Raw genomic sequence first — 929,370 nt, forward strand, 5'->3', positions numbered from 1 at the left:
TCTTCACTTATAATTAGTTAATTTTATGACATATAATTTATACCTCCATAAAAGTGTAAAAAAAAAAAAAACCTCAAACCTATCATGAAAACTGTATTCCAAAAGTCTTGAAATAGTTATAATTCTCGAGTAGTGTTTTTTTAAGACTGGAAATAGTCAAGTAGACAAATTGTATTTTGACTCTATTTTGAAGAGAAGTCCGTGTAGATTCAGGAAGTCAGTAATCTTAAGATTGTTTCTGGTTCTATATGCCCTGATTTAGTGTCTTCAGTTGATGCTTTTGCAGTCAAAGTAATTGATAGAAAACAACCAGATAAAAGAAAAACATTAATATAGATACAACTAAATTTTTCATTTAAATATACCTAATTATAAAGTTAATTACAAAAATTAATTGCATTAAAGAGCTCAAGTACCCTACACCTTTTTAACTTATTAAGAAATCAAACCCTTTTCTGGTCCTAATGGAGCTGGAGGCAACAATTTTCATTATTGTTGTTCTGTGATTAATTATATACCACAATGTCTTGAATAATATTGGATGAATTACAATGAATTGTAAGGGCCCATAATGATGGGAGTTTGAGCTTGAATGATAGATATGTGTAATGAACATGCATTTATTCATCTACTCATTCAACAACTATATAGTACTATTTATCAGCTATTGTGATAAACCAGGGAATTACAACAGTGAATAAGACACAATTTTTCCTTAAGAAATTTATCTTCATCTAGTTGAGGGGACAGAGAAGTACAATAGTAGTTGTCATTAGTGTGGAAAATATTCTGATGGAGATAAATACTGGCATGTAATTGTTATAGGGACCCAGAGTAGAGGCACCTGATCTAGGCTTGTTGGATCAAGAAAGGTTTCTTTCAGGATGTGTTTCCTAAGAAGGTATATTAGTCTGTTTTCACACTGCTATAAATAAATACCCAAGACTGGGTAATTTATAAAGGAAAGAGGTTTAATTGACTTACAGTTCCACATGGCGTGGGAGGTCTCAGGAAACTTACAATCATGGCGAAAGGTGACAGAGAAGCAAGTACCTTCTTCACAAGGAGGCATGAGAAAGAAGAGCAAGTGAAGGAAGAAATGTCAAACACTTACAAAACCATCAGATCTTATGAGAACTCACTCACTATCAGGAGAACAGTGTGGAGGAAACCACCCTCATGATCCAGTCACCTCCCTCCCTTGACACGTGGGGATTACAATTTGAGATGAGATTTGGGTGGGAACACAGAGCCAAACCATAACAGCAGGATTTTAGAAAACTTGTCAGTTATCCAAGTAAAGTGGGAGAGGAATAAAAGAATATTCCATTTAGACAGAATAGCACATTTAAGTCTTAGTTGAGAGAATGATGTGTTTGAGGAACTGAAAGTATAATTGATTGAGCATAGAGGTTCAAACGTGATGGGATAAATGAAGCTTAACCTAGAGTTAAGAACTAGATCCTGAAAGGCGTTATACATGCTGCTGAGGAGTTTGGAACTATCATAAGGGCAATCATGGCCCGTGAAGATTTTTTTTTTTAAATGCCAATATTAGAAATAAAATGGAGAATATGAGAAATGTGACAGAGGTACAACTTCATTGGCTTCATGTAATAGAAACCCAGTAACAGTGGCTTACTGACTTAATGAAATGAGGTGTTTTGTTTTATTTTGTTTGTGTGTTTGTTTTTTCAGATAGTAAGAAATATGGACACAGAAAATCTTGACATAGTAGCACCGTGCTACTGCCAGCAACCATGACTTCTCCCTTCTGGCTTCACTGTTTTTTGCATGGAGCTTTTCTCCTTGTACTCACAAAAGGGCTGCTGCAATTCAGACATTGCGTGTACATTCTAGGCATGAAGGGAAAGGTTGTGGATCAAGAGCTGATGAAACAAGACAGTTAAGTTAATCAATTTTAAGGAGTTTTTCCCAAAAAACTTTTGGGGTAAAATTAACTTCCATCTCATTGGCCGGAATTATGTCCTATGCTAGCAGCAAGGGAAACTAAGAGATTAAACATTTTAAATTAGGTAAATCAAGGCTTTGGAAGCAAGAATAGATATTGAATAGGCAACCTGTAGTGCTTGATTTTTTAAGGGTGCCCTGGACATTATCAGTAACAATGGGGTTATAGAGAAGCAAATCGATTCAAGGTATTAACACAAATGGAAGTGACAAGACCTATTGATTCTTTGGAAATTGAGGGTAAAGAAGAGGAAGAAGTCAGGGTGATTGCCAGGTTCCTGCCTTAAACAATTGGATACGGTGTCATTTACTGAAACAAGGAATGCAAATTGTGAGGAGAAGTAAATGAATTGAATTTTGGATATGTGGAGTTGGTTTCTGGTGGCTCAAAAAAAATTCCAGCCCGGGGTACAGATTAGAAAGTCATGTACATATCAGTCGTAATTAAAGTCATTGGAGTGAATGAGAGCTCAAAAAATAGAAACTGAGAAGAAAAAAAAAACAGTCAAGGTATTTTAAAGACAGAATAGGATTTGGTAAATTGTCAACTCTGAAGAGGAAGCATGTTCAGATTTTATAACTGGAAGATTCTTTGATGTTTTTGGCAGTGCAAAAAGGAAATTGATACTTAATAGCACTTTTTTCTCTTTTTGACAGGCATTTTTATTCTTTGTAGTCAGCTCAAACCCATGATCAATTTTAAATTGCTTTATGCTCTCTAAGACAAATAGCTGATTAAATTGAATATGTGTAATAGAAACTGTTAAACATTAGTTGTGACTTGACATTTTTGAGGCATGGAGCCGGCTTTCAACGCCATCAACAATTTTGCTCCTGGGATGAGTATTTACTTATTCTGTATCTTAGCTCACCATTTTGCAAATGTGGAGGCTGTGGGCCTATGTTAACCTTGGGGCAGCAGGTCAAATACAGGTTTACAGTACATGGGCTCCTGAGAAATAGGAAAATAAAGATTGAGTTACTGAAGAGCATACTTTTCTCTCTCCTTGCTATACACAGAGGTCAGAGATGAGTGTTCTTCAGGGTCATTGCCACTTCCTGTTCTTCCTTTACCCCTTGCTTCCGAGAAGCCTCAATCAGTAGGGTTTCCACAGACTGAACAGTGAGTGGTTGACCTATTGTATTTGTTTGATACCCAACACAGAGAAGTTAAGAAAGGCTATCAGGCATTTGCTGAACTGATAAAACACAGAATACAACACATTCCTGGGAAAATGTTTTCTGCTTTATGGAGATAAATATTTATTTCAACTCTACTGAGAAGCATGTGCCTAATAAATAATATGTTTCTTTTTTAATGGTCTGTTTATGTTTTAGATACTTCACATCACAGATTTGGGTTGCTTATATCATGTAAAATTCTCAAAACATATTTTCATAAATTACTTTTGAGAAGATCTAAACTTAATCATCAAGAAAATAGCCTTCATTTTCTATGTTCCCATAAATGACTAAAATTTCTACTTCATAACATTCATAGATATTGAAGTCTTTTACACATATAATTACTTTTTATGTGAAAGGATTCAAAAGTTTATAAGGAAGGACATGTCACAATTTATACAACATTGAGGAACACTTTTATTTAAAAATAATAATTTTGTTGCAAAATATTTTTAAAACTTGTTAATTCCAGAGGCATCATTCCAGAATACATCATAGAAAATGGAAGCAAGAATCTAGGGACCCCAAGCAAGAATGATGTGAGTGATTTCGGATGCCACAAGCTAGGTTTATGTTTTAGGATTGTACCGCTGAGCTCAACTCAAAATTGGTTTTGTGTTCCGTTCTTCTAACCAGTCCCAGCCCCATGGCATCTCTGCTAAGTGACTCTTTGTCTCTTACATGTTTCCTAAATGAATATCATCATCACTTATATTTTAAAATGCAAACGTCTTTATATGACCTGTTTGCAATCTGATTATTGCAATCTGAAGAATTCCCCTGGCAAATAATGACATTTACAAGTTGCATTCCTAAAATACATTAGTCTCCTCTTATCTGCAGTTTTACTTTCAATGGTTTCAGTTCAACCATACTCTGAAAATATTAAATGGAAAATTCCAGAAATAAGCAATTCATAGGTTTTTAAATTGGATGCCATCTGAGTAGCATGATGAAATCTCACACCATCTCCTACTCTATTCTGCCTGGGACATGAATTCCTCCATTGTCCAGCCTATCCACTCTGACTAGCTACCTGGTCGTTACTTAGTAATCATCTTGGAGATGAGAGAGACTGTTGGAATATTACAGAGCTTGTGTCCAAGTAACCCTTATTATACTTAATAATGGCCCCAAAGTGCAAGAGTAGTGATGCTGATATGTTGTTTTAATTGTTCCATTTTATTATTAGTTGCTGTTAACCTCTTACGGCGCCTAGTATGTAAATTAAATTTTATCATAGGTATGTATGTATAGAAAAAAAACCCAGTATATATAGGGTTCAATACTATCCACGGTTTCAAGTATCCAGTTGGAATGTATCCCCCATGGATAAAGAGGGGACTACTGTAAATTATTTGAAGTCAACAGACTAAATCAAGAACTGAAGGAAAGAATGAAGGTCATTGTGTAAGTTTAACTGTGTGCAAGCTATCATATTACAGATCTTCAGAAATAAGGCCCCCCCCTTTTTTTTTTTTTTTTTTAAATTGCCTATAATCCTGAGAGGCAGCTGTTATCATCTGGAGACACAAATGGAGAACGGACTTAGAAGACTTTAGTAACTGACTTTGTGTTTCAGAGGAAAGTAGTGAAGTGAGGATTTAAACCCTGATTGTTCACTGCACAGAACCTGCTAAGAACTATTGCTCACTAACTCAAACGTAATCTTTCATACTGTGTATGTTAGGAAATGTGGAACCCAGGTGCCACACACCTTACCGTACTCAAGTGTTCCTGCTTTGAGGAGTAATAATGCTCTTTCATCCTTAAATGAAACAGCCTTGAGCTTCTGCCTTGCAAACTTTGCTAGCCTATTGCCCTCACTGAGATTGCTGAGAATTGCTGAAGACTCATTTCCTATTCACTGCTGCTCATCTCTTTTTAGCATCTTGACCCTCTCTTCCTGCAGCTCATTTCACTTCTCCCCCTTGCTCTCACCCACAGATAGAACATAGTCCCTCCTTTTACGGTTTCCCTGAAGCATCCCTATATAAGGCAGTTTTATACAGCATTTTTCTACTGAAGTGTTGAGGATAACAGAGCTATTATTTTAGAGCACATCAAATCAAACCACTTAAAATTGAGTAGGAGGCATTCCTGTTCATTAGAATTCTCTAGCCAGTATCACACTAGGAATTTCCTCTTTGCCGTCTTCGCTCAGGACTTTCCTTCTCCACATTTTTCTCTGAAATTTTATGCCTTCCCCTTTCTTCTTAGTTCCCAGATCTCCTCCCTCTCCTGCTCTCTTGGCTGCCAAAGCAGCTCCAAAATCTTTTTTTGTTTGTTTTATTTTCATTTTGCAGAGATTTTAGCTCTCTTGCTTGTTTGCCTTCGACTAAATTTGTTAGTAAGTTCTAAAATAAAAATACTTTTACCTTTAGACAGTTATTGCCACCAGCAACATGTCTTCCAGTTAGCATGTAATAATTCTTATTTTTCTCTCCCCTGAAGATAGAATGGCACAGAAACAACATCACCAACTAGCCTTAGGAGAGGGTGGGCTTGCTTAACTATTTATAATTTATTCCACAGACATTATTTTTATCTGAGGATCTCATTCCTCTGTGAGTAAATGGAGACATGGGGAACTTTAAGAGGACATAATGAATTTGTATAACTAATAAATGTCACAACTGGAAATTGAATTCAGATCTTAGAAATTAAGGCCAGTAATGATATCTATGGTAGCTTTAAAAATTCAATGAGATAATGCCTTGGGTAATGGCTGGAGTTGTCATTTTTGTTCTAAAATACTTAACTGGCTGAGAGGACTTGTAATAACTCTTCCCCAGCAACACTGTCTTAGTGGCATTAATGTGATCTTTGTGACACGTCAGCGTACGCAAAGACTTGGTGCTGCTACCATTTTTCATAATTTGTCTAGTGCCTGACCTCCTATAAAAAATGCATGTGTTTTGCAAACTCAAGCTAAAATTATGGAATATTGCTAGAACCCTATTGACTAAAATGCTTTGCAATCACCAAGCCAAATGAATTTTGCTTAAGAATGAGAAACTTCAATATTTTTAATAATCTTATAGATGGGAATATTTACAGAAATTTTGCCATCCTGTTGTATTTTCTATCACCAGGTGCTCAGGGGCTAAAAAAGTTACCCCAGAAAGGTCATTCATTTTACTATCTTGGCTATCTCTTTTGATGTTTGGTATGACATAGTAAAACTGTTAGCGTTCTCATTTTTTTTTAATGTGAAAAAAGTCAGACAGAGTGTTTAAGTGATTTGCCTCACATCGCACAGCAATTGAAGTGCAGGGCTAGGATTCAAGCCCCAAAGCCTGAATCTAAGCTGAGTCTGAGCATCTGTCTCTACCCTCTGTCACTAGATTCAGAACCTTTACCTTTATCATTTGCCACATTCCTTCAACGTGTTAAAAACTGTGTATGGTATACATTTAAGAAACTGAGAATTTAAATAATGTCATCACCCTCCAAAATGAATCACAGTCTCTATTAATATGGTATGAGCTTTTCATTGTTTTAATTTTCTTTCCTCATGCTATGGCTAAGTTTCACAATCTTTTATCCACTGCATATTCATTGATTCATTCATGCGTTAATGAGCATTCTGTGAACAGTGATTCAGCCCCATCTCTGTGTGCCAGGCGCTCCAGTTTGTGATCAAGTCTCAGACTTACACCTTGGTCCCCCAAGCAGGATATTCTTGTTGCTGTTTTAAAACATTGATAACATTTTCAACAGATAAATTATCTCCATCTTCCTCATAAAAACCTTCATTTTAAAAATACAGTAACCGAGGCTCAAGAAGGTTAAAAGATTTGCCCTCAGCCAGATTGTTGGGAATCATAGGGACTTGAATTTCGATTTTCTAATTTGCTATATTGGTGGTTTTATCACTAAAAAAGGAAGCAAGTTGTAATCCAAATATCACATAAAACAGTAATCTAGGAAAAGCAATAAGTGGGTACATTATTTATAATTCATGCTTTTATTGATTCAATTTTGAAAATTGATTATGTTCTTAAATTTTATTTTATTACACAACTTTCATGTCCACTTTTTTTAATCTTGCACCTCTAACTCAGAAACCAGTTTTTAGTCAATAGTTCTATAAGATATCCCTGTTTCTCTTAAATACTTAGCTTTAGAAAGAGGATAGGAGTAAGGATTAATTCATTTTAAAAATCAATCAGTTTTCTCTTTTGCTCTAGTTCATCCTTAGCTGCAGTATTAATAGTTTAGCTTTCTTGCTGGTGGTAAGACTTCGCAGAATATTTCAGATGTATGAAAAATAAATTGGCTTAATTAAATAGGGAGCAGTGTAGGGGTAACGGACAGATCACTGCTACTTAACCTGCACAGGCAATGAGCACATGAACTTGGCCTCCTCAGGCCCATTCTATAAACATGTCAATAATTTTAGGACAGAATCACTGACATATCCTTCCACCGTGGCAGAGTTCTTTTGCATCAGTAACCAAGATGTGGACTGATTTATCTGCCTTTTTATCTCCAAAAATAGACATTTTTTCCACATGAATTACACTTAGAATGATATATTCATTCAATTTTGTGTTGTCTTAAAAGGTAACAGCTTTACTAAAGTAGAATAAATTACTAAGCCATAAAATATAGGACTTTTTTCCCAAGAAAAAATATCCATCCAGATATTTAATCAGACTATAAGTGTGTATATGCCGTTTCTCATAGTCTTTATCTGGTGATTTATAAGATTCTCTTGAAATAGAAAATCTCTTTACTGACCCACTTCTGAAGAAATCATATCACTTTAAGGCTGCCATAAGTTGATTTCAATAGGTTGCTGTGGGTTTAAAATTAAACCAAAATTTTGTAGGCCAAATGAACCTTATTTATTTTTTTCCTTGACATTCAGGAGCCTATTAAAGTGAAAAGTCAGTTATTTTTTGTTTGGTTACTGTGGATATTGTTAAAAGTTATAAATTACAAGAGTTTTTCAATTAAGTGCATTATCTTTGATAATCTCATGCAAAATAGAGTAGGTGAAACTTATGAAGTGCTAGGTAACATTCATTTTGCAAGTACTTTACATGTATGAACTAAATTCTCACACAAAGCCAAGTAGGTAGGGACTATTTTTACCAGGAAAGAGTTGCTTCGAAGTTAAGTGACTTGTCCGAGGTTTCATGGCTAATGACGGTGTCCTGGAACTGAGCACAATCAACTTCAGTCTGAATTTCAGCCTCAAAGCCATATTGACTCTTCTCCTAATAGCTTGTTCAGCCATAGCAATACTGTATTTCCCCCCAAAATGGGGAAAATTGAATTTTAAGATAATGGAATTCGCTCATTAATGGAGACAGACAGTAGTGATAGACATTATAGTATGATTTATAGTATGATTCATTTTCAGGTAAAATCAGGTAAGATGACATAATGTTCCTCTTTCAGAACCAGTAATGTAGCCTCCTATAATAAGTATTAAAAGAAAATATCAGCCAGGCACGGTGGCTCACGCCTGTAATCCCAGCACTTTGGGAGGCTGAGGCTGGCAGATCACAAGGTCAGGAGATCGAGACTATCCTGGCTAACACAGTGAAACCCTGTCTCTACTAAAAATACAAAAAATTAGCCGGGTGCAGTGGCGGCACTTGTAGTCCCAGCTACTCAGGAGACTGAGGCAGGAGAATGGTGTCAACCTGGGAGGCAGCGCTTGCAGTGAGCTGAGATTGCATCACTGCACTCCAGCCTGGGCAACAGAGTGAGACTCTGTCTCAAAAAACAGAAAATACCTATGCTTCATCAGGAATTTAGGTGAACCTACTGTATGTTATGAATGTACCTAATCCCTAGTGATAATACAGTTAATAAGACTTAATGTTTGAGCTTGAGAATTTCTCTTTGTTAAAAACCAATGTAAAGGCAGCTAGAGAGAAAAGTCAAGTCATGTACAGAGGGAACCCCATTAGGCTAGCAGCAGACCTCTCAGTAGAAGCCTTACAAGCCAGAAGAGATTGGGGGACTATTTTTAGCATGCTTAAATAAAAGAAATTCCAACCAAGAATTTCATATCCTGGAAAACTAAGCTTCATAAGTGAAGGAGAAATAAAATCCTTCTCAGACAAACAAATGCTGAGGGAATACATTTCAATAAGACCAGCCTTACAAGAGGTCCTTAAGGAAGTGCTAAACATGGAACCAAAAGAACAGTACCTGCTACCACAAAAACACACTTAAACCCATAGCCCACAGGCACAATAAAACAATTACATAATCAAGTCTGCATAACAACCAGCTGACAACACAGCAGGATTGAAATCTCACATATCGATATTACTCCTGAATGTAAATGGGCTAAATGCCCCATTTAAAAGATATAGAGTGGCAAGCTGGATAAAAAGACAAGCCCCAACCATCTGCTGTCTTCAAGAGACCCATCTTACATGTAACAACACCTACAGGCTCGAAGTCAGGGGATGGATTATGATCCACCATAAAAACAGAAAACAGAAAAGAACAGGAGTCACTATTCTTATAACAGATAAAACAGATTTTAAACCAATGAAAAGAAGGCCAAAAAAAGGACATTACATAATAATAAAAGGTAAAATCCAAAAAGAAAGCTTAACCATTCTAAATATATACATCCAGCATTGGAGCACCCAGATTCATAATATAAGTTCTTCACCTATAAAAAGACTTAGGCAACCACACAATAATAGTGGGAGGCATCAATGTCCTGCTGACAATGTTAGATTATCAAGTCATAAAACTGACAAAGAAATTCTGGATTTAAACTTGACACTTGACCAACTGGAATGAATAGACATCTACAGAACACTCTGTAAAAAAGAATAAAATTATGTGCTATGCAGCAACATGGATGGAGCTATAGGTTATAATTCTAAACGAGTTAATGCAGGAACAGAAAACCAAATCTACATGTTGTCATTTATAAGTGGGAGCTAAACATTGATCAGCCATGGACATAAACATGGGAACAATAAACACTGCAGACTACTAGAGGGGGAAATGAGGAAGTGGGGCATGGATAGAAAAATTACCTATTGGGTACTAGGCTTAATACCTGAGTGCAATATATCCAGGTGACAAACCTGTACATGTACTTTCTGTATCTAAAATAAAAATCGGAAAAAAATATTTAAAAAACAAAACCAACTTTTCAAATGCTCTTATGCTATTCTTCTGCTTTACTAAATAAGTATGCTAAATAATAATTTTTTTTCTTTGATGATTGAGTACCCACGGATTGGGGGTTATCATGTAGACTGATGGTTCTTATTCTACAGTAGTGTGTGTGTGTGTGTGTGTGTGTGTGTGTATATATATATATTAAAATTTTTCAAACTCTAGAATTTATCTTGAAAATCAGATTTGTCTAACAGGTAGGCCTGTTTTTCTCATAATTCTCTCAGGTTTTTTTTTTTTTTAAATAAGAGAGGGAAATTCAGATTTTCCATTTATTTGCTTTATTACTGAGAGCTATGTTTTTAATAATTGGTTTTTACTATGATTAGCATGACACCCTTAACATTAAACACTCAGAGCCATTTGTTTTTATCCTATTAGTTTTCAGTCTGTCTTTACAGCAAAATGTAGAAAACTGGAAAGTATTAGAACAGAAAATGAACCAGTACTTTTAGGGTTCATTCTTAAAAGAATAAATACATTCTAGTTTTGCACATAAACTTTTTTTTTCAGAAAGGAAACTCTTTGTAATTCCGACTAATAGGGGAAGTGTTTGGGAAACCTGCATTTACATATTAAATATAGGTTAGTTCTAAAAGGAGACAAAAATGAATATATTACTGTTATGAACCTGAAAGTGAAAAATCTAAATTGTATTTTCATCTTTAGTCTTTGTGCTTTTCTACTTCCTGACCCATAGAATACAATCAAAGCTTCCTTGTCAGTGCACCAAATGCAATAAAAACCCTCCTAACTTGGTCTGGAAGGCCAATGGCTAGATTGACGCAGCATATGTTGTAACATACTATTGGTTACTGAGTACACATAGAGGCTTGAGACAGCTGGCCATGGCCACACTTTTGGCTTGGAGTCGCGCCCTGAACTTCCACAGTTGAAATGAGTCCATGATTTTCTGGCTGCTTGATCCATTACCCATGTGGCAAGAGAGTAAAAGTGGTAAACCAGTTTCACCAAAGCTCAGATGTACTCAAATTGTTTACCTTGTACAGATACAAATACACTTTTATTTGAAGGTGGCTTCTTCTTTATGATAATGATGTATTATTTCTTTTGAGATGGTACCCTTTAACATCTGTTGGTTTATATTAATACATCTTTGAATAAAGTTCAAGGTGGAAGTGCTGAATTACTTAGGAGAGTTGTCAGCATTTAGGGATTTTGCAAGGGTATGTTTTTCCTAAGGCCTCATCACATTCTTAGCTGAGTTCTTGAAAATTCATGTTGGTTACTTCACATTAAATCTAAAGGTGAGATAGAAAATTCTGTTGTTCAACGTATATTAGGACCACTGACTAGCCTATGAGACCATAGGAAGATAGTTTATGGGTCATGATCATGTTTAGATAAAATTTGATTCCTAAATAGGCAACAACATGCTGGAATCGATTTTTTGTTTGTTTGTGTGCAAGCAGATACACAAAGTAAACATCACATAAAAATCAAGAAAGACTGAAATAAAGATTATAATCATTTGGAATTCCAAGGCTTATTTTTTTTCACATTTGGAAGAATTCTGATGGCTCCAGCTTCAACTCAGAGATTAAATGTGTGGAGTGACACACTTGAACTTTCTATAGTTTCTTTAAGAGGCACTGCTAAAAGGATGAGTTAGCCACTATAAAATATGGATAAAGCATCTGTTAAAATAAGATGCAGCCAATATTTATCTGGATGATAAATTCATGTCAAGAATTTCAATTTACTGTACATTTATGGACTTTTGATACCTACCATTAATCATAGTCTTACTGCAAGAGTCCATTATCATCTGTATAGAGCCACCAATGAAGCAAAAGCAAGGATAAAATAAAAAGAGGTTGCTAGGATGAAGGTTGCAGATTCTAAACAAAGATGAGTGACACATGTTGAGTAGGATAAATCTACAAATAGCCTGGAGCCAGACATCAGACATTATTTGAAATGACAAACTTCACATTAACTAAAAGGGAGAAAAAAAAAAAAAGATCACAGATGGAGACAGACAGTGGTGCTAAAAGTTATACAACTGCATGATTCATTTCCAGAAGAAATCAATGTTGAGATGACTTTTTTCCTCCTTCAGAACCAATAATGAGCCTCCTATAATTAGGTAAACTTTCTCTGTCCTATCAAAACAAACTGTTAAGCCACAGCGAGGCCACTGACACATCTACCCCTCAACCAAAGCTATAGTATTTTAATCTAAGTACAATGCAAAGATGCATGAGTCAATCTACCGTAAATTTTCAGCAAATAGTATGTGTCATTGGAAATAACTTCTGCTTTTCCAAAGACCGTAGATTTATTCTGTAGGAGTTTTAGAAACAAGCAACAATAATTTTAGCTAAAGCAATTCCCCGCGTTCACTAAACCATAACTGTCTGAAACTAGTTATTTCTAGAATTACACAGAACCAAAATAGCAAACATGTAAACAGAGAGCTATGGGTTAGAATTCATCAAATGAGGGAGAAAAAAAAGTTTTGAATTTTAAGGTATAAAATATCACATCTGTTTACTATTTATAGAAGCCTAATTTTAATGCACAATTCAAACACTAATTAAAAACATTCTCTATAAGTAGAAAATCAACTTGCTATGTGTGCAGAAAGAATAATACAATCAACTTTCCCTAGATATCAGTTTTCTCTCCATATAAGCGGTCAAAAAGTAACTGACCTTTGGACTTATTAAAATTCAGCCATCAACACTAGAAAAATGAAGCTAGGTCTATTCGTGTCATCAAGTAAAGTTATACCATATCTAATCCCATTGTTTCAGCTTTATCTATTGTCAGTATGAGTTGCTGGGCTGCGGTCTGAACCAGTTGGGGAGAAAGCCATGTTCAGCCAATTGGTCATGCCACATTTTTCTATTTTATCCATTCCACACCTATAGGCAGAGTCTTGGTTTGCCACTGAGCTGATAAAATAGAACATGGGACATACAAGTGACGTTTGTCTGAGCCAGGACACTGGAATGAAGAGATGGACCCTCTTTGTTCCCACCTTATTTTGTTACATTGTGTTAATGCCAGAGGTAAATCCCAGGAGGAGATAATTCTTTGTTACTTATTTCTCATTCTTTCTGAAATTTCTGAGGAAATACTTGTATCATCAAGAATTTGGGAGTAATTAGTGGATGAATGGGTAATACGTATTCCAAGGGAAGGAAAAAATTGTAGAAATTTATTAATAAGACTATGGGAGTCTAAAATTAGAACTGGAAAGAGATAGTTGCATTCATTCCCTTTATTTTATAGATGACAGAAACGATAGGGCCAAGAGAAATATACTAACTCGCCTCAAGACACACTTTGCTAAGAACTGCACTTGCGTCTCAACTCTCAGTTGTGGTTTCCTTTTTTTTCTTTCTTTTTTTGAAGACAGTCTCGCTCCTCTGTCACCCATGCTGGTGCAATCCCCGCTCACTGCAACCTCTGCCTCCTGGGTTCAAGTGATTCTCCTGCCTCATTCCCCCGAGTAGCTACAGCCGTGAGCCACCACGCCTGGGTAATTTTCATATTTTTAGTACAGATGAGGTTTCATCATGTTGGCCAGGCTGGTTTCGAACTCCTGCCCTAAAGTGCTCCACCCCTCTCTTCGGCCTCTCAAAGTGCTGGGATTACAGGCATGAGCCACCATGCCCACACAGCTATGTTTTTTTTTTTTTTTTTTAATTACAGCATCACTTTACTACTCTTTCATATATTTTCATTTTGTTTGTTAAAAACAAGCAAAAATAAAAACAGAGCCACAATTCTCATTGAATACACCTTGCAAAACTACACTTGTGTCTTGAGTCTTTGGGGCCAGGGCTAGCTCATCTTTGGTCCATTCCACATGGTCTTGCTCATTTTCAAGTACATAGTGTTACCCGCTAACTTTTCAAAATCCCAACTCTTGTGACAGAGTTTGTATATTTTCTTATGGGAAGTCAAATTTTAGAATATGTTTTCTGATTCTTTGCAAGTAAAATGTGGATCCTGGCATTCAACATGAAACGTGTGTTTTAATTAGGGTGACCATATATAATCCTCCAAACCAGCACATTTTTGAAAGTAAACGAGGATGCCATTAATTATTACAAAAGCACAACAGGTGCAAACCTGAAATATTCCTGACAAACTAGGACACATGGTCTCTCTAGCTTCAGTGCTTCCAACAACCTAATAATAAATATGTTCTGTTACATTCAGGCATTCCTGTCTGCTTTGTAGGTTTTATTTATTTTTGTTTTGTTTTGTTTTACCCTGGTCTAAAAGGCACTATGATATAGTGGAGAGGTAAAAAGAAAAAGAAAAAAAATATGGTGGTCCATGTCCTACTTGTAACTGTAAGGCCTTCAGCAAGTCATTGTCCTCTCCTGGACGCGGTATTTGTATCCATTAAAGGAGAGGGTTGGACTAAAACAACATTAAGCTTTTTTCCATAATGGCCTTGGAATTCCATGCTGTCCATATATATAAATATGCAAGTATTCATATGCATATATAAAACATGCATGCCAACTATAAGAAGAAAATAAAATTTTAATAAGTATGAATAAGAGAATAGCCACATTTTAAGTCGGGAATGTACTGTTGGTGACGTTAACTTTAAAAAGAAAGCAAAATTGTTTATCTATATTGAAAGTCACACCAGAGACATAATATTATAGCAACTTGGTAGTTCAGTGACAGACAGGAAATGATTTTTCATGTGTGTTTTTCAAGAAACTCTACAGTTTTGGATACTGGTGGCTTTGGTGTTTTAACAGGGTCTCTCATGTGGCAAAGTCACAATAGACGCTGTCTGGTTGCTCTTGGTTACGGGGACTTTTCCTATTTGACTCAGCTTCAATTTTTAGGCAAATTCTCTGGCTTCCTGCGATTGTTTCTTAGTGTCTACAAATCCTTGCAATGTTTTATGTGTCTTCTGAAAGGAAAGACTGGGCAATAAAAGAGAGTTACATAGCCCATGTAACTTTAGAGGTGTGAATTATTAAAAACTTAAAAGGGGTTGGATAAGAAACAGAAACAGAATTCATCATAAATCCTAGATCCTTATCTAGTTTAATAAATCCTCCCTTTTACATTATAAACGATAAGCCTTATCTGCTTTCTGCATGTGTTACAGGCACAATTTGGGGTGGTGTTTTGTCTTTCCATATTGCTTGTCTGAACTCTTAACATTTTCAAACTTCCTCAAGTCATCTGGCTGTGCCAGGAGACAAACACAGAGGTGGTTTTTTCCCTTCTGTGGTGACGCTGTTGTACATTTCAGAAGCAGGATTGCTGCTTCATTTGATTCCTGTGACACATTCTTACCCAAGCTGCAATAAAAGGAATAGGTAATGAAAAGAGCTAATTGAGTTATGAGCTTGCTAATGTTCTAGGATTTTTATATACATAATCTCAACTAATCCTCAAAACAATCTTTAGAAGATAGGTATAATTATTTCCATTACATAGATGAAGAGACTGACGTTTTGAAAGATCAATCACTCAGCCAGGTTTGCACAGCTAGTAAGTGGCAGAGTCAGAATTCAAACCCGAGTGTATCTGAAATCTAACTCCCACTGGCACATCCATTTACTGTCTTTGGTCTTCATTCTCTCTGAGAGCAGCAAAAAGGGGATGTGTGCTGGGCTCATTTCACAGATAAGGAATTAATGTGGAGAGAGGATCACTGGTGTTACAAAGCCAGGAAGTGGTAGCATGAGCACTTGAACCCCATGTCTTTGGGTTGCTACCTTAGTGTAAAATCTCTAAAGACATAGCTATTTTTAAAAAAAATTAAGTTAAATAAAAGTTTAGAGAAACAAAAATGGAAAGCATAATACATTTACAACTGCTGCATTAACCACAAATGCCAGAGGCACATTTAACAATTGCTTCGGCTGGGTGCAGTGGCTCATGGTTGTAATCCTAGCACTTTGGGAGGCTGACATGGGCAGATTACCCGAGGTCAGGAGTTCGAGACCAGCCTGGCCAACATGGTGAAATCCTGTCTCTACTAAAAATACAAAAATTAGCCAGGCGTGGTGGTGCATTGCTGTAATCCCAGCTTCTCGGGGGGCTGAAACAGGGGAATTGCTTGAACCTGAGAGGCAGAGGTTGCGGTGAGCAGAGATTGTGCCACTGTACTCCAGCCTGGGAGACAGGGAAAGACTCTGTCTCTAAAAAAACAAAAAAACAAAAAAACCGAAAAACAATTGCTTCCCCCTACCTCCTGTCTATTTCATATCCCAATCTATATCTGCTGGTCTGAATTTGTGACAATCCCAATACATTAAGATGAATAATAGGAGCCAAACCTCTATGACTCTGTTTTATCATGTGCCACTCTAGATTGACATGCCTGTTTTTCTGATTAAATTCTGGCGTTCCTTAATTACAGGAATTATTTCTTCTAGGTCTTTCCATAAAGTGTTCACTAAAGGTTTGTTGAATCAAACAGAGGGTATTTTTACTAAGCCATGTAACAATAACGTTTATTTAGTCTTTAATCTCTAAGATATGCCAGGTATCCTCTAAGTACTTTAGGCATATGAAATAATTGAATCCTAATAACAATACTATGGCATAAGTATTTACCCCAATTTCATAAGCACACAAAATGAGGTGCAAAAAATTCAAGTAGTATATTGGGGTCATATTTTAATAAGGGCCAAGACTAGAATTTGAACCCAGGAAGTACAGTTTATAAAATGAATATTTCAAACTTACTAGTGCTTAGCAGTTCTGTTCAGTAGTATTTTTTATCTATATCTACATCGTAGAAATATTTTAAATACGTTCTAATAGATTTTGCTACTAAATCGATATACTAGAGGAAATACTGTTGTTTGTTTTGTTTTTAAAAAGAACGTCAGGTAAGGTTTTACTTCCAGAATCAAATGGTACTATTAGGGATCAGGCCAGAAAAAAAAAATACTGCTTCAACAGATTCTCTGCTGAGCATCTAACAACAAGAGCCAGCATGAGGTGGTACATGCAGCACTAGCTTTGGAGGAAGGCGAAGCTAGGTTTGAGACTGAGCTCTACCACATTTTAGGTCAAATTCCCCAAAAGCAGACCCTCAGACAAGGATTTGTGTGCTCCTTTGGCATAGTGCCAAAGTAAAAGAGAAGTTTCACCCAAGTTATGTCCAGGCACACAAACTAAAATCCCCTGTGATTGGGACTCACTCTGCATTAATTATTCTCCATATGCCTTGTTCTTTTTTTCCTGAGGGACTGTCCTCTTTAGATCTCATCATAGTCTCACTTGCCTTGTGGCTTCCAGTTTGTTTGACAAATAGAAGAACAGCACCAGATGGAGATGGGGTAGGGAGAGAAGTCAAGGTTTTCCCATACACTCACCCTGTGGGGTTACAGTGTTGAAGTGGCTCCTTCCCCTACCAATGGCCACAGCTCTGATCCTTCCCTTCTGTTGATAGCTGGTGGTGCTTTACCATTTCTCGTTGATTCCTTTAATCCTGCCCACATCTGGCTGTAAATGGTCCTTTCATTAAACTTCATTTTCTCAAAGCCTTGATTGTATGTCTTCCTGCAAAGGACCCAACTAATACATCCCATATCTATATGGATAGTTTCATTATGGATTTCAACAGAGAGGAGAGCACAGCATATCTATTTTACTATAGCCTTCCCATTTACCTTTTCCTCCTTTCCCTACACACCACAAATCAAGGAGGGATGGGCTGTCCACTTACATTTATAATATATGTATCTCTTGCATCATATCCTAATTTCATTTCTTATGGTTTAGAATAAAGTTCAATTTTTAATCTTCCACCTTACTGTGCCAATCAGATACTAAATAATTGAGAAAATCCTTTTCTCTCTCAAGAATGTCTCCTCTTAAGACCATAGCCTTGATAGGTCATGAAAAACAAAAATAGGACAATAACTATTTTAAGACTCAAATTAAAGTCATATGTCATTGTTGTGGTTGGTAACTGCCTTTGTTTGCGCTGCCCATTATTGCTCATGACTTCAAGTTACAGAGAAACATAATTTACCTGAGAGAAAGGAGTAGAATACATCTATTTAATAATTTAATATTATCTGTACTAATTGGGCTAGAGACAGAAGATTCTTTAGGGATCCACTAACCTCACCTCTTATTTTATAGATACAGACGTGAGTAAAAGAGTAGCATTCTTGGGGTAAGCAGAATAATAATCCCCAAAGATGCCCGTGCCCTAATCTCCAGAACTTGTGACTATGTTAGGTTACACACCCAAGGTAAATTAATAATTCAGATGGAATTAAAGTAGCAACTTGTATCTACTTCCCTTAAAATGGGATATTATTCTGGATTGTCTACAGGACCCAGTGTAATCACAAGAGTCCTTAAAAGTAGAAGAGAGGCAGAATAAAGAGTGAGAAAGATGGCACCACGAGAAGGACTTGGTCAGATGTTGCTGACTTTGAAGATGAAGAAACGGACCTGCAAGGCTTCTAGAAACTGAACAAGGCAAGGAAATGGAATGTCCCCCAGGACCTTCAGAACAGAGACTCGCTGACACCATGATTTTAGCCTAGTGATACCCATCTTTGGATTTTTTTTATCTCCTAAATTGTAATTGTTGCCACTATATGGTAATTTGTTACAGTAGCAAAAAGAAACTAATACCATTCCACAACAAATGTCCTTATGTCTTTAGCTCAGAGTTTCAATCCATAATTATCTATTGAGCATCTTCTATGAGCCATGCACTATGCTCAACACTGGCATAGTGTTGTCAACAAGAAATCAGACAGATGTAGTTCCTCCCCTCTTAGGTTTTACAGTCTGGTGGAGGAAGTTAGGGTTAAATAAGCATTAACTTTAAAGTAGGGGAATTGCTACCTACTGGAAGTTCTTTAAGCTATCAGTGACCTAGCAGGCTGAGTGACCAGGACGGACTGGGAACAGTTTCTGGAGGAGCAGCTATTTCATATTGAAAACTGCAGGATGAGCAGTAGTGAATCAACCCTGGGTTTGTGGGTGGGATTGGGAGTTGAAGCATGAGGGACTAAAACAGAAGAAACAGCATGTTCCAGAATAAAAAGGAAAGTCCTAGAGTACCCCCAAATGAAGGTTCTGCATGGCTGGAATGAAGGCGTAAGAGAGAACATGGTGAGTGATGGGGCTGTTGAATGTGAGCAGGGAGATTCGTGTTACAGATTTGTGAACCCTGATCTTGTAGAAACAGAATTTGGTGGTATCGTTTAATGCTAACAGTAAGATAGTTACTAGTATACATATTTAGTCATTCATATTGTAATTCTATGTATAATAGTAATTAGGTGGTCATGGAAATTGGCAAAAAAATTCAAATAAAGGCTAATGTGACTGGAGCCAAGTGGGAGATGGGACGAGAGAGGGATTAGAGGGGCCTGCAAGACTAGGCAGAGTCTGATGAAGGTGGGAAACTGCTCTACAATCCAGGGGTGTTGAGTAAACACTGAAAACAGGTTCACTTGTGAATGAAATACTGGTGATTGTTCCAAAAGAGGGAACTTCACAAATGAACGACAATGAGAGATTCACAGGTGTTAGTTACATTACCATTTAGATACTACATCTGTTGGTTTAAATGCATTTCTAAAACAAGTTCAAATGCCAACTTATATAGAAGAATGGGGAGCAGAGTAAATGCATATCAACTTTTGTGTTGTGTTCAATTGCTTTTTTAGTTTGTTTGAGAGAAACACCACGTAGTACTAAGATTAAATTTCCACAACCCACGGATAAGAAAGTTTAAAAGAAGACTGTTTGTTTCCACTATAGTCTTCCCTTTTTCCAAAATTACAATAAATTCCTTAAACCATCCATTTAAATTCACTGTCCCATCCTTTGACTTTAACCAGAGCACAGTTTTTGATATTCTTAAGGGGAATGTGATAAAGGAAGGAAAGTAAATATTTTATCAAGTGTCAGTGAATTTACTGTGTATATAATCCCATTACATTCTCCCAGTAGTCTTGAGAAGTTGAATAATGCTCAAGGTTATCATGCTAAAAAATGGCAAAGCTGTGATTTGAGCCCAGGTTGGTCTCATATCAAAGCCCAAGTTTATTCTATCTTACTATGTTGATTTTCATGCTCTCTGTTCAGCAACAGCAAATAGTGAGAATCAACTTTCTCGCTGTATCTCCAAAGTGTAGGAATGTATCAGGCACAGCCTAGAGCAGGGAAGAAGAATGCTGAACTCCTGAATAAATTCAACCTCTATTTATTGAGCCTCTACTAGGTGTCAAACTCTGTGTTTGTGAATAGCATGATGCAAAAGATAGGGTGCTAGAGATTATGAACTTAGGGTTCAGAAAACTTGGAGGAGAGCAGAAATGGAAACCTCCCGTAGACTAGAAGGTCATCTAAATATCTGGAATTTCTCTCATCACTCATGTTCTTTATGTGGGTAAAACTCACATACCTGAGACTCAGCATATAGGAAAACCCATTGGAAAAGCAGAGCTCAGTATGACTTCAGCTCTAGGGCTGGGATCTCATGAAGACACAAGAGTCCAGTCGTTCTCCAGAAGGAAATTTCCCACGTTTTGTGTCATACTACCAGTGCTTAATGATGAAGACATTGGCATAGATAGCAATAAAAAATACCAAGTTTAGAAACAAAGTTTTTTTCTGGTATATGTTTATTTATTCTTACATGTATTCAGCAACTATGAATGAAGTTCATATGTGTCAGGCACTGTTCTGTGTTCCATGAAAGTGTGAGAAATAAGTTAGACATGGTCCTTCATATCAGACAGCTTACAAAATAGAATAATTAGAGAACGGACAAAATATTATTGTATCAAAAGAAAGTATAGATTCTGATCTTAGAGATGTATGAAGATAGTATGGGTCCTTCTCTGGTTTGAGATGGGTCATGCTTGAAATCAGAATAATGATAGACATAATCTCTGTGTTGGGATCCGTTGGATGTTTTGCCCCTTCGGCTCTGCTCTTCATGCTTTTTAACCATCCTCTTTGCCTTGGGAAGCTGACCAACATGAAACCCATCAAAAGGCATGTGCTCTGGCTTCTGCTTGGATTTAGCCAATGGCAAGCCCCAACAACATTGATGTCTGGGCCCTCTAGGAGCGGCTACTGTTCCTCTCCAGGTGACCTTCTCACGTGGCCCCTTTTGAGGTTCAGTATTTGCTCCCTCCTCTCTCCATTATAGCTTAAGGTGGTAACAGTTCAGTTACTATTTACTAGCTCCAGGTTTTTCCCCTATTCCATGGGTTTCCCCTGTGTCTACCTGCATCTTTTTAAATAGTCCCTTTGTAAATGACTCTTCCTTAAACAGTCTTAATTTGAGTGTATCTTCTGTTTCCTGTTTGGACCCTGACTAAAATAACACCTTTGTTGTATCCCAAGTTTCTATCTTCAATTTACTTATTCTGCTAACATTGATAAATGCCACACCCTCAACCAGCTGTAAAGGAAGGCATACAGATAGATGTAATATAATATTAATACATGCCTAAAAACATAAACACTTTTACATACTCTTAGAACTTATATCTGCCAAAATGTTCAATATACTTACCATTTGATTTGGTAATTACATAAAAATAATTTACACTGCTTGTTACAACATATATTATAATGAGACAGAGAAATCACTGGTTAAATATATTATGGCACATCTAAACAACTGAATGGAGTGCAGATGCCAGAAAGATCTGTGCATAATCATATTGAAAGTCTCCAAGATACATTAAGTGAAAAATCAAAGTACTCAGCAGTACATTGTGTACCTGTTTGTGTAAAAGAAATAATATACATATAATTGAGTCTGTACATAAAGTGTGTGTTATTTTAAAATTTCCTCTTGGATAAACAGGAAAAGAAATTTTGAAATGGATATTCTTGGGGAGAGATGCTAGAGAAAGAAGATTGTTCTCATTCTTTTAACACTCTGTATCTGTTTTGTTTTTTAAAACCATGTGCTTGAATTAATTTTATTAAATATAAAAACATAAACAAATAGAGATGTAATCTTAAACCCCCTTTTTGCTTAGCCTAATAGAGGAGGTCTGATTTCCAAAATAGTGGTCATTCAGAGGAAGTAAAAAAACTCCCTAAAACAAATATAGGAAACAACACTAGTACCTTAAACAGCATAACTTGAGAAAGTTGAAATGGGAACATCTTATTCCACTTATTTCACATGAAAAACTATTGAAACTGACTTCAAAAGCCGAACCACACATCCTTGATAGCTACCAGGGGCCTGTTAACATAACCGCTGCTTGTTTCTTATTATTTTAAAAATACAATTATAACTGGAAGTCCCAAAACCATGTAATTGTCAACTAACTTTTGGAAAATGCAAATGGTTTACCCAGAGTTTAAAGGAAGGCCCCTCCTACCTTCTCTGAACTCTGTGGTGGTCTTTGGATGCAAAATGACCTAGTTGGGGCAATCCTCAAAGATGAATTAAAGAAGAAAATTATCTTTTCAGGAAAGGTTTTTCTGTGGACATCAAAGGTCTCTGAGAGGGGATATGTATAATACTATTTCTTTTTCCCAGAATGTATTGGCATCCTTCCAAGGTTGTTCACTGAAAATTAGCATCTTCGTGTGTACGGATAGGATTGATATCTGAGCTCAGCAGGGTCAGCCATTTTTGTGCAAAGTATATTAATATGCTGTTCATGCCTCAGGCATTATTTTTATTAGGCCAGCACAGTTTCATATCTCTTCTTCCTATGTCGGCTTTTCACAAATAATCACAACCAACCATAGATAGCAGATATTCCTGAAAGTACATAAAAGAATGGCTTATGCACATATAAAGCCATCCTGAGCTCAGATTTCCTCCAGAAGAATTCAAATCCTAAGCTTTATAATATCTGAGAGAATCTTCTAAGTGCACAAACATATTGCATTAATTGTTTTCCATTCTGTTTGCAAACTGATGCAGCATTTGTTGCTATTGTTACACATATGTGCCATAAAGAGGTTAAACATTCAAGGGAGAAGAAAGTGTTGTATAGATGGTCTTGCCCAATGAACAGGGAATATTACCCTATTAGTATTGCTGCTAACTCAGAATACTAGTCTTTGCTATTTTTGGACATATGATTAGTTGCCATTTACTAAACTTCAGGCAGTCACTGGACTAAATACTTTATATATATTATTGCATTCAAACTTTGTGATAATCCTAAGAAATAAAGATTTTGATTCCCATTTTACAGATGAGAAATGGATGTTCAGGATTATCTGGAATCGCACAGCTAGTAAGTGTTAGAGTCAGTATTCTGACTTCAACATTTATGTCTTCTAAACCCAAGAGTAAGACTAACATCATAGTTTTGTTTGTTTTTTGAGATGGAGTGCAGTGGCATGATCTTGGCTCACTGCAACCTCTGCCTCCTGGGTTCAAGCAATTTTCTGCCTCAGCCTCCCAAGTAGCTGGGATTACAGGCATTCTGCCACCACACTTGGCTAATTTTTGTATTTTTAGTAGAGATGGGGTTTCACTATCTTGGCCAGGCTGGTCTTGAACTCCTGACCTTGTGATCCACCTGCCTCAGCCTCCCAAAGTACTCGGATTACAGGTGTGAGCCACCGTACCCAGCCTTTTTTTTGTTTTGTTTTTTAATACTTTAAGTTCTGGGATACATGTGCAGAATGTGCAGGTTTGTTTGTTACATAGGTATACACTTGCCATGGTGGTTTGCTGCACCCATCAACCCGTCATCTACATTAGGCATTTCTCCTAATGCTATCCCTCCTCTAGCCCCCCACGCCTCAACAGGCTCCAGTGTGTGATGTTTCCCTCCCCGTGTCCATGCATTCTCATTGTTCAGCTCCCACTTACGAGAACATGCGGTGTTTGGTTTTCTGTTCCTATGTTAGTTTGCTGAGAATAATGGTTTCCAGCTTCATCTATTTCTCTGCAAAGGACATGAACTCATGCTTTTTATGGCTGGATAGTATACCCTGGTGTATACGTGCCACATTTTCTTTATCCAGTCTATTATTGATGGGCATTTGGGTTGATTCCAAGTCTTTGCTATTGTGAACAGTGCTGCAATAAACATACGTGTGCATGTGTCTTTATAGTAGAATGATTTATAATCCTTTGGGTATATACCCAATAATAGGATTGGTGGGTCAAATGGTATTTCTGGTTCTAGATCCTTGAGGAAACGTTTTCCACAGTGGATGAACTAATTTACACTCCCACCAACAGTATAAAAGCATTCCGATTTCTCCAATACCTCTCCAGCATCTGTTATTTCCTGACTTTTTAAATGATCGCCATTCTAACTGGCATGAAATGGTATCTCATTGTGGTTTTGATTTGTATTTCTCTAATGACCAGTGATGATGAGGTTTTTTCATATGTTTGTTGGCTGCATAAATATCTTCTTTTGAGAAGTGTCTGTTAATATCCTTGGCCCACTTTTTGATGGAGTTGTTTTTTCTTGTAAATTTATTTAAGTTCCTTGTAGATTCTAGATATTAGCCCTTTGTCAGATGGATAGATTGCAAAATTTTTCTCCCATTCTGTAGGTTGCCTCCTCACTCTGATGATAGTTTCTTTTCCTGTGCAGAAACTCTTTAGTTTAATTAGATCCCATTTGTCAATTTTGGCTGTTGTTGCCATTACTTCTGGTGTTATAGTCATGAAGTCTTTGCCCATAATATGTCTTTAGTGGTATTGTGTAGCTTTTCTTCTAGGGTTTTTGTTTTGTTTTGTTTTGTTTTGTTTTGAGATGGTCTCACTCCGTCGCCCAGGCTGGAGGGCAGTGGCACAATCTTGGCTCATTGCAAGCTCCACCTCTCTTCTAGGGTTTTTATTACCAAAGCAGTCACTTAAAAAAAAATTCTCTGAAGAAAGTGAATTACTAAAAAGCCCTAGTAACTTGCCTGTGGCTGAAATAAGCCAGCAGTTACAAGCCCAGTGTAAAAGACCAGAGTTAGAAAGTGCTACTCAGCCCTTATGCCCTCCCCATCCCCATTTGCAGCTTGAAAAGACCCTCTGTGGGTTTTCTTTTCCAAAACTTTACTTAGAAAGGCTTTCATTCTACCATATTTGCACAGCATACTACAGCGTAAAAAAGAGATGAAAAAATTCGAGAGAGCACATCACAAAAAGTCCCTCTCTGAATTACTTTAAAATGCAAACAATGGTCAGGAAGACCTTTGCTTTTGTTTTGGTTTGGTTTTATTTTGAGATGGAGTCTCCCTCTGTCGCCCAGGCTGGGGTGCAGTGACGCGATCTCGGCTCACTGCAACCTCCGCCTCCTGGGTTCACGCCATTCTCCTGCCTCAGCCTCCCAGGCAGCTGGGACTACAGGTGCCCTCCACTGCGCCCGGCTGATTTTTTGTATTTTTAGTAGAGACGGGGTTTCACCGTGTTAGCCGGATGGTCTCGAGATCTCCTGACCTCGTGATCTGATAGCCTGGGCCTCCCAACGTTCTGGGATTACAGGTGTGAGCCACCACGCTGGGCGGAAGACCTTTGTTTATGGGAGAACAAGATATCCTTTCTCCACAGAAATGGTCCTCATTCCCCCTCTTATAAAGGGATGGGCAATAATCGTAACAACTCCTTAGGCTGAGTACAAAACCATGGCCTGTAGAATTTCCAGTGGGCCTTTAATGAACACATGAATTGAACCAATGATCACACTGATTGGGTGATTGTCTGTCTTCCTTTTGGCGATGTGACTGTCCTCTCAGTACACTGTGTGGATCTGTCACCATATACCTTTGCGCTCAGAGTCACTACCAGAGTGAACACTTCGTAATGCACAAAACTCATAGAATAACAAAGCTTGAAGGGGTTACATAGGTCTTTAATTTCAACTTCTCCAATTATTTCTGCATTAGCCACCCACCCCTCAACTTATATTTTACAGATAAGGGTGATGTGACTATTGACTCGCCAATAAATAAGTTAGAACTCTAAACCAGATTCATGAATTTCCAATACTCTGCTCTTTGCACAAAATAAGATGACCTCAAATTGAGTCCTGACTAAACTCTTGACAGTGAGTAATTCAAACTCTGAAAGCCTCAATTTTCCCATCTGTAAAATGGGGGAGAATAATGGTATTTACCTCACAGGTTTTTTTGTGAAGCTTAAATGAAATTATACCTGTGAAGAGCTAAGTGCAATGTTTGCTACACAATAAGTGTCAAATTAATTTTAGTTATTTTTATTAATGCACTATTTTCCAAATTAAGGTCTCGTTGTCTAAGATGTGACATTAAGTTACATTTATTTCTACAAATTTTCACTGCAAGTTGAATTAAGGTCAAGTAAAACTTAATAGAAATCAATAAATAATTATTCCTTCCATTTATCCTCCTTGTGAACTAATTATTAAATTTAACATAATCAAAAAAAGAATTATGGATAACCAGGATAGAGGTTTGCACTAAGATGTAGGGGAATGGGAAAATATTCTGGAAATGATTTTGTCCTTCACATTACTTACTATGCTCTTTCAGCTTCATGTTCCTTGCCAGTCATCAGCATCACAATTTGCTAACTGATTTACTTAAGTCAGAAACACAATTCTCTTTTCATGACACTATCTTATTTGGTAATTAACTTCTACTTGTTCTTCGAGACTCCGCCCAGGTTCTACCACCTGCCAGGTGGCTTCCTCTGTGTCCAACATCACCCTATTCTATTTCCCTCATCTCATTACCTTGAATTCTACATACTTCTATGATCGTATGTTATTGTGAATATTTTGCTTGTCTCTTTCCTCCTGTAATTGTCATTTTCTTGGCCAGAGGGTTGATGTGTTCTTCTTATTAGTACGTCCATGTCTACCCCAATACCCGACAGATAGGGTGCACTCGACAGATTTAACAAATGCAAACCTACCTGACTCTTGTGACTGAGAATCATTCACTGCCACACGATATTTCATTTGGTTTATGTACTTCAGAGATGGAACTCTGTAGAAAGCTCCATGTGCTCTTAGTGGAAGAACAGGTTTTTATAACCATAAAACTGGGTGTGTACAACCACAACTCCAGAGACTTTTAATCTGGTTTGGAATATGATGTAACACTGGCATCACTCTACATCTTTTCTTTCAAAGAATACATTACCCCTTTAGATATGGTTTCCATCTGAGACAATTAGAGTCCAACAGAGTGTGATACTCTAAAATAATGTCTATCCCTCCATCACAGAGTCATCAGTGGGATTTTTGAAATCGTCATGTAAAATACAGGATGGACAATTGTTAAGTATTTTTGCACATATTATCTCAGAATTTTAAGTAAGGGCCAGGGTAGTAATTGTCTTTAATATAAGACATGCCTTCCCATGATCATCGTTTTATGGAAAGTTATTAATGGATGGAACCACATTTTCTTAAAAATGTTCAAAACAATATGTGTCAAGTGTTATTCTAAGCTCATTGCATGCATTGACTCATTTAATCCTCCCAACAATGTCAGCGAGATGACTGCTGTTATGACCTCCATCTTAGTGATGAAAACTGAGGCATGTGTAAGATATGCAACCTGATTATATTCACATGATGAGTCAGTAGTAGAACCAGGATTCAAACTTCAGAGCAAGTCACTGCAAAGTAGTAACACACTTTTAGTAGAGATGGGGTTTCACCATATTGGCCAGGCTGGTCTTGAACTCCTGACCTCAAGTGATCTTCCCACCTCGGCCTCCCACAGTGCTGGGATTACAGGCATGAATCACCATATCTGGCCACACCAACACACTTTTATACTGTGGACTAAAGTATATTTTTAATTTAAAAACATTTGTTATATTATAAACATTGAAATATTAGTGATATACTATTAAATATTGAAAACTATCTATGGCTTAAAAATACATTCTTATTGGAGTAAAAACATAATGCCCCCAATCTACATACCTGATATTCCTATAGAAGTCTTTTACAATTGATGACCACAATTAAGATATTTCCGTAGTACCCAACCACATGACTTTACTCTTTTACACCTTTCCATAACAAAGAGGGAGATAGGTGGTTCCAGGCAACTAATAATCTGCAGGGGACTTCGGCTCTGCTGGGACAGGCCAAAGGAGGATGAGTAGGGACATTTTCCTACTCCATCCCTATTCCTGCAAACTACATGCATATATACTTAAGGAGGCAACTTTAGAATTTCTTGAGACATTATAACAGTAGGCTTCCTGTTCAACCCATGCTGCTAACTATGGTTTTATATAGGCTTGTTTAGAACTAAAGTGATCACAAAGATTTCCCATAAATTTACAAGGGCATGGAGAATGCTTAAAGTAGTAGAAACACAATTTGTCTTATATTTATTCTTTATTCTTGACTTCAAGTCACTTTATATAGAGCTATTTGTGTTCTTCAATGAGATTAAAAGTTCCTTGAAACTAGGGAACAGGTCCCTATTTCTTTTCCATTGCCCTCAGGATGGTTATAACCCAAAGCTCATAAATTAGACCCAATGAGAGGGACTTTATTAGGTGAGATACCCACCTTTGTGAGGCAAAACTGCTCCATCTAAACGTGAGTGTGATGAACAAGATGACTCCAATAGTTTTCTTTACACTTTGTGTGTGTGTGTGTGTGTGTGTGTGTGTGTGTGTGTGTCTGTATGTAATCACATAGCCCTTATTATCATAATACCTATGGTCCTGGCTCCTATTATCTCCTATTATCATATAGCATAATACTCATGCCTTGAAAGACAAAGAAATAGTGAATGGAGATCCAGATTCAGAGACCGAAGACTTGATGGTCCGCATTGCTGATCGTCTCCCAGATGATTGTGATGGCTTCAGTTTTTGCCATTTTATAATCTAATATCCACACAGAAGTCAGAGTGGTCTTTGCAAAATGAAAACCTGATGATGTTACTCCCACACTAATTAAGTTCCTCCTGCTTCAACCCTCACATTACCTTTGCATAAAGTCTAAAGGCTTAATACAGATTAGAAATCCCTTTGGGAACTCTGTGCTCTGAACCACTGTGGCATGACTCCCTCCAGCTAGTGAGGTGCCCCGGTTACATGCTGCACATTCCCTGTGAAAGGACTTACCCCACTGACTGTCATTGCTCAGTGCTGTAACAGTCATCCCCCTAGTGACCGCAGATTTTGTGAGAGCTGGATCCACATTTGCCTTTGTTCATCTTTGAATTACTTGCATCTAGCACCATTAACATGTAGTAGATGCTCAACACATAATTGTTGAATAAAGTAATGAATAAAGGGATGAACAAGTACCATTAATTACTAGTTACTACTGTTAACTAGCCATAGTGATTTTTATTCTTGTCAGCAAGAGGAAATAATGTTTACCTACCTAAGGTGACATGACCACCTATTAATTAACCTTTGAAACAGCCTTCACATAGATTATGGAGCATTTTCATTTGGAAAAGATATAATAACCCTTTACAGGATATGGTTTGGCTGTGTTCCCACCCAAATCTCAACTTGAATTGTATCTCCCAGAATTCCCACCTGTTGTGGGAGGGACTCAGGGGGAGGTGATTGAATGATGGTGGCTGGTCTTTCCCGTGCAATTCTCCTGATAGTGAATAAGTCTCACGAGATCTGATGGGTTTATTAGGGGTTTCCGCTTTGGCTTCTTCCTCATTTTCTCTTGCTGCTACTTTCACCTCCTGCCATGATTCTGAGGCCTCCCCAGCCATATGGAACTGTTAAATCCAATTAAACCTCTTTTTATTCCTAGTCTCAGGTATGTCTTTATAAGCAGCATGTAAACAAACTAATACAATACATTTAGGTGTCTTTTACACTTGACATTTCACTTTTTCCAAAAGTCTGTCCTTAATACTCCTGTGCAATTTCAATATGATATATGATGTGTATCAAATCTTTCCTTAGCCATTTATCTAGCAGTTATTCATTTAATATGCTAGACACACTTCTAAGATGCCAAGAAACAAAGATGTATAAGACAAGGCTCCTTCTCCTGAGGACCTTGTACTAAATTGGGGAGACAAGCAGATGAATACAATAACACTTATATCTGCTAAGAACTGAGTACATGCTTTGTGAATTTTGAATGCATTCTCTCATTTAATCCTGACACAGATCCTTCAAGGTAAGCTGAGAAAATTAAGGGTGCAATCAGGCAATAAGGCTACTACACTAATATGAACTGAGTTATGATTTAAACCCAGAAATGTCCAATTCCAGAGTTCAATGAACCACATTATAATACAAGTTGTTAAGTGTTTTAGCCAAAATTTGAATAGAAGAGGCAAGGTAGCATCGAGGAGAGACGGAGTAATTCTTCCACAGCCAATGAAACGAACATCTGAAGGTGTTAGTGCACTCAAAGACATAGTCAGAGAAAGGTTCATAGAAAAGAAGATATTTTAACTGTGGAGAGAAGTTAAACTGACAAAACAATTGGTCAAGGTCCCAGAGCAATTGCAAAAGTCTGATGAGTTCAAAATAATTAGCTGTTGCTGGAGAATTAGCTACATATAAGGAAGAGGCAAAAGACAAAATTGCTGTCCCTCTGAAAAGCAAATGTGTACTTTGTCTTATTGGCTGTGGACTTTTAAGGAGGAAACTGATGACTGGATTTAAATTTCCATAAAAGATCACTAGCTATTTACAAAGGATTATTTGGAAGGAAGAAAGAAAAATAAATAAAGACATAATCCTGATGACAGCATACAATGATCTGAACTAGGGGAATATCATTGAGACTAGAGACGGGTCATAAATATGAAAGATATTTAAAAGAAAAACTTAATAAAATGCATGAATCAAATGTGGGCATCAGTCTAGGAAAAGTCCAAGGTTATATCTTGGAAATCTGTTGAACTTATCTCCATGCACCCTCTTATTTTCCCAGGTGTCTTGAGTGACTAAGAAATAATACAACTGATTAGGCACTTACTATATGATAGATATTGTTCTAAGCAATAAAAACAAACCATGTGATACATACTATTATTATTTCTGTTTTATAGCAGTGGAAAGTGAAGCACAGAAATATTAAATAATTTTTCCAAGGATATCAAGCATCCATCCCAAGGTGTGACACTCAACCCAGACTCCGTTTAGGACCACAACATATTTCTCTGATATCTGGCAGTGCTCCTGCCTTCAGCCCACAGCAATCAGCCTCATTAGGATAAGTCACATTGCCCAAAGTCATGCTGCCCTTCCCAGGGGCAGCCTACAGCCAAAACTTGATAGATGCAAGTTTGCAAAGGTATGGCTTTCTCTCTTCAGCTTCAGACAACTCTGAAAGCTTATCCTAGCTTCAGACATCCTCATAAGATTGGCTTTGTTGGATGTTCCCACAGCCAATTTCTCTTTTTGCCCAAACTTGCTTTCTTCCCTCACCCCCACAGGTGTTGATCTCAACAGCACTGTTTAGTAAACATCCTAAAAACTGATTCCCATGTTCAGAGTCTGTTCTCTGAGAATCCTATCCTTAAGAGCCACCAAATGGCAGAGCTAGCATTTGAATCCAGATGTACTTATTGTATAGAGCTAAAGCCATGGTTGTTTTTGTTTTGAGATAGGGTCTTGCTCTGCAGCCTCAACCTCCTGAACTCAAGCACTTCTCCTGTCTGAGCCTCCCAAGTAGCTGGGATTGTAGGCACATGCCACCATAATTGGGTAGTTAATTTTATTATTTTATTTCTTAGTGGAGATGAAGTCTTCCTATGTTGCCCAGGCTGGTCTCAAACTCCTGGCCTCAAGCAATCCTTGGTCTTGGTCTCCCAAAGTGCTATTACAGGCATGAGCCACCATGACTGGCTTTGTCATGGTTTTAAACACTTTTCTATGTAGCTTCCCCAAATCAAAGAACTTAGGGCAATGCCCAGTACTGCAAAAATTATTCATAAATGGACAAATTATGACTCCTACTTTTTGTATTAATTCATAATACAGGATAGCCATTCAATAAAAATTTACTTAAAATGAAAAGAACTGGGAAAATGTTGAACCAGTTACTGTGAAAGTCAAGGGAGGAGAAAGTTTCAAGAAACAGAAACTAGTCAATCACATCAAGTATTGAGAAAAGATTAAATTGAAGAAAACTAAAAAGAGTTCAATGGCTTTGGTGATAGGAACATATGAGCAATCCAAGTGAGTTGTTGATGTGACATGATGCAGGCATAAACTAAATTGCTGTGTTACAGAGAGAATCTAGAGATGAAGTGGGATTGAAAATTATGCTGTCAATAATCCTGGCTTTCAAGAAAGCCCGAATGGAGTCTTGATGTTTTCTAACATTCCTTATTTGTCAAGGTAAGATTGGGGCTATACCTGCTGCATGTACACAGAGAACTTAGAGCAATATGGTTCCAATAAATCCTTAGAAAACATCTCAACCCATTTACAGCATATCTTCTCCTTTCTCAAGAACTGGAGGTTCCCAAAAGGGAATTCTCAAATCCCACACTGTGATGTGGTCAAGCCTCGTGCTTAGTCACTTTGTGCCTGGTGTCCGCACTGAAAATTTTTTGAAGACCAAGGTTTTTCTTAAAGCTTGCCCTGCCATTACACTATGAAGAACACCAGGAACTGTTTCAGGTAAGAAGTTCCTGACCTAAGGCCACAGGGGTGGGTGGCCCAGGGGAATTAACCACAGAGAGTGTTTCCCACGAACCCACAGAGCACAGAATCCATTTTTGAAATACTGGTGCTCCTCTGTGCTTGTTTATTCTTAGCAGAGTGCAGTACCAAGCATTATGTAATAGAGGCAATAGCAGCTAAGGCTTTAAAAAATAATCTCTGCGGTAAGTCTAAAAGCAAATGTTGAAGACTGGAACATTTCAGATTTTCCACTCAGTGGATTGAATTGCCAGATTCTTCAGTATCACTTTCTTTCCATTTAGTTTTAGAAAGCAAAGATCAAATGCATGACCTTGCAGTCAATTTCAACATTCTGGAAGAAATAGACTATAGATTTGAGCTGGAGGCCAAGCTCTGAAAAATGGTACTGTGTAGACACAAATATGTGTTACTAGAATTATATGAATGTCTTACAGAAAGTGGGATCTTTTTGTTAGTTATGACAATCCATGTAAATTCCCAGCTCATTGTAACTGGGTGGAGGGAATTACAGGTCTATTTTCTTGCCCGGATCTCTTCTGGTTTAAAAAAAGAGTCATATGAGAACTCTAAGTCAATAAATCCTAAATCCCCTTTCAATTGCCTTTGAACCATTTATATCAGATGTAACTTTTATTCTGCAAAACTTGGAAGCAAGGAACATCATATTATTCTCTTTCTGTAAATCAGATGACTTCTCCTGAGGCCTTCATATTTCTGGCAAAAGTGAAAAAAAAAAGTATCCAGTCTTTAATATGGCACCTCCTCTTGGGTATTATATAAGAAGACTAGAAGTTTCATGTCATCTGAACATTCAGTGAACAGTCCTCTGCCCACTGCCCTCAAAGGCAGGTGGCTGCACACTGTCATAGATATGTGGTGTGTGTGCATGTGTGCATATATGTGCATACATGTATGCATATGTATGTGTGTATGTGTGTTGGTGGGGAATGATTCTACCATGAGGACCGGGTCTTGAAAATCAGTGTTTGGCATCCCGAGATGCTCCATGAACCCATTCTCATCTGAGGTCATATATACAACTTATGCATTATAAGGGACTCACTATAAGAAAACTACTAAAATCTCATTAGTTCTTGTCACTAGGGAATCTCTAAAAATAATTTTAAAGTACATTTTTTCCTATTTTATTCCACTTCCACTTTTCCCAATCCTTAAAGGCTTTCTTAAAAAAAGGCAAGATCAAAGGCCTCAAGGAATGTTCTACGAATGGTATCCATCAACTTTGTCTGTCTTCAAGGTACCCATCTATGTACTCATCAACTTTGTCTTTCACCAAAAGCATACTGCCACCTCCTACCCAACCAGAGGAGTGGAAACACAAAGTTGAAGGCGCTTTTTTTAAATGAAAGACTGAAAAACTGAGAACACTGCAAATGTAATATCTAAACTGTATCCTATACTCTTTACCTCCCCGCCCGTATTACATTGGCATGTAAACATGTATCTGCCAAACGGAACGATGTAGAAGGAATATACAGGCACATGAGGTTTTGATTTGCAATGCTTGTCTCTGGACAAAAGCAGCTGGTATACAGGACTGCCATGCACCCTTCTAAAACCAAAACAGCTGCTTTTGCACCATTAAAAAACCTGCTTTTGCCCATTAAAAAAAAATCTATTCCTCTGATTTCAAATGATGGTGTACAATTGTAGTTTTCATAGAATGCATTGTCAGCAAATAAGTTGACTGAAAAATAGAGACTGAATGTTGCTTTTGACTGAAACATTTAATGATGGACATTAAAAACTATAACAGAAACAATGTCATTGTTCTGTTTCACTAACTGTTATTCACTCTTTCAACATAACTAAAATTTAAAATCAGAATTTTTTTTTTTTTTTTTTTTTTTTTTTTGAGACGGAGTCTCACGCTGCTGCCCAGGCTGGAGTGCAGTGGCGCGATCTCGGCTCGCTGCAAGCTCCGCCTCCTGGGTTCACGCCATTCTCCTGCCTCAGCCTCCTGAGTAGCTGGGACTACAGGCGCCCACCACCGCGCCCGGCTAATTTTTTTTTTTTGTATTTTTAGTAGAGACGGGGTTTCACTGTGGTCTCGATCTCCTGACCTTGTGATCCGCCCGCCTCGGCCTCCCAAAGTGCTGGGATTACAGGCTTGAGCCACCACGCCCGGCCCAGAATATTTTTTAAATTTCAGAGAAATCACCAAGAAACAACTAAGATGAACAGTTACTGCGATTAATGTGTTTAGAAACTAGAGGTTAAAATAAGTCTTCAGAACAAAGTTTTAGTTCTGTTGATTTCATTTCTCTTTCAATAGCGTGTACCCCTCTGCCTTTTTCCATATTAAAAGTACTCTATACCAGGCTCTGTGCTTCTAAGGTTTCTCTTGAAATTGTCACTCTCAAAAATATCCAAGGGCTATCACACATTTAATATTCTACAAATGAGATACATATGTGAAACAAATAGACATAAATCCTTTCATTCTTGGACTCTATATTGGGGGAATGAGTAAAGGATGAACAATAAATAGTAAATATAATAAATAAGCAAATTTTGTGGAATATGAAACAGTGATACAAGCTACAGAAAAAATAGACAAGCATAAGTAAAATCAGAAAGCAGGGAGTGACAGACAATGTGCAAGGTTAAATACGGTGGTCAGCATAAGCTTGATTGAGAGGATAGTATTTAAGCAAAGCCTTGAAACAAGAGAGATATAAACCATGTGTATATCTGGGATAGACCATGAATTACCACAGTTGCTTCCAGTGGAGTAATTAAGCAGTGCAAAGACTCTCTGGCAGGAGGTGCCTGTTGAGTAAGAGGAAGATCAAGGAGCCCAGACTAAGCCACAGGAAGATTAATAGGAAATGATGTCAGAGAGGTTGGAAAAGTGGGGTATGGAGGGCCTTGGGCAGATTTTCAAGATCTTGGCGTTTACTTTGAGTGAGATGGCAGCTACTGGAGGGTTTTTAACAGAAGAAGAACCTGACCTGGCTTACATTTTAAAAGGATTACTGTGACGACTGAGCTGGGGAGGCAGCCAGTGGGGAGGACTCGGTATTATGCAAGAAGAGTAGAGGTTAGGAGGCTCCTGCAACCATCCAGGTGAGAGGTGAGTGTCCTTCATACAACAGTGGTAGAAGAGGAGGTGGGAAAAAGTCACTGGTCACTTTCTAGATCTATTTTGAAAAAAAAGTCAACATAATTTCCTGGGAGATTGGATGTGGGGTGTGAAAAAAATAAGTAGCCTTTCCTAACATCATTACAAGACACAAATGATTAGCTCTCCTTTTTTTATCTTCCCTACTTTTGGCAGTTTCTCCTGCTTAGTATCGAGGTCATTTTTATGTAATGCTAACATACATTTCCCCTACCTTTTAAAAAATCTTTGGTGCTTCATTCATCACAGATTTATCAAGAAATAAACAAAGAATTAAGAGGCACAAATACTTGACTATGGGAGTGGCCTGTCTCCCTAAGAGAGGGTGCTCAGTCCCTTTGTTTTTTATTTTGCCCTCCTTAAATGAGCTGGCCTGTGTTTAAACTATCACAGAACACGTAGAATCCAGATTCTTTTCACAATTTATGTAGCTGATTTAATATACTTTTGATAGTTCTGTAACAGTCCTGACAGTTACAGCTTTCATTTTTTCCCTAAAATATCAAGATATTGTATTTTGATGTTACTGGCAGAGAGGCTAGAGGAATCTTGGCATTTGAGTAAGAGGATTGCTAGAGGAAAGGCTACTAATTATAAAATGGTCTTGACAACTTTTTCCCTAAGGCCAGCTTTATGGGTAATAATTATGTTGTCTAACAAGTGTAGAGATGGCTTTTCTGTTGACCTGTTTCATATGCATTCACTTATATGTAATCATTACAGAAAATCTGTGAATGATGTTGGCTGCATTGTACAGAGGAACATATTGTCACAAGGAGCTTTACTAATTTCCCCCATGTCATACCATTAATAAATGACAGAGCCAAGCTCAAAACTGGTTTCAGATTTCGACTGTAGTCATATTTTTACTACGAGGGCCAGGCTTGTTTCTTCTTGTTGGAATTGATGGATCTAGAAAGAGATATTGTGCCACAGATGAACATTCCTCTATTTAACAGTGCTGCCAAGAATGGCTCTTCCCAAGAGCAAAAGTGGTGTTGCTCAGTAAGTTCATAGGGCTCTAAGGCCTTAACCCAAGATGCACGCTCATTCAGGATGAAACACTGTCTATTCCATTCCTCTCCCCAGGAAAGCCTTTGACCTCTACCAGCTCCGGCAGTAGTAATTCCTACCAGCTCCTACTGCACTGATTGTAGAGGACATGCATTCTCTGCTCCTAAACTGCATGAGACAGTCCCTGTGTTGGGCATAATTGTTGCTGTAGTTCATCTGCGGGGAGTAAAGTTCTATGATAAACAAGAGGACCTGTTTATGAAGTCTGCGGTGCTACAGAGCCCTTTAAGAAATGTTAAGTCATGTTAGCATAAATCTGGAAATAATTTGCTACATGACTTTTCGCATGCTAGAAGAATAAAAATCACCTTCTGCCTTTCCATAAAATAATACAAATTGGGGGCTAACACTATGGATTTAAATTGAGGCTGCTTCTAAAATTAGGGAAATAGAAGACACAAAATTCTCTCTCTCTGAATTTTATTGGCTTTTCAATTAACATTGAACGTTTGCTCCTTAAAATGTTGCTTACTGGCTTGCAAATGAAGTGTGTCAGTGAATAATAACTGACATCAATTTCTATATTCCATATATCATCTACAATATTGAAATGACTGATAATGAGCAAGTCCTACATGTTTAATCACTCTTCAACTAAAGTAGCATCATTAGAATAGATAAATATTGCACAGCATGAAATTCATGTGTATTTTTAATGATTCTAACATACATAAAATCTATTTTTAGATACATTTAAATATAGCATAATAAAAGGAGTTATTTTCTTAAGAAGAACTAGGCACTTTGTAAATGATCAAATTTAATTTAGCACAATTTTAGGAACTGATTCAACACTGACAGGACATTTTAAGAGACTTATAATTAAAAAAGTAAGTGGAACCTTCACCATCACACAGATATTTGTGTCCTTGATAATACCAGGTAACCATAGAAATTATTTACTCAGTTAGCTACTTCCTATCTTTTCCCATTGAATACATCTTCAGGGTACTAAGTTCATCCATAACTGGCAGGATACTACTAAGCTTGACTCTTAATCAGAACCTTAAAATTTAATCCCAGTACTCAGCAACCTTATGTACTAAGTGTCTGTGTACATCTACTAGGTAACCACAGTTACAAAACAAACCTGGAAACCATTTCTTTAGTTTTTGGAAAAGGCAAAAACTTCCAAAATGTTTATTTGAATAGGGAATATTTTATTGATGTATTCTAAGCACCTAAAACAGTACCTGGTAAACAGTTGGGCTCACAATAAATATTTATTTAATGGTGGTTAAATGAATAGATGTTCTATTTTTCTCACCACCATTTCAATCATTTCAGCAAATATGAGTGCCTTCCCTATGCTAAGCAATATGCTAGGCCCTAGGGACCATAAAATGAGGCAGAAGCAGCAGAAACCCAGTTCACAACCTTGACTGTCTAAGGACCTAGTAGACCAGGATAAAATGAGGGGAAAGACAAAGGCCAGGCTATGAATAAGCCCTGTGTGATCATACATGGGAAAGCTACTGCTTGCCCAGGGAAATCAGACAGAACTTCAAAGAGGAGAGGATGCAGGATCTGGACCTTGTGTGAGAGAAATATTGAGAAATGAATGAAATGCCCCAGAATCAAATGTAAACTTGTGTACTGTTTTTCTTCAAAAGTAAATTCTTGTCACCTTCATGAAGCCAGATGACATCACATTGAAATTTTAACTAGGCTGTTTAGCTTTATCAATTGTTTATTGGGATAGGCCTTCAAGTGAACAATATTTATTAAGTGCTAGATGCTGTGTTCCATACTGGGCATACACCATCAGATGAGACGGCAATTCCTCCCCTAGTGGATTCACACTGTCGTGAGAAGGGCATGCATTAAAAATGCAATCGCAGTGGAATCTGGTTAGAGTAAGGAGTTGGGGAGGTTCAGTGGTGTGTCATGGATGCATAGAGCAGAGGCCTGTTACCTGGTCTGTGGGCTAGGAAGACCTCACACAGGAAAAGACTTTGAGGTTGAAACCTGGCAGATGACTGTAGACAATCAGGGAAAAATGGAAGTGGGGTGGTGGGGGCATGGTGTGGAAAGAAGGAAAGGACATTCCAGGAAGAGGGAAGACCATGAGTGAAACCACCCACTCCCATAGGATCCAAAGACAGATTTCTCAAGCATCTTCAAAATGATTGGCTTCAAGAGCACGTGGAAAACAGGTTTTCCTTCACTATCCCTCCCTTCCCTTCCTCCTGGGTTTCTTCAATACGGACTGCACTGACAGGCAACAGAGAACACAGGCTTCCAGTTTTCCGGTATTCTCCTCCCACTGACCCTGAAGTTGCAAGCCACAGGTTTCTTGGAACTGTGAATATTGTTTCAACTCAAGCTAAAACTGGAGATGTGTTTTGAGTCACAGTGTGTAAGCATATTTATACCATCTGTTTATGACACTTACAGGTGGACACTATGATTCATTACACATACAACATGCTAAACATAGAAGCTTAGAAAATCCTGAGCTCTGGGAGTTGTTGGATGCGAATAACTGTGCAGAAGGGGAAGATAGTAGGCATCTTTTCTTAGATTTTTATGGCTTTTTCAAACAAAATCCTTATATTGACAAAAAGGTTTTGAGCATATGAAAATGGGAATGGAAGAAAGAGGGTAACAGAAGATTGTATACCACTGTAACCAGTTATGGAAGATTTCCCTGGGTACTGGGGGGATGTGTATGCACACATTAAATAATTAGAAAAGATTTACTACCTATGGGGTCAGAATCACATCATCTCCATGTTAAAGGCAAGAATTTGGTTCTGAGACAATTACTTCTTTATTTCCAGTAATGTTTCTACATGATTTGGACTTTATAATTTGTATTATATTCTTCATTGACAGGTGATTCCATAGATTAAAAAATCATATTAGGATCTGATTACACATCAACCTAAAAATCAAGTCACAAGACATATCCAGTTTTTGTTTTCAGAAACTATTCCCCTATACATAAGTTAGGATTTCCATTGGCAAAAGCCAAAGCAGGCATCAATTTATTTTGTATAGTTTAGCCAAATGTGCAAACTTTTAACAGCCCTGTAAATAGCAATAACTCTTAAAGTAGTTTCAATAAGCAAGCATCTCAAAGTCAAGCTGTCTGATGGGAACCTTTCCCCTTGGGGTAGTAGAAACATCCAAAAGAGTCCAGAAAGAAAGAACTCACTGCTGTATTCGATTAGTTGAGAAACCATCAAAGTAAATAAGGCAATACCTTTAAGAACACACAGAAAAAAGGAGTCAGTGAAGTAGAACAGATTGGAAGAAAAAAGAGGAGTCTGTTTTAGCTACCAAGTGACCCTAGGGGTGAAGAATAATTTCTTCTTCAGGACACTTTCAGTAAAGGTCTCCCGGTAAGATGGCTCAGTGCAAACTGTTTCTTTTCATGTCTGTAGGGAACTAATGAAGTTTGCAGGAAATACAGGCAGAGTTTAATTCCAAACAAAGTACAGTATGTCAGCCACTGGGAGCAACTTTAGAAGTCTTTTGTCCCCTCCTAGAATAGTAATGGTTTTGAAAATTCCTAGTGGCTATGGGGTAAGTCATTTACATTTTAGAAATAAGATCTAGCCCAGAGGAAAACTCGTGAATTTGATGCCAAGTTTTGCCCTCCCTCAAGGTGGTTTTCACAGAATTCTCAGACTTCTTAAACAGCTAATAACACTTATGAAGTTATTTTTAGCTATACATTGTTTAATAATTATTTATTGAGTCCTACTATGGGCCAGAATTTGTGTCATGCTGAACAGTTAGGTTACCCAGATACATGAAGTTTGTGACTTCAAGATTAAGAGTAAGAAAAACACCATAGATATTTACACAATTAATTATTTAAAATCAGAGTGGTATGCATAGTGATGAAGGAGCTCCAAAGAGATAACTCTGGAAGAAGTGATACATGACAGCAATTTCCAAAATACAGCTCTCAATAAGAAGTTAGTCAGTACGCTGTGTTCCTCAATCACAGGTACTTGTGGAAGACATGGCTAGTCAGTCCTTGCACTCATTCCCACAGAGCTGGGTTTAAGCCTCAGAATCATTCTCAACACAATGCTTCAAGCACCACCAATAAGTAAGAGCTGGTATGGAATCTTCTTACTATCTGGCTCTCTAAAAATGCAAGGAGCTGTCATTACTGTAGTCTTGAAAACAATTACCTGCTTAAATTGCTCATCACCGAAGGGTATCATTTTCTTGGTAGGTTATTGTCTTATAATTAAGAGTTGCTAAACTTACTCTCCAAACCCAGTAGTAGAGTATAGTGGTTAAGCTCACAGTTTCTGGGACCACATGCCCTGGATTCAGATATCAATTCTACTAATCCCTAGCAATATATCCTCGGATACGTTAGTTAGTCATTCTATGCTTCAGTTTCCTCATTTGTAAAAAGTTCCAGTTTCCCATATGAAAAAAAGCTTGTCATCAATGGTCATTAGAGAAATGCAAATCAAAACCACAATGAGATACCATTTCACACCAGTTAGAATGGCCATTATTAAAAAGCCAGGCAACAGCCAGGCGAGGTGGTTCACCCCTGTAATCCCAGCATTTTGGGAGCCTGAGGCAGGCAGATCACAAGATCAAGAGATCAGACCATCCTGGCCAACATGGTGAAACCCCATCTCTACAAAAAATACAAGAATTAGCTGGGCATGGGGGTGGGCACCTGTAGTCCTATCTACTCAGAAGGCTGAGGCAGGAGAATTGCTTGAACCCAGGAGGCGGAGGTTGCAGTGAGCTGAGGTTAAGTCACTGCACTCCAGCCTCGTGACCGAGCAAGACTCTGTCTCAAACAAACAAACAAACAAAACAAACAAAACAAAAAATCAGGAAACAACAGATGCTGGCAAGGCTGTGGAGAAATAGAAATGATTTTACACTGTTGGTGGGAGTGTAAATTAGTTCAACCACTGTGGAAGACAGTGTGGTAATTTCTCAAGGATCTAGAACCAGAAATAACATTTGACCCAGCAATCCCATTACTGAGTATATACCCAAAAGATTATAAATCATTGTACTATAAAGACACATGTACACATATGTTTATTGCAGCACTATTTACAATAGCAAAGACTTGGAACCAACCCAAATGCCTATCAGTGATAGACTGGATAAAGAAAATGTGGCACATATATACTGTGGAATACTATGCAGCCATAAAAAGGATGAGTTCATGTCCTCTGCAGGAACACGGATGAAACTGGAAGCCATCATTCTAGCAAACTAGCACAGGAACAGAAAACCAAACACTGCATGTTCTCACTAATAAGTGGAAGGTGAACAATGAGAACACATGGAGACAGGGAGGGGAATATCACACCCTTGGCCCTGTCAGGGGGTTGGGGGCAAGGGAAGTGAGAGCATTAGGACAAACAGCTAATGCATGCGGGGCTTAAAACTTAGATGACAGGTTGATAGGTGCAGCAAACTACCATGGCACATGTATACCTGTGTGACAATCCTGCATGTTCTGCACATGTATCCCAGAACTTAAAGATAAAAATAAAAAGCCCAGTTTCCTCCTTTGTAAAAGGCAGAATGATAGCATACCTATATTATAAGTTGGTTGTGAGGATTCAATCACTACCTGGTACACAATATATATTCTAGGGTTCGTTGCTATTACTACCTTTATCAGAACCAGTCTAACCAGCATAAAAAGCAGAGTTTGGCCATTTTCTAGCAGAGCATGTAAGGAACTAGGAAGTCACCACTCCATCCTAACAAGAAGTTATAACCTAAGCACACTGAAGAAAACCACTCTCTTCTTAGGTACAGGCCCCTGAAATTGGAGAGACAGAGGAATACAGAACCTTACAACTTACTGAAGCAGAAACCTTCACAGGAACCAGCACAGTAGAAAATCCTAAATTCCAACATATTGCTGGAGTCTCAGTGTGAACAAGTTTGAAGGTCAAAAACTCCAACATGACCCAGTCATTGCAGGGTTGCAACACATTTTGTGTTTTACCTCATAGTATATATGGAAGAAAATCCCCTCATGCTTCTAGCACAGGCAGGGGAAAAGAAACTATTTTGAAATACACCAGAGAATTCTGTTCTTCTTAACAAGATCTGCCCTTAGCAGAAACTATTCAACCAGAGCCTTATCTGTGGAGGTTTTATCAGTGCCTAAGTGATCTGGCAGAAGAGAATCACCAAACTCCAGCCCACACTAGCCATCCTGTCCTACCTAATGGTCAGACAGTGGGAGGGACTTGAGAAACATATGTGAAATTCACAGTCCAGAGACACAGGCTCATCAAAAGACTGAGACCTACTCAGAAGCCTACACAATGCCTCACCTCCCCACCATATCACCACATTACTAAAGGCCTACTAAGAGCAATTTCTTTTACCCAATACATCATGCCCTGCAATCAAGAAAAAATTAGAAGCCATACTAAAAGGCAAAAACATACTTTGAAGAAACAGTTAAAGCATCTAAACCAGACTCAGATATGGCAGGGATATTGAAGTTATCAGATTGGAATTCTTTAAAAAAAAGAACTATGATTAATATGCTAAGGGCCCTAATGGTTAAACTAAACAAAATACAGGAAGAGTTGTGCAATGTAAGTGGAGAGATGGAAATTCTAAGAAAGAATTAAAAATAAATGTAACATAAGACACTGTAACATAAATAAAGAATGCCTTTGGTGGACTTACTAATGGACTGGACACAGTAGAGGAAAAAAATTCTGAGTTTGAGACTATCTCAATAGATATTTCCAAAACGGAAAAGCAAAGACAAATAAAGGCAAAAAACAAGCAAACAAAAAACCAGAGCAGAATGTACAAGAATTGTGAGACAACTACAAAAGGTGTAACACATCTGTAATGGATATACCCAAAGGATAAGAGAGAAAAGAACAGATAAAATATTTGATAATTTCCCCCAAATTATTATCAGACACTAAACTACAGGTTTAGGAAGTTCAGAGAAACCAAGGAGGATAAATGTCAAGCAAACACACAAAAACTACATCTGGGATGTTGTATTCAAACTTCAGACAATAAAAGATGAAGAAAAAATTTTGAATGAAGCCAGAAAAACAAAAAGAAAACTGGCCTAGCTATGTGATTATTTCAGCTCTTCACCTGTCCCCTCTGACTGCCTCTGAGTCTGAATCTCCCAAAGAGAGAAACCAATTTCTAAGGGGCACTGGATTGCAGAAGACTCAGGGACAACATTTGCTCCAAGATCTTAAATGTTATATTGATAACCATGCTCAGCAATGAGCTATTAGATACATTTTGGGAAATCTCCATAATTTCAATTTGTAAACTTTGTTAAGACCTGTCTACATTGTTACATGTGTGTGACTTGAGTGATGTTATCAATGTTTTTGTAAATATTTACTATATCTTTCTAATAGCTAAATTCCAACAATTTTGTACTTTAATAAAATGTTCTAAACATTGCAAAAAAAAAAAAAAAAAGAAAACTGGTTTACCTATAGAGGCTAAGAATTATATCCAGCTTCTCCTCAGAAATCATGCAAACAAGGAAAGAGTAAAGTGTTTAGTACTGAGGGGGAAAAATCCTACCTATCTAGAATTCTGTACCCTGTGAAACTATTCTGCAAAAGTGAAGGAGAAATAAAGACTTTCTGAAACAAACAAACAAAAAAATTGAAGGAATTTGATGTCAGTAGAGCTACCTTGCAAGAAATGTTAAAAGAAATTCTTTAAAGAAAAGGTAAATGAAGTAGGTCAGAAACTTAATTCTACATAAAATAATAGCATCAGAAAAAGAATAAGTGAAGATAAAATGTAAGCTTTAATTTTTCTTATTCTTAATTGATCTTACGGATAACAGTCATTCAGAATATAATAGCAGCAATGTATTTGAATTTGTGTGTATATCTGTGTGTGTGTATGTGTTTGTGTATGAATAATATAAATGAGAGCAATAATACAGAAAGGGAAGGGAGAGACTAAAATTATTTTGTTATGATAAGGTGTTTGCACTACCCGTGAAACAATACATTATTGCTTTAAAATGGGCTTGGATTGGATGAACCTGGAAACCATCATTCTCAGCAAACTATCGCAAGAACAGAAAACCAAATACCTCATGTTCTCACTCATAGGTGGGAATTGAACAATGAGTTCACTTGGACATGGGAAGGGGAGCATCACACACCGGGTCCTATTGTGGGGAGGGGGTAGGGGGGAGGGATAGCATTAGGAGATATACCTAATGTAAATGATGAGTTAATGGGTGCAGCACACCAACATGACACATGTATACATATGTAACAAACCTGCACATTGTGCACATGTACCCTAGAACTTAAAGTATAAAAAAAGGGGGGGCTTGGATTAGTTGTAAACGTATATTGCAAACATTAGGCATAAAGATACATAAAGATTAAAAGTAAATGGATGGAGAAAGATATATCATGCTAATACTAATCAAAATAAAGCAGGAGTAGCTACATGAATTCCAGACAAACAAGACTTTAAAGCAGGGAGAGTAATCAGGGATAAGGAAGAGCACTACATAATGAAAAATTGATCAATTTTTAAAGACATAACAATACTTAATATGTATATGCCTAACCACACTGCCACAAAATACTTGATATAATAAAACATCAAGAAGAAATTGATTAATCCACTATTATGGTTGAAGACTTCAATACCTCTTTATCAGAAATGAACAGATACAAGAAGCAGAAAATCAGTAAGGACATAGTATAAGGACATTGAATTGAACTCAACCACACTATCAATCAACTGAGTATAATTGACATCTAGAGACTACTTCATCCAAAAAGAGCAGAATACACGTTCTTCTCAAGCTCACTTGTAACATTCACCAAGATAAACTGCATTCTGTGCAATAAAATATACTTGACCACATTTAAAGAGTAGACATCATGCAATGTCTGCTTTCAAACCACAGTGGAATGAAACTAGAAATCAATAATAGAAAGATAACTGAAAAAAATCCAAAATATGTGGAGACTAAACAATGCACTTCTAAATAACATATGGGTCAAAGAAGAAATGTCTATAGAGATTTAAAAATATTTTAAATTAAATGAAAGTAAAAACACAACATGTCAAAATTCAGTTCATGGAATGCCACAAAAGCAGTGCTTAGAAGGAAAATAATAGTATTGAATGCACATAATAGAAAAAAAGAAAGATCTAAACTCAATCATCTAAGCTTCTACCTTAGAAAACTAGAAAAAAAAAAGAACAGCGAAATAAATCTAGAGTTAACAGACGTAAAGAAACATTAGATCAGAAATTAACAAAATTGAAAACAAAATATTAATAGGGAAATCATCACAACCAAAAGTTGAGACTTTGAATACGTCAATACAACCAATAAGCTTCTAGCTAGCCTAACTATGAAGAATGAGAAAGGACACAAATTACTAATATCAGAAATGAAAAAGGAACATCACTACAGATCCCATGGATATTAAAAGGAAATAAAATAATACTATAAAAATTTGTTCCTACATATTTGATAACCTAGATAAAATGAATGAATTCCTTGAAGAATATAATCTACAAAACTCACACAGGAAGAAATAAACAATCTGAATAGGCCTGTATCTATTATAGAAATTGAAAAAATAATTAGTAACCTTCCAAGACATAAAACACTAGGACCAGAAGTTTTCAAGAGTGAACTCTATCAAATGTATCAGGAATAAATAATACCAAAATTCTCTGAAAACTCTTACAGAATATTAAAGCAGAGAGAACATTTTCTAACTCATTGTATAAGGCTAGCATGACCCTAACACTAAAACCAGACTAAGACATCACAAGAAAAAAAAAAAAAAAACTACAGACCAGTATCTCTCAAGAACATATATGCAAAGATCTTCAACAAAATATTAACAAGCTGGATCCAACAATGTATAAAAAGAGTCATACAACATAACTGTGTTGAGTTTATCCCAGGTATGCAAGGCTGTTTCAACATTCAAAAATTAGTTAATGTAATCCATCACATTAACAGGATAAAGAATAAAAATTATGTGATTATATCAGTAGATGCAGGGAATGTATCTGACAAAATCAAACACCCATTAAAGATTAAAAAACACTTTCAGTAAACTAAGAATAGAACTGAACTTCTTCAACTGATAGAGAATATCTATTTAAAAAACCTATTGCTAACTTCATACTTACTGGTGAGAAACTCCAAGCTTTCCTGCTAAAATCAAGAATAAGGCAAGGATATCCTCTCTCACTACCTACCTCTTTTCAACATCATACTGAAAAGAAGGCATAGATAATGCAATAAGACAAGAACAGGAAAAAATAAAATATATACTGTAGAGAAGAATGAAATAAAACTGACTTTGTTTGCAGATGTCCTGATCATTAATGTAGAAACTCTGAAAAGGATGCCAAAAATAACACTTCAGAAACTAATGAACAATTATAACTAGGTTGCAAGGATACAAGGTAAATGCACAAAAGTCAATCACTTTTCTATATGCCAGCAAGAAACAAATGAAATTTCAAATTAAAAATGCAATATAAGATTAGCACCTGAAAGCATGAAATACTTAGATATAAGTCTAACAATATATGTGCAACATTTGTATAAAGAAAACCACAAAACTCTTGTGAAAGAAATTAAACAACTAAATAATATTCCATGTTCATGGATTGGAAAACTCAGTAGTGTCAAGTCTCTTCTTTCTAACTTGATCTATAGATTTGATCCAATCTCAATCAAATCCCAGCAAGTTATTTTGTGATATCAATAAATCCAAAGTTTATATGGAGTGGCAAATGACCAAGTACAGTCAACACAATATTGAAGGAAAACAAAATTGGAGGACTGTTATTACTTGACCTGAGGATTTATTCTAAAGCTATACTACTCAAAACAGTGTAGTAGTACTGGCAAAAGAACAGACAAATAGATCGGTGGATCAGAACAGAGAGCACAAAAATAGACCCATATGAATATGGCCAACTGATCTATGACAAATTTTCAAAGGCAATACAGTGGAGAAAATACTCTTTTCAACAAACAGTGCTGGAACAACTGGACATTGATATGCCAATAAATAAATCTAGACACAGACTTTACAACCTTCACAAAAATTAACTCAAAATGAATCACAGACCTAATTGTAAAATGCAGACTATAAAACTTCATGAGAAGAAAATCTAGATGACTTCAGGTTTGGTGATGATCTTTCTGCTACAACACCAAAGCCAAAATCCATGAAAGAGAAAACTGATAAGCTGAACTTCATTAAAATGAAGAACTCCTACTCTCAAAAGACACTACCAAGAGAATTGAAAGAAAATCACACACTGAAAGACATAAGACATATCTTACAAGGATTGTTATCCAAAATGTACAAAGAACTATTAAAATTCAACAATAAGAAAGCTAACAACCCAATTTAAAAGTGGGCCACAGACATTAACAGACACCTCACTAAAGATGCACAGATGGCAAATTACCATATGAGAAGATGTTCCACTTCATATGTCATCAAATAAATGGAAATTAAACCAACAATAAGTTGCCTTTACAAACCCATTTGAATGGACGAAATCCAGAACACTGACATCAAATGCTGGCAAGAATGTGGAGCAATAGGAACTTGCATGTGAGAATGCAAAACAGTATAACTACTTTGGAAACAGTTTGTCAGTGTCATACAAATATGAACATACTCTTACCATAAAATCCAGTAATTGCATTCCCTGATATTTAACTAACGGAGTTTGTATATCTATACAAAAACTTGCACATGGATATTTATAGCACCTTTTTTCATGATTGCCAAAACTTAAAAGCAACCAAGATGTTATTCAGTAGGTAAACAGACAAGTAAACTGTAGTATGTCCAAACAATGAACTATTATTTTGTGCCAAAAAAAATAGCTATCAAGCCATTAAAAGACATGGAGGAACCTGAAATGCATATTACTGAAAGAAGCTAATCAGAAAAGGCTACATACTATAGTATTCCAACTATTTGACACTCTGGAATGGACAAAACTCTGAAGATAGTAAAAAGATCAATGGCTGCCAGGGGTTAGGAGGGAGGGAGGGCTAAATACGTAGAACACAGATGATTTTTAAGTCAGGGGAACTATTCTGCATGATACTGTGATTGTGGATAGATGTCATCATACATTATCCTGAACCCACAGAATATACAATGCTTAGTGTGAACCATGGTATAAACTATGGACTTTGGGTAATAGTGATGTGTTAATGTTCATAAATTGTAGCAAATGCACCAATTATTTTGATAGTGGGAGAGACTATGCATGGGGTGTAGGGGCAGCGGTTTGACAGGAAGTTTCTATATTTTCCACTTTATTTTGCTGTGAACCAAAAATTATATAAAAAATAAAGTTTATTTTATTTTTTTAAAAAAACAGCCAAGCTTTCATTTGTGGGTAAGTTGTTACACTCACTTTATAACTATTAGGAGCCAAAGTATAATCTTCTCTAAGTGAGTTTAATCCTTAATCTATAGATGAGCAGATCAAAGGTGATTTAGCCAGTCTCCCAAAGGAATAAAGCGGGAATTAAAAAATCAGACTGCCGTTTATACTGTGCCCAACAAATCTGTCACTTCTATACATTTGTCTTAGTTCATTTTCTGTTGCTGTAACAGATTACCCGAGACTGGATGATTTATGAAGAAATTTATTTCTTATAGCTCTGGAAGCTGGGAAGTCCAAAAAGCATGGCACTGGCATATACTTGGCTTCTGATAAGGGCCTTATGCTATGTCATTACATGGCAGAGAAGAAGAAAAGGAAGCAGGCACCTAAGAAACAGACCAAGCACAAGAAGAGCCTTGTCTTATAGCAACTAGCTGCCATGGGGAGGTGAAAGAGAGAGAGAACTTAGTCTGGATAGAAAGGCGTTAGTACCTCTTAACAACCAAATCGCCTCTCACAGGCCCCACTTCCAAAGCTGCCACATTGAGGATCAAGGTTCAACATAAGTGTTGGTGGAATCACACCATGTTCAAACCATAGCAAGGTTCTATTCTAACTTCCCACAAAATTCATCCCTAAGGGGAGGCAATATACATAGGAGGGTCTGGGCCAGTGGTCTCTTCCTCCTTTCCTCACCTGTCTGTGCTGGGTTTTATAGAAGTGAATCTTAAAGGTGAACTTTATGGGTGGATGGTAGCTGAAGCATGTATCAGTACGTATGAAAGGCACTGCTTGCCTAACAGAGAAAACTGGAACAATGTATGTGTTTGTGTTTGAGAATTCTAAGTTGGTATTAAATGAATTTGCTAATAATAATGCTCAGGAAAAAAAGAAAGGAAGACAGAAGGAATTGCTATTGAGTGCCTGTTATGTGCCAGGCACTGTGCTAGATAACATTTTCATTCACATATTTTCACTTAATTGTAACAACAATTCAATACAGGGTTGTTACCCCTATTTTGTACGGGAGGAACAGAGGCTCAAAAGGTTTACTTTTAATGGCAAAAACCGTAATTACTTTTGCACCAGCCAACCTAGTAACTTTCTCAAGATTACAGACATGCACAGCCAGGATGAGTTATCTAGGTATGTCAGAGTCTTAGTCATCACACACGCTTGCCTTAATGTATTCCATGAGGGACCCACCAGGGTCATAAGCAACTCTGGGAGCCCAGGTACTGGGAAATCATCCCACTGGTTATTCTCTAGGAGTATCTCCTTGAAGAGATGTGAACTTTTGAGTTATCATGGATCCAAACCTTAAGCACAAGCCAAATCCCAATGGCAAAAAATAAAAAATAAATAAAAAATAAATAAAAATAAAATCCTCGTGATGATGATTCTGTCATCTTAGACCTTCTCTGGCTCTATAGTATCACATTTACTAAATTACTTATTTTCATGGGAATCACAAATGAATACTATCCCAGATCATTATGGAAACTGGGAATCTAAGGAGAGGAATGGTATTCTGGGACTTTCCAGCATTCACCATCATCTAAGTTCCCAGATTACCTCCTTTCCCATTCCTTTCCACTTACTGCTTGCAATTAATTACAGCCACACATAAAAATGTCTTTACAGAAAGTTCTCAGTTTGAAAAAATTATGGCATTACACAATTCACTTAGAATTCAGTTGCGTGGGTCTTGAACTGGAATTTTCCAATGGATCTATATTTCTAATTAGCTCCCCAAACTCTCTGACCTATAATGTAGCTGAAACTTAATATCATAACAGTAAATGGTAAAATGTAAATAATCAACTTAAATAATAATGTTTTGTACTTAGTAAAATTATAATAAACATAGTAATAATTGCAACCTTGTGTCAGGCTCAGGGTCAATGTAGATTACCTCATTATATCTCATGAAAACCTATGAAGATATTTAAATCTCATTTTTATAAATGAGAAAACCTCCTTGATTCCCTGAGCCAGATTAAGTAATCAAACTAAAGGCACATAATTAGTAAATTGTCAGGATTTGAACTGATTTCTGGTACATATTGGATGTGCTGATTACTCAGCCTTTTTAAAAATTTTGATGTAATAAACTACTGGTATGGGAACCAGGATATTCAATTTCACTCTAAGTTCTATTACTAACATAGTTTGGGTAAGTCCTTTGATGTCCCCGCACTTAATTACTTCACTAGTAAGTTGAAAAGTTTGGACAATTGGTCTTAAATTTCAGGCCAACTGGGCTCCCAAGTTACAAATCATTCATCACTTCCAAAAGCAGCTCTTTTCCATTGTTCCATGATTAAACTTTTGAGAAGCTACTTTTACTTAGTCAATCAAAACGTGTAAATCCCAATAATTTCTAAAAGTTTTCCTCCTAGAACCTTACAGAAGAATCTTCCTTATCCATCTATCCAATCAGCAAATTTGTCATGTAGTGCCAGCGCTGGGAAATCCAAAGAGATTACAGTAAAATTGATGGAAATAAAACGAGACAACTACAGTTAAATATTTATTGATTTAATATAGGTTCTGTCCAAAGTCCAGTAGAACATAGAGGAATTCCCTATATGTTTCTGGGACGTATTAGTTATGGTATGCTAGGCTATATCAAAGTAGAAATGAAGCCTGATATCTCAGTGACTTAACACAAAGTTTTTCAGTCTAATGCGGTTTGGTGATATTCTTAGGGAACTGTTTTCCAGGTCACGAACCAGTAAACAGCTGTTTCTAGCTTATAGTTTTGTCATCTTTGAGTCCTCCACTTCCAGCTTGCATAGGTATAACTAGAGGAAGTATAGAAAATCCTGCATATAGTTTTAAGACTAGGGTTTTCTGAATTGTTTATATCACCACTGCCTACATTTCCCTGGCTAGAACTCCGTCATATTGACCCAGTTACATGAAATGATGATTAGAAAATGTTCTCTTGCAATATTTCCAGAAATCAGGGATTTTTTTTGTGAACAAATTACGTTATATTTCCTAAAAGAACTCAGGAGAATTTACCCAGTGGAGATGTAAATTAGTTGAAAAATAAGCAGGAGTTACACAGGTGATATATCTGAGGGAGATTTAAAAAAAAAATGGGTAAAGATGATGATAGGCAATATCCAGGCAGTAGGAATATCCAGGGAATGTCTGGATGGAGGCATTTGGGACAGAGGAAAATCCTGGGCAAAGATCCAGGCAGGGCCCAGGATATAGAAGTAGCATGGCATTTACAGAGACCAATGTTAATTACACCAACAGTGATTGGGCCCATACCATGTGTCCGCCCCTTTGTTAAGTGCTGTAAGTATTTTGGTAATAGTATTTAAAATGAATTCTTAGTGAGTGTTTCCCACAAAACAATTTCAGGAACAAATTTGTAGTGAAGGTAGTTTATTTAGAAAGTGATTTCAGAAAGCAGAAGAGATGGACAGGGGAAAATGAAACAGGAAAGGAAGGTAAGCCAATACAAGGTTGCATTATTAATTTGACCCCTGAGCCTAAAAGCTTATGGAAGTTTAAGATATGTGTGTCATAAGTGAAGCAAGAAAACTTGAAGTTTCCAATACTTCCAATTCTCACACTACTCAGGTCCACTTACACCACTAGTCTGATCCATCACAACATTGCCTTCTGTGCATCTGGACCCTGTGAGCATAAAGAAGCCAGAAATATAAATACCCAGTAAGAGACATGTGAGTCAGAGACAGAGGGTAGAAAATGAACTCCACAAAGATTCAGGACACTGTCACATTCATGAATATTTTAGTGTTCACATAGGATATTGATGATAGCTTTAAAAGCACTGCTGGCACACCACAGACCCAGTGAGGGATATTCCTAAATGAGAATGTGAGGAAAATCCTCCTAGAGGACACATCTGTGATATGAACAGGAATCCTTATGATTAAGAGATCCCTAAGCCAATAAAATGCTTGAGCTACCCAACTACTTTACGTAACTCAGCTTTCCTTCTACCTGCACCTCATCACAATCCACCCCATGTGACAGTCTTTATATGTGACTGCATGCCAAAGATGATCACCACCGACTTTCCACAAGTGATCAAAGTTTTAGCCTTTTCTGATCTATGAGTAATCAACTTTAAAATCCCATCACAGAGGTCTGTTTTATAAACACTCTTTAGAAACTAGTCCTTCACATTTCTTTGAAAATTGGGCCTCAGTCAAGGATTACATAAAGGTAATTTATTTGGGAAGTAATCACATGGATCAGGAATGATGGAAAGAGGGAGTAAAAAAGAGAAAGAAAATATATACATATGAGTAGCTTAATAGGCCATTAGTACAGTGGACAAGTGCTCAACCCTACACGACCTGAAGTGAAGGTTCATAAAACATCTCTGAACGATCGGTCCAGGATTCTATCCCCCACACATCAAGGTGGTTCCATGCATGTGAACATCCTACCATTTCAGGCTGCCCACTTGTGATAGTGAGAGGCTTCCTCAGCGTGCACCATGCTTTGATGACAGAGAAGCCCTGGGGAAAGAAAAACTATGTAGCTTGAGGACAAGGTGAGACATTTTCAGAATGGACCTGAGTGAAGCTTGTTGAATTCAATACAGAACTGGTTATAGCAATGTGACTGTGATTAAAATAAGAGGTTTATTCCTGCTCTCAATGGGTTATAGTTAGGTTGCGTATATATCATGGTTTGCTCAGTAAATCCTAGGGCTATTCTTTCTATTCCCAATTTCTCTTTCAAAAGGTTGAGAACATTTGACACAGCACAGAGGTGGTGATATTGGGTAATGTGGAAAGGAATTGAGTGAAATTAAGCTTGACACTTAAAAGACCTGAATCCGAGGATCTTTTTATGTGATGAAAAAGTATTTTAGATTTTATCCTTTACCAGATGTCATTGATGGATTTTGAGCGTGGAAATAATATGACCACACCTGCATGTTAGAATGATAAAAGTTTGTAGGCAGCAAAAGTGCTAGAACTAGTAGTATAAAGACCAACAAATAGAACCATTTTTAGTAAGGAGGTGAAAGAGGATGATAGGAAACATTCAGGTAGTAGGATTATACAGAGAATAATCTCTTGAAAGCTATTTTGGAGAAAGAGTCAATGGCCTGGGTTTGAGTTTGAAAACAAAAGTATAAGAAATAGAGGAATCTAGGATTACTCCCAGGGGAGCAATTGGGTGACCTAATACAAGTTAAAAACATAGATTAGAAAAATGTTGCCTGGTGTGGGTGAAGCATGAGATATACAATGCTCACTTGCCTATGTAGAGTTTGAAGATGGGTTGGATATCTGGAGATATATATATATATATACACACACACACACACACACACACATATGCATAACTATATATACATATGCATATATGCATATGTGTGTGTGTGTGTATATATACATCCAAATACATGCTTGAATATATCAAGCAAGAATTGAGAATATCAATGTGGAGTTCAAGGGAGAGACCAGGGCTGGGTAGAGTGAGAATTAATAGCATATAGCCATTATGAGGAGAGAAAATAAACAATGGCCTCAGAAAGATTCCTGAATCATGGACTTCTCTCAAGGGCAGCTCTCAGCCACTAAGGAAAAAGGAGAAGATTGAAAGTGAAGTAACACAAATCTATGACACTAGAAATAATGACGTGTGATTCCTAGGATCATTGTTGTTAGGTTATTTATTCCACTTGATCTGATAGTAGGAATAGCTAGAATAGATGGTTGGGATCCATCCTGAACTAGTAATAACTAAGTTGGAGAAAACTACTTCCCCAGGGGTCAAAGTAGGTCTCCACAGTTAGATTTTTTTGTAAATAACAACAGCTACCAATTTTGATTGCTTACTATGAAAAGCATTGGTTGAGCCTAGAGCTTCTCCAAAAGTATGCTATTTGTTCTGGATGGATTACAGTTAAGTTAAGCATATGTCCTGGTTTTCCCAGTAAGTCCTCGGGTTATTATTTCTATTCCCAGTTTCTCTTTAAAAGGTATCTATGTCTGCATAATCAGCTGTATAGTCCTTCTAGGTATAAATGCACTGAAATATTGATCCCTTCAATAGGCTAGGCAATTTAGCGTAGTTGGGGGCCCCAAACTAGTTTCCTCTGCCCTTATCAATTTGCCTCAATGTGCAAAGCAAATATTAGACTTTTCCATGTGTGGTAAGATGTAAAAATCATAGAGAATCTGAGAAATCTGCTGGATATAACTATTCCAATTTAGAGATAAGGTATGGGTTAAGTGGTGCAACCAAGATCAAACAGGAAGTGGGATCAGATCTCTCTTACTTTGAAGCTTGTGATCCTTTCATAATTCCACTCTGTTTTCCAAGCATCCATCTAGAAGGGACCCATACCATTAATTCATCCTCTGAGCCCCATGCCAATCTAATGCTTGAGCTACCCAACTTTACATAACTCAATTTTTATTCTACCTGCACCTTAGTGATGTCCACCACAGCCTTCTTCTGTTTATGCTGAAATAATTTTGTGATGATGACATCAGAAAGTGTTCGCTTTTCAAGACAACATCAAAAACAGATGTCCATCTTGTTATCTTTTCTAAATAATCATGCCATTTGGGTGCCAAACCAACTACTTCAGCAGAACCTAAAAACCTGCAAACGAGAACTTGGTATAAAGTATACTTCGTTTTGCAGACAATTTCCATCTATGTAGTTTCTGACATTGCATTTTCAAATCAGATTGAAATATAGCTTTCTTACTGAGTACACTCTTAAATTTATCTGACATAAAAGATTTATGAAAAGTAATTGAAAAACATAGTCAAGTAAAGTCTTATACATGTCTCTCTTATAACTGTCACGTTTTTAAAAATTGGCAACGCAGAGTTTTTCCTAAATATTTATCCATACATTTCAGTTCCTAAATATTTACCCATGAATTTCAAAAATAGTTATGATATTCAGCCAGAATATTTCTCTTTCCAAAGTACAAATTCAATTGGAACCAAGCCAATGGAGAAAAAACTTAAATATGATTATGTCAAGAATTCTCCTACCCTAATTTGTCCAAGGTTACTCAGTTACCAAGAGGCAGAGTAGGGAATAAAGTCAGGTTTAGATTATTTCAAAAACTCAGGATTTGAGATGATGCTCCCAGCTGTCTTCAGTTGTCGCATGCCCACTCATGAGACGTAATTCCTCAGAGTTGATCTACCTGTCTTTCTTTGAATTTCCAATCTACCTACAATTTCCATGCTATCCAGGTAATACCTTTTGGTCACCTATTTTAGCAAAGCTTTCCCCAAGAACTATGTAATCCTGTTTTCTAGCTAGCCTGGGTAAACCCTATTCATCCTTCTAATTAGATTCTTTTGTAACACATTTAATTGACCATATATGAACTTGTAGTGACTAGAAGGCATTTAGTCATTGGAATAGAACACCCAAGTATGGTAAATGAAATGCCATCATCCAGAAAATTTGGCCTAGATTATCCTACTTATTCTAGTTCATTAAGTAATTGGTTGTAATATGTTTTAACAGTTGGGTCCCGGCCCCCAATCTAGAGTTGTTCAATTTCTTTTGAGAGCAAATATTATTTAATACCTTAATGGAAGAGCATTCATTCATAGAATTTAAAATTTTTAGAGTTTCTCCTAGTAAAATGAAACCTATCTTTTAATAATCCAAATGTGTTTTTATATATTTCATTAGGGAATGTTTAAATTAAGTGCTATTAGTGTGATAAAAACATTTCAAGAAACTACACTACCACATTTATGATGTTTTATTAATAATACTATTTTCTAAATATTTTTCTATTACACTTTTGAAGCTTATTTTAAATGAAAGTTGTCCATAGAAATAACAAGATATAGTTCATAAATTATATGAATGTATATACTAAAAATTATATACACACAATTATAGCAAATATGTAATTGAGTATTGATGTTTATGAAGTAGGACTGTGAACTAACTAGACAGGTTTTTTTCTAGGCAATGCAGAAATATAAGCCCGATTTCATGATGAGCCTTGGTTTGTAAGACACAGAAATAGAGCTAAGCTCATATTTGTGAATGGGGGGCAAAATTCTAACATGAAAGTAATTGACAAATCGAATATGGTTTTGATTTTTGACTGCCAAAGCTCAGCTAGTCAGGCTGTGGTGTCATATATTGTAAATCATAAACTTTAAGACTGTAGAGGATTTACAGATTATTCTTTTGTAATTTATATTATTAAAGCTGAATGTGGTTCTCTCTGATTCAAACTTCAAATTTGTAAACAAATACCTACAATATAATGCTAACTTTTAGTTTCAGAATTACTGGTTTTTTTTTTTTGTTTATTTGTTTTTTTGTTTTTTACTGTTTTGGCTGGTGTCTGGTAAAAGTAGAATTGAGAACCAGATTTGATGTCAGGGGAATTCAACGAATCCATAAGCCTTGGAGGTCCTACTGATCAAGTCCAATTACCAAGTTTTTATTGAGCATGCATTTTTATGAGCCTATTATAGTTGCCACCTCACTGCTATCACTGAGTTGCATCACGGTGCTTGGTCCATTACTTTGCATCACTACTGGCTCCCCTCCCCATGTGACAGTTTTGGCCAGAGCCAGGCTTTCTTGCTAGGCAGTAGCTAAATCATGAAGCTTCTCTTCCTCTTTCTGCCTCCTCCAATTTATACAATGTCACTACTGGGATTTAGCATCTAGGCAAAATTTAACCTGCCTTGCTTCAGAACACCATTTTCTTGATCACCAGCCAAAATACCAGCCTTTTGTTTTTATTCTCCTTACTGTGCCATCTTCATAGTTGGTATTTTCTTTCTCTTTTCAATCTTCTACTCCTTGTCACCTTCTCAAATTTTTCCACTATGATACTAAAATTCAAAATGCAATGATTAGCATCTTGAATATCATCACCTAATCCCTCCTGTGTATTCTGACTTGAGTTCCAATTCTTCCCTAGGCCAACTGCACCCCTGAAGCTCACTCATATGAAAAGGTTGCAGAAGGATCAGGGTTTTACCGACCATCCCAGTAATTTCCAGACCATAACTCTTCTGCCCTTCTGTTAATACCTTTTCTCCTATGTGAATTTCATATGAACTGATTGTGGTCCCATCACTGTCTCTGCATTTATGGGTGACTTTATCATCAGGCCCACTGTCTTCCTCTCTACATTTCCTGCAATCATCCTCAGCGGACTCAATATTTTCACCTATCAATTACCTTGGCCTCTAACTTCTTTTCCTCTGTCTCAATCATTTACGTGTATGAAACTTGTTCTCCCTAATAACTTGCCCATTTAAAAATATCATATTATTCCAGTTTACATACTCTTAATATACCCAATTAAGAAATTTCCTGACCTCTATTCCCTTTTGCTATCACTTTTCTTTTCTTTAAATATTCATCACCCTCTCACATCTTTATTGTGCTCCTTTTCCGGCTTACACTCCATGTTCAGATGTGTAATCACTTCCTTGCAAGCACTCTTAACTCTGCTTCTCTCCCCTCTTACTCTGCCATTATTGTCTGGTGATACTCAAGCCTGATTAAGCTCCTTTGTGTACTTGCTCTGTGCCTGTATCTGAGAGGCTCCAGGATGCTAGGAGAAAAGCACACAACTGTGCTGATGAGCACTTCGTCTCAAACTCATGACTACAAGTCTCAAATTAGCACCCCACAATGCCATATAATCCCATCACACTTCTCTAGGAAACTCATTTGCCTATTCTCCTCTGTATCATCCTTTTCTGATGTCCGACTTTTCTTCCCCTCTCACTCTCAGCTGAAAACATCACAAGATAGGTCCCAGAAAATTAATCAGGAAAGAATGACCTCATCTTCTATGCTGGCTCCTCCTTTTATCTGCATCTGCACACTCTGCCATTCTCCCAGTTATAATGGAATAGGTGTCCTGCTGTCATGTAAGGCCATCCCCTTCATTGCTGCTTTCAGAGATCAGCACTATGCTCTTTCTTTTTTGCAACATTATTTTCTTCCTCTCCACGAGATCATTTCTACTTGCACACAAATATGCCTTCATATCACCCATCATTTAAAAATATTCCATGCCTCTTCAGCTATCATTTCAATATCTGCTCTCTTTACAAAAAAACTCTTAAAGGATTTTCTGTATTCATTGCTTCCACTTCCTGCCATTCTATTCTGTCTTAACCTCACTGTAATTGAACTGTTGTTAACTGAAATTACTTTTATCACCATCACCAACATTTTATATCTTCCCAAAGCAAATGGTCAATTTTCTGTCCTACCTTGCTCAAAATTTCAGTAGGATTCAACAAATCTGACCATTTCCTTCTCTTAAATAACTTCATTTTCTAGGCTTTTGAGACCATGTTTATGTGCTTTTTTCTTCCACCTTGAGGAAAACCTTGAGGAAAACTCTTTCTCATTCTCCTTTACTGACTTTTTTTCTTCTTTTCTTTTCTTTTTTTTTTTTTTTTTAGATGGAGTCTTACTCTGTTGCCCAGGCTGTAGTGCAGTGGTGTCATATCGGCTCACAGCAACCTCCGCCTCCTGGGTTCAAGCAATTCTCCTACCTCACCCTCCTGAGTAGCTGGGATTACAGGTGCCCACCACCATGGCTGGCTAATTTTTGTATGTTCAGTAGAGATGGGATTTCACCATGTTGGCCTGGCTGGTCTCGAACTCCTGACCTCAGATGATCCATCCACCTCAGCCTCCCAAAATACTGGGATTACAGGCGATGGCTCTTCTTTATCAGACCTCTAACTCCAGGACGTCCTAGGGCTCTGTCCTCAGCCATTTCCCATTCACTAGCTTCTCTTTTCCTAAGACCATTTTATCCATTTTAATGGCTCCAAATGCCACTCACACACCATTCTTCCTAGTAATGAGTAATTAATAACAAATAAATAAATGAATGTATTTATAATAAATGTGACCTTTTTAATAGTCTTAGCTATACCTTGTATATATCAAACCATGTGACCTTGGACATATTTATTTATGTCTCTACTGGTAACATTACTTTGTGCCTGGGGTTCTTATGAAAATTAGGTGATAATATACATGAAGTACTTAGCACAGTGCCTGGAGAATAGGGGGCCTCCAATAAATGCTAACACAATAAAAATCTTAGTTGTGATACCAACGGGCTATTATTTAGAATGATGCAATCAAGTCAAGCACATCCAAGTTCTCAAATTTTTACCACAAGATCACATGCACAAGATGGTAAAAATCACTTGGCCTTTTATGAACTTCTATTCATGAGCTATCTCAGCAAAATGTGTAAGTGATTACACTTTTTATTTGGTCAAGGTGATGGTTTCATGACTGTACCATACATGTCGCAAATAACTCCATTTCCTCAACTTTAGATAGGAATACAGCCAATTCAAGAAAAGCTTAGAATGAATATTTCCTATTAAATTCATACAGAGTTTAAGTTTATCCACACTGGGAATAATTGAAATGTTTACTCTCTCTGGGAAATATGTCATGGGTAAAAGGCAGATTTAACTTCTTTCTTCTAAATTCACACCATTTTAGAGGAGATAAAATCTTTATATTTTTTCTCATTTCATTTTTAAGTCAGCCTTGCGAGTTAGCAGAAAGAATATTTTTATTTTATAGATGAAAATACTGAGGTTAATTTGCTGTTCAAAATCACATCACTCGTATTTGGTAAACTTGTGCTTGACACCCAGGTCTTGACTGATCATATGTTGAACATTCCAGTGCTATTTTTCAATGCTGCCACCTTAATGGAGTACAAGATGAATTTATTTTATCATATGAAATAGAACAGGTTGTTTCCACTTGTTAACACCAATACCTTTATTTTACTGCTCTCTAAAACATTTCCCTTAACATCCCTCTAACTGAGAAGCTCCAGGTGCATGCCTTAATCTACTGTATATAACTTTACATGCCATGAAACACAGCCATTTACCTCTTGTGAATTTCTAGTAATGCAGAAGACACACAAACACTCACCAGTTATCAAACACGACCAAAAATGGAGGAAGAGTTATAGCAAAAGAACAGCCTACAAAGAGATTTCTTTAGAAGGCAGTGAGTAGAGAATAGCTTTCAGAATCAGTTGCAGCTGGGTCCGGACTCTGTTTTCATCATGATTTTGCTGTGTCACTTGAGGCATAAATACTTTGAATCTGTTTCTCATCTAAAAATGAGGACAGTAAAATGTAATTCAAGGGTCAGCATGAGGATTAAAGTGCTTACTAAGTACTTGTGAATAAAAATCAACTCAAAATGAATTAAAGATGTAAATGTAAGATACGAAACTTTAGAACTCCTAGGAAAAAACACAGGGGAAAAGCTTCAAAACATTGGTCTTGACAATGATTTATTGGATATGACATCAAAAGCACAGGTAACAAAAGCAAGAATAGACAAGTGGAACCACATCAAACTAAACCGCCTCTGCACAGGGAAGGAAACAATCAACAGAGTGAAAATACAACCTAAGTAATTGGAGGAAATATTTGTAAACCATATATTTGGTAAGAGGTTATTATTAAATGTATATAAGGAACCCATGTGATTCAATAGCAAAACAAAACAAAACCTGATGAAAACAACAGTCTGATTTTGAAATGGGCAAAGGATTTAAATAGAAATATCTCCAAAGGTGACATGGTCTGGAAGTGTGTTTTCTTCAAATCTCATGTTGAAATGTGATCTCCAATGTGCGAGGTAGGCCTAGTAAGAGGCATTTGTCACGGGGGAGGATCCCGCATGAATGGCTTGATGCCACCCCTGTGGTAATGAGTGAGTTCTCACTCTGCTAGTTCATGTGAGAGCTGATTTTTTTAGAGTGTGGTACCTCCCCCAACCCTTGCTCTTTCTCTTGCTTTGCTCTTGTCATGACACGCCTGCTCCCACTTTGCCCTCTACCATGAACCTGATGCCTCACTAGAAGCTGAGCAGATGTTGGTGCCATGTTTTCTGTGCAGCCTGGAGAACCATGAGCCAATTAAACCTCTTTTCTTATAGATTACCCACTTTCAGGTATTTCATTATGGTAACACAAATAGACTAGCAGAGAAAGCATACAGATGGCCAACAGGTATATGAAAAGATGCCAAACATCACTAATAATCAAATAAAAGTAAATCAAAACCATAATGAGGTATCACTTCACACCTTTTAGAATAGCCCTTATTTTTTTTTAAAAAAGGATAAGTGCTGGCAAAGATGAAGAAAAATTAAAACTCTTATATGCTGTTGGTAAGAATGTAAAATGATGTAGCCACTATAAAAAGCAGAATGAGGGTTCCTCAAAAAATTAAAAATAGAACTATCATATGATCTAACAATCTTAATTCTAGGTATTTTTCCAAAATAACTTAAATCAGGATCTCAAAGTGATATGTGCAGTCCCATGTTTATTGTAGCATTATTTACAATAGCCAAGAAATCACTATCATGGTTGTGTGAATAAAGAAAACGTTGTATGTACACACAACGGAATACTATTCAGCCTTAGTCAAAGAAGGAAACTACCATGTGTAACAACATGGATGATCCTTGAGGACACTATGCTAACTGAAATAAGCCAAACAGAAGAATAAACACAGCATGATCGTTTTTTATGTGAGTTATCTAAAACAGTCAAATTAAGCAGAAAGTAGAATGTTGGCTGCCAGGGGTTTTGGGAGAGGGGACTGGGAAGGTGCTGTTCAAGAGGTGCAAAGTTTCAACTATGCAAGATGAATAAGTTCTAGAAACTGTCTGTGCAACATTGTACCTGCAGTCAACAATACTGTACTGTACCTCTAAAAACTTGTTCAGGGGGTATATCTCATGTTAAATATTCTTACCACAGTTAAAAAAAAAAGAAAGAAAGAGAGCCACCCATATCCAAGTTTGATCATTAAAATATCTATTTGTTTTCCTGGATTTTGTATCATTTGATTCTTAAATATTCCTTCTTGCTATAGCACTGTATAGCAATATGAAAAGTCCCTAAATACAGTAGCATCTAGGGTTCACACCTTGTGTTACTCTACTAAACTATTTTTGAAGGGGTGGGCTATATCCTATCCCTGAAACCTCCTGTTAAGACTCCGGTAGAAAACAAATTGTTTCATGCACCAGGAGCCCAGAGTTATTTTGGGCCTGCCACTTACCAGCAATGTGGTCTTGTGTGGGTCATTTAACATCTCTTATATTTTCTTTTGTTATCTATAAGTCCATGAGGCTGGGCTAAATAATCTGCTAGACCATTCCTGTCCCAATGTTCTCTGATTCAACATATGAACTGATAACAAGGATTTCCAAATTAAAACAAATTCAGTGTTGCATCCAATTCGGAATGCACTGACGTGATGTTACCAGATTTAGCATATCTGTGGAGAGAGGGAAAAAATACAGAGTTTACTGGCAGCCTGGGTGAGTCAAAAGGCCAAGCTATTTTTGGTAAAGACCACTAAACTGTCTCAGGCACTTATATGCATTTTCTTAGCAATAGGACGAAGCATTCTGCTCAAATTCCAGGGAAAGACCTACACCTTTGCTGCAATTCAATAGTGAAAGAAATATACTTTATCAAATAAAGACAAGACACACTGAATACTGACTGGGTAGTATTTATGTCAGGCTTCTCAGTTTGCTGATTGGTAAGGTTTTCAAGTGACCTCATTATTAGATAAGATTCGTAGCTCAAGGAGGGGCTAAAGCAGCATTATTTAACTCTTTTTTTCCCCTTTTGCCCACATTGAATTGAATTAACACATCCTTAATAAGTATTAATAGTTACCTTGTGATGGGTCCGTTTGTCAGTGCTGTGAGATAAAATGAACTCATGCATATTAAATTTGGAAAACAGCTTTTCAAACTAAAGTCAGATCAGTGGGTCTTTCTAGTGTATGTGCATAATTAAAATAAATAACATAACTTTTCTTTCATCCCCGACGTTACTGTCGTATCATGAAATTTGAGTGAGTTCAGCTCTACTAGAGATGGATAACTCTGATACCCTCTGTGTCTGCGTCGAGGAGGCTGCAAAAAGTGGCATTAGCAAATAAGGACTCCAAAGACAAAGACTCGAATCCCAGTTCTGCCTCCTCATGGCTCTCACTGGCTCTACCTTGGGCAAGGGATATAGACTCTGGCCCACTTTGTTTCCTTATCTGAACAATGGTGATCATAACTGCACCTAATGTATTAAATATACATGTGAAGTATTCAAGCTAGGGGCTGACAGGTAGCACTAAGTAAACACTATTGGTATTATTTGCCTATTACTAAAACAAACTTGGAATTACAGTTTTGTATAATTGTATATTTTGTATCTTTATGTGTATGTAAATTGGCTCTTTCAGTTTCCACAGTGCAGAAATTCACCTATTCCTCATTTGTTTTGCCACTTAAGATCCATTTTTGCCATTTAAGAGCTACCTTGCCACTTCACAGGTAAAATGTTAAATGATTTGCCTCCACCTCCACTAAACGTGAACCTTTGTAAACATAGGGGGCTGGGTCAAGGCATCTTCCAGCCACAAGGGGACTGAAAAATGGAAGGCACACTGAGAAAGCAGATGGGAGGAATGTAAAAAGAGAATCTAAGCTGTTGTATTCAGACCTTATTCAAGGTACCTCTAAAACCCTATTCTTGAAATGTTTATTTGTGTGGGACAATACGTCCTCCATGTTGATTGAGCTGAGCTAGCTTAAGATGATGATCACCTGACACTAGCTAAAAGCAAGTCCTAGCTATTAGACACATGAAAAATGCAACTCTCTTGGCCTACTGAATCAATATTCAGGAGTAAAGCTGAGGAATTCTTTTTTTTTTTTTTTTTTTTTTTTTTTTTTTTTTTGAGACGGAGTCTTGCTCTGTCACCCAGGCTGGAGTGCAGTGGCCGGATCTCAGCTCACTGCAAGCTCCGCCTCCCGGGTTTACGCCATTCTCCTGCCTCAGCCTCCCAAGTAGCTGGGACTACAGGCGCCCGCCACCGCGCCCGGCTAGTTTTTTGTATTTTTAGTAGAGACGGGGTTTCACCGTGTTAGCCAGGATGGTCTCGATCTCCTGACCTCGTGATCCGCCCGCCTCGGCCTCCCAAAGTGCTGGGATTACAGGCTTGAGCCACCGCGCCCGGCCAAGGAATTCTTAATCTTTAACCAGGGTCCCAGTGCTTCTCCTCTAAACCCCTGTTATAGGGTGAATTAAGTTCCCCAAAATTCACATGTTGAAGTCCCAAACCCCAGTACCTCAGAATGTGACTATATTTGGATATGGGGTTTTTAAATAGGTATTTAAGGCTAAATGAGATCACTAATGTGTGCCCTTATTTAATATGACTGGTGTCTTTATAGGAAGAAGAGATTAGGATACAGACACACATAGAAGAAAGACCATGACTGAGCAGTGGTTCATGTCTGTAATCCCAGCGCTTTGGGAGGCCAAGGCGGGTGGATCACCAGAGGTCAGGAGTTCAAGACCAGCCTGGGCACCACGGAGAAACCCCGTCTCTACTAAAAATGCAAAAATTAGCCAGCTGTGGTGGTGGGCACCACCTACTCGGGAGGCTGAGGCGGGAGAATCACTTGAACCTGGGAGGTAAAGTTTACAGTGAGCCAAGATTGTGCCATCACACTCCAGCCTGAGCAACAAGAGTGAAACTCTGTCTGAAAGAAGAAGGAGGAGGAGGAGGAGGAGGAGGAAAGAAGAAGAAGGAAAGAAGGAGAAAGAAGGAAGAAGAACCATGTGAGAAAACAGAAAAGACATCTATGTACAAGCCAAAGAGAAAGGACTTGAGAAAAAAAAAATCCTGCTGACATCTTGCTCTTGTACTTCCAGCACCCAGAACTGAGAAAATAAATATCTGTTGTTTAAGCCACCCAATCTGTGGTACTTTGTTAAGGAAGCCCTAGGAAACTAATGTAACCAGCTCTTATAAACAACTCTAGTACTCCTTATCTTACACCAACATCTGTTTTGCAACCTTTTAGGCAAGCAATCCTACAGCTTTTGTTTAAAGCTCCCTGCAAAGGGAACTCATGAAATTCCATTATGGCCCATTCCATTGTAGAGGTGCTGTTTCTCTGTGAGAAGATATTCCTTACCTTGTGCTGAAATTTATATTATCCTAACAATTAAGGTTCATAATGATAATACTGGGACATTCTGAAAACCTAGAGTGCTTCCAGAATAATCAAAGTAAACATTTTACACACTGAAAGCTTATTATTATGTATATTGTTTATGGTATAATGTTTGATGTGAATATTCTACCTTTTAATTCATTTGGGATGTATGATAAATATTATTTGATTATAACCAGAACATCCAATTTACTGATCTTTCTGGTTAAAGTGTAGTTTATCATAGTTTCTAAAAGTAGTATGAGATAAAAATATGTGTGGTGTTTTCTTCACCCAGGGATTTTGAACTTCTGAGGTATAATCACCAAATGATGATAAAATCTTAATAGATTTGGCTTCACTGTCCTTTTTAAGGTCGAGTTCTTTAGCTGGAGAAGTAATATTTGTTGCATACAGATTTCTGTCTGCCCATCACAAGCTTCCTATTCCTATAAACTTATAGGCAACACCTTTGTTAGGAAGTAATATTTTAAAAATATCTTCTAGCATGTCCTGCCAACCATTTTACTGAAACAATGATTATTTTGGACAGGCACTGCCTAGTGGAGTTGTTTAAACTGATTCAATTACCTGTATAAATGACCCCTAAAGCTTTTCCGTTGAAGAGAGGATGTTTCTCACACTGGAGCACACTGACAGGTTAAAATTTTTAAAAAGATCCTTTCACTTCAACTGACTCTATTGAAACACATATTAAAAATGATAATAATAATAGTGAAAGCTAATATTTATAGACTGCTGTGATTCCAACATAGACCTTTACATGTATTTCCTCATTTACTATCATTATTAATTGATGTAGGCTGTATTTTCTATTTGCATTTTACAAATGAGACTCAGAGAAGTTTAATCACTCAAAAATCACACTCTTATGTAAGCAGCAGAATCAAATTTCTTATCAACTCTAGCTTTAAAATCATGCTGTCAATGACCGTGTGCCTCCTACAAGAAGAATGTACAGTCCAAGGAAAGAAAGATTTGTCCTCTAAGCAACAACTGTAAACCATCTGTAAAACAAGAATAATAATATCTGTCTCTTGAAATTTATTTTAGTAAGGATTGAGTATAAATGTAATTTATCTCAGTACCTGGCCATAATTCTTGGCAGTTGTTACCTAAGTGCTTTATGAATATCAGTTTTCTCCTTTCAGCAATATTAGCCACACATACTCAGGACACTGCATTGGGCCACACAAGAAAATCTAGAAGTAGAAGACACAGTTGCCTCTGACTTCCCAGAGTTTATGTTCAAGTGGAAAAGCAAAAGATAAAGGTATGAAAAATTTTCAAAACAATGTATTATGGTGACTGCATAGACCAGGGGTTTGGGAGCCAGACTCCACTGGTTTGCATTCTGTCTCCACCACTTCCATCCACCATTTGCAAACTCAAACCAATTACTTTCCCTCTCTAGGTTTCAGTGACTTTATCTTCAGAAGGGGAATCTACCTCTTGGGGTTGAATGAAGGTTTTAACAGATGTTATTCATAAGCGTTCATTTGTACCAGGGAGGATTGCGAGAAATTTCCTTTTTGTATCTCATTTGATCCTCACAGCGACTTGATGAAATGGGTACAGTTCATTTTATAATTGAGGTAGTTAAGGCACAGGAAGGTACATACTGACAAATGTCACATAGCTAGTAAGTGTTGCAGGTAGGATGCTGTCTCAGGCAGTGTGGCCTTAAGCCCAGTCTCTTAACTACACAACACTGACCTCCAGATAATAAATGATACACGTGAAATTCCAGAAATATTAAAAATGCCCCCAAATAGTGTATTTATGACATGATTAATACTTTGTCAAAATAAAATTAACTAAAAACTGTTTCTTAGGCTTAAATGAAAGAATAAAAGATTTTCCAAATTGTCAGAATAATACTGCCTTTGAGTACAATGAACAGCATTATGGTGTTTTTTGTTTTTTGTTTTTTTTCTCTCTAATTCCCTAAATGAAAGAGTACTAAGTCTATGGAATTGACAGCATTTCCAAACTTTTTAGATTCCTGCTCCTTCGTGTTCTTTCCAAGGATGACTTTTAACTTGATGACTTTTCCCATTAGCTCTGGGCCTCTCAGCTTGCTTTGCCCAACAAAGGTCCACAGATAAATCATACGTGGCTGACATGATTTCCTTGAAGTTCTCAGTGGTCTCATCTGCCTTGATGTGGTTCCTTTCATGGTTTCATATGGCACTTGTGGTACAGGAGTAGGCCTAAGGCCAGCAGGGTCATATTGCACACATTTGTTTTCTCTTCAAAATGAAGATGGTGTTTAAATGAAAAATTGTGTTCCAGGAACAAATTATTTCCCTTTGAAGCTCTATCCTCTCACATGACATTTTAAGGTTTTGTGGAGAGAAATAATTTGTAATTTTACGTATTACTCTATGTTAACTTTGTCCTCCCATTTACAGTGAGGAATGGAAAATTCAGGTCCATCTTCCTTTCTTCAGCATTAAGACAGAATCTATTTACAGGCTTGTAGTTTTTAGAAATCACTTTCCAAATTATATCAGCTATACATGAATGTTTACATATATTCAAACAATATAAGTAAAAATTATGTCTTTTTCCCTTTACCATTTCTATTTCCTTTCTCTTCCTAAAGGTATATTCTTCTCAGCTTTTAAAATATATTTATATGCATATACATATGTATGAAAATATGTAGTTTTTATTGGATAATATTAGATAAAATATTTTGAGCTCAGTGACCATACAATCTATCTTGTTCTTTGTAATGACCTCAGATTCCTCGGTAGAGATGTAATACAGCTGGTTGATAAGACTTCATTTTTTATCTATCTCTTTTCCTCTAGTTATTTGGAAATTACATACCCTATTTCAAACCCCCAAGTTGTTACTGTTACAGTTCCACAGTATCTATATATGTAGCACAGGTTGAGCATCCCAAATCCCCAAATCCAAAATTTGAAATGCTCCAAAGTCCAAAACTTTTTGAGAACCAACCTGATGATCAAAGGAAATGCTCATTGAAACATTTCAGATTTTTGGATTTGGGATGTTAAACTGGTAAGTATGACAATAAAATATTTCAAAATCTGAAATCTAAAACATTTCTCATCTCAAGCATGCTGGATAAGGGATACTCAACCTTAATATGACATTTATTACTATCTAGAGCTAATCTGTATATACAGCCTTCCCACACACACACACACAAATTTTTACTTGCCTTCATCCTTTCACCATATGCTACTAACACATTGATACAATCTTAAACTTTCCAAGACTATAATTTTATTTGTTCTTTCAAGGTTTTGTCTTTGGTATTCTGCAGTTTGAGTAAGTTACAGGCAGATGTGTGTCTGTGTGTGTTTGTGTGTGTGTGCGCGTTTTGTTTGTCTTTTTAAAATCCTGCTTGGTGTTCTCTAAGCTTACTCAATCCGTGATTTGGTGTGTAACATTCATTTTGGAAAGCACTTGAGCATGGTTGTTGCAAATATTTCTTCTGCTCCATTCTTTCTTTCTGGTATTCCAACCATAGGTGTTACACCTTTTATTTGGATATTATCATCTGTTTGGTTCATTATTTATTCTCTTTGCATTTCAGTTTAGAAAATTTCTATTATCTATGTTCCAGTTCACTGATCCTGTTCTCGGCTATGTCCACTCTACTAATGAACGCATCAGAGGCATTCATCATTTCTGTTGCTTTGCTTTTGATTTCTAGCATTTACATTTGATTCTTTCTTAGAATATCTGCTTACATTACTCATCTGTTCTTGTCTGATATCTTCTTTTTCCATTAGTGCCTTTAACACATTAATTATAGTTATTTTAAATCGTTTGCCTAGTAATTCTATATCTGTGTCATATCTGAGTCGCATTCTAATGACTGCTTTGTCTCCTCAGAATGTTTTTGTGTGTTGGTTGGTTGGTTTTGTTTTATTTTGTTTTTGCCTTTTGGCATGCCTTATAATTTTCTGTTGAAAGCCAGACATATTGTACTGGGTAATAAAAACTGAGCAAAATGGCCTGCAGTGTGAGGATTTATGTTAATCTGGCTAGGAGTTAGATTATGTTTAATATTTGTTGTAGCTATAGGTGTCAGAGGTTTCTAATTCCTCTAGAGTTTCTGTTGTTGGCTCCCCTGTTGACTTGGGTTTTTTGTTTTTTTTTAATGCAGTCCTAAGAGAGTCTGTGGCATGCAGCTTTTCCAGCTGTAATTCACTGTTATTATACTTGTCAGTGTGATGGTAAGGTGTGGTGAAGAAGGAGCCTTCTATAATCTTTCAATTAGATCTTGGATTTTTAGTCAGTCTGTGACTCAGGGCAGTGACCTTCACAGATGTTTCGCCAGTGATGCCACTTTTTCTCTCGTCTTCTACTACTTTCCCTAGCTACCTCATTCCTAGTCTATTTCCTTGAAGCCTTAACTCCTGTTGATAATGTCTTTCCCCTCTTAGGTGAAACAAGAGGATTGGAAGGGACTAGAGTAGGAAGAATTCCCTATTTCCGGCTGTGATCAGATTTCATAATTGCTCTCTGCTGAAGACTTTCACAGGGAGACTATGTCTTTGTTACAGAGAGGAGTTGGACACATTTCTCAATACTTACTCTCCCCTACCCCTGTCTCCACCGCCAGAACCCTAAGGGGATCTTTCCCAGATCTTCATGATGAGAATCTGATAATATTCCTGGAAGCAAAACCCACAAACTTTTAGGAAATCCCGAAGACTGGGGTCCCTAGTAGTTTCTTATTCATGCTGGTTCACAGTCAGCCTTCAATAACTTATCAAAATTACCATGTAAGTGTTCCACCAGTCTATGACTCCAGCAGCTTCTTTTCCAGGTGAACAGATCTCAGCTCGATCTCTCTGGATGCACCTGTCTCTCCAGATTTGGGGTGGTTTGCCATGAGACCCAGGTTCTCTGGTGGAACCAAACATGTGTTGATTTTTAGTTTGTCCAGCTGTTTTTGTTCTAAGGACAGGAGTGATGATTTCCATACTTTACCTGTTGGTGCTGAAACCAAAGACTATTTATTATTCTTATTAAAAAGTTTTATCAGTTTCTTTGCTTATCATGGTCCTGATAAAATACATGGAAGATTTTTAAATATTTTGGTGACATATAACTTTAATAAGCTTTTCAGATAGGGTTATGGGTGATAAATGTCCTAAGTCCAGGAATGTCTACATCTACCTTTATTCTGCCATTCACATGAATGATAGTTGGTCTACACATAAAATTTAAGGCTCGGAATTTTTTTTCTCAACACTTTGAAGATATTAAATGTTTTCTTGAACTCAGTGTTTTTAATGAAGAGTATATAATCAGTTTTTCTTTCTTCTTTTTATTTTTTCAGACAGATTATCACTCTGTCTCCCAGGCTGAAGTGCAGTGGTGCGATCTTGGCTCACTGCAACCTCAGCCTCCTGGGTTCAAGAGATTTTCATGCCTCAGCCTCCCAAGTAGCTGGGATTACAGTCCTGTACCACCATGTTTGGCTAATGTTTGTATTTTCAGTAGAGATAGGGTTTTGCCCTGTTGGCCAGGCTGGTCTCAAAACCCTGGCCTCAAGTGATCTGGCCACCTCAGACTCTCAAAGTTCTGGGATTACATGTGTGAGCCACTGCACCTGGCCTGGTTATCAATCATTCTTGCTCCTTTGTAAGTTATCTGCTTTTCTCTCCAGAAACTTCTAGAATTTTCTCTTCACATCTGACGTTCTAAAGTTCCACTTACAATATATCAAGGTGTGGGTTTGTTTTGTTTTTACTCTCCAGGAACAGTTCCATAAGCATTCCCATGTATCTCTCAGAGACGAGACAAAGTATTCACCTCTCTTCCCCTGTTGCTTTTTCTTTTTTTAAAGTTAAGGTGAAATTCACATAAAATTAATCTTTAAAAAATGTACAGTTCAGTGGTATTTAGCATACTATATTGTGCAACCAGACCCTCCATCTAGTTTTAAAACATTTCAACACCCTAAAAGAAACCCCCTTACCCATTAAAAAGTCTGTCCCCATTCCTTCCACGTGCCATACCTGAAAACTACCAATTTTCTTTCTGTGTCTATAAATTTACCTATTTTAGATATTTCATGTACACGGAATCATATAATATGTATGGCCTTTTGTGACTGGCTTCTTTCACTTATCATAAGGCTTGGAAGGTTTATCCACAATGTAGAATGCATCAGTACTTCATTCATTTTAATGGAGAAATACTATTTGAGTGTACATAAATATATTTTGTTTATCCATTCATCTGTTTATGGATATTTGAGTTGTTTCTACATTTTGGCCTAGATGTGGGTCTTCTTTTCATTCATCTTGTTTGGCATCCAATCATTACTTTCAATTTTATAATCTATTTATTTTTCTCAGCACTGTAAAATAATTTTTAACATTTCTTTGAATGTTTTGTTCCATCCATGCTCTTTATGTTCTTCTGGAATTCTAACAAGTTTATTTAGAACAGTCGGATGTTGGTTTTCTTCTGCATTTTCAATCACGTTGTTCTCTTCTCCTGAATAAAGAAAATGGCTCAACTCCATTTACAACTCTTTTTATGTTTATTCTGCTACTCAGAGCATCAGATGCATTCTTCAAGGGGCAGATTTTGAATTTCCTATCTCTACATCTGTTTCTTTTCTATAGATATAATATTGCTCCATATCTTTACTAGTTATAAACTTTTGTTAAAAGTCTTAATTTGTCATTTCTAGTCATTTCATGGTATCTTTGTATTTGCTTTGGTTTTGTTTGAGAGTTTTCATTGTATTAATATTCCTCATTAAATTAGATTTCCCCAAGTTTTGGTGATTCTTGACCGTGGGACCATCATGACTGGAGAGTCTCTCGCAGAGCCTTTCTATAAGTGCTGTATTTGTTTACTGAACTCTGACTCCAAAGATGGCAGTGGAGCAGTTGCCTGTACTGGTCACTGCTTGGCCTAACTGATTGTTGAAAGAGGGTGAAAACTTCAGATTGGAACTGCTATAGGTCTCTAGTCAAACACCTGATATGCACTTCAGGGCCCCTACCTAACAATCTTATTTACCACCTCCCAGCTTGGAGTAACTATGAGTCCTCTTCCACCTGAAATGTATTTGGAGCTATGCTTTTGGCTCTAGGTTTCTCTTCCTTCAGGATTTCCTAATAATTTCTAGACCACTGATTTTCTTTATCTCTTTCTTCAGGATTTCCTAATAATTTCTAGACCTCTTGGGTATTTTCTAGAACTGTATGTTATATCTGGGGACCAAGAGAGGGAGAATGAGGCTTGAGCACATGTTCAATCTGCCCTTTGGACCCACTGAATGCACATCTTATATGTGGAAAGGAGAGTACATGCTCATAAATCCCTGTTTAAATCATCTTTTTTAAAAATAACACATTTACTCAACAACTGCCCCAGGTAAAATTTACACCAAGCTCAGAAGCTGCTTTTTTCTCTCATACTCCTGCACAATAGGAACTAGAAGGAAAAATTATGAAATTTGTCAGACCTTCTTACAAAATTAATGATCATCGCAGAATCATGAAGAAAGAGGTTTTGCAGAATGGTGGGCAATAAAATATTCCTTACCAATTTTTTTTTAAGGAGGACCTGAATTCTTCAAATTATCAAATGACTACCATATTCCTTTCCTAAGGCTGCTATAGCAAAGTTCCATGAACTTGGTGGCTTCAAACAACAGAATATTCTCTCACCATTCTGGGAGCTAGACGTCCAAAATCAAGGTGTTGGCAGGGCCATGCTTTCTCTGAGGGCTGCAGGGAACTATCCTTCTGATATGGTTTGGCTCTGTGTCCTCACCCAAATCTCATCTTGTAGCTCCCATAATTCCATGTGTTGTGGGAGGGATCTGGTGGAAAACGATTGAATTATGAGGGTGGGTCTTTCCCGTGCTGTTCTTCTGATAGTGAATGGGTCTCACTAGATATGATGGTTTTAAAAAATGGGAGTTGTCCTGCACAAGCTCTCTTATCCTGCCACCATCCACGTAAGATGTGACTTGCTCCTCCTTGCCTTCCGCCATGATTATGAGGCTTCTTCAGCCACGTGGAACTGTGAGTTCTCTATTAAACCTCTTTTCTTTGTAAATTGCCCAGTCTTGTGTACATCTTTGTCAGCAGCGTGAAAACAAACTAATACACCTTCCTTTCCTTTTCCTAGGCTCTGGTGGCTTTTGACGATTCTTTGTGTTCCTTGGCTTATAGACACATCAGTCCAATCTCTGCCTCTATCATCACATGGCTTTTTCCCTCTGTGACTCTGTGTCCAAATTTCCCTTGTATAAAAATACAAGACACAGGATTAGGATCTACATAATCCAGTATGACCTTAATCCAGAATGGCCTCATCTTCATTTGATTACATCTGTATTTATTTAACTTTTATTTTAGGTTCAGGGGTACATGGGCAGATTTGTTATGTAGGTAAACTCGTGTCATGGGGGTTTGTTACACAGATTATTTCATCACTCAGGTACTAAGCCTAGTACACAATAGTTACTTTTTCTGATCCTCTCCCTTCTCCCACCCTCTACCCTCAAGTAGGCCTCAGAGTCTGTTTTTCCCTTCTTAGCATCCACGTGTTCTCATTATTTAGCTCCCACTTATAAGTAAGAACATATAGTATTTGGTTTTCTGTTCCTGTGTTTGCTTAGGATATGGCCTCCAGCTCCATCCATGTTGCTGCAGAGGACATGATCTCATTCTTTTTTAATGACTATATGGTATTCCATGGTGTATATGTGTCACATTTTCTTTGTCCAGTCTACCACTGATGGACATTTAAGTTGATTCCATGTCTTTGCTATTGTGAATAGTGTTGCAATTAATAGATAATGCACGTCTTTATGGTAGAACAATTTATATTGCTTTGAAAATATACCCAGTAATGGGATTACCAGATTGAATGGTAATTCTGTTTTAAGGTCTTTGAGGAATCATCAAACTGCTTTCCACAATGGCTGAACTAATTTACATTGCCACCAGTAGTGTATAAGCATTCCCTTTTCTCTGCAACCTCGCCAGCATCTGTGTGTTTTTTTTTTTTTTTTAAATAATAGCCATTCTGACTGGTGTCAGATGGTATCTCATCATGGTTTTGATTTGCATTTACCTAATGATTAGTATTGTTGAGTATTTTTTCATATGCCTGTTGGCTGCATGTAAGTCTTCTTTTGAAAATTAGCTGTTCATATCCTTTGCCCACTCTTCAGTGGAGCTGTTTTTTGCCTGTAAAGTTGTTTAAATTCTTTATAGATTCTGTAATGATTATAGCTTTAAGAGCCCTATTTCCAAATAAGGTCCCATTCACAATTTCCAGGGATTAGGACTTCAACGATCTTTTGAAGGGACACAATTCAACACATAATAATTATTCTGGATGATTTTGTTAAGAGGTATCTATGAGCCTCCATAAAATAAGCCCATGCGGTTGCTGGGAAGCAGACTGGGTTCATGAAGAATATGTCATGTGATATCTGCTTTAACATATCACACTGACACTGTAAATATAACTCCTCCCTATCTTCACTAACCTTCAAAATCTCATATAAGAAACAAAGAAGTATAAACGAAAGAAGTAAAAACATATACTAGCCTTTGAAATTGGGGAAGGATTTTATGCATTCTGGTAGACACACGAGTGGATTGAAATAACTGATCATTTGTGATGTCAACAAAGGAAAAGCTCATTAGAAGAAAATATCAAAAGGATCTCACTCTAACTCTGTGGAACACCAAAATACTGATAAATTCAGAGCAAGGGCTCAAAGCAACAACAGAGATGTAGGACATCCATTGTAGAACACATCTCCATTCTACCAGCATTTCAGGCAAAGAGCACCGTGATGACACAAGAAGCATCGTGGACTGCAATGTTCAACCCAAGCTGTAACAGCATGGCTAGCAGGCTAAATAAGTCAGAGGATGGTGTGGTTGGTGCACTGAGATCCACAGCTCCAAGAGCCAGCTCCACCTCCTACTCACCGCCATCATCAAGTAGATGTTCAAGGAAGAACACTCACTGGAACATAGATGTATAGAATCCTCAAAGATCTGAGCAATATATCCCGACCAGGTTCTGGTAATTGTGGAAAAGGTCTCAGGCTCTCAGGTCATTAACACTGACAACCAGAGGAAGTTGGGTCCAGTTGATGCCACTGTAGCTCAGTTAATATGAATCATCAGGAAAAGGATTCAGCTTCCTTCTGAAAAGGAGATCTTCCTGTTTGTGAACAAGACAGTCCCATAGTCCAGCCTAACTATGGGACAGCTTTTCAGAAGGAAAAAGATGAAGATTGATTCTTGTATGTTCTGGCCTACAGCATATGGAACATTTTGGGCTTCTGAGGGCCATTACAGGGGTAGGTGCACTGTTCCTGTTTGTGTATCTTGTAAACAGTCAGCCATTTTCCGTTATTATACCAGAACCTATTCACCGATGAATAGGTGTATTTGTAACTGGATTTATTTCATAATATTTTGAAAGATTTGTTTCTTTAGACAAATTTTCATGTGGAGTTTCATTTTGAGTTTTTCTTTTTGTGCACTGTCCTCATTGCTATATTCTTGAGGGAACTTGTTCTTCTGAAAACCATATTTAAGGAAAATATTTCCACATTGAAGGGAGGTAGGTGTAGTATTAAAGTGAAAGGGAAGGAGATGATACATTTATTCTGGATTATATGTGAAGCATTAGATAGCTAAGTATTAAAAGAATCTAATCAAATCCTTAGCAATCAGAACACTTGCTTCCCCAGATTTTGCCAACTGCCAATCATGTTGGACTGAGCTAGTCTGTTTTTCTTTCTGAAATTATTAAGGTAAATAATTAACAATAAAATTATATTTTATAAAGTCAAAAAAAGCAGGATGATGCCCTGGCAGAGTCATATGGAGAATAGATGTGTCAGGAAAGAAATAGCTAACTTCAGCTGGCACAAACCCTTCATCACACTAGGAGGACCTCCAGGAAGTCATTGTTTCCATGCAAATCCTTTGCAACTCATCAGAGAACTGAGAAAATGGGGTTTAATCAATCTTCAATGTTTTCTTATCCCATCCCCTGGGCCTAAAATACATCAATAACAGGATTCAAACATCTCTGGCCATATCAGATTCAATTGCTGAACAAAATTTGTTTTCTCTATTCCATCAGGATAAGCAAAACACTAATCTTTGGATATACAAGTAACTTTAGTTGCAAATACGGAAAACAATTCAATTACTTGATGGAAATGCCCCCTGAAGAAATAGAATTACTACAAGAAACAGAAGATAATTTTATAGAACATCTCATTTTTACCCCAGGTTGGAAAATATACCACACAATTTATTTTTTAAAAAATCTAGGATAAAATATATATTTTATTAAATTTAAGTATAACCACTGGGAGATAAAAATGGCATAGTATTTCTAAAAGCATTAAAAGTGCAAAATAGCTCAATAAATTGATAGTTTTTTTAAGAAAATAAAAATTGAGAAATATAACAGACATAGGGAAGCAACATAACTGAAAATTCAAATTGCAGTAATGTAAAGGATATCACAGATCTCAGTTTGGTGCCCATGATTCTGCAGATAGTTTTAAAAAGCATAGTGTTTATTTTCTTGTTTGTTTTAAACAAAAAGTATAAATATGTTTTGTTTGTTGCAGTGTTGGTTTCATTGCTTGCTTGTTTTAGTTGAATTTGTCACTTTTAGGTGGAACCCACAGAAGAGCTTAGCCAGGCCCCACCACTCCCTATTGTCTTATAACCACCTGATTTACACTTTTACTCCAACTAACAAGACTCTGTAGGCAAACACTGCTAGGAAATATATATAGGAAAACTTCCATTATTAACATTGCAAAGAAATATATGGTACCTTGAAATAAGTTAGACAAAAAATGCACAGGGTTAATATGAAGAAGCAACAAAGTTTGCCCTAGATGTAAAAAACAAACACCCCCCCCCCAAAAAAAAACAAAAACAAAAGCAAAAAAACACACACTTGAGCCATAGGAAAATATACAATTATCATAATGGGAAGACAATATTTTTTCACATATGAAACTACAAATGAAACTTCTACAATCAATATGTCAACTGAATTTTTTGAACATGTCTGTAAGTATTTCTAAATTTTCATAAATAATGAAGATTTCATTTCTAAGTGTATGGAAAATGGTACTATCTTGAACAACATGCTTCAAGAAAGCTAAGACAATACATAAAATCACCTGAGTAGAAGCAAAATTTTATTTTAAAAAAATTAATTGCTACTTATAACAACTCTTAATAAACTACAAATATAATGGAACGTCCTTAACTTGATGACAGGTATTTAAAAAAATATAAGACTACAGCTTAAAGAATGTCTAATGGGGTTGAGCATGGTGGTTCACGCCTGTAATCCTAGCCCTTTGGGAGATGGAGGCGGGCAGATCACCTGAGGTCAGGAGTTCGAGACCACCCTGGCCAACATGGTAAAACCTCATCTCAACTAAAAATACAAAAATTAGCCAGGCATGGTGGTGTTCGCCTGTAATTCCAGCTACCTGGGAAGCTGAGGCATGAGAATCTCCAGGAGGTGGAAGTTGCAGTGAGCTGAAATCGCCCCATTGCAATCCAGCCTGGGTGACAGAGCAAGACTCTGTCTCAAAAAAAAGACAGAATATTTTATGGTACTTAAAGATCCCCAAGTGATCTTTATTTCCTGGTATCCATGCCTTTGAGTAATCCTTAATGGTTGGCTAACCTTATTGACTCATTTCTAATTAATAAAATACGGCAGAAGTTATATGACTTCTGAAATTAAGTTGTAATAAGACGGTGACTTTTGTCTTGGGCTCTCTTGCGTGCCCTCTTTCTCTCTCTCTCTCTCCCCCTCTCTCTCACTCTCTCTCACACATTACTCACACTGGGGAAGCCAGCTGCCAAGTTCTGAGCAGCCTTATAAAGGACAAGAAACTGAGGCCATCAGTCCAATAACCCATGAGGAACAGAAGTCTGCCAACACCCATGTGAGTGAGCTTGAAATTGAACTCATCAACTTGATCAAATTTTGAGATGTCTGATGGGATGGTCTGGCTGTCAGCTTGACTGCAACCTCACAGAATTCAAGCTGGAAAGCAATTCCAGACACATTTACTTCTAATAAATGCATTTCTGCCTATCTGTTCATGCATCCATTCTTATATATTTATATAGGTATGAACAATACTTGAAATGACATTTAACTAATGTTAATGATGACAATTTCTAGCTCTTGAAAATTGGGATGATGGTTGCCTATTTGCAATTTGTGGAATGATTAAATTCTTTGTAACGAGCATATTTACAAAATATCAGTTTTATGTTTACAAGCATATCAGAGTAATTTGAAAAAAAATTGAAAACAAATATGCCACAATGTTAGCAGCTAATTCTAGGTGGAAAGTTATTATTATTATTATTGTTTACCTTACTGTATTTTAATAATGTCAAAAATCTGGAAGTCTATAATAGTCATTTTCTACATATTAAAAGACGAATTTGTGGAATATTGGATGTCAATGCATGTAATAAAGTTAAAATAATAAAATAAATGTCCAAAAAGTAGAGAGAACAAATAAAGTTCTGAGTTTACATAAGTGTATGGTACTTGATTTAAAGCGACAGTTCTAAATGGTAGGGTTTCAATGAACTGTTTCATAAATGCTTAGAAAAATAACCATTTGGAAAAAATATCAAATTATCTTACTTTACACCATATAATAAAATGCATTTCAAATAAAGATTTAAATAAAAAGGCAATAAAATAAATCACAAAGCCACTAAAGGAAAATTTGAGTATTTTATATAAACTTGGTGAGCAAATCTTGTAAATTACTTTAACAAAGGCATGAAAACTACTTAAATTTAAAACATCTCTTTGTCAAATAACACAAGTAAAATTAGAAGATAAGCAACAAACTGGTAAATTAGATTTGTAAAATGTGAATGATAAAATGATTTTCCAAATTCATAGTTTTAAAAATGCCTAAGTGATAGAAAATATGACAGAAAAGTTAAAAGGCATGGATGAGAGGTTTATCTGGTATTTATAAGCGTACGGCAAAATGGGCTTTTGTATACTGTTGGTGGGAGGGTAAATTGGTATCGCTATTTCAGAAGCAATTTAACACTGTCTATCTAAGTTTTATATGCAAATACATATCTTTTGCCTCAGCAATCAGAATATATAAAACTATATATATACAATCATATACATATATGTGTGTATATATAATGAAGGGTGATTTATGTTCAATAAATAAATTGCAGTAATGTAAACTTAAATATATATTTTTAAAACTGCATAGAGAACAAATAAAAATGCAAATAGCTATCTTGGAAGAGGTTTTTTAGGAAAAAAAAACAGCTTTTATCCAATGTTTGACAGGCTGTCACATATTGGATAAGCATTCAACTGTGACTCCCCAGATGATAAACAAGAATAAGAATGATCTTAGGAAAATATAAGAAAAAATGTCCTGGAAATTGAAAATTTTTGAGTTTGATATTTGAGACCTTTTCAAATTTTGGTTAGATATTTGAGACTTCTAATTTGACAAAATGAAGAGTTCCTTCAATGGTTGAGGAAATGTGACACCATGTTGACTTACTGTAATTACCCTATTATAACTTATTTTGATAAAATTGATGTTTTGCGACGTCCCTTGAAATACTTAAATTATGAAACCAGAAGTTAAAAATCATATTCAAATGTGCATTAGAATGAAAGAAACAATAAACTTGATTTTATCTTTGGCTCTATCCTGTCAGCTTATATGAAATTGGTATGAGTCTCCTCCATTCAATCCAGTTTGTAATTTGTAAAATCAGTGTGGGTTAATTTTTTTTATGTCCTCCTAGTTCTTACATCTTTCTATTAAGTACCCTAGCTAGCGACTGGGGCTTTATGTTTGACCCTGGAAGGGTTTGTGCAACCATAAGAGGGCAGCATTCCATTTGCACAATATCTTACACAATTTCCTGTAGATGCTCAGTACAATGATATCACAGGAGTGTGAGACTGGTGCAGCACTTGCTAGTATTACAACCTAAGGGCTATGTTAGGAAAAGTAATTTGTATATTTTAAGTACAAGTATATAAATTTACCTCAACTACAGTCAAAGGAAAGTCACATTACAATTTCTCTGGCTGTCAGATTTGCATTTATTTAGAACAAGGAGACTATTCTTAAATCCCATCAGTACTGTGGCATATTAAAACACGTATGTCAACCCAACTAAGTGAGGACATTCTAGGACTAGGATGTAGGCTTGGAAAGAGTTACTTTTTATGTATCGTGTGTAAACTACAAAGTACATGATTACAACTAAATGTTCAACACCAGTGTTATTTCCCACATTAAAACCATATTTCAATGACTAGAGGTAAAGTGGAAAAATAAAAGAGGATAGTTATTATAATGGAAAAAGAATTTATTTGGATACTATCTGGCCATCAGCACATTTTTAAAGGAGTGAAAGGCTTAGAAACTGTCATTAAGGTATTTTAAACATTTAAAGAAACTGGGTATGTATTCCTGAAACAACAAAAGATAACTGATGAAAGATAGATTATCTTTACAATGAGAGGGAGTCCAAATTTTTTGAATCAGTTTCCCAATTCTTAGCTACTTTTTCTACCCTAGAAGCTCAACACCTGACAAAGATAGAAAATGCCAGAAGCCTGGTCAGCTCAAGGTCACAGTAAGAAATTCGTGGTTTACAGAATTAACACCACCTTCTTTCCTTCTATTCTTAACAGTGGTTCACCATCACCTGGTCATTCTTCCTCTAGTTCAGGGTTGGAACATTCACTTTTCTCTCTCCTTGACATTCAGTTCTTCCTTCCTAATGCAATGTTGAAGTATCTTATCACTCTCTCAGGAAATCACCTCTCTCCTCTAATAGAGAGAAGGCAAGATTAATAGTTTGGAAAAGAAAAATCCAAGCCACTGGAAAACCCAGGAGACTTTACCAGTTATAGGATCTGTCCATGCCTAAAGGACAATCTGTCTCCCTATTGGCTTAAAAGAGTGTCTGAAATTCTGAAATAATTCATTTGACTCATTTCCAATAACTGATTTTCATCACATTCATTAAAATATACAGTGTCTGACAATAATGACATGAATGACATTATAAGTTATATGACTTTTCCTTGAAAAGAACATTTACACAAGAAACTTAGTCTGCAAAAATTGTCCATAAGATAACAAAGCAGAATTTACAAGTTGAGGGAATTTAGAAATGCTGTATAAGTTTGCACTTTAACACAAGACCACAGCAAAGCCATGCCCAAAAACAAACAAAAAAAAGTCATTTGATTACAGATGCTTTTATAATTACACTCTGACTCCATTTAAATATTTAATATCTATTCTGATGTAGTGTTAGGATGTTAATAAAATGTAAATTGCTTTCATCCTGACCTTCTGTTTTATTGTTTCTCCTCACATTTTATTACTGAATAATTATCGCTATGGAAATGTTAACTTCCTGTGTGTATTTCTGAAACCCTGAAGGGCATGGAAGTTGTCCAGTTTAGGCTTTATTAAGTAGCTACTTAGAGAAAAATTTCTGTAGCATTTTTGTTTTGTGCAGTTCATCAAATGAAAATCTGTCCTTTAAAAGTAAACTTCAAGGCCAATGCCACAGAAATGTCTCCCTTTTCCCCCAGCAAGAAACCATAAACTTTAAGCTTATTACTTTGAAAAACCTGCAATTATTGCATTTAAACAAATATGACCTCCTTGGAATACCAGATGATAGTAATGGATAAGGTTGGATAACTTTTTCAGATGTGTTCTATGATGGCTGCCACTTCTTCGATAAAAGATCACAGTGCAGAGTTGAGTCCTTAGCTTTTCAGATTTGGAATCTTGACTTTATAAGTTGATGTAAATTTAAGGAGAAATGCCACTATAAACTTGAGAACAGTGAGAATGAACAACTGTAGTCATCAAAACCCTCATGCCAATATCCCTCCGTTCACAGTTGTTCCCAGAACAAGACAATTACAAAACTGAGTTAGTGACACAAAGTTGCTTGATAAGACAGCAGTAAAGGTAACTGAATGTTCTTGAAGGAATTCTTATCTTAATTGAGGGAAAACACACCTCTTCCTTAGGGTCAGAGCAGAGTACTTTGGTGTACCCTTTTGAATGATTACAGTATAATTATTAGAAGAAATCAGCACTCTCCTTTTTCTACTTCTTTAGTGCTTACATTTGTCCTATCATACTTCCCCTGTATTTTGACAAATAAGTCTCCATGTATTGCATGAATAAAATAGGCAGTCTTTGCTCCAGCTTTCCTTTTAGTGGTAAAAAAAAAAACCCAGAGAATTAAATATGGTATATAATATTTTATGCAGTTAAAATAATAAGAATAAAAATAGAGAAAAGTAAGGAGGCAGAAAGCAAGGCAGGAATTGCTGTTTTAGATAGCATAGTCTAGAAAGGCCTCTTAGAAAGGTGACATTGGAGCAAAAGCCTGAATTAAATGAAAGACCATAAATGTACATGGGGCAAGAGGGATCCAAGTAGAGTGAATTACAGTGCAAAGGTCCTGAAATGGGACAGGGCCAGGTGGGTTTGAGCAATAAGAAGAAAGTCAGTACTTCCAGACCAAAGTGAGTATCAGAAGAGTAATATAAGTTGAGATGGGGATGATGCAAGGATATCGTGAAAAATTTGGAGTCTATTGTGAGTTAAATATGTAATAGTTGGAAGATTTGGAATATATGTATGGCATGACCTGACTCATGCTTAAAAGGATTTCTCCAGCTGCTATATGAACAAGAAAGAGTAAGAGAATGTAGCAGGCAACTTCTCAATGATTCCTGTTTCTTGCTAACTCATGCTCTTGTTTAATGCCTTCCACTTAAGTGTGAGCAAGATCTATGACTTGCTTATAACCAATAAAATGTAGAAAATGTAATGGGATGTTGCTTCTGTGATTAGGTTGCATAAGACTGTAACTTCTGTCTTGCTAGTAGATTCTCCTGTCTTTTTGACTTGTGTACTTTGATGAAGCAAGAAGCCATAGTGGAGAAATGTACATGTCAAAGAAGTGAGGATAGCCTCTGACCAACAGCCAAAAAGGAACTGAGACCCTTTCAGGCCAGCAGCCTTTGAGGAAGTGAATCTTTCCCCAGTCATGCCTTCAGATAAAACCTTAGCCCCAGGTTGCACTATGATTGCAGTCTTATAGGAGACCCTGAGAGAAGCTGTGCCAAGACTCCTGACCCATAGAAGTTATAAGATAATAAATGAATGCTGTTTTAAGCTGCTAATGTTGTGGTGAACTATTATGCATTAATACATAACTAAAACAGAATAAAGGCAAAAGCTAAGAGAACAGTTAAGAAGCTCAAGCCATGATTCTGGTGAGAAGTATCAGTTACCTGGTGATATGGTTTGGCTGTGTCCTAACCCAAATCTCATCTTGAATTGTAGTTCCCACAATCCCCACGTCATGGGAGGGATCCAGTGGGAGGTAATTGAATTATGGGGGTGGTTACCCTCATGCTGCTGTTCTTCTGATAGTGAGTTCTCATGAGATCTGATGGCTTTAAAAGGGGCTTTTCTCTCTTTTGCTCAGCACTTCTTGCTGACGTCATGTGAAGAAAAATATGTTAGCTTCCCTTTCTGCCGTGATTGTAAGTTTCTTGAGGCCTCTCTAGCCATGCTGAACTGTGAGTCATTTAAGCCTCTTTCCTTTATAAATTACCCAGTCTCAGGTATGTCTTTATCAGCAGCGTGAGAACGAACTAATAACCTGGAGTAGGGGTACAATAATGATTATACTAGAAGGTAGATGGATTTTAAAGGCAGAGCTCATAGTTTTGCGGATGTATTGAATGTGGACTATGGGAGAAAGTAAGAAGTCAGGGGTAGTGTTGAGCTTCTTAGCCACAGCAACTCAGGTTACTGGGGAAGACTAGGAGAAAATTTTGTCAGTTTGTTTTACTTTTTAGGGAGAGGTGAGGGTACAGGTTGGAAATTGGCGTTCTACCTTGGATTGCCAAGTTTGAGACTCCTATCAGTCATTCCCAAGTAGACATTACATCTAGAGTTCAGGTGGAAAGCCCAGGTTGGATATACAAATTTGGAAATCACATGATTTACTCTCACATTCTCCCTGGGAGATTGTAAGAGCAGGTACCCCCAGAACTAGAGGACAAAGGAGAAAGGAGATCATAGAAGTAGCTCTTTATTTGACTCTCTCAGAGCCAAGAATGGAGTAAAACCAGAAGCTGTTACATGTAAGCCCTGAAATTGCATTGCTCAGGGTCTCTGCTTCCTTCTAGAGACCTGGGCTTGTGGAAATGAAGTTAAACAAATAAATGAATTGCAGGATCAGAAAATTGGTTATAAGCCCAACATAACTTTTTCTACTCAAGGCACATATGACCATCAAGAGAAAAATTAGAGTTTTCAAATCACACTAGGTGCTATTTTTTAAGAAAAAATTTAGGAAGGAGCCACATATGTGTTAGCAGCAAACAAATTCATTCAGTTTGACTCTAGTAAGGGGATGAGCTTGGAGTAGGAGTGGGAAGCAGTAAAGTACAGATTAATCTTAAAATGATAGAGGTTAGAAGTCTGATTGCAGGTGGGAGTGTGGCGCAGAGCTGTCAAAAGCTCCTGATACAATTCTCCTGGTGCTACTGAAATAAAAAGAGTTTAAGCAAACTGGGATCAAATAGTTAGCAGATGGTAAAACTGAGATTTTTAGCCAAGTGATCTGACACCACTACTCTCACTATATTATCTTCTGCTACCTCTGAAATCCAACTAGACTCCTTTATGAGGTTGTGTATTAAATATTCCTTACAATGTCCACATAACGAGACTGCAACATTTTTTATGTATAAGGAAAACCAAATTAAAATGACTGCATAGGATACCCTTGAAAGAGAAAACAGTCATAAAAGGACACTGTGCAATTGAGGACTTTGATTTGGAGACGAGAAAAGAAACTGATATAAACAGCCATTATCTACCTAGGGTAGGTCTTCCTAGAACAATTTGGAGCTACCTATTTTATCACTTATTTTCCCATTTAAAAAGTAAGCTAAATTGAGGAAGATTTAATAAGCTATTGTTTACAATGGTGTGTGGTACCCTGAGTGTGTTACCACTCCTAATTCCCCCTGCCACCTTCCAAAAATTGAGATGATATGGTTATTGGAACCCAGAAAAAGAGAGTCATGCCTTAAAGCCACCTATGACTTTCAGCATAGAAATTCAATCATCCAGAGGTGACCTAGAAAGAAAGAGTGTAGTCTATGCCAACTAGCATGCCAAGGATGGGGGTGGAGTTTGGGAGTGAAGGATGAAAAGATAGCAAGCACAGTTTTTTTTTTTTCCTTTTAGTTGCTTGTCTGAAACCCTAGCAAGATTAAAACGTGGTTTCCCACTCCTACAGAATAAGGAGGCCACACTCAAACTAACACTAACCCAACTCCCCCTTCCTTGGTGAAGATTCAGCATACCTAGGGTTGACCTTAAGTCATGTGTTTTACTGACAGTGAAAATAGGAAGACTGCTAGACAGAGATAGTCCTAACCTGGCTTGATCTTTGGCCATTACAAAGTCAGGCTCCCTGCAAATTTCAAAGAAAAAGCATGGACTGTAAAATGAAGGGGCTCTGAGTTCAATGACTTGAATGCAAGTCATATTTGTGACAAGTATTATGCTTGTACTCATTGATCAAGTTGCCTAATTTCTTTGAGCCTCATTTTCCTTATCTATAAAATGGACATAATTATAGTACTTACTCATTAAATTATTGGTATGACAAAAAAGTATGATGTGTGTGAAAGGGTATTATATCATTCAAAGAGTTACAATGCTTTCTAATGATCTCCCAGAGATACAAAAGCAAAAGCATGTACTTAGTCACACTTGCATTTGAAAAAAAAAAAGAAAAGGCAAAAACATATATTGAGATTCCACTATGCATCAGACACTGCTAAATACTTGACAGCTATTATCTCATTTGATTCTTTGACCACCACCTAGAAAATAGATGTTAATATTACCATTTACAGTTAAGTTGATCAAGGAAATCAAATAGTGGAACCTGGATTCAGTTTTAATCTTTTAACCAACCTGTTGAATCTTGCTACTATCAGAGACTGTCAAAGTCAGAAAGGGGGAGACAGAGTAAAGTCTCAAGTGTGTCTGGAACTGGAGTCATCGAGAGACTATTCGTGGAGTCATTGGATGTACCCCCACAGACCTGTGCCCATACAGGCAGTGGCTCTGCTCTCTGATTTGTCCTTTATCCTTCTTACAATAACTTGCTACTCCTTAAATAGGATTATGGCTACTTATTAAACTCAAGATACATCTGCCATCACACCTTTCTTGGCTATTTTTAAAATTTATCCAATAAAAACAATCTTCTTATTTGTAGATGACAGGTAATGCTTACTGAAATTATTAAGAAATTCATATTTATAATAAAATGATTCTATCCACAACACATTTTTAGCAGCTCAGACATCAGAGGATTGCAAATGCAGTCTGTGGCTCACATTCTTCTTTCCACATAGACAGAGAAAAATATTTCCCAAATGCTGAGATGAGGGTGTGGTCTTGGTTTGTTGGGGATGACAACATCAGTTGGTTAGTGACCTGCCAATTATTTCTGTGGAACAAAATGCCCTTTGTAAAAAGAAATCATTGATCTAAAACTCTCATAAACCTTTGAAGTGATCAGAGGACACCATTAACTGATTATTTAGATAATTTTCTACAGTGGGTATAATAAATACAGAAACCTACTCTATCCAACTTGCATAAATGAAGGAATTTATTATAAGGAGCTGAATAAAAGAAAAGACAGAAAGAAAGACAGAAAGACAGAAAGACAGAAAGACAGACAGAAAGACAGAAAGACAGAAAGACAGAAAGAAAGAAAGAAAGAAAGAAAGAAAGAAAGAAAGAAAGAAAAAGAAAGAAAGAAAAGGAAAGAAAGAAAGAAAGAAAGAAAGAAAAAAGAAAGAAAGAAAAAGAAAGAAAAAGAAAGAAAGAAAAGGAAAGAAAGAAAGAAAGAAAGAAAGAAAGAAAGAAAGAAAGAAAGAAAGAAAGAAAGAAAGAAAGAAAGAAAGAAAGAGAAAGAAAGAAAGAAACCAATTATCCAGCCTCTGGAAGGAATGGAAAGAGTACAGCTGTGGGGATTGGGTGAACCATCATTACAATTCATCAGCTCCAAACATCTCACTTCTGGGGTACTCTCCATTCCAGATTCCAATTCCCAGGGTCCTGAGCAAAATATTCAGAAAAAGGCGTGGTATAGATCAGATGTTTACTGCTAACAGTGCCTGGCAGATGTTAGCAACTGAATAAATTGTTGAATAAGTGAATAAATGCACACCCAAACTCTCTGGACCTTATATCACTTAATCAAAAATGAGTAGATTGAATGTGATGATCCATGAGTCTCCATTAGTTGCCTATGTTTGCTGCAACATTATCACACATTTAGTGGCTTAAAGAAACATGAATTTATTATCATTCTGGAGGCCACAAGTTCAAAATAAGTCTTATGGGGCTACAATCAAAGTACTGTCAGTGCTGGTTCCTTCTGGAGACTTCAGGGGAAAATCTGTTCCTCCCTTTATTCACTTCCAGAGGTTGCTGGCTTGGCTCTTGGCCCCATCACTCCAAACTCTACTTCCATTGTCATAATTCCTTCTACTGACTGATCCTGTTGCGTTCGTCTTATAGAGATCCTTGTCATTGAATCGGGCCTGCCAGATAATTCAGGATAATGCCCCTAACTCAAGATCCTTAATGTAATCAAATTTGTGAAACTTCTTTTGCTATGTAAGTTAACACATTCACAGTTTCTGGGTATTAGAATCTGGACATCTTTGAGGGAACAGTATTCGTTTGAAACCATCATTCTCAGGAAACTAACACAAGAGCAGAAAACCAAACACCACATGTTCTCACTCATAAGTGGGAGTTGAACAATGAGAACACATGGACACAGGGAGGGGAACATGACACACTGGTGCCTGTTGGGGGTGGGGGGCTAGGGGAGGGAGAGCATTAGGAGAAATACCTAATGCAGATGACGGGTTGATGGGTGCAGTAAACCACCATGGCACATGTACACCTATGTAACAAACCTGCACGCGTTCTGCACATGTACCCCAGAATTTAAAGTGTGTGTGTATACACACACACACACACACACACACACACACACAAAGACTCCTTTGATTCTGAAATGTGGGACGCTCCCACTGCTGATGTGGAGCCTAGGGACCATGGAGAGTGCCTGGTCCTGTTGCTGTGGAGCTTACAATCTATTATGAAGTTAGTAAAGGAGTTCTATGGCAAATCAGAGTCGCTGAAAGAGAATTTTTGTCAGGTGACTCCTGTCTATTGTATAACCAGATGGTTTAGCATCTATGCCATATATTTAGGGATAAGAGCAAAGATTTTAATTACAGAGTTTCTACTAACTCCACTCCCAAATGACATCACTGCAAGAAAACACTGTCTAAAGAAATTGCTTACACGGAATTCACACTCAGAATTCCTAGAAGTGAATCTGACTCAGGCCCAGACTAAAAGCTATCAGAGACCCCCAAGAACTGAAAAAAACTTTTTGTGTCCTACTCTTATTTGTATTAAAAAAAAACTCTAAACACAAAATAAATATAAATAGCTAAAACAAATATCTAATTTTATTTTGATGACTAATTAAATGCATTTCTGAAATATCTATATTGAATAATTTCATTTAAAGAACTGTCATTTTCTTGTCACGTCCTCTTCTTGCACTAAATGCATTCTTAATCTTATTGGATAATCCAGTCCAAAATACCCCTAGCCTGCAGGAAATAACACTGTCCTTAATTATCCACCCCAGTAATTTCTATCACGTTGTGATACTTTAGGGTTTTACTAATGCCATTAAAGGGGACTGCTCTGGCATTCTCAATGCTAATATGATTATTTTAATGAAAATATGGATTTAACATTTATAATACCAAGGACCTAAAACAAAATCCCATGTGGATCTTAGGTTTTTAAATGTTCCAGCTACTAAACAAAATTTCTTTGTTTGCAATTATTTATGTTTTTATTTTCTAATAAAACACGTTATTTAACTTCCAATCTGAGCCTCTGAGCAGCCTGAAATAACAATTGACATTGTTTGAGCAATTAATTTATGCCAGTCAGAAGGTACTTTATAAGTATTTAATCTTATACGTGATATATAACTTAATTCCAAAATTACTTCAGACATTATTATTGTACTTATTATACAAGTAAGTAAACTAAGGCATAGAACAGCTACAAGTTTACTTTGATTCAGGTGACAAAGCAGAGCAGAAATTTGAATCCAGGGCATTTGTATCCTAAGCAAGATACTGTGTCAATTTTCAGTATTACCATACTATGAAGGTGGCATATTAGAGGCAAGAGCTGCCTATGCAGACTTTGGTTTTCCTTTCTATTTTTTTTCTTTTCTTTTTTGATGGTAAATTTATTACTTCAAATATGCCAATGTCTCTGAACCAGACTTGTACAACAGAATAAATCAAACAAGTGTTTCCAAACACTTTTGCCAGACCTCTACCCTAGAGATTTTAATTTGGCATGCCAAGCCAAGTAGACCCTGTATAGATATAAAATCTCCCTGTGTTATTGTAATATGGATTCCTGGGGTAAAACCATTTTCCTGTGTCTTATTAAATATTGAAAGAGGTACAGAAACCGCATCATTACCTTTAAAGAATTGGAGGAATCTAAAGACTCCAAGTGGTCTTTAAAAAGTTGATCAACAAAAGTCTATAATAACTCTAAAAAGATTGTGAATCTAGTCTGGGCAGAAAGACTGATTTATAATAGAAATATGGTACCTGGCTTGACACATCACAGCAGATGCTATGAAATTAGAAAGACTTAAACATAAGCCAACCTCCTATAATCCTTTGTGGCCCCATTTCCTGTGTTGAATGCCTTGGCATTCAATAAGAAGAAAGACAGGATGAAGTGGAGCTGAAAAGTAAAATTCCAAATTAAGAAACCACAGAAAATACATTATGGTTGCAGTTAAATAGTCCCAGTCATTTAAAAAACCATGAGACAATTTCATCCAAGAAAGAGCAGTGGGAAATAATCTATATCTTTTATTCATCTGTATTGTTTTCAGTTCTTTAGGTAAGCTCTCACAGTTCTGCAAAAGGACTTGACAGGCTTAAAAGACATGAAGAAAAGATATTTCAAAGGATCAGTGTGCTACAAGTTCATACTGATACTGAAATCTCCCTGCATTACTTCATACAAATTATTTAAAATAATTCACCCCTTCCAAAAGAATGACTCGTTTCTTCTTTCTGAATGTAATATTCTTTTTGTTGTTGTTACAGTAGGAAAAAACTTCACAGCTTTCTGTTCTTTCTGTAGTTGTGGAAAAGGCAAAGGAAATTTTTCCAAAAAATATTAATGTCTGCTTTGTATATAGTTGATTTTTTTTTAAATGAACTAATGTGGTGTCCTCTTTTGCTTCCTTCTTGTGAGTTTCCATGTATAGTCAACAAACAATCCTTTATAAGGACCTACTAAATTTTTTCCATATTCCTGGGACCATTTTAAACTCTATTGTTTCCATTAAAACCCTTCACATGGTGTTTTCAGTAAACTTTCATCTGCTAGGATCTGGTCTTTTCCCATTTAACTTAGATTTTCCCCTGATTTGCTTTTAGTTTATAAAACCATGGCCAAATTAGACATGGTTTATGAAAATGCCACCACTACCTCTCTTGATGTTGAATTAGTATTTCAGTTTAACCCCTCACTAGAAATATCAACAGCCACCCATTCAAATAAAGGAATTAATTTTCTGTCATCTAGTCATGGCCTGGAAAGAATAATTAATTTAACTACTCACTTGCCTGACCTGACATTGATTCTATTTCTATGATAATGATTCCAAAATCAAAAAATATCAATTGAATGCCTGCAATGCAGAAAGCAAAGCACTGTGCCAGGTCCTGAACATGAAATCCATGAATAACTCCCTTTTTCTTCTCTTCTTGTTTTGAAAGACCGTGTTGGAGGCCTACCCAGCAATCACTCCACTTACTTCTTCCCCGCTTTGCATCCACACTTCTTCCTAGCAGACAGAATCTGCCATCTCATATGGAGACTGGAAATGCCAGGTACACACTTTCCCAACCTCCTTTGCATTTAGAGCATGGGTGTGTGGCTCAGCCTGGTCACCAGAACCTACCAGGAATCTTGTTGAGACTGGGGTGAGAAATGAGGAAAATGGAGCAAGAAGAGTACGGTTATTCTTTTTGGTAAAGAGATTTGACAGTCATCTTGCAACCACTAGGGAAAAACTTAATAAAACCCAGCATTCCTAGGAAAGGTAGAAAGAGCCTGAGTTCTCCACGATATTTTGAGTTATTGAGATTCCATTTGAGCTTGGAATTTCCCTGCCTCTGTATCTTATAATACAGAGAATTTCCCTGCCTCTGTATCTTACAATACAGAGAATTTCCCTGACTCTGTATCTTATAATAGTAGAATAGTCTTAAATAATAGAATAGTCATTGCACTTCTTATCAAATCCACCTTTAGATGGGTAGTCTGTATTTTGAAGTTGAAAGCATCCCAAGAAAGATACCTGGTTAATCCTTTCTCTTCCCTCAACATTCAGCTGAGACATCAATGCCCTATGAAATCTCTCTCTTTGACCTCCCTACAGCACTGCCACCTTCACCTAGGTGGAACAAGGTGACCCTTTGCTTTCAATTCCCATGGTACCCTGGCTTATACTTATTCTCCTACAAATGACTTAGGTTATCAGACCTGCCTCTCATTATACTTATTTTCCTACATATAAGTTAGGCTATCAGACCTGCCTCTCATCCATTAGTTCTAAAACTTAATGCAACAGTATCTAGTCAATGTGACCACTTGCACCATCTGTTGGTGGCAAGCAGAGTTAAATGCCTTTACTTAGAAGTTCAGGGTACAGGGCTGACTTTGGTCACTCCTTGGAAAGACAATTATAATAGCTGAAAATTCAGAAGCAGAGGAGTTTCTATGCTACATTATATTGAAGTTATCAAAGTATCAGTATCCTTCTCAAGATCATAAGCACCTTAAATAAACAGGTCATATCTTTCTCTTTTATTTCATCTTAATTTCTTCAGTGCCCTACAGAAAGTTCACCAGCTTAGTACATAGTAGTTCCTCAAAACTGTTTGTTAAAGTGGACTAATAATACAGAATTTAAATGTTAAAGCTCATTGACACCTTAGAGATTCTCTAATATAACCTAATTGTACAGGCAAGATACTGAGGACCAGGGAGTTTATCTAACTTCCTCAATTTGTAAAGGAGGGACAAAGTTGGAACTACCACCCAGACCTACTGTCTCCTAATTTAGTGCTCTATTCTATGAGAAGGGATCGATGTATTTGTAATCTAGGAGGATGAAAGGACATCTGCAAAAATATAACTAAAAGTGCATGCAGATACAGGTATCAGACATTGTGGCAAGAAGGGAGAAAATATTTTGGACTAGGATGATCAAGATTGGCTATTAGGTGTGCTGGGCAACATAACAGTCTGGCTTCCTAGACTTACTACGTTCATCCCTCTGGTGTCAGCTTTGATGTCATTTCCTTAAAGAGGTCCTCCTAGACTTTTTAATCAAAATTTGGAAAACACCTCAGTCCCCATTTACTTGCTCCATAGCACTTTCAATGTTTTCACTTTTTCCATCTCTCCACATAAACTTGCACATTGGTATATGCATTCATTTGTTTGTCTGCTTGTTCAACGTGCATCCCCCACAGGAGGGCAAGGCTCATATCCATTTCATTGCTCGCTCCATGTCCAGCATCTCACACAGCGTCCAACACGTAGTAGGCACTCTGTATCTATCCAGTTATTAATTTGTTCAACAACGTTCCAATCGATAGGGAATGCAAAGGTGAAAAAGGCAGACAAAAACCCTAACCTCTTGGAGCTTTTACTCTACTGGGGAAAGACAGAAAAAAAAGCAATATAACATAAATAAAATGCTACATATTTGAGGAATTTTAGAGCTATCAATTCAAGAATGCTCTGTTTTTATGTGTAGACTATGAAAAGGATATCTCAAACTCTTCTATGCCATTGATGTTTTAATGCATCCTAACTTCAGAGATGTAAAAATATGAAAAATGGGCATCTTAGATTTGATGAAATAGGATATTTCATGTTAGATGATGACAAGTGCTAAAGTGAAATATAAAAGTAGACAGGTTGTGTCAAGAGAGAGCTCCTTGAGTCGAACGAAGCTGGAATTAGGTATGGAGGGAGAGTGTAATATCAAACAAGTGACTAGTCATAAAGAATAGAAATATTAGTCAAGAACCAAGTGTGTATTCACATGTTATGTAGTAACGCTAGTGGCAGATATATCCTAACCTCAGCCCTGATAATTATTTGTTGAGTGAACTTGAGCAAGTTGCTGAGTCTCAATTTCCTAATTTGGAAAATGGGTGATGTATGCAAAAGACTAAAGTTAATGGATATTCTATAAATGGTAGTTGTTATTACCTTTATTACTTTATTTGGTAACTCCTGAACTGAACTTTAGCTGATTTATTGTTTAGTTGTTTGTTGTAACTGTCAGACCTTCCACCCTGACTTGCCAGACCCCGGCTCCCTGCCCCCTCTGCATACTTCCATGGCACTCTGTGTTTTTCTTTTACACCCTCAGTTTCAACTTATCACTAATCTGTCTCCCCAACTAGATTATTAATCCCTTGAACATGAAAACCCAGATTTACTCATATCCAGTGCCTGGCACCAAGAAGGTTCTTACAATATTTGTTGACTGAATATGAGAATGAATTGGGGCAAGCCAGTCACAGGAAAACAAATATTGAAGATTCCACTCTTATGAGATATCTATAATAGTCAAAATCATAAAAGCAGAGAATACAATAGTGTTTGCTGAGGGCTGAGGGTTGTGGAAAATGGGAAGCTGTTGTTCAATTTGTCTTAAGTTCTAATTATGCTAGATTAATAAATTCTAGAAATTTACTGTATAACACAGTATTTATAATTAACAATACTATAAATTCAAATAAGCTTAAAAATTTTTAAGAGACTAGATCTCATGTTAAGTGTTCTTGCCTCAAAAACAAAAAGAAATGCAAGGAATGGTTGGGAGGTATTGATTATGCCTATTACCTTGATTGTGGTGATGGTACCACAGGTGTTCACATATATCCAAAGTCATCGAATTGTACAGCTTACATATTTATTGTTCATTTAATATGAATTTTTTTCAGTCTTCCACTTTGGCACCCACCCACAGGTTTCAAATACATCAGGCATAGGAAAGAAAGAATTCTACTAATAGTTGAAAATACCAGTTAGCCTGTTGAAGCTTACTGTCAAATAAATAATGGATAATGGCTTGAATTGCATTAAACAGAAACAGCTGACAAAATATGATGAACCATGGGATTTTTGAAAGAACGTAGAGTTCAAGTTCTTGCTTTAATTTTGGTTCTATCCCTTTCTTATAAAGAGATACACTTTATTGATACAGCTCAATAAAGCTGTAAAAAATAAAGTATTTGTTGGATAAAAGACCTTCCAGGTAAAGCGAATGGTTTCATTAAAGCCTTGGTGATGAATACACTACATATTTATCTATGCACTCAACAAAACTTCTTTAAACACTAACTGGCAATAGTTTCAGAGAACACTATTGCTCCCTGGAATACATAGGAATAGTCTGTAGAATGCATAGGTTGGTACTCACCTTGGACGTTCCTCATCATACTCATAAACCTCTACCACAGTCAGTTATTCCTCTCAGTCGGACTTCAACGTGCTGCCCCAGCAGACCATGGTATGCTGTTTACCTTACAAGATTCTAAAGAGACTGCAAATGTTTCTCAACATTTTTGTATGGGTGCCAGAAATTACATCCACCACTGCCCTGTGGGAGTGTTGGCTTTTAGGTCACACAGAACAACAGGGGGGTGATTGGTTTCCCTGACTCATTTAGACAAGTAGGTCTTGGAGAACATGAGCTCAGCTGCAGGCCCACTAGCTGACATGCCAACTTGCAAAATACTTCTTTGAAAGTGATTTAGCCTCTTTTAATTTCTTCGGAACAGAGTAGGGCATTAAAAAATATCCAAAACCAAAATTCCCATTGAAATCTTAAGGTCTTTCTAAGCAAAAATAACCCACCTTGACTTTAAAGGTAAAGAAACCATTAGAAAGAAATAATAACTGCCCAAGAATGGTCTCCAATCCAGCCACCCAGGCGCCAAAGCCAACACCACTTTGACGCAGATGGGTAGCTGGCCAGAAAAGGTAGGGCTCCAGTGTCAGACTCTCCCTGCTCCTCTGGCCTGAGTGAAAGGAGTAAGAGATGGGAGGAGAGGGAGGCAGGCCAAAAAATCAGCAAAGTGCAGCATGTCTCATAGCAAAGTCAGCGTGGCAGTGTCCCTTGGTGCTGCTGAACAGTTTCTGCCCCATGCAGAGAGGGCCAGCGCCTAAATCTGATGAGCCACTTGTAGTCTTCCATCTTGGCACCCACCCACAGGTTTCAAATACATCAGGCATAGCAAAGAAAGAAATCTACTAATAGTCAAAAATACCCATTAGCCTGCTGGAGCTTACTATCAAATAAGTAATGGTAATGGTTTGAGTTGCATTAAACAGAAACAGCTAACAAAATATGATGAACCATGGGATTTTTGAAAGAATGTAGAGTTCAAGTTCTTGCTTTAATTTTGATTCTATCTCTTTCTAACTGGACCACCTTGGACTGGTTACTAGTCCTCTCTGAGTTTTAGTTTCCTTATCACTATAGTAGGAATATTAATCACATTTTAGCCTATCTACATTTTAGTTATTGGGAAGGTCAAATAAAGGATCGAATAATGTTTTGTTGGTTAAAATCACCATACAAATGTTATATTTTGTTGTATGACTTAAAATATAAATTGATCATGCCTATTTAAAGATATCATGACATGACAATATATATGTTTTATGAATAAAGACATTATTCTTATTTAAACTTTTGGCACAGTTTGGAACAGAAGCAGATTCTGTTTCCAAACAAGTAGTTCTGCAGAGTGGAAGAGGTCCTGGCTCGCAGGTGATCCATATCGTCTAGTGTCCTTCCTCCTAATCCTTCTCCTGCATGTGAACAGCACAATTTTTTTTTTTTTTAACAGAGTCTTGCTCTGTTCCCCCAGGCTGGAGTGCAGTGGCATGATCTCGGCTCACTGCAACCTCCACCCACCGGGTTCAAGCGATTCTCCTGCCTCAGCCTCCTGAGTAGCTGGGACTACAGGCACGTGCCACTACACTGGGATAATTTTTTGTATTTTTGGTAGAGATGGGGCTTCACTGTGTTAGCCAGGATGGTCTCGATCTCCTGACCTGGTGATCCACCTGCCTCAGCCTCCCAAAGTGCTGGGATTACAGCGCAATCTCTTGATCATTCTGCTTTATGAGCAATGGGTATGACACAGCTAGGTAAAATGAGACTTATGATGGCTCCCTTACACATTGCATAACCCTGCTATCAGGACAAAATGAAATAAAGTATGCAAAAGTATTTTAAAGAAAATAAGTACAAAAGAAGCTTAGGTCTGATCATGCTCAAAAATCTTTTCAGCCTCTACTGCCTGTAAAACAATAGCACATGGAATTCAAAATTATCCATGCTTTTTCTTAGCCCTTTCCTTCTCTGCAGCTTTAGCACTGGGACTAGGTCCTCTCTCACCATTGCTGCCCAGATTCCCTCTGCTAGAGCCACACATGCTATAGTACCCGTTCTACCACTACCATCAACACCCCCCATCCCCCACTCTTATCCACCTCTGGGTCTTCGGTAGCCTCGTGTCTCCTATCTGGAATCCATTCCCTTCTCATATCTGCATCTCAAAGCACTGCTAATGTTTGAAACACCTTTTCTTTCAAGAAGCCTTTCCAAATACCATTACATCTCTTTTCAAATATATCCTTCCTATCTCTAAACTTCTAAGGACTTCATACCATCCTCACATCGTTATGCCTTCTGACCTTCTGCATCACTTCTTTACTGAAGCTTTTAAAAATCCGTGTGAAAAAGCATAGAACAAGCTTTGGTCAAGAGACTAGATAGAAGTCAAGGAAGACGCATGAATAGCCAATTTCAGTAGGTTTCATAGTGTCTGGCATGGGGCTGAACACATTGTGGGAACTTGGGGACACATGTCCCAGCTGACATGATTGCCAGGTTTTCAGTTTTGTATACTAGTTTATAGTTTCAAATAGGTAGTAGCAGTAGCATGAACATTCTTTAAAATTATAAAATCTCCTCATGCAATGACCTAATAGCTGTCTCCACACAGCACAAGGTACAATCACTCTCAGGTAACTCAGCAGTGAATCTGATTGCAAATAGGAGTTAATATTTGTGGAGAGCTTATGGCTTGCCAGGCATTGTTCTAAGTGCCTTGTATATATTTTCTCATTGAATACTCAGAACATTCCTAGGAGGTGGATACTATTATATGGTTCTTTATTGCCTAGAGAAACTGAGGCACAGAGCAATGAAAAGACAAAACTAGCAAATGAATAAGGATTCAAATACAAGAGTCTAGCCTCACAGCCTGAGCTCTAATCACTGTGCTCCATTGTTTTCAGTCTACAAGGGCCCCAAATGACTTGACCACATTTGCTACTGAACTTCCAGATCTTCATCTTATGCTCTCCAAGCCTTATCTGACACTGGTATTTTTTGTTGTTCTTTAAAAAGACCGTGAAAAGAAATCCCCTCTTTCACACTTCCCACTGTGCTTGCCTGTTGGAACTTCTGCTTTTGTCTACCTTTCATCTCCCTACATCTAACAACCACTAAAGAAGGGGCAGAGCTTCCTTCAAATGTAAACTGTGGTAAGTACCAGGTTGTTTGGAAGTCAAGGAGCTACTGAATCAGTCTCTGTTTGCTGCTCCCTCCAACAAGTATCTCTTTGAGATTCTAGAATGACTCAATCTCACATCCCACACCTGCCAGGCAGAATCAGCTGCCTTGAGATCTGAGCTGTTGAGGGTACCTAATTTCAAAGGACAAGCCCATTTATAGACCTGGTTAGTATAATGATGCACTGGTGAGGAGAAAACCCTCATTTATGTAACCCTCATTGAAAATTCAGAATTGGTATCCTGGTCAAGAACCCTGGAAAGATAAATATTGAAATATGACAAATGATGATACAACAATATTATTATTAACGAAGGTACAAACATCTTTTTGAAACTGAGTAGCGAAAGGTCTCATCGTATTCCAAATCAATTTCCCCACTGGAGCCATAGGCCTTGAACTTTTTGAAATTGAATGCTAGATTTGTGTAAACCTAGATACACTTTTTTTTTTTTCCCTGGGCAGAAGACCCATAGTGTTCATGAATTTGAAAGCTTCAGCCATGAGGCTTTTTCTTGCCAAGGAGGCATTCCTGCCACACACTTACTGGAGTTAGAACAAGTCAGTCATCATTTCTAGATGCAGCCTCTGGTGCCACTGTGCAAAACTCTGTTAAGTGGTCTGGTTTACAAATACAAGTGTGCCTTAGGCTTTCGTGGAACTCCTCCCAGCAGAAGCAGTGTGTCTTTGGAGAAAAGAACCTAAAGCACAGACAATGTCTTTCCGACCCAAACCAAAAGGATGACTTCGACTGTTTTCAGGTTCCACTGCTCTCACCTCCCTAATTCTCACCAAATGCTATGTGGAGCGTACAGAAATATGAACCCTTGAAGGCCATTTGACGCACCTGAGAAGAAACTGCAGTGATGAAAGTAGGGCTGCTTTTTGTTTATGCATTGTTCATCCTCCTCTGGAGCCAAATCCTATTCTTTCTCTCCCACTGTCGTCTGAGCTATTCCCTGCACACAACTCTTTCCTCCGCCTACTCGCTTGCTCTGGATTGCTGTTATTATATCTGTAATTTATTTCAAAATACTTCAGCACAGGCAGCGTGACCTTATGTACGCATTCTTCAGGTTGAGCTACTCTCTCCAGGCAGGCAATTGACTTTACTGGGATTCCCACTTCCCAGGAGAGGAACTAGTATTTCATCAGAAGTTTCCCATTCCAGGGATTCAGTCCTGTCCATCTCTCAGCAACACCAGAGGCTTTGTTACCTAGCATAATGGTGGTAAAAGGAGCTCCTGTGGGTGAAATTATGGTTATGCGAGGTGCAGGAGTGGCTAGAGAATTCATTCCTAATGTATTCTAAGCACTCAGTGATGATTGTCCTGGAGACAGTGACCCAGTGTTCCTCCTGCTTCCACTCTAGCCACATTATCTGTTAGCATATATGTCAAATCACTTCACTCACATTTAAGACATGCCAATGACTTCCTACTGTCCATAGATTCAACTGACAAGTCCTTACCCTGAGCCTCTAGATACTGCATGGACTGTCTCTGTTCACCTCTCTGGACACATAAGGTGTATCTCTCTCCAGTTCCCTTGGCCCTAGCCTCATTGACTTTGCTCCCTTGGGCCACCTCATGTGCTCTTTTCTCTACTTTCATTGTCTGATCAAAAGGGGCTTCTTCAGAAAATCCTTCCCTAAAAAGCTCAGCTAAAGTAGGCCTTCATAGCCAGTCACCATTACATTAGCTTGTGTCATAGACATCACCGCTCTAAAATTGACCTATCACCATCCGAAGAGTTTATTTCTAGGTTTAGTTGGTGACTCTTTCTCTCCAGCTTGATTGTAAGCTTCAGAAGTATGGGGACTTTTGATCTGCATCAGGGTACTTAACACAGTGCTTGTCACTAGTAGATACGAAGTAAATCTTGGCTCAATAAATGAATACATTTTTGGTGCTGAGACATACTTTCTTTCCTGATTTGTTAATGGTATCCCTTCATTAAGTGTTAAAGCACTTAACTCCCCTCTTTGGTTTAATATTTATTTGAAAAGATTCCTTTAGGGTAAGGCTTTTATAGGCAAACCCTTGTTTCAGGAAGCGATTCACTCTTGCAGGCTAGTTTCTCTGAAAACTATCTCATCAAAACTTCTGTTTCTAAAAATTTATTTTAGTTCCAGGTCAGGACTTTCCCAGATAGAAGCATTTTATCGGCTATTAAGAACATCGTTTTAAGACTTTTTATCTAATAAAGACATCTTCATTAGCCAGGTACTGACAAATTGCATGGGCATTAGGGAAGTGGGGGAGCATTTCTGAATTAATGCTAGAGATGACCAAATTACATCAATACTTTTTGAGGAGGAACCCTGAATGGGTGTACAGTATTCTTTACTACTCTGTTGATATAAACATTTATTTGTTCAGAAGCCATCTGATGAGTGGTTATTTGGAATATGCATCAGTTAACTAAGAAACTGATTTCTTGGGACTGAGTAGGCTCTAGATGACTATCTGAGTTTCTGGAAATTCCAGTTGAAGTGACTGGAGTGACTGGCAAAAGTTTATAAGCAAGAGGTTGTATCTCTTCCTTGAGCTGATCAGAAAAACAGATCCCTGTTATGGACTGTTGAGGTCATTGTTCCTTATTTCCCAACTTCCCTACCCAGAGGTGTCATCAATTTGACTGTGATTTGCAGTTTAAGAGAGTTTTCTCTTACATGTCTGTATTTGTATTTATGGCCACGAGCAGGGTGAGGTTCAGAGAATTACACCCTTCAGCAGCTTAAATGATCATGTCATTTTGTTATGGACTGAATGTTGTGTTCCTCAAAAATTCAGATGTTGAAATCCTAACCCTCAAGGTGATGCTATTAGGAGAGGGGGCCTTTGGGTGGTGATTAGGCCATGCAGGTGGAGCCTTAACAAATAGGATTAGTACCCTTATAAAAGAGACCCAAGAGAACTCTCTAACCCTTTCTGCCATGTGAGGTTGCAAGACAAAGTTGGCAGTCTGCAAACCAGAAGAAGGCCCTCATCAGAACTCAACCATGCTGGTTTCTGGACCTCCAACTTCCAGCCTCCAAAACTGTGAGAAATAAATTTTTGTGGCTTAAATTTGCCACCCAGTTTATGATATTTTGTTATAATAGTCCAAAGTGATTAAGACACACTCCTATGCTTAAAACTCTAGTACTGTGTATGGTTCTTTGAAGAAAGACTGGAAACACTTCCACCTGCAACCTGGCCACTGTCCACTCACCTCTTCAGCCTCTCCTGGTCCACACAATGCCTTGCTCTCCGCAGCAACCATACCGGAATATTTCTAGTTCCTTGAAATCCTACCTTGCTTCCTCCCACTGGGAGACCTACTGACACCCTGTCCTCCTTGCCCGAAGGCTCTCCCGCCCCACCTCTTCACCATGTGTTCATCATTTGTTAATATACGCAGTTTTCAGAGTTCTTGTTAAAAGTCACACCGGGTCAGGTCCTTCTATTGCCACTTATTTCTTTTCATGTAATACACAGTCTTGTTTATATTTCTATATTTGTGTGATTGATTAAGGCCAATTTTCAAAGAAAGGGCTATGTTAATGCATGGCTAGCAATGCCAGAATCACATTATAGGTGAGTAGTGAACCATAAGTAGCAACTACTGACCGCTAGTCCAACTCGTTCAGGCAAACTCTTGAGCTGCTGGTGGCTTGCTTCATCAGAAAGTGAGTCAGCTAGATAACTTTACCTTTACCTTTCTGTACATTATTTTTTAAATATATATGTTTTAAAACATAGTCTAGACCTATAAAGGTAAATAGTTTGTGTCTCAAATATTAATATGGTTAAAATTGTGTTTTTAAAGGAGGAAATTGACAACATTAATAAAATAAATCAATGGGCTATCTGCTGTTTTTCTCTGTTCCTTTTATAAAATAAGAATAAAAATTCTTTTTAATAACAATGAAATAACAAGGAATTTGTTCTTGTTCTTCAAGTTAATATCCTTTTGTCTGCATAACCAGAACTATTATTTACAATTTTCAGGTGAGGAAGCATAGGCACAAGATGCTTTAGACACTTTTCAGTTACGTTAGGGCTGTGTGGCTTGTCTCCCAAATCACCTAAGTCAATTGCTTTCCTGAGTCTCAGGTATTTCCATTATGATGATGATTATAAATGACCATCTGCATCAGGGCCTGTGCTACTGTGCTAGAGATAAAGTGTTTTCCCCGTAGGAACTCCTAATATTCAGGCACCATTTCTCTAAGCTTTAGAAGTGGCTGAAATGGGGTTTGGGGGGAGTAGACAGTATGTCATTGGGGGCCAATCCAAAATCTGTTCAACATGGGACCTAATTCAGAAGAGTTTAGGATACAAGAGATGAGGAATATCTGATGAGGTATCCCCTAGAAAGTCAGCATCACATATATCTGGTGCCTAGAAACAGAAGGTTAAATTTATGGAACATTCTGCTTAATGTCACCGATGGCCTCTGTCAATGAGGGATCTGTCACAGGAAGATGAACGTAGTCTTCTAGTTACTGTTCGAATGTCCCCCTTTGGGTTCAGCCTAGAATCCCTGGGTCCATTCCAATTAAATCTTAAAATGAACTCCAGCTCAGAGTGTTCAGAGCCTGCAGCCCACAGTAGTGGATTACTTAGGAATACCCTAGGGGATGGGCCAGATTGCTCCAAGAATATAACAAATGAAATGACTGATAACTCATGGTCTCTGTCAGTTTCCTGTCAGTGGGTGATGAATAAAAGGCCCACAGTTAGACCCTGAAATGAAAGGCACAATCAATACACAGTCTATTTTGTGATTCTAGATAAATGGTGCCCCAACCTGTCTCCAGATTACACCTAATCACCAATCCCCTGAATCCCCAAATCACCACCATCGCTCCTTTACAGGGAGAGCCAGAATTTGAGCTAAAAGCTTCAGTGAATACCATAGAAAAATATGTAGTTCCTGCCCTCAGGAGCTTACAATCTAGATTTGCCTTGTGCTTATACAAATGTCCACATGAGAACCTCAGATAATAACACTTAATGAGCACTCGCTATGTGCTGGACACTATTTTTAGTGTTTTACATCTTTTATCTAATTCAATCTTTACAATAACCTTTATGATACTTTGAGGTAGATATGATTATTATCCTCATTATAGGAATAAAAAACAAAATGGAAACACAAATAGGTAAGGCAACTAGTCTGAGGTCACAGAGCTAGGAAAAATTGGAGTTGGGGCTCAAATCTAGGTTTCAAAGGCCAGTATCTTAGGTATTACCCTAGAATAATCATAACTATAGGAAATAATTCCTATGGGCCAGGCATTGTGCTGAGTTATTTTACATGCATTACTTTATTTAATGCTCATAATTAGTGATCACCATCATTTATATAATTGTTTTTTAAATGCTTCCATTTGCTTTCTCTCACATTTCTGCAATATCAGCATATTTTTATCTTATAGATGAGGCTTAGGGAGACATAAACGTTTCCCAGGGTTAACACTGAAGGACTCAATTCTTGATTAGTTTTCTCTAAGGTCTGACACCAACATATTGACATCATTTTATGTTCTGAGAAAAACACCTTCAAATAATATCCTAGACAAATATTACTCTAACAAAAACAATAATACTGCTATTTATATAGTGCTTCACTACTAACACTTGGATTGACCTGAGTCCCGTGGCAAGTCTAAGTGTTGATATCTCAGGTTATAGATGTCGAAACTACGATTCAAAATATGAGGAGTGATTTGGAGTCACACAACTTTATCCACACTCACTGAGCTACATTTATTCACTAGTTCACTTAAGAAACCAGCATGCTGTTATATTCTGGCCCTTGAGGAACAAAGCTGAATGACACCGCCATCTTCTGTAATTTGTAGCGTGGAACAGTCTCTGGATCCACTTTGAACTAGTGGTGGAAGGATGTCCATTGGAAGGGGCAAGTGCTCTGATCCCGGTGGGCCATCCTTGCTCCCCGGAGGTCCCCTCTCCTGATTCTTCACCTTCCTTTCCTTGAATCTGGTGAAAGGCAGTATTTGCCCTTCTCTGGAGACATGTAACTTGAACACTTGGCCCTGATGGGGAAGCAGCTCTGCAGGGACTTTTTCAGCCATCTGCAAACAGTTTCAATGGCAACCCGAGAACTGTAATCCATGAATGGGACTAGCTTTACAAGTCATCAAGTCTAACTTCCAGACTAGGGAATTGATGGAGACAGCAAACCCCAGAGCAAAGTGCCAAACTTCTGTCAATAGCTTGAGGTTAGTGGAAAGACCTCGAGGAGACAACTCCAGAAGTTCAGCACCTAGTAAGCTCTGGCACCAATAGCCCTTTCTTGATGATGGTGTTGGTGAAGGAAATAGTGCTCCACAAGGTTCTCCCTACCCTAGGCAGTTCAATTTTCACTCTGCAGATTCTCTCTGGCTGTAACTACCCCAGATAACAAGGAGTGAATGCAGAATAGCACGGGCTTTAGGGCCAATCAGACATGAGTTAGAAAAATTCCTACTACATGGTTTATGTAAACTTGAAGATGAATAATTGCGAACTCCCCGAACAGGGCTCAGACAATGCCATGCATAAAGAGGGGCCCTGTAATTTGAGGTTTCAGAACCAGAAGTGAAGGGGTCAGGCAGCCGGGAACGGCGGAAATTCACAGCTTTCGCTCAGCGAGGGGACAAAGGTCTGGGACACACTCCAGCTGCGTCTGGATCTTGGCTGAATCGGACGCTCAGGGTGGAGGAGACACAAGCACGGCAGCTGCCCAGCGTGTGCCCAGCCCTCCCACTGCTGGTCCCGGCTGCCAGGAGGCTGGCCGCTGGCGGGAAGGGGCCGGGAAACCTCAGAGCCCCGCAGAGACAGCAGCCGCCTTGTTCCTCAGCCTGGTGGCTTTTTTTTCCCCTGCTCTCCCAGGGGCCAGACACCAGCGCCCCACCCCTCAGGCCCCACCTCCCTGGGGGATCCTTTCCTCCCCAGCCCTGAAAGCGTTAACCCTGGAGTTTTCTGCACACCCCCCGACGGCTCCCGCCCAAGCTTCCTAAAAAAGAAAGGTGCAAAGTTTGGTCCAGGATAGAAAAATGACTGATCAAAGGCAGGCGATACTTCCTGTTGCTGGGACGCTATATATAACGTGATGAGCGCACGGGCTGCAGAGACGCACCGGAGCGCTCGCCCAGCTGCCGCCTCCAAGCGCCTGAGGTTTCCTGGGACCACAATGAACAAGTTGCTGTGCTGCGCGCTCGTGGTAAGTCCCTGGGCCAGCCGACGGGTGCCCGGCGCCTGGGGAGGCTGCTGCCACCTGGTCTCCCAACCTCCCAGCGGACCGGCGGGAAGAAGGCTCCACTCGCTCCCTCCCAGGAGAGGCTTGGGGTCAGGCTGGAGCAGGAAACCGCTTTTAAGTTATGCCATGCTTCCCCTAGGGTGTCTTTTTACGCTGCAAAGTTCCTGCTGACTTTATGGAAGACAGACAGCGAGAGAGACAGAGACAGACAGCGAGTGAGAGAGAGAGAGAGAGAGAGAGAGAGAGAGAGAGAGAGAGAGAGAGAGAGAGAGAGAGAGACAGCAAGAGAGAGAGAGAGAGAACAGAAGAGAGAGAACTTTTCGTTTGAAGGTTTTTTTAGTCTTTAAGCTTTTGTCTTCATCTCGGAATATTAACGCCCTCATGTAGTCCATAGTATCTTTGCTTAATGAACTTGGACTTTTATTATTAGTGGCAAAGAAGTGGTCCCTTAGATTCAGAGTAAGTTGGAAGAAGACGTTGGTCTTCTTAAAACCATTATAATTAGAATATAATTTGGATACATGGAATATGGCATGATAGATTATTAGATTTTTCTAATGCAGTATGGGATATTTGGAATAATTTGGAGAAAAGATCTGTCTTTCGCATACACACACACTTAACTGTGCAATTTAATATTTTAATAAAATTTTATTGTTAAAATTATTTCACTTCTCAACTTCAATATACTGTGGAAAATATTGGCCATATGTTATGTTCTAAAATATATCTAAATAATTGAAATTCCCTAAATAGGGCTAAAAATTTTTTCTAAAATGTTATTTGGAAAAGAAAGGAATCTCTGTAACATAGATTTTTTTTTTTTAAGCTTAGGTTTTGATCAAGTTAATAAGATTTGCATGTAAGTTTTTCTACGACCAATGACTTATTTTCTTTATGTCACTAGAGTGTAGAGTACATCAAGATATGAATCAGAAATTTATGCAAGGCTAGGAAAAGCCATATTTAAGCCACATATGTGTTTTGGAAGTGTTTGAGTAAATGTTTGAATTTCAACCTCCAACCCACAAATAATGAATAGAAGGCTAGGTAGTCTTCCACTTAGTTCCTAGGATACAGAAACATAAATAAGTGAATAAATAGCAAAGACACTAAAGAACAGGTAAGTTGGATAGGAATCTACCCATAAGTATGTTAAAATACATATGTGTGTGTGTGTGTGTGTGTGTGTGTCTGTGTGTGTATGTATAACTTCATCACTATAGATACTTTGGAGAGCTTTTAAAAAAGTGAACCTTTATTAAAATATAACACATAGAGAATTGTGCAAGTCGTAAGTGCCTAATGCAGTTTTTCTAAGTGAGCACTTGTGAGCTAGCACACAGATTAAGAAACATATTATCAGCACCCCAGGAACTCCCATCACTATTATGTCCATGGCCAGAACAATCAGTATTCTGATTGGAACACCATACATGAATTTTGCTTGTATTTGAACTTTCTATAAATGGAATTTATTCATTTTTTTGCATTTGACTGCCTTCACTCAAAGTTCTGTTGTGAGATTCATCTGTACTATAGGATATATAATAATTTGTCCATTTTCGCTGCTGTATAGTATTCCATTGTATGGACACACCACAATTGATTTAATCATCCTAGTTTTGGGTTAGTATAAATAACGCTGCTGTTAATATGGGGACACTTTTATTCTTCCTAGCCCTTTTTATTGTTTCAAAGATTTAATTAATAATAAACATACTAGCAATGAGTTAAATTTCAGGATTTCCACTAAATAATATAGGTTTCTACTTAGAAGTATCCATAAATGATAGTAAAATAGTTTTATATGTGGTCTGTACAGGAAGATAGACATAATACTAATTTTAGATGATACAGCATTATCAAAAGAGAAGACTTTGTGTTGGGAACACAGTAAATACTTTATACAGGAAGAATTTTGCTTCCCCTTTAGCTTCTGAGAGTTACTTTATTTTGAAAATGATTGCAAATGGACACTTTGTATTTACACATAGAGTCCAGATGCCCTTTTGTAAAACCAAGGTGCCATTGTAGGAACTAGAAGCACCACAGATATTTATTTCTTTATAATGGGCATTCCACTAGCACTAAGCATCAGGACAGTGTGAAAAGCAAGATGGACACTATTCCTGTCACCATGGACCCATAATGTAATGGAGAAAGCAGATTGGGCAAGTAATTGTGTATATAGAGTTGCAAAACAGAAACTAATGGGTGACTTGGGAATATAAAAGATTCTGCCTTATAGCATCTTATAAGGGAAGTTCCTAGTGCAGTGTTATCATGTGGACCAAGATTCAAATACCAGTACCACCACTTACCTGAGAAATGACTGTGGCCAAGTTACTTCTTTCTTGAATTTTAGTTTTGTATTTTATAAAATGATAATAATGATATGCATATATCCAAGATACCCACGTAAAGTTTCTGCTTCATATCAACACTAGCTTCTAGCATGATGCTCACAGAGAACTTACTATAGGACAATCTAGGGCCAAGTGAATTATGTAAACGAAGTGCTGATGATACTCAGAGAAGGGACAGATAGCCATCTACTGTCATCCCGGAGGAGGGGTATGATGTGTCATTGTTGGAGATTTAAAATCAGGCGTCCTGGACCAAAGAAGTGAGAGAAGGCAAGATTGTGTAGCAAAATAGAATTCTAGATTCTTTTTCTGAGAGCAGAGGATATGCTGGTAGGTAAGCAGAGAAGGAGGTAGGAATGGGATGTTGTCATTAGTACTAACGTCACAGACATGGGTTTTCCTGGAATGTTCCTTAATGCATTGAAGCAGAGGCCTTCTCTGCTTCACTCAGGCTTAGGTTTTAACGGATGGCTGTAACTTCCCATCATTTAGTATCAGAATTATCCATTGAACTTCTCAAAGCTAAGCTCTGAATTAATGTTGTGATACTAGGAGTTGGGGTGGAGAAGTGGGCAGGGAGGGAGTAGATTTATTTTTTTCTCAGGAAAAATGTCTGGTCTGTTTTCCTGTAGGATAATGCCTCTGGGGGCTTTTTGTTGTTTTATAGTTGTTATTTTGGTTTCCTCTCCCTCCCCCTAGTGGTTAAGTTTTTTTTGTTGTTGTTTGTTTGTTTGTATTTTTTTTTTGTTTTAAGAGAACGAATACCCTGTAGTTTCTAGGAAAATCTGACAAACCCTCAATCCAAAACAGTCCTGATCCCTGTCCATAGCAACGCTCCTGGCCTAGGTCACCTAGCAACCTCCAGCACAATTTCTCATTTCAATCTAGTTTCAAATTTCACTTCTTAAGCTGAAACTACAGCTGTCAAATTCCATTGATCAGGGAAGTAAGGGTTCTGCACCAGATGGTTTATCTGGTTAGTTCTAGAAGGACAGCTATGGCAGTGTTGATCAAAGGGAACTAAACACACACTCAGGTATTTTTGCTCTCCTAGCCACTAACTTGCCTACTGGGTTTTGCTCTTGGCAACCCTCAGCCCCCTGCTGGCATGTTCCCTTTGTGTGAAAGCTTTTTGTGAAAAGTATTATTTTCTCTAGCATCTCATTAACCAACAACATTTCCTTTAGTTTGAGTTTCTCCTTTGCAGCCAAAAAAGAAAAAAAAAAAAAAAGACTGGGGAATATTTTGAAGGGAAACAGTAATCTTACAAAAATTTATGTTTGCATGAAAGCCTTGACTGATGATGCCTAGCTGCTCCTTCTGTTGCTACAATGGAGCGGAGATGCCAAAATTATCAGGATATTTGTGTGGTTTACCCTGTAGGGCAGTAGTTCTCAATTATATCAGATTTCTTCCATGCACTTTGACAATAAATCCTTTGTAACAACCTCCTTGCTCTCCTGAAATGAAATTCAGAGTGCATATATTTTACCTGCACATATAATTTTTAAAAATCAATATACTGGCATAACTATACTATAAAGAGTAATAAAAGGAAAGTAATTTATAATAAAATAGGCTTCACTAGAAGACATAAAGAAGTAGTGATGTGCTAGCATCTTTTTGTAAAATTGCCATGAACACATCACTAGGAATAAAGACTGGGGAACATGTGTAATATTGGTGACTCAAAAACATGGTCAGCATTGGCTTTGGTACTGTGATTTTCTGAAATGGTGAAAAAATGTTGCTAGAGTTTTAAACAGAACAAGTTTTAATAATCTTCTATCACATTTTATCTTGTTAAATTCCTGAAAAATTATGGATAACAATCATGCAAAAAACACTTCGTGTGTATATAAAATGGAGTTCTGGTCTAGACTCAGATACTAATAAATAGGTTTTTTAATTTAGATTACTTGTATCAGTGGTCAATAGGACATGAACGTGTGTGGGATGTGTGATTATTCTTCATTGTTCAGGATGTCCAGCAGCATACAGTCATTATGACCAGAGAAATGCCCCCACAGATTCCTAGAACTTCTCCTGAGGGATAGCACCACCTCTGTGGCAAAGTATGAGCTCTTTGCAAGCACAGATTTTCATCTTGTTCATTTGTAGCCCCAGGGTCTCCATAGTGCATGACACTAAGGTGTGTTTCCTGAGTCAAAGGAGCTATAAAGAGATCTGCTAGGGTGTTGGATAATCTGCTAGCAAGTTCCATGGATGTTCTAACAGAATTTAGCTTACTGCCAGATAGTTCACTTCTAATGTTAACTTTGATCTCTTTGAAAAGATACACATAACATCCTACCCACCTGACCAATATTTTAAATACATTTGTACATTCCTACTGTAAAGGTTCATATCAATACCTTCACGAAAGCCCATTCTTAAGTAACAAAAATGAACCAGATTCATATATTGATATTTGGAGTGCGATCTAAGCCTGGCAGGACTGGTTTTCTGGCCTTCCCATCCAGCTGGGACTGTGTGCTATCTACTGAATAGAGAATACAAGTATACACAGCTACTGAGTGGAGAACAAATGATGGTGGGTTTGGACATCAACTGTTCATTTTTGGTTTGATAAATTTTATATGTTTGTAACATGTCTCAGTAGAGATGTCAAGTAGGCATTTAGACATAAAATATTTCAGAGTGCAGGAGAAGGCTGGGCTGGAGATTTAAAAAAATGTGTCTCATCAGCCTAGAGAAGACTTTTGGAGCCCTAGAGAAGGATGACTTCACATGCCAAGACAGAAGAGTGTGAAGCTGCCCCAGAGCACAATTCTGATATCGATAGCCTGGTAAACAAAATGCAAATATGAACAGCACTAGCAGCCATGTTTAGAAAAGAAAACAAGAATCAAAATAAAACTTAGCAACCCACAATAGCAGGAACTAGTGAATCGGAAATCCTAGGAACATCCATAAACTATCTACGCGAGAAGAAAGAGTGAGGTATGGCCAACTTGAAATAGATACAAGGACGGTGTTTTTATGTGACATGTAATTAGTTTTTGGAACTCACTACCACAGAATATTTTGGGGTAACTAGCATAGAAAGTCTAAAAAAAGAATCATTTTAGACAGTTGTAAGGGATAAGAATAGTGTTACAACACATTAGGTAAGAAACTGAGTGGTACCCACTCTCTCTCACATTTACCTGGCCTCTCTAAATGAATGATCCGAGGCTAGAACAGTCTTTAGACCCACTAAAATGGTTCTTTCCAGCTACAAGTTGACATAATTTCCGAGGTGCTTGAGTAGTTTTTCACCCCAATTTCTCAGAAGCACCTGAGTCAGCCAGACCATAACTGGATAGAGGATGCAAGAGGAAATGAAATGTAATTCCTAAAGCCCTTCCAAAAAAAGTAATGTGCTGATAATGACTTTGATTTACCACTTTATTGTTGTGATTTTTTAAAAAATTCACCTCTCTAGATTTATAGTCTTAATACCTATTAAAATATTTAATTTCCTTGAAGCCATTTTCTTTAAAAATAAAATGAATAGCTTTGAGATTTGTACTCCAATTCAGACTGGACCTTTTCTATAACAGCCTCTTCAATAATCACCAATAAAATAGGAAAATAGGTGTCAAGATGAATTTAGATTCAAGACAAGACAGTGACTCATCTAAGCTTTGTGGCTGCCTTTAGTAAATCCAATTTTCTTCTCTGGTCTTTGATCCAGAAACCTCAGTTTTCTTGCCATGTAATACTACTTCCTTGTTCCAAAAAATGATTTCTTTTATTCTTAGAAATATGAATATCAGCACTCTATTCCTTAAAAAATTCTCCTGACCATCAATTTGCATCAATTTCACCACCACCACCATCGCCAAAGAATGTAATTTAACAATTCAGTTGTGGGTCATGGTGACAATACTTTTGCAGTGGCAGTGGTGAGAGGCAAGAGTTTCTCATTCTGAGACACATTCTTCTTGTCTTTTAGCCAACATGCATAGAAGTTATGAATGTGTGCATTTTTCATATTCCAATTAAATTTGGAAAGCCAGGTTCCAAAGTTCTCAGTTCTATTTAGTCTCTGAACTCTAATGGGTGACACCACTTCTATGGGTCTTACTTCCAGCATCGCTAAAATAGAGGTGTTAGAATAGGTGATATGTGGAAAGTCTGATGTAAAGATTTTGCCATCTGAACACACACACACACACACGATTGTGCATTATTTCCTGCTCAAAACATGCAAATATCAAACAGACTTGTCTATAAAAAACATTATAGGAGTGTTTTAAAATATTCTATTTTGTTGCCTTTGTCAAAGTTTATTCTGCCCCATTGGTTCATGTATAAGAAATCCTATTTAAATCAGTGAGACTACAAGATGAAGCAGCTTTTGAAATGTCACCTACTGTTAGGTAGTATTACTTATATATTTTAGAGTCACAAATTATTCTTTTAAGCCAAAAAATATCTTCTCATTCTGAGACACATTCTTCTTGTCTTTAGCCAGTATGCATAGAAGTTATGAATGTGAGTATTTTTCATATCCCATTTAGTTAAAAGCAGGTTCAAGACATCCCCTCAGGACTTACTGAAGAGATGTAATTATGGTCACTTGCAGTCTCCTTGGACGCATTGAGTGGAATTTTCTTTGAATTTGTATTCACAAGGAAGTACTTGACAACTGCACACCATTCTTTGGAATAAATGTCAAACCTTCAGGCAGAGTAAGCATGATAATGGGTATGTTGGCATGACCATTAACAACTACACTTGAATAATACACCAGGCTGATGGACAGAAACCTCTGCACCCACGCTCTGTTTCCTGTCTCTTCTTTTAATATCCAGTAAAAATGTAAAAAACAAAAACAAAAACAAAAAACAAAACAAAAAAAACCCCAACTAGATTGTGCTAAAATAAATGCCAATAGAAAGCATGAGCAATGTTTATGAGGATGGTGTACTTGTTGGTGCTCTTTGCCAGTTGTTCCCAGTTCTTCTGCCTTCCAGAAGCTTGGTGGGATTGTGTATCCTAGTTTCCTGATAAGGATGGGGTCGGGGAGAACGTGAATAGTTCTGGCCAGTAATTCATGAGTTAAAATGATATAAGTCACTTCCAAATTAGAGCACTTAATAGTTGATGTATACAGCCCTCCCAAAGTTTTTTGTTTTTTCCCTTTTCCTCCTTGACAGCAAATCAGCAATATTTCAGGTGTTGGTTGCTATATCATCCTAGGTCCTGGACAGAAGACAATGTTAAGAGTCTTCAGTAGACCAACTAGGGACTTTACTAGGTCTGAGAAATAAACTTTTGTTGTTTTTAAGCCAGTGAGATGCTTGAAGTTGTTTATTGGCCTGACATAAGACCCAACCATCCTTGACTTATTCAGTAGCCAAATCCCAGTTGTATCTGATCATTGAGGGTAAGCAACTGCAAAGAACATTTACAAACCCCAAAAGACTAAATCTGTGATTTTAGATTCTCCAACCCCTTCTTCATCAAAGCTATTGTTAGAAAGATTCATGAAGAAGGATCTCTTTTGCCTTCTGCTGCTGAAAATTCAAAAATTCAAAATTTAGATTACATAAAGGGTTAGCTGGGCTGCAAAGTGGGAAGGTCAACAGACACTTAACAATACACTCCAAATCAAACACCCTATTATGTGACAGTAAGCAAACAGGGATCCTGTTTTTCCTTGCTTCCAGTTCACCCTTTGTAGAAGTTCAGTTATCTTCATCTACAACTTCTACCCATTTAAGCCAGGCCAAAAGGAGGAAGCCATAAAATAGAAAGACGCTAATCATTTTTAGAATAGGTACTGTATTTGGACCTTATATACCATATTTCACTTAATTTTTACAAAAAGCCTATGATGCAGAGATTAGTATCTCTGTCTCAAAGATAAGGAAATTGAGGTTCAGAGAAGTTACGTAACTTTCCCTAATGTTACCCAGCTGAGAAATTTTTCTGCTCTATACTAGTGTATATATATTAGCTGAGTCCAGTAAAAAATACCCATTAATTAGAGGAAACCCTCTGTGGATACCCTGAACTCAGAGTTTTCCACAGGGGTTAAGAATGCCCAGGATGGGGTTCATGAAGGTCAAATCCTTGGGTGAAGTGATTTTAGTATATTTCTCATCCTTTTTTCAGCTCCTTCTTCAAGCTTCAGGTGTTTACCATATTTCTTTTCTTAGCAATTAAGCGCCCTAGCCTTAGTGGATATGAGTCTAAGCCCAGATTCCCTAGGTAACAGAACATAAAACAAAAACTTTGAGTACCTTTTAGAAAGTGCAGTCCTGGGGAAGCAGGAGAAAGTGTATGATGAGTAATGTAGAAAAGGAAGAGAACAGGGAGCAAATTACTGAGAAGCTATTGCTTAGTATAAATTGCAACTGATTACTCAATCTCATAGGACTGTCTTCCAGAGAGGTTGTGTAAAGTACTGTATTTTAGGACAAGAGAAGAAGGGAGAAGCATTTATTCACCAGTATGAGTAGATAGGTGGATGGATGAATAGGTGGATGGGTGGATGGATGGATGAATGGTCAAATAGGTAGGTAGGTAGATGGATAGATAGTAAATCATATTGAATTTTGTGTTGTAGTTGGTCATTTATATGTCTGTCTTCTTCATAACTGCAAGTTCCCAGAGGGAAAAGTCAGTTGTTAAAGGCTTAGGTTCAGACAGGATAGGATTTAAATCCCAGCTTGAATGTGTGCTAGTTCTGACACCTTTAAAAAGTCACTCAACTTCTTTGAGATTCGGTTTCTTTATATGTAAAATGGGGATAATCATATCTCATTAGAGATTGTTGCAGGGGATGGAAGGTAATAGCAAGTGAAGAAAGGGCTGAGTATAGAGCCCACTATACAATAATATAGTATACTAAGTTATTAATATTTGCCGTATCACCCAGGGCTTCCAATATGATGTTTTGCTCATCATAGACATGCAGTCAATATCTGCAGGTTTAGCTTGGATTCTGTTTTAGTCCATCTCTTCTTCTAGTTTCTATTCTATTTCATCATCACATGGCTTTTCGTATCTAGTTTTCACCAGCCGTCCATTGTCATATATTGATTGGGCTTTAATATAGGTCATTAAAAACCAAAAGGGATTCATAAGGTAATGTGAGCAATGCATTATCTTCAAAGAAAAGCAACTGTAGAAATAAAATGGAACTTAAAAATTGATGCTCAAAAATATCAACATATAAAAATATTTTTCCAGTTCTGAGCCAGAATGCCAGGGATTGTAGCTGGAAGACCCCGAGGTAGTGGTGCTACCCTTGTGCTTGTCAGGTGGGCCTGAATGAGATAATTACAATGAAAAATTTGGCCATCCCTGCTGTTGAATTGGCTTTACAAACTTGATGCCAATTCTCAAATCTGATGATTAACAGAAGCCCAAAGGAAGAAATATTAAGATCTATGAGATAAAATATGTGCGATTTCTGTATATCTTCTTGGGAAAGTTTTAAGCATATCCCTGCATTACAAGTTCTCTTTTCTCAGATTTTTTGTTGTGTTTTTTTTTGTTTGTTTGTTTGCCTTCACTTGTTAATCTGTTAAATATTGTCTATAACATTCCCCTGAAGAAGCAAAAAACATCATAAGCAAATTCAACCTAACAATTATGATTGATTCCAAACACAAACAAGGTATTGCTAATTAATTTAAAAGCCTTCAGACAACTAAAGGAGACTTCTGAAGGGAACAAAAATTACACTGAAAGTTAAATTTTACCTGAAGACAGTTCTTCAGCCTCAAGGGAAGCAAAATCGTGTGGAATCTGGCCCAGTGACTCATCTAATAAATCATAATTGTTTGTGTTTCTTTTCCCCTGTTCACCTAGGAAAGCAGTTGGAAGCAAATCAGGTCTGTATAGATGAACAGATTTAATTCATTTGCCCTTCCTGCCTTACCTAAAGACATAATCCTTGGCCAAACAACTGGCTATTGTGAAAACTATTAAGCAGTGGTAGACTCTCAGGTGGGGAACTGGCAGCAGTAGATAAACCTCTCCCATGAGTTGTCTGCTCTTTTCACACATTTACCTTTAAAATGGAAGTTAAGAACAAATGGAACAGTACATACAAGACACCATGTGAGATGCTTTAAAAAAAATCTCTTCCTTTAGGCACTTTCGGTCATCACTATCATTTTACAGATGAGAAAATTGCAGGCTTTGTGCTTATTCTTGCGAATGTATCCTTTACATGGTGAATATTTATTGGCATCTGTAGAATTCCAATGATCCAAATGACACATAGTAGATAATCAATATGTCTATTGATTTGAAAAAAGTTAGATATATTGAATACTTGCCATTTGTAAGACACCATGCTAAGCATTTAAGAAATACAGAGACAAATTATTTTCTAGCTGAGTTTTCTAAACAAAGTCATGGAACTGCCTTGAATCATTTGTTTTACACCAAGAAAATGATGCCAATTGGGAAGATGCTGAAACTAATTTTATCAACAAATCCAAGGTGCTTTTTTTCTGGAGACAAGAACAGGGTAGATAATGAACTTATGGCACAATTTAGGTGTATTACTTCATACAGAACAAGAATCTTCAAAATGTCTCCAGAAATGAGTCTGATTTGAAATGTCTTCTACTTCCTACCTCCTGTGTAATGAGTATGTGTAATAATGTCTCATGATAGTCTGACCCATATTTCTTACCAAGTTTGGGTCCCTTCGTTGATTTGAAATATAACAATTGTACTGAGGTAGGTAAAAATAAGGCTTATTTTTATTGTAGAGGTGAGATCATGGTTACTAAGTAGTGGTGGAGCTCAATTTGGAATTATGGTATGCAGATTCTAAATGCAGGTTTCCCAGCTGAAAGTGCTTTTGTTAATTGATTGATCAAATAGCCAAGCTGTGCACTTTTTCAGAACTTACCCATTTAGCACCTTCTTTTTTTAATACTTTAAGATCTAGGGTGCATGTGTACAACATGCAGGTTTTTAACATAGGTATACATGTGCCATGTTGATTTGCTGCACCCATCAACTCATTTACATTAGGTATTTCTCCTAATGCTATCCCTCCCCCAGCTCCCCAGCCCCCAACAGGCCCTGGTGTGTGATGTTTCCCGCCCTGTGTCCAAGTGATCTCATTGTTTAATTCCCACCTGTGAGTAAGAACATGCGGTGTTTGGTTTTCTGTCCTTGTGATAGTTTGCTGAAAATGATGGTTTCCAGCTTCATCCATGTCCCTGCAAAGGACATGAACTTATCCTTTTTTATGGCTGCATAGTATTCCATAGTGTATATAGATTTAGCACCCTTTTTAAAATTCTCTGTGCTTTTTTTTTTTTTAATCCTTCCCTTTTTCATCCTACCTCACCAAATGTTTGTAAGTCTCAAGGGTTAACACTTTTGTCCTTTTTGGCTTGTACACAATTTCCTTGGGTAATGTCACTCCAGTCTCTCTGCTTCTAGAGTAATTTATGTGCTCATAACCATGAAAGCTATGTCTTCAGCTGCTTTTCTGTCCTGAGTTCCCAATACATACTTCTAATTGTCTACCAGACATCATCACTTGAGTCTCCTATAGAAGGCAGATAAGATGTTCCAAATCAAATTCATTCTCTTTCTCCACAATTGTTGGCTCTTCCTGCTGCCAGTAATTAATGGCAACACCACATACCTACTGGCTAGAATTCATGGATGTGCTCTTCAATTGCTTCTTAGCACCACCCCCTCCCAATGTGACCAGGCAACATGTCATACCTATTCCTTCCTCTCCTTCTCCATTACCAGTACCCCTTACAGTTTCCAACCTCTTTCTCTATTGAGTCTTTTCTTGCTCTTCTTTCTCCCCTTTTATTCCTCCAATTGTTTCGCAGTGATTTGTATTTTACATCAGAATGGGCTTTTGGATGCATGCTAACATTAACTTATTCAACTCCACTTAGCCATATTCTCAGAATACAGCAATTGTTTCAGTGAGTGCTTGTTGAATGAATAAATGAATTATTTGAGGAATGGAGGAAAAGGGGAGAGGAGGTGTAATATAAGACTATAAAAAATCAAATAAACTGACATTCACAGGAAGATGGTTTTTGATAACTTTCATGACTTATACTACAAGAGATCTTTAGTAAATAGTATATATCCTGGATGTTTCCTTTCTTGGCTAAGATGAACTGTAAACTGACATGGTTTTCAAACTGACCAGAAGTTTAGCTAACTCTGGGTAGTCCTCAAATAGTTCTTTGTGGCAAAGATCATGACGAGGGATCACAAAAGGAACTCCCAAACCAACTGGTTATTTCAGACTTTGTGTGGGCTTCTTTTAATGAATTTCCCTAAATGGAAACCCACTGTGTCACTCATGGTTCTGCATACAGAGAGCAAGCCCAGTAGTATGGGATTGGCTACATTGCATAATACAAAAATAAACTTGCTGGACCAAGTGTATTCTTTTGTTTTTTTAGGAAGACGCATACACCAGTAGAATTCTCTAGTCAAATCAATTGTGATCTGAGAAATTTTCAACTCAGTAGCTTTGGACAAGAGCTAGTCTTAGCACAAAGAAAAGTCAAGGTCAGTTTATCTGGACTTCAGGAAGGTTGTGATTGATGTCCTAACATTGGTGATCTTCTAACTCTATGCCCTTGAGACTGAATGAAAACTAAGCACTTTAGGGCTTATTTTTGGACTATGTATGAAGAGAATAGTGTAAGGGAAAGCATTTGGTAAATGTTAAAGGATTTGACCAAAAAATTCATTTTATATGACACATGCTCGAAGTTTGAATTCTGCCTGCACTAATTACTATGATGTGAAGCAAGTTAATTACCATGACTCATTTTTATAGTTGGTGAAGACTTAATGATAACAACAATGATTAAACATTCTAAGTAGGTACAAACCAAAATATTATATACATTGTTTATTCTTCCACTGTCTGACACAGAGTTGCTTTAATACATGCATGCTCCAATGAAACAGACAAAACAGGCCAGGCATGGTGGCTCACACCTATAATCACAGCACTTTGGAAGGCTGAAGCAGGCAGATTGCTTGAGCCCAGGAGTTCAAGACCAGTCTGGGCGAGACTCCATCTCAATAAAAATAAAATAAAATTGATATAGACAAAATAAAATTCCAAGTTCAAAATACTTATTTTTTTCTTCTTGCATATACCATTATGATACTTTCCTACTTCTTAAATATGATTAATTGCAAAATCAGAGCATTTAATAAAAATTATATACATATATCTTAAATATTTTATTTTGACTTAAAACATTTAAATAAACATTCATTCCTCTGTATTTTGAGATACAACTAACCTCCTTCTTAGAGACGGTGTTTGCTAAGTCTCATGCTGCCTTTCTTACAAAACCCCCTTCTGTAAGTATTACCCATTCATTCAGCTTTGGAACTTAAAGCTATTTATGAAACTAATTGATTAAATGATCCTTCTAGGTGTTTTCCCTGTCTTAATAGTTATCTCACCTATTCCAAATTCTGCAGTAGGTTGTTTTTTGTGTGTTTTATTTTGAGGGTAAGGGAAAGGCTTCATTTTTCTCAAGTCATTCCAAAGCATTCCATTTACTTTTCATAGAAAAATGTTTTTCACATTCATGTTTGTTGGTTTACATAAAATTTAATTGAATTTCCTAATTATAGTTACAACTAGCATAAACAGATTCAGAATTGACTTTTGTTAAGCATACAGCTCCACTGGTAAGATCAAACATGAGCTGGCTTGCTAGAGGAAAGGCATAACTGATAAGCTGGGAAATCTGGTGATTTTACAGGGGGAATGGAAGGCATGGGAGAATCTGAGAAGGGGAGATTGGTAAAGAGTTCTGCTATGAAGAGGGGTTTCACAAATAAAACAAGGTGGAACAAGAAGTATGAAGGGGATTAGAGCAACACATTTTTTTCCAAGTTTACTGGGTAATTAAACTATGAAACCAAAGGATAATACAATGATAGAGCTAGAAAAGGCATTAGAGAACAGCTAATTCAATTCACCCACCATCTTCACCCACTACCATCGTCTGCTAGCATTTGATATGTGAGAAAAGATGCTTAAGCTTAAAATGGAAAATTCTTTAACATTGCTCAACATTAAAAATGGAAGGCAAGGAGAGGGACAAAGCTAGCTGAGATGGAACCTTAACTGTCCTTTCAAAAAAAGGAATGGAGGCTTCAGGAAGAAATTCTGGACTGATGAGAAGCACTAGATTAGAAGACTTTCAGGTTCTCTGCAAGCATAAGTGGTCTATACCAAAGGCTGGGTAGCCAGGGAATGGGAGGATGATGAAAGAAAGAACACAGAAAAAAAATCATTTCTTTTTTAAAAGTCAAGCATAAAACACACAAAAAATAGAGTAGCATTTTGTTTTGTTTTTGTTTTGAGACAGAGTCTCGCTCTGTCGCCAGGCTGGAGTGCAGTGGCGCCATCTCGGAGTAGCTTCTTCTATAGACAGCACCTCATGCTTCAGCATACACTCCTATGCATGTGTCCCAGCTTGGGCAGATGGTCATCAGGGGTCTGCATTTTACACAGAAATGAATTTTTAAGGTCTTATTAGGTTTAAAATATTATCAAGTGGCAAAGGGGCTGTATCCAATGTTAAGGTGATCTGTCCTGTGGCATCTTTTTCATTGCTTTTCCAGGAAATAAGCAGAAGAAACCGAGAGAAAGGACTGAGATGAAGAGCTCTATTAATCTTGCCCATCCTCTGTCCAGTAACTGAGTCCAGAAATTCTGTGTGGGAATTGGGGCTAACCAAAGATTGAGACCTAAACATCCAATTTTGGCCACACAGAGCCTGTCTTTTTACCAAAGTGGAAAAATCTTCAACTAAAACACAGAGGCCCAATTGACCTTGCTGAAAACAAGTTTGTAATTTCTCAAGGCTTTCCGAGTTTTAAAACTGTGTATGATTATTCCACGTGATAGCCTTGGAGACATTACCTTCATTAACATACTCTCTAATTCTTAAGTTGACCTTATTTTTTCATTTTCTCTGTGGGTTCCCTTCACCTCAACCTCCCTGTATCTTTAAGAAAGAGCAACACATTTCTGAAGTATGGTTTTTGGAAACCAACAATATCATGTCCAAATACCTAGAAAAATATAAATTGCATCAGTGTTCTTGGTCATATCTGTATTTATATGGCTTTTTCTAATGAAGATCACAAGCACCATCTGTAGAGTTTTCCCATCCTGTTCTCATTTTTTGGCAAGGGAGGAGAGTCCGTGTGTTGATGAACAAATGGGCACACCTGAACCATGTTGAAATGGGAAAGGGAAACCAGTGAGAAGGTCTGCTGGGGAAAACCTTTAGGACTCCTACCTACCAGGATGTGACTCACTTAGCAGTGGCACTCAAGATAAAGGAATCCCTTCGGATCTCTATGCCAGGCCTCTTGAAAGCAAACAAAACTCTCAAAAGTGGCTTTCCAGGAAACTGAATGTGAACAGCAAGAGAAAATAGTATTTCTCATTACTTGCACATGTTTTTGCAAGTTGAATCAGGAAATCTCATTTTATAATATTGAGAATTGCTTATACAATAGGAGCCCTGAATTATATATCATATATAATTCTCCAATATATTATAGGATTAATTATATCATAGGAGCCCTGAAAGATGTCCCAGTATATATTCAAATGACAAACTAGCAAGAAAGTCAGACATGTCACCTTGCTTTCTTGCATTACTTTGATCATTATTTGTAATTATTTGCCGTAATTATTTCTTATTATTGTCTGCATGCTCACTCAACTGTGCACTTGAAGGCAAGGGCCATTTGTGTTTTATTCTTGCCACATGCTAAGTTCCCTCCATGATGCCTGGTACATAGTGAATGCTCAATAAATGTGTATTGAATGAAGAAATAGGTTCCATCTATTTCTGAAAGATTCAGAACAAACCAGAGCTGCCACTCACTACTGGTCGATTTCTTTAATCTAGTGTCAACCCACTCCACCTGAGACAATTAAAATCCCCAGGAAAATTCAAGAAGATGCTTTCACTAGAAACTCTCAGGTCAAGGGAGTGTCCGGAAAAGACCACTGAAGCACCTCTGAGCTTGCACTGAATTTTGCTTATTGTTGGTTAGGAGTTCCTTACATTATAGCACTCCCTCTCTTTGAAAATTGTCTCTGTGGAGAGGTCAATGACTCTGGATGAGATGTTTCATTCTCCTCTTTCGGTTTATCAACTCATATTAGGTCAAATCAGCCCAAACACTTGCCATGTTTCCGTAAGAAGTGAATGAAGTTACTTTAGTTAAAATGTTCAAATGCTTATGAAAAGGGCCATTCTTTATCTTTGCCACCCCTAATTCAAAAGGGTGTGCTGTTTCCCTAGCTTGGCATGCTTTTTCCAGGTCAGGGGGTTCCTGTGAGATTTCCTGAATTCTGCAAAGAGAGTTTGGAAAAAATTATTGTTTGGTTTACCACCTCCCCAAAGCCTGAAAATAGTCAGTGTTGATCCCTGTACCAAAAACAAACAAACCACCCCCTACACACAAATAACACAGTTTCTTCTGAGCGTGTGATTCCTGTAATTAGTGTGAAGAACTACTTCAGTGCTCCCTGGAAGACCTTTGGGGATCTAAAATACAAGATAGAATACCCACTTGAAACTGTCCTTCCAAGTGGCACCCTTGTCCATGAAATCCTCTTTCCCCTACTCCACAGGCCTCTTCCTGCCATTATGTATGGAAACTTCTGAACCCTGCCTGCTCCCTGAAATTTATCCCAGTACACCTGAAGAGATGTGGTTGTTTAATTTGCTTAATATTTTTTTTTAGATGTCATTCACCTATGAGAGTCAAGACTGCTGATCAATATGATGTTTAGAGAAAATATCAACCTTACATTTGAGGAAACTTTTCCATGAATTGCAAGCTTATGGGAACAGGGGTCATATCTGACTCACCAGCATATTCCTGGTGCTTCACACCTAGAAGGCATTCAACATATATCTGTTGCATGAATGATGACAGGAATGACTGTTGTAATCATGTACCTTCACATATCACCGACTCTTCCGTATTTTCTTGGAATCAAAAAGTCTTAGAATAGGAAAATTGAAAGAGGTGTCCTTTCTGAAAGAGGTATCTTTTAGTCCCCAGTACGAACACCCTACTTAGAAATGTTAATCTCCCTATTTTCCCCTCCATGTTTCCAGGCTTCTTTACCTACTCTCTCTCTCCTTTTTTTTAAAAAAACAATACTTGCATAATTTAGTATAAAGTATTATTTTTACTCCTCTAATTGGATTAACTCCATAAGGGCAGGATTTCTTGCCTCTTTTATTCAGAGTTGTATCCCAAGTGCCCAGAACAAAGCCTGGCACATATGAAGGACTCAGTAATTATTTGTCAAATGAATAAATGAAAAGATAAATTTTTAGTATGCATCTCAGGCATCAGAAGCACTGCAGGTGTTTTAAATCCCCAGGCCCAATCCCACATCAGTGGAATAAGAATACTTAAGGATATGAATCCCAGGAATCTACATTTTTAACAGGTGATTTTGGTGTAGCTGTTCTGAGAACAACCAGTTAATCCAACTCACTCACCTAGAGATAATCCTGAAACCCAAGAAGACAGTGTCTTTCGGGTCACATGGTAATTCAGCAGTGCATCTAAGTGTTATAGTTCTATTTTGGTGGGCTTTCTACTCCAGTCGTCTTTGAGCCTGGATTTTACTTAATATGTAAAATCCAGCAGATAGCACTGCTATCTGCATTCCTGGTCTTTGAGATTAAGCTCCTGGAGGCAAAAAATTATGGCTTCAAAGCTTACTTTGTGGTAAATCTCATTAGGCTTAAGGTAATACAGGACTTTTTGAGTTAAATGATACTATTGCACATAAGAACAATGCTATTTTCATGCTAAGATGCCACTGCGTTCCTTTCTCCTTCTAGTTTCTGGACATCTCCATTAAGTGGACCACCCAGGAAACATTTCCTCCAAAGTACCTTCATTATGATCAAGAAACCTCTCATCAGCTGTTATGTGACAAATGTCCTCCTGGTACCTACCTAAAACAACACTGTACAGCGAAGTGGAAGACCGTGTGTGCCCCTTGCCCTGACCACTACTACACAGACAGCTGGCACACCAGTGATGAGTGTCTATACTGCAGCCCTGTGTGCAAGGAGCTGCAGTACGTCAAGCAGGAGTGCAATCGCACCCACAACCGTGTGTGCGAATGCAAGGAAGGGCGCTACCTTGAGATAGAGTTCTGCTTGAAACATAGGAGCTGCCCTCCTGGATTTGGAGTGGTGCAAGCTGGTACGTGTCAATGTGCAGCAAAATTAATTAGGATCGTGCAAAGTCAGATAATTGTGACAGTTTAGGAGAACACTTTTCTTCTGATGACATTCTAGGATAGCAAATTGCAAAGGTAATGGAACCTGCCAGGTAGGTACTATATGTCTGGACTGCTTCCAAAGGACCATTGCTCAGAGGAATACTTTGCCACTACAGGGCAATTTAGTGACAAATCTCAAATGCAGCAAATTGTTCTCTCATGAGATGCGTGATGGATTGTTTGTTTGTTTTTTGAAGAAACCAACTCGAGTTGCACTGCTGATAGTTGATCTATACCTCTGTGTTTCACTTCAGCATGGACACCTTCAAACTGCAGTGCTTTTTGACAAACATCAGAAATGTTAATTTATACCAAGAGAGTAATTATGCTGATATTAATGAGACTCTGGAGTGCTAACAATAAGCAGTTATAATTAATTATGTAAAAAATGAGAATGGTGAGGGGAATTGCATTTCATTATTAAAAACAAGTCTAGTTCTTCCTTTAGCATGGGAGCTGAGTGTCTGGGAGGATAAAGACTATAGCAGCATCTCTTCAATGAGCTTATTCTTTATCTTAGACAAAACAGATTGTCAAGCCAGGAGCAAGCACTTGTCTATAAACAAAATGCTTTCTCTTTTGCATCTTGAACAGCATAGGTTAGGGCTCATGTGTATTGAATCTTTTAAACCAGTAACCCACATTTTTTTCTACCACACTTGTGAAGCTTCAGTGCAGTCTATAACTTTTCATAGCTTGAGAAAATTAAGAGTATCCACTTACTTAGATGGAGGAAGTAATCAGTATAGATTCTGATGACTCAATTTGAAGCAGTGTTTCTCAACTTCAGCCCTACTGATATTTTAAGAAATATCTGGATTCCTGGTCTGGGCTCCCTTTTGTGGACAGCTGTCCTGTGCATTGTAGAATTTTAGCAGCATCCCTGGACTTTAACCACTAGATACCAATAACAGTCGTCTTTCCCCCATGCGACAACCAAAAACGTCTTCAGACATTGTCAAATGTCGTCAGGTGGCAAAATCGCTCCTGGTTGAGAACAGGATCATCAGTGCTAAGTATTTGTAACTATTTTAACTCTCAAAACTTGTGATATACAAAGTCTAAATTATTAGATGACCAATATTTTAGGTTTAAAGGCATACAAATGAAACATATTCAAAAATCAAAATCTATTCAGTTTCTCAAATAGTGAATCTTATAAAATTAATCACAGAAGATGCAAATTACATCAGAGTCTCTTAAAATTCCTCTTGGTATGAGTATCTGAGGGAGAAATTGGTGTTATTTCCTACTTTTTATTGGACGGTACTTTGGGACTCAAAAGCTAAGCTAAATCGTGTGTGTGTGGTGGGGGTGTGGAATCCCATCTGATAAAAGCAAATCCATGTAATTCATTCAGTAAGTTGTATATGTAGAAAAATTAAACGTGGGCTATGCAGCTTGGAAACTAGAAAATTTTGAAAAATAATGGAAATAACAAGGATCTTTCTTAAATAAGTATGAAAATCTGTTTGTAGAATGAAGCAAGCAGGCAACCAGAAGACTCAGAACAAAAGTACACATTTTACTCTGTGTACACTGGCACCACAGTGGGATTTATTTACCTCTCCCTCCCTAGAAACCCACACAGTGGTTCCTCTTGGGAAATAAGAGGTTTCCAGCCCAAAGAGAAGGAAAGACTATGCGGTGTTACTCTAAAAAGTATTTAATAACCATTTTGTTGTTGCTGTTGCTGTTTTGAAATCAGATTGTCTCCTCTCCATATTTTATTTACTTCATTCTGTTAATTCCTGTGGAATTACTTATAGCAACCATGGCGAATTCTAAACTGTAAAGCCAAATTTCCCATCATTATAATTTCACATTTTGCCTGCCAGGTTATAATTTTTATATTTCCACTGATAGTAATAAGGTAAAATCATTACTTAGATGGATAGATCTTTTTCATAAAAAGTACCATCAGTTATAAAGAGGGAAGTCATGTTCAGGAAGGTCATTAGATAAAGCTTCTGAATATATTATGAAACCTTAGTTCTGTCATTCTTAGATTCTTTTTGTTAAATAACTTTAAAAGCTAACTTACCTAAAAGAAATATCTGACACATATGAACTTTTCATTAGGATGCACGACAGGTACGTATCTCAAGAATGACAAGATTCTTAGGCTCGGCACAGTGGCTCACACCTGTAATCTAAACACTTTGAGAGGCCAAGGCAGGCGGATCACCTGAGCTCAGGAGTTCAAGACCAGCCTGACCAACATGATGAAACCCTGTCTCTACTAAAAATACAAAAAAAGCCGGGCGTGGTGGTGCACACCTGTAATCCTAGCTATTCAGGAGGCTGAGACAGGAGAATTGCTTAGAACCCTGGGGGCGGGGGTTGTGGTGAGCTGAGATCCCACTACTACACTCCAGTCTGGGTGACAGATGAGACTCTGTCCTCACTGCGGTCCCCCCTCCCTTTCCACCCAAAAAAGATTCTTCTTCATGCAGAACATATGGCAGTCAACAAAGGGAGACCGGGGTCCAGGTGTCCAAGTCACTTATTTTCAGTAAATTAACAATGAAAGAACACCATGGAATCCCTGCCCAAATACCTCTGCTTATGATATTGTAGAATTCGGTGTAGAGTTCGATCCCATTTAAGGAGTAGGATGTAGCAGGAAAGTACTAAAAACAAACACACAAACAAAAAACTTCTCTTTGCTTTGTAACATGGTTCCTAAGATAATGTCAGTGTAACGCTGGAAGTAACATTTAATATGTGAAGGTTTTAGGCTGTGGTTTCCCCTCCTGTTCTTTTTTTCTGCCAGCCCTTTGTCATTTTTACAGGTCAATGAATCATGTAGAAAGGTAAGAGACAGGAGATGAAACTACAACCAATCCATTTTGCCCCCTTTTTATTTTCAGGTTTTGGTAAAAGATGCAATGAGGTAGGAGGTTGACATTTTTTATAAATGAAGTTTAATAACTTTCTGTAAGCTTTGATTTGTCTCTTTCATATTTGTTATCTTGCATGAGCCAGAATTGGCCTGTAAAATCTACATTTGAATATTGAAGTCTAAATCTGTTCAACTAGCTTACACTAGATGGAGATATTTTCATGTTCAGATACACTGGAATGTATGATCTAGCCATGTGTAATAGACTCAAGTGCTTGAAGGCATTTATTTTTAATAGCATCTTTAGTTGTTGACTGGTTCAAGTTTTTCTGCCAATGATTTCTTCAAATTTATCAAATATCTTTCCATCATGAAGTAAAATGCCCTTGCAGTCACCCTTCCTGAATTTTTAACGACTCTGCTCTTTTAAACAGTTTAAGCAAATAGTATATCATCTTCCGTTTACTATGTAACTTAACTGCAGGCTTAGGCTTTTGAGTCAGCGGCCAACTTTATTGCCACCTTCAAAAGTTTATTATAATGTTGTAAATTTTTACTTCTCAAGGTTAGCATACTTATGAGTTGCTTCACAATTAGGATTCAGGAAAGAAAGAACTTCAGTAGGAACTGATTGGAATTTAATGATGCAGCATTCAATGGGTACTAATTTCGAAGAATGATATTACAGCAGACACACAGCAGTTATCTTGATGATTTTCTAGGAATAATTGTATGAATAATATGGCTGACAACAAGCCCTTACTGCCACTCAGCAGAGGCTAGACTAATGAACACCCTACCCTTCTTTCCTTTCCTCTAACATTTCATGAGCATTTTGTAGGTAACGAGAAAACTGACTTGCATTTGTATTACAAGGAGAAGAAACTGCCAAAGGGGATGACGGTGGAAGTTTTGTTCTGTCTAATGAAGTGAAAAATGAAAATGCCTAGAGTTTTGTGCAACATAATAGTAGCAGTAAAAACCAAGTGAAAAGTCTTTCCAAAACTGTGTTAAGAGGGCATCTGCTGGGAAAGGATTTGAGGAGAAGGTACTAAATTGCTTGGTATTTTCTGTAGGAACCCCAGAGCGAAATACAGTTTGCAAAAGATGTCCAGATGGATTCTTCTCAAATGAGACGTCATCTAAAGCACCCTGTAGAAAACACACAAACTGCAGTGTCTTTGGTCTCCTGCTAACTCAGAAAGGAAATGCAACACATGACAATATATGTTCTGGAAACAGTGAATCAACTCAAAAGTGTGGAATAGGTAATTACATTCCAAAATATGTCTTAGTACGATTTTGTAGTATCATCTCTCTCTGAATTGAACACAAGGCCTCCGGCCACATTCTTGGTCAAACTCACATTTTCCCTTTCTTGAACCTTCACCAGCTAAGGCTATTCTTGATGGATCACTGCTAAAGCTACAACTCGGAATCTCTCAAAAAGTCATCTTCTCACAGATAACACCTCAAAGCTTGACTTTCTCTCCTTTCACACTGAAATCAAATCTTACCCATACCCATGAGTGATGGGCAGTGTCAAGTTTGCCACTGAGATGGAATTAGGAGAGTCGAGTCCAAATTATAGAATTCAAGTTATATGTTATTACTTTCGAGATTGTCTGTATGATTAGCTAAAGTATAAATTGGCAACTAAGAAGCAAACTGATATAAAAATGATGACAAATTAGGCCAGGCATGGTGGCTCATGCCTGTAATCCCAACACTTTTGGGGGCCGAGGTGGGCAGATCACTTGAGGTCAGGAGTTCAAGACCAGCCTGACCAACATGGTAAAACCCCATCTCTACAAAAAATACACAAATTAGCTTGGCATGATGGTAGGCACCTGTAGTACCAGCTACTCGGGGCTGAGGCAGTAGAATCGCTTGAACCCAGGAAGTGGAGGTTGCAGTGAGCTGAGATTGTACCATTGCACTCCAGTCTGGGCAACAGAGTGAGATTTCATCTCAAAAAAAAAAAAAAAAAAAAAAAAAAAAAGGTTAATTAGAAATGTGTACTTGGCTTTGTTACCTACGGTATTAGTGTATCTATTGCATGGAAGTTCCAAGATACTCTGGTTGTGTTAAGCTCTTCACTGGGTACAGGTCACTAGTATTAAGCTCAGGTTATTTGAATGCATTCCACGGTCGTGATGACAATTCATCAGGCTAGTGTGTGTGTTCACCTTGTCACTCCCACTGCTAGACTAATCTCAGACCTTCACTCAAAGACACATCACACTGAAGATTATTTGCTTTTTTGTGTTTAATTAAGCAATGGTATAAACCAGCTTGACTCTGCCCAAACAGATTTTTGTACTACAAAGAAGTTTATGAAGCATAGGAACGTGAATTGATATATATATATGAGATTCTAACCTAGTTCCAACATTTTTTCATTGTGTAATTGAAATCATACACAAGCCATTTAGCCTGTTTTCTTATCTAAAAAAAAAAAAAAATGAAGGAAGGGGTATTAAAAGGAGTGATTAAATTTTAACATTCTCTTTAATTTAATTCATTTTTAATTTTACTTTTTTCATGTATTGCACACTTACTATGTGGTACTGTGCTATAGAGGCTTTAATATTTACAAAAACACTGTGGAAGTTGCTTCAGATGAATATAGGTAGTGGAACGGCAGAACTAGTATTCAAAGCCAGGTCTGATGAATCCAAAAACAAACCCTCATTACTCCCGTTTTCCGGGATATACTTACTCTACCCAGATGCTCTGGCCTTTGTAATGCCTATGTAAATAACATAGTTTTATATTTGGTTATTTTCCTATGTAATGTCTACTTATATATCTGTATCTATCTCTTGCCTTATTTCCAAAGGTAAACTATATGTCTAGATGTGGGCATAAAATAACATAGTATTATTCCAAATTACTGTTCAAATTCCTTTAAGTCAGTGATAATATTTGTTTTGACATTAATTGTGAAGTTCCCTGTGGGTAGTAGGTAAACCTTTAACAGAATGTTAATATTTGTATTCTTTATAAGAATTTTTGGCTGTTACTTATTTACAGCAATATGTCATTCTAATTAGACATTTACTAAACTTTCTCTTGAAAACAATGCCCAAGAAAGAACATTAGAAGGCACATAAGCTTAGCTGGTCTCTGCCACTAAGACCAGCCAACAAAAGCTTGATTTATTCAAACTTTGCATTTTAGCATATTTTATCTTGGAAAATTCAATTGTGTTGGTTTTTTGTTTTTGTTGATATTGAATAGACTTTCAGAAATCCAATTGTTGAGTAAATCTTCTTGGTTTTCTAACCTTTCTTTAGATGTTACCCTGTGTGAGGAGGCATTCTTCAGGTTTGCTGTTCCTACAAAGTTTACACCTAACTGGCTTAGTGTCTTGGTAGACAATTTGCCTGGCACCAAAGTAAATGCAGAGAGTGTAGAGAGGATAAAACGGCGACACAGCTCACAGGAACAGACTTTCCAGCTGCTGAAGTTATGGAAACATCAAAACAAAGACCAAGATATAGTCAAGAAGATCATCCAAGGTAAGATAATCTAACATATAAAGATCAATCTGAAAAAGTTTCCACCAACTGATAATGTAGATGTGATTCCAAAAATAGTTATACAAGATTTTGTTCTCACCCCTGCTCCTCAGTTTCCTTGTAAAGTATGTTGAACACTCTAAGAGAAGAGAAATGCATTTGAAGGCAGGACCATATCTCAGGGAATCTGCTTTCAGATCCCTTAACTCTTCTGTAAGCAGTCCTTCTAGACTACCAAGGAGAAGCTCTATAACAACTTTGAATCTTACATTGCATCTCTACCAAGAAGCTCTGTCGTATTTACTTGGTAATTTTCTCCAGGTAGGCTCTAGGTAGCTTACAAATATCCTCTTATTAATCCTCATGATATGGCCTGTATTAAAATTATTTTAATAGCATATGTTATGAGAATTAATGAGATAAAGTCTGAAAAATGAGACTCTTGTAGGAAAAAGCTAAAGCAAAACATTCTCACATTTTATAGGTTTATATAAAGATTCTCCATTAGAAATGGTGAGAGAGAGAAATAAAGAGAGATAGGGAGAGAAGTGGGAAAGAATCTGAAGAAAAGCAGTTTCATCCAGTGTGGACTGTAAGTTTTAGGACACATGATGGATAGAGTTCTAACTTCAGTAAGCATTGGGAGGACATGCTAGAAGAAAAAGGAGGGAGGGTTTCCATAATGCAGACAGGGTCAATGAGAAATTCATTCTGGTCCTCACCAGTAGTTAAGTGACTGTATAGTCTTGCACTACCCTAAAAAACTTTAAGTGTCTGAATCCGAGGTAACAGATTTTATGAGACCAACATCTTTGAGAGCTGAATGCTTTTGTTCATGCAAAGAGTAAACTTTTATTCTGTTTTAGGCAAACCAAAAGTATTCTTTGAACGTATAATTAGCCCTGAAGCCAAAAGAAAAGAGAAAATCAGAGACTGTTAGAATTGGAAGAGACCAAATTCCCTATGTTATAAATGAGGATATTTTAACGCAGAAAGATGAACTGATTTGCCTTAGGGCTCACAGATACTAAATGACTCATGTCATTAATAGAAATGTTATTTCCTCCCTCTTAGGTTTGTACCCTAGCTTATTACTGAAATATTCTCTAGGCTGTGTGTCTCCTTTAGTTCCTTGACCTCATGTCTTTGGGTTTTCAGATATCCTCCTCATGGAGGTAGTCCTCTGGTGCTATGTGTATTCTTTAAAGACTAGTTAGAGCAATGAACTTATTAACTAGCTCCTACGAATGAAACTTTATATTACAAAGCAGCTAACTTGAATACTTTCCTTTTTTTCTGAAATGTTATGGTTTTAATTTCTCAAACTTTTTCTTAGAAAACTGAGAGTGATGTACCTTATTTTCTACTGTTAATTTTCAAACTCAGGGGCTTCTTCCAAAGTTTCATTGGATGCCAAGAATATATAGCATATTATCCTATTATAACAAAAAATATTTATCTCAGTTCTTAGAAATAAATGGTGTCACTTAACCCCCCCTCAAAAAAAGAAAAGGTTATCATTAAAATATAATTATGAAATTCTGTGAGAACCTTTTGCCTCAGGCTGGTTTTATGATGGTATTGGATGAATATAAATGATGTGAATACTTCTTTGGGCTTTTGCTTTATGCAGATATTGACCTCTGTGAAAACAGTGTGCAGCGGCACATTGGACATGCTAACCTCACCTTCGAGCAGCTTCGTAGCTTGATGGAAAGCCTACCTGGAAAGAAAGTGGGAGCAGAAGACATCGAGAAAACAACAAAGGCATGCAAACCCAGTGACCAGATCCTGAAGCTGCTCAGCTTATGGAGAATAAAAAATGGCGACCAAGACACCTTGAAGGGTCTAATGCACGCACTAAAGCACTCGAAGACGTACCACTTTCCCAAAACTGTCACTCAGAGTCTGAAGAAGACCATCCGGTTCCTTCACAGCTTCACAATGTACAAATTGTATCAGAAGTTATTTTTAGAAATGATAGGGAACCAGGTCCAATCAGTAAAAATAAGCTGCTTATAACTGGAAATGGCCATTGAGCTGTTTCCTCACAATTGGCCAGATCCCATGGATGAGTAAACTGTTTCTCAGGCATTTGAGGCGTTCGGTGATATCTTTCTCATTACCAATGACTAATTTTGCCACAGGGTACTAAAAGAAACTATGATGTGGAGAAAGAACTAACATCTCCTCCAATAAACCCCAAATGGTTTATCTAACTGTCAGATCTGGTCTGTTATCTACTGACTGTATTTTGCCTTATTACTGCTTGCAGTAATTCAACTGGAAATTTACAAAAAAAAATTAGACTCCATTGTGCCTTACTAAATATGGGAATGTCTAACTTAAATAGCTTTGAGAGTTCAGCTATGCTAGAGGCTTTTATTAGAAAGCCATATTTTTTTCTGTAAAAGTTACTAATATATCTGTAACACTATTACAGTATTGCTATTTATATTCATTCAGATATAAGATTTGTACATATCATCCTATAAAGAAATGGTATGACTTAATTTTAGAAAAAATTATATTCTGTTTATTATGACAAATGAAAGAGATAAAAAAATATTTTTAATGGAAAGTTTGTAGCATTTTTCTAATAGGTACTGCCATTTTTTTCTGTGTGGAGTATTTTTATAATTTTATCTGTATAAGCTGTAATATCATTTTATAGAAAATGCATTATTTAGTCAATTGTTTAATGTTGGAAAAACGTATGAAATATAAATTATCTGAATATTAGATGCTCTGAGAAATTGAATGTACCTTATTTAAAAGATTTTTTGGTTTTATAACTATATAAATGACATTATTAAAGTTTTCAAATTATTTTTTATTGCTTTTTCTATTGCTTTTATTTGAATGGGACATTAATGGGTCTGAGCTTTCATAATATCCCTGTTATCACCAGGAACATCTGGGAAGTGTTAAACATGCAGATTCCTGGACCAATTTGTTGAAAAATTCTGGCAATGAGAACAGAAACTTGCATTTTTAACAAGTTCCAAAGTAATTCGTATTACACTAAAACTGGAGAACTTCTGAAGTCAGCCTTAGATTACAGATAGTGCAAGCCACTTATAACTGCTGCCACTAACCCTGAGACACCAAGCTATGTAAGCTATTTTGGTAGCAAATAAGAGAAACTAGCACTATTAAGTTTAAGAAAAAAAAAAAATAATTGGAAGAGTAGTATATTGACTGAGTTGAATGGTGGTCGCCCAAAAGATATTTTCAAAATTCGCAGAAGCTGTGAACATTTCCTTATTTAGAAAAAGTGTCATTTTAATTAAGTTGAAGATCTTTAGATGAAGAAAGCATTTTGGGTTATTCAGGTGGGCCATAAATCCAACGACAAGTGTCTTTATGAGACACACAGAGCAGACAAACAGAAGAAAAGATGATGTGAAGACAGAGGCGGAGGTGGAAGTCATATAGCTGTAAGTCGAGGAAGCTAACAGCAGCCAGTAACGGGCTGCCCTCACTCTGCTGGAGCCTCTGTAGGGAGTGGGGCACTGCTGACATCTGGATTTTGCAATTCTGGCCACCAGAACTGTCAGAGAATAACTTTCTATCGTTTGAAACCATGTGGTCTGTGGTAATTTGCTGCAGCAGCCACAGGACACTAACAAAGATGGCATCCAAGCTTTAAAAAGAGCAGAATCAATTTTTGTGTGTGGCAGGGGGCCGGGGCGTGTTGGCTCAAAATTTTTTACTTTCAGAGCTGGCAACAGTTGCTTAGCAATGCTAGCTAAGCTGATACAATCTGAAGGCCATCCCACCTTTATCTTTAGGCGTTTGGCCAGCAGAATCTCTTGCAAACAAGATCACAGACCATTTGGTATCTGTCTCAAGGAGTGTGTGGGAAGAGGTCCTCTCCCCCATATACTTTTCCAAACAAGATTGTTTTATAGCCAAATGCAACTCAAACCCGTAACATAGCAATTAGTCATCTTCAATATCACCAGTTCCCCCTATCCCCAGAAGAAGAAGTTGAAGTAAGAGGGGAGAGACTGTTGTAAGAAAAATCTAGCTATGCCTCAATGAGGCAATGATGGTAAGGAAGCTGGCACCAGAGGATGGAGACAAGTAGGCGCAAAACAGGCCTCTCTAGAACTCTGGGTCCTTTGGGGCAGAAGGTCCAACTCTTCCTCCTAGTCAAACATCTTTGTATCTTTTAGTTCCAAATTCCCAGGAAGGAGACTCTAACAATCTTAGGTTGATTGATGTAAAGGCATGGCCATTGAGTGTCTGTCCTTGTTTATCAGTTGTACTTCCCGAGAAGAAGATATCATTGTGAATGGGGCCCAGAAATTACTTCCTATCCGTTCCTAGTGTATTATTGCCTTCCTCACTTTACTATGACTTAAAATTTAGAGTTGACACAGACCATCCCTGTGAAAGCAGATTTGTGGAATTAGATCAGTTATGGCCACCTTGATAGAAGAGTATGTCTAGGTAAATATCACGCAGACTCATAAACCTGGAAAAATGAAAAGTGAAAGTGAAGTCAAGAGGCTCTAACCTGGGTAACAGCCTCCCAATGTTGCAATACTGGACATGACAAAAGTGGTGGAAATTACATGCTGATAGTAGAAGCAGAAGGCCAAGAGTTAACTATTAGGCCTCATTTTCCCTTCAGCAGCTCCAGTTCTTCCCTCAAAGTTCTTTGCAGAAAATGAAATGGCCTACGCAACTCCACAAAGTTTAAGAAAAGTTTGAAAATTCATGGCATCAAGGCTAAATTATTCAAATGCTTCTTTGATCGGCCTCCCTGGCTGCTCCTTTGGGTTCAGTTTACCTTGAACTTCTCTTTCAAGGGAAATAAAATTTGTAAATATCATACCAGTGCTTTTTTTGTTTTGTTTTGTTTTTGTTTTTGTTTTTGAGATGGAGCCTTGCTCTGTCACCAGGCTGGAGTGCAGTGGCACGATCTTGGCTCACTTCAACCTCCGCCTCCTGGGTTCAAGCGATTCCCCTGCCTCAGCCTCCTGAGTAGCTGGGACTACAGGCACGTGCCACCACTCCTGGCTAATTTTTTGTATTTTAGTAGAGACGAAATTTCACCATGTTGGCCAGGATGGTCTCGATCTCCTGACCTCGTGATTTGTCCGCTTCGGCCTCCTAAAATGCTGGGATTACAGGCGTGAGTCACCGTGCCTGGCCTATATATATATATTTTTAAATTTAATTCTGAATTCATTTTGGATTTACAGAATCACTGAAAAGATAGTAAGTAGTTTTCTAGTATACCCTTCACCCGGCCTCCTCTAAAATTATCATTTTTCATAATCATTATTCACTTATTAAAAAAAATTCTTAGTCTGATACTATTAACTAAACTGCCAACTTTACTGAGATTTTCCCAGTGTTTCCAGTGGTATTCATCTTCTGTTTCAAGACCAAATAAAGAGCCCATGTTGCATTTCGTTATCATCTCTTCTTAGTCTCCTGTGATCTGTGACAGTTTTTCAGTCTATGTTGTCTTCCCTCAACTTGGCACTTTTTGAAGAGAAGCGGTCAGTTCTTTTGTAAAATATCCTTCAATTTGTGTATTTGTGATGTTTTCTCAGGAATAGACTGAGATTATGAGTTTGGGAAAGAATATTGTGAAATCCATAACTCTTCTCATTGCATCTGATCGGGAGCCAACCATATCAGCATGACTAATTACTGTTGATGTTAATTTAAATGTGATGACTTGGTTAAAATGGCTTTGCCAGGTTTTTCCACCGTAAAGTTACTATTTTTCCCTTTGTATACTCTATTCATTAGAATTATTTGTTAGATCATTAGATCTAGCCCACACTCAAGGAAAGGAGAATTAAACTCTTCATATTGGAGAAGGAGATACCAAGGAATTTGCGTTAATGTATTAAAACTACCACAGATTTAGTCACTTTAGGGAAGAGAGTCTTGGAGGCTCTGAAAATACCATTTCTCAAAGATTCTTCCACTAATTTTAGCATTCATCAATCAATCTTGCCTGCAGCAACTGTTATTGTGAATTTCTAACGGCGATTTTCTTATTTCCCTCATGCCCCCTACATTTAAGTGCTTTCATTCTCTTCTGCCTATTTGTGTCAATCATTTATTTATATGCTTATGGACTCAAGAAAATTAATGTTATTCTTTGGATTATATTCCAATAATATCACTATTTATGTTGCTCAAATTGTTTCAGCTTTGGCCATTGACTCTTGTGCCCTTTCAATATGCCCTCCCCATCCTTATTTTCTTGGGCATTTCGTGTTTTCTGACACTAGTAGATTCTCCATGCTCATCTTGCATTTCTTCTTCCCTAACTCTAGAACCAGGCATTTTTCTTTTTATTCTAAAATGGTATTTTAAAAACCACAATCCAGGTGCTAGGTGTGCTCTTTGCTACTGAGGTATCACTGCTTCTAGGCCATCTCAGTAGACAAAGCTAGTAAATAATATGTATGTTAACCCATGTATGTTTACACATACTTATTTCTATATCTATATACATATATATTCTATGTAATACACACAGCTATATAAGTCACTGGGTTCATTCCAGCCTTCACTCTCCTTCTCCCTGATTTCTTGTGTCATCCTTCTGAGAGTGAGTAACATGGCTCACATTATATGTAATTTATTTATTTGTTAACCACAAATGCATGTAAAGTATTTTCAGATTTTCTAACAGGTATCTCTGTGAGAAACAAATTTATCAACTAGAATACAGTATTATTTTACAGTTCTTTTCATCTTCAGCATTACAGTATGCATTCAAAACATTTTTCAAAGTCACTTGGGCCAGCTCTTTTGTCCTCACCCCTTCTGTGAAGTTATGTCATATATTGAAACAGTTATATTTAATTCTTACAGTCTACATTCTATCCTGGAGAATCCCCCTATAACCTGAATGATTTTTTAAATTTGCATACAATTAAATACTTTTTGTGGCAAACCAAAGGTTTTGACAACAGCATAAAATCATGTATTCTCCAACATATTGCCATACATCACAGTTCCATTACCCTAACAAGGTCTCTGGGTAGCTCCTTTGTAGTTAGTCTGTGCCCCCTCTATCAACTTCTAGCAATCACTGAACTGTTTCCCATTCTTATAATTTTGCCTTTTCTAAAATGTTACATAAAGTGAATCATACAATATGTTGCCATTTTTTGTGACTATTTTCACATAGCAAAATGCATTAGAGATTCCATTCATATTGCTATGTGAATTAATAGTTTGCTCTTTTGTCTTTCTGAGTAACATTCTATTAGATGACCATTGTTTTGGTTTTCCATTCACCTGTTGAAGTAGATCGTAGTTATTTGCTATTTGAGATGATTATGAATAAAGTTACTATCAATTTTGCACACTAATTTTTATGTGAACATAAATTTTCAACCCACTTGGGTAAATACCAAGGAATGAGATTGGTGGGTTATATGATAAGTTTATGTTTAATTATAAGAAACTGCCAAACTCTTTTCCAATTTGGCTATACTATTTTGCTTTTCCTCCAACAATAAACGAGAATTCTCATTGTTTTACATTCTTGCCGCAACCTCATTTTGTCAGGTTTTATTATTTATTTTTTAGCCATTCTTACATTGTTTCGTGGGATCTTATTGTACTCCTAATTTGCATTTGTCTAATGACTAATTGAATTAGTTTACTGGGGCTGCCATAATAAAATACCACAGACTGGGTGCTGAAACAACAGAAATTTACTTCCCACATTTCTGGAGGCCAGAAGTTCAAGGTCATTGTTCCTTCAGGCTTGGTTTCCGGCGGAGCCTCTTTTCCTGGTTTCTAGATGGCTGCCTTCGCATTGTGTCTGCACATGGCCTTTCCTCTGTGCACATGCAGAGGGAGATCTTTCATGTCTCTTTCTCATAAGAACACCAGTACTATGTGATTAGGATCCCACCCTTATGACTTCGCTTAAAATTAATTATCTCCATATAACCTCCATCTCCAAATACATGATGAGGGTTAGGGTTTTAACATATAAATTTTGAGGACAGTTTATTATATAATACTAATAATGTTGAGCATCTTTTCATGTTTATTTGCCATCTATATATCTTCTTTGGTGAAATGTCAGTCAAGATCTTTTGCCCATTTTTTAAGTTATATTGTTTATTTTCTTCTAATTGTTGAGTTTTAAGAGTACTTTGCATACTCTGGGTACAAGACTTTCAAGTGTACAATTTACAAACATAGTTGCTTAATCTGGGGCTTACCTTTTAATACTCTTACTGTGTGTTCTACAGAGCAAAAGTTTTAAATGTTGGTACAGTTGATCTTTCTCTTTTAATGAATTGTGCTTTTGGTGTCATATCTACATACTCATCAACAGACCCACAGATTTCCTTCTGTTTTTTTTCATAGCTTCACATTTCAAATATAGGTATAGGATCCATTTTGAGTTAATTTTTGTACAATATATGTTGACATTCTTCTCTTTTCTTTTTGCATATGGATGGCCCATTGTTTCAGTGTGATTTGTTGAAAAGTTTAGCATTTCTTCATTGAATTGCCTTTGCATTTTTGTCAAAAATTGGTTGAAATGTTTGTGCGGGGATATTTCTGGGTTCTGTATTCTGTTCCATTAACTTAGTAAGTCTATATTTTTCACCAGTGCCACACTATCTTAATTACACTTGCTTTATAGTAAGTCTTGAAGTTATTTAGTGGTTGCTTGGTTACTTGGGAATGTGTTGGTTTTTCTTGCCTTTTAGTATGCCTCATAATTTTGTTGTTGTTGTTAAAAGTTTGGCAGGTTAGGAAAGTCTGGGAGATGTTTTTTATACCTGGCAATAGGCATGCCTTTCTTTCCTCCTTCTAGAACCTTAATGGAGGGCTTTGCGTTAATCCAAGTGAAAATTGGACAGGTTTTATGATTTTGTTGTTGTTGCTATGGTTATACTCAGTGAACTACAGATTTCAAATTCCTATAGATAGCTTATTTCTATGGTGGTGGATATATACCAGAGCAATGTTTGCTTGATTCTGAGTCTTAGGTCTACCTTTAAACTGTGCATCAAAGAGGTTCTCTTTGTACGTTCTTGTTCTCCTATCCCTCTCTCAATGGCATTACGCTGTTACTTGTTATTCGAAGCTTCTTAGCTTCACAGTAAAGGGTGTCAGGTACAGTCTCTGTTGTTCTCATTAAGGTTAAGTATGTCTGTTTCCCTGGGATGCATGGCCTTTTCAGCTCTCCTGCCTTTCTCTTGGCTATATTTGTTGGCTCCGCACTTAATCTGGCCGTTCTTCCTAGGAATACACTTCTATTTCCTCCATCCTGTTCCCTTTCCTCAGCTGCAATGAGTGGTCACCAATATCCTAAAGTCAGTAGTTTTGCTTTCCCTCCATAAACACTTTTGAGTGATATTTGTTGCTCTCATGCAGGGCGACTGCTCTCCAAGATTGCATGACTCTTTCTGATCTTTATTTTGAGTGCTTAATGGGTTAATGAAGAAAGATCCTGCAAAAGGCTACAGATTCCCACATTTTTTCTAACACCCAGGGATATCTATGCTGTTCCATCAACCCACACTAGGCCTATATTGATTTTTCAGCTAGTCTACTGAATTCTTCCTACTGGTGTCCAGTGTATCAATCTCAGATAGGTACTCATTTGTACCTCCTCTCTCCCCAGAGTCACTGTCCCTTAGATTTGGGGCCTGTTATTTGTTCTGTGACCTCAGTTCTCCAATGAGTTTTTGAAAGCCATGATTTTGAACTTGAATTTGATCTTTTCTGTCATTAGTTTTGGAACATCACTAATATTTGCTGTCTACACTTTCCAGTTTTATACATACCAGGGTGGCGGCCAGAACATATCAAGTCAATTTCATTGTTTAAAGACTTGATGTAAAAGATTTAGAGTTAAAATTATTTCCATGAGTCCAGATCTACTGTGTCCCCTTGTTCATCTAGAAACCTATGCAAGTTGTGAAATATTTTGTAGATTAATATTACAGTCTAAAATATCAAAACTAAGAAACAATATTGAAGTCTTTATTCTAGATGTGTTAGCAAAACATTTTATGAAGTCCACTAAAAATTTTTATTTGTTATTTTCATTATCTTATTCAATAGACTAGCTTCAGTTTTTGATTCATACATTGAAAATCTCATTTGCTAATTATTGAAAAGAAAAGGTTTTTGAGTACTCAAGACAATGTAGTTCTAAGCAAGAGATACAGTTGCAAACCACTACTACATTCAAGAGCATCGAGTTTTAGGTTGTTTTAATTTGTAATGTGTAAAATTATTCTCAAACAGAAGTTATTTGCAAATGGGCATAGAGATGATTTTGTGTGTGAGAGTGTGAGGGAGCGAGAGAGCGAGAGAGCGAGCGCTCTGATAGGAGAGAATTCTAAGACCTTCTTTACCAATGTGGAGCTCTATAGCCCTGGAAATATCTCCTTTCTAAAATACTTAGTACCTTCAGAGCTGTTTCCTGAATTAATGCCTAAACTCAATCTGAGGGACAAACTTGTACTATTCTCTTACCTTGATCAAGGGTTCCCAATGGCTACTATTTGTTCAATTAGTGTAATTCCAATTGTTGGTGTTGAATACAACTAGGCTCCAATTTTTATGACTTCCTTGCTGTTATGTTTCAAATTTCTCTTTCCCAAACTAGGAAATTATAAAACAGGGATTTAACCTTAATAATAGCCAGCAGCGGCCGGGCGCGGTGGCTCAAGCCTGTAATCCCAGCACTTTGGGAGGCCGAGGTGGGTGGATCACGAGGTCAGGAGATCGAGACCATCCTGGCTAACACGGTGAAACCCCGTCTCTACTAAAAAAATACAAAAATTAGCCGGGAGCGGTGGCGGGCGCCTGTAGTCCCAGCTACTCGGGAGGCTGAGGCAGGAGAATGGCGTGAACCCGGGAGGTGGAGCTTGCAGTGAGCTGAGATCCGGCCACTGCACTCCAGCCTGGGGGACAGAGCGAGACTCCGTCTCAAAAAAAAAAAAAAAAAAAAAAAAAAAAAAAAAAAGCCAGCAGCAATTCTCTCTCTACCTGAGTTTAAATATATCTGTTCTGAAGATGGTTATAATCTAGCTGGGGAAACAGGATATACACATGAAAGAATGTTTACTAATACCAGATGGTATGTGCTTAGTGCCAATTGAGTTGTATAAACAGGGCACAGTCATCAAATGTCATCTCTGAACCTTAGGACAGACCAAGAAGCAGTAACTTCAGCTAGGTTTTGTAGGAAAAATATATGTAACATGTTGGGGAAACACTGGTTAGATCCATGTGGTTTGTGTAAAAATTCAGTAAGGGCCGGGTGCAGTGGCTCACGCCTGTAATCCCAGCACTTTGGGAAGCCGAGGCGGGTGGATCACGAGGTCAGGAGTTGGAAACCAGCCTGGCCAACATGGTAAAACCCCGTCTCTACTAAAAATACAAAAATTGCAGGGCGTGGTGGTAGGTGCCTGTAATCCCAGCTACTTGGGAGTCTGAGGCAGGATAATCACTTGAACCCAGGAGGCGGAAGTTGCAGTGAGCCGAGATCACACCATTGTACTCCCGCCTGGGCGACAAGAGCAAAACTCTGTCTCAGAAAGAAAAAGAAAAATTCAATGACTAGTATAAAATAAGCTTGTAGAAGCTGATTGATAATACACTGCGGGTTGTAGTAGATAAAAGTAATTGCTTTATCTATCCAGAAACCTTCATTTCTGTTTGCTAAATACCTTTGTCTTTTAATAAACTGTTCTCTCACATCCTCTCAACTTATCCATATATTTCCAATGGGGACTGATAATTCTCAACCTTACCCCAACTCTAACCCAAGACATTCAATCAGAGACCTTTCTTAGGATCTGTACATTTGGAATTACTTAAAAATGATTTTTTTTTTCTGTTTAATGAAAAGATGTAAAGATGTTCAACCTAAAGATGCCAGAGCCAAAGAGAGAGAAATCTAAAACTAGGGAGAAGAGATAGGCAAAGAATCCTAATGTTCAGGCCCTTGGTTCTAGCCATATCTTTTCTTCCACATTTTTAGTTTTGTGAATCATTTTGAATTTGCCTTTTTACCCAAGACAGTTTCTGTCCCTCTCTTGTAAACAAGAGTCCTGACTAATATATGGAGTACATAAGAAGGCCTTGAATGTCAGACACAGATCTTTGGGTTTGAGGAGCTAACTGTCATGATTTGTGAGGTGCTATCCACCTGAGAATCTTTAATTCTATAATATTTATCTATAAACACAATGGGAACTATTGAAGTTGATATTAGTTGTAAAGCAGCTTTTCTGAAAGATTCTTTTGGCACAGGGATGTCGAATGGATCGGAGCAGAAATAAGCTGGAGACAATTAAAACACGTGGTTGACTATTAGAGCTGTCATGAGTAAACAGACAACTCAGACTGGAGGTGGAAGCACAGAGTGGAAAGGAAGGGTCAGATTAAACAGCCATTAATCTTTCCAGAAGAGTCATAAGAGGAGCAATTTCATCACTGGGCATTTGGTTGTGACTAATGGATTGAGACTTCTGTCTTTTTCCAAGTATTTAATAGAAAATAAATCTTCCATTTCCTTGTGTTTTCTTGAGTCTTTTCCCAGGGAAATATACCTCATCTTTTGAAATACAAAGGCTTAAGTCATATTTCCACAAAAATCCTTCTAACTAAAACAAAGATGTCTTCCAAATTGACATTTCTATAGCAATTTTGGTTTTTTATGACTCACTGACTTCAGACATTTCGAGGTAAACAGGGCAAATCATGCATAAAACCTGTATCATTTTCATGGAATCATAGGTTTCTAAGAGATAATGAGGTCATCTGTTCATTCCTCCTACTTTGCTCCAGCTATACCCAAAACCATGTTGGAGGGTGGTAACTTTGGATTTAACAACTTTAAATATCTTATTACTGTATTGATTCCATACACACACACACACAAGCACGCAGATGTGCACAGAGATAGAGACAGACAGAGAGAGAGAAACAGAGCGTGTGTGCTGGTGGAACCCATAGCTCTTACTCTGGAATTGGGACTGGGAGAAAATGGCTTCCTAACTAGTAAAAACTTCCACTCTCTTGAAATTTTACAGCATGGCACAGGAGATGTTAGCCCAGTTCTAGCTAAAACTAGCCCAGTGTTTTTCAAACTTAACTGATCATATGAATCATTTGGGAAGTTTGTTCAAGAGGTTACTAATTTGTTTTCCAAGCTGATTTTGATTCTGTGGGTCAGAAATGGGTTGCTGGGATTCTCACTGGGCAATTTCAGGAACTATCATTTTGCATTATCTTTAAGGATCCAGATAAATCTGCAAGAAATTGAATTACACATCTAGCAGTAGAACTTAGAACCCATCAGTCCAACTAAGATTCATTTGACTCTGCACTTCTCTTAATAAAGGTGGTGAAAAACTAGTCTTTCCTATTTGGGTGTATGCATCTATTGTTGCACTTTATAATCTGACATTGTACTTATCAGTTTACCCGATACCATGTTATTTCCATTACCATACTTTTGGTATTTAACCAAAAGTTAAATATACCAACAGTATATGGTATATAACTTTGATTAAATGCCAAGGTTACCATTGGTATATAACCATTACCATACTTTTGGTATGGTAATGAAAATAATCATCACATCATTTATTCAATGCTTTCCTTGTAGCCCCATATTCTGGGCCCAGCTAGATTCCTAGAAAGCAATGTTTTATAAAGTCAAAAAACAAGAGATTACTGATTCATCTTGTACTGATTTGCTATTGCTCCCTCATTGACTTCGGTACTCATAGTAAATGTCATTTTTTGAGAACTTGCAAGGTGCACAGCCCTACACTTAAGACAATTATAGACATCATCTCATTAAATCTCAATGACCCAATTAGCTGACTCTCCCTGACCTCCACTGCTCATTTATTACATCATTATCACTTCATTAAATCCTAACAGCTTCAGCAGCTGACTTCCCCTGACATCCACCACCCATTTATTGGGACTTGTACACCTGTTTACTGCTTAGACTGGGCACAACATTTGCCTAATCTCTTAGTCTCAACCATCTCAAGTTTTATACATACTACCAATTATCTATTTTGATTATACCTTTGGATTTAAGCTTCAGAAGTCAAGTATAACCCCTGAAATGTGAAGACATCAAGAGTCAAAAAAGAAAAAGTAAAAATTCTGAAAAACAGAAATCTACTGGCCAGGATTCCAGGAGTAATGGTTTTAAATGTAATATAAATCTGCTATTTGTGGGGTCTGGGTCAGATTTTTCTCTCTAGCCAAAAGAATATATCACTCAAAAGGATATGCCTTGGATGGTGACAAGACGTTCTCTGCCATTAAGCACTTGTGGCAAGGGAAGTCTCCAGGATTTGCTTATTAAGAGGAGATGGCAAAAGAAGCAAACCTTGCTGAAACCTCCAGAATAAATTTCAGTTAAACCCAAACCCTGAATTTGAAACTAGCTGTTAAACAGCAACAACAACAACAAAAAACCTTAAAGCCAGCAGACTGGCACTTTAGTGTATCTAGTACTATATTATTTACAAACAATTTGAAAATAAGCTCTGTTGACTAAGCTATATTTAAAGAATAAAAAATGTCATAATAAATTGTCTGGAAAAAATAAAATCAGATAGAGTCTGAGAATAAAAAGAAAACAGGAGCAGATTCCACCTAGAAATAAGTTACAGTCTTTCAAAAATGGCTTCAGAGTAAGACATTTGATTTCAAATCCTGTCTCTTCTCTTAAATAGTATGGCTTGGGCAGGTCACTTGATTACTTTGGGACTCAGTCTCCCTATATGCCTAATAGGTGGAATAAAACCTCAAAAGCCTATTTGGACATTCCCTACAAGTTTCTATCACAGTATGTCATAGTTAAAGCATGTATTAACATTTCTTCACAAGAGATAAATTCGCAAAAGAGATGGTGCCCAACCATTTCATGTAATCATTTTGAGGGTGATGATTCAGGAGCATTCCTCAAGATAACTATGCCAGTTATTTGGTTCACAGCTGTAACCACCTCACCACAAAGTGGAAGAAAGGCAAGTAAGGAGAGGAAAGCTGAGGATACAAGGACAAATCCAAGGGCCTGGCTGTCATTCTGGGCTTCAGACTTGTTTGGTCTCTTTGGAAAAATCACTTACGTATATAGTATGACTCTTGCAATGGTGCCGTTGAGATCATTCACAAAACACCTGTAGCTCAGCTAGTCAGTGACAAATGTGGTGCCAAGCTGATGCAGGCATTGCAGAGATCTTTTCTCTTCACATACATGGCAGAGATTACAAATTCTTCAATTACTGTAAAATTCTTCTTAGAACAAAACTCTCTAACAGCCACCGACTTTTGAGAGGATGAGTTAGCATATCCCCCAAAGTCAGAGAGTTCGCTGAAAGCTCCGTGAAGCCACATCAATCACTTTGACTCCCTTCTGATAAATCTGGATAAAAGAATCTCTCTCAGAAAGAACCATTGCAATTGGAAATAAAGGACAGCAGAAAATAACATTCTTTGTGCATCTCTTACGTACCAAGAGCTTACCTTTTTATGTTCATCCTCTTAACAGCTTTACAAATTAGGCATCAATATTCTCATTTTAGGATAAGTGGCTACGATCCAAAAAGAATAAGTTACATGCCTGCTATTTCATAGCAAGTCACTGACAAGGACAGAATCTGAACTCATTTCTGTCTTTAAAACCCCTGATACTTTATTCCATCACACTGGGCCAAAAAGTCATTGTGGAAGTCAGAGAGAGGTCAATCAGAAATCAAGAAGTGAATATTTAAAAGTTGCATTTAATTTTCTCTGATTTTTTTTTTTTTGCCTCAGTATTAAGTGGAAACTGGTTTCACATAACCGTCTTTTGCCTACAGACAGGAATTAACGTCATCTTAACGTCCACCTATTCTGTTTCCACCCCAAAGTGAGTGAACTAAAATTTAATTGACAGTAACTAGTCAGAGTATGTGCAGATCTCCCAGGTAAGGGCAAAATGCTTCACAGGACTGCCCGCACTTCAGATGCCAGCCACAAGTTTCAGAAGGTCCCCTGGCCACCACGGTTTTGACTGGCCACAAATTGGGGGTTCCCACAATTCCATCAGGTTTGATAATTCATGAGAATGACTTACAGACCTCAGAACAGCATTATACTTGTGATTACAATTCTATTATAAAGGATATCCATAGCGGTAAGATCCGGGAGGCTCCCAGATGTAAAGCTTCCATACCCTATTCCTATAGAATCAGCATATTACCTCCACAGCACAGCAATAATGTGTGCACCAACCAGGAAGCTACACCTTTTAGTTATTATTGGAGTTTCATTACATGAGCATGATTAAGTCATTGACCACATGATTGAATTCAATTTCCAGTCCTCTCTTTCCCCAGAAGTCAGGCCAACTCAGAGTTCCAATACTCTAATCAACATCATTGGTCTTTCTGCTGACCAGTCCCTGTTCAAAATCATCTACGGGTCTATCATAAGTTATCTTATTAGCATAACAAAGACACTCTTCATCACCTGGGATGGTCCAAGGATTTAAAGTCTCCCTTCCAGAAACCAGGGACAGAGGCCAGGCAAACCTTTTATTATGTAAAAGATTTTTATTATTACCTTACACCACCTGACCCCCCCCCCCAAACTTCTTACCTTCTCCAACACTCCCAGTTCTGTCAGGGACACCACCAAACATCTTTTCATCTTGCCAGACTTGAAAACCTGGAATTGTCTTTGACTATGCCGTGCTTTTGCCCTTCTCAAGCAAGTTATCTTCCCTTCAACTGATTTTCTTCTCAAGTTTTCCTGAATTCATCTCCCCTTCACTCCCACATCCACTGCCACTCAGAGTTCAAACCCTCAGGAGCCTAAGTTATTGTCGAACTTCCTGACTGTTCTGCCTGCCTCTAGGTTCACCAACTACAATCCTTCTTGCATGTAACTGTCAGGTCAATTTTCTTTAAACATCCTAGTTATCACCACTTATTTTTTCCTCTAAGAAACTTGTACAAGAACCCTTTGTCTCTGCACCATGAGGTCCTCTGTGAGATCACAGTTCCTTGCCATGTGCTTCAGGGAGATAAGAAAAATCACTAGCGTTCCAAATGGTCTTAGCAAGGAGGAAAGGCACAGTGTGGTAACTGGAATGAACACTAATTCTGGAGTCCAGAGCCTTGAGTTTGAATCATGGTTCAGCTACAAGTTACAAATGTCTACATCGTAGAGGGATTTCATAGAGCAGATATGTAGATGCCTAGTACATGTATGATCCACAACATACCTTGTTATTAGTAAACTCCAGTACATTTGCCTCCTCTGTTCTTATAACCACATTTTTCTGCTTAGCTATCAAGGGCTTCATGTAATTCTCCAAAATATATGCTGTGCTTCAACATAAAAATCTAATCTGTAGCTAAACACATATTTTTCATTCCCACCATATATTTTCTCTAAATTCTCCCTTTTTTTATTAAGCCACTGTACTAATTTCCTGCTGAAACAAATTTCCACGAACAGTGGCTTTAACAATACTTTTTTCTCAAAATCATTACTACCTTTATTATTTTTATTTCAACCAGTTATTCTTGATTAACACTAACAGTCTCATACAAATTCTTAAAAATACAACTTATTTTCTCTGCCAAATAACATCATGAAACACTACAATTTTTTTTTCCCATGTAATTCTGGAGGTCAGAAGCCCAAAATGGGTCTCACTGGATTAGAATCATGTTGGCCAAAACATGTCCATTCTGCTTACTCTCTCTGAGTGATAATCTGCTTCCTGACCTTCTTCATTTTCTAGAGGCCACCTGCATTCCTAGAGTCCATTTCCATTTTCAAAGTCAGCAATATTGGGCCAAGTCCTTCTGAGGCCACTGACTCTCTGATTCTCTCATTTCTCTCTCCCTCTTCCATTAAGGGCCCATGAGATTACATTGGGTCCACCTGGATAACCCAAGCTACTTTCCCATTTTAGGTCGGCTGATTCACAGCCTTCATTCCATCTGCAATCTTACTTCCTATTTGTCATGGAAGGTAACATACTCAAAGGTCACAAGGATTAGGATGTGGACATCTTGGGTCAGGGAGAACATTATTCTGCCTGCCACAGGACAAGTTCTGGCAATACTTCACCTGTGAAGCTTTCCCTGATGATTCTCATCTGTATTGTTCTCATTCCTCTAATCCAGTATTTTTCAACCTTGATTGTAACATAGAGTCACCTGGGGCACACTTTTAAAATGCTTGGGTCTAATTTTTGGTTTTTTTCTTTTTGAGACTGAGTCTTGCTCTGTCACCCAGGCTGGAGTGCAGTGGCACAATCTCGGCTCACTGCAGGCTCTGCCTCCTGGGGTCAAGCGATTATCCTGCCTCAGCCCCCCAAGTAGCTGGGATTACAGGTGCCCACCACCACGCCCAGCTAAGTTTTGTATTTTCAGTAGAGACAAGGTTTCACCATGTTGGCCAGGCTGGTCTAGAACTCCTGACCTAGTGATCCATCCACCTTGGCCTCCCAAGAGTCACATTCTTGAGAGATATGATATTAGTCCATTTTCATGCTGCTAAAAACATTCCCAAGAATGGGTAATTTATATAGAAAAAGTGGTTTAATGGACTCACGCTTTCATGTGGCTGGGGAGGCCTCACAATCATGGCGGAAGGCAAATATGTCTTACGTGGCAGCAGGCAAGAGAGAAAAAGAACCAAGTGAAAGGGGTTTCCCTTGAAAAACCATCAGATCTCGTGAGACTTATTCACTACCACCAGAACAGTATGAGAGAAACTGCCCCCGTGATTCAATTACCTCCTACTGGGTCCCTCCCACAACACGTGGGAATTATGGGCGCTACAATTCAAGATGAGAGTTCGAGGAGCACACAGCAAAACCATATCAGATGTGGATTAAATTGGTTGATCACATGACCTGAGCAAAGGATTTCTTTTTTTTTTTTTTCCCAAAACTCTCCCAACAATTCTACTATGCAGGCAAGATTGAGAACTACTGCTCTCATGAATTTTTGTAATTTTACCTTAATTGTCACAGTGTAAAGGAGATATAACACGATGATTAACAGGGAGATTCTGCAGTCTACCTGCTTATACTCAAATCTCCCAGCTCCACTTCTAACTAGTGGTCAGGTGCTGAGCGAGTTAAGCAATTGCTTGGTGCCTTTCTTTCTTCATTTGTAAACCCAGAAGAATAATAATGCCTCAGAGTTGTTGAGAGGATTAAATGAGACAATGTATGGTAAACGTATTCTGCATAGCACATGACTCAGAACATGCTCTCAACAAATATTAGCCGTAGAAGTGTTTTATGGCCACTTGCCTTAAATGTAGAACTCACCTGTAAGATTTGCCTGGGCATGACCAATTTTTCTTTCTGTGGTTCTCAAAAAACAAAACAAATCCATTTATTTGATGAATAGGACACAAATAAGGTGGCCAGATAACAGGATTACTGCACTTTGAGCCAAAAATCTTATTTTATTTTACTTTTAGGGTAGTTTTGTCATATTTTTGCTTCCTGGGTGTCTGCAACCAGTTTAACCTGCATATGTTTTAGAATCATTTTTGAAAGTTTTTGAAAATACCAGGTCTAGGGCCCATCCCACCCCCCAGGAATAATGATTCCATTGGGGCCCATGGCTCATAAGCTCCCTGGATAATTACATACACAGCAAGGGGTGAGAATCTAAGACCTGGACTAACTGGCTACAACTGTTCACATTCCGAGGCATTCTAAGGAAGCTGATAATTTATGTCTGGGAAGGCTACAGCAGGTCTATTGATCAAGAGAAAGTAATACAAGAAAAGAAAGGAAAAAGAAGAGATGCAAAAGGGCAAACCAGAGACAGAGGAAGCAAGGGGGGAAGGATAAAGAAGTACAGCTGAAAGGTGTCTCCTGACTCCTTGTTGGTACTCACATCATGTTCTAAATGCATTGCTCCATCCCAATTAGGTCTTTAAGGGGGGATGGAAATCCTTGAAGAGAACCTCAGTAAAGAAATGGTATTCTGTGCCTTTCCCAGAGTACTTACTCAAAATATATCTCAGCTGATCTGAAATACGGCAGCAGCAAATACTTTTCTGTGGCTGCTCAGATAGTGTTAGAGGAGGGATTAAAAAAAGATGAAGCTGAATGTTTAGGGCTATTCCTTAAACAACTCCAGAGAGGAAATTCCTTGCTCATCCTGGGTAGCACCCAGGTCACAATGCAAGAAACGTGAGTCAGAAGAGCCAATTACTCAAGAAGTTGCCCAATTTCCTTCCATCTGGTGGTGGAAAGAGGCTCTAAGTAACCTCAAAATGACTCCCAGGCATCTATTACCAGCCAGTCAACAGCATTAGGCAGGTGGCCACAGCACAAAGAACTTTTCTATCTGCTGCAAAAATATCCAGAACAAAAATTGTTATAACTTGCATTTGTATATATTTTTAATTCAAAAACTCCTTTCTCACTTATGATCTTACCTAATTTTTTTTCTTAGGGAAACAACCCTTGTAAGATACATAGGGGCCAAATATTATCCCCTTACTTGAAATGAAGTTAAGTCTCAGGCAGTGAGTGACTGAATGGTGGAAATAAAGGCTTCCGATCTTATCTCCTTTCTGGATATGCCCCTTTCCTTGAAAAAAAAAAAAAGTGTAATTAGTTATGGCATAGATGATTACAAAATAAACTGTAAGTATTTAAAAACAACAAATTGTCAGGGTGCTGAAAATCATCATCAGTAAGACTCCATATAAGAAAACGTCTTTGAGAAATGGGAATTTAATATTAGCAGTATTCACAAGCAAAAGGAGATTATGTATACCACTATACCCATACTGTTAGAGTGAATGAGAAATCTCATATGCTAAATGTTACTGTATTAAAAGTCAGATACTTTATTAATAATGGCAAATGATGATTCAATATCTGAACAGCAGAACAAGATTCTTGACGTGCATTTATTATCTTATCCTAACAACCTCCCTCTAAGATAGTTAATTATTGCAAGATTATTCTCAGTTTATGGACAAGGAAGCAGGCCCACCAGGCCAGTGTCCTGTAGCTGGTGGATGGCAGAGCCATGATTCAGACCCAGGTCTCTCTGACTCCAGAGCCCAGGCTTTTTCCACTGCTCTATGCCATCTCCTCACAGCCCATAATTAAGCAAAATAATATGCTCTTCACAAATGAAAAGATCTCACGCATGAAAGTGACGAGACAACTTTTAGTTGATGAGCTTCCAAATACGCTGAGGATCCTTTTTCCGGAAACCGCATTTGGCATAAGGGGACCAAAGTCCAGACAGTTCCGATGACGTAACTCAAGGTCTCCGTGGATGTTGGCCTGGAGTCCGAAATAGCTCCGAGCTCTCCCATCCTGGCGTCTCTGTTGCCTCCCCTCTTAGCCAAGCTCAGGCTGCCCACGGGACTTTGCAAGTGGGTGAGGCGACAGTGTTCACAGGGCTTGAGACAAGGTACATTGCGATCTCTTTCCCCATCCCAGTAACTATTTCTGCTGCCTTCCCTCTCTCTGAAGCTTATTCTCAGCTTTGTAGGATATCATGTTTGTTTGTTTTGCCTTCAGCTTTAAAAAGATCTCTTAACAACAGCTTAAGACTTTTATAAAATTACCCATCACCTCTTAGAACAATCCAGAGAGCTGCTGAAAAGAAATGAGGCTCTGAGAGATGGTGCTTGGGTTGGCTTTGCATTAAAATCTTTCTCATGGTGTTTCTCCACACCTTCATTTCCATCCACCTTGTTTAAAACAAAGTCTTCCCTCAAGCCTAAAAGTCAGTCAACAATATGCCCAAGGATGTATTACACCCAAGCAGCTTTACCTGGGAGTCCTAGGAATTCTTCAGTTGTGGTTTCTGAGTGTGTTCTCATCTTCCCCAACATTTCCTTAGTCCCTTGTCTTGTCTTCCTTTAGGTCTTCCCCTTTATCTACCAGGATTTAGTTTCTGTCCAAAGGAAACAGTACAAAGTAGTGAAAGTGGACACTGAAATTAAAGTTAAAGGTCTGAGTCCAAATCTATCTTCTTTTACCTGGCTTAGCTGACCCAGTGACTGTGGACAAGGTACCTGACTCTGTGAACCTCCTTTTCTCATATATAAACTGGAGATCAGAGTAATACCGGCCCTACTTATCTCACAGATCTACAGTACTTATCAGAGTAGATGAACGGGAAGCCCACAAAATGCCCAGTAAATATTAGTTTATTCACCGGCCACCCATATGACCAGATACTGTGTGCCACACTGGATACTACAATTAATAAGATAAAGCATCCCTTTTCACAGAGCACAACTTTAATGGGAGAGGCAGAACTGGAGGAAAATTATGACACGTTATGATGTTAACGCAGTAAGGTGCGGAGTGTCCTGGGGCCTGGAGGAGGAAGCCTGGCTGAGATTTGGGGATATAGTGTGCCAGACAATTCCAGGAAGAATCCACAGAGGAAGTCAGGTTTTATCCGGGCCATGAGCACTGAATGGACATTTTCTGAAAAAAGAAAAAACCAGGAGAAAAGTGCACCTCACAAAGAAAGATCAGCACACATAAAGAACCTCTTGTGCGAATAGGAATTTTGTGTCCTAAGTGCCAGGGGGACAACCTGTGGTTTCCAGGAGAAAGTGAAGTAATAAATGTGTTTTAGAAAAATCATTTTAGAGGCAGTGGGGTAAGGAAACCCTGAGAAGGAGATGATGCCAGAAAAGGAAATGAACCCCAAGATAACAATTCTCATCTCTAAGCTTGGACTAAAAGGAGTTGATATAAGTTCAAGGATATTCTTTTGACTTATGGCAAAGATGTCTTCTGACAAAGACAGTCCTGCAGGGAGGCAAGAAGGTCCCTGAAAGACACCCCCAGAAGCGTACCCCTGGGGCTATTGCAGCTGAGAGCCTCCATATTAAATAGCAGCTGCACTTTCCTCTGATTTTAATCCCTTCTTATTCCTGAGCCATCAGCCATGTCATATTAGATGTTATTAACTGGTCTCAGCTGTATTGTGGTGAAATAAAAATAAAGCTTGCCCAGGCTGGGACACGGTGATAAAGAGAAAACCAGTGAATGATGGTTAGCATGTATTGTTTTATATGTGCCAACAATAATCTTGTGCCAACAAGATTTTCTCAGCAATCTTGAGATTATAGAACTCTAGTTATTCTCATTGTACAGGTAAGAAATCGGAGGTTTAGAGTGATTCAACAACTTGCACAAATCACATAGCTGATATGTGGCATTCCATCTCCAGAGACAATTCCCTTTACTGCTACCCTTGAGTGTCTCCCAGCTTAGGCTCAGAAAAGACAGTATTTGCCTACCAGCTTAGGCTCAGAAAGGTCAGCTTCAGTCCAAGGGAGGGATGTCCCTACCCGTGCATGGAGTGGATGCCAGGGCAGCATTGTTGGAAGCCATATGAGGATGGAGCAGCCACTGGGGGTCCGTTGCTAGATGATGAAAAAAGTGTAAGCAACCGCCTACACTAACATCGAGCATAGCCTGGGGCTTTTCTGAGAGCCACTAGAGAGGTCAGAGAACAAAGCTCCTGCTCACAGTAATGAGTGGCATTGAGCCAGAAGAATTCAGCCTAACTGATGTGGCTGTCTTTGTGTCTACACGCTGGCGAGGTCCAAGGGACATCCAGAATGCCATTATATGACAATTAAGTATGTAAAAATGAACAGGGAAGAAAAGGAAAATACCAAGAAATGACAAACTGGTTTATAATCAAATTTCAAACTTGAAAATTCATGAGAAAGGACTTTATTCTACATAGGCCTAAACAAATTACACGCTGATAGCATGCTGTTTTTAGAGCCCTTTGACTTTATCTGCTGTTCTATTATCAACTCTGCTGTTACTAATGGATTTTTCTTGTGGAACTCAATACTTGGCAGAGCAAAGAAGAAACTGGCAGCAGCACCAGAAATTCCCTTAAAGGCAAATAATATCAATGTTTGTCCCAGGGGCATGAAAGACCTGCCATCGCCTTCAAAACCAGTCCCAAAGGAGCTGTGTGGAGTCTTAGTCAAGGAGGAGTCTCTCATGGTGGAACTTCTCCATTTCTAAAATCCCTGTAGAAAGTTTCACAGTTCATAAACAACCCCACTATCAGAGATTTCCTGAATAAGGCAACTGAGTGTTAAGATCCTGGCCACTCACAATTGGAAATCCACATCAGCAGCAGGCACAGCAACATCCGAGAGCTTGTTACAAGTGCAGAATCGTAGACCCTACCCAGGATATAATAAATTAAGAACTCTGTTTTAACAAGATCCCCAGGTGATTTGTGTGCATGTTAAAATTAAGAAACATGGCTTAAGATTGCTTGAGATATCCAAATATTAGCCACAGCATAGGATATAGAGTCCATATTATAGCATTCACTCAAGGATGGGTTTGTACCTCCCAATCAATTAATGAATCCATTAACTATTGACCTCTCAAAACGTGTGCCACTTACTCTGCTAAGCACTTGCTGGTGAAACAAAAAGAAATGAATCAAGATGTGATGTCTGTTGAGAGGATGTTTACAATTCTGCTGAAAAAAAAAAAGATACATGTGCTCAGAATGACCTTTTGGAAAAGTAAATCAGACCTCATCTGCCCTGCATTAAATAATTAGGGTTTCCCAATGCCGCCTACATGAAGTTCAGACTCCAGCAGAGCATAAGAAATCTTTTAACAGCCTGAAACAGACCTTCCTCCCCAGGCTAATTCATAACCACCATCTCTTACCCAATGCCATGGTCCAGCCTCATAGGACATGAAGGTCCTTGCATGTGTAGAATTCACTCTCATCTCCATGCATTGTGTAATACTCGCAAAACAATTCAGCCCTTTTCCGCCTTTTCTCATTTTTATGAGAACTCTAACTTTTAAGACTAACTTTAGCATCATCTTTCTCAGGAAGTTTTTCTTGGGCTTCAAATTCGAGAGAATTTTTGTCCATCTTGTGTGTTCCCATTGCAAATTCTGTTTCAGAATGTCTCCTAGGTACAAAGGCACCCAGGAAATGTCTGATTGAATGAAATGAAAATGATATATGAAACAGGTGTAAATTAGTGACATGAATGATGAACATCAGTTTCCACCTCAGACACATCTAAGAGCCTGGCCCCAGAGTATAAGTACCCCAATCTTTATAACTCAGGCACCTCTTAGACTTGCTGGCTAAGTCCAGTGGGAGCCAGAGGCTCAAGTCTACGCTTGGAATGTCTTTTCTCACCCCCTTCATTTGAGAAACCCCCAAGTCCTTTATATCTCATCTCAAATGCACCATATTCTAAGAAACTTCCTGCTTTTCCCAAGAGTGAGTTGGTCCTTTCTATCTCTGTGTTGCAACCTCACTTTATATCTATTTCTCTAAGATGTCTGGTTTTGTATATTTCCTTGCCTGTCCCTTCCACCTGACTGGCAGGTTTTCCAGGATAGAGACCTGTCTTATAAGGCAGGAGTAGAATCGACAGTATTTTATTCATGTCCGTGTTCTCAGTGTTCTGCAAATGTTGGCACAAAATAGACCAGCACTTCCCAACCGTTACTAGCTAATCACTAGAATCACCCATGTAATACTTAAAAATCCATATTCCTGCACTTTATTTTAAAACATCGTGCTTCTATAAGTCTAGGATTGGGCTTAGTCATCTGTATTTTTCAAATGTTCCCCAGATAATTCTGGCATGCAAGCAAGATTTTAAAACCCTGCATTAGGTCCCTTCTAAAGTTTGTTGGTGAAGAAATTACTCATCCTATACCCCTAAGCATAACTCACTTTTCTGGATAAACCTGAGGTACCTCATTAACATATTCTGCTTGATTAGATTGCCTTGGTCCTTTCTGGCTAGATATAGCTACTTATACCCACATCCTGGCATTTATCCAATGATAGCGAGCAGTATATACACTTACGGTTTCTGTTGTGTGTGGCCATCTTTATATGTTAATAGGAGGCAAAAATAAAGAAAAAAAAAGGCAATTGATGTATAATTGGGGTAGAATAATGGCAGAGGCCCCTTCACATAGAGTCAGTCTTCCCTTGCCCCATGTTCCCAAGGCATTATACTCATACCTTCACAACATTATTTCTTACCTTTCCTGGAGTGAACATATCTGCTTTCCAACTAGGGTGTGCCCCAGCTAGATTCCTTAAAGGCAGGGATATTCCCTTCAGTACTGTAATCTCAAACCTTAGACCAGTTGCCTGCCACACAGTAAGTACTCAACACATGTTTAATGACGGACTGACCCCATTCAGACTGAATGACTGAATAAATGAATAAAGGAGAGGATTTGAATAGATAGAAAGAAGGAAGAAAGACATTCCTGCAGCAGTAGGGGTTTAGAAATAAGACGTCCACAGGTCTAAAAAAGAGAATGAGGCCAGGCCTGGTGGCTCACGCCTATAATCCTGGCACTTTGGGAGGCTGAGGCAGGCAGATCACTTGAGGTCAGGAGTTCAACACCAGCCCGGCCAACATAGTGAAACCCTGTTTCTACTAAAAATACAAAAATTAGCTGGGCGTGGTCATGTATGCCTGTAATCCCAGCTACTCAGGAGGGTGAGACAGGAGGATTGGTTGAACCCGGGAGGCGGAGGTTGCAGTGAGCTGAAATCATACAATTGCACTCCAGCCTGGGTGACAGAGTGAGACTCAGTCTAAAAAAAAAAAAAAAAAAAAAAAAAAAAAAAAGCAAGAATGAGCCTGGTATATGCACAGGACAAAGAGTAATAAGTTTGTGGGGGGAAAAAAAACGTTGCTCTTTGGAGAAATTTGAGGCCTTTGAGGTTAGTTCTCATGGGATTTCTAACAATGGACTGCTGTACTGGGCAGGAGGAAACTCTCTTGTAGGTTCAAAGCAGTATATTCTTATTTCTAACTCTGCCACGAAATCACTATGTTGCTCACAATAAAGTGAAGGGAGAACATGAAAGGAAAATTAATTTAGTATCTGTTACGTGCCTGGTGCTTCGCATATGCTGTCTCCCTGAATCCCAACAACAGCTTCCTGTGCTAATACTGCCACTTTGCAGGAGATGGAAATCAAAGTGGGAGTTTAAATGGCTCTTAAAACTTACGGTTCTCTCTGCATACATTGCTGCTTCCATTCATTTAAGCTATCTGGGACTCAGTTTCTGTACTTGGAAATGAATGAATTCTGCTGGATCATTTCATAGGTGCTTTCAGTTCTAAAATCAATGGGTTTATCTTTGCAGTAAAGTTTTTCAACCCAAAAGCAACTTCCTTTGAAGCCTATCTATTACTCAGTACAGTACTATGCACCGTTCAATAATTGCTTGCTGAATGTGAGAAATGAGGTTAATCAGCTGGACAGCTCTGGGAGATAAAAACAGTGTAACATTTTGCTCTAGTTAAAGAAGATTTGCTCACAGTTCCCGAAAAAAACATGCATATTCCTGTTTCTTCACTTTTGCCTATGACATGCTCTCCATTTATGGAAATTCTACTCTTGAAAGCCTAGTTCAATTGTACTCCTCCATGCAGCCCTGTGTGGCTCCCAATGAGCCAATCACTATGCTAAGTAGAGTGGAATTATTCCAATTGACCTACATCTTTGATGGATTCATAATGAGGGAAGAGTAGAAAAATGATGAAAGGCAACTTCAATGTCCAATATATTTCCTGATGGGAATTTAAAGAAAGAACTGTCTAAAATTACTCTTTCCTACAATCGCTGGGCTTCAAAGAACTCCATCAATGCCTTGGAAATAAAGTGACCGTATCTACATTTAAAGTCAACATAACCTCTAGCTTTCAAGCTTCTTCATAGATTTTTCATAACCAACTTCTGCTTTTCTGTTAGATACCATTAAATCTGAATGTACTCAGTCTCGTCTGCATGGAAAATATCTCTTTGCTGGCATAGTGGTGGAATATTACTGAACAGAACTGACCTTATTCACGACACCTCTGCCTGAGGAGACCCTGGAAGGGTCAGGTCACTATCTGTGCAAGCAGAGCCGTAACATTTCTTCTTTTTCATGCATCTCTGTTTGTTCTCAGCAAAACCAGATGGAATTAGCGTTATGCAAACACAGTCAGAAATCAAAATGCTTACTCCCATATATAGACACGTATTATGATCCCTGACATTAAACATAGATGACTAAGGAATATGTTAAACCTTCTGGATCACTTTGCTATGGACCATAGGGAACTACTGCTCCCGGGAGTTTTACAATCACATGATAACTCTTTGTCCTTTGAAAGCTATCATTTAATATTTGCTAGCTTTTTTATCCCTAACACCTGGCATAATGAAAAAATGAGTCATCAGTAAATATTTGCTGACTGAATACAAAAGTCAATGGTTTAATCTCATTTTATTTTCTTTTTTTCCTCCCCTAATATGACTGAAAATGTGTCATCCATATAGTAAACATGTTAATTTAACACTGGAAAATCTGAGTCATAAAGTGGAAGAAACCTGTCCTCTGTCCTTGGCTAATATTTCTGTAGTAATTCTTGCAATTCACTTGTTTATACATGCATCTCTCCCCCACTAGACATGTGTTTTTCAAGGGAGGCAACTTAGTCATCTCTATCACAAACATTTATTACAAAGCCCAGCATGTAATAAATTTAGTAGATGTTTATTCAATTAGTGAGTAAATATGTTTCTGAAATGATTGATGTGCCTACATTGACTTCCTGCTCCCTCTTCATCCCTTAGTGTCTGAGTCCATTGAGGCTGTTGTAATATAGTACCATAGAATGGGTGGAATATAAACAACAGAAATTTATTTCTCACAGTTCTGCAGCTGGAAATCCAAGATCAGGGTGCCAGCATGGTTGGGCTCTACCAAGGGTCCTCTCTGGGTTATGGACTACTAACTTCTTATTTTATTCCCATATGGCAAAGAGGACAAGGGTTCTCTCTGGGGTCTCTTCTATAAGGGCACTAATCTCGTTACTTATGATGTAATCAACTCTCAAAGACCCCACATCCATTACATAGGAAGTTAGGATTTCAACATTTGAATTTTGAGAGGACACAAACATTGTCCAAACATCTAGGTATTTTAGAATTCTAAGTTACTTTCGTGTCACATTTAGCCATGCAGCTTGTGGGAAAATTAAAAGTAAATCCCTTTTATAAAAGTCAGAGACTCCTGATATAAATCATTTTTTAATGTTTTTTTCAATTGCAAAATTGTAATGCTTGAAGGAATCTTGGAAATCTTTCAAATGTAAATAACATATTGAGAAACCTGCCTAGCGATAATACGAAATTGGTATGACCTTTTTTTATGAAGAATATGTAGATACATTAAAAATGAATACTTAGAAAGAATATATGAACAGGCATTACACAGGAGAAATTAAAACCAAAAATATCAGCATACAGAAAAGCAAGCAAGTATTGCTATGGGTTGTGGGAATATTCGAGCTCTCATGCTTGTTGTTAGGAGTGTAGTGAAGAAAATAATAACTTAATAAATGATATTGGAATAATTGGAGAGTCATCCAAAAGAAAAATTTAGTTGGATCAATAATATAGTTTTAAAAAAAATCAAGCCGTAAAAGTGCAAGAACAAACCATGATAGCAATTTCTTATACACAATGTCACAGTGGCAAAGTCTTTCTTAAACATGATATAAAAACTGGAAGTAAAGAAACAATATGTATACAAATCTGAGTATAAAAAAATTTGGCATGGCAAAACCCACAGTAACCAAAGTCAAAATACTCAGGGACAAAAATGAGAAAAAAATATTTTCAATTTATATCTTAGAAAACAGGGACAAATTTGTACAATGTATAAAGAGCTCCCATAAATCATTTTTTTAAAGATCAACAATTCAATGGAAAAATTAAACGGATATTTACAGAAAAAAATAACAATAGACCTTAAACATGTGCAATTGTATTCAACTTTACCAGTAAGATAAATGCAAATAAAAATTACAGTGATACCCATTTTCATCCATAATATTAGAAAATATTTTTAAAATTTATTGATACAGGAGTCATCAAGGGTATAGGGAAACATCTACTTTACTACTTTGTCGGTGGGACTATACATTGGTAACACTTCTAGGCAGGACAAAGTAGCTACCAAAATTACAACTGCATATGTTTTTGACACAGAAATTTCGTATCTCTATTGTCTACATATTCCTTCTACATATATACATGCACCAGTCTATTCACTATTGCCCTGTTTGTGAGGGCAAAGATTTAAAATGACGTTGTTTCCAATTCTCCGCTGAAATTTCCTTCTCTCCTTTTATTTCCTTGGGCACTGTAACATTGCTTAATTTTCAAGTTAGTCTCTGAATTTCCGGAAACTCTGTGGATCTGTATCTGTTTTCTATTGTTTCTATTAAAGTTTCTTTCTGTGGTTATGTCTCCTCATTTGCCTGTTTTTTCTTTTGTGTGTGTGTGTGTGTGTTTTTTTTTTTTTTTTTTTTTGGTTGGTCTTTGTGGTTGGAACTTTGTATTTGTAAAATTGTTTCTAAAAATAAAATGAAGACTAGCTTGTTGTTATCTTTTCCAGAGATGATTTGCCTTTGTTTTCACTAACAGCTCCTAGCAATCCTGGATCATCTCGATCCAATATCAGGAATTAAGAGGATGTGAAGTTGAGCTGCAGCTCCTTTTGAGGGCTGGCCAATTGGGATTCATTCTCCTCCTTAAGGTTCACTCCCTTGGAGTACCAGCCTTAAGTCAGTGGCATCACCAGAGCTCTTCTTCTCGGAGGGCCCATGACTTCCGCCACCATGAAACTATCACAAAATCCTTAGCATCTCATCAGCTAGGTTAATCACCATTTTGTTATTAATGTCACATTTAACATCGTTTTATATCATGTATCCATGAACATAATTTTATATTTATAGTTATTTGTAATACTCTTTTAAAACGTTTGTACAGAATTTAAAAGTGACTTGCTTACCACTCTCAGAGTATTACATTACCATGTGTCTATATATTCATCATTACCAGTGAGTTTTATACTTTTATATGCTTTTATGTTATCATCATTTCTTGTCAACTTAAAGAACTCCCCTTAACATTTCTTGTCAGGCAGGTTGGGTGGTGATGAACTCTCTTGGCTTGTTTTGGTCTGAGAAAGTCTTTACCTAGCTTTCATTTTTGAAGGGAATTTTTTTTTCCATGTATACTATTCTATGTTGGCAATTTTTTTCCCCCTTCACGTTAAATAAATCATCCCACTGCTTCTGGCATGCAAGATTTTGCTGAAAAATAAGCTCATGAGAGATCTTATAGAGGATCCCCTGTACGTGACAGGTCATTTTTTCTCTTGCTGCTTTCAAAATTCCCCGTTTATCATTAACTGTTGACACTTTCATTATAATAAATTTAAGTGTACATTTTTGGAGGAATTTCACTTATTTGAAGTCTGTTAGGCCTCCTGATTCTAGATGTCCAATTCCTTTTTTAGAGTTGAGATGTTTTCAGAGATGTTTTTTCTTTTTTCTTTTCTTTTCTTTTTTTCTTTTTTTTTTTTTGAGACAGAATCTCACTCTGTCACCAGGCTGCAGTGCAGTGGCACGATCTTGGCTCACTGCAACCTCTGCCTCCCAGGCTCAAGCTATTCCCCTGCCTCAGCCTCATGAGTAACCGGGACTACACAGGAGTGCCATCAGGTCCAGCTAATTTTTTGTATTTTAGTAGAGACGAGGTTTCACCATGCTGGCCAGGATGGTCAATCTCCTGACCTCATGATCCACCCACCTCGGCCTCCCAAAGTGCTGGGACTACAGGCATGAGCCACCATGCCCAGCCTGGAAACTATATTTTTAACATAATATTTCTGTCCATTTCTTTCCTCTCCCTCTTTTTCTTCCCTGACTTTCATAATGCATATATTGGTCTACTTATGGTGTCCTTAAAGTCCCTTAAGCTTTTCTTACTCTTGCTTACTATTTCATTCTTTTTTTCTTGCTTCTCTGGGTAATTTCCAATTATCTGTCTTTGAGTTCACTGTTTCTTCTGCTTGATCTGGTCTGTTGTTAAACCTCTAGTGTTCAGTTACATTCTTCAGCTCTAAAATGTCTGTTTTTAAATATTTTTTATCTCTTTTTTGAAATTTTCACTTTGCTTATGCATTGTTTTCCTAATCTTGTTGAGTATCTTTATGATGGTTATGTTGAATATCCTGTCAGGTAGATCATATATCTCTGTTTTATTAGGATCGGTTTCAGGTTTATTTTGTTCCTTTGTTTGAGACACATTTTCCTATTTCTTCAAGTTTTCATGGTACTTTGTGTTGGTTAACTGCAAGTTAGAGAAAACAGCTATGATGTGGTTTGGATGTGTCCCTACCCAAATCTCATCTTGAATTGTAGCTCCTATAATTCCCATGTGTTGTGGGAGGGACCCCAGTGGAAGATAATTGAATCATGGGGTGGTTTCCCCCATTCTGTTCTCACGGTAGTGAATAAGTTTCATGAGATCTGATGATTTTGTAAAGTGATTTCCCCCTTTGTTTGGCTCTCATTCTTTCTTGTCTGCCACCATGTGAGATGTGCCTTTTGCCTTCCACTATGGTTTTGAGGCCTCCCCAGCCACATGAAACTGTGAGTCTATTAAACCTCTTTTCCTTTATAAATTACCCAGTCTTGTGTATGTCTTTATCAGCAGCATGAAAATGGATGAATACAAGCTATCCCTCTTAGTCTTCACAGTATTGCCTCATTCAAGAAAAGACCCTCACTAATCATCCCAGCCAGAGATTTTTGCCGGGGGAGGTGGGGGGACCTTTCAAACTTTATTGCTAGTCCAACTACCTTCTTTGTTCTTAGTGACTCCCTGGTGTCCAGAGTATGAGAGGTTCCATCAGTACCCTGAAACAAGCAAGACTAAAGCCAGTCCCTCAGGCAGCATCTGGAAAAGTTGAATAGTTTCACTTCTGTTCAATTTTTCTTTCTCAAAGAGAAGTGGGGTTCTGAGTATGTTTTTGTTTGCTCTGTGCTGGGCTAAATGGAAGGCCTAGCCTACGGTGGCTGATAGTTCAAACTGCCATCTTTTTTCTCATTAGTCTCTGGGCAGTAAGAGTATGTTAGGTCTTGTTAGTGCTCCAAGATAGGCAGCACAGAAACCAGTCCTTTGCATGTTCCTAGAGAATTTGAGGTGTTGTATGCATGGTCCAACTTCTTTATACCTCAGAGAGAATCTGGAAGCTGAGATTTTTCATCCACTTTTTCTGTGCTGGACTAGGGAGACTGGCTATGGTAGCTAATAGTACAAACTGCAATTTTTGTTTTCACTGATTCCAAGGCAGCTAGAATACACTGGGTCCTGTCAGCACTTCAAGAGAAGCAAGACAAAAACCAGTCTTCTGGGAAGCCCCTAGAAAAGTTAAGGTGTTGAGCAGGCAGTCCAACTCTTGCTTTCCAAGGAGAAGCTGAGATATTGGGGGTTTGCTCCCAATTGTATAACACTACACCAGGAAGAGGGATTATGGTGAGAGAGTGTTTCAAACTCCCCTACCTACTTCAGTGTGGCTAGTCTCATGTTCATTCTGGGTTTTAGAGCCTCTCAACTAGTTTCTGGACTTCTCACAAAGGGAATTTGTCTGTGTTTTGTTGTTAAACCAGTGTAATTATGGGGGGAAAGGGAGTCCAGGCCTTCTTATTCTGCCATCTTGCTGATGTTACATTAATAATATACTCTTTATGGAAATATGCTGCTTGTTATCACTTTGATAATATACTCCTTATTCAATCTTTATCTCAGATTCTGAGAGCATAAATTAAGATATGCTTTTATTATTAAAGATGATGATGAATATAAAACAGTGCAGTACAGATCTCAGCATAGGTTTTAACTTTTACCAAGAGCCATTCTGCCTCTGCTTATAAGTGTAATGAAGAATTTGTTCCTTAAAGCAGAAATGAAATTGACTATAAAAAATCAGCATCCATGTTATTATTACTCTCTCCTAACAGAACTGTGCTTATAAACTGCAAAGGGCTGACTTCTCTCTAATCTGAGGGGATGTTCCAGCTCAACAAATGGAAAATAAAGCCATATTCAGTAGCAGCCAGGGAGTCAAGGAGCTGGTATGAACTCGTGCCACCTTCATTACTTGCAATGCATGGCTGAGATCATTTGAAGTAACGCCTGGAAATCCTCTGCTAAAACAATCACAGGGTGGGTTGGTAGTTTATGCCTTTTGACCAGGTCCACAACCCACATCTGCCACAGTGAATTTTAATTGGATATTTTTCTAGAAAGGAGTTCCTATGCTAGTATTAAATCAGAAAAGAAGTAATTGCACACTGCATTATTCATCATTCCAGCATAAATGAAAATAGAATGGAATTAGAGTAGAAAACTACTTTTCAGCAGAAAGAGGGCTTACATATAACTGATCTATCAACCACAAAGCTTGGGCCCAGTATGACAAAAATGCGTGTGAAAAATGAGTAGAAAATGTACTTCAGAATCACTTTCTCCACTAGAGAAAGATCTACTTGTATATTTACAAATAAAGCAACTTGTTTTTCCTTGTATTGTCGATGATTCCAAAGCATTAGTTTTCTTCTTTTTATAAGATCAGGACAATATTAACCAAGCCAGTGAGAATGTACATACAAATTATCTTACTTAAAGTCCTGACTAGTTCCATTATACTTTATATGTCTTTGTGATCTGCTTCTTGTTTTGTCTTCAAGTTTCTATTGTGTCTTTCCAGGCAAAGTGAAGCTTTAATTGACCCTGAGTCAAGAATGTAATTATTCAGATACATAGGATTTTTTCATCTTAGAATTTTTCAGAGAAATACTTTGTCCATGAGGATATGAAACCATGTATGCTTTTAAGAATCTAAGTGAAAAGGCAGGACAATTTGACATTTATTGAGCAACTACTATGCACCAATATTTTTTGACATATTCTCTCATTGAATGATCAGTACTGAAAGTAAATATTATTATTCCAATTTGACAAATGAGAAAACTAAAACTAAGAAACTATAGACATGAAGAAAACTAGTATTTGGGCAAGTGAATACTAACATGGGGTGCATTTTATATGTATGAATTCATTTAAACTTTACAAATGTCCATCCTCATGTTATAGTTAAACAAACAAGCTCAGAGATGTTAAATAATCTGCATAGTACTATACACCTATTAAGCAATTAAGTTGACTTGGAACCCATTTGCATCAGATTCCTTGTATTTTTCCCAATTATGTCATAATGACTCAGCATAATATTCCTTAAATGTAGTTTTTAGCAAAGGCACTGCAAAATTCAGATGGCTTTCTGCCAGCGCAAATAGAGAAGTTTGCTGTTTATAAAACTGTTGTGTTCTCCAGCAGGGAAAGACATCTAAGAACATCTCCAGAATTAAATTCAATTTATTCAGTTTTGTAAACTGAACCTAATTTGTCTGTAATTAAATAAATAAAATGTATAAGACTAAATATTAGAGGCATCTTCCTTGGCTCAATTGTATGTTCCAACACAGGCTACGTCACCAAATCTACTCATTATAATTTCTTTTTTCTTTTTTTGGTTTAACATTTATTACGGCATTATAATTAGTTCTTGTTTTTTGTTTCTTTTTTGAGACGGAGTCTCGCTCAGTCGCCCAGGCTGGAGTGCAGTGGCTCCATCTCGGCTCACTGCAAGCTCCGCCTCCCGGGTTCACGCCATTCTCCTGCCTCAGCCTCCCCAGTAGCTGGGACTACAGGTGCCCGCCACCACGCCTGGCTAATTTTTTGCATTTTTAATAGAGACGGGGTTTCACCGTGTTAGCCAGGATGGTCTCGATCTCCTGACCTCGTGATCCGCCCGCCTCAGCCTCCCAAAGTGCTGGGATTACAGGCGTGAGCCACCGTGCCTGGCTATAATTAGTTCTTAACTCATCTTCCTCTTGTTCTAGACTGGGAGTTCCTTGAGAGTAGATAGATACCTTGATATATTGCAGGCATCTAATACTTGCCACTTAGTATATGCTCAATAAAAAGTGGAAGGATGAATGAATGGATAAATAAGCTAGTTAATGAACAAACACCTGGAACAACAGGATACCATGCCAGACTGACTACTTAGTTCTAGCAAACTTTAGAATATTCCCATACATAGCCTTCACTCCGAAGGTGATGTGATAACCCCAGTCTGCCTTGGGTTGTAGATTTAGCTTGGCAGATACTTACCCAGTCAGTATTCAACTTAGTTGAGTGTTCTTCATCTCTGCCCTACCACTATCTCCAATAGCTGATAGACTAAGGTTCCTCTGACTTCGTGATTATTGTATTCTCCCCAATTTTCTTTCATTCCTCCCTTCCAAACACATTTTATTTTGGTGTTTGCAAAAATTTGGATGTGGGCTTTCCTTCTGCTCACTAGAATGTCTACAGATGACATGTAGTGGTTTAAGAGCACAAGCTTAAGATCAGACTAAGTTCAAACCCGACTACTATTTATGTATTAACATGCCACCTTCATAAACCCACATGATATGTCTAAGTCTCGGTTTCTGGTATGCAGGGTGGGGATAATAGAAGTACCTACCTCAGAGTTTTTATAGAAATTATATTAGATCATGTACCAAATGTAGTAAGCATAGCTCTTGATAGTTATGTTTTAAATAATAGGATGAGAGTGAAAAATGTCTTTTCATTTGGCTGTTCAGTTTACAAAACCAAAAGAAAAAGAGAAATCTCCTTTATCTTCCTAAGGATGTGTTAATTTAGTAGTCTGGTTATGAAGACGGGATGGTTTGGCCTAGCTTTATTTCTGGTGCCTATCCTGGCAATGATGCTGAGATGTTTTGTCAGCCTTGGTCATGTGACTTCCTCAATGGACTGGGATGGGTAAGGGAATGGGGTTAACTCCTCACCCAAACCACGTGGACTGAGAGTGGGAAGGGAGAGATTCACTAAAGGAAAATTAGAGTGCTGCAACCAGAAAAAGCTTTAAAAGCTGCAATGAATCTTATCTAAAGAACTAAACCAATCGTGGATAACCAATGTAGGATGATATTACTAACCAAGAGAAATAAAACAACCTCCAAATGCCTGCTTTCTCCTATTTGAAACCAAAATGTGGAGATAAACAAGAGAAACATGTCAATTAAAGGCCTATTCTGATTTAATTTAATTGGAGCAACAAAGGAATAATTATTGCTCTAGAGGCCATGAAGTTGAGTTTAAGCATTGCCAATGAAATGGACATAAACAAAATAGTTGCAAGACAAGAATTAGAATGTTCCCAACATAAAGAAAAGGTCAATGTTGGAGGTGATAGATGAAGCAATTACCCTGATTTACTCATTACATGTACGTATGCAATAGAATATCACATGTATTCTCCAAGTTTGTACAACTATTACATATCACTTTTAAAAAGCAAATATGTATAAAGGTTAATTAGGGTTTCCTTTAATAGACAATTTGGCTAAACAAGAATTTCTTTGTAGAATTCTTTCTTCCCTCCCTCAAAAATTACCCAGATACTTACTTCAAACTGTCTTCGTTGCCTACAGATATACAGCTTTGAAAGACATGTCCCCTAAAATTTAAACCATTCGCTTATCCTTATGGGAAATATGTGAGTAAAAGGACTGAAGTTATGCAAATAAAAGGATCAATTTTTCTAAGCCTGTTTGTCCTTTTTATGTTTGAATAATACCTCGCGTATTCTCTTCTCTCAGGAAAGAATGTGTAAGAATAATAAAATTCAGAAGGGCAAAAGTTGCCAATACTTTCTCATGCAACTGTGTCCCATAAGTTTTTCTAGACATAGAATTAAGTTCTGTTGACAGCAAGCTCCAAATATTGCTTAAATCAGTCCATTTTGTCCTAGAGTCATTGACCCCATAGCTGTGTGGCTGTGTGTGTGTGTGTGTGTGTGTGTGTGTGTCTTTTTTCTCTCCCCTTACATTTCTCCTCATAAGGAATTTCCTCTTTTCATAGTCATTTACCAACAGAGTCTTCAAACAAGGAAGAATGAATGCAACATTTAGACAATGTAATTTTGCTTCTTAAATGGAATGTCCAACATATGAGCAAGTTTAAAAATGTTCACATGAAAAGACAAAATAAGCAAATGTGGAAGGTAAGTATGGAAGTCACAGATCATTCCCTTTCTTTTTTTTTATTCTTAAAGTAAACATGCATTTATACATTACAAATTAAAAGGACATTATGGAAAGGCCATTAAAAAGGATATGAAATATGAAAATCTCAAGTAATAAATAACGAAAATAATTAAATAAATGACCAGTGAGTTTCTCAACCTCTAAGCCAAGTGCTATATTCAAGATCTCAAGTTAATAGACACCTTAGAAACTGATAAACTGATACTGAGCTACACATGCAAAGAAACATTGTTTAATTCTGTTGCATTCTTAAAACATAAATATTTGAGTGGGCAGAGTATCACATAAGTATCCTGAAACATGACTTTTTAATTTATTATTAACCTAAGTAAATAAACTCTGGAGTAGCACATGACAAGAAAGAAAAACGTGGAACCAATTAGAGATGTTCCAAGTTCTAAGTTAGACCTGTTTTCCCTGGAAGGTCTATAAGCCTACAGCCACATTACTTCCAAGACGCATCAAATTAAACAATGTCATATTAAATGAAAATATCACTGGATATTGTGAAATACTTTTGGATACATGTTTTATGAAAACACATCTCAATCATTAAACTTGACAGACAGACCAAGCCTATTATTAAACAAAAAGTATATCTGTAGCTCTCAAGAAATCTTGACTCATTAATTGCACTTGACTCATGTTGATAGCTGCCTTCCAAGTTCCAAAAGTAAATATTATCACCATGAATGTTATCATAAAAATGCTTTTATCATTGGATTACAAGTTGCCTTCTTCCTTAAAACCTGATCTTATTCATTTTTTACAGCCTTTCAAAAAGCCTCACTTACTTATTTTATAGTGTAGAATATGCTTACATACAGCAATGAGTTGAAAAAGAATCCCACTGGGATTTAATTCAGGGCCACTCAATAATCCCCCATTCACCAGTATCACATTCATAGAGCCTATTACTTGTAAATCAACTCCAGTTAGCATCTTCTCCAAAAAGACTTCCATTAGCACATTCCTTACCACCAAAGTTATTTTCAAGAACTCCAGTATTTTGTGCAACGAGATAAAGTGCTAAAAAATGTATAATTGGGGAATTACTCTCTCCTCTATATGACCTATTCATCCTCTTATCATTATACTTGGCACAGTGCATTATAGTTGTTTGTTTAATACCAGTCTGTATAATGAACCTCTGGGTTACCTGAATATAAAGTCTTGTTATATTCATTTTTGTATCCAGCAGTAGATGCTGCCTTAGCCTTGCCCCCTTTATGGAGCCAGTGCACTTATCTCAAAGTTGTTGTGAGGTTGGCTGCTAATGGCCCATAATTATCTTTCTCGAGAGTTGTCTTTGGCCAACAGGAGCTCAGGAATGCCTAACAGGGGATCCCTCACCAAATGACTAAATGATTCAAGGGCATAAAGGCCCAGCCTCTTGACTTAGAGTGAGATAAGCCTGTGGTGTTGTTCACAGAGGTTCTCTGGTGTTGGTCCAGGTTCTCTGGAGATTAGGCTGAAGTTAGACTTAGTGAAACCCACATCTCTGCTTAGTTTCTTCCTCTATCCTAATCTGCTTCCTTGGAAGTTTATCCTGAAAACACTTCATCAGTAAAGCACTTGCTAAGAACCCCCAACTCCCACTGTGCTTTTAGGAAATCTGACCAAAGACACAGCTCTAAATGCATTGACTTGTGTGAACAGATATTCAGTTTCTCCTATTAAACTTTGAAATTCATAAGAACAGAAATGATGATTTATTTTTCTCTTCATATCCAGTACCTAATTCAGTACCTGATAGATAGTAAACTCTCAAAAATTTTTACAAATTTGAATTAATAAGTGTGTACATTTACCTCATTCATTATCTTCATTTTGTACTAAATAAATAAATGGTAGGAAAAGAAAGATGGATCTAAAGATTATCGTTGCCATTATAATTTAATTCCAAGCTTTCTCCAAAACCAAAAGGATATGAATTGTTGGTTGAAGTAGTAAGGTCTGAATTAAAGAGGGGTGAAGAATCCCTTCCCCTATCTTCTATGCCTACTATAATGGAGATAATTAAAAAATAGTATCTCATCAATTGAACAGATTCATTAACAGTAGCTAATGGTCATATACCAGGACTCAATTTTCTCTTTTTTTCTTTTTTAACTTCCCCTGAGTATATTTTCCATTCCTCACTTTCTTCCTACTCCCATATTAAATCAGCATTAGGTTTGTAAATGTCAAGCCAACTCCAGGAAATAAAGATGGGGCATTTTCTCAGTTGCAGCACAGTATATCACCAGAGATTAAAACAAATGTGGAGCTCAGGTCTCTATTGTATCCTTTGCGAATGATCCTATTTCTCTTCACTAAGCAAGATAGATCCAATTCCACCAAAGGAATTAACGAGTTCATCTAGAAGGACAAGAACTCCTACATTAATCAAAAGCATGTGAATATATCTAAATTAATCTGAAGGCACACGTTTCTCCATCAGTGTTTCTGTTGGTGCCTATGTCTTACTAGAAAAGTTGTAGGATTTCCATGATTAAAAAATGGACCAATATTTTCAGTATTCTAATTAGAATTTCTGTTACTTACTGATTATCCTAAAGTTTGGCTAAGAAAGCATAAAAATAATTGACTCTTCACAGATACATTTTGTTTGGGGGGTGGAGAGAGCCTTCTGATGAGAAAGACTCATTAGGTTTCTATTACTCTAACTTGTGTCGAATAGGCAAGATCCATCCCTGAATACAAAAACAAAGTAACTCAAATACTGTCTCTAAGAGGATTAAGTATTTGGGAACATTTGTATTTGTCAGTGCTCCTCTGTGAACTTCCAGCCACTAATTATATTTTGATTGCAGAGTTATGAACAAAACTCCTTATATGAAGATTAGGGGTGAGGGTGTAATAGGGGAACAGGAATTCTAAAGAAAACTGGTGTTTAATCTCAAATCAGTTGCCATTTAACCCAAATAAACTGCGGGAATGTGGAGTCATTTTTTCATCTTCCTGTCTTAGTCTGTTTGGGCTGCTATAACAAAATATGATAGACTGGGTTGCTTAAACAACAAACGTTTATTTCTCATGATTCTGGAGGCCAGGAAGTCCAAGATCAAGATGCTGGCAGATCCCATGCTTGCTAAGAGACTTCTTTCTTGCTGTATCTTCACATGGCTGAGAGAGGGATCATATCACTTGTGTCTCTTCATATAAGAGCACTAATCCAACTCATGAGACCTCTACCCTCACAACCTAATTACCTTCCAAAGGCCCCATCTCCAAATATCATAACATTGGGATTAGGGTTTCAACATATTAATATAAAGGGAGCACCATCAGTCCATTGCAACAATCTTTACAACAGTCTTAAGGGGGTATATTTTTATCTTTATTTTACAACTGTTAAAACTTGGTTTTACAGATATCAAATGATTTTATAAAGTCACATGGCTACTAAATTGTACAGCTGGTATTTAAACCAAGGGCTCTGTGCTCCAAAGTCCACCATCTTTTGACTCTATAACTCTGTAACAATTTAACCAGTACAGTTGACCTTTAAACACTGTGGGACTTAGAGGCATCAAAACACAAAAATCTGTGTATAACTTTTGATGCCCTCCAAACCTAACTATTAATAGCCCACTGTTGACTGAAAGCCTTATCAGTAACATAAAGTTGATTAACATATATTTTGTATGTTATATGTATTATATACTGTATTGTTACAATATATATGCTGCAGAAAAGAAAATGTTATTAAGAAAATCATAAGGAAAAGAAAATATATTTACTATGCATTAAGTGTAGGTAGATTATAATAAAGGTTTTCATCCTCATCATCTTTATAACTTGAGTAGGCTGAGAAAGAGGAGCAAGAGGAAGGATCATTCTTTCTGTCTCAGAGGTGGCAGAGGAGGAAGAGGTGGAGAGGAGGCAACAGAAGCAGGCACACTTGGAGTTAATTTTTATTGAAAAAAAATGTGCACATAAGTGAACCCTGCAATTCAAACCTGCATTGTTCAAGGATCAACTATATTTATGAAGATCTATTTTTGCTGAGTTCTCAATATCTCTGACTTAGGAACTAAAAGAGAAGGTTTCTTTTGGACACTTTCTTTTTAATTAAACCATTTTCATAATCTCACCAACCTTCTGCTATATTATCTGCTAACTAGCAACTAATAAAAGGTTTGTTTTAAAAAGCAATTCTTTATCCTGATTAAGAGTGGATGCAGTCCTCTTTCAAGTTAACAAAATGAGTTAATAAAATTCAGTGGCTGCTTTGAAGGCATGCAAAATCTTTGGAGTATGTCAGCAAATGAAGAAAAGAAATATTGGATTAAGCAAAATAATCGGTACTCTCAATTTTGCAGCCAAATGCCCAAAGCCAACTTAGTATGTTCATAGCTCCATGGCCTTCTAAACTCTGGGGAAATTTCAAAATTACTGCCTGATCCTCTGAGTCAGGAAGAAATGAAGCGAGGCTGGGTTCTATTCTCAATGGAACTGGGGAGAAAATTAAGCTCCTGTCTGGTTTCTTTGCGAAATGGGGTACAAAGTCGTCTACTAAGAGTGAAAGGTGTGAGATAAAGATGGGTGATTTAAAGAGAGTTGTAAGCTAAAACTCATTGTCTTGAAGAATGGGAGGGAAGATTGACAGATGACAGTTGCTGGAATGGAAGCTCTATGAGACCAAGGAATTTTTCTCCCCTGTCTCTCCTTGGTGTTTGGTGCTTCATAGGCGCTCAATAAATATTTGCAGGATGAGCAACTTCAGGTTAAATTCTTGTTTTCATTTTATAGTATCTAAAATATGATGTGGAAATAAGTTAAATATATTAACATTATTATAATGAAATTGCTAACATCTCATACCATATCATCTCTCTCTCCTGTTTCCTGTCATCCACTTAAATAGTCTTTGCAAGGTTGAGATCTGGATAAAATGACTACCAACGGGGAATTAAAGGTACAAAGGTTTAGCCTGAAAATTACCTGTACAAGATGGGTCTAGGTCATGTTCCCAGGCTTAACTTTGGTTATGGTGAAGTGGTTTGCGAGTATTGTGAGATGAGTCTGAGGTTTTTGGGGAACACTGCTAGTCACGGATACTTTACCTCTCCCCTTTTTTATTTTAATTAAAACTGTTGTTTTAGATTAAGTGGGTGCATGTTCAGGTTTGGCACATGGGTATGTGCTAAGATTTGGGGTACAATTGATCCTGTCACCCAGGTAGTGAGCATAGCACTCAATAGTTTAGCTCCCATTTAAAAGTGAGAACATGTGGTGTTTGGCTTTCTGTTTCTGTGTTAATTCACTTAGGATAACGGCCTCCAGTTACATCCACCTTGCTGCAAGGGACATGATTTTGCTTTTATATGGCTGCATAGTATTCCATGGTGTATATGTACCACATTTTCTTTACCCAATTCACTGTTGATGGGTACCTAGGTTGAATTAATGCCTTGCTACTGTGAATATTTATGTGATGAATGTACAAGTGCATGTGTCTTTTTGGTAGAACAATTTATTTTATTTTGGATATATACCCAATAATGGGATTGTTGGGCCTAATGGTAGTTCTGTTTTAAGTTCCTTGAGAAATTGCTAAACTGTTTTCTGCAGTGGCTGAACTAATATACATTCCCATCAACAGTGTTTGAGCATTCCCTTTTTTCTGCAGCTTCACCAGTATCTGCTGTTTTCTGACTTTTTGATTATAGCCATCCTGAGTACGTTCCATTGTCAAGAGCCAGAATCTCTCAAATGCAGCACCTTCTAGGCTTTTCTTCTCCCCGCTAAAGGAGCTTCTGCCAAGATTACAGAAATTTGTCCTATCTTCCTGCCAACAGCTTCCCATCAGTTTTGACACACTGTTTTGAAGAAAGTTCTAAACTTCTGTAGGAAAAGCAGTACTGTTGGGAGGTTTGTAAGTACTCACCTGGCCTAGATAGGTCACATCATGTTTTCTTCAGGCTTGGGGTCTACTTTCTCCTCAGTCCCCCATCTCATCAGCTTATCATGACCATGGCTGCTTTAGTGCACCAGTTCCTATGTATTTGGCTCCAGAACAGAAGAAGGGGGAATAGCAGTATTACCTCTTCCTTTATTCTTGTTGTGTTGGTCAAGTTTAAGCTTTCCACATTTACTTGCAAATCTGACAAAGTACTTTTAATCTCCATGTGAAATCCAATGTTTAATGCAAAGACTTATTAAATCTGCATAAAATATACAAATTAGTAAATTATTGCTAATGACATGACTTTCTATACTCTTCTTCAAAGCTGAACCAGGGAAAGTTTCTTTCATTTTAAACAAGAAATTCATTTTCCACTATCCAGAATACCTCACTAGTCCATTTCAGGTTTTCAGTGTAATACAGATCTGTCTACATTTACAAAATGAAAGACTTAGCTGCAAGAAAAATGAGAAAATAGCAAGACTGCATTTCAAAGTAACATGGGAAAGCCATTACACCAAAATTCATTTTAAACAGGTTACTCCTGGACAGTGTGAGTTGAGTGTGATTACTAGTTCTGGAAATCCATTATGAAACAGATAAAGTTAAACGTTGCCCTGGATAATTGATGCATTGAATTGCATTCATTTATCTATTGAATAGCAAATAGAGCTCAATTTTGGTAAGAGAGTTAGGGTATCTGGGAGATTTTATCTTAAGGACGTAGGTAAGAATAAGTTAGGTTAAGAAATTAAAAGTACAGAGTAGGAATTTTATACAATCATTTAGAATACGGTGAATTGATGGTATACCAGCTTAACTCAATTGGAACTATGTTTCATAAAATTTCTCCCCTGTGTAGTTCTTGTTAAAAGGAAGTATCAGTCATGTTCTTTTTGCACTCTGAAGGTCAAAGCAAGCAATGAGGCCCCCTGCAGTGTACATACATTGTTGGTTATTGGGGGCTCACTATGTTGCAGTGGCATCCCCCCAACAGTTCTTATAGCTCCTGACAGTCCTCATTCACTGCTGGCTCCTGTGCTAGGTGCAGATTGAGCTCTACGATGAAGAGCACTAGGTTCTTTTGCAGAATACCCTCATCATCAACACGTAAAGACAGTGAGAGACTATCCCTGATTTAACCTCTCCTCACAGGCTCCAACTTCGCAGGTTCCCATTTGTTTTGGCTTTCGTCACTTCACACGCATCCTGCTTCTCAGCCTCCTGTCTGTGGATTTCTGTCTCCACCACCAAGCCCAGCAGAAAATGGTTTAATTATGCTCCACAATTGTGTAAGGTCAGGCACATCCATAATATATTAATGTATATTTCATAGAGGTTGTGTTTCTCTGATCAAATCCTGACTGAAATACAGAGTGAGGTTATTAGAGAGGAGGAAAAATTGGGATGACAATTAAAGAAAGCATCTTTCATTTCAGAGGAGAAAGACAATGTCTTTGACTAAGCTACTGTTGCTACAATATTCTCTGAAATGTTCAACAAAGTTTAAATCTGCCATATTTAAGAACTCCAGGTATATACTGAGGATGAAACAATTTACTAACAAACTATTTTCTTGAGGTTCATTGTCTCCATATAGTTTTATCCTATTTTTGAAGTTATTAGTTACTGAATTTTAAATAATACAGAATAGTTGAGTGACCATTGTATAGTTATGGCTAACATTTCAAATGTATTCCCTGGTTGGCATTATCTAGGTGACAATATCATTCTTAGTACTTATGTTCAACCTTTAAAATGTTGTTTGCTGTATCATTTTGATGCAAATTTTTATCTGTGGCCTGCTTTTTTCTTCTCAAAACAATTCTGAGAAATCAGAAAAGAGCCAGCAAGTACTTGGGGTTTGGCATGTAAAAAGAAAACAGTCATTCCTAGAGCCCATTCCATCATATTTGCACTATATAGCTTCAGCTAATTCTCACAAACCCTCTGTGGTTAGAATTAATATCACTATCTCAAAATTAAGAAAACTGACACTCAGAGAATGAAAGTTAACATCTTATACTTAATAAATGGCTGTGAATCGAGTTTTTTACAACCCCAAAGCCCAGGCTCTTCCTGCTACCTGGTGCTTCTTCAAGGCAAGGGAAACTTGTATTTCTGAAGTTTGGCTAATCAGGCTTACAGCTTTCTGTTTTTACATCCTTCTCACCTATGGCTTTGCTGTTACTTCATTCCAGATAAATAAATAGGCTTGACTCTGCCACTGTGTTAGAAAACATTCTCTTTCTAGCTTGAAGAAAGTTATGGAGGCCTATACTCAAAGGCTCAGTATAGGTCATTGTTGATGTTAGATACACTGTGACTTTCTCTTCTGTTTTCTATAACCAGGTCTTACTTCACTTTATCTCAAACCTTCACTTTATACTCAAGATTTATTAATTGAAAACCTGTCTCATTATTTATTCTATAAGCACTGAGGGTTCAGTATGGGCCAGATATAACCTTAAATATTAGGGTTAATGAATAATGCATGGAATCTATCTACAATAAGATGATATTTCTAGTATAACAGATAACCATGTAAAATAAAAAGGTTAACAAGATACAATACTACATAATTTGAGAATGTGCAAGGACACTAGGGACCAACTCTACTGGGAGAATGAGCAAGGTAGGCTTCATAAAGGAAGTACTGGTTGAGTTAAGACTTGAAGGACGAGGAAGATTTTTCAAGGTGAAAGTTTTATAGTCAGAAGTAATAGCATGTGCAAAAAGATAGTGGCATAAAGTAGCGTTACTCTTTTGGAATTATAATTACTCAAGGTATTGGAATATAGAGAATGAGAGGGGAAACTGGGCAATGAGGCTGATGGAGAAGGCATAAACTAGACCATGAATGACTGTTTGGGTCATGCTGAAGAATTTGGACTTTTATCCTGAGGACAATGGAGGTCATTAGAATGTTTAAACAGAGGAGGAGTGTAATTACATGTGCAAGTCTGACGTCTGTGTGTGAAGAATGAATTGGAAGGAGGGTCAAAGTTGACCCTGGAGGGGCTTTTGTTTTTTCAACCCTAGTCTTCTAGTTCTGGGACTCTGAGCTAGCCCAGACCACCAGGAACCCATCCCTCTCTACCTGCTCCCTTTCGGGAAGTCAAGGCCCTTCTTTCTTGCCTGCCATCTATTGTATACCACAGCAAATGTATACTTTGCTCTCCTATCTATTGTGTTCTCTATCTGACCCTCACTGCCAGATCTTTGGGTTATAACTCATCTTCCCTCCACCATATATGCTACTGATACCACCATATATGCTAATGATACTCCATTATTACCTACGCTATCCTTGTGGATCTTGTTGGTTTCTTAATCCCAACCATTCTCCATTTGTCCCACTCCAGTTCCTCTAAATGTCTAGGGTTAGGCAGATGTTTTCCTTTAATAACTCTGAATTCTAGGTGACCAGTTCTATCAGTGAATCTTAATCTTGGCTAATTTCACATATATGTAAAATTGGGCTGAGTAAACTTCTGAAGACAGTGCTGGTCTCGTCATTTTGATACTGGACAAGGGTAATGAGAATATGCAGAAAATCCAATTAAAGCTACATTTTAAAAATTCCACATATCAACTATATTGTTAATTCTTTAAAGTTAAAGCAAGTCTTTGGCTAGCTACCACCTTGTGACTCTTAAGTTCTTCCTTAAAAGTGAATGAAGCCATAATACTATCAATGGAAAAACTGTAATAACCTTTAGAACCAGAAAAAGTTGAGATGCATTGTACATCTAGAAAACTGAGAAGACAAGAGGCAAGCAGGACTGTATGATAAGGAGTTAGTGTCTGACAGCTGAACAGCAGTAACAGAACAATAGAGAACATTTTCATCTCTTGGTAATCAGCACTTTCTGATAGTAAACTATTTTCAGTATATTTAACATGTCTGAAAAGTGTTACATTTTTAATATGTTACATAAATAAAAAAATTTAAAGATGCAAAAGGATCAAACACTAGACTACAAAACTTCAGAGAGTCATCTAAGCACCAGAAAGGAAGTATGATACTGTAATGAGAAAAAAAAAAAGTCCCCAACGTATAATACCTAGAATTTTCATTTCAGCAATTGTCCCTCAATATTGAGACCCTTTGTCTGTTCCAGAGGGGTAATGGCAGGTAGAATTTACCTAAAATCCCCTCAAGTTTCCAGTTCTTCTGGGCACTTCCTCCTCAAAATTCTTTCTGTTACTAATTAATGACACCTTGTTATGGCCTCTGTATAACTTTCAACAGAAAGAGTCATTTCCCAATGGGTTGTAAAAATGAATGAGGCGTGGAGGGAAGTTATACTTTATACATTAGTAGAGTCACAGAATTTTAGTGACATTCAAGATTAATTTCCTATCTTTTACAAACAAGTGAATTGAAAATTGGAGAAGTTAAGTTGTATTAATTAGGGTCAAAAGTGGTTCCAGGTTTCATAGGAGCATTAGGTTTACATAATTTTGAGAACCTTCTTTAAAACAATAACATAAAATTCTGTTCCTTAAAATGTTTTAAGTAAAATTGATTAAAAACAATTTTAAAAAGCCCCAAAAAACTAGTGTTCTCTGTATATATGGTAATAGCAATTATTAATTAATAAAGGACAAAGACCACATAAACTTGAAATAATTGGGTTAAAATTTTAAGAGCTTTTAAATAAATGATTCAATGGTATTACACAAACTGCAAACGAACAAACAAAAATCACATACAAGACTTTGGGTGCAGCTTGTGAAAGTGAGGGTTTAATATTCTAACCCAAACTGAGTGAGATAAAACCCAATTTGAATAAGTAAAAGCCAAGTAAAGGTTGAATGACCCAGTCACAGGAAATGCAGGGAGGCAGAGAGGGGACACCAGGAAAAACTGGAACCAGAAACATGGACCCCCACCCAGGACTGTGCCTGCAACTGTTTCTGTCTGCATGTTGGCTTCATTCCCTTTCACTGCAGACCAGCATTCTTCAGACTCTGAGAACCATGGCCTCTGACCATTCATAAGTTATGCACCATAAAGCTTCAGCCAACGCAGGAAAGCTCTCACTGGGCCAAGCCAAATCCTAGCAAAGGACCTTAATTGGTCTCGCTTAGGTCCAAGTCAACTATTGCTAAAGGAGTAGAGTCTAATAAAAATACGGAGCCACCTTTGGCACCTGGTCAATGCAGTAAAGGACCCAGCTAAGAAGAATCTGGAAAGACAAAACAACTACCACATAAGTGATTTACTCAAAATTGAACAGCCAATAAGCAGTAGGTTCAGGATCATAATCTTAGTACAGTACAAAGCTCTTTCTCTGAAAGTGACTGCAGATATTAAACAATTTAATTTTCCTGGCTCAGCATTCTTGTGTTTTCTTAGTCATAGAAAATTATCAAAATACCAAAACAAAGACAAGATCAAACACAAAATAATTTAGTTTTTTCATTCAAAAATACTTAAAAGTTCTTCTAAGTGATCACTACGCCTATATATCAATTTTCATTAGATATTTATTAATGAAAAATATAGGACATATGGATTAGGTGTGCATTATATATTAACGATAATTCAAAACTGTCCTTTTGCTATTCCAATTCTATTTATTTTCTTATTGTCTCTTCATAATAGATACAGAATGCACAAAAAAGTGGTAGTTGGTCACGCCCTGAGATAAACTGAATATTATTTTACAGTGCTTTCATATGTAAATAGCATCACTACAAGCTATCACTTATTACAGCCACATTTTTATAAAACAAATAGCATATTGCTAAATATTTCAGACCAAAAAGTTCCTGCATAAGGAAGTTGGTATTGATTTGCATTTTCTAGTTAAGTAATTCCTCTATTGATTTATATTTCTTTGCCTTAAACAAAGTGCTTCAATCACTGGAAACATTAAAATAAGAGGAATTGAAAATGGGGGAATTTTGAAAAAATATATCATAATAGAAAGAAAACTCCAAGCCTCCCTTTTTCCTCTCTTAACTCAGCTTAGTAGCATTTTTAAAATTTCATTTCAATTTTCAACTCACAAATTCTCATTGTTCTAGAACAGCTCCAGGAATTCCTCCCCAGTTGGACACATGACGTAAGTTGAATGAATTGCTGGAAAAATTTTACATAGCACCTAAATGATACCACTCTGCTTGAGATGACAGAAAACAAAAACAAAAACAGAGCTTTGCAAATAATTAATGGATTTCAGCTTCAGCTCCCTTTTACCAGGGAGGCCTTCTCCGGGTTAAGCTCAGCCTCATGAGCTGTTAAGGGCATTACCAAGGCTATAGTTGTTTCACCACCTAGTGATTGGCAAGAGCAGAAAAAACCTCAACTCAGAAATGGGCTTCAGGAGTCCGGAAATTTGAGAGTCAATGAAGGATCATGAACATCACCAAAATGAAGGCATATGAATTATTTTCTAAATGAGTAAGAACAAAATCTGTTAATGTTCATTTTCAATTTCCTTCACATAGACTAAATCCTGCCGAGCTGGCTCACAGCACAGGGCTGCTTACGGAGAAGACAAGACAACAGGATGCACGAGGAGAGTGTGTGACAATGTGATTCCCCAACAGAGGACCTACAGTAATCACATAGTACAGAGCGTGTCCAAAGAAACATTGTAAGGGGCCCATGGGGCTGTGAAACATTGGGAAACCTGAGCTGAGCTCTCACCAGCCTGGTAAATTCCACTGGCACCAAGATGCTGAGCCAATTTAAATGCAAAGCAAAAAACTAGCAAGATTTGCCAGACTCTTTAAAATGTAATTATAGCAACCCATTCAAGGATCAGTTTAACATATAAGCAACTTGAAGAAGACTGCTGATCACATTCGAACATTTTACATTCCACATACCTATGCAATGACATTATCTGGAGGATGTTCTTTCTTAATTAAAGAAAGCCACTTTCTCCTCTCACACTTTGAAAAGTATGTTGTTATTAAATGCATTTGTATCTTTAATTTTTGAATTCTTCAATTTTCTCCACCAATATTTTACTAAGTGATGGTAATTTAGAATAATGTATCAGGTATGCTTAGTGCTACAGTAAGTCTCCATTCTCCTGCCTTCTCCCCCAACCCTGCTGCAAAACCAACCTGGTAATTTCTGCCCATCTCAGCCTTTATCTGTGCCCAGGGAGAATGGCTTCTACCAACGGTGTCACCTAAGCTCCCTTGCCTTCTGGCTTCTAGTTGGGTTTGGCCAGTGGGAGGCACTGAAATGAAGTCAGAAAACTGAAGGAAAGACAGATCGAGGTGATTATTAGGCCCTACTCTCTTCCAACAGGGTGGCAGTTTAGCAGGAGTTGTGTTCCTCTGGAGTAGGTATATCAGATGGCCTCTGTCACATGGCTGCAGCTGTCTCCAAATGCCAGCGGCTGCCTCCTGCCCTTGCCTGTGTTGGCCTTATGGTGGTAACGACTTCCTGTCATTGTTAGTTTCAGAAGGCTTTGCCAGTTCTTTTCGAATTCCTTAACTCCTCCCTTACCTTAGTACAGAGTCCCTTAATTATGTTTTCTTAAATTATTCTCATATGTGCAACATCTCCTTTCCTCCCAGGACTTTGATTAATACAATTGACAGTGGAATACTATTCATTGCAATACCAAATCTGAAGGCCTGCATATCTATTAGCAGCAAAGTCGATGCAAAGTGAAGTGACAACAGTCCCACAGAAAAGGGTGTATATTTCCAGAAAGCAGTATGGTATAATGGATCAGTATATAGCCAGATATTATAGTTCGAAGTCTGGTTCTTCTGCTTAGATCCATGAACTTCAGCACTTTTCCAGCTTTTCAAAACCTGTTCTTGCTTAGTAAGATAAGGCTGATAATAATATCTTCCTTATAAATTTGGTGCTGAGATTAAATGAGATAATTTAGTTCAAACTCATAGCATGCCACAGGCATTAAAACTGGGAGCATGACAGTTATAATTCTGTCAATGGTGTTAAAAATTGTTTCCAGTGATGAAACCTCAACTGAGAGGTGTCATCTAAACACTTCAAAGACATGTCCTTTCGTGACCTATGCTAGGGAAAGTCCACAGTGCTATTTTACTCAGTTTACAAGTTGCCACAACATTATCATTACTGTCAAAGAATGATCAGCAATATCCCGGATTATTTTCTCAATTAATTTCAGGCTACAGGAGGTTCCCAGCTTTGAAATATTTCCTTTCCCCACCCCAGAAAAATACAGAATGAAGGTGACTATTATGAAAGTGGTGATAATGATGATGGTAACTCTTACTGAGATTAACGTGCCAGGACTATTCCAAGCATTTTACATGTGTTAAATCTTTAAATCCTCATAAAAGTTACATATGGTTACATATTATTATTGTCCCATTTTGCAGATAGAGCATCAAGGCAAGGATTAAGTAACTTGTCCATGGTCAAATCTAGTAAGTGGTGGAAGTGAAGTTACAACCCTGGAGTTCAGGCTCCAGCATCCATATGCGAAAATGCCCAGTTATACTACCTCTGTCTGCCATTGTGACGGTACTCTTCATGTCATGCATATCCGAGTTCTGTATTTATGAATGCAAACATTTTATTCAGAATTATAACACCACTGAAAATTTTCTTTGTCAAGCATGCATTTTACAGAGCAAATATAATTAGGCCATTTAAATTTATTATTGAATTTTCCATTCAGCATAGTTAAAATATTTTTTGTTGAAATTGTATTTATCACGATCGTTTTTCTGTAAACTGTACACTGAATATCTGATTTATTAGTCAGTCATTTCGTCCATATCAAATGTGAATGATTATAGCTTGTATCCGTAGGACTCTTATTTTATTATTATCATAATAGAGCTTTTAGCAGACCCACGTTTAATTTACATGAATTCAATCAACTTGGCCAAAATGTAGAATAAATCTAAAGGTCTCAGTGATTTCCCAGACCCACTCCCAAGGGATTATCAAACGTGAAAAAATTGTATACATGATGAAGAGGGTTGTGACTCCCCTGGTGAATGAATTAAGGAATTAATGGGACCAGAGTTGATGAAAAACTGGTTATTAACATAATCTCGAAATACATCCCTACAAATTATAATTTACAGAAATTACACTTTACAGTACAACAGAGAAACCACACAACACCTTAACCAAGTTATGAATGTTAACATCATAAATAAAATGTAAACACACATGATGCACCTACAAATGTGACAGCCTAAGAAGGACATAACATCACGTATTTAGCAGCCCAGTCAGTAAGTACTAAACCGAGTCATATGATAAGGAAACGTCACGTGAACCAAACTGAGGACAGTCTATAAAACAACTAGCTTGTAAATGTGCAAAATATCAAGGTTAGGAAAGAGAGAAAAAAAAGGCTAAGAAAATTAGCCTTAAGATTGAATTAAGTGGCCGGTCACAGTGGCTCATGCCTGTAATCCCAGCACTTTGGGAGGCCAAGGCTGGTGGATCATGAGGTCAGGAGATCGAGATCATCCTGGCTAACATGGTGAAACCCTGTCTCTACTAAAAATACAAAAAAGTAGCCGGGCGTGGTGGCACACGCCTGTATCCCAGCTACTCGGGAGGCTGCAGGAGAATGGCGTGAACCTGGGAGGTGGAGCCTGCAGTGAGCGGAGATCGCCCCACTGCACTCCAGCCTGGGTGACAGAGCGAGACTCTGTCTCAAAAAAAAAAAAAAAAAAAAAGAATTACGTGAGATTTAGGAAATGTGATAACTTAACTGGAATACATGAACCTGGCCCAGATTCTGTACTGGAAGAAAAATTGCTGTGAATGCTATTATTGGGATAATTGATGAAACCGGAATGTGGACTCTACATTAGGTAAAATTAGCATAACAATATTAAATTTCCTGAATTTGATAACTAGGTTGTGGTTTTGTAAGAAAATACCCTTGAGAAACATACAGTAAAGTATTAAGGGATAAAAAATAATGATGTGTGCAATCTATTCTCAAATGGTTCAGCAAAAACCTATATGTGTGTGTATGTGTGTGTGTGTGTGTGTGTGCGCGCGCACAATGAGAGAATAAAAAAGCAAATGTGGGACAATATTCAAAATCAGTGAATATGTGTAAAGGATATACAATTATTCTTTGTACTTTTATGAAACTTTATGTTGGAACTTATTTCAAGATCAAAAGTTGTTTAACAAAATAATTCCTGGAAGTCTTTAGGGAAACATTAACCAAAATTGGGAAAATTGCTACAATCTATTGTAGAAAATAATGATAATACTAGAATTTAAAATTTCCACAAAATTGTGAAGTGTTGCAAAAACCCTCAAATTATTTACTTGCTGATTATTGTCCTTCTATGGAATTGCATGTTGAGTATATTATCCTACAATACATGCATATTAGTGAACGGAGCTATCTACCAAGAATCTTGTACTCAATATTTATGGGCAATTTAGGGATTTTCCAGGGTGATTTTTACTATTTGTGATTTTCAACTTATTTTAAAACTAAAAACCAGCTTTTAAAATGTTACCTCAGTGTATTTCTAGAAAGTCCAGCTTTTCTGGATCAGTCTTTGCAGATCTTAAGTTTTAAGGATGCAGTCTACAATATGTGAGAGTTTGTGTTGACTAGAAAAGGCTGTTTTTTGTTTTTTGCAGGAAGACAGATCATTATATTGACATATTCTTAGCAGCATCTTGCAGGTGGGAGAGAAAAGTCAAGATTATATATGTTTTGAGGTTCTGATTTAAGGTAAAGTTTTCAATGTAGGAGTATGCTTAGAACTAGGCAAAACTTGGCCGGGCACGGTGGCTCATGCCAGTAATCCCAGCACTTTGGGAAGCCAAGGCAGGCAGATCACCTAAGGTCAGGAGTTCGAGACTAGCCTGGCCAACATGGTGAAACCTCATCTCTACTAAAAATACAAAATTAGCTGGGCATGGTGGCACACACCTATAATCCCTGCTACTCGGGAGGCTGATTCAGGAAAATCACTTGAACCTGGGAGATGGAGGTTGCAGTGAGCCAAGATCATGCCATTGCATTCCAGTCTGGGAGACAAGAGCAAAACTCCATCTCAAAAAAAAAAAAAAAAAAAAAAAAAACATTGGGCAACACTTGTGATATAATAGTTTAGGGTTGGTACATACAGTAAGACAGGTTTTACAGGTAAGTTAAAGAATAAACATTTGCTTGTTAAGCTCGGTTGAATCATCTGTTATCCTGATAAGAGGCTATTTACTCAAATAAGGATAAGTTAAACCGTATGATTTTGAAATAAATGGACTTGTAGAAATTTTCTAAATCAAGCAATAAAGTTATTTAAAACTTCATCTTCCGCCGGGCGCGGTGGCTCACGCCTGTAATCCCAGCACTTTGGGAGGCCGAGGCGGGCGGATCACAAGGTCAGGAGATCGAGACCACGGTGAAACCCCGTCTCTACTAAAAATACAAAAAATTAGCCGGGCGCGGTTGTGGGCGCCTGTAGTCCCAGCTACTCGGGAGGCTGAGGCAGGAGAATGGCGTGAACCCGGGAGGCGGAGCTTGCAGTGAGCCGAGATCGCGCCACTGCACTCCAGCCTGGGCGACAGAGCGAGACTCCGTCTCAAAAAAAAAAAAAAAAAAAAAAAAAAAAAAACTTCATCTTCCTAGGGAAGAGTTGTATGAAACAGCAAATGCATGTTAATATGTACTGTGTAGGTGGTTTCTATTCTGTTTCTATTCTTTTAGGCCTAAAGACAGTAATAGCTTCCAGCAGTTACTAACCCCAGGGTGCTTCATCATCTGTGGCTGATTTCCCTTCAACATGCCTACATCCTTGAAAATAACCTTTCTTAATACTTTTTTCAATTACTCTAATTGAATATGCCATCTGTTTCTTAATGGTATCCTAACTAATAAAGATAATTATGAGTCGATAAACATTTGTTCACTTGTACATATTTATAAATTCACCAACTCTCACAGAATCACTTGGTTGTCTGGCATTAATCAATTGCATTGCTATTCCAATTCAATATCATTGCATATGGTGTAGTTACTGTTGGTGCAGCAAAATGCAAACTCAAGAGTAAAAGACTGTGCTTTGTGCCTGGACCTATTTGACTCCGCATACAGAAGTAAGTGGTCTCATTCTTAATCTCTTGCATTAGTTCTAACAGAGGACAGGAGAAACTTCAACTACTCCAGCCAAATAATGGGAATTTTGCACCTGCATAGCTTATTCCTGCACTTTTGTTCTGGTTCTGAAAACTGCACTTATTTTTAATTTTTCTCAGTCTCTATCTTCATTCTTGCCAGTCCCAGTTGCCAAGAATTGGAGATTTGACCATAAATCATAGTCAAGTGCAAGGGCAGCTACCTACTGGCTGCTTGACTATTGCTACTGGCCTGTCTGGAGTCTTAGAACTGCTCTTCGAACCCCTCTTCCTTCTAGCTGTGTAACCAAAACACTGGAGTTATTTCAGTGACTTTGTGGGCTTTTCATGTAATGTATTGTAAGGGGACAGCTCTCCTGATTAGGAATATGTGTTTAATTTCTACTGCCTAAATTATTCCTAGGTTGTGTGTGCGTGTGTGTGTGTGTGTGTGTGTGTATTAAGCCTCCACTGCCACTGCCTACGTACATTACCTCCTCTATTGCTATACCCTTTAGTGTGGTATCTGTCCCCTAAGTATCTAATGAAGAAAACAAATAAGGGTTGTCTGCCAACTCCGCTGTAATACACTCACAAAAGCTTCTGAATCTTTAAAAGAAACAAAGCAAAGAAAATAAATGCATGTCTAAGCACACTTCCTGAATATGTGAAAGTTCTCTGGCCTTTCTCTTCCATACAAAGGTTACCATCATCTTTAGTATACATACCTCGCAAACATCCGCCAAGTGGTGTATTGAATAATTTAGTATGATTTAGCATGGCTGCTTGTTCTCCGTTAGACTTGTGTGGAATGAAATAAAAGAAAGGACGTAAGGCAGACACAGAGGAGCACAATCATAGGCAAATCACACTAGGTTTCATTCATCATTCTGTGCTTTCATGCCAGGAACTATTTCAGTTTAGTTATAATAGGCACATTATATTTATTTCAATGAGAAACAAATACTCATATAACACGTATCCCAATACTTACATAGATAAAAGTGAACTCTACTCAAAAGCCTATGTCGCACGCAATTTCCCTGGCACTTTGAAAAAGAAGGGTAGTGCTTTTGTAAAGAATATGTTATGAATAGCCAATGTATAAGCAGAGAATATGAAATCGCCCTTTGGGTTTCATATTGGATGCTACTTTCAGAGAGCTGTGTAACTAAAACCCTCGAGTCATTTCAATGACTTTCTGGGCCTCTCATGCAAAGTGTTATAAAGGGACAGCCCTCCTGATTAAGAATATGCATTTAACTTTTATTGTATAAATCGCACAGTATATGATCTAATATAGTAATTAAAACCCTTTACTTTCAAGTTAGACAAACCTGGGTTTGAATTCCAGCTCCCACTCTTACTAGCTCTGTTGGCTTTTGCGAATTGATTTGTTTCAGCAAACGTTGGTCACCTCAACTAAAAATGGTGATAAAACTAGCTCCTACTCATGAGGGTCTTATGAGAATTAAATGAAATAATGCATGAAAAACACAAAGCATGATGTCTAACATATGTGAAGCACTTCACACTACCATGTCATTTGAAGTTGCTATTTTAATATTGAACTTGCATAGGGGAATAACCAGTTTTCACATTTAACCCTATTATCTACATTCAGATGAAACCCAAATAAATAATACTTGCTAACTTCTCTCTGCCCACCAGTTGCTAATAATCAACAGCCCACTAGGGATTTTCAAGTGGAAGTTCCACCAGCACATCACAGTTTCTATGTCTGAAGTCAGGTGTATTATTTTCCATCTAACAAGAAAGTTCTTCCTTTTGACTTACTGACTACTGTTAAACTACAAAAATTCCCTTGTTTTCACAGACAGCTAGAATCATGAATTTTACTTGATCTTGTTAGAGATTAAGGAAATTGGAAAGTAGAACCAATGAACAGGGCATTGTTCTTCTCCAGATCTATCTACCTATCTATCTATCTATCTATCTATCTATCTATCTATCTATCTATCTACATATCTATCTCTCTGCTTATATATATCTCTATCTACGTAAATGTACCTGATTATTACTACTGATCATCACATATATCATGACTATAATCCCTAAAACAAGACAAAAACTTCCCAAAATGGTTAATACAATTTAGAAAAGAAAAAAGTTAACATCTAAATTTAAAGCTTTTAGTAAATTTCTTGCAGATTACTCAGTTATAAAAAAATGCAAATTGTTTACCTTTGTATAGTATCTTAAAGTTTACCAAGATTTTATATATATATCAACTCTTCACAAAAGAAAGTAGGAGTATTAATCTTGTTTTTCATATAATAACACAAAGACAAAAAATTTGAGAGACTTCATTTTCTCATTAAATACATTAAATGATTATATACAAGGATACAGATACTGAGTCTACAATTTTGCACAAAGTAGATGGTGTCTCTTTTCATAGATATATGCTTTTTCATATATATTTAATTTATTTTTATGTGACAAATAATATTTGTGCACATTTAGAATACTATGTGATTTTTTTTTTTTTTTTTTTTTAGACAAGGTCTCATTCTCTCACTCAGGCTGAAGTTTAGTGGCATGATCCTGGCTCATTGAAGCCTAGAACTCCTAGGCTCAAGCAATCCTTCCCTTCAGCCTCCTGTGTAGCTGGGGCTACAAGCACGTGCCGCCACACTTGCCTTTTTTTTTTTTTTTCTAGGGATGAGGTCTCACTATGTTGCCCAGGATGGTCTTGAACTCATGGGCTCAAGCAATTTTCCCATCTTGGCCTCCCAAAGTGTTAGTATTACAGGTGTGAACCATTGTGCCTGGCCTGATGTTTGATCTATGTATATATTGTAGAAAGATGCAATTAAGGTAATTAACATATGCATTGCCTTACCAATCTATCATTTCTTTTTCTGATAACAACATCAAATACCTGTTAATATTCCCTTAAGATATTACACTCTATTATGTTTTTTCAGAATCAGAAGCCAGAGTCCAGTAAAGGGCTGCTTTAAATTGGGCTATCACGAAAGGCTTCACTGATAAGTTGGCATGAGCAGGAACCTATACGAAGTGAGGCATCAGCCATGCAGCTCTGATGGAAGAGCACTCGAGGGAGAGGGAGCAGCAAGTGCAAAGGCCTCTAGGCAGGAGCTTGCTTGGAAAGGTGAGTCCATGGCAAGGCGGCTCACAGGGTGGGGACGAAAGCAGCCAGGAGCCCCATAATGCAGGGCTTTGTGGACAATTGGGAAGTTTTTAGAATCTCTACTGCATGCTCTGCCAAAAAGTTTTTAGCTAGTAAGTGGCAGACCTAGGTAACAACTTTGAGTATTCAAATTCAAAATCTGAGATGATGGCACATGAAGAGAGCTTCTAAGGGAAGCAGATAAGGCTCTGCCTGGCACCTTTAAGCCTGACAACAAGGCCCTACCACTTTTTCTCCTCGATGCCACTGGGTGTGGAGAATAACTAGAATCTCTCTGGTTCCAACTCACCTATGAAACCAGCTCATGTTCTCAGTCATTCCTCCTCCTTTTGCTCCAAACCTCCTAATGGGAGAACAAGGGCTGGCAGAATGATCACAGAAGAAATCATATTCCCTGTGCTCTCTGCTTTAGCCACTTGTTAAAATTTAGTTCTAATAAAGTCCTGCCATGCTTTCCAGTGGTGCTGTAAGATAAGTCACTTGGACACTTTTGTTTTTCTCTTTCTGCAAAAACAAAGATGCTGATGCTATTAATAGTTTCAAAGGCTGCTTTCTGGCAGTAACATAAGGTAACGAGTATATAATTGTTTTGGTCTCTTTTCTAGAAAGATATGTTAACAATATTCATTAAGTAATTTTATGTCCCCAGCCTGTGCTAGGTATCATGGAACATGAAAAGAAGTAAAATGCCAAGGTCCCGACCACACAGAACTCAGAATTCTGTTCAGGGACAGAATATGTGTCCATAAGCAACACCAAAGGTTTAAGATCCTTAACATTAAGAAAAGGGCCACAGGGATGTGGCCAGGCCTTTAGACCCAACTCTCTAAAAGGGTCGAGGAATCAGCTGACATCTGGCTAGGATTTAGGCTTCTCTGAATTAATAGGAAACCTTGGTCCCAATTTCTCCCTTCAAGGTGTACAAATTCTCTCTATATTTTTAAAAATCACATCGGATTTTAAAAGTATAAAAAGAATGCTAAGGTCATGCAGTCCCCTCAAGGAAATTAGGAGCACACCTATCTATATATGTTCCATTCAACAAGGTAGGTCAATGGGCTATTTTCTAGTGATTTTTAAGAGGGCCCTGACCTACTCCTACCCTCAACACTTCCCATTGACCCAACCAAAGTGCTTATAATTTCCACTTTTTGTGTTACTTCCTTAGAATGGATAATAGATATACTATGTTGATTAGAAGCCTTTGTTAGTACGAAAGCAAGATACTAAGAGAAATAACTCATTAACTGATTAGCATGGATTAATATATCATTTTCAAGGAGAAAGGTCTGAGGAGACTGTAAATATGAAGGGTTTTGGAATGAGAGAGAATGCATGAGAAAAATGGAACAAAAGAACCCAGAATCGGAGACCCTAAAACATTCACGAGACGCAATAAGAACATGTACCTGTTGGTGAAGAGGAGAAAAGAGAATGCTAGGAGAAGATAAGAGTACATGAGACCTTGTAGTATGGCTTGAAGTCAGGTAGCATGATGCCTCAAGCTTTGTTCTTTTTTCTTAGGATTGTCTTGGCTATACGGGCTCTGTTTTTTTGTTGTTGTTGCTGTTATTTTTGTTTGTTTGTTTCATATAAAATTTAAAGTACTTCTTTCTAACTATGTGAAGAAAGTAAATGGTAGCTTGCTGGGGATAGCATTGAATCTATAAATTACTTTGAGCAGTATGGCCATTTTCACAATATTGATTCTTCCTATCCATGAGAAATGGAATATTCTCCCATTTGTTTGTGTCCTGTCTTATTTCCTTGAGCAGTGGTTTGTATTTCTACTTGAAGAGGTCCTTCACATCCCTTGTAAGTTGTATTCCTAGGTATTTTATTCTCTTTGTAGCAATTGTGAATGGCAGTTCACTCATGATTTGGCTCTCTCTCTGTTATTGGTGTTTAGGAATGCTTGTGAATTTTGCACATTGATTTTGTATCCTGAGAATTTGCTGAAGTTGCTTATCGGCTTAAGGAGATTTTGGGCGGAGACCATGCGGTTTTCTAAATATACAATCATGTCATCTGCAAACAGAGACAATTTGATTTCCTCACTTCCTATTTGAACACCCTTTATTTATTTCTTTCTCTTGCCTGATTGCCCTGGCCAGAACTTCCAATACTATGTTAAATAGGAGTGGTGAGAGAGGGCATCCTTGTCTTGTGCCAGTTTTCAAAGGGAATGCTTCCTGCTTTTGCCCATTCAGTATGATATTGGCTGTGGGTTTGTCATAAATAGTTCTTATATTTTGAGGTATGTTCAATCATTACCTAGTTTATTGAGAGTTTTTAGCATGAAGGAGTGCTGAATTTTATCAAATGCCTTTTCTGCATCTACTGAGATAATCATGTGGTTTTTGTCATTGGTTCTGTTTATGTGATGGATTACATTTATTGATTTGTTGGACCAGCCTTGCATCCCAGGGATGAAACCGACCTGATTGTGTTGGATAAGCTTTTTGATGTGCTTCTGGATTTGGTTTGCCAGTATTTTATTGAGGATTTTCACATCGATGTTCATCAGGGATATTGGCCTGAAGTTTTTTTTTTATCTCTGCCAAATTTTGATATCAGGATGATGCTGGCCTCAAAATGAGTTATGGAGGAGTCCCTCTTTTTCAATTGTTTGGAATAGTTTCAAAAGGAATGATACCAGCTCCTCTTTATACCTCTGGTAGAATTCGGCTGTGAATCTGTCTGATCCTGGGCTGTTTTTGGTTGGTAGGTTATTAATTACTGCCTCAAATTAAGAACTTGTAATTCGTCTATTGAGGGATTTGACTTCTTCCTGGTTTAGTCTTGGGAGGGTGTATGTGTCCAGCAATTTATATACTTCTTCTAGATTTTCTAGTTTATTTACATAGAGGTGTTTATAGCATTGTCTGATGGTAGTTGTATGTCTGTGGGATCAATGATGAGATCTCCTTTACTATTTTTTATTGTGTCTATTTGATTCTTCTCTCTTTTCTTCTTTATTAGTCTGGCTAGTGGTCTATTTTGTTAATCTTCAAACTATGATACAAGGCTACAGTAACCAAAACAGCATGGTACTGGTACCAAAACAGATATATAGACCAATGGAACAGAACAGAAGCCTCAGAAATAATGCCACACATCTACAACCATCTGAGGTTTGACAAACCTGACAAAAGCAAGCAATGGGGAAAGGATTCCCTATTTAATAAATTGTGTTGGGAAAACTGATTAGCCATATGCAGAAAACTGAAACTGGACCCCTTCCTTACACTTTATGCAAAAATTAACTCAAGATGGATTAACTACTTAAATGTAAGACCTAAAACCATAAAAACTCTAGAAAAAAAACCTAGGCAATACCATTCAGGACATATGCATGGGCAAAGACTTCATGATTAAACACCAAAAGCAATGACAACAAAAGCCAAAATTGACAAATGGGATCTAATTGAACTAAAGAGCTTCTGCACAGCAAAACAAACTATCATCAGAGTGAACAGGCAACCTACAAAATGGGAGAACATTTTTGCAATCTATTGATCTGACAAAGGGTTAATATTCAGAATCTACATAGAACTTAAATAAATTTACAAGAAAAAAAACAAACAATCTCATCAAAATGTGGGTGAAGGATATGAACAGACACTTCTCAAAAGAAGACATTTATGTGGCCAACAAACACATGAAAGAAAGCTCATTATCACTGGTCACTAGAGAAATGCAAATCAAAACCACAATGAGATACTATCTCACACCAGTTACAATGGCAATTATTAAAAAGTCAGAAAACAGATGCTGGAGAAGATGTGGAGAAATAAGTACACTTTTACACTGCTGTTGAGAGTGTAAATTAGTTCAACCATTGTGGAAGACAGTGTGGCGATTCCTCAAGGATCTAGAAGCAGAAATACCATTTGACCCAGCTATCCCATTACTGGGTATATACCCAAAGGATTATAAATCATTCTACTGTAAAGACACATGCACACGTATGTTTATTGCAGCACTGTTCACAATAGCAAAAACTTGGAACAAACCCAAATGCCCATCGATGATAGAATGGATAAAGAAAATGTGGCACATATACACCATGGAACACTATGCAGCCATAAAAAAGGATGAGTTAATGTCCCTTGCAGGGACATGAATGAAGCTGGAAACGATTCTCAGCAAACTAACACAAGAACAAAAAATCAAACACCACATGTTCTCACTCGTAAGTGGGAGTTGAACAATGAGAACACATGGACACAGGAAGGGGAACATCACACACCAGGGCCTGTCGGGAAGTGGGGGGCTAGGGGACGGATAGCAGTAGGAGAAATACCTAATGCAGATGACGGGTTGATGGGTGCAGCAAACCACCATGGCATGTATAGATCTATGTAACAAACCTGCACGTTCTGCGCCAGTATCCTATAACATAAAGTGTAATAATAATTATGACAAAGAGTGCGTGAGACCAACTCTAGCAACTTTCCAATTTTGTCTAGGGTTGCTATGGTTAATTCCTCTGCGTTTTATATAGAGAACCCATTGTTCAGAGCATTTAAGTCACTTGCCCAAGTGTAGTCAGAGAGTAAGTGGAAGAATAAAGATTAGAAATCTAGAGTCCCAACTCCACACCTGCTTTGCTAAATTAGGGGGAAAAAAATGCAGCGGCTCTGAAGATTCTTTGGTTAGGGTTTTTCCAGATCCTATTTTCAAAGCTTTTTTTGTCTATTATGAATGTTTACTTAAGAAAAGGCTATTAGGGCTCAAATTGGGATTAGAATGAAAAGAAACTTAAACCCCTAGTGAAGTACATCTTAAAATTCAGAAGTAGAAAAGTACTCATGGATCAGAGGTTGGTGTAATATGCAGACACATTTCCTCTTTTCTTCCCACACTCATCTTAAAAATAATACCAGACAGTACTAGACATCAAAGCCAGCCAGCCGAGACAGGAGGAAGTGACTATTCAAACAAGGAGGAATTCAGCAAGGTAAGTCCCTAGCAAATAAGTCCTAGTGATAAATGCAACAAAGCCATCACTGAATTGATCAATGTCTCAAGAAACATATGGACCTAGCCCACAAACATCATGAAAAGTTTTCCTGATAATGCTGGTGGTTGGGTCAGTTTTGTAGAAGAAAATTGTTTGTTATAAACACCTAAAGATATTTTTTTGAGTCCTACAATTTTTTAAACTCAAGAGAAAACATCATAGTACAATGGGGGAAAAATAGTGCTTGACTCATATAGATCTGTTTTTCCAATTGCCGGCTTCAGTATAAATAGTATCAAAAAGAAATGTGAAAGCACAAAATATAAATGTTATTTGTTTTACCTATTTACCCAAGAATTTAAATACTTACACTCTGTGACACAGAAATACAATTACAAAAAGAATTCTGGATATAACAAAAAAGTACAATGATGTTTACTGCAATATTATTTGAAATATTACAATTATTGGGAACAATGTAAATATCAATATTTCTTAAGATGCTTTGGGCTGCAAGTAACAGAAAAAAATTTACAGTGGGGGAAAACAAGAAAATGTTTTTATTGCATATGTCAAAAACATCATGGGGAAAATATATTTCAAGAGTTGATTAACGTATTAGTTCAATGATTCATGAAGAATGATGGTTACTTCCATCAGTTTCCTCTACTTGGCATATAAAGTGTTCTCACAATAACTCCACTCATCAGTATATGGTTCCACAAATACAGGTTTCATAACAATATTGAGCAAAATAAGAAAAACATTTTTTTTAAACTTATGGAAACACCTTTCCAAGAAACCTCTGTTAGACTTCTTCTAATTCCCGGGGGGGGGGGGGGGGGGGGGGGGGGGGGGGGGGGGGGGGGGGGGGGGGGGGGGGGGGGGGGGGGGGGGGGGGGGGGGGGGGGGGGGGGGGGGGGGGGGGGGGGGGGGGGGGGGGGGGGGGGGGGGGGGGGGGGGGGGGGGGGGGGGGGGGGGGGGGGGGGGGGGGGGGGGGGGGGGGGGGGGGGGGTTATGGGATTCCCTTATCTGTTCTAGGAAAGCACGATAGCCTATTCGTGTAGTGGATCACTCCAAACGAGATCTGAGTTCTGAAAGGAATAGGCATAGACATGACATGGAAATATTAGATACTTTGATGAAAAAATAATATTGATTATTTCAGAAGTTCCCCTCCATGAATAGATTGGGAGATGTGGTAAATGACGTCACAATATGAGAGGTTATGCTGTGTTAACACATAGATCCTGATTTTCATCGAGCCTTACTTAATGATATAACAATATAAGTTTTCTTCATGCATATCCGACACGTATTATGCAACGGCCCCAGCTCTTTCTCTTAGAAGCTCATTCCAGCAGTGACATAGATTCAGGTCCTCTAAACCTAATATTTACAAAGCAATATTGCCTTCAAACTTATTGCAGAAGTGCAAGGTGAACATGCTGATGTGCAGGCATTTTTATGGTGCCTTGGGAATTGGGTTACATTACTTTCACTAACACCCTTTTGGCACACTGCATTTACACATTACCTCCCTAACTGCAAGCAGAAGCAACGGGAATACCAGTTTGTCAGGCGACAGGAAAATGAATAATAAAAACTCCAATTTGGTTATACATAGTTTTATCTTAACGTCATGAGAGATTATTAATGTGGACTTTTATTTGTACTTATGCACTTTGTCCCCTTTTTTGTTTGAAAATGGCTGTTATTGTAAATTAAATATAGTTGTAAATAGAAAAGAAAGTAAACAATCTCTATTTGTGTTTAATAAGTCACTTAGTTATGATGTATTTATCGCATTTTCCTATGTAACCTGGGGGGGGGGGGGGGGGGGGGGGGGGGGGGGGGGGGGGGGGGGGGGGGGGGGGGGGGGGGGGGGGGGGGGGGGGGGGGGGGGGGGGGGGGGGGGGGGGGGGGGGGGGGGGGGGGGGGGGGGGGGGGGGGGGGGGGGGGGGGGGGGGGGGGGGGGGGGGGGGGGGGGGGGGGGGGGGGGGGGGGGGGGGGGGGGGGGGGGGGGGGGGGGGGGGGGGGGGGGGGGGATTGTTTTTTTTTTTTGGGGGGGGGGGGGGGGGGGGGGGGGGGGGGGGGGGGGGGGGGGGGGGGGGGGGGGGGGGGGGGGGGGGGGGGGGGGGGGGGGGGGGGGGGGGGGGGGGGGGGGGGGGGGGGGGGGGGGGGGGGGGGGGGGGGGGGGGGGGGGGGGGGGGGGGGGGGGGGGGGGGGGGGGGGGGGGGGGGGGGGGGGGGGGGGGGGGGGGGGGGGGGGGGGGGGGGGGGGGGGGGGGGGGGGGGGGGGGGGGGGGGGGGGGGGGGGGGGGGGGGGGACCAGAATCACATCACATACACATTCCTAAGCAAATACCAAGCTAGGGGTATGGGATTCCCTTATCTGATCTAGGAAAGCACATAGCCTATTAGTGTAAGTGGATCACTCAAACTAGATCTGAGATCTGAAAGGAATAGGAATAGACATGACATGGAAATATTATATACTTTGATTGAAAAAAATAATATTGATATACAGTAGTTACCTCCAATGAATAAGATTGAGAGGTAAATGAGTCAAAATATGAGAGGTTATGCTGTGATAACAAATAGATCCTGAATTTCAGAAGCTTAATGATATAACAATATAAGTTTTCTTTCATGCATATCGACAGTCTTATGCAAGTCCCCCAGCTCTTCTTAGCAGCTCATTTCCAAGCAGTGACATTAGATTCAGGTTCCTTCTAACCCTACTATTTAAAGCATATTGCCTTCAAAATTATTGCAGAAGGCAAGGAGAACATGCTGACTGTGCAGGCATTTTAATGGCAGCCTTGGAATTGGGTTACATTACTTTCACTAACACCCCTTTGGCCACAATGCAATTACACATTACCTCCCCTAACTGCAAGAGAAGCAAGGGAATACAGTTTGTATGCACAGAAAATGAATAATAAAACTCCAATTTGGTTATACATAGTTTTATCTTAGTCATGAGAGATTATTAATGTGACTTTTATTTTACTTTATGCACTTGTCCCTTTTTGTTTGAAAATGGCTGTTATTTTGTAAATTAAAATAGTTGTAAATAGAAAGAAAGTAAAACAATCTCTAGTTGTGTTTAATAAGTCACCTAGTTATGATAGTATTTAATCGCATTTTCCTTGTACAGAAATCCTCTCTCCCTTTTTATTCCATATGGGGACTTAGAGAAAAAAATTATTGTGGAGAGTCTGCACGTTATGGACCCACCATAGAAGGCCAAAGATTTGGAATCCAGAGAAGCAAAAGAAGTCAGAACATTTTAACCAGACTTTACTGTTGTTTGTATTTTCACTTACTTCTTTTTAGGTTTATTTTTATTGTGGTAAAATACACATGAAATAAAATTTACCATGTAACCATTTTCAAGTGTACACTTCGGTGTCATTAAGCTCATTTACAATGTTGTGCAGCCATCACCACTACCTAGTTCCAGAATTTTTCATCACCCCAAATGGAAATTCCATACTCATTAAGCAATCACTCCCCATTTCTGTCTTCCTGAAGTCTTTGGTTTTTGTTTATATGGATTTTCCAATTCTGGATATTTCATATAAATGCAGTCATACAATGAATGGCCTTTTGTGTCTGGCTTCTTACATGATGTAACATGAATCAGTTATGTGATCATGTGCTAGTTTATCTTAAACTGGTCTTGGCCAGGTGCAATGGCTCATGCTTGAATTCCTAACAGTTTGGGAGGCCAAGGTGGGCAGATCACTTGAGCTCAGGAGTTCGAGACCAGCCTAGGCAACATGGCAAAACCCTGTCTCTACAAAAAAATACAAAACATTAGCATGGTGGCACAGGCCTGCAGTCCCAGCTACTTGGGAGACTGAGGCGGGAAGATCCCTTGAGTCCATGAGGTCGAGGGTTCAGTGAGCTGGGATCGTGCCACTGCACTCTAGCTTGGGTGACAAAGTGAGACCCTGTCTCTAAAAAAAAGGAAGAAAGAAAGAAAATAGAAAAGAAACTAATCCTATTCAGAAAATGACTTATTTCAGTCTGAGGCCTTTAAAAGTCTTTTATTTTTATCTGTAAAAAGAAGAATGAGCCACAGAATAATTGGAAGAGGTAAATATATAAACAGGAAATTATAAAAATGCATAATAAATGTAGTAGTAGATATTTGTGTGGAGCATTTGAGGATTATGAAGGAAAACGATTATCCCAAATTGATTGACCTGAGAGGAATTCAGTAGAAGTAATTCCAAACTTTTGTATTAACGGATTAAGCAATGTTAATAAAGCAAAGTGGTCCCGGGGAAGAAAAATGAAGGCCATGTGAGATAGAGAAAATACGTATGTTGAAAAAGACATCTTGAGATGCCGCAAGCAAATTGGCAACTCAATAGGCTGCTAAATGAATTTTATTATAAATAAATAATAAGATATGTCCCAGCCTAGGTTAGGATAAGGATTAGTAACACAACTAAGCATTGTGCTTGCTTCAGGGCATGTGTGGTTTCTTGCCTGGGCAGCATACCCTCTTCTTCTGGTAACTTTGACCTGCCTCCACTTTCTTCATATTCTAAGGTCTTGTTTGCTCTATCTATCAAGTCCTTCCCCATCCCCAAGCCAAGGCAAGTGCACATAAGTCCATTTGGCTTTGCCACCAGAAGTAAACCTGGAACTAATGGACAGCTTTTTCCTCAGGCCACCTTGGTAATGGCTCAGCATCTTTGTGGTCTCTTAAAGATTCAAGCTTCTGGGAGAGTGAGTTTAAATAGCTGATCTGGGATGACATGAAACCCACCTTGACTGCTCAGATCCAAACCCATGGAGAATACCTAGGGTTGGTACCAGAGAAACACTCCTTCTGCGGCATCAGCCTCCTACGCCTGCACATCCATCAACAACTCTTGAAAAATAAAACATCACCTTCATCTCAATCTTACTCTATGACCTCAATGCCTAGTCAAGAATTTTTCTATTCTTTAGCTAAACTCATATCTCCTGGTTATAGAGCATTAAAAAGGAAACATTGTATGCCCACCTTTTTTGGGGGGGAAGGGTGTCATTTTCACTGTTATACTAATGATAGTCCTGGAAAAGCCATCTTTTTAAAAAAGATTAATAAATGTCCCCAATGCACATGATGACTTTTAAGATGAGGTAAATAACAAGAAAAAGACACAGACTTTCTTCCGAGTAGCAAAGAAATGCAGAAGAGTCAAATTCCGGAGAAGCAGAAACACAGACGGGAGGGAATGTGGAATGCTACCACACATAATATATTCAGGTAGCTTCAGGATAATATTTTCTTTAAAAAATATTCATTACACATGCCTGGAGACCTAAAAACCATTGCTCTTTGGCCAAAGACAGCACAGGAAGACTGTTGGATTTCATACCAATCCATTTCGCTATGCACATAGAGATAGATAATAAAAATAAACAGTAAAAAAATACCTATCATGTTTTAGGCACTCAGAAAAAATAGTGTGTGAGGGACCCTACTCCTTCTAATAGCTTAGAGGGGGAAAATATGTAAAATGAGACAACTGGGTTTTATATTACCACTAAAGGGAGGGAAGAGGTTTTGGAGCAGCGGTATTCACATTACTCATAATTACCACAAATAGAAAGTACCATGTGTTGAACATCATGGTGGGTAGGAGAATGAGCTTTGGGGTATGCAGGCCAAGGCTTGACTTCAGAGCCTGCTACTCACTTACTTGACTTAAGAAAAGTTTGTTAATGCTTCTAAACCTCATCTTTTGACTTGTAAAATGGAGATAATAATAGTACCTATCTCATCAGATGTAGGTTTTTCTGTTATTATGTTCAATTACTGTTGTGATAATAATTGGTACCTCATAGTGCTTTTGTACGAATTGAATTAAATAATATATATGCAGTATCTTGCACATATATGCTCAGTAAATTTTTGTTGTTATGGCTATAATATGTCCTAGTGTCATCTATCAGGATTAAAAGCTAAGCAAGTTCAGGACAGTATTTCTTATTTTGGTTTTTATTAACAGGAAGAGAGTCCTCTTATTTGCCTCTGTGCCTTCACCACTATCAACACTATGCCTGTTTGACATTGTGTCATAACATAAGGACTAATCTGGTTCCAAGACAGCAAAGATGACCTAAGCCTCAATTTTCTCCAAACACCTTTCTGACAACAGCTTCCAAGAGACAGCAAAGAACAAAGGTAGCAAAGAAAACAGGCATGAATAGAATTTACAAAGAAAGAGTTTGTTCAATATAAGGAAGAACTCTCTAACAACCAGAGCTTTCAAAATACAGAATGGGCGGCCACAAACTGGTAGAATCTTATGGTTGAGAAGGACTTCGGAGGATATTTCTTCAGTTGTCCTCTAGGGTTTGAATTCTTTTTACTCAACTTCATTTCTTCCTACATCATCCTCATTCTATGCCTTCTCAACGGACAGAAAACCCACTCACTCCCCAAGGATGTCGGCTCATTTTGAGAAAGATTTTCAGGTTTGGCAAACGTTTTTCATAAAGGGTCAGATAACAAATAGTTTTGACTTTGTGGGCCATGGACAGTCTCCACTGCTACTTTTGTTGCTGCTACTTCATCAAAAACACTTTAAAAGTATAAAAACCATGCCTCACTAACAGTCCATACAACAACAGGCCATGTGCAAAATCTCACCTGACATAGTTTGCTAACTCCTCCTCTAAATTGTGACAATTCTTCCCAATATTAAGCCAAAAGCTAACCACTATTGGCTTAATACTTAATGCCTCTCAATTTTAAGCCAAAATGTAACCCCTCTAAATGTTTCCCACTCTTAGTCCTCATTAAGTATAAGCAAATATAGTATAATGTATCCTTAAACTTCTACTACAAGTTTATTATTATAACAACTCTTTGATATATATGCAGTGATTTTCACAATTTCCAGACAGGAAAATGGAAACCTAAAAATGTTAGGGAACTTACTCAAAGTTACACAATTAATTGGCTGGGGTGGGGTGGGAGAGGATGCAGGATACACAACCTAGATCTTTAAGAAGCTCTTTCTACTCTGAGGTTCCATGTCCACCGCCAGGGAAACACAAAGACATCACAGCCCTCTTACACTGGCAAATCCCAAAACAGCTCCAAAACTCACAAAATACTCTCTTCTTCGTGTTAAATATCATCTGTTTCCTGTTGCTCAAATAACCACCATAATGTTCCTTCTCCTTTAAGTAAGGTTTTCTAAGTGTGTTCCCTCCTTAGTAGCTGCAGCCAGTATTGATCTTTCCTCTTCTTAATGATCAGTATATTTTTGCTCCATGCCTAGGATATAGGATATGGATTTATGGAGACAGTCATTTGGGTATAGGTTTATAATAATTATTCAATTCTATCTGACTGCCTTTTTAATGTACAAGGAACATATATTCAAAGCTTTATTGTGTTCAGTCTTAATTGTTAAGTGTTTTGCCTTTGTAAATTTTTTATCCCCTAAATTAATGTAAATTCTCTTAGATGTACAATGGGAAAAAACAAAACCACTTTCTAATTATGAATAATTACTCAAAATTGGATAACAGATCCTCAAATTTCCACCATTTCCAAACAAACAAACAAACAAAATCTGGAGAATGCCATGCGTGGTAGGCAGCCTCTGAGATACCCCCTACGGATCCCCAATTCTCAGCACATTGCTAACTCATGCCATTGTGTAATCCTCTCTCTTTTAATATGGGCTGGACCTAGTGATGGCTTCTCACAAATAAAATAGGGCTGACATGATATGATGTCACTTCCAAGACTGGTTACAAAAAGACTTGCGGGCTCTCTTTGTCTCTGTCTCCATCTTTCTCTCTTCTTTCTGTTTTTTCCTCACTTGTTCTGATGGAGCTAACTGTCCTGATGTGAGCTTCGCTGTGGAAAGGTCCATGGCATGAAATTGAGGCCAGCATCTGGCCAAAACCTAGCAAGGAACAGCCTGCAAGAAAATGAGTCCTGCCAACACTCACATGAACGAGCTTAGAAAGGGACTCTCTCCAAGTCAAGCCTTGACACAACAGCAGCTCCTGACACCTTGAGCAGAGCCTTGTGCAAAATGCTAAGTTGAAGTCTAGGCCACGTCTTGATTGTTGACTCTCACAAACTGTAAGATTAAGAAATGATTGTTGGTTGAAGTCGCTATGTTTCAGCCATTTGTTACACAGCAATGGGTAGCTAATATGATAAGTATTTTGTCTTATCAAAAGGTAAAGAGACTGCTTGGTGAGTAAGGAGATTCCTTTTGGGGTGAAGATGTGGTAGAACAAGATAAAGATACAGTTCCACAATGTTGTGAATGTACTATATAACATTGAACTGTAAATTTTAAAGTGATTAATTTTGTGTTCTATGAATTTCCCCTTAATAATTATTTTAAAGGAAGCAGCACAAGACATAAACAAAGAAGGAAGGAGAAAAATAAGAAGATAAAAGAAAAAACAAAAGTTTACTTCAAGAACCCCTACAAGAAAACAATACATCACAATAAGTGAAAACTACGATCAAAATTCAGCACCAAGTTACTTAACCTAATGAATCTACCAACTTACAATTGTGAGCAAACAGAGAGCCCAGGGCTCAGTAAGGAGAGAACAAGATGACAAAAGGAGCTGAAATGTGTGTCACAGCACCCAGTAAATGAAGCAGAAACTATAAAAATGTTTTACCGTGAGGAAAGGAAGTAAGACGAGGGACATAAAGTAGCTGTTTCTCAATAAATAATTCTAAAACAATTTAACCCTTTAAATTCTGTGAGTATAATTTGATTCAAAAGTAAAACGTTAAATAGCAAAAATAAGGTAAGGAAGATATTTTGATTTTTAAATCTCAATAAACTACAGGTAGATTCTGAACTTGTTTTTTTGTTTTTCTTTAATGTATCAAAGGCCACTAAGGTACAGTCTGAAATCAAGAATTCAATTAACAAACAGAAATCAGAACTTCTGCTTGTAATAAGGTAAGGCGTTATATTTAGTGTGGGAAGAGACAATTGTTTAAATTATTTTACAATGAGGAAAATATGTATTTGTCATGCTACATATGTAGGCTATACTGTGTCTGAGACTTCATGTTTGCTTCTAGGAAATGTATATGGTCTTGTACTTAATGTCAAAGCCAGCCGCCCTCTTGCCATCCCTCTTGTTGTTTTCTTAGATCAGTGGTTCTTAACTCTGGCCTGGGGAGCTTAAAAAATTCATGGTTCTACCCTCAGAAATTCTGATTTGTTTGGCCTGAAATGTGGCCTGGGCATTGGATAGGAATTGACCTTTGTTCTAAACAGAATGGAGAAATAGAACAAGCCTGTGTTCCAGATTAGAAAATGTCAGAATTTAGGAAATGCATTGCTGAGGATTACTCTGTTTCAATATATCCTGCAAATGTGGTTGGAAGTGATAATAAACACTATGGCCAAATAGATGTGTGTGAATAATGGGTAGCAGGAGGTGAAGAGTAAAGACTCAAAGTGTACAGGTTGAATGACGGGGGCATAGAATAGGATCATAAGGCAAGTTGGTGTGTCCATGTAGGATCTTACCAGTGAAAGAGATACTTTATGGAGCATTATTTTTAAAGTGTCCACAACCTATGTGCGCAGCCATGTCAAGTCACTTATTATTTTTTCCTGTTTAACATTGTCACTGTGTTTAGTTAACCCCAACTCATCAATATGGTCTGATATACCCATAAAACTTTAGATGCAACTGCTGCAGGGGAATACAGAGCAATGGAGAGCAATGTGGCTGGCTCACCTTGACTTCCTTATTAACAGCCACTTGGAGGGGCTGCCTCCTAACAAAACAGACATGGTCAGGAATTCCAGGGGCTGACCACTGGTGAAGTGACCACTGGCCTAAAACTGAATTAAAGGAAGATGGAATTGAAGGCTACAATACAAACTCTATTGTTAACTGAGATAAATTTGATCACACAAACTCTTAACCTTGGATGGAGATTAGCCATTTCACCACAAATTAGCCATCCAGTTGTGATCAAATTTTGCAACACACATATATATATTTATTAAAGTTTTATTTTATGCAAGCACAAAAAGGTTTTATACAACTGGTTCTGCAAGCACAAAGAAGTCTCAGCTCTCTTTCTTTTTTTAAGTGTTGCAACCATACATTGTATAAAAGGTCAGTTGGGGAAACCACAAAATTTTTCTGGAAGGAGTACTCTGTCATCCTACCATATCAAACAATCAGAAATTCTACAGCCCAGTGACTAAACCGAAAACAATTTAGAAATCAAGGTGTAAACATCCAACCTAGGTTCCGGGTCTCAGTTATCATGCCGATTTCACACAAAAGTATGGTATATCTTTCAAATATTTTAGCCAATCCACTCATATTGAATGGAAAGTTAATCAATTTATTTCAACAAGAAAGTATATTTCTATCATCAAGTTATGTTAATTAGCAAAGATTCTGAATAACAGAAGCACTTATACTAGATGCCTCTGAAATATAGCCTTCCCAAAAATAATGTCAGATTTGTATTGAAATGTAACTCCTGATTGGATAGTTATCTGTACCTGGGTACAATTTTATCCAATACACACATAATGTTTTACATAACAAGTCATCAAACCTACTCTCTTTCCCTTGATACATTATACTCCCAATTCTGCCTCCACACAAAATCATCACATAACCTTTAGTAACTGATTCAGAAACAATGCTCATTAGAAAGCCGAGGATATTATTGCTTAAATTGTGTCTCCCCGAAAATTATATGTTAAAGTCCTAACCTTGAGTACTTACAGTATAACTGTATTTGGAGGTAGGATCTTTACAGAAGTAACCAAGTTAAAGCAAGGACATTAAGGTGTGCCCTAATCCAACATGACTGTTGTCCTTATAAAAAGGGGGAATTTGGACATAGAGATAAACACAGAGGGAAAGCTAGGTGATTGTAAGAGATGCAAATGAGGGCCATGTACAAGCCATGGAGAGAGGATCTGGGGTAGATCCTCTGTCTCACAGCCCCTCAACAAAAGCCAGCCCTACTGACGCCTTGATTTTGGACTTCTAGCCTACACAGTTGTGAGACAGTAAATCTTTGCTGTTTAATTATCCAGCTTGTGATATTTTCTTACAGCAACTCTAGTTGATTTATACAGAGGGCTTTGGCCTTTTCTTTAGAGTGAGAGGACTTTTATTTGGAATAGCAATTCCCAGTTTTTTTAAAGGAGGGAATATCAAATTACCCCAGAATGAGCCAAATGATTTATCCTAATATAACAAAGAAATGTTAACCCTCTCCCCAAAAAGTTTCATTTTATTATGAAAATATGTCACGGAGGTATAATGAGAAATATTTAGTTTTTGTACCCAATTGCTCGCAGAAAGCTCTTAAAACTTTTTGGAATTTCCTGAGTGATGAGAGTACCTTTTGTGTTTCATAACAAGCCCCTTTCAACAATAACTAAGTTTACGTTAATATATAAACCATTCAACAAGTCTCTAGGAGGTTCCAAACTTTCTCTCATCTTCTTGTCTTCTTGAGGGTCCCTGGATAACTCTTGAGAGTCCCTGGATAACTTCATGATGGAAGGTGGTCCCCAGAAAGACAACAGAATGATTAGCGAGTTGGAACATTCAGCTCCACCCCCTGACTTTCCAGGGGAGGGGAAAGGGGCTGGAGACTGTGTTGAATCACCTGTGGCCAATGATTTAATCAATCATGCCTACGCAATAAAACCTCCATAAAAACCACTAAACAACAGGGTTCAGAGAGCTTCCTGGTCAGCGACCACAATGAGGTGCTGGAGGGTGGCACACCCAGAAAAGGCAGGGAAGCTCCTTGCCTCCCCCCATACCTTGCTCTGTGCATCTCTTCTACCTGACTGTTCTGAGTTGTAGCCTTTGTAATAGATGAGTAACAATAAGAAAAGCACTTTCGTGAGTTTTGTGAGACATTCCAGTGAATCACCAAACCTGGCAAGGAGGTTGTGGGAGCCTCTGAATTTTTAGCCAAGTCAGACAGAAGTGCAGCTAACCTGGGGACCCAGTCCTTGAGACAGCATATGATGGAAGGACAGTATTGTGGGACTGAGCCCTTAAACCTGGGGAGCCCGATGCTAAGGAGTTAGTGTCACAATAGAACTGAATTTTTGGACACCCAGTTGGTGTTTGGAGAATAGGAGAATTGCAGTCACAAACATCCTTATTCTGTAACACAAATAAAAAGATGATATTCCTCTTGTTACTCACTCATTGACTTTAAGGGTCACCTGCTACATAGGAGGCTCTTATTTCTGCCCCTGTAACTTAACAGAATGGTGAGGTGGGGAAACTTCCCAGGAAATCCTAGCTGCAAGGTCCCTCAGAGTCACCCTGGAGCTTGTGTTTCATCTTAAGCCCCCGTTTTCCTACAAAGGCTGCTTGAAACCCAACTCTCCTTAGTAGCCTCCGCCTGGGTGCAGCTGAGTGCAAACAGGAAGAGTGGGAGAATGTGGGTGAGGTCAGGAAGGAAACCAACCTTGACTTAAACTCCCACCAGCTTTCCTTTCTTCTCTCTCCTACTCCTGTTCTTCAAGGCATTTTTCCTCCCTTTGGACAAGAAATAAAGTTAGGATGAAATAGAAATTACTAGTTGTAGGCCACTGCAGTTTTTCAGTCACCCACAATTCTCACCTCCAAGCCAATTAGATTTCCCTGAGCCAAGTCAATTTCCTTTCACCTCCACCATATACTTATCCTACATGAATGCCCACCTCCAATCCACTCATCCCCAAAAACGTGAACGCAAGCCCTTCTACCTTCTCTGCCTCTCTTATCTTCTGTTCTTTGAAATGCTAGATACGTGCATTTTTAAGTTGTTTTGCCAGGCTTCTCTGGACTTTCTACTGCAGGTTGATGCAGGTGGAGAGCTGTACAGCCTGGGCTTAGATTTTGGGCAGGTATGGGTTCAAATCCCTCTGTGCTACTTACTACCTATGTGTCCTTGGATAAGTCACTTAAAGCCTCAGAACTGGTTTTCATTAAACTTTCAATAAAATTGAGATTTTTATTTCAACAGCCTGATATCTACACGTTTAATTTGTCAGCTAGGTTGGAGCCATAAGTTAATATAATTAAATAAAATCACCAAATCCTATAATTTGGGGGGTAACCTTAGAACCTAAACTTCTAAAAGGGCAATTTGACTATTTTTTATTCTCACAGTAAATTAACGTATTACAGCTTAGAAACCTAATAGTAAACCTAAATGGAGTAAACTCTGTAGGTAAGAAGAAACACTTTAGAAATTGATATCCATCCCTCTTTTCCCCCAAGGTTTTGATGGTCACGTTAGGGCAGAGTGAAAACATGATCAGACACCTGCAGAGAGACTTTCCTTTATTCCTCATTAGGAGATGTTGTTTGTAAACCTTAAAGTGCAAAATACTCTACAGGTTTGTATGATGAAAATCACATTTTTTTTTTTTTTTTTTTTTTTTTTTTTTGAGATGGAATCTCTCTCTGTTGCCCAGGCTGGAGTGCAGTGGTGCACTCTTGGCTCACTGCAAGCTCCACCTCCCGGGTTCACGCCATACTTCTGCCTCAGCCTCCCAAGCAGCTGGAATTACAGGCTCCCACCACCACGCCCAGCTAATTTTTTGTATTTTTAGTACAGATGGGGTTTCACCATGTTAGCCAGGATGGTCTCAATTTCCTGACCTCGTGATCCACCTGCCTTGACCTCCCAAAGTGCTGGGATTACAGGTGTGAGCCACCGCACCCAGCCGAAAATCACATCTTATACTCTTCATGAATCATACAAGAAATCTTTAGCATAATTCTGACAATACCCAATTTTTACATTACACACTGATGCAGAATTGTATTTTCTTAGTAAATATTTATTCATTATTTTAAGCAAGCACATGAAACTGGAATGTAAATATGTATACATTTTCAGTATAGTTAATGCATCTTTAACAATGGGGATTGGTTCTGAGAAATGCTTCATTCAGTGACCTCCTCATTCTGACAGTATTATAGAGTGTACTACACAATTCTAGATGGTATTGCCTAATTGTACACACCCAGGCTACGTGGTATAGACTATTGCTCCTAGGTTACAAACCTGACCAGCATGTTACTGTACTGACTACTATAGGCAAGTGTAACACAATGGTCGGTACTTATACATCCAACCATAAAAGATGAAGTATAAATACATTATAAAAGATAATGTATTTAAGATCATGTAAATGATAATGTGCCCTACCTGTATAGGGCACTCACCCAGAATGGAGTTTGCAGGACTGGAAGTTGCTCTGAGTGAGTCAATGAGTGAATGGTGAGTAAATGTGAAAGCCTAGGACATTACTGGCCACTACTGTAAGCTTTATAAAGCTCTACACTTAGTACACTAAATTTACAAGCCATATTTTTTCTTTTATAATAAATTAACCTTTGCTTATCATAACTTTTTTACTTTAAGAACTTGTAAATATTTTTAATTTTATAAGTCTTTTGTAAATACACTTAGCTGAAAACACAGACTGATTCCACAGCTGTATAAAACTATTTTTTCTTTATATTCTTATTCTATAAGCTTTTTCTGCTTTCTATTTTTATTTTTCAATTTTTAAACCATTTTGTTAAAAATTAAGACACAAACACACACATTAGCCTAGACCTACACAGGATTGGGATCATCAATTTCACTGTCTTCCATCTCCATATCTTGTCCCACTGGAAGGTCTTCAGGGCGATAACACTCATGGAGCTATCATCTCCTAGGATAACAATGCCTTCTTCTGGAATATCTCCTGAAGGACCTGCCTGAAGCTGTTTTACAGTTAACTCTTTTATTAATTTTAAAATAAGTAGGAGGACTACATTCTAAAATAACAATAAAAGTATAGTATAGTAAATCCATAAACCAGTAACAATTATTCATTATTATTATGAAGTATTTCATATTGTACATAACTGCATATGCTATAATGGTATAGGACTGGCAGGGCAGTAGGTATGCTTACACCAGCATCGCCACAAACATGTTAGTAATGTACTGTAGTGCATCATTGCAATGCCTGTGATATCACTAGCAATAGGAATTTTTCTGCTCCATTATAACCTTATGTGATCACCATCAAATAAATACGTGGTTTGGTCATCACTGACCAAAATATCATTATGACTGTTTGATGGTTTTCAAATATTCAGAGTAAAATATATTCTTATAACATATAAAAGGAACACTATACAATAATAAATAAGCAAATTTGCTGGCTGCTGCCATCTTATACAACACCCCTCCCTCCAACACACACACACACACACACACACACACACACACACGCACGCACGCACAAAGTAGCCAGCCTGGTGTCCTTTTACATCATCACTCTCATCAAATTTATACTTGCATACACACACATTATTGTTGCTACTGTTTTTAAGAAAATAGAATCATAGCATGCACGTTACCATGCAATGTGGATATTTTTTCACTTACCATATATACTCAATATGGACAGTAATCATAGATAAATACCTAAGTTTATCTATTTTTTCAAGACTTTATGTATGTACATACATGCCTTGGAAATTTTATGTACTCAAATTCATATCAAATGTTCTGAGAAGATTTTTGTTCTGTATTTATTTTTCTCCTTATTTTATTTTTATTCATCTACACTTTCCTCTCCTTTCCTATATTCAGATGTATTCTAGTAATTGTGAATTTAAGGATTCTAACATATGGTTTTGTTTCGAAGAATTGCCAATTTACATTATTTGTTCATTATACTATGGAATTATGTTTCTTGCCAGAATGAATCCTAAATATTCTTTACATTATGTAGACTTTAAACTGTATCTGTATCTGTGTTCAACTTCATTTTACAGATCTATGACTTATCTAATGATTTTGTTATCTTTTGCTATATAAAGACATAAATTTATATATATTTATATGCATCTGTCTTTTACAGTTCCTGAATTTCCTGGCCCCATAAAAATGTTTATCCCACATTTAGGTAGTAAGTATAAATACTTAATTGTTTTCTACATATCTTTTTAAAATTTTTAATATGTAAGTTTTAAATTCAGCTAGGATTTATTTTCATATGTGGTACAAGGTGTGGCTCCCACTTCATTTTATTCTAGATGAATTAAATATTAGCTATGCTGTAACCATTTATGAAATGACCTTTCCTCAATGAAACAAAATGCCAACTTTGTGATATATTCAAAATCCATAAATAATGGAATTTGTTTTTTGCTTCTCTATTTTATTTCTATGATTTATTTATCTGTTTAAACTTCAAAGCTTCACAGCATCTTCTAATGTCTAACAAGGGAATATCTTTATCATGATAGTTATTTTTAAATAATTTTTTGGCTATTTTTGTTATTTATTCTTCTATAAGAAGATCCTTGATGAAATTACCAAAGTCTTCTTACAATTACAATTTGAATTTTATTATTTCAGAACTGATATTTTTATTTATTAAATATTACCATCTAAGAATATGATATGTCTAATTATTTAAATATCCATTTGTCTTTCAATAACATATTTTCCCTATATGTTTCCTACTAATTTTTTAATTAAGTTCTGATGCTTTTTTCTTAAATTTATTCCTGAGTATTTATCATTTTTGTCACCATTATAAATGAAATATATTACTACTTTTATTTTTGGTTGTCATCATTATAAGGAAAAATGTACTGAGATTGTATATATAGCTATATATAATCTTATATACAAATACACACAAATATATTATATATTATGTTATATATATGTAAAAATATATCCAGTACCCTACCAAATTTTCATATTATAGTTGAACCTTGAACAACATAAGTTTCAACCACACAGGTCCACTTATATGTGAATTTTCTTTTGCCTCTACCACCCCTAACAAGCAAAATCAACCCCTCCGCTTCCTTCTTCTCAGCCTACTCAACATGAAGATGGCAAGGATGAAGGCTTTTGATCATCTACCTCCACCCAATGAATATTAAATACATTTTCTCTCTCTTATGATTTTCTTAATAGCATTTTTCATTTCTCTAGCTTATTTTATTGTAAGAATACAGCACATAATACATATACAAAATACCTATCAATTGGCTATGTTATCAGTAAGGCCTCTGGTCAACAGTAAGTTATTAGTAGTTAAGTTTGGGGAAATCAAAAGTTACAGTTGAATTTTCTACTGCAGAGGGGGGTCAGTGCCCCTAACCCATTTGTTGTTCAGGGGCCAATTATAATTATACTTAATGTAGTATAATCTTGTTCATTTCCCAGCTGTATAATTTTCACAGTATCAACAAATATTTTTATAACTTCTTTTTAAAAGTTTTACTGACTTAAGTGAAATTTTTAAAATATTTGACCCTTCAGAATGATATCTGTTATTATTTTGGATATTTGAGGGTAATTTTATGTTCACTAAACCATTTTTACTTTCTACAAATATCTCTTTTTTAAATTAATAGTAATAATCCCCAAAAATTAGAAGTGGACAAGAACTAAATGTCAACTTCCCCATAATATTTACCAGATACTATATTTAAATGATAATAATCATTCAAGCATTTATTAGCAATCCAGGAACAAAAATAGTCACACCTCCAGTCTTTATAAACTCAGTGAAGCCCTGGCATCACTTCAACTTCTTTTTTCCTTCCAACTTCTTTTTTTAGGTTAAGGGGTACACGTGCAAGTTTGTTACATGGGTTAATTGCATGTTGCTGGGGTTTCATGTACAATTGATTTTGTCACCCAGGTAGTGAGCATAGTACCCAATAGGTAGTTTTTCTTTCCTAACACTCTTCTCACCCTCCAATCTCAAGTAAGCTCTAGTGTCTATTGTTCCCATCTTTGTGTCCATGTGTACATAATGTTTAGTTTCCACTTATAAATGAGAACATGAGGTATTTGGTTTTCTGTTCCTGTGTTAATTCACTCAGCATAATGGCCTCCAGCTACATCCATGGTTGCTGCAAAGGACACGATCTCACTCTTTTTTGTGGCTGTGTAGTATCCCATGGTGTATATGTATATGTACATTTTCTTTATCCAATCCACCATTGATGGGCACCTGTGTTGATTCCGTGTCTCTGCTATCATGAACAGTGATGCAATGAAAATGTAAGTGCATATGTCTTTTTGGTAGAATAATTTATTTTCTTTTGGATAAATGCCCAGTAATGGCATTGCTGGATTGAATCATAGTTTTGTTTTAAGTTCTTTCAGAAATTTCCAGAACTAATTTACATTCCCATCAGCAATATGTAAGCATTTCCTTTTCTCTGAAGCTTCACCAGCATGTCTCGTTTTTTGCTGTTTTAGTAATAGCCATTCTGTTTAGTGTAAGTTGGTATAGCATTGTAATTTGATTTGTATTTCTCTGATGATTAGTGATGTGGAGCATTTTTTTTCGTATATTTGTTGCCTAATTGTTTGTGTTCTCTTTTGAGAAGTGTCTGTTCATGTATTATGCCCATTTTTCAATCAGGTTGTTTTCTGTTTGTTCAATTGTTTAAGTTTCTAATAGATTCTGAATATTAGACCTTTGTTGGATGCATAGTTTGCAATTATTTTCTCCCATTCTATAGGTTGTGGGTTTATTCTGTTGACAGTTTCTTTTGCTGTGTAGAAGCTTTTTAGTTTAATTAGGTCCCACTTGTCAATTTTTGGTTTTGATGCAATTGTTTTTGGAGTCTACATCTTGAAATCTTTGCCAAGGCCTATGTCCAGAGAGGTATTTCCTAGATTTTCTTCTAGAGTTTTTGTAGTTTTAGGTTTTACTTTTAAGTCTTTAATCTATCCTGAGTTTAATTTTTTTTATATGGTGAAATATAGAAGTCCAGTTTCAATGTTCTGCATATGGCTAGGCAGTGATACCAGAGCCATTTATGGAATAGGAGGTCCTTTCTGCATTGCTTGTTATTGCTGATTTTGTCAAAGAACTGATGGTTGTAGGTGTGCCACTTTATTTCTGGGTTCTGTAACTCATTTCACTGGCCTATGGTCTTTTTTAATGCCAGTACCATGCTGTTTTATTTACTGCAACCTTGTAGTATAGTTTGAATTTGGGTAGTGTGATGCCTCCAGCTTCGTTCTTTCTGCTTAGGATTGCTTTGGCTATTCACACTCTTTATTAGACCCATGTAGATTTTAAAATAGCTTTTCTAATTCTGTGAAAACTGACATTGGTAGTTTGACAGGAATATCACTGAATCTATAAATTACATTGGGCAGTATGGTCATTTTAACAATATTGATCTTCCTATCCATGAGCATGAAATGTTTTCCATTTGTTTGTGTCATATGATTTCTTTGAGCAGTGTTTTGTCATTTTGGTTGTAGAGATTTTTTACCTCCCTGGTAGGCTGTATTCCTAGGTATTTTATTCTTTTTGTGGCTATTGTGAATAGGATTACATTCAGCTTAGATGTTGTTGGTGTATGGAAATGCTATTGATTTTTGGCCAGGCACAGTGGCTCATGCCTGCAGTCCCAACACTTTAGAAGGCTGAAGCAGGCAGATCACTTGAGCTCAGGAGTTTGAGAACAGCCTGGGAAAAGGAGAAATGTAATCCTTTTCAAACAAGCAAAAACTAAGTAAATTTGCTATCACCAGACCCACCTTAAAAGAGGTCCTTAAGAGCCACTCCACACCTGTTTCACTCACCATTTCCCCAGGAGCCACATAGGGTCAGGGAGGAGTCCTGGTGCGTGGCAACCCCAAGCAGCGTTCTTAGCTTCCTCCCCATTCAGCCTAGGGTCTGTGTCTTCCCTCTGCTGACTCTCAATGTCTTCTTTCTGAAGATCAATTCAGAGTGTGCCAGTCTTCTTGATGGTCTGGTCTCTCGATGGGAGAAGTTTTTTCTGTCTGTTGGTTCAGCCATCTTGGCTAAAGTTCCCCTAAAACTGTCTTATTTTTTCTTTTCTTTTCTTTTCTTTTATTATACTTTTAAGTTCTGGGATACATGTGCAGGATGTGTAGGTTTGTTACATAGGTATACACGTGCCATGGTGGTTTGCTGAACCCATTAACTCGTCATCTACATTAGTTATTTTTCCTCATGCTATCCCTCCCCTAGTCCCCCAACCCCCAACAGGCCCTGGTGGGTGATGTTTCACTCCCTGTGTCCATGTGTTCTCCTTGTTCAACTCCCACTTATGAGTGAAAACACGCGGTGTTTGGTTTTCTGTTCCATGTGGTGCTAGTTTGCCAGCAATGATGGTTTTCAGCTTCATCCATGTCCCTGCAAAGGACATGGACTCATCCTTTTTATGGCTGCATAGTATTTCCATGGTATATATGTGCCACATTTTCTTTATCCAGTCTATCATTGATGGGTTGGTTCCAAGTCTTTGCTACTGTGAACACTGCTGCAATAAACATCTGTGTGCATGTGTCTTTATAGTTGAATGATTTATAATCGTTTGGGTATATACCCAGTAATGGGATTGCTGGGTCAAATGGTATTTTTGGTTCTAGATCCTTGAGGAAACGCCACACTGTTTTCCACTATGGTTGAACTAATTTACGCTCCCACCAACAGTGTAAAAGCATTCCTATTTCTCCAAAACCTCTCCAGCACCTGTTGTTTCCTGACTTTTTAATGATCACCATTCTAACTGGCGTGAGATGGTATCTCATTGTGGTTTTGATTTGTATTTCTCTAATGACTAGTGATGATTAGCCTTTTTTCATGTGTTCGTTGGCCACATAAATGTCTTCTTTTGAGACATGTCTGTTCATATCCTTCACCCACTTTTTGATGCAGTCGTTTGGTTTTTTTCTTGTAAATTTGTTCAAGTTCTTTGTAGATTCTGGATATTAGCCCTTTGTCAGATGGATAGATTGCAAAAATTTTCTCCCATTCTGTAGGTTGCCTGTTCACTCTGATGACAGTTTCTTTTGCTGTACAGAAGCTCTTTAGTTTAATAAGATCTCATTTGTCAATTCTGGCTTTGGTTGCCATTGCTTTGGGTGTTTTAGTCATGAAGTCTTTGCCCATGCCTATGTGCTAAATGGTATTGCCTAGGCTTTCTTCTAGGATTTTTATGGTTTTAGGTTTTACGTTTAAGTCTTTAATCCATCTTGAGTTAATTTTTGTATAAGCTGTAAGGAAGGGATCCAGTTTCAGTTTTCTGTGTATGGCTAGCCAGTTTTCCCAATACCATTTATTAAATAGGGAATCCTTTCCCCATTGCTTGTTTTTGTCAGGTTTGTTAAAGATCAGATGGTTGTAGATGCATGGCATTATTTCTGAGGCCTCTGTTCTATTCCATTGGTTTATATATCTGTTTTGGTACCAGCACCATGCTGTTTTGGTTAGTATAGCCTTGTAGAATAGTTTGAAGCCAGGTAGTGTGATGCCTCCAGCTTTGTTCTTTTTGCTTAGGATTGTCTTGGCTATGTGGGCCCTTTTTTGGTTCCATATGAAATTTAATGTACTGTTTTGTAATTCTGTGAAGAAAGTCAATGATAGCTTGTTGGGAATACCACTGAATCTATAAATTTCTTTGGGCAGTACAGCCATTTTCACGATATTGAGTCTTCCTATCCATGAGCATGGAATGTTTTTCCATTTGTTTGTGTCCTCTCTTATTTCCTTGAGCAGTGGTTGGTAGTTCTCCTTGAAGAGGTCCTTCATATCCCTTGTAAGTTTGATTCCTAGGTATTGTATTCTCTTTGTAGCAATTGTGAATGGGAGTTCACTTACGATTTGGCTCTCTGTTTCTCTGTTGTCATTGGTGTATAGGAATGACTGTGGTTTTTGCACATTGATTTTGTATCCTGAGACTTTGCTGAAGTTGCTTATCAGCTTAAGGAGATTGTGGTTTGAGACCATGGGGTTTTCTAAATATACAATCATGTCATCTGCAAACAGAGACAATTTGACTTCCTCTTTTCCCATTTAAATATGTTTTATTTCTTTCTCTTGCCTAATTGCCCTGGTCAGAACTTTCAATACGTATTGAGTAGGAGTCGTGAGAGAGGGCATCCTTGTCTTGTGCCAGTTTTCAAAGGGAATGCTTCCAACTTTTGCCCATTCAGTATGATATTGGCTGTGGGTTAGTCACAAATAGCTCTTATTATTTTGAGATACGTTCCATCAATACCTAATTTATTGAGAGTTTTTAGCATGAAGGGGTGTTGAATTTTATTGAAGACCTTTTCTGCATCTATTAAGATAATCATGTGGTTTTATCATTGGTTTTGTTTATATGATGGATTACATTTATTGATTTGTGTATGTTGAACCAGCCTTGCATCCCAGGGATGAAAACTTTTGAGAAGTCCAAGGAATACCTTGCCTGAAAGGTTCACTCTTGCACAAATACAACAAATATTCTGATGGTAAGATCAGGTAATCATTCAGTCAAATCAATTTTTAATTGTATCTGTTATGCAGCTATAGATAACTAACACACTATATGCGATGATATACTTATTTTCATTTATTTCATCTTATTCTATATTTAGTATTTCCATTTGATATTTTTCTTTCCCTCCTTTGTATATTTGTAGCTAATTTACAAGTAAAAGTGCTTATTAATTTGGGTTCTTACTGTATGTTGCTAGCGTACTTTGAGTTCCCTTCCCATTCCTGGCAATTATAATAAAGCCTATTATTTATTAATATTAATTTTACTTTAAAAATTCTTACTAAGGGCTTTCTTCCCCTATTACTTTTCTCTATATCTCGTATACTTCTTAGGATAAGATTTTTAGTTTGCTTGCATTTTTTATTTTTCCTATCCTCACTCACAGATTTAACCTCTTCCCAGCCACCTCTCAAATACCCCATTCTCATCTCTGTTCTGGCTTGTTTGCTAGTTGTAGTTCATTCTCCAGAATTTTCCTCCTGTAGAGTGTTTGAGTGATGTGTACTTTCAATTCTTGTACATTTACAGTATTTTTCTTTCATTTGTGCTACTGGAATGGCATTTGGGCTGCTGTCAGGATCCATGGTTGTATTTCTTTTCTCTAAGTGATCTATAGAGGTCATTCTATGATTGGCTAGCTCCTCGTTCCACAGATGAGATGTCCAATGCCAACCTGAATCTGTGAATTAACCTTTGAAATAACTTGTCTTTTCTACTTTGAAGCCTATAAAATGTTTTCTTTATTCTTGGAGTTTAGAAATCCTATTAAGACTTGCCTCAATGTTCCTCTGCCTACCTAGGTCTTCCTTCAGGTTAGGAAATTTTTCTGCTATCATTTGTTTAATAATTGCATTTCCATGAGATCTTCTTGTTTTCCCTTCTCATTATTTGCGTGTTAAGTCTCCTGTGGCTGTAAGCCTTATCTTTCCCTCTTGATTTCTACTACTTAGCAGTTTGACTAAGTAGTCTCCGAAAATTTCCTTCACTTGATCTTCCTGGCCTCTAATTTGAATGTCAGTAAGGACCATTTTTCTCTTTCAATTTATTTGCAAGAGCCCAATCATTTCTATCCTCCAGGATATGGCTGTCTTCCAGTTCCATCATCCACTTGGCTCATGTGGAAGAAGGATTAAAGTTGAGTTTGGGAATGACAAGGCAGCAGGATGTTTTGGCTACCATATTTTCAGAATTCCTTTCTGTCCTTAGAATTTATTTCTTGACTAAGGTGTGATGCTTATTCATGTCTGGCACTTGATGTTAAGCAACATCCCAACCCCCAATCATCCATTTACATCCTCTTATTTGCATGAAAGCAGGGCATTTTAAGATGTTGCCTATAACTAAGATATTTCTGATACAAGCCATATATCAAGAACAAATAATAGCTGTTGCTGATGTATGAGAATATCAACTTTAAAAATTTTACTTTTTCTGGCCTCAGTTTTGAATCAACTGGAAAGTTTCATAGAAGAAAAAGTAGATGAGATGACAATAGCACCTTTATTATCTATTTAAGAACATGGCTTAAATGTTGTGATATTCTCTAAAAAAGAGCCCTCTTTTAACCACCTCTTGTATTAACATCTTTGTGTAGCCAGCCCTTACCTACTGAATCTTGGCTGTCCCTGTGACTCACTTATAATCTGCAGAATATATCAGAAATGATACTGTGTGCCTTTCAAGATTAGGTCAGAATAAACCTTGCAGTTTTCATGTTGGTGTCTTAGAATGCTCATTCTGGAGGGACCTAGCCACCATGTAAGAAGTCCAACTACTCTGATACCACCACAATGTGAGGAAGCCCAAGATAAGCTTATGAAAAAGTAGTGATGTCCAGGCAGCCCTAGTTGTTTCAGCTCTCCCAGTGCAGGAAAGATATGCTAGTGAAAAAGCATCTTAGACATTCTGGCACTGGTAGATATGATGCGGAGAAAAACTGAGTGTATTAGTCCATTCTCACACTTTCATGAAGAAATACCTGAGGCTGGGTAAATTATAACAAAAAGAGCTTGAATTGACTCACAGCTCTGTGTGGTCATGGTGGAAGGGGAAGCAAACACTCCCTTTTTCACTTGGTGGCAGGACACAGAAGTGCAGAGCAAAGGGGTGAAGGACCCCTTATAAAACCATCAGATCCCATGAGAACTCACTCACTATCACGAGAACAGCATGGGGGCACAGCCAAACCATATCACTGAGGAAACCAACTGACAGCCAGAATCAAGGCCCAAGACATGTAGCTCCCACCAAGCCAGCCCAGCTAAATCCAGCTGTATGAGCCAATGTAATTAAAGGTCTTAGTCATCATAGAGCAGATACAAGCAATCTTTGCTGTGCTCTGCCCAAATTTCTGCCCCACAAAATGTTGAAATTAATAAAATGATTGTTTTACACCACTAAATTTTGTAATTGTTTGTCACACAGCAAGAAGTAACCAGGAAAAGTGTGCAGTAACAATGGGTTTCCTGTTACCCGCTGCCATAAACAACACAAGGTAATCTCAACCTGTCTAACTGGGGTGCCCCAATACAATGAAAGCCACAAAGGAGGACACCAGAGCAAATACTTTCTGAAGGCAGACTACCATTTATGAGAATGAGGAAAGGAAGGAGCTGAGATACTGATACTCAGTTCCCCTCCCAAACTCAGCAACCAGATAACTCACTCTAGTTCTCGGTCAGAAACAAAGGAGGTAGGGACCATAAGAAGCCAATAATTTTTAGGGGGATTTTTTTTTACATGGAAAGGAATGGGTAGAGAAGAAATATCCCCACTTCAAGGATTCCTGATTGCAAAAAAGGAAACCGTTCTGGCCCAGAAAGCTGTATCTAGCAAATTTTCGGAGCAGTGGTAATTCTAAGTAACACTGTACTTGCCATAAGACCCATTCCTGTATGCATGCATTTTAAGAAAAGGAGCTTCATGTAAGTTGAAAAGCTGCCTGTAGAATTTCATAATTGATTTACTTTGCAGAGGCTGCCATTACCAAACAACACAGGCTTAAATAACAGGGATGCACTTTCTCACAGTGCTGGAGACTGTAAGTCCAAGATCAAGGCAGGTTTGGTTTCTCTTCCAGCCTCTCTTTTCAGCTTGCAGATGGCAGCCTTCTTGTTGTGTCCTCACATGGTCTTTCCTGTGTGTGCATGGCCCTGGTGTTTCTCTATATGTCCTCATCTCTTCTTCTTATAAGGATACCAGCCAGACTGGATTAGGGCCACCCTGTTACAGTCACTTTATGAGTGCTGGGCGCAGGACTTCAACATTATGAATTTTGGGGAAGCACAGTTGAGTCTCTAAGAGCCATCTCCTCTCTGTGTATTCATGTTTTTTTTCACTCTGTGTGTGTGTGTGCGCGCGCGCGCGTGTGTGTGTGTGTCCTAGTCTCTTATCATAAGGATACCAGTCATATTCAGTTAAGACCTGACCCCAGCGATCTCATCTAACCTTAATTATCTGTTAAAGATTGTCTCTTCCAAAAACAATCACATTCTGAAATATTAGGGTGTTTTCTTCAATATATGAATTTTGGGGGTACACAATTCAACTCATAACAATAACTTAAACAGTTTAGTCATGTGAGATCTGTTCCAAGTGAGTTTAAGACAAATAAAGAAAAGGTCTTTCTTTTTATTCTAGTAAGACAATCATGCTCTCAAAGTATTCTGTGGATGACAATTAGTACAATATGGAACAGAATCTCCTGCAGTGATTGGACTATTTTATGTAATTTGGCAACCAACAGAGAATGCTGCAACAGGATCATAGCAGCTCAAGGGAAAGCAAAGTAATGATTATACTGAATGATCAGTCTGGGGCCCAGGCAAAACTGCTGTTGAGATCCCTCCAACAGTTGAGTCTGTCACAAAGGGAGAAAAATAATTGTCCTTCTTCCTTTGCAAAAGTATAATTGGCTGAAAAGAAATCACAGGCATTAGTACCAATGCACATCTTTCATTTGTGAAATTCCATGGATGGTAACTGAACATTTACTGTGTGCCAAGCACTGTTGTAGGTACTGGGGACCTACGAGTGGATGAAATGAGAAGTTGACATTCTGTTGGAGGAAGACAGGAAATCAGATATGCTGAAAAAATAATTTCAGAGCTATGTACTACAAGGAAAATAACAGGGAAACGGGCATAGGATGAAGGCTACTTTTGCTATTGTCTTCGTGGAAATGACTCCATCTCAATTATGTGGTTTTATCTTTTTTCAATAAATATTAGAAGCCATTAGAGGTTTTCAAAAATGGAAATGAGATGATCAGATTTATTAAGTTCTCAATGTGGCTATGAAGATCAACGACAAAAAATAAATAAATAAATTCAGTTGAGGAGACTTGCAGTGGCCCAGGCAAGAGATGACGCTAGAACAGGCTAGTCATGCAGAAAGGGAGATGGTGAGATGAGAATTGATGATGGCATGTGTCTTTATTTAGGAGGTAGTGGTTTGGAGTTATTAGCATTCTTGCATTAGTATTGATGTGACCCTATTACCAGGATTGTTTGTGTGACACAACATGAGAATTAACAGCATATGATATTATGTTGCCTAAGAAGTTACTCACAAACACTGCATTATAAAAAGTGATGTACCTGCTTATAAGTATCTTCTGTGTGTGTGTAACAACAATTTTAAAAGAGTATTAAATTACCCATAGGGAATCCTTCTTCCCTGTAATAAGTAAGATGTGGGGCTCCATCTGGTGCTTTGCCCTCCCACTTCACAAAGGACTCTGTCACCAGAACTGACAGGAAGGTGGGTCACCAGGATCATGTGTGTCCATCTTTGATTAAGTCTCTCAAGCAAGGTGATCATTTGTGTGCCTTGTTCCTAGATCTTGTTTTCATTGTAACATAGCACTTAGTGCCAAAGAAATGGAGAGAAGATTTGGGCCTCCATGTGTTTCCAGTCACCAAAGGCTACTGTGTACCAAAAGGCCTGACAAATGGGAATTGCTGAATTGTGTGTCATAAATCACTAGTGCAGCTCAGGGGTGAGTTCAGCTCAGCTGCCACGTGACAAAGTATAGATGCAGGGATTTACAGTCAGCCCTCAGTCTCTGCAGCTTCCACATCCATGGAGTCAGCCACTCACAGATTGCAAATATTTTTTTTAAAAAAGCAATAAAAGATAATACAAAATTTAAAAATACAGCATAGCAACTATTTACATAGTATTTGCAGTTGGCACTTGAACAACATGGGTTTACACTGCAGTAGTCCACTTACATGTGGATTTTCTTCCACCTCTGCCACTCCAAAGATAGCAAAACCAACCCTGCCTTCCCCTCCCCTTCAGCCTACTCAACATGACAATGACAATGATAATGACCTTTACGATGATTCACTTCCACTTAATAAATAGTAAATATATTTTCTCTTCCTCATGATTTTTTAAAACAGCATTTTCTTTTATCTAGCTTACCTTACTGTAAGAAGATAATATATAATAAACATAACACACAAAAAAGTATGTTAATTGACTTTATGTTATAAGTAAGTCTCCTGGTCAACAGTAGGCTATTAGTAGTTACATTCTGGGGCAGTCCAAAGCTTCATGTGAATTTTTAACTGGAGCAGGGAAGGTTGGTGCCCTTAACACCCTCATTGTTTAAGGGTCAAATGTACATTGCATTCGGTATTATAAGAGATGATTTAAAGTATAGAGGGGGATATGTGCAGGTTATGTGCAAATAGTATGCCATTTTGTATTCGGGTCTTGAGCATCCTTGGATTTTAGTACCTGCAGGGGTCCTGGAGCCAATTTCTTGCAGATACCAAGGGACAACTGTATTTATCAACACCATCACGCCCACCCAACATCCAGAGCCTTCTTTATTTTAGGGGCCTCCTGGGTGTCATGAAGCTTCAGAACAAGTCCCCGCAGATAGCCTGACTGACTCCATTCCCGTATCTATTTCCCCCTAGTCCCTCGACCTGTTTCAATCTGGAAAAAAAAGTCCTTTCTCTTTTCAAGTTTCTCAGGCGCCACTTTCTCTAGACTCTTCTTGCCCCATGCATTCTCCTCTGCTTGTTGTCCTTATTATTTTCCACATTAAACCTTTATGGCCCATTAAGCCTAAAGCCAGAATTATTAGCAACTGAACTATCTGGGTTCCTTGAGGCTAGGAAAAGCTTAAAGTTTAAACTTTTCGGAAGGTGAAGAGAAATATTTTTTCCATCCTTCTAATGTAGCAAAAGAAAAAAACAAAAATCAAAAAAACAGAAAACAAAATTCAAGTCAAATAGTGAAATATGCTAACATTCAGGTGCAGCCACAGATTTGAATATGCAAAATATGTACCATAAACAGCTACCAGTGATTTCCAAACATGGGCAGAATTTCTTATCCCCCTGCCTGTTAGAGTTGTCCCATCTCATGCTTATGGTTGGTGACAGAAATAAACTCTTTTGGAGCATCTAAGTACCTGGCAGGGGGTAGAGCTATTAACCTGGTCCAGGTGAGCAGTCTGAGAGTAAGTTAGTCATCAGGCTCAGCAGAAGATCTGCTAGCCTGGGAGCTGATTCAGACAAGAAAGAGGGGCTTCACTGGTGGCACATGACAGGGTTTCAGACGTTGTAAAATGAAGAGCCTTATTTCTAGGTGTTAAGAGGTGTACACAGGCCATATTGTTAGGCATTTGAAACAGAGCAACTCCATCTTGAATAGGAGCTGGGTAAAATGAGGCTGAGATGTACTGAGCTGCATTCTCAGACAGTTAAGGCATTCTAAGTCACAGGATGAGAGAGGAGGTCAGCACAAGGTACAGGTCATAAAGACCGTGCTGATAAAACAACTTGCAGTAAAGAAGCCGGCTAAAACCCATCAAAACCAAGATGGCCACGAGAGGGATCTCTAGTCCTCACTGCTACACTCCCACCGGTGCCATGACAGTTTACAAATGCCATGACAATGTCAGGAAGTTACCCTATATGATCTGTTTAGCATATCATCAAGAAATAACCATAAAAATGGGCAACCAGCAGCCCTGGAGCTGCTCTGTCTATGGAGTAGCCATTATTTTATTCCTTCACGTTCCTAATAAACTTGTTTTCACTTTACTCTACGGACTTGCCTTGAATTCTTTCTTGCACGAGATCCAAGAGCTCTCTCTTGGGGTCTGGATCGGGACCTGTTTCCTCTAACAATATCCGTTGGGTTCTGGGGGAGCTGAGTTTCACCAGTAGGCAGAACTAATCTGAGCTGGCTGATAAATAAACTAAAAGTAAAGTGATAGGACAGAGAGACGCCACCGGGCTATGTTGTCAGACACATGCCTGCTTTCCCTTCAGCTGCAAAGCCAACACACTCTCTGGAAAAAAGCTAGTATCAGTAAACTCATCTGTTTCTAGTTTTTTCTTTCTTTCTTTCTTTTTTTTTTTTTTTTTTTTTTTGGTTTTTAATGTTTAAAAACTGTATTTAGTAGACTTTTTTAAAAATCCTGTTTTAGTTTCACAGTAAAACTGAGCAGAAAGTAGAGAGTTCCCATATACTCTCTCTCAATGATATAGTTTACCTGTCTTTTTTCTCTTATTATTAAAAAAAAAAAACCCACAATACTGATACCTGCCAAAAATTTTATTTCTAAAATTAGTAGTAATTTTCAGCTGGGATGTCAGATGATGACACTGGAGAAAGAAGAGATGAGTTAGCCTTTTGTGCTATTGTGGTGTCACATTGGAGTCAACTAGCCTGATGCCTGGTTCCCAAAGCCAGAGATTAATAGGTCTGGAGTGCAGCATTAGGAATTTTACAAAGGCATTCAGGCGATTCTAAATGTGTCAAGATTTAGGACCAAAGAGTTGGAGCCATGTTCAACCAAAGCAAGGGAGATTAGACACAGTTAAAGGTCTATGTTCACTTTCTTGCTTCATTCTGCCTGGGGTTTTCTCTCAGTTTCGAGCCCTCTAAAATTAGTATATGTAAAAGTAGAAGTTGGGGATCCGGCCGTTCCCACCCTTGGAGCTGTGGGCATAGGATCAAGTTCTCCCTGGTGCCCTCATCACAGTCACAGCTTACTAACCATAAGCCATTCTTTCAGCCCCAAGAAATAGCTAGTCTACTTTTACTTTCAATCCTCAAAGCTAATTTCTTCAAATAGGGATTTGATTTTCCATTTTATTCTGAAAATTTTCTACCTGAATGAAAGGATGGCTTAAGCTTTAGCAATTCTCTTTGGAGCCTTAAAATCATGAATAAACTAGTTATTGCCTGACAATCTCACTGACATCTGCCTCTGTACAATTTTCCATTTATAAATGGAGGCAGCAGCTGAAGAAAATGGAAAGAGGACAGTCCAGATGCCCTGTAAATCTCCATTTGTGTCTAGAATTCTCTGGTTTTCTGAAGTCTTTTTATGAATAATCCCCAGAGGCGCCACTTAAAGTGAACTTTCATTTTATTGTTCTGAGAACATTTATATATTTTCTTGTTCCTTGTTCAAATCTGGATGTATGATCTATCTGGTTTGTCTATGACGCTATAGCTGTGGGCAGTAAAGGGAGTCATTGATCCGCACTGCAACCAGTGGGAGACAGAGGGGCATAAAGAAAAGCCAGGGCTTCACCGTGAGAGAAATCAAATTGTATACAATATCAAACCAGCTGTATATAAACATAAGTGATTAGTCTGTCTCACTGATAGTTTGTCCATTGTTGCAATGGATAATAACAAAACTTACCTCCTAAAATTATAACATTCACTGATATTATCTTAAGCACTGAGCACATAGGCACTTAATAGTCTGGTTGCTTTTTTCTTATATTTTAAGCATTCATTCAATTCAAAATAGCAAACTAGTCAATAATCTTAATCTTCAATTTGATTGGCCATTCTAAAACTTCTGCTTTAAATTGTCAGTTCTAATATTTAGGTTAATTGAGCACTAAACCAGGTGTTGGCAAAGATGTGGGGAAACTGGAAGCCTCATACATATCTCATTTAAAGACAATTTGCCAGAGAAAAATAAAATATTTAGATTACGTGCACTTAACCTCATAGTTACACTTCTCAAAATTTATCTCAGAAAATAATTGGATAAATGTGCAAAGAAGTAGTATACTCATCCCTTGTTCTCAAAGGGACATTGCTTCCAGGACTCCTACAGATACCAAAATCAGCAAATGCTCAAATCCCTTATATAAAATAGTATAGTATTTGCCTATAGCCTACACACATAATCCCACATACTTTAAATCATCTCTAGATTACGTATGCCTACTACAATGTAACTGCTATGGAAATAGTTCTGCTGTATTTTAAAATCTGTATTTTTATTGTTATATTTTTTGTTACTTTTAAAAAAATACTTTTGATCCATGGTTTGTTGAATTCATGGGTACAGAATCCAGGGATACGGAGGGCCAAATGTATAAATACGTTTACCACAGTACTTATACAGTTAACTATTAGAACTCATAGAGAATTGTTTATCTAATTGTAGATTTATACAGAGGATATGTATAAAACTACAAATTATTTTATTTTTCAATTTAAAAAGATCACCACCACATTCTCTGTGTCTATATATGCACACACACACACTACATACATATGTATACACACACATACAAACACATACCACATATATAATTCCATTTTATATAAATGTTTCAATAAATACAGAAGCAACTGGAAACCCATATACTACTAACAATGGCAAACATTATAAGGTGGGACTATGGATGACTTAAAACTATTTGTATGCATTCTTGAATTTTTTGCGGCAAGTATGTGTCTTGTTTTCAATTTCCTAGAAGCAGAGTCTAACACAGGGACTCTTTTGGAAATACTTTTTCCAAATTCTCTCTTATAAAGAACTTGGAAAAAAGAGAGAACCATGTAAGAAAGAGGAAGAAGCCAAGCAATAATGTGTAGCTTTCAACTTCATTCCGTGGGGAGCTTTACAGCATGAACAGCAACACAGAATAAGACCCATCTTGGCCGGGCGCCATGGCTCAAGCCTGTAATCCCCGCACTTTGGGAGGCCAAGACGGGCGGATCACGAGGTCAGGAGATCGAGACCATCCTGGCTAACCCGGTGAAACCCCGTCTCTACTAAAAAATACAAAAAACTAGCCGGGCGAGGTGGCGGGCGCCTGTAATCCCAGCTACTCGGGAGGCTGAGGCAGGAGAATGGCACAAACCCGGGACACGGAGCTTGCAGTGAGCCGAGATCCAGCCACTGCACTCCAGCCTGAGCAACAGAGCGAGACTCTGTCTCAAAAAAAAAAAAAAAAAAAGACCCACCTTTATGTAAGAGGACAACCTTCGCACACCCAGAGAGTCAGTCCTCGGCTGTAAGCCACTGTCAACACTGTGTATTCCAAGGCAAGATGGTTCCCATATTCTGAGGGCATTTATCTGGAGAAGAGAGGATCTGTAAGCTTTTAGGACCCAACACTCATGAGAGTTGGGGGATAAGGTGTTTCAGCCTGAAAAGGAGATCTGAGTTGGACATCAACAATATTTTCTATAGTTTATACTTTGCACGACTCAGAACCACTTGCTCCTCATATTAAATTCAATCTATTCAGCACACCTCCTCTGGAATTCTGATCAGTCACAAGAACACATTAGTGGAAACTACATGCCCCACTGCCACAGTGGACTTCAAGTCCATGACTGATACTCATCATCTCCTTCATCCCTCATCCACATTAGATTTGCCAGTTCCTCTGACAGTACATCTGATGGTGCCGGTGTCTTGCCTGGTTGTCTCACCCATTCCCCAGAAGTTTGATGCCCTAGTTTGTATGTCCCAAAGTTATTTCCTTCCCTCATAGTTAAAACTATTAGGAGAGTAACTGTTGATGCCCCAGTGGTTCACCTGACTGTCAAACATATTCTTGTCCTGTCCCTCATTATGTAGCAGCAACCCTATTTCCCCAAAATGATTAGGGTCAATAGCCTGGACTTTATGGTGACTTTTTCTTTGACTATTGCCCTGCTGGCATATAAATGCCAAGGCAAGCAACGGCAGCAGCAATTGCTTTAATTTAGTGGGTCTCCTTGCTGTGTCCCTGGCAGAAGCCTCATCCCTCTAAGACCCATAGAGCTTAAAGTTGCTGGGACAGAAGACTTAGTGGGCACTGAGAATGATAGTGAGTGAGCTCACTCCTATTCTATCTCTTAGTTCCTCTTGCATGTTTACTACCTATTAAAATGATTTAACAGCCATTGTTTTAAGATATATATCAGAATGATTGTGTTATCCCTAAACTTCAAGTGTCTGTTCCACCACTCTATCAGGCCAGCAGCAACTGGATCCTGGATCGTGTGTTAATGTGGAACCAATGATCTCATGATTATGTGTCCACGGCCACACCTACTTTCCCATACAGTTTGTGCCTTGGTCTGAGGCAATGTCAGTGATTGTATGGAAGGCACTCAGACTGTGGGAGTGGAGATAACCTCCTCAACAGGGCATGAGCTGTTAGCAACCAGCACTCACAGAAGCTGGAGGATTGATTCAACTACTCAACAAAAGGAATCTCTCTATCAGGCCACTCTATCAGGCCATATATAAATATTAAAATGATTTTATATTCAGCTATATTTTTAAAATATTGTACTTGTCTGTAATTTAAAACCGAATATCAGAAAAATTATATCCTTATCTTTCACACTAGAGAATTAATAGATAGTGCCTAAAGTTGATGTCAAGAATTAGAATTATGAGCACATTATTAAGGAAATTTAAATTTGACCTTAAAAATAAACACTCAGATTATGAGTGGAAAATACAAATTTCATATTGTTAAATAAATTAAGAAAATATACATGCTGAAAGTGGGTAATAAACAAGTTTTCCTTGGAAATATCAAACTAAATGGGAGTTCAACAAAAATATAGCTTTCAGGAAGAACATTCTAGAAATAGAAAACCTTCAGTTTCAATGTTGAAAGATCATACTTCGGTCAGCAAGATAAATATTTTATTGGTTTTTAAAATCTTATCTGCATCTCTTACTGAGAGCTCCTCTAAAAAATATTCAATACCTGTTTGAAGTAAGAATGAATCAATAAGTTTCTCACCAGATGCTTAACAGTTGGCTAAGGAACAAAATGTCTAAGTCTTCATCTGGCAAGGCCCTCAATGACCAAATTAAAGTTAAATTAATTTGGCCTTCCTCAAAGAAGACGTTTAGTCTATTAGGAATACCAGAAGAATATTATTCAGGATTAGAAGCAAGATAAATCCATATCTATTTCCTTCAGTCCTACTTTGTTTTTTTCTTATTTTCCCTTGATAGAGACCAATGTGACAATTAAGCTGGCTTTGTAGCTGGCAAAAGCTGCAACAAATCATGAATCATAAAGCCCCCTTCTTCTCCTTTATCAGGTTAATGCATTCATTCCCAAATACTGCATGTTCTCACTCATAGGTGGGAATTGAACAATGAGATCACTTGGACACAGGAAGGGGAACATCACACACCAGGGCCTATGGTGGGGAGGGTGGAGAGGGGAGGAATGGCATTGGGAGTTATACCTAATATAAATGACGAGTTGATGGGTGCTGACAAGTTGATGGGTGCAGCACACCAACATGGCATATGTATACATATGTAACAAACCTGCACGTTGTGCACATGTACCCTAGAACTTAAATTATAATTTAAAAAAAGAAAAAAAAATGCATTCGTTCGAGTGATATTATTGAGAATCTTGTGTGGCCAGCACTGAAATGCATGGTAGTGCCACATCACTGAACAAAACAGACACCAGAGCTAAAAATCTTATCCAGGTTCATATGGCTGCATCTCAATGCAAACATGTTGAAATATTTTTAATTTATGTGTGTCCACTGGTCGGGTCTGCATGGATCAGTACTGAGGATCCATCTCCAAATGATATTGATAGCATGAGAAGATTTGTATGTCCAACTCTTATGGTCTTAATAGTCTGGTTAAATTCCTGGGGAATTTAAGCTGAAGAAAACATGGAACTGACTGAATTTTTTGTATATCAAAAACATACCAATAGAGTAAATTATGGTTTAGAGCTCAGTCCATATAATATTTTTTATATAATTATGCATTCACATACTTAAACACAATGAATTGTTTTCTAAATGTTAATATGTATTTTTTAACAGACTTCATTTTTTAGAACAGTTCTAGATTTACAGAAAAATTAAGAAGGTAGTATAGACAGTTCTCAAATATTGTGCGTGCAGTTTTCCTAATATTAACATCTTACATTATTAGTATGATACATTTATTACAGTTTATGAACTAATGCTGATACATTATTATTGAACTAAGTCTACAGTTTGTTCATATTTATTCAGCTTTTACCACTTTAGTTTATTTTTTACCTTTTGATGTTCCAGCACCTCATCCAGAAAACCACGTTACATTTACTCTTGGTTATGACAGTTTCTCAGACTTTCTTTGTTTTTGATGACCTTGACAGCTCTAAGGAGTACTGTTCAGGTCCTTTGGTTGATGTCCTTCTATGGGAATTAGTTTGATGTTTTTCTCATGAGTAGACTGGGATTGTGGAGTTTGGGGAGGAAGATCAGGGCTAAAATGCCATTTTCATCACACCATATTAAGGATACGTCCTATCAGCATGGCCTCACTGCTGATGCTGACCTGGACCGCTTAGCCGAGGCAGTGCTTGTAATATTTATACACAGAAAAGTTTCTCTTTTTCCCCCTTTTGCCCACTTACTTTTTTTTTTTTTTTTTTTTTTTTTTGAGGCAAGGTCTCCTTCTGTCACCTACGCTGGAATACAGTGGCACGATCACGGCTCACTGCAGCCTCAATATCCCAGGCTCAAGTAATTCTCCCACCTCAGCTTCCCAACTAGCTGGGACGATAGGCTCGCACCACCATGTTCGAATAATGTTGTTTATTATTTATTATTTTTAGAAGAGACAAGGTCTTGCAATGTTGCCAGATTGGTCTCAAACTCCTGGGCTCAAGCGATCCTCCCACCTCAGCTTCCCAAAGTACTGAGAATTACAAGTGTGAGCCACTGCACCAGCCTGTATTTACTCTTTGAAAGGAAATCATTACGCACAGCTCAGATCTGAGTCGAGAGTTATTCTCCTTGAGGAAGGAGTATTTGTATACATTATTTGGAGTTGTTTCATACTATAGATTTGTTTATTCTCTCCATTTATGTATTTATATCATTATGGACTTATGGATTTTTATTTTCTACTTTGGGTTATAACCCAATATATAATCTAACATGATCCAAATAAATTATTTTTCCCCTTGAATTGTTTCAGCTTTGGCCACTGAAAGCTCTTTTAGTTGGTTCCTGGGCTTCTTTGACATGCCCCCATATATGTGGGGGTTTTGTTTTTGTTTTTAAGTTAGCATGCAAGTTTTTATTAAGATGCAATGAACATAATAAAAAATTACAATTTTAAAATGTACACTTCACTGGATCTTAGTATGGTTACTATATTGTGCAACCATCACATCTCTCTAATTCCAGAACATTTCTACTACTCTGAAAAGAAATCTCATATCTATAAAGATAATTAGGCCAATTCTCCCCTTTCTCCAGCCCTGGCGACCATTAATCTACTTTCTCTTTATTAATTTGCCTATTCCGGACATTTAATATAAATGGAAGCCTTTTGTGTGAGGTTTCTTTCATGGAGCATAGTGTTTTCTAGCTTCAGCTGTGTTGGTATGGTAGTTTAGTACTTCAATTTTGTATGGCTGAATAATATTCCACTGCATGTATATGACACACTTTGTTTATCAACTCAGTCACCAACGGACATAAAGTTGTTTCCACTTTTAGGTTAATATGAATAATGCAGCTATGAACATTTGTATGTAGAATTTTGTTTGAACATGTTTTCAATTTCTTTGAGCATATAGCTAAAAGTGGAATTTCTGGCTCATCTAGTAATTCTATATTTAACTTTCGAGGAACTAGCATGTAATTTTAAGTCAATTAAGTAATCATTATTCAACTTTGTTCACTTTTATGCATCATTTATAACTCTCTTGCCAAAGAGAACTTGAGGTGGCTTATAGTAAGAATAAGTATAATAAAATTATCTTTAAAAATTACAAAAGTAAAAATTAGCACAGAGATGTAGTATACACCCAAGTAATTCTTAATCTTTGGGGGCTAATCATCCCTTTGAGAAGCAAATGGAAGCCGTAGAGAACCTTCAGAAAATCTGATATTTAGGGGAGAGGAGACCCTTGTATCTTGAACATGGGATAAGATGGATTCATTAATCAAGTGGTACATTTGGTTTGCATGTGCCCAGCAGCTGGAGCTACTTAGGCTTTAGAAAGGAAACCTCAATCTCCCTAACTCCTCATTTCACAACTGTCGCCCAATTATAATATTACACTATAATTTACTAGAGAAAAAAATAAATGTAACAGAATAACCCAAAACTGATTATGGGAAATCTCTCCTTTTAAAAGCCCATGAGTATAAGCCAGTCTTAGAGATCTAAGATGAATTGGCATAACTCTTGCCTAGCTTCAACCTGCCTCCATAGTGCAAGGACCAGCTTATCTGTACCATCTGGAATGCTTCATGCAACTTCCCAGCACAGAGACTGAATCTACCTGTTCACAATCCCCGGAGAGGAAGTTCTTTTTTCCCCTGCTACCTGGCCTAACTTATCTCCTGTTACTGGATTAACTTCTTCCCAGGAGAGCTGACAGTCCCTTCTGGGTGTATTCTGGCACAATGATGTAGACTAGACAATCTCAGTTATCAACAGTTTATTTCCCATTTTACTTATTCAATCCTGAAAGCCGTTACATTAGAATACTGACACCCAGTGGTTTGCTGAACCTAGTGTGCACCACTGAATGAAAGCCAGCCACACACATCAGTTTTCAACTCCACATTCAGTGACATCATGTTGTTAATCTGAAATAAATGATGGTGGGTATTTACAATTCAGAAATTGGCAAACATTACATATTAAGGTTTTTCTCCCCCAAACAGCTAATCATCTTCTACCAGCATATCACTGTTGACACCCCAGTCCTGATTGCATCACACCAAATCTGACCCATTTATTCTGTTTACACAATGCTTTATTTATCATTGTACCCAAGTATTTCATATATCTCATGAATGCCTCATTTCACAGATAAGAAATGTGAGATTTAGAGACATTAAATGCTCAGAGTTGCATAGCTAGAAAGCAGATTTGGAGCTCAAAAACAGATCTTATTAACCTCACAAGGTACCACAAAATATATGTGTGCATAATTTGTACAAGCCTTAAAACCATCCACTATTCCAGTATGAAAAATATTGTGTGTATCTATATAAACTTGTGCCTTTGTGTCTTACACCTATGCTGAAACACAATGAAAAACAAGTTATAAAAAGAGTGTTTCTCTCATGATAATTGCTTAACTCAAGGCAGCTCTACTTATCTTGCAAAATAATTTGAGAAAAATCTTTCATCATAAATCCCTTCTTTGCTTGCTATCTCTCACAACCTGAGGGATTTAAAACCTAATCCTAAATTATCTCATTTTATATTAATTTCTTCTCATCCCCTCCTCCTATTTATATCTCCCTTTTATCGCACTGTTTTACTCTGCGTTTTATTAAGGGGTCATTTTTCATGTCAATGTGGACCTTTTTCACTAGACTGTGAGCATCCAGTGAGACACATCTTGCTCGCTTCACAGTCCCTAGAACAGTGCTCTGCATAGCGGCGCTTCCAGGTAGATAGATACTTGCTGCATTGAAATTAACCATCTCTTGACCAAAAAGAGCCATTACTAGATTTTATTTATTTTATGACCATCCCTTTCACCTTGCCACAATGATAACCTACTGCTTCTATATGCAACACTCACTTTTTTTCTGAAGTCATAATTTCCTTCAAGTTTTCTACGAAATCACAGTTAGAGAAGAAATACCGTTCAAGACATTGAGCACTGTGGTTCTACTTTGCACTACCTAGTAGAACAGGACCCTGACCAAGACTTTCTGTCTGTTTCTCTGAAGAGTTACACAGTTTGTACCTTCTTCTGTACCTTCTCTGAACAGCGGTGCGGAATTGTGCAGCACTCAGTACAGTTTGTATCATGGAAATATTTTATCTCATTTGTCTAAGATTATATATTAAAATGTGAATGTATAAATTGTAGATGGTCTGACAGAGCCATTATAACTTTTTATATATGGTTTAGTGTATTCTAAACCTCAGCAGTAGAATCTCAGAAACTGCATTTGCCATTAACCTTAGCAGTCAATGACTTCATCACTGAAAGTCCCCGAAGCATTAATCATTGTATTCCAACACCACCCCAGCCTCCTTACTTCCAAATATGTTGTATATTGCCGTATTTTGTTTTCAGACCCTCTAGGATTGGAGAATATGAGGTTCTCTATAAAAGTACTCAGTATATCATTATTTCGAATGTCTTGATACTTGTCATAAAAGACTTTTTTTTTTCAAGTTCAGCCTGTTAATCCTACCTAGAAGCCTTTTTGCCAACCCACATAATTTTTCTTCCATCCCAACCTTTATAGGGATTTTGTTGTTGCTGCTAGGACTTTTCCTTTCTGTAGCACTTACTCATAAATCATCTACTTAGGCTTAAAATCACTTAATTTTCCTCTTCAGTTAACTTTCTGTAGGTAATATAAATCAGATTATTACATTATACATTTGCATAATTTTCCCAAAGCAAATCAAAGAATTTCTAACAAAAAGGATCCTACTAACCATTCCCACAGCACCAGATATAAGATGTGAGAGAAAATGGAGATATTTGGGCATGGAGGAAACAGAGTCACCAAGCATTTCTGTGAGGGGTGGGTTTGAACCTGGTATTAACTATTACTCCATACAAACACGTTTGGCTAAATGTTATAATGGCAGGCCACTAGACACGTTTCTATGAAAAACAGGGGATGCCTTTGCCCATTTCACCACTCTTGAGAAATACAGAGTTCCCACGTTGGTTCACAGAGCAAGACAAAAACCCCAGTTGCCTCTGGTTTCCTCAGAAACTACTTGCTACCCACCCTCCAGTGAGTATTTCCATGAAACTTGTCTGTTGGTATTGATCCTGGCCATTGAGGCCTTTGACTCCCATCCGGACTCCACATTGCCTTCAACAATGCTCTGCATCTTGAGATACGGGAAGTGGTTCAGAGCAGTGGGTATGGACAGAGAAGTGGCTGAATATCGTCCCATAGGAAGCACAGATCAGCCTCAAAGAATTACCCTCTCAAATTTTCAGTACTACTGAGGTTGAGAAATCCCAGCCTAGAAATGTAAATTCCTTTTTACCATCATATTCCCAATTCTCTAAAACTCCTCTGAAGAGAGGGTCACATACCTCCTCTGAGAGTGACCAACTCCATCTTCTCACTCTCCACCTCTAGCTTCTTTTTTTTCCAAGTTACAGCAGGGATTCCGGCAGATAAGGTGGAAAATGTGGGAGATGGGGGAAACAATCATGTTTTGACTACATTCTTTCTGGGCTAATGTGGAGATTCCTGATGGGAAAGTTAATGGTTGGAAATAGGTAGACGTTGAAGGGATATAGGGAGAACTCAAGACTGGCTCTAGAAAAATAAATAATTAGGAAAGCAAACTTTGTCTCCCTGTTTCCTCTCACTGCCCCTAACTTCTTTTAGTTTTGCTACTTTCTTTTCCTGGCATCTCACATTCTCAGTACTCCCTGCAGACCTGCTCCTTTTAGAGAACCTGGCTAACATATATCTCTGTGATACTCTTGCAATCAAAGAAATGAGTCTCTTACTGGGTAACAGTTAACTAGAATGTGTCCTATGTGAAAAGAGAGATTAAACTAAGAGGAAGCATATTTTTCATAGCAAACCTTAAGCTAAGTGTTTTATAAGTACTACCACAACAAATCTATGAGACAGCTACTCTTCAGCACCATTCTACAGATGAAATATCTGAGGCTCAGTATGACTAAGTAACTGGCCAACTATCATATAGTTAACAAGTAGTAAAGCTGAATTCAAACCAGATCTTTCTGTCCCCAAAGCCATGTCCTTTCCATTTTACCACATAGCTTCCTGGGTCTCATTTTGCCTTCTTCCTATGAAATGGTACATGCATTCAAAAATTATTTCAGGGTTCACCATATCAGTAGTAATTTCAGACATAAATCCATTTTGGTTTGACACATCTTCCAATGGACAGGTTCATCATTGCTCATTAATCACAGCAAGTAGGTGTAACATTTAGTCCACCTATGTGGAGTGTCACACCTGGGACGACTTTGAAATATAATTCAAGTAGAAAAATATTTTTTAATATTTTAAAATATTTTTTAAACCAAATGCCAATCAATACCATTTATGGTGAAGTATTGTAATCACCAGATGAAGCCTGTTTCTCGAGCAACTATTTTGTGGCAGGTATTATGCTCAGTCCTGGGGTACAGAGACAATTGTTAACAGACAGTATTCCTAACCTCTTAGAGACTGGACTATACATCTAGTTTAGGATTATTCTAAAAGTGAGACAGAGTAAGCTGATACCGTCTTTCACAGGACAGACTCAACATTTGAAGTGATGACCAGGTTCCCTAAAGTTCTGTTTCCTTTCTTGGCTCTATCTTGGATGCCTCTATCTGAAGTGTTTTATAGACCCCTTCACCACACCAATCAGCCTCTTCTATGTGGGGTTCTGTTTCTCAGTGGTCATCTGAGTAGGGTATTGCCTAGAATGAAACACAATATTGAAGTCTACTGATGCTGAGGCAGAGAGATTAATTCCTTGAGCAGAGACTGGATTATGCACTTTATAAACCTTCCAGATGGTACTGATGTTCTGATTAATGTGAAAATCCCTACAAAATGTCTGGGCAGTGAAGAGGACAGTGAGAATCCATTGAGAATGCTAATGTTGCTCTCCAAAAATTCAGCCACCGAAAGCAGAGCCCGTCATTCTCATCCACAGGGCTGCAATCCTTGAATGATGGTGATGAACCCACACTGCTGGGACTATGCCGTGCTTCTGAGCTAAGCAGCTCTGCGAGGTTTCATCTCAGCTCCAGACTCTAAACCCAATCACACCCTCTCCTTAGTCCTATTTTCCTCACTCTCTCCAGATATTGATACTGAGAGCATTTTCCAATAAAATTCCTGAACAAAAAATATCAAAGTCTGTTTCCTGAGAGAACCTGGCCTAAGACAGGGACCCACAGGGATCCAGGTAGAAATAAGCTCAAGCCAATCAACTTCTACAGCTGAAATTGCTTTTCAAGATTTTCCCATCCTCCAGTAAATAGGCTAGTCATTTATCCTCCACATTGTCCAGTCATTGGATGTGGGCTGGCCCTAGGGAGTGAATGTATCTTTGGGCGTGGTTGCTGTCGGTAGCTGGGAACAGACTTCAGCAGCTGGGGGATTGAGTGCCTCAGCCTTGTGGGTAATGTACTACAGCATCCACTGCAGTTCCCAAGTGACCATGTGGAACAGAGTCTCTGCCTCCCTGCATCAGAATGTGCATAAGTGAAAATAAACTGTGTGAACTAAGCCCTGAGATAGCACGGTTAATCTGTATCCTAGACTACCCTGCCTAATAAATCTACTTCATAACATTGTTGGAGAAATGCACGAGAATAAATTGGAATTACCTTACATAATCAGGGCCTTTTCCACCTTTTTCAGTGTTTGCACTTCTCTATTCCCTGCAGGCTGACGGACTTTAGAGAACTGTCTTTGTTCATAGTGTTACTCCCCCGGCCCAATTCCTTTGTGCTTTTCAAAGTGTGTTCCTAGACCACCAGCAGCAGCAGCATCTGGACATTTGTCAGAATGCAAATTCTCAGGCCCATCTCAGATCAACTGAATTAGAAACTGTGGGCATGGGCTCACCAATCTGTTTTATCCGTCCTTCCAAGTAATTCTGATTCATGCTAATTCGGGGAACTACTGCTCTAAGTCATTTTCTTATTTTCCCCAGACAACACTCCTGACATCTAGCTCAAGCTATGGGATCAGAGTGCATTTTTTGAGCCTAGGTCCCTATACTACTCTTTATATTCCTCTGTTTTCTCCATTGCACATTATATTATTTGTGTAGAAGTATGTCTTTTCTCATAGACGATGCCTTCCCCCAGGGCAGATATTAGATAATCATTATTTGTGCATACCTCATGCGTTGCATTGGTTTGAGCACATCAGGAGTACTTAACAAATTCATTCCATTGATAAATATTTATTTAAAACATAATCTGTCATGGCATTTTCTAGGTATCTCAGAAAGCTTCCATGTAACAAGAACAGACAGACAACCTCAAAAATCAATGTTATGAAGTGATCCAGAAGCTATGGGCAAAATAATATGTGTAAAGGATATACTGTGTGTTTGGTACTCTTCTGAGTGGTTTGCATGTGTTAATTCATTTAACTTTCATGGTCATCCCATGAGGCACTATTATAGTAAGGAACATAATTCATTCTGAGAAAAAAATGCTCTTTCGTTTGGACATAATTATTAATAAGACTTTTGCTTATAAAGGGCAAAACAATAGCTCAATCTGGGAGGAGGGAAATAAAACAAAGGTAGTTAAAGTGAAGGACGATGTAAACATTCGGCCTCTTTAGAGATTAGCGTTTATGTTTTGATAATTGATTTTTCAACTCCCCTAAGAGAACTGGGTGGGGGTTTGGGGAAGAATAAACTGATAAATGGAAAATGTCTTTTAAAAATCAGTAAAACTTTAGACCGGGTATGGTGGCTCATGGCTGTAGAGGCCACGGTGGAAGGATTGCTTGAGGCCAAGAGCTCAAGATCAGCCTGGGCAACATAGTGAGATCCTGTCTCTACAAAAAATAATTTGTTTTAATTAGCTAGGTAAGGTGGCACACACTTGTAATGCTAGCTACTTGGGAGGCTGAAGCAGGGGGATTTCTTATGCCCTGGAGCTAGAGAGAGCCACTGCATTCCACAGTGAGACCTTGTCTGGAAAAATAAATCCATAAAACTTTAGCTCCAAGAATGACTCTCTAAAGTAAAAATTTAGTCACTAGGAGATAGGAGGGAGATACTAGAGTAAAGGACCTTCAAAATACAGTACCTAAGAAAACCATCCTACTTTATCTTTACAATAAAACCTTTCTGTCATTTCCCAAAACTCTAGGAAATATTTTCTTCAATGTTACTTCAAGCAGAAAATTAAAGAAGGTTGTTTTCTAACCTGAAAGAGGTGTGGAAAAGCAGGACTTTAATACTATTAATCCAAAGAAGTGTTTCTTGGATTCCCTACTCCAAACTTTCCTCTCAATGGATTCATGATTGCTGTTTGAATTATTCGCCACTATTTGTATTCAGCAATTTTCCCCAACATGACCTGACCTCCTCTGAAAGGTTCTATTATCAGGAAAGGGAAAAATCCATAATATTGGGCAACCTAAATGATTTTGTAATTAGCATGACATGCTTTTCTATAGTGTGACATTAACTATGAGCATGAAGAAAGATTGGGAATAAATCTGAGCTGAGAGTATTAAGTAGAAACAAACCATGCAATATGCTTCATGCTACTTACATCAGAATGTCTGTTGTTATCAGGAAATAAGAGGCTAGAAGTCTTTGAGTCACAGAACCTCCAAGAAAACAGACAGGTACTGAGGTAGATTGTATAGATTGTGTTAATGGACCCAGTTTTTCATCTCTCTCTCCATCCACCTTTTTCTATGTGGCTTTCTAGTTCCTCCCATCAATTAAAAAAAAAAAAAAAAAAAAAAAAAAAAAAAGGTAGGCTCAATTTTCTCGCCCTCTGACTTTGCGTTTGGCCACGTGGCTTGCTTTAGTCAACTGAATGAAGCAGTAGTGACAGTGTGTCATCTCTGAGTCTAGGCAATAAGAGGCTTTGCATGGTGCTACTTGTTTTCTTTACCTACATCATCTCAATGAGAAAAGCATGCCCAGCCTGCAGGTACCAGGACAAGGATGAGAGCCCCATGGATCAGAGACATAGCAGGAAGATGTCTACTTCCCTCCTTCTAGATGAGCCAAGCCCCCATCAATTTACAGATGTGGTGTGAAAAATAATGCTTATTGTTCAATGCCATGAACATTTTATGCTATTATATAGCATTACCGTGGCCATGGTTGACTAATACAGATGGGGATCCATTCTTTGTTCCGAGATGTCTTTAAATGCAAACTTGACAGTTAACCAATAACAATAACTGCGTTTCAGCTTGAAATGTACCCAAAATAGGAAAACTAGAAACAATGAAACCAGAAACAAAGACTAAGAAAAATAAATGGTTCCTTGAATTGGCTTTCATTTCAAATATGATAACACAGAATTCAGTCCTCTCAGTGAAACTCACGGACTATGACTTGACACTTTTAATTAAAAAAGACATTAAAAAATTAACACAGAACTCTTCCCACTTTGCTCCAGGGCAGCTCATGAAAGATTGCTGCTTTGCTATCTGAATGCATAATATCTATGTCCGGGCCCATCTGCTTCCCCTCCTACAGGAAAGATTGTGAATGTCAGTGCCTCCAGTGAGAAACTGTCCTATCGAGACTTAATTTCCTCAGTACTGATAATGTAAAAGCGATCTGGCAGAGTAAATTAGTGTATGATTCCAAAGCACAAATTTTTGATCATCTGCCATACTTCTGACATAAATCATAACAATCAAATATTTTTCACTAACAAGAATGTAAAGAGGCCTATTTGAAATGGCACAGCACAATCCTATTTTATCCACTGAAGCAAACTTTGTATAATGTTATGGAGGCATAACACCTAGGGTAGTGCTTCTAAAACACTGAAATATGTGAAAATCAGCAGATAATGTAAAAAGTACGTTCTGTGCAGTCAGGAAGGGGTGAGGTCTGAAGGTTTGAATATTTAATTATCTTCTGTTTGTAGCAGATGCTGCTAGTCCAGAGACCTCTATGGGGAAAATTTTTATCTACAAACAATCTCTGTTAGGATGAAGTTATCCTGAACTTCAGGACTGATTTTTAGTATTAATAAAGAGTAAAATGTAGGGAAAGGAATAGCATTTCAATCTAGTTGGGCAAGTAGATTACCCATTCATTCAACTTGATATATATTCTTGGCTAATCTGTTACATATTGCTCAGCCTCCACGCCTTTGGCAAAAACATGGAAATAACGATCATGAAAAAGCAATTAATCTATACAAAATCTTGCTACATGGTAACCAGACAATAAAGTGAGTTCTCTTTTTTTAATACACTACAATTTCAGTTAACCATAATCTTACTTTCTCTAATTTACTGGACTATTTCATGCTTTTAAAGGGGAATTTATCCTGGTTCTGTTTTTTTGTCTGTTTGTTTATTTTGTGACATGATCATAAAGAGACATGCAGACAAGATTTTCTGAGATGTCTGAGGTGTATATATGATATTCATTCAATAAAATTTGATTTAAGGCACATTCTTTGCTAAAACTGTGATGTGTGCTTTGAAGTATTCAAAGACAAATTTTCACAGCCTGAAGGAAGCTAAATTCTAGAAAGGATCAGATCTCAGTCCATTTGGATGTCACTATCTTCTTCTTGAACCTGTTTAATTAGACTTCCTAGAATTCTGCAACTGAATTTATTTCATTAGTATTGCCCTTGTGCTTTTAAGAGACATTGGGTTTTGTAGAATCAAAGATTTTTTTTCCCATAGATAAGAATTTTAGAAGCTGTTCTGAGCAGCTAATCATTTGCAAAAGGTTAACTAATCTTCATGCCTTAAGAAACATGCCTTAAGAAACTGGATTCTTCCATATTTAAGCAGTCTTAAATGTAAGTCACTGGTAAATGGCTTTTGAAACTAATAAGAAAAAATAAAGGCAAATGATATTACTAAGCAATTTGTAGTGTATATTGTTTGGATGGAAGGAAATTATTGAATTAATGGATTCTTGGAATTAACTTCTTAATTCTTGAATCTCAGACTCCTCCTTTGTAAGATAAAAATACATAATTTATATAATTTTAAAAGACATAATTTATTAATATATAAATTCAGGTACTTGTTATTCATTAATCTTTTTTCCTTCCCCTTCTCAGGTAAGATATCAAGTACATAAAGCCAAGAAAAGTTAGAAAAAAATGATTTAGAGGGTTTTACCTTACAATTTCCCATATCATACATAAGGATGAATGTGCATATTTACTGTACATTGAAGTCTTGTTACATTCAATTATTGTTCTTCAGTTTTTCAGTACCATCCATTTGTGGCCCCCTACTAACTTCCTCACTGAGATCTTATATCTCAGATAAGCTACACAGCCACCTTGGTGCTATAAAGAATCTTCTTTCATAGTATTGGAAAGCTTTCACCAATATTCTGTCCTCATTCCCAACTATGTACAGTCTCCTGTGCCAGCAGCAGCCGGAACTGATAAGTCCAGTGGAGTCTTTAACTGCTAACAAAGGCTGAAGCTACAGAAAATCACAGAGTTGGAAGGCTTCTCAGGAAATGAATTCCAGACGTTCAATTCGGACTCTGGGGTGGGATTCTTCTTTTCCATCAATGAATGCCAACCCTAGGCTTCTCTAAGTTGGCAGAGTTTGTGATTCAATTATAAACATTCTTATCATATAACCACAGAATTGCAACAGGATACACAAAAGTTAGCAAACCCATGCATAACTTCTATATTTGTGTGAAGATGTCAAAGAGAATGTGGATATTTGCAAATGTTTAAGTTATTGCAAGAGTTACTTTCCTTGATGGACATGATTTACATTCCCAGTGCAATCACTTGCCTCTGCTTATTGAGCACCTATTGCATTCTAGATACATATTTGTCTTACTTGACCCTTACAACAACTTTATCAAGTAGATACAGTGCTATCCTCTCAATTAACAGATGAGGAAACAGACCTACCCTGGTTAAATAAAATCTTGCTCAAGTCAGAGAACTGTGAAATGACAGAACTAACTTCAGGTCCAGTATTAGCTCCAAAATACAAAATTGTTTTTGTTATATAATGCCAATGTATTAAGAAAGGGCTCTCTTTCTCTTTGGAAAGGGAACTTCACTTTAGAATTTATAAAATATGGAAAATTAAAGAAATGACCAATTTCATGGTGCCTCTAAAAATTGCCATTGGAGCTTCTTCCTCCAAATTTTTTATGAAAGTTGCACATGAAAAATTTAACTGGTTTGAATTTCCTATACTATTTACATACTTCTATATAATATCTAGCAGAAATGCTGAGCTGCTCAACAGTGGAATATCAAGATGGTAGAGGTTTTTAACAGAGGGTTTGGGTAGTTGAAATCTTGAAGCTATCTCAGAAAATAGGGGACTATTGAGGAATGGAAGACTCAGTAAGGTCTACAAATTCATGAAAGAGATTTCCTCATGAAGACAAATTTGTTTCTTAGCAGCAAAACAAGAAATCCCCCCGTAAAAGAGATGGACTTGTGGGATAATATTTCCTTAAGATCTCTCCAGGGTAGGATTGGGAAAGGAAAGTGTAGAGGTGGTAGCCAACAAGGAGGGAAAATGTAGTAGATAGAGAGTGGAAAAAAAAAAAACTGGAGAAGGAGATCTAGGAGAGAAAAAATGGAGAATGGACAAGGTGAAATGCAGTGGGCTTTCTAAGATAACCACTGCTCACTATCTCAATGAGTTTCAATAGAGCCTGTCAAAAGTATTGACACAAATGAAAGTTGAGATTTAAAAAACGAGCATTGGATAGCAGATGTATTAGTCTGTTCTCGTGATGCTGATAAAGGTATACCCAAGACTGGGTAATTTATAAAGAAAGAGGTTTAATTGACTCCCAGTTCAGCACGGCTAGGGAGACCTCAGGAAATTTACAATCATGGCAGAAGAGGAAGCAAACATGTCCTTCTTCACAAGACAGCAGGAGACAGAAGTGCCAAAGAAAAGGAGGAAAAGTACCTTCTAAAACCATCAGATCTTATGAGAACTCATTAACTATTATGAGAACATCGTGAGGGTAACTGCCCTTAGGATTAAATTACCTCCCACCAGGTCCCTTCCAGAACATGTGGGGATTATGGGAATTACGGTTCAAGATGAGATTTGGTTAGAGACACAGCCAAACCATATAAGCAGAGATCACAAAGAAGTCTGGAATCCTTGTCATGGTTGACACCACTGGGCAAAAGTACATCTGACTTTGGGTCATATTTAGAATATAAATTAGCTATTCCCCAGTATCACAAGAGAAAAGGAATCAGACTACACTTGAGGTTGAGGGAGTTATGTTAGATCTTTGAAATTGTCGACATTTAAACATATTGCATGGCTCATGCCTTCTCCTGTCTTGATAACATGGCTCTATCCTCATCCTATGGCTCCTGAGGGATGAGAGAATAAGTGCCCTGTGGCAACATTTTCTTGAGAATCATCTTTGTACACTCTGTGATATCTAGTAGATAAAGTGCTGAATACATTTGTATATTAATGAGTAATAATATAATGTTAGAGAATGTTTAGAATGTAGATTGAACTTTACAGCTGTGTGTCCTTGGACAATTTAAGCAACCTCTCTGAGTCTTATTTTATCTATGGCAAAGTTAAAATAATAATAACTACTTTACAGGATGAGTGTAAAGAAGAAAAGGAATAATCTTTGCTGCATATATGTGTGTACATATGTGAAATACATGTCAGGCATGTGTCGCAGTACCTGGAATATGGAATGTACACAAATAATAAGTGAACGCAGTATGTTTAAGTTACAAACATATTTTTAAGATCTGTTGACTTTGATTTGAAATCCAGTTCCATAGACTGAGAATTCAGAGCTCTCCTAATATTCCTGCTAGTTTCCAAGACTGGTTTTCTCTTGTCTTTTTCTAACTCCTCATTTCTGTATCAAGCTTGCTACCATTGGAGATTAATGCGAGTGTGAAGCAGGGTTCCTTCACCACTTCCCTCTCTAACTACAGCTTCTCACATATGCATACCACATTCATGCATTTTAGGGACAGTTCAGTTTTGAAGGTTATGGGGCAGGGTCATCTCAAGTATCCTACAGCAACTCACCATCACATTGGCTACATTGCTTTTTCCTTTACTCTCCTCTGATGAGTAGTGAGAAAATATCTTCCTTTACTAAGCACAGAGCAGTAAAGCTCATATTTATACCCATTGGGTCCAGCCTTCCATTAAGTGGTTCCCCCAACAAATATAGTTGTTTTCCTCTATGGAATTCTAGTGAATAAAATGTTCTCCAGTCTGATATGTTATTACTCATATAATGAGGAACTCCCTAATGGTGAGTTTCACTAAGCCTGTAATAAGTTAACCAGGGCAGCTACTGAGTCTTTTCCTTCTCTAGGGTTCTTCAAAAGTAGATGTTGATTAATGTGTATGTGCGAAAGGGAGCTTGAAATCCTGTACTTTTCAGCTGATCTAATAAGTGTTTATATTTATAAAAAGAGCTTTTGCCTAAATGACCTCAGATAGATGGAGTTGGATTCAGCAAAGCTCAGAAAACTATGGATACCTGAGAAGCAGCAGAAAAAATATAAGAAATTTGGTCTCCTGAGCCTTAGTTCTGTATGTTCTTTCCACTACACATTACATTATACCCAATGTCCTAGTTCAACCAAATAAACCTCTGAAGACCTCTGATTAGAGACCAAGAAGCATCCCCCTTCCTGATCAAGGCTGACCTCAAAGTTCTAACTCATTTAATTCTATTTTAGTTCCTCAAAACAAAAAGGACATGCTTTTCTTTTTAAATGATGCAGTGTTTGGAAACATCCCCAAGAAGATTCTTTCCTTTTTTTCAAAAATAAACCTCGGGGCCTGGTTTTGTTTGTTTGTTTGCTTGTTATTGGTGAGGTTGCTCTTCAAAAGAATCCACTGCAGTTGGGTTGCAGAGCCATCTGCCACTACATGCTCAAGTATTGTGGTTAAAAAAATCTGGCCACCCTGCCTTTGATATAAAAGAACCACATGGGTTGAGTCATATGCTGTGGAGAGAACACAGCTAATTATGGGATGTGCTGGGCCCAGAGAAGATGTTAACTGCTCCATAATTACAACTGCAATTCAAGGGAACAGAGTCATGGAAATCCAGTTAATATAAGGACGTCAACATAAAAATACTAAGTTCTAAGCCCCAAGCTACTAAAATATAGTTCCATTCTTGAACTTTTATTCTCATGAATTTCCAAACTGAAAATCTGGGTTGTCATCAGGGATATTCATGATCCTGAAGCACTTTTTGGCATGAAGTAAAATTTTGTTTCAACGATGCTATGTTATGATTGTTTGAATGATGCTGAAAGGATGGTACTAGTCCAGAAGATGCAGGACCTTGTTCTAGCTTCAGCTCTACAGTGAAACGCAATAGACTTTATGTATGTCCCTTAATATAAGTGGGGGAGTTTAGGAGGAAGTGAGTTGAGAGAATATCTGAATTTCTTCCCAGGACAAAAAGAAATAGTCCCTTTCAAAAAAGTTATTGATTCTCAAATTTATGGCAGGCAAGTATTTGGAATTCAAAAATGAATAAAACATAGTATAATAGGCAATTTCACAAGGTTATTACACTTTCTCTAAATGTTCCCTAATTTAGAAAGGTCATGATGATAATAGAAACTTTACTCTTTTGATATATTTTTTTTTTAATTTCAGCTCAAACTCTGATCAAGGGAAGTAACTACTCATGATGAGTGGACTAAGAAGGTAGTAGTTAGAGGAATTCAGAACAAATATTCAACAGTATTTAAAATATTTTTAAAATTACACTGAGTAGCCATCTACAATAAATTAGGAGCAGGTATTTTATGTATAGTAACACATAATGCTATACCAACTCTTCAAGGTTGATAGGTTATTCCATTGTAAACTGGAAATGATGACAAGGCTCCAAGAGGTACCAGTCAAAAATCAGAGTTATCAGCTAGCACTGACAAATGCTAGGATTAGGACACTTACCAAATTTCAAAAACTAAGCTTTTAGCATATTAATGGGTATGCAGAGGGACTGAAATTGCAACAGAAGAAATGTGTCTAACACAGGGTGCTTCATCAAACTATGAAGGGGAGAGTAGACTTTAAGGCATTATTTAATAGAGTTTGTCCCCATTGAGATTTTTTTTTTTTGAAATGCAGATGTCTAAATCAATAACTATGGCAAATTATGGCCAATGAGTTTAGGGTCTTCAAGAAAAAAATACTAATATTACTTTGTTTTTTCAAAAGGTAATGAGGCAGCAAATCTAAAATGGATACATGTTTTGACTTATAGGGAATGAAAAAATCTCCTTCCTCCACTCTTACTATTACGCCTGATTTTCTTTGAAGCTGAATAAGTGGAAGAATTAAAAGTCACATATTATTCTATCTATACACAGTCCAAACCTACTTTAGTTATTCAAAGTGATGCTGGGTGTGTGTAAATCAAATATCTAAATGGAATGATTTTTCCTATTATTGTTTTTGGATGGACACTGCCCCATCTAGATATCTAGAAATCATTAAGTAGAATGGAAGGAATAGCAAAAGGCTTTGGTGACTTTGGAAAGGCCAAGACATTTTTGGTACGTGGGGCCAAAGACAGAATTGGAAAATAAGATGTTTTTAAAAACACCTGTTTGTATTGGATTGAATTATTTTATTAAGTCCTCTTCTGATCTATTGTTGGATAAATCTATATTCATGTCTCCAGTGCCTAGCATGATAACTGGCACATAACTGATGATAAATATTTTGCAAAATAAGTGAAGCAATGAATGTCATGGGGTTTCTTCAGCCATGGGGTTGGAATACATTGAAATATGAGACTTATTAGTAAATGGAGATACCTCTTCTGCATTTCAATGTAAGGCATTTCAATGACAACAAGCCAACTGACTCTGTAAAAGACAGAATAATCTTCTTTTTAAGCCTTTATACTAGCCTAGAATCTGACCAGTGACTAGACATCATAAATGATGGATTAATATTGGTTGAACTGAGCAACCCTACTGACATTTTGGCATACTGAAAAGCAAATCCAGAAAACCCCGCTAAGGTAACACTACCTTGAATCTATAGGTAGGTTTTAAAAAATATTTGGAAGGATTTAAAAAAATACTATTTTCACATTTTATATAGAAGGGAATTCTATGAGATTGGCAGGTTGACTAGTATTACTCCATTTTACCAATGAAGAATTAAAGAACCCCAGATTTAAATGATTTTCCTAAGATTATTTAACAAGTTAATAACAGAGTCAAGATTAGAATTTACACCTTCAAAACTAGCTCTTCTTGGTCAAACCTATCTTTCTAATGGATACAATTCTGCAAGTAACAGGTGGATTAGAGACAAAGACTACCCTGGCATAATAATAAAGCCAATATAGTTTTGTCAATTATCTTGTTATAAAGCTACCTAGATGTGTATTTATACTTTTAATTTATGATATCAAAACCAAACTTGTTCACATAGTTGGATGCAGTGAATTCCTGAGTGTTCTTTTAATGAAGAAATAATATAAATTCACAGAGCTTGCTTCTTTCAATCAATACGTATTATTTTCTAAATATTCAAGTTAAATGCCAATGGCATTGCTAATGAAATATCCATACACATCTCTAGCTTTCATGAACCCAAACTATCTTAGAGTTAATAGGCAACCTCACATACACCCTCAATCAGAGAGCTTATTCCTTTCTCTCTCTACATTTCTCTCTTCCTTTCTTTTTCTCTTTATTAAAACATTTTAATTAATGATTTCTCCTATTTTGGGGGAGACTTCATGGGGCTCAAGAGCCTCAGTGTGCACACAAAAAGAAGAGAAGAGACAGTATCCTTCAGATCCCTCAGTCCATCCTCACATCCTTTTGTAACGGCCCTTCGCATTTTGAAATTAATCCATCCAGTTCTTTGATATGTCAGTATTTGGGTAAGGTGAAGAGAGTCTCCATCTCTGAATTCAAGAAGCAATAGCTGGACATCTAACTCCTTTTTTTAATCATTTAAAATGTTTCTGAAGTTAGCCAAGCTTTAGTTTTGCTTAACCTGCTTGCTGCAGCTGGCCTGGGTTCTTCCTACAATCATGAGTGTCTCTGGGAAAGAATTCTACTTTGGTCATGTGATAAATACCTTCAACCTGAATAGAGAGCCTTCAAGCAGCATTCTGGGAGTTGGGCCTTAGAGAGCCACACATCTACATCGAAACCCAGCCAGCAGACATTCTCAGTCTTTAAGTTATCAAATCCCACTGGAAGTTGATTTAAATTTGCAGTTTCTGTGAAAATAGATGAAATTTCTTGAAGTTTTACAAAGATATTAATGCCCCAAATCAGGCCTATGCTATGCAAATATTTAAAACTATAAGCCATTTTTTCCAAAGGACAGGAACTAGGAGGTTAGCCTGCTGAATTTCTTGGTAACTAATTGAGGACCATCATCTAGTTTTCTTTAGATTTCAAAACTCTTTTTTCTGAAGGAGATTCATATACGTTGGCCATGTGTCCTCTAGGGCAGTTGATTTCCAATTAAATGTAAATAAGTGGCATGTGTTAATATAAAAAAAAAGTGACGAAGCGAATTCTAGCAAACCTTCTCTTTATTGTCCAGAGATTTTTATCTTAGCTTTCTCGCTCCAGCTGGTACCTGAAAAAGCACTGTGGATAGAGAAAGTAAAGCTCAAAGGGAGGAAGAAAGGAGAAAGTAAGAGCTCAAAGTCACCTTCCTCCTACTTCTCTCTTCCTTGGGTCACACTTGAATTTTTTTCAGTATTAATTGGTTTTGTTTATTTATTTATTTATTTATTTATTTATTTGAGATGGAGTCTCGCAGTGTCACCCAGGCTGGAGTGCAGTGGCGCAATCTCACTGCAAGCTCCGCCTCCTGGGTTCACGCCATTCTCCTGCCTCAGCCTCCCGAGTAGCTGGGACTACAGGCACCCGCCGCCACGCCCGGCTAATTTTTTTATATTTTTAGTAGAGACGGGGTTTCACCCTGTGAGCCAGGATGGTCTCGATCTGCTGACCTCGTGATCCGCCCGCCTCGGCCTCCCAAAGTGCTGGGATTACAGACATGAGGCACCGCACCCGGCCAGTTTTGTCTTATTTTTTAAACTAAATTAGAGAATATCTCCAAAGTTCTTTGAAAACAAGGAAATTCCCTAAGAAGAACATCAGTAATGAATGGCACAGAATTACACACATACACACTGTCAGTCAATTGAGGAGGACACAGAGTCCAGCTGAAGGAAACAAAGCAGAGAATCTCTTTATGCTTTGAGACCACTCATGTTTGTTTCCCTCTGTATTTGCATTTCAGAGGAAAGGTAACAATTGATGCATGCCAGCTGAAGTCCACTTCAGTCCATATTCTAGAGCTTTTGAGGTATTCAATCAACTCAGTTCTGAAACAGGAAACACAATGTCCTTCTGCCAAAATACTTACTTTGCATAACAGGTTGTTTTTGCTATTTGGCATATCTTAAGAAATGAATTGTAAAGCTAGTTCTTTCAGCATGTAAAAAATCTAATCCCGGAGCAATACTTCTTACGATTACTTATTCATTTTGTAAGTAGATATTGTGCCTTAGATTGAGACCACATTTATGGGATACTCTTTTTTCCTGGCTGAAGTGAATGGTTCTCTCCCTGAGTCCCCATAATTTGGTTTGGCAGTCTGATGTCAATCGAGAAAAACCAGGAGACAGGTCTCAATCATTTTATAGGGTTTGTTTGCCAAAGTTAAGGACATGCAACAGGGAGACAAGTCTATGCCTTCATCAAAAGATGATTTTGAGGGCTCCAAATTTAAAGGGGAAAGAGCAGGATATTGAGAAATACACAATTTTCATGTAAGAGGTGGGTAGGGAAAAATAGCCTTTGGCTCACTGAATCTGCATTTTTTTACAGAAGATGACATAAACAAATGGGGTAGAGGAAGAATGCAAGGAATCTGCATTTTACATAAGACAACATAGACAAAATGGGGCAGGGTGACAATCAGATATGCATTTGTGTCTGTGGGCAGGGGGGTGACTGCACCTGTAAAGATAAGCTATCAATTTACATTGCCATGGTGAAATTTTAACAGAAACACCTTAAAGATCTTGCAGCTCACTAGGGATATCCTTGTGGGCAAAATATGGGGGAACCGTTTAGCTTTTCATCTTGTAACCATCTCATTTAGGAACCAAAAGGGGGTGGCAGGTTTGCATGACACAGTTCCCAGCTTGACTGTTCCCTTGGGCTTAATGAGGTTGGGGTTCCAAGATTTAATTTCCTTTCATACCTACTAAATTAATCTTCCAAAAAAAAAAAAAGGGAAAGTTGTGGCCTTGAATTCTGAAGTCACTCTAGGTTGTGTTTATTAATTTAAACATAGATATTGTTCTGTATGGTATTGAGGGAGGCCAGGGTTGGAGTCAGAAACTAAAGTTTGATTTCCTACTATGCTAATTGGCTGAGGGACTTTAGCAAGTCACTTAATCTCCCTAAAATTCATTTTTCCTTATATGTAAAATGGGAATAATATGTAGCCCAAGAGAATATTCAGAAGATTAAATGAAGCAATTCATATATAATAGTTCTGTTGCTGGCGCTTAGTAGTAGTTCAGGAAATTTTGGTGATGATGATGACGATTCTTCTGAGTTGTATCTATAGATAGTGTTCTAAGGGAAGAAAACTTAAGCATTTTGAGGCTAGTCAACTCTCAATTATCTATGATAATGAGAAAAGATTACTTATCATAGAAAGTAAGATTAATAATCTAAAAATGTATTTCCCAAATTAAATCTTTATTGTTTTTCATTATGAAACTTACATATGTTTATTGTAAAATTTTTAAATGATATAAATATGTGTAAGGTAGAAGTCAAATTTTACACTTCCCAACTCTAAGATTCAGTGATTATTTTTTTCATATTTCTTTAGGTACGTCTATATGTATGTGTATATATAATAAACAAATTATTTAAACAAAAGTGAATTGTATTATATATGCTATCCTACAGATTGATTCAGTTCTGTTCAATAATGTATTTTGAAACTTTCATGTCATTACAGCTAAAATTTCTCCTTGATTTAAAATGCTATGTAATACACTACATAGATATACAAAAATGTATTTACCCAAAGTTGTTTTGAAATATAAATTGCTGGCTGGGTATAGTGGCTCACACCTGTAATCCCAGCACTTTGGGAGGCCGAGGTGGGAGAATTACAAGGTCAGGGGTTCGAGACCAGCCTGACCAACATAGTGAAACCCCATCTCTACTCAAAATACAAAAATTAGCTGGGCGTGGTGGCGGGTGCATGTAATCCCAGCTACTCAGGAGGCTGAGACAGGGGAATTGCTTGAATCCGTGAGGTGGAGTTTGCAGTGAGCCGAGATTGCGCCACTGCACTCCAGCCTGGGAACAGAGCGAGACTCCATCTCAAAATAAATAAATAAATAAATAAAGTTAACCAAAACAGTACCTGCCCCCAAATAGCCAAGAAATATTGCATCAAAAGAATAATGTAGCAAATCAAAATATAAAGTTACAGTTACAAAAGTGACACTGTAATTTGGAGGGAAAATAAGGGACTATTCAAAATGTAATTAGAAAAAGTAGACATCTCTTTGGAAAAAATAAGCTATGTATTTCATTCTAAACGCAAATGAAAGGACTGAATATATTAAAAAGATTTAAAAAGTATCAGAAGAAACAAAAGGCTAATAAGATTAATAAATTATGAGTTGAAATGTGAACATAATACACTAGTAGAAACCACAGGATACATATATAACAGATATGATATGAAGAAGGCCACACACATGACAGAAGTGCAAGTGGCTTCCTGAAGCTGATAGCAGCTCCTGGCTGAAAGTCAGCTAAGAAATAAGGACCTCATTCCTACAACCAAAAGGAACTAGACTCTACGGACAGCCTGAATGAGAAGCAGATTCTTCCCCAGGCCCTCCAGATAAGAGCCCAGTGTGCTAGACACCTTGACTTTGGCCTTGAAAGATGCTAAGCAAAGAACAAATCCAAGCCTCGCAGACTTCTAAGCCACAACTGTGAGATAATAGATGTTTGGTGACTTCAGCTGCTAAGTCTGTGATAATTAACAAATATAAATACCACACAGCTAATTTTTTTCTAAAAAAATAAAGGTGAGTCTCAAAAATGTCAGCTAAATAACAAAACAGCACATGTAGCATTATTACATTTTACTTTAAAAATGATCTAGGTATGTGTTAATGCACAGAAAAAAAGTATAAAATGGCACACATCACACTCTTGGAAAAGGAGTGGGATCAGGGGTTGAGGGATGAGAAGGAGAGCTTCATTTTTTAATTTTACATAATTTGTAAACAGTTCTGCACTGTTCATTTATTGTAATTAGCAGATATTAATTTATTTTATTTTTAATATTTAGTTAGTTATGTTTTGAAATAGAGTCTTGCTCTGTCACCCAGGTTGGAGTGCAGTGGCGTGATATTTGGCTCACTGCAACCTCCACCTTCACTGTTCAAGCGACCAATTCTTGTGCCTCAGCCTCCTGAGTAGCTGTAATTACAGGCATGTGCCACCACACCCAACTAATTTTTGTATTTTTAGAGACAGGGTTTTGCCATGTTGGCCACGCTGGTCTTAAACTCCTGGCCTCAAGTGACCCACCTGCCTCAGCCTCCCATAATGCTGAGACTACAGACATAAGCTATCATACCCAGCCTGTATTAATTTTACAATAAAATGTTTTAAAAGTAAAGTACATTGGATCTCTACTTGGTAGAATACTATCTACCAAGTGCTTAAACATAATATTTATGACTGTGTATCTTTTATAATCTGATATTTTATATTAATCTTATATCCAGGAAATGCATTGCTAATCTTTATAACTTCCCGGATTGGTTTCTGCATACATATAACTCTTTCTCCCTATAAAATGTAGTTACCTGTGTAACATATGCCAACTACCTAAAATATACAAAATGATTGACAGGATAAATAGAGGGTTTAAAAGAGGGCAAAAAGATATCCTGGAGAAAGCTGGCTTGAGTGGATTCTCTTCAACTCAATTCACTAAACATGCTGGAGGAGACACAGCATGGAAAATGACCATAGTTTTTTCAAAGACACTCCCTCATTTTGAAGACACACCCAAACCTTGTGCACAGAACAGTCAGTCATCTGTTTTGTGCCCTAATTTGTCCTCCTTTTTTAAAATCTAAAATCAAGGCAATACTTTAGAAAACTTAAAATAATTAGAGGTTTTACATCAGTGTCTTTTAGTATTGACGTTAAGAAACAAAATGAATACGATCTTCAACTGAAAACTCACAGAGTAGTATATCAAGTCACTTATCTACTAAAACATGAGGGTAAAGCTATCATCAAGGAAACATTGCTCTTTGGACCATGGTCAAAATTATATTCTTCCCAATAGATAACTACAATGTCCTTTTAGCTACTGTTTGTTAAAGGTTTGTGAAGTTGTAATTTCTATAGCCACGTTTATCTACCTATTTATATGGTGCAATCTTTGTTTGGAAGGCTAGTATTATTTCATTATAGTTTCTCAGAGACAAAACAAAAATATTTGTTTTAACTTACCCATTACCAAAAAGACTATTCATTTCTTATTAAAGTAATACTAATATTGGATTTGAACATGAAAATAATGAGAATGATGCCTTTGCAGCTGAACAGAGAGTAAAAGAATCTTAGAGTATATCACTCTTTCCCTTCTCCAAAATGAGATTATCAGTAGTATACGAAACTCAGTTTCTTGAATCACTGAGAAGGACATCATCCCCAGTCTTTCTAATCACACACCTGCTCCCAACCACTACTTAATGTCACTGCGGTCTGTTTTGCTTGAATTCTTCTCTCCCCCAAAACCAGAGAACCATATGTAACCCCAGATAATACGCACTTCCACTTTCTTTTCTGCAGTTAGCATTCCTGCAGACCCTTCTATATGGTTAGCACGGCGTGCTCTCAGAGCTACTTGCAAATAAGAACTCCACCTACTTGTGTTATGAAGTACTGGTACCCAGGAGCATAATGATTAAGGGTTAGGATGCTAAGCTAAGTTGGATTACTTAGTATAAGTAATCCTTAAGCATTATGAAGGAAATCCCAACTCTGCCATTGGTGTGTCCTTCCACATATTACTTGACTTCCCTCAGCATCAGTTTTCTGATCTGTGAAACCAGAATAATAGAAGTACTTACTACAGAGTTTCCATGATCGTTAAATGGGATCATATGGTGTCTGGCACATAGAAAGGGCAAAAAATAAGTTAGCTTTAATTGCTAGCATTCTCACTATTTATCTGCACACCCGTGTTGGCCAGACTTATTCAGCAAAACAGGTTACACCAATTCCCACAAGGCCAGTGTATCACTTGCAGGTTTCCCCAGTCTCTGGGTAAGTAAGCCACATGGTAGGTGACTCTAGCAGCAAAGGGGTGAACTGGGGAAGTTCTGCCCTGAGTCCCAGCTATTCCTACCCCTCCATCTTCCATCTCACTTAGGACCCAGATAAAAAGGACACAAGTTCCATGGCTCATGCCACTGTATAGACATTGCCCTTCTAAAACCAGACCCTCTGTAGTTAATTGTGTACACATGTGTCAGTTGCTAGATTGTGAACTTAAAGGAGGGAACAAGTTTCCTTTCTCTTTGTTTTCATTTGGTCATTTGCCTTGTACTATGTCTGGAAAAGAATGCTGAATAAAGGGTGAAAGAATAAATGGTAGTAAGATTCATAAGCAAGTCAACTGAACCAGCCTAAAGTAAAAGGGCAATTGTCATGTTATTTCCCAACTCACTGTGGGATCCTTTGTTCCACCTGTAAAGGATGGTTATCAGTGCCCTCTAGCATGCCTTAGTTTCTCTCTATCTCTGCTTCAGACCCCTTCCCTCAAATTTCTGTATCAGAATCCTCCACTCTCTTTCTGCCAAGTGGCAATCAGGAGAGAACGTATTCATTAATCAGGGAAGCAGCCCCTAAGACAAGGTACTAATACCTCGATGTAACAGAAATCCTTAATTCAGGGAAAACTTTTATTTGCTAAGAATCTAATATGGGTCACCATAGTGGGGCAATGTCAAGATCTATATCAGGCAGGTGAAAGACCACTATTTTATTGTTCTTTCTTTTGGGGATCCTAATGACCTCTTTAAGTGACTTTAGAAAAATGCTGTTGTACATGTAGGATCTGAATAAGTCTGGCCAGCTGGCTACTGCTTCACTAATTCTATCTTTTTTCTTTGGGTCCTCCAGAACCACTCTTGAAAGAAAGTTTATGCAGAAGGCATCATAAGAATAGCTGCTGCATTGTTTGCAAGCAATTAGAGATGGCAGAAGGGTTATCTAGTTCCTCATCAGAGGCCCCAGCAGTATTGTTCCAAATACAATCAAATGTTTGATTTCTTTGGATGGCCACATGTGTAAATGTGACCAGAGGCTGCTACTTTCCTTCTCAGTTGAAAGCTTCTGCTAAATAAATCATAGCAGCTCCATGAGAAAGTGAGGGGAAAACCCACCAATGACTAGTCAAGAAACTTTCAAGTATAACTGAGGAAGTCATTGGAAGAAAAGAAAGCAGAAAGCCTACCAACCCAGCTGCTTTTCAGATGGCACCTCCTATGACCCCTGAATTGCCTAAGAGTTCTCTGAAATAGAACATGTATTGCACTACCTTGACTGGCTTTATTAAATTAGAGTGTAAACTCCCTAAGGACAAAATCTCACGTGGCATAGTAGCAACAGTAGATTTGGTGAGTCAGACTACAGGGGTTTGATAACAGTATCTGTTACTAATACATCTATAATCTTAAGCTAGTTATCCCACGTCTCTGGTTTTATTTTTGCAAAATGAAGATGATCATACTATCTACCCTATAAGTTTATTATCAGTATTGCTTGAATTAAATCATCCATCTAAAACCCCATGCACAGGACTGGGCATGTATTAGCACTCAATAATTATCAATATCAACTGCTACTACTGATCATTGCTGCCTTCCAAGTGCAGTGCCCACTGAACAGAATACTCTCAAGACAGATACAATTTAATAGATAAATCTCAAGTATTATCCCATAAAATGGCTACATTGATGTATAAATGACAAGGCCTAGAACAATCGTATCATCATATCATCATACCTCTGGTTAACTTATCAAACACTTCTGTTTTTATCATTTAGTACCATGATATGAAATATTTGAGGCAGCTATATGTGAATACTAGGAATTTAAACTAGGTCAAGAGAGTTGTTTCTTTATTCAACAAACAATTTTGAAGCAGATACAGTTTTCTAGGCATTTCAAATCACTAAGAAAGTTACAAAAGGATAAAATTCACATATAATTCTTATTGACAGTAGCTTATATTTATTACTCATCACAGAATAGGCATTGTGTTAGGCTCTTCACGTATATTATCTCTTTTACCTTGACAAAAACCAGCAAAGTAATTAGTATGCCCATTTTAGAGAGAAGAAAACAGAGACTCAAAAATATTCAATGACTTGCCCTGCATTTTTCAGCTGGAATTTTCAAGAGCCAAACCCCACTCTGCAATTCCAAAGCCTGTTTTCTTTCTATTCTCTTACTATTCCTCTTTCAACATCTCACCATAATGTTAGGTAGAATGGAATAAGCACTCGATTAGAGGTACAAGTAAATTATTATGGAACTCAGGGAGGGAAAACGGTGGATTTGAATGGTAGAGGATTTGGGAAGGTTTCTTCAGGGCGTTTAAAATGAACCATATGCAATACATGGAATTACAGAGGGAAGGGAGGAGTAGAAAAAAATGGGGGCATGAGGAATGAAAACCATATCTGCAAAGATACAGCAATGTCAACTTGCAGGGGAGAGTAGCTGTGTGGTTAGATATAGAGAATAGGCTGCAAAGAGGGACAAATTATGTTCAGGTGGAAGTCAATCTCCAGTGTTAGAAAAGATGGTTAAATCTTTTAAAGCATGGACAAAATTTCCCTGTATCTTTACAAACCTGGTTGCATAACTGAAGCAAAGATGAACTTTAGCTCTACCATAATTTTGAAAAACGATCACAATTCCTGTTTGAGCAGGTCTGACTTAATGATGTTTGTCTATAGCACACAGATGCACACACACACACAACCGTGAGCAGCTGATGTCTGAACAATCATATCTTGGCCATTCGTTCTCTCCACACAATTTCTCCCCAATGGCAAATCACCCAGAGATCATTATTAGTTCCACAAATAGCCAATCAGCAAATATTTATGGTAAAGTCAGTCTGTTGCAAGATCTAAAAGAGAGACGGAGGGAAAAGGAGAAAAAGAGGGAGATGGAGAGGGAGAGGGAAATGGAGAGATACAGAGAGAGGGAGGGAGGGAAGGAGAGACAGACAGAGAGAAAGAGCGCGCACAAGAGAGCTAGAGCACTTTATTAGTGGCTCAAAAGCAGGTGTCTTAAGAGGAATATAGAGTTTTAAAAATGGCCAGCCTAGGCATCAATATAGAGCTTGGGGCGGTGATGTTCAGAGACCTGTAGACCTTCAAGATGGCCTATTTTACCCAGTTTTATAGACAAAATGTTTAGAAAGCCTTGAACCTGCACCCAAACCCAATGCTCCTGTTGCCCTAGACTCTCTACAATCATTTTATCATTTAGTTGTTGTGAAAGCAGTGACTGCTGCCTCTAGAATATATCCCATTTGCCTCTGAAGGGAAGGCTTTTTTTGGCTACAGCAAAAGGAAAGTGGGAAGATAAAACAAACTCTAATTCATCTGTTCTTACTCATAGGCTTCCCATCAAGGATGGGTTTTATCCTTATTTAGAATCAATACTAAGTAAAGAAAGTATAAATATACCAATTGAAAAATGCTTTCTGTGGAGACCTTGGCAGCCACAGCAAATTGCCTGAGGTTTAGAGACACCATGCATTTTCCCTAGGTTTTATTCTGAAACCCTCAAGTGTTAAAGCCAATCATTTCCTGGGACCCTTGATATAATAGCATCTAGGATCTGTTAATAGGGTTTCTTTTTTTGTTTTTTGTTTTTTTAGTTCTGAGACCGAGGTAAATTCCTAACAGACCAATGGAGTTTTTACACCCTAATTGCTTTTGTTGACTATTTCTCCCCAAGAGATAATAGAAGCTGTAGTTAAGTTGAGTATTACTATGTTTGAGAACATAAGAGGATCTTGGAGAAACTGGAGGATTTCCCCTGGGCATCTCCCATTGGTTAGACTGGTGTCAAGGAACTCAAATGTCAGAATGCTCCTAGTGTCTCCATATGCTGCTATAAGTGGCACAGACTCTGAATTAGGTGGCCTTAATTCCCTTATCTTTTCTCATACTAACTAGCATTTTAACCCAAGGAAAAGTTGAACTCCAAAGAAAGATTTTTTGTCTGTATAGTGGGAGAGTTTAACTGGCATGTTCCCTTAGGACCACCCTAGTGCTAGTCTATTTCAATTTATTTGGGTTGCCCTAGATCAAACTTGTCCAACCCTTGGGCCACAGGCCACATGTGGTCCAGGACAGCTTTGAATGCAGCCCAAGACAAATTTGTAAACTTTCTTAAAAATTAAGGTTTTTTTTGCAATTTTTTTTTCTCATCAGCTATTGTTAGTGTCAGTGTATTTTACTTATGGCCCAAGACAGTTCTTCCAATGTGACCCAGGGAAGCCAAAAGATTGGACACCCCTGCCCTAAACAAACATGAAATGAACCACAAGATAAGGGGTCAGGGCTGAACATCCTGAGGAAATAAAAGGCAAATGGATATTGGGGGTGGATTTAAAGGGTTTATGACTGGATTTGTTCTCAGGCTTTTGGAAGACCTGAAATCTTTTGGCCAATGTCATCTTTGGATTAATGAGTCTCAAGTTAACTCACTTTGTTGAGGACATAGGGGCAACTTATTTTCATAAAAAGTGAAACCAAAACAGCCTTGACTGATGAGTCAGGTCTTGGACCACTCTCTGGTCACTTTTTCACTACATTATGCCACCTACATTTTCTCCTTGAGACCTAAAGGAAGGAGAACATAAAAGGCAGATGACTTGAAAACATTAAACTATTATTCCCAGCCTAAAGACTATTCCAGAAGATGATACACACAAAAATGCTTTCAACATGCAAAAAGTGTAAGAAATTAGAAAATTAATGTCTCTCTTAGAGCTTCAAAATTAGCATTAAAATGGTTAGAGGATCCTACTGTAAAGGTACCTATATACATTGACTTAAACTGGCATTTTCTAACTTATTTGACCAATGAATACACATTTTTGTTTTGTTAATAAACATAAAATTTTGGTTTTGTTAATAAACAAAAACCACCAATTATCATTGTATTTTGTTTGTAAATATGTAGATATGACCACTCCTATAGACCTATGGAAAGATCATTTTATCTGCACTGTGAAGTAACCATCTCACTCATCTTAGCATGTGCCTATTTGTATCTCTTTTTTCCTAACTACCTTCATTTGGCACAGAATTGACTTTTAGTATAGGGTTCACAGCCTGATCTCAGCAATTTCTTTATTCCCACTATTAACATGACACCTCTGTATCCCCAAAATTACCTAGTATAATGTTTGCATACCATGGATACAGAAATATTAGTCATTATTCTGTAACTGATTTATATAAAGTTTTTCTGTCATTTTTCTGTGGGGACAAAAGCATGAAGTGAATGATCAAGCTGGTCACTTATATATGGGCACCATTGACTTCTATCACATCGGTTTGTGGCATACTATCCAACGATGCATGCTCGACCTCTCATGCATTAGTGAGAGGAGTGCAGCCAATCTAAGCCTCCTTTAAGGGTAAGTCCAGGGAAAAGGAAGCCACAAGCATCCTCCCTCAAAGCCAGTACACGCAAATCAAGGTCAGCAGTTAAAGGCCATGGTCATCTGCTCAGTGACCTGTCTTTACCCTTGGGGGCTGGTTCAGTTCCAGATAACCTCTGGTCAGAAGGAACGAGTCCAGACCAGAGTGGCCAGAGGGTCCACGTGACATTTAGTTGCTGCATGAAGTCCAGCCCAGTTGTAGGCCATCCCTTGGATGTAATCCCAAATGACAAAGTCACAGACAATAAGACATAGCCATTACACATAAACACAGATAACACGACTCAGCCATATGCATTTGTTGATCTGAAGGAACAAAAACAATTTTTCGAGACAAAAATAAATGTACTTGGGATGTTGTAGGGACTCAACACATTGCATTATTCTTCTTAATCATGGGCTCTAAGAAGGCTTGGACTGCAGCCTGTGGTATTGTGCTCAAAATCCCCCTGATCCCTCAATTTTATTATATATAAAATGAAAATGAAATAGAATCATATAGGGAATATGGCAAAGTAAGCAGTTCCTAGCATAGAGTAAGCATACGTTAAACATTTTTTTTTAATGGGACAGTGTGACAACCTCATCATTTTGTCATTGTTTGTTAGGATCTCTTTGAAGTTGACCTCCAGACTACCTCAATGTCTTTCTTGCCTTATTCCATTCTTCCCTTTTCTTTCGTCCTCCTCTCCCTTCTCAATCCTCTCCTCTGGTTCTTCTCTCTGTTATCTCCTCTGATACACTGGGTCAGCCATGATCTTTCAAATGCCTACTCCTTTCTTATAGATAGAGCTGGGGAGAGAGAGACAGAGCAATATCCCAGCTAGGGAAGGGGTTCTCCCTTGGAATAACCTGTATTCCCTTGGGAGACAGGTTCTCCCCACAGATATGGTTAGAAGTGGTCACTGGAGTGAAGGAGGGCGACAAGCTTTGGTGACAGTAACTCACACACACTTCAGGATCTGAGGAACAAAGGATAAATATCTCTTTTTTTATCTCTTAATTCACCATGAAATTGCCAGGATCTAGCCCCACCACTGTCCTCTTGTACTCATATGCAGTTCCATTAAGAGTGCTCAGCTTAACTGCCTTTGATTGTGATGAGGGTAACACCAACCCAAAATACTAAGGTGTCCAGTGGGCTGCTGGCTAAGACATGCTAGCTCCTGTTTTTTGTAACTGGAAATCATTTACTTAACAAATATTTCTCAGAAATCAAATATTATTCTAATCATATGCACTAATTTGAAATTAGTAATCATAGTTACTAATTTGAAAAACATTATTTTGCGGAAGTATTCAATGACTCCATAACAACATATGCACATGCAAACATCTCTTAAGTAAACATTAGCAATTTTTAAGTAATATTTTTAAATGAATTTAAAAGGTATGCAGTCGAATACACAAATGGCAAGCATACAGCTTGATGAATTTTCACAAATGGAGCACACCCATATAACTTTCACCCTGACCAAGAAATAGAATATTCTAAACATCCAAAGCCTCCATCATCCCCATCACCCTCTCTTCCAGTCTCAAGCCCTCCCAAGGTAACATTATCAGAGTTCTAACACTATAAGCTAGTTAGATTGCTTTTGGACTTTATTTAAATGGAATTAATCAGTCTCTAATCTCTTGTAGTCTGACATTCTTTACTCAACATATCATTGTAAGATTCATCCACGCTGCCACATGCAGTAAACGTTCATTTGTTTTCATTGATGTAGATTAGTCTTTATCAGCCAATTTCAATTAGCTTTACATATCAAACTTTGCATTGTTCTAAGTGCTTATAAAAGCAGGAGCTGTGTATTGACTACAGGCAAGATCAATAATTTGCTGAACTTTTACATGGCTCTATTTATTCTTTCTCCTACAGGCTTCCACTGGCAATAGCCCAGACTCAGCCATGAAAATGGGCTTTCAAACTGTGTATTTCTTGCCTCCCTTTTCCAGTTTCTGTCTCACCAATTGATACAGTTTGGATGTTTGTCCTCTCCAAATCTCATGTTGAAATGCGATTACCAGTGTCGTGGTGGGTCCTGGTGGGAGATGTTGGATCATGTGGGTGGATCCCTTATGAATGGTTTAGCACCATCCCCTTAGTGTTAAGTGAATTCTCATTCAGTTAGTTCATGCGAGATCTGATTGTTTAAAAGTCTGAGAACTCTCTGCCCTTGCTCTCTTGCTCCCTCTTGCCACGTGACATGTCTGCTTCCCCTTTGCCTTCCACCATGATTGGAAGCTTCCTGAGACCCTCACCAGAAGCAGATGCTGGCACCACACTCACTGTACAGCCTGCAGAACCATGAGCCCATGAGCCAATTAAACCTCTTTTTTTTTTTTTTTTTTTTTTTTTTTTTTTTTTTTTTTTTGAGGCGGAGTCTCGCTCTGTCGCCCAGGCTGGAGTGCAGTGGCGCGATCTCGGCTCACTGCAAGCTCCGCCTCCCGGGTTCCCGCCATTCTCCTGCCTCAGCCTCCCGAGTAGCTGGGACTACAGGCGCCGCCACCACGCCCGGCTAATTTTTTTTGTATTTTTAGTGGAGACGGGGTTTCATTGTGTTAGCCAGGATGGTCTCGATCTCCTGACCTCGTGATCCGCCCGTCTCGGCCTCCCAAAGTGCTGGGATTACAGGCTTGAGCCACCGCGCCCGGCCTAAACCTCTTTTCTTTATAAATTACCCAGTCCCAGGAATTTCTTTGTAGAAACTCCAAAACAGCCTAACACACTGGTCATCTGGCATCTCCCCGACCACCTTCTCAACTTTACCCACCCTTCCCAAAAGTATGATCAGAGAGGTTGAGGTGTAATATTTTTCCTTTTCTGCCAACATAGAAAAAAACAAACTACATGTGCAGAGAATACTGCATAATTTTTCAACCCCTGCCTATGTCGGTCTTCACATTGAAGATACATGATTTTATTTGAAATACCATGGATATTCATACAATAAGAACAAACATTTGTCCCCACATTTAAAACAATATTTAGGGTTTATCTGGGTGAATTTTTTTTCTATCACCTTAAGTAGGTAGAGATAGGTGAAATTAGACTCTACTGAGCTAAAGTGAGGGCAAATATTACAACAAAACAAGGGATGCTGAGAGACAACATCTGTGGCTAACTTAGCCATGGAAAAAGCCCTGGAAATGGAAGAAAGTCTAACACGCTAAAAATGGAAGAAAGGAAGCATACCAAGTAATGCAGTCGCTCCACCAATGTCATTCTGGCCCATCCCAAAGGACCACAAATAGAAATATTCTGGAATCTAGCGCCACTGATATTTAAACTCAATTTCCCGCAAGGTCAGGAATAATAGCGAGTTATTTGTTTTACTAACTTAGGTTGCAAGTGCCTTGGGCGGATCCTGTGCCTTCTTCTATATCGCACTCAGCGCCAAGAACACTGTTAGCCATCAACAAAACCATAATAGAGCTAGAGCCTTTTCTAAAGGCCAACGAAAACACACACTGAGCTAATGGAGACATTTACAGGCAAAGGATTCCAGTTTCCTTTCTGAAAATGCCACCAAGACAGCATAGCTAATTAGGTCTTAGTAAATGACAGACTGACCAGAATGGTCCACCTGCCTTTATGTGTATACCAGACCATTTTTCTGCTAGCTTGGTTTTTATCTTTGCTTTTATTCTTTTAGCTATAAGTTAAAAGGTCTATTTTTGAAATTTCAAAAGGCTTTATCTGAGATCTGACTTGTGAGTTCACAGGAATTTCAGGAAAATGGGAATACAGAGCCTTAACATTGTAAAGAATGAATTTATTCACTTGAAGCTGTTCACTCATTCCTCTCCTACCCCTGTTACCTTCCCTTTGGCAAAACTTCAAAAAATAATTTTGTCCAAGGCCACCCAGAAATGCAATGACAATTCCAGGGACAAAATTCAGATGTTCCATGCAACCTTGCCTCTTACCCAGCCTAAGAGTAATCATAATTTTTCCAATATTCCCATTATGGTTGTCCTCATGACAGTCTAACTCAACCCTTGTTTGTGTTTCTGAAAATAACCCAAATTGATGGAGATAGGCATTGCAAATACGGGATACTGAAGTAGCACAGACTCGAAGTCTAACAAGTTCTCTCTGTGAACAAGAATGACTTTGACGTCCACTAAGTTTCTGTAAGCCTAGAGAAAGACCACAGAAGATGAATGTTAATCACTGGAAAGCTCAATAAGAATTAATGGAGCTTCTAATATAAGAAATCAGAATACAAATGTTTCTGTGTCCCTCACATTCTCTTCCTCCAAAATACTAGCAGAAAATGAAAAAACTACAAGTCATAGACTTTATCTACCAAAAAATGAATAAATAAAAATTTTTGGAGATGCCAAAGTATCAGCATAGAAGCCAAAACATACCAAAAACTTGCAATGCAGTATGGCAGAGCAGAGAGAAAATGGACCCTATAAGTAGATATGTCTGATTCTAGTTTCATTTGTTATTAGCATTGCAGTTTTCTAAAGCTCTCACAATTTTATTTCCCCACCTATAGAATTAGGACTAATAATTATGTATATAATTATATATATATATATGTTCCGAGCTCTTTCCATTACAAATATGAAAAAATTAACCCAAACTTGCTTAAGCAAAACAAATTAATTAATTAAAATAAAAGAAATATATTGAGTAAGTACCTGAAAAACCTAAGAGCCTCTAGCTTTTGGCACAACTGGATGCAGGTACGCAATGTTGTTAGGAAGTGATATGTTCTATAAGTCTGTTATTTTCTAAAATGACTTAATTTTCAAGCATGTTTTCCCATCATGGCTTCCAGAGCTAAAGGATAAAATACAGCCCCAAGTTCAGTGGAATAAAGACTTCTCCTTATGAAAAATTCTACTTGGGAAATGAACCTCATTTCTCTGGTCAGTTATATATCCATACCTAGAGGCAGGACTAGAAGGAACTACATGCCATTACGTGAATAAGGGTAAATGGCTTCAGGAAAGGCAAAAGAAACCAACACCCCCTGCAATAACACACTGGGGTTGTTGCAAAAAGAAACAAAGAAAACTCATCCCAGTACCTGTAATTTTGGACTAAGACAAATAATAAATTAAGTAATTTTTATTGCTGGACAAAATTTTGACTTCCAGGAAATATTTCCCTGTATTGACCCCAGTTAAGGCACATATTACATGCCCTAATGGAACCTCCATGATGTACATAATGTTCTGCCAAAATGATAAGGGGTAATTAGGTAAAGCTGCAAGATGGTGAGATTTTAGCTGGATTGAAAGGGAGCAGAAGATTTATCCAGGCTCAGAGGCACAGAAAGGTCATTCTAATGAGAAGTAATAAAACAAGTTGATGACTATATATTTTTTTATCTAAGAAAGAGTGATGTCAGTAAGATGGGCATTCTAACCAACAGAAAATGGCATATGATGAAGTAGATGTGTCAATATTAGTAGAAAGATTTTGCATACCTCCAGCAAAAATAACATTTACAAAATTAAGTTGTTTAAAATGCAATTAGTGAGGAAAGATTTTTAAAGAGCTCATTCAACATAGTTCTTTGAAAAGATATTCCTCCTTAAGCTGATCTCCTTTCAGTGGGATGGCCTGTGTACAAACATAAATTTGACAAATTAAGTTTAGAGCTCTTCGTTATAAGACACAATTAACTTACTCCAATAAAAAGGATGATTTATTGCTTTAAGCATGTTAATAAAAGCCCCAGCCACAACTGAGAAACAAAACATAGTTTAGAACAAGAATACTGTATTAATATACATGATGTGGGTTCAAACAGGGCCAAACAGTTCTTGAATTTCAGATAGAGGCCTGTCCAACAACAACCTTATTTTGAGCATTTCCAAGGTAGATTTCAAATAAATTATAAAAAGCAAGACAGAAATATTTAACTAAATGTGAAAATAGACTTTTAAACACAGTGAAAGTACCAACCATAAATAATTTTTGCAAGCAATATTAAGCCAGACTTACCATCCTTCCAGTAAAGCACCTACATCACACACTAAGAATCTTTTTATTTCTTCTGGCCATGATGAATTCATATGAGTTACCCCATTTTCAAAAAGATGTCTACAGAAGCTCTCCAGGCAGCCAAAAGCAGTATTCTCTCAAAATAGAAACCCCTTCTGAGTTCGACTTAACAGGTCTGTTATGATACTCTCAGAGAATTTACCAGTCTGAGGAGTTTTATTACATGTAAATGTAAATTTCTTCCAAGGCTTGAAGAAATTCACTCCATATTTCGGGAAATGAACATGTGATTTTTAAAAAATGTTGTTTTAATAAATGAAACAATAGTTCTTTCTACAAGGCACCTTGCACTACTGATTAAAAGCTCTTGTATGTTTACAACAAAGCAAAAATGCATTCAAACACATGAATATATGAGACAAAATTATTCAATATGCCCAAAAGCAAGTGAGGCTTGTATAGAGGCTAGGGTAAAGTAAAATAATCAATTCCTGTTACAGGTAGTGAGTGGCATTTGGTTTCCTGGAAGCTGAGGCAAAAATGGAAAGATGCCATGCATTACAAGTTAATTATAATAGCACAGGTAGAGCAGCAGGGAGGCTTAAAGGTAAAGTTAGCACTTTTTTTCTCAGAACAGAGCTTTGATCTTTTCAGGCTTGTGCACTTATCTGAAACGCCACATTCAGCACCACACAACATGAAATACAAAGATTTAGTCTTGTTTAAGTTTTATCTTATAGCTGCATGTGTGCGCACGTGCGTGTGTATGTACACAGGTGCATGTGTGTGTGGCCAGCTGTCTGTCTCATCTATAAAAGAACATCAATACATAAAACATAAAACTAGCAAACATCTCATTTTAAAAACTAGAGCACAAGAAGCCATCAAAATGAATTAAGAGTAAAATCCATCCCTGAATAACAGAATAAATCCACTGTGTGATGAAAGTGAATCCCTATGAAAGACACAATAAATTGACTTGTTGCCTGAGGATATTTAAGATTGAATGTTCACCAAATACAATGATTTTTTGTTTTGCAGAATTTTATGCTGAGTTGTTCTTTACAGAACTAATATGCCAAAAGACCCATACTGCTTCCTAAGTTTACGCTTAGACAGTATGACAAAGTTATCAGTATAAAGAAAGGCACTTTTATTTCTCTTCGTTTTAGCAGGAAGAGATAAGTTAATTCATTTCATACTTGTATCATGTTAATATAGATTAAAAAGACAAGTGTTAGAACTTACTCTTTTTAGGGCTAGATTTCCTTCAACAAGAACGTATATTTACTTGCTCTAATTTTGGCAAATATATTGAATGAAAGACATTGTAATACCTGAGGGACCGTCTGGATAGACCATATAGATTGGTTGACCCAAAGACAATTACTATCCAGAGAATCAGAGCCAGATGATGGAGCAATGATGAAGTTCACACATAGCTTTGAGATGCCCTTAAACCTGAGGTATGTCAATGCAAGTGCATAAAAATAAATTGTTACATTTTCAATTAAAAAAAAACATGAATTGGAAAGACAATGTCAAGAGAATAGGAAGACAAGCCACAGACCAAGAGAAAATATTGCAAAAGACACATCTGATAAAGGACCTCTGTCCAAACATACAAATACTCTTAAAACTCCACAATAAGAAAATGAACCCATTTAAAAATTAGCAAAAGCCCTTAAGAGCCACTTCACTAAGGAATATGTACAGATGGCAAGTAAACATAGGAAAAGATGTTCAATATCATATGTCATTAAGGAACTGAAAATTTGAATAACAACAATATACCACTACACACCTCTTATAGTTGCCAAAATCCAAAACACTTACCATACCAAATGCTGGCAAGGATGTGGAGCATGAGGAACTCTCATTAATTGCTGGTAGGAATGCAAAATGGTACAGCCATCTTGGAAGAAAGTTTGTCGGGTTCTTACAAAACTAAACATATTCTTACCATACAATCCAGCAATCACACGCCTTGGCACTTATCCAAATGAATTTTAAAATGTGTGTCTACACGAAAACCTGCACATAGATGTTTATAACACCTTTTCTCATAATTGACAACATTGGGAAGCAACGAAAATTTCCTTCAGTAGGTGAGTGGATACTGTGGTACCTCCAGACAATAGAATATTATTCAGCACTAAAAAGAAATATGCTGTCAAACCATGAAAAACATGCAGAAGACTTAAATGCGTATTACTAAGTGAAGAAAGATTTTAACAAATGTGCCGCTCTGGTGTAGAATGTTGATAATAGAAATGGTTGTGTATGTGTGGGAGAAAGGAGGAATATAGGAACTCTCTGTACTTTCTGCTTAATTTTGCTGTGAACTACAACAGCTCTAAAAAAGTTTATTAATAAACAAAAAACACGATGATTTCCTATATTGCGTTGAAACTAACATCATAACTTGCTTTTTTCTCCTCTTACAGGGATAGAAAGAGTGGTTATATGTTTATATTCCTTACGTCTAGAACTGCTGACTCCTAATTTTTACTTTATTTTCTGTCATTTTCTTCATTTTCTCTGTCCTGCCATCTCTGTTAATGACATATGTCAAATAAAAAAAATAAAAAAAAGAATGCTGCTTTGAGAGTAGCAATCAAAAGCCTTGTTTGAAAAGTGACTAAGATTATTTAAATAAGCACCCTGGAGATCAACTAGTTGAAACTCTTTAAGAAACCATTAAAAAGTCAGGAAACAACAGGTGCTGGAGAGGATGTGGAGAAATAGGAACACTTTTACACCGTTGGTGGGATTGTAAACTAGTTCAACCATTATGGAAAACAGTATGGCAATTCCTCAAGGATCTAGAACTAGATGTACCATATGACCCAGCCATCCCATTACTGGGTATATACCCAAAGGATTATAAATCATGCTGCTATAAAGACACATGCACACGTATGTTTATTGCGGCACTATTCACAATAGCAAAGACTTGGAATCAACCCAATGTCCATCAGTGACAGACTGGATTAAGAAAATGTGACACATATACACCATGGAATACTATGCAGCCATAAAAAAGGATGAGTTTGTGTCCTTTGTAGAGACATGGATGTAGCTGGAAACCATCATTCTTAGCAAACGATCACAAGAACAGAAAACCAAACACCGCATGTTCTCACTCATAGGTGGGAACTGAACAATGAGATCACTTGGACTCGGGAAAGGGAACATCACACACCGGGGCCTATCATGGGGAGGGGGGAGGAGGGAGGGATTGCATTGGGAGTTATACGTGATGTAAATGACGAGTTGATGGGTGCTGATGAGTTGATGGGTGCAGCACAGCAACATGGCACAAGTATACATATGTAACAAACCTGCACGTTATGCACATGTACCCTAGAACTTAAAGTATAATAATAATAATAAATATATAAATAAAAAAGAAACCATGACTGCCTCAGCCTTGCTAATCTCTTTTCTTATTACTCATCAATTCCGAATTCCATTAATCTCCTAGCCTAACATAAGAGTTTTCCAGAATGATCTGTCAGAAACACGTTCTTCTTCATGGTACTTCTTGCACATCTGTCACAATCGCTTTCCCTCAGGGTTGTACAGAAGGCATGATCGCATCCCCCACAAAGGACGTTTTCTTCCATCCTTGTCTCTTTATTAGATAGTACCCAGAAGTGCCCCAACAGACTTTCACTCAATACTCACTGGCCTAGATTATTCTTCAACTGAAGTTGGCAAGTGACTGGCAAGAAAAATTACCCTGTTTGGTCATGATCAATTACAATTTACACCGCAGGACTGAGAAGGGGGTTGGTTTTGTTTACTTATCACATGGAAGAAAAGTCCAAGTATTATAAAGTCTCACCGAAAAGAAGGGATCGAAGAAAACAAAAATGAAAGAGGGAGGAGGAGAGCAAGAGGAGAAGAAAGAATAAAAGAAAGGGAGTGAAAATATCTTTGGGATAAATAACCAACAGCATCTATCTACAGTTTTATAAAGACAATTTCAGTAGAGGGTAAGATTTAAAGTTCTATTAAAGCAAACATGGAGGGAAATTAGATGAGGAAATAAAGACAGTATACACAAACTATATTTTAACGGATATTGATGTACATGGAACAAAGATATATCCAATAGTTTACAGAGAAGAATATAGGGTCAAAGAAGTTTGAGTTAGTTTTAGTTTTGTTTTTAAGATAGGTGATATTGTGGCATATTTCTAGGCCAATATGAATAATCCTGAAAAGGGAAAGAAAATGATGTAGGAAATGTGACTATTATAGGATCCAACTCCTGGTGAAAATGAGATGGAAAGGATTTAAATTACTGATAAAGAGTTTTCTCTTTGCAACAGAAGTAGGTACAACCTTTTAATAGAAGGGATAAGTCAGTAGCTGAATACAAATGCTGAAAGTTTGATTGAATTGTTAGTTGGAAAAAAATGATAGTTCTTATGCAATTATATTTCTTTTCTTTCTAAAGTGAGCTTCAGTGTTACGAAAAGAGAGTAGGCAGATAGAGATGTTTGAAATTTGGGGAGAGAGGAGAATGTATGAGATTCTCAGAGAGAAAGGAAGTGCATTTTCTTGAGAAATATTACGGGGCAGCCTAGTAAAGTTGAGATTTTTAGCGTATCTTTACTGTTATAGCGTTGGCACAGAAGAAGTGGATAATTTGGTTGGGTGAGTTTGGGGTTTTGTCAGATAAATAGTATAATGGAGGGAAGATGAAGAAAAGGAGTTAAGGGTGCTTTTAAAAGAGTGTTACAGTACTAGCCCATGAAAATTTTAGGCTGCATAGGGGAAAGAGATGTAAGAACTGAGTAGAGGTGACAGATGGTGAAAAGGAGTCAGGTCAATAAGTTTAAAGTTTGAATGAGGTCAAAGAATGTTTGTTTGGGGAATATAAAAGGAAGTCACTAAAAAGTTGAAGGTGTGCAGAAAATGGTCAGAGAAAAGGGCTGGAATTAAAATTTTGAAGGTGCTATAACTACTGATGATGACAAGATGGCTGAACTAGAATGCAAAAATGATAGTTGGGATACCAGGATGTGGGATGGACTATTCACTTCTTGGATTCATCACTTATTTGCTCTTAACCTTAGATAAAGTAGTTCGCATCTATAGTTCTTGGTTTCTTCATCTTAAAAAGGAGGATAATAATATAAACCAATTCATAGGGTTGTTGTGAAATCTAAAAACGTTCATTATGTAAAATGCTTTCAGCAGTGCCTGGCATATTGTAAGCATTCAGTAAGTGTTCCCAGTTAGTACTATTTGCATTTATATCATGTATTTATTACTTTATTTTTAAATGGTGAAGTTCCTGAATATTTTAAGTATTCACTCTATAACAGGGACTGTTCTAAGCACTTATCTTTTTAAAAAATCTCATTCAATTCTCACAGTGTCCTTAGTGGTAGGTACTATTGTTATACCCATTCCATAATTTAACCAACAGGGCATAGCTAGTAAGTGACACAGACATGCTTTTAATCATATCAGTCTGCTTCCAGATTCTCTGTCCTGAAACACCATCCTATGCAGTGATTGACAGTGGCATAGGTGAATTCAGGTGATGAGAACACAATGAACGAGGAGAAGACATTTGGAGGGAGAGATATGAAAACAACAAGGAAGGGTAACGGATAATGAAGTCTATGACATGCACATCAAAGAATCCGGGGTTTTGAGGGAGGAAGGAAGATAGACAGCCTGGAAGTGACAGTGGGGAACAAGGCTTACAACACACAGAAGCATTTCAAGCATTTCCGACCAAAGGACAACATGAAAAAATAGCTTCAAATTTGGTCATCTAGTGAACTTGGCAGTTCCTTAGGATTCTGTCCTTGTCATTGTATTTTTATCCCAGGGAGAGAAAGTTCTTGTGAAATTCTTGTCCTCTACCCAATCTTGCTAAGAATCATACTCAGTTTAGGGGCAAAGCTATAAGGTTAACCAATAGGTTACCAAGATGATTTTTTTTAGTGACTCTCAGACCAGTTCCCACATGAAAGCATTGTTTTAAAAACAAAGCAAATTATCAAATGTGGGGACTTTTCTGGTATGTGAGATATTGCAAATAGTGTAATTAGATACAATGTTCCTAATTCCATTTACTTACATGACAGTTTCAAAAATCAATCTATCAACCAATCAAATGCTTTTCATAACCACATAGCTGTAGATGAGGGATTAGCAAAGTGCAGCCAATGAACTAAATTCAGTCTGTCACCTGTATTTACATGGCATAAGAGCTAAGAATTACTTTTACCATTATGAATGGGAGAAAAACGTTAAACGACTAATAATATTGCATGACATGCAAAACTTATATAAAATTAAAATTCTAAATGAAATAACTAAAATCTCCTTACAAATTAGCATTAACAGATAACATTTGCAAAAACATTTTTGATCACTTTAAACCCAGATTAAATAAAATGTTTTCCCCCCAAAGAGTTCCATTCTTATCTTCCCATTACAGAAATGTGTATGTGATTATTATTATGTTTTGAATTCCATCAATAAAAATCTTTTTTTGCTATATATTTGTCATATAATCACCTACACAATATTCACAATTTTATCTTTAATCCTGAGATGCTTAAGATATTTGATATCTGGACTCTTACAGAAAAACTTTGCTAATTTTTGGTCATAAATAATGAGTAGACACAGTTTATGTTAGTGTAGGTATTATCATGTGAATATTGTGAATGTGATTTGTGGGTGTCTGTTTATAAATGTAGCCATTTGATCACATATTCATTCCGCTCACAGACATTTATTGAGCTCCTATGCCAGAAACTCTCCTGGATGCTGAGAATACAAAGTTGAAAATAGGTAGTCATTGCTCTTAACAAAACCAGTCTTATTATTTTTTGTAGTGGTAATTTTGATAAAATTTAAGAAGAACAAATAATTTCTACAAAATTTTCTTTTAAATGAATACGCCCTTTTGTTTCTCCAACTCAATTGCCAGCTATAATTGGTTACTGAATTTTATTATTTTATAAAACATTTGATGAATTCACTGATTTTCAGTCTCAGCTAGAAAATTGGAGTAGGCAAACAAGACATCTCTCTCCGACCTAACTCCATTGGAGTGAGGGTCTTGTGACCTCTCTCTGCTATGCTTACCCCCTATTACGTCATTTGAATTTTTGGGGGGGAGTGGCGGTGCCTGGCATGCTACTTGGATAAACTCATCCAAGGTCTGTGTCTCCGTCAAACTGAACTGAGCATTGTCAGTTATCATAGCAATTGTGTTGCTCATCAGCAGAATTGAGACCCAAAGCCATTTCCATACTTTTCAGTAGCTAACGCTTATCCTTTTCTTTCTAAATTGTCTCTGACATCAATTGCCCTGCAGGATTTCAGTGTGGGTTTAGGGGACTGAACAGCCAATGAATTCAGGCTGTTCTTATAGCATGCAACCATAACTTGTGTTTAGCTTTCATAACAGAATCTTATCCAAAACTGTCTCAAAGATGCCAAAACCAATCTGAAACCACTTCCTAGGTCCATTGCATAACAAGTGGATGTGCTCTTCCCACCACATGATGAAGGGCCCTACGCAGTTAGATAGCTGATCATTTGAATGGTGAAAGTATTTGTCTCGCTGTTACATTTAAGCTACAAAATTTGCAAGATTTCTGGTTCTACATTGTTTATTGAACATTTTTCTATTCACATTCATTGCTATTCCTTCTTTAATGCCCGGGAAGAGTCTATTGCTATCTCTTTTCCCTCACATCCTAGAGTGAGCCTAATTCAGGAGCCCTCACTTTTAAATGTACCTCTTAAAGTACAGTGTTACTCATTGGGAATGTTCTGCCGTAGTTTAAAATTACCTTTAGTAAAATTTTGCCCTTTTTCTTTTTTTTTTTTTTTTTGAGATGGAGTCTCGCTCTGTCGCACAGGCTGGAGTGCAGTGGCCGGATCTCAGCTCACTGCAAGCTCCGCCTCCCGGGTTTAGGTCATTCTCCTGCCTCAGCCTCCTGAGTAGCTGGGACTACAGGCACCCACCACCTCGCCCGGCTAGTTTTTTGTATTTTTTAGTAGAGAGGGGGTTTCACCGTGTTAGCCAGGATGGTCTCGATCTCCTGACCTCGTGATCCACCCGTCTCGGCCTCCCAAAGTGCTGGCTTGAGCCACCGCACCCGGCCAATTTTGCCATTTTTCTAAGTGTTTGCTGCTTCCAGGGCCTAATACTTACACATGCAAATGCAGGCACAGCCAGAAGGTGGAGAATTCAGTTCTTCAGAAATTAAGGGGTCTTATTTTTTATGTTGAATCTGGACGTTGGCCCTCAGATACCCTTGATCAACTTAACCAATGATTTTCCCTACCTAAGCACATAAGAAAAAGATAGAAAGAGGATACAACATAAAAATCCCCTGAATTTCCTAAAGCCAGAGTTCCCAGCCCCTGCACTATTGCCATTTACTTCCCATTTCTGTTTGATCCAGTCAGGCATCTGAGGCCTCTAACTGGATCCAATCTAGTTAATGATCAGATCCAGTACAATCATGGACCCAGTCCAATTTCTGTCATAACTGCTGAACCCCGTTTAGATCTAAAATTTGCTCAAACTTGGAAAGCTCAAAATACAAATCCATGCAGCTTTGGAATCAGAGAACTTACCCATGATCCTCAGGTGCTACCAGAGGGCAGTGGACACAGTGGGCCCGGCAGGCATCTCACTTGGTGCCCCTAGGAGCTGCTGGGAGTCTACTGCAAATCCCACTCTGACATCTTCTGCAAGAAGGAAAACATTAGACAAATTAACTGAGTTTAATTGAGCAAAGAACAATTCAAGAATCAGGCAGCTGCCAGAATCAGAGATGCAGGAACTGCCACAATAGGAATTTCAGGGAAGGTCGAGGACCTGGGGATTTTCCTCAGGTGGTGCTGATGGATATCTTTTAGTTTACCTCCTGAATGAAGACAATTTTCTTAGAATTTATTTTAGAAGGTTTTAGTGCCATTAGAAGTAAGTCCCCTACTCAATTTGCCTGGTTCTAAACCCAGCTTTTTCCAATTGTATAAGCAAATAAATTATTTTAGGCATTTCAAAAGACCTCCTGGGGGAAATTTACATATATTATATATATTTACAAATAAATAAAAAATATATATATATAATATATATAACTTTTGTGGGAGTGGGATATTTGGGAATTCAGACTTTTACCTACTACCTACAGAACAAGAAATAGGAGAGAAAGAAAAATGAGTATTTAAGGGTTGCTTTGACAGAAATAAAAGAACCAGGGGACACAAAGTTTTTTTTTTTTTAACATATAAAATGCTTTTTTATTTCCCAAGTGTCCTGTTTCCCTAGCTCTGTCAAACACGATTGAGCTTATCTGCCTGGGAAATAGCAGGGCTATGGAAATTCTTATTTGGTTCAGCAGCCACCTGTTACCCCAAATGTCTTCTGTGGTAGCAATGTTGATTCTCTGAATCCTGCATCCATGAAAAAGAAGTGCCCATTCATTTCCTTTTATTTTACAAATATACAAAGCTGGAAGGTTGTGCTGTAGCCAGAGCACACTGTACAAAGAGGAGAGTTTGGCAATGCTGGAATAGGAAGGAATAAAATAACAAATTTAAGGCTGGAGGGGAAACAAATTGGAGGAAAAAAGTGAGATAAAAATTAAGTGTGCAGGGAGGGTGAGGATCACATCTAAACCTAATGGCCAGAGACCAGATTATGCAAATTATTTCAGGCAGCTCCATACTCTGCTCCACCCAAGCACCCAGCCAATGAAAGAACATTTCTTTAATTGATTTTTCATGTCTCTAAAACTACCAGAATTATCTAAATTCTTTAATGGTATAAAAAAAGAGATATTTTAACTTAATGAAATCAATGTGATGCCATTTTGATAAGAAAGTAATACATGAAGTGATTAATAAATTTGGGAGTTTCAGTTGAGCCCTATCTATACCCACTACCATCAAAATAAGAGCCTTCAATCAATTATATTTAGTGCATTCCATGTTTCTGGGAAGACATCATCATGTCCTCACCTTCGACATAATCCTTAGAGCCACTCTAGACTCCTCTGTCTCTTTCACCATCTCCCCAAGCTTTAGCATAAGAAATTACTAATACAGGTAGTATCTGCTTCCTCAATATCTCTCAAATCTGTCCTCTCCTGTCTATCCACACTACCACTACTGCAGCTTAGGTCATCCAATTCCTCATCTGGATTTCTGATATGAACTAAGTGGTCTTGTCTCCTGACTATACTTTAAAGAGAGAATTTGCTAAACTGCAAATCTGTTCTCATCATCTTCTTGCATATCTTTCTTTGGGGTCTTCCACAGCCCTCGGAATAAAGCTTACACATATCCCTATCCTTACAGTACATTTCCTTAATGGTCTTTCCAGGACAATCCTCTCATGTCTTTAGGGGCTATCCATGCTATGCCATAGTGACATTGCTTCTAACGTTTTATGCTGTCTCATGCCGTTGGAGCTTTGTTGTGATACTGGATAGTCTTGACTATTCATCTCATGAAACTGTGTTTCATAAGTGTAGAGACCGTGTCTTATTTGTTGTTGTAGCCATGGCACCTGGCATAGTGTTTGGCACATGGTATAATGAGGAAAAAAACTGGTAACTTTTAAAACAAATTGACAATTTTAAAAGGAAGAAGTGTTTGTGAGCTGGATACAGGTACCATAGTCATGACTGTGAAGCTATCCCTGACCATCCTAAGAAAACATAATGCTCCTGGAAGTTTGGGCCAATGGGAGAAGGCTAAGGTGGGTTATGGTCACCAGAAGAAAGAAAAAATAATAAATGCTTAAAAGCAAACTGTCTACTGCATAATTTTGCAGAGGGCTGGCCCTGATGTAAGGGATGGCTCAAAAGGAAATTACTGCCCGACACAGGAGGAAAGAATACCAATTATTTTTCTCTTAAGCAGGGCCAGGCCAACTCAACAGAAAACCAGAGAGGATGGGCAGTGCATTCCTGGAAGGAAGCTACTGGTGCTGGTGCCATCAGCTGGTTGACGAAAGAGACATGATCTAGGAGCCACCCAGCTGAAAGCTGGTACACCACAGACAGACATGCTTCTTGGAAACAACCTCTGGCCATCAGGAATTCAAGCTTAGCCTCAACTTCTCAGATGGAGCCTTCTAATTTTCCTTTTCCCTCCCCTGTGCTTCTTCCAGGAAACCTGCCTTGTCCTCTGTGGTAGTTGTGAAAGATCAAACGTGCCTTTTACCAAAAAGCCAGGACTTTCATCTCCTCCCAGCTCCTTTGCGTGTATCCACATGGGACGGCTCATACAGGGACACTCCTAGGACCTGACATGGGGCCACCTCCACTCTATGCCTATGAGCTTTTGTGTGGAATGAGAGTACACGAAGTCAAGGGGGAAGACCAGACCCACTAGTCTAAGACAGTAAATAATTATAGAATACTGTGACCATGAAATACACCACTTTGAATAGAATTTGTCTGTGATATATTTTGAGCCAAGACAATTTTTGCATGCTTTTATGCCACTTCTTCATGATGTTACTCATGCTAACAACTAACTTTAACCAAAACGTTACCAGGAGAATAAGGCAAAATCAGAAAACAAAACAAAACAAAACAAAACAAAAAAAAACCATGGCCTACCCAATTAATTGAAAATTTAAAAATAGTCATTGAAATGGGAGAAAGAGATCTGACTCCACTTTGGTACCCAATCTCTTCTCCCAATATTCCAATAAAGTTTCCAAACTTATCCAGACATTCTCCACCTGCTTCCCAATAACTTTTCAGTGGGTTTCTTCTACATGCCTACCTCCTCCATTCTGCCGAGTTGTACCAGTGCTTATAACCATTACAGCATAAAATCATTCCTCTTCCACTCTGTCTCCCCCATCATCTACCTTCCTTCTGGAAGGTAGGGATTTGTCTCCATCATCTCAACTTGTCATCATTAGGTCACTCGTTCCTTCTAAACACTACTTCCTGTGCCTCACTGCTAGACTGCCACCATGGCCAGGGATCATGGTGTAATTCAGCACATAAAAACCAATGCACAAGTACTGGTTGATTGTCTAATTTGGCTGATTCCATGTACCTGAACACAAAACTTTGGACATGGCAATATGTTACGTGTTGAAACTGTGTGCTCCATGTACACAGTTTATAAATAAAACCGTAGGGACCATGTCTTATTTATTGTTGCAGTCATGGCACCTGACACAGTGTTTGGCACACAATAGAAGGAGGCAAAAGACTAGTAACTTTTAAAGCAAATTGACAATTTTAAAAGAACAGAGTGCTTGTGGGCTAGATACCGAGATTACAGTCATGACTGTGACCCTATCCCTGACAGTACTAAGACAACATGATAGCCCTGAATGAATATAAAACATGTCCAAAGTTTTGTCTTCAAGTACACTGTTGCTCCTTTCTGAAACCTTCATTTTCTCACATTAATTTAAATACTGCATGCAGATGGAGGATTTTGTCTACCCATGAGAGTTTGATAAAATATCAACCCATGAGAAGGTTACAAAAGTACAGATGTTGTCAACCCTGAACATAATTTTGAGCTTGGGGAAGCAGTGACAATGTGGTCTAAATGATTCCTCACTCATGATGCTCACAGAAAAACATTCACAAAGCTCAATCAATAGCCCCAGTGAGGCTAGAAAATCAGGGTAATTCTGGAAATAGAGAGACCATAGGGTATATACAGAATAGCCATTGATGGATGATGTACTGTTTTTATAAATCATAGGGTTTCTAGCCCACAGAACAACTCGATTTCTTTGACTAACCCACAGTATTTTTAGCCATTGCACTGACAAGTTCCATGTCTGAATAATATTCCTCTTTTGCTTCCTCAATTCTTGTGTCTTCCTTCCTTCCTGCTGTGAGATGCTGTGTCTACTGTGTCTTGCTAAATCACTACCATATTTACTTGTGTTTTTTCTGCCAACATGCTCAAAACCTGTTTTGTCCCCATCTGGGGGAAAAATATAACTTGAAAAAAGTAAAAAGAAAATTGTGTCTCTGTATGAATAGATATATTCCACGGTATTTTCTACCTCATTTTGAGCCCTTCCTGGTTACCAGGTATCATTAAGCAATTAACACATACTATCACATTTAAAATTCACCACATTCACAGTTTAGGTACCTGTTATTACCTTCAGTTCAATTTATGAGGAAATGGGCACAGAGAAACTTTTCCAATGTCATTTGCTAGTATATTGTAAAGCCAAAATTTGAGCCTAGGTCAGTTCAAACTTTTAAGTCTTTGCTACTAATCTTCTATGACTTTGAAGTCTGGATCTTCATTTGCCATTGCTGCCTCCAATTCTGGACATGTTCATCAATTTCAAAAGAATTCTTGTCTAATGAAATTGTGTGTCACATAAGAGCACAGAAATCATAATGATACAACTAAGACTGAAAGAATTTAAATGACTTATTGTAAGATGTTAAAGCTATTTCATGCCATCTCAAATCAAAACTAAGTTTTTCCTGTCCTTCTGTTGTTCTTTTATCCTTCTTACAACACTGTGACCCTTATATTTTTCCTATTTTTTTAAGAAACAGAGTCTTCCTCTGTTGCCCAGGCTAGAGTATAGTAGTACAATCATAGCTCATTGCAGCCTCAAACTGCAAAGCTCAAGCAATCCTCTTGCCTCAGTCTCCTGAGTAGCTGGGACTATAAGCAAGCACCACGTCTGGCTATTTTTTAAATTTAATTTAATTTTTTGTAGAGATGGAGTCTTACTATGTTGCCCATGCTAGTCTCTTGGTCTCATGCAATCCATCCACCTCAGCCTCCTAAAGTGCTGGAAATACAGGCGAGATCCACTGTACCCAGTCTTATTTTTTCTATGAATTTTTGGTGAGCAGTATTTCTTTTCCTTCACAGAAGCAGCCCTATTTTGTCAAAGAAGAATGAAACATCTCAGAGGCAGAGATCCAAATACACTTGACCCTTGAACAATGCAGTAGGTTAGGGATGTCAACCCCTTGTGCAGTTGAAAATCCATGTATAACTTTTGACTCCCCAAAAACTTAACTAATAGTAGCCTAGTGTTGACTGGTAGCCTTACTGATAATATAAACAGTTTGATTAACACATATTTTATGTTATATGTATTATATACTGCGTATCATTCGAAGCCATAATGTACACACTAGATAAATAAACCTTTTTTATTCTTAAGACTCTTGGTTATGAAGGATGATTATGTAAATGCAAGATGTGAATCTATACGTTCTCACTTTATAAGTTGCCCGTGGGAATTCACTTCGTTGGTGGATGAGACTAAACACAAGCAAGCCAATGCTAGGCAAGCTTCAAATTGGGCCTCTTCATTTTGGATGGCCTCCTGCACCCCTTTATCTTTCTCCTGTCTCCTGGAATTCATCTTCTTCCCTGCTCATCTACCACCTGTCTATAGTTTCTCACTGATTTGGCTGCCCAAGCACAAATAGTACTAACTTCTCTTTTCTCGACCCCTGTTACCCTCTCTCTTTTTCCTTTCCATGAATTCTCATTTGCTAAGCTGGATGATCTCACTTAAGTTTTTGAGGTTTTGAGATCTCTATTATTCTTTTCCATTCGTTCCCCTGTCCTTTGCTGAGAGCTCCCATGACCTTCCAATACCTTCTTCAGTCCAGCCCCTAAAAAAGAATTCCACCAGAACAGAGCCTTGCTGTAAACTGGGAACCTTTCCAGTACCCCTTTTCCATGACTACTGCCCTATCAACATTTAAACTATCTGAATACTCTTCCTTCAAGTCTTACACTTTTGGGTGGTTAATGAGCACTAAAATTACTAAACTAATCCCAGCAAATGTGTGAGCTTCCTAATAATTCACCCCATAGTAATCAAATTCAAAAGCACACGTGTATAGAAAACCCTCTCTAGAAGTGGCTGCATTTAAAGACAGCAAGATAGGTTCCTCTAATCTCATAATAGAGACTAATCACTGCTGGCTTTCTTGACCTCCAAAGCTAAGTTTATTACTCCAACTCTTGATAATTACCATTTCATTTCTCATTGTGTCCCTTAAATTACATGTTTCAAATAGATGGTTTATAATTTCATTAGATGATAGTAAAAGCTCTATTTTTCCTTTTACTTATAGGGTATTTTTTTATTATTATAATTTTTCTCAGAACTTCTCTGAGCTTATTTCTTTTTTTTTTCTTCTTTTTTTTTTTTAATTATACTTTAGGTTCTAGGGTACATGTGCATAATGTGCAGGTTTGTTAAATATGTATACTTGTGCCATGTTGCTGTGCTGCACCCATCAACTCATCAGCATCCATCAACTCGTCATTTACATCACGTATAACTCCCATTGCAATCCCTCCCCCCTCCCCCCTCCCCATAATAGGCCCTGGTGTGTGATGTTCCCCTTCCCGAGTCCAGGTGATCTCATTGTTCAGTTCCCACCTATGAGTGAGAACATGCGGTGTTTGGTTTTCTGTTCTTGTGATAGTTTGCTGAGAATGATGATTTCTAGCTGCATCCATGTCCCTACAAAGGACACAAACTCATCCTTCTTTATGGCCGCATAGTATTCCATGGTGTATATGTGCCACATTTTCTTAATCCAGTCTGTCACTGATGGACATTTGGGTTGATTCCAAGTCTTTGCTATTGTGAATAGTGCCGCAATGAACATACATGTGCATGTGTCTTTATAGCAGCATGATTTATAATCCTTCGGGTATATACCCAGTAACAGGATGGCTGGGTCATATGGTACTTCTAGTTCTAGATCCTTGAGGAATCGCCACACTGTTTTCCATAATGACTGAACTAGTTTACAATCCCACCAACAGTGTAAAAGTGTTCCTATTTCTCCACATCCTCTCCAGCACCTGTTGTTTCCTGACTTTTTAATGATCGCCATTCTAACTGGTGTGAGATGGTATCTCATTGTGGTTTTGATTTGCATTTCTCTGATGGCTAGTGATGATGAGCATTTTTTCATGTGTCTGTTGGCTGTATGAATGTCTTCTTTTGAGAAATGTCTGTTCATATCCTTTGCCCACTTTTTGATGGGGTTGTTTGGTTTTTTTCTTATAAATTTGATTGAGTTCTTTGTAGGTTCTGGATATTAGCCCTTTGTCAGATGAGTAGATTGCAAAAATTTTCTCCCATTCTGTAGGTTGCCTGTTCACTCTGATGGTACTTTCTTTTGCTGTGCAGAAGCTCTTTAGTTTAATGAGATCCCATTTGTCAATTTTGGCTTCTGTTGCCGTTGCTTTTGGTGTTTTAGACATGAGGTCCTTGCCCATGCCTATGTCCTGAATGGTATTACCTAGGTTTTCCTCTAGGGTTTTTATGGTTTTAGGTCTAACATTTAAGTCTCTAGTCCATCTTGAATTAATTTTCATATAAGGAGTAAGGAAAGGATCCAGTTCTAGCTTTCTACTTATGGCTAGCCAATTTTCCCAGCACCATTTATTAAATAAGGAATCCTTTCCCCATTTCTTGTTTTTGTTAGGTTTGCCAAAGATCAGATGGCTGTAGATGTGTGGTATTATTTCTGAGGGCTCTGTTCTGTTCCATTGGTCTATATCTCTGTTTTGGTACCAGTACCATGCTGTTTTGGTTACTGTAGCCTTGTAGTATAGTTTGAAGTCAGGTAGCGTGATGCCTCCAGCTTTGTTCTTTTGATTTAGGATTGTCTCAGCAATGCGGGCTCTTTTTTGGTTCCATATGAATTTTAAAGCAGTTTTTTCCAATTCTGTGAAGAAACTCATTGGTAGCTTGATGGAGATGGCATTGAATCTATAAATTACCTTGGGCAGTATGGCCATTTTCATGATATTGATTCTTCCTATCCATGAGCATGGTATGTTCTTCCATTTGTTTGTGTCCTCTTTTATTTCACTGAGCAGTGGTTTGTAGTTAGGGTTTATTTTTAATTTAAAAAGTGATGCAAGCTTGTTTTCACAATTAAATATAAGAGTAGTGAAGAAAAGGTTAACAATCTCACTTTACCCCATTTCTACTCCATCAACTCTGATTAACCAATGTTAACAATTTTGTATGTATTCTTCTACCTTGTTCTCTGTGATCCAAAAAATTATATCCAAAATAAGTACGTATGTTCACACAAAGATATGCACATGTGTAAATAAAGTATATTATTGTACTTCAAACATGGGATCATTTTATACCTATGACTCTTTTGCTTACTTTTGTTCTTAATAACATATCATGGATATCTGTCTGGTCATTATATTCTATATTATAGAGCCCTATAGTTTAGTCAAGCTTCTCTCTAATAAGAGATACTCAGGCTGTTTCTAGTTCCAGTGCCACTATAAATAACAATACAGGAAGTATCACTTAGTATAGCTTTGCATTTAATGTTTTTTCAAGCTGTAAGATGTATTTCCCAAATTGGGATTACCCAGGTCAAATAAAATGTACATATCCTGAAGAAGGTTGGTTAGAGTAATTCTCACTCTCATTAACAACATCCCAAAGTGTCCATATCCTTGGCATATTTATAATATCATTTTTAAAACTATAAATATATTATTTGTTATAAGCATACAAATGGGTATGTTTGTGTGTATGGGGGCTTGTGTCTACTATAATGAGACCCTTAAAACTAGGGGACTGAGGTGGAAGGAATGAAAACAGTTACCTGAGGGCCACCTTTAAAAAGGAATACTAACATTTTTGTATGTGTTAAACCTGGTTGAAAATACTGCCAATGACCCTTCTGGGAGCATAAAGATAGAGGTAGACATTTTAGGAAACATGAAAGCAGCCTTTAGAATGGGTCTGGAAAGAGGGAGAATGTTGTTATTAGCAGCAAATTGCAAAACAAGCAAATTGTTCTAATTTAATGTCTGTATATGGAAAATTTGGCCAGTTTCTTTATTTTTCCTATGCTTTGTCGATCTGTGTAGCGACTTGTTCCCTGAAGTAGCTCAGAGTACACATGAGAGGCAGTAGAGTGTATAGTGAATAACAATGATGGAAGTAGTAACAGGAGTTAATATTGATTGAGTGCTTGCAATGAACCACATGTTCTTCCACGTGCTAAGTTGAATTCCCTTGATATCACCATGCACTGCACCACCAATATGCACAAACTTCCTATATTCCTAGAATGTCCAGTCGGTCCTAGCCACATACATGCATTGATGGGATGCCCTGTTAGGAGTTATATTTGAATTTGGCCCCTACTGCCCACATCCTCATCTTTCTGCTCCCATTCTCTTCTTACTCCCCTGCTTCACACCCACAGTGCTAAATAGAAACTGCTAAGGTGAAAGTCACCAGGTGACCTCTATATGGCCAAATCTAAAGAACACTGTCTTCAGTTTTCTCCCCTTTGACATTTGGTCACTGTAAGTCTTCATGAATTCAACTCTCACCTGTCTCATCATGCATATTAACCCTCTTGCCTGGCTTTCTTTCATTCCTCCTTTCTTCTTCTCTATTATCCCCTTAAAGGCTAGTCTTCTCCAAGACACTAAATTTGAATCCTTTACCCATCTATGGAAAACCCAATCCATATCCATGAAATCAAATACAACATATAGGTTGCCAATACACAAAGCTAAAACTCCAGGCCTGAGTCCCTTCTGACAACCATATCTTTATCTCAAACTACTTAGCAGAAGCACCAGATATATCTATCTATGATTAAAATAAAACTCACTTTTTTTCCTTTAAACAAGCCTATTTTCCTTCATATTCTCTGTGTATCATGACTATCCAGCTACTACTCATCTTACAAATCTAAAAACATCATCCTAAATATCTCCTTCTCTCTCAACTCCCAATAATAGCAGTTATTTATTGGATTTTGATGTGGGGCCATATTATTTTTATACTTTGATTCATTTCATTAAAAAGTGTCCCACAAATTAGTGGCTATAATTCCCACTTCACAGGGGATAAAGCTGAGTCTCAGAGACACTCAGTAACTTGACCCAAGTCAGACAGATAGTACAACGCAGTATGAGATTGAAATGAAATTCTGTTTGACTTAAAACTCCTTGTGTTCTCAACTACACTGTGTGACTGCTCACCCAGTACTGATAGTGATTATAATAGCCAATGTAGACTGAATGACTATGTTTGAAACACCAGATACTAAGAACTTTTCACAAATTAACTTGTTTAATGCACACAGAAGCTCTATGATTTAGGTACTACAATCCCATTTTACAAATGAGAAAACTGAGATTCAGAGAATTTAAAACTTGCCTTGTATGAATAACCCAACCAGTAAGCTATAAAGTTGTAGCTCCAGGACTCAAAACCAAACTCTCTACGCTTCTGAGATCTTCCTCCCCAAAAAGCACTTTAATCTGCCTCTCTGTCTTCATCACCACTGCTACTGTCCTGGTTCAAACTCTCATCATTTCCCTCTGCCTTTTGTCTCCTACTCTATTCCCATTGAACCTACTGCACTTCATACATGGCTGCATCATTAGCACATATGACGTGATTTCCTAACTCTTAACTTCTCAAGGACTTCATGAGGGCAGGTATTTCATCTTATTCATCTCTGTTTCCATCCAAACATTGATACATTTTAGATAAATGGATAGACAGGTGTGTATCCTCCCCAACCATCAGTATGGCTTATTTGTGAACAAATCTCTAAGGTTTCATCCCCAGCCACCATGTGCAGAGAGATAAACAGATTGAAAAAAAAAAAGGAAAAGCAAATCAGTACACTGATACCACCACAGGCAGTTTAGTAATTCTATTCCTTACTTAACTTTCTCTACTAGATCATTAGCAAGACAATTTACAACAAAAACGAATATAGTAAGTCCAATTTTTAAGTTATTTTTCTTTCTAGAGTTGGGTCTCACTTTGCTGCCCAGGTTGATCTTGAAATGCTGGCCTCAAGCGATCTTCCCTCATTGGATTCCCAAAGCTTTGGGATTACAGGTGTAAGCACTGCACCCAGTCAAGTCAAATGGAATACAGGCTTACTTTTTATTTGTTTGTGTTTATTTTAAAAACAATAAGGATTTCCAAGTGAATAAAAACATGGAAAGAATATATTTCTTTACTGTATGATCGTACCTAAACTGACATCTTAGCACTAAGTATAATGGAATTATCCCTGTCTTTAAAACTTGAACCATAACATATCTCATAGTGTGGATAGGGCCATGTTATATGGTTGTAATAGCGTGGATTTTTTGGGGATGGGGGGAGCAGGACACAGATTTTCAGAGATGTCAACTTCCTGTAAATTAGCATACTGGTGGGAATTTCAAATAAGTTTTCAAATTTTATAAGAAATTGGCTAATATCTACCCAAACACCCAAATTTGTAGCCACCAAATAATTGACTCCTTTGAAGAAGACATTTTTCCCTTTCCACAGGTATATCACTGAACAGCCCTGGACATGGTGAGTCTAGAGAACCAAAGGTGAAAAGGAAACAAGTCCTGGACTTCTTCCCAGTATGCCAGGAAAGAAACAGCAGTAGGACTTTTAGAACACTGGGAATTGGTAGGACAATGCCCTGTTTGTAAAACTTGATTTATTCTGAAAGAAACACTTGATTCTATTCCTCCTGATATCTCAAACTCTGCTAATTTCTAAAGATGGCCATTCAAAAAGAGCACATCTAGTCATTATTCACTTTGTCTCGAAAAACATTTTTCACTCTACTTCAGATAAAGATGCAGTGCCTTATCTTTGAACAAACCACTAAAGTTTTATTCCTGGCCAATCTTTTTTCTTTCAATGAAAAAAGAACACAGAATTTGACATGTTACGAGTTAAATCCAACTGTTCTCTCTTAAAATAGGTAAGACATTTTGATCTTCATTATCTATATCTGATATGAAAACTAACTTTTACTTTTAAGTTGTCTTTCTCCAAGTTGCTGAAAACCTTTTAGATAGCATCTACTTCACTGTGAGAACTTTTAAAAGACAAAGGGATAGGCCAGGGATTGAAGTGGTTTCAAATTCATGGCTTACACTGATGTGTCAATCAAGGAAAATTCAGAATGACCAGTGCTTGAGGGTTGAGCTCTATCCTTGAGGATCTGTGTCAATGAAATATTTGGCCCAGGGGTCACTGGTGGAGCTGAGCTATGCCTTGGGTGCCAAAGGACTGGCATGCTGTGTAGCCATGTATAAAACAGTTGTTTAAAGTATTCATTGTTTTAGAGGTTTGCTATTAATTCTGATATTTAAAAACCTTGTGAAATACCTTAAATGGAAACACAACTACAAATGTGGAACTTGAAGCTTTGTTCACCCAGCCTCTGATGCCTCAGCTCTATGAACCAGAGGTCTCTTCTTCTGTATCCCTTTCTTTAATAATAATGACTGTGTCCTTTGACTGCCCATTGCCTAAAGGCTGTCCCCCAATATTCTGTTATCAACCAAGAGCTCTTCTACTTCTAGTCTTAGTTAATTTAGGCTGCCTCCCTGTCTTAGTTAATTTAGGCTGCTATTACAAAAATATCATAAACTGAGTGGCTTAAACAACAGAAAATTATTTCTCGTGATTCTGGAGCCTGAGAAGTCCAAGATCAAGGCACCAGCAGATTCAGTGTCTGGATCATAGATGCTGCTTTATTAAACTATGTCTTGGTATGGTGAAAGTGGTGAGGCAGTTCTCTGAAGCCTCTTTTTATAAGGGCACTGATCCTATTCATGAGGGCTCCATCCTCATTACCTAACTACCTCCCAAAAGCCTCATTTCCTACTACCATCATCTTGGGAGTTAGGATTTCAATATATGAATTTTCAGGGGATACAAACATTCAGATCATAGCACTCCCCAAATTACTGTTTTCATAACACAGCAAACTGCATTCACAAAAAGCAAATATAAAGAAATATATCATTCCTCACCATACAATTAATGGCTCCTTATCACCTACAAAATAAAATCCAAGTCCGTGAGCATGATGCTCCAGTCAAAACCATATGTATTAGTCTGTTCTCATGCTGCTAATAAAGACATACCAGAGACTGGATAATTTATAAAGAAAAGAGTTTTAATTGACTCACAGTTCCACATGGCTGAGGAAGCCTCAGGAAATTTACAATGATAGCAGAAGGCACCTCTTCACAGGGTGGCAGGATAGAGAATGAGATCCAAGCAAATGGGAAAGCCCTTTATAAAACCACAATATCTCAGGAGAACTAACTATCACAAGAATAGGATGGGAAAAGCTGCCCCCACGATTCAATTATCTCCACCTGCCCCATCCCACAACATGGGATTATGGGAACTACAATTCAAGATGAAATTTGGGTGAGGACACAACCAAACCATATCATTCTGCCACTGGCCCCTCCAAAATCTCATGTCCTTATTTTCAAAACACAATCTTTCCTTTCCAACAGTCCCTCAAAGTCTTAGCTCATTCCAGCATTAAACCAAAAGTCCAAGTCCAAAGTCTCATCTGAGACAAGGCAAGTCCCTTTTGCCTATGAGCCTGTAAAATCGAAAGCAAGTTAATTACTTCCCAGATAAAGTAGAGGTACAGACATTGGGCAAATACATCCATTCCAAATGGAAGAAAATGGCCAAAATAAAGGGGCTACATGCCCTATGCAAGTCTGAAATCCAACAGGGCAGTCATTAAACATTAAGGTTCCAGAATGAACTCCTTTGAATCCATGTCTCACACCCAGATCACAATGATGCAAGAGGTGGGCTCTCACAGCCTTGGGCAGCTCCATCCCTGTGGCTTTGCAGAGTACAGCCCCCGTCCCGGCTGCTTTCACAAGCTGGCATTGAGTGCCTGCAGCTTTTCCAGGCATGTCATGCAAGCCGTCAGCGTATCTACCATTCCGGGGCATGGAGGATGGTGACCTTCTTCTCACAGCTCTACTAGGCAGTGCCCAGTGGGGACTCTCTGTGGGGGCTCCAACCCCACATTTCCCTTCTGCACTGCCCTAGCAGAGGTTCCCCATAAGGACTCCACCTTGGCAGCACACCTCTGCCTAGAAATTTGGCATTTCCATACATTCTCTGAAATCTAGGCGGAAGTTCCCAAACCTGAATTCTTATCTTCTGCATACCTGCAGTCCCAATACCACGTGGAAGCTGCCAAAGCTTGGGGCTTGCACACTCTGAAGCAATGTCTTGAGCTATACCTTGGCCCCTTTTAGCCATGGCTAGAGCAGCTGGGATGCAGTCTCATGACTGCACACAGCACAAGGCCCTAGATCTGGCCCCAGAAACTATTTTCCCTCCTAGGCCTCCAAGCCTGTGGTGGGAGGAACTGCCTTGAAGGTCTCTGACATGCCTGGAGGCATTTTCTCTATTACCTTGGTGATGAACATTCAGCTCCTCATTACTTATGCAAATTTTTGCAGCCTGCTTGAATTTCTTCCCAGAAAAATGGGTTTTTCTTCTCCATTGCATCTCCAGGCTGCAAATTTTCTAAACTTTATGCTCTGCTTCCTCTTGAACACTTTGGCACTTAAATATTTCTTCTTCCAGATACCCCATATCATCTCTCCCAAGTTCAAAGTTCTACAGATCTCTATGGCAGAGGCAAAAAACTACCAGTCTCTTTGCTAAAGCACAGCAAGAGTCACCTTTACTCCAGTCCCTAACAAGTTCCTCATTTCCCTTTGAGACCACCTCAGCCTGTACTTCATTGTCCATATCAGTATCGGCATTTTGGTCAAAGCCATTCAACAAGTCTCTCAGAAGTTCGAAACTTTCCCACATCTTCCTGTCTTCTGAGCCCTCCACGTCTCTAAGAAGCTCCAAACTTTCCCACATTTTCCTGTGTTCTTCTGAGCCCTCCAAAGTGTTCCAACCTCTCTGTTTGTTACCCAGTTCCAAAGTTACTTCCACATTTTTGGGTATCTTTATAGCAGCACCCCACTCTCTGCAGTACCAACTTACTGTATTAGTTTGTTCTCATGCTGCTATAAAGAACTGCCCAGGACTGGGTAATTTATAAAGAAAAGGGGTTTAATTGACTCACATTTCTGCATGGCTGGGGAGGCCTCAGGACACTTACAATCAGGGTGGAAGGCAGCTCTTCACAGGGTGGCAGGAGAGAGAATGAGAGACAAGTGAAGGGAAAAGCCCCTTATAAAACCATCAGATCTCGTGAGAACTAACTCACTATCACAAGAACAGGAAAGGAGAAACTACCCCCATGATTCAGTATCTCCACTCATCCTCCCATGACATGTGGGGATTATGGGAACTACAATTCAAGATGAAATTTGGGTGGGGACACAGTGAAACCATTTCTCCATGCTTAAAGAGAAATTTATATTCATATATTTAAAAAGAAAAAAATGCTGAAAATCAAAGATCATATTATCCATTCAAGAAGTTAGATGTGCAAACTAAATGCAACACATGAAAAAAGGGAAGAGATGAGATAGAAATTAATGGGAAAACATACTGTGAAGACAATGAACACACCAAAAGTAAGTTATTTGTAAAGACTAATTAAACTGATGAGCCTCTAGTGAGACTAATCAAGAAAAAAGAGAGAAACGGCACAAATAACTACAATAGGGAGAAAAGGGACAACCATTACTCATTCAGACATGTGAAATATAATGACGACATTATGCAGCTGCCAGTTAAATATAGGAAATGCAGTTAAATCTGAATTTCAGATAAACAATAATTTTAGTCACAAATATTATTTATCTGATATAGATCAGAATAATTTTATATTGTTAAAGATATTGAAACCATAATTTAAAATCTTTTCAAACTAAAAATATTCCACGTCTAGAGGGAATCACTGAGAACTATATCAACCATTTAAAAAAGAAAACAAATTATTTCCAATTCATTTTATGCAACCAGCATAAACTTTATAATAGGCCAGACAGAGCATTAGGAGAAAAAAAATTCTGGTCAATTTCTCTTTTAAAGTAGTACAAAAGATATATGATCTATAAAGATTAAACAGCTCAACAAAGTTGGGTTTATTCTAGGAATGAAAGGTTAGCTTAATATTTTGGAATCAGTCAATGTTATTCACCACATTAACAAAATAAAGAAAAAATATTATTTAATCTTACATAGAAATAAAGCATGTGGTAAAATTCATGTTTACACAAGGATGTTCTGCCTATACTTTGTTCTGACAACAGTGAAGACAGTTGGTATACCGTGCATGTTAAGTTATTGCAAGTTGTATACTGATTGAATTAGCAATTTCAGACTTGTTCCAGTTGAAAATAATTTCAAGTTGATAAAAGCGCCAAGTTGGAAATAGTTTAGCTGTGATGTGTCTAAATTTCTCAGAGAACTATATTCATATTCCTGGAATCACAAGAATATGTTTAAATAGGAAGGGTTTGGTCAGAGTCAAATAGGGCAAAGGTCTCTAAAAAGGTGATCATATGTTTGCTGTGCAAAACTAGCACCATGGTTATAAACCTCTGCCTCATGTCAATAATATTATAAAAAAAAAGCCCCATGCAAATGAAGTGAGCAGTAAATTGAGTGGAATAGATTGTACTCTCTGCCTAGTAGAGAGGTTTGAGAGAGATAATGGAGAATTCACAAGTGTAGGTTATACAAAAGAGAATTCAAGCCTGCATGCTCGTGGTAGAAACCTGCCTGCACAGATAAACTAAACATGCTAACATTCTTGTGGGCATGCCTGCTGTTCCAAGTGGCCTCTCTTGCATGGAAGGAAACCTCAAAACTGGTAGGAGGCTCCGTCCCCTGATATGGTGGTTTTTGCAGATTAGCTTGGGCTCCTGGCAATTGAGGCAGTCTTTTGGCTTCATTACTTTTGGTGGGACTTGAGCCCACCTAATGGGTTAGGATAAATAAACAGAAGACTCAACATATACCTTTAGATTTGGAGAAAGTGGTTCTTTCTACATTATAAAGATCACATTGTACACTCAACTTTATATTTAAATATTTTAATTTAATTTTGAATTATGAAAATTATTTCCCTTGAGGCTAGAGTTCCTATCATAGTTTTCCTGATGCCTGGCACTCAGTGTTGAGTGAATAAAAACAACTTAATATTAAGAACCATATTAAAAGTCTGTATTTTATGAATATAAAGGTTTAAATGGGTAGGAGTCTTTCAAGGAGCGTTGAGTAGAACTGAATCATATGAAGTTGAAGAGTATTGGGCAGGGGGAGGCAGCTTAAACTTGGATCTCTCTAAACAACATTCCCTGTTCAAAGAGCTTCCATGGCCCAACTCTGCCTATTGCAATGGTTTTCAGCTTCTGTTAATAAGAGCCCAGGAACTACAGAAAAGTAACAGAGGATTCCAGGAATGGCTGGGATGGGAAGGGAGGAGGAAGTGTGTGTGAATTAATGAAAAGATGAATGAAATGTTTCTGAATGTTCATTCCTCCTCCAACCAGAACAGCAAAGTATTTATCAATTTTTAATGCATTCATTTATGGAGAGTATTTTATTTGGAAAAAAAGGAGTTCACTTGCTTGATATGAAAACCACTGGCTGTTCAGTAGTACTCTATCATACAGTTGGTAACAAGGAGACTGCAGACACCGTCTAACGAGCTATGGCAATGGCAGACAAATGCAAAGAGAGTAGGCTGAACACAGATGGAGTGACAGAACTGGCTAGACGCTTCCCAATCCTGTTTCCTCCTCCTCGACACTCAGGAAGAATAGATTTTCCAGCCTTCTTTGCAGTTCGGTTAGTATCATATGACTGAATCGGACCAACTGAATGGAAGTAAGAGCGATGCATGCTATTTCCAGGCCAGTCCATAAAATATTTTGTCGGATCTTCAACATTTTCTTGTCTCTCATTTTTCCTTCTGTATGCATTAGTTGTCACTTTGAAGTGACAACATGGCAGAGGCTCAAGATGGTGGGTCCTTGAGCTGCTACTTTCAGACAACCACCCAGGATTGCCATCCAATCAGGAGCTTCCATATTTGACTGTGCTGGGAAGCCCCAAATTTTAATTGGGTTGACCCACTGAGATGTCAGAGTTTAATTGTTACTATAGAATAGCCTAACCCAGTATGATCAATCAATATGGTAAAAGACTGGAATACTCTACCTAGCATAACTGGTATCTGGAGAATCATTTTAATATAGGAAAAGAATATTTCATGTAATACATATCACAAGAAAATCTGGTCATATAATAGAAGCAGGGTAGTTTTTATTTCTTTTATACAACGTAATTTATTTTTAAATAAAAATATAATGCCTTAATGTACTTTTAAATAAAAATAAAATAAGAATATAAAAAAGTAATACATTGTGTTAATTGCACTGCTGTGTTTTTTAAAGGGGAAAAATATACCTCAATATTGGTCCGTTGTAATAGTAAACAATAAAATTCTAGTTTCTATTATTTTCTATTTATTTATTTATTTATTTATTTATTTATTGAGAGAGAGAGAGAGTATTACTCTATCATCCATCCAGGCTGGAGTACAGAGTAGGTGGTACAATCCTTGCTCACTGCTGCAGCCTCAAACCCCTGGGCTCAAGCAATTCTCCTGCCTCAGCCTCCCAAGTAGCTAAGACTACAGTCTCGTGCCACCATGCCTGAGTAATTTTTAAAATGTGGTGATAGTGTCTTACTTTGTTGCCCAGGCTGGTTTCAAAGTACTGGCCTCAAGCAATCCTCCCACCTTGGCCTCCCAAAGTGCTGAGATTACAGGGGTAAGCTACTGTGTTAGTCTAGTTTCTGTTTTCCAGCCTTAACTATATACAAATCTTTCAGAAGTTTTGTCAAAATTAATTTTCTTCACATATTCATGTTCAATAGATAATAAATGCTTTTTTGTCCATGTATTCCCTGGTGGTTGATGAAAGAACATGTTTTATTAATTTTAATCTCATGAAATTTCTTTCACATGAAACAGCAGAGACACAAACAGCTAAGAAAATTCTTAAACGTAAGTCCAACCCTTGGCAAAGTTTCATAAAAATTCCATTTCATAATAAATTCCAGAAATCACATACTTCCCATATCTTTGTTTTTTTGGTATCAGTCTAGGCCCTTTCAAAAATTTTTACAGTCAAAAAAATTCCCCTAAAATACTTTCAACAGAAATTCATCATAAACTTCTATTAAACCTAGTAAAAACTTCTCTAAGTTTTCCTTCTGCTTTAGAACTAATGTCCAGATCTTGGTGAAAATGATCAGGACATTCAGACACTGACTTCTGATTTCTTCTGACAATGTGAAAGTGATATCTTTGTTATTTCTATGGGTAATTTTTTCTGATCTGAATTTTTTCCCATGTAATGTCCAATTCCTTACATTTTTCATAGTTGATAGCCTTTTCCACTATTTCTATGCACTAGTCTTCAAGGAACAAGCTTGAAGTTTGTTTCTGGTACATCATTAAACCATTTCTGGCTGTTTGCAAGTATTTTTGTGTCTGGTTAACTTTGCCTACAACTTCAAACCAGAAACAAAATATAATTCAGAAAAGAAAAAATATAATATAGCTATCTTTGTTAATCTCCAATACATTGTCTACATACAGGAATATACACTACCATGGGGGTCAAAAATATGAACTGTACCAGAATGAAGCTTGAAGGATTCTGAACCATAAGAAACCTCCTCTGGAAATGAATGTGGTAGCTGAGTCCACACGTGTGGGAGGCCAACTGCAGAGCTGGGAGTTGTCACAATTAACTTCCACAGAGAATTCAATGTTTATTAAATAAGTGATTTAAATGTGCTAATTTGAAGCGTGCATATATATTATCGAAACACAGCTGCAATCACAGCAAATGTTTGGAAATTAGACCAGAAAAAGATCTTTTCATTAATGGTACTTAAGAATTTCTGAGCATGGTGACAATTTAAAAGCAGATCAAATTTTAGTCAATGTTACTGTGTATTTAAGTTCTGTATGGGTGATGTACCCCCTCGTTGTCTGTACCCCAGATAGACTCTTTCCACGGTCCAAACCTTGGCTGGAACACTGAAAACATATGTACCCAACCTCTGCTCAAATGTGGATGGATGATCATGTAACTATCCAATTACCAGGATGGAAAATAAGCAAACCCTCAACCTTAAACAAACATAGAAAGGGCAATAGGAACAAGAATCTGCAAATGCCTTTACGGTTTTTCATCACAGTTTTGCAGATAGCTCTGCAGATAGCAACTATCTGTAAATAGCTGTAGATCGTTACACAGTTTATGATAACCCATTGGTCATAAACTGTGTAATGACACAGTATTTCCAAAGGAATTCTTTACAGTAAGAATAAGAATTTCCACCAGATAGAAAAGAGACATTGCACATACAGTAGTGTCACACTTAAATCACTTATTTAATGAACACGGAATTCTCTGTGGAAGTTAATTGTGACAACTCCCAGCTATGCAGTTGGCCTCCCACACGTGTGGACTCAGCTACCCCATTCATTTCCAGAGGAAGTTTAAATCCTTCAAGCTTGATTCTAGTGTAGTTCATAAGTGGCAGTCATAAACTGCGTAGTTCCACAATAGTCCTGGTTTCAATATTTTCCTGGGAAAAGAAACATTTTGAGAAATCCCTGACCTGTGTGGTCCATTTTCATGGTACTTAAGGCTTCTTTCTAACACTAGATTGTGGCCATTTACCTTAAGCAAAGCTTTGTTTCCACAGCTTTGCTGGTCTCAAGAGACCAACTCAAATATAGAGAAAAAATATGTCTTTTGCTCAGGTACAGAAACCACATTGTAGGTCAATAAATAGGAATGCCGTCTTGATGCCATTTAATCCCACACCTATCCCAAACCCAGCACATCTTCAACTAAAAGCAGAGCAACCATATAACTATTGGGAAGGGGAGAGTAACCAAAACCATCAGGGTCATGGTGGAAGAAACTCAGAAACGCATGCTGAGGTAGAAGCTGGGATGACTGCAGTACAGCAATGTCTCCTTTCCATCTGGGGGAAATCCTTATTCTTACTATCAAGAATTTCTTGGAAATACTGTGTTACCGCTATGAGAGAAAGAAGAGCTCTTCTAAGATTTCTAATTTCACCCCGGAGTGTCTTCTGTTTTTCCTCTACCCTACTCAGCCACCCCAGACTCAGTTAATCCTCCTGAAAACAAAATACTTTTGCAGTTAGTCATTCCAGCCTTATTTTCTCAGCCATTCTGTTTTCATGCCATCTCCCTGACTATGATTATGTTGATCCATGTATCAGTGAAACAAAGCCCAGCATAAGCTCAAGACCTTGGGTCGTCCACCTCATAGCTCATTTTGACAGACCGAGCCAGAGGTTTTGTTTTGGTTTGGTTTGGTTTGGTTTTTTTACTCAGTTTTGTTTCCTTTTCCAACTGAGAATATCTTCAAGTTCAGGGACAAATTTATAGACTTATGTAGTGAGTTCTCTGGAATTCATCTCTGTGCTTGTTACCCCTCCTGCCATGGCACAGAGCACATCAGACCCTTCCTCTGTGAAAAGGACAGATTCCTGGTGTTCTCAAGCTTAGCCGACTGCCACAGCGTGGTGTGGTATGACTGCCATCTGCTGGCGTGGGGCTGACATTACAGGATGGTCACCATGCGCTCCCTGGTAAAATAACCAAGAAGTACTTGTTTGGAAAACAGAAGCTTTCTCTGGAGAAATGAAGAACGAGTTTTGTTATAAACCTTGTCCATCTCTAACACCAAAAAAAAATCTTTTACTCTAGAAAAGCTGAAGAAAAATAGAAAATTGGTTTATGGCTGACTTCCGACTTCCAAGTGTTCAACACAGTGAGGAAATGGGATTATCAGCTACTACCCTTATGACCACAGCAGAACCCGGTATCATAAATTGAGAAACCAAACCTCACTGACTTCGGCAACAAGTTCCTACCTTGTGAAGCCAGTTGTGTGTGGACACTAACACCAATAACAGGTTGAGGAATCTTCCTTAAGATACCGAAAATGTCTGCAACCTTTTTCTCTTTAAAAGATTGTGTTTTTTTGGAACCCAAGTGACTGAAACATAAGCACTGACATTTAGGGGATGAGAGATGGTTTTTTCTCATTGTAAAAGCCATGCCTCAATGTTTAAGGATCAGTATCATGCATAAGTGATTTATTTATACGAGCTTCGTTTAAAACCAGAGCCAGGCACTTTTGCCCAGTCCTGACTTTCTTTCCAAGTCTTATCTTCAGGATGTGTGGAACTGCACAATTCGTGGCAATGGAAGCCAAGTTTCTATTGCTGACTTCAGTGGGCGTTGCTGCTTATTTCCATGTCAAAGAATGGGACCTTGTATAATTGTGAATAGACAACAGGGAATAATTTCCCATAGAGAACACCCTGATAGCGGAATAAAACTAAACTTCTTGAAATGACTTTATTCATTGTAGAAGCAATAAAGTTAACACTGAAGGCACTGTCTGCTGTTAATCAACACAAATTTCTTCATTAAAGGTTATGGGAACTGAATCACATTTTGAATTTTATAAAACCAAGGTTATATAATAACTATTATATTTCTACGCTTACACAAATGTACTTTTTCTTATCCCCAAAGCTGTTTCTCCCCCAGGCTTCCCCATCTTATAAATGGCCACACATCTGCTCAGTTCCTTGAACCCCAAATGCACAAAATAATCCTCGCAAGCTCTACCCTCTCACTCACCAAACCCAATCTGTCTCCATGTCTTGGCAGCCCTACCTGAAAATCCAAAGCTATCTCAGTCTCTATATCTACAGGGGCCAGCAGAGTCCGAGAGTCCAGGCCACCTCCATTTTTCTTTATCAGCCATACCCTGGTTAATGGTCCCTGCATCCACTTTTGTCTCTTCATCTTCAATTCTCAGAAGCACAGTTGGAATGATCTTTCTAAACTATAAACCTCCAGGGATGACCCAGAGAATAAAACCTGAACCCCATAGCATGGTTTACAAAGCCCTTCCATAATCTTGCCTCCACTTATTCTTCACTCTCTTCAGCTTCCTTCCTTCCCACCTCTCAATATTCCGCAGGCACTCTGGCCTTCTCTCTGTTCTTTCAACTCTCCAAGGCTGCTTCCACTTAGGAGTTCAGATTTACTTATTTCTCTGTATGGCACCATATTCTTGCACATCCAGCTCCTTCTTTTCATTTCAGTGTCACAGAGAATATCACTGCCTCATGCCAGTACACATTCCTGAGAACCCTGTGAAAATCAGCCCTTTCCCTTCTGCTACTTCATAACTCCATTTTACTTGCTTCATACCACTGATCCTATCAGCAATTATCTTGTTCCTTTTTTCCTTTTTACTTATATTCTAGTATTAAAATGTAAAGCCATGAGAATAGAGACTTTGCTATCTCATTTAACATTGTATCACCAGTACCTAGATTAAATCTGGCACCTATTAAGTACTTAATAAATACACAGTAAAGGAAGGAATGTGTGTGCACATTATCCATCTAATTACATTTGCCTATAATTAAGGTTTTCTCTTATAAGGAAGAATAATTGGCACCATTTTAGGATGAATCTCAAATTGGATCATGTGTAAGAGCTTGAGCTCTGATATCAAGCACTATTGGTTGGTGTCTTAGGTGAGGATACCCAGTATCAGCTCCTGAGAAAGAATTTGTGTGCAAGTTGTTCATTAAGAATGGGATCCCCAGGAAACTTTTAAGGGACCAAAAGAAGGAAAACAAAGTAGGGAAGAAGCCAAGCAAGGGCATGACCTCAAGCAAAAGGTTTGATGAGGAAAAATACAGTCCAGTCCCAAAGGGGCATGCTGGAGTGGAAGTTACCCCTCAAAATCATCTCAATCTAAATCAAGGATGCTGGGATTTCACAATCCAGCCCAGGCAGGTGTTGGCTAAGAGCCATCGGGGTGGTCACACGCTCCCAGGCCCTGCTTATGGGCAATGAAACTCTATTACATCCAGCCCCGCCACTCTTCATCAGTCTGACTTGGGGTATGTGGAATAACATCTCTAAGAATGAATTTATGAGTAATTTCCTTTTGGAAAATTTTGTGCATTAAATGAGGTAATGCATATAAGAGAACTTTGAAAATAGCTGTTATTTATGATCCAGTTTTTTAAAAGCGATTTGAGGGTTAGAAAGAATATCTAGGAAGTTAAGTTCTTACTTAGGAATAGAAACTGAGAGACATCTCTGGTATATTGTCCAGTCCAATACATACAAAATTGAAAATAGAAATGGGGAATGTAGGGAGAAACACTGCATAGTAGACTTAGGAAAATAAAAAAAGCAACATAGCATCAATATGATGCTCACTCTTGTGAATGTAACTGTAAGTTTTCTATGGAGGCCTCTTAGGGTCTTGGAATATTGGCAGAAAAGAGAGAAGTCTGGCTTTCTGAACACACAGGAGGTGAGAGGTCTAACAATTTTCAGTTCCTTTAGAATAAGAGAAATGGGTTCTGCCACAGTGATAGGAAATGGATGCAGTCGTCTAAAATATTTATGTTTGCACCCAGAGAAACTATAAACAGTTACTGGCATCGGTTTGGATTCGTCAGCATGTGTTGTCAAAAAATAACTTTGATCTTAGAGAGAAAAGCAGCTGGAGCATCTTCAATCCCAGATGTGATCAGAGCCCACTACTGGATAATATAAGAGATTTCTGCAGTCTGAACCAGCTTCAGGGAAAAGTGAATGAGATTTATTTGCCATTTTTTCTTCGATGATGGTGAGATCTATTTAATAAGCTCAGGTAAATGTTCAAGTAAACGGTAGAATTTGGATCTGGGATAAATCAGGTAAAACCACCAACCCCCATGACTGCTGGAGAGACCAGCACAGTGAATAGCAGGGGTCTGAGTCACTCATGGGAGAGCGGAGCTGATACCTTGACACCTGCTCATCACACAAGAGCATGTACACAGGTGGGGTCGGTAGGAGGGAGATCAGTTCCTTACAGATAAGTGACTGCCTAAGATGCAAATGGTGACTGCCTAAGATGCCAGTGTGGCCAGCCACACTCACTGCTTAATAGGGTTGTTGCTAAAATGAAATAATGCGTGTGAGGCATTTAATACACTGTTTGGCATATAGTAAAATTCTAACGAATGTTATTTTTATTATTCCTATTTTACAGCTGTTGAAGAGTGAGGATTATAAAAGTTTTTTTTTTAATTCTCACAGATCAGAAAGTTGGTAAGTTGCAAAGCCAGAATTTAACCCCTAGAACTTTTTGACTCAAAAGGCAATGCTCTTACCCATCTTTCTGATGAAGTGGTTTTTAAGTGACCTGTATAAGTCAGATTTCTCCAGAGAAACAGAACCACTAGGAGATAAATCTTAGAGAGAGAGAGATGAAGATAAAGATAGGGGTATATGTATGAAAGGCATAGCTGTAGATAGATTTATTTTAAGGGATAGGCTCACAAATTGTGGGGGGGTGGCAAGTCCAAAATCTGTAGAGCAGGATGGCACCCCAGAAATTCCAGTAAAAGTTGATGGTGCAGCCTTGAGGCTGAAGACAGTCTGGAGACAGAATTCTTTTCTCTTCGAGGGACCTCTGTCTTTGATCTCAAGACCTTCAACTGACTGGCTGAGGGCCACTCACATTATAAGGGTAATCTGCTTTACTCAGAGTCTACTGACATCTAAAAATACCTTCACAGAAACATCTAGATTGCTATTTGACCCAGCAACTGGGCACCATAGCCTAGCCATGTCAACACATAAAAATTAACTGTCACATGAGACAACAGATGCAGAAGTGATGTGCACAAAGCACCAAGTGCTAGAAAAAAAGAAAATATGGTATTATTACTAAACGATAGGCCTAGGACTACCAGCATACTTCGCCTTGCTTTTCAATTCCTTTTATGTTTTTGTCCACATTGGACGGAAAGGCTGAGGGAGCTGGTTAGTCTATTATAAACACGGACTCTAGAAAACCTGAGAAAGAGAATAAAGAGGTCACTGAAATTTTTACAGGCAAAACACAATTTCTGCCAATGCATAAATGTTTGTAAAGTGTTGCAAGATTACTCTACATGTCTTTAATTGCCATTCACCCATGAGGGTGAACAGCTCCTTAAATCACACAAAAAAGTGAGTGTCCAAATTTCTATCATGATTCACCGTCATTATGTTTATTTTAACGTATGCTATTAAAGTTAAATTTGTGAATTTCCTCCTCCACAATCTTTCAAAACTTCTGTTGGTGACAGGACAAAAGAACTAATTGAATTAGCACCATGCAATGAGGGATGCCTAAGCCTCACAATTCCTATATTATTTTCCTGGAATTTGAAACTTTTAAAGGTTTACTCAAACCAAGAAACAAAATATTGATTGTACAAGAAGTCCCAAGAGTCTACTGACATCTAAAAATACCTTCACAGAAACATCTAGATTGCTATTTGACCCAGCAAGTGGGCACCATAGCCTAGCCACATGAAAAAAAACTTTTATAATCCTCACTCTTCAATGAGCTGACAAAGAAACTCATATTATGTCTGAAAGAATAGAAGGTGTTTGAGAGTGGTTTACTGCAGAGTAGGGCTAAACTGTTCATCCTAATACTCCAAAAGCAGAAGAAAATTTGCTTTCTTAATTGTTGCAAAAGGTGCCATTAAAAAAAAAAATTATCACAGAGCTTAGGGCATTGGTGAAGTAGAAATAGCAACTGGCTTTCAGAGATACAAGACATGAAGTTGCCTCCGGCAGCCTAATAATTTGAAAGCCCTTTAAGCCACTAGTCTTAAAATAGATTTAACTATGTGTTTGGAGAAGATTCGGAGCTCTGCCTAAAGAAAGGAGGTCACTGGAGCGTCCTGGCCAATTTAGTTCTGACCCTCTAACTTGTATCCTCATTCAGATGAAAAACAGAAGCCTGAACTGAACTAGACTCCCTTTCTTAAATGGCAGCTTAGTTAAACACAATTTGTTACCCCAGTTTTCTCATTTAAACAGTCCCCCAAAATAGCTTAACAAAAATCCTGTTCAATCACACACATTATTTTCCTGACAAGAGCTCAGCTAGATGCTATTTTCTCCATCTAATTCTCTCCCCAAAGCTGTTTCAGCAACGTATATTAGTCAGGGTTTGATCAGAGAAGCAGAACCACTAGGAGATTTATATAATAAGAGATTTATTATAGGTATTTGGTCTTAGACGATTGTGGGCTAAAGAATCTATTGAGCTATGGCTTCTGCAGCTGGGAAAGTCAGCTGGGGCTGGCAGTTGGGCATGGAAGAATGTGAAATGGAAGAAGCAAACTCTAAAGGAACCCTGCAGGGCTGGGCTGGAACCCATGAGAATGGATGAGAATCTGCATGGGACTCTCACTGCCTCTGAGCCTTTCACTTGGGTGATGGGAGTGAAATGAAGGAGTGGCCTGCTTTGTCACAGAGCTAAACCTATACCTGACCCATGAGCCAGAAAAACTGAAAGAGGGTTGGAGTTCTACATGCCCACAGGTAAGCCAGCAAAGAAAAGACAACGTGCATTAGAGGCAACAGCACTTCATGGCCTGGCTGGCACTGACCTCTTGGACTCTTGGACATAAAAGGAATGTAACTGCTGTTTCACTTCCCCCTTTTCACTCTTGTTCACACAACTTTTGTGGTTCACCCATCCTGGCGCTATATATGGAAGGGAATTCTGGGACCATCAGTTCCAGCTTAGCAAAACTGATATACTATGAATCCACCACATACCCTTATAAATTGGTACCCCAGGAAAATTTCTGGCTGGCCCATCTACAGATTCAGCTGTCAGTTAAAAAGAAGTTTTGCGACATCAGGATGTAAGAGAGAGAGAGACATAAGAGAATATTAACACTGGAACGACCTCAGAGTCAGCCCATCCCGAATTTTACAAATGAGTGAAAATGAAATCCAAGGTGTGGAAACTTGTCTCAGGTCTCATAATTGCCCAGAGGTAGTACAAGAAAGCCGTTTGCCTGCCTGCTAAATCATTATCTGTAAATCCAGAGAGATATATGAAGAAGTAGAAATTTCCAGATAAGCCTACCCCTGGTCAGACACACTCAGGGTCCTTGAAGCTGCATTTAGGAACATGTGAACACGTCATAAACATGTGTCCTCAATATTCTCATTAAAAAATATTCTCAGTAGCAATATTCTCAGTATAGAAATTAAAATTGTTTTTTAAATTTATTTCTCAATTATTTTAATTTGTGGTGCCCCTATGTAAAAAGGTAGCCTAAATACAGTTAAGGTTTAGGTCATATTAAATTTTATATTCTAAATCTTAGCCCTAAAAAAGAGGTATTTTGTGTAACATTAGGAACATAGTTCTTGGATTCATACAGCCCAAACTTCAAATATGAGCTCAATCACTTGTGAGCAGTTTGGCCGGCAGCAGGTTCCCTAAACTTTCAGAAATTATCTCCTTTTTTTAAAAGTAGAAATTAAAGTGTTTTAGGACTAAGTGAGATAATTCATATATAACATTTACTACAGTGACACAGGAATAGAAAGGGCATCAATATAAGAGCTATTAATTATTACCATTATTATTGTTGTTATAAATGACACCATTAGTAAGAGTGTTACAGTAAATCATATCCATAATTAGTTACTATTAATTAGTATTATTGATAGTAATTAATCACTAAGAGTACATTATACCTAAAGCACTGAATGTGATGCAAAATAATTTTTATGTTTCTTCCTGAAAAGAACAATTTATGTGATTCCTTCAATAGATCATATTAATGAAACTAGAGTTTAATTATAAAAATACCCGGATTTTATCACCATATGCCTTAGAGTCTATTAGATCTGTTAGCATGAGCATTGTTAGACAAATGTCAAGCCTAGGCTTTAGGATGAGAAATAGGAATTGTGTGAAATATCTTTGCCAACATCCTATCTCTAGCCATTTATCTTCTTTCCATTGTTTAGATTGCTCTTTGAAATTAAGAAATGCTCATCAAAACATAAGTCTGCTGATCCAGTAGACTCTCTTCAACTGATCTTGGCTACAGGTCAAGGTGCCGTCTGCATAGCCTTTTAACATGGGAACAATTTATTCTGAAGCTCCTGGGGCCCCATCATTGACAGTCAGCACCTATGTCACTACGTAAAGAAAAGTGCACTGATGTTTATTTAGAAAACATTTCATCCAGGGCTCTACAAATGGGCTGTTTCACAAAGGTTTCCAAGCTTATTTGATGTCCTCATCTAGTACCATGCAGGTTGTTGACAAATATGAGATCAGTTGAATTCAACTTCTGATAATTTATCCCTCCCAGAGTTCCACTGCTATTTTCACCTATTTTTCCTATTTTCTATTCACAATACTTACTTTAGCTCTCACTTCAATATGTATCAGCCTACTGACTTGAAATACCAAAGACTTATTTATCTTCTGTGTTATATGTCCATTACAAGTGACAGAGGTTTCAGCTCAAGCTCATTTTAGTCATCCAGGGTCCCAGGTTGATGGAATGGGCACCATCTTTAACATTGCCAGTTGCCGTGCCAGAGGAAAAAGAGAGCTCTACAGTGTCCTGCACCAGCTATAAATGCTTGGCTTGAAAGTGGTGTGAAATAGCTGAAGTAGCTTCATCTAAGAAGTCATCGGCCAGAATGGTCACATGGCCCCATCCAACCAGGATACGGTTTGAAAGTACAACTTTAACCAGAAGAGAATAAACCAGAAATACCTGAGGCAGTGCCCTAATGACTAACACATAGAATTTCTAAGATTTGAAACAGCAATTTTTTTTGAAAAATTGTAACCTTGAGAAGGTTATTTACTTATTTTCTGCAAAAAACATTCAGTGGTAAGTCACAGGATATAATCATTCTATGAAAGGATTGAAAAATCAGATAAGTGTGTAGCATATTGATTATAAACCTCAGATGCAAGCAAATTTCAGTCTAGGAGGTTCTCTAATAGAAAATTGCCACAGCACCCTAGAAATCACACTCACATGGAGAGTTACATATTCACTCTCTCCCCACCCCGCACCCCAATCAAGAACAAAGTAAAGACAACCTGGAGGAACAGGCCTAACCAAGAGGTCTGTGAAGAATAAGACCTTCGGTTGTCAACAAACTGCCTCTATGATGATGCTTCTTAATTTGCAACAGAAATTTGACCAATTCACTTAATTTAAGTATAAGAATTCTAATATTTGGTCTTGGAGCATACATGTTGTGTGAATGATACCAGGTTAAGTCTGCACTAACAGTATCTACTAGCCATACATGTGGCTATTTAAACTTAAATATAAAATTAAATTAGTGTTCCTTAATCACACTAGCTACATTTTGAGTGCCCAAAAGGCACATGAATTTAGTGGCTACTGTATTGGAACAGCACAGAAAGCAAACATTCCCAACCAGGCAGAAATTTGTATTGGATAGCTCTGGTCTTTCACCTTTGCCTGTAGAAATAGTTTCATGTTTGCCATTTCCTAAAGCCATACTTTCAGAAGAACTAAGCTGATTTGTAACATCTTAAAGAACTAAATAGGAAGTCATATCTACAATAACCTGGGCTTAGAACACAAATAGCTTGGCTGGTTTTGGTGTCATTGGTTTGCTATGCCTTGTACCTTTGTTGCAGAAGGTACCTACAACAGTGATTCCAATTCAAAGCCTCCAAGCTAAAAAAGGAAAGCAAGACATCAGAAATCAGATCGAACTTAATCTTATTTCTACTACTCCTCTATTTCATAGATCCAGGCTAAAATTTTGATGTGAGTTTATATTTTTATGGAAAACTATTATAAAAAGTCTAGGTCAATAGTCATAATTGGTGTATAATAACTTGTTTGGATTTGTTGTAACTCATTCAAATGTTTCCATGAAATTAAGAATATTTTATGCCAGTCAATAAAAATAAAGAAGTGGATAAACTAGGTTGTGAAGACAAAGAAGAGATAATGGAAGAAGAACCCATTCTGGTCTTTCTCAAGTGTGATATTCACATAATCTTTGCATTGATCCTAAGGATGGATATGACTGGTGACCAAAGTAATGGTCAAGGTCTCTGAAAACATGACTTGGGCAGCAGATCAAAATTCAGTGTTTATTGCTTTGTTTGTGGAATGGAATACGTATATGTTGCCATTTTTTTTTTTAAAAAAGATGTATATTATTGCAGCCCAACTCCTTACTGGTGAGCCCCTTTATAATGTCTCAGCTTCAGTTTAGTCATATTCTTCTTCCAATTTCTGCAAAGGCTGTCACATCAGAAAAGAAAGATTATTTTTTACCACCTCGCCTAAATTTGCGAAGATCCAGTGAGCGGACTAGGGATCTAATTATAAATGGCTTAAATCCTTTATCTGATTTGAACAGACAGAGTCTCAGCAACAGTAAAAATCAAAACGTTTTCTGGGCAAGTCTTATTAAACTGTGGTATATTTTAGTTTAAAATGTATTCATTCTCTGAAACTACACATATACTCAAAAGACTTGTCTTTCTTATTTGCAACTGGGAGAAAGAAATAGGAGAATTGTAATCTACAAACTGATGTATACTTTACATTTTTTAGCCCAATTCCTCAAATTGTAACTTTAAGAAGAACTTTAAGAAATAGTTGGGGGTGCTCCCAAGATGGCCGAATAGGAACAGCTCCAGCCTCCAGCTCCCAACTTGAGTGATAGAGAAGATGGATGACTTCTGCATTTTCAACTGAGGTACCGAGTTCATCTCACTGGGGCATGTCGGACAGTTGGCGCTGGTGCGTGGGTGCAGCCCGACCAGCCAGAGCTGAAGCAGGGTGAGGCATCGCCTCACCTGGGAAGTGCAAGGGTGAAGGGAATTCCTTTTCCTAGCCAAAGGAAATTGAGACACACAACACCTGGAAAATCGGGTAACTCCCACCCTAATACTGTGCTTTACCAAAGATCTTAGCAAACAGCACACGAGGATTTTACATCCCACACCTTGCCCAGAGGGTCCCATGCCCACAGAGCCTCCCTCTTTGCTAGCACAGCAGTCTGAGATCTAAATGCAAAACAGCAGTGAGGCTGGGGGAGGGGCGCCCGCCATTGCTGAGGCTTAAGTGGATAAACAAAGCCATCGGGAAGCTCAAACTGGGTGGAGCCCACCACAGCTCAAGGAGGTCGGCCTGCCTCTGTAGACTCCTCCTCTGGGGACAGGCCATAGCTAAATAAAAAGCAGCAGAAACCTCTGCAGATGTAAATGTCCCTGTCTGATAGCTTTGAAGAGAGCAGTGGATCTCCCAGCACAGAGGCTGAGATCTGAGAACAGACAGACTGCCTGCTCAAGTGGGTCCCCAACCCCTGAGTAGCCTAAGTGGGAGACTAGGTGCAGACCGACACCTCACACCTCACATGGTGGGGTACACCCCTGAGATGAAGCTTCCAGAGCAAGAATCAGACAGCAACACTCACTGTGCAGCAATATTCTATCTTCTGCAGCCTCGGCTGCTGATACCCAGGCAAACAGGGTCTGGAGTGGACCTCAAGCAAACTCCAACAGACCTGCAGCTGAGGGTCCTGACTGTTAGAAGGAAAACTAACAAACAGAAAGGACACCCACACCAAAACCCCATCAGTACGTCACCATCATCAAAGACCAAAGGCAGATAAAACCACAAAGATGGGGAAAAAGCAGGGCAGAAAAGCTGGAAATTCAAAAAATTCATCAGTGAAGGAGAAATAAAATCCTTTACAGACAAACAAATGCATAGAGATTTTGTCACCACCAGGCCTGCCCTACAAGAGATCCTGAAGGAAGCACTAAACATGGAAAGGAGCAACAGGTACCAGCCATTGCAAAAACATGTCAAAATGTAAAGTCCATTGATGCTAGGAAGAAACTGCATCAACTAGCGAGCAAAATAACCAGCTAATATCATAATGACAGGATCAAGTTCACACATAACAATATTAATTTTAAATGTAAATGGACTCAATGGTCCAATTAAAAGACACAGACTGGCAAATTGGATAAAGAGTCAAGACCCATCAGTTTGCTGTATTCAGGAGACCCATCTCACATGCAGAGACATACATAGGCTCAAAATAAAGCAATGGAGGAAGATCTACCAAGCAAATGGAAAACAAAAAACAGCAGGGGTTGCAATCCTAGTCTCTGATAAAACAGATTTTAAACCATCAAAGATCAAAAGAGACAAAGAAGGCCATTACATAATGGTAAAGGGATCAATTCATCAGGAAGAGCTAACTATCTGAAATATATATACACCCAATACAGGAGCACCCAGATTCATAAAGCATGTCCTTAGAGACTTAGACTCCCATACAATAATAATGGGAGATTTTAACACCCCATTGTCAACATTAGACAGATCAACGAGACAGAAAGTTAACAACGATATCCAGGAATTGAACTCAACTCTGCACCAAGCAGACCTAATAGACATCTACAGAACTTTCCACCCCAAATCAACAGAATATACATTCTTCTCAGCACCACATCACACTTCTTCCAAAACTGACCACATAGTTGGAAGTAAAGCACTCCTCAGCAAATGTAAAGGAACAGAAATTATAACAAACTGTCTCTCAGACCGCAGTGCAATCAAACTACAACTCAGAACTAAGAAACTCAATCAAAACCGCTCAACTACATGGAAACTGAACAACCTCCTCCTGAATGACTACTGGGTACATAACGAAATGAAAGCAGAACTAAAGATGTTCATTGAAACCAATGAGAACAAAGATACAACATACCAGAATCTCTGGGACACATTTAAAGCAGTGTATAGAGGGAAATTTATAGCACTAAATGCCTACAAGAGAAAGCAGGAAAGATCTAAAATTGACACCCTAACATCACAATTAAAAGAACTAGAGAAGCAAGAGCAAACACATTCAAAACCTAGCAGAAGGCAAATAACTAAGATCAGAGCAGAACTGAAGGAGATAGTGACACAAAAAACCCTCCAAAAAATCAATAAATCCAGGAGCTGGTTTTTTGAAAAGATCAACAAAATTGCTAGACCGCTAGCAGGACTAATAAAGAAGAAAAGAGAGAAGAATCAAATAGACGCAATAAAAAATGATAAAGGGGATATCACTACCGATCCCACAGCAATACAAACTACCATCGGAGAATACAGTAAACACCTCTACACAAATAAACTAGAAAACCTAGAAGAAATGGATAATTTCTTAGACACTTAAACTCTCCCAAGACTAAACCAGGAAGAAGTTGAATCCCCGAATAGACCAATAGCAGGCTCTGAAATTGAGGCAATAATTAATAGCCTACCAACCAAAAAAAGTCCAGAACCAGACAGATTCACAGCCGAATTCTACCAGAGGTACAAGGAGGAGTTGGTATCATTCCTTCTGAAACTATTCTAATCAATAGAAAAAGAGGGAATCCTCCCTAACTCATTTTATGAGGCCAACATCATCCTGATACCAAAGCCTGGCAGAGACACAACAAAAAAAGAGAATTTTAGACCAATATACCAGATGAACATCAATGCAAAAATCCTCAATAAAATACTGGCAAACTGAATCCAGCAGTACATCAAAAAGCTTATCCACCATGATCAAGTGGGCTTCATCCCTGGGATGCAAGGCTGGTTCAACATATGCAAATCAATAAATGTAATCCAGCATATAAACAGAACCAAAGACAAAACAAACACCACATGATTATCTCAATAGATGCAGAAAAGGCCTTTGACAAAATTCAACAGCGCTTCATGCTAAAAACTCTCAATAAATTTGGTATTGATGGAATGTATCTCAAAATAATAAGAGCTATTTATGACAAACCCACAGCCAATATCATACTGAATGGGCAAAAACTAGAAACATTCCCTTTGAAAACTGGCACAAGACAGGGATGCCCTCTTTCACCACTCCTATTCAACATAGTGTTGGAAGTTCTGGCTAGGGCAATCAGGTAAGAGAAAGAAATAAAGGGTATTCAGCTAGGAAAAGAAGAAGTCAAATTGTCCCTGTTTGCAGATGACATGATTGTATATTTAGAAAACCCTATTGTCTCAGCCCAAAATCTCCTTAACCTGGTAAGCAACTTCAGCAAAGTCTCAGGATGCAAAATCAATGTGCAAAAATCACAAACATTCTTCTACACCAGTAACAGACAAACAGAGAGCCAAATCATGAATGAGCTCCCATTCACAATAGCTTCAAAGAGAATAAAATACCTAGGAATCCAACTTACAAGGGATGTAAAGGACCTCTTCAAGGAGAACTACAAACCACTGCTCAGTGAAATAAAAGAGGACACAAACAAATAGAAGAACATACCATGCTCATGGATAGGAAGAATCAATATCGTGAAAATGGCCATACTGCCCAAGGTAATTTATAGATTCAATGCCATCCCCATCAAGCTACCAATGAGTTTCTTCACAGAATTGGAAAAAACTGCTTTAAAGTTCATATGGAACCAAAAAAGAGCCCGCATTGCCAAGACAATCCTAAGCTAAAAGAACAAAGCTGGAGGCATCATGCTACCTGACTTCAAACTATACTACAAGGCTACAGTAACCAAAACAGCATGGTACTGGTACCAAAACAGAGATATAGACCAATGGAACAGAACAGAGCCCTCAGAAATAATACCACACATCTACAACCATCTGATCTTTGACAAACCTGACAAAAACAAGAAATGGGGAAAGGATTCCCTATTTAATAAATGATGCTGGGAAAATTGGCTAGCCATAAGTAGAAAGCTGAAACTGGATCCTTTCCTTACTCCTTATATGAAAATTAATTCAAGATGAACTAGAGACTTAAATGTTAGACCTAAAACCATAAAAACCCTAGAAGAAAACCTAGGCAATACCATCCAAGACATAGGCATGGGCATGGACTTCAGGTCTAAAACACCAAAAGCAACAGCAACAAAAGCCAAAATTGACAAATGGGATCTCATTAAACTAAAGAGCTTCTGCACAGCAAAAGAAACTACCATCGGAGTGAAGAGGCAACCTACAGAATGGGAGAACATTTTTGCAATCTACTCATCTGACAAAGGGCTAATATCCAGAACCTATAAAGAACTCAATCAAATTTACAAGAAGAAAACAAACAACCCCATCAAAAAGTGGGCAAAGGATATGAACAGACATTTCTCAAAAGAAGACATTCATACAGCCAAAAGACACATGAAAAAATGCTCATCATCACTAGCCATCAGAGAAATGCAAATCAAAACCACAATGAGATACCATCTCACACCAGTTAGAATGGTAATCATTAAAAAATCAGGAAACACCAGGGGCTGGAGAGGATGTGGAGAAATAGGAACACTTTTACACTGTTGGTGGGACTGTAAACCAGTTCAACCATTGTGGAAAACAGTGTGATGATTCCTCAAGGATCTAGAACTAGAAATACCATTTGACCCAGCCATCCCATTACTGGGGATAGACCCAAAAGATTATAAATCATGCTGCTATAAAGACACTTGCACACGTATGTTTATTGTGGCACTATTCACAATAGCAAAGACTTGGAATCAACCCAAATGTCCATCAGTGACAGACTGGATTAAGAAAATGTGACACATATACACCATGGAATACTATACAGCCATAAAAATGGATGAGTTCGTGTCCTTTGTAGGGACATGGATGCAACTGGAAACCATCATTCTCAGCAAACTATCATAAGAACAGAAAACCAAATACCACATGTTCTCACTCATAGGTGGGAATTGAACAATGAGATCACTTGGACACAGGAAGGGGAACATCACACACTGGGTCCTATTGTGGAGAGGGGGTAGGGGGGAAGGATAGCATTAGGAGATATACCTAATGTAAATGACGAGTTAATGGGTACAGCACACCAACATGGCACATGTATACATATGTAACAAACCTGCACGTTGTGCACATGTACCCTAGAACTTAAAGTATAATAAATAAATAAATAAGAAATAGTTATACAGCATGAAATATGCAAGTATGAGTATGTATTGTGAAAAATTTTCCATTGAATATAAACTTGTAGTTGTCAGGGATTAATGATATAAAACTTTGCATTGTGCCAACATCTACAGTGACCAGGATTGAGTCTATTTCTATAGGATAGAAGCTCTAACATGATGGTTAGAAGTTCAGCCTTAGAGTCAGACTAGGATTACAATATCAGCAATGCTACTTCTAACTGTCACTTTGGAAAAGTTATTTTATCTCTCCACATCTGTTTTGTCACTTGTAAATGCAGAAAGTAATATCTCAGACTGGTTGTAAGGATTAGTAGTAACAAATTCAAAACCTCTGGCATATGGCATGGAGCCAATGGATGTTAGCCACTGTTGTCACTCATGTTGCTGTCACCCTTGTCCACAAGCAAGCCAGCACTACAATGCTATTCACAATAACAATCATGAAATCAGCCTAACTGTCCATCAACATTTGTAGTAACAAGTGAACTGGATAAAGAATTGTAGTATATATAACATGGAATACTATTCAGCCATAAAAAAGAACTAAATCATATCTTTTACAGCAACAGGGAGGCCATGATCCTAAGTGAATTAATGCAGAAACAGAAAACCAAAAACTACATGTTTTCACATATAAGTGGGAGTTAAACAACAAACATGGGTACTTACGGAAATAGAGATGGAAACATTAGACACTGGGAACATCAAAAGGCGGGGAGGGATGGAGAGGAAAGGGTTGAAAAACTACCTATTGGGTGCTAGTTTCACTATTTGGGTGATGAGTTCAATAGAAGTCTGAATCCCAGCATTACACAATATAACCGTGTAACAAACCTGCACACATGACCTGTATCTTTTTTTTTTTTTTAAGTTTTGGACTACATATGCAGGATGTGCAGGTTTGTTACATAGGTAAACGTGTGCCATGGTGGTTTTCTGCACCTATCAACCCATCACCTAGGTATTAAGCCCAGCATGCAACAGCTCTTTTTCCTAATGCTCTCCCCCCACCACCCTCCCCAGACAGGCCCCAGTAAATGTTGTTCCCCTCCTTGTGTCCATGTGCTCTCATTGTTCAGCTTCCACTTATAAGTGAGAACATGTGGTGTTTGGTTTGCCGTTCCTGCATTAGTTTGCTGAGGATGATGGCTTCCAGCTTCATCCATGTCCCTGCAAAGGCTGTGATATCATTCCTTTTTATAGCTGCATAGGATTCCATGGTTTATATGTACCATATTTTCTTTATCCATTCTATCACTGATGGGCATTTAGGTTGATTCGGTGCCTTTGCTATTGTGAATAGTGCTGCAATGAACATACACATGGATGTATCTTTATAATAGAATGATTTATATTCCTTTGGGCATATACCCAGTAATGAGATTGCTGGGTCAAATGGTTTTCCTGGTTCTAAATCTTTGCACAATCACCACACTGTCTTCCACAATGGTTGAACTAATTTACACTCCCACCAACTGTGTAAAAGCATTCTTATTTCTCTGCAACCTCACCAGCATCTGTTGTTTCTCGACTTTTTAATAATTGTCATTCTGACTGGCATGAGATGGTATCTCAGTGTGATTTTAATTTGCATTTCTCCAATGATCAGTGATGTTGAGCTATTTTTCGTATGTTTGTTGATTGCATGTATGTCTTTTTTTGAGATGTGTCTGTTCATATCCTTTGCCCATCTAGGCAATACCATTCAGGATATAGGCATGGGCAAAGACTATGATGAAATCACCAAAAGCAATTGCAACGAAAGCAAAAATTGACAAATGGGATCTAATTAAACTAAAGAACCTCTTCACGGCAAACAAAACTGTCACCAGAGTGAACAGACAAGCTACAGAATGAGAGAAAATTTTTGCAATCTATCCATCTGACAAAGGTCTAATATCCAGAATCTACAAGGAACTTAAGCAAATATACAAGAAAAAAACAAACAATCCTGTATCTTTAAAAAAATAGTGCCACAATGATATAAATATGGCCATAGAAGACATGATGGCGTCATCAGCCTTGGAAAGTCAAAGCACTTCTGTGTAATCATTAGGGATGCATTTTAAGCATTAGAGTAATAAACGCCTCCTTTTATGATGAATTTAATGCAGATTACAGTTACGTGAAATACTACCCCAACCCTCATTTGGGCCACATAGGAACTGCTTTCCCTTTGAGAGAGAGGCTGTTGTGGTGGAAGTTTCTTGTTTTTTGTTATTCATAGTTGTGTTGGTTTTGGTTTTCATTATTTGTCTTTTTTAATGCCCTGGATTTGAAGTCTAGAACCCTAGTTTTGAATTCCAGCTCTGTCATTGACAACTTGTGTGACCTTAGCTGCTAAATCTCTTACCTTGCTAGATCTCAATTTCCTCATCTGTAAAATTGGGGGCCATTTTGAACATGAAGGAACTTGAGCTTTTGAAAGTGCTTCGTACACTATGATGCTAGTTACAATGTGGATTAAGAAAAAGCCACCAGAAAGATGTTACTACAATACAACTGTGTTACCAAAGAAGGGCACAGGTGCCCTGGGGCTTCACTGTCTTATCACATTTGCCTGTTCTCACTTTATTTATTTACTTATTCACTCACTCACAAATATCTATTGAATGCCTACTGTGTGCCAGATGCAGCTGTGGAAGTTGGAAATGCAGCAGTGAAGAAAGCAGATGAAGTCCTTTTCCTGAAACACACACACTGGGTGAGGAGACAATTACAAGGTAAACGAATACATGCTGTAATCCCAGGCAGTGGTAAATGCAATGAGAACAAGTGAAGCGGCTAAATTAGCGCATTAGTTTGTTTTTGCGTTGCTATAAAGAAATACCTGAGGCTGGGTAATTTATTTTTCAGAGAGGTTTACTGGGCTCATGGTTCTGCAGGCTGTACAGGAAGCATGGTGCCAGCATCTGCTTCTGGTGAAGGTCCCAGGAAGCTTCCAATCATGGTGCAAGGTGAAGGGGGAGCCAGCATGTCACATGAGAGAGGTGAGAGAGGAAACCAAAGAGAGGGAGCAAGAGAGAGAGAGGCAGAGGTGCCAGGCTCTTTTTAAACAACTAGGTCTCGCATCAACTCAGAGAGAGAACTCACTCATTACCATGGGGATGGTGTCAAGCCATTCTTGAGGTATCTACCCCATGACCAAAACAGCTCCCACTAGGCCCCACCTTCAACCCTGAGGATCACATTTCAACATGAGATTCGGAGGAGACAAATATCCAAATTATGTCAGCAGCCTTAGGAATAGTTTGGGCAGAGTCTTCTGTGAAGAGGTGACATTTAAGCAGAGACTTATATGAAGTGAGAGAAAGGGCCACGTGACTGTCTCAGGAAGAACATTCCTGGCAGAGAAGACACCAGTATAAACACATTGAGGGAGGAGCATACTTGGAATCTTGGAGGAACATCAAGGAAAACGGGGCATTTGACGCCTAGTAAGCCAAGAGAGGAGTTGCAGGAGAGGGAGCCCAGAGCATTTTGTACTTGTAAATCATGGTAAAAAGTTAGGATTTTATTTGGCTATGTCAAAAGATCCAAAAAGCAGAGATCGGAGGGCTAGAAGAGGAGAAATTTGGGTGAGGGTGGGGAAGGGAGATGGAAGGAAATACAACACGGTGCACAGAGGAGGAGGGTAAATCAAAAATGGAGCCACAGCGGGCAGTCCTGGACTCCCAGATCCCTCAGAGCTTGGGGAGTGATCAGGTAGGTGCAGACAAAGGCAGTCCTTCCCTAGGCTGGCCAATGCCTTCGGCAGGAAGCATGATCAGTACTGAGATCTAGTACAACATTTGCAGAACAACATTTGACACAAGTATGGTCAAATAAATTAGCATTCATATTTAAAGTGGCATTTGGCAAGAATGAGTTCAGATGCTAACATGAATGAAGAAGAGGCCACACGCATTCACAATAAAGAAAAATTAAGAAAGACATTGTATATCTCCCAAAAGGTGTAATAAAGCACAACGTTTTCGAGATGGTGTTTTATTATTATTGTTACATCTCTAATCCCACTTGCCCACTGTCTATCACATAGCAGGCACTGAAAGTTTTGTTGAGTGCATGAGATGGTAGGAAGGAAGTAAGGGAGGGAGGGAGGGAGCGAGGGAGGAAGGAAGGAAGGAACGAAAGAAGGAAGGAAGGAAGGAAGGAAGGAAGGAAGGAAGGAAGGAAGGAAGGAAGGAAGGAAGGAAGGAAGGAAGGAAAAAGGGAAGAAAGAAGGGGAGAAAGGGAGATAGGAAGAAAGGAAGGAATGGGTAATATATTAGTTTCCTAGATCTGCTGTAACAAATTACCAAAAACTTGGTGGCTTTAAACAACAGTTATGGAAGCTAAGAAGTTCAAAATCAAGATGTTAGTAGAATTGTTTCCCTCTAGAGGCTCTTAGACTATATTCCATGCCTCTCCTAGCTTCTGGTAGCTGCTAGAAACCCTTGAGAGTCTTGGTTTGGGGCTATGTAACTTCAGTCTCTGCCTCTGTCTTCATATGGGCTTCTCTCAGTGTCTGTGTCTTCCCTTCTTACAAGGACATGTGTCGTTGGATTTAGGGTTCACCTAATGGTCATATCTGAAGATCCTTAATTATATCTGTAGATACTCTTTTATAAAATATGTTCCTACTCAACAGGTTTCAGGTGTACATGTCTCCTGAGAGGGCACCATTCAACCCACTATAGATGGTATATATATTTCATATGAGGAAAACCACTGATAGGTCAGATTTTTATATTGGGAGTAGCACCACGTTTATTCCTATAATTTTTGCTAATTGATACATAGTATAAAAATTTTATTCTATGCAAGTACATTTTCAAAGGAAGAATAATATGTTCTAAAATATTTTGGTATTCTAGTATAAGATTGCCCCAAAAATGATTAATTAGATTCGAAAGGTTTAGTTCCTAGTTTTAAAAGAAATTGAAGACATTGATTAGTATCTCTCCTCTGAAGTATTCTACCTTTTGTCTGGTCCAATTTAAAACAGTTTAAGAATGTTTATATTCTGATTGCTACGTTAAAAAACCTTCTATTAGTCACAGATGCATGGGAACAAGTTTGCATAGTATAAATATGTAATAGTCAATAAACATTAACTATCACAGATACATATTTACATTCTAAAACAAGATATATAACAGTCCAACAACCACTTGATAGGCAACATATATCAATATGATTCTCAGGTTGGTAGATGCGACTCATAAACAAAATTAAACATAATGCTTTCATGCGTTACATGGTCTCTTCTGCAACTTCTTGACATTCTTTATATGGAATATGTACTGATACATTAAAATAAAAACTACATGTATACACATAGTTTAACATTATAATATAGTAATATAATAATTTAGTATTAATAGTACAGTTTAATATTTCTTTTTTAAAAAAATGTTTATGTCCATAGGTTACTGGGGAACAGGTGGTGTTTGGATACACGAGTAAGTTCTTTAGTGGTAATATTTCTTTCAGACCTATTTATAATGAATGTTAAAAAGAAAAATACGGCTAGCATTGATTTCTTAAAACAGAATATCTAATAACATACTTTAGAGCAGTTTGAGAAATGTTGGTCTGGGATAATTCTGGAGCATGAACTGCCAGTTGGATAAACTTTAGGGATGTGCTTCCAATGGAACAAGACCTCCAGAGTTAGCCCTAGGGCACCAAAGACTTTAGAAATTCCACAGGACTGTGAACTTAACGTACCCCTGGATACATCCGAAAATAGCCAAAGGCATCGAATGAGCAATTCCAACTCTTCCACTATTTTCTCAACAAGAAACCTTTCTCTCCAGCTGGGCAGATACATAACATGCTCATTTTCATATTGCCCCACTATTTCCAACCCAACCCAAATAGAAATATACTTACTGTCTCTTATTTCTCTCTATTCTGTTTGTTTTTATCCATGTTTTCTTTCTTTCTCTCTCTCTCTTTTTCTTCCCCCCTCAGGGTGTCACTCTGTTGCCCAGGCTGCCTCCCCAGGCTCAAGCGATGACCTCATCTCTGAGAGGCGGGAACTACAAGGTGGGCACCACCACACCCTGCTAATTTTTGTATTTTTTTATAGAGATGGGGTTTCACTCTGTTGCCCAAGCTGGTCTTGAACTCCTGAGTTCAAGCAATCCAGCCACCTCAGCCTCCTTAAGTACTAGGAATACAGGCATCAGCCACCATGCCTGGCCTTCATTTCTATTTCTATTGTGAAGCATTTCCCAGGCACATAGCCTCTACTAGACTTCTCTAGGTTTTATTATCACTGTCACTCAAATGGCAAATTTTCTACGTTTCTACAATTTTCTGCTTATACTGTTTAGATTTTCATTTGTGTCACCCTTGTTCCCCCCATGAGTGTAAGCTTCTCACTTATGTAAACCATGTCTTATGTCTCTATGGCCATCCCAATTAACAGTGTTTTGCGCATAGTAAGAACTAGAAATATGTGTGAAATTAATAAAAGAATTAATATACTAGTTTGTTCCTTATTAAAACGTCTGGAAACATTAAACAGTACAGAACTGGCATAAAAGAATTAATGAAACTCTCCAAGGATTAGTTGGTGATTAGATATCCACCATGAAACCTACATCCATTACTCACCAATGTCTTTCAGCAATAAGTAAGTCTCCTCAAAGGAGAGTTTATGTTTAGGATCTTGTGGGTGTGAACTTATAAGATACTGGCTATGGTCTATGTAGAATTGAAAAAAGAGTGCTAATAATTTCCTATGTCAGATAAATTAAAATGACTTTGTATTCAGCTTCAACCAGTGTCCATCAGCCAAACAGATATGAGGAATTCGGGGTGGAGACAGGCTGCATTAGGAAGTCCTCCTTTTTCCTAGGACATTAGGGAACGTCCACCTTTATGCAATTTCATCTTAGAAAAGATCATTTCTTAGCACCAATTGAGAGCCACATCCTAAATCAGAGAATGATAAATTTGTGGCATCTGTTTGTTTCCCTCACCTTCCCGAACTGTGGCAGCCATCATTAAGTGACCACAGGATGCTTTCTAATGAAATGTGGACTTTGTCTCAGAATCTATCTCAGGCCAACTCCTCAGGGCCATCACCAATCAAATAGATTTGTAAGTCTTCATTTCCATTCCTGGGTCTAAAGCACCCTCAAAGTGTTAATCTTCTCTTCCAGTTTTAATTCTTGCCAAATTATGACCATTTGACCATAGCTATCTGACATTTTTGCCTCAATTCTTCTGCTTAAAGTTTACTTTTGCTGCTGTTTTTTCATCTCTCAGGTTCAAAAGGAAAATACCACTCTTTCTGATGGTAGTCTCTCTTTCAGAGTCTCAGAAGCAGTACAGCATAAACCCACTCCCTGCCAACACTTTCATCTGCAGAAATTTTCTTTTCTTCTTTAAAGGACATGATGTGTCACAGACTCGCACCAAAAGAGGATCATTAGTGAAAGGGGAAACCAAAGGGGAAAATGAGAACCAAATACCATTAAGAAAGCCCTAAAAGTTATTTTTATTCAAAATAATCCACCTTAGCATGCTCTTCATACTTAAAAGTGTTTGTCCTCTTCGATGCAGAGAGAAGGAATTACCCTAACAGGCTGCAGTCTCCCACTTGGTGACTTAGTCATTTGTTCACATGCATACGATCTTTCTTCCCCAGACCTAATATACTGAAACAAATGATTACCCTTGGAATATAAGAGGGGCAAAGTAGTGCCAAATAAAAGTAGTACTGAAGAGGGGAGTATTTAGGAAAATTTGTTAGTCAAAAGAGGAGGTGTGATAATCAAAGACATCAATATACAGTTTGCAAAAGAAGAAAAAACAACCAGTAAAATACAATAAATATTTTGAACTCAAGAAATGCAAATATAAACCACTATTAATTTTTTTTGTTTTGAGTATTACTTTGCCAAAGTTGAAAAATATTGACTGTACCTACCAAGCCCCAGTGTAGAGGTACCACTCTGATGTACTGCTGTTGTTGGGAGTTTCTTTAGGACATATTTCCTGAACAGCAATTTGGCGATAGATGCTATATCAGTCAAGGTTCAATCAGAACAGAAGCCATTCTAGGAAAGAAGAGGAATGATATGGAGTATTTATACTGAGGCTTACACAACAGCTTGGAGTCTGGAGGAATGTAGATTGGGAAGGCTCCTTTCAAGAAACCTAGCAGTGTAAGATTACAAGGCAGTCACCAGTTATATCTCAGCTCCCTGCAACACTGAAACAGGTGATTCTCCAGAGAGCACCTGGAGACACGGATGACCTCACTGATGGCAGTGCTGATGTGTGGAGTTCTCATGAGGATGCCCAGATGCGATTGGAAAACTTCGTGGTTGAGTTGACCCACGTGTCAGCCCTAAGTTGCTGCCAGAGAATAACAGCTTTTCCTTCTCCATCTCACAGGAGTGCCTCTCATTAGCGGATTTGAAACTGAACTTTAACCCAAAGGAGTCTGGGAAACATGCTCTCTGGGCTTTAAGTCCCTATGTTACATGGGAGAAGAGCATGGATGAGCAGTCTAGGTCCAGAACCTATATTAATATTTTAAATATACTTTTGACTTATTGATTTCTTCTCCAGGAATCTAAACTGAGAAATTAATGGGTGAGAGTATCTAATACATGTGGAAGGATGTTCATCAAGTGTTGTTCATAAAACAGAAACAATGGTAACTATGAATCCAGAGAAAATTAGCTAAATAAATGATACATTCCACAGAAGAATTCTTAGGTGGGAGACATTACCAATTTCTGGTTCTCTTCACCTTCCCTGAGACACACAGAAGATTATATATCCCAGGCTTCCTGAAGTTAGGTGGCACCATGTGACTACTTCTGGTCAGAGGACCAGGACCAGGAACAAAGTGTTTTGGCTTTATTTTTAGACCAAGGCCATGGAACCCTCTGTGTAATGTTCCAGCACTTTCCCCCTGCTGGAGTGACTAGAATTCCCTCAGCAAGATGAGAACCATAAGATGGAAGAGGTATGGATCTGCGAGTCACCACTTAGGAACACTGGACCCACAGCCACCTGTGTAAGCAAGAAGTAATTCTTTTTTCATTAAGCCACTGAGTTGAAAGGGGTTAATTTGTTACTACAGAATAACCTTGCCTATCCTGACTACTGCGACTTATTACCCATAAAAACATTGATATTTCTGTTCATTGAAATAGAAAAATGAACACAACATATTGTTTCAAGCATATCATTTGATAAACGTTAAGCTTTCAATAAGTATTTTGAATGAAGGAATGAATGGATAAAAGCAAGTTACAAATAATAACTATAGTAAGATTCCATTTTCCTAAAATTATATGATTGCACATACGGTACATTCATTAAATGCATAGAGAAAGTAAATGTAAAAATACTCACCAGAGTATCAACTATGGTCATCCAAGACTGTGGGGCTTCTGATGATTTTCACTTTCTTCATATTCTTCTATATGTTGGTTAATCTTCATAAGATGCCTGTGTATTATCTTAGTAAATTAGAAAGTACACATACATTAATACCAATAATAGAACATAGTACATTCTAGTTATCATTAGTATTATTTTATAACATATAAATGGGAAATATTTTAAGCAGTTTCCCAAAACATCTAAACTCATAATTTATTGTCTATTCTTTGAAGTATAAACACTGACTTGGGTGACAGATCCAAGTGTGCTTTTAGGCTCTGCCTTCAGCAGTAGTGTGACCTTGGCAAATGTATCCCTTAAAGATTCAATCGCTGCTATTAAGACAGGCTTTTGACCCTGAATAACTGAATGTGAATTCATATTCTTCATATTCTCCCCGTTAGCAGTGGTATGATTTCAAGCAAATACTTAAATGCATTGGACCTCAGTTTCATCTTCTGTGAAGTGGAGATATATTACTTTCCTCCTAGGGATGATTAAATGAGGTGCATTGTTCATGAGTAGTAGATGTAGAAGTAAAGAACCTTAACTCTGGGACCAGACTGTCACTGTGCAAACCTGAAGCCTGCCACTGGTTAGCTGTGTGACTCTGGACAGTTCTCTTTACCTTTTGGGCCTTAATTTTCTTACCTGGAAAATGGAGGTGATAAAAGGAGTACCTCTGTGAAGGTTTTTTGCAAGAGTGCATGAGTTAATATTCACTGAATTCTTAGAAAAATTTCTGGCACTTTTAAGTATTTGTGACTAAAAATAAATAAATACTATATGTGATGTGTTTGAAAAAGTACCTGGCACATAGTAAGCATGTTCTCTTTCAATTTCAGTTATTTGACATAAACTCAGCCTGATGGAAAGTAAGAACATCATAGAAATGATGTGTTTCTGTTAAGAAAAACTAAAATGCATAAGAGGACTTCCCTATTCTTTGAGAACGTTATTTAGAAAGTGGATGCCTCGTAGGAATCTTCTTTCAAATATTCCACAGTTCTGTTACAGAGGGCACCAAAGTTGGCCAGCTTGGTAATGGAGCTGCTCCTCTTTAGCCATGTTTACATTCTTAGGTCAAAATGTCATAATAAATGTGTGTGGATATGAAAAGACGTTATCAGAAATACCAATTTTAAATGGTTTTAAAATTGAGATCTATAGATACCACAACTGCCTGCCACCCACCAGGGCTCCTGGAGGTAGTTGAGGAACCATCAAAAGTTAGGGGGATGCTGGGTTTGAGGAGGGCTTCTTGCCACCAACCATATCCATCACAGCATCTCCAATTCTGTCTATTTTCCATATCAATAGGCCACATATATGCGGTCATTTGTTGAAAAATTAATGTAATAAGACTGCTTATTAAAAGATTAAAGAATGGTACTTTCTTTTCTCCTAGATAATCTCCTATGAAAGAACAAAAAATGTATTATCCCCACACCTCAAAAGAGTGACGGGGCCTAATCCTTAGGTCTACATTCCAGGTTGCAGAGTCAAAAGAGCTTGCACTGTTGCTTCCTCCATCCACCTCTTCAACAGTCAGAAGCACGAGAACTCCCTAATGATAACTCCTAAAGAGACACTTAAAGTTCAGAGCTCTAGCATGTGATGAAACTAAGTTAAATGAACTAAAGAGGAGAAACATGGAGATATGGTGCGTCCTGATGACTAGGGAGGGAAGCTCCAAGGCTTCTGAAAGAGTGAATCCCCTGAACTTAAATAAAATAATGATGCTAGATGCCCTACACGAAATCGAATCACTCTGAGACAAGCCGGTCCTCAAAAAGCCTGGCAACGTGGGCACTTACAAGGACTTGGTGTTGAGCACAGAACCTTGGTAACCTCAGCAAAGACACTTCGTGGCAGAGATGGAAAAGTGGAGCCATCTTCTCTTGATGGATCATGAAACCATGGCAGGGAGCCAGGGCCACAGGGACTATTGTGCACTCATGACTCATGCCTTGCCAGACATAAGAGACCAAGAGGAGGCAGTGAAATGAGTGGACTTCCCATTAGTATTGGCAAGGAGAGGCCTGGAGCCAGATCTGGTTTGGTTAAACAAATATATAAGTATGATATCATCTGTATCCCAAGTGTCATGTAGTAAATAAAAGTGTTAATTTCATAAGATTTTCAAAAAAATAATTTTCCTGCTTTAAAAAAATGTTAGAAAAGCACTATTATTGGAACCCACCACTCCCTCTAGCCACACTATGCTTTACCTACCCCAGGAAGGATTCCAATGAAGGAATTCTTAGTTCTCGTGGGTTTAACATCAACACACAAACAACCTGGATAAAGTCTAATGACATACTCCATGATGTACATCCCAAGCCACCACAGCGAAGAAGAGAGGAACATTCAGGAAAATGGAAAGATCAGAGTATCAGCATCCATAAGGGTATTGAATATTATCTCATAAGGGTAGCTGAGTTTCAGTAAAATTGTAGAATAGCTGCTTTCCATCCTTCATCTAACTCCCCGCTAAGCCTTTTTTTATGTACCCCTAGACTTTTCAAAATAATAAAAATATACCAGATTGCAGCTGAAAAATATGGCGAACCTAGGATTTTTACCCTCTGATTATTTCCACCCCAGGGAAGAGCTACCATGAAAGTGCTGTGTCTAGTGGCTGAAATTGAGGCCCTGTAGGATTTAAAACATTCCAAGGAAAATAAAAAGCTGATGGCACAAGTCTAGAGATTAAACTCTCATTATCACTTTTCTCTGAGAGTTCAGAAAGAAATGTGAAATAAAGTCACTGAAGCAGAGCCAAAAGCCACTCTCATTTTGGTACAAGCAACTCCAGCTGCCTTTTTTTTTCTGTGCAATTTATCATGAAAGCATGGCTTCTATTCCAGGGCATAGGGGAAGCTGGAAGTCAATTTCATCCACCTCTTTTGAAGAGTATCATGGGTGACATGGGAATTAAAACAAAAGAAAAAAAATCACATCCTATACCAGGAAAAATAATAGTCAGCAGCATAAAGGAGATAAGTACCACTATTATGGTCTGGAATTAATGAGGACTCCGGGCAGCCTGACAAGCTTTTCTTTCAGAAAACTCAGTGGTGTGTTTTCAGTGCCCCTCTGAATGACAAAAGCAAGGTGGACACCCCTTCTCCAGCATGTTGAGCACTAGGAGAGGTGGTCTTCCTTGACAACTTCTTCCTTTGTAATGAATTATCTCCATTTTTGATGCAACTCTAAGGGCAATGGAGAGTAGGGGGCTGGAAGTGAGAAGCTGAATTATTTTGGGAAAAATATATCAAGTTAGATACATGCATCACACATACATCAGAATGAAATCCAAATGGATTAAAGTATAAAATGTAAAAAATAAATAAGACCCAGAGATAATTGATTATTTACTGGATATCATTAGAGAAAGCCTTTATAAGCATAAAAGCAGAAAGTGCAAAGGAAAATGTTAATAGAATTTGTTATATGAAATTTAAATTTTTATATACCATGAAACATTATAAATAAAATGAATAGGCAAATAAACAACAGAGCAAATACTTGCAATATTTAAGATGGACAAAAGATAAGCATCTGTATACTTAGTTTTTTTGCTTTGTTTTGTTTTGTTTTGTTTTTTGAGACGGAATCTCGCACTGCCGTCCAGGCTAGAATGCAGTGGCATGATCTCGCCTCATTGCAAGCTCCGCCTCCCGGGTTCACACTGTTCTCCTGCCTCAGCCTCCCAGGTGGCTGGGACTACAGGCGCCCGCCACCATGCCTAGCTAATTTTTTGTATTTTTAGTAGAGACGGGGTTTCACCCCGTTAGCCAGGATGGTCTCGATCTCCTGACCTCATGATCCGACTGCCTTGGCCTACCAAAGTGCTGGGATTACAGGCATGAGCCACCGTGCCCAGGCAATTAGTTCTTATAAAGCAATAAAAAAAATCTTCAGTAAAAAAATAGACAGCATACTCTACTCTCAAAAATACAAATTATCAATATGAACAAAACTTTACCTCATAAAGAACCCAAGTGTGGAAATAATAAATAACATTCTCATCAAATGGCAAAGTTGCTTTTTTTTTTTTTTTTTTTTTTTTTGAGACATAGTCTCACTCACTCTGTCACCAAGGCTGGAGTGCAGTGGTGCAATCTGGGCTCACTGCAATCTCCATCTCCTGGGTTCAAGCAATTCTCTGCCTCAGCCTCTCGAGTAGCTGGGATTATAGGCGCGCACCACCACGCGCGGCTAATTTTTTTGTATTTTTAGTAGAGATGGGGTTTCGCCATGTTGACCAGGATGGTCTCAAGCTCCTAACCTCAAGTGATCCACCTCTCTCGGCTTCCCAAAGTGCTGGGGTTACAGGCGTGAGCCACTGCGCCCCACTGCAAAGTTGTTTTTTCATGACAAATCCATGTTGATAAAGCTTTGACTCTTTCTCAAATAAATTGGACAACGTATAGTCTAACAGAAGCCTAATTATGATGAGATTGGCAAAAATAGGTCCTGCTAGATCATGGAGAGCTGGAGCCATAGAGACTTTCTCTGTGTACACTCAACCAAGCCAGTCAGAAACTCCAGCATCACTACCACCCTGCTAGGAAGGACATATTTCTAGGTTTTTGATGTAACCTCTTCCCTTCCCCCAGGATAGCACTGCAACCTAAGGTCAGATCACGAAGTAAGGGAAGGAACTCACATACACCCAGTGCTATAGGAATTTTATCATAATGAACAGTCTGCAGGTACTTCATACCATGTGTCTGCTGTGACACCAAATCTGGGGCCACTAAGCTCGGTAGGCCCAGCCATGAAGGTCCACAGCAGGGCATATCACACATCTTCATATTCTTTGACTCAACCATTCTACTTGTAGAAATATGATGTAGCAAAATAGAGACGCATACAAATTCTGTCCAAGGCTATTTGTGGAAGCATTTTTTATTATTGAGAAAACATGGAAATAGTTTAAATGTTCTATACCTGAGGGATAGCTAAATTATGGAATCCTCAAATGATGAAACACCAAGAAATTAAAAGTAATATTTCTAATAAAGTTTTAATGACTTGTGAAAGTTCTCAAGATATATTAAGTGAAAAAAAGTTGAAACAAAACTCAGTGCCACTGCACTCCAGCCTGGATGACAGAGTAAAACCCTGTCTCAAAAACAAAACAAAACAAAAAAAATGAAAATCAAATGCTTCCTATGGTTTGATACAGATGTTTTAAAAAGAAATGCCAGAAGATAAAATATTAATGCTGGTTATTGTTTTGTTTAATTATAAATTTATAATTAAAAAATATTTGTAACTAAAAAGTAGAACATAATGGTGAAAATTAAAACAATCTACGAATGTGCAAAGCACAAATAAAGCCCCTCACATGTTTCACTCTTCATCACTGACTTACTTAACACAAGATTGAATTGGTATATGCTCTTTTTGATGTTTTCCTAGGAGGATTTACATTTACTTATTTTAGGAAAATTGAGTCATATTTAGAACACATTTAGTGTGCTAAAACTTTATTTGCATCATTCAAAAGGATATCGTGAATGTCTTCCATGTGCTCACATTTAGGTGGATATTCTTGGTTATGTTTTAGCAGCAAACTAAATTTATTTGACTATTTTTTATTTCTTTAACTTTTCATAATTCAAATTTCTCCAAAATGTTCAATAATTCTATAATAAGCATATATTACTTTTAGGATCAGAAAAAAAAAAGTACATTTTTTTGTGTGTGTACTTTGTGAAGAAGGACTGCCTGCTGCAGTGAAGACAGGGAGAGGGGCAATTCCTTGCCAATATCCCCTCATTATGGGAATGGGAGAGCCATCTACTGGAGAAGCATACCTTTGTTCAGCTTTGTAACAGACAAGCACTGAGGACCTGCTGTGTGTCAGCCCTGCAGGAGGCGCTGGGGAGACAGAGCTCACTGCCCTCCTGCCCCGTGTCTCATCTTGTTGTCGAGATCTAAGCACCTGCCTCGGAGTCAGCTCTCAATAAATGACAAAACTGAACTGTGCTCCTGCTGCTTAAATGGAGCAAGGAGCTCCCCACCAGAAATAAGAACATTAAAGGGGGAGAAGTGACTTTGGGGTTCCCTTCAATTCATGATTTTCTGTTAATGCCTACCAGGAATGGAATAAATGCTTTTCCGTGCCCCATAGCTGTTCATAATCCAGTGGTGAGACAGACAGCCTCGTACGTGGATGATTCTGCCTTACAAAATAAAATGTCCTTAACCCTGGAGGCAGACAGACTTAGATTTGAATCTAGATAGTTCATGAGTTTTAAAATAAGAATGATAAAACTGTCTTATAGAGATGAATAGGAATTAAGGGAGAACTTGGGGGAAATGCCCGGCCAGCACACAGCACAGGGTAGATTTAATAAATGAACCTACTCAGAGCGGCCATCCATTCTCTGACTGTCTTTTCCCTGCATCGCCTGGGCAGGGACGATCAGCATCTTTATCTAGACCCAAATAGCCACTCTGATGGTGGCTAAAGGGCCATGTTCTGAAGGGTCTGACACTGTGTCTAGGTTCCGTGCCTAAACTCTGCCACAGGCATCAGGGGAGGGGGTGGAGCTGTTGCTTGTCCTAATAATTTTAAAACATAGTGACAGGATGTGGGATTATCTGGGATTTCGCATTCTAGACATCATCTCTCCTACCCTGGGAGGCATGTTTCTCAAACCCATGCCTGATTGTGCAAAAAAAGAGAAAAGCAAAAGAAAATATTGAGTTAGAGATGAGCCTAAATAAGACTAGAGAAAGTGGTCTTCGTGTAGCTTTGAAATAAATCTACTGTGGGTCCTGTGGTTTTTTCCTACCTGCCATTAACAAAGCAAAACAGTTGAGCATTTTATGAGCAACTGTCATCCTTGTTTAAGAACACCACCTAAACAGGAAAGAAGCAAGTTGCCACACTCAAAGTGATATTGTCTCACTAGGTTGCAAATGAACCCTAAACAAGATTTTTAAAAGCAGCATTTTAAAAGGATGTAATCATCACTTGAGGTCAGGAGCTTGAGACCAGCCTGGCCAACATGTTGAAACTCCCCCCATCTCTACTGAAAATACAAAAATTAGCCGGGTGTGGTGTCACACCTGTATTCCCAGCTACTTGGGAGGCTGAGGCAGGAGAATCGCTTGAACCCAGGAGGCGGAGGTTGCAGTGAGCTGAGATCATGCCACTGCACTCCAGCCTGGGTAACAGAATGAGATTCCATCTCAAAAAAATAAATAAATAAAAGAACATTCAGCATCCCTGGATACACTTACTTTGTGTGTAAAGATATGTTTGCTGAAGTCAAGGTAAACTGAACCACTCTGCAACTAGAGTTCTGACCAATTCAATCAAGAATGGTCTTGCCTGGGAAACATACTTATATCAATGGAGTTTACCTAGGATCAGATGTTTCTGCATTAACCACTACCTGTATGAAGATCTGGAATCTCTAGGGCATTTAAAAATAAGCCCACTAATTTAAAAAATAAACAAATAAATAAATGTCTCCTCTTTAGTAAATGCTTCTTTGAAGTTCCCTCGGATTAAAGTGATGTCGCCCTGCTCTGAGTTCCCATAGGTCTGCATTGACATCACATTACACATTGTACATAAGTGATGTGTGTGCATGTGGCATAGTTCCTTCAGAGCCTACGCTCTTTGAGAGCAAAGCCTAGGACTGCTGTCTTTAGCTTTCCCAATGAATTCAGCTCAATACATAGTAGGTGCTTGCTAAACGTTTGTGAAATGATCAAAGAATGAAAGAGCACACATACACACACAAATTATTCTAGACAAATGATATACAAACTTTGCTACAATCACCTCAAGCCAGAGTGTCCTTCACCAACTCGAATGGCTAAGAAGCCATGTGGCTAAGGTAAGGGAGTGAAGCAGGTCTGGGACAGGGCATTTATTTGGTGAATTGGTGAAGGGTGTGTTCTATCTAAATTTCAGGTGCCAGAAATCTTGATCTATGTGAAATATTTTTGGTTTTAAAATCTCATCACCTAATTAATACATTTTTAAATACAGAGCAGAACAAATAGAAGCTACCTGTGGGCCAGACACAGGACAAAGACTTACACTTGTAAGTCAGGTATGTTACAGATTCATTGCACCATGCCCTTCCCTTGAGATGTGTTCTTGTTTAATCTCTCTCTGCCAGACATAAGTATTTCCCTTTAGTCTGTAAACCTCTACCCTGGTCTTCACTGTTCTTGTGATCTTACTGGGAGGATTTTCTCTAAGACTGGGTTTATTGCTGTTTGTCTGTCTTCCCCTGGTTTTGTTGACTCTTATTAGGACAAACACAATTTTCCTCCCCAAACCTGGCCCTTTCTACTATCTTTCTTGTGTTTTTGCCAAGTGAAGGCCATTTTTTCTCTTTGTAATCCAAACCACTGCACACTTTTTCATCTCACCCTCTTTGAAATTCATTGATCTCAACTCAGCTAAGTTTCTTTCATTCTACTTGCACTTGAATTTCCTTCTCTTGTGTCAATCAATTCCCTTCTACGTTTTAAGTCTGGGCCTTCTCTTTTGACATTTTTCCTTGTGAATACAGTTTAGGCTTCATGGTTGTCCGGGAAACTATGCCTTTGACTACAGAGCACTGCTTTCCTTTTTTCCAGTGGACTCACCAGTCCATGTTGGGGATCCTATGTGAGCAGCCACACTGACTTACATAGGATGTCATTTAATACAATGTATCCTGATCAGCATTTTATCAATATCTTGTGACTCTTGGGACACAGAGATGACATTAATCTATCCTAATCCTAAAATGTCACTGAAATTCTGGTCTCTTCTCTTAACATGCTGGGAGTTGCTGTTGATTTTTATTCCATAGTTTTTAGCAAGAAAGAAGTTTCTGGGGAAAAAAATATAATACACAGATACTTTTTTTCTGCAGAATAAAATTCTTCCTGTAAGACCTCCTCTGATTTATCTTTTCAAAACCTCTCCCCTGTTCCCAAAGCCATAGAGCCAACACAACCTGACATACTTAAATACAAATACTGATGTTCACATTCAGACTGGTGCTACTCAGCTGAAAAGGCCTCTCAGGCTGACTTTTTATTTTTTTATTTATTTATTTTTTTTTTTTGAGAGCGAGTCTCACTCTGTTGCCCAGGCTGGAGTGCAGTGGCGCGATTTCAGCTCACTGCAAGCTCCGCCTCCCGGGTTCACGCCATTCTCCTGCCTCAGCCTCCCGAGTAGCTGGGACTAAAGGCATCTGCCACTGCACCCGGCTAATTTTTTTGTATTCTTACTAGAGACGGGGTCTCACCGTGTTAGCCAGGATAGTCTCGATCTCCTGGTCTCGTGATCCACCCACCTCGGCCTCCCAATCACGCTTGCCTTTTTAACTATTCTTGTCCTCGTCTACATGGGCTGTAGACCCCACTTTAAAATCTTATTTTTCCAATCTGTGAAAGGTAGATCTCTTCAAATGATTGGGCTTGAAACTGAAGAGGATGTTAAAGAAGATAGTTGGGGTTTTTAAACTATAAAGAACTGGAGATAAGCTAAAGACATATTTCAGGGCATTTTATAAACATAAAATAATAATGGCAATAATAAAGATGTCATTAAAAGATACATGAAACTACTAAGCAGGAAACACACACATTCAAGAACAATCTTCCTAGGATACCTACAGGATAATCATGTTGAACTAAAATGTGTTGCATATTCACTCCGCAATTAGTCTGAACTCAGTTAAATGATACTCTTTACAATTTTAGTCAAAGAAAAACAGATAATGCTAGAGTAAGATTAAGGGTGCTGACGGGCAAGGGATGGAGGGGGTGAAAATTAACCAAAGTTAACCAAAATTAACCCTCAGACTTCTAAGTGGCCTGGTGACCTTCTGAAGGTTATCTGCCAATATCTGAGCTTGAACTGAAACTTGAGTTTGATAAACAGAATTGTGGTTTTGTGTAAATTTCCAAATCAAATGTCCATTCAGAGGCTGTGTATTTTTCAGGTGTTTCCATGGTTACATAAAAAGAAAATTGTAATTCACATCTTACTACCCTAGGCTTTTAATACTAAAATCTTCAGAAGTCTTAAAATTGTAAGCCACTAATGTAATTTATTTGCCCCATTTCATTTCTGGTCATATAGTCTGAATTATAGTGGCAAACTACAGTAGCTCATTATTGCTTAATACCAACTCTAAATCTGATTGAGTGGTTCAAAGAATTCCCTTCTTAGACAAGCTAGAACCACCAGAGACAAGCTAGACCCACCACTTGGTCTAAACAAACTAGATCTATCCAACCCCAAAATGTTGCTGGGTTCAGTCCTGAGATTCAGAGTACCTGAGTCAGTACTCAAGTACTGACTATAAATGTTGCTTTATTTGTTTTTGAGTTTTTCCACCATTTTTTTGCTCCTTAATATGACAAAGTAACAAGGTTTTAAGAGAACAAACATTATCCATATATAAAAATATATTAAAATATTCAAGCATCAAAGCTATGCCTATTTTCAGGCAACACAATGCTCTTATTTAAGCATGACTCTATTCCCCAAACTGTGTTACTTCTAGCTTTTGGTTTAGAGATTTTGTGTTTGTTATTCAAGGTTAACTTCCTAGTTGATTCAATTATTAACAGCAGCAACTGCCACTGTGAAAATGAGATGCTACACAGTATTTGGCCTTAAAAGTTAAGAACCTATGAGTTAACTAGATGATCTAATCTAGCTTCAAATTAACCACATTAAAATAAACTAAATGCTCTTTCCTCTTCATGTTGCAAAACATTAAAATGTCATATTCTGTAACTTAAGAATGACTGTTCTCATTTGATTCAGGAGATGGTGTGGCATCTTTAATTCCTTTATCAATATCATCTCAGACCAACAGATGGAAGATCAGGCAATTAAGAAGAATGAGCATGCAATGTACTTATCATGCCTCTCCCACTCCCCTGTGAAGTTTGCTTACTGAACTTTGTTTTACCTTAGCCACCAAATAGGGATTTTGGAGCCAAAAATTATTAAGAAAACATTAAAGAATTTAGGGAAATTAATGATATATTATAGAGGCAGAGACAGAGAATAAATTCACCACTCTTTTCTCAGCCTATTTCTCTGTTGCAAGATTTTATTCTAACAGACAAGTATACAATATTCCTTGTTCTTTGTTCTTATATAGGGAAATTGTGACATAGATTTTTGTCAATAGTAAGTTAGTCAATAAGCATGTATTAAGCACCTATAATATACTAAGCTTGTAGGCCCTACAGACACATTGGTGACAACAGATACTGGCCCTGTCCACTCCAGAACCAGTAAACTCACAGGAAAACAGGCAATAAGAAAATTACTTCATTTATTAAATGTAAAATAGTTGAATTTTAGATCATAGCTCTAGGGATCAAGACATGTTATGTGCTGTATCACTTTTGGTTCCAGCAAGAAACAGATGGTAAAGTCAAGCAAGTAAATGGGAGGTTTTAATAAAGGGAATATTTATAGAGTTGTGGGCAGGATTTAGTCTCCTAAAAGTAATAGTGTTGTACTCCAGTGTGGTAACAAGGAATGGTGGAGTCCCCCAGGGCAATAACAAGGAATGGTATGGTACCCTAGGTCTAGTAACAGCAGGGAGCCAGCTGTAACAACCAGGTTCCTCCCTTGCCTTCACTGGCCATCCCTTTACCCCCACCACACACACGCACTGAGAGAAATAATAAGGACAAGGTTGAGGGACCTGGAAGAAGAACTGTATGGAGAAATGTGTTGATAGAAACCATTGCCTTAGTGGAAGAAAGCAACAAACCCTCATAAATCCAGCAGAGAGGAAGCTGGGGAATTAATACCGCATCATCATTCTCTCCTATCCTGTCTCCTATTGGTGAATACAGGACCAGAACTAGACATACAATTTAAAGAGGCCCTCACAGTACCCTGGGGTCCTCATTCCTTTTACCCTAATCCCAACCCTGAGCAAAACCAATTAAAGCTGGAGGACAAAGCAGCCTGTTGAAATTTTGCAGGGCACACAGAAAGTCTGAGAGAGTAGAGAGCAAATTGATAGGCGAGCAAGTAGACTACTTAGCACACCTCCCTTTATTTTTCTAAATCAAATTATACCTAGTCTAAGTTTCCATTCTTCTGGTTGCAGAGAAAATCAATTTCAGTAAATGTCTGGCTCCATTCACTTCCTTCAAGGGATTATAATAATAGAAACATCCTGAAAATTTGTGGCAGAAATACTGGAAGAGGTGCCAGGTCTTGATGGTTGTGGCCTCCTCTAACTTTTTCCATTACAATACTTGATATTTCTCTACTTTAGGAATTTATGCATCTAGGTACTATCTACACAATGTTATTTTCTTGACATGTTCTTCAAATTCATTTAGTTAGTAGAAAAAAAGGAATAGCCATTCAACCACAGTTTTAACATGTGAAGAGTATATATATTCCCTATGCACATTAAAATAAGTAAGTAAATGGCTGCTTAAAATTAGTCCACATTGTTTGAAGTTGGGCAATATGATGCCCCAGATATATTCTTTTTGCTTAGTCTTGCTTTGGCTATGTGGGCTCTTTTTTTGGTTACATATAAGTTTTAGGATTGTTTTTTCTAGTTCTGTGAAGAATGATGATGGCATTTTGATGGAAATTGCATTGAATCTGTAGATTTCTTTTGGCAGTATGGTCATTTTCACAATATTGATTCTACCTATCCATGAGCTAAAGTTATCAAAACAGCGTGGTACTGGTATAAAAATAGGCACGTAGACCAATGGAACAGAATAGATAACCCAGAGATAAAGCCAAATACTTACAGCCAACTGATCTTCAACAAAACAAAAACATAAAGCAGGAAAAGGACACCCTATTCAACAAACGATGCTGGGATAATTGGCTAACCATATGTAGGAGAATGAAACTAGATCCACATCTCTCACCTTACACAAAAATCAACTCAAGATGGATCAAAGACTTAAATCTAAGACCTGAAACTATAGAAACGCTAGAAGATAACATCAGAAAAACTCTTCTAGACATTGACTTAGGCAGAGAGTTCAGGACCAAAAACCCAAAAGTAAATGCAATAAAAACAAAAATAAATAGATGGGACCTGATTAAATTAAAAAGCTCTGCACAGCAAAAGAAATAATCAGCTGAGTAAACAGATAACCCACAGAGTGGGAGGAAATCTTCACAAACTGTGCATCCAACAAAGGACTAAAATCCAGAATCTACAAGGAACTCCAACAAATCAGCGAAAACAAAGCAAAACAACTAAAACAACAAACAAACAAAAAAAAACAAAAAAACCCCACAAATAATCTCATTTAAAAGTGGGGAAAGAACATGAATAGACAATTATCAAAAGAAGATATACAAATGACCAACAAATACATGGAAAAATGCTCATCACTAATTATCAGGGAAATGCAAATTTAAAAATACCACCTTACTCCTACAAGAATGGACATAATTAAAAAAACAAAAAATACTAGATGTTGAAGTGGATGTGGAGAAAAGGGAACACTTTTACACTGCTGACGGAAATGTAAACTAGTATGACTACTATCAAAAACAGTGTGGCGATGCCTTAAAAAACTGAAAGTAGAACTACCATTCAATCCAGCAATTCCACTACTGCATATCTACCCAGAGGAAAATAAGTCATTATATTCAAAAGACACTTGCACACACATGCTTATAGCAGCACAATTCATAATTTCAAAAATATGGAAGCAGCCTAAATGCCCATCAACCAAGTGGATAAAGAAAATACCACTCAGCCTTAAAAAGGAGCAAAATGTCATTCACAGCAACCGGGATGGAGTTGGAGACCATTATTCTAACTGAAATAACTCAGGATGGAAAACCAAATATCATATGTTTCACTTATAAGTGGGAGCTAAGCTATGAAGATGCAGAGGCATAAGAATGACATAAAGGACTTTAGCGACTCCAGGGGAAGGTGGAAGAGGGGTGAGGGGAGTGAGGGATAAAAGATTACACATTGGGTACAGTGTACACTGCTCAGGTGACAGGTGCACCGAAATCTCAGACATCACCACTAAAGAACTCATCCATGTAACCCAAAACCACCTGTTCCCCCAAAACTATTGAAATAAAATAAACTATAAAAGAATATTTAAAATATTAGCACACATTGTGATCCTTGTTTGAATATTTTTGGCTTGCTCAATATTAAAGTCCACCTTCCCAACCACAGCTGCCCTGGACAAGCCCAGGGATGCATCTCATGGGAGTTATTTCCAGATACCACTTTTACAGCTTCCTTCTCCCCACTGGGGCAGAGTAGGGCCTGGTCTCTGCCACCTTGACCTTGTTCTCAGTCTCAGCAGTCATTCTGACACTGCCTCTAACTCTGCCTATCCAAGCACTCTGCCCATCCTTTCCCTTCTCCACTGAGGAATCCACAATTAATCCTCCTGGATGGACCCAACCCTTAAGAGCTCCTGGCTCTACCAGTTCAAGAGGACTCAGAAATTTAGAAACACAGTACTGGCTTCTCTGTTACAGAAAGAGAGAAGGGAATCACATCAGTTATAAAATATGTTCTTCCTAATAATTCACACTGTCACTAAATAATAACAGCTGTTACAACGAAACAAACAGTGGTAAAGAAAAGTGTCTGCATGGAGGGAGGATATGACCTGCAAAAACTTGGAGAGAATTGGCCACAGGCAGCCTAGAGAAAGGTGTGCAGAAGTCAGAGTGCCTGAGCTTGGCAGGCATTCTTGCTAATTTTGCAGGAGACCTTCCAAGCTTTCTAGGTACCTGCCTTATCACCTCTGCTAATGATGATAAACTGTTGCCTCAGGATTCACAGCCACACTTTTACACTGCATATGGATTTATTGCTATCAGCCTTAAATGGTAGATAGCAATTAAGGGAAGATGAGTATGTGGTATAACATAAAAACTCACAGGTGTTGCTTTGATCCTGAGTGACATCCAAATCTAATGGAATTTCTAAGGGCAGATCTCCTGGAAACTATGTATAGTAACAAAGCTATTGATCATTGTCTTTTTTAAATGGAAGAATAAAATTGCCCATGTTGGCATGCCCTGTAATGGCCCATGTGCTAATGCTTCCCACCTTAGTACAGCACTGAAAGAGATGAACTAGTGTAACTGGAGCCCAGTGAGAGCTGGGAACCTGGAAAAGGGACTATCTGGCTGAGGTTGTTACCACAGGACACTGCTACTGTCAAAGAAGTATCACTGACACATGGAGACAGCAGGGAAGAAATTCTCCAACCTTTTTCTCCTTCAACAAGCCCATTTCTTTCTTCTTGCCTCCCATCGGCTTAACCCAATGAGAAGCTAGCCAGAAAGGGAGGAGAAAAAATGTCAACCCCAAGGATCAGCTTTGCAGGGCACAGAGCAGAGCAGAGAAGAACAGGTTCAAGGTGGATGGGCAGAGGGAAGGTGATTTCAGTTATTTTTATCTTCTCTATTTTAGAGTCCGGAGATCCACTTAGCTCATGTGAACCTGACAGAATCAGAAGGAGGGCTAGGAGAGGGCAGAAAATGGTCATTCCCCCTGAGCAAACTCTACAAAAGTCATCGTTTTTTTCCAACAGTTTTGAGGTAACGTACTGACATGGCTGCAAGACGCTGATATAAAGACATAGGAAAAGTGTGTAATTGACCATGAGAGTCATAAAAAAAGTATTAAGGACACATTTTATTATGATTTTATCCCCTTAACCACTAATAGTATAGGTATTGAATACTGAGTTAATAGAGAATATTCCATAATAGGATAGCAAAACAGCATTCCTAGAAAATTACCCTTCTATAAGCACCTTTTTTTCAGAATATGTGGGGCACAGTGACACACCATCAAGATTTCTCATCAGAAATGAAGATACTAGTTCTCAGCTGTCAGCACCATCCAGAGATTGCCTTACCTTGACGAGAGCCACTCATCCAAGGTCACACACCTTGTCCCAGTCCCAGAACAGCCCACATCCAGTGACTGATTAACACAGGCCTGTAAAGGACCAGCCCTTTCATTCTAACTAGGGACCCAGGGGTCATGCCATCTTCAGAACTCCCCATAGGAATGACTGAGGTTTCCACTGGACTGCATCTCAGTCTAGCCCCTTTCTCTGCACAATCCTACTTATCTTCCTCCCTTTCACAAGTTGATCCCAAGAGCACTCCCTAACAAAAGCCCTTTATGTGGATCTCAGCGTGTGTTTTCCTGGGACTCAGCTGGCATCACAGAGAGATCCTAACAAATAAACATTTGTATTTCCCTATATTGTTCAACATGCCTCCTGTTGTAAAACTGCAAAACAAAGAGATTATCTTCCTGCCAATATTTCACTAACCCTCTATACATTAGTTTCCCTTTTCCTTTTTTTTTTTTTTTAGATGGAGTCTCACCCTGTCAACCAGGCTGGAGTGCAGTGGTGTGATCTCGGCTCACTGCAACCCCTGCCTACGGGGTTCAAGTGATTCTCCTGCCTCAGCCTCCTGAGCAGCTGGGATTACAGGTGTGCGCCACCATGCCTGGCTAATGTTTTGTATTATTAGCAATAATCTATCTATGTTAGTAGATACGGGGTTTCACTGTGTTAGCCAGGCTGGTCTCAAACTCCTGACCTCATGATCTGCCCATCTCAGCCTCCCAAAGTGCTGGGATTACAGGTGTGAGCCACCATACCCAGCCATTAGTTTCCCTTTTCTAAGATTTTAGTTTTCCTCTTGAAAAGCACTTGAGAAAATGAATAGACCTGGATTCTTTAAAATAAAACCCCAAATACACCAAGTCTTATACCAGAAAACCAGAGAAAAAGGCAAAAGGAGAACCAAAGACCAAGTTAAAAAGGGATGGGCTGGGTGTGGTGGCTCATGCCTGTAATCCCAGAACTTGGGGAGGCCCAGGCAGGCAGACGACTTGAGGTCAGGCGTTCGAGACCAGGCTGGTCAACATGGTAAAACCCTGTCTCTACTAAAAGTACAAAAATTAGCTGGGCATAATGGTGTATGCTTGTAATCCCAGCTACTTGGGAGGCTGGGGATTAGTTTGAACCGTGAAGGAAAGGGTTGCAGTGAGCTGAGATTTTTGCCACTGTACTCCAGCCTGGGTGACAGAGTGAGACTCCATCTCAAAAAAAAGGGGGGGGGGGAGATGAATGAGAATGTAAGAAATCTATTTACACATCCAATGAAAAAAATGCATTGAAAATGGCAGGCAGATGCCTGGTCTCACAGACTTTTTGCATTGGAAATCTACTAAGTGCTTTAATAATATCTTATTTAATGGAAAAAGAGGAGATGCTGATGACTATATGTGTTGCGTTATGGCAGTTATTAAATGATCATATATGTCAAGAAAAATGATGAAATCAAAGAGGAACTATAATGGCTTCATAATGTGTTAACTTACTTGTTCTGGCTGATCTACATTTCTCCAAATTCCTTTCTTGTATGTTTCAAGTTAGAGTAGGCTGCACAGGAGATTCTTAGGAGAGACTTGGAGGGCAGCAGTGAAGCATCAGTCCTTCCATAGCTCACATACATCATTGCCAATCTGTGGCTCATCTTGTCGGCATGAGATAGTGACTGGGGTGAAAATTGCTCCACTTTCTTTGGCTCTACCAGCTCTATAATGGCCACTCACAGAGGTAGGATGGGCCCACATGAACCTAAGTTTTGATTCAAATGTTAAGACCAATGACACTACACATGCATCAAGAAGTTATGAGAAGGTCTTACCCACATAATAAGGTTTTCTGGGGAGAACAAGAGAGGTTCTCAAGCAGAATCTGTAAAAATGACATGGGAGAAAGCAAGAAAAAGAGACTGGCTTGGGTGCTGAGGATAAGGCTAGGGCTGATGTAGCTTGGACTTCCTGCCAGTGCCACAGGAGGGAACGTTCAGGTTTTCTTATCAGCCTGCCCAGATGTGGAGCAGAAGAGGAAGGAGGAGTGGTGGGACTTGAATGCTTTCAGCAATGAAACAACGTGAAATTGGATTCAGCAATGAAACAACAAAAATGGATTCAATGTTTAATACAAGCTTTTTTGATTCATGCACCAGAATAATTTTGTCGGGGTTTAACTTCAGGATGAAGGGCCTTGGCTTCTGAAGCATACCTCCACCACCCAGATCAGAAGCAATAAAAGCACATATGGGTTTCAGTTTATCCTCATGGGCTCCAGCTCATGCCTGTGTGTTATAGCTTGATCCCGCTCTCCCCTGCTTTACTTACATATTTTCTTCAGGATTGCCTGTGCTGTGGACTTTAAGCTTCAGTAACAGGTACAAAGACAGCAACTTCACACTAACTACTTAACCAGCTCCCATCATTGCATATAGCCAAATCCCTGCAACAAGTACATATGAGTGCGTGTCTGTGGGTCTCCATGTGTGTATGTGTGGGTACACTTACCAGTGGCTTTTCAGATTAAACTCTGACACAGGAATGCCAAACCCTACTTGTCTGGAAGATGGGAATATGGATTAAGAAAGGTTTAGAAATCCATCTCGGACCAGACGATATTCCCATTCAATAGGTTGAATGGTTCCCAATGGACTCCCAATTAAGTATTTAATTCATCCAGGTGTTTAAGATCCTTGAGCCTACATCTGTACCCTGAACTGCAGCCAAACTGAACTGCTGGAAGCTCCCTAACCAGACAGCCATATTCACATACACAAAATGCAAGTGTGGGACGAAGGCCCAGGTCACAGTCTCAGTTTTGCCTCCACCTAGATGAAAGATCTTGGTCAATCTTACCCTGCTAGCCTAGATTTCCTTATACGTACAGTGGTATGTGTGGTCATCTTGGATAATTAATCACCTCTATCAATTCCATTTTGAAAAGCATGAGATCACATGTGCAAATGGTGAGGTTTGTTTTTTTCAAAGGAAGAGTCTATACACTGAGACTATCTTAAATACTATTTTTGTTATAAACAAGTTCTCAAGGCCCTCATCGTATAGTGTACTTTCTAAATTTTAGATCACAGGATCTAACTGTGGCAGTCATGATAGCTACACATGCATTAGTTTCCTTCCTTTCACTCTCTCTCACTTCCCTTACTTAATATATTAAATGTCATCACAATTTTCCATCATGCCCAATTTGTGCCAAAGTGCAGATTTTCATACCTGCAGATAGGATTTAAAAGTGCCAGCATTTTAAAGCTTAAGTTCTTATTAAGGCAAATGATGGTAGTCATTTGTGTAAATCTTGTTGAGAGTTTTCTTTAACTTTGGTCTCTAAGTTATAAAAATTAATGTCTATAATTTGCTTTATAGTCCCACAGAGAGGGACAGTGAAGGAAAGGGGAAAAATACCTGCTCTATTAGAGAGTATGAACAGAATTGATCATGTGAATAAAAATCCAGAATTTTAAAATTATTGCTATTCTTACGCAAAGAAAGGAAGTGGAAAGAAAAAAAGGATTAAACAAATATACCAAGAGAAATATAAACACTACAGAAGACAAGTCTGCTAATAAAAAGACAGAGTACTAAATTATTATGGCTCTAAACTTAACTAAATGATTGTAGTCATTTTTCAACTCCTGTTTACCAAGTCAAATTAGAAAAATAAACTTGCACAATAAGAATAATGGAGACAATGCAAAATAAGTATTGGCAAAGTGCAGGTGGGGAGTGCTTTGAGTCAGCGTGAACATAAACATTTGGTCTGAATGATATGTATTGTGACATAATAAGAAAATTAGCAAACATCTATTGAATTGCTTATAATTGTCTTTAAACAAAGCACTCAAGACACGCCATATGATTAGAGGAAAACAGATGGGGTATCATTCCACAGAGCAGGTAGGAATGGCTGAGCCAGTTATTATAATTCAGAAATCGTACCTTAGCAATATAATGAAACAAATATAATAAGATGAAAAATCTTTAAACAGTTAGAACACAATGGGATCGTAAGCAAAAGATAAGACAGCCTTATGAAGAAAATATCACTTTAGACTGAAGTCATAGATTTCTGCCAACAAATTAGAAAATCAATGGCTGAAGGAAATGAAGTAGATGTTTCATAATTGCAATGCCTTTGGTGAAGCTTGTAACAAAAATCACATAAAATGTTATTTCTTAAATTGGTTTGAATTGGCTTAAAGATGAATATAGTCACCTGAATGGAAAATTGTTTGCCCTATTGTTTGCCCTATCTAGAAATATGCCTAGAAGATGCTGACAAGGATGAGTATTTACTTATTTCAATGCACCCAAATTTTCCTTCTTCTTTGCAAGGTCTTGATGAAAATGAGGATAGATGTACAAATGCAGGCACTACTCATATGCAAATAGTAAATTCTGTATTTATTTTTAGCCAACTAAGTGATACAGCATCCATTTAAAGAATAAAAAATGTAGAAGAAAATGAAAGAATAAGGTAAAATGAAATATATCTAATATAGGCATAAAGTACAAAATATTGGCTATTTCTGATAATATCTATGTAAATAAATGGAAGTGCGGTTGTTTGGGGTTTTGTTTAACTTTGGTTGAGTTATCATCTCTACACATTTTGAGGTGACTGCATCTCCATGGGAGGTATGCCCTGTGGGCTCAGGTTTGCATGAGATTTAGAGCCTGTTCCTTCTCTAGATGGAATGACAGCATTCCTACAGATGAACAGAAATGGCTGTCTGCCTAGTGTGGTGGCACATGTTTGTAATCCCAGCTACTTGGGAGGCTGAGGCAGAAGAATCGCTTGAACCCGGGAGGCAGAGGTTGCAGTGAGCCGACATTAGGCCACTGTACTATTCCAGCCTGGGCAACAGAATGATACTGTGTCCCAAAAAAAAAAAAAAAAAAAAAGGCTCTCTAATTAATCTGAATACCCAGAACACTGGAACAAGGGTGTGATAAGGCATTGGATCACTTTCCTGCCAGCCTGGTAGTAAAGCTGAGGCATCTCCCTCCCATCCCTCTGCAAAGACGTCAGTACATTTCACCAGGAGCTCCCTCAGCCAATTCCATCAGGGCTAGGACATTTCCCCACCATTGCAGTATTGCATACTCCCACCTGCTATAACTGTAGCCAGCTCTTACCCACGGTCACTGTCCACTAGCATGAGAGCTGAATTGTTCAACCTAGTAGAGAAAAAAGACACCTGAGGGAAAAAAAGTGGAAACCACTGGGGAACAAGAAAAGCTTCATGAGATCTCTGCCATCCTAGCCTGACATGGTTTGGATTTATGTTCTCACCCAAATCTCATGTCATATTGTAATCTCCAACGTTGGAGGAGTGGCCTGGGGTAGGCAATTGGATCATGGGGGTGGATTTCCCACTTGCTGTTCTTGTGATAGTGAGTTTTCATCAGATCTCATTGTTTAAAAGTGTATAGCACCTCCCTTTTCTTTCTCTTCCTGTTGATCCAGCCACGTAAAGTGTACCTGCTTCCCCTCTGCCTTCCGCTATGATTGTAAGTTTCCAGAGGCTTCCCCAGTAATGCTTCCTGTACAGCCTGTGGAACTGTGAGCCAATTAAAATTCTTTTTTTATATAAATTACCCAGTCTTAGGTATTTCTTTACAGCAGTGTAAGAACAGGCTAATACAGAAAATTGGTACCGAGCAGTGGGGCATTGCTATAAAGATACCCAAAAATGTGAAAGCCGATTTGAAACTGGGTAAGAGGCAGTGGTTGGAACAGCTTGGAGGGCTCAGAAGAAGACAAGAAGATGAGGGAAAGCTTGGAACTTCCCAGAGTCTTGTTGAATAGTTTTGACCAACATGCTAATAGTGTTCTGGACAGAGAAGACCAGGCTGCTGAGGTCTCAGATGGAGATAAGAAACTTATTGTGAACTGGAGCAAAGGTCACTTTTGTTATGCATTCACAAAGAACCTGGTGGTATTGTGCCCCTACTCTAGGGATCTGTGAAACTTTGACTTGAGAAAGATAATGTAAAGTATCTGGTAGGAGAAATTTCTAAGCAGTAAAGTGTTCAAGACATAGCCTAGTTGCATATAAAATCCTATGCTCATATGCGTGAAGAAAGAAATGACCTGAACCTGGAGATTCTATTTAAAAGGGAAGCAGAGCATAAAAGTTTGGAAAGTTTGCAGCCTGGCCATATGGTAGAAAAGAAAAATTCATTTTCAGGGGAAGGAATTGAAGCAGTCTGTAAAAATGTGCTTACCTAAAAGAAGAAGTACAAATAGCCAAGACAATGGGATAAAGACCCTGAAGGCATTTCAGAGACCTTTGTGGCAGACCCTCCCATCAAAAGCCCACAGGCCTAAGCAGGGAAGAATAGTTTTATGGGCCAGGCCCAGGGCCCTGCTACCCTGTGCAGCCTTGGGACACTGCTTCCTGCATCCCAGATGCTCCAGCACCATCCATGGCTCGAAGGCGCTCAGGGGCTCAAGCTGCTGCTTTAGAGGGTGCAAGCATCAAGCCTTGTGGGCTTCCACATAGTGTTAAGCTTGTGGGTATGCACAGTGCAAGGGTTGAGGCTTGGGAGCCTCTGCCTAGATTTTAAAGTTATATGGAAAAGCCTGGATGTCCAGGCAAAAGTCTGCTGCAGGGGTAGAGTTCTCATGGAGAACCTCTACCAGGGCAGTGCAGAGGGGAAATGTGGGGTTGGGGCTGCCACGTAGAGTCCCGACTAGGGCACTGCCTAGTGGAGCTGTGAGAAGAGGGCCACCATCCTCCAGACCCCAGAATGGTAGGTACACTGACAGCTTTCATTGTGCACCTGGAAAAGCTGCAGGCACTCAACACCAGCCCTTGGGAACAGCTATGGGGGCTGAGTTCTGCAAGGCCACGAGGGCAGAGCTGCCTAAAGCCTTGGGAGCCCATCCCTTGCATCATTGTGACCTGGATGTGAGACATGGAGTCAAATGAGATTATTTTGGAGCTCTAAAATTTAGTAACTGCCCTGCTGCATTTTGGACTTGCACAGGGCCTGTAGTCTCTTTATTTTGGCTAATTTCTCCCTTTTGGAATGGGAGTATTTACCCAATGCCTGTACTCCAATTGTAACTTGGAAGTAACTACCTTGAATTTATTTTATTTAATTTTATTTATTTATTTATTTATTTATTTATTTATTTATTTTATTTCATTTTACAGGCTCATAGGTGGAAGGGACTTGCCTTGTCTCACGTGAGACTTTGAACTAAGGACTTTTGAGTTAATGCTGAAATGAGTTAAGACTTGCGGTACTGTTGAGAATGAATGACTGTATTTTGCAATGTGAGAAGAATATGAGGTTTGGGAGGTGGCAGGGGTGGAATGATATGGTTTGAATTTGTCCAAGCATCCAGGGCCGAAGTTAAGCAATCACATCTCAAAAGGGGGGAAAATGCCACTCCAATCAAAAATAAATTTTAAAATATTAAGAAATAGTCTATCGGGATGAGATTCTGGCAATATGAAAAAATAGAGCTTTACAACACTCCTAGTGGATCACACTAACTCTCCAGCAATAGATCCAAACCAAAATGAAATCCTTAAAATAACAGGTAAAGAAATCAAAATATTGATTACAAAGTTGCTCAATGAGATCCAAGAGAAAATTGAATACGAACATAAATAAATTTTAAAAAATTAAGATATAAATGAAAAAATTTCTAGAGATAGTAAGAAAAAAAACTTCTGGAAATTAATATATTTAAGAGACTGAAGACAAAGTTTTCAAAATAATCAGACAAAAATAAAGAAAAAAGAGTTTTAAAAAATGAACAAAGTATCCAAGAAATAAGAGCTTATGCAACATAACCAAACCTAATAATGTAATCATAGGCATTCCTGAGGGAAAAGAAGAAAAAGCAAAAAAATTGGAAAACATATTTGAGGGAATAATTGAGGTTTTACTAAAGATTCAGACATCCAGATACCAGAAGTTCAAAGGACTACTGGAAGGTTCATTGCAAAAAGAATATTACCAAGGCATATAGTAATTAGGCTATACAGTCAATGTGAAGGAAAGAATTCTAAGAGCAGTGAGACAAAAACATAAAATAACTTATAAAACATAAAATAACTTAAAAAACATAAAATAACTAACAGCAGACTTCTCAGCAGAAACCTTATAAGCCAGAAGGAATTGGGATCCTATCTTTAGTTTCCTTAAACAGAATAACTGTCAGCCAAGAATTCTGTATTCTGAAATCTAAGTTTCATAAATGAAGGAGAAATAACATTTTTCCAAAACAAGCAAAAACTGAGGGTACTTGTCACTACTAGACTGATAGATCCAAAAAGAAATGCTCAAAGGAATTTTAAACATTAAAATGTAAGGTCAATATGCACCAGTATAAAAACACTCAAAAGAGGAAAACTCCCAGGGCTTAAAAAACAATGCAATGGAGAATACAAAGCAACCAGGTAACAATCAACATGATGACTGGAACAGTATCACACATATCATTACTAACTTTGAATGTAAACCCACAGTCAACATCACACTGATTGTGGAAAAGTTGAAAGCATTTCCTCTCAGAACCAGAACAAGACAAGGTTGCCTATTTTCACCACTTCTATTCAACGTAGTACTGAAATTCCTAGCCAGAGCAATCAGGCAAGAGAAAGAAATTAAGGACATCCAAATTAGAAAAGAGGAAGCCAAGCTCTCTCTGCTGACAATATGATCTTCTACCCCTTTTAAAAGATTCAGGTTCACAAAGCTCAGGACTCCTCAGTGGTGACACAAACTCACTGCATGTACAGCTGCACTGGCACCCCTTCATGTTACCTCTGTGGGACTTTGGATGGGAGTGAAGGGGTGGCTGATGCAAACATGCAGCTCCTGCTACTTGCTGTGCCATGAGTAATAGAGTCTTTTTCTCTGACCCTGCAGTCTCATATTGTCTGCCAGCCTCTCTAAAAAGGTAACAGGCTAGCCTGTTTGTGTGAAAATAGGATAAAATCTCACACCCTTCACAATTCTTGCTACACTCACACTTTCTGAATTCTGATTATTCTAGCTTTGTTTCCATTTTTTGAAAGTGTCATGTTCCTGGCCATACGTCCCTTCTTTATAGAGTGCTCCTTTGCCCTGCTTGCCAAGTTAATACTTACCCATCCTAAAGATCTCAACTCAAGTATCACTTCCTCAGAAAGCCTTCCAGAGCCTTTTCCCCATAAGCATAAGGCACCTACCCACTCCCCACAGTGTACCTTTAACTTATAACATCAATCACAGTGCAATAGGATGATAAATAGAAATTTCTTCATGTTTTCAATTTTCAAATGAGGCGCTGAAGTTTAACACAATAGATGATGAATGCCCTATATATTGTAAAGCAAAGTGCTAGGCATATAACCTAAGGACTTGCTTATAATAACCAAAATTGGCTCATCCAACTCCTGCCTATATAAATAAAGCCACGGACTTCATCTAGAAGAAGATAAATATTTATTTGACAGGAATTTGCAGATGAGCTGTAGAGAATGTGGGCTGTTTCCCTGTTCCGTCCTTTGCTTTGCTTTCTGTCTCCAGCCAGGTGAGGGGTCCCCAAGAGAAACTTTCACAGAAATTAGGATTGTTTAAATAGAGGAAATTACCAGCCAGCTCCCTCGTTAGTTGCTTACTTGGCAGTAGAAAGTAGAACTTGCCCCATGCTGCTGCTTAATGGAGCCCATGTGTTCTTGCATAAGCCTTACATGTGTTTTCTGAAGTCAAAGAAAGAAAGTCAAAGATCTGAGCCTGATTCTTCTGGAAAAGCCTGGATGAGAAGTTAGTTGGAGCTGTCCCCGGACCAAAATGGTAAGAGAAGATAGCAAGAGAAGAGTCTTGAATGCCTAACATTTGGAAGGGCAAGGATGCATAGTATCTTTCCAAGGGTCAAATGGATGTGGTTGAAGTTAGGTAGGCAAGAATATTACTAAAAGAACTTGCTCCACAGGGCTACCTACTGAACCATGGGGATACAAGAGGAAGTTTACTAGGGAGCAGATGTTATAGATCAGTCTACTGAGAGGGAAGGAATTAAAAGAAGCATGCTACCAAGGACAAGCTAGAGAGGAGAGAGGGGAGCAAGGAGAATGAAAGAGCACATCCCTTCCCCACTGCTGGTCTGGGGAGTCACAGGTCTGGTCCAAGCTGGACAAAGAGAAAAAATATATCTTTTAACTGATTAAGAGGGTAAAGTTTTCATTGAGATTAGTACAGACTTCTTAATACCTGAAAACAGACTTTTAAACATGCCTACATGTTTTAAAAAAAAAGTTTTGAGCAATATAAGGTAAGGTCAAATAGATAAGAAAGGAAGAAATAAAGCATCCCTATTTGCCTATGACATGATTGCACAGAAAATTTCGAGAAATCTACAAAAAAATCTCTTAGAACGAGGTGAGTTTAGCAAAGTTGCAAGAGACAAAATTATAGATATCATTTGTATTTCAATATACTAACAATGAAAATGTGGAGAAACTTAAAAACAGTGAGATTTACAAATGCTCTAATGAAAATTAAATTCTTAGGTATATACTTAACAAAAGATGTGCAGAATGTGAAAGCTAAATGTATTTAATACAAAATTCTGATTAAATAAATCAGTAATATAAATCAATGGAGTGACATATTGTGTTTATGGATTGGAAGACGTAACAAAGTAAGGATGTCACTTCTCCCCATATTGATCTATAAGTTTAGTATAATTCCTATGAAAATCTCGGCAGGGTTTTTGGACAATAGACAATGTTGTCTCTATCTATGTAGACATATACAATTTTATTCTAAACTGTATATGGCAAGGCACATGTCATAGGACAGCTAAAACAATCTTGTCAAAGAAGAATAACGTTTTAGGAATTGCTCTACCTGATATTAAGACTTATTATAAGCTACAGTAATCCAGACAGTGTGGCATCAGCAGACAGACAGACTCATTGATCAATGAAATACAACAGAGATTTCAGAAATAGGCTACACAAATATGCTTAGCTGATTTTTGACAAAGATGCAAAAGAAATACAATAGAGGAAAGATAATCCTTTCTCAATAAATGGTGTTGGAGTAATTGGACGTTCATAAAAACAAACTTCAACCTAACCCTCACATCTTATACCAAAATAAGCTCAAAATGGATCATTGACTTAAAAACTTTTTAGGGGGATATAGGGGATACAAAACCTTCTAGGGCTAGGAAAGAATTCTTAGATTGGACAACAAAAGCACACACACACACAAAAAAATGCTGGGTGCAGTGGCTCACCGGCTCACGCCTATAATCCCAGCACTTTGAGAGGTAGAAGGAGGAGAATTGCTTGAGGCCAGAAGTTCGAGATCAGCCTGGGAAACAGTGAGACTCTGTCTCTACAAAAATTTAAAATTTTTTTAAAAAATTAGCTGGTGGAATGCACCTGTAATCCATGCGCCTCAGGAGACTGAGGTGGAAGGATCACTTGAGCCCAGGAGTTTGAGGCTGCAGTGAGCTATGATCATGCCACTACACTACAGTGTGAGTAACAGGGTGATATTCTATCTCTAATGATAAAGAAGAAGAGGGAGGAGGAGGAGGAGGATGAGGACGAGGAGGAGGAGGGGGAGGAGGGGGAGGAGGAGGAGGGAGGAGGAGGAGGAGAAGGAGATTATTTATGAATTGACCTCATCAAAATCAAAAAATATTGGAACTCACCAAAATTGAAAAAGTTTTCCTCTGAGAAAGCCCACATGAAGAGGCTGAAACGAAAAGCTACAGTCTGGGAGAAAATGTTTGCAAACCACACATCCAACAAAGGACTAGTACCTAGAACATACAAACTCTCAAAACTTAACAGTAACAAACCAAATGATCTAATTAGAAAATCGGCAAAATACCTAAATAGATATATTCAGGAAGAAGACATAGATGGAAAATTTGGAAAATAAGCATATGAAAGACATACAACATTATTAGACACCAGAAAAAATGCAAATTAAGACCACAATGAGGTATCACCGCATACTTATCTGATAGCTAAAATTAAAAATAGTGACAGCACTAATTGCTAACAAGGATGAGAAGAAACAAAATTACTTATCCTTTATTGTAGGAATGTGAAATGGTACAGCTACTCTAGAAACTATTGAAGTTTCTTAAAAAACTAAATATGCATTTACCGTACCACTCAGCAACTGCACTCTTAGATATTTATCCCAGATAAATAAAAATTGTGTTCACACAAAACTAGTACACAAATGTTTATTATACTTTAATTTGTAATGGAAAAAAACCTAGAAATGGTCTTGATGTCTTCCATAGGTGAACGGTGAAGCAATCTGTGGTATATCTGAACTGTGAATGGAACTCAGTGTAATGCCTACATGACATCACTGAATTTCTACCCTGCCCTAATTCTGCTTATCTTTAAGAAAAATTGGAAAAATGTTCCATTTGTAACCAGACCAGCTAAGACTGGTTAAAAATCAAGATACCCAGATAGCTGACCAACAACTTCAAAAAGACTCTAGCCTTCATTATTATCTCATTTCCATTCTAAATGACACTCCAGTCATGCCATAACAGTTGATAACTGCCATGACAACAAGCCTAAAAGAAGCGATAAAAGGGCAAAAAGGAAGGTGACACTCTGGTTCCAGAGAAGTTCACTGCTCATTTTCAGAAAATATATGAATATTCCTACCCTGACTTTTAATGTCCAAACCCTTCATTAGAGAAATCCTATATTTTAGCCCTGTCTCCCCTAACTAGTCCAGAAGTTGATTTGTGAGCCACACTCCTGTTTCTCCATTCCCTTGGCCATGGAATAAAGCTTGCTCTCTACATGATCCTCACTTTCAGTTTCATGTATTGGCTCTGGGACACTGAACAGGAAAGAGCCCATCTTCTGGGGCTACCGAATTTAGAGGTAACATGAATACTACTCAGCAATAAAAACGAATAAACTATTGAAAAGAATCAACTTGGATAAATTTCCATAGCATTATGCTGAGTGAAAAAAGCCAATCCCAAAAGATTACATATTGTACTATTCCATTTACATAATATTTTCAAAATGACAAAATTTCTAGAAATGAAGAACAGGTTAGTGGTTTCAAGGGGTTAGGGATGGAGGTGAGAAACAGGGAGGGAGGTATATATTGTTATAAATGAGTGACACACACAAAAAAAATCCTTGTGGTGATTAAACTGTTCAGTATCTTGACTATGGTGGTATATATGTGAACCTATACATATGATAAAATCACATGGAACTAAATACACACACACATATGCACACATGGACACACAAATGAATGTAAGTAAAACTGGAGCAATATGAATAGAATTAGTGGATTTTATAGTGTCAATATCCTGGTTGGGATAGTGTTCTGTAGTTTTGTCAAATGTTCCCATTGGGGTAAAATGGGTAAGGAGTACATGGGCTCTCTCTGTATTTTTTCTTTAAACTATACATAATTCTAATATTATCTCAATAAAAATTTCAATTAAAGACACATGGGACATGCCAAAGATTCCTTATTTGGATAAGAAAGGTAATTTACTAAAGTGGATTTAAAGGCAAAAACAAAAAAGATTAATTACTTCCAGTTTATACCACCTCAAGTTTAACCAGTAGCACACACTCTTGCAACATTACATAATTTCACACTTAGTTTTATGTGTTTTGGTGGATGTTTGTTGCCTTATTGTACTGTAAGCCTCTTCATAGCTGGATCATACCTTGATTGCACATTATTTTAGCTCTAAATCCTGACAGTTATTTATTAAGTAATCAAATAGTACTCAATAAATTAACAAAGGAAGTTTTAAACAATAATGTTAAAGAAACAGAATTTAACAATCATTAATACCATATATTAAGCAGCAATAATGCAAAAAAAAAGTGCCAGGACAACAGTGAAGTAAGTACTTCCAGGTGTCAGACTGGTCAGAGTTCATGTTCTTCCTCTGGCACGTGTCTCATAGGTGAATAGGCAAGTTACGTGGTTTTCTATGCTTCAAATTCCTCAACTGCAACATGAAGGTATTAATAACATCCATCCTAGAGGGTTGCTATGAGAACTGAGATTTTATAGGTAAAGCATAATAGTTGGAACATAGTAGTTGCTAAATAAATGCTGTTTCCTCTACTAAAATTACTGTTACCACTGCCAAAACTCATGTCACAAAACCAATTGCACCAATTGAGGAACAATAATTGTTACAAAAAGACACTGGCCAGAGGGCAATAGAGAAAATAGTGAAAGAGACGTTTTACATGTTTTTCAAAAGTAAAGGTGTTCTGTAAGTGCATTTTTCTAAAGAGAGATAAAAGTAATAAACATTAATAAAATGACTTTAAAAATCTCATATTTACAAGATACACTACATTCTAGGGCCTAAAATATACCCTAACAAATTTTAAAAAGTAAAAATTATACAAGATATGTAAGAACATACCCCAATAGAATTAAACTAGAAATCAATAATAGAAAGCTGAAAAATCGCCAGATATCTGGGCATTAAACAACACAATTCCAAATGACCCATGGGCTAAAGAATAAGTAAAAAGAGAAATATAAAAAAACTGGGAACTAAAAGAAAATGAAAATACAACTCATCAAAAACTGGGATGCAGTGAAAGCAGAGCCTAAAGCGAAATTTATAACATCCAATGCATATATTAGAATGAAAGAAAGACCTAAAATTAATAATCTAAGCTTCAAGCCTAGAAAACTAGAGTAGGAAGAATATAAGCCTAAAGCAAACAGAAGAAAAGAAATAATAAAAAGTAGGAGCAATAAAATTGAAAACAGGAAAACAGTAGAGAACATCAATAAAACCAAAAGGTGGTTCTGTGAGAGCAATATAATGAATAAGCCTCTAGTCTTAATCAGAAAAAAGGAGAAAGATACAAATTTATCAATATCAGAGATAAAAGAAAGACATCACTACTGATACCACAGATATTAAAAGGAAAATAGAGAAATATTATGATCAACTTTACGTTCACAAACTTCATAACTTAGATGACATGTAACTATTACTTGAAAAATACAAATTACTAAAACTCACACAGATTAAATAGACAATCTGAATAGGACTCTATCTATTAAATAAATTGAATCAATAATCGATAACCTTCCAAAACAAAAAAAAAAAAGAGGAAAACAACAAGCCCAGATGGTTTCACTTGTGAATTCTATGAAACATTTAATCAATATATGATACCAGTTCTCCACAATATCTTTCAGAACATCAAAGTGGATAGAACACTTCCCAACTTATTCTATGAGACTAGCACCACTGCAGTACAAAACCAGCTAAAAGCATTACAAGAAAGGAAACCTAAAAACCAATCTCTTTCATGAATAGATACAAAAATCCTCAACAGAATATTAGCAAGTAAAAGCTAATGATATATAAAAAGAATTACACCACGACCAAGTGTAAATATGCAAGGCTGGTTCAACATTCAAAAATCAATTGATGTAATCTGCCACAATGGACAAAAATGGAAAAATAATATGTCAATATAGAGACAAAGAATTTGGTGGAGTCCAACACCCATTCATGATAAGATCCCTCAGCAAACTAAGAATAAGAGAAGCTTTCTCATCCTGATAAAAAAAAATTTATTAAAAACCTATAGCTAATATCATACTTAATGGTGCATATTTTCCCCCTAAGAAGGGGAACAAAACAATGATATCCTCTCTTCCCTATCCTACTTTGTATAACACTGGAAGTCCTAGCTAGTGTAATAAGACAAGAAAAGAAGACAAATAGTATACCGATTTTAAAGGAGGAAATAAACCTGCCCTTATTCTCAGATGACATGATTGTCTATGTACAGAAACCCAAAGAATACACAAAAGGACTCCTCAGACTAATAAGCAAGTTTAGCAAGGTCACAAGAAACAGCATTAATACACAAAAGCTAATTGCTTCCGTATGTATCAGCAGTGACCAATTGGAATTGGAACTTTAAAAAAATTTACATTATTTACAATGGCACCAAAAAAATGAAATACAGCTGTCCATTGGTGTATACAGGGGGATTGGTTCCAGGATCACCACGGATACCAAAATCCATGTATACTCAAGTCTTGCCATTTTCCCTGTGGAACCTGGTAATGCAAAAATTCAGCCCTTTATATATACAGACTTCATTCCTCGTGAATACTGATCTGTGTCTGGTTGGGAAAACTGAATATAAGTGGACCTGTGCAGTTCAAACTCGTGTTGTTCAAGGGTTAACTGTACTTAGGTTTAAATTTAACACATATACAGGGTCTATATGTGGAAAATTATAAATTATAAATTTTTTGAGAGAATATAAATCTGCTATACTGTTTCACTCTTCTGTACTCACCAATTTAGTTTCTCTACTTCCTTTCTCTTTGTTCACACTTCCAAGTGTCAGCCCCTCTATGAAACACTTGGTGAAATTTCAGGCCATTCTGTAGAATTGACCACTCCTGCTTTTATGCCCCACTGAACCCAGTGTATGTTTTTATCATGGCATATACATTATTGAATGCATTTAGTTGTTTAAATATATTTATCATTTTACTAGTCGATAAATTATTTTTAAAACGTATTTTTTACTTAAGATAATCATTTTATTTTATTTTTAAATTGACAAATAAAAATTATGTATATTTTGGTGTACAACACAATGTTTTGAAACATGTATATATTGTGAAATGTCTTAATCAAGCTAATTAACAAATTGCCTCACATATTTATCATTTTTGTTGTGAGAACACTTAAAATCTACTCTCTTTGCAATTTTCAAGTATATAATACATTGTTAACCATAGTTACCATGTTGTACTATAGATCTCTTGAAGTTATTCCTCCTGTCTAATTGACATTTTGTACTCCTTGACCAACATGTTTGCAACTCCACTGGTTCCCCACACCAGCCCCAGATAACCACCGTTCTACTCTATGCTTCCATTAATTTGACTTTTTGGAATTCTACATATAAGTGAGATCATGCAGTATTTGTCTTTCTGTGCCTGACTCATTTCACTTAATGTAATGTTCTCTAGGCGAATTCATGTTGTCACAAATGACAGGATTTTACTCTCTTTTAAGGTTGAATAGTATTCCATAGTGGATATGTGCCACATTTTCTTTATGTATCCTTTGGTGATGAACACCTAAGTTGATTCCATATCTCTGCTATTAGAAATAGTGCTGCAATTAATATAGGAGTGAAGGCATCTCTTTGATACACTGATTTCGTTTCCTTTGGCTATATATACTCAGTAGTGGGATTGATGGATTATGTAGTAGCACTATTTTTAACTTGGAGAAAATTCCGTACTATTTCCCATAATGGTTATACTAATTTACGTTTTCATTTTCACTAACAGTGCACAAGAGTTCTCTTTTCCACACATCCTCTCTTTTCTCCACAAGTGTTATAATTTTACTTGTAAACAGAAATATACAGAAATTTTAAATTCTGATGAAAGAAAATCTAAATACATATTTTCCATGTTCATAAAGTAGAAAACTTAATATTGTTTAGATAATACTGCATAAATCAATCTATAGATTTCATGAAAACCCTATTAAAATCCAAGCAACTTATTTTATAGGTGTTAACAAAATGATTTAAAGTTTATATGGAAATGTGAAAGACCTAGAATAGCCAACACAATATTGAAGAACAACAGTGAAGGACGCACCCTTGCTGATTTCAAGTCTTACCATAAAACTACAGTAATCAAGACAATGAGGTATTGACTAAACAATAGACATAAGCTACTAGAACAAAACAGCTCAGAAAGAGATTCACACAAATATAGTCAACTGCTATTTGTAAAAGGAGCAAAGGCAATGCAGTGGAGAAAAGGATCATCTGTTCAACAAATGGTGCTGGAGAAATTGGACGTCCATACGCAAAAAAAAAAAAAAAAAAAAAAAAAAAAAAAAAAGGAGAGAAACATAAAATAAAACACCTAGACACCAATTCAAAATGAATTTACATGTTACATGTAAAATGCAAAACCATACAATTCCTAGAAAAGAGCAAAGCAGAAAATCTATATGAACTTGTGTTTGGTGATGAGTTTTTAGATGCAATACTAAAAGTATAATCCATTAAAAACTTGGTAAGTTGTACTTTATTAAAAATAAAAGCATGTGCTCTCTAGAAGACACAGTTAAGAGAATGAATAGGCAAGCTACAGACTGGAAGGAAATATTTGTAAAATACATATCTGACAAGGAACTTATATCCAAAATATACAAAGAAATCTTAAAACTCAACAATAAGGAAACTACCCAATTTTTAAAAATGGACAAGAGCAGATATCTCACCAATAAAGATATACAGAAGGCAGGTGACCCTATGAAAAGGTTCTCAACATCATTTTGTTAGTGAATTTCAAATTCAAACATTTGTAACTTTACAATGGAGAAACGTGACAAACACAACCTCAGCCACATAATCAAGGTCAACATCAATAATGTCAGACTGATAGCATGTATTCTGACCCAAGTCCAATCATAAGAAAACATCACATAAATCCCAAATGAACACACTCTACCAAATACCTGACTAGTACTTCTCAAAACTGTCAAGGCCATCAAAATCAAGGAGTCTAAACATTTGTCAGCCAAGAGGAACCTGAAGAGTCATGTCAAATAAATGTAATGTTGAACCCTGAACAGATCTTGGAATAGAAAAAGGAACATTCGGTAAAAACTAAGGAAATCTAAATAACGTATGGACTTCAGTAAACAATAATATGTTGATATTATTAACTTCAGTAAATGTACCGTATTAATGTTAGATGCTAATAATGGAGGAACTGGGTGTGGGATACACGGGAATTCTCTGTACCATCTTCACAATTTTCCTGTAAATTTAAAACTGTTCTTTAATAAGTTTTTCTCAGAGGCTTGTTGGATGGATATGGAGTTTTATTTTATAAGATGAAGAGTTCTAGAATCCTGTTTTACAACAATGTGGATATGTTCAACCCTACTGATTTACACACTGAAAAATAGTTGAGATGGTAAATTTTCTGTTATTTTCCTCCATGATTAAAAATAAAATATTTTTTGAAGTCTCATTTTTACTTTTAGTAAACACAAGTTTCTCAGTCTCTTCAATTAGCTTAACATTAAATACTAATTATTATTATAATATACTAATTATTGGTATATCTTATGGCATCAATAAAATGCTTTATGTATGTAGGCACTGTGCTAAGTGTTTCACAAAAACTTACTGGAAGCTTTACAACAACTCCATTAGGTGAGTACTATTATTATGTTTCCCATGTTACAAGAGGTAACCATGAAGCTCAAAGAATTGAAGTGAATAGCTGTGGTCACATTGCTAGTAAGTAGTTCTAATTCCCAGAGCAATCTGCCTCCAACACTCCATATTCACAACTACTTTGTTATATTAGCGAATTTCCCTTGCAGCAGGAAGGTATCAGAACCCCAAGGTATTAAGACAAAAAAATCCAACAACAAATACATTCAAAAAAACACAGGAGCAAACAAACAAATAAATGCTAAGCTAGCAGAGCAGCCAGTCACTTAAGTCAAGTGGCTTTCCGTTTCTGTGCATTTCCCATGGCAGCTTTATACCATTTTATAGATGGCTAGTCTCCAATTGGAATCCCATTACCATCAATATTGGCTGTTGTGATGTAATCTATGCTCCCTATCACTCACTAATACTCATTTATGAAAACTGGGAGGAAAAAATATGCCATACCTTACAGACCCAAAAACTCCTAAAGGTTGCACATTTCTACAAAAGTTGTATTTGTAGAGAAATTAAACTCCAAAAATCCATCATAAAAGTCAATTCTTTTAGAGGGAGGAAGAATCTTTGAATAAAGAAGGGAAGTAATGTTGCTAAGAAACAGGTTAATCTTTCATTTTGTTAAAAGAAAAGAAAAAAGACCTGCATGTTGCCCATCTGTTAAACTACGAAGCCCCTTGCACATGTCAGGCATGGGCCGTGACTGATGGAAAAGCAATCTCTCTGTTTGCGAAATCTCACATTTCTCTCCTGGAATTTAAAAAAGGCAGAAAGCTCATATGAGGCTAAACTGGATAGTTCCTTGGAAATTAAAGTTGGAAAACTTTGAGGAAAAATATTCCAATCTCCATCTGATCTAAAAATCAGCACCAATGCTTACCTTTAATGTGGAAAATCATAAATAGCCAGAATAGATCCCTGTTCAGGATGGAGCAGGCCACGTGAATGGAATGTGGAAAATACATAAATAACTGAATTGAAAATGTGAATACATTTTCTAACTTTGAAAGTGCTATGAAATGTTAAACCAGGGTTAAAACTCTATGATTTTCCCCTCCATCAACTTTCACTAATTTCAGTTCCAAAGACTCTTACATAAAAGGAAGGCGTAATCTCTATTATTAGTGTTCAAGTTTTATAAATATTAGCTTTAACTTATTGGTTATGTTGAGTCTTCTCTATCCTTACTAGCGTTTTATCCTTTGACTTTCCTAGAACTGAGAGAAGTATGTTAAAATCTCCTACTATTAGTATGTCTCTGTCTATTTCTAGTCTCCAGCAGTTTCTGCTTTTTGAAAGTCATTTCTGTGTTACTGGAAGAAAAGATAATTTTTGAATCATCTTTGTGAATTTCTGACTGTAGTATTATAAAATATCCTTCTTTATCTACTTTAATATTTTTGGCCTTAATTTAAACTCCCCTATAAGAAGACCCCTGATTTTTTTAAAATTTGCGATTGCCTATTCTTTTATTTTTAACCTTCAAAATCACTTAATTTTAGGTATGTCCCTTTTAAATATTATAGAGCAAGCATTTTCTTCTTTGGGCACTCTGAAAATATTTTCTTTTCTCTTTGTAATAAGTAAGGTAAGCCTATTTGCATTTGCTGATATGATCTATGTGTTTGGTCTCTGTTCTGTCATATGTTTTATGATATTTTTTATTGAATATAGACAGTTGTTCGCTATGTGGTCCTTGTTCTTGCCTCCTTCTTTTTTAAGAGGCATAATAAAGTATTTGATAGTCAAATGATATTTTACCATTTTACTATAAATTACTTTAAAATATTTCAGCCATAAAAAGTGGTGTTTGCTGGGGGACACATAAAATAAATACAGTAAAATATTGGTGGTTATTCAAGCCGGGTATTGGGGTTCATTGTAGTTCCTTCTTTTATGTATGTTTGGAAAATTTTGTTTTTAAAAGTGCCTTGCTTTTTAAACAGTTACAAAAAAGAATTTCATCTGTTTCGTCTATTATACAAAGTCTGAATTTTTAAAATTTGCTTTCACAATAAGCCAAGTTATATCTTCATGAACACAGACCTGAAATAATTAACACTTAAGAGCTTCATGAAAAGAAGTATTAGTCTCTAAATCACATAAAGACCCTCTCTATTGCCTCAAGCTCTGTACTAAATTATACATACTGTAAATGAGCACAGCTTCTTTTAAACTTATAAGAAACAATTTTGTCTTTGTGAGAGTTTTATAACTACATCCAACAGCCTATAAAAAGCCTGTCTTGATGTGGTTCCCATGGTGACAGGACATAATATATGTGTCCATTAAATTTGGAAATGTAATGAAGTGTAATAAAAATCTACTTCAGAAAAATACACTTCTCAGCATATTTTTATTAATTAAAATATTACATTGAGCATTTTTCATGTCTGCATGCCTTACAGCAAATAAAAGCTTTGCCACAGATTAACTGTGACTCTTGAGTTCCATCCAATATTAATTGGTACAAAATAGGAAAGGCATTTTTGCAGAGAAAATATTTTGACTGGTGGCCCAGAGTGATTAATGAGTAAACAGTAATGCTTCCTGAACTGTGCATATACCATTTCAAATGCCACCAGCAAGACCGATTTTGATATTTGTGTCCACAGGGACAGGAACAGACGAGAAACTGGATGTCTTCCATTCTTGTGGAAGAAGAGAAGTTCCTTATTGGTGATTCCCTACCCCAGCCCTGCTGAGAACATGAGACCATTTTGCCTGTTGGGGAGGCATAGTATCGTAAAAGCAGTTTAAGCAAACCTCATATAAGCTCAGCTATCAATAAAAGCAAAAACCAGCTCAGTACATCATTGGAAACATATCAGTTTCAAAAAACAAAAAAAGTGAGGGATGGAGAGAAAACCAAGGAGTAATGGGCTAAATCACTCTCACATTCCACTTTGAATAGTTAAAATTCTAAGCAGAGTAAGAGGAGAGGAGACCATCTTATTTTCAGAATGGTTATCTTCAAGTGAAGAATAGAAAATTCTCAAGTATATTCAAATATATTATCTGTGCCTGTCCTCCCAAATTAAGAATATCTGAATGAGTTTGATATATTTGAAATCACATGAAAAATGTAACTGGGGAAAGAATGCATAGTTTCTTACCCACTCCAAAAATCAAGATGAGCATGAATTTCCTCTCATATATTAAATTAATCTGAGAGATACTTATATTTTGAATGATTGTGCCATACTGCAAAGCAATAACTGTAAGAGTCTTCACTGTCGTGTTTGTTGTTCCATGAAGAACCTGACCAATTAAACCACACTGAGCGACTACTCAACTGAACAACAATGTGCTAGAATTACAGGATTATAAACCCTCCCAAAGATACTTTTTAATACTCTTACAGCATTCCTATTACTTAACCACACCTCAGGACCCTCATCACATTTTTGGAATTATGGAAAATACCTGAAAATCCTCTGCTCCCACTGACATTGTGCCATGCTCAAAAATGAAAAGATATGCTTGAGCACGGTATGTATACTAGACCCATCATTCAGGGCCGAATATCAACATTATATTACTACTTAATAGTAGAGATTCGCCTTGCAGTTGCAGTGAAAAAGTAATCAATGGCATCTCACAAATATTTGGAAGCTGCCCAAAGCAAACGTTTCTTCCTTACTGGCTCAGAAGGCTTTTTGAAAATAGGGAACTCTAGGAGTGCACATATTTCGAGGCAAAAATAGAAAGCAAGAGAAGTGAAGAAACCAAAAGCCTTCCAAATCTGGAGGTTCCTGGGGTGTTGAGCTCAGATCTTGCCAGCAGCTCCTTCTCATTTGGTGAGGTGGGGATTTATAAGCACACTCCTTTTACCAAGTGGAGTGTTTCTGTATCAAAATACATAAGAGGACTCTTTAAGAGTTAGCACTCTAGTCAGGGTTCCTTGATTTTTAACACATACACTCCAGCATCTGTCCGTCCCAGGGTTTCTCAGGTACACTGCTAGCTCCGGATCCTTCATTTCACATTGAAGCACTTATCAGACTCTCTCTAATGATCTCCTCTTCCATGCCTCTGGCCCGCCCATTGGACTATGAGCCCCTTGATGGAAGGAAATGAATCTTGCTATTTTCAGCACTTCACCCTTAGTGACTACTTAACACAGAAATGTTGATTCATGTGGATGGAAAAAGTCTAGACCTATTTGTAAACTACTATATACATATGAACACTGATTCTGTCAAATATGTAATGGCACCCTTCATCCTTTGCAACTCAAGATCACATTATCTGGATAGTAGACACATAAGGTTGTATTTCTTTGTTCTCTGCCCTTTTTTGACTATCCATAGTATTACTGAATTGTTGAAGTGTGAATACAGAAAAAGAGAATATATATATATAGTGTATGTGTGTGTATATATGTATGTATGTGTGTGTATATGTGTGTGTGTGTGTGTATATATATATATACCGAGTCACTGCCTCTGTCTAATTTTACCCATTTATCTATTTATTCATTTTTTTTGAACATCTATGAAGTGTTAGGCTTTATCTTAGACATTGGGCAAGGAGTAGTGAACAAAGTAGAAATGCCCTTTTCACTCAAGAAGCTTACATTCTGCTGTGCTTGAGAAAAGACAATAACCCAGTAGACAAATAAAGGTACCAGGTAATCTTAAGTTGTAAAACATGCATATAAACAAAGCAAACCATATGATATAATAGAGTGACTAGAAGAAGGGAAAGGCTGCATTAATAAGTGGCAAGAAAGGCCTGTTTGAGGGGTGGCTTTGATCATGGTAAATTGAGAAGAGGGATAGCCGATGAGACAGAGTGGATTGGGGTAAGATCCTGGAGGGCTATATAGGTTGCCACAGGAGTTCAGATTTTACTCCAGGGCCACAAGAAGACGTTGGATATTATAAGCAGGGAAGTGGCAAGACCTTATTCTTAGGAAACACTACTCTGGTTATTGGGTAGACAATGGAACATGGCCTGCCACAGGTCAAGTCGGGGATCCTACAGGAAGACTGAGCCACATTTACTCCAGGGTTCTCAGTCAGGGGTGATTTTGCCTCCCAAAGGACATCTGACAATTACTAGGACCATTTTTGGTTGTCACAACTAGGGAAGAGGGGTGCTACAGGCATCTAGTGGGCACACCCCATAGATGCTGCCAAACGTCCTACAATGCACATTCATTCAGTGATGCCATGACTGAGAAACTTTGATTTACTCTACACATATTTGCTCTTTGGCTTCTGGGAAGTATGGTAGGAGCAACAGAAAAAAAAAAAGTTAAATAAATTCTAAGGGGTGTGTGTTCATAGGACATAAAGCAGTAAACTAGGGAAAAACAAAGAGCACAGAGGAAGCCATAAAGCTAGACTTACAGTCACCTCAAACAAGGAGTCATCTACTAGTGTCATCTCTTGTATCAAAAGCAAAGAGGCCTTGCTCTAGAGACTAGCTGAAGGCTGTCTAATTTTTTATTGCATCCTCAGCATTGTGACCACCATAGATGAAGAACACAGAATTATTTTTTTATTTTCCTTTTGTTAAATTAAATAGCACTCGATTTAGATTACTTTGTAGAAACACTGAGAAATAGTTCACAAATAGCACATCTTGGCCTTAAAAGTGTCTTCCTTTCAATAAGTTAATAATTTGCTTTCAGACATGTGAATCTTTTACTAATTAGTGATTGAGATAGAAAATATTATTTGTTGTGACATCTGGAACTTTTCTATCAATATGTCTAGAAACAGAGACGGTAACCCACAATGGACACCAAAGTCAGATAGCTTGATCTAGGGTAAGCTCATGAAGAGACTGACGCACCAGGATTCCCCCAGCAGGATTCCCCACTAGCAGATGATTATGCTAGTCTTAGAGAAGGTTTCACACTCAAAGGGAACCCCTGGGATGCAGCTATTATTCTTTGAAGGACACTTGACTTTCACTGAACATCTGCCTTGCTTAATGTATATACCCTACTAAACCTGTGCACCTGAACTGAATGCTAACCAAGGAAAAAAAATGAGCAAGAAACCATTTTGAAAACCCCAGGACCTCTGCTAGTAAGCTAAAATACAACTTGGATCAAAAAAAAAAAAAAAAAAAAAAAAAAAACCCTTACTAAAGGATTTTAGGGGTTTCCTACCAAAGAGAAGTTTAAGTTTATATTTCCTGAATAGCCACATTCCATGAGAATCAATAAAAAAATTAATAATGGAAAAACAAGATTATATATTTATATAAGAATATGAAAGTTACACATTCTAGAATAAAATAATTCTAACATGAGGCAATATATAGGCAGATAAATATATTCCTTGGCGAAAATGCAAGTTATGCCGGTGAGAGTTATAAGATGGGTTCCTTCATACACTGATGGAAATTGGGGTTTATAAATCACTAAAAGTACAAAATTGTTTGTTTCATTATGATCCAAATTCTCTTTAAAAAAGTACACACACACACACACACACACATGCATACCTACATATATATACCCTGACTTAGGTCTAGAAAAAGGCCTAGGAGGAAAATACACACAATTATTTACAATGGTGATCTCTGGGTGGTAGATTTGTGCATTGTTTTTGTGTCCTTTGTTTCTTTATTTTTCAGATCTTCTACAATACCAGTTACTTAAATACAATTAAGTATTTATCAGTGCTGTAATCAAAAAGAGCTATATTTTTAAGTGGAAAGACAACTGCATACATTAGAAAGGTAAGTCACTATTCTTTTTGGTGGCATTTCCCACTGGCCTTTACTTCATTTCTCTATTGGATCTCTTGAGTGTATATGGGATCAATCAGTTAATTTAGTTTAACAAACATTTGTTGGCTGGACATGGTGGCTCACACCTGTAATCCCAACACTTTGGGAGGCCAAGGCAGGAGAATCACTTGAGCTCAGGGGTTCAAGAGCAGCCTGGGCAACCTAGTGAAACCCCATCTCTACCAAAATACAAAAGTTAGCCAGATGTGGTGGCACACACCTGTAGTCCCAGCTACTTGGGAGGCTAAGGTGGGAGGATCACTGGAGCCTGGGAGGTTGAGGCTGCAATGAACCCTGATCACCCCACTGCACTCCAGCCTAGGTGACAGAGTGAGACCATATCTAAAAAAAAAAAAAATTAAAGTAATAAAAACAATAAAAGAATAAACACTTGTTGATGCCCTATTAGGTGTCTGTCTAATTTGGGGAGACATAAATGAATAGTATACCTCTTACTATTAAAGATATTATAGTTAATATAAAATATGTTATATATTTAATATAAAAATAATACAGTGAAGACACAACTAAAGAAACCTTTTGAGTAGTTGGAGCCAGTGCCATAAAGGAAGTAAGTGGACATAGGTCATCACGGGAGCAAAGATAGGAGCGCCTTCCCCAACCTGGGAGAGATCAGAAGGAGCAGTTAAAGCCATACGCAGAAAACAAGGAGTGCACAGGATTCCAGAAGCCAAGAGAAGAAAATGGGAGGAGGCGGCCAAGTTGTCAGGCTGCCAAAAAATTGAGTAAGACAACACCTGAGATATGAAGTGAACAGACAGCCTGGGTCGCTTTGCTTTGGGGTGTGTATTCTTGTCACATCTTCATCTCTACACAAGGGGAAATGATAAATGGCATGTCTACGGCCTCCTCCAGCCTCGAGGTTAATTTACCATCACTCAATCTAACTCTCATTTGTGAGTGAACCTCTTTTCTCTTGGTTATACCTTCACAACCTCAATCACTCTATTCAACACTCTTTCCACATCTCATAACTTCAAGCTTTCTTCCCAAAGAAACACATCCCATGATGCTTAAGAGATTTAAAGACACTTGAAGACAGGGAGCTTATAATTTAAGCTGCAGAAGAGGGTCAATTCAAAGGGGAGTTAAGTAACTGGTAAATGGTAACTTTTGAGCAAGATTGGTAGTCCTTCCCTGCTTTTTATCAATTTGGGCACTAAAGATGGATGTTCTTACTGCCAAGTCCCTTGCATTAATAAACACTGGGTCCAAAGGGAGTAGCCCAGAGCAAAACCTCATTTCCAGTGGGGTTCATGTCAACATACACTTTACTCAACAGCTACACCGATGTAAAAATTACCGATGTAAGACCATATGACCAAGAACAGCTTAGTCCATGTTTGTGGTTTAATGTCATAGATAAGCAATGCAAGTGGGAATTTTATTTATTTATTTATTTATTTATTTATTTATTTAGAGACAGAGCCTTGCTCTGTCGCCCAGGCTGGAGTACAGGGGTGCAATCTCAGCTCACTGCAACCTCCGCCTCCCGGATTCAATCGATTCTCCTGCCTCAGCCTCCCAAGAAGCTGGGATTACAGGCACCCGCCACTACACCTGGCTAATTTTTGTGTTTTTAGTAGAGATGGTATTTTCACCATGTTGGCCAGACTGGCCTTGAACCCCTGACCTCAGGTGATCCACCCACTTTGGCCTCCAAAAGTGTTGCGATTACAGGTGTGAGCCACCGCACCTGGCAGGAATTTTATTCTTAAAACACAGAGATCAGAAGTAACTCAGCAAAACATAAATCTGCTAGTGAATGTGTGAGCCAAAGAATGCTAATTTTATGAAATTATAATAGCTGTTATAAAAAATAAAAACCCTGATTAAAAATTCTGGGAAATACTGGGTGAGAAATGCTTTTACCATTGTCTTTTATGTGTGTGCGTGTGAGACAGGGTCTCACTGTCACTCAGGCTGGAGTGCGGTGGTAAGAGGCTTGCACCACCGTGCCTGGCTAATATTATTTTTCTAATTTTTTATAAGGACAAGGTCTTACTATATTGCCCAGGCAGGTCTCAAACTCCTGGGATCAAGCAACGCTCCTGCTTCAGTCTCCCCAAAATACTGGAATTACAGGTGTGAGACCCCATACCGGGCCTACCATTATCTTTAATGTGTCCAGGTGAATTAGATTTTTCCAAAAGGATGATAAGATATGTAACACTTTTCAAGTTTATTGGACCACAGAATCTCTTGCATAGAGTAATTTTCAGGTCTAGGGGTTTCTTTAGAGAGCATAGCTTTAAAAATCATCAAAGCATATTAGAAGAAATTGCTAATTTTGGTTAGATGAGATTTTAGAACAGCTGTCTTCAACTGTGACTGCATATTAGAATTACCTGCGAAACTTTAAAATCCCAATCCCAAACCATACCTCAGACCAATTAAATCAGAATGCTTGAGGCTAGGACACAAACCTCAGCATTTTTTAAGCTCCCCAGGGGTTCCAATGGGCAGTATAATTGCAAGCCAGTGCCATCGAGTCTCCCACCAATGCAGGAAGCTCTTTTTCAGGATCCTTGATATCTTGTGCTCGCTCTTCAATTATGGGGAACCTTTATGCTCCCATGAGACAGTAAAACATTCCTCTGCTATGTTTAACACAAAATGAAGCACTTTGTGTCTGAGATTGCATTTATCTCAATAATATCTTATATTGCTAAAACTGTAGAGCACACACTACATTCCTATCTTCTATCAAAAAATAAATGGCCAATATTTTTTCCTTAGTTGTTTGAACATAGTGTTCCCTATAAAATTCACACATAGAGAACAAAACAGGCTTCAAATTTATTAATCAAGTTCTAGCAGCAAATATTGAAAAGTAGATATCTAGACAGAGAGTGCAGAATATTAACTGTGACATGTAATATTTAAGGGCAGAAAATTTTTATTAATATTTATATACCTAATATGTACAATCTAGAAATCTAAATAGCAGAGATGCTTTTTGCATTATGCAGACATAGGCCTAGTAAATCTAACCAGCCTCCTGGGTACAAAGGAAGACTATCTTAAAGGTAGAAACTGACACCAAAGATTTTGCCAATCTGCATTGGTAGGAGCTTTAATTAACTTTACTTACAGTTCTCCCAAGTATTACTTTGCTTCTTCTCGGTAAATTCTTTGGAATCCATGTTCTATTGTAATGCACTGCTTTCAGTTGAAGAGTTAAAATTAAAAGACTTGAACTCCAGCAACTCTAGTCATACAACCAACCAGTCAAAATCAACCAACCTAGAAAAGACAAAGCACTGATTGAATCCACCAAAAACCAATTTCTCAAGTGACACCTCAAAAAGCAGTGTTCGGGCCGGGCGCAGTGGCTCACACCTGTAAATCCCAGCACTTTGGGAGGCCGAGGCGGGCGGATCACGAGGTCAGGAGATCGAGACAACCCTGGCTAACACAGTGAAACCCAGTCTCTACTAAAAATACAAAAAAATTAGCCGGGCGTGGTGGCGGGCGCCTATAGTCCCAGCTACTCGGGAGGCTGAGGCAGGAGAATGGCGGGAACCCGGGAGGCGGAGCTTGCAGTGAGCCGAGATCGAACCACTGCACTCCAGCCTGGGCGACAGAGCAAGACTCCGTCTCAAAAAAAAAAAAAAAAAAGCAGTGTTCGGCTAGGCACGGTGGCTCATGCCTGTAATCCCAGCACTTTGGGAAGCCAAGGCGGGTAGTCACTTGAGATCAGGAGTTCGAGATCAGCCTGACCAACATGGCAAAACCCTGTCTCTACTAAAAATACAAAAAGTAGCCGGGCATGGTGGTGCATGCCTGTAATCCCAGCTACTTGGGAGGTTGAGGCAGGTGAATCAGAGGTGGAGGTGGCAGTGAGCCGAGATCGCGCCATTTCTCTCCAGCCTGGGCAGCAGAGTGAGACTCTGTCTCAAAAAAAAAAAAAAAAAAAAAAAAAAAGCAATGTTCATGATTTGAAGTGATTTGATATGTTATAGGTCATTTTGTTAAAATGCATAATAATTTAATCTGTTGCTACTCATGGATTTCATGTAAAATTCTCATCAAACAAACAAAAATACTCAGTGCTTTGTCTTTAAAATTGAAAAGGCTTATGACAAGGTAGTTGCATTGTTTATCTAAATTATAAAACTGAGCCCAATTTCAACCTGACTTTCTAAAATCAGCTATCTGATCTTACAGTCACCAATCTTTACTTCCTTTGTAATCCAATTTCCTTTATTATTTGCATTGCTAATGACGGTTTTGATTAAGGAATTAGGGATAGAAATGATAATGTTGTATAATTAAGTATGCAGATTTGGAGCTTTTTGCCTTTAAATGCAGTGTATTCAAAGAGCCAGATCTTGGCACTAGGTAATTTGTCAAATTATGTATTATATTATCAACATATTGGGATAATCGAGGAGCTAAGAATTTTAGGATTATCCCCTGACCAACGGCTGGTGATACATAAATATAGCAAATGAATCTAAGATCTTAAAAACAAAACTTATTGAATTAAGTATTAGATTTAATAGCCCCATAAAACATCACTGAAAGAAAAATATTGCAAATTACATTGCCCGATTTCAATACAGCAATTCATCGAATTTTATCTCTCTAGGAAAAATAAATATTGCAATTATTTATCATGAAAAATTTAAATCTAATTTAAATGATACTCCTACACAAAACTGAGAGTTTCTATAAGAATGGAATAATAACATGGTCTGTTGTTTCTAACACAGTTGGTCAGATATTTTGAAACTTTGAAACATAAAAACGGCCTTAGGGAATGTTTGGCATTTATGCTAAAGAAGAGGAAACACAGAGAAAGAAGCTGAGAGGACAGAGGAAATCTGCTGCTGTGTTTATTTTTGTGGTTGGGCTGCTGTCCTTGCAGAAGGGGGACTAGACCTACTCTGATGTTTCTGAAGGTTAGAGACCGTATAAAGATAAACTGTAGAACAACATAAGGAAATATTTTCTAGTAGCAAAAATTATTTCAAGATGGACAGCCTCCAAAAGGAAGTGAGCCTCTCATTAAGACAATCAATCCCAGGCTTCATAACCACAGCAAGAATATTGAAGAAGACATCTGGCATCAGAACTAGAGCCCAATTGGCTTACTTTTTAAGTTTGTTTCTACCCTGAGAGTCTACAATTGTATGTGATTAACTACAGTTAATTGGGGCTTGTTAAAAAACAAGGTATTTAGTTTACATAAATCGTTTGAAATATCAGAACTCAAAATAAGTCTAAAATAAAAACTTTTAACCCAAGGAGCAGCCACTAAGAGACACAAAAAAATGTAAAAAACATTTTTTTCTTTCTTTTTAAAAAAATTTTTTTTGAGACAGAGTCTAACGGTGTCACCCAGGCTGGAGTGCAGTGGCACAATCTTGGCTCACTGCAACCTCCACCTCCTGGGTTCAAGCAATTCTCCTGCCTCAGCCTCCCAAGTAGCTGGGACTACAGGCGTATGACACCATGTCCAGCTAATTTTTTGTATTTTTAGTAGAGACGGCGTTTCACCGTGTTAGCCAGGATGGTCTTAATCTCGTGACCTCGTGATCTGCCTACCTCCGCCTCCCAAAGTGCTGGGATTACAGGCGTGAGTCACCATGCCCAGACTGTAAAAATATTTTTTATTAAAAATATGTACCTAGGTCAAGCACAGTGGCTCATGCCTGTAATCCCAGCACTTTGAGAGGCTGAGGTGGGAGGATCACTTAAGCCCAGGAGAGCACAACCAGCCTGGGCAATATAGTGAGACTCCATCTCTACAAAAAATAAAAAATTAGCCAGGCATGGTGACATGTGACTGTAGTCCCAGCTACTAGGGAAGCTGAGATGGGAATGTCACTTGGACTCAAGGGGTGAAGGCTACAGTGAGCCATGATTTCATTGCACTCCAGTCTGGGTGACAAAACAAGACCCAATCTCTAAAACAAAAAAATGTTAATTAAATATGTACAAATATGGTCATATTTTTCTATATATAGTCGTGACTTTTGAAAATCTGTACAAATATGGTCACTTTTTGATAATTCACATTAAAAAATAGACTATGATATAGTTACATGCTTGTTTTCTCTAGATTGCGTGGTTATAGATAATTTTTGTTTTTTGCTTATGTTAATATATTTGTTTTCTAAATAAAGGGCACAGTTAGTTGAGAAATAACAAGTTTTTAGTAAACTATTAGAAGTATATTTTGACATATATGTACATTCATAGAATACAGTTAAAAACTGAGACAAATAATTCTTCATCAAACCTCTCTTTGAGTCAAGCACTATGGCTCACACCTGTCATCCCAACACCGTGGGAGGCTGAGGTAGGTGGATTACTTGAGGCCAGGAGTCCAAGACCTGCCTGGCCAACATGGTAAAACCCTGTCTCTATTAAAAACAATAAATAAGTAAATAAATATAAAAATTAGCTGAGCGTGGTAGCGTGTGCCTGTAGTCTCAGTTACTCAGGAGGCTGAGGCAGAAGAATCGTTCGAAGCCAGGAGGCTGAGATAGCACCACTGCACTTCAGCCTGGGTGACAGAGTGAGGCTCTGTTTCAAAAAAAAGTAAAATAAAAAAAAATTTTTAAATGAAAAAAGTAACATAGAACTTTCCTTTGACATCAATTATCTGGCTATTGTAAAAAAAAAAAAAATTACATGCCTAAATTATAATTCTCTAAATTTGTCCTTTCATTTCTCGGAGCAGAAACAGCCTATGTATTTCATCATCTAAAAGTTCATACAAAATAACGAAATACAGCATTCTGAAAAAATTGTATTTAAACCGAGAGCATTACATTTCCCAGTATGTAAATGTGTTCTGACGAATATTTTAAATGTTATAGTATTTCAGCATGAAATTAAATTATTATTGATAATTAGTGTTATAATCTCAATAGCTATATTAATCATTGGTATAGAAAAGTCCCCAAATTAATTCTGGCAAAATTAATCATTTTTCAAACTATTCAAAATCAAGGTAATAACCACATGGTACAAATACAGGAAAAAAAAAGATAATTTATGTTGCTACTGCCTGCTAGTATCATGCAATAATACCTATGAAAAAATTCACAATATTTGCTGTGTACGTACCAGCTATGAACACTATTTTAAAATCACAGTTACTTTCATTTAAATGCTATGACTGAAAGTTAAAAGCATCACAGATGGCATTAGGATTCAAACTTCACATGTTTGAGATTATTTGAAACTTCTAGAAACCACTGTGTGAGATGACTCAGCTTTGAAATAAAATTTCTAGTTCCTATCAGCCTCATCCAATGTATGACTCAATTAATTGTTCTAGAAGGTGCAATTTTGGTGTCAGGCCAAATAAATTAGCATGCCATTAAGAAACATCTGATTCCCCTCTCCAGGTTAGCATCATATACACAGGTGGGCAAACAACTAGAAGCAGCTACTTTTGGAAAAATGGTTGTGATTGTCAAATGCTTTTGCCACCACTTGCTTGGTTTCCCGCATTCATATTCTGTCTCTCGTCAGTACCTGGGGCTGCCTGGTTCCCTCCTGGAAGCTCAGCTCTATTCTCTAGATTCTATGACTAATTGGTCCTTCATCAGAGAACACTGAAAGAATCCCAATTTAGAACTCAATAACAACTATGGAGTCTGCTCAACTCTGGCCTGTGTTTGGTCTTTTGCCCTAGTTTTGATGTTCAGTCTTTCAATCAAGACGCCCATCTTTCATCTCTGTCCTGACAAATGATTCCTGTCTTGTTCTTCTGCAGCTGATTATCTGCTTGGATGCATGACTGGGAAGCCAGTCTCTCTGAGGCTGGAACACAACTTTGTCCTTGTGCTTGGTAGAGGTGAAGTCTCTTAGATGTTTAAAAAATGGTGCACACATGCAATTCCAAAAGAGTTCTTAAATTGTGATATTCTTTAAATGTTTACTTTGAACAAACTGATGTTTTTAACATGCAAAAAGTTCAACAGTTCAACACAATATGATTGTGTTAGTCACAAGAAAATTATAGAATTAATTTCTAAAATCAGTTCAAAATGCATTACAAGAAATGTAGCAGGAATGGGACTCCGATATAAAGTGATACAACCAGTGACTACACTCTGATCACCTATGCTTGTGTGTGTTCTCTTTTTAAACTTTTTCATCTGCTCATGTATTTTCTATGCGTGTATTCTCATTGGGAGATGTACTGGATGATGTTCTTTAGTCTCTGCAAATCCACTCTTCACCCCTCTACCCCGCTCTGTGCTGAGGCTGACTTGTAGAAACAGTTCACCATGCTCCCTTGCCCACAGCTTCCTGTTGAGTTTGCCAGTGCAGAACAGTAGCAGGAGGTTGGGGGCTAGTGAGATTGGGGCAGAAATATTTGCCCATGGCTCTAATCTAGCTGGGTCACCATGGGCTGTCTGCCTCTCTCAACCTACACTCAGAGCTCATACAGGGTTGTCTTCTCCGCACAGCCTCTGTCTCCAAGTTTTGCTTACAGCTCTCCCCTGCAACTCTTCAGATCTGTGGATGGTAACAGCTCCTCCACTGTTCTAGCTCCAGGGAAGTGCACTATCTTTGCAGTATCTCTATACGTGGCCCACACCTTAATAATAGTCCTCACCTTAGGCTCTCCAAAAATTATTCAATTTGACAATGCCATTTATTTCCTGATACAACTCTTACTGATACAAGAGATAAAGCAAAAATTCTAAACTTAAGGTTCTACATAAATGTAAGATCAAATTACCTTCCTGGCTTTGTTCCAATAGCCCTGGGTTTCCATTCCTCATGTCCTAAAACTGGAGTACTGGCTCTGACCCAGGCTTGTGGCTAACTACTTCCAAGCTAGAACTCCCAGTTTCAACTTTGGCAAGTTTTGGGCTCCTGGTGCCTCCTTTACCAGGCTTTGCTGCAGTCAGTGCACAACTGTAACCTAGGTCATCCTTCAACTGCATGACCATCTACCATTATTTGTCCATATGCCCTTAACATACCTGCCTGGATAGATGTTCTCCCACCTCTGGCAGCACTTTGCACTGCATGGACCTGCTGCAGCCTAGTGGAATATATCTCCGCTTTGTCCTTCCATCCTACTGAATCAAATACTCTGAATCTCATCCACATCTCAATAGATTCTATTTTGGAGACTTGGTGTAGAAACAGTTTATTTGTTCCCTGTCACAATTACTATGAAATCTTTTCTTCATGCATAAAAGTTACAGTGGAATACACATGTGTTCACCATTCACTTTCAGACATATGGTTCACTATGCATTCTCTTACTTGCCTCCCCTAGTATGGGGTATCCACAGCTCTCCTTTCAAGCCTCTGCTTTACTAAATAAACATTTAGAATAAATTCCTATACTAAAAGTCAGTATGTCTCTGGGGCCTTGATCAGTAGCTACCATTATGACTGATAAGAATCCAGGAACACACTTGTGATGCTGGTAGATATTTAGGAGCAATGGGCATTCTGAATACACCACCATGTGGTTGGGCCATACTGATTCATTTTATAACAGGTAAAGCAAGAAAGCTGCTCAGAATTATTCTGTTGCTGTACAAAGTCTACCATCTGCTTTGCTGTTCTCTATTAAAGCTCTTAGAATTTCAGAAAAAAAGATTTGTAGTTAGCTTGAGTGGTACTTAACTTTAAATTGTTTTAGGAAAAGCATAGAAACTTTGCACCCTTGGAAGGGATGGAATGAAAGCAAAACATGTGGGGGGTTTTACACCAAGTTAATAATATAACTGAACCCCTTGAAGAGACAGATCAAGAACTTGTGTTCTACCAACACTGACCTAGATGGTTTTATCTAGTCCTGTGGATTAACTACAGGCTCATGAATCCCAAATTCAAATCTTCAGTACAGACCTCTTGCTGACCTCCAGATTCACTACCGAAGTGTCTCCTCTGCAACTCCACACAGATGTCCACCACATATCTCACACAGATGTCCACCACATATCTCACACTGATATCCAAACCTGAGATAATGCTCCCCTACCCCCCATCTGTTTCTCCTGAAATCTTTCCTGTCTCACTAAATAACACTTCCATTCTTCCAGATATACAGGTAAAAGAAATCTGGATTACTCTCTTTCACAGCCAACCTCTTAGCAAATTCTAACAGCTCTTTTTTCTAAATATCTAAAATGAAACCACCACTGGCCATCTCTATCCCTACAACCCTGGTCTAAGCAGCAGCATGTCTTGCCTGGATGAACACAGCCTCCGACCTATGGCTGCTTTGCTTTCACATCTGCCTCACATTGATTATATGCAGAGCAGACAGATGTTTGAAAAAGGTGAGTCAGATCACGTGACTCCTCCACTCAACCCTCTGCAGTGGTTGTCCAATTCACACAGTATAACATTTAAATTCTTTACCAAGGGCTTATCTGAGGCTTGATGGCCCGACTCAAACTTTCCCTGCCTCTCACCAGCATCTTCCTAATGACATCTCCTGTCATTCTCTCTTACTCTCTCTGTTGCAGCCACAGGGGCATCCATGCTTTTCCTTAAAAGCACTCCTACTTCAGGGACTTTGCCATGATTGCCGGAAACACTCTTCCCCTGACATCTGCCTGTCTTGGTCAATCATTTCCTTAAGATATCAGCTGAGATGACACTTAGAGAGGCCTTTTCCTACTCATTCTATAAAACAGTATGACTCATTCATATCACTTCCTATCTCCTATCCCACTGAATTTTTTTGGATATAATTTAATATATTTTTGGTTTACTATCTGTCTTCTCTCAGAGAATGTAAGCATGTTGAGGGTAACAATTTTGTATCCTCAGCACCTTCAACAGTGCCCGATACAGAACAGGCGCTCCTTATATATTTGTTGATTGACTAAATGGATGAATGATACACTCTTCTGTTCCCAGTCTTCCTCCCAATGGAAGCCTAAGTATTTATTTATTCTAGCATCAGCTGGAACATATCAGACCTTGATCCAGGCATTCACAATGCCCCAAGAGTGTGAAATCTGGAGTTAATCATCCTTTAAAAATTGGTACCGCCCCATGGGCATTTTATCATTCCTTATACCAAGAATGCTGGAAAATCCAGATTGAGTGATTACAATGTTCTCTTAAGGAGCCATTTGCTGTTCATAAAATTCTTTAAAAAACAGTATCTATGGAACAAAGAGGCTGATGCAGTGTAGAGATACATTATCCTGAACAGCTTAAGATGGCTTCCAGGAATAGGCTGTACCACGTAATAGCATAATAACCTGTCCCTTTCTCATTAAAAGGGGACCAAGAGTGCAACTGACACCACATATTAATTTTTAAAACTCTTTCATGAAGTTGTTCTCTTAGGCTCCAACTGTGGACTTCAAAAGCAAATATAAGATTCTAAAAGAGAATTTCTAATATCTCAGCAAATAATCAAAATATCCCATGCTTTCTAAATGTGGAATTAGAAAATGAGGTAGAGGAAAACAGGGAAGAAATTGCTCCAGAGAAAATAGCCCATGAATTTTAGACAAGTCTTTACTTTTTAAGAATTAATGAAGTAAAAGATTAGGGACAGAGCAAATATCTCATCATATTTGTTATGTGTTGGGTAAAGTGTTTGACTCTGAGGAGGCACTGAATATTTGGTATTCTTTAATCTCCATAAAATCAGTTAAGATGATACACTTTTATGTCATATACACATGGGATTAATCTGGACTGTTAGTAACTAGCTGTGAGACTTGACCAGTCACTTAGCCTCTTTGATCTGTCATTCTCCTATCTAGAAAGTGGGGGTAATAATAGTCTCCACAATGGAAGGATTAAGGAGAATAAACAAAAGTATGTGTGTGGTGTGGTGTGTAGCACATACATAATACTAACAGTAGATAAAGTAGTATGTGTTACAGGAGGAGAATGAGAAGGAATAGAGGGGATGTCCAATGTATTCAGTAATTACTCTTCCACTCCTTCCAGTCTATACTGTCTATGGTATGTGATTCAAAGAGTTGCTGACAAAGTGAAAGGCTTTGGACTCTTGTTTCTTATGCAATATGGAGGGAAAATTATTTTCCTCTATTTGTCAACTGATTCACCACCTGGCTTCACTCTGAACTTAGGATCCCTTCCAGAGTTTGATAATGCCACTCTTTCCCGGGAGCACACGCTCGCCTTCTTAGAATTAAGGTGGATACATCCCTTGGTCGTTCCTCTACTCCTGCCAGATCCACCCCTTGCATTAGATTGGCTCTTGTACCCTTGATACTCTCCATTCCAAGCACCTCGGCTGCTTCTCCCCTGCACTCTGTGTTCCACTTACAGGAGAATCCCCACCACTCCCTGAAGAAGGAGGCCAGGACACCTTACAGCTCATGGCACTTGAACGTGCTGATCCCTCTCTGTGTATCAGATTTATTCTTCAGAATCACCTCCCTGCAAAGATCCTGCTGTCCACACCCACAAACCATGAGAAGATAACTTCTGATTCCTTTGTGTCATCTGTATGCCTTATTATAACTTCATTATGACTTTTAGAAACTGTATTGCAATGATTGATTCATGTATAGCAGAGGATTAGGGTCAGACATAATTTCTAATTTCAACTCCTCACTTACTATATGACCTTGAGGATGTTATTTAATGCCCTTGATTCTCAATTTTCTTGCCTGTGAAATAGAAATAATAATATGTCTCAAAGGATTATTAATGAGATTTTGGAAATTAATGTGTTGCCAATGCCTGCCACATACTAAGTATATTAATGCACAGTGCCTGGCACATAGAACTAAGTCATTCAACAAAAATATATTTGTACAACAGTTGTTATATGTTGGGCTTTGTGTTAAAAGCTGCAATTCAACAGGAGAAGTAAGACCGAGTTCCAACACTCGAGCTCAGAGACTTGTTGGGGTGGGTTAAGGAGTGTTGGTTCAGGGACACGTATGGCAGAGCAGGGCATGAAGTAGGTGGATGGACAAGGAAACCTGTAATCATGACAGAGTGTGGTAGGTGCTGTGATGGAGTGGGATTACATGTGAGTGTACCCATTCACTTCTTGGAGGGGCAAAGTCTTTACAGAGGCTTTGGGATCCAAGCTGAGACCAGAAAGGTGAATGGGAATTAGCCATTCAATGTTGCTAAGAGAGGTGGTAAAGTCAGTGAGTGGAATGGTGCCAGGGAAGGCAGAGCATGGGGAACGTTCTTGGCAGGCAATGTGCAGGGCTCTGGAAACAAAAGAGACCATACTTAAGTTTAAAGAGCCAACAACATTTCAGAGCCAACTCTATTTCAGCCGGAGACAATGAAGATAACCAATAAATACTGAATTAATTAATCAGCTAAGTAATTGATTAACTGGATTCTTCACCCTTCCTACTCTTGCGAAGCTCTTACAGTACTTTTCAGCTACTTGTCACATGCATTTGAAGACTTATTCACATCCAGGATACTACAGTGATTAAGAACAAGGGCTCTGGATTCAGGCTGCCTAGGTCCAAGGCTCACCTCTGTTACTTACTAGCTGCGGGACTTGAGTTACTTATCTCTAGTTTCTTCTCTTGTGAAACATAGATAAAAACAGTTGACTCCTCACAGATGGTTACATGGATTTGGTTAATAGTACGGTAGAAGGAACAAACCAATTATTCAATAAATGTTAATAACACGACATGTATTTATTCATAAGTTTTTCCTGTGTGCACTTCTTGTCTCGTGACCAGATCGCAAGCTCCTTAGGGCCAATGTCACAGTCTCAAACATGTTCCTGATAGGACAGGGAAGTGCTGTCCAAAGATGCTCAATAAATATGTACTGCCAATTCTATTAGTACAGGCAGTGTAGCATTGTGCTTAAGAGTGTGAAAACTGGAGCCAGATCTGCCTGAGCATAGATTTGTAGTTCTCCCATCTGATTCTGTGATCTCGGGAAAGTTACTTAACCTCTCATTTTCCCAGTTTTCTTATTTATAAAATGGGGATAATCATAGTAATGACCTCATTGGTTTGTTAGAAGCATTCAATGGGTAAACATATAAAACTCTTAGACCAGGGTTGGTATTTAAGAGCTAGTATTATTATTACATTGTTTGTATTTGTAGCATTAGAACAGGAAATCAGGGAATACAAGATGTCTAATGAGGCAGCCAACCTAGAGCTATAATGGCATAGAAACATGTAATTGTGTAAAATCACCTGTGCATATGCACAAAGATATATTCCAAGCTCATTATATTAAAAGTAACAGTGTCTAATGTAACAGGCCATTCCCTCTGCCCTGTATCTGATTTTGTCACCTTGATCTTGAGTCCAACAGAATCTTGGCTTTAGCCCAAGTAAGAGACTGGCATGCTTTCCAGAAATAAGAAGCCAAACAATAAAAGAAGTCTGCATTTTAATATCTTGATACCAATAAATGCCTATAATTATGGCTTTAAAAAGTTAGATATTAATGATTGATCCAATCCTAAGAGACTCAATGCAATTTGAACCATCAAAGTCAGTTCTAAAGCTGGATCAAATCTACTTACCCATTCCTGATTTAGAGCTTATGGATTTTATTCTTCTAAGGATCTGTAATCCAGATATCTCATTTGAGGCTCACGAGGGAAGATGCAATAAAGTATGCAGAATGCCAGGAATTCAAATGGGAAAATTCCTAACTCCTTAATTAAAGTTGCAGGGATAATGCTTCCTGCATGAATCAGATTCATAAAAGTATAATAACAACTACAGATTTATAGCTGGACAATGGATATATGTCATGCTCTGAGATACAGCTGAGAGCAGAGTTTGTTAAAGCTGAATTATGGCAAATGCCTTCAACTGAAAAAATGTATGCATAAAATATTAGCTATGATACACACTTAGAATACTCTGCAGTATAGTAAAGACAGTTTCTTTTAAAGCTTATAAATTAAGACTGCTTTCTTTCAAGTGAATTACAATTACTGCGTTCTTTTTTAAAGTGGGTGAGCATTTATCTCATGCCTATTTCCTATAAAAAGGATATGTCTTTAACCTTAACATTTTCCTATGTAACGTTCTCTAGTTCTTGGACTACAGGCACACCGCTACTATAAAAATGAGAAAGAAATATACCTTAGCCATTACAATCGGTAATTATTATGTTAGCCACCAAGTGCTTCTAGGTATTCTTTGATTCAGTGGGCAGGTTTACAAGTGTTCAGAGCATCTTTTATTTTCCTTTCCTATTATTTTAAGAAAATCCAGGTAGCAATTGCCTAGGCTGTAAATATTCCTTGGACACCCACCATGAAGACATACTTTATTTTCCTCCAAGCTAGGAAATGAAAGGAGAAAAAATTTTAAAGCATTTGAAGGTACATTTTCATTAAGAAACTTGGGGATTTGAGACCATTACTCACATCTCCAGGAGAGGGAGGCCGTTGGGTGGAAAAAGTAACTCCCTAGGCCTGCCTGCATGGGGATCTGTCACTTAGCTGGCAGATGACGGAGTGACTTTCATTTCTACCATTTGTCAGATTTGCAATAATATTTAGCCTTTGTAAATTACCATCTCCCAAGATCATATCTCTAGTTTTTGGTTTTTTTCTGCCCTGAAACTTGGCTTTGAGTCCTACCAGTCTACTGACTTGAGTTATAGTGAATTTATCCAAAACTCATCAGCTTTTGCTTCATCACCCCTTGGCCAGAGCATGATTAATTTAAGCTTCTTAATCATATGTATATACATCCCCCTTAAAAAATATATACCCCTCTGTGTGTATGTATATACATATATACACACATATATACATGTATTTAATGCTATTTATTAAAGGATACTCTCCAATAACTAGATTTAAAATTTTTTTTAATTTAAAAGTTGTTACTCTTTGGAAGTATTTGAGATTCCCATTCTGTTTACTCAGAAACTCAGAAAAAAAATTAAAATTTATTAAAGGAAATAAAATTCATTGATTACCACTTTTCTCTGTATACTTCTTTAATATATATTTTTCCTTCTTTTTTCTAAATGTAAGAATAATGTACATGTTTGTGGTAAATTTTGAAACTACAGAAAAGATAAAAAATAAAATATAAAATTATTCCTAATTTAGTACCCTGAGATAATCACCACTGATATTTTGATATTTTCTTTTAGCACTTTGCTACATGCCTTCTAAGAGCATTAGGATTATAATACCTATAGGCAACTTTGGATACTGTTGTTAAAACATAACATTGTATCTAAGAATTTCTCCATTCCCATATTCTTTGAAAATCTAATTTTTCATGGCTGTATAATACACTCTAATATGAATATACTCTAATGAATTTAACCATTTCTATCTTGTTTCACTTTAAGATGTATTTAATTTTTCCTTCTTATGCCTAAATCCTTTTTCCGATCTCTGGTTATTTACTCAAAGTTTCTATAAGCCCAAATACTGTGTCAAAAGATATTTTAGAAGCCTTTATAATACATATTATGTGGCAGATACTGTTAACTTTAATAATATTGGTTTATTTTATCCTTATAAGAGATCAGTACTATTATAGGTTATTGTAAATTATTTTACAGTTGAGAAAGTTGGGGCAGTGAGATTATGTAACATCCTAAAATCACACAGTGAGTATGTGATGGGATTGAGATCTGAATTCAAGTACATGCTCCTAACTAGTATTCCAAGCTGTCTCCTGAGAAAAGTTGCTGGGCTTTTGATAAATATTGTCAAATTTTATTAAGATCATACAAGACACTTGGGAGAGGACTTATTTCACTTAACATCCCCTTTCATTTGCCAACAAAGAATATTATTGTGTTTCATATCTGTCCCCAAATTGCAGATCTTAAATTGGTGTTTATGTGATTCAGCCATTTTATTCTAAAATACGTTCTTTGGGAAAATAGTACTTTGAACATAGTTGGAGTTCAACCAATATTTGTTGGTTGGTTGATTAACTGATGGATTGAGAAAAGGGAAGAATTAATTTGAGTCAGATCAATAAGTATTGATTCAGTCTATTTGAATATAGACTAGCAGGCCTGAGACAGCCGTGTGGCTACCTGAGTTATTACAAGCAAGGCAAATATCTGTATATTCAGGAACTCTAGCAGCCATTCTTCTGTTCAATGGAGTTCCTTTTCTAACTTAGATACAAGCTGATAGATGCTCCCTCAAGATGCCTACTGTTCCTGAAGGGTCAGACAGAAAGCAATTAACAAATAATGCAAGATTGTATTCAGTCATGAGCTAAATGAAACACAAATGTTATAGTGAATCTGAGAGGAGAGAAAACTTAAAAGTACCCTGAACTGAACCCCAACAAACACGGTGAGACTAGTCTTGTATAACTGTATTAAATTAGTTGAGCACTCCATCTGAGCAATGGTGAGCCCACTCTTTTGGATAAAATCTTAATATGGGAAAATAGAAATATTTTCAAATGGCAACACTGTTAACTGCCTTTTATTTTTAAGCAGGAAATGCCATATCTACAACTGTACCTAGTCATTTTCCTTTCCACTATCATAATTTTATTTTATGTCAAAAATGTAGGAACTACATAAGTAGCCTGAACTATAGTATGATTATATGCTGTGCTTTTGAACATATTTTGAGTTGGAATAAGGTAGATTGATGCCGTGTGCATCAGCTAATCAAGAAATGTAGCTTTTCTAGTTGTCCTTTATAACAAAGTATTCTTAAAATTAGAGGTTAGTTTTCATTGCACAGACTATTAACAGTAGCTTTATACAGAACTACTTCTTATGTTTGTGGGAACATGGGATTACTTCTAGACACTTTTCTCTAGTGCAAATATTGCAGCCTTTTAAATACTACACTACTTCTTAATTATGTTTTGTAGTTGCTAAGAGAAACATAATTATAGGATCAGTAAAAATTTTTAAGTATTAAGATACAAACAAATCAATTTCTTCCACTAGATGCCAAAAGCACAATGTCTAGGGCCTATAAAATTTTCACAACACACATGCACACAAAGCAACAAAAAAAGTATCTGCTTTAAAATTGGAAAAGAAAATTGCAAAATAGGAATTAGTAAATGCTACTACTAAATCTACAGAAAGTATCATTTTTAACTATTCAAAGACAAATCTTAAGACAGTTATATATAAATTAAAATGTTTCATTTCCCTTATGAAAATGTATTTGATACGATGTGGGCCTCCAGAAGTATGACAGCCTAAGGCTTGCAAAGATCTTAAATTGGCCCGGATTTTAAGGAGATAAATATGTCTGATGAAGCTGTTTTCAAACACTGCTTTATTAAACATGGTTTTCATTTCTCCGTTAAGTAACATAGTAAGGTACACTTACAATATCAATAGGTATTATATAATTCCTACATCTGTGTACAGCCTTGATTAATAAAGGTCAGTTGCTTCAGGTATTTGCTTCTGTTCGAGATGTTTGCTTTGTGGTTTCCTCTATTTTAGCCACTGCTTATTTTTCATTGAGTATATAGTTGCAATCTGCTTTTTGCTCAGACCCTGAAAGAAACTAATCACTGCTCCTCTCCAGTAGCCATCCAGCTTGTGGAACTTTGTTATGGCAGTCCTATCAAACTAACACATTTTTCTCTAGGTTGAAATTTCAAATCCCAGGAAGAAGGAAATGGATCTATCTTGATTCAGATGCCTTTAATCAACTGTGATCACACGGGCAGAATTATAACTTCCGCAGACCAAGTGTATATATGAGGTAAAGGGATGTCTTTGCTTGCTCCCTAGAAAATTGAGCCAGAGGAAATAATTAAGAGCTGATGCTTTATTTATAAAACCACGGCAGCGAGGGTGAGGACAAGGTAGGGCTACCAAACATCCCCATTTGCATTAGTCCTGGTTTACACCTGGTTGTCCTGGTGGGTTGCTGGGAGGTGATGAGCAAATGCATCCACGGAAGAGGGAGGCCTTATGATCTCCCATGAGGAGACACAGGGTGATACTCTACAAATGGGGCAGCATCCTTTCCTTCAAGAAAGACTATGCAATGTCAGGTGACCCAGGGGTTCACAGGACTACGGGTCAGGGTCCCATATACATAGTTTTGTTTTGTTTTTTTGTTTTGTTTTTTTTGAGACGGAGTCTCGCTCTGTCGCCCAGGCGGGAGTGCAGTGGCTGGATCTCAGCTCACTGCAAGCTCCGCCTCCCGGGTTCATGCCATTCTCCTGCCTCAACCTCCCAAGTAGCTGGGACTACAGGCGCCCACCACCTCGCCTGGCTAGTTTTTTGTATTTTTTAGTAGAGACGGGGTTTCAGTGTGTTAGCCAGGATGGTCTCGATCTCCTGACCTCGTGATGCGCCCGTCTCGGCCTCCCAAAGTGCTGGGATTACAGGCTTGAGCCACCGCGCCCGGCCCCTTGGTTTTGTTTTTGCCTTTCATTTGGCTTAAGAGTTTCTATGGAATGCTAGGTTTCAAAGACATCTAGTTTGGGGTTTACAGACAAATGTAAGTTTTTTATAGTTATGCTTTTATTTTAATGTGTATTACAAAAAATAGCATTAAATATGCAAAATAAATGTATCTAATAAGAAATGAATTATTTAAAGAAAAAGATTAAGTAAATAATAGTACAGAAAGCACTGCTGCAAACATTGTGGGGGTGGTTCACAAAAGAAGTTCATTCATAAATCTGCATGCAAAGTGGGAGACTGGCCGTGGGCAGTGGTTCAGCCTGGCCTACAACAGCTCCAATGACTATAGATTCTTGTGTTTCCCTTCTCCTTGTGCCTCAGCCAGGTCTTTCCTCTTCTTCCTCCTTGCTTTTTCCCATTAGTCCTGTTTAAATCCTGTGGGATCACATAGAATTATTCTGTTGCTCCTGCTTCATATCTGTCCTTCCTATATTTGAAGACAATCACAGCCTTCTTCAAACATTCTTTTTCTCAGGTTAACTATTTCTGTGGCCCGTCCTCATTGAGAATCTTTTCTCTTAGCTGTCATTTTCTGAATAAAGGGAGAGGATGCCAAATGTCAAGAGCAAAGATTTCTCATGAAACCCACTTGTGTAGAACTCCAAGAGACTAACGAGTCTCCACTTTTAATGTGACTCAAGTATTTAAAATTCTTGCATAAAAATTATTTCATCTGATCCCCTCGAGTTACAGATGCAAGATGGGCAGGTGACACTAACCCTATTTATTAGACTAGAAAACTGAGGGATTAAAATATTAGTGATTTTACTTTAATTAGAAGACCAACATTCCTCAGCATAAGACGGAGTCTCCACACACATCTGTTGCTTTTTTTTCCTGCTAATCTATTTATATAGTCTCTGCTGTCATAGAATTCACAGTACAAAATACAAGATAGGGCAGATAGACCCTAAGATAATGGGGAATAAGAAGAAAAGAAGTAAAGTAGAAAATTAAAAGAGAACATGTAAGGGATATCGAGTGGGTTGGTAGGCAAAGCAGAGGGAAATGGGTATAAAAGAGAAATAACATTCTATTTGAGTATTTTATAATGGATTGTCTTTCTTCATATTGGCTGTTGAACTTGATTTCCCTAAAGCAAGGGCCTGCTGCTTCTGTGATACTAGGGAAGATGCTCAGAAAATGCGTATTTTCCCCAGAAGGAGCAGCCTCAGGTTTGATCATTTGCTAGAAGGATTTACATGACTCAGCATATATTTGTACTTATAGCTAAGAGCTGTTACAGTGAAAGGATATAAAGCAAAATCAACGAAAGGAAAAAGTGTGTCATACAAAGTCTGAAGGAAACCAGACGCCAGCTTTGAAGGAGCCTATCCTGGTGGAGTCACATAGGACGTGCTTAATTCCTCCAGCAACGATTGTTACAACATGCCTGAACTGTCTACCGGGGAAGTTCACCAGAGACTCACTGCCCAAGGTTTTTACTGGGAGATGGGTCACTTAATAATTCATTGCCTAGCATGTACCCAATCCAGAATCCCAGAAGGAAAACAGGTGTTCAGCATGAATGAAATTGTACAAACAGTTCAGGCACACTGACATTCTTATCAGTGAGGGGCCACTGATATCAGTGCAGGAAACTGTTTACCCAAGTTTCCAGATGCCAGCCAAGGGCCAGTCTAATCTAAGGATAGCAGTCTCAGGTCTGCTTTGTTAACTTTTCTGCACAAACAGTAAATACTCCATCAAGCCAAAATGTTCACTATACTCTCAAGTTGATTACAAAGAATTTCTTTTATTCTCTTGGGAGAAGGGAATCCAGACTGCCCTAATACAGAAATGTAAGTCATCAGAAATATACTGGGATAGTAGATAGAGGAAAACGAGTGATACCAAGTAAATAATGAGTAAACCCATGAGATGGATGCACAAATCTGTAGTTTCCTCAATGATCCTTAAAGAATGTTATTTCCCAATCCCACACGACAGCTAGTGCTTGCGAATGAGATATTTCTGCCCCTGAAATCTAACCTAAATCTTTCCTTCTTATTGAACTGGGTCTTTCCATTCCCTGTGTAAGCTCAATTGGTGACAGCATTACAGATCATCAGGATCTAGGATGACATTTATACTGGGGTGTATCCCTAAGAAGAGAACATTTGATCCTCACATTTCAAGAGTTTTTAAACTTCCGCACATAGAATATAAACATAATAGATTCAGAATGCTTGAGGAAAGCGTGCCAAAATCCAGTTTCTTTCAGAGAAAAGTTAGGCACTGATTAGCTGTGTCTCCTTGAACAATTAAACCTCCAAGCCATCCTGGCCAGCGTGGTGAAACCTCATCTCTACTAAAAAAATACAAAAAATTAGCCAGGCATGGTGGCACATGCTTGTAGTCCCAGCTCCTCAGGAGGCTGAGACAGGAGAATTGCTTGAACCTGGGAGGTGGAGGTTGCAGTGAGCTGAGATCGTGCAACTTGCACTCCAGGCTGGGCGACAGAGTGAGACTCCATCTCAAAAAACAAAAACAAACAAACAAAAAAAACTCCAAGCCTCAGTTTTCTCATCTGTAAAATGAGGGGATCAAACTACGTGCCCTCCAAGATTTCTTCTGACTGAAATTCTCTGAGTCAATGGCTTTTTATGATTCTGTCATGTAGACTGCCATTGGCATTGTTTACAAGTCATAATGCTTTTGATTCAAATGTCTTTCCTCCCATTCAGATCTAGGGATAGGAAGGACAGAGGGGCAGAGGGCTGGGGGTTGGAGCTGGGGAGCAATGACTTCAAAATAAAAAGTTGTGGGAACTCAAAGAACTTCTAAGTAAAATGAGTCCTCCAAATATCCTCCCTACTCAGAAACTTGTATTTGGATCACATAAAACTATTTCCTGTGCTCCAGCTGAACTTCCCTTTCTTGGTTTTTAATAATAAAGAAACGAGCACATTAATTTTTAAAACAGGAAATAATAGGGCAAAGACTCCATAAACAGCTGAAATGTTAATCACACAAAGCCTCCCGAAGCAATTTCGCTCTGGACTCTTCATGGTTATGCATTACAATAGGAATTTTCATCAGTACACTGACCCTAGGACTGGCTGCTGGGCAAATGGCACCTAAGGCAGCCTTTATCCCTGTGCCAGCTCTTGAAAGAACAACCAGGGCAGAATATTTCAGAAGAGCCATTGCTTAAGATGGTGCTGGTGGGCTGGGGAATGAGAAACAGTGCTTAAATCATGTTGACTAGGTAGCCTGCTTATATTATCACATATTTCAGTTGCTGACGAGGGAATCTTATTATCATGTTTGTTTTACAGACAAGAAGAACGAGGTATAAAGAAGGTAGGTAACATCCCTGATGTCACACAATGACACAGTGTATTCTTTTTCTATTGCTGTGTTCTTGCTGCATAACACATTAGTATAATCTCAGCAGCTGAAGGCCACACACATTTATTATCTCACAGTTTCTGTGGGTCAGGAATCCAGGTACAAGTTATCTGGGTCTTCCGCTCAGGGCGTCATTGGGCTGAAATTGAGATATTAGCCAGAGCTGTAATTCTAACCTGAGTTTGATATTCTTTCAAGCTCTTTGGTTATTGGCAGAACTCATTTCCTTGCACTTGTATTACTGAAGTTTCTTGCCAGCAATCAGCCTGGGACCCTTCTCAGATAGTACAAGTCACAAGTAGTCCTTGTCAGGTGACTCCCATGCACAGTTTACAGCATGGCTATTTGCCCCCAGGCCAGCAGGATCGTATCTCTCCAATGTGTCACTCTCTTTAAAGGCTCTTCTGATTAGTCTGTTCTCACGCTGCTAATAAACACATAGCTGAGACTGGATAATTTATAAAGGTAAGAGGTTTAGTTGACTCACAGTTCCAAGTGGCTGGGGAGGCCTCACAAACATGGTAGAAGGTAAAGGAGAAGAAAAGTCACATTTTACATGGTGGCAGGCAAGAGGGTTTGTGTAGGGGAACTCCTATAAAACCATCAGATCTCATGAGACTTGTTCACCACCATGAGAATAGTATGGGGGAAACTGCCCCCATGATTCAATTATCTCCACCTGGTCCCACCCTTGACACATGGGGATTCTTACAATTCAAGTTGAGATTTGGGTGGAGACACAGTCACACCATATCACCCACCCAGGATAATCTCCCTATATTAGTCTGTTCTCATGCTACTAATAAAGACATACCCAAGACTGGATAATTTATAAAAGAAAGAGGTTTAATTGAATCACAGTTCCACATGGCTAGGGAGGCCTCACAAACAAGGCAAAAGGCAAGGAAGAGCAAAGTCACATCTTACATGGTGGCCGGCAAGAAAGCGTGTGCAGGGAACTCCCCTTTATAAAACCATCAGATCTCAAGAGGCTTATTCACTATCAGGAGAACAGCATGGGAAAGATCTGCCCCTATGATTCAATTACCTCCCACCAGGTCCCTCCCATAACACATGGGAATTACAGGAGCTACAATTCAAGATGAGGTTTGGGTGGAGACACAGCCAAACCATATCACTGCTCTTTGGTTAATTTAAAGTCAATCTCCCACACATAATTGCCCAACCCATCTTTCCATAGCCCCTGCACCCCCCCCACACAAATGCATTAATAATTCTTCTAATGACTATTTATTCTTCAGTTCCTATATTAGGCATCACTTCCTCTAGAAAGACTTCCTCCATGCCAAAGCTTTGATTTAAAATGCTCATCCTAGATGTTCCCATAACATTCTATGCATTTCCTAGCACAGCATTTAGCACACCCTCTCGCACCTTTCTTTTTTTTTTTTTTTTTTTTTTAAAGCTACTGGAAGATACAATATAGCCAGTTAAGGGAAAAGGATATCTTTTCATTCTTTCATCTCCAGTGCTTTTCAGATAGTATGCACTCAAAATATATTAGCTGAACAAATAGATGAAAGACACAGAAGCAACCTTTTGTCTATGAACACTGGAAGAAAATTAAAGGCACCATAGGCTCAATAGAAACTAAATTACCCATGTGTTCCACAGGCTAGTGCCTTCACTGGGGCACCGGATATAAGCATTCTCACTCACATGTGGGAGCTAAAAGAAAAAGTTGGGCTCATACAATTAGAGAGTAGAATTGTAGTTATTAGAGGATGGGAAAGGTAGTGAGGAGAGACGGATAGAGGGAGGTTGGTTAATGAATATAAAATTACAGCCAGACAGGAGAATAAGTTCTGGAACTTTATAGCTTTACAGGGTGAATATAGTTAACAGTAGCTTGTTGTATATTTTCAAAAACGCTAGAAGAGAGGATTTCAAATGTCCCCAACACAAAGAAATGGCAAATGTTTGAGATTTTGGATATGCTAATTACCCTGATTTGAAAACTACACATTGTATGCATATATCAAAACATCACTCTGTATCCCATATGTACAATTATTACATGTTGATGAAAAACGAAAAAAAGCAGCAGAGAATTTTTGAATATATGAATGTGGCACTGTATCCTGAACTGGTTCCTTCCGGTGGGTTCTTGGTCTTGCTTACTTCAAGAATGAAGCCACGGACCCTTGTGTTGAGTGTTACAGTTCTTAAAGACGGCGTGTCCAGAGTTTGTTCCTTCAGATGTTCATATGTGTCCGGAGTTTCTTCCTTCTGGTGGGTTCGTGGTCTTGCTGACTTCAGGAGTGAAGCCGCAGACCTTTGCAGTGAGAGTTATAGCTCTTAAAGTTGGTGCATCCACAGTTGTTCGTTCCTCCCAGTGGGTTTGTGGTCTCACTGGCTTCAGAAGTGAAGCTGCAGACCTTCGCTGTGAGTGTTACAGCTCATAAAGGTAGTGCAGACCCAAGAGTGAGCAGCAGCATGATTTATCCCGAAGAACCAAAAAACACAAAGCTCCCAAGTTGTGGAAGGGGACCCAGCGGGTTGCCGCTGCTAGCTCCTGTGGCCTGCTTTTATTCCCTTACTTGGCCGCACCCACATCCTGCTGAGTGGTCCATTTTACAGAGAACTGATTGGTCCATTTTACAGAGTGCTGATTGGTCCGTTTTTACCAAGTGCTGATTGGTGTGTTTACAAACCTTTAGCTAGACACAGAGCACTGATTGGTGCATTTACAATCCTTTAGCTAGACAGAAAAGTTCTCCAGGTCCCCTACCCGATTAGGTAGACACAGAGCACTGATTGGTGCATTTACAAACCTTTAGGTAGACACAGAGTGCTGATTGGTGTATTTACAATCCTTTAGCTAGACAGAAAAGTTCTCCAAGTCTCCACCTGACCCAGAAGACCAGTTGGCTTCACCTCTCAGCACTACTTAAATGAAGATGAGAATAAAGAGTGAGATACTTCATAAAATGAGTTTGTAATTCCAATTTTTTTGGTTGGAATCATACTCCAGAAATCAGAACTGCTTTCATTAGTTGGCCATTTCTAGAATGCAGGTACATCAGTCAGGAGAGGTTAGGTTTTGCTGCAGAAACAAATGATTCCCAAAATTGCAGAGGCTTAAAGCAAAGGTTTATTTGTTGCCCAAAATACACAACCATTAACTGTTCCAAATATTTATCATTCCAGGACTCAGGCTGATGGAATATCTTCTATCTCAGATATCATCTATGGCCATCAAAACAAACAGAAGAGACACAACAAATCTAAAATATTTGTTCATCTTTGAAGTAACATCAATTCCATCTACATTCCATTGAATAAAAAAGGTTCATATGAGCAAGTTCACTCCTGAGTACAACAGGGCAAGGACATGTAATTCCCACACAAGAAGAGGTTCTTCAAGGAAGAAAAGTAAATTTTTGAGAAACAGTAATATGATCCATCACATTAGAAATCATCAGGCTGCAAACTACTGTTCCGCACATTTGGGGTTTCCCTTTTCATTTGTTAGAAATTAAATTTTATGACCGGGTGTGGTGGCTCACACCTGTAATCCCAGCACTTTGGGAGGCCGAGGTGGGCAGATCACGAAGTCAGGAAATCCAGACTAGCCTGGCTAACACGGTGAAATGCTGTCTCTACTAAAAAATACAAAAAATTAGCCAGGTGCGGTGGTGGGTTCCTGTAGCCCCAGCTACTCGGGAAGCTGAGGCAGGAGAATCACTTGAACCTGGGAGGCGGAGGTTGCAGTAAGCTGAGATCATGCCACTGCACTCCAGCCTGAGCAACAGAGCAAGATTCCGTCTCAAAAAAAAAAAAAAAAGGAAAAGAAATTAAATTTTATAATACTTCCCTAAAGTTGGAGAAAATAATACAAGTTAGCATTTTAGAGGAAACAGAAATAAAGAATGCTCAAGTTAGAAAGGTCCTTACAGTTCATGTAGTCACAACACCATATTTTATGAATGAGAAACCCAGCTCAGAGAAGCCAATTGAGTTTCCCAAAGCAATCCAGCATTATGTAGAGAACTAAGACAAATTCCCAAAACACTAGTCTCAGAATTTACAACCATTCTTCTGTTGTCTATCCATGGGATAAGCCAACTTAGTGTCTGTGAGTCAGATCCAAAGCTTCACGTAGCGTAGATGTGGTTCCCGTGCTGGAACCTGATTTATGGTCCTGCTGAGAGAACACCCCAGTGCAACGAGTTACAATGGGCTTTTCTCAAACCAATTCTCCTCGCTCTGTTGAGAGAGGCTGTAATTATACTCACTTCTTTCCTTGTTTTATAGCTTGGTACTGACATAGTGAGAACATCTACAATAAAAATGTCTATGGGGTTTTGTTTCCTTTTGTATAAATTCATTGTCTGGAATCTAGCAGCCACATGTCTTGGTGATTTATCAGAATTAGTCCATTTAGGAAGTAATGCCTTGCTCAACTGAAATCTGTTCTCTTTGTTTTACCCAAACCCTAGTATTGTCATGAAGCTTAAACTAAGCTCTCATGTTTATTTTAAAGTAAAACAACAATAACTCTTTGATCCTTGGTCAATTCTTATCCTAAAGCCTCTCTGTTCAAATCATTTTTGTGCTTTATGATTGTTAATGAAAACTATTCCTTTATCATCATTTTATCTTCCACCACTGACATTCCATCTAATTTGACAACATAATCTGATGGCCGTCTTCACTTATGAATTGCTCATATCTTAGAGATGGCAAAATATATATAATGGAAGAGAGCTATCTTTGATATATAAAGTACGGTTTATCTAGTCTTTGGTCCTTACTTTTTAATATAAGCTTTTTAATGTATCTTGAATTTCATATTTTTAAAATTTTAAAATAGGGAGCACATAATCTAATGTTCTCAAATCTTTAAGAAAAAGATATGTGTATATCAATGCACATTATCAGCATTTTGTTCTCTCTCTGAGTTTGAATCCATTACTTGATCATCTCATGTTTTCTAGTTTTTATTTATTAAGGGTTACATTCTTTTCTTTTGATATAGTCATGGTATAGGTATACAAGGTTTAGTGCTAAGAACTGAGCAAATGATGAAGAAATTATAGGAGAGATTGTAGTATTCTAAGAAATAAATGCATACATACATACATACAGGTTCATTACCTTCAGGGAGGTTAGAATCTAGGTTTTTTTTTTTTTAAAGAGTTCTCGAACTTTCAGGGCTGGCATCTGCAATACTGTTTAGGGTCCCCTATCCCTCCAATTAGATTTTACCTGCTTGCTCCTCATTTGCTGACTCTAGCAAAGTATACATAGTAGTTTATGTGGTTATCTTAGAACAGCTCCAAGGACTCAGAATTTGATGAGTGAATACACTTTCTAATGATTTGTTGTTCTGCATTTTATATCCACACACATACATATAACATAGGTATAGTATTTTCCCGAGAGTTCTCCAACATAAATAAACTAAATGATGTCAAGCCAGACAAGGGGTATTTTTCAAAGTAAGCCAACTTGACATACAGAATTCAGACGTGGGGAAGCACATTTGAGCAAATAGACAGACTCTGTGTCTGAAAAACTGTCTCTCTACAATGTCAGAATTTGAAAAGCTAAACAGTTTGGTTACTTGAATAGGAATATTCCTAGAAGACATTACTGATGACTGGACTAGCACGAGAAAGCCATAATTATGCCATAGAGGTCTAGGAACTTAGCCTGCTCCATTGCATAATCTGTACAGCTTAGCTTGGTATGATTTGGTCTTGACTATGAGACCTACACTATGACCCTTTCTCTTGTTACTAAAAAACTGCTGAGATGATATTAAGTCTACTGCTCCTGGTAGTCGAATTTGTGTTGCCATAAAGGAATACCTGAGGCTGAGTAATTTATAAAGAAAAGAGGTTTATTTTGGCTTATGCTTCTGTAGACTTTACAAGAAGCATAGAGCTCACATCTGCTTCTGGAGAGGCTGCAGGAGGCTTAGGATCATGGTGGAAGGTGAAGGGGAGCAGGCATGTCACACAGTGAGAAGGTAACAAGAGAGAAGGGAGCAAGTTGTTAGAGGGAGGTCCCAAAATTTTTTAAACAACCAGATTTCATGTAAACTACTCATTACCACAGGGAGATCACCAAGTCATTTCTGAGGAGTCTATCCCCATGACACGACACCTCCCACTAGGCCCACCTCAAACATTGGAGGTCACATTTCAACATGAGATTTGAAGGGAACAGGACATACAATCATATCACTGAATATTGGTCTCCAGATATGTCCACATCCTAATCACAGGCTCCACATTCCAGAACCCGTGAATGTTACCTTATATGGCAAAAAGAACTTTGCATACCTGATTAAGATAAGGATCTTAAGCCTAAAAGATTAAGGCTAAAAGATGGGGATATTATCCTGAACTGTCCACAAGGGCTCCATGAAATCACAGCAGGCCTTATAAAAGGGATGCAGGAGAAGTTGGAGTGAGAAGAGAAGGCAATATGATGACAGAAAAGACTGAATTGATGTACTTGAAGATGGAAGGGGTCACAAGCCAAGGAATGTGGGCAGCCAATAGAGCTAAAAATGGAAAGATAAAAGCCATTCCCTCAGAGCCATTAGAAGGACCCAGCTCTGACACTTTGACTTTAGCCCAGTGAAAACCTGATTTCAGCCTTCTAACCTCCAGCGTGGTAAGAGGATAAATTTGTGTCATTTAAAGCCATGAGTTTTAAAGTAATTTTTTACAGCAGCAACAGGAAACTAATACAGATATTTAGGGGTTTTCTTTCTCTAATTGTTTGTTGTTATAATGATGCTGTGATGAAATTCCTTCTACAGATACTTTTGTCTGCCTTTCCAATGAGTTCATTAAAATGGATTCCTAGAAGCAGAATTCCTGTAACCTTGTATTTCCTTACAATGCACCTGGGAGTGGCTGGGAAAGTGCTGAGCAACTTGGCTGTTTAGAAGAGTATGATATTTTGGGGGGTTTTTTGTTGTTGTTTTACTTGAAATGGGGTCTTGCTGTATTGCCCAGGCTGGAGTGCGGTAGCCCAATCATGGCTCACTGCAGCCTCAACCTCCTGGGTCCAAGTGATTCTCCCAAATAGCTGGGACTGCAGGCGTGTGCATCACACCAGCCATTTTTTAAAAAATTTTTTGTAGAGATGGAGTTTTGCAATGTTGCCCAAGGTGGTCTTGAACTCCTGGGCTCAAGCAATTCTCCTGCCTTGGGCTCCCAAAGTGCTGGCATTACAGGCATGAGTCACCACATTTGACTGAGTTTAGTAATAATTTAGTACAGAAAATTGTGAATGGTTAACTTTTGTGTTTTCCATGTTTTTCCCCTTTTACCCTCTAGAGTCTTGCAACTTAAAGTGTGTTTTGTGTACGAGCAGCATGGCCACCACATGGGAGCTTCTTAGAAATCCCAGCACTTTGGGAGGCCGAGGTGGACGGATCACCTGAGGTCAGGAGTTCAAGACCAGCCTGGCCAATGTGGTAAAACTCTGTCTCTACTAAAAATACAAAAATTAGCCGGGCGTGGTGGTGGATGCCTGTAATCCCAGCTACTTAGGAGGCTGAGGGAGGAGAATCGCTTGAACCTAGGAGGTGGAGGTTGCAGCGAGCCGAGATCGTGACACTGCACTCCAGCCTGGGCCACAAGAGCAAGACTTCATCTCAAAAAAAAAAAAAAAAAAAGCAGACTCTCAAAGCCTTATGAAATTAGAATCTGCATTTTAACAATATATCCACATGATTCTTATGCACATTAAAGTTTGAAAACATAAGCCCTGCAGCCTAAGTTGCATAAAAGCAAAGTCTTTGTTGCTTTTGTTTAGTGATGTATTTGCAGTGCCTCAAACAGTGCATGGTATTACTTGGAGGGGATCAATAAATATTGGTTTAATGAATGATTAAATAAGAAAATGCACTAAGGCTTGCATGTTAAAGATGAATTTGAAGATGGGAGTTACTTGTGGATTATTCTCTGTACTTGATACACATACACACACACACATTTTAAATTAGAGAATGTTTTTTATATCCATACCTCAGGTTCATTAGCACAACCTGAAAAAGTGGCTGCAAGTTGAACTATTTTCCTGGCCATTGTGAAAGGATACATCCAGGGAAGAGTTAACACACACAAAAAAACTGGAATGAGATGGGAGAAGTTACACCCAGTAACTAGTGTCAGAAGTCACACCTCTTCTTGGGAACAAAGGGACCAAGATTCAGAGGGGAATGACCATGCAGGAACGTCGTGGGAACTGAGGGAGGGTTGCCCTTACCATGAGTACCACAGACCTCCGAAAAGATTCCTGGGTCCAGCTTTGGCATAAATTACTTACTTCTTCCTAAGGCTCGTTCACGCCAAATAATGAGTATGTCACTTTGACCTAATGGCCTGAAGATTTTGAGGGTGCCACATAAGCCTCCCATATTGTTGAGTTACCCGAACGAGGAGACCACTATAATGACTGAGATTAAATTTTCCTCCAGCCTCATAATATGTGAACCAGGTTTAATTTCATGTAAGGAAAATAAAGTACTACGATATTTCCTCTTTTAATATTACTTTTAAATTCTTTTATTATCAAAATTTCAAATATCCACAAAGGGTGAAAAGGAAAACTTACAATGAACCCTCAATATCCATCATCCATTTTCAAGAACTATCAACGTATTACCAAATTTGTTCCACTTATTCTTCTCACTCTCATTTTTATGCTAATTTTTAGCAGCTTTATTGAGGCATAAAATGTATCAAATTCATCCATTGTGAGAATACAAGTTAATGATTTTCAGTAAATGTTTACAGATGTGCAGATATCACCACAATTCAATTGTAACACATTCTCATCTCCCCCAAGTCCCCGTGTGTCTTTTTGCAGTCAGTGTCTGCTTCCATCCCCAATCCTAGACAACCACTTATTTGCTTTATGTCTATAAATTTCCCTCTTCTGGATATTTTATATATATAGAATTATATATTATGTAGTCTTTTCTTTCTGGATTCCTTCACTTAGCATAATATTGTTGAGGTTCATCCATGTTGTAGCATATGTAAGTAGTTCAACCCTTTTTACTGCTGAATATTATTCAGTTATACGGATATACATTTGTTCATGCATTCTCCAGCTGATGGACAATTGGATTGTTTCCACTTTGGAAATTTTACATTATAATAATGCTATGAACATTCATTAATGACATTTTTGGGTACATAGTTTCATTTATTCTTGGGTAGATACCTAGGCGTGGAATTGTTGGGTGATATGGTAGCATTTTAAAAATAAAACCTGTTTTCCAAAGTGGTTGCACCATTTTACATTTCCACCAGCAACGTGAGAGTTCTAGTTTTTCCACATCCTCCCCAATACTTGCTTCTGTCTCTTTTTAATTACAGCCATTCTAGTGCTTATAAAGTAGTATCTCAGTGTGGCTTTAATTTGTAAATCCCAAGTGACTAATGATGTTGGACATCTTTTCTTGTGTTTATTGGCCCTTCATATGTCTTGTCTGATGAAATGTCCATTTAAGTATTGGCCTCATTTGTTAACTGGGTTGTTTGTCTTCATATTATTGAGGTGCAAGAGTTTTTTGTGATATATTCTGGAAGTCTTTTATCAGATAAAAATCTCCAAGTTTTCTCAAATCAATCTGTGGCTTGTCCTTTCATTTTCTAAATGATGTGTTTCGAGCCCCTCTGACCATGGGAGGTTACAGTATCTACTTACTCAGTAGGTGCAGGGGCCTCATTTAGCTACATTTAGTTTATTTGGCTACAATAAATAACTAGAAAACTAATTTCAATGGAAACATTTCAACTTTTACTTAGCACAAAGATACGCATCTGAGGAAACCAACCCTGGCCCAGCTCTGGCTAACATGATGGCCCAGAGAGTGGATCATAGGGCTTCTCATGAAGGCAGAAAACTAGTCCCAGTGGGACACACACTGGGATTTTGAGAGCAATTGAGTCGAATCGGTAGATCAATTTGGAGAGAATTAACATATGCCAATTCATGAACATGGAATTTCTCTCCACTTACTGAGATCATCTTTTATTTCTATCACCAATGTTTTATAATTTTCACCATACAAGTCTCACGCTTCTTTGGTTAAATTTATCCCTAAGTATTTTATTCTTTTTGGTGCTATTATGAATGAAATTGTTTTCTAAATTTCATTTTCAGATTGCTCATTGTTAGTATTTAGTTACAATTGATGTTTGTACATTGATCTTGTATCCTGTGATCTTGTGAACTAATGGATTATTTCCAGCAGTTTTTAAAACGTATATTCCTTAGGATTTTCTACATACAACTATGATTTTTTTTTTTGTGCTCATGTGTTTGTGGAATAAGATTCATGGCAACCTAATTTTAACTTAAACAAAATAAGAAGGTACTCAAGATTTTTCCTACTACAGCGGTGCCTGTGTCTAAGGAGCAGGGTAGGAGAGATGCCATCAGGGCTGTGCTGGGAAGTAGGCATCATCTGCCACCTGGCCTATCTCTTCTAGACCCATACAAGACAGCTTTGCAGTTGAGGCTTTTGTCAACATATGCCTTCTCCTATAGGAATGTGTCAGAAGTGGGAAATCACTCAGAATTGGTGCTTTTGGAAGATTGCTTGACCTGAAACATGACCTTGGGGAAGGTTCTAGGAAGACGGAAGAGATCTCCAAGAACAGAAGCAGCATGAGAAAGAAACAAAAGAGACATAGACCTGAAGGCAATGCATTAAAGTGTAAGAAGGGGCATCTTCTCCATTTCACAGAGGGTGTAGGAGATGTTGCAAAATCAGCATTTTGAGTCCTGCACAGAATGTCCAATTCAGAGATCAGATAAAGGCAATGAAAACAGAGAAGGCATGGCAATGGATAATTGTTGCTACAAAAGTGGCAAAATCCTTGTGTTGTAATATAATTTAATCTCAGCACATTGAGTTAGTGTATGTAAAGCATTTAGCACAGAGTTTGGTTAATAACAAGTATTTGATAAATGGTAGCTGTTTATATCATTATTATTATTACATTTTCAGCTAAAATTAGAAGCATTCTGTGATTCCTTACAGTCAGTATTTATAAATGCCAAAGGCAGTTTCTTGCTCGATTTTTATGGTCATTTCAGAGAAAATATCATGGGACTCAGAAAGTAGATAAGGCAGCCCAGGATAGAGGCAGATTTCAGAGGAGAACGTGATAAGAAGACAAAAGAAACAAAACTTTGTATTAACCACCCACAGCAATCAAGACTACGAAGTGCTTGTGGAAATATTAATGGATATATCTGAAATGCATACATCTGTACATGTATGTTTACAGCCAGAAAATCTATTTCAAGCTAATCTGCAATCATATTTAATTGCATCTTTTACTTATAATTATCAGATGAAAATATAAACTCCCTTATCATTATATTTGAAAACCTAACACTGGATGTGCCTGCCAAATGGCAGACCATTGTGTGGCCAGGGACTGCAACCTGAAGGCCCCCAACAGAGGCAGTTTCAAAATGAGCCTCTCCCCTCTACTCCCCTCCCCTCGTTAGTTGAGGGTGGGGTCATCTGATCCTGCATGGTGACAATATGGCTGGCTTAGGGAGTCATTTAGTTCACGTGGCTACAACATATAACTCAGGACCTGGGTAAAACTGAAGCTTTTCAGATCCTACAAAGCATAAGAATCTGTATCTGGAGAAACCACTTCTGCCTGTCCTGCTTTGCTTCTGTGCTCTGAGTAACCCAAACACAAAACCTGGCCAGTAGGAAGTTCCAGGGAAGGGACCCCAGCAGCAGCCTACATGCAGTCAGGAAGTAAGAATGCTCAGGTGTGACCAGGCACAGTGGTTCATACCTGTAATTTCATCACTTTGGGAGGCCAAGGTGGGTGGATTGGAGCCCAGGAGTTTGAGAGCAGTGTGGCCAACATAGTGAGGCCCTGTCTCTACAAATGATTTTTTAAAATTAGCCGCACCTGTAGTCCCAGCTACTTAGGAGGCTGAAGTGAGAGGATTGCTTGAGCCCAGGAATTTGAGGCTGCAGAGAGCCATGATCATACTATCGTACTCCAGCCTGGGTGACAGAGCAAGACTATGACACACACACACAAATGCTCAGGTGGCCAGTACCTCCAGGGTACATGGCCTATGACAGGTAGCTGAGGGTAGCAAGGCAACATCTGACCTCTCAGTTTTCTGCTTCTAAGCAGGTAGACAAACCCAGACCCAGCAGATAGAGAGAACCCTAGGTTGATGTAGGAAGCAGTGAGCAGTGAATGGGATGAACAATCTTTTTTTTTTTTTTTTTTTTTTTTTTTTTTTTTTTTTGAGGCAGTCTGGCTCTGTTGCCCAGGCTGTAGTGCAATGGTGCGACCTCGGCTCTCTGCAACCTCTGCCTCCCGAGTTCAAGCAGTTCTCTCCCTCAACCTCCCAAGTAGCTGGGATTACAGGCTCCTGCCACCATGCCTGGCTAATTTTTGTATTTTTAGTAGAGATGGGTTTTTGCCATGTTGGCCAGGCTGCTCTCAAACTCCCAACCTCAGGTGATCCACCTGCCTTGGCCTCCCAAAGTGCTGAGATTACAGGCATGAGCCACCATGCCTGGCCGGAATGAATAGTCTTGAAGCAACTTTGCCACTAGGGAAGTGAAGTTATTTCACTTCTGTGAGCCTCTGTTTCTGCTTCATAAGTTGGGAATAGAATAATTCCTACCTGCAGGATTGCATCCAGGTTAAAAAGAACATGCTCTACAGCGCTTTTTTTTTTTTTTTTTTTTTGAGTCATTGCCTAGGTTTGTCACCAGGCTGGAGTGCAGTGGCGCGATCTCGGCTCACTGTAACCTCCGCCTCCCAGGTTCAAGAAATTTTCCTGCCTCAGTGTCCCGAGTAGCTGGGATTACAGGCATGTGCCGCCACGCCCAGCTAATTTTTGTATTTTTAGTAGAGACAGGTTTTTACCATGTTGGTCAGGATGGTCTCAATCTCCTCACCTCGTGATCCGCCTACCTCGGCCTCCCAAAGTGCTAGGATTACAGGCATGAGCCACCACACCTGGTCTAGAGTGGTCTTTATGGGGTCTAAGCACTATGCAAGGAGGGACCAAAATCACAGACAAGCTGCCTCAGGAGAGTAGCTGGGACTACAGGTGCATGCCACCATGCCCAGCTAAGTTTTGAATTTTTAGTAGAGACGGGGTTTCATCATATTGGTCAGGCTGGTCTCGAACTTCTGACCTCAGGTGATCCACCCTCCTCGGCCTTCCGAAGTGCTGGGATTGATCACAGGCTTGAGCCACCACGCCCAGCCCATAATAATATTTTAGTGGCCAAAAGTAGGGCCAATTTTCTCATTGACATTTTTCTTAAGGTAATTTAAGCTGTAAGAATACATATTTTATTTCCTTAGAATTTTATGTTTTTATTATTTGTATGAAGAGTATGGTTCATAAACCTTTCTCTTTTGTTCCTGAATGGGTCCCTGTATAAAAAGATTTTTTTTTTTTTCTTGTTTTATCATGGCTCTAATTGGTTCCCCGGTTTCAGTCTGACACTCTGAGCTCTGTGCTTCACACCACTGCTAGCCTGCTCTGGCTCAAAGACAAATCTGAGGTTGACTCCTCTTTTTCCCTAATGACCCATATCCAATCACTCAAGTGTTATGGACTCTGCCTCCTTAATGTCTCTCAAATCCATCCATCGCTCTGTCCCACCTGACATACCTCCATTTTAATCACTATCATTTCTCACCAGAAACTAATGAACCAGCCACCGACACGGTCACTCTTAGGAGTCCCCCTGTGTTACTCTTTTACCTCCAATCCTCTCTCCACACTGCAGCCAAAAATGATCTTCCCGAAGTGCAGAATTTATCATGTAACTTTCAGCTGGAAACAGTGACTGTCAGGACAATCTAGATAAAATCCCCCACTGTCATGCCTGCTTCTTCATGTCCATCCTTAAGGTTCAGGGTGTGGCTCAGCTCCCTGGCCTCCCCTTGCACCACTTCCTCTATTGCACTTTCCACTCCAGCCATTCCTCACTCTGTAAGAAGCTCCTATGCCATGTTCTCACATTGCCTACCCTGTTGCACATGCTGTTCCCTTTATCAGGAAGACTTTCCCTTTAGCATTTTGCACAACTCCCTTCACATACCCACTTCCCCTTTGCAGTCTCATTACTGACATTGCCTCATCTGGGAATCCTTTTCATGACCCCTAAGACTGGGCTAGATGTCTTTGCTGTGTGTCTTCAGATCACTTCCCACACTCTTACACTTATCTCTCTGCACTTGCTTTTGCCCATTTGTTGCTGTGGCTCCTCAGCTGGACTCTCAGCTTCCTAAGGCATGCATGGATCCTTGCCCTATTATAGCCCAATAGTGGATGTTGTGTTCTCACACAGATTTCTCCTAATCTCCCAGCTACTAGGAATATCAATGGCTGATAGTTCAAACCATATCCCTCACTCAGCATTGCCGAGGCTTCAAAAACCTGCCTTGTTCAGGACTATAGCCCTTCTCAAGGAGAATGTGCCACCAATGACTGGATGGCATGGGCGTACAAAGGCCTGGCATGCTTCCCTCTTTGGGACATCTCCTATTAGGACTGGACAAGGTCTCAGTTGTAACTGCATTAATCATCAGTTCTTTCCCTGTCCAGTTCTGTCATCCTCACTTTTTTTCAGGTGCACTGCTGAAGAACATTCCCTAATAAACCTTGCACACACAATTCACAATTCTCAGTCTCAGAGTCGAATTCCAGGGAACCCAGTCTAAGGCATTCCCCACCACTCAACATAGTCTCTGGCATATAGTAGGTTCTCAGAATATATGTGACGTAGAACAAGTAAGTGGATAAATGCCTTTTAAGGTCAGCTCTCAGTTGGGGGAACTTGTAGTATTCATATTTTCATTTCTAGTGCCCAGTATAGTGCCTACTGCTTACTTGTCTGAATAGTCCTTCAAATGTTCTCTTCACATGACTAAGGAAGAAATCCCTATGAGGCATATGACTCTTTTACCATCAGGCCCAAAGTGATACATGCTGAAAGCACTGAAGGAACGTAATATTACTCTGCATAATAATGAAATCTACTGCCTTCAAAGGAAGAAAAAGTTATGTTGTAAATTACCAAGTAGTTAGAAAATACTTTGCTTTTCATTAGGGTTTAGAGAGACTGTGCTCTCCCTGAGGATTAAAATAATTTTAGAGTAAGTTATGTGCTGTTCTAACCAATCTAATAGTTGGGGTTGGGTTTTTTTTTTGTTTTTCTTTTTTTGGTGGGGGGTATATCTTCAAGAAAATCTCCAAAGAAATCTACGTTGGGGTTGTGAACAGCCTGGGCAACATGGTGAAATCCTGTCTCTACTAAAAATACAAAAAATTAGTTGGGTGCAGTAGCACATGCCTGTAATCCCAGCTACTTGGCAGGCTGAGGCATGAGAATCATTTGAGCCCAGGAGACAGAGGTTGAAATGAGCCATAATCATGCCACTGCACACGAGCCTGGGTGATAGAATGAGATTCTGTTGCAAAAAAAAAAAAAAAGAAAGAAAGAGAGAGAGAGAGAGAGGGAGGGAGGAAGGAGAAAGAAAGAAAGAAAGAAAGAAAGAAAGAAAGAAAGAAAGAAAGAAAGAAAGAAAGAAAGAAAGAAAGAAAGAAAGAAAGAAAGAAAGAAAGAAAGAAAGAAAGAAAGGTCTACCTTGGGTGATACATGCATACCTGGATGCTGCTGCAGAACCTGGAGTATCAAGAGCCTTCATCCTGTACCATTCTGCAACTCTTGGGTTATCAAAAGAAATCACTAATTATTTAAATAAAAACCACAGGATGCTACTCTAAACTCAATGATCTGCATTTAGGAAACTATCTTAATACGGGAAATTACAATGGGCCCTGGAATGACTCAGTGGGTAGGTATTGGGATTTTCCAGGATATGAACAGAGTTTTACCGGGAATGTCTAGAAGATAAGTCTCTCTGGGATAAAAGGGCAAAACCAGTAAATGGCAGTGCAGTCAGATCCAAAACTGTGGATGTGTTCAAAGAGGACCCATGTAGTGAAGGGTTGACTTCTCAGTCAATACACATACACACAGGCAAACACATTTTTGGACCTGGGGAAGTTATATTTTTAGTACATGATTTTTAACATTTTTTTTCCTGTGAAGCAACATGCTTTTAAAATTAACCAGTCCTTCAGGTTTACAGCAACATAGACGCAACTGGAAGCCATTATCTTAAGTGAAACAGCTCAGACACAGAAAGACAAATACTGCATGTTCTCACTCTTAAGTAGGAGCTAAATAATATGTATACATGGAAGCAGAGTGTGGAATGATGGACAATGGGGACTTGGAGGGGTAGGGGATGGGATGGGGGTAGATGATTGGAGGTTGCTTGGTGGGTGCAATGTGAATGGCTCCAGTGATGGGTGCTCTGAGGGCCCTGAGTTCACCACAATGCAATAATTCCATGTAGCAAAATTGCACTTTTATCCTATGATTATATACAAATAAAAACAAATAAATAAGAAGAAAAAAATGAATAAATAAAATCACCCAGTCCTTCAGTAAAGAAAGCTACGTATATGTATACACGCACAAACATACGTTGATATTCTGAAGTGGTGGTTCTGGGACACTGAGGGTTAGACAGTCAAAGAGAAAGAGAGCAACAGCCTATTGAGCAATGACTTTCTGGACTTTCACGTGTTAAGGTACAATACAGTGAGTAGGGGCCTCATCACCAAGTGAGAAGTGTCAGGGAAGAGACATTAGTGATAAGAAACAACTTCTAAAATGACAACCCAAGGGAATTTTATGACCTGAAACCTGTGCTTGCCCACAACAAGCCCAAGAGAGAAAACATTTTGGTTACATTATCTCTCCTTCAGGAAGACTCATATTGCACATTAGCATATCAAAGTCACCTTGAAATTCTATTAGTAAAGGGAAAAACTTAACTTTTTTTAGACTGTATTCTCCAAATCGTGTCTATTGGTATGTACTCATATCTGTGGGACCCCCATGTGAGAAATGCAACACAAACAATTGAAGGGTTGTGTTTGAACAATGGAGTGGCAGAATGAAAGAGGACATTCTTGAGGATTTATGTGGCCACTGGACACAAGATAATTTGGAAGTGAGAGTACTGGCCCAGTTAAGGGAATGCTACATTGTGTCGATTTCGGTTCTTATCAGATTCGTAGAATGAGGACAGTGGCTAAGGGACAAGAAAGGGAGAGCCAAGAGAGCAATTGTTGATGACAGAATTGACTGGATTTGGTCACTAACTTCTGTACTGATGGGGAACAGGGAGGACTCATGTGCTCATAAGACGGTAAAGCAGGAAATGACTTCTAGAGATGATCTAATTTGGCAGTTTTCAAACTCTTATGTAGCCACAGGAAGAACAACAAAGTTTCAAGGAGAAGCCTAAAGTATAGAACAGAAGAAAGGAGAAGGGCTGTGGGTGTGTTTTATCAAATGATGGAAAAAAGAAAGAATGAAGGAGAAATTCCTGTCCCTCACATTGTAAAATTTTGGCTGGGAATGATTAAAGTAGTCTAAATCTGAAAGAAGCGCTTCAAGATATAGGCATAACCATTCAGGCATTATTTCTCCCACCTCCAAAGTAGTCCTGGACAAGTAAGTTTCAGAGGCAGGAGTATTTCACATGAATAATTCTGGAGGCCTTCATTGGTGTAAACACCAAGAGTAAGGCTGTTAAAAGCTGCATCCTAGGGTTGATAGCTTGAGAGCAATTCCTGGCTCCATCAAGTCCTCCATGTTAATATCTAAAAAAAATTATTTAACTTATCTGTGCATATTTCAGTTTCCTCCTCTGTAAAATTGGGATACCAATTGACTGGGACCAATTTCTCAGGGCTATTGTGAAGGTGAAATGAGCTATTTCATCTAACATGCTTAGCCCAATGCTTAACACAAGAACAAGCAATACATTTAGTTCATTATTTAAGAAGGGCTATTGGCCGGGCGCAGAGGCTCATGCCTGTAATTCCAGCACTTTGGGAAGCTGAGGTGGATGGATCACCTGAGGTCAGGAGTTCGAGACCAGCCTGGCCAACATGGTAAAACCCCATCTCTACTAAAAATAAAAAAATTACCCAGGCATGGTGTCAGGCGCCTGTAATCCCAGCTACTTGGGAGGCTGAGGCAAGAGAATTGCTTGAACCCGAGAGGCAGAGGTTGCAGTGAGCCAAGATCATGCCATTGTGCTCCAGCCTGGGGGACAAGAGCAAGAAGGACTGTTATATACCAAGCACTGCTACTACTAGAGGGGAACAGTAGAACAGGATACTATTTAAACCTCCAAATAATAATCAATTCATTTACTCCACACTTATTTTATTACAATAATTTTACGTATGTGACCTCTTGTACTGATTCAAAATATGTCCACAAATTCTTATACACCCTCTTCAAAAAGTGAAGCCTCAGCAACCAAAACAAAATGGACAAATGACATCATATCAAGTTAAAAAGCTTCTACACAGCAAAGGAAACAATCAAGAAAGTGAAGAGAAAACCCACAGAATGTGAGAAAATATTTGCATACTATCCATATGACAAGAGATTGATAGCCAGAATATATAAGGAGCTCAAACAAATTTGTAGGAAAAATCTTATAATCCAATTAAAACACAGGCAAAAGATCTGAATAGACATTTCTCAAAAGAAGACGTGCAAATGGCAAATAAGTATATGAAAAGGTGCTCAATATCATGATCATCACAGAAATGCAAATCAAAACTATAATAAGATATCATCTCACCCCAGTTAAAATGGCTTTTACCCAAAATAAAGGGAATAATAAATGCTGACAAGGATGTAGAGAAAGGTGAACTCTCTCCACTGTTGATGGGAATGTAAATCAGCCACTATGAAGAACAGTATGGTGGTTCCTAAAAAAACTAAAAATAGAACTACCATATAAACTAGCAATCTCATTGCTAGGTGTATATCCAAATGAAAGTAAACCAATATATTGAAGAGATATCTGCACTCTCATGTTTATTCTAGCACTATTAGCAATAGCCAAGATTTAGAAGTGTCTATCCAGCAACAGTTGAATGCATAAAGAATATGTGGTACATACATACAATGGAGTACTCTTCAGCCACAAAAAAAGAATGAGTTCTTGTCATCTGCAACAACATGGATGGAACTGGAGAATATTATGTTAAGTGAAATAAACCAGGCACAGAAAGACAAACATCTCATATTCCTACATATTTGTGGGAACTAAATATTAAAACAATTGAACTCATGGAAATAGAGAGTAGAATGATGGCTACTAGAGCATGGGAAGGGTAGTGAGATGAGGAGGGGAAAGTGTGGATGGTTAATGGGTACAAAAATATAGTTAGATAGAATGAATAGGATCTATTATTTGATAACACAACAGGGTGACTACAGTCAACAATAATGTTGTACATTTTAAAATAACTAAAAGAGTATTACTAGACTGTTTGTAACACAAAGAAATGATGAATGCTTGAGGTGATGGATACCCCAGTTATATTCCTATGATTATTATGCATTGTATGCCTGTATCAAAATATCACATGTACTCCATGAACATAAACACCTACTATGTACCCACAAAAATTTTCTTTTAAAAAGTGGAACTTAATTCCCATTCCCTTGAGGGCTGGACTTGGTGGCTTGCTTGTAGCAAGTAGAATAGCTAGAGGTGACAATGCATGATTTCCAAGACCAGGTCATAAAAGGTACTGTGGCTTCCTTCTTGCCCCCTTTGGGTCACCCTCTCTGGGGCAAGCCAACTGTCCCTCTATGAGGACAATTCAGCCATTCCATGAAGAGGTCCATGTTGTGGGGGCACTGAGCCCTCCTGCTAACAACCAGCACTAACTTTCCAAGTGCATGAGAGAGCCACCTTGGAGCAGATCCTCCAGCCCCAGTCAAGCCTTCAGATGAATTCAGCCCTGGGTGACATCTTGACTGTGACCTTATGAAAGACACTGAGCTAGAACCACCCAGCTAAGCTGCTCGCAGACTCCTTGAGCCATAGAAATTGTATGAGATGATAAATGTTTATTTTAAGCCACTGTTTATCAGTCAGAGTTCTCCAGAGAGACAGAAATAATAGGATATATATATTTCTTTTCATCTCTCTCTGTATGTGTGTGTGTATATATATATATCTATACACATACACAGAGGTGACTACAGTCAACAATAATTCATTGTACATTTTAAAATAACCAAAACATACATACATACATACATACATATATATATATATATGTGCAGAGAGAGAGGAAAATAAATTAAGAAATTTATTAGAAGATTGGTTTACTAGATTATGGAGGCTGAGAAGTCACGATAGGCCATCTGTGAGCTGAAGAACCAGGAAACCTGGTAGTGCGGCTTAGTCCTAGTCTGAAGGCCTCAGAGCCAGGGAAGCTGATGGTGTAATTCTCAGTCCAAAGCCAAAGGCTGGAGAGCCCATGGGTCCACTGGTATAAGTCCTGGAGTCCAACAGCTGGAGAACATGGAGTTCAAATGTTCAAGGACAGGAGGAGAAGAGAGGGCAGCTCTAAGGGCAGCTCTAGAAGCAAGTGAATTAGCCCTTCCTATACCTTTTTGTTCTATCCAGATACCCCACTGATTGATTGGTGCCCACCCACAGATCTTTCCCACTCAGTCCACAGGCTCACATGCCAATCCCTTCTGGAAACACCCTCACAGACACACCTGGGGCAACCCAATCGTTCGAATCAAATCCCAAACCACCTGGGTTTCCATTTCAGCAGATGATGGACAGGCTCAGTGTCTACTGAAGGCCTGATAATAAATAATGCTTTAGCAGCTATCTGTGCATCTCTTAATCCAGTCAAGTTGACATCACAAATGAACTACCACAGCCAAGTTTGGCATAATTTATTGGATAGATAGATAACTTGTCCTCAAAAAGACCTGGTGAGGGATATTGTCCATTTTATAGATAAGAAAACCAAGGCCAGAGATGTTAATTCTTTTGCTTTAGTTCACCCAGCTGGTTTGTGAAGAGACAGATTTTAAACTCTGATCTATGTTTCCAGGGTCCAGGGTATTTCTACTCTATCACTGTGTGGTATCAATTAATATATCCAGCACATGTAAGGCAGCATCCATAAGAAACCACAGCTTCGGGGAGGCTTTTTGTATGTTTGTTATTGTTTTTCATTTTATTTTATTTATTTATATATTTGTTATTTTTTTTGAGACAGAGTCTCACTCTGTCACCCAGGCTGGAGGGGAGTGGTGTGATCTCGGCTCACTGCAACCTCCGCCTCCTGGTTCAAGCGATTCCCCTGCCTCAGCCTCCCAAGCAGCTGGGACTACAGGTTGGTGCCACCATGCCCGGCTAATTTTTTATATTTTAGTAGAGATGAGGTTTCAGCATGTTGGTCAAGATGGTCTCTGTCTCCTGACCATGTGATCCACCCACCTCGGCCTCCCAAAGTGCTGGGATTACAGGCGTGAGCCACTGTACCTGGCCTATTGTTGTTGTTTTTTTTGAGACAAGCCCAGAGGAAGAGAATAAGGAACCTCTAAGCATCCATAGAAGGGTTCTCCAAGGAAGGCAGAGACGATCTTAACAAATGAACCACCACATCACCTAAGACACCTAACAGATACTACTCCATTAGCGTTGAAAACTGTGGGGCAAAAATTAGCCAATAATTTTCCCCAGCACCACAAGGTTCACATTTCCAGCTTTTAGGATCCCTGAATAAAACTAGACCTTGCAGAAATACCTTTCGATGCCACATTTTTCACTAAAAGTTATCATAGGCCAGAAAAGGCCAGTCAAAGGTGAAACCCAGGGCTGCACCATGCTGATGCTTGCCTTATCTCACAAGGCACATCTTGGGTGTGCTGCGTCCTTTCTCTCCCAGCTGCAATCTAAATTATCTCCTAGGTCTCATTTTTCTTCTACTTCTTCGAGTTTTCAGACATTAGGATTGAGCCCTAGATCATGCCTTCAGGTTTATGAGGACAGTAATCTGTCATCAGCACCTGCAGAGCCTTTCGTCTTGCTCTGACTGCATGAATTCCCCAGACTCTTACTTTCTGACAACGGATGGACTTTTCTCATCTCTACCCACAAAAGCCCAACTCCATTCTTCCCTTGTGCAACACCACAACATGTGGGTTTTTTATTCTCCCACAGGGAGAACAAGAAAGCATATGGTCTCCTAAAAAGAAAAGATTCTTTAAGTTTTTGGTCCAGCCTCTTTCCTTTATAAATTTCCCAGTCTCAGGTACGTCTTTATTAGCAGCATGAGAATGAACTAATACACCTTGACTTTTGGATTGGCCACATGACTTGATTCCATAAGTGATGTAAGAGCAGTGAAAGTGCTACAGTTCTGAGGCAGGCCTTAAAAGCCTTGCACATTTCATTTTTCTCTCTTGCTCCTCTGCCATTAGCTGTTGTTGCCCCTTTAGCCTGGGGCAGAGCTCCCCAGCTTACTCAAAAACCTGTAGTGAGGAGCAGAGCTGCCCCAGCCTCCTTGACTGAAATTTCAGCCACCAAGCCAAACTGAGCCCAGAGCAACGGAAATCTCTCCCCACCACACCCTCCAAAAACAAAAACAAAAATCAAACCACCAACGAAGAACCTTAGCCTGAACCTGGATTCTAGACATTGTTCTGCTATGATGTGACTCTGGCAAACTTTTTTCGTTTTCTGCCTCAACTGTGAAATGATAGGACTTAGAGTAACTTGCCTCTAAGTCCTTTCTGAGCAGATTCTAGACTAGAAAAAGAAGGCTACTTATAAGAGTATAAAACATTAACACAAACAAAACCAAAATATTAACTTACAGTTTAATCGGGAAAAATAAACACATTTATGATCAAGTAGTTTACTCATTTGCTCCTTCAGTCAGACAGTTCTTATAGACACAAAATACATGTATTAAGTTTGTGGGCCAGATACAGTGCTAGTGGTTGGAAGATCAAAGGGGAGCAAAATTAGAGTCCATTCTTAATCCCATGGAATCAATGGGGGTACTGACACTATTTAAATGAAAATAATAAATATATTCCCACAAACTGATATGAGTGTTGTGGAGAAAACTAACCCAGAAAGGGAGCCTAAGAAAAACTTTGCTTTGGCTTGTAGACTTTAACCAGAGAGCAAAGGGATGCAATCAAATGACTTCAAATTGGAGCGAGATGATGAGATTTGGGTCATACCATTCTGTTTGCTCGTGGAGAAAAGCTGCACTGGGGAAGAATTGTATGGCAGATAGACTAATTAGTAAACTGCTGAAATGGTCTTAGTGAGAGAAAACCGTAGCTTAGACTTAAAGAGTACTGAAGATGAATATCTTCCAGCTAAATTCTTCCATTAAGATCACTGTACTTTAAGCTCATTCAAGAAAAGTTTCACTCTTAGAGAGTTCTTTTGCACAATTAAGGTGGGATTTTGTTGAAATGCCTGGTATCAAATGAGATTCTTCATGTCAGAGTGCATTTCAATGTATTTTTGGAAGCCAATAGGGTAAGTTGCAATTTTACGCCTGATGAGAAAGTGCACTGAGATGGAATGAAAAAAGTACTGAATGCGGAAGTCTCAAGTGTTGAATTCAGCCTGTCTGGGTGTATAAATTTGGTCTCATCATCTATCCTTGCCCTGCCTCTGTTTCATGCCTATAAAATGAATAAATACTATCCACTCACAGCCATTATAAAGATAAAATGCAATAATGTATGTGAAGGCTTATTGTACCCTATATAATGGTTAAAATATAAAGTATATTAGATAATTATTAACAGAGGAACAGAAGGGAAGGGAAAGGACTGGTGAAATAACTACAGTAAGCGGTCAGCTTTAGCATCTCTGCCTAGTAAAGATTGCTGGTCATTTTGGAAGTAGTAGTACAAGGGAGCCCATCACACCTTAAGTTTTTAACTTAAGAACTATTCTCTGGCATAGAATAGTTCAGTTGTGAAAATAAGTTGCATCTCTTCTAGTGTTCTCTTGTGCTGATGTGTACTGATGACAAGTAATTCCAGATGACCATTCCTATGCTTTTACGCACAGTTTATAATTTCCCCTGGTTGGGGGAAGTAGGGACAACTCTGCTCAGAAGAGCTGCTGCAAATTTATTAGGTTGGTGCACAAGTAATTGCGGTTTTTATCATTTTAAAAAAAGGCAAAAACTGCGATTATTTTTGCACCAACCTAATACTTCAGGGTAGGAAATTCAGAACACAGAAAGATCGTATGCAGCTAGCCACTACAGCCCACAATAATCCCACACTCTTTTCTATCAACAAAACCTATTCAAAAAGGGACAAGGATCCAGGACACTGCTCTTCCATGGTACAGCCATGTTTTCCTGCCTGTCAGAGGAGGCTCTGCATTGATCAAGTTCATTCTGTGACTTAACTACAAGTCAAACTGGGCAGACTTACTCCACACCTGGCAAGTATCCTGAGGCCCTTGTTACTGCTTAACTGAATTATATTCATGTTCTTTTGGAATGGCCTCTCAGGCTTCCACAGATGATGAAAAGAACAAACACTTATTGGGTGTCCATTATATGCCAGGATAGCTCACAACACTGTATATACCCTCTCAGTCACTGCTGAGCACCAAACTGCGAGCTAGGTAACATATACATTACACAATTAAGAGTATTATGATACATGTGGGAAAACCAAGACACAGAACTGTCAAAGAACTTTGCTAATAACCAACATCGAGTAAATGAGAGTCAGGATTACAATCTAGCTCTGTATGTCTATGAAGCTTGAGTATGGAAGCCAAATATTCAGATAACCAGTTAATACAAAGGTAAATAGATTCTGCTCAAATTTTGGACACATAATTTAAGTCCGATTTTGAAAGTATAGTTTAGAAGAATGATGCTATAGAATATCACCAACTTATCAATATACAGATAACACACAATGTGATTTAATTGTACACAATGTGATTTAAGCAAAAACAACGAGGCTTTTGCTTAAATCATGTTCCCTGAAATATGCTTACTTCCTCCAACGGAAGCCTGATATAACTTGAATGGTTGGCACTTTTTTCATGACTCAAGGATTACAGTTATTATTTTTTATCTTAATTACAAAAAAATTTTTTTTCCTCTCAGTTCCTTCCTGTAAAAATTTTAGTCTTTAGGGTTTGAATCCTTTTGGTTAAGTTTAGACGATCTCCCTGAACAGAATAGAAACATAATCTATTTACTTTTTGAGATTTATGAATGTTTTCTGTAGAGGCTTGTGAGTATAGCAACCTAGTTAGAACAACAAATATAGTAAAGTACTTATATGTACTACTTTAAATCTTAGAATCCAGTGAAATCTGTAGCCTCATCTCAATATTTCTTTTTTTATTTAATTCGCTATAAGGTAATGGGCTTTTCCCTCCCTTTCTGTGCACTCTGATATATTCAGAAATTTTTGAATCATTCTAAATATCACAATTTCTGATATTAAAATATTTTAAACCCTTTGTTTTATTAGTAATGACAATTCCTATTTGGCCAAGTGCTATGAATTCAGATTTGTGATCATGTAATCAGTATTGAAATCTGTATAGAGTAATATCACAAAGTTCTACACTTAGGTAGACGTCAATCCCCTTACTACAATTCATGTTTTGGGACATGGGGCAAATTACCTACACTCACTGAGCCTCAATTTCCTCATCTGGAAAATAGTGATATCTGACAATATTGTAGTGATTAAAGGAGATGATGTATGTCAAGGTGCTTAGACAGAGCTTGGCACTTGCAATTTCCCAACAAACGCTACTTATAACAATGATTAAAAAAATAACAATAGTAATAATAAATGATTTATTGAATACTTACTATGTAACCACAATTGTGACCAAAAATCTGGAAGATATGAAGCATAAGACTCAGTTCCAGCACTCGAAGTGCTTATATACTATAAGGAACAAATAATAGTATCATAATGAACACAGAATTTGGCTTATGAGAGGTAGGGGATGAGGTCTGGACTTTGCCCCTTACTAAAATTGGTTGTAACTGTTAGGAACTGTACTTGGCTGTTGATTAAAAAAAAAAAAAAAGACTAAAAATAAGTCATTTAAACAATACATGATTGCAGTCTGTGAAAGATACTAAAGCAAAAGCTAAGCTGTGCCCAAATTACTGACCCACAGAAACTGAAGTAATACATGGGTATTGTTATAAACCACTAAACATTGGGATAATCTGTTAACAACAATCGATTAATATGTGTGGCTCATCATGTTGTTGTATGCAATTGTAATTCCTTCATTCTCATTACTTTATAGGAGGGTTTGGAAAGCTTTTTTTTTTTTTTTTCCTGTAAAGGATCAGGTAGGAAATATTTGAGGCTTTGTAGGACAAGAGGCAAAATTGAGGATATTATGTAAGTATGTCTATATAATTTCCAGGTTTTGAAAATTATACCTTTTTGTATTTTCCCAACCATTTAAAAACATAAAAATCATACTTAGCTGGTGATCCATAAAAAATAAATGTCTCATTGCTCTTAGTTTGTTGACCCCTGCTATATGGAATTATTTGTTTATACCAGAGTTCATCTCTCCAATCTGTTGTTGATAAATATTTGAGTTGTTTTCCATTTGGGAAACATTAAAATAATACAGCCACAAACATTCTTGCACGTGTCTTTTGGAGAACATGTGTATGCATATTTGTTTGGTGTAAACCTAGGAGTAGAACTACTGGGTCACAGCATAAGCATATATTCAGCTCAATGTTTCAGATGGTTTTCCAAAGTGGTTTTGTGAATTTGCACACCACCAGCAATATATGAGTCTTTACTGCTTCACAATCTTGCCAAGAGTTGGTATTTTGTGTCTTTTTCTTTCAAACATTCTCGTGACAAATGTAATTTTTTTTCTTTAGCACTTCCCAGGTGATTCTAATATTCAGCCAGAATTGAAAACCTCTGCACAACTATTGTTTATCCCTTATTAGGCAGAACCACATGAAACTGCTCTATTTGTAGGTTTTAAAAATGTTCAAACATTGGCTATTTCATATGGTTGAAACTAACATCTCCTTCACATTTTATTTATACTAAAAATAAAACTCGTCTAGAATGCACATCACTGGGAAAAATATTAAAGACTTGAGCTAAGCTGAAGTTTTAAAATTAACAACAGATTTCAGTGACTTTTATATTTTAATATCACCCACATATTTAAAAGCTTGGAAACAGACCAGTGGTTTTCATCCTCAATGAAGACTGGAATCACCTCTAGGTTTTTAAAACCTAAGTGCCTCTACCCAAACCCCCATAAGCCCTGATTCTGTGAGACTAAGATAAAGCTTAGGAATATTTATAAAAGGCTGATGCACAGCCAAGGTTGAGAACCATTGATACTACCTGTCCTATGGTTTTCGTTCATATTCATTCAATCTAAGAAAATACTTAATGCTTTGGTGATTTTATATACATAAGTAGGTAAGCACCTGGATTTCAGTTTTTTCCAGGTTTTAGAATGCTTGGCTGTGTATAAGGTTGGAAAATTCTTTTTCTCATGGAAATTATGTCTCACTGAATGGGTCTCTCTCTACTGTACCTAAAAGGGAGGCTTAGCTTTGACTTCTACACAGCTCCATGGACTCAGAATTAAAGTATCAACAAGAGCATTTAATGGTTATATGCAAGTATTCTTTAACATGCCTATACACGTGTTATTATTATATATTACCCAAAAGGAGGACTAGGCATGTAATTAGTGACCAGAACAACAGGTGTGCATGTATACACCCAGAAACAAAATTGAGATTTTTTTTTTTTTTTTTTTTTTTTTTTGCTAATGACCAAGACAGACAAAAATGTCTAAGTAGTCATCATGGGAAGAATCCGATTTTTGCACTTCCTTATTTTACAGAGATTAACATTATATATGGGTGACTGGGTGGATGTGGTACCAAATGCATTTCCAAACTGAAGGCCTTTAAAAGTCAATCCAGTCTTGAGCCAGATTTATTCCTGAGGCTATTCCCTTACCCTTTACAGCCACAACTGTATCCGTATTTTCATATGCAGGAAAAAATGTTTAGAAACTTAATTTTTACCAGCTGTCGAATTGTATTGCTATCCACGTGATTCCCCTTATCCTGTCTGCTTATATCATCCCCAGCACCTACAGCTAGGACGTAGTTTTCAGAAGTTGAAGGAACGTGATTCTCAGGCACTGTTAATTATTAGGCCCTATCAAAGGCTGTCAGCAGGCTCCAAGGCTAGCCAAATTGAAAGCCTCCTATCCTGGAAGCCAGGCAGGCTTTCATCTGACCTCCTCTGGTACAATCCTGGTTCCGACTTTGTTCCTAACAACCCCTTGGGGATGTTGCCTATTGGGGTTTAAGCCACTCCTCCTCCCCTACACCCCCATGCCAAGTATTTAGCCACCTGAACCACCCTGTAGGATCAGAAGACGGCTGTATCAACCGGCGGAATTCCCTCACAAAACCCATACATCTCAGGGTGCGAAGGAACAAGTTTCAACCTCAGCCTGGGCAGCGCTCTCTGGCCCAGGTGGAGAACCACAGGCGGACAGTGGTTCTGCTCTCCCTACTAAATGGTGGTTCAGGAGGTCAGGGGGCGGTACCTGCGGCAGAGGCCCGCGGACGAGCTCGGGGGAGCTCATCACACTGCTGACCGGCACCTGCCCACCTCACCACACCTGCTACGTGCCAACCCCCTTGTAATGGACAGGGACGGGCTCAATCACGGGTCCCTACTCTTAGCACCGAAGCTATCTCAGCGCACGGCCTCCTGGGAGATGTAGTCCACACCGCTTCCCGGGACACCCCCCCCCCCCCCATCCCACACCCCAGGCGTCCTGGGTCCCCTCACAACTTCCCCAGGAGAGATTACTCGGTCTGGTCAGCTGAAGCTGGAGCTGCTGTCCGAGTGTGGGGGCAGGCGGCGCCTCCGCGTTGGAGTCGGGGTGCTCTCCCGAGTCCAAGTGAAGGGAGGGAACTACACTTCCCAGGACGCCCTGCGCGAGCCAAGCCCGGAGCCGGCTGCCTCGCTTTGCGTGACCGCGGCAGGTTGGTCCTGGAGCAGATAAGCTCAGAATATTTAGGCGAAAGCGAGAGGAGGGGGGGAGCGCGGGGCAGGAGGAGTACCTCGGCCAAGAAAATTATGCATGCGTTAGGGAAGCTCTGAGAGAATGGCTGTGGAAGGTAAGGGACGCTTGGGGCATTTTTAAGCTCCTTCTTAACCCGCGCACCCCAAGCCACACATCCCCGATGAAGCTTGGCGATCGTGGGGAGGCGAGGAAAGGGGGTGGCGGAGAGCGGGCCCCTTCCTCCTCCACCTCTTGGCACTCACCTGCGCCGCCAAGGCCAGTAGGCGCTTTAATTCAGTTGCTTTGGAGAGACGTGAAGGGTAGGTGCGCAAGACTTTGAGGTAGGAGGTGTGGAGAGGAGTGTCCCTGATGCGAAACGATATCCTGGAAATGGGGGGAAAGCCGGATGATCCGGCATGAGGTTTGGCCCCAAGATGCCCTTTTTCCCTGCCCCTTCCCTCCGGAGCGGGCTGGGTGGCCGCAGGGCTGGGGATGCTTGGTTGGCCCCCTCACGTGGGAGAGGTCCCCGGCCCAGGTGCGTCATCCGGAAGCTTGGACTGGGATTGGGTCGAGGGCCCTTCGTCCTGTGCACCCAGCAGCGGCGGCCGCAGATGTATCCAGAGGGTAGAGGTGTCCCTACACCTGTCTCTGCTTATACAGCCAGCGCCCCGGGCTTAGCAAAGTTTACAGACATGAAATGTAATCAGCCAGGGAAAAGAAGTGCAACAACCTCTTCGATTTGGGTGAATCCTTTTCTCTGAAGACCACTTTCTTCTTACAGTCTTGAGCTTCGACTTTGCAGTTTTGACCGTACAGTCCTGCCTCCCTTGAACTTCCTGGTTGAAAGCAGGGTCGGGCTGTTCGTGAGGGATCCTGAGTTTTTCATTTCCGATTCTCTTACCTTGGAACACAAACTTCCTTGTTTAGGGTAGTTTCTGAAGAAGAAAAAAAGATTGTGGACCAGAAGCGTTTGTGATGTCACATTAGAGGTCAAGCTGTACCTAAATGATGAAATGATTGTGGGACAAAATGGGAGCCTGCATTCACCTACAGAATTTTGGTTTCTGAGTGCGGTCAGGTCAGAGGGGGTACTGAGGTAGGGAGAGGAGGCATGCTTGCCAGCTGCTTCAGGCGCCTTGCCAAGGGGAAATGAGCCTATTCCTTGTAGGCTAGAGACCAGAAGGAACCACAAGGGCTGGCTTGCTCCTCCCTCTGCTCCCTGCCCCAAGAGAAAGAAACTGAACTAATCTGACTCTTGCTCCCCTTATAACGACTGTCTTAAGAACCCGAAGTAGCAACAACCCAGCTCCTACACTCAGCGCCCATAAACTCGGGAAACTCTTGCCTTTGGGCTATCTCAGGTTCAGAGATCCTCAGCCAGCCACTTCCAGCTTTCCTAACTTTATTAAGAAAAATGAAGTCCTCTCGCTTACAACCAAGATTTTTCTAGGTTTTCTTGTCGGTGCAAATGTACCAGTAGGGTGAGAATCTCTCTCTCTCTCTCTCTCTTTTTTTTTTTTTTTGTATCGTTATGATTGATAGTGAGTCAAGACTTAAGATGCCAAAAAAAAAAAAACAAAAGCCGAGATAAAGTTCATCTTGAGCTTGAGACCAAGGATATGTTGACGTACTCCTTAAATATCCCTTCTACATCACCCATCAGGTGGCACTGATTATGATCTCTCCTCTTCACCACTCCTGTGTCCCCAAGACAGGGACACTCCCCCTTGTTGCTAGTCCACACTGTTCTCGAAAACAATTTCTTGTCCACTGTAAGAAGTATAAATTCGTCTTATTTCTTGCCTGATGGGTGATTATACCAGTGAAGCCAGACTTTACAAAAACAAGAACTTAGGAAAGAAGTACATGTGGACTATGGAGAGTTTATTTTCTAGTGACTTATTTGGTTAAAGTACCTGTCTAGTAAACAGGAGATCCTGAGTTTGAATCACAGTGAGGTCTCAAAGAATGAAGGAAGTATTTTTAACTTTAACTGCAAATATGATTCTTATCTTTTGTCTTTGCAAAGAGGTCAGCCTGGACCAGTCTCTTCCTGGTTACTCCTACCTGGTCTTTCAAGCCTCAGGGGAAATGTCACTTGCTCTGGGAACCTGTCCCAGCCCTCCTTTCTCTTCTGCCTTCTCAGCACTCTTTCCAGTCTATGGGAGGTGCCTCCTGCTCACATTTATCTTAACACTTATCATACTTAATCTACCTCTTACTAAACTGTAACCCCCTTGCGGGTTAGACTTGGACTTTATATTCCCAGCTTATAGCACAGTACTTGGCCCATAATAGGTACTCAGTGCTCATTCATTGCATGGCAAATATATTCATGGAGGTTTTGTAACTGGTTCTATAAGGGTACATGGGGCTTTCTTGGAAGCCTAAATGCCTTACAATCAGGGACTTCTGACAGATTTGAAGACGGGAGGTTTTTTTTTTGTTTTGTTTTTTTTTTTTTTTGAGATGGTGTTTTGCTCTGTCACCCAGGCTAGAGTGCAGTGGCATGATCTCGGTTCACTGCAAGCTCCACCTCCTGGGTTCACCCCAATCTCCTGCCTCAGCCTCCCGAGTAGCTGGGACTACAGGCGCCCGCCACCACGCCCGGCTAATTTTTTTGCATTTTTAGTAGAGACGGGGTTTCACTCTGTTAGCCAGGATGGTCTCGGTCTCTTGACCTCGTGATCTGCCCACCTTGAAGTGCCCTTCTCTTCAGTCTTTTGTCTTGATGCCCAAAAAATCTTTTAGAGCAGTAGTTTACATCTACTGCTGAGTGACATTGTCTCTGGGCACATTTGGGATATGTAGGAACTGCGGCTGGGGGCTGCTATTGGTATTTTGTGCCCATGGCCAGAGATAATCATGGCCTGCAGTGCATGGCCTTCCCATATCATGTTGCCAAGCCATGGTCAAGCAATGACCAGTTTACCCAACTCATTGAGAAATGCTGCTTCAGAGAATAAAGAGTTTTGCCAGAGGAACTGGAATAGAAAATACAGTACGAATTACTTAACATCTAAGCTTTAGTCTCCACATCTGGAAAAAATGGGCTCACTACTGGTTACCTCCTGGGAACACTGTGAGGATTAAATAAAGGAGGGGGCTTCTGGAAGGGTGTCTGAAACCTGTATCCTAAGTAAATCTCACTCGTACTCACATCCCTTCTCTTAAGAAAAGCTATACTAATTGGCATGTGTTTTATATCCTGAATTTTCACTTATTCATGCCAGCCAGTTTTTCTAATTAGTAACAAATTAGAAGGTTTTTTACTATGTGTAACATTTTTCTTAAGTAAACTTGAACTTGAATTTGTAAAAGTGTTAATAGCAAGTAGTTCTCTCATTCATTTTGCTGAACCTGCAGCTGTGTGTTTAAGGTGAAAAAGAGGTGCCCTTTGTTTATTGTTTTGTAACTACCCTGGGTTATGTTTTCTTCTTAGTTTAATTGCAACGTCCTATCTATGTCTCCTAGTCTGGTCGCGACCCATGCTTTGCATTTATGGGCAGCTTACAAGTGTGCTTTCCAGCCCCAGAACAGGGTACGATCTTATGGTCTGCATTTGGATTAGGATTATACTGGCATCCATTGTCTTTTTTAAAAAACAAAAACAAAAGCAGTGTCTTGTGAAACAAATTAGCAGGACTAGGAACTAGGACCTCTTGGAAGGAGGTAGCAGGGACCCCAAACTATTCCATTCTCTATGGACAAACTATGTATAGATGGTTGCGCCTATTGATGTTTTCTAACGGAAGTGGGTTGCAGTATTATTCAGGGAGAAGAAAAATGTGGATTCATTGGGGACAGTGTTGTATTCATCTTTGTATTCATCTCTGTATTCCAGGGATGGTGCCTGGCACTTAGGAGGCCCACAGTCATTTGTTTCATGAATGACATATAAATGCACGAGTCCCTAGATCTAGAGAAGGGTTTTTTACCCCTCATCCCCAATTCCTTTTCTTGCTTCATCCTCAGAGATTTATGAAAAAAGTAGGGAGGATGGACATTGTACATGGTAATTTCTATTCCAGGTCTAACAGAATAGCACCTCTCACATGACAGAAAAATGATTTCCAATATTCAGCACTCACCTCTCTCCCCAAGAAAAACATGTCAAATGCAAGACTATATGCTCTGAATGACATCTATATTAAGAAATCTGAATTTTCCATCATCAGTGAACACATTAGCTTACCAAATATCTTCTGATAAGTCATTCAGTGCTCAGGTTCTATGTTTTTTATCCTGTAGGAGAGTGCAGAAACTACCCATCGCCAAAATATTGTAAGGCTAAGTAATAATAACAGTGACTGGGAAAATGGGAAGTGAGATCGCGTCAAACACTTGTGACAAATAGAAGCAGTCATGGTAAACACTGGGCTTTGCAGCCCCATAAATGATGACTTTGTACCCAACTTGAATTCAGAACTGCATCACAGAGAGTAAAAGGAGTCACATGGGAGATAAAAACATCATTTTTATCACAAGGGTATAGTGGGTAATTTTTTCTGACTTTGGGTTGGAGAGTAAGTGGGCTTGCTAATATCGTACCCAGCAGTGAACTTACCCGTCACAGGGATGCCTCCCTCTACACTAGTGGCCCTTAACCTTTTTGGCACCAGGGATAAGATTTATGGCAGACAGTTTTTCCATGGGGGATGGTTTTGGGATGAAACTGTTCCACCTCAGATCATCAGGTATTAGATTCTCATAAGAAATGTGCAACCTAGATCTCTCGCATGTGCAATTCACAGTAGGGTTTTCACTCCTCTGAGAATGTAATGCCTCCGCTGATCTGACAGGAGGTAGAGCTCAGGCGGTAGTGCTTGCTTGCTCACTGCTCACCTGCGGCTGTGTGGCGCAGTTCCTAAATAGGCCATGGACTGATACCAGTTCACCACTCAGGGGTTGGAGACCCCAGCTCTATACCACTGACAGCTGGAGAGCAGAGATAACTTGGGCTCCTGCAGCAGGCAGGTGGGACCCAAAGGAAGGGGGGGGGAACCTATGCTTTGTGTCTTTTCACAGACTTGCTCATCAGAGAGTTGACTTCTCCTCTCCTGAGGAGGACCCGGAGGGTGAAGAGGGAGACCAGACGTGTAATTCTGATGGATTTCCCTTCATAGAACACAAGCAGCTCTGTCCTGCCTCTGTGTGACTCTCTTGGTGCTAGCTTACCTATGCTTTGCTAACTAGCTTACCTATGCTATGCTGACTAGCTTACCTATGCTTTGCTAACTAGCTTACCTATGCTTTGCTAACTAGCTTACCTCTGCTTTGCTAACTAGCTTACCTCTGCTTTGCTAACTAGCTTACCTATGCTTTGCTAACTAGCTTACCTATGCTTTCCTAACTACCTTTTCTTCTTGAGAACATCATTTGAATGTACCTCTTCTGGTGGCACTTTCTAAGGGCAAGGACTATGTCTCATGCCTCATCCATGAAGCTTGAATGAATGAATGAATAGAGACAAATGAAGGAATGGGTGGGTTTATGACTGCTTTTGATTTCCGCAGTAACTCCCATACACACTTAATGAGAACTTCCAACAGTGTTCCTCGGTAGAGCAGATGTCGTGAAGGCAGTGAGATGATGCACAAGTTTCCCTCATAGGTACTTAACTCTGGGGCAGCTTCATGGTGTGATTGTTAAACTAATTACTCCCTGATTCTCTCCCATTCACTTATTCCTGAGGGTCTTTTTTTCTTATTTTTATTATGTTCTCTAGACCACCAGATTTGACTTTCCTGCATCAGCAGTTTCTGTTGATCACTTTGTTTTAGGAAGGAGATTGACGGCTAGAGGTTCGTCATTGAAAATTCCTGTCCAGTGACTGTGTGAACAAGAATTGGGGCCTCCAACCTAGTTTGAAACTTGCTGTGGCAGCGGTTCCTGCCACCCCCATCTCTTTTGTAGCCCTCTTAGCTAGTTCAGACAGGGCTTCAGTCTAATCGTACTGTTGTATTGCCTAGCCCAGCCCTTCCTAATTCCTTTTATCCCACCCTTTCTTTCTCATCTGCCTTGCTGTTCTCTCATGCCTGAAGAAACAAGGGCTGGTGCTGAGAAGCAGAAACTGGGAAACCTTTGCTGGTGTAGCTGTGTTTTGTAATGCTGAGTCACAGTGGATGATGTGGTGACATGTTACAAAGGTAGGGGGAACTGGGGATCTGAAGCCCACGCTTGAACTCTGGCAAGTGAGTGTCAGATGTTGTGTATTTAATTATGAGAAAGAGGGGATATTGTAAATGCTCATCCACAGGCATTCAAGCAGATTGTGTGTATCTGTTGATAAGCAGTAGAGTAGCACCCATGTACAAGGAACTCTATGAGATGTGGTGGGGAGTGTAATAAGGAAGGGAGCTTAGCCCATTCTGCCCTCTGCCAGCCCAGCCCTTCCCTGCAGCCTCCACTGGGGGAAGGAGACAGAGAAGCAGATTAGACTGAATGATATAAGTGCTAAATAAAAGTACAAGCACCATAACGTGGGAGGTCTGAGAACAAATGGAGCATTTAGTTCTGAGCTGGATGGGGATAGCCTAACGAAAGGAATAGCATTGAGTGAGCTTTTGAGTAGGCTTTTGATGGGTGGGAATCCGGGAAAAGGCACAAAACTGAGTAGTGTATGTATAATGTGTGCTTCCTAATGGATTTCCCCCACATCCCAGGGATGTGGTAGTTTAGTCCTTTATAGGAAGGGAAGTGAATGGGGAGCCTCCTAACTCATGTCTGGTAAAGTCCTTTTCCTAAGGGCTGTATTATTTGCCTGGCCAAACCTGCAACATTCCCCACAGTCCAGTTGGATCTTGCATATGGTCCTTTTGAAACCACAAGAGCAAGCGTGGAAAGCTGCTCTCTTATAAATCAAGTTGATTCCTCCCCAGTTTTCTGAAGTGGAATGTAGCAGCACCACCCGCTCTGAGCTGGCTCATGAGAGGAAACTTGGCTATATTTAGTCTGATTTTTCTAAAGTGTGGGTGCAAGAATCTGCTTGTACAGCTTGCCTCCCGTGTGAAGAGCAGGACAGGACAGCAGTTGTCGGGTGACAGCGGTGGCCCACCTCACTGCCTTCAGCAGCCTCCTTCCCAGAGCGCTGGGGCTGGGAAGAGCCCATTGGCAGGTTTTGTTCCTTTGCTCCTCCTTGCTTCCTGCCCTTGCTGCTGCAGAAGTTGTTTGTGTTTTAGTCGGCAAATCCTGACTCTCAAGTGATTTGACAGATGCTTGTGGATTGTCTATGGGGTGTGGCTCTCAGAGCTACAGCTGCCCTGGAGACCTGGGGTACAGAATGGGCTCAGGCCTGCTCATGGTTTGTCACTGCCTCCACAGTGCACGACTCTTCCCTGGGGATCATAGCAGTCACAGTGTTGTCTTTAAATGCTTTACATGTGCAACATCTGCAACCGGGCTAGATGTGAACCCCAGCTCCTCCCAGGACCTGCTGGGTGCCTGGGTAATTCACTGAACAGCTCGGAGACTCCTTTGCCTGTCTATCAAACGAGAATATTAATGGTAATGACCTCATGGGCATGTTGAGAAGGTTAAATTAGTATAAGGGAAGCTCTTAAGACCTGGTTTGTGGTAGGTGCTCAGTAAACACTGAGTAAGATGTTAGACAAGATGATGGTGATGATGCTGTCTGTTTCACCTTGTCTTCCTGCCATACTTATCAAAGCATCTAAGCCATTTTTATAGCATTTTTACAGTCCTGTGATATTACAGTCTGGCATAATAGTGCATGCTCAATGAGGGAATGTGGGTTATCAGAGTTGGAAGAACACCAACAAAGTGTCATTGATAAAATACAAGGCATCCTCAGCTTAAAATGCATTATTTGATGTATTCATTATCTGACTCTGTGCAGTTATGAGGCAACAGAGGGAAGTAAAAGTTATGATTATATTCACTAAAGACTCATCACTTACATAATTTTTCTCTACCACAAATTTACTTGCCACTTAACACCAGCAGTTTTGTAGGCTGGCCTCTCTCTGATTGTCTGATCATCATCCATCCATACAATATGTATGCAAAGTAAGTTGATTACAAAGAGAAATTTCAGATCTTGCAAAAGAGAAAATAGTTCATGGACTCTATGAAAGTGGCATTGGGAAACTGCTGGAATAATGTGCCATGGCCCAATTAAGATCTGACTGAGTTAGGCCAGATAACCATTAAAGAAGAGAAAATTGATTAAGATATTGACTTGATAGGCATTAAAGAGAAATATTAGGACCTTTTAGGGATTAAGAGAAGTCTTTAGTGAAAAGAGATGCTCTAAATATTTTGGGGAAAAATGATCTCCTTTATAATCGTGCTATGAAAAGTCAAGAATGAAATGAAAGATATTTTGTCCTGCTGACGTAAGTCCTGTTGCTGAAGTTATATAACAAATAAAAAATTGAATCTTTTTTTGTTCTAAGAATTAACACATATTTTCAATTATAATCTAAATTTGGGTAAATATCAGATAAACTTCTCCCTTTTTCTTTTCAAGGTAAATTACCATTGAAACTCACTATTAATTTTGAAACTCTAGCCCCCATTTCAAGTATATTCTTTTTCTTCCTTTCTCTTTCATGGTTTTTTATTGGTATTTAAATTGGTTTTAAACCTTGGGTTGTTTAGATACAATTTACATACAGTAAAATCAACTATTGTAGTTCTTTAAGTTTTGGTAAATGTAGTCTTCTAACCACTACCACCATCAAGATAGACAGCAATTTGAACACCTTGTAAAGTTTCCTTATGCCCCTTTGTGGTCAGTGGTCAGTCTTTCCTTCCACAGCCTTTCCTTCCACAGCCCCTGACAAGTACTGCTCTAAAGTCTGTGCCTAGACTTTTGCCTTTTCTAGATTTCATGTAAATGGTGTCATACACTGTGTTGCCATTTGAGTCTGGTTTCTTTCACTGAGTGTAATGCATTGAAATTCTTCCATGTTGTTGCCTGATTCAATAGTTCAGCTCTTTTCATCGCTCACTAATATTCCATGGAATATCTATACAGCAGTTTATTCACCAATTGAAGTACATTTAGGTTGTTTCCAGTAATTGGTAATTATGAGTAAAACACTAAAAGCAGTTGCTTACAGGTTGTGCAAACCTAAATTTATTTCTCTTGTGTAAATAGCTAGGAGTGGGATTTTCAAGTCATACAGTGAGTATGTTTTACCTTTATTAGAAACCGCTGAATGGTTTTCCAGATTGACAGTGTCTCATATGTGTTCTCTTTTATTTGGACTTTTTTCCCCTGTGCTTATCTTCTGATAATGACAACCTCACAAGGACAAGAGAGTTAGATTAATGGGGCTATGCAGGTAGTTGGGAGGGAATAGAAGGACACAGTTTTCCAGAGGTGAGTTTCTTGAGCTACACTGCTACAAGATTGGGCAGTATTACTATGGCAGATTACCCTTGATTACCAGTTCAGTACAGACATCAAGCATGGATATAACCCACAAATGCCACTTGTTTTGGCATATACAAGAAGGCTTCTAAATTTTATCTTGTAATAAGAATTTGTCATCAAGTTCTGTTTTGTGATTTTGCTGTTGTTGTAGAAAAACAATCAGATAAGGAAGACAGGTCAAGGAGAGCTTATTTTGGAGGAAAATTAGGCAAGACAGGAAAGGGAATACTAACAGGTCACACAAGATGAATTTAGCTAGAAAGGGAAAAACTTACCTGCCCCTGAAAGGAATTGGTCTTGCCTGCCAAGGTTGGTTATGGACTCCATCTCGTGAAGCCTGAGAAAAGGTTAGTTGACCATTTCACCATTTCTGGTATGGTTAAGTTTTGGGGATGGCAGGGATGAGGCTTATATTTTGCTGTGCTGTGTGATTCTGATTTAGAACAGTGTCTTGTTCTAATGATGTCTAATCGGATGTCCATTTATACAATGGGAGCAGTGCTTGGTTCACTTGCGAAGGCCACATTTTACCCAGCCACATATTGGGTATGGGGTCTGATAGTGGGATTGCTTCTAAGTGAAAAGACTATGTAATTTGGATACTGACATATTGGGATTTTCCAGGGCTTACCATTGGTCTCTGGGACCATAGAATGGAATATTTGAATTTAGAATTACCACAGAACTCCCAGACAAATGATTGCCCTAATACTTGTTGTCTGAGATTGTAAAATGTGAACATTTCAGTTGAGGGTTTTGTTTTTGTTTTTGGAGAATATGCCTGTGCAGTCCATGGAGGGAAAAACATGATGTTATTAACCAGGCTCCCATAGGTGTACTTTGTACTTGATTTTGTTTGAAGTTTGTCTATTTCCTGCTTGATGATCAGTGATGTTTTTGGTGGAGGAGAAGGTGAAACTAGGAACCAAGAAATGGGGACAGGGAAGGGATGGTTGGAGCTGGAGATGGGGCATCCAAATCCTAGCCTCAGTCGAGTCATTATCCTTTTGTTCTCTTTCCATCTCTGAGAGTAGCACCAGGTATTTGTCAGTGTTTTGTGATGCCTTAGCTCTTGCCTTTCATTTTTTTTCTGCTTTCTAAGCCTTTTTACATTGTGGTCGTTTAGTAGATACTTCTGCCTGGATAAACTATGGGACTGATAATTTTGTGTTAGTCATCTAGGGAAGTATATGTGGGTATAGCCTTCACTTCCCATCACTTAGAAGTACACTGAGTACCTACTATATGCCAGGATCTAGAAGAAATTTGATTTATAGTTAGATAATAGGGTGAATAAGCTTAGGAAAACCAAGTGTGCCAGAGTCTGAGATCTTAGGCAGTGTTTCCTTAGATGATAAGATTCTCCTGGGACACTTGATAATATCCGTATTCCTACTTCTCACCTTAGGGTGATCTTTTCAGGTAAATCAGAAATGGGGTCCTGAATCTAATATGCATCCTGATTCATTCTTACTAAACTTATTTAGGAGACCCTGACTGATCTAGGGATAGAATAAGATCACAAGAGGGAACTGCAGGATTTCATGAGATCCTTGACTGCCTTGCAACTGCAGGCATAATTTGTGTTTGGAAATGATGTGTATTTTCATGGGGAGAGAGACTGGAGCTTTTATCCTATTGTCACAAGGGCTAAAGATAGTAATCTCTGGTCCATGAGCACATGTATTTGCCTTTTTTATTCTCTAATCTATCAGCAGTGCCTACAACCATATCTGGCTCATAGAAGGCACTCAACTGTTGAGTAAACACAAGAAATAATGTTATTTTGTGATCCCTCTGAGCCAGGATCTTTATGCCCACTCTCTAAAACTTGGTTTTCATAATGCAGTGATAAGAGTTTTTCTCCCACCTAATCATTGAGAGAATTTAGGTCCAGAGAATACAAGTAATTTTCCTGAGTCCACACTGCTAATTTGTGGTAGAACTGGGCTTTGTAGCTATGTCTGCCATATGCCAGAGTCCTTGCGTTTTCACTGTATTGTGTTGCTTTCTGGTTTGTCCACGTTTGATAATTTTGTTCTGATTTACTGGTTGTCTTTCGGAAACCTTGGTTACTTAAGAAAAACAGCATTATAATAAAACAAAAAATTGCTTAATTGGGCTCTGCAATGGGGAAAATTCTTTGGAGTTTCGAGATCAAATTTTCAGTAAAGTGTTTATCTTGGTATTAGCTTTCTCCACTTTTGCATTCTCTCTTTTTATGGAGCTCTAGGTCTTTGGGTTTTTGTTGTTTTCTCATGCTGCCATCCAAATTCACCTGTGCCTCAACACAGAATTAGTGTAAATTGCTATTTTATTTGGACAGTAAGTATTCACTGTGCACTTGCCATAAGCTCAACACCGTGAATGACACTGGGAAATACAAAAGAATCTATGGATGTTGAACTTGCTGTTCTTGGAACTTACAGTACAGCCAGAGCTTCAAGACTCCTGTCATATCATGGCAAAAAAGGTTGGAACATGGGCAGGGCATGTGGGCAGGAAGGCTGTCTAGGGGCTCTGCTCTGTCTGTATCAGAGGGGAGCTGCCATACCCACAGCAATGGTCCTCCTACTTCCCTGGACTCCCCTGGAGAGGTTGTATATGGATTTGTTTTGTTTTTTAAATAGAATGAACTAACTGAAATGGAAAGTTTGTTCACAGTCTGGAAAGATTGAAAAAGCAAGGGGGAAGCTAAAGCAATGTAATAATAGGGTGATAAGGGAAAATAAATGGACAGGGTGGGCAGATGTTAGAAATGTTTCTTAGGTGAAAATGAAGATACGAAGATACGATTTGGGATTGTTTAGTTCTAGGGAGCGGTAGACACATAATTGCTTCCAACTCTTCAGGACTCTCCACTGCCAATAAAATAAAGTCCAAACCTCTTAGCATTCAGGGTCCTTCCCAGATTACCAGGATCTCCTGCTCCAGGCTGATGTCCCATTCTTTCCCCTTAGGGCTCTTCCTAGATCTTCAGCCAAGCCCAGCTACTGTTTCCTGGGCTTTTGGTGTAAATTTGACTACAGATGATAGTAAAATAAAAATTCGTAAAGTAGACCGTAATGAAACAGATGTGCAACAGTAAACTGCGGTACAGAAGTGCTCAGTGAACCCACTTCATTTGTTCTCCTTTGTGTTTGACCTGCATGGTGGCCAGAGGTGCTTCTGACAATTTTCACTTTGTATACTTTTGTTCCTTGATATAGCCCAACACATTATGACCACCCTCACTCACGGATTCACTAAAAATTTGGGTGAGTCATTATCTTACTTGTTTTTATTCTATCTTTTAAAATGTATGTATACATACTAGGAAAAATGTAAATATAGCTCACATTGATTTCAATGTTTATATTAGAAATGTTTGGGATCTTTAGAAGTTTAGGTTTTTAGGACCAGAAATATGCTGTGGGAATGTAACTCCTGTTTATATCAGTTAACTTATGGTAAAGTTGGGTTCACAATATGTTGTGTCACTTAAAGGTGTCATTTCCAGGAACCTATTGAGGACCATTAAATGAGACTTCCCGTACCTTGGATCCCTCCTGTCTTTGTTTAGGCTGTTCTTCCCATCTCTCGTGCCTCCCCACCACATGCTCACACATGGTACCTTTCATATCCTTTCAGCACTTTGGGAGGCCAAGGTGGGCAGATTACCTGAGGTCAGGAGTTTGAGATCAGCCTGGCCAGCATGGTGAAACCCCATCTCTACTAAAAATACAAAAGTTAGCCAGGTGTGGTGGCATGCACCTGTAGTCCCAGCTACTCGGGTGGCTGAGGCAGAAGAATTGCTTGAACCAGAGAGGTGGAGGTTGCAATGAGCCGAGATCATGCCACTGCACTCTGGCCTGGGCTACAGAGTGAGACTCCATCTCAGAACAAAACAAAACAAGACAAACAAACAAACAAAAAAAAACAAAAAACACAAATCCTTCTATCCTTCTACATACACATCTAAGGCAAGAAGAAAGGTGAGCAAGAGCAGGAGATTCCCTTGTGTAAGAAAAGCATGGCTGCTAGGCAATGCAGTGCTTAAGAAATGGGACAGGAGGAGGAAACTAGGAAACTGAAGGAGACAAGCAGAGACAGCCAGTGGTGGTAGACATCCCATTTCCAAGTGGGGTGTGTCATTGTGACAAGATGCACAGCCAGCCAGCAAGGTGTGTGCTGGGAAGTACCCCCTGGGCTTGGCAATCAGTAAAAGGCATTCTGATGAAATGGGGAGGCAAATCCATATCATAGTGTTTTAAGGATTAAATGGGTGATGAGAAAGCTACTCTTGATGCAAATTTATGGAAATGAAAAGAGGGAAATGTATTGAGGTGGAAAGAAGGGAGAAATAGTTGTAGCAAGAGAGAGATCAAGGTCAAAGGGGCTGTAAATGTGGCGAGATGCTGAAAGAAGGAAGATAAAGGGTTATACCTAGGCTAGAAACATGTTAAAGGAAGTTTTTGTAAAAGGTAGAAAATATTTGAGAGTGTTTATAGACTATGCACATTGACTTAGTGGAGAGGAAGATTTTGAAGATACAAAGGATAGAAGAGATGACTGATAGAGCAAGGGCCACCGGGAATTTAGATGTAGTAGCCCTTAGAGAAGGTACTATTCCTGCTGGAAGATATAGGTGCTGGGTAGGACAGATAAGGAGAGTTATAAATACAAAATATGAAAAATATTCCTGTACTACATGATAGGCACTGTTCTAGGTGCTTGTCATATTAACTCGTTAATCTTCGATCAACCCTTTCAGGTAGGTATCATTATCATTCCTATTTACAAATAACAAAAGAGACTCAGAAAGCTTAACTTGCTCATGGTCACACAGCTAGTAAGCAGCAGAGTTGAAATTTGATAAAGATGCTGCCTAACAAAATGTTCATCCAATTTCCTAATTAGGACATTTGGCCAGATGCGGTGGCTCATGCCTGTAATCCCAGCACTTTGGGAGATCGAGGCGGGCAGATCACCTGAGGTCGGGAGTTCAAGACAAGCCTAACCAACATAGAGAAACCCAATCTCTACTAAAAATACAAAAATTAGCTGGGCATAGTGGCACATGCCTATAGTCTCAGCTACTCAGGAAGCTGGGGCAGGAGAATCAAACCCGGGAGGTGGAGGTTGCAGAGAACCGAGATTGCGCCATTGCACTCCAGCCTGGGCAACAAGAGTGAAATTGTGTTTCAAATAAAAGGATATTTGGGGAATATTGGATCAGGACTTTATCATCTTCAGCATTTTCTTTAAAATTGTAACAAAGAATGACTTATTATTTCTTGTGAATTCATTTATTTTACAATAACTAACTCCAGGTAGGGTAGGAATGGAATAGGAGGACTTCTATTCTCAAATGTCAGGAGAGGATATAATTTTCAGAACATGAGTCATATTCTGGAGAGGTTAGGCCTTGGTAGGTGCTTGCCTATGGAGTAGGGGTTGGGTGCACCAGCCAGCCAGGTGGTACCATGAGAGTGCTCTGACACTACAGCCTGGGGTTGGGATTAAGTGAAACTACAGAAAGTAGAGGGAGTGTCAGAAAGGAAAGGTAAAAAAGATGCTGAAAATAAACCTGGTTAACTTCACAATTTTGCTAAGACAGACACATGATCTCCCTTTCCTTCTCCTATCTCCTGCCTCCTTCCTGCTCTCAGAGGCTTTAAGATTTAGGTTTCTAGGGTGTTCAGGTTTTTGTCCCTGATTTTAATGGTAAGGGAGAGTGATTCTCCTTGGCTGATGCTCAAGTCTATTGCTTGGTAAGTACCACTATACTGCCTTATGAATCCTGCCTCCTCTGACTGCTTTGCCTGGCCAGGGTTTGTTTGTTTGTTTGTTTGGTTGGTTGGTTTTTAACGGAAACTCAATAGCTGATGGCTTTGGCACCTGCATGTTTTCTGGGGTTCACCCCAGGGCCATCATCACTGAGATCATGCCACCCTGGCTTTACATATACTCTGTGCTTTCCAAAATACAGTTTCTCATCTGAGCCACCATTGATGCACTGGCAGCTGGAACAGGTGCTCTTCTTCCCCTTTCACAAACAAGGATGTTAAGACTCCCTTACCCAAGGTCACATAATTCATTAGTTGCAGAACTTGGATTTAGAACTTGATATCTTGAGTCTTTTTCTTGAGGCTTTTATCATTGCTGCCATGATTGGAAGGGATGGCACAGAGCCCACTTTACAGGGGTTTGCAAATGGGATATTAAAAGGGATCGGGAATCTTTCTTAAGTTATGGATGAAGGCAGCCAGACTAGGGCCAAGGTCTTGGGGCTCTCCAAGGTGCCTAGTGCGTGACTCAAGTAATGAGAGTTTTAAGTTCCTTTTGTTTTTCCCAGCATTTTGTTAATTGACTCTCCAGTACCAGATCTTCTAAATTTCCCTATTAAGCTAATATTTTAAAACATTATTATCTGGTTATGAAAATCCTTTGTATTCATCAGAGCAAGAAAGAAATCATAAAAACACAAATAAGAAACTAACAGTACCAATTGTTAACATTTATTAGGTACTCACTGATATTAGCAGCCAGAATTGTTCTTCAGCCAGTGAACCCTGGTACATACAGCTATACTGGTTGTTGATGGTCAGTGTGTGTGTGTCTGTGTGTGTCTGTGTGTGTGTATATGTATATGTATTCTGATGGGTTTGTTTGTTTTCAGGCCATACTGGTTGTTGTGTATTTTGAATATCCTACTTGCTCACAATAATCCTATGAGATGATTATTAATATTATCTCCATTTCCTTTCTTTAAAAAAATTTCATAGCAACATCTTAGAAAATATCTCCATTTTCTAGATGAAAAAATTGAGGCCTAGAAGATTAAATAATTTTTCTAAGGCCAGTAGCTGGTAAATGAGAGAGTAAGAATTCAAACTCAAGTTCAGATAACTTCAGTGTTTGATCTCTTGCCACTAACCGAGCCTGCTACTCTGACAAACCCCATAGTTACCCCAAGGATTATTAACATTTCCTTCTAGGCTTTCTATAAATGACTAGCTATACCTGGAGTAACGTAAGCTATTCTAGCAAATCTTAATCGTTGTTGATAAAATATTGTTTAAAATAATGTATTTTTTCACTTTCTTTTGGTAAATGTGTGTAAGTACAGTAAGTAATCTCATTTTCCTTAGATACAGCCCTTAATGAGGCCAGTGATGGGAACTTGGGAAAGCAACAAATTACTGTCCAAGTTTGAAAAGGTACCATCCCTTTCTGTTCTGTACCTGGGACTTTTTGATGGTGGTTGTCGAGGCTAGAGACTTAGAAAACACTTAGCTTTTCTAGTGAAAGGCATATCTGTGTTGGACCAAATGAGGGGCCTTTGCAATATGAAGACAGTATCTAAGTTATTTGTAAACTCATTGTTATATTTCTTAACCTATGCTCATCTATCTTTATCACAGCTTACTGATTATCCACATGCATTACTTTTACTTGATTATTTTCGTGACATTTTATTGATTGATTGATTGATTGAGATGGAGTCTCGCTCTGTCGCCCAGTCTGGGGTGCAGTGGCGCGATCTCTGTTCACTGCAAGCTCCGCCTCCCGGGTTCACGCCATTCTCCTGCCTCAGCCTCCCGAGTAGCTGGGACTACAGGCGCCCGCCACCTCGCCTGGCTAATTATTTTGTATTTTTAGTAGAGACGGGGTTTCACTGAGTTAGCCAGGATGGTCTCGATCTCCTGACCTCCTAATCCGCCCGCCTTGGCCTCCCAAAGTGCTGGGATTACAGGCGTGAGCCACCGCACCCGGCCGACATTTTATGCTTGTAATCATCAATATATTCTTTTAACAAGGTTTTCCATCCATCATTTTCTTTTGAGATTTCATGTTGATCTGGTCTGTCTAGTCATCCCCCTAATGTTTCATTGGTCTTTTCTTTCTCTTGGTATACTGTGGAGGCTGTTTAGCTCTTTTTATCTTAAAATTTTAAAATCCTTGATTAAACATTCAGAAACACTGCAGCTCTTACATTCAACCACTATATTTCTGTGACCTCTTAGTGTCATTATTTCTAAATTAGGATTCTGATTTTAGGCAATAAAACATCTTATATACAAGTATTTTATATACAAACATTATATATAAATTTCATATACAAATATAGATAAATATTCTCTACCATTTCTTAAATGCTTACCTGTATACCAAGTATTGTGGCTTATAAACATTCTCTCTGATGCTGACAACATTGTAGTTATTCTCATTTTATATATAAGGAAACAAGCTCTAGGTAGGTAACTTACCTGGTGCCATTTAGTGGAAGAAGCAGTTGGAAGTGAAGCCTGATATGTATGTATAGTTGAAATCATCATTAGAATAGTGGCTAAATGTATCAAGTACTTTATGCCAGAAAGTATAATAAGCACTTCATATAGGTAAAATTTAGATTTTATTTTTATTAAAGTTATATGTGAACATAATTTTAAAAATTAGTCATTGTCTTTTAAAACTATGCTTAGTAATTTTTTGTTATATGCTAAGAGTTCTATAAACTTATCACTAATTTAAATAAAAAGTTCCTTTGTTAAATTTCCTTCCAATACATTAATATATTAGGGATCCTATCAATTTTTTCTCATTGAAGAAATTCCCCGCAAATAATTCTGAAATTTGTTCCAAATAGGTCATTCTGTTCTCTTGACTTGCTCCATAGCTGTTGCCTTTGGATTTCCTTTCACTATCGTCCATGGGATGCCTTTCTTGCTTTTGTGTTAGTTTCGCTCTAGGATCCTGAGTGTTCTTTGTTTTCACCTTGGTTTTGATGGAGTACATCCTCCTGAGAAAAGCTACCTGGGAAGCATAGTTTTGAGAACTTGCATATCTGAAAAAGATTTTATTCTACCCTTGTACTTAATTTATAAGTTGACTGGATTTAAACTTTTTTTTGAAAGTTGGAAATTATCTTTCCCCACAATTTTGAAGTGTCTAATATATTCTAGTTTCCAGTCATGTTTTTGGGAAATCTAAAGCCATTCTGATTTTTACTCCTTTGTATAAAACACACTTAATTCTTCTTGAAATTATTGAATCTTTTCTCTAGTCTTAGTGTTCAGAAATTCCATGATAATATGCCTAGGTTTGAGTCTATTTTTGTCTACTGTGTAGTGTATTTCATAGTGTTTCTGAATGGAAACTCATGTTGTTCATTTCTGGGATTTTTTTTGAATTATTTATTTGATTTTCTTTTATGTATTTTCTTCTTTCTTTCTCCAGCTTTTATTTTTGAGACGATAAATTGGCTGGACTAGTTCTTATTTTTTAAAGTATATGTTTGCTATTTTTCATCTGTTATTTTTTATTTGTGGGTATATTTTATTTTCATGTTTCTCTGGCATTTACAATTTCTATATAATTTTTAATTTTTAAGACCTTGGTTTTTGGAAAAAAAATTCAGCATCCTATTTTGTGAATGTAATGTTTCTATGTTTTATTGATTATCATTTATTAATGATATTTTTATTTGCTTAAGTGTACTCTCTTCATAGTTCTTTCTTCCTAATTGTTTATTTGTTTTTGTTTGTTCATTCTGGAATATTTGACAATATTAGAAACTTTGCTCATATTTGAGTGGCCCACTTTGAAAAAAGCATTGAAAGTTCTCTAGGTATGAATGGGGCTTTTTGATCACGGTCTTCATTGTAAGATGAGTTGACTGATTATATTTAGGGGCAGAGAGAGGGTCTTCTAACATCAGACTGTTTAGGTCTTTTTTAATAGACTGGTTAGTTACCCAGAGAAAAGTAGAGTCTTTGAACTCTCAGTTTCTGATTCCAGAGTTTGTACTTCGTCCACACATTTTATTTTCAGATATGTTTCAGTGTCTATGTACATTTTATTGTGTTGTCTCTAAGAAAGTTAGCAATTGAAATGTAGATTAGGCATTCTCATTTCTGAAGATGATTCCTTTAATCAGGGATTCCCTTCTATAATTGTAATTTTTTAAAATTGTGTTTGAGCACCTAGAAGAATGTCTGGGGCACAGTAGGCACTCAGAAAATAATTGTTAAATGAATTCAGATATTGCACACAACATTGGGCTTTCTGAATCATATATGATAGGAAGTAGAAGAAAGCCCAAGAGTCCTAAGTCCCATTCTAGTGCTGTACTGCATGTGTACACACTCAGATTTGACAAAGGCAGTTGTGCAAACCAAAATACCTTCAGCCCTGAAACAGAGGCTTCCTCTGTATGGAACTTCTTGGGGCAAGCATATTTTTTTTCTATTTGGCAATTGGGAGGTATTATTGAAGTGGTACCAACCATAAGGGCGCCTGAAAGGATCAAGCAGAAAAAGAATTTGTGGGGTACAGAACTATTTTGCTTAAGAACTCTGGGGGTACTTGGGCGTGAAGATTGCAGCCTTCTGGGTCTTGATTTAAGCATACAGTCTGCTGACTGCTTCCCAGAGACCTTCCCATCTGTTCCTTTCTGCTGAATGGGTCTTTTTAAACTTAGACTGGAGAGATGTCCCTAAGGGCCTCTCCACAGCTGTCTCTTTCCTTCCCTATTAGCTTTCTTTCCTCTCTTTCTCTGTGCTTCTACCCACCAATTCTTCATCTTTGGAGTAGGGATGGGGGTAAGAGATTGTTAATGACCTGGTTTTTAGAGGAGCCAACTGCCGAACTAAACAGGCTCAGCTATTGGCATGGCCATTTGCTCTGTGATATTGCTTTTGACATCTGGGTCCCCATTCTTAGGGCAGGATCAGTGGAGTAAGGCTTCCCCAAAAGAAGCAGGCAGAGAGCAAGACCACAGTATTTCTACGGTTTCTCTTCTGATCATAATGAGTAACGATGTCTGAACTTACGATACTCAGTCTGCCAGCCATGTTAAGTTTTTGTCAGTGAGTGGGATAAAAGGGAGTTGTAGTAGAAAATAGAATAATAATGAGGAGGGTATGGTGTCTGGAAATATTTAAACAAAGAAGAGTCACTGTCTAGGCATGGAGAGAAAAATAATTTATTGTTTTAAGCTATATCATATATTTAGACCTGAAAGCATAGTTTGTTTGTAAACTTAATTTTAACCTAATTTAATATATTCTGGTAATATCCTAGAGTAAGATACAATTAGAAATTTAAGATTTTTTTTAAAATGCAACATAGTAACATTTCCCTACCTTTTAAATTAACCTTTTAAGATGATTATAATTACATGCCTATTATATATACCTTTTGGAAAATAGGAAAAAAAATCTCCATGAATTCACCTTCAGAAGACGGCCATTGTTAGTATTTGGCATATTTTCTTCAAGCCTTTTTCTTTTTGTATGGTTTTTGGTTTTGCATAGCAGTCATAAGGCATTTTGCTTGCCTTTTAGTGGGATTTTTTGGGTCTTCAATTGGAGTTGACTATGGTTATGTTCTGATAATGCATGTCTGTGATTTATTCTTTTCTTGTCATGAGTCTGAATAAGGAGTGCCTTAGTTCTTGGCTTGAATAAATTCTCTATCTTCTTTTAACATAACACATTGTTCAGATTAGAAAAGTGAATAATTGTTAGAGCAAAGGAGTGTGATGTATGTTTCACAACCACTTAAGAAAAATCAGATCTAAAAAAAAAAAGCACAAATGCTTGGGGGAAATGTGCATAACAAAGATAAGACTTTAAGGCTCTTGAGATTGGAGACAGTCCTTCAGAAGCACTAGGACACATTACTGATGTCTAGTAACATGTATTACATGTATAATTATTATTACATGTAACATAGTGGTCTCGAGGCTGAGAGAGAAATATCTTTTCGTCTAGAAGCATGGAAGAGGGGAATGTAGTGCAATAGAGGTACTAGTGATACCAGAATTAGAAATTATGATCTTGTCTGCACTGCTGACTATTAATAGTTGCCACCTCAAAGACACCTTTCCTCAATATCATCACCAATAAAATGGTCTGCAAAGCCTGAAATATTTACCATCTAATTCTTTATAGAAAAAGTTTGCCAACCCCTGATCTAAATGATCCCAAAACCTATCTTCTTTCATCCTCATTATCTTTGTCCTAACTTAGGCCTTCATTTCTTCTCACTTGGAAAACCCAAGAGACTCTAAATATAGTTTTTTTTTTTTTTTTTGACACTAGTTTTGAACCTCTCAAATGTATTGTGTATGGAGACAGTATCATTTTTTAAAATTTTGAAACACCATTTTTGCTTGCTTCAATTATTTGGGGCACCCTGCTGCACTCAGGATAAAGTCTAAGTTTCTTACCTAACACACAAGGCTAGAAAACTAGCACACTTTACTGACATCTAAAGACCCTTACAATTATGAGAGACTAGGCTTTCTTTCACATGACATATGCTATATGAATTGCAAGTCTCAGAAAACCCAATCCAACTCTACCAGGCCTAAGTCAAAAGAGGTGATCTGTTGTCTCCCATACCTGAGAGATCTACGGGTTTCTAATTGAGTCGCCTGGGCTCTGTTTTCTTCTGTTGGCTCCCCTTTTGCTCACATGGAGGCTTTCATCTTGAGAGGTATGGATTGCTGTAGCAGTTCCTGCCTCAGGTTTTTCCAGGTTTACATATGGTGAGAGAGAGAACAGTTATTTCCCACTAATTCCTACACAAGTGGTAAGGTCTCTCTGATTGGACTGCCCAGGTCTTGTGATCAGAGATAATAGCATGTGCTGTAGCCCTAGAGTTAGAGGGGAGATCCCACCTGAACCATAAAGACTTTATCCCCAAGCGAGCATTGAATTGTTGTGAAAGTGGGGTGATTGGAGGTGAACTGGGACAAAACTACCAGTATTCCCTAGCATCCCAAGAATGGGAGTCTTTTGACAGAAGCAGTACCAGCAGTGAGTATTTGGGGCTGCCTGCCATGGTCTTGTTGACTGCATTCTCATGTGCACATGGTTGTCACTTGATTCTTCTGAGCACGTGAGAGAATGTTAAACTCGGAATGGTAGAACTGAAAGGAAGTTCACACGTTAAGTTTGTCTCCCTTATTTTGTGAAAGAACAACATGTGGTGCAGAGAGGAAGAGGGGTCCTAACTGTAGGTATCTGTATTCTGGCAGTGGAAACGTGGACACATTGCATCTCTGCTGCAAGATATGCACACCATGCCAAACTCCAAAGTACATGCCATCCATTTTGAGTTCAAAATAGAATTAGGTGGGTGCTTCGGCTGGCCAGGTGGTTGAAGCTTAGTGTATACCTCATTCCTCCTGAGTGCTCAGTAGGGCCTTGCCTGGGATAATTAAAAGTAAAGCAGAATTGCCAAGTACTTTCTCCTTTTCTTTGCTAACACTTTAGTCCAAGAAAATCAGACTTAGTAAAGAATGGATGGCAGTTTCAGACAGAGATCACACGGTTTGGGGATTGTGGGTGCCTTACTCAGTGGTTCTTAATTCTGGCTGCCTATTATAATCACCTGATGCCTGGGCTATATGAGGATCAATTGACTCAGGATTGCTCATGGTTGGCCAGGGAAGAGTGATTGTATACATTCTTCAGATGATTCTAGTGTGTGGCCAAGACTAACTATTGACTGGATTAGGTCCTGACTTCATTGACTGGTTCAGTGACTTTGGGTAAATAACTTAATCTCTTTGAGCTTCAATTTCTTCATCTGTGAAATGGGAACAATCCTATTCACCCAGAAGGACTGTTGAGGGGAATAAATGAAGTGATTTATGTAATGTATACAGCCAACCTATGTGCTCCAATAAATAAGTAGTTTCTTATCAGTGGTTCTTAACTTTACGGGGATATTGTGTTAGTCTGCTAGAGCTGCCATAACAAAATATTACAGACTGGGTGGCTTAAACAACAGAAACTGAATTTCTCACAGTTTTGGAGGCTGGAAGTCCAAGATCAAGGTGTCAGCAGGTTTAGTTTCTCCTGAAACCTTTCTACTTGGCTTGGAGATGGCCTTTGTTCTGTGCTTGCACACTCTGGTGTCTCTTCCCTTATTGTAAGAACATCAGTCATATTGGATTAAGACCCCATCCTTATAAGTTTATTAACTTTAAATAGCCCTTTAAAGGCCGTATCTCCAAATGTGGTGACATTAGGGGTTAAGGCTTCAGCATATGAATTTGTAGGGATGGGGGGGACACAATTCAGTTCATAACAGATGTGGCTTCTTTGATTCTTGGATGAAAGCTAGGTTTCCTTTAATCAGAAAGATGCAGAGATACACATGTGTATCAGACCTTGCATACATTTACTGGACCTTAAAGAACCTTTTAGCAATAGCTAAAGCAGCCTTACAGAAGGAAACAAATATGAGAGACAGAGGGATGAGAGAATATGTATAACACAGAAGAGGCATCCTATTCTCATTTATTCCTTCATTCAACAATTACGTACAGCATGCTGCCCACTTGCCAGCCATTGTGTGAGGATTATGAAACTGGCAAGGTCCCTGCTCTTAAGTCTTACAATTTTGTTGGGGGAGATAGACAGGAAACAAACACATATGCCATTAAATAACAGAGTACCAACTGCCATGTAGAGAATCAAAACAGAAAGATGTAGTGCTGTTTGCCTGGGAAGCAACTTAAATATCCTCACTGAGATGATGATGGTTAGGTGGAGGTTTGAGTGACAAGGAGTCAGCCATGCAAATGAGGGCATAGGGTTTATGGCTGGTGAAATGCCTGGTACTCTGGTTTATTTTAGTATCAGTTGTCGGAGCCAACTCTTCTCACACCAGCTGCTTCCCAGATTCAGTTCTGCTGCCTGCAGGGTGAGACTTCAGGGTTTGCTCTGATAGGCATGGCTATTGTGGATTGCATCCCTAGCTTGCAATCCCTAGCTTGTGTTTGAAGGGGCCAGACCCATCAATTCAAACATCTGTTTCTCTAAATCCTCACTGACATTACCGGAGTTTCATCACTATTGTCTTTAGCCTGAATTAAAGCAACCATGGGGGTGAGGGGACGTCAGCACTTGTGGTGTGGCAAATGCACAAGGAATATTTTGCACTGCAGTACATCCTTCTACAATGGTCTGATAGGGCCCTGAAGAATCCAAAGGGACCCCAAACAGCAGCTGACAGGACAGGAAGACTTCTAGAAGCTGAGCCCTAAGGAGACCCCATTGGCTTTAGGATAAAAAGCAAAATCCTTTTGTGGCCTGTAGACTCCTACAGATCTGGAGCCTGCCACCCTCTCCAGCCTTGCCTAGTACTACCTTCCCACACCCTCTGTGCCCCATGCATGCTGAGGGCTTCAGTGTATCACTGTCCCTCCGGCTTTGCACATGTGATTCCATCCACCTAGCTGCCTCTTTGCCTGGTGGATTCCTGCACACTATCAGTAAAGCTTTTCTAGACCCCTGTACTAGGTGGGGGTTTCCTGTCTCCCAAAGACTCTTCTCACCACACACAAGCCTGTCAATGCTCTGTGTGCACTTTTACAATTTAGAGTATCTGAAACCATTCTGTTTGTGTGATATCTGTCTTCTCTGCTAGTTTCTTAGTTTTCATAGGCATGGACCACATCCGATTTACTCACTAATTACTCTTCAGTGTCCGGCAAATTTCCTGGCAAACAGAAGGTGCATATTCAGGAGGGAAAAAGAGATCTGGGAGGTAATAGATGGAGGAGGAAGAAGACAACTGAGAAAGGTAAAGTGCCAGATGCCAAGGGAGGGAGAGCATGGAGTTTGCCAGTGATCAACAATGCCTAAAGTAATTGAGTTGTCAGGCCAAAGGCTGACGCTTCCTCCAGAGTTAGTATTAAGGGGTCATTGGTAGAATCAGAAGCAGGTGGAAGAGCCAGATTATAATGGATTGAGATCTGGGTGGGAGGTGGGCATTAGATATAACAGGTGGGTAGGGTTCTTGAGAATGGAAAGATGGAGTGCTTACCAGTACACATGTGGTTGCACTGCTTGTTTCAGATCCTGCCTCTGCTACTTGTAGCATGTGAGTTGACAAATTACTTCAACCTCCTTGTCTCAGTCTTTTCATCTATAAAATGGGATCCTAATGCATCTAGTTCCTAGAATTTAAGTATTCCTGGCAGGTGTATTGGCTATTGTGTGGAATCTGAGCAGCTAACAAGGACACATGTATTTTCTCATTCATAGTCTTCAGTTGGGCACAGCTTGACTCCAGGCTTCTGGCTGGGGTCTGCTCTGTAAACAAAGTGTGTGTCTTATTCTGGGGTCCAGGTTTACAGAGCGGTTGTTCAACAACAATTGTGGGTATGCTCTTCCTCTGGTTATCAGAATTACGTAAGGGGCTGAATCAAACTACCTAAGCATGTTTAACTCCCCTGCTCACATCTTGTCCACTTACATTCATTGACCAAATTCACGTGGCCAAGGCCAAAGTCATTGTATAGGGACAGACACTCTGCCCTAAGGGGAGGGTAGTGAATATTTATCAAACACTAATGTAAAATGCTTAAAATAGTGCCCATAGAGGTCTGTCTGCACTGCAAAAAATAATGTCCATCTGACAATGTTACTGTGGGGAAGGAGGAAAAGAGGGAGGAGTTTTAAAATAAGTTAATAGTCAAGTGGAGAGATTATTATATAGGGCAAGACTTGAGCATGTTAATTGACTCATGGGAAGGAGCCAGTGGGCTGGGTGAAGATAAAAGAGCAAAGCAGAAAAACTCAGATGAGGTTTGGAAACATGAACTTAGAGTGCTGCTGTCTTCCGTATGGCTTTTGCTATCAGCAGTAGCCAAAGAGGCAAATGCTTGGATTGATAGACTTTCTCTGATCTGAGCTTTGTGTACTTGACTTTTTTTCCCTTCTCCCTAATCTTAAGGAGAGACTTAGATTGTAACAGTTGGTGTTTACAATGTTTTAATGACTGTCATATTGAGAACTGACTGGAAGCATCTTTAGGAATAATTTACACAACCATAAAATGAATTGCTAATCTTTCCGAGTGGATTCTTTAGCCTTTTTTGTTTGTTTTTTTAATATACCAGCCAATGAGATCTAGACCAATGAGAGTACTGGTAAAATATTTTAGAAGCATTGTCTGATTTGAAAAGCTAAGTAGGAATATAAATCCTTCCCTAAATATGCAATCATACTGTCTGCCATTTGCTTGATGTTTTGTTTCTTCACTTGTTTCTTAGAGCAGTGTGGATGTATGTGATTAAGAGGTCTGTAGGATGCACATCCACCAGTGCTGGGCTGTAGGATGCATGGGTGGGAACATGAGGGATATGGGATGCGTGTTGATTTGAACCAGCAGTCATTATGTATCTTCTCTGATGGCCCCGGTGTCTAAAGGGATGTAGGTAATGGTATTGATGAACAACAACATTATTTATGGAATGTCTAACTTTATGGCAGTGACTTGAAAAAGTGGAAATGCACTGCCCTGGGTAGTGCAGATAAATACTTTAGGAGATTAAGGAATACAGGTCTATGTTGGAATAGGAGAGAAGGTTTTAATGAGACAAATTGCATCGCGAAGGATGCTTGTATATCAACATAGGAATATTGCCAGCCTGTGTTTATTCATCTATATTACTGAACCCACATGGGCTAAGTTTCTCCCTGCTTTAAACATCTATTGACTTTCCACCTGCTCAGTAAAAAAATTTCACATTTCTTATTCCAAGACCCAAGTCTCCATGCACTCATTGTAATGGATCCTGTATTATTTTTTTCTTGTAGTCCTTCCTGATTTTCTTGGCTTGGAGGTAAACATTTCCTTTTTCAATTTTGCAGCCTCTTATTGTTACTTTCTCTGCAGCTTTTATTTCCACCTTCCCTTACTGCCATTATCATCTGCAAACATAACTATTGGCTAGCTTATTTTTTGGTCAGTTGCATAGACGTACTCAAACCTGTAGCTTTCATAGTTTTCAAAATAGGGGACATAGAGTTTCTATAGATTTTTTTTCTTTTGCTAACATTAAAACTCATGTGCACAGATACAGACACACTTAATGTATCTTATCTAATTTCATAAAATTTGGTTATCACCAAAAAATGCGGACAAGACAGTAGAAGAATAAAGAACAGATCTTCACACTGAAAACATTTGGCCAACAGAAAGCTTACAGAGCTGTTTTTTATTTTTTATTTTTTCATTTTTCTGAGGACCACTGAGAGCTTCCTCACATAATTATTTCTTCTCTGGGAAGACATTTGTGAGCCACTATTTTAGGAGACTGTGAGCTTTACCAGAGCTGATTTATCTCTGAATCCCTATTTATCTCTTCCTCCCTCATAGATAATCTGGGGTCTCTAAAAGCTTGTAACAAGAAAATAACTGTGATTTGTGACACAGAAGCAATCAGTTTGGGGGACAGATTATTCAAAGATCTGAGAGTTGTCTAGAATAAATAGGAAGTCGTTTTTATAAAACTATGTCTAGAATGTATATGAAAGTCAGGACAGTAGACGGGTTATGAAACTGTTTATTAAAGAGCTAAATTTTTAGAATAAAATGTGTAATAATTGCATTTTTTTTCCTAATTCTGAAAGTGTAGATGTGGTTACTTAGATCATTACAAACAATTACATAACTATAGAAAAGAAAATAATTTTCTGAAGTAATTTCTGACCTCAAATTCTACTTTTCTCTGTTCTTTTTAAAACTAACATTTACAGAACAAAACAAATTGACTTTAACATTGGGTTTTCCCAGTGCTGTACACATATGCTGTACACAGCCACCTGTGACTACAGAAGTGTGGCTAGTACAACTGATGAACTAAATTTTAAAATAAAAAACATAATTAATTTAAAATAGTGACTACTGGCTCCTATATTGGACAATGTTATGTCAAAGGATTGACCAAGGTACGTTCAGAAGTATTGAACCATTATTAGTAATACCACCTTTGATGGTATCTTGTCAGTTTTCACGGTAAAATTGATACATTTGAAAAGGAACTTTTTTTTTTTTTTTTTAAATTAAGGAGTCTTTAGTAACTTGTATACTTATCAATGGCTCCATTGAACTTTGAACTACTTTTAGCCTTTGGACCACCGCAAATTTTTAAAGTGCTAATTCTCAATTCATGAATTAAACTTTGTCCATTTCCTTCATCATTATATCTCTCATTTTAGAGAACATGATTTTTGATTATAAAAATAGATATATATGTTTTATGCATATATACACACACATATATAGACATTTGTGAAGATCAAGTGCAATAAGGGATGGAGTTCGTTAAACTTGAATGTTCCTTTAGTCTGAATGTTACTATGAATAGACAGAGTAAGCAAACAAAATTGCCTGCTAAGTTTGTCTTGCCCCACCCTCTCTGAGAAGAGAAATGCTCATGTTCATTAAGTCATACCAGAACCTCTCATGCTTTTACATATTTCTGTGGTTTGATAGATACTTATGTTTCTGCCTGGAATTTTCTTATTCTCATTTTTTAAATTTCCAGACCAAAATCTTCAAGAGAATTTTAAGTTTCTCTTTTTCGTCCTGGAAGCCTGTGTCTGACCTTTGTAACCTTCTACCTTTCCTAACAACACTAATCACCTGTTTCTGTTAGTGGAGCTGTGTGTACAGGTATATGCAGATGTATGTACAAATGATCTAGGTATTTGATTTTTGAAGAAATCAGTATCATTAAAATGATACTAATAACAGTAAAGGAAGTAATAATTACAACAGTGTTTACCGTTTGCTGCGGACTTTCTATGTGCCAGGAATTGATTAAACACTTTTAATATGCTTTTATTTAATTATTCTAAAATCTTATAAAGAAGTTACTATTCTAATTTTATAGGTAAAACAACACCCACCTAAAGGGAAGTAACTTGACCAAGGCCATACAGCTAGTCAGTGGGGACAGCCAGATTTGACTCCAAAGCCCATGATTTACCTACTAAACAATAATTAAAATGCAGAGGAAAAAAAAATCTTATTCCCCAGAGTAGCATGAGAACTATATGGTGTCAAACAGTCTGAATTTCATTCATTTCCCCTTTGTCATTTTTTTTTTTCTCTATTTGCCTTTCTTTTTTTTTCTTTTTTCCCGAGATGGAGTTTCGCCCTTGTTGCTCAGGTTGGAGTGCAATGGCACCAGCTTGGCTCACCACAACCTCTGCTTCCTGGGTTCGAGTGATTCTCCTGCCTCAGCCTCCCGAGTAGCTGGGATTACAGGCATGCACCACCACGCCCGGCTAATTTTGTATTTTTAGTAGAGATGGGGTTTCTCCATGTTGGTCAGGCTGGTCTCGAACTCCTGACCTCAGGTGATGTGCCCACCTTGGCCTCCCAAAGTGCTGTGATTACAGGCATGAGCCACTGCACCCAGCCTTCTATTTGCCATTTTTATGGTGGCCTTAAACATGTTGCTTAGCATCTCTTAGTCTTCTTCTTTTTTTTTTTTAAAATAGGTATCACCACCTTCATGTTAGAGGATGAAAAGTCCTTTGAATATGTTGATTCTGTACTTTTTCCTTCTTCCCTCCCAAAGTACCCAATTGTCATATGTAAAGACTTCCTAAATGATTAGCGTCACCTTTTTTTCCATTAGCTTGGTTTCACAGAGAATGCAGTCAGCTCGTCAGTAGAAACTCTGTTATAAGGTGGCAATATTTGCTTTTATGTCTTATTTTTAACCTCATTTCCCAATTTGCTCCCAGATTATTTTTTTATGTATTTGAAAAGCTGTTTTTTTTCCCCCTCTTGTTTTCTTCCTAAATTATACTTTAGTTTGTCTTTTCCAGGTAGGTTGCATTTTTATGTCTATATTGTATTTATCCTTTAAAAGTGCATGGTACTATTTTGTTTATTTAACTGTATTAAAATTGTTAGCATGTAATATTTGTCTACTGTGATGGAAGAGGACAATGGGTAAAAGTGGAGGATTTATGTTCACTGAACACATTGGTGGTGTCAAGAATTTTATATGTGTTATTTCTCTTTATCAACACAATAATAATGTGAATGTAAAAAGTAGGTAATATTAGTATTGCCATTTTACAGAAAAGAGATGATATAACTTGTCCATACTTGAAAATATATTGTAAGAAAATGGTAGAGCTTGGATTTTCAATTAATGTGTGTTGGCCGAAGATAGAATTAGGAATGAAAACATGTAAGCCAAAGGTCATTTATAATATCTTTTGAAAAATAAAATATATCTAGTGCCTGTATTTAATTCTGCTTTGTTATATTTTTGAGATTATTTTATATACAATAAAAGTATATAAGTGTTAAGTTCGATCAGTTTTGATACTTGTATCATGTAACCAAAAGCAAGGTGGAGAACGCTACTGTTCTCCAAGTGCCCTCTACCCTTTCCAGTTGAATTATCCTTTGTTTCTTCCATTCTGCTCTTGAGCCTATCCACTGGAACTTTTAATTTTGTTTATTGTATATTTCAGTTCTAACATTTCCATTTGGTTATTCTTCATGTCTTCTATTTCTTTGCAGAGACTTTATTTCTCAAAAAAGCTTATTTTTTTTTTTCCATTTGTGTCAAGTGTAATTGCTTAGTGAAGCATTTTTAGCATAGCTGCTTTAACATTTTTCTCAGATAGTTCTGATGTCTCTGTCATCTGGGTGTTGGTGTCTATGGAATGTCTTTTGTCTTTCAGTTTGGTATCTTCCTGGTTATGAGTGATTTTCTATTGAAGCCTGGATATTTACATGTTGTGTTATGAGATTCTAGATTTTATTTAAACCTTTTGTTTCAGCTTGCTTTTTAAAATGCCAGTCTGGCCAGGGAAAAGAGGCGATACCACTTACTTACTGCCAGGTAGAGTTATAAACCCAGGTTCCCCGCTCAATCTCAGTTGATACCTGAAAGGCAGGACTTCTTCCTTATGGCTGGGTAATAGTGAAAGTCCTAACTGTCTACCTGATGCAATCCCAGGAAGGAAGGCTCACCTCTTATAAACTGGTAAAGGTGAAAGTCCAGCCTTGCCATATCATCTCAACTGACATTTTGGAGATGAGGAGGTATCCTCTTTACCAACTGACAGAGATGAAAACCTGGACTCCCTACTTGGCCTTCTGTGGCATTCTCCTGGGAGTATTGGGGTACCTGAGTGCAGCCTGCTGAGGGTGTGAGTCTAGGCTTTACAATCAGCCTGTACTGATGTGGTGGTTGGATCACATTTCTTTTCTGTAATGTTCGAGTAGAGCAGTTATTGTCTACATGTTTCCTATCTTGCTACGCTGTCTCTTTCCTGGTCCTTTGGCTAAAGAGAGCAAGCTCTTGTTGTGTATTATTTTTTGTCTGTGCTCAGAGGTGTTCCCAAATTGCAGGCTTCTTTAGTTCTAAGTCTGGGATATACGAGGCAAAAGGAAGCTGAAAGAACTCACCACCAGGTTATTCAAGGTCCTTCAAGGTCTTTAGATGGTCTGCCTTCTCTTTACCATTCAGTTGTCTTATGTTTGTCTCATATATAATGTCCATCATTTTTAATTTTACTAACTGGGATGAATTGAGAAAAGTATGTCTATTTCTTTTTCCCCGAAGGATGCAAGAGGAACTACTTTATTTAAAAAAATAAAGAGTAGATGATATGTAGTAAAGGAAAATAATGTTTCATAAAAACATGGTTCAATTCATATACATAAAGATGACTGGTCATGGATTCACACTGTGAAATCTGTTTCTGTAGTATCATAGTTAAAAATATTTTTAAAGTCACCAGTGTAGACCACTTATCAGTCTCTCAAAATGATACCTGAATCCCTCGTCTAAGCATCATAGAACCTCTGCATGTATCTGCCCTTGTATTCTCCTCATGAATAAGAAGAGTTAATATTCATGCCTTGGACATCTTCCAAAGTCTGTCCCCACTTTACTGATGCTGCAATACCTAAGTTAAGCATTATTTTAATTTCCATTGTTTTAGGTTGTCTAGATATCAAGTGTAGGACAAGTGAATATTTGATGTGGTGATTAAACTTAAGTAGTCTTTGGAAAACTGGATTCCATTATAGCCAACTGTTTTTGCAAAGATGAAATTGTTTCTGTAGACAAGTAAACCGGAGTGAGTGAGCATCGTGGGGTCCAGAGAAGACCATGTCCTTACACTGTTGCATGTGGTCTGAACGTCTGGCACTGCTGAACAGTCACGTAGGTCCAGCTTGGGCAGCCACATCATCATTGTCAGGCTACTGTGGGCAGACTTGTGAGGACAATAGCATGAGTTTTGTGGGTTCAGTCTTTCAGTTTCCATTTAGTTTCTTCCCCTGTCTTTCTCATTGCTGTAATAACTTCGTTCTTTCTAGTCTCTTCTTGCATGGAATAGGGGAGCCATCTATTACTGGCCACTTAGACTTGCTGGGGGTGGACATGTTCAGCTTTTAATGCTGCTGAATTACCCTTCTGGACATTTATATATTACCCCTGTTTTTGATAGTGGGAAAAGGACCTCTATAGAAATTTTCATCTTCAGCAAGTATATGTAATATCACATTTAGCTGACCAAGGAGAAATTTGGAAATCATATTCTGTCTCCTCGTTGCCTGACCCAAGTGATAAAATTCAGCATAATTTAGCTCATTTAAATTACCTGGGAGTGGGAAAGTACAGAATAACTCAGAGGCTAGTCCTGCAAAGACCCATAAGTTCTTTCTTGATGTTGCTAAAGGAGGCTGGGGTTTTCAGGTCCCAGTGCCCTTCAGGTTATGGTTATACTCTACCCTAGAACAAGGGCCAGCAAACTGTTTCTGCAAAGAGCCAGCCAGCAAATATTTCAGTCTTTGCAGGCCACATGGTCTGTGTCACAGCTACTCACTGCTGCCATTGTAGCACAAAAGCAGACATGAACACTATGTAGATAAATGAGCATGCCTTATTTATTATTTTCCAATAAAACTTTATGGACATAGAACTTTGAATTTCATATAATTCCCATGTGTCATAAAATGTTTTTTCCAATCATGTTAAAATGTAACAACTCTTTTGGGGTCACAAACCACACGAAAACAAGCAGCAGGATGGATTTGGTCAATGGGCCATAGTTTGCTGACCCCTATCCTGGAAGATATCTGCTGGGCAGATTCCTTTGCCCAAGGAGATAAATTGTGCTCCCTTTCTATTAGCTAAACCAAGCCTGTGTTCCTGAGACATACTTTCTGGTACAGTTGTTATATTTTTATGTTGACAAATTAATGACCAGATACACAGGAACACATTCCCATCCCCATTCATGGATGCAAAAGTTTTCATGAATGATCTGGGCACTTTTCTGGGTACCTTAGGACCCCAACTAAGCAAGAAAGTTCCATCCTCAGGACTTCACAGTGTCATCTGGATTGATTCCACCTCTGATGTCAGTGTTTACTCATAACAACATGTATTGCTAATGTATATCTTCCTTGCTAAGCAATTATTCATACTATACTTAATCATCTTTTTAAGTCATAATAGGAGTTGTGAAACCCAGACCAGAACATTTTGCTAGGATTTCAGTTTTCTCTTTTTAAAAGAAGAGCTAAACAATCCTATGTTGTTGGTTAAAATGGAAATGTGTCATTTTGCAGTGGTTCATCTGAAAGTTGTAGAAGACTTGACTAACCATGGCTCAATAAGCAGGGAATTACTTTTCTCACAGACTGTCAAGTCCAGAGGGGAACAATGAAGAACAAAGTTCGAGTAGCCCATAATTTCAGAGCCAATGTGACTATTATTCTCTTGACTTTTTTTCATGTTTGTAGCCCTGTGGTCACAGCATGTTCTGTAGCAGTTCTAGATATCACATATGCATTTAAGGCAGAGAGAAAGGGGAAGAGTGGTGTTAAGATCTTTCCTCTTTTGTCATTTCCAGAACTGTTTGTTTCCCATCAAACTTCTGCTTATGTGCCCTAGGGAGGAATCTGTCATCAACCTCACTTGTAGCTGCAAGGGAAGCTGTGAAATATGCTATTTGGCTTTGTAGCCATACTTCAGTAGGTGGCAAAAATGAGAGTGTTGAGAATGTGTAGCCCATCAGAAGTGTCTGCTACAAAGAGTTACAGACTTTTTGTGGTGTTCACATTACTTCTGGAGGGTAGTCTCTGCTGAATTTGAATCCAGAATATGATAAGTGAAGCACCTATAATAATTAAAACAATGAATTAAACATATTGGAGAGTGTTATGTGTATATTATATGAGGGAAGTGTTAAAGAAGGACCATATCTTTCAGGAACTTTAGCTAGAAACAATATATAAACATGAAATTTTAAATAACCTGTCTCAATTCTAATAACTAATGGTGGGGATTGGAGTATATTTGTTTTTAAGGTCATTGATTCATTTAGCAACATTTATTGAGGGTTAAGTATGTACAACTGTGTAGGCTTTGCACGTGCAAAGATGAGTAAGATAGCCTCTGCTTTGCAGGTGGCAGTCAAGTAAATCAGTAGTTTCAGGATAGCTTTATGGTTTTGTGATTTAAAATTTTTGGTGAATTACATAATTAGATTGGAAGCAACTTTTATTTGCTTTTTTGAAAAATATATGTTACGCATCTGTACTGAATGGCAGTGAGTAGGATTGAATCAGTATCTTTCCGTCATATCTATGCTCAGTCTATAAACAATGATTGAACACCTACTGTAAGGTTGTTATATGGCTACACACTACATTTGTAAAGCTCAATAAGATGTAGTCACTTCTTCCAGGGGCTCCCAGTCATAGACTTAGCAGACCTGTCAATAAATATTTGCAATGCATGATACATACACACACATGCAGATCATATAAGAAGAAGAGGTGGGCTGGGCATTGTAGCTGATGCTTGTGTTCCCAGGACTTTGGGAGGTCGAGGTGGGCAAATCGCTTGAGCAGATCGCATGATACCTGAATCCCTTGTCTAAGCATCATAGAACCTCTGCATGTATCTGCCCTTGTATTCTCAAGGGCAGATATAGCTGCAGGAGTTCAAGACCAGCCTGGGCAACATGGAAGAACCCTGGAGTTCAAGACCAGCCTGGGCAACATGGCAGAACCCTGCTTTTACAAATAATACAAAAATTAGCTGGGTGTGGTGGTGCACACCTGTAGTCCCAGCTACTTGGGTGGCTGAGGTGGAAGGAACACTTGAGCCTGCGAGTTTGAGATTGCAGTGAGCCATGATCACACCACCGCACTCCAGCCTGGGCAACAGTGCAAGACACTGTCTCAAAAAAAAAAAAAAAAAAAAGAAACAAAGAAAAAGAGGGGAATTGTCTTTATTGCTTAAGAGGATATACTGGGTACCAGACTAGTTAAAGCTTTACAGTAGAAAAAAGAGAAAATTTATGTTTCCTGAAGCAGTTATGTATGCAAATAAGGGAAAGGAAGAGCATATGATGTTAAAAGGTCAGTTCTGTCAAGGCAGAGAAGCACAACACATTTCAGGGCATTGCTAGCAGTTTCTATGTGGCGGTTCCTTGGTTGGGGAGCCAGTTCATTCTGAGGGGCAATTCAGAGTGTTTTCACAGTGTCTCTATTCAAGGCCAAACTCAGATAGAGGAACATTAAAATTTAATAAGTCTCCATCCCTTGTTTCATGACAGAGAGTGTCTGGCGTGGGTGGAGATTGGAAGAACTGGAAGTTGGGTGGCTTCCTGGAGAGTAAGATGCAGTTGTTCTTGGGAATGACAGCGGATGCCAATGCATCCCTCAACTCTTCTTGCATCACTGTGAGGAGAGAAAACAAGGTCTGGCACTTCATTCCAGATAACCTGTTAGTGTCACCTAAATCACATGAAAATGGCATCCCTCAGCCGCAATCCTTGGAGAGTCCAGGCTCATTTCCAGCAAGCAGCAATCCAAGCCCTGCTTCTGCTGATTAGGATAAGACCTGTTTTGGAGAACATTTCCCTTCCAGGAAAGTTCTGAACTAATCTAATACTTTTGAGCTATAATTTTTACAATTTTATTAAAAAATAAAACCAAATAATATTCTAGCTGAAAATCACGATATTATTCATAAGTAAACTCTCAAACACCTTTGAATAAAAATATCTTTGGAACCTCTCTTTCCATTTTGGGAGGGTATTAGGGAGTTGAAATGAGAGGGAGTGGGTTTTAAAATTTTTATTTTTTAGTGTGACAAAATATACATTAAATTCATCATTTTAATCATCTTTAATTATGTGGTTCAATATCATTAGGCAAATTCACATTATTGTATAACCATCACCACCATCCATCTCCAGAGAGTTTTCATCATCCCAAAGTGAAATACTATACCCACAACTCACCAATAACTTCCCATTTTCTCTCCCACAGCCCCTGTGTAGCCATTGTTCTATTTTCTTTCTCTGTAGATTTGACTAACTCATATAAGTGAATCGTCCAATAGTTGTCCATTTTTGTCTGGCATATTTCATTCAGCATAATGTCTTCAAGGTTCATGCATGCTGTAGCATGGATAAGAATGCCATTCCTTTTAAAGGCTGCAAAATATTTCATTATATGTATCACATTGTGTTGATCCATTCATGCATCCACAGGCATTTGGTTTATGCCTGCTTGACTGTTATGAATAATGCTGTTATGTACAAGAGCATACAAATATCTGAGTTCCTGTTTTCAGGTATTTTTTTGTGTGTATATATACCTAGAAGTTGAATTGTTTGATCAAATGACAATTCTGTGTTTAATTTTTTGAGAAACCACCATACAGTTTTCCACGGGGGTGTATCACTTGACATTCCCACGAGCAATGCAGCTGGTTTTCAATTTTCTGGGGAAGTAGGTTTTTACATATGAAAAAAAGATGGTGCCTTCAAAGGGGCATTTCAAAACAATGCTAAAATATATGCATTTGCAGTGAAACATTTCTCTCTTAAATTTTTTAAAGAGCAATGTTTGTGAAATTAATTTTGGTTTTTAACTCATTTTGAAGAATTCAATATTAGTGACATTCAAATTAAGTAAAAGTGACAGCAGCAGCATTTCCCATAAAGACCACAAGCTACCTGCAGTGTCAATTCAATAACTAGGAATCTGTTAGGCACAGGAGTGGTGGTGAAGATCAGGGAAACAAGAAGAGGGCCTCGAAGCTGACCAGTGAGTTGCCAAGCCCATTAGATTAAGTAAATAACTTTAGTGAAAACAAGAAAGGGCAATGATGAGCACAGAAAAGAGAAATCAAATGGGGACACCTTTGACACAAGCAAGGAGATGGAGGTCATGCATTGTAGGAAGCCATTGGAGAGGTGTTTGATTTGTAAATATTAGGGACATGAAATTTCAGGGAAAACAAAGCAAAGTCTGTCAAAAATTGTTTTAAATAAATAATTCTAAGTACAAAAACCTAAATCAACTATTGCGTTTGCAGTGGAGGAAGGAACAGCTATGGAGGATTAAAATATTTGTGTGAAGAATAAGGCTACGTGTGTGGAAAGTCAAAAAACTGTATTCTGCCTCCTGTTTATAGATACCTTACATTTTGAATGCCAAGTATTTACTAGCAGAGAAAGGCTTCCTTCTGATTTAAGGATGATTGTGTAAAGGAAGGGAATTGCTGGTTCATTCTGCAGCTGAACAAGTGTTTCCTTAATGTCTCTTATGTGCCAGGTCCTGGACTCAGGAATGGAAGTCATGGAGATGAAAAACAGATGGTACCTGCCCTCCAGGAGCTTACAGTTGTGCTGGGCAAGGCAGATAGATCAATTACATGGACATTCTCAGTACCGTGAGGAAAATGAAGCACCAGGGGACTGTGTGCAAGAGGGAGCATAGGGAATGGGTTCTTGCTCTGGTAGCCAGAGACTCCTAAAAGACTTTCTGAGGAAGAGGTCTGAGCTGACATGAGATGAATAGGAGTTAGCCTCCCGAAGAGCAGGAGGTAGGATTAGGTTGGAGTAGGACCAGCATTTCTAGGTGGTGGGACCACCATGATCAGAGGTGAAGGAAGTATAAGAGTCAAATTTGGTGGGGAGGTGATAGGGGAAGAGAATAGGAGGTCTACCAGCAGCTCAGTGGTATTCCTAGGTCATGAATTTCAAGGTAGGAAGCAGCAGAAGATAAAGCTAGACAGAAAGATCAAAGCTACACATTTTTCTTTTCTTCATTAATGTCTGAATCCATCCCATGCCAATCCCCCATCTCCCTACACAAGCACACCTTTTAAAAATAATCACAACTCTGGTGTATTTAATTGAATAGTCACTGTAAGTAGGCTAGTCTTTGGAGATGGAGAAGCTGATTGATATTAACAGTAATTAGCTTCAAGCTCTCAGAGGCTTTGGCTATGAGTTCTCTTTCCAGCACTGCCTAAAGTGGGCATTGTGGTTGGTTCCCCAGCATCCATTCTGCTATAGCCCTGCAGAGTAGCAGCAGTGTGGTTTGGGGAATTGACCTGAGCTGGTCAGTTGGTTTAAGAGTAATCCTATTTCCACTGCCAGGGTGTTAGTTCAGTAATAGGCATGTAATTCACTCCTGGCCAATGAGAAAAGAGAATAAAATTTGAAAGCGGTTTGGGAGAAAAAGCCATAGTCAACCAAGCCCTTTCTGCTTCAAAACTAAAAGCTTATAGTCTAGATGCTACAAAGGGACCCAGGTTCAGGATAAAGGTGATGCTATGGATAGTAGAATGGAGAAAGAATAAAAATCACAGTGCTTGATGAAACAACCAATAGGCAAATCAGCTAATTCTGAACTTGTGCCATTACTGGACTTCTTATTCTGACAGCTAATAATTTTCCTTACCGTTTAATCCAGTTTGGATTTTTCCATGTGTGATATGAAATCATGTATCCTAAATGATTCATAACTTTTGTGACTTTTCTGTATATACCAGTATAGAATGCCCTTTTGTGAACCTAACCTCTTCGAGCCTCATTTTCCTTATCTGTGAAATGAACATAGTTATGTCTCAGAGTTTTTCATGAAGATCATTTGAGATTCAGAACAAAGCCCAAAAGGGAGATATGAACTAATACATGTTAAGTGCCCAGAATGTACCACTAAATAGGAAGCTTAGAGACTAGGAGAAGAGAAATTCATAAATAGTGTCCACATAAAGTGGTAGAAATAAGATCACATGCATTTGGACCTTTGTGCAATCAGTTTGTTTTTTTAAAGAAATATCATTTAATATTTGAGCAGTATGTTAGGTGTAGAGCTATTGGATTTGCTGATAGATGGAAGGGAAGTGATGAATCATAGAGTGATGTTATGGACGTCTCATCAGTTTCTGAAGACTGGAACAGGCAAATTGTTTCTGCTGCAGTTTTACTTGTCTGACATTCATAAGAAAGGTCTGTCTAGGCTGCAGTTAATATTTGGAAGTCACCGGAATGTTGATTGGGAACATGGGAATAGATGGTACCTGTTAAGGAGAGAGTGGATAGTGGGAGGAAAACACCACTTCTTTTGGGAAGCCTACCTCATCCCTCAGGTCTAAAGTACTCATCAGAATCCTGGCAAAGACGAGGCAAAGAGGAAACTGTGGCCTGAATGGAGTGCTGAAAGAAGGGTTGGGCTTTCTGAGTCACAGAAGCTGGTTGGAGGGAAAGAATGCTGAGAAAGGGGAAAGCCTAAAAATGTTGGGTAAAAGGAGATTATTGATGAAGTAGAGACCTGGGGAAGATGGGGGTATTAAGTATCTGGCCTTAACTTCTCTGTGAATAAAGGAAAGGGGATGAGGATAGGAGTTTACCTGAATTTGAAGAGTTGGGGTAACAGGGAAATGAAATAATTTACTACCAGAGAAGTCAAAACACATATACCTGCCAACTGCACACAGACATACATGGTAGTTCACGTAGTAGTGGAATGCATATCTTACAACATTCATTGCTATTTATTTGATAATACAGAGTATGTAGCGGGGACTCAGTAAGTGTTTGTTAGATGAATAAATATCCCCAGAAAATCAGCTTTAGATTTTATGTGTGGAATATCTATGTTACAGGGCATGGAAGAGAGTAAGATGCAAAAAACTGGAAGCCACGGGGCTTGACGCCCTTGAGCCCTTCACTCTGGGTTTTTCTTTTTTGTCATGTAGAAGTGACAGTTCTGTTTGAAAATCACCAGTCCTTTTGTTTGCCTCCTTTATTACATTGTGAGTTCTTTGAAGGTAACATCTGTCATATGTAAATCCATGTTTCCAGGATCTAACCCAGGGATGGCACATAGTAAGTGCTTAAGAAATATTGCTTGAATGAATGCAAGAGAGTGGACTTGAGTGGATTCTTAAATAATAGAGAAGGTCCAGAAGGAGAGAGGGTGAGCACTTTTCAGATGGAAGCAGAGATATAAACTAAACTGCAGGGTTGAAATAATTGCATGTGTGAGAAGCAGTGACAACGTTGCCCGATTTGGTATTCTCATCTGTAATGTGGGGATTCGTAACTTGCTAAAAGTCAAACAACTTGGAATTGAGGGCTTCTGGATTTGCACCTAAATCTTGCTGATTTTCAAACTCAGGGTTTCCCACTATACCATGCTTCCTCCTCACCATATTATTTATCGTAGTAATCACACCACTTCTTGACTCACAGATGCCTCGTTTTTTTCCGACTTAGGCTTGATGAAATATTTTCTGTCATGGACACCGTCTTTATGTGGTTTGTTTTCTGAGTTCTATTTGTTGCTTTTTCCTAGCTCTTCACTGTGGTTTGAATCCACGGGGCATTGATCACCCTGCCCATGCTGAAGGTATTAAACTGCAAATTGAAGGTGAAGGTGTGGAATCTCAATCCATTAAAAACAAAAATTTCCAGAAGGTGCCTGACCAGAAAGGAACCCCCAGGCGACTGCAGGCAGAATCTGAGACGGCTAAGGTGCGTACTATGCCAGTTAATTACGGAGATTTGAAAGCTGCAGCCTTGATATGTTGTAGTCCAGCCACAGAGAAGAGCTGAGTGCTTTCACTAATTACCGTTGTATCTGTGGTCAAATGAGCACTGTATCTTGCTGATAAATAACTATAAATGAAAATATTAACTCTATTCCCTTTGGAATGAAATTGAAACCCATTTGTGGCCAGTCTCAGAGCATGAGGCTCTGAGGTTATACAGAAGTATGCCCTGTACTTAAAGCTAAAAGATTCACCTGCCAGGCTCAGACTTACTACTCTATGGTGTTGGGCAAGTCATGTGACTTTCTGAGTTGCACATTCTTCATCTACACAAGGGAATCATAAAATGACTTCTCTCATCAGGTCGAGTAAGTCAAATGATTGCATGCTTTTGGAAGCATTTTATAAAAGTCCCAGTACTGGCCGGGCGCGGTGGCTCAAGCCTGTAATCCCAGCACTTTGGGAGGCCGAGACGGGCGGATCACGAGGTCAGGAGATCGAGACCATCCTGGCTAACACAGTGAAACCCCGTCTCTACTAAAACAAATACAAAAAACTAGCCAGGCGAGGTGGTGGGCGCCTGTAGTCCCAGCTACTCGGGAGGCTGAGGCAGGAGAATGGCGTGAACCCGGGAGGCGGAGCTTGCGGTAAACTGAGATCCGGCCGCTGCACTCCAGCCTGGGCGACAGAGCGAGACTCGGTCTCAAAAAAAAAAAAAAAAAGTCCCAGTACTTCATGAGTATGAGAGGCTTGTGCTTACAGGTATTGTTAATTAGTAATAGCTGATATTTTATGAAATATGCATGTATATCCCAGGTACTATTTGAAGGACTTAATGAAAGAGAAAATCATTTTATTCTGCTGTAGGATACTTAGTTCTTTTCAGTCTTTAACCTAAACATAGGTACCAGAGAACTGACAAAATAGGCATTGGTGAAGATGTGTGGAAACTTGGGTTCTGTGGGGTAGGTAATATTTTAGTAAGGACAGCCTCTTCTAAAGGCTTCCTCCAGTGGAACTGGCACTATCCGGGTATTTGTCTGAAACCAGTGCAGATGTTCATGTTTGGGGCACAGTGTTGTTGAAGATACTCATATTTGTTTTCCTCTTGGACATGGAGGAAATTAATCTTCATATAGTTTTGTTTCTCCCTTTGTGTATTCCCTGCAAGACAATTTCCTTTCAAATGTTGGTTGAGCAAATGAATGTATGCATGCCTTGGAAAGCAAATGTTGTAAGCACCCAAGAAAAATCTTAAGGAAAAAGGTCACCTTACTGTTGTACAATAACCACCTCCCTTCTCCTCCAAATAAGGTCTTCCAAAATCAGACGTGAATTTTTTGCTTTATCTACAGTTTGGAATAATTACTGTTATTGCTTCTCTTCTTTAGTGTGGATAATTAAAAATTGTTGACATTAAGTACGTGTGTGTTGTAGGGAATGGGGAATGATTACCAAGAAATATATTGCAGGTATTTTATGCTAGACATTTTAGCTAAGAGAAATGGCAAAACATAGCATATTTCTTGGCTGATGATCAATGAAGTTTGGTTTGTGAGCAGCATTGGAAATGAGTGAACGCTGTTAAGACAGCTAAACCTGATCAATCCATGTTGCTACATGGGCATCCTGAAAGAGCCGGGAATAAAACGCCCTAAGGGTCCTTTTTAGGAAGATAAATAGACTTTCTATGAGTGAGATATTTTCTAAAGGATGCCTATAATATTAAAAATTAGAGTAGAGATAAAAGAAAAGTTAACTATTGATATTTGTCTGATTTAAATTCAACTTTAAACATTTCTAGTGTGTATCTCTTATATTCGTAGAGATTGGTAATATACAAAATTTGATTCAAATCTGATGTGATTTTATTTCTGAATTATCTTGAATATGTGATATTGTTGTGAATCCTGAAATTTTGTGTCTTTGCCCCTGAGGCATTTTATAGTTGCTTTGCTGAAAACATACTTCAATGAGAGTGTGGATGTGTATAATGAGCCTTTCCTCTGGAACAAACTAATACTGGAAACCAGATTCATTTGAGTTTATGCAAATCATCTACAGTGAATACCCATCCCCAATAAATGAGGTTGAAAGGAGATTCTGGGTTTTTCACACTACCATCATATTTAGGGGTGAACAGACAAGAGGCTTTAGTAAAGCTTAGACAAAGAATTTGTCCACTTGTTTAAACGGAGGACGAGGGAACAACAGTGGCTGCTGGGGGAACAGAGTTAAAATTACTATAGTGTGATTACTATGGATGCCAGCAGCATGACTGACCCTGACGCTTTTGTACATTAGACAACAGGCATTTGTTTTGTGCAGGTACAAACACATTTACATTTTCCCTTCCGTTGCATTTAGAGGACTAGTAGAGTTGTGAGCCTTCTTCTCTTTTCTTGGGTGTATAATTGAATCTCTGGTAAACTGACCCATTCTAAACCTACCTTAAAAAACCTGTGGCTAGGAATGCATACCTCTAAAGCCATTCAGTAATGTAAATTGGTACAGCTTTTCTGGATGACAAGCTTGATAATAGTTATCAAAATTTTAAATGTGTGCAATTTGGGAGCCAATAATTTCCTCTCTAGGAACTTGCCTAAGGAAATAATCATCCATATGTACAAAGATGGCTACAGGAGAACACATTGAAAATAGCCCACATGTTCATTCACAGGACACTGGCTAAAGAAACTGTGTATTAATGCAATGGGATATAATTTTTCCTTTGTGAGGATGCAGGAGACCTATAGGTATTTATGTGGGAAAATGTATGTGATAATATTTTAAAGTAGAAAGGGAACGAGAAGGGCAGGTTATGACACAGTAGATATAGTTTGTTTCCATTTATGTAAAAATGTCTGTCTCTGTATAAAGGCATCACTGAGTCTGGGAGGGTTTTCCACAGTTTGAGCAGCAGTTTCTATCTGAAGTTAAAATTATGGAGAAAACGTTTACTCTCTGTACTGCTTTGCTTGAATTTTAAATAAGATGTGTATTATTTTAAGTGCATTTATTTTAAAGCCATTTTCAGATTGTCCCATTAACTTTAGTAGCTCAACCATGATTGTTGGGTTACTGTTTGCTGGGTTAGTATTATGCTTTCAGGGTGCTGAATTTCCTCACATGGCTTCTAATTCTTGCTGGTGGTTTATCTGCCAGTTAAGTGAATTATCGTGGGGTCTTTTTGGCCATGTGTGCCTTGAATTGTAGAGCCTTCTGGTAAGGGCTTTTGCATCTACCTTTACCTGAACTCTGGGATGTGAGAGCTCTGACCAGGTATTACACTAATGTTTCAATTTGGTGTTCTCTCTGTCTGCTTCTGACTGATTATGCAAATCAAGTTCTTCCATATGCAGACTTCTTACTGGGAACCTGGTTCCAGCTCCTTAGTGTGCCTTTGGGCCCTGCCACGCTGAGTCCTGCCATGTTGGGATTTGCAACCAATCCCTCAGCGCACCACCTGTTCCAGAGGAGCTTAGTGAGCTTATCTTTAATCGGCAATGCTAGAGTCTGTGTGTATATGTGGATTAGGGGAGGATGGTAGCATGTGCTTAATCTATCCTATTGACACTGAAATTTGTATGCTTTCATAATTTTAAAATGTGTGTGTGTATCTGTATTCATTTTGGGCAAAATAATACTCTATCTTACAAAGTGACATTTTGGGACCCTTAGCCCCAATTCCTCAAAAGACTCAGAACCCTTATTCCAGAAAAAGGTCATCTAGCCACAAGCTGCCTCCAGCTCTTATAGACCAAAGAGAAACCAGTAGAGTACCCAGATCACTTGTAAGTCTTATTGGGAAGCATACAGTTTAGTTGGAAATAAAAAATGAGTCCATTTGAAATGTGGATCCACAAAAAATACTTAACAATATGAGTCCTAAATTCTTGTGAGTGCTTGGAAACTCAGAGGGAATATGCATGCCATGCCATGCCACAGCTATAGTTACCAGTTTAAGAGTAAAATACTCTGTTTACTTAGCTTCATAGGAGGGTACAGGCAAGAAATACAGTTGGCAAAGCATTTTCATCTCATTGGGAGGTCCAGAAGTCATCCAAGTACACAGCTTCTTTTGACCCATCACCCACACGGCTGTCACAGTTGAGAGTCCAGGTGAGGAGGCGTCTTTTTGATACAGAGAAGGCACAGCCTCTTTTTTTCACTGTTCTTTTATACCATTCTAGTCATGTAGACTCAAGACAAAGCCACAGCTCCTAAAGACCAGGAGTGGTTCCACGTAGCAGTTTCCGAAAAACCAGCCCTATGGGAGACTGAAGTCCTTCTCAGACAGGCCAGCCCTGAGATTCATTAACCCTTTACTCACAGAGCAGTCAGAACAAGACTGCGAGGGAGCGTACTCTAGCCCAGGAAGAACTTAACCTGTGCTGTGAAGTCTGGATAAATTCCAATAGGTAGCCCTAAGAATGGAGGGTGCCTTTAGCCATGACGTTTAAGCACTGTGAGCCAAGGTATGGTAGCAGAAATGCCCAGGTGTGTTCACCATCAGTCTCTTCGAGTCAGAGTTTGTGTGTCAGAAAATGAGTCTGGAACAATAGGTTGGGGCCAAACTGTGTGATGGAATTTGAATGCTGGAGTGAGTAGCATGGATTTACTTTCCACCTCCATTGTTCAATACAATAGCCACTAGCACATGTGGATATTCAGAGTTATTTAAATTGAATACAATGCAAAAATTGATTTCTTTGGTCGTGCCAGCCACATTTCAAGTGTTCATTATCGCATATTTCCAGGAGCTGCTGTTTTGGACAGTGTGGACATGGAACATCATTGTGGCAGAAAGTCCTATTTGACAGTGCTGCTCTAATCTGTGGGAAACCATTGAAATTCTCTGGGTATAGAAATAAGATGAAAAATGGAATTGTGTTGATATTCTATCTGATCCTCATCCTTGGACCTGAGTGGACAAGTGCTTCAGTCATTTTAAAAAAATATCAAAATACTCAGGAGTTTCTTTTGAAATTGATGTTCCCAAATGCTCTGATGGTTGGAATTTGAGTTTCTATGGCAATTCTGGCTGTGGAATGAGATCAACCCATCAGCCCATCAGTATCCTATCTGTTTCCTATCTTGGAATTCTATAATGTGTCCTTACAAGTGGCCTAAACATGACATTGGGAATTCCTGACTTCTAGACTTGATTTTCTAGGTGTTCATGAGGAAACTTCACCTTGCTGTGTTTTTATGCCTGTCAAATAAGGGTTTCATAAGGTTGATAATCCCTTTTTTTTTTTCCTGCCACAATGCTAATTCCTGGAGTCAGAGCTTTGAGTGTTCCTTATATTTGCATGCCTCCCCTGTACCTTTCCTTTATAAAAATGTATCCCCATTTTACAGCTGAGAAACCCAAGGATGTAAAATGACTCACTAAAACTTAGTTTCTGGCTAAAAATCTGGAGGAAGATGTAACTCTCTGTGTCTAATGGCTCTAAATTCAAGATTTTTAATGCTCCTAACATGAAATATACAAATGATCTATTTATTTCAAAATAAAGTATAGTCTGTTAAACTGAGAATCTGCCAACTAGGCAAAAGAAGAGGTTAAAATGCTGCATGTATTCATTACTCCTCAGGGAGAAAACAGCAAATCTCGATTGCTGTATTATATAAGGGAGAAGCAATGCCAACATCTAAAACAGTGAATAATTGCTTGCAGTTGGCTTTGGGATGCATTATGTGAATCTTTGGCAGGAGATAGCCTTTTCTCATTAGGCTAATATTAGATTTAGTTTGTATTTCTTTGGCACAGAGTTAAAGGAGCTGGCCTGGAACTTGGTGCTGGAGGCAGGAGGAGGAGAAAGCTGGGTGCTTTGGATAAGCCACAGGCAGATAAATGAGAGTTGACTGAAGGGCAACTTGTGGACATTTGTAACAGTAAGCAGGAACCATTGATCTGGGATTAAAACAGAGAGCAAAAAGAACTTAGACTTAGGTTAAAAGATGAAGGGTTGACTGTACTTAACCTTGATCAAATTACATTGCTTAGCTGCCTTTGAGAAGGTCTGTTGCAATTTAGGGATAGAATGATCTAATTCTTGGCTATCTGTATTTCTTGGCTCAAGGAGCAAAAATGTCTCCAAACGAAGCTGCCAACCCAATATAATGTCACCCATGATAGGAAAGGACACAATGCATGCGAAACATAATGAGCATGTACTTTCTTAAGAATTCTCATGAGAGTCAGAACAAGAGACAAGCAAATATGACTTCATGCTATGTGAGTTTCAGGACCCCAGTACATGTACATTGAGTTCTTGGACAGGGCTCAAATGAAACTACAGTAGACTTATATCTGAAGAGGTAAGCTTTTATTACTAACATGTTAAGCTCTGAAAAGTATGACAATTAATAGGATACATTTAAGCCATAGGTTCATTGTATGATGAACAAAGAAGAAAACCTAGAGAGCATTTGACCATCTAATTTATTTTACAGGTTAGGGAGATGAGACTCAGATGAGACTGAATGACTTCACAAAGATCTTGAGGCCAGCAGTGACACAGTCTACCTAAAACACAGTTCCTCCAACACATGAACAGTGCTTTTCCCTCTTTCGTGCTGACAAATCTATAGGAAATAACAAGTGCTTGGAGCCACTTAGTTAATAGTATTTGTCTAGTGGACGAAGAGTACAGGATATGCCATCTGAAATGTAAAAGGAGGGCAGTATTCAGGCGAGTGTATCAGAGCCCACCAGATTCATTTGAGTTTATCTACCCAAACTACTAAATTACTAAAGTGATTATCTTTGGAGATTATTGGTACTTGCCATCCCTTCTGCCTATAATGTTCTCCCCTTGATCATTGTTCAGCTAGTTCCTTGTCATTTAGGTCCTAGCTCAAATGTGCTTCTCCAAGAAGTCTTTCCAGACCACCCTAACTAAATGAGTCCCCAGTCACATTCTCTGACATCACTTGGTTTGATGTCCTGCATTTAACTTTTTCTGGTCTGAAATAATCTTGTTTGTTTTCTGTCTCTCCACAGAATTTAAACTATTTGAGAGCAATGATCTTGTCTGCCTTGTTCACTGCTGCAATATCAATGCCTACTACTGTGTCCAGCACATAATAAAAAGATTACATTTTTGATAAATGAATGAATAAGTCAGTTCATATGATACAGAAGCTCCTTGCCTCTGGGTTTACGTCTGTTGCCTCATAGTTATTTCATTATCTTTAGCTCCTCCACAAGTGAGCAGAGGATGTCTTATTGAGTTCTATAGTGGTTGATGATATCAAGGGAATGCTTTTCTGGGTTGGTACAAGTGGCATATTATCCACACAATGGACAAGGGATACTTCCAAAGCCATTCCATTACCTTTCACCCTTCAAAAGTTCACTCTAGGTTGTCACTGAGACCAAGAAAATTCCTTATTATAGTCTGTGGCAGTCATTCTAAACTTCACTTAGATTCACTGTGGAAGACATTATGGTGATTCCTCAAAGACCAAAAAACAAATACCATTTGACCCAGTGTGTTGGTCTGTTCTCACATTGCAATAAGAAAATACCCAAGACTGGGTAGTTTATAAAGAAAAGAGGTTTAGGCTGGGTGCAGTGGCTCACGCCTGTAATCCCAGCACTTTGGGAGGCCAACATGGGTAGATCACTTGAGGTCAGGAGTTCGAGACCAGCATGGCCAACATGGTGAAACCCCGTCTCTACTAAAAATACAAAAAATTAGCCTGGCGTGGCGGCAGGTGCCTGTAGTGCCAGCTACTCAGGAAGCTGAGGCAGGAGAATCACTTGAACCAAGGAGGCAGAGCTTGAAATGAGCCAGGAACATACCATTATATTCCAGACTGGGCAACAATTGTGAAATTCTATCTCAAAAAAAAAAAAAGAGGTTTAATTGACCGACAGTTCTGCTTGGCTGGGGAGGATTCAGGAAACTTACAGTCATGGCGAAGGTACCTCTTCACAGGGCAGCAGGAGAGAGAATGAATGCCAGAAGGGGAAATGCTAGCTGCTTATAAAACCATCAGATCTTGTGAGAACCGACTCATGATCACGAGAAGAGCATGGGGGAAACAGCCCCCATGACTCAATTACCTCCCACCAGTTTCCTCCCACAACATGTGGGGATTATGGGGATTACAATTCAAGATGAGATTTTGGGTGGGGCATAGCCAAACCGTACCACCTGGTGTATTGGTCTGTTTTCAGGCTGCTGATAAAGACCTTCCTGAGACTGCACAATTTACAAAAGAAAGGTTTAATTGTGAGACTTCCCTAGCCACGTGGAAGTGTAAGTCCAGTCGTGGTGGAAGGCAAAGAGGAGCAAGGCACGCCTTACATGTTTGCCAGCAGGCAAAGAGAGAGAGCTTGTACAGGGGAACTCCTTTTTTTTAATACCATCAGGTCTCATGAGACTTATTCTCTATCATGAGAACAGCATGGGAAAGATTTGCCCCCATGATTCAGTTTCCTCCCACTGTGTCCCTCCTGCAACACATGGGAATTCAAGATGAGATTGGGTGAGGACACAGCCAAATCATATCATCCTGCCCCTGGCCCCTTCCAAATCTCATGTCCTCACATTTCAAAACCAATCATGCCTTCCCAACAGTTCCACAAAGTCTTAACTCATCCCAGCATTAACTCAAAAGTCCACAGTCCAAAGTCTCATTAGAGACAAGGCAAGTCTCTTCCACCTATGGAGTCTGTAAAATCAAAAGCAGGTTAGTTACTTCCTACATACAGTGGGGGGACAGGCACTGGGTAAATGCAGCCATTCCAAATGGGAGAAATTGGCCAAAACAAAGAGGCTGCAGGCCCCATGCAAGTCCAAAATCCAGCAGGGCAGTCAAATCTTAAAGTTCCAAAACGCTCTCTTTTGACTCCATGTCTCACATCCAGGTCACACTGATGCAAGAGGTGGGTTCCCATGGTCTTGGGCAGCTCCACCCCTGTGGATTTGTAGGGTACAGCCTCCCTCCTGGCTGCTTTCATGGACTGGCATTGGGTGTCTGCGGCTTTTCCAGGCCCATGGTGCAAGCTATCAGTGGATCTACCATTCTGGGGTCTTGAGGATGGTGGCCGTCTTCTCACAGCTCCACTAGGCAGTGCTCCAGTAGAGACTCTGTGCTGGGGCTCTGACCCCACATTTTGCTTTCTCACTGTCCTAGCAGACGTTCTCCATGAGGACCCTGCCCCTACAGCAAACTTCTGCCTGGACATCCAGGCATTTCCATACATCTTCTGGAATCTAGGTGGAGGTCGTCAGACCCCAATTCTTGACTCTTGTGTATTGGCAGGCTCAAAACCAAATGGAAGCTGCCAAACCTTGAGACTTTCACCCTCTGAAGTGATGGCCCAAGCTCTGTGTTGGCTCCTTTCAGCTATGGCTAGAGCAGCTGGGATGCAGGGCACCAAGTCCCTAAGCTGCACACAGCATGGGAACCCTGGGCCTGGCCCACAAAACCATTTTTTCCTCTTACACCTCTGGGCTTGTGATGGGAGGGGCTGCTGTGAAGCTCTCTGACATGCCTTGGAGACATTTTCCCCATTGTCTTGGGGATTAAAATTTCTTTCCTTGTCATTTATGCAAATTTCTGCAGCCAGCTTGAATTTCTTCCCAGAAAATGGGATTTTTCTTTATATCACATAGTCAGGCTGCAAATTTTTTGATGACTTTATTGATCACTATCAGCATTTTTGTCAAAGCCATTCAACAAGTCTCTAGGGAGTTCCAAACTTTCCCACATTTTCCTGCCTTCTTCTGAGCCCTCCAACCTGTTCTAACCTCTGCCTGTTACCCAGTTCTAAAGCCGCTTCCACAAATTTGGGTATCTTTTCAGTAGTGCCCCACTCCTACTACCAATTTATTGTATCACTCCTAGTACCAATTTATTGTATTGTATTTATCCAATACAATTTATTGTATTTATACAGTACAATTTACTGTATTATTGTATGTTGCTGATTAAGACATACCTGAGACTGTGGAATTTATAAAAGGAAGAGGCTTAATAGGACTTACACTTCCACATGGCTGGGGAAGCCTCACGATAATGGTGGAAGGCAAGGAGGAACAAGTCATGTCTTACATGAATGGCAGCAGGCAAAGAGAGCTTGTGCAGGAGAATTCCTCTTTTTGTAACCATCAGATCTCGTGAGACTTATTCACTGTCACAAGAACAGCATGGGAAAGACTTGCCCCTATGATTCAATTACCTCCCACTGGGCCCCTCCCACAACATGTGGAAATTCAGGATGAGATTTGGGTGGGGACACAGCCAAACCATATGACCTGGGAATCTCATAACTGGGTATAATATACCCAGAGGACTAGAAATCATTCTATTATAAAGATAAACATATGTTCATTGCAGCACTATTCACAACAGCAAGGTTATGGAAGTAACCTAAATTCCCATCAATGGTAGACTGGATAAAATGTGGTATATATCCCCATGGAATACTATGCAGCCATATAAAAGGATGAGATCATGTCATCTGCAGGGACAAGGATGGAGCTGGAGGCTATTATCCTTAGCAAATTAACACAGGAACAGAAAACCAAATATAGCATGTTCTCACTTGTAAGTGGGAGCTGAATCATGAGAACACATGGACACATAGAAGGGAACAACACATACGGGGCCCTGTGAGAGTATGGAGGATGGGAGGAGGTAGAGGATTGGGAAAGATAACTAATAGGTACTAGGCTTAATACCTGGGTGACAAAATAATCTGTACAATAAACCCCCTGATACAAGTTTACCTATATAACAAACCTGTACATGTATCCCTGAACTTAAAAGTTTAAAAAAGTCTCCAATTGCCTGAATAAGGCCCTATGACTTCTGCTACCCTCTAGCATTGGCCAAGATTGGCCAAGATTTCAGATGGTGTGGCTCTTTCACCCTTCTCTGCAGCTCTATTCAGGGTCCCTGGTGTAAGCATCAGCTGGCTCCCGTGATTTCTACCTCATCTCCCTGATCTGGCCCAAACTTGAAGGAAATGGAAAACAGCTTCTTCTCTTTATTTTTAAGTGATTAGGAACTCCTGACTTAAACTGAAAAATTGGATTACCAGGTGCCAAGTAAAACCTGAAATATTACTTCCAAGGCTGTATGGATTAGAAATCGTTTTCAAATGTTGATATCACACATACTCTTAGATATATGCTGTATTAGTCAGCCTCAGCTGCTGTAACAAATTACTGGAGACTTGGTAGCTTAAACAACAGACATTTATTTCTCACAGTTTTGAAGACTGGGAAATCCAAGATCAAGGTGCCAGCTGAGTCGGTTCCAATGAGGATGCTCTTTCTGTCTTGCAGAGATCACCTTCTCACTGTGTTCTCATATGGCAGAGAGTGAGCGAGCTCAGGTGTCTCTTTCTCCTCTGTATGGATGCCATTCTCATCATGGGGCCCCCCACCCTCATTGACATCATCTAAAACCCTGATTACCTCTTAAAGGCCCTACTTTCAAACACCACCCTATTGGGGGTTAGGGCTTCAACCTATCTATTTTAGGAAGCACACACATTTTGTCTAATGTGTACAGATTAAGCATCCTGTATCCGAAATGCTTGGGATGAGACATGTTTTGGATTTTGGATTTTCTTAAGATTTTGGAGTATTTGTATATTCCAAGTTCAATATCTCATCCAAATGAGGTATCTTGGAGATGGGATCCAAGTCTAAGCATGAAATTCATTTATGTTTCATATACATGTTATATATATATAGCCTGAAGGCAATTTTACATAATATTTTAAATAGTTTTGTGCATGAAACAAATTTTTGACTGTATTTTGACTGACCTATAATATGAGGTCAAGAGTGGAATTTTCTACTTATGGCATCATGTCATTGCTCAAAGTTTTGGGTTTTAAAGCGTTTTGATTTTGGATTTTTAGATTAAGGTTGCTGAACCTGCACCAAATTTGTATTTCGGCCAAATGCCAAATGGCTGAGTGTTAAATTACTATTGACTGAAGTTGAATATCACCATCATAAAACGAATGTCTTAGTATACAAGAATAAATCTGAAATATTAATAAGAATACCTATTTACTACAACTTAATTAAACTTAAACCAAGCAGAATTTTTTAAAACTGGCATTGTAGAGCAGTGGTATTAATTTCTCAGCTGTCAGCTCCTGTGGTTGTTCTATTGCATATTTATGATACTGAAAATATGCTCTTTTTCAACTGAGGTCAGTGAAGGAGCAAAATATGCTTTCTTCAAGCTCTGGCATTACTGTAGTAGTGTTAATGGTGATATTCCCCCGAAGTCAATAAGCTTTCCTCCTCTCCAATAATAACTGACTAAAGTCTTTAACTCCTGGACTTGCCATCTTGCTGGTGGTCATGATGCTATTTCATTGAAACAGTCCCATAAACTAAAGCTTTGGGTTGTGCAAGATGATTTTTTTAAATTCTCAAAATCAGGCTTAATTTTGCTTTTCTCACTTGAGGGTTTGCTTCTTAAGTGATGTTTTCACGATATTCATTGTAAAACATGACCCTCAATTCAGCAACCGGAATGATCTTGTTAATGTGTGAGTCAGATCATGTCCCTCTTCTGCTCATAATCCTCTAATCACATCCTGTTTTCCTCAAATTAAAGCCAAAGTTCTTGATGCCCTACCACGTCCTGCATGAGCTGTGCCCTGGCAAGTCCCTCCTGTCGTCTGCTACTAGGCTCTTCTATGCTCATGCTGCTCCCAGTTCAAACCAGGTACCTTCCCACCTCCAAGCCTTTATACTGGCTGTTGCCTCTGCCTTGAATCTTCTTTCCTTGGGATACACAAGGTGCACCCCTTCATTTCCTTCAAATATTCGCTCTAGTATCACCTCCTTAGTGAGACTGAAATGGTCACTTCTACTACAATAGTATCCTCTCTTCCAAGGCCCCTGAACCCTGACTCTGTCCTGTAATTTCTTTACCCCACTAACACACCACTTTCTAAAATCATGTAATTTATGTTTATCATTATTTTAGGTTATCATCCACTGGAGTATGAACTCTGTGAGGCAGGACCCCATGTTTAGTGACACGTCTTTGACACTGACCACCATATCTAATACATGGAAGGACTCAACTATTTGTTTGAATGAATTCTTATAATAATTAGGATACATTTAGTCTTCAACTGGCTGGTAGGGTTTTAAGATATAAAAAAACTGGAAGGATTTTGCTGTTTAAATCACACCTACAATATCTACATTTATTAGAAAGGGAATTTTCATAAAGCAACAGTAAAACCAAAGGGCACTGCTATTTGTTATTGATAATATTACAATAGTTAGATATGATCAAATGATAATTAATTGCACACAAGTTCAGGGTTGCCACAAATATAGTTGAAATGGCATCTGGCTACTTGGCCTGCCAAAAACCAAGGCTGAAGCCGAATCCTAATAGCAGATTTTTGGCTAAATACCATAACTAAAGCTGAACTTCAGTGCCTCTTTGTCCCTTAGATAATTCTTCAGTTTAGGTAGTAGATATTCACATATCTAACTTGTGTATTGTGTAGCTTATCTATTTTGAGAGATGGGAAGAATCTGATAGCAGCCTTTTCTCATGTTGTACTGAATAGATGAGGAAGGATTAACCCTACACGTGCCTGGGTGATAGTAACACCTTAGAGATTGTTAGTTAACAGGTCAGAACTAGAACACATGGATGACAGGAAAACATCAAAGCTTGCGTTTTATATCAAGCAGAAGGTGTTTGTAGAGGAAATGTGATTTCATTATTTTTGACTTATCTTCAAATACCATAGTAAAGAACACAGGCTCTGGGGTCTGATATCTGCTCTGCCACTTACCCAGGGTCAATTTCTTACCTCTCTCTGCTTTAGTGAGTGTCTTCATCTGTCCAGTAGGAATAATAATAATATCTACCTCATGAGAGAGATGTCATTAGGATCATTGGAGTTTATAAGTGAAGTGCTTAGAATAGCATTTGACATGCAGTAAGCACTATATAAGATTTTTACTATTGTTATTTTTGCTATCATCATTATCCTCAGGAAATGTTTTGGCAAGGCGGTTTGGAAAAAAAACATGTATATATTTTTAGCACAGGATTCAAATTGGCTGCCTGTAACCATCTTGAATCCACCACCAAGTTTTGTTGGTTCATCCAAACTGAAAGTTTATTTTTTAACGGTGGAGAAATCCAGAAATTTTTCTTTTAAAAGCTCTAGATTTCTCACTTCTCTTGAAAAATTAAAAGATCTGGAAATGATAAGCCTAAATATATACCTAAATGATAAGCCTAAATTTGGAATTGTCAAGGAGCTGCCCCTCTTGAACAGTCGCTCTGGTTTGGATCTGCCTATGTCTGATGCTCTTCACTCATGTTTCTTTCTAAGCTTCTATGGGCAGTTTAGTTTATGACCTGTGTTATGCAGGATCCTGACGTGGTATAAAATATATCATTTAACCCCTTTTTATTTAGTGAGAGTGGCTTTTATGTCCTTGAAAATGCACAAACCGTTCTAGATTCAAAAGTGCGTATTAGGCCCCTTCTCTGGTAATAACTATATTGAACAAGACAGAAGTGGGTTCTACCTTCACGGGGTTTCTGTTCTATTTGGGTAACCATATCTCAAGTACTATAATGCAAATTCTAATATATATTTGGAAGGAAACCAACTGAGGTTTGAGAAACTGAGATCGAAAATAAAGATGGAGTAGAGGACAGAGGAATGAAAGAGGAAGGGTGTTTTCTGAGATGAAACCGAAATGTTAAAAAGGAGCAGCTGTGCGGGAAGATGGGCGCATGGTCTGCCTTTATAAATACGCTGAAGTAGGAATATAGCCTACTTAGAAAAGAAAGAAGATCATTGTGGCAGGTTTCCAAATGGTTCAGAATGATGTTGGGGAGATCATGTGGTTTCATCTGAATTTTATACTTGGTGCAATGGAAGAGCAATGAAAGGTTTTACACAGAGGAGGGACTTAGAAAGAGAAGACTCTAGCTGCTCCGCAGAGAGCTGATTAAGAGCTAGCAAGCACAAAACAGGGAGATGAGGAAGGGATTTTTGTAGCTTACACAGTTGAGAGATCATGGTGTCTTGAGCCAGGATGGTGTCAGTCGAAATGGAGAGAAGTGGAAAAATTTGACGTCTATTTTCAAGATGGAATTAATAAGACATGATTAGGTGTAACCTATGGAGGCAAAGAGAGGAATAAAGGGTCATTCAGAAGTTTCTGGTTTGAGCAGCTAACTGGATGTTGGTATTATTCAGTGAAATAGGGAAAACTGGTGAGAGAGAGAGGGAGAATAAGGGAAGCCTCAGGGTGGTGGGGGGAATCACAAGTTTCATTTTGACTGTGCTAATTTTGTAGTTTCTTAGTTATATCCAACAGATGTCAAGTAGTCTGTAACTTGTAAATCTAGGCTTCCAAAGAGATCTCAACTAAAGATGTACAGATTAGAGGTCACACTTGTCACATGAGGTGTGTGTATGTGTGCATGTGATGAAGAATGTAGAAACCAAGGAGTTTTCTGCTGGTCCTTGTCTCTAGGAGGTGTTGGTATCCCTTCAGTTTCCCTGCCCCTGCTGGTGCTACTTCTTTGATGATTATTATCTTTGCTCTGTCATCATTGGACTGTGAGCGGCCTTAGGGCTCAGCTGTTCAGTTTGAAGGGTAATGGTACAACATGAAAGGACTTGGCTAGAAATAGGTCACCTGGCCTTTCTTTTTCAGTCTAATTTTTGATCCTGCTCCCCAACCAGGTTTACCTATGGCTAACCATTTTATACATCAAGTAAAAGGAGACCAATGCATTTCGTAGGCAGTTGGAAAAGAGGAAGAATAGGGCTACTGGGATGAGCTGGTACAGTCTTGGCTTTAAGGCTTATTAATTTCCTGTAGGAATATGAGGGTATATTTGCTTTTCACCAGCGCTGTCATGATAGCTATTACTGGAGTTCACCAACATCCCCTTCTCCTCCCCTTCTGGATTCTTGGGAGACTGTACTTTTCAATCTCCCGGAATGACTAGTTCTAGATAGTGGCCTGTGAGAGAAAGTGGCATGCTGCATTTACAGGCTGGGGCAGCAAAAACCCCAGTGCAATTTCCAACTACCTTTTTCTCTTTGGGGAGTATGGTGGCCACATGTTAAGATGGCAGAACCCAAAGTCAAAAGAGCTTCAATCACCAAGTCACTGCATGGAGGATGGCTGTTCAGAAGCTGACTTATAGCAACCTTTGTTTAAGCAAGAAATACACTTTCATAGTGTCCCTAGATTTCAAGGGATGTTTGTTACTGCCCCATAAGTGTAGCCTAACTAGATTAATCCAAGTGGCATCTGGAAACACTGCAATGCTGCGTACTCTTAGGCTGTAAGCTCTTCATAGGCAGGAATCTTGCTGAACCTCAGATCAAGTGCAAACCCCAACAAAGATGGGTATGCTTAACTGTTACTCTCCAGTCAGTATTGATCATGACTTTCTTTTTACCAGACAGAGAGACTGTCAGTGCTCTTTTCAGTCTGAACTACTGAGCTAAAATTAAATTGCCATTTGAAGATCTTAGAACTTTTCTCCTGGGTCCCAGCAATTGTTCTGATGTCAGGACATTCTAGGGCATGCATTTCTCTAGTGCCCCATTTTGTGTTGTATGTAAGTGATAGCAATTAGCCACTGCTTCCATTTACTTTCATGTGGCTCATGCTTTCTTCTACCATGTGTTACTGGGTACTCAGCACCTGTACCTGGTCTCAGTTGCTGGGCTTGAGACTTAGAGGTAAATGTTGTTTTACCAGCACCATTTGTGTATATGTGTGTGTTGAGGAGTCAGCGGGCGGGTGGCAGTGGGGTGGGGGGGATGGTTAATCTGCTTAAGCAATTATTTTGTTTTGAAGAAGCCGACCTATCTTTACCTCCTCTATGCAAATCTGGTATATATGGCTTACCATTTACACATCAACTTTCTGAGACACAAGTGCTTCTCCTTGAATGACCCCTTCTCCTCTTGAGCTTACTTGGCTAATATTTATCAGCAACATCTGGGGTTTAGCACAATGAAGTTATTTACAGCAGTGCTTATTAGTGCACTTCTGTGAGTCATGGCTGTTTCTAGCCAACTCTGCCATTTTGTTGAGGATGGCACCCAGTGGAACCCCAAGATTTGCAGTCACTTATCAGGAAGCAGAGGCTTGTGTGCATTGATCAACACTCACAGATAATAGAGGGAAAAGGAACGGTTACAGGTGAAATCATCTAATCCAACCTGCTTATTTTACTTCTGAGAATACTGACAGGCAAAGAAATGAGTTGACTTGCAGTAGCCTGCAAAAAGTGAGTTATAGAGATGCGAATAGAAACTAGAATGTTTCCTTCTCAGTCCACCATGTCTTTTGTTTCTTGGGACTTGATTCAGTACTTTAAGCAGGATATTTATGAGGGAAAGGCTTTGTTTGTAGATTATTTCTTAAGTATTTTTTTCACTTAGGGAAGAAAAATATGACAAATTTCAAGTTGTGTTTGCTTAGTTATTTTCAGTGCTCTAAGAGTTTCCCACCCTTCCTCCTGGAGTCCTCTTTAGAGCTATCGCAAGATTAGGCAGAACAGGCCTTTAGCTTTATATTCTGGATATGGATGGTTCCTGCTGACAATGGAATGAGAAGGGAGCTGGCATCTCTGACTGCTGTCGAAAGTGATTCCCAGGGTCACGCATATTTTTGTACTCAAAAAGTATATGTGATATTTGATCTATATATAACAGTAATGTAACATATGTTTGTATGACCGATAGTAAAATTAACACTGGTGAACCCATCACCAAATTTATGAAGTAGGCTGCTTGCTCTTAAATTCATCATCTCGTGTGTTCTCTGGATGTGACTGACTGACTCAGTTATATCCTTTTCTTTTCTTGGTTTGCATTTTGTCTTTCTATAAAATGTTGTTGTCTAAACATATGTACAATGTCTTCTATCTTTAAAATAGCCACAATTAAAGGCAACCTTTTGTTTCTGTTTTTCACTTCACTCCTTAAATATAGCGATTTATAAGACTGTCAGCAGCCTTTTTCTTATGTTTCTATCATTCTCCTCCTTGGCAATCTCCATGAAGATGACAGCAAGCTCCTTATCTCCAGGCCTGACTTCTCTCCTGGGTCCTCCCAGTGGACAGGTTTATTTGAATGTACTCCAGTTACATCAAAGGACAACATCAAAAGGAGCAAAAGAAATGTGCTTTCTCCTTTGGCCACCATCCTAATTTTTAAAACATCCTTCATTTTAATCCTAAATAAATATCTTCAGGGAATAATTTGTATATACTTCCAGTATTTACTGTATCGTGCACGCTTGTGATTTGATCTGTGGCTACACTGCTGAAACTGTAGTCTGTAAAGTCAACAATGAGTTATGTTTTTTCACCATCATGCCCCTTTTTTTGGTGCTTGTTCTTTGTCACTTTTCTGCAGAGTTTTACATTGTGGATCAATTCCTGTTTTGTGTGTTTGTTTTTGGAAGTGCGCTGCCTTCCTTCGTCTATGAGGTGCTGCTGTAACCTGGTTTCCTGCCTATCTCTCTGACTTTTCCCTCTTTTTTTTTTAATGACCTCTTTTGTTTTTCTTTATTTCTCAAATAGAGTGACTTTTGAGCCTTTCAGCAGCCATCTTCTGGTGTTTCTTACTATCCCCTCCTTGGCAGTCTCCATGCAGGTGACAGCTGATCCTTATCTTCAGGCCTGACTTCTCTCCTGAGTCCTCCTCCTTCACTTTCAGCTGCCTGGTAAACATTTCCACTTGGATGTGCTGCAATTATGTTAACAGGCAAAATAAAAGGAACACAACACAGGAAAAGTTATATCCCTTCTTCAGGAACTCATAAGCCTTTGACACAAAAATCAAGGAGGAAAATCCAATGTGTATTGTATTAGACAGTAGTGAAGCTCATTTCTCATCTATCTTGTCATTCTCAGGGAAGGTCCTTTTTAAAAATGCTGCACATCTAAATTATTTAACATTATTTTTCTAATTTTTTTCTTTTATACTCAATTACTGGATATTGGTTTCTATATTTGTGGACTCAATAGAGATTTATTATATTTTATAGCTTTCTGAACAAAATTTATTAATCAGATAATTCCATGAACCATAAACTTTAACACACTAATTACTTTTACGTCTAGTCAGGTTGAGAGTTGTAATTTAACATTTGGCTTCTTTTTTATTGGCGAAGGCAGTGTTAAGACTGATACGGTTTGACAGTGTCTGCACCCAAATCTCATCTCGAATTGTAGTTCCTATAATCCCCATGGGTTGTGGGAGGGACCTGGTGGGAGGTAATTGAATCGTGGGGATGGTCATATCCATGCTTTTCTTGTGATAGTGAGTGAGTTCTCACAAGATCTGGTGGTTTTATGAGGGACTTTTCCCCAACTTCCCTCTGTACTTCTCCTTGCTGCTGCCATGTGAAGAAGGACATGTGTGCTTACCCTTCCACCATGATTGTAAGTTTCCTGAGGCCTTCACAGCCATGCTGAATTGTGAGTCAATTAAACTTCTTTCCTTTTTAAATTACTCAATCTCAGGTATGTCTTTATTGTTGCATGAGAGTATGAGAATGGACAAATACAAAGATAATGATAAAGATTAAAGTTTTAGATATTTATAAATGCTTTTAATTTCTATTTTAAATTAACTGTACAGAAGATCAATGCAGATAAAATTTAAAATATAGAGATGTGATTTTCCTAAAAATTTGTTTTCGCCAAATAGATTTATTTGCTATACGTTATCAAAAGTTTAAATTTTTGTAATATTGTGGTCAAAATAGCATTACTAAATCATTAAATATGTTCATTTTTTAGTCTGTTTTCTTCTGTTTTTGTTTTGCACCCTGGGGAGAGGGTTTTGTGGGGTTTAAAGTTTACATAGTTTGGGAAATTTTCCTACAAAATTTGAAACATTAAAATAAGTATACTATGAGTATTACTTTAGAATAATAAAAAATACACATTTAAGAGAACTGACAAAATACAGAAAAATAAGTTTTTATTATCTGAGTGATATACCCCTATAAAATTTTTTGGCCTTCATATTTTGACTGTTTGCTCATTAACTGTCTCTTTCTAAAACAATGTTTGTATTATTTTTCTATATTAAGAACAGATAATGCAATCTTTCCTCTATTGTGTTTGACTAAAATTTCTTGGTATTATTGATATTTGGATTAATGTGACATCTCACATGCACATATTCACTGGTTTTAATAATGTTATAGGTTTGAGCCCTAAAACAGGAATTATCATACATTCTACCTCCTACTATTCTGTATAAAATAAAAAAATATGATATGTTTATAATTGTACGTGCTCTCTTGTCAAGTATGTTCCACATTTCTCTTTTGTTTTGTTATCTATGAGAACTAGGTTTTTAGCTTTCAGTTTTTTATGTCGAAAGGGGAAGGATCTCTCAAAGCCTAGCTCCTGCTTCCTTACATTTCAAAGATTTTTTTCCTCCACTACACACATTTCCATCCACTGTCTCGTGACTCTTAATAAATCCAAATGGGTGGAAGGGTAGTGTAGAAGTATTCTTGGAAGTCATTCATACACTCAGACAGCTAGTAATAACTCTACATGGGTGTCAGTGAACTATATCATATGATAAAGACTATATAAGTACATCTCACTAAACTCAAACTAAATGTGATTCTACCTCAATTTTTCCTTACCTGGGTCCCCAAAATGTCTGTGGATTCTCTAGCATTGCCTGACAATAGAAAGGCATGACTGAGAAAAGTGGGAATTGAAAGAAACAATTATCCTAATTGACTGTGGATGAAATATCTCACTTTTGAAATTTTTGGAAATTTTAGAAATTTTGGAATCCATTGGCAAGGCCCGTTCTCAGCCCTGAGCAAATGAGGGATCTTAAGGCTTAAGTTCCCCTGAGCCTCACCATGTATTTGCTCCCTTTATCATAAATATATATATAATGATTCCCAAAAAGTGTTAGATTTCTGAATCTTCTTTAACAGTTTCTGATATAGTTTTAGTTTTACATTATTTTTGAAACTTTATTTTTAAATGTGTATTTTTAAATAAAAATGTTTTGTTTATTGGCATCACTCCTCTCAATAAAGGGCACATAATCAATTTCAAATTGAATTTTTACAGCATCCCACTAGATTTCTCTATAGGAATATACTTTAATTTTAAAATGCATAGTTTTGTATAACCATTCAGTGAGTGTAACACACTAGACTTTCTATGCATGTCACCTAACTTCTACCCAAAGAAGAGAAGAGGAGAGAATGTTTTTAATTACAGCAAACACTTGTAGCAGTTATCAGAGACCAGGTGCTGTTCCAAGTGCATGTCACATGTGTCTCCACCTCTAGTTCTGGCAGAATTGCACAATAGATAAGCGAAAAGCCCTCCCACTACAATCTCAAGAAATGCTAGATAAAATAAAAATCCTAATAAGTGTGTGATGAGCCTTGTAGGGAAGTAAAACAAATCAACAGATGCTTAAAACAAAAGGGAAACTGCAAATCAGAGAGGTAGGTATGTAGGACTGCCCCTGTGGAGCCCTAATATCAGAGGGCTGATATTAGGTGTTAATACTCATTTGCGGTTGGAGGTGGGACAGTTGGAACTGCCATCCCTGCATAAAATAGGAACTCTCAGAGGACTGTATTCTATGGGAAAGAATGGTCTCAAGAGAATGCCCTTGAGTACAGGAAAGCAAAAGGAAATTTATCTGTCTTAATATGGGTTCTAGGTGGGGGAGAAAAAAAGGTCTTCCTGGAAAAACTTGAGTTCATGCACCTGTCTTCCTATGTACTCCAGGAGCTATAAGCTGAATAATTAATTCCTAAATTTGTGTTGTGCTAGTGATAGCCTTGGGACAGATGCCAGAACCAAAATCCACTCTGGTGGGGATCCTTTTGGGATATTAGGAAATCATTAAATATATCTCATTTTTTCTCCCCCTGAATTGAGACCCAACTAAAATGTAAAGTGTTGAGTCAGGCAGATATGAGTCAGAATTTCTATTCCTGATAAGCCTGGTTGAACAATGAACAGCATGAGCTTGCTAGCACTTGGGCCTCAAGCTTGATCCCCTTCTTCATTAAGTCTTAGCTCAGTGTCGGCCGGGTGTGGTGGCTCACACCTGTAATCTCAGCACTTTGGGAGGCCCAGGCAGGCAGATCACGAGGTCGGGAGATCGAGACCATCCTGGCCAACATGGTGAAACCCTCTCTGTACTAAAAATACCAAAAATTAGCTGGGCATGGTGGCACGCACCAGTAGTCCCAGCTACTCAGGAGGCTGAGACAGGAAAATGACATAAACCTGGGAGGCGGAGCTTGCAGTGAGCCGGGATCACACCATTGCACTCCAGCCTGGGTGACAGAGTGAGACTCCATCTCAAAAACAAAAACAAAAACAAAAATCTTAGCTCAGTGTCACTGTCTCAGACCCCAAAGATTGTATGTGGTCTAGCAGTGCATCCTTGATAATATATAAGAATAGATGTTATCAATATGTTATATCTTACCGGTAAGATGTAACAGTTCTAAAGTTCCATGCACCTAATAACCTCAAAATGTATAAATAAATTGAATGGAAAAATTGACAAATTTACAATCATAGAAGAAAGTTTTAACTTCCTTAATATTTGAGACCTAGGTAGACCACATATAGAAAATATGAATAGAAAATAAAGAATCTTGATTTATTGGGCAAAGTTAAAACCCTGGACTAACAACTAAAAAATATGCAGTCTTCTTGTGCATACAAGGCAATAAATTTCAGTTGACAAAACTAAAGATAAATATGCCATAACCTAGAGATTCCATTTGCATAGAGATCCTTTTTGATATGGGAAAGAAGATATTTATAGAGATGTTAATTGGAGAATTATTTGTAATGGCAAAAAAAAGTAAAAAATAAATGAAATTTTCATGAGTAGAAGACCAGATAAGTGAATTATTTTATTCATGCAAGAATACTAAATATTAGTTAAAATTATTGAACTAGAGTTATCTGACTCAAAATAGGTTGGTCTCAACCTATTTTGACAGCCTAGTTGTAGAATAATATATGAAACATGATATTTATGCCAAACTTAAAAAGGTAGAAAATAGAAGTTACAGGAACATGCTAGAATTTATAAACAACAATATTAGGATTTTATTTCTAGAGGCAGGGTAATATGGAGAGCACAGGCTTTACAAAGGTCCTTGTGTTTGAAATGTTTTATTTCTGTTTTTAAAAGATCTTGAATTTCATTAGGTATAATCTCAAAATTTAGCAAATTTGAATGAAACCACAAAGATGCAAATATACATATTAGCTACATGAAAAAGTCTGTGCGCCACTAGAACTCAGGTCACAATCTGTCTTTGGACTCAGATATACTTTCTGCCCTTCCCTACCTACTGTAGTTGAGATCATCCTTAAAGACTCATTTCAGATGCTCTTTTTCTTTGTGAAAGCTTCTCTGATCTATTGCAACCCCAATCAAAATGAACCTTCCTAAATGTCCCCTGTATTAGTTTGTTCTCACACAGCTATAAAGGTACTACCTGAGACTGAGTAATTTATAAAGAAAAGACGTTTAATTAACTCACAGTTCTGCATGGCTGTGAAGGCCTCAGGAAACTTACAATCATGGTAGGAGGGGAAGAAGCACGTCTTACATGGCAGCAGGAGAGAGAGAACAAGCAAGAGCAGGGACAACTACCTTATAAACCATGGGTCTCTTGAGAACTCACTGTCACTAGAACAGCATGGGGGAAAATGCCCCCATGATCTAATCATCTCCCACCCTGTCCTTCCCTTGACATGTAGGGATTATGGGTATTACAATTTGAGATGAGATTGAGTGGGGACTTAGAGCCAAGCGATATCATTCCCTCGCTCTTTGCTTGTTTCTCTGCTATGGCCCTTATATCATGAGTAGCTAGACCCATGTCTAGTTCTTTCTTTCTTTTTTATTTTTATTTTTATTTTTTGAGATGGAGTCTTGCCCTGTCGCCTAGGCTGGAGTGCAGTGGCGTGATCTTGGCTCACTGCAACCTCTGCCTCCCAGGCTCAAGTGATTCTCCTGCTTCAGCCTCCCAAGTAGCTGGGATTACAGGCACCACCACCACACTCAGCTAGTTTTTTGTATCTTTAGTAGAGACGGGGTTTCACCATGCTGGGCAGGCTGGTCTTGAACTACTGAATTCGTGATTCGTCCGCCTCAGCCTCCGAAAGTGCTGGGATTACAGGCATGAGCCACTATACCCGGCCCCCATGTCTATTTCTATCACCAGATTGTGAGTTTCTTGAGCATAAACTCTGTGTGGCTTTGTCATCTCTGGCTATCAGTACCTTCACACTTATTAGATTCTGAAAATAACATATAAATTATATTGACAATTGCAATTCAAAGAATCTTGGAGCCCCCAAATTACTCATTGGTGATAGCCAAAAGGGCTTATATAAACATGTCATTTGCCAGTTGGAAAAGGTAGGTCAAAATGTCTAAAATACTGTGATTCATAAGTGGTATTTACAAGAGAGTCCTGACCTGTTCTGTCACATGAGTTATGAATAATGCCACCCTTTGTTCAATACATCGCAGCCATATTAGCAATTCTAGAAGACCATGCTGAGAGTATAGGGCTGGCATTTTCAGTTCTAGAATTTGAAAGGATGAACGTTGGATTATTGAGAATACCGAAGAATCATACTCTAAGTGGGATTGTTTTCCATTTAAATCTTTGACACTTGTTTATTAAGGTCACTGCTTGATAAATTTCTGTTCCTTAACATTTTAAAGATGAGAATACAGGGGAGGCATAAGAGTGAGGACTCCAAATACAAATTCCAGACCTTGTGTCCAGTGCTCTGTCCATAAGTATTTTGCTCTGGCATTCTCCAGTTCCCCATTCTCAGGATGTGACTTATTCGTCTTCTTTTTTCTAAGCCAGTTTAATAGAACATCACTAACAACTAGGATAGTCACTGGAAAGCACCAAATACCAAGAACTGGTAATCGTGCCTTAAAATTCACTTTACTAAGTGCCAATTGACACACTCCTCAAGGATCCAATTGTAACCATTACCCAATTTTACATTGCAATTGGAAAGGGGCTTCACTGGTTGTGGTTGGGTTGCCTACAGTATAATAAATACTTTCTGATGGTTTGTTTCTCTGTTCAGGAAGTGTAAGGATAAACATACAACAGAGCCAGGAGCTGGTCTGCAATTCATTGGCGCTATAGATTACTTAATAGAAACATGGAGATTTATAATGTGCTGGTTTGCAGAGTGGAAGAGACCTCTTATTTAAATTTTATGATGTGAATATTTTTTAAATATTGATTTGGTTGTCACTATGGGCTATAGAATTCATTGGCTTCTTTGATTCATTAATAAAAGGCTTTGTACGTAGTGTCCCTGGGATAGTGTGGAGGAAGATAAGCCTGTTGTTGCATATCAGTAACACAAAGTATTGCACTAGGAGAAATCCTACTGGCTTCATTTGTAGGGGAGATGAAGAGGATGAATACTGTTGTTTTAGAGAAATGAATTCAGTATCTTTTTTACTGGCACCCACTCAAAAAGAGAGAAAAAACCATCAGAAAACTGTGAAACTTGGATAGGAGTGTTTTAGTTGTTTTATTAGCGATTTAAAGAAAACAAAGAATGGAAATCAAGTGTAAAGAAAAACAACATCAGGAAAGGAATTCTTCAGTATGTTCCCTGAAAAGGTTTTTGTAAAAACTAACTTATAATTAATTGATTTGAAGAGGTATGCTGTATGTGGCTTACTTTTATTCTCACATTTGCTCTGCTAACCAATAACAGATGAATATTAACCCTTTTGTGGTTGTTGAATTATTATTTTCCTTAATTTTCTTTCCAAACCCCTAACTGGTCATCTTTAGGTGTAAATGCCTTTCTCCCAAATGCACAAACATGGAAAAATATGGCATATTACTCAGGGTTCTCCAGAGAAACAGAGCAGTTAGAGATCCAAATCTAAATCTGTCTTTCTCTGGATTAAGAAAATCTGGCACATATACACCATGGAATACTATGCAGCCATAAACAAGGATGAGTGCACGTCCTTTCTAGGGATATGGATGCAGATGGAAACCATCATTCTCAGCAAACTATCGCAAGAACAGAAAACCAAACACTGCATGTTCTCACTCATAGGTGGGAATTGAACAATGAGATCACTTGGACACAGGAAGGGGAACATCACACACAGGGGCCTGTTGTGGGCTGGGGGGAGGGGGGAGGGATAACATTAGGAGATATACCTAATGTAAATGATGAGTTAATGGGTGCAGCACACCAACATGGCACATGTATACATATGTAACAAACCTGCACGTTGTGCACATGTACCCTAGAACTTAAAGTATAATAAAAAATAAATAAAATAAAATCTGCCTTTCTATTGAAAGACTAATTTAAAGAATTGGCTCATGTGGCTGACGTGTCTGAAATTCATAGGACAGGCATGCTGTCTGGAAACTGAGGCAAGATTTCTATGTTGCATTCTTGAGGCAGAATTCCTTCTTTGGGAAACTTGTTTTTGCTTTTAAGGCCTTCAACTGATTGGGTGAGACCCACCCATATCCTAAAGGGTAATCTGCTTTAAAGTCAATTGGTTGTAGATGTTAACAAATACCTTTAGAGTGACATCTAGACACACTTGATCAAACAACTAGACACCATAACTTAAGCAAGTTAACACATTAAGTTACCCATCACATGGGATGGGGGGATGTGTGTGTGTATGTGTGTGTGTGTATGTGTGTTTTTCTTTTCAGTATTAAGGGTATTATGAACACATTGTAAGTTATTAGGAGACTAGGAAAGAGAAGGAATCATATATCTATTACTCCACCAGAGCCTTTTTTATTTTCTTCCAGTGTTTTTATAAAAGAGTATCTTTTAAAATATCTCGAACATATTTGCTGTATGTTACAGGTGTGAAAGCTTTTGTCTCTTGCTTATATTTGTCCCAGTTGTCAAAGCAAAAGCACTAACACGGGAACTTGAGGCCCTGGATGCTTGTCCATTCTCTGTGTAATTGCATTCTCTGTCCATTCTCTTACTAATTTCATGAGTTGAGAAAGAAATAAGGTCCTCCTGGGCTGTGGTTTCCTTCTCTGTTTATGAAGAGTTGGGTTTGGTAATCTCAAGTGACCTTTTCAGCTTGAAATTTTATTAATCCAGGATGTCCTCAAGTGTCTTACATGTACCCCTCTATTACTATATGCCAGAAGGTTGGAGGTCGTGTGAGGATGAACAATGTTTTTTTTTTTTTTTTTTTTTTTTTTTTTTGAGACGGAGTCTCGCTCTGTCGCCCAGGCTGGAGTGCAGTGGCGCGATCTCGGCTCACTGCAAGCTCCGCCTCCCGGGTTCACACCATTCTCCTGCCTCAGCCTCCCGAGTAGCTGGGACTACAGGCGCCCACAACCGCGCCCGGCTAATTTTTTGTATTTTTAGTAGAGACAGGGTTTCACCGTGGTCTCGATCTCCTGACCTTGTGATCCGCCCGCCTCGGCCTCCCAAAGTGCTGGGATTACAGGCGTGAGCCACCGCGCCCGGCCAACAATGTTTGATTTAGTAATTTAATATTTTGTATATTTGAAAAAAAAATAGAGTTAACACTCTGGTTATTTCTTAGGACAAGGTGAAAACTAATAAAGGGAATTACTTTAAAGAAAAATACTAGGAAAATACATATTTTAGATTTTGTAGAAAAACGGAAATAACCAAAGTTTGAGATGTACACTATAGTGATCTGTGCATCTGATTCAGTATGCTCTCACCCTGCTTTTCAAGAAACCCATAAAGACTGGAATTCTCTTAATAGACAGCAGTGTAGATAGATCATTGCTCAGTCAATACTTTGCCCAACCTGTATTGTGCACATCCTTGTGCTAAGTACTGTGCCAGGTGCAAGAATCTTTGGGTAAATGAGATGTGGATTTGGCCCTTGGTCACTTAGTCTAGTGGGGCATTAGAAGTGTAAATGATTAATTACAACGCAGTACTTTATCTACAGTAAGAGAAGTATGTTCTAGGGACCAGGCTGGGGATAACAGAGGGGAGAGACTAGCCTTACTCAAGGGACACCAAAAAAAAGCCTCACTGAAGTCATTCTTGATCTGGCCAACAAATTGGCAATGGACATTCAGGTGCAAGGAACAGGGAAGAGGATGTCCACAGAATTTCACCAGACTCGTAGGTGTTTGCTGCTACATTTTTTTTTTTAAAGGAAGTGCCTGTGGAACTTGCTGTTGTAAAACTTTTTCCCTGGTCATGAGTGGCAAGCTCGCACTAATCTTTTCAGTATTCACGGGTTAGATTCTGGAATAGTTGCCATCTCTGCATTAATCTGTTACCTAACTTGCACCTTCTATTTCTTTACTCCTGAATGAGTCTCAAGCAAAAGTCTGAATATTCTGTAAACATTCTTTTTCAGTATGGCTTTTGTCATTTTTTTAAGAAAGAAAAGAAAAATGCTTTTTAATGATCTTGGATGAGGGAAAACTTTGTATCCTTAATTAAATGCCTGAGTTTGGTTTTGTGTTCGCTAGGAGCCTACTGTAAAGCAAACTGATGTGGCCTTCTGTTCTCTTCCAGGCACCAAGTGTTTGCTGGGCTCAGTTCCCAATGAGTCTGTGTAATGCATTCCTTCTGTCCCACCCCATATTGCAGATCTGTGGAGGCTGACATCACCACCTTGAATAATAAAGCTATTCCCAAATGTAACAAGTTGAAATGCCTAAATGGAGGAATGGGGGTTAGGGAGGTGCAGTGGGGCTTTCCAATGAGTTCAACATTGTAATTGTGGTTTGCCTGCTATTAAAAATAATCTTCTAGAAATGTCTCATTGTAATTAGGAGAGATTAAACATTTAAATTTAAAGTATTTATAGGGCTAATTTATTGCTCCATTGCCATCTGCCCTGCAAGCAGATCTGTTCATCTGTTCCCTTGACAGCCAGTGAGATTCAAGTTTGCCTCCCCTCCCAGTGGGCCCCTTCTCGACCTTGGAAGCTGATAAGAATCCTATGGACAAAGCTCGGGTGGGCTGCCAGGAAAAAATGTTGGATTCAGTGTTATCTCTGATTGAGAGCAGAATAATGTTCTTCTTTTCACATCAGGGCTAGGATTTACAGAAACCCCTCCCCATTCCACCTCTTCATTTGATGCTAAGTGCTACTCAACATTGTCCAGGTCTTGGCTTAAATGTTAATTGGTCCAGGAGCCTTGCCTGACCACCTAAGGCTTGGTTTAGTTCCCTTATTCTATTCTCTGATACTACCCTGTGTTTTCCTTCTCATCACACCTGGGTTTCTCACTGCACTGCAAGCTGTGTGAAGGCAGGAATGATGGCATTTGTTTAGAGTTTGCTTTGAGCCAAGAACCGTTCTAAATGTTTTATGTGTGCTCCATGGAGAGGTATATGACAGGTTAAGGGTCCCTGTTTCAGAGCTCAACTACTCACGTAAGCTCTGTGGAGTAATTGAAGGCAGTACCTGGGCTCTGGCTTTGCAGTTGGGAACAATCTTAGCTCGGTCTCTCACTAGCTGTGTAACTCAGGGAATTTCACCCCACTTGCCAGGCATGTAACCACAAGACTCCAGTGGAAGCTTGACGCATGTTAACTATATTTCATCTGTTCAAAGATGCATCTTTTTTTTTTTTTTTTTTTTTTTTTTTTTGAGACGGAGTCTCGCTCTGTCACCCAGGCTGGAGTGCAGTGGCCGGATCTCAGCTCACTGCAAGCTCCGCCTCCCGGGTTCACGCCATTCTCCTGCCTCAGCCTCCTGAGTAGCTGGGACTATAGGCGTCCGCCACCTCGCCCGGCTAGTTTTTTGTATTTTTTAGTAGAGATGGGGTTTCACCATGTTAACCAGGATGGTCTCGATCTCCTGACCTCGTGATCCGCCCGTCTCGGCCTCCCAAAGTGCTGGGATTACAGGCTTGAGCCACCAAGATGCATCATTTTTAAGCCTTTTAACATTTCTGAAATTGGGAGGCATCTTACAATTGCTTGCATATTATGATTTCATTACCAGTGGTTTTTTATTGTTGTTGTTGTTGCTTTTTCTATTCCTAAGGAAAATGTAAAATAATGATGTCTTGAGTTCATCAAGATTCAGTAAAGTATGGTATCTCTTTCTCTTTCCTCCACTTTGGACGAAGACTATGGTATTTAGAAGAAGAAGTAGACACTCTAATTCAGGAGTCCTAATGATGACTTATGCATAAATGCCTGTGTGGTGTTTAGAATTGCCTGGGCTTCTTGTTTTTTGTTTTGTTTTGTTTTGTTTTTGAGATGGAGTCTCACTTTTGTCACCCAGGCTAGAGTGCAGTGGTGCGATCTTGGCTCACTGCAACCTCTGCCTTCCAGGCTCAAGCGATTCTCCTGCCTCAGCCTCCCAAGTAGCTGGGATTACAGGTGTCTGCCACTACACCTGGCTAATTTTTGTATTTTTAGTAGAGATGAGATTTCACCATGTTAGCCAGTCTGGTCTCGACTTGCTGACCTCAGGTAATCCACCTGCTTCGGCTCTCCCAAAGTGTTGGGATTACAGGTGTGAGCCACTGTGCCTGGCCTGGGGTTCTTCTTTTAAAATACATGTGTATATGTTTATACATGTATGTGTATACATGCACACACACACACACATTTATATAGTTTTTGGCCTCATCCAAGGTCTACCAACTTGTAGTTATTTGACTGAAGCCTGGGCACTGGCATTTTATCAGTTACCCTAGAGGTTTCTGTTGCAGCTAGCATGCAACAATTTGAGAAGAAGTGCTCTCATTTGTCTGCTGTTGGCTTTAACTTCCAGTCACTACTTTGCCTTTTTCTATTTAGTTTCTTCTTCTCTTATTTATATGTTGAATCACCTAGCACAATGCCTGGCACATAGAATGTTCTCAAGAAAACTAACATGTTTCCTTAGTCTTTTACCTTAATGTTTCTGAAATTGTAGGGAGGCAAGAGTTGGAGGATGTGCTGAAGAAATAGTGGTGTGGTGAGATGAGCACTACTGACTGAACTTTCTCCAAGTTATTAGCAGGGAATGAAGGTTGAGAAGGAGGCAGGAAGCCAGACACCTCTGCTTGAATGGTTTTTGGCTATCCCTGAATCTTGGCTGTTTTTCCCTTGGGTCTCTATAATGTCTATCAAGTACTTTAGTTTCAGTTTGATTTTCAAGGAATGTGGCCTGGGGTGAAATCCCTGGAGCAACTGTGTACCCTCTTTGACTGACTTTCAGTCCTCACAAATCTAAACATCTTGTGCTTGGAATACCCAGACTATAAGAAGGCCTTTTGATTGGCCTATTCCTGATTATAGGAAAGTGTGACTCTTACCTCTGAAGCCCTAGAGACACTTCTTATGTGCTCTCGCCACTTCCCAAGCTACTGCTTCCATTTAACCCTATTGTGCATCCTTCAATACTTCAACACCCTTTGCTGAAGGTTTTTGTGGAAGACTACTTCACTTTAACAAGCCCTTTGAGCCTTGTATAGCTATTATTTTGCACTTAAACTATTCCAATGTATTGTGAAAGTGAAATATGACTCATTTTTGTGCTACCAGATGCCTAGAACATAAATGATGATATTTAGTTGAATGTATGACCGGGAAAAGGTTGGAATGAGTATTGCCATTTGGAGAAGAGCTGATGGACTCGCCTAAACCATGGAGAGTTTCAGTTTTGGGGGGGATGGGTAGGGTGGGTTGGAAACAGATGGTGAAAGACAGGACGCCAGACCCATGAGCTTATACTTTGTTCTGTATGCAGAGAGAGTCAAAAGATTTTTTTTTTAGCAGGAGAATGGTGGGATGAAAAGGATAATTGGGTAAGATTCGTTTAGCCCCGGTCATTTGGCATGGGGAGACCCTGGAGATAAAGGAATGAAAGATAAAGAATATAAAGACTATTCTAGAAATTTATGCTTGCCTAAGATTTTAAGTGGTGTCAGAAGGAATGGAGAGTGAAGAATGAATGCAAATACATGTTCTGAAGAAAGACTTTATTGGTGAAGGACAGGGGTATCTAAACTTTTGGCTTCCCTGGGTCACATTGGAAGAAGAAGAGTTGTCTTGGGCCACACATAAAATACATTAATGCTAACGACAGCTGGTAAGCTAATATATATATACACACACACATACATATATATATATATATATCACACAAAAAAATCTCATAATGTTTTAAGAAAGTTTATGAATTTGTGTTAGGCCACATTCAAAGCTGTCCTCAACCACACGCGGGCCGCGGATTGGACAAGCTTGTCATAGGATGTGGACTCAAGATTCCTAAGGTTTCCACGGTGAACTGAAGTAGGGAAAGAAAAGCTGGCTTTAAAAGCTGCGTTTTTGTTTGATCACATTAGGCTTTGAAATGAAGGGAGCTCTTCTACCGAGAAATACCAGGCAAAAATTAGAGACTCAAAATGAGTGACCAATAGATGGATCAGTAATTGAGATAAGAGATTTGGAAGTTGTACACAAAGAAGTTTAATTGGCATCATGAGTGTGGGAAGCAGGTTTAGGACTAAGTGCACAGACTCTGGGGAATGTCCAGAGTGAGGCGGGACAGGCGAGTCAGCAAGTCTGCAGGACCGTGGACATGGAACAGACCTTTCAAGGGTCCATTTCCTCCCATCCTCTTAGAGTTTTCTTTGGAGAGAGAACTAGGCTTTCAAAGATAACCTGCTTTTCCTTCATTTTAGGGTGTTTAATTCTTATTTTTTCTCATCTTTTTCCTTTTTTTCATCCTCCCATCCTTTTTCCTTCCTTCTTTTCTCCCCTCCCTCTTTCCTTCACTTCTTCCATTCCCTCTTTTATGTCTATTTTGGCTTGGGAATTTAGCTATTGGCTAGGGACAACCTTGCATGTAAGACGGTAGTGTAGACAGAAAGGAAAATATAGACAACCTTGGGAAGTCTGTGGTTCTGTTCTTTATATTACATGCACAAGACTATTTTGTCCCTCAAGGGCAAATCATTCCTCAAAATATAAAATGCATTTTGTTAAATTTTACAGGCAGCTTATAATTACCTGAATGTGTACATGTTTGGAAATTAACTTTCACTTGGATCTGGTTATATGTAATCTCATAAAAATGATTGTCATAAAATTGCCTTTCCTTGTTCTCTAGTTTCTTAGTTCTGGAAGACCTGGGAAAGCTTCTCACATTCCCATACAGTGATGTTGGGAATTGAAATCAGAGTGCTCTCCCCATCTCCAAATGCCCTTAGAACCACATTCCCTTAGAAACTGGACTTGAACAGGTATATTTAAGATTATACCATTTTTAGTACACTATTTTAAATATTCACATTTGTTTCAAATATTGTGATCTTTTGGATATTTTAAATTATATCTAAGACATTTCATCATAAAGGTATTTTATTTTCAAAACCAAATACTATTTGGAAAATTAATGGAAATAGATGTATCTGTTTTTTTTTTTCACTGAGAATAAGAGGATCTAGTTATCTTCACAGATCTCAAAGAAAGAGTATCTTTTTGGTGCTCTTATCTTGCTATTTGAGTTTCTTATCCTGCTATTATCTGCAAGTCCCTGACACTTACTTATTGTCTATGCAGCCAGGGTGGCCTATTTCTCACTGGCTTAATAGTTTTTTCATCCTTGCATGAAGTAAAATAGACTGCCCTTTTCAAAGGACATATGCCTACCCTCTAGGATTGCCTGCTCATCTCACCTTTCTTTGGTCTATCCCCATTAAGACGTTTGGCACAGTCCTTTTCAAGAATCAAAATATTGCTGGGCACCATAGCTTGCAACTGTAATCCCAGCTACTCGGGAGACTGTTACAGGAGAATCACTTAAGGCCAGAATTTCAAGACCAGCCTGGGTAACATAGTGAGACTCCATCTCAAAAAATTTTAAAAAGAAAGGATGAAAATACTCAAAGTCAGCATGAGTTAACACATTTCTTGCCTTGATCAATTCGTACCTTTGTGTATTTTGTTTGTCAATTACTGAAATAAGTATGTATATGTACTTGGTCATTGGTAAATTATAAAATAATGTAAAATTGTTTTAACATTTGGAATTTGTCTATAAAGAATTGACAATGTAGTTACATGGTGAGTAATAGCTTAGAACAGCAAGCTTTTCCTGAAAGGCCAAATTCTGCCTCTTCCCACTGTCTATTCCATAAATAAAGTTTTATTGGAATACAGCCACACACAGTCACTTACCTACTGTCTATAATTATTTTCATGCTACAGTGGCACATTTAAGTAATTTTGGCAGAGATTCTATATCCCACAAAGCCTAAAATGTTTACTGTTGGGTCCTTTATAAACAAGAGTTTTCTTGACTCTTAGCTTAAAAGCACTGATGTATAAGTCAGCTGATGCCAAGGACTTGCCCAAGGTATTGTGGAGAGACAGTTTGAGGTTAACTACAAATATATATAAATTATTGTATGCTTACTTGAGGAAGAGTAAGGCTTAGAACCAGAAAGGCATGGATTGAGATCTCTGCTCTCTCTTTCATTCTTATATGACTTTGGACAGTGGCTTAAACTCAGGTCCCCAGTTGCCTCATCAGAAAAGGGGTCTCACTAGCTATCTACTTCCTGGGTCATAAAGATTTGAGGAAATAACACACAATATAGGTACACAATATAGGTACAATATAGTACCTAAACATACCACTATGTGGTAGTTTTTCTTGGCTGGCTTCATTCTCTGGGAAAGATAGGTCCTTGTAGCTCTAGGTTTATGCAATTCTGCCAGTTGAGATTTAAGAAAATCTTGTTCTCTCTCCCAGCATAATTTCAACCTCTGGAAAAGGATCCTGATTTACCCTGTTCAGGTCTCATGTTCACCTCTGGGCCAGTCACAGGATCCTATGACCTGATGGAAGGGTGTGTCCCATCAGAAAGGAATGAAGACAAAAAAATGACATTTCACAGCAGTGTACTTAGCTTTGTTTGATCTTATCATTTGGCTCCTACCCAATCTTTGCATATATTCCAGCTTGAGATAAAAATTTTCAAGGGCTAAGGCCTAGAACATATGTGGCATTTTTATATGGCCAATTGCAATGGTGCAGGCTTAAGGAACAGAAAGGCCCCTTTATGTAGCATCAATAGTGGCAACAGCAACAGTTTATTTAATTCCTGTGATATGTTTAGAATTCTGTAAGAGACACAGCCTGTGAGATTCTTAACTTTCCATCAACCTTGACAAACAGTAGGGATGATTTTCACATAGCTAACACGCCCCTGTGTATGTACACACCCAGGGTTATGCACAGTTCACTGCATGCTGGTATATTAGATCTCTCTTCCACTAAGAAAGCATATGGGAGTGCAAGGGAGACTGACAGTATTACAGATGACCTTGAATCTGCTCAGGAAAAAGCAATCATAAAGTGCTAGGCAACTTTAGCACTTTATTATAATTAAAAAATTACTAATGACATACCTCATCACTGATCATAATACTCTGGGGACCTGTGTCATGGCAGTTGAGAACCACTACCCTGGAAGAATTTGGAGTCACCTTAGGATGATGAGAGAGACTTTTAAAATGAGTGACAGTACAAGGTTGAGTGCCTATGAAATAGAACTGGCATCTGGAACAGCCGAAAGTGTGAGATTCTCATAGATAGAGGATTAATGTGTTTCTGGGCCTGTATTAGTTATGGGTCTCTTGTTATAAGAAGTAGAGACACCTGCCAGTTAACATAAACAAAGAAGGACAACTTATTTTAAGGATGGAGCGGTATCCTATAGTACTTCATCATCTGAAATAACATCTTGCACATATTAAATGTGTAGTAAATATTTGTTGAATAAATGCATCATCTCAACCAGAAAGTCATTAGAAAAGAAACCCAGAAAGTATTCTGTTTCCAGGTTTTTCCTCTGCTTTTACATGCATATATCTCTTTTCCCTTTGCTTCCCTGCCACTGGCTTCTCTGTTTCCCAGTCCACATAGCAGCACATGGCCACCCATGGTGCCTGAGTTTATACTATTCAGTTTTAGTTGTATAATGAGGCTGACTTGACTTCCTCATGCCCAACTCTAAATTCTGAAAGAGAGAGAATGTGATGGCCTGATGAGAACTAGTGGGCCACCTTTGGAAAATCACCCATGACACAAATATGGTGACCAACAGCTCTTCCCCAGGACCCTGTGGCTCTGGGGTGGGGGTATGGGCAGCATTCTCAAATGCAAAGAAATTAATTTCAGACTAGGAAGAAACTCCCAAAAGTGTCCACTATGAGCCCAATCAGATAGATGTCATAAAGAGTACTAAAACCAACTCTCCATGCAGCAAGACAGGATTTTCTGGGGATTGGTGATTGAAACTGGAGTCAGAATAGTTCAGTCTCCTGATCCTGGGTAGAAGTCAGCCATACTCTTCTTCTAGGGTTATTATTACTCATGTTCTATGCCAGCCAAGAGAACATAGAATTGTCGTTAGAGAAAGTGTCAATTTGAGGCTCCCTAATTTTCATGATAGCAGCTACTTGGTTCTGAATAATAATGGAATTCTATTCCTGGACTTCGTGATTCCATCTCTGAGCAAATGCAAAGCAGATCTTGGCAGGTATATCTATATATGATCAGCAATGCCAAGGCATTTCTTGCTGCTAAAGCAATGCAGCAGACGTGAGTGACATTTTTAGGCCGTTTGTGCTGAATGTAATAATGTTTTAATGTGGAATGTATCACACATTACTCTTGGGAGATGGCTTGAATTGCTAGAAAGGGTCAATAGGTTTATATCCTAGTTAGGTAATTTGCTACCTCTGAAATATCAGGCAAATTTCCTAACCTTTCTGAGTATGGGCTTTGTTATTTGCAACATGGATATAATGATATTTTGGGAGGAAAAAAGAAAATTCAAATAGCTGCCTTATATACTATACACAAAGATAAATTCCAGGGGAGGCAGAGCAAGATGGCTGAGTAGAGACTTCCACCAATTATCCTTCCTTCAGGAACACCTAATTGAAGAACTATCCACACAAAAAGCGCCTTCATAGGAACCAAAAGTAAAGTGAGTTGATGACAGTACCTGATTTTGACTTTCTATCACTGAAACAGGCTCTGAAGTGGGCAGGAAAGACAGTCTTGAATTGCCTACACCACTTCTCTCTCATTCCCCTGAGGTGCCCATGTGGTGGGGAGAGAGAATCTGTGCCCTTTGGAGAGGGAGAGCGCAGTGATTGTGGGACTTAGCATTGGATCTCAGTGCTGCCCTGTCACAGTGGAAAGCAATGCCAGGCAGACTCAACCAGTGCCCAGAGGGGAGCATTTAAGCCAGCCCTAGTTGAGGGGAATTGCCCATCCCAGTGGTCAGAGCCTGAGTTCTGGCCGGCCCTGACACTGTGAGCTAAAGGGCTCTGGGGTCCCAAATAAACTTGAAAGGCTGCCTGAGCCACAAAGACTACAGTTCTTGGGCAAGTCCTAGGGCTGTGCTGGGCTGGTAGCCAGTGGACTTGAGGGGCATGTGACCTAGGGAGACAACAGCTGAAGCAGCCAAGGAAGTCACCACCCCTCCCCAACCCCAGACAGCACAGCTTGCAGCTCCTAGAGAGACTCCTCCCCTCTGCTTGAAGAGAGAAAAGGAAGTAGTAAAGGGGACTTTGTCTTACAACATTGATATCAGCTTAGCCACAATAGGATAGGGCACCAGGCGGATTCCTCAGGCCCCCATTCCAGGCCCTAAATAATGGACATTTTTGGATATAACCTGGGCAAAAAGGGAACCCGCAAACCTGCTGTCTTGAAGAAAAGGACCCAGTCCTGGCAGGATTTATCACCTGCTGATTATTCAGGGCCTCAGGAGGCTTTGGGTGTGAAAATGCACATTCCCAGCTATGGTTATTACAGGAAAGCACTCCTTCTTGAGGAAAGGTGAGGGAAAAGTAAAGGTGACTTTGTCATGCTGCTTGGTTATCAGCCTGGCCACAGTGGGATAGAGCACCAAGCAGAATGTTGGGGTCCTTGATTGCTCTTGGATGGCATTTCTGAACCTGCCCTGGGCCAGAAGGACCCTTCAGGTTCCTTCTCTACCTGGATGGGAGAGTCCCAGGCACGAAAGCATTTGCCACAAGCTGACTAAAGAGACGTTGGGTCTTGAGTGAACATACTGCCCTGTGGTAGATGGACAGTATTTGCACAGGCCTGGGGTGGTGGTGGCCATGAGGTGAGATTCCTCTGATTGTAGAAAAGGGAGAGAAGGGTGGGAAGGACATTGTCTTGTGGCATGGGTGCCAGCTGAGCTGCAGTAAAATAGAACACCAAGTAGGCCGGGCATGGTGGCTCACGCCTGTAATCCCAGCACTTTGGGAGGCCAAGGCGAGTGGATCACGAGGTCAGGAGTTCAAGATGAGCCTGGCCAACATAGTGAAACCCTGTCTCTACTAAAAATACAAAAAATTAGCCAGATGTTGTGGCAGGTGCCTGTAATCCCAGCTACTCAGGAGGCTGAGGCAGGAGACTTGCTTTAACTGGGAGGTGGAGGTTGCAGTGAGCCAAGATCGTACCATTGCACTCCAGCCTGGGTGACAAGTGAGAGACTCGGTCTCAAAAAAAAAAAAAAAAAAAAAAAAAAGGATAGAACACCAAGTATATTCCTAAGATTTTTGATTCTAGGCCCTGGACAGCACCTATGGACCTATCTGAGACTGAAGGAAACTTGCCACCCTGATGGAAGAAGGACACAAGTCTGGCTAGCTTGACCACCTGCTGACTGTAAAGTTCTAGGGCCTTGAGCAAACATAAGTGGTAGTCAGGGTGTAGTTACCACAGGCCTTGGGCAAGACCCATTGCTGGCTTCAGGTCTGATCCAGTGCAGACCCAGTGGTGGTAGTCACAGGGGTATTTGTGTTACCCCTCCCCGAGCTCCAGGCTTCTCAGCAGAGAGAGAGAGAGAGAGAGAGACAGATGACTCCATTTGTTTGGGAGAAAGTAAGAAAGTAAGGGAAGAGAATAAGTCTTTACCTGGTAATCCAGGGAATTCTTCTGGATTTTACTCAAGACCACCAAGGTGGTACCTCTACAGCAAACACAGCATTACTGGGCTTGGGGTGCTCCCTAGTGCAGATAGGGCTGCAGTGATCCAAAACTTAGATTCAACACTTAAGTCCCCTCCAATAAATGGAAAACCTGCCCAAGAAAGATGAGTACAAACAAGCCCAGACTGTGAAGACTACAACAAAGATGTAACTCTTCAGTGCCCAGACACTGACAAGCATCAGTGTAATCTAGGAAAACATTACCTCAACAAAAGAACTAAATAAGGAACCAGGGACCAATCCTGGAGAAACAGAGATTCCTGGTAACTAAGAACAGACACGTACGTGACCTTTCAGATGGAGAATTCAAAATCGCTGTGTTGAGGAAACTCAACAATATACAAGATAACACAGAGAAGGAATTCAGAATTCTATCAGATAAATTTAACAAGGAGATTGAAATAATTGGAAAGAATCAAGCAGAAATTTTGGAGCTGAAAAATGCAATTGACATACTGAAGAATGCATCAGTGTCCCTTAGCAGCAGAATTGATTGAGCAGAAGAAAGAATTCGTGAGTCTGCAAACAGACTATTGGAAAATACACAATCAGAGGATACAAAAGAAAAAAGAATAAAAAAGAATGAAATACATCTACAAGATCTAGAAAATGCCTCAAAAGGGCAAATCTAAGAGTTATTAGCCCTAAAGAGAAGGTAGAGAGAGAGGGGAGAGAAATATTATTCAAAGGGGTAATAACAGAGAACTTCCCGAACCTACAGAAAGATATCAATATTCAAGTACAAGAAGGTTATAGAACACCAAAGAGAGTTAACCCAAAGACTACCTCAAGACTTAATAATCAGAGTCTCAAAGGTCAAGGATAAAGAAAGGATCCTAAAAACACCAAGAGAAAAGAAACAAATAATATACAAAGGGGCTCAACACATCTGGAAACAGACTTTTCAGTGGAAAGCTTACAGGCCAGGAAAGAGGGGCATGACCTATTTGAAGTGCTGAAGGAGGAAAACCTTGTATCCTAGAATAGTATATCCAGCAAAAATATCTTTCCAACATGAAGGCAAAATAAAGACTTTCCCAGACAAACAATAGCTGAGGGATTTCATCAACACCAGACCTGTCCTACAAGAAATAACTAAGGGAAGCTCTTGAATCTGAAAGAAAAGGACATTAATGAGGAATAAGAAACCATCTGAAGATACGAAACTCACTGTTAATAGTAAGTACACAGAAAAACACAGAATATTTTTACACTGTAATTGTGGTATGTAAGCTCTTATCTTGAGTAGAAAGACTGAGAGGTGAACCAATCAAAAATAACTACAACAACTTTTCAATACACAGTACAATATGATACAAATAGAAATAACAAAAAGTTAAAAATGGGAATGGGGTGGGGAGTAACCAAGTTAAACTATAGTTTTTATTAGTTTTGTCTTTGCTTGTTTGTTTATGCAATGAGTGTTAAGTTGTCATCAGTTTAAAATAATGGGCAATATCATGATAACCTCCAGTCAAAAAACATACAACACACATCAGGAGGTACATAAAGTCTGGGCCTCTGTATCCATTTATGTGTGTGTGTGTATGTGTGTGTCAGTCTACATAGCTCAATCTAAACTGTTAATAAAGTGGAAGGAACATTGTAATATAATGCCAGGTATTTTTAAATATATTACAGAGGTAACTAAAAATAGTAAATAGTATCTGCGAAATCTAAAGGTAGAGAGAAAGGCAAGGAAGCATTTTAAAGTTTTTATCTTATATTGGGAGAGGAGGAAAGCTATAAGGGGAAAGAAAACAGATAGAGGTGGTGTAGGCAGGGAGTGAGGGCATATTTGGTATCCTATTTTCATTTAATAGAAAATTAGCATGGTTATCAGGATAATCACTAGTGGAATGGAAAAAGAAAAGTAGAACTTAGAAATTAACTTGGGTATGAGGGAGGCAGTGAACGGTAGCTTGATCAAGCCAGGAACAACAAGGAGAAAAGGAAACAACGAAGTAAAGTAAGCAGAAAACAATGATGATACAAAGAATATAATTAAGAACATAAGTTGCTTCATTATTATGAGTACACCATTTCCTTATTATGTTACACAAATTCAGTTAACAAAGCCCAACACCATGAAGCACTTTTCAGTCAAAGAGATGAAAAATGGTTTAAGTTACAGGTATATGCAAAGATCAAACTTATGGTAATTTAAGGTTAAAACAATGAACAGGATAAATAGGGATATTACTTGATTATAACAGGCATCATATAAAACAAGATATACTAGTCATAAGCATAAACCTATCAAATGAGTGAAAATGTAAAGCAAAACCTATTAAAATTCAAAGGAAAATTGATATTATTAAAATTTAACTGTGATATCTCCTTATATATCTATCTGTAAATATCTCACAGATACAGGCAAAATATGCGCTATAATATACAAAATTTACTATATTTTTCTTTGATTTCTATGAAGAGTCTTTTAGAGGAGTCTTTGGGGTTTTTTAGGTATAAGATCATATCATCAGCAAGCAGAGATTATTTGATTTCTGTTTTCCAATTTGGATGCTGTTTATTTTTTTCTCTTGCCTGATTGCTCTTGCCAGAACTTCCATTACTATGTTGAATAGGAATGGTGAAAGTGGGCATCTTTGTTTTGTTATAGTTGTTAGCTACAAATAAAGTAAAATATCTATGAATACATTTAACCAGGGAGATGAAAGTTCTCCTTTAAAGAACTTTACAAGTTCTCCTTGTAAAGAACTGAAAAACGCTGATGAAAGAAATTATAAACGATACAAACAAATGGACAAATATCCCATGCTCATGGATTGGAAGAGTCAATATCATTAAACTGATCATACTGCTCAAAGCAGTCTACAAATTCAATGCAATCTCTATTAAATTACCAACGTCATTTTTCACAGAAATAGAAAAAAACAATCCTAGTATTCACATGGAACCAAAAAAAGCCCGAATAACCAAAACAATCCTAAGTAAACGGAACAGAACCCATGCCACATACCTACATCCAGATGATCTTCAGCAAAGTTGACAAAAACATACACTGGGGAAAGGACTTCCTATTCAATAAATGATGCTGGAAAAATTGGATAGCCATATGCAGAAGAATGAAACTGGACCACTGTCTTTCACCATATGCAAAAATTAGATGGATTCAAGACTTAACTGAAGGTTGAGCATGGTGGTTCACACCTGTAATCCCAGTGCTTTGGGAGGATGAGGTAGGAGGATCATTTGAGCCCAGGAGTTTAAGACCAGCCTAGGTAACATAGTAAGACTCTGTCTCAAAAATAATAATAATAATAATAATAATCATCATCATCATCATCATCCTGGCGAACATGGTGAAACCCCATCTCTACTAAAAATACAAAAAATTAGCTGGGCATGGTGGCAGGCGCCTGTAGTCCCAGCTACTCGGGAAGCTGAGGCAGGAGAATGGTGTGAATCCGAGAGGCAGAGTTGCAGTAAGGCAAGATTGCACCACTGCGCTTCAGCCTGGGTGACAGAGCAAGACTCTGTCTCAAAGAAAAAAAAAAAATAACCAGTGTAGTGGCATGTGCCTATAGTCCTAGCTACTTGGGAACCTGAGGCAGAAGATCCCTTGAGCCCAGGAGTTCAAGGATGCACTGCACTCCAGCCTGGGCTGCAGAGTAAGTCCCTGTCTCTAGGGAAAATGACTTACCTGTAAGACCTGAAACTATAAAAATTCTACAAGAAAACCTAGCAAAAGCTCATCTAGATATTGGCCTGGGAAAATAATTTGTTACTAAGACCCCAAAAACAAATGCAACAAAAACAAAAGTAGACATATGGCACTTAATTAAATGAAAAAGCTTCTGCACAGCAAAATAAATAGTCAACAGAGTGAAGAGACAACCTACAGAATGGGAGAAAATACTTGCAAAGTATGCATATGACAAAAGACTAATGTGCAGAGCTTACAAGGAACTCAACTCAACAAGAAAAAAGAAAACAAAACAAAAAACCTAAATAACCATATTAAGAAGTGGGCAAAGCATTATCCTAAGTGATATAATACAGGAATGGAAAACCAAATACCACGTGTTCTCACTTATCAGTGGGAGCTGGACATTGAGTACACATGGACACAAGAAAGCAATAGACCCTGGGGCCTACTTGAGGGTGGAGGGTGTGAGGAGTGTGAGGACTTAAAAACTACCTATCAGATATTATGCTGATTACCTCAGTGACAAAATTATCTGTACACCAAACCCCTGCAACACACAATCTACTCATGGAACAAACCTGTACATGTACCTCTGGAACCGAACATAAAAGTTGAAAAGGAAAAAATGAAGTGGGCAAAGGACATGAACAGACACTTCTCAAAAGAAGACAAACAGCCAACAAACATATGAAAAAAATGCTCATCACCACTGATCATCACAGAAATACAAATTAAAACCACAATTAGTTACCATCTTACACCCATCAGAATGGCTGTTACTCAAAAGTCAACAACAGATGTTGGTGAGGATGCAGAGAAAAGGGAACACTTATATGCTGTTTGTGGAAATGTAAATTAGTACAATCTCTATGGAAAACGGTATGGAGATTTCTCAAAGAACTAAAAATAGAACTATCATTTGATCCATCAATCCCACTGCTAGGTGTCTACCCAAAAGAAAAGAGATCATTATATCAAAAAGATAACTGCATTCTTGTGTTTATTGCAGCACTATTCAACCTTAACACAGTGAGACCCTGTACACATGCACACAAACACATACACACACATACATGCATACATACATACATATCATGGAATACTACTCAGCCATAAAAAAGGATAAAATTATGCCTTTTGCAGCAAGATGAATGGAACTGGAAGCCATAGTCTAAGTGACATAACTCAGAAACAAAGTCAAAATATCACATGTTCTCATAAATGGGAGCTAAATAATGTGTATGCATTGACATAGAGAGTAGAATAATAGACATTGGTGACTCCATGGAGTAGGAGGGTAGAAGGGGGATGAGGGATGAGAAATTACCCACTGAATATAATGTACACTATTTGGGTGATGGTTATACCAAAAGCTTCACCAGTATACAATATATCCATGTAACAAAACTGCACTTATATCCCTTAAATCTATTAAAATAGAAAATAAATATAAGAGAATGCAGTCTCAAACCTTGTGACAATAAACTTGAAAGCCCAAAGGAAATGTTTAGGATGCAAATTATAAGTCATTTCTGGTGCTGGCCAGGATAAAAAGCCCACCAAGGGGATTTCTGCCCTGATTACGACTAAAAGTTCTGGAGAAAATTTTGAAAAGCAGCTGAGGCCTCTGAAAAATGAATGAAACAGATTGAAAGGGAGGCAAAAACTTAAAGTACTGGTATAGTGGTAAGTTCCTGATTTTCTCTTGTTTCAACCTTGGCTGTGACATATGGGCAGCCCTAGTTGCTGAACTGTGCAGTGGTTGTCTGTGGCCACAATTTCATGGAGAAATCCCCAATTTCTTCCCAGAGGACCAGGAAGGGGTACCCTTGCAAGCTGGAAAGTGTGGGGGGGAATCTCTTTTTATTTTTCTTCTTCTTGTCTTTTTTCTCTTTCTGCCTTACGAGGGGGGTGGCCCCTCATGACACCATATTGAGGTCACAGAGACAGTGCAAGCACCTAAAACTTTGAAAGAAAATTGTCTCTGAAATTAGGAAAAGGAGACCCCGTGGTCTGCAGAGTGACTGGGGCCAGTGGAGGGTGGTAATCTCCATTATTTCTTTCTTCTGGTCTTCCTGCCCCAGTTGCACAGAAGTGCAGATAGGAGAATGTCAAAGTCTGAGAGACTCATCTTTCTGGGCAGAGGAAATGAGAAGACAGACTCCTGTCCTGATAGCTACATGGTTCTGGGCATTGGCCAAATCTCATAGATGCCTACACCAAAAAGGATGAAATCTGCTCTATATGAATTCAAAATTAGGTAACCAGAAAAAATATACATGTATCAAGAAAATTCATTCAGGAAGAAGAAAGTTTGCATAACCTAATTATCATTGAAGATATTAGAACATGATTAAAGGTTTACCATTTAAAAAACACGTGGACCAGATTGTTGTACAACAAAGTTGTCTACATATCAGGAAGAAATTAATCCCCATGTTACTATTTCAGACTATAGAGGAAGACAGCCTAATGTTAATCACAAAATATGATAGAAGTATTATAAAGCCTGGGCATGGTGGCTCACGCCTGTAATCCCAGCACTTTGGGAGGCCAAGGTGGGTGGATCACCTGAGGTCAGGAGTTAGAGACCAGCCTGGCTAACATGATAAAACCCCATCTCTACTAAAAATAAAAATAAAAAATTAGTCCATTATGGCGGCGAATGCCTGTAATTCCAGCTACTTGGGAGGCTGAGGCAGGAGAATCACTTGAACCCGGGAGGTAGAGGTTGCAGTGAACTGAGATCACGCCACTGCATTCCAGCCTGGGAGACAGAGTGAGACTCCGTCTCAGGAAGAAAAAAAAAAAGTATTATAAACAACAAAAACTGTAGGCCAAAATCACATGATTAAAAATATAATCTAGCATTGTGTCAGTGAATAAGATGCAATGACTAAGTAGACTTTATTCCAGGAATGGAAAGATATCCCAGTCAGTTTCAGGAAAATTATCAATATAATTCATTTTTCTAACTACTTAAAGAATAATGTCAAATAATGTCAAATTATCATTCTCAAAATCCACTTTCTAAGCTTCAGCAGATATCCCTAATTAAACAAATTAACTCAAGGTTAAGTAGGAATAAGTGGGAATTTCAAAAATATAATAAAGGCTGCTTACCAAAAACAACAAACAAACAAACCCAGTAACTAATATTGTCTTAAGTGGCAAAACAGTCAAATCATTTCAGCTAAAATCAAGAAGTAGGCAAAGATAGCTACTATCGCTATTGTTATTCAGCATTATTTTGGGGATTGTAATGTAGTAAAGAAAGAAAATATAGTTTGTTTAAATAGTAGGAAAAAATACAATTTTATCATCATTGCTGATTATAAAGTTGTATGCCTAGAAGACCTGAGACAGGCTGGTGAAACAAAGTAGTAGAATTAACAAAGGCTTGATCGATGGTAAATATACAAAAACCAGTAGTTTTTCTTCTCTGTTAATGAAATGATATAGAAATGGAAATAAGGAAACACATTGCATTCCCAGTTGGTGTCTGCACTTTACCTGTATGCTGCGTGGGGAGCTCCTGTGGGGTACTAAGCCTGAGAGAAATACGATCAGGATTGCATTTTGAAAGAAAGCTTTGGCAGCTCGGAGGAGAATAGTTGGAGGGTTGATACAGGAAGCACAGAGGCCAATTACGAGGCTCCTGCAATGATCCAGACAGAGACGATGTTGCCTCAAGCCAGTGACAGGGAGAATGAAGAGAAGGGAAGGATCAGAAATATGAAATAGAGAAAATAGAGGATTCATGATTAACTGATTGGAAAAGAGGGGATATATGAGTATTCAGCTGGCAGGTGATTATATGGTTTGGAGCTGAGAATGAAGGATGCATTCTGAAAGACATTTGGATGTCTTCAGTGAGTTTGTTTGATATGCCTAGTGCGGTTGCTGGACCAGTGTCTATTTCCATAGGAAACTGACTTTCAAATGCCTGATGTGTGGAATGTTTTCCTTTTAGCCCTGCAGATCAGCATACCTCTTCCTTTTTCTGTTCCATGTCTCAGAAGGCTGTATCTATGGACTGTATGGAGGCTCCTTCCCCCTCTGGCTTCTGATTGCCTTTGACCTTGACTGAATGTTAAAGCCCCTGCCAGGCTGTCTCATCTTGAAGTCATAGGTACTCTGCACTTTCTGATAACTGCTCCCTCACCTTGTCCCTTTCAGCCTAGGGGTATGGACATCTCTCTGCTGGTGCTCCACTTCACCTTATCCCTGCCAGCACCTTTCTAAATAGTCTTTTCATTAAATTCCTCCTAATCATTCCATTTGATGTGCTGTTTCCTGCTTGCTAAACTTGGTCAGTGAATTGACTGCATCAGAATCACCTGGGTGCCTGTAAAAAATACAGATCTCTGGGCTTCATCCCAGAGCTACCAAAGCAGAATTTATAGAGGTGAAACCAAAGACTCTGCAATTGTACAATAGCTCAGGTGATTCTGATCTGTAGCAAGGTTGGGGGGCTGTTCCTCGTTTTCTTGGTGACTCTTTAGAGACCTCTTAGTATCATGAGCCAGACGGTTGAGGTGAAGGGGCTCTACCATTCGCCATTATGTGACCTCCGGCATAATTATTTACCTGTACAAACCTTGAGTTCCATAACGTAAAGGGAGTTAATAGTTTCTATCTCATGTTATTGTTGAACAGCTTAAATGAGGTAATCCATGTAGAAGAGCAGGGTGCTAATAAGCTTCCCATAAGTGTTATTTATTATCTATGGGTAGAATTCATTTACTCTTCACACACTCAAATTTTTCCAGCTTTAGGACAAATAAGACTTGGTGTCTGTAATCAGTCTTGTGAAGGACACAGAGAAGTAAAACAATTACAATAAAATATAGTTAGATCCTTTGGTATTTATAAACTTCTAATTTACGGACTTTCACTGATGTCAACAAAGCTGGGTGACATAACAGATGTGCACCAGCTCTGTCCTCCGTCTATGGGGTATGGTTAGCAGATGCATGTACAGTGTTGCTTTGAACATAGAAGCAAATGGATTTCTGAGCCTAACTTCAGAGAGACATGTTTTCTTATGAGCTGCTTTAGGAGTACAGAAGAGGTTGGGAGGAGCAGGGCAGGTCATTTGTGAAATGTCAAAGACATTTCAAGCTTGTCTGTCCATTGGACAAGTAGGCGGGGTAAGTGTTTCAATCCCAGGGAATAGCATATGGGGGTCCCTGGATAGTGAAAACGTGCAGTGACTGAGAATGGGCAGTTTGGTATGAGGAGAACACAGTGTTAGCAGCACCTGATGCACTTTTGGGCCTTTCTTTCCTTCAACTAGTATTTATTGAGCTTCTATGATGGGCTGGGCACTGCTCAGGGTGCTGGGGACATGGCCAAGTACAAAATAGTGTCTGCTCTGTTGACACTTGCATTCTATAGGGGTTTGAGTCAATGAACAAAGATGTAAATGTCTAATGTGAAATGGTGATAATTGCTGTGGAAAAGTCTTATAAAGCAAGGTAAGAGGAAAAAGGTGTATGGGGCTGGGGATGGGGGAATAATACAGAGTCCCCGGGGAAAGCCTGGTTAACAAACTAACATTTAATCAGAGATCTGAAGGAAATACAGGAGGTAGCCAAGGAGCTATCCGGAAAAAAATCATCACCACAGAGGAAACACAAAGACCTTGAGGCAGAGCATGCTTGATGTGCTGTAGAAACAGCGAGGGGCCTGTGTGGCTTCAGCAAAAAGAAAATGAGACACGGAGACAAGATCAGAGAACTGGGTGGGGCTGTAGCTTATGCAAAGCCAGGGAGACTGTTGTGAGCAGTTTTGCTTTTACTTGTGAGGGAGTAAGGCACCTTTGGGTTTCGATATGATTTGATTTAACATTTACAAAAGATCACTCTGGCTGCTGTGCTGAGAACAGACTATCAGGGGACAAGCAGGAAGTAGGGATTCCACTAGGGAAACTGTTGGAATTATCCACAGGAGAGTGGTGACCCAGCATGGCAGTGTAGAAAGTGGTCAGATACTTGATATGTTTTGAAAATACAGTAACATTTTTCAATGATGGATCATGAGGAATAAGAAGCAGTTGACTCAAGGTTTTGGCCTGAGCAATTGGAAGGTCAGTTATTAACTGTCAAAGAACTGCAGGAGGAATAGGGTTGTTGTGTGATAATGGATATCAGGAACTCTCTTTAAGACGTTTTTAGTTGGAGATGTTGAGCCAGTGGCTGAGTGGGTAAGTCGGAAGTTCAAGGGGAGAAGTCCAGGCTGCATGTATATATTTGGCAGGCATTGGCATATGAATGGTATTTAAAGCCTGGAGACTGGGCGAGTTTTCTTAGCGGGAGGGAAGAGCAGAGCTGCAGGGACTGAATACTGCAGCATCCAATATTTAGAAATCAGGGAGATGAGAAAGAAACAGTGAGAAGTCAGAGAAGGAGCAACCAGTGTGGTAGGAGGGAAGGGAGGTGAGTCATGTCCTAGATGCTAAAACAAGAAAGTGTTTTTAGAAGGAGGGATGGTGGAATCAAATGTTCTTGCTTTGTTAATTACAGTACCTGAGAATTGCCCATAGGATTCAGCAATGTGGAGTCATTGGTGACCATGAAGAGCTCTCTCAGTGGAGTGGTCAAGGGGAAAAAGCCTTATAGGAGTGGTTCAGAAGGGAGCGGGGCTCGTGGATTTGGAGAACAACAGCAAGAACAACACTTTCCAAGTTTTTTACTCTAAATGGGGTGGGGGTAGAAAAATTGGGTAGGAGGTGGAGGGGTATTTGGGGTGAAGGGTATATCTTTTAACATGGGAGATGTAAAAAGATGTTTATATGCTGATGGAATGATCTCATCAAGAGGGAGAAATTGAGGATATGAGGAAAGAGTGAACATGTTGCTGGACAGTTTGACTTAAAGGAGCATCTACAGTTACAAGAGAAAAGGCAGAGTAAGTGGGTTCAGGGACAAGACAGGTGAGTGGTAGAGATGGTGGTGGGAGGTTAGGAAGTCTTTTCAGATTGCTTCTCTGTTTGCAGATATAATGAGTTTCCATTTAGCAGTGAGGATGGAGAGTAGATGCTAGAGAAGAGAGCATGAGTGATTGCAGTAGGGGCAGGTATTAGAGATGCCTAGAATACTAAGGTGCCCTTGACTTACTGGCTCTGAATTTCAGGGGAGACCAGTCGATAGGGTTGTGGATTATTCTGTGACCTCTTTCAGTTGAGTAGCTGTAGGTTTTGAGTAGAGAGAGCTGAGTTTATGGAAGATTGGAATTTTGTCAGGTGTAGATGTCTACAAAATGAAAGAGGCATGTATGAGAGAGGAAGGTATTCCATATAAGTTTAGCTTTATTCCCGAAGCCCTGGGAGTTACCTCTGATTGTATATGTCATTTACAGAGATAAGCGTGATAGCAATGAAAAGGGGGGAGCACTACACACTGTTATGATAGATTATGGGAGCTGATTCATGATTGCTTCTATTTCAGCCCCTCTGACACTGGTACTTACTTTAAATTTTGTGGGCTATTACAAGTCTGGACCTATCAGTAGACTTGTATCCTTTTGTCCACAAGCAAAGAACAACTTCCATTTCTGCAGGAGGTTGAGGGAGTGCCCCCTGCCTCCCTCCTCCCAACAGTCTTCGATAAACCATGGACCGAGTCAGCAGTCTCTGAATGGTTTGTGACTCCCAGAGCTAATTTTCAAACTTTTGTGCATCACAGTGCACACATGTTTTGCCATGCCTTTGGTTCAAGTGGGCCAACTATTTTCAGATATAAAATATATTTCCTGAGTTAGATATATATCTAAAAAGTACATTTCGTAAAGCCCAATAAAATTGCATTTTCAGCTTGAGAAATATCAAATATCAGAATGACCTCCAAGGACCAAAGCAGCCTGGAACATTGTGTATTTTATTAAGCAGAGAGATCTAAACAAAAGCCATTGTGTGGATATGTATAATATGTCCTTACACCAAAATTATCTTGCAGTTTCTTTTTGGGATAACCTTCTTATGGCTATTTGTTTATGCCCCAAGGAGCAACAAGATGTCTTGTTTTTTGTTGTTGTTTTTATAACTTGTGTAAATAAGAAAAAAGAAGTGAAAAACTGCTTGCTTCATTAAGCCATGTTGAGTTTGTTCAGATGCATTTCATACTTGATGATACATTTGTTTCTCAGTGTAACAAATCTGGAAAGACATGCTGACAAGGTTTACAATTAAACTGGATATTAACTTATTTTATCTGGAATTGTCCCAAACAGATTAAAACTTCGCAGTAACTTTGTGGAAAAACTGTCTCTTTCCTTGTGAAATGATTGTTTTCTGTTTTTCTTTGACAACTCCATTAAAGCTCATGTTTGCTGACCGAATGTGATTATTTAGTACCGAACATTGCATCAGTCTTTCTGTGTGGGCACTCATTCTTAATTCAGTTTGGTACGTGAGTTTCTGTGGCTGTGAACCTAGCATCAGTATGTTTAGGTCTCCCAAAATACTGCCAAAAACACCTTTTTCCCCTGCCCACAAAGCCATTTGGAGTGGCCTCTGCAACTTGAACTAAAATCAAGTTGGATGATGTTCTTGGATCCTTCTGGCTCATCCTATCTCTTGCTCTCATTTGCTTTCTCTCTTTTTACCGTGTGTGTGTGTGTATGTGTGTGTGCGCGTGTTTCACTCAATCCATAGATATTTAAGCTGTCACCACTGTGCTGGACACTATAAGCAATGCTAAGTTATGGGAAGATACAGTTCCACCCCAAAGAGCTCACAATTTTGGGAATGCTGGACAAATTGTGGTATGGTGATTACCATATAGAATGGAGACCTTGTTAGTTAACCGGTACTTCCTTGGCACACTGTATTTTCTGTTGACAAATATATATACTTACTGACTGTAAGGTTCCTTGTTGAGTAATCCAATGTGAATTTGAAAAACTAGGCAAAAATCTCCCTACACAATGAAGGTGGAAAGCTTCTCTTTTGCATTTGCTCTATAGCTTCTGAGTCTGGTTGAATGCCAACAAAATGAGGTGGCTGCAGGGATATGACATTTAATTACCTGGGAAGAAAGAAGCTTAATAAATTCTGGGCCTTATCACTTAGCATTATTATTACCGTTAAGGAGAATAAGGACCTGGATAGAGATCGTCAGCACAGCCCAAACAGTCTTGGAAGAAGCCCGAATGTGTGTATTAAGCACAGAAAGTGCTGAAGGTCACGCATCAGTCACTTCAGCCATACATGTGCATATCTAGTAGTATAACACTATCAGCAATGGCATTGTCAAATATGCAGGCGGCTGGAGGATAAATATGGAAGTAGTGTGAAAGGTAAAAGCGAGAATGGAAGAATAAATGACAGTGAGCACTTATCTCTCAATAAGAGAAATGATTTCAAATGTACCCTCCTTCAGGCCAGCTCTGACAGGTCTCTAATACAAAATCCTACGTATAACACAGCCATCATCTGAGAGTGAGAGCCCCTGTGCTCAGCCTCCTCTGCTAGCAAAGGGATGAAGGAAATAGACATGGCAGCTGGTGTTAAAGGAGCTTAGCTTAAAGGGAGGATCAAGGGAAATGTGACAGACAGTGAGTGCTGGGTAGAGATAACAGCTGGATGATGGATGTTTAGAAATGTGTGAAGAATTGGTCAATGCAACAAATAGAATGGAGAGAGGGGAAAAACACTACAATTTTTAGATCACTGTGCACAAGGATGCTAGTTTAGACTAAACAAGAAACAGGCATTCTCACTGACATGGACTAGATGTCATGAAGGAAGAGAAATGTATACATATGCATTTAATATACATTTTAATTATAAATCGACACAGAGTCCAACAAATCTTTAGTGCCTGAGCAAATAAGATTGACGAGACTGATGGCAAATCTGTGCTACATAATAGGTTTACCCTTGTCCTAATTATTTTTTATGGATCACTACCCAGAATACATATAAAAAAGAATGGCTTTAACCTTTCTCTCAGGCTGATTGGAGTTTTACTATCTATCTTTTTACTCTTCTCCTTTCTAAATCAATGAAAAAAAGTTTCTATAAGAAACAGTAAATTGAGCCACTCTGACCTTTGATATTTGGATAAAGCAAAAATGTAAGTGATTGTCCGTAGACATCTTATTGATGAGTCTCCCAGAAGAGAAACATAAGCCACCTGATTTTCTGATTACTTTTCCTGGGCATCCAGTCCTTTATCTCTTAACATTCTGCCATTGAGAGCCTGTATCTTCTCAATTGTGTTATGTTTTCAGAAACAGTTAATTCATGTACATTCCTTGGGTGAAATGTATCAGCATCTAGATTCCACCGAGCATTTGTATTGTAAAATTATCTTTTTTACCCACTTTATCCTCATCTTAATAGTGCGGAGAAAAACAGACTTCTGAAAGAGTGATTTTTTCCCCCGACAGAATTAATGGCTATGTTTTCAAGTATCTCACACCCGTACAGTATGATCTCTTACCATGCCTGCCAGTTCAGACCTTCCCAGTGTTAGAATGTTCAGGTAGGCTTCTAAATGATTTAAATTGACTGTATTTTCTGAAAATTCAGGAAATTGAAGATGGAAAGATATTTTTATATGTGTTTTTTTCTTCTTTACTGAAAGCAGATATTGTACTTCAGCATACGGTTTTATGAGAAAATTAAATCATATTCTAGTAATGTATTTTAGAGAATAAACCAAGCAAGTTATAGTAGGAATGAGCTCACTCTCCCCTTCCTCAGTTCCCCTCTCAGCTCTGTGATGCCTTCCTTATGGCATTGTCTAGTGTGGGACCACAAAAAGCTCTTTCATGTTGCTGACAATTACCTGCAATTATCAGTAATCACAGAAGAGGCAATTATAACTTATGGAAGCACCAACATAATTATTACATTTTTTTCAATGCTCTGAGCTTAAAGGTACTCTTATGGCTTGATCATAATGTTGCTGTGGCTTTATTAGTCAAATTATCTAGAATACACAGACTAGATGTTGAGTCATTTTATTTAGTTGTGACCAGTAAAAGCAAGTTCTAATTTTAAAAGTGTACTGCTTTAGACAGTTTGTGGTTCTCTGTTTTAAAAAATGGCAGCATGTTCTTGAAGGCCATACCACAAAGCAGATCATCTTTAGGCAGAGCTGTGTTATTATAAGGGTCGTACACATAGTCATTAGTCAGCATGCCCCGACTCAAAGATACAATCATCCAATGATGTATATCACTTGCAAGCAAAGGTACAGTCATTTAACCTCCATAAGTTACCAAAAAGAGTAAACTTATGATCCATGTACTTTAGAATGGACGTAGATATATTGCACTACATTCATTAGCAAAATAGCCTCAGAGGACTTTAATTTTCTATTAGAGAGAAAATATGTGAGAATGTCAGCCAGACCTGCATTGAAATTCTGGTATAAGTTAGGCTCACTCTTAAGCTTTTACAATTTAGGGTCTTCCTTGTTAACAATCAATATAATTTAAGATGTCCAGTGCCTGACAAAATGCCTGGAATGTAGAAGGTGCTCAGTAAATGGTAGTACATCTTATGTGTTGAGTGTAGCTGGAAGACATCCCCCTAGGTGGGAGGGCAGAAATTTAACTTAGGCATTTGTAGAGAACCACAGACCTCCCAAAGTTCCAGAAGGGTGTTGAACACTGAGGGTGTGATTGAGGAGAAAGCAGGCCAATGCTACCCCTCAGTTGGGTTTCTCTCATTCCCACAAGGCTTGCTTGTGAGTATAAATCAGGTTGCTCCTCAGTCCCCAATAACTGTTGGCATTTTTTTCCCTCCTGCTGCTGATACTTAATCTGCATTTCCACGACCCCTGCCTCTTAAATCTAGCTGTATCATGCAAAGCTACCATCTTAATCCCTTGGTTTCCACGTTTTCTTTTAAGAGCTCATACTTTTCTTTTTTTCACAAGTATTTATTGAATGCATGCTGTGTATTCTTCCCTGGTGCCTGACACTGGGGAAATTGAGATAAAGAAGACACAGCTGTGCGTTCCAGGAACATGCATCTCAGTTTGGATGTCTCAGAAAGACCTGGTGGTACTTAAACATGCTTGAAACAAACTTCCTATGCTTTCTTCAGGAGGTCAGAGATGCTCAGCATGATGGTGGTGCAGTAGGGTGTGAAAAGCTTATTCCGAGGTGTGTATTATGTCGTCAGGGCTGAGAAGTGTGACTGGGGCTTGTATGTTGCTAGGTAATTCCCCTTTACTCCCAGTTTAACACAATAAACATTTATTGATAATGTAGGAAGTATTAAGCAGGCACTGTGCTAAATGCTTGAAATACGGAGCTGAATCACAATCTTTGTCATTTTATAACCTTTTGGGCATTGGGGTATAGGGGAATATTGGAAGAAGAGATGAGATAAAAGAGGTTATTATCCAGTTTATCAAAATACAAATATTGGCCCCATAACTAACAGAATGTAGATTTTAATGTGAAGGGATATCACCTTTGTTACTTCCTATCACAGGTTCTTGCTTTGCAGATAATGCTTTTTCTGTCTTACCTATCGAAAGAACCCTCTCTTGGCTTATCTGTTTGTCATCCTCCCACTTGTTAAGTAACATGGGACCTCAATCGTATAGGAAACCCATTCTGTGTATTTTGGTGCAGTCAAGTGCCCCCCACCTACAGTGGTAGGCATATGATTTATGCCTGGTTTTTCAAAGAATGCTATCCCTTTGTCCACAGTGATTGCTTTTGGGGTAGACATAAGACACAAGCTGGGCAAATTAGAAATCTTTATAGGAGTTTTTGCCAAAACTATTGAAAGATAATTGCCCCTTTTTCCTGGGGTTTCTAAGTCAGTAAAGAGTGAGTCTGAGCCTGTTGTTGGATGTCTTATTTGCCTATTGGAGAGAAAGAGAGAAATAGAACCTGAATGACATTGTTCAAGGTCCCAGATTCAATCGTGAATGAAGACAACATTTCTAGTTACATGTGTGAATCAACACCCTCCTCCCCCAGCCCATTCTGGAAGTAGTAGGAGTTGATTTAGAGGGGGCTGAGTTGCAACCCAAATATATCTTATAAACTCACCTATTCAAAAGCTAAGACATTACCAAAAAACGATGGTCAATCTTGTAATATCTCCAGCTCTCCAGGTCATATTGCCTTTGGAAGCCACCTAATGTGTGTGTGATTGCTTCTGATCTTTTATATGACAGTTCACATCCTCCTGATGGGCAGCACTAGCAGACTGCATGGACTATTGTGGTTTTGTTAATAATCCCATGTTCTGTCAGCACTTGGATGATCCATTATCTGCGATTCCGACAGGTTGCCCTTATGGATGTGATATACTTCCCTTCCATTGTTGTTTTAAACATTTCTCAGTCACTTATGTACCAAGAACTATTGTTAGACATTGGTATCGTAACCTTTAAAACAGTCTCCAGCCCTGCGGGGGATGGTACTTTTACTATCCCCATTTTATAAACGAGGAAATTGAGGTATAGAGCAGTGGGATAATTTTTCCAGTTAAGCAGGTAAGTGCTGCAACTGTGATTGACCTTTGAACCCGACTCCAGAGCACTGCTGTAGTCTGTCTGTACCCAAAATGGTTTCAGTTTATCTTTATTCAGACACAGTTCAAAGAATCTTACCCTTTGCTTTTTAACTACTTTATTCTCCCTGGTGACTAGGATATCTTATGCCCCCTTTGATCTAGGAACCATTTGGAAATGAAAATGATTTTTTCCCCACTGATTATTTGTAGGGAGGGCTATTTACCCCTAGAAGGAGAGTCAGAGTCAGCCAAAAAAAGGAAGATTCTCAATCTTCTTAGAACTGTTTTGGAATATGGAACTTGTAGAAATAGCGCCTCTACACAAATCCTGTTAGAAAATCAATAGATTTGTCTGAAACAGAAAAATATCGGCTGGGTGCGATGGCTCACGCCTGTAATCCCAGCACTTTGGGAGGCCAAGGTGGGTGGATTGCCTAAGCTCAGGAGTTTGAGACCAGCCTGGGCAACACGGTGAAACCCCATCTCTACTAGAATAACCTCTACTAAAAGGTTAGTCAGTTGTAGCGGCATGGGCCTGTAGTCCCAGCTACTCGGGAGACTGAGGCAGGAGAATTGCTTGAACCTAGGAGGCGGAGGTTGCAGTGAGCCGAGATTGCACCACTGCACTCCAGCCTGGGTGACAGAGTGAGACTCCATTTCTTAAAAAAAAAAAAAGAAAGAAAAATATCAATGATAGCAAAGAGTCACAAGTTAGATTTGAGGAAAAATGAGTCAACAGGAAAAGATTACTGGAAACAGAACATTTACAGTCTAAGAAAGGAGAAATAGAAACCTCTGGGCCCTTTTAAGGACTAGTCTGCCCTGCTGTACCCAGGATAGAAATCTATGTTCCCAGAGCTCCTAGGTTTCCCTGCATTGAGCAACTATATCCATTTCATATGCACAATGCATTGTAATGTTGTATAATGTAAACATTATACAACTTCTGTCCAAAAAATTTACACAAAATTGAGATATCATCACAATAACCAACGCCAGCACAAATGAAACAACTAGTGAACTATTGTAAAGCAGTTTTTAGACAATGCATAATACTAGGATATAAACTGTATAAGTAATACTCGCAAGGTAGGGGGCAGTAACTAATAAGTGTGTGATACAGGTAAGGAAAGGTTGAAGAAGTCAGTGGCAAAATGAAAGATCAAACAGGAGATGGCTCTGGAGATGTGAGTTGCTGTGCATTTGAGCTTTTCTGCAGGGCTCCCTAGAGAGCTCTCTCAGCAAATTCACAGGTCCCAGTGAGAATGGGGAATTTGGGAAGGCCACTGGAAACCACAGTTCTCACATATATCTCCGTGGCTTACCCTCTAGGAGAGCAGGAATTTGGAACTGCTAGTCCTTTCTTAGGAGAGTGCCCAGAGAAGGATTCCTCATTTAAATAGCTTCAGGACTCAGCAGATCATGGGACTGAAGGCTGCAGAGAGGGCTGGGGACTGGAGTCTACCAGAGAGTCCAAGTCTTGAGTGAAGGTATTCAAAGTACCATACCAGTTAAACACAACCTTCTGTGGGCAGGATTTGGGATTTGCCAGTTGGTGGTGCCATGCTAGAGTGAGTTAAAAGGGATGGAGGTTTCATATACCAGAATATGAAGGATGGGAAAAGTTGGGATTGAAAAAGGAATTTGTCAGTGAGGAAGGTGTCTGGGGTGGGGGTGACCTAAGATAAACCGTGGTCCCTCAAAAGACCACTGTTGAGTGTCCCTCGCCTTTAGTGAGGACAGCTTGAGTATGTCAAGCTCTGGGACTTATGCGTTGTCTCTGTAATATCTTGCTACTCTCATCTGATGTAAGCAACTGTGTTAGTCCATTCTTGCATTGCTATAAATACATACCTGAAACTGGGTAATTTATAAGAAAAGTTTAATTGGCAGTTCCACAGGCTGTATGGGAAGCATGGCTAATGAAGCCTCAGGAAACTTTCAATCATGGCAGAAGGTGAAGTGGAAGCAGACACATCTTACATGGCTGGAGCAGGAGGAAGAGAGAGAAGGGGGAGGTGCTAAACACTTTTAAACAGCCAGATCATGAGAATTCACTGTCAGGAGAACAGCAAGAGGGAAGTTCGTTCGCATGATCCAATCACCTCCCACCGGGACTTTCCTCCAACACTGGGAATTACAGTTTGACATGAGATTTGGGCAGGGACACAAATCCAAAGCATATCAGCAACTAACCCGAAATACAGATGTCCTTTCCTCAGTGCACAAAAAGACTAATTTACTAACACTGTTTTCCCAATGTTAAGATTTTTCTCTCACAAGCTGGTTTTAATCTTTGTTATTAACCACCACTTGTCCATGCTACAATTTAGTTCAAGGTAGGCATCTAATATTACCTATAATTGTCTCCATTTAATTATTTTATGTGGACTAAATTAGCATTTCATGTGCGAAGAGCATAAGGATTCACAGATGGTATACAACCTAAATAATTGGTGAACCACTTTAAATACGTTATAGATAAAAAGAGAATGAATAATCTTTGAGAATTTGTTAGCCTTCCCCATCCTGTAGCAGTAAAGAGAATAATGGAATGAGAATGTCTGACTTATAGATAGTGCTCGATAAATATTTGCTGTGAATGAATGGAAGTGGGAATATGAAAGGCCTATGGGACCCCTTTTTGCCTTCTCCAGAGCCTGCTGTAAAGCTGATCTGAAAATGGGAATAATAACAGCTTTCTTCCAAAACTGCTTTAAGGAGGAATTGAGAGGAAGCATTTTGTAAACATATGGCACTATATAAATGTTTAAAATTTCTATTGTGGTCCCTCAGCCCATCTCAGGGAACTTCATGGTTAACCCATTAGAGAGTTGTATGGAAAATTAAAAACCCATTTTAAATGCCGTGTGAGTGGGAGGGTTGCTGATCTCATGTACTTTACACAGCAGAGGCTACAAATTTGAAATTTGGCAATAAGTGTGTTTGCCTGACCTCCCCAGTGCTTTAAAAGTTTTATGCAAATTATTTACCAGTATTTAATAATTTAAAAATCCTCTTAAAATATGTATTTTAGCTGTTTGTTAGAAAATCAGGTTTTCTGGAATCATTTGACCTGAATTCCCACAAAGAAATAATAGGCTGGGATGGAATAGTGATGGCTCCCTGTAGAACACTATTCCTTTTTGGTTAGCAATGATTCCCACTACTGCCCATTTTCCCCCAAAACTGAGGGCAAGTGCCATTTGCTGTTGATAGTGGAGCTTTGTTTTCCCTCCTTTTGGCCTCTCTGCTCATTTGCATTATCTGTCTAGTCCCCAGAAGACAATAGAGTTTGTGACCTCTGCCAAAGGTCTCTGTCACCACTACATCCACCCCTCCCCACATTCTCCCAACCCCAATTGTCTGTACTTGATTGAAATACTTGCCTTAGGGGCATTTTCTTATTTTCTCTCTGAAACAACCAAATTATTTCCTTTTTAAAGCAGAAAGAGTCAGCTTTAAAGACTGCTCTGTGTTTGATTTGGTCTGTAACATGTGTATAGGAAGATGTATGTATTTAATGGCTTGTTGGTTTTTCTTTGGGAGGGTAGGTGGCTGTTTGGGGAAGCATCCTCTTTAACAGGGTAGTTATAAGTTTACAGCTTAAGATGTACTCTGTTGGCCTTTGCAATCCCCACAGCTTTTCCTGCATCCTCTAACTTTTAATATGTCTTGATCAATGTATTCAAACACCATTTCCTTTAAAATGTTTTCAACTCTATTTGTCTTTGTTGGGTTTTTAAAATATTTTATTTCTAAAATTTCTCAAATCTCTCTTCTTAGGCTAGTTGCATTTGGAATGGGCTGGTGATTTAATTTGTATGGGTTCTGGTTTTGCAAGAGAAAAATCAAATGACTAGCGCATGTCTGAAATGCATCAACTATTTAGTATTTATTTTGCCAGGACAATTTACTGGGCTGTGAGAAAATAAAGATGATCCCTGCCCTCAAAGCTTTCCCAGTTTGGTGAAAAAGATCCACATATATGACATAACTGTAAGAAAAAAAAAGCCAATATAAGAATTCAGTAATACCAAAAGTAATTGACCTTTGTATGACTCCCAAGACTGCACAAAACATCTTTCACATGTGTTACTTGATATAAGCAAGAGCTTTGCAGAAGAGGAATCATTAAAACTGACTGGAAGACTGGGAAAAGCTTCACAGATAAAATGATACTTAAACTTTGCTTTGAAGGATAGTCTATAGCCTGAACAATGGAGAAAAGGGTTAGAGGTAACGTTTCAAGCCAAAAGAATGACACGAGCAATGTCCAAGAGGCACAAAAGGGCAAGGTATGTTTGAGTGTAGCTAGTAGATTAGTATGAATTGATCTTAGAAACAAGGGGACAGTGTTTTAGTAATATTATTGCAAAAATGAGTGGGACTAAGTAATGGACAACTCGGAATGCCATGCTAAGGATTTAGGGACTGAAATGGAAAACTCAGTATTTCTAACAACCGTCTGATTTTATTTTTCTTTGTTGTGGTTTCATAAAAATATCATTTATTAAGTATCTGGCATGACCGTATTTTAATGCAAGCTGATATATGTTCAAATTATCCAGAATTTGTTCAACTGTAAGTGTCATAAAAGTAACTCAGTCTGCTTTATGCAATCATAAAATAGATAGATATTTATTGGCTCACAAAACTGAAAAAGCCAATAGAGCTCAGGCATGGCTGAATTCAGGACTCACTCCATGTCATGAATCCCATTTCCTAGGTCTGTTTTGTCTTTCTTTGCTTTACTCTCTGCTGCAATCTCTGCATATGGTAGTCCCCAGCCACAAATTCAATAGAAAAATGTCTCTTTCCTGGAAGTTCTGCCAAAGTCTTCAAAGTTAAGGAAACATTCTGATTGTATTCACTTGCCCAATTAATATACATGCCTGGGAGTATTAGATAGGTGCACCAAAAACAATGTAGATTCTATTTCCAGATGAGGAGGAGTGGATGCAGAGTTGAAAGGTAAAAAAAAAAAAAAAAAAAAAAAAAGTCCTTTATAGTGCTCCAGTTTCCTTTCTTAGAAAAGTCTAACTACTGATTGATTGATTTATTTACTTATTTAGGGTTGGAGGTGCAGATTTCATTGACAATCAGAAAGGGCAAGTTTGATATTTCTGTCCATCCTAAAAGTAGCAACAAGTGTTTGCAAAAGGCTGGTTCTTTGTTCAGTGCAGATTTGTATATGTCCCTCTTGTGTGCTTTTACAAAATAAATGGGCACCTTTAATGTCATCACAATGGGAAATGATTTGACTACAATCACATTGTGTCTGTCGAATTTTCCACTAAATGATCTATATGCCATTGTGAAGCCCCATGCAAACCTTTATTCCATTGTGGATTTTGTGTTGCATAGTGTTGAGAAATATTTTAAATGGTCTTTTCCCCCCTTTACTTTAAAGCTTGCTATAGAAGCTTGAATGTAAGAAAACTCCTCTTCAACCAGAACCATTGAGTTACTAGGGCCTGGCCATTATAATTGACAGCAGAGGTTCAGCAAAGTTAGCTCTGAGGTTTGCATTATCAAATCTACCCAGATTTTCCAATCCACAAAACATCTATTCATGTATATTGGGGGGGAAAAAAAAAAGAGGTTACTAAATTTGTCAATTGACCTGCTAGACATGGCATAATATGTTGCCTAAAATAATACCATAAACTGTGAAAAAAGTGGAATTGTCAAATCACCTACAGTTTTTAATGGTTTTCTCTTTCATATGAACATTTCAATTTCAATTGATGTCAATTCCTCTAAATAAGAATCGATCTTTCTTCCTCTTCCCATTCCCATCATTCTGAGTGCTTTCCAGGGAAGTAACCAAATTAAATTAATCTCTGCAGCTTTGAGTTTGTGTTTATTTATTTATTCTTTTCTAATTTGGTGAATATATTGCACTGACATCCCTTTTGTTAACAGTTCAATTTTCTTCTACTGTTCTAGATGAGTTGTCAATGATAAGCAAAGTAATATTTGAATTCCAAGAGGTTCTTTGTAAAGAAAAATATAATATCCCAGACTGTCACAGTCAGTTTACTTTTTAAATGACAACAGTGTTGTTATACCTTTTAACTTGAATTTCCTGAGAAACTTCAAGCTGTAATAGTGTTAAACTTAGTAGTAAAGTCACCACATTCACAATTTCTTTGCTTGGAGGAAATGCATTCTCTCTACTTAATATTGTGCACTTTTAACTGTTGAGCCAAGCTCTTGATAGGAACTCTGTGAATAATTGTTTAATAAATAGTACTCTTTGCCCCAGCATTTTGTTGGGTAGAGGGGTGCTGGACATTGGGTTCCTAGTAGAGCTAGACTGTGATACCTAAACATGACCAGTAGGTGCCACTCTCCAACAGATGATGTCCCCTTTGCTCACTATGACCATGCCAAGTTTACACTGCATAACCCTGGGGGAGGGTGTTGCTTTCACTTGATTTATGATATGAGCGGCTCCTCCTGGAATTGTGTTGCCAAACCCTGTTCTCATAGTTCAAGATTGAGTTGTGTAAATGAAATTATAAACCTACTTCATGGACAGTAATGGGACATTATAAAAGAAACCTCTATAAAACATGTGTAGTTCCCTTTCCTGTTTTTAAAAATTATTGTGGTCCTGAACAATTAAATGAAATACCTCCTTGTTTCTCAGAGTGTGATCTGTATCAGAATCACTTGAGATGCTTGTCACTGATCGTTCCTGGACCCTATGCTGAGCCTACTTTGGCAGATTGTGTGTTTGTGTGTGTGTGTATGTGTGTGTGTGTGGTGGGGGTGTTGATCACCAAGCTTCTCAGAGATTTTTTTGTAAAATGAAATTTGAGAGCAACTATTTTAAAAGATTACTGATGATTCTTAAGTATTAGCTCAGCATACATTGGAAAAGCGGCTTTTCCATTAAAATGAGGGGAGTGCAAAAAGGAAAGAGTATGCATGTGATTGTGAACTACTCTAGTGTGCACAGATAACTCTGACCCTCAATATTATCATCTTTAAATATCAAAAGTATGCACAGATAACTCTTACCCTCAATATTATCTTTAAATATCAATAGCAATATCCTTTACTATTACTAAAATCTGTTTTACATTAACTATTACAACGTTATGCTTTAGAGTACAATCATGCTTTATTACACAGACATCACCCTTCCATCAACATTTATAATCTAAGACAATAGTGTTGGATATTTAGGACACATGTGAAGGACACAAATCAAATAAATTAAACACCTAAATTGTGTGTAAATGTTGAGACAACTTAAAGCTCTTAATGATGTAAAATTTTCATTGAAAAATAAACTAATCATAATCTAGACTCCACCATACAAAAGGAATGAAGCAAGGGGTATTATGTGTGTGATGCTCCATTTAGAGTTTTAGGGAAGTAGTGTCCAGGATTTTAGCAAATCATATACATCTACACTTCAGAAGTAGAACCATTTCAGAAGCAGAACATGTATGGATATGTTCCTTCCTGCCCACAGAGTCAAGCCTGTTTCACGAAGACACATAATTTCTGTTTCTCGGGGAAGTGGTTTATGAAACCCTCAAGCTATTTTGTTGCATTTCTGCTGCCAGCCAGGCAGGCCCACCCCAACTTCCTGGCCCACCTGTACCTGATCTGGCCTGTGAGTTTAATCAACTTAGATGTGGCAACTCTTTTGGCTGTGAGTCATACCTTGAAAGTTAAATAATATTAAATTTTGGAGAGTTGGCCACATTCATTCACATAAGAACTTTCAAGGCTTTAATGTAATTATTTGGCACTTATGGGATATAAACACACACAGAGACACACATTTGACTAGACACATGATCTTTTTCCCTCTTCAGAATGATCAACTCAGGATCACCCAAGAAAGTGATACATTTCTTTTACCAGGCAATTATTGAACCTTAAGGGAAGAAGGCTAATATTCTTGGTATATTTTTTTATCATCCTCTTGCCTCCCAAGTGGCAACTGACTGTCAATATTTAGACTAGAGTGTTATTAAGAATATGAAATGTTATTATAGAGCAGATTTTGTGAGAAATTTGACCCATCACTTCGGTATGATACCAGACTCTCAATCATGTTGTAACATTAAAGTTCCATTTTTAACATTGCCTAGGCCTGGAATTATGTTCAAAGTTAAAGGATAAAATGAGTTTTGAGAAAACGCATTCATTCATCCTTTTCATATCTCCACCTCCGTCATACTCTGCCTACCTTTTTGACTGCTCATGGGAATTCGGTTGAAAATAAAAGACAGTGCATATTGATTCAGCTCTTGCCGTGTGCCCAAAACTGCCCCATATTTGATAATAATGGAAATAAGCACCCCCTCTGCTGCTCAAACTAAGAAAGATTAATACAAATAAGCAGGAATTATGCAAGTGATATGGAGGTGAGACTGTAAAATGACACGAAGGTGTCTTTCTTTATCTTCTCAGACATGCAGAAATCATGGGTCATTTGAAATGACAGTAACAAGTTAAGGCTTATTATTAGTTGTGAAAATGGTCACTTCCTAGACGACCAAAAAAGAAACAAAACAAAACAAAAAAGAAACTTATGAGAAAAGGCTGCTTTAGTCTTTTGATTCCTTAATTTTTAAGAAAAGGGAGCCGGGCACAGTGGCTCACACCTGTAGTCGCAGCTACTCAGGAGGCCGAGGCAGGAAGATCCCTTGAGCCCAGGAATTCAAGGCGGCAGTGAGCTATGATTGCACCACTGCACCCCAGCATGGTTGACAGAGCGAGACCCTGTCTGAAAAAAAAGGAGATTGTACTATCTCGGAGTTTGTTCAACCAGTCATCGCCTTCCCTTTGAAACAAATAATATCTGGCCTTAAAGAGTACCATTCCCCCATCAGTGTACTGGGGATTGGTTCCAGGAGCCCCACGTGTACTAAAAGCCACACATACTCAAGTCTTGCAGTCGTCTGTGTAGAACCCATATATACAAAAAGTCAGCATCAGCTCTTCTTAGCCCCGAGTTTCACATCCCTCAAATACTGTGTTTTTCACCTGCGTTGGGTTGAAAACAAATATGCATATAAATGGAGCAGTTTGGCTCAAGGATCAGTTGTACTACTCTCATAAGTTTAGGTTGTTTTTCACTTGTTTTGGGGTCTAGGTCTCTGTACAACAGCTAATGTACAATTCACTAATTATTATTGATATTGTAGTTCAGAATTCGAATCCCAATTAAGTCTGAGACCTTGGACAAATTGCCCAGCCTTTCTGAGCCTCAGGGGTTTTTTCCATGTACAAAATAGGAACAATAGGGAGTGAGATGAGGTCTTACCATGCTTGGTATCAGGCTTGGTACATAATAAACCCTCAATATGGGCTTTGTGGTAGATATTGTCATGTTAAATTTACAAGGAGTTTCGAATCTGGTAATTAATATGGGACATGTATTCAGGTGGTTATAATTTAATGCATGGTAAAGTTCAGAGGAGGAAAAGATCACTGTAACCCAAAATACTTAGAGGAGAATGTGTCATTTCACCTGAGCTTTTAATAAAATGAGTAATATTTAAACAAGTCGGGGAGACTTTCTAGGTGGAGGAAATTGTACAAGGAGAACTGGAAAGGTGAGAAGGTACAAGGTATCGGTGAGGTGCTCGGTGCGTGACTGCATTGTAGAATTCATGAAATGCAGTGACATAAGTCATGACCGGGAAAAATGAAGTTGGTTATAGCCAGACTGATTATGTAAGACATAGAATGTCTTATGTTCCAAAGTTTGGTCTCTAAGCCATGGAAAATAGATTTTCACTCTAATAATTTGGAGGGGTACATCACCTCTTTATTTATGACCACCATACCCTCCCATGAGTGACAGTACTACTCCCAGACAGCTTCATGATGGCAGACAGTATATGCCTGTGATCCAGTGGTTGAAGGTTCTTGATCAGCTGTGGACTTCTACATCACCCAGCCAGTCACACTTTCCACCACACCAATGTAGTCATCTAGTACGAGAAGCCATTATGTTTAAGGCTGAGTTAAAGGCTAACATGTTCTAAATTGGCTGTGGCTGATTATTTTGTAAACGGTGTCAGCCTAGGAAACTAACATTGGAGTGTGACCATGGTGCCTGTCAGCCAACGTTGGTGATGGTATCAAATACACATGACTCTTCATGCCTCAAGTCATTTACCAGGTACTTTTTTTTATCCATTTATGATTTGATAAACTCAGGCTAAAAGGTTGTGTAACTTTTTCTAGTTCTCGTAAGCATTGTTGACATAGTAGGAAGATTAATCTATCCCAGTTTCCCTTTTCCCCATGGAAAATTGGGAATTAGCACCAATACTTGCAAGACAGAGACTGTCAGAAGGGAATGGGCCCCTTCAAAATGGCTCGTAGTTTTACCCAAATTAGAATTCAGGAGGTGTTTTACTCACTGAGGACCAGAGCTAAGTAGGAGTCCTAAGCTCTGAAGTACTCAAGCATAGGAAAATGATTAAGTTATTAGGCTTCATAAATAAGATATCAAAAACTAAAGATAACAGTGCAAAACCATTGGTTAGCATGTAGATATAACCAAAAGTAGATAAGGAGTTAGGAGTTTAGGAAAAGCAGGCTGCCGACCTTCAAAGCTGGAACCTGGTCTCTGTCATGTCAGTGCCTCCTGATCCATACTGCTAGTGTATAGGGACCAGTGTTCTGTTAGCAATTAACAGAGACAATGAGTGTGACCGCAGGTATGGGTACTAAGTTCTGTTAGAGACTAGAGCAATAAGCAAGGGAGCTAACCTTTACTAAAAGGTTCATTTTAGGGATGATAATCATACTGGGATGATAATGGATGATGCCCAGGGCACCAAGGAATACCCAAATTCTGTTCTGGGGCCTGAGGAAGATATCTCAGCAACTAGAACATGGGAGGCATAGTAATACATCCCTGATGGTTGTGACTTCCCCACAAATCCTGATGTGGAGAGTTCTAGTAATTAAGTGAATTCACAAAAAGCATTCTGCTTTTCAAAGCTGGTGGACATACTAGAATTACATCTGGTATAGTTACAGAAAACCCAATTAAACAGTGGCTTAAACATCTCATGGGATATGAAGCCCAGAGTATGTAGTGCAGGACTGACTCACAAATGCACAGTATCTTCAGTGCCACAGGCTCCTTCTGTCTTTCTCCTCTGCCTTCCTTAGCATGTGGCTTTTACATTCCCATGGTTTCAGTTCAACTCATCATATTTGCATGTCAAGTCAGAAGAGAGGGGTGAGACCCAAGGGCCAAAGGTGAGTGTCAGAAGAGTCTGCCCGCTTTCCAAAGGGTTTTCATGGAAGCCAACCTAACAACTTCACTTCAGTCTCTCAGACCAGAGCTCAATCACATGGCTAGTTGCAAAGGACCCTGTGATGTGTAGTTTCCATGATACTGCCCGGAAAAAAAAAAAAAAAAAAAAAAAAAAAGAACTCTGCCCATAAAAAAGGAGAGAATAGATACTAAAGAAGCCAACAGCACCAATTGCCAATGTGAGTTAAGTCTGAGTAACAGCAGAATAAAGTCAGCCCTGAGACTTACTGAGCCTGTGCTCTTGCTTCCCAAAACCCAATCTCAGATTCCATCATGATGCCATCTTATTCCAACTAGTGCCAGATACAGCAGAAGTTAGAACCAGAAACAGAAAGAGGAAGCACATGTATGCCTTTGTATAAGTTTTCTATGCCTGCCTTATCAAGTTATCACAAATTGGGTAGCCTAAAGCAACAGAAATGCATTACCTCACAATTCAGGAGGCCAGAAGTCCAAAGTCAATGTCTGGCCAGATCATCCTAAAACTTTTAGAAATAGCAAGTCAAAGCCACATCCCCCAGATAGTCACACCAGTTGTGAGAGAATGATTAACAGCCAGGCCCCCTGTGCTTGTGGCTGGACCTTGTAGGGCTACACTGTCTCTGGAGGCTCTAGGGGAGAATCTGTCTCTTGCCTCTTCTAGTTCCAGACCCTGTTGGCCTTCCTTGGCTTGTGGCCATGTGTCTCTCTGTTCTGTCTTCACTTTGTCTTCTCTTCTATATGTTTGTGTTTTCTCTTCCTTAGTCTGTCTCAAACCTCTCTGTGTCTTTCCCCCACAGAGACACTTGTCATTGGATTTAGGGCTCATCAGGACAATCCAGGATGGTCTCATCATCTTAAGGTCTTTGACTTCATTGTATCAGCAAAGATACTTTTTCTAAGTAAAGGCACACTTGCAGGCAACAGGGATTAAGACATGGGCATAGCTTTTGGGGGTCACTATTCAACCCACTACATCCTTTGCTAAGCACTGAGTTTTGCCAGGTCACCCGAAACCTTTTAGAAATAGCAAGTCAAAGACACATCCTCCAGACTGTGTCACCATCTGTGAGAGAATGATTGACAGCTGGGTCCCCTTGGCTTGTGGCAGGACCGTATTGGGTTGTTTTGAGGATTAGATGGACCTTACTTTATGTATTTATTAAAGAGAGCCTATCCATTATTACTGTGTTGTTTTTCTCTGGGCTTCTTTATGATGCCTGGCCTAGGAGAGGAAGTCACAGAGAAGAGTTGAATGTGTTGCTGTGGGCTGAAGAAAATAGTGCAAAAGTTGTTTGCAGTTGGCCTTTTCTTCCCACTCAACTGTGGTTTCAGGATATAGGTGACAGTGAGCATGAATTTCATAATATGCTGGCAGGAAAAGAGGGAAGAGTAAGGGAATAGGGGATGCCTGATTTAAAGGAAACAGGAAATAGGAGTAGGGCAAGGAAGTCGTGTGACACAGACTGTTACTAGGGGATGGTTAATCTACAAGACTGTTACAAAATTTAGCCTATGAGATACCCCAAAAAGAGTTTAAATAAGCAGGTTTGAGGTATGACCCCTACTCAATATGACTGATTTGTAAAATGAGTGTTCTTGTTCTCAAACTCTGCAAAATCACCTCTGGCAACCGTTTTGTGATGGGATTAATTTTTCTTTTAGTTCCCCTTTGAGTGTTTAACTGGATTTCGCCTGCGCAGAGAAAGGGGCGGTGGTTCTAACAGAGGATTGACAGAGAGAATGAGAGAGAGGGGAAGAACCCAAGGAGGGAGATGGCGGCAGAGTTGTAATTCCTTCTCCTGACTCCAGGTGGCGCTTGGTTTCTGACCAAGGTTTAGCCTCAAAACACTTTCTCAATTTCCGTAGAAAGGATGAAAGGCAACGTAATCCTGAAGCAAGTGGCCACCTATCTGTGAGTGAATTCTTTATGCTTTCGGGACGCATTTCAGCCTCACTTGAAGTTTTCTAGAGGGTCAGAAGGGCTTAGCGGGATGAACCTTAGAAGTGCTCTTGCCCGTGAAAAGGGATCCCTAAGCACTGTTCAACTCTGTGAATGTTTGTTAAGTGAATGGATGACTCTAATGCCTTTCCTTTAAAAAACCTGCCCCATTAAAGACCCATTCCCAGCCCCAGAAATAATCACTTAAGTTTCTTAATTTCTCTTCATAATGCACTACCGGTAGGAGAGCTCATTTTCTAGTATTAAACCAAACTGCAGTGCATGATACATTTCCTTTTACTTGCAAGAAATCCCTACAGACGGCATTAATGGATTTATTTTAAATTGCTGTTTGTAAACTCCAAATAATTATATAAAATTGTTTTTTAATGTTTGCATAATTTTTTCATCATTAAAAGCCACCAAGCTCTTTAATATTGAGGCAGAATCAACCATCGAACATAAAAAATGGTTACCTTGATGTTTTTAATATCTCTGCCTCACATACACAGACATTCTTTGCCTGCATGTTATTTATAGTGCTTGTCACATTAGTGGCTTTTTCTGGCAAATGTATTATTTTGGCGTGAACTTCCATAAGAGGGGGAGAAATCCTTATCCTGAAATTTCCTGGAAGCCAAGCCTAGGTACTTGGCTGCCATAGAGAATTGGGCAAAGGTACTCTTCTCATTTTATCATTTGAGAGAGCCTTGCTACACTTAGCCATTCCTCCCATTTTCAAAATCATCCTCTGCATAGGCTATAGCTCAGTGCTGCAAAAGCCTACAAAATCTACTTATTAGGATCAGGGCATGGTTTTAAGATGTTGTCTTCAAAATTATAGCGGTGGCTGAGGAGTTCAACAGATGTTTGCTTTCAATTTAATTTTACATTTTTATTCATTGAAAAATGTAATGAAAATGTGCTCTTCAGTATATTCCAGGGTTGAATCCACTGGAGACCATTAGTGCTTTAACTTGCCCTGACTTTTACACAGTTATTAGAAAAAAGATTTTCCTGTCATTTCTGTTCATTAACACCTAACCGGGGGGCGGAGCAAGATGGCCGAATAGGAGCAGCTCCAGTCTCCAACTCCCAGCGCCAGCGACACAGAAGACCGGTGATTTCTGCATTTTCAACTGAGGTACTGGGTTCATCTCACTGGGGAGTGCCGGACGATCGGAGCTGGTCAGCTGCTGCAGCCCGACCAGCGAGAGCTGAAGCAGGGCGAGGCATTGCCTCACCTGGGAAGCGCAAGGGGGAAGGGAGTCCCTTTTCCTAGCCAGGGGAACTGAGACACACAACACCTGGAAAATCGGGTAACTCCCACCCCAATACTGCGCTTTAGGAAACAGGCACACCAGGAGATCATATCCCACACCTGGCCGGGAGGGTCCCACACCCACGGAGCCTCCCTCGTTGCTAGCGCAGCAGTCTGTGATCTACCGGCAAGGCAGCAGCGAGGCTGGGGGAGGGGCGCCCGCCATTGCTGAGGCTTAAGTAGGTAAACAAAGCTGCTGGGAAGCTCGAACTGGGTGGAGCTCACAGCAGCTCAAGGAAACCTGCCTGTCTCTGTAGACTCCACCTCTGGGGACAGGGCACAGTAAACTAAGACACACAGACACCTCTGCACAGACGCAAACGACTCTGTCTGACAGCTTTGAAGAGAGCAGTGGATCTCCCAACACGGAGGTTGAGATCTGAGAAGGGACAGACTCCCTGCTCAAGCGGGTCCCTGACCCCTGAGTAGCCTAACTGGGAGACATCCCCCACTAGGGGCAGTCTGACACCCCACACCTCACAGGGAGGAGTACACCCCTGAGAGGAAGCTTCCAAAGCAAGAATCAGACAGGTACACTCGCTGTTCAGAAATATTCTATCTTCTGCAGCCTCTGCTGCTGATACCCAGGCAAACAGGGTCTGGAGTGGACCTCAAGCAATCTCCAACAGACCTACAGCTGAGGGTCCTGACTGTTAGAAGGAAAACTATCAAACAGGAAGGACACCTACACCAAAACCCATCAGTATATCACCATCATCAAAGACCAGAGGCAGATAAAACCACAAAGATGGGGAAAAAGCAGGGCAGAAAAGCTGGAAATTCAAAAAATAAGAGCGCATCTCCCCCGGCAAAGGAGCGCAGCTCATCGCCAGCAACGGATCAAAGCTGGACGGAGAATGACTTTGACGAGATGAGAGAAGAAGGCTTCAGTCCATCAAATTTCTCAGAGCTAAAGGAGGAATTACGTACCCAGCGCAAAGAAACTAAAAATCTTGAAAAAAAAGTGGAAGAATTGATGGCTAGAGTAATTAATGCAGAGAAGGTCCTAAACGAAATGAAAGAGATGAAAACCATGACACGAGAAATACGTGACAAATGCACAAGCTTCAGTAACCGACTCGATCAACTGGAAGAAAGAGTGTCAGCGATTGAGGATCAAATGAATGAAATGAAGCGAGAAGAGAAACCAAAAGAAAAAAGAAGAAAAAGAAACGAACAAAGCCTGCAAGAAGTATGGGATTATGTAAAAAGACCAAATCTACGTCTGATTGGGGTGCCTGAAAGTGAGGGGGAAAATGGAACCAAGTTGGAAAACACTCTTCAGGATATCATCCAGGAGAACTTCCCCAACCTAGTAGGGCAGGCCAACATTCAAATTCAGGAAATACAGAGAATGCCACAAAGATACTCCTCGAGAAGAGCAACTCCAAGACACATAATTGCCAGATTCACCAAAGTTGAAATGAAGGAAAAAATCTTAAGGGCAGCCAGAGAGAAAGGTCGGGTTACCCACAAAGGGAAGCCCATCAGACTAACAGCAGATCTCTCAGCAGAAACTCTACAAGCCAGAAGAGAGTGGGGGCCAATATTCAACATTCTTAAAGAAAAGAATTTTCAACCCAGAATTTCATATCCAGCCAAACTAAGTTTCATAAGTAAAGGAGAAATAAAATCCTTTACAGATAAGCAAATGCTTAGAGATTTTGTCACCACTAGGCCTGCCTTACAAGAGATCCTGAAGGAAGCACTAAACATGGAAAGGAACAACCGGTACCAGCCATTGCAAAAACATGCCAAAATGTAAAGACCATTGAGGCTAGGAAGAAACTGCATCAACTAATGAGCAAAATAACCAGTTAATATCATAATGGCAGGATCAAGTTCACACATAACAATATTAACCTTAAATGTAAATGGACTAAATGCTCCAATTAAAAGACACAGACTGGCAAACTGGATAAAGAGTCAAGACCCATCAGTCTGCTGTATTCAGGAGACCCATCTCACATGCAGAGACATACATAGGCTCAAAATAAAGGGATGGAGGAAGATTTACCAAGCAAATGGAGAACAAAAAAAAGCAGGGGTTGCAATACTAGTCTCTGATAAAACAGACTTTAAACCATCAAAGATCAAAAGAGACAAAGAAGGCCATTACATAATGGTAAAGGGATCAATTCAACAGGAAGAGCTAACTATCCTAAATATATATGCACCCAATACAGGAGCACCCAGATTCATAAAGCAAGTCCTTAGAGACTTACAAAGAGACTTAGACTCCCATACAATAATAATGGGAGACTTCAACACTCCACTGTCAACATTAGACAGATCAACGAGACAGAAAGTTAACAAGGATATCCAGGAATTGAACTCATCTCTGCAGCAAGCAGACCTAATAGACATCTATAGAACTCTCCACCCCAAATCAACAGAATATACATTCTTCTCAGCACCACATCATACTTACTCCAAAATTGACCACGTAATTGGAAGTAAAGCACTCCTCAGCAAATGTACAAGAACAGAAATTATAACAAACTGTCTCTCAGACCACAGTGCAATCAAACTAGAACTCAGGACTAAGAAACTCACTCAAAACCGCTCAACTACATGGAAACTGAACAACCTGCTCCTGAATGACTACTGGGTACATAACGAAATGAAGGCAGAAATAAAGATGTTCTTTGAAACCAATGAGAACAAAGATACAACATACCAGAATCTCTGGGACACATTTAAAGCAGTGTGTAGAGGGAAATTTATAGCACTAAATGCCCACAAGAGAAAGCAGGAAAGATGTAAAATTGACACTCTAACATCGCAATTAAAAGAACTAGAGAAGCAAGAGCAAACACATTCGAAAGCTAGCAGAAGGCAAGAAATAACTAAGATCAGAGCAGAACTGAAGGAGATAGAAACACAAAAAACCCTCCAAAAAATCAATGAATCCAGGAGTTGGTTTTTTGAAAAGATCAACAAAATTGACAGCCCACTAGCCAGACTAATAAAGAAGAAAAAGAGAGAAGAATCAAATCGACGCAATTAAAAATGATCAAGGGGATATCACCACCGACCCCACAGAAATACAAACTACCATCAGAGAATACTATAAACACCTCTACGCAAATAAACTGGAAAATCTAGAAGAAATGGATAATTTCCTGGACACTTACACTCTTCCAAGACTAAACCAGGAAGAAGTTGAATCCCTGAATAGACCAATAGCAGGCTCTGAAATTGAGGCAACAATTAATAGCCTACCAACCAAAAAAAGTCCAGGACCAGATGGATTCACAGCTGAATTCTACCAGAGGTACAAAGAGGAGTTGGTACCATTCCTTCTGAAACTATTCCAATCAATAGAAAAAGAGGGAATCCTCCCTAACTCATTTTATGAGGCCAACATCATCCTGATACCAAAGCCTGGCAGAGACACAACAAAAAAAGAGAATTTTAGACCAATATCCCTGATGAACATCGATGCAAAAATCCTCAATAAAATACTGGCAAACCGGATTCAGCAACACATCAAAAAGCTTATCCACCATGATCAAGTGGGCTTCATCCCTGGGATGCAAGGCTGGTTCAACATTCGCAAATCAATAAACATAATCCAGCATATAAACAGAACCAAAGACAAGAACCACATGATTATCTCAATTGATGCAGAAAAGGCTTTTGACAAAATTCAACAGCCCTTCATGCTAAAAACGCTCAATAAATTCGGTATTGATGGAACGTACCTCAAAATAATAAGAGCTATTTATGACAAACCCACAGCCAATATCATACTGAATGGGCAAAAACTGGAAAAATTCCCTTTGAAAACTGGCACAAGACAGGGATGCCCTCTCTCACCACTCCTATTCAACATAGTGTTGGAAGTTCTGGCTAGGGCAATGAGGCAAGAGAAAGAAATCAAGGGTATTCAGTTAGGAAAAGAAGAAGTCAAATTGTCCCTGTTTGCAGATGACATGATTGTATATTTAGAAAACCCCATTGTCTCAGCCCAAAATCTCCTTAAGCTGATAAGCAACTTCAGCAAAGTCTCAGGATACAAAATTAATGTGCAAAAATCACAAGCATTCTTATACACCAGTAACAGACAAACAGAGAGCCAAATCAGGAATGAACTTCCATTCACAATTGCTTCAAAGAGAATCAAATACCTAGGAATCCAACTTACAAGGGATGTAAAGGACCTCTTCAAGGAGAACTACAAACCACTGCTCAGTGAAATCAAAGAGGACACAAACAAATGGAAGAACATACCATGCTCATGGATAGGAAGAATCAATATTGTGAAAATGGCCATACTGCCCAAGGTAATTTATAGATTCAATGCCATCCCCATCAAGCTACCAATGAGTTTCTTCACAGAATTGGAAAAAACTGCTTTAAAGTTCATATGGAACCAAAAAAGAGCCCGCATCTCCAAGACAATCCTAAGTCAAAAGAACAAAGCTGGAGGCATCACGCTACCTGACTTCAAACTATACTACAAGGCTACAGTAACCAAAACAGCATGGTACTGGTACCAAAACAGAGATATAGACCAATGGAACAGAACAGAGTCCTCAGAAATAATACCACACATCTACAGCCATTTGATCTTTGACAAACCTGAGAGAAACAAGAAATGGGGAAAGGATTCCCTATTTAATAAATGGTGCTGGGAAAATTGGCTAGCCATAAGTAGAAAGCTGAAACTGGATCCTTTCCTTACTCCTTATACGAAAACGAAAATTAATTCAAGATGGATTAGAGACTTAAATGTTAGACCTAATACCATAAAAATCCTAGAGGAAAACCTAGGTAGTACCATTCAGGACATAGGCATGGGCAAAGATTTCATGTCTAAAACACCAAAAGCAACGGCAGCAAAAGCCAAAATTGACAAATGGGATCTCATTAAACTAAAGAGCTTCTGCACAGCAAAAGACACTACCATCAGAGTGAACAGGCAACCTACAGAATGGGAGAAAATTTTTGCAATCTACTCATCTGACAAAGGGCTAATATCCAGAACCTACAAAGAACTCAAACTAATTTACAAGAAAAAAACAAACAACCCCATCAAAAAGTGGGCAAAGGACATGAACAGACATTTCTCAAAAGAAGACATTCATACAGCCAACAGACACATGAAAAAATGCTCATCATCACTGGCCATCAGAGAAATGCAAATCAAAACCACAATGAGATACCATCTCACACCAGTTAGAATGGCAGTCATTAAAAAGTCAGGAAACAACAGGTGCTGGAGAGGATGTGGAGAAATAGGAACACTTTTACACTGTTGGTGGGATTGTAAACTAGTTCAACCATTATGGAAAACAGTATGGCGATTCCTCAAGGATCTAGAACTAGATGTACCATATGACCCAGCCATCCCATTACTGGGTATATACCCAAAGGATTATAAATTATGCTGCTATAAAGACACATGCACACGTATGTTTATTGCAGCACTATTCACAATAGCAAAGACTTGGAATCAACCCAAATGTCCATCAGTGACAGATTGGATTAAGAAAATGTGGCACATATACACCATGGAATACTATGCAGCCATCAAAAAGGATGAGTTTGAGTCCTTTGTAGGGACTTGGATGCAGCTGGAATCCATCATTCTTAGCAAACTATCACAAGAACAGAAAACCAAACACCGCATGTTCTCACTCATAGGTGGGAACTGAACAATGAGATCACTCGGACTCAGGAAGGGGAACATCACACACCGGGGGCTATCATGGGGAGGGGGGAGGGGGGAGGGATTGCATTGGGAGTTATACCTGATGTAAATGACGAGTTGATGGGTGCTGCACAGCAACATGGCACAAGTATACATATGTAACAAACCTGCACGTTATGCACATGTACCCTACAACTTAAAGTATAATAATAATAAATAAATTAAAAAAAAAAAAAAAAAAAAAAAAAAAAAAAAAAAAAAAAAAAAAAAAAAAAAAAAAAACACCTAACCTAAGATTGTAAGACCGGCTGGCACATAGTTGTAAATGATTTTTTTTTTTTTGTCCTGTGAATTAGGACATTCATCAGGGAAACAACATGCAGAAATAAACTACTAATGCTGATAATATGCATTTGTCTAACATAACCTGTGATTTCAAATTTTGTATTCATCAAAAGTCTCACTGTTCTTATTAATTGATTGGTTTTAATAATAAAAAGATGTTACAAGTTCAAATTTCTATTTATATGTTGAACCTAAAAGATTGCTTCTCTCTGTTATAATATAGTCCCTGGAAGATATAGTTTTAAAATAGCCTCCTAATAGGTACACTAACAAACAGTTAAAAATGTAATCTTAGTACAGAAAGTGAGGTCTGTACACCAGCAGCTTGGAAGCTTGTTAGAAATATACAAGCTTGGCTCTCACCCTAGCACTACTGAATCAGAATCTGCATTTTAACAGGATCTCAGGTAATCTGTATGCATATTAAAGTTTGAGAAGCACTGCGCTGCAGTAAACAATAGAAGTCTCTGCTAATACACTTGTAGTCTACGGGAGTCACCCATCATCATATGTGGTCACATATGGTGAAGGTGCTTTCCAAATGCCACTCAGAGGGCTGATGTCCAAGCTGGAGAGATTCCCAGGCCACATCCACAAAATAATGATGTAATAGGTCTCTTGGAGATGAGACATTTTTTTAAAAATTCTAATTAATTTATTTTTTAGTTGAAAAAATTTGTATATATTTATGGAATACAGTATAATGTTTTGAAATATATACACATTATGGAATGGCTAAATCAAGCTAATTAACATATGTATTACATCACAGACTTATTTCCTGTGGTGAGAACAAATAAAATCTTTCCGAGTTTGTATATATTTTAGAAGGCTTCCCAGGCAATTGTTATGAACATCTAGTTTTGTGGAAAGTAAGAATTGAGAGAATAAAGCAAGATATTGGGATATAAAACTGACAGTTTTTAAAGTTTTGGTGAAGAGAGAATAGGTAAAGGGAAGGTTCACACTAAGTAAAACAGCTCATGCTAGATTGGCTTGCAAATACCCAGTGCTAGTCAGGGGCCGTATGAAGACAAGAGAAAATGGAAATGACAGAAAAAATTGACTAGAGAGGCATCCCTCCATTCCACATCTACATCTTCCACACAGACCACCATGCCAGGCATTGCTGGACAATGAGGTGAGTACCCAGACCCTCTGTCCTCTTACACTCTCTAATGTACTAGAGGAGACCAGAATGTCAACAACTCTAATCCAAGCAAGAACTAAATACATATAAATACGAGGTAAAATAACTGTATTCTGATCATAGATGAAGGAACAATTGATTATTTATTTATTTATTTATTTATTTATTTATTTATTTATTTGAGACAGAGTCTCCTTCTATCACCCAGGCTGGAGTGCAGTGGTGCAATCTCGGCTTACTGCAACCTCCACCTCCTGGGTTCAAGCGATTCTTCTACCTCAGCTTCCTGAGTAGCTGGGAGTACAGGCATCTGCCACCACGCGCAGCTAATTTTTGTATTTTTGGTAGAGACGGGGTTTTGATATGTTAGCCGGGCTGGCCTTGAACTCCTGACCTCAGGTAATCTGCTTGCCTCAGCCTCCCAAAGTGCTAGGATTACGGGCGTGAGCTGCCGCGCCTGGCAGGAGCAATTGATTTTGATTAAAAGAATCACGAATGGCTTCACAGAAAGGAACCCATGTCTCTATGTCCTAGGTATGGTTCTAATCACATTTGAGAACAATTGATGTGGAAGGAAAAGATGGAAGAGGAGATTCAAGAACAAGTGCAGGCCGGGCGCAGTGGCTTATGCCTGTAATCCCAGCACTTTGAGATGTCAAGGCGGGTGGATCACCTTAGGTCGGGAGTTTGAGACCAGCCTGACCAACATGGAGAAACCTCGTCTCTACTAAAAATACAAAATTAGCTGGGCGTGGTGGGGCATGCCTGTAATCCCAGCTACTCGGGAGGCTGAGGCAGGAGAATTGCTTGAACCTGGAGGCAGAGGTTGCAGTGAGCCGAGATCACGCCACTGCTCTCCAGCCTGGGCGACAAGAGTGAAACTCTGTCTCAAAAGAAAAAAAAAAAAAAACAAGTGCAAAACTCAGAGGCATGTATCCTGGGGAACAGATCAACATATTATTGCATGTGGGGGGACCATAAAAGGGCACTTTGTTGTCCCGGCGTAGAGGACCATGAAGCCATATTAAGGACAGTCTTCTGTAGATATTGGCTACCCCTGACTAAGAAGTTGAGGAAGTGAGCTTTAATTTTTTTCATTACTCAAGGAAAGAGATCCTTGAAGCTCTTGGCCTTCAACTTGGTAATCTTGGAGTCCATGGCCAAGATTTATAAATTATGTGTGCTTTATCCACACTGGCTTCTTATTTTTAGCAGCCTCCAGTTTCCCAAATTTTTTCACTAGCCCTGGCTGACTGTGTTCTCCTTGAACACATAGATACATGAAACTATTCTGAAAGCCTACACTTGCTCTAGAAATGTAAACCAGTATTAAACAATATCTGCTTCACTGAAGCTGCAGATCCACTCTCTGAGATAGGCAGGAGAAATATTATTACCATGTAACTTTGGCTTGAGGAGGTTACATGACGTTGTGAGCATGTGGCTAATAAGTCTTGGAGCTGGAAATAGGTCGTGTTAATTGTCCTTGCCACAATTTTTTCACTTCCTCTTATTCTTTCCAGTAAATCACTGTTGTAATCATTAGCTCTAGGTAACAATATTTGCTCCTTCTCTCCTTCTGGGCTTGTAGAAAACTGAACTTTCTGTTCAGTCTGGTTGGGTGGTTATGGCAAATGAGATAAGATGTGCGCCACACTCAGGCTGGAGCAGTCAATTACCAGTTTGAGACCAAGTACCCCCTTTCTCTATTTGTGTTCATTATGGAAGCCCATGTTAGCATGAGCCTCTGGCAGTCTAAGTCCCCGAGTAACTATGATAAGGTGAGCCTCTACACTGGACATGTAGTGTCAGCAGGAAGTAAACTTGTGTTAAGTCATGCATATGTGGGGGTTGTTCCTTACTGCAGCAGAACCTAGCCTATTCTGACAGATAATAGCCTCTATCAAATTTCTATCTAGATAAGCCAGCATGTATTCACTGGAGAGTGCAGGGGGTGTAAAGTGAACTTGGTGGGGAGGTAAGGCATATATGGAAAATACTTCATAGCACAAGACACTATACTGTCTGAGGAAAGGTTCTGCATTTTGACCATCCTCTAGTCCTATCTACCATTTCTGTGATATATGTCACACCTAATAGGTGCCATGTGTGTATTTGTTGAGTGAATGAATAAACATATACTTTTATGTTAACGTGAACTCTGTATGTTCTTTCCATCAAGACATGTCTCGGCAATATCATGTTTCCTAATCATTTCTATTAATTTTCATATTTTTTATGCTATATACCATAAGCCATGAAAATTCTAGATGTGAACACTGATCTTTTCCAGGAATTTAGTTTGGGTAAAGTATATCTGCATTATTATTAAACAGCTAGCATCATAGATTTTAGAGGAAGGAGAAAGGGGTGCAGTCGTGACGTTGTTAGAAATTCAGAGCAGTGATTTCCCATTCTGATTTGGTGATAGGCCTGGAGCTATCACATGCCTCTAGCAGTGTTGCAAAGTAATAAATGCTACAGGCATAGCATGCCAACAAGCAGATCTTAAATAAAATATATTCGTGTATATTAAGTTTTTTATTTTATATTTCATTGCAAACACAATCTCATTCTTCTCTATATTTTTTATACCATAATAATGGACCTGTCTTCAAGGGAACAACGTCTTGTTGTGTACACAGGACCCTTAAACAGAGACTGTTTCTGTGACTCGGCTGTCATTGAAAGGATTAAATGGGTTGCAAAACAGCATCTTTAAAAATGAAGGTAAATTTGTCTCAGCTGGAATCAGAAGCCAGCTGGGCCTAAGAATGGTGTCTATGTCTACGTAGTATATCCTGATATAACACATGCCTTGCCTTGTTTCAGTTCGTTAATTATCTGCTTCCTGTTCTTCTGTTTAATTAGTCCTGTGTTGTTTCATTCTTTCCACTTCCTGACTTTCTTCCTTTCTTTCATATTCTCCATCTGTTTCTGCCTTTGAAAATTTCATTTTGGTTTTTAAGTTTAATTGATGTCTCCTCTGACATTTCAGATTTCATTAGCATTTCTTACCAGATTTGTTACATTCAGTTTAGCCATTTTTACATGTCTGAAAACTTCTAAATCCCTGATTAAGTGTATTCATCCTCAAAATGGCATCTTTTTTAAAAAAGTAAATAAATGTTCTCAAATGCTGGTGTTCTTTTTTTTTTTTTTTCCCCCCTACAACTGTTATTTTAGATTCCAGGGGTACATGTGCAGGTATGTTACATTGGTAAATTGTGTGTCACTGGGGTTTGGTGTACAAATGACTTTGTCACTCAGGTAGTGAGCATAGTACCCTATAGGTAACCTCCCCATCCTCCCACACTCCCCTGTCAAGTCAACCCTGGTGTCTGTTGTTCCAATTTTTGTATCCATATGTAGTCAACGTTTAGCTCCCACTTATAAGTGAGAACATGAGGCATTTGGTTTTCTATTCCTGCATTAATTCGCCTAGGATAATGACCTGAAACTGCATTCATGTTACTGCAAAGAACGTTATTTCATTTTTTATGGCTGCATAGTATTCTGTGGTGTATATGTACCACATTTTCTTTATCCAGTCCTCCATTGATGGGCATCTAGGTTGATTCCTTGTCTTTTCTGTTGTGAATAGTGCTGTGATGCACATATGGGTGCATGTGTCTTTTTGGTAGAATGATTTATATTCTTTAGCGTACCCAACAATGGGATTGCTGGGTCCTATGGTAGTTCTGTTTATATGTTCTTTCAGAAATCTCCAGATTGCTTTCTACAGTGGCGGAACTAATTTACATTTCCACCAGCAGTGTGTAAGTGTTCCCTTTTCTCCGCAATGTCACCAACATCTGTTATTTTTTGACTTTTTAGTAATAGCCATTCTGATTAGTGTGAGATGTTATCTCATTGTTTTGATTTACATTTCTCTAATGATTAGTGATGTTGAACATGTTTTCATATGCTTGTTGGCTATGTATATCTTCTTTTGAGAAGTGTGTGTTCATGTCCTCTGCCCATTTTTTTAAATGGGGTAATTTGTTTTTTGGCTTCTAAGTTTAAGTTCCTTATAAACTCTGGATATTACACTTCTGTCAGATGCATAGTTTGCAGTATTTTCTCCCATTCTGTAGGTTGTCTGTTTGCTCTGTTGATTGTTTCTTTTGCTGTGCAGAAGGTCTTCAATTAGGTCCCACTTGTCTGTTTTTGTTTTTGTTGCAATTGCTTTTGGAGACTTTGTCATGAAATCTTTGCCAAGGCCTATGTCCAGAATGGTGTTTTCCAGGTTTTCTTCTAGGGTTTTTATAGTTTTAGGTTTTATATTTATGCCTTTAATCTATCTTGAGTTGATTTCTGTATGTGATGAAAGAAAGGGTTCCAGTTTCAATCTTTGGCATATGGCTATGCAGTTACCCCAGCACCATTTATTGAATAGGGAGTCCTTTCTCCATTGCTTTTTATTGTTGACTTTGTCAAAGATTAGATGGTTACAGGTAAGCACCTTTATTTCTGGGTTCTCTAACATGTTCCGTTGGTCTCTGTGTCTGTTTTTATGCCAGTACCACGCTATTTTGGTTTCTGTAGCCTTGTAGTGTAGTTTGAAGTCAGGTAGTGTGGTGCCTTCAGCTTTGTTCTTTTTGCTTAGGATTGCTTTAGCTACTTAGGCTATTATAGGTTATTATTTCGTTCCATATGAATTTTAGAATAGTTTTTTTCTAATTCTGTGAAAAATGACATTGGTAGTTTGATAGGAATATCATTGAATCTGTAAATTGCCTTGGGCCGTATGGCCATTTTAATATATAGATTATTTCTATCCATGAGCATGGAATGTTTTTCCATTTGTTTGGGTCGTCTCTGATTTCTTTCAGCAGTGTTTTGTCATTCTCCTTGAGAAAGTAGGAAGAGTCAAGACATTTAATGATTAATCAGTAATAAGTAGTGATTAACCAGGTGAATAAGAGAAAGGTGTTTGGGACTGAGGGAGCACTATGTACAGAGGCACGATGTCCTTGATTGATTAATTTGACAAATATTTTTGGTAAGTATTTCAGTGAAGACACTAGGGAATGCCCTTATGGACTCCGTACTCCAAACATGTAACAGCATTGAATGTAATTTCATGAAATGCATGATACATTTAGCACATAGCTACTGCTGGTGTTTGTAAAGTGAAGACAGGTGAAGCTGTTGTATATATTTTCCTATTGCTGCTATAACAAATTGCCACACACATAGTGGCTGAAAACAACACAAATTTATATCTTACAGTTACAGACATCAGAAGTCCAAAATGGGTCTTATAGACTAAAATCAAGGGGTTGAGAAGGCTACACTCCTTCTAGAGGCTCTGGAGAAAAATTGACTGCTTTGTCTCTTCCAGCTGCTGAAAGACACTTCTATTATTTGGCTTGTGGCCCCTTCCACATCTTCAAAGCCAGCAACATGGCATCTTCCGATCTCTCCTGCTCTGACACTCCTGTCTCCTTCTTATAAGGACCCTTGTGCTCATGTTACCAAGCAATCAGCGAGCTCACTGCCCAATACACATAGAGGCCAATACGATACCATGGCACCAGCTTTTGAGAAGAGAAAAGCTTATTGTGAGTAGTTGGCAAGGAGACAGGAGAAAATACTCAAATCCGTCTCCTTGAGCTGAGGGCTAGGGTTGATTTTATTATAGGCATGGGGCAGTGAGGTGTGATCTGACTGGTTCCTGCCATCGGGTGATGCCAGGGTTCTGTCTGATTAGATCCTGAATTCTGCCATGTGATGTCCACCTCCTATTTCAGTCCTTCCTCCTTGGTCTGAGTGTTCCACCCAAGGTTGCACACCTGGTTCATCTGGGCATGTTCAGGTTATGTGACCTTCAACTTGTGGGTCTGTGGCAACTGAAAGCAATTCACAATTTTGTTATGTAAGGGATGAACCAGAATGATCTGGCGCAGCTACGGTCACATTGGACATGCGTAAATAATCCAGGATAATCATGCTTCCACCTTGATCACACTTGCAAAGTCCTTATTGCTCTGGAAGGCAACACATTAATAGATTTTAAGGAATAGAACATGGATATTTTTGAGAGACTGTTATTCTGCCTATCACAGCTATAAAGAGGGGTAGAGGCAGACGATGAGCTTCCTTTCATTTATGAGAACCTGGGCTTTATTTAAGAGAATCATGAAAAATGAGCAGAAGCAAAAGTAGGCCAGAAAAAGGAAAGAATGTTGAGAGTTTTGTGCTGATGAGAGCTGATGAGGTCTGAGTAAGGCAGTATTCAGTAGAGGTAATTGACTTGAGAGAAATTTAGCATATACAGCACTTGGCAATTAACTGGATAAGTGGATGAAGAAGAGGGAGAATTCAAGGGTGACCCTGAAGTTTTTCACTTGGTCAGCTGGGAATAAAATGTTCTTAATTTTTGGCTTAAAATAATATTTTCTGAACTGTTTTGGTGTCAGCATAAATATTCATACAAGTACAACATTAATTGTATTGACTTCTAACAAATCCCTGGTTTTAGGCCATCCAGCTGGTTATTCATGTTCTTTGTTTCATATTTTTCTTTCCTCTGTTGTAGACTATTGTTTAATATACTGGGTATGTAGCAGGCAGAGATGCCTTCTCCAGTAAATTGCATTTTAGTGTAGTATCTTTGATTGGAGATTTTAAGGTATGATAATGCTTGACACACGTCACGTTTTCTGGCTCTTAATACATTAAGGGAAGTAATTTCTATAGGTACTTGTTTTATGTGAATAAATCAATTTGTCTAACAGTAGAATATTAGCTTTCATATATGGTTTATATATCATAATTTGAACATACTAGGATCTGAAGAGCCTACCAGAATCAGTTAATTAAGAACACTTTTCAAGTTCCCTCTTTATGTCCTGTATCATTTTACATACTTTTGTTGGGTAAGAAAGAAGTTTGTTTCTCTTCTTAAATAACTGGGGGATATACTGGGCCCACTGTAATAATACAAGTGACATAGCTGAAGAGATATACAAAAACTATTAGTCATCTATGAATAGATGTGAAAACAGCAGAGTGAGCATGGCAGCAAATGTTGATAGCATGAGCCAAGAAATGGCTTGTTCAAATGAGTGAATGCCCCCATCACTACCATATCGAGTAACTTTTATCCCTTCTAACTTAATTTAAATATTTATTAAATTCTTATGTTAAACACTTTATTTGTACAGCCTGAGAAGAATATGTGCAATGCATGTATCTGTCAAATAACTTGTATTCAGCATATATAAAAAAGTCATACAAATCAATTTTTTAAAAGTAGAAACAACCCTTTTTTTTCAACTGGCAAAGATTCAAACAGACACTTCTAAAAAGAAGGTATTGAAATGGCCAGTAGGTGTATGAAAATGTGCTCAACGTTATTAGTCCCCAGGAAAATGCAAATCAGAATCACAATGAAATACTACTTGATACAAACTAGTATGACTTAAAACTTAAAAAAAAAAAAAAAAAAGGAAACACCAGTATCAGTGATGTGGAGCAACCAGAACTTCATACAATGCGAGTAAGAATGTAAAATGATACAACCACTTTGGAAAACTTGGCAATTCCTCAAACTTAAACACACAGTAAATCGAACTTAAATAGATACTTGCCAAGTGACTCAGTGATTCTACCACTAAGTATTTCCAAGAGAAATAAAAACATCCACACAAAGACTTGTACATGAATATTCACAGCAACTTTCTTCATAATGCTCCCAAAATGTAAACAACTCATATCTATCGATAAGAGAAAGGATCAACAAATTGTGGTGTATTCATACAATGAGCTTCTCTACAGCTTAAAAGAGAAAAGATTAGTTATATACACAACAACATGATTGATTCTCATACACATTGTGTTGAGTGAAGGAAGCCAGACACATGCATGTATTTACTGCATGATTCCATTTATATGATGTACAAAAATAAGCAAAGCCACTCTATAATGATAGAAAATAAAATAGAAGTTACTATGAGGGGTAGGGATTGATTAGAAGAAATAAGGCAACTCCTCAGGGGGATGGAGATGTTTTATATTTGATTAGGATATTGGTTGCATAGGAGAAAACACTTAGGATCTATGCATTTTACTCGAGGTAAATTTTACCAAAAAATAAAAATACTGTGTGAGATAACTAAGAATGCAATGATGAATAAAATAGATGAAATTTTTAGTTGAATGGGTAAGAAAGTCATTAAATAAGAAATCCCTTGTGGCATGGGTCTTATGATGCCACAGATGCATAAAGCAAGGGGAAACACCTAAGGGATGTTAGACCTCCTGAGAGAGGTGGCATTTAAGCAGATTGTTTCAAGATGAGGAAGAATGACTTAGATAAAAGAGCAAAGAGGGAAAAAGTTTCCTAAGGATTTGGAAAGTGAGAAAGAATTCACTGTCTTCAAGGAGTTGAAGAAGTCCAGTATAACTGGAGCACAGGGAAGGCTGGGGAGAATGACAGAGATGATGCATTGGACAGGTGGACAGGTGCCAATCTGGGAATAGTCATGTTCATTCCATTAAGAGCTTTATATTTTTCCCTGGGCAATGGGAAGACAGTGTTTGGTTTTACTTTGTAGAATTATATAACTGGTGTAGCAGAGCTTGCCAGTATTCCATCAGGGTTCTTTTTTTTCCTTCTTTAATTGTAATAAAATTTTTAGCTGGACATAGCAACCCAAACAAAAGGCTTCATTTCCCAGCCTAACTTGCAGCTCTATGTAACCATGCAGATAAACTCTGGCCAAGAGGATGCAGATGAAAGTGTTCTTTGGCAATTTCTGGAGGCCTTCTCTAGGAAAGAACTGGCGTATGCCCATTTTCTTCTTTATTTCCTGCTTCTTCCTGCTTCCAGAAACTTAGATGTGGCCTTGGGCCTTGAAGATGCTGGTCATACCTGAGGTCAGATCCTTTGGACTTCATGGAAAGGAACTGACATGGTATTCCTGAGATCCGAGAGGGAGAAAGAGAAGAAAAGAGAAAATTACCTTTGGATTTTTTTGTTGTTGTTGTTACTCTTAGCTGAACCTAATACTAACTAACATGGTCAGATTTGCATTTTTAAATGACTATCCTGGCTTTATTATTATCCCTGAACACAAAAACTTTATTCACATTTCCATGATATTTTGCTTTCTCTTTTCTTTGTCATTAGGGATGAAGATGATAAAAATGAAGCAATCCTTTATCAACGGGAGTAACACTTGGTAGTTTTCACTTTCAGTTCCTGCTAGTGGCTGGTTTGAAGTATAGGAAAATGATAGACATGACCCATTGTTATAAACTAATTGCCAACAACATGGGAACTACATCTCAATAAATAGGTTCCCTCCCTTTTAACTTGTATTGAGAAAAATTGATTAGCATCTTAAATAGGAAAATTACATGACTCTCATATCTAAACAGCTGAAAAATGTTAACATATGATAATGATTTGCTACATCAACATATCAGACTTCTTATTTTTTTAATGCTGTGATAGTAAGAATTTAACAAATTTTACTCAATAAAGACCTTTCCTATCTGCCTTTTTCTATAGGCATGGGCTGTGCAGGGAAGTGGTATGTAAAGAGAAACATTCCTCCCTCGTATTAATCTGAATTTTCTAGGATGTTTCAGGAGAGCAGAGCTGCTTCCTTTCCTTTTTTTACCCCCCACCCCAGAGTCCACCAGGATCTCAATATCCTAGTAATAATGAATAATTTGTGTAGTTGTTTTGAACAATTAAATCATGCTACTCCCTTTCAGTTAAACAAAAGGAAAAGCCAACATAAGAAACACAATAAAACAGAAGCCATTGTAACAACTGGGCTTAGAACAGAAGGACATTACGAGCTAAAAATGTTTTAAATTAGTTTTTAATGTGAAAATTGGAGGCATTATAAATCCATCACATGAACAGGTTGTAATTTCCAGTCGACATAAAAAACATCCTGATAGGAAGGATTTTAAAGCACCGGAACAGGCTACTGAAAGAAATTTATCAAGGTGGTTTCTCTAGAGGTCTTTAAAGGGGGAAGGAAGCTTATCTATTTTAGTTTGTTTAGAGGAAACTTAGGAGGAGGCTAGAGGCTGAAATTCTTGGCCTTTGCAGATTCCTTATACTAGAATGTTTTTAAAGTTGCTTACAAAGGGAATAACTTCATGACCTCAGATTAGGCAAAAATTCCTGAAACCAAGCACAGAAATGACTAACCACAAGAAAAAATGATAAAGTAGATGTATTAAAATTAAAAACTTCTGATCATCAGAAAACATGACAGAATAAAAAGGCAAGCCACAGGCTAGCTGAAGATATTTGCAATATATAAATCCAGCAAAGACTTATATCCAGAGTATATAAAGAAGTTCTATAAATCAGTGAGAAAAAATACAAACCCCCCAATTAAGAATGGTCAAAAGATTTGAACAGGCACTTCACAAAAGGGGGGTATTGAAATGGCCCATAAACACATAATCGTTACTTATCACAGAAAAGCAAATTAAAAACAGAAAGAGATACCACAACCTCCTCACCAGAATGTCTGTATGGAAACAAATGCCAATACCAGGGTTTGACCAGAACCAACTGGAACTTTCACACATTTTTGCTAAAGTGTAAACTGGTACAACCTCTCCAGAAAACTGTTTGACAAGGTTTTGGTTTTTGTTTTTATACAGGTAAACACTTATCTTATGACTAAGCATTCTGCTCCTAGGTATTTACCCAAGAGAAATGAAAATGTATTCAAAGACTTGTACAAGAATGTCACAGTAGCTTTACTCAAAATAGCTACAAACTAGAAATAACACAGGTGTCCATCAATAGAAGAAGGGAGGAAAAAACTAAAACCAACTTTGGTGTAGTCTTTGCACAGTAAGAATGAATTACTTGTGCATGTAATGATATGGATGTTGTGCAGAACAAAAGGAGCCAGACACAAAAGAGTTTATACTGTATCATCCCATTTTTGTAAGATTCAACAGAAGGCAAAAACTAAGAGAGGTACCAGAATAGCAGTTACCCTGGAAATGGGGGTTGGTGGGAGGGGATTGGGTGCCAAGAAACATGAGAGGAAACCTGGCATGATGGAAATTCCCAAGGTCTTGATGGAGGTTGTGATTGCATGGTGTATACATATGCAAAATATTATTGCACTGTACGTTTAAAGATTAGTGTACCTTCCAGTTTTCATACCTCAAAAAAGTAAAAGCAACAATAAATTAAAATAAATTGTATATGGTGGTTCTGAGTCTCTTTGGAGTGTTGTCCAGTATTTCCATTAGACATACTCTGTAAAATATTTTTCTTTGAGCACTTCAGATGATGCACCTTGTCATTTAAAAAAAAATAGTAAAATTAATGAATGGGTGGGGTATACACAATACATGTCTTATTAACTGTGTCCCAAAGAACAAAATGTGTTTGGGGTAAGGCTCATCGTTATTGGTAATGATTATAAACCCACGTTTGATAGTCTTGATTTTTTTTTTTTACTTTTCTGTACTAACTGGGTATCCGAGAATCCAGAGACCTGCTTTCACATACTTATGGAAGTAAGCATACTTCCATTTAAATTCACCAGCTGTGTGTCAGACTGCACAGTGCATAAGTTGCTGTTGTGAACAATGGATTATATTAAGTATATGTCACTGGTGGAATTAATCAGATTGCAGGAATTGAAAATCATAGTGAATTTTGTCGGTCTGTCTTTCAAGTTATGAAGCCATGATTTATCCAGCCATGCTGGACCATATTGTGATAGAGAGAAAAGTAGACCTAGAATAGAAAGGATAGAGGTCAAATCCCAATTCTGTCATGCATTATCTCTGAGCAAGTTACTTTTCATCCCTGAGTTCCACTTTCCTTTTCTCTAAGAAGTAACCAATAATCCCTAGCTCAAGAGGTCATTTGGGAAACTGAAACAAAGGAATATTTGCGAAAGCAGTTAGCACAAAGCATAATAGTTATTAGGTTAAAGGCTCAATAAAACTGCAGTCCTTCCTTTCAGTCCTTTCAGAAGCAACATGAGGCATCCAGATGTGGATTTCTTCTTTTTGCTAAACCACTATGTTACTGGCCACTCCCAGTCTAAGTAGCAGAAGCCTGGACTGGTTTAAACCTTATATGACTAGGGGAACTCTGAAATAACTAAGGTATCTGATGTACATTGGGTGTGGCCTGGCTTGTCTTCCAGCCCCTCCTGGTGCTGGTCTTAGTGTGTCTTCCCCTGAACTCCTTTCATAGCTTATAGTCTTTTAAACTGAATATATTTCCCAGGGGAGCTGAGTGCTCAAGTCTTATATTATGTGCCACATATAACACGATTGTATAAAATTGCTGGAAAACAACAACAAAAACCTATAGCCACTGACACCCTAAGGTGGTGGAATGGGCTGCCTTGGTGGGAAAGCTAACATGTCCCAGCCCCACCCTAGGTCCTTTACAAATACTTGTGCTGGAGATTCTGTTTGCCCCACCTGAAGCCACTCTACACCCGTCTTTGCCCTACTTGGACCCTGGTAAGACCATGTCACCCACACTCCCCTGCCCTCTGACTTCCTATTGGGAAACAGCAGCATGGGCAGAAGGAGAAAGAGGTTGGAATATTTATTTCCCTTACTCTACCTCTGTTGGGCTGAGGTTTGACAGTGGCTGTGTTCTGCTACCTGTGGCCATGGGTCCTGTTGGAGGGCACCTCTGCTCCAGCCATGCCTCTCTCAGAGCCCTGCTCTTCGGGCCTAGATGGGTTGTCTGCCTCCCACCATTGCTAGCACAGAGATGCTTCACCTCCCCTTGTTGCTTTCCTTAAACCTCACTGTACCTTGGTCAATACTACCTACTTTATTAATTTTTTACTTTGTATAGAAAATTACCACAAATTCTGTTGCTTAAAGCAACACTAATTTGTTATATTATAGTTCTATGTGCGCAAGTCCAACATGGGTCTCCTTGGGCTAAAATCAAGGTGTCAGCAGGGCCACTGGAAGGAATCTGTTCTCTTGCCTTCTCTAGTTTCTAGAGAATGCCTGCATTCCTTGACTCCTGGCCCCTCTTCTGTCTTCAAAGCCAGCAATAGCAGGTTAAGCCTTCACATCACAGCTCTCTGACCCCATCTTTTGCTACTCTTTCTCTTTTTTTTTTTTTTTCTTTTTTGACAGATTCTCGCTCTGTCACCCAGGCTGGAGTGCAGTGGCACGATCTCGGCTCACCGCAAGCTCGATCTCCTGGGTTCATGCCATTCTCCTGCCTCAACCACCCAAGTAGCTGAGACTACAGGCGTCTGCCACCACGCCTGGTTAATTTTTTTGTATTTTTAAGTAAAGACGGAGTTTCACCGTGTTAGCCAGGATGGTTTTTATCTCCTGACCTCATGATCCGCCTGCTTCGGCCTCCCAAAGTGCTAGGATTACAGGCGAGAGCCACCGCGTCTGGCCTACTCTCTTAAGTTTGGGCCTCCCCGATAACAGGAGAACTTCTTCATCTTGAGGTTCTTTATCTTAATCATGCCAGCAAAGTGCCTTTTGCCATACAAAGTAACATTCCCAGGTTAGAGGGTTAAGGATATGAACATTTTTGGGGCCGTTCTGTTAACTGCCTTCATGAAATTCTCGTGTACCTCATTGTGCCATCTGCTTCCTGCTAGGACCGTGATTGATATAACATTGTTCGATTCCATCCCATAGTGACTCTGTGATATGTGTTGTTTCACACATGAGGAAATTGAGGATAAAAACCAGTCAGCTGTGTTTGGATTTACCATACCAATATTGAGTAATTGTAATGATTCGGTTAGTTTTTGTTTTTTTCCATTTTATCCTCAAACACTACTTTTAGTTTCCTATTCTTTGTCAAAATTCATATTATTGAAATCAGAAAATTCAAAATTATTTATGGATTTCAGCTGCTAGAACTGCCCATAACATTCTTTAAATGTTGCTTAACTCAAGGCAAAATTACTTAATTTATAATATGTATATACATGCATTTTGCAAGTAGACTTCTATAGCACAAATGTCATAGTCCAGAATGAAGTTTATAGAAAGAAAAAGGATTAAGAGGAAAGAGAAAATCTCTATCAAGAACTTTCAATTTAGGAAAGCTATGGAATAAGGTGGGTAAAATTGTATTCTTGTTTCTTTATCCTCTCTTCCTTCTCTTATCATCCAGTCAGCCTACTTAGTGTTTCTTCCTCCTTCCCCCGTCTCTTCCACCTCTGTCATTTGCAGGAGAAAAGTGTATTTATGTGTCACTGCAGATTTTGAATTGTTTTAATACATTGCCTCTCCCAGGAGTACTGACTTGGTGAAATAAAAAAGTAGAAAGTCCTAGGTGTAGAGTGTGAAGGTGGGGGTCTTTGCAAACCAGGCTGTCTGGTTTGCTTACAGAATATTAGTGGATATCTTTGGCCCAGGCATTTTCAGTCCTATCAGATAGGGAGTCATGGATCTCCCTATTGCTGATCCTGTGTCATAGGCTAACCAATGTATAATAAAATGTATGCTATGAAAAAGCACATAGAAGAGGAAGGGCTTGGGACTGCAGATCATGATGGTGCAATTGTCGACAAACAGGAACAGATTTCCAGCTGGGTGGTCAGGACCACCCACAAGCATCACTGGGTAGATCCATTACCATGAAAGCTGCATACATTCAAGGATCATTGGGTTCCTTGACCTCCATATTCTCAATGCCCAGAACAAATATTTCATAAATATTTGTTAAATGAATAAATCAAAGAAAGAGAAAGAAGAGAAACATGTGACATTTTAGAGTTTGTAACCACCCTTCTAGCGACAAAGGCAGACTGTTGTTTTCTGGCCATCTGCTTCTGTGAGAGCAAAGCACCCAAGAATTGACAGAAATGTGCTGGCAACAGAGAGAGGTAAGTCTCCTTAGGAAATCGTAGCTGTTGGTTTTGTGAGGGAATCTCAACTGATTTGGTGTTCTACTTGATAAGAGGACAGTGGTATTTTTTAATCACTTTTTTGAGCTATTATTGACATACAAAAAGCTATACATGTTTAATATGTACAGCTCGATGAGTTTGGAGATACGAAAATGCAGAATATACCTATGAAACCATCACCACAATCTGTGCCATAAACATACCTCCCAGTTTCCTTCAGCCCTCTCTCATTTTTATTATTTTGTGATAAGAATACTTAACATAAAATATGCCCTCTTAACAAATTTTTAAGTGTACAGTACAGTATTGTTAGCTAGGCACTGTGCTGTACAGTAGATCTCTAAGACTTACTCATCCTACATAACTGAAACCATGGGGACAGTGATATTTTGAACTGCAAAGCTGTATCAATAATACATTTGTAATTTACTTGTAATAGAATATCATAGATCAGTTACGAATTCCACCTGGCTAGCACACCTAAGCTCATTCTTCAGATATGCACATGACCACCTCATCCACATAATTGACTTCATTGGTGTCTCTGCTCACATGTTCCCTTATCAGATAAGGTCTCCCACCCCTTCCCCTTACCTTACTCCGTTGTCCTCGTAGCATGTATCACTGTATGACATATCACAGGATGATTTTTAATTGTCTATCTCCACTAGAATGAACTCCATACAGCTAGACATTCTCTCAGTTTAGTTTCTTGTTGTGCGCCTAGTACCGAGAACATGACATAGGGTTGACATAGGGTTACTTGACATAGGGTTGGCACTTGGTATATATTTGCTGATTGAATTAATCTGACTTTGAATCTATCTGGGTGACCTTCTGCAGGTTAATCGCTCTGAACCTTGGTTTTCTTGTCAACGAAACGGGGGTAAGAATTACAATATGGCGTTATTCTAAAAAATTAAATCACAAATAGTATGCCAAAGATCCTCAAATGTGAATTTCTGTACTGCTGTCTATTTTAATTGTGTACTTTCTTCAGGCATGTAATAATTTTTTGATTATATAAAGGTATTAGTAGGCATTTAGGAAATTTGTTAATAGTAGTGATCTATATATGCATTGTAATACTTAAATTTCATCTTATTGACACAATCAAAGTTGGCTACTGACTACTAAATAAAATGTCATAATTAAATTCACTAGATGGCAACCTTGGTCTCAGTACTTGAATGATTGACAGAAGTTCTTATTTGTTAAAGCAAACTGTAAACGACCACATTAGATGACACAAGCAGGGCAATAAATGTAGAAAGTGATTTAAGATGAGGTTCTTATAATGTCAGTCTTTTTTGGTGTACAAATCGAAGTGGTATGTTTCTCCATAAAAAGTACATGTTAATGCAAAATAGTGTCTCCTTAAAATGTCAAGTGCAGTAAATTACTAGGATGCTGTTGATGGTTTGTGTTTTCACCTCAAACACTCCCGGTTATTGTCTTGATTGTTACAAATAGCAGATATGCTTTCTGACATGGTTATTACTTTATTAAATAATTTTGTTTAATGCCCTTATACCTCTTCCATGTCTCTCTAATAATTTATTCACGAGGCTCATCATATTCTGCATAAAGCTAGCATGATTATATTTGCACCTGAAATTTTTTTAGATTGAGATGCATGGCAAAGATCAGATACTTTAAAAATACTTTGCAGCACTGTCCTCTAATTGCCAATTTTACTGAATATAAAATGTATTTACTTTCTCTTCCTTGTGGCTTCCTTGGGAATAATACTCAAAAAGCTAATGAAAACACTTAAGTACAGAGGAGGCTTCCAGATAGATCCTTTTTGGGCCTTTTCTAGAGGAATTTCATTGCAAAAGCATCCGAATGTCCTCATTATAGGGTGAGGTGACCTCTTCGGGTTCCCTGAATTACTGATCCATGGACAGCTTTAAAGCAAGCAATAAAATACATACAGTCATCCTTCCATACCTGTGAGGGATTGATTCTAGGACCTCCCACAGATATCAAAATCTGTGGATGCCCAAGTTCCTCATATAAAATTGCATAGTATTTGCATATAACCTATGCACATCTTCTGTATACTTTAATCCCTAGGTTACTTACAATAATTACTGTAGTGGTAAATGGTATATAAATAGTTGCTATACTGCATTGTTTAGGGAATAATGATAAGGGGGAAAAAGTCTGTACATACTTAGTACAGACACAATTTAAAAAGAAAATATTTCCCATCCAAGGTTGGTTGAACCCACAGGTGTAGAACCCACTGATATGGAGGGTCAACTGTACCCGTTTTCCTTCCTTTCCATTTGGCAACCATTCGGTAAAAGTTGAAGTGTATGAAATGAAGTGAGTTGGGACAAGTTAAAATGATTTTCTCTTCCAAAAGTCTCTGTAACTCTAGAGAAAAGATTGAAATGACTGATAATGCCCGTTTGGGGAAGGTAAGTGTCATCTTATAGCCAGGGTCCGACCTGCTGCATTAAGCGCTCATTTCATGTCTTTAAAATTATAGGATTTGGCACCTATTGAATTAAAAAGATGCTCGTGACCTTTATTTTTTGAATGAACATAATGGATGGTCATTTAACAGATGTCATTGGGTGTCATACTTTGAGGGGTAGTACTGCCTGGATGTGAATCCCTGCTCTTCCATTAATTAGCTGTGTAATCTTGCCTAATTTGTAAAATGGAAGTAATTGTTGTAATCTACCTCATGGGGCTGTTGTGGAAATTAAACGAGTAAATATAGGTAGAGGTCTTGGAACCTTGCCAGACTCAGAGTAAGTGCTTCTGTGAGTGTTTTCCAAGGTGAACTGCAGGTTTCACTTCCTCTATGGAAGCTTCCTGTCTCTCCCTTAAGTGATTTATTGTCCAAGCCCTGTATTTTGGAGTTTTATTATTTTTAATGGAACTCTTTTTTGTGCCTCTACTATTTTTTTTTTTTTCATTTAGGTAAGTCAGTTGTGCCCACACATTGATAATATCATTGAGGGAAGGGATTATGATCAACCATTTTTAAATCCCTCCTGTGTCCCCAAATCATCTAGCACAGGGCTGGTTAAGTCTTTGACTTCAAATCATTGGTAAAAATAGATCAAAATGGCCTCCTCTGCAAAGCCTGTTAGGATCTTACTTTCTTATTCCTTGTAGAAAATTAACTGGTTCTTTCTTAGTCTTCCTTTGTCCCCTGAACTCCTCCCTCCCTTTCTCCTTTCCTTCCTCCCTCTTTTCCTTCTTCCTACCAGTTTACCAACCACCTAACCTGCTATTCAGCAAATATTGTTTTAGCTCCTACTATGTGCTAAGAACACTGCTAGGTGTTAAGTATTCAAATAGTGACATAAATAGACATGGCCTGTGTTTTCATGTAATTTATATGCTGTAAACAAATAGTTGAGTACGAAATTAGAAATTGCTGTAGAATGGCCGGGTGCAGTGACTCACGCCTATAATCCTAGCACTTTGGGAGGCTAAGGCAGGTGGATCACTTGATGTCAGGAGTTCGAGACCAGCCTGGCCAACATGGTGAGACTCCATCTCTCTACTAAAAGTACGAAAAATAAAAAATAAAAAATAGTCAGGCTTGGTGGCACATACCTGTAATCCCAGCTACTCAGGAGGCTGAGGCAGGAGAATCGCTTGAACCAGGGAAGCAGAGGTTGCGGTGAGCCAAGATCATGCCACTGCACTCCAGCCTGGGCAACAGAGTGAAACCCTGTCTCAAAATAAAATAAAATAAACTGAGATTTGAAAGATGAGAATTAATTATTTTGCCAAGATCAATGGAGAGGTTGAGAAAGGCCCGGGCAGATAGAGGGAATTGTATGGAGAAGGTGGCAGGAAGGGGCCTTCAGGGAACTTGAGATGCCAGTGCCGCTGGAGCCAAGTCCAGAGGTGAAGGTCATCACATGCAACTTTGCAGGCCTCATTAAGGGGCAGGATCTGAAGCATGATGGGAAGCCAGGGAGACATCTGAAGGGCTGCAGTTTCTGATGTGCATTTTTAAAATCATTCTGGTTGTTTCCAGGAGAGTGCTTTTGAGGAGACCCAAGTCAGTGAAGGGGGACCAGTTAAGAGACTATTGCAGCAGTTTATACCTCTGTCATGGTATTAAACACATTGGGTTACTTAAAGATTAATTTACTTGACCCCGTTGTTTGCATTACTGGGTCCAAACATAGTGCCTGACCTTTGCAACTGCACTTATTTCAGTTAAGAGTTTTATAACTTTGCAGTACAATTCAGAAATTGCATAATCAACTTACACCACAATATTTGATGATAAATCTGTAATTTTTAATACATGTGGTGTGAGATATGGTAGTACAGGATACTCAGGAGTGCAAGGAGTGCTAAGGAGTGTTGGGGAGATGCATGCTGCCCCTTGTGCGATTCAGGAGGATTGCTTCTCTTCCTGTAAACTTATAATTTGCTCACCATACTCTGGTCACCCACTGCTATCTTTCACTTAGGACATGTGGTATGATGCTGCCTCTCTCCACAGGCATCAGTAATCAAGTACAACGTCCCTGCTACTGAAGCTGGAATGGAAGAGAAAACCATTTGCTTCTCCTTGCCTAGAAAATCATTAAATTACCTAATGCTGAAGTTTTCCAAAAGTTCAGGCCTAATGTTTTCTTCATTTTATATGCTTGGCTTTTGGTGTTATTTAGATTCTGCAAAGACCTTGCCTATTGAATCTAAATATGATGCTGGTATTCTGTTTATATATAGTTTTCTCTCTCTGCCCTCCTTCCCTCTTACATTGTTTTCAAGAGATAATATGTGCAGCTGTGAACTAAGAGGGCCTCTGATAGTGTCCAGGGATGTAGCAGTGATCACAAATGACAAACATACCCACTTTTGCAGAATTTACTTTCTAGAAGCAATTATATTTAAAAAAGAAAAAAAAAAAGGAGGTATCATGGTGGGGAAAGAGTAAGGGAAGGATTGCTGGTGCTGGTGGATGCGGTGATGGTCAGAGAAGGCTTTGCTGAAAAGGTGACATTTTAGTAAATACTTGAAAAAGAATTAGCTATGAGGATTTTGGAGGAAACTGTGATGATATGGTTTGGCTCTTGGTCCCCACCCAAATCTCATCTTGAGTTGTAGCTCCCATAATTCCCATGTGTTGTGGGAGGGACCCGGTGGGAGATAATTGAATCATGGGGTTGGTTCCCCCCATGCTGTTCTCGTGGTAGTGAATAAATCTCACAAGACCTGACAGTTTTATAAGGGGTTTCCACTTTCACTTCTCATTCTCTCTTGCCGCTGCCGTGTAAGAGGGGGCTTTCACCTACCGCCATGATTGTGAGGCCTCCCCAGACATGTGGAACTGAGTCCATCAAACCTATTTTTCTTCTGAGTCTCAGGTATGTCTTTTATCAGCAGTGAGAAAATGGACTAATACAGTGATCCAGGTGAGGGGAACAGCCAGTGCAGAGGTCCTGAGGCACAGTGTGCGTGGCAAATCACAGAAAGAGCAGAGAGGCCAGTGTGGTTACAGGGTAGTGAACTAAGGTACAGTGGTAGGAGATGTGATCAGAGACAGCAATTGAGACACAGATTGGGAAAGACATTGTAGTTGGCTGTAAGGACTTGACTTTTACTTTGAGAGAAATGGGGAGCCAATGCCACGTTTTGTGCAAAAGAGTTACAAATGTATTGACTGCTAACTCTTCATCAAATGACAGAGGGAAAACAACCTACCAAATCCATTTGTCTTGAAAATGGTGGCCCAGGTGTGGAATAGAAAATTCTGACACTGGCCTTGAGTAACTATGACATATTTTCATTACTTGGGTAGCTTAATGTCAAATAATGGAGTGTCAGCTCTTCTCTAATGAGTTCCCGGAGCTCCCACTCACTGCTGGAGAGAAACCGCGCAGATCATGAAAAGCAGATCAATGCGGTGGAGACTGCGATGACAGAAACTGCCCCAAGCAGCTGGTCATTAGGAAGAGACTCAACCATAACTGACATAGAGAGGCAGCCCAGAGTGGTGGTTAATAGCAGAGAATCTTGGGCCAGACTGCCTGGTCAGTTCGGCCATTTGCAAGCTGTATGATGTTTGCTAAGTTAACTTATTTGCACCTCGCTTGCCACAACCCTGAAAGGGGAACAATTATGAGTTGTCATGATAACTAGTTACTGTATCTAATGTGCTTTAGAAATGTTTTAAATAAAATCTACATACACTCCCTCCCTTTCCTTAGGTTTATACAGCAGGTTCATTACTTCGTGGCCTAAGAAAATGAGATGGCTCTCCACACAGCCCTGTTGGCTCTTCCCTGGTTCCTGATATTTTCCTCTTTGTCTTTGGGTAGTCAGGGGCTCTGCAGTTAAGCCTGATAATTCAGGTCTCTCCTCTAGTCCTGACTGAAAAGTGAACAGCAGCTTTCCCTTAATGGGAACACCCTGAGGGAAGAAAATATTTTGGCCAAGCCATCTTGCTAATTATCTAAGGCTCAAAGGAATTAAATTTCTGGTAGTTGTTGAGCTCACTGCCTTTTTATAAATAGTTTATTAAATTAATTTGATATAAAAGGATTTATATTTAGGTAATTGGATGGTGATTAGAATATGAATGAAGGCATATTGAGAACTAGAGGTGCAGAGTTAAGCAGGCAATATATTAATTCTTTTTTTTTTTTTTTTTTTTTTTTTTTTGAGGTGGAGTCTCGCTCTGTCCCCCAGGCTGGAGTGCAGTGGTGCAATCTCGGCTCACTGCAAGCTCTGCCTCCTGGGTTCATGCCATTCTCCTGCCTCAGCCTCCTGAGTAGCTGGGACTACAGGTGCCTGCCACCACGTCCGGATAATTTTTTGTGTTTTTAGTAGAGACGGAGTTTCACCCTGTTAGCCAGGATGGTCTTGATCTCCTCACCTCGTGATCCGCCGCCTCGGCCTCCCAAAGTGCTGGGGTTACAAGTGTGAACCACCGCGCCCGACCAGTTCCCTGTCATCCTTTTAGGTCCCCACAGCCAATATTGTAGAATCCACTTGGAAATAAGTCCCTGTGCATATCCTGTTCCCAATGTCCATTGAGACTTACAAACGTTCAACTGGCATTCAAATCAAAGTATCATTTGAGCCATACATATAAATTCAAATGATTAGAAAAATGGGAGAGCCACCAGCTCAAAATAGGAAAATGGAAAAAGTAAATAATTTGAGCCAAATATATCTGGGTTGTGTTAAAACAAAGGATCTTTTATCTTCACCTAATTATGTGTCGCTGTCTCAGGGAACAAGCAGGAGTTGCTGTCTAAGGACTTGTGAAACAGCCATTCTGAATTGAACATCAAACCAGCCGCAGAGGTCGAGCGTGGTGGCTCTCACCTGTAATCCAGCACTTTGGAAGGGCAAGGTGGGAGGATCACTTGAGGTCAGGAGTTCAAGACCAGCCTGGCCAACATGGCAAAACCCTGTCTCTAGTAAAAATATAAAAATTAGTCAGGCATGGTGGTGGGTGCCTGTAATCCCAACTACTCAGGAGGCTGAGGCATGAGAATTGCTTGAACTCAGGAGGTGGAGGTTGCAGTGAGGCAAGATCGCACTGCTGCACTCCAGCCTGAGCAACAGAGCAAGACTCCACCTCAAAAAAAAAAAAAAAAAAAAAAAAAAAAAAAGGAGGCCTCAGAATCAGCCAGTGCTCCCTCTTGGTGCTATAATTCACCCCGGTGAATAGAGAGGCCTGCTGAAGTATGCAGGTACAGGAAGTGATGTGTCTGGATTGGAAACAGTTCATGATAGGCTCTCTAGAGGACTGCGTTTGTACCGTTGCTAACAGTTGGGAAGAGACAGTGGGCATTGCTCCAGAGCTGGCAGAGAACTACTTGAGCTAAAGAAACAAATGCCATTTTCTGAGCATTAAGGTTACTTGGCAGAAATCTTTGATATTCAGGCTGCCAGAATGCAAATGAGGGCATGAAATAATTTTGGTATTTATTTTTAGTAATTTTAAGAACATGCCTACTATTGTCATGTTCCTAGAGCCACCTGTTCAAATTCGTTGAATTGAGATGGTAGCAACACAGGCATCTTTAGTCTCCTCTATCACTGTAAGATCCTCCATGTGATTTCTGTCGTTTCTCTTATATTCTTGTGATGATGTCAGCCATGTGATATTTTGAAACTGGAATCTGGAAGCTTTGGAACTGTTGGGGGCTTTGGCAGAATTAAAGATGTCTCATCTTTCTGGACTAGACTCTACTTGGATTCTTTATTTATCTCAGCAAAAGAAAAATTTCAGGCACCAAAGGACAGGAGCCATCGAAAATAAATGTATTAATCCCTCCTTCCCTAAAAAAATGGAGAGTCCCTAGCAAAACCCAGACTCTGCCCACGCTACTCCTGTCCTCTGTCTAAAGATGAGTCTCTTCTCTTAATCGCATGGTCCAGGATGTGAGAACTGGCTCAGTTTACCCAGGTTTTGAGGGGGATGGCAGAGGACATACCTGTAACATGCAGCTAAGATTGTGTCTTTCCTAGTGGGTGGTCAGTCTGGTCTGGGGAAGTGTTTTGACTCCTCTTTTCATTCAGGTCAGGAAGTGTGGACTCTGGTGACAAGTCATAATTCTCTTGATGTTTGGGGAACAGATTTAATAACGACACCCAAGCACAGCCTTTACAAACGCGTGGTATTTAGGATACCATGTAGCAGATGTTTTATACTATTATTTAAAGAAATGATTCCTATGAAAAAGAGGGATTTTCACAGGAAATTTACAAACCTGACATTGCCCCTACCTATCTTGTTGCAGATACAGTTAGTCTTCTGGGAAGGGACATTGAGATCCTAGCAGTGCCTTGCTTGGAAACAGTGAATAATTTGTTAATCTGTTGATCCCATCTGCTTCTCCTGCAAAGAAGGAAAAAATTGCATGGTGATGCTAATGGATCTTAAGCCCAAAAGGGGATTTTCGCAAAAGTCTTCTGTAACTAAATCTAGCCATACTTTCCTATTTTTTTATTCCAATTTTGTGTGTAGTAAACCTCACTAACATTTATTAAATAATCCAACAAATGTTATTTAAGTCCCTTTGAGGGGCAGTAGACCACGGAATACAGACTCTGGAGGTAGACTGCTTGGATTTCAATCCTGGCTCTGCAATTTATTAGCCTTATGATCCAGTCAATCTTCTTAAGCATACTATGCCTCCATGTCAACACCTGTAAAATGGGGGTAATATTAGTGTCTTAGTCTGTTTGCAATGCTATAAATGAATACCTAAGGCTGGGTAATTTATAAAGAAAGAGGTTTATTTGGCTCACAGTTCTGCAGGCTGTACAAGAAGTATGGCCCTGGTATCTGCATCTAGTGAGGGGCCCCAAGCTGCTTCCACTCATGGAGAATGGCAAAGGGGAGGCAGCGTGTGCAGAGATTACATCGTGAGAGAGACAGCAAGAGAGGGGAGGGAGGTACCAGGTTCTTTTTATTTCTATTTTGTACTTTTTTGAGATGGAGTCTCACTCTGTCACCCAGGCTGGAGTGCAGGAGCATGATCTCAGCTCGCTGCAACCTCCACCTCCCAGGGTCAAGTGATTCTCCTGCCTCAGCCTCCTGAGTAGCTGGGACTACAGGCATGCATCACCATGCCTGGCTAATTTTTTGTATTTTTAGTAGAGCGGGGTTTCGCCATGTTGGCCAGGCTGATCTCAAACTCCTGACCTCAAGTGATCTACCCACCTCAGCCTCCCAAATTGCTGGGATTACAGGCGTGAGCCACTGTGCCCAGCCAGCAGGTTCTTTTCAACAACTAGCTCTTGCAGGAAGTAATAAAGTGAGAACTCACTCATTACTGCAAAGACAGCATCAAGCCATTCATGGGGAATCCACCCATGACCTAAATGCCTCCCACTAGTCTCTACCTAGAACACTGGGGATCAAATTTTAGCACGAGGTTTAGAGTGCTAGATATCCAAACTACAGCAATTTATCTGTCTTATTGGGTTGATGGGAATAGTAAATGAATTAATACATGGAAAAACACTTAAAACATTGTTTGACAGCTGGGCATGGTGGCTCATGCCTGTAATCTCAGTCAGCACTTTGGGAGACCAAGGCAAGTGGATCACCTAAGGTCACGAGTCCAAGACCAGGCTGACCAACATGGTGAAACCCCGTTTCTACTAAAAATACAAAAAAAAAAAAAAAAAAAAAAAAAAAAAAAAAAGCTGGGCATGGTGGCAGGCACCTGTAATCCCAGCTACTTGGGAGGCTGAGGCAGGAGAATCATTTGAACTCACGAGGTGGAGGTTTCAGTGAGCCGAGATTGCACCATTGCACTCCAGCCTGGGCAACAAGAGCAAAAACTCTGTCTCAAAACAAACAAAAAAACATTGTTTTATTGTTTGTCACATAATAAGCACTCGTTTAGATATTCATTAGCTGATGAGGATGATGACACTTACAATATTGATGATGATGACACTTACAATATTGATGATGATGATAATTATGTTGGGCTTTGAATAGAAATAGCTCTAGACCGGGTACAGCTGCTCATGCTGATAACCCCAGCACTTTGGGAGGCCGAAGTGGGAGGATAACTTGAGGTCAGGAGTTCGACACCAGCCTGGCCAACATGGAGAAACCTTGTTTCTACTAAAAATACAAAAATTAGCCAAGCATGGTGGTGCGTGCCTATAATCCCAGCTACTCGGGAGACTAAGGCAGGAGAATCACTTGAACCCAGGAGGCAGAGGTTGCAGTGACCCAGGATCACGTCACTGAATTCCAGCCTGGGTTATAGAATGAGACTGCGTCTCAAAAAAACAAACAAAATATCGCTCTACTATCAAGTGGCTAGTAATACTGGGTGGGGATGTAACCAAGTCAGCGAAAGTTTCATCCCAGATTTGTTGTTTGGATAGACCTGTGCAGTACTATAGGAGGATGGAGGAGACTTGGTGTGGGATGATGGGCAGAATTCTAGAGAGCGTGCCATGCCAGCTGCATCTCATGGAATAAGCAGGCTATCTAGAGAGAGCAGTGAGAGCAATGCGTCCCAGGCTGAGGAAACGGTATGTATGGAGACCTGTGCGTGAAGGTGCATGATAAGTCGGAGAGTCACAATTAGCAAGCATGTGGAGTGCAAGTGAGGAGGGTGAGGGATTACCCTGGAGGAAAAAGAGCACGAAAGTTCTCATATGCCTGGGTGGGCACTTTGGATTTTGTCTGGAAAGCCCAAAGCATGGAAATAACAGAGTCAGGGTGGCAGCAAATCCAAAAAATGAAGATTGGTGAAAACACCATTGATTCGTAAAGCATTTGGATTTTCTCTATAAAGATGTGGTTGTGGGACTACAGGATCAGGGACTGTGCCGTGTTTTTAAGTCCAGGAGTGCACAGAACATTTTCTTTAGATTCTCTATTACTAAGGCAGGAAACAGATGGCATACTCACTAGGATTTTTTTTTTAAAATAAATGTTAAGAAAGCGACTACTTAGAGGTAAAGGGAAGGTTTAGAAAACCACCAGGGCACAGAGCGGGACCCAGGAGGTAGCTATAGAGGAGGGAACAGTGTGACAGAGCCTGGCTCAGAGCTGATGCCAGGAGCAGGTGCCGCCTGATAGAGGACAGAAGCTGGAGGGAGGAGCCACTGCCAGAACTGCTTTGAAGCAGGCAGAGAGTGACATACCTTGGCCTCTCCCTTCTCCCCACTGTCTCACCTCCTGCCAGTGCTTTCCATTGGTTGACCCCCACTGGAAGCAGGAGGGCAATATGTAGAGGTCAGCCTCCTGGGGACTCAGAGAGGGACTGAAAATATATCAGGTGAGCAAATGGGAAATACTGGGAAAACCTAGCACTCTTAGGACAGACCATTTTGAGACAATTTTAAGCCTTTTTTTTTTTTTTTTTTTTTTTGCCTGTCAATATCTACAGCAAGGCAATAGCTGTGGATAAGATTGGCATTTGTGGAATTTTTTAAATTACCTTCTATTCTGAGTCAGCAGCGTATACCAGGCTTTTTTTTTTTTTTTTTTTTTTTTACTGTAACCAGCCACTTTCTTCTATTAGGATATTCCAGTGGAAAACCACTGAATAACTAGAATCCCTCCTGCTCTTCTTCCTTTTTAATTTTTTTTACATTTATTATAGAAAGAGCCTCATTCTGTTGCCCAGACTGGAGTGCAGTGGTGCAATCATCACTCACTGAATCCTCAGACTCCTGGGGTAAAGGGATCCTCCCACCTCAGCCTCCCAAGTAGCTGGGAATACAGGTGCATGCTGCCATGCCCGGCTATTTTTTTTCTTTTTAGAGATGAGGTCTTGCTGTGTTGCCCAGGCTTGTTTTGGACTCAAGCAATCCTCCCATCTCAGCCTCCCAAAGCGAAGGGTTTAGAGGCATGAGCCACCGCACCAAGCCTCTTTCTACTTACTGAACTCAGCTGCGTGACAGGCTTTCGAGACCCATCACCACACCTGACAACGATCTGAAAGGTGCTTGGTATTACTGCATCCTTTTTACAGATGAGGAAATTGAAGCAGTAATTTTCTGATGACACTACAGCTAGTAAGTAATGAAACTGGGATTCAGTCTCAGTTTTGTTTTTTGTCTATATCCCACTGCCTTTAGGCAGTAGATTTTCTTCAGGTAGATCTACCACTCTGCTTTGTGGACGGTATCGGGTAGCTGGATCTCCATTGTCATCACCATCACCACCACGGTCACCAACACCACTGCCATTACTATTGCCATCACCACCACCAAAGCAAAAACAGTAAATAAATACCTAAGACCAAGAGCAAGTTTCATGGACACTGCACCCAAACATCCTAAAGATGAGTTATTTTTGCTGAACTGTAGTTTTACGTTTTAACAACATGCTTTCATTTTGGCTTTGCAAAGGGATTTTTATCAAGCTTATTTGGCCTATTCTGCTAATGTGTTCAGTGGTGACATTGGTTATAATTTGGTGCCATCAAACATTTCAATGGCGTTATTGGCTTACCCACTACTTTAATACTGTTTTGGTACAACTAAAATTTCTGCAATAGAGTACACGATGAAATTGCTTCATGCTATCCTTCCCCCTCACCAAATAATGGTGGCTGCTAAAAGTCCTTACAACTGCAGACTAGGTAATTGAATAATTTGTATATCAAATTAAGGTCCCAATGATGCTTTTAATAGCATAATTACTCATCATAAGGAAAAGGTCAGCATTCACTAGTAATTATCTATTCTCTATAATTTTTAAAACATGAAAAAAAATGCTGTGACCAGCACATCCAAAGGGGAAAAGGCACTGTAAAACACCATTGGTATGAGAAAATCATGCTTTATTATTAAATTAGTAATTTCATTTGAGAGACATAATGTATAATTGATCAGCTAATTTGCCCGAAGCCTTTCATTTAAATACTGTATTTCACAGATTTTTAAATGCACATATTCTTTCACATTTTCTAAATCAGGCATCATTGTGTGACATAGTTTATTTAGCATCATTCTTTTTCTGTCTTAGTTGTATATAAAATTAATGCAAGTCTTAAAATCATTGCTATCTTAAGTCAGATGAAATACAGGATTCAGATCTTTTTATTTTTTCCCAAATAAGATATCCCTAAAAGACTAAAATAACTCTTTAGAGGGAGCTAATGCTGAATGAATACAGAAGAGTGAATTCACATATTCTAATATGGTCATTTATTTCCCTAATTTATATTATGTGCCTTATCTATATGAGACACTGTGTTAGCATTTTATGGGAGTAATAATCACAATGATAAATAATATCCCCTACTGCATTTGGATAGTGCTTTATAGTTGATCAGGAACTATTACATGCATCATGTTACTTATTCTCAGAGTTAACCTTGGAAGATAGACATTATTTCTATTCTCTGGCTAAAGAATAAGTGACAACCCTTCTGCAGGTTGGGTGACTCCGCTAAAGTCATTTGGGTCAGTGTTGACAGAGCCAGAACAAGAGTCTTTCAACTGCAGGTCTGCTCTTTCCACCATAAAAAGAGAGGAAAGTACAAGTGAAAGGGAAGGGGCTTCCGAAGCAGCTAGGTTTAGTCCACCTTCTACTTCACAACCTAATACCTAAGCCACCCAGACCAGGTTATCTATCTCTTTCCATGTTATTTGTTTTTATTACATAAGTAATACATGAACATAAATCTCCTGTTTTTTAAAAAAAAAGATAACATATTGAGTGACAACACACTCTGTGTGTATGTGCGTGTGCAAATAGCTTTATAGCATAAGTGGAGTCATATAATAGTGTTTAGAGATTTGCTTTTCTTATTTACACTATATCTTCATGATCTATTCATTCATTCAACAAGTATTTACTCTTAGCACTGAGAGATATTCATGTGTAGCTTTCTTTTTCTGTCTTACTCTCCTAAAAGATGAGGAATATTCCATTATATACGTGTGTGTGTGTGTGTGTATGTGTGTAAAATTGTGGTATCCATATCATAATTTATTAAAACACTTCTCTGTCATTAGACATGTGGCTTCTTTTGAATGTAATTTCATTACAATTAATAATGAAATAACTACATAAAAATTATAGTACAGGCCGGGCTCGGTGGCTCACGCCTCTAATCCCAGCACTTTGGGAGGTGGAAGCAGGTGGATCACCTGAGGTCAGGAGATTGAGACCAGTCTGGCCAAAATGGCAAAACCCTGTCTCTACCAAAAATACAAAAATTAGCCAGTCATGGTGGTACACACCTGTAATCCCAGCTACTTAGGAGGCTGAGGCAGGAGAATCGCTTGAACCCGGGAGGCAGAGGTTGCAGTGAGCTGAGATCATGCCACTACACTCTAGCCTGGGTGACAGAGTGAGAATCTGCCTCAAAAAAATATATATATAAATATAAATATATATATATATATATATATGTATATATAAAAATACATGCTCGTCTGTGTAAATGTGTATACTTGTGGGCCAGATCCCTAGATGGGAAGGTTAAAGACAGGTGTGCTTAAATTTTAGTTGTTTTTGCTTAACTCTGCAAAGGAAACTGAACCAATTGTGTGTCAGGCTAGGCACCTAGAATCTCCATGAACTCCATTTATAAAATGAATGAAATAACACCTACCTCACAGTTCTGCTGAAAATCCTGCAGAGTAGAGCTATGGTAGCTCTACTAGAGCATTTCATCCTCTTCTATGGATAAGATAGGTCCACAAAAAAAGTACACAACTAGGCAGTAAAGGCTAAGGGGCATCTGAATGGCGTGGGTAGTTTTTAAAGGTCAGAGACGACAAGAGGACTTCTGGCTCTGTGTGGAGGAAGGGCAGAAGACTGAACCTTGACTTACTAGTGGACAGGCAGAAATGTGCTGGACTGCCTTCCAGGCAGAAAGAATAGTGCAGACCAAGGCAGAGAAAGGAGATGAATGTGATGGGAAAAGAGTAAAATACAACAGAATTCTGTGTGATAAGATGAAGCAGTAGCCTCTCACTACAGCTTAATACTTTTGGATTAAAAATTTGCCTTTGCATCTCATTAGTCATCAGCAAAATAAGCCACCATGCTGTATCTCCTCAGCTTGGCAATTGCTTTTTGTACCTCCCTTCTCTGCACAGTGACAAGCATTAATACACCCATGGATAAACTACCAAAAGTTGTGCATATTCCTCTAGCAGGGCATAGTATTCATAAAAAGGTCAGTGATAAAGTTGTAATGGAGGTGAAAAATGTAGTATGTTGCCGCAAGGAAGCCACATTTCAGTTGAACTCATTCGAATAGCTATGTGCCCAGCATTCTGCCAGGTGCTTGCGTCAAGGAGAGAAAAGAGTGAAGGGGACGATAAGGTTATAAGATCAACTCCCAGCTCACTGAAAACTTTCATATTAAAAATAGAACATGGCTTCATATCAACAGAGCTCTATGAAAAACCGTGTGCCTTACTGGCTCTCTCTTTGCATTGGGTTATCTACTAGAGGCATTCCTGAGCCAATGGCAATAAGAGCAGGGTAGTTGAAAGACACTTTGGCATTTTTAGAGAGGATGCTGCCGCCAAGAGGAGTGGGTTTTTTGTGAATATAAGAAGACTGGTTGGTTTACAGAGGCAGTTGGCAAACAACCCATCTCTCCTTGCTAGTTCATGTTACCACCTGGTGAATCTGCCAAAGATTATGGTGATACACTTTTTGGCCAGCTTGCTGCAGCTGTTTTTCCACCATTCATGTTGTTCATATTGTTAGGAGTGGGCCTGTGATGTGTATCTGCATATACACTTCCTGTGCTAGGGTACTCTGCTGTGTGTTACAGTTCACTGATTTCCACATTTGTACTGTTGACAGACTCTCTTGTTACTTGCTACAAAGTAAGATGTGTGGTTTGCAAGAATGAGATTACTGAAGGGAAAAGAGGTGGTGTCTTGTAGCAGGTCTCAATCTCCCACTGGATGGATAAAATGATCTGTGGCATGGTGCCACATTGTCCCCATCTTTATGCACTCATGGTCCATAATGCCGTGAGTCTTTTGATCTTGTCAAAGTCTTTTAGGCTCTTGAATTGACAGAGTGTCTTGGCGATTTCAATGTGTAATCTGAAGAGCAACCCTAAGTCGTAAATGGATTGGCCCTGTCATCAACATATTGGGAACCATCTACTCTACATTTTTGTCTTAGACCATAATTGACAGAGAAGGATTCAAACAGATCCTTACTAACTAGCATGTTTGACCTGTGCCAGGCTCCAGATTGATTAGGAGGTGCCAAGTCCAAGGCTTTCCTAGAGTGGATATCTAACAAGCTTGTAAGGTAAATGGCTGCTGTCTAGACATCTTGCTATTGTGTATTTTATGCTGAGTCTCCATTGTGGCAAAGATCGTGGCCACATGTTCTACAGGGGAGCACAAAAGATGGCTTTTCTAACAGAACCTGGATCAGAGGGCTTAACTTTAAAGTAGAGGTAGCCCAGCTTTTGAAATATGAAACAAAAGCAATAATAAAAATAAACATTCATGTAAAATTTTCTGTGTGGTAGGCATCAATCCAAGCACTGTATGTGGATTATATCACTTAGTTCCTCAACAATCCTATGAGGTAGCACAGTTGTTCCTATTTTACAAAGGTAACAGAGGCATACTACTAAGAAGATTTGTTCTGAGTCATATAGATGTCAAGCTGGGATTTGAGCCCAGGTAGTTTGACTTTAACATCCCCAAGCTATAATTGGTCGTGAGAGTCTGAGGGGGCCCAGAAGTAGTTGTAGAAATGAGAAATTCAGGCAGGAGGCAGAATCATTTCATGGTTGGACCACTGCCTCTGAATAGATATTCAAGAAAATGCTGTCCTGTCATTTTTTTTCTGTTCCCAACTGCCTGGTATCCTCTTTTGTGACTACTACCAGTAATCATTGATTACCGAAAATGGTTTGTGAAGCAATCCAATTAAGTGAGCCAAGAATTACATGTCAAGTGTTACCATCTTTATTTGCTTATGTCAAGTGGAGTCAGAGGCTTTCTGTGATCAGCAAAGCAAGTGAAAAGTGGTTGATTAATTTCCTTTAAGATTTGTCAAAATTTGTGGGCAGGGAATCTAATTTTCAGTTTAATTTTCCTTCTTAACACACAACACATTTTTTTTCTCTCTCCCTATTACTGCTAGCCAGAACACATCATTTGTAGTTTCACTTTACTTGAGTGTTAGACTAATAATATTAATATGAATCCTTCTCTCGTCTTATCTTTATTTTAAGTAATTTGTAAAGGATGGTCAGTTACAGACCTGCTTAAATAGATGTCAGCCATTTTGTAGAATACCTGAAAAAGCAAAGGATTTTAATTAAATTGTCTTTTAAGATATTTATACTTACCCCACTTGAGGTTTTTTGTAGTTAATACTTTTGTGTTATTTATGGTATGCCTACTATAGGCTGGACATGGAGGAAGTGAATAAGGATGAATAAAAACCCTAAACAGCTTTGAGTTTTCTCCTGTGTAAAATGAATATAATAACTACATATAATTATGTAATGTAATAAAATGAATATAGTAATTATATTTATTTCATAGAGTTCTGGTTAAATCATATAATCTTTGTAAATGTCTGAGTCTAGTGCATGTGCTAAGTACTCAACAAATGTTAGCTGTGGCCACATGACTTCGAGTTTGTCTTGGCTCCTGATCCCATACACTGGATCCAGCTGACTGACCTGGTTCAAGGCCTCTCTTTGTTCTATCGGCTATTGGACCTGCATGGAGATTTCCTTTTTCTCTTTTACATTGCCCATGCCTGAACTGTGACTGTTTTCAGTCCTATACTGAGATTTCATCTGTGATAGCACTATGCTAGGTGTTAGTTATGAGTGTAATAGAGTATTTGTTTGAGATGAGATATGAGATGGAGATGTGAGATGTGAGTTGGAGAATATCTTCAGTTCCTCATCTAATATGCTTATTTCCTTTTAGGTACCACTAAGTGATCAATGAAGCCTCTCTTAAAAAAATAATAACGATCCATCTTAGAAACTAGGGCTGTACGTAGGATGACCAGCTAATCCCAGATGGATTTTGCGTTGAAAGTTTTGAATCCCAGAAGCTCCCTAAGGTATCCCCAGGACTGTCTCACTTTTAAAACTGAAAGTCCTAGATTCCAAGAATGTCCTTGGTCCTGGGCAAGCCAGGATGGATGGTTATCATATGCGTGGAATACTAAGGCAGTCAAGAATGTGACCCTCACATCTTGTTTGTATGTAACTGTTTGCCATAATTAAAAAAAAAAAAAAACTATTCCATTTAACATACAATAACTGCCTTTAAAGTTTGGTAAAAGAGATGAAGCTGTTACATAGCTTCTCATAAGGGCAGCCCTTGACAGGGTCATGAGAAATCTGTGTCTTATCCTTTGCTGTGTGTATGTCCGAAGTCATGTATAATTAAACAGATCTAGAGACTCTGCAGGATTGTTTGAGAATAACAAGAAGACAACTGACAAATGAGAAGTCCCTTTTATTGATTTAAAATGAGAAGCATAACTGGCAAGCAGACAGATGCCTTCGGTTAGCTAATCACCTTCTTTTAGCCCCTATAAAAAGTTTCAACCTAGAAAATAAAATAAATGTTGCTTGTTCATCATGGTACCAGAGCAAAAAAAGTTGAGTAATCATATTAGGAAGACATCAAGTTTTATGAGTTCCACTCACCCATCTGAAGGTACTTCCCAGTTCAGTGGTTCTCACCCTTGGCTGTGAAGTATAATCATTACTCCTGGGTCAGCTCCTCCCTTCCCTCTTCCCCCACCCTACCCAGGATTCTGATTTAATTTGGTTGGGGTATATTTTAAGATTGAGGTAGATTTGCTCCTTTTAAGAAACCCTTCAGATTATCCTAATTTTCAGCCAGGGTTGCAACTAAGGCCTTAGGGATCACTCACCCTGCAGGCATGGAGAACCTCCACTGGACCAGGCACTGAAAACCAGGCACATTGCCTCTGCTTCAACTCCACAAAGACCAAACCATTTAGTGAAGACAACAGCAGAGTATAGCATCTATTAATTTATGTTTGCAATCTCATGAGGATAACCCAGACCATTTCAAGAGGACTTGGGAGGAGTTCCAAACTATTTCTTATGGTGGGATAAATCTTTGAGTGGCTAATATCCTCCATTTATAATTGATTATTAACCCCAATTTTAGATAATTTCATTGGGAAATCTTGCCTGAATATTTTAGTCTCTATAAAAAAAAAAAAAAAAGAGTTGAATTTTAAAGGGACGGCCCACTAGGAGCCTTTAACAGGAACTATGTTTGCTGAAAATAAACCAAATAATAGCAAATAGAGTTTTTCCTGTGTATTCTTTATGCTACTTTCAAAGGCTTTCTCTTTACCTTCTTGACTTTTGGAAGGAGCGTATTGTTCTTAGTAAAGTAGTCAGCATTCCACTGGTTAGGTTTAAATTAGTACCATTTTCCCAAGTATAAATAGCTCTCTTTAGTTAACCGAATTATTTCCCTGACTATGGGAAATAAGGTTCTGACTATAGTCAACCTATAATACGCTTTTCCTGGACCCATCTTTTCTCTAAAGTGTTCTCTGTAGTGGTTCTGGTCCAACTGTCGTGGGCGAGTGGAAATAGAGTCACTCTGCCCCTGCCATTGCTCATTTACAAGATTCTTGAAAGTGAATGACTTTTCAGTGAGTGAACACAACCAGTTTAGGTTTAGCAAAGTTAGCCCCATCACCTATATAAATATAAAGCAAGTGCATTTATTTACAATGGTTATCTGAGGGGACTTCTCCCAGCCTTTGTTTGTTTGTTTGTTTATTGCAAGACCAGAGGGTGAAGGACAGTATATAATTGAAGGATCAGCTGAAATCCTAATCCTTTTAGCAACACTGTTGCTCTTATGAGCTTCTCCTGTAAGCTGCTTCTGAAATATTATTTTCATTTTTCAGTTGTGGAAACTCATAGTCTCACAAAGAGATTAAACGACCTCCCTAAGGACGTTCATTGCGAGTCAGAGGTAGATCCAGTAATCTAATTAAGGCCTTATAATTCCAGCAGTGTTGCCAAAACCATACTTTTCCCTCCTCCTCCTGCCAAACCCAGTAATTGAGTATGATGACCTGCCTGCCCCCTTGTGCTGGAGGCCCTCTGATCCCCCCAGCTGAAGCCATTTGACCACATTTAAAGGTTCCACCCAGGCTAAGGGTGTGGGATGTTGGTCGTTAATCAGAGAGAATTTAAGGGACCCTCATCAGGAGTCACATCTTGCCACCTGGGTTTCTTTGGGCTTAGCCTTTGTTGGAGCAGCCCAGCCCCATTTTGTAACATGGTACTTGTAATGAGTAAGATCACTTTTCTGTTCCCCTTCGCTGGGATTCTCCCATTCATCTTCCAGTTCCTGCAAGGCTGGGAGTGCCCTGGCTTGGTGCCTGTCCTACCTTCCCAGAGCCCATGTCCTTTCCCCAAGCCTGTGCCAAGCAGTGGGAGCTGGGTTTTCTCCTGCCCACTCGCCATCTGCTCAATTTCCCACACGATGCTGAATGTCACATGTGCCACTGCTGTGCTCTCTGTGATTCCTGGATGAGTCCTTGTCTTGATCCTAGACCTCCTGATCTAACGCCTGCCTGAGCCATGGCATCTCACCATGCTCCTAGCGCCTGTGCTGCACCTGCCTGCCTGGACTTCTCCCCATTCCCTACTGCTGGGTCAGCCCCGCACCACCGAGTTCAGGGTTCTAGCCCCACCACCTGGGAAGTTCTAGTTTCTTGGTCTGGAAAGAAGCCATCCATTCCCCACACCAGTTGAAGATTCTATTTGGGTTCAGCACTTTCCTTCACTTTTTATCTGTTTCTTATACAACTTAACTTTTTTATCCTAGCACCTGGGGATAACCAGAAATTGCCTTTTTGTCTTCCCATGTGGTCCTTGGCCTCTGTACTTTGGATTTTGAAAATGGTCCTCATTTTTTGTCCTTACTTTCAGCTGTGGTGTCAGGTTTGCTTGCTTGCGTCCTTGCTTTTTTTCCTAGTTTGATTTTGTAGAAGATTCTGTTTGATCCATCTTTCACTGCATTGATCTAGCCAGCAGATGGATGGATATATGAACAGACAGACAAACAAACACACAAACATTCTGCTTATTTCCTTTTTAATGATCCATGGTTGCCAGAATTAGAATATATCTGGCTTGTGTGAAACTGAATGGTGTATCTGTGTATGTTACCACTATCCCCTCCACAATCCCTTAAATATAATTGACATTCAGCACATGCCTATTATTAGTAATAAAAACTACTGTTGTCATGTGGAATTCAAGTTTGGTGTCAAAATGAAGGACAGGATGTGTACAAGTTTAACAGAATAACCATATCATTTACTTTGTGCAGGAAGAGAAGCAAAACAGGCTATTAAAAATCTCTGGAAATAAGTAACATCTTTAAAGGAATCATATTATCAGATGTGCATGTAATTCTGAATTGCAGTATTTGAAAATACTAGAAATGAGAGAGATTTGAAATAAAGGAGGCTTAGGAAGGAACAGACATATGGGACTATAGTAAAATTATAATCACTTAATACCGTGTACCCAAGACTGACAAAATCAAATGCAGGTATTCCACCATTTAGTAAGTCCTTATGGACATGTAGGATGTTTCCAAGTTTTTGCTATTGAAAATACCGTAGCAATGCACACCTGTAGTGTCCTTTTAAATATATGTGCCTGTGTTTCTACAGTATAGAGGCCTTGAAGTAGAATTGCACATTATAAACTTTTAGAAAAACACTAATTTGCCCTTCAATAAAGCAAAACTAGCCCTAACAGAGAGCGTGTTTCCCCACTGGGTATTCTCAGTCTTCTCAGTGCTTGCATATTTCTTAGGTGAAAACTCACTGATTGTTTTTCTTTGCACGTTTCTGTTTACTAGTGAACATTGTACATCGATTGAAAATAAGGAGGTGAATCTATATGTTCCAAGATATAAAATATATCTAAAACTTATTAAGTAACAACAAGTTGAAAAGTACTGTCCCATATTTATAGATGGCCTGGACTCATAGAAAACTGTACATTGCTATTTTACCTATGAACATATGTAAAATACAAAGGAAAGAAAATGTGCATAAATGTGTACCTCAAAGTCATGATAGATGCTACCTCTGCTGAGAAGAATGGAATTGGGAGTACAGCATGAAAAGAGTGTTGAGGTTCTTTGTACATCTTTGTTGTTTACATTGTGACAGTGAGAATACATTCAAGAATTACTAAGTATAATTTTTAAAATACTAATTGAAACATCCATAGTATAATGTTTTCTGTCTTGGCTCTCTGAACTTGTGTTAAAGGACTGCCGGAATAACCAATTACATAAAGCAAACATTTATATAATCAGCAACTGCTATTTGGCAGACCATGTGAAGTGTAGAAATGATGGATAGAACTGTCTGTACGCACAAAATGCTCAGGGTTCTGTGTTGGAGCAGACAGTTATACAGATAATTAAGTCTAACTGGGAAGGGCACTCTAATTGGAGATTTTTACCAAGAACTGTGAGAACAAGGCAGAGGGAGCTGGGGAAATCCTCTAATAGAGGTGTTATTTAATTTGGAGCTTGAAAAGTGTGCAGGAATTCTCCAGATAAAGAAGGTGGAAGTGACATCCTAGTCAGGTAAACCATTATGTGCAAAGGCAGAAAAGGGGCAGGCGTTTTTGTGGCTAGAGAAACGGTTCTAGGAAAGTGATGAGTCACGTAGCTGAGAAGGTAAGTTGGTGCCGTTATGTCAAGTTTGCCAGATGGGACCATAGAAATGGGTCCCTTTCATCCTTGCATCACCAGTACCCAGCCAAGCACAGCTTGAGAGAACGCCTGTGTGTGTGCATGTGGGCAGCTTTGTTATATGTGAGCCAAACAGTCTCACTATTCATGGCCTCATCATCTCTGCTCTACTCCAGCTTTTTTCCCCCGCCTCCTCTACACTTCTCCCTCCAATAATGTTCCCTTCTCACCATCTTCCAACTCTCTCAATTTTGTGGTTTCTTATTTTTATTGCATTGATATTCTCATGCACCTCTGTCCTAAAGATACCCTGTTTGTCTACCTCCTCCCTAATTCCATGTCTGCACTTCACATTCGCTTGTGCAGACAGCAGGTTGGGTGCCCAAATCATCTGATGCTTTTCACCATCCTTGCAATTCTACTGTATACTCACTACTCTTAACTAATTATGTTTCTCTCTCCTCCTGTCTCTCTGAGACTCTAAGCCCCAAGCCTTGATTTTTCATCTTTGTGTCCCAGCAAATTGCATAGTTCATGGCAAACAGTAAGTGCTTAATAAATGTTAAATAAATGAATTAAATTGAATAAATGAAACTTCCTTCCATTTAATGGTGGATTTTTATACTTTACCCATCAAACAGTACAATGCCACGTGTGATCATAGGACATGACAATTATGTGGTTATAGGACCATGTGAATTATAGTAATTCATAGAAGAAAAAGAATAGTGGGAGGGGGAATGGATCATTTGTGAGGGACAATATTATATTAGAATTCAGAACAGATCAGAGGCCATGTTATCCTTGGAAGTAGAAGCTTTTCAATAGAAATGTGTAGTTGTGATAGGAAGCAACCTTAACCACTTCATTTAAAAATAGCCCCTCACAGTGCCTCTCCCATTGGTCCTGGTCCTGGGATTTCTCATCACCCAGTTTTATTGCCTTCCATGGCACTTGTCACCATTGGGTTGTTGGCTCCTTAGTGTCTGCTCTTGTGTTAGAATATAAGTCATGTGTGAGCAAGTGTCTTGTCTGTGTTTCTTACCAGTGTATCCCAAGGTGCCTTGCATGTAGTAGAGACTCGATTAAATATTACATAAGTGAATAAATCTTCTAGTTATTCTATAGGGAAAGCTACCTAACCATTTGTCTTCTGACTGATAATAAAATGTCATCATTTTAAAGTTTGCTTCCTTTAAATTTCTTAGGAGTTAGTAGGGGCCACTTATTAAACAAATTCAAAAGTCTTTGCATGTACCTGACCCCAAATAGTCACCCATAGTTATTAGTAATTGTTTGCTTGTTTTAAGTGGCTTTTAAATCATTTGAATTATAATATGCAGCAGCATATTACCTGCTTTTAATGCTACCCTTCTATCCATTCCTTCACTTGGAAGTAGTTTTTTAAAGTAGAAAATGAAGAAAATGTAGAAGTGCCACTGAATATGTTAACCCTGTAAATCAGAATGCATTGCAAGTAGGAACTGCAAAGTTAATGTGATGGATTAGAAATTATTCTTTGAGGCCAAGTGTGATGGCTCACATCTGTAATCCCAGCACTTTGGGAGGCTGAGGCAGGCAGATCCCCACTTGAGGTCAGGAATTTGAGAACAGCCTGGCCGATGTGGTAAAACTCCGTTTCCACTAAAAATACGAAAAGTAGCCAGGTGTGGTAGCAGACACCTGTAATCCCTGCTACTCAGGAGGTTGAGGCAGGAGAATCACTTGAACCTGGGAGGCAGAGGTTGTAGTGAGCCAAATCATGCACTCCAGCCTGGGCAACAGAGTGAGACTCGGTCTCCAAAAAAAAAAAATTGTTTGACACCTTTCCTGTGTAGCAGATTTTTTTTTAAAAAAGCAATATATTAACATTATAAAAACTGAAGTCATGAACTGAATAAACACACACGCACACACACACACGTATATAGCTGAAGACTTTACTATTTGCTTTGAACAATGGTGCAAACAGAGCATGAAATTAAGTGTCAAGCACTTTAAATCTACAGATTTTAAACTTTGTATATGGTCACTTTAGAACGAATAACAGTAACTTGAAAACTAGTTTGACTCTAAAACGAATTATGGCCTAAAATACATTTGATAAGTAGAAATAATATGATTGAAAAGCTCGCTAAAATAGAGGCTGGCATCACCTTGCTTGCAGTGTGAAAGATTTTTGCTGCTTCATAATCAATAATCCCAAATGGCTCTGAAATCCCAAATGACTTCGCTGATGTATAAAAGGTACAGAAAAATAATGTAATGGAGGAACAGAGAATCGGTGGAAAATTAGTTTGGAATCTTTTTCTGAGCATTTCTGTAAAGCATCAGAAAAATGTCCTGCACTTGGTTCTTTCTGGTCTGTATATCAATGTGTAACCCAGATATTTTTATTATTAAGGTAATGTGCTTTCAAATCAAAGGGGTCAAGAAGTGCAGAAGATGCACGTTTGAACCTGCAGTCTTCTTTTGCACCTGCTCAGAATGTCAAATGGCCAAAGGATAAGAATTAGGCCCCAGAATAGAAATGGAAAATAATGTGCATGCAAAGACAGAAGATGAGCGTTTTTAATTTAACAACCTGGCTACATTCAAGGGGAAAATGGAAATGGAATTAAAAAATGAAAAGGGAAGCTTATTAAAAAGAAAAAACGGGAGCTAGAAAGGATGAAAATGTGAAAGAGGATTTTAGATGGTGTTTTGTGGAGAAATGTGATTTAGTTAAGTAGGAAAACTGCATTTGTGGTGTGCCTTTTAGTGTCATTGTTCATTCACATGGACTCTGGGTGATGTTTGTCAAGCGGGAGAGTTTTTCTCCTTCTGGGTTTGTTAAGCACTTCCATGGGATTCAAGATTTCATTTCCACAAATAGAATTCAAGAGCCAAGTGAACATTGCTCAGTGAGATTCCAGATCGGTCACCCTCAAAGACCCAAAGGACGAGTCACATTGGAAGAAAAGGCTGAGCAAATGAAAATGCTTCCACTTGGCCAAGGCATGTATGTGCTGATTGGGAGCTGAGATTCATGTTTAATTGGATATTTGTGCCCCATCAGCATGGATGCTGACATTTCTCTTTCTAATAATAAGAGCAAGTTTCATGCCCAGGTCAAAGAAATGACCAGGATATTGTACAGTGTTTCTTATCTTTTCATACTGTTTTCTGGAAAGGAGCTATCAAGTGGGAACCATCAAATCCTACACATTTTTGCCTTCCTGTGGGTCTGAGTGAATTAGGCCCCAGGGAAATAACCAGTCTGAGTTGTGTAACTGCCGACATAATATTTCTAAAAATACATTTTAATTCTGATTTCCACCTGCCCCATATGTCTTCAATAAAAGAATGTTAGCAGTGGGGATGATTGCTTCAGACAAGGGGTTCAAGCCTAGCCTGGGCAACATAGTGAGACCCTGTCACTATTTAAAAAAAAAAAAAAAAAAAAGCTGGGTGTTGTGGTGTGAATCTATAGTCCTAGCTATTCAGCACGCTGGGGTGGGAAGATTCCCTGAGCCCAGGAATTTGAGGCTGCAGTGAGCTATGATCATGCCACTGCACTCCAGCATGAGCAGCAGAGTGAGCCCTGTCTCTTAAAAAAAAAAAAAAAAAAGAGAGAGAGAGTGAGTTAATAGCAGTAGTGGAAGTGGCAGCTGTACCAGATGGAGGACTAATAATATAATAGTAATAGCAGAGAATACTATTTATTAATTATCTTTAATTGTCAGTAGTATCAGGAATTAAACAGCATGTTTTACATTTATTGTCTAAGTGAATTCTCATAGCAAATGTGAGATAAATATATTTATCCCCTTTATCTTGGTGGTGAAGCAGAGGCTCAGAGAAGTTAAGCTACCTGCTTGTGAGTAACACAGCTAGTGAATGGAAAAACCAAGCTGCAAACCCAGATCCATAGAATGCCATTTGAGCAGAGTCAGACTGAGTGTGCAATGTCACAAAGCCTTCCTTATTAGATTTATTGGTCTGTTTAGCTCACACTTGTGAATAAAAAGTATACAGTGACAGAAAGCTGCCTTTTGTATTATTCACACAAAACTCTATACCTAATACAATGCTAGGCTTTGAACAAGTATCCAGTAAATGTATTTGAATGAACGAATGAATGAATGAATGGAGACAGAGCAGACATATTCCTATACTTTAATACAGATCCACAAGGCCACTCCTGGGCTTTTCAAGTTGCTCGCCTTTGTCTTAACATGAAAACCCTGCTCTACTATCAAATTGGGACACGAACAGATACATGCAGAAAAGGTTTTATTCTGTACTCTCACTTCTAGAATTTATATATCATTAAGGAAACATTATGGACAATGGAGAGAGCGCCATACTTATTGTGTAATTCATTCATTTGAAGAATATTCATTGAGTGCCTACATGCTAAGTGCAGAGAATATTGTAGTAAATAGGTGTAGGAAAATATCAGATCACCGTAAGGGATATAGTGAAGATGGGATGTGTTAAAAACATCTTGGGGATTACTTAAGATCACATGGTCAAGGAAGACAACCCTGAAGAAATGATGTTTAAGTTGAGATCTGAATGATGAGCTGAAGCTAGCCATGAGAACATCTGAGAGAAGAGCTACCTTTCATTACTCACCCTAAAGTAAGGGTGGGCTGTATATGTTGGAGGAACAGAAAGAACAGGACTGTCTTATTCTTGGAACATCAAGACCAAGACAAAGAAGAGTAAAAGAAGCATTAGGAGAGAGGGCCTTGCAGGCTTGGAGTTTGGATTTTATTATAAGTGCAAGGGAAAGCCACTGAAGGACCCAATAGGTTTACATTTTTATAAGTTTACTCTGACTGTGCTGTGAACAATAGACTCTAGGTGGAAAGTATGGAACTTGGGAAATAGGAGGTTATTGCCAGAGTCTAGGTGAGAAACAGTTGCCTTTGAATAGGGGTGGAAGGAGTAAAGGTAGAAATGAATGTATGCATCCTAAAGATATTTTCTGGGGAGACCCCACAGTCTTGTATATACATGTATGTATGTATATATGTGTGATGTATGTATGTATGTATGAGGATGATTACTGGGCTTTTGGTCAGGATCTACCAGGATGTAGAAACTGGTGGGAGAGCAGATTTGAGGGAAGTCATGAATTCTGTTTTGAGCATGTTACGTTTGAAAGTTCTGTTTGTTGGACAGCCAACTGTGATATAAAGTAGGCAGCTGCTAAAGATGGAGAGGGAGTTAAACAGAGATATTGAGAAAGAATAATCAACTTGAGAGTCATTTGATTTATTGACAATATTTAAATCCAGTGGGACTTGAAACTACCCCAGGAGAGAGTACAGATAGGAAGTAAAAGGGATTCCCAAACCAAACCCCAAGGCACACCATTTAGGTCAAAGAGGAAGGTGGGACAAAGAAAGAAGGACTAACTAGTGCAGTAGAGAGAAAACCATTTTATGTTGTGTGTAGTTTATCAAACTAAAAATAAAAACTTTTTTAAATGAAGATATCTAATCTGGAAGGTCCAATATTTAGTAATAGGCATTCTAGAAAAGAGAACAGAGTAAACAGTAGAGAGAGAGAGGTGTGGAAGCTAGGAGAAGAAAGTGTCTCAAGAAAGTGTGTTCCATTGTGTCAGAGGCTACCAAGAGGCCACAGGAAGGAAGGTGTGGTCTTGGAAGAAGTAACACTGGAATTAGCAACCTGCATGTCTCAGTGGCCATGACAAGAGCATGTCCAGTGGGAGGATGAGGAAGGAAGCCAACTAGAGTGTGGGGAGACAGAGTGAGGTACTGAAACAGATTCGGTTAGCTCATACAACTCTTCCAAGATGCTTTCCTATGGAGAAACCAGACAATGTTATTCATCCTCAAAAAGGAGGGAAATGCTGACACTTTTTCCAACATAAATAAACCTCTAGGACAATAGGCTAAGTGAAATGAGCCAGTCACAAAAAGACACAGCATGAATCCACTTATATGAGGACAGAGTAGGCAAACTCACAGAAGCAGAAAGTAGAATGATAATTGCCAGAGGGAATAGGGAGAAGAGGGGATAGGGAGTTGTTGTTTAATGGGTGCAGAGTCTGTTTTGCACAATGGAAAGAGTCCTGGAGATCAATGGTGGTGATGGTCATCCAACAGTGTGTAGTTAATACTACTGAACTGTACAATTAAAAATTAATAAGATGGTAAATTTTGTGTTATGTGTATTTTACCAAACTAAAAATAAAAACTAAATGTAGATATTTAATCCAAAAGATCCAACATTTAGTAACAGGCATTCTAGAAAAGAGAGCAGAGTAAACAGAGTAGGGAATATACTTTAAAAACTAATAATGCATGATTTGCCAAGGCTTGATCTTTAAATTGAAAGGGACTACTGACTGCCTCTCAGAGAGAGTGAAAGAAGACCCATATCTAAGTACATTCTCATGAAATTTCAGAATATCAAGAATAAAAAGGTCCTTAAAGACTTCTAGGGGAAAAATATAAGATATCAAAAGAATGAGAAGCTACTAGATTTCTCACAGCAACATTTGGAGGTAGAAAACTGTGGAGCAATGCCTTCAAAATTGTGAGGGATTGCTTTTTCAGCTTAGAACTCTAGAGCTAGCCATTTTATCAATCAAACGTGAAGGTAGAATAAAGACTTTTTCTGACATGCAGGGACTGAGAATGTTTACCCCCAAAGCCATTTCTTAGGAAGTTGCTTATGAATATGTTCCAGCAAAGAGAAGACGTAAACTAAGAAAAAGGAAGATTGGGATCCAGGGAACAGTTTATCCATCCATGCATCTATCCAGGGTGGTAATAGAGGGAAATACCAAATGGCCCCTTTGTAGCAGGTTTGGGGAGCAGCCAGTATAATCTGGGGTCAGGAGAACGTAGATCTTTGGGAAAAACAGGGAATTTGGTAAATAGATAATATGATTAAAATCTTTGAAAAAATTGATACCAACAAAACAAGAGAAAAAGAAAGGAAATTAAATACTCCAAAGTGGCCAGGCATGGTGGCTCATGCCTGTCATCCCAGCACTTTGGGAGGCCAAGGCAGGAGAATTGTTTGAGCCCAGGAGTTTGAGACCAGCCTGGACAACATAGTGAGACCCTCATCTCTACAAAAAAATAAGAACATTAGCTCCATAGGGGCATGCACCTGTAGTCACAGCTGCTTGTGGAGCTGAGATAGGGGGACCATTTGAACCTGAGAGGTTAAGGCTGCAGTGAGCCAGGATCACACCACTGCACTCCAGCCTGAGTGACAGAGCAAGACTCTGTACCAAAGATAAATAAATAAATATCCCCAAAGACTCTAACATTGCATAAGAATATTTGCTCCAAATATGAATTAAACTAAACTGTGGCATGAATTTAAGCAACTGCTGGCGTATAAGAAAAGAAAGTCTATTTACTTTTAATGCTGGGAAACTTGTTTGTGATTATTAGTAGATATGACATTGGACCACTGAGAATGTGATAGAATAAAAAATCATCCAAACCAGACTAATTAGCCCAGCATTGGAATAGTATATGTAATATAATCTAAATGCTGCTTATTAATTTGTTTATCTGTGACTCAATTTACAATCATACTTAGCATAGCAGACCAAATAGAGCTCTTAGAATAGAAAATATTGCTGTTAACCTTGACAATATATAATAAAAGTAATATTGTAGATGACAGAAGGTCAGACTTTCAAGGCAAGGAACAATTATAGGAAAAAAATTTTAAAACCTTATTTGGAAAATCATATAGATTTAAATATATCATTTAAGGTTAAAAAATAATAGATGAACTAAAATTAGTAATACTGTCACAGACATTCAGAAGAAGAGACAAGAGGAGGAAGCTAGCACGTGTCTGCTAATTCTTGATCTTTCTCATTGTGATATCAATGGATAATCCTCTGAGTCTGATAAATCAGAGACTAATAAGATAAACCACTAAGAGATTACCCATGGAAATTGCACTTGAAGTTGGAGAAGAGAGATGTTTGAGTTAGGACCATGTTCAGGTTATAATTTGAAAACAAGATAGCTTCCAGTCAGAAGACATGGGACAAGAAGTTTGTGTTTTTTACCCTGAGCCCTTTGGGATAACTTATTTTTTAAAACCATGTGCATACTTTCTTTTATAGCAACAAAAGGGTCAGAAATAAACAGGATAAAAAATAAATAATAGAATGACTCTATAAAAATTACTTAAATTATTAATCAAATGAGGGCCCATTATTATTTAGTGGGAATGTGGTTGTAAAGATATGTGCATGGACACGGATTCTGAAAAAAGTTTATACAAATAAAAGTAATTATGTTAATGAGGCAAATTCTCAGCAAAATTTTTTTCTAATTGTATAAAATCTTGTATTTGAAGAGTAAATGCAAATGTATGAGAATATGTATAAAGTAAAAAATCTATTCTAATTCATTTAACCTCTAGCTGATGTTCTTCCCACTTATATGTTGGTAGTGAGATTTTCAAAGCTCTGTCAATCTTAGATTGTCAGACTGTTTTGTCTGAATTGAACAATCCATCTGAACTGGAGTTTGCTCCTGTGTTAATCACCTCTGGCTCATGATGAAGTACCACAGACTGGGTGCCTTAAACAACAAAAACATATTTTCTCCCAGTTCAAATGTCTGGCAGTCTGAGATCATGGTGCCAATGTGGTTCAATTTTGTTGAGGGTCTCATCCTGTCCTCTCTTGCACAGGGGCCACCCTCCCTCCGTGTGGTGGAGAGAGAGTGACCTCTCTGGGGTCTCTTCTTATGAGAACACTAATCCTATTTATCAGGGAACTACCCTTTATGAATTCATTTAACCTTAATTACTTCCCTAAAGGCTCTGTATTGGAATACAAGTTGGGAATTAGGACTTCAACATATTAATTTTGGGGAAACACAGATATTCAGTCCATACCAGCCCTGTCAATTTATTCATCATTTGACTGAATTAACAGATAGATAAATTGTTTTAACACCAAGAAATCATGGTGTTAAACCTGGGGTTGGGGGTGGCTAACTTTTAAAGCCCAAGAACGCTAGTATTGGAAACTTTATATAGACCACCCTACCCTAATGGATTCCAGAGTACATAGGCTCTCCAAGCCCCCAAATCCCTACTCTGCCCTACTAAATACAATTGCAGCAATATTTTGTAGTGTTTCTGTTTTTAACACAGTGCCAACAGCATGGTGACCGTAACATCCCTTGGGCCCATCAGCCCTCTCTTTTCTATAAAATGATCCAAATAAAACACTTAAGACTTTCTATTATTTGATCTGATCTTCACAACAACTTTGTAAAATGGGCAGAGTGTGTGTTTTCTCATTTTACTAGTGATATAATTGAGAGACAGAGATTAGCATTGCCCTATTGTATGGTATAGAAAATACCCCTCCTTCCACAGTAAGGTGAGTAGAAAAAGTCCTTGAGTAGGAGTCATGTGGCCGGTCCTGAACCCAGCTCTGCCTTTGGCATACCCAGATTAGGACAAAGTTAGAGTCATCTTTGATCAGGTTTATCTTAATTCATTAAGGAAGCGAACTAGCCCTGGAAACCTCAGTAAGATAGCTCACATCTCTAATCCTCATTGTTCCCTCCTGTATCCATCAAATTAGAGTGATACCATGAAGTAAGCAAGAAGTTTGAAATTACTGCAGACCTGGACTGAATGCAGTTCTGAAATTCGCTAGCGGTGTGACCTTGGATAAGTTACTTTACCTTTCTAAGCAGGTTTCTCTATCAGTAATACCTACTTTGCAGGTTGTCAGGAAAATTCAAGATGATTTATCTAAAGTTCTTAAGACAACTCTTCCCATGTTTTGTGGGAAGAATATCATTAGAATGATATCGAACCGAACATGATGTCTGGAATGGCATCAGTATACTTTTAAGCCACATCCCTGAAGCTAATTTGGTCAGGCTTGACCACACACATTCTCAGAATGATTTCAGAAAAGCAAGAGAAGAGCGCAAATGCATGCCAACCCTCTTGGAAACACATCTCAGAAACCTGGCCCATCACCACCTCTGCCACATTCTTTAGTCAAAGCAAGCCACATGGCTCTCTTCTACCCCCCAGACTCAAGAGGTGGAAAAATAGATGCCATCTTACGGCAGAGGACCTCTAGTCATATTACACAGGGGCATATTTGCACTGAGGATATTTTTGTCATCAATCTACCACATTGTTATTCCAAAGTAATTGTTGTAGAAATGACATGATGGTGATGATCAATAACAATTTCTATGGTTCATTTTTGTTTTCAATTTTGCTTTTGTCATGCTTTCATTCATCGAACATTCACAGAGAGATCTGCCCATAGGTACGTGCTCAGGGCATACATATGCCTTTGTGTCACAGCACCTCCCATAGAGTGTGCTTATCTATGTGGATGAGTGATAGGTTTTCCTGCTGTACTAAGACAGAGCAGACACAAAGTACAGTGTGATCCTCTCCCTCCATATTTCTCTTGACAGGCTGTGCAATCTGGGCTGATAGGAAGAACAGGCCTTGATAACCAGAGCCATCCAGGCTGCCAGGATGTCTTGTTTCCTGTTGAGTGCCTGAGCACATCTGCTTATTCCCTCTATGAGTTTTTATTGTAGACACCCTGATGCCCAGCAGCCTGTGTTTAGGGGCCAGCAGATCTTACCAGCATTGCATACGAGCATCCGCTTCACAACTTGTGAGCAGTGGCGTTTACACATCTGGATAGTGTGCTTTTATAAATAGCTCCATGAGGTGCCTGGGGAAGCTGGGCTATATCTTTGGCAAGGAATTGGGACACTTTGTACATGACTGTCCCTGGAAATAGAGGACTGCTGATTCTGAGTTTCAGAGGGAAATAAATGACAGGACTTATGACTGGAAAACACGAGGTGATACCGTCATTGCAGCAAACCCGGGCCTGAATAAAGAGAAACATACCTTTTCCCCTCTTAATTTGGTATCTTTGTTTTTCCATTTTCCCCCTTTTTCTATATTTTCTCACTTTTGTCCTCTTCCTATGCCTGTGTTTTTCACTGGTACCTTTTAATCCTCTTCCTTTCTTAACAACTGTTTTTCTTTGAATCTTAGCTGAGTATACCTAATGCCATCTCACAATGCCTACAGCTCAAGTCAGCTGGACTCCAAAGACTCTGCCTCTGTAGGCCGACGTGGTGGCTCACACCTGTAATCCCAGGACTTTGGGAGGCCGAGGCGGGTGGATCACGAGGTCAGGAGTTCGAGACCAGCCTGGCCAACATGGAGAAACCGCATGTCTACTAAAAATACATAAAATAACTGGGCAGGGGTAGTGGCAGGTGCCTGTAATCCCAGCTACTCGGGAGGCAGGAGAATCATTTGAACCCAGGATGTGGTGGTTGTAGTAAGCCGAGCTCACGCCATTGACTCCCAGCCTGGATGACAGGGCAAGACTCCATCTCAAAAAAAAAAAAAAAAAAAAAAAAAAAGACTGCCTGTGTCCATGGTGATGCCCCACTGCTTCCCCACGCCAGGCTTGAGAATCCAGTAGAGGAGGATGCCAGTGCTATTCAGGAGATATTAAGATACGCCTTCTGGAAACATAATATGTAGGAGGCACTATTTAAAGTGCTTTAGTTAAACCATTTCTAATCCTTCCACAAACTATAAGATAGGTATTATTTGGAGTGAATTTAGAAATATATTTAGAAAGGTTCAGTGACCAGCCCAAGGCCCACAGTGCTAGTGAATGCCAGAGCCTTCAAACCAGGTCTGCATGATTCCAAATGCCAAGTCTGTTTCATCACATCACTCTCTGTGTCAGTTGAAAAAGAAAAAAATTGAGGATCAGAGATGTGAGCTGTCTTGCTAAGAATTATAGTGCTAGACTGGCTCTGCATTTTTGGCTCAATATAAGAGAAATCTAATCGGAGGAAAGGCTGTTTTAGTCCCAACCTGGGAATGTCAAGAGCGCAGCTGGGACCTGAACCAGTTTTCTGACACTCAAAGGATGTAGGATCTGTGATATATGATGGCAGAACAGACAGTTCTTTCATTTGTTCAACAGATAATTATTGAGTTCCTGCTTTGTGCCAGGTACTGTTCTAAAGTTTGAGATTCTTTGCAAATTAAGAAAGACCCTTGTCCTTGTGCAGGTTGCAAGCCAGAGGGAAGAGACATATAATAAACAGTAGAAAAAATAACTGTATAGTGTGTTAGATGATACTTATGATGGAGAGATAAATAGTGGAGCAGGGAAATGAGTATAGGAAGCTCCAGAAGGGAGTCTTGCATTTTTAAACAGGGAGATCAGGATAGGACTTATTGAAAATGGAGCATTTGAACAATTCTCAAAGGCTTTGAAAGAAGTGAGGGAATTAGCCACATAGGTATCTGGAAGAAGGGTATTCCAGCAAAGCAAAATGCAGGCATAGTTGGCATTTTTGAGCAATAGCAAGAAGACTGGTATAGTGGGAACAGAATGTATTAGGGAAAGAGGAATAAATATGACATCAAAGAGCTGGGCAGCTAGATCATGTGAGCCTTTGTAAGTCATTTTCAATATTTCAATTGAAGGCCAGGCACAGTGGCTCATGCCTGTAATCCCAGCACTTTGGGAGGCCAGCAGGCAAATCACGAGATCAGGAGTTCAAGACCAACCTGGCCAACATGGTGAAACCCCGTCTCTACTAAAAATACAAAAAAATTAGCTGGGCATAGTGGCAGGCACCTGTAATCCCAGCTACTCGGGAGGCTGAGGCAGGAGAATCGCTTGAACCCGGGAAGTGGCGGTTGTAGTGAGCCGTAATCGCGCCACTGCCTGGGTGACAGAGTGAGAGTCAGTCTCAAAAAAGAAGAAAAAAAGAGATTTCAATTGAGGGGAAGGAAAGAACAGGATGACCCGTTTGTTGTATTAGTACATAGATGCAGGAATCTAGGTGTGGCATGATAGTTTTTCCAATCAGGATTGTAGCAGTGTTGGTGATGAAGAGATTGACATCTGGATACATTTGAGAGTAGAATCATCAGGTTTCCCTAATAGATTACATGTAGAATACAAGAGAAAGAGGAAAGTCTATGATAAATCCAGGATTCAGGGCCTCCACAGTGGGAGTTTCTATGATATGAAATGTAGGCTACAAATGAGGCATTTTTAGGGAGCTCAATTTTGGACATGTTGAGTTTGATATATTTATTGTATGTACAAATGAAACTGAAGTCATCAGTTGCATTGGCATATATGATTCTGTAGTTCAGGAAGAAAACTGAGCTGGAGATACAGTTTTGGATTCATCAGCCTTCATCATGATAAAAGAAAACAAAAAAGCAAGCCACGAGACTCAATGGAGAGCCCTGATACGATGTGTGAAAAGGAGATCAGTACAGTGGGCACTGAGATTTGTCTTACATTTATCCAAAGCCAAAACTCAAGAATTAGTAAAAAGATGATGAAGATCTGACTTTGGCTTCCATTTGAAAGTACGTTTTAAAGCATTAATGTTTATTAACAATGGTATGGCCTATTTCATAGGATACATTCTAGGATGCTGTGGATTTTCAGGGAAAGTGCCGAATCTAGATCAGCACTTTTCCAAATTTCGTGTAGCTCAAAAAAAAAAAAAAGAGAAGAAAAAAAAAAAAATCATTTTCAATTAGGAGATTGACATTTTGTCTTTACCCAAGTAAAGTTGTTTACACACACAAGCCTTGATATATTCATCATAGTTTAGGTTTACTAACCACCATCTTAGATGTCTTAAAGTGGATTGGACTCTTGCATTAGGTTTAAACTTGAACCCGCTAACTACTGAGAGTGCTTGACAACCTTATGAGTCTGTGGTCACAGCATGTAGAAATTTTAAAGTCCATTAATAATACTCAATATGGGCAAATTAAGAGAAAAAATCCTCTAGTCTTATCTCCTTAAAAAAAAAAAAAAAAAAAAAGACACTACAACAGTGATGCCTTTAAACAGTGGTTCTCAAATTTATAGTCCCAGGACTTTGTCGCACTCTTAAAAGTTTTCAAGAACCTCAAAGAGCTTTTGTTTATGTAAATGATGCAAATATGGGAGAATAACTAATACATTGGTTAATAAGTATTTCAAATGATGAACTGACACCTGTTACTTGTTAATAATAAAAGTTTAAGCTTTGATCATCTATTCCATTTTCGTTGTCAACACATTGAGGACACTGCCTTTTGAAGGAAATATGAATAAGCTATAATTCCCAGTGAAGAAGACTAGGAAATGAAGGGTCTAAAATAGATCCCCTGTGCAGAAGAGATGAAAAAACTAATAATGCCTCTCTATATGTTTGGAAAAGTTATCTAAGTTCCTTATACATTACTGGTCTTTAGGGGCTCTTACACTATCAGAAGAGATTAGCATCAAATTTAAAAAGTAAGAAATAATCCAGGTGACATTAAAGCAGTGGTTAAAGATAGAAGAATGTGAAATAACACTATGTGCATTTAATCATTCTACTGCTTAGCAGAAAAGGTTTAAGTTTATTTTGGAGAACTTAAAACTTAATGTTTAAGAGTTCTTTTCAATTAAATACAAATGCACTGTGTATATTTATCTTTCTTTCACCTAAGGGGATGTGTATTCTTCTTTTACGTGGAAACTTTCTGGCAATGAGATGTCTTCCCCTTAGGAGGCATGAAGTTTAAGAGTCTTCTCTGTCATAAAATATGTAGGTCCAAACCCATGAATAATCACTCATATGTGGATTTTATAGACCATTCTGGAAACAGCATGCAAAAGACAAGATATGCTTTTAAAAATTTCTAACCACCTCTTTCCATGAAAGGAATAAGGTGACAGAAGAAGACATTATTAGTACTTTAAAATTAATTAATTCAAATATCAAGTATTCTATGAGCTAACCATTTTTCCTGATATTTAGTGACCTTTTTTGGGTGAATGAACATTAAAAACTGCTAAAGTAGGCATTAATGGTTTGTTGTGTATATATGCGTTTCCTCCTTTTTCTTCTTCCTCTCTGTAATCTTGAGTAAAATGACACAATAGAAGTCAATAAAACAGAGGACTGGGAACTAAAGAAAGGACATTGCAAGACAGTAAGGGAAGAAATAGGCAGTTCTTAGTGTCATGAGAGTCCGTGTGAAGAGACCACCAAACAGGCTTTGTGTGAGCGATAGAGCTTGTTAATCACCTGGGTGCAGGCGGGCTGAGTCCAAAAGAGAATCAGCTAAGGGAGATAGGGGTGGGGCCGTTTTATAGGATTTGAGTAGGTAAAGGAAAATTACAGTCAAAGGGGGGTTCTCTGGCCGGTAGGAGTGGGGATCACAAGGTGCTCAGTGGGGTAGCTTTTTTGAGCCAGGATGAGCCAGGAAAAGGAATTTCACAAGGTAATGTCATCAGTTAAGGCAAGGACCAGCCATTTTCACTTCTTTTGTGGTGGAATGTCATCAGTTAAGGCAAGGACAGGGCATTTTCACTTCTTTTGTGATTCTTCAGCTACTTTGGGCCATCTGGGCATATACATGCAAGTCACAGGGGATGCAATGGCTTGGCTTGGGCTCAGAGGCCTGACATTCCTGCCTTCTTATATTAATAAGAAAAATAACATAAAATAGTATTGAAGTGTTGGGGCAGTGAAAATTTTGCGGTGGTGGTATGGAGAGATAAAGGGCAGTGTTTCTCAGGGCTGCTTCAAGCGGGATTAGGGGTGGTGTGGGAACCTAGAGTGGTAGAGATTAAGCTGAAGGAAGATTTTGTGGTGAAGAGGTGATATTGTGGGGTTGTTAGAAGGAGCATTTGTCGTATAGAATGATTGGTGATGGCCTGGATGCAATTTTGTATGAATTGAAAAACTAAATGGAAGACACAAGGTCTGAATAAGAGAAGGAGAAAAAGCAGGTATTAAAGGACTAAGATTTGGGAGGACCTAGGACATCTAATTAGAGAGAGCCTAAGGGGGTTCAGTGCAATCACTTTCTTGGTTGGTGACTTTCCAGGCTCCATCCAGGTTTTTGGGGTGCAGTTCAAGTTGGGCTGGTGTCTGGAATGAGACTAGGACCTAATAAAAGGTCCACTGTGTGGACTTGTGTCCACACAGGAGCTCAAATGGGCTGTACCCTGTAGCATTCCAAGGATAGGCCTGAATTCTGAGAGGGGAAGGTGGCAAAAGCACTGTCTAGTCCTTTTCAAGTTGGTGACTGAGCCTGGTGAGGTGTGCTTCCAAAAGACCATTAGTCTGTTCTACCTTTCCTGAAGATTGAGGAAGGTAAAGGATACAAAGGTTTCACTGACTACCAAGAGCCTGAAAAACTGCTTGGGTGATTTGACTAATAAAGGCCGGTCTGCTATCGGACTGTATAGAGGTGGGAAGGCCAAACTGAGGAATTATGTCTGACAGAAGGGAAGAAATGACCGTGGTTTGCTTCTCGGACCCTGTAGGAAAGGCCTCTACATATCCAGTGAAAGTGTCTACCTAGAACAAGAGGTATTTTAGTTTCCTGACTCAAGGCACGTAAGTAAAGTCGATTTGCCCATCCTGGGCAGGGGCAAATCTCTGAGTTTGATGTATAGGGAAGGGAGGGGGCCTGAGAAATTCCTGAGGAATAGTAGAATGGCAGATGGAATACTGAGAAGTGATTTCCTTGAGGATAGATTTCTAGGATGGAAAGGAAATGAGAGGTTCTAAGAGATAGGCCAGTGGCTTGTAACCTAGATGGAAGAGGTTACGAAATGACGATAGAATAGAATGGGCCTGTGAGGCTGGAAGGAGATATTTTCCTTGGTCTGAGAACCATTTGCCTTGTGTGGGAAGAGATTGATAGGTGGAAGTTTCAGCAGGGGAGTAGGTGGGAGTGACCGATGTGAAGGAGGAAAACTGCCATGAGGGATAGAAGTTGGAATGCTAGCTGCTTTTTTGGCTGCCTTATCAGCATAAGCATTGTCTTGAGTGATGATGGGGGGAAGAAAATAGATTTCAGAAGTTATGAGAACTGTAGAGAGTGAGTTGAGCATAGTTTGTGATTTTTGGGGCCTCTAACAGTGTTAAAGCAGTGGCAGCTGCTGCACGCAGACATGAGGGCTAGGCTAAAAGAGTAAGGTCAAGTTGTTTGGACAGAAGGGCTACAGGACGTGGTCCTGGCTCTTGTGTGAGAATTCCAACTGCACTAACCATGCTTAGGAAGGAAAGGAGTTGTTTTGTAGAAGTGATTGGGATTTGGGAGATTAGCCGGACATGATCAGCAGGGAGAGCACGTGTGTTTTTATGAGAATTATGCTGAGATAGGTGATAGATGAGGAAGAAATTTGGGCTTGACTGAAGTAATGGGGGCTGTCTGTGAAGCCTTGCAGCAGTACAGCCTAGGTAATTTGCTGACCCCGATGGGTGTCAGGGTCAGTCCAAGTGAAAGCGAAGAGAGGCTGGGATGAAGGGTGTAAATGAATAGTAAAGAAAGTATGTTTGAATAATGGGTTGTGGAGGGAGGTATCGAGGATAGGAGAGTATATGGCTTTGGCACGATGGGGTGGATAGGCAAAACAATTTGGTTGATAAGGTACAGATCCTGAACTAACCTGTAAGCCTTGTCTGGTTTTAGGACAGGCAAAATGGGGGAATTGTAAGGGAAGTTTACAGGCTTTAAAAGGCCATGCTGTAGCAAGTGAGTAACAGGCTTGAATCCTTTTAAAGTGTGCTGCGGGATGGGATATTGGCATTGAGTGGGGTAAGGGTGATTAGGTTTTAATGAGATGGTAAGAGGTACATGATCAGTCGCCAAGGAGGGAGTAGAGGTATCCTATACTTGTGGGTTAAGGTGGGGGGATATGAGAGGAGGATGCGAAGGAGGCTTTGAACTGGGGAAAAGGGAGCAATGAGGTGTGGCTGTAGCCCAGGAATAGTCAGGGAAGCAGATAATTTAGTTAAAATATCTTGACCTAATAAGGGAACTGGGCAGGTGGGGATAACTAAAAAGGAGTGCATAAAAGAATATTGTCCAAGTTGGCACCAAAGTTGGGGAGTTTTAAGAGGTTTAGAAGCCAAGCCGTCAATACCCACAACAGTTATGGAGGCAAGGGAAACAGGCCCTTGAAAAGCAGGTAATGTGGAATGGGTAGCCTCCATATTGATTAAGAAGGGGACGGACTTACCCTCCACTGTAAGAGTTACCCTAGGCGTCTGTGATGGTCCAGGAGGCTTCCAGGGTGATGGGGTAGCATCAATCTTCAGCCACTAAGCCGAGAAGGTCTGGGAAGGAGTCAGTCAGAGAGCCTTGGGCCAGAGTTCCAGGGGCTCTGGGAGTGGCTGCCCGGTTATTTGGAGAGTCTGATTTCCAGTGGGATCCTGCACAGATGGGACACAGCTTAGGAGGAATCCCAGGCTGTGGGCATTCCTTGGCCCAGTGGCCAGATTTCTGGCACTTGTAGCAGGCTCCTTGGGGAGGAGGTTCTGGAGGAACCCCTGGTAGCTGCGTTTCAGGCATTTGGAGTTGTGTGCTGGAGATGTGGCTGGTGTTTGTCTCACAGTGGAGGTAAGGAATTGCAACTCAGAAATAAGTTGCTCCTTGGCTGCCTCTATTATTGTACACCTTGAAGGCGAAGTGCATTAAGTCCTGTTGCGGATCTTGAGTGCCAGAATTAAATTTTTGGAGCTTTATTTAATGTTGGGAGCAGATTGGGTAATAAAATAAAATGTATATTAAGAATAAGATGGCCTTCTGATCTTTCAGGGTCTAGGGCTGAAAAGCGTCTCAGGGTTGCTGCTAAACGGGCCATGAACTGGGCTGGGTTTTTCATATCTGATGAAAAAGAGCCTAAACACTAACTGATTTGGGAGAGGTCGGATAAAGAAAAAGGAGCATTATACTTGACCATGCCTTTAGCTGCAGCCACCTTTTTAAGAGGAAATGTCTGGGCAGGTAGGGGAGGGCTAGTCACGGAATGAAAGTGTAAGCTGGACCGGGTGTGAGGAGGTGATGAAAGGATTATAGGGTGGGGAAGCAGAGGCTGAGGAAAATTGGGACCTAGCTTAGCCTAGCGAGGAGGGGAGAGGTCAGATGGGTCTGTAGAAAAGGAAGATTAGAAAGACTCAGCGACACTTGGGGTGGGGACTGAGGGGACAGGCGGGAGGGAAAGAAGGAAGATTAGGGACAAGTTGCATTGGCAACAGAGACTAGGGAGGGACCAATGTGTAAAAGAATGCATGGACGTCAGGCACCTCCTATTTTAGGCACGCCTATTTTACGACAAGAATTATTTAGATCTTGTAGGATGGAAAAATTGAAAGTGCCATTTTCTGGCTATTTGGAACTACTGTCGAGTTTGTATTGGGGTCAAGCAGCATTATAGAAGAAAATAAGGCATTTAGGTTTTAGGTCAGGTGTGAGTTGAAGAGGTTTTCAGTTTTTGAGAACACAGGCTAAGGGAGAAGAAGGAGGAATGGAGGGTGGAAGGTTGCCCATAGTGAAGGAGGCAAGCCCAGAGAAAAAGGAGAGTAGAGACACGGAGAGAAGGGGTTGGGGGGTTCTTGCCCTCTAGAAAAGTGGGAAAGGGGTCGGGACGCAGAGATAAGGAGTCGGGGCATGGAGATAAGGGGTCAGGGGGTTCTTGCCCTCCAGAAAAGCAGGAAAGAGTGCAGACATAAGGGGTTGGGGCACGGAAATAAGGGGTCAGGGCACGGAGATAAGGGGTCAGGGCACAGAGATAAGGGTCGGGGCATGGAGATAAGGGGTTGGGGGGTTCTTTCCCCCCAGAAAAGCAGAGAAGGGGTAGAGACAGGGAGAAAAGGGGTCGGGGGTTCTTGCCCCCCCAAGAAAAGTGGTGCTTGCTGCTAAGGGTGAAGGACGAAGACAGGCGTCCCTGCATGGTCAGACACCTCTGAAACATGGGTGAATTATCAGGCAGGAATCTCCACGTGATTAAACACCAAGGGAAGACTGTCTTCCCAAGTCTGTGACCGGCGCCGGAGTTTTGGGTCCACGGATAAAACGCATCTCCTTTGTCTCTACCACAAAAGGAAAGGAACTGAAATTAAGAGAAGGGAAAGATTGAAGTGTGGCGTCAAGATTGAAAGGAGAAAGAGGTAGAGGGATAGTGAGAGAGGTTGGAGAAGAGAGTAAAAAGAGGCCGCTTACCAGATTTAAAATTGGTGAGATGTTCCTTGGGCTGGTCAGTCTGAGGACATGAGGTCGTAGGTGGATCTTTCTCATGGAGCAAAGAGCAGGAGGACAGGGGATTGATGTCCCAAGGGAAGTCCCCCAATCCAAGTCACAGCACCAAAATCTTATCCCGGGTTTTGGCACCAAAATGTCATGCGCGTTCCTGTGAAGAGACCACCAAACGGGCTAAACGGGCTTTGTGTGAGCAATAAAGCTTTTTAATCACCTGGGTGCAGGTTGGCTGAGTCCGAAAAGAGAGTCAGCAATGGGAAGTAGGGGTGGGGCCATTTTATAGGATTTGGGTAAGTAAAAGAAAATTACAGTCAAAGGGGGGTTGCTCTCTGGCAAGTAGGAGTGGGAGTCCCAAGGTGCTCAGTGGGGGAGTTTTTTTGAGCCAGGAAAAGGAATTTCACAAGGTAATGTCATCACTTAAGGCAAGGATGGGCCATTTGCACTTCTTTTGTGGTGGAATGTCATCAGTTAAGGCAAGGACAGGGCATTTTCACTTCTGTTGTGATTCTTCGGTTACTTCAGGCCATCTGGGCATATACGTGCAAGTCACAGGGGATGCGATGGCTTGGCTTAGGCTCAGAGACCTGACACTTAGAGCTTGCAAACACTTGCTTATAATGAGATACTAAAAATATGTTTACACTTTTTGAAATTTGGCCATAAAGCTTACTTTGTCCTGCCAATGAAGGTAAACAGTCTAAGCATTCTCTATTTTTTTATAATCAACCAACTGGGCTCACCTAGTTAAGAGTTTGTACAACCATTGGGATCTTACAATTGTAGTGTTCTCTTATAAATCAAAGCCCAGTAAATTAAAAGAGAATTTATATTGTAAAGCAGATAAGCTAAGGGATAATTGAATCACAAAATAAAAATTTAACTTTAAAGGCATTTTGCAATAGTTCTTTCAATTTCAAACTTCTTTAAAGCATTTAATTATTCTGTTACTTAGCAGAAAAGCTTCAAGTTTACCTTGGAGAACTTAAAACTTAATGTTTCAGAGTCCTTTCCAGTTAAATACAAATCAGAATTACTGTAAAACATAACTGAATTTATTATATAAGAGTAAATTAAAATAGAAATCATTTGCCAGAAAAAAGTAATTTGCAAACAACCTTTCTCTCAGGAATGTGTATTTTGCATAAAGTGAGTTCTTCCTGTAAAACAGAAAGGCATCAGAAAGGAAAAGCATCTGAAATGCACTTTCAGTTTGTCTGTAGCAAGGCCAGGACCAATTCAGAAAGGAAATGTCTGGAATTCTGCTTGGTGTCACTATGCATAGGGGTTAAGATAACAAATTGCCTCGGGCCTGTTTCAGGGCAGCAAAATAAACCAAAGTTGTCTCCAGGGTTGTAAATTCAGAGAATGATGTGGTAGACATGAACATGGAGAAAGAGAACTGGGGCAAATGTTTTTTTAATGTTTGCCGTTGGGCAAGATGTTTTTTTCTTATGAGTTTACTGTTTCTAGTAAATGTGAAATGCTTTATTTCTTTGCTTTATGAACTATTATTATTTAGGCTTAGGCCCCTACAGCGGGGAAAAAAAACCAGCAGCATATCAGAGAAAGTCATTGTCTAGGGATGGCTGTGAATAGAGTGTAGGGGTTGGATGTTGAGGAAAGGAGGCGGTTGAAGGCGTTGACAGCTCTGCCTCTCCTTTCCTACCTTCAGTGGGACAATATGTTGAATTCAACTGGCATGGTTTAACATGTACTTCTTGTTGTTCTAATTGCACATGGAAGTAAAGTGTAAGCTCTTTAAATGAATCAGATTATGACATTCACTCCCAACATTTGGTAGCTGTTGGGGATGGAGGAAATGTTGATGGAAGGGGGAGTAACTGAGGTTGACCCTGGGTGCTACAAAAAGAAGTTCAGGCAGAACAAATCAAAGTCAGCTCTGAGAATCCCAAAAGAAGAAGCAGACCGGGGTAACTGGAGTCATTACAGCTCTTAAGGTGTGGCAAACTAACAGTAATTTTATTAAAATACCAAGGCTAAGAATCACCTGATAAATGGTATCAATACTTTTATTACCATCTGATTAAGAAGAGACAAAAGGTAGGAATCTTTATTCCCCTCATTTTACTTATTATGCCTGTTTACATGGAGTCATTTCTGTAGGTTCATACCATCTTAACTTTTTTTTTTTTTTTTTTGAGACAGTGATTTTTATTTTATGAGACAGTGTCGCTCTATCACCCAGGCTGGTGTAAAATGGCACAATCTCTGCTCAAGGCAATCTCCACCTCCCAGGTTCAAGCAATCCTCCTGCCTCCCAAGTAGCTGGGATTACAGGTGCATGCCACCATGCCTGGCTAATTTTTGTATTTTTAGTAGAGATAGGATTTCACCATGTTGACCAGGCTGGACTTGAACTCCTGACCTCAGGTGATCTGCCCGCCTCAGCCTCCCAAAGTGCTGAGATTACAGGCATGAGCCACTGTGCCCAGCCTCATACAGTCTTAAAAATCTATGCCTAAAGTTTTGAGTATATGCTCTTACTAGTATATGCCTACTAAGAGCATATGCTGAAGGATAAAGCAAAGCAGCTCCTTGAGTGTTAGCCTCAGAAGCTCTGAATTCATGATAAAAGGAAAACTTAGAACAAAAGTGTCAGGCCTCTGAGCCCAAGCCAAGCCATCGCATCCCCCGTGACTTGCACATCTGCCCAGATGGCCTGAAGTAACTGAAGAATCACAACAGAAGTGAAAATGCCCTGGCCCGCCTTAACTGATGACATTCCACCACAAAAGAAGTGAAAATGGCCCGTCCTTGCCTTAAGTGATGACATTACCTTGTGAAAGTTCTTTTCCTGGCTCATCCTGGCTCAAAAAGCTCCCCCACTGAGCACTTTGTGACCCCCACTCCTGCCCACCGGAAAGCAACCCCCCTTTGACTGTAATTTTCCTTTACCTACCCAAATCCTATAAAACTGGCCCACCCTTATCTCCTTTCGCTGACTCTCTTTTCGGACTCAGCCCGCCTGCACCCAGGTGATTAAAGAGCTTTATTACTCACACAAAGCCTGTTTGGTGGTCTCTTCACAGGGATGCGCATGACAAAAAGCATACAGGGTGGGCTCGTGAGGATGCATTCTGAGTCAGCTTGGTGTGTTTGGGTAAATCTCCACCTGAAGCCCAGTTGAGGCTGAGTGTCCTCCCTTTCCCAGGAAATGAGCAACTTAAAGCATGACCTTCCAAGAAGGAAAAAGTTTAGTATATTAATGTGTAAGCAACTTTATCCTTCTGCCTTTCCCTTCCTTGCTTATAGCCTTCTGTGACTGGTTTACAGGAATTTTCAAAAGATGTGATTAGCTTTACTTGCAAGAGTTTCAGGGTAATGATGTGTCAGCTATAAACTCATTCAGCTAATCTGAAGGAACATTTGTAGAGCAGGAAAGAACTAGATTCAGAGGTGCTGACTTGTGAAACCTGGTGGTAAGTGATTTCTAGCTAAAAGATCTAAAATTCTAGTTTCCTAATCGTGCAAAGGAAAGGACGTGATGATGAGCAAAGAGAAAAAGAAAACCTAAACATCATCAACAATAAAAATATTTATTCATTTATACCCTCCATGCCCAACGTCTTCCTTTCTCATCAAAATTAGGCAAAGTCAGTATGGTTTCCCACAGAGGTTAGAGGGAAAATGGCTGCAGCCCATTACCCTAGTATGAAGGGCTGCAGGCATGTTTCATTAGGAGCCATGTAGGCACAACACACAGCAGTGTAGAGAAGCAAGGGCTGAACGTGAAAGTCACTGCTGATTAAATAGCAAGCTATGTCTGTGAATGCTGTTTCATTCATTAATTCATTCACTTAATCCTTGTGGATATACACGACATCTGCTGAAAGCAAGACACTCTGGGGAACACAAAATTATAACAGAGCTCACCCTCCCAACATCACCACGTATTCCATTTACTAGGATTGCAAAACAATTTACCCCAGAACTTAGCGGCATTAGACAACTGTTTACGATGCTCATGGATTATGTGGGTCAGGGATTCACTCAGGGCACTGCAAAGATGGCTTGACTCTCTATTGTGGTATCTGGGGGCCTCGGCTGGAAGATTTGAAGGCTGGTGGCTGGAATCATCCGAGGCTTGTTCATTCATTTGTCTGGTCATTGGTGATGACTGTCAACTGAGACCTTAGCTGGCAAATTGGCCAAAACTCCTACACATGGTCTCTCCATGTGGCCTGGGCTTCCCCACAGCATGATGGTGGGTTTCCAAAGGTCAGTGCCAGAGAGCGAATCAGGCAGAAACTGTGTCTTTTTTATGACCTAGCCTCAGAAGTCACATAGCATCAATTCCACTGTACTACATTGGTCAGGAAGGTCACATACCCTGCTGAAATGGAATCAGAGGGAGCATCAACCACACATGTTAGTGGAAGAAATAAATGTCAGTCTCGTTGAATGAAAAGCAGATACATATGTATGTGTATATATGTCTATATGAAAACATATATATATGAATATATGGACATATATAAAATCATCTTTGGAAAACACAATCTACCACAATTAATAAAAGAAAAATATCACAGTACAAAATAAAAAGTGATCTGCATTGTTATTATTGTGAAAGCTATGACCTAAGGACTCATATGACTGGAAATATACAAATAAAAAAAAACACATGAGCGTTGTGCTTTCCAACCTTGAATCGCTTCCATATTGCTTCCACTGTTTTCACTATGACTCTCTCATCATCTGCACCATTGTTTCTTTTTTTTACTAAAAATTGGCCTCTGGGATAGTTGTTTCTTTAAACTCAAATTTGTTTAGAAAGCTAAGAAGATATTGCTACAGAAAATAAAATTTATTTTGCCATAATTTATTTGCCATCAAATAAAGGGTAACTTTAAATGTACTAAAAAGTTTTTAAAAGTTGTTAGATGCTAGATATACTGCTTTTTTTTTTTTTTTTAAGATTCTGAGACTGAAGCAAGCCATTTCTTTGCCAAGGAAACAACAGCAACAAACATGTCAGCAGGTGTTACAATCACACTCCTACCAAATGAAGGCTGTCCCCTTGCCTTAATCTGAAAGATTTGATACAGAAGTGGAAGGAAATGATGCCTATGGTGAAGTGCAGGGATAATAATGGCCACGTCCTTGTACCACCCAGGAGCCTTCAAACAGCTTCCGATAGGATGGCTTTACTTTCTTGGCAAACACTGATCCAGCATGATAAAAATTCTAGATAGTGAAGCATTAATCTGTCCAAAACCAAATTCCTGGGATCTCTGAGGGAGACCATCATCTGGCATGAAATTGATGCTTATTCACTAATAAATGTATTTGTAATCCATCATTTGTCAAAGGCTAAGCTCTTCTCACTCCCTCTGTATGTGTGTGTGTGTGTGTGTGTGTGTGTGTGTGTGTGTGTGTTTTCCTCATTAATACTTCCCTGAAAAATCCAATGAACAAAAAAAAGACCTTGACTAGTTGGCTTCTGTATAAAGCCTAACTGCCCCCATTATCTCTTATTACTGCTCTCCACATCCTGGTGGAATTGACTTTTTGCTTCCCCACTTTGGTATAACTAATGCTCCTGACCATTTCAGGGCCACCCTAAGTCCAGAGCCCCCAGGCAGACTTGCAGTTCTTAGTATGCAGTTATCTAAATCCAATAACATTCATTCCTAAAATTATTATTAGCACTTCCTGGAGCCAGTGTTGTACTAGGCTCTAGAAAAGTCAGGGACAGCAAGAGATAAATACCTTCTTGGAATACAAAGAAACGCACTTGGGGCCACAGCTATTTCTCCCCTATAATGTAATTAATTGCTTAGAAACCCCTTGTTTTCTGCTAGAGTATTCATTAAAAAACACTACTTCCTAGGGATTCCTTGGCATTTTTTCTCAGCAGAGATGGTTAGATCATTTTCACAGCTTCTCCACCTGGACCTTTTCTTTGTACTTTACAGCAGTATTGAGAAGGTCTGCAGAGGTTAGGAGGAAGACAAGAACTAGATATTTATCTTTGGGGAACCCAGTCTGTAGCCTTTAACACACTCTTAAGACTTTTAACTAGAGTGTCTTCCTAGGCATGGGGCCAGCATTGACAGATCTTCTTTTCCTTCTTTATTTATAGTCAGCTACAGTGAAGCTGTCTAAACCGGTGGCTCTATGGACCCAGCAGGATGTCTGCAAGTGGTTGAAGAAACATTGTCCGAATCAGTATCAGATCTACAGTGAGTCATTCAAACAGCATGACATAACTGGTAAAGTATGCAGTATCCCAGATATTTCACTCCCTTTCTTTCTCCCAGTCACGATGGCCTTTCCCATACCCTTACCAATGAAACAATATCTTCTTGCTGAAATTTTCTGACATGGGTTTACTTTCAAAGGGGTGATAAATTCCAGATCCATGTGAGCCATGCTATTTAACAAACATACATGGTTATTATAGAAAACTGTGAATTTTGAGCATCCATTGTAAAAGTATATGGGAATCAGGGTGCAGGATTGGGGGATCCTAGAGGAAATAAGAGCACACCAATCAGAGAGAAAGGAAAGAAGGAAGTCTTTCACATGAACTTGGCTATGGAATCACTATGTAGATCTTCTAAGTAGAAAAGGATTCTAAGTAGGAAAATGCTTTTTAAAAAATGTTTAAGAAAAAATGTTTAATGTATATTGACTTCTTTGACTGGGTGAGCTATATACCTGTATCCAATCACGTGAAAGAGTCCAGGGGAAAAGTCAGTTTCCCTGACACTCCTGTCCTCTGGGCATCTGTTTCCCTGTTGACTATCTTCTAGTATCTGCACCTAGCAATGTTGCAAGTTTCCGAAATGGAATATAATAATACTAACTCTCTGCCCTTGGGATGAATACTTTCAAGGCACAGATTACGATTCCATTTAGATCAAGGGTGTTCAAATATTACATGTGGAGGTCAATAAGTACTTGAAAGCAGAAAATAGAACAGGATAGTGAACCATAAAGGACCTTCAGATCAAGTCTCTCAATTGGGGGACAGAGTGAGCAAGATGGAGCAAATATGCCCACTGTGGTAGCCCATCAGAGTAAGGGGGCTTTTCCAGACCTTGCCTGCCCTTTCACCCTAAGATTCTATTTGTATGTGGCCAACACTTCTCTTTTCCTTTGACAAATGGTGCAGTGAAAGATAGGACTGAGGATACACTCTGTAAACCAAAACTGTATAGCTTCAAGGGGGAAACAATGTTAAGAAGTCGTTTCTAGTCCAGATCTTTTTTTCTGGGAAAATGATTTCACTCTGGTGGTAAAGTGACTTGTCATGAAATAGCTGAACACTCTAGATGACAAACCTCTTTCCAAACCCATACGTTCTATCATGACAAATCCTAATCTCTCTTGGTCTGTTCACCCCATTACTATGAAAAGGGACTTGTTAAGCAGAAAGTATTTATTTTTGCAGTTCCGCTCTTAGGCTGTATCTGTGAGATCTAGGGCAGGTCAGTTCACCTTCTTAGAAGAGGTCTTAGTCGGTGGTCTTCTAAGTGTGTTTCATGGACGTGGCCAAAGGGACATGGGTGTGCTTTGGGTAGAGGCGGGTGTGTGAACCAAAGCCGCTCCCTTTATGTCTGTTGTATATATTTGAAACACACAGAAAACTTGATTGATTTTGAAAACTTGATTTAAAAAAAAAAACTTTTTAAAACATTTAAGCACTAAATGTTTAAAAAAATGCTGAGCTAGATGATCCTAGATTCCTGCCGACCACATTGATATGTCTAAATATATAGGGAAAACACCCAATTGTAGCTGAAGCTGAGTTAACAAACAAGAGAGTAAAATCCTTCTATTTTAAATATAAAAAGGGTCCTTTATGCATTTCTTCTCTGCCACTCCCAACTAGAGCCAATGGCCCTTTTGGATGAAATCTATGAAATTCGGAAGGCAGCGTGGGTACTTAGCTTCGATTCCAAGTGTCTACATTTCATTTTCTTAGTTCCTCCCTTAAGAGTATAAGAAAAGCCCATCTAGGGTCAGTTATTCTACTCCTAAACGTAATCAATCAGTTAGTAACCATTTGCCTGATTATGGTAGCCTTCATCAGATAATGGCTGCTTAATGTTTCTTAATGCCTGTGCGATAGTAATGGCAAAGCCTTTTTCATGATCTTATTTGAAAGCAGTGTTATCTTTTATTAGGGGTGAGAATTATGAGGTCCCCTTGAGGGAAGGATAAGCATTTATAATGGTTTGAAGAGGATGAGCCTTACAGTCCTCAGAAATAAAGATTCATGCTTCAGTGCGTATGGAATAAATGGTCCCACTTCCCAAGGTTTTCTGCTAAGTGACATGAGGACAGGAGTGTGGAAATGAGGTATGTATTTCAAACAGTTGTCATATGTTTTTGGTGGCAGACTTGGTCTTCATGAAACACACCTGGTATTGGGAAATCATAACTTTCTTGGGATCTTGGCAAGCTGCTTAACCTGGGCAAGTTACTTAACCTCACTTCCTCATCTCCAAAATAAAGATGATAGTACCTGGCTCAGAGAGACATTGTGAACATTAAATGAAATAATATAGGTAAACCACTAAGCTAACCGTTGATTGACTCCTTTTCCATGCTGGCATTGTGCTATTATTCATGTCAGGACTCACCTGGAGGTGTCGAAAAACATGCTGTTATTTACTTTTAAGGGCAGCCTATTTTCTGGCAAGAAGAAGAAAGCAGGGAATTATTTGGGGACTTAGGGAACAGAGAGAATGATTTCAGATTAACTTTTGGTCTACATCTTTTTGACATTCACCTGTTTGAAACCTCAGAAGACCACTCTCTTCCCCTGTTCTCTGGCCCCTGCCTCTCTAAGAGTGAATGCAAAATACCCAAATGATCACAAGTGCCAAGTGGCCAGAAAATAGCTTTCAGGACTTCAGCCAGTGTGCATTTACCAGCCCTATGATGCTAGAAGCTGTGGGAATCCCAGTACTCTTGGAGGCTGTGATGAAAAGGGCAACGAGGTTTGTAAAACTCAAGATGTGATGACAGAGCAAACCTCACCAGGCTATGCAGACAAGAGAGTGGCTTTAGAGAGGACAGGGGAATGGTTACAAGTACCAGGTCGCAGCCCAGAGCTGCATCATAGCCTTGTGATTTTGTAAAGGTTGCTGGGTGCACATCAGCTTTCTTCACCTGCAGAGGAGGAGATGCTAATAGTATCTACCTCATAGTGTTGCTATGAAGGTAGTCCACAGTCACAATGAGCATACAATGCATGTGAGCTGCTGCTCTTTTCCAAGTGTTGTCCTGATGGTATCTGTGATAACAAAACGATACACACAATGTTGAATTCATCCAGCTTTATTATCCTGGGAAAGGAGGGAAAGGAGCATCTATGGGAAACAAAACATTCTGGGCTGGTAAATGTCCTGTGCTACTCTTTAAGGCTGAAGAAAAGATTGTTCATGTGTCTCTTATTTATGCTTAGATTCTCTTGAGTGCTGCTGTTCTTTTATTTTTCTTAAAGCAAGGATCTCCTATATCATGCTCATTGAGGAAGCATGTTATATCAGTGTTGTATACAAACATCTCTTGGTTTAGAGGCACGTGGTCCAGTGATGGTAAATAAAAAAAGACATATATTAAATGGAGAGAAAAAGAAGAAGAAAACAGAGCTTTTCTGCACATAGGTCTGAGTCAAATCCTCCCTGCCCTCTACCCCAGCCTTTGACATGTAATAGAAACATGATGCCACATGATGCCACACATTAGTTTCTTGTCAGTAAAATGATAATATTTATCTTAAAGAATTTGGGGGAAGATTAAATGGGATGATGAATGTGAAGGGCCTAACTTAATGACTAGCTTAATGACTCATATAGTGGACATTCATTCATCCTTTTAGCAAGTATTTATGGACTATCTACCATATACCAGGTTTTCAGAATATAGTGGTAAATAAAATAATCGTGATCCATGTAGGGAAAAAATTGTGCTTCCATGGAAAGCTATGCATTGTCATCTATAGCACAACATTTGGGTTATCTAATTCTTTGATTCTAGGGAGCAACTTTATAACTCTGTGAGTTATAGATAACAGAGAGTAATACAATATAATTTTTGTCCATTGACATGCAAATTCTGTTCCATAGAGGTTCAGTTGACTTCCCTAGCCACTGTGGAAAAGGTGAGTTTTACCTCCCATTTACACATTTATTTCAGTCTTCCTGATCTATAATTGTGTGTGCTGTTCAGATTCTCCTTTGAGCTGGTTTTAACATCTTGCCAGTTTCCTCATTAATAAGTTAAATTAAAATCTTAAAGATGTGTTCACTTCCGTATTTGTATGACAGTCATGATTTTAACCTTTTCTGAAAATTACCCTTTAACCTCAGTAGTTGTTTAAATTGTCTGTATTTGTTTGTACAAAGAGTTCTACTATATTAACATTTGTTTCTGTGTTTATTTGAAGAACCTTAAATTCTAAACAAAATTTTCCCTTAGGTGCTTCAAAGTCTAAGAAAACTTTAGACATATTTTAACCTATCAGTGTTCAAAATCTTTTGCAATATCAAAATTTTTGGTAATTTTATTGTGCCCAGGAGATACCTGCTCTTTGGCGGCAGATGTGTTTAATCAGAAGAGAATCTACAGTAGACCCCCCTTATCTGCAAGGGAGACATAGCAGGACGCCCAATGGATGTCTGAAACCATAGATATTACCAAACACTATTTATATAGTGTACACATACATACCTATGATAATTTTTTTTAGTTAGGTACGATAAGAGATTAACAAGAACTAATGATAAAATAGAACAATTAATAATAATATACCATAATAATAATTAGATAAATCTCTCTCTCTGTCTCTTGAAATATCTTATTGTACTGTACTCATCTATTTTCAGACCACAGTTGACCACTAGTAACAAACTGCACGAAGCAAAACCTTAGCTAAGGGGGGTGCTGCTGTACTAGTAGCATGAACTCCCTGCAGAAGCACACTTTAGAAAGAACAAGATGGTTAGAACACTGGAGAAGCATTAGGATATATAGACTGAAATCATGAGATTAGGTTTGAAGCAAAGAAATTTGTGTATGTTTCTGTGCTTGCAAGATTCTGTCCCTAGTTTTCTGAGGCCTGGCTTGAAATGCTGATGAGGAGACTCTACTGGGGCCAGGTGTAAGCTCACAGGCACTTTCAGATTCTTTTATGCACAGTCGAGCATCTCTTCAGGTTTGAAGTTTCTTCCTGTGGTGGTTGCTAACATCACCTCATCTCGTTCGGCTTCAAATCCTCTGTCTGTGAAGGGTTCCTTCCCCTGCCAACTTTAAAGACTTGTTTTCAGAGGTGAAGCACTCAGAGCTCCCCAGAATATAAAATATTTTTTAAAAGCTGCTTTGAATGTATAAAGGGTTTCCTTGGTCTACTTCATGGACAAAACATGGGTATCCTTTAGATGTCTGCAAGAGTAAATAGTTGTCATATGAGTATCGCTTACAAATGATTCCTATTGATTTATCATATTTCTAAATGATCACCTGCAAAATAGATGTATGCCTCTGGTCCATTTTTTATGCTGCAGCTATCACCCACTTGTACTTCTTTTCCTTTGAAAAAATATTCTGAGATGTAGCACCTTGAAATTGGACAGTTCTGCATATGCTATTGAGTAAAGGGAAAAATCACTATCATTTTAGGACCCTTGGAATGTGGCTCCATGCATTTGCTTACACTGTTCTCTTCAGTGCTGATTTTTCTGAGCTGTTCTATTCCTTGATCCTTCTGCGATTGTCTTCCAAGTCTTTTATTATGGTTAGAGTTCCCTGTAGAGACCAATGGGGTCTGTAGTTAACAAATGTCAAAAGAACTAGAATAATTACTTTCTGTAATGCACTTAGGAGAATACTACTTAGTAGAATCCAGTATAACCAAACAAAATGTAGACATATTTAACTATCCAGTGCATTATCTACACATTTTCTCATCTTTATCACTTTCCGTCTGGATATTGTGTTCTGCTTTCCTATATCTTTGTATTTGTTTTTTCACATTTCTTTTTTGTGTGAACTGCTCTATACTTTTTTTTTATATATATATATATACTTTAAGTTCTAGGGTACATGTGCATAATGTGCAGGTTTGTTACATATGTATACTTGTGCCATGTTGCTGTGCTGCACCTATCAACTCGTCAGCACCCATCAACTCGTCATTTACATCAGGTATAACTCCCAATGCAATTCCTCCCCCCTCCCCCCTCCCCATTATAGGCCCCGGTATGTGATGTTCCCCTTCCCGAGTCCAAGTGATCTCATTGTTCAGTTCCCACCTATGGGTGAGAACAACTGCTCTATACTCTTATTGAAACTTGAGCATAATTTTATATTTACATAGTAAAGTTTCTGATATGATTAGAGCATAAGTTGTTTCTCCTAGTTTTCCAATAGAGCCATTGATTTTTCATTTTAACCCCTTTTAATGGAACACTTACTAGCTTTCCAAATTATAAACTTACTAACTTTAAAATATATAATTTATTTCTCAGCATTCTTAAACCAAGGGTACTGAACTTTGTTTTCTTGATGATCCAGGGGAAAAGACCTCTGAGTGTTGGAAACAACTTTAGATGTCATCTAAAGATTTATGGGGTCAATTTAAGAAAAAAAAAAAAAGACCCTTTCAATGAGAAATAAACACAAGTGGTAGGTCAATGGACCTCAAAATACCAGCTCCATTCCTGATAAAAGTCTTCGGAGAGTGTAATTTATATCTGTAGACAAATTTATTTACTAAGAATGTTTCCTCTCTAAATGGATCATCCCAGTCACCACCACAACTGAGCACTGCCTCTTTTAAGGCTTGGCAGAAAGCAGACTAGGTCAGAACACATGTCTCAAGTGAGGACAGAACATGGGACTGGGCTGAATGAGTACCAAATGGAGGGCAGGAGAGAGGCCAAGAGCATTAGTCAGGAAGTCCCTCCACAAGGGAATAGGAAGAATGGAGGCTGAGTGTCCCCCTTACAATATAGCCGCATGTCCCCCTGTGTACCCTTTCTGACATCCCTACTGTGTGTTTGGACAGCCTTTGCTTCACCACCTCCAGGGATGAGCATTTTATAGTTTTAAAAAGCAGTCTGTTTTTCTGTTCAAGATGTTGGATTATTGTGGCGGTGATGGTGGCAGTGGCAGTGGCAGTGGTGGTAGTGGTGGCTGTTGTCAGTGGTGGTGGTGATAGGGGTGATGGTGATGGTGTTTGGTTTTGCCTGTACTCCCTCCTCCTTCAAGCTGAAGGCCCACTGAACTACTTTGAAGGGTTCGCAAATGTCATACTCACTACCATCCTGACACCCACCCATTCACCTGAATAATTCAGTTTTCCTTCTGGCATGAGTTTTAGATACCACCTCCTATAGAAAGCCCTCCTTAGTTCTCTTCATCTGGGTTAGGTATCTCATCTCTAGTTCCCAGGGTAAGGCTCTATGGTAAGACTTATCACAGTAAGTTGGTAGTTGAAAAGTTTAATAAGAAAGTTTATGTTGAAGTTTGACTGAAACACACCCCTAGGTCCTGCTTAGGTTCCCAGGTTAGAAACTCTTGCTGAAGAAAGCTCCTGATGACTGCCCCCATTAGATTCTTGCTTCCTGGCATCAATGAAGCATAATGCTATCTCCCAGTCCCTTCCTTCGTTCTAGTGGACTATTTATTGGATATCCCCAAACGCCTCCTCCCAAGTTCCTATTACCAAATACAACATGTCCAGGTTTCAGACACACACAAAAAATTACAAAGCATGCCAAGAGGTAAGAAAATAACAAACTGAAGAGGCAAAGTAATCATCAGAACCAGATTCAGGCCGGGCGCGGTGGCTCAAGCCTGTAATCCCAGCACTTTGGGAGGCCGAGACGGGCGGATCACGACGTCAGGAGATCGAGACCATCCTGGCTAACACAGTGAAACCCCGTCTCTACTAAAAAATACAAAAAACTAGCCGGGCGAAGTGGCGGGCGCCTGTAGTCCCAGCTACTTGGGAGGCTGAGGCAGGAGAATGGTGTGAACCCGGGAGGCGGAGCTTGCAGTGAGCTGAGATCCGGCCACTGCACTCCAGCCTGGGCGACAGAGCATGACTCCGTCTCAAAAAAAAAAAAAAAAAAAAAAAAAACAGAACCAGATTCAGATATGACACAGATGTTAGGTTTATCAAATAGGAAATTTAAAGTAAATATGATTAATATGTTAAAGGCAGTAATGCAAAATGTAAACTATATACCAGAACAGATGACTAATGTAACAGAGAAGTGGAACTAATAGACAATCAGAAGAAAATACTGGAAATAAAAAACACGGTGACAGCGAATAAGAGTGCCTTCAATGGGATCATCCGTAGACTCAACACAGCCATGAAAAGAATCAGTGAACTTGGAGGTAAATCAATAGAAACCACCAACACTAAAATGCAAAGAGTAAAATGAATGAAAACAGCAGAGCAGAACGTCCAGGAATTGTGGGATTATATTAAAAGATGTAACATATACATTACTAGAATGTCAGAAGAAGAAGAGAAGACAGAATAGTTCAAATAGTAATGACAACAAATTTCCAAAATTAATCACAAACATCAAAGCACATATCCAAGAATTTCAGATAACACCAAACAAGATAAATATTTGAACTGCTTTACACACACACACACACACACACACACACACACACACACCCCAAAGGTAAAATTTTGAAAGGAGTCAGATTTTAAAAACAAACAAACATCACATACCTTAGTTACAGAGAAAAAGAGATAAGAATTACAGGACACTTCTAATGAGAACCTCTTAAGAAGAAAGTGAGTGAAAACTTTAAAGGGTTGAAACAAACAAACAAAAAATTAGCCAATTCTATATCCAATAAAATTATTCTTCAAACATAAAAGAAAAGTAAGGAAAGACTTGCCCAAACAAACAAAAACTGAAGCAATTCAGTGTCAGCAAACTGCCCGGCAAGAAATAATAAAAGTTCTTCAGGCAGAAGAAAAATGATATAGATCAGAAACTGGAATCAATAGAAAGCAAGGAAGAATGTCAAAAATGAATAAATGAAGGTAAAACAAATTCCTTTTTTTTCTTATTAATTGATCTAAAAGCTAACTGGTTAAAGCAATAACAACAATAATACCCTGGATTTTATACCATAGAGTTAAGTAAAATGAATAACAGCAATGTCACAAGGATGGAAGGGAGGAATAGAGAATGCTTTGTTATGAGTACCTGCACATACATGTGAAGAGTAGTGTTATTTGAAAGTGGACTTAGATTACTTACGTATATTGTTAACTGTAAGGCAAATACTAAAAATTTTTTTATAAAGGAAAGATCACTGGTGTGTTGAGAAGATAAAATGAAATGGCATCAAATACTCAGTTAAAATCAGAACAGGTCAAAGAAAAAAGAGTGAAACAAGAGCAATGAATAGAAAAGTATAAAGATGGTAAATTTTAAGTCTATCAATAATGACCTTAAATGTGAATAGTCTTAACACAGTAGTTAAAAGACAGAGATTGTCAGATTAGGAGCAGAAAAACCTAACTATATGCTCTCTAGAAGAAACACACTTTAAGGACACAGGTTAAAAGTAAAGTATTGGAGAAAGATGTATTACACAAACACAGTCAAGAAACTTATATTGAGTTGAGACAATGCAGACTTTAGAACAAGAGTTAAAAGAATAAAGAGGGCAATTAGGCCGAGCGTGGTGGCTTATGCCTGTAATCCCAGCACTTTAGGAAGCCAAGGCTGGTGGATCACAAGGTCAAGAGATTGAGACCATCCTGGCCAATATGGTGAAATCTGTCTCTACTAAAAATACAAAAATTAGCAGGGCATGATGGCATGCACCTGTAGTGCTAGCTACTCAGGAGGCTGAAGCAGGAGAATCGCTTGAACCCGGGAGGCAGAGGTTGCAGTGAGCCGAGATCATGCCACTGCCCTCCAGCCTGGCAACAGAGCGAGACTCCATCAAAAAAAAAAAAAAAAAAAAAGGCAATTACAGAATGATATAGGGTTACATTCTCCACGAAGACATAACAATTCTAAACATTTGCACTCTTAACATAGAGCATCAAAATACATAAGGCAAACACTGATAATATTCAGGTAGAAATTGATAAATTTACCATTACCATTGTAAACTTCAACATCACTCTCTGATGATGTGAACAGCATTGTCAATCAACGAGACCTAACTGGCATCTAGAGAACACTTTATAGTATGTATGTCCAATATACATTCTTCTCAATAGATGCAGAGAAAGCATTTGACAAAATTCAGTGTTGATCCACAATTTTTAAAAAAATTACCAGAAAAGTAGAAATAACAGAAATCTTGATAAACAGCATTTATGGTGAACTTACAGATAACATCATCCTAAATAGTTTTAAAAAAAAATTCTCTACAGAATTTGACAAGGACATTAGCTTTTCTTACCTTATTTTTTAAAATTTATTTTTATGTGTGTGTGACAGAGTCTTACTCTGTCACCCAGGCTGGAGTGCAGTGGCATGATCTTGGTTCACTGCAACCTCTGCCTCCCAGGTTCTCGTTCCTCAGCCTCCCTAGTAGCTGGGATTATAGGCATCTGCCACCATGCCCAGTTAATTTTTTGCATATTTAGTAGAGACAGTGTTTCACAATGTTGGGTCAGGCTGGTCTCGAACTCCTGACCTCAAGTGATCCACCCGCCTCAGCCTCCCAAAGTGCTGGGATTACAGGCATGAGCCACCGCACCTGGCTACTTACCTTCTATTAAATATTGTTCTGAAGACCCTGACCAGTGAAATAAAGCAAGAAAAAGAACTAAAGACAAAAAGATTAGAAAGGAAGAAGTGAAATTATTTTTATTTATAGATCAAATGGTTTATATAAAAAACTGTATGATCTAGAGGTTGAGTGTTATCTAAAATACATGGAACCAGAAGTGTTTTCAGTTTTGTATTTTTTTTTTTTTGGATTTTGGAATATTTGCAGAATACATACCAGTTGAGCTTCTCTAATCTAAAAATTTAAAATCTGAAGTGCTGCAGTGAGCATTTCCTTTGAGCTTCATGCTGGTGTTCAAAAAGTTTTGGATTTTGGAGCATTTCAGATCTTGGATTTTCAGATTAGGGATGCTTAACCTGTACGAAGAAAAAAAAAATCCTACAAGTACTAATAATATAACTTACTACACGAAATACAAGATTACTATGTAATAGCTAAACAAAATATATCTAAGACTCTACACAGAAAACTGTAAAACATTGCTAAGAGAACTTAAAGATCTAAATAAATGGTGAGATATCCCACACTTGTGGATTAGAAGATTCAATGTTAAAATTCACAATCAATATAACACCAGATTTTTTTTAATTTTACTTTAAGTTCTAGGGTACATGTGTACAACATGCAGGTTTATTACATATGTATACATGTATAACACCAGATTTTTTTAAATAAAGTGAACACATTGATTCTGAAATTTGTATGGAAGTGCAAAAACGTTAGAGTAGTGAAACTCGTATGGAAAAAAGAACAAACTTTTGAGGACTTGCCCACCTAATTTTAAGAATTACTATAAAATAACAATAATTAAGATAATATGATACTGGAATAAAGACTAACTTGTAGATTATAACAGTAGAACAAAATAGAAATGCCATAAATATACTCACATATATATGGCCAAATGTTTTTCAAAAATCGTGCCAAAGCAATTCAATGAGAGAAAGGGTGGTCTCTTCACTACAGGGTACTGGAATAACTGGATAAATGAACTTCAGCTCCTGCATCACACTATACACAACATTTAATTCGAAATAAATAATGGACCTAAATATAAAACTTAATCCTATACAATTTCTAGAAGGAAGCGTAAGAGAACATTTTCACACTTAGGGATAGGCAAGGAATTATTAGACATGTCCTCAGAAGCACTTAGTTTAAAAGAAAAACATTGATAAATTGGTCTTTTTATTTCTTTTCTTTTCTTTCTTTGTTATTGTTTTTGAGACAGGGTCTTGCTCTGTTGCCCAAGCTGGACTTGAGCTCTTGGCACAAGAGATCCCATGGCTCCAGCCTCACGTGTAGCTGGGATTACAGATGCACACCACCACAATTGGCTTCTAAATGGGTCTTTATCAAAATTGAAAGCCTCTGCTTTTCTAAGAATCCATCAACGGAATGAAAAAGCCTAGCCACAGACAAGAAGAAAGTACTTTTATTATATATCTAAAAAAGAACTTGTATACAAAATACATAAAGAACATTTAAAACTCAAGAAGATAACCAATAATATGGGCAAAAGATTTGAAACCATACTTCACAAAGAAAATATAAGAATGGCCAAAAGGCACATGAGAGTATGCTCAGAAATATTAAGTCATCAAGAAAATGCAAATAAAAACCACAATGAGATAATACTTTTCACCCAGTAGAATGGCTTAAATTCTAATACTAAGCCATACCCATTGTTGCTGCGGACGTGGCACACATGAATCTCTTGTATGTATGTTGTATGTGAGTATAATACGGAGTCACCCGATTTGAAAATGTCAAGTTTCTTATGAAGTTAATCACAAACTTATGAGATGATTCTGCAATTCCACTCTGAGGTATCCACCCAGGAGAAATGGAAACGTATGTTCTTAAAAATTATAGTCCAATAATTTCAAAAGTATCCACCCAGGAGAAATGGAAACGTATGTTCTTAAAAATTATAGTCCAATAATTTCAAAAGAAATTAGAATAGCCAAACATTCTAAACAACCCTTGTATCAATCAAGAGGAGCATAAATGAATTGTGTGTTCATACCAAAACCTCTACTCAGCTATAAAAAGGAACCTATTACTGATGCATGCAACGTGAGTGAATCTCACATTGTGCTCGGTGAAACACGTTAAACACAAAAGGGAACATAATATGTGATTCTAGTCATATGGAATTCTAGAGCTTGCAAGATTAACTTGCAGGGATAGCAGTCTAATCATTGGTTGCCCAGAGTAGGGGGTAAAAGGGAGATTGACTGTAAAGGGGAGTGAAAGAGGTGAAAATGTTTTGTATTTTTGTCAAGCATCATCTACTTGATATTTCAAATATGTGGGATTTATTGTATATAAATTATGTCTCAGTAAAGTTAGTTTATAAAAACTTGTGTACTTTTCCATTTTTTAAACTACATACCGTTCTTAAAATGAAAAGATAAAAGTGTTATCCTACATTTTTTCCATTCTGTCTATAGGATCGTTTATATTAAAGATGGATGGACAGATGGATGGATAGATGGATGGATGGATATGGTTTTATATTTATCCATAATATAGATAATTATAGATAAAGTTTGAAAATCCATGTTTGCGTTTTTTTTTTTCACTGAAAGGATAATCTGGAGGTACCAAAGCATTCTTATAAAGAAAGGCATGGTGTTGCCTGTTGTTGAGAGATGACTGCTGACAAAAGAACAATACTCTCTTGTCTTCTCCTTGAAATTCTGCTCGTCTGAGTCTTCATCAGTGCATCCAAGACTTTTGGATTTCATAGACAAGTTAAATTACAGAAAGCGTTTTTGCAAATGACATACAGTTGCCACCTTTTGTATTTTGCCGATTAATATTTTTTAATTAAAAAGTACCCTCACCACCATTTTATAAACCAAAGGAATTTTAACACAAAATACTCAAGATTTCAAGACAGATTTTTGCTTGAAGAAAAAATATACATTATTTTTATTTCTCCCATTTTCATCACAGAACAGCACCAATTTGTAGGCTCACATAAGACAACCACTGCTCCAAGGACACATTTACTGATACTCTAAATTCAAAATGTATTTAGTGATAGTATTTGACAGGAAAAGAGTGGAAATTGTCACTAGATGAACTATTTGTTTCATAGATCAGAACTAGCAGGAATATTCTTACTATGGGAGCAGCCTTGCTTTAGAAAATCCCTGACATCCTTAATAATGCCCATCGTTTCTTGGAGGTTTTCTATGTGCAGGATGCTCTGCTGAGAACCACATGGACTCTAGTTCTGTCCAGTACATGTGATGCCTGTCCAGTGCCTAGAACTGTGTGTAGAACTCCTTAGTACTAAAGAGTTAGTGGCTTTCAACAATCTCGCAAGCTATTGCAGGTGAAGAAGTGAGGCTCAGAGTTCAATGGGTGACTCAAGGTAATTAGAGGAGCTGAGCACTTACCATCAACAGAACCCACCACACAGGCTTGTTGGGAGGATTAAGGAGTTGAAACCCAGACAATATTTAGAACAGTGCCTAGCACATCAAAGGACATCAAGAAATATTACCTATTATCATTACTAGTCAATCATTAGTGAATTGATAATCATTTAATGACACCACTATGAGCCAAACAGTGTGCTGAGAGAGATAAAGCGTATCCCATTGCTGTGAAATATTATATAGAAAAGCAGGGCATCATGATGTCATGTTGCAAGGGACCTCCTGTCTCCTTCTTTTCACATGAATAAACAGAAACCCAGAGACTAAACTGATTTGTACAGGGGCACCAGAAAATGTTCAAAGCTTGGTGACACGGCTGTGGAAGAACAGGAGACTCATTCTTATGAAAAGTCCATTAAGTTACTTCACTTAGAAGTAACCAGGGTGGGGTTCTGAAATGGACAAGACATTCTTTTCATGGGTGTGTTTTTCCAACCAAATTCGAGGAGCAGAATGAAGCCCTTATAGCAAGGGACTTGATCTCCTACTGCCTCACCTTTGACCAGATCCAGTTGTGTGTTTTTTTTTGTTTTTTTCCCTGTCTTTATTCCACTCTCTAGTCTCCTGTGATAATCACGATACTAAATCAAATATGATCAAACATCTACATCTGCCTCCATTGTGAATGTTGTGCTTTATACCCTGTCAAAGAAACTAAGTCAATTAAGCATGATCCATTCTGTTGTCCCCATTTCAATTAACTCCTGTTTCCATTTGATTTCTTTCTTTCTTAGACAGGGCAAGGGTCTCACTATGCTGCTATGCTGCCCATGCTGGACTTGAATTCATGGGCTCCAGCAGTCCTCCTGCCTCAGCCTCCTGAGTAGCCAGGGATATAGGTGTGCACCATCATGCCCAGCTCTGATTTCTTTTTTATTGATGACTTGTTAATTACTCTGTAAGTTTATTTTTTGGTTTTGGAGTCCAATTGCAAAGCAATCAAAGAAAGCACTGGAGTCAGACTGCAAAATTGGAGACGCCCTCTCCTCTTGGTTTTGCTCCCATTTTCTGTTTAAAAATTAATATACCACAGGCAGGCGCAGTGGCTCACACCCATAATCCCAGCACTCTGGGAGGCTGAGGCGGGCAGATCACAAGGTCAGGAAATCAAGAACATCCTGGCTAACATGGTAAAACCCCATCTCAACTAAAAATACAAAAAAAATTAGCTGGGCATGGTGGCAGGCACCTGTAGTCCCAGCTACTCAGGAGGCTGAGGCAGGAGAATGGCGTGAACCCAGGAGGAGGAGCTTGCAATGAGCCAAGATCCCACCACTGCACTCCAGCCTGGGCAACAGAGCAAGACTCCATCTCAAAAAAAAAAATTAGTATACCACATGCTCTCTTCCTCTCAAGTCAGAGTTTCCATCCTTACAGAGCCTGCATGTTACTAGGAGATCAAAAATTAGACCTGTTAAAGGCAATCAGCTAAGTAGACCAATGACTCTTTTCCTTTAGATGACATCATTTATGGTGAGGAGCCTGATGTCATGTGTTATTGTTGGAGGAAACTGAAGCCCACACATGTGGGATTGATGATATTTACAATCCTGTGGCACTATTTCAATAAAATACAACTATCTTCAAGAGATCTTGGCCAGCATCCTTTTAGGACACTGTGTTTGATCCCCCATGTTCCCTGTTGAAATTCTTATTAGAGATATTTTTCAATTCTCATATTAACTGTAGGGTAATGTTACTCTTAGATGTTTAGAATACTCTTGGCAAGCTTCGTATCTTTGATACCTATGAAATATTAGAGAAAGATTGGACTGTGGTGACCTGCAATAGAGTACATTCCATTCATTATTCACGGTGTGTGACCTTGGCCAAGTATGTTTAACCTCACTGAGCCTCAGTTTCCCTTTCCCTAAAATAAAATTATGATAATAGGTATCTTATACAGTTAGTATTGGCTATTATTATTGATCTGTAGTTGTAGGGACCCCACATCAAAGTTTGTGAGACAGCACTTTGCAAGTGGTAAAGAATTATAAACATATATGTGTTACAGATATACATTTGTATGTAAAGAATTATATAAATGCATCTATATACACATATACTTACATGTGTAATTTTTGTTTTTTATTGTTTAGAAGCATCTCAGTAATCTAGTTAAGGCCCTGAAACCTAGCAATTAGTGGTAATTTCTCCAGCCCATGAAAACTTCTCCTTGCCCAGTGTGTTTTTCAGTAATAATGATTATTGTAAATATCAACCCATTTCCTAAACATATACTTAGCATCGAATACTCCCAAAATATTTATCTAGTAATTCAAGGTATAAAGAATTCAGAAGATGTGGTTCTTTCCCTTCCTTAAATTATCACCATGTTGGGGAAAACCATATATCTTAAAAAATATGTATTGAAGGTTTATATGCCAGGCAATCCAGGAAGTGTTTTTCATATGTTGTTTAATTTTATCTTCACAATAACCCTTTAAGGTTGGTGTTACTATTAATATTATTATCATTTAACAGATGAGGAAAGTGAGGTTCCAAGACCTTAGCTAGCTTTTCACATGTCATACAAGCCCAGAGGTGGCAAAACCAGTATTTTAACCCAGGGCTGTCTGAATCCAAAGCTCATGCTTTGACCTGTACACTCTGAGAGACGGTATCTTATACGTGCAGGTAAGTGATATAGAATATAAGCATTGGGGTGGACATGCTTATAACCCTAGTAAGACATGAGAAGGAACTCTTGTCTATAAGCCTGGTTGACTGGGAAGTCTGCTTAGAGAAGGCTGGATTGATGCTGTGAACATTTTAGAAGGTAAAGCCTCTCAAGATAAATGTAAAACATCTAAAATCTCAAGTTGTGTGTATGTATTTTGTTTACCTCTCAGTGAATTTAAAAAGAAAATATAACAGCCTGTGAGCCATGGACTCACCACTTCAGGGCCTCAGACCCTGCCACTTCACCCCCTTGTGTGTTAGCCACCTGAGTCCCGAAGCTGTTTGGGTTTGTAAACCCTCAGGAGGGAAGAATAAAGGAGGTGAAGATGGATCAGAAGTATAGGTTATAAGCTACATTACAGAATGCTTTGAGGGCCAGGCTAAGGAAATCAGATTTTTGCTCTCTTGGGTATCATTCATTACCCTTTCATGACGTGACATGTGACATCATGGCTCTCTGCAGCCTCGATCCCCTGGGCTCAAGCCCCAGAGCCTCCACACACAGCCTCCCGAGTAGCTGGGACTACAAGTACATACCACCACACTTGGCCTATTTTTTTTTTTTTTTGTATTTTTCTGTAGAGACAGATTTTCACCATGTTGCTCAGGCTGGTCGAGGAAAAAAAGATGCTCCCTTTCCCAAGGCCAGTGACCTAACTGTGGTCTTCTCCTTGCCTACCATCCCTTTCTCCTCCCACACCAGTACTGTTTTCATCTGTGTCTCTTCCGGGTCTTCAGAATGTCTCCCTCCACTTTTGCATTTCAGTTTGAAGACATGCTGCATCCTGTATCCATCTCCTCTTCTCTCTTCTGGCTGCCACTTTTCTGGTCTAAATTTTCAAAAACAGAACCATTTAGTCTCTTTTCTTCCTATGATCCTGCCTCATGGCTCTCTATGAAAGTATTCTCCAGTCTTTTTAAACCAGACTGAACCAAGCTGCTTCCTGATTATTGAGAATTAATGCCTACTGAATAAAGTCACAGTTCCTAAGTTTGGCTTATGAGGATTTTTGTCAGCTTCATTTTAACCATTACACCAATCCATCCTGTCCTGAAACCACAGTACATCACTCTCATTCTTGCCTCAGTATTTGCTTGGTGAACTTTTGGTCATTTTCAGGTCCTGACTGTAATTACCCCCCCCTCCTCCCTACCCTCTCTGGACCTCTCCAAGCAAAACTAATTTTTCCATTCTGTGTTTGCTTTACATTTTACACAATTAATAAATGAAAGCTATTATTGTTAGGATTATAACACTTCTCACATGATATTAAAGTTATTTGGTTCCATGTTCATCTCCCTCCCACCAGCCCAGAAACTTCTCTAAGGTAGAAATTATGTCTGATTTATCTTACTATCTCTAGCTGTGTTAACCCAGCGCCTGGCATAAAGTAGGCATTTAATAAGTGTTGATTGGATTAAATTGGGTTTGTTCTTCCTTTGATAGTTATAGCATTGAACTTAAAGCCTTTCTTCATTTCTGTTGATAAGAATACTTTGATTCCTCTTTCGGTTTCCTGATTTTGTATCCTTTTCATGAAGCTCATCCTATACTTCCCTATCGGCAGCTTCTTGTAATTACATTACATTGATGTTCCAGTGGGTCTTCCTGTCTCATTCTTGGAGAAGCCCCATTTTACTTTTTTAGAGAACTCCTATTTTGGATCTGTACTAAGCCCCAGAATGTCATCTTCAAGTGCGGCTGAATGACACTCTCCAAATTCTGAGCCCCACGTTCCTTTCGGCAGGTCTTCCCAGGATTTTGTGGTAGACTGTGTCAGAACTTTGCTCAGTGCCAAGAGTGATTGTCGCAGTGCTGTGGAAGCTCACTGAGTCTGCTGAAATTTAAGTCAGGTGCTACTTTGTAGGGTAGAAGCAAATATCCTTTATCTAAAAAGCTTCTATTTAGGGCAGCAGGAGAGAGGCCCTAATCTGTCACACCATAGGTGCATTGAATGCAAATTTCCATGTGCTTCACAAGTAACAAAGTGCAATACAAATACAGTGTTTTGTTTCAGACACCCAAAGTGTCCAAATTTGGATAGAATAATGCTATTAATAGATTTGGGTTTCCAGTCCTTTGTGGCAATTTAGCTAACCCTAAAACTACCTTGGTGACATTGATAGATACAAGCTCAGCAATTACAGCTTAAACAGGAGCAATGAGAATAGTAACTGGCTAAAGTATGATTCCATTAAGCCATATAAAATTGCCAATATTGAACAATTTTTACTAACAAAAGTGGCAGTTTCATTAGTTTGCCATGATAGCAGAATAATGCATTTTATTTATAGTAAGTAGAAAATAAGTAGGAGCATAATATTTATTGAGCATCTACTATGTTCCAAACACGATGTTTAGCACCTTTTATGTATTGAATCATTTAATTTTGATAAAATCTCTAAGACGTGTTATCCATCTCATTACACATGAGGAACCTGACGGGTGAAAGTTATGACTTCCCTAAGCTCACACAACTAGTAAGGTAAAATAGATAAGACCATATTAGGAGGATTCATCTAAACTGGGTTTTTGCAAACGTATTTTGTAAAGGACCAGATAGGAGAGCCGTTTGGCTTTGTAGGTCATAGGATCTTTGTCACAATTGCTAAACTCCATATTTGTAGTATGTCAATGAAAGAGGTGGCTGTGTTCCAATAAAACTTTATTTACAAAAGCAGGTGGCAGACCAGATTTAGCTCAGAGGGTTGTAGTTTGCCAACCCCTATTCTAACCTTTTCTTCCCTTTGCCCAAATCAAGTCTGTTTCTTCAGTGATATTTATAAAAGAAATTTAGAATTCTTTTCTAAAAATGTGCTACTTTTTTTCCTTTTTACATACTAAATGTAGGAAAATGAGAAACTGTACATACACAAAAAAGAAAAAATATATAAAATTCCCCTCTAATTCTTACGTCCAGAAATAATCTTTTATGTAAACATTTTGACATGTATCCTTTCAGATAGTTTTCTCTATATGCATATTGATTTCTAAGAATGGCATCATACCTTATAGGGGTGGCATAGTCTTCTCTCTTCCACCAAAAAGTATATTGTGAATGAATTTCTGTGTCAGTGGTTGAATACAAAATATGTTATTTGACTGTTTGCAGTTATTCTCTGGATGTTGTCAGTTATTCTCTGGATGTTGTATATGTGTCTGTTTTCCAGATACATTGTATATCTAGTCCCATATGCTTCTCCATTCAACCCATGTCCCCCCTTCTTTGGCTGCGTCCATGGCCCAGGTTCTTAGCTTGTATTGTGAATTCTTCTACTTCCTACTCTCCTACATACATACACACACACACACACACACACACACACACACACAGGCACATGCAAAACATAGCACCACAAACCTTCCATCTCTACATCAATTAGCCCTTAGTTGTAAGAGTCCCAATTTTCTTTCTCTAGCATTTTTACCTTGATATTTATCAAATTTCTTTACTTTTCCCATGATTGTGGCCAGTCACCAGAGTGAAAACAGACCTAGGTAAATGAGCAGCAGAAGAAATCATACATCTCCAAGGCCCTGTCACTGTCCTCTGTAGATGCCACCCTTGAGGGCAGTGGAATTTCTTTGAAAGTTTTCTTTCTGTCTGCCTCCCTCTTCTCCAAGGTTCTTCCAAAAGAGAAGCTTGCACAGCTTTTCTTCAATTCATTAAATTTTCAGCATCTTTCCCCGGTGGTAGGTACGTAGCAGGTAACATAGACAGGAGGACATTAGAATTCCTTCCAAGGGAGCGGTTTCAAAAGGTCACATGTTGCTACGGTGTCCTTCTTTATAAATCTTTCAGGGGATGGTGAAGTGTGTATCTAGTGGGGGAAGATAGGACTTCTCTAGTTATTCCATAAGGATCTTAACCCTAAAACTTCCACTTAGTGATGCATTCACAGTGATGATCAGTTCAGCACATAGAAAAATGGGGACAAGATATGCTTGCCTTTGCAAAATGAGCTCCCACTAGTTCAAGTAAAAGAATAGCCTCTCTCCCAACAAATGAAGAAAGCTACAGAGCAAAGGATGAAGTGATGGTTGGGGCTGAAAAACGGTACGGCTATAGACTATAAAGGGGAAACCACTTAGTGTCTCTAAACAATTTCCTGAACATACTCAGTTAACTATTCTGAGGAAGTCCCCAGAATCTTACAGGTTTTGTTCACAAAAAATTTCCCACTGATATTTGTATCACACTTGAAATTTATAAAGTTATATTTCACACACATTTTCCAACCTCAGAACCCTGTTGATAGAATATTAGTGTGAAACTCTTTTCAAATGAGAAATCTAGAAGCTCAGAAATATTAAAGAACAAAAAATTGACCCAGACACCATAGCCAGCAGATGGCAGTACTCAGCTCCTCTGACACCTAAGGCTTTTCTTTTTCCCCCTCCAGTTCAAGGAAAAGTCCTTACTTCCATCATTTTTGCTTTGTTAATTAAATACTCAGGACATTCACATTTGACTAGAATAGAGCCTTCTGTGCTGTTAACATGCAAACTAGAGGGGAAGACTTTTGACACCAAGAAGGAGATTGTCCTAGGAGAACTAGGAATCTAGAATGATGTAAATTATCTCAGGCATAGTCATTCGTTATTAACCTGGAAGATATTAATCACCAAGAGAAATTGTTACCTTTAATTAGAAATAGAAGGGCAAGGAAAATTATATAGTAATCCTTTTTTGAGATAATTAGCAAAATGTCAGGGACAAATGGACTAGAAACAATGGAGAAACATATGTTTTACTGATGTTTCTCTTTGATCATGTATTGGATGCTATAGTGGCAAAAGCATTTCCTGGTTGGAAAAATTATTCTTGTCCTTTCTTCTGCTTTTTATTTAAGAAACTGGTTGGCTTTTCTTTTGGGGAGCTTTTGCAGTCTATATCCCTTCTTTATCACCTCTGGCTGCACACATTTGAGTTGGATGTTTTTGGTACATTTAAAAAGAAGGGCTAGGGAATAAATTGAATCTACAAACAGGTCTACTCTGTTTCTTGTAAAAGGAATCAGTAGAAAAGACTGCTGCATAAACCACTAAGGGTGAAACCAGGTCGGGCTCAGAAGGTAATCAATAGTATAATGCTTTGAAACTTCATAGTTTAAAAAGATAAATGTTACAAGTATGCACTGGTTTATTTGGATGCACTACCTCAGATTTTACAAAAATTGTCCTATTCCACAGAAACCACACAGAGGGTAGGCACGAAAGAATAGGGATGAAGTTGATGATGGGCAGAAAGAATATAAGAAAAGAAAGAACGAGCCAACTGGAAGTCAGGTGTGCACCAGCCAAGAATATTCTATCAGGTTATGCATCTGAAATGGGGCTCAAAGGCCTCATGTCCAAAACAATGGAGTTTTAATGGAAAACCAACCTCTCAAGTATGTTTTAACACTAAGATTCTAAATTGGGCATTTAGGAATTGAATATTAAAGAAACTGTTGTTAATAATAGATTATTATACAAGATGGCATGGTGAATTGCCCTACTCAGTAATTGATCTAATTTTGTTTCAGTGCCCTTTTATATCTTACAGTGTTTGAAAATAATAACATTTCTTTCCATTGCAATTGTTCTGTGGTTTGGATCTTTAATTTTTAGGGGATTTTCTTTTTTTATTCTGGACATGTGTTTACTTACTGAATATTTTATCATTATCTCTATTGAAGTTTAATTATTTACTGATTAGCTAAATAATTTGTAATTTATTATAAGTTGCTAATTTACAGATCATTCATTACCTACTAATTGTTCAATTATCTTTAAATTAGTGTTCATTAATTTACTCAATAAACATTTGCTGAGCTATTACTAGATGGCCAGCTCTATCTACTAGAATGGAAACACAAAGAAGCCTGAGAAGGAATTTGGGCTCCTTCTTTCAAAAAGCAACTCTTTCTGGGCACAGTGGCTCACAACTGTAATCTCAGCACTTTGGGAGGCCAAGGTGGGAGGATCACCTGAGACTGGGAGTTCAAGACCTCCCTGAGCAACATAATGAGACCCTGTTTCTACAAAATAATTTTTAAAAATTAACTTGGCATAGTGGTGCACACCTGTTGTCCTAGCTACTCTGGAGGCTGAAGTGGAAGGATCACTTGAGCTTAGGAGTTTGAGGTTACGGTGAGTTATGATTGTACCACTGCACTCCAGCAATAGAGACCTTGTCTCAAAATGACAAAAAACAAAACTATTCTTCTGGAAACAATATTCTTTAGCACAAACACATATGTTCACTACATTTCTTCATTAACCTAGTTTCACTTAGCTCCATTTATAAAAATTTAAAAAGGGGGTGATGTTCAGAAATTTTTGTCTGCTGCATTTTTTTCTCTAAGTTTGGTCACATGGAAAAAAAAAACCCTCTGGAATATCTGGAAACACTTTGAGAAATGAAAATGCAAAAAGTTAACTGAATCATCAAAATCAGATTATTGCAAAATCACAAATAACATATGGTAGATTACTCTTCAAATACATATAGATGCTAAGGATTTATGGGGTAGAAGAGAGCTGGATGAAAATACTGGAGGAAAACAAGCTTGGATGCCCTGAATAAGGTTAAATGGGGTTCAGGGATTATACTTGGGTTCCATTGTGCTGGTTATCGTGAGTAATACTGGTCAGGCTAATCAAGCCCAAATGAATGAAATTGTATACCACTGAATGGTTTGATTTTCACATAGGACAATTCCTTCAATCTGGAATTTTGGCAGCGGCAATATTTATTTCAACTAGCAAAGTGTTATTTCAGATGAAACTAGTCTTTATTATTTGGTTTTGCTCAAGTTTAAAGATTTTCTTGATTCCACCTGACTCCCTAGGGCATGTTAGAGATATACTAAGTAGAAGTGTACTGTTATGGATTATCCTTTGCCAGAATTTGGGTAATATGCCCTGAAAAAAAGAGTTGCCTGTTAGCCTAAATTCTTTCCCAGGTCCAATTAACTTATTGTAGTAATATTAATAATAATAACAATAGTTAATATGGTTAAGGATAATGTTAATTATGAAGTTTATCACTTCATATAACATATTCTCTGTTTTCCTCTACATCCAGCATTTAATGTTACGCTGTGATTTAGATGGGTGGTATATACTGCCAGATGCCTCCTTGATTCTGCTTCAGTAGGAACTGTTAAACTATTATTGGAACCCAGCTTCCCTAATCTGATAAAAACTCTATTCTCCTTTTATAACACTGGGCACTGATGTCTGTTATTTGCTGTGCTGTGGGAAATGTCTCCAAACACTTTAAAGAAAAAAAAGGGGGAAAGCCACACTAGATAAATGAGAACATCAAAACACTTTTGTTTAGACAATTTTAATGGAAGATCCATATGAGTCATCATCTGAGGCCTCAGGCTCTATTAGTCTGTTGAAACCCTCTCTTCAGTTTAGCACCTAACAGGCAGATCCCAACCTGTGAGTTGCCACTTCTGCCTGTGGAATGTGCCCCGGAGGTTTGCTTATTTGACTTACGTGGGCAGATTAGATAGCTCATTCTTAAAACATACTCGGAAAAGGAGCCTGTTTATCTTAGAGGAGAATGGTTACTTAAGACCATAGACTACAAGGAAATCTCCTAATTCTTTCAAAACCTCAGTAAGAGTCAGCTGCATGGTATGCTTGTCTTGAATAAACACTAGAATCTCCAGATTCTCATGTAGTCAAATAAATCTTTTTCAATTAATTACAAGGTTTTGTCAAGAAGTATCTTTTTTTCCTTCATGTCATTTTTGGAATATAAAGCAACTAATTGTTGGCAGTAGTCTACACACACACACACACACACACACACACACACACACACCCCTTAGAATAAGGTTATTTATTTAGTTTTTTTACACTGGCATTTCCTCCAGTTGGTTGAAGGAGGTAAGTCCTAACTACAACAGGGCTCGCATGGTGGTGTGGTTCATTATCTGTGTCTTATTTCATATTGGAGGTGCCAGTTGAATAAGAAAAGATCTTGGATGAAAGCAAAAAATACTTTTGTAAAACAATTTTTGGCAGAAATGTTTATGAAGAGTTTGTTCCATTTGCCTTTTCTTCTGAAGGACAGGAGCTGGTGATGGAACCTTTCAGTTGTGTTGTGCAGTTGTTTTGAGCTCCTCTAGGGGGAGCCTTCACACAGGCTAAATGTAGGATACTCTCCTTGGAGGCATGACTTGGGATTTCAGTGGGTATCCCTTATCCACCCAGTTATCCCTGGGAGAATTCTCCTTTTGATGGGCAAGCTTTACTATTTTAATTGTCACGAGGAGGAGGTGACAGATGACTAATCACAATCTTTTGAAAAATTATATCAGTTTGTATGTGAATGTAAATTAATCAGCTTCAGTATTAAGTGTCCCACTCTGTGCAAAGGGAGGGGTCCTTCTGGTTAGTGTCACCACCAGGTCAGGAGAACACCAGAAGCTGGGCTTTAGACATGCACTTTTAATTAGACAATTCTTTGGATAGGGTTATTCAAACCTATCTCATACTGCCATACAAGCAATGCCAATTTTTTATGACTAATATGAAAGGGATTACTGCCATCCTTTACTAGGCTTCAGAAGATAATCCCTACCCTACCACCAAACTCTTCCCCTTCATCACAAGTCTGTTACAATGATGGAATACATATTTAGCCTCATTTTAAATTTCTGGATATAAGGACTGACTAAATCCTACTCAAAATGAAGAGGAAAGATAAATTAATAAATGTGCTTACCGTTCCTTGAAGGTAAAATTAAAGTAGATTTGGTATAAAGAAAACTCTCTTTTTTTCTCAACAGATGCTAAAAGATCATTTCCTATTTCTCCTTTTTTAAAAAAATTAGACGAGGTACATTGTCACTAAAACATAATTTTTGGCAGGTGACTGCTCTAATTCAGCTTCCCCATTATCCTCAGAGGTAATTTCCATGGAAGGAAAGATGAGACAAAAAGATGCAGAGTAACACTTCTTATGATTCTTGGAAATGCAATGCCCTTTCATGAGAAATACAATCATTTAAAGGAAAATGATTCTTCTTTTTCAAATGTCTAAATATAGTGGGAGGATTTCTGTGGACTATAAATATTTGCTAACTCTTTATATAAGCATGTGTTAACCAAACACCTGGTAAATGTTGCACAGTTTATTAATAACTTGCAAAATCTCCAAGTTGGGAAATACAGCTATGCCATTATGATCAGTCATTTGGCAGATAGTCAAGCCTGACAGCAATTGTTTAATACCTTTTTACCCATAAACACTGTGATTCACTGAAAATATTCGAGATTTCAGCAGATTTTCCTCCCACCCACTGACCCTGTAGCAAATTGCTCAATTATCTTTCATAACGGGTTCTATTATTCTTTCAAATTTGAAGTAATAGAAAATGACTATAAAGAATGTTATAAAATGTGTATTTTGTTGTCTCTCCCTGTCTAAGCTCCTTTCAAAAGCTATAGCTTATTCTTTGCCTTCTTTCTATGTTTACTGAACACCTATTATGTGCTCTAAACTGGGCTACATGCCATGGAGCCTGGGATGAAGGGTGAGAAGTAGTATGACACAAGACACTTGTCTTTAGGGATCTCAAAATATAGGTAGGGAGAAATGAAACCCAGAAGTAAGTTAAATAGATCTCAAAGCAGTCTACAGTTAATTGTCATATATAAATTATATATAAAATGAATTCTACAAGAATCCAGAGGTAAGACCATTGTGGATGGAGTGCTCTAGGCTGATTCTAGGGTTGCAGAATTTAAACTAGGCCATCAAGACTCTATGTAAGATTAGGAAAGGCAGAAAGAAGGTAAAGGACATTCTAGAAGGAAAAGGCACGCTAAGATAAAATAGCAGATTAAATATGCAAAGTGTATTAGAGATAGTCCATGAAACTCTATGATTAGAAACAAAGTGTTTTTTATGAGGAAAGCGCCTTGCAATAAAAATCTTTATTGTACTATCTATTGCTACTGCTACTGACATGGTACATAACATGTACACACCCTCCACAATGAATGGCTTAAAACAATAAATAATTAGTTAGCTCACAAGTTTGCCTTCTGGTGATTTAGGCTACATTTGCTGAGTGGACCTTCTGATCTTGGCTGGGCTCACTTGTCTGTGAGGCAGCTGGCTGTTGATTTATGTAGGACAGACTCCACCAGTGTGTTGGGAACAACTGGGGTCCTCTGCTTTGCTTCTTACCCTCCAGCAGGCCAGCCTAGGTATAACTTCTCATACCAATGGTGTAGAGGTGCCAGAGAAGAGAACCCCAATCTTGCATATCCTTTTCAAGCCTCTACTTGTGTCACATTTGCTAGCATTCCATTGGCCAAAGCATGTCACATAACTAGGGCCCCAGTACCACCTCACTGCTGAGTATATTCTGTACATCCATAGTGAACTGTTTCACCTACCTATTGCTGCAAAACAAAACACTCCAAAACTTAGTAGCTTATAATGACAACCATTTAATTATATTTCCTACATTCTGTGAGTTAAGATTTCAGGAAGGATTTGGCTGAGGAATTTTCTCATCCTAATGATATCAGTGGTACCTCAGCTGGTAGATGGGCTGCCCTGGAAGGTCCAAGACAGCATCCAGAGCAGAATTAGAGAGAAACTGCAAGGCCTTTTCTGACCTCGTCTGGGAACGTATGCAGTAACCTTTGCTATACCCCATATGTTAGAGCAGACACAAATCCTCCCTGCTTCCAGGAGAAGGGACACAGACACCACTTCTCCATAGAAGGAATATAAAAGAATTTTAAGACGTTTTCAAATCATTGCTCAAGCAACAAACTGTTTCTATTTTATGTATAAATTATTCTCAGCTCCTGGGAAGACCCACCCACCCAAAGACCCAGCTTATTAGTGTATCAAGTTCAGACACAAGGTCCAGGCTTGTTATCTAAATCAGGTACAGGTTGAGATGAAATTTCTCATAAGATGCCATTCCTTAGATATAGTTCCTCTCGATCTGAATATCAGTGAACTAAAGAGATTAGTTATCTGTCCTCCAACATATAATGAAGGAATAGGCATAGGTTAACCACAAAAGACACAGGTCTGTGTTAATTCTGAAGCCTAGCCAGGCCCAGGCTACCAGCGATGATCAGGGCCCATTACTGCTTCCTGGGAATGATTCTCTGTGCTTCTTGGTTTTACTCTTTAGGTGAGGGCTAGTCAACTTTTTCTATGAAGTGCCAGATAGTAAATGTTTAGGCTTTGTTTGCCACATATGGTCTTTGTTGAAATTTATTCTTTTTAAAACAATTCTTTAAAAGTATACAAACATCCTTGGATCACTGGACACGTACAACCAGAACACTGCCCAAAAGGGCCCATAGGCTGTAGTTAACCAACTCTTGTGGTAGACTTGTGGTTCTACCATTTGAGTCATTTTTCCTTTTTCACAAGAAATAGCCCATGTTTACAGCTGAGTAATTGTCGCAGAGTGTTTTTAGCCCTCCCCATAGGATTTCAGGAGTTCAAAGCCCTCTTTTATTCTGTATCTAACCCTTTTAGTCCAAGCTGTCAGTATACTCTTTCAAATACAGTTCTCCTTAAAACTCAGTGGATTTTCTAGGAATCTTATTGGAATTCACTCTATTAGACAAAGAAACATGCATAAAAATCTTCAAAATATGTATTCCTATAACTATTGTGGGTCCCCTGTGAGACTGCTGTGGGACAATGCCCTTAAGATTTTTCAAAGCCCTACTTTTAAAACATAATTTATAAGGCACACTCTTTTCGATGCCTGCGATGCTTTTATTTTTACTAGAATGATCAGTGACATACTACCTTAAATCTTCTGCCATGTTCAAAAGTAGTTTCATAGTCACAACCTGAGTCCACACTCGCTGTGACCCTACATCATTCTCACAACATCCTGGATTTGATCTTCATGCCCTTAATTAAACCCTTTCTTACTTTGATAATGTTTGCTGGGAAGCCGTGGAGTTAACAAATATTTTTATTTTTGAACTAAGCAAGGAGTAAATGGCTCCTTTATTTTTTTCTCTAAATTAGGCTTGCAAATTGCAAATTTTCCTTTTTTAACTCATCTATCTTTTCCTGTAATGTACAAACCACAATTAAAAGAAACTTTTGATATTCTTCTGGAAATGTATTTAGATTCTTCAAATCATTAGCACATTTTATGTTTTCCACAATACTATACACAACAGTGTTTCTAAAATGTCTACCATTTATAGTATGAGTCTTCTTTCCTCTAGCCTCCAATAATATTTTTCTTACTTTCTAAGGACATTTCCCTCACTTTTCTCACTGAAAGATTCCTCAAGTTTTCTCATCTTTTATCCACTGCCTTGTGTCAAAGTTAATGCCACCTGTTTAGTTTTATTAACACATCACTTCTGATAACAAATTCTGTCAAAGTTATTTATTGCTATTTAACAGGGAACCCCAAAATGTTGTAGCCTTGAAAAAAAGCCATATTTTCATATTGCAGAGATTTTTATCAGTAAGGAACTTCAGATAGGCTCCTCTGAGTGATTCTTCTGAACCCTGTAATTTTAACTGAAGCCGGTATTCACCCAGCTGACGGACTAAGGCCTGAGTTAGCTATATGGCTCAGAAGATTTGACTTAGCCAGAAACATTTACCTGCACATGGCCTCTCACACGTGGCTGTTTCAGGATAATTGAGCTTCTTCCATAGTGGGTAGCTTCCTCCTAGCATTGCAAACACCTGCAAGTAACAGGAAGATGGTGATTGGCTTTTGTGGACAACAAAGTCTAATAGTAAAAACACAAACCCACTCAGATCCAAGAGACAGGAGATATCGTCCCTTCCTCTTGATGAGAGAAATGTCAAAGTATTCAGGTCTGTGTTTTAAAACCACTGTATGGACCATTAATGCAGGTAATATTCCATATGAGAAATTTTTCATAGCCTTGGAAAAATATCTGGATTTGAGCTTAAACTGACCCTTTGCAGTCAGTGAGAAATAGGACAACTCTCTCCCTTTCAATCTTCATTTCCTACAGTCTCTCTTTCAAGCATTTTCATTTGTTTATCACATATTCCAGTGTGTAAACAGTTTTGAACGTGTTCCCTTAATATGTGTAAATAGCCTTAGATATACTCTTTATCAATAAATAACCTCATTATTATGTTCATGGAAAAACATTTCTAAATAGAAAATATTCTTAAATATCTTGCAAATTGTGATAGCTTTATATTATTACCAGCTAATGTTTTAAGCCAAAAAGATATACGTGTACTTTAAGGTGACATCCATAGTTAACGATGGTGGATAAAATAAATATATAAATTAGTCTTTCTTGATGATTTTGAATGCAGAGGCCATCTTCTTAAAGAGTGGAACATTATTGTTTCTTTTACCTCATTAGTACAGCTAATTAAATGTTTTACTTTGTAGTGAAATGTGCCAGCTTCATTATCTTATTGGTTTTCAAGAACTCTTTTAACTTTGAGTCTATTTTATGTGAGCCAATTTAGTCAAAACTAGATATTATAAGCCATTTAGCCAGGTACATGTAAGTAGTGTATCCCAGTACTGATCAGGAGCCAGTGCGTGTGGCCAACACTGCCTTTGCCTCAAGCCTATGGATTTATCACCTCTCTTGGGAATACTTTAAATACATCCTGACCTTCCAACTAATCTTATTTCTTTAGATAAAAGTAAATAAATTTTAATATACAGTCTATTTCCTTGTCATATCCTAATGAATCATCTGGCACTCTCGCCCCCGACCCCTAACTCCAGGGTGCAAATACACACCATAATGAAAGCAGTGAAGCAGTTGACATAGGGGACATTCAATAAACATATGTTGGGCTAATAAATCTTTAAAAACCAGAATGACACAAGTAGGTATTCAGTATTTGCTGAATGAACAATGAAATTGCTCCATCTATAGCAAAAAGAAAATTGTAGAAACACAGTTGTTCTCAACAACTCATCCCGTCAATGATCTAGTCAAAACATTGTGGAAGATTAGGACTTATTTTCCTATAAATTGCATTTCCACTGGAGGCTGATTTGAAAAATTAACTTTCTGTATCAGTGAAGATTAACAGTTTTTCCTCCCGCCACACCGTTCCCATTTGTAACTTCATCTTGATTTCTTGGGTATTACATTTCATAACAGCCCCATAAATAATTTAATTTTTTTCTTAGCCAGGCTGGTGGCTTGCACCAGTAGTCCCAGCAACTCAGGAGGCTGAGACAGGAGAATTGCTTGAACCCGGGAGGAAGAGGTTGGAGTGAGCCAAGATCGTGCCACTGCACTCCAGCCTGGGCGACACGGCAGGACTCTGTCTCAAAAAAATATATATATATTTTTTCAACAATTAGCTAAGTTGAGTTAGCAGGATTAATATCTTCTTTGCTCTTTTTAGTGGGAGAGCGAAGGCAAAGTGAGCTAAAGACCACATGGAGAAGACATAACTATACTGGGATTAAATTTAAAAATTCTGACGCAGAGGCTTTTCCTGTGTTCCTTTGAGCCACTATGGCCTTTTGATCTTTGTTTGAAGTAAAATAATTCTTGATGTTAACTGAGTGGACTGTTTTTTAAATCAGCAAATAATGGAGCTTTTAAAACTAAAAGCAGTTAGTATAGCAAATTATTAAGAATGATGTTTTATGGAATACAGTTGCTAAACAAGTTGGAAGAACCAAGATAGCAGGCTACCTTGCTTCTTCCAGAATCCTTATTAAGAAGGTGAAAACTTGACTATTCTGTCTACCTCTGTCCCAAAGCAGAACACTTCTCTCTGAAAGCGATGTCGGATAGTGGTTACATAGGGAGGTTGATGATCCTGTAGAATCTGGAATAATGTTGCAGAGTTGGGAAGACACTCACAGAGAACTGCTGAGCAGGTTTGACATCTAGGTAAAGATAGAGACCATGACTTAACTTGTGCTGGCAACAGTCTGCACACTAGTGAAATTTCTCTCCAGTCGTGTGTAGATTGAGAAAGCAGATGGTGTAATCTTTGACGTTTAGCTGGTCTTTTGTAGTATGCATACAAGGGGCACTGAATTTAAGGATACTATCAAGGGAGTCTGGTATGGAGTTAGGTGTAGGACTGGAGTGAAAAAGTGAACTCGGGAGGAAGTGTATAAACTTGGGTAAAGAGGAGGTACAAGGAACTTGAGCATGGATACAGTCAAAGGACGGGATTAGCTGGAGTGAGAACAGCTGGGCACATAGGAGGTTGTGATAAAGTTACAACTTTAAGAGCTCGAATAATTCACAGTGAGAGCAAAGTCCAGAGTATGGCTATGGAGGTGGGTGGTTGAAGAGGGGTAATAGTGATATAGTAGGTTCATTTGTATGATAGAGAGCAGGATTTTAGATTAAAATAAGTCTGTGATCCATGTTCCTCAGGGAATGTGAGTGACTAACTGAAAAGCTGGCAACTGAAAAAAGGAGCAAAGGTGCAATTGGAGGAAGGCATAACACCAAAGGGAAAGGATGTCTTTTATGATAATGGGGTAATAATCTGGAAGCAGCAATGGGAAACTGTCACCAAAAATTACCCATGACCCACTTCACTGACTGTCCTTCCAAATGACATTTGTCAAAGAGGAGGAGATTCCTAGTTGGTTAGTGTGAAAATAAATAGATAAAGGCTGAGGCATTTGTCCATACATAGTTCTTCCTAGCTTAATGAATGCAAAAATAGGGCTAACCTACTTCTTCTACCAACATTTTCCCCTCTGGGTTTACTTGATCATTGTGTGATTTATTTTCCTTAAGAATGCATAGTGTTACCAGCATATGAAAAGATGCTCTCTATATAACACTAATCATTAGAGAAATAATAATCAAAACATTGATGATATATCACTTCATAGCCATTGGGATGGCCACTATTGAAAAACAGAAAATTACAAGTGTCAACAAGGATGTGGAGAAATTGGAAACTTTTTCTATTGTTGAGAATGTAAAACAGTACAGCTGCTATAGAAATCAACAGGCGATTCCTCAAAAAATTAAAAATAGAATTACCATATGATCCATCTATCCCATTCTTGAATAAATATTTAAAAGAATTGAAACCAGAACCTTGAAGAAATATTTGTACACCCATGGTTTTGTTATTGTTGCTGTTGTTGTTGTTACTTAATAGTTTTTTTTCTAAATTTCAATAGTTTTGGGGGGACAAGTGGTTTTTTGTTACTTGGATAAGTTCTTTAGTGGTAATTTCTGAAATTTTGCCATGTTTATTGCAGCATTATTCACAATAGCCAAGATGTAGAAGTAACCCAAATGTCCATCAACAGATGACTAGATAAAGAAAATGTGGACACACACACACACACACACACACACACACACACACAGGAATATTGTTAAGCTTTAAAATGAAGGAAATTCTGTTACATGCTACAGCATGGATGAACCTTGAGGACATTATGCTAAGTCAAATAAGCCAGTCACAAAAAGACACATACTGCATGATTTCACTTATATGAGGGACCTAGTGTAATCCAACTTAAAGAAACAGAAAGTACAATGGTAGTTGCCAGGGCCTAGGGAGTTGTTATCCAATGGGCATAGAGTTTCAGTTTTGCAACATGGGAAAATTTTGGGTATTTGTTGTACAATAACGTGAATATAGTCAACACTACTGAGTTGTCCACTTTAAAATGGTTAAGAGGTTGGGCATAGTAGCTCATGCCTGTAATCCTAGCACATTGGGAGGCCGAGGCGGGTGGATCACCCGATGTCAGGTGTTCGAGACCAGCCTGGCAAACATGGCAAAACCCTGACTCTACTAAAAATACAAAAATTAGACAGATGTGGTGGTAGACACCTGTAATCCCAGCTACTCAGGAGGCTGAGACAGGAGAATCGCTTGAACCCGGGAGGTGGAAGTTGCAGTGAGCTGACCTCATGCTACTGCACTCCAACCTGGGTGACACAGCAAGACTCCATCTCAAAAAATAAATTTTAAAAAATAAAAATAAAATGGTTAAGATGGTAAATTATGTTTTTTTTTTTTTACCATATTAAAAAAAAAATCATAGTGTTTGAATCTAATTTCCTGATAAGAAATATTAGAGACAGGCATGGCAGGGAAGGTCCTATGTATTTATCCTGTTTAAGACTCTTCTCTTTTGTAGTCGGAGGAAAATACTTAGATTTGGTTCAATCCAGCTTATATAACCTGGTTAAACCAACATTCCTCAGCCTCCTGTTGTCATTGAACCTTGTCATATTCCTGGAATATTTATATTCCTATAAATATTTTTTATAACTGGCCATAGACAGAAAACCAAAAACAAAGTAAACAAGATTTTTCTTGTTATCTGTTTGCACATATGATTTCCATCTACTGTTAACATTTATTTACAGAAAGTATTATCTCCACCTAGGCTTTCTTTATAGCCTGGAAATATGATAGCTGAGAAGGGACATCATAAAGTCTGTGATGCCATTAGGGGCAAGGACCCAAAGGGGTTTTAAACTTTTTCACATTTTCAAATTCTAGGAAAATATTCTTTATCTTTCCTTTCTATTTTTCTCCCTCCTTTCTCTCTCCCTCCCTTCCTTTTCTTTCTTTGTTTCCTGGTATAACTTATAAATAGTAAAGTATACAAATCTTAGGTGCAGCTCAATAAATTTTTACAGATGTGCATACACTTATGTAAACCTTACTCAGATCAAGACATAAGAGTATTTCTAGAACCCTAGTGGCTCCCTTGTGCATCCTCCCAGTTGACGTCTTCCAAGGTAACCACTGTTCTAACCTCTGCCACTGTAGATCACTTTTGCTTTTTTATTAACTTTTTTATACCTGTTTTTTTTTACTCAACATTTCGTCTGTCAGATTTATCAGTGTTGAGTATAGCTGTAGTTTTTGTTGTTCATTGTTGAACCATATTCCATTGTGTAATTATATTTTAATTTCTCCATTCTATTGCTGAGGGACATTGGATTATTTCCAGTAAAGCTGTCATGAACTTTCTTGTACATGACTTTTGGTGAAAATGAGCACTCATTTTAGAAATGGAATTGTCAGGTCTTGTGTATATTTAACTTAATAGATACTCCAGAGTTTTCAAAAGAGATTATTTCAGTTTATACTGACCAGTAGTGTAGGATAGTTCCAGTTTCTCTACATCCTTGTCAACACTTGGGATTGTCAGTGTTTTTAATTTTAGCCATTCTGGTGCAGTTGTAAGAATAATCCATTCATGAATTAAATAATAAAGTTTTAAGATGAATGAAAAAAAGTACAGGTTCAGGAAGAGTTTATAAGGGTACCATTAGTAGGCTGGGCATGGTGACTCATGCCTGTAGCCCCAACACTTTGGGAGGTTATGGTAGGAGAATTACTTGAGCCCAGGAGTTCAAGACCAGGCCTGGCCTCACATGGCAAGACCCTGTCTCTTAAAAATAATAAAAACATACAAAACGTATTACAAGTAGAAAAAAAAATAATGGATTTGTAGAGCTGACATTTCTCTAAGTGAAATCCCCAGATGACCCTTTCTCAGCCTCATTTATGGTGCTTGTTAAAGATACATTTTCTCAGGCCTCACACTAGAGTCACTTAGTCAGAATTCTGGCCCATGAAATCTGTATATATAACACTCCTTTGTTAACTCATGGCATTAATGTTTGTATGCCACTACTTAAACTTTTTAATAACAGAAACTCCAAATGGCAATTAAGAAAAAGTGGGTTCAATCTATGATGACCGAATTTTCAGACAAACAATCGAGGTGCTTTGAAATCAGGACTGTCTCAGACCATCTCAGCCACTTATCACATCAAATGGTCTAGCATATGGGTAATTGGAATTCCAGATGGAAAAAAGAAAGAATGAGACCAAAAAAGTATTTGAACTTTCTTCAGGAGGCCAAGAATTTTGCAAAATTATTGCAGATACCAAAGCACAAATCCAAGAAACTCAGAGAATACCAAACAAGATAAATATCAAAACTCAGCTGGGCATAGTGGCACATGCATGTAATCCTAGCACTTTGGGAGGCTAAGGTGAGATAATCGCTTGAGCCCAGGAGTTCTAGACCAGCCTAGGCAATGTAGTGAGACTGCATCTCTACAAAAAGTTTTAAAAATTAGCTGGGCATTGTGGCACATGCCCGTCGTCCCAGCTACTCGGGAGGTTGAGATGGAAGCACTGCTTGTGCCCCGCAGGTTGAGGCTGCAGTGAGCCAGAATCAGTCGTACCACTGCACTCCAGCCTGGGGACAAAGCAAAACCCTGTCTCAAGAAAAAATAAAGGTACCAAAAATCTATCAAACAAAACACATGACACTGAAACCTATATTGCTGGAAACAAAAGGCAATATATTGTCTCTATTCCAAAGATATGGAAATATCTTTGTCATCAAGAATTCTGTGGCCATCTAGATTCAAGTTAATCGCTCTTCTTTGTACAAGGATGACAGTGTTGTTTCTCTGCCTCGCCAGAGCTTCTTCTCCCTCTGATTTATTTCTCTGGTGCACTTCATTGTATTATGTCATGATAGACCTGACAAATCCCATTCTTTAAAGTTGACCCTGTAAGGTCGTGTTCTCCAGATATTCACAATCTATTTTAAGAAACTAGGGTTTGGTTTTGTTTTTGTTTTTAGTTTAGTGCAGTTCTTACTAGGGCCTTCCTGTGTGGCAAGTTCTAAGTGTATATGGATCATCGAATTGAATCCTTATTTTCATGACTACCTTGTTAAAGAAATACTACTATAATTTTTTTATTTTAGAAACTAAGGATAAAGGAGCTTAAGATATTGTTCCAATTTACCAAGCTAATAAGTGAAACAGGTAGAATTTAAATCCAGGGATTCTTATTCCTGAATCCTACTCTTACCCACTCTGCCATACTGCCTCTTATTAAAAAAAATACACCACACACACACAGACTATACATAATATTTATAAAAGTATAACAGACTTCATTCCCCCGTTTCACTGAGAATTAGCCCAATTTGTGCAAGTTAGGACATATTTTTATTCCTTTATCTTTGTTTTTATTAGCCCAGTTGCAACAGTGACCTGGTTGAAATTAGGAAATACTCTTGAATTTGAAGAAACTGAACTGGGAGGCTGTCATGAAGATGCAGCATTCCCTACACAGACAGATGTTTGTGACGCCATGTTTGTGTGAAGATATGTGATAAATCACGAGAGAAGCTTAGTACCCAATTCATAGTGCAGGCTGTGTAGGTACTCTTGACAGGGATTTGGGTAAGTTTTAGATATTGCTTATCAGCAAGTTTTTACCCAACTTCACTATGTATTCTGGCTATTTTGGGCAACATGTAGCAACTAGTTTTTAGCATCAGACTTTTGTGTGTGTGTGTAAAGAAAAACAATAAAAGATCAAAATCCTTACCAAGGATTTGTGTTATCAGAGGTCATATGGTAGAATCTGAAGATGCTTAATGTTTAGGGGTAATTCTGCTCTGATTATCTTAGTAAATGCCAGCATCTGCTCTTTCATGCTTTTGCATTATCAGACCAGAGCCCCTTCTGCCATATCTCTCCCCTTGCTTTCTCCCAAGACACACAGGGGAATATTTATGACTGCCCATTGCTCTTAACTGGAAGAAAAACAAGGCCAGAAATCTCTAAGGGTTAAATGACATTCCATAGATAAAAGGTTGGGATGTTACCCACACAGTAACAGCCTTCAGCCTTTGACCCCTCTAAGGGGCTTTTCTGGCTATAGCAGTTCCCTTATAAGCCTCAGTCCCTGGACATTTTGTCAATGTTTACATTTCTATGCAGAAAACTTGGAAAAAGTGTTTTCTCCAAGATGTTTCAGTGTTATTTCTGCATCTACCTTTTCTTTGCATCTTACGTATTTCTCTCTCATATTTCGATCTTGCCTTTTATTAAGGGCTCTGCTCCTTAAATGTTCTTTTTTAGTTTCTGTACTTTATCAAAAGCTTAGAAGTACCTCCGGTGACCCAACCTCTCTGGCATATTAAATCTGAGTATCAAATGCATGTACTTTCTTTGATATATGACCTAATAAGTCTTTTCTATCTCTAATTTCAATGATTTTGTAATACCAAATTATTTCCTTTTGTCGTGTGTGATTTTTTTCTTCTCGTCTAACTTCCCTAAGTTCAATAGGTTTTCATAATTAAATGCAGTGGATTGTTTAGAACCAAACCTTGGAAACATGCCTTTTTCTTATGGAAAGACAAGGAAATTGAGCTCTGTAAATCAGAATATTAAGCTTAACATATAATTTATAAGGAAGAAATGAAGGACATGTAAATCTCCCTCAAGAAAGGCTCACTTTCATCTTAAAAATTAGATTGAAAATCATGTGGGTACATTTGTAAGTGATGAGAAGACATTCTGAAAATAAAATCTCAAGGTTAATTGTAGAAGCATATTTAGTAGATATTTGAGCAATCTCCAGTATCTTAAAAGGTTGTGTGTGTGTTTGTGTGCAATCCCAGCAATGCATTCTATAACTTTACTCATTTTAAAAGTGAGTTCTCATAGATCTCAAAACTCCTCATGAGTTTTTAATGTTTTGATCTTTTACATGAAGCCCTTGGCTGGACACGGTGGCTCACACCTGTAATCCCAGCATTTTGGGAGGCAGAGGTGAGAGGATTGCTTGAGGCCAAAGTTCGAGACCAGCCAGCGAAACATAGTGAGACCCTGTTTATATAAAAAATAAAAAATAAAAAGGAAGAAGAAGAAGGGAGTTTGTGGCACACACCTGTAGTTCCAGTTACTTGAGAGGCAGAGGCAGGAGGATCAATTGAGCCTATGAGTTCAAGGCTATGGTGAGCTATGATTGCACTCCAGTCTGAGTGACAGAGCCAAACCCTGTCTCTAAAATAAATAAAGCCCAGATCTGTCACAATCCAATGCAGAAATCTGTAGGACCTGAGGCAAAAAGGAACCAGTAAGGCTATTGCTTTACTATCAAAGAAAATCTGAAATGTTATAAATTCACACTTTCAGCCATGTTCAGTTTTCAAAGTACTCTATGAATAAGGGAGAACTCTAGGACTATTTTCTGCAAACACATTTTCTTTTCGTTAGAAGCAAGATACAAAAATGATCTGGATGCTTTGTACTGGGATGATTTGGCACTGGAAAATACAACTCAAACCAAACAAAATTTGATATTCAATTAGAAATTTGTGATTTTAGACCTAACAATTCTATAACATCATTTTAAGGATAGTGCCATCTAATTGTTCAGTTTAGGCACATTTTGAAGCTATTCTTCACTGTAATAGTGAAGTTGTAACATTTGACATCTTTATGTGGAAGACTTAATTTAACCAATATAGTTTTCATTGAATTCAAGCTGTTGATGTTATGATAGCAATACATTTACCAATTATAAGATTTTTTTTTTCCAATCTCAGTTCTGTTTTTAATGGCTGATCAGTATTCATTGGAATTGGCCATTCTTTTGACAAAGGCTGTCTCCTGGCGTGTGAGGGTATGTGTTCTCACAGTCACAACATGGTGGAGTGTGTGTTGATTTACAGATTGTTGTAGCTGAAGGCATGTATCCTGCTATGCTCCATTACTCTGCATGCAAAGGAAAACATTTCAATTGTAAAAAGCAAGCTCACTTCAATTGTTGAGAAAATGTAGTTTCTGCAAAGGTCAGAGGACAACAATACAATTCTCTGTGACTTTATTGTCTAACTTTGACTTATTTATATTTCCAAGTGTCTCCTGATTTACAGAAACTCATTACACACAACCTCCATCTACAAAATGAGAGATCAGTGAATTACTTTGTTTTTGTTACTCTCTTGTCCAATTCACACATTTTTGTAAGAAAGTTTCTTAAAATCATGTTATGTGTCATATAGTGATTAGAAGTATAAGGTTTGAAATCTGGTGGTCCTAGATTTGACCCAAGGTATCGCTTCTTCTGGCTGCGAAGTCTTTATCAGGATCTTTAACCCGTCTGTGCTTTTGTTTGCTCATCTGAAAAGTGAGAAGAAAGTGATTGTGCCTACCTATGAGAATCTGATGGGATAATTCGTGTCGAGCACTTATCACAGTGCCTGGTATAGAACAAGCCCTCTGTAAAATAGATTATACATAAATGTTTGTGTGTGTGAAAATATATGCATGCGTATGCATACATATGTATTTATTTATGATTTACATGATGCTCAAGTACATCATGCACTGTGATTATACAGTGCTCATAGTGTTTTATGGAAAATGAGGCACACATAAAATCAATAGATGATACACACAGAATTTTTAGCAGCAGATTTATCTTTCTAATTATGTATTGCAGAGGCCACTATTCAAAGTCTTTCATTCCTCTCACACACACCTAGTAACTATAGAGATAGGTAACCTAGAAGCCTGCTAAAGGGTACAGTGAAGCCACCTGGGCTGATTTAAAACCATCACAGTCAACATGGAATGTTTGTGTCAGATAATTGATTGGGTACCCCTTGACGCAGTGAAACCCTACCAGAGCTTTGGTTCCCCATGAAGCAGGCTCAGAGAAGGAAATCTACCTTTCAGAAGTTTGTTGGGTAGTGTCCTCATGTTCAATACTTGTGAGGGAAATGAAGGAAGCAGGACTGGGCAGAAGAAGTTGGGCTATGATTCAGCCACAACGAGACCTCTGCCAACCCCACAGGGAGCTCTGAAGCTAAGATCGCCCTTCAAAGTTATCCTGAGTTGGAACCAGGTATCTGGGGCAGGTACCTTCATACCTCCTGCCTCCCTCATCTACCAGTCGTTGGATGCAGGCTACTCGCAGAAAAAGAGGCATGACCTTGAGCAAGGTGGCTCTTCTTAGATCCGGGAAATTCCCAGAAGGACTGTCAGCTGTCAGCAGCAAGCAGCTGGGGAGTTCCTAAGTGGCAGTGCATGAAGTCCATACCAATCATTAGAACTAATTATTGTTGGGAATTGTGGTTTGATTCAGCCTAAGTTATCGGAATTCTACTTTTCTCTTGTCTTTCACACTTTTGCATTCTTTTCCACCCTTCCACAGCCATCTATTAAACAAAAGAAAGAAAGAAAAATTTACTGGGCCCGGTGTGATGGCTCACACCTGTAATCCCAACACTTTGGGAGGTAGAAGCAGGAGGATTGCTTAAGGCCAGGAGTTCGAGACCAGCCTGGACAACATAGTGAGACCTCATCTCTACTAAAAACTTTAAAAATTAGCAGGTGTTGTGGCCTGTGCCTGTATTCTCAGCTACTCGGGAGGCTGAGGTGGGAGAATCACTTGAGACCAGGAGGTCAAGGCTGCAGTGAGCTGTGATTGTGCCACTGTAATCCAGCCTGAATGACAGAGTGAGACCCTGTCTCAAAACACACACACACACACACACACACACACACCTTTATTGAAGTGTAACTGATACACAATAAACTGCACATACTTAAAGTGTATGATGAGTTTTGACCTATGAATATACCTGTGAAACGATTACTACAATCAAGGTAATGAGCATGTCTATCACTTCCCAAAGTTTCCTCATTTTATTTTTAATCCAACTCTCTCTTCACAACCTTTCTCCCCCAATTCCCGTGATCTACTTTGTCAAGCAGTTAAGTTCGGTTTTTCTAGAACTGTGTATAAGTGGAAGTGATGGTACTTTAATGAGGGCTCGAAATAAGAAGATAAGGAAAGATTCTCTTTCTTTCCAAAAGTTCTCTTCATATAAGCAGAGAAAGACCGGGGAGCAGAGGGGGTGGAGAAGATAAGCTTTGGATTTGGAAAAACTGTAATCCAAAATTCTTCTGTCCTTTGCTACCTATATGATCATAGGCATTTTATTGATTGATTGATTGATTGATTGAGACAGATTCTCATTCTGTTGCCCAGGCTGGAGTGCAGTGGCACCATCTCGACTCACCGCAACCTTCATTGGCCGGGTTGAAGCGATTCTCCTGCCTCAGCCTTCCTTAAAATATAAGTTATTGAACACATTATTGCTGGAAGAAGAATGAATGGACACTGAACTGAAGCATTTTATAACCAAATCTAAATCAGAAGAGAAAATTATACAAAAAAAAAAAACTCACTTTTTTCTTCAACTTTTTCTTTTTTTCTAACTTTTTCTGGGTCTATTTTTATTATTATTTATGATCAATAGGAAGAGTCTTATTGATTACAGTATGTACTTATTGGTACCCACAGTAAACAAAGTGTTACCTAAAACAATGACTTAAACTCTTTAATGTGGGAGAACCTCGTACATGACATATTGGTCCCTGAACACTGGCCTCAGGGTGTTGGCTAAAGAAAACCTGAGTGAACATTGCTTTTACTTTCTTTTTAAGTACATGAAATTTTTAGTGGCATCTTGGAGTTCTTAAGAGACAGCTCAATTTGAGAATTACTCTACATGTCTGAGATACACGTTCTGTAATAATAGAATTATGAAAAGGGAAAGAAGGACTTCTAAGTGGCCTGGGCCTTCAAGCATAAGTCGAGAGTGAGCCCCAAATGTCAATAATCCTCTGTTCTAGAGAAAGTGAAGCAGAAAAGTTTGTCTATTTGCATATCATGTTGATGACTTTTGAAATTTGGCATGTAATAAATAGAATTTCCATTTTCTTTTTACCCCTCTATTGTTAGAAAGATTTCCCAGGGTCACCATCAGTATCCCATCCTTTCGGGTGCTCCTGTCATAGTTTTCGAGAGAGGTATACCACTCTCTATAGGGTCTTGGGGTGACCTCTTTTCTTTAGTCTGCTTCCTGAAGACAGTGATGGTATTTTTTTTTTATTTTTTTATTTTTATTTATTTATTTTTTTTTTTTGAGAATGCAGCCTTGCTCTGTCGCCAGGCTGGAGTGCAGTGGTGCAATCTCTGCTCACCGCAAGTGAGCTCTGCCTCCCAAGTTCAAGCAATTCTCCTGTCTCAGCCTCCCGAGTAGCTGGGACTACAGGCACGCACCACCACGCCCGGCTAATTTTTTTGCATGTATTTTAGTAGAGACGGGGTTTCACCATTTTGGCCAGGATGGTCTCGATCTCCTGACCTCGTGATCCGCCCACCTCGACCTCCCAAAGTGTTGGGATTACAGGCGTGAGCCATCGCGCCTGGCTGACAGTACTTTTTATCGTGCTTACCGCTGTGAGTAGTTACTCAGCACAACATGGGGAGAGAGGGTGTCATATTATTCCCATTTTGCCAGTGAAGAAAAGCAATCCAGAGAGGTAAATTATCATAACAATGACCACGTAGTTAATGACTGGCTAATCCAGCCCTGGGCATTCAACTCCAAACCCAAGACCTCTTTTTTTTTTTAAAAAAAAAAAAAAACCCAGAACTTTCCTAATTATCTCATGGTCTTCATGGCCATGGCTACAGAGTTTTATCACATTACTGTTTTTGTAGCTGTGTAATGCCTGCTGGTCTTACATTTCCAGGTAATTTTTAAGCTCCATGAAGGCAAGAGTACTGTTACCGTCTCTTCTATTGAATATATCTGAAGCTGTGACAGTACTTGTTAATTTTTCTACCTAAGAAATCCCTGATACTTTTAACATTTATCATTTAAAAGTTCAAGGAAATACAAATCCCTCAGTATTAGAAAAAGAATGTCAAAGTAGACTTAAAACTTTTTTGAGCAGTACTTTGGCTGTATGTACTGGCTCAAATTAATTCACATGTAGGAACCAGCATGCCTCAGTGCCTGTTCTCTTTGGCATGTGAACACTATGCTTATGTGTTTGGTTGTTATGACCACGAAGTAGAATATTGAGGGGCAAGAAGATGCTTGTTAATAGATACTTTACATGCTTCTTGGCAATTAATTTTAAAAGATACCACGTGCCCAGTGGGTTTCTCACCACCTAGTGACACTTAATAGAGAATCCCAAACCAGTGTGTACAAATGCTGACAAATAAAAGTACCAAGAGGTTTGGTCTACCTATCAAAAACAGAAAAGACCTTGAAGGTTGTTTATTTTATCATAAATCTTCCCTTATAGTCTCTATTATGTTGGTACTAGACTTCCTTGCTTGAAAAAATCTGCTCAGAGGTACAAGGCAAGTAATTACTGAGTCTTCCCAGGGACTAAGACAAAATTCCCAAACAAAATGTTTTAGGGTGTTTAAAAATTAATTTTTGGATGGGATGTGGTAATTACATGTACTAACAAACACTGTAGAATATTTAACCTTTAACTTACTGTTTGTGAGCTGTGTATTCCTTCTTGGAGAGCTAAAAGCAATGCAGGGTCACATTTTCTGTTTGAAAAGCACTATAATATATTTCTTTCTGAATTTATATTTCAGGTGGGAATTAATGTTATTCCAATTTTCTCCTATTAACATCAGCACCTGAATATATTCAGTCAAAATAATAGATTGTCTAAAATAGTCTTTTTACCCAAGACAGGTAAAAAAAAAATCAATATACAGTTCCCATCAGTATGGTAAATTACAGTAACCGCAGTGCAAATTTCCATTAACCCTTCTCTTCCTTGGCCTAGAGAAGGGGCCTTCAATTAACTGCTAATCATCTAAATGTAACCAAGTGAGTGACCGGGCTTGACGGTGGGCTGTGCTCTCAGGTAGAAGTGAGAGGAGACTTATTGGTCTTGGAAGGTTTTGTGTGTATTCTTGCCAGGAAATGAGGCAATGTGTTGGCTGACCTTTGAATCCTCGCTAGCTCTGGTATTGGGTGATTCGTAGTCACCTTCAGGAAATCAGACTTTGGGATGGGGGTTACTTAAGAAGCTGGATTTGCAATGCATCTCTAGGTTATGAAAAATGAAGGGCTAGCTCAGTCTTGGTGTTGGTTGGCTATTGATTTAGAATAGGCTGCACAGAATGGAATCACAGAACTTGGAGTCCATTCCTAAAGTCAGTCAAAACCCTGTGAACAAGGCTGCCTGAATTCCTTTGCACTGAAAGTTGGAGGGACATGGAAGAAGGAGGGTTAAAAGTTAAATTTGGGCCAGGCACGGTGGCTCATGCCTGTAATCCCAGCACTTTGGGAGGCCAAGGCAGGCAGATCATGAGGTCAGGAGATGGAGACCATCCTGGCTAACACGGTAAAACCCTGTCTCTACTAAAAAATTTAAAAAAAAATTATCTGGGCGTGGTGGCGGGCACCCATTGTCCCAGCTACTCGGGAGGCTGAGGCAGGAGAATGGCATGAACCCAGAAGGCAGAGCTTGCAGTGAGCTGAGATTGTGCCACTGCACTCCAGCCTGGGTGACAGAATGAGACTCTGTCTCAAAAAAAAAAAAAGTTAAATTTGAAATAGCAACTTGTAAGCCAACTATGACCCATATATACGTAATTTGTTTGGCTCTCATAGTATGGAAAAAATTAGCCAATTTTAAATTGGAAGATTTCATAGAACTTCTGGATTTTCACTTGTACCTAACTTAAAAGAAGTAGCAATACTTAGCTTGTGTTCTAGCATAGCAAGAATGGATTGGAATTGCCCATTTTAGGGGAAAAAAATTGTCCAGTCCACTACCGTCTATCTTTTCTATTTTTTTTTTCTTTTTTGAGTTGGAGTCTTGCTCTGTCACCCAGGTTAGAGTGCAGTGGCATGATCTCGGCTCACTATTACCTCCTCCTCCCGGGTTCAAGTGATTCTCCTGCCTCAGCTTCCCCAGTAGCTGGAACTACAGTTGTGTACCACCATGTCTGGCTATTTTTTTTCTTTTTTCTTTTTTTATATTTTTAGTAGAGACAGGATTTCACCACATTGGCCAGACTGGCCTCAAACTCCTGACCGCAGGTGATCTGCCCGCCTCAGCCTCCCAAAGTGCTAGAATTACAGGCATAGGCCACCGCACCCGGCTTCAGTCTACCTTTTCTTAGTCATCCCTTAGAGCAGTTCTCTTTACACAATTATATTTCCTTACAAGAGCATCTGAGTTTATAACCTCTGGTATAATTTGATAAGGAGGTTGCCCTGATGCATCAAGCACACGTAAATATGCAGTCAGATTAAGGTACACTTCAAATAATTTGTAAGAAATTCTAACTAAAATACATTTACCGATGATTAACTTTTTGAGAACCAATTACTATAAGTTCATATCATTCTTACCCACTTATACCATGATAGACTTTTGTGAAATGGGGAGAGGGATGGCAGTACTGTAACTTAACTGAGAATCCCTCATAAACTAGGATGTTTAAGTCAAGATTCTCTTGGTGCAAGTGGTACAAATGAGCTCAACTAGCTTATCCCCATCCGCTGCCATATATTGACTTACATAACCAAGAGTGCAGGGGTATCTGACTTCAGGCCAGACTGTATTTGAGAAACCAAATAATGTTCTTTCTCTCTTTTTCTCTGCCTTTCTCCTCTCACCCCACTTTTCTCTTTCCCAGCTCTGGTCTCTCTGTTGGCTTAATTCTCTAGGAAATTTCCTCCATAGGGTGGTAAAGACATCCATTAACAGCAAGGCTAGCATTATATTGTCCCTTGGGACATAGTTGAAGAAAGAAAGAATTTTCTTCTTAGTGGCCATAACGATCCCAGCAAAGAAATGTATATATTCTGGTCTGGGTCACATACCCAGGAATAATTTAACAAGTATCTTTTTGCTGCCTACATTGAGTAAGACTCTTGCGAGATGCTTGAGAACCTCAAGGAAGCCCTGCTTTCATGGAGCTTACTTACATTATGGGAAGGGGTGGGAGTGAATCCAAAGATAAACATAAAAAGCAAGAAAATTATATAGTATTTTAGAAGTAAAAAGTACTACAGGGACATTGCTTTTAACTGTTAAAAACCCCACCGGGTGAGAAAAAGCAGCTCTCAAAAGACAAAAGAGAGCTGCTTTTATCAGGAATAAGCAGAATAAGCAGAGATGTAGTATAGGCAAAAATAAAGTGTGTATAATATTAGTTCTACAAATTAGTTTTACTGTTGGGAATATCATCACTTGTATCTCACGTCTGCAGCTTTGGAAGGTAAAAATAAAGGAAGAGACTAACACCAAGCATGAAATGGCAAGTATAGCCCTGCAATAATAACTCCTTGCTGCATGTTTCACACACAGCCATATAGAGCTTCTGTTTCTTTGGTCTCCGTCTTTGCCTGTGCTGTTTCCTGTGCCTTGAATGCCCTTCATCTTGATTTTTTGTTTTTGTTGAAGGTCCCCAGATGAGTTAAATGCCCCTCTTATGGGATTGCAAAGAACCTATGTTTGTCCCTCTGGCAGGGAAATTATCTTGTTTATCCTTGTCTACTAGTTTCCAGGAGTAGAGCAGGTTCAGTCCATGGTACGCATACAAACAGTCTATGAATCTGTTTGATGGCTGCTTTCAGAGACCCATCATTTCCCTGTCATCCTCCACCAAGTGAACCATTACGCCTTTGTGCATAGTGATGCCATGACCATGTTCCCACAGCTTGCATTTAAGCCCTCAGAGATGAAGACGTTTTCCTGACCCTCAGCCTCTCATTTGCTCATGAGTTCTGTTCCCTATGCAAGAAGTGGCCTTGAGGAGCACGTAGGTTTGTGTAAAGAATCTCTGGGTGGCAGTTTAGGGAGGTGGTTGAGAGCATGGTTTCTGCCTATATTTGTATCCCAGAACTGCAGGTTAGTAGGTATAAGGCCTTTAGCTGTTTTATAGCTCTTAATAATAGATAATAGATAATAATAATAGATAATAATAGTACCTTTAGAAAACTGTTGAAAATGAGATAATCTATGTAAAGCTACTAGGATAGTATTTAACAGAGTAACTGCACCATAGGCATTTGGTATTATTATTACAGTTATGAGGAGGAGGAGGAGGAAGAGTAAGAAGAGGTGGTGGCCAGTCAAGGAACAGTAGTATCCAAATTGTGTTATTGTGGTTCCAAGTTGCAAAAGTCCTGTGTATGTATTATTTCACTTGACTCTCATGGTCGTTCTATGAGATAGTGTAGTTTTCATCCCCATTGTAGAGTTGAGTAAATTAAGACTCAGATTGTGCTTTCCTAGGCATTTATCTACACCTTTTAGCTGTGATCCCATGCTTTCGTGATTTTGCCTCTCTGTTTCTTTGTTCCCAAAATTCCAATTTTGGAGTAATGGCATGATTGGAGAAACACAAATTTGGTCTATGGGACCCTGCTTGTATGCCCCGTGCCTGTTACTCTGGCCCAGCCAGGACTGGGGTGGAGCCAGAGGCATTTGCATAGTGCATGACCCAGGCCTTTACCTGAGAGCAGTTTGGGAGCTAACCCAGTGCACGAAGGGCTATTTATTTGGGGAACTGTCCAGTGATCTATTTCTGGCAGAAAAGAGGCCTTATAATTCATCCTATTCTGGGAAAAGTGGCACCCCCCCAACCACATGCAGTGGCACTGAGATTTCCCAATAGAACAGGGTCTGAAGCCACTCTTGGCTCACCTCCACCTTCCCCTGTCATCTCCAATCATGTCTTATGACATGCAGTCATTTATCTTGAAAAGTTGTGCCAGGCTGTCTGTTGCAATTTTCTGAGCAGAAGATGAAGGGCACCTGGAATAGAGACCAGCGACCAGGCTGGCCTTGAAAGTCAGAGACATGATCTAGACCTAAGTCTCTACCTCATCTTCTTAGGCAGGAAGGACACTTTCTCTGTGCCTCACTTCTCCATGTGGAGCACAATGAATCCTGTGCGGTAGTCAGAAACTCAAATGTCCCTTTCAGCTATGATAGGCTGAATAATATCCACCCAACAGCATCAGGTCCTAATCCCTGAAACCTGAAAATGTTACAAGGACAAAGGGTCTTTGCAGATGTATTAAGTTGAGGATCTTCACAAGGGAAGATTATCCCCGGTTATTCAGATGGGCCCCAAATCCAATCCCAAGTGCCCTTGTAAGACAAAGGCAGAGTGAGATTCTACACACACAAGAGGAGAAGGTGATAGAATGGAGGCAGAGATTTGTGGCCACGTGCAAAGGGGTGCTGGCAGCTGGCAGAAACAGGCGTATCAGAGAATGTATTGTGCCCTACAGGAGTGTGGGCCCTTCCGACACATTGATGTTAGCCCAATGGAACAGATGCTGAACTGACTTCCAGAACTCTGAGGACTAGATTTCTATTGTTTAAAGTGCCTGTGTTTGTGATAGTTTGTTATGGCAACCATAGGAAATGAATACACTGCGCTGTGACTCAATTATCCCTCACCTTTCCTTGCTGCTCATCTGCTCAGCAAGGGTTTGTAGTCTCAGTTGGTGTGTGTTCAAAAATAGAAAAAGGCTCTCGTCTTTCTTTAGGCCTCATTTAGTCTCCTGTTCTCTATTGCTTTCAATTGGCATGTATGTGTTTCTGTGGTCACCACAACAAAATGGAGCATCTTCCCTCTATTTGTTCAGTTTCTTGTTGTTTTACCAGACAGCTTCTAATCAAGTCTTTTACATCTTTTCTGATATAAGTAATTTAATAGTCTTGAGAGCATCAAGTGGTAAAGAAGATAACCTTTATGTTAATTTAATAGCACTAAGGATATGTACTCAATAAATACTTATGAGCACTACTGTATGCCAGCACACAGGCAGCACTAGGGAATCCCGGGGGTAGCAGGGCACCTGACAGGAGAGACCCCCCTCAGAATGATAGGGTTCTCCAGAGAAAACCAAGAGGGTATATACACAGTATGAGCATATGTATACACATATATACATATACATGTATCTACAGCAGGAGATTTATTTAAGAAATTGGCCTATTTAATTATGGAGGCTGGCAAATCCAGAATCTGCAGAACCAGTGTCCCAGTTGGAGTTGAAAGGCCAGAAGCTGCTGTAGAACCAGGAAGAGCTAACATCCTAGTTTGAGTCCAAAGGCTGGCAGGCTGCTATAAAATTAAGAACCAATGTCCCAGTGCAAAGACCATCAGGCAGGAGAATTCTCTCTTTGTCTAGGAAGGGTCAGCATTTTGTTCTACTCAGGCCTTCAACTGCTTAGATGAGGCCCACCCACATTATGGAGGGCAGTCTGCATTATCCACTTCACCAACTGAAATGTTAATCCGATCCCCAAACACCCAGAATAATGTTTGACTAAGTACCTGGGTACTTCATAACCAAGTCAAGCTGGCTTACAAAAATAACTGTCACACTTGCTCTTGTGTTGCTGGCATTCTAGTGGAACACACACAGTCATGTTTTTCTATGTATGCTCAAGCTTCCAATTGCAGCAAAACTCTAATTTTCCAAGATTGCTAGCAGAGTACCATGTTCCTGCTGCGGGAACATCCTCACTGAATATTCCCTGGCCCAAGCCTCTACAAGGAGTTCTGGGGAATGTTTTTAGCTCTGAGGGCACCTAATAAGGTTAAACAATACAGAGCTGGGTTGTAAGAGGTCCCTCTGTTAAGTTCCGCCAGGATATGCCTATGCTTACGTTACCCCCAGTCAACTCAGAGCTTTGGGGTTCGAGGAGAGTATTGAAGGAATAAGAGCATTCAAGAAAAGAAGAATATTTTAATTGTTTTTCTTTGTTTAATACTGTCGTGTTTATTCTTCTCCTTATCCCAAGTGCTCTCTAAAGAAAAAAATAGCAGTAATACTGCCAGGATTTCCTCCTTCCAATGCATCCTCTCTTGAGCAGTGACTCAATTTCTTGCTCGGAAATGGTGCCCCCAGGCATTGGTGGCTCAGGTTGAAAATGTGAGTCATCTCTGATGTCTGTCTTTCCCTCAGACCCCACTTCTGGGCATTGTAAAGCTGTTAAAAATATATCCAGAATTTACTATTTCTTATTACTTCTTCCCCACCACCCCAGTACAAAGACATTGTTACCTCCTGTTTACATCATTTTGGTAGTCCACAGACTCCTCCTTGCTCCTACACATGCCTCTGCCCCGAATCCATTCTCCACATAGTGACCAGAGGGATTCTTTTTAATACCTGATATCATGCCCAAGTTACCCTTGCTCAGAACTTTTCATATTCAGAAGAATAAAATCCAGAGTCCTCTCCAGGGCTTCCGAGGCCCTGTTTGATCTGACCCTGTCTTCTCTGAGACCTCATTTCTGACCATTCTCTTATCTCACCTGCTCTGCCCTAGTGACACTAGTCTCCCTGTCATTCCTCTACTTGCGTTGACACTTCTATTCTCTCATTCTCCTTTCTGGTTCCAGCCTCATCCCTTCAGAGAGGCCTTTCCTATCCTAACCACCCCAACTACAATAGCCCCATATTTTTAATAGGGGTCCCTGTCTGCCCCTTCATTCTGCTTTCTCTTCAGAGCACTTATGACTATCTGGGATCATACATCTATCTCTAGATCTAAATCTAGTCGGTTTATTTGTATGTCACCTTCCTCCTACGCTAAATGGTGAGCTCCATGCAGGCAGAAGACACTACTCATCTCCATATCCACAGCACCCCGAATAGTGGCAGGCACGTAATGGTGATCAATAAATACTTGTTAAAGGAAAAGAGTAAAAAGCGGGGAGTAAGAGCAAGTGAAAAACTTTAAGCTTCTTCTAACCCCAAGGGTCTGTGAGTTGGTAAAGGGCCCACCAGCCCAAGTCACCTAATTACTGTTATAACAAGTTTGATTGTATCAGGCAATTCAGTTGGTGCTTCTTGTTTGAGATTGAGTTGATTTTTCACTCCTTGGCCCTTCTCTGTATTGTCAGAGGACTGCAGAGCAAGGTGACCAAGAAACCCCTGTGAGCAGAGGCAGGGAATGTTCAAGTTGGGACGGTACTCCTGTGTTGTCTGTCTACAATGGCAGCCCCCCTCTTCATTCATGTGGCAACTTTAAAAAATATATGCCGGGCGCGGTGGCTCAAGCCTGTAATCCCAGCACTTTGGGAGGCTGAGACGGGCGGATCACAAGGTCAGGAGATCGAGACCATCCTGGCTAACACGGTGAAACCCCGTCTCTACTAAAAAATACAAAAAACTAGCCGGGCGAGGTGGCGGGCGCCTGTGGTCCCAGCTACTCCGGAGGCTGAGGCAGGAGAATGGCGGGAACCCGGGAGGCGGAGCTTGCAGTGAGCTGAGATCCGGCCACTGCACTCCAGCCTGGGCGACAGAGCCAGACTCAGTCTCAAAAAAAAAAAAAAAAAAAAAAAATATATATATATATTTGCTCTATCAGTAGGTTTTGTCTAACTCTTGCTTCCTCCTTCAGTCCTAGCATTTCTTAGCATTCATCACACACTCATAGACGTTTGCCATGAGTTACCTTCCTTGTCAGCCTGAAGGCTTCAAAAGTGACTCTGTCTGCTGTGTTCATCGCTGTATCCAGGGGGAGTCACAAAGTAACAGAGGCATAGTGAGTGCTCAATAAGTGTTTGTTGAACTAACAATTGAATTTTATGATGAACAACAAAAATTAACATAAATGATAAAATAATTTGATGATTGCTTACTTACCACTTTCTTGATACCTCATCAAAATAGTACCTCACTTATTTGGACATTTGTTTATTTTGTATTCATCAGGAGGTGGTGGACTAGGAGATTGATGGGATATTTACTCCTAGAAATAATTTAATTATTACAGAAATTTTCCAGAACCATCAATCCATAGAAACCATCCAAAGAAGACCATGAATCAGATTTTGTTAATAAGATTTTTGGTGTACAGATCATGCTCTTCTCTAGAAGTGATTCTATCAGGAAATTTTAAAAGAAATTTTATCCTTAATCTTTCTTGAAAACTAACCCTTTCATTATCCTACCAAGGATGATAAAGCACGACTGAATGTAGAGTGGGGAAAATTAGGACGAGCGCTCATGTTTTAGATATTCTTTAACTTCTCAATTTCTCTTCCAACAGAGTAGAAATAATTCTCAGGATTTGGATTAAATAATTTGAACAGTTGGACATTTAATATGTGAAATGTTCATAAGCATGATTGTTTGTATCACACAGTCAGAAAATGAACAGACTTCTATAACTGACAGAATTTTCTGACTCGTATATTTAAACCCAATGCAATTAACCCACCAAAGTAGAAATAACATTCTAGTAGGGCTATGTATCTTTACTTTGACCAATCAGATGCATTTATGAAAAGGCTGGGACTACAGGTTTACAGGAAGGCATCAAACAAAGGAAAGTTGAGCTGTATGCGCTGGAATAAAACCCTGCCTCTGATGCCTTAACACTGTGTTCTAACGATGGCCCAGCCAGCTTAAGACAAAAGCAGCCGCGTGTCTTATCAGTGCCTCGGCAGCTCTTGCTAGGAAATGCCACAGCTTGCGAAACCACAGCCCAAATAATTGGGAACAGAAATGAGGGAGGGTGATCTACATTTTTATGTTGGGAAGGATTAAGATCATCAGAGCTTCAGGGAGTGTTTTATGCAGTATTTGTAAGTTTATGACATGTATAAAGATGTAGATGTCTGTTATTTGGAGGCCAATTATCCATATAAATGATATTTAAGCCCTATTCTTTGTTTTCTGAGTGAAACTTCTGGACTAAGGTCTGACAGTGAGCAAAGCATTGGACTGCAGGGCTGTCCTGGAAGCCCGGCACTCAGGCTCACCTCTCCTTAGCACTCCTCTGCTTTTTACCTTTGTGTGTGCCAGCAACCAGAAATGGGGAAAGGAAAGGAAATCTAAAGCCATCTGTTTGACTTCTTAAAAACATGTAAATTCCAGTCACAAGGCCAACTGCTGCTATAACAGATTATCACAAACTCCCATGGCTTAAAACAACACAAATTTATTGTCTTACACTTACAGGGATCAGAAGTCCAAAAATGGGTCTCATAAGGCTAAACTCAGCATGTTAGTGGAGCTGTTTTCCAGAGGGTGTGGGAGATAACTCATTTCCTTGCCTTTTCCAGCTTTTAGAGGCTGCCTGAATTCCTTGGCTCTTGGCCACTTCACTTTGACCTCTGCTTCCATTGTCACATCTTTCTCTGGCTCTCCCATCTCCCTCTTTCACTTCTAAGGACCCTTGTGATTAGATTGGACTCACCTGGATAATGAAGGTACTCTCCCATCTCAAGATCCTCCTTACCTTAATCACATTTGCAAAGTCCCTTTTGTCATGTAAGGTAAGAAATTAACAGGTTCCAGAGATAAGAACAAGGACATCTTTAGGGGCCCATTAATCCACCAGCCACAGAATGCAATGGAAATTACTGGAGTCCAATTTTGTCCTTTCCTTCCTTTTCTCATGACCACCACCATCTGCCTGGTGTTGCCAAGCCTGAGCTGTAGTTATGTAGGATTCCTCTCACAAATGCAGGTTCCACTGAAGCTTCAGACCTCCACCCCCAACCACTGCAAACATGCACACGTCGAAGAACTCACTTTCTGTCTAGCCTTTTGTCCAGGGCCACATCTATATTAGCATAATTCTCACTAGTGCTGCTTATTAAGCATCTCACTTTTGGGCACATGTTGGGAGTACAACTAGTGGCCCTTTTGTGGGTGGAAATGTTCATGCAACTAGTTCTGGCCAATGATATATAAATGACTCTAAGCTGAGCATTTCATTGATAGCATGAAGATTTTCTAGAACCTTCTCTCCTCCCTCTTGTTACATTGATCAGCAGTGTTCAAGATGGGTAGACTTGTAGTTTGGCATGCAGAATAAACTGGAAGTAAAGTTTGTTGTAGCCACTGATATGTTGGAATTGTTTTTACAACAGCATATAAACTAACTTATCCTGACTGATGCACTTAGCAAAGGTTAAAAGGAAGGAAACTAGAAGCATAAACAACACAAACTGCTGCTAACTGGTTTTCTCCATTCACCTGTCTCCTCGTGAGATGTATATGATAATATACCTGAAGACATCATTCATCACATGTAGTTGACTCTATCTCTTCTTCATCTGTAGAAATGAGAAAAGATCTGCAGATGTAATGAGTAGGAATGTTGGAGAAGAGTAGAGGTGGTGCTATGGGCATTTAGCAATGATCACTCTTTATTTCTTGCAGTAAACCCTCAAAATGGAAATATACTTATTTTAGGGCAAGCACAGAGTGGAGGAGAATTTGATGGAAATCACAGTAGGAAGAGAAGTATACAGGGAAAGAAAGATTGAAGAGAGGCCATGCCAGCTGACCCTAGCCCAGGGTGTCTGCACATTGTAGGCATTCACACCTTGAGGTGCCTTGTTTTTCAACTCTTTGGATACTCTTTTACCCTGCTCTTCTCCCTCTCAGCCCTGCTGGAACCCTTGCGTTAGGCCAGTAATTGGGATTAAGGCATAGCTCCCACCAGCTAGAGATGGAACCTCCAGCCCATCAGGGGTACAGCAGGAGTGTCAATTGCCTGCAGATTAAAACTGGACTCTAAATGCATGTTTCACAGAAATGTTATTATACCCTGTGTTACACATTACTAGAGTTAATATATGTACCACTGTTAGAGCATCCAGTTCTTCAGCTGGGTTGTAAGTGAGTTGTCAGTGACTTGGGCTCCTGTGGGCCAGCCTGAGAATCCATCCCCCGATGAAGAGCATTGTTTCTATGGAAACCTGCAATTTGTGACCCAAATATCCAGGTTAAGGTTTTCCTATTTTATCTAACTGAGTGTATGAGTCACACATTCTAACTGAATGTGTGAGTCAGTGGGGTTTCCCAATGTTCAATTAAAAGTTAGGGTTCTCTTTTAAATATGTATGTATTTTTTCACCCAGATAATCCATTTGTGTCAGCAATAATAATGGAGGACTTTTATTCTAAAAGTCTGTGTTTAGGTAGAAACTTCTGTGATGGCAGGGTTAGTCAAGACCAAAATGGACATCTTTCTTCAGCAAGTAGTTCATTTGCTTTTCCTTTTATTTCTTAAAACCTTGCAGGGCGAGCCCTGCTGAGACTTACTGACAAAAAGCTTGAGCGAATGGGGATTGCCCAGGAGAACCTCCGGCAGCACATCTTACAACAGGTGCTCCAGCTGAAGGTGCGAGAAGAAGTCAGAAATCTACAGTTACTCACACAAGGTACCCTGTTGCTTCCTGATGGGTTGATGGAAGGGGAGATGGGAAGAAAGAAAACCTTACTATTAGGACAGATGGAAGCCGGGGAGAATTTGTTCTATTTCTTCGCAGAATTTCCTTCCTAGAAAATAGTACACAGATTTAAAGATTACTTCCCTTTGAAAACATTTTTCATAGCTCTCTAGAGAAAAGGATGCACAGATAAGTAATGGATGAGCAAACAGAATTACCTGAGCTAACTTCAAGGTCGTCACATACAGTTGTATGGATTGTATACTGCACAACCCCAAAGAATACCAGTCACATCAATCGGGGTACAATTGCACTCACTAGAGTTGTATAGTATGCAGCCTGCACAACTGTACAGTCCAGCTCTAGCTATCTTCACCTGCACCAGTTGTGAGGGTGCTTTAGAATTCGAGTGATTCTATAGTTATGATGACCAGTGATATAAGTGGAGTTTTTGTTGTATTTTTATTTTGCTTTTCACTAGTTACTGGGAGAAAAACATTTTAGATATGTATAACTATATGTGAATGTATTATACACACACACTTTAGAGATTGTAAGAACCCCATTTAGCTTCTTGAAAGAATAATTTTTAAAATAGACTATAGTGAATCTAGGACCAGACTGTTAAGCGTATATAATTCTTAACAGGAATTATAAATAACTTCAATATGATGAGAGCACTTAAGATCTCAATAACTGTGGAAGTAACAAAATAAAACTAGAATTCTAAGAAAGCCGTAAGTTACACTATATGTAACTTATATGTCTACATAAGATTTGGATACTATCAACCTTCATTGGCTATAAACTTTATTTGTTTTATTTTAGTGTCGATTGTACACCGTTTTAAATGAAAGGATGATAAAATATGTGTTTTTGAGAGCCTTGAGTATTTGTCATTCTGCAGAATATTGTAATTGCATGCGTACTGATATTGGAGAAATCTGGGTCAGCCAAGTTTCATGTTATTGCATTTAGATTAACCTAGTAATAGTCCATTTGCCTAGAGGAAATAATGTGCTCCCTGAAAGATGACTATTCTAGAAGGATAAATATAGACTTCAAGTGAGCATAAAATAGTATTGTTTGTTTCATATGCATTATTTGCATTTTGTCCCCAGAGACTTCCAATGGTGAATTTACTGGTATACTAAGTGATTTAAATTTGAATGTGAAGTACTGATATGCTTTTAAGTTTCTTTTAAGAAGTAGATAGAAATATGAAGATTATGATAAGAAAGTTTATCACAGTGCTATTTGGAAAACGGAAAATTTACAAGAGACGTAGAGGTCCAGCAATATGAAAATAATCATGTAATTCTGCTTAAATTCATAAGATTCAGTATAATGCCCAGTTATGAAAATTACATCTTTAAAGAATACACGACAACATGGGAAATTACTGAAGTCATACAAGGTGGGGGAAAAGGTCATGTGTAAAATCGAATGCATAATATAAGCCCAATTTTGTAAAAACCATATATTCTTATATCTACAGAAAAAAAAGACTGCAAGTAAATATGCCAACCATTTTAATAAGGGATCTCTCTGGATTGTGGGATAAGTGGGTGATTTAAATTCTTATTTTTTCTATATTTTCCAAATCTTCTGCAAATTCATATTACAATTACAATCAGAAAATACAAACATGCATTTTTTTAAGCTTCAACCACAAGCATAGCTGCCCAGCTTCTGTTTAGTGTCTATGGTTTTCACAGCTCATTTTTTTTTCTCCCTCTGGTGATGATCTATAGAATGAGACCTAAACTCACATGTGATGTTTTGTGTGTACCTTTGACTCTTTTCCTCTTCTAGTGTCAGCTTGTAGTGTGTTTGCTTTGGAGAATCATTTTCTACAGCTCTCATTGCCCTAGATGCATAATATATAAGATTTTTCCTAAGATAGTACTCAGATTTATTAAACTAAATATACATATGTGTTCTGGGAAGTTAATGCCCAGTTCGGCCCTTTCAATTCAGTTGTTGTCACTTTCTTTAGCTTTGAAAAGCTGTACATTTTAAATTCTTCCATTCAGTTCCCTTTGGAAGACCGCATTGTTCTCTACCTCTTGGAAATTTTGTCTGTGCTGACATTACCTTTCTTATTGCTTGTTCTTCACATGTTTTCTTTTTGGTTTTGGTTTTTTCGAGACAGAGTCTCACTCTGTTGCCCAGGCTGGAGTGCAGTGGCACAATCTTGACTCACTTTAACCTCTGCCTCCCAGGTTGAAGTGATTCTCATAACTCAGCCTCCCAAGTAACTGGGATTACAGGCATGCACCACCACACCAGGCTAATTTTTTGTATTTTCAGTACAGATGAGGTTTTGCCATGTTGGCCGGGTTGGTCTCAAACTTCTGGACTCAAGTGATCCGCCCACCTCGGCCTCCCAAAGTGCTGGGATTTCAGGCATGAGCCAGTTCTTCACATGTTAATATTCAAATTCATGTTATGTCAGGCATCCTTCAGAAAATACATAGCCTTATTGAAGCATTAGTTTCTTTAAGAAAAAAAAAAAACAGGAAACAAAATTGACAAGTTGTTTTTATGTCTTATGACTGATAATAGAAGTTCTAAAGACAGTCGGATAAGTGTAAAATATTTTGGGTCTAGGTTTGCTATAATAAAAATATTAGAATTTCATTCCACTCAGGTGAACTGATAAGTTTAAAATATATATCATATAGAAATTCACCATAGAGGTAATAGATAATTCAGTAATGAATATTTGATTCGTCATCTCTGTAAATATTGTTCAGCAGAAATAATATGGTGAATAAGTACAAACAAAGACTTTGGAATGTTTTTGGAAATCCTTGGGCTTCCCTCTTCAAGAGGGTGAATCACAGTTCTTATCCATAGAGATGGAGTATCCTTCCATGGCTCATGTGGGGCTGTCACTCTGGTGTAATGCATTTAATTTTTTGTTGCTGATGATTATCTAACGTGTTCAGGCTGCGGTAACAAAATACCATTACCTAGGTAGCTTATAAACAACAAAAATTTCTCTCTCACAATTCTGAAGGCTGAGAAGTCCAAGATCAGGGCATCAGCAGATTCAGTGTCTGATGAGGGCCCACTTCCTCACAGTTGGCCTTCTAATCATTGTAACGTCATGTGGGGAGGGATCTCTGTGGGGCCGCTTTTACAAGAGCACCAATCCCATACATGAGGGCTGTACCCCCATGACCTGATCACCACGCAAGGGCCCGCCGTCCAATACCATCACCTTGGGGGTTAGGATTTCAATACATAAATTTTGAGGAGGCATAACATTTAGACCATTGCATTGATATTTAACAAATATTTACTAACCAACACATTTTAAGAAGAGTTAACACTTTCAAAGTAGTCCATTTTTGAGGAAAGGAATTTATTTTAAAAATGATTGCATTTCTTAGGAGTTTTCTTCTTGCCTTTGGAGGCAATTTCAAAATATAGTTTCTTGGAAACAACTTAACTGTCCATCTTTAGGGGAATAGCAAATTAAATTTTGGTACATCCAGGCACTGGTGTATTCTTAGCTATAAATACGAGAATGAAGAATACTAATATGGCAGGATCTCTGGGATACTATGAGATGTGAAAAAAGCAAGGTGCAGAACAATGTGTACCATATTTGAACAATGCGTATAGTATACTACATTTGCCAAAGAGGGGGAAATAAAAATGTATATCCATATGTGCTTTGTTTTAAGGAAATGCTGAATGATGTACAAGAAGCTAATACAAGCTGCACCTGTGGGACAGGGAAGATGGTGGATGGAGAGAGGGTGTGTGCCTTTTATGTCACTTTGTTTTATGAAATGTATGAGTACATTAACTATTTAAAGGAATACAGTTTTTTAAAAGAAACAAGAAAGAAAAAGGGTGAATTTTGGCATCAGGCCCAAATTTTGAATCCTGTACCTAACACATTTTGCTGTGCTCACCAAATAGGGATGTTGTAAGAATTAAGGGAGCTAAGATACATAAATCACTTGATACAGTATGATAGTAAATACAGAATATTGTTGGTTATCAGTGATAGAAGCCATGCAATTTAATCAACCTCATATATTTATAATAATCCTTATTTTTATAACATCTTTATAGAGATATAATTCATATGACATACAACTTACCCACTTAAAGCTTAAAATTCAGTGATGTATAGTATGTAAAGAGAGTGGTGCAACCATCACAATAATTGTTAAAACATTTTCATTAACCCAAAAAGAAATTCTGTACCCATTAACAGTCATTCCCCATTTCTTCCCAATGCCGCCAACACCAGCTCCTGGAATCCTAATTGCTTAACAACAGGGATATGTGCTGAGAAATACATTGTTATGTGATTCCATCATTATGGGAACATGATGGAGTGTATTTAGACAAACCGAGATGGTATAGCCTGCCACACACCTAGGCTAATTGGTATAGCCTGTTGCTCTTAGGCCGCAGCATGTTACTGTACTAACTACTGTAGGCAATTGTAACACAACAGTATTTGTGTATCTAGACTTACCTAAACATACAAAATGTACAATAAAACTTTGGTATAATCATCTTATAGGACCACCGTCGTATATGTGGTTTGTCATTGACTGAAACATTATGTGATGTGTGCCTATAATCTACTTTCTGTCCATCTGCCTATTCGGGGCATTTTCTATAAATGGAGTCATACAATATGTGGTCTTCTGTAATTGGCTAATTTCAGTTAGGATAATGATTTTAAGATGCACCCATGTAGTAAGCATGTGTCAGTATTTATTTTCTTTTTATTGCTGAATAATATCCCATTGTATTACTATACCACATTTTATTGATCCATCGGTTGATGGATTGTTTCTGATTTTTGGTTATTAATAATGGGGCTTTGAACATTTTTGTGCAAGTTTTTGCATGGACCCATGTTTTCATTTCCCAGGGATAGATATGGAGGAGTTAAGCTTCTGGGTCGTATGGTAACAACTCCATGTGTATGAAAGCCAAGGTGACTTCACCGTTTTACATTCCCACCCGCGGTGTATGAGAAATCAATTTCAACACATCCTTGCCAACACTGGTTATTGCCTATCTTTATTATAGCCATTCCAGTATGTGTAAAGTGGTATCTCATTATTGTTTTGATTTTCATTCCCCTGATGACTAATGATACTGCACACTTTTGCGTGTACTTACTGCTTATTTGTGTATATGCTTTAGAAAAATATCTATTCCGATTCTTGACTTGTTTTTTAAATGGGGAATTTGTTTTTTCCAAACTTTATTTTTTATCCACAGTGTTTCAGTGCTTGATTGTCCACCTTAAATACAAGATCTGGAGTTAAATGTTTGGTTACCATTTCCAAGGAAGAACTACATCCTTAAAGGATGCAGTAATTCCCATACTGAAGACATTCAAAGCAACCTGCCACAGAGTTGGAAATCAATCCCAAAATGAACAAATGAATGCACGCCAAGATTTTCTCTCAAGGAAACAACACTCTTTGGGATGTAGAAATTAAACGTACACACACACAAACACATCAAATTAATTGCATCGGTTTGTAATCAGAACTTGAAATTACATATGATCATCTGAACGCTCATGCCGTAGTATTTCTAGAGGCAATAAAATGACAGATAATTAAGCCTACTTTTCTGTCTTTCAATTGCTGTTTTAAAACGTGTCTTAAGCCTTCGATTCCACACTAATTGTTTTTACACAGTTGGCCAGGAGCTCCATGACAGTGGCCAAAATGGTCACAAATGCACCGAAAGAGCTCTACCTAGCCACCGTGGGTTATTTGAACATGGAAAAGAGGAATTCTTTGCCCCCTTTTTTCTTGCTTTCCTCGTTCTGGCTGCTGACAAAAACTGTAAGGCATTTGAAAATTTTTGTATGTTGCATGCATAGTTGATATATCAGTATATAAGCACTAGCACTGAATCATGACAAAAATTCCTGAAACAGATCATCATCTAAATCCAGAGCCATCCTTAAATTGAAATCCTGACCTCTGATTCCCCCTGCTCTTATTCTCAATGGCCTGCTTACTATGTGATATTTGCAAGTCAATGCTTGGACCTGCTTTCTTGTCATCCCTTTGGTGCCTTTAAGGTGATTCTCTCCTCTGTGTAGCCTTTTAGTGTTCTGTGTTCTGTCCATGGAGTGGCCAGGATGTCAATCTGGTTGGTTGTTTTGTTTTTGGTTTTTTTTTTTTTTTTTGCTTGCATGTACCTGCTGGAAACTCAGCTATGTCAGAGTACTTCTAGTTGTCTCTTGGGAAACATGGTATAGAACTGAAAACATAATTATGCTTTCCTTCTGTTTGGTTCATGAGAAATGGGGGAAGGTGCCTTATGTAATATATGGCAGTGGTGCAAATTATATTTTGGGATCCTTCAAATTAATCCACAATCAAGGACACAAGGGGTATCCTTAGCTTTTTAATAGTGGACAATGTTTCTGGTAGGAAAACCCTTCCAGGAATATTGAATGCTGAATGTTCAGTATCAGCTATGTGACTCTCATATAGCTAACGAGTGATAAATGTTTACTGTATACAAAGCATGCACTAATTGTCACATCAGCTTCTGACATTTATGCTACCATGGTCAGTCCTGTTTGTTAGCCCCAATTTTAATATGGGTATAAGAGAGGATGAAGAGGTTAAGTAACATACTCATAGTCAGACAACTAGTAAAAAGCATAGCACAGGTCTGTCTGACTCCACCGCAAACTTTTACCCACTCTGCTTTATTGCCTTTATTATGTCAAATGGGCTAATAATTTCCATCTCCAGGTGGTGGTTAAATGAGATTTTATGTAGAAACCATATAATAGAGTTCATTGCATATTCTATGACAGAGGTTGGCAAGCATTTTCTGTAAAGGACCAGTTAGTAAGTATTTTAGTTTTTGCCAGCCATATGGTATCTGTTGCAACTACCCCCACTAGGCAAAACCCAACCATAGACAATACTTAAATGAATTAGGCATAGCAGTGTTCCAATACAATTTTATTTACAAAAAGAATTACTGATACACATCAAATGAAACAACAGAGTGAAAAGACAACACAGAATAGAATATGTATATAATATATTATATATATAATAGAATAGAACATATATATAAATATATATATAAAACACAGAATAGAACATATATATAAATCACCTATCTGAAAAGGGGTTAATATCCAGAATAGATAAGAAACATCTACAACTCAACACAAGGGAAAAAAAAAACAAACCAAATAATAAAATAAGCAAAGGATTCAAATAGATAGTTCTCCAAAAAAGGTATACAAATGGCCAATAGGCGTATGAAATGATGCTCAACATCACTAATCATTAGAGAAATGCAAATCAAAGCCACATATCATCTCACACCCATTAGAATGGACACTACCCACAGAAAATAACTAGTGTTGGCAAGAATGTAGAGAAATCAGATCCCTTGTATACTGTTAGTGGGAATATAAAATTGTATAGCCATTATGGAAAACAGTATTGAGGTTCCTCAAAAAACTAAAAATAGAGTTACCATATGATACAGCCATCTCATTTCTGGGTACATATCCAAAAGAATTCAAAGCAGGATCTAGAAATAATTGTACACCCATGTTCAGTGCAGCATTATTCACAATAGGCAAGAGATAAAAGTGACCCAAATGTCTAACAACAGATGAATGGATAAAGAAAACATGGTATATATACACAATGCAATATTATTCAGCCTTTAAAAAGAAGGAAATCCTACCACCTGCTGCATGATAAACCTCAAAGATATCATGCTAAACAAAATAAGCGAGTCACAAAAGGACAAATAATGCATGATTCTACTCATATGGAGTATCTAAAGTAGTCAAAATCATAGAAACAAAGTAGAGAAGTGGCTACAAGGGCTTGGGGGAGGAGGAATTTGTGTTTCATGTACAAATTTCAGTTTTACAAGATGAAACCTTATAGAGATCTGTTGCACAACAACTTAGATATACTTAACATGACTGAACTGTATACTTAAAAATGGTTAAGATAGTAAATTTAATACTATGTAGTTTTTACCACAGTAAAAACAAACAAACAAACAAATGCTAGCCCATTGTTTGTGGACCCCTGCTTTACAAAGTAAAAAAAATGCAAAGCTCTTAAAATCATCAAGATTATTATTTTTATTCTTTTATTTTCTCATGCTGTAGTGTGGAGCTATTTTTGGGGTGTCCCTTTTAGTGACTTTCTTGGCTGCAAATACGTAGAAAGTATAAAAATATATCAGCAACTAAGGGTTGGGTAAATTCAGGCAATAGAAAGCAGTGTCTCAACTGCGAGTAAGGCAGATGTGGGTAGTAGATGCTACCGTCCTCATATAATTAGTGCCTATAAGATGAAAAAAGAAGTGTATGTTTGTTTACCAGGGCCAGTTACAGCTCATTAAACATTAGTGTTTCCTGAAGAACTTTTTTCACATTGTCCAAATATGTGTGTCAAATTTTACTCGGGAATTGCATAACCAGATGGACTTTCCCAAAGCTCCGTCTTTTGGAACAACAAAAATTAGAAACACTACTTTCTAATCCAAGAAGACTTTTTAGAACTGTATGTACGGACTAGCTATTTTAGTCTAGTCACCTCCGCAATGATACTTCAGCAACTCAAGTAGGCCATCTGAACTGAAATAGGCCATCTGGTCCACCACCTTGCTTAAAGAAGGAAGTCTTTGTAGAATGGAGCAATAGACTTGTTGATAAATTGTCCAGTCTCATTTTGCAGATTTGGGCACCAAACCCCAAAGAGGATTCGAGGTTTGTTCATAGTTACACAGCTTGTTAGTGGCATAACTGAAACTAGGTTGCAGTTCTCTTAATTCCCATGCCAGTATTCTTTTTATCTCATTGTTTTCATCAAGGTATATACTGTACTGCATACAGTAAAATTCACCAATTTTAGTGCACAGTTATGCAAGTATTGGCAAATGCACGCAGTTGAATAACTACCACAACAATCAAGATAGAAAATTTCTCTTACTCCAGAAAAAACTCTCCCATGTGCTCTTTCGTTGTCAGCTCCTTTTATTACTACCAACCCCTGGCAACCTATGATGTTTCCTATCCCTACAGTTTTGCCTTCTCCAGAATGCTATATAAATGGAGTCATAGGGTCTGACTTCTTTCACTTGTGGAGACGCATTTAGACTTATCAAAGCTGTGATGTGTCATCGTTCCATTCACTTTCATTGCTGAGTATTCCACTAAATGTATTAGATTGGTGCAAAAGTAATTGCGGTTTTTACCATTAAAAATAATGGCAAAAACCACAATTACTTTTGCACCAACCTAATATAACCACAGTTTGTGTATCCATTCCTCAGCTGTGGGACATTTGAGTTGTTTGCAGTTTTGTTTTGTTTGACACAAAGCTGCCGTAAGCACTCACACACAGGTTTTTATTATAAACACTGATTTTTATTTCACTATAAAAGTAAGTATCTAGAAGTGAAATTGCTGATTGGTATCTTAAATGTATGTTCGACCTCATAAGAAACTGTCAGATCAGTATTCTTAAGATGGTGGAACGAGAAGAAAAACAGAATTAGAGACTGGCTTTAATGCATATAAAAACAATGGGAGGTTTTCTGGAAAACAAACAAACAAACAAACAAAACACTGCGTCTTTGTAGAAGTTCTACCTAGTGCTTCCTGGAGCCACCAGTATCGTTAAGGGCCCCAATTTCCTGAGAGTCTTTTGTAAACTGTCTCAAGGTAAGTTGAAGTCAAACATGTTTACCATTAACTCATTTATTCAAAACAAATTTTCTCAGTATCTATTGACCAGGCAATAGGATATGTCTTTCTACAAGTGACACTGAGAAACGCTTCCTTTTGTCTCTCTTCTGAGGAAAAGAATCTTCTTGCTCCTGAGAAAGAAACCATGAGCCAGTCAGATTCCTTTTTATGCGTATGTGAAGAATGTCTGATGTTCTAATTGTCTAGTATGTCTCAAACTATGCTATTTGAATTTCCAGACTCTTTCATGTCTTTTATTTAGTTGAGGCTTTGGTGTTACAAATCTGATGTTCACATGCCAGTTCTCTTCAACACAGTTCTTCTCCTTTATCATTGGATAGCAAGAGCTTTTCCTTGCCTTGGTGCTTACATGTTCCATGTACATGATATTGATTCTCTTGGTTCTCTTTCTAATGGCCTCTCTCAGGCTGTTGGCAAACTGCCCTCTTCTGACACTTCCCAGATGTTGATTCCTCCTGGGGGTAGGTCCTTTTAGTTGTTGGCATTTTGCATGCTGCCTGGACAATCTCACCCTCTGCCACTTCAGCATCCCCTACATCATAGTGACTCTCAGATTTACATTTTACACCTCTCTGAAACTGCAGATTCTTATTTTTCTCTCTCTAAAAGATGTGTACCCGGGCATATTCCTCTGACATCTCAAATTTAAAATATCCAAATCTAACCCATTATCTTTTCTACCATCTCCCCAGTCTGTTCTTCCTCCTGTGTTGGTTCTCAAGGTTAATACCTCCATGACTCACGCTGTCACCTGTCATAGAAGGCTCAGAGCCACCTGTGATTACTCCATTTTCCTCATCACTCACATGGAGTCCATGACCAAATCCTCAGAGTTCTGCTTGTGAAGTGAGTTTCCTATCTTTCCCAGCCTTATCTCTACCCTAAACCACTGTGTTAATTCATTCCTCTTCAGCTCTTTCCCAGGCCATTTGAATAACCTTCTAGTTATCATTTGATCTGAAGTCTCTGTCCTGCTCCCTCAATTCTACTTCAGTTAACTTCCCACTTCTATTGCCAGAGTTAAATATACTTCTGACAACATTATTTCCATCCTTAAAACATTTAATGGTTCCCAATTACCTACAGAATGAAAATCAAACTCCTGAGCATCGCCTAGCCATTCTAGACATTTCATGGATGTATTAACTTTGGGCAAGTTGCTTGTCAGAAATTAAGATATCTTCATTATAAAAATGGAAATAGGATCTATTTCACAGGATTGTTGTGAACATCGTATAATAAAACTCATGAAAAGACATAGCCTTGATGAGATATTAACTCTTCTGAAAAGGCTTACCTCATCTTTCTGGCAGAACCAATCATTCTCCCATCCTTTTGCATTTCTTTTTTCTTTTTTAAAAATTTTATTTAAGTTCCAGAGTACATGTGCAGGATGTGCAGGTTTGTTACATAGGTAACCGTGTGCAATGGTGGTTTGCTGCACCTATCAACCCATCACTTAGGTATTAACCCTGGCATGCATTAGCTATTTTTCCTGATACTCTCCCTCCCCCAACCCTCCACCCCAACAGGCCCCCAGTGTGTGTTGTTCCTCTCCCTGTGTCCATGTGTTCTCACTGTTCAACTCCCACTTACGAGTTAGAACATGAAGTATTTGGTTTTCTGTTTCTGCATTAGTTTGCTGAGGATAATGGCTTCCAGCTCCATCCATGCCCCTGCAAAGGACATGATCTCATTCCTTTTTATGACTGCATAGTATTCCATGGTATATATGTACCACATTTTCTTTATCCAGTCTATCATTGATTGACATTTGGGTTGACTCCATTTCTTTAATATTGTGAGTAGTGTGGCAGTGATTATATGCATACATGTGTCTTTAAAACAGAATGATTTATATTCCTTTGGGTATATACCAGGTAATGGGATTGTTGAGTCAAATGATATTTCCACTCCTAGGTCTTTTGAGGAATCACCACATTGTCTTCTACAATGGTTCAACTAATTTGCATTCCCACCAACAGTGTAAAAGCATTCCTATCTCTCCACAACCTCACCAGCATCTGTTGTTTCTTGACTTTGTAATAATCCCTATTATGACTGGCATGAGATGGTATCTCACTGTGATTTTTATTTGCATTTCTCTAATGATCAGTGATGTTGAGCTTTTTTTTCAAGATTTTTGGCCACATAAATGTCTTCTTTTGAGAAGTGTCTGTTCATGTCTTTTGCCCAATTTTTAATGGGGTTGTTTGTTTTCTTCTTGTAAATTTGTTTAAGTTCCTTGTAGACTCTGGATATTAGACCTTGATCAGATGGATGGGTTGCAAAAATTTTCACCCATTCTGTAGATTTTCTGTTCACTCTGATGATAGTTTATTTTGCTGTACAGAAGCTCTTTAATTAGATTCCATTTGTCAGTTTTTACTTTTGTTACAATTGCTTTTGACATGTTTGTCATGAAATTTTTGCCCGTGCCTATGTCCTCAATGGTATTGCTCAGATTTTCTTCTAGGGTTTTTATAGTTTGGGGTTTTACATTTCAGTTTATTTGTTTGTTTGTTTTGTTTTGTTTTGTTTTTAGACAGAGGTTTACTCTTATTGCCCAGGCTGGAGTACAATGGCATGATCTCGGCTCACTGCAACCTCTGCCTCCCTGGCTCAAGCACTTCTCCTGTTTCAACTGCCTGAGTAGCTAGGATTATAGGTGCCCACCACCATGCCCAGCTAATTTTTGTTTTTTTTTTGTTTTTGTTTTTTTTTTGAGACGGAGTCTTGCTCTGTCACCCAGGCTGGAGTGCAGTGGCCGGATCTCAGCTCACTGCAAGCTCCGCCTCCCGGGTTTACGCCATTCTCCTGCCTCAGCCTCCCGAGTAGCTGGGACTACAGGTGCCCGCCACCTCGCCCGGCTATTTTTTTTGTATTTTTTAGTAGAGACGGGGTTTCACCGTGTTAGCCGGGATCGTCTCTCGATCTCCTGACCTCGTGATCCGCCCGTCTCGGCCTCCCAAAGTGCTGGGATTACAGGCTTGAGCCACCGCACCCGGCTAATTTTTGTATTTTTAGTAGAGATGGGGTTTCACCAAGTTGGCCAGGCTGGTCTTGAACTCCTGACCTCAGACACTCCTCCCGCCTCAGCCTCCCAAAGTGCTGGGATTATAGGAGTGAGCCACTGTGCCCAGCCTACATTTAAGTTTTTAATCCATCCTGAGTTAATTTTTGTATAAAGTGTAAGGAAGGGGTCCAGTTTCAATTTTCTGCATATGGCTAGCCAGTTTTCCCAGCACCATTTATTAAATAGGGACTCCTTTCCCCACTGCTTGTTTTTGTCAGGTTTGTCAAAGATCAGATTGTTGTAGGTGTGCACTCTTATCTCTGAGTTCTCTATTCTGTTCCATTTGTCTATGTGTCTGTTTGTTTTTGGTCCCTCTTCTCTTTATTCAGACTAATAATGTTGTATTCATCACATAGTATCCATTGTTCTTCCATCCAGTGTGCTCCACGCTTTATGTGAGGTACTGGGGATAAAATGGGAGTGTCCATTCTAGCAATAAGAACAGAGCGATGTATGCCATTATAGAGACACTGATAGTATAATGACGGCACAGAGCTGGAACTCAGCCTTGCGTGGGAATAGGTGGGATAAGGAAGACTTGCCAGTGCTACAACAAATGAGCTAGCTTTTAAGGGATAAAAATGTTAACAGGTGCACAAAGACTGTCAGAAAGGGAAGCCTGTATAAAGGCATGGTGGTGTTTTGTCTTCCTTGTAGACTATGAGCAAACCTCAATTGTGTTCTAATTTTGCTTTGCATAGTGCTAGCAGGAGGTGGATCCTCTGTATGTTTTTTCTAATATAAATTTAATTGTTGCCCTTTTCTCTCATTTTCTTCATCTATTTCATTTTCCACTTAATCTTCTCAAAGCAGTGAATGCAGTATCAATTTTTTATGGATTCATAAGAAAATAAACGTAGCTACAAAGCCATTTTGAATCATCTTTCTCCACGAGCAACATTACCTAGAATCTCTTTTTTTAAGAACTTCTTCATTCCCTTGTGATCTTTTTCTATTGACCCGACAAGTAAAGACAATGGCAAGGGGTCTTATGTTTATAAGCCACTCACCTGCTTTGAGTTGTTTCATCTAATATTTTCGGTCCTTAAATGTTCTCCTGAGTGACACTCTCAAGTGATTGCTAAGTGAACCTTCTCCTATGACCATGAGCTCAGCAACTCATGGTAGATAAGGATTTTGGATGAGTAACTTAATAGGAATCTGAAGAGATTACTCTTCTGTAACTAGGGTCTTTTATTACTATTTCTTCATTCAGCCTTATTTGATTATCATCTACCAACCACGTGTCCCTTCTCAATTTCCTCCAAGTCCACATTTTCTCAAACTGCTACCTCCTTAAGATTTCCCCTGACACATTTCAAAATCTTCCCACTCTTGCAGAAATGTTGTGGCCAGGAATATTTCTAATTTTATCAAGTCTTTAAGTCATCAGAGAAATTCTCCTTAGAATGAGCTTTATATTTAAAGGCCGAAACACAGATTTTTTGAGGGGATTATTAAAATCATATGTCAGTTTATCAGTAGTGGTTAGAATTATGAGATGTATATCCTGGTTAGCATCTATCCCTGTTTCATTTTTATTCTGGAAATCCATTATGATCATTTAATCCAAGAAGGAGTTTTGTTTAAGGCTTGACATGGACTCATGATTCTTGTCTGTTACATTGTCATGATAGAAAAATATCTGCCTATTGTAGCACCCCAATGGTTCCTCTAACCAGCATATGGGAGACATGTCTACACATTATTCGTCTAATTTGGACTTTTTCTGTCAGGAATGATGCTTGTCATTGCTGCTTCACAGCTCAATGTTTTAAGTCATTCTTTGCATTGTGATGAGTAACTTTTAGGGAATTTCAGAGACTTCAAAAATGTTTCATGTCTGCCCCTGCAGAACTCACCAACCTCAAATGCATTGACCACTTTGCATTTAAATGTACTAGATGAAACAATATATGTGATATCTCTTGTTTGGACAATTTAAGATGGTCATAAGGTTGCATTGTTATATCGCCTTGACCTTGTGGCTTGACTGTGGATTTGAAGGGTCTTAAATTACTAATATTGCTCTGAAGAAAGATGAGTTATGGGCATTCAACAATTGATATTTGTTTTATTCTTGAGGATAAGTCTAGACCCTACAATCCAATATGTGTGGTGTTCAAATGTCCTATGGGCTCTTTAGAGAGGCAGTTGAATTAGAACATTGCCACGTGGACTGGATAAGAGGAAATCACAGCCACTTTCAGAGATGCACTGAGATGTTCTGGATTTTCTAAGAAGAAACAGAAAAAATATGCCATCTGTGTGCTTTAGGACTTGTATTGCATATTAACTAATTTCTCTGGCCTTTTTGCGGGGGACCACCAATTCTCAGTATCTGGCATAAACCCCTGTGCAGTGTAGATGTTCAAGCCTCCCATTGCATCAGAATTTCTACATGCCAATTCTAGAAGGTACCATGTGCATAGACTACACTGTGAACGGACTCTAAAGTTGTACAGTCATTGGTCCAGCCTTGAGCCCCAGACAAGAATAAAGCCTTCTTTCCTTATCCTTCTCTGAAATAATACTTCCATTCTTAGTATCCCCTTTTTCATTTTGTTATTTATTTATTTATGAGATGGAGTTTAACTCTTGTTGCCCAGGCTGGAGTGCAATGGAGCGATCTTGATTCACGGCAACCTTCACCTCTTGAGTTCAAGCAATTCTCCTGCCTCAGCCTTCTGAGTAGCTGGGATTACAGGCCTGCGTCACCACGCCTGGCTAATTTTGTATTTTTAGTAGAGATGGGGTTTCACCATGTTGGTCAGGCTAGTCTTGAACTCCCAACCTCAGGTGATCCACCCACCTTGGCCTCCCAAAGTGCTGAGATTACAGGCGTGAGCCACCACGCCCAGCCCTCATTTTGTTTATCTTTTTACAGTAGCAATTACACAATCATTTGTTTAGTAATTCAAAAAACATTGAGAAGCTAACAAGTGTCAAGTACTGTTTATATGCTATATGTTAGTGATACAGGGATGAATATTAAGTTCTTGCCCTTGAAGTCATGTGAAGGAGACCTATATGTAAAATGTTATAGCACAGAAATGTCTGCAGTGTGACAGAAGTGTGGATGTTTGCAGTGTCATGTAGGAAGGGTATCCAATCTAGAAGAAATGTGTCAGAAAAGGTTACAAGGAAAAGTGACCTCTGAAATTTGCCAGCTATACAGTTAGCAAGATGTGTTTATTTCCTCTTTAGTCATCAAACAAATATAAAATTACCAAAGTGATAAGAGCTCTAGAGAGGTACAGCATGTTGTGATAGTATATTTACTATAAAACTGTATTTACTGAGAGCCTGCTTTGTATCAGGCCTTTACTAGCTTTTGGCAAAATATAATAAGCAAAATAGATATGGTTAGTTTATACATGGATTTTATATTTTAGTGGAGAAGACACTCATCCACAGGGAATCATAGTAACATGGTGGATGATATGAATGGGGTCATTAATTGTGCTTTGGAGAGCAAGTAAGCAGAGGGACTTCTCTGGCTCTGAGGGATCAGGAAAATCTCCTTCAGGAAGCTGAGATCTAAAAGAGGAGGAAGAGTTAGGCAGATTAGGTGGTGCTTGGTGACTATAGAAAGAAAATGTCCCAGTTGCAAGGAACAGACTGTTCTGAGGCTGTATTACGGTTCTTCAGAGAGAAACAACCAATAGGGTATATATAGACATATAAGAGGAGATTTATTATGGGAATTGGCTCGCATGATTTTGGAGGCTGAGAAGTCCCACGATCTGCCATCTATAAGCGGAAGAACCGGGAAAGCTGGTGGTATAATTTAGTCAATTCCGAAGGCCTGGGAATAGAGGGAGCTGCTGGTGTAAGTTCCAGAGTCTGTAGGCCCAAGAACCAGTAGCTACGGTGTCCAAGGGCAAAAGGAGATGGATGCCCCAGCTCAAGGAGAGGAAGAAACAAGTTGTCCTTCTCCACTTTTTTGTTTTGTTCATGTTCTCAACAGACAGGACAATTCCACCTACATGGGTGAGGGCAGCTCTTCTTTATTTAGTATGCTGATTTAAATGCTAATCTCTTCTGGAAATACCCTTGCAGGTACACTTAGAAATAATATTCCACCAGCTATCTGGGCATCCCTTATCTCAGTCAAGTTGAGACATAAAGTTAACCACCGCAGAGGCGAAGGTTGAAGAGGAAGTTTGGTGTGTTCAAGGAGCATGAAGAAGCCTAATATAGTTAGAGGGTTAGGAGTTGGTCAGAAGGCGGGTGGAGATGGCAGAAAGTGAGATTGGAAGAGTAAGGAAAGGTGAAGTGAATGCCTTAAATGTTTGCTTTTCTCAAGGAATCTAGAATTTATCCTGAAGACAGTGGCAACTACAGAAGGGTTGTGAATCAGAGACTGTCCTAATCAGATTTACATAACAAAAGATGAGAGGATGCACTGGAAAAGCAAAGACAGGAGGAAAGACGTCTAGTTAGGAGGCTGTTGTGGTAATCTACGCAGAATATGATGACAACCTGGATGAGGGTGGTGGCAAATGAGGATGAGGAAGTCATCCTCATCCCCAAGAGAAGAGGAGACTAGACAACCTGTGATAATAGATTGAAAAATGGTAAAGGAGAGGATTGTAAAGATTCGTCCTTCACTCTTCTTCACCACATTCTCCTCCCCCAAATTCATGACCTTCTTGCAGCAGAATTGTTTTGTTCTACTTCTTCCAAATGGAGATTCCTGGACCTTACCTTGAACCTGACAAATTAGACCCTCAGGCCCAGGCATTGGTATTTTTCGCAGCTTCACCGCAGTTGACTCCTGTGCATGTGAAAGCGTGAGGGTCTGCTGTCAAGCTGTATGCAGATTCAGAGCACATAGCACTCTAGGCATGCATGCAGCTCTTTAATAGTGTCTGAGTCAAACTCCCTTTGGCCTTAAGGAGCTCTCTTGTCATAACCAGGTGAATTCAGAAGGAGTTTTCAGCTCTTGGGGTACTTAAAGGTATCCTATCTTAAAACCCAAACTAAAATGGAGCCCATCTAACACTATCACCTAACCTTGCAGGTGATGTCTTCAAGACCTAAGAAAGTAGCCCACCCTCCATAGTTCTCAGGAGACAGCACTGCTGAAATCTCACCTCCTATTTCCCCAGAAATATGAAATAAGTTTTCTTAGGCAGCCCCCAAAGGATAATAAACAAGTTGCTTTATACAGAGACTCTACAATTTCCTGTGCTTGGCAGGTATAAGGGCAAAGTTATCATGGTTCCACCTCCTGTGAATATAGAAGAGAGGAAGAAGAGAAAGAAAGATAGTTGCTTCAGCTCTAAAAGGTCAGTTTGGGGATTCATATTGGAAACCATTAAGGTCTCAAAGTTAGGTAGCAGTTTTCTAAATTATTAATGTCTAACATTAGCATTAGATACTAGTTTTTATTTCTATAAAAGTTTCCCAAATCTTCACTTTATCACCAGTGGAAATCTGGAGCTAATACTGATTGTGTACCTGTGTACACACTTCACATTTTATTAGTAAACTCTGCATTTAGTTCACACAGTAATTTTGCAAAGTAGGTGTCATGGACCCCATTCTACAGATAAAGAAAAGGAGGCCCAAAGAGCCACAATGCCTGCCCAAATCCACACAGGTAAAAAATGTTTCTATTAGTCTGAATTCCTGGAGAGCCAATAAGATGTATGTATACAGAGAGAAGATTTATTATAAAAAATCTGCTCATGTTATTATGGAAGCTGACAAGTCCCAAGATCTGTAGTTGGCAAGCTGGAGACTAGAGAAAGCTAATGGTGTAGTTCCAGTTCAAATGTAAAGGCCTGAGGACCAGGAGAGCAGATGGTGTGAATTTCATTCCAAAAGCTGGCATGCTCAAAACTCAAGACAAGCTAATGTTTAGGTTCAGGTCTGAAGACAGGAAAAAAGACCCAGTGTCTCAGCTCAAGGCAGTCAGGCAAAAGGAGTTCCCTCTTACTCTTACTCCTGGGAAGGCCAGCCTTTTTCTTTTAGTCAGGCCTTTAACTGATTGGCTGAAGACCATCCACATGGGGAGGGAAGTCTGCCTAACTCTATTTACCAATTCTAATGTTAATTGCATCCATAAACACCCTCACAGATACACCCAGAAAAATGTTTGACTAAATATCTGGGCACCCTATGGCCCAGTCAAGCTGACATACAAAATTAGCCATTGCAGTGAGTAAGATGACTAATTACCTCCGAAGCCCATGTTATTTCCACTCCCCTATCTGCCTGCTGTGAAGTATTTCTTATTTCAAAAATACATTTTTTTCTTTTGCAAGAAACTCATGATACACTTTAAAAAATTAACACTTGAGACTATTCAAATAAAAGATTTGATAGCTTGCTTATCAAAACACAGTTATCACCCTCCATCTTCCATTTTGCATTTTTTGGGCTGCTAGGAACACATGGTGTGTGGTTTTGCTGAGATGCTTCCTGCATACCTGAGCTATTGGGTCCCTAAGAAATCAAATTTGTTTTTCAACTTGGCATCATAATGAAGGAGAGCTGTCAGCATAGCATTTCTTAGTGCTGCCAATATCTTGAGTAATCTTAACGTTGTTAGATCAATAATGTGAAATTTTGCTAGTTATCATTTTAATTGATTTAATTGAAATTGATTTGGCATAAATGAGTGGACAGAAATTTATTAACAGTGACTGTGATGGTTTGAAGTATCTGCTATGTAAGAAGTGATGTGGCTTTGATTTATACATCTAAAGATTCCCTCTTTCCAAGTTCTATTAGAGAAACAAACCTAATGTTTAGTGCTAAAAACTATCAAATGTTCGTGAAGGTAGTATATGGAGATTCTGAAAACATCAGTATTTGGGTATGCCTTTCAGTTTATCTCATTTCTATCATGTGATTGGTTGTTATAATTCAGTTACTTTTATAAACTACATATGTGTGCATTTATCCTTATGTCTATGTATCAGAAAATTTGATTTTTCTTTTGTCATTTGTGTCCCTAAAATTCAGACCACACCACAGAAAGGAGGAAGAGATGAAATAATAGAGCAAATTGTATTGACCTTTGTTTTATATATTTTTTAAATTCATTCTCTCCTAAGACTTGGATATTTGTTTTGTTACAGAAAGAGTTTTACTATAATAATTTTGGTCTATCAGGATTTGACATGTATTAAAGCACAAATAAATGGTCTCTAATTTTCTTGCTATTTTTAAATTTTTTAATATGCACTACCTTTTGTGCTTCCCCGTTCCTTCTCTTCCTTTCTTTCCAATTTCTCTTCACCCTCCCTCCCTTCATCCCACTCCCCACCCCCACCGAAGTACTCTATCACTGAAGACCTTCCTCAGCCCATGGAAGAGCTATTAGAAATTTATTAAGAACCACTTTCTGCTTCTTTGTCAGGGACAATCATTTGTTTTAGAGCTGATTTTCTGCCTTAATTAAATGAAAATGTCACTCTGTCAAATGAATTCATTTATATTTATTAATCCAGTTCTCTAGGCTTGAATTTCTTAGTAGGGACTTGGTCTCATCACATTTGCTCACAGAATAAGCTGAAAAATGTCTCTTACATCAGTTTAAAAGACTCACAAATTATTACTCCACCCTGTAGAAGTACTATATAAACAAATCTGTGATTAACAAATGTGTGAATGATATTCTTGTGTAGATGCTATCTAGGTGCATATAAATATATATATTTGGTTATGTTGGTGCACACACATGCATCTGTGTGTGTTAGGGCAGGAAAGTCATGAATATCCGTTACTACGGTCCCTTATTACTTTAAGAAACTGTCAAAGGTAATATTTTAGCCACCTGTGTGTTTTTATTTGCCTTTTCAAAATGCTAATTGATGATGCAAAGTTTAAATGCTACCCAGTCTTTCCCTCCAAAATATTAAAGGATTGCTTATGGAGTATGGTCTTTGTATCTAACATTGTAATAGGTACTTAAAAAAATTAAAATGGAATAAACATATTCATTCACCATTGAACAAGTTTTTTTGAGTTACCTACTATGTGTCCGATGAGGTAGTGGGAATCAGTGATGAACAGTACATCCTGAATCCATGCTTTTATGGAGCTTACAGTATCTAGCTCATAGTAGGTACTTGGCAAAGTATTAGCAAATAAGTGAATTAATTAATCTTGCAAGAGAAAGAGATAGCAGACTGATAATTATTAAGTTACGAATTGCGTTAAGTCCTCAAAGGAGAATGTACGGACTTGGGATTGTATAGTTGGGACTAACAAAGTCGGGTTTGGAATTAGGGACAGTATTTACAAAGAGGAAACAATGTTGTTAAGATATTTTGCTCGAACAGGGGGTAGTTGTGAGGTGACACTGGAGAATTATGCCAAAGCTAGACCGCCAGAACATTTAGGTCATATTAAACATGTGGGCCTTAACCCTAAGAAGTTTAGACACTCATGGAAGAGCTTTAAGCAGAGATGTGACATGATCAGGTTTCATTTTGAGCCCTAAATACTTCCAGAAGGCCAGCACACTAGTTCTTTTAAGCTTTCTGCTCTGTTTCTCGAGAACACATACTGAAAGGGGTAATATTACCTTGAATTATGTAAGAAAAAAACAAATGCAATTAAAGAAATTCTTACTGAAATGGTAGAAACCGGCACTGATGACTCCCTAGCACAGCTAGAGTTTGCTTTAGACTTTCCGGCCATCTCACAACCATAAATGTGAACTCCTTAATCATCCACCCTTTGTGGCAAAATCCCCGTGGGTACCCACGGCACCTTGGAGGTCCCTTGTATACACATTACCATTTTTCTTCCTATAAAAAGCACACTTTCAACTCTACCTTGTTTTGTGTTTTGTTTTGTTTGTTTCTTTTTTTTTTTCTTTTCTTTTACCTCAAGTGGTCTGGAGACAAAACTTGTTTTAAAGGACTGTAAAATTGAGTTTCCAACAATGTAAAGAGTGACTTCATAAAATAGGCAGTTTTAATCTTTAAATAAACCATCCTTTTGTTTTCCTTTCTGTATCCTAATAAGAATTAAAATTATGGCTTTGCAGCTTCCATAGTACTGGGAGTCGATTGGTCCCTTGGGTTAACCTGGCATTTGGGTCAGGAATTGCCAGTACTTTTGTTTCCTCATCTTCAGAATAGCTTCTGGTAGATACTAAGATTTGTTACACTAAAGACATTTGAAATACTTATTACTTAGGCTCCAGGGAGCCCATCCTATTCAAGCCTTGGTCTTAGAAGGAAAAGAGTGAGAAAGAGTTGAGGAAGTCCCTATTTATCAGTGGACTTCATTGCGTATTGATAAAGATGACCACTGCCCAGGTGGAGCAAAAAGTGATCTCCTGCGCAGGGTAGGAGAATGACTTTGACCCAGAGCTCCATCGCAGACCCTATAAGGTCAGCTCATAGAGTATTCAGTTGAATAAACATTTCCTGACCACTTATTGTATGCCAAATATAGGACCCTTCAGCCCAGTAAGTATTGCAAAACCTTAGAGCTTTAACTTCCCCAGTTTTTATCAGAATTGGTCCATACCCCAGGATACTTAGCCACACATGAGGCCAGGGCAAATAGCAACATCAGTGATAATCACTATCATTTATTATATGCTTATTATGTGTTAGCACTGTTCTAAGCGCTTTTTTAGCACTGTCATTTTATCCCTACAACTCTATGAGATGGGAGCTGTTATTATCCCTTTTCCTCTGCAGATCAAGCAACTGAGCCACAGAGAAATTAAATTATTTGAACCAAGTCACAGTATAAGAAGTGATGAAGCAAGGATTTAAACACAAGCTCTCTCCAGGAGCGTGATACTCTTAGATACCATGCTACGTTTGTTGCTGTAACTACATACATTGGGAATATAATATCTCATCATTGCTTTGTGCCAGGTGCTAGAGTTACAACTGGGAACACAATATAAATGGTCCCTGTCCTAACTGGGTTTGGAACCTGGTGGAAGATAGTATTAGTTGGCTAGGGCTGCGGTAACAAAGTATCACAGACTGGGTGGCTTAAACAACAGAAATTTATTTGCTCACTGTCCTGGAGGCTAGAAGTCCAAGGTCACGGTGTTGGCAAAGTTGGTTTCTTCTGAGACCTCACTCCTTGGCTTGTCTATGTCCAACTTATCCCTGTGTCTTCACATGGTTGTCACTCTCTGTGTTAGACCCAAGTCATATTGGATTAGAACTTATCCTAATCACCTAATTTTAACTTAATTCCCTCTTTAAAGACCCTATCTCCAAATATGTTACATTTTAACATACTAGGGATTAATGCTTTAACATATGAATTGGGGAGGGGGCAGGGAATAATTCAGCCCATAACAGAAATAGTTGTTAAAGAAGGCAAATACACACACACACACACACACACACACACACACACACACACACAGAGTTTAATGCCATACCCTGATTAATGATCCATTATAACTACTTCTTTCTTAAGTGTTTTCTTTAAAGACTTGTTTTATATCTATAATGGTCTAACATGGGATGTGTTAACACATTTTCCTTCTCTGAATACTACCATTCTCTCTCATCCAATGATTTGGATATACTTTCATCCGTGGAGCATCCATGTACTACTCTGAACATGCTCAGCCAATTAGCAGTCTTTCTTAATACTCGACTGTGTACTCCCAGGTTATATTTATTCTGCTTTGGCCTCTCTTCCTGTCATTTATTTTGTCATCTGGTGATTGGTTTTGACACATAATGACAGAAAAGGTGTGCAGGGGATAGTGCTAAAACTACAGTAAAGAAACCAAAAAATATGCATAATTATGGGATGTTAAAATTCAAGGCTTATAGAGACTCAAATTTGCTTTTAAGGTAATGACTAAAGAAGCAGAAGATAATGATAAGTAGGAAGTTAGGAATGATCTGGACTTCATGAAAGGCAAGATGAGTATCACTACCATCTGAAATTGGCCACTGGTTGTTGGAAAAAAACCTATGGTGAGAGGGGTGTGAGACTTAATGGGATTTCAAAGAGTGGTTACCATTGTCCAGTGCCAGGTTGTGTTAATACAACTCACATTGCTAAGTTGTATTAAGGGCAATACAGGAAATATATAAAATGCAAAGAGAGGCTCTAAGTTAAACTGGGGAGTAATAGTTAGCTTTAAGTGGTAGTAAGAAGGAGAAATGTGGGCTAGCCAGATGAAGTATAGGAGAAGAGCAAGCACATAGTTGGAAAAACACATACTAAGCTCTAAGGCAGAAGAGTTTTGTTTTGTTTTGTTTTGTTTTGTTTTCAAAAGATAGGGCCTTGCTCCATTGCCCAGGCTGGAGTGCAATAATGCAATCACAGCTCACTGCAATCACAACCTCCTGGGCTCAAGCAATCCTCCCACCTGAGCCCCCTGAGTAGTTGGGACTAGAGATGTGCACCACCACACCTGTCTGAGTTTTTTTTTTTTTTTTTTTTTTTTTTGTAGAGATGGTATCTCACTACATTGTCCAGACTGGTCTCAAACATGGGTTTAAGGGATCCTCCCACCGTGGTCTCCCAAAGTGCTGGGATTACAGGTGTGAGCCACTGTGCCTGGCCTGAGTTTAGCATTTCCTAGGAACTGAATGAAGGCCACAAGTTGAATCACAGAGCTCGAGAGAGAATCATGTGGCTGGGACACTGGCAAAGGCCAGGTACCGTGGAGCCTCAAAGCTACATTAAGGATTTAGAATAGGATCCAAGAAGTGCAATGAGAAGCCATTAAAGAATTTTTTTCAGTTTCATTATTTTTGACAATAATATTTATTTTGGGAGTACAATGTGATATCCATGTATAGATTGTGGAATGATTAATTAGGCTAATTAACATATCCATGTCACATACTAATGGTTTATTTGTGATGAGAACATTTAAAATCTACACTTTTAGGCCAGGTGCAGTGACTTACACCTATGCTCCCAGCACTTTGGGAGGCCAAGGAAGGAGAATCACTTGAGGTCAGGAGTTCACCTAAAGTAATATAGTAAACCTTGTCTGTACTAAAACTATAAAAATTAGCTGGACATGGTGGTGCATACCTGTAATCCCAGCTACTCGGGAGGCTGAGGCACAAGAATCCCTTGAATCCAAGAGGCAGAGGTTGCAGTGAGCCTTGATTGTGCCACTGCACTCCAGTCTGGGCAACAGAGCAAGACCCTGTCTCAAAAAATATAAATAAAATCTACACTTTTAGCAACTTGAAGTATACATCATTATTAACTATAGTTACCAAGCTGTGCAATAGATCACAACAATTTATTCCTTCTGCTTAGTGGGAACCCTTTGATTACTTCCCCTTTCAATTTAAACAAGGGAGTGATGAGATCCCATTTACATTTTCAAAAGATTATGCTGACAGCTTTGTGGAGATGGATTGGATAAGAGCAGAAATGAAACCAAGGAGGTCAGATAGTCCAATTTTGCAGAAATGCAGAAGAGAACAGGCGATAGTTAGAACTGAGGTCATAGTCAGAGGGAATGGGAGTGGATCTGTTTGTGATAGGATCAATAGAACTTGGTACTGGACTGGATTTGGGAGGAGAAGGGGGCTTTAAGAGTGAATGCAGTTGGTTGGCCTGAGCAGCCACAAATGTGGAGGTACCTGTGCTGAGGAAGAAGAAGCATGAAGCAGAGAGTTGTCCTGGAAATGAGAGAGGTTGGTTTGGGACATGTGAAGTTTGAGGTCCCTTTGAAACACCCAATAAAGCAGTCAGATGTCTGACTATGATGCTCCAGTGAGGGACCTGTATGAAAATAGAAACTGAGGAATCATTAGAATTTATGTGTCAAGTATGCCATCGGAGTGGTGCAGTCACTTGATCACTAGACATTTCCTCCCTTCACTCACATTAGGTTTTGTTTATCATCAAGGAAGAGAGCTGAAGGTGCAGGTTCAAAGTGTCCTGTAGTTGCTTCCCTCCCTGAGCTGCAGGTGGGCATATATATATATCATGGATCTCTTCTCATGAAGGTTTGTTCGCATGAATATCAGAAAAGGGCTTGAGAGGGACAAGAAGCTGTTCTGAGAAAGACTACAAAACAGCATTGCAGGGCCAGGTGGTGCCCTACACCGGCTCCCATTTCCAGCATTACTTTTGTCAACAGTGGAATAAACTATCACAGAGTGGCTCACCATGGTCTTGGGAGTCCAAGAATCTAAGTTGGCCTCCCAGCTGTGTCCCTCACTGCCTGTATAACCTTAGGCAAATGACAGATCTCTCTGAAAGTAAGTTTTCTTTTAAGTAAAATGAGAGCACATATACCTAGCTCAGAGAGTTGCTATCAGGATTAAAAGGGATATTTTTGCAAAGTAATTATTAGCACAGATCTCAATAAATAGCATATAGTAAATGGTTCTACTTCTAAGAACACGTTCTTTGCAGAGATTAATGTTAAGGATGGAGAACATATTTTATAAGGCTATTCCAATAAATCAAACACTGAAATTTTGTGAAAATTCTCAAACCAGCAAGATAAGAGAGGGGACCGTTTAGGATATATAGCTTTATCACTTCCATTAAATTGCTTCAGACACAGGGTAGTTTTTTTGTCAACCAGAATCACAGTCAAAGGTGTACCAATATCTAAAGACAGTTTTCAGCTTTTGTGAACAAGTCTAGTGGATGGTATATGTAAGCTTCTATATAGAGATATGCATTTGCATCTTTTTAATAATTTCCTTTGATCAGACTGTATAGCTTGTTGGAGAATCATTTCTAATGTTTTAGAAAATTTCTTTCTGTGTACATAAAGAGGATGTTTTACAGGATACAGAAGTTTTTTAGTTTTTTTCTGGGACTGGAAGAATCCCCACCACTACTACCTCCAAACTGTCTAGTCTATCCCCTTGCTGTATACCTTTGCATTAATTATTAATAGTTCCTTAATTTTTAAATAATTTTTATTTCTATAAGCTTTTGGAGAACAGCTCGTATTTGGTTACATGAGTAAGTTTTTTAGTAGTTATTTGTGAGATTTTGGTCCACCCATAACCCGAGCAGTGTACACTTAACCCAGTCTTTTATCCCTCGTGCCTCCTACCCTTTCCCCCAAGTCCCCAAAGTCTATTGTGTCATTCTTACGCATTTGCATCCTCATAACTTAGCTGCCACTTATGAGTGAGAACATACAATGTTTGGTTTTCCATTCCTGAGTTACTTCACTTAGAATAATAGTTTCCAGTTCCATCTTGCTGCAAATGCCATTAATTCATTCCTTTTTATGGCAGAGTAGTATTCCATTGTATGTGTATACACCACAGTTTCTTTATCCTCTTGTTGACTGATGGGGATTTGGGCTGCTTCTATATTTCTGCAATTGCAAATTACACTGCTATATGCATGCATGCGCAAGTATCTTTTTCATATAATGACTTCTTTTCCTCTGGGTAGATACTCAGTAGTGGGATTGCTGGATCAAATGGTAGATCTACTTTTAGTTCTTTAAGGAATCTCCACACTGTTTTCCATAGTGGTATTTTTCAATGTTCTACTGAGAAATATGCATGGTTATTATCCAGGTCAGTATTTTTACTAAGTACCTGCTGGGTGCCAAGCACTCTTTGGACTCAAATGAACAAAGCAGAGCAGACTCCTGTTATTTCTGGACTCTGCAAATGTGATTTAACTAGAGAGCAATACAAGGATATCTATGATTTAATTCTCATTTGAGCCATATATAATTAAGTGCTCTGGAATACCTCTGACCAGTAAAACTTCTGAAATGATGGAAAGGTTCTAGTTCTGCACTGTTCAGCACAGCAGCCACTAACGACATGTGGCTACTGCACACTTGAGTTGTGGTCAGTGTGACTAGGAACTGACTTTACAATTTATTTTAATTTGAATAACCACAGGTGGCTTCCAGCTGCCATACTGAACAGCATAGCATCAGTAATTCTGAGGAGAGATGGTGTGGACTCCAAGAATTCAGGAAGGAAGAAACCTGAGCTTGGAAATAAGGAGGAAACTGGAAGAAAACTCCGTTTACGGTAGTAGCATGAGCAAAGGCTGGGAGGAAGGAAAAGGTCTATGGTTTATGACAATTATGGAGGAAAGGGAATTGAGGGAAACAAGATGAGAGAGGCTTTCTGAAGATATTCAGGAAGAAGGTTCTAGAATCTAGACCATTCCTCTACTTTACATGTGTGTTATATTTTGCTAGGACCAAACCTCTCATTATTTGGAATAGGGGTTGCATAGTGTTTAACTTTTTTATGCCTTTTATAAATGAATGTTTTCCACAGAGTCATCATTTGCAATATACAAGTTGTTCATTGAACGTTTTAATATCAGTCAGATGGGAATCTAAAGAGAATTCAAAGAAGCCATTACTTAGCAGAGGTTAAAGGAACTCACAAGGGTTGTTAAGTCACCCAGGAACAAGCAAGGCAGAAGCCTAAGTGGCAAAAGTGTGGGAATGTGTTAAAGAGCTCTGAGAAGAGCTGGAGCCTTGGAGGAGGGATCAGATGCCTGCAGGGAGGAAGGAACCATTTCAGAGCGGGCAGCCAAAGCCAAAACCATCAGGTACAAGCGGGGTGGGGAGAGGAAAGGATAGCCTCACCTCTCGCCTCCTGCCTCCCACTGATACCACTCACTGGCTAAATGCATCCAGAAACTAGAGGGCGAGGGATGGCAGGCTGCATAGTCCACAGAGCCCAGCACTTCATTGGCACAGAGCTGGACTGAAGGGACAAGAATGGATAGTGAGGGGGGGGCAGGGAAGGGAAATGGAAATAAACAGCACTGTTATTTCCCACCCTTAATGTCTTAGTTTCAGCAGCTATAACAAATCTACCATTTTCTGGGTAACTTAAACCACAGAAATCTATTTCTCATGGTTCCAGAGGCTGGAAAGTCCAAGATCAAGTTGCCTGCAGATCTGGTGTTTGGTGAGACCCCTCTTCCTCATTTGTAGACAGTTGGCTCATGCGGAGGAGAGTGGGAAAGGAATTTCTCTCCTGTCTCTTCTTACAAGGGTGTTAATCTCATCCTAGAGACTCCACCTTTGTGACCTTATTACCTCCCTAAAGCCCCATTTCCAGATACCATCACTTTGGGAATTAAGGCTTCAACATATAAATTTTTCTTTTGGTGGGGCACAAACATTAAGTTCATAGCAAATACTAAAAGGAAAACCAGTTTAATATATAGTATGTTGGTTAAATTATGACAAAACCATATAATGGTTTGAGATACAGCATTGAAATTACATGTAATAACAAGAGAACATGCTCACTAGATATTAAGTGAAAAGAATATGGAAACATCACATACAAAAAGATCAAAATATTGTAGTTAGTAGTATATATACAATAAAATATAAATATATATTATTTTCACACAAAAAAAATCTGAAAAGATACAGCAATATTTTAACAGTGGTGTATCTGGATGGTGGTTTAAGGTAATTTTTATTTTCTTTGTATTCTCTCAGGTTTTCCCAATTTTCTAAAGCAACATAATTATTTTTATGATCCGGAACAATGTTCCTGTTGTTTTTTGATATACCTGCAGGGCTGTATTGAGTAGAGAGAGGTATGTGGCCAAGTTCCTTTTGAACAGTCATTTGCTGGCCCTACGGTTAGCATAGCTCTTTGTGTGTACCCCTTTCTACAATGACCAGGCACCTTAGCTGCATTTCTTAGTGCATTAAAAATGAGACAAGTCAATAAAATGCTCTTCTTTAAAAATATTCCTTTGAGAAACCCTGAGGTACTGGAGAGTGGCCTGATTTCCTATTGATCTTTTTATTGCCTCAATTATTTTCTCAAACACGGTTAGTTAATTCAGATCCCCACCAACCACTTTTCCCCATTGTCTATTACATTTGGTCTCTGTTAAATATGAATCTTTGGTGACACTTCCATTACCAAATTGACAGTTGCATAATGCTTTATTGACATCTCTAAGAATGGTACATATTTCTTAGGAACCATGGAGATGGTAGGCTTTTTTTTTTTTTTTTTTTCTGAACCACCTAAGCATAGCCAGTTGTGTGTGCTCTTGTAATTTTAATCTTTAAAACAGCAATCCATCTGTTTCATGGTTTTATTCTTTCCTAATAGAAAGAATTTCCCCTTACCGTCTTACTGATCTACAACCATTTGACCATGATGGACTCTTGTAAATGGAATTATCTCAAGTGATTTGATGACTTCTCATATTACTTTTCATTTCAGTAAATCCACTCCCTCTTCCTGGCTTGCTTTTTAACCTCCAGCTGCTACCCAATTATTAGTTCTTGGATGACTGCTTCAACAGCATTACTGTAGTACTTCCTTGTAGCAGATATTAATAATACTAAGCAGTTTGTAAATGTGCACAGTGTTAAATGCATATAAGGATTATTTTTGATAACTCTAATTATAGTTTTGCTACTCGTAAGTTAGGATACTTGTGGTTGCAAGGAGCAGAAATCAACTTAAGGTAGCTTCAGCAAAACAATGGGCCAAATACATTGGTTGGATAAACCTAATACACATACAGAAGGAATCTTCACCAGGGCTTCAAGTCAAAGAGCCAGCAAGGCTTCCAGAAGAATGAGAACTGCGAACTGGAAAACCAACAAGAATTCAGACAATCTGCTCTCATTTTCTCTTGTTTCTGCTTTTCTCACAATCTACTTCTTCATTTTTTAGACACACTCTGCAGGTTGATTCACAGAATGGCAGAAGATGACTTCCTACTCTTTTCAAGTTGACTGGCTATGGCTAGAGCCCTCAGAACTTGCTTAAGTTCTCTCTCAATTTCTCAACTTTCTGCTCCCAGAAAAAGAACTTGGGCAAGTTCCTTTCTTTTCTTAGTCTTGCTAGTGTATGTCAATCCTACATACACATACATAACCTGATAGCCTTGCTATCGGGTTAGGGTTGACATACACTAGTGAATGGTTAAACCATCACAAATCACAGCACGGTGAGGTAAATGCTGTGATTGAGGTAGCTGGAGAGGAAGTTCTGCCACTCCCTACTATAGGACCTTGGACAAGTTCCTTTCTTTTCCTAGTGTCACTCTCCCGTAAAATAAAAGGAGTATGTTCTGCCCCAATTCCATCCCAATTCCCATCCCAATTCCAAATTCCCTGGACAGGAACTGTAATTGACCCAGCTTTGATCCAATCAGTAACAACTGGAGGCAGAGTTGAGAGGTACGTCCCTCACTACCGGCAGACATCCCGTATCCCCTGTGATCATTTTGAGAGGATCAGACCATTTTACGAAGTGTCGACCATAATTAATGCGTAGTTGATGCCTTCATTGTATTTAATAAATTACAGAGATACAGATTTGCCAAAGTAAACATCTTTTTTGCATTAATATTTAGAATAAGATGAACCATATAGCTCGTAAAGATGTAACCAGAGAAGAAGTAGATTTTGGAGACTCATGTCCCACGTGGTGAGAAAGAGTAGATTTTGCATTCTTCACTTAAGAGATTGTCATAGAGATATTTCAGGGAGATGATGGGATGTGATCTAAAGAACTGAAGTAAAATATCAGAACTAGGAATGATACTGAGAAAAGTAAAATAGAAAAGGGTTAGCTCGTAAGAGACAGGCAGGTTTCCCATTATGAATATGGCTGTTTGGGTACCACATTTATTAAGAATCTACTATGCTATGGTCTGTACACCAAACCACACATATTTTATGAAGCTTGACTCCTGGACATGAGAATATCTGTTTTGAAGCAACTAAAATATGATTAGCCTTTCTGTGTGGGCCTTATTGCTTTGTATTCCCAAATAAAGACATATAGGTAGTCATTCACTTAATAGACATTTGTCCAACATTGCTAAGCCTCAGGCAAATCCTAGGCACTGTGGTTATCAAACAGACCTTTAAATGAGTATTAGTATTAATTCAGCTCTGTGGCAGGCACTTAGGTCAGCACTTCACATTCTTTTAACTCATTATTCTCAAAACACACACCAGGAAGTAGATTTTTCTGTAATTTCCATTGTATAGAGAAGAAGCAAGGCACCAAGACACAGGAACGACAGGGGCTGGAGCTTGACGTCAGATCTATCTGACTATAAAACCCTTGGTTGTATTGATTTAGTTAACATTGCTATCAAGTTAGGCTTGACATACATTAGTGAATGGTTAAACCATGACAAACCACAGCATGATGAGGTAAATGCTGTGATTGAAGCAGCTAGAAGAGGAAGTTCTGCCACTCCCTATTATGACACCTTGGGCAAATTCCTCTCTTAGCCTCACTGACCTGTAAAGTAAAACGAGTAAAGGACTAATCTTACAGGTGATTGTGTGGAGTAAGAGAGCTGATAATAGATGAAGCGCTCCCACAATGGTAGCTTTTGTTTTTGAGCCAAAGTCTCACTCTCTTGCTCAGGCTGAGTAACAGCTCACTTGCAGTCTTGACCTCCTGGTCTCAAGCAATCCTCCTACCCCAGCCCCTTGAGAAGCTGGGACTACAAGCATGCATCATCACACCAGGCTAGCTTTTCAATTTTTGGTAGAGATGAGATCTCACTATGTTGCCCAAGCTGGCCTCAAACTCCTGGGCTGAAGCAATTCTCCCAGTTTAGCTTCCCAAGGTACTGGGATTACAGGTGTGAGGAACAATGCCCAGTAGGTGGCTCTTGTTACTACCCAGTGCTCTGTACTCTGAAAACAGGTACTGCCCGAGTCCCCGAGGACTCAGGGAGGAAACAAGCTTTGATGCATCTGATGTTGCTAGGTAAAGAGACAAAGGTTGGATATTCGATGTAGAAGAATCTGTAAATGAAGGCTCTTCATTTATTCAATACACATTTTTGAGCATATACTATGTGCCAAGCACTGAGCTCAGTGTGTTAGTTAGGGGTGGATAAGCACAGCACCATGGAAGCCTGTAGAATGTTCTAGATCCTGACTTTAAACAATAGAAGAACCTGAGGAAAGTTGCCACCAGGAAATATCTGGGAGAACAGTTATGGACATGACAAACCTAAGATTGTCTCAAGGAGACAGCGAACCAATTTCTTCACCAAGCCCTTTCAAAGTTCTGTATTCAACAACTGTTTTATCACACTTTGTGCACTGAGGGGTTCCCCCCCCCCATATTTTTTGCACCTACCTGTGTCTACATACTACAAAATAAATCACTGTCCTTCATTTTTCAGGATGACACAGCTGACTTTTCATATATCTCGATGAAGGATTATTCAGTTATACAGAACATTCTTCAACTGGAGATAGCTTGAGAAGGGGTAAAAAAAAAAAGTGTTAAGGCATATTAAAAATTGGCTTATTCTAGTGGCAGTTTGTCATTTTTCAATTTGGCATCTTTCCCTATTCTTTTTTCTACCAGGAAGATCTGTATGACTCTTGATTCAGAGGGGATTTTCTTGTGAGGTACATTTCTCCAAGCATATGGATAAAATTGCCAGGTTTAATTGAAGGCTGTTTAGAGTCTTGCTCTATTTACAGTCAAAAGCAGATCACTTCTGTTCTTGGCCTTGGTCCTAGACTCCCAGGAAATTAATGGTGCCTCTAGGCCTGTGACAGTCTGTGTTTAGTTCCTGGAATTGGCTTCTGGCTTTGACTGGCCTTGGGTGTCAGGGCTTCCTTGGCCCAGGTGGGCCAACTCCACCTGGTGCTATTCTGGTTCCCTCAGGCCACCCTTGTCTGACCAGCTCACCCTATAGTCTCTGAAGCCACAAGATTGTTGTCTGTGCCTTCCTGTGATTCATAGTGTGGAACAAAGGATCAAAACGGCTTGTGCTGGAAAGAACTTCATTTACTTTTTTAAAAAGTAATAAGCAGTCAGGCACAGTGGCTCATGCCCATAACCCCAGCACTTTGGGAGGCCGAGGCAGGTGGATCACTTGAGGCCAGGAGTTTGAGACCAGCCTGGGCAACATGGCAAAACCCTGTCTCTCCAAAAATTTAGCTGGGCATGGTAGCACGTGCCTGTAGTGCCAGCTACTTGCGAGGCTGAGGTGGGAGGATCACTTGAGATTGGGAGGCAGAGGCTGCAGTGAGCTGAGATGGCACCATTGCACTCCAGCCTGGGCAACAGATTGAGACATTGTCTCAAAAAATATAAGAAATAAAAATGAGTAATAAACACATTTATAGCAGTTAGTGTGTACTAAGCACTATTCTCATTTTACAGGTGAGGAAACTGAGACACACTAAGGTTAAGCAGCTTGCTATACAGCTAATCACTGGCACAACTGGAAACTAGCCCCAGCAGTCAGATTCAGTGCGTGCACTGTTAACCCCTGACTGTGCCACTTTGCCCTGCTTTGAGGTAACCTAGTTCAACCTCTTAATTAGATGAGTTATTGTATAAAAAAGCTCTTAACACACAGTAAGAGTTATGTAAGAGCTAGTTATTATTACTAGTGTGTTTGATGATGGTGAAAACTGAAACCAGACAAGTGATGGAAGCTTATCCATTTAGTCCAGGATTTCCCAAATTGTATTCTATAGGACATTTGTATCAATAGGATGTTATAGGTGTTCTTTTTAAAAAATATATTATTATAGTCAAATAGGTTTGGAAAATGTACGTTTAAAAAACAGCCTTTTATAGTGTAGTACTTCTCAAACCCTTTAACATGCTAGTGTGCATTATTAAGCTTCAAAAAGTAGCCATAGTATCCAGACTTTTCTCACCTTTCCCCACATTTTACACATATTTGAGACCATTGTGGAGAAAGCAGTTAACGTAGCAGGCCTTAGATTGTTTTCCTTAGAAAGTTCTGTTTGCAAGGTTGGCCCCGGCTGGTGTCTAGAAACTTGGGTTTCAGGAGGGTTCCCACACTCCCTGACCAGAATTGTTCATGGTGCCTGAACTGTTTGTATAAACAGTGTCATTTATGCTGAACACCTGCTTTTCTTCTGGGAGCCTAGAAGTTTGGTACATGCTAGGAAGGATCCCCAGTAAAAACCTGGGGCACTGAGACTGGGCCCAGTGGCTCATGCCTGTAATCCCAGCACTTTGGTAGGCCAAGGTAGGAAGATCACTTGAGCCCAGGAGTTCAAGACCAGCCTGAGCTACACAGCGAGACCCTGTCTCTACAAAATAGTTTTAGAAAATTAACCAGGCATTGTGACGTGTGCCTGTAGTTCCAGCTATTCAAGGTGGGCCATGGGGGTAAAGGGGTACTGAGGCAGGAGAATCCCATGAGCCCGGGAATTCGGGGCTGCAGTGAGCTGTCACTGCACCACTGTACTCCAGCCTGAGCAGCAGAGCAAGACCCTGTCTTTGACAACAACAATAGCAGCCTTGGCCACTGAGTCTCTGATGAGCTTGCCTGGTAGACATTTCACATGTGTTGTCACAAATCCTTGTTGGAGGAATTCAACACATCCTGTATGACTCTACTAAAGGAAGGACTTTTGTTGGCTCATGCCTAGTTTTCTCTGGACTCTGCCCAAGGTGCCTTTTCCCTTTGTTGATTTTACTTTGTATCCTTTTGCTATTGTAAATCTTAGCCATGAGTACAACTATATGCTGAGTCCTGAGAGTTCTCTTAGTGAATCACAGAACCTGGGGCTGCTCTTAGAGACCCCCTGTCACATCCAGAAAATTATTTCCCTCTCAATGCCTTCTCACATCTCATGGGTCGTTGGTTCTACAGCACGCAGCCTGGAGGAGCTAGCTGTTCAATCCCGTGAGTTAGAGGCAGAGATTAGCCCACATAATTATTCTGGACTTTTGGTGAAAAATGTTGGGGTTCTGAAGGCTCGTGTGGAGTAGCACTTTCTTCCTGCCTGGGACACATAGATTGAATATATATTGAGAGAGCAAACTGACTAGTACATTTCTACCATCTTTCTGGAATATTCAGTTGAGAAGGATAAGCATGGAAACAGTAGCCTCAAGACATAACCATCCTTTATGTTCTTCCATTTTCAGATTTAGCTCTTTAGCCCATATTAAAATTATTTGTATAAATCTATATTAGCATGTGTATGAAACTGTAATAGAATTACATATATATATATTTATATGGTTTTATAAAGTTTGTTTACTACATCTAATCAGAAAACCCTACTAAAGGGATTATATGGCTTTTGGGACCTCATGCAGGAGCCTGTGACATCCCTCGATAATTATGATTTCCCTGAGTTCATATTACAGAATAAACAGATGCACCAAGGGTCTCTGGAGAGCAGGTAGGCTGCTGTGGTGCAGGACAAGCTGAATGGAGAGTGGTTAGCCCCAGCGTCCCTTCTCTCAGCACCTTTCCTGGTGCTCCTCCTCCTCCACATTCTTCATGGCTGACTTGTCTTCCTTTTATATGTTTGCCAGAAGCCAAAAGTTATATTTGCATATCCTCTACCATGGGTGGGGAACTGTGTCTCCTGCAGTCCAGCGGCTCCAGTTTTCTCCCCTACTTTATATGCCTAGACCCACCTACCCTGTCCTTTGACCTTGTTTTCACTGCTCTTGACCTGTTTCCAGTTCATACAATCTTACTCCAACAAGCCACCAGGGAGGATTGGTTTAACTGGCTCCTTGCGCCACTGGCTAGTTGGACAGATAATTCTCTAAGCAGTTTGTTTTCCTCACTGTCTACACCCCACGCTTATGCTGCATCATGCCTTCATTTATGTCTTTCTTCTACATCTTTGTCCTGTTTGACCTCTCCAAATCCCAGCTCAGGTTCCACTCTGTCCTCTGAGAAATTGGCCCTCCTCATTGTACCACTACCAACCTTTCTGGACCTGTGAATTCTCACCAACATCTCTGTCTCTACCATACACCTTAGCATGTGTCACTTTATTTGCTTATATAGTCATACATCGCTTAGTGACAGGAATATGTTCTCGGATATGCATCATTAGATAATTTCATTGTGTGAGCATCGCAGTGTGCGCTTACAGAAACCTAGATGGTATAGCCTATTACAGCCCTAGGATATGTGGTATAATCTATTGCTGTAGGCTACAAACCTGTACAGGATGTCACTGTACTGAATACTGCAGGTACTTTTAACACAATAGTTAGTATTTATATATCAAAACATGTTTAAACCTAGAAAAGGTAGAGTATAAGTGCAGGATAAAAAATAAAAAATGGTACCCTCGTATAGGGCATTTACCGTGAATGAAACCTGCAAGACTGGAGGTTGCTCTGGGTGAGTCAGCTGGTCATTGAGTGAGTGGTGAGAGAATGTGAAGATCTAAGACATTATTGAACACTACTGTCGACTTTATAAACACTGCACACTTAGGCTACACTAAATTTATAAAAATATAATAATTGTACTGTAATGTTACAATGGTTATGATGTTACTAGATGATAGGAATATTTCAGCTCCTTCATAATCTTATGGGACCACCATTGTATATCGATTCATTTTTTACTAAAATGTCATTATGTGGCATGTGACCGTACATCCAAGACTCAGTGATTGAGCTCCTGCTGAGAGCCTTTCATTACACTAAAAAATGGAGATACCAAAGAGAATAAAACAAGTCCCTGCCCTCAGGGAGTTTACTGTCTAGTTGAGCTATGACATGGTGTGTTATCCTGTTCTTTATCACATGCTAGTGCTATTCTACATGAGAGCTTTGAACTCTTCTTGTGTTGTTTCCATTTCCAGAGTGATGAATGATCAATAGGACACAATGGTTAAGAGCTCAGGAACAAACCCAGTTCATATCCCACTTCTGCAGTTTACTAGCCATTTTAGCCTCTATTTCCTCATCTTTAAAGTGGGAATAGTTATATCTACCTCTTACAATGTTGCAAGGGCTGACTTTGATAAAGTTTATAAAGTGCTCAGAACTGGGTCAAGCATATACTAATCACATAAGGAAAAGGTTGCTATAATTCTTACCAAGTTGGCCTATGACACAAGCCTTTGTGGTATTTTTCCCTGGAACTCTGACCTCAGAGCAGCCCTGGGAGATGTTTCCTAGTGGGCAAGGTCCCAGCATTGTACTGTCAACCTTCCCACATTAGTTTAACCTGAGCAGGATAGGGGGAGTTAAAACAGAAAGCAACAGTGAGTCAGAAAGTCAACAATGAATGCAAATACGTACAGGGCTTCCTCTGCACAAGGATATGGATTTCCACATCCATGTTTGGCTTGAAGTTTGCTGTCTCTAGTTTGCTTCATTTCCTGGCAGTCACTAGAGGCAGAATGGAAGCTGGAAGTCAAGAAGGAATTTCCATGTAATGACCACATACTATGTGCCAAGTGCCGTATATGTATGCACATTCTCTTTACAACATCCCTGCCAAGAAGATATTTTTATTCTCACTTTACAAATCAGAAAGCTGAGACTAAGAGGTTAAGTAACTTAACCAAAGTTGCACGGCTAACCCAATGCAGCTCCAAAGCTTGTGTCCATTATATTGAGTGCCCCTTAGTAAATCAAATCCATGGAAGTCCTGACCTAGTCCAGCCTGATCTGTTTGCATTTCCCCCTCTACACAATACACTCCTTGGCCCAAGGGGTCTATGGTAGAGATGGAAACTTCAGTGAGCTTGCAACTCTATTGTTCTAATACACCTCTTGAGGTCCAGGATGAGGTAAGGCAAGCAAAGTGCTTGGCACAAAATGTAGAGGCACTTACTCTCAAGTTCATATGCGTACAAGACCACAAATTTGCTCACCCTAATCCCAACCTAGCCCCTCCTGTTGATTGTCCTGGGATGTGGCTAATGGGATACTCTAGAGGAAACCACAAAGATCTTCATCACCATGTTAACCAAAATAAGGCTGGGACTGGCTTGCAGGGTGTTTTATAATACTCCCCTGTCAATTTTTGCATGTTGCCATTTCTGGTTAGCGTCTGTCCCCAAAATGATTCCCGCCCCCCCCCCCCCGCCCACAAAACTACTTTTTATTATTTTTTCCACCAGATTTTCTCTCCAAAACTACCATGTAGCCACACAAACAAGAAGAGAAAGAGATCACTGAGATCCTCCATCAAGGCTAGAAAATTGGTTTTAACCAATTTGCTAACTCCACTCTGTTGGAAGTGTCTGAGTAGAGGAGAATTGGGGAAAGATTGGTGCATGGGATGAGCAGGACCTACCTCCTTCTTGAGATGTGGGGAATTGCACTTGCCATCGTTGGAGCCCAGGCCAACCCTCCTTATCTTACAGATGAGGAAACTGAAGTCTTGAGAGGGTAAATGACTTCCGTGAGCTCACTTAGTTGGCCAATACTCAATTAGAGCTAGAACCCCTATTTCCTACTCCTAGCACTTTTTCCACACTGAGTCAGGGAAATGGGGTCCACCATGTACATCCTTATCTTGACTGCATTGCTACCACCTCCACCACCAGCTCCTCAAAGGAGGCACCATCCTGACTATAGCTGTGCCCATTTTTCTCTCTGTCAAAAGCCTGTTCATGTAATTGAATACCAGCAGTGCAGTACATGGACCACCTACATCAGAATCCTTTAGAGTAATTAATTGAAAATGAAGATTCTTGGGACATTTCCTAGTTCTTCTGAGTCAGAAGGTGATTCTATCACTAGCATTTGGGAACTACTGATCTGGATTTGGGGCTATTTATATCAGTGACTTATTCCGTTTCTGGGATTCCTTTTGTTTTTCTTTCCTTTGGGGCATTAAGTCAGTATTGTATCATCATCTTGTATTTCTAGTTCTCAGTCAAATTCAACAAGAAATGAAACTCACTATATTCTTCATCAGACTATAATTCGGCCAAGATAGAAATGGGAAAAGGGAAATTTCAAAGTAGGAGATACTCGATTTTCTCCTACTAAATCGGGCATGATAGAGTTATGTAGAAAGATCCCTTTTCTACGATTGGTGGGTTTCAAGTCTCTTCTCAAAGACAGTGAAACACTTTTAAGATTGTTATTTTAAGTTGTAGCCAAATTATTTCCAAATGTATTTCAGTAGTCTCTTTAAAACTTTTTTTTTTTTTTTTTTTTTTTTGAGACAGAGTCTTGCTCTGTCGCCCAGGCTGGAGTGCAGCGGCATGATCTCGACTCACTGCAACCTCCACCTCCTGGGTTCAAACGATTCTCATGCCTCAGCTTCCTGAGTAGTTGGGATTATAGACGCCTGCCACCAAGCCTGGCTAATTTTTTTGTATTTTTAGTAGAGACGGGGTTTTGCCATGTTGGCTGGGCTAGTCTCAAACTCCTGACTTCAGGTAATCTGCCCACCTCAGCCTCCCAGAGTGCTGGGATTACAGGTATGAGCCACCACACCAGGCCTCTTAAAACTTTTTCATGAGAATTTTGTTTAGTGCTTTAAGCAAAGGGTACATAATGGTGGGCATGGGCCATTTCTGTGAATATGCATGTCTGCCACTCAGAGGGTTTCAGAAAATTTGAATTAGTTGCCAATATTTAAAATCAGATTTCAACAATTTAAAATATAAATGTTTATCTTCTATTTTAAACATTTAAGCTATTTTCACACTGGGCCTGTCACATACTGCCTGTTTGTGCCCTCCTGAAATTGATACGTCGAAACACCAATCCCAATGTGATGGCATTTGGGGTGCGGCTTTTGGGAGGTGATTAGGTCTTGAAAGTGGAGCCGTCATGAATGGGATCAGTGCCCTTATAAAAGGGGTCCCAGAGAGCTCTCTCACTTGCTTTCCACTATGCAAAGACACAAGGAGAGGTTGGCATCCGCAGCCGGCACCAGAAACTGACCATGGTGGCATCCTGACACCAGATGTTCAGCCTCTAGAACCATGAGAGATAAATTTCTGTGGTTTATAAACCACCCAGTCTGTCTACGGTGCAGCCTGAACAGATTCAGACCGGGCCACAGCCACACAATGCAATAATCTGGTGCATAGAGGTGCTCTCTTAGGCTATGGCATATTAAAGATGTTTGTAAAATATTTAACACATTTTTTTTTTTTTTTTTTTTTTTTTTGAGACAGAGTCTCACTCTTCGCCCAGGCTGGAGTACAGTGGCGTCATCTCGACCCACTGCAAGCTCTACCTCCCGGGTTCATGCCATTCTCCTGCCTCAGCCTCACGAGTAGCTGGGACTACAGGTGCCCGGCACCACACCCAGCTAATTTTTTGTATTTTTAGTGGAGATGGGGTTTCACCTGTTAGCCAGGATAGTCTCGATCTCCTGACCTCATGATCCGCCCACCTCAGCCTCCCAAAGTGCTGGGATTACAGGCGTGAACCACCACGTCCGGCCTATTTAACATTTCTTTTCTGAGAGGTGGGGTCTAGGTATGCTCCTCTTGGATCTGGGAAGTCTTAGTGACTGCTCTTATCAGTGAAACACAAGAGGCGAGGCTAAGCTAGGCATACACTGGCTCATTTTCTATCTGTTGGGACACGTGTTCAGGGCAGTGAGGCACCATGTCACACCAAGGCCAGCTACCCTGAGAAGGGTATGTGACATGAGAAGACCAAGACCATGCTGTGAGAAGACCAAGCCACGTGAAGACGCCCTAGAGAAAGAAACACCATGTAGAGAAAGACAAAAAGGTCAAGGAGCTCTAAGGTGCCAGATATAGAAATGAAGAAGCCATTCATTTTTCATCCCCATGAGGTGATGTCATAAGGATCAGAGATAAACCACCCAGCTGAGCCCTTCAGGATTGCCTCCCCCACAAAAGTATGACCAAATTAAAATGATTGTTTTAAGCCACAAATTTAGAATGGACAACTGAAACAAGAGATGTCTTTCCAGTGCGCTCTGTTCTGACCCCCGTTCCTTCCTCTGGATTTACTTCAATTGTTTTACATCCTCGCTCCTATAGGAATTTGGGTCATAATCTTTATTTAAATTTCAGTCTGGAGAGCCTTGAATTATGTAAACTTTTGGAAATTAAAATTTTTTTGAGACAGAGTCTCACTCTGTCGCCCAGGCTGGAGTGCAATGACACAATCTTGGCTCACTGTAACCTCCGCCTCCTGGGTTCAAGTGACTCTTCTGCCTCAGCCTCCCAAGCAGCTGGGACTACAGGCATGCACCACTATACCCAGCTAATTTTTGTATTTTTAGTAAAGACAGGGTTTTGCCGTGTTGGCCAGGCTGGTTTCCAGCTCCTGGTCTCAGGTGATCCACCCACCTTGGCCTCCCAAAGTGCTGGGATTATAGGCATGAGCCATCATGCCTAGCAGGAAATTAAAATATTTAAAATAATAATATACATATATACGTATGTGTATGTGTATGAGTATATACATGACAAAATTAAGTTGTAAGGTCAAGAATGATACAGAGAGCAAATAAAATGTCTACTTGAAATACTTTACCTCCATGAGCCCTCTTGCTCAAGGTAAAGAGACCATAAGGTCAAGAATTGGTCACCCCTGGCAATTGGTTTTCTTATCTATATAAAGGCAGCTCCCATTCGTCTTTGACATGGGTCAGTCTATCAATAAGACAGCCCAGCTTTTGTGTTTTTTCTTTTGGGTGTATATTTATGTATCTTGTAATGTTCTTGAAATTTATTCCAAGGCAATACAGCCTGTGGGGCAAGTGAAATGTCTTCTTTGTTGAAGCCTGTGCCTTATTCATCTTGTTCCTCCAGCTCTCAGTAAATGTTTGTTGAATAAATGAATGAACAAATGAATGTGTGTTAGTCACTGAGGGTACAAAGACAAATGAGACACAATCCCTGCCCTTGAGGAGCTCACAGTCTATTGAACACAGGCAGCAAATTAAATGCTGGTCATGCCTCCTGGGTAGCACATTCTTTTATTCAGAAACACCATTTCATCTGTGCTTGGCCTCTGTTCACACCCATATCCAGATGAAACTACAAGATGTGTGAAAACGTGCCCTGAAGGAGCCCCGACTGGGGCAAGGGGCTGCAAACCACCTGCTCTGAAGAGACAGCCTCTCAGTGTTGAAGTGAGTGCATGGGGAGGACAAAGAGAGGACCCACCCATAGCAGCTGCAGGAACAGAGACACAATTACTCAGAATCACCCTCAGGGACCCATCAGAAAAGCAAGAACAAAATCACTGCCGCATCATTCCATCAGGCTGTACTTGCACAGACCACAGAAATGCAGCGAGGCTACTTGATCAGCACCACTCCTCAAAGCTGCGGCTACAGCCAAAAGATTCAGGACAGACACCAGAGTTTTGCTTCATTTCTTAAAAGAGATGTGAGGAAGGCCCTGATTATAATCAGCCTGCTCCCCTCCCAGCTACCCTTCCCATGCATTTCAAGGAATTGTCTTTTTTCCTTCTCTAGTAGAGCTGGCAGAATGTCAGCTTGTGCATTTTTCTTTCTCTCTTTCTCTTTCCTTTCCTTTATTTTCTCTTTCCTTTTCTTTATTTTCTCTTTATTTTTTAAGACAGGGTCTCACTCTGTGGCTCAGGCTGGAGTGCAGTGGCGCAGTCACAGCTCACTACAGCCCTCACCTCCCCAGCCTCAAGTGATCCTACTGCCTCAGACTCCCAAGTAGCTGGGACTACAGGCATGCACTACCAAGCCTGGCTAATTTTTTAGTTTCTGTAGAGACAGGGTCTCCCTATGTTGCCCAGGCTGGTCTCAAACTCCTGGCTGGGCTCAAACAATCCTCATACCTCAGCTTCCCAAAATGCTGGGACTACAGGTGTGAGCCACTGTGCCTGGCCCCCTTTCTTTCTTTATGAGGTTGTTAGTAAAGTAGGACAGAGGGGAAGCAAAGATCTTTGTTTAATCTTAGAGATAGGTGGTGGCTCATTCTTGATTCTCCCAGTGAGTTAGGGTATCAATGTCAATATATTGATATGATCAACATTTTACAGAGTATTGATTAACATTCATTTGGGTTTTGAAGGTTTCTATTTGTTTATGTTAAATAACAAAAACATGAGGTTGTCAGGAAATTGTTAGGGAGGGATGCCTTTGCTGTCCTGTCAATTTCCAAGCAACAGGGAGGCTGAGCTATAGGCAGAAATGACTTTCCGTGTGCAAAACAGAACTTGATGAAATACTTAACCAGTAGTTGCTGCCTTTGCTCAATAGATTCTGAATGCCTTCAAATAGAAATCCCAAAAGGTAAAAACAACAGCAATGGCAACCAAACTCCTCTCTTCCTCATAGTCTAAAAGTTTATCAGCATCTTGACATTTTGAGGAAATAACATTATCTTTATCAGAGTTAATTTTCTTCTTTAATATGTTGTTTTTTAGTCCATTTCCACATTGGAATTCAAAAAGTAGACACAAACTCACTGTCTTGGTAATTAGGCAAAAGGATAAGAATTGATATCAAATATTATTAAAATTAAATAGCAGCTGCAGAAACTATTAATAACAAGTGGTTATTAACTTGCACATCTTATGTACTGACTGCATGCTTCATCCAATTCTAGCTGAAGAGATCCACTTTCTAAAAGGGAAGAATCTATGTCTTTGGGAAAACATAACTTGCTTGCTAATCTTTGTTTCTGTCCTTTTAAGTTTCACAACCTTTCTTGGATCTGTAGAGTAGTTATACAATACGCTTAGCTGTTGAGTGTTTTCTGTGTGATCTGCTATCCTGATGATTTCAGTACATTTAAATCTAGAATCTCATGGCCCAAGACTTCTGTCTTTAGACACGTGCTACAATGTTAAGTGAGTAAAAGCTGCACAGTAGTCTCCCCTTATCTGTAGGGGATACCTTCCAAGACCCCTGGTGGAAGCCTTAAACTGGCATCCTATGTAAAGCATGCATGAATTTCTTTTTGTTTCTTCACAATTCAATGGATAGAAGATTCGTTCTTACCATAGATCTTAGCAACCTCAGCACACATTTTTGTTGTTGTTGTTTCCTTATTAAGTTGAGAACTTTCAGTATTTCACTTAAAGGAATCAATTTACAGCTTCTCTTTGGCATATCCTGATTGCCAGCATCACTACTCTTGAGCTTTGGATCAATTACTAAGTAAAATAAGAGTTACTTTAATAGAAACACTGCAATGTCAGGACAGTCCATCTGAGAACCAAGACGGCGAGTAAGGAGGGAGTGTCTGCAGTGTGGATACACGCTGAATTTATGTCCCTCTTTGGAACAGCATGTGGGAGGGCATGAGATTTTATCATGTCCTTTAGAATGGTATGCAACTTAAAATTGTTTATTTCCTGAATTTTTCATGTGATATTTTTAGACTGAGGTTGACCCTAGGTAACTAAAATGGTAGAAAGCGAAAATGTGGATAAGGGGGCACTACTGTATTGCTCGCCCTGCAGGACATGACTAGAAGGTGAAATAAAGAAAGCATGTCAAGACAGCATGCTTGGTCTTCCTGCTTTGGAGGGGTTTGAATCAATCAATACCTTAAAACCCAGGGCATGTACAGGGACAGTGATGTGCAAAAGCAGAGCTGGCATGCGACATGGATTACTGGTTCCAAGCCAGCAACTACTAGGACCTGCTTGGTTTGCATAATCTTGTCCCTTAATCTAGAGCGCTGAGAATTTCAAATGGAGACAGTATGGTTAGAATTCCTGAAGCATAAGGCCCTTTCTTCCTCAATTCATGAAGATAATTCTATCATGATAAAAATCATAGACTCGAAACTTTGAAAGGTTGTATTGTCCATGCTCCTGATTTTAGGTAAAACCATGTATGACCTATCCATAGAAGAGAGAAACTGTGTTTGTTTTTAAGCTTTTGAGGAAATGATCATATTGAGCCCTCTCTGATAACATATCCTGAGGTTTAATTACCTTTTCTAGAAGGAAAATCCTGGTATTGTTTTAGAGTTAGTCAGTGCTGGGTTCAAATATCTGCGCCATCACTCTCTGATCATGTGATTATCATCGGATTACTGATGCCAAATCTTAATGAACTAATTTGCAGCATGGAAATAACATCTCCTTAAATCATGAGGTGGTTTTAAGGAGTAAAGAAAAACATGTGGCCTGGGCGCAGTGGCTTATGCCTGTAATCCCAGCACTTCCAGAGGCTGAAGCAAGCGGATTGCTTGAGCCCAGGAGTTCAAGACCAGCCTGGGCAACCCCATCTTTACAAAAGTACAAAACTTAGCTGGGCTGGTGGTGTGCACCTGTCGCCCTAGCTACTAGGGAGGCTGAGGTGATTGCTTGAGCCAAGCAGGTCGAGGCTGCGGTGAGCCATGATCATGCCACTGCACTGTAGCCTGGGTGACCCTGTCCCAAAACAAAATACAAGTGCAGTACCTGCCATAGAAAAGGTCCTCAAAGCATGTTACTTCCCTGTTCCTATTTACCTAACCTGACATCTCATATTGCGTTCCTAGTGCCAGAATAAGAATGTTCAATGGCTAACCACTCCCTAGGGTGGTAGATAGCATGGCAAAACTGAAAGATTTGGCGTACACTTTAATGATAAACTGGCTTGCCACCCTCAGAATAGCAAGATAAAAGGGGTAAGCATTTAGTGTGTCACACCAGGTTGTGGGAGACTCAGTAGTTCCTGAAAATTCTTTGTCCCTGAAAATTTGACATTGTACTTAGGACTTTGGACAAAGTAGCTTTATGTCAACTCCCCTAAATAGTGAGGAAAGACAATTTCTTGGAAAATCAACCTCAACTACTTTGCAGTATTGGGTGAGAGGGCGGGAAACATGATCCTGGTGGAAAGCTGCGAGTTACATACACAAATGGAAGAGGAGGGAAAGTCTGGATTTGTGGGTGAGACAACGATAACAGTCCTGGATGAGCCACATTGGGAGCATTGCACAGTAGGTAGAGGAGCTTTGAGGTCTTGGCTATGTACTACCAACAGATGCAGGAAGTTCCTCCTTTAGTGGTGGCTGTACCTTCATTAGGGCTAGGATGTTTCTGGACCCACAACTGCAGTGTGATGAAAAGACCTTCAACATGACACAGGAGAACATATTTTAAAAAGAGATCTAGACTTGAAAACTGGTCTCCATGAGCACAGTAAAGTTAACTTGAACTCTCACACCACATTTTTGGGAAGTGGGACTGGCTGAGAAAATGTTCGAGTAATTTCCAAATATATAAAGAATTACAAAGAACAATGTTTGCAACTTCAAAGAAAGGGAGAGCCGAGCATGGTGGCTCATGCTCAAAATCCAGCACTTTGAGAGGCAGAGGCAGGAGGATGGCTTGAGACCAGTTCGAAACCAACCTGGGCAACATGGTGAATCCCAATCTCTGCCAAAAATACAAAAATTAGCTGGGTGTGGTGGTGCATGCCAGTAGCCCCAGCTATTCTGGAGGCTGAAGTGGGAGGATCACTTGAGCCTGGGAGGTTGAGGCTGCAGTGAGCCATGATCGCTCCACTGCACTCCAGCCTGGGTAACAGAACGATACCCTGTCTCAAAAACGAAATAGAGAGATTCCAAGTGATGCTCAAATTATGGGAGGCGTGATTCCGATTTGATTTGAGAAGAACTTCCTGACAGTAAGAGTAATTTATTAAAAATAAAGAGGAGGGGAAGGGAGGAGAAGGGGAAGGAACAGGAAGAGGAAGAAGAAATTGTGGTGAATTTCCTACATATCTTAGATACAAAGGCAGGTATCTCTTTACTATAAAATGAGCATAGTCATTTCTGAATATCAAAGAGCTGGGTTTTATCTTTCCATCATTGTTTCATGCACCAAAGAGATATTGTGTACATAGCTTATGCCAGGTACGGTGTTGAGGTCTAGCATGATAGGATACAGACACAGGCCAGGTACTCAAAGAGCTCACTGACTGGTGCCTGATGCTCAATAACTGGTTGTTGAATAAATATGTAAATAGAGATGTGTAAACAGATAAATTAGAATACAATGACATAAGTATTAATAGCTTCTTCCATAGTACTTTGTTTATATTTCTAACTATGAGAGTGCTTTGCAGAAGATGTGCTGTTTGGGCTGCATCTTGAAAGATTATTGGTTTGCAGGATGGGCACTGAAGGGATGGGACACACAACCCCCCCGCCACACACAAACACACACATACACACACACACACCAGAGGCATGGTGCCTGGGCTGTTTGGTCACTGAGTACAGGGTAATTGGATTACAGGTTATATGGTAAAGGTTAAGAAGGTCAGTGATCAAAGGGGAGGTTAGAGGAGAATGGAGTACATAAACCCTGGTCCTTTAAAGTATCTCTTGAACTCCTAGTGACTAACACTTTACTATAAGTCAAGTCCTTCTGTATTTAATACTCCCTTGATCTGTCCTGAAAATGGGACACTCCTTCTTGGTCCTAACTTGTAAGTTTAAAAAAAACAAAAGAATCATAACTTATTCTAAAAGATAGGTGTGGGTGAGGAAATTCTTCAACTAGGGAATATTTTTAACATCAACAGCAGCTATTCATGAACATCCCTTCTTTTTCAGAAGTGATGCACTTGGGAGCATGATACAGAACGCTGAGCAAGCCTGGCATAGGCTTCTACCCAGAGAGTGGTGGAACTTGGTGTAGGAGGTAGATGAGAAGGATTTTCAGTGAGGTTGGAGTCCCATAACACAACAAACTTGTCACTGAGCCCCTGTCAACTTATTTTGTTGCACAGGGAGGAGGTGACTGTTGGAAATCAGAAGTTCAGGGAACAAGCCTCTGGCAAACACTGGCTTTTAGAGCTTAGGTTCTCTCCCACCAGGAAAAGATATGAGTGAGAGAAGAAGAGGCTGGAAGCTGGAGTAAATCAACTCAGAAAAGCCTTCCCTGCGATAACTGTGTGTGAGTACCTTCTGTTTTTCAGGCACCATGCTAATGCTGGAAGACAAATATCACACATTCCCTGCCCGCAAGAGTCCCATGTTTTCCTCATGAGGCAGACATTTCCTCGGGGAGACAAATTACTAAGCATGAGATAAATATGAGGTCACTAGAAGGGCCCCTAACTTCCCTTAAAAGGGAGAGGTTCAGAGGTCAAGAAGCAGGGGACTCCAGAGCTGAGACTTAACAAGGGAAAGCATTCCAAAGATGGTGGTGAGATTCAAGAAATGGACTCGTTTGGTATGACTGGAGTTTGTTGTTTGTAATGGGGCAAGTATGAGGGCTAAGACCAAAGTAGAGAGAAAAGCAGAAAAGCATGTTACAATGGTATTGGAATGTCAACAGTAAACCCTCACGGCCCTGTAATGGATGACGCTATGGCAGAGCACCCGGTGTCATGCAGCTGTGAGTCGAGGTCCCACGTCCTCTGCATACACATGCAGGGCATCATCCCAGGGCTCCTTCCTATCACTGCAATGCTTATGCTGAAAAAAGCAGGGATGAGCACAATTGTAAAGAGTAATCAGTGTTGTGACTAAATAAACGAACGACACCTGCACATCCTGTTTTGGGAAATGAGTCAAATTAGTGAAACAAGTTGAATAATCACTGCCAATGCCAATCTCAGCCACTGCAGGGACACTGGTCATTTCTAGTTTTAATGAGTGGCTTCGTGATCAATGTTCATTCATATGAGTGAAGGAGAATTTTAGGTTCGTGTTTTATTTTCAGTCACACATGTAATACATCATCATTGTCAGGGAATTAAATAGTTTTGCAAAAATAAAAAACCTAAAGTTACTCTAAATGTAGAAACGATCATTAATATTTTGGTGTTATACACTTTCAGGCTTTCAGAAGTACATATATTTACAAAAGCTATTATTTCTTCTCTTCGTTTACATTTGACTTTTTAAGTTTTTTCCCTTTGTCCCCCTTTTTTTGAAGGGGGAGCTAGTTTTGCTATATGGCCTGAGTTTTTGTTTGATTCCTTTTCCCCACCCCACCCAGGGGATTTTGAAGGTGTGGTACCTGTCTTAAGTTCCTCTGATAGTTACTATCAGATGTTTAAGTAATACTAATACATGTTTAAAATCTATGTTCTAAACCTCGGGCTTCCCTAGTTATGAATATTGAGGACAAACAATCCATTCATTCACCCCTGTGTCCAAATAAGAAATTACCATACTTTCCTCCTCCAGCTTCCCACACATACCACCCCAACCTCCCAGTTTTTGTTATTCTAGTTTAAGATTGTTGTCCCAGTCTAGTGTAATTGAGTTATTAATTCTCATATGTGGACCTCTTGTTTCAAGATTAATATTTACATTCTTCTTAGAAATTGTTGTTTTAAAATGTTTATGTTCCTCCATTTCCACACTCTTGATTAATCTCAGTTGTCACGGAGGACATCGGCACTCTAGAGTCCTTCCCCGGCTGAAAATACCTTCTTGCTGCCTTCACTTACTATGGACAGCTGGGCTGATACAAGATTTAGGAATCATAAAATCACCGTTCTCCCTGAAAACCACGTAGACAAATGTCATTGGTACCTTTGTTTTCCAGGGGTTCCATTTCTTTGTCCAAGATTTTGAGAAGTGTCTTTTTCTTAGAGTTAATATTCAGTAGATCCAAGTGTTCTTCTCTTTTCATTAAGTCCATAGTAAAAGCCTTTGAAACTGGAGACTTTTTTTTTTTTCATTTAAGGGAAATTTTCTTCCATATAAATTTTCGAAATGGTTTCTGTTGCCTTGGTTCTAATTTCTTCCTCATCTGCTTCCCCTTGTGCATCTGCTGTGTATACTACGTCCGTGTTCTTAGTCCATCTTTTTTTCTTTAATCGCTATCAGTTGCCTTTTTCAGAGTCCCTCTGAACTCTGGTGAATATCTCAAGTTTGTGCTGATCTTATGAGTTTCTAAACCATCTTACGAGTTTATGGCCTTATGAGTTTCAGCATCATCTCAGGATATATTTGCAATTACAGATTTCTTAGCCTGACCCAAGACCCACTGCATCAAAATTTCCTACATTTGACCCTGGGAATGTATATTTTATGCATCTTTCCCTACCTTTGTATTTCTTCTTTTTTTTCTATTTTTATAGAGTTGGCAGGTACACGTGCAGATTTCTTACACACATGAGTTGTGTAGTGGTGGAGTCAGGGCTTTTAGTATACTTGTCCCCCAAATAGCGAACACTGTACCCAATAGGTAATTTTTCAACCGTCTCCTTCATATTTGTCATGATCATGTCGCTTAGGGAACCACTGTCCCACTCTTCTAGTTTAATCTGCTTCATTAAGGGATGATTCTCTTCTTTACTGCTTTTCATTCAGTTTTAAATTCTGCAATGAAATTATTTGCTTACTTATATTCCTTTTATAAGGTACCTTTTTTTCTCAATCTGTTGCCTCATTACCTGCCTTTCAGCAAGTTTGTGGTTTGAATAATTACTTTGAGGATACATTAAACTTTTGTATTTCTCTTGTGATCAATCTCTTCCAAAGTATATGATTCTTTAATCTTTTGTATGTTATGTTTATTTCCTCCTTTTGTGTTGAGGAACTTTCTTCATTCCATGTTTGGGACCTACTTTATAACTCACTCTTCAGTGGTATCTTAGGTAACGTCTCTGCATTCCCAGGCTCTCTTAAGCTGTGACCTGCATGATATGTATTCACACAATAAGTTTTGTCATTCAGCCCAAGGAACATGGAGAAGAGCCAAGTCTGTGAGCAGCCCCAGCAGTAGAACTTTGCCTTCGCGTTTTTCTACATATCCGGGAACTCTTGCATCAGGGCCTGTATCTCCATGTCTTCTGTATACTTAATCCAATGTAGCTACGTCTTGTGTCTTACATGAAATGTCTACCCATGCAAATTAGCTAGAACTTGCATGAGTTGGGACGATATCCTGTCTAGTTCCAGAATGGTTGTTTATTTCTTTTGGAATGGCCACATTGGTGACAGTGGGGTTAGAGAAAAAAATCCCCATTTTCATTGGAATTTTGTGTGGTTGAGCCATGTGCATTTTATTCCCTACACTACATGTTCCATGTTGTAGTGAGTTCTTCCTCCTCCTACAAACTGCCGTTACCCCTCCATCTTAGCCCTTGTGAATATTCTTAGTATGAGAGAAATTCTTAAAATGAACCTGTCCCATAGATGTTGGAGGAGGTTCGCAAAAAAAGTCAAGTAATAGCCAAAACTATACATAAACCCATCATTCATCTGCAGTTACGATGACATAAATTGTTCTATATCTGTGCAATGGAATATAAGCCCTAAGTAGCCACATGAATCAATATGAATAAATGTTAAAAAGAAAGTTGAGCAAAAGGGTCAAATAATGGAAAACATGCAGCAATGACCCATTCACTTGAATTTCACAGGCAAAGCTACACAGTACATTGTTTACACTAGAGATATATACATAGGTGGCAGAAGTGTTTGTTTTTCAAGTGGATAATGAACACAAGTATAGCATAGTGATTATCGTAGGTGGAGAGTGAAGGGCGGGGATCAAGGAGATGCACTCTAGACCTTTGAAGATGCCACTGTGTTCTACTTCTTAAGGTCAGGAGCTAATGCACAGGTGTTTGTTTTCTTGCAACTTTTCATAGTAATACTAATTTTTAAAATGACTTTTACGTTTTGATGTCACTTAATTTTATTTATAATTTTAATCACAATAATTTTAATAACTCCTTTATATATATATGATCATTTATAATACGAAAAAAAACTAAAAGTAAAAATAAACCATGTAAGAATTTGCCAAGGCTGGCCACTCACTGTCCCTTCTGTGGGCCCCTCCACTGTGGCCTTAGATGATCTTATGTCTAAGATAGGGAAGGGGTTTCTGCGGAGTACCATGTTCCTTCCACCCATCTATGTTGCCCAACTTCCTAATTTAGTGATTTTTTGTTTGCTTTTCCAAAATTTCTTCCTTTTAACCTTTAGCAAACAACTGTGCTGTACTCTTAGGAGGTGATGTACGTGCCTTTCCTCAATTTGAGGCTGTTTACGTGGCATCTGATGCAGGTTTCTAGATGCTTATAAAATGCCTTTGTTGAGCAACCTACTTCAGCACTGAGGAGAAGCTTTTTCTTATTCCTTCTCCTCTTTGGATTACTGAAGGGAGGAAGATGGGATGCTTGCTTTCATGTGAGACCTTCCCCTAGAAACAAAAAAGATGGTTAGAGTTACACATAGGACAATATGACCAGTGATATGACTATGAACAAGGAAGAGCATCATTTCAGGCAGCACTGTGTGCATACCATCGTACCTACAGATGAGAACAGTGAGGCTCAGTGAGTTCTATGACTTCTCACTCTTGATGTCAAGGGCAAAAGCTAAATTCAAACACAGCCCGAGATCCACCTGCTGTGCACTACATCGCACTGCCTGATACTTTAAGTCTGTGGTCAACTGAAGTTGAGGCCACTTTCAGTCATTCAGCATGTATTTGTTGAGTACCTCCTATGTTCTGGGCCAGATTATCATCACACTTAAAATATAGAATAGAACACGGGCATTAAAGAAAGAATTGCACAAATAATTATTAAGTAACAGTTGTGAATAAATTGCTTTATAATTGTACATAAGGGAGGAACCTAGATTACCAGGTTATGGAAAGGATTTATTAATGAAGTTGCCAATAATCTGAAATAATTGAAAAACCAGGAAAGCAGAGAAGCAGGGAGAATAGCAACGTAATAGAGGGTACAACCCATAGGAAGAACCCAGAGACTAGAAATAAGTTGGTATGAAGAAATTAGCAGAAGCACATAGTAAGGAAGGCCCAAGATGTGAAGTAATATAATTTGTAACATCTCCTAAAGCTACAATTAGGATTTTGGTTTCATCCTAAAAGTAAGGGCAAGTTTCTGTGGGGTTTAAAGAAGGGAGGAGGCATGGTCATGTCTATTGGTTGTCTACTAAAAGAGGTGAAGAGAGCAGACCATGTTATTCCTGAGCCAAAATATAATCAGGAATTACTGACATATATGAACTATTTGTTACATTATTATATATTTGTTTATAAATATATAGTATCTATAGTAAGACTCTTTAAAACAGATGAAAATATGTCACCCACAGTCTGCATTTTGAAGATCGAAAACAGATCTGGCAAACCTTAAAAGCAATCCCTGGCATTCACAACTTTTCAAGCTGAAGATTTCTCTTCTGAATGGGAGATGTCAGGACCTTGGTGCAAGCCCCATCAATCAGGCCATCTTTGCCAGTCAGACTTTCCTGCCCTCCTGCCAATAAACGGTTGGGCTTTGAACCCTGAATATTACTTAAGATCTTCAAGGGGCCAGAGATATGTACCATATGGCAAAATAAGTGGGCTTTTATTTTAAATCAACGTTTTATTATTATAGAGTCTTATTCCATGATTTTAGAAGGATCCATTTAGAAGTTATTTTTAAGTATCAGAGGATTAATTTCAATGAAACTTCACTTGATTTCCCACCATGTTTCCCCTCTTCCTCTGACATTTATCCATTGTTCTTCCATATACTGGGAGACTGCTGATTATTTTCCAGAACAATCCCACATGGAGTAACTAATGGTTTAATTGGCACCTGTGTATGGGGTATCTATGGCATGGGGATACTATCCATGTCTTATGCTTTGGATGTGAATGACAAAGACAGATGAGTCAGATTTTCTGCTTTCAAGAGACCTCAAGCCTCAGAAGAGGAGATCAGAGCATCCGAAAACACTGTGATGAAGGGCCACAAAGATGGAAAACACATTCTGGATTTTCAGAAGCAAGAAAGAAGCCAGGAGCACTTTCAATTATTTGGATCTCTGTCAGTAGGAATTATTTTTTCAGGAGGTCGTTTACACACACACACACACACACACACAGAGAGAGAGAGAGAGAGAGAGAGAGAGAGAGAAACAAAAAGCTGCAAGCCCATGCTCCTGAAAAATCAATCACATCAGAATTCTGGGCAGTCCATTCTTGTATTCCCTATGTAATTCCCTCACTGAGTCCATCTTTTTGAACAAATCTCTGAAGTAGCAGTGCATCTGTGGGGAATCATTCATGTGCATGTCAGCAGGCCACTGCATGGTTACTTTACAGAAGGGACCAAAGTAGCTATTTTCTAGTTGCTTTCATTGTTGATTCGCTTCACTGTAAATGGGATATAAAGCTGGCTATGTTAAGCTAATTATACCCAAGCATTTATATTCTGCTGCTAAATGGAATCATGTAGGAGGCATCCCCCTGCCCCAAAAGAATGGAACATGTAACCATAATAAGCATTTTTTAATTAGATGAAGCACCTTGCTGCCTTTTATGGAGAGTGATTTATTAGTCCAATTTTGCACCCCATTGCCATAAAGTATCTCACTAACCAGGGAAACATATGTGGGTCCTGCAGGATTAAATTGTGTTTAATACTCAGGATTAACCCCCAGATACCTTAAAGTAACAACTCCTTCGTTGGGGAACTAGAGAGAGGATGGTGATCTCTACTAAGCATCAATTTGTATACAGATTGATAAACTTTTACATTCCTCACAGATATACATTCCTAAATAAGCTGAAATGACTCTCTTTCCCTATTCTTGGTACTTGTCATCCTCCTGGAAATCTAAAGCAATGTAAGTCACTCCATCATCAGAGCAGACATACAGTATAACCTGGGATATACTTTGGGTGTAAAAATAGATAATCTTCCCCAAGCCTCCCCCTAACTTGGGACCCTGAGTTTTTGGCTTCTTTTAGGAGGTGACATTTCACTTTTTTCCCCTAAGTCATGGTAATTTTATGTCAATCCTGGTCCTGGAACAGTTGCTCCTGAGTTCCTTATGAGAAAACTTAGTTGTCATTTGCATTTTAGATTCCTGCAATGGATTGGCAGGCATTAGAGAGTTAATCCATCCTCTAGCGATAATTCATAAATATATACATATATCCATCCAATTCAACAGTGGAATAGGGCGCTATTATTAAGAAATTGAAGCACCAGGTGTGATTAAGTAAGATCACACATTTCATTCTCTCTTTAATTTCACATCAGTCTTCAGTAGCTGAATCCATGGGCTCCCGGCATGAAGTCAGCCAGCACCATGCATTTTTAGTATGCTCAGCAGAGCGCTGGCAAAATGTTTCCAAAGTAAGTCACCCTGCTGGGCTGTTGTGAGTCAAATTTGGTTTTTGCCTCCAAATTATTCAGTATTGCTAGACCCGGTTTATTAATCCGTTCATCTCCCTAGAGAGTAAGACTTCTGCTACTTTTGCATCATTGATGTTCAATTTCAGCTAAAAATACTTTCAAAAATAGGACTACAATCAAAGATAAAGAAACAGTTAGGTTTCCAAGGGCCTTGAGTTGGTAGCAATGAAGAAACGCTGGTCAAAGGGCACATGCTTTCAGTCATGATAAGATCTGGAGACCAAATGCACAGCATCATAACTATAGTTAATAACACTGCATGGTGTACTTGAAATTTGCTAAGAGAGATCTTAAATGTTCTTACCACACACACACAAAAAGATAACTGTGTGAGTTGATAGATATGCTAACTAATTTGATTGTGGCAAGCATTTTACAAGGTACACATATGTCAAAACATCACATTTTGTACTTTAAATGTATTCCATTTTTACTTGTCAATTGTACCTCAGTAAACCTGGGGGAGCAAAGAAATAATTAGAAGTCTTCACAGCTTCCCTCTCACTCTCTGCTCTTGTTTCTTCTGCAGTTCTCTTTCCACCCCAACTCTGCTTCTAGGATTAGGAGTTAGAAATGGCATTAATACTTTTCCTTTGCAAGCATGTCCCAAGAAGCTACCTTTGTGGCATTCCCGATGCTATTTAAAAAATGAAATCAGGGTAAGGAGGCAATTCTTAGATTAGGGTTCCATTGCCGCATCTCTGCTGTTTACCAGCAAATAGCTTGGGCTCATGAGACTAAAGCAGCATCCCTGTGTTGAAAAGCAGGCAGTGGTCACTTGCATACCCAGCAAAGCAATAAGCACTGGCACAGATGCAGGCTCTGGAGAGAAGAGTATAGCCATCCCTTCCCAGCCAGGTTTGCTCTTCCTTTGCAACAAGAGACAAATCCCTACGACCAGTTGCGAGTCAACTGCATAGCATGGTGTAGGTTAATTCGTTCCACAAATACAGATTGAATACCCGTGTGCCAGGTACTGTTCTAGGCAGCACTGAACATACATGATATCACTACTCTGATGAAGTTTATCACTGTCTATGACACGACCTCCGCTTACTGCGCCATTCTCCTCTTCTCCCCCAGTGGACTCTGTTAACATCCAGGCACATAGAATCACTTGCAGTCCCATGAGCACCATGCTCTTTCCTGCTTCTGTTTATTCTGGCCCATGTGACTGGGCAACCTCCCTTCTACCCCTTTGTCTGTCTAACTTCAAGCCAAATGTCAGGTGTCACTTCCTCCACATGCCTTCCCTGGGCTTACCCCTACTTTAAGTTCACAGCAATATCTTCTTGTTTTTCATCCCTACTATAACCTCTTCAAGGGTAGGCATGGTGTCTTATTCATTATAGTTCACCTTCTGTTTGAGATATAGTGGGTACTCAATAAATATTTGTTGAATTAATTATTAAATTCATTTATATCCTTGAATACAGTCCACATGCACTCATCTGCCCTCCAGGTAATCCTTGGAAGACCCACAAGATAACTCTTAAATAGAAAGCAGGAAAATTGTGACATTTATAATCTTGATCACCTTAATTGTAGTCAGAATTAACGACTCCATGTATTTTCTTATGAAAATCACCTTTCCTCCCTGGCATGCTTTGTAATAAGAATGGAACCCCTTGGCAAAATTAAATTGGAACTGTTAGAAATATTAGGTGGTTCTTTGTTGAAATCTCTTCTGGAGAATTACTAAGCCTGTGCCTTCCTTACCGAATACAAATTAAAATTTATTTTAAAATAAGGAGAAGAAGAAACAGACTTATAACTATCAAAAATAGACATGCACATAGATAAAAGTTAGAAGGAATGGGCAAAAATGAATGAGCTTTCTTTGGGTAGTGGGATTAAGGGTACATTTTCCTTTTGTCAAAATATTCTTTAGTATTTTGTAATTTTTAAGGAAAAAGTATTAAAAAGAAAACAATAATCTTCTTGAAAGAAACCTATATGTATAGGAGGTTTTTATTTTACTCATGTGAGTCTAAGTGAATTAATTAAATGTTTCTACTGTGCAAATATTGCCAGTGATGTTGTGTTGTACAGATTTTTTTTTTGAGATAGGATCTCACTACTATTATCCTCATTTTACAGAGAAGGAAACTGAGGCATAAAGAAGACAGGGTCTCACTCTGCCGCCCAGGCTGGAGTGCAGTGGTGTGATCTCAGCTCATTGCAACCTCTGTCTCCCAGGTTCAGGTGATCCTCCCACCTCAGCCTCTTGAGTAGCTGGGACTACAGGTGTGTGCCACCACACCCAGCTAATTTTTATAATTATTTTTAGTAGAGATGGAGTTTCGCTATGTTGCTCAGGCTCATTTCAAACTCCTGGCATCAAGCAATCCACCCAACTCGGCCTCCCCAAGTGCTGGGATTACAGGAATCAGCCACCATGTTCAGTGTAGATTTTTTTAAATCTCAGGACTTTTTTCAGCAAGATATCCGTGCATTCATTCAACAGATATTAAACATGTCAGACATTCTACCTGACACTTGTTTTCTCTGTATTAATAATATGATGACAAATGCATGCAGCACTTGTCACCTCCCAAAACTGTTCATTCCCATACATTAGATCTATCTCTCACAATTTATAATATAGATAGGGCATTTGTATTTGTTAAACAAACACTAGCTGCTGTAACAAATATATTTCAAAAAGTTAATGGCTTAGTTCTTTCTCATTTAACAGTCCTAATCAAAGGTTGCAGGTCAGTGGGTGACTGTTCCACACAGTAATTTAGAACTCCAGTCTGACAGCAGCTCTACCATCTTTAAGGCACCATTTTTGAGATTGCTCCAGTCCTTGCTGCTCCAGCCTGACTAAAAGGCCTTGAACAAGTAAACACAGGTTATAAACATCACTTGTGTTTATATTCTGTTGGCAAGACCTGAATCACACCTGCCTCAAGGGAAGTCTCGAATTATGGTCTTCTCTTATGAAGGAAAGAATGGATTTTGGTGAATAGCTAGCAGTCTCTGCCATAACAAGTATTTTTAAATTGCCATCTGTAAGATGGCAAACCTGAGGCTCAGAGAGGTTGACTTGCATAAAATCACCCAGCTAAACATGAACAGTTAAACAAGAACGGAAAGTGTGGTTCCTGAATGCTAGATCAATGTCTCTTCTATCACTTGGATAGTAAAATACTGGCTTGGTGGAAACTTTACGCATGGATACCATGTGTACTGCCTACACAAATGTGAACGGTTATACCACAGTCCAGGATTTTATATTCAGGTCTCGCTTTACTTGGTTCAGCCTAGGACAGAGAGAAGGATCCTTTTAGTACATGAAGAAAAGCTAAATGCTATCTTGTAAACATTTTAATGTAAGCAATGTGTTTGGCTTTCCACCAGCTCCAGAACATGACTGAGAACAGACTAATGAAATCCATACCCATGTCAAAAGCTGATGCACTGCCCACAAGCATGTAGCCAGGGATCTCCCTTATAACTTCAGTTGCTCCCTATTCAATGGTCCCTTTAATGAATCTTTATGAAGAACTTATTATGTGGTGGGCACGCAGCAACAGAGGGGACCCAGACAGACACAGCCCCCATCACTATGGAGCCCACTACAGACATAAGAACTAATAAAATGATCACAAATTGTGACAAAGAATGCTGAGAGAGAGAGTAATTGTGGGAGGCCTATTTCAGAGACACCTCTGAGAAGGCAAAGGAGAGGGTTTTTAAGCTGAGTCCCAAAGAGTCGAGGAGTCAGTCAGGTGAACAGGAGGGAGAATCTTCCATATTGAAAGACAGTTTGAATGGCAGCTCTCGGGGAAGAAGAATGTGGCACATTGAGGAACTGAAGGCATTCTGTGTGGCCAAGGGTATTGAGTGAGTGGAAAATGGTCAAGATAATAACTATTTATATTTAAACCTCACAATCACCTATGAGATGGCTTATTATTATCATCGTCATTTTACAGAGAAGGAAATTGAGGCATAAGGAAATTAAATGGTTAAATAGCTTGCCTAATGTCACATAGCTCATAAATAGGAAGGCCAAGATTTAAACCCAAGGAGTATAGCTCCAAAGTTTACCCCTACACACTGCATTATGCTGTCGTACTGCCGTAGGAAGACTCAAAACTTTCCACTATCCACGAACAACTTTTTTCTTTCTTTTCATTTTTCCTTTTGAGACAGAGTCACACTGTTGCCCAGGCTGGAGTGCAGTGGTGCGATCTCTGCTCAATGCAACTTCCATCTCCCAGGCTCAAGCAATTCTCCTGCCTCAGCCTCCCCAGTGGCTGGGATTACAGGCATGTGCCACCCATGACCTCAAATGATCCGCCCACCTCAGCTTCCCAAAGTGCTGAGATTACAGGCATGAGCTACTATGCCAGGCCTACCTTTTCTCTCAAAAAAAAAAAAAAAAAAAAAACAAAAAACAAACAAAAAAACACCTCTCTTAGAAGGGATTCTTAACCTGAGATTCCGGGATCCCTTTCTTTCTTAAGGAACCATGGAAAGAATTCAGGAGAGCTGATGAATTCAGATAAGAAATATAAAACTATATATATATGTATTTCTTATATATGATATATATGTTATATATATGACATATGTATTCATAAGCTTCTTGCTGAAATTCAACTTTTTTCTATTATAAATCTAGGGTACAAAACTCAATACTCTTAGCAATACATGTGACTTTGTCACCAAGTCACAGGTGATTTTTTTATCACATAAAGGTTGCTGAAGATATCTAGAAATATTATTTGTTTGCGCTCATCACTACTTCCAAATATGGTATTATTTCTGCCAATAATTAATACATTGACAAGGACACACATGCATTGTTCTGTCATAGATTTTTTAAAACTATTTTGGCTAATGATTTTTCAATGTAACGAGTTGATTTTTGTAATTTTCTATTTTCCTTTTTGCATTTAAAAACATTCTTGAAAGAAACAAAAAATAAAAACATTCTTGAAAAGAGACCCAGAGGGTTCAACAGGCTGCCACTGGAGTTCATGACACAAGAAAACATTAGGATCCCTTCCCTTAACCCTTTCTATATTTAAGCTTTTGCCCTCCTTTCTCACAATGCTAGATTTCTAGAGTCGTCCACGTGAATTGCCTGTACTCTGTCATGTCCCATTTGTTCCATAGTCTGCTGTTTTTGGACTTTCAATCCCAGCTTCTTTTCACAAGATAGCCATTCTAATATCACTGTAGTTCTCTGAAGTTAAATCAATACTGCTCAGTATTTCCTTTCCATGACATCTGTAGAATTTTGCCACAGTTGATCACTTTTTTTCTTCAAAGGACTCTCCTGCTTCGGCTTCAGGAAATTCACTCTTTTCTTTTCTTTACCTACTCTGCAGTTCCTTTACAGGCTCCTCCACTAATCTCTCTTTTAAAAGTAATGATCCAGTGTTCTCCTTGGTAAACCACACCTACTCCTAAGACATCAAGTGCACCAATATGCTGATGATTCTAACCCTAGCGAGTTCTAAGCTTTCTTCCTGATGCCAAGCTGTCCAATGAAGAGTTTCACTTTTCTATCCCAGAGGCATCTCAAACTCAGACACCAAAGTTGAACTTATATATTATCTCAACCACCAAGCCTGCTCTTTTCTCCTGCATCTGTGTTTTGATTATTGCCATCAGCCTCTTCCTGATCACTCAGGATTACCCTCAATTGCTCCCTCTTTCTCACTCCTACTTCTGCTGAACTCACACCTCTTATTGGTCTCCATTATGGAGGAAGGGGGGCTGATCTGGCCTGAGAATGCCAGAAGGGGGGCTGATCTGGCCCTGGGAGAGAAGCAAATATTCTAAGTATAAGGGTTGGAGCATAATATCAATTTATAACCCCTTGAATTTTCTCTGTAGTTTTAATTATCTGGGCCACAACTTCTGCTAGGAATTTGATAGCTCAGTTATGAATGAAAATTCAAATGTTAGTGGTTTCCTCTCTTTCTCAGAGTGCAACATGTTGAAAAACAATCCACGTTTTTCAGCCAGTGTCACACAGAACTCCTTCCCTTGCTGACTAGGAGTTTCTGACCTTTTCATGATTGGAACAGGGTGAAGGGAGGGAAGTGGGTCAGGAAAGTTCTTACTTGATGAATACAGTCATAAGCTGACCCTTGCTCTTGAGGGCTGGCAACCGTTTGCTCTTTGATGTTTCTTTAGACACTGCCACCCTCCCACCATCCCCATTACTGGAGGTGACTCACCTATGGCAAATGCATCTGTGCCTTTGTACAAGTTTATGTTTCTGGAATACTCATGGTATATATTTTTGAATTATGCTTTATGGTTTATACTCATAGTATTCCAGCAGTGCTCCAGCTTTATGACTGAGGTGTGTTTTTACTTTTAAGGGGCCTCCCTGGATAGCCCTTCACTTCTCCATACTAACTTTCTCATGCAAGATGGCCCAGCTCTTACCCACAAGAAATGCTACTGTAGCCCTTGCCCTGACACACTTGGGGGCAAACTGTCCCCAGCATCAAAATCTCTCATTTAGTCAGCCAACAGAGCAGTTAGCTAACCACAGCTTCAGGCTCTTTAGATTTCTCACTTTCTCCCTCAAGCTCCTGGAGACACATATCACCTTGTCTGAGGGTCCTTTGAAGCCCCCTCCCCAGAGTTGGGGTCAGAAAGGAGTGCCGCCTTCTCTCCCTCAAGCAAATACAAGCAATTTAATATTTTTTTTATTTCAATAGCTTTAGGAATACAAGTGGTTTTTGGTTATATGGATGACTTATATAGAGGTGAATTCTGAGACTTTAATGCACCCATCACCCAAGTAGACTACACGGTATCCAATATGTAGTTTTATATCCTTCACCCACCTCCCACTATCCCGAGTCTCCAAAGTTCTTTATATCACTCTGTGTGCCTCTGTGTATTCATAGCTTAGTTCCCACTTATAAGTGAGAACATATGGGTATTTGGTTTTCCATTTCTGAGTTACTTCACTTAGAATCATGGCCTCCAGCTCCATCCAAGTCGCTACAAAAGACATTATGTCATTCCTTTTTATGGCCGAGTAGTATTCCATGGGGTGTGTGTGTGTGTGTGTGTGTGTGTGTGTGTGTGTATAGGTAGATAGATACACATACACGTCCCATATTTTTTTAATCTACTCATTGGCAATTGTGAATTGGGCTGCAATAAACATGTGTGCCTGTGTCTTTTTCATATAATAACTTCCTTTGGGTAGATACCCAGTGGTGGGATTGCTGGATCAAATGGTATATCCACTTTTAGTTCTTTAAGATATCTTTATACTGTTTTCCATAGAGGTTGTACTAAATTACATTCCTACCAGCAGTGTGTAAATATTCCCCTTTCACCACAACCATACCAACATCTATTGTTTTTTGACTTTTTAATAATGACCATTCTTACAGGAGCAAGGTAGTATCTCATTGTAATTTTAATTTGCATTTTCCTGAGATTTAGTCATGTTGAACTTTTTTTTAATACATTTTTTGGCCATTGGTACATCTTCTTTTGAGAAGTATCTGTTCATGTCATTTGCCTGCTTTTTGATGAGATTATTTGTTTTCTTCTTACTGATTTAATGCAAGCAACTTAAGAGATGAAGGACTCTTGCCCACTTTTCTTTATTGAAAATCTCCCTCTAAAACTTCTTCATTGAAGTATAACACAGGAAAGTACACCTATATTAATTGTACAGTTCACCAAACATTTACAATTTGAATACCTATGCAACCAGCACCCAGATCAAGAAATAGAACATTACTAGCACACCAGAAGCCTTTCTTGTTGTACCCTTCCAGCTATTATCCCCCAAAGATAAATGCCAGATTCTAATAATAAGAGTAGCTTCAACTGCTTTTGTACTTTATATAAACAGAATTGTACATTATGTACTCTTTGTATCTTCCTTCTTCAACAATTTCATCATGAGATTCATTTATGTTGTCTGAAGTTCTAGATCATTTATTCGTTACTCAAAATTATTCAACATGTGAGCATCCCACAATTTATGCATTCCATAATTCTGATATTTAAGTAGTTTCCGGTTTAGGACTACTCGACTATAACTGGACATGTCTTTGGGTGAACACATTTATGCATCTCTGGTGGCACATACTCAGGGTGGGTTTGCTGGGCCACAGGTCAGGTAGATTGTATTAATGCTAATTTGCTTGGGCTACCACAACAGAGTACCCTAGACTGGATAACAAGAGACATTGATTTTCTTACAATTCTGGGAATTGGAAATCTGAGATCTAGGTGTCTGTAGAGGTGGTCTCTCCTGAGGCCTCTCTCCTTTGCTTGTAGATGGCCGTCTTCTCCTTGTGTCCTTATATGGCCTTCCCTCTGTGGATGTTTGTGTACAAATTTCCTCTTCTTATAAGAACATCAGTCATATTGGATTAGTGCCTATCCTAATCACCTCATTTTAATTTAATTACCTCTTTAAAGTTCCTGTCTCCGCCAGGCATGGTGGCTAACACCCGTAATCCCAATGCTTTGGGAGGCCGAGGCAGGAGGATCACTTGAGGCCAGGAGTTCAAAACCAGCCTGGGCAACAGAGTGAGACTCCATCTTTACAATAAAAAAAAATTTTTTTTAATTAGCCAGGCATGGTGGACAGAGCGAGACCCTGTGGGGGTTAGGATTTCAATGTATGAATTTTGCAGGGAGTGGACACAATTCATTCCATAACACATATGTTCAGCTTTAGTGGATTCTTCCAGTGCCTCCAAGTGGTTGTACCAATTAATACTCCTTCCAGGAGTCAAAGGGAGTTCTAATAGTTCCACATCCTCCCCAAATACTTGATATTTTGTGTTTTTTGTTTGTTTGTTTGTTTTGAGACAGAGTCTTGCTCTGTCACCAGGCTGGAGTGCAGTGGCACGATCTCAGCTCACTGCAACCTCTGCCTCCTGGATTCAAGCAATTCCCCTGCCTCAGCCTCCCAAGTAGCTGGGACTACAGGTGTGCGCCACCACCCCCGGCTAATTTTTTTTTTATTTTCCTAGATGCAGGATTTCACCATGTTAGCTAGGATGGTCTCGATCTTCTGACCTCGTGATCTACCTGCCTCGGCCTCCCAAAGTGCTGGGATTACAGGCATGAGTCACCTCACCCGGCCAACCTCCGAACTTTTATATGCTCTTGATATGGCTGAGGGTCAAGATAATGGAACTGGTTTTCACACCTCCCTTACAAACCTTGTGTGGTAGTCATCTACCTCCTTTCAGTATGTGGTATCTGTTGCCTTCAAGTATCAGGGAAACTTCCCTTTGAACCAGCACGTGAGATAGTTCTAGAATTTTTGCTTGTTTTTAATGCCATTAGACAGAAAAATAAGCTGACAATGTTTGTATCGTTCATTTTATTTTTGAAATTTGTCCCTTCTCCAGCATTTCAAGAGTAACTCACATCAAAAAGAAGATGGTAACAGAAATCTGTAAGCAGTTAGATCTCTTCATTCGGATGTTAGGACTGCAGCTCTCAGGGGGAAAGCTGGTAATAACTCCATTCAGCAGATGCTGCCCCCAACAACCAGCACCCCCTACGAGTTTCTAACAGTCCCACAGTGGTGGACGCTTTTTCAGCCTGCAGCAGTTTTTCCTTCCTCAGCCCCTTCCTAGGTGGGTAGATCAGCTTTTGGTTCCCTGCACTGTCCCTAATGGGAGGCTTCTGGAAGGTTTTTTTTTTCTAACCTTCTGATGGCATCTAAAATGCTGTGAGGTTTATTCCAAAAGAACTATTTTAGGACACTTATCCCGAGTCCTCAAGGAACCACATATGAGTTACAAGTCTATGGTTCATCACTCTCACTTCCCATGATCCCATTCCCAGTGCCTAATTCATGACAGAATCCATGGCTCTCTCTTGGCTCAGAGAAACTTCTTCACCCAACAGATGCCTTACAAAGGGTAAGGTGATGGATCTTTCACTCTCTCCTGGGAAAATCTAAACTCAGGAATGTAGGAGATCTGGGGGAAGCTGTTCATGCAAATTAGGGTAATAGCCTATAATTTCAAGGTGAATATCTATATTGACCTGATATTTTGATTATGTGTGGTTAAGTTTATCTTTAGGTTTCAGAGTTTTAAAACTCGAACACAGGAATAAGACTTTCCACTTTTTGGGAGTCTTGTTATTGTTGTTTCAGATGAGATACAAAAAGCAGTTGAGAAATTCACCAAGAGTAAATGGCAGTGGTTCCATGTGAGCATGTCTCCATAAGAATGAAACACCAAATCAGTCTTCTAAAGATTTTGGTCAGAAAACAGAGGACAAGAATCTTTCCGAGAGGCGAGATAACATAGTTATCAACTAAGCATGGGTAGGAAGACACTTGGTAAATATGTACATGAAATTAGTTTTATTATTCTACTTACTGCATAAGGCAGAAATAAAGTTTTTAAGAAGTTTCTTTTCTTTAAAAAGAATGCTGTTGGGCATTTGTCCCGGAAAAATAAAAACCTATGTTCATACAAAAACCTGTATAATAATGTTCATAGCTGCTTTATTTGTAATAGCCAAAGACTGGAAACAATTCAATCTCTTTCAGTGGGTGTAAGGTTAAATAAACAGTGGTACATCCATACCATGGTGTACGATTTTGCAACAGAAAGGAACAAACTACTGAAACATGGCAACAAACTGGAAAAATCTCACAGGAACTATGCTGAGTGGAGAAAAAGCCAATTTCAAAAGGTTATATACTCTATGATTCTATGTATATAACATTCTTGAAATAACAAAATTATAGAGATGGCAAAAAAAAATTATTGGTTGCCAAGGGTTGGGGATGGTGAGTGAGTGATGGATGTGGCTATGAAAATATAGCACAAGGAAATCCTGTAGGTAATGGAACAGCTGTGTATCTTGATTGCACAAAACCACATATGTGATAAAATTTCATAGAAATACACACACGTACACAAACACACACACACAAGTGCTTGTAAAATTGATTGATTATACAAATGTGAGTTTCTTCATTTCATATACACAGGACCTCCCTGTACATTTATCTGCAACTTCCTGTGAATCTATAATTATTTCAAAATAAAAAGTTAAAAAAAGAAGAAAGCTGGTGTATTTTATATCTTCAGGTTTCCACTGGCAACCACTGAGTCACATTACCCTGCTTAACAAATGGTATTTCAATTTTATTTTATGCTATAGAATTTATGAATTAAAATAGTTTAGCAGATACAGAAAAAATATATAGAAAATGCCAAGCCTATATTTGTTCCTTGATTTTAAATTAATGAGGATAGTGAGATCTGGAATTAGGAACATTTAAAGACGTTTAGAATTACACTTTATTTTACATTTGAGCAAGATTAAAGACACAAATCACCTCCTCAAGAACCTTCACTTTAAATCTCTTTCAAGTAAAAATTCAGAATTATTCATCAGCATGAGATCCCCCTCTGTCTCCTCTCTCTCTTCTACACACACACACACATACACACACATGCACATGTCAAAAAATAGCCAAATTTCAATACTAGATAATCACTAAATTTCTATCAGAAATGAAAACCTTTATACATTTCAATGTTTGTTCTTTCCATTAAATCATAGAAACCAGGGTAAATATTTAAGACTTAGGAAAAAATGCAAAAATGGGATCACAGGAGATGTTCTCTTCAGAGGTGTATAAACTAACTATCTCTGGTTCACTTCTACCCCCAGTCACCACTATCTGCTTGGAGGAACCATATTGCTTTTTTTAGTCTCTTGTTATACATTCTGTCTGCTGTACCAAAAGGTCCCAATATAGCATGCTTTCTATAGACAGAGAGAATTCTTTGTTAATTTCCACATACTTCTTGATAAACTTTAGCACTTTGGTGTTGCCAGTAGAGTCACTGCAGGCAGGTACCTGCAGGAAAGGAGTAGGGAAGATTGGCAGGTCTCACATTCACATCCTGGAGGAACTCCAAAATGACCACTGCAGCTGTTGCTTTGTACTTGGCCAAGTGGACACATAAAAGTGAAGAAAATCCAGAATAAGTTCTCTCAAATTATAAATTAGCAAGTTGCCATCAGATGATCTGATTTTCCTGCCTGATGCTCTCACAACTGCATGCCATCAGAGTTTTGAACTAATATGTCAATACAGGGGCATAAAGTGGCTTATATTCCACATGGATTTCTAGTTTGGATGTGTGAGTGTTTTGAAGAGAAAATACCTTCCTTAAATCCCACAGCAGATATGTGACAGAGAGGGCATCTCTTAAATACTTCCATTCATGGTTTTGTACCAGTGGCTCTTGATGGAGGGAAAACTTTTGAGACCTATATAATATAATCTCCTCTTTGTGGATGCAAATTCTCAGTTTTTTTCTATGGTTGTCTCCCTACCAATGTGGTTTAGTCATCTTAAGAAAGGACAAGATTCCTTAGTAGTAGCTATGGGAATACTGTTATTTCATTTAATACCAAGTCAAGGTAACTAAGTTTCCCTTGCTCAGTCTCTATGTTATCTGTGAGTTTAGTCTGGAAAGATCAGGGATTTTGAAGTTAGCCCTTTGGACCCAGCTCTGATTCTTACTAGATGATTCTTACTTGGACTCACTATTAACCTTTCTAAACCTCAATTTCCCCAATTGCACACTTTAGATAAAATCATTATCAAAAAGGTTGTTGTATTAGATATAACACATTAAAAATACACAGAGCATGTCCTGCATAGATATTCACTCTACAAGTGGTTTAATAAAAGCTGTAGTTGCCGATGGTCATGGTGGGGATGGTAGAAGCATATTTAAACGAGGAGGAGAAAAGACTACCCCATATCAAATGATATTCTAAGACAATATATAAATAAATGTTGTAAAGGCTATAAGAGTTTAGACAACAGAACAAAAGAGAAGAGGAAGAGGTCCTGTAAATACTCATAAGATGGGACGTGATCTGGGCCTGGAAGGATGTGAAGATCAGAGGCACGGAGGGGATGAGGATGGCCTTTCAAGTAAAAATCGGCAACAGAGGCTGGAACTGACAGATTTTGTCTATGAACTTCTGAAGCATTCAGAGACAGGCATAGTGTAGAGCAGCAGTCAGAGGGTATTTATATTTGATGCAAGAACAGATAAACAGCCAAAAGCTCTGCAAAGCCATATAACATGATAAAAGTAGCAATTGCTAAAGATTAAGAGGGCACTGCAGGGTGTGTAGGAAAAGGGAGAGACCTCTACATGGTGATTAAAATAATCCAGATATGAGATGGTGAAAATGTGTAAAGGTGTAGTGATCCCAGGAATGAAGAGGAAATAGCAAGATGCAGGCACATTTCTAAGGCAAAATAAGATGGAGGAGGCCAACTGATGTCAAGCCCAAATATGAGAAGAATCATAGGATGGCAGTAAAGACAGAACACTGAAGAGAAGATACATAATTAACTGCCTTTTGGACCTATTGAGTGTGAGGTCATAGTAAAATATAAAACCAGAAATAATTGACACACTGTTGGAGATATGATTGGAGGTGTTTAAGGGAATTAATTAGAGAAAAAGCCTTTGTGGTCAAAAAAAGGATGGTGATTATTGAAATCAAGTGAAAAAGTAGCTTTTCCAGGGAGAGAAAATAAAGAGCTGAGGAAAACAGAGTTTCTGAGAAGGATGGGTATGGTGCAGAGACGGAAGAAGAAAAATAAGCCAACTAAGAAAACCAAAAAGAACATTCTTTTCTGAGAGACTTAATAAGGCCAAGGACACTATATAGAATCCAAGTGCACATGAGCCTCAGAATTTATGTCTTGTTTTTTCAATCACCTAGGCCTGCTTCAAAATTAGTCTGAAACTTTGGATAAGCCTAGCATAAGTATATCTTACAGAGATGCTCTAAACAGGGATCAGCAAACTTTCTATAAAGGGTTAGATAGTAAGTGTTTCATGCTTTGTGGGCCAGAGAGTTTCTGTTGCCACCACTCAACTCTGCTGTGGTAGCACAAAAGCAACCGTAGACATATGTAGATGAATATGTGTTTGGCTGTGTTCTAATAAAACTTTATTCATCAAAAAACGTAGTGGGCTAGATTTGGCCACAGGCCATAGTTTGCTAGCCCTTGCTCTCAAATGTATATGACCCTAACCCAAGTTTCATTTTTTTCTTCTGAAATCCTTTTATCATATAAGGAAGCAGTGCTATATTAAAAAGAGTAAGGATTTCGAAGGCTGCAGATTTTCCCTGCAATCTGATAACAGCTACTAGATCCTGTATCAGATGCTTTGAGCAGTTTGCTAAATCTTTCTGAGCCTCGCCTTTGTACTTGTAAAATGAGACTAATTATCCTGACTTCATAGAGCTGTTGTGAGAATTAATGAGGTAACAGACAACATTTAGGGCATGGTAGAGACTAGCCAAATGCTTATTCCTATAAACATGCATTAAAATATTTCTGCTATGTCATAGATGCCATTCAAGACAGAGGATACAAAGATAAAAAGATACAGACCCTGCCCTCAACAAACTTTGTATCTGGTAGGAATATCAGTCAGGGCTCAGGTGAAGGAAATAGAAACCACGTGAGTTATTTTCAACAGAAAGTAGATAATATAGGGAATTAGATGCTTACAAAATTGTTGGAAGGGCTAGAGGAGGTCCAGGTTCTTTTCTGGCATTCTAGAAATGACTTCTGAACAAGACCACCCATCTGGCATTGTGAGGACAGCAACTCTCTCTCTGCCTCAACAAGGGAAGGTAAGAATTCAAGAGAGTACTAGGGAAATCATTGAAGTCAAGAGCATACCCACCTAAGCAGTAATCCAGGGATCAGAAAACCACCACTATTGCAACTGCCTCTGGATACTCATGTAGTCCTGGCTGTTCCTCAGAGCTCTGCCACAGAAAACTTAGTGTCTTCACAGCTGTGGATGTGCAGCCTCCACCTCACTTTCTCTATCCAAATATCAAAAAAGACGATCTAATTTGCTGAACCTACAATCTAGCTGCAAGGGAGTCTTGCGAATTTAGTTTTTGGCTTTACAGCCTCTTCAGTACAATGAGGCACACTAGAGACAGACTAGAACAGCTATTGAACACCACATACTCATCAAGGTAGAAAAACAAGCAGATAAACCAACAATATTAGGTCTGAGGCATGAGTGGGAAAAAAAGGAGACCAAAGGAAACAGCACAAAGGAAGGGGTGATTTTTTTTGTAATTACAGAGGCAATATCTGGGGTTGAAGGATAAATAGAGTCTCAAGAGCACATAGTAGAAAAATATCCTGAGCAGGAAAAACAGCATCGGCAAAAATGTTAGTGCCTCTTCCTGTGCTTATTCTTGAAAGTGACAACAAACATCTTGGGTGTAAATTTCTTGTTCTATAAGGAAAGTAGGGGAAGCTTTAAAGCTTTCTTTCCTTTAATAATTATTAAGTACCTTCAATGGTCTTTTGTATATATATATATATATGTGTGTGTGTGTGTGTGTGTATATATACCATTGAATACTACTCAGCCATAAGAAAGGACGAAATAATGGCGTTTGCAGCAACCTGGATGGAATTAGAGACCATTATTCTAAGTGAAGTAACTCAGGAATGGAAAACCAAACATTGTATGTTCTCACTCATAAGTGGGAGTTAAGTTATGAAGATACAAAGGCATACAATGGACTTTGGGGACTCGGGGGAAAGGGTGGGAAGGGGGTGAGGGATACGAGACTACACGTTGGGTATAGTGTACACTGCTCAGGTGATGGGTGCACCAAATCTCAGAAATCTCTACTAAAGAACTTATTCATGTAAAGAAACACCACCTGTTCCCCAAAAACCTATTGAAATAATTATAATAAAATATTTAGGAATCAAGAAAGATCTTATCCTTGAGGTCTTTGTATTACCTAAAATTTGGGTTTTTCCTAGAAGTAATCACTTGAATTATATTGATTATTTCCACAAGCATGACCATAATCAAAATAAATTTTAAGAACATTTATAGGATGGTGTGACTAGCAGGATACAGAATAAAATGGGGAGAGGCTGGAGGCGTGTTAAGCAGCTATTAGAACTTGCCATCTGTGCAGTAGAGAGGTCTGAACTGAGTTGTGATGGAGAAAGTAGAAAAAAAATATCATGTGTACAACATATTCCTTTTTGAAATGGAAGACTTTTTTTCCTATTCAAGCCTGAAAAATAAGTGACATCGACTTTTCAACATCTTTATTTTCAAGAATTTTACTCACACATTTAGCTGGGAATATACTGTGTGATGATGGCCCTGATGCCTGGTAGAAGGAGTGAGTATTGCTCATATCTCAGCACCAACATTTACCAGTTCTGCTGGGGTCAATTACTTAATTTCTGAAACTCATTTTCCTCCTCTGCAAAATGGGAGTGAAGCAGTGCCTAATGTGAAGCAGTGCCTAATATATAGGGTAGTTGTGGAAATTAAGAGTATTCATGTAAAGTTCTCAGCACAATACCTTGCGCTCATACAGTAAGCATCCTGGTATCATTGCCATTGTCATCATCACCATCATCACAATTATTATGTGAGGAAGGTGAAGTTAGGGGGTGTAGAAGAGTGGAAAGAGGAAGACTCAGAGCCAAACAGCCTGTACTAGGTTCCTGGCAAGAAACAAATGGAATGCTCAAATGACTGAGTGATTTGGAGAATTTAATGAAGAAATGGTTGTGTTTACAAAATTAAGGACAAGCCCTATAGAGAAACAAAAGGTTAGCATACTACCTCATCCTAGCTAGAGAGGAAAACAGGAATTACCAGTTATCAGCATGAGGCCTGATGTTCTCTCTAGCAGAAGGGGAACAGTTACAGGAACTTGGAAGAAGACAGTCATATGGAAAGAGGACTGTCACAAGGGCTGTGACATTTGGTCAAGGACAGCAGCCATGGCCACCTGCAGTGAAGGAGTCTGGGGGAAGAAATACCCTGACCTTGCCTTTCTCCTCCTTTCCAGTCTTCTCCCAGCACTTCACATTGGCAGAACCCAACCCAAACAAAAGCCAGAGGCAGAGCATCCCTTGAGGCATTCTGTACAGGTCAGCATCTAGGAGTGCAAAGCATGATGAAGAAGGGTATAGAGCCAAACTGTACAGAGAAAAACAGAATGTATTTAGCACACACACCCCCAGCTTTGAAACTGCATTGTAACTTTAGGCAAATTGCTTAATTTCTCTGAGCCTCAGGTTGCTCACTGTAAAACAAGGGTAACAATAATAATTATGCAGGTTTATTGTAAGCAGAAACTAAGATGATGTCTGAATTATACCTAGCAGAGCCCCAGGCATGTGGCAGACATCAATTAATGTTCTCTAATCCCACCCCCAGCTGATGACAGCTCTCTTCACTTGTGGCTGCTTTATAGCCTTTATGAGCTCCCCAGAAGCAATGTTTCTCATCATGTGGTCCATAGACCATGTGCTTTAGAGGCATCTGGGGTCCTTTTGAACAGACAGCTTATGGCCCCCACCCCATCCTACTAAATCATGAGTGGAAGGATATGAATCTTCATTTCAGACAAACTTCCCCAAATGATTTTCACGCACAATAACATTTGGGAGCCACCATTCCAGAAGTCCACATTTCTAATTGATGCCCACTTGAGTAAAATATAGGTGAGATTTATGTATGCTTGGCAGTCATTAGGTGCAGTCACAGCCCATCAGCTCTATGAAGAGGGGCTAGCAGACTAGGACACTAATGGCCTGTTTTGTGATGTTAGGTCATGCTGGTTCTCCATTTTACTGACTTTATTAATACCCAAGGAACAATATTCCCAGGCTTTTAATTAAAAATTCCCTAACATTCAGGCTTTAATCATTTTCTAGGTTGGATATCAGCTTGGTCAGTGGCCAGATCTTACCCTGCTTTCAGAGAAAACTTAGTAGGTAAAGCAGAAGCTGTTAAAAGGATTAAAGCTTTTTGAAAGCTTCACAGATGAGCATACATCGATTCCAAATATAAACAGGAGAAGGCAAAAACTTAGCATAAGATCGGAAGATCAAGGACCTTGCTTTAATGAAGTAAGGAAAGGTACAAGAAAGTTCATCAGCAGTCTAGGACAGACACAGAGCTCATGATTTGGATCCTGAATTGGTTAGGATTCAGCTGCAATAAGCACAGACTCAAAATAGCAGCAACTTAGACAAAAGAGAATTTTATTTGCTGCTCATGTAAAATTGCAAAGGTAGGAAGAGCAGGGCTGGGGTGGTGGCTTTACTCCACAGAGTTCTCAAGGACTCAGGTTCCTTCTAGCTTTTGGTCCTGCCCTCCCTAGAATGAGGTCCTTGTTCTCATGTTCCAGGATGGAGCTCCAGTGGTCACATTTATGCTCCAAGCCACAGGAAGAAGAGGGGAAGAAGGTACAGAGGGTATGGAACAGCTAACTTTTAAAGAAGGTTTAGAGTCGTCCATCCAGCACATCTGATTCCATCACTTTTGCCAGAACTTGTTCACATGGCCATGCTAAACTATAAAAGAGGCTGAGAGGCAGAATCACAGCTAAATATTCTTATTAGATGGATTATATATTGAGGACAACCAGGAGTTACTACCACAGGTTCTATGGCCTAAGAAACTTTGAACCTTCTCTTTCCAGTAGAAGATTCATCAGTGAGGTTCTAGTCAGGAACACAGATGCCACTCCAGGTGTTTTTAAATGAAGGAACATAATGCAGGGAATTGACAGCACAAATGATAAAAGAGCTGAATATTGAAACTGCGAAAATGAGGCAGCCCAGAAATTAGCAACAGTAGGAAGTTTCTACCTTCCCTGAAGCTAGAAGGACAAAGGACAAGGCAGAAGCTCGAAGTAACAGGCTGCCTGGCAGAACTTGGAACCCAGTGAACTATTGCAGTAGGAGCTGGAACCAGGAGGAGATGCAGCCACTGCCGAAGACGCCACCAGAAGCAAAGTGACATATAGAGAGGGATATTCCCTGTTCTGCTCCTCGGCTTCCTTCCAGTGCTTCACATTGGCTAAAACTACCCGGAAGGTGTAGCACAAGGGAGTCTAGGCAGTGTCATCCCGTGCAGACATAGTAGGCAAAGAAGGAAAAAGCACGGATCTAAAACCAAACAGGTAAGTGACTGGAGCAACACCCAAACCTACGTTGTGGACCTGGATAGATTAGTAATCACTGGGACCCTTCTAGACATTATTTCTGGATGAAGTTGATACATTTGTAAACAAAAGAGGGTCCTTCTATGGAAAGCAGGGACTCAAACTTGTACACCAATGTTCACAGCAGTATTATTCACAATAGACAAAAGGTGGAAACAGTCCAAATGTCCATCAACAGACAAATGGGTAAACAATATGTGGTATATACATGCAATGAAATAAAAGTCTGATTCGTGCTATAACACAGATACATCTTGAAAACATGCTACGTGAAATAAGCCACACACAAAAGGACAAATATGATTCCACTTATATGAGGTACCTAAGTTAGGCAAATTGATGGAAACAGAAGGTAGAATAGAGCTTGTCTGGGGCTGAAGGGTAGAGAGCAATGGAGAATAATTATTTAACAGGTTCAGAGTTTCTACTTGGGATGAAAAAGTCCTGAAAAGGGATAGCAGTGATGGTTACACAACAGTGTGAACGTACTTAATGCCACTGAACTGTACTTTTTTTTTTCTTGAGGTGGAGTCACCCTTGCCCAGGCTGTAGTGCAGTGGTGCGATCTCGGCACACTGCAACCTCCACCTCCCAGGTTCAAGCAATTTTTGTGCCTCAGCCTCCGAGTAGCTAAGATGATGGGCACCCGCCACCACGCCTGTCTAATTTTTGTATTTTTAATAGAGACAGGGTTTTATAATGTTGGCAATGCTGGTCTCGAATTCCTGACTTCAAGTGATGCACCCACCTCAGCCTTCCAAAGTGCTGGGATTACAGACATAAGCCACTGCACTTGGCCTGAGCTGTACATTTTTGAAAGGTTAAAGTAGTATTTTTTAAGTTCTAAAAGATGTCTTATTTATATTTTTTTAAATTTATTTACTTTTTTTTTTTTTTTTTTTTTTTTTTTTTTTTGAGACAGAGTCTCATTCTGTTGCCCAGGCTAGAGTGCAGTGGTGCAATCTCAGCTCACTGCAACCTCCACCTCCCAGGTTCATACCATTCTCCTGTCTCAGCCTCTCGAGTAGCTGGGACTACAGGCTCATTCCATCACGCCCGGCTAATTTTTTTGTATTTTTCAGTAGAGACAGGGTTTCACTGTGTTAGCCAGGATGGTCTTGATCTCCTGACCTCATGATCCGCCCTCCTCAGCCTCCCAAAGTGCTGGGATTACAGGCGTAAGCCACCGGATAAGTCATTTTTAAAAAGAGGTTCTTACTCTTTTCAAATGTATTTACTGATTGAAAAATGCTTCTGGAGAAGATGAATATTGGTAATGAAATAATAGAAGCTGACTAACGGACAAAACAGTGGGATCAAAAGACTAGGAAGACTTAAAGACCAAAGCAAAACCCATCTCTGTTTCTAAAAATTGTTGTGACGTTTCAAAACACTTTCTCACAGACGAAATATTACCTCCCCCTCTCCCAAATTGAGCTTGATATGACCATGAAGCATAAGCATAACTTACTGTGAAAAAGCAAAGGCAAAATAAAAAATTCAGGAAGAATCTAGTGTCCTGTCTTTATAGGGAGCACCTGAAGACTTGGAATACGTAGCTTCACCAAAGAACAGGAGAAGAGCAGAGAACCCGGGCCCACAAGGCGTCCTTTGAAGGATGGAGACAACTAGGAAGGCTCGATTTCTGGGTACCGTGTGAACAGGGAATAGAGGGGAGTCAGGAAATACTCAGCTGTGTCAAAAGCAGCCCATAAATGTCATCAAGGATAAGCACTTGAACTTGGTTGTTGGCTTTTATAGTCAACAATGCTGAAGGTCATTGCCTGCTAAGGCGATTTCTGTGAAAGGAAGAGGAATTTAAACTGGAATGGGATGAGTAGAGCAGTCTTTTCTGCATTTCTTCCTTTGCTGGCTCAAGAGAAGCTGTAAACAAACCCTATTCCCAGAACTATGCTGACAACATTGATGATGGCGGCACACAAATTAGGAGGTAAACAAAACGCCATGTTAATTTCAGGCTCCATTAGAAACACAGTCAGGAAAAAAAAAAAAAAGTCGACGTCTGCCAAACAGAAAAGGTCAAAATTAGAAAAGAAAGAAATTTTGTTTTTGAGATCCTAAGAACGCCCTGCCAACAATGAAGACAGAAGAGGATTTTGTTTCCTCTTTCTCTTTTGTCAATCAGAATTCTAAAACAAATGTTCTTGGTAATGCCTTCTCTAATCAGATACGTAAAGTAGAATATGGGCAGCATGTTCTTTCTTTCAGTAAATGAAAACATACAGTATTTGGGATATCACCACAGGATTCCATTCCAGAACCGTCTTCTATTTGTCCCTAATGTACAGTTGTTGATCTTGTTTATAAAAACCTCCAGTAATGCTTATGACTTTGGCAGGATGCATAAGTACCATTCATCTGAAGACTCCACAACTTAAGTTGTCTCTGACATGAAATTGGCACATGTCTCAGAGACCTCAGGCCCTTTAATCCCTTTGTAGAATGTGTTGCATGCTCCAGATCAAGTCTAGGAAATGCACACATATCCTTCTCTTGCTTTCCTGTGTTGAAAGGGATGATACACAAATGAAAACAGATATCTTTTGTAAGTTATTTTTAATGTGATGGCAGTGAGCATTCTGGGTCTTTGATGATGGTTGAGTCTTCATTTGTAAATTTAAAGCCATATGTATTAACTTAGTTTCCTTCCAGGCATTTTATATTAGTGAATATCACATATGGCTTTATAATGCTCCAATACCAGATGCCTAGTTGCACTTTGATTTAATATATGCTGGGAGAAAAGATATATGAGAATTTCACTATAACTTTTTGCCTAGATAATAGGTCAGAGACTCTATCCCACCTGGAGGTAAAGGATTGGTCTTACTGATTTCTCAGACTTCTCTCTGGATTTTATGAGTCTATGCTATCTTTTTCCCAGAAGTATTAAGTTTGAAGACTCAATCACCAAGTGCAATCAAAGCTACTTTTCCTCCCCCCAAAATTAAATAGACATTTTTAAACACACATACACATTTCAAGATAACAGAGTTCCCTTTTGAGCATGGAAATATAGCCATTGCTAAATTACATTACTGGACTGAACTCCAGGTATTAGTTACAGAGGAAAGTAAGAGATTGTAGGAGACTCTTTTCTTAGAACCAGGACATGGATTTCGGCCTGGATTTAGTTAAGTGTTGCTCATGGCACCATGCAGGCTGACATTTAATTATATTCAGTTTAGCCCTTTATTATATATCATCTCTTGTTATTCTCCAAATGTTTTAAATATGCTGGTCTTGTTTTCTCTAGCTCTGTTGTAAGCTCTTTGAGATCAGAGCTAATGTCACACAGCACATACTCAATAAACACATTATAAATGAATTTATGAGCAAAGGACTAAATGAATGTGGCTACAGATTCGGGATGCTACTGTTCACAATACAAGATGTGACCTTAAAAATTCAAGAGGGGGTGGAGCAAGATGGCCGAATAGGAGCAGCTTCAGTCTCCAACTCCCAGCGCCAGCGACACAGAAGACCGGTGATTTCTGCATTTTCAACTGAGGTACTGGGTTCATCTCACTGGGGAGTGCCGGACGATCGGTGCTGGTCAGCTGCTGCAGCCCGACCAGGGAGAGCTGAAGCAGGGCGAGGCATTGCCTCACCTGGGAAGCGCAAGGGGGAAGGGAGTCCCTTTTCCTAGCCAGGGGAACTGAGACACACAACACCTGGAAAATCGGGTAACTCCCACCCCAATACAGCGCTTTAAGCAAACAGGCACACCAGGAGATCATATCCCACGCCTGGCCGGGAGGGTCCCACACTTACGGAGCCTCCCTCGTTGCTAGCGCAGCAGTCTGTGATCTACCGGCAAGGCAGCAGCGAGGCTGGGGGAGGGGCGCCCGCCATTGCTGAGGCTTAAGTAGGTAAACAAAGCTGCTGGGAAGCTCGAACTGGGTGGAGCTCACAGCAGCTCAAGGAAACCTGCCTGTCTCTGTAGACTCCACCTCTGGGGACAGGGCACAGTAAACTAAGACACACAGACACCTCTGCACAGACGCAAACGACTCTGTCTGACAGCTTTGAAGAGAGCAGTGGATCTCCCAACACGGAGGTTGAGATCTGAGAAGGGACAGACTCCCTGCTCAAGCGGGTCCCTGACCCCTGAGTAGCCTAACTGGGAGACATCCCCCACTAGGGGCAGTCTGACACCCCACACCTCACAGGGAGGAGTACACCCCTGAGAGGAAGCTTCCAAAGCAAGAATCAGACAGGTACACTCGCTGTTCAGAAATATTCTATCTTCTGCAGCCTCTGCTGCTGATACCCAGGCAAACAGGGTCTGGAGTGGACCTCAAGCAATCTCCAACAGACCTACAGCTGAGGGTCCTGACTGTTAGAAGGAAAACTATCAAACAGGAAGGACACCTACACCAAAACCCCATCAGTACATCACCATCATCAAAGACCAGAGGCAGATAAAACCACAAAGATGGGGAAAAAGCAGGGCAGAAAAGCTGGAAATTCAAAAAATAAGAGCGCATCTCCCCCGGCAAAGGAGCGCAGCTCATCGCCAGCAACGGATCAAAGCTGGACGGAGAATGACTTTGACGAGATGAGAGAAGAAGGCTTCAGTCCATCAAATTTCTCAGAGCTAAAGGAGGAATTACGTACTCAGCGCAAAGAAACTAAAAATCTTGAAAAAAAAGTGGAAGAATTGATGGCTAGAGTAATTAATGCAGAGAAGGTCCTAAACGAAATGAAAGAGATGAAAACCATGACACGAGAAATACGTGACAAATGCACAAGCTTCAGTAACCGACTCGATCAACTGGAAGAAAGAGTATCAGCGATTGAGGATCAAATGAATGAAATGAAGCGAGAAGAGAAACCAAAAGAAAAAAGAAGAAAAAGAAACGAACAAAGCCTGCAAGAAGTATGGGATTATGTAAAAAGACCAAATCTACGTCTGATTGGGGTGCCTGAAAGTGAGGGGGAAAATGGAACCAAGTTGGAAAACACTCTTCAGGATATCATCCAGGAGAACTTCCCCAACCTAGTAGGGCAGGCCAACATTCAAATCCAGGAAATACAGAGAACGCCACAAAGATACTCCTCGAGAAGAGCAACTCCAAGACACATAATTGCCAGATTCACCAAAGTTGAAATGAAGGAAAAAATCTTAAGGGCAGCCAGAGACAAAGGTCGGGTTACCCACAAAGGGAAGCCCATCAGACTAACAGCAGATCTCTCAGCAGAAACTCTACAAGCCAGAAGAGAGTGGGGGCCAATATTCAACATTCTTAAAGAAAAGAATTTTAAACCCAGAATTTCATATCCAGCCAAACTAAGTTTCATAAGTGAAGGAGAAATAAAATCCTTTACAGATAAGCAAATGCTTAGAGATTTTGTCACCACTAGGCCTGCCTTACAAGAGATCCTGAAGGAAGCACTAAACATGGAAAGGAACAACCGGTACCAGCCATTGCAAAAACATGCCAAAATGTAAAGACCATTGAGGCTAGGAAGAAACTGCATCAACTAATGAGCAAAATAACCAGTTAATATCATAATGGCAGGATCAAGTTCACACATAACAATATTAACCTTAAATGTAAATGGACTAAATGCTCCAATTAAAAGACACAGACTGGCAAACTGGATAAAGAGTCAAGACCCATCAGTCTGCTGTATTCAGGAGACCCATCTCACACGCAGAGACATACATAGGCTCAAAATAAAGGGATGGAGGAAGATTTACCAAGCAAATGGAGAACAAAAAAAAAAAGCAGGGGTTGCAATACTAGTCTCTGATAAAACAGACTTTAAACCATCAAAGATCAAAAGAGACAAAGAAGGCCATTACATAATGGTAAAGGGATCAATTCAACAGGAAGAGCTAACTATCCTAAATATATATGCACCCAATACAGGAGCACCCAGATTCATAAAGAAAGTCCTTAGAGACTTACAAAGAGACTTAGACTCCCATACAATAATAATGGGAGACTTCAACACTCCACTGTCAACATTAGACAGATCAACGAGACAGAAAGTTAACAAGGATATCCAGGAATTGAACTCATCTCTGCAGCAAGCAGACCTAATAGACATCTATAGAACTCTCCACCCCAAATCAACAGAATATACATTCTTCTCAGCACCACATCATACTTACTCCAAAATTGACCACGTAATTGGAAGTAAAGCACTCCTCAGCAAATGTACAAGAACAGAAATTATAACAAACTGTCTCTCAGACCACAGTGCAATCAAACTAGAACTCAGGACTAAGAAACTCAATCAAAACCGCTCAACTACATGGAAACTGAACAACCTGCTCCTGAATGACTACTGGGTACATAACGAAATGAAGGCAGAAATAAAGATGTTCTTTGAAACCAATGAGAACAAAGATACAACATACCAGAATCTCTGGGACACATTTAAAGCAGTGTGTAGAGGGAAATTTATAGCACTAAATGCCCACAAGAGAAAGCAGGAAAGATGTAAAATTGACACTCTAACATCGCAATTAAAAGAACTAGAGAAGCAAGAGCAAACACATTCGAAAGCTAGCAGAAGGCAAGAAATAACTAAGATCAGAGCAGAACTGAAGGAGATAGAAACACAAAAAACCCTCCAAAAAATCAATGAATCCAGGAGTTGGTTTTTTGAAAAGATCAACAAAATTGACAGACCACTAGCCAGACTAATAAAGAAGAAAAGAGAGAAGAATCAAATCGACGCAATTAAAAATGATCAAGGGGATATCACCACCGACCCCACAGAAATACAAACTACCATCAGAGAATACTATAAACACCTCTATGCAAATAAACTGGAAAATCTAGAAGAAATGGATAATTTCCTGGACACTTACACTCTTCCAAGACTAAACCAGGAAGAAGTTGAATCCCTGAATAGACCAATAGCAGGCTCTGAAATTGAGGCAACAATTAATAGCCTACCAACCAAAAAAAGTCCAGGACCAGATGGATTCACAGCTGAATTCTACCAGAGGTACAAAGAGGAGTTGGTACCATTCCTTCTGAAACTATTCCAATCAATAGAAAAAGAGGGAATCCTCCCTAACTCATTTTATGAGGCCAACATCATCCTGATACCAAAGCCTGGCAGAGACACAACAAAAAAAGAGAATTTTAGACCAATATCCCTGATGAACATCGATGCAAAAATCCTCAATAAAATACTGGCAAACCGGATTCAGCAACACATCAAAAAGCTTATCCACCATGATCAAGTGGGCTTCATCCCTGGGATGCAAGGCTGGTTCAACATTCGCAAATCAATAAACATAATCCAGCATATAAACAGAACCAAAGACAAGAACCACATGATTATCTCAATTGATGCAGAAAAGGCTTTTGACAAAATTCAACAGCCCTTCATGCTAAAAACGCTCAATAAATTCGGTATTGATGGAACGTACCTCAAAATAATAAGAGCTATTTATGACAAACCCACAGCCAATATCATACTGAATGGGCAAAAACTGGAAAAATTCCCTTTGAAAACTGGCACAAGACAGGGATGCCCTCTCTCACCACTCCTATTCAACATAGTGTTGGAAGTTCTGGCTAGGGCAATCAGGCAAGAGAAAGAAATCAAGGGTATTCAGTTAGGAAAAGAAGAAGTCAAATTGTCCCTGTTTGCAGATGACATGATTGTATATTTAGAAAACCCCATTGTCTCAGCCCAAAATCTCCTTAAGCTGATAAGCATCTTCAGCAAAGTCTCAGGATACAAAATTAATGTGCAAAAATCACAAGCATTCTTATACACCAGTAACAGACAAACAGAGAGCCAAATCAGGAATGAACTTCCATTCACAATTGCTTCAAAGAGAATCAAATACCTAGGAATCCAACTTACAAGGGATGTAAAGGACCTCTTCAAGGAGAACTACAAACCACTGCTCAGTGAAATCAAAGAGGACACAAACAAATGGAAGAACATACCATGCTCATGGATAGGAAGAATCAATATTGTGAAAATGGCCATACTGCCCAAGGTAATTTATAGATTCAATGCCATCCCCATCAAGCTACCAATGAGTTTCTTCACAGAATTGGAAAAAACTGCTTTAAAGTTCATATGGAACCAAAAAAGAGCCCGCATCTCCAAGACAATCCTAAGTCAAAAGAACAAAGCTGGAGGCATCACGCTACCTGACTTCAAACTATACTACAAGGCTACAGTAACCAAAACAGCATGGTACTGGTACCAAAACAGAGATATAGACCAATGGAACAGAACAGAGTCCTCAGAAATAATACCACACATCTACAGCCATTTGATCTTTGACAAACCTGAGAGAAACAAGAAATGGGGAAAGGATTCCCTATTTAATAAATGGTGCTGGGAAAATTGGCTAGCCATAAGTAGAAAGCTGAAACTGGATCCTTTCCTTACTCCTTATACGAAAATTAATTCAAGATGGATTAGAGACTTAAATGTTAGACCTAATACCATAAAAATCCTAGAGGAAAACCTAGGTAGTACCATTCAGGACATAGGCATGGGCAAAGACTTCATGTCTAAAACACCAAAAGCAACGGCAGCAAAAACCAAAATTGACAAATGGGATCTCATTAAATTAAAGAGCTTCTGCACAGCAAAAGAAACTACCATCAGAGTGAACAGGCAACCTACAGAATGGGAGAAAATTTTTGCAATCTACTCATCTGACAAAGGGCTAATATCCAGAACCTACAAAGAACTCAAACAAATTTACAAGAAAAAAACAAACAACCCCATCAAAAAGTGGGCAAAGGACATGAACAGACATTTCTCAAAAGAAGACATTCATACAGCCAACAGACACATGAAAAAATGCTCATCATCACTGGCCATCAGAGAAATGCAAATCAAAACCACAATGAGATACCATCTCACACCAGTTAGAATGGCAATCATTAAAAAGTCAGGAAACAACAGGTGCTGGAGAGGATGTGGAGAAATGGGAACACTTTTACACTGTTGGTGGGATTGTAAACTAGTTCAACCATTATGGAAAACAGTATGGCGATTCCTCAAGGATCTAGAACTAGATGTACCATATGACCCAGCCATCCCATTACTGGGTATATACCCAAAGGATTATAAATTATGCTGCTATAAAGACACATGCACACGTATGTTTATTGCAGCACTATTCACAATAGCAAAGACTTGGAATCAACCCAAATGTCCATCAGTGACAGATTGGATTAAGAAAATGTGGCACATATACACCATGGAATACTATGCAGCCATAAAAAAGGATGAGTTTGAGTCCTTTGTAGGGACTTGGATGCAGCTGGAATCCATCATTCTTAGCAAACTATCACAAGAACAGAAAACCAAACACCGCATGTTCTCACTCATAGGTGGGAACTGAACAATGAGATCACTCGGACTCAGGAAGGGGAACATCACACACCGGGGCCTATCATGGGGAGGGGGGAGGGGGGAGGGATTGCATTGGGAGTTATACCTGATGTAAATGACGAGTTGATGGGTGCAGCACAGCAACATGGCACAAGTATACATATGTAACAAACCTGCACGTTATGCACATGTACCCTACAACTTAAAGTATAATAATAATAAATAAATTTAAAAAAAATAATAAAATAAATAAATAAATAAATAAAAAAAAAAAAAAAAAATTCAAGAAAAGTAAACAACTTGAGGGGAGGGGGTTTCCTTGTTGTTCCCTGAAAGGCATCCAAATTCTCCTGAAGCTCCCATGAATAAGATGGAGGTTTAATTTTTCTCTCTCTGGTCCTCTGCTCCTTTAATCTGCTCCAGAAAAACAGAAACAAAAACAAAAACAAAAACAAACCTCTCAAAGATCTGGTGCTAGAAAATGTTGTGATGAGTTTTACCTGAATCTAGTATCTGTTATATACTGGTCTTATTCTTAGCCCTAGCCTGAGCTTTTTAAATTTTCTCAGTTTTCACTGTCATCTTCTCAGTGTATTATCTTTGCCTTCTTTGTGACAGCCTATTAAGATACCTGTTGGAAATGAGATGTTTCTAAAATACCGGTTGTGGACTCTACCTGTAAGAATACCATACAGAATTAGTAGCAGTGATTCCATCTGAGAAGTGTGGAAATGCAGAAGAGTTTACTTTTATTCTGTATGTATCCATATGGATCACTTTTGTTCAGGAGCCTGTAAGACTTTCATAATTTAAAAACTAATGAAAAATAAAATATATCCATCATGACAGATGCCATTTTAGCAGGTCTGAAGAATAATTCATGAACTATTAGGCAGTTTGCCTATGCATACGTTTACCGTAAACAGAAGTACGACTTGATTGTTTTAAGAGACAACATTTAATGAATCTAGTCCTCCAGGTTTCAAAGCAACTTGTGGGTGTCCGTGATTAAGTACTGCTTAGTGATTAATCCTGACATCTATTTATGGGCATATGATAGCTGAGCTGCTTTTGTATCTGTACCTTTTGCCTTTGAATGACCCACCCTCAGTGAGCATTTTAGTAAGAAAGAAACTGTTTCAGTCAATGGGTTAAGAGAACCATTTCCATCATGACAGCTTTTTGATTTTTCCGTCACTTTTTATTCTATATGGTGTTCACGGTTGTATAATAACACACATTGCATATTATAGGTCCCCATATTGACTATAGCTTGCTAATTATTCGCATCTAGTGACCCCACCACGTTTTGCTCTTTACATTTTCAAAAAGTTTTTCTTTCTCCTTAAGGTTTTTACGTAGTTTTTGTCCCAGGGTTTTATTCCCATCTTAGTCTATATAATCCTGCTTCTAATTTGTTGTTAGCATTTCTGCTCTGGCTTGTTTTGAGTTTCTGCAAATGGTTCAACTATTGCCAGTCATCTTTAAACCTTTTAACCTTTAAGAAATGCTTACAAGTACATAAAATTATTTGACTCCATAAATGAATGCTCAAAAATGCATACACTTTTTATAACCATCTTTATGCATCATGTTAAAATAGGTAAGATGTATTTACATTTGCACATTGTAGAAATTGAAGGTTTAATTCCCGGTAGACTAAATGCATACATACTCAGAAGAATATACAATTTTATGAACATGCACTACCTATCAGTAATGTGTAACATTTAAGAATTAACAAAAAAGATGTGAAAGAGACTGGCTAGATAATCACTTATGCTGGTAGTTCTCCAACTCTAATGTACACTGGAATTGCCTGAAGGGCCTGTTGGAACACTGATTGCTGAGCCACTGATCTGGTAGGTATTCATTGGAGCGTATGAATTTTATTTCTAACAAGATCCTGGTAGTTTCCAATGCTATTGATCTGGGATCACACACTGAAAACCACTGCCATCCTATTTCTCATCCTGAGCACTCAGAAAAGACTACATTTCCCAGCCTCACCAAGTCACTGGGTTCTAGCCAGTGGTATGCATTCACCACTTCTCAACCTGACCATAAAATTCCCTGCATGGTCCTTCACTCTCTGTTGCCCCTTTCTTGGGCACTTCCGAAGGCCATGTATTGAAGATGGCAACTTGTCAAGACGGAAGGGGTCTAAAGATGTCTTAAGTTGATTTCAGAGAAACAAAAATTAGAACAGAGAATATGAGAAACTACGAATGGTAGAAGAAGGGAGGGATAGGGAGAGATTTGTTAAAGGATACAAAATTACAGGTAGATGGGATGAATAAGTTCTAGTGTTCTATAGCACTATGGAATGACTGTAGTAAACAATAATATATAGTTTCAAATAGCTACAAGGAGGATATTGAATGTTCCTAACACGAAGAAATTATGAATGATTGAGATAATGGATATGCTAATCATGTATTGCATCATCTCTGTGTACCCCATAAATATGTACAGGTATTATATGTCATTTTAAAAAAATAAAGAAGGAAAACAAGGAATAAGCCTTTGTATAACAAGGAACTGAGGTGTAGGGGCAGCATTGCCAGACTTATCCCAATACACATGATTTTCATGTTGTAATGAGACGAACCATGCCCAGCTTTGAGGAAACTGTTATGATGTAAATTTGAGACGAGAATGAATCAATCTACCATTCACTACCCTACAACAACAACAAAAAAAAAACACTAAGTTGGTTTAGATAGACTCAGCCTACAGCCATATGTCTGTAGGTCATGAAGAGATTTTTGCCAATTCTTGCTAAGATCTCCTAAATCCATCTTAGTATATTTTTGGATCATCTTTCATCTGAACTTTTCCAACTGCCTGCTCCTTAGATTCCTATATTATTTTCTCAAACTGGTGCTACTCACATCTTTGCTCCATGTTGGAAAAGAGACCCAGACACTTTTCCTCTCATTCAAAATCCATTCATTACCAGACAGCTCTGCCTTGCTGCCCTCTATTCCCCCTTTACCTTGTTCTGCCAATAAGGTCATCCCAGAACTTCTGACCCTATCTTGATTGGGACAGAATTTCCCCTTAGGCATCTTCAAAGTAAAGCCAGTGGATGTATAGAGAACCGCATCTTTCATCACAGTCATATGTTGTTGAGAGCAGAGAGCCTGCCAGATAATCCCTGTTTCTTAACCCTATAGCAAGTACTGCTTTTGCTGAATCTCTTACCCCTCTGCTTTCTCCGAACCCTGCCTAAATGTGCATGCTCCTCTTCCCTGCCTCCACCAACCTGGCTAAATCTGACCACTAGCCTACCTGGGGACTCTGAGCTCCCAGGCTCTGGTACCCTGTTAATTTATCAGTTCCCTCTAGACCTTCCCATGTATCATACCCTATGATTACAGGAGTCACTAGTCAAACTTCCTTCTGTTATGCAAATACATCATCATCACCTCTTTTGATGTCTCCCACTCACAGAAGTGGACAAAAGGCAATGATTTTTCCCAAATATAAGAACATGTACTTCCTTTAAGCCCTTTACTGCTCCACACTACCTTATATGAAACCAAAGCCCAAAGAATATATTAAAATAGACAAAACAGTGCTTATTATTCTGTTTATAAGCAAACACGTAAAAGAGAATTTCAATGTTAAAAAGAATATACCAACAAAATGTTTCAAAATACCAACTACTGTTCAAATATCATCTCAATATTACATATCAATTTATAGTTATTTAAATATATTAATATTTGCCTGCTTACTCTATTGTACATTTATGGTTCATTTATTGAAACAATTCAAGCAAGTGTTGCTTGCAATTTTTGTTATTATAAATGACAATGGGATGAACATCTCTATGCCTAAATCTTTGTGCACATACCTTATATTTTTAGGTAGATTCTTAGCAGGTAAATTCCTTGATAAAAGTATATAAACAATTCATGTAAATGCTGCAAGAAGTAGCTAAAATAGTTAGAAATGGTTATGTCTGGGTAGCAGTTCACTAGGATAGGCAGAAATGGGGGATCAGAATCAACTGGGATTATCTAGCCAGTCTCACATCCTTTTAAAAAAAAATTCTTAAATGTTACAGATTACTGATAGGTAGTACATGTTCATAACATTGTATATGCCTCTGAGCATGTACATACTTATTCTACTGGAAATTCAGCCTACAATTTCTATAATGTGCAAAGGTAAACACATCTTACTTATTTTGAAATAAACACAATGCATAAAGTTGTTTATAAGAAGTGCGTGCATTTTTGAGCATTTATTTATGGAATCAATTTTATGTACTTGTATTTCTTAAACGTTAAAAGGTTTGAAGATGTCTAGTAACAAATGAAAGATTTGCCCATTTCCTATGAGCCATGCATTCAGCGAGGAACTATGCATGTATGTTTGACATTCACAACCAGGTAGGTGTGACCACACCCCACCTCTTGGGTAAGAAGGCTGAGGGCCAATGGGAGTATCACAAAGCAGGGAGCTGAAAGAACCTTCTCTCCAGCGTCATCTCACTGCTTTCCACTGCATTTGGGCTTTCCCACATTCGTTTTTTCTACTTCTACAATGCATAATGCTGTTTTCTATTATTACCACTGCATTTGGCTTGTTCTGTTTCTGTATTATGATAAAAATAAATATTACATTATTTTCAAAATTAATTTTTTTCAAAAATTATTTGTGAAAATTATGTGATTGTTTTCCCAAAGCACAATTACACATGTAAAAAAAAGTATATGAACATTTTAGAGAATCCATATTCTATACACATGAACAAACTGCCCTTCTGAAAATTTATAATAATTTACGAATCTCTCCCCTCAGGAGTATATAATATTGCCATTCCTGTGACAGCCTCTACAAAAAAAATTTTTTTAATCTTTTCTAATAGAGAATACAATTTTAATTGGCATTCATTTTACTAATAATGGCAAATTGTTTTCACATCTTATTTACTGGCATATATGTATCTTTTGAATGAACATACCAAAGTGTGTTTATCCAATGTATGCTGCTCCTGTGAAATTAGTCCCTTTGGAAGGTGGTGTCTCTATTCTAGTGACATGACCTTCTCTTAAACATTTGGGTAACTCTTCTTTTTGAGTGGCCATCAGGGCTTTAGTGACATTCTTTTGGATAGTCTTAGGATCAGTTATATCATCAAGTTGGGGACAAAAATACAGAGCAACTGCGTAGTGATAACCTGTTTTCTTCTGTGGCACATAAACCAGTCATGAAATCAATGTCAAAACGGTGTTCTAGTTACATAGTGAGCCATGGTGAATATGAATGAAATAAATGCCTGGCTCCTGAAAAGTACCACTCATTTGAATACATCCATCATGGAGAGCTTATCTCTACACTCACCTCATCATTTCATAGACAGGCTCCATATTTAATATATCTGTATTAATTAATAGTTGTCTGTCAGTCTGCACGTCAATATGCCATGCAACCTTAAATATGCAGCCATATACATCAGACACTTAGAAATCGGATCAAGATGGTCAACTAGCATGTTTTAGACCAGAATGTCATTCATTCTAAGAACTTGTATCTGTTTTGTACACTGTTGTATCCCAGGCACTTAGAACAGTACCTAGTACAGAGTAGGTGGTCAACAGATGGTTGTTGAATATGATGAACAAATGAATGAATGAGTGAGTGAATGAACCAACATTTAATGATTAGGCATCAAGACCAGAGCTTAGTTTGCCTTATTTTGTAGGATAACACAAGATGGCAAATGCCTTTGGATAATAGTTGATGAATACACAATAAAGATAAATTGGCATGGTGGAAAGGCATGTTTCTATTCCAATCTTGGCTGTGTCAGCAAATAGCTACTATGTCATTCTTTCCACCAATGTTAACTGGGTACCTACTATGTGCCTTGCACTTCACCAAGTGCTGGAGATACGTGAAGAGTGTAACACATGCAGGCTGTGCCTTCAGAGAATTTACAATCCAGTGGGAGAAAAAGACATTAATCAAATATTACTGGAAATAAATAAGGAATTACAGATTTTGTTAAGTGCTAAGCATATACGAGAAGAGGCCAACCTGGCATGAATGATCCAGAAAGTCTTCCTTTTCTGAGGAGGGGATATTTCTGCTGCATCTGGAGGCAGAGAGAACATTTTGAACACAAGTTCAAGCAAAAACTGAAAGCATTGTGCATTGAAGAAATTAAGAACAAACAAGTGTAGGGCATCACAGAGAGGGTTTGGAGAGCAGTGAGATAAAGCTGGAGAGAAGGTTGTTGTAGCTTTTTGTTTTGTGATGGTCCCACTGGCCTTCAGTCTTCTTACCAGTGATGTGGGCATGGTTACGCTTACCTGGCAGGTTTATTGTGAATGTCAAACCTACATGTGTAGTTCCTTGCTAAATGCATACCCACAGGAAATGCTCAGTTAGGGTCATTTTACTATTTCTTCTGTTACCTATATTTTGACTTCATAAAAGCAAGATCTAGGTCCTATATTTTAATGAATTGCCTTACTTGCCATCCCAGTGTGAATTGGTTAGAAAATGCTCAATTGACCAGGCGCAGTGGGTCATGCCTGTAATCCCAGTGCTTTGGGAGGCCAAGGTGAGATGTACACTTGAGGCCGGGAGTTCAAAATCAGCCTGGTCTATATTGTGAAACTTCATCTCTACAAAAGAAAAAATTAACATGATTTGGTAACACACCTGTAGTCCCAGATACTGGGGAGGCTGAGGTGGGAGGATTGCTTGAGCCCAGGAGGTTGAGACTGCAGTGAGCCATGATCACACCACTGCATTGCAGCCCTGGGTGACAGAGCAAGACCCTGTCTCAAAACAAACAAACAAACAAACAAAATCAGTGACAGCTGGGGTTATCATTGCACTTATTAAGCAGTCTTCTGTATGCTAGGATATAACTTATTTTTCTTACCCGGGCTTTTATTTAATAAAAATTGCTGTGGATTTACAAAACTAAATTGAGTTTCCAGTATTTGATACTTTCATATGTAGAATTATGCATATTTATTATACATTGATGTTTCAGATTTGAATGTGCAGTGTGGACATGATTCTATTTTCATAGTGGCAGAATATTGGTTAGTTCAGAGGTTCAAAGCATCTCTAAGCTTTAGAATGATTTAAAAAATGTAATCTATACATATTGGATTGCAATAAATATTTGCATGACAGCATTTTTTGATAGCAATGAGAAAAGTATATACAGAGATTAAATAAATGCATAAAAGTAGCCTTTCATCAATAATTTGCAGCTCAAGCAACAAAGCAATAATTTAGAGTTCTGACCTTGTAATTCAGCTGATTAGAAGAAACCAATTCTTTTTAGTTCATGTTGTGTTGTCGTTAATTGATGGAGAATTCTAAGTGAATTGTATGCCAAAAATGGACGAGTTCCAATCCCTTTGTATCTAGATGACTTGTATGTCCTGTTTTCCCAATTTTCACGTAAAAAAAATAAGAAGTTTGTTTTCTTCTTTCTAACTGCCAGCACTGTGAACTAAAGCAGGATCCTCCCCATTTCCTTCTCACATAATTATATAATACAGTTCCTGCTTTCTAAACTTTGTGGACAATTCTGTTGACAGTACACATAACAGAGTAAAATGCATCCCAGTCTTCCTTAACTAGATGAGCCTAATCACTTGTAAACATTCCCGTTAATCAGGTTAATGTCCCCAGATCCAAGCAGATGCTCAGAGAGCACATCACAAAAGAATGTACAAAGTATCACTTTTCATTGCATGACCCTACATGATTCTTTTTTATTTTCTGATTATTGACAGTAGATGTGAGATAATATTTATACTCTGTAATTACAGGAATTTAAAAAAATATTTTACTATGTATGTTTTCATCCTTCTGCTTTTACTAAGAAGTTAAGTTCCTGTTTATCCCACCACTCAGTCCCTCTTTCAAATACAGTTTTGTGTGCTGGCCTATTCATAAATTATTAATGTCACACTGAAAAATACCTTTTAGAAACAGAACCCCTGACATATAACTCTTGGTGATTGAAGAGATTCAGGGCACACGAAGCATGCCCAACCCTACTGGTGAAGGAAGCTGCTGAAGCTCTTCTATCTCTGGTGAAACAATTCACTTTCTGTTCCATTTGCTGATGATGCCGCATGCCTAAATTGATCATGTTTGTTAAACCCATGCCAGTCTTTTCAGCGTGCTCAGCTCAGGGGAAAGGCAAGCTGTACATTCAGGCTCCAGTGCTTTTGGGGAGGAGTGAAAAGATTTGCACTCATCGAACAAGAAAATGGCATTGCTGGCTGTCAGTGTGGAAGGAAGGGCTTTTCTCTCCAGTGTGGCATGGCAGACTCTCTGCTCTTGTCCCTGAATGTCAGCTTATGCCTCATTGCTAAGTAAGTTTTTTCCCCACCTAACCTGACAGGTAGATGTGTCTGACATGAAAGCAGACTGCCGTCACACTGGGGAGCAAGGATACCCCAAACTTGGGGCCAGTCCGCTAAGATAAGTCAGTTTTGCTAAATGTTACTTCAATTTGGGTGTATCATTAGCTTTGAGATATGCCTTTAGTGCCTTAGAGATCCAGTGGAGAATGGTTCACTGGAGCTGGCTTCTGTCTGACGACTGGTAAGGAGTACCACATTTTTCCCACTGGCATTTCAACCCCTTCATCTCTTCCTGCCACATCTTATCCACCAATGGGAATCAGGATTTGCCAACAAACTGGTTATGAAAGGAGTTGGGATTCCTTGAAGAAGTGGGCTTTGAGCCCCAAGAGTAGGGAATATCACTTTGAGATCTATGACCTGCCTGTACATTGGGAGTATTTGGCATTTTGCATCTTCAGCTGGCTTCCAGCAACATACATCTGGCTCCAATTTTCGCCATAGTGTTAAATTTTTAAAAAATAAATGAATAAAGGCAAATTGGCTGTGGTAATCCTAAAGAAGATACAATTTCCTAAGAACATAAATTGCTGAGGAAAACCATGTACTTTTAAACCAAATAAAAATTGACTTCTCCATTGTTCTGTTTTCAATGTTATATATTGTCTTTTCATTCACAAATATTGATTAAATGCCTAGCCTGTGTCACCACTAATGTGAGCCAAAAAAAGACATTTTTCTGGCCCTCAAGACGGTAACCATCAAAGTAACTTTTCCTTCAGGCATCATGAATCATCAGAGTTGGTTGTATTAAAAATCCACAGCTTAACACTTCACACTCGCTATTTTATCTTGTCTAAATCTCCCTGCTCTAAATTTCAGCATCTCTTGTATAAAATTAGGGGAATGGGTCTGGGTAATCCTTAATGTATCTGGAAAACATTTAGCTTGTTTCTGCCATTAGCACCTATGTGGTCTTAGAGGTGTTGTTTAACGTTTCTGAGCTTCAAACACAGCATAGGAAAAAGATAATGCCCAGTTTGCAAGGTTTATTGTTGATGATGTTTTTTTCATGGAACGAAGACTAAATAAAGTCAAGACTAGCCAAGAAGTAGTACTAAATAGAGGTAGCTATTATTATATTGTTGTTCTTTCTATGAATCTGTGAACACTGCCTTTGATCCAAGGTCTCCAGAATGTGTGTGGTTTTTTGTTTGTTTGTTTGTTTGTTTGTTTGTTTGTTTTTGCAGTTTTGGACATTATTATTATATTGTTTATTTTTTCATAAGTTATTGGGGTACAGGTGGTGTTTGGTTACATGAGTAAGTCCTTTTTTTTATGAGTAAGTTCTTTAGTGGTGATTTGTGAGATTTTGGTGCACCCATCACCCAAGCAGTATACACAGCACCGTATTTGCAGTCTTTTATCCCTCGCCCCAACCCCCTCCCACCCTTTCCCGCGAGTTCCTAAAGTCCATTGTATCACAGAATGCATTTTAGTAGGCTTACCAAGATCCCCTGATTCTAGCATGCAGCTGTTTATAATGGGCAATAGAATTCAATTTCTAAAGCATCGCCTTGTAGCACTTTTCCTCTTTTATATATTCACAAGGAGAAGCACAGATAAGAAAAGAAACATATATTTGCTTTCACCAGGTGAAACAGAAGCATGCTTAGGATCCATTGCTGAGTGCCTAACAGGTTGTCAGCAATGAGTCAACTGCTTCTTGTTACCCTGATACCTCCTTCCAAAGTCACTTTATGGAAGTCACTCTATGAAAGTAACTTTGGAAGGAGGTATCAGGGCAACAAGAAGCAGCTTGTGGTTTCAACCAAAAAAACACATGACAGTTTACACGGGTCTTTCATGTTCCTCTAGCTTTTTTGGTCTGTGTTAGAAAAATGACAGAGATTTTTCTGTGAACTAAATAATAATAGATGATAATAGGGAACCTTCAGGAAGTTAGCAAATATTTCCCTTCAGAGCTGAGGACAGGCAGAAATCAGGGCCTTGAAACATCAGCCAGACCCTGGAAACTCGCCTGATTGGGACTCAGTAAAGATACGAAAGAAAAATTAGACCATAAGGGGAATTCTGTGTTCCATTCCCCAAGGACAATGATTACTGACTTTCCATGTCATTCTTTTTTCCACTTCCTGTTTTTTCCCCCTTTGAGAACATTGTTTACTAAATGATGGAAAAGAATAGAATGGGGGCACCCAGACAGCCTGGGCCATAGGACTGACCTGAGGAATGCCTCTGCTTTTTCGTTTACATCCACCAGTTCTCCCTCTCCTGCAGGCATGGACGGGGACTCTCTCTTTTCCCTTTATCTCAAGAGCCAAATGAAAGAAGCTGAGGGTTTTTCCTGTGTGTTGTTAATCTAAAGAAAAAAGAAAAGGTGTATGTATACAGATAAAGTGAAGTTTATTTGTTAGTGTCCCTAAAAATAAACACAGTGAAACACTGTCAAAATAGGAAAAGACTTTTAACGTTTTCATTGTACTAGGAACTGTACACAATTATATTGAAATATAAATTTGTAAGCCAACATTTCAGTTAAGCTGCTTATGAAAATAATTAGGCCAGTGAAGCGAGGAGCAAGCCCGCCAAGGAAATGGTGAGTTTGGTTAGAATGTTCTCTCTGCAAGTGTCTGTTCTCTCTATAAGAGTTGTAAAGGCATAGGTTTAGTAAACAAAACAGTTCTGCACTGAAATTGAAAAGACACTGGAAAAAGACTAATTATTTTTTATGTTTATATATTTGCAGTCATAGAAATCCTGAAATGGAAGGGATTTTAGTAAAACCCTTTCCTAACTGGTCACTACCAAGTTCTCCTTATGAGTTTCACTTTTTGAAAGATTCTCTTTACAATTTGAACTTAAGTAGTAATTAACTTGATTTCTCAATAAGTAGAAATATGATCCCCGAATGGGAGCACTGGATTAGCATGAAATAACTAGTGTTACCTCTTTCAGTTAGTGTAATTTAAACAAAAAGCAAATAAATGTGATGTTTTGACTAATTTGTGAATCATATTGTGGGTAAATATGATATCTTGGGTTTTTCTAAGAAGCAAAAATAGTGCGAGGAGACCCACTGCTACCTTTGAGGGTGACCAGTGGGTTGCCATTGTTTATTCTAGCCCACTTACTGTATGGTGGGTTCCATGGTTCAAGACTAAGACACTACAGTTTAGGACACAGTCAAGGCTAGAGTATATATCTCTCAATGTCTAGTCTAGCACTCTTTTTGTTTAACTACACTGCTACTTAATAAACTTGTGAGGCTGGGGAGTTTTTAATGCCATTAATTCCAAGATTTTGGAAGTGTGACTCCCTTTGAAAGACCATAGACATAGCACTGTGGTAACCCATTTTCCCCTCTGGATTTCTCATTACATTTTCTTAATATCAAATTGGGCATTTTTTATTTTTGGTCTTATATGCAGTGCTGTTATATAAGGGTTATAATTTTTACTTAGCTGATCCTTTGCAAACTTTCAAGTCATTGAATCTTTCTTATTTGAGTCTTTTAGTGTGAAAAGTGCACACCCAAACCCTTCTGTTTGATCATAGAAACAGACAAGACCTAAAAAGGCTCAGAAGATATCTCTCTTAAATGAATAGTTTTGTAAATTTGCTTCTTTCTGATTTGGAAATGTAGTTAGATCTTTCTAATCCAGTTACATTTGGAACCCAAGTCTTTACTCTCTGTATCTCAAAAGAAGCTGGCAGGTAACTCAAATGCACAGTTGGGGACTTAATAAAGCATATTTTTTAATTAAGAGCACACTAACTTTAGAACTATGTCCTTTCAGAACTTTAGGGAGAATGCAGTTGGCATCAAAAAAGTGATAACAAAAAGTGCAGTTACTAAGAATTAGAACAGGTGACGACAACTTAAGTAGAGTGTCAGCAGCCCTGATTCTGGTTAGCAGCGCTGTAAGCTAGAAGCCAGCATGAATGATTGGTCCATCACACATGGCAACATCATATTTTTAAACCACCTGAGCATGCAGTGAATGTGAAGAATGTGTTACCTTTGTTTTTAAAAGCCCTTTGGAGAATGTAGACCCTTCATATCATTCAAACTGCATTTGGAAAATAGAACATTTAACTGCCTGCCATTTGGATCTGCTGCTGCCAAGGAACCTATATGCTGAGGCTGCTTCAGGGGGATGTTTGTGTGATCTAGCGGGTGTCTCTCTTTCAACCTATTAATTAGGAAAAGAGCAGAGGCAGATGTGATATATTAGTTGGCCCTAAGATGGATTGCTCTGAAAAATCTCATATTGGCAAGGGTGATTCAAGTTGCCTGGAATCCAAAGTTTGCTGTGTGACATCCCCAGAAGTCTGATGGGGTTTGACTGGTTTACTCCACTAAATGAAACTGCTGAGATGACTGTCTTGAGGTGATTAATAAAGTGCATAAATCTTAACTATGGGAAGAAAAGAAGATGAATTGATGCATGCACATATTGGAAATGTAATGAAACCAAATTGAAGTTACCAGGATTTGCCAATATATTACAGAAAAACAATACTGTGTTTATTGTTCTTTGCTGGTCTTATTTTGTTGGCCTCAATTCAAAAATAACCAGGAAGACATGTTGGGTTTTATTTTTCATTTTTCTAGCATGGGAGACCTGAACTGACAACAAAGTAGGAAAGTAATAATGGCATCATGTATATGTACCCCTGGTATTTATTATTTTTTATTTCTCTCATGTTAATGGGGTTAAAACATTTTAAAAAGATTGGTTCGACTTCCATCAGAGCTGCTATTGAATGCTGTTAGTAATCATATATGAAATTTCAGTAGTTTTTGAAGTAATTAGAACCTCAGAGCAAATAAATACTAAATGGACTCTCATCTTCAAAGTTATTTTTTCTAACTAAATAGCTCTGTTCTTGTATAATTATATACTAGTCATTATGAAATTAAAAATCATTTTAAATGACTAGATGCTTTTTTTAGAAGTGTTTGTTTCTTGCTAGTTATTGTGGACTAATTGTAGTCTATGAGGGTCTTCAAAAAATCTGAAATTGCTGCCTTAGATTTCTAGTCTCCAAAGCTTTCAAACTTTAATTCCAATAGAAAAATAAAATGATGAGGAAGAGTGTGTAAGGCAATCAAAATTAGAATTTTTGTGATTTTGAAAAAAATCTAACTTTTCAAAGATCATAACAGACAGCTGTGCAGGGTGATGGCATAAAAAAAGCTTTATTACCACATGAACCTGTATTTGACCCCAACTCCACTAGACACTGTGATCTTTGGCATGTTATTTAATTTCTCTGAGCCTCAGTCTTGACACCTGTAAAATGGGGATGATAAATATGTATATTGCAGTATCGTTTTGAGAATTAAAGATAATATCTACAAAATCTTTAGCACAGAGTCCATCATCATAGCTAATAACTAGTATTATCACTTCTTTTCACCACCATTGTAATTTTATGATATAAAAATTTACTGCTCATAGGCCCACACTTGGTCTTCAGGATGGTCAGTCCATGACCTCTTGTACCAAGGTTCTTTTTTCCAATGGCAAGTTTGTATCTATCAAGAACACGGGATTTAAATTAAACAATCCAGAAAAGCAGAAGCTTTCCATGTCATTTTCCTATCCTTAGGGGCAGCCGTCAGGTTAAGCATGGGTAGAAAGTATGACTGTTTAGGCCACATATTTATTAGGGGCTTTCCCATGAACCAGCAAGCTCTCAAGAGCCCAAGCACTCATAAATTCATGAAGGTCCACACTTTGCCAATATCTCCCTGGAAAACAAACGAGGTAAACAACAATCACAGAAAACCAAACCATGAAATAACAAGGAAAACCCTCGAGATGAGCCTCCTAAATGTCCCTTTCCCCTAGTCCTTTCTTTCTTTTCTCTTTATTACAAATTGATATCACGAGTTATACAGGTGAGTAAAAACTGGGCACCACGTGCTTCTGTCAGGAGGCAGAGATGATGAATACCATGTTCAGAATTTCTTTTTAAGTCCCAGCACTATCCCAACTATTTTTATCATTAAAAGATTTTCTTTTACTCTCCCTAGCTCTTTGCTCGGACTTCTTATTTTTCATTTTGCTGTTGGTTTAAATAATATTCTTCCTTACTCAGTGTTTTGGTTCTAGGTAATAAGTTTGTTGTTTCTTACATTCCAGGCACTACATATATATATATATGTGTGTGTGTGTATATATATATGTATATATAATCATATATAATCTTAAAACAACTTAATTTTACAGCTGAGAGAAAATTTGTAGGGCCACAGGAATAGTACATGCTAGAACAAGGCAGGAATAAGTGAGGTGCTTCAGTGCGCCTTCAGTCACATGAGAGCGGGCTACCTTCCTAGATGTAGTCAACGTGATGGGTACAGATTTGTGATTTCAGATGAAATTCCTATTACAGAAACCAAATTTTGATCCTAAATGTAGAATGCTGTGGTGGGCCTTTAAACTGTGTTTCCTTAACCTGACTTCTCCAAACCTCCTTTACCATTCTCAATGGAATCTACCTTGTCCTATTAGTGCATAGGTGTTGATCAAGAGACACAAATCCACCTACCTCTCATGCTTGTTTTCTTCCTCCCCTGATCAATCCTCCTCCTACTCAAAGCTTCATGGTCCCACCATGCTGGCTTCCCAGCTAAAGGGAGCATGGAGAACCCTGCCAGTTTATGACACATCGCCACAGGGGTAACGGAAGAAAATGTTCTCATCTCAATAGGCTAAGGGAGTGGTAGTATTAGCCTTTTTTAGCTTTATTAAGATGCTGGAAAGAAAAAGAGGTTGGAAGGATTTCAGAAGAAAGAAGGAAGAGAGATTGCTGAGAAACAGGAAACAAACCATGCTGAGAGATGAACAAGACCCAACAAAGAAACAAGCATTGCCTAACTGCATCTCAAAGAGAAGGGCCCAACACAGCTTTTTAACCTATGTTCACCCCTTCTCCCTGTCCAGGCTCAGCAAGGCACTTAGATAGCCAGCTAACTCTTCAGTCCTTCTCTAAGTATCAAAGGTTCTCACAGGGTCAGACTTTTATAATACTAATAGCTACCAATTACTGTAGACCCGTCATGCACCAGCTATTGGACTAAGTCCAGGACATATAGTCTCCTATTCTATCTGTTCAATAGCTCCATGAGATTGGTAAATTATTTTCCCCAACTTACAGAAAAGAAAACCAAGTTGCACAGTTAGAAAAGGACAGATCTGGTATCGAAACTGAACCCTGTTATTTCCAAAGACCATGTCCATTTCTGCTATGCCACAAAAACTATCTGAAGCGAGACAGTTTTTCAAGCATGCTGTTGCACAATAGTGGGACTTCATTGAAGGGATGGCAGTGAGGCGGGAAAGAGGTCATTTTAGGGAAGACTGTTGATGCCACAGTGACCTGAGAAAATGGCATTGGTTCCTTATTTTTTAATGACAACATTCATATTTTATTAAATATAACAAAGCTTCAAGCTGTTATATGCATTATTTAGCTTTTTCTGTTTACCTATTTCTTATTAAAAAAAGATTCCTATATACTCTCCAAAGTTTATATGATCACTATAACATAGGGACTATTGGATCTCTCATAGAAAGTTGATTTCAGACTCATGAGTACCCACTGTGCAATGTGGGTAAAATGGATTCACAAACCATTCAGAGTTAGGTAATCCAACCCAGAATTCCACCCATGCAACGCATAATCTAGGCTTTTTCTTCTGGCTAGAAAGAAAGAAAGAAAGAAAACGTGGCCAACAGCAGAAAAAAAAAAGTTGAATAGGGACTCAGGAGGAGCCTGCCTGGATATAACAGAGTATAAAAATGAGAGGGAACTTTGGCCAGGTCATTTGTCTGCCTGGGACCATATAGTTTCCAACAACAGATGAATTTTCATTCACTGCTTCTTTAAGATTCTCCTGTAGTCCATTTTCCAGAAAACAATGATGCTGTATGTATATATGTCACCTCTGGCAATTGCAAGAGCATTTAATGAATTTCACATCATCATTTCCAGTCAGTCTCGATGTTCCATTTTGTCTAGATGGAAAGAGTAAGAGGGACTATTTCAGATTCTTTGTGTAGGAAGATTAATGGGGACAGGGATATATCAGGCAGTCAGAATCACTCACTTGTCAATCTGTGCAGATGTTCAAAACAGGGTATTCTGATTCTTGTCCAATTCAGTGTGAAAATGTACAGAAACATATTGTTATATTGTTGGAAGGGAAGTTATGAAGCCATCCCAGCCAGTTCTGCTGCAAGCCAGGTGCACACCCAAACTGTAAAAGACAAAGGGATTGGCCAATTGTTTCATCTGCCTTTAAAAAGTGCAAGAAACCTGGAGCTTTCTTCATTTTATCATTAAAGGGGGCAAAAAAGTGACCATCCGGTCTACTCATAATGAATCCACAAGAATATTCATGGAAGGGCATTATTTAATGGGCTTGGAGGAAGGAACATTTGGCAGTCTTTGGAAGTTACCTTTATTTTACCATTTTACCCATTTTATTATTGCGAAAGCCATGACTCAGACTCATCTTTGTTCTTTGAAAATGAGTTCACACACCTTCTAGAATGTGATACAGTTTACTTTAGGGTGCCAGAGGACTTCTATAAGCCAGAAACCATTATTTCTTCACTCTTAGTATTTTTGAATGGGACATGCTGTAATAGGTGAAGTTTCTGAATGAAGCTCCCAAATAATGAGAATAGAACCTTACTCTTCAAGCCCAAGGTCCTCTGTTTAACGCTGTATTCATCTGCTCAATCTCCTCTATGCATACATTTGCTCTTTGAAGTCTTCGCTCATTCTGTTTCCCTCCATCTGCTTAAGTTCTAGCCATGGTACAAGCCACAGTGGAAGCCCTTCCTCTTTACAGAAGCTTCATCACCAGAGCCCAGGATGGATCTCCCTTCCCTGGATTCAGCACTTGCTTGTTCTCACTCTTGTATTTAGCTTTATTTTGCAAATTAGTTCAGGAATGGCTTCATCTTATGTGCCAATTCAGATTGGGAATGGCCAATTAGAGGAGGTTTACAAGGCCACTTACAGAGTTTGTGGAAGAATGCTGTGATGGATTAGTCGTGTCTGTCTTGGGCATGGCAGCAAGGAATGGAATATTAAGGCTATGTACTCCCTTCTAAAAGTAGCTCAGAAGTGCCTAGAAAATAAGAATCTCTCGCCTTGGGTTTTATATCTCATGCATGCCTAATTGTTCTGACCTCATAGTGGAGGTTCAGATCATATTCATTGATTGATGAATATGACCAAAAGGTGCCATTAATGCATGAGGAATAAGATCTAAATGAGTCTGGAAAGCAGTATCTTGGTTCTGTCAAGAAACAATATTTCTTTTAAAAGTAAAGTACCAGAGAAGTCCTATGTATTTGCCTTGGTGAGTCCTGGTCAAATATTGAAATCATGTGAAATTCCACGTGCCATTATACTTAGAACTAGATTTTATTTGTGATATGTCTAGGCCCATTGGAATTTTTCTTATTTCTGTATTTAATCCATGAAAGCAATTGTAAACTTCATTCTACCAATGTCTAATTTGGGTTTAAATGATGTATTTAAATGAATAAAATAAAATATAAATAAATACATACGTATACATACAGCTACACACACAAACATGTATGTGTCTATATATATATATATATATATATATATGGCTGATATAAAAATAAAATGAAAAGATTGCAGGGAACCACAGCTAATAAAAACAGTCTCTGCGATAAAAAGCCATAATTGCTTTACAACCTGTACGTCTTCCCTGTATTTCCAGTCTGAACAACTGGATGGTGTCAACTTAAGCAGCTGTATCCTGATCCCTGTCCAGTTTTACCAAATTCTGATCACATTTGAGGTTCATTCTCATTTCAAAAAGAATAACCACCACCACCACCCCCAAACCCCCTATAGTTACAGCAGTCACTGCTGAGGTTAATTGCAATTTCAACTTCAACAATTTCTTGAAGCTTAAAGCAAGATATTGTGTGTTTGAAAAGCAAGAGAAATAAATTACAGGAGACCAGAAGGTAGGGTTTACACAGAAGCTACCCTTCCTTTGGACTGCAGAAGGAATAGGCAGGTGCTGGAGCTTAGCTTTCAACCAACAGCAGCCTATACAGGAGTGTTGAGAAGGAGAAAGCCTTTACCTACCTTGAGCCCCATGTCCTTGGCAAAATGGCAAAAACAAGGGACTTGCACTTAGATGACCTGAGTTCAAAGTTCCTCTTAGATATTTGACCTTAGATATATGGTATAGCTGCTCCAAACCCAGATTTCCCCCTCTGAAGAAAATAAAAAAGGGAAATAATCATTTTTACTTACACCATAAGGTCATGATGGTCAGATGAGAAAATGGAAGTGAAAGGACCTGATGAACTGTCACTGAGGCAAATTAAGTTATTACCATCCAATGTCATTCAGCTCCACTTGCTTACCCTCTTCTCCAAATAATTTGCCTTAAAACAGAGATCATTAATGTCTGTCTTCAGTAGTTATCGAGCTCATTTCTGCAGAAAGCACCTGAAGGATGCGACCCCTGTCTGTAATAGTGGCTTTCTATCCCTAGCTGGGGGAAGCAGAGATAGAGTTTGAAATGACCCTCTGGTAAGAACCAGAGATCTTAATGTAAAGAAAGTAAATGAGCAAATTTTGGACAGGGTAAAGGACATATTAGTTTAGGACTTGGAGAAGGGCTTTTAACCATTCCTGGAATCATACTTGGTAGAGGACCTGCATTTAACTTGACCATGACTGAGGCTACTTAGCACTCTACCAGCTTGTCTCAGCCTGGTTTAGAACTGTTCCCCACACCCACACCAAAGCAGGTTTTGAGCAACTTCTGGATTTGTCGTGCAATTTAAAGGGAAGACTGGCATGTAGATGACACATTCTCACTACTTTCTGGTCTAGGGATTGTCACTTTATGCCAAATGTCAGCAGACCTATTCCTAAAATGCCTAATATCTATTAAAAGTCATCCATTCATTCAGCAAATATTGATTGTATACCTGATCTGGAGTCAGCACTGTGTTAGACGACAAGTCGGGGTGAGCCACATGGAAACAGTCACTGCCTCACAGCATCTGCATTCCAGGCCTCGGAGCCACTGCACACGGAATCACTTCCTTTGATCCCCATCAAAGGAAGGGGATCTCCTCCCCACTAGACGCATACACTGCTACAATTTCAAAGAACGCTGGGTTCTAGACTTCATGGCATCTCAGTTCTTTCCTTCTTACTACTCGTCATGTGATTGTTCTCATTTTCTAGTTCATAATCTGTAACTTTAAAGGCAAAAATGAGTTATCTAAGGATCCTTTGAATTCCAGAATAACATAATTTTTTGACTTTAGGAAAATGTTTCTCGGTTTCCGTATTTCTAAAAGAGAAATGATGATATTTTCCTTGCTAGTACAACTAGCTGTTTCTGAAATTGAATTCAGATAACATGTGAATGAGTTTTAACTATATAAAGAGTCCATGTAAACTTAAGATTCTACTAAGACTATGATTAGGATGTCATCATTAATATGGGACAAACAAGGGCAGCCTTGCCATTTCTGCTTGAGGATGCACAAAACACTCTGGCCATTTAAACTGAAACCATGGAGATACTTGCCCCTGTGCAGGTGGCTGACATAGCCTGCAATTATTAATAACTCTTTCTTCTAGGGAACCTCCCCCACCAAAGTGCTGGAGGCCCAGTGTATATATAGGAATACAGTTGAGAAAAGTCTCAGTTGCCTAATGAGAAAATCATTACCATCTATATGTGTTCCCTGGAAGCTAGACTCAAACCAGTTTCTCATTTCTGAAGAATGCTTTTCTCCTTCCCTTTTGCTGCTGCTTGGAGCTTGCTTTTGGAGGGTAATGTCCCATCGTTTTATTTCTCCTAAGTTTGATAGTCCAGAGTCATGGCTCTGGACTATCATGTATCATGTATGATAGTATTTAATGGCTCACTAAATACTATCAGCAACATTCAGGCCACCTTCACCATATTTCTATTAATACAGAGTCTCTCTGTAGGCATCAGTGATGATAATTTTGTCCTTGATTCTATCTCACATTCAAGCTTATTCTTGCCCATGTAGCACAGAGTGGTCAAGGCAGCTGATTGCAGATAAGTTCAGTGCACTTTGAGTGACTGTGCTCCTCTCCAAATTGCTTGGCAACAAAATGGCACTAAGGGAATGTTGTGTATTTACTGTGACACAGTAACAACTGGACTAAAAACAATATTTTGACTAAGAACAAGGACATTATGCTATAATTTACATAGGGGTTTGATTTTGGAATTCCTTGTTCAGCTAAAGAAAATGTTATGGCTACTGGTGTTCTTTTATCTGAGCAATTGCAGTAGAACAAAGCTTAAAAGTATTTATTGGACTCTGTCTCCCAATTCCCCACCCATCACCACCACCAAAAGAACACAATTGCCAGTCCCATTTGTAAGTGGAGAGAATGTGCAATAGTCAACTCTGAATCTCAGTAGTGTTCTTTAGAAGGGAATCATTTGCAGACCAAGAAACTTGCCAACATGGGGCATATGCGTCCTTGTGTTTTTGTGTGTTGTCTGAACTTGGGTAACCTACTTCACCTTCTACCTCTTCGGTAAAGTGAATCCCACAGGGCCAGGCTTTTCATCTCCCATAATTTGCCCCGTAAAGAAACATTGAAATCTCAGATGCATGGGAAACAAGATTGTGCTGCATGGAAATCAGCAACAATGCATCAAATATGCATGTCCAGATTATAACATGAAAATAGACTTCTCACTCATTTCCTCTTATGCATATAAAGCACTGACAATGCACACCACAATGTCAAAACAAGGAAGTGGTGGGCATATTCACGATTTCAGTTCTGTATGTGACAGCTGTATTCCTGGCTACAGTTCAAAGCATAATTCAAATGTGGGCCAGGAATGAGTGATTCAAATAAAGTTTTAAAAGATACAGCATTTGCATCACTTCTCACGTAACCATGTCTTCTTAATGTTGATCGCAAACATTAATGAGAATATGGTGATATCTGATCATTACCTCATATTAAAAGACACCCAGGCACACCCAAGTTTGATCTAGATTTCCATTCCAGTAAAAAGCATGGGAAGGTGTTAGGGTATTCTTTTTTTCATGTGTACTCAATTAATAATAAAAGACTATTTTTCTGACCAGTAGAAAGTTTTTAAAACAGCAGAACTAAACACCAGCTGATTGTAATTTATATTTCAGAAAAATAATTGTTATGCTTTCTACTCTAGCAAAGGGAAAAATTGTCAGGGGTGAGCAATTGAGCTTTTTGACCACTTGGAATTCATCTTCATTTTTGCATCGGAGACTGAAGCAAGCCCAGACCCAGATGTGCAGTTGGTTTCTGTTCAACTTCAACTCCTTTGGGGAAATTACACTGAATTGTGTAATTTTTTTCCTGAATGCCCAGATTATGTAAACACATCCATTTCATTTTTAATAGCAGAGCTAGGGAAGCCCATTGGGAAAGCATGTTAATCTTTTTTTCTCTAAATTGTATTTTGGGGCAAACCTTACACAAAGAAGGATTTAGAGCCTTCTATAACCTCGAACATAACAACATCTTATATGAGCCACTTTGCAAATACACATGGCTACATATAATGGAAACAAGGCACCTTTACTTCCCTTCACTATGTACTGCCGTATTGGTCTCTTTGATCATGTATGAAGCCTCAAAATAGAAAACTTGCCATACTTAGTTTTGCATGTTTCTTCACTGACCCTTTAATTTTAGTCATGCAAACTCTAACCCCTTCTCATATGGCTTGAGAGTGAGCTGGCTCTAGGTATGTGGCTTCCAACCTGGTTTTGAGCAGAAATGGTTATGTTCCACTGGTGAGCACTTAAAAGCAGCAAATAGTCAAAGACCAATGAAACTGGCCAATCTGCACTTAACTGCAGCAGATAGACAATGACCAATGAAAACTGGCCCGTGTCCATGGTTATGGTTTGTTCTCTAGGCTTCCCAGATGCTGAAGCTTTCTTGAATCCACTTTAAACATTCACATTCAGCTAGAGAAAGGAGGACATATGGAAATAGAAGAAAAGAGAGCCGTTTTCTTAACCCTTTGTCAGTGATAAAGCACAGTGATAAAATGAGGTTAGCTTATCCATGGCACTCTTGGGTTATTCATGAGAATTGGCAAGGTAGTTGCCTTCAATAACAGTTTAGGCCCAGCCTGCAGGGCTACATGGGCTCTTGGATAAATAGGTGAACTTCATGAGTTTTATTATGTGAACCAACATTAGGAGATTTTTATGAAAGGCTTAATTACTCTCACAGGTTTAAAGACTGTTAAATCTGAGATATTTGGTCAAAAGTAAAAATGACAATTAATAAAAATTGCTTGCCACTAGAACCCAAACAAAGACTTGCTTTGAAAGCATTTGTGTTATCACTGTTTATGTTTTCCCACAATCTGGACCCTTTCTGGAGTCAATAAATACCATGTTTGCTAACAGAATGTGTGCTACCAATTAGCAGAATTCTAACCAATGCTGGGTAAATAACTGCATTGTTTGCTGTGGAAATTACCCTGAAAGAGTAACCAAGATTTTCTTTCCCAGCTCTGAGAAGAATTACTCAGAGCTCTCTATCTGGGGAACAACAGCCTGATTTAGGAGAGAGGGCATGGACTATGGAATTAGATGGGCAATGCAATAACCTCAACATGTAGTCTCAGGTACCTCATCCATAAAATGGCAGTAATAATAACTCTTTCATGGAGTTATTATAAGGATTAAATAAAGTCAGTATATGAAAACTATATACATGATGGACGGAAAGTATTTTTTAGGATTAATTCCTTTTGTTTCCATGATTCCTAAATAATATCATTTGAGAGTAGAATTCTGTTTTTGTTTTTTGTTTGTTTGTTTGTTTGTTTTACTCAGGAGATGTACAAATCAAATATATTACTTTTTCCTCTTTCTCCCAGACCTGCATAAACCTGTTAAAACTACGTAAGGAAATAATTGCATCAAAACCAAAGTATAGTCTTCTGTTTCTAGAGATGAATAACGAGATGTTTACAGAAAACCTTTCCAGTATGCACTTAAATATGCTAGACCATAGATAAGATGACTATGATGATAAAAGATAGATGGCAGATAGGTAGATGATAGATAGAACAGTCAAGTCAAGAAGCATCCATAAATTTCTACTTCACAGAGATAACAAACACTGGAAATAGCATTTTGTGACCGAGGTTTTTGAACTTGAACTAGGCACCATGTGGGAGAGAGATGAACCAGAGTTAAAGCCTGAGTGGTGAGTGGAATAGCAGGTTGAATCAGCTGTCCTTCATGAAAGCCAGAAAGCTTGGAGTCCAAAGGGTGACATATAGTAGGTGAATTAGGAAAACAAAACAAAACACAGAATGCTTGTTTGTCATGATGCCAGATGTGGAGGGTGCGTGTAGTCTAATTACTAAACTTTGTGGGAAAAAAACTGGAGAAAGGGAAACTTCAAAAACAACGCTCAAAAAGTCATGAAAGAAGCCGGGTGCAAGTGGCACACACCTGTAATCTTAGCACTTTGGGAGGCCGAAGTGATCACCTGAGGTCAGGAGTTTGAGATCAGCCTGGTCAACATGGTGAAACCCTGTCTCTACTAAAAATACAAAACTTAGCCAGGCGTGCTGTCACATGCTTGTAATCCCAGTTAATCAAGAGGTTGAGGCAGGAAACTCACTTGAACCTGGGAGGCAGAGGTTGCAGTGAGCCAAGATCACACCACTGCACTCCAGCATGGTTGACAAAGCGAGACTCTGTCTCAAAAGAAGTCAAGAAAGAAAGGTGGCAATAGAAGAAATATAGAAAAATGAAACAAATACTACAAAACAAAGTTATAAAAACAAATCCAGACATTTCAGTCAATAAAATCAATCCAACTGTTATTATCCTCTCCCATTAAAAGACAAAAGTTGTCAAACCAGATTAACCCACATATGCACAATCAGACAATATCCAGCCAAATGTTGTTTATGGGACACACAAAATGGTTGAAAGCAAAGGGTAGAAATTTTGTTTTCCAACAAATAAAGAACCTTCCTTAATATAATAATATCAAAAGACAGAATTAAAGGCAGCAAGTAGTATACTAGAGAAAAAGAAGTGTACTGTATTTTCTTCAAAGTTAACATTCTTCAGGAAACTATAATGTTGAATTTATGTGTAGTGAATCACATAGCTCCAAATATTTAAGGCAAATTAACAAAATTACAACATGTAAATAAATGCACAATTCTAAAATATAGTAGGAAATTTTTATTTTTAGTAGGATATAGAAATCCAGAACAATGCAATGAAGAGGGTTGGCCTTATATGGAACACTATTCCAACAACTGGAGTATAGTTATTTCTCTGAGGGGGATGCAGAAATTTTATAAAAATTAATCATGTTCTGGAGCATTAAGTTTCAACAAATGTTGAAGAATCTGTTTTATATACACATGTACTCACATTTTTATCACAGTACTATTTACAATAGTGAAGACATGGCATCAACCTAGGTGCCCATCAACAGTGGATTGGATAAAGAAAATGTGTTACATATATACCATGGAATACTATACATCCATTAAAAAGAATGAAATCATGTCTTTTGCAGCAACATGGATGTAGCTAGAGGCCATTATCCTAAGCAAATTAATTCAGAAACAGAACCAAATATCACATGCTCTCACTTGCAAGTGGGAGCTAAAGACTGGGTACTCATGAACATAGAAATGGCTACAATGGACATTGGGGATTACTAGAGAGGAGAGAGAGGGATGGGGTCAAAGACTGAAAAATTAACTGTTGGATACTATATTCACTACCTGGGTAATGAGATCATTTGCATCTCAAAACTCAGTATCACATAACATATCTATGTAACAAATCTGCACATGTACCTCCTGAATCTAAAATAAAAGTTGAAATTCCTTTTTTAAAAAAGCCATTTTTTGCATGTGAGTGAGTTTTATCAAGTATTCCATTCCAAAGCACATAAATTATTTTAGATAATAGAAAAAGAGAGAATTTTCCCAAACTTACCTTAAACAAGGGCAGTATTAACCTTGGATCCAAAACTTAACACAAGCAGTGTAAGAAAATAAAATCACATATTATTCAAATACTTAGAACATTAACAAGTAAACAGAATTTTAACAAACCATCTTAAAAATTGGTTTTTTAAATGATAGAGCTAAATTTGGGGTTATCCCTGAAAACAAAATTAGAAAATTGTTCATCGTATCAATTTACTAAAGGAGAAAAACTGTGTCATCTCAATAAACATAAAAAGAATTCTATGAAGTTCTACAACCATTCATGATAAATTTTTAGCAAAACTCTGAATAGATTGGAACTTCCTTAACCTGATAAAGTATGTCTACAATAAGCATATAGCAAACATCACTCTCAATGGTGAAATATTTTTAAAAGCCCCTTCAAAATTAGGAACAAAACAAGGATGCTTGCTATCACAACATAGCATAATATCAATGTAATTTTGAAAGTTCTAGCCTATAGAAACATGGGATAGAGCATAACTTGTATACCAGGAGACATACACAAGAATATCCATAGCAACTTTGATTTTCATAGCTGTAAACTGAAAATTACCCAATTACCCTTTGACTTAGAATAGATAAATCAATTGTGTTGTCTTTATGAAATGGCCTCCTATACAGCAGGAAAGCAAATGGACCATATCTATGTGTGTGTCCACATGGATGAATACTGTGGAGCAAAAAAGCTAATCACAGAATACACATACAGTAACATTCCATTTATATGCAGTTTATATACAAAGTTTACAAGCAGGAACATTTTAATGTATATTTGGAAATATATACATATGTAAATTGTAAAGAAAAGTAAATCATTAACACAAAATACAAAATCTTGGTTACATCTGAGGAGAGCATTGAGGGGATGAAATCAGGGAAGGGCTCATATACAGTTTTCTCTATGTTAAGCTAATAATAGACACACAGGCATTTATTATTCTTAGTTAGACTCTACACTCTACATTTTGTATTGTCTGTCATTTCATAATGTATAAAACAAAACATCATTATGAATGTGGATGGAATACATATTTTTCCTTGATATGCTGTCGTGTTTCTCTGTCAAAAGCATCATTTCTAGAAAATTGCCAAAGCCATATGAAGGAAACCTCACAGAGTAATGACTTAAGTATTTTCCTTTTGTGCTTATTTGGTCTAGGGCCAAGTTCTCCTATTTTATTTTTCTTCACATTGTTCTGTGTTCACACTTTCACCTATAATGGAATCATAGGTTCATGTCATGCAGCACTCTTATGCTCAACTTGGTCATTTACAAATTTCTTCCCTGAGCCACTTCCTCATCTATAAGGCAGAAAATGTAATACCTGCCCCATACTACGGGAGTGAAAATTAAACAAAATGATATCGGCCTGTAATTTGGTGAGCACCAAATAAACGTTAACTAATAATAAGAAATGCAATAGCTTATGTAGAGTACAGCACAATTATGGGCGCAAAGTAGACACTGGATAGATCACAGTCACTCTTAGTGTCATGGATCCAGGCCTTGCTTGTTTTACTTTTATTGTGATCTCCTGGAGACAACTGTTCCTACCTGAGGACTGTACTTGTTTCCATGATGCTATTTCCATAGGACACATTCCTTGAGGCAGGTTCTCTAGTTTCCCATCTGTGTGCCTGTACTCACTAATACAACTCACTGTTGCTGGGGTTCAGAACATTCACTGGATTGAATCAACCCCCACCCCGCGTCCCATCTTCCTTTAAGGTCATGTATTGACAGTCTGTTTCAAAACAATCCTTATCCAATGTCTCAGAGTTCATCATGGGGCCACTCTGAGAGGGTCTCCTGACCCCTGAGCTGTACCCTCCTCCATCTCTTAAGCTGTTTAACCAGCTACTTTGTCCAGTCTGTTATTATGGATCCTTCTCTTAAATAAAATTCACTGGGGAAACTTATATAAAAGCTGTTATTACACAAGTCACATATGAGAGATCTTCAAAAATTATTTTTGTTTCACTCCCTGATACGCTTTGGCTGTGTCCCCATCCAAATCTCATCTTGAATTGTTGCTCCCATAATCTCCATGTGCCATAGAAAGGATGTGGTGGGAGGTAATTTAATCATGGGAGTGTTTACCCTCATGCTGTTCTCATAATAGTGACTGAGTTCTCATGAGGGTTGATGGTTTTATAAGGAACTTTGTGCAGCACTTCTCGTTGCTACCACCGTGTGAAGAAGGACGTGTTTGCTTCCCCTTCTGCCATGATTGTAAGTTTCCTGAGGCCTCCCCAGTATGCTGAACTGTGAGTCAATTACACCTCTTTTCTTTATAAATTACCCAGTTTTAAGTATGTCTTTACTAGCAGCGTGAGAACAAACTAATACAGTAAATTAGTACTAGTAGAGTGGGGTGCTGCTATGAGGATACTTGAAAATGTGGAAGCAACTTTGGAGCTGGTTAACAGGCAGAGGCTGGATCAATTTGGAGGACTCAGAAGAAGACAGGAAAATGTGTGAACACCAAGTGAATACTTGGAGGGCTCAGGAGACAGGAAGATGCGGGAAAATTTGGAACTTCCTGGAGACTTGTTGAATGGCTTTAACCAAAATGCTAATAGTAATATGGACAATGAATTCCAGGCTGAGATGGTCTTAGGTGGAGATGAGGAACTTGTTGGGAACTGGAGTAAAGGTGACTCTTCCTATGTAAATGGACTGGCAGCATTTTACATCTGGCCTAGAGATCTGTGGAACTTTGAATTTAAGAGAGATGATTTAGGGTATCTGGCAGAAGAAATTTCTAAGCAACAAAGCATTCAAGAGAAAGCAGAGCATAAAAGTTTGGAAATTTTGCAGCATGATGATGCAACAGAAAAGAAAACCCCATTTTCTGGGGATAAATTCAAACCAGCTGCAGAAATTTGCATAAGTAACAAGGCACCAAATGTTTATCACCCAGACAATGGGTAATATGTCTCCAGGGTAAGTCAGAGACCTTCACTGCAGTCAGCCCCTCCCATCACAGGCCCCAGGCCCAGAGGCGTAGGAGGGAAAAATGGTTTGGTAGGCTAGGCTCAGGGCCCCCACTGCTGTGTGCAGTCTTAAGACTTGGTACCTTGTTTTCTAGCTACTCCAGCTATGGCTAAAAGGGGCCAAGGTACAGCTCAGGCTGTTGCTTCAGAGGGTGTAAGCCCCAAGCCTTGGCAGCTTCTACATGGTGTTGAGCCTGTGGGTACACCGAGATCAAGAACTGAGGTTTGGGAACCTCTGCCTAGATTTCAGAGGATGTATGGAAATGCCTGGATGTCCAGGCAGAGGTTTGCTACAGGGGCAGAGACCTCATATAGAACCTCTGCTAGGGCAGTGTGGAAGGGAAATATGGGATCAGAGTCCCCACAGAGTCCCCACTGGAGCACTGCCTAGTGGGGCTATGAGTAGAGGGGCACTGTCCTACAGACCCCAGAATGGTGGCTCCACTGACAGCTTGCACTGTGAGTCTGGAAAAGCCACGGGCACTCAATGCCAGCCCATGAAAGCAGCCAGGAGTGTGGGCTGTACTCTGCAAAGCCACGGGGGCAGAGCTGCCCAAGGCTGTGGGAGCCACTTCTTGCATCAATGTGACCTGTATATGAGACAAGGAGTCAAAGGAGATCACTTTGGAACTTTAAGGTTTAATGACTGCCCTATTGGATTTCAGACTTGCATGAGGCCTGTAGCCCCTTTGTTTTGGCCAATTTCTCCCATTTGGAGGTTGTATTTACCCAATGCCTGTACCCCCATTGTATCTAGGAAGTAACTAGCTTGCTTTTGAGTTTACAGGCTCATAGGTAGAAGGGAATTGCCTTGTCTCAGATGAGATTTTGGACTTGAACTTTTGAGTTAATGCTGAAATGAATTAAGACTTTGGAGTATTGTTGAAAGGATATGTTTGTATTTTCAAATGTGAGGACATGAGATTTGGGAGGAGCCGGGGTGGAATGATATGGTTTGGGAGTGTCCCCATCCAAATCTCATCTTGAATTGTAGTCCCCATAATCCCTGCGTGTCAGGGGAGTGATCTTGTGGGAGGTAATTTAATCATGGGGGCAGTTACCCTTATGCTATTGTCATGATAGTGAGTGAGTTATCATGAGAACAGATGGTTTTATAAGGGGATTTTGCTCAGCACTTCTCTCTCCTGCTACCATGTGAAGAAGAACATGTTTGCTTCCCTGTCTGCCATGATTATAAGTTTCCTGAGGTCTCCTCAGCCATGCTGAACTGTGAGTCAGTTAAACCTCTTTCCTTTATAAATTACCCAGTGTCAGGTATGTCTTTATTGGCAGCATGAGAATGGACTAATACACCCCCTCTTAGCCTCACATTCTTTCTATGCATTCAAGCAGTTTGCAGAATTCCAACAATGAATTCTGTAAGAAGAGATGTAATAACTTCCCCATCCTCCATTTGGTTTAAACTTGGAGCTCCTGTGACCCTATTTACCCAATAATTATATTTAAATGATGCAGTAACCCTCTTATACCATGGACTTCTCATGGTATAAATATTTTATCTTATCTCTTCTTTATGCTTGTTTGTTCTCTGTTCATTTGCTATACATTCCTTCTCACTGTGATTTAGGATATATGTGTTGTCGTCTTTTGGATTATAAGATCAAATGTGTGATCTAGAATATGGTCATAGATGTGTAGATGAGATCACTAGGAAAGATTGTCTTATGACTGTGTCATTAATATCCCCTTTAATATCCAATCACTGAAAAGCACTAAACGTCAGCACACAGTATGTTCTGTGACTCCCCAACTCCCCCCAAAATAGCCTAAATAAAAATGAGGAATGTTTTCATTCAATGTGCTATGTGTACAGCAAAAGTAAAATCCAAATAAACATTTAGAAGAGAAGGCTGAAAACTCAAGACTATCATACCCTGTGGGGAATTTACAATCTAAATATAACAAACATGTAGAGTGAGACAGGAGAAAAGAAACGGGATGGTAATGATATTGCTGGTACTAAAGTCTATTCAGGAAATGGAAATATATAGCAAGAGGAGTCAGCTACTTCTTGGGCACTGATCAAAGAAAAATACACAAACATACAGAAGGAAAGAAAGGTCATTTTATCTTATAACATTTTCCTTCTGATTCTAGGTGATTATATAACTAGTCTACTCTTCCACCCCCAAGATTCTGGGGTATTTTGGTTAATGTTATTTGCAACGTCCATAAACTCAGAAGAAGTTAGTATTAACGGGGATATGAAAGAACCTCCAGTTATGGTGCAAGAAACCTCAAATACATTTAGGGAACAGACAGTTCATAGGAATTGTGAAGCAGCCCAGCCATGGTTCTATAATAGGAAGTAACAATTACTGCAGAAAACTCTAGCTTATTTTCTCCTCTTCCACCATCATTAAAAGCAATCACCTTCAAAAAATAAAATTTATCGTGGCAGGCACTAAATATGTCTGCTGACCCCAGTTTGCAAGCCTAACAACTCCCATTGCACAGATGAGATATGCCTATAGTAGTGATGACTTACCCAGCCAGGGTTGCACACACTGGGTGGAGATGAGTCTTGGATCCAGATCTGTACACAAAGATGGATTCCATCTGCAACTAGTAAGTAAGGGGTGTGCAGGTGTTTTATGCAAATAATTCTTGCTAACTGGAATAAAACAAATTAGATGAGAGGAATACAGAAGTTTTGTAAACACTACCAAAGTATTGGGGTCAATAAAAGAGACCAAAAACTTGATTGAATAAAACATCTTGCTTCCACCTCATTGCATCCTTGTCCATATTGATCAGCTGTAATAGAGCATGACAGAAGGTATTGATTGACTGAGGCAGTTCTCAGGTATTTGGAACCTGAAAGCAGCCGTAGACTATCAAGAAGGCAATGCTCTATGGAAGCCTAAAATTAGAAAGGTTAAGCGAAAAGGGAGCCTGGGCATAAGGTGTTCAATGTCTACATCAATCTGGCAGATGACTTACTTGAAGCAGAATAGGCCTCATTTTCTTCACATATAAGCTACAAATAAACATATATTGGTTATTGTCTTATAAATAGCTGTTGATAAAATGCCTGCTTAAAGTATTTGCCTAGGTTTCTATGATATTGATTTCTAAAACACTCTCAAAAACAGTGAAAGCAGATCGAATGCATACTTCTACATTTGTTTCCTGCTTAAGCACACACACACACACAGAACAAAAGCAAAGACAAATGTGAAAGGCATAAATTCACCAAGACATGGAAAATAATAGGAAAGAGGACAGTACAAAAATTTGGAGAGCTGGAAGGAAATAGATCCATGGTTAATACATTAGCAAGATAATGATATCTGAGCTAAAATAAAGAAGATTGTTGGAAAGTTTGAGAAACAATCAGATCCCCACATCCTTTCTTTTACTCCCTATATTCAGGAGACTGCCACGCTGACACTCAGGTTGGTGGCTGAATATTTATCCTAAAGAAGGTAGAGTAGAGTCTCTGAGAATGGAATTCACCAGTCATATCTGAGAGCAAGGCTCCTGGAGAGACTTCCCCAGGAAGATAAAATTGATAGAATACCCGAATTATGGAGCATAGAGCATGTTCTTTTTTTTTTTTTTTTTTTTTTTTTTTTTTTTTTTGAGACAGAGTCTGGCTTTGTTGCTTAGGCTGGAGTGCAGTGGCACGATTTCAGCTCACTGCAACCTCCACCTCCAAGGTTCAAGTGATTCTCATGCCTCAGCCTCCCAAGTAGCTAGGATTACAGGCGAGTGCCACCACGCCCAGCTAATTTTGTATTTTTAGTAGAGATTGGGTTTTGCTATGTTGACCAGGCTGGTCTTGAACTCCCAACCTCAGGTGATCTGCCTGCCTTAACATCCCAAAGTGCTGGGATTACAGGTGTGAGCCACCACGCCAGGCCCTGAATTATGGAACATGTTGAGAGAGAATTTAGACAACTGGTATAGAGTTTGAGGCTGGGTTGGTGATAAGTATTTAGAAACCAAACAAATTAAAGAACAAGATTGTCATTGCTTCCCAGGAAAACAATAGTCATGCAGGAAAGGAATTGTGATGATAGTTTACTTCATTCTCAGCCTTGGATAACATTTAAATAGTCAACACTGAAGAGTAAACACTAAATATTGTTATAATGAAAATTACTGTATTGAGATGAAAGAAGGGGGTAGGAAGGAGAACATGTGTGATAGAAGTGGAGGGAGGAAAGTTAAATCCTCTGCTTTCATAGTGGGAAGTAGCAATCATTTAGAGATGTGGAGAGATAATGCCAAAATAATCAGTTAACTAGGTTAGGGAGCAGAAGGAGGGATGTTACAGGATTTCTTTCTTTTTGTTGTTGTTGTTTTGTTTTTTGTTTGTTTGTTTGAAATGAAGCCTTGCTCTGTTGCTCAGGCTGGAGTGCAGTGGCATGATCTCAGCTCACTGCCACCTCTGCCTCCTTGATTCAAGCTATTCTTCTGCCTCAGCCTCCCAAATAGCTCAGATTACAGGCACTCGCCACCACACCCGGCTAATTTTTGTATTTTTAGTAGAGACAGGGTTTTGCCATGTTGGCCAGGCTGGTCTCGAACTCCTGACCTTAGGTGATCCACCAGCCTCAGCCTCCCAAAGTGCTGGGATTACAGGTGTGAACAACCATGCCCAGCCTTTAGGATTTCTTTATAGCAAACCTTGTAGAGAAATTTGATTCTTTTAAACTATGGTCTGTATATCTTTAAATACACACACACACACACACACACACACACACACAATAGATGGGAAATGCTGGCAAACTGTATAACATAATAAAGGTTTTCAAACTTATTAATAAAAATAAGATGGAAATATGTGCTAAAAAGCCAAATCAGTGAGAATATTTGACTCAACAGCCAGAGGTGAGGAGGAACCAAGAATTTTTTTCTCCCCATCTCATCTTTCCTAGCAAACTCACTCTGTCCACATGCTGTTGAGGTGATGCCTTCATGTTGAGCTGACGAAATGATGTACCCCAACTTGGGAATGGTAGGAACCATATACCTTTGGCCTTCTTAGAGCATCTTTTTTTTTAACAGGTTTTATTTATCCTCCACTCTTGGTTTTATTTCTTTAGGTTAATTTTTGAACTTGCTGGTAGCAAAATTATATTCTGAGAATCATGGCATCATAAAGACTTGAGAAATTCTTGGGTGTTTATGAAGTCCAGTAACCTACCTTCTTCAAAATGAATAGGGTATATATATATGCCTTTTTCTTAAAAAGGCTGAGGTGGAGGAGGGAAGAGTCAATTGCTCATGTACCCTGGTATCTTATATTATATGATTTTATGGTCTTCAGTATGGAGCTCTATGGGTTTTGGCATTTTAATTGACAAATACAAGATGTATATGTTATGTACAGCATATTTTGATATATGTATGCATAATAGAATGGCTAAGTCAAGTGAACTAACATGTATTATCTTACAGTTACCATTTTTTATGGTGAGAATGCTTAAAATATACTTTCTTAGCAATTCCCAAGGATACAATGTATTAACTGTAGTTACCATGTTGTACAATGGATCTGTTAGATTCATTTCTCCTGTTAAATTAAATTTTTTTATCATTTGACCAATATCTCCTCAAGCCCTCCACCCCCAGCCTCTGGTAACTGTTAGCTTTTTACTCTCTACTTCTATGAATTTCCATTTTTTTAATTCCACAAATAAGAGAGATCATGCAATATTTATCTTTCTGTGGCTGGCTTATTTTACTTAATGCAATGTCTTCCGAGTTCATCCACATTATTGCAAATGACAGAATTTTCTCCTTTTTTAAAGATGAATAGGATTGTATTGTGTATATATACCACATTTTCTTTATTCATTCCTCACTGACCAACACTTGGTTTGATTCCTTATCTTGCCTTTTGTGAATAATGCTGCAATGAACATGGGAGTGCAAATATCTCTTCAACATACTGGTTTAATATCCTTTGAATACATGCCCAGAAGTGGGATTGCTAGATTATATGGTAATTCTACTTTAGATTTCAAGGAAGTTCCATACCGTTTTCCATACTGGCTGTACTAATTTACATCCCACCAACAGTGTGCAAGGGTTTTCCTTTCTCCACATTCTCACCAATATTTATCTTTTGTCTTTTTAATAATAGTCATTCTAACAGACATGAGGTGTGATATGGTTTGGCTTTGTGTCCCCACCCAAATTTCATTTGAATTGTAATCCCCATGTGTCAAGAGAGAGACCTGATGGGAAGGGATTGGATCATCGGGCAGTTTACCCCATACTCTTCTTGTGATAGTGAGTGAGTTCTCACAAGATCTGATGGCTTTTTAAGGGGCTCTTTTCCCTTCACTCACCATTCTGTCTTGCCTGCCACCATGTAAGATATGCCTCTTTCCCCTCTGCCATGATTGTAAGTTCCCTGAGGCCTCCTCAGCCCTTTGGAATTGTGAGTCAATTAAACCTCCTTTCTTTATAAATTGCCCAGTCTCAGGTATGTCTTTATAGTGGTGTGAAAATGGACTAATAAAAGGTGATATCAATGTATCTTATTGTCTTATATTGCATGATGTCATACAGTCTTGGATATGCAGCCCTATGGTTCTTAACCTTTTTTTCAATCATGTGACTTTTAATGTCATTAAACCTGTAAACCTTCCCTTCAGAAAAATTCCTACATACAAATTTTACATATACTTTAAGAGGATCACAGGTTCTCTTGATGTCCATATATGGACCACTTAAGTATCCATGAGTCTATTATGAGTCTGATCCATATTATTTATTGTACTAGATTCTAAATTAGTGCTGAAATAAATAACCGAATGATCCAAAGAGAGGGACTCTACTTCCAACTGATTTATTTGGTGAAAACAAGAAGGACACATAGCCAATACACTATTTTATCTTACATCTTTGATATTCCTCTTGGAATAAGGGTAACTCGTTCTGGATCACTTTCCTTTCTTGCATTTTGGATTGTGTCTGTCCTTGTATTCACCTCTATTCATCCTGAAGCCATACATAAAGTATGTCTTTTCTACTGTTCAAACTTCTAAATTTCCATCCTCAACTTGTAAAAAAAACACCCTCAACAGTATGTCTTGCCATTCTAAAATAAATAAAGAAAGAAATAATGCTATACTATGCCTCATTTGTTCTACATATTCAAGACTGCCATATGGCTTCAATGGATGTCAAGTGAAAATATATCTAATATCTCATAAAACCTACATAAAGATGTCAAATGCCCATAATTAAAGATGAATCCTCTTTGAGATATTGCTTTACCAATTAGCCACCTGGAGCTGTCTGACCAAGTCCTAATCAATTAGCCGGTTGTGGGTGTTTTGAAGATGTACAAGTCCTAAGGAGAGTTGGGAATACTTAGCAAGCTTAGTAGCAATGATAGTGCTAAGATAACTGAATTCAGGATGTTCTCATTATGAAAATGCCTCATTGCAGTGCAGTTCCACTCCCTCAGGAAATCACCATCTATTGGAAGTACCTGAGCAACATTACCTGAGCCCTCCCCTTCGCAGGATAAGAGAACTCGCACTGACCATGTAAGGAGCAACAGAGCAGGTAGAGGTCATGAGAAGGTGCTTGATGAATTCACCTTGCTCTCTCAGTGATCTCTTCCTTTCTATAAAGTACAATCATGTCTCAGTTTAGGTTCTCTGCTCGCTATGCTGTCACGTCCACAAAATGTCATTGTCACTCCCTTGTCCATCAATTCTCCAGCCAGGTAGGAGCCACTGAGGGATATGTAACCTTTGCTGTGCCTTGCCTCTGGGAGCATGTGTAAGACAATGCAGATACCTGGTCCCATTCCCAGAGACTTACATCCTCATTCTAGCACATTTATTCCATGTTCTGTTTTCCCCTGGCATTTCACCTTCACCCGTTTCACTCTTGTGCATATGGCAGCAATATTACTTTTCTCTCTAGTGGTTTTCCCAGCCAGCTTTAGAGAGCAGTCAGCTCTGAGTATCCCAAAGACTCTGTAACAGTTTACCAGGGCTTGCAGAATGTTTTCTATAAAAACAATTTTGTCTTCCCTTTTTGGCTTTAAAATCAAAAACACTACTCCAGTACATGATTATTCATGTCATTAAAGTGGAACATGAGAACATTCTTTAGTGCGAAAATTTTTGTAAAACATGGCTAGCAGTCCAGGATTTGAGAATATCCTTTAGTGGGACTTGGGAAGGACAGAGAGAGGTAGAGGAGGATGTATGAGTATTTGTACTTCATAAACACATCAGAGGGTAGTAAAGATGCCAATACAACAAAAGCTACAGGGATGGTTACCCAGGAACAATTTGCCTTATCTTTAGAGAGTTAACTAGAAGATTGTGTTGATGCTTGCAAGTGTTCTTAAGAAAAAAAGTAAGAAAGTTGGACATGAGACCAAAAATAAACCTAAAACTTATGTTTAGAAACAACAGAATGTTGTACTATTTCAATTGCAATGGGATACAACTGTGCTTTCACGAAGTAAAGGAGGTCTCAAATTGCATGATGAAAACCATCATCCCATGGCTAAGAAGAGGAGCGTTGGGTGCATTTGCAGTTTGTGGAAGCTTTTTAAGGACTGTTTATGTGTTTACTGTCAGCACCTTGACTGAGAATACCGTTTCCATCTCCACTGCCTGACCACAGGGCCAATTGCTGTCCACATCACTAGTGCTGCCTATATGTGAACAAGAGTGATTATTCAGCATCTTCTGGGCACTTACATATACAATTCTTCCATTGTATTTTTACATAGGCTCCTCTCATGTTTGTTGGAGTCTTTCTTCTGTAATTGCTCTGCCTTCGCCATGGAATTCTTAACGTTCTAGAAGCTAGCAGCAATGTCTTTTTTTTTTTTTTTTTTTCATTTTTTTAATTCCCCATCTTTCAGTGACATTTAGGGCAGTAGTGTGAGTAAAAAGCCAGCCTGTAAATATAGATATTGACTCACTAATAGATTTTTTTCTGGGGTACGTGTATCTGTGCCTCTAAACCGAAATCTGTTATTTAACTTCAGTAAAACGTGTGTCTGAAGAGTTTCACATTTCCCAATATCCAATACTTAAAACAATGCCAGACCCCTAAAAGCACCTGATTTTCTTGTTCTAGTTTTGTTCTACTACATTTGACAGTGAAAAATCTCATCTTTCTATACCCTCTGTTATTGTTTTTATGTGTCCACACATAAGGATTAAAATGAACATTTATTTGAATACTTCACTTTTGTGGGGTTCTAGTCTTAAAACTTTACAACTTTTATTTTAACTGTTGCCTAAAGGAAGTGGAGACATTTTGCAAACAGGAAAACTAAGAAAGGGCATTTCACCTGAACTGCTTAAAAATATCAAAAAATATAGCTGGAGAGAGAATAAGAGATAAAACAAGGATGGCAGACACTGATGGCTGTTGAAGCTGGGCAATGGGCAGTGTGGGTTCATAGTACTATTCTAATTTTGTGTATGTTTGGAAGTGTCTATAAAGCCAAAGTTTTAAAATGATAAAAATAAAACTAATGAATTAAAGAAAACTTTTCAGAAGAAATAAACCTCTTCTGTGCCTAATCTTGGGTTAAAGTTATTTGAGTGCCTCCCCCTAGTATGGAAAATACTCATAACAACTGAGCTCTATTCTAGAAGCCTATTAAAACCTTGGGTAGCATGTTTCCAATGATTATTACCTACCATGGCCCTAAAGTCTTCAGATCTCCCTTACTTTTCCTCCTGAGTATTCCACAGAAGCCTATTTTGTACCCCAGAAAGACACAAGGGGATGTCATTTCAAATGCCATAAAATAATCTTTGTGTTCTGTTCAGTTGTGATTTTTCAGTTGTGTGTGTTTTTCCAGTAAATTTTTTTCATTGTAAACTGCTTGTTTTCTATGTTGTCTGTGCCACCACCTCATTTTCTTGTTGTTAACTGAAGAATTGCTTGACTTTATTTAGACTTCAGATGGGCATCTGCTTTATACTGTTCCATCTGTTCTGCATTGTAGTTTCTTTGTAATACATTAGGTACAGGGTAACATTTAAAGAGACAGTCAAGTTAGCGTGGTCCTTGAGCTTTCTATCTCTTATGGGGAAGTTTCCTAGACCGTTAACAGAAATGTAAATGGTGTTCTGTTTCCATGCTGAAATCACTTTGTATTTGAAAATTTGTGAAATCGTTTCTCTTTTAATCTTTTTTTCTTGCCCTTGGTGTCATGTCAAAACTAAGTGACTTGGTCTCCCTGGACAGACTGTAGAAAGTCAAACACCTCCACGCTAAAATAACTGGTATATAGTGGGTTGAACATTGAAAAGTTCCTATGGATTCACCTGCCTCCCTTTGAGACTAGTAGTAAGTGGCTGTTGATCAGATGAAGGACAGTTCCAGCCTGTGACTTCTGAGTCAGCACACTGAGATTCAAATCCTGCCTCTGTCTGTATTCACTTAATTTTATATCCTCCAGATTTGTCCATGTTGTTGCAAATGACAGGAGTGCACTATTTTTTAAGGCTAAGTAGTATTCTATTATGTATATATACCACATTCTCTTTATCCATTCATCTATTGTTGGATACTTAGGTTGATCCCCTATCTTGACTATTGGAGAAAAAAAGATGTCAATTTAGAAAACAAAATAAATTACAAATCCTGCCTCTGCCACTAGACTCTACCAGATTCAGCTCTGTGCTCCGTAAAATGGCAGGACTAATACCTGCTTTGCAGTATTGTTGTAAGGACATCCTTTGAAAAGGTTCCAGTATAGGACTTGTCACCTATTTCAAAAACTTTATAAATGGTCAGTAGCTATCATTACTATTAACTCTGCCAAACACTGAGAGCATGGGAAAGTACAAAAAAAAAAAATCATGTGTTTTCTTGGTTGCCAAATTAAGTTGAAACCAATTTTCACAGTAACAGCAGGCATTTGCTAACTTAGAAAACACAGCTACCAACGATGTTCCAAAAGATGGTCTTTGAGTCTGACGATCATTTAATGTGTCATATCCACTTTGGGTGGAAACTTTTGCTGAAATGTGAGAGTCTTGTTGAATTTAATTTTTCCTTTCTTGTCTCCCCGAGTGTCATTATGTGTATCCTCAGAGGTAGAAGTTTTCTGACTGGGGCTTGGTTAGGACAGAAATTTCATGCTTTGATTTTGCTCTGTGTTTGAGGTTAGCAATGAAGAATTCAGGAGAAGAATTGTTGGATGCTCTAGGGAAAAGTATAGACGTCACTTTATTTCTGTTGTCTGTAAAATTGAAAATGACAAAGTACAGCAGTGCTAATAAGTGGTACTGTGTCTAGTTGAGCTAAAAAATAATAATAATTCACTACTTCTGAGGAAATTGGAGCCTTTGATGAAAACAGCTTTTGGACAAATGAAAAATTTTAAGACTAAAATTTTATTGTAACATCTGTATTCAGTCATTTACACTTTTAACAAACATTTGTTGAGCATCTTCCCTTGGCCAGGCACTTTGTTAGAGACTGGAATACTAAAATGAGTAAGACTATTGTGAAAGGAAAGAGAAGTCTCAATTTAATTCTATAATTTGATAAGAGTTTCAGAAAGGGGCTAATTGCAAATGTGGAGACTGGATTTAGGTGAAGTCACAAAAGATGGTGCGGTACCTCAGGGGTCACAACAGCAGGGAGCTGTTACCACTCCTTGGTCTAACTAAACAAAGGGAAGAGGTGTGTCATTAAACCTGGAGAGAGACCAATATGAAGAAAGTCGCCTCTGGGAGATGCAGGCAACACAGGATATCCTGCCAACGAGGTGACCAAAGAGGATAGACTCCAATGTCATTCTTCTCCTGCCTTCTGAAACTCCTGTACTGCCCATCAGCAAATCCCCACTGGGAGGTAGAAGGAAAGGGTAATCATTAGTACATTTCACAGAGATCAGGCCTCCAGGGCATGGAGCAAGGTGGAAAAGCTGGGGAAGGGAACTGGAAAGAGCAAAGGGAAGAATCCAGCACAACTAGGAACTCCCTCAGGGTACTCTATACTTGGTGCAATGGTAGAAGACTGACACACAAGCAGATACCTTTTAGTAATCAATAATAATTAACATACTGATATTTACAAAATAATGTAAGAGCCCAGATAATAAAGCTACTAGCTTCAGTATTAGAGGGCTTTTATTCTGCATCTCAAAAGATGAGTATGAGTTTTTCTGCTGATGGGAGAAGAAGGAAGAATATCATAAGGGACCAAAAAAAAGGCATATACATAAATCACATAAATATATAAAGCTTATTTAGAAATCATCAGCATGACCAAAGCATAAGGTATATGGGACACAGGTATATGGGTTTGGGATTTTGTGAGACTTTGTTCTGATTGTTGGAGAATATTACCCAGAACCACCACCACATGTTTAATAAGCAAGTATAAGATACTTCTGACCTGCCAGCTTCCTGAGAGGAGACATCCGTTTTGACCACCACTAGTACCTAGAATAACATTTGGCATATGTTAGGAGGTCAATAGCTACTTGGAAAATAGACGAACTGGCAAACAAAAGAACTCCTCTATCTAAACCTAAGTCCCACGTATTTATTTTAATGTATTAACATTAAACTTGAAATGTACTAGCACACAGTACTACTTTGATCCTTCCTTTTTTGTTCTAGAAATAAGCATGTCTAAAGAACAGTGGTTTTGTGAAACAGGCACAAAGGGGGGAGTAAGGACATCCCTTCTTCACTGGAAACATCATTTAGCCTTCTGTTTCTCAGCTATCCTCATACAGTAAAATTGTGCTCTCTCCCTCAGCTATCTCCTGAGGTAATCATGAAGATCAAATGAGATCAAAGGGACCTTGACGGGTAAAAAGTGCTGGAGAGATAGGATGCAGAGATGCCTCCTCCTCCTGCAACAATAGAAACGGAGAGGGGCCACATAAGCGCATTTTTCAAATGATTAAATTGTGTTCCACTCAACCAGGGTTTCTCAATCTCGTCACTGTGCGCACTTAGGGTCAGAGACTTCTGTGTTATGAGGACCTGTCCTGTGCACTGTAGGATGTCTTACAGCATCCCTAGCCTCCACCCACAAGATGCCATTGGCACTACCACCACTGCCATTCCCAGTTGTGACAAGCAACCATGTCCCCAGGCATTACCACATGTCCCTCGGAGGGTAAAATTGTCAAACCACTACATTAAGCATTCTTTTTCAATCTTAACCATTCTATGGAAATCTTTCTAGAATATGTTGGTCACATTTCTGGCCTGTTAGACATGGGTTCCTGGATTGTTAAGCTAGAATACTGGCTGTAACACTTATAACATCTTTAAGACATGTTAGAATGATTTGCCTACATCTCTAGTCCACTGTGCTTCTGTAGGCCTTGTGTCTGTGTTCCTGGTTTTTTGTTTTCGCTCTCACTCACCCTCTATGGCTGATAGCTGTCATTTCCCTATAAGTATCACAGTGTACTAATTTGCTATTTCTAGTCTGCTGAGGATTTTTAAAGTGGTCAGCCAGCTTTTCATAGAACACATCTAAAATGAGAATCCACAGTCCCTGAGTTTGGGCCTGGGTGGGCAGGAGCCTGGCAGATGAGCTTGGTTTGCTTGAGTCAAGCAGAGGCCTTCTCATTCCTCAATTCTCAACTCCTTTCCTCTTAGAGGCTTCTGCCAGGCAAGGCTGGTATCACTGTGATTACTACTAATGTCACTTTATGATGTTACCTATATCAACTTTCCCATATCCTCAATTTAGAGTAAAGGAGGGATTGAACGTCTGATAATAGTTCAAACATTCGCATCATTTGTAAACAGACCTTTCAGGGAGTAATTAGTCTTATTTTTCCACCATCCTTTTTACTTCTGCTTCCATTTAGAAATCATATGAGGGGGGGCGGCAATAGATCATGTATATGATCTATACGGCTACACAGAGCCTGGTATAATCCAGGCCAATAAGATATTCTTTGATATGTTAAGTAAAATTCAGTGTATTAGCACCTAACGTAGTGGCATGGTGCCAGGCACATAGTAGGCACTCAAATAATAACAATAATTGTGAAAGAAACATATGAATGAATGACAGAAATATAGTCAGATTGTCACCAATATGAATAAACTCATGTAAGGTGTGGCAAGCCACAGATAAGGACTTCAAAAATCCAGATGAAGAAAGTGGTTTATAATGAAAGCACAGGCTAATCTTTCATGTTACAGATAGAGAGAGAAATGTAATAGTCTCAGAGGGAGGGAAAATGAAATGACTAAACTTCAGCCCATTTCCTGTTCTGCTGCAGTTCTCTTTTAAGTTCACAGATTGGGAATGGCCCAGTACATTCCAGCTCTTAGCACATATTCACCTCCTTTTATTTTCTCCATTGCAAATGCTTGTGCCTTTCAATGGACAGAGAGAAAGGTCAAGACTCTCAGCATCTGCCTGACACCAGTGGATAGAATCTCTGGTATCGCTAATGGTCTGCTTAACCAGGTTGTTAGGCTATTTCTGTCTGCCGTAGCAAGGAATATTCCCTCATGCCATAATAAAGCAACCTGTAGTGGAACGCTTACCTGAATGGTGAGCAAGGTCAGGAGAAAGCATTTATTTAAAAATGGTTCTGTACATAATAAAAAAGGGATCAGTGTCTAATATGACTCTGAACATCGGGAGAAGAACAGCATTTGATTTGCTGCATTTTTTCAAGGTCGTGACTGGTCTTGACAGTCCCTATTGGTGACAGACTTCCAGATGGTGATTCTGGATCAGCCAGTCCTTCCTCTGGAGAAAGGAGGCTAAGACTGATCAGTTTCCACCACCCAGCAGTATGAAGCCTGAGACCATCTTGGTAGCAGATGATCCTCAGAGCTGGGCCCAGAATGCAGGCTAACCTGTGAGTGTCCCCTGAATTGAATGAACCAGGGATGCTGTAAGTTGTACTTGTGGATTCTGTATGGTCATTTCAGGGAGGAGTTCTGTTGAAGAGAAATCGAGGCAATCTGACCTGACCAGAGTCAAGAAAATAGCCAGTCCCTAAAGATAAAGAAATTCTTAGAACACAGTAACCCTCTATTGGTATTTTGAAAAAGGCAACATTAGTCGCAAAAGATCTCTGTGTATCTCTTGGATTCTGCCACCTCGACATTTCAGAGAGGTCACTGGTTAATTGGGCTGGGTTAATGGTTCTTTTTTATTATGGTGACTTTTAACCACCTTTCTGGCAGAAGGTGTCTGATTAAATCATGGACAGCTGTGGGTGAAAGATATCACTTCTCTAGCATTTAGTTCCCCTTCAAACAGAGCAAGAATGACAAGGAGTGACTTTGGAACATGGTGGGTATTTAGCTTTGTTTTGTCTACATTCATAACAGAGAGCAGCCATCAGTGGTTCTGAATGTCTTTTTTAATTGGATGCCTACAGGGTCTGGGATGCCTACAATGTCTTGAGGCCAGTGTGTTTGCAGCATGAGCAAGCAGTAGAGTGTAATAAGATGACTTGGGTTCAAGTAGAGCTCACGATTAGTAACCTAGTAGGAAATGAGGGATGCAGAAGTTTAGCAAAAGCAAGAGTGTTACAGCTGCTAAATTCTGGACTGAATTCTTACAATCTGCTTGAATCCAAGGTATCCTAAAAGACTCTATGAACCAAGAATTCCGTAGCTAAAAAGAATGTGTGTGTGTGTGTGTGTGTGTGTATGTGTGTGTGTCTTATGCAGATATATTACATTAAGAAGGTCCTGCTGCCCATTTTATAATCATTTATCAAGTACTGCTAGGAGCTGGCCATTTACATATATGTGATTTAATAGTTTTTTTACACTCTTTTAAGATTTGAATTATTATCTTTATTTTAAAGATGGTAAAATGGGAACTTCTTCCCCATTAGTACTTTACGCACTTTGAACTGAAACTTGACCTATACTGAGGCTTTATTTGAGAGTGGCAGAACTAAAATTGGAGAATGGTTTTTCTGATTCTCTTTTGTTCGTTTTATCCTAAAGTTCTTACATTTTATAGGTTAAATTAATTTTTGAGGGGTAGCCTGGGAAACTAAATACCAGGACTAACACTGCTTCAATGAGGAAATATGTTCTCACAGTAGTGTGAAAAGGAGTCATTAAAATATAACCCATTTGTAACTTGTAGACTAATCACATGTATTTACACTAGTTATAAAGAATGAGCTCTGTAATAAGTAAATATATGTGCACATATCTATGTATATAGTTTATTTATGTACTATTTATCCACCATACCCAGAAAAATTTTGTGAAAGAATAAATATTAGAATGTTAATAGCAGCTGTCTCCAGAAGAATTCAGGGTAACTTTATTTTTTGTTGTTGTTGTTCTTGTTCATCTAAATTTGGAGGGAATGGAGCATAAGTTATGTTTTTTTAGAAAGACAAGAAATAAAGGATAAGGTCCACACCTGGCTCTTTTTAGATTCAGAGATGTATTTGATTTTTCCCTCCCTCTGTAGTCTGCCCCGGCGATCTGTATTGGTTTCATCACAGTGATGCAGCTTAAGCTATGGATTTGAAGGTGATTCTGTGAGCTTATTAATTTAAAGTCTGTGCAGGTGTCAGGATTCCAAGGTATCAACTCCACTGAATCAAGCCACATCATGATAATTAGGATTGAGGGAACATTTGGGAAAGGCAATGGGGAAAGAAATAAGGGAAACCAAATGTAAGGAATAGAAACGCCTGATCTGTAAGACCCTCAAGCAGGAGGCATTGGTGTTAGGGAGAGGGTGAGCAAGTAGAGAGGTGAAATCAATGTGGGAGAGGAACAAAGGGCAAATTTCAGAGCATGAGAGGGCCCAGAGAAAGATGGAAAGTCACAGGCCAAGGAGACCAAGGAGGGACATGTCCTGAACTGAATGGTGGAAAGCTGGAGGAACAGCACGGCCATGCAGTGGGCCCCAGAGTGTTAGAAAGGCCTGTCATGTGGTGTGGCCATATAGGAAGCAGAGGGACTCTCATGACTCATTTGTCATGGGAAGAAATGGGGTGAGGAAGGGGGAAGTTTGTGTGGGAGGAAGGAGTGAGGCCCCAGGACAGAGGGAATGGAAACAATTTAGATGCATGTTATTAATTATTATCTCCAAAACGCCTGGTGTGGTGAGATGGATGATGACACGGGAGATATGACTTAAGATCACTTCCAGCATAGCTCGTTGTGTCTTTCTACGCGGCATGAATCAAAATCTCTGGAACTTTCTCGTTTCCAGCAATGAGGCTGCAGCACTGATAAAGGCTATTGGGAAGATTAAGTGTTACATCACTGCCATTTTTGCAACTGTTCTTCACCCTCCTGTCAACCCCCGGCTGAAAGACCCCAGGGTGGAAACGTTCACTGCAGCCTAATACTTGACAGATAGGGAATTGACTCTAGAATGATTTTTCAAAACTTAAGTTATATTCTGAAATAAGTGGTTAATGGACCCATTCCCATCACCCTCCTCTATGTCTTTCATCTTTTGTGCACAACAGATGTGGCCAATTTTCACATGGATGAAATCTGCTTTGCTTGAAGGAGCCTATGGTTTAAGTATTATTATTGTTATAGTGGTGGTTGCTAGTGTCATTTAGAGTTCACCCGTGTCTAAAAAGTGTTGGAGACAATTTTCTTGGATACAATAGACCCTTTCAACAAGAGTGAAATGTAAGAACTTTTTAACAGAAGAGATAGTTATAAACTGAAAGCCCAAGTGTTACATTTCTCACTCTGGGCATTTTCTTCCTGGTGCTTAGCAGGCACTCAGTAAATATGTTAAAATTAAGAATAAGTGGGTTTTGATTTCGCAGAAATCACCTGTGTGTTGCCTTTCAATGTTATATCCATTGATAAGATTGTATTTCTTTTCTGGGACCTGACCTTGGTTAAAGGATAGTTTAGTTGGTTAACTCACATTTACATAACTAACTGAACACATGCTAAACTTCAGAGATTGTACTGAGCACGGAAAATGCACCACTCTGACATGCCCTCATCTTAACAGCAGCAACATCAGGAACACAGTTTCCTAAAATGCCTGCCATTGTCAGCATTGATACTAAAGACACACGGATGACCTGCTGTTTACAAGGCAGCTCACTAGGCCCTGAGATACAAAGAGTTTATAATATATCCTCATAAATAAAAAAAGGTAGGACATTCTATTTAAACATAACAGTACATAGCACACAATATTATAGTTTAAGATAGTTTACTGTAGATTATTTAATCATGGTACAGAAATTGTACAGAATATGTATTGCCGCTATTCCCATTTTGGTAGTAAGAAACCCAAATTCTACAACTCAGAACTTAGGAACATACTTACTCTAGCACTTCACCTTCATGCAAAGAGAGAGCTAATAGTACACTGCCTTTCTGCAAGTTTCTCATTGAAATACCAACCATACCTACTCTACTTAGTTTTGCTAGACACAAAGAGTGCATACATTGGATGTGTGTGATCTCTAGCTGGCTCATGAAGAAATATCCAGACAGTGTTCCATCTCTCACTAAAGCAACCACATTGGCCAAGACATTCTCCTACCTCTTTAAGGGGCTTCAGGTATCCCCAACCAAGGCTGTCTGTGGTGGACCCTGGATCAGCTCAGATTCTCTCTACATGGGCTCCCTCACCACTTCTCAGCAATGGTACCACACTCCACTCATCTCACTGCCATACTCAGCAGGAATGCCCACAGGCCTGGGACTGCTGCTGGGACTGGCAGAGAAGCCAGGTTCTTACAAAGGATAAAAGGTCAGACTTGCCTTATCCCCCACAGTCGACTTACATTTCAGCTCTTTGGAGGGAGGACAGACTGCTTGGGCCACCAGTGAGCTCCCAGCGCCTTCTACACTCACTGCCCATAATAGGCAGTAAATCTGTGTTTGGTAAATGAAAGTTAGGGAAGACAGGAAAGAGTGGGAGAAGGAGATAAAGTGGGAGAAAGAGGGAAGGAAAAGAGGGAATGAGGGAGAGAAAGAAGAGAGGGAGGAAGAAAGAGAAATGGGAAAAACAAGAGGAGAAAAAAAGAAGGGAGCAAGAAAATGAAACAAGCAAACAAAGGCAGCTAGCAGGAAGTGCTGAGCTGGATGCGGAGCAGAGATGACTGCTAGTCAAGATAAGAGAGCACTACCACAACAGGAGAAAGATGATAAGGTGCTTCTCCTGGCTCTGCCAATGACAAGCTGTGGGACCTCGGACAAGTCACTCATCCTTTCTGGACCACAGAGTAAGACCTCATTTGTAACACGAGGGATCAGACCAGATCTTTGGACAGACCCTTCTCTACATGAGCGTCCCTGTCTCCATCCTGGTCCTCCAAGCATTAGCAAAAGCTACCTTGGATTCAGCACTCTGGCCCAGACCCTCTGCATTTTCCCCAGCCTTCATTTCTTATCAGGCATAGAAGTACTCTAAATGAACATAAGGAAGAAAACACAACTACAGTTTTATAGGAGCTAAACTGCAGAACACAGAAAAGATTCTAGAAGGACAAATCTTATTTCATTTAGCTTCTTCTTAAAGCTAAGATACCTGCAAATGCAAACCTCAGGTTCTGCCCTCTGCAGCACCCAGGCAGAGACTGACTAGGAAACTTCAGCGAGGAGAATGTAAAAGGAAATGTAGATACTTATAATTGAAGTATCTTTCCCCTTGGGTATTTCTTTTTTTAATGAAAATTTAGTCAACTGAATATTTTGATTCCCCAAGGAAGACTCCTCAGCTGTCGATTACGCTGAGCACACGGGAACAGCTCTAACAGAAGATGACGCCCGCTCTTGGCTAAGGATCACCTTGCTTGGTATCAGTGAGAGACAAGGTCTTTGAGGCTGGCCCCCTTTCAGCTGTGAATTAAGTATTAGGTACAGAGTACAGCTAAAACCATTTTGTGCGAGCCTGCAAACCAAATGGTTGCTGGATCCAATTTTGTACAGGTATATCAAATAAATTTAATTTCCCCATTTAAGGTGCTTGCTTTTAATTCTGGGGCCAGCAATGCAGAACAGTTTTGCAGATTAAATTTCCATTCCCAGAAAGAAGTAGTCGGGGATAGAACTTCTAAAGCACGTGTAACCAAAAAGCAAAAGGTTTACAGTGCACGCAGCAAAGGTGGGGGCATAAAAAGATTTAATGAGCACTAGATGGTATAGAAAACTTCAGGTGCAAGATTACCTTTGTCACCTCATTTCAAACCAGATAATCACCTTATTTATAACCAAAGCAGGGTGGGCTTTGATGCCCTGATTGCAGCAGCGGGATTCTGCTATCATTTGAGATGCCTGGTGCTTCTCTGTGTTATGTGTGGACTGAAGCTTGGCTGCCCAATTCTACAACCACCACTAGAAAATGTACCTGAATAAGGTTTAATTCTAAGACTAAACTCAAGGGTTCTTAGTAGTAATCATAGATCACTTCCCTCAAAAAGCCCTTCTTGATTTCTACCCCTCACCCACTACCACTTGACCACTCCTCCTGTTTCTCACTCACGACCCCCTATGCACATATCTATGACCACAACGATATGAAGGGCTAGTGTTGCCTCAGGATTAAGCTGTGCAACCTTGGGCAAGTTACGTCTGTGCATCTTGGTTTTTGCATTTTAAATGACAGTAGTAATAGGGTGGTGAGGAGTGGGTGTGAAGGACTTAGAACACTATAGAACAAGGTAACTAGTAAATATGGCAGGCCTGTGTAGGACAGACTCTCTTTGACTCCCTAGGATTTACCCCAGCACCTAGCATGTTTCACAGCTTAGAGGAAAACATTTATTGACTGACTTTTGATCTCCATTTTTTGGTGAGACGTGGTGGCTCACACCTGTAATCCCAGCACTTTGGGAGGCTGAAGCAGGCAGATTACTTGAGGCTAGGAATTCAAGATCAGCCTGGACAATATGGCAAGAAATACTAAAAATTTTTTTAAGAAGTAAAAGAAATTAGCCAGACATGGTGGCAGGAACCTGTGGTCCTAGTTATTCGGGAGGCTGAATCGCTTGAACATATGAGGTGGAGGTTGCAGTGAGACAAGATTGCTCTCCAGCCTTGGTGACGGAGTGAGACCTTGCCTCAAAAAAAAAAAAAAAAAAAATCCATTTTTGCCTTCCTGGCATTTTATATTTTAATCCTTTGTGTATTTAGGGGTATTCACCACAATTAACAAGTTTAGATTGGTCCTATTTGAGTGTCCATGCTGCAAGCCAAATACTCTTTCAGGTGCTTTGTATAAAATATTCTATTTCATTCTTACATCACTCCCTTATTTTTCCCATTCTTAATATTAGGAAAGTGAGGCTCTGAGAGTTTAAGGAACTTGCCTAAGGCTGGTAAGCTGGTATTTGATGAGCCAGGATTCAAACACAGGGCGTCTTATCTCTATTCCATGGGGCCCCTGAACGAACCAGGGATCTGGTAATTCAATGATGTGTTGGTGTGCCCTGCCTGGCTCAGCCTACCCACGCAGACCACTCTCACATGATCAGGGAAATTCCTAATTAGCCTGACTGGCTGAGCCTCCCATCCCAAAGGCCAGAAACTCGGTCTAAGTGAAGACCCAAGTGAGATCTGCTCAGCCTGATCTCCAGCCTCCCGTGCATTCCCCCACACCACACCTGGGGTGTGGATTCACCTGCATTCACTCAGAGGCTGCTGCCTGCTCACAGTCACCCAAATAGTGATTAGGCCAATAGCACTCTGGATCTTGCTTCATGCCTTCTCCAGGAACATCCACCTATGACTCCATGAGAAGTTCGTGATGTTGTTGAAAAATAATCCCATTTACAGTTTACATTGCATCTAAAATCATTCTAAGGGCCTGTGGCTGCTGCTTAGAGCAAAAGCAAAGGAGGCCTGTTTTCTTACAGACGATACACAGGAATCCTGGAATTATTGCATGTTTTTCATTAGTAAGAAGCTGCCTGCCATTAGAATTACCCTTCTTACTTCCTAAAATACAAAATCTTTTAGAAGATACTATTGTATAGGGTATCTAAAATAACTTACGTGACCAGAAACCACAGCTGAAGAAAATTGTGTGTGATACATACATACATAAAGTCAGCTCTTCAAATTCGTGGCTTCTGCATCTGTGGCTTCAACCAACCATGAATCAAAAATATTTGGGAAAACTTCCACAAATTTCCAAACAGCAAAACTTGAATATGCTGTGTGCCAAATACTAGGTGGAATCCAGGTGAATGAAGTCGTGTAGGTATTGGATTAGGTATTTATTATAATCTAGAGATGACTTAAAGTATATGGAAGGATGTGCATATACTGGAGGATGTGCATAACATAAAGATCACAGTGAGCAGTAATGGAATAGTAGTTTTTAGTGTAAGAAAATAATTAATCATTTGGAATTAGGCCATATTGGGGTAAGCAAGCACAGTTGCTATAATATATACATTTCATGCCTTTCATTTCCAAGTACTACATTGAATCCACATAAATGAAGTGATATGTAAGCACTGTATTAGATATCATAAGTAATCTTGAGATGATTTAAAGTATACAAAAGGATGTGAGTGGGTTATATGCAAATACTGCATTGTTTTATTTCAGGGACTTGAGCATTCACAGATTTTGGGATCCATGGGGGATCAAGGAATGACTCTACACATACACACACACACACACGCCTTTTATTTTATAAAATGAAATCACTGTTAGTTTATGTAGTATTTTGGCAATGGCAGCAGTTCTGTTCAGCTGATGGTCCTTAAGCATGAACAGATTCTCATAAATAAAAAGAGCTCATGGCTGTATTGATCTTACACTGCATTTGTTTTAGAAAGTTGAGTATTTTAAGGTGGTGTATGTTAACAAATTGAAAGAGTGCTTTTATAAGAATGCTTTCTGGGGCTTTTTGTCAGTTAGCGCTGACCATATTTTAATTGGCTTCCATTTGTTCCGTTTGTTTTCAGAAGAGGGTGTACATCTTCTGATGTATAAAAAAATAAAGTCATCTACTCAGTAATCATTTTTTTAGATAGTGGCCAAAACAGACAGTGAGCTAATGCCTGATGAGCAAATATATACTCATGATTGCCAGAATATCCTTCCTGTGCCCATGTCAGACATCAGACATCAATGTGAGCAACATTAGCGTTCTTCTCAACACCATCCTCCATCTAACCTCCTCCAATCCATCAGTGTTGACCACCAGCTTGACTGCTGGAATTTGGAAAAGGACTAACAATCCTTTTGTCTCTCCACAGTCAGTGCCAATGTTTGTATGAGAGTAGCCAAGAGTAAGAGCAGGACTCCACGTGTCATGTGGCATAATGAAGATAGAATTATTTGCCGTGGAAATCACACCACATGATCCCTATATTGGGAACAGAAGTGGAATAGTAGTGTTTGGTGTAAGAAAATGATTAAGTATTTGAAATCAGGCTATATTTGGGGTAAGCAACGCACAGTTCCTACAGTGGAAGAAGGTCATATCTTCTGCTGGTTAAATGACCCTACCAGTCCATTTCCAAAGACCCTGTCCCTTTCTGTAGTGTCTTTATCTCTTACCTGAACTTTTACAGCAATCCCAATTAACAGTGAACTCCTTGAGAGCAGGATCTGTGTCTGTTTTCTTTATCCCTGTTGTATGTGAATGCCTGGCACCATTTGGCATAGTGACTGAGCATGAATGAATTAATACCCCCAATAAGTTTCCTGCTTCTAGTGTCTTTTTCCCATTTTAATCTGTCTTAATTTATAAGATTAATAAATCTTTTCTTCATTTTTAATCCGAGCACTTTGGAAGGCCGAGGCAGGCAGAATGCCTGAACTCAGAAGTTTGAATTTATCCTGGACAACATGTAGAAACCCCATCTCTACTAAAATACAAAAAGATTAACCAGGAGTGGTGGTGCACGCCTCTAGTCCCAGCTACTCAGGAAGCTAAGGCATGAGAATTGCTTGAGCCCAGGAGGCGGAGGTTGCAGTGAGCTGAGATCGTGCCACTTCACTCCAGCTTGGGCTACAGAGTGAGATTCCATCTCAAAAAAAGAAAAATAAATAAGTAAATAAATAAAATTTTAAAAGTTTCATTTTATTTTTAATTGATAGTAATTGTATATATTTATATAATACAATGTGATGTTCCGATACATGTATACATTGTGGAATGAGTAAATCAGGCTAATTAACATATCCATCACTTCAAATACTTATCGTTTCTTTATAGTGAGAACATTTAAAATCCATTCTTTTAGCTACTCTGAAATACATAATACATTATTATTAACTATAGTCACTATGCTGTATAACAGATCACCAGAACCTAATCCTCCTATCTAACTGAAACTCTGTATCTTTTGATCAATGTCTCTCCTTTCCCCATCCATACCCCTCCTCCTCCCCAGCCTCTGGTAGCCATCATTCTACTCTCTGCTTCTATGAGTTCAGCTTTTTTAGATTTCACATATAAGTGAGATCACACAATATTTATCTCCCTATGCCTGGCTTATTTCACCTAGCATATGTTCTCTGGGTCCATCCATGTTGGTGCAAATGACAATGTCCTACTTTTTAAAGCCTGCCTCCAGTCTTGCTTCCTGTAATCTTATCCTCCACATTCAGCCATATGCAAATCTAGACACATCACTCTCCTGCCTAAAACTTTGTCTCCTTTTCGCCTACTGAGGGAAACCTAGGCTCCTCTTTAGTCACATTGCCAGCCAGCAAAGCATTGCACATTACTATCTAGTAACAACACATTTGTTAAAATTTCTCATAAACATGTAGTTCCTGCCTTTGAACTTCTACGCGTGCTGTTCCTTCTACCTGGAAATCCTTCCTCACCGAACTCTAGTTCATCTTTCAAAACTCAGATAAATCATCATTTACTTAGAAATCCTTCCCTGTATCCCAGAGTTGAGGGTCAATGCCTCTTCTCTAAAATCTGATATCACTCTACTCATATTTATATCATAGCACTTACCAAATATTAGAATGATCTATTTTTAAAACTCCTTGAAATGATATGATGTTTTTTCTGCATGTTACAGAAAATCCAACTCAAACTGGAATATATGAGTTACATAAATGAAAAGAGATAATGCAGGCTTAAAGTACAGTTTGATTTAAATTTTCCTAGATTATTGGGGTCTCATTTTTCTGTGTTTCTCTTGACCCTGTCTTCCTGGCTAACTTAGATTAATGCCTTCTTGGTATCAAAATGATTCCTACAGTTCCTGCACAAGTTTCTTCACTGATGTCTTAATGAAAAGAAAGAATGTCTCTTTCTCTTACAAGCAGACAAAAGTTCCACACTTCCTCTCACAAGATCAATGAAAGACTGGTGCCCATTCCTTAACCAATCACTGATGCAAAAGAGATAGGCGTGCGATGATTGCCTCAGACTTTATGGCTGGAAAGTTCAAGTCCTTGCAGGATGGGGAAAAGAAGAAAAGATACTTTGGAGGCTACTGACAACTCTCCCATTAGACTAGGCCCTAATGATCATGCATTTCCTGCCATATTCATCTATGGGTTCCCAGCATGTAGCACAGTGTTTGATACCTGCATAGTAGATAATCCATGCACATCTGCTTAGCTGATGAGAATTGAGCCTGCCTGGAACTGAAAAACACATTCTATATCCATGTTCCCCTCTCCACTTTAGCTCTAAGGTGCTACCACCATGCTGCCTACCTCCTGCAGCTGCTTCTCAACCTTCTAAATGAATCCTTCTGCCTAAAATGGGTTTCCATTTCTCTTAGACTAGGTTACATTTTTCTCAATCAAAATTCAACTTACCCCCTCCCTTTCCAATCCCAGAAAGATCTGCCTGTTTAGAGGCACTCTGAGGCTTCCCTTACAACTGGAAAATTCTGTGATAAATGCAAGAAGCTATCACCAGAAATGATGCGAACATCAAAAGAGAATGGTTTGCCAGTTAGTCCCTTTTTATTAAATATTCCCTGAAGGCAGCTACTATATATCTTTTGATTGTTCCTATATAAAAGATAGAATATAACCAAGTAGAAAGAGACTAGACTTTGGAAACAGGTCTGGGTCAAATTCTGGTATCACTACTTCTTCACTCTATTAAATGTTGGCCAAATGATTTAATCTCTCTGAGCTCAGATTCCTCCTGTATAAACAGGAAAAATAATCCCCACATCCCAGGATTATAAGAGTTACATAAAATGGACTGTGTAACGTGGCTGGGACAGTTTATGGCCAAACTGATACACTCCCTTCCTCCCTTTGCAGCATCCAGAGTGTATTACTGGTAGGCCTAATGTTTTTGGTTCCGTAATTACCAACTTTAGGTGATCTTGGCTGTTGAAGAAGTTCACTGTTACTGGAGAAGCTCTTTTGAAAACTGCTCTGGCCTCAGTGTCTAATCACAGAAACTTGAGGCTTCTTAGTAATCTTTGATATCTTGTCTCCAAAAAACGTAATTATCTGCCTACCTTGGCATGCCCTGGTTTTGTTTGCCTGGTGAAGCAGAAAATAAATGGCTTGCCAGCTGTGGTCATGATGCAGACCTAGATATTAAATAAGATGGGTGTGAAAGTCAGGATTCCTGTGGATTCAAAGAAGCCTTAAGTATTCTCAGAGTTCCCTTAACTCTGGGCTTCCACACATGCTGCCCCTGTGATATAAAACTCACCCTCCTCTCCTATTTCCAAAAATAGACCCTATTGAGAATGTGTGCCAGGAAGAGAATTTGTCTGTAAACCTTCAGATTTATCATTGGACATCCCTGTTTATAAAAGCCTACACAGGGCTAGTATCTGGTATTCCTTTAGATATTTATGCCTTCTTTTGGTTTATCTCTATAAATTCTCCTCCTTCTCCTTTCCTAGTTTTCACTCTACTTTCCTTCTGGGCACAAAACAAAATTCCTCTTACTATCTCACTCAGGGCATTTTATCATCAACTTTTATGATTTTGACCACTAGTCCTCATTCTACCCTGTAGAGCTCATCACAAAATTTTATCCAACAAAGATGGTTCCCTCTTTCAGAGGAATTTTAATTTTAGCTATGATAATCATTATTAACAACATATGTATTTCATCTATCAATGTGATTAGATTTTATTCCTTGTAAAAACAAATTTACAGAAAGGGCCGCACCATGGAAAGGACTGCAAATGTTTCAAAATCCCAGTGATTAAAAAAGCCAATGGCATTATTTGACACCTGAATGGAAGAAGACAGATATTTAAGTGTTCCTTGCAAATGGATTTCTAGCAGGGGAAAAAAGATCTGGCAGTTCCTAGAGACAATGGTCTTTAGCCACCCACTACGACTAGGTTCTGAAGCCAGGCTGGGTTAAATCTTCAATCTGCTCCTTACTAACTATGTGAATTTGGGCAAAATTTTAAACTCTCTGTGCTTTAATTTTCTAACCTGCAAATATTGATAACAAGAATACCCATCTCAAAGGGTTTTTTGGGAAGTTAAATGAATTAGCACCTTTATATATGCGCAGTATGTACTCCAACAATGGCTGCTGGTTGAAGTAAATCAGGCATCAAAAAGTCATGATGTGGTCATGATGAAGACCTGGATAAGATGGATGTGAAAGTCAGGATTGCTGTGGATTCTAAGAACCCTTAGGTATTCTCAGGGTTCCCTTAACTCCGAGACATAAAACTCGGCTTCATCTCTTATTTCCAAAAATAAACCTTGCTGAAAATGTGTGCCAGGGAAGAGAAGTTGTGCATCTTGTGGGAGCCAATGAAAGAAAATCATTGTCCCGATGTGCCATTTTCTCTCTCTTCGTGCAGATTTCTTTCTTTTGGTAAATACAACTGCCAAAAGCTCAGCTCTTTAAAGTTTTACACCTCTCCATTTCCATGAGAAGAACAACCAGAAGGCTTGTGTCATCTTTCAGGGACATAATCCTTCAAAGTTTCACACTCCGGGTATGTGTGCAGATTACTGAGACAGGAAAACATGACACATATCTCCAGGGTTTTTAAGTAATTTTATATGAAGTTGTTTCCTTCATATAAGTGGAATGCAGGTCCACTGTAGAAAGTCTAGAATATGCAGATAAGCAAAATAAGAAAATAACAGTCATACCACAGGCCAGCACTCAGAAATAACAACTGTTAATATTTCATTGCAAATGCCTTTGATCTTTCAAATGTGTATGTGCCCCTGAGCATATAGATTTTTTTCAAAAATGGAATGGTACAGTGCATGCAAGTTATCTTTCTGTACCTCAGGTGCACAGAGTTGAGTTAGCAGTGCTGCTTGATTCATGGCATACCATTTTTTCATCTCTTTCAAGGGACTCTTGTGGATTTTTCCCCTCCTTGTTTTCAAATTTCACATCTGTTCCCTACCCACTAATGCAAAAGTGCTAATACATTTGATATATTTTAATATATACTGTTCTTTTGAGTGTGGATATATTTGTAATCCATACAAATGATATTGTGCTCTAAGACCTCATCGTTTTTCATTCTTATTCAACACTGCTTCTGAAATCTAACCATGTTGCTATGTGTACATCTAGCTCAAGGTTCTACTTGATGCCTAGCATTCCATCACATTTTACTTACCTACTACCCTAGTGAAATACATGTGGGTTGCCTCATATGAATAACTGGGAAGAATTTATCTGCTTTAGACCAAGGATGGAGCTTCCTGGATCATAGAACACCTGAAGGCCTCATTTTACTCCATGCTGCCAGATTGTAGCCCAGATGGGAAAACCATTGTCTACTCTCTATAGAGTGCATGGTATTATCCAGATTTCTAATTTTGGCTCATCTGATGGATGTAAAGTTGGATCTGACTGTTTTAATGTGCATTTTCTGATAATTAGGGACTTTGAGCATAGCTTCATACTCCTTAGCCAGTTAGATTTCTCAGTTTGAGAGTAACTTGTTTAAACCCTTAGATTTGGTGGCAGGAGTGGGGATGTGGCAGGCGCAGGGAGGGGGGTCATGCCTTTTTTTTTCTGTTTATAGCAGTCCTCATTTGTCTGTGGGAAATATGTTCCAAGACCCCCCAGTGGAGGCCTGAAATCACAGAGAATATCAAACCCTATGTTTGTTCCTAGGCATACCTACCTATAATAAAGTTAATTTATAAGTTTAGCATAATAAAAGATTAACAACAACTAATAATAATAAAATAGGATAATTATAGCCATATACTGTTGTAAAAGTAATGGGAATCTCTCTCTCTCTTTCTCTGAAAATATCTTATTGTACTGTACCAAGGCTAACTGAAACCATGGAAAACAAGGCCTCCGATAATGGGAGACTTCTGGTGTTTGTCTGATTTTCTTGCAGATTCAAGATACCTACTTTCAGTTTTTCTGGCCTATATTTTGACAAACTGTCATCTTTGTGTTAACTTTCTTTAGTGTCTTTTGCCAAATGTAAATTCTTAATTTTTCTTTTATCCATACATTTTTATTATTTACACTTATGGGGCCAAGCGTGGTGGCTCATGCCTGTAATTCCAGCATTTTGGGTGGCCAAGGAGGGTGGATCACTTGAGCGTAGGAGTTCGAGACTAGACTGAACAACATGATGAAACCCTGTCTCTACAAAAAAATACAAAAGTTAGCCAGGTGTGGTGGCATGTGCCTGTGGTCCCAGCTTCTAGGGAGGCTAAGGTGGGAGGATAGCCTGAGCCCGGGGAGGTCAAGGCTTCAGTGAGGCATGAGCGTGCCACTGCTCTCCAGCTTAGGCAACAGGGCGAGACCAGTCTCTAAATAAATAAATAAATAATTATACTTACAGCTTATATCACTCAAATGTAATCGTTTTGTTTTGTGTGTTGGAGAAATACTAGTAAAACCTGGTTTATTTTTTACAGAATTTCTTATAACTGGAATGTTTATATACATTGAAGTTATTTAAATTATTTTCAGAGTACTTTGTTGATACCATACCATTTGATTTTTATGAAAACTCTGAAGAGTAGGTGAGCAGGTATCCCCATTTCATGGATGAAGAAACTGATTTGACTTAGATGGAGTGACCCTCCCAGGTTCACATAGCTCATCCGTTGCCACGCCAGGAGCAACAGGCAAATCCCTTGTCCCCCAGGCCAGCAGAATACCTATGGGGCTTATCAAGAGTCAGGATTATTTCCAAAAAGGTATAATCATCTCAAACTTCTCCATGAAAACGTCACTTACCACCTAAGAAGATAGTCACACCAAAATGTTTGTTTTGATAAGTATGGATTGACTTACTACATTGGTCTAAGAAGTAAGCTCAATGGTCTTTAAGAAGTAAGCTCAATGGTCCTAAAAGAGGCAGAGGTGTTAGTGTGCTAAAAGACAACTCACCTCTTTGAACACTGTTGTGGGAAATAAGTTTTTTTTAATGAGTCCTGTTCTGAAAGTGATGAGTACAGATAATTTATGGTTTTCAAGGTAAGCCATTTTCTACACCTGCCCTCAGATTACAGAGATAGAACGAACCATTGGGCAAAGAAGAACAGAAACTTGAGTATGAAGAATGGGAAGTAAGAAGTTTCTAATCACTCTCGCATCAGGAAATATCCTCCAGGAAAATTAGTATGTGGTTAACTTTGACCTCGGTGCAGACCATAAAGACAGATGGGAGAGAAATATTGGACTCTGGCCCCTAAAATCAATGAATACTATCCCAAGGATGGGACTAATGAGCCGGGGGTCAGGTGGTTGTTTGTAGGGGAAGGTAAAGCCAAGCTCTTGGCTCCTGCTGGTAAAGGAAAAGGTGATTGAATGACGGGGTGATAGAGGGCTGATTTTTCAGTGTAATCTTAATTACATTTCAAAATGCTGTTCATCAGCATTTTGTGGACAAGGAGAAAAAAGCTCAGTCAACTGCTGGTTGACTCTTTAATCTTGGCTTGTCCTTCAGCACCACGAGCAATCACAAGCAAGACCTGTGTTCTCTGACTGTGCATGTCTCCCTCGTAAAAAATCCTTTTGCATAATCCAATTGAGCAAGGCTAGCAGTCGGCACTTTAAGAAGAATCAGTATTTTAAACAGTTGCCAAATGAGCTCAAAAGATTATAATAACAATAATTATAGTTTCCACTTACTGACTGCGTACTAGGTGCCAAGCATTGTGTTTAACAAGCACCATTTCATTTACTCAGGGGGAAAAACCCTAGGGTACAAATACCATTATTACCTCCATTTTGCAGATGAGGAAATTGAGGCTTAGAGATGTGGAATGAGTTGCCCGAGGTTACAAAGCTAATAACTGGCAAAACCAGAATGCAAATCCAGAACTGTCTGACTCCAAAGATGAATTTCTATATTCTTAAATTTTGTATGAATTATCCACTGCTGCTTAACAAGGTACTTGAAAATTTAGCCACTTAAAACAACAAACGTTATTATATCTCATGGTTTCTGAGAGTCACAAATCTAGGAGTGGCTTAACTGGGTGTTTCTGATGCAGTCGTTCTTGACGTTACAGTCAATGTGTCAATCAGGGCTGCAGTCATCTGAAGATTCCACCAGGGGTAGAACATTTGCTTCCAACATCACTCACGTGGCTGTTGGCAAGAAGCCTTAGCTCCTCATCATGTGGGCTTCTCTACAGGGCTGCCTGAGTTTTATCTATAAATAAAGATATCCTACAGGGATTTTAATGAGGATCACCTGAGATAACCTATGAGCTAGTGAGAGGTAAGCTGAAGCAGGCTGCATGAATTTGGGATAATATTATTAATAAATGAATTTATTGCCATCTTGCATAGGATATTCAGGAATATGGAGATATCCCTGACTCCTCCAAAAGAATGGCCAAGATCATGCCTAATTAACTCCATGTCCTGGGAAAGCCCTGCTCTAATGGAGATGACATCTTCTCCAGTGCTCTATAGGGTGGAGAAGATGAAGAAATCTGCACACAGCCCCCATGAAGATTCCAGTGTTGTGGCTGGGAATCTCTGTCTCCCTTTATGCTGGCTACATGAAAAAAGAGTGTTTTTGCTTACAGAGACCTGGTGGCCATTAGAAGGTGAGCACCCAAACCCTTTGGTGTCCTAGCCCACATATCGAGATCCCAACCCTTGATGGGAAGAACAAATCATCTGGGTAGAAAATAAATCCAGGGCTAGCCTAAGAGCAGAGTATGATGGAAAGGTTTGGTGTAAGACAAACCCATCTGTGCTCATATTTGCTGGGAGGAAACTGGTGCCCACTAAGATTCTGTAACCTTCAGAACAAAATATTTTGTATGTAAAGCACCTAGAAGAGTGTCTGGCACATAATAGGTGCTCACTAGTGGAAGAGTCTTGGTAGTTTTGTTATTATTGTCATCATTCCAACTTCATATGGCTGTTTTGAGGATTGCTATATGCAATTATTTGTTTAAAACCTTATCATTCATTAGATTGTAAATTCCATGAGAACAGGAACCTTGTATATCTGTCCTGTTTACTACTGTATTCCTAGTGCCTAACAAAGAGAAGATACTCAGCAAATATTACATGTATGAATATATCTAAATGTAGAGCCTTGTATGCACTAGGTGATCCATGTTTGATAATTATCAGCATTATAATCATCACCATACCATTCTCATTACCATCATCATCATCACCATACCATCCCCATTACCATCATCATCATCACCACCACCACCACCACCACCCCCATCCTCATGGCGTAAGAATACCCTGGTGTGATATTTCAACAGTGTTCTCAGTGTTATGACAATGAGACCTAATTTCCTTTTCCGCTTCAGGTTCTTTTAGTTCACAGAAGAATCTGGGTGTTTTCTTTTTTCCCATGGTGACAAAAGACCTGCTCCACCATATTGGTATAATGATGTTATGACTTGAGGAAAAAAATTATATTCCTAAAAAATCTTAACAAGCCCTGTAATCAGATTCACCACAAATCTCTTGGAGTGATGGTCCACTGGAGGTGAATCCCATCTTCACTATTTTCTATGTGGCCTTGGAAGAGGTACCAAACCTCTCTGGATCTTCATGGCCTCATTTCTAAAAGGACAAAAGTTAAAACTACCCAAAATACCAATAAGGCTGTTGTAAGAAATAACAGATGCTTTTTGTCTAATCTCTTGCATGTGTCCTTTCCATGGTAGATGCTCAATAAGTATTCATAGAATGAATGTGTTGACTAGATGAATGATATAATTTATGTCTATAGCTTCACTACTCATTCCAGCAGCTGAGTCAGCACAAGAAGATAGCCTTTGAAATTCTAGGGAACTCTGAAGGGGTGGAAGATGTAAGTTCCAAGACTCACCGTGACTTTGGGCAAGTCCTGAGATGTGATTCAGGGTCTCAAGGGTCTTTTGCACATAATAGGAGGAAATTCTGTTTGCACAACAACGAGAATGTACTTACTGCCACTAAACTGTACACTTAAAAACGATTACAATGATAAATTTTAATTGATTTTATCACAATAAGAAAAAGAGGAAAATTCTGGCTAGCTAGAGTACTACTAGCTTTCTGGATCCTAAGACTTGAGACCAAAACTATTGGCTGGCATGTATAATACTTTACTTATGCCAAACACTGCTAAAACGTCAGATGCATGATCTCATGTAACCCTCTCAGTGGTCCTATGAGTGAGATATTATTACTACTCCCATTTTATAGATGAGGAAACAGAAGCTTAATGAAGTATTTCTAGAGCTGGAGTTTAAAGCCATGTGTGTCTCTTTAGAGAGCTCTTGTGCTTTCCTACTTAATTTTCTGAAGATTGTTTGTTTGTTTGTTTGACAAATAACCAAATCACAAATGTAGGCAGCTCAAACTTGGTCATATGAGCTTTGATAGAGAAGGTGGTACGGAGACCTGATACAGTTGAGAAAGGCCTTGTCTACTTCCATTCTTTGAAGCTCCCAGTGTCTTGGAACACTGGGGAGGCAGAAAAGGAAGGAGGAGATGGAAGAGAGGCAACAGAAGAAAACAATGCCAAGCTGCAGTTACCAATATATTTCTGAATATTTTTAATGTTTACATTTGATTCTTATATTTGCATGATTTTAATAACAAAAAATACTTTATTGGGCAAAGAAATCAAAAGTCCCAGTCAAGTTCCTACAAGATTAGAAAGCCTGGGCTAATGGCTTTCCAGCCTTCTGCCTCCAGCTTCCCACCTTCCAATTCCTCTCATAGTAAGAGGCCCTGGGCGGCATTGTGATATAACCTCAGCTGGCTCTTGGCATCCCCATAGACAGGGCTTCCAGGCTTCTCTTCTTATAGCTGAAGAGAGGAACAGAAAATCCAAGGCTCCCATCATATTATTGGTTTGACAAGACATAGCTATTAGGACCACAACCCAGGAAGGGTTGCTCCCCCGAATCCTCTCCCATGGACTTGACTGATTCTTGAAATAGTTGCAGTAGTCATAGTTATAACAATAGCAGCAGCTAATACATAGAGAGCTGATAAATGTGCTCTACATAACTCATTTGTTTATCCCAACAATTTGGTAAGGTAGGTACAATCATTAGTCCTTTTTTTTCCATCTTTTTTCTCTAAGAGACAGGGACACCTAGAGTAATTTGTCGAAGGTTACAAAATTTTTAAGACACAGAGGTGGAATGTAATCATGGACAAGGTCAACCATTTATGGAGCATTTACAATGAGATTGTTGCAAGAATTGAATGGAATAATTCACATAACCGTCTAACCCAGACCCTCACACCAATCCTGTGGACATGGTATCCTAACCACCATCCTCAACTTACAGATGGGAAAGGCAAGACTTAGGGAAGTCAAGGAACTGACTGCTATTACACAGCTCAGAGGTGGCAGAGCCATGGGGTCAGTGTTGTGCCAAAGCACCAACAATGTCCCTTCTGCCCTTTGGTCTTCTCAGGGACTGATTAGAAAACAAGAAAGTAGATTTCCAACTTTTTGCAACATCACTTTACCTGGTCTCGTTAATGGTTCTGTGCTGCGAGTTTCTGTTGTTTCTGTTTTCATCCAAATAAAACATAAGAGAAAGTTCCAAGCTCCTAAAGCATAACATCACATCTTAAGGGCCAAATTTGATAATAAAATATATTGTTCTATTCAGTCTCCATATCAAATTTCTTACAGAAGGTGGATATCATTTGTGCTGCCTTTTGTAGGCACAGGTTGCAATTGCTTTTCAGCAATCATTTCTTATAACAACGCAAAACAATTCCAGCCAGCCCAGGTGAGGTTTTTTTCATAATTGTGTCTGTAATAATCCATTATTTTATGTTTATTTCATCAGTTTCAGCAGTTCACAAGAACATCTATAATCTTAGATCCAGTAATCAACTGTTTCTGAATTGCCCCATCCTAAATTTAGGTTTCACACTTGGTAATTTAGCTAGAGAGTTCCACTGGTGAGTGCCACTCTTTCACGGTTGAGGGAAAGTGCTACTATTTGGGCTTTATTTAATTCTTAATGTTTAGCAAGTTGAACTGTACACCATGGAGTTTAATAATGCAGGGTGTAATTGCTCTAATGCTATGAAGGCACATGGCTGCTGATTTCCTCAGTCTTCACGAGGCCTCGCTGGCAAATGAGATGTTGCTGCTTAGTGGGGCTTCTTCTCTACTTCAGTATTTTAAGAAAACAAATAGCATTGCAGTGTGGCATTTGTAGAAGAATCTGTTAAGAGCTGCTCATAATGGTGAATATTCGTTGATTGAGGAATTCCTGAGTGCTTGACACTGTATATTAGCTTATTTAATCTCACAACAACCATAGAAGGTGGGTACTATTACTACCTCATTTATAGAGGCTTAAAGAGATTCGTTTATAGCATATCACATAGTCCGTGGCAGAGAATCCCTGCTCCAGGATCAAACTTTGCAAACACTATTGCGTTGTCTTCCCAGGACTACTTTCAGTTATTTCTGCAGAGCATTAAGGAAAGAATGAGAAAGCTCCACATGTTCTTATGAAGAATAAAGAAAGTCCCAAGTGAGTTGTGAATTCTGGATGTCTATTTGCCTGTTTCCCAGGTGGACTGTCATGACACTAATCACCAGTCATGGTGGTCCTTGTTTCTTGTGCCCCATCCACTCTTCAAATATGATCTCAACAACTGAGAACAAAATGAATTTCACTCTGAAGTATAAAGTATCTTATGAAGCTTTATGTATTCCCACTGCTAAGATCTCTTTCACTTTGTAGTAAGACTGACATTTGATTGCATGATGAAAACGACTCCTCCTTTATCAAAACGTTTAAGCTCTGAGGGCACCAATATACATGTTTTTAAAAATAGACTTACCACGCTTGTAATCCCAGCACTTTGGGAGGCCAAGGTGGGCGGATCACAAGGTCAAGAGATCAAGACCATCCTGGCCAACATAGTGAAACCCCATCTCTACTAAAAATACAAAAATTAGCTGGGCATGGTGGCTTACGCCTGTAGTCCCAGCTACGTGAGAGGCTGAGGCAGGAGAATTGCTTGAACCCATGAGGCACAAGTTGCAGTGAGCTGAGATCATGCCACTGTACTGCAGCCTGGTGACAGAGCAAGACTTCGTCTAAAAAAAAAAAGACTTATAATAATCATATGTATTTAAAGACCATATAAATATATGTTATTTGTTAATGGACTGAGAATGGCATCTTACCCAAAATTTGAGATGTACACATCTGAGACAACAGAGCAGTTTTCAAGAAAAATGATGCAGAATTGACAGTTTATTTGGATTATACCTTCTGATTACCAGGAAGTGGATAAAAATTCTAAAATGTAAGCATACTTATCTAAACATAACTTAGAATTCATCAGCCAAACAATGAACATTTTGAGAGTACTTATGTAAGAAAAAGTGGATAAAAATCAATTCTGCTTCTAAAAATATTTACAAATCCAAAAAACTTGAGCATAGCTGCTGAGAAATTATTCATTTTTAATATTTCATTTTATGAAAATAATTAAATTTTATTATAACTTACTTATCCTTATCTCTGAAAAACAACAAAAATAATCACTATATATAATATGTATTATTTATTGCTTCCTTCAACAAATATTTCTTTTTTTTTTTTTTTTGAGATGGAGTCTCACTCTGTCACCCAGGTAGGAGTGCAGTGGCTTGATCTTGGCTCATGGCAACCTCTGTCTCCTGGGTCCAAGCGATTCTCCTGCCCCAGCTTCCCAAGTAGCTGGGACTATAGCCACCTGCCACCACGCGTGACTAATTTTTGTATTTTTTAGTAAAGATGGGGTTTCACCATGTTGGCCAGGCTAGTCTTGATCTCCTGACCTCAAGTGATCCACCCACTTCAGCCTCCCAAAGTGAAAAGTATTTCTCAAATGCCACATCAAGGAGACAGCAGCAAGTGAGACGCAGTAGCTGAGTACATTCCACTGGGGAAGACAAGTTCTAAACACAAAACCAAATCAGTATGTGTAATTTCAGATGATGGTAAATATTATGACAAACATAAAGCAAAGTTAGGAAATAGACAATACCTCCTTCAAGGAGAAAAGTTGTCAAGGAAGGCCTTTTAGGGAGGCAGAATCCAAGCAGAGACTAACAAATGAGAAAGAGTGTTTTTATCTTTTTCATGCATAGTCTTCACCAAAAAACATTGGGAAACCACCAGTCTTTTCTAAAGGAAAATAATTATCTCCTAATTTCTGCCTTGCCATGGTTTTTCTAGTTTGTTTTTCTTTGGAAAACAATTCTCTGTCTAAGATAAAAAGATCTCAGTTCATCTTTCCTTTAATGTTACTCCCAAAGTGAGGTCAAACCATTTCATTTGTCCCAAAGGTGAGCCAAATTTGAGCGGCTCTGCTGTGAGAACCTGTTCTACTCACAACTAGCTAGCAGCCTCTGTTTTTGAAGGCTCCTATTTGAGTTGGGTTGCCCCATCCTTTGGACTCATCAGAGACCCCTGTTCTCATGGGAAACAACTTACCATTTCTCAAATCTACATGATTCCCTAACCCCGCTGTTTTACCAGAATGATAAAAGTGTTATGTGGGCCTTTCCCATTCTCCACACTGGGAGTGAGGAGTTTATATGCTAACCTAGAAATAATACCTTGTGCTGCTATCTCGGGCTTCACAACCTCTTTTCCCAGCCTTTAGGGAGAGGAGGAGAAGGCAGGGAAATGCCATTGAATGGGATTCTCCTAAAAGTCAGACACTGTCCCAAGCACTTGATACCCTTTATTTTGTCTAATCTACCTGGGAGCTCAGGAATGTCCTCACTTTACAGGTGAGAGAAAACTGAGGCCCACAGTGCTTAAGCCACTTCTTTTAAATTACCCAGTTCATAAGTGGTAGACCTGAGATTTGTTCGTCCATTTCAGGTTCCAAAACCATCTCTCTTCTTTCTACTACAGAGGTCCAGGAAGATGTCAATTACTTTTGAATTCCAAATAATATATGGAACTCTCCACTGCTCAACATATCCAAAGACTTACCTAAATCTCATGCTCAGTGCCTTGCATGTGGGACATCAAAGCTACAAATTAAAGTCTCCACCAAAGAAAGTTACAGTGTCTAGAAATATAATTTCCAATAGGAGAAGATATTTCAGGCAGTAAACTGACTGCCTTAACAGTGGGTGCCAAAACCCTATGAGGGATTTATCGAGAAGTTGAAATAAGAAACAAGACAAATACATTTAGACTTCACTGAATTCCTCGCAGTTTGGGAGGAAGAAAAATATTATTCTCTGGGAATGGAAAAAAAATAGATTCATTCCTCTCTGCTATTACATGGGTCCAGCTGAGCAATAATGCACTGCGAAGCCAAATGCTCTGATCGGTTTCTCTGAGCTGTTATTAAAGTTTGCAAAATATTGCTCAGATTCTTTCTGGCAGAGTTTCAATATTGTCTATTTAAACTGGAATTGGGCTGGTACTCTTCATTTCTGTTAAACCTGCCAAAGCTGGTGATCCCACTGCACAAATCTCCCGGCGCCACAGCCTTCATCTAGCAAGGCTGGCGACACCCTGAGAGCCTACACCCTCTGTTGGCTTTCTGACGTGACTCAGGTCAAGAATGACTGAATCAACCTTCCTCCCCTTTCTCTTTGCCTCCCTTCTCACCCTCAGCACACCACACACACACATACACACACACACACACGTGCACATGCACACTCTGGCCCTTCACTTGCAGCAGGAAAGAAAGGAGCTATGCAGAACAGTGCATCTGTCTGGGAAGGTGTTAACTCTACTGAAGCTGGAGCCTCTCAGCCTGATGTTCTAACAGGGACATGAGAAGTCTTTTCCTCTGCTGATATGGCAGATACTATTACCCTCCAACAACCTCCCTTACCATTCCCCAGCTTTGCCCTCTACCCTCACTTCAGCCCAACTGAACCTGTTCCATGTCCTCAGATACCCCATGTTCTTTCTTGCCCTGTGCCTTACTTTTGCTGATCCTCTGATGGGAATACATTTCCTCTCTCCCCTTCTGATAAACTCCAGTTTACCCTCTAGGTTGCAACTTGGGCAACATCCCTCTGATCCCCCAGGATGGTTTAGATGCCCCTGTTATGTGCTTTTATTGGGAGCTTAAGCTTATCTCATCTAATCACAGCCTTGATTTTAAGTAAATGGTCTCCTGAACACAACCACCAGCTCTAAGACTCAGGAGGAGGCCTGTCTTATCCTCCTCATGTAGAACAGTGGGCTAAACGCTATAACAGATAGACTAAAAAGATATATGAAAGCTCTAATACACTATACTTTTATTTCTTGCATAGATAACATTACTAGGCAAGTTAACAGGTAGGCAGGATGGTCTGAACTTCTGCCACCATCAATAAGTGGCTTTCAAAGGCTTCCCAGAGGCTTTCCCCATTCAATCCAGCCAGAAAGTAAGAGTATGAAGGATTGCCTTGTGGAAGGCTTTTTTTAAAGACCAGGACTAGAAGTGTGTTCATCACTGTTGTTCACATCACATTCTCATGGCAAGAACTCAATCACATGGCCATACCTAATTGCAAGCGATGCTGGGGCATGTAGCATCTGGCAACTACTCCTAGTAAAAGGTATGTGGAAGGAGGAGCATAAATGTTGGTGGACAGGTAGCCTCTTTGCTACGTCCTTCTATCCCCAGTGCCTGACACACAGTAGCCAAAGAATAAACAGTTGTTAAATAAATCAATAGACTAAGGAGTTAAAAAAAAAAAAAACTTAGGGCGAAGAACATCACCTTAATATACTCCAAGCTGGGATACAGGACCACATTCTCACAACTGCTTTGAATAAAAAACTGCAAACTACCAAAGGTCAGACAGGCAGTAAAAATCTCAATTTCCTTAGCCACTTTTAATGTTCACTAGTCGAATGACAGTGCCTGGCACAATACCCAGGATATAGGTTCTGCTCAATGAATATGGGTCAAATGAATGAATTATTGGAAATCATAGGTTATTGAGATTAGAAGTGACCTGAACATAACCATGGTTATATTATGCTTGCCAAGTGATCTTTCAGTTCCCCCATCCTAGGAAGTGCATCACTCCCAGAGTTAGCACCTGCCATCTTAGGTCAGCCCTGACTCTAGGAAACTGCTTTCTTCCTTTGATCTAAAACCTGGCTCCCTGCTATAGCACAGAGTTGAAAGAAAGAAATTCAAATATTTTGTCATCCGCTCTGTGCCAGGCATTGTCCTGGGTGCATTTATGTTATTTCATTTATTCCCCATGACAACTCAGAGAAGGAAATTACTGCTGTGGCTCAGTCCACCCTCTTCCCAGCCTGGGTTGCTGCATTATTATTAATAAGTTTCTAATTGTGCTCCTTGCTTTCACTGTTGCCCTCCTATGATAACTCTGAACCTAAGATTATCTTTTTACATTGTAAATCAAAAGTCATCGCTTCCCTGCTTAAAACCCCACACTGGCTTTCCATTGCACTTGGAATAAAATCCAAATTGTTTGTCATCACCCACAAGCCCACTCGATTGGGCTCCTTCCTGCCCCTCTGATTTGGTCTCAGCCACTCTCCCGCTCGCTCACTGTGCTGCAGGCACACCAGCCTTCTTTCCTTTCTTGAATACCTCAAGTTTATTTGCACTCCAGGACCTTTGTACTTGCTATTTTTTTCTGCCTGGAGCCCTCTGCCCCCAATTCTTTCTTGGACTGGCTCCTTGTTGCCATTCAGTTTTCTGTATAAATGCATTTTTCTCAGTGAAACCTCCAATCATAGAATGTAGAATAGTTCTCCATTCTCAACTTGTCCTTCTGTCCCTATAGGTCACACAAATTGTGTGTTCTCCAAAGGAGCTCAAACCTGACTGCATACATCAGACCTACCAGGGAAGCTTCCAAGAAACATCATTATCCCGGGAAGCTTCCCTAGAAATTCTGATTTCATATGTCCTCTGGATTGTTTAGGAATCAGTAGTTCGAATAGCTCTCCTGAATGATCCTGACGTGTAGTCAGTCTAGAAAACCATGTATCTGATATTTCTGTCTGGGATAGACCCTGTTTCAATATCTGATTAGCTCTGCACCTTGTGCAAGCCACTTAGCCTGTTTAATCCTCATATCTAAAATTGTGACAAGAATAGTATCTATGTCACAGGGTTATTGTGAGCACTGGAGGAGCATTTCAAGTGAAATGCTTAGCATGGTGCCTGGCCCACAGCAAGCCCTCATTAAACATTGGCTGCTATTATCATTGTTACACTCCTACTCCTTTTACTCCCTCTCCTCCTTCTCCTTGGCAGCTCTTCAGGGATGTCAAGGCAACCATCACAAAATACCTCTCTTCCAGGCCAGTTACCCTCAGTTTTCTTTTTTTTAATCCTTTTCCACATGGCAGATTCATATTTCTTCTCTCATAGACAGATCACATCCCAGGAGGAGGTGTAATATTTCTGCACCCCAGAACTCATAGGGGTTGAAGCCTCTGATGCAATAAATGTAGATAATTGGGCTCCAGCTCTGAACTTCGGATGGCACTCATTACTGGCCCTAGTGGGGCAGCTGTGTGTGGCCTCTCATTCCGAGGAAGTCTTCTTATAGGGGAACTCTAAGTGAGAGTGTCTGTAATGAAGGGGGAGAGAGGGTTTGGGAGTTTCGTTACCTGAATGCTTTTCATCCTGACATGCTTAGTTGAGAGTCAGAGCCCAGCCCACATTAACTCATTGAGTTCCTGGAGTTTGTTGTAGATTTTCAGCCTTTTTCATTATAGTCAACACCATAGGAGCAAAAATAATAAAAATAGTGTTTGATGAAGTGGGAAAAGCAGGTCTCAGTGTCCATAGTGAAGTTAGAAAGGAGAAGGAGAGAAGGCTAAATGTAAAAAGCAAAGTGTGCATCAGTTAGTAATAAGGCATAGTGTGGACTTGGGGGAACATGTAAATAAGTCAGGGAGAAAGCATTCTAGACATTGTACAGGAGATACAATTTTCCTAAGTCTTCTTTCTTTTTTTAATTGCTGTTTACCTTGCAAAGGCAAGATAAATAAGTTTGATATTTTTATTTATTTATATATTTTTAAATTTTTATTATTTTATTTTTCCATAAGTTATTGGGGTACAGGTGGTATTTGGTTACATGAGTAAGTTATTCAGTGGTGATTTGTGATTTTGGTGCACCCGTCACCCAAGCAGTGCACGCTGCACCATATTTGTAGTCTTTTATCCCTTGCCCCCTCCCACTCTTCTCCTCAAGTCCCTGAAGTCCATTGCATCGTTCTTATGCCTTTGCGTTCTCATAGCTTAGCTTCCACATATCAGTGAGAACACATGATGTTTGGTTTTCCATTTCTGAGTTATGTCACTTAGAATAATAGTCTCCAATCTCATCCAGGTCACTACAAATGCTGTTAATTCATTCCTTTTTATGGCTGAGTAGTATTCCTTCATACATACGTACCACAGCTTCTTTAACTACTCATTGACTGATGGGCATTTGGATTGGTTCCACGATTTAGCAATTGTGAATTGTGCTGCTATAAACATGCATTTGCAAGTATTGTTTTTGAGTAATGACTTCTTTTCCTCTGGGTAGATACCCAGTCATGGGAGTGCTAGATCAAATGGTAATTCTACTTTTAGTTCTTTAAGGAATCTCCACACTGTTTTCCATAATGGCTGTACTAGTTTACATTCCCACCAGCAGTGTAGAAGTGTTCCCTGATCACTGCATCCATGCCAACATCTACTGTTTTTGATTTTTTTATTATGGCCATTCTTTCAGGAGTAAGGTGCTATTGCATTGTGGTTTTGATTTGCATTTCCCTGATCATTAGCAATGTTGAGCATTTTTTCATATGTTTGTTGGCCATTTGTGTATCTTCTTTTGAGAATTGTCTATTCATGTCCTTAGCCCACTTTTTGATGGAATTGTTTGTTTGGTTTTTTTTCTTACAGACTTGTTTGAGTTCATTGTAGATTCTGGATATTAGTCCTTTGTCAGATGTATAGATTGTGAAGATCTTCTCCTACTCTGTGGATTGTCTGTGTACTCTGCTGACTGGTCCTTTTCCATGCAAAAGCTCTTTAGTTTAACTAGGTCCCAGCTATTTATCTTTGTTTTTATTGCATTTGCTTTTAGGTTCTTGGTTATGAAATCCTTGCCTAAGCCAATATCCACAAGGGTTTTTCCAATGTTATCTTCTAGAATTTTTATAGCTTCAGGTCTTAGGTTTAAGTCTTTAATCCATCTTGAGTTGATTTTTGTATAAGGTGAGAGATGAGGATCCAGTTTCATTCTCCTACATGTGGCTAACCACTTATCTAAGTACCATTTGTTGAAAAGGGTGTCCTTTCCCCACTTTATGTTTTTGTTTACTTTATCAAAGATCAGTTGCCTATAAGCATTTGGGTTTATTTCTGAGTTCTCTATTCTGTTCCATTGGTCTGTGTGCCTATTTTTATAATAGTACCATGCTGTTTTGGTGACAATGGCCTTATAGTATAGTTTGAAATCAGGTAGTGGGATGTCTCCAGATTTGTTATTTTTGTTTAGTCTTGCTTTGGCTATGTCTAAGTCTTATTTCTTAGTCATAGGTCACTTTGCTTTCTCTTAAGGTTGAGATCTGCTTTTGTGTGGTGAGGTACATTTGGGGAATGGGGAAGATGGGATCATAGATAATCATAATATTTTGTATTAGTTGAATATTCTTCAAGCTCTATAACATGCTCCATCACATCCCTATGAGTAAGAAGTAAACCATATATCAATATTCTTGCCTAAGCAATGAGGAAAGTGATTCATCCAGTATCATATTCCATGTTATACCAGGCCAAGGAGGAAAACCCATGTCATCTTTTTAAAAAACTTTTATTTTAGGTTTCTGGGTACATGTGCAGGTTTGTTACATAGGTACACTCATGTCATGAGGGTTTGTTATGTAGATTATTTCGTCACCTAGGTACTAAGCCTAGTACTCAATAGTTATTTTTTCTGCTCCTTTCCCTCCTTTCATCCTCCACCCTCAAGTAGGCCCCAATGTCTGTTGTTCCCTTCTTTATGTCCATGAATTCTCATCATTTGGCTCACACTTATAAGTGAGAATATATGATATTTGGTTTTCTGTTCCTGCATTAGTTTGTTAAGGATAATGGCCTCCAGCTCCATCTGTGTTCTCACAAAAGACACGATCTCATTCTGTTTTATGACTGCATAGTATTTCATGGTGTGTATGTACCACATATTCTTTACCCAGCCTACCACTGATGGGCATTTAGGTTGATTCCATGTCTTTGCTATTGTGAATTGCGCTGCAGTGAACATTCACGTGAATGTGTCTCTATGGCAGAATTATCTATAGTCTTCTGGGTATATACCCAGTAATTGGACTGCTGGGTCAAATAGTAGCCCTGAAAGCCTATGTCCTCTAATTCCTGGTCCAGTGTCCACCACATCTGATGCTATCAAAGGTTTATGGAATGTTCTACTCATGCACCCTCTCACTGTTCCTCAGTTTTCCACACACACACATCCAAAGCTACCATGTTCTTCTAAGCAGCTCTCATCCTAGCCAGATGGCCCCTCTGGAAATTCTTGACTCCCCCAAGCTGCCTTAATACCTTCTCTGTGCACCCATGGAAATTTGCTCCTATCTCAGTTGCTACACAGAGCTTACTGGATTCTAATTATTTTTTCTTTACAATACTCTCTCCTCATCATGACTTTCTCCAGGGCAGGAATATGTATATACTTATCTTTGTATTCCCGGCTTCTTACAAAGCGCACAGCATATAGGGGATCCTCCATAAATGTTTGTTGAATAGTTGGACAAATGGATGGATGGATGGATGGATGGATGGATGGATGGATGGATGGTCAGATAGACAGATGGACAGAAGTTCTTTCAGGGTGAGTTTTAAAGAAATATATGAGAAGCCAGCTTGCTATGAAAGGAGGATTTTCCTGACTTTCTGATAAAGATAGGACCCATCTGATGCTTTTGGTCTAGAACTAACACCATAATTACTTATCCATGTTCTGCTAGAAATTTCATTGCTGAAATATGTGTTTGGTATGAGGCTTCAATACTCCACAGAAAGAAGTATCTTGTCCCAGGCAATAGTGTAATATGAGTAGTGTAGTCTCCAGATGGTGAGAATTTTAATCCTGAGTTATTGAGTGTATGACTTCTTGCTAGCAATTTAGCTTCCTCATTCCTCCATGTCCTCATGTGTTAAATGGGGACAACGTTGGTACCTCGTATACAAATGGTTTGTGAGGATTAAATGATAAAATAAATATAAAACACTTAGTATGCACCAGCACTTTGGACAGTGCCTGACACAGAGTAAGCGCTCAATGTGCCTGAGTTCTTTTGTCTTCCTACTGTGTGCATATGTAGCTCTGTGACCCAGAAAGTCTAGCTGAGTCAGCTCTGTATCTTGAGACTCACTTCCTACAGAGCCGGAGGAGGTGATTGAAGCTGCTCTGGAGACTGAACCAGGTGTAATTCTTAGACAAGTTACTTCCCATCTCTGAACCTCAATCTCATTATCTGTCCTTGGAGAGTTACTTGGATGATTTTGTAAGCTCAAGGTCATACGCTGAGTATCCTCACTGTGCTTGGTCTGTCCCTGTGTATGAATTGGACTGTAAGCTCTTTGAATAGGGGGACCGTTTTATCCTCACCTTTTCACTTCTGATCCCAACTTGCTCTTTAGAAGACCCTTGATAAAGTTTTGCTGAGTTGGAATCAACTTCCCTAAATTGCTTAACATGCTCTTTTGGGGACTTAGTTGAACTCCTGAACGCTAAGCTCCAGAAAGGTTCTGGCCCATTAACCCTATTCCCCTGCAAACAGTTGGGAACTTAATGATCCTGCTGCCCCCAGCATGGTACAGAGCTCACCCCTTTGCAGATCACTCTCAGATCCTTTCTAGGAGCCAGCCTCCGAAAGCCCTGCAGCACAACTTTGCTGGCAGCATTTGGGAAGTGAGGCCATGTCCTCTGCAAACTTAATGGAGTGGCCTTTTTTTTTAGGTTCCAGACAACAGCATTGTATTCAGAGGCAGAAGGCTCTCCTTGGAGTTGTAAGCTTTTTTACACCTGTGCCTAAATAGCACTGCACCTGGCACATAACAAACTTTCAACATAGGAGGAGTAAGTGAATGAATGAATGGGGCATAGTTTTTTGGTAGTACCAACTTCAAGATGTGTAGCATTTAATACAGGAATAAGTCTAGGGAGAACTACTTTTACTACTTTGTAATAAAAAAGTCTTGTCCCATGAGTGATTTTATGACCTCTATAAGCATAGGGCAGGAGAGGATGCAACAAAAGCTTTTGGTCATTTCAATAAACACTCTCTCCAACTCTTTGCCCTTTTCATGAATTCCCAGTTGAGAAATATCGTAATAGGTGAGCAATGATAATGTCATTGAATAAAGATTGATGGAAACAGATATAAACCCAAAACGTTTTTAGTGCCAGAAATACTGTTTGCTCAACAATAAGTTACATCAAAGGACTTAAACATTTCCCACAGAGGTCAGCAATTCTGCAAGTGATGCACTGAAATTCACACCTCTGCCAGAAGCGCTCTGTTCCTGGCATGAAAAAGAAAAAATCACATCTGTTAATGTCAATATCCTGAGGAGGCAATTTTGCCTTTTCTGATTATTGTTCAGGTGCTTCATTCTCCAAAAGCCAGCCTCTGGAAGCTTCTTGAAATATATAAAATGTAAAAGCTTTGTTTTAAAATTTATAAATCCCTTTTATTTGTTTTCTTTTCTTTCATTTTTGTAAATCCTTGAACTAAAAATACAGCCTGTGGATGTCTAGGTACTCCTGCTTCAGCAAACATCACTGTTGTTCACGTAATTGGCCCCATCTTTAAACGAACCATGTGACAAAAACTACATCTTTAGTTTTCTTTGTGATATTAAAATAAAATTGTCCTTTGCCATTCCAGTATTCGTTATTTGAGATTCATGATTTTGGAGTCAAGGTATTTGGAATTAGAAAATAAGGATAATAATGGTAATATTTGCATGCTAAGTGGATTTTCTTTCGTTACTTCATTGAACCCTTACAATTCCTATGTGACCTGAGGGTACTATTATTTTATTGTAATGAGGGAAAGGAGCCACTAGTCAAAGTTAGAACCCAGACCTCTCCAAAGCCTGCAACCAATGTAGTCCTCAGCCACTCTCATGATCCAAATCCACTTTACCTGTTCTGTGTGTCTTACCACAGCACCTATCAACTTCCAACGTACAATTTCCTTATTTATTGTGTGTTTTGTTTATTGTCTCTTCCCTCACTAGAATCTGAGTTCTATGAACACAAGAATTACTTTTTTCTGTTCTATTCATGGATCTATCCCAAGCTCAAGAATAGAGCCTGACATGTCAATTGCACATATATTGCAATTGTTACCCTTACTTGTTTATTGATGGTCCCATGCCACTCTGTGTTTCACTGGTGGAAAAACTGAGGCCAAGAGCCACCTGGTGACTTACTAAAGATGACACCATGAGCAGCTTTGCAAGTAAAACAAGATCTCCTAACTGCCAGCCCAATTCTTTGCCTAAATCCCAACACTATCTTGCCCTACTTTTATTATGCTTTAAAATGAATAACTGTTTATGAGTTCATTCTCAGGCACATTATTGCTTTTATATTACATCAAAGAACTTGAGATGGGCAAAAGATATAGCCCTATTGATTGTTCTCAGAAACTCAACTTTTCCATCCCACAAGGAATCCTTGCTTAAGGCTCATTTTGAGGACAGGAGCCAGTCTCTAACAGAAGATCGTCTCCAAAATGTCTACCTCCCTATCAGGGCAGGGTCAGTGTGGTGACTGGTTTTAGAAATATTGAAATCAATCATCTGAAGTTTTCTGTTTCTATCCACCAGACTCCTACAGAACCTTAGAACTGACCAAATGTCAAAATGCTAAGATGTTTTTGGCTCATGGTTGCTCAGTGAGTCAGTATCTTCTAGGGAAAACCCAGAAGCTACAGGAGATAGCATGGGAGTGACTTAGTGTGACTTTGAAAGAGACATTGAATCCGTGGGCCTAATGTATAGGAGGCAAGTCTTGGATGAAAGCTGAAAAAGAAAGTGACAATTCTAGAAGTAACAGTGTATTAAGATAAAAGAGTTTGTGTTTGGCTTTCAGAAAAGAACACTCCAGAGGCTGTCAAGAGAAGATATTTTTTTGAGCATAAGTTGTTTTTACATCACCAGCAACAGAGCATACCTCCTAACCCTCATATTAATATCTCTCATTCTGCTTAAGTTGGAATATATCACTCTTAGTAGAAGACTTAGGTAGAGAGATTTTTCTACTTCTGATGGTAAGTGTAGTCTACTCTGCTGTCATACGTATTCTCGAGGCTGTTGGCCTCGAGACTTACTCGTGGGGACTTACCTGTAGTTTTAACAAGTCAGATGGCCCCTGTGCATTAAACTTGTGATCTGGATTTGACCTGTCCCACGCTCTGTTGAGGGATGCATCACATTCAGTGCAGTGATGATGATCATAACTGGGAGTCCACCAAGAGCTCTGTGCACTTTAAAATGCACTTCCTTGGCCGGGAGCCATGGCTCACACCTGTAATTCCAGGATTTTGGGAGGCTGAGGTGGGTGGATCACTTGAGGTCAGGAGTTCGAAACCAGCCTGTCCAATATGGTGAAACCCCGTCTCTATTAAAAATACAAAATTAGCCTGGCATGGTGGTGCACGCCTGTAATCCCAGCTACTCGGGAGGCTGAGACAGGAGAATCACTTGAACCCTAGAGGTGGAGGTTACAGCAAGCTGAGATTGAAGCATTGCACTCCAGCCTGGGCAACAGGAGCAAAACTCCGTCTCAAAAAAATAAAATAAAAATAAAAAGCACTTCCTCACACATTTTGAAATTTTAGATTATTATAAAATCATCCTGACATAATTATGGCAGAGGTTCTTATTTCCACTTCTAAATTAGAAATCTGACTTCCCAGAGGTTCATGACACTCTAGGTCACATAGCTGGTAAATGACAAAGCCCAAATCCAAGGTCCTCTGCCGCTTTGTTCTTTCTGCTATGACATTCTGTCTCCTGCCCACATGGATGTCCTGCAGGCATCTATAACACATATCTGGCACCAAATCTTTATCTTCTGCTCTTGAAGAAAACCCAGTCCTCCTCCTCTTGCTTTCCCTGCTGATTTAATAACTGCCCTTCCCTTAATTACCTACTTTAGAACCTTGAGGTCCTTCTGTCGTTTCTCCTGCCACATGTCTTAGAGTCAACCCAGGATTTTCTTTTTTAGATGTCAAACAAAAATGTCTTCCCTCTTAATTGTTGTCACTGGTACTGCCATGATTTGGGCCTTCATTACCACTTACATGGTCCACATGAATATTCAGTAGTTTAACTCATTCACCAAATCATCAATGAAGCTCTTCTCTGCTCCAGGAACTGTGCTTGGTGCGAGGGAGACTGTTCTGAGCAAAAAGCAAAACATGGATCTTATTTTCATGGTGCTCTGGTCTCAAGTAGTAATCAAATAATCACTCCAACAAATGTAAAAACGGCAGCTCTGACAATTGCCACAAGGCAAGCCATATAATCCCCTACCTTCAGAACCAGTATGGACTAAGATTTCTAAACCATAAGTATGACCATGGCACACCCTCTGCTATAAAACTTTCCTAAATGCCCACTGCCTGCATGATAAAATCCAAACCCATTAGCCTGGTATACATGTCTCTTCATGATATGGCTCCAAACACTAGATTAGGTTGCAAGCCACTACAACCCCATTTCTCTCCCACCCCTCACTCAATTAACTCATCCTATGACTAAGCCACATGTAATCCTTTTTGTTTGTGTGTTTGTTTTACTTCTTACCATTCCAGAAACAGATCTGTTCTTTCATTTTTCCACATCTTGGCTTAAGCAAAACTCTCTTCCAGAAATGCAGTCCCTCTAGCAATACAAGGAAATAGCCTACTCACACTTCAGGCTGAGCTGAAATGACCCCTCCCACTCACTCTCTGGATGTGATTAATTATTCTTCACGGTTTCCAACGCGTTTTCCACACTACTAACGTAGCACTTCTCCCATTGTAATCTAATTACTTACTTTTTCCATTCACCCCACCCCCATCCCCCAGATTTTGAACCACTTTTGGGGAGAAATCATTTTAATTAATAGAAGTTTGAATTTATATTTATTTTATTGCATAGAGCCAGACCATAAATACATAATAGATGAGACAAAAATATTTTGATCCCTTATTTCTTTTCACTATGAGTCTCTGATTTCTCATAGGCACTCCTTTCATCCTAATTGAACGTCAAGACGTTTTCCCTTTAGTTACCTTTTTTTTTTTTTTAGAAATCATATGAAAATAATTCCAGAGACCTTCCTATCTTCGTATTCCACCACAGGTCTTCTCAGCTCAATGCACAATATGTCCCCCACCCCTCCTGCTTTTTAAATCTCTCAGGCCGTTGGCACAAGGACAGGTTTTGCATATTTGCATAATCACTGGTTCAATGATTACAAAGTGACCGTATCAAAATATGGAAAATGTGTTCTTTGGGAAAGATTTGATGTGTTTGTTTTTTTATTTTTGTTTTTGTTTTTAATGTTTGTAAAGCATCAGGAATTAATGAAGCAACTGTCAAGTCTGTTTCCATTGCCTTTCCAAGCTTGGCCAAGTCTAGATCTTGTTTCTCTGCTAAAGTGGCTTGAATCATGATTTTTAGCAACTAGCTCCTGGGGTTTGTAACAAGAAATTGCGAAACACATGAGAATAGTGAGAACAGCTTTTGAGAAACTGATTTTATAACATGATAGGAATGGTAGAAGAAAAATGTAGTGATTAACTAAATTCTTGGGAAGGAGGTAAGCTGTTACTTAGAATGTACACTTCTTAAGAGCCTATAGATTCCTAGGATCTGGCAACTGAAATGATCATTTCTTAGAGATGATCACATTTCCTATTCTACAACCTAACAGTCACAGAAGTCATGAAATACAGAATCATGGCCAGATTATTTATGTAGATTTAAATAGTGGATAGATATATCTTTGTAAAGTATATAGTAAACGAATAACCCAGCAGACTGTGTTTCAGTCCGAGACGCAGGACTCCCAGGTTGGTCCCACCATTCAAGAGCAGCCTCAACCATTTATCCAGAACTCCAGGTGAGCGTTACCATTTTCAATGTAAGCCATAGCTTTAACAAGAGTAATAAGTACTTGAATGTTGATAATAAGGATATCATTTGGGTAAACAGTGGAAACTCAGGGATGAATTCTGTCTCATTCATTACTGTGTAATGAACTCCCTCAAAAACTTAGTGGCTTAACATAACAACTGTTTTATTATATCTCACAATGTTGAGAGTTGCACGTTAGGGCAGAGCTCGGCTAAGCAACTCTCCAGCTTCACATGGCATTGCCTGTGGCTCCTATGTGATATTAAGCTGGTGTCAGGGCTGGTCCAAAAAAACTCTACTCACATTCCTGTTGCCTTGGCAGGGATGGCTGGAAGACTTGGCTCAGCTGGGCTCTCCCCATCTCCATGTATTGTCAGGATGTCTCCATGTGGTCTTTCCAGAAGGGCAGTAAGGCTTCTCAACAGATCAAATCCTAGCTGACAATTTTCTGACAGGCCAGGCCGAGAACTGGCATAGCATCATTCCCTCATTCTCCTGGTCAAAGCAGTCAGAGGCCAACCTCCACTCAAAGGGAGGGATAATAGACCTCCATCTCTCACTGGGACATGATATGAAAGAATTTGTAGCTGCCTTTAATCCACCCAAGTGTGTTCATAAAATTACCTCGTATGTTTGATTTAGGATTTGTACTTTAGATTTATAACCTAGATGGAATAGATCATTTGTTCATTCCATTATTTAAAAGGTATTTATCAAGCATTTGATAATTGTTGATATAGCTCTGTGCTGTCTACTGAAATAAACCAGGAAATCACACAGGGTACAGTCTCTCCTCTGTAGGAATTTGCATCTAGATGTGAACACAAGACAAACCACCCAGCAAGCAATTCTAGTATATAATAATATAACTACAGTGGCAAAATGCACGTCATAGACGTGTATGGGCAACACAGATGCCTACAACGTTCAGGCAAACATAAAAAAAGAGTGAAGTGAGGTGAGCTGGCCTGTGAACAGTAGAAAGGGTGTTGGGGGCAGTGGAGACCCAGACAGTTCATGCCACATCTAAAGGGGCAGCTTTGCTCAGCTCCAGCCTATTGTCGCTTTAGAGAATGTGAGACAATGATGTTACAACTACCAATTTTTCAGAGAACTATAAATCTCCCAATTATCAAATGTTGGTAATTATTCAGATTTGGCCTACTGACCACCAGTTTTCAGCCCCTAAAATAGACAGTAAGTGCTTTAGGATTCATGGAAAGAGGAGATGAAGGTCAACTAGAATAACACTATTTACAGTGTGGGCTGACAAGATATGGAATCAAGCTAAGTGTCCACCAATGGGAAAATTGGTTTTTAAAATGTGGTATATATACACAATGGGATACTACTGAGCCACAAAAAAGGAGACACTGTCATTTGCAACAACAAGGATGAACCTGGAGTACATTATGCTAAGTGAAATAAGCCAGGCACTGAAAGACAAATACCACATGTTCTTGCTTGTAAGTGGAATCTAAAAATGTTGAACTCATAGCAGAGAGTAGAATGGTGGTTGCTAGGGGCTGGGGATGGCAGGGGTGGGAGTGGGGAGATGTTGGTCAAAGGATATAAAGTTAAGAGGAATAAGTTTTTGAAATCTATTGCACAGCATAGTGATTAGAGTTAATAATAGATGGTTGCATATCCAAAATGTATAAAAGAATAGATTTTAAATGTTCTTAACACACACAAAAAATGTGTAAGGTGATGGATATGTTAATTAGCTTGATTTACTCATCCCACCATTATACATATATCAAAATATTACATTGTATTCCCATAAATATATACAATTATTTGTTGATTAAAAATAAAAATGGAAAATAATAATAAAGTATGATCTGAGCACCAGTACCATGATGTGAATTGTTTATTATCCGCAATGGATAAATAAATAACTTGATAATAAGAGTTTAAGCCCTCGTAGCAATTTAATATCCAAGGCTGTAATCAGTGTACTTGTCTTCTTGAGTACAGACCAACTTGGGTGTTGCAGAACTTGGGCTGTGAGCTATATTTGGTGTGAGCTGCATGCTAGTCAGGTGCAGTAGGACCACATGTGACCAAGCACTGGAATAGAGAGGCCCATGGTGAGGCACCATGGAGAATTTGGACCTTAAATAACAGGCAGGATTGGGATTAGCACAGAGGACAGAAAGCTTTTCTAAGTACTAGGAACAGCACACCCAGAAATCAGAGTCAATAAGGCACTAAGGAAAATCAGGGGAGAGCTGATTTGTGAAGCGCATTATGGAGGGTGCAGATGGAGATTATGGAGATCCTTGGACTTAGCCTTGTAAAATTGAATTTATCCTCTAAGAAATGTGGAGCCACAGGAGGTTTTTGAATACAGATGGGCATCACTAACTTTCTAAAATACTCTTTCTCCTTTTTTCCTCCTCTCTTTCAAGGCCTGATTCAAATTCCACCCTCTCCAGAACCAGTTCATGCAATAGCAATCACTCCCTTTATAAAATCTAGTAAACCTTTTTTTTTTCTTCTGAATCAACAGATACCTTACACTGTTAATTATTTTTCTGTAAAGATACTGTCTTTTCTTCCGAATATTTTAAGCACTCTGTGGACAAAAACTCCCTTACCCAGTTCTGAATCTTCCTCAGAATCTAGCACAATCCGTCACCCATACTGATATTCATTTGGTATGTGCTAATGAGCAAGAGAGGTTTTGTAGGGATACTGATCGGTAAACGTGTTTTGAATAGATGGGAGCAGAAAGTAGAAAGTTAGAGACCAGGGCCGGGCGCGGTGGCTTACGCCTGTAATCCCAGCACTTTGGAAGGCCGAGGTGGACAGACCACAAGGTCAAGAGATCGAGACCATCTTGGCCAACATGGTGAAACCCTCTCTCTACAAAAAATGCAAAAATTAGCTGGGCGTAGTGGTGCGTGCCTGCTGTCCCAGCTACTTGGGAGGCTGAGGCAAAAGAATCACTTGAACCTAGGAGGCAGAGATTGCAGTGAGCCGAGATCATACCGCTGCACTTCAGCCTGGTGACAGAGCGAGACTCCATCTCAAAAAAAAAAAAAGAAAAGTTAGAGACTAGATGAAGATACCACAAGGGCCTAAACAATGAATGCAGAGACCAGGGACTGGCAAGGAAAAGCTGATATAGAGGGTGGATATAGGGAATGAATATTTTCAGAAACGTGTTATGCACACAAAGTCACATTAGCAGTTTCCTGAAATCTCACACCACATTCATACATGGCTAACATTTTCTTTGTCAAGAAATGTTGAGAATAAGCTTCACTACTTAAGAGTTTTCCAGATTTCTGAAACTTACTGTTTTAAGCACCTAGATTTTCAAAATCAATCATTATGTGCATCAGTTATTTATTATGCTGTGATACACATATCCCTACCCTAAATAGCCCTAGACTGTTGTAATGTTGTGTTTTTTCTGTTTCTTCACTTCTCTACCAACTACTGGTAATTGATATTATCTGTAGGTCTTAGCTGCTTCTATGCTGCTACTTACTTCATAGAACTTGTTCTGAGTGAAGATTAAAATGTAGATCTCTGGAGTAGAAAGCACTCAATGACAGCTATTTTTCTTGCAATGCATAATAAACTTCTCAAAGTTTTTTCACTAATATTTAGATTTATTTTTGATATTACATTTATTTTATAGGGGTTGGCAAATGTTTTTGTAAATAACCAGATGGTAAATATTTTGGAGTTTGTGAGTTATATGATCTCTATAACTGCTCAGCTCTTCTGTTGTTTTGAAAGCAGCCGTAAGACAATACATAAACAAATGGGTGTGGCTGTGATCCAATAAAACTTTATTTTCAGAAACAAGAGTGAGCTGGATTTGTCCTACAGGGGCTATAGTTTGCCAATACTTGTTTTAGATTATTAAAATTGCCAGAGCCTGACTTTTGAAATAGAGGGATTTGTCCTTAACTTGATTTATAAAGAAAATAATAGATTTTTTTCATGTCTATATTCCTCTAGCTTAAATATTCTTATTCAGATTTTTAAATAGTGCTGCAAATAAATTCTCCTAACATGTAACAACTGCAGTAGCAGCCTGGCCCCCTTGTTTAACCTTCGGTCTGAGGATTGGTCCTATCTAACCTCTGCCTTCACCTCCAGCCATTGTGCCACTGCACTTTATTCTCCTTTCTAATTTGTTACATCCATGCGCTACCCTCTCCTAAGCCCCTGATTTCTGTAGAAAGCAAGAGCTTTGTCATCAGTCAGCAAGTCCTGGGAAAGAATTACAATTTCTTTAGAGCAGAGATAACAACAGTTATTTGTATTGAATTCAACACTAAGTTAACTTAAATGACTTTCCCCTACCTTCTGATTTCCAAATTAAATTAAACACTGAGTTTCTAACATCTATACCCACAGTAAATAGCATCTTGCATACATGCCTATGAGAATGCTTCCCTCTTCAGTGATATTAGGAATTTTCTTGAGACAAAGAGGACATGGATATATTTCCTTAAGCCTCTTCAGCTGAACATTGCACTACAAGAAGAAAAGCTTCACACTGTTGCCTGTTTTGGTGTAGATAACACTACCAAGGGCACATACTATGACCATCAGCTAATGTGCTGCAGAAACCATAACCTGGGCATGCAGGCTGCTGCATGTTGAAACAAAAGGTCTTGGCATCCTGACATAGAAGGTGAACAACAGTGTGAAATACACTTGGTGTCTGTCTAAAGTGACATTGTAGTTAACCAGATAGATTTGTGCCTCCATATGGAGCCTTCCTCTCAGAAGAAAAGGATCGATTCTAGTCCCTGTATTTTATTCCATTGACAAGATATTCTGTTTCTTCTTCAGATGCCATCCTGAATAACCTATGACTGAGATCAATCAATCCACAGTGATTCTTGCTTGTTTCCACTATGATATTATTCCTTGAGAACACCAATAGATATCTAACAAAGCTTGACAGTATCACAAATATATTTGCATCAAACTCATGAACTCTACTCTCAGTTTCCAAGTAGGGTACAAGACCTTGTGTGTTTATGGGGAGTTGGGGTGTGGTCAATAGGTGGGTGTGCTATGCTGAAACTTTTTTTCTCTTGAATGTTTTTTTAATTCTCTAGCTTTCCTGAAACCACCAGAATTGACCTAGACTCATCTCATGATATAGTCCTATGAGGGCTAAGGAATAAGACTTTAGGAGCTCCATAAGCCTTGCTTAGCCCTTAATAACTTCAGTGTGTAGAATAATTATGCAAGAGTTTCAATTCAGGAGTCAGCAGATCTAGGCTGTCTTCCAGGTTCTGCTCTTTGAGATTCTAGAACAAGTCTTGCTCAGAGCATCTGTGAAAATTAACAAGGGAGTGAATTTTGATGATCTGCTGCATGGCAAGCCACCCCATACTGGAGAGGCTCAAAACAACAATTATTATTTGCTCATGATTTTGCAATTTGGGCAAGGCTTAGCAGGGACCTCTTATTTTTTTTCTGTTCATACTATCATTGGGGACTGAAGATCCACATCCAAGATGTTTCACTGAAATGGCTAGCATGTTAGCACAGGCATTTGGCTGCTTGTTCAGCTGCGGTGGCAGCTGATATTTGGAATAACCTCAGTTCCCCTCCATGTGGGCCTCTCTGTGTAGCTTCATGGCTTATTCACAGCATGGCAACTGGGTTCAAAGGAAGAAGAAACAGAAGTTTCCAGTCCTAAAGATTAAGCTCAGAACGAGCACAAAGAAATTTCTATCATATGCTGTTGGTCCAAGAAGTCTCAGGCCTGTCCCAGATTCAAGGAAGCAGGAGGGGGAAAAAGACCCCATCTCTCAATGAGAGGTAGGGAGAAAGGCTATGACAAAATATTTGCAGCCATCTGACATAGGATATGGAGATCATTGATGGTTTTTTATTTCCTGTAATATAAATTTTACCCAACAAGATTCAGATTTAAATTCAGTATTTTATATCTTTGCCAAAAGATGAGGTCCAGTCTCCCTCCACCCTTTTATGCTTCATTGTATTCTCATTCTTTATTAAAAGGGAAGAGATTTGAGGTTTGTTAGGCATCTGCAGGATACAAGATCCATGATATATGCTCTTTCATTTACCATATTACATTGCATCTGAGATCCAACTTGTCTCATATTTTAACATTTCTGAATTGTACCTCTTACAATCTAGGAAGTCTTATAATCACTGTAGGTCACATGGCAGTCATGCACATATAAGTGATCTGTGATTGTGCATATTTTCATTACTTCACTCAAGTTCACCTGTTGAGTTTAATCACTATTGAAAAACATCTTCAGAAATATTATACTATAATTTGGCATTGAAGGAAAAATGTGTCTTGTATGCCAAAAGTCAAAGGAACAGTGCTATTAGTGAGGCAAACTTTTGACATTGGAGGTATAATTACAACTTCCTATATTTTTGCAAAGCAGCGAACTGAGCTTTGCACTAAGAGAGAAAGATATTACAAGTAGATAAAGGTGTGTTGTGTTTTATTATGGAGATACATCCAAAATGATTACTTATCACACATGAAGTTTATACCAGAAGGCACAGACATTGTCAAGTTCCTTAGAACAGATTAAAGAAATCTCTAAGCTATAAAAGGCTAATAATTATGCCTGATGCAGGACTGTAAAAAGCATTGTATCATAGTTTAACCAGCATTTTTCTTTCCTTCTTTCTCAGTGGCACATTTTTTAAAAATGTACTTTGGGTCAGACATGGTGGCACACACCTGTAGTCCCAGCTACTCAGGAGGCTGAGGCAGGAGGATCACTTGAGCCCAGGAGTTTGGGAATATAGTACACTATGATCTTGCCTACAAAGGGCCACTGCACTCCATTCTGGGCCACTTAGTGAGACCTCCATCTCTAAAGTTTTTTGAAAAAAAATATATCTCGGATTTGATGAAATATAGTAGTTCTCACCAAATTAAAAAAAAAAAAATCTGCAACAAACACACAAATCTTCTCCTTTTATACATGAAGAAGCTATGGTTCAGATGGCTCATAGAACTTAAACAACTTGACCAGTCTCAAAGCTGCCAAATGGAAGAATTTGTTATCTTCCTGATCCCACACTGGTTCCTTAAAATGGTAGGGCAACACAGGTTGGTGGTTCTGGAAAGATATGAATGTTGTGTAGTGACAGCCATTCCACCTCCTGTCTCCAGCGAACTTCAAAAATATGAATGAAGTGCTGTTGTAGTCCCCCCAAACCACACGCTAACCGTCTGGAGGGAAAGCTTTTCATGGGGCTGGGCCACTGCCCAGGACTCCCTCGCAATCCTGTTCAGAAGAATAGCAAATTAAAAAAAAAAAAAAAAAGCCAGCTTACATGTAGACCGTTTTATAAGGGCCTCATAATTTTATAGAATCAGAATCACTGCTCTGAAATGGAAATAATTTAAAATAAGAAATATTTTCCAACTCTTCAGAACAGAAGTAGGTTTGAGGAAGACTTGCCCAAATTGTTATTTTAAAGCAGGACATTAAACATTTCCTGGCCCCTTGCAAAAGAAAGCTGTGGTTTAGGTCATTGCTATTCACTCACCCTAAGGAAATGCCAGGCGCTTCCTCCTTCTCTCCCTTTCTGGGCCAGCTCCATTGGAGGGCCACTGTGGACAGCAGCAAGGGCCTGCTTTCCTCTTCTTTATTTCCACTGCAAAGATGAGAGGAGAGGCTTGTAGACTGCCCCTACCATAATGAGGGAGATTCCATCACTTCTAATACAGTCCTTCATTATTTATCTTAGCATTTGTTTAGTTTAGGAGACTATGCTGATTACTTGGGAGTTGTGCAAAGATGCATAAAACACAATCCCTTCCCACGTGAAGTTTCCATAACTAGAAGGGGGGATAAGGCTTGGGCAGAATTCCCAGCCATATCTGTAAACAGCAAGGAGAGCTCCTCCCGCTCCCTTCTGCTCCCCTGGAATCTTGCCCTTCTATAATAGCATGCAGGACATCGTGCAGTAGTGGTTTTTCTGTGTGCGAATCTCTCATTAGACTGGGAGCTTTCTGAAGGCGAGGGCAGGAGTTATTTGTTATTCATTTTTATATCCCTGATGTTTAGCACAGTGCCTAGGATGGCAATCAGGAGATGGTGGTTATTCCGTTTGTTCATCCATTCATTCAACAAAATCATATGGAGGTTCAGAGCAGGGAAAGATAGGCTTTGAGAGAATATGTGAGACCTTCTTTCAGGAGTAGCCGGTGCCAGTAGCACTCACTCTTACAGAAAGGGGTAGAATTTGGGCAGGAGGATGAGGAAAGAAGTAGAGACCATGTAAACAAGGGTAGGGCCAGGTAGGACAAATTTAATCAGTTACTGTGTCTGGAATGCATTGTGGATAAGGATGGAAGGAGAGGTTGAGGTTGCCATCGTGAATGTCCTGGAATATTAGGTCAAGTGTTTTTCTTTTTTCTTTTTTTCTTTTCAAATGAGACAACAATAAATAGAATCCCTCTCCAGGCTGTACTGCTCTGGAGGAGAGCAGGGGAAAATGGTATAGGTAGCTTCTCATTAGAAAATGTACCTGGGATTTGTCTTCCTCCTTGCAAATGATGTACAAAGAATCCTGCTTTAACAACAATGATTCTAGGTCTTGGCTGTGATGCAGACGACACTTCCTTAGGGAGGTGGAAGTGCATATAACTACGAGCCACAGCAGGTTTCATCCTGGCTCCATCAGTTCTTAGTGGTGTGACCCAACCTCTTTGTGCTCTAGTTCTCCCATTTCAAAGTGGGACTGATAATCATATCAACTTCAAAGCTGTTATGAGGCTTAAAAGTAATAATGCACATAAACCCCAGGGAACAGTACTTCTTGGCACATGAGGGTTTCACAAATGTTAGCTATTATTATCCCTTGTCTTCTGTGTACCTTGGTTTCCTCATCCAAATAGAGATAATACCTGTCCCAGCCCATTTCTCCTGGACCCTGACAAAATAAAATGCAATTAAATGTGTGAAAGCAATCTGGAAGTTCAGTGCTGCATAGCAGCAAGGTGGTGGTAGGACTGTTAATTACCATATCCTTGGCTGAGAGGTTTGGTAATTACCATATCCTTGGCTGAGGGGTGATCCCAAGAGGTTGGGCTGAAAGGTAGGGGGGTGTTGGCTTTCTGGGTTCTCCAAGGTATTGGCCACAGGTGTGTGTTTGTGAATAGCTTCTCTAGATACAGTATGTCAAGGTGAAGACCTTATTTGACTGGTCCAAGATTACATAAAGATGGGAATAAGAAAATCAACTAAGAAAGAAAGAAATAAGGTTTAAGCCCCACAGCCTTGTAAGCAGTGTAATTTCAAACATCGTAGTCTTGGACATCTGGGCTCTATTACCTAAAATCTCATTAAACCTTCAGTTTCATAATTCTGTGTAGAACCTGGTAAATTGCAGGATCCTGCTGATGGCCACCAGCCAGTTCAAGCAGTTAATCACAAGGGTCCCCAAGCAGGTTCATTACTTATGCCAAGTGGATTCTTTAAGGGGAAAGTGTGTACACAAAAGAAATAGCCCAATTCACAGTTTTATAGCAACATGCTTTGTGGCTCTGCCCACACAGAGAAATTATCTTTTATCATTAAGACATCTCATAACTCTTTCCTCGATGGAAATTAGTACTCACCAACCCAGGGAAGATCTCCAAACCTCACTAACTGCAATATAGATTTTAACCTGCTGAGAGCTGACAGCTGTAGTTCATACAAAACCAAGCCCTACCCCATCACCACCCTCAGCACTTTCTCATTTGGGGGAACTCAACTTGAGCTGTTTTTTCTTTTAAACTTTTCTGGAATGTCCAGACATTCCAGAAATGTTTGCATTTCCCTCTGTGTTCCAGGCCAAAGGGCAAGAACCCACAATATAATAACCTTGGAGCCTGTCTTCAGAATCCTGCCCTGATATGACCCAAAGGGAAAGAGCTCGTAACAAAGGAACTATTTCTCATAAGATTTCTTGCTTGATTTTGCCAATTCAATGAGGTTTATGTAAACGAGATAATTGTCCGCACTTCAGAATGTTTATAAAGCCTTTTCTAATTACTATTTTGTATATAGAGTGATTCTGGGAACATGATGGAGAACAGAGGGGAAGCCTTGAGCCCTCCCTGCATACAGCAGGAAGGAGAGTGAGAACAAGAATATATTTACAATATGGGTGAGAGGATTTGGAGCTTCACCTTGCTGTTTAGGTTTCTTCTCTCTTAACTTTTTTTTTTAACTATATCGCTGTCTCTCTCTTCTCCACTACAGAGTGGTGCTGTCAAATATGGTAGCCACCAGGCATACATGACCACTTAAAGATATACGAATTGAAATTAAATAAAATTTAAAAGTAATTTCCTCCATGCACCAGCTACATTTCAAGTGCTCAGTAGCCACATGTGGCTAATGCCTGCCATGTTAGACCAGATCTAGAACATTTCCATCATTGCACATAGTTCCACTGGACTGTGTTGCTATAGATTAAGGAACTCAGTTGCCTTCCTACTCAAAGTATGGTCCACACACCAGGAGCACTGGTATCACCTGACAACTTGTAGAACTATGTGATCTGCATTTTAACAAGATACCCAGGTGATACATACATACATCTTAAAATTTGAGAAGCATTGTTTAAAGATACCTTCTACTCTAAGATTCCTTAGGATAAAATGTCATCACTGTTATAAGTATTATTCATTAATCCTTTATTTTTATTTTATTTCATTTTTGAGACAGTTTTGCTCTTGTTGCCCAGGCTGGAGTGCAATAGCACAATCTCAGCTCACCGCAACTTCTGCCTCGCGGGTTCAAGAGAGTCTCCTGCCTCAGCCTCCTGAGTAGCTGGAATTACAGGCATGCACTACCATGCCCAAGTAATTTTGTATTTTTAGTAGAGATGGGGTTTCTCCATATTGGTCAGGCTGGTCTCGAACTCCCGACCTCAGGTGATCCGACTACCTCAGCCTCCCAAAGTGTCATTAATACATTTTTATCTTGCATAGCTTTGTTTGCAAAAGAGATATTTCTGTCTCCTTGAGAGGTGACCAAAAAAAGGAGTGTTTAGACAGACCTTGTATTCTCCTTTAAAAGTATGCTTTTCTTTTTCTCTTGGAAAAGCTGCAGGATCTGGAGATTTTTTAAAAAGATTCTATCTAAAGTAGCAAATCTTAGAGAACATTGTTCCAATGAAGAATCTGTTGGATCAGTCAACAGAGAAGCTCTTGAAATTAAAATAAGATTAAAGCAAAAGACAAAGAGGAGAAAAGATAATTTTTTAAAAAAGAAGAAGAAGAAAGGAACTTCACTTATTCATACAGTTGACAAACGCACAGGGCTCTGTGCTCTGTGACTAAGAGAGATGGGGTATAGAAGCAATGAGAGAAATTAGAAAACAATCCCTCAGAGTATAATCTGCCACTCAGTTTAACATTGTGGAGATGGAGGGAAATTTCAGTGGTATCTTAGATTATTCTTCAATAATATGTTCTTATGCTGTCTTGTGAGATTCACTGTTGTTTGTGCCAGTGGACAGAGTTTTCTTCTGGAAGGTTCTATGGGCTTTTAGCTGGCTGTCAGAATGTAATGGCTTGAGATACTTGCCTCTGTCCAGTGCAAAAAAAAAAAAAAAAATGGAATCACTGAGGTTACCACTGACTAATTGGCTGTACAAATGCATCCCTGCTGAGAGCATCTGGCCTGATGATACTTCTCCCAGAAATGCATCATCCCATATTCATGTGGTACAAGATGACAGTCCACTGTTGTCACCAGGCTTCTTGTTCAAGAGAGCTATAAAGCTGGGTGAGGCCTTGCCATATTTCTGGGGAAATCTTCCCCAGAGACTGGAGTTAATAGATATCCTAAATGATCACACTGAATGTATAGAGTTTCAGATACTTGCATATACTGAAATTTCTAAACCAGTTCTCATTAGAGAACAATACCCCGGCCTCCCAGGAAATTCTGCCCATACTTGAAAACTGCTCATTTCATTCATGTGACTTTCTTCATACATTCATTCATTCATTCACTCACTCATTTGACAAACATTTCAAGAGCACCTTTAATAGTCCAGACATTCTACCACCCACAACAGAAAGAAAAGAATAAGACAACACACAACAGAAAGAAAAGAATAAGACATACTTCTTGCCTGAAGGAACTTAAGGTTCACAGCAGTAGTGCTTAAAGAGAGGTCCTCAGACTGGCAGTATCAGTGTCCCTGCAACATTATTATGAATTCAAAGTCATGGGGTTCTCCCAGATCTACTGAATCAGATTCTTTTCATTTGGTGCCCAGAAAACAGCATTTTACCAAGCTCTCCAGGGCATTTCTAAGCACAGTAAAGTTTGAGAAACACTCATGTAGAGACAGATAGCACATCAGTGATTCTACTAGATTATGATACAGACTCTATGTAATAATATAGTAATGTGTAATTATACAGATTTGAGACTCTTCAACCCCTGAAGCCCCCAAGGCAGTGCAGGATATTTTAGTGTTTAATAGAATACATGTTGTTTGATTGATGTATGAGAAACCTGTAAACAATCTAGGAATGATGGACCATGCCTGTATTCCCAGGACTTTGAATGGGTTGAATAGCTTCTCCTGTCTGCCTCACTCTAAATATTTGGATCACTGCACTGTATTATATCCAGGATTTGTGGTATTTTATTATATGAAACAAACAAGGCTATAAACCAAATTTTCCTGTGGTATATACCACTTTTCTCTGTCTGAAGGACAAATAACTACTATTTAAGTACTGGGGGAAAGATGTAGGTGTGTTCAAGGACTTTTGCCAAGTTGCTTTCGAGTGAATTCTCAAGGCTATGGTTAAACAGAGTTTGCGAGTCCTCCCCTGAACATTCTGAATCCGAAACGGAGACAGGTTGGACAAAATAAAAATGTTAAGAAGCTCCCTCAGATGAGTTTGAGGCAGTCAAGTTTGAGAGTCTCTGGTCGAAATGTCAGGGTTCTTAAACCTCGGAATCTAGAGATTTAATTTAACCTCCAGGTTTCAGAGTCAGTTTCTGAGAGGTTTTTCAGGCTCATAGTGTAGTAGACTAGCAGCTTTACTTCTAGAATAACAGTAAGTGAGCAAATACGATGTCCTTTTTTTCCCCCCAGGGGTGAGGAAAAGGAGAGAGACAGTTTGCACCCAAGGGCATTCTTTTTCTCTCATTTTCTCAATGTGTGTGTTGGTTGGGACCTTCGCGCATCACGAGAACCCTTCAAAACTCCCCAGAGAAAGGTGACCATCCAAGCAATGAGGACTGCAAAGCCAGGCAGCAGAACTACTCCTCTGATAGTGTCAGGAGCCAGTTACATTTTAATAGAAACAATAACACCAAGGGGTGAGAGGGTGAGGGTGGAGGCCAAGGCCTTCCTATCTCATCTAGGTATTCGTCTAAAAACGTTGCCATGGGGCCTTGAGACCTTGTATTTCTCACTTAACATTTCTGGAATTAACAAGCCCCTGATATTTCATAGTCAGATCAAAGATCATAGCCTAGCCTAAGACCACAGCCTGTGTTGGATCACTCACCCCTCCAAGTCTGGCTTTCTGCACTTGTGGAGTAAAGGTCATGGTACCTACCTACTTTGGTTGCTGCAAAGTGAACACAGGTTCTTAGCATGATGCTAGGCACCTAGGAAGTACTTGGTGAATGATAGTGCTGAGTGTTATGGTCATTATGTTGTCTGTAGGCTCTGTTCCTCAAGGTTCTTCATAAAAAGAACTAATAAGATGCATAGGCCTGGCACGGTGGCTAAAGCCTGTAATCCCAGCACTTTGGGAGGCCGAGGCGGGCAGATCACGAGGTCAGGAGATCAAGACCATCCTGGCTAACATGGTGAAACCCCGTCTCTACTAAAAAATACAAAAAAAAAACTAGCCGGGGGAGGTGGCGGACGCCCATAGTCCCAGCTACTCGGGAGCCTGAGGCAGGAGAATGACGTAAACCCAGGAGGCGGAGCTTGCAGTGAGCTGATATCCAGCCACTGCACTCCAGCCTGGGCGACAGAGAGAGACTCCGTCTCAAAAAAAAAAAAAGATGCATAAACATATATAGAGACAGATGTATTATAAGGAATTGGTTTACTCAATTATGAAGGTGGAGAAGTCCCAAGATCTGCAAACTGGAGAGCCAGGAGAGCCAATAGTATAGTTCCAGTCTGAATCTGAGTCCAAAGGCGGGAGATGGCAGTCAGGCAGAAAGAGTGAATTATCCCTTACCCAGCCTATTCTCTTCAGGCCTTGGATGGATTGAATGGGGTCCACTTGCATTAGGGAGGGCTATCTGCTTTACGAAGTCTACCAATTCAAATGTTCATCTCATCTACAAATACCTTTATAGACAAACCCAGAATAATGTTTAACCAAATATCTGGACCCCCAGTGGCCCAATCAAGTTCACACATGAAATTAACCATCACAGACTTATTGTGGTTTCCAGTTTACTAAGGATAATGGGAAGTTACCAGCCAGTATATATGCATCTCTGTTTTATTACACTTAACCCAAGTTCTCTGCCATCCTGATACCTATCTCGTTGGAGATTCTTTTATTATTTATTTATTTATTAATTTTTATTTTTATTTTATTTTTTTTTTTTAGATGGAGTCTCGCTGTGTTGCCCAGGCTGGAGTGCAGTGATGCTATCTCTGCTCACTGCAAGCTCTGCCTCCTGGGTTCACGCCATTCTCCTGCCTCAGCCTCCCGAGTAGCAGGGACTACAGGCGCCCTCCACCACATCCAGCTAGTTTTTTGTATTTTTAGTAGAGACAGGGTTTCACCATGTCAGCCAGGATGGTCTCTGTCTCCTGACCTCGTGATCCACCCGGCTCAGCCTCCCAAAGTGCTGTTATTACAGATGTGAGCCACCACGTCCGGCCTCGTTGGAGATTCTGACCTTCATCTTCATGCAGTCAGAGAGTTGATTCCTTAATCATGCTCTCAGTGGGAAACTCCCTCTCCCCACGCCCCCTTCCCTTCGTCAAACTCTTGTGGGGCAGAGAGTGGCAGATATGGGACCAGTGCTGCTGAGAATACATATGACTTCTCCAACCATGAAGTAGAAGCAAAGTTTAGCTTTATGGCCACATAAATCCTCCTTTGTCCTTCTTTTATCTTTTACCTCTCCCATACATATTAATTAATTAATTAAGCATACCTCTCTAAATCATCCAATCTTGATTCTTATAATGGTAATGCCTATGAGGGTTCTAAAAGTTAGAAATGATTTAATACTAGAGGTTTTGATTACACTGAATATAAAATCACATAAAATGAGCAAATGATGAGAAGAAGAGGGGAGTGAGGTTTGAAATTAGCCTTATTTCCTGTACATACACGAGGCACACTTACGTTGGTTTTTATCTTGGCCTATTTTGGGAGTGATATATTTGGCTCACAACCAGGAGTAGAAAATAGAAACAAGGACCTGTATCTTCCAAACCAACCTCAGTACCACTGACATTTTGAGCCGGATAATTTTCTGTTGTGAGGGCTGTCCTATACATTCTAAAATGTTCAGCAGTTTAATGGGTCTCTACCCATTAGATGCCAGTAGTACCTGTCCCCCCCACACACAAACACACACAAGTTGTTACCACCAGTGTCTCTAGACATTGCCAGTTGTGCCGTAGGGGGCAAAATTATACCCAATTGAGAACCACTGCTCTAAACATAGGAAAGATCTTAGACTGTTAAAATAAAAATGTACTGGTTTTCTCTAGGTCAAACCTCTTATTTATGGCACTCCATGTATAAGATTCATGTTTGATGAGAATTATTTTATGCAAACAGAGTTACTTGATTTCTCTCCTCCATTCTTGTTGGAGAATTTCTTTTCCCAATAAACATGTTTTATTGAGTCAGGAAAGCACTGTGGTGAGAACAGATCTGGGTTCTAGTCTGAGCTCTATGCATTCTAGCACTGTGGCTGTGACAGCTAATGACCCTGCTGTCATTTTCTCTGTGTGAATTACAGGAATAATGAATCCAAACCTCAAAAATGGCAGCACAGATTCAATGAGTAACTGCCTATAGAAGCTTTGTAGGCATATTGTAGTTGTTCAATAAATGTGAGCTCTGCTTATTGGCTATTCTGCTGGGGCAACCATGGATCTCACTTTTTTGGAATATGCATTTCACACCAGAAATAAATTGTCCCATATTGAAGTTGCAGTTCAGACCCACCCCCAAAGTCCTTGAAGTCATTACATGAAAGACACTTTCATATAGAAGATATGGACCCTTCTTTCTGAAGGGAAGACACTAAACAGCCCTTTTAAAGGATGAAGTCTTATTTCCCCCTTGGACCCATGAGATGTGGGGCTGCCTGGATATAATATCTTTTCTTCTTCTCCACACACAACAATCCTTCAGCCCTCTGCTGCTGGAGTTAGGAAAGGTGGGGCGGGACATAATCTGTCCTATATCTGTTATTGAACCTTTTGCCAAGCTGGCCACTGCCTCCTGGGCCAGTCACTTCCTGCCTTTGAAGTATTTCAGACTCCCTTTCTCATGGAACTGTCTGTTAAGGGCTGCGCTAATCTGGGAGAGAGCAGAAGCCAAGAGTGTGCCCAAAGTGGCCTTGGCAAGCAGGAAGACAGTTATCTGCCTCCTGGGCGTTGCAAAGGCTTGACGTCTGGGTATTTTGTTTCTTTTCCTGGCCCCCAGCTATAGCATTAGAACATTGACATTTAGCATTAAAACACTGATATTTAGCGTTAGAGTTTTGACTTTGATTTCTCAAAGGAATTTTAGGAATTCATGATAGCAATAATAATAAAACAATAGTAGCTATCATTTAGTTATTTGCTGTTTACTGAACACCACGCAAAATGCTTTTCCTATGAGCCCTTTTTAACATCACAACAGCCTTGTGAGGCAGGAATTTTGACTGCTATTTTAAAGGTGAAGAAAAAGAGATTGTGTTCAACATCACATAGTGTTCAACATCACATAGTTGGGAAGTGGTGAGCCTAGGATGTGAACCCATATCTGCCAGAGCCCATGCTCCTGACCACTGGACTCCAGTGCTTCCCTCCTCATCCCAGACTCTGAAGCCATAGGGCTAAGTATGATGGTTGATTCCAAGAACTGATTCCAAGAATTCTTGATTCCGAGAATTCCAAGAATGTCTAAACTCTTAATAGTAATGGTGGCCCATCAAACAGAGATTTGAAAAATAGCCTTTTACTATTTGTTAGCTGCAAAATTGATACATGGACAGCCCCCAGGAGGTACATCTTCCTTGAGTAAGTAGTTGATAAAGCAGAGAAAGAAACCACAGCAATCCCACTCTCCACATGCAGACCAGGATTGAATCTCATGCAACATCAGTTACCAAATTAAACAGAGAAACAGATTCTCCTCCAACATCATTCCTTTCTTTATGAACTTTACAACTATTTAATAAGCACTTTCTGTATACCTGACATTGCACGTTGCATTAGGAGAATCCACAATAATAAGACATGGCATCACCCACAAAAAAATTAGGAGGAGCAATGGATACATTAAACGGAAGTGTTCATTGCGGGTTTGTTGGTAAAAATTTGAGATGCCACACTCGCACACAGGAGAGAGTTGTTAGCTGTGTCTAGAAGGAAAGAATACTTCATAAAGGATGTGACGCTCTTGGTGGTTGTGAAAGAGGGAGGCGTTGGTGTTCACTAATGCTAGAGGGTATATAAAGAAGACACCCTGGAAAAAAGAAAGGATCAGCAAGACCAGGAACAACCCCATGCATATGCAGAGCCAGAAGGAGGCTGGGATAGCTGAAGCACAGCGGATGGAGCCCAAAGAGCCTTCTATATCAAAGACCACATGTTTCCCCCTTTTCAGAACCAGGGCTGTCTAATGCAAACTTCCATTTTGCATTTTGACCTCAGGTAGATTTACATACCCGAAGACATGATTCCTGTTGCACATAAGTCTCTAGCAAAGTGATGATGACAGAACCCATCACTATACATATGTGATAGAACGATTAAGGTTCAAGGGTCCAGGTGTGTGTAGCCCGGTGTAGTGGTGCACGCTGCGCCTGTGGTCCCAGCTACTTGGGTGGCTGAGAAGTGAGGGGATCACTTAAGCCTGGGAGATCGAGGCTACAATAAGCCGATATGGTGCCACTGCACCCCAGACTGGGCGACGAGAGCTAGACCCTGTCTCCATAATGGGAAGAAGAAAGACTAAGGTTCAAGGCCTACTTTCACCACGTGTCTTACACATACAGCCTGAGCAAATGGGGACCTCTTGTACTCATATAAAGCCCATCTCAGCCTGGTGACCCATTCAAAAGGAACACAATACTAACTGCAAAAACAGCAAAGAGCAATGAAAGATCACTGACTACCATGGAAAGATTTCAAAGATGACACTCTGCCATAGCACACTCTTTTCTTTGACCATCCCTTTTCCCAATGCCCTAGTCATTATGGCCACCACTGTCCCAAACCTCCTATGTCACCATCTAAACCTTCGACTTGTCTCTCTGTGGCCTCTAGTTCTATTTGTATTCATGTCTTGCAGGAGTATCTTGTTGCTCCAATATAAATTCATTTTAGCCTCTGAATTTTTTTTTTTTTTTTTTTTGGTGCTCTAACAGGGACCCTTGTTGTGCTGATTGGGCTTTTGGATAAACACAGAGGCCTGCTCAGAAGATGGGATGGGAAAGGCTCAGAATATTTCTATGTTCCTCCCTATCACTCCTGTATGTCACTAGAGGGGTACACACCTAAGTCTGGTGTATTAGTTTGTTGTCATGCTGCTGATAAAGACATACCAGACTGGGTACATTATAAAGAAAAACAGGTTTAATGAACTCACAGTTCCACGTGGCTGGGGAGACCTCACAATCATGGCAGAAGGTGAGAGTCATGTCTTACATGGTGGCAGGCAAGACAGAATGAGAGCCAAGCAAAAGAGGAAACCACTGGGTTCTCCCCACAACACTTGGGAATTATGGGAGCTGCAATTCAAGATTAGATTTGGGTGGGGACACAGCCAAACCATATCACATGGATATAGCTTTGATCCTTACTAGCTGTGTGACCTTGGGTTAATAATACTTCTGGGCTTCAATTTCCTTATCTATAAAATGGGAATAATTCTACATCTCCTAAGAAGAGGAGTGGGCAACCATAAGGGAAAGCGCTCTAAAGTATACTGCACTCCACTTACATCCATGGTTATAAGTGCTTTTTTAATATGCTAAGATTAGATATATCTGCTTTCTCTCAGCTACTAGAGACCATTGTAGAAAACACGGTTATTTAAAGAAGCAGTAACTATGATAAACCTACTTATCAACTCATGACTCAGGTTCCAAAGTATAATAATTAATTAGGGCTTACTCTTTATTATCATTATTCTTTTCTTAAATTGTATTTTATAGATTATTAATTATTTTCCAAGATCACACATTTTCTGGATCTGATTTTAGCCAAGTATCAAGGATGGTACACTGTGTTATGTTCCTAGAAATCAATGTTATTCTTTCAGGCTGTACTGCCCTCCTCGCAGGTCAACCTGGACAGGATTTTACCCGCATTGGTTTTTATCCCTCTTTCAAAATACTGAAGTGTTTCTCTTAATGAAATTACAAAGTATTTATTTTCACAGTAGTATTAGTGAGTGAAAACAATCATGATGCTTTAGTTAGTCATGGGGCAATCCTGCAACCCTGTGAGCCTAATTGTTGTTGTTTTGCAAAATATTATGATGACAGTAATAAAAATTCTAGGGCCTTCATTTTCACATACAGTTCTTTTCTATGCATATATGTAAGCTTTATATTGTAGTATATCATAACTGTTTCCATGTTGCTACATAATCATAATCATCATAATTAGTATTGTTTTAATAGCCATGTAATTATCCATCTTGTTAATGTACCATAATTTACTTAACCTAAATCTTCAACAGTAAGAGAGTGCTTCCAGTTTTTCCTCTATGATAAATAACTTCTAGTTTACATATTTGTGCATATAGCTTCTTTCATTTTTTTTAGATTATTTCCTTAGGATATACTCCTAGGAATGGAATTACTAAGTTTAGGAATATGCATTTTTAATAATTTTTGAATAAATTGACATTATTTTTCCAGTTGACAGTGCCATCAGCAATAATTAATATTCTGCTTTCAATACAACCTGTCAGAAGTATTATTATTTGATATTTAATACACTTACATAGTACCTTTTGTTTTTTCATTTTCTCAAAAATAGCAAATGTTAATCAAACACTTGCTTACAAATTATGTGTTCTGTCATGTTTTGAAAAGCCAGTTAGTTAGATTTGAGAGCCAGGTTTGAAAACCGAGGTAGATTTTTTTCTTCTGCATCAAGAATGCCTGCTGTGCTTCTCTCCCATTGTCTGATAGTTTTGTGTATTAGAAACTAATACTGATATTTTTCTGAGCAAAACATTCCATTGTACTCATATAATAATTAATTATTGAAGACCCATGTATAAGGAACTGTAGGGAGTACCCAAATAAAATAACGGGAACATTAGACAATTTAATTAGAAAACTCAGGAAAATACATTAATATTTTTATACCAGCACTCCCAAGCCCAAAAGAGGGGTTGCAATTCAAGTAGTTTAATCTCTGGTCCGATTTAATGACTTTCTCTATCTAGTCTAGACAAGGTCACACATTTTCTGTCTAACCTTCCCAGCTAATCTGACTTCGCAACTGACAAACTCAAGAGCTCCAGCCATTCCACTTCCAATATTTTTTTCTAGATTTCATCCCAAGAAATCTTTCTGATAAATGAAACCCCCATCTCTCTCCCACAATAAAATGCTTCACACCATCCCCAATCTTACCTTGCACCAGACCAAGCAAATGCATGAACCTTCATAATACATGAAATGGTTTCCCAAACTGCAGCCCCATCCTAGGACTGGATGCCAATTCCAGAGATCTGGTTTTGCCCTCCCTTCCGGGCAACTTCACCTATTTCTCAGTTGGGTGTCTTCCATGCCTTACCAAATGGTAGAAAAAAAAATTTTATGAATATAAGCCACTGTAAATCCATCCTGGCATTGAGTAACCATTCTGACTAGAGCTTTCTCTTTGGCCTAGGGGTTTTAGGGTTTGTTTGAATAAGATAATTGCTACATATCAGTGCCTGGGAACATAAAGGAAAGAACTTACCATATTTCCCCCTTTTTCTTCTTGCAGCATCAGCCGAGGGTTCTCCATAAACACGGTTAGCCTTCCAAGCTGCTGTCCTGCCAGTTGATATGAACATGGCCCGTTCCTCACAGAAAGACTAACCCATGGCACTGCCAGAAGATATCCTTGGAGCATGGACAGATTAACTGGATTAACTGGAAAAAAAACACCCATTCAGTCAAGATTATGGGCTTTGGAAAAATCTTACTTTGCTGTGGATTTAAAATGAGGTGCATAATATAGTGCCAACTCGTTCCAAGTGGTCATGGGCAGACCATTAGCTGGAAAATTGCTTCCAGTTTTCATCACTGTGCATAACTCAAGTTCCCTTTGGGGAGCTGTCTGTGCCCTTCACTAGAAGTCCTGTTTTAGCATGGCAACTACTGGATTATTTTATTATGTGTGCAGATGGCATGATGTTTTAGAAAAAAAAAATTACAGCAGTTCTGCAATCTCAGTGGAAGTGTTCACAATATTATGCCCTGGTAGGAATGTAAACATGTCTCGATTATGTTAGTTATGACGTCTAAAGGTATTCCGTCCAACTCTTAAGCACTTTATATGAGAACACTACACCAAGATGAATCAGCACGTTCAGCACATGTGAGAAATCAAGTATTTTTATTTTTATAAATCTTGGTGGGTTTTTTTTTTCTGGCTCAGACTGTCCAAGACAAACTCCACTACTAGCATAACCCCAGTTGTTTGTGGTAGGTTGATGTAAATATGGCCACAATACTGTTAGACTTCACCTCCGGATACTTTACTGAACAACTGGTTTACTTGTAGCGCCAAAGGGAAGCCCTAGGGGGTCTAGTGATTGTGTTAACTTAGCTTGCTTCTTTGTTCGCAGGCACAATTGACCACATGCACATACAGGCACTCAAATACAGGAGGCTTCTATTTGGCTAATGTAGATATTCCTTTATTCTGTAGAAGAGTTCTTCCAAAGGAAAAAAGGGGATGGTATTCTTTTAATCAAAGACCATGGTAGATGGATGGTAAAGGCACCAGAATGCAATTCTTTTGTGTGGTCTGACTTTAACACTTCAGAAAAAATCCTAAGTCAAGTTGAAATCGCCATTCTTTCAAGAGAGAAACATCAAGTGACCCTACTATGTGCCTAGAGAAGAAAAAGTGTCAAGTCCTATACTAAGTTCCCTTACTTAGTGTAGAACCTACCAGTCCCTTGTTAATCCTTTCTGGGATTATACCTGTGACTAATTGTTTTTTGTTTTTTGGTTTTTTTTTTTTTTAACTACGTCTTACAACAAAGCACAGTCCTGGGAAACCAGTCAACTTAATTATTGCTTGTCTTTGAGCATTAGAGACATGTTCATATTGACTTGCTACATAACAGTGTAGCATGTTTTTTCCTGAAAATATCAAGTTGACTGAATGGAAAGCTCAGCAAAGTATGTTCTGTGTGCCCACTGTCCCAGCCTGGGACTGACGGGCATCAGAGGCTTTGCTTTAAAATATAGTGTAACCACTTCTGGAAGACTTCCAATGCAAGCAAGCTTAGTGTTTTAGGGTATCTCCAGATACATAAGCATTGTCTGCCTCCACTCAGGGTCTCAGGAAATACACAGCCCATTGGAAACCACCCCTGCCTGAAATTTGGAAACCTGACAGGGAAAGGGAGGAAGGTCCAAATGAGTCAGCAGCAGGATGACTCACCACAAGCCTGGCAGGCTTCAGAGCCAGAGAATGGGGCTTCCAACAAGGAACTCAGAGAAGTTTCAGTCGCCACCAAAATCTGGCCCTTCGACAGGTCAGCACCAGGACTGCCAGGCCCTCTGCAGACGTAATTCTCCTCACATCTATAATTAGGAGACCAAACTCCGGCTGCCAACACCCTTGGACACAATATTCCCGTCTCCACTGCCCATCTCATGTGGTTCAGTTCTAATAGCAGGTCTTCTTCTTCCTTCCATTCCTTCCTTTATTCAGCAAGCATTTGTTGAGCATCTATTGTGTGCCAAGCATTGTGCTTGGGCAACAACAGTCCACAAAGCAGACTCCCCACCTGCCCTTAGGAAACTGTATCTCCTCCTTCCAAACATTATCACTACCCCCACCTTTTCCACAATGAATACTTAATTCAGACAGCATTCTCCATTCTGCCAGAGTAACCTAGGAAGAAGAACATGGCAGCAGACGGATCCTCAGGGAGCAGACAGCAGACTGAGAGATAGTAAACCACATCAGACCACATATTTGCACCTTTCAGTTACAGCCAACTCTTTGAGGGCCCAGACTGAGCTGGTTGGAGCTCCCCAAAGCAGCATTCAATTGCTTTTCCTTGATATCCACCCTGGCTACCTATGTTCCCTTTCTTTATAGAGGCACAACCATTCACCTCTACACTGGATTATCTAACACTCCAGTTCTATAACTAATCCAGGGGACACACAGTTGAGTCTGATGAAGCCTAAGAACTGCCATGTGCTGAGATATTGTAACTGGGAATTAAGATTTAGCCAAGGACATCGTGAGGCTACTGCTGACTCTCTTGGAAAACTGGACATGCTTTGTAGTGCAGATGTTCACTAAATGATGGTGGTTCATTGTTACTTACTTTGACCTTTGCAAAATATTCTGAACAATTCAATAAGTAGAGTTTCCTAGTTTGTCTGTTTTGTTAAGTCAAAGGAGTGCTGTAAAATTTTTGAAAGATGATGGGTGAAGAGGGACCTAGGAGAAGGCAAAATGAAGACCATTAAAGAGCCCCGTTGAAGACTGTATCTCTAAAGATGCCTTAATGCCTGGCACATACTCCATGTCTGCATACGAACTACTACTCTTTTCCAAACTGTCAACCTCTGTTTGAAATTATTTGGGGGGATAGTTTTGGAAGCATGGTGGCATAAAATCCGAGCAGTCAAGAGCTAAACCAGCAAAAAAAGAGGAACTACTTCATTCGCAGGCTTTGGCTTCTTTATTACCTGGTGGTCCTCTGTGATCTCCCATGGTTACCTTCAACTGTGCTGTACTTTCTTCCCAAGATGCATGTTTGGAATGTTACCTCCTAGAAATCCAGAAATGGCTGTGGTGAGTTTTGTTTAGTCGGAAGCAAGAGGTGGGGAAGTAAAGGATACATATTTTTATGTCTAAGGACTGTAAGCTGTTGATGCTTGACTTTTCCTTTTACCTACACCTGTGCTACACCTTTATTAAAAGGCTGACACCCAGACTTGTGCAGGAAAGGCACTCTTGGGAATGAACAGAAATGAATAATTATGAGACTTTCTTTCTGTGGTGCCAAGGGAATTCGCTTATTTCCACTCCAGAACTGAATAGGCAGAGCATTGCCAGTCCTGCTAGTGTGAAAAGCAAATCACTTCAATAGTTTGAGACGTACCTAGGGGAAGAGAGATCCTATCAACTTTCTTTGTGGGTAGTGGCGTACCTTCAAATCCCTGCTCAGGCTCTGTGAGGTGTGCACCCGCAGATTTCACTTCTACCTCCGGAATCCTGGCAAACAAGCCAGGAATCTCTCCAGAGTCACTTCGCAGTTGCTCAGATAGAGGCCAACAGTCCTTAGTCCTGAGGCAATTCTGCCATTTTTAACATTCAAGGAGAAAAGGAGTATCAGCTGTACCTGAGAATATCAACTAAGGCTAAAAACCTCTAATGGATCCCCCTTGTTACTTGCAAAAGCTTTCTTTGTCTGCAAATGTCACATAATTGATTTTAGATAGGAACAACAAAAGTCTCAAGGAAGTGAAGTTTTTAAGACCCCCCTTGGCACTTTACTTTCACCAAAACCTCCTCTTTCCAGTACATTAGCTGTTTTGTCCTTTGTGATGTTTTCCTCTACATTCTTTAGAATAATTGTATTACTTGACAACTAGACTTGTCAATCGCCTTAGACTCTTTTTAAAAATCTAATCTTTTGAAAATGACACAAATTCCTTTATTGCTTTAAGGCTGTTTTTATTCACCCCTCCCACAGCCCCCTCCACTGCACTTTTTTGTTTTTGGGTTTTTTTTTTTTCTTTCATCTCTCTTTTAACATGATGCTGTGGGTTGATTTCAAGAATTCTATAAAGAACTCAACAAAAAACGTAGTCGTTACCTTTTTTCCCCAGTCCTAATATTTCTTCTTAAGCTTGATCTTGGTGAAAACGTGTTGCCCAAAAAGCAGTGAGGTAGGGATTAATAACGCTGACCAGTCATCTGGAAGATTAATGCCAATGCAGCCCTGAGATCAGGAAGGAGGACAGGCCAGGAGATGTTTCTACTCCGGGCACCATTAAGCACTCTTTTCCAAAGGCAGATCCTGCTCCTTAGATCTGAATCTAATCCTGAATCCAGAAAATTATCCTATGAATTCTGGTTTATCAACGCACATGATTCCTGGCACCATTGCATGGCTTCAAGGTAAAAGAGAGCCGTGTTTCCATTATTTTGCTATGGTGATTTTTGGGAAGACAGACAGCATTCTTTTGAAAGCGGGAAACTTGAGGAAAAGTTGGCCAAGTGCACAGGAAAGTTCTACCACACCTTAGTATAAGGAACAAAATAGATGCTACTCATCTGGGGAACATAGCTAAAGGGACAGTAACAGTACTGACGGCCTTCTGGCCATCACCTTAGCTCCACAGGGAAAATTCTGGGTAAGAGCAAGCACTGTTTCTAAAATCTAAATTTTTTAGGGTGAAATTTACCAGCACCAAATGTAAAAGGGAAGTGCCATCAGGCATAGGGCTGGTTTTATACTTCCTGCCCAACGGCAAAATGACTGAGACATGACTTCTATGGAACAGCAGAAAATGGATGCCAAAGATATCATAAAACTGAAGTTCAATTTGCCACATAAGGCTATTTAAAAACTCCGATGCACTCCAAGAATTCTTCCTTCAGAGCTTTCCTCCTACCATTATATCAAGCACAAGAATACACCAACAGCACATACTTAATGTAATGTAAAAGTAACCATATGACTTGTGTTGAATTACCATTGGCTGGTTGACATGATATTAATAAGTGTCATAGATATTTAGACATTATTTCTGATCGTACAAAATTCTTTTCATAATTTGGAGCCAATGGTTTGGGAGGTTTTTTGTTTGTTTGTTTAGTTATTTGTTGTGTTGTTGTTTTCCAAACCTCAGATATTTTGAGGAGCCTTAGAAAGGCTCTTAAGCCCAGGCCTTTTTGCCTCATGTGCAGAGTATTAAGAACAGCCCTGCTGATGTGAACCTCAAGGAAGGAGGCTATTAAATTAATCCAACACTGGAGATACTAATACCTCAAACAATTAAAACACTGAAGACTCTGCTGGTCGCCTTCCACATTGTTTACAGCCCTTTTAAATTCAGTCATTTGGATCAAGAGAAATAAACGGTTGGTTTCACGGGGCTTTTGCCAGATTAGCACAGACACAGCTACCAAATGTGGAAGTCTAGACTGAGTGGATGCATGAGAGCAAACAGATCTGTTTTATATGATTGCACTTAATCACCACCACCGCCCAAATTCTGTAAAATTATATTCAAATACTTAATGCTAAACAAAACTTCAAAACAGGAGACTCTTACTGGATCATGCTTTCACTTAGGGTAGGATAACTGATCTTGAAGATAACCTTGTAGAAAAATTGCTGGCTGGAATGCCCCAAGCACCTGGGAATTGGTGCTGTCCTATTCCACAGACTGATCATGGTCTTCTCCCATCTCCTCAGAGGAGTTAGCCTGGCCTCTAAAATAGCACAAATGCCATGAAAATATCTTTCTAAGCCATATAGAGACTTCCTATCCAAGTATAATTCCAAAAATATGATTTGAGTTTGAGCATGCCTGTGGTCCTTGATTCTATGATCCCTAAATCAGTTCTACTTCTCTCTCTGTCTCTCTCTCCTTCTCTCTTTCTCTCTCCCTCTCCCCCCAGTATTTTTTTTTTTAACCACAATTAAGTGCATTTAGCGTGTTTACATTGGGAACTGCCTGCTGGCTCTATGTCTACTTTTGACAATGCCTATGTCCAGATACCATACAGTGCATTTGAGAGAGGACTAAGGTTATGTTTCCCCACATACCAGCTGCTGCAGAGGTTTCGAAGTGCCTGACCCAGTTCTTTTTCACATCAAAAAGGCCTTCGGTTACAGATGGCAACCTCAAAGATGAATGTAAAGTGGGGGAGGAAATTCATGTTTGAATGCTGAAACACTTGTGTTTTTTATTTTTATTCAATACCCACCTCAGATCACCAGAAAGGGAAGCCTCTTTGGTGGGTGTTGGCCCCCACTGCGGGCAAAAGGGGTTCTATTTGCTTAAACTCATACTCGTAGGCAATTTTAGGGCTCTCTGGTTCTCTGAATGGTTTCTCCACCACTACCTTTCTTCCACCAATAGAAAGATGCTGTCCTTACAAGGCCATGTCTGAGAAGACCAGGTTTTAGCTAGTAAAAGAAGCTCACATTGCAGAGAGTTGAGTAATACCAGGCTCTTGACTTTGCACTGTGTGTCGCAGTCATGATTGGGACAGAAGGAGCCAGTCTGCTGAAAAGCCAAGCCAGCACAAATATTTGGAAACAAATTCCACTGAAACTCTTGTATCATTAAATCATACTACTGTAGTTTCAGTTAAAGTAATTATTTAATATAATTAGGCACTAAATTAAATAGCTTTGCACAAAATTTTAGAAAAGATCAATCTTGTAACAAAATTTAATATGAACAGTAAAAAGCACCTGAGAAAAGAAAATATCGATCTGTTGTGGTTTATATACTTGAGTTATTCTTAGAACTTTGTGGAGATTGACACTGCTCTGATAAAAAGGAAGAAAATGTTTTGAATTCAAGAATGCTAGACTACTAGAAATCTCCCAGTCTCTCTGGGCCACTGCTCTTCAGTATGGGGCGCTCTCTGTCCCTCCTTAGCAGATGGGGTTGTTTGGAGGCTAAAATGAGCTAAGGGAAGAAGCTATCCTGTGCCTCCAATATCCCTTATGTGTAATTAGAGTGCTGATCTGGGTTGCAGGCTTTATTCAATGATTCCTTTCCCTTACTTGAGGCTTTCTCCATGGAGCTGTTATTTCTGAGCCTCCATTCTGGGATTTACAAAGGAAACAGAATGATGAAGAAGTAACAATCAGCATTGTACACACACACACACACACACACACACACACAAAACTTTTTCTAATATGTGAGGTTAGTCTGCAGAGTCCACAGCCCAGGTGTCCATTTATTTCCACTTCTTCACCTCCCAAAGATTTAGAGCTCCATGACCTACCAAGGTTAAGACTGCCAATCCCAGGTTGGAGAAGACCCATCAGAGCGTGGAGGTGCCAAACTGAGAGGCACAGGAAGCAGACAGCCACATCAAACTTTCTGGATGAACTACTGCATATTGGTGTTTGTTCTAGGAAAGAAAGAGGAAGAAAAATTACACAATGTGAACTGAACATAAGAGCAGTGCTCTTTATAGAGGATGAGAAGGGAGCATGGGGGAGAATCTGATTTAAAAAATGATTCATTCCTTCACAAACACTAACAAACATGGCTAAAAAGCACATGTCAGAACACAGAAGCCTAGGTAGATGATCAACATTTTTATAACTTCCTTAAGTGAATAGTTAAACCAGCAATCTGAATTCTGTTGGTCTCCCAAGAGTGTTTAATTACATAAGTATTACCCATATTCATTTCCCACAACTGTTGGGTTTTTCTTTCTTTCTTTCTTTTTTTCTCTCTATGCATCCTAGAAAAACTCCCACGACTAGACTTAGCGGGAGGCAGTCAAGTTATGTAGTAAAACAAGAGTGCCTTTTCTGTTGGATGTCCACTTTAGTTTCCTGCCTTCCCAGGGCATAAGATGTTTAGAAACGTTTTTTCTCTAAACATAAGAATTATTGTGTACCACAATTTTGAACCACCGATTTCCATATCTTCAGCAGCTATCAACTCGCCAATTCCCTTTGGGTCTCCTTTGTATATTCTTATGTTCCCTTCTGTTTCCAGTTGTCCTCAAAAAGAGTTGAGGGGGGCATAACTCTTATAAAATGGATAAAAATGAAACTGTACAGATGTTTGCCCCCCTTGTATCTGTGAGCATGATCTCTATCAGGCTTGAAAATCTGCTTTATCATTTTGTATATTTGACTATTTTGTATTCGGCATTACTTGACTCCTTATGTGCATGGCAATGTATTAAAATGTGGGATTTCTATTACCGCGTAAAAGCGTTTTGATTCTGATTTTCAACATATATCCTTGGAAAAAAAATTACATTAAACTTTTCTATTTTCTTCAGCTCATCAGCTTTGCAGAAGAAAAAGAAAAGTTAACAGCATTTCACTTTCCCTGTGTTAGCTAATGATGCAATTCATGGTGGAAAATTGTCCTCAATTATGCTGTGTTTCCTAGAGAAATAATATGTGTGAAATGAACTGATGGCCTCCCTATGGCTCCCAGCACACAGAATTCCCCCAGCACCAAATCCCACCAGCGTAATTGCAATGACTGGTGAACTCTTTAGTGTCGAGCACAGCTGGACAGGAGACACAATTCTCTTCATCCCTCAGACATGGTAACACACTAGGAAGAGATGGGGCAACAGATCTTGGCCCACCGATTTCCTCTCACCCCAGAGAGGGTCTTATGTACTAATAATAGTATGATTGATGGTATTTCCCAGCACCTCCTGCTCCATCCATCTCTCTGAGGTGGTAACCAAATGTAAGCTATCTGTATTTTATCAATAGAAAGACTGACCTTCAAATAACATCTACCCAAGAGACTTGGATTAGAAACCAGTGCTTCCAAACAGATTTGGCATAGCCAGCCTCTAGTGCGGCAAACATCTGCAATACCCTCCACACACCTCCATATATTTTTAAAGGGACATTTTCCTCAAACTTAAAAAAAATCCCCTGAATAATATGATACACCAGATATAAACAATTGACCATTTTCCTGCTCTAAACTACCATTTTCAGCCTTCCTTTTCTCAAGGAGACATCATAATGAGTACTTATAGACACTCTGACTTTACTTAATATGATGAATTGCCTCAACCAGTACAGGAGAAACACTTCTTTCCCAGAAAGAAAAAAGCACTTAGAAACTGCATTAAAAAGAAAGGAGGCACCCATTGTCTTTTTTATTACATGCTTACTGTAAATCTAGTGTGTGTTTGGTTTTCTGAAAAAGGTTTTCAAACGTAAAACCTGTGATAACCTTTTAGGTTAGCTTACTGACTCCACGTATAAACCTAAATCTTTTGATATACCTTGCAACCCTAAAAGCACAATTTTCTCCTACTTTCTCTGCTTAAAGATTTTGAACACAGAAAATGGAACCACCTCGTTGTCGGTTAACCTTTTTAGAAGATGTTAAAGCCAGAGCCCCCAAACAAAACATTCTCTTTGTCTTTACCTTTTGGGATCATTTCTAACTATTTCTTCTCTTCCTGTCTCTTTCTCTTATTATTTTCTTCCTTTTCCTTTGTTAGTCCTCTGCCTTTAACTTACCTCTCTCTTTTGTAGGCTTGTCTTAAAACCTTTCTCCATGTGCCTTCCTCTTCCTCTATCTCATCTCTACCCTCCCTTTTTCTCTCCCATCTCTCTCTCTCTCTCTCTCTCTCTCTCTCTCTCTCTCTCCCCCCAACCCATTTACCCTTCTCCTTTCTTCTTTTTAGGGTAGAGCAGTTATCTGTCTTTGTATCCCCATCTCTTGGCACATTATAGTTGCTCAACATCATAGTTACTCAACAAATGTTAGGTGAACTGAATTAAACTTGGTGACCTGTTTTTCCTGGCTTATTTTCTTCCTGCCTACTGAGCCTAGCAACCTCTACAAACACTTCATTACACAAATTAACTCATAGTAATAAAGACTACACCAGATGTGTTTTCTGAGGTAGGTGAAAGCTTTAGTTAACAGGTTCTCCCCAAACGAGGAGTAGGCAGATTCTCCTATATACCACTTTGCCAATACAAAGAAAAGCCTTCCTGCCATCTCAGCGTTTGGGTAACTCATGATACCTGGGGCAAACATGGTAGCTATATTTGGATCAAGGACAGTGATGTCTGTGAGAAGTTCAGTTGAGACCACCAAGATAATTTTTCAACCTAAGATTATTCAGAATCTTATAAAACTTTTTTGTGAGACCAGCAAACGTGAAGTGCAGTACTGGTTATCTTGTGCTAGAGGAATCCTTAAATGCATTTTAGTTTCCTATTTATCTTTTTTGCCAAGAGCTGGCTTTGGTTGAGGTTTTCTCTGTTGATGATGAAATCATTAGAATTGTTAAAACTTTCTCCAATTTCTATTTGTAAAGCATATAGATGTATGTACATTGTAAAATAGCTTTCCCTTATTTTTCACAGACATTGTGCAAATATTGAAAAATTAGCTAAAAACAAGCTTTAATAAAGACAACTACGATCACATTTTTGTGTAGCACTGGAGAAATACAAAGTGGTACTAGATCATGAGAAATGTTATATAGTTGTTTTACAAGTGATGATGTTCCCTTTCTCATGAGAAGTGGAAAAGTTGACAGGGTTCTATTTTTCTGTCATATTTCTCTCCTTTTAGTAGTGTAACCCAAATATTAATTAGGTTCCCATGGTCCAGTCTCTGCAGGAAAGTTCAAGAAGGGAATAAGAATGCATATGAAAACATTGTGAGATTTTACTTTGTCCTTCATGATACTTCCAAAACTGAGTGTGTGGGTGGAGGTGTGGGTATGAGTTACTCAGAAAGTATCTTAAAATCCTACTTCCCATCTATGCTACCCTCATTATCCTCCACCCAAAGGCAGCTGCTTCCTTCCATTTTAACTCTTCTCTCTCTCTCGGGAAGAATGCTTCTAAATCTCAACCCTTTTCCATATAACTTTCCCACTTCTGCCTCTCCAGCTCAGCTTTTCTATCCTTGTCGTGATTCTCCCTTTCAAAATCATTAAAACAAAACTAGTAAACGTTGAATTTTTCTTTAGTGAGAAAAGAAGAAAAAGGGATATGATAATACAATATTTTTCTTAATGATTTTCTTTAAGAAAATCAATTTTTCTTGATTTTTTTTTAGTAATTCTTGCCCCAGAGCTGTGAAATTGATGACTCAAAAAAAAAAAAGGAGAGTAACAGAAGATTAATTTGGTTGCCGTTGATGGTTTAAATTCTAGTTCCAGTAAGTACTCCTTGTGGGACTTGAAATCTTTTCATGTTTTAACAAACATAGGTGGATCTTGTGCCATTTGTCCTATGTGCCAAGAACTGTTCATGGTACTGGTCTAAGTATTATTGATTCAGAGATGAATGACATTTTTCCTGAGCTTAGAGGTCTTACACACTAAGAGAAATAAGCAGCTCAACAAATAACTTCTTCTTAAGTAGCCTATATTAAAAGGAAAATATCTCTGGAAGGATAACTTAATACCCATTTGTTCCGAGATGCTGGGGTTGGGGAGAGATGCAAGAATGTTCCATAATCAAGTCAGCTCTAAAAATATGATAGATGGGCCGGGCGCGGTGGCTCACGCCTGTAATCCCAGCACTTTGGGAGGCCAAGGTGGGCGGATCATGAGGTCAGGAGATTGAGACCATCCTGGCTAACATGGTGAAACCCTGTCTCTACTAAAAATACAAAAAATGATCCGAGCGTGGTGGCAGGCGCCTGTAGTCCCAGCTACTCGGGAGGTTGAGGCAGGAGAATGGCGTGAACCCGGGAGGTGGAGCTTGCAATGAGCCGAGATGGCGCCACTGCACTCCAGCCTGGGTGACAGAGCGAGACTCCGTATCAAAAAAAGAAAAAAAGATAGATGTACTTTACCCTTGTCCTAGAGACTTGGGATGCCTATTAGCACATTAAAGGCTCTGAGAAGTCTTGCAGGAAATAATCATACACATTTGTTCAGTGTAGCACTTTCAAAATTCATTCAAGCATCAACTGTTTTCCCCAAGAGAATACCAATTTACAGCCAATAGAACAAACACTTTTGGAAATACCGTTCTAAGCCAACCAGTGCTTCATGGCAATGTTCTTTCAAGCAGGTGAGTGTGCAGACCCTCAGGAAAGAGGTGGTGCCACAGATGGATCCCCTGAGAGAGAGATAGACACCTGGGGTATAAAAAAGTGGGCTAAAAACAAACCTGCCACTTTCTATTAATGAAAATAATTACAAACTAGTCACTACATGTTCAACCCAATTAGCCTATCACATCCAAGCCCTTTCACCAGCCATGAATGGAGAAGGGGGAACAAGTGCATAACCTTGGCCAAGGCTCACATCTCTCTATATTTTAACATTCTCTTCTGGAATATTAGGGGTTTGGAATAGATGGACTCCTGTAATCCCTTTGCAGCACACTACTTCAGTTCAGTTCTAATTTTGTACAATCTTATCCTCAGCTTTGCTTTTAAAGTAAGCACATAATTCTTTTGCAGCAACTCAGATGGAGCTGGAGGCCATTATTCTGAGTGAAGTAACTCAGGAATGGAAAACCAAATATCATATGTTCTCACTTATAAGTGGGAGCTAAGCTATGAGGATGCAAAGCCATAAGAATATATAATGGACTTTGGGGACTTTCAGTGGGGAGGGAGAAGGGGGTGAAGGATAAAAGACTACATACTGGGTACAGTTTACACTGCTCGGTTGATGGGTGCACCAAAATCGAAGAAATCACTGCTAAATAACTTATCCGTGTAATCAGAAATGACCTGTACCCCAAAAACTTTTGAAACAACAAATTAAACATAATTTAAAATAAAGTAAGCACATAATTAGAAAATCTAGAAGCTTCTAATACACCATAGTTCACTTTCCTTCTTAATACTAAAGAGAATGCTTTCATCTTACAAATATTTTTGTCTCCCAGGTGTTATAGAAGCAGTTTTTCAAAGAAAACAAAAATTTGGACTAGAATTTGAGCAATGACACAAGCACACAAGTCCGCAGTTGGTAACTTCATCAACACAAACAGGTATTGATTTTTATTGGTTAAGCCAAAAATCTTTAAAGATTATTCTTGGATACAATGGAATCAGGAAAAAAGAAGTCTTTCAAAGACTTCAACAAAAAGAACAAATGCTATCAAACTTGACACTCCCTTTGAAGACACTCTATTCAAAAATTAAATTAGGGGAGTTAGAGAGAGGGTGAATTCAGAACTATATTTTAAAGAAGGAGCCCGGCGCAGCAGGCTCATGCCTGTAATCCCAGCACTTTGGGAGCCCGAGGCGGGTGGATTACCTGAGGTCAGGAGTTCAAGATGAGCCTGGGCAAGATAGTGAAACCCTGTCTCTACTAAAACTACAAAAAATTAGCCAGGCATGGTGGTGGGTGCTTATAATCCCAGCTACTCCAGAGGCTGAGGCACAAGAATTTCTTAAACCGGGGAGCCGGAGGTTGCAGTGAGCAGAGATTGTGCCACTGCACTCCAGCCTGGGTGATAGAGTGAGACTCTGTCTCAGAAAAAAAAAAAAAAAAAGATTCAGAAAGATCTTCTGCCTAACTCTTAAATAATGAAATTTCTGAGAGTGTGTTTTTGTGTTTGTATGCACATGTGTGTACATACACACAGTGATGGAGGTGGAGGTGGAGGCAGGAGGGAAGAGGGAAGAGACTGGGAGAGTTTCAAAGACCTAATTCCCCTTTGGTCAGGTATACTTTGTCTCTGAACCTGGACAAGACAGATACATCCCTGCCTTTGTTTTCCTCTTGCATTCATTTCTATCACATTGCAAAATCATTAAATGATGCTGCTCTGTGAAAACAAAATCCTTTTTTAAAGTAGATGATAGGTAGATAGATAGAGAGAGAGAGAGAGAGATGATAGATAGATGATAGATAGATAGATAGATAGATAGATAGATAGATAGATAGATAGATAGATGATAGATAGATAGGTAGATAGATGATAGATAGATTTTATTTCATTTTGAAAAACAAAGATTGTTATAATGAGAATCAGTCCTGGTGAGTATGTGATATTGGTCTCTGAAATACAATTTAATTCCTCTACCAAAGATAGTAGCTCCATTAATTGAGTGCTTACTATGGGTCAAATATTCTTTACATCACCTCATTTAATTGTAACAATATTCTGTTGGATATTATCGTTTCCCTGGAGGCCATTATTCTAAGTGAAGTAATTCAGAAATTGAAAAACAAATATCGCATGTTCTCATGAGTGAGAGCTAAGCTATGGGTATGCAAAGGCACACAGAGTGGTAATGGACACTGGAGATTCAGAAGGCGGGAGGGTGGGAGAGGGGTGAGAGAAGAAAAACTCCCTACTGGGTACAATGTACACTACTTGGGTGATGAGTACATTGAAATTCCAGACTTCCCCATGATACAGTTTATCCAGGTAACCAAAACCCGCTTGTACCCCTAAAGCTACTAAAATTAAAAATAATAATAACAGTAAGATATTGTATTTCCCATTTCACACATAAAGAAATTAAGGCTTACAGGGACTCGGTTATTAGGCTATATCACAGAGCTAACCCAGTTATTTCTGACTGGGAAACATAAAAATCTCAACCATTAAACTGTATATCCATGTACTGGGCACCCACTATACACAAAGCACTACACTAGACAATTAATCCCTTGCCTAAGTGGTCCTTAAACTCTTCAGGATCACAAGTTCTTTGAAAAACCACTGCTGAAAGCTATGCATGCTCTTTTCAAAAAATGTACCCAGTGCACAAACTTCGGCATACCTTTTCAGTGGATTCAAGAACTTTCTGAACCCATCTCATCTTAAGAACTCCTGCTTTAAAGAATTGCACAGAATTCAGTTGGTGAAGAAGATATGATAGAAGAAGACACATAGCCAGCAATGACTTAGCCGCCAAGATGCAGCAAAGTTCCTCTCACAGGAAAAGGGGAGGTGGTCGTGATTCATTCTACAAGTACTTACTGGGTGCCCCCCAATGTGAGGCCCTGGGAATACAACAGGAGATTGTACAAAGTCCAGTCTTCACGGAGAATACTGCCCAGGAAAGGACATAGGTAAGTGAGCAGGCATTTGATTTGTAGTCCGCATTCTGCATTTTTCTATTCTTTGATGCTTGTAAGGGTATCCAAAAGACCAGCTAATTCGATATTGGGTGTTTATTTTTAAAGTACAGATATTGCTATTGCATAATTTCTGTCCTCATGTGTGAAGCTAAAGATATAATAAACATTTCTGTTAACAAAAATATTTTTCCTATTCCCTTTGGTGAAAAGGAAGCAAATAGACCTGTTCTTTCAAACACTGTTCCAACATCCATCTTCCAAAATTGGTATTAATGTATGCTACATCTTTTTGTGCTGTTCATCTCAAAATTTTAAACATTCTTTTTTGTTCAATGTGTTATTCAATTTAACTTAAATTGGGGTGAGATGGCTTTAGTAGGAAACCAAGTAAATACCCAGTGCCCTCATATGGTATAATTTCAGGCTCGTCAAGTGTTTTTTTATGTTTATTCAAGAGCTTTTTTATTCATAACTCATTTATTTCCACCAAGTAGCTGTGGCAATTCATAAGAACATATACTATAAAATATAAAGTTATAAATAAATAAAATTCAGGATCAGAGAAAATGTAGTACCATTAGAAGATTAAGACAAGGGTGTAGCCATAGCCTATACACTTTGGTCATCATTATTAAAAAGAAGCCATAAATTTCATGCCAACCTTGAGGCCATCATAGTGATTTGATACAGGATTTACAACATCCATAAAAATAAACATGAATGTATAATGGAGAATAATGCAAAAGTCATGTGAATGTTTAAGAACTGTGCTGAGGGTTATGCCTTCAATACCTAAGAATATAAGCTCAGTCTTCTCTGATGATGGGGGTGAAAAAGTTGGAGAAGTATCACCTTAGGAGACACCAAGCTTTCCTTCCCATGTAAGTCTGAGAAAATTTTCTTAATGTCTCTTTATAGGTGGAACCCCGAGTAAAGCAGTAGACAATTTCCCTGCAGCATATGCAATAAAGGTTTTCAAATATCTGTTTCTTATGATGCCCCTCCAAGGCAGCAAAGGACAGAGATTATTGCAGCCAAGTGGAAAAAAAAATCTGTGGGGTCCAAAATAATGTGATCTCAGTTTATGAGCTCATCAAATCTTAAGGTTACCTAAAGGATTGAGAATAAGGAATAAGCAAGATAACATGCTCATGACTAAAGCCCTCTAGCAACCAACCTCAGCTAGAATAGCAATTACGTTTAGTGCATTTGTAATTTGGCAGGTACTTTAATATACTGTTTTATTTAATCCTTCGAATAACTCCAAGGCAGGGGCATTGGACAGGACTCTTTCAGCTGCTAGTGACTAAAGCCCAACTCAAACTACCTTAAGCAGAGAGACAGAAAGAGAAAGATTTGATGATGTAATAGAGAAAAACCGGGACTGGATGGGCTGTTTAGCTCAGTCTCTTAGTATTCACAAGTGCTGCTTTCTTCCATGAATAGCAAAGATGACGTCTCACAGCCCCAGGCTTATGCAGAAAGGGACCCTCTCTCATGACATCCACCTGTCCTGAAAATGGACCTCTGATTGGCTATTTTGGGGTCACATGCTACACCTTGGCCAAATCAGGGTGTCCAAGAAGATGTGGCTCTCTAATTGGCTGCCCTGTTGTGGGCAAAGTGGATCCCCAGATTGACAGCAAAAGGATCTCATGGAATTTTGAGGTAGGAGCAGTGCTCAGAAGGAATGGATGCAAGACAGACAAAAATATGACAGTCCTTGCAGTAAGTCTTATGATCTCCATTTTATAGATGACAAAATAGAGGCCCAAAATAGCAAGTGGCAGAGCCAAGATGTTATTGTGAATCTGACATTAGTCATAATAGGTTAGATTGTGCTATGGTAACCAGAAATAAAACTTAAAATTTCAATAGTTTAGCTGAATGTGGTGGTATGCACCTGTAGTCCCAGCTACTCCAGAGGCTGAAGCAGTAGAATTTCTTGATCAAGGTTGTTCAAGTCCAGCCTGGGCAACATAGCAAGACCCCCATCTCTAAAACAAACAAACAAAAAATTAATACAAAATTTAAAACGTTTTAATAGCTTAGTACACTAAACCATTTATTCTGGTTTATCTTACATGCCTGACTCAGGTAAGGGTGTAGGGGAATCTGTTCCCCACAGTACTCAGACTGACAGTGGAGGCTCTAAGCATCTGGAAAACCTGGATTCCAGGCCCATAAGCAAAGGAAGAGAAGGGCATGATGTTGGGTGCAGTGGTTCGTGCCTATAATCCCAGTACCTTGGGAGGTCAAAGCAGGAGGATTACATGAGCCCAGGATTTTGAGTGAGTCGGGGCAACTTGATGAAACTCTGACTCTGCCAAATAGCTGCATGTGGTGACACGTGCCAGTAATCCCAGCTACTTGGGAGCCTGAAGTGGGAGGATTGCTTGAGCCTGGGAGGCGGAGGTTGCAGTGAGCCAATATCACACCACTGCTCTCCAACCTCGTCAACAGAGTGAGACACTGCCTCAAAAAAAAAAAAAAATATATATATATATATATATATATAGAGAGAGAGAGAGAGAGAGAGAGAGAGAAAGGCACGAAACACTCACAGCTATCGCCCGCTAGACAGAATGAGCCACGTGGCTCTGCCTAACTGCAAGATACTTAGGAAATGACCCGGGGTCAGTGGGTTGTGGGCAGGAAGGAGGTAGAAGGGAAGGGTCGTGGTGTGTACATGGATATTTGTGAGTATTACATATTTTTGGCATATAAGTGTCTATAATCCCAAACCTTTGGCTCTCATCAATTGTTTGTCAGACCCATATTCCTTAAGTGCCACAGAAGCAAATGTGAGTAATCAGAATTTCTGGTCAGCCTCTCCTCTCGCTTGGCCACAGTGGATGAGACAGGGACAGATATTCTAGTTCTCCAGCTGATCCTAGGAGAAAAGATAAAGGATTCAGAACACAGCAGGCTTCCAAAGCTGGCTAGCCCTGTGCAGGTGTCATTTCAGCCCCCTGAGGAGCCACAGAGAAGGGAGCTGACATATTGTTAATTCAACCCCGTCTACTGGGCACTGAGTCCAGCCGAGGGAGCCGGCAACTGGGCTAAACTTCTAAAGCAACTGTACTTTGATGCCGAGTGTTGTTTCTGAATTTAGTTCTTCACATGATTTAAATTGTCACCTTCAGTGGCCACGCTAAGCTGTGATAGTAGATGCTGGGCTGGACTCTGAATGCTGCCTCATGGCCTTTTGCTGTTGCAAATATCTGATAGTATGAGGGGTAATCCAGATTAATCCGGGCTTTTTAAGTACCCACAGTTTTGATCCAAAAATCCTGCCTAGTCCCGTACCTGCATGAGCCAGATAGTGAACCGCAAACACCCGCTTTTGCTTCTTCTGGCCTAAGCCAGAATATGACCTAAGTGCTTGGTTGGCATTAGGCCTCTTTCACCTGGGCCTGACTCTAGTAATGACTTCATCTTTAAAAGGTAAGGGAGAAAACGTGAGGCCAGGAGGAAGAGAAAAGGAAGTTTTCCGAAAGAGAGCTCTAAAAGAAGATAGTGCTCTTAACTCCTCTGCATCTCCTACTCCAAATACTACCCTTCGTACCTGGCCAGCCACATCAAGCATCCATGAAGACTTCCTTGTTTAGAATTCTTCTGCTTTTTTGGGGCGGGGAGACGGAGTTTCACTCTTGTTGACCAGGCTGGAGTGCAATGGTGCGATTTCCGCTCACTGCAACCTCTGCCTCCCAGGTTCAAGCGATTCTCTTGCCTCAGCCTCCTGAGTAGCTGGGATTACAGGCATGCACCACCAAGTCTGGCTAATTTTGTGTTTTTAGTAGAGATGGGATTTCTCCATGTCGGTCAGGCTGGTCTTAAACTCCCGACCTCAGTTGATCTGCCCGCCTCGGTCTCCCGAAGTGTTGGGATTAGAGGCCTGAGCCATCCCACCTGGCCCCTTGTTTAGAATTCTTTGCCTTCATGTATGATAACTGTAAAGAAATTACTGACAGTCCCCAAGAATTCCAAATGCTTGCATCCATTGCCAGCCATGGGGAGGAGCGAGTCCTATGGACTATAAACTGAAGTGATGATGCCCTCCCAACTCCCTGGGCAGAAGCATGAACAGGCAGACGGCCTCATTCTGTGCTTCTCTTCTGAGTATCCAAGGCTACTTTCAGAGCCACACTTGCCAGATGGTGAGGCTACAAAGAAAGAGGTGTCCCACGTACATTAGACTTTGCATGTGCAAGAAATAGCTTTTTGTGTGTGTAAGCTGTCAAGCTTTCAGGATTTGTTTGCTGTGGCAGTTAACATTAATTATTCTAACTAATTCAATATAAGAAATGTGTGGCCAGGCATGGTGGCTCACGCCTATAAAACCAGAGCTTTGGGAGGCTGAGGCAGGCGGATCACCCGAGGCCAGGAGTTCAAGACCAGCCTGGCCAACATGGCGAAATCCGTCTCTACTAAAAATACAAAAATTAGCTGGGCATGGTGGTGCTCGCCTGTAATCCCAGATACTCGGGAGGCTGAGGCAGGAGAATCACTTGAACCCAGGGGGCGGAGGTTGCAGTGAGCTGAGATTATCCCACTACACTCCAGTCTGAGGGAGACTGTCTAAAAAAAAAAATTTTTTTAATTTTAAAAACCTAGTGTTTGAAAAATCATGCAATAGGTTTTTATGCTTTACAGAAAGTACTTTGTCCAAAAGAGCCAAAACTTAGTATGTAATTCCTAACTGTCCCTCACTTTTTTCAGATGTTTCTTGTATGCATTTCCATAAGTGTGACTATGGTCTTTAAGCTCCTTTTCCTTTGCAATTGAACAAAACGTTGCTTGGCTTAAAATAAGATTTACCACTTTCGACTGATTAATAACCTCAATTTAGGTTTTAACTATACTAAACGTATTTGGCTTATGCTTCTTAACTCTAGTCTCAAACATTTAGTGTTTTATTTTCCATTTGTTCTTATAAAATAGTAAGATAAGAAAAACATTTAAAAAATACTGTACTCAGAATTACCCAAACATACCTGGATAGCAAAACTAAACTGCTGTTTGACAAATTGGGCCACCGTGTGACGGCTTCAGGTTTTCAGATTTATGGACGTTTCAATTCAGCATAGGAACAGTGGTTGAGAAGTTTCAAGAGAAGTGTATGGCAGTGTGGTTAGACCAGATGGGAGCAGATAAACCTGTATGTGTATCAGCCACCTGGGATTCTGAAAGGGCCTCTTCCTACCACACACTTGCCCAACTCAGTTTTTTCTCCACATGGCACAGAGAATGATCTATTCAAAACATCAGTCAGACCACATTGCTTCTCAGTTTTTAATTTCTAATGGCATCTCCTTTATGTTTATTTTTTATTTTATTTTATGTTTTCAAAAACAGGATCTCACTCTGTCAGCCAGGCTGAAATGCAGAGGTGTGATCATAGCTTACTGCAGCTTCAAGCTCCTGGGATTGAGCAATCCTGCCTCGGCCTCCCAAAATGCTGGGATTACATCCATTTATGAGCCACCGTGCCTAGCTTCCTTCCCAGGTATTAATCCTTAGTGGTGGCTGGGCACAATGGCTCATGCCTATAATCTCAGCACTTTGGGAGGCTGAGGCACAAGAATTGCTTGAGCCCTGGAGTTTGAGACCAGCTTGAGCAACACAGTGAAATCCTGTATCTACAAAAGATTAAAAAAAAAAAAATTAGCTGGACATGGTGCATGCCCATCATCCCAGCTACTCAGAAGGCTGAAACAGGATGGTGGCTTGAGTCCAGGAAGTAGAGGCTGCAGTGAGCTCTGATTGCACCACCGCACTTTAGCCTGGGTGACAGAATGAGATCTTGTCTCAAAAAAAAAAAAAAAAAAATCCTCTGTGTCTTCCCCTGTAGACTTAATACAAAACTCAACTCAACTCATGAGCAGCTCCATAAGCTCTGCATCATCTGCTACCAACTGCCTCTCCAACTTCTCTGACCAACACGCTCCCTCTTGTTCATGCGCAATTTTGTGATATCTGAAACGCATCCTCTCATTCCCACCTTGGGACCTTACTCTCCTCCATGTCTAGGCTTATGTACTACATCACCACACAACTGTTTCTTTCTCAACACTCTTGTCTTTTCTCAAAAGCCACATCTGTAGAGAAACTTTTTTTCATCACCCAAATAACCACTTTCCCACACAAACAATAGCAAAAACAACTATGAAGGACATTTATGGGAAAATTGAGGAAAAATCAAATTTCACTCCATGTTAAATAATGTTGTTACATACAATAGTGGTATTTTTTTTTAAATTTTAGGTTTAAGGGGTACATGTGCAGATTTGTTACATGTGTAAATTGTGTGTCACAGGGGTTTGGTGTACCAGTAATTTTGTCACCCAGATAATCAGGATAATACCCAATAGGATGGGTAATTTTTCAGTTCTCACCCTTCTCCCATCCTTGAATAGACCCCATGCTCCTTTCTTTGTGTCCATGTGTCCTCATTGTTTAGCTCTCACTTATAAGTGGGAACATGCAGCATTTGGTTTTCTGTTCTTACGTTAATTCACTTAGGATAATGGCCTCCGGCTCCATGCATGTTGCTGCAAAGGCCATGATGTCATTCTTTTTTATGGCTGTGTAGTAGTCTATGGTGTATATGTACCACATTTTCTTTATCCAGTGCACCATTGATGAACATCTAGATTCATTCTATATCTTTGCCATAGTGAATAGTGCTGTGATTAACATACACATGCACGTGTCTTTATGATAGAACAATTTATATTCTTTTTTATATTCTTTTTTCTTTTTACTTTTTTTTAAATTATTTTTTATTATTATACTTTAAGTTCTAGGGTACATGTGCATAACGTGCAGGTTTGTTACATATGTATACTTGTGCCATGTTGCTGTGCTGCACCCATCAACTCGTCAGCACCCATCAACTCGTCATTTACATCAGGTATAACTCCCAATGCAATCCCTCCCCCCTCCCCCCTCCCCATGATAGGCCCCGGTGTGTGATGTTCCCCTTCCCGAGTGCAACTGATCTCATTGTTCAGTTCCCACCTATGAGTGAGAACATGCGGTGTTTGGTTTTCTGTTCTTGTGATAGTTCACTAAGAATGATGGTTTCCAGCTGCATCCATGTCCCTACAAAGGACACAAACTCATCCTTTTTTATGGCTGCATAGTATTCCATGGTGTATATGTGCCACATTTTCTTAATCCAGTCTGTCACTGATGGACATTTGGGTTGATTCCAAGTCTTTGCTATTGTGAATAGTGCCGCAATAAACATACGTGTTCATGTGTCTTTATAGCAGCATGATTTATAATCCTTTGGGTATATACCCAGTAATGGGATGGCTGGGTCATATGGTACATCTAGTTCTAGATCCTTGAGGAATCGCCATACTGTTTTCCATAATGGTTGAACTAGTTGACAATCCCACCAACAGTGTAAAAGTGTTCCTATTTCTCCACATCCTCTCCAGCACCTGTTGTCTTTTTACTTTTTTTAGATGGAGTCTCACTCTGTCTCCCAGGCTGGAGTGCAGTGGCACAATCTCAGCTCACTGAAACCTCCGCCTCCCGGGTTCAAGCAATTCTCCTGCCTCAGTCTCCTGAGTAGCTGGGACTACAGTCGCATGCCACCATGCCCAGCTGATATTTTGTATTTTTATTAGAGATGGGGTTTCACCGTATTAGTCAGGATGGTCTCGATCTCCTGACCTTGTGATCCGCCTGCCTCGGCCTCCCAGAGTGCTGGGATTACAGGCATGAGCCACTGTGCCTGTTGGGTATATACCAAGTGATGGGATTGCAGGGTCAAATGGTAATTCTATTAAGTTCTTTGAAAAAATCTCTGAACTGCTTTCCACAGTGGCTGAACTAATTTACATTCCCATCAACAATATATATAAGTTCCCTTTTCTCCAATATCTTGCCGGCATCTGTTACTTCTTGACTTTTTAATAATAGCCATTCTGACTGGTGTGATATGATATGTCATTGTGGTTTTGATTTGCATTTCCCTAATGATTAGTGATATTAAGCATTTTTTCGTGTTTGTTGGCTATATGTAAGTCTTCTTTTGAGAAGCATCTTTTCATGTCCTTCACCCATTTTTAATGGGGTCATTTGATTTGGCTTGTTGATTTGTTTAGATCCCTTATAGATTCCGGATATTAGATCTTTGCTGGATGCATAGTTCGTAAATATTTTCTCCCATTCTGTAAGTTCTCTGTTTACAGTGGGGATAGTTCCTTTTGCTGCACAAGAGCTCTTTAGTTTAATAAGCTCCCACTTGTCAAATTTTATTTTTGTTGCAATCGCTTTTGGAGTCTTTGTCATGAAGTCTTTGCCCAAGGCAATGTCCAGAATGGTATTTCCTATGTTTTCTCCTAGGGTTTATAGTTTTAGGTTTTACATTTAATTCTTTAATCCATCTTGAGTTGATTTTCATATATGGTAAAACTAGGGGTCCAGTGTCAATCTTCTGCCTATGGCTATCCAATTATACTTATCCCAGCACCATTTATTAAATAGGGAGTCCTTTCCCTGTTGCTTGTTGTTGTTGGCTTTGTTGAAGATCAGATGGTTGTAGGTGTGCAGCTTTATTTCTGAGGTCTCTAATCTGTTCCATGGGTCTATGTGTCTGTTTTTGTACCAGCACCCAGCTGGTTAGCCTTGTAGTATAGTTTGAAGTCAGGTAATATGATGCCTCCCAGTTTTTTCTGTTTTTGTTTTGCTTTACTACTAAATTTTTTGAAAGTCATATGGCATTGTGGTCACACAGGTAAATATCCTGTTCTTTGGAAATATTTGCTGAACTATTTAGAGTTAAAATTCCGTGATATTTATAACTTATTCTAAATGATACAACAACAAAAACCCACACATGTGTACACAAAGAAGTACATAAAGACATGCACACATACAGGGGAGAAAGAAAGCAAGTGTGGCGTTATGTTAATAACTGATGGATTTGGGTAATGAGAAAATGCATATTCGTTGCATATTATTATTTTAACTTTTCTGTAGATTTGAAACTTATCAATATAAAATGGGGAAAAAATAAAGAAAGTCTTCATCCCCACTTTTTACCCTTTTGTCTTGCTTTATTTTGTGCAGTGGGACTAAAATTCTCTGAAATTGTGTATTTCTTTATTTCATTGATTATTTGGATCGTCTTATTCCACTGGAATGTCAGCTCCTGGAAGTGGAGCATTTGCCAGTATACTATAATGAACCACTTTTTCCCAAGCACCTAGACCCAAGCAATACTCAATTATTGGTTATTGAATAAGTGAATGAATGAATGGCCCACCCAGATACACTCGACCCATGCCATGTCCCAGTCTCCTTAGAAGTGAGTCAGAAAAAGGGCCTTGAACACCTCTTGTCTCCCAACAACCAGAAGGCCCTCAAAACAACCAAAAAAATCAGCAAATCTGAACTGAGTGTCCTCACTTATCCTGAGGATCTGCAAAACCAGGGAGCCTTCAGTCTCACTGGTGACGTTAAACGGTCCACATACAACAAGATGACTATGAGAGCCCTTTTAACTTTACAAAAGCACTTTGGCAAACATTGCCCCATTGAATCCTCAGATCAATCCCACAGGATAGGTAACATTATTAGCCTATTAACAGAGGAGGGGGCCAAAACCCAGAAGGAGCTTGCATGATTTTCCCGAGGTCCAGCACTTTTAACTGGTAGGACCAAGATTTGAATTTTTCTGACTCAGAACAATTTTTTCTTTTTACTATACATCAGCCCATCTAAAATATTATTTACAATTGCTAACAGGCAGTATTTTTAATTGCCAAATAAGTTATGAATATATATATATATGTAGGCTGGATATGGTGGCTCATGCCTGTAATCCCAGCACTTTGGGAGGCTGAGGCAGGCAGATCATCTGAGGTCAGGAGTTCAAGACTAGCACAACCAACATGGTGAAACCCCGTCTCTACTAAAAATACAAAAATTAGCCAGGTGTGATGGCATGTGCCTGTAGTCCCAGCTACATGGGAGGCTGAGGCACAAGAATCACTTGAACCCAGGAGGCAGAGGTTGCAGTGAGATTGCACCACTGTATTCCAGCCTGAGCAACAGAGCAAGACTCCATCTCAAAAAAAAAAAAAAAAAAGTTATGGATATGTATATTATATAACACAATAAATATAAATATGTAATCTATAGTTAAATATATATATGTATTATTAGATAATGGTCAAGAACACATCCAAAAATAGTCCATCACATAAAAGAAAACAGAGACTGCTTGTCTAAAAGACAGGGCCTTGTAATGTACAATGACAGCTACTTGCTTTGTCAATAAGATGGAGGTTCCAGGGGCACTGATTTTGAGCTAAGCTTCTGGGTCCCTTAAGGCAAGTGCTTCTGTTCCTTAATCCACCAGCTTGCCCTTCTGCTCTCCACCTCCATAAAGACAGTCAGCCCATTACAGCGGCGGGTCTTAGAGCTCTAACGTGACAGTCTGACAACACCTAACACCTTGTAAGTTATACAGAACCCTGACTCGATCAATAGTTGGATGGAAGGCAAAGAAACAAAAAGAAATTTCAGGCATGGCAAGGAATAGTGTTGTTCACTCAGGAGGTTGCACTCTAAACTGTGCATCAATACTGTACCACTTGTCCAACAGGAAAGGGGAGCTGGTTGAAAAGTATGATTCCTATCTTATGCAAGGGACAGAAAACCCTATTCCTAGGAGCTGACACATTATGGTAAGTGAAATAAGCCAGTCGCAGAAGGACAAATATTCCACCAGCATGAGGACAAATACCGTCAAATTCCTAGAAGCAGAGAGTAGAATTCTGGTTACCAGGGGCTGGAGGGAGGGGTAAATGGGGAGTTGTTGTTCAAATGGTATAAAGTTTCAATTCTGCAAGATGAATAGGAGAGGTCTGTTGTACAGCAGTGCCTATAGTTAACAAAACTATATTGTATACAGAAAAATTGTTTAAAAGGAGCTCTCAAGTGTTCTTATCACAAAAAAAAGGAAAGAGAGGCAGAAGCAAACTTTTGGAGGTGATGGATATATTTATTACTCTGTGGTGACAGTTTCATGCATGTGTGTGCATGTTCAAGCTCATCAAGTTGTATACATTAAATATATGCAGATTTTTTTGTATATCAATTACACCTCAATAAAACTGTTTTAAAAATCCAATAGTACCTTCCAGTTAGAACACAGTGCCTTTTGGCCAAGGTTCAACTCAGCTAATTACTTTCCCATCCAAATTTCCAATGGTCTCCAATTTGCTCAAACAGGCATGCAGACTTCAACTGCTGTAAAATATAGTGTTAAGCAGAACCAAAGCAAAGATCAAATAGATATCCTATATGTTAAAAACCTATACTGAGGAAACTGACTATGAGGTCTAACATTCAAGACATGTTTCAGGTTTCTTTTTCTTTCTTTTTTAAAAAACAACTATATTGAGATTAAACAATACACACAATTCATCCGTTTTATTTTATTTTATTTTATTCTTTTTTAAATGTTACTTTACGTTCTAGGGCACATGTACACAACATGCGGGTTTGTAACATATGTATATATGTGCCATGTTGGTGTGCTGCACCCATTAACTCATCATTTACATTAGGTATGTCTCCTAATGCTATCCCTCCTCACTTCCCCCACCCCATGATAGGCCCTGGTGTGTGATGTTCCCCTTCCTGTGTCCAAGTGTTCTCATTGTTCAATTCCCACGTATGAGTGAGAACATGTGGTGTTTGGTTTTTTGTCCTTGCAATAGTTTGCTCAGAATGATGGTTTCCAGCTTCATCCATGTCCCTACAAAGGACAGGAACACATCCTTTTTTATGGCTGCATAGTATTCCATGGTGTGTATGTGCCACATTTTCTTAATCCAGTCTATCACTGATGGACATTTGGATTGGTTTCAAGTCTTTGCTATTGCAATTCACCCATTTTTAAATGCACAATTCAATGTTTGAAATATATTCGAGGGGCCAAGCAATAATCAGTCTGATTTTAGAACAATTTCACGACCTGACCAAAAAAAAAAATCCTGTACCCATTAGCAGCCACTCCCCATTCTCTCCAAGCCTCCTCTCCTCCCAGTCCCTGGCAACCACTGACCTGCTTTCTGTCTTTGTAGATCTGCCTATCCCAGACATTTTGTACAAATACAGTCACACAATATGTGGTCTTTTGCTACCAACTTTTTTCACTTAGCATGTTTTTCAGGGTTCATTCATGTTGATTCATGTATCAGTACTTCATTTCTTTTTATTGCCAAATAATATTTCACTGTATGGATATACCACATTTTGTTTAGTCACTCATCAGTTGATGGACTTTTGGGTTGTTTCTACTTCTATGTTATTGGTAACACTGCCATAAATACTCATCTACACATTTTTGTGTGTGCAAATGTTTTTATTTCTCTTGGATATATACTAAGGAGTATACTAAGCAGTCTAATCACTGGGTCACATGATTAACACACTATATGTTAATCATTTTAAGGACCTGCCAGAGTGTTTTCCAAAATGGCTGAACCATTTTACATTCCCACCAGCAATGTGTGAAAGTTGCAACTTCTCCACATCCTTACCAACATTTGCCATTTTGCAACCTTTTCATAAAATCCTAGTGTTTATGAGATGGTATCTCAACGTGATTTTGGTTTACATTTGCAGAATGACTAATAATGCTGAGCATTTTTATATGTACTTCTTGGTCATTTGTATATTTTCCTTGGAGAAATGTCTATTCATATCTTTTGACCAATTTTAAATTTAGTTATTTGTCTTTTTATTGAGTAGTCAGAATTCTTCATGTATTTTGAATATGAGTCCCTTATCAGATATAAGATTTGCAGATATTTTCTCTCATTCCATCTTGTCCTTTCATTTTTTGATGTTATCATTTGCAGTGTAAAATTTTTAATTTTAGTGTAGTACAATCTATTTTTTTCTTTTATCATTTGTACTTTTATTGTTCTAGTCAAGAAACCATTGCCTAGCCAAAGTCACAAAGGTTTACTCTTATTTTATCTTCGAAGACTTTTACCATTTTAGCTTCTACATCTAGGTCTTTAATCCATTCTGTGTTAATTTTTGTGTATGATTTAAGCCAGGAGTCCAATGTTATTGTTTTGCATATAAATGTTTAACTATCCCAGCACCATTTGTTGAAAAGACTCCTTTTCCCCATTAAATTGTGTTGGCACCCTCGTCAAAATCAATTAATCACAGATGCAAGAGTTGGATTTATTTTTACAGTAGCATGCTTTACATACTTCTCAAAAGTTACAGTAAATAAAATTGATCTGTGTTATTGGTTGAGAATTACGTGTTCCCAGAAATTTGCAAAGAAGATAATTTGTAAAGTATGCATATAGTATAGAGCATGACATCTTAAAGATCACTTTAAGTCCCCTCCATATTTTATAAGAAGTATCAGTTTTCAAGTCAAAATATTAAACTAATATATCTACAATAATAATAATAACTAATACATATTGGGCCTGGAACTTTGACAAACTCTTTAAGTATGAATGGCATTTAATCTTCACAAGCACTCTGAGTTTAGTGTACAATCGTTTCCCCAAATGAGAAACTGAGACTTAGAGAGATTAAGTAACTTGCCTCACACAGCTAGTAGTCACTTGTGCATTTCCAAGTCTATAATAAACTGATCACCCTATGTATGATGTATATAATTTATAGATATTGCCTAATAGCAAATGTAAAAGTCTTAGCGTTCCCATAGGGTCTGAGACAATGATTCAATGCAGCCCACCACAAACCTGAAATTTCCTTGAATGTACCATGTCTAATCTTCAAATTCATGCAAAATTTTCCAGCCCCCATAATGTGTGTATTTTATATAAACACATTATATAAAATAATACTTCATATGAAAACACTTAACCACAAGTAGGGGAAAAACAGCTTTCCTCAGTCTTTGAGAAAAATTAACCTCAAAGAAAAGCCTCCAGGTAGCTTTGCCGACTCCTGGAGGTAGCACTTTAAAAGCAGGAGATTCTTTTGTTGTCCTTCATCTTTTTTATTTTTCAATTACAATTAAAATGTTTTAGAAACTGTACACATTGCCTCTTGTAAATATCTCTAGAACTATCCATAAGTCTCCCTGAAAGAAACATTGGGGTCAGTGAATTTCTGTACATAACATTGGTACAGCTGCCTGATAGACTACAAGTGGTCCTGAAGCATGGCTGGAAAACGATTTTCTTCAAGCAAATCTTATTTTCATACTGACTTACATTATACAAGTAAAAATGTATTCCCACAGGAACAAAGAAATGTAGCCCCAACATGCAGTTTTGAAACAATTGCATCTGTAGGGAAAGTTTTTCAAAATCACATATTTAAAAAGAATATGTGGTAAAACAATAATAGCACCAAACTTAAGCCAGGAGAAGAACAAATAGTTTGCTAAAACTTAAAACATGATGTTAGGATCGGCATTTCCTTGCAGAGTAGCTTCCACGGAAGGAAATTTGTCTACTGTGTCTCTTGGACTTTAATCTGTCTGTGGTTAGTTTTGTTTTATTTTAATTTTTATAATTTCAACTTTTATTTTAGATTCAGGGGGTAACAGGATTGTTACATGAGTATATTGCATGGTGCTATGGTTTGAGGTACAATTGAGCCTGTCACCCAGGTAGTGAGCATAATACCCGCTAGGTAGACTTTTCAACCCTTTCCCGCCTCCTTCCCTCCCCACTATAGTATTCCCCATTTTCTATTGCTGTGTGGTTGGTTTTAAAAGAAAAAATAAGCATTAAAATGCTAAACATCTTTTAATGTGTTAAGGGTGATCTCTTAGGTAATTTATTGTTAGGGTCATTGATGTGTTTGATTAATATTCTTTGTTCTTTCTTTATAGTGAAAATGAGTTTATTCTTGAATATATACATCTTCATACCCCTAATTTTTTTTTTCCTCTGGGATTTGATTTCCATAACTCGTATGCAGTTGCAATTTTCTGACATGGTAGTCAGAAAGAAAAGTCCTACCAATCAGTTGATCTTGAAATTTAATAATTTCTGAAGATTTCTTTCCTAAGCTTATCACTTAGGTTAGGGCAGCAAAAAAGGATAACTTGTCCAAGCATAATTCTGCCCTATCTGGATTGTGCCTGGCAAACCAGTGAGGCAGACAAGCCAGAGGCCTGTTTGCATGAGGACTGAAAAATATTCTGGGAAGAACACAGCCTAAGAGAAAAGGGTCAGAATGTAATGAGGAGAATCTAATAAGGAAGCTTTGGTTGTTGCTATAAATTGTCAGCACTCTCATATTGGTTCACTAAACTTTTAATAAACAGATGCTATACATGTGGTCAGAATGCAGGGAAACCAACAAGAGCTGATGAAGTGTCTCAGGGCTAATGACACAGTGGGATCTGTGTGGTCACTGGTATGTGGAAAGAGAGGACACATGTTGCAGGAGGGAGGGAGACGGGGGAATAGCACCCTGACCCCATTCTCCTCTTACACTCCAATCGTCCTTCCATTGGCCCAACCCAGCAAACATCAGAGGGCAATAGAGCCATTGTGTATTAGTCTGTTTTCATGCTGCTGATAAAGACATACCTGAGACTGGGAAGAAAAAGAGGTTTAATTTGACTTACAGTTCCACATGGCAGCAGCATGAGAAAATGAGGAGGAAGCAAAAACAGAAACCCCTGATAAACCCATCGGATCTCATGAGACTTATTCCCTATCATGAGAATAGCATGGGAAAGACCAGCCCCTGTGATTCAATTACCTCCCACTGGGTACTTCCCACAACATGTGGGAATTCTGGGAGATACAATTCAAGTTGAGATTTGGGTGTGGCACAGTCAAATCATATCACATTGTTACGTCCAGTTGGATTTCAATGCTCCCCAGCCAACAACCCCCAAGAACACACCTGTAGTTGAACATGTTGGGTTTGTTGCTCATTATAGCGGGCCAGAATGCTCACCATAGAGAACCGTCGGGAGTCTCCATGAGGGGGTGTTAGGACTTAGTCTTTCTTAAATTGGGATGGTGGAGGGTAATCTGGGGAAAGGCTGAAGGAAGGAAGAGGCTTCATCCTGGATTGACTGCTGTCAGCAAAGGGAGGCCAAAGCAGCTTCTTTAATCTCATTGCATTGCTCCCTCATTCTAGATAAGATTTACTAAGATACCTGCTTATAGAATTTCCCCACTTCCCAATATCATTTTCCACTTCTAGTTAACTAGTTGTCCATTTTTGTGGCTTGGACAACGTTCATGTTTTTGTCTGTGTTCCAATATGACACTGATGGGTATTGTTGTCTTGATCCATTCTGCTCATGGAGGAGTCTTTTATGACATTGAAGTTCTGTGGCAGTTCCATGTTCATCAGGAGAACCTCCTGATTGTAACAGACCAGGTCCAGGAGTATACAGTCTGCGTTCCTCTTGCTTACAGGTCAGCCTCCTGGAGTGCACACCAGGGGGCATATGGTGGAGCAGGCCATGGTGTTGAGCACACAAAAGCCACTAAGCTCTGAGTCTGACATAATGTTCAACATCAGACCGCATCTCTGAGCCCAGCTCTCCATTGTGGTGGTGGTGAGGCGGGGAGCGGGGCGCGAAGTAAGAAGTGACAGAACTATTTTCCTTGAGAGGAAACGCCACTTGCAAAACGGTGGAGTTCAAGATGCTTCACCTTGGACTGCCTCATCATAGAAGATTACAGGCAGGGAAGAGTATCCACTCTCCCACATCACTACAGGTCAGTAAGCACCTAAGGGGTATGATTAACTTTGTGAGAGTGTCTGGCTGTGCAATGGAGGGAAACTGCATTCCAGCTCCTGATCGGAAACTCTGCCGCTCAATGAAGCAGAGGAGGCCCAGCAGGGATGGACAGCTCTTGAGCATGGGAGAGATGCCTCCTAGGGACACCCAGATATACATAAGGGGCTTTGCAGGAAGCTGAGGTCTTACGTCACGCACAAGGAGAGAAAAGCCAGGGAAATTTGGGTTTACCATTGTTGTACCTTTGTTAATATCTGTAGTCTGTTGAGGCCTAGAGAAACCTAGTGTGCACACTCTTTAAACACCAAATCTACTAATTTTACATGCATTAAATTAAAATGAACTTTTTCCTGAGCTTGGAAATAATGCACAATACACTTTTAACAGCTTTGTGCATCATTCCCACCCTGTAAAGGTGAATAATCATGCTTACTTATTTATAAAGTTCTTTGAGGTTTTTGGATGAAAGGCTCTTTTAAAGTACAAAGCATTAATTTTTTGTGACAGAGCAATATATGGGAAATGAACATGAAGCGATATAAAAATTTTTGTGTTCTTTCTTGCTTTAAGATTTTAGTCGCTGTTTTTACAGAGCCACAAAAAGCCAGTCTCCAACAGGAGATCTGGAGTTTGAGATAACAGAACTAATAAAGGTACTGTAAGTATAAAATCCTAGATAGGCTTGAATCAGCTACTCCTTTTGAAGATGTGAGAAATAAATTGATAGACAAAGTGTTCTGTACAAATGAACTCATTTCAGTAAGTTGCACTGATAATCTTGAGAGTATGTAAATGGTATCTATTTATAGACCCCTTATATCCATTTTTGACCAAGACGAGCGACTGAAACTACAGCAATAGTCAATCATTACAAGTAACTAGACCACAAGAAAAAAATGTGCCAGTTGCTAGGTGATGACTTTCAATCTATCATTTTAGGCAATAAATATAAGATGAAGTTATGAGGAAAGAAGCTATTCATAGCTAAAACTCTAGCTAAAATGGCTATTATTTATTACACGGAACTGAAATCAGATGAAGTTGAGAAACCCAGTGTACCAACCTAGAAGCCAAGATGCCATACAAAAGCAGACCTTTCTCAAGGACAAATGCAAAGGCAAATAGAAACCAAGGGTTTAGGAGGCAGGTGAAGAGGATAAAAGGTTGGGAAAAACTGGACTCAACCATGTTACTTATTATCATGTGTCAGATCAGACATTGTGGATCTGAAGAGAACATTTTGCGAACCACTGGTCTAAGGATTCTAACAAGTAAATGTAAAAGCATGAGAAAGGACACTAATAACAGCTAGCATTTACTTTTCACTGCTATGCCACTGTTAGGTTATATATATATATGTATATATCATATATATGTATGTATATATATAGTGATTTGTAATAAGAAATATATATTTTGAGGGCTGGGCATAGTGGCCCATGCCTGTAATCCCAGCATTTTGGGAGGCTGAGGCAGGTGGATAACTTGAGGCCAGGAGTTTGAGACCAGTCTGGCCAACATAGTGAAACCCTGTCTCTACTAAAAATACAAAAATTAGCCCGGCATGGTGGTGGGTGCCTGTAATCCCAGCTAATCAGGGGGCTGAGGCATAAGAATCACTTGAACCTGGGAGGTGGAGGTTGCAGTGAGCCATGATTGTGCCATTACACTCCAGCCTGGGTGACAAAGTAAGACTCTGTCTCAAAAAAAAAAAAGAAAAAAGAAAAAAAAAAGGAAGGAAGGAAGGAAGGAAGGAAGGAAGGAAGGAAGGAAGGAAGGAAGGAAGGAAGGAAGGAAGGAAGGAAAGGAAAGATAGATTTTGGTCTTTGGCCCCCATTCCTGGCACAGAGCTCCTAAAATCCTGTAATTTACTGAGCAATAGGGAGTAATAGGAGAATTTCTTGTTCTGATATTTGTTCTTTGACCCTGCTTCCTGACAAAGATATTTTAATCTATTGGAATTTCCTGGGTAATATGAATATCTTTTGTTGTAATTAGGTGACATTAGGAGTGGGGGCTGGTCATCAGAAAGACCAAGCTGTAATTAGAAGCTTGGAACTTTCAGCCCCATCTGCCACTCTTTGAGAAAGGGAAAGGAGCTGCAGATAGAGTTAACAACTGATGACGCGTATGTGATGAAGCCTCCATAAAAATCCCTGCACTGTGGGGTTCCAGGTGCTCCCAGTTTGCTGAACATGTGGAAGGTGGCTTGCCCCAGGAGGACATGCAAGCTCTGCATCCCTGTCTCCATACCTCTCCCAATGCATCTCTTCTGTCTGGCTGTTCCCGAGTTGTATTCTTTTATAATAAATGGGCAAACATAGGTAAAGTGGTTCTCTGAGTTCTGTGAGACATTCTAACAAATGATCATACCCAAGAAAAGGTGCATGGGAACCTTCAATTTATAGCCCATCAGTCAGAAGCACAAGCCACAACCTGAGACTTGCAGTTAACATCTGAAGTGAGGTCAGTCTTGGTTGTGAGCCCTTAACCTGTGGGATCTAATGCTATCTCCAGACAGACAGCGTGAGAATTGAGTTAAATTACAGGATACCCCTTGCTGTCTGCAGAGAATCAATGTATGGAAAACACACATCTAGTGTCAGAAGCAAAATATTGACTGTGAGTATGAGTTTAGAGTAGGAGAAAACAGGTGGTTTTCTACTACATTCCATATATGCATATGTATGTGTGTGTGTGCATATATATATGTGTATATATTTACAGAGAGAGAGAGAGAGAACAGCTCTAATTTTCATGCATGCATGACCAAAAAACATACATTATTTATTTCTTTGTTATAGATTAAAAAACTAAAATTAGGCTTGATGAAGTTTAAAAAAAAAAAAAAAAAAACTTGCCTATAGCTGTAAAGGCCAAAGCAGAGACATGAGCCCTCGTCAGTCTCCATCAAAGCCCATGTCTTTCCCACCATATCATTATCCATCTCTGCTAGAGAGTTAGTCACCTACTAATAGCAAAAAATAAAATAAAATAAATAACAGCTTATGTTGGAAGAGCTTGCAAATAAACTAAAACCAGAAAGAACTCAAATGCACAGCAGCCTGAGGTCGTTTAAAAAAGACAGTATAGCCTGACCCCCTGCAGGCTGGAGACAGAGCACGAGTGTTGGATGGCACCATTTTATTGCTTGGGGCAACCCTTGACAGTGGTGTGGGTGGCTAACTCAGTTACAGCTGAAGCACAAACTGCCTGGCGTGACCTTCAAAATCCAGAGAAGGCAAGAGGAGATGCTTCAAAATTACATTTTCTCTTTGAAGAGCTCACATTTCTCTCACTGACTTTGACTCCAAATAATAATTACATGTGGAAGCCAAGGGGGTAAAAGTCATAGAAAGTGTCTCCTGACAGCAACAAACCACAAAACATCAAGGAAGGAGTTCTGCCTCCCCTTCCTCCTGATGCTGCTCTCCCTCCTCTTCCTACTCCTCCCTCCTGCTCCTCCTGGTTGTCCTCCTCCTCTTCTTCCTCTTACAAGGAAGAGCCATTTGGTTCCTATGCCAAAAGCAAGTGTGTAACATTGGAGGAGAAATCTCGCTCCTACCGATACTCTTGCTCCTAGCAATGTTTTTCCTCCCTACTTGGAAAAGATTGAAGCTCCCCAGGTTTTGCTCCAACCTCAGGTTCTGCTTTGACTCCCCAAGGCATGGGTATTGCCTAAGCCTCCCGCAGGTGGTTCTAATGTGTAGCCAGTATGAATACCACTGTGCAATAACTTAACGTGGCTTTTTTTTTTTTTTTTTTTTTTTTTTTTTTTTTTTTTTTTTTTTTTGAGACGGAGTCATGCTCTGTCACCCAGGCTGGAGTGCAGTGGCCGGATCTCAGCTCACTGCAAGCTCCGCCTCCCGGGTACACACCATTCTCCTGCCTCAGCCTCCCAAGTAGCTGGGACTACAGGCGCCCGCCACTTCGCCCGGCTAGTTTTTTGTATTTTTTAGTAGAGACGGGGTTTCACCGTGTTAGCCAGGATGGTCTCGATCTCCTGACCTCATGATCCGCCCGTCTCGGCCTCCCAAAGTGCTGGGATTACAGGCTTGAGCCACCGCGCCCGGCAACGTGGCTTTTATCTACAATCCCTTCTGCTGCCTTTCTCCTCCTTACCTCAAATCACATTCCTATTACCCAAACTCTAATAGAAAACACTTTTGGCCAGTTGCAGGCTCACACCTGTAATCCCAACACTTTGGGAGGCTGAAGCAGGAGGATTGCTTGAGCCCAGGATTTTGAGACCAAACTGGGCAACAGAGGGAGTCCCCATCTCCACAAAACATATAAAAGTTAGCCAGGTGTGGTGGTGTGTTCCTGTCGTCCCAGCTGCTTGGGTCAAGGCTACAGTGAGCTGTGATCATGCCGCTGCACTCATGCCTGGGCAACAAAGTGGGTCCCTGCTTCAAAAAAAGAAAATACTTTTATTGACCATGAGTCTTCACAAACTACCTTTCCATCTGTATTCTTTAAAAAAATGGCAGGAGGTTATGTGCCTCTGTTTATTCAAATCCATGCAATACTTAGCCCCTCAAAATCAGGTTTTGGTCTCTAATATCCTTCCAAAGTTGTTTTGTTTGTTTGTTTTATTTTTGTTTTTACCCAGATTACTGATATCCTGCCACTTGTTTGCCCAGTCTTCATTTTCCTCAACTTTAATGCTGTGTTTGATACTAGAGATTGTTTAGTCTTTGAAACACTGTCATGGCCTTCAGTTTGTGACCATGCTCAATTCTGCATTTCATAATTTACCAACCATTGCCTCCATTTTCACTCTTTTCTTGTTCTCTATGCCTGCAGGTGTAGATATTACTCGAAGTTCCACACACTTCTATTTCCCTTTAGCAAGCTCACCTGTTTCCAGCAATTCAGTAATCACTTTTGTGACGTGGTCTCTACCCTTTTTAAAATCTGCAGCCCATGCCTCTTGAGAAGTCTAGACCTAGATTTCATCTGTCTGTTGGACATCTCTACCTGAATAACTCATCAGGATCTCAAATTCAATATGTCTCCAATGAACTCATCATTATCTCTACCAGTCTGTTTGTTCTCCTTCTCATTTACAGAAACACCACATTCATCAGTCACTCAAAGTTGAAATCTTGACAGTCTCTTGTCATCTTTGATTTCTTCCTTTCTTTCCTGCCAATAAGATTACATTCTCTATAATCATGTTAATGTCTTTATTGAGGTACAATTTACATTACAATAAACTGCACTTAAAGTATGTAATTTGATAAATTTTGACATGGATACATCTATAAAGCACACGAGATAGAAAACATAGCCATAACCCTTAAAAGTTGCCTCAGGCAACTTTGTCCCCTTGTCCTCCCTATTCCCAGGCAACTACTATTTGCTTTCTTCTTTTTTTTTTTGAGACAGAGTCTTGCTCTGCTGCCCAGGCTGGAGTGCAGTGGTGTGATCTCAGCTCACTGCAACCTCCACCTTCCAGGTTCAAGTGATTCCCTGCCTCAGCCTCCTGAGTAGCTGGTACTACAGGCACATGTCACCATACCAAGCTCATTTTTGTATTTTTAGTAGAGATGGGGTTTCACCATGTTGTCCAGACTGGTCTTGAACTCCTGACCTCAGGTAATCCACCCGCCTTGGCCTCCCAAAGTGCTGGGATTATAGGTGTAAGCCACCACGTCCAGGCCACTATTTGCTTTTTTTCTATCACCATAGGTTACTTTGCATTTTTCAGAATGATGTTGATCCTTTCCTTTGCTTATATGCCATTTGCCGCTTGGAGACATGGCTCACTGCAGCCTTGAGCTCCTGGGCTCAAGTAGTCCTCCCACTCACCCTCAGGCATTTGCCACCACACCCAACTAATTTTTTTTTTTTTTTTTTTTTTTTTGTAGAGACAGGGTCTCACCATGTTGTCCAGACTGGTCTCAAAGCCCTGGGTTCAAGCGATTCTCCCACCTTAGCCTCCCAAAGTGCTGGGATTATAGGCACAAGCTAACACACAGTGTCTTTTGAAGAAGAGTTTATAATACTGATAAAGTTCACTTTCTTCTTTTATATATCATGCTTTTGGTGTCATAAATGAGAAATATTTGCCCAATCCAAGGTTATAAAGATTTTTCTCTTATGTTTCTTTTATAAGTTGTATATTTATATGTTTCACATTTAGATCTATGATCCATTTTCACTCAACTTTTGTATGTGGCTCAAGGTAGACCAAAATTTCTTCTTATTTGTATTTGCAAATTGTTTGGCACCATTTATTAGAAACTTGAATGAAACTCTTTCTTCACTTTGTGAAAAATCAGTTGATCATATATGTGTGTTGGTCTCTCTACTTTGGTTTCTGGATTATCTGTTTTGTACCATTGATCTATTTCCCTATATTAACATAAGTCTGACACTGGGTTGACTACTATAACCTCATGATAAGTCTTAAAATCAGATAGTATAACTTTTGTTTTTCATTTTGAAAATTGATTTGGCTAGTATAGGTCCATTGTATTTCCCTACAAATTTTATGAATTTTCACTGGTATTGCATCGAATCTATAGATCAACTTGGAAAAAATTAAAAATATTTAGTCTTCAGATCCATGGACATAATATATCTATCTCTCCATTTGTTGAAGTTTGTTTAAATTAACTTCAGCAATGTTTTATAGTTTTCAGTGTACAGGTATTATATATCTTTTGTCAAATTAGTCTTTAAATATTATGAGTTTTACTTTGTTGGATGCTATATATTTTTACATTCTTAGAAATATTTTGAGATTTGTTCCACAATATATTTAAATTACTTGGAAATTTAAAAATTTGATTCTTTTGGGTCTTGTTATAAAGTTTTGTTATGGGCCAGGAGCAGTGGTTCATGCCTGTAATCCCAGCACTTTGGGAGGCTGAGGCGGGCAAATCCCCTGAAGTCAGGAGTTCGAGACCAGCCTGGCCAACATGGTGAAACCCTATCTCTACTAAAAATACAAAAATTAGCCGGGCATAGTGGCAAGCACCTGTAATCCCAGCTACTGGGGAGACTGAGGCAGGAGAATCGCTTGAACCCAGGAGGTGAAGGTTGCAGTGAGCCGAGATCGCACCATTGCACTCCAGCCTGGGCGACAAGAGTGACACGCCCTCTCAAAAAAAAAAAAAAAGTTTGTTATGTAGGATCAGAGAAGCACTTTATCTAGGATTAATTTTTCTCCACTAGTAAAATAAAGCCCTTCTGAGTACTTTATTGATGCTTTATGAATTATACTGTCACAGGATCCTTGGGGTGTTGCTCTGCCAGCTGGAAACCTCTGTGGCAATTGGCGCCTTTGCCCAAGTTTTGCTCGGGCCCACTGAGCTTATTCCGCTCACTCAGCCTGGAGGCTGCACTTGGCTCATACTTCCAGCCCTGATCCCATGTTTGCCAAGGGCAAACCAGGCTCAGAGTGGCAAGCATGGTGTCCGGCCACTGTGCACAGCCAGGCACGCTGACTGTAGTGGGGCAGGCAGCTCCAGGCACTGGCACAGGTGCCAGCTCTTTGTGAGGCTGCAGCTGGACTGGGCGTACCACAAGCAGCTTCCACTGTGGGCACTGGGGAATGTGGTGGCACCTAGGAGCTTGGAGACATTAGGAACCACAGAGCCCCAAAGATGAAGTCATAGCCCTGGCTCAGGGAGTTTCTAGGTCTGGGCTCCCCGAAGGGCCACAGTTCTTCTCTCTTCTCTCCTTCTCATGCCTGAAATGTGGCAAGTGGGGTGGGGGTGGGGAGGAGAGCGTATTTCAGACCTGTTCGTGTTACAACTCTTTCAGTCCCACCATTCGGCAGGTCCCAAGTTCTTGTCCCGCATCCAGGAAGAGTGAGGTACATGGACAACCAGAAGGTGAGCAAGGCAGAGGTGCTTTATTGAGACCTGAAGTGGGTAGCTCCTTTCTGCAGGCAGGTTGTCTCAATGTCTGTTCAGCTCTCAACTGGGAGGAGACCCACAGTGCGTAGCTCCTCTCCATAGGTAGGTCATCCCATCATCTGCCCTAGTCTGGCTAAGTCTAGTGGTTTTATGGGCTTCAGAGGGGAGGAAGTTCAGAGGAATGCTGATTGGTCCATGGGCAGCCATGGGCAGGCCTGGAAAATGCACCGTAAGTTCTCACTCTGGTCCACAGAACTGGAGACCCAGCCCCCAGGCTTAGACAATCCCTGGTTTGAAGTTGGGGCTTCACCAGGGACCCACCGCTTTCTGTCCAGGAGCCTGTCCACTTTCTACCTCCGTTCATGGTGCCCATGCTGTTTCTGCCAAGGGGCACCTGCAAGCCAATGCCTGCTGCAGCTGTGCCTGGGAGAGCAGGAGTCCTACCCCTCCAACTCAGAAGGACGGGGGACTTCCACCTGTCCCCAGCTTCCACCAGCTCCATGGAACATGCCATCCTAGCAGTACCTCCACCACTGCAGTTGGTGTCTTTGCAGCAGCCATTCCATACAGGCCACTGCTGCCATCAGTACTATTTTCTGTTCTTGCTGGTGTAAGCAGGCAATCTTCATGGCTTTGTGTGAAATCTTAAGGGCTGTTTCCTCTAATCCTTTTGGATGGTTGTTTTTCTGGCATTAGGTAATGTCCTTACATGCATATGCTGATTATTACTCAGGTGAATATGCAAGATGTACTTTCTAAAAATCTCCTAGAGTCCTCTGTCTCCTAGAGTCCTCTGTCTGGGCAGCTCTCACTTCTCCTATATTCTGTCCTGCAAACTCTAGGTGCTTGAAATCTTGGCCTCCCTGGACTCTCACCCTTGTCTCCTCAACTTAGAGACCACTGGGATCCACCTGACTTCCCTCTCCTGCTCCAAGCCCAGGAAACTCTTCAGTTAGTAAGCTGGAGCATTTATAAGACTCACGTAATTTGTTTCCCATCTCTCTGGGAACACCGCTCTTCATTGTCTGATGTCCACAATCTTGAAAAACTTTGTTTCATACACTTTGTCCATGTTTTAGGTGGTTTTAAGAAAGAAGGCAAGCTCAGTCTCTGTTATTCTATTTTGGCTATAAGTGGAAGTACTCCATGCCCTACAATTTTATTTTTTTTGTTGTTGTTGTTGAGACAGAGTCTCGCTTTGTCGCCCAGACTGGAGTGCAGTGGCCGGATCTCAGCTCACTGCAAGCTCCGCCTCCCGGGTTTACGCCATTCTCCTGCCTCAGCCTCCCGAGTAGCTGGGACTACAGGCGTCCGCCACCTCGCCCGGCTAGTTTTTGTATTTTTTAGTAGAGACGGGGTTTCACCGTGTTAGCCAGGATGGTCTCGATCTCCTGACCTTGTGATCCGCCCGTCTCGGCCTCCCAAAGTGCTGGGATTACAGGCTTGAGCCACCGCGCCCGGCCCATGCCCTACAATTTTATTCCACCACTTCTCTTTCATCCTTTATTTTCTGTTTCACTGCCCTAATTGCAACATTGTAAAAACAATAACGAAATAGCTCCTATTTATGAGATACAGCCACGTGCCAGGGCTTTCTCACACTTGATAAATAGTATGTACTGCAACCATGGCTACAACTTAGGCTTTTTAAAATATATATTTATGAAATATTTCAAACATTTAGATACGCTTAAAATAATATAAATGTTTTTCACATGGAGTTGATAAATAGTATGTCCTGCAACCATGGCTACAACTTAGGCTTTTTAAAATATATATTTATGAAATATTTCAAACATTTAGATACGCTTAAAATAATATAAATGTTTTTCACATGGAGTATGGACAATGCTCACCTTTTGCCATTTTTGCTTCAGCAACAGCTGAAATCTCCTTTGTCCTCACTTCACCAATCCCATTCCTGACCTTCTGTCCCTGGAGATAACAATTATCCTGGTATTGGTGTTCCATGGATTTATACATTCATGGTGGGTTTATTATCTTCATTTTACTGATGAAGAGTCTGAGGCTTGGAGAGATTAAGTTACCCACAGAGAGCTAACTGGTGGCACTAACATTCATGCCTAGGTCTCTCTGGTTCAAAGTCATGTGGCCAAGATTACATCCATCTTCCTGAAGTCCTATTTAAATCATATCATTTCCCAGTTTTGATTGCTACCCCTGAATTAAATATAAGTTTCTCATCTTAACTTTATAGTTCTAAAAAAGCATGACTTCAGTGTACTTTAGTGACTCCAATTCTATGTAAATCTCTTCACATCCAACAAAACCATTTGGTGTTTTTTTCCTCCCCAGTATTGCTGTGTTTTTACTAGCTGTTGTATTATTGCCTGTGTTTTTTCCTCTGTCTTGAATATCCAACCCTTCTAATTTCCATAGGGCAAACATCATACTGACCCTGCATAATTTATCTGACAAAATACATCATTCATTCATTCACTTTCTCATGTCAAACATTGATAACTGCAAAGAGCATCTGACCAATGGCTGTTTGAATCTTTCTTCCTTCCTTCCATCTTGGAATGTCACTCTACTCAGAACCCTTTAGCAAAGCATTTTGTATATATTCTTCCAACATTTTGCCACATTGTATAGCATTTGTATGCTTTTTCTCCCTTTTCTATATGATAACTTTGTCCTTGTATTATCATGAATGTCTAGCACAGTGTATAATAGATGCCCATTGAACACTTACTAAACCGAATTATGCATTTAAAAATGGATATCCTGGGACATATAAGAATTGGCAAATATAGTAGTATTTGTTTTTAATTTACATTCAGCCAGTTAAAACATACTGAGTACAAAGGTTTTCTTAGATGAGTAATGAGTACCTACATAGAGCCCTTTCAAAACATGCGGGTCTGGCCCACATGGAGCCTTGATATCTAATGTTTCTCCAACAAACCTCTGAAACACAAAAGAAAATCACAATTCCATCCTTCCACCCACAGAAAATGGCATTAACATCTTAAATCAAGTTGGCTGAAAGACATTTGGATCCAAGCAAGCAATATTAGGCCAAATTTTCACACTGATAAAATCCGATGTTATCTTATACCACAGATATTTTGTTCTGTGTTGGCTTGAGTTATCATGTATTATCATTGCCATGTAAAGTGCCACTGCAATGAAAGGGGTTGCTATCAATGGGTCTTTTTACAGTTACTGAGCTGCAGAGCAATTCTGCTTGAGCTAGAATAATAGATACAGCAGATTCCCCAGCTAATTCCATGTGAGTTTGGTGCCATTTTATAGTTTCCCTTGCCTTCAACTAAAACAGGATAGTGACTTTGAGATTATTCATTGCAAAAGACTGAAAATAAATCATGCAATAATGCTACATATTATGAAAAAAGGTATGCTTTATGATACAGAAAGAATTTAATGCTGGATAGAAATGCTTGGATTTACTTCTATGCCTGTGACACTTAATTTCACTAAGCTAGGTGGATTAACAAAAAAATGAGAAAGCAAAAAAATATAAAACCAGAATAAAAATTCCAGGCTGCTTCACCTTATTCAACTCTGTGTGCATGGACACTGCTGATTCAGACATGTACCATTTCCTTTTAATTATTCATCTTCCTAGAAGCTGGACAGACTAGACCTGTGCTAAGGTGTGTTGTGAAAAAGTAATGAAATCTCTGCCATAGGCACCCTCCTCACCTCGCATTCCATTCACCTGATTTAGCAACAACACAGTAATGCACTGAGGCTCTTGTCCAGAATGCTAGGAGCACCCTAGCATTCTCCTTCCTTGGAGCACGTCAATTTCCAATACAGTCCAGGTTACATCAATAGGCATCCTTCTGGTGCCCATGAAATTTATATCGGTGAGCACTGATTGGGCACCTATGATATACCAGAGACAGTGATGAGTTTTACACTGGATACAATATGAGCTCCTGCCTTGATCCTCTCATAACTGAATAAAACCATAAAGAACTTTAAGATACTGTATTATAAACTATTGTTAGATATGGCCCATCCCCCCAAAAACACCGCTAATCGACCACATTCTTCAGTGATGTATCTGGTCTGTGTGTTCTGAGCATTAGATAGTTATTTTAATTTAGGGTTGAGTCCATTCTAACTTTGGCAAAACGCAATAGCATTTCCTCCCCAGGACTTAATAGAAATAAGAAAAAAGATTAAACAGCTTGATTGAACCCACACTTTATAATTCATTAGATATAATATACTAAATAGATACAAATAAATACATATATGTGTATTCATTACACAAACATATATATACAGAATTAAAGTTCAATAATGAAGCCATAACCAATATGCAGATATAACTAAAATTGAATTACAGTGTGAGCAGTCTTGCTAACAGTGTCACCCAAGGGAATGTCGCCATCATGGTGGGACCTAATTCTTCTAGTTTACCTCCTGGTTTTATGCCTATTTGCTCCATCCATTTGCTGCCCCAAACTGGTCCCTTGCTAGGCTGTTTGCTTACTTTTTTATACCAAAGCTGGCATAGTGTTACAAAGGATTGTCATTTTCTTTTTCTGTCATTGCTCTCAAGGTTCAGGTTTTAAGTGTTTATTGGATATTTTACTGTAACTCATGCTATTATTATTCCTAATTTTCTATTGCACAAATGTTTGCACTGCTGGGCTGTAGGATGCACAATGCCTATTCTGCAGTACTGCCTATTACAGCTATATAGATTGTTGGTGTATACTAAAATTTAATGGTATGAGCTCTATAGAACACCCTGGACCTCAGAAAGAGAAAGAACAACTTCCAGGCTAAGTGCTTCCTGAAAAGTTTTCTGCATTGTACAAAAAGTTATTTATGCTCTTCTTTCTTCCTGGGGCTTCTGTGAATAATTGATACATGCACATTTATGTGAGATCCGCATTATGATAACATTATGAACAGCGTGTCATGGGAACACAAAGGAAAGAATGATTAATTCTGAAAGAACAGTGATGTTTGATTAGAAATTTTGGTCTGACAGAGGCTGTCTGGAAGGGCATCCCATGCATGGTGAATATCAGCTACACATACAAGAACGTATTGAAGTGGATGGCATGTTTAAAGAATAGGTAGCTCAGTGTGATTAGAGTACAGGTGGGGTGAAATGAAATAAAGCTGAAAAGGGAGCCAGATTTTGGAGACCCTTGAGTGTCATGATAAAGATTTTGGTATTATTCTTTATTTTGTGTGTGTGTGCGTGTGTGTGTGTGTGTTTACGTGTGTTTGTGTGCACTTGTGTCTGTGTATTCTTTGACTTTTGCTTAAGCAGGCATTGACATGATCTAGTTTGCTTTTTCCAAAGGTAATTGGCTGCAGTGTAGTGGATGGACTGGGGAGATCAAGGATAGTGACAGGAGACCAGTTAGGGTCACTGCAGTAATCCAAATAAAAGACAAAAGGGATCTAAACGGGGAAGGTAGCAGAGATACTTGGAGAGAAATTCATCTCAGATGTAGATTAAAGAGATTTAAAACAATTGGATGACGGGATGAAGAAAAAGAGGAATTAAAGATGAAGCTCAGGTTTCCAAATTGAATGACTGGATAGATTGTAAAACCATTAGTTCAGATATGAAACATAGAAGGTAGATAGGTTTTTGCTTTTGAAGGATATAGAGGAAGGAGAAAGGTGGAGATACCACTCCAACCTAGAGTAACCCTCAACCCATGGTGTAGCCTCTGGTCATCTCCTGTCTACAGTAGTATCAAAGGGCAAGTTCAGTTATAAGACCAACGAGGGAAATGAAGCTTAAGACAGCCAATGCAAAGAAGAATGTGCCTGGAGCATGGACCAGTCTCATAACTGGCACCTTAATACCGAGCCACTTGGGTTTTGGCTACCTGTGTAAGTTGGCTTTTTCTCTCTTTGCAGAGGGAAGTAGATTGTATGTTTGACCTCATTTTTTTTTCTGCCCCTCTCTGTCCACATGCTTTGAGTATATTTTGCAGTTCCTTCCACAAAATAGAGTGTATTTTCCTTTCCCTTGACTTTGAGCTTGACTAATGAGATGCTAGTGGGTTTGACATGAGCAAAGGGCTGAATTGTGCTTGTGCAGTGGGGCTTGCCCTCTGGCTCTTCACTCATCCCTATTACGACTACTTTCCTTCAGGTAGCTGTTTCCCCTTTACCCAGGTTCTACAGCAAACACTCAGACACAGAGCCAATTCAGCAGCTACCACTTGAACCCAAGCCACCCAACCCTACATGAGGAAAAATAAATAATTATTTTATGGCACTGAGTTGTGGGATGTTTTGTTATGCAGTGAAAACTAACTGACACGAAGACCAGGAGAAAAACATGCTTATGAGCAGTGATTATCTGGCTTCCCTTGCCAGCTCTCTTTAGCCAGCCAAGGGGTTAGGAATGTCTGGCATAACCCACAGCCTATCAAATGTGCAGGTATTAAATGGATCTATTCACAGTAATTATGTAACATTTCATAGACTTTCAGTCACCATTTTAAAACATTCACTTCTGATTATGAATGGTGTTGTACTTGTGTTGCATAAAGCACTGGGAACAAATTCCACTACCAGTGGTGGACTTTTCCAAACTTTCATGTCTCCTGAATCAAGAAATTCTTGCCCAGGCACAGTGGCTTACGCTTGTAATCCCAGCACTGTGGGAGGCTGAGGGGGGTGAATTGCTTGAGGCCAGGAGTTAAGACCAGACTGGGTGACATGATGAAATCCTGTCTCTACAAAAAATGCAAAAATTAGCCAGGTTTGATGGTGCACACCTGTAGTCCCAGCTACTCAGGAGGCTGAGGCAGGAGGATTGTTTGAGACTGGTGAGCAAAGGTTGCAGTGAGCTAATCTTCTGCCATTGCACTCTAGCCTGGGCACGAGAGCAACTCTGTCAAAAAAGAAGGAAGGAAGGAAGGAAGGAAGGAAGGAAGGAAGGAAGGAAGGAAGGAAGGAAGGAAGGAAGGAGGGAGGGAGGGAGGGAGGGAAGGAAGGAGAAAGGGAAAGGGAAAGGGAAGGAAGGGAAGGGAAGGGAAAGGAAAGGAAAGAAAGGAAGGCAGGAAGGCAGGAACGAAGGAAGGAAGGAAGGCAGGAAGGAAGAAGGAAAGAAAGAAAGAAAGAAAGAAAGAAAGAAAGAAAGAAAGAAAGAAAGAAAGAAAGAAAGAAAGAAAGAAAGAAAGAAAGAAAGAAAGGAAGGAAGGAAGGAAGGAAGGAAGGAAGGAAGTCAGAAAGAAAGTCAGAAAGAAAGAAAGAAAGAAAGAAAGAGAGAAAGAAAGAAAGAAAGAAAGAAAGAAAGAAAGAAAGAAAGAAAGAAAGAAAGAAAGAAAGAAAGAGAAAGAAAGAAAGAAAGAAAGAAAGAAAGAAAGAAAGAAAGAAAGAAAGAAAGAAAGAAAGAAAGAAAAGAAAGAAAGAGAGAAAGGAAGAAAGGAAGGAAGGCAGAAAGGCAGAAAAAAGAAAGAAAGGGAAAAACACAAAACAAACAAAATTCTTGCTATTTTGAATCTCAGTTGGTTATTTCAATCCTAAATCTTAAATGTTTTACTTTTTTGGTGGGGGTGGTGGCAGCTAGTTCTGTGTTCTGGGGATGTAGAATCTAGTCAGATTCCAACTTTAAATTCTTGAAAACAAGTATTAAGTAGAACTTTGGCCTTTCTTTTTCTGGGTAAACAACCCAAATTCATTTATCCTTTCTTCAGAGGTTCTATTTGAAAATTATTTGGCCATCTTTCTGCTCTTTTCTGAACCCTTTTCTGCTTTGTTATATGTCTTCTAAGTTGTAAAGACCAAAATTGGACATGCTCTTTATATCTGAGTTGGTGCTAAATCTAATCTCTTCACTCTTGGGTCTTTAGGAAGATGGCAGGTCAGATGTCTTAAGGTTGGTCTGGCTTCCATTTCATTGTTACAGAGTCTGTAAGCCCCGTGGATTTCCCAGCTCCCACTAGAGCTCCCCATGTTATATCTTTTGCATTGATTTTTGGTACTTCAGTATCTTAATCTGTCTTTGGTTCCTGCTATGATCACTCCAGGTTTTTGATGATTGCTGTTTACTTTTTAAATTTCTTCTTCTTTAAAAACAAATAGAGTATTACTGAGCTGTGGGACAACATCATAAGTTAAATATAAATGTAATTGGAGGCCCAAACAGGAGGGGCTAAAAAACATTTGAAAAAGTAATGGTTAAATATTTTCCAAACTTGATAAAAAGTATAAACTTATACATCCAAGAAGCTCAATAAAACTCAAGTACAAGAAACATAAGAAAGAGCCGCCAATGGTGTACATTGTAACCAATGTTATTAAAACTAGTAATAAAGAGAACAATTTTTAAAGCAGCTAGAGAAAAAAAGACTCATACAAAAGAGCAAAGATAAGGATGATAACAGATTTCTCATTAGAAATAACGTGAGCTAGAAAACAGTGGAGAAACATTTTAAGATACTGTAAGAAAAAATCCGTCAAACTAGAATTTAAAAAAATGTTTTAGAGATTGGTCTCACTATGTTGCACAGGCTGTTCTTGAACTCCTGGGCTCAAGTGATTCCCCCACCTCCTCCCAAGAGGCTGGGACTACAGGTGTGTGTCACTATCCCTGGCTTTCCAACAATTTGAAAAAATACTCCAGAAAACTACCTTTCAACATGAAGGCAAAATAAAATTTTTTTCAGATGTATATAGACCTAAAAGAATTCATCAGAAACAGACTTGCACTTAAAACACAAGGAAAATAAACACGTGGAAATTTGGATCTACACAAAGAAAAGAAGAACCTTGGAATTGGTAAATATAAATACTCTTCTTCCTATTTTTATTTTTAAAGAGATGATCAATTATTTAAAGCAACAATAATAATGTCCAGGAGTGGTGACTCATGCCTATAATTTCAGTACTTTGGGAGGCCAAGACAGGAGGACTGCTTGAGGCAGGGAGTCTGAGACCAGCCTGGGCAACATAGCAAGAACCCATCTCTACAAAAAATTAAAAAAAAAAAATAGCTGGGTGCAGAGGCATGTGCCTGTAGTACTAGCTACTCGGGAGGCTGAAGCAAGAGTATCACTTAAGCCCAGGAGTTCAAGGCTGCAGTGAGATGTGACTGCACCACTACACTCCAGGCTGGGGGACAAAACACGACCCTGTCTCTTAAAAAAAGGGAAAAAACAATAATAATGATGTATTGTAATATTTATAACATGTAGAAGTAAAATTGCAACAATAGTATAAAGGCAGGGAGAATATACTGAAGTAAGATTCTTATACTACAGGTGAAATAATATAATACACTTGAAGGCATGTGATGAGTTAAAGATTTATATCATAAATTCAAAAGCAGAGTTTCTCAATAGAGGCAGTATTGACATTTGGAACTAGATAACTCTTTGTTTTGGGGACTGTCCTGTATTTAGAAGGATATTTAGTAGCATCCTTGGCCTCTTCTCACCATATAGCAGTAGCACTTCTTCCGTTATAACAATAAAAATGTCTTCAGACTTTATTAAATATCCCCTGGTGATGGGAAGGGAGGGGGGCAAAATCACTTTCACTTGAGAATCTCTGGAATTAAAGAATTCAAGACAATGTGGTATTGGTTGCAAGATGAACAAATAGGTCAGTGTTACAGAATAGAGTCCAAAAATAGACCTGTATGTATATGGTCAACTAATTTTCAATAAAGGAACAAAGGTGATTCAGTTGATAATGATGGTCTTTTTAACAAACAATTCTGGAACAATTTGCTGTCCATATGCAAAAAAAATAAAAAAGTAAAAACTTCATAACTCACATTATGGTAAAGTAACTAAAAATGGATCATGGGCATAAATGCAAAACTTGAAACTGTAAAACTTCTAGAAGAAAATATAGGAGAAAATTTTTGGAACCATGGATTAGGCAGTGACGTCTTAGACAATGCACCAAATAACACAACCCATAAAAGAAAAAAGTTATATTTTTCATCAAAATTAAAAATTCCTGTTCTTTGGAAGACTCTGTTAAGAGAAAGAAACTGGGAGAAAGGACTTGAGCCCAGAAGATATAAAGAATACTCAAAATTCAGTTGTAAGAAAATAACCCAATAAAAATGGGCAAAATATTTGAAGATATACAGATGGAAAATAAGCTTATTTACAAACATTGAACGTTATTGGTCTTTATGTAAATACATAAAACCACAATGAGCCATCACCTCACATCTACCAGAATGGCTAGAATAAAAACATGTATAACTTCAAGTGTTGGTGAGAATGTGGAAAAGCTGGAATCCTTGTGAACTGCTGATGGGCTCATGCCTGTCATCCCAACATTTTGGGAGGCTTAGGTGGGAGGATTGATTGAGCCTGGGAGCTCAAGGTTGCAGTGAGCTGTAATGGTGCCACTGCACCCCTCAGCCTGGGCTGCCGAATAAGACTTTGTCTCAAAAAAAAAAAAAAAAAGTTAAGCACACATTTACCATATGACCCAGCAATTATACACTTACACATATACTCAAGAAAAATAAAATTGTATGTATGTCCACACAAAGATTTGCAGGCAATGTTTATAGCAGCCTTATTCATAATTACCAAAAAGTAGAAACAACCCAAATGTCCATCAACTGGTAAATGGATAAGCGAAATGTCATATAACCATACAATAGAACTACTATTCAGCAGTTAAAAATAACAAACCATTGAACATGCTGTAACGTGAGTAAAGCTCAAAAACATTATGCTAAGTGAAAGAAGAAAGATGTAAATAACCACCTGTGACATGATTACACGCTGTACGGAATGTCCAGAAAGGCAAATCTGTTAGCAAGAAAGTATGTTAGGATTGTCTGTGACTGGAGATGGAAATAGGGATTAACTGCACAAAGGTATGAATGGTTTTTTGAGGGGGGAAGATGATGGAAATATTCTAGAACTGGATTGTGGTAATGGTTGTATTCTGTAAATTTTCCAAAAATCATTAAATTATACACTTGAAGTGGGTAAATTTTATGGTGTATATATTATACCTCAATGAAGCAGTTTTTTTAAAAGGAGATCATGATGCTTGTAAGATTTTACATTCCACTTTTTTCACTAAAAATCATAACATATATATTTGTTAATGTCATTAACGACAACTTGAAAACATTTTTCTAATAACCACTTAATATTCCTGAATATATACATACCCAAAATTAATAGTTTCCCTCTAGGTCATTTGTAATTTTAAAAAATAATGCTGAGGCAGGAGGATCTCTTGAACCCATGAGTTTGAGACCAGCCTGAGCAGCATAGAAAGACTCCATCTCAACCAGGCACGGTGGCTCATGCCTGTAATCCCAGCATGAGGTGGTTCATGCCTGTAATCCCAGGCCCAGGCGGGTGGATCACTTGAGGTCAGGAGTTCAAGACCAGCGTGGCCAACATGGTGAAACCCCGTCTCTATCAAAAAAATACAAAAATTAGCCGGGCATGGTGGTGCGTGCCTGTGATGCCAGCTACTCCGGAGACTGAGGCAGGAGAATCACTTGTACCTGGTGGCGGAGGTTGCAGTGAGAAAAAATCACACCACTGCACTCCAGCTTGGATGGACTCCATCTCAAAAAGAAAGAAAAAAAAAATCTCTACCAACACACACACACACACACAAACACACACACACACACACACACACACACACGGCGAAAAAAATCAGCAAGGAGTAATCCTAGCTACTTAGGAGGCTAAGTCAGGAGGATCTCTTGAGTCTAGGAGTTTGAGGTTACAGTGAGCTTATTGCACCACTTGCACTCCAGCTTGGGCAACAGAGCAAGACACTGTCTCTACAATAAAATTGAAATTAAAACAATGCTTTGTTTAACCTTTCTGTGCATATTAACTATGTGACCTTGGACACGTTCTTTAACCTCTCTTAGCTTTAATTTTCTCTTAGGGGCCGGGCGTGGTGGCTCATGCCTGTAATCCCAGCACATTGGGAGGCCGAGGCGGGCGGATCAAGAGGTCAGGAGTTTGAGACCAGCCTGACCAACATGGTGAAGCCCTGTCTCTACTAAAAAGACAAAAAATTAGCAGGGCATGGTGTCACAGGCCTGTAATCCCAGCTATTCGGGAGACTGAGACAGGAGAATCACTTGAACCAGGGAGGCAGAGGTTGCAATGAGCCGGGGTTGTGCTATTGCACTCCAGCCTGGGCAACAAGAATGAAACTCCATCTCAAAAAACAAAACAAAAAAGAAAAAAATCTAATAGGAAAAATGGGCACGATTAATAGTTCCTGTTGGCTGGGCATGGTGGTTCACGTCTGTAATCCCAAAACTTTGGGAAGCCGAGGTGGGCGGATCATATGAGGTCGGGTGCTCTAGACCAGCTGGGCCAACATAGTGAAACCCCATCTCTGCTAAAAATACAAAAATTAGCCAGGTATGGTGGTGTGTGCCTGTAATCCCAGCTACTCAGGAGGCTGAGGCATGAGAATCACTTGAACCCAGGAGGCGGAGTTTGCAGTGAGCTGCGATCGTGCCACTGCACTCCAGCCTGGGCAACAGAATGAGACTCTGTGTCAAAAAAAAAAAAAAAAAAAAAAAGGAGTTCCTGCCTCTTAGGTATAACATGGCTGTTCTAAGCATTATCTAAAATCAAATGTGAACCATTTCGCATGAAAATGGCAATCACCAATTCGATTTTAGCCATCATTACTGCCCTCAGCAATCATTATAAATCTTCAAATTTATGACTATTTTCTCAGAATAGGATCATATAAGTGAAATTCCAGGGCTCATTTTAAAAATCCTTCTCTCTAAGTTAGAAGTAGCACAAAACATTCTCGGCTCTTTTCCGGTCCCTATTCTGATACTCGGAACCCAGTGTGGTTCGCCAGCTTTTTGCTCTGTTACCTTGGCCTGATGCTTCTGAGAGCTCCCTGGCTCTGTGCTTCCCATTCTCTCCAACCAAACCGATCAGTCTTGTGATTTCTCTCCTACTGGGAGATGGACTGTGTAACCTTGAATAAAAAGAGTGGACAAAAGAGCAATGGGTAATCATGAATGTTATTATTCCTCATAGGTAACATAGCTGCCTTTTCCTATGGATCACTAGTATCTAAACACAGAGAATTGGGATATGGGGTCTTCAGGATTCTCTACAAAGTCCAATGGGGAAAAATTGTTGGTATTTGTATTTTCATATCTACAGGCCGTGTTGTATGTGGTTATGCTGCCTGCATTTCTTAATGGGGTGGACAAGGCCCTCCGTTCTTTACCTCCATGTACTTCTCCAGCTTTGTCCCTTGCTATCACCTCCCTGCAATGTGATACTAAAATCATACAGCAGGTCTTGCTATTTTCTCAAATGTGCCATGCTTTCTCTCCCACAAGGCTTTGTATATCATGTTCTCCAACCTTGAACACTCTCTGCCTACTCCTGCCTCCTTCATTTGGCTAACTCCTACTTACAATCCAGGCATCCTCTTAAACCCTACTTCTTCCTGGAAGTTTTCCTGTCCTGAAGTTGGAGTTTGGTGCTCCATGGCTAAGCTCCCATGGCACTCTGTCACTACCCTTACTGGATCTAAATTGCCTGTTTATTTGCCTTCATCCTGATCACACTATGTGGCAGCCATGGGGTTGCGTCGCTGTGATCTCCCTTCAAGAAAGAACTGGCTATTTAGCTGCAAGGAGTGCAGTTAGCTGACAGCCTCCAGCTGTTAATGCCTTCGAGTTCTGCCTGAGTGACTGAGTATAACAGTGGCACCAGGGCCAACTCAGGACTCCTTTAGTAGGGAATCTTTGGGTTGGCTAAGACTTCATCAGATCTGCATTGTAGTCTGATGCTCTGTCTTCCTCATCCTGCCTCCTCCCTCTTTCCTTTGTCATATCCGCTTTTTGGCATAAAGGATTCCCTTGTCCAATCCTGCTTCCTCACCCTTTCACATTCACAGCTTACTCTCCAATAAGCCTCCTGAAATTCTTACTTTGTCATATGCATCTGCTTTCTGGAGAATCTGGGTAACATAGACAATGAGCCCTTTAAAAGTAGGGACTACATTCTTATTCAAATTGCACCTCCAGCTCCCAGAACAACACACAGTAGGATCTCAATAAATATCTATGAAAGGATTGAATGAATGAATGAATGAATGAACATTCAAAATAGTATTCAACATTGAATGACGTTTTGATCTTATATAATTCACAGGTGCTGGTCAACATTCAAGAACATTCTGATTTGAAGACTCAGATTTATTTATAAAATGCACCGCAAAAATGACATAATTGTGCATTTTTCAAGTGAGTATTTTCCAGCGGTTGGATTTATGCCAAATATATAATTTACCCCTTAGGATAATCCCGTGGGCTAATGTAGTTGAGCATGAATCATAATAGATATTTGTACTTGAAATTACACAACAGCTATAAAACTGCTATTTACTATCAAAATAGCAAATTTTAAATATTACTGCTTATGCCTGGAAATCCCATCTAAATGTTGTTTTACAGAATAAAATCCAAAAGCGTTAAAAGCTTTTCAAAATCTAGGCTCTATTTATTTGGCACTTGCCACACTATTATGTATGTGAAATATCTAGCTAGCTAACTCCCCCACTAGATCATAAACTCCTTGAGGCAAGCAAACTACTAATTTAATAAAATTAAAACCCATTTTCATCAATAAATTAATATTATATAATAAGAAATTAATAAATTTTTATTAACCTACCAAATATCATTAAACATCTACTATGTCCCAGGCACTGTGCTAGGTGCTTTGGGAGCAGCAGTGAGTGAAACAGACAAGGCTTATGGCCCCCATGAACTCTCTCAGTGTGGATGAGGGTTGTCAAAAATAATTACCCAAATAATGAATATGTGCAATAATAGAAGTGGGAGAGTGGCTAAAAAATAATGCCTCCAAAGAATATTCATGTCAAACACTGGAACTTGTGATGTGATTTTATTTGGGAAAAGAGTCTTGGAAAATGTAATCAAAGATGAAGAGACAATCGTGGCTTATCTGGGTGGGGCCTAAATGCTGTCCAGAGATCCTCACCCGAATCCTTATAAGACACACAGGGGAGAAAACACACAGAAAGGGGGGAGGCAACATGACCACGGAGGCAGAAACTGGAGAAATGCAGCCACAGACCAAGGAATGCCTGGAGCTACCAGAAGCTGGAAGAGGGAAGGAAGGATTCTCTCCTAGAGTTTTAGGAGGGAACATGACCCCGCCAACACCTTTATTTTGGATTTCTGGTCTCCAGAACTGCAATAAAATATATTTCTGTTGTTTTGAGCTAGGAAGTTTGTGATAATTTGTTATAACAGCCACGAGAAACTAACACAAAGGAGTAAATAAACAAGGATCTGGGGGTCTGGGAAATGACTGTGCATAGGCCTCAGTCCTCGCCATGTTTTCCTGCTTTCCATATTCTATGGCATGTTAAGATATTGTCTCATTTTCTGGACTTTGCATTTTTTCTTCCCTGATTGATATACTCTCACTTTGCCCGTGCCTAAAAAGTTGGAGATTAATTCCCGCAGGTTTAATTTTAACCCCTCTTGCTGTGGATTCTCTGCAGTCTATGCTTCACATTCTTGGAAGAACACCACTGAGCTCTATCAGGCTGGGTATTTATAATGACAGATAGAGAACGGCTTCAAAGGCACGCTTGCAACTCTCTAACATGCTTTTACACTTTACTGTGATGTGGCGTAAAGTACACAAGCAGACGCCATGAGTTCCGCATTTCAGCTCAGCTTCTGACACTCACTGATTGCCTGATCTTTGACAAGTCATTTAGGGTATTTATGCTTCAATTTCTTCATGTGAAATCAGGATTTCTCTGGCTTTAAAAATAACCATAATTCCATAGTCAATTTTTTTTTACATTTGTGCAAAAACATTTATGTAAATTGACTTGGGGTCCTATATAACGAATTCAGTAAGTAAAAAGTTCTGCAGTACATATTATCTAAAAGGAGGAGAATCTATACTCTTCGATACTGTGCCTCTCTTGGTTTTGCACAAATCATTCCCCATAAATCAGATGTACAGGTAATCACAAGTCTTGACTGTGTCCCCAGAAATCACAACTCAAAAGTCAACCTTTAGGAATCCTTTAAAAAAAAAAGTTATGTTTCATGACGGAATTTCACTTGGTAAGCTTAAACAAGTAGTATAAGCTAAGTTATTCAACCAGAAGAGGTTTACCGTCATACTTCCTTGATGAGTTTGGTAATAAACAGGCCCTGGCCGGTGCCTGTGGTTTATTCATTATTATTATTATTATTACTCATTATTCTAACACATCTCTGGGTCTGTGCTCTAGGCAAACCAAGTCTAAACACATCCCTTCCCTCACTCTTCCTCCTCACCCCCATTAGTTCTATGACACAAGATAATATTAGTCACTTACATAAACTAGTAGATATTCATCAATTAGCCCACTCCTTTGCTTGGCACTGCAGAGATCAGAAATGTGTGACACACAAATGGCTGTCGACATCAAAGAGCTTATCTGCACAAAGATAGCCAAGGATTCATGTCAGCAGCATATTGTGAGGGCCAATGTAGGAGTACTTGAATTTGTTATAGAAGCAGATAGCAGGAAGCAAATACTGTGGTCTGCTAGACTGGAAGTTAGCCCATTGATCTGAGCTTTCCAGTTCACCATTGTGTCCCCAATGCCTAAGACAGTTTCTGCAATAAAGCAAGCATTCAATAGATGTGAATTGAATAGTTAAATGTATGGTCTGAACTTGGAAGGGATGGACAGGGGAAGGTTCCCAGAAGAAGAGAAACCCTGAGTTAGGGTTTGAAGAATTGAGAGACATTAGGTGATAGAAGGCAAGAGGGAACTTCTAGAGATGCTATAAGCCAAGTTGCAGAAATAGACTTTTTGTAGAGGTAAAGGGAGAATGTGGATGCTAGATTAATGCTGAGATTGATTCTTAAAAGGTTAATGTTGTTTCAGTTTATGGCTTACACATTGTTGAATAGTAAGAGTCTGCTTCTAACATTTGTTAATTTTGGCACTGGAAACAAGAGGTTCAAGGACCTGGGAGAGATGCACAGCCTCCCTCTGAGGCCGACTTGCAACAACTTTTCCAATCAGGTGCCAAAGTCTCTATGTGGCTCTAATACCTCCAGTTATGTAGTGATACTCTGTAGTTGGGACCACAACATTTGTGTGGTTATTAGCTACTGAGTCTAGAAGGTATCATTTCATGTTACTATGAACTGGGCCTATAATCCTAGAACATATGCCTTTGATAACTGTCCCAGGGAGAAGCCATTTTCCAAAATTTTCCAGAAACTATCACAGGGGATGGCCAGGACTAAGGTGAGATCCTAGCCCTTCCTAGCGCTCTGTGATTCTTCTCCCTGCATTTGATTCTGAAGATTTAAATGTCCAAATCTGGTCTTGCTTCTTTGCTTACTTCCTAACAATTGCCATGGAGTCAGGTGGCACAGCAAAAGGTACATTAAATACAAAGATGCTCTGTTTAAGACCTATGTGGCTTCTATTACTCACTGAGTCAGAACTAACATTTTTACTCTTTACGTCAAAACTATTCACCAGAGTTCTTTGGGCTACTCCATTTCTCCCTCCTTAACTTATGCCTCAATGTATCAGGCTGTCTATTAGCAGGAAGCTTGGTGTATGGGACATTGGCTCAAAACAGCTTCAGATTTGATTCTGTTATTTATCAGCAATGTGGCTCTCCCCTGACCAAGTTTCATTTTCCACCAGGTGAAATGAGAGCAATCATACCTCACATATCATCCTCACAAACTTATTGATAAACTTCTCATGAGACCATGCATTTCTAACAGGCTTTGTAAATGTGAAGCACATAAACATGTAAGGAATAATTATTTTCATTTTTTGCATCTTCTCTACACATATGGCAGTCTCAAATTACTTAGCAGTTCTGTTCCATTGAACAAAGAGCTACTGAACTCCGAAGATTTTCATAAAAGCTGAGCCAGAAAAGTGTGTTGACAATTTCCTTTGAATTTCATCTCTTAGAATTTGCTTCTATAGCTGCTTATCTTTTTGCCAGTTCCTAAATGCTCTTGTGACTAACACTCTGGAGCACTCAATAAATGTCAGTTGAATTAATATATGAATAATGCAGTGTTTATTAGTCAAGATAGTCTAAGCTATGCTGCAATAACAGATAATCCCTGAAATCTCAGTGACTCAGCCCAACAAAACTTTATCTTTTATTCATGTAAAACCTGATGCAGGTCATGGGACAGGGGTACGCTCTTAATGACTCAGAGGGCCAGGGTTCTTCTGTATTATGAATCAAGACAATGGTTCCCAAAGTTGCTTCAGGGAAGGAAGAGAAAGATGGAGAAAGCTCTAGACTTTTAACTACCATAGCCTACAAATGTCATTTTCACTCACTAATTGGCCAGAACTAATTGTACAGCCAACCAAACTGCAAAAGAGGCTAGAAAATGTAGAAGAGCAAATGAAATAGTTGTTGAGTGCCAACTTCTCTGAAACACGATGCCCTCCACCTCAATAGGAGTCATTGTCTCTTACTCCCAATACAGATTGCAGGGAAATATAACAATATGTAAGACAGACAAAGGCCAGGTGCAGTGGCTCACACCTTTAATCTCAGCACTTTGGGAGACCAAGGTAGGAGGATTGCTGGTGTCTACGAGTTTGAGGCTAGCGTGAGCAACATAGCAAGAGCCTATCTCTACAAAAAAATCAAAAATTAGCTAGGCATGGTGGCACGTGCCTGTAGTCCCAGCTGCTCAGGAGACTGAGGTGGGAGGATCACCTGAGGTGATCACCAGGAGGTGAAGGCTGCATTGAGCTGTGATCGTGTCACTCTACTCCAGTCTGGGCAACAGAATGAGACACTGTCTCAAAAAAATAAAAGAAAAATTCCCTGATTTTCTGGAGGTTATATTGAGGTGAAAGAGTGAGAACATTTTGGCTTCATTTTAGTTTCATAATATCGTGTACTGTTTATCCTTCCATTTCAATTATTGTTTGACCTTCTACTTCAATTGTGCCGTTTTTGAGGGTGTCAAAATTTTTTGAAAGAATAAGGCAGGGACCATTCTAACAGCTCTGTGCTTCTCCCTAGGGAAATGAGACTTGTGTCTCTTGCTTCAGCTCCTGTCTGCTGGTCATGAGGTTCAAAACTCCCTGTGATTTCAGCTGGGAAGATGGCAGAGGAAAGGAAGTCCAGCACCTTCCAGCTGGACTTGTTTGGATTGGCACAGTTTTTGTAAGCAGTCGCGACTCCAGAGCTGCTGGAAAATGTGCTTATCACCCTAGAGGATTGAGTGGGAAAGGGAAGATCCTAACTGACAGAGTCTGAATGAGAGCCAATGGAAAATGAGCCTCAGTCTTTTGGTAGGTGGGTGGGAAGAAGATATGGGGTCCAGCCACAGGGTGTGAGCAAGCTGTGATATTATCTTTATTATTGTAGCCAGATAGAATGAAATCCTAAGACGGATAGAATCTTAGCCAGATAGAATGGAATCCTAGAATGGAATCCTGGCGCAGTGGCTCACGCATGTCATCCCAACTACTTGGGAGGCTGAGTCAGGAAGATCACTTGAGACCAGGAGTTCAAGAGCAGCCTGGGCAGGACAGTGAGACTCCCATCTCTAAAAATATATAGATATAGTCAGGCACAGTGGCACGTATCTGTTGTCACAGCTTCTCAGGAGGCTGAGGCAGGAAGAGGGCTTCAAGCTAGGAGTTCCAGTCTGCAGAGAGCTATGATCATGCCACTGCCCTCCAGACTGGGTGACAGAGCAAGAATGTCTACAAAAAGTAAACTAAAACTAAAAAAAATAAAGAATAGAAACTTATTGTTAATTTTCATTGAGTGAATGAGAAATATATCCAGTTATGTTTCCTTCTTTTCCATTTCCCTTTATCATTGGGCTTCTCTCCAGTGTAAAGGGAAGATATATATTTTGATGCCTTCCAAAACCCTGATACCAATCTCTGGGCTGACTTCACTGAACATTACTTGCTCCTCCTATGCAGACTAGCATTTCTTGATTCTCTGCACTTAATACCTATACTACGTGTTGTTAATATCCATTTCCACCACCTCTACCTCCACTTGGTCTTGTATCACATGGGCCAGAAAGCTAAAAATTATACTCTCAGTTTCCTTGACTGTTAAGTTTGATACAATTTAGAGTCCAGCGATGAGTTGTACGCTAATGAGATTAGAAAGTGTAATGGAAGAGGGTCATTCTCCTTAGTGTCAGTATTGGCTGATGCACATGCTCATCAAATGGGAGCTTGTGCAGTCACCAGAAAGCTGGTGTGAAAACCGATTTGAGGCTCTGGGGCAGCTATGATGGTGAATGTGGTTTCCTGCAACCTCCTGAACTGGGTGGCAGCTGCAAGAGAAGCCTTGAAGCTTATCAGTGGCCCTGTGTCTTCAGTTCCTGCCATCTCACCTACATTTTGTAACCACTTATTTTTCTATTTTAAACCCTCTTCTGATTGAAATACCATCTTAGTCCATTCAGGCTGCTTTAACAAAATATCATAGATTAGGTGACTTACAAACAAGAGAAATTTATTTCTCATACATCTGGAGGCTGGGAAGTCCAAGAGCAAGGCTCCAACATATTTGGTGTCTATTGGGGGCCCACTTCCTTGTTCATAGGTAGCACCTCCCAGGAGTGTCCTCAAATGGTGGGAGTGGTGAGGGGTCTCACTCGAGCCTCCCTTATAAAGGCGCTAATCCCACATATCAGGGCTCTATCCCCTTGAACAAATCACTTCCCAATGGCCTCACCTACTAACTCTGTCACCTTGAGAGTGAAGATTTAAACATATGAATTTGGGGTGCATATAAACATCCAGACCATCGCTAGAGTGGCTTCTATTTCCTGCATGTATTTTCTGACTTATAATAATGTATAGAATGTATAGAAGCAGTGCTTCAATACATTATCTTACTGGGATATTCAGCCTGCTTAGAGTCACTCACTCAGTAAAGGTTAGAGTCAGGATACACATTCTAAGATCCATGTTCTTATCGTTGTTCCATGCTGCCTCCTCCTTAGCCTTCAAGACCCAAATCAGATTTTACTTTCAGTCTCAGCCTCTGCCTTATTCCTCCATTCCCAGGACATGTCTGTCCCACACCTCTTCTTACTGGCTCATTCTGCCTAACATTGATATTTAATTTTCCTCTCTAATTTTAGTCCCATGAAAAAAAAAAAAAAAAAAGTTAAGGAAAAACAAGCTAGCTCATAAGCAAAAAAAAAAAAAAAAAATGCTTTCTCATGTGTATTTTTAATGTTTGTCGGATGGCACCATGCTAGCAAGCTTGTCCAACCCACAGCCGTATGTGGCCCTGGATGGCTTTGAATGTGGCCCAACAAAAATTTGTAAACTTTCTTAAAACATTATGAGATGTTTTTGTGACGATTTTGTTTTTTCAGCTCATCAGCTGTCATTAGTGTTAGTGTACTTTATGCGTGACCTAAGACAATTCTTCTTCTTCCAATGTGGTCCAGGGATGTCAAAAGTGCATAAAAACACAGCACAGAAGGAAAACCTCTGCTCTTTAATTTAAGCTGATACTCCTCCTCCAAACCATATAACTCAAGAACTGTAGGACAGTTATAAGAACTTCTGAGGGATGCACATTCTGGTGGAGGAAGTGAGGCAGGAGAACAGGGTCCAGAGGGAGGGAACCTGAGGCCGATTTCACGCTGACTTCATATAACTGAATCGAAAGGAAAACCCCAACTTTCCATGCCTAAGTAACAAAAGAACCAGAGGCTACTCCCTTTGCAAAGCCCCCTACTCCCAACTTTTTTTGCCAGGCAGATGGAAAATCATGGAAACCAATCAGACATTTACATGGGAGTGTAACTTTGTAATTTCCTTTCAGCCTCTGACTGGGAGCTAAGTCTTGCTTTGCATAGAAGCCTAACCTTTGTAACTTCACTTCAGCCTCTGATCGGTTGCTTTCCACAACCAATCGGACTGACTGCGGGCCACTACTTCATTTGCATGGTGTGAACACCAGCTGGCCAATGGGAAACCTCTAGGGGGTATTTGGACCCCAGAAGATTCTGTAACTGGGGCCCTTGAGCCACTGCTCAACCCACTCCCACTCTGTGGCGTATACTTTCATTTTCAATAACTCTGCTTTTGTTGCTTCATTCTTCCTTGCTTTGATGTGCATTTTGTCCAATTCTTTGTTCAAAACACCGAGAACCTGGACAACTAGCAGTCAAACCCTCTACCAGTAACAGAGGAACCTCTATTGCCAAAGAAATGGAGGAAGAAGAAGAGGCAGAAAGAAACTGTCTAGGAATCTACTCACACAGGAAGCCCTGGGTTTTCTTCCTTGCAGATTGTTTACCCTTTTGCTTTATTTCCTCACATCTTCTACAGTCCCCTTCTGCCATTTTCTTACAGCAAACATTAAAGTGACTCCCCTGGTTTCCACATCTACAGCTCAGCCAAGGAGTCAGATCCAGCAGCAAAGACATCAGCTGTGTATACCACCAGCTTTCCTCAAAGGGAAACTTTGAAGTAATTTTCAAAGGTTAAAGGAAACTTGCCAGTCTGGAAGCTCATGGGAAAACCCAGCCCATATTTGACTTCTTTCCCATCTAAGGAGGTGAGCCCAAAGGATAATAAAACTAGAGCTTATTGGATGCTGAACACCAGGGAAATCAGAATTCAGTGGTGAGTATCTGGATTTACAACTTGATAAACTGTTTTAGGTGGTAAAGTTAGGCCTTCTTAAGTTTTCCTTATGACTTTCCCACTTGATCTCTTCCAAAATTTTGGCTCTGGCTTTTCAGTTCATGAGAATTGATGTAAGTATCAACAAAGAAGTCAGATAGGCCAGGCATGGTGGCTCACTCCTGTAATCCTAGCACTTTGGGAGGCCAAGGCGGGGGGATCACTTGAAGTCAGGAGTTTGAGACGAGCCTGGCCAACACGGTGAAACCCTGTATCTACTAAAAATACAAAAATCAGCCAGGCATGGTGGCACACACCTGTAATCCCAGCTACTCAGGAGGCTGAGGCAGGAGAATCACTTGAACCCAGGGGACAGCGGTTGCAGTAAGCTGAGATTGTGCCACTGCACTCTAACCTGGGAGACAAAAGCAAGACTCTGTCTAAAAAAAAAAAAAAAAGAAAGAAAAACAAAGAAGCCAGATAAAGCTTCAGAAGGAAAGAACCAGAGAGGAGACAAAGTAGGGACAAAGTGGGGGAGTGGGAAGGAAGGATGAGGATGTTGTGTGGGAAGGAGTTGAAGAAAGGAGAGTGGGAGCACAAGGAACCCAAGGAGTAGAAAAGCAGAGCTAAAGAACATTTCTGGGCTGGGCATGGTGGCTTACGCCTGTAATCCCAGCACTTTGGGAGGCTAAGGCAGCAGGCCTCCCACTGCTTGAGCTCAAGAGTTGGAGACCAGCCTGGGTGACATGGCAAAACCCTCTTTCTACAAAAAGTAAAAAAATTAGCTGGGCATGCTAGTGCATGCCTATCGTCCCAGCTACTCAGGAGGCTGAGGTGAGAGGATTGCTTGAGCATGGGAGGCTGAGGCTGCAGTGAGCTATGATCGCACCACTGCACTCCAGCCTGGGTGACAGAGCAAGAACCTGTCTCAAAAAAAAAAAAAAAGAAGAAGAAGAAGAAGAAGAAAATTTCTGCAATGGAAAAATTCCTCATTCAAGTCTCTCGTTTAAGAATCTACCTGATAGGCCAGGCATGGTGACTCACGCCTGTAATCCCAGCACTTTGGGAGGCTGAGGCAGGCAGATCACGAGGTCAGGAGTTTGAGACCAGCCTGGCCAACATGGTGAAACCACATCTCTACTAAAAATACAAAGATTAGCCAGGCATGGTGACGCGTGCCTGTAATCCCAGCTACTCGGGAGGCTGAGGCAGGAGAAATGCTTGAACCCGGGAGATGGAGGTTTCAGTGAGCCGAAATAGTGCCACTGTACTCTAGCCTGAGTGATAAAGCAAGACTCCGTCTCAAAAAAATAAAACAAAAAATAAAAATAAAACTACCAGAAAAACTGTTACAATATTCATCATTATTTAGATCTCCCATATTGTACCAATTAACTGGTACGTGTCCTTTACAGTTGTCATTTTCTCTAGTGTATACATGGTGTCGCATATATGACAGTCACCACACAGACAGTCACCTCTGTGTGGTTTCTGGACCAGCAGCAGCACCTGCAAGCTTGTTAGCAATGCACACTCTCAGACCCTGCTCTGGCCATCCTAGATGAGAATCTGCCTTTCAACAAGTTTTTCATATGATTCATGAGCACAGTAAAGACTGATAGGCACTGCCTTACAACCTCAGACAAGAATGAGCAAGAGAGTGACAATGAGTGAGGGAATGAGTTTGCTCTGAGGAGGCTGGTATGAAGGCGAGTATGCCCTTTGCTGAACACTCGATTCCTTGGAAGACTAATGAAGATTAAGCAGTGGACAAGCTGATAGTAGACTAATGAGTATTGCCTGACCACAAACCAGGAAAACCTGGTTATACCAGAAGCTAGTGGTTCTCAAAGTTTATTGTGCATCAGAATCACCTGGAGAGCTCATTAAACCGTAGATTGCTGGACTCTATTGCTCGACCCTCCCCACTCCAGAGTTTCTGGTTCAGTAGGTCTAGAGTGGGCCTGAATGTTTCACCAGTTGCTAGGTGAAGCTGACAGTGCTGCTCTAGGAACAACACACTGAGAACAACTGTCCTAAGCGATAAAGACATTTAGATAAAAGAATCTTGCTCCTATAAATTATTTGGGATAATTAAGGTCTCAAATCCCCTATCGAATTTGTCACTGGAGACTAGACCGCTTTATAGTGACTTCCAGAAAAAGCCCCTCATGGGAAAACCCGCATGTATTTCAGCCAGCTGCATGGGGTTGAGAGCTAATTAACAGGGAAGCTAGAATGGTCTTGCTTTCCCAGGCGTGCCATCCAGCAAACCCAGAGACAGTGGGTTGTTGAAGAAAATTATACAGATGAGACCTGGAAGCTGCCATTTCATTGGGGGAAGATTTTGCCTTTTCATTACAAGAGAAAGCTAACATTTCCCATCTTTCCTTCCACCAAAAGTAGGCAAGCATAAAACCAAAGCCAATTTCTTACAATTTAGTAACCTCAGTACCAACCAATTATATTCCCGGGACATGAGAAACAGCTGTTGTAACATTAGAGCTCGAACAGTTTCATCTCAGCTATTTAAGGGGATAAAAGAGCCAATATTTTCATTCCCTCGTGATATTATCAAGACATGATAAACAACCAGGACTACAGTATTAATTACATTAATTTGGAGAGAAGAGGGACCACTTTAATTGCTCCAAGCTGGAGAATAATTTTTTATGGGCAATCATTCCATAAATTCACATTAGAAAGAGTACTTTGTCTTATATTATCAGCAACAAAACTTCTGGAAGCAAAAATCAACCACCACTCCCTTTTAAGGTAGACTTCAATATAAAAAATAAAATCTTACTGTTGCTATGTATCAGTTGTTCAACCTGACATGTTGAGCTGTTTGGTAAAAAGAAACATAGGGAAGGTATTTGTCCTTTAAGAATTCGTAATCCAAAAAAGGAAGTAGTACCAACAGCTAAATTTGAGTACTTTCTTATATATAAAACATATATGAAGAGAGTGTTGCCTCCATCTCGGGGTTAAGAAGATCAAATGAGGACATGGGAAGAGCATCCGGAAGAATAGCTAATAGATGCTAATTCACGCCTCTAATCTCAGCACTTTGGGAGGCCGAGGCAGGTGGATCACGAGGTCAGGAGATCGAGACCATCCTGGCTAACAAGGTGAAACCCCCATCTCTACTAAAAATACAAAAAATTAGCTGGGCATGGTGGCAGGCGCCTGTAGTCCCAGCTACTCGGGAGGCCGAGGCAGGAGAATGGAGTGAACCCAGGAGACAGAGCTTGAAGTGAGCCGAGATCACGCCACTGCACTCCAGCCTGGGCAACTGAGTGAGATTCCGTCTCAAAAAACAGAAACAAAAAAAATACCTGGATGATGAATTGATCTGTGCAGCAAACCACCATGGCACATGTTTACCTATGTAACAAATCTGCACATCCTGCACATGTATCCCTGAACTTAAAATAAAAGTTGAAGAAAAAAAAAAAAAGATCAAATGAATGATGGACATCAAAATGCTCTAAAAGCCATAACACCCTAAAAAAACAGAAGAGAAAAGGGACATATCATTTATTGAATGCCTTCTACATGAGGCACTGAGCTAGGTACTTGACTTACATAGTCATATTTTAAAACTCATAAGGAACTCTAGAACGAAAGGAAAACATAAAACGGAGAAAATATAATAGTGAAATGCCAGTTTTGTCAACATGGAAATTATTCAGATAAAATCCAATTTTTTCAATGTGGAAATTATTCAGATAAAATGTTTGACTCATATTAAGTAATAAGATATATACATATTAGCTACCATAAGAATCATCTCTCACGGCCAGAATAAATATTCTTTCACCACAATAAATATTTGTTTACCTGATAGGTAGCCACATGCTGAAATCATTCAAGCATATACTACAGTTTGGGTAATAAAAACATATGTAAGTAAATCTACTAAAGCTCCTGGAATTAAAACCTGCACTCAGCTCCAATGTTTGGGATGGTGGAATATGGATGGAAAGGCTCTGGAGAATTCAGAGTGGCTCTAGGAAGTAGCTCCTAAGAGCTGTTGGATGCAGCAGGTGTTGCTGTGGCTTTGAATTCACGGTTTGTAATTCAGGGCCCAGGGAATTCCACCTAGGTTTACAGGAGCACTTGTTCTAGAAAATCCCTATGAACAGTGCCAATATTGTCACATTTGCTAGATACTCCTTCAGGTTCTGCCCGAGCTACTATGAAGCAGTTGTGGGGAGTGGATCTTCCAATGCTCAAAATGCTCTGGAAACTTGAATTGAGGATAAGAGCAGTTCAGCATGGAACTAGTACCAAGACTCACACTAACGAAGAAGGGGTTGGAAGAAATTGAAAGAATGCTCTGGGGTTGTGCATTCCCCATTGCAGAATTGGGGGCCCTGCTGTAAATGGGGAGTACTCACCAGAGAATGAAAAACTTTGAATGTTGCAAAGTTCTGAACCACAGGGTTCTTTTTCATGTAGAAATACCTTCATAATGTATGTATCCATAGGGGAATAGCTTGAGTAAAATGTAGAGCAACTATGAACACACCGAACCACTCAGTACAACGGTATATATCAATATGGTAATGTGTGAAATATATTGTAGAGAGAGAATTTTGATTGCAAACAGTATTATTTTATATGATCTCACTTTTATTTAAAAATGCAAAGATTTGAATGGAAAAATATTGTAAGTGTATATGTGGAAATATTGACATTATCACTTGATAATGGGTATAGGAGTATACCCATATCCATTATAATGGGATAATGGTTATCTTCTCTTCACTTATTTATGTTTCCTGAATTTTCTACAGTACTATGTAACTTTTAAAAATATAAATTTTCAGAACTGGAATTATTTTTGTTATCAAGATAGCAATAAATAAAACTTGTTGGAAGCTGACCGTACCACATAGTGTCTCACCTTTGTGAGGCCATTTTCTTCTCACAATGGGTAATAAGGCTGTTCTTTAATGAGAGGAGGTGTTACTCCAAGGAAGCAAACAAATCAACATTAATTGTAGAATTTCATGTGTTCTTTCTACTACTCCTAGTCATCTGGAAATTCAGCTCTTCCTGACTTCTACGTATAGCCTTCATTTTGGAAGCACGCAATAAAATTAGGAAGAGGATGAGCTGAGGGGAAAGATACTGGTATTGATAATGTCATGACTATAGATAGAGATACAGGTATAAGTTCATGTCTGTTCCTGAGTCTGGATTACCTTGGTCAAAAAAGCTTTTCTTGAATGAAGATGAATGGAAGCTATATGGGTAATATTAAAATGGCTTTCAAAAAATACATTCGGGGAGCCGCGGCTGAAGGTGCAGACATGGCCAAGTCCAAGAACCATACCACACACAACCAGTCCCGAAAATGCACAGAAATGGTATCAAGAAACCCCGATCACAAAGATACGAATCTCTTAAGGGGGTGGACCCCAAGTTCCTGAGGAACATGCGCTTTGCCAAGAAGCACAACAAGAAGGGCCTAAAGAAGATGCAGGCCAACAATGCCAAGGCCATGAGTGCACGTGCCGAGGCTGTCAAGGCCCTCGTAAAGCCCAAGGAGGTTAAGCCCAAGATCCCAAAGGGTGTCAGCGGCAAGCTTGATCGACTTGCCTACATTGCCCACCCCAAGCTTGGGAAGCGTGCTCGTGCTCGCATTGCCAAGGGGCTCCGGCTGTGCCGGCCAAAGGCCAAGGCCAAGGCCAAGGATCAAACCAAGGCCCAGGCTGCAGCTCCAGCTTCAATTCCAGCTCAGGCTCCCAAAGGTGCCCAGGCCACTACAAAGGCTACAGAGTAGGTATCTCTGTCTGCCAACGTGAGGACAGAAGGACTGGTGCGACCCCCCCACCCCCACCTCTGGGCTGCCATCTGCATGGGGCTGGGGTCCTCCTGTGCTATTTGTACAAATAAACCTGAGGCAGGGAAAAAAAAAAATACATTCATTTTAATTTAAATTTACAAAAAGGGAAGAAATACAGTATACTCAAAAACTAGACACCCTGTAGACCTAAGAAGCAACTAGACCTCAGAATAATAGATCTTACAAGATAATTATGTCTACCCAAAAGCTCCCCCACAAAATGGCATCTGCTCCTGTTTTATGATGCACTAGGGGACAATGGTATGACTCTCATCCAAATTTGGTTTTGGTTTCTTGTTAACCAATGTTTAAAAGCTGAATTGGTAGCAAAGACATTGTATCAATCTAGGTGCCCATCAACAGTGCATTGGATAAAGAAAATGTGGTACATACATACCATGGAATACTGCACAGCCATAAAAAAGAGAAAAATCATGTTCTTTGCAGCAACATGGATGCAGCTGGAGGCCATTATCCTAAGTGAACTAATGCAAAAACAGAAAACCAAATACTGCGTGTTCTCACTTATGACTGGGAGCTATGCATTGGGCACACATGGACATAAAGACAGCAACAGGAGACACTAGGGACTACTTGAGGGAAGAGAGAGAGAGCAGGACAAGGACTGAAAAACTACCTATTGGGTACTATGCTTAGTACGGGGGTGCCAGGCTCAATTGTACCCAAAACCTCAGCATCACACAATATACCTTTGTAACAAACCTGCACAGAAGAAACCATCCGTGGCCTATTCAATATCCCACCCTTCTTCCTTGCTAACACAATACTAATTGTGTTTGGGTATTGAGCAGTAATCTGCTGGGGAAAGCAGGCTTTGCTCTGGTGGATTATTGACCATCGAAGTCGTGGTCATTGCATTCTCTTTTGCTGGTGGTAGTTAGGCGTGTGATCTGTTTTTGGGCAATGCTGGAAGGGTGAGTATTCTGAAACAATTTTGTCTTTGATAAGAAAGCACAAACAGAAGCTGCTGTCACTTCCCTTTCTTCTTGCTTTTAGTTGGGGTAACAAAGATGCTTGGAGATGGGGTAGCATTAGTGCAGACATCACTGACACATTAAAGATACAAAATGGGAAATCTGAAAAACTCTATACTCTTTATGATATTTCCAATCTGCTTCCCCAACCAATGCCAATCTCTAGACCACCTGTTAAGTGAGAAGCTACTGATCAGACCTTTTGTTTAAGCCACTCTTAGTTTGGATATGCTGTTACTCACATCAGAAACAAGCCAGAGAAAGAAAATGTTACAACTCTCTTTAGTATCCTATTTTGATCTGTTTTTTAAAGTTTGCTCTTCATAATCATTTCAGATATTAAATTAGAAACTTTTGAAAATGTGTAATTTACTGTTTACCTGCCGGACACTGAAAGTCACCCCTGCAGGAAGGCAAGAAATATAAAGAAATGCAGATCCCTTCCAGCAAGGACGTTTTATTCACATCATGGTTGGCTAGACACGTACCTGCATTTGGAAGAGGAAGAGGCAGAAGACATTTTTCTGTTTACCACGAGTGGTAGCAATGCTGCTTAATCACTCTTAGACTTCAGAGGTAATGGAGGCAAAAAATTCCAGCTTCTGAAGGGTAAAGCTGGTATTCTTTGACCATATAGTTTTATAGCAAATTTCATCTTTTCTCATCTCCAAGAGAAACTTTTATTTTAAAAGGTTTAAAGTGGGAAGCACTTTATTGATGATATTGGCCATGAAGCCGGAGGAGACACGTGCACACATCCAACCTTGAGCCTTGGCAGCTTGCCTCTAAGTCCCGCCACTTCAGCAGGGCAGGGCAGGGCCAGGGAGATGGCTGTGATGCAGGACTGGATTTTGGTTTCTTGGCCATGAGGCTACTTCATTACTGCAGGGACATGTATCCCGGGAAAGCTAATGACCTCTCTCTAGAGCCAAATAAATTGAATACTTGGGTGAAGGATTTAGCCTTGAAAATGAGTTCCAGCCAGTGGTAAACCTACTGAGAATAAGGCAAATGGGCTTATAGAAACCATGTGGTAATTCTAAATGTGTGCCTACCTTTCCAGATTACAAGCAGCACTGAAATATGAACAGAAATAAATCTATTGTAAAGAAAATTCCATTTTCCTATTGGCCTGCATATTTCAAAGATGATTTATCAAAAGGATTAATTTTCAGGTTGTATTTGTTTCCAACCCTTTAGTTTAATTTAAAATTTTTCTTCTCCTTTCCCAAACTTTCCTCTCGAAATTAAATTGCATTACAGTATATTACATTGCATTACTAGAGGAATTCGCTCATCCTTCACTCATTCATTCAATACACATTTAATGAGCACTTGCTAAGTATCCAGGAAACTGGGGTAAAAAACAGATCATCCTGGTTCTCACAAAGTTAATGCTCCTTATGAGACTTCTAGTATGCAAATCAGTAATTGGAAAAAAACGTGGCTCCCGCCTGTAATCTCAACGCTGGGAGGCTGAGGCGGGAGGATCGCTTGAACCCAGGAGCTGAAGACCAGCCTTGGTAACATGGCAAAACCCTGTCTCTACAAAAAACACAAAAATTAACCAGGCGTTAGTGGTACACCTGTAGTCCCAGCCACTTGAGAGGCTGAGGTGGGAGGATCGCTTGAGCCTGGAAGGTTGAGACTGCAGTGAGCCATAGTTGTGTCACTGCACTCAAGCCTGAGGGACAGAGTGAGACCCTGTCTCAAAAATAAATAAATAAATAAATAAATAAATAAAAAAGTGTCCACACATAAGCACAGATGGGAGCAGCATTACTACAGAGGATGAACAAGGTCCCAGGATGAGCCATATCAGTCAAAATAATCAACTCCACCTGGAGAAGAAGGAACTTCACACGGAAAGGAAGCTTTTCATTCAATACAGATTCCTTTACAGCATTAATAACCATTGCCAAGATCGATTCATTTTGTCATATTTTAATAGGCCAGTTTGTCTTAAAGCAGGACTTGGCTTAGGCAATATATCTACCCTATTTTATTTTAATTAGCTTTTCTTGAGAATATGGGTTTATTCACTTAGCTGTTCAGTCAAAAAAAAAATTTTATTGCCTACCATTATGTGGCAAGTAGGTAGGGCAATTCTGGTTCCCAGTGTAAGTTAAAAACAAAAAAGAAGAAACTAGAATGGGCTTGAAGGGAATGAAAGTAATGGTCGTGGAGCCTTGTCAATTCCATATTGGTGGCTAAGAGAATACTCAGGAGCCTGGTCCTCATAAATCTGAAAATCAATTTTCTACCTTGGATTAAAAGACCAACTGGAACAAGCCACTTTCTTTTCAATTAAGGGAAGAATCTCAGTGCTACATTCAAATCAGTAACTGAGTTCCTGATGGAAACATTCCAATCAATATAATAATAATGATCTGACTTAGGGCCACACATTTGCACACATACACATATAATCATATCCACGCACGTTTCTTTTTTTTCGAGACAGAGAGTTGCTCTGTCACCCAGGTTGGAGTGCAGTGGCACAATCTCGATGCACTGCATCCTCTGCCTCCCAGGTTAAGTGATTCTCATGCCTCAGTCTCCCAAGTAGCTGGGATTACAGGCATGTGCCACCATGCCCAGCTAATTTTTGTATTTTTGGTAGAGATGAGGTTTTACCATGTTGGCTAGGCTGATCTCGAACTCCTGACCTCAGGTGATCCGCCTGCCTCTGCCTCCAAAAGTGCTGGGATTACAGGTGTGAGCTACCGCGCCTGGCCTTATCCATGCACTTTAAAGAGACTCATGCGCACACTTTTTTTCTTTTCTTTTTTGTTTTTTTGAAATGAAGTTTCATTCTTGTTGCCCAGACTGGAGTGCAATGAAGCAATCTCAACTCACTGCAATCTCTGCCTCCCAGGTTTAAGCGATTCTCCAGCCTTGCCTCCTGAGTAGCTGGGATTACAGGCATGCACCACCATGCCCAGCTAATTTTTATTTATTTATTTATTTATTTATTTATTTATTTATTTATTTTAGTAGAGATTGGGTCTCACCATGTTGACCAGGCTAGTCTCAAACTCCTGACCTCAGGTAATCCACCATCCTTAGCCTCCCAATGTGCTGGGATTACAGGCATGAGCCACTGCACCTGGCTTCATGGACACATTTTAAAGACTCCCCTGGCCGTCTCAAGCTTGCTACCCTGAGTCCCACCCTAAGAAAGGCTGGTGTTGAAAGCAAGCCTGGGAGGCAAAGAGACTCAGAGACCCAAGCCTTGTGTGTAACGGGAGTGGTAGAATGCACTGGAAGCTGTCAGAATGTGACAAGAGGAAGAGGGCTTTTATTTTAAGGGTGTGGGAAGAAAAACAAATTAGGCTGCAATCAGATTCTTCATGCAGGGGCCAGGAGTTGAGAGGTGCCCTGTGCTTGTGTATGGAATTTTTTTTTTTTAAGAACACCCAAGTGGAGAACAAGGAGATATAATTTTTCTTGACACACCAATGTACAATAAGAACATATATTTAGTAACATTCGCCTCCCTGCACCCCAAGCAGCTGTTCAGCTCCAGCAAACACTCTTCCTTTCAGGCAGGGCAGGGGAAGTGTATGCTGCTTGTCTCTTGAGTCCTCAGTAAGAGCTGGGACCAGCATTCCAGAGCCCATCCACTTCTCATCAGGCAGCAGGGGGTCAAACACAGCCGGTGTTTAGGAAGCCAGGTCAGAGAAGTTGCTTCAAGGGAAGACCAACTGGGGAGTCCTGTCTGATTTAGGCAGGAAGAACAAATCTGCTTTAATTTGGAAGCCACTCTCTGGTCAGGCTCTTAAGGACCCCAGTAGAATGAAAATTTGCTTGTCTTATTATACCTTCTTAAAAGCAGGAAGCAGGAAAGGGAACCTCTTGAAGTTATTCCTCCCTGCTCTGTGAGTCTATAACTCACCAGGCAAGGTTTGGCTGTCAGGGAAAGGTTTTATGGCTCCTGGAGGTAAGACTTGTGAGAAATGGAAGACAGGATGTATCCATTTCAGGTGAGCCCACCATTTTCATGACCTAGTGAACACCTGGTTTCCTAGGGTCATAGTCACCTTCTTGACAAATCTTGACAGGTGCCTGTGGGAATGCAAGTGGCAGTGAAAACAGTCAAGGAGAAGAAAGACCCTGTGACAATGTGATATATGATCCAGTCAATAATAGGCTTTTTGTTTTCATTTTTATTTTATTTATTTATTTAGAGACAGGGTCTCCCTCTGTTGCCCGGGCTGGAGTGCACTGGTGAGATCACAGCTCAGTGCAGCCTGGACCTCCTGGACTTGAGTGATCCTCTCGCCTCTGTCTCCAGAGTAGCTAGGACCACAGGTGTGTGCCGCCACATCCAGCTAATTTTTAAATTACTTTTTAGACACGAGGTCTCATTGCGTTGCCCAGGCTAGTCTCAAACTCCTGGGCTCAAGCAATCCTCTGGTCTCAGCCTTCCAAAGTGTTGGGATTGCATGTGTGAGCCACTGCGCCCAGCCAAGGATCCTTGATTCATTTGTTTCATTTGTTCCTTCACTCATTGACATAGTCAGTGTAGTATGCTGGTGCTGCTCAAAGCAGTCCTCCACTGTCGGGATCATCATGACTTGAGGGCTTGTCGAAATACACATTCCTAGTCACTGCATAAAGTACTCCAGATAAAACCCGTAGATGTGGAGGATCCAGCCCCCCACCCTGGACTATAGTTTTATAAATTTTTGAATTTATTTAATACATTTAAGAAAATACACATTCTCAGGTCCACCCCATACCTAGGGTGGTGGGAAGTTTCTAAGACTAGGCAAGTGTGATGAAATGTCTTTTTTTTTTTTTTTTTTTTTTTAATGAGATGGAGTCTCACTCTGTCGCCCAGGCTAGAGTGCAGTGGTGCGATCTCGGCTCACCGCAACCTCCACCTCCGGGGTTCAAGCGATTCTCCTGCCTCAGTCTCCCAAGTAGGTGGGATTACAGGCACACGCCACCACACCCAGTTAATTTTTGTATTTTCAGTAGAGACAGGGTTTTGCGATATTGGCCAGGTTGGTCTCAAACTGCTGACCTCAAGTGACCTGTCCCCGCTAGGCCTACTAAAATGTTGGAATTACAGATGTGAGCCACTGCGCCTGGCCGAGATGTCATTTTTAAGATGAGGTTACAAAAGGATTTGGCTGCCGTCTTGGTCCCACACTCTCCCTCACTTGCTGTGAGGGAAACCATCTGCTACATTGGGAACAGCCTTTTGGGGAGGCCCATGTGGCAAAAAGCTGACATCTCCTGCCAACAGCCAGTGAGAACCCGAAGTCCACCAACAGCTGTGGGCATGAGCTTGGAATTGGTTCCTCCCGGAGTCAAGCCGTGAGGTGACTGCAGCACCTAACATGTGGACTGCAGCCTTGTGAAAGACTCTGCACTATAGTGCCCAGCTAAGCAGTGTCCAGATTCCTGACCCACAGAAACTGTGAGGTGATAACTAGGTAACTAATACAACTACTGAATCAGAAATTCTGCAAAGTGGCCGGGCATGGTGGCTCATGCCTGTAATCCCAGCACTTTAAGAGGTCGAGGCAGGCGGACCACCTGAAGTCAGGAGTTCAAGACCACACTGGCCAACATGGTGAAACCCCATCTCTACTAAACATACAAAAAATTAGCCAGGTGTGATGGCACGTGCCTGTAGTTCTGGTTACTCGGGAGGCTGAGGCAGGAGAATCGCTTGAACTTGGGAGGTGGAGGTTGCAGTGAGCTGAGATTGCGCCATTACACTCCAGCTTGTGTGACAAGAGCAAAACTCTGTCTCAAAAAAAAAAAAAAAAAGGAAATTCTGCAAAGCAAAGTGAGTCCCTGGAAAGTGTATTTTAACAGGTCCTGCAGGTGATTCTCATGGACAGTAGTTTGAGAAGCACTGCTGGGACAAAGTTAAGAGCAAGGGCTTTTGAGCCAGACTGACTAAGTTCAAATCCCAGCTCGAGTACTTCCCAGCTGTAAGAGCTCAAGTGAATTACATACCTCTCTGGGCTTTAATTTCTTCTGTAAAATGTTGCTAAGAACAGTACATACCTTCTGAGTTGTAAAGAGAATTAATTGGGTTAATATATTTAAAGCATTTAGCATATTGCCTGGCAACAGCAAGCACAATAAATTCAGTGATGATTCATTCATTCAACAAACATTTATAAGGCCCCCAACTAAGGGTAGGTATTGTGCTAGATGCTGGAGTTACAGGGATTCAGTAGACATAATCCACTTCTCTTGGCACTGTGTGTCCTATAGGTAGACGGCCATATAAAAGAATGGACACAGTAATGGTTTAAAGATGCTACAGTTGAGTTGCCCACAGAGTGAAGTGGAGCCCAGAAGAGGTCAATTTTATCCTGGATGAAAGCATTAATGCAAAGCTCAGTAAATCGGGTAGTTAGGGGTTGGAAAAGAATAGAAGATTTGGGTTTGCATCCCCCAAGCCCCTCACCTCAGTCTTTCTGAATCTCTAGAGCTTCCTTTTCATCTGGACAACAGACAAACCTACTACCACGAACAGCCTCTTCAGACAGGAGCTGCACAAATGCAGGGCCTGGGTATCTCATTCACAAGGCTCTAGCCACTTGGTTCTGTTTTCTGCTTCTAGACCAGGCAGCTCAGCTCAGCTCAGCTCACCTTAGGGTGTTTGCATCTGCTTTTCCCTTTCTCTGAAAGATTCTTCCCCCTAATCCTTTCAGTGTTGGCTCCTTCTTATCCTTCATGTCCCTGCCTAAATGCCTCCTCAGAGAAGTCTTCCTGTTTACTGTGTTTAAATAGTATCTCCATTTCAGAGCCCGTTTCATTTCCTGAGCAGTACTAGCATTTAGCACTTACTTACTTGTTCATTTCTCTGTTCACCATTGTCTCCCTGGGTAGACTTCACAGTCTCTAAGGACTCAGACTTGGTCTTTCACGCACCATGATGCATACCAGGGGACACAGTAGGTATTCAATAAATATTTGTTACTGAATGGGTAAATGGATGAATGAACATGTCCTTTCACAGCCACTGCAGCACTTCAGCATGATTTGCTGAAATGTCCGTCTTAATTATGACAGACATTAATTCAAATTCTGGAAGATGTAACTGCTGAAAAACCAGTATGTGAAACCCAGTCACTTTAAGGGTCTGCCAGAGATTTGGGAAGGGATGGGAGAGTGAGAGGACATCATAATAGTTAACATTTACTGGCCAGGCACGGTGGCTCACGCCTGTAATCCCAGCACATTGAGAGGCCTAGGCAGGTGGATTACTTGAGGTCAGGAGTTTGAGACCAGCCTGGCCACATAGTGAAACCCTGCCTCTACTAAAAATACAAAAATTATCTCGGCATGGTGACAGGAACCTGTCATTTCAGCTACTCAGGAGGCTGAGGCAGGAGAATTGCTTGAACCCAGGAGGCGGAGGTTGTAGTGAACTGAGATCGTGCCACTGCACTCCAGCCTGGGTGACAAAGTGAGATTCCATCTCAAAAAAAAAAAAATTAAATTAAAAAAAAACACCCACATTTACTGAGTACCTCCTCCAGGATGCGGGCAAGGTGTTAAATGTTTTATATGCATTATCTCATATGCATCTGAAGTAGTCATCATTATTCTTTTTCAGGTAGGGGCAAATGAAGAAACTGAGGCTTAGAGCTCTTAAGTAACTTGCCTAAAGTCAGAGCCAGTGTGGCATAGAGCCACAACTGAATGCAGGCAGTCAGACTCCAATACTGTTGTGTTTAACCACTATTCTCTCCTGCCTCCAAAGAAATCCAGTTCATGAAGTAAATATTCTGCACAAATTAAAGTGTACGCAGTTGAACAACTCTCTGACACTATAACACCAGACCAGATTGGGAAATATCTGAAAGGTTTTTCAAGGCTGCAGGCAGGAGATCTCGTCCATGAGCATAGGAAGTGGGCTGTGGTCAAGCAAGTGGTAGTTTATTCATTGTGGGCCCTTCCCCTGCCCAGGGGTCCCACGTTGTTTGGGAGAAAGGGAGTCCATAGCGCAGTAGAAAGTCACATCTCCTCCAATTGACTAGGGAGCTTGTTCTCACCTACAAAACAAGTTTGGTAGTCTCTTCCTAAACCCTTCAAAGATTAGCATTCTCCTTGTCAAGGTGGCATGTAATTTACGCAACTGACAGTTCCTGTTGCAAGGAATTCCAAGATCAGACTAGTCAAAGTGGGGGAAGGGGCGGTGACAGGTCAGATCAGAGCTTAGGGAGAGAAGTTGGTCGGGGGTAGAGGTGGAGAGGGTCAAGAAGCGGGGGAAGGGGAAGCTTTACAAATCAGTGGGGACTGTCCGTGTTGAGCCTAGAGCAGTCTTTGATGGACAGTTCCCATTAGCAACAAGTCTCCACAGGCCAAAATGAACAAGAAATGAACCAGGCTTATCCAGTCTTAAACAGGACTAAAGTCTGCATTTTCCCCGTGTCATGAGGAATTATTGGGCCAGCAGCCAGGGTAGGCTATCATAGGTTAAAATCCTCAGTAGGAGAGAACAATTAGAGAACGATGAATTATGCTTCTGAGGACAATTCCCTTCTCAGGGCTTACTTAAAGGCAGAATGTATATTTCTGGTCTGCTTTAGTGAAGTTTAAATATTCAGATTTTCAAAGAGACAAGGCCTATGATGAAATTTACATATAAATATGTCAAAATATATTTAGTCTTCTTTATACCTTTCTCTTTACAGTTCCTGAGTCGCCTGCACTTTTACAATGTGATCAATGGCTGGGAAATGAAGAATGCAAGTGTCTGAAGTGGCAGAAGTTGACTTAGAATAGCTGGGAGGTTAGTTTCTGGGGCTGGCCTAATGTCATGCAGAGTGTATAATCGGAGGAATAGCTTAGTTTGTATAGACTGCAAGTTTTCAGGCTAATGGCTTACGTAGACGAGAGTTCCCAGCCATGCAGACTTTTGTAGATATATGTATACACTTTTACCTATTTAGAAAGGCTACAAGCATGGTGAAAATGACCTGGAAACTTGTTCTAAACATCTCAAGAAACCAGGATTCAGAGAAATAGAGGAAATTCAACCAAAGAAACAACCTTGGAGCATCCAGGGATCATTTGGATAACTAGCTCTATGGTCCCTCTTATTCGTGTGCAAATAACAAGTTAGCCCATATACTATACACAGATCACCAACTATAAATGATTTAGACTATCATAAAACGCACTTAACTCACTGAAGTAGGACTGGACGTGATTTAACCTCACTTGAGTGAGTTGGCAGGTACTTTAAGACCTTCCAGGGTCTCATGATTATCATTGTAAGCACCAATAATTATTGTACCATAGTTGCACAGAAGTGCCAGATGATAAAAAATATTCAGTTGACATCAAGTAAGAGAAGCTTCATTCTGTGAGGTATCAGAAGTTTAAAAAGAAGAAAAAAGAAGTCAAGGCACTGTTGGCAGACAATTGCATAATAAAAAGTGTTAAAATCCAACGGGGAAAATGTATATGAGTTGTGGGTGACTTCCTGATTTCATCACCTTCAATAGTTGACATTTTCATTTCTCATTTTCTTCCAGTGACTCCATCTATAAATGGATCTACAAATGTTAATAAGGACCCGCACAAATGTAGCCACTTCCTTCCCTTGTAAATTACAGCACAGAGCCAGTTTTATGGTGATTATTTCTTTCCATGTCTGTTTCTCCTCCTGGAGTGTGAGTCCCTACAAGGCAGGGGCTCTGGGGCACACACATTCTTTAGGAAAATCTTTAGAGAAAACAGAAGGTAACAAGATAAGCAAGCAGGGTAGAGCTTCTGTATCTTCCACTAGGGGTCAGTAAAACTTTTATGAGAATCCTATGATGGCATCCTGACTTAGATGAGAAGGGTAATTTCTTGTCACCATTTGTCCCTCAGAAAACACCCACAAGAGGCTGTCCTATCACTGGAAAAAGTAGCTCATTCCAAGTTGTTAAACACACATGAAAAGCACAGCCAAATATGCATTAGAATAGCATGTCAGTATGTCAAACATCAGAATTAACATCAGAGACAAAAGTCTCAGCTTAAATGCACAGTTTTGATAAATACTAAACGCGCTGTCTTGCTAATGAGCAATCACTGGCTAATTGTCCAGTGACGAGGGCTAATTATCTTGACTCTGGTTGTCATGGTGTCGGTATCATTAAAAATAAGATTTGAAGTTTCCCTTCTCCGTCTGACTTGCTATCCAGGTTTGCAAAAGTGCTTATTGTAACATTATGCAGGAATGTAGATGGAATTTATTAGAAATAAAGACTTTTGAAGATATGTACTAGATAAATAAACTTGACTCCCTACCCTAGCAACAGCTAGGGGTGAGCTGTTGAAAATTGCAATCAGATCATATCATTCCCCTCCTTGAAATCCTCCAAGGCCTTCCCACTCCTAAAATAAAATCCAACACATCACCTGGCCTGTGGTGCCAGGGCATGCCAAGGTTCCTGCAGCTTCTCTGATCTCATCTCTTGCCCCTTGTTCCTGCACTCATTATACTCCAGACACAATTACTTTATTTGCTGATGCTTTAACTCAGTGGGTATCAAACAATGGTCCCTGGATCTGCAGCATCAGCCTTGCCTGAGAAGTTGTTAGAAATGCAAATTCTTGGGCCACACCAGGTCTACTGAATCAGAAATTCTAGGGGTGGGATTTGGCAGTCTGTGTTTTAACCAGTCCATCACGTGATTAGTTACATGCTGAAGTTTGAAAAACACTGTTCTAATTCTTCAAACTCCTTCCTGCCTTAAGATCTTTGCACTGACCAGATCCTGGGCCTGGTACACTCTTCCCAAGGCTCTTTCTGCATCAGTCTTATGGCAGCTGCTGAAATGTTAGAGACCTTCATTGACCATCCTGTTTAAAGTGAGCCTCCTTACTCTTCCTCATCCCAATCTATGCCATTATCCTTTTAATTTCTCCATAGAACTATCTGAAATGATCTTGCTAATGTATTTACTTATTATTTTATTTTTGAGATGTAGTCTCCTTCTGTCACCCAGGCTGGAGTGCAGTGGCATGATTTCAAATCACTACAGCCTCCAATGCAACTGGATGCCACCGTGCCTGGTTAATTTTTGTATTTTTAGTAGAGATGGGGTTTCACTATGTTGGCCAGGCTGGTCTCAAACTCTTGACCTCAAGTGATCTGCCTGCCTGAGTCTCCCAAAGTTCTGGAATTACAGCCACCTGGCCTGACATACTTATTATTTTATTATCTATTTCTCCAATTAGAAGGAGAGTAGACACCTTGTTTGTCTTTAATACCTTGTGCCCTGAGTTCCTAGAACACAGGCACATAGTAGGTTCTCAATAAAAATTTCTCAAATTGATGTCTATGAGATTTTTCTGATCAGCTTGCCTAGAAGAAAGGAGACAAATTTAGATTCTCTAAAGGAAGCTACAGTTTTGTGGCAGAGCCCTGGCACGAAGCCAGAAAATGAGGGTCAAATTCTAAATTCTCTATGTTAAAATCAGTTGACCTTAAGTAAGTTATTCAACTAGATTAGTGGTTCTCAACTGGAGGTCATTTTGCTTCCAGACATTTGACAGTGTCTGGAGACATTTTTGGCATCCCAATTTGTGACGCAGGTGGGAGTGCTATTGGGCACCTAGTGGGTAGAGGCAAGGGATGTGGATCCCACAATGCACAGGACAGCCTCTTCCAACAGAGAGTTATGTGGAGCAAAATATCAACAGTGCCCAGTCTAGAAATCCTGAACCAGGCCAGGCGCGGAGGCTCACACCTGTAATCCCAGCACTTTGGGAGGCCAAGCTGGGCAGATCACGAGGTCAGGATGAGACCAGCCTGGTCAACGTGGTGAAACCCCATCTCTACTAAAAATACAAAAATTAGCCGGGCATGGTGGCATGTACCTGTAGTCCCAGCTACTCAGGAGGCTGAGGCAGAAGAATCACTTGTACCTGGGAGATGGAAGTTTCAGTGAGCTGAGACTGTGCTGCTGCACTCCAGCCTGGGCGGTAGAGCAAGACTCCATCTCGGGAAGAAGAAGAAGAAGAAAAAAAATCCGAACCAGATTCTTAATTTTTTGTAAAACATGGATGATGTTATTTTCCTGCTTCGCAGAGTTCCGGTGATATTCAAGCAAAAATTCTTCTGAAAGTGTTTTGTAAATGACAAAAGACTCTAGACAGATACCCCCTGGTACAGACTATCTGCTCAATGAATAATTTGTTCAAGGACTGTGTGAATGAATTGCCAAGAGCCCCTTCCTAGGATTGAGTTTCAGTTTCCTCATTTGTGACAACTGATAAGGAGAGTACCTGTGTCTTAGGAACCTTGCAAGGATCAAAGAGATAACACCGGTAGAGCACCTGGCACAGGATTTGACACATACATGGGTGAATTTCCCTTTTTTGCTCCTGGTTAGCTTCCTGCTTGGCTATCTTGGGAGGCCTGGTGGGGCCTCCTACTTCTACATGTTTTCCTTCCACTTGTTTGCTTCCTTCTCAGCGGAGTTCCATCTTCCTCTTTCCCAAGCTCTTCCCCTCCTGGACGCACTTGATCTACACAGGGCATCCTTGACTATTTCAGCTGGAAAGATATCACCACATCGTAGCCTGCATTTTTTTTTGGATGAAACTCTCACGTCCTAGCATTCAGAAATGATGTTACAGGTTTCCTCAGGTTCCTAGAAGAGAAGGAACTAGAAACTAGGCTCCTGTTTTCTGGCTGGGAATCTCTAGATTCATCATTACTATTCCACAATGCCTGAACTTTTCTTGACCTCATTGTCTTTTCCCACCTTCTATATCCTATCAGTATAAATCCATCAGAGTTTCCTGTTCTTTCTAGAAGCTGGAAATGCTTACTGCTGGAGGTTCCATCAGACATTACCAAAACCTTACAATGTGCCTACATCAAATACAAATTTTGTATGTATTTATGAAGATTGGATTGCCTTGCCAGTTGACGTAGGGTTACATTTTAGGGAATTTAAACATTTACTAATTCCAATACTTCAACTTGTTTTCATATTTTAGAGCCAATAAATTATTTTTTTCTATAGCAAATAGAATTGTAGACCATTGATAAACATATGTTCCTGCAGTGCTTTCTACATTAAAAAGAAAAATAGTCCCCTTTGCTTTGCTTCCATTGGCTATTTTTCCGTTTTCCGTTTTCCTGTTGGTTTATAACAGTCAATGACCATTCCAGAGTCTGCAAAGAATCTGGAAACTAATGTGTGTTTGATGGGCGATATTCCACGTATTTGATGTTGTCGACTTGCAAACACGATCTCATCATGTACTTGTGTCCACATTTGTCCAGGAGTGTGATGATGAAATCTTGCCCCTGCCATGTGCATTGTGGATTGCAAAATTTTTTTCGTATATTATGATTTTGTTCTCATTTGATTCTTACAGTAACTCAAATGAGCTAAGCATGCTATATTACAGTTACTCTTGACTTAACCAATGAGAAACCAAAGCTTAGGGAAGTGAATTGACTTGTTCAAGGTTACATTTTCTGGGTCCTTTTGTGCCACACTGTTTTCAGGTCTCTAGGCAGTCCTGGGGAAAAAGTACACCTGGAAAAGGAAATTAAGCAAGGCTCGAATGCTTGGGCTCCTTTAGCTTCGTGTGTGTGTGTGTGTGTGTGTGTGTGTGTGTGTGTGTGTGTGTGTGTGTGTAATGATAGAACTCTAGCCTTGAATATTCTCTTATTTGTCCTACAGACAATAAGATCAGATTAATTAATTAGTTCCACAAGTGTTTATTTAGTGACGGACACTGTTGTTATTATTGAGGATATAACACCGAACAAAAAGACCAAGTCCTTGCCCCATGGAACCCACATTCTAGATGCAACAGATCAATAATAAATGAACAAGCCAATATATAGACAGTCAGGTGCTGATTAATGCTAAGAAGAAAAATAAAGGAGGGTGAGGGGATCGGGGAAAAGAAGGAGTGCTGCTGTTTTATTTAGGGTGGTTAGAGAAGGCCTTAATAGTAAGGTGGCGTCTGAGGAGAGACTTGAAGGAAGTGAGGGAGCATGCTAGGTGGATTGGGATGCAGACTGGCGGAGACAAGTGTGTGCAGGGGCCCTGAGGCAGGGACATGTTTGCCATGCATGAGAAATAACAAGGTCACCAGCCTGGCTGGAGCACAGTGAGTAGATCAGGAGGGAGGGAGAGAGATATGGGCAGGAAGCGGGGTGAGAGGATGTGGTGAGCGGAGGTGAGGGACGGTTAAGAAGAATCCTGCAGGACCTTGTAGATAATTGAAAGGGCTTTATCTCTTAGTGGAGAGAGAGACAGGAATCCTTTGAGGGTTTTGACCAGAGGAGTTACATGGTTTGAAACACATCATTGTTAAAGGATTTACAATGGACCAAGTTGCCCTCTGTGAAGATATTCCTGGTTAGTAATATTTCCACTTCAAACCACAGACTGAGTCTTGCTTTGAGGACTACCAAGGGCCCTTTAAAAAAGATTTTTTCCTCAGATGTATTGGGATATGATTGACAAATAAAAATTCTATATACATTTACAATGTTCAACATGATTTGATGTATGTATACATTGTGAAATGATTACTATTATCAAGCTAATTAACCCATTTGTCATGGCACATAGTTATCTGTGTGTGTGTGTGTGGTGAGAGTACTTCAGATCTACTGTCTTAGCAAATTCCAAGTATATAGTACAGCATTATTAACCACAGTCACCATGCCGTATGTTAGATCCCCAGAACTTACTCATCTTATAACTGAATGTTTATATTCTTTGACTAACATCTCCCGATTGTCCCAAACTCCCAGACCATGGCAACCACCATTACACTCTCTGCTTCTGTGAGTTCGACTTTTTTAGGTTCCACATATACATCAGATTCACACAGAAGTGCAGTACTTGTCTTTTGGTATCTGGCTTCTTCCACTCAGCATAAGGTTCATCCCTGTTGTCTCAGATGGTAGGATTTCCTGCTTCTTATGGCTGAATAATATCCCATTGCATATATGTACCACATTTTCTTTGTTCATTCATCAGTCAACAGACGTTTAGGTTGTTGCCATGTACTGGTTGTCGTGAATAACACTGTAGTGAACATGGGAGTGCAGATATCTCTTTAACATGTTGATTTCATTTCCTTTGGATATATACCCAGAAGCAAAATTGCTGGATGATATGGTAATTATACTTTTAATTTTTTGAGAATTTCCCTATCATTTTCTACAATGTCCATATGAATTTACAGTCCCACCAACACTGTGCAAGGGTTCTCTTTTCTTCATATTGTCCCAAACACTTGTTATCTTTTGCCTTTCTGACAATAGCCATTCTAATAGGTGTGAGGTAGTATCTCACGGTGGTTTTAATTTGTGTTTCCCTGATAATTAACGATGTTGAACACTTTTTCATATATCCATTGGCCATTTGAATGTCTTTTTTGAAAAATGTCTATTTAGGTCCTTTGCCCATTTTTAATTTTTTTTTTTTTTTTTGCTATTGAGTTGTGTGAGTTCTTTGTATATTTTGGATATTAACCTTATATCAGATGTTTGGTTTGCAAACATTTCCTTTCCTTCTGTTGGCTGCCTTTTCATTTGTTGATTGTTTCCTTTACTGACTGCAGAAGATTGTTAGTTTGATGTATTCCACTTGTTTACTTTTGCTTTTGTTGCCTGTACTTATGAGCTCTTTCTTTTGAAGTTTGTACAAGTGCTATGGTGAAGCTGAATTTTAGTAAGTCATTCATTCATTTGAATCAGTGATTGAGCTCCACCTAAGTGCCAGGTACTGCCCTTGGCATTTGGGATAAAGGAGTGAGTGCTCCTCCTGTCAGGAGCTTCCTTACCATGAAGAAACAGTTAACAAGCAAAGAAATAGAGGAGATTTCAGCTAATAAGGGTTAGGAAAAAATAAAACAGAGGAGACAAAATGATGATGCCATTGCAGGGGCTACTTTTAAGATTCCAGTTGGATTTTCAAAAGTAGAATTTAGGCTAATGGTGTTACACATGTAGAGCAATTTACAGTTTACAAATTGAGGCCAGGTGCGGCGGCTCACGCCTATAATCCTAGCACTTTGGGAGGCTGAGGTGGACAGATCACTTGAGGTCAGGAGTTCGAGACCAGCCATGGCCAACATGGCAAAACTCTGTCTCTACTAAAAATACAAAAATTAGCCGTGCACGGTGGCGGTTGCCTGTAATCCCAGCAATTTGGGAGGCTGAGGCAGGAGAATCACTTGAACCTGGGAGGCGGAGGTTGTAGTAAGCTGAGACCACACTGCTGCACCTTCCAGCCTGGGTGACAGAACAAGACTCTGCTAAAAAAAAAATAAACAAAATAAAATAAAAATAAAATAAAATAAAATAAAATAAATAAATGCTGGCAAGAAAGATATTATTATCCTGACTTTTCAGATGAGAAACTGGAGGTCCACTGAAATTAAGCCACATGCCCAAGGCACTAGTAAATGGCAGATCTGGGGTCTGAATACAAGTTTTCTCTAATTGTCAGTACCAAAGTTTTTCTCACAGTACGCAATACTTTGGAATGTACAGGTAGAGATGGGTAACACTGGGGCCTGGGATAAGGAAATTAGCCATAATTAGGCAAGAAAGGCAGGAAGCACATGCCAAAACATAAACAGAACATAAAAAAGCAAGGAGGGTAACTAACTCCCCCTAAGGTCATGCAAAAACAACTGGTAAGATATAGAGGGGCCTGGCGAGGTGGCTCACACCGTAATTCCAGCACTTTGGGAGGCCAAGGCGGGCAGATCACTTGAGGTCAGGAATTCGAGACCAGCCTGGCCAATATGGCAAAACCCCATCTCTACCAAAAGTACAAAAAATTAACCAGGGCTGGTGGTGCACGCCTGTAATCCCAGCTACTCCGGAGGCTGAGGGAGGTGAATCACTTGAATCTGGGAGGCGGAGGTTCTAGTGAGCCAAGATCCTGCCACTGCACTCCAGCCTGGGCGACAGGGTGAGACTCTGTTTAAAAAAAAAAAAAAAAAAAAATATATATATATATATATATACACACACACACACACACACACACACACACACATATATATGGAGAGAGAGAGAGAGAGAGAGAGAGAGAGAGAGAGCGAGCCTCCAGTCCCACAGCCCCACTTCACAGGGCTGAGATAATCTGCACCCTGATCAGAAGAGAAGGCCTCCTGCCTTGAACGGTTGTTCTTAGCAACTTGGGCTGGGGGGAGCTTTGGGTCACATGTGGTTTCAATCACTGCCTTTATCTGCATCATTATCACTGACTGTATTTGGAAGATGACTGAATCCTCATTCCTATCCCAGGCCTTTCTACATTGTGCCGGGCGTACAAGTCAAATCTGGAAAAGCTGTCTCATCTTTGGCAGGTCAGAAATAGGGAGAGGCTTCAGGAATGTACAGTAATGTCCCATCCATGCCCCTTCCCCGCTTTATTAAAACAAATCTGAAACAACAGAAGTCTGAAACTTCCCACACTGTATCATTTTTTTTTTTTTTTTTTTTTTTTTTTTTTTTTTTTTTTTTGAGACGGAGTCTCGCTCTGTCACCCAGGCTGGAGTGCAGTGGCCGGATCTCAGCTCACTGCAAGCTCCGCCTCCCGGGTTCACGCCATTCTCCTGCCTCAGCCTCCCGAGTAGCTGGGACTACAGGCGCCTGCCACCTCGCCCGGCTAAGTTTTTGTATTTTTAGTAGAGACAGGGTTTCACTGTGTTACCCAGGATGGTCTCGATCTCCTGACCTCGTGATCCGCCCGTCTCGGCCTCCCAAAGTGCTGGGATTGCAGGCTTGAGCCACCGCGCCCGGCCTCACACTGTATCATTTCACACTGCCTTGTTATAACCCTGCCCTTCATCCACATCCCGCTGGGGTTTTTGCAGCCTGAGGGAAGCCGGGAAGTGTCTGCTCCTAGCTTTCAGTCACTCCCATAATAAACAATCACTAAACAGCCGGCTGCCCTAGGCAACTGTCCAGCTTGCCTGAGCCCTGAGACTTTAGCTAGGCCAGAGGGTGGGAGGTGTTCTTTGTAAAGCAGTGTTCGGGATTTGAGACCAGGGAGTTTGACTTTGACCAGAGATACTGTTTGCGAGCCTAGTACATCTTTTGTGGACCTGGAAGATCTTTAGTGGGACTGCTAGTCGGTTACCTGAGTTATCCAATGAAGTTCTTCCACTGGGGGTGGCAGGAGCTTAGGCCAAGGAGTGGGAGGTCAATGAAGGAAGGACCAACTGTTTGGCACTAATTGTAAATAAGGTCGTTTTCCTGATGCAAGTTTCCCTTCTATAGCTGGGACAGCTGGCAGTTCTGCCAGTCTTATGTCCTTAAGAGATATCTTGAAAACCGCCGCCACCACCACCACCACCACCACCAAGAGAATAACATCACTTTGAGGGCTGGGGCAAGCTTAAATTAACTGGTTTCTCTGCAGCCATTAGAAAATTTTTTTTTTCTGTAAACAGATCTCTTGGAAGCCTTCTTCATAATAGACAGAGGGGGTTCAGGCAAGGCTGCCTAAGTAGATAATGAGGATTTAGGATAGCTGTCTTATACTCTTAGCACAGAGGCAGGCATGAAGAATTGCAACAATTCCTCTTGATTGTAATAATTCCTCTTTATTGTTGGGGTTTAGGGTGTTTCCTTGGTTTTAAAAAAAGATGTGCTATGTAGGGGAGGAGTAACGGGATACTGTTTTAATACTTAGCAGAGAATTGAAATATTGGATCTTGGATTGTGGAAGGAGTGCTGGGAGAGGCAGCTTTCGGATCGGCTGTCGCTTTCTATGAAGTCTTCCTTTCCTCCATGCTTCCCTCTTTCAAAGCATCTTTCTCGAGGCGTTCGGCAGGCAGCCCAGGAGACCGGATTCTCCAGGGCGCCCGGGGCCGCGCGGCACGGGGCCCCTGCCGGTGCCTCCTTCCCCGAACGCCGCGTTTCCGCAGGCGC

General features: G+C 39.0%; 2 protein-coding genes, 3 long non-coding RNA genes and 1 pseudogene across 11 annotated transcripts; 4 read left to right on the plus strand and 2 right to left on the minus strand.

Moving 5' to 3' along the window:
• Positions 1-106,358: 106,358 nt before the first annotated feature.
• On the plus strand, positions 106,359-134,754 carry TNFRSF11B (TNF receptor superfamily member 11b). The gene is made up of 5 exons (XM_050802104.1): positions 106,359-106,801; positions 125,106-125,475; positions 129,476-129,667; positions 131,699-131,923; positions 133,557-134,754. The coding sequence occupies exons 1-5, from the start codon at positions 106,691-106,693 to the stop codon at positions 133,943-133,945; spliced, it is 1,287 nt and encodes a 428-aa protein (XP_050658061.1). The 5' UTR covers positions 106,359-106,690; the 3' UTR covers positions 133,946-134,754.
• Positions 134,755-151,391: 16,637 nt separating this feature from the next.
• On the minus strand, positions 151,392-291,408 carry LOC126961564 (uncharacterized). Its single transcript, XR_007728333.1, has 4 exons — positions 291,333-291,408; positions 276,927-277,040; positions 153,760-153,882; positions 151,392-152,553 (listed from the first exon to the last, which is right to left on the minus strand). It is a non-coding gene; the product is annotated as an uncharacterized LOC126961564 (long non-coding RNA).
• LOC126961568 (uncharacterized) lies at positions 164,376-182,816 on the plus strand. Its single transcript, XR_007728337.1, has 3 exons — positions 164,376-164,497; positions 169,848-169,989; positions 182,409-182,816. It is a non-coding gene; the product is annotated as an uncharacterized LOC126961568 (long non-coding RNA).
• Positions 291,409-321,995: 30,587 nt separating the features above from the next.
• On the minus strand, positions 321,996-418,471 carry LOC126961565 (uncharacterized). The gene is made up of 3 exons (XR_007728334.1): positions 417,452-418,471; positions 323,436-323,542; positions 321,996-322,123 (listed from the first exon to the last, which is right to left on the minus strand). It is a non-coding gene; the product is annotated as an uncharacterized LOC126961565 (long non-coding RNA).
• SAMD12 (sterile alpha motif domain containing 12) lies at positions 417,141-895,196 on the plus strand. 6 transcript variants are annotated; one of them, XM_050802115.1, is made up of 5 exons: positions 417,141-417,303; positions 458,047-458,225; positions 600,492-600,621; positions 655,992-656,132; positions 895,085-895,187. In XM_050802115.1, exons 1-5 carry the CDS (start codon positions 417,291-417,293, stop codon positions 895,111-895,113), a joined length of 492 nt encoding a protein of 163 aa, XP_050658072.1. In that variant the 5' UTR covers positions 417,141-417,290; the 3' UTR covers positions 895,114-895,187. The 6 variants fall into 6 exon arrangements, with proteins under 6 accessions (XP_050658072.1, XP_050658068.1, XP_050658067.1 ...); XM_050802111.1 differs by lacking the exon at positions 895,085-895,187 and adding an exon at positions 800,429-812,591; XM_050802110.1 differs by lacking the exons at positions 417,141-417,303; positions 895,085-895,187 and adding exons at positions 425,782-429,848; positions 800,429-812,591.
• Positions 895,197-908,860: 13,664 nt separating this feature from the next.
• Positions 908,861-909,521, plus strand: LOC126961563 (60S ribosomal protein L29-like; annotated as a pseudogene). The gene has a single exon (XR_007728332.1). The product of XR_007728332.1 is annotated as a 60S ribosomal protein L29-like (transcript).
• The last annotated feature ends 19,849 nt before the right edge of the window (positions 909,522-929,370 follow it).

The sequence above is a fragment of the Macaca thibetana genome, chromosome 8 (assembly GCF_024542745.1).
Source record: "Macaca thibetana thibetana isolate TM-01 chromosome 8, ASM2454274v1, whole genome shotgun sequence".
Lineage (NCBI taxonomy): Eukaryota > Metazoa > Chordata > Mammalia > Primates > Cercopithecidae > Macaca > Macaca thibetana.

Bases quoted from the DNA above. Each gene is read 5' to 3' on its own strand.
- TNFRSF11B (XM_050802104.1), top strand. From the start codon at position 106,691: ATGAGCGCACGGGCTGCAGAGACGCACCGGAGCGCTCGCCCAGCTGCC. The intron at 106,802-125,105 runs GTAAGTCCCTGG...TTCTCCTTCTAG, and splicing joins TGCTGTGCTGCGCGCTCGTG to TTTCTGGACATCTCCATTAA. The intron at 125,476-129,475 runs GTACGTGTCAAT...TATTTTCTGTAG, and splicing joins ATTTGGAGTGGTGCAAGCTG to GAACCCCAGAGCGAAATACA.
- SAMD12 (XM_050802110.1), top strand. From the start codon at position 429,812: ATGACCACCCTCACTCACGGATTCACTAAAAATTTGG. The intron at 429,849-458,046 runs GTGAGTCATTAT...GCTTTTTCCTAG, and splicing joins CGGATTCACTAAAAATTTGG to CTCTTCACTGTGGTTTGAAT. The intron at 600,622-655,991 runs GTAAAGTATGCA...AAAACCTTGCAG, and splicing joins CAAACAGCATGACATAACTG to GGCGAGCCCTGCTGAGACTT.